This window comes from Camelus ferus, chromosome 17 (assembly GCF_009834535.1).
Source record: "Camelus ferus isolate YT-003-E chromosome 17, BCGSAC_Cfer_1.0, whole genome shotgun sequence".
In the NCBI taxonomy this organism is placed as follows: domain Eukaryota; kingdom Metazoa; phylum Chordata; class Mammalia; order Artiodactyla; family Camelidae; genus Camelus; species Camelus ferus.
Genome location: NC_045712.1, coordinates 2,881,071 through 4,034,503, shown reverse-complemented (window position 1 = coordinate 4,034,503; position 1,153,433 = coordinate 2,881,071). Strand labels below are relative to the sequence as shown.

Sequence of the window (1,153,433 nt, the reverse complement as noted above, 5' to 3'; positions counted from 1 at the left end):
CACAAGATAGATTATGAATAAAAAATAAATTTTCATGGTGGGATCAAGACAGGGAAGTAAAAATTTGAAAATAATCAGTGCAACACAGTAAAACAGAATGCCATATGCTGTATGTGAACATATCAATCCCTATAAATGATTGCTAATTTACTTCTAGCATTCTCTATTTGTTTGTATTAATTTATTCAAAACCAGTATATAAAAAATTCTGCAATTTAAATGCTGTTTTGGATGACCACCCACTTGCCGAGGATTCAATAAGTTTCAACAATTTTCATTTTTTGAAAGATGCTTATGAAGCAATTTTTAATTGTACTGTAGAAAGAGATAATTTGGCCCAGACAGCATTAGAAACATCACTTTCTGAGCAGGCAGAATATTCCAGGCCAGTTTTATATCTTATTTACTTTTGGCAAGAGTTTGCCAACAGAGGTGACCCAACTATTTATACAAGAGTCAGACTGGAGGTAAATGCCTATACGTTGGCAGGTACCTCTGTGTTAAATTATGTGAAGAAGTATGAGACCTTCTTTTTGTAATAAGTAGGAAGGTTATTTTTCTTTGTTAATTTAAGGGGAACACATCTGAATTTGAATACCATTTGTGTGTTCTGTTTAAATTCTTTAAACAAACTGGAAAGATTGGATCACTTTGAATACAGTTCCAAAAAGAAATGAGTTTATAAACTGGAGCTTGATGGTAGAATGGAAAGATGTTAAAAGTAGATTCATCTTGAAACCAGGTTTTTATCTCTTTGACACCAGATATTTTTAGGATCAAGTGAGAAGCAGCCTGGGTAGCCTAAGGCATATCATATCTATTCTGTGTGTTTCCTGGAAGGGCAGATTTAAAAAAACAACAACGACAACAACAACCAGAAAACAGGAGGTCATTTGTGACACTTCCCTCCCACACACACCACATCTAATCCATCAACTAATCTGGTGGTTTTCCTTTTCTTTGCAGAAATAGCATTATTTCTTACCTAGACTACCACAAAAGACACTTAGTGGCCCCCCTACTTCTCTTGTTTTTGCCTCAACCTACCACCAGGCTGAATCTAGATTAAAATGCAAATCTGGTCATCCTCTACTTAAACTTTTCCAGAGATTTCCAAGGGTCTTGGGATTAAAAACTGAAATCCTTAACATAACCACCTGACCCTGGATGCCCTGGTGCCCATCTCCCTCTCACTTTCCCTCGTACTAAACCCTTTCCGCCTCTCTGTAGTACAACCACAAGGACCTTTTTCAGTTCTTCTAATTAACCTTGCTTCCTTCTGCTGTGGAACTCATTCAGTTCTTGCTCCTAAAGTCCTATTCACCAGCCTCCTTCCCCTAATTCACTTGAACTCTTCACACGTCCATTCAATTATCATTTCCTCAGGGAAGTCTTCTATACTCTAACTAGGTCAATTTCTTCCTACCATGCATTTTCAGAGAAACTTGCACTTCTCTATTATTCTCTTTCCACAGCTATAATTTTACTTTTATATATATGACTTTGTCATGCATGTTCATCTGTATCACTGTAAATTCCATAGTGATCTAGACAATGTCTGTTTTTTCACATTGTCCTAAATCAGGACGAAATACAATAACGAGACCATAGTTGGTTCTCAGTCATTTCATTAAAAGCTAATAAATGTTATCTTTGTATACTCAATGACTCCTTAAAATTTTAAAACCTTTATCTTTGCTCCCTCTCATTGCCACACACTTTTGTACATAAAGTAGGCAGTCACATATTTTAAATCTTTGATGTACCAAAGAAACTTGGTAAAATTTTTATTTATGTCTAGAAAGTGTTAGTGGTATAATATACTGTGGTACTTAGAAATACCTTATGGTTCCAGGGTAGAGTCTGGCCTGTGTTTGTGGATTCCTTCCACAGGCGTGGGGCTACTGTTTTCTTATTTCTGGTATCTGCCCTCTGGTGGATGAGGCTGGGCTAAACGCTTATGTACATTTCCTGGCAGAAGGTGTTGGTGTCTGCCCACTGCTGGGTAAAGCTTGGCCAGCTAGACCCTGCCCCTTGGGTGCCAAGAGAGGACTGTATCGTTGGGACTCATAGGACATCTCCCACAGAAGGCCACTTCTCCAAAGGTCGAGAATCATAACTAGCCCATCTAAAAACATGAAGAGAAAGGCAGACAAAATGAGACAGCAGAGGAATATTCTCCAGGACAAGACACAAGATAAAATCACAGAAGAAGACATAAGTGATAAGGAAATAGGCAATTTATCCAAGAAGGAGTTTAAAATAATGATGGTGAAGATGTTCAGAGAACTCAAGAGAAGTATAGATGCACAGAGTGAAGTTTTTAGCAAAGAGCTGGAGAATATAAAGAATACCCAAACAGAATTGAAGAATAAAATTATTGAAATGAACAACACATTAGAAGGAACCAAGAATAGGCTAAACAAGGCAGAAGAACAGATTAGTGAGACAGAAGACAGAATAGTGGAAATCACCACTGCAGAACAGAAAAAAGAATGAAAACAAATGAGGATAATTTAAGAGAACTCTGGGATAATATGAAGTGCACTAATATTCACATTATAGGGTCCCAGAAAACAAAGACGGGGAGAAAGGACCTGAGAAAATTTTTGAAGAGATAGTAACTGAAAACTTCTGAAACACTCACCCAAGTCCAGGAAGCTCAAAGAGTCCCACACAGGATCAACCCAAAGAATACACCAAGGCACATACTAGTCAAATTCACAAAAATTAATGATAAAGAGAGAATATTAAAATCAGCAAGACAAAAGCAACAAATAACATACAAGGGAACTCCTGTAAGGTTAACAGCTCATTTTTCAGCAGAAACCCTTTAGGCCAGAAGGGACTGGCACGATATATTTAAAGTGCTGAAGGGAAAAACCTACAGCCAAGAATACTTTATCCAGCAAGGTTATCATTTAGACTTGATGGCGAAATCAAAAGTTGCACAGATAAACAAAAGCTAAAGTAATTCAGCACCTCCAAACCAGCTTTCCAAGAAATTTTAAAGGAACTTCTCTAGTCATCAAAGCAGAAGGAAAAAGAAAAAAAGAATAAAAAGAAATACCTTATGGTATTTTCATTTTCGTGCATTTCCTTTAAGTATTATTTTATTTATCTTTCTTATTGATTCCCTACTTCATTACAATTTAAATACTCATGAAACAATATTAATTAAAAGACTATTTTGTCAGAAAAGGATCAAAACTTAAATATTATCAATAATATCATATGTCTCAATTACACATGAAGTTCCAAGAAACAATCATGCTTTAAAAGATATGTCTGACCAATTCAGCCTAATATTAATGTTAGCAAGTGTTATATATAAATGAGTTTTTTTTTTTCAATATTGGCCTTATCCATCTGTAAATGTATGCTCTCTTAGAAGAAGAAAAGAATGACAAGTATCCTTAATAATATAGAGAATGTTTTTGAGTATGAGTTTGCCAGGCTCCTCAATTAATATATATTTTACTTAAGGTATATTTATTTGAGCATTATTAATCCACCTAGAGCAAAAACACAGTTACTTAGATTGGCTAAAAATAAACAGTACAAAGAAGGAGTTGAACAGATCTTAGACTTGCAGAAAGTAAGTCACATGGACAACTCTGTCAGTTCCTAATCCATTTTGTATAAGCCGGGTTCACTTGCATGGTTGTTCTGTTTGTTTTTTTATCATATGCATCTTATACTTTCCTCTTTTTATACCTTAAGCCTTCCTTCCTTCTTTTGTCTTATTTATATGGTCCATTTGACATTATCATGTCTAAATCAACTCTAACTGTGTACTCATTTTGATTATTTGATATTTGGGACATTTTATTTTTCACCCCTACTTACAGTATTCTTAAAATGGTGTTTTATTCATACATTGTGGCAAACAGAATACATTTTGGTGGTCCACCTTACTAGAATTTCACAAGACACTTAAAACATAGGTACAAAACTTCACAATAACCAAACATTCTAATTTGTGTTTGAAATCAGAGCCATAATTCTACTAGTTTTCACTAGTGAAATATTCATTTCTCCATGTTTAGAGGAAAAATACATTTTATCTTGAATGTAGAGCTCATGATGCTGAATTTAATAATTCCAGATAAGTCAGAGAGTTCATTACAGCAGGCCCATCTTGGGCTGAGTTGGGTTAACTTAATTGTGGCTATCTTTCCCCATGTTAACAGCAACACTGAAGATAATTTAATACAGTCTGGGGCACTTTACCCATTCAGTGAACTCCAGATAAATCCCAGATGAGCTACAGATAGGAAGCAATATACGATCAGGCAGGAGGTCTACACTTATTAGCAGCAAGTGTTAGACTGTCTCTAGGTAGCAGAACCCAGGCTGCATAAACAACCCCTTCTCTCATTCATTTCCAGGCTTTCTGAATGTGCCTGTAGTTCCAATGCATATGTAATAGCTGCTGTATCACCAGAAAGACCATTATTATTAATTTCTAAGGTTAACAATGTTTGATGTCTTTCCCTTTATAAGCATTTGTCTACCCAAGAGGCCAGTATTATTATTCTCATTTTATAAATAACTCAAATGGGTTCATTTTGACACGTGCCAGATGTTAGTTGTGAGATTTTTAACCTTGAAATCATAAACATCTAAGAGGCCACCAACCTGAGAATTCAGAGACTTGAGTTCTTTCTGCTTGAAACAATGAGGGAGAGCCAGCCCTTCAACTCCCAGGACTCATTTCCTCTTCTAAATGTGCTCTCAGTGGTCCCTAAGACTGACTCGCCGTTTCTAACCCTCCCGAGTTCCACAGGGCAAGTTTTGATTTTAAAAAATATCATACATGTCATTGTACAATATTTTTCTAGGTCTGTGGACTATTTTTGTTCCATCTAAGCCTTTGCTTAGATGTTTATCCTTCAGTTTGACCTCCTTTCAGAAAATAATCAGTGCCCTATATCTCTTCTAATTGCTCTGTTAGCTTTATCAATGTTACAGGTAAACCAACAATAAAGGAGTCGTAGCTTTCTCCTCATTTTTTTCCCCACCACTATTGAAGACAGTTGTCTCAAAGGTCAACTTAACGTCTAAATTAGTTTGGCAAATGTATCAAAGGCCATTTAAAAGAAGCACCAACATCTCTACCTGAAGAACAGAATTGGGTCACCAGGTACATTAGTGCATCACAGGCAGTTTTTCTTTTACAAGCTGGAAAAGGAGAAGAGAGCGGGAGGCACTAGAAATGCAAAATCTTCCATGATTAGTTTGTGTTCAGAAAGGAAAATGTGCATTGCTGAAGTGATTCGTTTGTGAGACATTAGCTTTAAAAGCTCTGTAAATCATGGCAAGTTTTGCAGATGCTCCTTAGTTCTGCTACCTCCAAATTGTCATGAAAGTTATGGATTTTACAACACCTGAACATTCGAGTGGAAACAATTCTCCATATTCACAACTGAGTGCCTCCCATGCAAGCCCTTGCTGTGGTAGGGCCCCAAGTATCCTCCCCACCCAGGAAATAAGAACAAGGAGTTCCTAAACCCCGTTATTGATTCTCTGCTGATTTCAAACCACTCAGCATTTCAGTGCTAATGAGTTTCATAAAACAAACAAATAAAAAATCTTATACACTTAATAAGGTAACCTAAAGTAGACTGCAGTTTTTGGAATTGCACAAAATTTTCAGGTGCTTGATTTCTTTTCTGCCAAGTAAATTTTATGGTTTATTGTTTATTATCAATAAGGAGAATTAAGCCTGCTGCAGAAAGCACCATTCTTATTTGTACTCACAGGGGAGAGAATGACCAGTTAAGAAACTTATTGGATTTTAACCTATTAAAAAGACAATTAAAAAGAAATGAGTGAGATAAAGCAAGAGCAGTGGAAGAAGAGCTGAAGCTTAGAAAGGAAATACCTAAATTTCTAAAAACAAAAAAGGGAAACAGAATCCAAAGGTATTCCCAAGTTAGTGGAAAATATTGCTAGAAAATTTAAAAAGGAATATATATATATATAATGTGTATATTTTATATAATATGTAATAATATATATGATATAGTTTTAATATATGTTAAATTACCAGTCACCAAATGATAATAACATTTAAACGAAGTAATAAATAGGAAAACAGAAGCAAAACTACTCATTTTGAAACAAAGACCAAAATAAGACTTGAAAGGAAAAGATTCATTGATTATAATGTTCCCACTGACTAGCTCAGGGCATAGCACATGGTAAGGGCTCAATTACCATTAATTAATGTATGATTGAATAAATGAATGAATGTTTGTGACCTAAGTGAAAGACATACTTTATTCAAAACCTTAGTCAGTTCTATGCCTTAAGACCAAAAAAGAAACACTTGCTTATATATTTTTTTGCAGTGTATACTGTTGCTCCTAAAGTGTTCTGCAATACAAAACACAAGGGTTGTTGATGTTTGCAGCAGGTCTGTATTTTATTCATTAACTAAGAAGGAGAGGAAGAAAGTGAGACAGAAAGTCATAAAAATCACAGTGAGATCATGAAGGTAGATGTTAGGAAATTGCCAGTTTGACTTTAAGGTCCTTAAAGTCAGTGCCCAGAAGGTTGTCAGGTGTTATGCCAGGCTTTGGCTGCTCATTTCTCCTGGAACACACTACAGTTTCTCTTCATAAGACCCCTGTTGGTTGGTGATCAGAGTTAGTCAAGTCAAAACAAGATCAAACCAAAATGAGTAAACAATTTAGCTTGTTGTGGCAAGAACATTCTCTTCCGTGAAAATCTGACTACACACTCCTGCCCTTCCTCTTGTAAGACACAAATCTACTCATGAAACTAAGTTTCTCAAAACAGTTCCTCAGCCCTTGAGGAAATCCCTATTGTCAGTTGAATCCTCTTCACACACAGGTGAGGTGGGATGGTGGCTGATTGGAAGCACCAACTGCATTACTTGGATTCAAGTTCCTGTGGGAATTTAACTGGAAGCTTGTAGAGCACTGAGTGCATGGCACATAGAAAGTATGCAATAAATGTTAGGACTTAGCAGTGTTGTACTAGCTCAGCCTTCATGCACAACATCTACTGATTACATGTACCACTTTAGATGTCGGCGGTACTTTTATATTCAAGAGTAATTTTACATGCATTTTTGCATTAGGGAAGCAAGGGTGCATTGTGGTTAGTAGCCTAGCCCCAAACAGTCCTGGTCTGAACCCTAGTTCACTTTATCTGCATGACCTTTATCCAAGGTCACTCTTTCCAGACCTCAGTTTTCTTATAAGAAAACTTAAAATCATTCTTATCTTATACAATAATTGTAACGTTAATGAAGAAAATATTTAGGATAATTCCTGTATATATTGTGGTGTACTCTGAATAAGCTGTTATTGTATTATAGCATGAAACCTTAAAATCTCCATAGTTGCCACTCCCAAAATGATACCTCTGCTTGGATACATCAACACCTTTATAACTCAAGGAATCTAAATTGAATTTCAGCTTTCCTCCATAAACTGAACTTCCTAATTTTGTATTTCCATTTTCTTTCCAAATACTCATATTTGGTAGGTCAGTATCTATAATTCTGTCATATAGTCTTATATTTTATATCTTATAAACTCTTCATCTATATAATATTGGCTTTTTATATGGATAAGCATATCAGAGAGTTTATGAGGCTTGCCTGTGGATATACAGCAGGTGAGAAACAGAATGTCACAGGTCTGAATGCAAAGCTTCTTTTTCTTCTGTGAGATTTCCTGTTAACTTTTCAAATTGCATAATTGCAGTAAGTCATCTACCAAAGACATCCTTTAACTGTGAGTGAATGTCTGAGATTTACACATGTTTTTCATCTCTTTTATACTGACAAAGTGTCCAGTCTAACAAAATCTATCCCATGGCCTTGTAATAAAATATGATTTAAGATAAGTGCCACATAACCATTCATTTTAGGGTATGAAGTAAACATACTGCTGGTACCTGCAGAGTAAATTGATGTTTTTCTTTATGCTGTGCTTTTGTCACTTTTCTCTGGTGAACCCAAAGGTTGCACTTTCATGCAATGATGCTAACCAAAATGTGTAAGTAAACAAGAAATTCAAAGCACACTCCTAAGTAGTACAACATAAAATCTCTTAAACTAGAATGCAATTACCTTCCCCCCAAATCTGAGCTTTTCCCACATGAGTTTCTCTTCTATTCAAAGAGTTGCGCTGATGTCTGAAATTTGTCAGACATCTGGCACGTAGACAAAAAGGAGTGACTTACACAAACACTACCTTCCATACACACACACACACACACACACACACACACACACACACACGAGCTTCATAATTTAAGGCTTGGGAAACTAACTGAAAATAATTAGCTATATATCGCTGATAGTGGCTTTTTATTTTTCTCTGCAAAATCAATGTTTATGCATTTGGGACAAAGCACATTTATTCAAGGACTGAATTTATATTTCAAATTGTATGTTGAACTTACGTTGTGTTTCTTAGATTTAATTAATTACCAGTTATTTGTTTGTTTGCTTCAGTAAAGCATAAAACTCCAAGGGTAGTAATCTTCTGAAAAAAAAACAAAAGAAAAGAGAAGAAAATACTGTCATACATAGCCCAGATCCTGGATATTATTGACAGAAAAAAATTCTAGTTTGAAAAGATAGAACATATGAGAGTGGAAACAATAAGGTGATTTACCAAATGATCTGATTTCTGCCCCTTCTCATTTCTTCTGAATCTGGTCTCTCAAAGATCAGGAATGACCTCATGAGCACAAAATCCACTTTCCTCTTCAAACATCATGTTCCCTTTCTCCTAGGCAGTATTCTTTCACTGTTCACAGACCTCTTTCTCTTAAAATCCTCTTTTTTATACATTAATTAATTCAGTAACATTCATCAAGGCATTCTATAAGTCAGGCACAATTTCAGGTATTAAGAACACAGCAGCAAACAAAACAGGCAAATACATACCCGGTCTCTATCACTATTTGCCCCTTCAAACTTCCTTAATTTACTTTCCCTTCCAACATTCTACTTTTGGTCTTCTCTTTTTGCTCAGAGCTATCCACCAATTTTACCACATCCATCCATTCTTTCATGGTGCAGTATTGCCCAATTGCTGATGGCACCCAAAATTGTATCTGTATGCCTGTCATCTCTCCATAATCTACACCCCTAAAATAATGCCACTTCTAGGATACACAAATGCCTCTGTAACTCAACAAATCTAAACCAAACTTCTTCCTCCTAAGCTAAGCTTCTTCCAATGTTTCCATTCCCATTATTCTTACAAATACTCGTATTTGAGAGGACTCTGTCTCTTGTCTGCCTTATCCAGTCATCTGTCATAATTTTGGCTCTGCATCTGCAACAGCTTCAGAATTCATTCTCATTCTCTAGCTCCAATTTCATCTTTATTAATGCAGTAATTTCCTGAGTGGCTTTCTTGTCTAAAATGTTATTTTTTCCAGTCCATTGCAACTGCGATCATTTTTGTAGGCTTTCTGAAGAGTTTGACTGTTTCTTGTAACCTATAAAATAAATGTCGGGTCTTCCAGTTAAGGCTTTCTGTGATGGACTCTTCTAGTTTTTCCTCAAAACCTCCAAGGTCCACAGTTTAGTGACATGTGACTCTTTTTCTATTGTTCACATGGGAGTCATGCGTTGTCACTCCTAATTTTAGTAACCCTACTGTTCCTCTGGCTGCAATGCCATTTTCCCTACTGCCTCTATTGAAATTAACCTTTTACTCGCTAGATGAAATGTTACTCTTCCACAAAGGTTTTCATCATTTTCCCCACTGACAAGATCTATCTTTCCCTAAACTCATAACACCAATGTAGTCTATTATATTGGGATTTTTAATACTGTTTATCTACTCAACTGAAGTAACATTATATACCCACATTTGAAATGTGATACATTTAGTGCATTTGGAAGAATAAATGAAGAAAAGGTTGCAAAACTGAGACAGAAGTACCAGAAATCAGAACTGTGTTACTAATTACAATAAGAATTCCTTACTTCAATCCTCATCAGTTTCCAATTCCACACCTCTCATGCAGCAAATAACCAAAAATAGTGGTAAGATTTTCCAGTATATCTGGGTCAAAATTAATTTGGGTTTCCAGTTGAACTTCCTGTGGTGAAAAAAACAAAACCCATGACCTGCTTACAGAGTTTCTAAATAAATATACTTTCAGCAGCATGGCAGTGATACCTAGGTGTTACTAAGGAGGAAAAGATCCTCTCAAGAGCCTTTCAAGAGCCATGTTCTTTTCTGTTATCCTTAAATATGGAAATAGCCTTACTATTTTGCCTTATAAAACGCTTGCCTGTTTATTATAAAAAATCTGAAAATGCCTAAATGTGAAAATGAAAATTATCTATAATCCCAATAAGCTACTAAAATTTGATATATTTTCCTAGGAGTTTTACCCTGCATATGCTTTTAATAATAGAGGTTTTCATTAATAAGGGAAGTCTAACAATGCATGCTGATCCTGCCTTTTCATTTAAAAAACATTGCGAGCATATTTTCATCTCAATATATATGAATCTATACCTTTATGATACCTTTACTGTGTATGAGTCTACATTTTAATTATTCAATTATGCACTCTGTTTCTATTTTCTTTATCTTTTTTTCAAATTCAACCATTGTAAACACTTCAATAAATATACTTTAACACTCATCCTAGAAGTGGAGTTGCTGCATGAACACTTTATTTTTTTAAGGACATAGAATAGGTCTTTTTTTCCAAATTATCTAATAACAATCTTGTTATCTACCAATAAACACATTTTAATGTGTTTACTGACTACTTCTGGGTTGTTGTTGTTTTTTTTTTCCTTTTCCTTTGATAATTGTTTATTCTTGTGCCTAGGTCACCTTCCAACTGGTTGATTCTCTTTTTCTACTTGATTTATAAAAGTTCTTTAGAGAGTCATTACTAATTCACTTTAATGCAAGTATGTTTATCATTTGAACCGTAATTTGATTATAGCAGAGGCATGGGTAAAAGTGTTGCTTTATTTTTAAAGCAGCTGTGTCTCTTAATCTTATTCTTAATGGTTTTGTCATTGATGCCCTCCTTAGAAAGACCTTCCTACTAATCAGTATTATGAAAGTATTCTCCTGTATTTCCTTCTATTATTTTACTATTTATTTAATGCATATACTATCCATTTTGGAATAAAGTGTGAGATATGGATTTAATTTTGTTTCTTTTCAAATTATTTGCCAGTTGTCACACATTATTGTACTTACCCAGTCTTTCTCTGTTTGGTTTAAAATGTCATTTTTTTTTTTAACATTTTTTGTTAACTTTCTACATGCTGAGCTATGTTGCTTATAGTGATATAGATACTGGAATATTTGGTTATAGTATATTCATAATATATTTGAATATCTGATAAGACAAATCTCTTCACCTCACCCTATTTTTAAAAAAATGTGTTTTCTATCCTTTTTTTTTTTTTTTCTCCAAATGAACTTTATAGTGATTTTGGTCTAGGATCAGCCTTTAGCTTTTCACATTGAGAACTGCTTGCTTCATACAGTAGAGTGGATCCATTTTGCATGATTCCATATCATCTAAGACTATGATACTGTTCAAATGCCTTTGTGTTATTTTCAATAAAAATTTACAGTATGAGATATTGGAATGCCTAAAATTCTTTGATCAGCAGAATATCTTCCTATTGTTAGTCAATTATTTTCAATGAGAAATTCTCATCTTAATTACTCCAACTCCATTAACCTAATTCTCTCCTTTTAAATAGTCCTACATGAGAAGGTAAATTATAATTGAAAAATTTCCTAGTGAGCAGAGAATCAGATGATGATGAAATAAATAAAGAAAATGTTTTACTGCATCAAGAGTTATCCTGATGCAGACATTACCCAACACAGATGGTCTTGGCAGTGGAACCAGAGTACTTGGGGTGTGTGGTACGATGTTCACTGGGCAGTAGACAGGGCTTGGATGAGCTTTAAAGATAGTGGCTGCAGTAACTTGCTCTTTTCAATCTACAATTGTTTGCCTAATGAGGCTCTTTTTGATGGACTTATTCACCAGGCAGCCTAGTCTTGCTATTCCAGGGAATTTTTTCTCTCTTTGTATGGCTTTGGTCACATAAAACCTAATTCTTTGCTATTCAAGCATGACTAGCAGCACCAACATTACTTAGGAGTTTGTTATGAACACAAGCTCCCAGGCCCTCCCCCAGACATATTGAATTCAAATCTACCTCCCATCAGGTGATTTGCATACCCATTAAACTTTGAGAAACACTGACTGGTCTGTAGTGAATGTATCTTATAATTTGACATTCAAAACAATAATCATAGGATCTACTGCCACTTCACAGGAGTGCTTCACTGTGGCTTCCACATCATGACAATGCTCAGTACTGTGTGATGTAGATTACTCTTGAATGATAAATAGCAGTACCTCTTACTAAAGAGTCAAAATGCAAACCAGCCATCTGCACCTAGCAATAGGTCATAACTCTAGTTATCCTTACAATTAATGGTTTAAAGATAATGTCCATGCTGAAAAAAATGATGAAAACATATTCGCACTTTTTCATGTTTGTAAATATAATTTTCCCCTATTTCTGCTAAAAATAGTGTAAGATGCATCTTTCATTTTGCATTTTATGTCAAGCTTCTGAAGTTGTCGTATTCCATCATACAGCTCTCCTGAGCTTGATGTGACTAATCCAACATGTGTCACAACACTGACTTCAGTTTTATTAAGTTCTTAAAAAAAAGAAATTAAAAAAAAAGAGTGGCTAAAGAAAGCAAGTCTTCTAGGAGGGAAAAATGGCATGATTCTTAAACGAGGTCTTGCTACAGTAACCTCTGTGTTACTTAGTGGATTGGGGATTCTGAAATTCTGCCAAAGAATTCTACGTTTCTCTAATTCACTTGGTTGGCTTTCAGAAATGCTAACAACTATTGACTAGACTTTCACAGTGTGTCAGTCTTTCCAAATGAAGAAAATGGAGGGAAACTGGGCTGAACATGTTCTTTGCCTAGGGAAAACTCTAGGATGTTTATTGACCATTTATGTCATTAATCACTTTTTTATTTCAAGTAAGTTCTTCTATGGTGTATGAAGTAAAAGCCATGATTGCTGAAAGTATTCAGGGAGCTAAAAAACAAGATATAATGCCTAGAGGTGGTCTGCAGGTGAAGCTATTTCTATGTTTGCAAAGTAATCCTATTGTTTCAAAATGTTCAGCGAAGATAGGCACCATGGATTCTTTGCAAAAGCACAGGTCCAGAAACCAGTGATTTTTTGCACACCCTACACTTTGAACTGCCAGAGTAAAGACAGCCACACAGAAATATACTTGTCCTTGTATTATTGCCAGAGTACCAGCCTTAAAGAGAAACCTTTAGGTACTTTCAAGGGCTTATCTGTGACATCACAATAAGGCTTTGGAATAGAAAGTAGACAGTGTCCCTATGGAAACAAGATTACTATTTAAGTTCCTTTGTATTAGGGAGCATATGTAACCCATCTTTGTTAAACTCCATTGTACCTAGTGTAGTAATTTATACATAATATATTTTTGAATAATACTTTGTTTCAGGAAGGAAAAAAAAAGAAAAAGTATGAAGGAATGAGGAAAAAAGGTGGTTAAAATGTTTCATTAAATAAATGTGAGTGTTCCTGTAAAGTGAGAGTGTCATTTCTGCGTCCCACACCCACTCCCTGTTAAAGACAACATAGACTCTCAGTTGTTCACAGTTAATGCACAGACTGTCTACAGAGACCAAACTGGCTTGCAGAATTATGGGAAAACTTACTGATATCATGAAGCTCATGGACCTCATTTTCAAGAACAAAAAATGCAATATTTCTAATCCGTTCAAAGGAGCAAAGTTACAAGAAGATTTACACTGAGATGAAGATCATGCTCTCACTACATGGTAGGATCTCTTAAGTTCTGCAGTATGACCTTCTGCTTCCTCCTCTTCCCATCAGTCAGGGTATAATTACTAAAGACAGAATGAGCCTAGCTATGAATGTAAACTTTGCCCTGAGTCCAGGGATGTTTGTTCTGAAGATCTTACCTGATAGCCTCATCTTCCTTTGATGTATTCTTGGCATTTTTTGTGTCTCGTAGCACATTGCTATTAAGACTGTGAAACTCCCCAGAGGAATTTGGGAACTCCCATCGTATTAAAACTTAGAAGAGTTATAATCTTCTCCTCCATACCTAGGATGAAGAGTTGAATAAATTTTAAAACAGCCCAAGTGAATACCACATTTTGAAAAACTAGAAAAGAAAGTATATAGCTCTATGTAATTAATGTAATCATGAAAGTAAACAGTTCAAATACTTTAAAACTAAAGGAACTTATCTTTAGCAAGTAAATTAATCAACAAGATACACTAACCCAAGGTTAATAAAGGGAAAAAAGAAAAGGCATATATTAAGTGCAAATTCTTGCCCTATGGATACCAAATGTATCTAATATTCTTTTTGCAGGAGTGATCTTAATCAACATATTGTGTACAGCTAAGTGGCTCAATGTTTTCTTAACAATGCACACATAACCAAAGTTGTTCCAACTCTGTTTCCCCTACTTCATCTCACCAGAAGTGGAACAATTTAAGTTATTTATGAAGAAATAACATCTACACTACTGGCAGTTGGGAAATCATATTTCAACTCTTAGTACCCATCCTATAGAATGACCACCACATCCTAATATATGTTCTCCACAGACTAACAGTCAGATACACACATGTGCTGTGACCTTCGTAACCTCCAGGTGTTTCGTCTACCTGTATGTGGTAGACAACACTAGTTCTTGTCAGTGTTTTCAGTTCTACTACACTGAAAGTACATTCCTCTGCTGCCTTCCAATGCCTAATTCTGGAAAAATGATTGACGATGGACAATATATACAAATGGCCAGTATATGTAAATACCAATAATCTGTCTAGGCAGGGTCTCCTTGCCTGCCACAGCAGGATGTTCAAAGCCTTATGCAAAGTGGAGATGCCACAAGCCTGGAATTCTAGTGCCACGTGGAGGAGAGCTGCCCTGGGAAGTCACTCAGATCTAAACCAGACATTGAAAGAGTCTTCAGTTGTGTAAAGACACCGAGATTTGGGGTTTTGTTACCCTAGTGCAACCTAGGATTTCCTGACTAAAATGTAGTAGTATTAAGCTATCCCCATAGTTCTAAAAATTAACTGGCCAGGGTTTTGAGAACAGCCTATATTGAGAGAACACAATTTTCCTCTTATATAAGGCAAACTCTTTCATCCTTGACCTCTTTTCTAGACTCTCAGCAATTGAGTTAACCTGCCCAATTTGGAAGATACTACATTCAGAAGGGGGAAAACATACCTGGGTGCTAACCTACAGCCTGTGAACTTGCTGGCAATATTAGGACATTTCAATTAGCAAACTTTTATGAGATTGTTTTCCTTTGTTCAAGTAAGATTTTTGAATTCAACATTCACTGTTACAGTTCTAACGTAATTTGCACTGCCCACTTGCACTCCGCAGTAAAAATGGGTCACTCCCTAGGAACTCTACAGTGGACTTGTACACAGCCTTTGATTTTAGCAATTGGCTCTTCTCTGTTCCTGTGAGAGTGTGACAGTTTCATTCAGGGATGATAGATTGAGTGGATTCATTTGTATTTCACACACAAATCCCCTAAATGTAAAGTTTTATCAGTTCATTTTTTGAATAGAGGATGGCTTGGAAAGAATGTGTTTACACGTTATTAAGGGTTTTGGTGCTTTAGATTCTCTCAGAGGACATTCTAAACCGGATATCAAGGTTTACTAGGTGAACTCTTTGGGGGTTTTTTGTTCTTGTTACTGTTTTAGAACAGAACTTAAAAGAAGTGGGATTTGAGTAGAGCCTATTAGCAATTTCCAGTGACAGCCATCTTTTTACTTTCTTTCTAAGGCCAAATATATATATATATACATTTTTAAAATAACTATATATATAATTTTAAATAAATACATATTTTAAAATATATGTAAACATGTATAGAAAATTGTTGGTATGGGTATACAGGGGTGAATACTGGAAATGGTGTTCTTTGCAGAAGAATATGATGCTCATTTGAACCAGGTAAAATTATCCATAGAGTCTTCCTCCCTCCAAACACTGAAAGGCCATTTATTCCAAAGAAAGATCAGTTGACAGAGACTTTTATCCCTCCAGGAGAAGCTAGCTTCACAGCCTAAAGGGAGAATTGTGCAAGATCTGGAAAGATGAGACCCATGGTGTCTTTGTGCCTCTCTGTTCCAGCTTCTAACACTGCTGACACCTTACAGCGAAGAATAGAAAATCTGACTTGATCAGGCTCTAGGTAAGGGGAATATTTTCATAGCTGTAAGATGAGAAAGATGGACAGAATTGAAAACACGGCTCTTTGATGTTTAGAAAATTACCTTACTCGGAGGTTGGCCTTTACAGTGTTTCCTGTACTTATTATCTAGCCTTGTAGTTGATCTCTGTCTGTATTTACTGGGTTCTAAGCTTTAAACACTGAGGTACGCAGAAAAATGGCTCCCCAGTGATATTGATGTCTTAACGCCAGAAGCTGAGTGATATGCTCTGCTACATGGCAAAAGGACTTTGCGGATGTCATGGAATTAAGGATCTTGACATGGGGAGACTATTTGAGATTATTAGCTTGGGCTCAATATAAAGATGTGGGTCCCTAAAATCACAGAACCTTTCTCAGCTGTGGTCAGAGGGAGATGTGACTGTGGAGAAATGGTCAGAGACATGCAACATTGCTAGCTTTGAATACAGAGGTTAGGAGCCACGAGACAAAGAAAGTGAAAAGGCAGATTCTCTTCTAGAGGTTCCAGAAAGAAAGTAGCCTTGTGACATTTTGATTTTAACCCAGTGAGATCTGTATCAGATATCTAATCTACAGAACTGTCGTATAATTAAACTGCACTATTTCAGCAATAACTAATTTATATGTTACATTAGCAATAAAAAATGAATACCTACACCAAAGTGCGGCAAGCTTTAAGAGTTGTGGCTGTTCTACCTGAAGGCCTGATCCTTTGGGTTTTCTTTTTTGATCACCTTTTATAGGAGATGAGATTCCAATTTGTCAGATTCCAAAGCCCACATTTGTGTATCTCTTCCTTGTTGTTTTTGTTTTGCTTCCCCTACTTGACCCTGATGCATCTAACGTGGTATATAAAATTGAGCATGAATTGGTTCCAAGAAATTATGCATCATTATTCAGAAACTATACATTTGTTCAGATAGTGAAGCAATGTAATGCTCCTGCTAAGAACAGGAGGGTTTTGTTTGTTTGTTTTTCATTGAAGCATAGTTGATTTACAATATTAGTTTCAGGTGTGCAATATAGTGATACAGTATTTTTATAAATTATACTCCATTTTATGTTATTATAAAACAATGGCTTTATTTCCCTATGCTATACAGTATATCTTTGTTGCTTATCTATTTTATACATAGTAGTTTGTATCTCTTCATCCCATACCGCTATATTGCCGCTCCTCCAATAGTTAGTCCAAATAGGAGTTTTTGAATGGGGCAGACCTGTCTGGAATCCTGGCTCTGCCAATTACTGTCTGTATGTCATTTAACTAGTCATTCAACTTCTTTAACTTCAGTTTTCTCATGTATAAAATGAGGACAATATTACTAATTGCTTCCTAAGGTTAGTCTGAGAATTAATTCATTCATAACTAAATTTCAGAATTCTTAGTATAGCACTCAATAATGGGTAACTGCTTTACTGGTGGTGGTTATTGCCGCATGATTCACATCATGAGTGGGCGTCTCCCACAGATGAGCAGATGAAGGAAAAATCTTTGATTAATCATAGCTTTAAGGCCTTGATGTGGAATCTCTTTCTTGAGAACTGCTTTCTTACATATTATCTAAGCTCTGTTTCATGAATGTCCAGATCATCCCCTACACATTTGCAAGTTATCTTATGTTAATCATCCTCCTTTCTCATCACATACCTCCAGATTCCAATTTCTTAAAAATATTCTGTGCTTCACCCTAGATAATATGATAAATGCTTTTCCAAGAACTGCTTTTTTTTTTTTTTTTTTTTTTTTGGCTGAATCTCACCTACACAGGCAAACCTAGAATCCTCCATCAACACAAAGCTTCTGATGTCTTCTGTTTTTTACAATTATCTAGACCACAGCCAATAACTATGACCCTCGCACCATTACAGCAGTTGTACTCATCTGCAAGCCTGTGGGGAAAATACCTTATTCCTCTTAGGGGAAGATAAACCCCAGACTCAGGACAAATCTACTTAGTTTGATGATGATGGGGTGGGAGTGTAATGAAGAAGTCAAACATCATTTCTGTGAGGAGTTAGAAACTCTGTAGACCTGACTTTGGTCTTGAAACCATATTAGCACACTCTTTGGACAGACAGCCTCAGGATGTGATCCATATATTATAAATCTGTTATTGCTGTGGAGTACAGTACTTAGCAGAACTCTTTGCAGCTAACAGGATATAAAGATATCAATGTGTTGGCAAATGCAGAGGACTGGGAACTCACTTTTCTCTTCCTTGGGCAGGTTCCAGAAACTCTCTCTCCTCATCCCTGATATTTAACAATATCCATCTAATACCAGTTCTGCAATTTGGGCTTGCAGAACAATTATACCTTTGCTGGTTAAGGCCAAGTTGCATTTTATAAAAATAAATTCACAATTTAATGGTGTGATTCACATTTACAGCAGAAAACTGAACTTTAATAAGCACAGAACAAGAAAGAAAAAAGAGAACAGGTAGGCTTCTGAGCAAATTCTGTTTATTTTTTTTTATGAAACAGAGCTGCTGAGAACTTTCCTTCCAATTTGCTTTTATGCATGGAACACGATTCTAAGTGAGAATAGAATGTTATTTGGAAGAATATAGTCTTTGGAAGAATGATCTTTGGAGAGTGAATTTACTTATTAATGCAATAAACCTGTGCTCTTGTAAAATTGAAAATATTTGACATGGTGACCCACATATCTTAAATTTGAATCCTAACAATACCACTTAGAAACATGTGATCTTGGAAACCTTAACTTTCATGAACCTTGGTAACTTCTTCTATGAGTAGTGAAACTACTATGTGCTTTACTCAATCACAGGAAGTGGTTGGGAAGATAAAATAATCTAGTGACCTTGACTTTTATGAAACTTAAAGCAATTATTTAACTTGGGGTTTTGTTATTACATGTAGGAAAATGGATATCATATTTCCAGAACTGAAATGGACACTTTAGTTCATCTAAACTTAACCCTTAAATCCACAGTTAGAGAAGTAGATCCAGTGATGATGTAAGTCAATCAGATTTGGAGACCAAGTCAGTAGCAGGATTACATAAGCACATTTACATTTGTAACAAAAAGACAATCTCTGCCACACATTAGAAGTGGAAGCAACACCTCTCAGAACATTAGAAGAAAACTACAGACCATATCTTTATTGAACATAGACTCAGGAATCCTGAACCGAATATTAGCACATCAAACTCAGCAAAACATACAAAGGATAATAACAACCAAGTGTAGTTCATTCCAGTAATATATTCCAGTAAAATGGCACAACATTTATAAATCAATCAGTGTAATTCATCATATCAGTAGACTGAATGGTTACCAGTGGGGAGGGAAAAGAAGGGAGGGGCAAGGTAGGGGTAGGGGATTAAGAGGTAAAAACTAGTATGTATAAAATAGGTGAGCAACAATATATTGTATATTGTTATACTATATATATATATATATATTGTATATATATTGTATAGCACAGGGAATATAACAAAGGCTTTACAATAACTTTAAATGGAGTATAATCTATAAAAAATATTGAATCACTATGTTGTAAACATGAAACTAATATAATATTATGTCAGCTATACTTTGATAAAAAGAATAGACTGAAAAACATATGATCACACTAATACATGCAGTAAAAGAATGTGACAAAATTCAAACCCATTCATGACAAAAACTCTCAAAAAGACTAAAAATAGAGGATGTGATCATTAATTTTATATATCTATTTTACCAGGCCATGGTGTCCAGCTATTTCATCAAAAATTATTCTGGATGTTCCTATGAGGGTATTTCTTGGGTAAGATTAATATTTAAAGCAGTAGACTTTAAACAAAGTAAATTACCCTTCATAATGTGGGTGGGCCTCATCTAATCAGCTGAAGGTCTTGCTCAAACAAAGAATGACCTCCCCTAGGCAAGAAGAAATTCTGCCAACAAAAGGTCTGCAGACTTGAACTGCAACATCAGCTCTTCCCTAGGTCTCTAGCCTGTGCTCTAGCTGGTAAAATTGTTTCCTGCGGACCACAGTTGACAATTCTGAAACTACTATATATTCATACTAAAACCAAAAAATTAAGTAAATAGATGGTGGATAATGGGAAACAATATTTTCATTGTTAGTGTGGATTCAAGGAATATGCAATACTCTTCAAAACTGTAAACATCGTCAATAACAGGGAAAATCTCCTCATAAACTGTCACAGATAAGAGAAGCCTAAAGACACATAATAATTCCGTGTAATGTGGTATCTTCAAAAGGATCATGAAACAGTAAAAGGACATTAGGTAAAAAGTAAGAAAATATAAATAAAGTACAAACTTCAGATATTAATAATATGTGAATAGTGTTTCATTAGTTATGATAAATATTCCATGCTACCATAAGGTACTAACATGGGACAACCTGGGTGTGAGATGTATGGGAATTCCCTGTACTGTTTTCACAGCTTTTCTGCAAATCTAATACTATTCTAAAATTAAATGCTTGTTTTAAAAAACAGATGTACTCTTCACACTTACTGTGTGTTATTAATCACGTGACTTCAAGCGTCTGAGAATCCTTTTCTTATTTGTAAAGTGAGATTATAATCTCAGGCCTGCCACTGAGGATTATATATGTAAATTCACAGTTCTAGGCACACAGTAGATGTTAACAAACATTAGGTTTTTTTCCTTCTCCTTTCAAATGTGTCTGTTTCATCTTTTTAAAGGAGTGGCTTTTCTTCCTTATTTTAAAGAAATCCATTTTCTCAACAAGAATATTTAATATTGTAGACAAATTTAAAAATAGCTGTTGGAGAATTTTAGGATATTACAATGACAGCAGTAATTGCAAGGATCAAATATAATCTGCTCCTATCTTATGAAAACTTTTCTAAAGTATAATATGGACTGTTCACTGAGTAATGCATGTTACAATTTATCAAATTAGGTCGTCAATAATAAGCCTATGATCAATTCTCTCATCTGGAGACTGGGGCAGTACCATTTAGGGACTTACTTGGAGTTGACTGAAGCTTAAAGAGGTAAGTAGGAATTACATAGGGACCCAACACTTAGAGAAAAATTCAATCAGAGAAAAACATAAAATGTGCAAAGATGCAATTTTAAGCATTGCCTGGAGAATTCCAGGATACACGACTACAGCACATTGTTTCAGCAAAGGGAGCAGTAACATGATACAGTTAAATAATAGAATACTTTAATTATCTAGAAATAATTTCAAACTGCCCAAGGTTATACTGCCAGAATTTCATAATAATGCAGAAATAATTCTGTTTAAAAAAATAAACATCAAATTTGCAAGAAGAGACTCCAAGTTTGAAAAAAAAAATGACCTGGTTTTAATGTTAATTTTTTCTAATGCCTACTATAATTAATCCTCTCCAAGTGAAGAATTATATATTTTACGTATGGCTGCCATAAATAATGAAGAATGGAAAAGGAGAAATACTTGTGAGGTGACAAAGAGTAATCTTTTAAAAATACACCCACATTCATAATCTCAGTTTCTTCTCAGCAACCACATTTTAAGTTATATTTGGCTCCATTCCCACGCTACAGATAAATACATGGACCCTGAGAAAAGCTAGGATTCTCTAAATCTCATTCCACAGTATTTACTGTGAAATTGCTAGTTGCCATGCTCGGTGTTAGGAGCCAGGTATGCATTGCTAAATAATCCTGGCGTGGTCCCCACAACTGTGGAGTTTATGGATTGGTGGGGTCAAGATGAAGACAACACAGAGAGTTAATGCCTTGTCTCAGAAGGAAAACTCAACTCTAGTGGTCTTTAGTTTTATCATTCTGTGGGCCACCCTAGCACATTGTTACCTGATGTAGTTTCCTGCAGAGGAATCTGCTTCCAAAGACTTGGACACGTCAGGATTTACCCTTCTGACGGGTGTCTGGCAAACTGATGACTTGGTCTCACAAAATGGTGTTTTATGCTTTTGCTCTTAATCTTATTTTTCCTTTCTTACTCTTTCTTCTCTGTACCATGGCATTGTGGTAGAGAGGCCAATGATTTAGTTTTACTATTTATGACGCATTAACTTGGCCAGTTTTTGAAAAAGCCAGACAATGGCAACTTGAAAAGAGTACTGCAATCATTCCCTTAAACCCTCAAATGAGAAAGAATAAGTGTGTTTATTTACAGAAATACATATTTTATAATAGTGTTTTGAAACTCACATTTTTTTTTTCATTTTAAAGCATATATTTAAATTGTAGCAATTCATTTGGTCTCTAAAATAAACATTTCAGGACAGCAGATTTTACACTTGATAAAAAGTAGACCTTTTTTTAACACCTGTCTGTATTCACAAAATAATGGACATTTATTGACAGACTACAGGTATTTTAAGCAATTGTTTAGCCTATCCATTATTCCAAATAAGTGGTTTGATTTATTTCATTTATATTTGGCTGGTCAGTTCCATCAGTATGGTTGAATAATCCCCGGTGTGCAAGCAAGAAATGGTGTCATTGACTTATTCAGGTTCTTGAGTGTATGGTAAACACCTGAAAATGGGCTTCATGGATCTTTCACAAACTAGAGTATTAAGTGTCCACATGGGAGAAGTGGTTTGAAAATCAAAGCACAGCCAAGCAAAAAATGTGTTTCGATTTTTAAGTGCAAAGTCCAAATTTGTTTTTAGTTTGCTTCTAAACCTCTTTCAGAGCTTTCCTCCTAAAACCCTCCTTCCCCTGTGGGATCATACAGAACAGTGTTTTGACATCTTAGTTATTTCCATAACAACAGATTACAGAAACAAGACAAGCAGTCAAACAAGTAAAATGGTTTGAATTTAGAAACTGTTCAGGATTACTATAAAGAGTGACATGGAATTATATCCTGCTTGTGGAGAGAAAAACTACAGATCTTTTGTGCTGTTGATAATCTGCTGAAAGAAAAATCACTACAACTTCTAAAGGTACTCTCACCAAGACTTTTTTCTTTTTAAATGTTACGTTGTTCCTTATATCTTGATACATTTTAAAATTCCTTTCCCACCTATCCCCTCTTCCTGCCATTCCATCTGCTTATGGTTCCTGCTACATTTGTCAGTTGGGATGTGTATGGTAAAATATCCTGTCAATATCTCTAAGAAGAAAAGGTGCCAATAATTCATCCTAGCAATCACCCCCCCCCCCCAAAACACACTAACTTGAGAAAAAAAAAACTGTTTTTATTATGCTAAAGCCCTATTAAAATAACTGGCTTTTGGCTTTTTTTTTAAATTGATATAACTGAAGCATTAGGGAAAATAAACATTTGATTGAACTTGTTGAGGAAACAGTCAGTTTATTCACAAGGACTGGCCCTGCTTGAGTGTGTAAGCAGCCTCAGCGATTTACCTCTATTGGGACGAGCCTGGATTCTAGTGTGTAGTAGACTAGAATGCAAACTCCAATCTGACACACACTGACTGTACTGACTAAAAGCAAGATACTTCACTTCTTTGAGCCTTACTTACCTCATTGATAAAGCAGAAACAATAATATCTACTTCCAAAGGTCACAGTGGTATCCTATTAAACCAGAAATTTGAAAAGCCGTGATTTGTAGCATTTGTCAACTTCCGTGGTGTAATACTTTCACCATGGCCAATTTCAGGCTACCACTGCAGTATCAGTGAATGAGGACTTGGGAAGAGGTGAGCAGAATCAGTCCTCAAGAGCCAGTATGAACCAGTTCCAACACATAAAGTTCTTAGAACTAATAAAATGAAATAGGAAATTTTAAACAGCTGGCACAGTAATAGGCACTCAATAAATAGTTCTTATTGTTAATATGAGCATTAGCCAAATGCAAAAGAATAAATCCTCTAGGCATTTCTGATTAAAAAATCAAAATGGAGGATTTTGACAATAACTGGAGATCTAAATCATACCTACATATGAAATAGTTCTGTCCTTGGGTAACTTTGTCTCCCTAAGTCCAAATTTATATTCCTTCCTCTTTTAGACACAGCAGAGAAGTTAGGTGGCTCTCAGATTTTCTCAGCTGATATTTCCAAAGTAATGGTCCTGGACTATCAAGATCTGTTGAGTTAAATAATTGCAAACAGTGGGGCCAGAGCCGTCAGAATATTGAAGCTATGAGTCAGTGGTTTCAGCGGTTGATAGCTCACTTGCGTATATCACAGTTAGAGTGGCAGGCAGTTCTTGCATACAGACTCAGCATGGTGTCAAAGTATATTGGCTAACTCAGTTTTATACACAAGTTATCATAAACCAGAACCTTATTATGGGAACAAATGAATAGCCAAACAACTGTATATTACTAGGGTGTTTTTTTCTCCCCTTTATAGTGTACTTGATAAATCATTTACTATTCTAGTGGAGATAAAGTAAAATTTACGTGTCCCACAAGCGTTGTTTTCTGTAGTAAATAATGCTGATTGAACTATGCATCAAAAAAAAAATCAAGGTTTATAACTCCTTGCAATACATGCAACTTTCTCTGAATGAAAAATGGAAGGTTGTAAATCATAGATAAGCACACTGTGCAATAAAATATGTGAGACCTCCCTTACATCAGATGGAATTCTGTCCTATTTATTTGCTTGATTGTAATTTGGCAACTGTAATCTTTATGGAGTAACTGGTAAGGCCTTTCATGGAGGACTCAGCTCCAAAAACAGATCAAGGATTTATTTTAGTCACCTCTAATTCTCTCCTCCTTGGGGTGGAGTACTCATAAATATGGACCGTCCATATTTTGAATTGCTTAGTGATTTAAGCTGAGAAAAGAAAAAGCCAGCTCATATGCCATTAAATTCCATGAAACCTATTAAATCAGATGAAGGAGGTTAACATTAGGAAATAAATTGATGGTAGCATCTTTTTTTTTTTTTTGGCTTTTAATTTCACTTGAGAAAAATATAAACGCAAGAGCTAATTTTGCTGAAAATTTTCTCCATGTTGCATAACCATGAGGAAGAAAACATTCATTGTAAAAAAGGAAAGCTCTTAAATCTTTTAGTCCGGCTTTTTGATTTTAATAAGTGTGACTGGAGTGTTTATAAGTAGACACTGTTTAGAAGATACTGGCCAGATACATTGTACACAAAAAGCCCAAACCTCTATTGAATAGACGCAGGGTTAAATGGTAGGTAAGACACAATCCCAGAACTCAAGGAGTTGTAAAATTGGGTGAATAAATAGGGAGTGTATCTAAATCAAGGAAGAAAATAAGCTTTGCAGGAGGGCTACAAATAGCCCTATATACCCTATATAATCAACAGATATAGGTATTATATTGTGTTTGCGGTATCTGATTAGACTTTTGAAAGAGTTGACCATTGCTGGGTCATGAAAATAAGACAGAATTTTAACAAGTGACAACAGAGTAAGAGAAGGCTGTTACAGTTGGAGGTAATAGGAAAAAGAAAATCCCTATAAGGAAAAATAGGGGATATGGAGGGAATTGCTTTTAAAGTTTTAATTGGCAATTTTAATAACCCCCCCCCCTTTGGCTCTCTCTTGTTTCACCATTTTTATCTGTGACTTAACTCTTGATAGAGGGGAACTTACCAAATCTGTACATGACACACAGCACAGAAGAACACCAAACACCTGATTAGTAGAAGCAGAATCTAAAAAGATATTTGCAGATTGCAGTAATGGTCTCAACATCTGAAACTGAAATCTAACAGGGCAAGTGCAGGATCCTGCATCTTGATTTAAAAATTCTGCTGCAGGAGTACTGAAAGAAAGAGTGTGGTTTAGTGAGACACGTGGCTGCCTCTGGTGGCTCAACTCCAGCATTCCTTTTACTGATTTCTGTGTCCCCTACCTTCTTTGCAGCTGCTTCCAAATGGGATGCCTGCTTTGTTTTCCTTTGAGAGATGCCTCTGTCCTATACTGCATGCTTTGGGGTTCTCACCTTATCCAGACTGGCTTCAGTCCTAGTCTTTCCTGTTGCTTCCTCAGTGACACTGTTCTGAAGATGAGTACTAAGCCCTCTGTGTTTTTGTAAATGTAACTTCTTTGCTTTATGAAGAGAGTTGTTGTGGAGTAAGAAATGGCCCAATGAGAGTGAACTACGAAGTGGATCAGACCCAAAGGTTGGTGGTGCAGGGTCTGGAATAACAGGTTAATGAATCAACAAATAATTAACCTAAAGAATAGGAAACCAGCCACACATGTTGTGAATGGTATAGCTGAAAGAAAAAACCTGCCTAACCGTTCCCTACTTGTCTTGGGCTTTCCGAAGTCTTTCATGATCCTAGCTCTCTCATAAGTGGATCAAGAGATTCAAACACGTAAAGAATGTAAGCAGGTTCATTGTTCACTTGAGTGAAACGCTGGAGTACAGTGTCTGTGGGAAGTAATGAGAGCCTCCTTGCCCAATTACCATTAATCTCCCCATGTGAAAAAGCTTTCTTCCTCCTTGCCTGGAGCCTGTACTTCTGATAGGGTTTCCAGCAGTGTCAAACAGCAAGGCATAACTCCATTACTCCTGGAACTATTCTTACATATTTATCCCTGCTGATATTTGTGATCTGGAAAAGGTAGTTTGAATACAGATGAGGCTATATGATATGAATATAGGTTTTCTTTGTTTTCTATTTTTTGACCAAATTAAATTCTGTCTGAACTGGCAAAACTCCATTATAAAGTGTTGTGCTCGACCACAGATTTGGTCTGGTTATAATGTAGGTCAGATCGTGTTGCTCATAAATACATATAAACTGCTGATTATCTCATGCCTTCTTAAATACCTGGGTCATAAGGATAATCTAGTGAGACAAGATATATAAAAATTTTGTAAAATATAAAATTCTTCATTGTTATTAGACTCAAAAGAACAAAAGTTTCCCTAGGTTTGAAGATTGAATGGCAAGTCTGTTATTTGTTTTAATAAGATACTCAATGTGAAAATTCCAGGTGAGGAGAAACATAAATTTTGTTATCTGTATCCATATGATTTCAGAGTTTGTCCATGTAAATAGAAGTTTATGGCTTGCCCACCATCTCACAAGTGATTATGTAAAGAACTGGGTTCTGACTCTTATTTCTACTAAATCATTGTCTTTTTGTCCTACGATAAAAATCTTACCTGATTGCTAGTACGAAACACTATTTTCCTTGTTTCATTTGGGTTCAGAGTCCATTGTGCCAGGTACCAAAACACTGTATTAATAATGTCAGCTAGAAAATGGCCATTATTTAAGATTGCAAAATTTCACAATTTATTTCAAATATTTGGTACTGATTTAACCTTGCAATTGACATTTACCCTTTTGTTTGTAGTTTATAGTATTTCATTTTCTTTCTGAGTATTCTTTAGAACTTTACAGATTTTTATAAACTCCCATATTCTAGAGTGCAGTTATCTTAAGGAAAAATATTACTGGGTGAAGTTGTCTGTATTATATTTAACGTTACCAATCTCACAGTCAGAATCATATGAATCTTGTTATTTTTAATATTATTCAGAGGAAAATATAGTTTATTTTTGCAAATGCACTTTTTAAAAATAAGAATAGCAAAATTCTGTTTTGGACTATAAGGCAAGTGGTTATTTTCTTAGTTTCTATTGGTTACTTGTACTGTGCTTTTGTATCACTTCCAAACTTTTATTCTTAAGATAAAAATGATTGCTTTTATTTTAAAATTTAGTAAACCAGCAGGAAGAATGAAAACTTTTTGTATTAAACTATGAAATCTATAATATTATCAAATAATCTAATTAGGTTGAAAATGATCATGCATAAACATATAATAATTTTATAATATAGTAGCACTTCACAATGCTTATGAAATATGTATGTTGGGATGATGAAAAATATGTTAATAGATATATGTTTATATATAACATGAAAATGAATATTAAAAATAAAATAGTAAAGTATTTCCATATGTAAAATTAATCATATATACAATATTCCCATATCAACAAATATGATAATATAATGATACACAAATGAATATTGAAATAATAATAGAAAACCATTTCCCAGTAGTAAATGGGAAACATTATACTGTGTATATTTTTGAGAAGTAGAGAAAAATCTAAAATCATATTTCAATAAAAATACATAAAGAAGAAAAGAAAACAATTGCCTTTGAATCCACAATTTTCCTATTCTTCTATTGATTTGTATGTTTCTCAATAATCTATAGGAGTCCTTGATACATTCTTAATGCTTTTGAATAATTCTCAAGTCTTTTGTGCAGGGAGTATCTCCAGCTCTGTAGTTTGTATTTTCATTCTCTTAATTGTATGCTTGATAAACAGTTTTCAATTTGAGGAAGTCCACTTTATCAGTCTTGTTTTGAGCATGCTTTTGGCACCCTGTTTAAGAAATATTTGCCTGCCCTATCCAATATGCTTGTCTAAAATGGTGTTGTCTGCTAGTCACATATGACTTGTAGCGCACTTGAAAAATGGCTTGTACAAATTGAGATGTGTGCTAGGTGTAAAACACACTAGATTTTAAAGATTTAGCACAAAACAAGAATGTAAAATTATCTCAAATAATTCATGTATTAATTAAATATTAAAATAATACTTGAGTAGCTTGAGTAAAATTAAATATATTATTAATATTTAATTTTTATTGTTTTTAATGGTGTGACCAGAAAAATTTAACTTACTTATGTGGCTCACATTTGTGTCTTGCATTGTTTCTGTTGAACAGTTATTCTAAAAGCTATTTCATTATAGATTTTATATTTAGGTCTGTTATACATTTAGAATTTATTTTTTTTATAGGGTGTAGATAGGGTTCAGGTTCATTTGTATTCAATGTACAATGTATATAGTTTATTATAAAATCCATATGTTTCCTGGTATGAATTAAGCAATCACATTTAGGTATGCTGCTGGGCTCTCTGTTCTAATTATCTTTTTTCTATCCATGCTTTAATAAACATAGTTTTGATTTTCTAGTGCATCTTAAAATCTGACATATTAAGCCCTTCTGCTTTGTTCATGTTATTCCAGATTGTCTTACCTTTAGCAAATCATTTACATTTTTATATAAATCTTAGAATTATGTTGTTAATTTCTACAAAAAATGGTGCTAGGATTTTGATTGAGATTATCTTGAAGCTATAGAGCAAGTCTATTATGGCATTTGGATAATAATGAATATTCTGATACATACAGTTTGTGTATTTTAATTTCATTCAATAATAATTTTTCCCAATACAGTTTCCTTAAACATTTTTTTTTTAGATTTGTTCTTTGATATTTGTTGTTTTCAGTTGTAGTGATGGTTGATAGTTAACATTTTCATTTTCCTTCTTTTTTCTGTTATATAGATTAACAATTTTTTAATTGTTTGAATTCACTTTGTAATCCAAAAAAATGGCAGAAGTCTAACATATTAATTTTGATAGTTTGTAGAGTGTTTAGATGTTCTACAAATATCATCATGTCATCTCTAAGAAATAATAGTTTTGCTTCTGTTCCATTCTGTTACACCATCTGGGAACAGCAGTACAATGCTGGATAGAAGTGGTGAAAGTGGGTCTCCTGGTCTTTGTTCCTGACCGCAGTACAAAATTGTTTACTATCTAATCTCACAGTATATGTGGTGTTAAATGTAGCATTATTATAGCTACTATTTATCAGAGAGAATAGTTGATGATTTTCTTTTACTCCTCCCTTCCTTACCTTTATGATGAGAACTTTGGTCTTTGGTCATTAATGGCTGTTAAATTTTATTAAATTTTTTGGTTTTTGTTCTCTATTCAGGTTATTAGAATGATATCTTCCTTTATTCTATTGATGTGGTGACTTATACTGGTGGATTTTTTTTTGTTAGAAGATTTTTCTTTAATTTTTTTCTTGTTTTTTTTTTTAACATTTTTTATTGAGTTATAGTCATTTTACAATGTTGTGTCAAATTCCAGTTTACAGCACAATTTTTCAGTTATACATGAACATACATATATTCATTGTCACTTTTTTTTTCACTGTGAGCTACCACAAGATCTTGTATATATTCCCCTGTGCTATACAGTATAGTCTTGTTTATCTATTCACATTTTGAAATCCCAGTCTGTCCCTTCCCACCCCCAGCCTCCAGAAGATTTTTTTTTAATTGAAGTATAGTCAGTTAACAATGTGTCAATTTCTGGCTTGCACCATAGTGTTCGGTCATACTTATACATGCATATATTTGCTTTCATGTTCTTTTTCATTATATCATTCAACATATTGAATATAGTTCCCTATGCTATACAGAAGAAACCTGTTGTTTATTTTATATATAGTAATTAATATTTGCGAATCTCGAACTTCCAATTTATTCCTTCCTACCTTCTTTCCCCCAGTAACCATAAGTTTGTTTACTTCGCCTGTGAGTCTGTTTGTATACTGTAGATAAGTTCATTAGTGTCTTCTTTTTTCTTTGTTTAGATTCCACATATAAGTGATATCATATGGTATTTTTTCTTTCTCTTTCTGGTAGATTTTTAAAATCAATTTTGCATCAGCCAGCCTATTTATCTTCAAAATAGATCTGAATGTACTTGTTATATAATAATGGATGTAATTTGATTATGTCTTATTTAAGATTTTTTCCATCTATGTTCATGTGAGATATTGGCTTGTAATTTTCCTTTCTTTTAAACTGCTTTTTAGATTTCTATATAAATATTATGTTGGTTTTATATCATAAGTTGGGGTGTCTTCCCTTTTCCTTACTGTTTAGAAAAACATAATTAAGATTGGTAATAATTCTCCTCTAATATTTGAAAGAAATAGACTTGAATCCTGGAATTTTCTTTATGGTATGACTGTAATTATGAATTTTTAAAAATTTATATTGGATTATGCAGTTTTTCTCTTTTTTTATGTGTCTGATGACTAAGTTTTGATTTTCAAGATTTTACTCTCTTCATTTGATTTGTCAAATATATTGGCATAAAGTTGTTCATAATATCCTCTTATTATTTATTTTAATATCTGTAGAATCTGTAGTGATACCATCTTTTCAGTCTTGATGTTGGTAATTTATCTTGCTAAAAATTCATCTTTTTTTTTTTTACCAACCAGTTTTTGGTTTTCTTGATTTTTCTTTATATGTACTTTCTATTTAATAGATTTCTGAGTTCATCCTTGCTTTGTGTTTTCTTCCATTCCTGATGTGTTTAATATCCTATATTTTCCTAGCTTTTAATTTTGGGTGCTTAAGTAATTTATTTTCAACATTTTTCCCCTAAAATTATTTTGACTGCTATTAGTAGCTAGTGACCGAATTTCTCAATTTTTGTCTTATTTATTCCATATTCATTTTGAAGGATAATTTTTAGAATTTTTATTGGCCCTTTCTATCTGTTTCTTTCATCATTATAAATATGCCATTATATTGTCCTCTGCCTTCCATAATCTCTTTTGAAAAATAATCTATTAGTCTTACTTTTGGGACTTTGAAGGTAATGTTTCTTTTTCCCTCTGTCAGGTTTTAACTTTTCCTTTATATCTACTTTAAGGTTATGTGCAATTTTCTAATGTTTATTCTGCTTTTCACTTAGTAAGCTTCTTACATCTGTGGTTCTGGCTGTTATATGCCATCAGATTTGAAAAATTCTAGACATTATCCCTTCAAATGTCTCTTCTGCTCTAGTCTCTCTCCTTTACAATGGCACTACCAATTAGTTATGTTAGAATTTTTTTTTTAATCTTCTTCCTGTTTCTTCTGTTTCTTTCCCTTTTTTTTCCCCTCTGTGCATCATAAATAGGATCCTTTCCACCGACATGCCTAAGTCCACTATTTTTCTCTTCTGTGCAGTATCTTATTAAGTTCAATTAATGAACTCTTACTTTCAGATATTAATTTTTTAACTTCTAGAATTATATATTGATTATTTTATAGATTACAGTTCTGTTTTTAAATTCCTCATACTTTAATTTTGCCCATCTTTTCTAGTCTTTTTTTTCCCCGTATTAATCATACTTAATTTTCAGTCCCTTGGCTCCTAATTCCAACATGGGGTTTCATTTGTGGGCATATGTTTGTGTTATTTCTTGACTATCACTCTCTTATTGGTTTATCTTTTCCATGGTAGATCCCATCGTTATGGACTAAGAGTTGTCATTTTTTTTCTTAATTGAAGTATAGTCAATTACAATGTGTCAGTTTCTGGTGTACAGCATAATGTTCCAGTCATACATATAGATACATATATTTTGTTTTCAATTTTTTTTTCATTATAGGTTACCACAAGACATTGAATATAGTTCCCTGTGTTATATAGAAGAAATTTGTTTTTTATCTGTTTCATATATAGTAGTTAGTATTTGTATATCTCAAACTCCTAATTTATGCCTTCCCACCTCCTTCCCCCCTTGGTAACCATAAGTTTGTTTACTGTGTCTGTGATGATTAAGACATCATTTGTCCAACTCAGAATCAGTAGAAGTAGCTCGTGATTCTCAAGTTATGTAAGAGTTTCTTCTCTCATTGAAAGTTTTGGTAGGCAGACTATTAAGATAAACTCCAAGATTTCCCACCCCTAGGATATTTGCTCTGCATAGTCTTAGGTCCCTGAATATGATGAATGTTACTACCAGAACTTGGTTTTATTATATGGCATGATTAACTTTGAGAAAGGGAAATTATCCAGGTGGACCTAATCTAGTCACAACAAACCTTCAAAAACACAGTTACTTCTGGCTTGTTGCAGAGGAGGAAATCATAGATAAGCATTCTACCTAGCTTGAAGAAAGCAAATATCCATGTTATGAAGTACCAGAGAGAGGGGCTCCCTGTATGTACTGAGAGCAGACCCTAGCCATGAGCTACAACAAAACTGGACCTCAATTCTACAGCCACAATAAAATAAAGTAAATTCTTCCAACAACCAATGAGGTTGGGAAAATGTTTGGAGCTTCAGATAAGAACTACATCCCCAGGTGACAACTTGACTTTAGACCTCAAAGTGCTTTGTCATGCTGACCACAGACTTGTGAACTACAGAATGATGAGCCAAAAATGGTGCTGTCTTAAACCACTAAATTTAAGATAGTAGTTTGTTACACAGTAATAGTAAACTAATAAGGAAGTTTAATATATTTAGAACTCTTTACTTATTCAGTTCCTCAATACCTTTAAATATATATATATATTTTTTCAATTTAATCTAATTTTTTCTAGTTATTACAGCAGTAAAATTGGCCTGCTACTTAATACACTTTATTCAGTACATTTTATTCTCACTGCTTATTTGTAAAGCATATAAATAAGAAATTGAAGACAATCACTTCTTCATACCCAACCCACCAAATATCCTACCTCTAAACTAAACTACAGAAAATGGAGAATTATAAAAATTGTTTAGCATATTTCTTAAATTTTTTTCATGCTTTTATAAATGTAGATTGGTAGATGGTGAAATGTTGGAGAAATTTACTGATAGAAAAGTGAAAAGAAAGAAAATCAGAATTTTGGGAAATGACCATATAGGTTTAAATCACAAATTATTATGATGGATACAAACCAAATGATGAAGTAATATTATAAGCTGGTCCTGCCAGGGTAAGTGTATGTGCTATATGGAAATTTCAAGTCATGAATAGAAATATTTGCTTATTCAGTAAGTAAAACTAGTATGTAAATATTTTTGAAATAAATGCTTAAGAGAAATAAAATGAGGTTTCCAAGATTCACTTGAGGTGATATAATGACTGTCTTATCACAAAGTTGAGGCTTCTTGATTATTACTGTTAACACTTCATTGTTGTAAGATAGACATCAAGTAGTAATAAAAGTTATTGCCACGTTATATTGCTGTGTCAAGAAAAAAATCTTGACTGCTTTCATGAAAATGACACAAAATCCTTAACAAATTGATTTTTTAAAGTTGTACTTCAACCAACAGTGTTCGTAACTATATTAAAAATAACCATGCTTATTATATATTATTCACTGTCCACATGAAGCTGGGCAGATTTTGCTTTGTTGTTGACATGCTTAAAATGACATACCTAACCTATGTATTCAAGAATTTAAATGGGAGAGAGGGAAATTATTAGCATTTGTTAGAGGGAATTATTTTGTGTGATCAATTCTTAAACTTAACCCCGAGAAACAGTCCATCAGTCAATAATATCTGTTCTGTTCTATGTGACAAGCAATTGTTAGTGCTGAGATTCAGAAAGTGAAAGACATTAACAGTGTCCTTGGTCTTGAGATGGTTTCAGTATGCTCAGTTGGTAATAAGCAATAAATTATTGCAACTAGCAATTACAGGGAAAGGAAATGTTGCAAAGGAGAAGTCCAACGTGTAATGAGAACCTAGCACAAAGTAACATAATTGAGATTGAGAGTTCAAGAAAGGGTTTCCTGAAGAAGTAAAATTCATGCAGGAATGTGAAGGATAAAATGGTACTATCAAGGCAAAAAGTGGCAGTACAATCATGCCAGACAGAGGAAGCAGAACACTGAAGTCTTGGTAGTCTTGATGTTGGGGGTGAGAGTGACACCCTTGACAGAACAGTGAGAAGACCAGCACTGAGTGTCATCAGGGGCAAGGTTTTGCAGGGTCTTGTAATCCTCTGAAGTACCATATGTGCAGTCCCCTAGTCCAATGCTACTCAAAGCGTGATCGACAGAACTGTACTGGTCTCTGAAAAGTTAGTAACCGATTCACATTAAAATAGGTACACTGATGGGGAGGAAGGGTTTAGAAACTTTTATAGCAACGTGACCCATTAATTTTATGGCCTTGAATGACAACGAATTGGAATTTGTATTTTGTATATCTTTCTTTTGATTTATATTATTTTTGGTAATTAATATTTTTATATTTATAAAATTATCAGTTCACAATGGAAGAAAAATATTTAAATGGTCCTTTATGACAGTTTGAGAGGCATTGCCCTAAACAAATACTAATAGTAATTGATATTGACACTTGAAATAAGCTGGTCAAATGAATTATATGTTGATAATGGTGAGTAAGAAGGAAAATTCTGATATATAAGGTGCTTTACAATTTATAAGACACTTTCCACTTTATAAAATACAAACAGATTTTTTGATCCTCATACAAACCTTGTAAGGTTGACAGGATTCATATTTGATCTAAGGCTACCCATCTAGTAAATGACAGACACTGCCATCTTGGTTTTGTTGATAACTAACATTAGGGATTAATGTAGCTGTGTAGTCTGCCCACAATCACATGGTTCTTATTCATTTTCATCCATCTAAGCTCGTGAAGAGCAGCTAACAAGCTGAAAAATTAAGTGACTGAAGGTAATACCCTTTCGTTCTCAAGTTGTTCAATGTCCAAGTACTAAAGATCTTAAATGTGCTGTGGGGCTTCACAACAGAAAAGAAACAGAGAAAGATAGGAGTAAATAATTAGCACCCTGGTAATTGAGAATTGGCAGTACAAATTTGTCTTCTACTCTCTCTGGAGCAAAAATCATGCAATATTTGATTTATAGACAAAAACCATGTCCTTAATCAGCAACCAGGAGATCTAGTTGTTTGCTTTTTTAATACAACACACCAGATATATTTTATGTCTCCAAGGATGTGAAATAGAGGACCTTTCATTCTTCATCTACACAGAAACCCCAATGTAAATCCTTCACACATTGCTAAACAACTACAGAAATATATTTTGTTTGGGGAATCCCTGCAACACTTGAACATCATCCCACAGTTCATACTATATTCTCCTGGCATCTTGTTAAAAAGAATGAAAGAAAACAAGCCAATTTACTAACAGAGAAAAATGATAAGCCATAAGTATGAAAAAACACATAGAATAGAACACTACTGAGATTTCATTCCAATTCACCAGTGCTTAGAATACAAACCAAGAATCCAAATGCAGTAATTTTTCCATTTAGAAGTGCTTTCGTTTGAAAAAACTACACAACACCTAGATTATAGTATATTTACTAAAAAGTTACCCTATGGAGTCTGATAGAGATGGATCTACCAGACTGTACAGCTTTGGTAAAATTGCTATTTTTCTCTAGTTCTTCATTTTAAGTTCATAAAATAAAACCATCAACCTCATACTATAAATAAGTTTATGCTTGTAAGGCAGTTATCATAATACCTAACACTATAAGAATTGCAGTGATATTAGCATTGTTTTGTGGTTGTCATTATCAATTACTTCAGTAATTTGTGAATACTAAGACACATATTATTTGACTTTTTTCATATCTCTGCAATCAGGATACCCCCTACAGTCAATGTCACATCACAGTTTAACTGGAACCTTTTTCTTAGTGCAACAAAAAATGATATAACATATTGTTATTAATATTATTGTTATTATTATCATTATCATCATTTGAAAGCCACATTAATCCTTTTAGGCCATGAAAGTGTTAACTAGAACCTTTAAGCAGTATATTACTAAATAGTCCCTTTGTGGTTTAAATTTTCCAAGCAATGTGTCTTTGAATTTATGGCTCACATTTCATGCCCTTTTGCTATAAATTGAGAAGACTACGGTCCATTTTCTTACTATGAATTAAGTAAAATTTGACAAGTATTTAATGAGTCTTATTCCTGGATGCTATGAGGAATACAAAATATAGGACAGAATTTCTGCCCTTCAGGAACACCTTAAAAGAGGCGCATATCTATGTATAAGCTAAAATAGTTCCATAATCACAATAGGGACTACATCAATTTAAAATATCCAGAGCGGAAAAGTAAAACTACATATGTGGGTAAGTGACTTGGAAAAACTTTAAAAAGAAACTGCATATGCTCATTAGTATCACATAATTTTAAAGTTGGTAGGGATACTAGAAGCCAACCGTTGCATGAAGGCAATGGGCAAGACATCTGGTCTAGTCATCACACTTTAAAATCAAAGACCCTGAGTCCAGGAGAACTCAGTGATATTCATAATGCCATCTGACTTAGAATTGACAGACCCATAGAGCAAACTCCAATTGTTTGACTCTGGATCCAGAATAAATTTATAACCTTCTGACCAGTTGAGCAGAGCACAAAGGACATTTGTGCTGTGACTGGGTATGCAAGATGCCATGGCAGAGGAGGTGGAAAGAAAGCTATTCTCTGCCTGTGTAGCCATGCCTAACTAAAACTAAAGGGAGCTCTGTTACAATAGGAAGAATAAAAAGAGCATGAACAATGGAGGATTATTAGGAATTAGCTGCAGGCCCTCTGAGGTTCAGACTCAAGGAGGAGAAGGGGAATGCCATTAGGTTAAAGCATGTAAAAATGGCTGAATATTGATGATTTCATATGTTGGATCCTAGTACATTATTACAGATAGAAAGAGTCAAGAAAACAAAATGAATTTATTAGCACCTGGCTCCTCATCTGACCTCACTGAGTTTTTGTATTTGTATGGGGCCTCTATAAACAGGGTAGCTAGAGGCAGAACCTAAAGGAGGTGTCTCCATCAGTGGCTGTGTGACTCACAGATTGTGTGACACTATGTGACAGCCCAGACTGTCAGCTCCTGTTGACAACATGGACTACAGAATAGGGAAGGGGAGTAGTCTTAAATCTGCATGGAACCAACATCAGGAAGGAGCTGTTGGCACAGACACAGATGTTCTCATGTTGGGCTGCATCATTAGTGGCAGTAGCAACAAGTAGCTTTGAACAGAAACAGAAGAATCAAAGCAAACGCTAATAGTTCCAAAAGTAGTGGGGACTCTGCAACATGTGGAGTGTCTTTGAAGATTATGAGGGAGCAGGAGGCATTGCATTGGAATTATTACTGTCATTGCCAGCATATCCTCATCTACATATTGGAATACTTTCAAATTCTGTCTCTCTCTCTCACTCTATTTTTCCCTCTCCCTCTCCTTTCTCTCTCTCTCTGACACACACACACACACACACACACACACACACACACACACACACACCCCTGCCTACCTACCTACACAAGATAGGAAAAAGATACACCCAGATGTTGCCATTGGTTATATTTTTGAATGGTGGGATTATAGGTTTCCATCCCCTTGCTTGCCAGTATTTTCTATATTTCATATAGTGAATATATGGTACTTTTAATCTTAAACTACACATATCAAAATTTTAAGAGTTGTGGCCACCATTACAGGATTTTTCAAATTCTAGTTTTAAAATTATAAAGGCTATATTGTAAACACTATCCTATTGTGTAAATTTCAGTTTAGATTTGAATGCCACTATATCCTGATAGCATTGAACACAGTTAAGGTATTATACCTGCCTAGTACATTTACAATTTTATTGCTGATATACATTCTGTTTGCTAATCTGCAGGAGGCATTATTACCACCATATTTTATAAATAATGCTGCTTTTGGTTCTTTGTAAAGATCTCAATTACATTTTATTTTAGTGTTCACAACAGGTAAATATGGAAAAGTACAAGAAATCCAGTTAGATGTGTTGTTATATTTGTAGAGTGCATGCAGCTATAGTGTACATGCTATATAACAACACCCTGGTCAGTAAATCATTAAAAGTTTATGCATTTATTCAACAAATATATATATACATATATATATATATATATATACATATATATATATGGGGGGTGTATATACACATATATATGTACACACACATATACATATATATGAGCACCTACTATGAGCAATAATTATCTTTATTGAAAAAGAAGATTTATATTTAAAGGGAATTCTAACAATCTAAAACAATGAGAAGCAGCATAGGATGCTATTTAAGAGCACAGAACTCAAGAGTAAGTCTACCTAGTTTTCAAACATTAGATACATCACTTACAGGTGATGTGTGAACGTGAACATAATACTTAACCTCTGTCTCAGGTTGCATATGTATATAATGAGGATAATATTATCAACATGGTCAGATTGTGATGAGTAACAAATGAGATAAAGTATGTGTCCTGCATATAGTAAAAGCTATGTCATTACAATTTTAAAAAGTCTTAAAATTTTACTGAATTTCTGTGTAGAACTACCTTACTATCAAAAGGAAATTATTGGTAGTGGGAGAAATGAATTTAGAGAGTCATGACATTTCAGAGCTGAAGGAGAACTTACTAATTATTTACCTAAACCCCACCAAAGTGCAAGTGAGGACCTAGGGGTATAGAACTACAAAGTAAAATAATTAGGAAGTTCCAAGCATGATAAAAATCCTAGTTTTATGACTTCCTGATCAACATTCTTCCAGCGAATGCCTACCGAAAGTCCATTTGTTCATTCTGCAAACGTTTATTAAACAGCACTTCCTTTATGCCAAGCACTATGCTAAATGCGTATGACAAATCAGCTAAGTTACTCACCATCTAAATGTCTGCAGTCTAATAGTAGAGAACATGAGAAAGCAACAGAGTATTACATGTGCTCTGATAAAAATTGGTGCCAGTGGCAGTATCATGGAGACATTGAACAATTGTGTATAGAAATTTCAAAAATGCTTAACAAAGATAAAAATCTTGCTTATAAATACAAAGATTCAGAAAGTAGGTCTATGTGTCTAAAGCATTAGGTATGAAGATGAAAGTTTTAATAAAAGCTAAATGTAAAAGACAGTGAGTGCCCAGATGGTAAAAGCCCTTGTATTCCATGATGTATAGTTTTAATTTTTTTCTGAAGTAAGAATAAGGGGATAACTTAAGTGGAAAAGAAATGAATATTCAAAGATACAACAGAAGTAATATCATATAAAGAAGGAACTGGAGTTCAGATTAAAAGGATTCACTGTATGGGAGGAAAATGAATGGAGGTGGAAATTAGAAACAACCTTCTTTGAATTATTTTATGTCAGGGATTTAAAAAGTATCGTAAAGGCATTGGGGCAGATTAAAAAAGAAAAGTTACTAACAACAACAAAAAAAGTATAGGTTATAATGATTCTATAGCTTTGCAATGGTAGTGCTACAAAACAAGAGGCAGGGTCTTCAGAGTGAAGGGTGAAAGGTTGTGATCAAAAAATACTGTTTTTAGATGCATTATCATTAAAGTCTGAAGGCAGAACAAAACAGAACAAAAAATCTTGGATATATAAGATTGCAGGAAATAAACTAGAAAGAACTCATAAAAATTACACAAGGGCAGAGTTCAAGTAATTTAAAAATAAATCAAAATAAAGAACACACAAATAAGCAACTTAAATATAAAATTAGCTACAGTGACTTGTATAATTATGAATATAAAATAGAGCTCATCTTAATGAAAAAGGAAAAATATATAATATTTAAATATTATAAGATAATTATATATATATATATATATATATATATATATATATATATATATATATATATAATAAACCATATATACCAAAAAACAAGTGGTTAACAACACTAGAGTGGAGAGTGAGAGGGAGGAGGGAATTCAATCTGACACTGATAGGGACATATAATTGTAACATTTAGTGAAATTAAAGTAGGCTTTATACTGTTAAAGGATAACATGACCACCACCATAGAGCTAAAACTTTTTAACCTGAATTTGTTGCTTATTACAATAAAGAAGAATATTGATAATCAGGCTCAGTCTCTCCAAGCAGAGCAGACTACTAATCATACATAAGATTTTTAGAAATCATAGAGTTGACAGATTAGTGGAATTACATGGGGTGATGGTTATACGGATATATGGTTACTTGGGTGAAGCTGTTTTTGATTGCTTGACACTCAGTGCAAGTATATTGGAATGAATTTGTTTCTGATTGGCTGACTTTTGGTAGGAACGAGCTGTCGCTGATATATAGGCTTATGATATATCACGAATCAGTTGATTGGCTTTGAAACTGATTGTGATGCTGCTGGGACCATGACCACCAAACAATCCATTTTTCCCTAATTATTTTTGTTCTCAATGTCTACCAAGTTATCAAAGGAAAAAATATTGAAAAAGTTATACATACGAAGAAAATATATAAAACAAAATAATGAAATAAGATAACAAATCAAATATTTTTGTTAATTTCATTAATAATGAGATGAGTGTTCTTATTGAAAGAAAACACCTCTGATCAGTAGGGAAGCTTTGGTTCTGGAAATGGAAGAAAAGGTCATGTTGCATTAATCATGTGACCATTGTATATAAATTCTGCACAAAATATTAAAATAAACTGCCTAAAGCTACCAATAAGCAAACAAAAGCAGGCAGAAACTATAGAGGACATAATTCTTGAGAGAAAGAATGCCCTATTTAAACAGCTTTTCCTTAAAAGCATTTCCTAGTGTTCTACCACAGAGTGAGATTAGAGTTCAAACAGAAATGGACTGAAGAGATAAAAGTCAGAGCTTGTTCCTACCAGAGTAGCTGGAAATTGGAGGAAACTCCTGGAAAGGAAGAAACCACAGCAGGAAAATTCCAAACTCTGCATGTAACTCCTTCAGATTCTTGAACAGTATTTTAAGATATGCATGCAGAGAGAGGATTCAAGAAGTCTAGAAGAAATCAGTGGGTAGGAGGAAGAAGAAATTTCAGCCGTTGCCAGCATCTAGAAAGACAGAGTTTCAAAATCATATTCTGTCAAGTAAGTATAGCTTGTTGAACACTGTGGGCTTTCCCTTACACGTTGTTAGGAACCATTTCTTACAAGTTAGCCCAGGATTCAGAACTATATACCTTATGAGTAAAAGTAAAACTGAAAAATACCCATTACAACTGAGCCTCTCTAGGATCAAAGTGATCTACCACCAATTTAACTGCCTACAAGTATAAAACTCTGTAGTCTTTAGAAGCAGACAAGATCCAGAGGCTCTACAGTGTATCATTCACATTGCCAGGTATATGTAGTAATTAAAAATTACCACACATACAAAGCATGAGAAAAATATGGCAAATCATCTGGGGAAAAAAAAAAGCAGTCAATAGAAATAGATCAACAGATGTTCCCGATGTAGAATTCAGTAGGTATTATAAATAGGATTTACAATTTACAAAAGAAGAAGACAGAATTAATAGAATAATGAGAAACAACATTAGAGAAATGATAGTATCAAAAAGCCAAATGAATAGTCTAGAATTTGAAAAAGAAATACTGGATGGACTTAACAGAAAATTGATCACATCAGAAGAAAAGATCAGTGAATCTCAAGAGAAGTCATTATAAATTAAACAGAAAATAAAGACTGAAAGAAGACAAAACTTCAGTGACATGTAGGGCAATGTCAAACAGTCTAACTTGTGTGGAAGTTGGGATCACAGGAGTATAGAAAAAAATGAGGCAGAAAAATATTTGAAGATATAATGGCTGAACATTTTCAAAACGTACTGAAAAATAAAAATTTACAGCTTCTTGAAGTTCAGCAAATTTCAAGTAGTAGAAATATAAATGAAAGCAGATCAAAAGTGAAAGTGACAAAAACCAAAGATAAAGAGAAAATGTTAAAAGGACCCAGCAAAAAAAGAAACATATTTTTTTGTTCCTATTGGAACATAGATAAGAATAATGTTTGACTTCATCAGAAACAAAGGAGTCCAGAAAATAGTACAATAACATCTTTAAAGTGTTGACAAAAATTTTTAAAAATCTGTCAACCTAAAATTCCATATGCAGCAAAAATAACCTTCAAGAAGAGGTGAAAGGAATATATTGTAAGATAAATGAAAGCTGGATGAATTTTCACAAGCATAAAAGAAATGTACAAAAAGAAATGCTAAATAAAATTTTTCAACCTGAATATCTAATATCAGATGGAAATTTACATCCACAGGAAAGAATGGCTAGCATCAGAAATAAACACTGTACAAATTTAAATGACTATTTCTTTTCTTATATTGAAAAAAGTAATAGTAATCTATTCTGGGGTTTTTTAACAAGTAGAAGTAATATGTATGACAGCAATAGTACAAAGGAAGAATGGAAAATAAATGAAATAATAATCCAATTATATATAAAGTAGCACAATTTTAATTCATGATAGTCTGTGGTAAGTTAAGCCATATGCCCCCACATAGAAAGAAGAGTTATAAAGTTATTTGAAAAAATAAAATATGATAAAAAAAAATACTCACTTTATCCAAAGAAGGCAAGAAATAAGGAGCAAAGAAAATGGGAGACAAAGAGAGAAACTTACTATTCTATATAATTGCATTTACTATAAATGGACAAAACATTATTATCGAAGGCAGTGATTGCCAGACTCAACAGAAATACCAGGAACCACTTCTAAGCTACTTACAAGATATGCAATTTAAATATATAGGCACAAAAACTTTGAAAGTGAAAGAATGAAAAAGTATATACCATGAAAACATTAGGGAAACTGTATGGTTTTATTTACAGCAGACAAAATCAACTTCAGGACAAGGAATATTATGAGATAAAGAGAATCTTTTCATAATGATAAAAGAGTCAATTTAGCAAGAAGGCATTATAATTCTGAAGTGTATGTAATTCAGAACAGAAATGTTAAGTGCATTAAGCAAAGGGACAGAACTAAGGAGAAACATAAGCAAATTCAAAATTACACCTGGCAAAAGATAAAAATGCTGGAAAGGGTGTGGAGAACAGGGAACCCTCCTAACCTGTTGGTTGGAATGTAGTTTGATGCAGCCATTATGGACAATAGTATGGAGGTTCATCAAAAAAGTAAAACTAGACTTACCCTATGATCCAGCAATCCTACTCCTGGCCATATATCTGGAGGGAATTCTAATTAGAAAAGATACATGCACCCCAATGTTCATAGCAGCACTATTTGCAATAGCAAAGACGTGGAAACAATCTCAGTATCCATCGACAGATCTTTCAAATGTTGACATATTTCATTATGCATTACCAGAAGCCACATTAATTTATATCACCACAAAGTTTATCAACTACATCTTTAAATATTGCAAAGCTGGTAGATACAAGTTTTTTAAAAATTCTAATTTTTGCTTAAAAGTGCTAGTTTTATCACTGGTAACACACATAGTCAGTGGTTTTCCTTGAAGTGATAGACATACTTAGTCAATATTTTAAAAATGTTTAACAAAAATCCAATTTGAATAATCATAGACTGTCAGTTCTTTTGTAAATTAAAAATGATGTTCCATGAAGAAAGCAATTAGTGTCCTTCACAATTAAAGTCGTTTTTGTCAAGAAGCCATTATATTTCAGAGTAGCAACAGTAGTAATTTATGTGTAGTTCCTATTTTGTCACAAATGATAATAAAATTAAGTGTAGTAAAGAGTCACAATTTAGTAAAACTAACCATTTTCCTGCTTCATCAAGGACATTCTTATGTGATACTGGCATACTTATTTTTCTTTCTTTCTTTCTTTCTTTCTTTCTTTCTTTCTTTCTTTCTTTCTTTCTTTCTTTCTTTCCTTTCTTCCTTCCTTCCTTCCTTCCTTCCTTCCTTCCTTCCTTCCTTCCTTCCTTCCTTCCTTCCTTCCTTCCTTTCTTTCTTTCTTTCTTTCTTTCTTTCTTTCTTTCTTTCTTTCTTTCTTTCTTTCTTTCTTTCTTTCTTTCTTTCTTTCTTCTTTTCTGTAACTGTATGGTAGTGAAGAAAACAATGACTGTCTGTACAGTTTGGTGCTACTGCTCTGATTATGCTAAAATAAACAGCAGGTTTATTTTCCCTAAACTGCCCACATTGCTTTTCTTCCAAAGGTGCAGTTATCAACATGGTAGAAAAGACAAAAAAATCTTAGTATTATTATAAAAATAGTTCAGATTTTTCAGACTTCCCTAAAGAGTGTCAGGGACCCCTGGTGTATACATATGCTGCTTCAATAACTGCTGATGGAAAGCAACTGGTTCCATTGCAAGTGGGATTACAAATGGTATCACCACTTTGGAAAATTATGTGGCAGTTTCATAAATAAGCTTTAAATATGTATATTCATTTTGAAAGACTTGTCTAACAATTTTCATAGAGCATCTTATTCATAATAATTGAACAGTAGAAATAAATGTACATCAAAAGTATCGTAGGGCATAAAAATTATGATATATCTATATAATGAAATACTGCTCAAAAATAATTAAAAGGAATGACTGATACAAGCAACAAAGTACATGAATCTTGAAAACACTATTTGAAGTGAAACTAAGCCAAAATACATATAGGTATGTGAAGTATGGGCACATTTATAGAAAGGTTGATTAAAAGAAAAATTAACCTATGATTATACGAATCAGAAGAGTGGCTCTCCTGGGAAGTGAGTTTACTGGAGAAGACATGAGGGGGATGTTTCTATGGCAATGAAAATATTCTCTCTCTTGAATAGTGTATTCATTACACATCAAAATCACCAGACTAAATATTTTAAAATGTGTCTCACTGTAAGTAAATGATACTTTAAATGAAAGCACTTAATTTAAAAATGATTCTTAGATATAGTCTAAAATAAGTAAGTATACACACATTTACATATACATAAATAAACAATATACTTTCAGCAAGATACAGGGGTGAAACAAAGTAGATTAAAAGACTAGAAGGAAAAAGATGGGCAAATATATACAATATAAATGCTATAAAAATAAGGCAGGGATTCCAATAACAATATGAAAGTGGGTTCAAGGTATGCTTTTAAGTAGATAAAGACACTCTTTGTTAGAAAACATACAATTCACAGTAAGCGTTAAACTGTGATGAGACTTAAAAATTGATAACCTACATTGTAAACTGACTATACTTCAATTAAAAAAAAAATTTATATACCATAAAAAGAATTGATAAACTCTTATCTAAATATATAAAATAAGTACTTAGACATATAAGGAGAAATAGAAACAGAGTCATAAAATTTTTAATATTACCCTTCAGCCTTTTATAGATGAAATAGCCCCGAAAGAATAAAATTAATATTTTTCATAATTTGGTTCATATATTCGTATGCTAAAAATACAAGACCCCGTGTACAGAAACTAGAAATAGTAGTAAACTTTTAAATGTTTAACCTAGAATTGAAATACTTAAAACATACACTAAAAAATAGAGAAATAGAAACACAAATTTAATTGAAAACTTTTTGCATAGTCTTTGATAGAGCAAGTCAACAAAAAACAAGTCTTAGTAATATATTAACAGGATATGTTTTATGTATAACTGTATTTCAAATCCTAAATCCTATGTAAGTACTGCTCCTTCTTTTCAAGAGCCAATGGAACATTTAAAATGATTGCTCATATATCAAGCCATAAAGAAAACACCAATAAATCCCTAAAAGTGGATATAAATCCAGCCACATTCACTTCAATTTACTACTATACAACTACAAACTAATAACAAAAGTTATATCTTAACTTGATTTATTTTAAGACATACACCTTCAAAGCAATTTTCAAAATAAAGAACATGCTCTTGCTCCCATATATTGTAGTTATTGCAGAACACAAAATATGAATTTTGAAGATATACCTAAGAAACAAAAGGACCAATTCAAGAAGGAAAACAGGCATTCATCATTGGAATTAAATTATATCTCCTATTTTTTCTTAGTTGATTCTTTGCCCACAAGTTCATTCTGCTATTAATGGAAAATTACTTTTCACAAATATATATGATGAGGAAACTTAGCTAAAATAATTAGACTGTCTGATTCTGATAAATCTTCTACCAACTTTTGCCTGAAATACTGTGAAGCCACAGAAAATAATTAATACTAAGGTCTTAAAATTCTAAAATGGGAAGTCAGTTTATTGCCAGGACCTAAAAATTTGGTTTAGATCCAAATTCTAGTTCCAAAAATCTGATGGGCCCAGGACAGGGGATAAAATTCTTGTCATTTATGACCTACCAATTCTATGATGGTCTGAGAACAATAAAATCTCTTTTAGCTTTCTTTACTACCTGTCCTCCCTAGATTAAAAAAAAAAATCTATAGCAACAGGCATAAAGGAGTTAGTTGTCTCTCTAATGCAAAGACAATGAGCTGGAGCATCTACAAGCAGGCAAGTGACTAAAGACCAATAATAAATAAATTGTACAAGAAGAGGGAGTGTGTGAAGGCATTTTGAATACTGGAAAGTAGAATCTTGTGAGTACAACCTGCAGGGAGAGTTAGAGAGATCTCCCCATATAAAAAATATGTCCAGGAGCCAGACTGGGATGAAGACAAACATCTCATTTCAGTCTAACAGAGAAGCATAAGAATCATTAAGAACACTGCACTAAGACAAGTCTTATATCAGCAAATGGCTGACTGGCTTGTCCTCGTATCCTTTTTGGATGAGTCAGCAGTAAAAAAAAAAAAAAAAAAAAAAAAAAAACCCGCCAGCGTGCTAACTATGAAAACAAAATACTGCAGTATAAAAGAAAAGATGCATTATCTGAAAACTCATAGAAAGGAAGACCCTGATAATGACTTATTAACAAGTGTTAGCTGAAACTGGCATCTTCCTTTGGATACAGGTAGAAAAAGACTTTAAGAGAGAGCAGGGACAAGATTTTCAGACAGTAGGTTAAGCTGAAATGTAAAATGCTAAGGGAGAGGTTTCAGAGAAAAGATCTATGCAGTAGTAGAGTCCTCAGTTTTAACTCTGTAGAAATAAATCAGTGATTTGAAGAATCACCTAAAAAAGAGCCACCAGAAGGCAGACATTTAGGACAAAGATTAAGAAATATGGTCATTAAAAAAAGAAAGATACAAACTATGTGGAATAGTTAATGACATTAAAAGTCTAAGAAATGTAAACAACAAGTTTATACTATATAACACAGGAAACTCTATTCAATATCTTGTAGTAACTTATGGTTAAAAAGAGTATGAAAACGAATAAATGTATGTTCCTATATGGCTGAATTACTGTGCTGTACACCAGAAATTAACACAACATTGTAAACGGATTATACTTCAATAAAAATGTATTTTTAAAAATCTGAGAAATATGTTTGTTCCCAATGTGGAAAAAAAGGACAAGAGCATTTGAAAAAGGGACATTAAAAAATGATATTAAAGAAAACTTCCATGTGCTGAGGAAAAGGCCCTAAATCACAGATTATGAGCAATCCACTTATAAAGAGAATCTCTCCTAAGTAAACAGCAGAAAAATTTTTAGATTATATTTGGTTATGTTTTTGAATTTTTCATTGTGAAAAAAAATTAAGCCTTAAATCACACAAGAATAATACAGTTAATACCCACACACTCTTCAGCTGTTGCCACCTCACTGCATTTGCTGTATGTTTCTCTCTCAAAACAAGGCCATTCATTTTCTTATATAACAACAAACGATCACATTCAGAAAATTTAACATTCACAATACCAATAATAAAGTTCTTGTTCAATTTCACTGATTGTCCTTTGTAGGATTTTCACCCATTTCTGAACTAATCTGGGATGATGCATGGCATTAGTTGTCGCAGTTCCTTAGCCTTTAATCTGGAATAGTTCCTCATTCTTTCTTTTTTCTTTTTTTTAGATTTCAGATGTTCACATTTGTAGAATATAGGTCAGTGTTCTGTAGAATGTTCCTCAGTTGGGTTTATCTCATGTGATACTGTGTAAGTGTTGCTGTGTCCTTCCCAGTGGATCACATGATGAAGTGGATGTTACCAGTTTGTCCCATTACTTGTCTTCTTTCATCTCTTAGTTAGAGTCTGCCAGATTCCTTCACTTTAAGCTTACCATTGTCCATGTGTAATTCATAAGTAACCTGGGCATAGATATTTGAGACTATGTAAATATCCTCTTTTTATTTAAATTTAATCCACAGATATTAGCCCCTTATTGATAAGTCTTGCCTGCAAAAATTATTCCTATGATGGCTGTAAAATAATGCTTTGCAATTTTATCATCACTTCTACATTTATTGGTTAGAAACATGTTACAACCGTCATGTAAATTTATTTATTTAATTATTTATCCATAGTTCCATGGATCATTTTCCTTTAAACATTTATAATCCATTACTCACATTGCCCCATGTTAGGCCAGTGGGAGCCCATTCAGGCTAACTCTCTGTTGTTTGACTATTTATCTACTTACAATTTCATAAACTTTATTCATGTTCTCATTTCAAATTTGTGAGTTTTTTGGGGAAGTATAGTTTATTTACAATATTATGTTAGTTTCTGGTGTACAGCAAAGTGATACTTTTTCAGATTTTTTTTTCTATCATAGGTTATTACAAGATACTGAATATAGTTTCCTGTGCTATACAGTAGGACCTTGTTGTGAAATTTTTTAATGAGGAGAAACATTTAATTTTGGGAAAATCTAATTTATCTTTTTTTTTCTTCTATGGTTTTGATTCTTGTGTCCTAAGACAGCTTTGCTTACACCCAACTTTCAAAGATTTTCTCCTATATTTTTTCTCTAAAAACTTTATAGTTTTGTACTTATATTTAAGTCTATATTACATCTCAAATTAATACTTGTGTTTAGTGTAGGGTAAGGGTCTAAGCATATTGGTTTCCCTAGGAAGATCCAGATTTTTCAGCACCATTTGTTGACTTTTTTCTCCCATTAGATAGTTTTCATGGCTTTGTCAAAAAAAATCAAACAGACATACAAGTATATATCTATTTCTTAGTTCTCTATTCTATTAGTTTAATCCATTTATTGATCTTTGTACCAGTAAAATAATTATTTGATTAGAAATATGTTACAAGTAATCTTGAAATTTTGTAGCCCAAATTTTCCAACTTTATTTATCTTTCTCAAGTTTGCTTTGGATATTGTAGACCATTAACACTTCCATATGGATTTTAAAATCAGATTTGCTGCAAGTTATGATTTGGGAGTACATAGAACATACAGATCAATTTGTGGTGACATTGATATATACAATATTTGGTCTTCTAAAACAAAATATCATGGTTACTACTTCTCTATTTCTTTCAGTCTTGTTAATTCCTTTCAGTAGATGGCTAAACTGAGCACTGTACATTTTCTGTCAAACTCATGCCCCTAAGGGAAGCATCTCAAGTGTAAGTTCATTTCCTTCCTCCCTAGCTGAGTTGCTGGCGGTGTGCTCTACACAGGCACATTTCAGAGGTCAGCCTGGGTTGTTTAGTAGAGTTAATACACAGACTAGGTGGCTCCCCTTTCTGAACATCTCCTTTGCAGGACCTTCTGACTTTTGAGGGGAAGTGGTCCCTCAAACTCTAATCCCCAGTGTATCTTGCCACAAAGACTGTGGGTTTTCTTTTGTAGTTTTAATTGCCTCTGTGACACTAACTATGCCGTATCCTAGGAAAGAAAACCACAGCCACCGGAAGCTCACTTTTGTGGTCTTTCCTTTATCCAAGTGTCAGTTCCCCTCTAGAATATCATTGCTTTTGTTCACTCCCCAGTGTCTTCACGTAGTTGTGTTTTGCCTAGAGTTCATAGTTAGTGTCTGCAGGATCATTAGTCCTACAGGAGCTTACTTGGCCCTGCCGCTTGAATTTCATTTTTGAATTATGACTCTATAAACACATAGCAGGGAAACGTAAGAGGTTATCTAACTACAAATGAAAACAAAGTCCAGTGTCCTCAGGCTTCTCTTCTACAAAACAGAAATGTCAGAAAAGAATGGATTTTTCTAAAGAATTTTCAGAATATAACACATAAACCTAAAAGTGCATATCCAGTCATGATGTCCTTCCTGGATGGCAGAAACATTAAGTGTTTGTGGATATACATGGACTCTGAAATATTTCTAGCACTGACAGGTTTAGACATAAAATCACTAGCATCTTCCTATCAAAATATGGGGCCAGGGTCACCAGCAGCAACAGCACTTGCAGTGTTGTTAGAATGCAGAATCTCAGGCCCCATCTGATGCCTAGTGGGTCAGAATTTTGATTTTTAAAATGTCTTCAAATGCTTCAGGCACACTTTAAATCTGATAAGTGCCACTCCTGGCATATGAGATTTTAAAGTCTAGGATGTGAGTGTCATTTTTAAAATATTAACCATTTACTTGCGCAATTTAGAAGTCAACTCGAAAGAATCTGAAATGAAAAAATTATGCACAAAGAAATTCCTTGATAAAATGTGTATCCTAAAAATTGAGAAAAATGAACCCAGCATTAGAATAAGTGATGCACAGTTACCAAAATTTTACTTATGAAGATTATGATGATAGGGTAAAACATTTGTTATGTCACACGGAACTGTAAAGAAGGGGACAGGAGAGTGTTCAATAGCATCTCAACCCCAGAAACAAATGGTAACCACAGAAAAATTTTGGATGAAAATACTGGCTGACACTGAGTAATGGTATTTCCCCCTCATTTCTTCATATAGTTTTGTACTTTCCAAATTCTCATGCATTTTGAAATAGGAGAGAATACATTTTGAGTTACTGAGGAAATATCAGTGGAAAATTGCCAAGGATAGATAGTGTGAATATATTTTATTAAGCCATTTACTTCATGCAGACTGTATCATTCTGCCTTAAATGCTATTTTCTTCCTTTTGAGCCCAAGGACAGTACATAAGCGACTCAGTTTTACAAGAAACAACCAGTGAGAGCTAGTGACTAAAGCATTCCATGCATTTCTTAATTGCTTTGTGGTAAAGAGTGAATTCCACAACCACTCTGCGTGGCATTTCTCATGTTTGGGTAATAATGAGGTTTGATATGTATAGTGCAGGCACTTTTTAAAAATTAATGAGTCAGGGACCCATGAAAACCTTAGAGCTCGAAAATGGGAAAGAACTGTGTTAACGTGTAGCAAAACCGTGACACAAGTCCCAGTGTTGTAGAAATTTCCCTGTTGAAAAGTATTTCTAAAATCTCTCCAAAACAAGGATGATTTGTGCTGGCACACAGGGAGCATCCAATGGCATGTTCCTTATACCTGGGAGTGTATAATCTCAGATAGCTATTAAGAATGATACTTACAAAGTTTGTGGTTTATGCCCAATTTTCTAATTCTATTTTCTGAATTAACTTATTGTTGCTCTTTTGTTATTATGGCCACAAACATAGTACAACTGTCTTCAACCCTCTTCTGCAGAATCATGGAGATCAATTACAGCCCACTCCATTGTCAATTACAATTATTGCTTGCTGTTCTTCAAGTACAAGAAATCTAATTGTTACCAATTTGCAGTTCCAATTACCTGGCCATATCCTTCCCTTAGGGTATCTCCTCTCACTGGGAGCTATGAAGTTAGCAGGAAGGAGGGATTTTACAGGATTTTTCTTAATATAAAAATCAAGACTATTACTGGATCGTACTATTACAGTATTCTCAGATGTTCAACAAATCATTAAATGTTTTCACAATATAACCAAAATCATACAACTTTGTATCCTGAGAAGTTTTCTGGTCTGTTTTATGGATTTTAACTGTATAGCCACGCCCATTTCTAAGGGAAATCAAGTTGCTTAGTGAGAAACAGCAATGGAATCAGGCAAACCTGGGTTACATTTGGCACTTCCACATACTAGCTGCATGGGTAAGAATAATTAAACTATCTGTGCCTTGATCTTTAATTCTTTCTGCTTTCATGAAGTACTGAATTCTTTCATGACCCAGAGAATTTCAATCAGCTGTTTTCTCCAGCAATGTTCACTCTCATCACACAGATCTCAGCTCGTGTTCTCTACTTAGGGAGACCTTCCCCAAGAATTCCCTCAAACATAGCTTCACTTCTCATCCCACTCCATCCCCATGATTCTCTCTTTCATCGCCCCCTTTATTTTCTTCAGTGATATCTGAAAATCTTTAATAAGAGTGATGAAACACATTGTTATCTCAAAGTATATTATGAATTTATCTGTTTTTTTTTCTGTCCCCACCACTCACTTTTCATATTAGTGTCATGAAAGCAGGAAGTTTTTATATCTTTACTTTGATATTCATTGCCCATTCCATTGAGTGTTAGGAAGTATATGTAGCTGCTCAATAAACACTGAAGAAATAAATGGAATGACAATTGTATCTATTTCATCATGTTGTTGTGTTTTATTAATTTTTTAAAATCTCTAAGTAATAGACCTGGTAAAAAGTTAAGTACTTGCAAAAATGTCAACATCTCACACACACACACATCCAACACTTTTGAGAATATTTATATATTTCTTCTGATTAGTAGAATATATGTGAAGTTTCTAGATTCAGAACATTAGAGGGCTAGCTTACTACTGCAATTCCTGAGATATCTCTTTGTCTACCAATTCTTGACTAAACAATCTAGAGTCTTAACAATGTTTATAGTCTTTTCACCACTTACTACAGAGTTAAGATGGAGAGAAGCACTGTATTGTCTTTTCTGGTTATATATTGGCATGTCTATCTCCAGAAGATGTAAGAAAACTTGGAGATCTCTATTGTGTGCTGTGCTTTGTGTGTGTATGTGTGTGTGTGTAAGCCACAGACACACTCTTCAATGTTAAACCTAATATTTAATATAAACAAATTTTGTTCTTGTTGAGTTAAAAATGAGAAGTCTGCACATTACACACCTTCTCCAATCCTGTCCCCTTCTCGAAAATATGTCCAGAGTAAGGTTATTTCATAAATCAATGATTCAAGCTAATCCTTCCATTTTGCAGAAGAACCCGAGGCTCTGTAAGGTTATGACTTGCCAGGGTCACATATAATTAATGATCAGGATTATACCTAGAAAACCTAAATCTCACACCAGGGTTTTTCCCATTATAACTATATATGAGCTTTGTATTTGTGTGTGTATATGATTTGTTCATTCATTCGTTCAGCAATTATATACTGAACATTTACTATGCATCAGGCACTCTGCCTGGCTTAGAGTAATAAACAGGCAACCATAATTCTTCCTCTCAAGGTGCTTTCAATCTTTGGGGGAGTAGTCATTAAAAATATAATTACATAAAGTAATTTAATTAAATTCATGAAAGGAAAGTAGCAGGAGATTCAAGGTCAGTGGCACTCTGGAGTTCATTTCTGAATCCAACTTCCCCTCACAACCATTAAATACCAAAAAAGTAACCTTGACCTCCTGTTAGGAACTCTAGGTAACCCCAGTGCAGGAGATGTGTAGAATTCTATTGTTTGTAGAGCCCCGGGAGCATTGAGTAGTTTAAAGCCCCCTCAAATTTGTTTTTCTTTTTGTTTTGTGGGTGAAAGCTCATACAGGTGTCTGCTGATTTGTTGACGACTACATATCCAGAAGGTGCCTGTGGCTACAAAGGGCAAAATGTCCTGCAGCTCCAGTGCTGCAAAGAGGCTGTGGGAAAATTTGTTAAGCTTTCTAAGTCCTTCGACATTTTCATGCTGTTCTAGAGCACATGGAAACTCATTCTACTGTCCTCCTTAGGTTCTGGGAACCTGGGAAACTTTGCGAGAGGTACAGGGCCCATTGTCCTAAACATGGATAGAATCATTTTTGGTCTGCTACTCCAGTAACACACTGAGAATGAAGGAAATTTAGAATGTTCATGCTTCCACAGTGTCTACTTGGGGATTCCTTTGCATACTCCAAGTCTATCTGATGTTTCTTTCACTTCTTGCCATCACTGCCCCTCAACGCTGCAGCAAGAGAGGGACACAAAATTGGGGTGCAGTGGACCTTCTCTGGGGACCCAGCACTAAACATCTAATTCTACACTCATTCCAGCCCCTGGAATATATGTAATCTATAGGAGGGTATGGAGAAAATGAGAGGTTCTTACTGATAATTTATTGTTTCAAAAATTTTCCTTATGCCTTTTCCTCCTTTTGGGTCTAGGCTAAGTCACTGATTCTACTGTTCATAGACTCTGTTTGATCATCCCTTCTCTGGGTCATCCCTTCTGTCAGGCAATGAATGTGAAGTACATTAGCTACCCTATTAGTGAAGAACAAAGAAGACTAAAATTTCTTAGGGTTATATACTGAAAATTCTTTTTTCAATATATAGTATTTAAAACCAAAAATGTCTTATTCTACCAAGAGTTTGTCCCACTATAAACAAGTACACATGGTAGAAACAAAGAAACAAAAATTTTTTTAAATAGGAATGGCTTAATATCATGAAATATAGCTGATATTCTTAAAATAACATCTAATAATTAAAAGATTGTGGTGATAATGGAGAGAAGTAAAATAGAAAAGGATAGAAAAATAGACCAGATGAATGGAATCAAGTGCCAAGAAAAATGTGCTGAACATATGGGAATTTGGGATAGCACATATCTGAAATTTTTTTAGATTGTGAAAAAACAAGTGATACTGGGACAATTGGCTACTCATATGGAAAAAAGAAAGACTGTGTCCCTCTTTTACTCAATATACAAATATAAATTCTGAACAGATTAAAGGTCTAAATGTTAAAAAGCTAATCCTTAAGACTTCCCATAAAGAATATAAAAAACATTTGCAACATTGCAAAAGAAAATGAAAACTTTGCCTACCTTAAAATTAAAGCTACCATAAACAGTAAGTATAAACTACATACTAGGGGACATATTTATAATGTAAATAGCCAAGAAGTAATTTATATCAAGAATACACAGTGAACAAAACAATTGAAAAAAAATGACACAATAGAAAAATAATCAAAGGATATTTTATAAAAATGTAAAGTCAAGTCACCCATCAACATATTAAAAGATACTTATTCTCATTAATGTTGAAGGAAGACAAATTAAAATTGTAAAGAGATACCAATGACAAATTTTCAGTGTCTGACCAGGCCAGTTGTTAGTGAGTACTCAGGAAAGAGGGAAGCTCTTAAGCTTTCTCACCATATCAACTAATAAAGCTAATTTTGAGAATAATTTATTAATGCCTAGCAAACTTGAAGACGTGGTAATACTACAACCCAGAAAGTATGTGTTCAGATCTTAACCCTAGAGCAAGTCTTGCATGAAAGCTGGAGGCAACGTGAACAAAGATTTTCATTTTAGCCTCCTTTGTAATAGCAGAACAATTTACACAACCTGGTAGTCTGTCAACAAAAAGAGGAGTGAATAAAATACCATTTAGTCATACTATTGAAAACTACGTGTAAATTAAAATCAGTGAGAAAGAATTACATGAATTAGAATGGAGAGATCTCAAAAATGTGATGATGGGAAAATAAAGTTATAAAATAAAATGTTCAGTATGATGCCATATTTGTAAATTTAAAAAACACACAGAACAATAGCATATATTGATCATGGTCATGTACACTAAAGAAAGTTAGCAAAACATATATGAGGCTGCTACACATCAAGCATCAAATTCTAAGATTTCTGCCAATCCTCTTTACCTATGAACAGGTCTGTTTTGATACAGTCCACAGGGAGAGACCTTGACAGAGGTGGGGTGCAGGATGGGAGAGATAGATGAGTGAGAAGCCATGAACTTGAAGTTTTAATGTATCTATATTGCTTTATTTCTATATAAGCACAAAGCAGTATGATGCAAATACAGAAGAATATTAATACGTCAAATCCGAGCACTGCATAAACTTGATATATTGCTGTTTTAACAAAAGTTTAAAAACAAAAGTTTATATGTCAGGCACTGATTTGGGGTACTTAGCATATATTAACTCAATTAATCATCAAATGAAATATTTCACCTATATGGGAAAAAACAATGATGATTGCTAATTTTCTAAGTCTGGAAGGACATACCTAACAGGATTTACAAAAACAGGAAGGAATTTGAGGATGGGAAGAAAAGATTATTTTTATTTTCTAGTCTTCTATACATTTTTAATTGTTACAATTAGCTTACATTCCTATGTAATTTTAAAAAAGCCCCAAAATAATCTAAATCCAACTACAATAAGTATCATTGAGTGCTTGAGCAATCAAATAGGGACAGGGAGCACACTTTATAAGAAAACCAAAAAGGAGGGCATGTTTAGACCATATTGTCCAAAAGAAAGTATGGAATTGCAAGGCTAGTGCAGGAAAGCAGATAGATGATCATATCCATCATAGGTGGATGTGAAGTATGGATGGGTCCACATTCCATAAAAAGTTGACTTGTCATTTGAGTTGTATACATGATCAGAAAGAAAGTAAAGTCTTTAAGCAGAATGTCTGTTTGACAAGAAATAGAGATTAGACATTTCTAGAGAGCAAGCAGAATAGAAGCAAGTTAATGGAGCAATCTTTTATATTTTGCCAAGCAACTCAAAACAGGTCCAGTGAGACTGCAGCGTGGCACTCCAGTCACACTGGAAACCTGGATTGTCTTGCCCTCTGGAATTCCTCCTAAATGATACGTTCATCAAGGAAAAGAGTTGACAAAATCTTTATTCCTATCCCTGATGTGATGATACTTGGACTCCCACTGAGCCAACATGAAGTGAAAACTCAGGGAAAGAAATCTGTTAGTGTCAAATAAGCGATAAAGCAGTTAGACTTACTGATAACGTGTGTGAGCATGTCTAACACATTCTATCTTAATGAGGCAATCTTAGTTAATGCATTAATTACTCCTTTTAGGTTTGTGTTGTAATGATAACAATATCCCCCATAGAAATGCTTTGTCTTGGTCCATGTAGGGTGTTTTGTTGGTAAAAGCAAAAACAATCAAAGCAATCTTCTCAGAACATCAAAGATACACACAATTTAAGTGATTTCAATTCAAGTGATATTTTCCAAGGTCGTTTCACAGATTTGGATTAGTCACTGAAGGTGAATTATGGACTTAATTGTCAGTGCTACTGTGTACACAGTTGTTAACCTGCCCAACATCCATTCTCATCTCCTCCTTGCTAACAAAGCCCACTTTTATTCAGGTATTTATCTCTTACCCACATAGTCTGTGTGCTTCAGGGCAGCTGATACCTGCTGTAGTCCTACTTTCCTTGCCACCCTCCTTGGAGTTTCATGTGTAGGCTTATTTGGTCTGATGGCCTAGTAATTATTTGTCTGTACACTTAGCCTTGAATCATTCTTTTATAACCAGAAGGGGAAAGAAGTCTGCAAATGACATTTCTTAAACTGTTGTATTAGGTGCATATCATCAGTGAGAACCACTGGATGAGAAATAAGGAACAAAAAGAGAAAAGCCTTTGTCTTTCTGCTTCTGGTTCTGGCGAAGAGAACCTGCAGATGACAGTGGGTTCTGGCAGAGTGAGTAGAGCAGAGGTCTATGGGTTGTTCTTGCCCAGTGACAGGTAATTCTATCAGGAACAGCACTGGGTTACATGGCTTTCTCCCGTTTTGCTTCTCTAGATATAGGGGCAAGTGGATTTGTGCAGTTACTGATCCCAGGATCACTTCCCTGACCCCATTTCTTACTCTGCCCTGGCAAGTTTCATTACCAGCATCCTGTATTCTTTTTTAGGCACCAATTGATTCTAAGAGCAGTTTCACCCTATTGCCCACAATAGGATGGCCCCAAGCATGGGCATATATTGTGTGATTTGTGCCAGTGAGAATATAGGGAACATTTGCTGGTAAAGTCTGGGGTAATTTTCTTCTATTTTCTGGAAAGATTTCTTTCCAGTAGCTTCTCTTTCTCCTTCACATACTTTCTTTTAACATAGTCATGTGTTCAAATCCTGTAGTCATTTCACTACCCTTCTGACATGTGAGTCCACACAGAGAGGAAAATAGTTTCCAAAGAACTCTTGAGAAAGGACATCTGAGCAAGTGGATTTTGTCATCCCCAATATGCACCCTACCTCTAGATCCCAATTATGGGAAGTCAGAAATGTCTTTATTTTTCAAGTCAGTATAGATGGGGTTTCTATTATTTTCTGCTAGTTGATACAGCCATACTCTGCTAGAATAGTTATGAAGAAAATCCTGGGTCTTGATGACTCAGCACATTGACATGTTGTATTGCTTTACAAGTCTTATAGCAAAGATATAAGAATGGTCTGTGTGCTCCCCTCAGGATATTTAGAGACTACACTAACTTTGGGGGCTTCTTCAGGAGTTCACCTGAATTCTAAAGATTTTTCTTATAGAATAAACCTTGAGAAACCCTACTTGACTATGTTTGAATGTTCAGGATAGCTGATACCAAGTAGTCTGTCTTTTACATAAAGAAGACTGCTGTAGAATTTCAGATTAAGTGGCTCTTTAAAAAGTCTCAGACACTTAATACTCAGAATACCTGAGAAATTTGGGACAGATGTTTCTTTTTGTTCTATTCTGGGAGACTTTTGAGAATTTAAAACCCAAGTTCTCTGCTTCTCACTCTGATACTTACCACATTAATGTCTAGACTTTCTTCCCAGGTACCCTTCAAAGTCCAAGTTACTATTCTAGTCTATTTCCCTCTCTCTGAAGCATCTCTTTGACTCTATCAGTCATTTAGTCTCTTGATTTCCCTTTCTATGTCTACTTCCATTCAGTCACCTCCATCCCAGCCATCAGCTTTGTGCTAGTAAACTCCATTTCACCCTCAAAGTAACCCTTTTTCTAAGTCATGTTTGGCTTAATAATCTTCTGCTAACATAGCTCAGGTCATATGTTCATCCCAAATGCCACTGACTTTGAGTCAAAGTCAAGTGAAAACCAATTTATAATCAAATGCCAACTTGCTTTTCCAGTCTTATCTCTCTCTTTTCCTGACCTCTCATCCGCTTATAATCCTTACACCCTATATTTAACAGAGGAATACTCATTTTAACTCAAACAGCACAGTTGCATTCATATCTCTGTGCTAAGTCTGATGCTATTCTGTTTTTCTGGAAATCTCACTTTACTACACCTAATGAAATCTTGCTCATGTATACATTCAAAATACATTTACTGAAAACTTTATATGTATTGAACACAGTTCAAGGCACTGGGCAGTAAAAATGGTACCTGTTCACATGTAACCCTGTGGGGAATACGTAAATATACATGATTAAATGAAATACAGTGTAATAAGTACTATAACAGAGTTGTGTTAGAATCTATATGGATGAGATGGCAATGCCAACTTGTCTTTCAAAATTAAATCTAAATACTACTACGTTCTTTGAAGCATGTAGTCTAAACCTCAGTCAGAATGAATCACTCATGTTTCTGTGGTCTGGTAGCATCTGCCCCACTGTGCTATAGCTTTCGTGGGTAAATACCATAAATACCACCTCTAAGCATCAGTTTATTCATCTGAGAATGAAGATTCAAATAGATATTATACCTGATAGAAAGAGATGTTGTGAGGCTGAATTAAAACACTTTATTAAGTTTTAGAGAGGATGTGGAGAACAGAGAACCCTCATACACTGTTGGTGGGAATGTAAATTGGTGCAGCCACGATGGAAAATAAGAAGGAGGTTCCTCAAAAAATTAAAAATAGAACTAGTATGTGATCCAGCTATTCCACTTCTGGGTATTTATCTGAATAAGACAACAACACTAATTTGAAAAGATATATGCACCCCTATCTACATTGTAGAATTTTTTAAAATAGCCAAGATATGAAAACAGTCTAAGTGTTCATCAGTGGATGAATGGATAAAGAAAATGTGAAGCATATACGTATGCAAAAGAATGCTACTCAGCCTTAAAAAAGAAGAGCATCTTGCCATTTGTGACAACATAGATTGACCTTGAGGGTATTATTCTAGGTGAAAGAAGGCAGACAGAAAAAGACAAACACTATGCAGTTTTACTTATGTGGGACCTAAAAAATATAACAAACAAACAAAACTCCTAGATACCGAAAACAGATTGGTGATTACCATGGGAAAAGGATGTTGAGGGATAGGTGAAATAAGTGATGGGACCAGTTATATGGTGATGACGGTAATTAGACCTGTTGTGGTGATCTTTGTAATGCATGCAAATATCAGACTATTATGCTGTACACTTGAAACTAATTGACTGTTACATGCCCATTTTACCTCACTAAACAATTCCACTAAAATGCTTTCAGTAGCATTCAGCATATTATTAAGAAAGGGTTCAACACACCTTAGATAGTATCATCTTTTAGTCTAAATCATAAATTTCTTAAGAGTAGGGAGTGTATTGTAACCATTTTGGATTCCCATCATTATCCTGGAGCCCGCATGGAGTAGTCTGAATAAAGGAATAAATGCAAGAACAAATGAATGACTCATTTTGTAATGTACACAGGGCAAGCCTTTTAACACTGGTCCAGCTACACTGTTCTGTGTCTGAATTATTGACATTTTATTTTAGCATGAGAGTTCTTTTCCCATTAATCAACTCTTAGAGTAGAAAATGACTCTTGACTTCAGGGACTGCTTACAGGGGAAAATGTTAACAGACCTTTCGCTAGCTGCAGTTTCCTTGTTGCCCATTGATGGATCAAGAGCTAATTCCCAAACTATTTTCAAGCCAACCTGGTAAGTACATAATATTTACTCAAGCGACACTAAGCCATTTGGCGTGGTTTCAACAGAAAGAAAAGAAAAAGGGCGCTTCGAGGAAGAATTTGTGGTATAAATAGGGTTTGCTCATAATTTTATGGGCAATGCTTCTGTTCATCTCCTGATACAGAGTCTAGGAAATAGTTCTTTAGAGCCAGCTCTTTTTAATATTTAGTTTATTGTTTCTGCTGTTCTCATTGCAGATCTGAATGACAGTGTAATCATAAAGAATTAAAGTATAATCCCTGCCAAGAAGGGGTATAGGTGATTATGCTCTACAGACAGAGCACATGAATTCTAGTTCATCCTGGGAAAAAGTGTTGAGGCTACAAGACAATGGTCACTTTGTTTTCAAGCAAATGGAAGGTTTATCAATGGCAAATGCTTGCTTATCTTTAATTTCTGAAACTATTTTCCTCAGTTTGTAAAGGATAAACCCTGAGAAATGAAATTCTCATACTCCGCTCATCATGGCTTTTGAAGATGATTCCATCTTTTAAAATCCACCCCTCGTATTGGTGGAAGATGTTCACATCCCTTAGGCACCTGAGTAAGACAGCATTCCTGTAGCATGTTGTAGGAACAGAGAGATGGTTTTAAAATATACCTTTTTAATTTCAAAGGGGCACTAAGGAATTTGTTTTGAAACATGGTAAATGCCTTACTTGTGTTTGTTTATGGGTCACACCATATTCATTCCCCTGGTGCAGGTACCCGGTTGAAGGACACTTGTCCAAAATATCCATTGCATTGAAACCCAAGGAAGTGGAGGCAGGGCCTGGAAGTGGGAGATGACATGATTTGGTCCCAACTCTAAGAAATGGAGATGGGAACAAAGAGCTTGAGAACCGGCTCTGTAAGGGGTGATGGGGAGGACTGTGTTATGTTTTTACTCCAGTCACCTATTAAAAGCTCATAAATGTTTATGACAAGCCAAGATAAATGATGTTTAACAGCTTAAGGCTCTCAAACTAGAACTAGCCTTATTACAGTAATCAGTGTTTTACTTGAGAGCTGCCTAGCCGTAGACACAATCCTTCCTTTTAAATTATATATTTTTTGTTGTTATTCTATTCATACATATTTCAGGATGTATCTCTAAAAGATAAGGACACTTTTGAAAGTTAGCCATAACAGTAATATCAAACCTAAATAAAAATGACACTATTTCATCAATAGCTAGTCAGGGTTCAAATTTTTCCCATTGTTTAATAGTTTTTTACAAAAATGTTTGAATCAGGATACAAATAATGTCCTACCTGCTTTGATTGGTTAATGTGTCTTTACTGTGTCCTTTAACCTAGAAATTACTTCTCCCACTCTTTGATTTCTTACAAAAGAGGCTGATTATTGCTCCTGAACTTTTGAAGCACACTTTCTACACATAGTAAGGATTAGTAAATGTTTATAGAATAAAGGATAAAGGACTCAGAAATAGCATTCTCCACTGCCCTGACTTGTGTTTGGAATATAATTCTTTCCAGAATGAGTGACTCTTTTTTTGGAGTATTGTTGCTGTATAATGTTATATAAGTTGCAGGGGTACAATATAATGATTCACAATTTTTAAGGATTATGCTCCATTTAGAGTTAATATAAAATATTGGCTATATTCCCCATGTTGTACAAAATATCCTTGTACCGTATTTCATACCTAATAATTTATACCTCTTGCTGCCCTATGCTTATGTTGCTCATCCTCCCTCCCCTCTTTCCCTTGGCAACCACTAGTTTGTTCTCTATATCTGAGTCTGCTTCTTTTTGTTATATTCACTAGTTTCTTGTTTGTTTTTTTGTTTAGATTCCACGTATAAGTGATATCATACAGTATTTTTCTTTCTCGGTCTGACTTATTTACCTTAGCATAATGCCCTCCAAGTCCATCCATGTTGCTGCTTATGGCAAAATTTCATTCTTTTTTATGGCTAAGTAGTATTCCATTGCATGCATATATATATATATACACATACACACACACACACACACACACACAGCTTCTTCTATATCTATTCATCTGTTAGTGGACACTTGGTTTGCTTTCATTATCTTCACAATTGTAAATAATGGTGCTATAAACATTGGGGTGCATGTATCTTTTCAACTTAGTGTTTTTGTTTTTGTTTCTCAGATATATACCCAGGAGTAGAGTTGCTAGGTCATATGGTAGTTCTAACTTTAGTTTTTTAAGGAACCTCCATAATGTTCTCTAGTAGATGCACCAATTTACATTCCCACCAATAGTGTAGGAGGGTTCACTTTTCTCCACATCCTTGCCAACATTGTTATTTGTGTTCTTTTTGATGACAGCCATTTTGACTGGTGTGAGGTGATACCTCATTGTGGTTTTGATTTGTATTTCCCTGATAATTAGTGATGTTGAGCATTTTTTCAAGTGCCTGTTGGCCATCAGCATTTTTCTCTTTAGAAAAATGTCTATTCACTTCTTCTGACCATTTTTTAATTGGGTTATTTGTTTTTTTGATGTTGAGTTTAATGAGCTGTTTGTATATGTTGGATATTAATCCCTTATTGGTCGTATCATTTGCAAATATTTTCTCCCATTCAGTAGATTGTCTTTTCATTTTGTCAGTGGTTTTCCTTTTCTTTGCAAAAAGCTTTTAAATTTAATTAGGTCCCATTTGCTTTTAAATTTAATTAGGTCCCACTTGTTTATTTTGCTTTTATTTCCTTTACTTTAGGATACAGATCCAAAAAAAATATTTCTGTGATTTATGTCAGAGAGTGTTCTGCCTGTTTTCCTCTAGGAATTTTATAGTATCTGGTCTTACATTTAAGTCTTTAATCTGTTTTGAGTTTATTTTTGTATATAGTGTTAGAGAATGTTCTAATTTCAAAATGAGTGCCTTTTAATTTGTTCCTTTCACTTTCCTGCAGCCTCTCATTGAGCTCTTTTTTAAAAAATTATTTTGTTATTTTTATATGATGGAAATGGAAGATGATACAAGGAAATGAAAAGATACCCTGTGTTCATAGACTGGAAGAATTAATATTGTTAAAATGTCCATACTGCTGAAAGCAGTCTACAGATTTCATGCAATCCCTGTCAAAATAGCCATGCTATTTTCTATTTTCATGTAAATAGAATAAATAATCCTAAAATTTATGTGGAACCATGAAAAAATCTGAATAACCAAAGTAATCTTGAGGAAGAAGAACAGAGACTGTATCATGCTCCCTGACTTCAGACTGTGCTCCAAAGCTACATTAACCAAAACAGTATAGTACTGTCAGAAAAAGGGACACAGAGATCAATGGAACAGAATAGTTTTTCAGCTCTTTTATGCATTTCTACATGCTCAGGAAGCAAAAGAGGCTCCTTCATGTGTACTCACCAACCTGATGAACATAAACCCCTTCTCTATGCTCCTTTCAAGTCACTCAACTTCTCATAATTCACTGAATAAACTACTGTGCCTTTTCTTTTCCTCCCCCAATGAGGATACTGTGAACAACTGGAAGTAAGGAACCATTCTTAACTGATCTCCCTACTCCTGTTTCCTAAAACACTTTCCATCACACAGGACACACTCAGTGAACATCTATTCTTATTGATTGAAATGATAACTAATGTCTATCCTTACGGGAGATCTACAGATTAAATAGAAAAGGCCATAGAAGTAACTGACAAATGCTAGCATGTTTTTCATGTATACATTCTAGTTTTCCCCCAAATAAGTATTGCTTGTTTGAACCACCATGTGATTCCAGTAAAGAATGGCTATGATTTCTTTTGGATCCATGTGCATCTTTGTGCATGCAGCAACTTTCTAGTGCTTTTTAATTAAATTCAGTTTTACCCTTTGCACAAAGGATAGTTCTATGGAATGTGGAGCAAAATATGTCCCCAGAGTGCATATCAGCACCAGTGTCTCAGAGGAGAGAGCTGAGCTACAACTTCAATTCTAAATTGCAGTTTGCGACAGAGCTGTGCAGGAGTAAAAATAAATTTGCAATCTGAGAAGAAAGACTGATTCCATTTCTGATCAATAGTGAAGAGCTCTGCCAAAGCATGGCTAAGGAGTCTAGTTACTGTTTTTAAAACATATCCCTTCTCTCCAGTCATTGCTCTTAGTGAGAGGCTGGTGCCAGAGACACAGTGGTGCAAAATAGGGCATATTGTAAAGTGACAGGGCAGTCTTCCATGGACCTCCCTTACTCCCGCTGCAAGCTCCCATTCCAACTAAAATCAGATCAATTTAAAAACTTCCAATAGTACTTTAACTTTCTCACCAGAGCCTCTGAGATAGGTACTTATACCCCAATTAATATTTAGATTTCTGAAAAACTAAGGCTTCAAGGCACAACTTTTATTTATTGTCAATATGCCTGAAAGGTTAAAAAATAGAATAACTTTCCAAATGACAACAATGAGGTAATGGTGCAGGCTCTAACAGGTGCAGAACTAAAAATTATTTAATGCCCGAGCTGCTCAGAGATGGCTGACATAAAACGAATTGGGATTCAGCCTAGGAAAGTAGATACTAATGAATCTGAACAAGAAGTATTAGGGAAAAACAAGCATCAGTGGTAAGAGGATAATTGAAACAGGGATGAGCTAAAAACCCTTTAAATACTAATGGAGTTATGAACAATTTGTTGATCTTTCTTTTGTTTTTCCTTCTAAATATCTACTCTGCCTCTTGTTCCTGATTTTCAGAATTAAATTTTAACTTTTAATGTGGAAATACTCATAGTCATATTGAATGTGAGTATTAACTTATCACCTACAAATTCCTCAAACTCCATTTATAATACAAAATGCAAAGTGAATAGAATTAGATTATTGTTGATCCAGTCTAGTTGATTGAGTAATTCACTAAGACATGGTAGTTCACTAAGGTTAGAATAGTGCCTCTCTGGCCTCATTCATTCACTTAAAAACATGATTTTTGTCCTACCAGCATTAGCATCTGTACTATGATTTACTCAATAATCTTTTTAAGTCAGTTTAAAATTGATTCACTGTTTTATTTACTATCTACTGTGGTAAAATTAGGCATAAAATCACATTGTAATATGATAGCAATACATTTTTTCTAACAGATATTTAAAATTACATATTTTGTTCAGTGTTTGCCCACAGATATTTAAAATTACATATTTTGTTCAGTATTTGTGTCATCTAAAATGATGCTGCATACCAAGCTTTGCTAAACACTGGGCTACAGTGTAGATTTAAAATGTGCATGGTTTTATTGTCAGTAGCCAATGACACCACAGTTGAGAACTGTTAAGATAAAATTGGTAGTATTTTTGACTAGGTCCTTCCCTTGGGGTCTATGAGAGTTTTGTATTTCTTGTTGGATGATTTTGTCCAGATTGAAAGTGTCCATTTTGAGTTATGATCGCCTGCCCAATGGGAACCCTATCTAGTGTTCTTTCCTATTAGTATCCAGTTCAGTGACACCTAAAGAGAGATAAATGCAGTGATAATACCAGTAACCAGCACTCATGTTATGTCCATGGAATTTCCTTCAGAATATGTAAGATACAGAAAGACAGAGAATGTTGACATTTTGGATTCATAGTCAAAAAACAAAAATTTTCTTCTGCTATTGTCTAGCAACTTTTTTCTTTTCTTTTTTTTTTTTTTTTGGTAGAAGTATTTTGTATTTGAAAAGATATTGGTCCTCAGAACACAATTTCTGATCCAAAGCTCATAAACCACTTAAAAAAATAGTATTGCATCTTTTTTTCCTAAAGAAGTAGTCCAGTTTCTTTTAAGTGGCAAAATTTGTTTCTCAGGGATATAATTGTCATTACTAATTTGTGAACCACATGTTGCTTGTTACTAACAAGTATTATCTATCTAATTCATGAAAGAGTCTATGGCTCGATTCCTGGAGATGTGCGGGGTTTTGTGTGAATGTGTGTGTGTCTCTGTGTGTGTGTGTGTGTGTGTTAGAGAAAGAGATCTAATAGAATCATCAGACAGCATCCACTGAAGTCACTGTGTGTATGGACCTACAGAGACATGTGCAGACAGGATATTAAATTGTATGGATTATGAACATCTTCGGTTGATGAAATGACATTGAAATACATTTTCCCTTTCATATTGGAAGAGGCTTAACATTAAGAAACTAATCTTTTTCTGAGATAAAGTTCATTAACACAATGATTATTCATTTGGCTTTTATAATGATATTGCTGCTTAATCATCAGAACATTGCTTCCTGTGCTCAGTGGGAACCAGCAGGAAACATTTGCAGAGCAAGTCTTGCTGCTAATGTGACGGGAGAGAGATTGGTATTCTCGCTGCTCTTCATTTAGAAAGTACATCACATTTCTGCTCAGAAGTCTAAAACCTCTTGTCCGACAGCATGAGCTTTAAACCCCACATTAAACATAGAATAAAGTTATATAACCCTGAAGACTAAATCTTTGCCTCAGGTTTGCTATTTCTCTTTGGATTATACATAAAGTCTCTCCAGGGAGGATTTTTCTACATTATAAACCAAGGTTTGAGGTGGTTTAATCTTGGTAGTGGCAATATTATGGTACCAAATTTGATATCTCATTTGGCTGTTTAGCTCAGTAAACAAAGACATGAACAAGATAGAACCAAACTATAAATCTTTAAAACGATATCCTCCCTGGTGCAAGTTCAACCCACAATGCATCACTAAATCTAAAGATGAGAATATCTTAAAAAAAAAAAAAAAAGAAGAAGAACAAGAAGAAATAATAAATAAGAAAAGAAATTAAAGACTGGGATATCTGCATGGAATCAAAATGCAAATATAATATGATGCCATAAAAAAAGAAAACAATTATATTTTTTTAATTCACCAAAGATTCTTTTGAATGTAGGCATTGATAAACAACCTGTAGGGAGCTAAATGATCAACAAGGTGTAGAATGCGTTGTTATCCACTAACACATACTACACAGTATAGCAACAGTATCCAGAGCTGTGAATTGCAAGCAGTAGAAACCAACTTTGGATGATTTAATAAGCAATGAATGTATTAAAAGGATAGTGGCAAGTTCACAGATTTGCAAATCAACTTCAAAAGTGAATCAACCTCAAAAGCTAGGCAGGAACAAGGAATGCTGGAAATAGTTAAGGCCAACACCAACATTACACCATGGAATCATTTAAATAAAGACAGCTTGCACTAGGTGCCCAGCTAGAACCACCCTAGAAATGTGAGATGTCTGTCATCAAGGCTGCTGCCAGCCACCAGATGGATTCTCTACTGCTTCTGCTTCTTCAACTCAAAAGCTGGAAAGTCCACCTCTCCAAGTAGGTTCATCTGCCTGGCTGGACTATATAATAAGTTCAGGTTCTTGCAGCAAAGAGAGCAAGTGACCTCTGACTTTGCCAAGACTCTCAAGATGGTGAATTTCCCCAAAAGGTAAAATAGTTCAAATCTTGGTTAGCCAAAATGTAACATTTCCATTATCCATGATCAAATAGGGTCTGATACAAATACACAGTCATAACAAGGAGTTGCTTAGAACACATACTTCCACAACTGAGGACCTATTACTAATTTAATTGGATTATTCAAAACCGGCTTACAGCTTCTCAATCAGTGTAATTTGCTAGTCAAGAACCTGGCCGTACATTCCTTACAGAAGCTGAATGATGTTCTTTAACCACATAAGTCCTTTGGCCTCCTTCAGTTGGCCCACAGCCTTTGAGATAAGCAGTCCAAATTGTAGAAAGAAAGAGAAGGAAAAAGAGGAGAGCAGGTGTAGGTAGCACAGGAGATTGTTAAAGGACCTTTCCAAAGCCTTAGGTGTGCCTTTGCCATGTTAATTCACGTTTTTTCAAAGAGAGGAACATTTTAGAAAGCACGCATTTAGAAAGGAGTAGGCATCTGTGAGTGTACTGATGATCCCCATTTGATCACATCCAAGGCATTTCTAAGTTTCAGGCACTGAACCTAAATGATTTTGGAATTCATAAAGAAACCTGACACCAGGGATGTGCACTTTCATTACAGTGTTCCATTTCATTATTTTGCAAAACTCTGGTGAATATATCTGACTCCCACAGAGAGCAGATCTGAAGAAACTCACACAGAGATAAGAGCGCATAGGCTGAAAATCAGAGAGAGGTCACTGGTAGAAAGCGAGAAGCTATGTTTTGACATTTGTCAAATGTTAACAAAAACAATCCACATTAATCTCACATCTATGGATAGTAAAAGGTAACAGCAGGAGCCAGTGGAGCATGGATAATCCAAAACATGAGCTAATGTAAAATTAATTTATATTTGATTAGTGGAGACATTATGTCATTTCTGCAGCATCTACTTGCTCTTATGTTTTCTTCTGCTCATGTTATAATTGGGTTCAGCTCCCTGAGTACATCCTAGTTGTGTGATACGGAATTATACATTTTCAGTAAATGATGATTAGAAATGTTTTCCTAAGTAGCAGAAATCTTATCCAGGTACAAAATATATCAGAGTATATACCGTATGAAATCATGAAAAATCTCTTGACTAAGACACTCTTTTGAGCAAGGACATATTGAAAATAAGCAGCCAGCAATGTTGGAAAAGTATGTGCATTAGAAGAATTGATATCATGGTGTTTGATGATAAAGAATCACCGAATTTTAAAGGAATTTTGATGAGAATTTTAGCTGGGAACCAAGATGTTATTTGGTAGGGACATAGCCCCCAAGCCAGTCTGAGGCAAACAGCTCATGCAGAAATTGCAGCTCTGACCCTGGGGCCTGACTGTGAAAGAAGCTGCTGTGCAGAGCATTTACTTCCACACCACATGTACAGTCGATGCTCAGTAACTTTGGAAGATGATGAGGTTCCATATTGATTTTTCAGTCATATCTAGACCCCCAGATAGTAAGAAATGGAGCAGTGCCATGGCCTGAGTTTAAAGGACAAATTAGAAGTGACAGCTGCAGGATTTACATGTTACATCTGTTTCCCCTTTTACATGGGTTCTCCCTTTGCAAATGTTATCCACAGTAAATTTTCTGCCCACGATTTCAGATTGGCCGTACTTCAGCATAACTTAGGCATGCACTTTGAAATAAGGAACACAGACCCACATTCTGTTTTTGATTCTCATGGGAAGACTTGAATGACCTTAGGTCAAGTCACTTAATCTTTCTTGGTCTCAATTACTTTATTTGCTTAATCAATTGTAGGTGGGAGAAAATGTCATCTGTAATTCACTTCAGTCACATGAATTGGAGCAGAAACACTCTATCATCTCATACAGTATGAATTCCTCATTACATTAGAGTGTGGTATTTTGAACTTGAACTTTAGTAAGAGTTTTAGATCAAATGAAGCCCTTCCACAAAGGAAGGGCTTCATTTTTTTTCTTCCAATTCTAATGAGATTATAATTGACATACAGCACTGAATAAATTTAAGATGTACAGCATAATGATTTGATTTACATACATTATGAAAGGATTATAACAATAAGTTTAGTGAACATCCATCATCTCGTATAGATACAAAATTAAAGAAATAGAAAAAAATGTTTTTCCTTTTGGTGAAAACTATTGAGATTCACTCTCCTAACAACCTTCGTATGTAACACACAGCAGTGTTAGCCAAACTCACCATGCTGCACACTACATCCTCAGTAGTCATCCTTCCAATAACTGGAAATTTGTAACCTTCATCTAATTCCCCCTTCGCACACCCCATAACTCAGGTAATCACAAATCTGATCTCTTTTTCTATGAGTTTATCTATTTGTGTGTTTGTTTTTGGTCTATAAGTGACCCACAACACTATGTTAGTTCTTATTTCCTAACAGTGATTTGGTATTTCTTTACATTTCAAAATGATCACCATGGTAAGTCTAGTTCTGATCTGTCGCCATAGAAAGATACTACGTAGTTACTGACTACATTGCCCACACTACACATTTCATACCCATGGGTCAGTTATTTTTCAGCCTCTTAATGTCCCTCACCCATGTCTTTCCTCCTGCCATCCTCCTCCCCTCTGGCAACCAATTGTTTTCTGTATCTATAACTCTGTTTCTGTTTTGTTACATTTATTTGTTTTGTTTTGTTTTTGAGTCAACATATAAGTGAAATCATACAACAGTTATCTTTCTCAATCTGACTTATTTTACTTAGTATAATATCCTCTAGGTCCATCCATATTGACACAAATGGCAAGATTTTATTCTTTTTATGGCTGAGTAATACTCCACTGTATATTTATATCACATCATCCTTATCCGTGTATCTATTGATAGGCACTTGGGTTTCTTCCATATCTTGGCTATTATAAATAATGATACAGTGAACATAGGGGTATATACATCTTTCTGAGTTAGTGTTGTTGTTTTCTTCAGATAAATACCCAGGAATGGAATCACTGCATTATATGGTAGTTCTTTTTTAATTTTTTGAGAAATCTCCACAGTGTTTTCCACAGTGATCGTACCAACTTACTTTTCCACCAATAGTGGAAAGGGCTTTATTTTTAAGAATCACCTAGAAGTATTAAATTAAAAAGGCTTCTAAGGCAGATCACAGAACCACCACCCCAAAATATTATATGAATAATATCATGTGTTTTATCATGAAAAGCTGATAACTACACTAGATAAGCTTCTGAGATCCAAACCAGAACTTGATATCCCAGTGTTGCTTTTCTTTCTAGAAAGGCAGATATTTATCTGCTCTGATTTCTGCATTTAAAATTATTTGTGGCTAATCCAAAAAACACACACAAGTTAAGAGCGGTGAGTTGAGTTTATTCAGTGTCTTACTGAGGATGATAGCCAGAGAGACAGCCTCTCAGATGGCACTGAGAAATGTTCTGAAGAGCTAAGAGAGAGGCCAGTATATATGTGATTTTGGCAAAGGGGTACATGCAATCAAGCACACATCTTAGTAGAAGGTTCCTGCTAGTCACAAGGAACAGATATCTCAGTTAATGATTTTAGTGCTTTTCAAAGTATTGGATGGAAGGATCCAAGTTCATAAAACATTTATCCTGAAATGTTTCTAACTATCTAAGTGATTGTTTTGCCAGTTTTCCCAGAGCACGGAGTGCCTCATCCTGATCTTCCCCTGAATTCCTTTCAGGGTGTATTATAGGTCAGCGACTGTAGTGGTTTGTACAGCTGGATGGTGGGCAACATTCTTTCTTTTACATATCTTTCCATTGCTATTATGAAGCATTAGAAACTAAAGCTCTTCCTTGTAAATTATGTATGTGGATTAATTCAGTGAAAACTATTGACATTATAGAAAGTTTAATAATAGTTACGGACAAGCTCGTGTATTTAATGGATGGACTACTCAATAAGTTATTATAGCCATTTGAACTGTGCATCTCTAAGGCCACCATCCTGTCCCTCACCCCTTTTGTATAATCATGGTGAAGGAGAAAAGCAATATGGCAAATCTTGTGTTCTGGGGAAGGAAGTGTTTTTGGTAATAACCCAACAGTTACAGTTGTTTCATTCTCACCTAATAGGTAAAAGTCTCCTGAAGAAGTTAAAACAGTTATTATGTATACTAAGAGTATTTAGGAAAACTCAACTTTCATTCTTTGAAGAAACCGGAAAATGGTAACATATACAAACAATGGGAGATTTGGGAAATGTACATAAATATCAGATGTATTAGACTATTGTTGCATAGAAAATTTATTCTCAGCAGCATTTTATATGAGAGGTTGAGATCTGAGGTGTCAGATGGCAAATATGCCATAGGCAAAACACTGTGATAAGAAGGCTGTTAGGTTCGTATAAAAGAATTAGACAGGTTTGGAGAAGCTTACAGTCTAGCAGAAAATAATAGAAATTCAAGTCAAGATTTCCTGAGATCTTTTTCATCTAACCCTGACATGATCCTGCCTCCTTTGTATGCCTGACAGGTGAGGCTCTCGCCTAGGTTTTTGTTGTTGTTTTACTTCCTCTAAATTATCAAGTCATTTGAAGTGGGAGGGTCAGTCTCTTCAGGCCTCTCCCACGGTCACCTGATTAAAGATGCCTTCCCTGACCACCCCAGGTAAATTAGCAAAACTCATTACTTGCCTAGCCCCGCTCTGTCTCCAGGGTTTTTATCATCATCACTCAAACTATGAATTTGCTTGTTGATTTTTTTTTCTTTTCTGTCTCCTCACTCTAAAATATAAATCCTACAAGTCTATGGACTTTTCTGTTTTGTTCAGTATCCTCAATGACTAGAATACTGACTGATATCCAGAACTGCATTATAAATAGTAGCTAAAGGAATAAATGTGTATGTGTGTGTGTGTTTGAAAATATATATATAGAGAGAGAGAGAGAGAATGGGACTGAAATAAAAACACACAATGTCAAAGTTGTGGGTTAAGTTTTATTCAGGAATCTTTCTGAGGACTGTAACCCAGGAACAGCCTCTCAGTAGCTCTGAAGAGGTTGGGGAGGAGACAGTATATACATGAATTTTTGGGGGGGGGGGGTGCTGGGAATTACACGTAGTCATGCATACATCTTAGTAAAAGATTACTGCTAATCACAGCAAATGGATATCACAAGCAGGTGATTTTAGTGTTTTCTAAATACAGGAAGATGCAAGAATCTTAGGTCATTAAAATCTTAACTAGGGGCCTTATGCAAAACACCTAACTCTCCATCCTGTTTTTCTCCATCCTGAATTGCCCTCAGGGCTCACTGTTGGTGGGCAACTGCCTTGGGTTGTGACTTAAACCTTTGTATAAGGGGATGATGAGATACACTCTGGCATTTTTGTTTATGTATGAATGAATGAATGTACTTGTATTTATTGGCATGGATGAAATGTACTAAAATATTCAAAGTAGTGCTCCAATATAGGATTCTAAGTTTGTTTTACTTTCTTTTCAGTTTAATTTCTTTTCTTTTGTAATTTTATAATGAGCACATTTTATTTTTACAAGCAAAAACTTTAAAAGTACTTCTAATAAAAAATTAAAGATCACTGCCCTGCCTTGAAATAGAATGACATAGATGAGCCTCAGAGAGAGATTCACACGTGTCCTATTTCTCTAACCGTTTTCAGAGAAAATAATTCCAACTTCACTACCAAAGTAACCTATTCCAGCATTCAGAACTTATAAAAAATTTTTGCTTTTAGCCCATGTGCATTTTCTCTGTTTATTTTCCACATAGTCTGTCTTTTTCATCTTTGGTAATAGAGATAACCTCATCACAAGAAAAGACTCTTAACATTTACTCAAAAAAAAAAAAAAGTTGAAAGAGTATGAGATATGTATTCATTAAAACCATGCAATAGCCCATGTGTATGCAAAGTATCATGCATATGCCAGGCAAAAAAAAAAAAAATTTTTTTTTTGAGTTCTGTGAACTAATGAGCAAGAGGTTGATAGGTTTTCTCAAAAGTCTAAAAACTGGTCCATATGTTTGTAGGCAAGACCTTTCATGAAAAGTATTTAACAAAACAGATGTGTGCATGTGTTTATAAAATAAAAAAGATAATGGCTGTATCTTTGCCTGTACCTTCAAGGAAGATAATGGTGATTATTCACAATACTGTTTTACTGCAAGCATAATAAAGATATTAGTTAATTATACAATTACCATATTTTTACCACTTATTTCTCCAAAGTAATGACAGCTTTGAGTTGAACTGTACATATATTCAAATCAAAACAAAATATTGCTCAAAGAAATGACATCATTTTTCCCTCTCTTAATAGAATAATTTTAATTGGAATATTCTTTATGGAATGCTAAACCACTCTGATAGGAGGGATGAAGATAGATACATAGATAGATCCATTGATCCCTGACTGATTATAATGTCTTGTGAAAGAAATGGCCTAATGGCCAAGATCTAGACATATACCTGTATGTATATATCCATATATATGTATATCCATGTGGTGTATATATCACTATACAAATACATTATATAGATCCTTATAAATAAAATCTATATTAGATTTCCAAGAAGAAAACAAATTTTAACTAATAAAAGCATTATACTATTATCTTCAGTATCTTAATCAAATGGAGAAAAGTATGTCAAGCTCAGTCATTTGAATAGATAGTGAATTAATGCTGGAAAGAAGATACAGGGAAATTATATGATTATATATAAATAGTTGATATGGCTAAATTCTAAAATAAAAGATTTCACACTGTGCTGTGCCTAGCAATCTAAGTAAATAACTGAAACTCTACAGCAGAGATTCAAATGCAAATTATCCATGATGCTTTTTGATTTTGTATTAAAAAGTGAGAACTGCATGAGTCCAACTTTTAAATTAGCAAAATTTTTTCTCATCAAACATTCAAATAAACTAGCCAAAATTATTCAACTATCTTGAAAATTATTTACATATGAAGAAATTATTCTAAAACTCTATTCCTACCGTGAGTGCTTATAATTTTTTTCCTTTATCTTTTCTTATCCTGATAGGCTTTACCAGTAGGAATTGGCTGGATGACAAATAAATATTTTCTGCTAAATGTTTAGAATTAAGATTTGCAAGAAATTTTCAGAAATATTGACTGGGCATGGTTTTCATTAACCAAAGCCACTTTTAACACAGTCCTCTTCACAAATATATTTTATACCTCTGTTACTAAGACTTACCCTATGAATGTAGATTTTTCATGTGTAATGACAAAATACATGTATGAATAGTGAATCATTATTTCAACTATTCATTGTGTTGTACTCAGAAATGGGTTTGTATCCTCATGTTAATTAGCTGTGTTACCCTTGGCAATTTGTTCTCTTTCTCTAAAGCTGGATTGATACCTTGTGATTGGGGATAGCCAATAAGATCTACTTTGTTGCTGTGAGAATTAAATAAAAGTAGGATATGTAAACCATCTAGCATCATCTTGCACATAGCAGTCATTCAAAACTTTTTAGTCCTTTTCTCTTCCAAGTCTTCTCCTCCAACCATGCTTGTGGTGTGGATCTTGGCTAAATTACTCAAGTTACTCAAATTTTTTTGAGTCTCAATTTGTTTATTGGTAAAATGAAGATCACTTTATATGCCTTTCCATGTGATATAAGGGTCAAATGAGAAAACATACATACATATACACTTGTATATGTGTACATGTGTGTATGTGTGTATATATAGATGTGAAAATACTTAAATAGTATAATAACCAATCATGCAACTATTCGGATTATTGAATGAGATGATTTTAAGGTCCTTTAAAATTTAGGTTCTCTAGTTCTATAAAATTGATATTATTATTGTAAAGCTTGCTATTCTTGGAAATTTATTTTTAAATAGATTAACTATTTTTCCTGTAATTTTACATTTATTTGGGGCCATTAGTTTGTGCTTTATAAGTGACTCCACCTTAATATGATATCTTTGGGGCATTTAGCTGTCTTGTCAACTATATTAAAACTTCATGACCATGTGGTTAATATTGATATATTGAGAGAGCTCTGTTTCATTGGTTCCTCCCATGCTCCTAGTGAATATGTATAATTCCAATTAGATGACCTGAAAATATACTTACCACACAGATACATTGGCTCAAGTCTATTTTAACTTCTAGAAATACAATGCACTTCTGTAAATACATGGCTGTGTATGTGTTCATATACACGTATGAACATATTGTATACATGAGTAGGTTCCTATGTGTTAATTATTTCCTTGATTTATTCATCCCACATTCATTGTGCTGGTGTGTTAAGATCCAGACTGTATAGGTTCAAAACCTAGTTCTGTTCCAGTTATACAACCTTGGGCAAATACTTAACCTCTCTGTTTCTCAGTTTTCTCATCTGCAAAGTTGGGACAATAGTATCTGTTTCAGTCCATCTTAGCTATAACATAGACTGGATTGGATGGCTTACAAACAACAAAAATGTATTGCTCACAGTTTTGGAGTCCAGGAAGTTCAAGATCAAGATATCAGCAGACTACATGTCTGGTGAGGGCCCACTCCTCATAGACAGCTGTCTTCTCACTGTAACCTCACATGGAAGAAGGGACAAGTTAGCAATCTGGGGTCTCTTTTATAAGGCATTAATCCCAAACATGAGGGCTCTACCCTCATGAGCTAATCACTGAGCCAAAGATCCCACCTCCTAACATCATCACCTTGGGGGTTAGGATTTCAACATTGGAATTTAAGGGGGATACAAACATTAAGTCTATAGCAGTACCTAACTCTCAGGGTTTCCATGAGGAATAAATACGTTGAGACAATAAGGGCCATGTGTGCCTGCCTAATGGATCCAGTGAGTATTAGCAATTGTAATTATCAGGCACCTAATTTTTGCTAGGGGCTCTCCTCATTTGATGAACAAAACAAATTCTCTGCTCTTAGGGAGCTTACAGTCTAGTGGCCAAGGTGGAAGGATACATAAACATTAAGCATGTAAACAAAGAAGATAATTTCAGATGGTAATAAGTACTAAGAAAAATAAATAAAACCGTCATACAACTATAATGAAGTCTAACTCCAGCTACCATGATCAGTGAAGGCTTCTCTGAGGAGATGACCCTTGAATTGAATTTTGGGTGATAAGAAAGAGCTAATCACAAAACACTCTGGTGGAGAAGCAATCCAGGGAAAGGGAAAGCTTACTCAAAAGTCCTAACACATGCACAAGTCTCGGAGTTAGAATCAGAATGGAGGTTATTGGGGCTGAATCACGTAATCGATGGATAAACTTATAGGAGAACCGGTCATGCTGAGACAGAGACTAGGGTTAGAAATTTAAAATATATTCTAAGTGGAATCATTTATGTAAATACATAATGCATGTGAATATTTGTAAAAAATTTCCTTGTAGTGGGAAAACTTGTATTAAGTAGTAGCCGACATGAATCCCTTGTACATCTACATGTGACAGTGACCTTGTTATAATGAGATTCCTGCACAGTGTCATTGTTATTATTATTTCTAGACTGTGCTATGCCTTTGAAGTGAGCCATCTGGGGAATGACATTGTTGCTTTGCATGTAAAGCTGAATCTCCTGTAGCAACTTCTCCCAGTGTCCTAAGACACGTAGTGTGAATGTGATTTAAACCATTTTTTTAAACCTATAGATCAACAGTTGTCATTTTCATCTCCTCAGGGTTCAGGCCATTTGCCAAGATGACAATAGCATTAAGCTTATTGCTATTATTAGTATTAATAGCTCTAATAATATCTGCCTGATGACTTCAGTGCTGAATTACCTTAGGGCTAGCAAGAAGTAATGGGCTAAAATGATCATAAAGCCCTTTTCAAATATCTCAGGTAATGCAAAATTGTTACAAATGGAAGAGTAGAAGTTGAACATTCCCTGTGAAACACCTGGTGTCATCCAGATAAGCAGAAGGCAACACTAGCTTTGAAAGAGGCCCGGGGGCTGAGACTCTCCCTGAAGTTTATTTTCAAAATCAGTGTTACCAGCTCCACTTTTGAAAATGAAATGGAAATCATTTCTCTGGGACTAAGAGAGGCAGAGTATGTAGCCATTCCAAACCTCGGTAATGCCTTATTAGGTTTTTCTGGCTGCTTTTACTACCTTCGGCAATTCTTCTCTCCTGCCAAATAGCATGGCCCAGGTGTCATCACCAAATGCTTTCAAACAGACCCATTACTAACAGCTCAGCAGCCAGCTAGCTACTAAAGGTAAAGCATGTTAGTGCCTGGTTTAAAACAGTAACAAAAACTCTTGGCCTGCTGGATATGGGAGTGATACAAATAAGTTGCTGGAGCCTGGGGCCAGAGAAATATGGAGACTTGGACTTAGCAAAACCAGTTCCTGGCTGTGGGAACACTCTATGGCTCTCTGTAAAATGGAACTAGAAAACCTACCTCATCCGTTCAGCTCAGGTGCAAACCAAAAGAGATAATGTGTGTAAACCTGTGTAAGGAAAAACTCCCTGTTTCTCTTTACTCTCACACTCACAACACTTCTGACACCAGATGTGTGGTTTTTCCCACACCACGTAATTCTGACACTAACTGTGTGGAGTTAGTGCAGATTCCACAGGTTAAGGGCTCAGTTGCAAGAAACTGTTACCCAGTTCAGATACCAGTCATAAATAGTGGGTTCCCAGGTTACCCATACTTTTGACCCATTTGGCTACAAGTCTGAGGTTCCCATGACCCCTCCTTGGGTTCAGTTATTTGTTAGAACTGGTCACAGAACCTAGGGAAATATGCACCATGTTTACTGCTTTATTATGTTGTTAAGGATATTCAAGTAGGGGGAAATGTCCTCCCCCCAACTCCTGAATTCTTGTGACTACGCTTATAATAGCATTGAGACAAGACAGCTTAAGAAGAGAAAAAGAAATTTTAATTTGTGCACAAAAAAATCTCATAGAAATAGGGCATAGGAAGTGGCCAAAGCAGGCAGCTTTTAAATTTTTATAGACAAAGAAAAATAAATTTGTGAGAATTTGACAGGATAAAGAAACTGAGGCTTTGGGTGTCTAATTAGTGAAGAATCTAAACAGAGTTTGGGCTTAGGGTAGTCAATTAAAGTACCAAGGTTCGTTTATACAGGCTTCTTGACCCCGGATTCCCTGTCTCTGGTAATAAGGATGTCCTTTTATCTCCAGATGCAGAGAGTGCACCTTTCACGTAAGAAATGTGTTTCCTGCTTTCTGGGAGGCAGAAAGGAGGGTAAGAGTGTTCATCTTGAATTGGCCATTTCTTCAGTAACTTCAATTCAAAATAATCAATAATGCCATTGAAGCACCTTTTGGGGCAGCCTCCCCTGGACCCCAACAGTATGATAAAGAATACAGATGAACAGCCAGGTGAAGAGATGCATATGGCAAGGTCTGGAAGGGTCCCAAGCACAGGAGCTTCTGTCCCCGTGGAGCTGGGTGCACCACCTTCCTGGTACAAGAATGTGTTCACCAAACTGGAAACTCTCCAAACCCCATACTTCAGGGGGTTTTATGGAAGCTTCATCGTGTAGGCATGCTCGATTATTGACTTTTTTTTTTTTTTTTTTAACTCTTCCCTGGAAGGGGCATTGCTGCTGCAAGTTCCATGACTTGGTTTTTCTAGTGATCAGCCCCTATCCAGGAGGCCACCCAAGAGTCACTCACCTATTAGAACAAAAGAGGATCCTCTCACCCAGGAAGTTACAAAGGTTTTAGGAATTTGTGTCAGGAACCAGGGTCAAAGAGCAAATATTAACAGGAACCTAGAACATATATGTATGTATATATTTTTTCCACAAAACCCATCTTAATTAGTAAATTGGCAAGTGTTTTTTAACATGAGTTGTTTATAAGGAATATAGCATTCGAGGGTATGGTTTCAGGAGTCCTTGGTTCCAGGGTCAGCTCTCCTGTGGATTGGCTTTCACAGTTTCTCTCAGCGTCAGTTTTCTTGCCAGTAAATGAAGGGGGAAAAAAATTGGTACATGGGCCATAGTGTTGTAGGAATTCAGTGGAATATTTAACACCTAGCACATATGTGTCTGGCCTATAGTATGCAATGGAAGAAATGTTATATCTCTTGCTGGTTTCGTTGTTTTAACCTGTAGTCTTAACAGAGAAGCGAAGCACAGCATCCTGCTGGCTGCCTTCAGCTGTTCACAAAAAGCATTATTAATTACATGCATCAACTTTTAGTGGAGGGGAGCTCAAATTTGAGTATGTGTTAACCATGCAAATATTCCCAGAAATCATGATTCATTTGTCTGGAGAAGCCTAAGAATCTTCACTTTGACACATACTACATGTGATTCTGGTGTTTAAGAAATAAAGTCTTAAGAGTGAATGCCAAACTTCACTTCCCAAATCCTTCCTAAGGCTTTCAAAGCAGACTCCTTACTATCAGAATGTATTTTAGAAAAAGGGCTTGGCAACTAGGTTTGAGTGTGAATGGCATCTTCACTATTAACTCCAGAAACTTCATCTAGAACTTGTTTCTAAAATCTGTACACATTTTTTAGCTTGTGGCTATCATGACTGAAGTAAAAAACCGACCAACTTAAAAAGCTCCTTGAATTTCTCTGAAGACAAGCTCTCTGATTCATTAGAAGGTAAAAAGTGATGGCTCTTTGACAAAAGGGGACTGGGAGAAAGGCCAAGAGGGACATATATTTGTGTGGAGTTTTGTTTAAAGGAAAAGAGAAAGAGACTAAAAATAATGAGTTTCAGCCTCATATGCTCTTCACCCATACAGCTTAGAGCTATGCTTTGTTTTCTGGTAACAAGAATGCCTGTGACAGGGAAGAACTGCATACAGTGATCTACTTGGCATGAACACAACAGGGTTTTACCACGGCTTAAAGCAGTCAAGGTTCCAAATTTACTTTGTATAGACCATAACTAGGGGTTGTGGACCCTCAATTTCTTTCAGTCTTTCTCATTCCTACACCATAATGGATTGAAGATGAATGCTGTATGAGAGTTTACACAGGACTAAAATCTGTGAGTGGCATCTAGTATTCAGATAAAGGTTTTTCCTTTTCTTTCTTTTTTTTTTTTCCCTCAGCTAACATTCATTTGTCACTTGATAATCTTTTTCTGTTCATTTATTTTTGGGTTTTTATCCTGACTTACGTGTTCACAAACCAAAACTGAGCATGGTCACTCACCAGGAGTCAGCATGCGACTGCACCCGTTGGTGAACACCCATTCTGAGGCTGTTCACTACTGCCAGTCCACTGCCCTATCTGCTATGAGGCATCCCCAAGTCCATGCCTCCTGAAATTAAGGGGGCGGGCTTAACATGGGGCTGGCTTCATTGTTGGACAGAACTGAGTTAGTTCTGAACCCTGAATCTGCCTCTTGTTAGCTAGATGACCAAGAGCAAGATAAAAATCTCTCCAAGTCTCAGGTTGCTGACCCATAAAATGTGATGATAGTACCTAATTCATAGCATTGTGGTAAGGATTAAATGAGATAATGACAAATACGTTTTTAATATTACTAGTCATGTTAGTGTCTATTATAAGTGCTTGTTAAATGTGCATCTTCCAGAGCCCTGTCCAGGCAAAAGGATCTGGATCTCTATGAGTGATTACTATGCATACTGTAGTTGGAGGTCTTGATTTCTGTGCACACCAGAGTTTGAGGTCATGATATCTACACATACTATAGTTTCAGGCCAACTCTGTTTTAATATTTTATTTCGCTGGTATATCCCTTCTGCTTAAAACAGTGCTTGCCACAAAATAGGCCCTCAACAGATAATGGATAAATAATAAACAAATGAATTAATGAATAAACATGAGTCTAGTATTTATTTTTCCTTCTCTTCTGTGATTGCCCGTTGCAAACCCTTTGACCACAAGAGTTGAGATATCCTTTGTATGTATATGTGATGCATATGACATATACCTTAAAACCAGCAGAGGTGAATTCTTCTGGGTTCTACTTATGCCCTCACTGCAGCCATATTTTTCTCATTTACAACCACCTACAGTCCTGGGTGATAGTACTCACATCATCCCATGTCATATACAAAGACACCAAGGTCTGGAAATGAATTCTCTTGTCTAGACTTACACACCATTGAAGTTCACAACCAGGATTCTAACCCAGGCAGCCTGTCTTCAGGATCTGTGACCTTAAATACCATGCAAACTATGGTGCAATATTGTCACCTCTCATGAGGGCAGACAGCAATTGAGGGTGGATTGCTGTTTGCTACCAGAATAAGAACAAACACATTCTAAGTACAAATTCTATCTACTATCAAGTCCTGTGTTCCTTGAGAATTTCATGAGAAAGTACTGTTTCTCTCTCCTTTCACTGATCTATTTAAGATTAACAAATATTTTTTGAGCCCAGCTAGACATGTACAAGACATACAGGGTTTCCATCTTCACAGAACGTACGCTCTGCTAGGCAGTAGGGTGGTATTGATCAGTATCTGTTTATTAGTAGCCTTTATATATATATATAAAAGACCATGATAATGATGGTACTATGTTAATATTTTTTACCTTCAGTTTGAAAAAGTGTAGCAAATTTTCAGAGAATTTCCAAGAATCATATAAATGGCAACCATAACCTTCACTCACAGAACTCATTCATGTTTTGCCAGTTATCCAGGTGATACCTTTTACAATAAGACTGCAATCCCAGATCTCAGATCACACCCATCTATCTGTCATATATGTCTCTACAGTCTCCTTCAATCTGAAACATGCCTCAGTTTCCACCTGACTGTTTTGACTGTGGTATTTGTGAAATTAAAGGCCAGTTATTTTGGAAAGTTTCTCTAGATATGGGTTGGTACAGTGATTCAGACCCAGGTTATGCATTTGGGTTGGAATATCACAGAAGTAATACCAAGTTTTTATTGACTCTTGAGTGACTCAGAGATACAGATTTGTGCCCTTCGTGGTAGGTAGTGTGAAGGCTGATCACTTGATGAAGCTGATGTCTACCAAGCTTCCCCACTGTGAAATTACCTCCTCATCTTAGAGAATAAATATTTTTGTGCATAGAAACTGTAAGATTCTGTGAAATCCCATTGCTCATACCACTTTTATTGACTGTTCTTCCCTGAATTAATTTTATTATGGTTGTTGTCTCATGGTGATTGTCTAATTCTTTCCTTCCTTCTACATTAATTAGTTGGCATTTACTTAAAGGAAGAATTTTCTCTTCATTCCCTTTATTTATTCATTTATCTAAGTATCCATTTATATAATGTGCAACCATTTATTTAATAGATTATAACGCATGGCTATCACTTCATTGTTGTGGTTGCTGTTTCTCAAACTGTCCCAGATCTAGCTAGTGGCAGCACTTTCAATCTGGCTTCTGTGTCCTTTTTGCACATTGGCATCATGTTTAGACATGTCCCCACTTCATAGCAGGACAAAATGCGGCAGATCATTTTGTCCTTTCCCTGCTGCAACCCTGGAATCAGCTATTTCTTCAAGGATCTTTGGTTCCTCTAGTGGATAAAGGTTTCTAGAATCCAAGATAATGGGTGCTAAGTAAGCTCATTACTACTAGAGCATTGTGGTCCCTGGGTCCTCCAAGTGGACACAAACATTTATATCTCTATTTATTTCTTCATCTGTATGTATTAAAAACAGGCGCTCACACCACAACTTCCCACTCCAACCCAACAAAAGAAGTTTCATTCTAATTTTTTCCATTTTCATAATTATGCCTCCTTCCTTCAGCAGTGAGAAAACCATCTCCCATTATCTTTCAAATTATCTGTGTATTTGCCCACATATTTGTATCCCTGGCATATAATCAATCTCCTGACCCTACTGGGCTGCCACACAGCTAGGACATCCTCTTCACGCGCTCTTAAGCCAGATGGTTGCTACCCCAACCTGCTAGTTGCCTCACCTGGGTCCAAACCTGGCTGCTTTCCAACAAGAGCAAAAAAAGAGGGCAGGACAGGAGCCTGAAACAATATTATTGTTTATAAAAACAAGTTAATACTATTATTCCCAGTTTTGTAGACAAACCAAAAACCTAAGAGGCAGACATTTATGACTGCTAATCTGGCCCACCACAGCCACCACCTAGTAGAGATTAGAAGTGAGTAATCCTTTCTTTGTTTTGTAGGCTCTGTAAGATTTATGTGGCATGACTAATGTGAAAACAATGCATATTATTGTTCCAAGAGCCCCCCAAATGCTTAAAACCACAAGTGCTGGAAGAGGGTAAACTGTAAATCAAATTCATCATCATCTGGTTAAATCATCTGACTTGAATCTAACTATATGAAAATCAATTTGTTGCTGTAGTTTTCAATAACACCTTTAAAGAACAGAGGGGAGAGAGAATAGGAGGGATTGCCTTTAGAGGTGTAATTGGGCAGCTATAATTAACTACACTCTACATAAAGGGATCCTTTATTATGTAATTATGTTTGCAGTTATTCCTCCTGCTCTAATTTTAAGTGAGAAAGTACAAATGTTGGAAAGCAAAGTGGTAACCATGAAAGTTAGGCTTGGAAAATGAATTTGGGATTTACAATGTTTGGGGAGTAGGTAGTTAGGTACAGAATATTAAACAAACAAACAAACAAGAACCTTAGACTCCCCTGGTCAACTAATTGGTACAAATTAAAATAAAACCTGTTTAAGTCTTGTGTCTCCTTACAAAACACCTTGTTTTCCCTCTTTCTAATTTTTTAAATGAAACAAGTAGCTCACATTTAAAGTGAACCAGACGGCTCCCAGGTGCAATTGTCTCCTGAGAGAAGAGAAATGAAATTCTTCAAGAAAATAAAAATGTTTCATCCCTCCCTTTCATCTTTTGAAAGGTTACTTTTAAAAGTTAACTCCTGAAGAGAAACAGATGTGTCCAGAAATTAAGTATTCAAAGCCAGGGGAAATTCTCTGTGCCTGGTATAGAAATGGAAGAAGTGGCTTTAGTTCCTTCGGCAGTCTCAAAGAATTATTTTTAAGAGGAGACGTGAGACAGGAGGGATGGGGCTTTTCTATGCGGTTTTGTTTTCTGTCACAGTGACCCTGACAGACTGTTAGGTGTGTTGGAACAAAACACCTGCTTCTTTGTGTAGATATCCCCATCATGACACACTCTGATGAATGTATAGAACAAATGTGGCTGCTTCTTCCCCCCGCCCCCCTTTTCCTCCCTCTTGAGCAAATGAGGTTTATTGAAAATACATCTTCATTTTATTCTGGAGATATTTCCTCATTTTTAGCCAATATCCCCTGGAAATGAGACCACAATTTTCACTGGAAAATTGGGTCATTTTTAGATGAGATACTCTGAAAGCTAATTTAAAAGTGCACACATCTGACAAAATAATCAGAAAAATACCTGAATCAAGAATCTGAATGATTTTGCAAGATGATTTTTCGTGTCTTAACAAAAACAGCCACGTTTAACCTACTCAATCATGCATGACCTGTCATAGAAAAAGGAAAGCAGTAATTCACCCAGTGACATATTTAAAGATCTTCTGTCACCTATACCTTTATGTATAAACGTTCCCAAAGGTCCCACGTTCTCTGCTTCCCGTGTTCTCCCTTCCATCCTGCACCTCTTATTCCACACTTGAGCTCACACTTATTCATTGACTTTCAACTGTACACTAGTTATTTCTGTATTATGCTGAAATTTCACATGAGTCCAAACATACCCAATGTGTGCTCCCCTCCGGAAAAATACATTTTCTCCTTTATTCACCAATAATGTAAACTTCCAGGTCAGGTTATGTTTTCTTTGCAAGTCTGGTCAGTTACTTAAAATTTCTTCCAAAACTTCCTTCTACTTTTCTAGATTATTCCCTCTGATACCGTACTAGTTATTACCCTAATGATCTGAAAGATACGTACTGTCTTATCTCCTCTATCTTATTTCTACTTACTACCTGTGTGATGTATGGCAGGTAATTCAAACTCTCGGTGCCACCAATTTTCTCACCTGTAAAAATGGACTTCACAGTAAATGTCTGTATCACTTAGGGATGCAAACAGCTATAAGAAAACCATTTGCTTAAACAAATATGGTGGTTATTGTTCCCACAGCTCATCTCTCAGTTTCTAAATTCCTCACATTTGCTGCCTGAGGTTTGTTTGTTTTCCATTAAAAGATGAATGTGGTTATTTTCCTCAACTGCCAAAGGAATACTAGTTTCTTACTGAAGTAAGACCATACTTCTTAACTTTCCTAGAGTAGAAACTAGTGTGTCTTTCCAAACATTCTGCACTTCAGCGTCAATAGTCAGCGCTTGCTAAGCATTCTCCACCCCATTACTTGTTCAGTGTTCCATGCAGTTCATGCCTGTCTTTCCTCTGTTAACATCGGTATGTGCCTAACATATCCTTCAACCTCCAGCTCAAAAGAGAACACCTCCCTAAGAACTTTTACCACCCCTGAGCAAAGCTGATCACTCACTTTTCTGCATTATCATGTGTCAATTGTATCTTTATTTAAATCTTCCTAATAGTAAAATTAAATGGATTCTAATCTGATATAAAAATAAAATGTATGGGATTAACATAACGCATACTGTCTCCTACTTTGTTCTAAGCTTCTTCAGGAAAGAAATCCTGTCTTAATTCACCTAGCTGCTATCCTTAAGATTTCACACATATGGGCACTTAGTAAGTATTTGTTGGGTCATCAGTGCTTTACATTCTACCAAGGTAATGGCATGCATCATTAAATACAGCGTTAGAATCATACTATCTTGTGTGAAATTCTGAAATGAAGATACTCTCTAGGTAATTAATTTCTGTAAACTTAGACAAACCTAAACTGACTGATAGAAAATAACTGACATGGGCTGTGTGTGTATGTGTTTACACAGGCACATGGAGGGTGTTACTGTTTTTCACCTGAATCTTTGCTCCTGTTATTAGTCAATAGAATGTTTTCATACAGATAAACTCTAGCAGAGGCCTTCGTTTAACCCACAGACAACCAGGTTGATTTACTTAAAAACTGCACAGTATTTTCATCGTCATCATTATTGTATTACTAACAACTAATATTTATTGAGTGTTTTAAACGTACCAGGCATGCACTAAGTGCTTTTCATGTATTATATTATAAAATATGAACCATAATTCAACAACCAAGAAGTAAATAACAGCTCTGTAAATCTGTACCACAGTCTCTCTAAAAGAAATGCCACAGGGAAAGTATATTCACAGGGGAAAGCATAACTTCTTTAAAATCTCATTTTCCCACAGTATCACTCTCAGTATCTCACACAATCTCCAGAGATGCTCTCCACTTTTCTCACACAGTGCCAGCTCTAAAATCCATCTCTTCAAGTCAGCCCAAGCAAGCTTCCTCATCAATCTTATCTCTACTTTCTACCTGTGTGAACTTGGGTAAGTTATTTAAACTCACTGTCACACAGTTTTCTTATCTGTATAATAAGGATGGCTACCAGTAGTATTTAGCAATAAACTTAGCGGCAAGAAAAGGTAATCCGTTGTTTATACAAGTCTGGTTATCTTTTTCTCATACAAGAAGTCTGACAGTAGGTGGTGGTTGGCCCTGGTTTGGGAACTCAACCGTGTCGAGGCCCACGCTCTGTAATTTTCTGGGCCATTTCTTATCTTCACAAGATGGTTGCATCTTCAGCTGTGTCCATATTTAAGGCAAAGGAAGGGAAGAAGAAGGAAGGAGCTGCCCTGGTGTCTAACATAAAAGTGTTCACCAAAGTCCCCAGCTGATGTTCCCTTACACCTCATAGTCCAGAACTGAGGCAGCAGAAGCTCGTATGGTCAATTTCCACTGGAACATTGCCCCCCAAACAGAATTGAAGCGCTCTTAATAAGAAAGAATGGGGACTGGGATATCAGGGATATGGCTAATATCCTCTCCCACTCTACCTTTAAGGGATGTCATGCAGATGCTCAGTAAACCTCAGCTCTTTTTAGTAATATCTTCTTTCTTCCTCCTTTCTCGTGTCCTCAATTTTCTGCCACAAGTTACCATCTACTGTTCCAATTGTAGATCTCACCCCTGATCTGTTTATTCTTTCGGTGTGCACAATAAGGCCTAGAATAGGCAGGATCTGGTACAGAGAATCCTGCAAGTCATCATTTACTAGGAAGAGCAAAGGAGTTTCTGAAAACTCTCGTTATTTTTTTTCTGTTCCTATCATCCATTCAAAGGAAAAAAAAAAGAAAAAAGTAGCCTAGGAACCATCCATTTAAAATGATCGTTTATTTAATACTTTTAGCTACCAGATCAGAGTTAAAATTTGTTCTTCCCCAGTGGCAAGGTGAGGTAAAGATGTGCATAATAAGACATATTAAGGTCATCAGCAGTGCTTCTAAAGTTTGAAAATAAAAGCTTTTTGAAGTCTGTAATTAATAGGCACTATGTTAATTAGGGCGCTTCAATCTTAGAGGTTCCCCTTCTTCACTTGAGTGACTCTTTGATGTAGAAGATCAGGGGAATTCTCCCTGACTACTTTTTATTGTAAATTCCAGTTCAACAAAACGGTTGTCTGTCACTACATGATCAGCTTATTATTCAAATCTCTCTCTCTGAATAAAATCAGATTACCTGGAGTCATCAACGAAAAATCTATAAATTTTTGCAGCTGTGCCTCCTTGATCATTCAGCACTTGATCCCTCACCTATGCAAATAATGCCATGCCAGGCCTTAGAATCCTCCTTGAACTTATAAGGAATTTAAGGACCTCCAGCTAAATTCACGAATGACTCACAGTCAGTTGTAATATGCTGGTAACTCAGCATGTTCATATTCAGATAACTGGGTTTTGCTCTCACTCCTGAGTCCAAACCTACAGTCTATCAGAGCTCCAAAAAATGAGTCATTTTGATGCTTTCTCTTATTCATGAGTTGCAGTTTGGCTAACTTGCCTAGAAAAAAAAAATTGTTTGGGTTTTGGCTTTTTTGTTTGTTTGTTTGTTTTATTTTCTGAGAACTGTGCCCAGTCGTGGTAATTTTCAGCTTAACCATAGGAATGACTTCTTCCATTCAACCCCCAAGCCTGTGACCTGTGGGTGAACATCTCAGAGGCCAAGTTCTACCTCGTAGACTTTCTGTCTGGCCTTGGCAGAGTAGGTGATTTAAACTCATCACATCACTGAAAGCAAATTTTAAAACTATAAATGTAGAATGACTCTTTGCAGGCATTGAACAACAAGAAATGCAATATTATAAATTCTTGTTTAAAAAAAAAAAGAACTAGTTTATCTGACTTGAACTCATATTTCCTTATCACACAATTACTGTCCCTACGTCATGGTGACTTGCTGAGAAACCTGTTTCGTCTCTTACTGGCTTCCTGGTGTGGCAGATGTGCCTGCCTCGACTACCTGTACTCTGTGTGCCCGTCATGATTTAGTAAAAAACTTCCTATAACCCGTACCTGGGTTTATCCCCAAGCCTAGGCTACCTTGAGCAGTAGCCTGGCTGGTGATAAGAATCCATAAGGGGTGCATATTAAATATAGAGCTTGCCTCTAACAATTCATATTCTGTAGGTCTCAGGTGCAGCCAGTACTTTTTTTTTTTCCTATTAAATGCTCCAGGTTATTCTTTTCTTCAGCCAAATTTGGAAGCAGTGCCCTAGGTGGTATGATTAATTACCATATCCTGACTTGTCCCACTTCTTCACCTCGTTTTCTGACTAGGTCTACTAGGCATCCTACTTATTTTCAAGGCTGAAAGTTTAAAAAAGAGGTCAGAGAAAACACTGAAGACAAATTTGTTGATGTTAAAAGTTAAGGGAAATTGTTCTATTAAAGGATTGATGTGGTTTTTCACCTTCGACGGAGAAAGAGCAATGATATGAAGAAGTAGGCCTCCCTGCTGTTTTCATTGTTAAAAAAGAGAAAAGTAATACAGAGTCACTTTGTTGGCTAAGCCTATTATCAAATATCTAATGTGTGCAGTCTTCTCAGATTTGGAGACTACAATATTACCACCATTATACCTACACCTACATAATGGTGTTAGGTGCTAGCAGAGGGCCCTGTAATGTCTGTGATGATGTTCTCAAGACTTTTCAAGTGTCTAATTTTTACCTCTCCATTTTCATGTAGACGTGAAGGTGGAAAAGGAAAAATGTAGGTAAAAATAAACCATGTTGGTAACATTTGTTAAGGACACACCTTATTTATTCACTTGACAAACATTTATTGACCATGTTATGTGCAAGGCACCGTATGAGGCTGTGGTTTCACACATAGTAAATAAGAAAAAGCATAACGGCCTCCTTACTAGGATCCCTAGTAAAAATTATGCTCTCATATAGAAGAGAGCTTTTTAAAAGTTTACTTAATTTTTTTATGTCAATGTGATGACTTATTCTAAGGAGAAGTTCAAGATATAATGGTAAGATATTTAATGGAAGGAAGGGGAGTGATTGAGGAGTCAAAGTTCCTAACTGATCGTTGCAACATATATTTTACCTCTAATTTTTACTTTTTTATCTCAAATAAATGATTCTACTTTGTCATGAAAGGGAACTTTTTAAAATGGGTTTGTAGTGACATATTATGATTTGATTCTCTCAGGGACAGGGCAGTTAATGCACAAGGACAACTTCCAAATCCAAAATACTTTGTGTCACCCAGATTCTGCTGTAACTGTAGCAGAGCCAGCTCTTCTCTGCCTTCTGTTTTGAAACAAGTGCCCCACTGCAGTTGGCTTCATTGTAGGTAAATAACAGAAATAGATATGAAAAGTTTAAAAAGAGAGGATGAATATATCTAAGTAGGCGTAGGTGTGACTTCTTTTCATTTTTATTGGCTCTCTTCTTAGATACATGACTCTAGAGAAATCAGAAATAGCATAGTTGATCAGACAGCACCATTTTTATGTGAATTCAGGGAGATAAGTTACTATTTCTTTACATCTCCAACTAGACGCAGTGCCTCTATAAAAGCATATGTCTGGGAATAATATTCAGGAAGAAGTAAGGTATTTTAGTTAGTATTTTCTCATGTGCAATGGCCACTGGTTTCATATTATCAGGCTGTCTTGGGCTAGGTCATATATCACAACCAAGATATATGATTGTTTTTGATAATAATTAAGATTTTTTTTTAACTACCACTTTCATCAAAAGAAAGTTCATTCCAAAGACAATTTAGAGGACAGTGAGTTGAAAATTCCTTTCTTATCCTCTAAGGGGATAGAGTGATTCCAAGTGCTTACATAACTGGGCTGTTATGTTAATGCATTAATTTAGTTAGTAAATTTAGTTATTCACCAATTAAAGGCTGCTATGTTTCAGATATTGTCAGGAAATGTGAATACCACTGAGAATAAAACAAACTTAGCTCTCTGTCTTGATAAAATACACATTTCAGTCAGTGAGATAGATAATACTATACTAAAAAAAAGTGCATATATTATAAGAATGTGGGTGCATATTATAGAGGAGAAAGACAATTCAACATAGACACCATTGGAGAGGCCACATAGAAAGGAAGGGAAGGGAAGGGAAGGAAAGTTCTCTCATAAGTGGTGATACTTAAGTAAATATTTGAATAGTGAATAGAAGTCAGCCCTGTAAAAAGCAGGAGGAAAGTGTCCCATTTGCCAACACCATGAGACAGAAGACAGTGCCAGTGAAGAGGTTTGAGGCTTACTGTGTATTTGGAGTTTAGCCGGGGGGAGATGGCAAAAAGTCAAGCTGGGAAATAGCCAGGAGTCAGATCATTCAGTGCCTCTTGATTATCTATATCTACTGAAAGTAAATTGTATAAAATCTTCCTAGCTATTGAGGATATGTAGAAGACAAAGTGAGAAAAGATTCTAGAGTGGTGGGTTTGTAAATAGCTAAGAAGCATGATACTAGGCGTTATCAGTTGGGCTTCAGAGAAGTAGCACCATGTAATGCTATGGGATGAAGGAGTTACTAAAAAGATTAGACCGTGGGCAATTGTGGAGACTGGTCAAGAGAGCTTTGCAGGGCTGTTATCTTTGTAGTTGGTGTTGAGCTCACAATGCGGGAGAGGAAGGACAAACAAGAATCTCTCACCCTAGTCTCACTGCCTCTACGTTTAATGATGTGAATAGTCCGTCAGGTGAGTGACCTTCAGCACGGAATAGCATGCATATCTGGCCCAGAACTCACAGAAACCAAAGGAGAAGAGACGGCAGGAGCCGGCTACTGCAGGTGTGGGTGCTGCCCTCCACCCACAGCGGGACTGGGTAAGTCAGGCCTCGTGTCCATGGGCTGCTCCAGCGGCCTGCGGCCTGCAGCCTGCACTGACCTGCACAGTGTAAACTAGCTGCTGCTCCACTTCCACTTCCTGGATTTCTCTCTTTTCAATCTGGAACCCACACAGGAAAGAAAATTTAGGGAATGTAGCTGTAGTTTAGTTAAACTGACACAGAGCAAAGCCATGGCACTAAGCGTAACAACAAGAACAAAAACGGATATGGATGTCACTTACAGTGATACAGCCAAATACTTCGGTAGTGGTGGTGGTTGTGTATGAGTTTGTGTGTTTGAAGGAGTTTGTTTTGATAAAAAGAGAACTATTCTCACATAGTCTTTGTTCTCTCGTGTTTTATTGGAAGGCGAATTCTCACATCCATGTGAACTTTTGTTCTGATACTCTATGTTGCTGTTTATAAGTTAAAAACTGACTTTTCTGAAGATTCCACTTTGAGCTACATACAGCTCTAGGAAATTGAAGTTAAAACTTTAAATGTAAGTTGTGGAAGTCTCTGTGTACAATCATAATTGCATGATATTCAAAAACACACAAAACTAGATCTCAAAAACTGGCATAGTTGGAGGAATCCATAGACCCAGTGGTTTTCAAATAGTATTTGTCGTCATAGATGAAAGGTCTTCTTTATAAGGAACATAAACATAAGGGGAAAGAAAAAGCCTAAGAGTAGCTCTGACTGATGGAAGGGCAGGAGATTGAATGGCACCTGTCCTTTCCCCTTCTGTAGCCCCTGAAAGGGCTCTAGCGAATAAACAGAATGAAATTATGGTATCTCTCAAGGCTGCCTCTGTTGCATTCTGTCTCTGTATGAAGCAAAATTCAGCACCTCTGCTGTCGCCTCAAGATATAGGTAACTACATACAGCACTTACACGGGAAGTGGACGTTTCATTGAAGATTCAGAGTGGAGAGAGGGAAGACTGTTAACCCTGCACACCAATGGCAACTGTGCATTAAAATGCTCTTTAAGGGGGAGGGGCAAGCGAGGGATGGGGAATTTTGACGTACAAACTACTATGTATAAAATACGTAAGCTGCAAGGATATGTTATACGAAACAGGGAATACAACCAATATTTTCTAATAACTTTAAAAGGAGAATAATCTATAAAAATATTGTATCACTATTTTGTACACCTGAAACTGGTATAATTAACTGTAATTTAATTTTTAAAAATTCACTTTAAACATTTTTCCTCCAGAGTTTCTCTGTCCCATTTTATCATTTCCAACATACCTCCTCTTAAAATTCCTTGTATTATCCTGGATAACAGCAACTATTATTAAGAACTTAGCTAAATAAAGACTTATAGTTTAAGCTATCCATCTAAATAATCATAGCAATTATTTACTGAGTTCTTAGTATCTTCCAGGCACTGCACTAATTGTTTTGCATGGCTTGTTTCTTTTTATTCTCAAAATACTTCCATTAAAATAGTTACTATTACTGTCTCCTTTTTTATAGACAGGGAAGCTGAGGCAAAGAAAGGTTAAGTACTTTGTGCAAGGTCCTTCAGGTAATAAGTGGTAGAGGCAAGATGCAAATCCCATGCTAACTCAGACTTCTTCCTAAGAAAGATAATTACCAAGAGATGTATTGTTATCAATCAGAGTTTTGGGAACTCTTATGCCCCACCCCAAATGCAAGAAGATGTTCAAAGTATACACCAGACAAAATCAGTCACCTCCTGGGGTTTAGGGAAGAAGGGAATCATAATATCTGTTGAAGAAATACAGTTATTTCCTGTGATGTTACAGCTGTTTGAAAATCACTAGCTTTTCTGATCTTCATTTTTAAAGTTAAAACTTTTCTTCAACGACCATTTATTAAACTGATTGACTGTATTTTCCAAAGATATTTGCAACATCTCCCATCCCACAAGCTGTCATTACAATGTGATTTTGATATTCCTTCCATAAAGGGATGGGGTTCATGTTTTATCGTCTTGAAACTAGGCGGGCTTGTGCGACTATGGTAAAAGTAATACTATGTGTCTTTCATGGCCAACTTCCACCTGGCCTTTGGGACACTCACTCTTGGAACTCAGCTGCCGTTCTGTGAAGAAACCCAAACTAGTCCACGTTAGAGAGGCCATATGTAGGTGTTCTGGTCAATAGTCGTGCTGACAGCCTCATCAACAGCCAGTAAGAGCAACCAGACATACGAGTTAAGATGCCTCTGGACAACTCCCGTCCTGAGTGTTCATTCAAGTCACCCAGCCTTTGAGACCACCCGGGTGAGACTTCGGGTGTGGAGAAATGCAGTACACGTTATGGCCTGTCCAAGCTCCTGACCCACGTGTGAGTGGGATGCCGTGAGTGTATTATGCTAAAAAGTGATGTTGGGGCGGCTTAACACACAACCATGGCAGCTGGAACCTACATGAGAAAAGAGGCTCAAGGAGGAAGTGAGGCTCTAACAAGTCCTAGAACACACACTCCGTGTGCTATCAGAAACATCCACTGAGTGTGACTGCAGCACAACAACAAAGCAGACGTCTTGATAGCACCCTGTCTGCTGCATTGCAGTACTTTCTCCAATTAGGCTTAAAAGCAATAAAAAATAAAAAGGGAGTTTTCACTATACCAGTTATTAAAATCCATGGTAACCAGGACTTTTAAAAAAACATATATGCTGCCAAAGTTCTTGAAAATAGTTTGCTCTCATGAATAAGTTAAATATTCTTCCAAATATTTAATTTATACTTTCAAAGTATTCCTTGACTTTTCGTTCCCACTCTGCATACCTCCTATATTGATTTCTTACTGAATATTCTGTATAGTCTGTCCCTCTTAGTCAAGAAGTTTTCTGCAGCTTTTCTTTCTGGCCTATGTAAGAAATAGGTATAGTGAATATACTTTTTCAAGCCTGGCATGCTTCTGGATAACACATTCTGCTATAACTCCCTATCCCCACTGAGAATCACTGCTTCATGGCACTGCTTCAGAAATCATTTTTTATATGTGTAAAAAGATAAATACTAGCTTACTCCCCATCCAAATTATGATGGTATTCTAATTAGTTGGGTCCAAATTAGCCATCTTTTATACTCTCCCAGATTCCCTGCCATCTTCTACTATTTCTGAACAAACATCAGTTGTGCAAATGTCTTGAGTAGTGTTGATCTAAACTGAAATGGGTCCAGCTTCCTTAATATCATCACCAACTGTCTTATTTATTAATTAATGATGCTGGGAATAATAAAGTCCTAGTGTTGTTAAACCAGGCAGAAAGCAGTGGGCGGGCAGCAGCAGCAGTCGCTCGGGCTTACCAGAGGCTCTCGCCACTAACAAGAAGGAGAAGGTGAACGTTCTCCACCAGGCACTGGAACACAGTCAGCAGGAACATAAAATAATTAAAAAATCATCACAACTGGGGGCAACGTCCCTGACTGAATTCTTTGGAGGGGAGATGCTCCTCAGGTTACTGAAATGGCCTTTCTTCATGTGAAGGCCAACATTTCCATCTACCAGTCATCTAATGAGGGAAATGCTGGCTGTGTTTGTTGAGAACACCGTTCAGAATTTGGGAATAAATGTAATTCACTGGACAAGCCACACAATAAGTAGGTTTTGCAGTCTGCTCTGTCAGCTTTATGATGCTGAAAGTAAAGGTAGAACAAAAAGAGTCAGGATTTGGGATAAAATTGAGTGAGTAATAAGAGAACAACAAAGCCATCCCTGTTGAAAAGAGCTTTTCCTCAAGAGTACTGAATGGCAGAGTTATTTTTTTTCCTCCTCTAGTCCAGGTGAACACAGTCTGAGGAGGCAGTCATTGCTTGAAATGATTGATGTTATTTCTTCGAGTTTGTCACCATTACCACAAGTATGATCTGGATTACTTTGTTTGCTCAGCTGCTCCTGGCCCTGTTCCTCTTGCCTCAAACCAAGCGAAATGAGAGGTGCATGGCTCATAGGATCCATCAACTGCCTGATGGAGCCCCACATTCAGGCTTCCCCCTCTTCTCCTCATCAATCTCCATTGTCCCGGCAAGAAGGTATCCGTCTACAACCGTGCGTGCCACCCTCCAGCTGTACAATGCAGCAGCGTTTTCTGAGGATGCTGACTTACTGTGATTAAAGATCTCTTTGTTCATTCAAGGAAAGGGCTGAAGGAAAGTTATGGAATGTAGGAGTGTAGCTGGCATTTTTTAGTGTCTGTTCTGTGAACAGCACAATGCCATTTCTTTACATAATCATTATTCTATCTAAATCTTGCAATAATTCTGTGATGTAGGTACCCTTTTTTTTCTATGTTACGGATAAAGAAATAGAGGCTCAGGAATGATAAATAATTTGTCAAAGGCTAATTAGGTTCTAGTAATTGAACTCTAAACTCCAAGAACACAGGCATCTTGCCAGTTTTTTTTCACCATTGTGTACCTAGGGTCTAACCTGGTACCTGGCACACAGTAGGCACTAATATTTGTTGAATGATTAATGGGTTAATAAATAAATGAACAAATGAAGTGGTAAAACATGCATTTGCACCCAGGGCTCTGATTCCAAAGCCCATGATAGAGCCGTGTGACTACGAAGTAAAGCAAAAGCAACAGTAACACAAACTACATAATTAACATAACATTGTGGAGTGGGATGGAAATAGATTTCATTTTGAGTTGACCTCACTGAATGAAGTTTCTGAGTTTTTCATCTTTTTGATGTGCAGAACAAGTACATGACTCATCAGTTATTGTTTTTATCTTTTGCTTTGTTGTTTTTCTATACGTGGTGCTGTTGCTTGATGTTAGACATCTGGGCAGAATAGTTGAGCTAATGTTGTAAGTAAAACACTTAAATTAAAACTTCAAATATCTCTTCAACTTATAATTAAATGTACCATATGGTCCTATTTTAGTGAAAGTTGAAGCCTAATTTAATGTTTTCCTTTTTCAGCAACAAATTTTATTGGCTTGTTCTCAATCATTTTTATGTCAAGAAAACAATTACAACCAAGGCAATATTTTGAAATTATTAGACAGAAACAGTCTCTTACCTGGGGTTAAAAATATTGGTTTTGCTCTGGATATATCATTATTTAAGTTCATCCACGAAGAAAAAAAAAGTTGCTTCGCTTAACAATTGTCATGTCACTGTGGGAAAAGTTCACACTTTTCTCCAGGTTTCATCATCCTACTTTCTATTTAATTTGAATACAATCTGAAACAAAATGCTGATTTTTGCACAATTTAACAGATATGGTTGAGCATTACTAGAGGTGTCTTAAAAAAAGTCCAGTAAGCAAGTTACAAGTCCAAGGCCAACTTTGATCAGTTGGAAAAGTTCATATGCTCTTGTCAGCTTTCCTAAATGAGGAGAACGGGTTGTGGAGAGTGTTAATATTTAAAGAGAAGAACATTTTAAAGAGGCAGTTCTAATTTTCTATCCACCTTGTTCTAGATCTGCAGATAGTTCAACAACTACAGTTGACTTAATTCTAAGCCATTTGACTAAAAAAAAAAAAATACAAATAAGTCATAGTTTGTAATCTGCAAATATATTTTATGTACAACTACTCCTCCAAACATTAGTCAGCAGCTAAGTAGGTGTATGTCAATATGCCTTACTGCCTAAACTCTACAGTTACTCATTTTTAAATGTTTGTTAGTCTCTCTCTGTTGGAAGAACTGTTATAGGTTTTCTATCAAAAAGGTAAATGACACAATCTCTGCCCTTCAGAAGCACGTAATCTAAGGCAAACACTTTCAAGGGTCTAAAAACCCCAGAAGAGAGAATGTAAATGAGGGGTAAAATGACTATATTGTCAGTTACAATAAGAAGACATTGTACACAGAGGAGGATTCATTTACAAGAGAAACTTAAACTTCTAATTAAAAGCTAGAATTTAGAGTGGTTAAATAATTTATCTTATACCCACAGTAGAACCCTAGGCATATGTGTGTGGGAAAAAAAAAAGAAGTGGGCCCAAATCCAGATGCTGACATAGGATAGTCACCAGAAGATAGTTGAAAAATGCAAGTTATATTCACCCAACAAATATTACAGGAGTGCTTGCTATGTACCAAGCACTCCTCTGAATTCTGGATATATCAAAGAGCCAGCAAAGTCCATGCTCTCATGGGACTTACATTCTGCTAGAATCCAATTTATGTAAAAAAATAAAAAGATTGCATATATACATATGAGTAAATCTATTCATATAACTGAGTAGTAAGTGCCCTGGAAGATACACACATAGCAAAGTGGTGGCCTCTGGACAGCAAAGTAGGAGTGAGGAGATGGTGATGGGGGGAACTTTGATGTTGTTTTTAGGTTGATGTGCTCTTTAAATATTCTAAAATAGGAGTGTATTCTTGTCTTCCTTGAGCTTGAAAATAAAACAGTAGAGAGAAAAGTAAAGCAAATAAATAAGTAGAGAGGAGGCATTTTGTAGATAAGGAAAAATTTAGACAAGAGTGGGTCAAGAGTAAACAATATATGGAACTTGCTACCACAGTGTGAGGGGTGGAATAGTCCCTCTGTAGTTAGGAAAGTCTGTCTCAGGGCTCATTCCTAAGTGATTTGAATGCTGCAGCATTGAGCAAGTGTAGTAGAAAGTGGTCTAGTTTATGAACCCGACCCAGGACATAGAGTGCTACGATGTACTCAGTGAGCAAAGTTCCAATTCACTGTTACTCTGTGTGTGGGAGAGCCTTATATAAATATCCAAAATATAACATGTTCCTAGTTGTCTTGTGTCAGAAGTCTTTGAACTGCTTCCTAAAATTCAAAGTTACTGTTTGGCCACCTTGCAAATCTGCCTTGACAAGAATCAAGGGTTTATATTTATTTCCTCTCTTAAACCCTAATAATAGATGCATTTTAAATTTCTGATAACTTTTGAGGGGATGCTTTAGAACTGTGAGATGAGCTTAACAGCATTTTTAATTGATTTTACAATAATAACCTGAATATAGTATATGGACAATTGGAAAACTGAAAAGAAAGCATTAGAAGGGCATTTAGGGATATTGGAAAATGCTCCACGCCCCCCCCCCCCCATGGCAGTTTAAATACTCATTGAATGTATTATCAAAACTGGTTGATACTTTATGCAAGGTTTGCCAAATTTTAAAACATTCTTTATTTCCTCTTTTGGTCTTTTCAGTTGTTCTGCCCTGTCCCCAGAATATAATGCAACTCTTTACTAGCAATGTGTTATTTGAATATGCAACTGTCCCCTGATATTTTGTATTCACAGTATCAGCTTCAGCAATTCAATTTCTCACCAGCCACACATAAATAGGTGAGATAAGAGAATTAGACAGTCTGTTACGTGCTTTGTTAGTATGTGAGGCACAGATTATATGTCCACAATCAAAACAGACTGGAAAGTCACAGTAGTAGACTGGAGTGAAAGCCTCAAATATTCCATTAAAATACGTCTTGTGGTTCATTCGGCCAATTTGCTTTCTCTTTCCAGATCAGATTTCAGATCATTTACAAAAACCCTTCACACAGCACACTTTCTTCTAGCCACCAAAAACATTTCTCAATTTAGACATTTTCTTATAACAATACTTTTCCTGCCCAAACCTCCACGGTAGTTTCTCAAACAGTTTGAATCTTTTTTGTTGTCGTCCTGGTAGAGGAAGAGTTTTATAGCACGTGAAAAATAAAAAGTTGATGAAATTATTAAAAGGCCTTTTAAAATTTGATGGTGCAAAGCCTCAAGAAAAAAAAATCTCCTTAATAGTAAAAATATGTAACATTTACAAATATGTGAACTACCAAGACCAGACTACTGGTGAGAAAGTGACTATAAATCCTATTGAATGTATTTCCTAAGATGTGACAGAATTTCGATAGGACATTTTATTTCACTTGTTTTAAAAAATCAGAATATTAAACGACAGAGTTTCAACTGCTAAAATGTCTCAGTGGCATGACGAGACTGCTCTTATGTAAAATAGAATTTTAAAGCACTTTATCTTTGCATTATATAGCTAATATGCCTACTAATGAACAAAGTTACACAGAAAATGAAACTCGTTACATTGTCTTGATTGACTGGGTTACTGAGAGCAGTAGTAAATATTTGTTGCAAATTATAAAACAGACTGTCTTTGTTAAAAATTTCTCATGGACTAGTAGTGAATTAAACTAAACATCTGCATGTTGAATCCAGCTGAGAGATCAGACAGTTTTCTCAAAACCTGGGACCCCTGCTAAAATGAGAATATTCACTTTGGGCATTCACTGATTTAAACTGCCAGAGAACCTTTCACAATTGCTATTTCAGTTAAACAATAAAAATAGATATAAATATACAAAATAGAGCAAGTGTGTCAGGAGACTTAACAAGTGACCTGGGTTGAGCTATTTTCTTTCTCCACAATGTCTTCTGATATAATGTAATCACCAGGAAATAATTTTGTTTGTCAAGGGAAATTTGTGTGTAATTACATTTAAGTATCAGATAGTTTCATTTTTAGAGACACACAAAGATTATTTAATAATATATTTCCATACTTAATATGGATTAGCATGTCAAAAGGGCAGGCTTGCCGTACATTGACTTCTCAGGCACATTTTTAGTATCATTTTTTCAGTTAAGCAAACAAGTATCATAAACACTTTCTGTGTGTAACAAACACACCATCATAAAACGAGAAGAAGGAAGAATAGCCATAAATATGAATAAGACCTAGCACTGGTCTCAGCATAAAGAATGTTTTAAAAATAGGATAGTTCTAAGAAGAACCAGGATGGTTGCAAGCTCAATTCTTCTCATGAAACAGAATTTCAAAATGTAAATTCAATTTCCTTTAAGCTGTATGTATGCTCAACAATTGGGAAGAACCCTGCTAGTTCTGTAGCTTGTTTGCTAACTTTCTTGAAATGAAGACATTGTAGAAGCACATCTGTGCTCTCTCTTTAGTCTCTGCAGTGCTTCCCATGATAAATGGAGTAAAAGTACTAATGCAGAGACAGCGATTATTGCAACACATATTTATTGAGCACCTACTGTGTTCCAGGAACATGATGTTCAGTTTCAGTTAAGTCGTTTGCAACCTGGAATATCTCTACCACTAATTAACTGTTTGAAATTAAAAATAAATCAGCACACACAGGATATCCTGTTGTTGCTAGTTTCATTCTCTTCAAATTAATGAATATTTGAATATAGCCAGATATCACTGAAATAATAAATTCTAGATCTTATGCTGTTGCAAATTACATCATTTGACAAACCAGTCTTTGGGGGAGATGTGAATTAGATGAAGCTGAGAAATGCATCTGTTTGCAGTAGGAGGCTCAAGATTATTTGAATATATTATTGATATTGTTTCTGATCAAATGGTTGTGATGATTACATCGAGCAGTTGGAATTGTTCCAGTGGTGTTATCTTGTAAACTTCACTGTGTCCAAATTTAGTTACTCTCCAGTATTTCCTTTAATATACTATAATGCATCTTTTCCTCTTTTTCAGCAGCTATGTTTTGTCCCAGTGTGAATATGATCTAAGGATCAATTTTATTAATCTAGCCGCATTCCCATTTTAACTACCTAATTAAATCATCGTGAAGTGTACTATTTTCCTCTGAGAATAAGATCCACTTCCTTAGCCTTTCTCCTCAACACACTAAATCTCTGGAATAGTCTTTTTCATGGTATACCCTACACTGTATATTTTCTGAATCTATTTTCTTTTCCTTAAGGAATTCCATAATGACCAACCCAATACTTCCCCTAGGTGAGATTAAATTGATAGCAATGTCCTGAATTTGATTTATTATCTATTTTGCAAGAAACACAACCAAGAATTCGCCTTTCTTTATTCCTGCCACCTCATGCTACATTGCATCCTTTGGAAATTTCCCCACAATTTGGTTTTAGAATACCTTTTTTCATGTGCTATACCTTTTTTCATGTGCTAACTTTCCAGGTAAATATCTTACTCTAAGTCTGTTTACACTGTTATAAATATGTTTGTTGCTTCTTGGTCCAGTAACCAAGTGATACAAATTTATGGCTCCCTTGAAGCCACCATTTCTCATTAAGGAAAAAGAATAACCTAAGCAAAATTAGAAGACAGTATAGAAACCAAGGCGTAGTTTCATTCCTGATAGAGTGACCAAGTTTGTTCTTTTTTAAGACTATTTAATTATTAAGCTTTCTTTTCATAAACCTAATCACTGACTTCATTTAAAAGTAAATAACAAGAACAACAATAAAAATCAGTCATTTCAGGACGAAAACAGAAACAAACCAGTAATAACAATATATGTAAATTTAGTAAAATTTTTTTGTACCACATATTTATCAACAGTAATTTGTATCTATTGGTCTAGAACAAGGTCATCTGATAGAATTATTTCAATGATGAAAATGTTCTTTGTCTGCACCGGTCATTATGGTGACTACGGCTCATATGTGGCTACCAAGCAATTGAAATGTGGCTTGTGTACATGTGGAACACAATTTTAATTAATTTAAATTTAAATGACCACATGTGGCTAGTGACTCACTATATTGGAGAGCATAGGTCTAGAACATGAATATAATGGATAATTCTGAAATCATTATTCAAATTATAGTTTTGAGGGAGATTTTTGTCTTTTAAATAAAATTCTTTTTTCTTTTTTCTGTTGGGGGGAGAGGTAATTTGCGTTTGTTTGTTTGTTTGTTTATTTAATGGAGGTACTGAGGATTGAACCCAGGACCTCGTGCATGCTGAGCATATGCTTTACCAGTGAGCTATATATTCCCCCACTACATAAAATTCTCTTAATCGTTCTTTAATATAGTAACAATAATCCCTTTACCTTAAACATTTATGTGTCTTAAAAAGGGCAAATGCTTAAACATTTATAATAACAGAATTTTACTCTTACCATTAAATTCTCACAACACTAAGGTAAGTATTCCTCTAAGATACAGATAAGGAGACTAAGGCTTAGAAAAGTATTTTTTTCTAAAATCATACAGCTTTAATATAGCAGGACTTCCTCGGAATCCATGTTTCTGATTCCAAGTTGTAAGATCTTAGCTCTAATGTGTAATTGTACTGCCTGCTATTTTCCAGACTTTGCTTTGTAGACAATCAACAGAACTGAAAAAAGAAATTTTAATTTCCCCCGACACTCAGGTGAGGTAACATGTAAATACTAGCTACAGCTGTTTTACAGCAAGCCAATCCAAAGGTCTAAATCTAAATAAACACACAGATTCAAAGTCTAAATACATACATGCAGCTAGCTGTGAAGTCTAAAAAAATAAGTATTTTTAAAAACTTCATTCCTTTAACAAAAACCTTCTTTGTAGAAAACACTTAAATCTGCTCACTTTTAAAAGATTTTGAAACATCTTTTAAGTGCATTCATGAGCTGGCAAGAAAGTAAGGAAAATCCCCCACCACTCAAACGCACAAGAGTGCAAATCAGCAGGCATGGAAGGAGGGCAGCTGTGCTAGTCACATATGCTAATCTGTAATGGTCCAGAGCTTTGCTGCTCAAAATGTGGTCTACAGAGCAGCAGCTTCCACGTCCTCTGACAGCATGACACAAATAAAAAAATCTCAGATCCTACTGAGACCCACAGAATCAGAATCTGCATTTTTCACAAGAACCCTTGGGAGTTTGATACGCTTTCCTGTTTGGAATGTACACTTTTGGAATGACTGCTTTTAGACTGCCTCAAAATGGTCACTGTACATATAGCCTAGAGTCCTTGGAAGGTGCAAAATAGGGTCAGGTATTCAAGCTGAAGACTAGAAACCCCAAAAGGCCAAATGCACAGTGAAAGGATGAGCCAGGAAATGCTCACCATTTAAAGAGAAATGTTAGGGGGAAAATGCTCATTTTAGCCCTAGGTAAGGTCTTGGAGAATGGGGAGCCTTTCCTGAAATTTTGCAACCCAAATAAAGTCCTGATGAGCCAGAATTAATATCATCCGATGTAGTCTAAAAAATCCCGAGCAGAGAAATCAGATGAAAGGGTTATAGGTTGTCGGTGCCTAGAAGACACTGGCATAATGGAGCGATACACTTTATTTTATTTTTATTGATGTATAATAGACTTACAATATTATGTTAGTTTCAGATGTACAGCATAGTGATTTGATATTTTTATATATTACAAAATGTTCACCATGGTAAGTCTAGTTACCAGCTATCACTGTAACAGTGTTACTGAAATCTTATTGACTGTGTTCCCTCTGCTGTGAATTACACACCCAGGAATTTGAATCATTTATTTGACTCCTGGAAGCTTGTAGGTTGTTAATCTTCCCCACCTATTTCCTTCATCCCTTCACCTTCCTACCCTCTGGCAACAGCCAGTTTGTTCTCTGTATCTGAGTCTGTTTCAGTTTTGTTTTATCTGTTCCTGTGTGTTTTGGTTTTTTTAGATTCCACATATAGGGAGAACAATGCAGTATTTGTTTTCTCTGTCTGAGTTATTTCACTTAGCATAATACCCTCCAGGTCCATCTACATTATCAGAAATTTTGGCAAAGTTTTATTCTTCTTATGACTGAGTAGCATTCCATTTTAAACATACCCCATTTTCTTTATCCACTCATCTGTCAATGGGCACATGATTGCTACCATATCTTGGCTAGCGTTAATAATGCTGCAATGAACATAGGGTACATATATCTTTTTGAATTAGCGTTTATATTTTCTTTGGAAAAATTACCCAGAAGTAGAATTGCTGGACAATATGGTAGTTCTGTTTTTAATTTTTTGAGGAAATTCCATACTCTTGTTCCACAGTGGTTGTACCAAATTATATTTCCACCAGCAGTGCCCGAGGGTACTCTTTCTCCACATCTTCACCAACACTTACTTGTTCTTTTTGATAATAGCAGACCTGACAGGTGTGAGGTAGTATCTCTGTGGTTTTGAGTTGCATTTGCCTGATGACTAGTGATGTTGAGCACTTTTTCATATGTTTGTTGGCCATCTGTGTGTCCTCCTTGGAAAAATATCTATTCAGGTCCTCTGTCCATTTTTCAATCATATTGTTTGTTTTTGATACTGAGTTGTATGAATTCTTTGTACATTTTGGTTATTAATCCCTTATATATCTAGTCTACAATACCTTCTCCCATTCAGTATGCTGCCTTTTTGTTACGTTAATAAGTTCCTTCACTTTATAAAGGCTTTTTTAGTTTGAGTAGTCCCAGTGTTTATTTTTGCTTTTGTTTCCTTTGCCTGAGGAGAAATACACAAAAAAATATTGCTACAGCCAATGTCAAAGAATGTACTGAACTATGATTTCTTTCTGTTTTGTTCTAGGAGTCTTATGGTTTTAGCTATTACATTTATCTTTAATTTGGTTTAAGTTTACTTATGCATATAGGATAAGAAAGTAGTTCAGTTTGATTATTTTGCATGTAGCTGTCCAGTTTTCCCAACACCACTTATTGAAGAGGCTATCTTCCCCCATTGTAAATACTTACGTCCTTTGTCGTAGATTATTGATCCTATAAACATGGGTTTATTTCTGAGCTTTCTATTCTGTTCCACTGATCTATGTGTCTGGTTTCTTTGCCAGCACCACCCTGTTTTGAAACTGTAGCATGGTGGTTTGAAATTAGGGCTCATATGCCTCTTGCTTTGTTCTTCTTTCTAGGGTTGTTTTGGCTATTCAGGGTTTGTGGTTCCATACAAATTTTAGAACTACTTTTTCTAGTTCTGTGAAAAATGTCATTGGTGTTTTGATAGGAATTGCGTTGAATCTTTAGATTGCCTTGAGAAGTATGACCATTTTAACACTATTAATTTTTCCAGTCCATGAGCACAGTATATCTTTCCATTTGTTTGTGTTGTCTTCAATTCTTTTCATCAATGTCTTACAGTTTTCATAGTACAGGTCTTTGACCTCTTTGGTTAGATTTATTCCTAGGTGTTTTATTCTTTTTTGATGCAATTGTAAATGGGATTTTTTTTTCTAATTTCTTTTTCTGATTGGTTGTTGTTAGTGTTTACAAACTCAACAGATTTCTGTATATTAATTTTGCATCCTGCCACTTTACTGAATTCATGTATTAGTTCTAATTGTTTATTGGTGGCATATTTAGAATTTTCTATACTATAGTGACAGTTTTACTTCTTTCTTTCCAAATTAGATTCCTTTTGTTTCTTTTTCTTGTGTGATTGCAATGGTTGGGAACTTCAATACTATGTTGAATAGAAGTCGTGATAGTGGATCCTTGTCTAGTTCCTGATCTCAGAGGAAATGCTTTCAGCTTTTCACCATTGAGTATGATGTTGGCTGTTGGTTTTGTCACATATGGCCTTCATTATGTTAAGGTATGTTCCCTCAATACTCACTTTGTTGAGAGTTTTTATCATAAATAAATGTTGAATTTTATCAAATACTTTTTCTGCATTTATTGAGATGATCATATGGATTTCATCCTTCATTTTATTAGTGTGGTGCATCACATTGATTGATTCATGGATATTGAACCATCATTCCATCCTTGAGATAAATCCCAGTTAATCATGATCCTTTTAATGTATTGTTGAATTTTGTTTGCAAATATTTGTTGAGGATGTTTGTGTCTGTGTTCATCAGGGATATTGACCTGTAATTTTCTTTTTTTGGGGTCTCATTGTCTGTTTTTGATATCAGAGTGATGCTAGCCTCTCAGGATGAGTTTGGAAGCATTCCTTCCTCTTCAGTTTTATGTAGTAAATTTTTCTCTTTCATTTCTGACTATATTTGGGTCCTGTCTCTTTTTTTTTTCCTTGATAAGTCTGACTAAAGATTTGTTAATTTTGTTTATATTTCCAATCAGCTCTTAATCTTATTGATCTTTTCTATTGTTTCTTTAGTCTTTATTTCATTATTTTTCCACTCTGATATTTATTATTTCCTTACTTCTGCTAACTTTGGGCTTGATTTGTTTCCTTTTTCTAGCTTCTTAGATGTAAGGTTAGATTGTTTATTTGAGAGTTTTCTTATTTCCTGAGGTAGATTGTATCACTATAAACTTCCCTCTTAGAACTGCTGTTGTTGCATCTCATAGATTTTGGAATGTTGTGTTTCCATTTTCATTTGTCTCCTGGTATTTTTTATTTCCTCTGTGATTTCTTCAGAGACCTATTGGTTGTTTAGGAGCATATTACTTAGCTTCCAAGTGTGTGTGTTTTGGGTTTTTTTTTTTCAGTTTCTGTTTTCTTGTAGTTGATGTCCCTATATGGACTGCATGAGCCCTTTTAATGTGGTTGAGCCACCTACTGTGGGCATACTAGTGGTTGGAACTGGCCCCCAGCCCGGTTGGCTGCTAGGTTCTGCCTGATTTGCTGGCTATACATCCACTGGTGGACATGGCCCAGTAGATCCCAGGGCTGGTGCCAACCTATTGGTGGGTGGATACACCTCAAGCACCAATAGGCTTAGAGAAAGCACTCCAGAATGGCACCTGCCAGAACCAGTGTCCTCATGGTAGAATGAGTTACCAAAAATGACTAATGTTTATATTCCCCAGGGGGAATCCCAATTTTCTCTTGCCTCTCCAAGATCATCATGTGGGTCTGACCCAGGATCCTTTCAAATTACTGCCTCTGCACTGGGACCAAGAACATGTGAGATTTTTCATGCATTCTTTAAGAGAGGAGTCTGTATTTCCTACAGCCCTTGGTCTCTCCTGTATGTAAGCCCCACTGGCCTTCAAAGCCAGACATTCTGGGTCTTATCTTCCCAGGGCAGGACGCTTGGGCTGGGGAGCCCAAAGTGGGGCTGGAACCCCTCACTCCTTGGGGAAAATCTCTGCAATTGCGATTATCCTCCCATTTGTGGGTCACTTACCTGGGAGTGAAGGTCTTGATTATACCGCTTCTCTGCCCCTCCTGCCAATTTTCTTAAGGTTTCTTCTTTATATCGTTAGTTGTAGAAAATCTCTCTTGCTAATCTTTAGATTATTCTCATAGATATTTGCTCTGTAATTAGTTGTAATTTTGGTGAGCCCATGTTAGGAGATGAGTTCAGGGTCTTCCTACTCTAACTTCTTGGCCACACCTCTGGAGCAATACACTTCAAATTCAGCTATAAAACACTTTCCAAACATAAAGTTCCCATTGAATATGTGCTCACAATGTTTTTTAAAATTAAAAATAAAATTCACTAGCAAGAATCAGCAAAGGAGTACAATGGAATTACACCTACTCACACTACAGGCATTGAATTATTAAATACATAATGTAAGAAACATATTTAAGATGTTTTAGAAAAAGAAAAATGTAATTAAAATCAAAACATTATTTAAAACAGCAACAACAACAGAATATACCCAGCCTACTAATATTTTTTTAATTCCCAGAAAATTTAAGGAGAAAATTATGAAAATTTTTCTTTAAAAAATTAAAAAGAACCATAAAAATTGACACATAATGTCTTCACTGATTTTAATACTCAATATTCCTAAATTAAACTACATATCAAGGCAATACCAGTTAAAATCACAATAATTTTTTTTTCATGAAACAGTTGGAAAATTTACATAAAAGGGTAAAGGGACAAAAATAGACAAGATAATTTTGAAGAAAAGATACACAGTACAGATACTTGCCAATCAAATTAAGACCTACTGTAAAGCTATAATAATTAACATATGTGGTGTTCTTGCAGGGAAAGACAAATTGACCAACTGAGAAAAAGAATCCAGAATTAGATCAATGAAAATTTAGAAACTTGACAAAATGACAAGGATGATGTTGCAGATTAAAGGGAAAAGATGGTCCTTAGGGGTAAAAAAGTGTGTGCAGGGGACACAAATTAGATTCCTACCTCAATTATACACAAAATCAGTTTCAGATAGCTTACATTTCTTAGATATAAAAGACCAACTATAAAATGCTCAGGACAAAAATGAAGAAAAGATTTATGACTTTGGACTAGGGAAATATTTATTGAGTGGTACAAAAAACAATAAATATTAAGGATGAATTTGAAAATTATTTACTTCACTAAAAGTAAGAAATTCTGTTCATCAGAAAACTACCACGAATTCAAAAACTGGGAGAAGATATTTACAACACATCTAAGCAGCAGAGGATGGTAATCAGGATGTACAAAAAACTACAGGTCAGTGACAAAAATACAACCAAGTAGAATAACAGGGAAATGCTACCATCAGAGATGGAAGACACGAAGGAAGAGATCCATGAATAAGGGGTGAACATATGAAAGAAAGCATACCTAAGCTCAGTTATAATCATGGAAATGCAAAGTAAGCCCATTGTGAGATTTCACTTTACACTCACTATTGGTAGGGATGGAGAACCCTGTCAGTAGAAAATGTGGAAAAAGATAGTTATCAATAGCAAGTATTTCTAGAGGCAGCATAAATTAGTACAACCACATTGTAGAAAAAACTGGCTTTAAATCATGATGTTGAATATTCACATTTCTCTCAGCAATTTCACTCATAGGTGTATGTACACCCAAGAGAAACTTAAGCTCCTGTGTAGTTTTTCATACCATCAGGTATTTCATTAGAGATTATTGTAGGAATTGTGGGAATTTATTGAGTCACTAGGTAAAAAAAAGCATCAAAGGTTTTGTCTTGAAATGATAATGTCTAAGAAAGCCAAAATTTTGTGATACGTTTAAGTAGGTTGGTGTGTTTGGGAAAAATAGTCTAGTCTACTGCACAGAGAAGGGACATAATTATTTACTCTTCACCATAGGACACTATGTCCTGCTACTAGATAAACATCAAGCTAAAGTTTCTGGAGCAGTCAGTCTACTGCAATTCAACTTTTAAATAAGAATAAAAAAGTACATGACATTATGCTAAAGTAAGTTATCCCAGAAAATACACATGCCAAGGAGAAGGAGTGGGTTAAGACACTAGGAGAAAAAAGGGAAATTAGAAGGTTTGTGATGCTGGCAGTGACCCCAGAGATCTTACAGCAGCCAATGAACAAGCCAGCCAAAGTTTAATTTTACTTACTGGGACAACAAAATGATTATCATAGGCACAGAGAGGAGGTAAGCGGGAGAACAGATGGAGAACAATGCCTGCTACACGTACGTCTTGAAATGAAGAGAGGTGAGGAAGTACAAGTACTGTGCATCATTCCTGACCCATCCAAAGCAGTAAGCCACGTGCCTGGGTTTTTTCCTGCTTCTCACCCTTACTTTATACAAGAAACCAAAAATACTCTTTTAGTTAAGAAGCTTGAAATTTCTAGTTTCACTAGACTGAGGAGTTCTAAGAAGAGAGGCTGACACACCCCGTTACTATGTTCAAAATATTGTGACCTAACTTCCAAATATAATGTAACTAATTTAAATGTAAAATTATTTGTAGCTAAAGTGTATACATATTAAAAATTTTAAAGATGCATGAGAAGAATGTAGAGTACTTTTAAGATAGTGGTTACTCTGAGGCTTTTGCAAGAGATGATAGAAATGTAACATTTAGGGTACATACACACATGCATACATATGAAGAAAGGGAGGAAGGAGGGAGGAAGGGGAAAGTGAAAGGAGAGAGTTAATGGAAGGGGAGGAAAAACATAAAGGATAAAGTATCTACTACAAGAAAATAAAACTTCAAGTGGAGGCTGAGGGATATTTTATAGTGACCTGACTCTTAGAACTCATAACAGCTTTCAATTATAGTTATGTTCCTTGGCTTCCTAGTAATCAAAACTGATGAACCTTCAGTGAGTTTTTGTAATCAATGTAATATAAAGATTAATGGAAGGCAATCTTACCTGGAGGACTGAATGGCTTAAATATGTATTCATCCTCTCTAAAGTCCCCCTAATTTCATTCCTTCCTCCCTAAATAATTCAACAATATTGGTTTATTTTTTAGTATAAAGAGTTTATTGCCTTTGTCAATAATGTGCCCCCGCTCTTAAAAACATGATAAAATGACCAAATTAAACAATGTTGAGAAGGCTTTTTTTTTTTTGAGAAAGCTTTTTAACTGTCATATGAATATATGAGAACTTTTCAATATTAGTAGGATCCAAAATAATGAAAATACTTTGCATGTTTCTAAAAAATACCATGAGCATTGCGATTTGAGGTTCATCCCTGTTAATTTATAATTAATATATCTTTCTCCATATCTTCAATTTTAAAGATAATCAAATAATTTAAATGTAGTAAATGAAAAGGCCTTGACCTTTACACATTGGCTTGTAATATTTACTTATCAGGATACTTCCTTCCTTTTTTAATTTTCCAGATGTTTCGTATGATTCAAGGTCTATCTCAAGCCCCACAACTCAGATTAAAATGATTTTTCTGTTGTCTGAACTCTTATTAATATGCACAGTATCTGTTAGCATTTGGTCTTATGCATATACAGCACATCCTTTCTACTGTTATCTTTATTATATAGTTCTGGTGGATTTTAGTTTTAGTGTTCATACCTCATCTTCCTCAATAGATATGATTTTAAAATGCACAGTCCTCTTAATTGGCTCTGAACTGAAACAAAAGATAGAAGTTCTTCCCTTAATTCTTACAGGTAAATGACATATGATTCCATTGACTTTCGCACAATAGAACTAAGGGGTTCTTACCATTATCCTAATAAATGTGCTATTAAATGTAATTAAGATTTGGTATTCTTAAGCTAAATTTGACATATTATTAGAGTTTATTGAAGTCTCTAATTAGGTATTCTGCTAAGAACTTTGGCTGCCCCATAGTGTGTGGCAACATTCTGAACAAGAAAAGTTGGAATTCCAGCAATTCTGAAATAAACTTTATTATCCTTATGCTATTAATGTTGTCTTGAGTTAGTTGATGTTTTCATTTTCTGCTATTCTTCACTTTTCATTATATATCAAGTTATAAATACATCATTATCAATTCAGTTATGATATTTTAGATTAATCCTATGACTCATATATTAGCATTAATAGGACTTTGCCAGATTACTCCCCAATAGCTATACTTTAAAACATATAATACATTACAATTAAAAATAGAATTTATTAAACACAGTTTCTGGAAGAGGGGTACATGTAATGTCATCCTTGTTCCAAAATTTTTATTGGATAGAGAACTTTGTTGTATATTCTGTGAAGTTGTGCTGTTTTATTATCTTGCAATATACTATAAAGTTGAACATAATAAAAATACTGGCCTGTATTTATCTTTATAGGCTTAATTTATATTCAAAATGTGTAAGCACACATTCTTCTCTCGTTGGGATATAAAAGAAGATTTCTATTTGTTGCTAGCAACAAATTTTCAACTTATTTTTTTCTTCTCCAGTTCTTTGCTACCCATGAACCTAGTTTTCACTGAAAAACTCCCAAGATCTTTTGCTCTGAGGTGGAAATGACCAAAGATTTTTTTTAGAGTCCTGCATTTTAAATGCCAAGAAGGAATGATACTACAGGACAAGGACTAAGCTCAAGGTGTTTTCTTCATAATATCTAAAACCATACCATGACATATTAGGCGCTCCATAAATTTGCACTGGTGATTCAGCTTGATCCCAAGTATAGGAACAATACCTGCCCATACATTGCTGTTATTTCTGAAGTAGGTCTGTATTTGAAGGACTTCGAATCAAATGTAATTGCTCAGAGTTACCCAGTGCACTTGTTGCACAGTAAAATTGTAAATTTTGATAGACTTGTTTGGTTAGGTCAAGTGTGGCAAATGATAAAGTGGTTTAATTTTCTCCACAGAAATGAGAAATGATTGTTTAGATCATCCTCATTTTCTTTGTGCAGATTATTGATATATATTCTAAATTTATATTACATGTATATTCCAAGGGATCTAAGGTGGAATCTTCTACAAAAAAAGGGGGGGAAAGCCTTATATTCAAAACGTAAGATCCTTTGTTTTATACATATCAAAGCCATAGATCTACTTAGGAGTTGTAGTAAAAGAAAAGTGATTCGTATGTTTATTCACTGACAAAATTGATATCAGAAACATTTTAAATATTGCAGGTTAGTCCCAATCTTCATTTTAAAGTGAAGTGAGTGAAGGTGCAGCACCCCATGGAAAAGGGTATCTTTACCCTGGTGTATTTCACCAGTTAATGTTAATTGGGTTCATTAAACCACTGCAGTGCGTCTCAAAATCTGCCATGCTTCTGCATCACCTGGGCAGCGTGCTAATAGAGCTTCCTGACCCAAATCCCAGAAATTCAAAGGCATTGGGTATAGCTCCAAAGTGATGCTGATGCTGCTGGTCAAAGGGCCACAACAAAGTAACATTTAAAGTTCACTGACCTGTAAGATGTCACAAATTACAGATGTTATGTAAGAAAACCTGCCTTGGCCATGAGGAATGTGGTGATTAGATGATTATTAATTAATAGGGATGGCTGTTATCAAAGATACTATTTTTGTGTAACCCAAAAGCAAGAGATGACCATTTATAGGTGCATGAAATAAGGACAGAAATACAATAGTCCAGTTCTCATTTTAGAATTTGATGTTACTAAAATTAACTTGTTTACCCACGTGTTATTAAGCATTTAATAACTGCAATAGCTATTTAGAGGTGGAATGTGTATATTTCCCAGGATGGTATAAACTAGAGAGAGAAGTGGAGAGTCAGATAAATTTGGATAGATTTCAGAAACAGTTCTGGTAAATGTGCTGCTTTTTAGAATTTGACAATGCAATTTCTCAAGGAAAAAGAAAAAAAGAAGAAAAAAATCTGAGTATTAAACTGTTGTCCCTGGCATCTATTTCACATTTTTTCCTGGAAAATGGCACCAATAGCAGTTCCCCCTATATTACATTAGGGCTTTGTTTTAGTATCTGTAGACAGAAGGAAAGAGTGCCACCTACTGAATAAGCTGAACGCTTACTTCAGCATAGTGGGCTAATCTTGGCTGCCCTGACTTAACCTTAACACCTTAAGAAAAAATTGGTGCAACTCTGTCCATAAGACATTAAGAGCAAAATGCTTCGAATTAATATGCATTTGGGTTTTGACCTCTAACCTAAAGAATTTCAAGTTGTTAATTTGTTTAAGTCACTGTGGAGTAGTTAGGTGTTATAATTACACAAGAATATTGGAATGTCCCACCTGTTGTTGAATCCAAGGCCAGATAAGAGATGAATTATGACCATATTCTCCTGAATCTGCAGAAGGAGGGTAGGAGAAAACACTCTAACCAAAATAAAGTCTGTTTATTTTTATTTCAAATTGTAAAATTACTTCATCTCCCTAGCCAGGTTAGAGTTTGTAGTATTCTGTTTAAATTTAAAGCTTATTGAATCTCTCAAATCCTCCAAACCTTTTCTTAGCTCCATTAATTACTGGGATTTAGTAAGAAAAAAAAAAAGAATTTTTAACCTAAAAATTTGATTCAGCTTTCAAGAGCACAGATTCTGGAAACATCCCATGAATTCAAATCCAAGAGCTGCTATTTACTAGCTATGTGGTCTCACACACTTACTTATACTTTAGTTTGCTAATCTGTAACATACAGATTGTAATCTCAGAATTATTAGTAGGAAAATCAGATAATAAAATAAATGCAGGTACCTTGCGTAGGCCCTCAGTAAATATAAGTTGCCACTAGCATTTATTGGAAAGCTCTTAAAAGTTATGTAACTCTGAGGAAATCCCTAAGGACATAGAGCTAAACAGCAGAATAACTGAAAGTCAAACCAGGTATAATTCAGTTTTGAAAATAGAATAAAAAGTTTAAAAGCTTTTTTCCACATTATATACAAAGCTACTAACACTAAATTCAGTAGTATTTTCAGAAAAGCTTTGCAGATATGTTGTCAATCAAATTGGAGATGCTATTAATCATTTAATATGTTTATGTATAGGGTCAGAAATTAATATGAGTTTAAAGAAACTTCACTATTTGTCCCGCCCCCAGACATTTCTTGGACAAGGAGCTCTTTCCTTTCGAACACTGAAGTCAAACTGAATGACCTAAATAGTACATATCTTGTGAGCAAATGTCCATGTTTGCTTAGTTTGTGGAAGTTGTGTTTGCTTGTTTTATTTTTAATTAAATCATGCTGTATAAGAATCTATTCTGTTAAACTGATCAGTGTTTAGCTGAAAATTTATTAGATAAATTACAGGACTTGCTTATTTTATAAACAATCATATTTAGAAATGGGGATAATTTTGAAACGGAAGTTTTGGGCTTCAACATGAGTAATTGCAGGCTGCCAACAATCCAGATGCTTTCTAAAAAGCACGATCAAGAGATAGCTATGACAGCAATCAAGGTATTTATTAGATTTCAGGCTGTCATGAATGATAACACAGCCTTACATGGATCACCTTGCCTTCTGATTGGATTGTTCTTTGTTGTTTGAAACCTACTTTAACATAGTTTAGCATAGACTCCGTGTGTTTCTGTATTTAGAAACAGTTACCCAAATGAGAAATACAGTCTTCAGGTGGTTAGCTAACATCTAGAGGGTTCTTTCCAATCAAAAGTCACACACTAGAGGTAGCTACAATAAACAGTATATTATGTCCAATTATCTTATAATCAACATTAAAAGTGTTAATAGTGGCCTTTAGTGGTTAAACTGGTAGAGACCAACAAAGGTGGAATGGCTGGAAATATTGCAGAGATTCTCCCATCCTCGCATGAACATGGTATGAGAACCTAAAGGGATCAGTGTTCTGAACAACATGCTAAGCTTGATGCATAAATGCTGCTCAGGACAGTTTTTGTTACCCTGCTCTGCCCAGATGATGAAATAACCTCTGCCATTGCGAGGCTGCAGTGACATGATGCCATACAAGGCATGGTTGGAGCACCTGAATGAGCAGAGAGCGAGGACTTCACTGACCTTACAGGAGAGGGGGGATGGCTGTATGTGTCTGTTTTCTATAAATATTTGAGCATGTTCACTCTAAGACTTCTTTTCTGGCTGGGGAAGGAGACTGAGGGGCGTGAGACCTTTTTTGCTCTCTCTCCTATCCTGGCAGTTGGAAAACGTGCATTCTTACCAATCAGAATCTAGTATGTATGAATTGCCACACTTGATTATGTCAATTAATAACAGCTTATTATACACTTCAGTGTGCAACTATCTCAGATTTAGGTTCTTGGAGGAATTTCAATAATCTGAATTTTTTCGTAATTAAATGCTGACTTATTAAACAAAACCATCAATCTGGTAGGCGGTTTAGTACTGAAAGCTATAAGTCAAATTTGACATTTTAATTTGGGGGAACGAGAGGTTTGGTTTTATCATGTGTTCTTTGAATTGGGTTGACTTAGTTCACTGACAGTAGAGTTTTAATCTATTCCTGATTTTTATTTCAGATTTTAAGAGTTTTACTTTCTAACAGATGAAATGCTTCAGCGTTAGCTTTGTTCCTCCATAGGAACATCATCTTGTCAGGGTGTTTTACTGATGATTCTTTCAGCCATTTTATAGAGTTATATGGTTGCTCTTTTCCTTTCGACAGAGAGAGAAAGAGAACGAAGGAGAAGAGGGGAAAGGGGACAGAGACAGAGAGGTTAGCTATAATAAATGTGTGTAGGTCAAGGTGATTATGGATTATAAAGACTCTTTTGGTGTAGAGACTCAGGAGAGAAATAAACTGGATACAAGAAAGTATAGTTCCTCTCCCCCACCCAACTCCCCATCCCTAGGTCTATATATAGACTTTGTTAGAAGCTACAGGTACTGGTTTTGTTCTTCTTTTTCATCTACATAGTGATGATAACATATATCTATCTTATAATTTGCAAAGTACTTTTTCTGCATGATCCTACTTGTTTTTCATAGTCATGTAATGAGGACAGTCTAAAGATTATTACTGTTTCTCGTTTCTATAAGGAAAACTAAGTTTCTGTGTGACTTGCCTACGTGATCAAACTGAGTCTTATGTTGAAATTTCCTGGCTCTACCCCAGGCATCTTGATCCATCATGTATGAACTGTTGTTGAAACATCTTCAGGATCTTTATGCTTCTGTTGCTGTTGACCCAGTCATAACTCTAGTTTTATGTATTCATGAAAGAATGAAATTATATGCCATATTTCAATTCAGGATTCTATTCTGAGTAGACGTGAAGATTTTCTGGTTTATTAACATTAATTTTGAGTAATTTTTTAATCTGTTGTGGAGTTAATTATTTTGAAATGGCCACAAAAAAATCCAGTAAGTTGAATCATCTGTATAGACAAACGTATTTTTTCTTCAACATATACCTTGTCCTGGTTTCTGTCATTTGATGACTGTATGGTTGTTAAGCTGCAGGAAAATGAATAATACTGAGAGAAAGTACACCACTCATTGGATGCCTTTACCTGTGATTAAACTTTGTTAAGTATAGTATGGTTTGTTTTGAATTAAGGTGTTCTGTATGTCTACTGGTGCACAGCTTTTTTGCTAAGATCTTGAGAAACAACATAATGAAATGTCTAATACACTATTAGTTGTGCTAATTCTATTCATAGCCCATAGAAATCTTCATTATAATTTATCAAAATGTTGTTTTTCTTCTTTTAAGAAATTGTTACATCTAGTATTTCATTCCCAGAGGTCCTTAACACTTTCCATATGATTATGGAGTCTCTTAAAAGATTGATTGCACAGAATAAGTGTCCCCAAATACCACTGTTTAATTGAAACTTTCTTGTTGTTGTTTCAAAATTATCCTAGAATCTGAGCAATTTTTCAGTGTATCTTTTTCCACATTTCCTGAGTGCCTTCCAATCAGAAACAGGAATGTTTCATTTAAAATTTTTAAAAGACAGTTAATATTCAGCCTTCTGGTAACTTGAGGGATTCTGTTATATATAGCAAGTTACTTCACCATTCGGAGTCCAGATTTTCTTATGTCCTCCCGTTAGTTGAATCTGAATCTCATTCATCTTTATAATTGGATTTTTTTTCTCTCTTTTTCCTTGGGCAAGCTCTTGTGGGATTTTTTTTTTTTAAAGGGAATATGCTTGCTAATCAAAGTCAAATGAGGGCAGCCTTCTGTGTCCCTACACAGGCATCTTGTCCCACATTGAGGTTTGCTGACAGAGACAAAGCCCAGCCTGACGGTTGTGGACTGCCTGGGTTTGAACTACTGCTTCACCATTTACCATCTGAGTGACTTTGGACCCGTTATTGTGAGGTCACTGTGCTTCTATGTTCGCATCTGCAACAAAGGTATAATAATAGTATTTACTTCATAGAAATGTTTCTAGAGCAACGTGGTTTTAGGAAATTAGTCACATAAAGCTCTTAGAATAAATATCTGGCACATAGAGTGTTTCATTAATGATAGCTATTATTACTGCCGTGGTCACTTTTCCACTGCTGAATTCTCTGTATCTCATGGCCTTTATTTTCTAAACCACTCATGGTATGGCCTATTTTGGCACCACTGGATGCTGCCATCTTCTCAAACAGAAAGCAATTGAGAACAATTCAGGATAAATTAGACCTCTAAAGATATGTCAACACTTTCACTGGAGACTCATTTCCAGAATGCCTGCTACCTCTAGGGCACTTCTGCCACAGAAGGAAGCATTCTTTGAGAAATCTGTTTGTTTTCACATTCCTTATTTTCTTTTAAACTGTCTGTTCAAATATTAAGAAGAATTTTGTTCAGACATAGATTTAATGGGTCAAGTCCATTACAAGGTGGGAAGGACTTCAACTGCTAGAACAGCATGAATCCTTCCACCAGGTTTTTGACAAGGCAGCGTGATATAATGATTGAGTTGAGGACAAAGCTTGGGAATCCTGCTTCCTGGGTTCAAACTTTGGCTTTGCCGCTTCCCACTGGGCCTCTTCAGTTTTCTCATCTGAAACATAGAGATAAGGATAGGGGTTACCTGTCTTCGGGATTATCATGAGAAGATGATACACAAATATCACTTAACACAGGGTCAGGAACACAGCAAGTTGTCAACATTTGGTGGCTATGGTTATGTCAAGGATGATTTATACCGTGCTGAATCTCAGTGAGGACTAACAGTCACACCATTGCACTTTAGGGATGAGAGAGGCTTTAGACAGGTTATGATCAAATTCATTTACAGATTAGAAAGAGAGAAGTTCTAAAACTGCGATAAGTGGCACAAGGATGACAGTAACTCCAGTTTGACCCCAAGTAAAGTTTTTTCACCCGTTCTATTCCACTGTTATCTGTGTGATGCGGCCTTATCTGATTATGTCAGGCTACCTTAGACTGCCATGCAAAGCCTAGGTTACAAAGGAACAGTAAATGTTAGGAAAACAACAACAACAATAACAACTTGAGGACAAAATGGGAGAGATAGCTGAAAGTCCAATGTAGTTGTTTTTCCAATTTTAAAAATCAGAGAAACTGCCCCCAATTTTTCTATACATCCTTTTCTATGTTGGTTTTTCAGAAATTCCAAGAATCAAACTATGGTTGTCATACATGACTAGTTAGTGGAAGGTTCAAAGATAGTTACTAGACTATAATGAAATGGAAATATAGATTGTCTAAACTGCCATTCATTTTTAAAAAGCACAGGATAAAAGAAATTTCTAGATCTGAGCTGTCCATAATGGTAGCCACTAGCCACATGCACTTATTTTTATTTAACTTTAATTCAATTAAATGTAAAAAAAAAATAATTTATCCTGTCACACTAGCCACATTCCAATTGCCCAACAGCCCCATGTGGGTAGTGGCTACCGCATTGGATAGTTCAGATGGACACATTTACCATCACAGAAAGGTCTATTGTATGGTGCTCTGAGAAATACTTACTTACACCTGAGAAATACTTACACTTATAGTCAGGAGGGTCAGTGTACCATGGTTGGAAGTACCATAGAGAACTGTTTTCACAAAGTGCAAAAATGGGCTTGCATGGATGATAAACAAAATAACAGCCCAAGCTCTTTAGACAGTTTAGTCAATTTCAAGCAAACACTATGCAATGATGAGTCTATAGTCTGCGATATGAGGAAGGCCTAGAAGTAAAAATACCTGCAGACTTTAATGGGAGAAAAATCAACAAACATTAACCTAATTCTGATGGAGGCTTACCTGATTTTCCAATTTATTTATAAGCATCTTTGAAGTGTTTTTTCAACGTTCAGAGTCACAACAGGGGCTTTTCCAATCAATATTTATGTTACATACATTACACTTGGAAAACAGGTAACACTTTCAAATGCTGATGTATTTGGAAGAAGATTCATGTGGGCTCAAGATTGCCTATCCATGTAAAATGTCCATGTTGATAATATTCCACAATTCACCATGATGAATTTTAAACTGAACATACATTTTTATCTGCTTCGATTTTATTTTGGCAGTAAAATATCTAATGATTATTCAATTTGGTCAAAGGCTAAAATATCATTAGGAGTTCTGCATAAGTATTTTGAAATTTAATCTTAACTCTGCCTATTGCCCTTTACCATAGATTGAACTAATTATTAACAGCAGTTCCTAGCCTTGAAGTCAGGAAGGAAGGATTGGCACTTTGCCCACACAATTCTGACCTTTCACAATAACAATAATCCTTATACTGGAATTGTGCTTTAGAGTTTGCAAAAATGCTTTCACATAAAGTAGTCCACTTACTTCTGAAACAGTTTCATGAAACAGACAGTGGAGTTTTTAGCTTTCTTAACTTAGAGATGTGGAAGCTAATGTGTACATAATTAAGTCATTTCTCCAAAAGACTCACATATATGGGTAGAACTCAGGTTTATTTCTGCTATGCTATGCTCTCTTTCCAAGCATCTTTTAATCTGCATCAGTTGTCCCAGACTTAGAAAGAGCATAAAGAGGAATGGAAAATAGAAGGAAGAAAAGAAATGGGCAAACATGAGAGTCAAAGAGATAAAAATGTATGCCCTTAAAAATAGCTGGCATAAGGAGTCATGATCATGAAATGTGACATGATACCCTGGGTGTGATTCCGAAACAGAGAAAGTGCAGTAGGTAAAAACTAAGGAAATGTGAATTAAGTATGAACTTCAGTTAATACTAATATGTTAATATTGTTTCACCAGTTGTAACAAATGATCCATAATAATGTAAGATGTTAATAACAGGGAAAATTGGGTACAAGTTACCATGGAATTCTCTCTACTACTTTTGTAATTTTTATGTCAATCTAAACTCCTCTAAAAGAAAAAGGTTATTTAAAAAAGTAATTGGTAGGAGGACATACCCAAGACCCCTCAAGGATTACTCTGTGTAAGCCGTGTTGTACTTGGCTCACATCACTGATGAAGGGAACTAGTGTTTACCCCAATTTTTGAAGTTTGTCAAACTATTACCTGTGGACCTCCAGCCTATCTCCTCTTTTCTGTAAGTAAAATTTAATTGTAACACTGTCATGCTCATAAATGTACATATTCTCCTTTGCTGATTTTGCACTACCACTAGCAGAGGTGCTTAGTTATGAGAGAAGCACAGGGAGCACAAAACCTAAAATATTTACTGTCCAGCTCTTTACAGAATGAGTTTGCCAAATGCTGGTATAGAGCATCAAATTCTGTTTTCATCAATATCTATTTATTAATGTGCCAGGCATTCTTCTATGTGGTAGTGATATAGTGGCAATCAAGGCAAAGACTCTGCCTTGTGTAGTACCTACATTCCAGAATAATGAGATCATAAATAAAAAAACAAACAAATAGCACCAACAACAAAGTATGCAAGATTACTTCCAATAGCTCTAAGTCCCACAAAGACAATAAAATGAACATAATAGCTATAGAGAGTGATGCTGGTGGTAAAGTAGCTAATTTAGATTGGGTACTCAAGCAAGTCCTCTGAGATGGATTCTGAATAAAAAGAAGGAACCATCTATGAAAAGATAAGGGAAGTAGCATTCCTAGTGAAGAACTAGAAATGCAGAAGTCATAAGGCAGAAACAAGCTTAAAGTTTAGAGCAAGGAAATTTTAAGACTTTTCTAGACCTCAGCTACTTTCAGAATGAAAGAGAATAAAATTAAAATAAATCCACATCCCACATTTCTTTTTTTTCTTTGAATTTTTGAGAAAGTTTTTCAATGAGAATAACGAAGGTTTTTGTATTCCATGGGGAATTTGCTAATGAAATAAGTGACTATTTTGTGAATATTCCCCATGGTGAAGGAGCAGCACTAAATCTTACTTATCATAAGATTATTTGTTTAGAATGTTACAAGTTTCTGTTAAGCCCTTATTTTTTCCCATTTTTTTCCATGCCAAAGAAAGGAAACTTCAGGAGTTTGACTACCATAATCTCAACTTAAAATATGGATCAGTTCTCTTTTTCTTTTTGACGTGGTGAGGAAGAAGCTAGAATGTTTCACAAAAGGATGATTCATAGGACAGTAGTTCTGAATGATGTTGCTAGCTAAATATCTAATTACCTAGTAATATTAAATATTTCCTAATACCTGGAAACATTAAACAATCTTGGTCAAATAAAGTTTCTTTACTATAGGACCTCTTAGCATCCTTAGTAAGATAACATGCATTGTGAATCTACAAGCTGAATCATTAATGGCATAGAAAACATCTGATAGTCAAGGATTCTGGAAAACACTCCTTGAAAAATGATGCTTTTGAGGTCATCATTTGCTTCTTTGGAGAACCCATTGAAACCTGATATTCTTTATACTTTGGTCTTATATATATATAGTCGTCTGTAAGAATATAATGGCCATATATAGTCATGTATAAGAATACAGTGGAATAATATATACGCCTTTATCCATTCATCCATTGATGTATGTTTAGGCTTTTTCCATATCTTAGCTATTGTAAATAATGCTGCAATGAACATGGAAGTGCAGACATCTCTTTGAGATCCTGTTTTCATTTCGTTTAGATCCAAAAGTGAGATTGCTGGATCATATGATTGTTCTATTTTTTTTTTAATTTTTTGAGGAACCTCCATAATGTTTTCTATAGTGACTACCAATTTACATACCCAAAAACAGTGCCAAAGGGTTCCATTTTCTCCACATCCTCAGCAATATTTGTTATCTTTTGTCTTTTTGATGACAGCCATTCTAACATGTGTGAGGTAATATCTCACTGTGGTTTTGACTTACATTTCTCTGATGATTAGTGATGATGAGCATCTTTTCATGTACCTGTTACTATTGGTCATTCATAGGTCTTTTTTTGGAAAACTTGTTTGTGTGTTTTTTACCAGGGGAGCCTTTTACAACACTGACTGTTGGACCCTACTCCCAGAGCTTCTGTTTCATTAGGTGTGAGAAGTGTCTGAAAATTTGTTGTATTTCTAACAAATTCCTACGCAATACTGCTGCTTATCTGGGAATCACATTTTAAGAACTACTGATCTAGATAACATTTCAATTTCTAGGGTTGTATTAAGATACACAATTTCAGGGACCTGGAATCATTAGCATTTGTGATGTATTGACAATTTTAGCATCTCCATTGGTGTGTTTCATTTTTCTCATGTAAAAAGTTAATTATCAGAATATGAGTTACTTGTTTTAAATCAACCATATAAAAGGTACAAAAAGATACCAAAAACAGGATACAAAAAAACTGAAATGGTCTGTAACAGAAAGGGGTTGGCGCTTTCACTTTAGGTATACAATTTTGCTCATGTTTTCCTTTTAGACAACCTCAGCTGTGACCCATTATGTCTTCAGTGTTACTAAGATGAAGGTAATATCAGGTCCTTCCCAGGCACTGCCATCTCTTGAATATACACTATACTGTCAAAGTGTAGAGTTTGGAAACACAAGTGACTGTCAGCCTCAGCCAACAGAAACTTTGTACATTCAGCCTCCAGTTTTCATTTGCTCTAGTCTCTCTTCTAAATACCTTTTGCTCCTATCCCAGTTGCTATATATGTATGTGATGTTCCTGATGTTAATTAACTCATGCTCATTTGAGAATACTATTTTAAAAATACAAAAAAGTATAAACTAAACAAAACAATACCACAAACCCCACAAACTAAAATCATCCATAATCCCAACATCCACAGTAACCACAAGTAACAATTTGGTATAATCTCTATTAATTGCATTTTTACCTGAAATATATGTTAAGTTGAAATGTTTTAATGTTTATTGACCATTTCTGTTTCTTCTAGAAATTGATTCATTATCCTTTACCTATTTTTCTATTAGGGTTTTATTTTATTAGTTTGTTTATTGAAGTATCATTGATTTACAGTATTAGTTTTAGGAGTACAACATTGCGATTCAAAATTTATATAGCTTATAATCCATTTAAAGTTATTATAGAATATTGGCTATATTCCCTGTGTTGTACAATATATCTTTGTATTATATTTACTTTATGCATTGTAACTTGTAACTCTTAATCCCCTTGTATTTTTTTAATTTATAATTTTTAATCAATCAATGATACTCAACTTTTAATGTTCATATTGTTTAAACTTTCTCCCCATTTCCTGAGAGTTTGCCAATAACTGGCCATGTTGACCTACAAAAATAGAGACACCATACGATTCACCCAATTTTTAGCTTTCAGTTTTGTTATGTTTTTGCTGTTTAGAAAACTTAACTTCTCATATGGTTAACAATTTTCCTTTGTAAGTTTTTCCCAGTGTTTTAATAATTAGCCCTAAACATCCAAAGTCATTTAAATGTTTGCTTTTATTTTCTTTGGTCTTTTATTATATCATTTTTATATCTAACCAAATATATCCATTCACTGAACGCTAACTTGGCATTTTTATCAAAGATGCATTTTCCTTCATATCACTTATTGAATATGCCATACATTTGCAGTCAGTTTTTCAGGCTTCTTTTAGGATATCATATTATAAATTTAAATCCTTATATAGTTTATTAAGGCTTTATTTATACAAACATTCATTTCTGGGTTATTTGTGCTGTCCTATTTCTGTTTTCCTAATTTGTGCCTAGTGTAATGCTATTTTAATTATGAAAGCTTTTTAATACTGTAATCTATCAGTTCTGATTTGCATACTATTGCTATATGTAAGCATTTCTGAAATGGGAATGATTCTTACAGGATAATACAGAAAATTATTTTTTCTTTTAGTGGTACATAAAACAATGTTGTTGATTACAATCGGTGATTTTTATATTCATTGTAATACAGAATATTTTAATATATGGTAGGACAAATTTTTCTCATTACCCCTTGTCAAATTGTATCTGTCTTCATTTATATTTTTGTTTTTCTTTGCAATAGATTCTCTGGAAGTTTGCATTATTGGAAAAAGGTCTTTTTAGCCTCTTAAAAGGCTTTTACTTTCCACTATATCAGAAATTGTTTCCCACTGCCTTATTCTGGTTCATGTTTGCTAGGTAAATTATTATCATTCTTTTTTTTTAATATTTTAGTGTAATTTCATCTTTATTATTTTTCGTGTGAGGTTCATACAGTTTTATCTTAGATTTCCAGCCAAGTCCAACTGTCTTTATTTTCTGAAAGAAGAGTTTTATATGTAAAACTTATGCTTTCTGGAATTTGCCTCTGTTTTCTATCTTTTTCTATAGGAAAGTATTTTTTCTCATCTTCTTCAGGGATTTGAAGTAATTCCTCTAGTTTTAAATTCTTTATATGTTCAACTGTTATTTTCATGATAACCGCCATTAATCAATCTTTCTCTGTTGTTTATTCCAGTTTGTTACTTTATTATCTGTTCACAAAAGATAAAAAATTTAACAAGCTTGTACCTCCCTGTCTTTTAAAAACTTACTTCAGTTTATTTGAGAAAAATTTGTTTTAGATCCAAATTATTGATATAGATTATTATTACATGAACCATCTCCTTTTAGCAACTATTTTTGACTTTATAAACACTTGAAATAATTTTAATGTTTTCAAAATTAATTAAATCTCTTAGATTGTAACGTTCCTTATCCTTGAGTTTTAAAACATTATTCTCAATTAACTGGAGTATGTACTAAAATCTATTTTAAATATATATATATATATAGAGAGAGAGAGAGAGAGAGAGAGGTATATAGATACATATAAATATATGATATATTTATGTGTATATAAAGTATATATTTTAAGCACTTTCATATATGAAAATATTCTCTTGTTACCTTAATATATGGAGGAACATTTGGTTTATATTTTAGGTCTCATATTTACAACATCAAAATTCTGAGGCCTCTAAGCAATAAATATTGCCTTTGTGTAATATTTATGCCTTTATTCAATACTACTGTAGTAAAGAAGTCTGAGACCAATTCAAGTTGTTCCTTTATGGGCAACCTGCTTCATTGCATGCTACGAAGAATATTTATCTTGATTATCCTAATCAGAATTTTCGTTTTAGTATAAGTCCTTTTAATTTCCCTTTCTTGGAATATTATGGAGCATTTTCACCAGATGAGTCAGAGTTTTCTCAGTTATGGAAATGTTCGTCTTTTTTTTTTTTTTGCCCTTTAATAAGTGATTCCATTTCAATTGTTCTGGTTTCTTCTTTGAGAAAACCCCAAATACTCATTTTAGATTCTCCTTCTCTAACTTCTGTATGCTTCACTTTTTCTTTAGCAGATTTTTTATTCCTTAGTCTTTCTCCTTCATTTGCAGGAATGAATCTCAATTGTGTGCTTTACATGAATTATTTTATTTGCTGCAATAGCAGTTCTTACCTTTACTGCCTCTAATGCAAATTTTAATTGTGCCTTTGCAGTTTAATTGGCCAAACTTTATTTTGATCAGCTCCTTAACTTCTCAGCCTTTGGTCTGTGTGTCTCATCTTGTTTTATTTTCAGCCCATCCCCCTTTTGTTTCATATCTGGTTCCACTTACTCTCCACAATTGCTGCTCATATATGCATAGACACAATCTTTTTCTTGCATATTGCGGTTTAATTCAAGCTAACGTATGTTAACACTTTCTTCTGGTTTCTTTGATAAATTGTACTTTTTATAAAATGTTCTTCAAATGAGACTTCATAACCATTTTCTATTTTCCCCTTCCCTGTATGGCAGTTAGATTTTAATAGGACACATGTTGTTGTGTTTTCTTTCTCATATGAATGGAGATCTTTCCTTTTTATAGTGTTTACCAGTTAGCAGGATGCCCTTGGCCCAGCTACTGTCCATTTTATTATAAATCTAATCATCTTCTTAGGTCTATATATGAAAAGTAAATTGATGTGCACAGTTCTTGGCCCAATTCCCAGGGTCTTTTCTGTTGAAATTAAGAGAGATGTCTTTTATCCCACACCCTGGAGTTCTTACACTCTAAATTAAAGCTGTACATGAAATTCGACTGCATGTATTTCTCCCACAGCTTTTCCACCCTCTGCCTCAAGCCATTCTGCTTTATTTCTGAGAGCCACTCTTCTTAGGATGCAACACACTCCTGTTTTAAAGCTCCCACTTCCTACTCCATTGTGTTCTTGCTATAGGAAAGGAGACACAGACATGACTGAGATTATCTATAAAAGCAACAACTATATAGAAAAGGGGAAAGTGGCTGTCTAAGATCCTACAAATTAGGTATACAGAGCAGACTATGTAAGAGACAGAGAAAGAAAAGGAGAAAAGAAAGAGAGAAAGACTTAAGGAAAGCAAAGTATCTTCCTATTGTTTTAGTAGTGTGAAGCTATTCTCTTTGACAAAGCTACCACTTTTTTCCTCAATCCAAATCCAATGGCTTTACAGATAGTGGAAATTCCTCCCATTTTCTAGCAATAGGCTCTCTGTCAGTCTCAATTTTTTTTGTGATGTTGTGAGTTTTTCTGTATCTTAATATGTATTTTAGAGGCAAGTTGGGAGAGACACCATTTTAAATGGATGCCTATGGTTTAGTTATAAACACAGAGAAGAAAATCGCCCAGGCCAGAAGACTATTGTTGATTTTTTTTCTATTCTGGGTTGATGAGAGCCATAACAGTGATATTTGTTTTCAACATCAGATACTGAACAAAAGGAATTATTCTAACTCTTTGATAGATTCCTAAAAATGAAGTTTTGCATTATGTTTATTTTATATGTTACACAGCCTAGCACTAACAGTGACCCAAACCTGAGATTTTTTATTCTTAATTATGATGGTAAAAACTCATATTACTGCTATTAGATTTTGAATTTTTTCCTAATCCCTTTATGATGGCAAAGCACTTAATTTCCTTTCAACTTTAAATTATCTCCCTCATATTTAACGATTCACCCAAGGTAGTGGTTCTAAAACTACATTGTACATAGTTTTCACAAGAAGCTCTCATAAAACATTCAGATTCCCAGGTATTACCCTTATGGATATAGACTGAATAGGAGCACAGAATCTTCGTTTGTAATGAACACACTCAAATGATAAGAATGAATGATCCACTCATACACTGAGGAATGTTGGTGAGCATCAGGGAAGTGATTAAGGTAGGATTTTTCTCTGCTTATTTCCTTTGATATATTACAGCCTCAGAAATACCTAACTATACATTTCCTACTTTGAAGATTCTACCCATAGACTAGATTTTTTATGTAAAAGAAATATGATTATCCCTTGAAGAATTTGTGAAAGCATATGCTCATCTAGCTCCTGGTGTGCTGTAGGATTCAACGCAGTTTTCTCTTACAGGAAAAAAAAAATCTTTCCATAGTATTTCTCAAATGAGTTTTACTTACGACCTATAAAGATACTAATTATCTATTAAGCAGAAAAAGCGTACTGTTGTAGATAACTTAGTGGACTTAACAGTCAGAATAACTAAATTAAGATCCATCTATGTGGCCTTTCACCCAGTCTAAGTCTCAGTTTCTTCATCTGTCAAACAAGGCACTAATCCCACCTGCTTTACTCACTTAACAGGATTTAGAAAGATCAAATAATACATGTATGTGGAAATAGAAAATATTTCGTGATCTGTAAACACTGAACACATGAAAAATACTATATTAAGTGAAAAGTACTGTATCACCACACCTACATAACATCAACAGAAATTTCAGCAATTCTCTATTTCATTGAAAACCAAATACTCAACATAGTTTTATTGAGGGTTATACTAAGAACAAAAATTAGGTATCTAGCATATAATATAGAATTGTCTCATTTGATTTTATACTTTTCAACTAAATAGATCAGTATTTAATGGTCCAAAAGTACATTATGAGTTTTTTTCCTAAAACTACTAAAATTGTGTGCTGTTCTTTCCTAGATAGAATAGACTTGTTAGTCTAATACAATGCTACAGGTAACAGTTACCCCTTGGTAAATTTTTCCATTACTAACTGTGTACCATAGTTTTCAATACTACTTTAATGACTTGTAGACTTTTACTCAGGTACTTCCTAATTAACTGTATTTGTAATAGCTAGAGTTTTTATTATCAAGTCATTCTTGATTCAGACTTTAGGCTGATGGTTGTTTCTTAATTGCTCAGATTTTTTTAAATTTAATTAGTTTTCGATGGCAGAACAGATGGTCTCTGAATCCACTGGTGCTATATCTATGTGATAATATATTTTGGTTCTGTCTAGTTCAGTGATTCTTCTTTTCTAAATTTTCTCATTAAGCAGCACTCTTAGTTTCTCATTTCCTTTTTTTTTTTTTTTTTGATTTAGGTCAAGGGAAATTGAAATAAACATGAATTTTTCACATTGTGACATTGGCCAAACTCATAATCAAATATGATAGTTTTAGATTTGAAATATTTAGATTCATATATTTAAGGTTATGCACACTCAGTAAAATCAATACAAGTGGAATCTTCCCCCAACCAATATATGATAATATTGAACAATTTCCTAACAAATGTTGGTAAGCATTTAATGGTTGCTGGACTCTAAGGATAAATGATAAATCACAGTAAGCATTGCTCTGCTTCTCTGCTCTGAAAGGGGCATACAGTCCATTGAGAGAGTGTGAAGGCTGTATGCTAAATTAGTTATCATATAATTAATTACATATGAGTACAAATTCTAACAAAGAATCCAAAAAAAAGAAATATAATCATATGAGTGTGTGTAATAAAGACGCCTAAACAATGATACAGGGTCAGAAAAGACTTCTTCAAGGAAGCAGTATGTAAGCTGAGTTCTCAATGATCGGTATCAATAAACTTGGTTATTTTATATGGTAAGAAAAAAATGCTCCCGACACAGAAGGCACAGCATATGTAAGGACTGTAAGACGGGAGCATATGGTGCATTTAAAGAAATGAAAGAAGGCCAGAGTGGCTAAAACAGAGAAAGTAAGGGGAAGAATTCTGTGAATATCATGTTTGGGAGATTAAAACAGGAAGTCATCTCAGGTTAGAGTAAAAATTTTATCCCAGATCCTAAGAGTATAGAGAGGTTATTATAGTGTTTTAATAGAAAGGTGATTTTACCATAATTGCTTATGAAAAGACCACTTGGCTAATTTCAACATGTAAATTGAGCTAAGTTGATATGTCTACCACTACATACATAAAAATGTTGGGTAAATATACCACAAACTTCCTAAAAAGATAATAAAGAAAAGGGTATCTCCAAAAGACAGAAAACTAGAATGATTTCTTCATAAAACCATCAGAGGGAGAGTAGCGTAGCAAAGAACTTCAAAGAACTATACCAACAACTAAACATGTACCAAAGAACAGAAGATTTTCTTAAGCCTATGTGAGTCAAGGAGCTGGAATCTGTATATGTGTATGAAGCAGGTATGTTGGAAGCCCTGTCCTCCATGTAAAAGGGCCTAGAAAAATTCTAATACCTGGCCAAAAACATTTTAAAAATTAATGTAAAACTTATCAAGGACTTCCACATATGCAGGACTTTCATCATAAAAGACATGCAATATAAACTTAAAAGGGACTTAAGATATTTTTAAAACAAGTAAATAACCTCTAATGAGGGACTAATGCAACAAACTGTATGAAAGAACTTAAAAGAATTATTTGGGGAAAAATAGCAAAATGAGAAGTTTTAAAATTAGAAATTGTAGAAGGACTAAAATCATGACAAAAAATAGTCTATCATAGAAAAATAATGGATGTATTTTCCTTTTGAAAATAAATAGAATGAAACTTTTAGAAAGGAAAAATACAGATACTAAATTGAAAACAAAAATATTGAGCAGCAATTATATACTGTAGAAGAAAGGTTTTAAACTACAAGATAGACCAGAAGATACACAGATCAAAGGGAGAATATGAAATTGAGAGTATGAAAAAGACGAGAAGAATACAGTAAGTACAGATCTTCAGATGGAAATTAAAGAGAGAATTAAGAAGAAAATACCTGGTGATAATTGCTGTGAATTTTCTAGAACACTCAAGAGAATGAATACTTAATTTAATGAAGGGCACCAAACCCATATTCACACCTATACATGTAACAACATTATATTAGTATGTCACTCTTCTCCTTGTATCAAATGTTAAAAGGAACACACATTCTTAAATATGTTATCACATGTGGACATCAGGGATCCTTTGGAAACAAGAGGTAATGCATAGCTTTACTTTATTTATCTAGAGGTTTTAGTAATTGTAATTCTCCAAACCAGGAATCTGCAAACTTTATTACTAACAAAGACAGCCTTCATCCAGAGATGCTGAACATATAAGAGCATCAAGTTTTGCTGTAGGACAAGCTGTTTTTCATCCTTTTACTATATATAAGTAACATTTGCATACAGAGCATTTATTTTTATCTTCCACATTTCTGTTAGGTCAAAAATATGCTTTGACTTTAACCACAATAAACTAGACAGAGTATATTAGATGCAAGCAATGGGGTAGGAAAACATATATCTAATTAGAAAATAATTGCAAATTATATAAAGAGTAACGAGAGACTCTAAATAGCAATTTTCTGATTAAGAAGTATGCCTTATATATGCCAAAAGGGAAATGACATAGAAAAATTAATCTGATAGGAAAAGAGAAACTATAAAAGAATTCACAATCTGGTTAATAAAACTGAAGTGTCATTTTGGGGGGAAGTATCAAGACATCCACATGATACTTGTGAACAGTTCTGTGGTGGAGGAATAATAACAATAATAATATCTGCCAAAATACAGATGTCTGTGCATACGCATACAGGTACACACACACACACACACACACGCACGCACACATCCAACTATTGTTTAGTATTAGAGGGATTCTAGAAATCTTTTTAAGACAATACACTTAGAACTTAAAAATAAAAATTGATGGTTAAATCATTATTTTAAAATATATTTCAAATATATATGTAAGAAAAGACTAAATATATTAATATATCCTGGTTTGTCTCCCTGCTGTAACTAGAGTGATTAGAGTTTGTTTTTTTAAAGAAACCGATTTCTAGGAAGAAGAAATAGACACACATTTTCCTATTCCTTTCATTATGTGCAGTTAATATCCCACTAATTATATGTAAAACAAATAAAAAGAGAATCTCAAGGGTGGAGAGAAAAGGGCAGGCTGGCTGCGGACCTTGGATCCCATGGGATAACATGATAGTTGGTTTTCTGGATTTTCTTTTTGTTCACATAGCCCAGACTGCTTTGGGCTGAAGTAGCCAGCACCTAGAATAAAAAATGCAGACAAGGAGACAAAATAAAATCTCTTCAAAAGCCTAAGGACCAGGAAATGGGCAGCCTAACAAAGCAGAAAACTTTTAGACAATAATCGCTCTATTTCAGCCAAACGCCACAGAAAAAGCTGTGGCGTCATGCACACCCACACCAGCAAAGTTGGAGTGGGTCCTACATGTTCACCAGACTGTAGCACGGCACCCCAACACCCCTCTACCACCACCACCAGGAGAAGGCTGAGTAAGGAACCTGGGGTTTCACCCCCTGTCAATAGATAAGGAGGTACACAGCTCCCTCACCACTGCAGTATCAGTGAAGTGCACACAGAGAGCCTAGACTTGCACCTCAACTCAGAAATAATGAGGCACACCTCTCAGTGGCTTGAGTGATATCAGAAGATGTCTATTGCACAGTCAAGTGTTAAAAGTCCATCTCACTGTGGTTTCAGTGGAGGCCATATGGGGAGCATTAACCTGGCATGCTACCCTCCTCCCCTGCAAGCCAGGGAGGTATCAGTGGATGCCTAGAGGGGAACTGGTACCCTCACCCCAATCCAGTAATAAAGGTGCTGCCCCTCCCTTGGGTGTCAACACAGACCAAGGGGGAACCTAGACTTCTTCTCTTGGCTAAAATTAGGAAGTGCCACTCCTTCTCCTGCCACTAGAGTGTTAGAGGAAACCAGCTAAAACAGAAGGTTTAAATAAGATCCTGTCTCATAACCTAACAAAAATGTATCAAAGTTTCAGCTGAAAATAACCCAACACATCAAGAACCAAAAAGTTCTTAAACTGAATGAAGAAAGACAATCAATAGATGCCAATATGTAGATGACAGTCATCAGAATTACCTGGCAAAAATTTAAAGAAGCCACAATAAGATGTAAAAATTTTATGTTTATAAAACTTTTTTAAAATTTTGAATGTTCCATTGAGCAATTAGAATCTCACTTAAAGTCTCAACAAAGAAATAGGAAGTCTCAGTAAAGAAATAGAAGATATAAAGAACCAAATGGAAATGTTTGAACTGTAAAATAAAATAATAGAAATAAAAACTCAGTAGATAGACTCAACAGCAGGATGGAAAGAACGACACAGAAAATAATGAGTGAACTGAAAGAGCAACTGGTATCAGTCCATCTAAAACCAGAAATGACATGGAGAGACAAACAAGTAACTAAATACATACTGCAAATTTGAAGAAGTGTAGAGAGCAATGGTGTTCCAAATCCCTTAAGTCAGGCACTTGATCTCTTTTGTTCACTACTTAACCTTCAGATCCTAGAACAATGCCTGGAACTGTAGGTCCTTGGTAAAAAAAAAAAATGCTGAAAGTATGAACGGACAACCAGTCATTTTTCATGTTTTTTCACATCCCATAGTACATCATCAAAATATTTCAAGATAATTCTTTCCTATTTACATAAGTGTGAAGCTATGATTTGTTGTTATTTATGTCAAATGCTCCCCAAATTATGGCGACTTCAGAAATTACTTTTCCCAACTTAATTCAGGGAAAAGTATGTCTCCCCCAAGCTCTTTCATTGGTCTGCTGAAAAAACCCTCCAGGATCTGCTCTTTGTTAATATGAATTCTCAGTAAAACTGTTAAGTAAAGGCAGCCTATAGAGTAGACTTGAGCTCCATGAAAAATACAAAATTCAACCACCAATAATTACCAGCCTCACGTAAGCTTTGTAGCATCTGCTTTAAGTCTCATCTAATTGTATCTAATCCCACATCAGTAGGCTTCCGAAGCCCTTGCCTAATGAAAGATTTTATCATAAATCCATCAAAATGGACTGTGAGAGAGTTATATTTTTTTTCTTCCCTTCATCCCTCAAGGCATTTTAATCCTTTCCCTTTTTAAGGAAATGACATTGTGCTTTGTCCTTCTTTGATATTTGTCAAAATGATGACCATTAACCAAACTAGACAATAGCAGGAGCTAAGAACAAAACTAAGAGCTGGTAAATGCACCAAGTGATGCATTGATTTATTATAGTCTTAACTCTGCTGCACCGAACTACTGCTTTTCTCTACCAGATTTTCCAAAAGTTATAAAACCTTCAAAATAATAATGTCAATGGGAGAAATGATTTTGTTTAAGTGTGACCTACTGGGAAAAATCCAGTAATGTTATTATTTTAAGATTTTTTTAAATGTAATAACAGTAATTATATTTTATATTTTAATAAATATATAATGAATTCTAACATAGGGTAAATGAGCAGACTGTGGTTTAAAATGGAGGAAATCTAATTTAGAAAGATCTAATAATTTAGGAAACTGGTTATAACCCAATTTCTTGATAGCAATCTTTAATCTTACATTTTTTTTTTTTTTTTTTTTTAGTTATTGCTTAAAGATTTGCTGCTATTGTGGGATATTGAGACTATAACAGTAATTCAGAAAACTACCCAAGTGGTATAGGGAATTCTTCATTATTCCACAGTGAATTTTAAAGGTATGGAAACAGAACAAGAAAAATAATCAACACAAAGTACCGTATTACTTTGTTGTACCAATGAAGTAGAGTATCAAGAACTAAGCTTTCAAAGGTACAATAATAATATGTCTAAATATCCAAAATTTTAAAATTTTATTATGTAACAGATGGATTCCATTATTTTTTAAAATTGCAGATAAATTTGTTTTGTTTCTCCCAGTGGAGAGTTTTGAGTATTTAATTAAAGGCCTCATTGCCCCATCATTAAATTCAAAGAAGCATATCTAATGTGAACACTTAAATGTAATGTCACTCATTAGTCTTTAATGAAGAGAAACTTATTCTTTCTCTAAAGAACAGCTGTAAAAATAGTATCTGTCACCTACAAAATTATAGATTCCCAGCATTATTAATGTGCATTTAATGACTTTGAAATATGTCTTTGCAATAGTTATTATGCATGTTTCTTTCTTTTTGGCTTCACCTGTAAAAGAGGTTAATTGAAGACAGAAAGCCTGGAATTCTCACTCACCCAGGACACCATGCGAAAGCAGAAGCTGAATTTTCCCAGACACTTACACTAGATTTGGTATACAGCTGTTCGCCTTTCTGTACCACACATTCTCTCGTTGGCCCTGTACCTTGAAAGCAATTTTCATAATGCCTTAGTCATAAAATCTGTCATTAGACAGTTAAAATTCATCTGGAGCTCTTCTTCCTAGAATCTAGTCAACAAGAAAATTGATTTTAATGTCTATGCCATTACCTGACTCTGCAAGATGGAACACAAAATAAAGTAAGGTGGATTGCAGTTGATTCACTAATGTTAAGTCAGTAGCATCATCATCATTACCACTATCATCACCACCATCATCACAATCACCACTAACTCTGCCATTCCTGAAAAGTGTATTTAGATCTGTCATATATTGAATTCCTACATTCTCCGTAATTGACCACTGGGCCATGTTAGCATTCTAAATCTCTTTATTTTTCTTTTAAAAGGCAAAGTGCTAATTGGTTCTGCTGATATTCGGCAAAACATCTACACCAATAGTTTATTAAAAGGCAATCAATTAATCCACACCTATTCAAATATCCTTATGTCTGGGTATGGTAAACGAAGCATCTCTATTTTTTATTGTACTTTTAGAATTTATTTAGGACATTTAATGTCATGTACGTACAGCTTTGTTATGTCTTCCAGTATATTACCACCTTGTTAAAACACAATTCATTATAAGGCAAAATTCAATATTAAGTGCCTCCTTAAAGTTCATCCAACATGGTTTAATTACAGAAGCAACTAAAATATTTCATTCTAGACACATTTGCATAGGTACTGATTTCATGGCACAACTCCAAGAATGACAAAATAGCATTATTCTATTTATTTATTCATCCAACAAGTATTTATTTATTCTATCTTGTGCCAGGTATAGTGCTATGTTCTTACAGGTACAGTAGTATAGTCTCACATTTGTGTATATAAACATGTAGATTTCACAAGTACAATTATGTTTTTTTCCTGTAGTGGGAAAATGTAGAACAACATTTCATAACATTATATGCTTAGTACTTCATCCATTTTTCTTACAACAGGAATCTGAACTACAATAACATAAGCAAGTGTGTTACTTCTGGAACTACTACCAACATTCAGCAAAGGGTTAGATCTTGAGTCTTTTATGACTTCTATAATCCAACTACTCCATCATATTGCACAAGACTATACATAGGGAGTATCCAAAAACACTATCATTCATTTGGTTGAGTAAAAGGAGTAAGACAAAGTCCCTTTGTTTTTAAAGTAATTTGGGTGTTTTATTTCTTAAAGCCATTTGATACATATAATTTTCACTTAAATATGTAAAACCTCTTTATAGCTACTCTAATTTATTAAATATTTTTGAAATGTATCCTCTGTGCAAGGCTGATCATCCGGAAGGCTTCCCCACCTCCTTAGCCCAGACCTATCCATGTCAAACAGCCTAATACCTGGAAGATACGCACTCATCTTTCAAGGTTAGGCTAAAAATTTACTTTCCCTACACAACTTCTCCTAAGACTCTCCCTTTGCACAATTGACTGCCCATTATTTTTTAATACTTTTTATTGAGGTATAGTTCATTTACAATATTATATGAGTTTCAGGTATACAACATAGTGATTTAATATTTTTATAGATTATAATCCATTTATAGTTGTTATAAAACACTGGCTGTAGTTCCTGTGCTACACAATATACCCTTATAGCTCATTTATTTTATATATGGAAATTATATATACTTAATCCCCTACCCCTGTCTTGCCCCTCCCCACAGATAACCACTAGTTTGTTCTCTGTATCTGTGAACCTGTTTCTTTTTGTTATATTCACTAGTCTGTTTTATTTTTTAGATTTCACATATAAGTGATAACATATAGTATTTGTCTTTGACTTATTTCACTAAACGTGAGACCCTCCAAGTCCATCTCTGTTGCTACAAATTGAATGCCCACTGTTTGGTTTCCCTGCCATATCTTCTTTTCATTTTATATGAAAATAATTTTATTATTTAATTACATTTATTTGTTTACAAGTATAACCTATATAAAAGCCAGGCAGCCTCATTGTGTTGAATCAAATATAGGTGCATTCAAAATATAATCCTACACATAAAAGATAATTAAAAATAAGTCACTTTTATACTCAATCTTCAGGGGAGAGTGTCAAAAGGAAAGTTATATTTCTAAAATATATATAATTTTTTTTTTAGAAATCTGTGGCTCTGATCTGATCTTTTGCACTATTCAGTGTATTACATACAGACTGACATTGTCAAAGATTGTTTTGGTCAAAGTCAAATAAGTAAGACATGCTAGGTTGCTAGAGATGATGAGAACATAGTTGAAATGACTGATCATATGATTGCCAAATAGGAAGGTGGTTGATAAAAAACATACAGTGAGTTTGTATCATTTGGAAACCAGAATCTATTAGTCCAGGTTGTTTGCCAATGGTATAAATCTAATGCAGACTGATATGGCCGCATCACTGTTAAGTATAGGGATATTCTTCAGGCATAGCTGAATCCAGATACTCTAACAGATTTATCAAGAATTCTGTGCTGACTTTATGCTCAGCAAGGCTTTTTCACTAAGGTTATCTCTACAGCCTGAGGTCCACATTCAGCCAGCTGAGCAATCCCATAGAAAGAAACCTCTTTCCCAAAAGTTCCAGAAAGAGTTACAGGGTTAAAATCTTATTCCCAAGCTTGGGATACAAAATTAGGACAATGTCTAGCTAAAAATCAGGTTTTATGAGTACACTAGGCAGTAGGGAATTGATCAGCCATGTCCGAACAGCAGGGCAGAGAGTAAAGGTGGAAACCAAGGAGCTGTCACCAATAATGGGAGAGATGGAGGCTGATCAGGCAAAACAACAAATATGCCCTACACTCATGTAAAACAAAGTATGCTTTAGCTGGATATTCTTGTTCTACAAAGGTTTTCATGCTGAAATACAAAATAAAGCCCATAAGATAAAAGGACACATCATCAATCATTTACAGAAACTTTTTAAATTTCAAATTTTCAGAAATCCACTTTCCCTTCAGTTACATTTTCATATCAACCATGTGAATTGTATCTTCTGAAATCTCAGTTGCCCTGCTCTATTGACTGAAAAAGAACAAATAACTCACATGAAATAGACATTCTCTCTCCCCATCTTTCTGTACTATATATCTCTATATGCAGATAGGCCATAAATATGAAGCATTTCAATTCTTCTCAGTGTGCGCATTAAGGACAGTGAGTATATATGGTACTACTTCCAAGAGCTCAGTGAATTTATTGAACTTTTCACTTGGCACAATTCATTATCCATTTCTTACATCCTCAGTGCTCTTCCAAGAATGGATGTGTGTGCACATAGAGACTTTGCATGTGTCAACATTTCCCTCTGACACCTCTTATGTGTGGAAATTGCTTTACATCTATATTTTTTTTCCTCCTCTCTTGCTCTCCTCTTTCATTTATCTCCAAACTCTCCCTCTACTGGGGCTCTGCTCTACAATCTCAAAGACATTCTTAAGTCGTCACCAGAATTTATAAATGGACTCCAGTTCAGCCCTGCTTCTTCATAAACTCACAATTTTCTTTCTAATTATTCCCCCTACCTTCGAAATTCTTTAAAGTACCTGCTCTCAGGGTCTCTGTTACCCCTAAACCCATTCATTTAGAAAATCTACTTTATAGTATGACTTTTGAGCCCATCCATTCTACTGAGGCTGCAATCCTAAAAACACTAATTACAAATAGCCCAAGTATAATGCCTTCATCTTTGTCATAATGTAATATCATAGCAATAATTACAACAATATTCATGAAACACAGGTGCTAGCCAGTGTGCTAATTTTTGTACGAATTATTTCAGTATCTCGCTTAATTCTTACAGCATCTCTGAGAGATAAGCCCTGTTTTTAATCTCCACAGAAAAGTGGCATATCCAGGCTCAATCTCAGGTCTTTTTATCTACTGTATTTAGTGCCTGTTTCTTCTCAGTCCATTCTCTCAATATCAATCCAAACAGCTTTCTATTTTTACGCTCTGAAAGAAATCTCAGAAAATTATCTGTGAGAACAAATCACCAAGAACAATGCTTATTATCTGTCCTAAACAGTCTGCTTTTTAAATAATTACAACAGCAATGTAAAGTTATATCTATTAAGGGAAACATAATCTCTGTTACATGCCTTCTTCTCTTGGGCTCATGACACTTGGAATGCAGGGACCACTTCTTACATACTTTGGTATATCCAGCCACAAGCATAATGTCTTGCACATAGCAGACTCTCAATAAAGAATTTGTAAAAGAATAACATGAATAAGGACTTCATGTAGGATATCACAGAGCAGGGTTGATTCTTAATACATGGAGTTTAGATATCTCTAAAGACTTTCCAGTCTTAGCACTAATTCTAGTTTTTCCACTCGCCTTCTATATTAGCTATATGGTAATTTATCCATCAGATAATTGATATGGTGATGTTGGTTCTATATACGTGACACCTTTTAAATAAGATAACACAAACCTTGTGGGATCCTTCCACCAGCGTTCTGCTGAGACTGAAGTGGCATTTTGGGAGATCCTATAAAGAAAATGATACAGGATTAAATGAAAAGGGAAAATATTCTCCCTAGCAACTGCTGTACTTTAAAAATGACATTTAGTTTGCAATCTCTTGGGAAACCAACATCAGTAAGAACTGGAGTATGCTACAAGACTTAAAGTAATTTTGTTCATGTCAGAGATGTGACTTATTACTCAAGATCTACCTGCTGTATCATTCTCTCTCTCACTGATTTACTGTACAAGTTTATCAGTTACACTTAGGAGCTTGATCTTGCTTTCTACTAAAAACACAAAGCAAGTTTTAACACTCAGGAAAGAACCATGCAATTTGAGTTGCCACACTTCCCATTAATCCAAACTTACCTTGATCTTGTTTAGATTCGTAAGTCAAATGGAAGTCAAGAACAGAAAAGGAAGAAAGTATCAGAAACAGTTTCACATTGAACTTCTAAGATACTTCGTACTTTTTGTGGAGGGTTGAAATCCTTGGAACACAGTCATATTCCTTTCTACCCAAACCAAGGTGTTACTGAGCTAAACATACTTGACAATCACTGGTTTCGTTTTCATTGCTGTGTCCCATTATATGCTCCAGGTACCTGCTATATTAAAATTCATATTTACTTCTGCTTAGAAAGAAAAAAAAAAACAGTAAGAAAAGGAACTTTGAGTTGTATTACAAAACTGTGGCTGAACCTCACCAACATATTATTATTCATGATTAACTCATTTGTATGCAGTTTAATTGAAGTGTATGTCTTCACCCTAAACTTGCAAAGTCCATTTTGGCACCATCCTCATTATTAAGGTAAAAACAAGAGAAATCAGTTCATGCATACACTGTTGGAATAAACAAACACTTGTCTCTAAATTATTCCTAAACAGTTTCTACTTCTGGTTCTCACATTCCCCTTCTATATTAGTAATATGACCCACTTACTAAACATTGACAGAAGGGTAGCCAGTGCAATGATACTTGTGATTCTGATAGGTTGTCTAGCCTCTGTAATGTTGTGAAAGAAGCAAGGAATTTATATTCTCTTTATTAAGCAGTTGCATAGGCACTGTACTTTGTAAACTTCAGCCATAGCAGTTCTTGAAAAAATAATAGTATTCTCTATCTACTACCTTAAATTTTTGTTTGCCATAATTTGCTGTGATGCCCTGGTGTTCTCAGCTGTACACGATATGGGTCACAGGTGTGCTCAATTGGCGCAAATTTTATGGTTGTGTTACTCAGAGCACTAGGCATGCATGTCTCTCAATCCATCAGCAAAACATGAGCATGCTGCCCTATGGTAGGTGAGCAAATGCAGAGATTCCTCTGTCTCCCAGGGAACTGATATTTTGTTGGGAATTTGAGCAATACACATAGAAGAAAGAAACTCAGTAACAGCATTAGGCAATAGATTAAATGCTGAGAAGTGATTGGAGCACTAAGCACTACTGGACATCATAAAAGAAAGAACCAGCTCTGAATATATAGTGATCAGAAACAGAGTCCAAAGTGCAGTTGGAAGTCCAGGTCAGACTGTGATTAACTGAAAGGAATAGAATTTCATAGGTTCTTGAAACAGTGTGAACAACGGAAAGATAGAAATGGCAATTGTAACAGCTCGCTTTTATTGAGCACCGACTCTCTGCCTGGCACAATACTAAATGTTTCGTGTGCACGCTCACTCAGGGAGAAATTAGAGATGCATCTGAAGAAACTTTAAGCGGTCGATAAGGTGGCCCAGGTTTATTTCTGGTTCCGACACTATGTGATCTACCATGCTGAGATCTTTCCCCCTGGAGGCGTCCATTTTTTTATTAGGCAAATGAACAGCATGCACTGGGCAGTGCTGAAGTTTCCTCCTGCTCCAAATTCTATGTGAAAAGCTCAACATAGGAAAAATAATTAATATCAAAATGGAAATGAATTGAAAATTATTGTTAGACTTTGGGGTTTTAGCTCAGAGATGCTAGGATCACTTACCTTGTTGCATACTATGTTCAAGGCATTTTGCCAAGCCACCTTGTTTTTTATACACTTGAATTTTGTAAAATCTAAGGTCCTGACCAACAGTTGCATATGATTTTACATAAAGGTGACTCATTCATACGCCTATAGGAAATAGTTAGGTAATGTAAGTGACTTAATAACAATGCACAATAACTGTGGTAATTATGGCAATGCTCTGCCTAAACAGGGACGTCACTACTCGTCCCTGCAACTGTTAGTTTTGTGGGAATGATGTTATGCTTTGTAATTAAGAAAAGATTCAACAGAAGGATGAAAATAATCATGACCACCTATTCCTATTTCTATGTTCTCTTTCAGGAATTTGTCTTCCATTATCATATGACTCGGTGCTGGAGCTGTATCTCCTCTTTCCTATTTCAGGTAAGAAAACCTGACACTCAAGGAAGTTAAATAACTCACCTAATTTTTACTAACATTAAGAAAGGAAGAAAGAGATGACAAATTTCAAACTCAGGATAATCTAGCTGTAAAGCCCTTTCCTCCCCAACCTTCCCCCAGTATCCAGTGCTGCCTGGTGAGACAAGAAAGCAGTGAACAGACTGGATGGAATATAGTAAAGTTGGCTATATCTCTCTTCTTGGATTAAATTCTTGAATTGAATCTGGCAATTTAGGTTCATGTCAAAGAAATTGAAATAATATTAAAAATATATGACATTAAAGTGGTGAGGTGGAAATGGGAATAAATAAACCACAGTTTAGGGGTCCCTCAGGTGGGACAGCTGTCATTCATGGGCACTTCACGATTCAACCTATAATCAGCATCTACCTCATATGTTTTGAACTGCTTTTTCCACTTAGATGTGTTTATCTGCTCTTTCTTTGGTGCTGTTCAGGGTGGTTCATGCATTTCTCTATGAAACATCTGGTTAGATAGGAATGGTGTCTCAGTCTCAAGGTTATATTTTGCTAGTATTTAGTACCGACTTCTCAGCATTATCATAACTGCATATTTCTTAATCTTTGTTCTCTTTATCTGGCTTCCTTGCCTACTGAACATGTCAGTCCCTGGTTACTGCAAACCCTCCCACCAAGCCCAGGCTCCTGCTCCATCTCACTCATGGCCACTTATACAACTTCTACTCAATTGTTGGACAGTCCAAAGGGAATTCCCCCTGTAGAGGGGTCCCAAGTGTCTGTAGCATTTATCCATGACTTTGACAAGGAAAACATTTTTATTTTCAACACAAATTGGGAGCAGTCTCCAAAGGGTGTATGAAGTTAATAAATCATTAAAATACCGAACTCTTTTTTTTTTACTCATCTTCAATATAGTTAAGAGTTTTACAGCATCTAAACCACCTGTTAAACATCTTCGGCAGTCTGCTGCTGGGAGCCGATTTTCAGGACTGTAACAACTTTATAACTTGAACAACTTTAATCAAGATTCTTACCTTGGCAGATGCCATCTTTTTGCTTCAATTTTACATTAGGCTTTTCTGACAGTCTGCGTGTTGAAGTTTTTGCCCTTTATTTGATCCCCAATGATTTCTTGTTTCCTGAGTTCCTCTAGATTAATATGTAACAGCTGTTTGTATATCATGTCGAAGGAACTCTTATATAATTAAGACTTTACCCTTCTACATCATTCATTTTCAAAACCTGGACCATGTTAACATAATCTGCAGATTGAAGGAAGTTTCTTCACTGACATTTCTTATGTATGCTCTAAAATGAAGATCTACTTAATGGACAGTGATACCCCATGGCCTGTAAATATTAATATGAATGCCATTAGTTAGAATGGAATCTGTTCATTTGTGAATGTTTTAAAAGAATATGAATTTATTTTTACATTAGAGGATGTATTCTTAGCATTTGGAATCATTTTTGCTTAACTGGTATCAGCTATTCTCACATAAATAAATGAATAAATGAAACTCAAGTTATAACCCTCTCCTCCTAACCCCCAAGACACAAGAGAAGCTGACTTCTGGTGCCTTGTCACTGGTTACTACACTCATACACTCACAGCCAATTGGTGAGAAGAACCATTTCAGCCGACACAAGGCTTTGATGTAGAAGCAGCATGGAAAGAAGGCACAAAGGTTGCTTGTTCCCAAAAATATCTCATTATATATAATTAAGATATGCAAAAAGGGGTACTCAAATTCTGTAGTTTATTGCCAACCAGATAATTCAACCATTTACAAATAAATCTCAGTGGATAATTCATTGGTTTAATACAATCTGGGCTCCTAATGGAATAGCAGCTTCAAATTGATATGGTCCCCTCACTGAAAACTTCTGAGATGAAAGTAAAATGTAAGCAAATGATAAATGCTATGATCTCTTGTGACATCTTTATAAAATATTGTATGGAAAGAGTATCTAGTTAGTTATTTGATGAAAAATAAGTTTAATCATTTTATGAAACTTGATGGGTAATCAAAAAACATACAGAGAAATTATAAAACACTGAAAACTATCTATTTTGGTTCAGAATTCAATGTGGTAATAGCACAAGGAAATTAGTCTAGATCTTGTGGGCTACCCCTCAAACACAATAGTAGATATCATCAAAGATACTACCCCAACATCATTCATTCATTTATTCAATAATAAAATTAGTGAAACTTGGCAGGAGTTAACTGTTGTGAAGATATTAAAATATTGTGGGATATAGCCCTTAACAGTTCCGTCGTCAGGGAATTAACAAGTCCCTTTGTGGGGCCCCTCTCAGATTCTTCATTCAGTATTGTGCCTCTTGCTACAAATGCATAAGATGCAAACTTGTGGATAGCCACCAACAGCAACTATTGCTAGCTATTTGTCATAGCTAGTGAACTGACACTGATCACAAGGAACTCTAAGGAAACAGAATAAACACCCTTGGCTTTTTAAATTTAAAATATCAACACATTATTGAGTATGTACATGGGCCAAATGCTATACTACACACCTCTTTTCCATTTACTTCTTATGTTAGCCCAGAAACTGCTTATTAGCATCATTACTCCTGTTCCACAAGTGTGGCAGCTTGGCCTCAGAGGGCTTCCATAGCCTGCCCATGCAGCAGCTAGCAGGTAGTAGAGAAAGATTTTGAAGCTGAGCAGTTGTCTCTAGAGCTCAAGCTCTTAATACTATTTCATTCAAACTCTGGCTATTAATATAAGTAAACAGATTTGAGTCAGACTGCTTAAGTAAATTAACGGCTGACTGCTCTGCCCAAAGTGCAGAAATATATTCAATAAATTCCATGTATCCTTTCATTTTTTTAAAAGATTTCATCAGGGGAAAATAGCTTCCAAGGCTAACCTTAGGAGATATGCAAAACGAGATTCTTCATTTAAAATAAATATGTTTTTCTATTTTAGTATGAAGACCTCAGACTATTACTGGGTAGCTTTTGCAGAATATTTAGTGCTCACCAATTATTCCATTTGCTTCTCTCCATTTCCCAGCCTCCCTTGCAGTTATTCTGGAGCCATGTATCTACTTTGGCCACTGGATACTGACAGGAAATGACATGTTTTATATCTGGGCTGGCATAGTTCACCCATTCCTGTCTTTCCCTGCAGAGTTCTTAGAAGCCCTGTGTTTCAGACAGCATGGCTACGAGGTACAGAATGGCAGCCCAACATGCACTGGGAGAAGATTTTATGTGAAATTTATTGATTTCAGTGACTGAGACTTGGAGGTTAGCATAGCCTAAGCTAATCTGACTAGCACTAAAGTTTCATTGTCCATGGGTTAAAAAATGCAGTTATCTATTCATCCATGCATGTCTTTTCTGTCACCTCAGAGACACCCTGTCTTGGAAGACAGCCTTTATGTGTTAGCCATTAGCAGAGTGCCCAGGACCAGCCATTGTCCATGTCAGCTTTACAGCATCTGGGTTTTCAGTACATAGAAATTGGAAATGATGATGCATATCTGATGAGGGAATGGGCTCATTGTTACCTACAGTCTTCAGTATATGAGTGGGCAGAAGGTTCTACTCACCCATAATGAAAGGGGTGTGTAAAATTTCTGTGATGGTCACCATTGTCCCTGTGTGTTGAGGTAAGTCATAAAAAGCTGCACCTCCCTTTGGCAAAAGTCCAGGAAAACCAGGGACATTTGCTCAGATTCTTGGCAAGGATGATTTTATGTCAAAATTTTGTCATTAAAAAAAAATGTCAAATGAAAGTTAAAGCAAGGTAACATTACCATCATTTCCTCTCATTTTTAGGGAAATCTGTCTCCTTTTAAATATACTGTGTTTTAGACCTTATCACTTTCAATAATCTGGAATGAAGCTACTATTTAAATAAAATCCTATAGAATCTGATTTCCTGAAATGTCTTGCATCAGAATCAAATATTTAGACATTTAATGAGGAAAGTTTAAAATATATCTTCTGGGTTTGATGTTATAACCTGGGAATTTATTAGAAGAATTTGAGAAAGCCCTCTTCCATATTTTTAAAGATCCAAAATTATGTCTCACAGTTAGAAAAAAAAAAAAAAACCCACACATTTAAAGATCTCAACTCAGATGATTTGTGAACATTTCAGATTTTCTCACTACAAATAAATGATCCCTCATGCAAATAGTATGCAAACTTAAAGGAAGTATTAAATGCCAGCGGTATCAGCCAATCTGAAATCCTCTATTCTGAGAATTTATCATTATGCCTTTCAAATTATCTCCAAATCCCACCTGCCTTCAGATCCTCAGAAACTGGCTTTCTGTTTTGCTATGATTGCTCAATAGAAAATAAACAGATGGGGCTGAAAAAAATCCAGAAATACAAATGGGGTAGAAACTGCTTTGGGCTTTTAAATAGCATCAAAGTAAGATTTGTCTTTTTTTTTTTTTTTTTTGGCGGAGGGTGGAGGGTGGGTGGTTTCTGTTTGACAAACAAATCTCCTGGAACACAAACCTCGATATGGTTTCAGTGTCAACCCTATCAAATGTGTATTTTGCTTCTCTTTAAATCCAAAGCTGATTTTAAGTTCTTATTGTTGTTGTTTTTAAATCCTGATGAGTGAATGATCAATGATTGGTATTTGAAAAGTATATTAAACTGAGGGTGAGAGGAAGGAGGAAATCCATACAAGACTTTAGGATGTATGGATTCCTTTATTTCAGCACTGAAGAACTTTGGGAGAACTAATCTCATTAATTAAATTGCTTTCAAATAAAGGCCAGGTCCATTGACACTTGACAAAGATAAATTACTGCCCAGGATAGACTTCGTTTTCCTGCATGTTTGTCCTTTATGTGTTGACATCCACATATAGAGGACTCCAAATTAAACCTAGTTTATGTATTCAATACCCCATTTCCTACCTGCTTTTTTGTTTGTACAACTTTATCAGATAATTTCAAGTATAGGACTTTGAAGGGAAAACTGAAGGGCAGAGAGAGAAAAATGCTCCAGCCCTGTAGGGGTACAGTGCACATTCGTATGCGTTGAATCCTGAGCGAGGCACCCAGTCAATGGCATAAATCAGAACTTACTTTCAAGCTGAGCTCTGCTCCCCAAGCCCCAAACCTGGTGGTTCTGCATCAGTATGAACCAAGAAGCCTTGAGATTAGTCCCACTCCTGGTGGGATTTAGTTGGATCATCCAGTGGAAGTCCCTTTCTCTGACTCATACAAAGGCACCATATGGTTCTTGCAGGGCCCTGGTAGCTCTAAATGAAAGAAGTGAAAGCTGCTTTTGTGATTCTCTCTACTTCCAAGATTAACAATCATGGTACTATTCCAGCTAGTTCAGAAACATAAGCAGGGAGGCCTGAACAAGTGAAGTTAAATTAGGTGGTTTTGAAATTCCAGGTCCAATCTGACAGTTTATCAAAATTAGAGGAATGGAGACTGACATGCTGACAGCTATGGCAAACTTTAGCGTGGCCCCAAAAAGCAATAAAAAGTTGGAGTTAAGGCCACAAAATCCTGGTTCAGCCAGTCTGTGCTCAAAGCCTTGTGCTTTCTACCTGTTAACTGTATGTATGTACATGCTCCTTATGATCCTGTTTCTTTAAAGGTAACATTAGCAAAAGGGTACCTACCTGTAGCAAGCTGTTCTGTGAAGATTTATGAGGTCTTAGCACATTTATGTCACCCATTCATGAAAGGAGGTTGTTTTGCCACCATCCGCACCATTGCCATCATCACAGGCCTGTATCTTAAGTCTCATACGTGCATGTTAAAAATGCGTATGTTCAGGCTCATTTTTTATTAATCAGAATAAATGAACTTAGGGTATGGAAATCTACATTTGTGACACACTAATCACAGGATTCTGATGGAACCTTCCTTATGGTAACTCCAGAGAGATAGAAGTAGTTCTGCCTCAGGGACACATCATCTGAATCCACTCCTTATTTTAAAAAATGAAGAAACATACCCATGTTGGTTTAGTGGCTTTCCATAGGTCACACAGTTAGTTGTCCTACTCACCATTCTAAGTATCTTGCAGCATTTGTTGGGCTTCATTATTTAAAAGATCATAGCAGCTTTTTTCCACCCATCATAGAAAGATGAATCAGAGGCTAGGCTTAAGTGTGTTTGAGAGAGATGAAAAGTCTGGTGAATTTTCTTGTTAGACTACAATCATGTTGAACTTGGCATGAGCCTCCTCACTTTTAAGCTTCACCTTAATGTTCTATCAAATCTAGACTATAAGCTGGAGACCTGTTATAGGCAGAACAGTGCCTTCCTCAGGGACCTGCTCCTAAATGGTACTTGCGTACAGTAGGCCACAATTGTAGGTAACTTTAGAAATACACAAGTGAAATGTGTCACTTGCCTTCAACTCTTGTTGTCTTAGTAAATAATGTCAGGGTCTCCCAAATCCAAAGAAAAAAGATTACTTCCCCATTGATTGACTAATAGGCCAGAAGGCACTATGTTGTGAATTTTCTTTTTAGGACACATTCTAGTGAGCTGTGTTGTATGAAACTAGTATTGAACTATTACACATATGATCCTAAAGGTTTGAGATTTGTTGGTCAGACTTAAGCACACACTAGAATGAGACCAAATCAACCATCATTCTATCAGTTCTAAGAATTGGAGGAAATAAAGTTTAAAAACTGAAAGCAGACTTAGAAATCATCTGACAAATTTCTTAATTTTATAGGAGAGAAAACAAAAGCCCTGCTAACTCAAATATTATATATGGAGTCCCATGGCAATATAGTGGCAGACCTGGGACAGTGATAATAATAATACCAACATTAATTCAAACACTATTCTAGGTACTTTATAGTCCGTTAACTCACTAAACTTCAACATTCCACTGACGAGGAAAATGAAGCTTAGAATGGTTAAGTAACCTGTATAAGATTGCATACCTAGTATATAGAGAAGCTAAGACCTGAACTGTTACATCAGACTGGAAACCATGCTGCTTAGACCCAGTTCTGATGTTTCCTGCACCATGCTCCTCTCAGTCCTCAAATTTGCCTACTGGTTTACTGCCCCTTCTTCAACCAAACTCTTGAAATTGAATTGATTTTCTATCCCAAATCTGGGTTCATCAAGGCTTCAAGAAACACTTTATTTCCAAGCTGTTAGATGTCAGTAAATGAAAAAAGTTTTTAATGGGTTTATAAAGCTAATGGAAGAGAGTTCTGCACTCTGAAATGTCACTGCTGTCATTTAGATGATTAGCTAATTTAAGAGCAACTGGAAGTTTGGAACCAAGTTGGAGCATTACTTCTATAAGGCATAGAACAGGGAAATAAAATGAGGATGTCTCCTAAATGGCTGTTTTTATAGCAAAGATTTTTGATCAGAATGATAATGTAAGTGGAGCTAGGTAGGTAGATAGATGGACGTATAGATGGATAGATAGATGGATAGAGGTAGGTTGATAGAGAGGTAGATAGATCTAGATACATAGAGAGGGTGCAAGCACTAGCTAAAAGGAAGGAAAACCAGAAATTGCTGGTTGGTTGGGAAACACACACATACGCTTGCAATGGACACTACAAGGGAAACTCATTACTTCCTTGTACACCGAAAGGACAGCTGCAGCACAATCTGCTGCTCCTACAGAAGCAGTAGCAATTAAGAGGAGCATAAAATGCAGAGAGATCTGATGCAAAGCGCCTGTAGAAAAAAAACAACCATCCTGTGACTGGCACATCTGTGTAAGAAAAATTACAATAAAAATAGATGCTACAGAAAGCTTTTGGGAGCCCAGCCTAGCAAATATAGTGAGGTTCAAGTGTGATTCTTCTACTGGTTAGAATTATTGTTGTCGTTGCCGTTGTTGTTCATTGTTCTTGCTATCGTTATTTCACCCATTTTAAATGTTAACAATATTTGGGGCCTCAGGACAAATAAAAGATTTACACAAACTTCATTAACATAATCTAATGCATTATATACACAATGACTGAACAGCAAACTGGGTATATAAAGACCACACATTCATGTCAAATAGTCATTTGACAGCCTGTGAAGATGACCAGTGAAGAAGGAATTCTCTTTAAAAATGAATGAAATTACAAGTTGAGAGAATGAGATGCATAAAGTCCTGGAGGCAGGAAAGTGAAGGTCGCAAGTAAGGAGATGAAAGCAATTTGGCTGTAGAATGTACAAAGGAAAGGAGTTTCAAAGAGATAAGACTGTAGATAAGATAAGGTTGGGGCAATGTTGCAGGGGCTTCAGGGCAGGAGAGGCAGTATTCTATTCTTTATGAGATAGGACACTTACTGTTTTGGAGCAGTGTATTGGTAGGCACGAAACATCAAATTAGGCAACAACTGCTGATCTAATATTTACAAATAAAAAAAAAATGAAGCTTTAAGGCTAAAATCTGTCCTGAAGCAGAAGGAATTTTCTCTGTCAGAAGTGGTAATAAGGCCAAATAGCATAATGAAAAGTTAGGGGAAGATTTCCAGTGTCCTGTTCCTTAAAAATCAGTTAACTGTCACTTACTAGAAAGTTAATCATCACCATCTACCTTTTTTCCCTTTCTCTTCCTAACTCTCTTCGTCAGCTACTATGTTGGCAGTTAGGGTTCCTTTACTATTCCATCTCTCACCTCAATATCACTTTTTATATCTCTTCAACTCCCAGGAATGCATAATGGCAGAGGGGAGCAGGAGACAGTGATGGTGTGCACTGCATTCCAGGATGAGAAGCTGATAGCAAGAAGGGAGAAAAATAGAAATGACCACAAAAGAGTGAATCTCACTCTTCTGAGAAAAGAAAAACCAAGCACTTCTTCAAATGAAAAAGGAATAAAATTACTTCTAAATTGTCATATGGTCGGGTAACACCAGACATACCCTCTTCAAGACACATACTCGTATTTGGTAAACAGTTACAGGATACTTCCTATTTGACGTAAAAGCATTGGAATTTCTTATTAAAAAGAGTATTTTAGCAGCAGCCGTGTGGCGTGGAACAATAAAGAATCTACTGCCCGATTTTTAAATGAAACAGAATAAGATGTTATAAAAACTTCTCACATGTGAATCACTATGTTACACGCCTGAAACAAATATTGTAAATCAACTATACTTTAATAAAAACAAACAAGCAATAATCAAAAATTCCCCATGCAAAGTTAAGTATAGAGAAATAAAGGGGACCTCAGAAAAAGATTCTGTGCCACAAAAGGGTCTATTTTTCATTTATAATTTAGAGGAAAATGTATTTTTAAAAGCATTTTATAGAGGAAAAGAAAATACTGAAAAATCTGCTTTATGTTTTAAATAAAATTTAAAGTATGTTAAAAAGCAAGAAGCTATAGGAGACATTAAGTCACAAGTTAGAGGTGTACATTATTGAATGGAATAAGAAAAATTGCAGGAAACTATAGGTTCAATAGCGAGGTTGTTGGCAGTAAGAAGTTGAACTGGCATTGCAGAAAATTTAATCACTGGAAGAAGATGATGAGATGCTTTACCAGAACAGACGAAAAGGACAAAAGAACGAAAATGACAATAGAAAAATTTTAGATAGCCAGGACTGAAAATGGGGATTTAACTTTCAGATGAGTGTTTCTAACCTATACAAATGGGACAGAAATAAGATTCAAAGAGGTACACAAAGAATGTTCTCCTTAGTTTCTTCTTGAGCTTTCTGATTAAAAAACATCACAAAATATTGGACTTTAATTAAACTAGATTGGTACTGACTCAGTAATTGAGAGTTAGATTAAGGGAACAGAGAGAAATCTGAAAAGTGCCCCCCCAAAAATAAAAATTGATGAAGTGATAAAGGTGATGTTTCAGCTCATCAGAGAGAAGGTGGGTTATTTGTACAATGGACCATTTATGAACAGTTCAAGTTAAAGATTTATAAAATACCATCTATGAAAATATATAACAGGTGGGTTTAAAAACTAAACTTTTAAATATGAAATTACATAAGTGATAAGTGAATACTTCTATCATGTCACAGGTTGCAGACAAATCTAAACACAAAAGTAATAAAAGAAATTATAAACAAAAGAATTAGTTAGATTTGACTATCCTACAGGCAATTTCCCTTTCACTTGGACATTCAAATTTTTAGAAAAAATTGTCTGTATTCTCAGACTTTATTGCCTCAATATACTTTCGTCAAGACACCAAAACCTGCTTCCACCCTGATCTATTCAGCATATCAGCTTTTGCTAAGGTCACCAGTAACAAATAACCTGTTGGTAACCAGTGGGAAATAGCACATTCCTCTTTGCATTTAGTCTTTTCTAGGGTTTGACACTCTTTATTACTTATTCTCCCTTGAAACTTTCATTGATGATGACCTTGTGTTTATCTTGCTTTCCTTCCACTCAGAGCCTCAAGTAGCATGTAGGAAACTTTCTTGGAAAAGGGAAGATAGTGATATCATCATGCTAAGGTGCCCAGGGCCTTAGCTACTCTCACCACTTTTGCCAGATACTTCTGTTTATGACACAATCTGCTTAAGTCTGTGTGACCACCCTCTTCCTTTTTGCTCATTCTCATTTCCCATTGTAGATTTCTAACTACACTGCTGCTTCTGCAGTGTTACAGTTTAATAATCATAGTATTTTAAATGCTGGAGTTTTTCTGATTTTTAGAGTTAAGTGATACACAAAGCATTGAGGATTTAAATTGTAATTATAGAACATAATTTAAATCACATAAGCCTTGAAAATGTGAAAAAGAAGACAATAATAAAACTAACAAAAATTAAAAGGTAGGTAAAAGGAGTAAATGCACCAATTTACTCCTGTTTCGTAATGTGAAGTCAGTAGACACAGTGTTAAATGTTATTATATCTAGAAAGTTATAAAGTTATAACTTTATTATATAAAGTTTTAATGATGGTCATTAGGAGAATAAAAACTGAAACTATAAATGCAAACAACAGTTGCTTCTAGGAAATAAAACTGGAATGGAGGGGAGGAATAAGATTTTTGCTTTTTATTTGGTGCTATTCTGTACTGTTTAATTTTTTTTAAACTTCTGTAATAAAACAAAGTGCATATATCCAGTTTTTAAATTTATTAAGAAATGAAAAGAAAAGAAAGGAGGTTGGATCGGTTGACCTTTAAGGCCTCTTCTATCCTGAGAGTCTGTGATTCTGTGATCACAGATGCAGTTTAGGAAGATTAATCTTGCAGCAGTGTGCAAGATGGATTGAAATGGAGAGAGGTGGAAGTGGAGAAGCCAATTACTAGGGTATTATAGTACAGAAGGTAGAAACATAATGAGGATCTGAACTGAGGTAGAGGCAGCAGGAATAGAAAGAAGGTTAAAAATGTGAAAACCTTTGTGGAGATAGCATGTAGGTAATTTGGAAATTGATTGGATGGGGATACAGGGTTGAGGGAAGAAGATATTAAATTGACTATAAGATTTCAAGTTTGAGTAATTATAAGACTTAGTGGTATCATTAGCTGAAATAAGAGGATCAGAAGTAGAGAGAACATTCCGATGACTAGGCCAAACTGAGTCAGGGAAGACTGTAATTATGAGAAGCAGCTTAATCATTAGTGGACGGGAATTTAGGAGAGCATAATGATAGTTAAAAGAAATTCAGGCAGCCCCTAAATCTGTTGAAGAGCTTGGCTCCTACTCTCCAGCTAGGGAGCCCTGGGGATCAGTTCTAAGGTCACAGATGCTTATTTGTAGCTTGATATTTTCTGATATTTTCCAAAAAAACATTTTTTAAACCTACTCTCTACTAAAGGAAACTCAAAGTATTGAATATTGAGACAGCTCTTCAGTACTGTTCTGTACAATTGACCTTGCTGTGCATAACTTTAAAAGTTAATGATGATAATCGTATCTCACTTAGAAAGTCTGTCAAACACTGCATGTGTTATAAAAGTAATTGCTCCCATAGTATATCTGGTAGTATCAGAAATACACTCCTTAGGCAAATAGAGGATTATCAAAATATACATGTACATTTGTAACAGTTATCCTTTCTCACTTTTTAAAGTAACCAGAATTGGAAGAACTGAATTTCCTAATTTCATGGAAGTAGATTGGACAATTTATTTCCTGGGTTTCATGAATTCACAGTCATCCACTTTTTTGAATGCTTTATTTACACCTGCCTCTTTCTAGTGAATGGATTTAAGATAGCTTACACCCCCCAAAATATTGAAATATATCATCAAAAATTGCAGTTAAGTCAAAGTAAGGAAATGGAGTGAGATAATTCCAGATGATAGAAATGAAAACTGAGATTTCAGTAGGTTAACAAAACAGAAGTTTATTTCTCTCTTAAGTAAAGGTCATTTATAGCAGAAGTGGGCATTTACTCAAGATAGTTATTCAAGGATCTAGGCTGACAAAACTTTACCATCTTTAACATATACCTTGCAAGTTTTCCCAGAGCATTAACTTCCTTCAGCAGATACTGGAGAAGAGAGATGAGATTGTACAAGAAGGTTTTAAGGACTAAAACTGGAAGTGACACATAGCACCTCTGCTGGCATTCCTGAGGCATAAACTCAGCCATATGGCCACAACTTACTGCAACAGATACTGGGAAATAAAGTCTAACACTATACTCCAGAGGAAAAGGCAATGGAAGTGGTTTGGTAACTATCTATCTCATCTGTGCCACCATCCACCCTGCTCATCATCAATACCTGGTTAGTCTTCATTGCACACGTAGAACCCATCCATCTCCTTCCCAAGCCACCCCCCCCCCCAGGATCTGCAAGGAGCTCAGTTTCTGAGGTCTCTGCATGAAGCACACCCCCCCGTGAGGACGCAGTGTGGCTCTTTATGGATCGCCACCTGTGATTAAAAGGGCAAAGGATCATCTCAAATTTCTGGAAACTTCCTATTCTCTTTTCTTTCTCTGTGAAAAACAGCTAATTATTGTTCAACCCATATTCCTGCTTCTAATACCATGTTTTGCACAGCCAGTGGCAACCAATACTTATCAATGACACTGTTTTTCAACCCCTTTTCCTATAGCCAAAGGCTTTGTGTATATATTATCTACAAGTTGTCACAGGAAAACAGATGCTTTGCCATTGAACAATTTGCATTTCTATCTTTCTAGATTCTGATATCAGTTTTTTCTTGCTGCCTACTAATTAACTACTGAGCAAAGAACAACCTTGAAAGGGATGCTTTGAAGATAGCAGAGCCTCTGTCAACCTGGGAACCTGAATGTCTGTGTGAAGCAGGACCCACTCTGCTCTGCTCTAATTTTTGTTACAGAAACACACAATATCTTACCTCCAGAAAGCTGAAAGCAAAAGGGGAAAAAGGGAAAAATTAAAAGAAATGCCTAATCTCTATTACCAATTCCTATAATAATGAACATGCTAGTAGTCACTATAACTGATAAACTCTGAAGCCTTGGTGGCTTCATGCATTAGAAGTTTATTTACTGCCCTTGTAAGCTACAAATGTTGCAGGGTAATGAGAGAGTGGGTTTGAAAGATACTCTGCTCTCTTCAATATCCACCTTTCAAAATGACCTTAGATATTGTAAATCAGTAGGCAGTTTGGGGAAGGGAAAAATCAGCAGTGGGTGGCCAGGCCTGAACATCACAAACATCCTTTGACCTACATTGTTTTCTTTAGAATTAGTTATCTACCTGCAGTGGAGGCTGGAAAATATGATAGGGCCTCTGCCACAGATGCTAAATGTGTTCTCTGTTAAAGCGTTCATAATGGGTCTGAGCTTCCCAACCTCCAGGGGAAAAATAAAGCACGTTACTTGGATAAGGCACACAGTTCCTTAGGGGAGAAGAGGACTTTCCTAGAGATAAATTCCACAAAAGAACTTTCTTCCTTACATGGAAGCTTGCATAAGGACTATGAAATGATCTTGTAGACAATTCTTTTGACAAGAGTCTTAAAATCAGCTTAAGAGTGCTTTTCATTTATTTCACATGACATTAAGTAATAATTTGAGAATAGCTTTTTCCTTATTAGTGGGAGCCAATATTCCCATTTTAAGAAAGACGTACAGTATTTTATGGTGGCTCTGTAGGCATTGGAGAACAGCCTTGTCTCTTAACTGTTCTTCTTTAATCTCTCCTGTAAAGAGAATGAAATGCTCTAATGCTTTTTACTTGGGAGTGAAAAACAAATTAATTTCCTTGAGCCTTATTTGGTCAGATTTATCATGGCCATCATCCTGAAAGCAACAATTTCTAATCGTACCATTGACAACTCTGTTAGCATAGAAACACTCTTTCCTCACCCTGACTCAAACCACTGGCCAGGAAGCCACAATAACACAATTGTTTAGAAGGTGTAGCTGAAGGGGCAAAGTAGATAGAGGGAGCATCATAGTATTTTTAAAAAGTCATACTTAGGAATCACACAGCCATAGACTCAAAACTGAGCTCGGTCCCAAGTGGGTTGTTGAAACTCACTTCACTGTTGTAAGCGCCAGGTTTCTCATCTGGTAACTAAGGATATCAGTAACAGCACTCTCCTCATAGGCTGTAAGGACCAAACGGGTTCATGTATGTAAACCACTCAGAACAAAGCCTGGTAAAGAGAAGAGAACTCAATAAAGACTAGTATCATTTTCATTACTACTTATTTATTACAATGTAAAACACACTGGAGCTTAGAAGAGGGAATGGAATACTGTACCTACCAAAGAAATATTAACTGCCTTTGGGGCTGTTCCTTCCCTCAGCTGTCCAAATATAACTACACGTATCCATTTCCATAATATATCTTTACACATGAATAGTATATTTCCAAACCATACCAAATGGTTTTTGAATTTAGAGTAGGAAAAACTAATAGGAGATTGAATTTTATCTAAAGTATCAATTTGAAAGAATGAATTGAGGTGTTCAAATTCTTGCAAATAGAAACAAAGATTGCAGTTCTTGAGTGTGGTTCATAGAAGAAGATGGAGGAAGATTGTTCTATTACATAAACTAATATTATCAGTTAGTTACAATAAAAGCGCTCCCCAGAATTACTTGATGCATACCTAACTTTGGGGAATTTCACTGCTTTTGAAGCTAACCCATTAGTACAAAAAAACCAGCATTTTTGTCCTAGCATACAATTTTATTTGCCTATGGCTTTCTGCAAAGCTCACGTAATCATAGTCTATTTTTTTGTCCTATCAGAGTCTGTTGGATTAATCCCACTGTTCTTGTAGTTCTTGAAAAGCCATAAATAAGAGTACAAATATGACAGACATTACCATATGCACCACCCAATTATTAAGCCATATGTTGTGTTCTAGTAGTACATTACATATTTCATTTATGTCTTTAGATGTTTATCTGTTGTTCCATTGTACGGTCTCAATTATATTAGAATATTTATTGTTGATTTATTTTGCTATTTTAATACTGGGAGACTTTCTAACCCACTTTTGGATATGCACTTCTCAGAAACACAGTGAAGAAAATATTATAATTAAAACTTTTTGCTTTCTAATTTTTTTAGTTTCTACATAAAAGTACCCAAATTAGTTTGCTTTCTTAGTTTTTTCAATGTTTTTAAACATACATCCAATATGGGATTTTATTTCTTTTACTTGAAACAATATGTATATGTTTATCCAAAATATCTAAACTTTATTTTTAAATATTTGTTTAAAATTTTTATTTCAAGTAATTTCTCTATTATAAAAGTGTCTGAGTAATTTGAATGTTAATTCTCAAATATATGAAATAAAACAATAAGCTCTTTTTCTTCACGATGTTGAAGAAGAACAAAAATGAAATAATTCTTTTCTCACCAGATGAGAAGATCATTAAGGAAGAATTATAAAAATGTGCTTTTTGTGGGCCTACTGTGATTCACTAATACATGATAATGTCGTCAAAATATTAATAAAATTATGATTAGGATAGTAATCCGAAATCAAATAGATTTAGGATGAAAATAGTGTATGACTACTAAAGAGCTAAGTGACTAGGTAATTTACCTGACATCTCTGAGCTTCAGTTCCCTCATTTGTAAAACAGGGAAAAATCACACTGTCTACATCAGATGTTCTGATTGCCCATCTAATATCTATGTGCTCCCCCATAATTTCTGCCCCCGGAGGCTAGTCAGGGCCACATGACAGCCAGTGAGCTCTCCTTGGTCACTTCTGGGCACATAAAAGTGGATAGCAATATTCCAGATCTCTCTTATCCAGATTTGCAGACTCAGGGAGTGTCTATCAAAACACAAAATGAAGGTAGCATGAATTTCTGAGTCACAGCATGCCAGAGAGCTTCTCTGAAGTTTCAGCTGATTCCACATCAGATTTTTTTGTGTTAAGCCACTGAGATTTGCAGGTTTATTTGTTGATTCGGCTTAGAAATAAACTACACTGCAGGTTGGCTTGAGGACTAAATAACATGATGGTATAAACTAATGTCACAGCTTCTATCTCATAGTGTGAATTCAGTAACTGATGTCAGATAGTGGAAGTAGTCATTGTTCAGCTGGCCTCACAATGACTTTTTGAAATAAACAAAAGTCAAGAGTATTATCATTACACTTTGTAAGAAGTGAAACTGAGGCTTGTAAGGGCCTTGCCTACAAGCATGTGATAGAGCTGGAGCTCTAAGCCAGTGACCTTGTTTGCTGAACATTGCTCTCCTCACTTCCATTCAGCGACAACCATCAGAGTTTTCTGCATTATTATCCCAATGCATAAAATATTAACTCCCAACATGTCTTACTTTAACTGTCTTCCAACAAATAACACATACTCATGTTGATTATCTCAACCAACCAAAAAAAAAATCTGAGCAAATAATATACATAGAAAATAGCTGTTTTGTGGTATGCCAGAGAGGCATCTAATTAACAAGCTGGTTGATATTCTTAAACCATATGAGGTATTGTTTCAGCCATGTTGGCCATCCGAAGACTTACTCAAAAAATAGTTCATGTTGAGTTCCAAAAATTGTCCTGGGGAATAGACAATCTGACTGCTGTTTTATCCCCCAACTGGCCATTACCTGATAGCTCAGAATTTCTTTTTTCTTGGAGTGATTCCCCATAACTAGCATGTCTGGGTCAGAACAATTACAATGGTTAATTGCAAACAAAGAATCTTTTAGGCATCTGAATGAATTTTGAGAAGTAAGTGGATGGGGTTCAAATACGCTGAAACTGCAGCTTGCATTGTTCCAGGCCGTTATTTTTGGTCCACTGAATAACAGCTGCTGCATATGGTAGCTGTTGAGTTTTCTGCTAAAGATCCACTTACTGGCACAAATAGTAAATGTTTGCATGTGCTATTTTGATACATCTCCTGTGAGGCTCCATTTCTACATTTAAATATGGATCACATATGGTGAACTGAAATAACTTTTGTATGTAAAGCATATGTCCAAGGAGTAAACCAAAGAGACATATTGTATGGCATTGTCATGTTCCATATGCCTCCTATATGAGCTGAAATCTAATGAAAAGTAATATAACCCAAACCACACAAGAAAAAGTTCAGTTTCATAGTTGTAACACTAGTGATTGGCAACATGGAGAATAGACATGTATAATGTATAATAAATGCTATTGCTCAAAATTTAATTAATATAAAACTGTGTAAAATTGCAGTATGACAAAAGTAATAAGAATGAAATATATCATTAAAATACTGTTGTAAATCTTGATATATCTGAATTCATAGCAGTGAGAAAATTCAGAAATACAATATCCCTCCTGAATGCACACCTTAATTTTTATGAAAAAATAAAATAGGTAATATATGGACATCAACTCAATAGATGCTATATTCACTATTCAGGGAACTTACAACCTGGTAGGATAATGCGACTTACAGACAAGTAACTATAATAAGGAAGAATGGGAATTGTCTCCTAGGAGAGAGTCTAATAAAGTATTATGAGAATTTACTGACCAGAAATCAGGAGCAATGGGGCTTAGCTAAGCTCTGCCAGTAAATTTCTTCCCTCTTTGAGCAGAAGTTTTCCCATTCGTAAAGTAAGTAGATCGTATGGACTGAATTGTGTTCCCCCCTCAAATCTCATAGTTTGAAGGCCTAACCCATGATGTGATGATATTTGGAAGTAGGGCCTTTGGAAGGTAATTAAGTTTAGATGAGGTCATGAGAGTGGGACCTCTGTAATGAGTCCTTAAAAGAAGGGGAAGAGAGAACAGAGCATACTGCCTTCCCTCCCCCAGGAGCCCTGTGAAGACACAGTGAGAAGGTAGTTATACATAGCTAGAAAAGAGCTCTCACCAAGGAACCAAACTGGCCTGCATCTTGTTTATGGACTTCCTAGTCTCCAGAACTGTGAGGAATAAATCCCTTTTGTTTAAGCCTGAGGTGTTCTGTGGAACTCTGTCATAGCAGGTAGGAGGTAAACTCAAGGAAGCTAAACGGTTTTCAGTCTGTGTGCCGTACCTCTCTGGCTGGTATCTAACAGTTTTTTCCCATGACTCTGAAACACTGTAAGATTCTAAAAATAAATACAAATTAAGGTATGGTCCATTCCAGTTTTTGTTCGCAGAGATTTTATATTTTTAAATATTTTTCAAATACTTTAAAGTTGAAACCATGTATGGTTTATGTGACAACACTGAGTAAGATGAAATATTTAATTAAACAGAACCCCCTTTTCCCCAAGCATTAGGGGATTTACCTGTAATTCAGTTATACAAAGCCTACTGTTGTCTCACAGCAATCCTATGAACTAAGAATATCTTAATAATGTTCTCTCTAGTATTCAAAATAATGAGGCAATGACTAGCTAAAGTTGTATCTTCTTTGCCGTTAAAATTTTCAAGCTGAAGTAGATATTTCAAATAGGTTGGTACATTTAAAGTAAGGATTCTCTAATGCAGTACATATTTGAAAGCAGTGTTGTTTAAACAGAGCGTTCTATACAAAATAGAAGTTTACATGTGAATTTCTATTCCATTATGTGATGGTCAACAATTCACCTTAAAATAAATACAATTGACCTCATAATAAATGCCAAACATTTATTTACATTCTCATTATAACCTGCCAAGTCACCCTAAGTAAATTTCAATAAAATCCCTCAAAATACAAATTACAGAGCATCTATTTTTGACAGCTGAATACCATTCTGTGTACAATGGATATACCACAATTCTTTTTCACAAATCCTGTACATGGCCATTTGAATTTCTTCCAGCTTTTTACCATAAAATGAAAAGCTATAATCAACAATCTTTGCTAGTTTGTGTGAGCTTATATTTCTCTTGGGCAGATTCCTAGATGGAGATTGATTGGCTTGTTCAAATCAACATGTGATGATGCTGAAATTTGTAAAGACAACCTTGGTCAGAAAATATGTGATTTTATTTTTTAGTCACTGAACTCAATGTAATTCATGAGTTCTCATTTCAATGAATTATTGAAAATAATTATACTTGTTAATTCAAAGTGTATCCATCATCTTTTATTTAAAACTCAGTCACTTTCAGGTACGTACTCGGTTAAATATAAGATTCCCTCTGTTCCTCTCATCTCCTCTACTCCGCCATGATACTGAGTCTTATGTGTGTAGGGGCTATTGCATCATCCTGGCTTTTGCTCCATGTGCTGCCTTTGATCATTGTTGCTTCTGTTGAGCTGTGAGTCCACACCTAGTCTCAGGGTGCCATCCTCTGTCTTTCCTGCTTCCTGTCAGCAAAGCCCATGCCTGCTATACCTCTAGTCTACGCTTGAGTCTTCTTTTCGTCCAGTGGCTTTCTCAACATTTCTACACTGATCCTTGTGCTTTCTCCACACCAAACTGAGACATTTATTCTCCATTCATGTTAAGAAATCCCTCACAGTCACTGCTATTCTACTGCAACTCAAATGCCCTGATGCTTCAGTGTCTGCTGGCTGCAGGCATCTAGAAGAGGTTGTCTGTCTTCCATGATAGAAGCACTTCTGCTCTGGAATGTCCCTGCCCCACTGCCCCCCACTGCAAACTCATGAAAGAGTTAGAAAAAGAATCCTCTTCTTAGGCACCAATTCATGTCTACATTCTTATCTCATCCTGCTCTGAATCCCACTTCTTCTAAAAATCTTACTTATGTTGGGCAGGAAGAAGTGATCACACCATATATTTCCCTTGTTCAGTAGCATATAGTTTATATTCTTTTTTGACTTTTACATCCTTCCTTTGACATTTTTTTTAACTTGATATGTTTAAAGCTTATATCTTGGAATCTGAAAAACATCTTTCTACTCTTTCTTCAAAGCCCAACACTTGCAAATCAAGTGGCCTTTAAAATATCTAAGCATCATTCTAATTAAATGTTATCAGGTTGGGAATCTATATTGAAATGATCTGTATTCACATCATTTTAACAAAATTAAAATAAATAATGATTTAGAAAATAAAAGCATTTAAATCAATGGTTAGCTGGTTACTTTGGAAGGTGAGTATTGCAGTGATAAATTATGTCTCTATTTCATATTTATTTAAGAGCAGTTTTATTAGTCAAATGTTAGATATCATAGATGAATAATTTCAGAGTCTATTTATGAAAAGGGGTCATCAGTGGAAAAAACCATTGTGAGAGCCTGTATGACATTTCTACTCTTGGACTTAGTAGATAGGTTTTTCCCATCACTGGAAGAAGAAATAAAAGGAGGCCTTTACACTGATGTAATAAAATTGAGGGAAGCTAAAGAGTTATACATTTCTCTGGGTTTGAGGAAATTTACATAAAAAGCCTGTCAATGTGTAAAATAATCATATTGTCCTCTCCAGAAATTTCCTCTTTATAGGAAATCAGTTTATTCCTCGGTTATTGAATAGTTTCTGAGTCCTCATTGTCAGAACATTTATCTAAGCCCAAGCCTTGCAGCTGCCTTGCAAGAAGGAAGTGGCCATTGCACGGTATTCACTAATGAATTGACCATTTATAAAATGAACTGCCACTCAGACATTCTTCTCAGCTTGTTACTGTGTATCTTGGCTATCATCAATGTCTTTGTAGGTCAGACTCCTAACATGCAGTAAACAATTACAAATTTTGTACATGATGATGCAAGATAATGAGAAGTCATTGAAGATAATTATGGAGAACTAATCAATTCCAGGCAAATCCTTTGATGGTATGTCAGAGATAGACCAGTTAAAATGAAGAGGAAATCAATGGGAACACAGAGACAAGAGGCAATTCAAATAAGAATGCTTTGTGACCCAAAGGATTAAGAGGAGTTCTTGAGGAAATTTCTGAAAATCTTGAGAAAACTCCAAATTATTCTTTAAAAACAACCCTCATTATGATTTTCCTGGACTAGTTAACTGACAAGTAAAGAATAACATACTATGTGATCAATATTGATATATAATATATGAGAAAAAGAGATATATGAGAAAGGTATATGAGAAAAAAAGAGAAATCAACATTTGATGTTTTTTATCCTCCCTAAAAAAATTAACACATAATTGAATTTAGAGCCTATATGTTATTAAATGAGATAAATTCACTTTTTCATAAATTTTAGTTTCACTTTTCAAGATAAAGTTTCAATCATGCTTTATTTTTTTATCCCTAAAAAACGAGTGAAGTATTGATCTGCCTTTTAAATAGATTTCTTTCAATGTATTTTCTCTAGTACCAGTTATGATAGCTTTATACGGTGCCAACGTGGCTAAGCTCTAATGACTTTTCCTAGAATTCATTTCTCTTTCTGTCTCCAGGATATCACTTGGCACAAGAGACATTATACGTAAGATTTCGAAGGAGAACGTGAAGTAGTACCTATATAAATTTTTATATATTAAGTTCGTTGTTGAGCCCCAGGTTTGATGGCTGATCACACACGTTATCATCGATCTGTTTGCTCAACTTGGTATACAGCAGCACACAGACCCACAGCTCCTCCAGCTGGGCCTCCTCTTACAACTTCTAACCCTTGGCCAGTTGTGTCTACAGTTCATCAAGAGGGAAGCCAGCTTCTCTTGCAAGTCCCCCTAGCATCAAGGTGATGATACTGACAGACGCAGATTCCAGTTGCCCTTAAGGGTTCCAGCAGTTAGTCTCAACATTTTCTCATTCTCATCCACTTGTGGCTTTACTTCCCGCCTGCCTGGCTGGTGTTCCACTGACATATAGAGTACACGCCGAGGCCTGGACACATTTTCTCACAACTCTTACCTGGCTGGAGGCAATTTATCTTTATCTAGGCATCATACCTATCCTTTGTCCCCCATCCTCTTCATCCCTTCAGTCTGGCATTCAGTTCACTACCTGCCTTCCCCAAAAAAAGCAGGATAATAGGGACTAAAGTGCCAAGGCACCCAAATTGTCACTGGTTACTCTGCTCTAGAATGACTGAATATTTGTGCACAAATGGCTAGATGAAAAATGGATAAATTTTTTCTTGCTTTCCCTTATCTCAAACAACACAAATAATTGAAAACAGAATAATGAAAAGCAAGGTAAAGAATGAAGTTAGATCCCGGATAGAACCAAGATGTGGTTTTCAGTTGTTAAATTGTGGGGGAACCATGAACATAGAGTTATGCTCATATAATTTAGATGTCATGTCATGTAATTTTACTGAGGGAAAGTAGTTTATCTGTCATTCCTGTGAAGTGGAACTGTCATCTATAGATGATAAATAATTGTGAACTTGCTTGAGAAAAATAGGGGATGAAAACTATTTAGTGACTATAGATTTATTATTTATTGAAGTATACTTGATTTACTATGTTTCAGGTGTACAACACAGTGATTCATATATCTATAGATAGATAGATAGATAGATAGATAGATATAATTTTTCAGATTATTTTCCAGTATACATTACTACAAGATACTGAATGTATTTCCCTGTGTATACAATAGGTCCTTGTTGTTTATTTAATGTACAGTAGTGTGTATCTGTTTTTCCCAAATTCCTAATTTATCCTTCTGCCCCTTTTCCCTTTGGCAACCATAAGTTTGTTTTCTATGTCTGTGAGTCTATTTCTGTCTTGTAAATAAGTTCATTTGTGTCATATTTTTAGATTCCACATATAAGTGATATCATATGATATTTGTCATATGTTATATATGTTCCTTGTATAACTTACTTCACTTAGTATGTTACTCTCTAGGTCCATCCATGTTACTGCACATGGCATTATTTCATTCCTATTTATGGCTGAATAATATTTCATTATATACATATATCACTTATTTATTTGTCGATGGACATTCAGCTTGCTTCCGTGTCTTGGCAATTGTAAATAGTGCTGCTGTGAACATTGGAATGCATGTATCTTTTCATTTTTTTCCGAATATATGCCCAGGAATGGGATTGTTTGATCTTATTGTAACTTTATGTTTAGTTTTTTAAAGAAATCTCCATCCTGTTCTCCATAGTGGCTGCACCAAATGCACTCCCACCAACAGTGTAGGAGGGTTCCCTTTTCTCCACACCTCTTATTATTTGTGAACTTTTTGATGATGGCCATTCTGACCAGTGTGAGATGATACTTCATTGTAGTTTGATTTGCATTTCTCTGATAATTAGTGATAATGAGCATCTTTTCATGTACCTGTTGGCCATTTGTATATCTTCTTTGGAGAAATGTCTGTTTAGGTCTTCTGTCCATTTTTTGATTGGGTTGTTTGTTTTTTTGGTATCGAACTGTGTGAGCTGTTTGAATATTTTTGAAATCAATCCCTTGTTGGTCATATTGTTTGCAAATATTTTCTCCCATTCTGTAGATTGTCTTTTCATTTTGTTTACGGTTTCCCTTGATGTACGATAGCTTTTAATTAGGTCCCATTTGTTTATGTTTGCTTTTGTTTCCATTATTAGAGGAGACAGATCCAAAAAAATATTGCCATGATTTATGTCAAAGAGTGTTATGCCTATGGTTTCCTCTAGTTTTATAGTATCTGGCCTTACATTTAGGTCTTTCATTGATTTTGAATTTATTTTTGTATATAGTGTTAGAGAATGTCCTAATTTTATTCTTTCATATGTAGCTGTCCAGTTTTCCGAGCACCACTTATTGAAGATAAGTAGTCTTTTCTCCATTGTATATTATTAACTCATTTTTCATAGATTAATTGATGTAAGTATGTGGGTTTATATCTGGGTTTTCTATTCCGTTCCAATGATCTATGTCTGTTTATTGTGCTGGTGCCATACTATTTTGATTACTGTAGCTTTGTAGTATAGTCTGAAGTCAGGGAGTGTGACTCTCGCACCTCCACTATTCTTTCTCAAGGTTGTTATAGCTATTCGGGGTCTTTTGTGTTTCTATACAATTTAAACATTTTATTTGTTCCAGTTTTGTGAAAAATGCCATTTGTAATTTGATGGGATTTGCACTGAAACTGTAGATTGCCTTGGTTAGTATGGCCATTTTAACAGTATTGATTCTTCCAATCCAAGAACACAGTATATCTTTCCATCTGTTTGTGTTGTCTTCAATTTCTTTTATCAGCATCTTATGGTTTTTGGAATATAGGTCTTTCGCCTCCTTAGGTAGATTTATTCCTGTGTATTTTATTCTTTTTGATGCAATGGTAAATGGAATTGTTTTCTTAACTTACCTCTCTGATATTGTGTTGTTAGTATCTAGAAGTGCAACAGACTTCTGTGTATTAATTTGTATCCTGAAACTTTACTGAATTTACTGATAAGCTCTAGTAGTTTTCTATGGGCATCTTTAGGATTTTCTATGTAGAGTATTACATCATCTTTAAGCAGTGACAGTTCTACTGCTTGCTTTCCAATTTGGATCTCTTTTGTTTTTCTTTTCTGATCAGTATGACTAGGACTTCCAAAACTATGTTCAATAAATTGGACATTCTTGTTTCTGATCTTAGAGGGAATGCATTCAGTTTTCTCACTATTGAGGATGATATTAGCTGTGGGTTTGTCATATATGGCCTTTATTATGTTGACATATGTTTCCTCTATGCCTACTTTCTGGAGAGTTTCTAATCATAAACGGATGTTGAATTTTATCAAAAGCTTTCTCTGCATCTGTTGAGATGATCATATGGTTTTTATTCTTCAGTTTCTTAATTTGGTGTAGCACATTGATTGATTCTGGCTAAAGGTTTATCAACTTTGTTATCTTTTCAATGAAACAGCTTTTAGTTTCATTGATCTTTTCTACTTTTTGTGTCTTTTATTTATTTCTGCTCTGATCTTTATGATTTCTTTTCTTGTACTAACTTTGGATTTTATTTGTTCTTCTTTCCCTCGTTGCTTTAGGTGTAAGGTTAGGTTGTTTGTTTGAAAATTTTGTTTCCTGAGGTAAGCTTGTATTGCTGTAAACTTCCCTCTTAGAACTGCTTTTGCTGTATCCCATAGGTTTTGGATAGTCATGTTTTTGTTTCCATTTGTCTCTGGGTATTTTTTTTTTTTAATTTCCACTTTGATTTCTTCAGTAATCCATGGGTTGTTTAGTAGCATATTGTTTAGCCTCCATGTGTTAGAGGTTTTGTTTTTGTTTTGTTTTGTTTGCAGTTAATTTTTTTCTTATAGTTGATTTCTAATCTCATAGTGTTTTGGTCAGAACAGATGCTTGATACAATTTGTTTTCTTAAATTTACCAAGGCTTGTCTTGTGCTCTAATATGTGATTTTCCTGGAGAATGTTTCATGTACACTTGAAAAGAATGTGCATTCTGCCACTTTGGTGAGGAATGCTCTCTAACTATCAATTAAGTCCATTTGGCCTAATGTATTGTTAGAGTCCATGTTTCCGTATTGATTTTTCTTTCTAGATGATCTGTCCATTGATGTAACTGGGGTGTTAAAGTCATTTACTATTATTGTGTTATTATCAAGTTCTCCTTTTATGTCTGCTAATATTTACCTATATATTGAGGTGCTTCTAGGTTGGTTGCATATATATTTGCCATTGTTATATCTTCTTCGATTGATCACTTGATCATTATGTAGTGTCCTTCTCTGTCTCTTGTAACAGTCTTTATTTTAAAGTCTGTTTTGTCTGATATAAGTACTGCTACCCGGCTTCCTTTTGATTTCCATTTACATGGAATACTTCTTTCCATTCCCTCATTTTTAGCATGTATGTGTTTCTAGATCTTAAATGAGTCTCTTGTAGGTGGCATATATACAGGTCCTGCTTTTGTATCCATTCAGCCAGTCTATGTCTTTTGGTTGGAGCACTTAGTCCATTTATTTTTAAGGTAATTATCAATATGTGTGTTCTTATTGCCATTTTGTTCATTGTTTTGGATTTGTTTTTGTAGGTCTTTTTTGCTTTTCTTCTTTTTTTCTTTCTCTTGTGACTTGATGACTATCTTTAGTGTTATGTTTGGATTCCTTTTTCTTTTTTTGTGTGTCTATCTATTATAGATTTTTGGTTTAAGGTTGCCATGAGGTTTTTGTATAGCAGTCTACACATATATACGTGATTGTTTTAAGGTGCTAATCTCAATTTCAAGTGCATTTTTAAATACCTTTCATTTGTACTCTCCTCCCCTCAAGATTATTGTTTTTGGTATCATACTTTATATCTAATTGTTTCAGGTATTCCTTAACTACTTATTATGGATACAGATGATTTTACTACTTTGGCCCTTTAACCTCCCTACTAGTTTATGTGCAGATGATTTCCTGCCTTTACTGTATGTTTGCCTTTACTGGTGAGCTAGTTCATTTTGTAATTTTCTTGTTTCTAGTTGTGGCTTTTTTTTTTTTTTTTTTTTTTTGCCTAAATAAGTTCCTTTAACATTTGTTGTAGAGCTGGTTTGGTGGTTCTGAATTCTTTTAGCTTTGGCTTGTCTGTAAAGACAAGCACTTTTCCTCCATCAAATTTGAATGAGTCTTGTTGGTTAGAGCATTCTTCATTGTAGATTTTTCTCTTTCATCTCTTTGAATGTATCATGCTGCCTTCTGTTCTCCAGAGTTTCTGCTGAAAAATAAGACGCTAGCCTTATGGAGCTCCCTTGTATCTTATTTGTTGCTTTACATTTGCTCCTTTTAGTATTTTCTATTTAATTTTTGTCATTTTTATTACAGTGTGTCTTGGTTTGTTCCTCTTTGGGTTAATCCTATGCGGGACTCCCTGCACTTCCTGGACTTGGGTGACTATTTCCTTTCCCAGGTTAGGGAGGTTTTTAGCTATTATCTCTTCAATTATTTTCTCGAGCCCTTTCTCTCTCTCTCTTCTCTTTTTCAGCCTCCTATAATGTAAATATTAGTGTGCTTGATGTTGTCCCAGGCGTTTCAGTCTCTTAAACTGTCCTCATTTCTTTTAATTCTTTTTTTTCTTTTTTCTCTCTTTTTTCTTTTTCTTTTCTTTTTTCTTTTTTTTTTTTTTTTTTTTTGTTGTTGTTGTTCAGCAGAAGTGATTTCCACTACTCTGCCTTCCAGCTCACTGATCCATGCTTCTGAATCATTTAATCTACTATTGATTCTCTCTAATGTATTTTTCATTTCAATTATTGTATTCTTCATCTATGGTTGTTCTTTATATTTTTTTTTTCTTTCTCTTTTTTTTAGAAACTACTAACTTCTCTCTCTGTAGGCATCCATTCTCCTCCTGAGTTCTTTGATCATCTTTATGATCGCTACTCTGAACTCTTTCTCAGGTAGATTGCCTGCCTCCACTTCACTTAGTTCTTCTGGGGTTTTGTCTTGTTCCTTCATCTGGATCATATTCCTCTGCTGGCTCATTTTGCCTAAGTTGCTATTTACATTTGAATGTATGTGATAGATTAGTTACATTTCTCAACTTTGGAGAAGTGACCCTTTGCAGGAGGTGTCTTATGCATCTGATCAGTGTACTCCCTTTTCATCACCCAGGCTACACTGTGTGGGTCCTCCTGTTGTGGTGGGCTGACTATCTGGGCAGTCTGGTAGGCTTGGTTGGTCCCTAGTCTGCTTGGCTGCCAGATCCTGCTTTGTGTGAATGCTGTTGGCTGCTGTTTAGCAGTGCCTGGTTATGAGGTAGCTGGTTACAGAATCCAAGGGAGCCCCAGGGCTAGTGCTGGTTCACTGGTAGGAGGAGTTAGGGTCTTGAAGGCTCTGGGGGTGTTGGCCACCCACTGACAGGTGAAGTGAGAGGCTGGGCTTAGTGCAAACTAGTGGCAGGCCCAGCTGATTCTTGAATTCTGGCTACAGAGCCCAGGGTTCCCAGAGGTTGTTTCAGATCATTGGTGGTGGAGCTGGTTTCTGACACAGTTGGTTATGGTGTCTAGAATGTCCCAAATGTTGCACTGGCCTGATAGTGATTAAGGCCAGGACCCAGCTAGTCCCAGGACATGGTTTGGCCTGTGTTGCAGGATCATAATTTTTTTGCTTCTGGTTTCTTCCTGTTGGTGGGTGAGGCTAGTCTAGAGGCTTGTGCAGACTTCCTGGCAGGAGGGGCCTGTATCTATCCACTGGTAAGTAGAGCTGGGTCTTGGCCCTCTGGTGGGCCGGGCCATGTCTAAGGGCATGTCAAGAGACAACTGTAGGCTCTTTAGTCTTTAGGCAACCTGTCTGCTAATGGGCGGGGCTGTGTCCCTCTCCAGTTAGTTGTTTGGCCTGAGGCATCCCAGCACTGGAGCCTACAGGTTCTTGGATGGTTTCAGGTCTTGGTAGTAATAAACCAAGATGTCAACTGCCAATACCATGTTGTTAAAAAAAAAAAAAAGTAATGTCAAGCATCTAGAGTCAGGAAAGAACTTGACTCTTAAAGTTTACTGACACTAAGGAGAATGTTAAGGCCATCTTGGTTCTATGTTACTAATATTGAATGGAATATAATTACAGTAAAAATTACTTATTGTTTTCTGAAATTCAGATTTAACTGGAAATACTCTATTTTTATCTACTATATCTAGCAATCCTATACAGCTAGCCTGTTGTCCTAGGCCCTTAAGGATTATATAGGAAAAAAAAGTCTACACTATGTCTAAATCAGCACTTAGACAGCTTTGTTGTGTTATCTTGAACTTTTTGTCAGGCAACTGAGAGATCTGAAGTCAGTTATTAGAAAATTATCATGTTCCTTTGAATATGTCCTTGATTTTTCACACTTCTTGTGTCCTTATGTTGATGTCTGTGCATTTAAAGAGCAGTCACCTCTTTTGGACTGTGGTAGGGAAAAATCTTCACCTACAGTTGAGTGTAATGATCTGACTATTTGAGCTGTAGTGTTTTCAAGGGTGCAGCAGTGTAGACTCTGGGCAGCTCCATCAGCTGAGGTCAGCATTTAGGGAAGGATGTGGAGATACTTAGTGGCCAGCACTACAGATGTGCATGGCAGCAGCAAAGATTGTTGGGGTCATCTGTGACAAAGGCTGCTCCTGCTCTCCTCTTCACCCACAAGGGAAGACCATGGCTAAGGGGAAGCCTTTTGGTGCTGGAGGCCAGGGCATGAGTATCAAAATGGCATTTTTAATTAAAAAATTCAATTTAAGCTTTAAGGCTTGGAGGAGGGTCTAGGTCAAGTGGTAGAGTAGCATGTTTAGCATGCATGAGGTCCTGGGTTCAATCCCCAGTACCTCCTCTAAGAATAAATAAATAAACCTAATTACCACCCCCCCCAAAAAAAAAGCTTTAAGGCTTTAAGTTTCCCTCTGAACATTGTGTCCCTTAGGTTCGGATAGGTTTCATGTTTATTTTCATTTTTTGTAAATATTCTTCAGTTCTGTTTTTTCCTCTTTGAACTGAGAGTTGGTCAAAAGAGAGTATTTTCCCAAGTGAAAAAAATGTTTTGGACTAATTTTGTTATTTATTCATTCTTTCCTTGCACCAGATCAGGAAATAATGTCACTATTAATTTTACCTTTACACATTTATTAAAGCTTACTTTATAGACCAATACTTGGCTAATTTTCATGAATGTTTCAAGTGATGTTAAAAAGAAGGTATGTTTTCCCTTTTTAGCAAACTGAAGTTTATCTCTATATGCTTAGTCGGATCCACCTTATTAGTTATGTTTCTTAGGTCACCAACACTAAGAGTTTATCTACTTGATTTGTCATGAGCTGAGGAAGTTAGTCATCTACTACTTGTATGTTTCTATTTCTCTTTGTATTTCTAGTGGTGTTGTCTAAGACAATTTGAGCTCATGAATCTTGTAGCCAATTTACTTTCATAATGTACATGCACAGATGCATCCACATGTTTATATTACATGCAACATTTATGGTAGTATATAGAGTTTATAAATTAAATTACATTGTCCTCCAATTATAATGTGTATAAAATGAGGTAGAGAAACTGAACAGAGCAAAGCTATGTCATTCCCACTGCTCTACTGATTCTCTGATGCTCAACAAAGCTAATCTACCCTACTATCTTAGAAAAATCCTAGTAGGACCTTTAACAAATTTCTGTTGAGCTTGGAGTGATTTCCATAAGACCTGATTTTTTTTACTTTTCAGGACAACTGGCTCATACATGAATAATTTAAGTACTAAACCCTGCCAAATTTTAATATTTTCTTAGCATATGAAAGTAGGCTAACACTCCTCACCTGATTTCTATAGAGAAGGAAACAGAGAAACCAAGTCTTTCCTGACATTGAAAAATGAAGCAGTCACTGGACTGTGAACTTGAACTGTTCTGAAGAAATCAGTTTATCTTCACTGTATTTTGCCTTGTCTGTCTTTGAATAAAAATTATGTACGCACAATTTTTTCACTTCTCATTCTTCTCTGCTTGCTACTCTTTCCTAAATTCATACACTGAATCTTTAAATTATTTCTCCTTCTTCAAAGCCTCTAGCCACTCAATCTGTGTTACTTCCCTTTTTCAAGATTTTTTTCTTTTCTTTTTCTAATCGATCATATTCCATCAAGTTTTTCTTTTTGTCTTCACAGTTTAGCTTCAATATCAAGTCTTTTCAGGAGAAATATCAAAATGTTCTATATTCTCCCCAGAACAGTGTCTCCTTCTTGTATGATTTTTCTTCACATGTAGACATTCTGTCATAAATGTTAAGCTGCTTGAAGGAAAGGGACACGCTTTTCTGTGTGGTAATTACAACACTTCTTTATCTCAATGGAACTAAAAAGGGGAGGAAATGTGTTGTTTTTATAATTACAATTATACGGATCAGCTATTACTACTATAATCAGACTTTTCAAACTCGAAGAGAGATATCATCGAGTCAGTCCATTTACTTAAAAGTTGACAAAACTGATCTTCAAAGGGGAGGTGATTTTCTCAATAGCTAAATTCACTGTGTTATTGTTTAAGATTGAGAAAAGAAAATATTTCTACTTACCATTTACATTACCCTCACAAAAGGATAACTTCCTGGCTTTGTCTTCATTTCTTTAGTCATTTGAGCTACAGATTCGGAAAAGAACCAGTTATATTCCCTGTAAATGGAAATTGGCTTGGGTGGCCTGAGAAGGGCATTGCATTTGTATAAATAATGTGTTCTAATGGTGCACATGAGGCTAAGAAAATGCTCTTGATTTCAAATTATGCTGCCTGGAGAGCACAGGTGGGATTTTGTGGATTAGCTGTTTAAATATTTATGAAGCTATTTTGACATATTTTATTTATTGTGAAATGTTTGTACTATAATTATTTCAAGAATTAAGCTTTCACATGCTATCAGTGGCTATAACTAAAATCTTGTTATTTTCAATCACATCCTTCTAATGCTAGGTTATACACAAGTGGAATAGAGTGAGAAAAGTTCTTTAGTAGGTATTTGTTGCCATAAAGCTATCCATCTATCAGTCAATCAATTCATATTTTAAAAGCATCTTCTAGGGATATATGCATTGGCTATTTCACTATAGACTTTTAGTAAATGCATTTATCACTTAGAAAGATATAGAGGCTGGTGACCCAAAATATCATTTATCCTATTATCATTCCCATCATACAGATGAGAAAAATTTCATGAAATTCTGTAAGCCTAAGGTTAATTTGAATCATAAGTCATTCCCATAAGTACAGCAAACAACTTTGGATACATGTCAAAGTAGAATTGAGTATCAGTTTGAGAGAAATTATTGGGAGATGGAAGAATAAATTACACAGTTGAATAATTAAAATACAGAGAAATGAGACATCAGTAAAGCATTGACCTTTGGACCATATTCGGTCCTCAATTACATGTTAGCATATCCCACATTTTTAAAAAATTCTATTAATTCCCAACATTATATAATCCATTATGTGAACTAATCATAATGTGAAGTCTTTCACATAAAATTCTGGAATTCTGGCTTCTCTTGTAAAAACGAAACACAAATAAGCAAACGAAAAACCAAGAAGCTCTAGAGGCCCTTCCTTCTCATTTTCACATGGCTACATCGGCTGGATCAGCTGCTCACCTTTTAAGAGTATTGGCTCTCCAGTGTACCATAATCCCCACTGCTCCATGAATCTCTTTTACAGCCAATCCCTCAGATGTTTAACTTCCTTACTGATGGTGACCAACGTGCTCAATGTGCATTGTTTCCTCATCATTCACTTGTTATGTCAACATTACTTACTGACACTGGGTGGGAATAAGATGACCAGGTGATTTTTGTTATCAGACGTACAAAATGGATATCTTATCATTTTCTCCATCCAGAGGCTGAGAGTTGCATTTTGTGAAGAAAAACAGGAAAAGCTCAGAAAAGGCTTCCAGTTACCATTCTCTTCCCTTTTCCTCCAAGTATATTCTATGTTTTCTTTTCTTTTAACTTTATGCACTCTATTTGATTAGAGGTTTTCTTGCCTTTTTTCCCCCAAGCCGAAAGTGGGTGCCCATGCTGTCACTTTCAAAGCAAATAAGTTAAAAATAAAAAAATAAACTAAAGAATAATAGCTTCTACTACACTTGTTTTTCATAAGTAAAATAATCTTCTAAAACCTCTCTTTGATAATTTTTTTTCTTTTCTTCTACTCACCAAAGAAAAACGTTATTCTGGACACTGAAAATAAGTATGAACAAACCTTAAACCCAGTAAGATGACACATTTGATGCCCTAACTGTGCATGTAAATGAGAGGCCACAGGCAGATACAATCCTTTCTCCATGCAGACCACTGGACAGAAGAGTTTGGGCATTTGAAATTTCAAGCTTCATGATCTCAGGAAGTTCCTACTGTGTATCTTAGTCATATATACCTGTTGCAGCTCACTTCTTTTCCTCAATCTATTTAGAAAATTCTCTCTGGGCATTGGCCCTCAAAATGTCTCATTTGGGGCCTCTGGTATGGTGGCTTGTGACTGTTCTTTGAGTTGAATTATAAAGCAAAAGATAATACAAGCACAAGCCTTTTATCAAGGATTTCTGTGGTTTTACTTATAAGCTTTCAGGCCTGATTTTCCCTTTCTAACTTTTTTTTTTTCCTTGGCATTTACCTTTTACACTATAAAAGGTAGCAAACATTCCTTTAAAAGATGCAATTGCAGGTGAAATCTTTTAGGAGGGAAAAGTACACGAGGAAAGGGTGACATGGCTTATTTTGAAAGTGTGAATCACATACTGGAACCGTTATGCCACCAAACAAACCATGGAAATACACCTTTGGAGGTGAAAATATGATTTTCAGGAATGTGATAATAGTTTCTGCAGAAATCATTGGATATTTGCTATTCCTTTTTACTTCTCACTACAAACATTAGAAAATTGAAAATAAGACCTTGTAGTAGAAAATAAAATTGATATCAATCTTTGTTGTTTTTTTTTTTTTTTTGTAAAAATTAATCCTCCAAATCCTCCTGGAAAAGAGCATTCTACTCCTGTGACCATTTCTTAGTTAAGTACCATACATTGGATGATCTTGCAGTAGGAAGAAAGTTGGTGGAATTCTCTGTTTGTGTGTTGTGCCTAGAGCAATGGTTCTCAGACTTGGATGGTTATTGAAATCACATGGTAGCTTAAGAAATACTGAGGCCTGGGTCCCAACCACAGACTTACCCAAGCGATTGATAGTATGGGCATTGGGCTTTTTTAAAACTCCCAAGTCTTTCCAATTTTAACCAAAATTATGATTAACTGATCAGAGGAAATCATTTCAATTGTAAAAAAAAAAAAGAAAAGAGGGAGAAAGGATGAAGAAGTAACAGAAGGGAAGAAATCAGAGTTCCTCTTTCCTTTCCACAGTTTATGCATACATATAGGAAGGAGGGAAGAAGTAACTTGGTCCTCCAGAGAAGGGATACATGGTAAAAAAAAAAAAAAGAGCTTAAAACTTGCACCAATTAATTCTTGATATAGAGCAAAAATGGCAGTTTCATATTGTTCAGTGTACTCAGTAGTTGGCCAGTAAGTACAGATCAGTGGTAAATGTATAGCAATGTAAAGGAAACTAGATATCAGCTTTACTAATATGCATAAATGCAGAAGTATATTATTGTGTATCTTAAAGTTTTATATGCTTTACAGTATACTGTATGCTTATACATATGGTGGCTTATTTAACTATCCCAGTAACTCTGTAGGAGAGTGGAAAGTCATTTTCATTTTGCAGATGAAGATACCAAAGTCAGGGAAGTTGAGTGACTTGTCAGAAGTCACTCATGTTTGAATTTGGACCCAGGGAAACAGTCCAGCACTCTTCGTGAAACAGAATCATGTTTTATGGCAAGAAAATATGAAGACATTTTCTCTGCCCTTTGGCCTTCTCTCTTCTCAAACTGTGTGGAGTATATCTGTGTTATGCATCAACCAAACCTTCCCCAGTCAGCAAAAATACCTGCTCAACCATAGAGAGCAACATTTTCCTACCATCAATAAGACAACTCCTTAAAGATAACATTCTTCCTTGATCTCATAAGGGGTCACAATAATGCTTAGACTTGGATTATGTAAACTGTCAGTAATATATCATTTAATGAGGCAGGCTTCCATCTCAAAAAACTTATGTAACTGTGCTTTGACTTCTAATGGGTGGAACAGTTGTCAGAGCTTTCCAAAATGCTCTTCCTCAGTTATAATCCTCAAATTTAGCTTGAATAAAATTTTCCACTTTTTTCTTAGATCAACTGATTAATTTTTGTTGACATGCTGACTATTTAAACCACCTGTTTCTTATTTTGGAAGGCTGTTGGCCTGTTGGGTAAAATTTGCCCCTGGACTTAGGGACAGTGTGTGTTCTAGTAGCAAATTTCTTGAACGCTTTCAGTGAATGTGTTGAAGATGTGAGGGCTGAATGTGTAGAAAAGATGGCCCTGTCCTCCACAAAACCAGATTAGTACTTATTCACATGATCTTCTGAGTATGGAAGAAAAAGAACAAAATACCATGAGAGTCATAATACGATTTCCTTTGTTCCAGACTCTGCACTTGGTACTCCACAGACAATTAATATCTAATTTAATCCCCTAAATAAGTGCATTTCCATTTAACAGAAGGAGAAACTGAGACTCAGATTTGTCCAGCTTTAGAGTTGTCATGCTCTTTCTATAATTCTAAAGGTAGAATGAAAAATGAACTTTGTTGAGCGTAAGGAGTCCTGAGTTCTAAACTTGGCTCTGTTACCAGCTGGTTCTATGAGACTTGAGAAATACCTTCCAATTTTTAGAAGGCTAAAACTCTAAGATCTTGTCTAAATCTAAAATTGTGCTAAATATATGGGCTATGGTTCAAAATACATTTTCCCTCCAGATCTGTAAGGTCTACACCTGTGTAGAATTCACAGATGCAAAATCCCTAGGAACAGGGTGCCAGAGGGCTGACTGTAAGGGACTTGAGCATCTGTGGATTTCGATATCTGCAGGGGGTCCTGGAGCCAAAGGCCCATGGATACCAAGGGGCAACTGTATAACTATACCGTGCTTAGAATTTTACTTTTGCTTATTCAGTGCAGTAAGCATTTGCTGCCTGCCATTTCTCATCCATTCCCACTTTGCCTAGTACCAATTTCCCTGATTGTCCTTCAATGAATCATTCCTTTTCCCAGTCTCAGTGCAAGATTTTCAAACAGAATTACCTCCATCTCTCTGGCCTTCTGAGTGCACATATGACTTCAGCCTGGCTAATCGTACACTCTTTAGCACAATTATTTCAGAGACCGGAGGTAATCCAATTCTGGTCACAGAGATCAGGCATAAGACTTACTTTTTCCAAATCAGTCAAAGAGAAGCTTGTTTTCATTCTTACTCAACTTGGAAGCAGAATGATGCAGGTCTGGAGTCACTGATTGTCATCTGGCCACTTGATGGAGACTGAGAATTAAACTAACAGAGCACAGAGCCAGTGGATGGAGGTAAAGTATGATTTAATAGTATTTGAATCCCCAAATCAAACTTTTTTCTAAAATTTTTAATGATGTGAACAATAAATTTCTCTTTTTTTGTTTAAGTTAATTTGAGTTTATTTTCTGTCACTTGGAAATAAAAAAATCCTAATGAATACTTATACCCCTAGGGCATCCTTTATTGGCAAACACAGACACACTTTGGTGATTTAAAATATGAAATATTATATGATAGAAAAGAAATACTTGAGTGATTATAATAGGTGTAGACAAGGAATCTGTCTGACAGAGGATTCAATTTAATCTGAGTCCCAACAAAGCAGATGAGTCACTAGGTACCTACTGGTTATAAATGAAAAATGTCTTGTTCGAATAGTATTAAACAAAAGAGGTAGTTAATGTTACACGTAATTGCAAGAAATAAAAGTTCACCAGGATCAAGCTGGCCAACAATATTACAAAGACCTAATTTATTTCTGTATATTTGCTTCACCCTTTGCAGTGGCTATTTCATGTTAATGCTGTCACAGAATGGCCCCCAGCAGCTACAAATTTCTCTGTTCTCTTCTTGCAAGTCAAGAGAACATTATTACAAAACAGAAATAGACTCACAGACATAAAACACAAACTTATGATTACCAGAGGCGGAAGAGAGTGGGAGGGAATAAGTTGGGAGTTTGAGATTTGCAGATACTACCTGCTATGTATAAAATAGATAAAGAACAGGTTTATACTGTATAGCACAGGGAACTATATTCAATATCTTGTAGAAACCTATAATGAAAAAGAATATGAAAATGAAAGTATGTATGTATATGTGTGACTGAACTATTACGCTGTACACCAGAAATCAACACATTGTAAATTCACTATACTTCGATAATAATAATAATAATAATAATAATAATCCATTACAAAAAGATAAAAAAAAAAGAGAGAGAGAGAACATTATTTCCTATGGCTCTCATAAAAGTGCAAGGAAGCTTCTTTACCAGAAACCCTCATTAAATGTCTGCTCATAGCTAATTGGCCTGCCTTGGTCCCCATACCCTGAAGTTTACCTGTGGCTCTGAGAAGTGGATGTACTAATCTGCTTAAATTGAGGGTGGGTTCAGCTTCAACTAAAGCACAAAGGCTAAATCCACCCCTAACTTAAGTGGATTAGCACAGCCAATTCCTAAGGCCATAGGCATGGAGTCCAAGCTTTTTCCAGGAATGATTTCTATGATACCAAGAATTTCAATTTAAATACAAATGGATGCAGTTCAATGTTCCTACTAACACAAGACATGGGATTGGTTTTCATAAAGCTTGTAAAATGGTATAAGGCTGCATTATATTTGGCATTTTCAATTCTCCCTGTAATTAATGTCTTCATTCAGCAAATATTTAGTAGTCTTACTCTGTGCCAAAGAGCCAAGCTACTCACTAGGTTATAGCAGCAGGTCCGTGAACCAAACTCTCCATTGAATGTCCTACACAATTATCTCACTTAATTTTGACCAAAGCTCTTTCACAGTAAGTATTTGTATTACTCAGCATTCTCATTGCACAACTAGATTCTGGATAAATCAAGCAGAAAGGAATTAATTAAAAATAAATTAGGGAGCTAACAGAATTGATAAGACCTAAAGAATCTGGGTTAGAGAAGAAAGCACGATCTCTCCAGTGGTATAGGCTGTAAGAATCCCAAGGGTCTCCTAGAAGCCATGACTATTTAGTCCACTGTTAGTGCTCCTTAAAAAAAATGCTTTACAAATTCCCAAATACTTGCATCACTTACTCAAGTGAAAAAGCTCCTGGTTAACCAAGTCAAAGTCATGTGGTTAGGAAGAAATAAGAATCTGGCATCTTCATATTCTATAGTGGAATAAACATGATTTTCTATAAAAAATTCATACAATCAAGTATTCCTCCAAAGTGAGTAGGGGTACTATGCGTAAACAGATTGACATACATGCCAAAGCCTGATAAATGTCCATGCCACAATTATCATCTCCATGTTATAGATAAAGAAACAGAAGTTCAGACAAAATGAGTAATAAATTTCTTTATTCACAAACTGTCTAAGAGTTAACAAATCAGCCATTGAATCATGTTGCAAGACTTATGTTGTGCCTGTATTCCTGAGATAAATTTTATTTATTTGGTATTCTTACTTTGATTTAGTTTTTAACTTCTATAATTTGAAATCATAATGTAAGGATTTTGTTGGATTCATAAAGAAAATGTCATTGATGAGTTATCTTTAATTTCAGCTTTCTATGTAACTTTACTTTATAAGGTTCTTCTAAAGCCTTATAAGTATATTTAAAGCTCCAAAATATGTCCTAGAGAGTCTAAATTACAGGTTAAGATATTGAAAGGAATCCTGAATAAGCTTTAATAAGATTTTTTAAAAAGCTCTAAGTATATGTGATAGTTTATGTTCTATTTCCTTCATTTGCATAATTTCTTAATCTAATTAGTCATTAAGCAAGTACTAACCTAGGCTCATAAGACCAACTTTTGACACTACAAATGCTGGATGACCCAGGGGAAACAATTTCCTTTCTCAGGACCTCCACTTACTCATCCTTATATGAAAAGGATTGGATTGTACTAAAATATTTTTCACAGTAATCTAGGTCTCCTACAAATTGTGGAGGCTTGAGGCCAATAAAGAAATTAATTGGGGATAAGGACAGAATGAGATTATGGGTTAGCCCTCAGGAGTGCATTTGATAAAGGGCCCTGAAACCCTACCAGGTAATACAAAATTATCTGAAAATACAAATGGAGAAAAAAATTTTAGTAGATTAATTGTGAGGAAAAGCTCATTTGAAAAGTCTGCTTTGATGAGTCACAAGGGATAGGGGTGAAACTTCAAAGGGGCATGGTCATAGAAGAGGAACCTCCAAGGTGTCTTTTAAAGAAAATATGTCTGGTTAACTAGGGAGTCTTATATTTCTGATTGGGGGCTGCTAGTTTGTTTCCAAAGGTGAATTGTTTGGAAAAATGAAATAAAGACTGAAAACTGCAAGCTTGCCATGGTCTTCCAACTCTTATCTGTTTCCTACACATATCTCAGACTATCTTTTAAATAAATACTGAAAAAATATTTACTGCGTATTTGTTTGAAGGGTTGTCAAACTATTAGACTGTCCAGGAAACATCCAGGCTTGATACAATTCTGGGTGAGAAAGAGTGCCTTTTAGATTACTGAACATCATGCTTCTGCGTTTTCCTTAAGATAGAAGACAGAGGTGGGCAAATCTTTATGCTTTTCAAATGTCTACCAAGTTGTTTAGCATCAGATCCGAAGATACATGCACATTTGTGAGTTATCTGGTAAAGTGTAACATCATCCCCAAACCAAGAGGATGCTGAGAAATAAGCTGATTCTGAAGCACAGAGAAGGGAGGGATGTGAGAGATGGCACTGATGATCAAAGGTACTCAACTGTGACCCTCAGAATGAAATTTGACAACTCGATGCAGTTATATATAACCAGGGAAATGAGAGAGATGAAGGTATGATCACTATTTCTGAGTCACCAGAGTCACTGGTAGACATAGAAGTGAAATGTTAACATTCATCTTTACTAAAAGAGCAACAGATTTAGGGTGTATCTGGTCTAATCAGAGGCAGTTATTGTAAATATCATTTATTGTAGTATATGTATTCTGAAAAGAATCACATACAAACTAATGTGGTTGTTCATTACAATGAAAAGAACTATCAGGATTCATTTTTAATCCATATAGATCTCCAGAGACATAGTCTGAGGACCCAAACGAAAACAGAATCTAGAACTAATTTTGGAATCAGTAGAGAGCTGCGATTTCAGGCATCTTTACTTAGTGCCATTTTTATAAATAATAGAGAAAGCAAGTTTGTCATTTGGTGGTTATATTTGCCTGTTTTGTTTTAAAATTTGAAAAAAGATTACAATCTATTTTAGATAATATGTGTATCTTCATTGGTCCACAACAGAACTTTATTTTGAGTTGTTTTTGGAAAATTATCTCTCAATTATTAAAATATTTGAATCCTTCCCTCCAGAAGAGAATCATGTTCTAGGGAACATTCTAGACTATTAGCAAAACAAGACTATTTTTATTTGTCTTAGACCTAGATTTACCTTTTGTGGAATGCAGATGGCTACCTATCCATTCACTGCAGTCATATGGAAAATTGAGATAATAAATCTTCAAGTCATCTATATGTTTACTCAGAAAAAAGGATTAAATTATCTTTACAATCAGAGAGTAGATTTTGCATTTGTTGATTCTTTTTGCAGTGCTTTGTTCTCTGTAAACAATAAATAAATCCTTGCTGAAGATAATGATCATGAAGAGGTTGATGATGGTAATAAGATGATTAGCAAAATAAAAATGATCATTTTCTAAACTCTCAGGATCTATAAAAATAAAAGATGTGATTTGTCATCCATAATCATAGATTACTGTATTAGTAATGTTAATATTGCTCATATGCATATGCAACAGTGTGACTTTCACCACCTCATTTTGCCAGTATTTCAAGATAAACAGGACGTCCTAAGTTTCTTTAGAACAAAAGATAAATGGAGAGTCATCAGCAATTTAGCAACCTTAGTATTATTAAAGTTGTTAAAACAATCAAATACAGATTTAAAAGCAGCTAAATCTGCTATATTTGCAAGCCCAAAATGTTGCCTTTAAAAACTGCATATATAATGAAGGTTTTATTTCCAAAGGTCAAAAGAGAAACAGATTTTGCCCCAAAACGTCATTATCAACGTTGGGGAGTAAAATAACTAGAATATGTTGCATACGTAAGTCACAGTTATTTGAATGTATAATCTGTACTTTAGCATCATTAGCATATTCACATTGTGTGATGTTTGCCAAGGAATTATCAACTGGGCTCTCCAAAAATTACCCAAGCGTGCTCCACAGAAAAAAATACAAGAGGTAGAGAGGAAACCAAAAGGTCAAAATAAAGTATTTCTATCAAATTAAGCCAGAATGTCTCAAAGCACTAGATTTGTAACCAGATAATCTGAGATAAATACTTGAAAATGAATACAGATGGAAGGACTGTGAATGTTGCCAAGGGCAGGAGATTTCCAACTGTAATGCTCTCACATTACTGTTATTGACACTTACAAAGTTTAAGTGCTGAAGAGACAGCTCCATACATATTCCATTCACATATATGACTCCTCCATCCCACAAAGAACGTCTATTGCTTAAAAGGGTACCATAGACACACATGCCCTAATAAACAAGCATAGATATAGACAAGTAAATGGAAGCCAGTGAACTTCTCAAGAGTTCCAGCAGCTACAGGAATCTGAGCCACTGGGACACTTCTCTTAGGAATAATTATAAGACTAATCAATGGAGATCTCACCATTTTGTAATGGATGTCATTAAGACAAAAGATTGTTGAATCTGGGGTCTCAGGGAAGAACAGTAATGTGTGCAAAATCTGTGAATAATTGTAAATGAAAGCCCACTATCTATACAGACAGTGACAGTGAAGCCTGCTGACCACTGGATGGATGACCAATAATTGGAATTAACACTAAATAGATCAAAAGTATTGTTAATTAATTGTCTAATAACTCCACAGAACACATTAGAGCCTCTCATCTCGTTAATAGTGTTGCTGTTGAGCCCAGAAAGTAGTGCTTTTTGTTGTCAGGATTCTGAAGACTGGGAGATTGTTACACTTATTTTTGTATTATTAACAGACTCTAGTGAAAACCAACACTAGTAAGAAATAAATAAGCCATTGATTTGATCATAGAAATCAACAGTCACAATTACAGCCAAACGTAAGATATAAATATTATCCATAGATACTCATAGAGATTCATTCAGACCTCTCAGATGTCAAGAGAAACTCAGAACATTATCATTTTCTAACATTCTTGGCACAGTTAAAAATTAGGAAATGTCAAACAGGGTGACCAAAATTATGAGATGTTTCAAATGTTTACATTTAACAAATGAATTACGGATGAAAGTCTTTTTTTGATTCTGTCACTCTTTCTGGGATATTATATCATATAATATCTGATTTGAAAATGACATCAAAAATCTAAATTTGAGCTGCTGCCTGATTGTGATTGCCAGGCTTCCATTGTGCTGTGAGATCTGATTTTCAAATATGAGTATAAGGGGAAGAATAATAGACAAATACTTTATGCAAATATCATTATATGGGAATGAATAATAGACAAATAGAAAATACTGTTTGAAAGTCAAAAAAAAAAAAAAGCCAAAGGTGGAAGAGGAATAAATATTTTAAGTATTGAAAACATAATATTTGAGAGTGACTTCTAATTTTGAATGATTCTCTAAGAGTATCTTATATTGCAGTCATTGGCATAAATGTCCTGCAACTAGAGGGCAAGGGCAGCATGTTCAGCACATGAAACAACTCAGTGCTGGAGTCACAAAGGCAAAACTGACATCACCCCATACCACTGCCGTGGCAGCACCTGGTATGTAACAACATGCTCAAACAAATACTTTTATATAAATGAATGAATGAGTAAATAAATGCTAGCCTGATTGCAATGTTAGGTGACAAGGTGATTTTGGTTACTGGGTTTTGTAGCCCATCACACCTTTCTTATTTTCCTGATGAAGTCACACAATCTCCAATCCAGGCTGTCTTTAGTGCTTCATCTTTTAGTAGACTTTGTTTCTGCTGAGAAGGCAAATTCCTGGTTTGTTGGCCTGTAGTAAGAGGAGATTTCAATAGTAGTCTGAGACTGTGGCTTTCATGAAATAGGTAATCAATCTTGTATCAAATGCATGAACTCTTGCAAAGGGTGTGTATTGCATGAACCTTCTGCGTGATTCCAGTGCTCTGTAAATACTATTCAAATTTCAAGATACAGTGAGCCAAGACTACATCTTTGTAGTCTCTCACTGCCTTCGTGATGACATGGCTATTATTCAGGGGTAGGTCTAATGGTCTCTGAAGATTTATTTCCCTGATACTTGACATGTTCAAGATGACTTGCAGCAGATACATAAAACCCCAGGGAATTTGTTCAAGATGGGAGTCAGTTTTCCTTTGGTGCCGCTATGCCACAATGGTCTATGGGAAGAATATATTAGAACAGCAGCCCTGACATCCAACATCCTCACATTTAATGTTGCAGCAGATTTGAATAGCTCATGTTAAACAGTATCTGTTTGTTTGATTGGATTATAGCTGTTTATTCTCTTTCTCCTACACAAAGTAGATACTAACAATTCTCGTTCTTTATACCTTAGGACCAAGCCAATTAGAAACCTAATTTTCGAGCTTTTATGTTTCAATATATTCATAATAATAAAACAACTAGAAAAGTTAAAGCCTTTTCTATCATAATCACTCCATGGAAAGCCCTTATATTTTGAGAGAAATGTAGTCAAACAATAGTCTCTGTCACAATAGTGTCCTCAATACAGAAATGTGCCCATACACCTTCATTTAATCACTTTATGATCTACAATAAACTCAAGGAGAGAAACATATTGCAAAATTCAGTACATACCAAGAAGTAGTCTTTCAGAAACCCTTCCAAGACTAATTTCACTGGGCTGAGAGATTTCTCTTTGAACAGCGGTAAATAAAATTAGCCACATAGGCCACAGTAAAATATGCTTGTTTAGCACAAAACTGTGAGAAACGGGGTGGTGCTGAATTCACCTTGACTACAGGGAATGATTTGGGAAAGAATAGAAATGATAAGTAAAGAAGCTTTATTTGAAAACATTTAAGAGACAATTATAGACAACGAAGAGTGAAAAAAATAAATGATAAAGCAGTAAGCCCTGGAAAGCTTATGAATAACAAATAAGGCTTATTCAGGTAATAATAGGTTGCAGCAAAGTCGCTGGAGTACAGTATTCTGTCAATATTAAGGAGAAGGACAAATACATTCACGCTTAGCTATTTGAAGAATAAATCCACGTGCAGTATTTTTATCACTCCTCCAAAAGAATAAAAGGGTGCACTTAGTAAGCAAGTTAAGGTTTTATGGTCCTAATCAGGGTCAAATTTTTAACAGTAAGTCAAATGCTAATGTATACAAAAGGGCCCTGCGCAGCAACAACGTTAGTTAAAAATGTGAAATTCTCCTGAGCTGGTACAATTTCCCAACAAACACATTATGCTTAAATTATATTCAGGGCTTAAATTACCAAGACTAAACAGCAAATACTTCTAGCTAATGCTGTTTCATGATATCTTGGGTTGTAAACTTCTCAAAATAAATGTTTCTAACATGCTCGTTTTGTGCTCTTTTTTGTTTTGCTTTTTCTCTCTTTTTTTTTTTTTTTTTGCAATAGAGAACATACCTTTTCTCACGACCTAAAAAAGGAACAACACTATTCTTCAATAATAACTTTGAAAGTAGCTGAAGAAATGTGCTGCTCTTGCCTTGTAGAACTAACATAACTTCAATATAGAGGTTTTTAGGGCATTCAATTAAAAACTCAAGATTATGCTTTTTCAGAGCTCAGTGGGATAGCATATCACCAGATGCTATGTCTTGTTACTTCCCTAATGTTTTAATTATAATAACATCTTTTATCTGAAGTGTTCAGTTGTATTTGTGTGCACTTTGGTTCTCTTCCCGTAAGTTTTGTGAGATAGATGATGAGTAAGAGTGAGTGATATGATGCAGAGGTGGTGAGTCCAGAGATTCAAACACCTTTCTAAACGAGCCTAATTTGCTTGTTGTTTTTTTTTAATCTAACTAATGTTATTGAAAAAAAACTTGAAAATCATTCAGGGATTGTTTGCACTGCTATATTAAACTGTTTCCTAATTTATATACCTGCTACTATATATTGACATTCACAATCCTAACCATGAAATAAAATATATGGAAGTTAGTTCCTTCTGGCTCACTGTGTGAAAACCACAGGGTAATTCCTGAAATAGACTAAGCTCATGATAAATGTTATTAGCTTAGAGGGGCTTGAGAGAACACTAACTACTGTGGTATTCAAGCTGTAACCTCATGAACCTCTGCAGAAAGGAGAAGTCAAGACACCCAGCAGTTGCGATTTCAAGACCCTCTCTTTAAAGATATCAAACAATGAAGTCCATCCATATGACACAGTAAATTTAAAAGTTTAAATAACTTTATAACTTTGTTTTTGAAATTGCATGGCTGTAGAAAACTCATTTAATTTATTGCCTGTGATTTCTCAGCAATCATAAAGCATATTCAGAAGTTCTTGCAAAATGAGAAAAGTCTAATCTACGCAATATTCTCTTAAGTGATGAAACTGATGAAATTTTTACGGGTATTTAACAAAGTATGTTTTGTAGGTAGTCAATCAAGTGTCTATTAATTTATATTTTGAAGTTTCTTTCTTTTTTTTTTTTTTAAACTAGACATGTTTTTCAATTCTCAAGATCTTCTGAAGGTGCTAAAAGCTTTTAGCCCTAGGCCTGTACTGCTTAAAAGATGAAATGGCTCTTCTCTCATCTCTGCTTTAACTAGAGCAGATCAGATTTGATCTTGCACATTGCACATTCAGGAAAAGCAAGACCTGAAGTTGGCAAACAACTGATATGGAACTTTTTAGCCTACCAAATCTGGACATTTCATTTATTCATATTCAGTGCAGTAAATTACCTTTGCAACAGAATATGTAAATTTTCTTTGGGATTTCAGCGCTGGCTAGCTAAATTACTTAGGCTATTTAAAAGAAGTCCAGTTCAAACGTACTTTGCTGCACTATGTTCTTTCTCATGAAGTTTCAGCTCCTCAAGTTTCGTGACACCTACAGTCTGAGAAGGTATAAGTGCTCTAAGGTGAGCATGAGGCACATTTTTATCCTTATTGGAATATGAATTCAAAGACTGTATTTTATAGATAATAAGTGCTGTAAAGTATATTTTAAAAAATTGTAACAAGTCATAAAACATAGCCAATGCCAGATGTAGCAGCAATTTAAAATGAACCTGCTGATAATCTTGTAAGATCCAAATAATTTCCCAGTGAACTCTTCCTCATTTCTCATCTTGAGTTAAGACCATTGTTTAATACAGCTTCTAAACTCAGCATGAAAATCTGAAATATGGCTTTGGAATAGCTCAGTAGCTGATTGTGTTTAAGTAATATGCTTGTAATTTAAATTTTCCCTAAAGAAAGTTATTCTTTTCTAGAGTTAGATAAGATCATCCAAACACTCTACAATTATTCATGCCCGATGTCCAACACCCAAGTTACCAGGCATATTAGGAAAGAAAACCAAATGACCAAACTCCCAAAGGAGAAAGATAACAGACCATAAAAACAGATCCATTATTACTGAGACATTGCCAGACAAGGACTTTGTAATAACTAAAATTAGGAAGAGAGGAATTCTGTATCCACTAAGGATGGAGTATGTTATATCAATTTAATTTCCCTTCAGATAGTAACCATAATTTCCCTTCAGTTAGTATGAAAGAAGGGAAACACAATAGGTGAGCTCCACATTTACCTGAACTTTCCTGGAGGGCACCTCCCAGTATACTATGACAAACAGGAAAGAAATAAAGCATAAAGAAGCGGGACTGAGAAGACAGGGATTGGAGTTCAGGACTGGCACAGTGACTTGAAACTGAGATGAAAATCTCCAAAAGGACTCAAACACAAATGAATAATTCACAAATATGAGTTCAGATTCATCTATGACTTTGGCTAAGTCCTAAACTTCATATGTGCAGGGCGAAAAATCATAAAGCAGCATCTGGATGGCTAAATAGCTAACCAGAGATTTCAGCACATGCCCAGTGCTAGGGAGACAGAGTTTTGAGCTAAAATCTTGTCAACTTAAAGGTGTTTGATAAACACATTGAGCTTTCCATTGAAACACCAAGAGGTCTATTACTTAAGAGGAGGGAACACATACAAGGACAAGTAACATTCTCGTAGAACCAATGGGAAACTGAAGTAAATCTGTCTTAACAAGTCTGAAATTGAACCTTCGTATGACTAAAATGAGTGGCCAATAAATTAACTTCCAGAATAAAACTAAACACTCATTAAAGGAATATAACAAAATTAAAAATGTCCAAAATCCACAATGTACAACACAGAATAAAAATGTGTAGACTCACACAGAAGTAAAAAACTATGATTCATAATCAAGACAAAAAGGAGTCAATAGAGACATAAGCAGATGTTAGAATTAGTAGATAAGTCCTTCAAACAGATTTTCAAATAGGTTAAATAATACACAGAGATAGATAGACAAAATTAGGGTAAACAGAAAATTTCAAGACAAAATGCAAAGTTTATATATATATAAAATTTATATATATATATGTATATATAAATTCTAGATATGAAAAATGCAACATCAAAAATGAAAATTTATTGGATGCACTTTACCAAACATTGGACATAGAGAAAGAATCAGTAAAGACAAGCCAATAGAAATATTTTTAAAATTTAATATCAGATGGGAAAAAAGAATTTAAATAGAACACTTTTTCCACAAATGGAAAAAGATAAAATGCTAAAAAAAAAAAAAGTTCTTCAAAACATCGACCTTAAACCTTTCACAAAAATTAACTTAAAATGAATCATTGAACTATATATAAATGCAACCCAATTAAAAATCCTAGAAGATAACATAAGAGAAAAATTATATGACCTTGACTTTGTTGACTCTTTGGATACAAGACCAAAAGCATAGTTCATTAAAGAAAAGTGTGTGAGTTGGAATTCACTAAATTTTAAAATGTTTTCTCTGCAAAAGATACTGTTAAGGAATGAAAAGACAAAGAGCAGGCTGGGACAAAACTTTGCAAAACACGTATATGATAAAGGACTAGTATCCAATATATATGAAGAACTCTTAAAACTCAGTAATAAGAAAATAACCCAATGGGCCAAATAACAAACACTTCACCAAATAATATATACAAATGGCAAATAGTATATAAAATGATGCTCCACATCATATATCATCAGGGAAATGCAGGGAAATACTACTATATGTGTATTATAATGGACAGAATCCACAACACCAAATGTTGGTGAGGATGTGGAGCAATAGGAACCCTTAATTCATTGGTTGTGGAAATCGAAAATGGTACCACCACTTTGGAGACAAGTTTATGGCTTCTTACAAAAGTATACCAACCCTTATCAGATGATCCAGAAATTGTGCTCTTCAATATTTACTCAAAGGAGTTGAAAATTTATATTCACACAAAACCTGTACACAGATGTTTATAGCAGCTATATTCACAATTGCCAAAACTTGGAAGCAACCAAGATGTCCTTCAATAGGTGAACTGATAAACAAACTGTGTGTATATAGACAATGAATTTTTCTTCATCACTAAAAAACAAATGAGGTGTCAAGCCATGAAAAGATATGGCATAACCTTGAATGCATATGAGTAAGTGAAAGAAGCTAATCTGGAAAGGTTACATGGTATATGATCTAACTGTACAACATCTGGAAAAGGCAAGACTATGGTGAGAGTAAAAAGTGGTGTCCAGGAGTTAGCAGTCTGGGGGAGGGATAAATAGGTGAAGGACAGAGAACTTTTAGGCTAGTGAAAATACTCTGTATGATACTATAATGATGAATACATTTTATTATATATTTACCCAAGTCAATTTAATGCACAACATCAAGAGTGAATCCTAAGATAAGCTTGACTTGATTATGATGTGTCAGTGCAGTTGTAACAAATGTACCAGTCTGGTAGGGGTTGTTGATAATGGGGGAGGCTATGCATGTGTGGAGGGCAGGGGTAAATGGGAAATCTCTATGCATGCTTCTCAATTTTCCTGTTAACATAAACTACTCTAAAATATATTTTAAATACATTTTTAAATATACACATCGGTCTTTTTTTAAAAACTTCAAATTAAAAAAAATTAACAGATAAAGGTCTAAGAAGGAAGAAAGCATCAAGATGATGTTACCCCATCTATATAATGAGCAAAACCTCGATAAACTACAAAAGCCTAACTTTTTCTGAGCCTTTTAGAGACCTAAGTTGCATTCAACTAGGTGAACTGAATTTCTGAAGTGATGCCTTCCTCCAAGAAGAGATTGGACGCGATGAACTGTTTCACCTTTGCAACAGCAAGGGAGGAAGAGGTGGCTACTATTAAGGTGTGTTAGAAGAAAACAGCTAAAATTTTAGTAAGTTCTTTTTTTAAAAAAAAAATATTTTTATTGAAATACTTCAATAAACAATTTACAATGTTGTGTCAGTTTCTGGTGTATAGAACAATACTTCAGTCATACAGAAACATACATATTTTCCTTTTCATATTCTGTTTAACCATAAATTACTATAAGATACTGAATACAGTTCCCTGTGCTGTACAGTATAAACTTGTTGTTTATCTATTTTACATATAGTGGTATCTGCAAATCTCAAACTTCCAGTTTATCCCTTCCCACCCTCTTACCCCTGGTAACTATAAGTTTAATTTCTATGTGTGTGAGTCTGTTTCTGTTTTTGTAAATAAGTTTGTCTTTTCTTTTTTATATTCCACATATAAGTGATATCATCTAGTGTTTTTCTTTCTCTTTCTGGCTTCACTTAGAATAACAATCTCTAGATCCATCCATGTTGCTGCAAATAGCAGTATTTTATTATTTTTTTATGGCTGAAATGTATTCTGTTGTATAAATAAACCACAACTTCTTTATCCAGTCATTTGTTGATGGACATTTAGGTTGTTTCCATGTCTTGGCTATTGCAAATAGGGCTGCTATGAACATTGGGGTTCATGTATCTTTTTGAACTAAGGTTCCCTCTGGATATATGCCCATGAGTGGGATTGCTTGATCATATGATAAGTCTATTTTCAGTCTTTTGAGGAATTTCCATACTGTTTTCCATAATGGCTGCTCAAAACTACATTCCCAACAACAGTGTAGGAGGGTTCCCTTTTCTCCACAGCCTCTCTAGCATTTATTGTTTGTGGACTTTAATTAAACTTATAAGCTTTTGCACAGCAAAGGAAACCATAAGCCAAAAAAAAAAAAAAAAAAGACAACCTATGGAATGGGAGAAAATATCTGCAAAAGTTGAGACTGACAAGGGCTTAATTTCCAGAATATATTAACAGCTCATACAACTTAATAAAAAAAAACCAAACAACTCAATCCAAAATGGGCAGAAGACCTAAACAAGCAATTCTCCAGTGAAGACATACAAATGGCCAATAGACATATGAGAAAATGCTCAATATCACTAATAATCAGAGAAATGCAAATCAAAACTACAATGAGGTATCACCTCACACCAGTCAGAATGGCTACCATTAAAATTTTAGTAAATTCTTAAATGACAGATGTAGTTAGCCTGAGAGGTCAGATTAATTTTGATCCCCAATCATAATGGGAGTCTGCTATCTGCAAAGCCTTTCCTTAGACCTCACCTGAGTGCCCATGAGTAAGACTGTGGGCAAAATAGAAGACTGGACAGAAAACTTTTCATGGCACATAGGAAGGAAACCTGACCCAATTTTCCAGACCCTTTCCTCCACCATGTGAGAAAGTGTTACGCTGCTGTAGTAGTGTCTTAAAATTCTCCAGCTCCCAGGACTCTGGCAAAGATGTACTGTTTCTGGTGGAAGGGATAGAAGCAAAAGCCAACTACACATGGTTGGATGTAGGAAACATTTTGACACAAAGAATCTTCTATGGATGGAAAGTAAAAGTTTGAAACCACTGGAGGATGGTAGGAGACTTTTCTCTGCCCAGAAAACCACAGATAAAAGGCTGAGTTTGGCCACCCTAGCAATATTGAGGCGGAACACTGAGAAAGCCCCAAACTTACTCAGCCCGGGGTGCACGTAATCTGCCTAATAAATCACTATTTAATGCTGATGATACTTCATGCCCTTTAATCCACTGACAAAAGTTTGCTAGAGATTTTAGAGATTTTCCAAAAAAATTAAAGTGCTAATATAGTCTGAGTTTCACAAATCTTCCTGAAACGGCTGTTTTTTGTGAGTTTGAAACTTTTTCTGTTTATGCAAGACATTTTGAACAAGTTTTAATAAGGCATTGGAACATCTCTTCTCTTTTCTGAAATACATGTCTTTTTAATAATTGGAAAGAAACTATTACTTTTTTTTTTTCAAGTATGGAGCTAGATAATGAAGTTAAACAAGTGTATTCTTCCTTGAAGATTTCTAGGTGGATGACGTCTGTGGGTGGTTGTTGTTGTTGTTGTTGTTGTTATTGTTGTTGTTGTTGTTGTTGTTGTTTTCCATTCTTTAAGTGGAGAAGCTTTAGGGGCTTCCATTCCAAAGTCCTGCCTCACAATTAAAATGATTGTGAATACATTTGTGGGTTACACTGAAAAAATCTACAAAGTACATTTTTCTTTTAATAAGAAATATGCATCAGTCTTCTTTAGAAGCATTTAGAAATGTTGACCATGAGATGCTTAAGTAAATTGTGGGATTTTTTTTTTTTTACAAAAGCACAAGATATATAGATATATAGAGAGATACACACACACACACATGCACGTATATATTTCACATGAGAGATAACATTAGGTGACTTACATCGTTACCAGATTCTATTTTGTCTAAATAATTTTCCTAAGATATTCTCTAATTTTGAATATATTGGAAAGAGGACAGAAGCACAGTAAAATGGAGAATGCTAGGTTAGAAGTCACCTGTTCTAGCTTCCTTTCCTGAGTCTGGCACTAACCAGCTGCGTGACCTTGCTTCTCCCAGCTTTTCCTCTGTGCAGTGGAGGGTTGGGTTATACTATCTCTCTGGTTTCTTTGACATCTGAAATTCCTTATAAGTGCCAGTGTTCTTTTATTTCTGACTATTCAGCTGCCCTGCGTTTATGCTGTCTTTATGGGAAGTGTCCAGCTCTGTAAGCAGAGGCTCTCACATTTACATTTGCACAATAATTTCCTGGAGATACTTATTTTAAAATGATTCTTATCTCCACTCCCCTAACTAAAATTGAATAAATATGAGGCAGGTCCCAGGTATATGAATTTTTAGCCATCAGGACAGGTGATTCTGATTCAGTGGTCACAGATACAAGAGCCTCAGAGCTGAGAGCACTTGTTTTTAGTGAGTTTCAACTACTTCCTAGCCAAGAGCAGTCTAGAGCTGGAATTATGTCAGTCAACATGGAAAGAATTGGGTTGATTTGGGACATAAAGTCCACTGAATCAAACTTTTAATTTCATCAAAATATTGAATGAAATAATGGGGAAGAGAGAAGAGTTAAGGATAAAGATCATGTTTGTTATCTTGTGCAACTGAATGAACAGTAAAGCCTTTTCCTCTGAGGGCAATGAAAGAGTATGAACAAGTGGGGAGTGGGTTAGGAGAATAGTCAGGAAAATTGGTAAGATTTGGACATTCTTGTCTGTCAAACATCCACATGAATTTGTTCAGAAGACAAATGGACATACAGGTCCAGTTCTTAGGGGAAACATTTAGGTTAAATACAGCGATTTGATGTGTATGAATAAGGGTGGCAATTGAAGTCCTGAGAAAGGGTAAAATGTTCAAGGAAAAATGAATATAAGAGTTCTTTGTAAAAGACTTAAAGAACACGTATATACTTAAGGTAGCAGATATCTGCATGTAATATGCATGAAAATCATTTGGGTGCTTTTTCAGCTTCCAAGGGACTTACAAAAAGAGATTAATATTTTATTAAACTGGCATGGATTCAGGAGTGTGATTTTTAACAAGCATCCTCATGTGATTCTGATACAGAGACCCTTAACAACATTTGGAAAGACATTAAATTAGAGGCTCAGAAATAGATATTTTACATTGCACAGGGAAGAAACTAAGTAGATATGTTTGGATGTAAATGTATATTTACTGTATAGAATTGTCATTTGATCCAAAGTAAGTACTTACATGTTGTATACTAAATTGAGGTAGTGATTAACTGTTTGTGAACTATAGTAACTTTTTCCAACCACTAGACTAAGAAATAAGAAATGGTTCTGTGTGTGCTGTTTGTGTGCGTATCATTGCTTCTCATCACTTTATTGGGTGCTTAGCACATAATAAGTGTTTAATAAATATTAATTGAACTGAGTTATAAGAATAAAGTTCTTGGCAGATGTTGTTTTTTTCTTTTCTTTTTAATAAATATCTATAATTGCAAAGTAATTGAGCATTACTGAATTGGAAAGCCTAGTGCTGTAAACATGTCACTTTTCCTCAATCTTTCACTTATTAGATGTGTGAACATCGTGAAGTTCCTAATCAGTAAAAGGGTAATAATAGAAACTGCTGGTAAATCTACTTGTGGTAAGGGCACACTAGGTAATTCAGACCACCTCGTCCCCTGAAAACAAACTAAATAAAGTATTTTTTAAAAATCTGCTTGCAGGAATCAGAGGTCTAACAAGGCAGTGACAGTCTTCAAGAAGGAGGAAAGCCATTGAGGTAAGCATGGACTTGGGGGTTGTTGCTTCATGAAGGCCATTACTGATCTGAAACAGGGTCTAAAAAGCAGGGGAAATTACCAGCATTTTTAACACCCTAATGGGATAAGGGAATCTATTCTCCTTAAAAAAAAAGATATCTTGGTAAATATTTAATTCTGTAGGTTAGGATCATGTAGGATGATCTTCTAGGAAAAGTGATGACCTTGAATCCCTATAATAAGATTAAGTAAAATTGATATTGCCATTGACTCTAGCCACGTGCAAGAATCAAGCATAAATACTGTCTGGAGAAGATCCTATCATCCTAGGCCTCAAGTAATTTTTGTAACTTTTCATATACAATGTCTCATACTGAATCACAAATAAGCAGGCACATGAGGAGTAAAGACCATATGAATGCAAAGCAAGAAAGTGGACCACAGAAGCAAATTGATTTGTGAGAATTCTAGATAATGTAGCTATTAGAACTAGACTTATAATTACTAAGATTATTACGTTCAGGAAAGGCAAGATTGAGAACTTTGTTGAGTAACAAGCAGAATTGAAAACACAATCATTGGAGTTACAAAACTCATTAAATGAGCATGAAAGCAGATTAGATGTATTTGGAGAGAAAAACAATAAACTAAAATATAGATCAAAAGAAACTATCCAGAATAAATATAAAGAGCCACAAACACACGCAAAGGAAAAAGAAAAATACAGAGCGGAGAGTAGTAAGGGTAAGAAATAGAATGAGGGTTTAACATGTGGGTAATTGGAATTCAAAAAGAGACTATAGAAAGGAACAGGCAGAAGCAATATTTGAAGGTAAGATGCCTGCATTTTACAAAACTTAACAAGACATTAAGTCACAGATTCAAGAAGCTCTACCAACGACAGGGAAAAAGAGTCAGAAATTCTCCCCATCTTTGAATGAAAGCCACTTTGCAAAGTGACCTGTTGCCTGTTGCTGCTTCTATCAGGAAGTAAAGTATGTTGTTTCACTTACTTGAATTTAGACTAGTAAGTCCATTTGTTTTGGTTTGTAAGAATATGGAGAAAGGTTTGATGTAGGATTTCTGAGCATAGACCTCAAGAAAAGCTTTGAAGCTTTTGCTGCCACAGTCTTTCTACCTGTAGACTGCCATGTGAAGAAGCTGGGGTAACAGACCATGGGAAGAGAAAGGCTCAAGGAACAGCCAACGCCAACTGCTATGCATATGACTATCCATTCCCAACTGAGCAGTCAGGTGACTGAAACTGCAAAAGTCACTCCGGGGGAAAAACCACCAGGCTAAATCCATCCCAAAGTGCTGACCCACAGAATCACGAGCAAATAAATTGCTGTTTTAAGGAACTTTGGAGGTTTTTTTTTTTTTTTTTTTTAAATCAGCAACACATAAATGATACAGAAATTGATACCAAAAGTAAGGTAGTGCTATAATGAAAACATAAAACATGTGCCAGTCACTTCTGAATTTGGTATTGAGTGCAGGCTGGAAAATTGGGGAGGAAATTCATAGTATAACCTGGAAAAGAACTGAGCAAACACCTTCAGGAGATCAGAAAAAGAATGACCTACACTGTTCATTGGCAGGTGAAACTACAACCTAGTGTGACTTGGAAAAACGTATTTATTGATTTTTGTGGCAGTCTGTCTTAGAATGTTGCAAGTGTCAGTTTGCAAGCAGAATGTGGAAGAAGTATAGAGGGCCCAGAACATTCTCAGTTGGAAAATCAAACTGTTTCTCATCCCCTATCCTTCCAGCTAGCAAAATATTCTCAAGGTACAAATTAACCTCAAAGTAAAGGTTGAATAAGTGTGACTTTAAGATCTTTCAGTAAGATCTCAGAAAGATTTAATTAGGTAATTATTAGGTCGTTCAGCTAAGCAACAGAATATTTGGACCTTTGCCTTATGGCTGCCTGAAATGACCAAAGTAGAGAGAGGTCTGTCTTGAAAATAGAGTGCAAACTAACACAACATTGTAAATCTACTATAACTCCAATTTTAAAAAATTTTAAAAAAAGAGAGTTGGGACCAATGTAATCATAAGGAAAACAAGAAGGTTTAAAGGAAACTCACAAAATTTTAAAAGAGTTGTATTGAAAAAGAAAAAAAAACCTACTAGTTTAGTTTGAACTGAAAATTTGGACTGAGACTGTTTAGGCTATTCAGTATAAAATATAGCCTCTGAGCCTGTAACTTCCTATGGGAAGAATGATAGAGAAATATATTTAACTGCAAAATGGCCATTTCATTGATTTGTTTCATTTATTCAGAAGGTGGAGCCAAGGCCCTCAGACAATAATGGACTAAAGAAACACTCACAGCTAGCAGAAATGGCCTGGGCCATAATCAAGGAGCAGTCTCTGCTCCTGGATGAGGAGAAACAAGCAATATGTGGATAGTTATAATTCAGTATTTTTACTGGCAAATGATTGCCATGTGTTGCCAGACTCCAGGAACAGGAGTTTCCATTACATTTTTCCTGTCCCTGTCTGATCATTGTACGCAGGCTATGTCCAGGGCATATAGCTTGTCTTTTTAAAAGTTCAGAAGTCTCTTTTTAGTTCAGAAGAGATGCCAGAAAAATGGAGCTATATCCTTAGAGCCCCATCAATATCTGTACTGGATGCAGATGACAAGACCCCAAATTGTGAGCCTGATGATGTAATTGGATGTGTCTTGGGAGTCTTGAGGTGCATATGAGCACATTTTACATGGGAGAGGATTGTGAATACTTGGTGACCAGATGGCATATTGTTGTATATTACCAAAATTAGCTGTAAATTCCTCCCTTTTAAGATATATGCACAACCCTTTGCGATATGACTTTCTCATTTTTCTCATCAAGAGATGACACTTACTGCTTTGACCAACAAAATGCAGCAGAAGTCATGTTTTGGGAATCCCAAGTAAGACCTTAGGAAACCTTGCAGCTTCACTGCACAGGAGTGAGTGAAAAAGTCAAGTCTAGCCTCCTTGAGAATGAAACCACATGAAGAATATCCATCCAGTGTTTGTAACACCAGACATAAGAAAAAAGCATCTCACAATAGCCACTGTCTCCACAATCAGTTCCAAAGCCATGGATCAGAGGATAAACAGGAGGATAAACAAGTCATAAGAACAGAGACATCCCATGCTCTCTAGAAAAGAAAAAAAATAAAAATAATAGCCAACCAACAAACAAAAATAATATTGAGTTTATTCAAAGGAATGCATGGAAGTTCAATTCAAAGGATGCTCTCAAAAACAATGAAGACTTCGGTAGAAATCAATTAAGAGACTAGTAGCTTCATAAGGGATATTTGAAGAAAAGAGAGAGGCCACAAATAAACACTATAAGAAATGACAGAGGAGAAATTACAACCAACAGTACAGAATACAAAAATAAATAAATAGAAGAATACTGTAAACAATTATATGTCAACAAATTGGGCAACCTAGGAGAAATGGTCCAGTTTCTAGAAACATACAGTCCATCGAAACTGAATCAAGAAGAAATAGATAACTTGAACAGACCGATCATGAAGCAAAATAGAATCAGTAATAAAAAACTCCATGCAAACAAAAGTCCAGGACTGGAAGGCTTCACTGGGGAGTTCTACCAAACATACAAAGAAAAACTTATAGCGATTCTTCTCAAACTCTTCCAAAAGATTGAAGAGAGAGGAACACGCCCAAACACATTCTATGTTGTATACCATGCATTTGATACTATTTGGCCATAAAAAGGAGTGAGGTGATGGTACACAATATAACCCTCATCAAAGATACTGGCCTGTAATTTTCTTTTCTGGTGGCGTCTTTGTCAGGAATATAACAAGAGAGAAACAGAGGAACAAAGAAAGTACAAAATCAGCTAGAAAACAATTCACAAATAACATTAGTAAGTCTTTACCTATTAATAATTATGATAATTGTAAATAAATTCTGTAACCAAAAGGTATAGGTGGCTGAATGAATGAAAAAAACAAGAGCAACTATATGCTGCCTACAAAAGAGTCACTTCAGATTAAGGATATACAGAGTCTCAAAGTGAAGGGACGCAAAAAGATATTCCATGAACATAGAAACCAAAAGAGAACAGGGGTAGTCATAGTTATATCAAACAGCATAGACTTTAGGTCAAACACTGTAACAAGAGAAAACATTGGTCAGTATATAATGAAAAAGAGGTCAATTCATCAGGAGAATATAACAACTGTAAATATATATGAACCCAACATCAGAGCACCTACATGTTAGGTAAATACTAACAGATCTGAATGGAGAAATTAAAAAATAGACATAATAATATATAATAATAGTGGGCAAAGAAACTTAATAGATATTTTTCCGAAGAAGGTGTACAAATGGCCAATAGGTGCATGAAAAGGTGTTCAAGATCACAAATCATCAGGGAAATGCAAATCAAAACCACAATGAGATATCACCTCATACCTCTTAGAATGGCTATTATCAGAAAGACAAGAGATATAAAGTGCTGGTGAGGATGTGGAGAAAAGGGAATCCTTGTCACTGCTGAGGGGAATGTAAATTGTAATGTAAAATGTAAAAGGGATAAATTCTAGACATCAAATATACAGCATTGTGACTAAAGTACAAAATACTATATTGTCTATTTGAAATCTGCTAGAGAAGTAAATCTTAATAACAATAACAAAAGTAATTATGTAAGATGAAGATTTGTTAATTAGCCTTATTGTGGTAAACACTTCACAATATGTCCATCTATCAAATCATCACATTATATACTTTAAACTTATGCAACGTTGTGTCAGTTTTATCCCAGTAAAGCTTGAAAAAAGAAATGTAAGGAAAAAAGTAATAAATCTTCTTACTTATACAAAAATATAAATGTATATGTATTTCTAAATTTAAAAAGCAAACAAATATTTGCAACAGATCAAATTTTATTATCTTAAATATACTGAAAATTTTGACAAGTATCTAGGATAAAGATAAATTTTCAAACAAGTAAATGAACAAAGAACATAAACTGGCATTTCATGAAGTACATTTAATGAATAAATATATAAATAATGGAACCTCACTAGTAACAGAGAAAAGAAAAAAATGAGAAACACTTTATGTTCACAGATTAGAATCTAAGTAAAATTATATTACTGAGTTAGCAAATATGCAAGAAACTGGGAAAATATAGTACTGATGAGAGAGTAAATTGATACAAATTTTGACACAAAGCAATAAACATCAAACTTAAAATGTGAACAACTTGGCTATGTTGCATTTAGTTTATTTAAGATGTTGGCTTAGTGGTGTGATATATGGCTGATGACTCTGTGTGTGTGTGTGTGTGTGTGTGTGTGTGTGTGTGTGTTGGTTTTACCTACCCTCTTGCTGTGTTTGATTAACATTTGTATTTTTCTAATCAGGAATACATATTCCAGAGGTGCGTAGTTAGCATCTGAAAGCCTCTTATCAGAAATCCACCAGAGATTCAATTAACTTTATTGAAGATCAATGATAAAAGCTTTGTTAATTGGCATAATTGAAGGTAGCAGTGATTAGTCCCTGGTGAAATGAGTGGTACTCAAGAAAGGAGTTTTACTAGAAATATTGCAGTGAGTTTCGCTTTTGCAGAACATAAGAACCTAGTGAGCCCAGTAGCCTATATTCTTAGGAGTGGTGCCCCGTGCTTAAGTTGTACCCATTTCTGTGTTCATCATTTTTCCAGAGGATTTTGTTGCCTAACTCCAATTAAAATGTTAACTGAATCCTGCCCTTGCAATATTGCTGCAATTGCCTCTAGTGAATCTTTCATTCAAAGGGCCATTGAGAACCTGTAGGATGGAGACTTGGGACTTTGTTGTGCTTTAAATGATGCATTTTACGTCTGCTTGCTATGTTCTTACATATGCAGAGTTTAGCCTTGAATCTTCCTTTTATTATAATTATTATAATACCTAGAGCTCCTATCTTTAATTCTTGGAATAATGGATATCTACCCAAAATAATCTAATAATTAAGAATGAGCAGAGCCACAGTACTTATTCTAGGAACTTATTCTAAGGAAATAATTAAGGATGGGTGTACAATTTTATTTAAATGTGTTTATCAAAGAGTTGTTTATCACGGGAGAACATATACAGTTTAAATGTTCAACGATTGGTTGAGAATTGATTAATTTGTAGAATATGCTAAAATGGAGTATTAAGCAGCTATTAAAAATTAGGGCATTGAAAAGTATTTAGTGACAGGAAAAAACTTCAGGGCACATTATAAGTGAAGAAAATGAGGTTAAAACAGTATGTACAACATTAAACATATTTTAGAAAATCTTTAATTATGCTATGTGAGTATAGTATTGATTGTTTAGGAAAATGAAAAATGTATTATTTGATGAACTCTAATTTTTTGGTAACTCTTTCATCTCCAAGTACCAGAGTTTACTAAAGAGTAGTCCATGAACCACGTGGATCAGAATCATTTGATTTGTTTGTAAAATGCACATATCCAAGCTCCACCTCAAACTTATCAAACCCCAAAATTCTTGGGGGCATGTTAGCTCTCCATTGCTATGTAACAAATTACATCAAAATATAGAGCTTAAATGAGCAAACATTAATTAACCAATGTTGTTATTGGTCTTGAATCTAGGTACCTCTTCATGGGGATGCTTTTGGCTGAAGGTCTCCCATGAAGTCAGTCAAGTTGTTGGCCAGTGATTTTGTCATTTCAGGATTTTCCTGGGAGTACAGAATCTGTTTCCAAGCTCATTCACATAGCTGTTGGTAAGCCTGAGTAGATCTACCTCTAATGAATCTGGTAGGCCTTGGTTATTTGCCATGGGGGCCTTTCCGTTGATTGGCTGAGTCCCTTCATGTCCGGCAAGGAGACAGAGGGAGAGAGAGCATCCAAGATAGAAGCCGCAGTCTTTGTGTAACCTAATTCTGAAAGTGACATCCATCATTTCAGTGAATCAATAACAGTGAATCAATAAGTCTAGCCAACAGTGGAAAGGAAAGGAATTAAATAAGGGCATGAATACTAGAAAGCATGGATTGTTGGGGACCATCTTATAAAACTTCCTAACATGGACTGAAACCTCAAATCTGAATTTTTAACAATATTGTTAAAGGATTTGTATATGACTCATTTATTTCGCAAGTCCCTTTAATAGAACAAAATATTGATAATGAGGATCTGACTTGTTCATTTCAGCCCATGGATTGGTTTCCTCTGTGTCTACCCTTGCGCATAGATAACTGTCAGTCTTATTTCTTACCTATGATCATGTTGCCCGGGGCCAAGACCAGAACCCAGTTTTCTCAGTTCCTATAAAGATACACCTTTCACTTCACTAAGCTTCCTCTTCATTTGCCATTAACTTTACCTTAGCTCTTAAAGTTATCCTACTTTGTGGATAATTACATGAACTGTAATGTTGAATAATAACAACAGAAACACCAAAATCCACTTTGGAAATAAACAAAAAACGACTGTTCCGTGTAATATACAGAAAATTCCTGTGTGATTGTAACATATAATTTATTTAAGGAAGCTGGCAGAAGATAGTCTCTGATAGTACAAAATATAATTTTTTCTCACAATAATGTGTTTCTAAAATGAACGAATGTGAATTGAATATCTGTAAATTGAATCACATACCATAGGACTAACATGGCTAGACATTTAAAGGAGATATTTGGTATAGTCATTGTTATTATTAATAGATTCCATATTTGCAAATTTGTCTACTTGCTAAAATTTATTTGTAACCCCAAAATCAATACTTGTGGCACTTTTGCAGTCATCTGTGGAAACACACAGAACAGTGAAAAATTTGAGTTGCCCTCTTTCCCAGTTGAAGTCTAAAAGGGTTGTGCTCTGCCTTCCTGTTTTATTTCTTATATTGTAAACTCTCCTTTTTCAGTCTATTTGGTGCCACACTTGGGCTTTTTATTGGTGATCTTGCTGTTTAGAATGGCCCAAAGCGTAGTGCTGAAGTGCTATGTAGGGCACTAAGGGCAAGAAGTCTCTGTGCTGTGCCTTCCAGAGGGAATGCATGTGTTAGGTGAGCTTTGTTCAGGAATGAATTATAGTGCTGTTGGCTGTGAGTTCAATGTTAGTGGATCAACAATATATATTAAATGTGATGCCTTTAAGCAGAAACACACATAAAACAAGGTTTTTGTATTGATTGGTTAATGAAAATGTTGTCACCAGAGGCTCACAGGAACCTAACTCTTTATTTCTCCTAGGAGCAATAGTTTTAGCATTCACTAATTCAGTGTTCCCCTATACGTTACAGAACATAACTACTGTGAACAATAAAAATCAACTGTAAATACTTTTGCAAAGGAAAGACCTCTGGAACTTTTATTTTTGCATTTTGTATAAAGAGTGGAATAAAATCTGGAAAAGTGCAGAGGGGAGCCCAGTGGATTGATTCCTAATTCCAGTTCATTGTGTTTAATTTAAGGGGAGTTTCACAGCTCTGCTTTTAAAGGAGTCTTGGCTGAGATGTCAGGTTTCTAGTTTACTCTGACTCTGTCAGTCTGAATCACAACCTTCATGGCAATTAACTATTCTATTGTGTGCTAATTACCATTATCCCACTGTGCTGCCTTTATTATTCTGATGTCCTTAGTTTGAAGCTCAAGCATCCATCAGTCACCTGAAACAGTTGCACATGAGGAAACTTAGGGAGGCTGGCCTGAAAGTCCTTACCTGCGCTCTGTTTTATTATGTTCTTTTTTCAGCATGGAACACAAAGCTCTTCATGACAAAATTCTAAAAAAAAAAAAAGCACTGCTTTATCCATTTGATTAAAGTGAATTTGAAGTTAGTCTTAAAAACGGAGATAGTATACAAGTGGTGTTTCATACCTAAACATCTCTCCAGACACCAAATACATAAAAATAAACAATTAATTAAAAAACTAAGGTATGTTTTATCTGATGGAGGCATCCCTGCCATTGGCTGTCCTTATCAAGTCATATAGAACAAAGAAGGTGCTGTTTTTGAGTTTGTCTCAACAGCCCTGGGTTCAAGGTTTAAGAAGAATATCAAATCAAATCAGATGTGGTCAGAAGAGACATGTATCTTTACCTGTGATGCTCTTCCTCTTATATTAAAGCCACATCCACCAAATCCCCATGATGTGTGGGGAAGAAGTAATAAGAGAAGTCAGAGAAATGCCCTTTCTGGAGTTTTCAGAACTGTTCCATGCTGAGTCTAACCTGATGATATATTCTGCACATGTCTTCAAGAAGTCAAAAGCACTTTCAGCTTGATTTCCCTTAAGAGTTATCAGACTCTGTTCAGATTGGTTTAATGAGTGTAAGAGGTGACCTTGTGTCCACATAGATACTCCTATATTAAAAGACCTGGAAGTAAAACTTCACATATGTGTGTAAATAATTATTCTGAGGGGTGGAATGGGAGGTTACTGCAGGTCTCTGCTTAGATGCTACCCAGGCTGAATGGATAGGAGAAATTTTCCACTGCCTTATAATGATCATTATTTGCAAATTACATGAGCACCAATAATTCATTCATGCACTGATACAGAGTAGGGACTCAGTGCAGTGGTATTAAACTTGCTGCTGGCAGAGTTAATTGATTCATTTGGAACATTTCCCCCCAGAGAATCCCAGTGACAACTTCCCTGAGCAAGAAACTGACACCCAGCCAGTCCCGGATATGCGGGGACACACGTGTGAGGATGTTGTCGTCAAAATAAACCATTCTTGTCTCCTGGCAGGGGCTTGCTCTCCCAGGAACACTCCCCAATCCTGGAGCTTTAGTGAGAGGCTTCCTTTCTTGGCAGAGGAGGCAGTGAGCTTCATGATTTTTCTGTGGGATGGAAAAAAGGGACTGGATTATCTGTTGTATTTTAAACTAGTAGCTGTTCTTCTGGGGGAAAAGTTGGAGAGGTGCTGACCAAGCTTAGTGTTTGATTGGTGTGGCTCTGTTGGTGAAAAAAATGCCTCTCATAACTTAACTGACATCCCCTCAACACGACCCAGATCTGTCTCTCCTGATACATAATGTCTGTTTTCCCAACTACATGGTGAACTATGTAGCAGATTCTAAGCTTTGGTCATTTTCAGTTTTGTAGCACCTACAAGAATACAAGGCCTGGTATATATAATAGACACAGAAGTAAGGTCAAAGGGAAGAATGAAAACAAAATACCTTGATTTGAAATTCAGAAACACTGTTAAGGGACTTTGTCTGCAATCTTCATAGAACTTTGAAAATTGCTTCAATTTGTAGTCTCTTTGGGAAACTGTGACAACTTACTTTATTTTCTCTTTGAAATTTTGTTTTGCTTCTAAAATTTCACTTTTCCCCTCAACATGTTAAGAGTATGCATGTGTACATAGGAATATTTTCTGAAGAATTTGTAGCCAGGCATTTTTTGTCATATATATTTACTGAAAAAAATTATTTTTAATTGAGTAGGGGTAGAAAAATAATCTTAAAAAAATTACAAGTCATGTTTCTGGCAGAAACACAAAAGCCTTTAAAGTGAGTAAAAACAATTCATCTTGACTAGTTATTTGCCATGGAAAATATCTGCATTGTCCATATGTCCATTTTGCAAAAGTTCCTCTATTAAACACACCACAGAACGTGGGGGAGGGAGTTCAAAATATCTTTCCAAGTTTAAGCAATCAAGAAATCTGGGGAAAATGGCAATAACAAAATCTCCTTTCCTTATCATTAATTGCAGCAACAAGGCAAGCCATGGAATTTCAAGTGGTGAAAATTCTGACCACAACAATACCCTGTAAGTCTGAATTTGCTCACTTCCTGAATAGGAATTAAAACAAAACATAAAACACTGTGTGAACTAACGAGGCAGCTGCATATATTTGTAGGAAATGCGTGTTTGCTTACTACAGTAGTTTAAAAATAGTTTTCCAGTTAACGTCTTTTCCACATAATGGAGATGTCAGGGTAGGTTTACATGATTGTGTAAATGGTCAGAAGTTGTTTATGTATCCCTGAACTGCTGAGCGGTGCTCGATGCTCAGGAAGACCAGGGTTCAGCAAAGCCCCTAAGGGCTTTCTCCCTGGGAGAGGAACCCAGCCCCTCTTGGGATTGCTGGAAATGCATTCCAGATGAGTTCGAGGCTGGCTCTCCTCTGCCTGTCAGACTCACTTTGCACAGGGCTGATGAGGAGCTGGGGCACTGCTGCCAATCTCTACGGTTACCCTGAAGTTTGGAGTTTGGGTGAAAAGAGCCATTTCTGCGAGAAATGCATACTGTAGAATGACCATGGCAACGTCATTGTCCAAAGCACATGTTTTTGAATAACAGAGCTTTCAATGTGCCCACTCACAGGGCAAATCGATTCTTGTACATTTCATCGTAACTGTTTCCTCTCACACAAGCCCTCTTGTATGGGTGAGACTCCAAGTCGGTAACGCTACCTGTCTGACCAGTGTCCTCCTCCTAAGTACGTGAGGTAAAACCTTCCAAAAGCCCCCTCTTCCGGCTTCTCAAGTTAAGTGTCATTACCCCCCCCCCCCCCATTATCCTCCTGGACTCAGCAAATCTCAGCCCCCAAAGCAGAAGGGTTTGTTTCTCTGGCCAGGGCGTCTTAATGATGCCCCGAATTCCGTGACTTCTGGAGGCTATAGGTTGGGGTATCCGAGCAGGTCGCGCCTCCTTGCGCCCAGATACTTGGGTTCCAAAGGAAGGCGGCACGGTTTCGATATATTCCCCATCGCTAAGCAGCACATCCTCTACATCCCTTCACGGGAACCGGCTGATGGTCTTCGGGTGCTTGGGATTCAGGCGAGGCGCCCCTTCCCAGCTCTGCTCGCGGGGTCTAGGGGCCTTCCCCCGCGGGCGGGGCCGGGCAGGTGTAGCGCCCGGGCGCGCGCCTCCTCCGGCGCGCACTGAGCATGCCCAGCCTGGCTGCGCGCCGGCGCCCGCCCTCCCCGCGCGTCTCCCGCTCCTTGAGGCTGAGGAGCCGGCAGCCAGAACTCCGCCGCGCCGGGTTTTTGGAGCCGCCGCGAACGCGAGGAGGGAGGGGAGAGCGGCACCAGACAGAACACCGGGTTCAACACCAGGATTGGTCGCAAGTAAGAAGCTTTCGCCGCTATACTGGGACCCTCGGACTGTGCTGGCGCCGCACCCGAAGCTGTAGCGGGCGCCTCGCTCAGGTGCTCAGGTAAGTGAGGCGCGAGCTGCCGGGGTCCGCTCCAGCCAGGGTGCGTGCTGCCCCCGGCACCCTGGCTCTGGGGTTTGGGGAAAAAGGACGTGGTCCTCGGGGGCTGCCGGGTGAAGGGCTAGTCGGGGCGCCCTCTCCTGCAGGGCCGGACAGGGGCTGCGAGCCGAACCGCCCTGAGCCGGTAACCCTGAGGAGTCCAGTCAGCCCGCAGCGCGCGCGCTGAACTCTGGAGGAGGCAGGGCGCCGACGACGCCTCCGTCACCTCACGGCAACCCTTCTTATTCTTAGTCAGAAAATAAGTTTGTCGCGCTGCGAGGCAGCCGCAAAACGAGGAGCTCAGAGCCCGTAATGCTCCGGGAACCCTTAAAATCAGCTCCTCCAACTGCTTCAGGCTCTTGCCCGCTCTCCGTGCGCACTACCCCTGACGCACGGCTCTTGGCAAGAGTTTCCTTCTGGTGTTGGTACCCGGGGCTCCGAGTGTCCAGCAGCGGCACGTAGGAGAGGAAGGCGAACTTGGACTGGGATCTGAAGGGACTTGGGACTGAAAGAGCAGGACGTTGCAGCCGTGGTGGAAGAAGCCTTGTTAGAACAGACAATGATGTCGGGGGTTGCTCACTGTGTGCCCAGCTCAGTGCTAAGCCCTGGGGGTACAGCAGCAAACCACATCGACCAGGTCTGCGCTCTTGTGGCACATACCTGGCTCTGCCCAGGGAGCCTGTAGGGGTGGCGTTCATTTTCCAGCAACTTCAGGGAGATTTGCTGTTTCTTTTGAAAGGCAAAGGCAACCGCCTCGACTCCTCCCTGGACACAGACATCAGCGAGATGTGCGCCAGGCACCGGCAGACACCGACCCGCTCGCCCTCTTTCTGGAACGGGGGGTGCTCAAAACCTGCGTGTATTGCTTTTCATTGTGCTTCGCGTATATACTTTATTGTTTATGAAACGTGTGGAGGTGAGGGTAGGAGGACGGGGGCTCCAGAATCTCTCAGAACCAGTCAGGGCGTCTGATGCATGAGAACATTTTGCAGCACAGCGAAGCTCCTGTAAGGAGGCGGCTTAGCGCTACGGCAAGCTAAGGAGGCTGGTTGTTGGTCTAGGTCTCCAGATTTGGAGTGAAGAGGCTTGCGGAGGTAGTTATGGGGCGAATCAGTGTGACGGATCACCTTGCGTGGGTGGTCCGCGTGGAGGAGGGTGGTGAATCTTGGGGTGTGTTGGAGGTTTGTTTGCAAGAAGTAGCTCCTGGGAGGAATGCGTTCTGAAACTTCTTCTAGTTTTCCTACTGGAATCAACATAGGGGCGGGGACATCTTTGTCAGAATAACAGTGTCTTTTAATTGCTTGGGAAGCTCCTGCAGTTTAACGTGAAGGGAACTGGGTATTTCAACGAACAATTCAGTATAACCGGTTTGTTTGGAAACTTGTAATAATAATTTGGAATGTGATTTTCTTTTTGTGTTTTGAGGTTTATGATTTATGTCCTTTAGAGAGAGGAGCAGTAGCATAAAGACTTAGATTTCCTTGCAGGCAGGTCCACGCAGGAGCATCGCCAGTCCGCCTGATGAGCAAGTTTGTTTTCTCTGTCTCTGCCCAAGTGGATGAAAAAAGAACTTTGTGCCACTTAGGCAGACACCTTGAAATTATTTTCATGACATTGATGAGAAAACTTACGTTTCACCCATCACTTCATTCTTGCTATCTTCATCTTGATTTCACTCAAGGCTTGTGTGAATCAACACAATAGATGCTGAGAGTATAAGATCGCTGAAGATCAGAGGCAGGTTCCATGGGAATACGATTTTTGCCACCTTATCCATCGCTACTGATTTTATTTGATTGTGTGTTTAAACTGGCTTCAGCTGCCCTGGATTGATGAGGAGGGATCATGATGATAAGCCTCATTATTTTTCAGTCTGGACCGTGCGAGTTTGCTGGAAAGCATGAAAAACTGACCTATTTAAATTATGCGCTAAGACTATAAGAGAAGGGACTTGTTGTTTAAGGGCAGAGGTCAGACCCCGTGGAAATTTCAACAGAGGCAAGTGTCCTTACTTGCAACCTTTATACAAACTCTTTTCAGTTCCTTTAACCTGAGGGACTTTGTCTCCTCCAGTCAGTTTGGTACCTCTTTCTGTAGTCATTTCATACTAGTAGGTCATTAAGAGTGAAGAGAGAGCAAGCCTTTCAAATAATATTGAATTCTTTTTTACCATCTACTTATTTTACTTAGTTCTGTCTCCTTTTTGTTCAGAATAGGTCTTCTAATTCTAAGCGCTAATTCTTTTGACTAGAATTTTTCTTCTGAAAGGTACATAGGACAGCTGTTACTTCAATTTAGGTCTTAAAGGTAACCTGGATAATTAAGCTTCTCAGCAGAAAACTCCCCTTTATAGTTATGATTTTTTTCCAAGTTTTTCTGACCATGGATTCAATGTGGATTCTTTTCTGTTTTGTTTGAAGATATAGACATAATACACATTAATTTCAATCTCCCTTTTTTATCTGAAGAATTTAATCTCCTGTGAAAACAGGCTTTGATGTGATTTTAATTAAATTAATCTATTTCATAGGGTAAGCTGGAAGATGTCTGTATACACAGATGTGGAAAGTTTTGTTGTTTCCTTTTTTCATTACACAGTGTTTTAACTCTGGTAAAGGAGACCAGATTTGTTAACGTAAACTTAATCGGTCTTTATATTTTTTGATTATGTATTATCAGGAGAAAATATGACCACAGATCACTAAAAGTTATTTATAAATTATAGACATATCCTCTTATGTTGATATATTACTTATATAACATACCCAGAAAGAAACTGAAAGATAAATAAAGCAGGACTTATGAAACAAGTCCTAATATTATTTTTCTGTATTCCAGTGGATTGCTTTGCAGAGCCTCTGGGCTGTACACCTGCTTTGGAGATCACTGATGGTTTGAGATTTTGTTTTTACCTTTCTCTCCTTATCTCTGGCTCTGTCATTCATCATCTCTGATACTGTAACCAGTTGCAAAACTGCTAGAAATCTGTGTCTCCTGTAACAGAGTTAAGAGCACTTGTTTCTGTGTCATGGGCTCATATGTGGATGAAATGAGGCATAAGAGATGAATGTGATTTAGGGGTCATCCTAGACCTCCAATACTGGATAGACAGATTTAAAAAAATGAAGTTTTCATTCAAAGGCTAAAGTTCCAGTGAGGAAACTAAGGAGTAAATAAGTGAGAAAAGGAACGACGCTTTCTGTGTTGCAGTATTGGCTGGAGGGTGGAAAGCCCATTTTACCTTGGAGCAGATTAACTTGGTCCTAAATGTGTACCTACCACTTACTCCATTCATAATGCTGGACAAGATGGTTCCATAACTTATGTGAGCTTCAGTTTCCTTAGCTATAAAATTGGGATAACATTTATTTCAAAGCATCATGGTAGGTATTAAACATGAAAGTATGGGTATGTTTGGCTAAATTAGATTGGGTAGGTTAAGAGCTAAAACAAATGAATCCAAACAAAATATACTGCCTCGGGCAAAACAAATGCATTTCTTGTTTGTGGAAAGTTCCAAAATGGGTGATCCTGGCAGCTCTCCTCCAAGGTGTGATTAAAAGACCCAGCCTTCATGCATCCTGTTCTCCTGCCATCTTCAGCAGGTTCACCGTGCTCATCTGCATCGAGCCATAGGATGGAGAAAGCCTTGCAGGATGTTAGCTGCCCAGACCTGGAAGTCATCCTTACTACTTTTGCTTTCATTCCGTTGGCCAGAACTCAGTTGTGTGTGTGTATATCTCACTACAAGGGAGGCTGGGAAATGTAGTTTAGCAGTGTTTTCAGGGAACAGAAGAAATGGTTGGGGAACAGCCATCATTGTCTGGCATTCTATTACTATTTCTGATATTTCCCCCAGGCTCAATAAATGTTACTTCCCTTTTCTTCCCCCAACCCCTGGTTTTCCTGGCAGAAAAACTGGATCAAATATAAGGGAAAAAAATGATAGAAGCAGCTAATACATATGTAGTGCTTACTGTTTCTGAGGTACTTATCTAAACACTTTGGTCTCCTAGATAGGTAGTATTGTCTCTATTGTATAGATGAGGAAAGCTAGGTGTAGAGAAATTAAATCATTTGCCAAACACAGCCAGAAAGTGTCAGGGCTGGGAACTGAACCCAGTTTTCTGGCTCTAGAATTGACTTTCTTAACAGCTTCAGTAAACTCATTTTTTGCTCTTGCTGCAATACTTTTACTACTATAGCCACTGGACCACCTTTTCTTTTTGTCTGCATTAGAAAGTTGAAGAAGAATTTTAAAAATCCTGAAGAAGATGAAAGATCACATCTAATCTAAAATATATTGGAGTAGAATTAGATATGGTACTGGTTTATCTTGAGTGCCTACCAGGATCAAGACCAGATGGTTAAAGGCAGACAGACACCCAGCCCCACCCCCCGGAAATGATAATGTTTTTTTCACTTCTGATAAACACATTGCCAGGGTTCGTTCTTTGAATTTAAACCACTATTTAAGCTTTCATTTGGGGAATCCTGGGCTACCACTTTTATGCTGCAGTATTTGAAGATAAATTCCTGTTCATTTCTTAGCCTAAGCAGATATCTTTTCTGGTAAGTTCACAACTAAAATGTTCTCTCCTAACCTTCCTTCTGATCAAAGGCAATGCTGTTCATCAACACCTCCAACTCCCAGCCCCCAAGAAAGCTCCCCCTGTTCGCTCAGCTTTGTAAAACTGTTTTAGTGTTTCCTGCGTGACTAAAGGGACCTCTGTCTGTAATCCTAGTATCCTTCACCAAAATGGTCCATCTGGCTGTTCTCATCCGGTTGTCCCGTTTACCTCAGTCTCTGCCTCGTATCACCTTTCCTGTGTATTTGTCTTCTACAGAAATGCCTGTTGCAGTTCCCAGTGGCCAAAGTGGAAATAAATGGTCAACAGTGACAGCGTACCAGACAATTCATGTTTCCACATCAGAGAGTCATTTTTCCTTCTTGTTCTGTATGTATCTGTGGCATCTTCACAATTAATTAATGAGAAGACACACATTTTCTTACCATTGCAAGGAGGCAGACACACTGTATACTTATCATTCAACTCTTTCTCAAAAGTCCCTGTTCATTTTGTTTTATTTTTCTTGCTAAATTTCTCTCCCTTCCAGTTTCCCTCACATCCATGCCATTGTGTGTGTGTGTGTGTGTGTGGTGCTTTCAAGCCCCTTCTTATGATTTAATGGGGTTAGAATGATGGAGAGGTTTAAACTTGCTTACTATCGTGTTTACACAGTCCCAAAGAACTGAGTCCTGCAGGGCCTTGTGAAAAGCTAATTCTAGCTGCTGTAACAGATAAACTAAATTTTCAGTGACTTAAAAAATGTTTATACTTCTCACTCATGTTCAGGGCTCACAGCATAGTAGTGGCTTTCCATGGAGTCATTCAAGAACTCCGTTCCCTTACCCTTTAGTGGCTTTATCCTCTCCTAAGTACCCCCCAGAGTCCTCTTAGTTCAGACAAGGTGTATGGTGTGTGAGTAAAGAAATGTCCTGACAGGTTTCAGAGGAGGTTGTTTCGGCCCAGCCTGGGAGCGGTCATAATGGCCCCTGCCCACATTCTGCTGGGCAGCGCTCAGTCACATGGCCGTTCCTCTCTGAAGGGGAGCTCAGAAGTGCAGTCACACTGAGTGCCCAGGAGGAAAGTAAAACATGTTTTGGTGAACAACTAGCCAGTCTCTGCCACACACATACAATGAATGAGTGTGGGATACCAGCTAGTTCTCCATTTCACTCTCTCTAGGTGTGCAGAAAGGAGTGTGTGTGTGTGTATAAATTTTAATGTTGGTCTCTATCCCTATCCCATTCTTTTTGTTGGTTTGTTTTAATATTTCATTTTTTAGAGCAGTTTTAAGTTGAAAATAACGTTGAGAGGGAGAAACAGCAATATCCCATTTACCCGCCTCCCCAAACACATTCATAGCCTCCCTTATTATCAACATCGTTCACCAGAATGGTCCTTTTTTTTTTTTTTAACCAAGGATGAACCTTCGTTGACACATCTTAATCACCCAAAGTCCATAGTTTACCTTAGGGTTCATTCTTGGTGCTAAACATTATGTAGGTTTAATCAAATGTATAATGACATAGATCCATCTTTATAGTACCATACACAGTATTTTCACTGCCCAAAAAATCCTCTGTGCTCTGTCTATACTTTTTTCCCTTCCTTCTTCAATCCCTGGAAAACACTGATCTTTTAATTGTCTCCATAGATTTGCCTTTTTCCAAACTGCTGTGTGACTGGAATCATACAGTATGTAACCTTTTTGGATAGACCTCTTTCACTTAGTAGCATTCACTTAATTTAGGTTCCTTCATATCTTTTCATGGTTTGAAAGCTCATTTCTTGTTAACGCTGAATAATAGTTTATTGTCTGGTACTATCCCGTTCTCATTGGTCTGGGTGAACTCCATTTCCTACTTAAGGCCTGGAACATGCTCTTCTACTTAAGGAAGAGCATTGGCTTTCCCTGGCCACAGTAACTGCTTCCGGAATGGGCATGGGGCCCAAAGGGAACCACCGCAAAAGAAGGAGATGTTTTGCGGCTTCTCAGTGGCTCCAGCTGGGCTCCGTGCATGTCCTAAACCAGTTTCTATGAACAAGGAGATCAGAACCAGGGGTGTGTCAGTCTGCCACTGCTCAGCTGTCTTGCCACCAGAGAAGAAAGCCTAGATCTACTGGGGGTCACATCACCTGCTGCTTGAGAATGAAACCCTGAGGCTGGACAGAGAGAAACATGGTCTTAAGGTTACTTGAGCCCGTTCATCCAGCTATGATTAAACGGAGTTTATCTCTTGATTTTTCAGTGCTTTGAATTAATAAATTACCCTTTGACTTAAGCTGGTTTGGTTTAAATTTCTATACTTGCAGTGAACAATGATTTTTTTAGATCAGGGAGACCAAGGGTAACAACTTTAGTATATGGATGGTATGGAAATGTGTTTTTGTTTTTGTGTTTTTTGTATTTTCCTGAACTCATCCGATGCATTACTTTGGTTATGTTCCTAGCAACACATCCACTCCCTTGTAATAAATCAGACTTCCAGTCAAAAATCACTTGGCAAAGTCCTACCCAGGCACATATATTCGTCACTAGATCATAAAGCCAAGCTCTCATTTCTTCAAAGTCTGTCTCTCTCTGTAGAGCTGTGAAGGATGGTGGAAGTAAAACCGCATCCTCATGCTTAATTCCCTCTGCCGAGACTTACTCTGGTCCCTCCTAGTGATCTTTTTTCTGATCATACTTCCCGGTTGTTTTCCCCTCCTCAGACCTGCAGTCCTGACTGTTCCAGTCTAGTCAGCCAGCCTGGAACCTGTCGTGTGATTTTTTTCTTTGCTTTTGTTGACATCCCCTCTCTGCCTGGTCCACCCTAGCTGTCTTTCCCCACTATGTTTATTATAGTTTTCACAACGCTCACGTCAAGTGTCACTCTGTTAAGGCTTCTTGAGTGCAACTGAGGCACAAAGAATGACTCCCTTCCCTGTGTGTACTCCTGTTGTGTTTTTCCTGTGCCATTTCCCATGTACAATACCTGTCATGAAAGTAACCAACCCTCCCAGGCATCCTAAGACTGATGGGTCCCCAGGATGCTGGGCATTCAGTGTTAAAACCAGGAAAGTCCTGGGCAAAGTGGGACAAGGTCATTACCCTACCTACTACATTGTAATAGTTATTTCACATGTCACTCAGTACCATGTGAGTTTCTTGAAACATAAGAACTTCAAATTTGGAGACATACAGATTTGTTACTGATCCTAAATCCATTTTGTACTAGCTCTGTTACTATGTATGATAACAGATTACCACTTTTCTAGATTTCTGTTTCATCAGCTGTATGATGGAATAATATGCATTTTGTAGAGTTGTTTTGATAAGTAAAAGACTTGGTAAATTAGATCATTCAGTTTATTGATGGGCACATGCATATATTTGGGGAGTACCTAAAGGTGCAGCAGTTTGTGAAGATTACATGGAATACTGCATGCAAACTACTTAGTACCTCCTAGTACTGAATACTAGTACCAAGTACTTAGAAAATCCCAGTAAGCTTCTAGTAAAGTTTTTAATTGACCAATCTGACTCATATTGGAGTATCTTTTGCCTAAAACATGATAGGCACCAAGAAATATAATTAAACTCAGAAAATACATGTTCATGGAGCATTAATGATATTACAGGGATTTGGGGTAAGTGGAACAAACAAGTCAGAGTGATTAGGAAATATTTGAGAAAGATCTTTTGGTGTTTGATACTTGAAAAAGCAAGAGTTGGCTGCAAGATTTGTGTTTTTTAGACAGGGTTTTACTGTTCCTTCTTATCTAAAGCCAGAAACAACCATTTTCATGGTTTGAGGAGAGAAAATATTTTCCATATTTGGTCAGGGTCAGTATCAGCTCATTACCCTTAAAATACATACTTTTTACTACTAATTAAAAACAGGTGGTGCATTTCTGGGCTGGGAATTTGGTTCATGAGAAAGTGAGCGTTAGGATGGCAGCACCACTGATTTCCTAATGAATTTGAGGTTCCAACTAATGCATCCATAATCTCCCTTGTTCTTACCACAGTAGAATAGCCTCCACACCTTTGGGCTAAACTGTTGTGTATAAAAATACTTTGTACCCTGCACAGTTTTACTAATGTAACCTCAACAATTCATGTTACTTATGCCTTTTAGGTTTGTCATGGAAATTTCCATTGAGGACAGGTGTTAACCAGTGTTCTACTGCTGAGTTGGGTCCCATTTGGAGGAGAAGAAAATCAACCCCCCCCCAAAAAAAGACATGACTCAAATCCCCAAATATGTCTTATAGGGCTTGATTTTAGGCACAATGCCGTCATTTTAAGTTGTACAAATTTGTATTGTCATCTGTATTATGATTGCTCTTCAGCTACCAGATATAAATATGAATATTTTTGTCTTTCGTGACTCATTTGATTAGCTATTAGCTAGGTATTAATTCTAGACATCTTGCAGATTAGTGAATTAACTGGAGTCCAAACACTACTTTTACTGTACGTACTATATTTAATTAGGTAAATGACATCCTTAAAGAGATAGTATTTACTTAAGTCACACATCTAATTCCTAGTAAAAATTATACCAAAAAACATAGTTATCTAGAATTCTTGGAATTAACTAATGGTAAATAGAGGTTTGTCTCTAATCTAACAATAGTGAGTTTCTTTTTTAATGGAAATCCGTGTAAATTATATTACTTTCCCCTTTAAACACATGGCTAGATGTGATTTACTTCTTGATGACACAGGTCACCATGATGAGTCTAGTCTAGTAGTTGGACTAGAGCGTTGGCCTTTGCATCAGACCCACCTGGGCTTATTCTGTCACTTGTCCCCGGTGTGATCTTGAACATGTTCTTAGCCCCTAAAAGGCAGTTTTTAAAATCTGTGAAGTGAAGTTGATTATGCCTACTTTATAGAGATGCTGTGAACATTGAATGATAGGCGTTTAATACTTGAGTACAGTGTGCATAGCACATTCTAAGCACTAAGCAGATTAGCCCTATGCTATCTGTGATCTTGGCCGTTTACACAGAGCATAGTGTGTAGAGATGCTTTCTATGTTTGTGGAGATGATGGATGTCACACCAGCCTGTGCAGAAGGGTCCCATCAAGTGCTGGTGGAACGTCGGTTCCCACGCTGAGTGACCTCTGTCTGTTTTCTGCTGGTCATGTGTGATCCCGGGCTTTGGGAACTAGCCATTTCTCTTTGCAATTTCTTCACCATTTGTGAACTAGAAAAATCAAGCATACATGCCCTTCAAACTATATTTAGTAATTTGAATAGTTCCGAGTGAGGCTCTGAAGGGCCTCCATTTCTCCCCACCTTTTCTGTGAGAGAACAGTGTGTGGATGTTTCATATCCGTTTTCATTGTTCTCAACTTCACCTTCCCCGGCTGCCTAACTGAGGTACTGAGAGGTACAGCAGAAACAGAACACAACCTGCTTTGATCGCATTGTCACATGTATTTGTGACACACTTTGCAGCCACAGCCTGTTTGTGAAGATTCCTGTCTTACTGTTGGGGGAGGTTGGCTGCCTTGCCTGCAGTGCAGTAAACTTCATTCAAAAGTCTGTCCTCTGAGTACATGATCTTTACTGTATAAGAAAGTTCCTTTTGTTTTCTTCAACACATTTCAAGGTCTCATTCACCATTTGCTAGAACCTAATTAAAAACTCTTAGTGCTTTTCCTCTGTTTTCTTTCTTAAACCGAACGGTCAGAATTCGAGACATTGCCACAATTCTAGATACTGTTGAGGTGGGGTACGGTGTGGATATGCGCTCTGTAACATGGGGTTATTGTGAATTCATAGTCCCATGAACTCTACTCAATTCTTTTATTGGTAGCAATTTACCAGTATATTGTAGTTTATATTATGCGCTGTAACTGAAATTAGTAATTTTCTTTTAAATGTTGCTGTTATTCAAAGCAGCGGTCTTCTGTTCTTCTGAATTAATGAGCTTTTACAAATTTTAGTAATTTTCTTATAATGTAGCTCCTTAAATCAATATAGTAAGGTTAATTCTTAAGAAAAGGAACATAATGTAATATACTCCCCATAATAATGAAGTCCATGTTCTAAGCTGGGCTTCAGCCTCCCCAGATGGAAACACTCTTTTACATGATGTAAAAGAAAAGCTGTAGGCAGACTTGGTGATTGAAAGTGATTTGATGATTCAAATTCTGGCTCTACCAAGTGTGAATTTGGAAGATAAGACCAAATTATTTAGCCTCTCTCAGTTTCATTTTTCATTTAAGGGGGGAATTCTCGTAGGGTTGTGAAGCCTAAAATGAGTTAATCATGTATATGCATAGCCTGGTGCCAGGCACATAATTAGACCATCCCTAAAAACTGAGTTTATTATTATGATCTTATTCTCCTGATGTATTTATTCAGTATGATACCTGTGTTGTTGGGGAAATATATGAAAGTTATAAGTTGCAAACTTGAAATATCATTCTTTTAAAATACTCCCTAGAGTGTTTTACGTTTGCTCCTGTGTCCGTGGATGGACAATGTGATCTCCCTTGGCTGCATGGAAACAGGGGAAGGCAACATTTCCACAGCGTGTTGTTTTATGGTTCACTATTACAGAGAGCCGGTATGTCAGAGCTGAGATGCAATTAGCACTGAGATTTCATTTTGGAGAAATGGTTTTGGCTGTGGTCAAGAGTCTTATTAAAAAGAATGAATTACTGAATAGGCTCTCATCTGTATTCTTTCTACTTCAGCTATAGCCCATCTCGCCATGCTGCAAACAGAAATGCTGACATATGACAGAGTAAAAATATAAAATGAGTTGCTTTCAGTCGAATGTGTTTGAAATTCTTAAAAAGATTTACACAATTAAAAAAATTTTGCAATACTCATGGTATTGGGGAGTGAATTTCTGTTTACTCTGGAGAATATCTGTCTCTTGGTGGGTACTCTGAATTTCAAAACTTAGTAAGCATAACAGTCATGACTGGTGTATTATTTTAATATGCATGCAATGAAGGAATTTTACATATTTGTAGAGAAATAAGCTAATGTTATTTTACTTTCCATGTGTTTGAAAAATTTTTATAGAATGAAACATTTTTAGTAAGTTTGTTTTGAATGTCCCTCTACTTTTTCCTTATTTAGGTTTATTGTGCAGCTTTATGGAATTCAAACAATACTTATATATTGTTTTATTTATAGCTCATCATTTAACCTCATTACTTAGGGTTTTAATTACTTTTATATTTTCTTTCTGTATTTCTAACACATACAGTGAGAACTCATTTATTGTTTTTCTTTGTGTTTTACGTTTTCCTCTGGTATCTACTAAGCTAACTCACATCAGAATCTTAATTCATTGACAGACTTCCATCCATTAATTTATATCCTATAGAATTTAAGTTTTGGCTTTCTATGGAAATCAGCTTTACTGTAGGCTTCTAATCATTCATGCGCTGGTATTCTCTGTCATTAGATTATTCCTCGAATGAACCATGTACTACAGTTTCTAAGTGATTCTTTGGAGCACCAGACCAAGTAGTCATGAATGTCCTGAAATATACATTTTCAGTGGAAAGGGTGGTAGAAATCCTGCTGTTTCTGGCTTCTTGGCCTTTTTGATGTTAGACAGAGCTACAGAAACACAATTGCATTTCTAGGTTTCACCACTCCCAATTACCTGAATTACCTGGACTGAGTAACTGAAGGGGTGGAAGGACAATATAATGAGTTGCCCTTCAATAGGGATAATAAGAGTTTGCTACTGAGCATTGATGTTATATATCGTATTTCTCACTGACCGAGAGCATTGGTTCTAGTGGGGCCTGTGTACACAGTCTAGCGGTACGGTCTGTCACTCATACAGGGTATCACTCATACATGACATTTGCCCAAGACCTTCATGTCATTGGAGTCCATAGATGGGCATTTCTTGGGAGTCTGTGCAAAATGCAGAACTTTGGCCCCATGCCAGACCTATTGTATCAGAATCTTTATTTTCTCAGGTGATTTATATTCTTATTAAAGACTGATAGGCATATTCTTAACTAACTGAACTACGTGGTTCCCAGCTGCTATGCCTCATTGTAAAATATATACTCAACATGCTAATTATATATTAAGCACCCAATAGTACAGGGTTTAAAGATAGGTACAATAGGGTAATAACGTCCAAAGCATGATCAGAATCTAGTAGGGTAGATAAGATATGTAGATATATAACTCTCATCCATTATAACTCACACCAGAAATTCAGGTAGAATATGGTCAACATTGGTGGAATAGACAGTGGTTTAGAAAATCACTGTAAGGAAGCTTTTTCATTTCTTGAGAACATATTCTCATCATGTTCTTCTTGAAGCCCTTAGTGGTAGAGCATCTCAAGCCGTTTTTGCTTATGCCAAGGTCAGGAATCTCGAGTACCATATCGACCACCTTACCCATCAATGTAATTGATGAGGCTTTAGTGAGTTCTTACATAGCCAATTTTAAGGGTAGGCTTTTGGTATCCTTATTATATATATATGAAAACACATGTATAATATGCTTTCAAGGAGCTCTTTGCATGGTGTGAAAAGAATACTCCATTTACAATGTGGAGAGGGATATTACGGTGGGAGTTACAAGGAGATTATGAGGAAGAATTTATACTTGAAATAAAGTGGAACGACAGACAGACTTTGCAGGTTGGGTTTAGAAAGAACACTGAAGAAAACGGATATAGTGTATGCAGTGGCATGGGGTCATGAGAGAAATGGCGTGTTCAGAGAATGGCAAATTCCTGAGTATGAGTTGACCTTAGGGATGTGGGACTGCGACAGCAAGGTCTTTTCATTAAACAGTTTCATAGACTGAAATGTGAAGGATGCCCCAAGAGTTGGGTAGAGAATAACACTGGTGATGTGGCCCCATGAATCAGGCCATTTCATAAATGCCATGCTGAGTAAATGGGAACACAGAAAAGTTTGCAGTGGAATTTCTTGCTCCCTACAAGTTTGTGGTATTATCAGTTTTTGAGTATGGCTTTGGTTTTCTTGTCATTTAGAAAAACATGAATGAAATATCCTCGAATTCACTTCATTCATCCATTTCACCTATAGATATTGACTACTACCAAGTGCTAGGGCCAAGTTAGGTTGTGTGGGTAGAAAAATAGTCAGAGACGCACCCTGCTTCATGGAGCTTAGAGTCTGGTGGGGGAGACTGAAAAAAGTGTTAAATAATTAATACTTAAAATAAAATGACTATAAACTGAATTAGGTGCTCTGAACGAGAGAAGGAGGGTGCTAAACTGAAGAAGAATGTAGGAAGCATGTCCCTTTGATGGCATTGTAAAGCAAGACTTCTTGGTGAATATGAATTTTGAGGCCCAAAACTTGAGAAGGTGCTAGCCATACAAATAACCAGGAAGAAGATTCCAGGCAAAGGAAAGAACATGTAAAGGGACAGTAGGCAAGGAAGAGCTTGAGTCACAACTTGACTTAATAAGTAAATGATTGAGTGGTCATCGGTCAGGAAAGCCTGAGCCACGGCTGGGAAGGAAAGCGCCAGGAGTGAAAGCTGTGAAGAGAATGATGCAGGAAAATGGTAACACTGGGGAAATGAGGTTAGTTTAGCCGGATTCAAGTGTGAGATTATCTGACTTCACACTTCACCAGTTTTTAAATGTGCTTAACTTCCATAGTATTTAAATCATACATGAGGCACTCAGGTAATAGGTATTTTTTTTGTATGGATATGGCTGTCATGAACATGGATTACTATCTAAGCTTAGCTTATGCGTGCTTGTCCAGAGATCATAAATCTTAAGAGTTTCATATTCTTGGTTTAGAAGGCTCTCTGTCCTTCGAGAAGCTATCTTGGTGTCTCAAGTTGCTCGAAACTCTAGGCTGAGTGACTTGGGGGAATTTTAATTGTATGTCTGTTTTCTTCTCTCCTCCTTTTCCTGCCTCTCCCCTTCACTCCCCTCCATTCTTTCCCTTTCTTTCTTTTTTGATCAAGTCCTTATCAAAGGCTTAGAAGTCAGTACAACACTGAATATGGTGAATATGTCATTTCAACTGTAAAAAGTTATGTGCCTAGGGATGTGTGTCCTCTAATTCTGTAGAATTATAAAATAGGTCACTGTAGAACTTGGGCTGTATATGAAGCCCCTCACTGAAGAATTTAAGCAAATGTCAAACTTAACTTGGTAGAGTTTCCATTTCATAAAATGAAGAATTCAGGTGTACAGCTTCTGTCTACATTGTTGACATGAAGAGTTAAGGTAATTATCCATATTATTTAAAGGAAAAACATTCTGGTATTCTGATGAAGAAGGAGGGTCTGGGACCTTGATTGATTTGGACTGGCTATTAATGTTGTTTAATTTCCCTGGATAATGTCTGAACTTTCAATTTCACTTTGCCTTTATAACATTTTGTATTTTTAAATTATTTTTCCGTAAATGTTATATGTCTGTGAGTGTGCATTTTAATAGTATGAAAGGGTATCTGGTCAAAACTAAACTTCCTTTCTATCACCTTCTATTAGCTCTTTCTCCTGGAGGCAATGTTTTATTATTTCTTTATCATTCCAGAAATATTTATTATATATGGGCATACATGTATATACTTACTAAATAAAAAAGGTATCTAAATATTTACTATAAAAACAGTGGCATAATATATCCTTTTTTCTTTCAAAGGTAAATCTTAGATATCAGTCTATGCATAGCTGCTTGCCAGTGACTACTCAGTATTATTCCCTTGTACCAAGACCATAATACTAGACTCTCATTCCCCATCATTTATGTTCTTTACAGGCTTTTGCTAAGATAAACATTATTTTTGTAAACATATGAGTGTATCCGTAGAGTAAATGCTTGAAAGAGGCATTGGGATTCTTAGTCAAAAATCAGTGTATTTTGCATTTTTAATTTTTATTGTTATTTTCAGTTTACCCTCCAAAGAATTGAATTGATCACAATTTACATTCTCCAAATAAGGTCTTCATACCTTTTGAATTGAATTTAATAGCCCCGTGGTGATTAGCAGAAGTTCATTCTATAATCTGTCAATGTTAGCAATTATCACAAAGCCTTACAAGTGATTGTGTACCCAGGCAGAAGAGCTATATTAGGCATCCTTGTGCAAGGTCATGGTTGGCTGTTGTTCCCATCGTTTTCCAGCTCTAAGAGCTCATTAAGGGCTCTCAGTTACAAGGTTGCATGTTATATTATGAGGTATTAAGTACTACAGGTAAGACCATTCCGTGACTGGACAGTCAAAACTGGTCTTTGATTTTGTGCAGCAGATAGAAGGTACCAAGAATATATCTTCTTAGCTTAGGGTAGCCTCCGGATTTGGTTACTAAAGCGATAACCCAGCTGATCTTTTGAGGACTTGCAGTCAGGTATAGTAAGTTAACAGCGAATAATAGTTCTCATTTATTGAGCATTAATAATATGCCTGGAATCTTTGCATTCGTGATTTCTAATCTTTACAACAACCCTCCAAGGTGGGCGTTATTATCTGCACTTTACAGTTGTAGAAAAATAAATTCAGAGAGGCTGAGTGCCTCTCAAGGTCTAATAATTGGCAGAGCAAGAATTTCAATAAAAAGCCTAATAACTAATAATTGGCAGAGCAGCTATTTCAGTTCTAAAGTCTCTGTTCTCTCCTCCTCATGGAGCCCGTATTTGTGACATAGCTCTGCCTGCTTCTAGAACCTTTTTCCCTTTTATTTTGCATCATTGCAATAGACCGTTAGAATCACTTTGTTGTGCTAATCTTCATGCATTAGAAAGATCTTTCTTGATCAATATCCAGGCAATTTGAGACGGTGCCTTTTCTAAAGGATCCCTTTTTTTGGTTGGTCCAGATTTTGTACCATTGCTGCTCAGCATCCCTCTAATATCTCTGATGGACGGCTCTGCTAGTCCTGCACCCAGCAGTGCCATGTCCACTCACACCACCCACAACCTAATGTTTCTGAACTGACATCTCGCAAGATTTATTGAGATACCGTAGTTTTCTAGCACTATGCTGACTCTAATTAGTCTCTGACGTAAGATGATTTATTGTTGGAAACTTCCTTAGAAATTTACTTTGTGTTTTGGGGCTAGGAGATGATGAGTGTTAGAGTTTCAGATTTACAGCTCTTGTCGTGCACCACTTAATGTATCAAAAACCTTGTTTGGGATCATAGCGGAGGTCATCCTGACTCTAAGTAGAACTGAAATGTGTAGCAATTAAGAACACGGAAGAAGGTGCATGGACCAAATTAATGCTTCTTGATGAGGCCCTAGTTGAATCTTTAAAGATATAAACAGATTAAAAGAATTTAAACATGTGGGCTGGTCAAAGCTGAGAATCCTGGAAAACTTTTGACAATTCTAGAAAGGCGGAGAAGCCTGAAGACAAAACCCTAGGCTGTTGGATCAGGAGGAGCAAGTCAGAGGACCCTCCCTGCCGAATAGCTTGCACAAAGAAAGCAGATCACAAGAGAATTACTTACAAGGGGTTGACAGTGTATTTTGGCTAAGAGTGTGCCAGAAGAAGTCAGGTAAAGTTCCCAAGCCATTGATAGATTTTGGAGAGGTGAAGCAGTAGAGGAGAGGGGAGGAAGTTATCCATCTAAAAAGTGTGAACAGGGTAGCAGTGAGAAAGAAGACACTAGTATCAGGACCTGCTCTCACTTGTTTTCTCACCCTGGTTAACTGTGCCTTTTAGGTCAACTGGGTATGTTGTTAGAATGGAGCAGTTTTAGGTAATGATGGCTTTCTTGGTAAATAGATGCTTTTCTTTTTTTTAGGTTATGCATTTCTCAAAGGCATTGTCTGCATAATTTTCTACTAAGACCTCTGGGTCCCTCAGTTTTTGTTTTGTTTTGTTTTCTGTGTCTATGTGTGTCTTAATTTTTAAAAATTTCATCATATTTAGGATTTCTCTTCTGATGGATATGTTCGGCATTGATTGTGACTCTGTGTTGTTATCAGAAGCCCTTCCCATGGCATACAAGCATCCCCTGACTGTGGCATTGAATGTCTGAATATTAAACAATTCACTGCCTCAATGGAGTGTCCACCAGTGAACACTTTTTAGGAACTCAGTGATCTCCATCTACTTAGAGCCCACAGACTCTAATTTGATAGGATGGAAAATGAATAATAATATCTGTTGTGTGTTATGATGTTTTCTTATCCATATCTCCCATCAGAGTGTGAAATAATTGGCTGTGTTTCTTCCTTGTGTGTTTTCTCAGTGCATGGGGCATTTCAGTGTGTCTCACAGTTCCTAGTATTGAAGTGCTCACTCAGTAAATAAAGGTAGGAGTGAATTCAACTTTTGGTTCCTTTATCTGGCACCTTTTCTTGTATACTTCTATTTTCAAAAAGAAGTAGAGATCTGGGTTTCTAGTAGATTTATGCCTTATAATTAAGAAATATTGATTTAATACTTTTTTTTGTCCTGTGGACTTTATTTAATCATTAACTAATAAGATTTACTGAGCACCTTGTAGTTCTATAGCTCTAGACTTGATGGTGTTAGCTCTTTAGCACATAATTGTTTTGAATGGAATAATAATTTAGGTTAATTTGATATACCAAAATAAGTGCTCTGTGTTAAAAAAATTCAACTCAGTAAATTTTAAAGATCTTATTGGCTTTATTCAATGATCCATAAATTCCATCTAGGAAACAGAAAGGAGCTTGAACTGTACAAAAGGAAAGACTTTTGTAGTGAGGAAGGAGTGGGAACAGGGAAGTTATACCAGCAAAAAGTGGCTTAGTTGTGGCAAGGTCACCTTTCTTTAGGGATGGCGGGGGTTGTACCACGCAGATTACCTCACTGATGCAGACCAGTTAATTCCAGATGAGCTGGTTGAAGATTCCATTGCTGAGAGAGACTGAAACTGTAACTAAGTTTGCTCTTAAGTCTCTGATGCTGACATGGGGTGTAACACAAGTGACTCCACTCGGGGCCTGTTGTCTTTTTTGTGTATGTGTGTGTATTTGGAGGTTGAGAGGAGGAGGGGAGAATGAAACTTCGAAGATGGTTGAAAACCCATCAAGGAGTACCTTTCTTCCTTTTAGTTGTGCTTTGTCTTCCAATGGTTGCAAGCAATGAAGATTTATTTAGGTTCTGTTAAGTAATAGAGGTTTGTCAGAAGGTGAAATACAAAATAAAGAAGAGAGAAATACCTTCCTCATGGAAAGTTCTGATGGAAATTCTGGGAAAGCTACGCAACCGTGGTGCACCTATACCTCATCAAGACAGGGAAGTCCAGGACTAGAAGGTTATGTGGGATATTTTTTGTTGTTTACCTAATTAGGAGTGTTAGCAATTAAAGGAGCCTCACCTCACTGTTAATAGGATTTATGTACTCTTTTTGTCTTTCTCATCTTTGTGGTTTGTGGGTATTTTTCCCCCCTCATTTCCAATTAATTGCTTGATGTTTTTTCATGAGAAGACTGCATTGGTTAAGTCACCATCTCCCCAGTTTGGGGGCAGTTCCCTTGCTAGAGGCCTCTTGGTAGACAGCTGACTGCCCTGTCATTAGCTGCCTGTGATCAGCGGTCCTTTACCAGGTGTCCACTGCAGCCCCAGCACATGTGTCTGATGGGGTGGCTTCATGGTCTGAGATAACAAGTACATTAGAGAACTCTGACAAGTACTTTTCTGTGAACCATCTTTCAGAACCTAGTGGATGCCTTTCCTTTCCTTTCTTTTTTTTTTTTTTTTTTAAATTTAGGAAAGAACTCAACATTTGATCAAATTAGGTGGAGTGAGGGAGAGAGGAGTAACATGATCCTAGGAGAGGGGAGATTTGGGCTAATTTAACACTGTGATGTTTATAACCCTTTGAGAGCAAGCACCGTGATTGAAGCTAGTCTGATTCCTCTATTCACTTTTTTCATTGATTGCTAGAAATCAAGAACATTCCTAAAATATCAACTAAATTGCGTAAGAGATAATTTGAGTCTCTTCACTTTTTATACTCCTGCCAAGGGTTCTCCACAACTCCACCAATCATGGAAGGATCAGAATCCACCTTGGAAATATATGCCAACTTCAGTTTAGCTGCTCTGTGCCAGGAACTCTTGCCCCTATAAGATGCTAGAGGTTTGGGATAACGAAGTCCCATTCATCATTGTTGTAGAACTCTGCCAGTGTTTAAAAGGCGCTACAGGAGGCTATAAGTCATGCACTGAATTAAAAGATTGCAGGCTTCACTGGGGTAGCCAAAAGCAAGCTCAAAGCTGAGTGGCATCAGACCAGCAGTAGAAAATAACTTGACACAGATTTTTTTTTTCTTCCTCTGAATGACACTCTTTCAGGCAGAGCAGGAAAAAGTTGAAGTCTGTGTTGTTAAAAGGTGTTTATTTCCACACCCCCATTTCTCGTTCAGATTGAAGGCTTTTGCCAAGTATGTTTCACTGAAACCCTTAAGAGAAAGTGACATGTTACTACATGGGAAGACAAAGATATAGTCTGTTCGGTAACGATTATGCAGTCAGGGCTGTATCTGCTTGCAGATAATTTGTGGCTTATTTTTAATCCTCTGGCAGTTTCTTTCCTCACTGATCCATTTACCTGCTGTTTACAGCTTTGAGCTAGTCACTGTTGAGTACTTGGTAAATTCTACTTTTTATAAACTGGCTAAAAAGAAAACACATATTTCCAAAATGGACATACTGATACTAGATAATATTTATCAAATACTTATTATGTGGCAGACTCAGTATTTAAAATGGAATATGCATAGAAACTTCACGATGAACTGTTGTTATTACTTTTTAACTAGTGAATAGAGTGAGACTTGGAAAATTAGTTAACCTGTCAACGTCTCAAAGATAGTGAATGGCAGAGCCCGAGCTTGGACCCTGGGGAAATCAATATTAATCCTGTGCTGACTCAGTCCCACTCTGAGGACTGTGATCTACATTACTTCATGTGTCTCCCGAACAAGCAGATAGTGTAAGGTGACCAGTTTGGTTAATGAGGGCCTCCCAAACCATGAAGAATTCAGGATGTTTAGCATTTAGTGGTGGAAATTCAGTGCAAGAGATTGCAGTAGATGTCTTCATATACATGGAAGGTTTTCAAGTGGAAGATGTTCTGTTTTGCATTTGCACATTGGGAAGATCCAAAACATACTAAAGGAAACCATAGACAGGCAACTGAGTGGAATGGTCCAAAAATGAATAGGCTGTCTCAGCATGGAGTGAATCCTCCATCACCAAAAACGATCAAAAATGGGCTATTTTGGTTTTAAAGGAATTTTAGATCAGTGGGTTGATTATGATGTACCATAGAGAATCATTACCCAAAATACTTTGTGGAGGATCAAGAACAAACAGTAATTTTCTGTGGATACATATTGGGGAAGCGTCTCTTATTGTCGATTTATAATATCTATTAGAACACTAAAGGTCCCAACAATTCTTCAGAAAAACAAAATAAAACAAAATTCCTCAAACTGTTTATTTAACCCTGAATTCCCCCAAAATTTAAATTTATTTTATTTTATTATTATTTTAAAATACCACAGAATTCTTCTTTTTGTGTGGCACCCATCAAGAGCCCTTAGAACATTGTTTGGAAATGCTCATGTAAACCCACAAAGAATAGCATTATATGCAGAGACCTTCCATGGGCCTTGCATGTAGCTGTTAGTAATCAGAAACAAAAGAACTCTTGGCTTCCTTGGTGGACCTGTGAGAAAGCAATAGTTTTGCATGGTGCAGGGGTGGGTAAGGAAAGTTGTTTTAGATAAGGCATTTTGCATTCTCTTCTATTCTCAGAAATAATCAAACATTGATGGCATTCAACTTCCTTTAGCACTCACGGAAAGGAGCAGAACATGTTTCTGGACGTTGATTTTAATTTCTTATAATGGGCCTTATTTTCCCTGGGTATATTTCTACTTACTTAAAAACAGATGCTCTCTGAAAAATTCATGAAACCTGAAAATATGCTGGAGACTTTGGAGAGAAGCTCTTCACCCTACTTATTAAAGTTAGATTTTTTTTTTTTCTGTAACAAATGGTCTTTTGCATCATCTGTTTGGCAGTTAACCTCATGACCTTGAGCACACTTCTGGTTTTATGTAACTCAGTCTCTTCATTTACCTACTTGATTATATTGTAGAGAAAAACACATCCCATGTATCAATGTTTAGATGGGCAGATAGATCCTTTCAAACAAATTTATACTGGTGATCTCATGAATGAATCTTGCAGTTTGGGCAGCTAGACATGTTCTCTAAAATGAAGATTTCTCAAAACTGGTATTATATGTGAATTTTACGTGTTATCATTTGTGTGCCGCCAAAATTTACACTGTGAATTAGAATCCATTTAAAGGAAGAATTTTAACAAAATGGATGTAAAGAACTACTGTGGAAAAGTGATAGAGTGCTTCATAATTTGATTTATTATCTGACGTCATAAGGCTCTCTATATGTCATTCTGGTTTGAATTGTCATTTTTAATTTTGTTGTGTAGGCATTTACGCGGATTTATCCTCAACCTTCTATTTTAATTTAAAAAACCTAGTCTTAGACTCTTTCTTCTGAAGTTAAAAACTTAACCCTGGAGAAAAGATGCTGCAGTGGCTTAGTCTTTTTTTTTTTTTTTTGGAGCTCGGGACCAGTGAGAGCTGGATCTAACTGTATAAACAAAAGCAACAGTCCTGGAATGGGGTTATAATTCCAACCTCCGATTTATCCAGTTCAGTATGAGTAAGAGGACCCAACAGGAGTGAGCAGCAAGCCTGTGAGAAACCTACAAGTGTGGAACCAATGGTATTTAGTTCAGGTGATAAAACAGAATTCTTAAACACACACTAAATTAAAAAGCCAGGAGATGCAGTTCTAATTACATGCCTTAACTAGAAGTACAATATTTGTAGAGCAGCTTATCCAATTATATGTAAATTTGCTCCTTTGGCACAATTTGCCTATATTAGTATTAGTTCAGTGTAAAATGTTTGTTTGTTATTGAAATTGACTCTACTATAATTTCTGGGTTTTGTTAAATAGTTCCTGTTTTATAGGATCACCCACGGTCCCTCTTAGCCACGGTTCTCAATGTGTGTGGTTTTGATTGTAAACTTCTTGAATAAATAATAACTCATAGGTCTAGAGTCTTTTATCTGAAACCCCTGGGGCCAAAGGTGTTTTAGAATTTCACATTTTGGAAAGGTAATGTGCTGCCTGTGCTCTGTGTCATGTGACATTCCAGGAGCATCATGGGCAGCTCCTATGCGTATCGACATTTTCCACAGCAAGGGTCAGAATAGTCACTTGAATGGGATAAACGTCACAAGGAGTTCCATTTCAGCCCAAGTCAGGTTTTGCTGATAATGGGTTTGGATTTCAGAGCTTTTGGAATATTAGAATTGCAGATAAGGGATTGTGCACCTGTAATATTAAGCATAATACCTAACCGTTATTGACCTTACTGTGCTTTACTTGTATTATCTCCTTTAAGCATTGCAACTTTTTGAAGAAGATGGTATTGTTCATTTTGTTTTAAAAATGAGGAACAGCTTCAGAGAAGTTAAGTCATTTGCCTAAGTATGGATATGCCTTGTAAGTGGCAGAATCATATGTAAACTGAGTTGGGTTAGGTGGGAAGGCTGGCGCTTACAACCATTACAGTATGCCTCCTGTCCCAACCACTGCATGTCTGGTGTCTCTGACCTGCAGACCATAGACTCTGGCTAACATCAGCCCAAAGAGGATTTATAAGAAAGGCATCGGGTGGCCAGAGTACCAGGCCCAGGGAATAGGATAACTGGGGGAGAAGATAGGTCTTATTTATAACAACTATTTGGCAGTCTCTCCAGGAAGTTGCCACTAGAATAAATGTGCTTCAACACTGTAACCCTTTGGCCACTCTGTTTAAGACTCAGATCCTACAGAGAGAGAATATCAGAGCACACGCTGCCCTTAGCTAGGGTAGAGCAGGGTGTGCGTATCCAGTTCCTGAAGGAATATTGATGGCCGTTGGCAAAACAAGGTATGAGTAATGTGGGACAGCAAACTGCCCTGAATGTCCATTCTATGGGAGATTAATTGCAGATGAAATTAACATTTGGATGAAAAATGTACCTTTTTAATTGTAGTGCTTTTTGACTTTGACACCTTAGAATCTGAAAACTTGGATTCCTATCCCAGTTTGGACAGTTTTTAGGTTTTGCATCTCAGCCTGTTTCTTCTTTGTCATCTGAGAGAAACAGTACTTTTCTCCTTTTATGCAGCAGGCTTCGTGATAGCTGAGATGGCCCAAAGAGCCTTGGAAGTTCCTATACTGCGTGGTCATCTCCCACACTGAGTCTGGGCTGGCCCAGTGCAGTCAGTAGATGCAGTGATGGTGATGCTGTGTGACTTCCGTGACAAAGTCACTCTAGGGGAAGCCACTGCTGTGTTATAAGTCTGACTAGAATGCTGTGAGGAATCCCAAGCTAGCCGCATGGAGGAAGAGTGACTCCTGGCCAGCCAGCAGCTGTTCCCAATGGACATGCCAGACGTGCGAATTATCTTGGACACCCCTACCCAGTCAAGCCATCAGATGATTTCAGTCTTAAGTGCCATCTGACTGCAGTTGCTTGAGGGACCCCAGGGAACAGCTGCCCAGCTGAGCCCATTCACGGAAACACAAGAAATTGTAGTCCATGGTAATAAATCGTGGAGTTTCCAGGTGGTGTGTTATGCAGCAGTAGATATCCAAAAGAGGGGTGTTGTGAAGAGGGAAGATAACGTGTTAAATTCCTCAAATGAAGGTGAGCAGCTGTTTTATTATAATTGTTTTGACAATCTCAAACCCAAGGCCTTTCTCTCTAATATCCTCAGAGGTTTCATTATAATTTGCCGTTGTGATGAGGATGGTGATCGTTCTGTCCTCCCTGGGCAAGGATAGAGTCCGAATTTGTGCTTGGCTGGCAGCCAAGATGGTCCTCCTTCTTCCTTACTGCCAGAGTTTTAAAAATTCTGCCTCTTTTTCACTCATATTTATTTTTTCCTAATGAATGGAATTTTCTACAATAAGAGACCTTTATTGTTGTGACAGTCACCATGCTAAGAACTTCTGATGGATCCTCATTATGGATGAAAGCACCCATTTCTCTGTTTTTAGACTCTTTGTCTGGAGACTCTAAGGGAAACAAGACGTGGTGGACATTGAAAAAGTGGCAGTAAGAACTGAAGGACATTTGGCTGAGCAGCTTCCCAACAATTGGGAAAGGCTGCCAGAGTGACTGTCAGAGAGAAATTGGTTCTTTGATAGCATTACAAGCAAGCTGATAAGGAAACAAAGAAAGGAGAAAAAAGCAGGAGGGATGCAGAGAGGAAGAAATGAGGGTTGGATGCTGAAACACCAGAGCAATGGGTAGTAGGCTGAGTGGGAGGGGCTGGGAAGAGAGAGAGAAATAAAGGTTGGTTGAGGCATCATCACCTAATGGTTCACTCCCTCCTGCGTGGAATTAGTTCTAGCTTTGCTTAGCTTATTTCTCTCTAGAGAAGAAAAATGGTAATATGGATTGTCTTCTTTATATTAAAGTTGTCTGGAATCAAAGGACATTTTCTGTGAAGTCACTTTTCCCATGTAATTCTTCAGTTTTCTTAAGTGTCATTGTCTCATCCAATTTAGAGTCTCCATGCATTCTGTGATTGTTGCTAGCAGAGGGGACTAGCAGAGGATAATGGTATTTTGCAAAGAGTGTTGAAGAGCAGATTACACATTCCCGTGTTGATCTGTTCTCGAAAGAGAGTAACTCAGTTTCTCCATAGCGCTTTAAAAAGTCTCTGATTTCTGTATTTTTCCTAGCAGTACCTGGATTTTACTTGGAGGAAAAACTTTATATAGTTATGTTATCCATAATATTTACTGATTTTCTGTAGAGTTAAAATTGACACATGAAAGCCCTTGAGGATGATAAAACTTACATTGTAATTTGGCAAAGCAGATATATGTGTACTGCAGCTTGAATTGTTGTTAGAGAATTTTAGGAAATTACTTGTGTGTCTGAGTTCATGAATTATTCAATTTAGGGTTACTTTCCTCTTCAGATTTGTCACCAGCTAGGTCCTTTAACAGTCTTTTGATTTATTAAAAATCACTTTCCAGAATTAGATTTAAAGCCTATTGTTTTCTCATGATTTTACTATGAAAATTGAGTATGTGTCTTATAAAGCCTGTATTTCTTTTCTGTGACTTTGCCTATTCCTCTGCTATGAAAGGTAATCCTTTTAGAATTAATGGAATTAAAAACATTTGACCTCATCTGAAGATCTAGCCCACAGAAGTAAAAATACATTTCATGATCTTTCTTCACTTCCTGGGAAGACGGTTGAGTTGGGGGATGCCCATCCTGACTTCTGTTCAGAGGCAGAGTGTTCTGTGTGCAGGGGTGTTTGGTTTCCTGGATGTCATGTCCCTCTCCATCCTTGCTACCATTTTAGGGAAATGGTGCTTCTGCTGGGGCTGTGCCCCAGACTCACCTATGAAACCTTTGATTAATGGAGAGTGCCTGGCCCCACACCAGGTTTATCAAAATCTCAAGTTAAAATCAAATATTAAATCAAAAGCTCCAGGTCCCTCACAGGTGATTTGAATCCACATCGAGTCTAGGTCTGAGAACCACCACTTTACAGACAGGGTAGCAGGTTGGATGGGTGATGAGATCTAGTCTGAGGCATAGAGAAGCTCTAAGACAGCATGGAGGCATCCTGATTTCAGAAACACTTGGGTGTTGTGAATGATAGTGTAATCACTGCTGAAAAAAATCTGTGCTATTTGTAAGACATTTTTATGTCCCTTGTTGTCCTGATGGTGCCTCTAGTGTGGTGATTCTCAGCTAGGGGCATTTTTGTCCCCAGGGGATATTTGTCAATGTCTAGAGACCTTTTGGCTGTCACAATGAGGGGGATATTCCTGACATCTAATGAGTAGAGGCCAGGGATGCTGCCAAACACTGTACAGTACGTGAGAGAGTGCCTGTATTAGTTAAGGTTATACAGAGAAACAGAGCCAATAGGAGCTATCTGTATGGATACATACATATATATCCGTATCTCTGTCTCTGTCTAAAGAGATTTACTATAAGGAAATGGCTGGCGTGATCATTGAGGCTGCGAAGTCCCAAGATCTACAATTGGCAGGGTGGGGACCCAGGATAGCAGATGGTGTAAGTTCCAGTCAGGAGGTGTTCCCTTCTCAGCCTTTCTGTTCGATTCAGGTCTTCAGTTAGTTGGATAAAGGCACTCACATCTGCTTTACCCAGTCTTTCAATTCGATGTTAATCTCACCCAAAACACAGACATAATCAGAATAATACTTGACCAAATATCTGGAGACCCTGTGGCCCAGTCAGGTAGACACACAAAATTAACTGTCCCATCTCCCCACAACAAAGCATCATCTGGCCCCAAGCATCAGTAGTGACAAGGTTGAGGAACTATGACCAAGTGAAGTACAGTGAAATCCTTCATTCTGAAAAAAAATGCTCTGGGAGCCAGCACTAAAAATGGGTGTGACAGGCCAGTCTGGAGAGCACTGGGGATGGTCTGTATGGGCCTTGGGGAAGCCAGCTGAGATCAGGAGGAGAGAGAAGGACCATAGGATACAAGCCTGGGACAGGATGGGTCTCGGTTCTCATGAACATCAGGAGCTTGAAAAGAGGCATGTGTATTGAACTATTATTTTTCCTGGTGGTATTATAAAATGCAAGTGCAGTATATCTTATAGTCTGAAAAAATAGGGAATATTTAATATCAGAATTAAGATAGTAAATCTCCTCTGTTCTGTAAGACATAGTGGTAGTTCCTGAGCCTTGAAAACTAGAAACATTGAACCAGAGAGAATTTAATGGTAAATTCGGGGACTGTTCTCACCAGGAGCAAGTATTAGAGGAAGAGTGAGTAATTACATGTTTTTGCCTCTCCAGGGATAGGAAGGGGGCAGGAGTGTGGGCAGAGCCTTTTGTTTGAGAAAGTGGAGTGGTCAGTGTAGATATGGGAGCCATGGGATTTAAAATACAGGGTTTATTGTCTTCATAAGTGTCTCTCTCATCGCCTGGTCTCTGTCCATGCTTGTTATTCAGAATAAATGGGATTATCATAGGTATCGAAAATGGTTCTTGTCCTCTTGGAACTTACATCTAATTGGAGAGAAGAGGCCATGCTGAGAAGCCGCAGTAACCCACTGAAGTTCATATTCCATCCCCCTCTGGTAAATACTTCCTGTTTTTCTATAGGGGATACCCTTTTCTCATGTTTGTCTCTTTGGTCTGAGTGGTGTTGACTTCAGCCTGGCTCTAGGGTTGGGTTTGTGATGTAGGCATAGGGTCTCAGAGGCATTTGGCCTTGAGTCTCATTCAGGTATGGCCCAGTGCCCCCAGGGGATCCATTCAGGTGCACCCATGCTACTTCCAAGACTCTTTTCTTCCTTTACTTTCTGTATTTGAAGATGTGAGGATATGATCCCAAGTTCTTGGCCATCATCTTGCTATCCTGAAGGGAGGTGCTGACTAAAAAGGTATTCAACTTAAAGAACAGAGCTGAGAGACTTGATGTCGTTTGTGCCCCAGGATGAAGCTGTATCTGAAGCCGACATAGACCCAGAATTCAGTTATGCGAACCATTAAATTTCCATTTTGATGACATCAGTTTGTGATGTATTTTCTTTCACTGACAACTGAAAAAAATTACTAAAAGTCACCATGAGCTATTAGGAGAAACTGTCAGTAAGAGAGGGCCCCTGTATCCAAGTAATAACTTAGATTGGAGTAGTCTTCCATATTCCATTGCTTGGACTTTGTGAACATATTCATAATATTCTTCCATTTTTGTATCTTTGTGTTTTGGTGAGTTTAATAAAATGCATAAGCTCTCCCTGTTAATGCTTTATTTAAGGCATTTCTTATATTTTAGAGAGTTACATTTGAGAAGCGATGTGACAGAAATCTGTGAGAGTATAATTCTTAGAAAATTAAACAGTAGCATTGCTTCCTTGGTTAAAAAAAGGAAGGAAGGAAGAAAGGAAGAAAGAAAGAAAGAAAGGAAAGAAAGAAGGAAAGAAAGAAAAGGAAAGAAAGAAAGAAAGAAAGAAAGAAAGAAAGAAAGAAAGAAAGAAAGAAAGAAAGAAAGAAAGAAATCCTAGAATGTTCCAGATGTGTAAAAGGGGACAATACACTTTTATGGTGTTTGTAATTATAGACAGGATTGTCAATGGCACTGACTGTTTTGCTTTTTTATTAGTGTACTGTAAAAATTAGTTAATTGTCAAGTCTGTTATTATTCAACAACATGAAATGAGTAAAGACAGAAAAATATAGATGCTCAGTTTGAAAGACTAGGTTTGTGTCATCCTGCTTCATATGATTGCTGAAATGCTAAAAAACGTTCTTAAATAGGACATCTGTGATATAACAAATTAAAATCTGGGAGAGAAAAAATATTTTCACAGTGTCTAAAGCCATTGAATCAAAATAATCTTGTAGATCATACTTGAGTTCAGATATAACCCAGATAAATTCTCTAGCCATGGCACCCATCTGTCAAAAAATAAAACTCTGGCTCTCACTTAAAATGGCTTTTTTAGACTAAGGTCATCTAGCTGTATCTAAAATGGACATGAAATGTCAATTTCATATGTTATAGTGGCACATTTCAGATTGCTCTACTTAAGGTTATGTCAGCCTTACCCATAAAAAGCAAGTGATTTAGGTCTTATTCTAAATGAACTAAGCAGAGGTATCTGCAAGGGGACTGCCTCGCCACTACAGACAAAGGGAGTGTGTGGAGGGTGGCAGGAACCACTTCTCCAGTGGCTTAACTCTGGAACCGTGCGGTCTTTCAAATCCAGGTATATTCTCTGTATTTTTCCACATTTTCACTCTCTATATGTGATAATTGTGGAGCATGGGGGTGGAGGGGGGAGGATTTTGGAAAGATGCTTGACTCAAAATGAGTTCTGTTGCCTGCAAACAATTTACTTGCTTCAGTTCTACTTGGGTGTTATTTTGTTTAGCTATCACGTTGGGAGGTTTATGAACTGCCTTGGAAAGAAGGTTGTGTTTGGGGAGCTAGGCTCATCCTGGCTTTGCTCACACGTGACAGAAAAGTGCAACAGATGATATAAGCAGGAAAAAATAATTTTTTTTGAAAGAGACTGCATCCAGCAGAAAGGTTGGAGAGTCAGTCTTAGAGGATGGTGCAATCCAAGGAGGCCAGGCTGGTGTCCCCACCGCTGCAGCCTGCCAGGGTAGCAGTGTCATCAGCACCCACAGCCACTGCTCAGCCCTGATGCTGCACTGGACACTGGCCGTTCCTGCTGGTTCTGCTGCCGCTGCTCCCTTGAGACTGAACGCTGCTGCCTCTGTTGCTGCAGTGTTCATGCTGCTCCTTGTTCTCTGCTTTGCTGGACCCCATTCACAGTCCAGGGAGCAGTGAACCTCATTGGCTAAGCACATGTCAGGCATTTGGTTCCAAGTGGCAAGGAGGCTGGGAAAGCTAGTAGCCTGCTCTTTTGAGTTCTGTCATGGGAATCCAGTTGCCTCCCAAAAGCCTTCTTATGGTGGGGACTTCCCCAAAGAGGAAGAGGCTTCGGATGCTTGGCATCCAAAAAAGAGCTAATTGTCATGCATATGGTTTTTTTTGGGGAGAGGAGCAGAGATGTGTATTCTGGGAAGCAGCGGGGAGAGAGAGAGATTTGGGTACTGCGTCATTTTTCTTCTAACAGATGAAGATGTGGCCTTCTGGTACTGGGTTTTGTTAATGAAACAGGAAAGCTGGTATTTGCAAACATTCCTTTAAATGGAAGAGTGTAGATCCAAGGTTCCCAAACTTGCTTAGTTCCTGGTGCTCTTAGTATCTCAGTTGTCTTTTCGTAGCACGTCTGGCCAACAGAAATACTCAAAAGTTTCCTTTATTAAGTAGTTAGCTTGAAACAAATCAACAAATATTTATGTCCTAATATAGTTTGAAAAAATTATGCTGTTTGAAAAGAATACAAATTGAAAGAAAAATATTTTTCTTCCAGTCTTAACCATAATTACCTGTGAACATGCCACCATGTTGGGCACTGAACGACTTCTCGAGCATTGGAATTAGATTGGAATCCGCCGCCCTCTTCCATGTCTACGTTGATTTTCATGCAGCATATTGTGTCTCAGCAATGATAGGAACCCAGCTTTGCAAAGATATGATGTCCTCCAAAGGCTGTGCAATCTAATGCTGAAACTGGAAACCACCCCCAACTACCTTGAAAATTTAACACAAGGAGGGAACCGTGAATGTAAATTGTCAGTGAAGTTCTAATGGGATGGTGACAGAAATTTGAGTTTAAGGGCATACTTGCATGACAGCTTGGTGGAGAAGAGTTAAAGTGGCGGTGTTACAGAACCAAGGGCCAGGCAATAGCTCTGCCCAGGTGCACCCTTTACCTTGATGTATCCTCTCTGCTTCTGTTTGGTGTTTCCTTTTCTAAATTCAGTGAGCACCTATCACAGGTGTACAGTCTTTTCTCTTCAGTAAAACTCTATAAAACTCATCTGAAAAAACGCATTTTTAAAAACGTTTTATTGACTCAGTAGAAAACATATCTTTCTTCTTATATGATTAGTGGAAAAATGAGTACCTCTGTTGCCCAGATCAGTATTCGATATATGTGAAAGCGTGGCTTCTCTTTTTTGGTATTGTGTGTATTCGCACAAAGCTGGAGCGTGGCTTCAACTTTGTGTTTTGGATTTGGAAATATACTGACTCCTTTTCTTTTTTTTTTCCTCTGTGCTGCTTATTCATCTGATCTCTACTTGGATACACCCAAGTCTTGTGTGTGTGTGTGTGTGTGTGTGTGTGTGTGTGTGTGTATTGACTGTTTCAGTCAGTGATATCCTCTGATCTTGTTAAGAATTGCAGCTTCATTCCTTTAAAGTTTCCAATTTTGATAATCCACGAGCCTGACCAAAATTCAGTATATAATCTGCAAGGGTAAAGGGTTATATGGAGCCTCAAATTGGATATTATCTACCCCCGTTTTCATCTGGACTACTAGTTGCTGAGAGAGTTAGGGGCAAGTTCCTAAACTGCAAAGAACCTTAGCATGTTAAATGCTTTTCCTTCATTACAACAGGCAGCTTTCTATGAAGTTGTCACGTGGGGTGTTGTGATAGGCAGAATAATGGCTCCCACCAAAGATGTCCATGTCCAAATCCTGGGAAGTGGGAGGCAGGAGAGGCTGAGTCAGAGAAAGAGATGTGATCGTGGAGGCAGAGGTTGGAGTGATGCTATTGCTGGCTTTGAAGATGGAAGCGGGCCATGAACCAGGGAATGAGAGCCCCCTCTAGAAGCCAGAAAAGGCAAGAAAACAGATGGTCCTCTAGACCCCCCAAAAGACATGTAGCCTGCCAACCCTTGATGTTAGACCATTTTGGATCTCTCACCTCCAGAACTGTGAAGTCATCAGTCATGATTGTTCTGGATCACTACGTTTGTGGTAACTGGTTGCATCAGCAATGAGAAACAAATACAGACATGAAGTTGACAAAACCATAGAAAGCTCACTGGGCCTTTTGAAATTAATCTTGAACTCTTACTCTAGAACATGGCTCTCAGAGTCTCAAACTGATAACTGCACAATCATCTTCACTGTTTTCAGGTTTACCGCCAGCAGAATTATACTGTCTTTGTGTTTAGGCAGATGGACTCTCGCTATCAAATACTTATTACGTGGGGTTCTGGTGATGGCCTCCAAAAAGTGTAAAGTCTTTGGCAGATGCATGCATTTTATGAATCCAGCTTCAATAAAAGTAATGACTGAAATGCTCTACCTCACCGACCGTCAGTGGCTTAGTCGGGAACTGAGAATGAATCTGCAGACCTCACGCTGCTGGCCATTAGACCTCGCCACCGTCAGTAGTATTTCTTCATCCCGATACATTTCAGATTCCTTTTATGACTCCTCAGTTGTATCTGTCATCAGAATGTTAATTGTTCACACATAAGCTTGTAGGACACTGATTTGCTTTTTCATGGGGCTGTCTTGACTGGTCATACAGCCAGAAATGGAAGCAGAGGGCGTAGAGCGTGGGTGCATTTGTGTCTACGTATGAGTATCATGAATAATAGTTTTCCATGAAAACATTTTATAATCTCTCCAAAATATAGCAGCCTTTTCTGCTCCTGTTTTAGAACTAGGGCCTTTGCAATCCTGCCTTTGAATATTCTTTCATTTCCCCCTGCAGTTTTCTTAATCTTTCCCTCCCTTAGCAGTTTAGAAATAGCTCAATGTAGCTGACTTTGCAATGAGGGAGGAGATTGGGGAGGGAACATGATAGGGGAGGAGAGTGGAGAAAGGGAAACAGAGGCACTTGACAAAAATCAAGGTTTGAGTTCAGGGATATAATGCAGGAACTTAAGAGAGAACGGGGCAGTGAGTTTTCATATGGCTTTCAGGTTTTGTGAATAAGCCTCTCTTTTTTTGCAGTTGTCAGGCAGTGAAACTACTTTACTTCTGCTTTCCTTTGAAAGAACAAAACGAGTGCTCTGTGGCCTTAACCTCTTTCTCTCATAACTAGATTCAAATGTATGTCCTGCTTTGTGCCTTCGTTACATAAGCAATCAAGGTCACTCAGAGCACGTGCGCGCTCCCTGAGGCTGGTCCACTGCACTGCGGCAGAGCCACAGACGTTCTGACCAGCTCATGACTGTGGTACGTCTTCACTGCTTCGTTTTATAGACTGGAGGGTTTTTTTGTTTGTTTCTGTTTGTAAGGTTTCCCCTTTTCTTTGTGACTTGGAATGGGCCATGTCCAACTTAATTATTAATAAAGTTGTTCTGATACAGGAAAAATGAATGTGGGGCGAGAGGATGGCTATGTCCCAGGTCCCAAGTCCTTGGCTTCGATCAAGAAAGAATTTACGAGCAAGCCACAGTTGAGTAAAGGTAGACTTTTTAGAGAGATACATACTCCATAGGCAGAGTGCAGGCCGATTTAGAAGATAAGAGAAATGCCACAAGGTGAGGGGGGTGTTAGTTTTTATGGGCTTGGTAACCTCATATGCTAACAAGTGGAAGGATTATGCCAACCACTTTAGGGGAGGGACTGAGATTCCCAGGAATTGGGCCACCACCCACTTTTTGACCTTTTATGGCTAGCCTCAGAACTGTCTTGGTGCCTGTGGGAGTGCCATTTAGCCTGTTAATATATTACAAGGGGCATATGACGAAGCTCAAGGTCTACCTGGAGTCAAATCCCCTGCCATCTTGAGCCTCAGGGCCTGCTAGGAGTTGAATTTTCCACCACCTTGGTGTTAATTGCTGTGTTGTTTCTTGAATGGCTGTGCCCTGCCCCCTTCCTTCCTGTCTCAGTTCTATTTGGATTTATGTTTTTTTCTTCTTTTACTTGTGGATTGGTTCACAGTTACCTTCACAAGTGTTGTGGTTGCTAGTGAGAGTAAACCAATGATTGTTGATTCTGATTTTGCATAAACTATGTGCCATCTCTGTATTGGGTCCAATAACATTCTTTTGTTGTTGTTGTTTGTTTAGTCTTCATAAAAACATTTTGGAGGAGGTAAAAATATTCCCACTTTAGAGGGAAAGAATCTGCAGCTCAGAGACTCATTAGCAGAATGTAGGTTTGAGCCCACATCATCAGAATCTAAATTTTTACTCTTTCTAGTATATGAACTGCCAATTTCATTCGTAACTAGCACTTGTTAAATGCATACTCCATGCTAGGCATTGTACCCACTCTTTTATTTACACCACTTATCTAATCCACAAACCTATGAGCTATTATTATCTGTGGCTGCTGCAAGGGAAAAGTGAGTTTATGTTTGAGCGATGACCCAAGGTTCTGTTGTTAGTTAAGTGCAGGATCAGAAACCAAGCAGATGTGCTGTGTCCTCCCGAGCCTGAGCTCTTGCATTGTGATGGGCCGTCAAAGGTGAAGGTGCCAATTAAAGGCACTTGTGACTGATTTTAATGGACAGTACATGTTGATTTATACTGTAATATTTTGGTTACTTTTTAGGCCTTCTGAAGTATACATACTTAAATTGAAGCAGCAAACGGTGCAAGTTGGACACAGGGTTTCTGAACCCACCTTTTTTGAGTTACAGCCGTGGTTGGGACTAAGAAGATAAATTAGAATTAGACATGAACAAAGCTTTCTCTTTCTCCATTTCTTTGACCACAGCCCACCTACAAGGCCTTGGGATTTTTCTGGACACAGGAGGGTCTAGTCTCCTGTCTTAAAATGATCCTCCTGCTACTAGCTCTGTAAAACACGAGTTCCTTTTACCTGAAAACTTTCTTGTAGAGAGTTCCATGACAATTCACTTACACTGATGGCATCTCAATTTGTATGCGTCTCAGTCTGCGTCTATTTACGGGTTTTCATGCAGGTTCTAGGAGGGCCAGACACGCATTTGCCTCAGAATGGTTCCCACTATAGAAAGTCCATCAGCCTCGGCTGGGCACACAGGCAGGGAGGGAAAGGGTAGTTCTGAGGGATGTGTGTGGCACTCACCTATCTGTAATGGTTGAATCAACTCTGCCTCCAGGAGACTTGGATTGCTAAGGATCTGAGCTGTATTGTATTCATCCTCCTGGCCCCAGGTCCTCCTGTGATGCTTGTTGTTAAACCTGGAATGGAGGACCTGCGGACAAGGCGGACAAGGCGGTGACAAGGCGGTGACTGGCTAGCGTGGTATCCTCTTGCTGAGAGAGAAGAATTTGCCCAAGGTTTCCCTGGAGAAATTTCTGAACACTGGAGTCACCCTGTTCATACCAGGTTCATTTTACTTATATAAATAAGAATATATATGCCAGGAAGATAAGCTACCAACATAAGGCTTTTGCGCCATGGTATGCATCTTCTTCCCACTCTCAGAAAAGCACTGTGAATTAAAACAGTGTGTGTGGGAGGCAGGGAATAACTCAGCAGGTAGAGAGAGTGCTTAGCATGTATGAGGTCCCAGGTTCAATCCCCATCACTGCCATCAAATAAACAAACAAACAAACAAACAAATCTAATTACCTCCCCCCTTCAAAATAAATAAAACAGTGTGGGAGGAGGGTCTCTCATGAAAGCAGATGTGCAGGTGTAAGTTCCTCTGGTGCTCTGGGCTTTTTTGTCATAATTTTCTCCAAAAAGAGGGTAGTTTTCAACCTCAAATGTCCTTTGCTCACTTGGAAATATTGTAGCAGAAGGGTGAAGAGAGGTTGTGACCCCAAACTAAAATCCGTGTTCTCTTGTCACTTCATCGCATTAGTTCTGGTGGCATTTTGTTTCCCCCCAGAAATAAACCACTGTTAAGTGATTCTTTATAAAGCAGTCCACACATTTATCACCACGGCCATCCAAACCCATTTAGGGGATTCTAAGGTACAATAGGTCGTGTTGCTGGCCTAGCAATTCTGGCCTTGTCACATTACATCTCTTTCCACTCCCTTTGCTACCATTAATCCTTCAGAACAGAGACTGAAAGCTTTGCCACTTACAGGCTAGGAAATTATCACAAAAACCCCATTAGTGTGGCTATGTGAGGTTGAGCTTTTAATTTTTCCACGTTAACAGGGAGTAGGAAGACTGTCAGGAAAGGGCAGATCAATTGGGGAAAGTCAGGAATAATGATAAAATATCCTCAAAACTCTAGCTTTTTTGATTCATTTGCCTCACGCTCAGTTTAATTGCTATGTAATTTACTGAAAGCAACAATTGGCTTTTTGCATAAATTGATCATGCCAGCCATTAAACGTCAAGTGCAATTTCAGTCACATTTGTTGAGCATTTTCTAAGAGCTTGGCATTCTTTCTTGCTCTGCACTTTACATGTGGTTTCATGTCATGCTCCAGACAAAGTTATATGGTAAGTAGTATCATTCCCACTTTCAATACAAGGATATTTGAGGATTAGAAAGCTTAAGTAATTTGACTAAGGTCCTACAGCCGAGTGTGGTAGTCTGGGATACAGATCCGGAATGTTCTAATTACTACACTGGAATAATTCTAATGTTTTAGAAATGAAGTCTTGGCGTTAGTTTTTTTTTTTTTTAATAACACTTTTGAAAGTTGATAACCATTTTAAGAAAGTAGTTGTTATATAAACTTAGAGGTCACTTGGAAAGTAGGTAAACTTGCTGCATCATTTGTTTATGATGTTTACTGTATTTCAAACATAATAGTAATTTTTGTTTGCATTTGAGCGGTGTCTTGGAATCCGAGACTTCACTATATACTAATTTTAATTATTGATTTTATTCACTGTAATTTGGGGGAATAATTTAATAGTATTAGTTCACATGCAAAATTTAGAATAGCTACTGCTAGAATTTTAGATTAGAGTGAAAATTTACTTCTTCCTAAAAGTAAGCTTAGTCATATCTGTGCTTTGAGCATCTTGTAGTGAGTGCAAGCAGCTTTCAAACCTATTTTATTATGACCCTAAATAAACACTACCCCTTTGAGTACACACATTCAAATACATATAATGAGACTAAGATTTCAGAAATTACTAGTTACCTTTATTATAGCAAGTACTCACTGATATTTTGTATTTTATCCCATTTCAAACCATATGTTGGTCCTGACCCACAATATTAATTTCATAACTTCCTCGTGGTCATATCCTGCAGTTTGCTCAAGCATAGTGTGGTGGATGAAAAAATGAAATTTCTTTTTTTTCTTTTTTTAAGTCAAACAACCCTGGTTTGGTCCCTACCTGGTGTATATTAGTTACATGTCACCTCACCAATAAAAAATGATGGTAACGAGTACTTTGCCAGGAGGTCGTGAGTCCGAGTACTTAGTAGATATTCAGTAAATGTCCATTTCTTTTGTCTAAAGAGTTCACACTTCAGTTATTATTTATTATTCCATAGTATGGTAGAAAATGCCTCATCATTTGGGCATTCCATCACTCTATTGGATTCTTAGACTATTCGTGATTTTAATGATGTCTGTTTTTCATATCTTGGGCTAAAAAAAAAAACAATTAAAAGAAACAAATACCAGCAAAAAAAAAAAAAATAAAAAAAATCTTGTGGTAATTTTAGCAGACCTGCATTAAGTATTCCAGGAACCAGAACAGAATCTAGGGGCTTGTTAACTTTTATGTATCACAAATGTAAATGACTACTTGTATTTGTTAATTTTTTTTTTTATGAACCCCTTTTGTAACATCTTCTAAGGCATTTTTTCCCAGCCTCTACTCTTCAACCTTCCTGGCCCATTTTTTGTAGAGGTGCTGGCAGAGTCTTTCTCAGCCAAAGCTTTTATTAGGTTATTTCCCACCTTAACTGCCTTCGCTGGGTCCTTATTATCATTCAGATTAGTCACAGGCTCCTCAGCCTGAAGTGAAGCCTCCGTGATACAGTTCTAGCCCACCTTGGGAGCTTTATTTCCTTTCTGTTTCATTTCATAGTATGAAATGTCTATTTTGTACCAACTTCTCTCATCCGATGAGATGATCTGTCTTTCCCCAAACAGATCTCACAATTTCCCAGCCTCTGTGCCTTTATTTTCCATCTAGAAGATTGTTATTTGAGACTATCTCTATTCATGTAAAGCTCTGCTCCTGTTTTCAAGCTTTCATATCCGAGCTGTCAGTTTTATTGTGATTCTTCTAATTGATCCCCTTTTCACTCCCATGTTGCTTCCATTTGACGGTGGTTTTTCTGAAGCTCCTTCGCTTCCCTTCCCTTCCCCTCCCTTCCCTTTTTTAATCTCAACTTTATCTGTTGATGTGTCCATTTTGTTGCTCATAATATCGTCTCCACACTATGCAAATACATTTGGAAATAATATAAATGGGCAAATTCCTAGAAAAATATAATCAACCAATTAAAAAATATTTTCTTTCTTGCTTAAATGAGATAATTGATATATAAAATAGTATGCAAATTTAAGATGCTAGTGTATTGATTATTTACACTTATATATTGCAATATAATTATCACTGTAGTGTTAACTAACACCTTCATCATGTCACATAATTTCCGTTTCATTTGTGGTAAGAACATTTAAATCTCTTAACAGCTCTCAAGTATATAATACAGTGCTGTTAACCATAATCACAATGCTGTGCTTTAGATCCCTGGAACTTATTTATCTTCAGACTGGAAGTTTGTACTCTTTGGCTAACATATCTTCGTTTCCCCACCTTCCACTCCCCACAACCACCCCTGGTAATCACCATTCTGGTCTCTGTTTCTGTAGTTTGGCTTTTTTAGATTCCACATTACAAGTAAAATCATATAGTATTTGTCTTTCCCTGACTTACTTCACTTAGCATAATGTTAGGGTCCTCTTTCTTCCTATCTCAAGGCATGTCAGTCTGTCTCAAGTTGACGTATTTCGTGGCTCCCATACAGTGGATTGGTGGTGGGATTTTACCCCTGAAAATAATCCAGAAAAATAATAGTAATATTAATTGCAATTTTACAGTTTGGGCTTTAAACACATACTGTTTCTTGGGCCAAGACAGTAGGGTAAAATTATCCTGTTTGCATAAATCTCATGAGACTGGCGAAATGCACTTATAATAATTTTCAAAGGATGATAAAATTAAATATGTCAGTGAATGTTAATGTCTTCTCTTTCATGTAACTAGATGCCTTGGAACAGTTTCAGTATGTGGCACGTATATTGTATTCTGCTGTGTTACTAACGTGGATCAGAGAGAAGCAAAAGTCAAGGACAAATGTAATTTTCTGTGAGATGTTTATTTAATACTTTTTAACATTTAACTGATTACCTTTGGATGCCAATTAAACATTATACCCTTTTCATCCAGTGATTTTTTTTAATGTGTGTCTGTTGACTAAATCTATTCTCATTGCAGTCTCAGATACTAATCTACTGTAGATTTTCTTTAATTGTATTGAGTTGGGTATATTTTATTGATCCTGCTGTAATCTGAGAGATTTGATTTTGTATTCTTAGAGCAAACCAGGCAGATTTCACGTTATGTTAAGCTTTTGGGTCAACTATTGTATTATTTCATTGTTTCAGAAATGTTCCCTCTGCCTTATGGTGGTCTTTTAGTTTGGTCAAGTGCAAAGAGTACTGATATTGTAAAAACCCCAGGACAGTAAGCAGAGGTTTTATTTTGTTCTGAAGGTGCAGAACTTCCATCTGGTTGTTTTTAGGCAGAGGGCAGAACACCTGCGAAATGGCGTGAATGAAATGGCCACCTTTAGTCTGTGGAGGGATACACTGGGAAGTGTGTCACTTGACTGTTAATTATCAGTTTGAGTTTCATGCATACTTCAGAGACTGCACTAGCTCACAGTTAACTGCTGTACCCTAAAAGCACCTTCAGGTTTATATGCTGAAGATGGTGACCTTCGTAGTTAGAAAATAGCATTGTCCTAGATCACGAGAAACAGTGCTTGCAACTCTGTAATTCTATTTAATGTCATTGAAACAGCCTGATACATAGGTACTCATCTAGGTTATGTGCATTTTTTTTTAAACCTATGCTTATAAAGGCAATTAAGCTTACAGTTTTTAAGAACACTAATGCTTACATTTATATATGTTGATATTGTAAGTTTTCCCTGTAATATAAAACTATTTTAGTGCTTTGTAAAATGGCAAGAACCAGCTGCCTTTTAGGTGACATAGTTGACTTGGGCGTTTTCCCTTTGTCATACTGATAACAGAAGCAGGAGCCGAACCATACTGGTCCAGTCGCGAAACCTGATGTCCACAGGGTTGTCGGGAAGACCTTTCGATCTCAGCACAAATTGAATAGGGAACAGTGGAGATTGCTTTTGTTCTTTTTTTTTTTTTTTTTTTAATGTTGTAAAGTAGGTGGACATGCAGGATTAGAATTAAGAAATTAATGATTAGGTTGATTCACATACATTTTTAAGCCAGTGCCTACAAAGTGCTTAGCTCCATACTCAGATCATGGCAAGCAGTCCTTAAACTGACACTACCCTTTAAGAAGCTTTTAGCACAGAGGTTAACAGTCGGCCATGTGGAGCAAAACTCTCATGGTTGAAGCTAAGTAACTGCAGGCAAAACTGCTTACATTATCTGTGCCTCATCGCTACGGTTGTGACAGAAGTGTTTATCTCATGGAGTGACTCTGGGAAATGAAAGTGTTAAGTGCATTGAAAGTATTGATAACGGTGGTTTTAATAAGGAGGACAGCAATAATAAAAATGACAGCTAAAGGTTAGTTGTTTGTAATGTATTCTGAAACTAATTCTCAATATAACTGTACTTCTTAACATCCTTGGAAAATCAGTATCTCTTCATTTCCTTGCCTTTTTTGGAAACGTGACAGTGCAAGTAGCTGTACCTTGTGTTGAGCATATGTTTTTCTATTTTTTTTCTTCTTGCTGGAGAAATCTATTTCCAAAGGATAGCCTGGTTATTTGTCTACAGATCCTCCCCTGGGGATTATGTGGCAGCTACTTCAAAGCTATCTCAGCTTGCACTTCATCATTTGAAACATCAAGTAACTTGCTTGTTCATTTTATGCATGTTTTCTTATTGAGGGAATTAGTTAATGTAAAATGAGCGCCAGAAGCTGATTTGTCTTGCTTTTCCTGCTGAAGAAGTTCCCCAGCATGTTTATCTTGGATGGGTTGGGCATTTTCCTACTGTTTTTAAGGATGACTGAACTTGGGAACATTCTGTTTAACCACAAAACTCATGTTTCCTCTGTTTAATTTCTTAAAGCTTGCCCTCCCTTCAGTGCAGTTACCATTTTTCTTCCACATTAAGTGGACAGGAATTGTGTTGCCTCCCCTTTGAGAAAGGATCTTTATTTATTAAGCAACTGTGTTTTGATTTCATTTTTTTTTTTTAAATTGAAGTATAGGCAGTTACAATGTGTCAATTTCTGGTGTACAGCATAATGTCTCAGTCATGCATGTACATACATATATTTGTTTTCATATTCTTTTTCATTAAAGGTTATTATAAGATATTGAATATAATTCTCTGTGTTATACAGAAGAAATTTGTTTTTTACCTATTTTTATATATAGTGTTTATCATTTGCAAATCTTAAACTTCCAAATTTGTCCTTTCCCATCCCCTTTCCCCTGATAACCATACGTTGTTTACTATGTCTACAAGTCTGATTTTGTTCTGTAGATGAGTTCATTAGTGTCTACTTTTTTTCTTTTTTTAGATTCCACTTATAAGTGATATCATATGGTATTTTTCTTTCTCATTCTGGCTTACTTCCCTTAGAATGACATTCTCCATGTCCATCCATGTTGCTGCAACTGGCATTATTTTATTCTTTTTTATGGCTGAGTAGTATTCTGTTGTATAAATACACCACAACTTTCTTTATCCAGTCATCTATCAATGGACATTTAGGTTGTTTCCGTGCCTTGGCTATTGTCAGTAGTGCTGCTATGAACATTGGGGTGTATCTTTTAATTAGAGTTCCCTCCTGATAAATGCCCAGGAGTGGGATTGCTGAATCATATAGTTTTTTGATTTCTCGTTGGCCCCCTGGGCTCTGTTCCTGGTGAGTTGAGGAGACAGTGATGAGTAAGATGGAGTACATCCTTATTCCCATGGAGCTTTCACCCTCACAGGGGAAGGCAGACAATAATCAGCAAACAAATGAATAGTTTTGAATGTGTGAAAGTATGATGAGGAAAATGAAGCAGAAAAATGGAAGAAAGAGGCCAGAAGAGGGAGTATCCTTTAGATGTGATGACCAGAGGAGGCCTCTGTGAAGATGTGACGTGTGGGCAGAGACGTGAATGATGAGAGAGGACTATCTGGGCAGAAATATTCCCGGCACAAGGAGCAGCAGGTGTCAGGCAAGAAGGAGCTCAGTCTTGGTGCGAATGGGAAGAAATGGCTGAATTCATTTTTGTAGCCGTCTAGAGGCCAGGTGCTATTCACAGTGATTGGGACACACACCAGTGAACAAAACTAATAGTTTTTTTTTTTCTCTTATGGCACTTACGTTATCATGCTGGGGGGGTTGGAGGGTGTTGGGGAAAGGCAGACAATAAACAGGCATAATAAACAATTTAATTATGTGGAATATTTGATCATCAGTGATATGAAAAAATTAATGTGGGAGGGTTAGAGATGAGGGTAGGTGGGTTACATATTAAAATTGTGAAGTCAAGGTAAGTCTCATACATGGTGACATTTCAGCAAAATACTGAAGATGCTGGGGAAGTCAGTGAGTGTCTAGGGGAACAAGTTGCCAGGCATAGGTAAGTGCCTGTGCAGGGGTGGTAGGTAGCATTTGGCTTGGCTTATTGAGAAAGCTTCAATGAAGCCTTTGAGACCAGAACAGAGTGAATGACAGAGAGAGCTGGGAGACAGGTTTGGAGAAGTAATAAGAGGTGATATCATGCAGGTTCTTGTAAACCAATGGCAGGAGTTCATTTTGGCTCTGAATGAAATGAGTTGCCATCTTGGAGGGGTAAATTAAGGCACATGGCTGGGGTGGGGACTGTAAGCAGGGAGACCTGTTAGAATAATGGAGGAAACCGGGAGACACACCTTAGTGGTTCATACAAGAGGGTGGTCAAGATGGTGAGACTTTGTCAAGTTCCGAATATAGTTTGAAGGCTTTTGGAAGTGGAGTTTGTGAGAAGGAAGGATCCAGGATGACTCTTTGGTCTTGAAAAGCAGAAGAGCGAAATGCGAAAGACTCCAGCTGCTCAGATCTGGATGAGGTGAGGCTTGGAGGTAAAATGTGGGGGATGTTGGTTACACACTGTGGTTACTCTTTCTGTGTCCTCGGGCACTCTGTGTGCCCTCTCCTGCCTCAGGCTGGAAGTGTGACTGGCTTTGGCCAGTGGGTCATTAGAGGTGAGATGAAACAGGGGATTGAAATATGCTCCCAGGGTTGGGCTCAGTCTCTTGCCATTGCTCATCATTATGATAGCTGTTGTCCTCTGACCTGGCCCTCAAGTGAGTGCCAGTGAGGCAGAGCTACCCCAGCTAAGGGCAGCTGGACCAGGCTGCCCACTGAGCCACCTTGGGTCATCAGACTCTCACTGACCTACAGATCCACGAGATCAATGTCTGCTTTAATAAGAGACTGAGTTTTGGGGCAATCTGCTTCGCAGAAATTTTATGGCAGTCACTCACTAGTAGAGCATCTGAACAGTGAAGTTAAATAGGGATTTGGAGGTAACAGTCTGGAATTCAGAAGAAGTCTGGGCTGGAGAAGGAAGTTGAGGAGTTAGTGGTATATTAATGGTATTTAAAGCCTCAGGATGGAATGAGATCACCATGGGCGTGAATGCAGTAAAGAAGGTGACCAAGGATTGCATTATTGCACTGTCACAAGATTCTAGAAGAAGAGGGGCAACCAGCAGCAAAAACTGAAGAGAAGCAATTAGTGAGGTAGAAGGAAAACAGATTGCCTAAAAAGTAAGTGGACAAAAACAATATGGAGGAAAAGGAAGTGATCAGCTGTGTCAAAGAATTGATTATTGGCTTTGGTGACCTGAGAGGATCGTTGCATTTATTTTTATATTGAAGTATAGTTGATTTACAATGTCAACATCAATTTCAGATATACAAAATAGTGATAAAATATTTTTAATAAATTACCACTTATTAAATTAATTTTCCACTTAAAATTATTATAAAATACTGATTATGTTCCCTGTGCTATACATTCTATCTTTATAGCTTATGTATTTTGGGGGGGGATCTTTGTTGACCTTGCTAAATGCAGTTTCACAGGCATGGTGAAGATGCAAATGAGTGAGTTTAGTTATGAATATAGGAAGAGAGGAATTTGATATAGCAGGCAGAATAAGTTTTTGAGGAAGAGTGTGGAAAAGAGAGAAGAATGAGATTAAATGTAGCCGTTTCACAAAGGGAATGGTAACCGTGTTGGCTTTTATTCTGAGTGAGGAGGGAGGTAGTTGAAGGGCTTAAATAGTGATCTGTGTGTCTTCTAGGTATTGCTCTAGTGGCTGTGTAGAGAGGGTTTGGATGAAAATAGAACAGTTAGGAGGCTATTTCAGTTTCCAGGGTGAGAGTATCTTGGCTTCAGCTAGAGTTGTAGCACTGGAGATATGGAAAGTCATGCATACATCTTCCCAGGAGGTAATGCTATTAGAAAGACAGTTGTGTGGGATTGCTACCTTAAAGATTTTTAAGAAGTTTTTGTGATCCAATGAAAATCACAAATGCACATGAGAATTCTTTTTTATAATTTATTTCCAGTTGCACTTTATCGTATATGAATGATGCCTATTTGAAGCAATATGATGTTATGTTGGTTAATTTATAACAGTTTACATTCTGCCATTTTTAAAACTAATGATTTCTATTGTCAGTGGAAAAATGGATAGGAATATTTTTTCCTCTCCTTCAAATTCCCTTCCACTGTGAACTGTTCCAGTGACACTGGCCTTTTTTGCTCAAATGACATTAGAGACAGTTTCTGGTAATAATGTCCTTGGCTGAGTTTGTGTGCAAAATAACTTTTTTTGAATGGAAAAATTTCCATGATTTTTATTTGGCACAAGGATTAAGCAACAACAAAACACACTTTTCCTTCCTTAGATCTTAGATTTGTATGCACTAGAGAATTGCTCAGACAGAAATGGCGAATCAAGTATTTTGCCAAGTGTGCTTTCACTAGAGACTCCAATGATTGTCTGTGATCTGTTTTGCTCTTATACCATGTCCAGAGGTTCCCATGGGAACAACCCCCAATTCGTGGGAAGAGTCAAATTTAACAAACAATACAGAAAAGCCATTTAATCATCCTCTGTGTGAGCCATGAAACAGCCAGACATGCAGAGAAAATGAAATCACTAGGATCTCTCTCTGTCTACATAGGACTGCCCAGAGAAAAAGTCCTGCTCGTAGTAAATAGATTTGATAGATAGCAAAGCAGCCAATGTCCTAAATCTGACAATAGCAAACTCCTCTCCCATCAGCTGTCTCTTTCTTGATTCAGATAACTGTCCAAAACGTGTTAAGTGTTTTGGTGTTTTAGACTTTGGCATTCTGCCAGTCATTTCCAAACTATTTTTCTTCCCCTGAAAGATTTTTTTTTTCCAGAAAAAAACCTTGGGATTGTAATACACTGAGCCTTGTACGTAATCTTCTCATTATGTTCAGAAGGCTAATTTTAAATCTGAAATCACCATCTCTCTCTCTCCCTCTCTTTCTCTCTCTCTCTGTTTGAATGCTTACCTGACTGCATTAATTAATTCCTGCACAGCAGTGGAGATTTGCCTCAGATACCTGACGCATTAACTTCTGATTGCGGAGGTTGTTGTCTTTTATGGAAAAGTGGGGCACCTGGTGCCACCGGACATGGGAATACAGATTATCTGCACCTGGGAGGGAACTTCTGTGGTAGCAGAGACATTGGGGTCCCCCTGGATCAGCTACTCAAAAGACTGGTGATAAGAACAGAGGACACCCCCACAATCTTTGTTTTATAGGACCCAACTCTTCTCTTTTTCCTGACTTGATGGAGAACTATTTTTAAATGAATTTGTTACTGCTAGGTTGCCAGTGGGCACTAAGTCTTAAAGACGGTGATCTGGAAGGGCCTGGGGCAGCGCGTGGTCCAAGGCTCCCCTTGATCCAGACCTGGGCCACCTCCCAGGTTCATCTTCTCACCCTGCCTTGTTCTCTACCATGAAACCACGTTGGCCTTTTATTTATTTCCTTAAACACGTCTAGCTCTTGTCTACCCCAGCGTCCTCGCACATGTGATTAATTTTTTTCTGAGATGTCCTTTGGCAATCTCTAATCATCCTTAAGTTCTCAGATTTCTTCGAGAAGCACCTTCTGGACCCTGTAGTCTACACTGGGTTTCCCCTGATTGTTTTCTCATTGCACTTTTACTTCTTCATCAAAACATTTACCATATTTCCAGGTTACATTTTGTGAGGTCCTACAATGGGAGAGTTTTACCTAGGTTTGCTTTTTCTCTCCTCCAGCGATAGAAATTCCAGAATTACTCCCCTTAGAATCAGATGTGTGAGTTTCCATCCAAGAGCAGGCCCGTAGCAGGGCTGCCTTAGAAGGTGTACAATCAGGCCTGAAAGCAAAAACACTTGAAATCTTTGAAGAAAAGCAGTTGGCATTTTGGAGAGATGGTCAATGCCAGAGCCATTCCTGCCAGTGCTTCCATGACCCCCTGGGAACTTGGGAGGTGGGTGTTTGTGGACATGTAAAAATCTGAATCATGAGGATCTTGGAAGCCCATGAACCAGGCATCTTTGTTGAGTTTAGCACTGAGGAAGTGAAATTGTCGCTCACAGGCCATGTGGGACCCGTGTGAGGAGCCCATGGCAGCAGTGGCTCAGCCTTCTCCACAGCCTCCTAAGGCAGCAGTAGGGCAGCAGTAAGCAGTGATGATGATCGGATCTCTGCTCCCTGGTGTGGGTGTCCTAGGAGGACTTCCTGCCCGTCATGCATGCGGAGGAATACCTGTGCAACTGCGTATGCACCCTGGTCTGGAGAAGCCTTTGTTTCCATTGGTTTGTAACCTTCATTGTAGACTCTTAATGAATGTTTTATAGGTTAGGAGATGGAAGCTGAGAGAAGTCAAGGAACTTATCATAGGATCATAGCATTAAGAAGTGTAGGCTTGGGATAAGACTATGTGAATCTTCTGGCCCCAGTTTTGGTAGCTCTGTGGTTGAATGAAATCGTGAGGAAGGCTGGACACACGTCCCTGACCAGTATTAAGAGGTCACATTTCGTTCCCTCCTGGGGGAGTATGCCATGGGTAGCCATGGCTATTTTCAAATAAGTAAATCTGTGTCTATGAGCTGCTTATTTTCTGTTTGTCAATCATTTTGGGATCATTAAAATTTCTCATCTGTATGTCTGCACCTCTTCCTTCTAGTTTTCCTAATAACCCCCCTCCTTTCCTTTTTACCTGTCTCCTTGAGGCATTTTTCTTTCATTAGTTTCCCAAAGAGATTTTTAAAGAAAGAGAAGTTTCACTTTCTGATCTGAAATTACTCTTACACTTGTGACATGCAGTAAGTGAAGTAAACACATGTTGATGTGATAAAATAGATTACGTGAGGCCTGGTGGGTAATAAAAGTGAGGACTGGTAGGACTGATGGATGATGGCTGCTTAGAGGAAGAGGTTTTTACAGTATGAGATATGAAACTGTCCAGAGAAGGTTCCCATCCCAGGGAGACATGAGATGAGTGTGGGAGAACGAGGCACGTGCATTTATTGGGACTGGGAGAAGAGAGTTGGTAAGCCTTGACCCAGAACCAGCTGAGGAGAGGGTGGGTTGTAGAAGTTGTTCCTGGACTCAGTGGGACTTTCAGTTGCCAAAGGACTGGTGCATGAAGATCATGAGAGGAGTTTGCAAAACTGTAGACTCTTATGGGGTGTATCAAGGGGCAAGGAATATTCATATGTTCTGCATGTATACATTGGAGATTACCTCTACAAAGTAAAAAATTTTAAATGAACAATCTCTGGTGTAATTTCTGGTTTCCAGTCTGACTTTTTTGCTTACTACCTGGGTGACTTCAGATAAGTTTTTAGGGTCTAAGCCTATTTCCTCATGTATAAAAGATGGTTTTTGTGATGATAAAGTGAAATATCCAGAAAGATGTCCTAGGACAATGTTGCCTTATAGGAAGTGTCCAATAAATTTTAACTTTATGTACTAAAATGTATTTATTCCATATCGTGGCAACTGAACTAGCTCTAATTTTAAACAAATGTTTTCAGTTTATCTTGAATTCTTGATTCTGACATAAACTTTTCCCTTTGGATTTTCTCGAAAGTTAATTGTCTTTCATAAGTAGGTGCAGAATAAATTATTGTTTTCATTCAAGAAGCATGGCTGAATAAGCACACATTTGCATAAAATCACTCCTAGGAATCTATCAAAACGAATGAAAAGAACCCCAAATTAGGGAGGATGATTTCATTTATACTGAAATTAGAGCGGAGCCTCAACCTCATACCCTAAATTACAAAGACTAATGTTTGCATTCAATTTAGTGGAAGTTGCCAGTATTTAATTCACATGTTCTTTAATCTTGGACATGCTGCACTACATGGGAAATCAAAATGTTTGAAAAGGGCTTTTTAATAACCCTGGTAAATAGGACAGAGAGGCAAAGTTACATATCAAATTTTGCGTTCCCGAAAATGCAGCTTATCACCCAAAGACCGATGAAGGGCGATGTTGTTTTCCAAAAGTATTAATGTAAAAAGTTTAGATGTGTTTCCAAAAATCTACCATCCTTCATTATTTGTGCATTAATATTTCAGTACATACATACCCAGTGTTTCTTAAAATGCATTTCATAAATAATAGAGAAATGAAAGCCTTTATTTAACAGTTTCTTACCATACAAATGTGATTGTGGGCTCAACAACTGCTGAAAGAATTATGAAGGGCAAGGTGAACCTTGGCACCAAAGACAGCCACCATGCTTGGGTGGAGATGGTGGGGCTGATGAATCTCGTCTTTCCTGTTCCATGTTTGAAAAGAGCCTAAACTCACAGTGCAGGGAGTCGTCAGTGATACAGAGAAGTGAAAATGTCTCTGACAGCAGGGACCACAAAGAGCAGTAGGTAACCGAAATAAGAGCATCAGACTAGTTCTGGAGCATATGCATGGTTGAGTCTGCAGACGAGGCTGGAGCACATGCAGTGTGTGCTCCCAGTCTTGCTGGTTGGGAATTTGAGCCCATTGTTTCTAGATCTTCAGTTTTTCCAGAGAAGCAGGGTACCTTTTGTTTGTTCGTTTGTTTTGGAGGGGTTGCATCCCCATGGTTAAAAATATGGGAAACAGCCCAGCATTCCTTCTGTGGCTGTCAGTGTAGGCAGCACTGAGTGGGCTAGACAGGACATAACTGGGAGCCAGATTTGGCCCTAGAACTTTCAGTTCACAACCTCCCGGGCTTGATGTATGATGTGGGAATCCTGAGGGGCAAAGAGTAGGGTGGGGGTGAAGTCTCAGGTCACAGTCAGTGCCCTTGGTATCAAGCCTCTGACTTGTGCCCGGAGCACGGACTGACTCTCAGCACAAGGCAAGATCTGATCAGGGAGATGGCTGTGTAAGACTGAGGTTCCAGAATTGATGCTTTGAACCAAGATCTTTCCTCTCAGAGTTCTGTTGCTCATTATGAACACACTGCTTCAGTAATTTTTAACATGTCCCCAAAGCTTGCCATATCTATGCCCCTAACTCTTCTTTATGAACTTTCTTACTAAAAATTAGATATCAGAACAAAATACAAGAGTGTTACGCATCCTTTGTCTCCTCTTGTCCTGACCTATCTTGGGTTCTTCAAGGTTCTCATCTGGTGATATACGCCAGTTTTACGTGAGCATCTGTGAAGAATTGCAGGGGCCTCTGAGCAGGGAGAAAGGATGCAGGAGGCATTAGAAGGTTGGTTTTGACACCATCCTCATGAAAAGTATTCTACCCTGTGGCTTTCACACTAAATGGATTAACTCTCTGCCAGGCATTTGCGCCTCCCCTCTTCATTGTCTTTATTTGAGGACTGTTGAAGTATTCTGTTGTGTGAGGTGAACCATTTTTTGGTAGGCGATTTGCAGAAAATGAGATCTGTAAGCAGCCATTAAAAATGCCCTATTTTATTTTTAAAGCAGTGTTCAAATGGATTATGTTTGTCCCACTATGGTCTTTTTTTATCTGAACAGTAATAAGGTCAATTTAACAAAGCCTGGCTTTTTTTTTTTTTTTTAACATTTAGTTTAATCTTATGACAAACCTTGCCCACATTTGTCTTTAACCTTGGGCCCCCTGCCTTGGTTGGTTATGTGATTTGCAAATTAAAATTCCTTTTCCTTGTTATTGAACTCCAGGGCTCCCTCAGACTCTTCTTTTTCTTTGCTTTCCCTTCCCCTCTATGTCCCTAATTTCTTATGCTTGGATTAATAAAATTGGTTGAAAAATAATAGTCCAGTCTAATGCATAGTTACCTAATTTGCTTGTGGAAAAGCTAAAATAGGATGGAAAAGACATGCTACTAAATTGTAATTTAAAATCCTTTATCATTGAATGTCAGTCTCACAGAGTTCCTTCTGTGACTCTATAAATATGCATTCTGTTGACTGTTAGAGGTGGAAGGCACCTGGGCTGTCATTTGTTCTAAAACCATTGTTTTGCTGAAAAGCCCGTGTGAACCAACTAGGAGAGTCATCTTGGCCAAGGTCATACAAATCAGGAGATAGCACTGCATAGCGGTTTAGAGCTCAGGATCTGAAGGCAGACAAAACTGAGTTTGTGTCCTGGCTGGCTGACTGTGTATTGATTGTCTTGCTATGACTTCAGGCAAGCCACATAACTTTTCTGAACCATAGTTTCAGTGATTTTAAAATGTAGATAATAATGATACTTCAAAATATTGTGACAAAGAATAAGTTACCCAGCCAACTGCGTCACACAATACCTGGCATACGCCGAGTTCTCAATAATGTGGTGCTGTTACTTCTGCCACTGTCATAATCAATATTCTGATCACCAGCCCAGGTTTATTTTATCACACAGCTCTAGCAGTGCTTCCACATGACCTCAAGGCTTTCTTGAGGTCTGCCAAGGCTTCCTCAGCAGGGGCTGGGAATGTGGAGCATTCGTCGAGGGTGCCTTACGTGGTTCAGCAGTGATGTGGGTGTGCGTCATGAAGTTTGCTCCCCATCTCCCTTGGTTTCCATTCTTCACATTTGGTTCTTAAATTCAGTAGGTTTGTATTGAGCACCTTCTTTCTTTGTACATACTTCTGGGCTAGATCCTGAGCATACATTTGTGAATAAGAGGGGCCAACTGCTATTTTCATGGAGCTTATATATTTTGGGGTGGAGGAAAAATGCTCAACAATTAATCAGATTCTTGTTTATTTATGCCTGTGGGTAAGTGATAAAAATGAGAACTCGTTGCTATGATGGAGCAAAAGAGGAGGGTCCATGAATGAGTTCTGTAGGATGAAAAAGTCTTAGCTAGGCACATAGGACAGGAAGCTTTGTGTTTTGAAACTTTCTTCAAAGATACATGCAGAGGTGCAAGAAGGGAAAAACATTGCAATTCTCGGAATAGATGAACGTCGTTGTGGCTGAAGCAAGTGGATGCTGGAGGGTGAGGCTAGAGGAATGGGGCCTAGATCATGAATTTTTAGGCCATGTTAAGTTTTCTGGGCTTCATTATAAGATAGTGGGAGGTTATTGGAAGATTATAAGTCGAAAAGGTCATGGCCAGATCTTTTATAAAGATCATTTTAGCACTCTATGAAGGATGGGTGGAAGGAGGAAGATCCGAAGCAGAGAGAGCTCTTTAGGATGGAGGGTGGCTTGTGATGGGGTGGAGAGAGTGGAGATGAGGAGAGATCTGACAGCTACACCAGAGGTACAGTTAAGGAGCATGGTGTGTGATTGGTGTGTTAACAGAGGCAGAAAGAGGTAGAAAGGATGACTCCACTTCTGTCTTGGGCTCCAGGTATTGTCAATGATTAAGTAAGGTTGATCTATGATCAGAATTTTCCCAGATGCAACTGAAGCACAAGGGAGTTCTAGGTTCTCACAAAAGAATGTTGACATTATGGACCACACAATAGAGAGTGTGTAGAAAAAACACACTTCTCCTGCGTGTCTCTCCTTTACTCTCACACTACCACCACACTCAAAACTATTCTGGCACTATATGTGTGGGTTTGTTTTTTTCCCCCTACACCAAGCAATTCTCTCTAACACCAGCCAGATGTCGTACAATTCCCCCTACAATGGGGAATGGGGCTGAAAGTTTCAAGCTTCTAATCATGGCTTGGTTTTTCTGGTGACTGACCCCTATTCAGGAACTATTCAGTAGCCCACCGAGAATTACATCATTAGAAAAAAAATTACTTCTGTGACCTAGGAGATTCCAGAGGACTTAGGAGTTCTGGTCAGGAACCAGAGTCAGACAAAAGATGCTCCTAGGGCTCTTATTACTTAGGAAATTAAAAGGGTTATGGGAAGTCTGTGCCAGGAACCATGGATGATGACCAAATACATGTTTCTTATTATAGATCACAGTAGTACAGAGAGGGAAGACAAAAGAGAACTTCTAAGTCATGATTAGGAATGTGTTGTGAATTGGTTTGATATGATTTCAGATCTACTTGTTTATGGACAAAAATAATTTGTTTTTAGAAGTGACATTGTTTTGGTATAAGAATGCAGTACATTGTGTCGGGATGTCATCATCTCATCTGTTGTAAGTGATAATAAACACCTAATAGCTCAGCTGCTGAGGGGCCCAACTGGGGGCTGATCAATAAAAACAGATGGAGAAGCAACTACGGTGAGGGGGCACTTATAGTAGAAATACCCAGAGTTTGTGAGGATAATCCCTTAATTTCGGTCTGGGCAAGGCGACTCTTTGCTGATCTACATAGCTCTTCAAACATCCTTGGGACATTAGCTCTTGTTTTAGTGAAGACAACTCTTTTACCAGCAGTGGCAAAAGCTGTGCATTGGCCCAAGAAGACTATCTACCTACCAGCACAGGTGCCACTGTTCCCTAGCAACGTGCTCTAGTGCCAAGGGGCTTCTGTTTTTGCACTGGTGGCTGGAAGTCAGCTCTCTGTTGGTCAAGCATCTCTCCCGAGTACCAGCTGGTATAAAGGTACACCTCAAACTAAATTTTGGCTTTATCCCTTTCATTTCCCTTTGCCTGGAGCAATAGTCTGGTTAATCTATCACTGGATTGGAGTGTTATTTCTTTGTTAGGAGACATTATCCTGTATGCTGTTGACTTGTGCAGCTAATTCCCACAGTGAACCTGTGTCATATAAAATACTAGCAAAGACAATCTCAGTCTCTGAATACAGTTTGCTGCCGCTCCCCCCCAACAAAACAGACAGAAGACATTCCTACTGCAAATATATTATTAAGACAGTCAAATACCAGAAGGCAATATAGTTATGAATTGCAAGGTTTGTGTATGTTAATCAGTATTGAGGAATTCTTGTTTCTTGTTTTGATGAGCACAGTGTTCTTCAATGACAGTAATTGGATAACCTACACAGGTCAACTAAATTCATCATTTTTTAATAGAAAACTGAAAGAGTCTGTCTCAGTTCTTTGGTGTAAATTGATTGGTTAGAGTATTTGTATCCAAGATTAAGCTAAAACCACAGCCATTTGTACACACGTTAATGATCTTGCATTTTTTAAAATAAATATTTTATTGAAGTATAGTAACTTATGATCTTGCATCTGTTAAAAATATCTCAAGTAGTTTACTTCCATTTAGTTTTGTTCCTTCTCAATGACAACCTAGGCTTCAGGTTAACTATAGTGTTGATGTGAATGAGGACAAGATAAAATAGCACATAATTTAGAGTAATTTTCTTATATGCATTTTATTCCTTTCAGCATATTATGATTTCAGCTTGATTTGCAATTAATTGGCTTACTCATTTTTGTTCATTGCCATGAGGGTCCTATCTGATCGAGAATAAAGTATTTTGTGTTAAAAATTATGTTCACTGTATTAAAAAATATTCCTTTTTATTTTTTAAACTTAAAAAATCATTTATTTTTGAAAAATATTTTTTATTAATGTTCACACATTGTACATGCATGTTTGGGTTAAAAAAATTAAAAGAATCCTTTCAATGTGAAAAAAAATTGAAGCAAGACCAGGATGCATAGCTTAATTAGATTTTGTTTATTTTTATTTTGTTTTTGGACTTATTTTCCAGCTTCCTGCCACATAATGTAGTAGGGGAGAGACTATACTCCACAACTGGAAAATCCACAAGGGTCGCCATCCATATACGGGAAATTTTGTGGGATGTCTGACAGTACCATTTGCACAGAGGGAGATGTGGGGGAGACAGTGTGACCTGTTTGCTGACTCAGGGGTATCTGTCACACTTGGGGAGTGGAAGACGTTGCTCTTCCTCACTGCTGGTCAGATGGCCTGTCAAAGCCCATAACCACAATGTTTTGGAGAAAGTTTAGAGCTGTATATAAGTGAGGGCTATAAGGGTATACCAATTGAAGTTCTCAGTCAGACACAGGGGCTACTGCGTTTATCAAACACAAACAATACTAGAACAAGGAAAAATTGAAAATTAAAGCAAAAAAAGGGAAGAGATTTACTAGGGGGAAAACACCAAGTATACATAGAAATGGTAAATATCAGAAAGGATTCTCCTGGAAACCAATTTAATTAACTGGAAGGCTGGCAAAATGAACATAACTACACGTGAAAAGGCAGTTTATAAAGAAGAAAATGAGACCCATGGGAGAGATCCTGGGGCTCAATTCAGAGCTAATGCTAGGCATTTTAGAAACAGAACAGATGCGAGGAAGGAGGAGCATGAGCAGATTACCATTCCCCGTAAGCCGCACGAATTCCTGCAGCCTTCACATTCGTTCGTTGAAGGAACTCACCACAGACTGGTGAAGATGAATGAAAATAAAAACTTTTAGGCATATCATGGTAAAAACTTTAAATGCCAAGGGTAAAGAGAATAGTCATACAAACTTTGACACAGAAAAAAGTAGGTTACTTACAAAGAAATTAGAATTTGACTGTTAATCTCATTTCTCGTCTACAGCACAACATGCTTGTGGGCTGTTGCAATGTTCTTCTCAGAACTCTGATCAAAACGGGTGCAACCCTTGTATTTAACCAGACACCCTTTGATCTTATATGAAGGGAAAGAGTATATTTTGATACATGAAAGGACTCTTAGTTTCTACAAATGTATAGTTTCTTAAAAAAGAAAGAAAGAGGAAGAAAGGAAGGAAGGAAGGAAGAAAGGAAGGAAAAATGAAAAAAGAATAAGAGGGGAAGGAAAATGTAATGAAGTACTATAGTCAAACTGAAAATGAGTCAGAACATATCCTGAAGCAGGAGGACATGGTATATGGCTCACAGACGCTGCTTCGAGACTTGCCCTGAGCTGACTGTGTTATAATCTCTTGAGGAGACTTTCAACGCTGATTCTTAGAGTCCAAAGTGAGGGATGGAATGTGTAACTCTGAGATAGGTCCCGGCAGTCTGTATTTTTCATAAGTTCCCTGAGTGATCTGACACCAAACCAGATCTGGCAACCTGTGAATAATGAGTCTGACAAAATATATAGCTGAATTATTGTTGATAATGTAGTCATGAATGTTAATGCAGTGGGTCAGGATGTAATGTAAAGAATCTTCAACTAGAACAAGTATACCGTAAATAATTTTTGTACTAGAACTAAAATTCTAGCTTATTTCAAAAGAAGCTAGCTGACGTGTGTATATTGTGGTGAAAGGTTGTGCAGGGTGAGAGGGTCACTGAAGACATAGATGTCATTTCCTAGCCTTGTTCTTAATGGGGAGTGCTTAGAGATTGTTTAATTATTGAGATTGATGGAGAAATATGTTGTATGTGTATATAGGCAAACCCTGTTTTGTTGTGCTTTGCTTTACTGAGTTTCACAGATACTGAATTTTTTTACGAGTTGAAAGTTTGAGGCAGCTCTGAGTTAAGTGCGTCTATGGACATCATTTTTCCAGTAGCATTTGCTCACTTCCTGTATCTGTGTCATATTTTCGTAATTTTCACAATATTTCAAAATTTTTTGTTATTCTATGTTACGATGATGTGTGATCAGTGATCTTTGGTGTTACTATTGTTTTGGGGCACCACAAACCATATCCATGTAAGATGGTGAACTTAATCGATAAATATTGCACATGTTCTGACTGTTCTACTAACTGGCTGTTCATTCATCTCTCTCCCTCCCCTTGGGCCTCCTTATTTCCTGAGACACAACAATATTGATATTAGGCCAGTTTATAGCCCTGTGGTGGCCCCTAAGTGTTGAAGTGAAAGGAAGAGTCACGTAGCTCTCATTTTAAATCAAAAGCTAGAAATGAATAAGCTTAGGGAGGAAGGCATGTCAAAATCCAATACAGGCCAAAAGCTTGGCTGCCAAACAGGTAGCCAAGTTGTGAATGCAAGGGAGAGGGACTTGTAGAAAATTAAAAATGCAAAGACATGAGTGATAAGGGAACAAAACAGCCTTATTACTGATACAGAGAAAGTTTTAGTAGGCTGGAGAGAAGATCAAACCAGCCACGATGTTCCCTTAGGCCAAAGACTAATTTAGAGTGAGGCCCTAACTTCAATCTATGAAGGCTGAGAGAGGTGAGGAGGCTGCAGAAGAAAGTTTGAAGCTAGCGGAGCTTCATTCATGAGATTTAAGGAAAGAAGCTGTCTTCGTAGCAGAGAAGTGTAAGTGAAGCATCAAGTGCTGATATAGAAGCTGCAGCAAGGTACCCAGAAGATCTAACTAAGATGATGAATGAAGGTGTTACATTTAAACAACAGATTTTCAGTGTAGACTAAACAGCTTGTATCAGAAGTTGCCATCTAGGACTTTCATAGCTAGAGAAGAGAAGTCAATGCCTGCCTTCAAAGCTTCAAAGAACAGGCTGACTCTCTTGTTAAGGGCTAAGGCAGCTGGTGACTTGAAGTTGAAGCCAGTGCACATTTACCATTCCAAAATCCTAGGACTCTTAAGAAATAGGCTAAATATACTCTGCCTGTGTTCTAAAATGGAACAACAAAGCGTGGATGGCAGCTGATCTGTTGACAATATGGTTTACTGAATAATTTAAGCATACTGTTGAGACCTACTGCACAGAAGAAAAAGATTCCTTTGAAAGTGTTGCTGCTAATTGACAATGCACCTCACCAAGAGCTCTGACAGAGATATACAATGAGGTTAGTGTGTTTTCATGCCTGCTAACACAACATCCATTCTGCAGCCCATGGACTAAGGAGTAATTCTGACTTTCAAGTCTTAGCCATTAAGAAATACATTTTGTAAGGCTGTAGCTGCCACAGATAGTGATCCCTCTGATGGACGTGGGCAAAGTACATTGAAAACCTTTTTAAAAGGATGCATCACTGTAAATGCCATTGAGATAAGTTGTGATTCATGGTAAGAGATAAAAATATCAACATTAATAAGAGTCTGGAAGAAGCTGATTTCAACCCTCAGGGGTGACTCTGAGGGACTTCAAAACTTCAGTGGAAGAAATAACTGCAGTTATGGTGGAAATAGCAAGAGAACTAGAATTAGAAGTGGAGCCTGAATTGTTCCGTTCTTATTATAAAATTTTAAAGGATGAAGAGTTGCTTTGTAGGGCTGAGCAAAGAAAGTTGTTTCTTGAGATGGAATCTACTCCTGATGCAGATGCTGTGAAGATGTTGAAAATGACAACAAAGGATTTAGAATATTACATCAACTTAGTTGTTACAGCAGTGGCAGGGTTTGAGAGGATTCAGTCCAATTTTGAAAGGAGATCACTATGGGTAAAATGCTATCAAGCATCATTGTATGCTACAGAGAAATCTTGCATAAAAGGAAAAGTCAATCAGCATGGCAAACTTCGTTATTGTCTTATTTTAAGAAATTGTTACAGCCACCCCAGTCTTCAACAACCACCACCCTAATCAATCAGCAGCCATCACCATTCAGACAAAACCAACTACCGCCAAAAAGATTAAGACTCATTGAAGGCTTAGAAATTGTTAACCCTTTTTAGCAAAAAGATATGTTTTAAATAAGGTTGTGCAGTTTTTTTTCTAGGCATAATGCTATTGCACACTTAATAGTCCATGGTATAATGTAAACATAGCATTTATGCACTGGGAAACCAAAGGTGCTTTATTGTGATATTTGCTTTATTGCATGATCTGGAACCAAACCTGCAATATCTCTGAGGTATACCTGTATATTTTGACATAACTAAAAGTGCAAAAGAGATAAGATGAGGATTCTCCATAATGTCTAGATATTGGAAAATAACAAAGAGAAAGAGAAAATTTCAATAATAAAGTAAAAACTGGGGTGGGGGGGCGGAAATAAAACAGCAAGGAAATATAAACAAACAAAAACCTAAATGAAATGATAGAATATATTCAAGTTATGACTAAAGTGGGTAAGTTAAATCTAAATGACAAGGCAGATATTCTTACATTAGGTTAAAAGTATAACCCAGTTACATGCTGTTTAAAAGAAGACATTTAAATAAAATGGCACAAAATAATCAGAGGGTTATTCACAATTATATCAGCAGAACTTGCCCTAGTTGAGCATGTGACTCAGAAATGGTTATTGACTCATGGAATGAATGGATGTGCAAAAATATAACAGGACCTTTCATCACTACCAGCACCAAAACACAAAAACAAAACAAAACAAAAAACCAAATCAGAGTTAGTTACCAATATCAAAGTACACTTCAAAGTAATAAAGTATTAGATGGCATAAAGGACTATTTTTTTGTTAAAAATTCAACCATTAAACAAGATATAGTAGCATTAAGCATTTACATACTGAAAAACATGCATTAAAATATGATGACTTAGAATATTAAAAATACAAGGAATAATTCATACAACTGCTACCAGACTAGGAAATTTTAACACCTCTTCTAGAATTGGACTGTCAAAGAAATTGTAAATAAATGGTATGTTTTCTACAATTTTAAGTTCATATGCCTTCTTTGATAATAAAAACTTCTACTTTCTCCTTTAATGTCATTCCCATTTTAAAATAAATCAAATTGGTGAGTAAAAATAAACTGAAGCTTTAGAACAAAACACTTCTTATTTACACATCCCTCCTCATCCACTTTGATAAGACTTTTAGATTACTGTAATATGTGTTGTTTATCTTTCCTCATTTGAGAATCACTGATTTGAATATTATAAATTAAGATTTGTTTCAAAGATATGGTTTGAAAATAATACCCCACAAATTTAGCTTCTGCATTATTTAAAAAGTGTGGAATGTTTATGAAAATTGATTATATATTAAATCTAGATGAAGTGTCACATATCAAAACTTAAAAATCTTATAGGTTGCATTCTCTAATTAGAGAGCAATAAAGCTATAAATTAACAAGTAGCAAAATTTGAACTACTTGGAAATTAAAAGAAAAAAGACAATTTCAGAATGCATCTTGAACTGAAGAGAAACTCCTAACTAAAATTTGGACTATGTTAAATAACTCTCACTAAAAATACTTAATATTTCGATATGGTCAGATATTTACTAAGAGTTTTTTTTCAAACATTATTGCTTCCTTTTTTAAATATAAAGGATTGAAATTAAGTAAGCTAAATATTTAACTCAAGAGGCTGGAAAACAAAAATTACAAACTAAAAGAAATTGGTAAAAATTAATTAGCAATTGAAAAAGCAGAAATGAGTGGTGTTTATATAAAAATATATAGAATTAAAAATAGTCCATGTTTTGAAAAGACTGGTAAAGTCAAAGTTTTGTGATTTGTGATTCAGAAAAAATGAGAAGTCCACATATATGTAATATTAAATTATAAAGGGTATGAGACCATAGATATGTAATACATTTTCAAAATCATCAGCAATTTTATTGATATATACATGCAAGCAAAATGATGATTTGGGGAGAAAAAAAAAAACAGTACCAGTATTTTTTTCAAGACAAGAAAAATTCCCAGTTAAATAAATTTCCCAGGGGAAAAAGATGAAAAATATTGTCTTAGATTTACCATCATTTTTGCAAAATGGACAGACTCAAATGTATTTATAGTTAAAAGCTGGAAATAGTTCAAGAAACAGATCATTACTAAGTGATTTAAACTATTTCAGAATTTTAAAACTTAAAATAAGAAGAATCACTTTCTATTTCATTTAAAGTTCATGTTTTGAGAGGTTAACATAAAATAATTTCAGATTTGGGAAGGGCTTCACAAAGTAACAAAAAAACTTGTAGACCAGTTTCCTTATGATTGCTGAAGTAAATATTTGTGAATATTTCACATTCTTAATTACATTAAAAGAATTACATTATGTTACCCTAAATGCTACATTACATTAAAAGAATGCTACAAACTTATCAAGTACATTTATCATAAAAACAGTTAAATATTGAGAGGCACATTAATGTAATTCTTTTTGTTTGTTTGTTTTAAGTGTAGTTTCTTTTACCTTTAATTTTACTAACTCCATTTCCAAAGTTACTTAGATCAGCACCTTCCCCACACCAGCTTCTGTGAGATTGTTTCTTGGTTTTTTTTACATTTTTTTATTGAGTTATAGTCATTTTACAATGTTGTGTGAAATTCCAGTGTAGAGCACAATTTTTCAGTTATACATGAACATACATATATTCATTGTCACTTTTTTTTTCACTGTGAGCTACCACAAGATCTTGTATATATTTCCCTGTGCTATGCAGTATAATCTTATTTATCTATTCTACATTTTGAAATCCTAGTCTGCCCCTTCCCACTCCTCACCCCCTTGGCTACTACCACAAGTTTGTATTCTATGTCTATGAGTCTGTTTCTGTTTTGTATGTATTTATTTATTTATTTATTTATTTATTTATTATTTATTTATTTATTTATTTAAGATTCCACATATGAGTGATCTCATATGGTATTTTTCTTTCTCTTTCTGGCTTACTTCACTTGGAATGACATTCTCCAAGAACATCCATGTTGCTGCAAATGGCGTTGTGTTGTCAGTTTTTATGACTGAATAGTATTCCATTGTATAAATATACCACATCTTCTTTATCCAGTCATCTGTCGATGGACATTTAGGCTGTTTCTGTGTCTTGGCTATTGTAAATACTGCTGCTATGAACACTGGGGTGCAAGTGTCTTTTTGAAGTAGGGTTCCTTCTGGATATGTGCCCAGGAGTGGGATTCCTGAGTCATATGGTAAGTCTATTCCTGGTCTTTTGAGGAATCTCCATACTGCCATCTTTACACAATGCCATGAAACTAGAAATCAACTACAGAGAAACAATGGAGAAAAAAAGGAAAGCATGGAGATTAAACAACATGCTATTAAAAAAAACAATGGGTCAATGATGAAATCAAAGTTGAAATTAAAAAATACCTTGAGACAAATGAAAATAAAAACACAACCACACAAAATTTATGGGACGCAGCAAAGGCAGTGCTAAGAGGGAAGTTTATGGCAATACAGGCCTTCCTCAAAAAAGAAGAACAATCTCAAATAAACAATCTAACCCACCAGCTAAAAGAATTAGAAAAAGAAGAGCAAAAAAACCCAAAAGTCAGCAGAAAGAAGGAAATAATAAAGATCAGGGAGGAAATAAATAAACTAGAGATTCAAAAAAAAAAAAGATAGAAAAAATCAAGCAAACCACAAGCTGGTTTTTTTGAAAGAGTAAATAAAATTGACAAACCTCTGGCCAGACTCACAAAGAAGAAAAAAGAGAGAGCACAAATAAGCAAAATAAGAAAGGAAAATGGAGAAATTACAACAAATAACATAGAAATACAGAATATCATACGAGAATGTTATGAGAAACAATGTGGAACCAAAATGGATAACCTAGAGGACATGGACAAGTTTCTGGAAACATACAGTTCACCAAGACTGAATCAAGAAATATAATTCTTTATAATACATTAAGAAGATAAATAATTCCATAATATTATGTTGACAGATGTTGAAAGCCTTTTGATAAAATTAAATAGATGTTCCCCAATCAAGCTCTTAGCAAAGAAAATTTCTTAGCATGATTGAAATGGAGGATATCTATGAAAAATAATAGTAAATATGAAAATTCATTGTGAGCACTGAAAGCATTCCTGTTCAAAGTGGAAAACAGGACAGAAATTCTCCTTATAAATGCTCTTAGTTGATGATGCTCTGAAGGTTGTAGAGGATAAAGTAGGATAAATATTGGGAAGGGACAAATTATTCCTATTTTCAAATTACATTTGAGTTTTCAATAGAAGCTTTACAATTATTTAGAAACTTTCAGAACTAATTTGCTTAGTAATATAGCAAGCTTTAAGATAAACAAAACCAGTAGCTTTATTCATAAGAATCAGAAATATAAAGGAAATTAAAATACCCATGACATTTTCACAGAGCAAGAACAAATAATCCTAAAATTTATACGGAACCACAAAAGGCCCAGAATTGCCAAAACAATCCTGAGGAAAAAAGAACAAAGCTGAATGCTTAACCCTTCCAGACTTCAGACTGTACTAGGAAGCTACAGTAATCAAAACAGCATGGTACTGGCACAAAAACAGACACATAGGTCATGGGACAGAATAGAAACCTCAGAAATAAACCTGCACAGCTATGGTCAGTTAATATGTGATAAAGGAGGTAAGAATGTACACTGGAGAAAAGACAGTGATGATGTGAATACTGGATAGCTACATGTAAATCAATAAAGTTAGAACACTTCCTCACACTGTTTAAAAAAATCAACTCAAAATGGTTTAAAGACCTAAATATAAGACATGACATCATAAAACTTCTAGAAGAGAACAGAAGCAAAACATTTTCTGACATGAATCGTAACAATATTTTCTTAAATCTGTCTCCTGATGCAAAATAAATAAAAGTAAAAATAAACAAATGGGATCTAATCGAACATAAAGCTTTTGTACAGTGAAGGAAACTATCATCAAAACAAAAAGACAAAAGAAAGGCTATGGAATGGGAAAAATTTTTGCAAATGATGTGACCGACAAGGGGTTAGTATCCAAAATATTCAAACAGCTTATACAAGTCAGTGTTGAAGAAACAAAACAACCCAATCAAAAAATGAGAAGATCTAAATACACATTTTTCCAAAGAAGACATACAAATAGCCAACAGGCACTTGAAAAGAAGCTCAACATCACTAATTATTAGAGAAATGCAAATCAATTCACAATGTGGTATCACATCACACTAGTTAGAATGCTTATCATCACAATGTCTACAAATAACACATGTTGGCAGGAGATGCAGCAAAAGGAACCCTTGTACACTGCTAGGATTGTAAATTGGTGCAACCACTATGGAAAATAGTATGGAGAGTCCTTAAAAACCTATAACACCTAAACATAAAGCTGCTGTATGATCCAACAATCTCACTCCTGGACACGTATCCAGAAAAGAGGAAGACTCTAATTCAAAAGTACCCCAATGTATATAGAAGCACTCTTTATAATACCCAGGACATGGAAACAACCCAAGTGCCCATCAACAGATGATTGGTTTCAGAAGATGTGGCATATATATATATAGTGGAATAGTAGCCATACAAAAGATTGAAATACTGCCATTTGCAGCAATATGGATGGACTTACAGAATATCGTACTTAGTGGAGGAAGTCAGACAAAGAAAAATATTGTATGGTATCACTTAATGTACGGTCTAAAAAATAATACAAATACATCTATATAAACAGAAACAGACTCACAGACATAGAAAACAAACATGGTTACCAAAGGGGATGGAGGTGGAGGGGTAGGGATAAATTATGAATATGAGATCAACAGATACAAAATACTATGCATAAATTAGATAAACAACAAGGATTTACTGTATAGCAGAGAGAACTATATTTAATACCTTATAATAAACTATAATGAAAAATAATCCAAAAGAACCCATAACCAAATCACTTTGCTTTATACCTAAAACTAACACAGTATTGTAAATCAATTATACTTTAGTTAAAAAAAAACAAACCAGAAATAGACTCACAGACATAGGAAAAAACTTACAGTTACCAAAGAGGAGGTGGGGGAGGGATGGACACATTAGGAGTATGGGATTAACAGATACAAACTACTATACATCAAGTAAATAAGCAACAAGGATTTACTGTAGAGCACAAGGAATTGTATTTAGCAACTCACGATAACCCAGACTAGAATATAGTCTGAAAAAAACCTAAATCACTTTGCTGTACACTTGCAACTAACATAGCATAAATCAACTGTATGTCAATAAACAAAAACAGAAGAAAAAGAAAAGAAAAAAGGAATGTAATGGAAGTGTATTTGCAGGAGAAACAAATAGGAAAAAGAAAAATAGAATTAAACTTAAGAATTGCTCAAGAGATACATGAAGAAATTTATTACCATTTACTACTTATTATAGAACAAATATTTGACTGAAAAATAAAGCACACCTTCCTCCTAATTGGGAAGACTATCAGCTGTGCACAAATTAGTATACAAATTTATTGGAGTTCTGATGAAAATCTTGAGGTTTATGTATTTTTTTATGTATTTTTGTACTTAGATTTAGGGCAGAAGTTAGTGGATCTAAATTTGATCTAAAGGAAAGTAGCTAGAAAAATCTAAGATTTAGAAGTAGGACATTGTATAAGAGGGGAGAGGGAATTTTATTAAATATTAACATGAATTGAAAAGCCAAATTAAAAAAAATACTGTACAATAAAATACTGTGCAGATGTCGGTAGATCAATGGAAATAGAACAAATTATAGATAGAAATGTGTTATTAAATATGTCATGTAAAATAAACAGTAGTATGAGTTGATAACTCAATAAATACTATAATTAAAAACACTTGATTCGATAGATTTATACTAGCTTGAAATTGAAATATAAAATAATCACATACTACAATATGAAAATATGGAATATTTTAAACTCTGAATGGAGGAATTCCTTAGCATGATTCAAATCCAGGAACTATAAAAGCAGAGAAAGTTAGGTTAGGTTTTCTTAAAAACTTAAATTCAATAAGATAGAAGTTCTCTCTAAACACAAAGGTATATATAAATAAGAGTATTTTTGATTTCCAAAGGAAAAAAAGTCAGTTACCGAAATGTCTACCAGGAAATGAATAGTTAAATAAAAATAATACATTCTTATAAAAGAATGTTTAAATGACTGAATAATGATAAGATGGGTCTGTATATATTACCTTAGAAAGTATTCACTACAGTTTCAGAAGGAAAAAAATAGTTGCTAAGTAGGGTGTAATCTGTGATCTCATTTTTGTAATCCTATGTCTTCGTGTTTGTGTCTGTCTTTTGTGTAAAAAAAAAAAAGTGCAGAAATGAAAACCAAACTTTTAAGAACGCAGAGGCTGAAATGACTGGAGATTTTTTACTTTGTTTTATATAGTTAAAATTCTAAATTATTTGAATGTTTAAAGTGAGCAGACACTGCTTTAATAATTGGAAAAAATAGAGCTATTTTCACTTAGGGTAAGAAATTTGGTGGGAAGTTATAGTCTGTATATTACCTGTATATTGAATAGAATCCTAGGCCAAACTGTAATTCTTGGTGGATGTTGTGATTGATGTATTCCAGAGCTCATGCAATCGTGCTCACTCTTTGTGTGTGTTCATAATTATGAGGGAAACATAATCCCCAGTAAAAACAAAAACTGTAAAGGACAAGAATGATCATTTGTGTAATGTCTTTACTTGAGTTACTGCATTTTTTGCATTGAGTTCTTGATACGTTTGGTGTTAATATTGTCTGTGATACTGTAGTCTAGACAAGTGGTCTTCAAAGAGTGGTCCTTGGACCAGGAGCACCTGGGAACTTGCTGAACATGCAAATTCTCAAACTTCACCCCGACCCACTGATTCACAAACCACTGCATTCTGCCCCTAGAGTCTGCGTTTTAACATTCAGTCCAGGGGATTTTGTTGGGTACCGAAGTTTGAGAACCACTCCTCTCGTACATTCAGAAGTCAAGTTTTATTATAAGTTGATCTTTCACCTTAGAGAGTATTGGAGAATTTATTGACAATGATTACAAAGTTGACTCCTTCCAGCAGTCACGGATAGCAAGTGGATTGCAGGGAACTGACAATGGATGGAGATCGAGAGGCAAGTTAGGAGGTTATTAAATAGACCACGTACAAGGTAATAAATCCTGAACTGGAGCAGAGAAAATAGAAGTGGAGAAGAAGAGGCAAATGAGAGAGACTGCAAAGTGGAACCAGGACTTGGCTGCTGACTGCATGTCGGGGCCAAAAGAAAAGAAAGGCAAAGGTGATCGGAACTTTAGGCTTATGTGATCGGTATCCGTGGCACTATAGATCAGACAGTCTGCCGGTGATCTGCCGGTTGGTAGATTGTGTTTGTACTGAGACCAGTCATCACAGGAATGATTGGTTTGTTTGGATGTCTAAATGGGGGCTTTCAGTTCATCAGAAGGATGATTAAAATACTCAGTAATTAGCATTAGAACAAAAGAGAACACAAATACAGTTGAATACTTTTGCCTAACTCATCAAATATGATTTTGATGGGCTAAGAACTCCTAATGAGAATACAGTGATCAACTGAGCAAACAGACCATTTGGCTTGAACGGAAATGTCAACATAGGCATAAGCTACTAACGTGCTGATTAGGGATGGTACTAGCTGGGCAATGTACTTTAGCAAGACTCGGAGTAGTGGGAAGCCAGGGCCTCAGGGAGTCTGATCAATGATTTTTCATCCTGTAACCTAATTTCCCTGTATTAGAGTTTATCTTCAGAAATAAACACAGCTTCCTCAGAGTTTCCACAGTACTTCATTTAGATTTCTGTCCTAGTGATGCTGTATTTATCGCAAGCGAGAGCTTTCTGTGGGCTTTAGAGCTATTAATAGTTATCAAGGGACAGACTGAATGTTCTTGGGACATGGAGCAGTATGAACCAAAATTTGAAGCTGGATATACCATGACAGGTAAGAGGTAGGGATGGAATAAAAAAAAAAAAAAAAAAACTTTGGAAGTTCAAAGCCCAACTCAGCTACTTAGTTTCTGAGAGAATTTGGCCTGACTCGAATTCTCTGGTTCCTCATCTGTTCAAGAGAAATAATAATAATGGTTTATATTATAGGAATTAACTGAAAAAAAAATGAGATTATGCATGTGCAATATTTAACACAAAATCCAGAGAATTTGTCACAAAAAGGTAGCTATTGTTGCTGGTGTTGTTGTTTTCTTTAGTTGCCTACTACGCTTTGAGAGTCAACTACACGTGTGTAGACCTTGAAGTGAGGGGTTTCTGCATCTCTCTAAGATGTTTCTCCAGCACTGTCAGCTACCGGCTAAGCAAACGTCATCAAGCATAAACTTGTTTGGTGAGCAGTTGCGTAAATGACTGATAAAGTCTGTATTGATTAGTTTTTGCTTTTAGGGTAGAAGGGTGCAGTGACTTGATTCCTCCAGAATATACCATTGCTCTCTGTTCTGTAGAAGCTGAAGCTACAGTTGATCATTTTGATTGAACAACTGATGGCAAAACTGTAATAATCCTTGATGGAGGTGGATGCGGAAACTAGACCATTTTTCCCTATAAATATGTATATATGAATGTGTCATTTTCTTGAACTTAATAAAAATAAAGTCTCCACTGGACAGGTCATAAAGGTACTTACCAGGTTAACTGTCCTATTTTTGGAAGCCTCAGTGTTCATCAATCTCCTAAACTTTAACTGATGGCTTCCATTTTCCTCTGTGACCTTGAATTTTTTGTGAAATTCCTTGTCTAGGCTATCCTAACTTGACATTTTCTAAATTTGGAAATCACTAATCCTCCAAGACCCACCTTACAGTCTCCTCCTTACCAAAGTAATTTCCCTTGGCTTCAACTAGGAATGAGGTCTGGATAGCCTGTAGCACACTGGAGCGCTATTATGACCTGCACTTCAAATGGCCTGCTTCTGTATGTTTGTATACAATTTTTTTTTATATTACTAGATTGTAAACTCCTTCAGAGAAAGTTGAGAAAATCCGTGGAAGAATATGGGGAAGGGTCTGACGCAGAGGCCCCCTAAATGCCATTGTGAAGATTTAGCTTAAGTAGTAATGCCTGATGCCATATGACTTAAGCACTAACCAAGGTGCAATGAATCAGAAATGTTCCCCTGCCTCCAAAGGATAGTGATCTTTAAGAAGTGGCTTAGCAAGAGCTCTGGCTTCACAGGCGTGTGCTCCAGGCTTCATGGAAACACTGACCCAATCGGATCATCCAGAGGGAATGAGCAGAAAGTGGATGACTGAAGCTGAAAGGCACAGAGAGAGGGCAGTAAACAGATACCACTGGGCAAGCAGAGAGCACGGTATAATGCCAGTGTAGAGAGAGTACTTACTAGAAGCAGGAGGGTGTGGGCGCTCTTACCAACCTGCTTATCTTCATAGTAAACCTCTGTAACTGAAGTGACTTGAAAATGTGGCTTATTCCTTGTATCTGGGGGAAAAAAAAGCCTCTCTAATGTAGCATCATTTTGTAATCTGTGATGGAAATGACTCTGTGGTTTAGATATGCCTCCCCGCAGGTTCATGCTTCCTGAAATCGTGCAGAACACGCACTAACCCTCGGGCCAGTGACAGGTCTTGTAGGATGGACAGATGTCTAAGCAGCAGTAGCGGGATGTTGTCTTTTGCCGAAAACAAGTGTCAGAGAGAAGTACACTTTATACCACTTTCCCAGTGAGGATGATAGAGCGTAACTAAAGGACATAAGATTTGCTTATTGGAGTTTTACTAAGTAGAATATATATTGCCCTTAGTGGTACTATGATTGTTTTCGATGGCATATTTAAGATTAGCTTTTGCTTTAATTGTCGTGTATCCGTTAGAACATATATCAGGAAGTTATAATTAGCATGGCACATCCTTGGTTTCCTAGATTCACTTGGTTAGGACAAGTATAAAATAGGTATTTAAATTTAAGACATGAGTTAAAAAATACTAAGAAAAGAGTTTTGGTGGCATGCACGTATCGTCAAAATAATGGAGGATGTTTGCTAATGACTGTAATTAGTATGACTTCTTCAAAATAAGTGTTAGCAGGTTAGTATAGTATCATATGAACTAACATACATACTAACCAACAGGCAACCTGGACCAAGATTATCACCTTTATTTTTTCTTTCTAAATTCTGTGGGTTTGTTTTGAGATATTTTATATAGTTTAAGAGATATATTGCTTTAAAAGTCAGCTAAAATGTAAAATAAACTAGCCTCTGTACTCATGCTAGTAATGCAAGAACTGAAGATCATTGCAAGGTTGATATCATGAAATTGGATCCTTCTCTGAATTTTAAGAATTTGAGAAATAACTCTTGTGTCAAATCAGAAGTCAACAGAAAATCAACAAAGAATTACTTTGTAGCAAGTACCCAAGGAAGCATGCAGACACATGTAGGAATACTCAAAAATATGACTCAAAAAAACACTTCTAGGAATCAAGGGGAAAACATTTTTTTTCATAAACATCATTGGATTTCCATTTCCATGTTACACGTCAAGTACTTAAAGAAATGAAGATGAAAGCAGAGTTGTGGTGGTAATTCTATGGTGTGTATCCATTAAGTGATCATGAAAAAATAAAGTTGAAAGCAAGAGTGGCCCAAAGTGATCATTTTCTCAAAAGAACTCTTCAGTGTACAAGGGAGAGTATATGATTTTATCAGCATATAACTTTATTATAGGAAGGAATTCAATATTATCGTGATTTTCACAGACTTTATTGGGCTAGGAAGGTTGATTATTAAATGTTGATAATAATCTTTTTTTCAACCTGGTTTATCTACATCTAGTATCTTTTCTCTCTTCAATACATCAAGAACACTACTGACATATCTGTCTCTCTAAAGACCCTCTTGGATCGTTTTGTGACTCTGCTCACACAGCTTCAGTGGCTCCTCTATGAGTTTCTTCTCACATCTGAATTCTTCAGCACGCTTCTGCTGTCTTTTCCAAATCTGCTTGTCAAGGGTTGCCCTGTATTCTTGGATTTGTTAACTTTTATCTTAACATGCTGTCTCATTCACGGTTCTGCAAAAAACCAGAGCCAATAGAGTTTTGTGTGTGTGTGTTAAGGAATATAAAATATATACTGTGTTAAACATTTAATATAGTAAGTAATTGGCTCACACAGTTGTGGAGGCTGGCAAGTCGGATATAGGGCAAGCTGGCAGACTGGAAACTCAGGCAGAGTCGATGTCAAAGTCTTGAAGTTGAAATCTGCAGAGCAGGCTATCAGGGTAGAGACTCAGACGGGAAGTGATGTTATAGTGTTGAACCTGAAATCTGTAGGGCAGGGTGGCCGACCGGAAACATAGGCAGAATCTTGCTGTTACAGTCTTGAAGCAGAATTCCTTCTTCAGGAAACCTCAGTTTTTGCTTGTAAGACCTTCAAATGATTAAATGTGAGTCCCACCCACATTATAGAGGGTAATGTCTTAAATTCAACTGGTTTTTGATGTTAATCATGCCTACAAAATACTTTCACAGCAATATCAAGACTAATGAGCAAACAACTGGGCAATATAATGTGGTCACATTGATGCATAAAATGTAATCATCACACATGCCTTGCTTCTTTTTTTTTCTATCAAACTAACTTAAAATGATTTTTTTTTTTTGCATTCTCTGCCTTACATATCCTTATTCAACATTCCTAAACTTGAGTATCCTTTAAGCCCCAGCTTATTTTCTCCCTCCATTGCAAAGTTCACTTCAGCTGGGGCCTGTGAAATTCTGTGCCAGGATGTACCACTTTTACAGCATGCCTTTCATGCTGCTTGGTATGCAATGTATTTGTGTAACACTTTTATACTGTGTGAGAGCTTTGAGCTTCTCAAGGGCCAGGGTGGTAACACACTGTCTTTGCATTGAGTTAGTGCATGAATACACTGCTCTGCACAAAGGGGCTTATAAGTTTTTTTTGTTTGTTTGCTTTCTGAAGTGCGGAGTGCTATTCTAAGCCATTCTTAACCTTAAAGAATTACAGATACATCTAGCATACAGTGGGAGTGTGACATCGCATCGTGTTTCACAAAGCGTGGGAGGCATTCCACAGAATACTGAATAATACTACACAAAGTAGTATTTATATTAATAGATGTGTGCTCATTTTAGCATCTTTAGAAAAAATGTAATTAACCTGAAACTAATAAATGTTCAGGTATTAAGGTGTAGGATAAGATTAAGAGAGAGCCCTATGTTAGGCTTGAGTCAATTATTGAATAAGTGATAGAGGGTCAGAATATAAATAATAGCAACTTTTTGAAGTAGTATGTGAAAGAATTAGGTTTGTGAATCATTCGTGTAATGTCATCCTAGACTAAAAATGAGGAAATCAGGAATTATTCAGTTCTCTTACTCATGGTCTGTGTGATCTTTACACTTTTGCCTCTCATCTGTACCCCCCCTTTTTTTTGTACAGGTACTCTGTTCATTTATCTTCTAGCTCTGAAAGTGTGATTTGTTACTTAGATGCTTTTAAATACACACGGACCACAACATAGGTGGTGCACGCATGAAGGAAATCTCTGGTAGACTAACCCAAACAGACTCTGAATATAATGAATGAAATAAGGGCAAAAATTATTTTGCTACCGGCAGGCACCGGACATCCTTCAGCTTAGAATAGAGACAAGTAGATTTATGATCTCATCTTACTTCTTCTGTGACATTCCTGCTAAATGAATGTCCCCAATCCTCGTGCCATCCTGCTCACATTTCCAACGCGCTCATAGTACTCCAAGGAATCATGATCATTGGCAATTATAAATGTCCTGTTATCAATTAATTTGCAGTTCACCAGTAACCATCTGATTATCTCCGAGAAAGCTGCACTGGCATGGTAATTACATTGAGAGTAATTATCATGTAATTGCCCATAATTATTTATACCTTATTAAGTGCTCACATGATTGAAATATTTCTGGTCAAATAGAAATTATCCATGGGACTAAATTTTTTTTTTTTGAAAATAAGACAGGATGCTACCTGGCCTTCTCTTTTGTGGATAAAGTTGAACTGTCAGGGTGACATTCCCATAATACACCAAATAGGTTGAGGAGAAACTGGTAAGGAGAGGAGAAACTTAGCTTTCATTAATACGATTCCTTGTACATCCAATGAAGTTGAGATAATAAACTTCAACTTGCAGCATGGATGAATGCTTTCCTTCTTGTAGCTATCACAAAAAATATTACCCTATTAAGAGTACAGACTATGAATGTCACTGAGGACAGTGTGTTTTCTCTGTCCAACACCACCATTGGCGATTTCACAATGAATTTTTATTTTTCTCACGCTATTCTTTCTTCAAAACTTTTAATATTCACCTACTCACATTCAGTGTGTATTTTAATTTTCAAAGTCTTTGTGTAGAGTGAGGTGAGTGTACTTTTCTAAGCCATTCTTAACCTTAAAGAATTACAGATACATTTTAGCATACAGTGGGAGCATACATGTATGTATAATTCTTAAAACATCTCCAAAATTTGTTTATTCAGTCATCCATTAAAGATCAACTACATATACCAGCACTGTCCTTTAAAAATACTATGTTAGCTGCACATCCAATTTAAAATTTTTTCTAGTAGTCACATAAAACACAATGAGAAGCAGGTAAAATGAATTCTGGTGGTATATGTTGTTTTCAACAATCATTAATTCAGAGATACTCAATGTAAAAAAGACTATTATCTTATGTTTTCTGTACTCTTTGAAATCTGGTGTGCATTTTACTTACAGCACATTTTCATTCGGATTAGCCACATTTTCGGAATGATGGAGTGTGATTTCCATGCAGGTCATTAAAGACACTGCAGTGTTTGTCTTTCTCTTTCTTGGAGCACTTGCTCTGGGGGAAGCCAGTGGCCACATGGAACCTTCACTGTACTCAGGCAGCCCAATGGAAATGTCCACGTGACAAAGACATCCCGCCAAAAGCCAGCATCAACTTGCTGGTCATGTGAGTGAGTCATCTTGGGAGCAGATCCTCTAGTCTAAGTCAAGACTTGAGGTACATCTCTGAATGACTTGTTGACTGCAGCCTACAAAGCCACTCAGCCAAGCTGCGTCCAAATTGCCTGTGAAATAATAAGTGTTCATTGTTGTTCTAAAACAAACAAAAAAATCAGCCACATTTCAATTGCTTGATAACCACATGTAGCTTGTGGCTACTGAATTAGATAGTGTAGGTATATTGATTATATTGATCATACTTACATGGTAGAAATATGGCTCATAAGGTATAGTTTGTTTTCTGATGTATAGATATTATAACAGTTTGTATTTCATAATCTGGTGAAATATATGTCCAGACTTATAGAATAGAATAGAAATATTCTATTCTATAAAAATAGAATTTTAATATTAATATTATTTTAATATTAAAATGTTTGCTAGAAGATAGGAATGGAACGAACATTTATGACTGTCTACTGGGTTATATACAATGATAAGTACATTTACAAGTATTACTTAATTTAATCCTCATAGAGCCCAACAAGATAAGTTGTGTATCCTATCCTCATTTTCCATATTAGAAAAGGGTTACTCTTGACCTTCCTTATCCATTGAATTAAGTTACCTGATTCATTTCCTTGAATTGGGCTCTCCTGATAGCTAGCACTGGCAGACTTATCTCAAATACAGAATAAATTGTCTTTCAGTGGCATTTTAACTGAACGTTTGTTGACTATCATGCACACTCATAGAAAGCCTACCTTTGGGGATAACTCAGTGACTGACAGCGATGCCTTGGCAACCATCTGATTGTAGCTAGAGAAGAAATTTACCTTGGATTGAAGAATCCCTGTCACCATGATTGACAGAGTCTGTAAGACAGTCAAGGTCAAACCAGAGTGAACTGAACCCGTGGCCATGAGCACTGACAGAGAAGTCATGTGTCACATATTGCCTAGCCATCTGGTTATTGCTCGTGATTAGTCTGGATTCACTGTGTTTAACATCTTACTGAGGGCAACTATATGGGAAACGTATTTGTTTTTAGTTTATCAGTGAAATGTGCTTTATCTGCTAATACAAAGTGATTCTGCTTAAAGTTGAAAAACTTGAAAAACCATTGAGTATTATGACTTCTGCGTGACCTTCAAAAAAGCTTTATTTAGGGGATTGTCATAACTGTGTTTCACATTTTTTCACTTTAAAGTGACTGATGCATTATTAAAAAGATACATTAGGTGTTGAAAATGGCACTCATTAATTGGTGTATAGTTCTTTAAACAGGAGTAAGAAAACAAAGTTGGCCATCCCCAGGGGTTTTTTAGAAGCCCCCAAATGTTTCAAGGTCATTAGCCAATCTGTTGTTACCCAAATATATGTGTTGTGAAAGGTGAGGGAGTGTCAGTGATAAGCCATTCATAAAGGGACAGTGACTTGTGTGAAATTCTGAAAACTTACATTCAGCAGAATGTGTCAAGTACCAAGAGTCATTTGAGTGAAACTCCACTAGCAAATATTGTCTATTTTTGAGAGAGAAAATGAAAACATAGAGAGGTGAAGTCAGCTGTACTTTGTTATATTATACCTAGAATGGGGCTCCCAGTCTCATGACTAATAATCCAGTGTTATTTCCACCTATAAATCCAGTGCCTTTGTAAATGATTCTATTTTAAGTACAGTGGCTGGTTGGCTTGTCAGTTAATGTTAAAAAAAAAAAAAGCCAAAGTTGCTTATAATCGCTGTTGGATTAGTAATTTTCATTCTATTTTCAGCTGCCATATTTTCCTTCTAACTGGACTATTTAAAAAAATGTGTACTGTTGATCACAGGTTGAGTGAACCTGTGGTGAAACTAATCAAGCACACATTCCCAAAGGAAATAGAAATAGCACCAGTTTGGGTGGTGTGATGGTTACATTCCCAGGTACTATATGAACCAAGTTTAGTCGGTGATGTGTGTCATTGCTGGGTCCCCTGCAAGAATAAGTATTGAATGCCTCTAGGCATTTACAGTAGCCATAGCAAATCCATTCCAACAATGATGGATTCTTGAGAAAACAATATAATAAAACCAATAGGTTCTAACAAAATGTAATTTTGTCATCAATTACCTGATGTTCCACCATGTTAATATTTAGACTCTGGCGTGTTTTGTGCAGTACTGCTGTGGCTGGAATGCTCAGCAGGTACACCAGGTGGTGCCTATTTCAGGATGCAGTCGGTGATAGCCATTTGTAAGTGGAAAATCAGTTATCAACAATACTTTCCTTTTTCTTTACTCAAATTTATCTATTTACCTGTCATTCCTACCTACGTACCCACCTACCTTTCTCTTGTTGTTAGTTAGTCAAAGTCAAGACTATAAATAAATTCACAATAGTAACTGACCAGAGATGATATAAAGTTGTTAATTGTCTGTAATAAAGTCTGTAGATAACAACATTAGTTGTATCTTGTTTATCCCTTTCTTACTAAATAGGAGATCCCAAGGTATTTTATTTTCTATTTTCATTAACAAGCAGCCAATATGTTATATCTACCATCTATTATCATGAACTATTATGTTCTGTACCTGTACTAGTATTTAAAATCATGAGATGGCCAGCTGAAAAAGCTACTGAATCTGCAGCTTATTGTGTGTGATTTGAATTATCTGAGTTCATGATTAAAATTATGGGTCAATCAGCCAAAAAGCTATTGAATATGTAACTCATTATAACACTAATAAAATCAAACATATCTTCCTAAAATCCAGTTATTGGTAATTTGCGAGCTATCTTCTAAGCAAAATTTCCCCATAAGTTTGTCTTTTCTTTATTTAGAATGGTGGCACTTTTGAGATAAAAGCAGTAGCCCAGCATGTGTGTTTTTTCCCCCTGAATGGTATTGTTCAACTTAAAATGACTGTTCCTAACAGCAGGTGCGCTCTCCTTTGTTTTGAGTTACATTGAACATGCTTTTGGTATTCACAAATACTGAAAAATCAACTATAAAAATGCTAGATAAAAAAGGAGCTATATACATATGGTAAGAAAATAAAATTTTAGCTAGAATTCACATCTTCTTTAAAGGAGATTCTCTTTGCTAAGTTCAGTAACTCACAACACATATTCCATCTTTTAGGGAATCCTTAGATATACTTTCAAAGTACAGTTGACCCCTGAGCAATGTGAGGATTGAGGGAACTGACCTCCCATGTAGTCGAAAATCCAGGTACTTCTATCTCTGCCTTAAAAACAAAGGAATTGATAAATGACTCAACCAAGAGCAGGAAGCTGAAACAGTTTGCATAGACCCAGGACTAAACCCTATTCTTTTGATTCCACATTGTGCTCTGTAATAGAACCCAAACTTTTCCCCACACTTAGTTAAAGATCTATAAAATGAAAATACAGCTATTATATTTATTGAAAAAATCGACTTATAAGTGGACCCACGCGGTTCAAACCTGTGTTGTCTAAGCGTCAACTTGAACTGGAAATAGGAAGCAGTTACAACATCTGACTAAGTTCTTCGTTATACGTAAAATAAAATCACTTGTCAATTTTATATCTTTATAGCAATCATGATTTTAACTTTTTTAAAAAAAATTGATTATACTTCACAAGTTTTAGAGGTCTTCCACTGAGATATCCAATGGATTCAACGGACAGAGTCAGGTAAATTTTGTCATGAGAGAAATATACTTACTTTATGGGAAAATTAAGCCTACGCATGTCTTTTCCTGGCTCCCAGAGGTGAATCCAAAGGAACAATAGAATTTTGCTGACTTTATTTTTCTCACCTTAATGTTCTTCTCTACTAATTTTATGTTCCTTGTCTGTTTTGTTTTTTTGGTTTATTTTTGGCCTGATAAGTTATTTCTCATTAGTGTCAAGAATGATTGGCAGTTTGGTGTTATGGTCTCACTATTTGGTGAGCTGTGTATGTGGATTAATAGTTTATAGACCTCTGTTCTCTATTGAGTAAGAAGTGATAAAGAATCTGGTTTGGTAGTCTTTATCTGTTTCTCTATTTGTCAACTTTGAGCTCAAGTCAATTAAGAATTTTGTGCCCATTTGAAAGGAGAACAGTTCTTTCATATCTGAACTGTATATAATTGGACATAATGGCTTTGCAATCAAAGCCTTGTGCGGGATGTCGTATTTGAGAATGATGCTTTTTTAATCAGCCCAAGCTACTGAAATTCTATAAACTTTGACTACAAGTACAGCAGAGATGGAAGACACTACTCTCTCATTAGAAGAAATGAATATAATTGGATAAAAACATATTTTTGGATAGAAGAAACAGTGAGTATTCTTTTCAGAAAATAGGCTAGTGAAATGTGACATAAATTTTGTCCATGTGGAATAAAATTTTTTATTGAAAGATATTTCCCTTCTAGAAGGGAATGGAGGAGGATTTTCAGACACACTAGAAATGGTAGCAGGGGTGAGGGTGAGCCACAGTGTCCTGCCTCCTGGACACCTGCTGGTGGGTTCAGAATGGGGACACAGTCTCCTTGGGAAGCATGGAAAGAGAATGCCTCAGACATAGTTGCCCTTTTCAAGGTTTCCAGGACATGAATCTCTGCTCTTCTAAAAAAAAACAGAGATCCTTAGAATCTTCTTGAAGACTACAGATTATGGCACTTGTCACTTTGCTGAAAGAAGGAGGAAGGTCTGTAATCACAGGATTGTTTGCCTCTGCCTGGGCTTGGAGTTCTTCTGTGTATTGGCCTTGCTCTCTTGCCTGAGATTTATGCCTAAGACCCAGCCTCCTCCCTGGAATCAGGCCCATGACTGTTGTGTGCCCTTAGCCTTCTGTGACCGCTCTATCCAAGAGGCAACTCTGATATGAACAGGGCCTGGGCTGTGCTCAGAGGCTGATTGACTTGGCATTCTGCGGGGCACCTTGCTCACTTTTCTTTATTCCCCTTGGATAAATCCACAGAGACAAGTGACTCCTAAGCTCTCTGAATTCAGATTTTTGAGGAAACCATGTCCTTTGAGGTATCTTGCTCAGCAGGGTCTCTACTCTTCCTTTGTCCTTTGCATGGTGGCTTTTTCGCTCAGTGTGGAAGGTCACCAACCTTGTATGCGCTTCTGGATTCTCTACTAGTTGGTAGCTGCTCGAGTTCTCATTTTCTTCAGTTGGGTCTAAATTAGCATCCTAGAGCCTTCTTATGGTCTGAAACTTAGGAGGTCCGTGCTCCTGAGATCCCCGGGCTTGCCATCCTCTCTATGTAAATATGTAAAACCTGGGAAGGTACCATATTCTCTGGGCACATGCTATGGGTATGGGGCTGTGAGCCATTAGCAGCCAAACTATCTGAGTCAGGGGGCACTTCAGTGGCACAGTTATGAGCCTGGCTCTTAGGCTTTAACTGAAAGAAAAAATGGTGTTTAAGGCATGGTTTTCCTAGATTTTAAATTACCAGTGATCTTGGTGGCACAAGGCATTCCTTTGTTACTACAGCCCATGACAGACTCAGATTTCCAGTTAGTATTTGGAAACTTCTGAGTGCAATGATGCTCAGACTGTATCTTCATTTTTTTTTTTCTGAGGCGTCATAGACTCTGCAGCCCTCATTGGACTCTCTCCTTGGAACCACTGGCCCTTGAAGGCATCTCTGATGCCATCTTCCATATCTCTACTCAAAGAGGCACAGGTATGCTGGAGTCTCCTGGGGCATAACTGTCATTCTTCACTTTGGGTTCATGGTCTGCTGTTGCTCAGCTTATAGGTAGCTCTGGGTCACCCTGTTGGCCCCTAGTTTAGTCTTACTGTGCTAGATTTTCTCTGTTACGAAGTGTGAGCGTTTGAAAATGCATTTGCTGCCGTCCCTAACCTAGTGAGTCTGTGTGAGACCATCCCAAATATTCAGGCAGGACCACCTCATACCTCTAGACTTGTTCACTCCCAGGAGAGGATGGTCCAGGTTAGGCAGTATATTTTTTCTGTTTACCCATTTTCCCTAGCTCAGCTGTTGAGTGAATCTGCCCAGAAACGTGGGTGACTGAGTAGGGAAAGGTGAAAGGGTCAGAATTGAGTCTCTCTCGTCTGATACCATAGTTCTGTGAATCCAAGGACCTTGAGAAGTAGGTCCCGCTTTTGCCACCCGTGGAAGCAAAAGATATGGGCTCGTAGCACCTGTGAAATGCATGGATCAGTGAAGGAAGGCTCCTGAGAAGTATTCACATTGATGTTTCCAACTTTACTAAGTTTCGGGTCTCCAAGATGGTATAGGGCTTCTTAGAAGGGGCAAATGTAGAATGATCCAGGAAAGATCCAGATCTCATGGATCAAAACCTCAGTGATTTGCCCTTTCTTTCTGCCTGAGTACATGGTCTAGGCATTTCCAGGATGCTTCTGGTGAGATTCTCCCTTGGGCCACTCCAGATTCCCTGAGAGACTCCTCGAGTCTTTTCTTGTCTCCACCTCAGCCTCAGCCCTGTGAGTGAGTCTTCACTGGATAGCTTTCTGAGCCCCTTGGTAGGTTATCTTTTGGGCCCAGACTCCTCCTAAGGTTATTCTGTTGCTAGAATTTTCTGGATTTTCTAAACAGAGTTCTTGATGCTTCAGGCCAATTTTCTTGAGATCCTTCTTTCTCTGTCCCTTCATCACTGAGAGCACTGAGTCCTTGTCTGTGAAGTTCCTGTAATTTGCCTTTAGTACTGGTACCAGTCTCTTGGATGCTGTGGACTGACCCCTCTCTTCTTCTATGAGCCTTTTTTTTTGAAGGTGATACACAAATGGCCTCCACATTCCCCTATTGGAAACAAATTCTTCAGGAAGGATAGAGACATTTCTCTGTTGTGTGCAGCATACTGCTTCCTAAGCAGCTGAGTATTGAACAGGAATACTGTAGCCTAGAATTCTGGCCCACATCTCAGAGCCATGGGACAGTCACAAATGGGTCTCCAGGGTTGGAGAGGAGACAAACATGATGAACCTATAGACCACCCTCTCCTCCACCATTAACCTGGCAGATCCCATCTCCCACCCTGAGCCTGTTAAACCCCTGCAGCCTTGTTATTTCCCCACTTCAGTCTTTCGGCTTACTGTAAATGTTGGTTTGCATGTTGGGGTCAGGATTTGGAAGACTAAATATACATACCCACACAGACCACACACACACACATACACACAATATATGTATATATGTGTATATATATATATTTACCAAATATGAACACACACACACACACACACACACACACACACACATATATAGAATATGTGTGAGTGTGTATATACACCTTAGTAAAATTTTCTATATATTCCATGTATACAGAGATATTAGCTGGGTTGATCTTTACCCTTTGGCGTCTGTGGCTTTAACTTCAGTACTTCACTAGTCTTGAAAATCTGGAGTTTTCCTAGAATTCTTTTTCCTAATTCCTGGCATTTTACTCCCTTAGAATTTCCTCTATTCTCATCTCAAGCTTCCTGGCATTTTTATTTTCTTTCATTAAGCCAGACATCGACCTCAACTCCTACTCCCCTTTCAAGTTTACCCCAAATGTTACATTTTCACACACACAACAAATTATTGAGCAGTATAATCTGTGCATTAAAGATACTGTAGGAGAGATCAGGCTGGGGAAAGATGTGGGTCCCCCCGGAGCAAATCGTGGGGAAACCTCCCTCAGTCATTGTTTGCCATTCTTGTCCCTCTTGGGAGTGCTTTGCCCTGAGATCTCTCAGATCTCTCCAAAAACACTATTGGCTTCCCAATATTTAAAAAATAAATAATGAGGGAGAATATTTGGTGATGGTGGCAGTGTGTGTTTGCCATGTGATCCAGGCATATTACAGATTTGAAATATGTACGGCTTCACTATTATGGTTACAGACTGCTCAAGTCAGGCACCATTTATTATACTGGCCTCGGTTTCCTCGCTTCCATCCCATTCTGTTGCAGTGGCCACGGGAGGACACCTAACCTTTTCCACTCATATCATTAGACTTTTCAAGAACTTATGACTTTCTCTGCCCATTTTCTCCTGCAACAAAAGCTTCTCCACACTTGCTGTCTCCCAAAATACTTACATTTCAAGCTGTACCCCCTAATCTATTCTGCCTTCACTGCAGGATTTCTTTCTATACGGAGAATTCCCTTCACATACGATAGCATCTCTGACACTGTCAGATACAGTGATCTGGCCTTGACTGGCCCTAACACCTCAGGACTCCCCTAGATAAAAACACTCAAATTTGCCTTCTAAGCCTAAAGGAATATAAACTCTAGAAAGATAATACGAAGGTGATATGAGGGACTATAAAAATGGCCCATCAACTTTATTCTTCAAAAATATCAATGTCATAAAAGAAAAAGAAAGGCTAGGGAACGTTTTCAGATACAAAGATGTAAAAGATATGTGATGACTAAATAGACTTTAGCCTGCATCTTAGAGTGTAAGAAATACAGCGTTATAAGGCATATTAATAGGTAAATTAACAAAATGGAGATACAACCAGCAGATGCGATTAAAGTTCTGTAGACATACTCAGTTTAGTGAAGTTAATAAGGGTATTACAGATACAATAGGAAATCGCCCCGGTTAAAGAAAATCTGAAACATTTAGGTATAATGTCCACAGTACCTGTCTCAAATGTTCTAGAAAAAAATAGTATGAATATGTATAAAGAAAGTAAATAGGATAAATGTTACAGTTAGGTGTTATGAGTTGAATTGTGTCCCCAAGAAAAGATATGTTAAAAAGTCTTGACCCCTCGTACCTTAAACTGTGACTTTATTTGAAAACGGGTTTGTTGCATGTGTAGTTAGTTGAGATGAGGTCATTCTAGAGTATCATGGGCCCCTAGTTTAACAGGACTGGTATCCTCATTAGAAGAGGGCCAAGTGAAGACACAGACCCGCAGAGAGAAGACCGTGTGAACACAGTGGCAGAGATTGGAGTTTCGCAGCTGCAAACCAAGGAACACCAAACATTGCGAGCAACCCCTCAGTAACTAGAAAAAGACAAGAAAGACTTCCCCTACAGATTTCAGAAGGAGCAGGGCCCTGCTGATGCCTTGATCTCACACTTCTAGCATCCGAACCTGGGAGACATTTCATTTCTGTTGTTTTAAGCCATCCAGCTTATGGCGCTTTCTTACAGCAGTCCTAAGAAACTAATATAGTAGGTGAATCTGGGTAAGGAGTTTAGAGGTATTCTTTGCTATTCTTGCAATTTTTAGTATGTTTAAAATTACTGCAAGTTAAAAACATTTTAAAAATAGAGATACACATACATATACCCACACTCAGAAATGGACAGTCTTTTACCCCCTTTAATTCTATTACCCTAGTCTGAGCCTCCCTCCCTCTCTCTTGACAACTGTAATGCGTTTTCGTAGTTCTCCTGTTTTGATGTTTACCCTTGCCAATCACTATAGTCTAATTTCAGCAAAGTGTGATCTGTTTAAATTGTGCGTCAAATCATGGCTCTTCTCTGCTCAAAGTTTTGCAGTGATCTTCCATTTCGCCCTGAGTCTAAGCTGAAGTCCTTACAATGACCCACAGATGTTTTACAAGATGTAGCCCCGTAGTTTTTTCTTCTATTACTCTCTCACTCAGCTCTGCTCCAACCACAGGGACCTTGAGCATGCTAGGCACGGACCCCTGTTTTAACGTTGTTCTCTCTGAATCCTCTAACTTACTCTTTTACCCCTTTAATTCTTTCAAGTCTCTGCTCAAATTGCATCCCATTGAAAGCATGTGGACACCCCTGTTGAATAGTGCATCTTCTCCTTCCCCAGGGATCCTCCCTGGTGGTCCCAATCCCCCTTACCATGCTATGTTGCCTTCTGTCATACTATTTACATTGCTTATTTGCTCTTAGGGATTATCGTCTCTGCCTCTACTATAATATAATACAAGTTCCTCAAGAACAAAGGTCTTTTTTGGCTGCATTTTGCTGTATCTCAGATGCCTAGCATGTAGTGGGTGCTTGGTAAATATTTGTTGAAAGAATGGCATTTTAAATGCAATTGACTTAAATCATGCTATATGCATTGATAGGAAAAATTTAAAGTCAATATAAATTTAGTAATCTCTTCCTTCCCTAGTTACCTTTGAAATAATCTGTCAGTTTGTTTAAAAATACATAGCTATACTGATGACTGTTTGCAATCATGGATTATTGGCAAGTAGCCCTAATTATTTAGAGCAGAATTTTAAAAAGTGCAATAAATATAGAATTCTTACTCCATTCTGCAGAAAGAAGTGTGGATCTTGCATCATTCCTGCAATCCTACATTATCATAAAAATAAAATGTCTTTTGAGAGGACATTTAGCCTTCCTTAGCCTACTGACATCTGTTCTCCTGTCTCTCACTGGCTAGTAATTTCTCTGGCATCCCAGGGTCTGAGGATATTATTAGGGAACTGTTGGCTGCAGGTAAAAGTAAGCCCTAACCCACCATGCTTACAAATGAGGATATTTATTACCTGAAAGGAAGCTTTGGGATAGGCAGACTCCAAGGTTGATTAAATTGGTGATTCAATGACATCATCAAGGGACTAAGTTCTTTATTTTCAGTCAGATTTCTTTAATATACAGTTTTTCTCCTATTAAGGTCGCAAAGAACCAAACAAAAAATAAGTTGACTCAAATTTAGCCAATGTATGCAGACATACCACCTTGGAAAAGAACAAGAGGGATTATTTTTTTAATGTGTGTTTCTCTTGATCAGCAAAGAAACTTTTCCTAGAGTCTTCATAGACTTCTCCATATATCTTATAGATTTAGGATATCTTATTGATTCTCCACATATGCATTTATTCAAACCAGTTACTGGTAAGTGGAATGAGATAATTAAGAATCCGTTTACCCCAGGAGATGGCAAACTTTTTCTGTGAAGGGCCGGATAGTGAATATGTTAGGCTTTGCTGGCAATATAGTCCTTGTTGGAATGACTCAATTCTGCCAATGTAGCAGAGAAACAACCAGAGATGTATGTAAAGTAATGGCATGAAATCTGTTCCAGTAAAACTTTATTTATACAACAGATGGCCCACTTTGCTTCCTTTGATTAGACAAATCTAGGCTCATCTCTTTTTCACATCAAATTTGAGAAAAAAGATGTGAACTCTTAAACAAAGCTCTTCTTCTTCCTCTAAGTACAAAAAGGATAATGTCCATTGGATAAGCAGTTAACAGTATGCCCTTTACAAGTGCCTTCGTGTTAAGTTTGAGATTTTCTTGCTATTAAAGTAGAGATATGTAGAAAGTCTTTTAAGAAGAAGTTAAGAAACCTGTGGTTCAGTTCTGAGGACTGGGATGTGGTGGCTTCCTACTCCACGTAGTGAAATTAGAAATGTATATCCAAGGGGGCAGTTATCCAGTTTTACTTCTTTCAGTTTTTCTTTCCAGAATATAGATGTACCTTTATTATCAACCCTAAATTTCTCATTAAATGAAAAGTCAGAAAAGGGGAGGATTCTGTTCTAGTAAGTCTTAATTTCATTGGTGACTTTGTTTAAGAGGTGAGAAGACATGTATGAGTACAGATTGCTAAGATGAGACAATTTAAAGATTACCACTGAATGCAAGTCCTAGAGAGCATGAGGGAAGGGCGTATGTTACAAAATGTTGACCAAATTCTCTTTATATTTTATTGAGCATCACCTTTTTTATTCATGATGCTACTATAATAACAGTAGGTGCATTGTAATAAAATACGATTTCTCAGGAAATTGACTTTCTTATAAAAATTAAAGTTTTATTGTCATGTATTAGTATTTGGAAATAATTGTTATTCTTATCCAATATATAATGTTAATGCCTACAAGAAAAAATATGGGAGGAAAATTAGCATGCGTTTTTAAGTATTAGTTGCTTACACAGGACAGGAATTAACTGACACCTTTTTTTAGATGTTTAACAGTTCTGGGTCCATAATACAGGTGAGCCCTCCACTGACAGGTGCTATTCTGGGGATCACATCATTTTCTGATTTGTAGAGAGTTGCCTTCAAAAACAAGGGTGGGTAGTTTCCCTAATATTTCAAGATAATGCTTGAAGTGGCAATCACCTAGTTTGAGTTGAAACCATCCAAAGCTTCTTGTGAACCAATTTATTTGTGAAGGAAAAAAAATTACATTCTTGGAGACATGTTCTTTGATTGTCAGGGAATAAAAAAGTCAACTTTCTCAGTGAATTGTTCTTAAGAATTACGGTATTATCTGCTGTATTGCTAAGCTTTTAGTTAGTACTTGTATATGTTCATCTGATCTCCTTTTGAGTATAGATTTTCCCCAATTTCTAGAGATGACCTCAGAATAAGTAGACCCTGTAATCAGTAGTATCTGTGTCTGACCCAACTTTAGAAGACACTAGTTTAGAAAGAGTTATATCATGTGTAAGTTATATCCTGTAACAGGAATTTGCTGGAATTAACACCACTTCGCTATTTTTTAGGCACCTAGCTTTTATGTCTTACTTGGAAAGAGCTGTTCTGAGGTAGGTGTCTGAAGGTCTGAGAATGGAGAGAGTAATGGTGCCAGAGTATCTTTGGAAATGGCCAGCTTGATATTCTTGCTTTCTTGTGAACCCTACCATGAATCCTGATTTCCATCATGGACTTCAGATTATTTCATTGGTAACAATTCTGGAAACTATGTATTCTTTTATTCATTGGCTGCTTGGTAGACTCAAAGGAACCTTCATTCATTTGTTCATTCCTTTCATCACTGTATCATTTCTTTATCACGTCATTCATTTGTTCAACGTGGGAAGTTTTTGTTGATCAAGCACTTGATCTCTAATTTCGCTTCCACTATTTTTGTTGGTTTCATTCATTCATCATTCAACAAATATCTGTGCCTACCACGTGCTGGGCCTTAAGGAATACAGACAAAGTGATACGCTTCTTGTGATGCTCCTGGCTTAGTTGACTGTGGTGTCTTCTTTGTGAGTCACTCTTGTCTTCTCAGTGCTCTCAGCAGTGATCCACCCTTGACCCGTAAAAGATGTCTGTCCTGGGACCTCTTCCATTAGTAAATTGAAGCACAGGCTTCAAGAAACTTTTAAGGAATTGTCACAATTTGGCATCACTTCTTTAGTTCTTCTCACTTCAAACTGGCTCCTGGCCCTCTCCTGCTCTTTGTATATTCCCATGGATGCTGTTTGCCTGGGTTCATCCTGTGGGCGATGTATAGTAGAGCGTCACAGTCCATTTTAAAATTCTCAAAACACTATCATTCTGTTGTCCTTTTTTCTTGGTTTGCTAGCTTGAATTAATTGATTTTTTAAAAAATGAAAACAAGGTCAAGAAAGAACACACCTGAATTCTTCTACGTGTAACATTTGTTGAGTGCATTTCACATGCCAAGATGGTGATGCTATCTTTCCAGGTAGTCCTCAGCATAATACTTCAGGGTAGTTAATTTCTTTGTTTTATAGATGAGAAGTCTGAGTTTTTCTCACTGTCTGTCTTCTATTCCTGTATCTCATCAATGGTCAGATCTGGGTTTGACCTCGAGGTTTTCTGGCATAAATTTTCTGTTCTTTTAATGCTATCCTACGTAAAGATGATCAGTCTTGTGAAAAAAGATGAAGGCTGATAGGAGCATCTTAAAATAGAAGGTTTTCAATAATCCGTGAATGTTTTTGAGGGAAGAGCGTGGCAGATATTTTGGTTTCCCACGTGGGGTTCTTGATTAGTGACAAATTCGTACTGAACCGTAGATCTGTACTATGGTCGTACAAGGAGGAAGATATATTTGTCTTCCTAACAATGCTCTTTTGAGCTGTGGAAAATTTTAGGTTTTTCCTATTAACTTGGTTGCTTTCAATTTTATCACTGTTTGAAATACACATTTTCTCACATCACAGCAAAAGGAAATAATGTGTTTGGATGATTTATTTTTAATGTTTGAACAGACTAACACAGAAGTCAAACTACTGTCTGTTTTCACGTTGGTAGGATGCTGTTTTTTAGTCAGTTCGTGCAGAATATGAAAGCATTTGTACCACGGGGATTTTTACGAACTCCACAATAATTTAAAGAATGGTTGTGAAGTCATACAGGGATACATCATGTCAGAATCACAAAATGCCTGTGCTAATTAAGCCCCTCCCCAATTTTTATTTCCAAATATTCAGATTTATAAGTGACTTTGGACCTCTGAATTGGCATGGAATGAGTCAAGAAGAGGAGGAGTACAGTCGGAGAAATAAAATACGCCTCCTCCTCCCTCCACCCCCCACAATCACCAGGGACTTTCATAGAATGTACTTGAGACTTAATTTGCTTCATTCTGAGTTTCATTTTCAAAGCTATTTCTTTTCCAGGCTTCGCATTACACTTTATTTGAAAACCAGGTCTTATCATTTTAGTCATTATTGTCACAGATTCCGAGTTCTTAAATTATGCTGATCACAAAAGATTCTAGTTTTATGTCCTCATCTCATTCAATGGCTGTTCCAATATCCCAGCCTCGGGCCACGTTGGTGTCATTCAGCGCAGATGACAGCTTTTGTTCTGAGCAAGCACACAAAGACATGGCTGGGGAAGCTGAATCACCATTTCAACTCACACAAGAAAGGAGTGTCTCTCTGGGTCATGCAGCCTGTGGCCAAGAGATGTGAGAAGACCTACAGCAAATATATAAGCCGTATAATTAGCTCATAGTCTCTAGTTGACATTATTAATTCAGACCTCCTAAAGGCTAGAGTGTTGATGGCTTGCAGTTGGGTGAAATGCATATTGACCCATGCTTTCTTCAAGAAGCAGCTTAAGCTAACCTCCTAAATGCAGGCTTCTATGATCCTACCCTCTACTTCTTTGTTTCCCACTGTTTTGTGTCCATACCATTGTGTGTGCTTTTTCAAAGTGTGTGTGTGTGTGTGAGAGAGAGAGAGAGAGAGAGAGAGAAAGGGAAAGAGACAAAGACAGAAAGAGAGACTCTTCCATAGATTGTGAGATTTTTCACTGCGAGTCTCCACCTTATTCGCCTACTGTACCCCTGTCCCTACCTTGTTTCTCCTATAAATATTTTTATGAATTGATGGCTTTGAAATTACTGGGTTTTTTAGTAGTATCATGGGAAGAGCCATCTGGATTCTGGTTCCAACTCCCTGACTTAGTCATCATTATTTGATACTTTTATTCAACATGCATGAATTGAGTGCCTACTATGTGCCAGATCCTTCCATGTGCTGAGAATATAGGAATGAACAAAACATTCATGATATCCCTGATATCTTGGAGTTTGCACATTATGGAGAAAACAGATGATAAATAACATAGCTTGGAAATAATCAAGACAAGCATCAAATGAATAGTACACAGAGAATTAAAATAGGAAATCTATAAATTATTATTTTAGATTAGGTAGTTAATTAGCTGAGATATGAAGGACTCAACCATGAAGGTCAGGGAAAAGGCATTCATGACAGAGGGAACTGTTTATGCAGGGACTCCAAGGCAGCAGTGTATTCGTCATATTCCAAGAATGTGAAGGAGACCCTTGTGACTGGTGTGCTGGGTTGAGCGTGAGATACCAGAGAGACAAGAAAGATGAATGTGTGGATTTTATTTTTAGTTTATTGGGATAGCATCAGAGATTTCAAACTGCATAGTCTTGTTATTTGTTTTAAAAGTATTACTCATGTGGTGTGTGGGGAATGGGTTTGAGAGGGGACAAGAAGTCGTAGGAATTCTAGATGGGACGTTATGGCACCAGCCTGAGCAAGAGGTGTTTCACTGGTCTCGGTGCTGGTAACAGAGCGGGGGACGGGTGGACACATGTGGGGATATGTTTGAAGTAAAGTATTTGCTGATGGTTTGTGGAGGTTCAGTGAGAAAGGAATCAAAGTCTTTGTAAACATGGATAAGTTGCTTAAATGTTTCTAATGGCAAGCCCTCTCATAGCATCAGAATTATAGACATATCAGTGGTTCCCACCTGGGGGTGATTTTGCCACCATTCCCTTCTCCCCAGACTCTAGAGACATCTGGAAATATCCGGAAACAATTTTAATGATCACAACTGTGTACGGAGTTGATGCTACTGGCATCTAGTGCGTGAGCCAGGGATGAGCTCTGCACCCTACAGTGCACAGGACAGCTGCCTCAGCACACCCTTATCTGGCCCCACATGGCAGTGGTGCCAAGGCTGAGAAACCCTGAGAGGCATTCACCCACCTCACAGGGTGGTTGTGAAGATTTCCTGGAATAGTATGTTGTAAAGCAGGATGGAAGTTTTAAATTCTATGCAAAGTTTTACCGATGCCACAATTTCACAGTCTCTGTTGGGGTTAAGACAATACATTCCCACAGTTGAGTCGTCAAAAGGATCTCTTCTCTCTCTGTCCTGAATTAGGGTGGTGCATTTTCTATGTGGTACTTTGGGCAGTTGCCCCGTCACCCTTCCAGAGAGCAGCAGAGAAGAATTGAAAGCAATTTGCTTCAAGGTTTCTTTGGAGTCTACTCTAGCCACAGTTGTAAATTGTGTTGCAGTAAGACTGAGTATAAAATTCACTGGAAGTGAGTGGCAAAGTAAACTTTTATTTTTAAGAGAAAGTGGTGGGTGGGAGAACCTGAGAATTTAGGGGTACTGCGCTACCTGTCCCCCTGAGAACCGGCAAGGGCATTAGTTAAAGAAGCTGGAGAGAGAGCCGAGACGTGAAGAAAGTAGCCAGTCCTCCATTGCCTTCTGTCCCCAGCAGCGAGCACCACTCTGTACCAGGCTCTTGTTAGTAACCTCCCTCAGGACAGGCCACCTCCCTCCAGGAAGCTGTGCCTCAAAGTAAGGGAAACAAGCAAGCCATTCCTGTAGTTAGCTTCAAGTACACTCCCTACAATGAAGGAGAGGTTAAAAAAAACTGCCTCAATGAGTTCTTAATTGGGTACAAGATAATGTTGGTAGAAGTTTAAAATATTTAACCCGCAGTAAATATTCAAGGCAGTCATTTGAAGTAATCAATGGCTCGGTGAATGCATACATTAGCGGGCAGAGAATCACTTAATCAACAGTTCAAATAAACAAGAGAAAAATTAAAAATGCGGAACTGAAGATACAGAGAACTAAAAACGTTGCTAATTACATCCAGGTACTTTCTTTCTCCAGTCGTTGACTATTTAAACTTTTGTCAAAGTATTGCTAAAAATAACCAGTTGCCAAGAGGTTCATTTCTTTTCAGAAGACCTGCTTACGTCGAATGACAGCCGGGTCCAGTAGACAGCTTAGAAGTACCCAAGAATGAAGGTGTTAGGAGTGACCTCAGAACGTAACGCCTGAGAATCTTTCAGCTGGCACATGCTGCTGGCAAGAAAAGGATCGTTTTTAAAAAAATTTTTGTCGTTATCACTTAAAAGTTCCAGATTTTTCTTTCTGCATCTAGACATTGAGAGAATCTGTCACATAGGTGGTGAGCCACATTCATGATAATAGGCTGATACTGACATAATGCATGATTTTCTTCCTTTAAAAAATTCTTCGTTATCTTCCTGTTTCAATCCTCTCAACTTATTGTATAAAGTTGAGTGTATATTTTATACACTGCTGTGTATAAAATAAAATGTTAAAGTGATTTAAAATACTATTTAATATTATAGGGGAGGCTGTTTTCATAATCTCCACCTAGTAGAACAAAGCCCTCAAGCTGGATAGTCACTTGTTAGAATGAAACTTTATCCTACAGGCATTTTTCTTTTGCTTTTTAAAGGAAATATGAATTTTTCCCCTCATAGGGAAGCTTCTGTTTCTTCCTCTACCTTCAGTAACCATTAAGTGGTTCTTCATTTGGAGGGATACATAATGATCCCAAGACATGTTCTGTTTGGAGAAAAACTGTGTATTTCTAAGATTCCCTGACTTCAAGGCTTCTAGTTCTTATTTAAAGTAGCAGAGTAATCAGCTTAATGTGTTGTTGCTTAGACTTTCCTTGGAAAAAATCATGAAAATGGGAGTTAGAAGTATTTGTTGTCATGTCAACATTGTTATTAAGTACTTCTGTGGCCTTGGGCAAGTCATTTACCTTGGGTTTTAGCTTAAATGCGGGGATGTTCGAGTAGAAAGGGTCAATTTGTTAAGTGGATTTGAAACCTGAGGGGAGTGTTAGAACCTACTGAGTTTAGGATTGTCTAAAGTCTGAGGAGATGCATTATTTTACAGCATTCTCCTGGTGTTTGTGCATCACTGAAAGTTCATTCCCATCACTTTGCAGATAATAAAAATGGAAGGTTCAGAAAAAACAAGTAATTCACTCAAGGGCGTATAACTAGCTAATGGTGGCTCTTGAACTTTAAATGTAATCTGCCAACCTGCAAAACTGCTTATTCCCCCATTTCTTAGTCGCTTATTTACTCTGGAATTAAATTTCAAACTACATTATAAAGCTAAAGTGGTCAAAACAGTGTGGTATTGGCATAAAAGCAGACACATAAATCAGTGGAACAGGATAGGAAGCCCAGAGATGAACCCATGCATATATAGTCAATTACTTTACAAAAGAAGAGCTAACTGTATACAATGGGGAAGGGACAATCTCTTCAGTAAACAGTGTAGAGAAATTGGACAGCCACGTACAAATGAATGAAACTGGACCCCTATCTACATCATACACAAAAATCAACTCAAAATAGATTAAAGAGTTGATCATAAGACCTGAAACCATTAAACTCCTAGAAGAAAACATAGGCAGTAAGTCTTGTCATTGGTCTTGGCAATGGTTTTTTGGATTTGACACCAAAAGCCAAGGCAATAAAACAAATTAACATCCCACTAAAAAGCTTCAGCACAGCAAAGGAAACCACAAACAAAATGAAAAAGCAACCAGAGAATGGGAGAAAGTATTTGCAAATTATGTATCTGATAAGAGAAAGAAAGGAATCCTGCCCTTTGAGACAACATGCATGGACTTTGAAGGCATGATGCTAAGTGAAATAAGCCAGAGAGAGAAAAACAGATACTACATTGTATCATTTATATATGTAATCTAAAATTTAAATAAAAGTCAAACTTGTAGAAGCAGAGAGTAGAAAGTGATTGCCAAGGGCTGGGGGAGGGGGTGGTGGAAAAAATATAGAAAGGTTAGTAAAAGGGTACAGACTTTCAGCTATAAGATGAATAAGGTCTGAGGAGCTAATATAAAACATGGTGACTATAGTTACAAAATATATATACATAGGTGTATTCTTATATGTATACATTGACTTTGACATAATCACCTAGGACTTAGAGCGGTTACTTACTAATTACTCAACAATGGGCAAGGCACTTATGTCAGCTTAGTTCATTTTCCCGTAACTCAGAAACCATTATAAGTAGTCAGAGTCCCTTAAAATGATTCATATAAAAATAAAGCATGCATTATTATATTTTATTAGCATTTCTATGAGGCCATAATACTTAGCATTTTAACCAATAAAATAATTTTAATATCTTTATTTTATCTGAGGAACATCAGTGTACCAATGGTTAATGCATTCCTATCTGGGACTCAGGAAAGTGTTCATTTACTGTGTCCTTGTATTTAACATTTTCTGATGTAAAAAATGACAGGATTTGGACTGAATGATTACAACTATTCAGTTCTCACCTTATAGGGAGAATGTGTGTCACTACCTACCATTTTATTGAAGCACATTGTGTTCAAGATACCATGCTAGGTGTTATAGTTAGACACCTGAAAAATGGGGTGTTATCTTTATGGTGATATGATGGCCTTGTATGTGAATAACATCCATAGTCTGCCCAAGAAAATTTTCCTCCTTATCATGTTTCTGAGATAAATAGATGCATAAAAAGAAAGGAAAATAAAGCTAAATAGAGTACCTTATCTTAACCTGGGCCTTGGGCCAATGTAGAACAGAAGTCTAATATAATGAATGATGTGGAAGAATTCATTTTCCTTAAGATGATTAGTCTATACTTGGCCTACTTTGACCTGCTCAGCTTCATTCCTGAACAGGTACATCCGGCATCTACCATTTACATAGTTAGAGAGATCAGGCACTGAGTCAGCTTATTATCCCAGACAGTCATGCTGCAAGTGACCGAAGAGAAAAGGTCAGAGCACATTTAGGTGTCCTGACCTCCAAGCCCCTTGAAAACTACCCAGAGGAGATGTGGCCCAGTCAATGCCCTACAATTGTCCAACTCAGTTCAATTATGCTCCCCTTTCTAGCCACTAAATAGAACACTGGGTATAATCCCTTTACATAGATGAAAAAACTAGCTATTAATTTAAATTACAATCCAAGAGTTGCTTGACCAGTTAGGGCAAAATCAGTGTATGGACCTGGATGTATAATTAATATAGAAAGCAAAATTTCTCCAAGTTTCTTTTTTTCCTCTTGCAGTTTCTTCTTAAACATATGTTTATGAGTGATATGTGTGTATTTTAAACCTGTATATTCAGAAGTTTATCCTGTAGCTGATGGATAATTATAATTTTTAAATTATTAAATTTTATAGAAAATTATAGTTTATAAGTTGTATTTGAGATTTCATATTCATTCATTGTGATAGCCCATGGGGAACATTTGGGAATACTTAGAAATGCAGAGAAGTGGTTAACTTTCAGGATCTTTGATGTACATACTTTAATAAATAGGTTCGGTAAAATTCGTATTTCTTGACGTATTTATTACTCAGCAAAAAATTGCTTGCATCTTTTTAATTATTCACAAACTTCCAATGCCTTTAAATCTTAACAACGTATTAATTCCTTTGATGCTGTTATACACATTTAATAAAATTGTATGCAACTACACCAAAAAATAATATAAGGCTTTCTTCTGAGCCTAAAAATAGGTAATTAAACCATTTTTTTGGTTTGTTTTTTGTGGGATTTAAAAAAATTTTTTATAACAATTATAGAATTTGTGCACAGATTTTTCTTAGAGTTTTGCACTTTTGTGGTTTTCTGCTTGCTGGTTTATTGGTTAAGAAAGTAAAACTTCTGGGTGACTTTTAAAACTGTACGCATGCTTCGAAATTAATAAACACAGTCTTTAAGTAATGTTAAACTAAGAAGGAACAATTATTTTTAAACCTTTTCCTCCATTTAAATTTAGGACACAGGAAAAAAATGCTTGTGTGGTAATTTTTGTTTCAGGATCCTCAAAGGAGGTAAGGCACCACTTTGGGTAAATTCAACCTTGTCAGAGAAATATCAACTCTGTCAATTTTTGAAGAAACATTTCAAGTTTGAAATATTAGTTTGCTGAGTAGATAGATGAGAAATCTGAGTTTGGACATTTCTGGTCTGAGTAATGTATGAATGTCTCCTAGTTGTCAGTACACAGTTCTGTGAAATCTATTTGCTTTGAAACTCACTAAAGATATTATTTCATTTTTATTTAAGTATTTATTTATTTGTAGTAGATACATGTAGGTTGGAATATACTTAGGTTTTGCTTAAAATAGTCACTGTTTTCTTTTTTTCAAATTATGAATTATTTTTTCTTTTTGGTAAGGAAAGTTCACATAAAAATGACTTACTTTTACCATGATTTTAGTATTGTTTTTCCTTATGGTCTGTTGAATTTAAAACACTTTTTTAACCTAATCACTGTTCTTTTTACTATGTGAATGATTTTCTCTCCTATCCAGTATATTATTTAATAAGAAGGTGTAATAATTCCTAAATACTATTATTGAAAAACCTTTTTTTCCTGATTATGAAAGAATACTCTGAAATTCAGAAAAGTGTGATCCCCGATTTAAGTGGGAGTCCCCAACCTAATTTTACATTTCTTTGATCATTTTATGACCCACATAGTTTCTCTCCAACTGAAACTTCTGCCAGTGACTTGAGACTTGAAATGTAGGGATTTCTGTATTCCTGAAATCAGTTTGAGCTTCAAATACAACACGGTCAAGTTCTCATTCAATTATAAGCTCCCAAAGGGCCGGGGTTATATCTCTCTTGTTCTCAAGAGGCTAACTCAGTGTCAGGCACATTTGGTAACAAATGAGAAGTGTGCTTATGTGGTTTTAAAACATAGTCCTAGGTTCTTTCACTCTGGAGTCCAAATAATAATACTAGAAACCCAGGATGAAACCAAAATCGTATTTGTCTCAGCGAAGTGGCATGTACATGGATCTCACAAAGCTGGCTGTTTCTTCCTTCTCAAAAGCATAAGATTATTAAGTAAACTTCTGTACTGAGTGGATCAGATGGTGTATCCTATGCAAATAACCAGAGGAACACTTAATCAGCAATTCTGTGAGATGAAAGACTCATTTTGAGGAAATGCAGAACAATGGAATTCATTTCATTACTTTGCATTTAAAATAGGGAAGTGATGAATACTTAGAAGAGTGTTCCAGCTATTTCAGTCCTGTTTCTTAGTGGGCAGTTATTTTCACTGACAGGTGAGAACATTTCACCTGTATTTGTCTGATAGATGTAAGCTCTTGCATGTGCTTTTTCCTCCCATTGGGTCCTCTCCCCTTCGCCTTCTTCCCAAGTAACTTGTTGAAACTGGACATTTTGGAGGTAAACGGAGCAAGAGGAGAATTAATAATCTCCCTGCTTATTCTTTCTAAACCATAGGGAAAGATCAAAGTTAGGGTCAGCGCAAATCCTGTCAACGTATAAAAGAGCCCACTCATCATGTCTAACTTTCTTTGACAGTATCTACAAAGGCGCCCATATCGGAGGATGATTTTGTTGTCAATAGGCAATCAGGCAGGTCAATGTTCATTTCATTTGTGAAGAAAACCGCATCAGCAAATTTCATTATAAAACCTAAAAATCGATATACGTTCTTGCCAGTATTCTCAGAATATTGAATGTGAGTACTCCTCTACCCTGAAATAACATTTTTTAAGGATTGGATTTTTACTAAAAGAAGGAAGGAGCCATACTTAATTTTTCTGGACAGGATTTGTATTTGCTATTGAGACAGTGATGTTAAGAATGACTTTCGGAGTCTGTTTTGTTTTACATATGTTTATTGGTCAGTTATATTACCTACCGAAATGACTAGAGTGAAAAAATATTCAGATGTGTCACCAAGTAAATATAAGAACAGTGATGAAATTCAAAGCTAGTAGTGGTTTAGGGTTCTCTCTTTATGGACACTGTGATAAGAGCTGTCATTTGATTTTTGCATTTAATCTTTATAACTGCCCTAGTACAGGAGTATAATAGTGTATGTAGGTTAAATGCTATAAGCAACAATCTCCACAGAATAAATGCTTTTATTTGACCTGACAGTTTAATACAAGTGTGTTCTTCCAGTTGTGGTCCACCCTTTCACAGAACTTCTGAATCCTCTGGTGGATTCTCTGTTCCATCTGACACAAGAAGGGAGAGAAGAGATGAGGAGAGCAAGGATGGTTTTACATGGAAAAGGCATCTGTTCTTTTATCCACATTCCATTGGTGAGAACTCAGTCATGTGGCTACACCTCATTGCACGGGATCTGGGAAATGTAATCCTGCCCTATGTGCACTGGGGAGAGGAAATAAGTTTGCTGGACAAGTAGCCAGACTCTCCCTAAAGGGGCTGTTATTCTCCTTTTATAGATAAGAAACTAAGGGAGATGCATGGTTGGAATTGCAACTTTTGCTCTCTGCAGGGTCCTCCACTTGACCTTGCTGTATTTCCACGGATTATGCTAAAATCCTAAAACAGAAGTAATGAGTACATCTTCTGGGGGAAATACTAAGAGCCAGCAAGTAATTCCTGTGCTCACTTTTCCTCCTCTCAAGGCAACAGGTAGTGCTCCCACTGGTTTCCTGTTAAGGCTGATGACAGGCCCACGTTGGATGTGTAGTATGAGTAACAAATAAAATTTTGTGTAAGCCACTGAGTTTTCATTTAATTTAATTTTGTAGTATTATTGTTAGTGAAACATAACCTAGCCTTTCCTAACCGATACCTACTTCAACCCAGAATCTCTACTTGTGGTGTCTTATAGGACTATACATAGAGGTCCATGAAGGTATCTGTGTCCCTGTGTCTGTCTCTCTATCCAGTGATATTCATTGGAGTCTTGTTTTAATAAGTTGCGGCTGAAAGAATTATGCTGTAATTGCACAATAGAATACATAGAACTGATAAAAAGGATACTGTATTTACCTACATGAAAGGATGTCTATGTTCTACAATTATGTGGAAAATCTAGGTTGAAAAATGTATAAAGTTATATACATGATATTGCACAATGTCAATGAAAACTAGTCACCTTTTTTGGTAGGGAAGTAGACTTTCCAGGCAGAGGACTGGAGGAATTAATGGCATCTGGTATTATCCCTGATGTAATCACAGCCACTATACTCTTGCCTAAATCACCAAATTAGCTTTGTTTTAAATTGAAGTGTGTGCTTGATTTACAATATTGTGTTAGTTTCAGGTGTATAGCAACATATTTCAGTTATATATGTATGCATATATATGTATATTTTCAGATTCTTTTCCATTATAGGTTGTTATCAGATACTGAATATAGGTCCCTGTGCTATACAGTAAATCCTTGTTTATATTTTTTATATTATAGTAGTGTATATTTGTTAACCCCATACTCCTAATTTATCCCTCCTCTCCCTTGCCTCTTCAGTAACCATAAGTTCATTTTCTATGTCTGTGAGTCTGTTTCTTTTTTGTGAATAAATCCATTTGTATTATGTTTTAGATTCCACATATAAGTGATATCATGTTATATTTGCTTTTCTCTGAGTTACTTCACTAGCATGATAATCTCTAGGTCCATCCATATTGCTGCAAATGGCAATATGTCATCATTTTTAATAAGTGGGTAATATTTCATTATATATATGTGTATGTACTACATATTTTTTTTAGCTGTTCATCTGTTTCTCTAATGATTAGAGATGTTGAACATCTTTTCACGTACCTGTTGGCTATCTGTAAGTATTATCTGGAGAAATATCTATTTAGATCTTCTGCCCATTTTTTGATTGCTTTTTTTTTTTGATGTTGAGTTGTATGAGCTGTTTGTATACACTGGAAATTAACCCCTTGTTGAGTGCATCATTTGAAAGTATTTTTTCCCAGTCTATAAGTTGTCTTTTCACTTTTTTATTAATGGTTTCTTTTGCTGTGCAAAATCTTTTAAGTTTGATTAGGTCCCATTTGTTTATTTTTGCTGTTATTTCATTTGCTTTGGGAGATTGATCTAAGAAAATATTGCTACAATTTACGGCAGGATATTTTGCCTATATTGTCTTCGAGGAGTTTTATGGTGTCATATCTTATGTTTAGGTCTTTAAACCATTTTGAGTTTATTTTTGTATATGGTATGAGGAATTCTTCTAATTCCATTGATTTACATGCAGCTGTCCAGTTTTCCCAACACCACTTGCTGAAGAGACTGTCTTCCCATTGTATGTTTTTGCGTCCTTTGTCATAGATTAATTAACTGAAGATGTGTGGGTCTATTTCTCTGCTCTCTTTTCTGTTCCATTGATCTATATGTCTGTTTTTGTGCCAATACCACAATGTTTTGACTACTGTAGTTTTGTATCATTGTTTGAAGTCTGGGACGGTTATGCCTCCAGCTTTGTTCTTTTTCCCTGAGATTGCTTTGGCAATTCCGAGTCTTTTGTCAAATCAGCTTTCTTAATGGTCTTACAACCTCACTTTTGACTTTCTCTAATCCATTTTCTATACGACAGCCAGCATGATCTTTGTAGTAGATCTTTATAAAGTATTTTTTTTTCTCCTATTGAAAACTTAAATTTGCCCCCACTGTTACCCCATCTTATTCTGCGTTCCTGAAAGACAGGTCCTAAAACAAAGTGTTTCAGTTTTACGGGGAGGTGCTATCTTGTAGTGGTGAGAGTGAGAAAGAAGGAAAGTGAGGGCAAGAAGAAGGGGCGGCAGAAAGATGCTGTGTTACCAGGGTGGCCACTACTTTAGAATCTGCTTAGAATCAAGGACAGTTTCTTGGCAGGTGCGGTGGTTGGACCATGTGGGACACTTCTGATGTGTGAGCAGAAGAAAACCACAGCTTACAGAAAGACACATCAGAGTGAGGAAATGTGAGAGAATTCACCTCCAGCTCCCTCAGGTCTCTCATTGGTAAACTCCCCCGTGCTTCTGGGTCACGTCATCTGCAGATGATACAGAACTGCCTAGGAAGCCAGATTCTACGTGTGCTGTAGTGATTCATCTGAATATGGAGTTAACAGGGGGTAGCAGAGGTTTTGGGCATGTGGCAGTCAGCCCTCAGGAGGCAAAATCTAGTGGCTCATATGAAGTTGGACAGCAGCCACACAGGCTGAGGGGCAACAAAATGGCAGAGGGTCCAATGATGGGGGAGCCAGGACCAACTTTGATGAGGTTCTTATAATGTGATTAGATGCAGTTGATTATAGTTTGGACCCCAGGTCTTGGCACTCTGAAGTCCTTACTGTCCTATGAGCATGTTAAGTCTCATTTCCTTTCCCCAGCCCTTAAACCCCATAAATTTGACCAAGTGTTACTAATTTATTCAGGGCCTCAACTTTGTTTCTCCCTTCTGTGTAAGACTCCTCATCTCTCTTCTAGTTGCCCCTTCTTTGTTCTCACTGCTCTAAGCATCTTTTAATCATCTGTTTGAATTTCCCACTTCCTTGACTACATCAAAAACTCATTGGAAACAAAGCCTTTTTATTATTAACTGGTTTTTACCCAAAAGGAAACACATAGTAGAAAAGCAAGTAGGAATGAATTGATGAATGATAATGACAGTAATATTTATTTAACATTTATCATATTTTATGTAATACAAGTTTCCCTGATAGTTGAGTTTTCAGAGGATTCTTGGGTAGGGTAGTAACTATTGCTTTAGTTTCTTTGTTTTTTGTTTTTCTTTTTCCATTGGTTCTGAGACTATTGTGCACTCCTACGAATGTGTAATTTTCTTCCAGTTTACACTCCGTGTAGATTTTGTCTTTTATTTAATGTCATACACATAGAAACTACGTGTATATTTTCCTAGATAAATTACAATTGACTCTTGTTTTAAATTCCTATAGTAAATGTATTCCAAAACCTGTTTGATAACACAATTAAGTCTGTAACAACTACTGCTCATGAGGAGTTTAAAAGAACAATTTGGCTAATTCTTCATATTGAATTTAAAATGTATTTTTTCTTGGTTGTTAGTTAGAAAATATTGAGACATATTTGAGATGTTTTAATTTATAAGAAAATTGTATTTTCTTATATGTATTTCTTACATGGAGTTTGTCTTCATTTGTGGTTCTTGACTCACAACTGCCAAAACTCTTGAAATTTCCTGAGTATTGAGCATGGCCTAGGCAAGTGTTTCTTGTTAGGCTAATGAGGTTACTTTTGGACCTCACCTAAGGCTGGGTGCTGGTTTCCAGGACAACCAATCATATGACTTTCAGTCCCATCCCCTGACCTCCGGGGAGGGGAGGGGTGCTGGAGGTCGACTCATTCGCCATTGGCCAGTGGTTTAATCAATCATGACTATGTAATAAAGCCTCCATAAAAAACCAGGCCAGGGTTTCGGAAGCTTCTGGAGTGGTGACCTCTCAGAGGTGTTGGGAGAATGGTGTTCCCGTAGGACATGGAGGCTCCGTTCCCTTTCCCCGTACTTTGCACTGTGCGTCTCTAGCATCTGGTGGTCCCTGAGCCGTTAAGCCAGTAAGTATAATGTTTCTGAGTTCTGTGAGCAGCTCTAACAAATTAATCAACTCAGAGGAGAGAGTTGTGGGAAACTCGCATTTACACTTCTAACTTTGTTAGAAGTACAGGTAATAACCTAGATTAAAGTTGGCATCCTGAGTTGGAGGGGTTTGTTCGAGGAGATCTTGGAACCTCCATTTTGCAGCTTGTTGGTCAGAAATACAGGTAGCCGCCTGGGCTTGTGATTGGCATCTGAAGTGGAGAGGGAGGCAGTCTTGTAGGACTGACCTCTTAACCTGTGGAACTTGGTGCTGTCTTTGGGTAGATAGTGTCAGACATGATATGAATCGTAGAACACCCAGCTGATAAGCGAAGAATTTCTTGTTTGTTGAGGGCCCCCCATTGGAATTGGTACCAGACTCATTTGCATTCAGTAACATTCTTGTACATGTGTCAGTCATAAAGTTCACGTATGTGCTCGTTCAGTCAATGCAGTACCTTCTTTAGGAGGACTTAAGAATAGACTAAAGCTAGCTTTTGGACAATGTCTATTTAATGATAAATTTTTAAAAATTTCCCCACATTAATAATTTTAATTGCCATTTTCACATCACAGATTGAACTCCTCAGAGGCATTTCTGGTGCTTTAAAAATGTTCCTTCCTCACCTCATATTGAAGCTCTTCTTGAATGCACTTAAAGTTCCCTCCCCCAGTTTTTCATTAATGTTAATTTAGTTTAAAACAGTGGTTCCCAGTCTTTGAACATTAGAATTGACTAGGGACTTAAAAAAATAGCACTGATAGAGCCCCACACCCAGCGGTTCTGATTTAATTGATCTAAGTTGGGAGCCAAGTCACCCCATGTGATTCCTATATGTAGCCTGGGTTGAGGAATTTTGATTGAGAAGAAAATTTCTTAAGGTGTGATCCATAGTTAATTGGGGTTTTTGGTGAATCTTTGACATCTTCAAAGCTCTTATAATATTAATACAGATTTGGTTCCTGATAGGAAAAATTTCAATTTCATACTTCCTAGGTATCTTGCTAGTCTGGGCATCAATTTCATTAATGATGTGATCTGTCTAGTGTTGGTTAGCAAGTCGGGAACCTGGCCTCCTGACTGAAATTACTGTCTAGAAGTCTCTGAAAGTCAGGGGACACTAAGTGATGGAGTTGAGAGCTTTCCTTGTCTCTAGTCTAACTCGTTCTTGTTATGGATGAGGAAATTGAGGTCCCGAGGGATGAGATGTGTTGCCCAATTTGACAAGCTAGTCAGGTGGGGAGCAGGACTATGAACTTGAGGCTCCTAGCTCATAGGCAGGTGTTCATTCTGTTGTACTTCTTGCCTCCCAGACGCCTTGTTGAAATAGCACAGGACTTCAGACTTATTCTTCCTGAGCCAGGTCCTAAAAATCCCACAACTGGTTATTTTAAGCCTGGGTGCTAAGCTCCAATTACCATTCAGTAATTACTTTACAGTAAGCAGATGCGTGTTATTTTCTAGAAAAGAAAAAAGCTGGAATGTGATCTACACCTGTACCTTCAGGAGTGTGTCTCCACTGAGAAGTAGCAATCAGCGTTAATGTATGAACTCAAGTTGCCGAGGTCTCAAATTTAGCTGATGCTGGTGTGCAGTGCAGTGTAAGGGTTTCTGCTGCCAACAGATCAAATGTTCTCCAGGCTCCCGTCAGCTTTTCCAATTGCCGGGCACCAAATTCTGCTTTCTCCCTGCAAAGCAGGTTTTGTTTCTGTGCAGTTAAGTGGTACACTGGTGAAATGAGATAGTGTCTTTCTCAGAGGAAATAATTTCCCTGGGAGCATAAAGTAACAAAATAGCAAAGTGAATTAGTTGAGGATGTGTTTTTGTTGTGAATTTCTTATGTTGTACACATCTAAGATTACAGAAGGTGGAATGAGGTTAGCACAAACTGTATCAATGGGCTTAAAGTTTTTTTTTTTTTTTTTTTTCGGTAGAATGGGCTCATTGGCATGCTGCTGCCCTTATGTGTTCAGAAATGAGGATAGAAAATGCTAGAAGGCTTATTTCATACTAGGATTCATTACATCATGTTAGCTGCTGGAATATTATGTTTGTTTCACTCTAATTTCATAGTTACAAATTTTGCACGCTTTCGACCTGGGCTTAATTTAAGTGGTCCCCATGATTGGGAGGTAAGACAGATGTTTTTAAATGTGTATTTGCTCAAGGTTTGCTCCTAGAGATAAGGTGGGTCATGTGGTTAAAATGCATTAGCCTGGTAAGTGTGGAAATTGGGTTCAATGCAGCTTAAGGGGATATGAGAACAAACACTTCTGTTGAAATCTGCATATTTCTGCATCCTCCAATAACCCAGTGCTTCAGAAGAACTGGTGATTTTTCCCTCAGTCTGAACAGTTGATGAGTGCATTGTAGTGATGAATCTTAAAGGTGTCTTTAGTTCACCATGATCAGACAATTGATCAGATTTACATTTGTTTAATACTGAACTTTTATAAATGTCACTTTTTACCTTGGAGGGTATAATGCCAACCTCTCCCCCATCTTTGCTTTCTCCTATCAAAAATTAGTAATGGTAGTAAAACAGTGTCTCAGATAGGAGAGGGAGGTGACGCATGACTGAATTTTGACATTATGAGTTGACATTACAGTGTGAATCTTCCTAACGTGAAATTTGACAACATAAAAATTTTCACAGTCAAAAAGAGCATAGAGTCCATGAAAAGCATCACATGAAATCAGTCGCAATGATCATGTGAAGATTTTGAAAGCCTTCGGTGGGAGAGTTTTTCCACCTGTGGAGGGAGGGGCTTAGGCTGCATTCCAATATGTGCATAATAAATAAATCTCAGTATGCACACGCTGCAGTGCTGTTAAATGTAATCTGGGGATCCTGTTTAATAGTAATTTAAAATACTGATGTTCAGTTGAAAAGAGGAAGCTCTGCAAAAGAATACTTTTTAGTATTTTAATTCTTAAAAATAGTTTTATAAATATTCTAAATGTATAGTATTACAAAAGATAATATCAGTCCATATTCATGTATCCTTAACCTCCTTTGAAAAAACTTAATACTGTTCTATTTATTTAGATCCATTTTTGTTATAGATACAATGAAACCCTTAAATTACAGATAAAATGAAGCCCCTCTCACCCCAGTCTCCTAATTCCCACCTCTTCAGCGGTTTTAAATGTCCTGAAGTAAGCATATTTGCTTCCCACCCAGGTATTTACACTTTTATATACATTCATTTATCATACATACATACAATTGTTTTGTGTTAAAATTTAGTTGAATAACATGATATATATCCTTAGGTTTATTGCTTTCTTTGTCCCTACATTTAATCTGATCAACATTGATAGTAGTTCATTTATTTTAAATGCAATGTAACAGTCTGTTGTCTGACAGGATCATGATCTGTTCTCATGACTGGGCATTTAAGTTTCAAAAATTTCATTCTTAACAAACTGTGGCAACACATTTCGTGGTACAGGCATTCTCCTGATGTAAATGTTTCTCTAGAGACATCCCCATAGGTGTTGAATCGTTGGATTGTAGGGTATGTGTGTCTGTGTTACTAGATACTGTTGAATTGTTTCCTGGAGTTGTACGAAATTACATTCACGCCAGTTGTTCCCTTATTTTGCTTATGGTTGATGTTACACCCTGGCTGGTGCAGTTTGTGTGTCCTTCTCACCCCATTGCTACGACTTTTTGAAGTGTTTTGCAGCCCCAGCCTTAGCTACTTTCCTTGAATAGACCCTGCCCTTTCGTAGCAGGTTTGAGAAGCTACAACCCACTACCCTTTCGCTCATGGGTGGATTTGCTTGCTGCTAGTCTGGCCTTTACTCTGCGATTTAGCTCAAATAACGAGACTTTTCTTTTATAGGAAGTATGCTTGGATCCACATTCTGAAAAGTAGAACATTCTGCTCTGTCTCAAAAGTCCATTCCTTTAGGATCTGACATTAAAAGTAGGATTTAGACTTTATCTAACTTCTTAAAGTTTCTTTTCCGAGGATGGAAGTTCATCCCTGAAATTCAGTCTGCTTCTTTGGGACTTTGATTGATGCTACTGTGCCTTTTTGTGACAGTGATTCTTCTTCCCCATGCTTCAGCAGCCCCGTCGTATCTTTTCAACTTCCTTTCTGTCTGGATTATAAGAAGGCTGCTCTTTGTGACCAAACTTGCAGACAGTATATGTTCTGCTTGGTCTTCTTCTCTTGTCACCCTCCTGGCCTGGAGGGCTGTTCTAGTTGCAAACGAGTTGTTTTTCACTATGGACTCTGCCGTTGATAGCATTTAAGACAAAGATTGATTGCTGTCATCTCTGGAAGTGATTTCATGCTGTTTAGTCTTTTGTAAAATCTGTCAATATTTGACACCTATTTTTCCTCCTTGAGTAAGCTTTGAAGGTCATAATCACTTCGAGAACTACCAGATATTTCAATATCTTCTTTACTAATGTGAACATCATCTCCAGAGATGTGACTAGTACAACAGGCAGTAAATGACTGTTTTTTGCCTCAAATATGTGAAGTACATCAAAAAACCAAAGCCCTAAGAATAGCATTTTAAAGGGAAAGGAACCCTCAAAAAACCAGATTTTTTTTTTCTCTTGATTTCACAAGTCAAATACATGTCGTTGATTTTAGAAATTTTGGGAAATACAGCAGTGCATAAAGGAAACAAAAAAGGTTATCATGGAACCGTATTGACTTTTTGTACAACGCAAACATTACCATCATGTGCAGTCCAAAAGATACACATCATGTACATGTTCAGTGAGTAAATACTTGAGTGCTTATGAGATGTTGGGTATAGAAAGAGAGTGTAAATAAATTAAATATGGATCTTCCATTCCTGGAGCTTAAACTCTACAGAGGGAGACAGGTAAAAGAAAAATAAGTAAATAGGTGAAAACAAATGGAGAAAAAAGGTGTGAAAGTAAGAAAGAGGCATGGGGCTAGTAATGTTGTGACTGAATGGGAAGAGAGGGCTACAAGGGCTGAGCTACAAGGAGTGGAAACTAATTAGTGTGATGGGGAAAGCCAAGGGTTTTTAGAAGAAAACATTTCAGCTGAGTTTCACAGGATGTGAAAAGCAGGCATGTGAAGATCAAGGAGGACTTGGCTGCAGGGAGCCAGAGCTGCAGGTGCAGGGTGTATAGAGACATGAAAGAGGCTGGTATGCCCTTAAAGGTAGGAAGAGACACCATCAATTTAACCACAGCTTTATGTGGAGGAGTCAAGGGGAGATAAAGACGCAAGAATGTAAATGGACAATGCAATTTAATGATATAACCAGTTTCAGATAAATGGAAAGTTTAAAAAAGTGCATTTTGGAATCTAATAGTATAGTATGTTGCTTTTTTTTTTTTTAAATTGGAAACAGGTGTATGCTATTTTGTAACTTTCTTTTAAAACATAAGTCTAATATTAGTTGTATTTTTTCCATACATCCCCAGGCCTGGATATGTAGAAATTAACTAATTTGTGAATTGGTTTTAATATTTGGTGGCATGTAGCTGTAAAAATTCCCTATCTCCAATTATCTTCTATGTTATTCTGAAACAGAGGTTAATTATATAAACCAAAGAGATCCTTTCCCCTGAGGGAAAGGTTAAAAGCTTACATACAACGAAGGAGGATTGGTCTTAATCTACCATTCTTCTCCCCTCAATTTTCCCATCAGGATGAGATCCTTCCATTTCTCATGATGCTCGGGGTGGCTTATCAGATGGTCCTATAGCAATTCCAATTTTGCTTATCATTTTGAATCAACATGTGTCATCATGTTTTCTATGTTTAGGGATAGTAGGAAGCTGTGTGCTGTGATATGTGGGATGTGAGGAACATCAGTTAAGGAGAATGCTAGAGTTGAAGGTGTTAAATGTTTAAAGAAATGTTGAGACTTTGGGCTCAGTTGTCCCCTAGGTTTACCCAGGGCTTGGAGATACTAATTCTTAGCACATTTCCAGGAGGCAGATTTTATCTTCCGTAAATGCCTCAATGCATACAAATGGTGAGCTGGCACAGTGCTGATTTTTGTATGTCGAGCTTGAAAACAATAACTCTGAAGGAAGAAAGTTGGTGATTTATATTTCAACCAGTTCCTTACTTGGGACAGTCGTCTGTCTTGACTATAGTTTAATACCTTTTGTAAGGCTCCAAAAATAAATATATGTGCCTAAGGTAGTTTTAAATTTTTGTAAGCCAATGATACAAAAAAAAAAAAAAAACCTCTAGAAGTGTACATGAACCAGAGAGTCTCTCAATGAACTAAACTTTATTTCCTTTATTTAAATTTTCTTTCTTCTTGCATGCCTTTATCAATTGTTACTGAAAAATGTTATGTGGCTTGGCTTTGCCCAAGTGTACTATTTGGATTACGTTGGATTTTTTAAGCAGTTGAATTATTTTTCTGCTTATTATTTTGAGGCCCCCCATTATCTATCGAAGTGTATATTAAACTACCTCTTGTAGAGTTTGAAGTTATTTTCCCCATATTTTAAAGTATACTCTCTTGGAATATTCTTTAATTTTGGCCCATATCAACAGTAAAAGATAATTTAAAAAATGGCTTTGTTTTGGTTTTAATTATGGGAAGGTAATTTATAATAACCTTATTTACTTATAATCATCATTCACGTTTCAGACTCTGACTTAAGCATTATTTATTATGGTTGTTTTGGGCTGGTCTTAAACTTTCATATAATCCCCAGTTAAAGATGGTGTTGTTCAGAAAAAAAGTTAATGGAATTTACTTTGTCAAATTCATACAGTGCTTCTTTTTATTTTCCTCTGATAACTTTCTTCTTACATCTGAGTTGTTTCAGAGTCTCATTCCGCTTCCTTTCCATCTACCAGGCCAATATCATTTTCACTGTTTTCAGGACACATGTTTAAATGTGTTGGTCAGTATTTCACTATTTGGTTTTGGATAAAAATAACTACTCATTTCTTCTTTTGTGCTCTTAGTCATAATATTTCCTTCATCTAGTACACTATTGATTTAGCTCAGGCTGCCTTAACAAAATACCATATACTGGGTTGCTTAAATACACATTTATTTCTCAGTTATGGAGGCTGGGAAGTCAAACATTAAGGTACCAACAGATTGAATTTCTGGTAGGAACCCTCTTCCTGCCTTCCAGATGGCCACCTTTTTTTTTCTTTGTTTCTCTCTCTCTCCGTCCCCTTATAAGGACACTAATCCCATCATAAAAGCCCTACTTAGAGAAGACTTCATCTAAACCTAACCACCTTCCAAAGGCCCTAGCTCCAGATACCATAACATTGGGGGTTAGGGCTTCAGCATATGAATTTTGGGGGATTCAAACATTCAGTTTGTAACAACTGTACTTCTCTCTTGTTTTCCTTTACCTCCCACCCAAATCCTACTCTAATTAAAGAAGTTTTCAAATCATACCTTCTTGGGTTTGATTTTCCTATTTGGAATTGCTGTGAAAACGTATCACTCTCTGCTATCTGTTAAGTGTTGGTGAGGATATTCTTACTTTCCCACTACAATAACAGCTACTAGAGGATGTGTCATTTCTGTAACCCACAAGGCATTTACCTTCTGTATCATATGTATTCAGGAATATTGAATACAAGTAATTAGAAAGTTTCTAGTCAAGCCATTGATCAAATATTTATATCTGCTAATGACAAGTGTTGATGGAGTGGAAAAATTGGAACCCTCCTACACTGCTGGTGGGAATGTAGTTTGGTGCAGCCATTATGGAAAAAAGTATGGAGATTCCTCAAAAAGCTAAAAATAGACTTACCCTATGATCCAGCAATCCCACTTCTGGGTGTATATCTGGAAGGAACTCTAATTTGAAAAGATGCATGCACCCCAGTGTTCATAGCAGCACTATATACAATATGCAGGACATGGAAGCAACCTAAATATCCATCAACAGAGGACTGAATAAAGAAGTTGTGGGAGGAGGGGGAGAAGATGGCGGAGTAGAAGGACGCTTGCAGGTCACCCTCTCCCACAAATACACCAAGACCCACATCTACAGACCCACTCAGCCAACCAGAGCACCTGCGGAACTCCGACAGAACATCGCCCTCTTCAAAAGATAAAGACGCCAAAAATCTGGTAGGAGAAAAGGAAAAAAGAAAGAACAAAAGGCAAAGCAGCGCGGGACGGGTCCCGCGGGGAGGGAGCGGCAAAGGAGGATTGGCGCGTGCTCGCTGGGTCTCCCCTCTCCAACTGAGAGGCCAGCGGGACAGAGGGGGAGCCTCCAAGGCTTGGATCTGTACAGAGCAGCCCTTGACTAACAGAACTAAGTTAAACGGGCACAGAGCGTCCCCCCGACACCCAGCCTGAGATGCGGCCGGCAGCGGCGGGCAGGGCCAGGCTGCCCAAGCCGGGCGGAGGACGGAAGTGGCTGCACGGAGGCAGCCCCGGGGGAACGCAAGGGGCTGCGCGCGGTGGCTGTGGGTGCACAGGGCAGAACAACCTGGGCCCTCCATAAAACAGCAAGGTTGATGTGCTCCCGGGGGAAGGGTGCACACCCCCATCTCTGAAAACCCGCGGAAAGTTTTCGGGGGAAGAGAGGCGGGGCTCAGGCACAGCCGCCGTATCCCCCGGCGCTGAGCACCCAGGCGGGGGCGGGGGCGAAACCTGCATCCGCACCGAAGGGCTTAGCAGCCTCAAAGGCCAGACTGAGACTGGCCTGCAGCCCGGGGCAGATAGGATCCTTCCATCCTGGTCCCTCAGAGAACTTGCTCCAGAAAGACAAACAAGGAGCTGGGTTTTGGCTCGGAGCAGGGACAGGTCTTCCCTGAGGCCACCTGCGGAGCGCTGACCAGGGCGGAGCGCGCAGCGGCACAGAGCAGCAGAGCTACCGGCAGCGCAGGTAGAGCGAGAGCGGCCCCCCCGCCTTTGGGGCAGGAACACAGCCCCTGACCGAGGTGCTGGGAGGGGGCACGACCCGCCCTCCTACCCGGCCAGTCTGCAACATCTGACTGCGGCATCCAGAGGGGCAGCAACCCGCCCGCCCACAGCAGAGAGCTGCACCTGACCCAGTGTTAGGAGGAGGCGCGATCTGCTTGCCCACAGGTGCTGGGAGCAGCACAGAAGAGGGCGCCAACAGAGGGCCTCTGAAAACAGCAAGCTGAGCTTCCAAAACAGGACGAAGACAGAAAGACTTCACATTAAAAGCACACAGACTCCAGGAGAACACGGACAAACCCCCCGCCCCTTTTTTTGTTAATCTGTTTTTACCTGTTCTATTTTCTATTACTCTCTTAATTTTTACTTCTTAATTCATTTCTATTTCTCTTGGGTTTTGATGTCCTGTTATTGATTAGACACAGGTTTCAAATACATCTATTCATCTCCCCCCCCCCTTTTTTTGTAAAGGTTTTAAAAGGACGTCTCAACCCGATTAATACTCTGCTTCAATTCGCTCTTCTATTATTCATTATACAGTGTTTTCAAACCCTCTTTCTCCCTTCTTTTAAAATTCTTTCTCTCTCTCTTATTTTTTTTTCTTTTTTCCCTAAGTTCTATTCCTAAATAGGCATCAGATAGATAAAATCCTTAAGGACCAAAATAAACAACTGATACTCCATAAACCACAGTGCCAGAGAGGTATGAGCAAGATGAAGCAGAAACACCTTTCCCAATTAAAAGAACAAGAGAAATCCCCTGAAAGAAAGATCAATGAAATAGGCATCGATAGCCTACTAGATCAAGATTTCAAAAAAGGAGTGATCGAATTGCTGAAGGAATTAAAAGAGATAGTGTTTAGAGATATAAAATATGTCAAAAATGAAATTGAAGCTATAAAGAAGAGCCAAGTAGAATGGGTAAACTCATTGACAGAGATGAGGAATGATCTAATAGCTGTGCAAAGCCGACTAGATAATGCAGAGGAACGAATTAGTGATCTAGAAGACAGGGCAATAGAAAGCACCCATTCAGAAGAACTGCAAGAGAAGCAAATAAAAAATAATGAAAATAGCATAAGGGACCTATGGGATAACATAAAGTGTCCCAATCTTCGCATAATAGGGGTCCCAGAAGGAGAAGAAAGATCAAAGGGGATTGAAAAGGTTTCTGAAGAAATCATGACTGAAAACTTCCCAAACTTAAAGAAGGAATCAGATATCCAAGTACAGGAAGCTCAGAGGGTCCCAAACAGGAAGAACCCAAATAGACCCACACCAAGACATATCATAATCAAGATGGCCAGAGTCAAGGATAAAGAAAGGATTCTAAAGGCAGCAAAAGAAAAGCAAAGAGTAAGTTACAAGGGAACCCCCATAAGGCTCTCAGCTGATTTCTCTACACAAACACTACAGGCCAGAAGGGAGTGGCAAGATATATTCAAAGCTCTGAATGAAAAAAAGATGCAGCCTAGGATCCTTTATCCAGCAAGGCTATCCTTGAGGATAGAAGGAGAAATCAAGAGTTTCACAGACAAAAAAAAAAAGCTGCAGGAGTTTAGCAACACTAAACCCATGCTAAAAGAAATATTGAAAGGGCTATTCTAAATAGAAAAGCAGCAGGATGCTACAGAAATGAGAAACTCACAACTGGGAAGGTGATAACTCATGAATTACAAATAAAGTAAACATGAAATTATAAAAGAAGACATACAAATCACTGAGAGTGGGAGAGGGAGGCAGGGAAATATAGAATATCTTTATCTTTCTTTTTTAAATTTTTTTAACAGTAGGATGGGTTTGAGATCATGTTACTATCAGTTTAATAAAAACAGTTATAGTAATTGGTTAATAGATTTACAAAAAAGGGTAACCACAAGCCAAAAATTTACAAAGGAGTCACAAAAATTAAATAAAATCCATGAAAATACAAAGGAAAATTACCAAACCACAAAAGGAAGAAGAAAGGAACAAAGAGGATATACCAATTCAACTGCAAAGATAAGTTCAAAATGGCAATAAACACACATCTATCATTAATTACTGTAAATGTTAATGGACTAAATGCTCCAGTCAAAAGACATAGAGTGGCAGACTGGATAATAAAGCAAGAACCTTCAATATGCTGCATACAAGAGACCCACTTTAGGGAGAAGGACACATACAGATTAAGAGTGAAAGGATGGAAAAGGATATTCCATGCAAATGGAAAAGCCATAAAAGCAGGTGTTGCAGTACTGATTTCAGACAAAATAGACTTTAAAACAAAGGCCATAAAGAAAGATAAACAAGGACGTTTTATAATGATTAAAGGAGTGATACATGATGAGGATATTACACTCGTTAATATATATGCACCCAATATAGGATCACCTAAGTACATACAAGAATTACTAACAGAGATAAAGGGGGATATTGATGGGAATACAATCATAGTTGGAGATTTTAACACTGCATTAACATCACTAGACAGATCTTCCAGACAGAAAATAAACAAGGCAACAGAGAAATTAAATACTACAATAGAAAAACTAGATTTGGTGGATATTTTCAGAGCATTACACCCCCCAAAAATAGGATATATATTCTTTTCAAGTGCACATGGAACATTTTCCAGGATCGATCATGTACTTGGGCACAAAAGAAACCTCAACAATTTTAAGAAGATAGAAATTATCTCAAGCATCTTTACTGACCACAATGCCATGAAACTGGAAATCAACAACAGAGAAACAAAGGAGAAAAAAAGGAAAGCATGGAGATTAAACAATATGTTATTGAAAAAACAATGGATCAATGAGGAAATCAAAGCTGAAATTAAAAAATACCTTGAGACAAATGATAATGAAAGCACAACCACTCAAAACCTGTGGGACACAGCAAAGGCAGTGCTAAGAGGGAAGTTTATAGCGATACAGGCCTTCCTCAAAAAAGAAGAACAATCTCAAATAAACAATTTAACCCACCACCTGAATGAATTAGAAAAAGAAGAACAAAAAGCCCCAAAAAGCAGCAGAAGGAAGGAAATAATAAAGATCAGAGAGGAATTAAATACAATAGAGATTAACAAGACCATAGAAAAAATCAACCAAACCAAAAGCTGGTTTTTTGAAAAAGTAAATAAAATCGACAAACCTCTGGCCAAACTCACAAAGAAGAAAAAAGAGAGAGCACAAATTAGCAAAATAAGACAGGAAAATGGAGAAATTACAACAAACAAAATAGAAATACAGAATATCATACGAGAATATTATGAAAAACTATATGGAACCAAACTGGATAACCTAGAGGAGATGGACAAGTTTCTGGAAACATACTGCCCACCAAAACTGAATCAAGAAGTATCTGAACACTTGAACAATCCAATCACTAGAAAGGAAATAGAAATAGCAATTAAAAACCTCCCTACAAATAAAAGTCCAGGACCGGACGGCTTCACCGGGGAATTCTACCAAACATACAAAGAACTCATACCAGTCCTTCTCAAACTCTTCCAGACGATTGAAAAGGAGGAATACTCCCAAACTTATTCTCTGAAGCCACCATCACCCTGATACCAAAACCAGGCAAAGACACTACAAAAAAAAGAGAATTATAGGCCAATATCACTGATGAACATAGACACCAAAATCCTCACCAAAATTTTAGCAAATAGAATCCAACAACACATAAAAAAGATTATACATCATGACCAAGTAGGGTTCATCCCAGGGACACAAGGCTGGTTCAACATACGCAAATCAATCAATGTAATACATCACATCAACAAGAGAAAGGACGAAAACCACATGATCATCTCAATCGATGCAGAAAAAGCATTTGATAAAATTCAACACCCATTTATGATAAAAACTCTCGCCAAAGTGGGTATAGAGGGAACATATCTCAACATAATCAAAGCTATATATGACAAACCTACAGCCATCATAGTACTCAACGGTGAAAAACTCAAAAGCTTCCCACTAAAATCTGGGACAAGACAAGGATGCCCACTATCACCACTCCTATTCAACATAGTCCTGGAAGTCTTAGCCACAGCAGTCAGGCAAGAGAAAGAAATAAAAGGGATCCAAATTGGAAAAGAAGAGGTAAAAGTGTCATTATATGCTGATGACATGTTACTATATGTAGAAAACCCTAAAAGGTCCACACAAAAGCTACTAGAGCTGATTGAAGAATTCAGCAAGGTAGCAGGTTACAAAATTAACGTTCAAAAATCAGTTGCATTTCTTTACACTAACAATAAATCAACAGAAGAAGAAAGTAAAGAAACAATCCCCTTTAAAATAGCACCCAAAGTAATAAAATATCTGGGAATAAATCTAACCAAGGAGGTTAAAGAATTATACACAGAAAACTATAAACCATTGATGAAGGAAATTAAAGAAGACTTTAAAAAATGGAAAGATATTCCATGCTCTTGGATTGGAAGAATCAATATTGTTAAAATGGTCACACTGCCCAAGGCAATCTACAGATTTAATGCAATCCCTATCCAATTACCCAGGACATATTTCACAGAACTAGAACAAATCATAATAAAATTTATATGGAACCATCAAAGACCTAGAATTGCCAAAGCATTACTGAAGAGAAAGAAAGAGGCTGGAGGAATAACTCTCCCAGACTTCAGACAATACTATAGAGCTACAGTCATCAAGACAGCATGGTATTGGTACCAAAACAGACATATAGACCAATGGAACAGAATAGAGAGCCCAGAAATGAACCCACAAACTTTTGGTCAACTCATCTTCGACAAAGGAGGCAAGAATATACATTGGAATAAAGACAGTCTCTTCAGCAAATGGTGTTGGGAAAACTGGACAGCAGCGTGTAAAACAATGAAGCTAGAACACTCCCTTACACCATATACAAAAATCAACTCAAAATGGATTAAAGACTTAAACATAAGACAAGACACAATAAACCTCCTAGAGGAAAACATAGGCAAAACATTATCTGACATACATCTCAAAAATTTTCTCCTAGAAGAAATAAAAGCAAGAATAAACAAATGGGACCTAATGAAACTTACAAGCTCCTGCACAGCAAAGGAAACCAGAAGTAAAACAAGAAGAAAACCTACGGAATGGGAGAAAATTTTTGCAAGTGAAACCGACAAAGGCTTGATCTCCAGAATATATAAGCAGCTCATACGACTCAATAAGAAAAAAATAAACAACCCAATCCAAAAATGGGCAGAAGACCTAAACAAGCAATTCTCCAAGGAAGACATACAAATGATGAAAAAGCACATGAAAAAATGCTCAATATCACTAATTATCAGAGAAATGCAAATCAAAACTACAATGAGGTATCACCTCACACCAGTCAGAATGGCCGTCATTCAAAAATCCACAAATGACAAATGCTGGAGAGGCTGTGGAGAAAGGGGAACCCTCCTACACTGCTGGTGGGAATGCAGTTTGGTGCAGCCACTATGGAAAACAGTGTGGAGATTCCTCAAAAGACTAGGAATAGACTTACCATATGACCCAGGAATCCCACTCCTGGGCTTGTATCCAGAAGGAAATCTACTTCAGGATGACACCTGCACCCCAATGTTCATAGCAGCACTATTTACAATAGCCAAGACATGGAAACAGCCTAAATGTCCAACAACAGGTGACTGGATAAAGAAGAGGTGGTATATTTATACAATGGAATACTACTCAGCCATAAAAACCGACAACATAATGCCATTTGCAGCAACATGGATGCTCCTGGAGAATGTCATTCTAAGTGAAGTAAGCCAGAAAGAGAAAGAAAAATACCATATGAGATCACTCATATGTGGAATCTAAAAAACAAAAACAAAAACAAACAAACAAAAACAAAGCGTAAATACAGGACAGAAATAGACACACAGACAGAGAATACAGAGTTGTGGTTACCAGGGGGGTGGAGGGTGGGAAGGGATAGCCTGGGATTTCAAAATTGTAGAATAGATAAACAAGATTACACTGTATAGCACAGGGAAATATACACAAAATGTTATGATAACTCACAGAGAAAAAAAATGTGACAATGAGTGTGTATATGTCTATGAATGACTGAAAAAATTGTGCTGAACACTGGAATTTGAGACATTGTAAAATGATTATAAATCAATAAAAAATGTTAAAAAAAAGAAGTTGTGGTTTATTTATACAATGGAATACTACTCAGCCATAAAAAAGAATAAAATAATGCCATTTGTAGCAACATGGATGGACCTGGAGGTCATCATTCTAAATGAAGTAAGCCAGAAAGAAAAAGAAAAATACCATATGGTATCATTCATATATGGAGTCTTAAAAAAAAAGTCACTAATGAATTCATCTATAAAACAGAAACATACTCACAGACATAGTAAACAATCTTATGGTTACTGAGGGGAAAGGGAGTGGGAAAGGATGAATTTGAGATTTGTGAATATTAACCGGTCTATATAAAATAGATAAGCAACAAGTTATAGTGTATTGCACAGGGAACTATATTTGCTGTCTTGTAACCTTTGATGAAAAAGAATATGAAAATGAATATATGTATGTATATGTATGACTGAAACATTATGCTGTACACCAGAAATAATTGACACATTGTAAACTGACTATACTTTAACAACAAAAAATGCTTGCTCAATCCAAAAAACCCCCACCACATTATGTATTTACAAATATATAAATAAAACTTCACATCTCCCAGAATATTGAACAGAAACCTGTCTGAGCCAGAGTCAGGCTTTCTGCAGAACCTTCTATATCAGCCATTGCTGGTCTTAAAAAAATATGCTTTCTGTAAAGAATGTTGAAGCTGAGGTGCATGGAATTCTTAAGACAGAGTTTTACTCTTATCATTTTCTTCTGTGCCAAACAAAAACTGGAGTTACCAGTGTTGTGTGGGTCCACAATGTTTATTCCTTTCCTTATTCCCTGAAAGCTACTTAAGGACTTCTAATCCAGTGTAAGGGGATCTGCTAGAAGCCCACTGTGATGACTGAGGTAGAGCATGGGGAGTCAAACAGCCTGAGCTCTAATACAGACTGTCTTTTTACCATATATGCCTATTCTTTCATTCTCTGCATGCAAATTTGGCTCCCATCCTCACTGCAAAACTGGGCTGTGTTTTGCCTCAGAGTTCCATGCTTTCTAAGCCCGAAGATTTCTTTAATATTAGGAATTAGTAGGTCCTGAGAACTCTGACCAATAGGGGATGAACAACCAGTAAATAGATAACTGCCCTGGTCTGTGTTTTGAGTGGAAAACATTGAAGTTCATTTCACACTGTACCACGGTAGGACTGACTCCTGCTGGGCCATGATGGTAACCAATTTAATAACACACCCTTGGATTAGTTTTCCATCCATCCTTTTTCCACACCAAGCCATCCATCTGCCCCCCTACAAGTGGTCCTTCGGTTTCCGGGATCTCTCCTAAAACTAAACCACTTGTCTGTAACCTTGTCTCATGTCGGTTTCCAGGGCTCTCAAGCTAGGACATTGTCTGACCCTTAGAACTTACAAGTTCCTGGATGAGTTACTTAGTGTCTATAACTCAGTTACTTCATATACATAAAATAATCATTGCTTCCTGTGTAGGAAAGACTTAATACAGCAGCTCTGAGACGACTATCCTAAGAGGCATGCTTTTGAGATTGGCCCTTGGCTGACATCTGAGATCATGGCTGGTACTAACACAGTTTTTTTAATTGATTAGCAGTTGCTTACTATGCCTAACTATCTGGGCAAATAATGTGGAGTATCCTGAACACCCGCTTTCTTCGAGTAGCATAGACTTCTGGTAATTCTATCAGAGGGTGACCTATGTGGCCAGCCCTCTTACAAACAAAACAGATGCTCAGTGCCCACACCCAGCCCCTAATCAGCTTCCCTGGATAGAAATACCGCACACGTGCTGATGCGTTTTCATTGCTGGGAAAGTGTGCACACTGTGTGAACCCCTCATGGGAGGGAGGGACCCCAGGGAAGCTGCATGTGGAGGACCCCAGACTCGGCCTGTGTCTTGTTTCTTTATTATCCAGCTGTGTATCCGTACTATCCCATTGTAATGCTTGTGATCTTAGCCAGAGGTGCAACTCAGATGCTGAGTCCTGTGAGTCTTCCTAGCAGGTCTTCAATTTTAGCAGTCGTCTTCGGGACCCCACCACACCTGCTGTGCTTATTTTGAAAACTAAATGAGATAATACGCAAGATTTTAGTATAATGCTTCTAACATCATCAGTGTCCAGTAAATCTTAAGATCAATACCAGGTAGCAGTTTGGGAATCCCAAGTTAATCAGACTGAGGGAGTGTACACATCACGGCAGAGTCTCAAGAGATAAAGGGATAGATGGGAATGAGAGGGACTGGAGTTGAAATTTAACTTGGAAATGCTCCATGCGTTTGCTTTAAAACACCAGTCCTCTTCCCCCATCTTTGCACAGCCAGTAGGAAATGTAAACTACCAGCTACTGACTTTTCCTCTTCTTGCCAACACAGACCTCCTGTCCAAACACTCCATTTAATGCCATTGACTTGAACTTTTTCTTTACCTTTCTGAGCTGACACCTTTTCCCATTTGCAGTGACCTTCCTGTCCCATCCGCATGCCCACTTCTGACCATGTGTCCTGAACTGGCTCAAGCCCTCTCTCTGGGAAATTACCAGAGTGCTCAAATCCTAGGGGCCTCTCCTTTCAGGAAACAAGGTGCTGTAGCTTAAAATCATGAATATGAGTATGGAGACTGGGACTGTGCACTAAAGGCTTTGTCTCTAATTTTAAGGCTTTGAGCAAGTTACTTCAATTCCCCAGTCTCTGTTTGGTCATGTATGATACTGAGATAATAGTTATGTTTTTTGTTTGTGTGCTTGTGTGTTTATTTGCTGGTCTAGGGTGGGATGGAGGCACACAATAAATTATGCTGGTAAAAACACGGTGTAGACACTAAAGCCCTGCACCCATGTTTGCTTTTTGAGCTCCTACTTCGAGCTCCTTGAAGATGTGGGCTGACGTTCCCTATGGTAGTTAGCAAAGCGATAGGCTGCTCAATGGGGCTCAGTCAAGAAATCTTGGTAAGTTTATTGATGAGGACCTGGGAGTTTGGAAACAACAGGTCATAGGGATATTGAGAAGAGAAGAAAGCACTGGGTTGAGAGTAATCACTTTACATACAGAGCAGGAGCTAATGAAGTGGCCATTTTCAGGATTATTATAGTGGAGTCAAGTCTTTACTGCTGGTTGAAGTTTCCTTCATTGTTAGGTGCATTAGAAATAAGTGCCCTATTGCCCTGCAATACTGTTGTTAATTATGTCAGACATTGGTTATATTTGAGATAAAACAACCCTTAGATTTCCATTTCACCTTTATCATTGGCAAACATTTATCGTGAATGGGAATATTAAGTTCTTGAGATTTTTTTTTTCTCATTGAGATATGAAAAGAGCATTAGAGTAGTGACCTATCAAAATGCACTATTATAAAGAAAGGGCAATATAGGGTATTATTCTATAATAACTTTTTAGCCATTGCTTTATTTAACAAACATTTACATACTACTTACTTTGTGTCAGACAATATTTTAAAAACCTTATACATACGATTTTAATCCTTCTAACATTCTGGCTATGATCATTATTTTACGGACAAAGAAGCTCAGGCATACAATAAGTGAATTGTTTAAGATCACACAGATAGATAAATGTCGGACTTTACGAAACCAGTCAGTCTGGCTCTGTGGCATGTATTCTTAATCCTTGTTCTCCACTGCCTCCCATTATTCTCTGTGTACTTAACTATCTGTAGATATGGGCTTCCATGGCAATGTTGCTACTGTATTAATTGTTTAGGGGCCAGTGTGGTGTCATAACTCAGGAAACAAAACAGAATCAGAAACCTATTCTGAGGATTTGCAAACTTAGTTCTCACTTATCTTTGCATTCCTTAAATTTCTACTTTTCATTGTAGTTAGATTCAACAAGGTAAGTAAGTCAGTGGATGATAAAGTGTTGATAGACCAGGAATGCCTGGTAAATCTGTCTAAACTCTTTAGGTTAATGTCATGAGAGCAACTAACATGAACCTCAGTAGCACGTCCTTTGGTGCAGTTGTCGGTCAGCTTAATTGTCTCAACATAGCTGGCCTGATACTCAGTCTTTTGTTCACTTTGCATATAATCCAGTATTAAAAGCATATGATACAGAAGGATAAAAGACTATGCCTCACTTTACTTATTCAACTAAATTATTATGCCTTGACCTTTTGACCAAATCAAATTGATCTCTCTCCCCGCACTACCGCCCATTTTAATACTGCAGCACAGATTTAATGGATTGGGAGCCTGTGAGTAAGTAATAAGAACACGGAGAAGAGTGGCCAACATGATTAAGATTTTATTTGTGGTGTGATTCCATTATAATTAACATTATGTAACCGGAGAAATACGGTGTTTTCACCTCTTCCTGGCAGATGTTTTTAAGTCAGTGGCAGAAAAGAGATTAAATAGTAAATGAAGACCTATTTATTGAAATTGTTTTTGTATCTTGTATTGTTGGATTCGTTTGTTTGTTTCACAAACCGCAGTTAATTTAGGAAGATAAGCAACATGTTTAACAAGCACTCTAAATAAATTTGTTTGCAGTGCTTAGAAGTACCATAGTTGAACTTTAGAGAGAAAATACTATGAAAAGATCTGTAAAGTGGAAGGTGTTTAAATTGTGAAAATGGAGTATTTTTTTCTTCCAAAAATATTCAACAGAATTTAAAGTTAACGAAATTGGAATAACATGGTTTTGTATTTAGAGAAAAGCATTTCTGGTTTGTTACAAGTAATTTTTTTTCCAAAAAAAAAAAAAAAAAAGGCCAATTAATTATATAATCACTTTATAAACTTGGATCAGAGACTTCTGGCCAAAGGATTGGCAATCTGTGGCCAAATTAGTCAAATCTGGTTCTCCACTTCTTTCTGTCTCCCACAAACTAAGAATGTTTTTTATATTTTTAGATGGATGAAAAAAATCAAAAGAATAGTAATTCATGACATGTGAAAAGTACATGACATTCGAATTTCAGTGTCTGTGAATACAGTTTTATTGGCACACAATCACATTCATCTGTGCTTAGATTGTCTATGACTAACTTCATGTTATAACAGCAGAGTTGGGTAGTTCTGAGACAGATACGGCCTGTAAGGCTGAAAATAGACCTTGACGAAAAACTTTGCAGACCCCTGCCCTAGCCAATAAAGAAAATAAAGCATCAGTAGTAGTAAGAGTGTGATTTCTAATATGACTGCAGCTTAGATATAATACCTCCATTTTACAGATCAAGACACTGAGGCTCTGATTATTAAATCATTTACTTGGTTAGAACTGGGTTTTGAGGGCAGCATTTAACTATAACAACTTGTATATGAATGACCAGAACTTAAAACCTATTTAAAAATAACATTGTAAGTATATTTTAAGCCTTTTGAAAATGGGTTGTGTCTTCTGTTATGATCCAATTAATAGTTTTTAAACAGGATGTGGTTGATTTGAAAGCAATCATTCCAGGGTTCAGAACTTTTGACAAGCCGTATTCACTTATAGCTGTCTGTGAAAGGCAGGTTGGTACTCTGGTTTGATAATAGATAGCAGAGTTGCTTTTCTGTGTCCATGTGGATCTTGCTGTCTATAAAAATGATTACAGGTTGGTGCAACTTTTATTCTGAGAACTCTAATACACTAGTCTTGGGGAATTGGCTCGTAGGGCCTTTCTGTGGAAATCCTTGCTGCTCACTCATTTATTGTAGACAAAAATAAATTGGCCAAAGTGTTGGCTGTCCATGGTAAGAGCTTATGGAGCTAGGTTTATGGAAGGAGGCAAGAAATTACTGATTTAAAAAAAAAAAATCTTCTCTCCATCCCTTGTTGAACTCAAGGGTCATGGTAAATGGTTGTTGCATTAGGAGGTGATGATGTTGAATTTTGTGTGTTATTAAAAGATGGTTTAAGAGGAGATCCATTTAATAGAGTTCTTAGGCTAACTTGGAGCCCAGTAGTAGAGCGGACCATTGTTTCTTCAAGAGATTTTTTGAAATTCATTGTTGAAGGACTAATTAAATGAAACATGGTAAAACTAAATTTTTGTTCACAGAAATGCTTAGCCTTCTTGAAGGGATTCTTAAAAATACCCATTCCAGTAGACTTCCTTCGATATACCCCATAGAGGACAATCCAAATAATGCCTTGAGGGCAGAGCCTGTCATAGAATATCTTGAATATCAAGAACAATAACTTCCTAATAGTAAATATCATTATGAACATTTACTGAACACTACATGCCTAGAATTGTGCTGATTTTTTTTACAATTAATACCTCATTCAGTTGTCTAAAAACCTGCTTGTCTTAATAATTTATACCAATATTAAGGGTTTACAGAGCCATATGATACAGAGTGGCTGAAATGAACACTCAGGTATCCCTAATGCCAAAGCGTGATCTTTCTCCCTCTGCTGGTTGCCGGGTGTGCTCCACATGTGTGAGTGAATGCATGAGTACATGGAAGAGTCAGTTAATCAGAAATACATCGTCATGGGATTTGAAGCTGTTTTTAATCTAAAGATTTTTTTTACTCTTAATTCTAGTACTATGATTGTGATTAAGATTAAGCTTTTGCAGAGATCCACACCCCATTTACTTGCTTTGAAAAAGAATTTTTATAGAACAATCCAAGTTATGAGTTATGATTGAACAAATTAGGTCAGCTGCCCCTCCCCCTGCACAGCCGTGTGATTGGCAGCAGAGTTGTGGTATTTCTGCTCCAATTTACATGGATTACAAAGGATCAGTTGTTCCATATGCCATTTGTTAAGATAAAAGTAAATGTTAATACCCTTTCAAGTGCCATGGTGTGCACGACTTGAAGAGTTCTCCTATGTACCTTAAACAATTTTCACAGCAGTGCTGACGGCTAGAAAGACAGGCATTTTATAATTGAGAAAAAGAACTCAGAGGATTTAAGTAATTTCTCCAGGTAACCCAGCTGGACACTCAAGCCTTCTGACTTCAACACCATGTTGGGTAGAGCCTTGTTTTAAGGGGGAAGATCTGGATCCACATAATGGGAATGAGCCAGTTTTTCCATCTTAGTGAAGATGAGACTGTGCAGATGTATGGGCTCTTCCCTTTTAGTGACTGACTTAGTTCGATCAAAACGCCAAGTGCACACAAAGGAACGTTCTGCAGTGTCCAATGGAAATACAATGTGAGCCAAAAATAAAAGTACAGCTTATCTTGAAGTCACAGTAAAAAGGAGAGTGAAACTGGTGAAGTTCTATTAAATATATTGTGTTCAAAATATTATATCAGCATGTACCAGTGTCACAACAATTACGAATAAGATATTTTGCACTCATTTCATGCACTACCTCTTTTCTTATGAGCTTCATTACGAGAACTCAGTAGTGCTGTCTGGCTAGCAGCTACCATGTTGGACAGCAAAGCTCTAAACCCAGCTTTGCTGCTTAGGTGTGGAAAAACTGAGAGAAAAGGGAAGAAGTTTTCCTAATTCAGTCTTCTTACATCCCCATATTTTGTCATTCACATGATCTCCTTTATGTTAAAATGTAAATGTCTTTTCATATTTTTAACCTAACTGGCTAGTCATCTCACTGTTTGATATTCAATCATCTGATAAAGAGTTTCTATTCTCAAGAGTTCTCCGAGGAAGCCGCATATCTATGCAAGGAAATACATAAACATGACTCCAGTGATTGGAACAAAATTAGAAGATTCCTGAGGAAAAATTGCTGCTATAATTTAACAAATGCACCTCAGCAATAACTAAGGCCCGTGAGAAGCAAATTGGTTATTTTGGGTTAATGTCAAATGAATATGCTTTTACTTCGCATTTTTCTCTGTCATTCAGCTAAAATGAATGGTTGATAATGGTTAGAATGTAATTTAACTACAGAAAGAAATGAAAAATCCAGAAAATATTTTGCCTACTCTTTAACTCATTCAAGTAATTATGTCCTAATAAAATTATGGTAATTTTGATCCAGATGACAAGTTTTTTTTTGGTGTTTTTCCCTAGTCTTTTAGACCTTTATTAATCCAATATAAAACATTGCTATGAAATTCACATATATTTGTACACATATGTTGCTTTTTCCTGTCATTTCCCCAATTGGCAAGGCTTACCAGAGAGCATTTAAATATCATGTTCTATATACAGATAGGTATTGTATACACTTGTGCTTTTTTACATTAATGAATATGAGACTTTCCTCTGCTTGTCTGAAATTTTGTTGTATTTCAAAAAAAATGACTAAATGGTATCATGATCATCATCTAATAATCATTACATGAGCAACTACTCAGTTTGATCAGAGCTTACCATTAATACTAGTACACTGTGAGTTCTGTTCTGTACATGCATCATTTCATTTAATCTCCACCACAACCCTATGACGTAGATACTACAACCAGTAGCAGCTGCTCCGATGACTGTATTCCTAGACTTCATGTTTCTAGAGGAGGCATTTCTGATTTTTTTAAAAAAGCCTTTTTACTTTTTATAGATATTGGTAAATAACCCTTCACAGAAATTGTACCGATGGATCCACCCACTAAAAATGTATGTAAATCTCTGTTACACCATGCTCTGTCAACACAGGGTAGAACTTTTGATCTTTACGATTTGGTAGGTGGAAAACATGACCTGTGAAATACTTTTGTTTTCGTTTGTGTTTTCTCTTGTAACTGAGATCAAGCCCTTTCCATAGCTGCCATCACCCTCCATGTCTGAAAACACCCTTCCAGGGAATTAACAATTTTAAATGAAACAACTTTGTGGGTGGAAAGTCATAATAAAAATTGAATTGAGGGAGAGATGCAGGGGCTTTTTGACCTTGCTAGATAGACTCTACTTTTATGCAATACCCCATTCGCCTTTCTGAGGTGGTTTGAGCCCTTTAGCTATAAATCTGTTTGCACACTAAGGAATTGGTTAATGTAGTTAGGAGCATTCAAACCATTGAAGAATGGCTGATAACTCTAGTCACTATCATATTTTTAAACTAAATGGGGGTCAGACTGAACTGTTTTGAGCTATGACATTTATTAAACATATGCCCACAGACACCCCAAAGGGAGGCTAACAATCGATGTGCTTTTGTTTTTACATACCAGATTCTTAAACTGATCCAGGACTGAAATCCACTGTAGACTCTTCACTCAATAAAATCATAAGAATATTGAGTATTTCATTGTCAGTAGATGGCATTCTCTAGCAGAAACATACTTTATACCTTCACCTCGTGGCCTCCACGTAACATTTTAAGTGGTGGATTAAAAAGCTTTTGCCTCTTTTTTTTTTTTTTTTTCAATCTTCTGATATATTCTACATTCTCCCTCATGGCTATAGGTAGTATCATGTAGACAGCTTTTCTGAACGGGGCCCGTGCAATTCAATGTGTAGTGCTTGACTTTGAATAATATTGCTTAAAGATTGTCCGCAGTGATTGAGGACGGGAATGGACGGTGTGGGAAGTGAATTCCATTGAGCATCTTCAGACCGTTTTCTGGGAGCTTATTTCATTGTTGTCTGTGATACACCATTTAACAAAGCAGCAGTATGATGGAGTCCTCCTAGCCATCACAGTGATTAACTCTTACAGAGACTTGACTGTCGTCTAGCTCACCCCTCTAATTTTGCAGCTGAAGAAGCTCGTTAGAGAAATGACTTTGCTAAGAAATTTAATGAAAAAGTCAGTCAGAACCTTGGTTTGAGCCCAGTGAGTTCTCTTTTCTCAAAATGATCCACGCCCTGTTCGAACAAGAAGATGAATGCACAGCAAAAGGTAAAACAAAAGACAGTTACCTGGAACATCATCTACCTTGTATAATTAGTGTTGGCAGTATTTCCTCACTTACCATTCATATGATTTATTGCTCCGTTAAGTATCATATAGGGCCTTCCTTGTTTTCAAATGATAATTTGCCAGGTAGCTTTTGGATTCTGAAATGACAGCCTACTTTTGGGCAAGAAAACCAGTAACGGATAAATATTAAGAAGTCTTCATTGCATCAAGCTAAGAGTTACAAACTTGATCAGCCTGTGGACTCTCTCTCCTTACCACATTTGTATACAAAACCACTTACACATGTGCCTCTGTTCCAGACACTGGACCAAGAAATCTTTGACAGGGGTTTATGTTAACATACCTGATAGGAAAATTCATTAAATGCCCTTTTATGTAGCTGACAAGGTTGGGTATAACACCTAGAGTTAGAAAGAAAGAAAACTATTTCCTTTAGCGTGAGGCAGCTGTGTTGATTGCCTTTGTCGTAAATGTATTTCAGTCCTCATCAGTTACTCCAGAAGAAGTGTTACCATTTTATCAGGTGACCTTCACAAAAAGCATACTGCTCTTATCTTTTTTTTTCTCTTCTATTCTCTTGGTCACTGAGTAGCACCTGTCTCTCTCCCAGAGAAGCATGTGATTGCATTTTCAGTATTACTTCAGTCAGAAGATTCAAGTTTATGCTAATTTGGAGAACAGTTACTTGTCTTTCTTGTTGCTTGAAGCCTTGACCAAATCTGTTCACTTGCTTTGAACAGTATTGCTCTGATTTTATTTTTGCTTGGGCAGAGGCCATGGATATTTGGAAAAATTGAGTTCTTATTTATCTAGGCTTATCTATGACATTGGTAAGATCTTCTATCTTAGAGCTCGCTCAGAACAAACAAAAAACACAGTGGCCAAGAAGGTCCATAAGTCTGTACACTTCTGAAACAAACATGATCTATTTTTCCCTCTTCTACATGCGTTTTGAATAGAGTTGGAACGGATGATTATTGAGAACTGCATGAAATTTAATGATGCTAACATTATCAATTTGTACGTTTATCCAGGTGTGAAGAGATGTGTGTAACAGGATAACATGAAAGCTATTTAGGTTAAGCAGTTTATTAATGTAAAAGCTAACTTTGGTGCAGTCACAAACACAGAACCCCAAATAAACATCTAGGAAGGAGATGTCTCAGCCTGTGTTTCAGCATGCTGCAGTAAATATTTAAAAGAAATCTGTCCAGATTTGAAGAAATTAAATCTATTCTGTATTGTTTTATTTTTCTAACTTTAAAAAATTAATTCTTGTCATTGTTTTTATGAGTTTTTGAGCCTTTTTATACATGCTTAAAATAATAGATTTTCCCAATACAAATTTCGTAGTCCTTTAACGTAACATTGTGGGGAGTGTTGTTATCCTACATGATAAAGTAAGTGCATGATGTATTAATGTTGCTACACTGGCTGGAGAACTAGATTTCAATAAAATGCTCTCCCTAGACTTTAAATTTTGACATTTGAGAAGTCCCAGGAGCATCTAGTACGGTGCATCTTCTTGGACCAGTTCATTTTTTTTTTTTAACTGTTGCATACAACCGCTCAACATGCAGGTTTTCAGTGACCCCCGTGGCAGAGGTGTTGCTCCAAGTGCTGGAATACAAACACTGAGCACCATCCTGTTTCAAGGCACATGTGGTTTAGTTAAAGCAGGTGTGTCAGTGAGCAGGTCTAAAATTTAGTGCAGAAAAATGTTGTGTCAGGAGATGCAGAGAAGAGCCTTCTGCGGTCAGTGGGGAGAGGCTCCAAAGTTGAGGTTCGTGGAGTTGAGTTTGAGGGATATTAAGTGAGTGCTCTTGTAGGTAGGAGGTAGTGTGAATTGCCCACAGTATTGTGAAAATGCTGTGTGGAATCACCATCAACGGCATGAAGTTACAAGATGGTCTCAGTGGCAGAAGTTGTAAGGTTTACATCATCTGGATCCTTGCCAAGGCTTTGTCATTTAGCAGGAAGTACACAGGAGTTGGAGATAGGATGTCTCACTCTGCTGCTTATTAGCAGTACAACCACACGCCACATACTGAACCTTGCTTACCTACTTTCTTATCTCTCAACCATAGATGATACCAGTAGGTACTCAATAAATGTTTGACTTCGTGTTCAAAGGAGATTATAAATCTGGAAGCATGTGGCAAATGGGAAAGGTTTATAAAATGTAACTTCTTTTGTTCTATACATATTTATTCCACACCTGTTATAGTCCATTCACTAAATTATGGTGAGGAGTAATTAACTTGGTATTGTTTAGTCTTAAAAAGCATTTACCATTTTATAAAGGTCATTACTGTACCCCATACCTTTTGTTTTGGCGCTTCGGAATAATCTAATAATTTTAAATACTTTCCTCAGCAATACAACCTGCTCACGTTCCATTTGTACCAACATGCCTTGGTCTGAATGGAATTTACAAAAGATAGACCCCAAACCATCATTTTCATTCATTTATTCATTTTAATCTCCTTGACTACTACATTGGGTGTCAGGCTCTATGCTGGGCACCAGGAATATGCAACATAGATGCCACCCTCATTTAGTTGAGAGTAAGTGAGGGCTGCGGTCATAAATCACATAATCACAGACGGTCTGTGATACTTGCTTTAAAGAAGCGAATGTTGTCCTGTGAATAGTGTATTATGAGGACCTGACTTAGGGTGTGACAGGAGTTTTCTTTTAGAAAATGAAGTTTGAATGGGAATCCACAGAATGAGTAAGTGGAAATGGGTTAAAGGAAAGAACATACGAGAACATACTATGTATAAACGCCCTGCAGGGGGAAAGAACATGGCATATTTCCAGAACTGAAAGCACTTGAATATATCTGGAGTGCAGAGAGCAGAGTGGAGGATGGTGGGAAGTGAGTTACTGGGAATATTGGGCAAAGACTAGATGACAAAGGGTCTTTAGACCAGTTAAAGCATTTGGTTTTATTTTCATGACAAGTGGGAAGACACTGAAGTATCTTAAGAGGGTTTGAGCGGTAGGAGTGATTGTATCAGCAATAGATAGGGAAGGCACAGGTGAAGTCCAGAGTGAATGCAGGGAGAGTGTGCTCACTGCCATTGCAGGTGAGAGAGATCAGGGTAAGTCGGGGGAGCTGGTGACAGAAGTGGAAAGATGTGCGTGAAGTAAATGGTCTAGATTACTGGTGGATCGTCTATTTATGAGAGATGAGAAAGAGTCTCTTTGGCTTGTGAAACTACAAATTGTGGTGGTGCCCTTCACTGTGAACCCTGGAAGTGGACCATTCAGTGGCGAGAGAGAATTTGTATAAGGAGTCATGTGTTTGTATTCAGATACATCGAGTTTGACATCCCTTTAGAGTAGCCAAATAGAGATGTTGGGTAACCAGCTGGCTGCATGGATCTGGAGCTCAAAAAAGAAAGAAGACAAAATATAGAACTCACAGAAATGTAAATAAATATGTGTGTCAAGTCCAAACTGTCATCAGCATCACCTGGGGTTTAAATTTAGAAAGATGTTGTGTATATTTTTGGAGGGTAAGAAAAGAAAGTATTTGTAAAACTTGTGTAGCCCTGCAACTATTTAAAATTTTTATAATTGTTGCACAGTTTGTCTTAATTTTGTGCGTTAGATTTCAAGTTTTAAAAAGTGTATTCTGATCTAAAGTTTTGGCAGTGATTTTAAAGAAATGAGAAGGGAATTGTGTTCATGTGGTTTATAAGGAATGAATATTAATTGTTCTTGATAATCTTACAAATGTATCCCTTAATTTCAAATGAGATAGAGTTTTGACTTGCATATGAAAATCAAATACTTAGTTTTGCTTTTTTGAACACACTTCAGTATTGATATCCCTTTCTCATTTCAGATATTTAGATATACATCAGCCTATTGGCCTTTTTATGGATTCACTGCAACAGTCTTCTTGCTCATCAGGGTAACTTCTTACACAGCTTAAGGAATATCTTGATAAAATCAGATTCTCTGTAATTCACTGAGGAAGACTTCTTTTAACATGACATACCATTGAGATTTTTCTAAAACCATTGATACCACAGACTTAAGAAAGTCTAGGTTTATGCTTTATTCTAAAATCCATTTTTTAATTTGCAGGTGATGTGCAGTTGAACTTGGGATGAATAACCTATTTTAAGGTATGTACCATTCTAGTATAAAAATATAGCTGTGCACCAGAAACTGACACATTATAAATTGACTATACTTCAATAAAAAAGTGAAAAAATAAAACAAAATAAACATGTATATGTGTAATATACATAATATATTTTATCTTTGAAGAATTGTGCACAAGTTTTGATCTTGATATTAACTGGGACTGCTTTTCCTTATAATATATTAATTTTTAATTATAGATTAAGTTAGTAACTCTGTCTTATGTAAATAAAATATACAGAAAACAGTAACAATGGATTTTATATTAAACCATAAGATAGTAGGTGATTTTCAATGTAATATGCAGTCCTCAAAGTTCATTTGCAAATAACATTTTATTGTTAAATCTCATTTACAAATGCATTTTAAAATTGTACACTTTTCAAAGGAGGAAAGTTAACTATCTGAAATTTATTATCTGAATAGCTAAATATAATATGCAATGGATTTATAAATTTTCCTGCAGGTGTTTATTCAGCTGTAAATCTTTGTTTTTTATGAAATTTATATTTTTGCTGTATTAAATTCTAATATTACCAAGATCTGCATTTTTTAACACAACTCTGTAAACGTTATTTTATATGTTGTCCTGTTTAGTGATCAGTTGGCTCTGAATGTAATAGAAAAATACTCAATAATCATCTTCTTGATTATTTAACCCAATACCTCTCTATTTTGTATAAAGTTCTCTGTCTTTATTCCTTCTGGTTTAGTGCATACCTCATATACTGGAGAATTATCAGTTTGCTTGTGGTAGCAATTTGTACTTTGGTAATTCTGTGATAATAATGTGATTTGGATTTGGTTACCCAGTTGCAAGTAATCCTGTGGCATTACAGAGTTTAATTTATGGGGAAGATCTTTAGACTTAAGGATTACTGACCATTTAGGAATGATTAATTAATCAGTATAAAATTGAGTCTTAACTGTATTAATGCCTGCCTAAGCTACACACAGATACGTGCACAGACACATGTAGCACTCAATCTCATGGCAAAAATGACCAAATTACAGCAAAGGGAAAGGTGCCCCATGACATCGGGCCATCACAGAAAGCAGTGAGCCAGGGGTTTCAGCGTCAAGTGTTTTGAGACCTTTCTTGCTCTCACAAGCTATGGGATCTTGAGCAATTCAGTTACCCTAAGATTCACTTTCCTCCTTCATATGGTTAGTGGACCAAATCACATGATTTCTTAGGTTCTTTCTTTCCGAAAATACTTTGATTTCTTCAAAAACTAAAGTTTAGAGGTGAATAGTGCCATATTGGTAAAACTGCTATGAATTAAAGAGGTGACAGGGTAAGGTAACTTCATTCAGTGGGATAAGACAGTAGAAAATTTCGATTGATTCTGAAATAGTCAGCAGTATTCTTGTTTATGTACCGAATTCTGGAGTTTGGGTGAATCTAGGAAGGCAGGCTTCCCTCTGTGCCCTTTCTTCCTACCTGAAAAGGAGATTAAGGATTGTCGCATTCTTAAAAATCTCTCATTTTGAAAGAATGCCTTATAACCTTGTTAGCTCAAGGTTATCTTTTATCTGGTTTCTCTTTTCCTGGTTAGGTTGAAAGCTGAAGAGCATTAAAATATCTATTTTCTTAGTGGTTTCCTTTTCTCAATTTGAATAATTCACTTGATTCTCACAAGCTACTTAGATGAGAGTGTTATCTAGGAATGGTAATTTTAGTTTCTTTTGTTGGAAATTAGAGAAATAAATGCATTATATTTTTAGTCTAGAGAGTAAGCCCTCATAGCCTTTATCTGGTTATTTAAGATAATCTAACTATTGTTCAGGCACCTTTTCTGTTGTGAGGTTTTGCTTCAGGTTTGTTTTTCTTTTTTCTTTTCATTTTAAAAAAAATTCTAAGATGAGTGAAGAAGGAGGAAGATCCATTTGAGTATTGGGCTTATTCCGCATGGAGTGTCTCTTCTTGCTACCATCCCTGTATTATTTTATGTTTCTTATTTCAAACATTCCAATAGCAGTGGTCAAATGATCACTGTTTTATATCAGAGGGGATTTTTATGAACCAAGCCAAAGAATCCACTAGATCTCTCAGACCATTTTTCAAACTCTTAAGATTCTATGATTTTAACCTTTTAGATTAAATTTTAAAAAATACCAGTTTTGTAGGTGAAAAATGATAAGATGGTATCCATTTTATATGAATCAACCTACATATTAGCTATTTATTGTTTGGAAAAAATATAACTCATCAGATTATTAAGACAGTAACTTCATTTAAAACTTAGCTATTATCATGAGTGCCAGATATTAAAAACTATATTTTAAGCATTTGTGAATCAAATGGGAATAAAATATTCATTGCACATCTTTTTTGCAGGGATTTTTTTTCTGCGTTTTATGAGACAAATCACAGGCATTACATTTTGAAATCAGTTTCATTGTTTTCTTGGCAATTGCCACATAGTTGTTGAATATTTGCAGTAAGTTTTAATGACTAATGAAGTGCATACTTGATTATATGCCATTAGTAGAAATATCTTTTTATGACAAGGGGTGGTTTTCAGCATGGCCTTGACAAAGGCAATGTATAAATGTGCTATTTCCCTTTTAAAGAATGCAAATCAGTATAAGCAAATTTTAAGGGAAATATTTAAAAATAAACAATTAAAATAATGGATATTCTTTGTGTTACTTATTGAAATTATATGAGCATATAAATGGAGCATGTAGACATCCTTATTTTCAGAGGCCCATATAATACTAATTAGAAAAGTTATAAAAATTGTAAGTATTCAAGTGAATTAATTCCACTTTTATTACTTACCTCTTATTGCTAAGTATACTGACTATTGGGTAGATGGCTATCATGCTGACACTGATAATCTTCCTTTGATTCCTTTTCAGTTTTTCTAACCATCATTTCATGTTCCTGATACTCTAGCTACTTGTCGCTTTGCCGTTGCACCTGGTACTTGATCCTACCTCCCTGCCTTCTTTTATTCAGTTTCATTTGTCAGGCATACCCCCTTTCTTCCATTCCTTACCTGTCAAAGTTCTCCTTATCTTTCAACGTCTAGTTTAACTTTTGCCTCTTCCTCAAGTCCATCCAGATGCCCCCTAGTCAGAACTCCCTGCTCAAGGTCATTGCTGTCATCTTGTCCTTCCACTGCAGCTCATCTAAAACTGTGACCAACATGTCCTCTCTGTATCCATTCCTTTCTGTATCCATCCCCAGATTTCATTGTGTACCTCTCTTCCCTGTGTTTCCTGCTTTGGCACAAATCATGCTTTTCTTAGCAACCTATGAATATTTGAGTGAATTGTTTTCTGAAAGTAAAACTGTATACCAGACAAGGTAGTAGGGGTTCAGGCTTGATTTTTACCCTTGTGCTGCATTTGGAGTGGGTGGGCCAATTATTTTGTTTCTTCCTTTTAGAAGAATCTCACTTATCTTCTTGTTTCCTGCCTTATTAGATAAATCATCTCACAGCATCAATTATTTAACTTCAGACACAGTTTCAAGGTGTTGAAAAATGCTGGGAGAAAAAGAATAACGGCATCTGCGTGCATGATCTTAAGTACTGGGCAAGAGACTGTGAAAAATGTATATTGGCACTGGGGAAACCATGGTATTTAAAAAAATTAAATGAGTAATAATTTTATCAAAGATCAGAAGGAAGTCTGATAGAAATCACAAGGCAATAGATGCTTTCTTTGACCATTCTTGTTCTGCTTCTTAATATTTATTTAATATTAAAACCAGCAAAAATATCATAATGGCCACTGTAGTTTCATAGAGTTTATGGTATGCATTCATTACTTCATCTTATTTGATCCTCATGTCATACCATGAGATGGGTGGGACGGAAATTATGTATCATTCAGGCATGGCCAAGGTTGTTAGGAAACAAGCAATGTTTTTGTCAAAGCTGATTCCAAAAATCTTACTATTCTTTTATTAAATGTTTGTCTCATATTTAATGTCTATGATCTCTTTGCATAATTCAAAAATAAAGTAGCAGCTGTAATGCAAAATGCAGTGTCATCATTTACAGCTGTATGCTTACAGCTGTATCTTTTACAACAAATAATGTAGCTATTCTGATCAAAATTCATGGGCTGGTGTCCCAAGTCTCACAGTTTCACAGTTCCCTCTTCCTTTGGACAGGGATTAGAATAGGAGTAGGCTTATAGCCTAAAAAGGACCATCAGAGTATGGACATTGGGGATGAGGCACTCTCTCAATAGGAAGATGGCTAATGTCTACCTGATTAAATTCAGCCAAGGCACCCCAACAAGAGGGTGAATAGGAGGCTGAGAAAGAGTCCAGAAAGAGTTGAATCCTGCTTTTCTCTTCTCAGATCCTGTTGGCTACAGCTCTTTCTCCAGTCCCCTGAACTATATCCTTGGCTGTTTGAGAGTTACAGAAGACAGTAAATTAACCTTTTATTTGAGCTAGTTTGAATTGGGTCTTTGTTATTCAACTCAGAGTCATGACTAATACAGATTAAATTATTGATAGAACTGAACACTTCTTTCTACTCCACTTTCAGTTCCTCTTTTCTTTCTCTTCTTTCCTTTCTTTTTACTTTTCTCTTATCTCTTCCCCTGTCTTCTTTCCTCTCATCCACTATTCATTCTTGCATACATCCATCTGATAGTCGTCAACTGCTGAGTGTGTATTAAGCATTATGCTAGGTCCTGAGGTCAAAAGATAAGCAACATATAGTCATTGTTCTCTTTAGAATTAAATCTCTTTTTGCTTTTAAAACATTGGTGTTCTGAACAGGGAAGCAGAACTCAGGCTAAAAATGGGGGAAATTATAAATACGAAATCTTTAAAGCAAATACTTTATATCATAGATTGGTAGAAAGAGTCAAGATACGAAGGGTTAATTGGGACGGGGTCATGGAAAAGATGAGCTTAGAGGAGTGATTCTTATTGATAACAATTCGTCAGCAAGTTACAGGCAGATTACAAATTCAAAATATATAACCATGCATTATTTAAATTTGCAGAGGTAAGGCAATTTTACTTGAAATAGCAGATTGAATGTTCTTGTCCTCCACTATGGATACTTGGATACTAGGTATCAGTGAAGAGGGATCTGGATGTGTTACTCTTTCTTGTGTAGTCAGCCTTGTGAGAAACTCATTATACAGAGCATCACACCATCACTTGCTGCTCTGTTGAGATCATCATAATCTCATGGGGGGCCAGTAGCAGAGGAGTTGATGAATTTTTCCTGTAAATACTAATTACACCCAGCAGTTCGGTCCAAGTGTATGCACATGGACATTCCCAAATATAGTAGTAATTTAGAGACAAAAAATGGGAAATGTGAACCCTCTGATCTGTACCATTTCGTCTTAAAATTTTTTTCAGCTAAATTACTTGCTTTGGCGAGTTAAGACTGTGCAAGCTAGTCATGGTGTACGTCTGCCTCATCACTTCAGTCTTCTAAGCGTCTGTATTTCTTTACTTCCACGCCTCAGCAGATGCGATGCTCTCTCTTTGGGTGTGTCATACTCCTCAATTCCCTGTCCTCTTAAACTTGGTGAACTTCTAAGACCTACCTCCAGGGAGGCCACCTGATTGAAGACCTATGTCTTTGAGGCTTTCTCTGACTATCCAAGGCAGAGGTGGTCTTACTTTGTAAGTGTGTACATCTCTTTCTTATGTCAGCAAGCACTTTTTTGGGGTTATTATTGTTACTGCATTTTTCTCTGTAAAATGAGACAACGGCTCTGTTAGAGCAGGAACTTTTATATTCATCTTTATATGACCAACTTCCAGGCCCACGTATGAGGTATATTGAGGGTTTAATGCTTATTGACTAAATGAATGAATGAACACTATGGGTTGGATGAGACACAGTGTAATTCAGTTTTGAGAAGTAAAAGATAATGCCTTTCCCAAAAACAAGGTCAAAATAAAGATGCCAAGATTTGTACATGCATTAATCTTACAACTTTTGGAATTTATGTGGAGAAACTACATTGTTCAAATTCTCAATTGATAAAGTAACTACATTACAGACATTCTTTATGATCTCCATTCAAAAAGACTGTGCAATCAAAAAGACTAATACATGCTGGTTGCCCACAGGAACATATTTGGAGCAAAGCTGAAAGCATTTTAATTCGTAATACTTCATGTTCAGCGCATGAAAAGGTTTGGTCAACCCACTAAATATTTTAATTTAAAAACGTTCTGAAGTCAAATAAATAAAGATAAATACACTTTCCATAATACACATAATATGTATCCATATTAAGTAAACTAAAAGTTGTAAAGGTTAAAATCTATTATCATTTCGAAGACAGGTGTTCACGTATTGTTAGGATAGAATCCATTCCCTCTGCTCCTTTGATAACCAGTATTGCATAGAACATATCTGGGGAGTTGCTAATTTAACTGAAGATAAACCCATAATAGGGAGGATCCAAGGCTGGGGGAATCCCTAATTTATTTGTGATCTTAAGGTGCCATTTTGAGAATCTGATGTTAAGGAAAAATGGATGAACGGGTGCAGTTTTCAACGCAGCTTAACAAACACTTTCTTAGTAGCTACTTTGTGCCAGGTACTGGCTGGCAGTGTGAAGATGAATTACACAGGTTGGGGAATCTAACAACTGACAGGTTCCCAGGTGATGGTTCTCATATTTTCAGAAAAAGGCAATGACAGTGTGTACACTGACTCTGAACGTGATTCTCCTGCTATGATTAATTACCCGAAAACTCATATTGTGTTGAAACTCTTGTGACTGTTCTTCAGAAGTACAGACTTTGAAGCACGCAAAAGCAAAAAAAAAATCGCTGTGAACACTGAGTAATTAACCATGTACATGTTTTTAAAACTCTTACCATTTTGATTTGAAACAATAAACATGAGTGCACATACTTCTTTTTTTCCTTCAGAGAAATGACTGGTGAAAAATTTTAAATTTAGCTAAAAATTTCCTTTTATTAATTGAGTCTCATGGGTCTTATGCCATGAAAAATGACAGACTTTTCAGCTACCTTTAACTAGGTTTCCTTTCATTAATCTCAAACTGTCTAGCTATGCTGAAGTTTTCATTTTTAAATTAATCAATACATATGTCTCAGTAGTAAATAGAGTTGCTTTTTGAGAATTATCCTTTTCCTCCCAGCCTTCCACCACCTTCCCCAGCAACATGCATACAGATAGGTACACATGTGTGTGTGTGCCCTGCTCTCTGTCTCTCACAGTCTCATATGCTCTAGATGAACACCCTTCTGGATGCTAATTTTTCAGAATGTCATTGATCCTAATTATTTTCCTCAGGTACAGATACAATTCTTAAACCACTTACTCTCTAAGATGCTGTTTAACACCAGTATTAATAAATTTTCTTTCAATTTTCCCTATAATTCAACCTGTACTCCCTGCACATCATGGACTTACTTCTCCTGCAACCCTCTTCCCTCCCCAAATTTTTGACATTCTGTGGCTGAGATACACTAATGTGCACATAACCACGCAATCATTTACTTACTCATTTTACGAATTGTCATCAAGGCAGTGTGCTGCCTGTTGGGGGAATCATAATAAAAAATGTATAATGCTTCTTATTCTGAAAGGAAACTTTTAATGGGGAGATATTTTACCATTGTATTTAAATTTTTTCTTCTGCATAATACAACTGCTATTTTTGACACATGCTTTAAGTTGCTTTCATAGACAGTTTAATTGATTCTGGTCCTTAGCTATGATGGAAATGATGGAAGACACATTTTTTAACCAAAGAGTGGTTTGAAGGTGCAGCATCATTGGGATACATAGGATTTGTTAATTTGTCACATGTCTTTGTAACAGTGTAATGGGGAGAACTATTTTAGTAAGAAGTAAACTGCTATTATAATGGCTCGCAAATAATTTTTTTTCATCTATAGGAGAAACAGGATAATACTTGCAAACAAATGACTCTATTGCCAGGTAGAATAGAAGATGAGTTGCTGAAAGAAATATAGATGAAGTCTGATGGGGAATTCAGAGAAGGCAAAAATTACTTCTCTCTGGGGTTCCAGTGAAAGTGTTACGGAAGGGGTTGGTGTTGAAATCTGCCGACTGTGGTTGGGATAGGAACATATAGAGATGTTGGTGACGATCCCTGTAGGGTGAATAGGTAATGAAAATAGAAACATGGAGCTAGGAAAAACTTCGGACCATGGATGTGAACAGTGAGTGGAGAAAGCCAGTGACATACAAGCATAGAATGAGGGAAGAAATGTGCCCATCGTGTGTGAGGCACGTGGATATTTTTCTGTATGTATCTAGGCAAGTGTCTCTTCTTTCTTGGAATGTGCATTTGCATGGATGGCTCGCCACCTGGCCGTCACACGGTCAGTTCTGTTGATAAGTTCCTGGTGATGCAGAGACGGTAATAATCCTCGAGTTACACAGTCCTCACCAGGCCTGATAGAATGTTGACTGTTCCAAGGAAACATCCAAGTACCTATTAAATCGTCAAATGTCATTGCCTGCTTAGGAAATCAGATGAAAACCAATTTCTACATTAGAGCGAATCTACTTCCACTGCACTTTGTTGGGGTTGTAGGACGAGATTACTCGGCTTTTCTTAGAAGGTTAAGCTGTCATCTGGTTAAATACAGACTTAAAATAATGCTGCCAAAGCAGCTGCCTCATGTGATTGATGATGAATATGATGGGTGGTGATAGTTTTGAAATCAGTTTTGCAGCAGAAATTGCTATTTCTCTCGCTGGCTGATGTCATAGTCTGGACTGGGGATTTCTTCTCATATAAGGTATCTTCTTGATTAAAAGCAAGATTGCTAAGGACTCTATTCTGTATGATTAAATGGCTCTAAAACTGAGCCATGGCGCAAATGATTATGAGTTGTTCTATATGTACTCGTTGAGTGACAACAGTTTTCCTGGGCTTTACAGTGACCTCCGTGGTGAATAATGTTTGGGGGAACAAATAGCAACCCATGTCCAGTCAGAGAAGTGGCAGAAAGTGTGGTACTTTGAAGATATGGTAATAACAGTGCCTTACTAAAGTCCTCGAAGACTGTTCACACACATTAATATTCAGTGTTCTCTTGCGGTTCCTCAGGACTTACACACTTGTCCCTTTTCTTGGATTGCTGTTCTCACCAGGTAGCTGCGAGGCTGGCCCCCTTTCTTGTTTGGATTTCTGCTCAGATGTTTTCTCAACACAGAGGCCTAGAAGAGTGTTTGTACCTCCTCTGCTTTTTCTCATTCCTGCATAGCACTTCTTACCCACTGAGGTGTTGTATGTCTGTTTGCTCTCTGTATCCTAGGATGTGTGCTACATCAGAGACTGAGCTGCTCAGCGCTATAAACTGAGCACCTGGAAAATTTTCTGGCTCATAATAGGCACACAATTAGTAATTGTTGAAGTATCAGCTAAATGAATTTTTAGCTTAGGCACAAAGGGGGCCAAATAATGTGCTAAATAAAGATAATTTAGAAAGCTAGTTAATATTTGGCTCCAAATCCAAGAAGTTTGGTTTATTAACCCAAATGGCTTTAGTTTGTCTAGCACAAATAATACAGGAAACAAAGAGCCCTGAAAAAGAAATGGAATAGTGAGGGCTTACTTGCAAGTCAACCATTGTAGGAAACCTCATCACATTGTAGGAAAAAAGCTATCAGTTTTATTGATACAGAAATCACTGGTAAGCACCACTCCATACCATTCCATTGTGTCAGGCTGAGCAGACGCTGGGTTGCAAAAGCCATTTTCAGAAAGGAAAAGAAAACAAAACATAAACCCCCCAAAATATTTTTCAAAGGCCAATAGCATTTGTATCCATTGGGTAAACATGATCAATCAAAGCTTTACAAGCTTTATATGGGCTGCTTCCTTAACAAATGTGTTTTTTTGCCTTGGTCATTCATCATATCTGTAAGTTTGGATGATAAGCTTGAGCACCCTCTCAGGTTAACACTGAAAACAGCCACTTGGTGGATTTGTAAAGGGAAAAGCTTGTTAAAGTGGCAGAACGACATGTATTCTCCTGACACCATAAAATAGCATAGTGTAGCCTGTTTATATTTCTGCTGGCTTGATGTGGTGAAATTCAGCTGAACTTCAGGAGGAGGGTTTGTTGTAACGAGGAGATTAGGGTGTATATGGAACAAGTGAAGATGCAGATGTTGAAAGTATTCCCTTGAGCCCTCCTAACGCACAGGGAATTTTATAATGGGACTCAAAAGTATTAGCTGCTGAAAACAGAATCATCTGCTGTTTTAAATAAGCTACCTTAAAAAAAATTGCGGAGGACCTTAAGTAACCAAGATACTGGTAACTGCTGTCATTAGCAGTCTTTAAAGGGATTGATGAACTATTTTGTGCAGGAGGTAAAGAAGTGCTATGAAAAAGGTTAAGTTGAGTCACTGTAAGCAAGTTTGTGGTATCACATCCAGAGAGCACTCCACTTGTGGGGTCCAGCATAGTCACAGGGATCCAAGTCACAATGAGACCTTCGACATGAGATGGTATTCTAGTTCTATGGCATCTCATGATTACAAATGTTGTTTGTTTCTTAGATAAGTTAGTACTAAAGTAAGAGAGCAGATAGATAGATGAAGAAGACAGACTAATTTATTTATGTATTTTTAACTTATGTTTTTAAATTAATTTTTTATTGGGTTACAGTCAGTTTACAATGTTGTGTCAATTTCTGGTGTACAGCACAAGTTTTCAGTCATACATGAATGTACATATATTCATTTTTATATTTTTCACCATTAGCTACTACAAGATCTTGAATATATTTCCCTGTGCTATATAGCATAAACTTATTTATCTATTCTGTATATACCTTTCAGTATCTATAAATCTCAAACTCCCAGTCTGTCCCTTCCCACCCCTCTCTCCCCTTGGCAACCACAAGTCTGTATTCTATGTCTGTGAGTCTGTTTCTGTTTTATATATAAGTTCATTTGTCTTCTTTTTTTTTTTTTTAAGATTCCACATACAAGTGATAATCATATGATATTTTCATTTCTCTTTCTGGCTTACTTCACTTAGAATGACATTCTCCAGGGACATCCATGTTGATGCAAATGACATTATGTTGTCATTTTTTATGGCTGAATACTATTCCATTGTATAAATATACCACATCTTCTTTATCCACAGACTAATTTATTTTTTGTTTAAAACTAGTAGGACTGAGGCAAAAGGATCTAGCTCATAGAGTCAAGTTCAGACATTTGTTGAGGTTTACAAGGAGAACAAGTATGGAGAGCCTTTGAAAGAGCATAGATTGGGCAAGGAGTTGAATAGAGGGGCAAAAAGGGGGTCAAGGAAACACATAAAAGTGAGATCCAGTGAGTTGGAAAGAAATCAAGAAAACAGAACTCTTAGACCTGGGAAATCAGAGAATGGGAAAAAGAGTCCCACCGAAGTGTGGTTTTACTTTCCACTCCCAGTACCCTAGTGCCCCTTGCCAAGGACATTTTCTTTGGAAAAACCTGTGAACCTGCTTACATCTCATTCCCTACATAATGAATGTTGTTATTGGGCCCTACTTTTAGATATTTTATTACAGAGTCTTGCAGAGGGATTTTGAAAAATTTTCGATGTCTATTTTAGCTGGAATGTGTGACAGAAATGGAATTTAAAATAAACTGTCTCTTAATATCACCTAATCCCTTTCCTGGGACTTGCACATCACCCCAAAATGTTTTCAGCATGGGTTTTGAGTCTCATAGAGAGAAAGTGGCTCACTTGACAAAATAAAATACCTTATAACTAGCCCTTGTAATTTAACTTTTCTGCATAGAACTACATTCATTTCTATGAAACCAATTAAGAATATAAGCCTTTAATTTCTTGAGAGAATCTTAGATATAAAAGGACTTTAGAGGATGTACTACTTTTTAATTAGTAGACCAGGGATGAAGAGGGTGAATCAGTGTTTTCCTTTAAATGGCATCGCTAATGCATAGTGAAACAGGGTTTGAACTGAGGTTTTAGGATCAAGGCCTCAGTGCCCTTTGTCACAGGGAGAGCCGATTGGAGCGTTGAAGAGCTTAGGCTCTGAAAGTTAAAATTTCAGCTCTCATCTGTATTATCTGTGTGACTTTAATCAAGTTATTTGTCCTGTAAACTTTTCCTTCTTCATCTATAACATAGGTTTAATAAATAGCATTTATCTTACGAATTAGGTTAGGGTTAATAATAGCATTTATCTTATGAATTTGCTTTGAATGGGATAATAAATATAATATTTAGCACAATGCCTGTGAAGTCTTCAAAAGTATTCAATATGTGACAGCCCATCCATATTAGGTTTTTATTGCTGTGTAACAAAATTACCACAGATATGAAAGCTTAAATCACCCATATTTATTGTATCATAATTTCCATGGGCCGGAAAGTTGGACATGTTTTAGCGGGGTTATCTGCTAGGGGTTTCATAAGACTAAGATGGAAGTATCAGCTGGCCGGGTCCTCATCTGGAGGCTGAATTAGGGAAATAACTGTTTCCAAGTTCCCTCAGATTTTGGCAGCATGTGTTCTATTGAAATTGTGGGACCCAGGTATTGGCCCCTTGCCTTGGTAGCTATCTGTCTGTCAAGACTGTGGTCAGCACCCAGAGGCTGCCCTCTGGTCCTTGTCAGGTGGTGCTCTCCAAAAGCACTGTCCAACACAACAGCTTACTTCTACATAGTCAGGAGGATGATCTCTGTCACTTCAAATCTCTCCCTTCATGAAGGGAGCCTGTCCTTTTTAAGTTCTTACCTCAGTAGGTCAAGACTACCCAAGACAACTCAAATGCCCAAAACTTTTGAATAACTCAGAGCCAACTGATGTGAGTCCTTAATCCAATCAGCTTAGTCCTATAAGGCAATCTAGTCACAGGACTGAAATCCATCATCTTCACACCCTCATTAATAGGGAGGGGATTACACAGGGCATGTCCACCGAGGGGCAGGAACACAGGGACCACCACGAAGCTCTGCCTTCCTCAGAGAACTGTTCTTACTGTTCATTTTCATTAACTTATTCTTATCATTATTGTATACTTCTGAGTTTGCAATGGTTGAGAGCTCTGTAATTAAGGGTGATTCTATGATAATAGTGGAAAATAAAGGTAACAAAACTATTTCAGAACCTTTGCTTGTGAAAGAATTTACATTGTGTCCCTCTATTTTCATATTCATTTGGTTTTGGACTGCATAGCCATATCTAAGATGTACTAAATGTTATCCCCCAAAGAATATTACTATTATAGTATAATTCTTATCGGGTCCCAAATAAAGGCAAAGTAGGTGTAGATGGTGATCATGGAACCCAGAACATAATATTCAATCATTAGTGCACTGATTTGTTCTAGTTCTGGTTAAAAGAGAAAGAAGAGAGATTATTTTGAAAGAATAATCAGTAAAAGCACTTGTAAACATTACACACAAATTAGAGGAAGAAAAATTCTGCTTATAACACTAATTTTGTCTTGTCACTTATTTACACAGTGTCATTATTTAAATATTTTCAGAATTCCAGATAAGCATGTCTTACTACTTACCATAGAAACAAAGCTAATGAAAAACGGATCCTCCTGACCAGTTATTACAATGTATTTTCTGTCCTATAAGCTCTGTCATTAATTTCCTGGTATACCTTGAATATGCCACAAGCAATTTGAAATGACATCAGTTAACATATGGGAAGTTGAGCATAGCTATGTAGGATATTAAATATTTGCTCCAGAAATGCTAATAAAAATACAGTGACATTCTATTCTCAAAGTATTTTTTTAAACAATAACAGTAAATTTAAGGGGTACCAAATAAATGAAGGAATATCTGTTCATATTTATTTTGCTCAATTCTTCTGATTTTTCTGTTCCCATTTCATTCTGACCACTCTCAATTACGTTTAGAGGTCCAAGCTTGGAAATAGGGCTCTCAGGGCTATATCCCTAATGGTCCCTTAGGAAATAAGTCTTTGAATAATCAAAGTCATTTTGAGGACTTTAGTAATAAAATGAATGGAAAGAATGAATTTGCCCTTCCTTCCCCTTCCTCACAGAAACTGCCGTTTCTGTATTTGGGGATTTTTGGATAGCCAGGGAATGAATTAGTGTTATTTCATTTAGCCTTAGTTATAAAATACTACACAGTCTCTTCTATTAAGGTGATACGTTGTCTAAAAGATACAATAGTATCTTTTAAAACTGAGTTAGCATTACTTACTTTTCTTGATTTTTAATATATTACAGAGATAGGTTTCCTTTTTTTTTTTTTGTATATCATACATCATGGATTCCAATGAAAAATAAAGTTGGTGTAGTTTCTTTAAAGCAGTGCCATGGAGCATGGATATTAAAAGAAGGCTATTTGCTCATTTTAGCTAGTTGCCTAGTTGATGTATTCAATTTTATCCAATCAGTTTTATAAAATAAAAAACAACTGTTAGGAAAGTGAGTACATCAAGCTCAGTTTCATTGATCTAGTTTTATTGTGGCCTAACCTCATTCAGGTCAACTCAGTGTGTATGGCACTGTAACCCGTGATGACTTCTACATGTATTCTATGTTCATATTTATAATGTGTAGAGAATTGCTTGGCATGTGGTAGGTGCTAGATACATAATGAATGAAGGGATTGTAGATATTAAAGCGAGTGGTCTCTAATGAAATGATTGAATTTGTTTTTCCCTCCAACATAGTTGAGTGATTATAAATTAATATATTAAGTCATGTTGGAAATAAAATATACTTATTTCCAAATGAATCTTCAGTAAAACATTTAAGTCTTTTAAGTTACTTTTATTACTTTTTTTTGTATCTCTTTTGGATTATTGCTTTTTTAATTTATAACATTTTGCGATTTCCTAAACATCTTTGCAAATATTCCCTGTATTTATATATATATACATATATATAAATGTATGTATATATATATCAGTAAAAATGAAAACTTTTTCCTTTACTTCTCTTGAGTTTCCATACATATGAATAAGAAAAATGAAAAAAAAATTGGAAGACATTATTGGAAGTGAAACAATATTGCTTGTAATAATGGTCAAATTATAGACTATCACCCTTTGATTTTACTGTTTAGCTGTTCTAAAATGTATTCTTTTTGTTGTTGTTGTTAAACTGTAGATTTAACATGGCTGATGATTAAAAGCCCATCCACTAGGAAACTTTACTCACACACTTGAGTAAGGTGATAAAAATGCTGAGTCCCTTTAAGTACGTATTGGCTTGATAATTGTACTTGATGACTCAGTGGTCTTCCAGAGCATTATAAAATACTTGGGTCTTTGTGAAGTCATCAATACTGCTGATGTGTAAAGACTTAAAAAAAAAAAAAAAGATTGTCTTAAATTATTTATTGCTTCTTTGCATGCCAGGATTGTTTTTGTTTTCTGACTTAAGTCTTTAACCTTTTACACTGATTAAGTTTATTTTATTTATTTATTTTGTTGAGAGTATTATATTCACAAAAGCATAGCAGATAATATATGCAAAGTACAAAGTAAAAACATATGTAGTAGTTATGTGATTGCTTGCAGTATGTAAAGGGCTATTAAAAATAATTGAACATCCAAAGAACATTCCTTGAGTCTGGAATTACTAGTTTGGTTTTCTTTTAATGGAAGTTGATTCAGGTGACTAGGTAATTCTAAATCTCCTGTGTGCGCTGTAATTGTTCTAAGCATATTGAAGAATTTGGTTCCTTTGTCAGTGTTTTTAAAAGTATTTAAACTGCTTCCATTCCTGCTGCCTTAGTTTTCTGCCCATTAGAATGAGCAGTAACTTTATTTCAGGTACAAGTAGTCTTATTTCATGTAAAAATTTTTGTTTTTGATAGGGGTTGATGATACGGTATTTATGAGAAATGAGATCAGAAATTCAAAAGTGATATGTTTTAGTAACAAAGCAAAACAAATTTTCTGCCGCATGATTTATACTCTTAATTCTAGAATTTTTTATCTATCCTTTGATAAATTCCCTGCTAAGAGCTCAGCTCACGAATTTCTATTTAATTGAATTATTTCTTTGAAACAGAATACAACTTCCTACTATTTATCTCTTCAGAGGAATCAGTATGATCATAATGCGCCAAGATTTCTTATTAATTTAACATTTTCAATTATATCTGCATAGCTGATAGACATCCTGTTACTTTCTGATCCTCTGATTCAAGAAGTTTCATAGAATATTACAAAAAGATAGTCTTTTTTTTTGTCACAATAAGCATGTAGAAACTTACTTCCTAATAATTAAAAAGTAGACCAAGATAGTTGTTGGATGAAATACTGCTTAAGAAAACAGTGGGAGAGTGTTTTTCTACCTTACAAATCATCTCCTCCTGCTAGATACACTTTATTTACTCATGTTTGTCAACCCATCCCCCATTCTGTAACTTCCTGGATCACAAATCCTTTATTTAATAATTCTATGCACACAGTCTGTTCCTCACATCATTTGTGGAAACGCTAATCTTTGGCTTCACAGATTCTTTGAATTAGCATCTCATGTCTTAGCCTGATTTCCTGACCTTTAAAATTTTTTATTTTTTATTTTTATTGATTTGCTCATTTTGCTCATTGAAATGTGTGATTTATGAGGGCAGAGACCTTGTCTGTTTCACCCACGATTATTTCCCAGATCTTGAGGGTATTGCTGGGCATAACAGTGATTTACAAAACATACATATGCACATATATCACGTGATAGTTGTTATTACTATGTATCCTGTTTATGGTTATAGTATCACAAGGAAATGGAGACTTAAGAGAGGTTAAATAATTCACTCCAAGATACGTTTCTATAGCAAACTGATTATTTAGTGATTATTTAATCTGTCTCAATTCCTGACTTTCTGACTTAAGACCCTGCTGTTACCTACTTTTCTGTGCACATTCCTTTTATCCCTCATATCTTAATGGGATCTGACCATGTGTTTACTTTTGGACATAAGCCTAGTCAGTCTGTGAACACAGTTGAGGACCTCACTAACCAGATAAGGAGGAAGGGAGAGGTCAGTGAAAATAGTCTCTAATGTTGATGATAATACATAACATTTAGACAATGCCTTACATTTTATAAAGAGCTTTGCATATGAATTCTCATTTAGTAATCATCATATTACAGGTTCAAGGAACAAGGCTCAGAGCTGAAAATGTTAAGCACTGTGGCAAAGTGCGCCCCTGGTGGGTGAGTGCCAGACGTGGGACTCACATCTAGGTGCTTTGTTTTCTCTCCCCTCTGTGGCACTGTGGTACCTGCAGATAGTTCTCTTCTTCCCACACTGTTTTCTGTTTGTCTAGTGTTTTTGGAAACTTTGCTGTACTATTTTCAAGCTTTTTTTTTTTTTTTTTTTTTTTGGTGATTAAGCTTGCCCATAGTTTCTACAGATCATTGGAATTTTGTATTGTTTTATAAAATAGACTCTGAAGGAAGATACTTGGCCATAGTTAAAGTTTTTTGTGCAATTTAAAGAGTGGTGGGTCTCAGTTTCTTACCCCAAGATGGAGGTAGCCTTTCTTCGACTCTCTACCACACAGCGCAGCTATAGGATTAAATCTGAGTTTCTCAACCTCAGCTACTGACGTTTGGGGCCAGGCAGTTCTTTGTTGTGGAAAGATGCCCTGTGTTTCGTGAGGTTTGGCAGAAGCCTGCACCCAGTAGCACCTTCCTAGCTGTGACAACCAAGAATGTCTTCAGACAATGCCAATTTTTTTACCTCCCAGGGGAAGCCAGATTGTCTCTGGTTGAGAGTCTGTGGATTAAGTGAAGATCATGAATATGAAAATGTTTTGTAAATTTTGAAACACACTTTAAATTCGAGGTATTACTAGGATGAGCTTTAAGAACAATAAAATTTCCCTGAGGGAGAATGAGCCCTGCTGGCAGAGGAGAAAACAGTGTGTACACAGGAGTTGGCCACCTTCTGTTACTGCCTTGTGAAGGCTCCCTCATCCAAATGCCTGCTATCCATTTCTTGGTTTTGCATTATTCTAAGCAAATATTTAATATATTGTTGCCTGTTAATAGGACTTCCCATTGCAGATTTAAGTTTCTATTACTTTATGAAACATTCCACAGCATATTCACTACCATAAGATGAATAATTAAAACTAAATTGCACTTGTCAAAATAAATGAGCACACCACGTGTGGAGACAGAAAAATCTCTAATTTTTTCCCACATGGTTTATTGCATATTATTCTTATTTGTGGTACGGGGTGCTATGGGGTGACTCAACATTATTATTCAGAGTGAGAGTTTTTATGCTATATTAGTTTTGTTGAATTAAGATCATTGAAGGTGCCAATTAAATTTAAAAGCCTACATGTTAGTTTGTCAACTACTCAGAGTAAAAATCTCAAAGTCCTCTGAGGTGGCATGAACATGTTATTGTTCATGCTGTCATTACAAAGTCTGCTGATAGTCATATGTGAGATATTATTAAAATGCAAATTTATACATTATTTACATTATGGGCTTTGGTGGCAGGGTTTTGAGAAAGCTGCCCAGGAGAAAAAATGTGAGCATCTTCTCCATCAAGAATTTTCTCCTGTTTTATTTTTACTATAACTTGATACATTTACCATCTGTGAGATGGAAGCTGGAGTCTCAACACCAGCTCTTCCAGGCTGCAGAGATTCAGTTCAAACATTAGATGGAACAGAGCAAAGAGTGTCAGACAAGCTTGCCTTATTGCTCTTTGCTTTCAGTGGAGAACTGCTCAGATGCAGAAGTTAGTTGTTTAATTTTCAGAGAGAAGTGTGTCTCAGTCTTGAGAATGGCTGAGCCTCTTCCATTTGTAGTCCTTTTTGTTATTGTCAGAACTGATCAGATAAATCCACCTGAGTGTCTGTGTGTGGGGTGCATGTTGAAAGTGATTTTATTTTTGCCCAATAAGTCCCAAACACGGTGTCGTCTTCATTTTATTTTCCCTCTCCCATCTCAGAGTGCCTTTTGCAACTGGCCTCACAAATCACATTGTCTCTACTTATTACCCAGGCCTTTCTCCAGCTGGTAAAATGCATTTTTTCCGCCCTCAGCAAGATTCAGAGTTTTCCCTTTCCTCATTCCCTGTATGTTTCCCTTCACTTTAAATGTGAAAATTGCAAATACATTTCTAACCCTCTCTGTACTGACATTTCCATTTATTGAAAACTTACGCTATATAAAGTAATGTGGAAGAGATACCTAAAATGCTTCATCTGTTTTCCACTGTGTATCCCCAGCTGGACCGATTTTTCCAGGTAATTTTCCTTTTCTTTCCAATTTCATCTGCATCATATAATTCAGGAAAATAAAACCTTTTTTTTTTTTTCTTTTTGCAGATTCATTTTGTGCAGCAGACTTTCTGATTAACAAAACACTGCCAAAGCCCAATTAGGCTTTTTTTTTTCTTACAATGCTATGGAAGGGTTTTATGTGATGGGGGGGGGGGAATCCTTAAGCTGGCATAAGACAAGTAACCTGTTTAGGCACTGAGTGAGGAATAGATTTTATTAGCTTGGACTTAAAGTCTCTCTGTGCCAAGTTCTTCTGTTTAAAATGACAGTTGCATCATCTGTCCTTCTCCTGCCCAGAGGATTTTTGAGATTTCCAAGTGGGAGGTATACAGAGATGTGAAATACTTGCGCAGTTTCATGTTCATTTTATTTTGCAAACGAATTTTTTCAGAACTTTTTCTGAGAATTATCCCATGAGACCTATTAGAACTTTAAATGACATTTCTTCTTCATACTGTCTTAGGTAGTATTGGACTTGGTTCCAAGAGAAAGAAAACCCAGAAGAACAGAGACTTAAATGAGATAAAAGTTGACTTTTGTTCTCTTTCAAGTAAAAGTCAAGTAGGCAATGCAAAGCTGTCACAGTGCTGCAGGCTGTTAAGGGTCCTGGCTTTGTCAGACACCAGCCTCGTCTCAGTAATGGCAGATGGAGCTTTGGTGTCATGGGCACATTCCAAGCAGCATAATTGAGAAAGGGAACGATGTTTTTCTCTTAAGGAAAGTGTCTAGTAGTTGCTATACAACTGCTCTGGTTAATTCCATGGATCAGCACTTAGTAATATGGTCAGGTGTGGTTTCAAAGAAGAGTAGAAGGTATCATTCTTACTCATGTGGCCCTGTGCCCAACTAAAATTTCTGTCTTATGATAGAAAAGAAGACTTGTTGTATTTTCCCCACAAACATTAATTTGAATATATCCTATACTTGAGAATATAATATTGCTGAGTAGATTGTGAACTACATGTGGACAGGGACAAGTATAATAAAATATTTGGAGTTATCAGTCTTACTGGCAGCACCAAAGCTGTGAATAGTCATTGAAAATGTACATGTAGAAAGCATTTTTTAAAATGTGAAATATGACTCAAATGAGACTGATTTTTTTAGTTTAAAATAATTGTACATAATCTTTAGTCTTTCCATAATCACTGAACATCTTAAATGCTAAATACTGTAGTCAGATTTAGTATAGTTTTTCTCATACTAACTGTAACACAACCATTTATCAAGGCATGTTTTGGATTCTTCTTTGGAAATGACTTTCAGACTTAAATTTTAAAATATGTAAGAGAATAATTCTCTTTACTACTAATTTTTCTCTTTAAAGCTTCTTTGGTCATATTTTGCTCTGATAGCTTTCTGATTCTTCCTTTAAAAAAGAAAAAAAAAACAGTCTACCATTGTAAGATGGAGATTGGGTCCCCTGAAGGATTTTTGAATAAGGGCTGTTAACTGTGATAGAGGTTCCCATACTTCTAAGAAAAAGAGCCTAAATGTTCTGGGATCAAATTAATTGAAGTTTTTATTTTGTGAGCACTGTTGTTGAAGAACATACAATGCCTCTGTGCAAATTGATTCATTGATAAAGAACAGCATTGCTATTTTGAGTGTTCTAGAAATGTCACAGCATCAGAGACTTCTCAGAGGATTGCTGGAGAGTTCTCGGAAGGGAAGGTCATTTGTAGTAGCAACAGCTGCCACCACATTCAAGTACAATGCTTTGGCTTGAGGTTTTTAGATACCAAAAGAGCGTGGGCTCTCTGGTACTAAAACCAAAGATGAAATTGCCAGTTATTTTTATGTCTCCTCACATAAAATAAGCAAGCAGTGGAGTGACACACTTTTTATTATAGAATTTTAAAGCGAACTCAATTAAGAATTAAACAAATTTACTGGCATGGATCTGTCTTGTCTCAAAGAAACAAAGATGGTGCCAGGGGAATTTCCCTTTCAAGGATCTAAAGAGCTTCTGACTGAGTGAACTTTGCCTGTGTCTAAAAGATATCAGTTCATCTCCTTTCCTGGCTCCTGTGCCAAACATGGTTGTGTGGCGTTGAAATTTAGCATAACAGCCGCTGAAAGAACCATTTCCTGAGTTGATACAGCCGTTTAAGAATAAGTAGATTGCCTTTGAATTGACCTGCATGTGTCTGTGAAAGAAGCATTAAGTGTCTCCTCTTCTCATAGGAAAAGGACTGTTTCAAAGAGCCATTTTCTTTCCTAACAAAGAAATTCATACTGAAGACAAATCAGCAATTTCACAGCTGGTTTGTGAAATCCTGAAATGATGTATACAAATAAAAGCAGGAGAGTTTCATTTGGAATGAAAGGAATATTTGAATTGCATCCCAGTTTCTAATAGGATATTGTTTCATGGTTCTAAACCATTATAAGCATGCCATGGTGTTACACATGACAATCCTATCTCATCTGTGACTCGTGGACTTTGTGAGAAAGTCCCAGTTGGAAAGCATAGAATTTTGGGATTGGAAGGAGCTGTGTTTTCTAATCCTTCTCCTTTTCTACTGTCATGTTCTTAATTGAACATGCAGATCCCCCTCTAAAACATCCCTCAACACCTGTATGAAAATGCCCGTTGTTTCCAGAGGCAACCTATTATTTTTTTGAAAGTACTAGATTTTCTTATGTACATTGAAAAAAATAACACTTTATTGATTTTGATTTTGCCACCTGGAGTCACCAAGGCTTTCTATCTTATACACAGCAGTCCTTACGTGTTTATAGACTGTAATCATGTCCTCTGGAACTTTTGGCCTCTCAGGCTAGGAATGTGGCAATGGCAGTGACAAGAACTGGTCATTTTCTGGTTATGTAGCAGGAGTAGTTTGAAGGAACAGTCCACAGGGATTGATCTAGGGATAGATGTGGGCTGTGAGAGAAGGGGCCAACAGTGTTTTTTGACCTGAACACATTTTACTATGTGCTCTGTACACTAGGTTTGATAATAACACAGAATAAAATTCTCATTCAAATAGTTGCTCCGTAATATACGTATAGGGCTGCTTTGTAAGTCTAAGAGCTTGTTTGCTGGCCTTGTAGGACTGAATAGAGCCATAAAAGTCCTGCTTTGACCTGAGACAGCAGTCCTATATACTCATTATGGGTCAAGGTTAGAAATTTAACACTCAGCTTTATTTTAAGTCTAAAACTATACTTCTGAATACCCAGTATTTACATGAGTATAATTCCACAGGACTCAGAATGAGACAGTCTTTGATAAACTACCAGTGATACATTTTTCAGTCCAGAAATATTACACCCCACTTACTGCCACTAGATTTTCAGCTACTTTGAGAGCAGATGTTGATTCTTTTATATGGTACCTGTTAAATAACAGCAACTCAGGACACAAGGTCTGAACTATTATTAAACTACAGTTAGAGTCTGCAAGTGTATTTGTTGTATAAATTGAATTCTAGTTAATGTGTGATACATCGATATCTGTATCTGGGAGGAAAATAAAGAACTAGCTTTGAAAAACCCTGAGTCTTATATAACATTTTGCAACTCCCTTACATGCTCTGTCAGCCATGAGCAGGCGAATAACGTTATACCAGAAGTTAAAATCTGTAGGACAGGGGGAGACAGGAGGCTTAGGTGTATTTCAACTCTTAACTAATCTCTGGGGTAAGAAGCCTTGGTTCTCCTGTTTATACGTGCAGAGAGGAAACTAGGTGGCTAATTATTTTTGTAGTAAACAAGTTACCTATCCATAGCATAGTTGAGAAATCTTAGTGCCACTGTGACAAATGATTAAATAGGCATCTGTCTAAATGTTTGATGTGTTAGTTGCCCAGCCTATAACAGAGCTGGGCTGCCTTGGAAAAATAAACCCAGGACTGAATTTCAAATATGAATGTGTCCCCCAAACTCGCAACATTTTCAAAGGTGTGCCCTTCAGACGAGAGCAGAGATAAACTGCACATTAAAAGAATTAGCACTCAGAGGCCTTTGTTTCATCAGTGGTTAGTTTGGTGGTGATTGCACAAATGCACTACATTAAATTTAATCAGGGATGTTTCTGGCTTGTGGGTGGTGGCAGGCCTACTGATTAATTCATTTATATTCTGGAAATAAGATATGTTCTACTGGATGCATTTCCTACAGTCTGGCAATTCTACAGTGTGCATTTCAGCATCTTTAAATGGCTACTTTGTTCACAGTCTCTGAGCCAAGTCTTGCTGGTTACTGTGGACTGATTAGCTCACCAGGCTAAGAATGACAAACAGGAAATGGTGCCATTTTAGTTTGTCTCTGGAAAGAACACCAGAGGAACAGTTTAGATGGCTTGTAAACAATTCAGGATTTTGATGTCATCTACTTGAACTGCCTTAAGAACGCAGTTAGGAGTACAAGGGCAAATCATGATAAAATGAGATTCTTTGAAGAATTATACCTTCCTCAGTGGTGTGCTGAAACTGGTTAGGTAAACTGTGTCTATGAGGTAATGGATTATGTTAGCACTGTAATTTAGGGGATAGAAAAGAGACTGGAGAGATGATAGCATCAAGTCCCTATTTCAAAAATAATGGAAAGCAGACTCTAGGAAATTGACTATTTTTAGATGTAAAGATATTTTGTAGTAGAGCGTTGAACTCAGGGCTCCTAGTTTGTTTACTGATCCACTTTTCACAGCAAGTTTAAAATGCATGTGTGTGTGTATATGTGGTGGTGGTAGGAGGCTAGTTTATAGACATTTGGGGACAGAGAAGTAAAGGATTATATGGGATCACCCTGTGTAAAAAAATGTAATTTGGCTTTAAGTGTGGGGATGGTACCTAAGTATTTGTTAGGACCTATTGGACCGCACTTATCCATTATCAAAGGTGTTTCACAGATGTCTCTAAGAGGACTGCTGGTGATGTCAATTCATGTGTACTGTATCCATACTCATTGACACAATGACGAGAACATGCTTTGTTGTGGTCATTTTCTAGTATTAACCATGTGATTTCCTTGAGTAAGACTCAAGTGCTCTGTGACAAAAAGTGGACCTTAGAACTACCCAGGATAAATACATTCCTTTGGTGGGTCCTGGGAGGGGCAAACCATGGCTCAGTAATTCTTTTATACTTATTCCTCATCGTCCAGCTGCCTCCTGAAATGCAAACCAGCCGTCATTACGTATGTGGGAAATTAGTAGCTCATAGGTTTGTGGGCTAAAGTATCTGCCCTGTCTTAAAAAATTATTTCTGACATTGAGAAACTCTGTTTTTCATTATAGAAAGCTGAATATTAATTAAGGTCACTTCTTATGAACTTAGGGGCCTGTCTTGTTTTGGTGATAATATTGTAGCAAAAAGAACGTAGATGGTAGGAAAGAACCATGCCGTTTCTACAAACTTTTATTTATGTCTGTATATGATTAACCTGTTTATACTGAACTTGCAGTCACCAGAAAAATGAACAGGAAGTGTGTCTTTCTTCCTTTTCCCCTAGGATTAAAAAAAATAATCTTATTTATCTAGATACTTTTGTTGTTGCAAAGAGAGAGTGGAGTTTGATGGAAAGACCATGAATTTGTACCTGATAGGCTGGATCTCCTGATAACTAAGAATATGTTCTTGAATGAGCCTCATATTTTGTGAATGTGCTCATAATTTTGAAGAAAATAATTACTTGGACTCTGTGGCCATAATCCTGAGTTCAGTTTCTGTCTCTGTGGTTACTCACTGTGTTAACTTTATCTTCTGATGTAAACTCTTTTGATCTCCCTTTCTGGATTTGTCAAATGGGGGTAGTAATAGCATCTGCATCAAAGGATTATTATGAGGATGAAATGAGTTGATATTTATAACGTGCCATGTAATTACTCACCATTATTATTTTAATAGAAAAATCGTTGGTTAGATTATCTTGTTAAGGAAAAGAATAGTATGATTCCAGGTAGATAGCCAATTTAGACTTTTTCTTCCTAGAATATCCTGCTTATCTCAGTGCCTCTGAGCACAGGCGTGAGGTGATCTGCAGGAGAATCACCTGTTGGGGTCCTACCCCCCACTCCAAATGATTTATTGGAGCCTAAGCATTAGGAGTCAGCTGTGCCTAACTTGAGAACCTCTCTTTCTATGACCATCTCAGCTTATGTTTGTAATTCAGAATTACTGTTATGTAATTACTTCCTATATCAGAAACCTAAATAATGGTTAAATACTAATGTATTATTCAATGAATACTAAAAAACGTCATTAAAAACCATATTTTTGAAGAATATTTGAAAATATGGGAACATGTTCAAAAGACGTTAAGTAGAAAAAAACAGGTTAACAGGTTGCAAAGCAGTGTTTCAATTATGATTCTAAATTTGTAATCAAAGAATTTTATAATCATGAAAATGTTATTAAAATATTACAATCCTATGATAAATTTTGATGAATACTTTCCTGATTGGCCTTAACATTTTCCAAAATGAAAATTACCTTACAGATTTCTTTTTTTCTGGTTATAAAAGTAATAAAACTCAGAGTAGACATTTCAAGCAAAACAGGAAAAAAAGATAAAGATTGTTAAAATCATCCACAATCTCACCTCCTCAAAATGATAATGTCAGCATTAAGGTTTTAAAGAACTTTTCTCCAGATATTTATGAATTTCTATATGCACGTTTTACCTAAATGGAGTTATGATCTACTTTTTTCCCCACTGAACAGTGTGTTGTGCACATTTCTGTTTCTAAAACACACCGAACTTCATTTTCATCCTAATGATCCAGTCCACTGAATAGATAGATGTATGACAATCTATTACTGATAGACGTGTGTATGTGTGTGTGTGTGTGTGTGTGTGTGTGTATGTATGTGTATATATATATATATGTTTTTTGTTTCTCTATCACAGTTTGTGCACTAAAACCTATATTCTGCTAAACATTCTTGTGCATACCAATTTACAGTACCAATAAAGGTGTAAGAAAATAGTTATACTCTCGTTTTTAAAAAATCTCTATCATTTAAATCTACTCTTTGAATATTAATGAGGTTGATTATCTTTTCACAGGTGGATTTGAGCCCCTAATCTAGGTAATTGTATTAAAATTATTGACAATGCACCTACTATGATCACTCTTTCATTAGAAGGAGTATTTTAAGACTATTGTAAACACTTGAGAATTTTTTTTTTCCATTTTAACCACAATCCCACCCTGGGGATTCTGGCCTCTTTCCGGTAAGGATGAGGTGGTGATTGGACTCTGTCATCGATCTTGTATTATCGCATGGTCCAATCAGAGGAAACCATTGGGATTACAGTCCCGTTATAGTTACAGAGGCAGGAGCTGAAGTGCATTTTAGGGGACTAATGGAGCTCTATTAGGGTGTTCTGTTACGCCTTTTTAGAAGAACTGTGTGTTCCTAATACCTGATAACACTGCCTCCTAAAGCAGGAATGAAAATTAATTTTTTAAAATATCAATATAGGATGTAAAGTCTTCTCTTAGAGTCTCTAAATTGGGCGGAAAAATAAAAGTAAATTTAACCTCAAAATTTCCTTAGTGGTCCAATTTTTTTGACCTATTCAATGCTGTAAATCGAAGTCCTATGCTGACCAGATTTGGAGATGCCATCCAAAAGTTGAAATTTTACTAAAGATCTTAAAAAAAAAAAAACAGTAATAGCAGTAAACCATGAAACTGTTAAATTGTCTACAAAAAATTTTAATGACCATTTAAGAAGTAATTTTTGTTGTACTCTTCATTTTCATTTTATAATTAATTTTAAGTGTAGTCTTATGAAGATACTCAATATATGTATACACACATATAATTTATATATATGTATATATGTGTGTGTGTACATATATACATATATATATAAATATAAACACATATATATTTATGTATACATTTTGCCCGGGAGATGGTAAAAGGCCCAATTCAGCTTCCTTTAGAATGAAGACAGCAGTAAGACATATCAATTGGATGTGTCCTTTGAGTTGATTTCCTTTCACTGCTAATGTCTCACATGGAGACATTTAACTTCACCTCTTGGTCTCATTTGTGGTGATTGCCGTGACTGATGAGCATGTTGGGTTTGAGATGATGGTACATAAATGGAAACAGCGTTCCTTGGTTGGAAGTCAGTTGCCTGAATCTTCAAGTTCAAGTTCATTTATCCTAGAAATTTAATTAACTGGGCATGCCAGGTAAAGGAAACCTTTGACCTACCAGTGTGAAGGTCAGCTTCCCGCTTCACTTTTTTCCTTTTTAATACTAAAGTATGTTGAATCGAAACCAAAATCCTGGGCTTACAGGTATAACGCATATGATTTTAAATTGTGGCTCTGTCATTTATTATCCAGGTCAGTTTTCCCCATCTGAAATAGGATAATAATATCTCTCTTGATGTTCTTTGTTTCATGCTTGGTATCCAAGAAATAAAAGCTTCTTTCTCCTTTCCTGCATCTAATGGGGGTTTAGCATCGCGTTCCTGTTCCATGTAAACTTAGAAATAAGTGCTTCCTAGAGACTTGTGTGAGAGGGAACATTCCACTTTGGATCTTAGGAAGGTAGATTGCTTTTCCATTCCTTCTACAACTTGCTGAGGCCTGTGCCATACTCAAATCTCCATCCAGAAATCAAGGGTCATCCTGGAAACTATTTGTTCTTCAAATCTGTAATTGTTTCAGGATCTAGGTTTGCTTACTTGCCTTAGAAAGCCTAGAGAAGTACTATTGCTTTTTCTAAATTTTTTTTTTGAGTGTGGCCACTTACCTCCCTCTCTCATCAATAAATGATACCAATCAATGCTTCCCTTCATTTCTTTTCAATTAAAGCTGTGTCCAGTGATATTCTCATCATATTAGAAGGGCAAATGTATGGGCCTTGAGAAAAAAAGTTGAAATTATATCTGGAGGGAGGGAAGGAGGAAAATAGGTGTAGGAGAAGAAACCATGTGACCTTGGAAGAAGGAATCTGTCTCTGAAAGTAAAAGTTAAACGTCATCCTTCCTGGCGAAAATGATAAATGAATTAGAACTGTCAATAGTCCATGTCCCTGTGATGAGGCTGGTTAATTCCTTTGGTTAGAACATAATGTTAAGAATCCAAGAATGGGAATTCTATCTTATCAGAGTTGAGTGATTCATTGTAAAGATAATGTGTCACAAGGTGTAAGAGTGAGGGGCTGGAGGGTTTGGAGAGTGTAGATGAATTAGTACTGTTATCGGAGATTATGTTCCTGTTTGGCACAGAAAAGAACTCAAGAGTGAGCCATAGTAAAGTGAGTAGATTTATTCAGGGAGACACACACTGCACAGAGAGAGTGTGGTCCGCCTCAGAGGGGAGAGTAGCCCCAAAGCATGGTGTCGTCTCAGAAAGTGAGAGCAGCCCTAGGAGACAGATACACACTCTGTAAGCAGAGTGGTGATTGTCTCAGAAGGCAAGAGAGGTGGCCCTGAGGTGTAGGAGTGGTTAGTTTTCATGGGCTGGGAAATTTCACATGCTGACAAGTGGGAGGATTATTCTGACTCTTATAGGGAATGTCCAGGGATTTCCAGGAATTAGGCTTCAGCCCACTTTTTGGCCTTTTACAGTCAGTCTGGAAACTGTCATAGGTGTGGGTGTATCATTTAGTATGCCAATATGTTATAATAAGCCTATAATGAGGCTCAAGGTCTACTGGAAGTCAAATTTTCTGCCATCTTGGGCAGAGTTGGTTCTAAACAGTTTATGTCCTGTCCTCATTGCTGTGTCCTTCTTTTCATGGTTGTGCTCTGCCCTCTTCCCTCCAGTCTTAGTATAAATCCAAATCCTTAATTGAAAAAACAACTCAAAGTACATGCATTTCTTATGTACTTCCTTGGGGGGGATAATAATTATTTCTGCAGGGAGACTAAGTTGAGATTTTAAGAGTTACCTAAAAAATTTTTCATCAATATCATTCATGTTGCCTGCTAACTGGGGACACTAAATGTTTACTGTTGTAAATGGTCAACTGAGTACATACCCACTGAGCTGTGCCATTGTTAGCGAGAGTATTCTCTTCGTATAGAATTTGGATGAACTGTGTTTAAATCGTATTTTATGAATTATATGGAGAAAACCCAATATTACATGAAGAGTATATCATTTATGTGCAAACTGGGTTATCATCATTTGACATTATTTTAAAGTATCTGCCAAATTCTTTCATCTGTACTACAGAGCCATATTATTTACTGGAACTTAGCCACATGAAAGTTTTCCAGAATAATGTCCTAAATCTTTCATTCTCTATTAGTTCTATCCTTTTTTCTCAGAGATTACTACTACTTCTGAACTCTTTTAGCAATTATTATTTATATGCGGTGAATTTCACAATTAAGTATTATTTCATATGTTTATTTTTCTGATGACAAAACAGTTTGATTTGAAACATTTGAAATATCAGGTGAGCATAAAATCAACAACAATCCTAACAACTGAAATTAATTGTTCTAAAAATATCCTGTTACATATGCATGTAGTTATAATTCTGTCTTCAACGTACAAAGTAATTTGAGTACATACCATAAGTTTGCACAACCTTTTTAACATCATCTGCATTACTGTTTTGAGTTTCTTATTGCCTGATTGATTATATTTTAATAAATTTTAAATAATGGGTCAATTAAATGATAAATACTTAAAGTAGAACTCTTCTATTTCTTTGTGATACCTATAACATGATGCGTTGCAAGTAAGCGTTCTCAATAAATTGCTTTTGTGTGAACTAAATGTCAGTCAATTTCTAAAGTTATTTACTCTTTTAAAATCATTTTTGGCCCATAATTATGGTGATATAGTATACATCTATGCAATTGCTTTGAAGAATCCCTGTGCCTCATGATAGCCCAAGGTGTAAATTTATAGCTTTATTAAAAAAAAAAGAACAAAACAGGTTATTATATAAATAAATAGCCATAAAAGTGAAAAGAAATTTGATTTAAAAAAAAAACAGACTAAAAAAGCAAGAGAGAAAGAAGGAGCTATGTGTTTTTGTATTCATTATTTAACCAGGGGAATTTTAGGGGCTGTGATGGTTCATAAAATCGGAATACTCCAAATCAGTTGAGAATATGATAGACTACGTTACTTGATTTTCTTTCCTTGTTAGAGAAAGGAGATATAAACATATTTTTGGCAGACTATCAGCCAGGTTAATAATGAGCAAAATGCCTGTTTTTTTTGTTTTGTTTTTTTTTTGGTTTTTGTTTTTTAAATGAATTGCTTTTAAAGTTACTGCACATGTAAGTTGTTGTAGTTCGAACAACATTCCTTGGAGCTGGCTGAAAGTTCCCACTATGGAATTTATAGAAAAATATAGAAAGGAATGTAGTTTTCAACAGACTCTGTTTGCCATAAAATATTCTTATTTCTTAATGTTTGTATTTTTCTTTCTCAGGCCTTCGCCTCTTGCCATTGTTCACAACTGGGTATTGTTTTATTCATTTCGGAAACTTTGTGTTGCATATTCCTAGGTAGGGCACATATGTCCATAATTATTCATTTTCCCCTCCACTCTCCATTGTTGGCAGAATTCGTATCCCAGGTAGCATTATATACTGCTTGCTTCTTTCCTCTTCCTGGTTTGTCCTTTTCTCGCTTGGGGAATATTGATTCCCCTCCATTGTAGGTGGGATACACCTACATGGCTCATTTGTGCTTACTTCCTTCTTGTTTGGAGACTCAGCAAATTCTGCACAATGCTATTTATTGAATTTATCTGTCAATTTCTCCTTCCTTGCATGGCTGACTAATTCAATGGAATCAACACAGTACTAGAGTGCACAGGATAATGACTTAAATATTCTTAAAGAAAATTGTAAATCAAAAGGAGACTTTAGATTGGAAGACCCGTCACTTCTGAAGGTGACAACTTTTAAAGTTTGTACAGGACTTTCTAGGTGAATATGGTAGCAGACAATGGTTTTCTGATGGGCTGTCTCAGTTTTTCATGAAATGTTTAAGAAGATACAGAGAAAGTCACAAATTGGCAGCAAGATTATAATTAAGAATGAAAAGAGCCTATAACTCAGGTAGAAACTCCTCCAAATATAAACAAAGATAATCTGTAACGAAATAAAAACTGAAATGGCCTCACTTTCTCTGTATCACTAAATGCTAAAAATAAGTAGAGCAGATTTCACTAATTATTAGTTTTGGAGTTGGCTTAGGAAATGCATTCTTAGTCTACATGTCCTGTAGAACACCAACATGTCATCTGGCCATGGATTAATAACCCAATAATAAACCAGTCTTGTTACATATGGAAAAAATTTGCTGGAAAAATAAGTGACCCTTCCTGAACGAGGTACTACCTATAAGCGGAGCTAAAATACCGCTGGCCTCGCTCCCCACGAAGGTCAGCCACCCATCCTTCCACGTTAGTGTGCAAACTAGGAACCTCAGAAGGCAACGCGTTTGAGGTCAGTGTCATGGAGGGAGGCAGCCATGCCTTGCGGTGAAGAGTGAAATACTATGCTTACTGTATACATGTGGGACTTCCTATGCCTTTAAAAGAAGAACGCTTAAAACATAGTAGTTAAAAAGAAGGGACTTTATGTAGGTGGATTCTGAGATCACTGTCTAGCACTGGAGAAGTTTCTTAACTTCTTTGTACCCTAGGGTTCTCACATGGAAAATGGGGATAAACACTTCATAATGCTGTCGTGAGGTTAATAAGTAAGACCTAACTCTGGCCTTTGGTGTATATTAGTAAGCACTGGGTAGGTGGTTGCCACTGTTAATATTTATCCTTAGTTTAGGCTCAGGTGGAAATGAATCCCTGCTAGCTTTGCAGACTGAGCTGATAGATCATGCCCATCAGGTTAAAATTCAAATTTAGACCTCACAGTTGACATTGCCAACCTTGTTTTTACCTTCTATGGGACCAAAATGCCTGGCCCAAGTAGGTCTCTCCCTGTTCAAATATAAGCAAATACAAAGAAACAAAACAATGAACTGAAACTAACAGTCACATCCAAGTGAAATTACTGATTCAGGCAAGGATCAGCAATTTTTAATAAATTGGTTTATGAGGAGACAGATAATTTTATAATGTCAAGATAGAACTATACATATAACATTCTAGTCCATGGGGAAAAAAATACAATGAAGGAATTAGGCGGTTTTTATTGCAACCCAGTATTAAGTCAGATAAATGCCTCCTGATGTGCTGCAAAATGTCACAGACAACCTCCATGATGTATTCAAGTCAAAGTTTTATTAATATCAGATCATCATGAGACACGGGGAATAGAAGAACAAGCTATACATCATCACCCAGATGCAACCAGACAAATACCAGACGTGAGACATTTTGGGGACAGCAGGCCTGGTCTCTTCAACAAGATAATGTCTGGACAAGTGAATGTACTATATTAAAAGGGGCCAAGAAATATAACAAGATGTGGGGTTTGGTCCTGAATTAGGTAATTATTTTGTCAAACAAGATTAAAAGGTTGTTTTTGTAAATAGTGCATGCTTTTGTAAACCAGGATATGCATTGTGAAAAATAGGTAGTGCTTAAAAAAAAATCCCTAGACACAATTGTGAGATAGATAGATAGATAGATACAACTTATGACATGAAGATGTTCCCTTCCTTGTTTCATGTTTTCTTGATTACTGGGTATAATAGTGGACCAGTCAATAGGCATTTATAAGCATGGTAATGAATCTAGTGCTGTCGACTAAAGGGATGTTACTGCGATGCTTTGAAAGGTAATTATAAGAGCAAGAGAAAGTGAGTCATCTTCCCCTTCTCCCTCCTTTCCTTTTTTTTTTTTTTTTAACATTTTTTATTGATTTATAATAATTTTACAATGTTGTGTCAAATTCCAGTGTTCAGCACAGCCTCCTTTCTTATCTTTACTCTCTGGACCCAAGCTGCAAAAATTTAATTTACCATTGAGGATACAATTGGAGAGTAACATTCCTTGCCCTGGGTCCCACAGCTGCTGGCACTTGGAATTGAAATGCAGGTGGTCTGATTTCAGAAACCATGCTTTTAGCCAGTATACTACAGGGTCTTCAGGTCTTGAGTTCCTACAAATAGAAGGTCACAACCCTAGAGAACATGGTGAAATAAAATAAAAATAAAATAGGAGACCCTGGACTCCACCGTTTTTCACGGAAAACCCTAAACTCTGTTGCCTACTTTCTTTGTCAGTTGGTATGAACTTCTGTATGAAGTTTGGCACTTAGAGCCCCAGCTTCTGCAAAATTGTACTAAAAGCCTCAACCCCAGTTAATTTAAGTCCTTGCCAGAAGTTGGAAACATTATGAGAGTGACACACGTGGTTTTTGTTCCGATCACCTGGGGAAGGCACATCACACTGGCATCAAGCTCCAGCAGAGTCTGGGAGTGACAGAAGCAGCCTTTTAGAGGTGGCACCTACTCGCTCTGTTAGTGAAAAGCTGAGATTCAGGTGGCATTTGCCACACTCTTGACAGTTCATGATGTGCTGGTGGGATGAAACAGAAAGACTGCACACTGAAAGTTGGCTGTGACCTAACAAGCAAAGTTAGAAAAGTCATTTCTAGTCACATAGGAGACTTCATAGCCTTGTAAAAATAATCTTGAACAATTACCAGTTTTTGTGATTAGTGGATGCATCTCCACCCTATTCTGATGCTTTCTAGTCCATTAACATGCCTAGCAGTGTTGAGCTCAGGATCTGAAGTCAGGCAGGTAGTATTTTTAAAAAAGAATTTTAAATTGAAGTATAGTTGGTTTATAATGTGTTAATTTCTGGTGTACAGCATAGTGATTCATACACACACACACACACACACACACACACACACACACACACATTCCTTTCGTATTATTTTCATTATAGGCTATTACAAAGTACCAAATATAGTTCCTTGTAGTATATGGTAGGACCTTGCTGTTTATCTATTTTATATCTAGTAGTTAGTATCTGCAAACCTGGAACTCCCGGTTTATCCCCCAGCCCTCTTTTTTCCCTTTGGTAAACTACAAGTTTGTTTTCTACGTCTATGAGTCTGTTTCTGTTTTGTAAATAAGTCTATCTTAACCAATTATTTAACTTCTGTGAGTCTCAATGTGCTCATCAGTTAAGTAGGGGTGATGACAGTACGTAGCATACAGTCTAGATGTGAGGGTAAATAAAACACCCAGCCCTGTGGCTGTCCACTCTGTGCTTACTCAGCTGCCATGCTTGTATTCCCCACGGCCCTTTCAGGCCTGAACACTCCTCAGGAGCTCAGCACTGGAATGCACTGGAAATGTTCTGTAATCTCTTCTCTCCTGTCTGCTGTTACACTGTGGTCTTACATCTCTCCAGGCTGCTCGCTAACTATCCCTAAAAGAATATAGCAATTCTGGGGCCCCTCAAGCCTTCTGTCATAGCTGATGGTATCATCATATACCAACTGATAGTGTTTTACTTTTCCTAATTCTTGACTAGCTGAAATAGTTGTGTCTCACATATTTGCTTGGAAAAAGTTTTGGCTAATGGCTTTGTGCATTGTTAGCTCATCTGCATTTTCCTCTTCCCTTTTTTGTGTGTTTATTTTAGTGTTAACTAAAAAAAGTGTGTGAGTTGCTTCCTTCATCAAGCCCATTCCTTCTCTGTTTCGCTAATGTCGTCTTGCTCTGTGGGGATAAAGCTAGGTTAACTTTGAGTGATGTATTACTCGTTTGATATTCTTGACTTGCTTATTTTGGCTGTCAACTCTACTGACTCTGAAACAAAGGTTTTTCATGTGTTTTAAATAATTAATAAGCCATTAGCTTTTAACTTCACACATTTTCTCCAACATTTTTCTTTTTTCTTTTTCTTCAATATCTTTCTTCACACATTTTCAGCCATTCATTTTTCACTTTATTTTTACATATACTCCTGTTCTGTTTTTATAATAACCCTTGAAATTCTCCTCATTCCCTATACGGTACACTTTATTAGTATGTTGAAAATGACAATGGTTATACTTACTATCCGACAGATCATGAATATAAGCCTTTATTTTACAATTTATTTTCTGGTGAATGTGTGTGTCACATAGTTTTCAGGTGCTTGGCCTGAATTGTATGTGGCCAGTTAAATGCAGTAAACATTTACAGAATTACTGAAAATGTGTCAGTGGTGACAAACATGTAATGACGTTTGTGTATTGCTGATTGGTTGTAGTTCCATTTGTCTCTAAGCTATGTCCTTTAAAATAAGAATATATCAAATGACTCATTACACGGTATGTATTTTTTCATGTTCTCTGACAGCAAGTGCACAACATTACACTCACTGTCAGCCAGTCTGTGCTGCAATGTGCTTTCCTGAGTCATGTTCTGTATGCGTGTTGTTCAGTAATCTATGGCCTCTTTCTGATGCCTTTTTCACCCCTCCTTCTGTTTTGGTGAATCATTTGGATAGAAGTGGCTGACCAAATTTATGAACAAATATGTGTATTTAACATAAGGAAACAAAGTAAGACTATCCATATCAGCTATTAAACTGCTGGTTTTAGAGTATCTTAAGTTCTTTTCAAGAAGGCATTATATCCAAGAAAATTGAGGACCTACTTTTACAGAAAAACTTGTGCACAAATGTTCATAGCAGCCTTATTCATAATGGCCAAAAATTACAAACAAGCTTAATGTCCATGAACCAATAAATAGATAAACAAAATATGACATATTCATACATGGAATATTATTCATCTGTTAAAAGGAACAAAATAATTATACATGTTGCAATATGGATGAACCTTGAGGATATGCTAAGTGAAGGAAGTCAGACACAAAAGGCCATCATCTCTCGTACATCTTTTTTAAATATGAAATGTTGAGAACAGGCAAATCTATAGAAAGGAAGTAGATCAGTGTTTGCTAGGGGCTGGGAGCAGAGGGGAGTGGAGAGTGCACACTAAATGGATATGGGGTTTCTATTAGAAGTGGTGAAAATGTTCTGGAATTACGTAATGGTGATAGTTGCACAAGCTTGTCAGTATATTAAAAAATAATTGTACACTGCAAAATAATTGATATTAACATGACATAAAATTCACTACTTATCTTACTAAAAAGTTAAGAAGATGTTACAGTGAACTGAGGGAATAAAAATAAGAAGCTACTAGAATTAGTGAAAGGACTTTGTCATTTGGAAGAGCATCATAATTCTAGAGTTGAGGATTATTGGCAAAGATGGATGAGCATTTGCAAAATAATAACACTTAATGCAGGAATGTATTTGGATAAGAAATGCTCATCGCCATCCTTTATAATGCTAAGTTAGTGGGTGCTCTGGTTTCCATGAATGGAGTTCCTCTTTCCCCTCCCCACCAAATAAAAGCAGATAATTAGTGATTGAATGGTGAAGTGGAATATAGAGTAATGTGTTCACCAATCTGTGAGAGAACAGGCTCACAATTTAGTAAATACCATGTCATGAAGCGTGGGTTATGAAAGAGAGGGTAACTAGTACTGCACAGCTGAACTGGATGTAAGGAGAGGTTTCATCAGAGATTCTATTTCAGCTAGTTTTGGAGAGACACATGGAGGTTCCCCATGGTGCAGATAAAGAGCAATAAGAGCTTTCATCTCACCTTGACTCCTTTTTCTATGCAGAAGCGGTTAGTCATTTCTTCATTGAGCCTAGCCATTCCTTCCCTAAATATAATTGCAACAGCTTACAGTCCTTATTTTTCGGTTGAGTTTGTAAGGTTTAGTTTTCCTACATCTTCTACATTTCTGCTCAAGGGAGGCCATTAGAACTTTTTTTTTTTTTTTTTTTTTTTTTTTTGGTTTCTACAAAAGCTAAGAAAGCATATTTCTCTTTATGAATTTTTCATACGCTCATTTGATGCTTATGTGCTCTCTGCCCCTTTGCCTGGCCTGAAATCTGCTTCTTATCTGGTTCATCTCTTGCTGTTTGCCAATGCAAATGTGAAACTAAAAACAGCTAAAATAGTAAGGGTGTGTTGGCAAAGTGAAAAAGGAAAGAGAGGCAAATAGAATAAGTACCCAAAGAGGGGAAAAGAGCAGGGGTGATAGATAGTTATATGAGGTTTAGACAGAAATAAAGAAAGTGAAGAAACAGAAAGAAATTAGAATGATGCCTATAGGCTGGAAATTAGAAAGGAAGCAACTTCAGGAATGATGAAAAAGTTAAGAACAGAGCATAAACTATTTTTTTTAGATAGAGTTGCAAAGATGCAGAACCAATTAAGTTATTTGCAAATATGTTTTTCTTTAGGCCCATGTATAATATTTATTTGAAGACTTAGCTTGCTTTGGTTTTGAAGGTAGTTTTTTTTTATACTTTTTGGATGTCTTGCAATAATTAGCTCATTCATCTTTAATGCCTTTCTGAAAGATGTTTTTTTCTTAAAGTCTGTTAATGTTTTTTGTGAATCTTATTGATACCAAAGTTCTCATGATTGCTTAAAATGAAGCAATTATATGAGGTGTGGTATCAAAAAATTTATAATGTAGCATCCCAGTAGGGGTTTGTTATATAATCATATTATTGAAAGACAGTGGAATATGCCTCTCCCAAATACACCACTTTTGCATAAGAATTACTTGAAGCTGTAGACAATTGAGAAGAACCAGAGACAAGGAAGGATCCCTGCCCTACCCCTTTTTGCCTAAAAGCCAGAGATAAATTTCCAAAAGTTTACCACCATTCAAAGCCTAAAAGTGCTTTCCTTTGTCCTGTCATTTAGCTATAAGTTTATTCGTCTTTATTGAAGATGCTACTATATCAGCCAGAGTTCTAAGCCACCTCTCTGAGTTACTCAGTGTTCCTTGGGTATCCCCCATTAATACATGAGGTGTACATATTAATAAACCTCTGTTTGCTTTTCTCTTTTTCACCTGTCTTCTACTACAGAGAGCTCAGCCAAAAACTCAGAAGGGTAGAGGGAAAATTATTTTTCCTCTCCCACGCAATTGTAATTTTGTATTGTAGAATAATTTATTTACATAGTTAATGAGTTATTAAAATGAGCCAGTATCATCTTTGAGGTTGTTCATTTTTAACAGTAATAAAGCATTTGACAGTAGTGGAAGAGTTAATCCACATATATAGTGGACTGAGAGTCATGAAAGTAATCTTGAAGAAACATTTAATAACAGGCAAAATATTCCTCAGGTAGGATCTTAAGTATATATTATAATAAGTTATTAATATTAAAATTGCTCAAATTATACCACACAGAGAAGTCTTAAATATGTTACTGCTTCCTTGGTTGTTATCTTACGTGAGGAAAGTAATGGGATAGTTTTAATTTTATTTTCTTATATATACTATGTTTGCCTGTGTGTCTCCCGTGATAAGTTATAAATAATAAGAGTGACAAATAATACATATATAAAATGAAAAGGGCTCAGTCTACACAAAAATGATATTTTAATTTTCTTGCAACATATATTATGAAATTAGAAAGTGATGTTAATTATTAGCAAACAAGTAGAATATGGAATTTTAGTTGTTACATTAACATCTTGAAAAAGTACTGCAAGATGAGTAACAAATATGTACTTAAAGGCTCATAATTAAGAAGTTCTTAATATATAAAGAAAATTAAATGGGAATTAATTGGATGAATGATCTGGTTTAAAAAAGAATTTCTCTAGTTCAGTTACCATAGATAAATCTATTTAATGACATTGCATTTGCTTATTATTCTGTCACTCAATAATTTCATTAATGACACATATTAAAATTATTATGGAAATATATAAGATTGCTTTTGGGCATTGGGGTACCTAACAGTTTCCTTTCTTACTCATTCTTTCCCTATACCATACTTCTTATTTCTTATTTTCTAACTATACTGCTATAGTTAGAGGGATTACCAAGTGAGGACTTCCTTATACTAAAATGTATCATTGCTTCTTCTTACCCTTACTGCACAGTGTGTGTTCACTTGAGAAAACTAGAAAAATCTACATAAACAGACCAAGGCCTACAGCCATTGATACATCCAAGGGATTATAACCAGTGTCATTGCAGTGATCTTCATCTAGGTATATTTTTCCTGTGCTTATATAGTCACATAAATAAATGATTCTATGTTTTTCAAATGTTTTATTGCCTTCATTTTACATGTAGATTTATAATATGAACATCTTCCATGTCAGGAAATATTCTCTATTATTTTGAGGGCCAATTATTATTCCATTTATGGATGAACACAGTTTATTTAACTAATCTGCTATCTCTTGAGAATAAATTCCTGAAGCATAATTGTTGAATAAAAAACACGTATATTTTTATGCTTTCAATGCATTAATAAATTTCCATTAGGAAAATTTGTACTAATTTACATATCTGCACTGAATTAAAGAACAAGTTTAGCTACATCCTTACTGATTTGGGGAGGCATTTTTCTTTTTATTTATCATTATTATAAGCAAAAAAAAATGTCATATATTCATGAATTCTGTTAATTTAAAATTTTAACTATATTCAATTTAATATATCTCTGTTTGAGATTCCCACCCCTCTCTCTCTATCCATATGTCTATTTATCCATCCAGTCATCCACACATACATACATATATATATACTTGATATTTAAAAACATTGTGAACCTGTATTTTGATGTTTTGGTTGATCTATACATCAGTTTTCTTATTGATTAGAAAAATGAATACTTGTCTTTCTCCAAATTTATAGTAACTTAAAAATATACTGAAACCTGAATGGAAAATAGCACAATCCTAACCATAAAGGGTTTAGTTAGCTTAAAAATACATGGTTATTAAATAGGGCCTTGTCAAGATAATAGAAAAAGAATAGGACATGAAAAGGAAATCAGAACTACAGTGAGGTATCAACTCACACCAGTCAGAATGGCCATCATTAAAATTTCTACAAATAATAAATGCTGGAAAGGGTGTGGAGGAAAAGGAACCTTCTCACACTGTTGGTGGGAATGTAATTTGGTGCAGCCAGTATGGAGGACAGTATGGAGGTTCCTTAGAAAACTGAAAATAGACTTACCACATGACCCAGCAATCCCACTCCTTGGCATATATCTGAAGAAAAATATAATTCGAAAAGACACTTAAACCATAGTGTTCACAACAGCACTATTTACAATATCCAAGACATGGAAACAACCTAAATCTCCATCAAGAGATAAACGGATAAAGATGTGTGTGTGTGTGTGTGTACAGCAACATGGATGGACCTGGAGATCATCATTCTAAGTGAAGTAAGCCAGAAAGAGAAAGAAAAATACCATATGATATCACTTATATGTGGAATCTTAAAGAAAAATGACACAAATGAACTTATTTACAAAACAGAAACAGATTCAGAGACACAGAGAACAAACATGGTTACCAGGAGTAAAAGGGGTGGGAAGGGATAAATTGGGAGTTCAAGATTTGGGAATACTAACTAATATATATAAAATAGATAAACAACACATTTATACTGTATAGCACAGGGAACTATTTACAATATCTTGTGTTAATCTATAATGAAAAAGAATATGAAAATGAATGTACATATATTTATGACTGAAACATGCTGTATACCAGAAATTGACACATTGTAAACTGACTATACTTCAATAAAAAAGAATGCCAATTTAAAAAAAGAAATTAAAAAAAAACAGGAAACAGATAAAAATTGCAATTTCTGAATAGTACAAGTATTAAGTGGTATTTAGATTAGGGTCTTAGTCAAAATATCTGATTAGCATGGGAATGAGATGCATTGCACCCACCTGGCTTGGTTATACATTCATTTTTTTTTACAGTAGGGCAATTTTTTCATAAAGCATAGTAGAAGCTGTAAGTATTTTGGGATTATCCAAGGACATAACTGAACATATGTTTACTTTACTTGGACAACATACTTTGAAAGGACATAAACTAACTAGAAAATGCTTTAAGTATGGAGGAAAGCTTAATCACAATGTCATGAGAAATGTTTGAAGAAATTAAAGGTTTAATTTAGATTAGTTAAGATTGAGGGGTGGCATCTTTGTGTACAAACACTAGAAAAGCTATCAGTACAGATTTAATTTTTTAATTATATCCTAAGATAGAACAAAGAATTGGAGGTTAAATGATGAAGAACGTCGTTCCTTTTTTATAACAGTGTTCACAGTTGAATCAGACATTCCTGTGAGGACGTTTATGGCATATTCTTTTACTGCACCTCTTTGTTCAGAGGTTAAACATGGACCTGGCAAGGTTATTGTAGAGACAATTTTATCATTTGATGATAGGTGAACTAGATGACCTTTAAGGCTGTTTCTGGCTTGGAGATTAATTGGGAGTCCATAAACTTGAACAAGTAAGGGGCTGTATGTCCTTCCATCCATCATAGCTCTAGGATGCAGTCTGAAAAAATGTGCTGTTTTACAATGGCACATTAGTAAACCTAAAGTTTAATTTGGATGTATGATTATATTTTGGTTGTTTGACTTAGTGAACTTAGTAAAATATATATTCATCTCCTGATGTTTGAATTATATTACAAGACTATAAAGCTAATAAAAATGTGCTAATTAAAGTTTAAATACAGAAGTTGAGAATTAAGATCTCATTTTGATTGTATTAATTTTATACTGAAATATGAAGAACAGAGGATTTCAATCACTGCTGGCAATTTTGACAGAAACACTGACATCTCATAATGCAGTGAGAAAATTGACAGCAGAATTAGCAAATCAATTAGAGTAGATGTTGGTAGAAATAAAGTGGTACGATTTGAAAAGAAAACAAGGAAGGGAGGAAATCACCATAGAGACAGGTTAAAGAAACAGGGAAAGATCGCAATGCCTTGATCATCAGATTGTTTGGAATGGAAGAGATTAAGGCACACGAAGTATGAGACAGTAAATATATCACAAATGCATTGTTATCAAATAACTAAAAAGGCAGTAAGAGAAGTAGGAATTTGAAAACCGGAATGAAAGAAAACTCATGTTTTTTTTTTTTTTTTTGTTCTTGTTGGAAGAGAGCTGGTAAATGTTAGATGAGTGTATAAATGAAAGAAAATAGTTTGTTAAGTTAAATAACTTTTGTTCAATAATGTAGGGAAGGTGGAAGAATTAGAACTTTCAAGGAATGGAGCGAAATGAGGGCAGCATATACAGATATCATAGGCGGGCAGAGAGGTTGAAGGTACGCAGAACCATCTTAGGGCCAGAGAGATCTTGTATGTCATTTACTCCAACTCCCTATTCAATTAATGGACCTTACTTAGTCTCATATTCCTGAGAAGTGCTTACATAATACAGATTGAAAAGATGGAATTCATTATTTTATAAAATAACACATTCTTGTTTTAAAAATCTCTTATTCATAAATGTATATAATAAAATATTTATATATTTATATATAATACATTATAACGTCTTTATATAAAGATGCAAAAAGGAAAAAAATCAATTAACTTGGGCCCAGTCTTATCCAAGTTCAGACTCCTTTTAGGTAAAACTTCTGCAAATTGATGGAGAATAGGACAGTGATATCCTTTTTTTTTTTTTTAATGTGTTGAAATTCGACTTCTCATCTTAAATGTAAGTAGGTGAGAGAGGTAAACATAGAAAAAGAGAGCAAAGGCTGGCAGTCGAGATGACAGCACAAATTCTACCAGAAGCGCTCTCTCCTGGCATGTGGAAACTGGTGCAGGAGGAGGCAGGTGAAGAGGTTGGAAGTGATGAGGAAGTAGCCCAGCCGTGGGCTAGGCTCTCAGCAGGGGCAGGTGCTCCCTGGCGTAAACAGATTCAGTAAAGGTTCTCTGTCTTCTCTGAAAGTTGCAGACAATTTATTCACTAAGATCCTTTTGGAAGGGGTGGAAGCATAACTGATCTGAAGATGGCCAATCGGAGACAGGAACAGTAGAGGACAAACTGGTAAATGACTGGGCAACAGTCACAGACCAAGGAGGGGACTTACGGGAAATGGGAGACCGGGTCTTCTAAATGTGAGTTGCTTCAACCTCATGCTTTTGCATAGAATGATCAGAATGGTTTAGACCTCTGTGTTCCATTGCATAGACTAAGCAAGTTACCTTACTGTTCTGTGCTTGGTTCTCCCATCTTTGAAATGGGGATAATAATATATCACAAAGTTGGTTTAAGATTAATTGGATATTATATGTAAAGCACATAGCATGGCACCTGGCACACTTCTGGTGTTCATTAAATGTCCTTGTTAATACTGAGAAGCAAGGCATGAAGGCATTTGCTTTTAGTCAACATTTATGGGATGCACATTGTAGTGGAGGGTAGTGGAACCACATGTGATGGTCCTTCTGGTAGTTCTCAAATCCACATGGAATTTCTGACTTCAGGTAGCTCTCTGCCAACCTTTGAGTCTTGCCTCTCACCCCATGGAAATAAAAGGGAATATAAGATAATGAAGACCAGGCTGTGAATCAATTTCAGGAGCCTTTCGCACCTATCATTAAGTTTTGGGCCTCTTTCTAATTTCTGTCTACTTTCTGCCTTTATAAGAATAGTCATTGGTGTATAGAAGTTGCTACGATAGTGGCTGGATAACTTCTTAAGAGTATTTGTTTATAAAGTCGTTCTATTTGGATGTTTGATGATTGGAAAATTGTGACTCCCTTATCTGGAAACTTTAAAGTGCAGTTTTCAGGAGTTTTAGAACTGTGTTACTGTTTTTTACATTACAAGTGCCTTGAGGTTTGACCTCTGAGCCAGGCACTTTCTGAGATCTTGTAACTTTCTCATCTAACACGGAGTAACAGGACTGGATTTACCTTTCTGCCTAATATAACAACACCAAAAATGAAAAACAAAAGAAACAACAGTTTTTAGACAGTGAGAAACAACAGGCAGCACAGAACAATGATCCCAGAAACAAAGGCAGCAAACAAGGTGAGTATAGGATTATCCTGGCTTGTGATGTAGAGGAAGCCAGGTGGACCCTGAAGAAATCCATAGTGATTTAAGGAAACTCTTCATTCCAGGCTGGTACATTATGACTTAAATATCATCACACTGCGTTGTGTTTTATGGTATTGATTTGAGGGCCATTTTTATCTTTTCATTTATACGTGTAACTCATTCATTGAATTCTTAATAAGTTCCATGGTGGTAGTTACAGGCAAAAATCATAAGTGATGATTTTGATATAGAAAGTCCAGAATAGAGAGATAGAGAGACTATCTATGAAACAGAAGTCAGTGGACACATAAATAGTACATCCAAGAGAAGGAAACATTCCAGGATGACTGAAATCCCAGTTGTTGAATCAGAACTGGGAAGAGATGACTGAAGAGGAAGAGATGAGCCAGGCTACACTGAATCCTGAGAGCCATGTTAAAGGTGTGTGTGTTGATGGGAAGGCAACAAGACTTAAATGGGGTGTGAGATCATGGTACAGGTACAGGCAGTGTCTTGGAATGGGAGCTAGGGAGATAGACATTAAAATATGTCTGACTTCAAATAGATCAAATTGGAGGAAATAACTCATTCTCCTTTAACACAAACTACAAATCTGAGCTTTGGTGAGTTTATTGTAACTGAAATGACCAGATTCTCCAAAGAATAAATCTAGACACTAATAGAAAAATTTTACAATTCGTGACTTGTTTTTATGAAAGTCTTGCATTGTTAAATTCAGTCACTTCTGATACTGAGCTGCATTTATTGAAAAGTAGAGATCTATATATGTTAAGGGTGTTTGGTGCAGTTAGATCCTGACTGATGCTACAGCTGTATGTTTGGATAACTGCATCCCTGGTCATTGAGGTGTCTGGACCCCACCCTTGCAAACATGATGATTTTCATTCTTTACTGTTCCTCTGCTTGGATTTGTGTACATGTTCTACTCTTACTGTTTACCCAAGTACATTAGAACTTGCTTGGTGACAAAGACTATATTTGAATAGCATGTTAATTTCCCCAGCCCATATGGGAGACCTCTCACTATTCAATAATTCATTTCCAAAATTTTAGCATCATTTTAAAATGATGAAATAACTTTTGACATGCCTTTAAACTAGCAGGATCACCCTAGTTATTACTGGTGCCTATCCACATCTCCTTTAAATATTTGAAGAACAAAATGGGTGTTAAAAGGCTCAATATGAAATTTTAATTATGATTGTTGAATGGATTCTAATTTTTTTGTTTGTTTGTTTATCCCATAGCTCACCATAGTATATCAGCTGTTATAAAATTATTAAGAGTTTAATTCACTGAAGTCTTTATGATAAAGTATTTGAATGTCTCTAAAATTCCTCAGGGGTTTAATTGATTTTATTTGTATTAGTTTGTTCTGAACTTTAATGTTTTACTTACTTTTTAAAAAGATAGTAAAATATTAATTTGTCACATCATTAACTCTTAAAATGTCTCATAAATACTTATTCCCTATTTCACTTATGAAAAGTGGTATGTGTATTGTCAACTGTATACCACTTGTCTGCTCCACATATCTTGGCAGCAGATTCTTTTCCTTCTGGATTTTCCCCTAATTGTTATGTGTGTATAAGTTTGTCTCTCTTAAAACAGAATAAACTTATTAATAGGATAGACTTTAGCTAGATTTCCTTCTGTCACTCAGGATTGTTTTGAGCACAATGCTAACCTCATAGTGGGTACCCTAGAGATTTTTGTTAACTTGATTAAGTTGAATATGATCAGTTGTATATGCCTTTTCAAATATCACCTGTGTACAGTAAAATGCTCATATGTGAAGTAGACAATGTGTTGACTTTTTATTACCTATTTACCACCACTCAGGTAAAGATTTAGAATGTCTTTATCATTCCGGAATGTTCTCTTATGCCCCTTTCTAGTGGTCTCCACTCTACCTCCAGATAAACACTCTTCTGACATCTTATACATTGGAATGTTTTCACTTGTTCTAGAATTTCTTATAAATGGAAACAAATAGTATGTACTCTTGTTTATCTGCCTTGTTTGGCTTAACATGAATTCATACATGTCGTTACATATATGGCTGGCTTGATCTTTTAAAATTCCCCGGAGTATTGTATTATATGGATATACCACCATACATTTTTCCTTTCTCTCACCGATGCACATTTCGAATGTTTTCAATTTGGGGCTGATATAAATAAAACTGTTGTGAATATCTGTACAATTCTTGTTGTGGACACACACACTCATTTCCCGTAGAGTGGACTTGCCAGTGGATAGGATATATTGCCCATATTTCTTAGAAACTGACAAGATGTATTCCAAATTGATTGTACCATTTTATACAGTCACCAACAATGCATGACATTCTGTTTGCTCTCATATCCTCACTTACATGTGGTAGTGTCAAGTCTTTTTATTATTAACTATTCTAGTGATTGTGTAGTGGTAATGCACTGTGATTTCAATGTGGATTTTCTTGATGACTATTGATTATGTAGTACCAAATGTTAAGGGGCATATGCTTAAATTGTCCACTTTATAAAAGTATTTAAAAATTTTTCCAGTGCAAGAAAAGTACTACCTCTCTCTCCGTGCCTTTGTTAACCTTTTAAAAATAGGATTATTAGTATTAATATCTTACTTTATTACTCTGAAGAGTAAATGTAATAAATTTAGCACAGTTCTAGACACAGTATAGTCAACAAATTTTAGTCATCATTATAAGGCTAACTAATATGGTGTCATTTTATTATTGTTACCGTTATTGTTAGGGGGCAGAATGGAGTAGTATTTATTGCTTAGATTCAAATCCTGGCTTTACCACTTACAAGCTGTGTGCCTTTGACAAGTTACTTAGTTTTCTGTGTCATAGTTTCCTCATCTGGGAATAATACCACTCATATTTTATAGGGTTATGGTGATAGTAAACAAGTCAGTAGATCTTTTTGGCACCTAGTAAGAATTGTACATCTGCTAACTTACGATTATTAGCAATAATCATTATTCCTCTGTATATTTGTTGTGAGTATATCTCTTTGAATAACCAGGAGTAGTACTTGATTCAAATATCTTCACTTTAATGTCTTTATGAAAAAATAATTTTAATCCAATAATCTGGTTTAACTAACTGTTCACTGACAGTATAGACAGTACTCTTAGTCTTGAGTTTGTGCCAGTTATCCATTGCTGATCCATCCCTGTGTTACACCCCCCAAACTTAGTAGCTTAGACCAACAACTATTTATGTAGCTTACTATTTTGGCAATCAGCAATTTGGTCTGAATTCAGCTGGTGTTTCCTCTGGACTTTGATGCACTACTGGTCAGCTGGCTCTGTTTCTAGGGGTCAACTTGCTTCAGTTAATGGTGGCAACTAACACATATTTCTCATCACCCATCCAGTTATGCTGGCTTGTTCACACGGTCTAGATGGGACCTCAACTACAAGATGCATGGTGCCTTGTATCTAGTGCTATGTTGTTTCCACTTGTTTTATTGCCCAGAGCAAGTAGCCAGTCCAGCCCAGATTCAAGGGTGAGGGAACTAGGCCTTCCATCTTGTGAGGGATGATGTAAGAAGCTGCAAAGTTACATCAAAAATAGAAGAAAGAGGAATTGTGTCTTTTTTAGTCTGCCACGGCTTTCAAAGTTTTCCTTACTGAGAACATTATTCAAATGCTTGTAAAGAAATAGGCTGTCTAGAATTCTTTCTATGGAAGTTATTAAAGAGCATTAAAGTTTGGCTGATACCACTTTGATTTTCTATCATAAATATTTGACGACTAAAAGGAGGAGACCAAGCTCAAATGGTTCTGCCTAGGAAGAATATGTCTCAGGGAGCATAGGTGTAAATGTTGCCAATTTACCAGGGCAGAGTTTAGCCAAAGAGAAACAGCAACACTAGCTTGGAGATTTTATAGGACAACGGGAAGAAGAAAAGTAAAACGGTCCACAGATATTGTAGCTGACAGGTAGTGTGTGCTGAAGGGTATTTGTTTAGTTTATGTTATCACCTCCTGCCCTAAAACACCTATAATTCCAATGAACTGGGAAGTTAGACTTAAAGGAAAAACTGTCCTTCTAGATTCTCTTCAATGTTTGCTTTACTATCATTAAGAGTTCTATTGAGTTTATTTTAAATAATGTCTCTTTTTGTTTTCCTAAACAGAGTGGAGTTGAAGAAATTTGGGTAGAGGAATGGTGAAAAATAAAAGTATTTTCTCATGCCTTTGATTGCAGGCATTAATTTCATTTTGAAAACATTTTCAGGGGGTTTCAGAGAACTTTTATGTAATTCTCACCACCTAAGGTTCTTGTTGACAAAATGTGGATTTAAATCACAATATAAATTCAGCTTAAGTGTGCTTTAAATGTCAGCTGTAAAATCCTTCAATAGATTCATTAGTGAGATTTTTTTCCCAGATTTGATGTGAGATTATCAGATAACTTACTTGCGACTATTAGAATACACTGGATGCTTTGTAATTTACATGTAAAAAAAAAATGTAGGATAGACCTTGTTTCTATTTTTATTTTTAAATTTCCATCAGAAGAAAATCAAACCATCTGTATAAATCATATTGTAGAATGATGTCAAGTGGTGTTAAATATTTTGATGCTTTAACAATTGCTTTAAAAATTACAGGTTATTTTGAGGATTCTGTTAAGAGTTTACATTGCCGTTTTTAAAAGGAATACAACTTAAAAAAAAAAAAGATGCTATTCACATGCCACCTTCTAAGTGCTGCCCAACCTGACCCACATATAAAACTTGAAAACTTCCTTACACCTCTGTCTGACTTAACCCTACCTATTTAATCCCCTTATATTGTACATTGCTATTGTTTGTTACTTTTATTTCCAGGTTATCTGCACATGAATTTAAGCTTCATGAGATCAGGGATTTTTGAATGTTACGTTGAGGGATGTGTACTTAGCAACTAGAACAATGCTTAGTATAAAGGGAGCACTAAATAGATTTTGAATGAATGAACAATTAAAGTGGATATATGAATGCTTTTAACCGATCCTTAAAAGACAACATAATTAGTAATAAATCATCTTTAAATATATTTTCCATTTTGTATTTAAAAAGAGTTTTAAATGTCTAATTTTAACTTTTACTGACAGGGCTGTCTTCCTCTTGTCAGTCAGATTAAAATCTAGTCTTAACCTTTTTGTTGGTATTTAACAGGCTTATTTTCAAACCTGGATTTTGTCCCTGTAGTTATAATTACTCAGAATTAGTATATTAATTTTTTTAACATGCAGTACCTCATCTATTGCTCAACTCAACTAATTATTTAATTAACCTTGCATTCTGAGAAAGTAGTTCCCTAATTACATTCTGCATGTATATCAAAATGCCCTTGAAACAAATGGGAATTTTAAAATTTGTTCTCTTCTTTCAACTGTCCCCTTTCCTTCTTTCTCCTGTGTCTCTCTGTATGTCTGTGTTTCCCTTTCTCTTGTAAAACTTAATGGAGAATGAATCTCAGATCCTTTTACATTCAAATTCTAAAAGCTAGTAATCCAGTAATCATGGTTAGTATTTATCCAAAGGACTTGAAGACTTATATCCACGCAGAAACCTGCACACAGATGTTTATAGCAGCTTTACTCATAATTGGCAAAACTTGGAAGCAGCTGAGATGTTTTCCAGTAGGTAAATGGGTAAATAAATTGTGATACATCCCGGCAATGGAATATTATTCAGTGCTGAAAGGAAATGAGCTATCAAGCAGTGAAAAAACATGGTGAGAACTTAAATACATAGTACCAAGTGAAAGATTTCTATCTCAAAAGGCTACATACTCTTATTTTTCCAAGTATATGACATTCTGAAAAAGACAAGACTGTGAAAAGATCAGTCCCTGGAACTGCAGGGCAGATTTCTCAAAATAGCAGAATTTGGGGGGAGCTTTGTAAGTTTCATCTTAAACAATACTTTTTCCCCCTTAAAACCAGGGGCCTTGAAAATTACAGTATTCTCATTTATAACCATTTGCTATTTCCATTTACACTAGAGAAAGGATCAGGGGACATTTAGTCAGTGAATCTTCTTTTTTCAATAAAATATTTTATCACAGAAACCTGAAAATAGCATGAAGTCTTGCCCATTTGGTGGCTTTCAAGTAGAAGCTTGGTTCACCTGCAGGAAGTAACAACTTAATGGATAATCATTTTCAAAATATTGTTGGTATTATTCCTCAAATCCAGATTTGGACTAAGCCATCCTTGATATGTCCTTGACTGTTGATTGATTCATTGTAAATTGAAGTATAAAAATCCACCAAATGTTCTGATATTCAGTGATAACTGTATAGGAGTAATGTTGAAATATCAAATGCATACAGATATATTTTTGGTACTCATTACTGTAGGATAAAAAACTTTGTAAGCAGACACTAATTACTAGGAAGATGAAAATCCACGTCAATTGAGATTGTTATGGCTTGCAGTATATCTGTTTATGAATAATCTGTTTAAGCCATTTATTAAGTTATAAGTACATTTTTATAAATCTGGTTGACATTTAGATATTTTATAAAACACAATAAATGCCAGAGAACATTGAATTAAGAAAGCTTATAATATGCTTTACTACTAGTTTAAAAAAATTTGTGGCTGGAAATGGTTCTGCTCTATATCAAGAATAAATCTGATCCCAGACCAGAGAATTAAGTTTTCCTTTTCCTTTTCCATGCCAGAGGCCTTGACCTTTTTGTTGATAGCTGGTTTTTAACAGTTTCACCTTATGTTTTATTCCTTTTGATTTGTAAGAAATTTGATTATCAGCCTTGAGCAGAAGTCATAATCACAGCAAAAGGAGGCAAAGTCATTTAGGGAATAATATAGAGCAATATAGAGTCGTTTGAACATACTGTGAAGCCTGAGTTTGGCTGAGTCAGATGCATATACTAATAGAGCATTCATGTCTGACTTCAGACTAGAATCCACTTTTGGTTTCTATAAGCCCTTCTGTTGGATGTGTCCCTTAAGCCATGATACTTGTGATTCAGGCTGGTTTGGCCCACTGTAGATGCCAAAGAGATAGTCATTTTTCCCATAAGAAGGAGCATGTAATGAAATGTTGGGCTGTCTCATCAGTAAGCTCACTTATCCAACTGGAGTTTTATTTGTACCTAACAGTGCCAAGCAGACAGTATTTGCTCAATTAATATTTAAGAATAAACGTATGAATGGAATTTTGAACAATGAAGTGCCCTTTTGTTGACACATGTTACATACAGTGGCAGCCCTCAGCTATCAGGAGACACTCTAGAAGAAGATGCTTTGCTTTGCGGTAGAAATAGCTCATATTTACTGTGTAAGACATTGTCCTAAATGCTTTACATATATAAAAATTATTTAGTCTTCAACACTGTAAAGTATAGATACTGTTACCATCTCTACTTTCAGATAATGTGCTGAAGCTTAGAGAAGTAGTGTCATTTTTCTATCATTCCAGAGCTCTTGAGTGGTAAATCCATTACATATATCCGTGGTCTTATTTAAAAAAAAAAAACAGCTTTATTGGGATATAATTTACATGCCATATGTTTTACCTGTTTAAAGTGTGTAACTGAGTTTTTAGTATATTAACACAGTGAATAATACTTACATTAGTTGGTCACCACAATCAGTTTTATGATTTTTTAATTGTTCCCCTCCCCGCCAAAAACCTTGTACTCATTAGCAACTACTGCTCTTTTCCCTAATTTACTATCCCTCCAGTCCTTGGCAACCACTAATATACTTTCTGTGTCTATAGATCTGCTGATTCTAGACATTTCACATAAATAGAGCCAAACAGTATGTGGTCTTCCATGATTATCTCCTTTCATGTAGTGTATTTTTAAGGTTATCTGTATTGTAGCAAATATCAATACTTAATTTTTTAATTGAAAAAAGTCTATTGTGTGTATATACATTTTATTTGGCCATTTATTAATTGATGGATGTTAATCCATGCTATTTAAACCGTAGCTCTCTACTAGCTCTCTCCTGTTACTTAGGGTTGACTCATGACCACAGGAGGTTTTTTGTACCTGACAGTTTGGACAGCTCTGCTGACTCTTTCAGCACTACCGCAAAGGACAGCTCCAAGCTTAAAGTTTGGGAGTCCCAAGGGCACCTCTGATTTAGCAAATATATGTATACATATACATACACACATACACATACATATACACATACATGACTGGGACATTATGTGTACACCAGAAATTGACACATTGTAACTGACTATACTTAAACTTAAAAAAATAGCCTTTCTGTGATCCTCAGAGAAGTGAATAAGGCAAGTGAGTTTAGGTGAGAGCACATGAAATGTCCCCTCTATCTGCCTTCTCAGCTCCCTTCAACTGAATCCTTAGCTCAAGAGTCATACCACCCAAGTTGTAGTAAAAGTGTTTCCAGCAAGTTTCAGAGCAGATTGGATACTTGGAATACTCTGTATGAAGTATATTTTGTTTAAAATAGAGTATCGTGTTTGGACTTAGCCTCTTCAAAAAGAAATTAGATTATGGTACTTGTTAGCTGAGTGTTGTTCATATTTCCTGTAAATCTAGATTACATATTAGTACATGAGATGCACAATGATACTCAGTCTGTACATCTTTTGATGAGATCTTCAAGATACTAGTATCAAAGAATCATTTGGTGACTATCTGTTCATTTATGTGTAATGGGAAGTTGAGAGCTACTATGTAAAATAGAGAATTTCTCTTACAAAATATTTCTTTAATAGTTCTATATGCCTATTAATTTCATCATTCACATCAAATTAAATTTTTTATTTTATGGCTTATATAATAATTATGTCACTTCCTTATGATGCTCAATTTTCCCTGTTACTGAAGGAATTACTATATTTAAACAAAGAAATTAATTGTATATTATAAGTATCTCATTGGAAAATACTAATTGGATTACCGATCTTCATCGTTTATGTGCAGCAAAACATGTTTAGAGCCAGTTTCTATTAGTACTTTTTTGATTTTTTCACAATATCCTCAACATTGATTATGATTAAAGATGGACTGAAGGGAGGAAAGGGGTGTTATCTCACTTATGAGCAAGACACTTCACATCTTCTCGCTTGAATTCACAACATAATTTAGATGAAACACTGTTTGCCTTGGTAATTAGGAAAATAATGAAGCCAAAAAGTCGGCTTCATCATATCATGTGATCTGACCCAACAGATATGTGTCAGATAATGCCCCATATTCCCAGTGTGTTTATTTAACAGAGGTGAGTAAACGGAGTGGGCTTTCTGTGTTGTAACCTATGGTATATGACTTGAGACCATTGTGTTTCTCTGTGATAATCTGTTGAGATTGTATCTTTCAAAAACATCAAATATGCTATATTTAAAAAAAGTTGATTGACCAATGGGTAAACTTATGCAGTTACTTATGTATCCCTATACAACCAGTAGAGGCAGGACTGATGTCCTAAAGAGATTAGGAGACTAATAAGTATGGCATGACAAAGTTATTTTTAGCTCCCTGTGTGTGGCTAGAATTCACTTATAGGACCATTTCCCCAGTGCTGCTATGGCCTTTACATTCATTTTATACTCAGAGCTGTCAACTGTTTCCAAATTTTGACACTTGAAAAGTAGCTGTATTAATGGGACAGAATGGTCACAAATATCCCACAATTATCAGTGTTAGAAATTTCTATTTCTACTCTGGCCTGGGTAGCTAATAGCCTAGCATGGCTGTACATAGTAGGGAATAAACTCTGTTCAAAAAAAGGAGACACATATGTAACAACTGAAATCTATTGCTCCTATCTGGGAATTAATTGAAAATTATTTTGCAATACATTTACTTCAGGGAAGTCTTTCGGAAGTCTTTTGCTTTTCTTTTTTGATTGGTAGTGACTTTTTCATGTATCTATTTGCTTAATAATTTACATCAACTTAATGTTGAATTACTAAGTGATGAACTTTACAGTTACTGGGTTCAGCTTCTCTGTTCTTCTCTGCAGATGTCCTGACTTCCAGATCTTAGATTCCTCTTGCATAGTCCTTCCTGTCTATGTAGGCCAATTCACAAATTATACTGATACTTTCATAAAAATATTTCTGTGAATCTTCTTTTTTAAATTGAAATATCACTCATATGCCATAAACCTGACCCTTTTTTTTTTAAAGAATACAATTCAGTTTGTTTATAATACTGACAAAGTTTTACAGCCATCGCCACTATTCAATGCCAGAGTATTTTCAAACCATGAGAAACTCAAGGTCATTAGTAGCCACTCCACATTTGCCTCTCCCTTAGCCCTGGAAATCATTAATCTATATTCCACTTATATAGATTTGTCTATACTGGACAATTTACATAAATAGAGTAAAATATGTAGACTTTGGGGTCTTGTTTTACATTTAATACAATGCTTCAAGGTTTGTCTATATTGTAGCAAGTATCTGTACTTCATTCCTTTTTATGAATGAATAATACTGCATTGTATGGTGTACAGCAGTTTATTCATTCATCATCTGATGGACATTGAAATTGTTTCCAATTTTTTTACTACTATGAATAATGCTGTTATGGACTTTTATGTACAATTTTTTATGTGCACATGTGGTTTTATTTATCTTGGATATTTTATTAGATCTAATAGTTGTTTTTAATGGATTCCACAGGATTTTCTGTGTAGAAGATTATGCCATCTGCAAATGGAGATAATTTTACTTCTTCCTTTCCAGTTCAGATGCATTTTTTTTTTTTTGGCCTAATTTCCCTGGCTAGAACCTCTAATACAGTGTTGAGTGGAGGTAGCAAGAGCAGACCTCCTTGTCTTGTTTATGACCTTATAAGGAGGGCTTTCGTTCCTTCACCAACAAGTATGATGTTTCCCTTGGGTTTTTTGTAGGTGACTTTTATCAGGTTGAGTAAATTGCTTTCTTTTTCTTGTTCCTGAAGTATTTTTTATCCTGAAATGGTGTTGCATTTTGTCAAATGCTTTTTGTGCATCTATAAAAGAATTATGTGATTTTTGTCCTTTAATACATTGATATGATATATTACATTGATTTATTTTCATATATTGAACCAACCATGTATTCCTTGTATAAACCAGTTAGTCATAGGTTCTTTTTATATCTTGCTAGATTTGATTTGTTAGTATTTTGTTGAAGTGTGTGTGTGTTGATCTTCATAAGGGTACTAATCTGTAGCTTTCTGTCTTGAGGTATCCTTAAGCAGCTTTGATATTAGGGTAATACTGGCCTGACAAAATGAGTTGGGAAGTATCCCCTCTTATTTATTTATTTATTTTTTAAAGAGAATTCCATTCAGCATTTGGTAGAATTCACCACTGTAGCCTTCTGTTCATGGACTTCTCTGTAAGAATTTTTTTTTTATTACTAATTCAGTTGTTTTTGTTGTTATATTCGATTTTCTACTTCTTGATGCAGTTTTAGTAGTTTTATGTCTTGCTGGGAATTTATTCATGTCCTTTGGTTATATAATATGATAGTGTACTGTGATTCATAGCATTCCCTTATAATCACTTAAAATATATTTGTAGGTTTAGTTGTAATCTCCCCTCTTATATTCTTAATTTTAGGGTTCTGAATCTTCTCCATTTTTTATTGATCATAATGAATCTTGGTTTTTTTCTTGATCACTTTAGTTAAGATTTTGACAATGTTATTATCAAAGAACCTACTTTTGGTTTCATGGATTTTCTCTGTTGTCTTTCTCTACTCTTACTTATTTTCTCTCCAGTCCTCATTATTTCTTCCCTTCTACTAGCTTTTAGGTTTACTTTACTCTTCTACTTCCAGTGTCTTAGGGTAGAAGGTTAGATTATTGATTTGAATGTGTCTTCTTTTTTTAAATATAGACATTTACAGCTATAAATTGTTCTCCCAGCACTGCTTTAGCTGCATCTTATAGGTATGGACATAGTGTGTCATCATTTTCATTCATTGCAAAGTGATTTCCCTTGTACTTTTTTCTTTAACCTCCTGGTTATTTAGGGAGAGTTATTTAATTTCCACATACTTGGAAATATTCTAAATTTGCTTTTGTTCTTAATTTCCAATTTCATCCCATTGTGGTCAGAGAACTTTTTTTTATGATTTCAGTTTTTATTTAATTTTTTTGAAACTTGTTGTATGACTTCTTATAGTGTATATATATAGTCTATGGTGTAATAAATAGCTTATAGACCTCTTATATTCTAACTTACAAAAGTGTTTCCTTTTACGCTTGAGATGAGCATGTGTTCTGTTGGTTTGGAGTGGAGTGTTCTGTAAATTTTATTGGTCTACTTTAAGTATAGTGTTGCTAAAATTGTACATTTCCTTATTGAGCTTCTAATTTTCTTTCTACTCTTGCAAGATGGATATTAAGGTTTGCAACTGTTATTGTTTAATTGTCTATCCTTTCAATTCTCTGTTTCCCTGTATGTATTTGGGGTCTCTATTTTAAATGCATATATCTTTTATAATTTTTATACTTTCCTGGTAGAATGGCCATGTTTCATTATAAAATGTGCCTCTTTATTGTTAGTAACATTTTTGGCTTGAAAGTGTTAAATCTGACATTAGTAATGCCAAAACTTTTTTGGATACCATTTGCTTGGTGTATCATCTTCCATACTTTCACTTTCAACCTCTTTTGCCTTTGAATCCACATTGTTTCCCTTGTAGATAGCATATAGTTGGATCATTTTTTTTTTAATTCATTCTGCAACTCTCTACCTTTAAATTGAACCATTTAATCTCTTTACATGTAATGTTATTATTGACAAGGTAGAATTTATATCTGCCTGTTTATTATTTTTTTCTATATGTAAACCTATTTTGTTTGTGAGTCGACTTATTTCTCCATTTCCATTGTCCTCCGTGCAGTCCAGACCTTCACCTGGCAGAAACTCAGTAGACTTCCCTACCTGGTTTAGGTAATTGTTGCCATTACTGATTGGAGTCCTAGTGATGCTAGATTTTCCAATTTCTTTTGATATCTGGAAACTGTAGATGTTTAGAAAAATTTCCTCAATTTTTAGATTTTGGAAACTAATTTAGATTTTTAAAAGCATTATTTTTGACCAAACAAGCTATATCTATTGGGCAAATAAAGTCAGAGAGAAACCATTTGCCACCTTTTTTTTTTTATATATATATATTTGGTAGGTCTCATGACCATTTCAAGTTTGAGATGCTTGGTTTTATATGTTGTCATCATGCCCTTAAGTAAATCCTGCCTCCCCATAAAGTAGTATGAAATAAGAATAGTAAAAGCATAGTTGTGTTAAACATGTCGTGTGCTGGGTACATCCATGTCATAAATCTTTTATCCTGTCTTATTTACCTTGTCAGGTGGAATATGTGAAAACTTGATCAGGCACCAATTCAATACTCCAAGAGTTTCTAAATGTTAGCATTGTAGGAACCAAATGCATGGATGGGAAATATATGTTCCCTTGATTGAGACATTGAGATAGGAGGGTGTTGAAGCAACAAATGATTAAGCTAATCTTCTAGGTACTTTTCAAGTTTCTGACTCTTAGAGATTTCAGTTTTCTCTTACATAAAATGAAAAGGTTAGCTTTGATGGTTGTAAAATTCCCAAGTGTAAAATTTTACAGGTGAACATTATTTGATCGTGAATGACACGGCAGAGCTATGGAACTTATATGAGGAAACTTACACATAAGAAGTCTTTGCCATCAGTGTGGCATGTACAAGGGTGAACAATGAACAATGCAGAATGTCTGTCATTCACTATTCCTGAAAGTAATGTCCTCTGTGACTTAGGAAGCTACTGGAGAGACATTTATAGTATAAGGGTCTGTGTTCCCACTTTTTCATCCCAGCACATTCCGCTTCATCATAGATGGCCCTTATTTTTAGTTGTCTGCCATCTGCTGTAGCTAATGTTTGACCATACACACACACACACACACACACACACACACACACACACACACTCACACACTCACACACTCACACACTCTACTACTTGCTCCCTTTAAAAATGGCTTCTTTTGTACCCCAGTGCAAATTAAGCATCTGTGCATCTTTAGATGTATCTTGATATTTTAACTGAAATTCGTATGATTATCTGTGGATATGAAAGCCTTTTGCCCTATTAAAATCCAGGACTTGCTCTTTCTCTGCTCCTGCTTATTTTCTATTATCCTGTAGAAATAAAAGGATTGCAATTGAAATACCATACAGTGTTCTTACCGCAAGTGCTCGAGTGTACAAATCTGGTTAACTCTCAAATGATAGCTATTCAACCTGTCTCTCAAAGCAGCAGATATGTTTTGAAATTTTCACATTTGATTTATAAACAGAAAGCCTTTGACTTTATCCTCCTGTTTGTCATACTCTATTCCTTCTTCAAGAATGAAAAATAACAGCTAGGGGATGTAGCTGAGAATGAAAATATCAGAAACAGAGAGGCAGACTGATTAAAACACACACCTACCATTCCCCCTTGAAATGACATTAATGTCTTATTGGATCTGACAAAATTCAATGAATTTCTAATTGAAGGCTGTTTCTCCATTCCTGATTCAACCTGTCCCGCCTAGCAGCAGCAGCACGAATGAGTCATAGTCTCTTCAGAAAGCAAAGCACTGCGGATGGAGTCGGTGATGGATTTTTTTTTCCCCCATGACTTGAAATACTCTTGCTTCTGTCTTTCTGTCAACCCTAGAATAGCATTTTGATTTGTAATTTTATATTGATTTTAATTTGCTTCATTATTTTCTTGCAACCATCGAAGAAATATATCAAACAGAAACATTTGACAAGAAGCAGAAAGGGGCCTTTCACTGACACTGCTAGCACTGTTGTTGTTTTCTTCTATTGATGCTTTTAATGACTCTTTGCCAATCTGCTTTTTATCGTCTGTGGCAAAAGTAGCGCATGGAGTGTTACTTGAAGCAGTCTTGACGGAGAGTGTAGCTGTGCACCTGTGAGAACAAATGACTGTTGCTCTTCTTGGTCACTCAGCAGGAATAGCTTTTCAATAGGTTTTCTGCACTGCTGTAGCATGGCACGGGGACTTCGGAGTGTGCATTTAATCTGCTGTCTATACAGCTAGTTTGTTACGGCGAAGAAAGTCTTGTACACGTTTATAACACTTTGGAAAACTGTATGATTAGACAATTATTTGGAAAAGTACTCATATGAAAAGTAGTTAAATAGAAAGATATTTTCCAAGCAATTACATTTCTTTCTTAAAAATCCTTCATTGAAAAATAATAGAATGTCTCAGGTAATCCTTGGATATTTTCCTGAGATACAGAATTCAGAGGATTCAGAGTCAGGGATGTGTATCTGGTGTAGTGTAAGCATCTGATAAATTTTCATTGATTGGATGTATGAAAACAGTTTAAAACTGGGAGGATTTTCATGACGTAAGAAAACACTATTTTTTAAAGGCAAAGGGAAAATTAAAGAATGAATTTTGTGCAGTATTCTGGTTCTCAGTCTCTTTTTGGTACCTGGGTAGGGTTGTACTTCTCCCCCAAAATGGGACCCAGTGAATTGCTATGGCCAATGGAATATGGATGACAGTGACATGAAGTGTAATTATATGGAAGCTTTAAAACCGGTGCCTAGTTTGTTTCCCTTCTCACTGTTGAGGAGGTTTTAGAAATGTTTGTTAATCTTCTTTTTCATCCCCCTGAATAATAGGATAAACAAACATTTCTGACAAACATTAGACAGAAAGCTTGAATCAAAAATAAATTGCTTTAAGGCCTTGACTTTGATGATACTGGCCTATAACCTACCTATTCTGGCTTATATGAACCTCTTAGTCATCAGCTAATTTGTTACAAAGACCTCCAGGAAATTCTGAATCCCTGTGAACCAGAGAGAAATCCCTCCCAGGAAACCCTGAAATCTGTGTAGTATAATACTCAGGGTTCTCCATGTAAGAAGTGGTGTGACCCAAATGGTTCAGTCCTTTTAAATAACCAAAGTCGTGTTTCTTGGAATATTTGTGCTTTGTAATACAACTCATAATGGGAATACAAACAACATAGTTTTTGGAAAATAAATTTTTTCTCAAGTGTTACAGAAACCTGTATTTTCAGATGGAGTTGACCTAAACCAGGTATTTTTAGGATGATACGGTTTGTTGATTTTGTGTGCCTGTTTTTGTGTATGTGTGCATGAGGGAGATTGTTTTCGTGAGTGTGTTGTGCTCATCGGTTTAATAAAATTAACATTAAAAACTGGAGTCACATACTATAAAGAACTTAACAAAAATAAAAGCACTATAAGTCAAAAGCTCATGAGGTGGGACCAGAATTGTACTTGCAGGCAAATACATAGCTTTAAAATGTCCTCATATGGCATATTATTAAAAAAAAATGAAGTTGGTGTTCAATTTGAAAAGTTAAAACAAGATACTAAAGCTATAAGAGTAAGGAAAATGATGAAAACATCATTAATAATGCAAAATCAGAAAATAAGTTAGATAAATCTGAGAGCTGTGACTTAAAACTCAAGACATACATACATTGCTCAAAAGTCTCATGCAAAAAAAAATAAGAAAAAACACATACACTAGATTTGTCTTTATAAGGGTGTTATATCAAAACAGACGAGATTAAAAATGTTAGAGAAATGGATGATTTTTTGAGCAATCCAAATTATTATTTTTTTTTACTTGGGTAATTTAGATATAATAACTCAGAAGACCATGAAAACGTGTCAATTTTCCCCATGGGCATAACACTGGGATGCTATCTTAATGATAAACCCCTTCAAATTAGTGACAAATGTGTAGTTTTATGTTACGAAATTGTTTCAGAGGACAGAAATAGAGAACAAACTAACAAATGTCCTGTAATCTGGAAGTACGTGGTGCACTGTCTGATGAACTGAATTAAATGTCAGTGCTTTTGGTGATGGTGGTGGTAATTCAGTTGAGGCATGCACAGTGCTATTGTCTGAGAGTTGGTGTCCTCTCAACATTTATATGTTGAAACATAACCCATAAGGTGATGGTGTTAGGAGATGGGGCCTTTGGGTGTTGATTAGGACATGAGATTGGAGTCCCCATGAATGAAATTAATGCCTTTATAAAAGGGACCCTACCGAGAACCCTCACCCCTTAAAGCATGTGAGGATATGGTGAGAATTTTCCTAAAATATAAGACTAGAGAATATGTTGGGATACCCTGAACTGGCTTATTTTTAGCCAATTAGGAGTTTTCATAGGTAATAGAAAAATTTATGGATCAAGACTGAGGAGGCTTGGATTCAAGTTACGGAATTACTAGTGATGATCACTGGTAAGCCATTGAGTTTGTGTGACTCTTCGAGTTCCCATCTGCAAACTGTGGATTATGTTAATAATTTAACTTTGAAGATGTGGGCTATCTTTTTAATATGAAAGAGTTTTCTTTTTCACAATATTATCTCATGATGTTACTGGTGAGACCAATAAATTAATAGAGGGAATTATCAGTAAAATATTTGGGTGAATTGTCAATAAGTAGATACTAAACACTCATGTTTAAAGTCTTTCACTATAGATGATCTCTCTGTATTACTTCATCTGTTTGACAGTAAAATTTCATTTTTGAGGGATACCCCTTTACTTATCTATCTTACTTAAAAAAGTCTAGAAGATCAAATTGTACTAAATGATTGGAGGAAAAACTCTAAGAGTCTAAGTTGCTGATAGTTATAGTAAGCACATTAAAACTACAGCATATAATAAATATTCTGATAGCCCTTTCCTAAGGGAATATGACAAAACAGAGGAATAAGCTGGACTCTGTTGTGAGGGCACTTTTATCCATTTTGCTCGCACATACAGCATAGAACATCTCATATCCTATCACATCTTTCCCAGTTATGTGCACACAGAAGTTGCTCTTTGAAAGGTTTAATTTATCCATGCTTAACTTTTAAACACTCATTGATGCAAACTTTTAAAATAAGTAGTTCAAAAAGGGGAAATAGACTTGGAAATCATGTTGTGGTTGAGCCAATGTGTATCTTCCTCTGGTTTCTCTTTTTAGGCTTCTTTCCTCCTCCACTGCGCCTTTCTTTCATCCCACAAACAGGCACACTATCACTTTCCTAATTGCATCTGCCCTAAGGCACCACGTTTACACACTCAGACCTCTAAGTCACTCATCTCTAAAGTGGGTGTTCTAATATCTGGCATGGTTGTATGGCCCACGTAGCGAGTACTTCTCAAGCACACTGTATGATTTCTGTGTAAATGTGAGATGTCGTGTGCCCCACTGAATCTAAACCTGAAAGATTAGCGTGAAAAAAGACAAGTGTGCATTTCTGAACTCAGTTAACAGTGGGACTTGTTTTTGAAGCGGTTAGTATTTCTTTTAGCTTTACTGCATTCATTTATATAATTTGTATGTTTAGTGCTGTTTATTTGTTTGAAGAAGATACCAACCAGAAGATTCATCAAAATCACAAACGAAATGCCCAGAAAAATCAGTAGTTGCTTAAACTCCAGATCTTTATCATCACCCAGAGTGAGTGCTCGGCACAGCTGGGTTGTCATCCCTGGGTTGAGCCTCCCCCACTCACACTCACATCCTGAGTACCATCCTCATACCCTCTGGTTGATGGTACAGTGGATCACTGAGGCATTTCTTTACTTGTGTGCTTTGGTCTCCAGTTGAGTTCTAATGGGCAGTCATAATTTCTAGTGACTTTGGCGGCTCTCTTCTGGTTAATCTATCAGTTTTTCTCACATGTGCAGCTACTGTGATAGAAATTAGAGCTGTTACACTCCCTGCTTTGATACAGTTTGTAAAACTGCAAGGTGGGAGCCAGGAAACCTGACTCAGCATGTTAGTAATTCCTTTAAGAGGACTGATGTGCTAGCACTTAAGAGTCTGTGGCCCAGGGAGCTGGCATCCCTTTTTTTCTGAGAAGATTAATACTGTTTCAAAAGTGCTGTCTTACTGTTGCATCAACAGTAGGAATGTCTTTGGTATGTCCTCTAGGACTCAATTCAGAACACTTCTTTTTTTTGACTTGATTTTCCCTGTTGTTCTGTGTTTCTCTGGATTTGCCACGATTCATTTGAATGTTAATTTTAGGGTGATTGATAGGTTAAAAGTGGCAGCTTGAATATACTGATATGTTATGTGAATAGAACCTTCACTACATTTAATATAGGAAAGGATGTATAATGTGCTGGAAATAGACATTATTAGAACTATTCTTATCTGAAAGGTAGCTTATACCAGAAGAGCTTGACCCTGCCTCCATCAGGAATTGTCAGAATACCTGGGGTATAACAAAGTGTCTTATAACACATAAGCATTCCTTTCCCTTAAATAAGATGATTCTATATTATTCTCCATTGAAGCTCTTCTAAGATCAATCCCGATTTTTGTATTCCTCTCCTCCTAGTGTGACAGCCAAATATGCTCTATTTTAACAATGCTTAGGGGTGTATGGTCCATCTCAATATGGACCATATGGTTTACTTTCTGTTTTGTGTCTTTAAGTTGTCTGTTGATGTTATAGAGAAACTTAGTAAGTAGATCTCTATTGTAATAAAATAATTTTCCAAGTCGCAGTTAGTGTCTGCATGTCAGTACTGTTTAAAATTTTGCAATTCAACTATACATATTCAAAGCAAAGAAGGATGATGCAAAAGAAAGAGGAAAGAAAATTAATATTTCTCAATAATTATGAAGTGTATACTAGGCTTCGAGAATTCTCTTGTATTTTACATATATTATGTAACATTCATGAGTAGCATGTAAAAGCAATACTACTATATTGACTTGAGACATCTAGAACATTCAGATATTCAAGAATGAGAGCCAGTAAGTTGAGTGAGGCTTGCCTAGAAACCACATTTTTTTTCTGGTCTGAAAGCCTGTATTCTTGGCTTCTTAAAAGAGAGTTCAACTTTTTCAGTGGTTTGAAAGTTATATTTTTATGTATAATAAATACATATATATATTTTCAATAAAAATAGATTTCCATTTTATATTTATAATAGAAACGATTATATAATTTTTACAATTTTCAAGTAAGATTTCAATTACATTTGGTTTGTCCATGTAATAGATCTATTTACTAGGCATTAATATCTTTATTTTACTTATTTTAAAAGTTGGTCTTCTATAATCCGTCAGAGTTAGAGACTGAAAGGAGAGCGTTCCTTAGCAAAGAGAAGTTAGCGGAAACGAAAATCCAGCAGGTTGTCAGGAATGCAGTTCTGTTTCGAGAGCTGGACTGAGGCTCTGTTCCTCCATCTGTGTGCCGGTGTCTCTAGATCTTTGTTCCTCGTGTATAGAATGAGAAGGTGGAATTTCATTATCTCTTGTGATCTTTCAAGCTCTAGAATGTTTTGGTCTTTGTCAGATTTGTGAGATGTATTACTGAGGTATAGAAAAAGAAGCTTTGGTCAAAGCCATGTGATGAAAAACTGATCAACACCAATTACAGGAAACAGCATCAGTCATACGCGATCAGGAATCCCGAACTAAATCAGCTCATGTGCCCACATTTATGATTTTTATTTCAACCTGGGTTTTAATATTTGGTTTCAATTGCCTTTCCCTTTTAATATCTACATTCCATATTAACATGGAGTTAATGTATTTTTGCTGCGTATCCCAGGGGGATAAATATTCTTGTAGTTGACCTTCATAATGTCATTTTATTGGTATAGTTCACATTAATGGCACATTAATTTTACCCAAGACATCAGTCAGTATTCCATTTTAATTTACCATGTTAGTAACAGCTACTGTTCCAAGTTGCTTGTGTCACTTTTGGGATGCTATAAACCATCCTGAAGCAAATATCAGTGTGAACTCAAAACCATACATACTGCTCACTTCTGAAATTATTAGTGTCATTGCAGACTAAAAAGGAACACTGGAGTCTGTGTTGGGTTGATCATTCCTTTAGAGATGACTATCAAGTCTTTTTCTTTGAACAAATAGCATAAGTGCTCCCTAAGTTTACTTGCTCCCAAGGGAACAAGAGTTACAATGACGAATAATTACAATAGCAACAGTGAAACTCTCTTTAGAACATTCTAGATGTGGTTTCATTCTGAAATATTTGTATTCTGACAAAAACAGCTAATGTTAGAGTCTCAGGGGAGATGTCTAAGAGAAATGGCAGATAAATCCTGGTGGGGCCATGTTGAGCTGCTCCGTTCTCAGGATGGAGAAATACCAGATCATCTGGGCTCTGTCAAACACAGGCTGGCTGAGCAAGCTCCATCTTACTGTTCCGAGGGGACCGATTTTAATTCGCAAGGCACATTAATTCTTATCTCCCTCGTAAACACATATTTGTTTGAAGCATTGTCTCAGTTGTGAAATGTGGTTTGGACCAATTCTAGATAGCACAGTCATAAAAAGCTTCATCTCAGGAGTCACATAGATATGGGTTCAAAGTTCGCCCCCAGCGTTTATTAGCCTCATGCCCCCATGAGGGTTATTTAAAACTCTTAGTTTCCTTAGCTTTAAATGGAAATAATAACAATTTGTCCCCACAGCACTGCCATTGAAAGTTCAATAAAATAATATTACCAGAGTGACCAACTTAGTGAACATCTTAAAATGTGGAGTTATACAATTGTTTAGATGAGAACAATCTGCTATATTAAAATAAGATTTCGAAAATTTCACTCTTTGACATGCAATTATTATAATGTTTAACAACCTGTGTTTTCAGTACCGTTATTTTCTTAGCATTTTTTATTCCCACCAACTTTCAAGTTACTTCCTTTTGTTCTTAGCCTTGCCGCAGCTAGAATGCCTCTGAAGTTTTGGTTCTGTATACCCTAATATGTTAATTTTCTGCTTGTGGAACTGACGAATTAATATACTGACATGCTTAAGGAGGACATTTGTGGTCACATAAACTTTAGAATCATTATGTCCAGTTCTGCTCTGTCACTTGGCTATTTGTGTTAGAAGAGAGACAAGTGTCTTAGGATGAATAGTAACATGATTTGACCTTCATTGTAATTTAACTTAACAAAGACGCAGTGAGCTGCTTTGAAACAGAGTATTATTTGTTTATGCAAAATCCATGTTCATGATCTGCTGATAAGGACCAGGTATTTTGGGAGGCCACATAGAGAGAAGAAAGGATATTACCAACATTTGTACTTAATGTTTTATATGCTTTGGAAAATAATATAAATGCCCCAAGTGATAGTGTTCGTATCTGTAAAAATTCTACCTGTGCCACAAGGGGTCACATAAGATTATGTGAAACAAATGAACATTAGATTATTTTGTGACAGGTTACAGCTGTCAGGTAGTTTTAAATGAGCAGAAGGGAATCAAAATTTAACTAGAAACCAGGGACTCAAATACTTTCCCACCTGGATTCATAGCAGCATGATTGAAAATAACCAGAAGATAGAAGCAACCCATGTGCACAATAGATAAATGGGTAAACAAAATGTAACATATACATGTAATAAAATGTTATTAAGCTTGGAAAAGGAGTGGAATTCTGATACGTGCTATAGCATGGATAGACCTTGAAAACATGCTAGTGAAATACGTCACACACAGAAGGGTGAATATTGGTAGAAAATTCGACTTATCTGAGATACCTAAAATAGTCCAATTCATAGCAATAGAAAGAAGAATGGAGGTTACCAGGAGTGAGGGGGTAATTATTTAATGAGCATAACGTTTCTCTTAGGGATGATGAAAAAGTTCTGGAGGTGGATGGTGGTGATGGGTGCACAACATCATGAATGTACTTATTGCTGCTGAGTTATACATTGAAAAATAATTAACATGGTAAATTTTACTTTAAATATAATTTATCACCATAAAAACTATATTTAAAAATTTTTTAAACCAAAATTTAGATCCTAAGAGACTGAAAATCTAAATGCCCAAAGCATGCTGCCAGGAATGTCTTTTTTCTTATATTGAGTAACTAGCTGACTTTATGTAGTATTATAAGTGGATCAGAGCCATAAAATGGAGGAAAATGTGAAGTCTGAGATTAGTGGATTTCAGATTAATGGAATACTGCAGGATTACCAAAATCCACTCGCCTATGCGCCCAAGCTCATCTCTGGCTGCTGTCATATGGGCCCCAAATTGCCATCTCAGTGGCACAGAGCTTCAGGTTGATAAGCAAAGGTATTTTTCGTGCACGAGCTGTCTTGCCTCGGAGGGACTGATCTGGAGTGACTGTCAGTAGCAGCAAGCACCTACCTGGAGAATCAATCTCTTCCATTTTAATTTCATAGACATGCACCGCTGGAACTATGATGGTTATAGGATGAAGTCACCTGTAGGAATGCTGGCTGGGGTGACACAATCAAGCCCCATTAGTCTGTCTCTGGAATACAGACTGTAAATGGTAAGGGGAGAGAAAGACAGACAGGAGAGGATTGTGCCATGTGTAGAGAAAACGATGGAATCTGGGAGAATATCTTTGCACGCCTTGGTCTCCTGCAGGTGCATGGGACCTGGTAAACAAAAGTGCAGATTGTTCTCATGAAGTGCAATTCTGCTGCAAGTTCTATTAATTCTATGCGTATAGACTTAGATGTCTCTTTTTCTTCCATTTCTCAGAGCTCCTGGGTAGAAATGATCACCCTCTCTTTCTGCTGTCAGGGTGTGCCTCAAACCAAATGAACACGTTTTGAAGCTAAACAATCCATCCATCCATTCAATTAAGTTTCTATGATGCCTTCTTTTATTATTTTTTTTCTGGCACATTGTGGTCAAAGCAACCTGGCATTGCAACTCTGATTTGAGTAAGCAAGCACACAGATATATGAGTACATATACTCATATATCTGTGTGTATTCCCATTAGTGCACTGACTAACATTAAAATAATTTGTGAACGATACAAGGATATTAATTCAACATTAATACAAACAGCTTTGGGAAATACTGAAGTTTAGTACTGGGCTTTATAATTACTGGTTAGGTGTTTTTAGAAATCTAGGTAGTGTGTTGGTGATTCAGGGAGTGCTAGCCTTGGAAAATAGAAAATGACTCTCCAGCCAAGATTACTTCCTCGAGATGAGCTTCACTTTGGCTCTATTGACATTTCGGACTGGATGATTCTTTATTCTGGAGACCTGTCTTGTTCAGTGTAGGGTATTTAGCTACATCCCTGGACTCTACCCAATAGATGCCAGTAACATGGCCTCCACAAGTCATGACAACCAAAAAAAAGTCTCTAACCACTGTCCAGGGTCCTCTGGTAGGGGGAGGCGCAAAACCGCCCCCAGTTGAAAAGCACTATATAGAGTATAGAGTGTGGAATTCTATACTTGGCCTGGCTCAGAAAGTTTAAGTTTTGTACAACAGAATGTGCAGCAGGAGGAGAGGAATGATGAAGAAAATACTTAGACAATGTGTCTGTAATTTTTTTCCCAGGGGATTACTTAAGACAGACAGACAGACAGACAGACAGACAGACAGACAGACACACACACACACACACACACACACACTATACACTACACTAAATGTATGTACTCTATATGACATTAACTTTATCAGACCTATCCCATTTTTTTGCCCAGGCATAAGATGGTAACTTAGGACTTTCTCTTTTTGGGTCAGGAGTGTGCTTTCTTCCTGATGCTGTCTTTCTGTTTCAGTTTTAATAGTACAATTGACAGTCAAGAGATTCAGTTCAGGCAAGAGTTGAATCCAGGGGTTCAAGCTCTACTCTCATTAGGTATGTGCTGTCAGAACAGAGACAGGTGGCTACTGAGAACCTTCAGCCTACCCCCAGAAGTACCCACCCTCCCTGAGTCCATAGGTTAAACTCAGGAGAAAAATGTTTGGATCTCCTTGCATCTTACGTGTTCTCTGAACCTAGGCACTTTTCCAGGGGGATGGACCAGCCTGGGTCACCTGATCCCTATCCACTCTTCCCCCTCAGTTCCCAAACCCTGAAAACAGAATCACAAAGAATGACTCCCTCTGCAAAGCTGAGATCCTTTATTTACTCTTTTGAAGAGAAAATTAAGCTGAAATTGCTTTAAGAAATTCTCCCTGTCACATTTTGTTTTATTCAATCATGTATTTTCTTCTTCTTTCTTTTTATCTTCTTTCTTTTTGTTCCTTCTCTGTGTTTCCAGTGCATCCTTTTATAGCAGTTCTCAAAGTCTGGTTCAGGGAACTCTGCTCTGGGGAATAACCAAGATTTCCAGGTTTTCAGATCAAAGCTATTTTTCTAGTAATACTAAGATGGTATTTGCCTCTGTCACTCTCAGTCTCTCACAGGTGTATGGTGGAGTTTTCCAGAGGCTGCATGACATGTGATATCACATAAATAAGACTAAATGCAGAGACAAATAGGAGAACCCAGTTAATTATCTGCTATTGAGTCAGACATTAAGACAATTTGAAAATGTAAAAGATGCCACTCTTCTCACTTTTTTTTTTTCAGATAATACAGGTATTCAATAAAACATGCTGTTTATGTTAATCTGTTACGTATTTATACTTTGGAAGTTTCAGTTTTAATTTCTAATATGGTCAGTATTGATATACATAACCCATAGAAATAAAAGCTTTTGGGGTTCTCAGTAAATGTAAGAGTATACGTTTTTAGGGCCTCAGCTGAACACTTGGAGTGTTCATCTTGTTTTTTCTACTCTGGCTTTTCAATCTTTAGTATCTCCTGCCCTGGGAGAACCACAGAATGTGTTCATCTCAAGCCCCCCCAGTGTCCGTTCTCTGCAGGCCTTGTGGAATCTCGCCCTTTGCACGTGCATTTTAGTGTTCAGCCTTTGACTCAGGTAGACCTGTATACAGACATCAACAGGTCCTTCTCTGTGTAGCTCCTTCCTTTTCATTATCTAACCCGGTAAGTTCTACACTCCAGATAGCCCCAGACTCCAATTTGTGCTTTCCCCAGCGAGACCACCTTTGTCAGTGTGGGCATCACTTCCCTTCGCCGTGGTTTGGAATGTGCCCAGAGAAACGAAGTCTGGATGTATGAAGAGCTGGCATCATGTACTGATTTTCTCTCAAAGATCACAGCCTTGTGCTGTCTGTTGTCCAATGCTTTAAATCAGTTTCCTCATTATTTTGTTCAGTTTTATTGCAGTTTATAAGACCAAAATAAGTAGGATGCCAATTACTCTGAAATGGCCAAAATTGGAAGTCTTCAGTTGTTCATATGTTTGGGTGTTTCTTTGCAACAGGGGACTCAGCAGTGGTTAGATGCCTGCTGGACGACAGCCAGGTACAGTTACTTGTCCTTTTAGTGTCATTGGGGGATTGTTTCTAGGACCTGCCCCACGTACCAAAATCTGCAGATGCTCAAATCTCATAGTCAGCCCTCTGTATCCATGGATTCTGCATCCACAGATATGTAGGGCCAACAGTATGTTGATTGAAAAAAATCTGCATATTAAGTGGACCTGCACAGTTCAAACTTGTATTATTCAAAGATCAAATGTCTATCCATTTGAGGGTGGGGAAATAGGAGGACTTCTATTTATGTCATTTTACTTCCTTTAAAATAATGTTTATATCGCATTATGTAAATAATAACATTGTAGTACAATTGTATACTTTATAGCTGAAGATAGATTACAAATATTATTTTTGTGTGTTTTTCCTAATAGAAGCATACTATCAAAAAATGTGGAATTTTTCCTACAGTATTTGCACTAATTTCCTTTAGAAAATTATAACATGGTACGAAGTGAAAAGAACAAATACTTATTTTAGGGGATTAAGCAAACTATCAATTAAATATACTTTAGCATAAGCCAACTATGAGGATTGAGCCATGACTTGTATAACCTCTTCTGTCTGAGAACTTGTTCAGTCAGATGACTTAGTCCCTTATAAGGAGTGAAGGAGGGAGTGAAGTTTCACTGGAAGCAAGACTATTTCTGAATTAGCACTATGTGCCAGGTTCTGGACAATAAAGTTGTTAGGACCTTCCTTTTATAAATGCAGAAATTGAAGCTAAGAGAGAATCCTTTGCCTCTGGCCATTGCAGGAGTAAATGAGGTAGGTAGCATTTCTCTAATTCAAAAGTCTGTTCTCTTACGAGCTCACCAAACTTTCTTGCACCTAGACTAGACCTAAAACATTTTCCTATGTACAAAGATGTAGGACATTAAGAATTTTCACAAGGTTTCAAATGTAGCAGTGCCTATCCTGGAGTTCAGTGAAGTCGTAACTGACTGACAGTGAATGAGGGAAATTTCAAGTTGGTATGAATTATACAAATCTCTGAGTAAATGTGTGTATGTCCATGTGCGTAAAATGCTAAGTTTCTTTTCAAGAACGCTGAAGAAATTGCCCGCTGACTATGAAAGTATTTGCATTCTTCACATTCTTGTGCATGGATTTCCAAATTGATGGCTGTTTGCTTCACATGGAGACAGGAAATCAATCCTGGAAATTATTGTGTGTGTAGCTCAATTCAGTAAGTTGTAAAATATTATTTATTTCATCCCTTTCTGCTGTTTAGTTGCTATTTCATTCTTGATGGTAATAGCAAAATATTTGACAATACTGTAGACACACACTGATCTTTAAGATTCTCTTTAGAGTTCATAGCCCTGTGTTTAGAGGTCACTTGCCTTTTGCATCAGCAAGTCTCTCCCTCTTTAGAGAGGAAAACCAAGTCATGCTGTGTATGTTACCTTTGGTTTGGGGTGTGTTTCCTTTCAAAGATATGTCATTGTGTGATTTGTACTTCTGTCTCTAAAAAAACTGATAACATAGATCTCTTCCTGGACCATGAAGAGCAATAGATATGGAAAAGGATGTACATTCTCCAGAGTAGTGGTGGGAACTAGTAGTCCTCGTCCAGGGAGCCAGAATAAGTAGATGTTCCCCATGAAAAGCAGGGACCATATTTGAAACCCTCCTTCTTCTAGGCGCATAGATCTAATTACTCATATAGAATATCCCTGTTCTCAGGTACCAGTATACCCCAAATTCTGGACATGGACATACCAGGATCATATTTCTTACCAGAGCTGTATACCATCTCTATTGTTGTCTATTTAACATTTTCTATAAATCTAATGGATTTTTTTAAATGAATTGTGGATATGAAGAATGTGTGTACTAATAATATACACAGGTGAAGACTTACCATTAATGGAAAAGAAACATGAAATAAATATCTAAATACTTACAGAGACATAAAATAAGTGCGCATAGATTTACATTAAAATGTTCAGAAAATAAATATAATGCTGTGTACCCCCAGAAGTCCTATGACCACATTTTTGAAAACTGAGATTTTCTATGACTTATTTTTCAAGACTGGAATTGCAGTCCAGAGCACTTACCATGGTTTCCATTACATACAAGTCATTTATGGCCATGAAAAAACTTTCTGCCTTGAGGGACCGGTTGTGAGCCCCTCAGGCCTCCAGACTATGTTTCCTTCCCTCAACTCTCCATTATGTTGCTCACTGCATATAGTTGTGTGTGGCGTGTTTGATAAACGCTTGGGGAATTGAGCTCTCACACAGCAATCACGCAGCACACAGAAGTCCAGTGCAGCTCTGAGAATAGGGCAGTGCTCAGCAAGCTCACAGAAAGGAAGAAGTGAATCTGGGAAAAGTTATTTAAACTCATAGAGATTAGGTTACTTCTCTGGTAAAGTGGGGTAATACACTCTACCTCACCGAGGTTTTTCTTTTGATTAAAAATAACCACTTGATAGCTTTACTGTGTATCAGGAAGGATTCTAAGCACTTTCTAAACATTAATTCATAGAATCATCATAGCATCCCCCTGAGGCAAATGGGATTTAATATGTGAAGAAAGTAAGGCACAGAGAAGTTAAGTAATTTGCTGAAGGTCACTCAGCTAGAAAGTGGAGATCTGAGTTCTGAAAGCCAGATTCTGTACTCTCAATCACTGTTCCATGCTGTGTTTTGTCTTGAAGTTTAAGAAATTATCCATGTGAAAGTATTTGGACTCTAACATCCATAGATACTTTAAAAAATTTTTGTTCCATTTCATTTGTCTTCCATTTCTTGGGCAGGAATGAAGGTATTTTCTTCCCCCCCGCAGTGGTAAAACTCAGATAAGGAACATGCACTTACAGGAAATATCAAATTCTAACTGTCCAGTATATTTTTATATCATGTCACATAATGTGACACATTAGGCTGTGGTGGAATGTCAAGCATTGGCATTAAATATGACTTGGAAATGGAGAGTGACAGGTTGTCATTATAACTGTGCCAATTTTTTGTAATAATGGTGAACCCTTGAAAATTTGATTTTCTGATTTTGTAGATTGCCAACACATGGACATTTTCTGTATGGTTTCCCAACAGGAAAGACAGAATTGAATTTAGCCAAACCTCATAATTGCTCTTAATGGAAATTTAAGGGGGCTAAAAAGCCTTCATTTCGATATGGGCTTCAATATTTTGAAGATAATTATTTTCCATCTCTCTTCCTAGCATGAAGAGGCAGATGAGTTAGTTTTTCATGGCACTGAATTGTAGATGTGGGTACCTAGTGATGCAAGTCATTCAAATTATGAGTTAAGTGATGACAGTAAGTGCCTGTATTTAGAACAGGAAACAGGATCCCTGCACTGTGGGAGGTCTAGCAATATCCCTGTCATCTTCCTACTCGATGCCACAGCAAACCACCCCACCTCCCAGCTATGTCAAAACTGTCTCTAGACTTTAATGAAAAACTGTCTGTGGTTGATAATCACTGATGTAGAGTAATAGAATTTTCGACTCCTTGATATTGTAAACTCCTAAAATCAATGACACTTTTGCGCATGTTTTAAGACCCCAGATTTCGGGGAGATAGTATCACAATTGCAAGTTCACAGTTACAATAAAATAATTATTATGCATTCTTTACTAGTATTATCTCACAAATAAAATCAAGTCACACCTCTGGCAAAACCTTGAGAAATTATTCATTCTCACCCCATTTTAAAGTTTATGTAAGTAATCTCTCCAAATAATAATATCTGACAAATGTAGGGTGTTTCATAATTACAGAGTACTTTCAAACTCAGTATTTTTAAAATTTTTTCTCCAGTAACTCTGAGGAGGGTTTTTATTTACTCATCTGATTGATTAGTCAGTAGAGATTTGAGACGGGTAACTTTTGTCGGTTTTTCATGAGTTAGGGAGATGAGAAGATACCACTGTTCTGAGTAATTTGGGGTCAGTAGAGTTTTCTTGCTCATTAAAACCGTCAAGGAAAGCTCTGTCTTGTGTATAACTTGTTCTCCTGGAGAGCAGTGCTGAGGACTCACGCCTTTTCTTTCTCCGGCTCTTCTAATTCTCTGTCCACATGCCACCCATCCCTATTGCGGTGTCTCTCGTTTTTTGTCCTGCGGCCTCATTGAGACTGCGGCATCTGTCTCCAGCCCCTCAGGTGAGCTGCCCTAATCATGTTACAGCAGGACAACTTGCGAAGCTCAGACTCTTGGGTTTCTAACCTTACAACTGATAAGCTCCACAAGCCATTCCCACTGCTCGTCTCCATCCCCTCTGTCTTCAGTAGATTCCTAGATCTCCAGGCCTGTAAGCTTCTTCCAGCCCTGTTTATCTTGCAGTCCAGACCCCGGAAATTAGTCTTCTAGAAAGAGGCACTTCAAGCCAGGCTCTTCGAGGTGTGCGTGACCTTGATAGGAAACCTCCCTCACTGTGCAATAGCAATGTCTCGGGGGGAGCCACTGTTCGTTAGCTTAAATTGTCAGCTTGATGTTTCAGTAAAGTAAATACATATTTTCCCGACAGTAGGGACTTTTTCCTCACTCCGTGGAAACTGCGCGAAGCCTTGTTATTGAGAGATGATCATATTTTAGAAGTGCCACTAACTGTGCCCAATGTGAGTCCCAAGGATGTGATTATCTCTTAATAACTCTAAAGCCTGCCATGCATCATGCCATATTGTTGTTTACCTTGAGTGTGTCGGGGGGAACCCATTAGTGATCTCTGTGGTTGATACCGTTTGTCGTGATAATGACAAAAGAATCAAATGACCATTTGTTTGCTTGTAGCTAGACAGCATGATTAGAAGTGCATCCCACTGGAAAATGCATTTAAATGTAATCTCTTGCTTAGTATTCGTTTAATAACCCGGATGTTAACACTAAATTATGTCAAGCCAAGCTAATGGGAAATCTGCAACTAAACGTAGATAATTTAATGTCTACATGACATTTACCTCCGACAGGAACCTCAGGTTGGGTTTTAACTACCGGTGAAGAAAGCAAACACTTATGAGAAAGGAAGTAAACACCCATGAGCAATACCTGCTGATTCAGTGATGGAAAATGTCATCAATAGCTTAAGTAAAATAGGATAGGTCTAAAAAAAAATACACTTTAAATATAGTAGCCTTTAAGAATACAGTTACTGAAAGGTGTCTTTTTCACCTCATGCTGTGTTTTCTTGTTCAAATAATGCCATCATAATAGGCATCATTGATAGAATACCTGCTTTACCCAACGGTTTTCATACTATTCTATTTCATACCTTCTATCATTTTATTTGTGTAAGAACCTTGCAAGGTGATTAATATCGTTCTTGTTTTAGACAAGAGGAAATTGAGACGTTAAATGATTTTCTTGAGTTCATGGAGCAGTAAGGGTGGAAAAGCATAGAATCTAATCCGACTTCAGAGTCCACGTGTTTGCTACCCATGGGTCATTGAAAGGCAGACCGCGTGGAAGATTCAGTACAATCACAGGAGACTTGGGGCGGACGGTGATCACATATACGTTTACTCGTAGGTGCGTATGTGTCTGACCCAGTGAAGGGCAAAGAGACCACAGTGAAGAGAGCCCTGTTTTCTCCCCCTCATCTCGCATCCCTGTGTCTGTGAGAACGGAAGGAAGTAGAGACATCTCATCTGGTTTTCTGAGCATTTTCACGAGAATTATTGTCATGCCCTTATCTGTCACTTGGGAAGGATTGCTGTGTCCTGAATCAATAAACAGCACAACTTTTAATTCTGAGGTGCTTGGGGAGGGTCTAGATCAGGACTTCTTGTTCTCTAGAGTAAAATCGTCCTTTGTGACCCAGGCCTTAGCAGCTGCTGTCTCTTTATAGCTGTTTTTTGCCGAGAAGCTCCTGGATTTCTGGCTCTCGTGTGTGGTGGTATAGCCGGCACATTTATGTTGACACCAGCTGATTTGTTCACAACTCTGGGACCCAGTCTTTCTTAGCAGAGGGAGATTCATCCATTTATTCATTTGTTCATGTATTAATTTCCTGTCTATTCTTACATGTGCTTTTTTGAAGTTTATAATGAAAGCCATTATTAAAATTTAAACATAAAATTGTTACAATAGGTAAATGATATGGATGATAACATTGGACAATTTAATGAATTCTCAATAATTTTAAAAATAGTTAAATATTTTGTGCATAAGAAGATCTGGACACCTTCTTTACGTAGATTATCTCATTCTGCCCTTATGAAAACAGTGTAAGGTGGGAATATAATCATACTCATTTTATGCATAAGGAAGCTGAACTTAAAGAAGGTGGATGAAACGAAAGCCTTTCTTGTGTGCTTGTCCAGGGAGAGGCTGTTACTCAGTGGACTAGCATAGATGCATAGCTTCTTTCTTTGTGTAAAGCAGAACTAAAATAGTATAGAATAATTCCTGTGTTTTTACCCCATTTCAGAGAATAGACTTGGGTGTCTATCTACCTAATTCATCTCTGTGCCTGCTGGCACACCTGATGGGAAGTTTTAACTTAATCACTGCTGCCCCTGGTAAGAATATGGCTAGTCAACTTTTCTTCCAATGAGGAATACATTTAAAAATCTCTAATTATTAAATGAAAATCTTCTCACTATCTACTTAGGCATTATTAGAAATTTTCTTTTAAGGCCATTTATGAAAATAAACTGTAGAAGTGGAACTTAATTTATCATAAGTCAGTTTTTAAGTTGGATTCATTCATTGATTCAGTTGGCACACATGTAAGGAGCACATGTTTTAGACTGGGTTGTTCTAGGCTCTGCAGCTTCAGTTTGAACAATAAGACAAGTTAAGACAAGTACATGTTTTCCCACAATAAAAGAAGTGTGTTGGTGTGTGGTGTGGGTGATAGATTGTGACTGGTGTCGTGCTGATGTAACAGGAGCACAAAACCTGATCTAGAAATATTGTGGTTCTGTTAAAAGGGTTATTTCAAAAATAATAATCTATTACTCTACTTCATTTATTTTAATGATTTTGTTTATTTTTCTGGGGAAGGTGGTAGAATAGTAGTTTTATTTTGATACCAAAACTCAGGAAGTGAGGGACCTTGCTATGTGTTTTTCCCTAGCAAATATTTTTGAGTAAATGAATAAAAGCAAATCGAAAAAATCTCGGTCTATAATAGGAAAGGACAGATGACCCTGACTCATAGTCAGGAGGCAGGAAAATTTGTATATGGAGATTTCCTTGCAAATAGATGAATAGTTAGCTGGGAGCGGGGTAGGGGGTTGGGGGGTGGAGCAATTATTGTTAGTTTCTATTGTTCACCTGTATTTTCCCTCACTTTCTTTATGGAGTTGGGCCTTCATATTATTCATAGAAAGCTTGACTTCAGTGGGCTCATTTCTTAACCTGCAACCATTTAATTGTGGTACGGAAGCCTGTTTTAGCTGACTGAAATAGAAGGATTTTTGAAGTCATGTACTGGGCAAAGCGATGGTCCTCTCAGAGCAGAGAACTAAGTAAAACCTGACCTCATGAGGACTTAGCTTGCAAAATCTGGAGATGTGGCTACTTCTCACCCTTTGTTCCTTATTTTCAGCCCCTCATTTCTCATGGGGATGAGAAATAAGGGTGCGTGTTATCTCAAGTCTGGTTTTCTCAGAATGTCTGATTCATCTGCTGATTCTCTCAACAGACTGACTTCTTCACTGATAATTTCATGTTTGCACTCCTAGACTTCTTGTTGTTGCAATTCAAAAATCTCTGAATCTTACAGGCTTAATGGGGGTTAAATGCCCATGGATGGCTCAAAGCTGCAGCCAATTAGGGTGACTCACATAGTGCACAGGACTTTCTTTTTCAGGAACTGTGGGTGGGGCAGTTTCTTTAAGGAGAAAGTCTCAGACATTCTCCTTACTTTTCCATCCTTTCCATCCTGTTTTCCCATCTCTTTGGCATTGTTCTTTGCTCCATGGCACCTAACAAACCTGATAAATGTATTCATAATGTTAAACTATCCAACAGGTGCATTCTTCTGGCCAAAGTTCCCCCTGGCACCAATTCCAAAAATAAAAGGGGTGAGTTTAGTGCTAAATGTTTTAGACAGTGGGGAAATTGTTGTAAGTATGTGTTGTTTCTTGTTGCTGATTTTGCTTTTTGTCTGTATATCATCCCTAATAAGACTGTTCATAATGGATGAGAATCTCACCAGTGCTACTACAAAGTTACTCATTACCATCTGCCAAGTAGTAGACTGAATACCTACATTGCATTATGTTATTTACTTTTCAGTTGTTTTTTGAGGCTGGATAACATTATTGTCCCCTCTGTATAGGTGAAATTGAGGCTTGTATCAATTGATGAATTGATCACTTTCACATGGCTAGTAAATAATTGAACCAATGTCCGATCCCAGATAGCTGTTCCGAGCCCGTGCTTTTAAACAAGAGAAACATAATTATTATTTAATGAATAACATTAGAGCCTAAGTTCTTATTTCAAGTCTGTATCATTCTAGTGGATAAATGTAATCTTACTTTCATTCCATGAAAAAGAGTATGTATACATATATATATATAATATGTAATATATATATATATATTATACATGCATGCCAAGATTCAAGTAGTAATTGAAAAGAAAGACTGAAACCTTCACCAAAAGTATTTTTTACTGTTTAGAGTATTCTTATTTTAACTGTTGTTTTTGATATGTCAGCTGGAATTGCAATTGGTGCCAATAACTATAAATAGAGCTTTATCTTCTTATCAGTGGGTATCCTTAGTGTAAGAAAAATGGTTGGGCTTTGATGTACATACACATACACACAGCTGGTGACAATTCATATTAAAATAAAACAAATAGTGATGTATTTATGATTCATTGTCACGTCGATTATAGGATTTTTACTGTTTCATAGAGAGCACTTCCTTATATCGTTTTGGCACATTTATCACAATTATTTGTGGCACTTCATTTTGGGGGGAATATGTAGGAAAGGACAAAAAAAGAAAAATTATATTTCTGAACATATTAACCATATAAAAAAAGCCAACACATGCTTGGTTCTTGCTTTCCAGACATTATTGAAACTACCCTGAAAGTAGAGGTAGTAAGGTACTTATAAAATAATGAGTTATTATGCTACCTAGCAGGGGATATCAAACTGATGAAGAGATAGTGTTTTTATGGTTAATCAAGAAAATATAATATTTCTTTACCAATCACATATGCTATATTTAAATGTAAATTAGACTAGACTTGCATCATTAAATATATTTCTGAGTGATATATATATATATATACACACACACACACATACACACACATATAAAATGTAAAATGTTTTCAATTAAAAAAATTACAAAACAGTAACTTGCCTCAGAAGATAACCACAGGAGAAACTCGGTGAGAGGATCCCCACATATACATAAACATGAAGATAAGAATGTATACATTTATTCTTAGTAATATCGTGTGTGTATTTTCCTTAGAGGGAAAACCATTGCCTAAGGAAAAGTACTCTCCTAGGTAGAAAGTTATTTTCCAATTAAAGTTTAGCTTGGTAGCTTTAAGGGAAGCTATCATGCCATGTTGGAAGAGTTTTTCTTTTGTTTTTGTTATTGTTACCATCGTTTTGCATATTCATAAAACTAACAAAATCCGCAGGATGCCTCCTAGTTCATTGCTCACCTTTACATTATTTAAAAATCCCTTTGTTACATATTTTCTTAGGAAGTTATCACTTTTTTTGAATCTGAATACCACAGGATATCACTGGCTTCTGGGGCCGTTATACTAACAAAGAAAGAATGAAGTGGTGAATTGACTTGTCACAGGTCACAGAGCTGGTTGAATTTGGTTTGTTCATTTATTTTGTTTCTTAGTTTTTTATATTCCACATATAAAGCATGAGTGAAGCCATATAGTATTTGTCGTCTTCCATCTTACTGATTTCACTTAGCATAATATGCTCAAGATCCATCCATGTTGTTGCAAATAGCAAGATCTTATCTTTTTTATGGCCGAGTAGTATTTCATTATATATGTATACCACCTCTCTTTATCCAGTCATATGTTGATGAGCCCTTAGGTTATTACTATATCTTGCCTATTTAAAATAATGCTGCAATGGACATAGGGGTGCGTGCATCTTTTTAAATTGGTTACCAGAGGGCAAGGAGGGCATGGGGAAGGCAAAATGGGTTAAGGGGATTAACTGTATGGTGATAGATGGAAACTAAATTTTTGGTGGTGAGTACATGGTGGGGTACACAAAAGTAGAAATATAATGTTGTACACATGAAATTTATATAATATTATAAATGACTGTAACCTCAAAAATACATTTTTTAAAAAAGCATACATTAAAAAAAAAAAGAAAGATTCACATAGCCAGCCAGTGAGATACAGAGCAGAGGAAAGAACCTGACCTTCGGCTCCTAATCTAGGCAACTCTATGAAGCTGGAAATCCATACCTACTTTATTTAATTTTCATTTCCTCCTAATTTAGGTTTAGAGTGGGAATAGTTAAGCATCAGCTACATATAAGCTTATTTATAGTTTAAAAATGTACTTATTTGTATTTTTTTAATTCTAGGAATCATTGAGAAAGAGTAACTCCTCAGCATGTGGCTGCAAGAACTGCGGTAAAAGGTAAGCTTCTCACACGGGAAGGTATTTTTCTTACATGCATTTTCACCTTTGATTAGCATCCTTAGTTGCTATGGAAACATTGAGATCCTTTCCTTACAGAGTGATACCATGAGATCACTTTTGATGTTTTTTCTGAAGGTCGAAATTAATGAAGACTAGTAAAGTCATATAGAGTAAGGCTTGAAAATAGGAAGTTGAGACCTTTCTGTGTTCTTTCTGGAGAAGATATTTGAGGTGGGTTTTTTGGTGGTTCAGATTAATTGGATAATTCAAAAACTTCAGAATTTGGCATCATCAGAAGAGTACTGGGAATAAAATGAAGACTTGCATTCTCACCCATGGTTTTACAGAGGACGTTTTATCAAGTCAAATCTACACAAATACTAAGTTAACTAGATCCAACACATACTGACGCATTAAAATTGGAAGTCTTTTAGGGATAAACGCGAGTGTTGTAACTGTACAGTGTATGCAGTTTTTTTGTTTTTATAAAAGATACAGATCTAAAGAAGCATCATTGTTACTGTTTTAGCTTCCTAAGGCTGCTGTAACAAAGTACCATCAACTAAGGGACTTAAAACAGTGGAAATTTATTCTCTCATAGTTCAGTAAGTTAGAAGTCTGAAATCAGACTATAGGCTGGGCTGTGCTTCCTCTAAGGGCTGTAAAGGAGAAATCCTACTTTGCTTCTTGTAGCTTCCAGTAATTGCCCACAGTTTTTGGTGTTCTTGGCTTGCAGTTCATGGCTCAAATCTCTGTCTTCAAGTGTGCTTCTCCCCTGTGTATCTGTGTCCAGACTTCCCTCATCTTGTAAGGACAGTAGTCCTTAAACCAGGCCCCCAATACCCCAATCCAGTATGACTTCATCTTAACTTGATCACATCTGCAAAGGCCCCTTTTCCAAATAAGGTCACAGTCACTGTTCTGGGGATTTGGATTTCAACATAGCTTTTTCGAGGACATGATTCACCCATGATAGTACCTATTCCTTAAAAGAGACATGAGTGATGTTAAAGTTAATTCTGGTTAACTAGACATTCCAGTGGAAAAGTATTTGCAGGGAAGTGTGGGGATGGAAGAAAATCTCATTCCATTGATACATACAATATAAAATGCTGGCTTACTTTAAAAAATATGGCAATTTTCTCTTGATGGCCAAATTGTCTCCCAAGCAATATAAAAATGAAATAGTCATTCAGTGCAGGGATCGATGACATTGGGTAAATATTAGTGCATGATTTTGACTCTTAGGGATTTTTTTTAACACCCTCTGTTAAAAAATATATTTAGGAAAAAGTGATTTCACTTGATTCCTCAGATGAGTTTTATAAGCCAAGGTTGAGTAAGATATTCTTTACTAATTAGTTATTGCTCTGTAAACAAACAAACAAAAATCAGTGGCTGTAAACAGTAACCATTTATTATTTCTCATGAGTCTGTCAGGTCAGCTGCTTGGGTCTTCTGATGTGGAACAGATTCCTCCAATGTTCGTGGGTTGGTTCATGTGTCCGGGGTCAGCTGGTAGGTTAGTTATGGGGAGTCTCTGCTCCCCATGGCTGCTAATCCACCAGCAGGAGTCAGCCTCCTCACGGTGCTGGGATTTTTCCAGGAAATTCCGAGTGTTCTCAAATGTGCTGTGAACTCCTGTTCTATTTTTACCTCCTCCAGCTTGTCTAGCTATAATCCATCCCACACAGGGCAGTAGGAGTGATCTTCTTAAATCACTTCCTAAACCTAACCCAACTACCGAAACCATCCATAAATCTGTCACTGTTCCCTACTTTCCTTGGAGCAATTCCAGCTGTTTAAGATGGCTTCAAGAAGGTTCTACATTGTTTGGCTCTTGCTTGTCTCTCTACCTGAATTTCTTCCCCCAATCCGACACTTTCCAAAGTAGGTTCAACCAGCCTGAGTTTCTTTAAATTATTTAAATGAACGATCTTTCCTCTTGCTTTTTTTGTTTTGCTCATTTTATCCCTTCTTCCAAGAATATTGTGCTCTCCTTCCCCTACCCTCATTTCTTTTCTTTGTTTGACCAAATCATTTTGTCACTAAATAAAAACTCACTTCTTCCAGGAAGGCTTCTATGTTGCCTGCTGCCTGAGTTAGACTTCCCTGTGCTGCTAACGTCGGTGTGCACAACGTGATCATCACATTGTACTGTACCTGTTTGCCAGATTGTCTTACTCTCCCACTGTGGACTCTCTGAAGCCAGTGATTATATCTTCTTATACATCATGGTATTTCTAAAACCTAGCAGTACATATACAAAGAATGTCCTCAGTAATTATCCATGGAGAGAAGGAAGGATTTAATGACATCCTTGATTTAATGACATCTTTTCTATTCCAATTCCTCTGTCTTTAGAAGTTTAAAGTGTTGGACATTTCCAGAATTAAGATTGAAAGGAAGGAAATCACATCCTCATATTTTCCTGATTCTCCTTTGGCCCTATCTTAATGAGGGCCCGGGCCCCCTCCAGTGCCCCGGCCTTTTGTTATCTGTAAAAGTAGTGGCTTATGGATCAGAAAAACCCCAAAACAGAGTTGTTTTTGTTCATGCATTTGCTCATTCTTTTAATTTCAAAAAGAAAAACAAAGTATAATTTGTTGCTAAGACTTGAAAAGTAGATTCCACATGCAGCGATGATTTCCAGACTCTCTTAGGGGAAAACAGAGTGTCTTTCTATTGTGGGCCTTTGTTCCCAGGTGGCAAGAGGGCTCACCTGAGCCTCCAGTGCCTCCCTCTACCTTCAGTTCCTCATGCAACATCATTCGCTGCCTTTATGGCCCTGGCAGGTGCTTGTGCTCAGCGCCTGAAGTGATGGAATGAGGAAGCTTAGCTCATCTTCTAAGTTCCTGCCCCTCATGAACCAAAGATCGTAGGTTCAGTGGCTGAATGAGCCATTTCATTGTTCCTGTCATATATCTATCAACTAAGTGAAAGTAATTTTGACTTTGTGTTCAGGGCTCTGTGCTTAGTTTCCTGCCCTAATACTTGAACAGATAAACTATCCTCTCTGAGACTCTGTTTTCCCAACTATAAAATGGAGACTATAATACTACTTATGGGCTTATATCATGTAAAGTTGCTTTATTAATACCACAAAATTCCATCGAACCTATACACGTAGAGAAAATGGAAGAAGATAGTTATATTCTTTTTTTCTGGATTGGTACAAATTATTTCCATCTTTTGTTAGGGAATATTAATTAAAATAGACTAAGAAAATTACAATCTGGATGAACCTTGAAAATGTTATGCTAAGTAAAAGAAGCCAAACACAGCAGGCTATATATTATATGATTCCATTTCTATGAAATGTCCAGAATAGGAAAAATGATAGAGAAAAAGTATGTTAGGGATTTCCAGGAACTAAAGGGGGAGAGACTAATATGAACTGGCTGCTAGGGCTCAGGATTTCCCTTTTGGGGTGATGAGTAAGTTCTGGAATTAGATAGTGGTTGATGGTTGCACAACCTTGTGAATATTGTAAAACCCCCTGAATTGTACAGGGATGGTGAATTTGATGGTATGTGAATTATACCTCCATGATGTAACAGAATAGGAAATGCATATTTTAAGAAAACACAATTTCTCCTTCAGATTTGGTGATTAGGGGGTGTAACAAAATAAGCAGGCTCCTTGGGCTGTCATTCAAATCAGTACACACTGTCTTCCTAAAAACCCTGCTGTGTCTTCCAAAGCCAAAGACCAAGTCAGATTTCTAATTGTAAGAATTCATGGTTTAATACAATGGTTAGGGGTGATGGGGTCAGATAGAGATGGGTTCATATACTAAATAAAACTGTTAAAACTTCTCTAAGCCACAAATTCCTCAAACTATAAAGTCAGGGTACTAATCCCCATTTTGTTGGGTTATTAAGAGTTAGGAAGAACAAATGTCAAGTACTTACCAAGATACCAGTACAAAACAGGTCCTCTATAATTTTTATATATAGATATAGATATAGATATATATATATGTGTGTGTGTGTGTGTGTGTACATATATAAATTGAAGTATAGGTGACTTACAATTTGTTATATAGTTGATATATTTTTAATTAGTGTTAGTAGGTTGTAAATATTAGGCTATAACAGATTTTTGGTGACTCAGCTGTTCCAGAGTTGGCTTTTTAATTTTTTTTTTCTTCCTCTCCACCAGATAGAAAAGAATGGCTAGGATTGCTGCTAGCACTTAATGAATTTAATCAGCCCCGTGGGGACTTTCGATATAGCAGGGAAATATTTAACAGAGAAACAAGATTTTTATTCTCGCCATATTTCTCTTGGTAGTCGACAGAGCTTTCTGGCGCAGAGGTAACATTGCCTGTGCTGAGAGGGGAGCATTAACATACCATGAGGGTGATGTTAGAACTAAGAGAACACATCCCGGTGGCCTTATATGAAAATGTTACTGTGAATATGCTTCTGAATGCAAGTCAAGCTGCTGCCAGTAAGAAAATAAACTGCTGCCTGAAAATGTATGATTCAATTGTCCATCCTTTTTATTATTTATGACTTTTTTCCTTTAGAACATTGTAGAGATCCTTTTTTAATCCTTTGGCGTTGTCTTTGGAAATTGAAATTAAAATGATAGTGTGGGTATGTAGAAGATCACCGAGGCATGAAGTGAAGTCTATTATAAAGTGTAACATTAAGCAGAATTATTTCATCTTCATTATGAAAAAGTGACTGGATGAATTTCTCCATTTGAGCAGGTGGCTGCTTTATGCTTTTCCTTGTGGGCAGTGGCAAAGGCTGTACAGTGGTGAATGGCCAGCAGAGCCAGGCACCTTGCATCATTTGTTCTCTCAGCAACAAGTGTTTATTGGGAGCTAACTATATGCCAGTGTCTTCATTAGGACCTGGTGTTCTGGTGGCAACTAAAATATATATGCACCTTCACGTTTGGAGTTTGATATCTAATAGGGGTCACAGACAATAAACAAGTGAGAAGATTTTTGTGTCCGGTGCTCTGAGCAAAGGAGGAGAGCACAGCAACCAGGTAGCTCGGGTGCCGGTTCTGCATCACGACCACCTTGTTGTGTGCCTCTGGGGCAGCTGCTCATCACCAAAGGGCATCCGGTCTCTTCCCTGAAAGAACTGACCTTTGGTCATGATGGAATAATTCTCTTTTTATTCTCAGTCATGCTTTTTGATAAAATACTTGTTTTATATCATATTGAGATCACCATCTCTGCCTTAGTGAAGTTAATATTTGCCACGGAGTCCCTTTTTACTTTGTTTTCAGTCCTTCCATGTCATTTAAGTGTGTCGCCTTTTAGTTGTATGTAGCTATGTTTCTCCATCTAATTTTTTTTTCTCTTTTATCAAAGGAGTTGAAATATTTGCACTTATTTTGAGTCTTGAAATATTTTTACATTCTTCCTACCATCTTATTTTGTGTCTGCATGTTTTACGTGAGGGTTTTTAAAATTTCTACATATTTCTTCTTTCCTATATTCTGATGGATTTTTCTTACTTCCTTTTATTTCAGATGGCTTACTCTACTTCTGTTTTTTGGAGGCTTCCTTAAGTGTAAACGTAGCAATGCCAAATTTAACAATGTTCTGAAATAAAACCTAAAATTATTTAACTCTAATTGTATGACTCAGAGTTACAAGCTATTGTTGTATACATAGTGTTTTAGATTAACTTTATTTTGTTTTCAACTAGTGATTCTTGTTGTTATATTTAATATAGTCAAGGCATAACATATATGTTTCCCTATATATTTACCAATTTATTTTGTTTATATACTTACCAATTTATCTTGTTCATCATTACATTCGACATCCTATTTCTTTTTTATTCAAGTTTCTTTTACTTAACATACCCATAAAATATCTCTTATAGCTGAGTCTCTCTTATCTTTGTTTATCATGAAATGCCATTATTTTACCATTATTTTTGAGTAATATTAAACAAGATTTAGAATTCTTAGATGCTAAATTTTCCCCTCAGTACTTTGAAGGTATCGTTCTATTGTTTGCTTCTCTTTATTATTATGGATTTTGACGTCTCCTGTCAGTCAAATAGATCTTCTTCTTTATGTCATCTTTTTCTCTTCTGTTTCCTTTTAAGTTTATCTTTATCTTTGGAGTTCTGAAGTTGCATTAGAATTTGTCCAGTTATGCATTTATTTTTTAGGTCTTCTCACGTGATGCCTTACTTTCAATCTAAAGACACCTTCCTTTTTTTCAGTTGTGGAAAATTCTCATTCATCGTTTGTTTAAATATTGACATTCCTAACACTTTTCTTTTCCACTGTCCTCTTCTGCATGTCTAATTACACATATTTTGGGCCATTTATTTTTTTCTACTCTAATGCCTGTTTCTCTTTTCAAATATTCTATTTCTTTACATCTCCATTTTGCATTTTGCAAAAATTCTTCAGTTTCCTTCTCTGAGTTTTAAATTCTTTCTTCGTCAGTATCTACTCTATTAATATTTTGTATTAGTCAAGATAGTAAGCTTATGCTGCATTAGCAAACAATTCACAAATCTTACTGGTTAAAACAATAAAGTTTTTTTTAATAAATAAAGAGAACCCACGGAATCATGAACTGAGTCTGGAAAGCTTCTTCCTAGATGGACACGTGTCACTTTTTGCTCATATTTCATTGGCAAAAGAAGTCACATGTTCATGAGTGACTCCAAAGAGGGCAAGGAAATAAAATACTAACATTTGCTTGGAAATAAAGGAGAATATTTGTGAAAGGCACTTAACTGCAATACCAAGTGTCTTTTTTTTTTTTTTAAGTTTTTGGTTAGCTTTTTTCTGAAAGTTCTATTTGGTTTATCTTTCTGTGTTTCTTTTATAGTGTTCTGCTATTTTATTATGGGTTCAGTTCCTTTTTATCATTTTCCACACTCTGATTTTCTATTCATGTTCCTAATCTTTAATTATTTCTAGTGCTTACATTGCATATTGCTTTTACCATGCTAGCTGATTCATTTCCATATTAGTTTCCACCCCCCTCTCATATAGTATGTCATTTTATATTATGAACTTACATTAGATTTTTTTTTTCCTCTGTAGGAATGTTGTAGACCTTGTGTTGTAAAAATGTGCCCCAAAAGTGGTTTTGCTTTTGCTTTACCAAGGTCCTGGGATTTAAAGTTTCTCAGATCAGTATTAATTTCCTACACCTTCTGAGTAGTATGCATTTACATATACTGAAGCTTGGCAAAGGACTGAGATTTCGATTTCTTAGAGGGGACATGTTGAGCCCAGGACAGAGAGCAAATCTCCATACTTAGTCTTGAGGTGGCTAGAGATCACATAAATGGCTCCCAGCAGTGACTTCATCACCAAAGAGCATCCCATCTTGTACCTGCCTCTCTGGCAGATGCTTCAAGTTTAGTAGTGGGTCCTTTTCACCTATGATCCATTCACTTTGCAATCTGGTATTTTGTTCTGGTTTTCATGTCAGATAATTCTGCACGTGAGTCCTGTTAGATCAGGACTTCCGTTCCCTAAAGTTCTTTAGTTTTCCTGAGCATAGACCCCCTTGGTCTATAAATCCAGGTATTTTGGGGGCTTATCTCTCCTGTGCAGAATCTAGTGATGGAGGAGGACTTTGATGTCGAGCTTGGTCCCTTGTTCTCCAGGGAAAATAACCACGCTTTTTAATCCCTCCTGTCTGTGGATCGCTGTGGCTGGGGTGTGAGTTTTTCCTTGATAAGCCCATATGGTTGCCTCTCCTCCCTGTCTCACTGCTGTCCTTTTACCTTTTGTTGTGGAGGCTCTGTTATCTAGTTTTCAGGTCCCTTTCTAAGGGAATTATTCCATATGTAGTTGTTGATTCTTTGTTTCGGTGGAAGGAAGTGAGTTCAGGATCTTCCTCTGCCACCGTCTTGAACCCTCTGAACAGTGAAGTACTTTGCCTGTAATAAGTTTATGGCCAGAGCTGAAAACTGCCCTCCCCCTCCCCTGCCCAATAGCTGGAAATGGTTTAAACAATAGGGAATGGAAATCCTAAGTCTGATATGGAATGTTCTTTAATACAGGATTAGCAGTCAAGAGGCACTGATTGAAACAAGTTAAAAAAAAAAAACAAACAAACGCACAGGCAACTACTGCTGGGAGTTCTAGGCGGCAAGGAGGAAGTGGCTCCGTTGGTATTAAGTGCTCGTCTACAGTAACCAGAGATAAACTCTGTCTTTGCTATAATTTGACTTAGATCAGAACTGAACTCTCAAAGCAACTTGCTCACTACAAAAGAAATCTGGGTTTTCTGTCAAGTGTACAGCTCTTTCGTTTAGGAATATCCAACTGCCACAGCCCTGGCTAAAAGGAATTTCTGGTGTCTCCTTGTACCACAAAGTGATTGGAGCAGGAGATTTTTCCCTTTGATGGATTTCAGATTAGGACACAGAGACTAGATGAGACCTGAACAAGGCAGTCAGTAGGTAATGTTAATCCAGGGCTAGGATGACTGTTTTCATTGACTGCATGTAACACAGAAAGAAGGAGCGGAAAAGAGAAAAGAAAAGAACACGGCAGAGAGAGAGAGAGAGAGATAAGTGGAGAGCTGAGTTGACCACATGGTCCCAGAGACACAGAAAGGATAACATCTTTGCCCTTGACCTGTCAGGTTTGATTTTAGTCTAGCTGCACTTCTTAGCTGCAGGTTCTCTGAGATTCCTTGTGTTCTTCCAGTAAACTAACTTTTTGCTTGGGCCATTTTAAAAGATTCTCCTATTTCCTACAAACGTATTTCTTAGCTTAGACATTGACCAACTGTGCCCCATGACAGCAAGTTTATATTGTCTATTTTTAAAACCCCAAATTCCTTGAAATTAACATTGTAGTTTTAGCTCATTGACTGAATCACTGGCTGGTATTAGGCAGACCATCTCTCATTTTTTTTTAATTTATCTCTGTATTCCTACCCTTACACAAGGATAAAATTCTATTGTGATGCCTTAACTCACAGGTCAGAAGTTGGGACAAATACTACTTGAGAAACGGGCATACTGTACATAATTCAAAGATGTTCCTAAGCAGAAGCTAGCTTGGGGGCGTTCGGAGCAGTGCTGGCACCTTTAAATAGCTAGTTCAGCTTCAGAGGCTGCCCAACTACTGACACAGGGTTTATCTGCTGGGAGGCTGTGACTCACTTATTGCCCAATTCCCCTACGTAATCTGACACAATGTATCCCCCAGATGCTTCCTGCTGCTAATGCTTCTATTTCTATCTTAGAGCCTTTTAATTTGTATTTTCCCCAAATGGTTTATGTCTGCTTTGTCAAGTGGGATTCTCACCTCACTTGGAACTCCGGGCTCTTTGATAAAGAAGAGCAGGTTGGCAAGAGGAGCTGGCATGCCATGGAACCTGTGTAAGCAATCAACAGCTTCTTTGCAGCCAAGTGTGATTTTTCTGCAGCGCCAGCCGAAAGCAGCTCAGCACAGCTGTCTGCTGCTAATGTCAGATTCTCATATGCAAAGTTCTTATCGATACTTCACCACTGTGCAGAAGGTAGGAGTTTGGGTGCAGGTGGCAGCTCTGGTATCACATTGCGGTTGCATTTCTTGAACCCTATGTGCATAACCCCTTAATGGGCATTTGAGGTTCAAGAACATTCAATTCCTGTTCACCTGCAGAAGTATGAACCGTTATTGTGAATCTTGATCCTGGAATCAAGAGGGATCTGAGTTCGAATCCCAATTCTGCCCCAGATTTATTATGAGATACTGGGAAACTTGTTTAACCATTCCAGACTCCAGATGATGTATTTAAAAATGAAGAAAATGTTAGAACCTACCTTTGGGTTAGATTTTTAAGTTCTCATCATCATCAGGTGAGGACCGCTTTATGTTTTAAAGTGTGTCTCCCGTGTTCTCTCACTTCGGTTGAGCACAACTAAATGTCATTCAATTCTTGAGAGGAAGTAAGATCAGCCTCCTTCTTTACTTGAGGGAGGAAAACAAACTTGTGGAAAATAAATTCTCACCACTGATATGAGGAAGACTCCCCATCTTTGTGGACCAAGCCCGGCTCTGACCATCAAACCTGTTGTGAGTGTATGACTCCGGACGAGTCATTAAACAGGCTGAGCCTAGGTTTTCTCAACTGTACCGTGAGAGATCTGGCCTGGGTGTTACCTGGAGATCTTTTTTTTCTTGCTGTGTTCTAGGAGTTTCCTCTTTACAGTTTGAACATTAAATGACCTCCCATTCATGGTAGAGTGATGCAATACAGTTGTGCAACTATGCAGTAAACAGAACTTGACCTTCTACAGTTGGTATGTTTCAGGTAAACTCAATGTTAGGGACTTTTAAAAATACAGAATTATTAAGACTCAGAACCATTACTTTGCACAGAAACAAAGGTATATGTTAAACCATTTTTATTTCCTGCTTTGGGGGGTCTGTATTAATCAGGATTAGTTAGGCTCTGCTATAATAATCAAGGAATGTCAATTGCTTGATATACTGTTTCATATGTCTCCCACAAAGACCGGTCCCTGTTGCCTGCTTTGCTCCCCATTTTTCTTTCTTACATTGGCTTTGCTTAAATGTCTGTTGGATAGTGAGGCATATAGGTAGTTCCTGATTAAATTTAGTTTATAAGCATCAATTAAATGTTGACTGGGAGCTATTCACTTCTAGTTATTTCATGAACAAAAAAATAAAGAGACGTTAAGAGGGATTTAGGTCCTCAGCAAATAATAGTTTTAAATGTGCCTTAAAGAAAGGACCCACCCCTAGACTCCTACTCTATTTTTTTTTCCTTTATGGAGGAATACTTATTATGTCTTTATCGTAGACTTGTACACAGCTCTCTCCAGCAACTGCGTGTGTCTTTTGTTCAAAATTATTAGCACTAGGACAAATTTGTCCTTGTATACTTTTGATGCTCCTTTTTATTTTACTGCCATCAGCCACTTGGTGGAGATTTTTATTTTCCTGCTGTTATTCTCCCGGCGGAGTACAGAGGAGGTTAAGAGGATTATTCAGCAGCTGTGTCCAACCACCTGCTCTCCAAATCCTTGGTTTTCAAGCTCTTAAGAACACTGCTGGGATACCTTAGGTTCTGTCATTACCAACACATTTAATCCCGCATGTCCCTAAGACTTGGCATCCACCTACTTTGAAGGCAGCTGTAATTACGGCTCTCCTTTAAAAGCTCCACTCTTCCAGCAAGGATCCAGTTAGCTTTCATCTTATCTCTAATCTCTTATTTCAAAGGTGGATTAAAAGGTAAAATAACCACAGCCACGTCTATAGGGCACGTTCAGCCGTTGACCTTGGAAACAAGTGCCTATCTCACTAAAAAGCAGATCTCAGTGGGAACAGTAGATTGCTCTAACTCTTCCATACCCTGCCGCCAACAGACTCACTGGAGATACATTAACATCCTCCTGTTGTATGATATTTCATCCTTTTCAGATAAAGTTGGCTGTGGTTTCCTTTCAGTTTCCCCAGTTTAAGCTTCTCAAATTTCTCTGGCTTGTTTCTGGTTGTTTGTTTCGATGTACTCAGTTCAGTATATTGGTCCATCAGCACTCTGTCGGAGATCTTATTCCACTTTGTTTCTGAACATCTCCACTCGACTAATAGTATCTCAGTCCATGTGTTTGCAAAATCTGAGCCGTGCTAATGGTTTTCATGTAGTCTGTCAGTCCCCTGAAGCTTGGACTTACAGTAAATTTTCCGTGCAATCTTCAGACAGATATATCTTTATTTTTTCCTTAAAGTTTGTGTGACTAGGACAGAACTGACAGCAGCACAGCAGTTCATTAGCTTGTGGGTAATATCTGTTAGTGTATCTCTGACTTCGATGCTCACATCCTGGGACTGGTTTGGAAATGACTTTTAAGGAGGATATTCTAACGGGAATTGCACTATGTTTTGGGTGATCTATGAGGTTTCCATGCCTTCATTATATATATTATTAGTAGGGTGATTCTGCACTAAATGTACCAAATTCAAGACTTTGTTTTGCAATTTTGACGAAGCTACCGTATGTCTTATTTTAAACATGACAAGCTAAAAATGCACCCTAATTTCTTTTTTTCCATATGGTGAAGTAGTAATGCAGGTTACTTTGGAAGGTCTCTTGAAAAATTATCTTGTAGCAGTCAACAAACATTTTATGTTAATAATACCTCTGGAGACCCTGGTAATAGGAAACCTAATTCCATTCAATCCAGAGGTTTAAAAAGACATGGTGGTTCTTTGCACAGTTACTTGTAAAATATCACAAACCAAGTGGGGTTAAGACACAATGTTTTCAGTAATGTAGTTTAAAAAAATAATTCCTCTAGGAATGATTGAATAATTAAATGTTAGAATATTTGGGAATGAAGTAGGGTCTTTTCCAAAAGACTTGTCAGTTCTAAAGTTATGTATCTTGGAGAAGAGAAGCCATTTGTTGTAAGGTATTGAATTTCAACTTCTTATTTTATATATTGGGAAACTTAGGCCCAACAATACTTAATGATTTCTCTAACATTACAGAATTGGTTAATATCAAAGTGGAAAAAAGACAGGAGACTTCATATGCAATTTGGTCCTTCTTTCCGTTACTTTATATGGAGAGATACATCATAGAGTGGTGAGGTCATTGTGGATAATGTAGTTTGAGTACCTTTTCTAACCGATTAGAAAGTTGATGCTTGAGACTTCCAGTTTTGAAAACATGGTAACATGGTAGACTTGGCCACCAGTAGACCAATACTCACCTACAAACACACAGAAAAAATGAATAAAATCATATGCATGCACCCTAGGTACAAGGGACCTTTTACTTACTCATCTTGAAGCATCTACCCTGAGAGGCAGGAGCCAGGTGCAATACTCTTTGGGGACACATGCTGGGAGCCATTTATGTGATCTCAAGCCACATTGTTAATACCAACACTGGTGGGTGCCATTTTGGAATTCTCCATCTAACCTGTTAGTGCCAGTGGGTGTGCATTGCTGAGAGCCCCGTCCACTGCTGCACCTCAGCTGGGCCTTACATCTGGTCAAGCTATAGCCCTCCTCACTGGTGCCCCTTGGCAGCCCCTGATGGGCCCCTCAGCCACTCTGGGGGCAGTCCTGCAGTCAGTGCTCCATGACAGCTCGTGCTGCATCTGCAGCTGGTTTGAGGGACCGACCCACCTGCCAGGGCCCCATCAGGGCCCCATGGCGGCTGTGGTCCCATTGCAAAAGGAGGGCACACACAGCCCACTTAGGAGACACCCTTGAGCACCAGGCTCCAGTGGCAAGTGGAATTGCACTTCTTAAGCTAACCGGACATCTCCTACATAAGGCCATACCTTCAAGATAGGGTGAGGTAGGTGATAATTGCCTAATACTAGAAACAAATGCAGAAAACTGGGCAAAATGAGGAGATGGAAGAATATGTTGCAGTCAAAAGAGTAAGACCAAACTTCAGAAAACAAACTAAATGAAACAGTGATAAGCAATCTACTTGATAAAGAATTCAAAGTGAATGGTCATAAAGATGCTCTCTGAATTGGGGCGAAGAATGAACACAGTGAAAACTTCAACAGAGACAGTTAAAACAGAAGGTAAACACAAACTGAAGGTAAACTAGAGAGTTCCCACAGCTGACTGGATGAAGTTAAAGGACAAACAGCAAGCTGGAAGACAAAACAGTGGAACTCAGAGCAATTAAGTGAAAAAAGAATTTTAAAAAGTTAATATACATTAAAGGACCTTTGAGACAACATCAGGAGGAATAACATTCATGTTAAAGGGGTCCTGAGAGGAAGAGAGAGAGAAAGGTCCAGGAAAATTATTGGAAGAAACAGTGGTTGAAAAGTTACCTACCCTGGGGAAGGAAACAGACATTCAGGTTCTGTAAGCCCAGGGAGTTCCAAATAAGATGAACCCAAGGAGATACACACTAAGACACATTATAATTGAAATGGTAAAGGTTAAGAATATAGAAAGGATCCTAAAAATAAGAGAAAAATCATCTTGTTACATAGCAGATTTTCCAGCAGAAATTGTTATAGGTCAGAGAGAAGTGACCTGACATATTCCAAGTGCTGAAAGGAAAAAAAAATTCCAACCAAGAATTATCATCCAACAAGGTTATTATTAAATTGAAGGACAAATTAAGATTAAGAGCTTTCCAGATAAGCAAAAGCTAAAGGAGTTTATCGCCACTAAACTGGACCTACAAGAAATATTAAATGAATTTCTTTAAGCTGAAAAGAAATGGCACTCATTAATAAGAAAGCATCCAAAAGTAAAAAATCTCACAGGTAAATATATAATAATGGTAGTGAAATAGGTTCACATATAAAGCAAGCATGAAGGTTAAAAGACAAAAGAAGTTAAAATAAATAAAATTATAATAAAAGATGTAAAATATGTCATCAAAAGTATAAACCATGGGTGAGGGTAAAACAGCTTTGAAATGTGTTGACATTTAAGTTGCTGTCAAGTTAAAACAGGGTACTACTTCCATAGGATGTCGTATGTGAACCTCCTGGTAACCACCCTTAATACCCTTATAGGAAATATACGAAGGAAAAATGAGAAAAGTGTCTAAACATAACACTAAAGAAAACTAGCAAGACACAAGGCAAGAGGGAGAACAAAGAAGAAAGGAAGGAATAGTGAGGAACTACAAAAACAGCCAGAAAATTGTTAACCAAATGACAATAAATTTATACCTATTAATTATTACTTTAAATGTAAGTGAAGTAAAGTCACCAATCAAAAGTCACAGAGTGGCTGAATGGCTAACAAAACAAAATAGAACAAAACCAACTGAAGAAATAAAAAAAACCATGACTGATTTATATGACTCACTACACTTCAGTGTAGTGAGATAACTTGGTTAAGGATTGCTCTGGTTTGTAGCAGTGCTGGAATTAGACATTAAATTCTGTTGGTTCTAACAACTTCAGGATAGTCATATTTATTATGTTGATTCCATGATCTTCTATACACTTTAGTAAAAACCACTGCATCCATAGCCCTAATTCACTATCACTGTCTGGTTTTCAGCTCTAGCAGGTACGGGAAACATAAACACACACACAGAAAGACAGATTTATCTGTTTATCAGCCAAGCTTTTTCGAAGCAAAGCCCAGGATGCAGAGAGGTTGTTGATTGATACTAAAATTTTGACAGCTGGGAGTATATTTTCAGCAACAAGATGAGTAACTTGGACTAAAGGGGACCGAGGAGAATAGAGCTCAGATTTATTAAGGACCTTTCCACTGAGCGGGCTGTGTCCTTTCTCAATGCAAAAATAAATCGTCTATAATTCCAATTATATGATCCTGCAACATGTAGTTTATCTCTGATTAACTACTATAAATAGCTCTCATCATCTTCATCCTGCATGGATTTGGCATCATGCTTAAACATCTGTAAATTGAAAATACTGTGATAGTCAATATATTTCTGAAGGAACCCTCAACAGAATATATCATATTTCACTAACAGGTTTTTAAAATAACTCCGGCTACTGTCTTCTATGCAGTAAAATGCATGATTTCTCCACTTTGCATGTGATTTATAAACCTACCCTATAGCATAATCAGTGGTTTGAGTACATCTGTTTACACCCCCCCCACCCCCACCCCATGAAACATTCCTATTTAGTGTGGATGAGAGAAAATCTGAGGTGGCAAATCTTTTCTTTTGGTTTCTAATAGTTTCTGCTAGCTTTATCTTCGAATACTTGACAGAAAAAGGGATACAGTATTGCTGTCTATTAGAGATGGATCCACTTAGCAGGTTGAGTATTAACATGTTTTGGTCCTTATGTGACCCTTGGGCAAGTGTACCACTTTGAGCCTCAGTTTCTGCATTTATGACTTGAAGAGAGTAACATCTACCTCACAGAGTAAGATGGATAAAATGCCAGCCTATTTGAAAACACTTAACCAGTACCTAGTATGTTAAGCACTTAGCAAATACTCTGTTTCTCTTTTTCCCTGAAGCATTTAATATCTCTAGGATCAAGCATGGGATAATTCTCTTTATTTACCTCTTGCACCTAGAATGCTCTTGGGTAACCGAAATAAGCTTTATTGTGACCATAATTGAACAATTAATAGTTTAAACTTACTGTGGGAGAAGTAAAGAAAGCATACTTCCCGGAACCAGTTAAAAATGATTTTCGATGATCTACTATTTCATATTCTCCACACCATTGCCTCCCCTATTAGCCTGTATAAATGGGAGTTAATGGTAAATAATAGCAACTCAGATCAGAACTAAAGTGCATAGTCATTTTTCATCATGGAGCTATAATGGTGGTATTAGCATCAATTTCTTGGTTATAAATAATGAATTACTGTGTTGGAGGTTTTTCTGAATTTCCTAAAAATATTTTTTTTAAATCCCTGTATAGTTATTTATTCAAGGAGACTAAATCCCTTTTAAAACCAAAGTATATGATGAACAAAAAAATAGGCCTGATGGAGACGTAGGGTGTGTGTAAAAGCATGCATTTTTCTCTGGCAATTCCATGAGCTTCTTAAGAGAGGTACTTCTCCCTGCCTTCTAGTTGCAGTTAGGGGTTACTGGTGGGTTCATGAATATGTCATATTTTTTATTATTCTGGGCCTCTTCACCCCATCCAAGTAAAATCATCTTCTCTGACTAAGTTATGATAAATATTTATTTGCAGGTTTTAATCAGCCAATGACAGCCCTCTGACATAATGAAGTAGTGACTTTATATGATTTGACGCCACACAGATAGATCAGTCATGTCTGTGCTATTTTATTAGCTGGATGTGAATTTACAGATGGATTTGACTCAGTTTTTATAGCTGGGCTTCTTGTCTGGTTGGAGTGAATACAGTGATGTAATTTTTATGGTGTATAATGTACATTGCAATGCATTAAAATGTATGATACCCCCATGCTTACCTAGGAGCCCCTCTCTGGGATTGCAGGAATGTCTGTTACTAAGAGCTTAGGTGCTACAGGTCTTGAAGGAAGTTACGTAAACATCAGAGGAGTTTAATCATCATCATCAATAGTAAATCATCATTGTCCAACTTAAGACTGAGGCAAACCCAAACTAGCAGGTGCTTAACATAAGTCAGGTGTGTTTTATTGCTTATTCAGTCATTCATTCACTTGTTAAACAGCTATTTTGGAGTTCCTCTCATATTCTTAGTACTATGCGATACAGTGTTAAACCCTTGCCTTGCCTAGAGGGATTTTATAGAGCAGAGTGAAAACCAGGTGAACAGAGATTTCACTACATATTGTGACTAGACCTGTCCTGTGGCATGCAGAGAATATGGAAAACTTCACAGGAGAGGTGACACTGGAACAGGATGGTGAAAAGTGAGAGACTGCAAGAAACAGGGCACTTCAAACAGAAGGTCAATTTGAGGAAGAATTAATGATTAATTTGTATTGCATTTTGAATCACTCAAAAATATTTTACTCTTTAGTTTAACAATGTTTCCACAGTCTGTAGAGTTTTCTTTTCCCTCACTACCAAAACAATTCTATTTCTTCTTTCATTGATCTGAAAAGACCAAAAAAAAAAAAAAAAACCAAAAAACAAAAAACATTTTCCCAGTGTTTCTGTCTTCTGTGGTTGCCCAATGAAATGTGAACACAGTCTTGCATAGTACTGAAAACTGGCTTAAAAATTTTCCCAAACGCTTGATATTTTCCTCTCCTGAAAGACTGGTGTGGGGTTCACTGTTTCTTCTGGCATCATCATAATCATTCACAGTGCTGATGGAGGTGAATGTTCACCAGGGCTCGGTGGTGACTAGTGCACAAAGTATTACTGCTTTTATTAAGCAACTCATAATGTTGATTAAGAATTGACACAACCATGGCCATGGTAAAATGTGTGTGAGACAATATGTGATGAAATGTTAACGTCTTAGAAAAAGATCCTTTTTAAAAAATTTAATAGCATTTTTTGCATGTCTCTTTCATTGGTGTATGCCTGTGTTAGCACCACCCACCTAGGCTTGCAACTCATCAAGAACAAAGGCATATATATGCTCAGTGTCTGTGGAACTCAACTAGGAATGCGTCTGTTCTCTAGGAAATGACTGACAATGTCTAGAAATACGTTTAGTTGGCACGACTGGGAGTAAGTGCTGTTGGTATCTGATGGATTGAAACCAGGAATAGTGCTCAGCATCCTGCTTAGTACAAGACAGCTTCCTCAGCAAAGAGTTATCTGGCCTAAAGTATCAGTAGTGTCAACGTAGAGAAACCCTGCTCTACACCATTATCCTACGGTCGTTCTGTGACTTTGACGTTAGCTTACATGTCTATGCCTTATGATAAAAGGGAAATTAATTAACCAGTGTGTTAATGCAACTATCTTGGGGTAAGAGCTGAATAATTAGGCTAGAAATTAGATGTTCAGCTGTAAAACACAGCTATTTTCTTCTATAAAATAAAAGTATTTTCACCTAGAATAGCTGAAGAAACACTTCCTCGATTCACATTGGGTGACTGTACATGAGTGGTTTCATTCAGTGAATGTGCATTTTTTCCACAGGCAATGGGGGAATCTATCAGGGACCACGACATGCCTGTCAGTAGGTTTGTAATTTCAGGGGCTCGAGAGAGTTGTTAAGTAATCACAGAAGTGTGTGTTAAATTAACATTTAAATAAGTGTTTTATGACAAACAGATACATAGGGTTATCTGAGAACTATAAGAGGACCTGAGTTAGAAAGGCCTAGGTTAAGTTCCCATTTAAGCGGGAAAAAAGGAGGAGTGAGAATTGAGCAGGCCAAGGAAGAACTGCGGGCAGAGGGAACAGAGCAGGCAAAGGGATGGGGGGAGGAGAGAGCTTGGTGCATTCAGAGAGCTGTCAGCAGTCAGGTATGACCAAGTGTGACAATTAAGGACCATGACTTGAGAAATAGGCAAGACCTGGGTCTACTGGGGTACTGTAAGCCACGTAAGGAATGCGTAGCTGTGTTCTAAAAATAAGGTTAGACTCTTAAGATTTTTCAAGCAAGAGAGTGACCATGATAAGTAAGAATCCCAAATGAAGCCTAATTAACACATTTAGAGAACATCGCCTCATAAGTTTCACAGGAGCACATCTGGTGACACTTCAATGATGGAAGTGCTGTGGTATCTCTGGACCAGTCAGCGCCTGGCTGATTCTCTTATCTGTAAGATGTCCAAGTATCCCTCATTCTAAGCATCTCCTTTAGTGAGCCTGGTAGGTAATCATCTCGTGGTTAAGGCATCACTTCTGTGATCCTGAAAGAAGGAAGCCAGCATTTTTCAAATGTTTCCTGTTTAACAGGAGAGGGAGCTAACATTGGTTGGTGACTTACCAAGTGCCAGTACGAGGCTAAGCATGTGACAGGTCTCCTTCCTCCAAGGCAAGTGCTGTTTTCTGCATAAAGATCTGGAAAGCAGGTCTCAGAAATGTTAAAGGACCCTACCAGTTTGAGGCCCCATGGCCAAGTAACTGGTAAAGATGTGCTAAGAGCTAATCTCTTTGATTCCCAAACCTGTACTTTTCTCTGTGCAACATACAGAAGGCAGATAATTTATGTGTCTTGTTTTTGAGCTTGACAATAACCGTGTGAGATAGATGTGATTTTTGCCCTTAGTTTGTAAATGGGAAAACTCTGTCTGGAGTGTCTTCATTAACAGTTCCCAGGAGATGTGGTTTAGATCCAGATCTGTCTGACTCCAAAACTCTGTTCTCTTTTCACTGTACCTTGATGTTGTCTCCAAAAATTGTCGAAGTCTAACATCTTCGCTCTTACTATAGACTTCCGTGGAGATGGAGAAAACTGGTCAGCTTTCTCTTCAGGGTGGCTTCTTATGCAATTTAAAGTCCTCTTCAAGGTGGTATTGACAGTAAGCTTCATAAAGCTTGGAATATAGTAATTCTGCCAAAGACTAAAGCAATAAATAGTAAAGTAACGCATAATCTATAGCCTTAATGTAGGTGATTTCCTACAAATAGATAATCATGTGTATTGCATTTTTCCAGTTATATGATCTCTTCTTAATGATCACTGAATAATGGAATATTTATAACAGACTGCGCAACTTTATTTTCCGGTCGCGTAAGAACCAGAGCTTTGCTTGGATGTGGTGCTATCATATTTCAGTGTTACTTCTTAACCTTGTGTTGTGTGGGCAACATGGGAGAGTTCAACTAAATTAAGTTTGGAAATGGGATACTCCTGGGTCTGAACTCCAGCGCTGAAACTGGCTGGCAGTGTATCTTTAACATTTTGATCTCCAGAGCCATCTTCTATGACACGGAAAGTTCTCTCAGAGGGGTTGTCAGGATGTTTATAAGGTGCCTAGTACAGGGTTGGAGAGGAAGCCAGTCAGTTGGGAAGTGTCATGATACTATTGTCATAGTTGCTGCACTTGCTTTTTTTTTTTTTTTTTTTCCTATTTCGTTGCTGTTCTTTCTCTTTCCAAGGACCACTAAGTGTTGGCCCATCAGAGGAGCAAGAGCTGTTACTGCAATCTTTGAAAGTGATGACAGTAGAATTTCCATTTTCATAATGTTAGCCTGACTTAGATCTTTCAAAAGAACCTTCTGGCATTCTTCAACAACGTAGCCATTCTAGATCTCTGAGTCTGGTTGGATCCCTGGAGGCGAGTTAAATCATTATAATACAGGCCTTGCTTAAGAAGCAAATAATGTCAGTGGAGAGTGTGTTATATTTTGTTTTGGGAGTTGCAAGTAAGAAGAAAAATTATGCAAAATCTCATTTTAGGAATCTTGGTTTCCTGGTAATTGAAAGCACCTATTAATGATTGCAACAGAATTAAGGGGAAAAATTTTATCATTACTGTTTTTAAGGGAGACAGTTCCATGGTGAATCTAGGCCATTGCCATGACAATACCAAACCCTGCAATTTCTTTTTTTTCCGTGTGTGTGTGTGTGTGTGTGTGTGTGTTCTGTTCTGCTTCAAATTTACTATTTTCATAGTCCACAAAATATTCTTAATAATGTTGCAGTTTAACTTTCGTACTGGAGACATTTCTTAAGCCATTTATTTATCTTGTGGGGATAAAGGAGTTAGAATACAATATTTTGTATATTATGTGTATTTCACCTGGTGACTTAAGCACATTCCTAAACTGGGGAGATCCCATATTTGTTATTTAGTTTAATATTATTTTATGATTTGAAAAAAGACCACAGAGGGATTTGAAATAGTTGTAATAGGGGCAGGTAGTCATATACCCAGCACTTCTTGTCTCCTCGTCAATGCAGAGTGACCTTATTTCGTTCAGTGTTTCATCTGTACTCCCTCAGTTGTTTTTAAAGATCCCTCTTCCTGTGGATCCTCGTATGGATGAAAAGCGTCCCCATTATCTATGGGATAGAGACTCTCTCAGGCCCAGTCAAATTCATCTTAATGATGTGTGATTACATTCAACAGAAACTGGTCCTTTCGAAATCTACGCTGCTGGTTAATCCGAAAGGAATGGGGAAGGAGGGATGGAAGGAGAGAGAAAGTAAACAAAAGAGATGGCAGAGTGCAGGCATTTCCTCCTTACTTACCACAAGTGAGCCTTTTTGCCAAAGTGAGACTGAGATGAGGTGCCGTTCGGTTCTTCCACTTCCCAGGTTACCATCTGGCTGTGCCCAGGGTGATTCTGGATGGTAACGACAAACAGTTGTGAGGCAATGTGCCCTGTAAATGCCAGTCAAAAGTTAACTACGCAGAGTGCTCTGTGAAGAAGCAGTGACCCATTTCCATGGTAGGGTGAAATAAAACAAAACACTCAAAAATCTGTCTGTGTTGGGCCTGTTTGAGAAAAGGTAAAGTGTGTCCATCCCAAACAGGGCAACTGCATAGTGAGTCAGAGTAATTTTGATTACATGGTATCGTCCACTAAAGCTTTGAGCCTCAACCCTCAACTCCACTCTGCTGCTTCTGCACTGGAGTCTCTCTCTCTGTTTGGAAAGCCTCTTCCTTTCTTGACTGTATCCTTTCCTGAGAAGTGACTGTATATCTTCACATTCTATAATTAAATGAGTGCCCTGGAAACTAAATTCATCAAGTAAATTTGTCAGTTTGAATCCAAATAAAGTCTTTTTATGAGTGATCCATAAGAGATGAAACTTCAGGACCTAAAGTCTGGGGTTCTGACTTAAAAATCCATACCTTTTTTCATTTGGAACCCATTTTTTTGGTGTTACCATTTCTCTCTATGTTAAGAAAAAAAAAAGGAATTTTATGTTAATAACAGGAAAGGGGACAAAATCTACTTGACATAGTCTGTGCTTCTTCTTAAAACGTGGATTCAAAGCCATATCTTCCTAAGGTTTATTGTCAGCCTTACCTTACTATGTTTGCATAATTTCTGTAATATAACCTAAAGAATGTCATATTTAGTAAGTTGCATCCAAATTGAATTGAAAATCCATTTTAAATTGAAAATATTCATGCCAAGCTATAGTTTGTGGAAACTCAAAATAATAAGGATAAATGAGCTGTGTTTATTGTTCATTCAAAATTTAATATTTGTGATCTCTTGGATTTATCTACATTTAACTTTTATTTTCTAATAATGTTTATTGAGCCTCTGCGTGCGCATGTGTGTGTGTGTACAGGGATGTCCTGATAGAAGACCATAAATGGTTTGTGACAAAAGAGTAGGTTGTAGAATAAAAACAAAACCAAAAGCAAAATCGTAGAAAAATACACAGATCTACAGAAGAAAAATTAGTAGGTCTCTAGATGTCACACTTTATTATTCTTGGGGAAAGCCTCTTGCATGGCACATGTAAAATATGTAGGTTCCTTTTCCAGATTTTTCATGAAGATAAAGGCAAATTACTAAAGCTGTATTTGACAGCTTGAATTATCCTCTTCTTCATGTTTTTAGATTATTTTCAGGGGAATAAAAACATAAACTATCCTTCAAAATGTAACAACCTTAATTATGCTTAAGATAGTTGGTAAGTGGGGGTAAAATATCTTTCCACTAGTGACTGAACCTCACTTGGTTTTAGCTGAGTCTTTCCCTTTTTTTTTTTTTTTTAAAACCATAGGGATAGAACCCATAGAAACTTTTTTTAGCTACAACTCCTAAGATGACTCAAAGTTTGAGCCTTTTATCTCCTACTTAGTATCATTAAATTCACCTCTGGATCCATATGTACTAATAAGTAAGTACAAACTTACCTCTGGATTTATTGAAGCAAGAACTTACCCATCGATTCACTGTGGCTTTAAACACTTCATTGTTTTAAAAATTAGTATAGCCACATATACTGTCTCCCTGTCTCCTGTTTTGAGACTTCTTTCATCTATGTTTTCAGAGTCTGAATTTATATCTAGATGTGCGTGAACATGGACCCCAGTCAGTTGCACTCAAAGCCAGTTCTTCTTTGAACCACCCTTTCTCAACTTGCTTTATCTCCAAGTTCTTCTCTCATTTATTTTGATGCCCCACAAATTTATAGGAGCCAATGGACAATTCATCATTATTTCCAATGTATTTTTAAACCTGTGCTCTAGCAAGCCTGTTCCCAAACATCTATGAATTCTATGTATTACGGATGATTGTTCGAGATACAAAATGAGTGGACTAGGCTCTTCACATTTCCTTAAATAATAAGAGAAAGAATTAATTGAACTGCAGTGCAAGACTAATCTCTGTATTAGGAAGTCACTATTGCAATATTGAAGTGTAAGGTTGTGACTACAAAATAAGGAGAGAGATTTTCTTCTCTGGTTAAATCCCTGTCACACCTCAAGCATCATAAAGAAGATAAAGGGAAAATGCTCATGTAAAATTGGATAGTGGATTCCGCTTTTGTCCAGTGGTGCTGAGCTAAGCCTAAGGTCACAGGAGGGACGCATGTCAGGGAAAGCAGTGATTTGCTGATTTTTAAAACATAGGTGTTTTCCCCGTTTGTTCTGAGTTTCACAACGCAGGTGAGACTTATTTGGCTCACCTCTCTTAGTCTTCTGATCATAATGCTAATCTTGTTCTTGCATTAATTAAAAAGAAAAATCGGAGCCATGATTATTTAGCAACCTGCATTATTCCCTCTGAAGTCTCAAACGATAGGTTCTGGCATGAGGAGCCAGACGCTCTCCAAGGGAGCCTCAGTTGCATAGGTTGACTAACACGAGGCTGCAGCAATTAGAAGAGTTACTAGAAATCACAAATGCTCTTAATTTTAGACACAGTACAATGACCCCCGTTCTACATAATGGTTTTATCCTCAGGACTTGAGCCCACGCAAGGCAATGTCCAGGCTGTATTAGACACCTGATGCCTCCTTCCTCTTGCTTGGAAATGAGAAAAGTCTTTACATTTTCAGAAAAGCACACATTCATTCTCTGTCTGGCATCTAACAGCAGACACTACAGTACTTGTCCCAAAATTTAAAAGAAAAAAAAAAAAAAGAAAAGAAAAGAAAGTAATTGCATTGATTTGGAATTAACTTCCTTTCTTTTAGCTACCCTAAGAGAGTGGTGGTTTAATCATTTCTCCTAAATGCAATGTTGTTTCCTTCATGAGAACGTCTGGATCTGTTTATACTAGGACCACTCTTTTGATACAAAGTACAGGTGTCCATGTTGGTGGTCTCTTTTCACATTTAATTTCCTATGGAGACTGTGAAATCAGTGAGACTGACTGCAGCCACCTCGCAGGGTCTGCAGCCTTACTAGCAACGTGCCCAGCCCTGGTTAACTGGGTAACGGCACCACCTTTAGTTCTAGGACGTGGGAATGAGTTTTTTTTGTTTTTTTGTTTTGTTTTGTTTTTCCTTTTCCCCTGTCTTTGCATTCTCAGCTGCTAGCTTTAATACATACAACTGGATTTACAGCCTGAAGCCAGTAGAGGTTAGTTACCCACATCTAAAGACCTCAGATTATAAAATAATTTCTGATATTTAATATCTTTAAAAACACTTAATATAAGACCAGTGGTATTTTGTGGTATGCTTAAATCCATTATTTTTTTTAAAACTCACTGACAATATTATGTTGGAGAGAACTATTTCATAACTCTGATGCTTTGGTTTACCTGAAATCATAAACTGGTCATGAAAACGACTTCCAAAAAAACTGGGTTAGAGTGTACCAGAGTCAAGTTTAATGACATCCAAAGAATGAAATGAGCACAGGGAGATGAGGGCGAGGTGACAGAGTGATGAAATGCCCCCTACTGCTTCTGTTCCTGTTTGATCTGACAACGTTGGAAGGATAACTGCTTAATGAGACTATTAGATTCAAAACCATTTGCGTATTTTTCATCAGAGAAAGTGGTTCTGTAGTTCACAGGATAATTCTCTTGTTCTGAGTATGGTGGCGATCTCAAAGACAGCTATCCTCTGACTTTTTTAAAAATAAGTGAATGGATTGTCTGATGTATTGCTTACCAATGTGTTCATTGTTTTTATCATAGATTCAGAATGTGTTAGAATTCTAGAGGTTTATCCCAGTGTTTCTCAACTGGGAGCTGGACGTTGACCAGTTTTTGAAATTACATGCTGAGTCCCACACCCGCCTCTTTCTGGGAAAGATCAGGCAGGCATTTATGAAGACCCCACCTCCCCAGTTGGAGTGATAAGCTTCACTTTCCTCCTGAAAAGGATTATTTAAAAACACCGAAGCAAGGAAGGTAATGAGTTTCTTGGAGATGTCATGATTTCATATTTGTATCGAATGAGAATTCAAATCTAAATTCCCTATTTGTGTTTGGGTATAATTTAGAACTGGAAATGTAAAAATGTGTGGAGTGGTTTCTGATCTCTTCCTGTATCCTGGATGCCACAGTTGTGCACAAACAGACTGACATCTGAGGATGTCCCTTCTAAAACTTGCCCCGCTTTCCTAACTCAGTAAATAATCCCACCATGCATTTTACCAAGTGAGTCAGAAATCTGAGCCTTCCTTGTTGACTCAGATTTTCCATAGTCTCCCTCTGCACTTGGGGTAAAGATCCCACCCTTTTCATGGCTCACACATGCCTCCCTGCCTATCAAGCATCTGCTTTGTAGCATTTACTCAAGGCATTTACTACCTTTTAAAAGTCTCCTCACATGTCACCTTTCAGTAAAACTTAGCCTTAACATGTTGTTTAACACTACAGCTCCGGACTCCAATCCTTTGAATTCTCTTTACCCTTCTCCACTTCTTCTTTTTCATTCCCTCTAACACTTATCACTGCATCTAGATGTGTCCTAGAATATGTGTGTGTCGAGAGGGCACTGATTTTGTCCGATCACTGATATAACCCAAATGTCTAAAATAGTGCCTTACACATCATAGCCCCTTGATAAATATTTGTTGAATGACTGAATATTTAGTGAATGAATGCTTTTGTGTTTCTTTTGTCATGATTTATTTTTTGCTCTCCCACTAGACTAAAAGATACAAAGATAGGGAACATGGTATGTCGCTTGCTTTTTGCACTAAAGATTGTATCCCCAGTGTGTTGCACACAATAGTCATCTATTATTTATACACACACACACACACACACACACACACACACACATACATATATATATATATTTGAATGAATGGATTAATTAATCAAGAAAAGGACTTGGAAGAATTTTAATATTTACATGTCTGTTAAGATTTTCCCTGTAGTCCTCATAGAAGCAAAAAGCTAATGTGATGCTGATTTGCAGTAAATAATTTCCTTTGGCAGGTGATGATTGGGAAACATGCTAAATAATCAAGTGCATGTAGTTGTAATATTTATAATTCAGCAGTAGGCCAAGTCCTCTAAGTATAGCAGGTCTGTTTTCAGTGGAGGAATTAAAACCAGATTAAATCCAGCATCTGATTACTTTGTGCTGTTTGGTTTAGAGAAGACCAATTTCATCTCATTTAAATAAACAGTCATCATGCATTTTTTTGTGGGTTTTTTTTTTGTATAAATGATGATACAGGGTCTGGTAATAATGGTTTATGTCCCTGCTTAGGAGCAGGAAAGGTGCGTAAATGTGATTATTCTCACAGTAATCTTTGGTTAAACCCTCAGTGGGGTAACGACGAGCACTTGCAGTAGCCTCGCTTATTTATTTATTTTTATTGAGGACCTTCGCCTCGGTTGGGTAAAACTTACAATACTGAAGCAGTAATATGAAGGAGGCATGAATGATTTCTAGTGCTTGCTGAACACACAGAAATAGGATCATTGTGTGATGAGCATTGAAAGTAATGGTCTTTACGTGATTGATCTACTACAAGACTGATGAGCATTGTGGCTGGAACTATGTGGCACGTTTTACTGCCCTTTAGATTCTATATCGTATTGCGAATCTGTACATTTCTTCCTTGTTCAACAAAGAACGTGACACATGTGATGCTGAAAGGTCCACAGAGGAAGCGCACCCATCCTTCCAAAACTTACCTAAGTGAGAAGCACAGTTTGAATTTGACATCAGGTTCCAATCCTCAGCGTCTTCTGAAAAACATTTAGAAAGGAAAGAAGTGTTTCCAAAGACAACTCCGTTGTCTTTCAGGACTGGTTGGCTGGCATTCAGAGCCTGCCCAGAATGTTTTTATCCATTCAGTTCTTGAAAAGGAGGAAACAGGCAGGAGATGAAAGAACAATTGGATGGGAGTCAGGAGATCTGGGGTCTAGTGTCGGGTGGGCTCTAATAAACTGACCTTGGAAAAAGTCATTTTATTTATTAGCCTCCCTAACCCTCAATTTTTTAAGGTAGGGAGGAACGCTGAAGTTAGAGGACTTAATCGCAAAGGTTCACACAGTGATTACAGCTACAGGAAGCAATGTAACTGTTTAGTGAACACCAGAAAAGCTGTGACTTGGGCTCTGCTTGGCCAAGGAGAATCTTACTCCCAGAGAGCAATGGCTGATGAAATAAAGACGTAGGGATGAATAAAATTTCTCTGCCTAAATCTATTTCCTCATCTCTGAAATAGAGCACTCCTCTTCCACACTTCCCAGGAATGCTGTGATTTTTCAAATGGATTGAAGTATGTAGAGGGTTTTGTAAACACTGAAAACCAAGGTAAGAGTTAGACAGGTAGGGATCTCCTGATTGAATGCTAAATGTTTCCACACAGATACACGGCTTAGTTTTTGCCTGACAGCTTGAAAAGAGTTTCGGTTTTTTGTTTACCCCACCCCCACCCCAAGAACACAATTTTTAGCATTTAGTCAGGTTCTCAACTGCTATAAGCACGTATTAAAATTTGAAGTCTCTTAATGGCTTCTAAGTAGAACTCTGATCTTTGGCAGAAGTGACAGAACTAATAATTGGCATCTAAAACAAATATTAAGTTGTGATTTTAAAGCTTTTATAATTATATTTGGACAGATAGATTGCATATGAATATTGTATGCAGAAGCATTTTAAAGGATTTCAGTTCTGGAAAAAGCTTTTTAAAGGTCACCCTAATTAAGGCAATGTTTTTGAACCACTAAAGTAGATACTATTATTGGAAATTCATTGCAGTAGCATGGAATGGCATTTCACTTACAGTTTAAACTTTTTACATTTAATTTGGAAAGCAAAAATGATCTTTTTTGGGGTTCCTGATCTCTGACTGAAATGGCATTTTAATCAATAATAATGATTTCTTTGCTATGATTAGGAGGACTTTTGTTCTCCAGGATGTGTGGCAGGAATAATTAAGCAGCCTTATTTTAGAACCCCTGAGGGAAAGGGTTCTGTTGTGAGGTAAGTGCCTAGTTCAGCAGAGGAAAACAGGCCCCTCGGGTAGAAGGTGATACTCAGGGACATTGACTTAACAACCTCCTGTCCATAGGTCATGGAATAAATTGGCCTGTGAGGGAGATTGGGGCTTACCCATCCCTGACTCCCAGACAGTGCTTCAGATAGGAAAGTAGGCTGTGTGGGGACGATAGTTCAGCTCCCTTCAGATCCTTCTAGAGTGAAGTTAACTTCCATGCTTCTTAATGCAGTTTAACTCTAGTATCTAGACAGAAGAGTTGTTCTTTTCCCTTTTGGTATCATATCAGCTGTTGATGTTAAGAATTTAAGGGAGGAGGGTCTAGCTCGAGTGGTAGAGCGCATGCTTAGCCTGCTTGAGGTCCTGGGTTCAATCCCCAGTGCCTCCTCTAAAAATAAACAAATCTAATTGCTTCCCCCGCCAAGATAAATTAAAATGATACAACAGTAAATAAGTAAGTGGAATATATGAAAAAGAGTTTAACTAAAAAAATGTTACTAGTGAATGACCTTAGCTACCTGGTTTTCTTCACAGAGTAGGCACTTGGGAGTCGGTTGCACTGTCCCATAACTAGACAACTCCAGAGCTGGTGCTCACTTGTCTCATATCTCTGCATAAAGTAGAACATCATACGTTCCTGATGGACCATTCTACAGTGCCAAGGCTTTTTTGAGAAAAATAAGGCTGTGTTTCTAATGAGAAATAATTACTAGAAGCAATAAAATATTTATACATTAGTCATTAAACACGATTGACCACGAGGAAATTAAAAAGTCTTGAATGCCAAAACTCTCATAAATATAGAAAATATAAATGAATGTTTAAATTTTTATTTGATGATGAAATAAAAGATCATATTCTTCATGCTCTGTGATACTAATCAAGTTTCGCTGGTTGAAATGTTGATAAAATAAGTGAGAAAAAGATGAATGACTTCTGTGAAATGCTAACCTATAGTTAGCATTATATAGACATAGTACAGCATTTTATGCCACAGTCTATTACTTACTTGAGCAAATTCACAACAGTGATTATTGTACATTGAGTGATACACTTTAAAAGATGAAAAGCCATCTGACAATGTACATATAATGTGTTATCTTAAAAAGTCATGGTACAAATCTGCTCCCATCACAAGAGTAAATGAGCATGCATATTGTTTGAAATTAATCAACAAGTTGATGACAGTAGACAGTTTCTAATATTTCTAAATATCTGTCAAATCTTTGCCACAAAATAGCAATTTCTACCTATAAATATTTTCTGGGGCATTATTTTTCTTACAGATAGTGTCTGTTAGATAAGCGATTTATAACCAAACTTCATCGTTGCCAAAATATTGTGCTGTTTTTATTTTTCTTAGTATGTCAGAAGTCATTCTACTTTTACCCCTCTCGTGTCTTTTCTTTTGCCTTTTTTTTCTTGTTTTCTTTTAACTTATTCTTTTTTTTTCTCCAATACTGAGATGGGTCATTTTGAAGATACAAAGTATATCATAGTGAGCTTACCCTTATTTGGGTGTTTTAGTACTCAGGAATATGAGTGCCTCAGCTTCTCCAGTGGAAAGGGCCACACAGGTACATCAGTTAAGTCACAGATCCTATTCTGCTTTTTCTAGAGATCGAGGCGGCCCATGATTGCTTCAACACAAAGCTCCCGCCCATTGCTCAAAGGCACTGTGGCTGGAACAGAATTCAACTCATCTTCCCAGGGGCCTGCCCTGTTCTGAACATCTCCCAACAAAAACGATTCTTCTTTTCTCTCTTCTTTATCGGTCTTCAATCACTGTTTCTATGTCATGAAGTGTCACCAGGTTTATGTGCCTGTCCGCATTTCATAAAGTGAGAGGACACATGATAAAAATCTCAGAATAGCATCATAAATCATCCATGCCTCTGAATTGCTTGGAAATGTTAAATGCCTTGGTTTTGGTCCAGATGTTCAATGTGCCCCTTTTATACCAGCCTGACATACATCAATAGAAGAAAAAAAGAGAAAGAAAGGAAGAAAGAGCAGCTGGTTCTACAGAACTTCTGCCGTTCACTTTCAGCTTAATCTTTGGTGTATTTTCCTTTTTTTTTACTTTTATTTTACTGTTTATTGAAGTGTAGAATGTTGCCCTGCCTTTCAGGAAAGCTATTTTCTACAACTCATGAAAGATAAGAAAATGTGAGGTAACCATATACTGTTCTGTTACTAGGTGACAGTTGGTTGTTCGTAGTTGAACAAAGTCATGTAGTCCCAGGACTGTGTTGAGGGGCTCCACTGTCAATGCGAAGACATCAGTAATCCATGCATCAGATGGAAAATGATGTTCTGCATGGCACTATTTTTCTGACTGTTCCTATTGAACTATTTAATTGAAACAGAATAATTCTTATTGTATATTCTCTAACCCAAATCAGAACATTTGCCTGTTTTATGTTTCTGGTAATTGCCCAATAAATAATAGTGGTGACTGGTGATCATGATGTTGATTGGTGATACATTTTATGATGAAAGCCAGGAATTATGGGAGCACACAAAAGGCAGGTTACCTTTCTCTCTGGGACAGGGACAGCTATGAGTGAGTCAGGGAAGGCTTCAAAGAGGTGGTGATGTTTGAGGTGGGCTTTGAAGTACAAGTACCTGTGTGTCACCTGGTGATCTCTGAAATAAAGATAAGTGTTTTCGATGGATTAAGCACAGTTCACTGCTGTCCCTGTATTTTGGGTCTTTTTTGAGAACTCTTATCTATTAATTCTTTTTTTAACATTTTTTATTGATTTATAATTGTTTTGCAGTGTGTTGTCAAATTATTAATTCTTACCTCTCAGTTTTCATGTTTTCTTTGTTTCTGTATAATTTCGTGAAAAGAGGCATTTGTATTTTTTTAAAAAATTGTATGGCTAGCATTTAATGTGCTGCAATATGTCAATGTTTGGTGCCTGCTTTCCCCTTTCACCTTGTGTGCTGACCATGCATTGACTCATTAGTAATCAACGTACGGCTCAGAGACAGTGTTAGGACACCAGCTGTATTAACACGAAAAGAAAATGACCGAGAGTTCTTCAAATGTCAGTTTCCAGGTACACTATCCAGTCTTTTTTTTTTTCTTTGAACATGAAGGTGTTATTAGTGTTTCTGATAGCTCCACTCTCAGAGAATGCAAATGGATTGCATAGCGCACTGTCTTTAATAGAAATGCCATCTTGAACTATGCTTCATTATACAGAGTATTAATAGAATGATTGGTCATATCTGCAAGGCACAGTCTTTCTCTCCAGTCTCCTTCACCCACACACAGGTTGTTAAGTCACCCAGGGGTGTGTTGTCCCTGTGCACTGGTAAAGCTTTCCTCTCTAGAGATGTGATACCTTTGTGGGAAAGGTCAGGCAGGTTCATTGTCTCTGTGCACAAACATACTAATTTTAGATTTGAGTTCACTTTTTTTTTTAAGAGCTCCATTATAGCTAAGAAGACAGTAAAACTGAAGCTGCCCAGAAGATGTATAATATATGTCTGCATAAAATATTTTTAATATGCAAACAAAATGCCAACACAAAGATTTCTTTTCTCCAAAGGAAAGTGTTAGTAGAAAGATGAGCTCCCCCCATGCTGCTGGGGTCCTTTCATAGTTTTTCAGGTTGTTTTAGTGTGAAATGGAGTAGCCGCATGGTCTTTCTTTATTTGGCATATATATATGTGTGTGTGTGTGTGTGTATATATATATATATACACACATATATATAGTGTTAAACCTAGATGACACAATGTGATTTGGGGCTTGAAATCTATAATTACCCACTACATTAATTTAGGTAGGATAAAGAGATGTAACAATTGGACCCCAAATGCATTGACTCAATCAAATAGAATTTTAGTTGCCAAATTCATAAGAATTCAGGGGGGTTCCAGGTCCAGGAGTGGGGAAGGTTGGTGGTCGTCTCAACCACAGAGGTGTTCAGGGATGGAGGCAGGTGGGGGTTTTGCCTCTTCAATATATGCCTTGACGGTGATTCTCAGCCTCAACTTTCAAGTCAGCAGGATGACTTCCATTCATTCACCTTGTTTGGACTTCAGGCACATGGCCTTTGTCAGCTCTGCATGAGAAGGGGAGATACTGTGTTAGGGTCATATCCTGGAGAAGGGGATACATTGATTTCAGTGGACAAGCGGCAGTCTTGGCTACACTCACTCCTTTATTCTTTCGTTCGGTGTATTTTGAGAGCAGCTTGTTTGCTAGGCCTTGGGCTCAGGTACTGTGATTATCATTTCATCTTCCCATTGGCCTTCTCACAGTGCCTCAGAGAAACAGCCAACTTAATTTCTGTGTTGCAGGGGAGAAATGAGGCTAAAGGTTCCGATAGAGCCATCTGGGAACTTGATAAATTGGGCTCAGCTTTTTGGTTTTTTCTTTTTGAGAGGGGAAGGATTACAAATAATTGGGGGTAATGGCGTTATTTTTTTTCTTTTTCTGCCCTTTGTATCAGCCTTGGTAAGAGGAGAATTTGCATTATCCTTATTAGGGTTCTGTAAGAGTGCATCCCTTTGTTATTGGTATTAGAAGAATGGAAAGGTTATACCACAGTTGATAAACTTTTCCAGTGTGAAGTGTTTTATTCTATCACCATCACCCTCCATATATTAACAATTTTTCTTTTCCTTGACCTGTAGGTTAAGTGAGAGCAGATGCGTCGTTTGTGCTGCTTGTATCTCCCATTCCAGGCCAAGTATATTTTCTTACACAGTAGGGGTGTGATATCTGATTATTCCGATAGGATAGTGGAACCACAGCCAAATGGCATAAGGGATTCAGACAGCTTTTCTAATCTTCAGATCCTACAGACCGTTTTTTAAAATTTTACTTTCCTCCCTTATCTTCCTTCCTTCCCTCCCTCCCTCTGTTTTTTTTGTTTTGTTTTTTTTTTCTCTCCAAATGGTTATCAGTATGAATAAAATTCTTCAAGAAGCACACAGCTCTCTGCCTTTGGTAGATGAAAACATAATAAGGTTACAAGTTCTGGATGCTGTTTCCGCCCTTGCTGCTAACTTCCTACATTACCTTGGATAGTTAATTTTATTAATGTGTTTGACCTCAGTATCCTAATCTAAAAACATTGGGCATTGCAGCCAGAGTATCAACAGGCCTCTTTTGGTTCTGTTGCCTAATTGCTATACTGGAGTAAATTGTTGGTTAAGGACATGAGATGGATGTTTATAAAATCAAACATTGGGGAGAAGGCATTCATTTAATTTAAAATCTTACCATTGAAACTTCACTGCTGGGATTTGAATCTATTGTCGCCACCTGATTTAGCTGCAGGACCTTGGGAGCAATGTGTAACTTCTATGAGGTACAGTTTCCTCATTAGCTTAAAAAATTGTGAGTTGTAAGAGTTTCAGCTGCATATGGTTTGGTGAGAATTTAATTAGATATTATCTGTTTCATAGCACAGGCTCTCGAAGAAAATGTCCATCATTTAAAATAAAAGCGCCTTTCCCTTTCCTCAGTCCATTGTGTTTTTACAGAAGTTCGGGAAAATAGTGTGAAATTTTCCCATGGCAGCTCTTCGTTTTTTAACATGAAATTTGGATATTGCCAGTGTATCTCAGGCTTGGTGATGACATTAGGGGCTGCATTGGTGTTTCTCACATTCAGCGATCTTTTTTTCCTCTTTCGATTCTTTAAGGCATTTGGATAAAATATTAAAGAGCCCTAAGATCAGATGTTGAAGATTGGAGGCAGGAAATAGATGAAGAAAATGAAATGAGTCTATTTTACATTTATATAGCTCTGTGGAACAGGTGAGATTTGGTATTAATTTGAATAGTAACGATGCTTACCACGCTTGCAGCTCCCTGTATTTTCAGAACAGTTTGCACACTTTAATTAGTTTATCTGAGCTTCACTTCTCTGGGCGAGGTAAATATTCTCACTTAATACCTGTGGACATCTTAACGACATGGCCAATTTACCTCAGTTGTTTACTGCATTGACTGTTACCACATTAAGCATATCCAGATTTCACTTGCTTTGTATTTAAAAATTTTTTTTAAATCTTTTTATCCCATTTGACATTAGATTGAATAACTTATTCTCTAGAGTTCAGTAGCCCCATCTGCAGAATGGGAAATCTGGAAGAGAGAAGGCAAACTAGACAGACGTTTCTTTCTGTCTTCAAAGACTGCTAGCGATTTTGTGATTCTGGATCACTGATTTCTTAATTGACCTGCCCGCCACTCCTACCCTGTTTTGTACACGTTCCTGCTCTTCTGAATTCAAGGCTGTTGTGTTCTCGTGTCCTGAGTATGAGTTACTTCAGGATTTTTAGATCTTTGCCTTCTTTTTCCTTTCTAGGGAGAGAGGGACCCAAGTAATTGGTTTATCAGGGTGTGCTTCTTGGTTAGACTTGGGAATCTGAACATCTGGTTGACCGTCTTCATTTAGGGCTCTGGCTTAGATCCCACTCACTAGTTGGGAGAACTCAGGAAGGTAATTTAAATACTTTGAGATATACTTTTCTCTTGTGTAATATGAGACTAATCTGAACTACATGGTTTGTGTGGGAATTACATGACATAAAGGTGCTTCAGAGAGTATCTGGCACATAACACGTAATGGTCTCTTCCTTCAAAGTCTGTAGGTTAGCTTGGAAATTGAAAGACACTGAGATTTGTTTTATACAAGTTAACATGATCACTTGGAAATGATTGGCAGATCATTCCCATTCTTGAAGAAAGGCTTAACTATAGTAACATTTTGACTATGTAACTTAAGAAGTTATCCACTCATAAAATATGGCATATTTTGAAAAATGCATTTAGTTCATAAGAAATACTTAGAAAACATCATATAGTATGATTTTTTTTTTTGCCAATACTTTGAAATTTTCCTAGCAAGGGAGTAAGTTCTAAAACCAAATTGTCTCTTTCAAGCTGTATAACATTTAAAAGGTATAATTTCAAACTGTCATGAAAGTGTATTCTTTTCAAATCTTGGGGCAAAGCAAGGCCAGTTTCACGCACATGCAGAAAATAATTTTAATTTGCTTATGAAGATGGTATATGTATGTGACTCTGTGATTTCAGCTAGAAGTATGGTAAACCTGGAGTACTCTAGAGCTTTACTTATAAAGCCCAGTATATGCTTTACTGATACTGGCTTAACCTTCTTTTTGCACACTTTTTGTGTTATGTTGATTCATTAATCTGAGTTTAGATTTCTCACCCCAGGTATTGTTCAGTGTAAACCATGATCAGTAAAACAGGAACCCTATCTAAGAAATCCTCCCTAGTCTCTAAAAGGCTTATCTTGCACCTCTGGTCTGCTCATTTAAGTGATTGCTATATGATTTTGAATTACTGCTGAATGACAACCAAAAATAAGGAATGTTTTGCTTTGCCTCCAGATTAGGCATTTTACATAATATGTATTAAATAACACCAATGTTGTGAGTTGTACTCAAGTATAAAGTCCAAGAAGGATAGTATAATGTGACAGACCTGAGAAATTCTAGGTTAAAAGGAGATAAATAGCTTCATTGACCATTGAAATACTCCACAGATAAACCTGACATTAATTTTGAAATTGCAAGAAGGGAATATATGGTGTAGCATTTCCCAGACTTGGGTGATCCCAGATCCTAACTCACAGGATAATGATGATCTTATCCAGTTTCCTATCCAGCATGTGGATCCTTTTTATAATATCCCTGCTGTGTATTTGTCCTACTCTTGTTGGAATATCTGCAGTAATGAATGACCACTTACGGTGATGATGATGATGATGATGATGATGATGATGATGATGATGATGATGATGATGATGATGATGATGACAATTAGCTACCTAGTGCTTTCCATGCAGTTTCATAGAGTAACTGCTTTAATCCTCTCATAACCCTTCAAAACACATACTATTTATTTTCCCCATGTTACATTCTGAGCCCTGCAGGAATTAGGTAAATGATCCCAAGTAACGCAACAGGGATGGAGCTGGATTTGAATTTTAATCCTGCAAAATCTTGTCAAGAGCCCATAAATTTTTTTTCTCCCCCCACCACGACGTATGTGTGCTTTCAATATCTGAATATACACATGCACACAGACTTATTATGTCCATTTGATACCCTGGGTTGACTGTAATAGCTTAATGATTAAAACTGCATTCAGATCCTTAATTGGCTTCCTTATCAATTGAATGAGAATAAGACTAGAGCCTGCTTTGTTGGTGTGTTGGGTAGATCCAGTAAGAGAGTGCATTGACTTTATAGCATGAAGCCTGGCATATGATAAGGGCTCAGTAAACATCAGTCCCCATCATTATTGTTAGTGTCATTATTGAACAAGGTGGGCCTGAACATAGGCCTCAGGCTTGTGTACCGACTGATGGTATTTACATTGAGGAATTCTGAGCAATTGGAGGGTAAGCACTATGAGCCCCGAGTCCTCTTGCTCTAGTCCAGCAGTGATGTACTTGGCATCCAGGTTCTTGTCTTGCCTCTTCCAAAGCCGCATAATTACTCAGAGCACCTAACTCTATCTGTTAGATTAAATTGAGAGGAGAAAGCAAGAGGCATTTTCTAACTGTTTAGATTTCGTGTCAGAATACCAGGGAGAGACACATTTATGATGTTTATTTTAATGGCTTTTAAAAACACAGTAGATTAGGAAATGATAAGTCAGAAAACAAACCCTAAATCAGGGCAAAAGGCACCTGCCCAGATGAATCATGATTGAGTGGCAGTCCCTTTGTGAAGTCTCTTGCTTCGCTGTGAGACTCAGCTAGGACGCTCACATCTGCCTTGTCGTCAGCCCCCCGGCTCACGCAGCAACCTCAGACGGATTTCTCTCTGGCCCTCATGGCGGGAATGACTCAGCGTATTTGCAAATGTGTGTGCCTCTGTCATCTCTACATTATTGGTTTCTAAATAGAAGGACTAAATTTTATTTTTTACCTATTTTTGAGAGTTTTTTTGTTAATGTTTTTATTAGCACATTGCCTTCAATGAAAATCTAAAAAAATTTAAAAAGAAAATTAATTCCTCCTAACCTCTTCTGCATTGCTGTAGGTTTGAAATCAGTCTGACTTGGAAGTCATGGTTGCTCCCACCACCTCCACTCAGATCCTCATTTCGTCTCTGGCTTGGCCAGTTACTGTAGCTTCCAAACTGGTGTCTCTTCTTCTGATATTGCTCAGAATAAACTGATTATCTTGCTGTTATCAGTGTGACCTACTGAAAGTCTAAGCATATCACTGTTTCCCTGAGTGAAACTATAGATCATACTGTTGTTAACAGGATAAATCCCAAATTCTTCACAATGATGTAGAAGAGATTCTATGAATTGTCCCTGTCTTCCTCTCCAGCCTTATCATCCTACTTTTAAAAAAAAATACTAATACCCAATCACTTACAACTCTCCAGTTAACCATACTTGTTCATAACTTTGTGTTTTGTTTATATTATTCTCCTTGCCCAGGACAACCTGTTAGCATCTTGAGGGCAGAATCTTCGTTCTTTTCACTCTCACTTCCTGAGTAATGTTCCTGGCATGTGCTGTGCGCTTGTGTGAGTTTCCTAGGGCTATTGTGACCGAAGCACCACACCATGAATGCTTAAACAACAGGAGTCTGTTCTCTCACAGTTGGGAGACCAGAATTCCAAAAGCAAGGTGTTGGCAGAACCGTGTCCTTTCTGAAGCCCCTGGGACACGACCCTTCCCTGCCTCTTCCTAGTTCTGGTAGCCCCAGCCATTCAGTGGGTGGTGGGAGCAGAGCTCCAATCTCTGCCTCCGTCTTCAGTAGACCAGATTCCCCCTGTGTCTGCCTGCCTGTCTGTCCTAACTCTCTTCTTCTTACAAGGGTGCTGCCCATAGTGGATGATGGCTCATCCTAATGACCTCTTCTTAACTTGATTATGTCTGCAAAGACCTTATTTCTAAATAGGTCACATTCGCAGGCACCAGGGATTTAGAAGTGGACATCTCTTTTGGGGGGAGACACAATGCAACCAACAGCAATGCTCCATCAGTATTTTACACGTGGAATAAACACATGTGGGCTGAGCTACCGCTTCTGAGAAACCTCCTAACATTCAAAAGAGAGATATCACCCCACCTCCATGTCACAGTGATTACATGTTACTATAGGTGTCACATATTTATTCAGTGTCCTGTCACAACACACTTGTTCATATATTTGTGCCATTATATGACCATGAATTCCTCACGGAAGGGCCCTGATGTACTATTCATCTTCCTACCTCATTGCCCAGCATGGTCCCTGGAAGGGAAGAACAAATGTGTATTTAATTAAATCTCTGCTTTCTTCTTGACTGGATTGTTTTTCTTATTTTCCCCCAAATCACACTGCTGTCTGCTCAGCCTTTGTGCAGTGGCAGCAGAGTGGCCAGGTGGTAAGTTTGTAACATCGAAATGTACAATTCCTAGTTTTTTCTGTGAGACTATTTTACTGTGAGCACTTCAGACAGTAAAGAATGCTTTCACCATCTGGGGCCAGTTCATCTAACCAGCAAGATCCCAGAGTACTATATAATAGTTTGGTTTCTTGGAATTACTTTATTATTTGTGAAGTATGTTTACTTTACATTTAAAATATTTGTTGGAAAATATGTTTGCATTTTTAGCAATAATTTTTAGAAATGCTTCTGTAAGGGGGAACAGTAAATATTTTGAATGCTTGAAGCTAAAACATTTCTAAGGGGATGTATGAAAATTGCAACGATATTTCTGTTTGTAGCTGTTAGCTAAAGAAATTAATGGCGAAGGGCATATTTTCCTCTTTAGAAACAAAAAGGAAGCTTTTCTTATTATTTAAGGGGGTTATGACTAAAAGGCATGGATAGGGTAAAGATAAATTGATAATTCAAAAATTACTTTGGACATAGGAGGTAATTACCATAAGAAGTTGAGATCAGACATAGCTGCAACTGAGCGTTTCACTTAAAGACGACCTATTTACTGATGGCTGGTGAAGGAGGATACAACTTACGTAATAAACCCATAAGTATCTCCCTTTTGCTTTTGAAGTATAGCAAATCAATTTCTGGTGTACAGCACAATCCTTCAGTCATATAGGAACAAACATATATTCATTTTCATATTCTTTTTCACCACAGGTTATTGTAAGATACTGAATACAGTTCCCTGTGCTATACAGTATAAATTTGTTGTTATCTATCTTATGTATATTATAAGTCAGTATCTGCAAATCTAGAACTCCCACCTTTTGATTTTTCCCTGTCTTCTGGCTTTGCATCTTTATGTCAGGAAAGCTAGCTACAGGGGAGGAAATAGCATTTAGAGTTTTGAACTTGCTAACCTCACATTCTAAAGTGACTTCCAATGTTTGTTACTACGTTCTTTATAGTAAAAAAATAAATGTTCACTTCGCATGTCATCTTGAATTATTCAGTCATAAAACCTATCCTTATATTAAATAAATATGAAGTTAAATGAACTAAATGTTTTTAGAATATGATTATTATCTTTAAAAATTACTTAGTTGTGACTCAGTCCATTATTTTGTTCTCTGTCTCTTAAAAAGTCTGTTGATAAACCAAGGGCTGTGGTTCTACTAGTCAGTGAAAGTAATGTCTTTACAGACTGCTTGCAAATCACTTTTAATATGCGTTAATCTGGAGTTATTTCTACTATTCTCAAGGCAAATCTTTATTAACAGTAAAGAGAAGGACATTTAAAAATAAAATTGGCATAGACCATTGATCCTACTGTGAATTTATTTTTTATCAAAGAAAATATAATTTCTGTGTTTTATTTTGACAACAATGTCAAAATAAATAAATAAATAAACTACCCTCTTGCATTTTAGTTGTTTTAGCACTAAAGGACTTTGACTACATTATTATATGATTAATAGGTAGAAGAAATATTTAAAGGACATATTTTAAAAATTATACAACTTAATTATAAGCAATATTAATTATCAGAAACCTAAAGGTAGCTAACTGGATGAATTTCACTTTCATTTCTATTTCCAATTTCTTATCCCAAAAGCCAATTTTCAGAGGTTTTCTTGAGTTGTTCTGCTGTTTTTTCCTGCAAGATTTGTGGTACTAGTTTTAAGGGATACAGTTCCATTATTCTTCATTATTTCTTATGTTCCACCCATTATACCTGCAGTATGTGTCTCATCAGAAGATGGAAAACAAAGAGCTGGTCTTCCCAAGACCAAAGTGTGAACCAAATTTATTTTAAAATTGCACCATGTCATGCAAACTCTGGGGTTCTAGAAGAGTGCCATCATTTCTGAAAACATGGTTGAACGATAATTAGGGTCTATCCTTTTTGATTTCTGTGTAACAACTTAATTAAGTGTGGTATTAGGACTTTGGCAAAGGCTTTTATTCCAAATTTAGTCAGTAGAGCAAATTTTAAAATACAAGACATTAAACAATGCATGCTTTTGGAAACCAGTTAATTTGTCTTTTCTCTCTGCAAAAGGTACTTAAAATGATGAGTTAAATGCTGGAAATATTTTTGATGAGTTATAGATATGTTTATTTAAACATTTCTAGGGATTAATCACATAATATACTACATACATATAGTTAATCTGTCTTTCATAATTGAATTTTCTAGATATAAAAATGAATAAAAAATTGAATAAAAAGAACTGTTTTCTCATGCAACCAGTGCAGTGACATTCTCAGTGGATGAAAAGCTTGGAGCCCAAAGATGAACCTATCCTGGCCTCTCCTCCCATCTCTTGCCACATTCAGCAATTCATTACCAAAAGCGAATTCTTGGCTTGCTCTCAGAATAAAATCCAAATTCCGTGCTATGGCCTGCATAGTCTTCACATGATTGGAAACCTGCCTAAACAGTCTGATTTAGTTTTTAGTTTTTATTGACGTGTTGTTGATTTCCAGTGTTAGTCTAAACAATCGGATTTTAACTCCTGCTTATTTCTGTCTGTTGAGTTTCAGTCAGTAAACACTTCCCCCTTGATAGACGGTCACGGGGCTGGAGCCTTCTCACTCTTTTGTTCACAGAGGAAATGTTTACCTCCTCTGAGAGACTTTGCCCCAGCTCTGCCCTAACTGTCCCTGTTCTAAAACCTAGAGCCTTAGTCTCATTTTCAGCTATGACTTACTGATACCAGAATTCATCTGTCGTTTGTTCATTCTTCCTCTCCTTCTTTCGCTATCTTTATCTTCCCTTTTTTTCCTCCCTCTTTCTTTTCTTTTTCATTTTTTAAATAGTCTACATCCCTTGATAAGATGTGCATTCTATAAGACAATGGGCCTTATCCGTTTCCTTGGTTGACATATTCCCTTTGCCCAGGAAGGGATAAATAGAAACTTTAAAGTGGAGAAATCTTTGGTTCACCATCTTAATCACATGATCAAAGTTAATGTGATCAGTAATCAAGTGATTCAGCATCATGTCCTTTAATATGTTACACTGAGGAGAATACAAAAAAAAAAAAAGTCACAGAAGAGTCTAATTGTGAAGAAACATCAGACAAATCCAAATTATACAAAATAATTATCCATGCTATTCAAAATTTCAAGGACATGGAAAACAAAGAAATACTGAGGAATTAACTGTTCCATTTTAACTGAGACTAAAGAGATACATCAAGTGTATGGAGTATACGATCTAAGATTAGCTTTCGGTCTAAAAAATATTGGTACAATTAGGGAAATTTGGGTACGGTCTTTATGCTAGGTAATAGTACTATATAATTGTTAATTTCCAGATTTTGATAGTTTTATTGTGATTATGCAAGAGAATGTCCTTCCTTTTAAGAAATGTATAATAAATTATTTGGAGTTAAGTAATTGTTATGTCTGCAACTTGCTGTCAGTGGATCCAAGAAAAAAATGTGTGAATGTATTTGTAGTGTGACAGAGAGAAAGAGAATAGAAATGATAGATAAAATGTAGTAAAATTCTAAATTTTGACCAATCTTGAGGAATTTGAACACACAGTAATTCTTTATACTAATATTAAAACCATCTTTAAGTCTGAAATTATCAAACTTAAAAGAAAAATGCATCTAGCCAAAGTTTCTATCTCATTAGAGAACAAAATAATCATTAGAAAGCAATTTCAAATACTGATATGCCCTAATTAAAAACCTTAAGTATACTTAAGGAAACACATGTTCTACTTGTTTATAAACTTAACTGATGTGAAAACCTAAGATTTTTATTTATTTTACTGAATTTATTGTAGGTCAGCTAAAGACCTTATGGGTCATACTCTGAGAGAAACATGTGAATTAAATATTCTCCATGCAGTTAGTGATTTAGGAGTAACCTAAATGGATTCATAAATTTTATTTCCACCTAACTTTTTTGATGCAGATTAATATTTGTAGAATGAGAATAGTTTTACAAAAACATAATTCTAGACATAGAACTGAGACTTTATCAAGCCTCATTAATTTCTAAATTTATGTTTTATATATTCCTTGCACTGGGGAATTTTGCTCAGAGAGTTGCTAAACCTAAGCTTTCATTTGAATGCCTTTTAAATAACATAAACTCTGAAAAGGCATTTCCTTCTTCCAGAAGATACAGTGTTCTTTAAGTGCATTTTTTAGGTTATAAAATAAAAGTTGCAAAGCAGAATTCATAATGGTTATTATCTGGCTTAAAATTCTAATATCAGGTGTTCCTTGCAGGGTCTGAATGGCTGGACTATAATACAAGGGCCAGGTTTAGTTTGTAATGGCCTCAGTATTAACCTTCCCTGCCATACTACCTGTGGGCATCATGCTAACATGATAAAATGGCTAGTATCCCAAAAGTACCTTTGTTGATGGGGCTGGATACATTCCATATCTTCAAATATAATAACCAGCATGCAATCCAAAATTACTGAAGCAGAAAAGTGAAACAGAGTAGTACATAATAAGAGTGTGTTAGAGTCATTTAGTGTGTGCTTATTTTAAAAATGCTCGTTTGACTCCTTGTTTCCTGATTAAATCCATGCTAGTCCCTTTTATGACCATTTTTACAATTGTATTATCTCAGCCCTACATGGCCAAGAGTCATTATCAAATTCAACAGATGAAGCTTTGACAAACCCTAAGAAAAATGGCAAACACCATGTGTTATATGATGAACACAGAAAAATAACTAGCCAAAGTCACAGAGCAAGAGGGAAGCAAAACCAAGTACAAACTCAGCTTTCTAACTTCAGTTCCTGTTCCACACCTCAAAACTCTACCAGCATGGCTCCTCCAAAAACATATATGTCAGAGAAAATTGATCCTTACTTTGTTGGATATTATCATGCGTGAATGAAGGATGGAGCATAAAGGATGTTTACATGTGATGCCTTCACAGATACAGATAACTGGCTGCAGAACATTATATGTGTTGATCAGCTACATGATCCCAGTAAGGATTTTGAGCTTGGAACTGCTTCTCTCATAAACTGATAGTTGAGTATCAAATATAACTTCTGATCGTAAAAACTTCGGTAATTAGCTTTTTTATTGAGCTTGTGACCCATGAGGGCTCATTGTAAGAACTGGGATGACTCACCACTTCAGGAAAAGTGAAGTAAAACCCCTTATGTAGGTGTTCTCAGTCTGCTGGTCCAGTGGGTCAAGTATGGACAACAGCATTAAGTAGTTGGATTGAATTTTTATTCATCTTGATTCAATCAAGATGTTAGAGCCATTGTGGCAATTCTTATGGAGTTCAGAATAGAACTGAATCTCCTCCAAATTGCACCCTGCTAGTTATGCCCAGCCAAGAAAAATGTTGCTCCATGACCCCATGTCAGGATGCTAAATTGAATTCTACCAGACTGTTTCTCAGCCTTCCCACATCCATTTGGTTACACTGTCAAGGGCCAAGTTAGTATCAAGGAAGTGAAAATAGTTGTCACTTTGTTCCCATGTGAGGATGCCTCTTCACAAAGTCCTTAATCAGCTCCATCCTGGTAGAGATGTGATGATTTGATAGAGACTTAGCTCCTTCTCTTTCTCCCTTTATCACTTCCAGTACCTCGTTTGGAAACTATGTACCTTCATGTTCTTCAAGTCCTAGTCATTAAGTATCTTGTGTTGCTTTACAACTTACCATGCCTGTTATCATCAGATTATAAATACATGCACAGTCTTCATGAGCTTGACTCTCTGTAGCCTTTCTTTCTGGAAATCTTGACTTACCCATTTGTTAGTTTACCAGGGCTGCTGTAACAAAGTACTACAAACTGGGTGGCTTAAAACAGGGAAATTTATAGACTCACGCTTCTCAAGTCTAGAAAGACTAGATCAAGGTGTTGGCAGGGTTGGCTGCTTCTGAGAGCTATGAGGGAACCTCTTCCATACCATTATTCTGCCTTCTGGTGGTTGGCTTGTCGTCATCGGAATTCTTGACTTGCAGATTCCTGCCTTCATTTTCACATTGACTTTTTTCACGCGTGTCTGTCTCCAAACTTCCCCTTTTATAAGGACACCAGTCATATTGGATTAAGGCCCACCCTAGTGACATTGTCTTAACTAATTATATCTGCAACAACTCTGTTTCCAAATAAGGTCACATTCTGAGATGCTAGGAGTTAGGACTTCAATAGATGAATTGGTTGGTAGAGGGGCACACTTCAACCTATAACATATGTTATCTTTCCACAAACTCTTGAGGGTCTCTTTCCTCCTGTCATTAGTGTATAGAAAATACTAAACAGACAGTCCTCTTGGAACAGTTTTTTCATAGAATTATATGGATTATATTCCTTTTTATTTTACTGTACTTACATAGGTAGAGGAAAATAGTTTATTTACTCTGTTAGCAAATACGTACTTAATAAAATAATCAAAACACTTACTTATATGGGTCTGATTACTGAGACTATATAAAGTACAATAATATTGAACATTTCAAATCACATTACCTTCTTTTTCTATGATCTTTGTGTAAACATAAACTATAAATAATTAAGTGTTACCATTATCATCGTTGAAGCTTGCAGATGATAAATTATATACCTGAAGAGATCAAATGAAATATAGAAAAGAATCGCCATTAATCCACTAGCTCACTGAAAGGAAATAGTTATTAGTGCGAATAAAGATCACCTTTAGATTGGGTATAGGAGTCAAACTGTTACCATCTCCTTCCCATCGCTGCTCTGAATGAGTCTAGATAAGTCACATACCAATTGTCAGTTTTAATCCTCAAAACAACCCTAAAATAAAGCTATTTCTCTTACTTACAAATAAGTAAAGCAAGAATCAAGAGACACGTTTTGGCCAGGGTTACCTATGGATGTCTTAAATACCAGTCTATCCTAGTCCAACCTCCTTTAGTAGAAGCTAAAGTTTTAGGTATGAAAGTTTTCAACAAGAGTGTCATTTAATCTACAAAGGAAATTTTTTTTTGATCCTGCCTCAGGTTTATTTGTCTAAACAGCACAGGTAGACATGAGCCCCATGCAGACAGCAGCCCAGGGGTCACACTAGTCCTTATATCCTCACATCAGTAGATGAAAGCTTCTACTCTGGAGCCTTTCTGGGGGCCTGGGTGCCTTCGGGAGCCTGAACCTGAGCCTGAGCTGCAGCTGCGGCCTTGGTCTGAGCCTTGTCCTTAGCCTCTGGCCGACAGAGCCTGAGACCCTTGGCGATGCGGGCATGAGCATGTTTCCCGAGCTTGGGGTGAGCAATGTAGGCAAGTCGACTGAGCTTGCAGCTGTTGCCCTTTGGAATCTTGGGCTTGATCTCCTTGGGCTTTATGAGAGCCTTGATAGCCTCAGCACTTGCACTCATGGCCTTGGCGTTGTTGGCCTGCATCTTCTTCAGGCCCTTCTTGTTGTGCTTCTTGGCAAAGCGCATGTTCCTCAGGAACTTGGGGTCTACCCCCTTAAGATATTCGTATCGTTGTAATTGGGGTTTTTTGATGCCATTTCTGTGCCATTTTCGGGACTGGTTGTGTGTGGTGTGGTTCTTCGACTTGGCCATGCCTGCACCGGAGCTGGGAGATCCCAAATCGCCTGGGACCGCAAGAGAAAGAAGTAAAGGAAATTATTTTTAAATGTTGAGAATGAAACATCACCAAAAGGCGTAGCATCATCAAACCAGAATAAAAGAAGTAGTACAGAATGGGAAATAGGTCTTAGGGTTTCCATGTTAGCATGAGCCATTCCTGATCGTGGGGGCGGGGATGGCCTGGCTGAATGGAAACATAGTGTTTCATTAGATGTATTGTTTCAGAAACCATTGTGGCTTGGGCCTATGTGGAAGATCTCTTTTTGACCTACCACTAACTCAAAACCTGCTTCATTAACAATGAGTGAAGGTTGAGCCTTATGCCAATAAGCATATGAAAAAAGTATTCAACACCTTAAGCTATAGGAGAAATGAAAATTGAGACTATATGATATACCACTCTATACCCACTAAATGGCTAAAATGAAGGAGACTGACAGCAATATGTATTGGTGCTGGTGGGTAACAGCTAGCACTTTCATACATTATAGGTGTGGATGTGAAATGATGCAGTTCTTTTGGACTGTTTGAACAGTCTGACAGTTCCATAAAAAGTTAAAAAGTTAAAATGAATATACCCTGTGACCTAACAATTATGTTTATATGCAAGGAAATTAATCCAAGAGGACTGAAAGCATGTCTACAAAGAGCCTTGTCTTAGAATGTTCATAGGAACTGTATTTATAATCTCAAATAAAACTGGGAACAGCCTAGGTGTCCATCAACAGAAGAAGATACAAGCAAATGGTGGCATGTTCGTGCAGTGGAAAACTATTCAGCAATGAAAAGCAGTAACATGAATGAATCTCAAAACATAATGAATGAAAGATGCCAGACACAAAGAAATGTGTCCTGATTGTTTCCATTTGTATAGAACACCAGAATAGGCAATATAATCTCTCAGGAAAGGAGTCACTTCCTTTGAGGGCAGGATGTTGACTGAGAAAAAAGAACTTCTGGAGTGACTGAAAATATCCTGTATCTTGGTAGGATGATGGATTGAACTTTAAACTCCAGATATGTACAGTTGAGTGTGTGTAAATTATTCCTTAATAAAAATATCCTTTTTAATTATTAAGCCTTAGAGATTATGGGCAGCCCAGGCATTGAAGAAACTGCTTTGTGTGAATGATGGTGCATGGCCATGTATTCATGAGGGAGTAAGCACAGAAAATACAGTCACACATAGGACATGCAGGGTGACTGTGTCTCTAGACGCTCTGTTTTCAGGTATGAGGGATGATGAGAAAGAGGATAGATTTGAACCTGACATGTTTTCTCAGAAATCCTGTTAAAGGCTGCTTTTTAGGAACGGCTGGTGAAATCTTCCCCTGTTTTGGGCCAAAATGCCCCTCGAATTGAATTTACTGCCTGCTCCCCCAACCTCCTGCATCTCTTACTTCTCCCGGGGCATCCTCACTAGCCAGATGCTCATTGAAAATGATATTTTTGTCTCTTTGAATTGGCTGTGCTCAGAGAGGTAGAACTCCCATGATGCCACAACAAACCCAGCTTGTGCAAAGACAGTACTAATTTTAAAAACTCAAGTGTTATGTCTGGGACTTTTTTTTTTTTTAACCTCTCCTAGAACTCTTCTCTGCTGTCACACATAAATCAGAGGATTATGAAAGAACTAGTCAAAGTGGCTGTTTCCTTCTAAGGCTGTAATTTGGCTCCATGAATTATTAATTATTAAACCGGTACAGCATCAGCTCCTCAGAACCCAGTATAAATGTGAAAGGCCCACCTTATCAGTTATAATCTAAGGAGCTGCAGTAATGTGACTCCTGCCATTTAGTGCTCTGTGGTATGTTAAAGGGAGTTGGAATATTCAACCCATGCAACTTTCTAAAATAAAATACAAAGCAAAGCAGAGAGTTTTTTCTTCTTTGCAAGTAGCTTTGAAAGTCAGTATAAGGAAGCAGATGTGGATTGCTTCAAGGGTTTTGATTATCGTGAAGGATGGCGTTGTTTCATAGATGCTGAAGCAAGTAACAGGACATGTAAAAGACTGTGGTTGAAGAAAACCATCTGAAAGTAGAGCTTTGGAACGTCTTGCATCTCTGCTGCTGCTAAGGAGGAAATAAATAATGCACCAAGGATTGAAGTTGTGCTAAAGATAAGTTCAGTATTTGTTGAAAGCAGACATCTGACCTAGTAAGTACATTATTTTTCATATACGAATTATAACTCTTCAAAGAAGCAAGGAACTAAGAATGTATGATCCTTTTTGTTTTTTTTCTGGGATACTTAGCTTTAATACTTGATGAAGCCTCCCAGACTTCTTTGGTTCTCTCTTTAATATGTAATGTCGTTTCATTTTAAAACCTTATGTGGAAAATATATGAGCTTAAAGGCTGCTCTTTTTTGAGAACATAAGATTAGTCTCATTTTATGTGCAGTTTTTTTTAAGCAATTTCTGAATATTTCAGAAGCACGCTCTCTACGTATACACACAATGAGTCTATCTAATTCAGACAACAGCAGTCTTAACTTATAAATGCCACACTGCTCAACATTACAATTTATAGAAGGAAATTACACCAAAGCTCTGGTCTAGCCAATGATTTTGAATGGGTGTTTTTTATCAATATAAATTTTAGTAAGGTAGAAATGTATGTTGTGGTTAGCTATGCTAAAATAAATGTGTTATGTATGTTTCACTAGCTTAGCCCTTCCTGGAGATTATTTTAGAAATAATTATTTTGCTAAATCTCTGCAAACTTTCATATTATTAATAGGAATTTCAGTAGCTTTATTACTTTGAGTACACTGCAGTGACGCTAGTCCTATTTGACTTAAATTAAAACAGATTACAGTATTCAGAAAGAATTTTATGAGGTTAAATTTGGTGCAGGAAAACAGAGAGAAAATTCATTCTACAAAAATGGCTAAATGTGAAAATGACCTAGGAGATAAAAGCCCCTTGATTGCACTATTTTTTCTGTACGGCCAGTTATAACATAATGACAAGTTAACATTTTGCTTGAACCTATCTGATGTGAAAATGTTAAGAATAGAGATAATTTTCCTGGTTAGGCCAGAGAGGCCAGGTTGTGACATGCAGTACTTCAAAGATAAATAATAGTGTATCAAAAATTAGGAAATCTCCTGTAATTTTAAGTATGCTTGAATAATAACATACATTTCCAAAGGGTTTTTCTGAATGAAAGAGATTATGCCACGTAATTGTAGGACACATTAAAACAAACAAAAAAGACGTTTCCCCTTTAGGGTGAAATAATTCATTTTCTGTTTTAAATAAATTGTTTTGTGTATGCAAAACTAGGAGCAAACATGCATCCAAAAGACAATTAGATGGATTTATTTCATTGATAATATGGTGCTACGGATATGGTACCTATTTTAGACCCATTTCCACTCCTAGCCAACAGCTATCGTTTGAAAAAATTAATATTTTCTTGGTTTTATTTTCTCTGTGAGAGGTGAATCCAGTAAGCTGGCATTAAGGGCGGAAAATGTACAGATGTAGGTTTACTGCAGGTAGGTTTAGTAAGATTGGATTGTGAGACTGGGCTTTGGTTCAGTATTAAAAGTCTCTTTATAACCAAAGCATTTCTGAGATCCAGTTCCTGGTCCATCACTGTTGGCAGCATATTACCAAAACTCAAGAGTTCCCTGAAACTCTTGGAAATGACCATAGATCACAGATGATGGGCTCATTTTCCGTTCTGTTTTGCCAACCCAGTATGACTCCTTCCATTCTGTTGCATGAAGATCTGGATTGTATATTTGGACTTTGAGTGAATCTGTAGAATGTAAGAATCAGGCATTTTCAGAAGTTGGTTTGTTAGATGAATGTTAAATTTTAAACCAATGAAAGATGGTAAGTTAGAAATCTGTAACAATTTAGGAACAGAACAACATTTTGGAAAAAAGCAATATGCAGGGCTTGACTTAGATGTTCTATTAAGAAAGAGCCATTGAAGGTAGGGAATAAAAAGGTATCCCTTTGGTTGGAGACCCTTCTGTTCTTGCTCAGTATGTATGTTTTTCTAGGATTCCTTTCTACTCTGAATTGCTCTTGCCCTGGGTTAGTCTCTAGGGTTAGTCCCTAGATTTCTCGTCATTGGCCATAGTAAGCCAGGATCAGCATTTTAAGTTTGCTCTCTTGCTGCGCCCTGTCTGGTGTCTTCTTTAAGTCTTTTTTTTTTTTTTTAAACTCATGTAAGGTTTAAGGCATTGTCACTTCTGTGACCATAGTTTCAAGACTGTGCTCATGTAGTGGATTTTTTTTTTTTCATGATGAATATCTTAGGATCCATCCGTGATTTCAGATTGGAGTGGAATAGAGTTGTTTTTGAAAATAAGCTATGCTGCTTCATTACATAAACTCCCTGAGCCTGTTTTCCCTGCTTGGAAATGAACATGTTAATACTGCCTGTCTCATTAGATTGTTGAGAGAATCAAATGAGAGAATACACAATGATACTTAGTTTTTGCCTTGCATATAGTAACTGTTCAATAAATTTATGACTGCATTCACCTATTACATCAGGACGCTTTTCCAAAAAATCCTTTCAGTTATTTCTAGTTTTGGGTAATAATGGATTTGGCCTGGTATACAGATTCTCAGTACACTAACTATGAATCTTATTTAAACATGTATTTATTTTTAATGAAGAGTAGAAACCAAATGGTTTCTGTCATTACCAGCTCACCGCATAATCAGGCTGTGGTTGGAATCTACTTGTAAAGAGTAACCTCCCCATTTTTCTTCAAATAAAATCAATAGATGTGAGTGATTGTATTAGTTATGAAATATATCAAGGAGAAATGTAACTGTGTACATCATGTAATATAATCTAATGTGGGCAGACAAACTGAGAATAATGATGGGTTTGGGTTTTCCCAGGAAGGATTTATGTAACTAACTTTTCTATAGGTTGAAAGTTAGTCCTTTTAGGATTTCCAGGTTTTCTGCCTTCAGTAAAGTAGCACCTTTTCTCCTTCAAGACCTTTCTTCTTTATACAACTTTCCTGATAAATACCACCATGTTATTTTATTTGAAACATTTCTACTGTAACAAAATCAGAAACTTGTTCCTGTATTATTTTGAAAATTTCCCCATTGTTCATACTATCTTTTTTTTTTTCTTAAACCATATTACAAGGTTTTGGAATCACATGTTTACCATGGAACCTTCCCTTGTCACTTGGTGTGTGATTGTGTTTCTGTAGATAAGTAGGGAAGTAAGTAACAGAGCTCAGCTTCTAAATGCTAGTTCCATGAATCAAATGGAGAATTATAAAATGTAGATGTAGTAACAATTTAATGTTTCCAGATTATTAATAAAAATTAATATTTTCTACATGACTATATCAGAATGATGGTGCAAGAATCATGCCTATTATCATTTTAAAAATGAAATATTTGGTTACTAAATTTTGTGCCTCTAAGCAAAGAAACGAACTTTGTGATGGCTTTTATTCCCAGTGTTCCAATGAATACTCAGAATTAGTTTGGATTATACTGTTCATAACAGGAGAGACACTATGCTCCAACGTTCAGTTTCTAACTGAATATCTATGCCACCCCCCTCTTTCCCTCCCTTGGTTTAAAATGATCCTCTTTGAGGAGAATTCTTATGGGATTCTTACAGGGTAAGGGTTAGTGTGTGGAGAAACTAGCATAGAACTTAGTACATGATAAGTAGTCATTTTAATTTTTGCTTCTCTTTCTAACTGTAAAGTATATGCCAAATATTGAGAGAAAATCGACCTCGCTATTCCCACTCTCATCAGCCTGTATGTAGGTTTATTCTCCAGATTTGCCAAAATCACAATCAAGAATTGTTTCTTAGTAGGTTTTGGGGAGTCAGTTACACAATTCGGATCTCATAACTTGAGATTAGAAATGGAGAACCTCAGAGATCATGTGGCTCATTACTTGAATATGGGATAGCTCCCAAAAGGCCTCCCACGGTCATAGAGCTTGTTAGTAGTGGGACCAGATGGAGAAATCAGGTCTCCTGACTCCTTGTGTGCTGTCCTGTTTAGTGCACCATGTTTCGTCTGAGTCAGGTCGATAAACTGCTCCCTGCTGACACTGGGAAACCGGTCAGGTATCTGTGGGCAATGTAGCACAGTGGCTGTTTTGGACTGTCACCCCAGAAGTTAAGATAACAAAAGCCAGCTTCCACCTGGATCTGCTTGCATGTGTAAATTATTTCACAACTTAGAACTTCTTTTTTTTTTTTTTTCTGTAAAATAATAGGTTTCTGATCTTGTTTTTTGCTGCTCTTCTCAAGTGGGATGAGGGATGGAGACAATTTGAGTAATTCAAGGGGAGGAAAGCAAATGAGAAAAAGAATTATTTTGTTCTTATTCAGAATGAACTGTACGCCTAGTTTGATGTTTCCTTCAGGGATTCCAAATTGCTTCTCGAGCTAGTAATAGTTTACTCTTCAGATAGGCTGTGGACTTTGTAGAGGTTAAAACTTTCACCACACAAGGGTAGCTGTTGGTTCACCACAGTGCCTTGAAAGGCAAACTTGAACCAGAAACTCAAGGATTGAATATTTTAATCCTGCAGAAGCAATTTTGTTCACTGGCAAAACGGTACCTGGATTTTGAGTATTTCTCAGGGGAGTTTGGCTGGGAATGTAAAATGTGTTAGGGCTCCTCTTGGGGCAGAGAACAGCTGCTGGAAGGTAATCTGATAAAAGAGAAATGGATGAAGACGGGGTACGTGACACCTGCCCTGCTGGAACTGTGCTTGAGCCGCTCCAGCAGTTTTGGTTTGACAGACTGATCAAGACAACAGGCTTGTGGGAATGGCCTGGCTAGGACAGCTGTGGCCTTCCTTCAGGGTTCTGCTCCCTACTCCACCTTGCAGCCAAATAAAATGGGACTTCATCCTGTCCTAAAAATACAGTGTCAGGGCTGAGCTTACTGACCATTTCTGTTGGATAGTTTCTCCCATCTGAGTTTAGGAGTAAGTGTGAGGATTTGAGACAAATGAAAATTGCCCAAATAGCCTGGAGAAAGGAGGTGTGGATTCAAACTTTCAAGTTTCATTTTCAGGCTTCGTCCAGCATCTCTTTGATTTTAAGTAAGCCTCTCTAACTATCTTATATCCACTAGTTTCTTTTAAAATAGAGCAGTAACGATTCCGACCTTCTTTAAGGTTCAAGTTATTTTTTTTTCTTTTTTTTTTTTTAAGACTTAAATGGATTAGAGATATTTGAAAGTCCTTTAAGTGGTCCATGTCCTTTGCTGGGTAATGATAATTGCAGTAGTTCCTTAAGTATCTTGTCTTGAATAGAGATGTGCATTAATTTGTTCAGGTTGCCATAACCAAGTGTCACCAACTAGGTGGCTTAAATAACCGTAATAGTTGTTTCATGGACCTGGAGGCTAGAAGTCCAAGATCAAGGTTTCTGCAGGGTTGGCTCCCTCTGAGAGCTGTGGGGGAGAATCTGCCCCAGACCCTTCTCCCAGCTGCTGGGGGTTTGTTGTCAATCTTTACTGTTCTGTCGTGTGTGGGAGCATCACCCTGAGTTTTGCTTTAATCTTCACATGGAATTCTCTGTCTCTGTCTCTGTCTCTTTCTCTGTGTCTATGTGTGTATCCAAATTGGATTAGGTGCCCATCCTACTCTAGTACGAACTCAACTAATTGCATCTGCAATGCCCCTCTTTCCATTTAGGTCATATCTTGAGGCACTAGGAGTTAGGAGTTCAAGATAAGAATTTTGGGAGATGGGAGGAGGGGAGAAGAAATTCAACTCATAACAAGGAATAGGGGGAATTTTAGAAATTACTTTATTTACTTAGTGTCCTTTTTATTGATGGGAAACTTTAGAGTTACCATAATGTCATTCTGTATCCTTCCATTCCTCCACTCCTATTCTTTTTATTAACTGCAAACAACAACCCACATCCTAATATACTAAACTTATAATCATGAAGTTACAATGAGAGATAATATACCATGAGATAAGTACTATAGCCAGTAATTGTGAATGAGTCTTAGTAAGACAAGACTCTAGACCAATCTGACCACCAGCAATTATTTTAGTCAGTTTCTGAGTCACTAAATATTGTACCCAATCTGATGAGAGTTTATATATTTTTAATTTTCAGAGAATTTAATTTACATTATCTCACTTAAACCAAAATAGCTACAATATGTACCCATATCAAAGATTTTTGAAATTCAGGTTGAAAAGTGATGAAATGCTAGAGGTTCCTTGGCTGCTGATTGGGTTAAACACAGCCTGGATTAACTTTTATGGAAGATTTCAAGTCCAAATGCTGAATTCTTTCTACCTATCATCATGTTGCTCTTTAGAAAATTGGTATAGGTGGGTTTGTGACTCAGATCACTCTCATACTGAAACACTGGAATTATATAGTGGACTCTGTAACACCAAGTGCACATTGTTCATATAATACTTTCTCAATTTCCTTGAATCAAATCTTTCTCATTCCTATAATCAATCAACTGTAATCATTATGTTTGAAGCTCTGTGGTTGACATAGGTGAGGAAAAGAATTGTTTTATTTCTCTAAATCATTTTTCTTCTGCAGAAGCCTGGTGTATTTGTTTTTATTGCTGTTCTAACAAATTATCACAAATTTAGCAACTTAAAATAATCCCCATTTATTAGCTCGCAGTTTTCAGGTCTCAGAAGTATGAGCACAGCATGGATCTCTGCTGAGGGTCTAACAAGGTTGAAAGCAAGGGATCAACAAGTTTTTTGTTTTTGTTTTTTTCTTCTTGTTTTCCTGGTGCTGAGGGTAAAATCTTTTTCTGGGATCATTCAAGATACTGGCAGGATTCAGCTCCATGTGACTGTAGAGTTCCAGGCCCCGTTTTCTTGCTGGCTTTTGTTGTGAAGTCATTCTGAGTTTCTAGAATCCACCTACGTACCTGGCTCATTGCTGTTTTCAAAGCCAGAGATGGTGGGTCAGGTTCTTCTCAAATGTCTCTCTGTCCTCCCCTTCATCCTCATTTCTCAGTCCTCACCTTCTTATTCAGGTACCTCCAATGGATTTTTCTGTTGCCGCCTTCTGCTTTTGAGAACAGATATGATGGCATTGGCTCCACTGATTATCCAGAATAACTCCCCTATTTTAAAGAAAGCTGATAAATAACCTTAATTCCATCAGCAAAGTACCTTCAAAGCAGCACCTAGATTCATGTTTGATGGAATAACCAAGAAATAGGAATCTCGGAGGGATGTATTTAGAATTCTGCACATCATAGCCTGGTAACTGTTTTTGTATTAAGCATTTTTATATTGGACAGAAATATACACACAAAATCATGTATCTTAGAGTATAAAAATACCTTCACATTTATTATAATGTCATGTTATTTTCTTATCTGTAAGAGATGGAGATAATCATCCCCATCTCACAGATATGGAAACAAAAGCCATGAGCTAGAGAGTTTTGCTCAGATGCAGGAGACCTGTAATTTCAAGTATATTAGAGTTCCTCTCTGTGTAAATAACATTTGCTAGTCCTTAGCTTAATAAAGATAAACAGGCCTTTATTTTATCCCTTCTTCTGTTTTAACTATTCGTATCATTGATATTATTACTTCCTTATTCCTTCCTGATTTATGAATCCTCCCAAATTAGAAACCAACTTCAGGATAGGGGAGGATATTGTTAAGGAGAGTGAAATCCCCAGGATAAAATATCTGGCTCTTTATTAGAATAATACATGTATTTCCAAGCTTTGTTTATTGGGAGTTTGAGGGTGCTTAGAAATATTAACAGTCCAGTAGCAGTGAGCACACCTAGAGCCTGTGTCTTGGTATTTAAATACCATTGTTTAATGATATTTAATACCACTGTCTAAGGGCTCCTTGCAGAAGTGGCTTATTCCAAGACTGGGGCAGAGAAAGTGCAAGATGAGCTTGGAGCATCTTTGTTGCTGCAAGTAAGGGAGTGCTTGAAAGAGATGGGGTTATGTCAAAGGACACAGGTGTCAACATGAAAGGGCTCCCAATGACTAAAGCTAGAAAATTAGAGCACCCCAATAAATAACTATAAAACTGAGTTTTAACCCATAGAATAAAATAAATAATTATGAGCCCATACTGAGATAGATAGATAGATTAGGTAGATAGATTGATGGCAGAGAAGACACAGCTCATCTTTATGCAAGAGTTCCAGTCAGTAAATATGCAAGGAATAAGGAAGATGGAAAATGGTAGAAAACCACAGAGTAATTGTTGAGGAAAGAACCACTGATGGATGCTAAAACTAGTAAATGAAAGTTTGGGGGAAAACAAGCTTTTCTTACTTAAGAACATCTCTGCATAAGTTGTTATTAATTAAAGAGGGGAACATTGTGACTTTACAGTGGCAGTACCTGGCAGACACTACCTTAACCAGTTGTTCATGATTAAGAACCATGATCATGATTGACATCAGTAATAATGAGACATACAGTTTATATGGACCTCTGGCATGATGCATTTAGAAGGGTCCACTCATTACTTCTGTTTTGTTCTTGAGAAAAATACACAACCATCATGTCATCATGAGGAAAGACCAGACAAACCCAAACGGAGGGACACTCTACAAAATTGTTTACGAATATTCTACATTATATCATATTATAGAAAAATAAAAAGGCATTAGTGAAAACACTGGTACAATCTGTATTGTTTCTTGTTTCGATCATGGGGCTGTGGTTATGTGGATTAACATTGGAGCAGATGGATGAAGATTATATGGCAATTCTCTGTACCAGTTTGGCCATTTTTTTAAGTCTAAAATAGTTTTTTTAAGTCTGATTCTCCCGTATACTATTTGTAGATTTGTAATATTGGATTAATTCTTGTAACCTCATTGAGCTTCATTTTACTTATATGGAAAATAGGTCTAACAAGTCAGAGGTTGTAACAAACAAAGTGTTTGAAATGTAATTTAGACAACATGATAATTAAAAGCAGTGGCTTTTAAGTTATGCCAATGTGGTATCAGTCCATCAGTCCTGATTCTGGTAAGACCATGCAAAAATACCTGAGTTCATTAGGCTTCAGTTTCCCTATTGTTAGTATTCATAGGCTTATTGTGGGTTTTAAATATGATACAATAGGTAAGCACTTTGACATAGTACATACTCAAAAACTTGCTATTATTGCTACATATTTATGTTTAAAATTGAATTAGATAGGTTTTACTTATTATATGTTGACATCAATGAAACTTTTAAAAGTGTATTAAAATACATATAACATAAAATCTGCCATGTTAACCACTTTTAAGTGTGCAGTTCAGTAGCATCAGTTATGTTCCCAGTGTTGTACAGCCATCACTGGGATCTGTTTTCACACTTTTTTTCCTCATCTCTTGGGGGAACCTCTGTAATCACTGAGCAACCACTTTCCATTCCTTCTGATATCCCAGCTCCTGGTAACCTCTGATCTGTTTGGTTTTGTTTTTGTTTTTGGTGTCTCTATGAATTAGCCTAGTCTAGATATTTTATAAGTGGAATCATATAATATTTGTTCTTTTGCTTTTTGTTTCTGTTCAGTGCAGCTTTTTACTTGAACCTCAGCTCAAATTCTGTTGCTTTAAACAATATTTTGTATCCTTGCATGAGTTGGTCAGGTAAATATTTTGTTTATGGTGTTAAAAAAAAAAAGCAAATGAATAGAAATCTGTCAATCTTATTTAATAACTTTAATAACCAAAGATTCTGCCAAGAAATCATGTGTGAAAATGTTCACCACAATGTTATTAATTATATTGGAATGACTACCTGAATGTCCAATAGCAGGAGGATGATTAAATTAAACCTCATAGGAATTCTAAGAAAATGCTGCCTGATGATTTCTGGGTAGAATAACTAGTAAATTTTATTTTCTGTATCTTACGTATATTTTATTTTAAAAATGTACGATTTTTCTGACAGAAATTTATAAATATAAGTTTACATTTAGTCAACTGATCAATAAATTTATATGTGTTATTTATACAGCCAATACCTGAGATCAAATGTTCAAACTACTACCCAGATTATTATTAGTCCATAAGTTACTTGTGAATGGACAAATATATCTGTACATGATTATGCCAGGAGGTGGACCAAGAATGAGAAGAAAATTGAATCCGATGCTCTGGATTCCAACATCTAACATTAGATTTTTTTTTTTCTGCATAAAACAGATACAAACATTAAGCATCTAAAATACTTAGTTAATTTATTTAGTTTATGTTTTTTATTTGATGCTGGCAATAATAAATAGCTTTGACTTATAACATAACAGGTAGGTTTGTATCTGGAGAGAGGGTCCATAATAAAAAGAAGTTATTTTTACTTGTCACTTTTAGCTCAAAACAAAGATGAAAAAACATTGAGATGAATCCGTTGTCGAGTAACTTATGAGAAACCCAGATATATCTAAAGAATCATGCTGAGATTTGACATACTTTTAGGGTTTTCTTTATTTTTTGTTTACAAATTCGTTTTATACACCACTTGATCTACGGATCAACCAAGACCTGATAACTTCCATAACATAATTGCCATCAATTTATCTCACCATGTGGAAGAATGCCTTAAAATATAGAGAAGTCATAACATAAAACAAACATAAAGAACACTGGAATGAAGTTTGGGTGTTATGTCTGTGGTTTGGTTATCTTAACTTCATGTGTTGCTTGACTCACTTCTTCACTTATCGCCCGGGAATGATAACCCTCCTCTGGGTCATGAAAAGGTGAAAATAGTGCAATATGTGGAAATTGATCATCAAAATGAGTCAAAATGTCAAGTTTGAGGTCTGATGGATAACAAATGCTGAAAAGTTGTCCCGCTCCTTACAGGGGGATGTCTTGCTTTAAGAAAAGCCAGTATTTTAAAAAGTGGTAAATAAAAGGATTAATAAATCTCCACAGAATAATCCATTTGTGATACGTCTGAATTGTTAACTGAAACAGTGACCATGCCACTTTAATACGTGTGTGTATTATGTACATGATATATGAACATATCCATGTACTTCTACATACATGATGAACAGTTGTGACGTATTTGTTTACAATTACTTCATTTCTGAGCAGCATGGTAGTTCAAGAGGATTAGACTGGTTATTCTATTAAAATACTGCCTTAGGGAGAAAATATCTGAAATTAAGGAGCAGTTATTTTTGCTTGGCTTTCATTCTGACCGTAAGCTACTGTCTCATACAAACTTTCTATCAGCAAATGAGCATTTTTTTGTACAATCTAAGAGGGATGTGGTACTGGGGCAATCCTGTATTGATATGCCTCAGAATTACATATCCCTTGAGACCAATTACCAAGGTTCACAAGGTTGTTTTTATTTTGCTTTCTCTTGATGCCTTTTTAATGAGGCCTCCCAGTAAACAGCAAGCATGATGCTCTCTTGTTGGGAACCTGTCTGCCGCCTGCAACCATTTATTACTAATACATCTGGGAAATGATTTATAAATTAAATATTAGGAAAATGTACTTTAGGAAAAATAGTAGTAAGAGGTATAATTTATAGTTCTCATTTAGGGAGTCAGGCCAGCAATTTGCTAATGGAATGACGCCGAGAGCCACTCTCGGAAACTTAGTCGTGGTTTATGTAATAAATAGAGTGGATGAAGGGCGCCTTCAGTGTGTTTATTTGGGCAAGTGGTTCATTTTAATAAATTGATAAGGCAGAAGATCCCAAGTCTTCCTTCAGAAAGACCCTGTGGAAAAGTGAGAGATAATAACAATACTGACGTATCCATATGTGTTATAAGTACTCTTTTGTAGGACAAATGTGTTCATTATTAGGAAGTGAATACAGCTTCATCACAGAATAGGATGTGATAATAGTATATGTCATGGTTTGACATAGAAAGTATATTAGACTCCATTATAGAACCGTTTTCTCATTGTACAGATGGGGAAACTGAGGACATGCCTGTTGATAACTTACTCAAGTTCTCATAACTTTCAAAATATTAAGTTTGGAGTTTATTTGCAAGGCTTACTTTGCGATTTGTCTTTGGACACATTTGGTAGGTTTTGTATGATAGTATCTCCTTTTCAGCTAATGAGTCAGATGAGGTCTGCATTTTACGAGAGTATCTTTCACATCTGTATCATTTAAGGAAGATGAACCACAGTTGTGTTTACACACCCAGCATTTAAGGGGAACAAAATTAGAGCTTTAGGATTGTCTTGTAAAATGTTATGAATTCCAGAGAATTAAAGCATACTCATCTTGTAGGTTTTTTTAATAAAACATTTGCACCTTTTCAAAAAGTTCTGAAAATTTCCAGGTATCTTTTTAATATTATTATAAAATAGGTGCATGGGATAGTTTCATATATATAGGAAATCAGCTCATAACTACAGAAGCCATAACTTTGTAGTCAACATTTATTTTCAGATCCCATTGCAGTTTCTTTCATTTCTCTAAGAATGGTTAGGCTGTATTTCAATATGAATTTCAAAGATACAATCAAGCATGTAGAATGATACCTAGTCTCTGTTTCAAAGAAATATGCGCTTATATTATCTGTAGGTATGATACACAGTTGACCTTCTAACAGTGTGGAGTTTCGGGGCACCAACACCCACCCAACTGCAGTTGAAAATCTGCATATAACTTTTGACTCCCCCAAAACTTAACTGCTGATAGCCTGCTGTTGACTGGAAGCCTTATTAATAACATAAACACTTGACTTTTAATGCCTATTTTGTATGTTATATGTAGATCTACACCTAGTTTATGCATTTATGACATGCCTAACTTTTTCTTAATCTTTTCAGTATTTCTGGGCTTCACGGTTTGTCTGCAACTTTTTTCTGAATGTTGCAAATCTCCAAAATTTTTTTCAGTGTATTTATTGAAAATAAAATAGGCATGTAACTGGACCCGTGCAGTTCAAACTTGTGTTGTTCAAGGGTCAACTGTATGTTGGTAATATTATGTATATATGCTTGCAATTTGCACTTTAATATATATTCTATATTTTTTAATATTTACAAAAGTATTTTCATCTTATTTTTAAATGTATATATATGTGCATTTGTATAGAGACATTGTCTTTTTGCTATCTTGACCTCTGAACTTACTGTTTCTGCAGAAAACAGTTCCCTGGTATGATTCATTGGTATCTAGCTATCACTGCATCATGAAGGGAATCCACTGGATCATTGACACAGATTTCAGTGTTTGGGAAAGTTAGCTATACCATAGTTGAGTCATTTTGTACCTGTATTTACAGTCATTAATCTAGCTCATGTTGGCTTACAAGGAGAAACTTCAGAAATCAGTGAAGTACATTGAACCATTTCTCTTTATCTGATTTAAATCAAGTTATTTACCTTAAATTGACATATAATTAACATATAATATTTTATTAGTTTCAGGTGTACAGTATAATGATTTGATATTTGTATACCCTGAGAAATGATTGCAGTCAAGTTCTTTTGATAAAGTGGTATCTTGGCAAGTGAAGGCAGACAAAAGACCCTCAAAGGAACTTTGTGGGGCAGACACTGAAAACGTGTGTTGACAGCAAGTCTCTAATTCATCCTTCTAACAACATTTACAGTTAGAAGAGAACAGAGTATTCTCTGAGTCATAGTTTTTAGATAAAGATTGTTACAGAGGCATAATAATTCCAAAAGATTTCCATCTTCTAACAATCTCTTGAAATTAATGAATAAAGACAATGGCCTTTTATTCATCCAACTTTACCACACCAGGCAGTGGAAATAGAAAATGATTTAAAATTAATCCTTTCTTTTGACAGTTGTAAAATGGTAATCTTCCATTTTTATCCTCTCAGAGGATATTTGAAGATAACTTTTTTATTCTCCTATTTTCATATTCTGTCTCATAACCTCATATATCATGTAGCCAATTTCATTGCTGGTGGCCAAAATAAAACTGCTCTGGAAAGTCAGGACCCAGTCTCTAGGGTTCTGAAGAATGTATTAACACTGAAAATTGATTCCAGGTATATATTCAATGTTATTGCTTTAGAATACATGTCCTTTAGTGACATACCAAAAATGAAAGACTACAGGAGCTTATTTACGTGAATAAGCTTAGGGGTGAATTAGCTCCCTCTGCTTTAAAAGCTAGTAGTACATCAGCCTGACTGGTATCTTGGACAAGCAAAACTAAGTTATTTTTTCTAATATGTGGTATTATTAAAGTGCCAGAACTATTCCTCAAGACTGTACAGTTTTGTTTTGCTTTTCTTTTGTAATCTTGTTTGTTCAGAGTAAGCACCAGCCCACCAAGTACAATGTCTGTATTTCGACTGGACTTTACATTTAAAATGATGGCATTAATATAGTCAGTCTCTTCCCTTTCATTGGTTATTCAGTCAACTTGAAAACTGGTAAAAAATGTTTATATATATATAAATAAATGTTTATATATTTATATATATATATATATATATAAGAAAACTGGCATGCATGACACATACTTGCTTCTTCAGGACTGAGCTGCTTATTTAATACAACCCACAGAAGTGTCTGAAATCTAATTAATAAAATTCTAATGAAATGCATTTGTTGAGGAGAAGGTAAACTGTTGATATAAAGATTTAGAAGCTTCAGCCTTCGGTGATTGCCTGGTTTAGTATATGGAGTAGCTGTTCAAAAGGAAAGTTTATTTTTCATACTGGAAGTTTTGCAGGGTTCTGTTCTGTCATTCACTGGACTAATTCTTTTCTTTCTCCTTTTTTTCTTTCTTCTCCTTCACTGTCTCCATCTTCCCTCTCTTTCCTCTAGGATAGAGAAATAAGTCACTGGGAAAAAATTTTGAATTCCTTTACCCTGTGTATGTCATGTAAATTTCATTGTTTTGTGCCTCTTTTCCTTTGATTCTGTGGTGGTTGCGTCTTGAAGCATATTCTCTCCTTTTCAGTTTATATATAATTTACACGCTGTAAAAAACTTCAGTCTTCAGTATGTAGCTCAGTGTACGTGCTCATGTAACCATCACCCAGATCAAGATAGAGACTATTTTCATTAACTGGGAAAAGTTTTCTTTCACCTCTTCCCAGTCAATACCTCTCTACCCTCAGGCAATTGGTCTTCTGACTTCTGTCACTGTAGACTAGTTTTTCCTGTTCTTAAGTTTCATATACATGGAATCAGAAAAGGATGCCCTTTTCTGTATCCGGCTTGTTTAGCTCCACGTAATATCTTTGAGACTCATACATGTTGTTTCATGTACTACATGTGCCCTCCTTTCATTGCTGTCTGTTATCCCCTTGTATGAAAGTATCCCAGCTCTTGATCCACTCTCCTGGTGACGGACACGTCTGATGCACATTTACATGTATATTTGTCCTCAATTCTCTCGTTAGTTGGATACACCCATATTGGGTAGTGATTTACTCTTCCAATCCTCCTGCTATGAAAGTTATTCTTAGAAAAATACCGTTTGTATGTTCTTGAAATCTCAGACATTATCTAGCAAGCACAGGCTTTAAGGCAAATGATTCAGTTATCCTATTTATAGCTTCATGACATAGTTGTATCACCAGCCAGAATTTCTTCTTCTCGGGACCATCCATCTTCCTTTCTTATACTTCTTTTTATATTCGACCCTGCCTACTTCTCCAGTGGGAACCGCTTGATTGAATTTTGCCTGGTTTCTGAGAATCTTGCATATTTTGGCATCTACGGGGTACTCAGCAATGTTTGATGAATTAATATTTGTACTTCAAGTTTTTGGGTTCTTCTTAGAGATATGTTTTCATTAACTGTTTAGGAAATCTCAAGTTGTAGTTTTAGCGTTACAATGAAAATGCAAATGTAATCGTACCTTTTTAACAAAGCATCAAGGGGAAGGGGCTAGGATACTACTCAGCCATAAAAAAATAAAATAAAATAATGCCATTTGGAGCAACATCGATGGACCTGGAGGTTGTCATTCTAAGTAAGCCAGAAAGAGAAAGAAAAATGCCATATAATATCACTTATATGTGGAATCTAAAAAAAAAAGGAGACAAACAAACTTGTTTATAAAACCAAAAGAGACTCACAGACATAGAAAACAAACTTATGGTTACCAGAGGGCAAAGCGGGTAGGAAGGGATAAATTGGGAGTTTGAGATTTGCAGATACTGACTAATATATATATAAAATAAATGAATAACAATTTTGTACTGTATACCACAGGGAACTATATTCAAGTAGCTTGTACATATTGAACTGTATTCAATAATGAAAAAGAATACATGTATGTTCATGTATGACTGAAGCATTGTTCTGTACACTAGAAATTGACACAGCATTGTAAACTGACTATACTTCAATAACTACATACATACAGATTAAAAAAAGAATCCCCTTTTCAAGTATCAGAACTGTTTAAAATTATTTTATATCAGAAAAAAATCTCTAAAGTATACTACACACTTTTATATCTTCCCAGCTGAGTATATGATCATCTTTATGAATCAATTGCAAACTGATTATTGCATGGTGCTGTCTTAATACTCCACTGCTTTCTGCTCAGGCTTCTACCATATATCCTTATCTTAACCCAACTCTCTGCTCCATACTATGCCTCCATACTACTCCTGATTTTCTGCTTCTAGTCTTCTTTGCAGCATGAAGCAAGTAACCATTTTTGAATCAGCATAAAAATGTAAGTCTCTAAGCTATGAAAGAATCAAGTCCATGGGCTCTTCTGAGACTCTAAGATTTAAGAGACCATTCTTAGTGAACCGAGGTGGGAGGATAGTGTTTTCTCTGGCATTCAAAGAACTTTGACTTCAGAGTAATTGACCTGTTCAAGTATGGAGGACATCTTGCATTTTTTCATGTATTCAAGTTTAGAGAGAGCATCAGCGTTTAGTAAATACTCACTCAGTGCAGTTCATCCGAGACCCTCCACAGACAGTGCTTTCCCGACATCTGTGTTCCTCCTCCGTAGACCTCTCCTCATCTCCACACCCCGATGTTTTCATTACATGCACTGGATCATTCCGTTCTTAGTCTTCTCTTTCCATATTAATTTATGCATTTACCCTTATTTTGAATTTTCATATTATTATTCGTGTATTATATTTTTAATATTACACATTTTATTCATTTTTACTCTAGATTGGCATAATACTCATTTCTCTCTTTATGTATATAAATAAAGATGTAAAATATATCTATAATTATATATTTGTTTTTAGTGTCCAGAAATGGCACTCCATTGCTGCAACGCCTGAGCCACAGGCCTTTTGTGTTATAATGAGAACACTGAACTATCTCATCACTATAAAGCAATATTTGACTCTGTTTAACTGAATTATTAAAGAATTATGATACCTTGGTAATAGATTTTTTTCACTGCATTTATGCATCATAAGTATACACTTGTAATTTAAGACAAGGCAGAATTGCATAGTAGTTAAGATAGAAAGCTTTAGAATTAAGGTGAGTTTGAAGCCTCGATATCCTGCTTGCTGTTGAGTGACTTGAAGCAATTTACTAAAATTCACCGGCTCTTACTTTATTCATTTGTAATAACGATGATATTGGAACCTACATCATAAAGTTGTGATGATTAAGTTAGACTATACCTTCAGAGTAGATAAGAAACTAAATGTTAGCTCTTACTTCATTTGTTCCACATAGGCAAGTCATTTTATTCAAAATATGTACAAGATTCCGTATGATCCTATATACATTCACATAGTAAAATTGTAGTATGTGAATTAACCGATTGACTATTTTCTGTAACTGAAGTTGCCGAAAGGCTAAGTATTTTCCTTCACTCTGGCTCTTGTATCTCTACTTTAGCTGAGCCAAAGTGAATGATAACAACTGTAGAGAAATTGCTTCTTGACTACAAATAATGAGCCACTCCAGTTTAAATTACTTCAACAGTGGTCTTGATTGAATCATTTCAACTGCTTCCTTTCAGCATCCAGAACATTACTCTAAGAATAACAAAAGAAAACTCACATTTCACCCTTTGAAACACCAAGCCTTCTTATATTAGGAGAATGCTTTAGGTGTGAAAAAACAAGATAAACATCAAACTTGTTGAACATACAGGTGTGTCATCTTAAGTCTTTATCTTTTAAAAATAAAATTTTAAATATGTTTCTATAAAGATTTATGTATAAAGCCCTGAATCTATAAATATTAAATTAAATTGCTGTTTCTAAGTACCTACTATTGGCAGCCACAGTTGTGGATTTTTTTTTTAGTCAAAAATTTCACATTTTTAGTGCTGACAGCTCAGTGTTCTGCCTAATCCCTACGTTGGCATCCAGGATCTGTATTGGTGCTGCTAATTGGGTGGAAAGGATGACAGAGACCTCAGTCTCCCTCTCACTGTGAGCGCTAGGGACAGTACCTCCAGCATATGAAGGGTGGATGGCATGGAGATATGGCTGGAAGATGGTAAGACCTTCCTGATTGTGGGATTTCAGATTTTTCTACCAATATAAGATGGTTGATGGGTGCCAAAGGTCCATGCCTTTCAGTTACCAGAGATGGTACTTACATTATTTACATAGACATTTCATCCCAACCATGAGAATGTAACTTCTTTGGGGAGCACATTTTAGGTGTTAATTGGTTTCTCCTTTATCAGTTAGCATAGGACCTTGCACTTATGTCTCACATAAATATTTCTCAGTGAATGAAACAAGCTTGTAAGATTTTAAAAGGGCAGTGAAATACAAAGGCTACTATAAAGGGATATGGTACACAAATGGCCTATGTGCATTTAAAAATACATATAATGATTTTCACTAAAATATTATTGGGTGAGAATTCAAATGGTTAAAACATTTCTATGGAATTGTGTCATTTTTATAGTGATTATACATTATTTATATGATTAGGAGTATTCTCATAGTGGACTTAAAAAGAAAACCTAAACAAACCAGTAACTTATAAAAGAAATCAGTGACGTTTTTCAAAAACTACTTTCCAAGAAATTGTCATGCCTACACCTTCAAAAAACAGATTTTCTAAATTTAGTTTTTGCTGGAGTATGAAGAAAGAAGGAAATCTTAAAAAAATTATTTTTATAAAGCCATCATTACCTTAATAAGACCTGCCCAAAATAGCACAACAAAGAACACTTGGAATGGGTTAGATTTAGGAATATAGGTTCAAGGATCTTATCTAAAACCAACAATCATCTATTTGTACCTTAAAAGAAAAACACATAACAAGAGGAAAAAGATACGTGTTGAGTGAATTTGGTTGGAAAACTCTTCAGGTATCCCAGCATTAGGAAGCAGGTCTCATCCAAACCTTTATTTCTAATATAATAAGTATAATGCAAGTGTAGGTTTAATCACTTTCTGTATTGGTAACTGACTTAAGAGCAGCCCTGTTTGTATCCTGTAGGTGAGCTATTCTGACTTCTCTGTTGACTTAAAAGAGGGCCACCTACTCATACACCATGGTGTTAAGTGTGTTCTTCTGTAGTTTTGTAGCCTCTGTCCGTATGCTTCTCAGCATGAATGACCCGTCCAGGAGCAACCGCATTTTGTAAAAGTATTGATTGTGTTGGCTTGTAAAGGCCCCATAATGTTTTGCCCACATCAAACTCTTGCTCTCTGAATGAAAGAACCATAATTGCCCAACCTCCTGGAAATCTATATGAATTTTATAGAGCTGCAGTTCATGGATCAGCTTTGTAATAGCACAGAGTTTCATTGGGCTTAACTAGGTGTAGGAAATTGTTAGGCACTTTTATAAACTCATAACATGTGCAAGGACAAGAATATGATGGGTCATTTTATAAGAAAGAAGAAATGGATTAAACACGTCACATTAGTTTTAGTCCCATAGTAAGAATAAGAAGGGAGGTAAATTTTGCTGGCTGTACTTTTCTGTCTAACCAGTGTTTTGCTTTGATGGTCCCCTAGACTAAATTTCTTTGCTTTTTTCTTTTTCATCCTTGTACTAATAACATGGCTATGAATTTCATAAGCTTCTCAAATCTCTGATTCTTCATTCATATGTGGTTACTGTTGGCCTAGCTTATTTTCACCTCCTCTTTGAATGCTTTCTTTAATTCACGTTGGCCTTGTCTCATTAGAGGTCTGGATTTCACCACATTCTCCTTCACTACCAACTCTGGAAGCTTAAGAACCCACTTTATAACCTATGTTCATATTACTATGATGCTCTTAACTACTGGGTGGATTCCAAACAGAAGGTGAACTGGAGTTGAGAATTATTTAGTCACTCAACGGCTATGAGATAAGCATTAGGTTACATGCAGTGTCCTGTCCTTACAGAGTGAACATTCTAGTGGAGAGAGAAATTAAAAATATACCAAGCAGATAATGATTTTATATAATAAAAGAGGACTTTGTAGGTTAGACTCTGATTCCCTCATGAGGTCATTCCTAACATGGACCACCTGAATCCTCCAAAGAGAATAGGATCATTAAGATTCGAGTTTCTGGATTATGTCGCCTTCTATTCTGGCTCCGCCATGTACTGATGTTGTGGCCTTGGGGAAATTGACTTCATTTAGCTTCATGTAGCCTTGAGAGTTTGCATCTTTAAAATGGAGGTAGTAGGAACATCTGCTTTGTATGGCATGGGTGAAATATCTGTTGCCCATAAATGCCCTTGAATGATAGTTGAGCCATCTTTGCATTAACAGATGAGAGTATTAATGTATCAAAGTTAGGGGCTGCCGGCAGCAGGGCTGGTGTGCACCCTCTGTGGGCTTTACATTTGTGGACTCTAGTGCGTCCTCATTTGAGTTTCTACTTGCTACTGTTGATTCTCAAAAGCCTGTGTAAACTTGTGCTGTAAATGAATCAAGGGGTTTCTGGTGTCCTGACTTATTCCTGCTTCAGAGTTGCTGCTTTTATCCAAAGTCACACAGTTTATCAGTACCCTTCTCAGCGGAGGGCTGGCAGACAGGTTATAAAGGCTCCAGCTACCTATGAGGTGTCCTGTTGCCCACTCCGTTGGGGTATCTATATGCCCTGGACCAGACAGAGGTGCATTTGGTTTCCATAAAGCGTATTCTCTATTTCTCCTCTTCTCCTCTCTTTTTAGTGTTAAAGCAAATGTAAGTTAGCAAATGTGTAAGGATAAGTCCCCTGGGAGGAGTGGTGCGGTGGGTGGTCCTCTCAGGGCTATTTCAGTCCTGTGGTTGTTTGGTTCTTAGTCAGAGAGACAGTTGGTGGCACATTCAGGAGTAGAATCCAGTTCCTTCAATTGAATACACTATCTACTGCCTCGTGAACCAACCCAAGGACATTAACAACAACATTTTGAGTTGGTTTCAAAAACAGAAACCTCAATCCATGGTCTGAGTCAAGCTTTGGATTCAGAAGTACTGAGTTTGCCCTGAACTGTTTCACTCTCCCCCTGGGGTTTTGAGCAAGGCTGTGAACTGCTGCTCTTCTCTCATCCCTCATATTAATTACTTGCCAAGAGACCCCTCGGGGAGTGATTGTAAAAAAAAAACGAACTAATAAAAAGAGATTAGAACAACCTCTTGAAAATAATATATTGAGAGTATTTACAAATGCTAACTAAGATACGCAGTTCACAACATCAAACTGCTTACAGCCCGAGTGCTAAAATTGCTGCTAAACCATTAGGTACAATAGAATTTCCCCCAGTAGCAAACGTTTACTTCCTGTCCTGTTACACGCTATTTAACATGGCCCAGTATCAGCATAAAGCTATAATTTGGCAATTGCATTTATGTGTCTAATAACTATTGATGAAGCTGAAATAAAGAATCGGGGAAATGATGCCACTTTTGTAATGCACATAAGGGGTTTCAGCAAGAGGAAGTCATTCAGCATTTCTGCTATGTAGAGGGCAGGATGTACTATATTAAGAAGAAATAACACATAAAATGATTTCTGGAACGTTGAATTGAGGAACGTAATCAATATCTCTTTTAATCAGTGTTGGCTTGCATTGTGAAGGAAAGGAGTAATTTAAAGTGCATGATGTTTGTATCACAGAGTTTAGAGAATTTCAGGAGGCAGGAAGAAGCCTTAGATGTATAGGGTAAAAAAAAGTGTGACTCTTACTGCAGGACAAGGTCACCGAGGCCCAGAGAGATAAAAGACTTTTTTTCAAGATTTTGTGGTAAAAATAGATTTAAGCTTGTTCTAGGATTCAGGACTAGGATTAATAGGTAGACATTAAATAGCCAATATGGTTCAAATTTTAAAAGGAGTTTCTGCAAATTGAATTGCCCAATAATGGAACAAATAAGCTGCTTTGAATAATAGTTAATATTGCATTATTACAGTAATCAGTCATTTAACAAATAACCTCCTGACATGAATTATGTACCCAAAATTCCCATTGGCTGAAAAGCTTGAAAGATTATCATCTACATTTTACTCTACTACAGCTCTCTGTATCTTAAAATTTTTAACTTTGTGAAGGTATTATAATTTTTGGGGATAAATAGAGTTTAAAAGGAATTTGGAATGTCCTACAAGGAAATAAAGAAAGTGATGGGGGTAATGGTGTTTCCAGAGATCCTCATGTGTTCAGGATATATCCAGCACTTACTTGTTTCCAGTTAGGAGACAGAATAAACTGAACTTCTTAAGTCCCTTCCAGCTCAATGATTCAAAAAATGCTGGCATTTTAGGGAAATGTAATATGGATGCCATAATATAACATAGTAGATAGAAAAGTCTGCAACTAAAAGATAAAGCACTTTTATGTCAAATAACATGGTGTGACTAAATCTGAAATGTACTTTTGAAGCAATTTTTAAAACTTCTACTAACAAGCATAATAAATTGTCATACAGAAGATGATGAGGAGCAAAGGATATGTTAAGGAAACTTATGGATAAGCAAACGCCTTCTTGTATTAAATGACTTTGCCGGATCTTTAAAGGAGTAATCATGTGTATCCAAAAGAGAGTGATTTCTGGGATCTACTTATTCCACTTTCCCTCACACATATACACAGACATAAGCCCACACATCAGCTCAAATATTTTCTTTATGGTTTCAAAACATTGACTGTTTCTAATGATTGCACTTGGTGACTTTAATTTTTAGTTAAAGGTTGAATAGTTCTGAGGTATTGATTCTGCTGAAAGTCATGGTCACTGGACAACATGATGTCTGGAAGATAATCTGGCATGTGGAGTCTGAGGGAATTAGCTGGGATTTGTTGCTGATGCACCAAATGGTATAAGTAGACATGTTGACCTCCTGTATCTGGTGCTGTCAGCACCCTGTCTGTTTGCCTGAGATCCTTAATTATGTTCCTGAGGACTTCCAACCGCTATTGCCTACAGCCCTTTTCCTAAGGTCTCTTTTCCTGGAACTCTGGGAAATGGCACTGCCCCTATGTATCAACCGAGCTTTAAATGCTGAGAACTAACATCCCCTGGAAGTAGCCCCTCCACTAGTGACTCTCGAATGATGTTGGGTAAGTACCCTAGCTCCCTTGCCCCTCAGGCAGGATAACCCTGCAATATTTGCACAATATTAGCTGTGGTGAAAGCAGAGAGAAACTTCCACAGACGTGAGTGGGGAGGGGTATTGCAAAAATATTATTTATTGGATGTTTTTACTCCTCTGTAAAATGTTCTCACTTTCTTTCTTGCGTTACCTGCGCTTCCTAAATAAACTTGTTTTATTGTAATACTTGTGTCAGAGTCAGATTCTGGAAGAACCCAAACTAAGACACATCCCACACCCAGCTGGCAAGAGCAAGCCATCCTGAAAGGGTTTTTAGAACCAGCCCTTACTTCATGGTAGTTTTACACATTCCAGTCCCATCACCCTAATAATCGACATCCTGTAACAATCAATGCCTTGCTGTCAGGAGGCAGTAGGGAGTGAGCTTTAGGGTGTCTTTAAGAGGGTTTTGTATGTTGATGTTAATTTCCTTTTTCTATTGTGCTGTAATGGGCAGCACCAGACAATTGGTACTTGAAGCCCCTTTTCACATTCTGATTGAGCATTCTGCTGAATGACACGTGTCCTCCCTGAAGTTTAGTGTTTGTACATGGAAGATTGGGCAGAGACTGAATTCATTTACAATATAGCTACTGTGTATGGAACGCTTAACTTGGTTAGGCAAAATGCTAAGCATTTTACAGTCATGATCTGACATACTGGTCATGGCCATTTTTTGAGATAGAGCTGTTATTCTCATTTTACCAATGAGAAACCTTAGTCACAGAGAGATTATGTAATTTGCTTAGCCAGAAGCCGAAAGCACAGCTGGACTTGGAGATGTTCTTTATAAAACTTGCCATGTGAACGCTGTGTACGTGTTTGATTTTGTGCTTCTAGCCACTGTCTAATGCGGCCTCTGTAACTAACGGCTATGGGCAACGTAACGTTTCTGTACTCCGACAGTGGGTTACAAAGGCAGTCACCAGGTGGCTCTCACCAGAGAGAAAGTTCCACAAATGTGGGGAGGGGTATTGCACATGAGGAACACTGTCCAGGGGAACAAAAAATGGAGGAATGCAGACCAGATTTTTAGGCCCATTTGTGTATCCATTGAGCTTCTCTGCCCTTGATCCTGAGCGCCCACCCCCGACTCCAAGTGCTCCCTGCTCTGGGCCTCACCAGGGTAGAAACAGTGACAACAGGGCCTTGGGTTTCTGTTCTGTAATTCTGTGCCTTTTTATAAAGTGGGCGATCTGAATTTGATGGGAGCCAAGGTTCCTTCTTTCACCTCCAAACAAATGTTGTCTTCTTCATTGTCCCTAAAAAACAAAAACATCTTCTCAATGACAGATTCTTAATGTCATAATAATGAACACTATTTGGGTTCCTGAGAGACAGGATCAGGAAGGTAATCAAAGATTTGGATCAAGCCCTTACAAGCTAAAGCTATTGTTCTGCAAGTTGGTTTCCACTGCCTGTTGTTTATTCCCTATAAATGGTTGGTATTTCTGATTTGAAATGAGATGCAGGAATTATTTGAGCATTTCATGAGCTTCTGTACATTCTCATAACAATTCAGGATTTTTGGACGGATGGCTTCATCTTATTGTCACGGTGTGGAGATTATTTGATGTAGAGAAAGATCTGTTAACATCCTATCTTTTTTTTTTCCCTAGTGTCTGACAGTGACATGGTTTCAAAGGGATGCTTGATCATTTGTAGAGGTAGAGGAACCATCAGGTCATGAGATAGAAGATTTCATGCAAATTAGTGAGTGCTGTGTTGTCCAGGAGCTAAGTATCTTTTATCCCTGTCCCCAACCTGTCCTGCATCTCTGGTGCCAAATCTGAATTCCTATGCCAAAGTGGGAAAGCAGCATTGCCCACCTTTTCACAGGAGCTTTGGATTTTAGCATGTAAGGTGATGCCATTATTTCTAGTGGAATGAACTTTGAATGAACTCTAACAGTAATAAGCTGATAACCAATAAAATAAATAATTGATTCATGGCAGAACAGTCTGACTCCTAAAGTGATGTTCTCGAGAAGCTTGTGTGTAACCGCCCTCTAGAAAGCCTCACAAGTTTTTGCCTTTCTTTACTTTTTTTTTTTGCTTTTTCCAAATGGACGATTTTTGACAAACAGACTCCTAAGGGCAGTCAAGTGTCAAATACAAAGTTATGGCTGGTGCAGCTGCCTTGGGGATCACACGCTCCATTTATTCATTATAGAAAGCTCAGATGCACAACCATGTGGTGCCACTTTGTGTACCTGTCAGTTTAGCTCACTTAATGAACATTGATCATGCTCATTCAAACACTCGCTCTGATTTCTGAGAGGTGCTGTAGAAACTTTCCTTTCCTCCAAACTGCCTCCGTGGAATACTGTTTGCCAAAAACAAACAAACAAATGTGGCTAAAATGTACCTTTGATTTTTCTGCAAAAGAGAAATGTTAATTAAAAATTTGTTCTGGTTTTGCTGATATAAATCCAGTATTCGACTACTTAAAACTGAAGTTCTAGTGACTTTGATAGTCATTAGATTGCTCCATGGATATTTCAGGGGTTTTTTGCTGCTTTATCTGTACCAAAAGTCTTTTTTTTTTTCTTCTTTTAAAAATATTCTTTCTATTATAAAACTTCCTACTGGGTAGTTTGACTGTTCATAAATTGTGTTGAGTACACTGGTCAGTTGGTGCCAGATTTATTGTCCTTCCTACATTAGAGTGAGAAAAACACTTAATATTTTTCTTACCATTTGATTTTGGCATCCTGTCAAAAATCTCATAGAAGGAATAATTTAGGTTCTTATCATTGGAATACACCATATTTATGAGTGATATTTTTGTTGGCTATTCAGTTATTATGGGGTGCAAATTTAAAAAATCTGTTCAGTTAGTTTGCCTGATCAAGGGGTGCATTATGTTTAGAAATGATTTACTCATAGTGGTTGTGTCAGGAGACAATCCTAATCAGGTTTTGGAAAGGGCTGTGCACATTTGCTTTATTCTACGTGTGTTTTTATTTCAACGTTTGTATTTCTTCTGGTTGAGCTTTTTTTACATCACCCTGGGGTACAAGTTAGCTGAACAAGACAGATGTGCTCAAATTATGATACAGACTCATCTAAACAACTTGTGAGTTTTCCAAGTTGCTGATGAAAATTAGAATTGAATCATGATGCCAAGATCTTCGCATATCCAACTTTCAAACTTTGATAATCTTGTGGAGTAAAATGGGCATTCCATCCAGGATGTGATGCACCTTTAGGAAAAAAAGAAAACACTCACATGGGGGCAAGGGTGGGTGTTTGATCTAAGATTCTGTCATCCAAAAACATTAAACATGTGTATAATAATAAGTGTATTAAGGGGTATTAGTTGCACCTGGGTCATACGTGAAAATTAGAAATGGTAGAAGTGTCTGTATATAGGGGAAGAGTTCTAAAAGTTACGGTCCCCACCAACAGTGGTAAAGATAAACCTATTAAAATTATAAGGCAGGTCAGTATGTGCTGATAAGAAGGGATATGCAAATCTATGAGAAAAGAAATGTGTAGAATAATATGCGCATGATGATACTCTTTGTTTAACAAATAGAAAGAAAAGTATGTCCATTTCTTTATATGTATGTAGATGCAGAAAATATGTGTTGAAAGTGAATTCTCTTTCTCTGTGGAGGAAAATGGGATGTGGAACATTGAAAATGGGATTCTGATACAAACATCTCTACTTTATTTTACAAAAATCATGCGTGAAACTGAATTTTGTGTAATTGTTTCAAATTGATTTTTTTTTTAATGAAGAAAATCCATGAAACAGTGAAATGAGTCATGATTACCCAGTTAATCCAGTCAACAACTGTTTATGGTACTCATTCTGTGTACAAGTCCCTATAGTTAATGGGAATATAGTGGAGAACAAAGAGGCACATTGGCCTTGAGCTCAGGGATATAAAAATTTACTTTAAAAATACATACACGGAATGGGAGAAAATTTTTGCAAATGAAACTGACAAAGGCTTGATCTCCAGAATGTAGAATAGATAAACAAGATTATACTATATAGCACAGGGAAATAGATACAAAATCTAATGGTAGCTCACAGAGAAAAAAAATGTGATAGTGAATATATATATGTTCATGTATAACTGAAAAATTGTGCTCTACACTGGAATTTGACAGAACATTGTGAAATGATTATAACTCAATAAAAAATGTTAAAAAAAACTTTTAAAGAAATAAAAAAATGCATATAAATATATACACATACACATTTATTATTATGGAGGGAAAGTACAGGGACTTAGAAATGGTTATAATTATGTGGTCAGTGAAGGTTTCCTGAGGAGGGCATTTTTGCACCAACATCTGAAGCCTGAATCAGGCTTAGCTAAGCGAGGAGGCTATTTATGAAGTCAAAACAGTGAAAACACTAAAGAAAGAGTTAGGTGAGTAAACATGTAGAGTATAGAATAGAGTATCTCTTAAGAAATAGGCAAGATTATCCAGTCTACCTGGTTGGCTATACTTAATCTGTAATGCTTTGCAAATGGCAAACCATCCAGAAAAATCAGGCAGTAACTCTCACTGCACAAGCAATGAGCCAGGTATTATTGAAGCCAGTGCATCTTCGTGTGCTCATTTCTGATGCACTTCTGAGACCTCATCCAGTTGAGCTTCTGCTCATTTTTGGGGGCATTATTTGAGTAACTGAGCATCTGTCATTCCCCAGGCCATTCCCAAATGTCATCTGAACTCTTTCCTTTCCTCTCTCCATCCATAGGCTCTTGCATTCTGTATCCAATAAAATATATATGGAGCACCTTGTGTATCCCAGTCGTTGGGAGAAGGAAATATGGCTCTCACCCTATAAGCTTATATTCTATTGGGAAGAAAAAAGACACATACTTAATAAGTCACAGATAGAGATTTATGCTGTGGATGAAATTATTGGGGTAGAGAAGGTCTACTTGGTATATTCAGGGGAAGTCTTCATGAAGTGGTGGCACAAAGCTGAGACTTAGTGTTAGATAAAGTCAGTTATGGAGAGAATGAAGGGAGAGGGATGTGTAAAAGTCTTGAGCTCGGGAAGAATTTGACATTTTCAAGGGCCAGAAACAAGGTGCAATTGAACTGGGATGCCAGCCCCAGGTGTGTGCGTTTCCTGGGAGGAAGCACTACCTGGAACTACTAAAAGCACAACTTTTATTGAGACAGTGGAAGATGGCAGTCTGTTTTGTAATTACCCAGCCTGGCTCTCTTTATCTTGCAATCGTTGAATCTTAGCTGTGGCAGGAATTCTAACAGTGATCTAATCAAATCATCTCCTTGTTGAATATACTTTGTAGTGAAGGTCTGAACAACTGAAGTTCTCCATCACTACACAAGGTTTTTTCCCCTCCTTGAAGCCAATTTAGTGATTGACTCAAAGACTTACCATCCTTTTCCTCCACAAAGGTGATGCTAAATTCATTTGAAGCACCATTCCTGTTTACTTCTATGTAATTTCTGCCTTCTGTCTCCTAACAGAAAGCCCTCTTTATACTCAAGGAATCTTACCAGTTGGGAACATTAGAACAGTCATTGTTTTGTGTGGAGCTCTGTTAAATCCTGAGACAAAGGAGAAGGACCCTCTCCTAAACCATCTCTAGGAAGAGCCTTTTTCAACAGTTAATGTCTCCTGGAATCTGTTTCAGGGATTGTCCAAGAGGGGTCATATGGAGAGTTAAGCCAGTTATCTAAATGATTCAAATCAAAGAGCTCAATACTAAAGTGAATCCCCTGCCTTAATCCCATGGTTGTGTATACTGCTAAAAACCACTAGTTCCTTTAATTAATTACTAATTCAGTGAAATAAGTTATGAAAAACTACATCCATATATATCTGCATGCAATCTCTAATAGAGACAATGGCAGCCTGTCTTTTTAGGGGTTAGACACAAAACCACTAAAACACAGGAAATAATTTGAATGACTGTTTTCTCATTTCTCCCAAGGAGTACTCCTGCTGTTCTGATACTATTCTAGATCTATAGGAGAAAAGTTAATTCATGACATTCAATAATTGTTTCTCTTTCAAGACCACTAAAGAAAGACTAGTAGGTTACTTAAAAGACTGGTACATAAATATATGCTTATGTACAATCTACAGAATTCTGGAGAACACATTTTTTATCTATTTATTCTTGTTTTGCTCCCAGAAAACTTGGATCACTGCTATGATTTCCAGCCCACTGTAATTAATTCCTGGTTGTCAACGTAAACTGTGCCTTTATTGGCAAAGTAAAGCGTTAAGGCAGTCGAAGAGATAATGCAGGTCAAAAAACCATTTATATCTCTATTACAGGCAAAGGCTAGACCCTTCCTAAATGCCTATTGAGTGAAGTTGAATTAAATTAGTTAGAATTGAATTGAATTGCCTTGAGAGAGCGGGAGCAGGAGCCAATTATTACTTCATCCTTTGGCCAGTGTTTTCAGCTGAATATTTCAACAGTCATTTAGTCAACCAACATTTTGTTGAATGTATACATATTATGAGGCAGGCAGAAGCTCAGTTCAGACCGATTCACTGATTTAAAATAAATATGATCTTTAGTTTGTAATTTCTCACAGTGAACAGAGGAAGAAAATGTGTGAAGCACCATCAATGGTATAAGCAGAGGGCTCCAGGTAAATGTGAAGGAAAGGGTGGTGGGTGGCATTGGAGATAAAAAACTCAGAGGAGGTAACACGCGACCAAAGTCCTGGAGTGTGACCTTTCTAATCTGATGAGGCAGCGAGCAGCGTTTCTGTGTAGGGGACAACGTGTCATTTTAGCATTTACTCTTAAGTGTTTCCTAAGCTTTTTATTACCTTATTGAATTTTTCTAGAAATCACTTTCTGTTGGCCTCTGATGCTGTGAATTTGGACACAAGGCATTGCAAAGGAATCCTTTGTTATCTCAGAGCTTCATGGGACTTATTTATAACTGCAAAATATAGTGTCTTCAACTCTTGTGGCTGAGATATATATGGACATCACACACACACACTCACACACAAACACTGAAATTTTCAGTCTCTGCTACATAGTTTAGTGTCTCATATATATTTTAAGCAGCTTCATATATTTTCCCTTTTGGTTAATAGATATGGCCATAAATCATCATTTTGTAAATAAAACACGTTCATTAAACTGAGAGTGCTCCTTAGAACTATACTTTCCTTCTCTTTGGAATTGGCTAAATGATTTTTAAGACTGGTTTTTGTGTGTGTGTGTGAAGGATAAAATGGGGACTTAGAGTTTATAGATCTTGATGTTAAGTTCCGTTTTCATCAGGTGGTAGAAGAAAGGGTTGCTAAGATTAATTTTCACCTACTTTAAACCTTAAAGAGAGGAAGTTTATCTATGTGACCCTTCAAATGGAGTTAGGTAGAATGTTTGCTTTGTGACATACTGTGTTAAATGTTTCTTCATCTTTAACTTTTTCTCTGATCTCTACCTATTTTCATATGAACGGAACCTGTTAATTACCAAAGTGCTCAGACATATTTAAGAGTTGTGCATTCCCCAGTCTCAATTCTAGTGAGGAAAAGGGAGACTCTAATAATTAAATCTGTTTAATTGATAATTTCATAGTCTTCTTCCTCTTGGAACTCACTTGAGCATAAGAAAAACTAGATGCAAATAAATAACTGCTGTACTTTTTAGAAGAATAGTCTCTGTAAAAAAACGTACTTCATTCATGTTTCTTAAAATAAAATGCAGTAAAATAATGTCTGTTAAAAGACTCAATTACTTGAATTCTTTTTTTACAATATGATGAATGAGTTTTTCATTGCCATAAATGCACATTTTATGTAAGCTCTTTGTATTGTAAAATTTAACATCTATCATTGGTAACCATCAAAACCCAAATTTCTGAATCCATATATTGTGTTCCAGAGGCCCATTCACTTAAAAGCAGTTGAAGAAAAGAAAGAAAATCCTAACAAGAAGTTCTAAAAATTTTAACAAACAATGTCCTTTATTCACACTTTCCTTTTGAAATTATTTGTCAAAATAAGAACTAAAAGACAGAAAGTGAGGTTGTCAGGTCAGTAAATAATGCACATCTCAGAAAACACTCAGCTCAGAGTGGGGTGGTCCATCCCTGGCTGGCTGAGCAGTTGCAGTCATGACAGGTAGTGGCGGACAAATGAGTGTAATAATGGCAGCCGAAGCAGTGTCTGCAGCTCTGGCTCTCACTGGGGGGGCAGTGTTTTAAGTGGGGTATGTAGACTGGCAATTTACTGATTTGGTATACCTCTGCATCAGGGTCTCTCAAATTGTGCTTCACAGAGAAGCATCTACTGAACCTTCAATCCCACTTTTTAGAGAGAAAGGGGCCATTTACTAGATGGAACACTGAAACAGCAAGTGTAAACCAGCATATCTGAAAACTTCATGGAAATGCAGCTGTCCCAGCCCTGCCCTAGACCTACTGAATCAGAAACTGGGGATGGAACCCATCAGTCTATTTGAACAGACTCTCCAGGTCATTCTGATGTACACTGAAGCTTGAGAATCATTGTTCTCTTCAGTCTGGTAAACCAGCACCTTTCTTATTCACTGTCTTCATTACTTAGTATTATAATAACGAGATTAAAAAAAAAATCTGAGTGCGCCTCCCATTTGAATTTCCTCCTGTGAGGGCTGATAAAATGTTAAGGATCATTGGAAGAACTATAGAGGAAATATGTGCTGCCTTAACTTGTAGTCATCTGACATTTCTTCATTAAAACACTGCAATAAAAAATAAGAATTAAAAAAAAAAAAGTTTTGGAGTGTATGTATGACATTCCAAAATGGAGGAAGATGACAAGTTTGAATTGCAGTGAAAAGCGAAAAGGAGTGGGTGGGATTATGGAGAAGAGAAAAACAGTAAAACAAGGACATGTGATGTGCAGAAGCGTCGTTTCTCATAGAGCCTGGTTCTGATCCTCCATTTCCAGCGCCTGAGGCACTCAACTCGAAGACAAGCACTGAGACCCTCAAGTTCACCTGCTGTTGAGAACAACAGTCTATTTTAAAAGCAGTTCCTTTTGAAGAAAATTCTTTAGAAGTAACTTTTTTTAGTTTTAGCCTTTAGTAGTGTCAAAACTAGCGTTTGCAAAAGCCTCTAGCAATAAATAAATGAGATTAACAAACCAAAGCTAAGAGAAGTGCACAGAAATTTTCCAAACGTGAACAGCAGTTTTCTTTTCTTACCATAAATATTGTATTAGCAGAGACATATTTGGCATCCAGTCATCTTTGTCCACTGTCCACCTCACTTTTGAGTTTCCTCTTGGCAAAGGTACTTGCTGAAGAATTGAGTCCCGCAGACCTCAGATCCATTAACTGATGGTGAAATTCTTGAAAATGACTCATACATCTTTAAATTCCACTGTGTGAGACCTTATGTCCTCGTGTGCTATTGTTTCATTAGATCCACTTTTGGTGACTTGTGAGCAGACAATTGGTGAATCATCCAGAGTTCTCAAGAACTGTAGCTCCTGAGTTCACTTTTAACATGTCCAAATTAATCAGAGCAGTTATGCTTAAGGAACCAACTGATGTATGTATATGAGTGCATTTGAGAATAGAGTGTGTGTCTTTGAATAATTGGATGTCTATGTATTACAAGGCCAAACATTCTGAAATCTTTTAATTCATTTTTCCATCCAGCAGAAATAAAAGGAGGTTAAGAGACTAGGTCAGGACTCTACTTGATTAACAATTGATACAGGATTGGAACTGGTGCTTTGCGATACAATGTGCCTATTGTATTCCAGGCACCATTCACTTGAGTGGTCTTCAATTCATTTATAAAGTATTACTGTTGAAGTCAAAATCAGTTATTGTGTTTTATATTCAGTGATTTACTAAGTGAGTGAGCCATTTGAATAAATTTGAGGGAAGCCCCCAAGAAGCCCGTTATTGAGATGAGTTGAATATGATATGCATTCATAAGCACATATAATATATGTGATTCAAAAGTACCATGTTCAAGGGAGAAAAGGTGTCTTATTTAGGCATCCCAAGCCTGTGTGATCTGATTGAATTACTTTGCTTAAAATAGGGCTCAAGAGAAATACAACTGTATTTCCCTGTATTATCTGTCCCTAAAAGACACTCTTATTCAAGGGGAAATGTTCTAACAAACTGAAGATAAAATATTACCTTTGGAGTCCTTTTCTTCCACGTGCCCTATTCCTGAGAGTAGCAGATAATAAATAAGGTATTAGGCTAGATTTTCAGTTTAAATTTAATTTTGAGTCCTGCAGTGGAGTCAGCTGTGACATTCAGACATAGTTTTGCAGGTGCAGAGAGAGTGATTTAGCTCTGCAGTGTGACTAATTGCTAGTAATTGCCTATAGGAAGGGAGGTGGGAAGGCTTATCTCCAAATCCTCCCCATCATATTTTGTGCAGGGGCCTTGTGCAACACAGGACAGCAGCAGGGAGCAGTATAGTCATTGAGAAACTGCCTGCAAGTGAGCAATATACCAAATAGGTGGGTCTCAGTTTAAAGAGAAGCTTCATGTAAAGTGTATTTTTGATATAAATAGAAGACTATGAAAATATGCTCTTTTAAATAATGTTTTATTTTTATTTCTGATTAACCTTTATTTGTAATTGGCTCTTAGCAGAACAGTGATTTCCCACCTCATCTCTAACTTATTTCCTCTTTCCAAAAGCTGATGTGCTATGAACTAGAACTTAACATGCCTTTTAAAGAAATATTAGGGAATTTGCCTATGTAGGAAAAGAAAAATCTATTGATAGTGAAATTACATATTGAAGTAAGTTCTGTAAGATAAAAATTTAGTGTATCTTTAAGTCAGATCTTTCTGCAACCTTGTGAAAGTGTACAGTTCCTCTGTCATTTTTCATGATTATTATCATTATTTTTGCCTCTGTCTCTAACTTTTGTTAAATCTAACTCAAGATCCAGAATGAAATTCATCACCTAGTTGCCTTTTTACAATCATCTGGAACTGCAAAACCCTAACCAAAAAAATACACAGTACCTTATGGACCATTAAGATTTAAGCAGATATAACCCAAGAGATAAAATGGATTGTTTCTAAGTATAGGATGAAGAAAATCCGTGCCTTAGCTAATATTGAGGATTATCTGGCTATCTACAAATCATCTTGCTGAATTTCAAGACATTGTTTTGAACAGAAGCAGAATTGCAAGACTTTTTTGGTTTGTTTTCTCTAATTTTTTTTATCTCACATCTCTTAAATAATGAATTACCATAAACTTGTCATTTACTTGAAACCGCCTCCCCCTCCCCGTCCTCCAACACATAGGGATACTTTATCTTAGAAGTTTTATGGATTAGTCCAAAAAGGAAATGCATCTATAATTTAGGGCCTTAGTAATATCTAGCTTGGTTAGTTTCATTCTATTACATGGACTTTAAACTACTTGGGTAGTTTAAATAGTGTCATCTAAATAGTAATTTATCCACTACTCCTGTTCCTGTGATAGGTAAGATTCAGAAGCTTACTTCTAGGTGTATTAGGAGAAACAGCCTATGGGAAAACACACACACACACACACGCATGCATGCACGCACGCACGCATACACACAGATACAGAGAGGAAGAGAGAGGGAGGAAAATTTGTTTTGACAAATAGACTGATGTGATTTTAAGGGCTGAAAAATCCCACATTCTGCTGTCTGCAAACTGGAGTCCCAGGAAAGCCAGTGGTGTAATTCAGTCAGAAGGCCTGAGGACCAGGGGAGCAGATGGTTTCAATCACAGTCCAGGCTGGAAGAGATGAGATGAGGTGAAGTGACCCTACTCAAGCAGGCAGGCATGCAGGAACCAAGAGTGGTGAATCCCTCCTTTTTCCACCTTTTTGTTTTATCAGGGCCTCCAGGAGGGCCTTGAGTGAGCTCACCCACACTAGTGAGGGCCCTCTTCTTTACTCAGTCTCCCGATTCGAATGCTAGCCTCTTCCAAAAACACCCTCACAGACACACTCACAAATAATGCTTTACCGCTCTCTGGTCCTGCCTTCTTCCAGTCAAATTGATACCTAGCATAAACCATCCCAGTGTGACTGATATGATTGTTAAGTTACCATTTTTGAAATGGTTAAGGAGAGTGCACTTGTTTCTTTTTTCCGGGTTTAATTCCCAGCTAGGTATCTGCCCTTTGAAGAAACATATCCTCGAGGGGAGGAAACACTTCTGACTCTTTTTAATAAAATACTTAAGAGAAGTAATTTATACAGTAGTAAGAGCTTCCTTACGGAAAAGTAATTTACTTAGGAGAATTCTGTAAGAGGGGGATAGTTTTGAAGGAAGACATTGCAGGAAATAGTTGCTTTTGAACAAATTGCCTCTTAAGTATAATTGATGCTGGTTCCATTCTGGTTCCTAGGGACCTACGCAGCACTGAGTTGAAAGTGATGCAGGACATGAATGGTGTAGACTTGTTTGTCAGGCAGGGCCTCTGGCTTCTTGCAGGACAATTGAGTTGCCTTCTCATCTTTCTCCCACACTTACTCACCCACCCTTTTCTCTTTCAGTGGTTTTCTCTCCCATTAAACCACGAGGGTGACTCGCCCCCTAGCATCTTAGCATGAGTTCTTAAGGGCATGCAGCCTCTTTTAAAGTCTGTATTGTGTTTCTACAGCAAAGAAGACACATCATTGAAAAATCGAAATAGTTCAGTAAGAGAGACTATTTCTATCCTTTTGAGATCATTCCGAAGTAATTTCAGACATAGATCACTGAGCTCAGTCTTAAATATGTATTTAAGTGTTCACCTGATCCACTCAAGGAGGCTGGTCTCTGGCCTGCGGGAGGACCTGTGTTCTGCTTAGGGACCAGCATCTCAGACCCGTTCATCTGTTGGAGGGACAAGAATCCGTGGCTGCTCACCCTGGGGTGTGGTTCCATGTGGTGGTTTTTTCTCTCCTTTAGTTAAGCAGTCAATTTCAATTTCACTAACCAGTTTAATTTCTGTATAAGTTGATTCATTTGTAGTTTATCTTATTTCCTTCTGGGCTTTAGGCACTGAAGGGCCAAATTGATTTACATAGCTTATCCGATAAACATGTGTGATTAAGTTTGAATATCATTTCCTCAGGAAACTCTTTTTAGTCTCTTCCAGGATAGCTCTAATCACCTTATTTTATACTCCAGTAGAACCATTTATCTCTCCTTCATGCCCTTGTAATTTTATACGTATTTGTATGCTTGCTTTTGGGGGGGGAGGGGGGTCAAGTATTTTTCCAATGACTACTTTATATCAGGTACCATTACCTCAGTGAGTATACTCTCTGAGTAAAGTGGATAAAAACCACTGTATTGTACAGCATATATTCTAGTACGAAAGATGCAGACTTAAGCAATGTGCATTATAATATTTGATAATAAGAAAGGCTACGAAGATAAAATAAAGAGGAGTAAACCGGGGGCCTGGCCTGGGAGGAGGGGCTGTGGCAAGATTAGCTAGGCTGGTTAGGAAAGGCCTCTGTGAGCAGATGAGGTCGGTGGAGCCAAGAACTGAGTGGCAAGCAGCTGCCCGCCCTGGGAAGGTCAGTGGGAAGAGTTCTTCAGCAGGAGGGGGTTCCCCTGAGCGGGGGCGCTCAGTGACTCTGCTGGAGGAAGAGGAAGAAGGCCCTGACACTGGGTTTGGGGAATGAGGGAAAGTGGTGGAAACGAAACTGTGAAGAATGACAGGGGACAGACCCCATCAGCCTTGTTGGCCAACATCCCTTCACCTTTTGGTTTGTGCGTTCAGTAGAAAATCATGGTAGGATTTTACATCGCATCTCATTAGTCAGACCATGCCTGCCGTGTGAGCATGATCAGCGGTGACTGCTTCAGCCTCGACGCCTAGCACTTAGTAAATGTTGGATGGACAAATGCCTGCTCAGACCAGTGAACAAATGGCTCTACAACACTGCTGCTCTTTTTAAGTGAGCCTATTTGAAAACAACTTTTTGCTAGTTCGTTTTGCTTTGCTTTTCTAATATCAGAGTTCTGTATATCGCTAGTTGGTGTTGCATTTGGATCCTTCTATAAAAGCAAGTTTAAAATGTATTACATCCAGATAATTAGAATTTTCTCTGCCTCATGCCTTGAATGCTACACCCTTTTTCCTCCTCTGCCTAGGTTAAAAAATTCTGATTGGCCTGAGATCGTGAATGTGATTGTCCACTTAAGCTTACTTGTATTTCCATCTGATAACTAATCCCAAAGGATAATGTTAAGCCAGATTCTGTAGCTCAAATATCAGAGGATCAGACATGAACTCTCCTAAAACAATGGGATAGGATAGACAGAATGATCACAACCTGGTTAATCCTCCTTCAGCAGGACTCTGGAGCCCAGTATATGCTTGCGGGCTTGGTGACAGCCTCCTTGCCGGGCAGAGGAGACCTGAGCATCCTTGCAAATCCTCTTTAACAAGGGGGTCCCATCAAATCCAGGTGCTCCTACTTGAAAGTATAAAAATGACAGCCATTTGTGGTACTTGATCAGTCTGGAAAAAAAGAAGCAAAATCAAGGACATTATGAGAGTATCATTTAACAAATCTTTCCCATGATTGTCTACACATAAGAAACTGAGATTTTAAAAAAGTGAAAATTGGAACTTATTTGTAACTTCTAAGAGATGTTTAATTTGTAGCATTGGAGTATCTTGGAAAACTGTGTGATTTATAGATACTAAATTTAGATTTTAAAAAGTAAGAGTTATGACCAATTTCTATAACAGGTCCATATAGATGCTAATATGCTCAAATGAAATGATACAGTGGTGGAACACAGCAAAAGTTGTATCTAGGTAACCCTCCTTTAAAAATAATATTTAAATCTATAGTTTTTTTTTGCCAGAAGATATCAGTGTGATGCCTGAATTTTTTTGTTTTTGTTTTTGTCTTTTACATAGCTAAGCAAGAGGTCTGTTCTTAGGTTTTATAATTCTCCTTTTCTTAATTATTTCCTAAAAGTAATCATAGAATTTTCAAATACAAGCTCAAAGAAAGACTTGGAAATTGTGGCTAGATTCTTCATAAAAATACTGATACTAATACTAATGTAATTTTTGTTTGCTTTTTTTTTTTTTTTTTTGCATAATTCTAACACTTAACCTCTGTTCCTTGATCCTGTTCATCCTAAAGCCAGCACCCTTTTCCTGCTATGTGTTTTCCAGGCAGCATATTTGACTGGAGCTTCCCTCTCCACCACTTCCTCCTTTATTCATACTCAGGGATGTCCCAAATATCAGTTCCAGGCTTTGCACAAAAATTGGGGTTGCCCATGTTGTTTGGATGTCTCTCCGTCCTCTGCTTGTACAATTCTTGACTATAGCTGGCTCGTTCTGCTTTCTCTGGCACCCAGCAGAGACCCTACTATGTAGGACTCACTCAACTAGCTGTTTAGTGACCAGATAAGATAGATAAATGAATGAAAATTTTACTCCTCTTTTTATTTTCGCTGAGTTCTTAAATCCATAATTCCCTAATCTGCCAGCTGTGCTTGGAGATCCAAATCTCAAAATGCCCTGTGACCTAGAAGACACCATAGGAACGGGTGGCATTAGCTCGAGAAGGGGGAGACATTTTTTTAGTACAAGGTCTTTTGTCCTGTGCATTTTCACATTTTAGAGAGAGAACAGACCCTTTTTTCTGCCGTGCACACTCCTGTTTTTACTAGCGTACAAACCTTGACTGCCGTACACATGCTACAAGGAGCCATGCCGCACTGGTGAGAAGATAAACCAATGCAATGTCAATGTGACCTGAATGCAGGATCTGTTTTTCTCTCCTGTAGCCTCCAGGGCTTTAGAGGATTTTTTTTTTTTTTTTTTGTCTTTTTTTGTCGCCGCTGTCCCATTCAACTGGCATCTTTCTTAAAGGGCTGGTTTTATTCATACCAATTATTTTCTCATTCTCTCCCTGATTCCTTTCACTCAAATTCAGTAAACTCTCATCTTCCAGTACAGTATCCTGTAGCCCATTCATACCTTCCCCCTTGGCCCTTGAATTAAATTCAGAATCTGATTTGGGGCTTGTCTCTCTGAGTGTAAAACACCACCTGCTATAAATAAACACACCGAGTTTACTTCGGGATGGTACTTAGATGAGTCACATCAGCTTGTTTTGCTTCATGCTATCAGCATCTTGTGGCTTGAGTGCTCATCATATTTTTCGTTCTGAAAATGACAGAGCTACACACATCTTGAGCTGTGAGGGCAGGTTGAGGGAGCTTTCCTTGTTGTAATTTTCAGAGAGCCAAGTTTAGTGTAGTCTAATGAAAGAAATACCATCTTTCTTTCCTTTCATTCTAATTTCCTTAATTTCTAAGGTCATAGGTTAGACTGTTGTATCATAGACAAGGAAGGACTTACCGGGGGAGGACCACCAACAGTAACAAAAGCATTTCTGTCCTGGTTCTAGATGGACTCCTGAGCCTCAGAGAAGGCAATGGCTTGCCCTCAGTCACCAAGCAAACAGGAGACAGAATTGGGGTTTGAATCCAGGCTCTTAGATGCTGAGTCAGATGCATCCACCCTTTGTGAGTCTCCATCACTTGACTTAAGCTGGGGTAAGCGCTCCGTTTACCCCTAGTTTAGGCCTGGGTGGACAGCTCTCTATGAGGAAATCTGCAGAAGAGCAGTTCTTAGCAATGTTGCTAACATTCATAAATCCTCTGGGGGGCGTCAACATTTGTAAATTGTTCACAATGATCTAGCAACTAGATTCAGAATGAAAGGGTTTCTTTCTGTTCTTGGAAATGTGGGGACTCCTCTAGAAATTCCAGGTCGGGAAAAGTCCTGTTTCAGTATCAGTCACACTCATGTGTATTTGAGTTCTTACTATGTGCTCATTTCAACGTAGGCTTTATCTCTAGAAGTTCATTCAAGCATCATCACAACCCATTAAATGTAGCTAATACTAACACCATTTTGCAAATGAGGAGTCCCTGAGAGGTTAAGACACTTGTCCAAGGTCACACAGCCAGTGAGTAAAAGACTGGCTTCAGAGCCTCAGCCGTAAAATGTTATAACTGCTGCAATGCTGAGGTTCAGGGGAGTTAAGTATTGAGCCCAAGGCCAGGTATCTCCTAAGGGTGGGCTTGAGATTTAGACCAGTTCTGCCTGATTCCTGAACCCAGTCCTTTAACACCACTGCATACATGGGGAGGAACAGTTATCTTCTCTCAGCGTTTATTGCTGTATTGTTCTTTATTTGGAGAATTTGTCTTTCCCTTTCTAAATTGTACGTCTCTGGAAGGCAGAGACTTTGTCGTAGCAGAGTTGGCATTTATAGCCCTTACTTCTCCAATTATTGTCAATGCAGTGTCACCGAGCCTTTGTCAAGCAACCTGGAGAAAGATCCTCAGTGAAAGAGGCCACCTGAAATCTTGGTATGTTTCTTGCTTATGGAAAATAACAGGTTATCATGTTGTCTTTGACTTGCCTAAGTTCATAAGAAAACTCTAGTAGTCATAGTAATAATAAAAATGATAATAATAAAGAAAATAGTAACATAATTACTTAGTGCTTAAAATGTAACAAGGATTATTCTAAGATTTTTGTGTTCTCTTTCTATGCATATATACAGAAGCAGAACATAGATATCACATGTATATTATATACATTTGTACATACTTGTCATTTACTTTGATAAAAGAGAAAGTTTAGACAAGGAATTTCAATAACTTTCCCAAAATGACTTACCTCAGTAGGACATGGATCCAGGATTCAAATTCAGGTTGGCTGGCTCAGATTACCCAGAACTCTAGTGTATTTTTTATTACATGGGCCCTTATGCATAATTATTGTATGAGGAAGTCACTGCTACTGTTTCATTTATAAGGAGATGCATAAGATACTAAAAACAATGGCAGATTCAGTTAAATGACTACATGTGCTAATCATGGCTGGCTTCCGTATCCGAAATGTTACTTTACTTGGAAGGGCTGGTGACACTAAAAGAACATGTGGCAGCTTTATTAAAACACATATGAGAAGCTGGCTCCCCATAGTCAAGCCAGTGAAGGCATACCACTGTCCCTGTGTGTGTACTGTGCGTCTGCTAGTCAGTAAACAGGAGGAAATAACTACTGCTGTAAGAGCCATGTATCTTTCTAAACAGGGCAATAATATTTGCAAAACAGTGATGATGAGAACCTTGCTATTTGTTATGTATGTAGGAATACTTGTGTGTGTGTGTATTTACCTGCGTTAAGTCTAAATGCATATGTGTATGTGGTTATCCAAAAATATGTAAGGAATTTAGATATTTATGCCTCTCAAAATTTTGTTTTAGGCTGTTTTACGTTTCAGATCATTACAGTGATGGTTTTTTGTTTAGAAGTAAGAGCGTGGTGTGTTGTTCTCTTACCAACGTCTTGAAAACCCTTGAAGCTTAAATTTGCAAAAACGTTGTCCCTTCGGTATATTTTTCTGTGCTGCCCCCGCCACTGTCTGAGTTTCAGACTCTGTAATTTATCTCCTGGGCTAGTGTAATCACCTCCTAATTGTTCTCCCTGCCTTTAATCTCTTGCTCCTAAAATTTACTTCCTATACCAAGGCCTTTTTGTAACACACTCTTGTTGTCGATGGTTCTTCATTGGTTCATAATGAAGCCCAAATTTTGTACTTTTGCTTATGTAGTAAACTAACAATTCATAATTTATCTTTCAGTTCAAGAAAATATTGGTGGGGTTTCATACTCTTGATGCAGTTGTCTTTCCAGAGCTAACAGCCTTCTGTAATAATGACTTTTACTTCCATTTGTCCCCCAGTCATTACATTACATGTCTCTACTTAACATTTATTTGCATATTAGTTGTTCTTAGGTGTAAGTTACCTAACACCCCTTCCTCCCCCACCCAAAGAGCCTCAGTGTATTGCTCTGAATATACTAGAAGCTAAGTACATGCCTGGTGGGTTGAAACGTTATTCACCAATCATAAATTTTGTCATATTCTAATTATCTAGTGTCTTTAAAAGTTAGTGTTACAATAAAGATTTAATAATTATTTTTCTATCAGTCATTTAGTCGATATCAGTGTAGCAGAAGTAGTAACTCCTCAAATGGCCTAAAAAAAAAATCAGTGTTCATGATTAACTTCTCATATTTTAATGTATTTTATGTATATGAGACATTATTTTATGTGCTTATTTGTTGTCTGTCTCTACTATTATAATGTAATATCCACAACCCCTTTTTTCTTTGTTTGTCTGTATCTCAAGGCCTACTAGAATATAAGAGAGATACTTCACTGTCATATATAGAGTAATATATTTATTTTGAAATATATAGTCATACATATATGATTATCGTATATTTATAATCTGTACACTCAAAAAATATATTTGAATTAATTTATATGTTGGGTTTTGTCATATGTCCTTCAAATGCATTATCAATCCTTCAAAATCCAAATTAAGAGTCAATACTATTATTATCTTAATTTTAACAATGAAGAGAGATAGGTTTGGTATAGGTAAGTGGCTTACTGAAGGATACTTAGCTCATGAAAGATAGAATCAAGACTTAGATCCAGGACTGTTTGAAACAAAAGCAAATGCCCTTAACCCCAGCAATATACTTCCTCCAAAATAATTGACTGAGAGAAAAATTTTCCTGAAAATGCAGGAAGAATTATGGCTCGTGGGAGCATGGGCACTGACAGTAAGATCATCAGATGGTCCTGTGGTCCTCTGGAGGGGGTGAGTATAGCCAAGCTCAGAGCAGGGAGCAGAGCCTACTGGTGAGATAGAAGCTCGGGGCTATGTAAGAGGAGTTACTCAGAAGTACAGGGCAGATAACACAGTGATCAGTAGATGGTGTCATTAATCAGAATCTGAATAACCAGAGAACCATGAACCAGAACGTTGAGTTAAAGTGGGTAAGTATATTCATCTCTCAGGAAAGGGAAAGATGAGTAAACAGGTAGAAGGGGAAATACCTGAGGTCACTGGGGCACCGTTCTCTCCCACTGGAAGGGGTAGGGAGATGTGTATAATGACAGGACTTCTTCAGTCACAGGTTATAGAAACACAACTGAATTGGAAGGCTATCTTCTTTATCTCTGGCATCTAAATTAAACACCAAAAGATCTCTGAACTTCTGACCGGGGCATGGAGAACTGATGACTCTGGGTCATGAATCAGAGTTCCTACACTGACCACCTCTCCTCTCACAGAGACACACAGAGATGGAAGTGACACTTCTCTGCATGGATATTGGACAAACAACACACACATTTCTCTGCTTCCCATAGTTGTGGCAGCTGTATCACAGTTATCCACTCAGCAGATACCACCGAGCAGCAGCTCTGACAGGATATAGAATGTATTACTTCCTCCATTAAGTCTGCTCTGGCGGTCCAGCAGCCCAGATGTGCTCATCTATTAACCGACAGTGATCAAATCTAATTTGTGCTTGGTGTGCAGATTACACGTATATGAGAAGGTATATGAGAGCATCATGTGACTGAGGAAGTACCATGGGAGTGTAGGGTACCATTTTATCATCAATACCAACCCGTGCAAAGCTGCCTTCCTGTCTCCCGAAGATTTTACTTTAAATTCCCAATCTAGACCATGTTATTATTTTGTTTTTTCCCCAAATATCACTCTAATTATCACTTCCAAACAAAAGATCACAGTTTTGAGAGAACACATGTTACCTATATAATTCTCTGATCAAAGGTGATGTTGGGAGTGAAGGAAAAACCTGAAACCTTTACACATTTCCCCAAGCTAGGGTGATGTTTGAGACATGTCAGATTTCAAAGAGGGAAAAATAATAGAGAAAGGCGTTGTTATTTTCAAAATCATTTTTTGAAAAATGGTTTTATTGACGATGGCTAGGTAGATCCGTCTGTAGGGAGCAGTGATCAGGGAGTGAGCCTGCAGTAATGGATTCAGAGATCCCATTAGCAAGCCCAGAGACCAAGCAGATGGAGAAAAACTGTACACTGAGATCTGAGATAAATGACGGACTGTAAGACCATGATATGTAGTCAAAAGAGGAAAAAAACAAAGAAAATACCTGACTCCTTAGAGAATGAATTGGGAGGGGGAAGGATTTGTTTCTAGGCACTTCCTCTATAATTCATTTAAAATAATACATATTTTCTTCATATATCAAGATAGCAGTCAGGTGTGTGTATGAGGGGTAGAGAGAAAAGATGTGTTTGCTTTTTTAAAAGTTGTGGAGGCAGTGTTGATTATTGATATGCACAGTAGAATGGTAGTTTGCTGACCAATTTAACACAGTGATTTGGCAGTGGCATTCCTTGGAGGTGTGAAGGTCTTGTCAGTCACACCCTGCCTCCTGTCTCAGCTCTCACCAGTTGAAAAGGGAACTAAACTGACAAGTACCATTCAAGGTTTGATTAATGGAGGCTGAATAACTCCCAGTGTACAGGTTCTCTGCTAAAATGGAACCAGTGAATTTGGCCTGGACCAAGGTCCTCTCTTTCCCACCTTTGAATTAAGGTAATCGTCCCAGGAAGGGTCTACCTTGACTTCACCCAAACCTGTTGCAGGCTCTGATGTTGAAGCAAGAGAGAAAAGACCCAGCTGCATCCAGTGTATGTGGATGGGTTGTCCTCTCTGCTTAGCATATGGTGGGTGGCCCAGCACACCGGTTGTTCAAGAGAGAGCACAGGATAGAGATTACAGAGACCTTCCTTTCCTGGCAGGGGCAAGTGAGGAAAGGTGGAGAGATGCCATGCTATGAACTCTGCCCCCCAACCCAAGGTGGGAAGGCTGTGCGATCCCTCTTACATGGCCTGAGAGAAGAACGATGGATAAAAGGGAAGGCATTTGGTTTTTCCCTTCATAACGACTCAGTTTTATTTATGAGAATAGAGAAGACAGATTCTTAAGTAAGGAAGTAAGAATGACCTTGAAACCAGGTATATTATTATTCAGAAAAGGATATAGTCTGAATTTAATTTTTATTAATGTAGATAATAGCTTGCATGGGCCTTATGGCGACATTACTAGCACTCTAAAATTTAATTAGATTTTTAGAGCTTCTGTTAACGTCTTTGGTAGGATTATACAATCTGGGGCATCACCAGCAAGCTTCATATGTTTTATTTTCATGATGATTTGAAATAAGCAGAAATGAGGTATTCTGAATATAAAAACAGTTTTGACAGTTAGGGTCTGTATTTAAAATTAACCCCAGAGGGTTGAAGTCAGTAGGCTTCCTTTAATCAAACTATTTATGTGTATTTCTGTATCTCTCTTAAATATATTTATTATATACTAATTTTCTACTTTTATCAATGTTGATTTGGTCATAATTATAACCACAATTATTAGCTGACTGTAACCATATAAATGTATATATTCTCACAATGATTGTAAAATAACCCATTTTGATGCAGCGTGTTTTCTTTTGTGCACATGTTTTCCTGAGTTTTTTTGTTATGATGAAATATTCTATTTTTTTGTTCTTTTATTACTGAATCATGATTATATATGTAACATGCCTTCCCAGCTCCAGTAAGTCCTTTAAATTAGTAGACAAATCTGTTCACTTTTTAGAGTCACTGCAGCAGTGTGCTACATAATTTTGTAAATTTTAACCAATTGATCTCCTTCCCTTACGGGTCCAAAACAGGAATTCTGGACAAGAGTTAAATCTCAGTTTCATATAAGTCATGCTTATGAAGGGAGAGAAATACTGTTGATTCTCATCTGAGTTGTCTTAGTTATCATTAGTCAAATTCTTAATTTTAGGTCCTACAAATCAGGCACATCTTCAGGTGACATTCACAGAGACTGGGAAAGAAAAACCCATCCCACAGCGACAATGAGGAGGCAGGACTGTGTAGAAAGCAAAGTGAGAACAGGAGCCAGAAGCTTAGGTCTGGACTCTGCTATTGATTAGCTGTTTGAGCTGGAAAAGTCACTTTTCTTGCCCTGGCACGAGTGTCCTTCTCTGTAAAATGAGGTGGATGTGCAGATGTTCCCAGCCATCCTACTGATCTCCAGCCCTGTACAAAGTTAGTTCTTGTGGGAGTGCCAAGCGCTCCTTTGTGCATGTGTCATGTGACTTCACCCAGGCTCTGGGCTGCCACCTTCTGCTCTATAGCCCTGTCCTTATATAACTTCTGTGGCTTTAATTCTGTTGGCGAAGGGACTTAGTCTGGCATGATTTCAGCCTAGTAATTACAAAGTGCCAATTGATCCTCATCTAATTACAGTATCATTTCCCTCTAGCCCAGAGCATTTTGTTGTTGTTGTTTAGGTGAAGGGGGTATGGACAGAGGTTCCTAAAACTTAAATGCATCTGTATTTCAAGCTGATGTTTTTCACTCAGTTGGTATTTAGCTTACATGATTGTCAAGCTTCTACCCCTTAGAATCAATCATGTTTATTCATGAACTTGAAGCAGTTAGGAGGGGAAAGGGACTGGCATGAAGGAGTATATAAGAAACAGTCTCTACTCAAACAGCTTATTTCTTCATCCCCTGAAGTCTCAGCATATAAAAGAGGCATGACCCCCTGTAAGCCTATTCCCCTGTTCTCTAAGAGCACTAAAACATCACCCTTTGTTGTTGTTCTTATACTGGCTTTGATCATTGCATATATTCATGGTTGTACTTTACAATGAATTTTTAATTTTTTTCCTGATTAGGTCTTTGCCATTATTCATAATGTTCATTTGAGGGAAATAAAATGATACACACTAAAGCGAGTGTTAACAGACTGTACGATTTGATATGTTTTGAAAAGAAATGGTAATGATAAATGACAGTGACCTAATTTGTGGAACAGTCTTCTTGCATAAAATAATCTGCTAGTTTGTAATTATGTGATTAACTCAACAAGAAAAAAAAAAGGCAATTGAGTCAGAACCATCAAGTTACAGAATCAAAAAATGTCTGGAACTTTTCAAATTAGTTTGTTGCCTACAGTGAACTTTCATGTCAATCCTAAATATAAATACTACTTAAAAAATTTTTAGGAGAAAGATGTTCACTTATTTGCCACTAAAAAATCAAAGGAATAATCAAGAAAATAGCAAAAAATTCTGAAAAATTAATGATAGCTGCTTGTTGTTAGTTTTAGTGTGTATGAAGCACTTTCAAATATATGAAAGCTCATTTTAAAAGAACTAAAGTAGGGAGGCAGAATATAATCAAGTGCATTTTAAAAGTGAGGTACAAATAAGGCTCAGTAGAATGAAATACCTTGTTCATGATCACATAGCTTTCCAGAGGCAGAAAACTAGGATGACATTTGTGTACTTTATGTTCTTTTCACTGTACTATTAAGAAAACAAAAATGAAAAATCTAAGGGATGTTGGTCCTGAAAGGTTTTTAGTACATTTATTTGACCATGAACTGGAGAGAGAAATAAATTCAGATTTTATTCATAATGCATGAGAGAACTAGATAAATATGTTTGACTTGAAGGTTAGTATTATAAAATAGCCAAAACTACAATAAACAAGGTGAATTATAGTTTGGTTAGTTATGCAGCATCATTAGGCTGATTTGACCTGAAACAATCAAATTATATGAAAATATATTTATAAACCCCAATTGAAACCAGAAAGTTACTTGGAAATGAAAACCATACTTTAATAGGGTAAATATAGAAAATGTGGAAAATATTTAAGTGATTTATATACATGTGTTTCTATATCCTGTAACACTCCAAGAAGCTGGATATAGTCAGTCCTGTATCATAAGTAAGGAATCTGAGGCTCAGAGAAGTCAATTTCTCTGTTGTCATATGGCAAGAAATCCGCAGAGCTAGAATCAAGTCTAGGTCTTTCTAATTCCAAAACCTATGTATATGTTTTCTACTCCATTAATGATCTTATGTCTCTAACATAACTTTCATACTAATTTGATGCTTAGGAAATATTTTATGGCTGGATTTGTGGACATTTAAAAAAACTTTTTGGAGCACCTTTATCCTAGACTGAGATTCAGAGATAACTGTTACACTCAGGAGTGTAAGTGGTGGGCCAGTCCTTAAGAGATGTCGTTAAGCCGTCTGGAAATAGAGAACGGAGGAGAGTCTTGAGTGTATTTGATGATAAATTACTGAAAGTAGTGGCTCACTCACTCAGTGTCAAGCACACTTCGTCTCAGAAACAAAAATAAAGCCAGTAAATATGGTGTGGAAGCAACTAATCAGAGCTGGATTGCTCAGAAGAGAATGTGCCTGAGGCTCACGTAAAGTCAGGGATGGACGTGTGAGTTCTTCCAGGAAAGGGTGCAGCCGAATACAGCAAGGGCAGTGGCAGAAGAATATGTGGGAAGCAGTAGGCAACAGTAATATCAGTGAGGAAGGATCATCAACCATTACTCTTCATTTGGGCTTATCGATTGTTCTCCAGGCTAGGACAACAGGTGTAATGGACTGTTACAGACGCTCTGGGTGAATGTCGGCCCCCCGAGATGGTCATCATCCAGAGAGGACAGAGAAGAGAGGCAGAACAGGGAGAAGGGGCCCTCCATTCCTTCCTTGTTCTCTTTTTTTTAAGGAGAGACATCCTTGCTTCCACACTTGACTTTCCAAAACCAGAAATCTCTTCGGGAATCTGTATTTTAACTGCTCTGGTAGTAGGTGAGGAGAGGAGGACATTTTTACTTACAAGGTTTTACTATTTTGTCAGCGAGAGAGGGAGGACATCTCCAAAATGTACGGAAAATTAAATTCAGTGATTGAATACATTGTGTGCTAAGCCAGGTGTGTCTCTGTTTCTTGCGTCTTCCAAGTGTCATTGTTGAAGGGTGTCCTTTTGGGCAGGAATTGCATTACTGTGTGTCCCCGGAGGGAGAAGTAGAGTCCGGTTTGGGGAGAGGGCCGTTGGTGCACAGGTCAGCAGAGTTAACTGCGGAGTTCACTGTTGATACTTAATCAGTGACAAAACCTAGCCACTAGAAACTTTGAACCTTCTAAACTTGCCCCTCTTCCTTCTCTCCCATAATCCCCCTGCCAAATCTTCATCCACTTAGATCTAGTAAGTTCAGGGTGTATTTGTTCCCGGCAAGCACCTACTGTGTGCTGGGCATTGTACTAGACACAATGTGGATTACTTTTATTTAATGTGCATTATAGACTGATCTTGTAGGCATTTGTTTCCCTGTTTTACAATAGAGACTAGGTAACTTGCCGACTTTGCACAGCCGATAGCAGTTAGAACTGAAAAACAGGCTGAAGTCCATTGAGCACGTTGATCTTTCCTGACGTCCAAACTCCCTGAACCTGAAATAGGTTGTCTTATGAGGGAGTGAGTTCCCCATCCACAGTGGAGGGGGACGAGTAACATATCAACAAGTTTACCCTTTTCTATATTACTATAAATATCATCTAAATATTTATCAAGGTGAAATTCACATAATTTGGAATTAACCATTTTTGAATGAACAATTTCCTGGCATTCAGTCTGTTCACAGTGTTCTAAAAGACACCTCTATCTCATTCTAAAATATTTTCATCACCTTAAAATAAAACTCAGTATAAAACTGCCCATTCTTTCCTCTTACCGTACCTACCCCAGCCCCTGTCAGTTATTAGTCTGATTTTTGTCTCTGTTGATTTACCTGTTCTAGATATTTCATATAAATGGAACCATACAGTATGTGACCTTTTGTGTCTGTCTGCTTTCACTTAACACCCTGTTTTGGCAATTCATCCATGTTGTAGCATTTATCAGTACTTCATTTTTTTTTAATGACCGAATAATTCATTGGTATAATTCATTATACCATAATTTATTCATCCCTTCATCAATTGATAGATGGGTGGGTTATTTCTATGTTTTGCCTGCTATGAATCGTGCAGCTATGACTGTTCATGTGCATGTATTTGTTTGAGTAACTGCTCTCGATTTCTTGGGAGCTGTGTATTTTGGAGCTTTCGCTTTGTGCTGGGTCACTGAACTTAGTGTTTTACACATCGGCATTCTTTGAATTCTCAGAAACTTGTGAGGTGAATACTGCTGTTAAACCTGCTTTACAGTTGAGGAAACTGTCACAGAGAGGTGAACATACCTGCACTGGGTCACACCCTGCTTGCGCCGGGACTCAAAGACTAAGCACCCAAGTTCCAGAGTCTGTACACAGTACTTTTTCTCTCTTGGATCTTATCAGCTTCAAACTTAACACCTACAACCGCTTCAGCTGTACCTTCTCTGATCCCACCCTTTCCTGTCTCCCCTGGTCAGACTCTGGTTTGTTAAGTTTCCTCTTAAAATGCAGAATCCAATATTGGTGATAATATTCCAGGAGTGGTTTCTTTTTCCTGTTGTTATCATCACTACCATTATTGATATTTTGGTTATATTTGAAAGGTTACTAGGCATTAGTTTTTTAAAAATAATATTTATTAGTTGTGCTTACTAATAATAAAATTATAAATAACAAAGTGAAAAACAAGCTCCTGCTTTGCAGCCCAGAATATCTGTTGCCATTAAGAAAAGCCAATAAAATCACAAAGCATATGCATGAAGAAAAATCCAAACAGTAAATAAATACATAAAATTTTTATTATGACTTTTTTCTGGGAAAAGACATTATGTATATTTCCAAATACACATTCCAGGTATGTTCTGACATTGGTAGTGTTCACAGTCTCATTCATTTCCCCAAGGCTCTGTTTTAGCTAATTTAAGGTATCTACAAAACCAGAAGCTACTACTGATTTTGTGGTGGACTAAAACTCCCAGACACTTTTCATATGACCTGTTGTCAAGTCAGAACTCCATTCTGCCATGCTGGCATTTGCAGTTGATTTTCTTGACATAAATCTAGAACTTTCCTTATTTCTGTGTAATTCATCAAGCACGTTCGGCCCAATGCCATTCTCTCAAGGTAAGTTTACATCCAAAGCTTGGTATCCCGTTTGTTAGTGATCACTCTCTAGGCAATGCGAAGAACTCTACCACTTGACCAACCTGGGAATTTTTCATTTATATTAATCAGTGTATTTATCATTATCAGCTGGGAGATATTGAACACCTTAAGCTACACATAGAAACGTATCTGCTTTGCATTTATTTCTGAAAGATTCCTGCTCAGACATCTCCTACCAGTTACGGAGTTATTCAGAGTAACAGGGTTCTACTAGTAGAACCAGGGTTTCATTTGCAGAGATGCAGTGTAGAAGGGTGGAAAGACGTTTATCAAATTTAATGATAGCATTTGAAACCAGAGGTTCTATGCAATTCTCAGTTTGAGTATTGAATTGCACAATCTCTTGCTCAGTATAATTTACTGTCTGAGAGATGTGCCTACATGAATAGCATTTGACCACATTTTAATCTCACTAAGCTGCTATAAGTTAAACCAAATGGTAAAGTTATAATATATGACTCCATTTTGATACCAATATAAGTTAATATTAACCAATAAAATGAAATGTGTTTTTAAAGCCTGAAATGTGTTTTGCCTAACCCTGAAGGACATGTCTTTCTTGTGTATAACGGACCTATAATGTAAGTCAAGCTAAACTTTCTCTTTTATCATTTTCAATAAACTCTTTGTATTAGAATAGAAATATCTAATTATCAGGTTATATACTTGAGTTTTGATGTCTTCACTAAGTCTAAAGATATTAATTAGGCACTATCTATGTATTCCCTCTTAGAGGATGTTGGTAGTGATCATTTTGGGGGTGGGCGTACTCATTAAAACTGGGCAATTTACTAATGAGCTTTTCAAGAATGGATTTTTTTCCTACCAAGCCAGTGCCCATAACTGTCTGTGATTACTTTATACAGGTATAAAGGTGAGCAAAATAAATGATCTTATTTTTATTACGATTATTTTGTGTGGGCAGATACTCTTTTAGGCTTCGTGTTTAAATGGATTTTGTGATAGGGAGAAAATGCAAATGAGGTAACGGCAGTTCTCATAAATTTCTGGCCTCACGACTGTAGTGCTGGGTATTGGTCTTGCTATCAAAACTCCCTAAGCACATTTTCTTTGTGTTAGTGACTTATGTGATATTGGTTCTTTCACCTGTTAGACTGGGTAATTCTTCCTTTTTACCCAGTGTGCCTTGTGTACTGCCCTTTGTGTGTATGTGTGTGTGTGTGTGTGTGTGTGTGTGTGTGTGTACACAGCATTCTTTCTTAGCCGAAGCTAAGGTAAGTAGCAGCATCAGATTTCCCCTTTACATTTGCAGTCTGATCAACAGACACCCTGTGGTTATGAAAATTACACACACACAGTACCTATGTTAGTCGTGCTCTCTCAGTCACTGCCTAAATGGTGACCTGCCCCCTTGTTGATACCAAAAGTGCTGTGAACACTTTCCCAGGAACAGTCACACATGAGGATTGTTCCCTTGTGGATGCAAATGCACAATGGTACTTCTGTAACCGTTCTTTCTTCGCTAATTTTACAAGTCGTATCTATCTCTTAAAGGAAGCGTTCATTTAGGATTATCCCGCTATAGACACATACCATGAGCTTCTGAAGACAGTTAAAAGAACCAGAAAAGTGGAAAAATGCACAGGGGTTTTGGAAATCCCTCAAAGATGCCGCCCGTCTGCATTGCAGTTGCCACCCTGTCACCATCCCATCTGCAGTGCAGCTCCAAAGCAAAACATATTCTCAACAACTTATTGGTAGTATTTCAGATTGCACAATAAAACCTGCATGGATGCAGGGATCCTCTCAGGATTTGGCCAGATGGGCTTTTCATCTTGGTCTTGCCCTTTCAGGTTAATTTGTGATGTTTATGGCAGGGGGGCAGGCAGATGAAAAAGGAGTGGCCTTCCAGAGATGGTGCTAAAAACAGCTCCGAGCTCTGAAAATGAAGGTCTTTTATTAGACCATCTTGGCCGTTACAGAAGGCTAACTGGGTACCTGTCCTTTCTGGCTGCATAACCTCAACCATTGGATCCACGGGGCAGCAAATTACTGTAAGGAGATGATCTGATTTTTATGCGTTGACTTCAGTGTCTGAGCCAAATATAGCAAATACATAGTTTAATTATTACCACTCCCCTTTTGTTTCCAAGAAGAGCAATGTTCATTTATTAAATAAGTAAACATTTACAATGCAATTTTGTGATTCCTGAGGACAGATAGGAGCAAAGATTACTGCAAGGCAGATTTGCATTCAAAATAAGGGTTTTAGTCCTACCTAACCAATATGAGTAGATCTTGGGAGAGTCTAGGATAGCTCCTGGGGTTACTGCTTCTCTGAAACCCTGTTAAACCTGGAAATGAGTTTATCATATTTCTCAACAGAGCCCTCGAGAAAGCCACTGTTGGTGGATCAGAGCTGTCACATGAGATGTAACTGGTCTAGCCATCCAGCTCTGTGTGAGCCATGGCCACATTTTTTCTCTAAAACATCTCACAATAGAAGTACCCTAGACTTCTTCTCCAGTGTAGAGTTTATCACCACTGTCACTTGGTATGATCTTTTCTGGTATTCCCACCTCGACACTGACTCTGTCTTGTTTTACATTTTTATTGAAGTAGAGTCAGTTTACAATGTTGGATCAATTTCTGGTGTACAGCACAATGCTTCAGTCATATAGGATCATACATATATTCATTTTCATATTCTTTTTCACTGTAAGTTGCTATAAGATATTGAATATAGTTCCCTGTGCTATATAGTATAAACTTCTTGTTTATCTATTTTATATATAATAGTATCAGAAAATCTCAAACCCAATTTATCCCTTCCCACTCTGTCCCCCCCACCCCTCACCCTGGAACCATAAGTTTGTTTTCTATGCCTGTGAGTCTGTTTCTGTTTTGTAAATAAGTTCATTTGTCTTTTTTCTTTTAGATTCCACATGTAAGTGATATCATATATTATTTTTCTTTCTCTTTCTGGCTTACTTCACTTAGAATGACATTCTCCAGGCCCATCCAATTTGCTGCAATTGGCATATTTTATTCTTTTGTATGGCTGAGTAGTATTCTATTGTATAAATATACCACAACTTCTTTATCCTGTCATCTATCGATGGACATTCAGGTTGTTTCCATGTCTTGACTGTTGTAAATAGTGCTAATATGAACATTGGGGTCATGGTTCCTCAAGTTTAAAATCACCTTCTAAGTGACACTATTCCAGAAATCATCCCCTGAACCATTTAGATATTTTCCATTTTGAAACTCTCCTGTCAGGTCACAAGAGATCAATATTATATATTCTGGAACTCCTGGACATTATTATCATGGTCCCATGCGTGTTTGGTGCCACTATGAATAGAGTGAAATCTGGAATTTAGCTACAAATGCAACCCCTTGTGGCTCAAATATTAAGAGGGAAGATCTCTGCTGCCCGTGACTGCTGACTCGTCTTCATTCTCTTGATGTTTCTTGGAGTTGGTGAAACTGATGATTTTGCCCAACTTAAGTGACAAATGATTCATGGTTAGCTCTGGCCTCTAAAGATTGGAGTTAACTCACTTCTAAGGGTTACCGATGAGGATATTCCCCCTTCAAAGGGACTTACGGTAAACCTTGTCCTTTAGCTCACACTACTACATATGCTTAGCATCTCTACCCAAGACTCTCGCAGGGGTTGGAACACTGGTTCTGCAGTCATCAGTCACTGAATGTTATGGTGTACCCACTGTATGTCCGACACTATGCTAGTTGCTAGAAATAAAGCAGTGGGTCAGAGGAAGAGAGTGCTTCATACGGCTTCCTGTTGTAGAGTCAGTAGGCATTAAACTGAGAATCCTGCTTCCTTATGGCCCTGATCAGAGAACATCCTTGTCTAACTTAACCCATGCCTTCTGCGTAATGAGTGGGATTCATCTATATAGTCTTATGATGGTCTATCTTAAAAGGAGAGTAGCCCACCTTAATCATATTCTGAGGATTCTCAAAGCCTGTATTCAAAGATCGTTATCCTTTGCCTCTTGGGGTATCCAGGTAAAAAGGCTAGTGTATTTACTCCAGGGCACTCTGGACTTAATAGGAACGAAAGTTAGGTAAATACAAAGAATTAGTTTCATTTTTCTTTTCCACGTACTCCACTGAGGCTATTCTTTTTAATGACTTATTTCCCCTCACCTTTATAGTCATATGTAATTTGTTTTTTTTTCTATTCCCTCGGCTTTATTGAGTTATAATTGACATAAAGCATTGTGTAAGTCTAAGGTGTAAAACATAGTGGCTTTATATATGTGTATAGTGCAGAATGATTACCAGGATAAGTTTAATTCACACATCCATTGCTTCATATAGTTTCTTTTATTTATTTATTTATTTTTTGTAGTGAGAACTTTTAAAATCTACTTTTTGGCAACTTTCAGATATACAATGCAGTATTGTTAACTACAGTCATCATGCTTTACATTACATCCCCAGAACTTCCTCCTAACTGGAAGTCTGTACCCTTTGACTACTTTCACCTGTTTCCCCACCTCCACCCCTATGCCCTGCCCCTGTCAACAACCAATCTGTTCTCTGTTTCTACGAGTTTGGGTATTTTTAAAATTCCACATATTTCTACAGTGTTTGTCTTTTCCTGTCTGACTTACTTCACTTAGCATAATGCTCTCAAGATCCATCCATTTTGTTGCAAATGACAAGGTTTCCTTCATCTTTATGGCTGAATAATATTCCACTGTGTGCATATACCACATTTAAAGATTAATTGTGTAACATGTCGAGTATTTATGTTGTTACTGATTATTCTACTAAGATGTTGTCTACATCATCTCAGTTTATTCTCACATGGATGCTATGGGATTGGAGCTTTATTTTCCAGGTTTTATGGAATCAGAGCATGAACTTTAGACATGTTCAATGATCTTTCTGTGGCCAAAGACCTACTAAGTGGTAGATCCAGGGCTCCTACGCAAGCTGTCTGATCTAGAACCTGGACTCTTAGCCACTGTACTGTGCTGCATCGCTAACAAATATTTGGTCTACCCTGTAGTTGATTCATGAGAAAACTGAAACCCAGGTTGTTGGGTGACTTGCCAAATGGGCATACTGTTTAGATACAGACTTAAGACTAAATCTTATGTCTTCACTTAAAAAGGATAATAATAACAACTGCCAAAAGCAGCAGCAGCAGTGAAATATATATCACAGAGCTAATTACACCTTCCAGGCGCTCTGCTCATGCTTTATTTTAGGTTCATGTGTGTAATCACCACAGCGATGTTGAGCAAAGTACTAGCATTATCCCCATTTTACTTCTCAGGAAACTTAGGCATTTTGAGACTAACTCAGTTGCTTGAGGTCACACCACTGCACGGTTAAGGAGCTGGAATCCTAACCCAGCCAGTCTGGTGCCATAGTCTTTGTTCTAACCCCGTGGTTCTCAGTGAGGAGAGGGTTTCCCTTTCCCCTCCGGAGATATTTGTAATGCCCGGAGATATCTTTGGAGAGGGTATTCCTGGAATCTAGCGGGTAGAGGCCAGGGATGTTGCTAAACATCCCACAGGGCACAGGACAGCCTGCTCACAACAGAGAATGATTTGCTGTAAAATGCCAATAGTGTGATACTCACTGCTCTTGGTACTAGAGTACGCTTTCCCTATGCTACCCACCTGACCTGCCACAAGGCATACAGTATAATGCAACCTCCCAAAGTAGGAAAAGAGACAGTAGCCTCCAGTGTGTGTGGTTAGTCGAGTGTGTCTTTTATCGTGACGGAAATCCTGGGTTGGGATATTATAGTTTATTGGGTATCTCATAAGAATACAAGCTAGCATTGTGCCCGGCAAGAACCTACGGGGACCATCCACTACTACAATGGAAGCACAAATCGGTGTGCCTAGATTTTGGATTAAAGAATGATGGCGCAGTGGGAGAAGATGATGAATGTGGCACTCTGATGACTAGTGATGATTTTGGCTTCAGTCAAGAAAAGTAGCCCCATTGTTATTCAGCATGTTAATTTTGGAGAGGGAAAAAAGCCGATGTTTTGGACATCTCCTTTTCGTTGACTCAAACCTAATGTGCAGATTTAGTATGCTTTTTATCAGTCGTGCAGCTCAGTTACAGTTTAGGGTAGCAAGTTTGGACACAATGAAAAAGAGGAATAAAAATATTTTTATACCTACATTGTACGTTTCTCACAAGAGTTTCCAAGTGTAATTACCCATGAATTTCATCCAAAAATCTTCAACTGTGCAAATCTTATATTTGGTTACTGGCTAATCAGGATTGGGCACAAGTCCAGTGTGTAAGTTACTTAAATAGGCAGGGACATACATTCCAAGCAAAAGGAGTGATGATTCCTACCAAGATTTTACATTTTTTATTATCATCCAGGTAATCAAACATAGGACTCCCTGTCCACCTGGCATTCCTCCTTTACTGTGTTTTCCTTTAGCAGCCTGTTTGGGTCTGTTTACTCTGGCTGGCTTTTGTGGAAACCACAAAAGAAATGAGATGCAGTCTCTGCCTTCATGAAACCGGTAAGTCAGGTGGAATTAACGTACCTGATACAAATAAAAATCCACAAACCCTTAGGTTGGTGGTACTGGGGACAGAAATCTCTGAGTCTGGCATACGTGTGTGAACTAGAGCTGCATCTTGATAAGTGAGGTGGATGTGGGTAGGCAGATAGGGATAAAGGATTGGATGGTAGGTGGATTGAATAGTATGACAGAACACAGAGGTCTTATCTGGTGGTGCCAGAAATAGACTTTATAGACTGAGATTTTTCTTTTTCGCGTAAAAAACCCGGGTTCTAGAGTCAGGCAGAACTGCATTTGACTCCTGGTTCTACCGCATACGGCTATGTTACTTTGGGAATATTATTTCACTTCTCAGCTTTCTCATTTGTAAAATGAGATAATAGAACTATTCTGGTTATCAAATAGGAGCATTCATGTAATCACTTAGCACACTTACATACCAGCTATATGACTCCTCTTATCTCCTCGCACTTCCGGGTCTCTGCAGTGTCCTTGTAAATTTACTTGCATGTATCTGCATAGTTATCGATACATAGCCAGACCCCAGACTTCCTCCCTGTCTGTAGCACTGGTGTCCAACAGATTTGTAATGCCAGACACTCATATATATCCAATGTGAAACATTTTAGTAACTACATTAGAAAAAAGAAAAATATTAAGCAAGGGAAGTTAATATTAATCACCTATTTTATTTAACCCGTATATCTCAAATAGGAGCATTTCAATATGGAAACAGTGTAAAAATTATTAATGAGATCGTCATTTTTCTCCAAACTTAGTCTTTGAAATCTAGGATGCATTTTATGGTTATAGCACATCTCAGGTTGTACCAACCACATCACGGTTTCTGAGACTCAGCTATGTTTGGGAGCCATTCCCTTGCTCTGTGCTCTTAAGGTATGATATTGCTAGCCTCACATGTCTCTGTACCTTTAGTTGTCATCAGAGATGATGACAAATAAAGCATCCTGTCAGAATACAAATGTGGAAAGGCAGAGGACGAAGATATAACTGGAGAAGTCAAAGGCTATGTCTATTAAACAGGCTGACAATGTTTTAAAAAAAAATGCATTTCAAGGTAACTGATCAGACTTTAAAGTGAGAATATGCGTGTCAAATCAAAACACATCATAGAAAATAAAACCAAAATTCAGCTCCTGTGTGCTTCAGCTGGAATAAAAACTGGTGTGAGCATCTACCGATTCATCTTATTAATGTCAGAGGAAGGCAAACCATTCTTAGTTAGGCTGCAGGATAAACTTTAAGAAGATGGGACAACTTTTTGTTATATAAAATCATACTGTTTGATTTATTTGAAAGACATTTTAAAAATAGGAATAAACTGCTTCTTGTTTAACTCTGCTTCTTGATGTTTGGTACTACTGTAGGACATGCCATGTGCCTGACTAGAGGGACACACACTCCCCAGAGCTGATTTTTATGAGCTAGAACCAGAAGAACACCTGTGGTAGGCTTCATTTTCCAAGCTCACTCTCCTGTCCAGTCTTCGATAAAACTCTGCTCCTCTAACTGGAGATAGCTGTTTTATACTTCTCAGACCATTTACACCAAGTATGCTTTCTACGTGGAGTTAACTGTTTCTAACCTACACTGAACCACTGTGACAACTTCATTAGTGCTTTGCCCTGACCATCCTAGGTCATCTACTAACACCTTAGATATGTTAGTTTAATCTTGTCCTTTAGATTGTAAATTGAACATTGTAATTCACTGTCCCCTATATTGCTGTTTTTCAAAGAAATGCCCTATTATAATATTAGAACTCAAATTAAATTTAGAAACCAACCCCCTGCTTGTATATCAATGTAAATTTCCAAATGGTAAGCTGGATTTAGGGGGTGGACAGCCCATGTAACTGGAAAAGGCAGGCATACTCTTTCTTGACATTTAATAAATAGTGGGTGCTATTGCATAATCGTAAATGAAATGGATACCATCATTTTTTTTCTTGCTTACTCAAAAGGTTAACTATCCAAGAAATAATACATTCAAGTTATAACCTTCTACAGATGACCACATAAACTACTTCGCTGCTTCTGAAAGGGGGGTTCTTAATTATTCCTGAAATAGCTTCTATAATTAAGTAACTTGTCTAATGTGAGAGAGGAAATGAAAGATCTCCAGTGAAGGTCAAAACTGAGGGATGCATTGTGCTGTATATTTTGCTTAGTTTTATTAACTTCCAACATTTTTTTGCTACATAAAGGCGTTTTGTAATTGGAACGTTTATCTGAGATACACATACACATATATAAATAATTAATTTGCACAATATATGTGTCCATTCTTCTTCCTCCAAAAGGCAGTTGCCTGCCACTAGCATTCCTTTAAGAATAGCCTTCAACTTTAAATGAAGTCAACTGAGAAATAACGCTAAAAAAAAATTAAAGGAAACTACATCTCCTATTAAACACAAAAATCAGGCAATTGAGTAAGCACTGAATTTTGTGGATTTATGGAAATGAGCAAGTTTAGAATCAAGCCTGGCTGCTAATAGTAACGATTTGATACCTGTGTTTTTATTGTGGTTTCTGCCTTATTTTGTCTTGTGGCTGGGTTGGTTAAAGTGAGAGACTTGAGTACTATTTGATGAGAAGTCTTCTTGTCCCAGATCTTAGGGTTTCTCTTCTTTCATCATCGAGTGTGTTTTTGCCCAAAGACTATGTAAGCTACATAGCACATGGCCTTCTCATAGCTCATCATCTGGTAAGGAAAATGTAGCATGAATGCTAGGGAGGTCTTACACAATATGACATGCATCATAGAGAAGGGAGGTTGTAATTATTCACAGAAAACCTGTGTGGGCTACTTTAATATTCTGGAGGTATATTTCCGAATGAAAACCCTAAGGTTTTCAACACACAAGATCACTGGGAAAATATAGCATTGTCATAAAGTTCTATACTTTGGTAATTTCAAAGTTTACTTTGTGAGATATTCAGGAAGTCAGAAATTTTACTTCTTTGTGCACCTCAAGCAGTTGATTATGTGTGAATTATGCTAAATAGAACTCACCCCTGGAGAAAGCTATGTAATATACATGCCCTACTCTTTTTTTGTCAGGATTGCCAACATGGTAAGCAAGAGAATTCATAGTTAGTTCTTCCTTTGATCAATTATTTCTAAATGTTATTGTGGGAAATGTTGCATTTGGAGCTAGTCTTTTGGGTTTGTATTGAGACTAAAACTTTCATAACTCCTGTTAGCTGAACCATTTCTTCTCTCATCAGACAGTGACTTAAGGGAATGCTCAGGAATAAAGGGAAGGCATAAGGGGTATCGTGCGTGGGTGGAGGTGGCTGGGGGATGTGTGGGAGGGCAGGGCGGAGGGACACAGTGACTAGAGAGAGAACTACGAACAGTCACGTGGTGTGTATCAAACTTTGAAGTGCATTGCCATCCCCTGGGGACTGTGGAAAATGACACTCTCTAGCAACTCTACACAACTCCCAAAGAGGCTCTGAGCTACTGGGGCTCACGTTGGAACTGGAAACTGCATTTTATCAAGGATCCTAGGACTGTGGATCAATTTGAGAACTCTGTCCTAGGATCCTGTGTTCCATTTCTGGGTCCCTTCTCAAGACAGCAGAGAATCCCCAGACTGATGGCTGTTTTGTGGCAACATTCAGTCTCCTCCTCCAACATGTAAACCACCTAGAAATGACTTCCCTATTGAGGCCTTAATAACCGTGAAACCCTGTAATTTAGATTGTGGAGCAGATTAGGATAAGAAGAAATGTTTTTTCTTACTTGTCTTCCTTAAACAAATGTATACTACATAATGGGTCAGGAGTTCCTGTTCGGGATGATGAAAAAGTTCCAGAAATGGATGGTGGTGATGTTTGCACAACAATGTGACTTAATGCCTCTGAATTTTGTACTTAGAAATGGTTAACAGGTACATTTTATGTTGTGTGTATTTTACTGTTAAACCTACGTGTTACGATAAAAAGTGGCTGGTGGTTTTTACTCAACACCTGCTACTCGTGAGATTATTTTAGTGATCTGTGGGAATGATTCTCAGTGAGGACTGCAGTGATCAGGCATCCAGAAAGATAAGCTGTTCATTGATTTAAAACAGTAACTCCTTTGCAGTTTATTTCCTTTCATTTTAGTTTTAGCAAAGATCTGAAAATGTAAATGATGTTTGCTTTGGTTTCTTAAAAAACAGAAATTAATAGGAGAGCCATGCAGGTGTTAAACTTGAAACTTTTGTTATTTCTTGAAACTTGAAAACTCTCAGGGTCTGGGGTGGGTCAGATAGCATCTGCATTCTTTTCTGACATCAAGTTCTGTAGGTTTATAGTTTACTTATGTAATTTATTTAACATTTGATGTGAAATATTTCACCTAAAGTGGAGTTTGCAATTCACAGTTGGTAAGTTTTGGAAGGAGGGTGTCACTGTTACTGTATGAAAGCAACTTGGTGCATGTGTTCAGATTGAGTTACGAGAAATGTCAGAAGCATCAACTGAGCAAGTACTTTGTAATCGGCTGTCTGTCCGATAAACCAAGGAACTCAGTCTATTCCACGCACTTCAGTGCACTAAACCAACACGGCATGAAGCCACCAGACCATAGGATGGCATCGCTAATCTCACTGCGGTAGTTACTGCAGGTGGATCCTGATCATTCAGAATGGGCATTTATATTAGGATGCATCACTCTATTGAAATATTAAGGCCATTAGAGAGAATTATAAGAGAATTTCACCTCGAGTAGTTGATACAGAGGATAAATTGCTTGTGAAACAAATAAATCCTAAAAATCATGAACACCTAAGACTGTTTTCTTGGAGCAAAAGTATGCACATGTGAAATAAAACCTAATGATTCCATGCTGTCTTAACTTGTATTTTTACCTTTTACTGGGATCTACAGGTCTTACATAGAGTGAAGAACCCTTCAAGGCATTAAGTAACGAAACTGAAAATTCAAAATAAATGAAGAAATTTTTGTGGGAGGGAGGGGATGGCAGTACTTTTTAGACTAAAAATTTTGAATGTCTGGAATGATTCCTTCTTTCAACTAGTAACCATGTGTTTGCTGCTATAGCAGAAAGATTCCTGTTGTTATGGTATCTCTGAGCATTGCCTTTGACATTGCCTGTCGCAACAGTGACTGGTCATTTTAAAAGGCATTGTACATGGATTTTGACGATTGTTTCTGTATGAATGTTGGATTGTTTTGAAATGTGTTCTGTCTCAAAATTAAATAATTTACTTAATGCAAGGCTGTACCAAAAATGAACATGTTTTGTGAACAAAATGGCACTTATGTGTCAATTGTTTTAATAGCAGGAAGAGTTAACTATTTCATTCCAGCTGTTAACGTTCATCACGGATTTCTTTGTTCTTTTAACAAAGCCCTAAATCTTCATTTCTCACTTTAAAAAAAAAAAAATTCTTGTTCCATTTCCAGCTGCCAAAGCTCTCAGTCACTGATCTAATTTTAGTATTCACATATGGAGTAGATGCCAGTCTTGCCTCATTTAAAAAGTCTTACAGTATTACTAATACATATTTTCCATCAGATGGTAGGCTCAAGTTAAGCTATTTTTGACCAAAAAGAAAAAAAAAAAAATCCTGGTCAGACCCTGGCTACCAAAAATACCAAGGGTATGAATATTGATAAGATGTCTAAACTTGCACAGTTTTACTAATACATTTACTTTCTGAATCCTAAATTTAGTCTCCAGCTGGCATCTCCATTGGCCCTTTCTGTAACTTGGCCTTTAGGTGCAAAGCCTGGGAAACTGTGAATGCTAATTATATTTGCCGTGGGACACTTACAACTTTAGATCCCAACCATCTCCAACATACTTTTTAGCTAGGTCATAGTAAAATTGAGTTCTGTGCATGAGGTGCATTTTAACATAATATCCAGAGAGTGGTTTCCATTGTCGGATAGGCTTATGTCCCTATGCCAGCCTTTCTACTTATGTTTGTGTGGGCTCTTTATAAGTTACTCCGTGTCTCTGAGCCACTGTTTCCTCAAATGTGCTAGTAATATAAAATAATATATGTAAAGTTCCAGGTAGAATGTCTGATAAATGGAGGTATTACAGTACATAATAAATGTTATCATCATTATCAGTAACTACATAATACATGAATAAACCTTTTAAATAGAACAGAAGAGTAGCACAGAATCGTCTTGTTTGACCAAATATGACAGAGAAACGTGAACTTGGCCTTGGAGATTCCTGGTCCCTCTTGCTAATGAAAACTCTGCCTTTAATCTGCCATCCAATCAGCACCCAGTGACACGTTATACTTTCAAAAGAGTTGGAATTTTACAGATGAGGGATCTGACATTCAAAATGACCTTGGTCACTCTGCAAATGCAGAGTCCTGCCCAGACCCTGGCTCTCCTGAGTCTTCCTCCAGAGATATACTTCCCCCACTTCGCTGCTTCTTGTTAACTCGGTCCCTTCCTTCATAAGAAACGAGCACAAAGACTGTTCTGTAAATAAGACTGATGTTGGCATTTTGTCTTCCTTATAAAATGAAATTAATCAAAAAGCAACATTAAGAGTAAAGTAATAAGAAATCGAATCCAGGATTCTCCTATCTGGATCGTCTCTGAAGACCATACCAGAAATTCTTGGATGGTTTTCAGGGAGCTCCCTACGCCCCATGAAACTGTGTGTTTCATGTTGCATGTTATGAGTGTATTTCTAGAGCAGAGGGCATATTTGAGTTTCGGTCTGTGACAACTTTTCTATACAAAGAAAAAAGAAAAGGAAATCGCCACGCATGTGAGATGAGCAGATTCTTAGAGCGGGCCACTGGGGTGTTACCTCAGAGACAGGATGTGTTTAGGAAATGCAGACGTGTATGGTGGGCTCTTGGGACTACATTCTGCAGAGAGGACTAGCTCGTTTAGAAATGTGTTAGGCTGCAGAATATTTGCCTTAAACAGTACACTGTTCCCACTTAGTTGGAAGACTGTCTGTTAGGTGGGTTCAGGGCTAGCTCAGAGGCTCGCTGATGTCAGCAGTGACCTAGGCAGGTTCTTTCTCTCCTCTTTGCCCTTGTAAGTGTCTTGGCCTTTCGTTCTCATGCGTCTCAGTTTATGGTCTGAAGATGACTGTTCTTACTCCAGCAATATTATCAGTATTAAAAGCATGAAAAAAATGAGAAGGGAAAGCACCATTAGGCTTTTGCTCACTTTTTTTTTTATTAAAAAATTTTGTTTTATTCCTACTATTTTTTATTAAAAAAGGAATATTTTACTGAAAGCGTCCTTCCCATGTAAGACTTTCCTTAAAGCTCATTAGTTAAAACCAGCTCAATGGCTGTTCCTAGCTTCAGGGAGTCCAGGTACATGAATATCTGGCAAGGAGAAGTAAGATTTCTGTGACTGAGCCAGCCCAGTCATAGTGCGCTGAGTTCATGGCTGCCCTGCAGAGAAACAGAGTTCTATTGTCACAGGAAAGGATGGGCTGCCGGTTAGCTGACTAGCCACCCCCGTCTCTCCGTACTGTGACAGTTTTCTATGAATCCCAATAAGTTAACTTAGTTTTACTCTTTCTGTTACATTGAAAAATGCCTTGTCATCCAGTGTGTTCTGTAATAACCGTTTACTTGTTTCTTTGCCTCTTAAATACGGTGATTATTTCTAATTTTCTACTTTTAAAGTAGGAACTACTCTCACCAAGAAAACAGTGAGCGATTTAATTCACTAAGTGACTAAGTCAGGGAAACCCTGCGAGGGATCACTTGGTTTTCTGAATGGGTTCTCATTCCGTCTCACGTTAATTCTGACAATGGTCATAAACAAATGCAATGCCTTATTTCTTACTTAATCTATTCCCCATTTTATGGACTGTGCTTCTTTTAGGGTCTAAAATTTTTAGGATAATTTTGAACAGGAAAGACACACCAGATAATTTCCAACAGTCTTTTGCTTTTTCTCATATAGATCTGTCATAGAATTAGAGAAATATTCTAACACTGGGCCTGGCTGGAGCCTCTTTTGGGGAGTTATCAGAATACACAGTCTGCTGTTTGGAGGTAATTCCCATTTTCAGCCAGTTTTTCACTAGGTTTATAGTTGCTGGAAGTATAGTCTGAGTGAATGCAAAAATAGACCTTCCCTTTTCTTGATCTGTTGTTGCACATCTGTTGGCTTATGGGCCCAGGAGAAAAGTCCAGTATTGAAATTCCTGACCCATGTGAGACTCTTCCTCCTTATGTCTTAGTGGGAAAATTAAATAAGTTTTCACTGTGTGAGTTTCCTTATCTAAAGTCTGCTTGTCCACCTAGTTGAAGGAAGTACAAGGTGTATGTGTTTATATCTGAGATGAAGTTTTTGACTGAGAATCATTGAGAGAAATGTTTTTATACATCCGTTCACTAGGATAAATGTGTAATGTCGAGGAAAGTAATCAATAAAGCATCAATAGTAAAAATAGAAAGGAGTTTTATTTGAGCCAAAATGAGGACTATCCCAGAAGCCAGCTCCACAGATTTCTCTGCGAAACTGCTCCGGAGAAGCAGAGTTTTCATCACAAGTTTTATATCTTGTCAGAACCAAGAACATTAAATACATCAGGGAGACATTTCTTCACGGTTAAAAGAAAACAGACCAGCAAGCAAAGTATGGCCTTGGCACTTGGAGGTTCTCGTCAAGGGGCTGCCAGCATTGATGTCCCCGGAAGAGGGGCACGTAACCTTTATTTTTCACGTGGTCATTCTTTACTTCTGGTCAATATGCCCTTTTCTTTAATAATCAAGGCAGATGTACAATGTATGTTTGATTGGCCACAAACAGGCTGTTTTAGTTAGTATACAATTCCAGTTAACTCATGTATAAGACAGAATGACTGCCCCCCACCTCAATGTATGAACACTTCTTTTATCATTAGCCTTGGAGTGGGATTGCTTTTCAAAGTACAGTGGAATTTCTTTTATGTTGTATATTGCTTATTTTTAGCAAACATGGTTATTGGGTAGTAATTTTTCATGTTCCAGCAACGTAGTTTCTCTGCAGATGAAACTATACAGTTTATTTCTTTCTGATGCTTATTTCTTCTTCAAACTCTTGCTCCTTCTAGAGTGGGTTGTTAATGCGCCTCTGAACCTCACGTCGTCTACTCTCATTTCTGATCTTGTCTTAATCTTATGACTTCTCCCCAATACATTTGTTCTGCTTCCATGAAAGGCCAGCGGGCTTTGCAGCCCCATGACTTATTTCTTCCTGTTACGTTCTTCTGGACTCCACTCTCACAGCTTTATGCATAAGACACAATGTTCCTTCTTGCCCACCTGTGCCTGGATTAACAACGGACCAGTTCCGGCTCTCTTTTTAGGAATGGAGGACATTTGCAGTCATGCCTATTTGTAGAGCCTCCCAAGGGGAACTGAGAAAAGTTTAATAATAAGCCCATCAGCAAATCAATGGAGTGGTGTTTAGGAAGCACTTGATTTGTGTAAGGTTTGGGGTAGGATGCTTTGTGAAAAACGCAAGGAGGATAAAAATACAGTCTTTGCCCTCAGGGTGCTGACACTTTCGCTGGGGAAGGGACAGCATGTGTATATGGAAGTCATCTTACCCAGTAGGATTCTCTATACAGTATTGGTTGAATTCGTTTTCATTAAAAGAATGTGGCACCAGTGTGACTTCCAAGAGCTATAGGAATTCATACGAGATACCAACAATTGTGAACCAAAGACTAAAAAGCCACAGAACATTTGACTTTGAAGAGGTTATCCAGTTCCCTCGCCTTACAGAGAAGTCAGTGGAAGTTTCCCGCAACGTCCCAGACAGCGATTGTGCTTTCCGAAGAGCTAACTTTTGTTATTGACAGAACGAGAATTTGTTCCTAGAGACTGACAGATTTATTCAGGAAGGAATGAAAAAAAGTCCTCATTGAAAAAACTGGGGGAGGAGAGGTGGAGACTGTGCATATGTTAATTGACCGGATATATTTAGAGAAAGACACATCAATCTGTCTGTCATGAGGACAAAGGGAAGGTAGTAGAGGGCTAGTGTTCTGCTGCCCACTTCCCACTTTATGTTGCCTAACACAATGGCATGTTCTAGAGCTAGAGTAATATTTTTTCTTGCAAGTGAGTGACATCTGTGTTCTCTCTTTTTAATGAGGAAAAATTAGCATTTCCTTTCTGAAATAGTTAATTCTAGGAATAATGCTTGCTTAATCTTGTGATTGTCCTCCATAAAAGTGAAACCTATAAATCATCAGACTTTGTTGAACTGGAAGCCATCTGTCCCTCAAAAGATGTATTAGTTCACAATATTCGAAAATGAGGCGATCAGGGCATGTTCCAGCAAGGCCAACTAAGACATCTCTCATGAATGCATTCTAAGCATTAGTAGGGCATGGTGTCAAAGTTGTTTGCCAATGAACTTTTCATTAACCTTGCCTGCATCTTGTATAAGAGTCTTGGATTTTCCCTTCTAAGAACACTTATAAACGCCTCATTCTAGGCCAAGCCAGATGCAATCAATACATATTTGAAAGTCTAGTTTAAAACCCTAGTTGTGACACAAAATGTGTTTTTGAGTAATTTTGACACGTTACACATGTGACATTTCTTTAGTTATTTAAAATGTGTTACATGCTGTCTAATTCATTCATTCAAAAATGTTTATTGAGCACATGTTAAGGCACCTGGGATGTATTAGTGAACAAAGCCAGTGTTCTTGACTTCCAAGTAATGTACAAAATAACCCAGGTCTCTTGCCAAACCTGAAAACAAGGAAGCTATCAAACTCAAATGGAATAATAACAAAGGACGAAGAGCCAACTTGCAGGGCTCCCCACCTACCTAAAATGCAATGGTGTGAGCAATAATAAATAATGACTGCAATTGATTGAAAACTATGAAATATGTGACTAAATCTGTTAGTTCATAAATAGTATGATAGATAGTTACATAGATAGATAATATTCACAATACTGTGGTAAGATTGATTCTGCTTATAATTCCCATTTACAGATGTGGAGGCTTAAAAAAGCTAGGTGATTGGCCGAAAACTGACCATTATTAAGTGGTAAAGTTGGAAATTCAAGTCCAGAGAGCTCACATTGACAGAATTATTGACAACTGTATTTTATATCCTTGTGCCTAGTTAGTCATCTGGCTTGATATCCTTCTTATGGTGGGGGAAAAGCATGGCTTCCTTCATTGTTACATTTTCTGTTTCTGGAGAGCTCATTCTGAACAACTTCAGTGAAGAATTTTAGGCCTTGGGAGGTCAAGCTAGAAAGTTTCTAAATAAAAAAGTAGTAACCACTCCACTGTCATTCCCGTCCTCCCCACTTGAAGAGCACATCTGTACATCCGTGTTTGTGTGTGTGTGTGCTTCCTACTTTCTCAAGGTCATTCCTAAAACTTGTCCTTTAAAGATAAATGATGAAGAATGTGGCTCATGTTGAATCTAAAGGTAACAATCTTCTGAGTACCTTGGACTCACAAGTATCTGTGTTAAAATTGATTTGGGACAATTCTATTTGATTTCAAATGTATTTTGATCAAAGTAGACACTATTATCACTACTTGTGGAAAAACAAGGATGAATAAATAACAGAATTTGTATAAGAAAAATTATCACCAAGGGAGGACTTTGACAATAAGATGTGCTTTATAATTTCTCATTTCTGCCTCTATGATTTATTATAGGACATAATGTTATGTAGTGTCATAAAGGTGTACTCCAGGACATCTGTGTAAGTCTGTAGCTTGGCTACATAATCAGCATATCTAATTACCAACAAATGGAATCATGAAGTCCCATCCACAGTCAAAATTGAGATCAAGTGAAGAGATATAGTAATACTATTTTTGATAATTAGTATTGTTTGAAGAACAAGTCATCTTTGATACACGTGTTTGATAATGAAAAGGTGTCTTTGGAAATACACTCCTAAAATCATGTGGAACAGATCTCACCAGTCATCTCCTCTGACCTTTTTGCAGGGTGGACCCTAAGAAGTTAAGTGACTTGAATAAAGTCACCTACCTAGCTAGTAACTAGCAAAGTCAGGATCCAATGATGCTAGAACTAGCTATCCTCTTAACCTAGTGCATTTCCCAAATTCTGCATCTCCACCGATGGCACCACCTTCCACTCTGGTCACACTGAACAAGGCATCACTGCTGAACATTCCCTATACCCCTCTGCCCATATGCAGTCAGTCCCAGGTCTGTCTGTTACACTTTCTGGCAGATTCTTGACTGCAGCTGTTGGGTTCATCGCTTATACAGTGGTTCCTCAGTGTCTGTGGTTGGTTGGTTCTAGGACCTGCTGCAGGTTTCAAAATCCATGAATGCTCAAGTCCAGTTGTCTGCCCTCATTATCTGCAGAATCTGCATCTGTGGATTCAACCAGCAGTATCTTAAACATAGTACATTATCCATGGTTTTTGAAATCGAGGACGTTGCACCTACAGATACAGAGGGTCTTCTGTGTATTGCTACCTTGTTAAAATTTCCAGTATTTCTCTCCTAATTTACTATGGTACATACTCACTGATCTCCTTGCCTCTAGTCTGGCTTCCTCAGTTCCATTTTCAAAAAACTTTTCTGAAGTGCAAACTTGATTATGAAACCACTGCATTATTCTTGATTATAGGTTGACATTACATAACAGGATTGGCCAGGAGACCAGAGGCTCAAAGCAGTGCATTCTTTTTCATTCTGGACATCAGTGTAAGAGAAATGAAAAGTTCCACCTGCATAGAGTTCTAGGAAATGTATAGACAAAAAATACAAACAAAATGCCTTTCCTTTCCTCCCTTCCACACCCCACTGTGACTCCCCACACTTCAGGGGATTAAGTAGGTCAGCTTTACTTGTTTCCATCTGCAGGATTCAGGGCTTCATTAGCAGGGGGAAGAGGCGGTGGGTGTCTCAGTCTGTAAGTACCTTGTTGACTGGCCTCCCTGGACAACTGCTTCCACTCACGTGGTCTCCCCCTACTTACCAGGCTGAGGTGGCGCACACCACAGGGCGTGGCGCACACCATGGAATGTAGCACACACCACGGGACGTAGCACACACGACAGGACATGGCGCACATGTCCCCGTGTTGTCTGGACTCTACTTGCCTTGCCTCTGGCCACTTCCCTCCCTCTTTCCTATCCCACACCCTTTGCCCTGGCCATAATAAACATTTTAGTTACCCCAAAGCTATGCTCTCCAATAATGTAGCTGCTTGCCGCCTGTCACTGTTTAAATTTAAATTAATTAAAATCAATTGAAATTAAAATTTCAGTTCCTAAATCACACTGTCCTTATTTCAGATGCTCAGTGGTCTCTCTTGGCTGGTGGCTACCCTACTAGACAGCACAGGTCTTAGAATATTTGCATCATCATAGACAGTTCAGTTGGGCAGCAGTGCTATAAAGATAAGTGCCCTGGGGTCCTTTCTCACAAGCCAGAAAGTTACTGGGTAACTGAGCTCTCATTTTACCAAGTCCCTCTTATTTAACTCACTCCTCCTTCCTGTTCTGGTTTCATATGCTGAGGATCCTTTCTCTGGGGATTTATCCTGGGATGTCTTACTTTCTCCCTTCCCAACTCACCAGCCTTAATTAGGTCTATGCTCTTCTTTATACACAGGGCTTCCCTTAGCCTAGAATCTCATCCCGTATATTGTCATTGTGTGTGTCTCTATCACCGCCAGACTCTCAACCCACATTTCTTGCTTAGTCTTATGTTCAGGCATGTGGGTTAGTGCCCGGTTTGCAAGAACTCAATAAACTTTTTGTTTTCTAATAGACTTTATTCTTTTAGAGCAGTTTTAGGTTCACAACAGGATTGAGCAGAAAATACAGAGTTCACACATAGCCATCTTTTGACTCATGATGGATTAATTTAAATGTTTATTTGAAATAGACACACCGCCTAGAAAAAACGTATTTATAGTGTTCCATGAATCGAAGTGTTCCTTTTTTTCATTTGACTTCCATCATAAGACTGGAAATTAACTTCCTCAGAGATTGGCCTTAAGAAATTTACTCTGAAGGATGTGTTAATGTTAAACCTATTTAACCCTAAACCATGCAATAATGGTGCCGATGACAGTGGCAGTAATGACCACCACCACCATCACCACCATCATCATCATAGCAGGAACTCTAAGGAAAAATAACCATCAACCTCACATTCCATTATGGAGAAGGAAGCTGCACTGAATACAAGTCTGCTTTATGTCAACCCACGTGAGAAACCCATTATCTAATATAATTAGAACACATCAACTGTTTTCATTTTTCTGTGTTGCCTTCCAACCCTTGACTACGTGAATACGTAATTTGACAGTTGCTTCCTTACCTCAGATAGTTTCTATTTTTAGTTTTAACATTAATATTTCATCATAGATATCCAACATGGACTGTGTAATTATTTTTAATGGCTGCACAGTATTCTATCCGGTAACAGCAATCTAATTTACTTAGAAATTCCCCTATTACTTTTTGGACAGTTAGATTGTTTTCAGTGTTTTCTATTTTAAATAGCAATGCATTTAATATTTTCCTGCAAGCAGATTTTCTTATTTAGAAACAGATATTTTAACATAGGCTAAATTGCTTAAGTATAAAAATCTTTAGCATTTATGGTAGTTGAAACATTTTGCTAAATATTTTCCCATGAGGTTGGGGGTATTGTCAGCATTTTAAATTCTTTTTTTAATTTAACAGGTACAAAATGGACAATGTATTTTTTTTAATGAGTATATGGTGGGAAATACAGTTTTTATTATTAAAACACTATAGTGTTCTTTCAGATTACCATTATTGTGTTGACAAAGAAGTGAGTTCAAAGAAGAAAAAGATACCATTTATTTTATTCAGTTGCTTAAACTAAATCACTAACCTCTTGTACACCGAAGTTAATATGAAGTGAAGACCCCTTTATAGGCTTGAGTTGTTAGGTTTTCCTACTCATGGGAGTAAAGGTATGACCTTAGTGTCACATCACTCAACGTGGAATAGGATCTCATGACCCCAAGAACACGAGTAAAGCATGCATTCATAGTTTAGCTTTGATGGAAGTAGTATACTTACTTTTTTTCTCTCTGCATTTTACATTCCCTTTCATTTCAAAACATGACAAGTGAAAGTCCACAGATGTGCACCGCCTCCCGTATACATGCCCTTCAACCAGTCTCCCAATGCATTTCTTTTTTTATTGATATCTGTTTTTGTTTACTTACTTAAAAGCCATGATTAAAGCTATTTGTGGTTCAGGATGTACTTCTCTGCCTCATAATAAAAATAATAATGCAAAATTATTAATAATAATAATAATACCTAAAGTTATTTCTTTAGTATTTATTTTGTGCTGAGTACCGCTCTGAGAGTTTTGCAGGTATTAATTCATTTACTCCTCAGAACAGGGTTATGATGTAGGTATTATTTTTATCTCCATTTCAAAGATTGGAAAACTGAGTCACAGAGAGTTTAAATAAGTTGTCCAAAATTGCACTACTATTTAAATCTAGACAGTCCATTTATCTGGGTTTCCTGCTCTTAACTTGTATGCTATAAAGAAGAATTGTCTTTTTTTTTTTAATAATTCAAGTAGTTACCTGTAAAATTCTGAAATATTGTCTGTAACACACATTTAAAGGTGTTCTTGAAAACTAATTTGAAATTCTGCCATTTGCACCAACATGAATGCACTTGGAAGGCATTATGCTAAGTGAAGTAAGTCAGAGAAAGACATGTACGGTATGATACCACTTTATGTGGAATCTGAAAAATAAAGCAAACTAGTGAATATAACAAAAAAGAAACAGACTCCCAGATACAGACAACATACTCATGGGGAGAAGGAAGGGGAGAGGGGTAATATGGACTTAGAGGATTAAGGGATATAAACTATTATGTGTAAAATAAATAAGCTACAAGGATATATTGTACGATACAGGGAATAAGCTGATATTTTATAATAACTAGAAATGGAATATAACCTTTAAAAATTGTAAATCACCATATTGTACACTTATGTAATATTGCACATCAACTATACCTCTATGAAAAATAATTTGTAATTGAATTTTTAGAGTACTTTCCTAATCCTTTCAAAATCACTATTTGGAAAGCCCAGGTATTAAATGACTTGAGAATCAGTTTGGATTTACTCCAAATAAGTCACAAAAAATTAATCTCCCTTATATTCATGACTGGTACACTGAAGGACAGCTTTAGGACAGGACAGCTGTCATTCAGCAAGATATGGGGCAGCAATTTGAATGGCATCCTTGTGGAAAATGTGGATAATGATGAGTAGTTTAGCTGATGCTATGGGCACGTGCTTTCTCAAATGCTTGATAATCCTTCTGAAAGGGTAGGGAGGGTATGTTAAGGATATTGGCGTGGAGTCAGCCTGTCTGGGTTCAGATTTTGACCTTTCCACTGCAAACTTAGTCTTTGAGTAAATCTCTCAGTTTCTCCAAGCCTCAGATCCTTCATCTTCACCATAGGGGATGCTGTTATGTGGCATCTACCACCTACAATTACTGTGTTAAAATGTTTGCATAGTCTATCCATAAGATGGTAGATGATTCAGCAGTAAAAAGTTACAGGCTACTAACACCTCCTGCAACATGAATGAACCTCAGAAACATGCTAAGAGAAAGGACTCAAATGTATGAGTCCACTTAAATGGGATGTGCAAAAAAGGCCAATATAGGGAGACGAAAGTGTACTCTTGGTTGCCTGGGACTGGAGATGGGCATGCGGATTGGCTGCACCCTAGCACAAAGATCTCTCTGGGGTGATGGAAATGTTCTAAAATTAACATTGTGGTGATTAGGCAATTCTGTAATATCCTAAAAACCATTGACTTGTACACTTAAGACAGGTACGTTTGGTGTGTAAATTATACTTCAGTAAACTGTTTTAAAAAACTAAAAATAATATTCAGGCTTGTCAATGACAGTTAATGTCTTTTTTGTTTTTAAATTACTTTTAATAGTCTTTATTTTCCATCTTCCCTAAAGTGAAAGATTCTGGGGGTGTGACATAGGGCCCTGCACTTGGCTGGGCTTCATCAATGTTTTATCAACTGTTTTAGATGAAGACACGCTTTCACATTTGTGAATGACATAGCTAGGAGGGATAACTAATAGAAGCCAGAACCAAAATTTGGAATTGTTTTGACAGCCTGAAAAGCTGGGCTGGTACAATAAGATGAAATTTAACAAAAATAAATGTGAAGTCTGGCACAAGCTGGCTTCCTCCAGGAGGCAAAGAGGTATAAGCAGCTGGCTTCTAAAGTAGTTATTATTACTCTTTTTTTAAAAAATGTGTTTGCCTGTTAGAAAGAGAATCCAAGAAAATCTAGGAAGAGATTTAGGTCAAAATGGAGGCTTCAGATATAAATGTTTTTGGTAGATGCTGGAAGGGTGCCTATCTGGATAGTCCATGCTTTGTGTTCATGTGATGTTGACGGAAATGATAATAATGATTATATTTATAATGATATTATATATGATGATTAAATCCAGTGCTTTCAGTGTCATAAGCTTTTTGGGCAAAGTGCTCTATACACATTATCCCATTTAATACTTAAAAGAACCCTACAAATAGAGAATATTTTTATCCCATTTTACACATGCAGACCTGAGTCCTGGTGAGCCTTCGTTAAGCAGCGAGTGACAGACCCAGTTAGGAAGCAGTCAGAACTCAGGGCCCATACTTTCAACACTTACACCCTATGATCTGCCTTTAAAATGCCTTAGGATATAGTTCTTGAACTCTATCAAATGAAAATGCAAAAGCAAAAAGATACGTAGCTTATCCTTTTGGGGAGGAATCACCAATGATTCAACCAATAGTAAGATGAGTTTATTTTGGCTTTAATCCTCTGAGAAGGACTAATTTCCATCCCTGTGTTTTAAACTGTGCTCCATCGAATGAGCTGTGTGAAAACGCTGAGGTATCACTGGCCATGGCCATTCGAGCAAGAAGGCAGTAAACTCAGTAGGAACAGCTGTTTAATAAAGGGGTATTAGGAGGACAGAAAACAAACAGGAGATTTTGCTGAAACATATAATCTATTTTTAAATTGCTTTGAAATAATTGCTTGGGCATTGATAGGGAAGAGGATTATCAACAGTCAGATGTCTTAGAGAAAATACTCTGACCTGAAGTGTGCTTTTGGATATTGTTTCCCTTTTATGTTCAATAATCTGAAGAGGGGGAGAAGGAAGTCACCATGTGTTTATGGAAAATATAAAAGATGATGCATTGACTCAAAACCCTTTTATTATAAAGATGAAGGAAATTGCATTGGCACAAAGTCAGAAAGGTATATAATTGATGTTTTCTAATTTCAGAGGGTGATACACACAGGAGATAAGTTAGTCTGAGACGCATGTAGATCTGAGGATCAAGGAGTTAGAAGTCCACCTCCCTGCTCCTTCAGGGCACATGCTTTTGCGATAAAAGTGGCTCTCAAGTTAGTTTTTAAAAATTAGGAAGGAAAAATTTTAGTTCCCTGATACATAGTTATCTTTTCTTCCTTATCTCTTCATTCTATTTGATCATTTGTTTTTACTGTATCATATCCTGATCACAGCTTTATCAAGTGGCTTATTTTTTTTTCTCCATACCAATAAAGGAAGCTTATGTTAGCTGTATCTTCTCTCCTTCAAGTTTCCCCCAAGTCGCAGCAGGAATTCAGTCCTTGATTATTCTTTCCATCTCCCTGTTACTTTGGCAACGGTCTATAACTGGAAAGCTCCAACCATTTCAGCATATTTGTTTTGTCTCTTCCTTTAAATATCCAAAAAGAACATAGATTTTGTTTTCCTTCTTGAAAAGATTAAAACTAATAGTCAAATACTTTTACCTCCTGTTGGCATTTCCTTTGCTTCTTACCTTTTCGACCCAGGAAACAAGTTGATGTTAACCCTTCTCATTTAACTTAACAAACTAGTGCTTTCAAAATTTAACTTTGTCTGGTTTCTAAAAGCGACTACCTCTAGGTAAAACCCACTGCGTGCTTCCACACCAGATTAGCTTGTGTCACATACTTTGCAGATATCCATCAGTGCAAGACAACTAGCATCTCATCCAGAGCAGTCTGTCTCATAATGGTTCTAGATGATTTGAGTTTGGATCAGGTTTCCTTTGTATCTAATGGTTGGTAATTGAATGGGGAAATGGAATGTCTACAAATCTGCCATCGGTTGCATAACATTTGATGATGGTAGCTGTCAGTGTGTAGGTTTTGGCCTTTGAATTCTTAACCTGTAGAAGAACATATTTGAAGTGACTGCTATCAAGACACTCACCTGAGTATGTAACAAAATTCCTTTCCCTTTGACATTCACATTTCAGCTTCCATTACTCCAGGTCTGTTGACCTGCTAACGTGATATAACAGTAAATCCTGTTCTATCACCAGGTAGAATTATTTGGGGTACGAATAACTGGTGGCTTGTCAGTTGTATCTGCATTAAGAAGAACTATAAATAGCCTCTGATACTAGACTGGGGTGTAATGCCCTGGGCTCCCCTGGATTGCAGTGACTCTCACAAACTGTGTATTCCTTATGGGGCCCCTGGAAGCCATTGTTGAAAGAGATGCTGGCTCCTGGGGGACCTGAGGCTTTTAAAGCAGGAGGACTCCAGCACTCGACCAACGTGACACTCGTCTCCTCACACCTAAAGCTATCACCTGGGGTACAGATGGCTCCAAGAAGGCCCTGGGTGAACTGTCGTGAGGACATTTACAGAAAGGAACTGTTGCTGCCCTGCTGGCAGCCTGTGCTCCTGGACCATGTGATGTCACATGTGGCTTGTGAGAGTCTTAGGAGTCTCAGCGTGTACTCGAATCGAAGAGGAACCTCTGGCAGGTATTAAACATCAGATTAGAACATTATAATCGAATTAGGGAAATGTTTAGATTTCTGAATGATTTGATAGGATGATTAAAAAGTGTTTGTTCATCTCACTAATCAGCATCACTAATACAATGAGCATAGACTCTAACTCAATTCTTGTGGACAAATAGAATATATATTTAGGTCTGCAATTTTATACCAAAAATCAGTGTTAGATACATTTTTTTTAAAAAAATTATAAAGCACCAGAAACTCAACTGAAAAATGAAAACGTGTACCTGATGAGTATTTGTTTTGTCCGAGCGGCAGTTTGGCTGGCTGTGTTGTTGATGTTGCCATAACTTTTTATTTTCCAAATAGCACTTTGATTTGGTCCATCTCTAAAGGAATGGATTAGGTTTGATTTTTGATCCCCGGTGATCAAAGATGGCAGGTTAACCATCTTACCAGAGGGGGTAAAAATTGACCATTTGAAGGGTAGCTGAATGTAAAGTCACAGCCCTTGTTTTTTTCCAAACTATCATTCGTGAAATTCCAAGATTATATAAAACATTTTTAGATTATTCCGGTTTTTTTTTCTTTTTGAAATTAACGTATGGGATCCTTTCTTCATATAAATCAGGTAAAAATTTGTAACCTAGTTGAAATGACAACAACCAAATGTCTATCATCTTCCCACTTTCTTCTTTTTAGAGTTCCATTTGGTGTTTTTTCATTGGTGAAATTTCTATTTCTAAAAATAGTTTTAGTTTATATAAGCATTTTGTTTCTGATCCTTACTCCTTTCTCCACTTATTTGTAAGTATGCTTGTCTCTACTCCAGCACACTGACTTTTACAAATACCACCACTTCTTGGTGAGGGTAGCCATGGGGTGTTGTTTAAACTTGACCTAAAAACATAACAAGAAGGAAAGCTACATCTTTGTAAAGCAACTAACCTCCTTCTTCTCTTCCTTCCTACCATCCAGCCAGCCTACTGTCTAACCATCCATGCAGCCATCTATCCATCCACTCAACAACAATAATTTGCTGCCAGGGGATGTAGAGGTGAAGATACACAGTGCTTGTCTTTAAGGAGCTCACAGTCAAATGCCTTGCCAGGGTACTATCAGCATTTTCAGATACTCTTTACCATAGATGACTTCCTTCAGACTAAAACAAAGTGTGGGTGTATCTGTGTTTATTTATAATGCAGATGCATGTAAGCGCTTAAAAACTTTTATGCATTTGATGAAAATTTTCCCTTTTTTATATTATAGATTCTATGACTTAAGAAAGTTTAAAAGCCTTTGGCTGGATGTTGCATTGATACTGGTCTCTTTCCTCCTATGTCTTTTTAATTTTAGGAATATATGAGAAACTGTCTTTTATACTCTCTTTTCAGCTTCTAATCTACTATGGGATTTGCCACATACAGAGAGTTGGGAAGAAACAATATACGCATTTGGCAGCAAATTAATTTTTTCAAAAACAAATGACATGTACCAGTAGATTATATTTGTTCATGAAAATAAATTTGTAAAATTAAATTATGACTCAGTAAATTTTAAAACTGCACATCAGAGCAGGTTTAGCAAACCTGTGGGTTGGCACAGATAAAAACACACTTTGAGTTGCTCCCTTTTTCCCTCTTTTATGTACCTTACCAATTAACACCCCAAAGCAATTAAAGTATCTATAATTATCCCTAATACAGATTTACTTTTGGGGGCATTAGCCAAACTGCACATTTTACGATCGTTTACCCTTCAAGCACAACTATTGGTAATTATCTAAGATGTTTAGATGCAAAGGCTTGGCAATTAACAATCTACGTTCATGTTTGATACGAAAATGTGCAAAACAAGTCTGAACTTTGAACGCCTGTACAGTAGATTTGACGGTGATGCATAGACTTCTTTATGCATTAGTGCACTACCATTCCCTTCAGTTGAAATGGATGCTTGCAAGTGAGAAAAGCAACTAACATCATGTTATTTAAATTGAATGTAGGCTCCATTTTTAATAATAGATAGTCTGGAATCATAGATAAAAAGGAATGATTAATAATACAGTAGAATCCAAATCATTCATCTTTGCATAGCTCTGCAGAGACATGCTTATTTCCATCAAATATTTTCCTGGCATCCAGCCTTGCTTTGTTTTTGCATTTTTTTTTCCCAGTGAGTTTTTATGTTGAAATATTTTCCACATTAGCATGGATTGACTCATTTTCTTTTTGGTGAAATATTGAAATAGCTCAATTTAACGGATCATCTGGGAGCTTTTGCCAATCTTAGGAGGATTAGAAACTTGTTGAAAATTATTTTTGCCCTCTCAACAAAAGACATTAGATGTTTAAGTGTTCTAGAATTATCAGATTGAATCTCGTAGAAGTCACCATAGTGATTAAGGCTGTTCTCAAGCCCCAGTAAGATTTGAGTAACCAATGAAACAGTGAAGTTGCATCATACATCCAGTTCTCCTCACTTTAATGAAATTGAGGGGGAGGGGTTGCTGAAGGAGGGAACACACTCCCACACCCACCATTTATCTTCCCATCCCTTTATGCTAAACCCGGTCTTCCCTGCGGATGAAATTTCCCATTTCCTACAGCTGAAATGAAGGGAACCATAGAAGTTATTTCTTAGTTTCTGAAATACCATGTTCTGAGGAACTGAAGGAGTTTGAAGAGTAAACTTCACGTGTCCAGTGTAGGAAGCATTATGTACTAATTTTAGAACCTCCACACTCTAAAATAATACTGTTTATATCAGTCACTCTCTTAAGAGTGCCTTTTCTACATGTTGCTCAGTTTTGAAGCTATTTATATAGGTATCATGTTTGTGCCTAGAATAAGCCACATTTTCAGCTGTTTTGGAAAATGATGGGCTTTTCCCCCCCTCCCTCTCCCTTCTGTTTCCCTCTCTCCTAGCCTTCTACATTTGTTTTCTTCATTTTCTCTAAGGATCATTAGGGAATACTCTCTGAGGACCAAGGAACATGCTAAACAATATTGGTTCCTCCCACCTTACCTGTTTGACTTTTATCGTAAAAAGAACGCGCGTCTGTGTGAGAAGTATACAGCCTGTTCTGCGGTGTCACCTGTGTCTGTAAACAGCGATAGGCAAGTGGTAAGTCGGGGGACATGGAAGACATACTGAGCCTGTGCTGTTTTCCTAGGCAAGGGTTGCTGACATAGCAGGATTAGGACTATTATCTTTGCCCGGAGAGAAACAGCCCTCAGTTAACAGCTGCTTAGACAAGAGCGTTCTCCACTCTACAGAAAAGAAAAAGAGGGGGAAAAAAAGCCTTAATCATCTACAGCAGGGACTTTTTCCCTAGAAAGACACATTTCCATCTGGGGGACTTTCTGCTTGTGGTGGGCTCCACTTCCTCCTGGGTGCCGCTTGGCAGCAGCACAACTGGCCATAAGCCTTGGGGTCTCCGGGCAGGAAACCCGCTGGTGCCCCCTCTCACGGTTTTGTGTATGTTTAGCTCTCACCTGAGCAGTCTGATCATACTCAGCAACCTGCCTCAGTTATCTAAGGTGATTTCTGAGGTAGGGGTGCCTTTAATTGTCTTTGTTAACATGCTGGTTATGAAGTTGCATGGGTTTTCAGTGGTCTACCTCAAAGGTGTTTTCCCCGTAAACCGTATTTTTAGTGCATAATTTTACAGAGTTAGGTGTTTCAAAAACACATATATTCCGGTATGACAGAAATGCCTGCTTTATCCTCTGTGCTCTGATACAGAACTCCTTTATACAGTTTTGTTTTTGGGTACCAGCAACTTTATCTATAGAAACACAGAGAAAATAGCTTCAACCCTGGAATATATGTTGCAGTTACAAGTCATTATATCTCCTTTGTATGTCTTAGTAGATGAACATGGTATTTAGGAAGACAGATCTCACACTAAAACATGGATATGAATTAAGGACAAAATAAACCCTCCCGTCACTGACATGGATACCAAGACATTACCTTCTGTAGTACATACAGACTTGCTATTGAAGAAAAAACAAGGGGAAAATTCAGTGCTTTCGGGTGGGTAGGATCTTACACACGAAGCAAGAAATAAACTTCTCCAGCGCCGAAATCAATTTAGAGAACGACTAGAAGAAGCCTTCTAAGGGTTCTTTGCCTGTCCATGCTACGCTGCCCACGGCAGATACTCAGAAAGGGTCTGCAGAGAACAACTTACTGTGATATCACCAAATCCACCCTGCAGGCATCCATTTACCATTGCCAATAAAATACAGTTAGCGCTAAAAATTGAAGAACTAAATTAGAAGAGTAACAAATTCAAAACTCTTTCTGTGAGCATGTCCTCCTTACCAGGTGCCTTGTTTACCAATGAGTCAACAAATGAAATGAAAAGGAAAAAAAAAATACACACACACACACACACACACACACACTTGTGGTTAAATATTAACTGTTGTTGAATCTAGATGATAGGTATATCAGTAACTACTGTCCTTTTCAAAACATTTTGTGAATGTGGAGACACTTTTACAATAAAATATCAGGAGAAAACATGCTGTTGCCTATATATAATAAAAGACATAGTATTATCTTATATTGTTAGAGACTCTCATAGGCTATAACAATTTTTAAACTTTACTAAAAATAAACTATCTCATCCAAACTGTCTTTTCCTGTGAGTCTAAAATCCCTCTAGGTATAGGTTTAATATTTATGGCCTCTGGTAGCCCGTATGATGCAGATGCCTTAAAAGACATCTGCATTCCCGAAATCCAAATCCTTTTGGTAAGCCTGGAAATTCACTCTGTTTTGAAGAGTGAGGGGATGAATCTTCCATCACAAAGCAGACCACCTACTGTGGCTTTATTGCACTCTAGTGCTTTACACGGGGATCATTTCTGTGGTCATTTGTGAATCACTCACAAGTTTGTATTTTGTCTCGCAAATCTGTACTGTAAACTTTTAGACAAGGAGTGTTTTAAGTATTTTTGATACGTTATTACCTACTTGTGAATCAGAAACTTTGGTACTTTTGGCTCTATCATGTTGTTTTGTTTTTATTTTTATTTTTGGTAAATCTCTAGGAACTCTTGTAAGTTTATACAAACAGAAGTGGATTGAAAGCTCCCTGAGGCAGGAAATGTTGCCTCCTGGTTTCCTAGCACAGTGCCTTGTATACCATAGGTACTTCAGAAATACTATTTGACTTTACACACACACACACATACACACACACACACACATACACACACACACACACACACACACACACACACACACGTATAGTCAGTTTACAATGTTGTGTCAGTTTCTAGTGTATAGCATAATGCTTCGGTCATACATGAACATACATATATTCTTTTCCATATTCTTTTTCATTATAGACCATTACAAGGTATTGAATATAGTTCTCTTTGCTACACAGTAGGACCCTGTTGTTTATCTATTTTGTATATAGTATTTAGTCTCTGCAAATCCCAAACTCCCAATTTATCTCTCCCTACTCCCTTTGCCTTCTGATAACCAGAAGTTTGTTTTCTATGTCTATGAGTCTGTCTCTGTTTTGTAGATAAGTTCATTTGTGTCCTTTTCTTTTTTTAGATTCCACATATAAGTGATATTTGGTATTTTTTCTTTCCCTTTCTGGCTTACTTATTATGATGATCTCTAGGTCATCCATGTTGCTGCAAGTAACATTATTTTATTCTTTCTTATGGCTGAGTAGTAGTCCATAGCATATATATTCCACAACTTCTTTATCCAGTCATCTGTCCATGGACATTTAGGTTGTTTCCATTTCTTGGCTATTGGAAATAGTTCTGCTATGAACATAGGAGTGCATGTATCTTTCAGCATTAAGGTTCCCTCTGATATGCCCAGAAGTGGGATTTCTGGATCATATGGTAAGTCTATTTTTAGTCTTTTGTGGAGTCTCCATACTGTTTCCCACAATAGCTACACCAAACTACATTCCTACCAGCAGTATGGGAGGGTTCCCTTTTCCCCACACCCTCTCCAGCATTTATCATTTGTGGGCTTTTGAATAATGACCATTCTGACTGGTGTGAGATGATACGTCACACCAGTAGTTTTGATTTGCATTTCTCTGATAATTAGCGACATTGAACATTTGTTCATGTGCCTATTGGCCATTTGTATGTTTTCATTGGAGATTTGCTTGTTTAAGTCTTCTGCCCATTTTTATACTGAGACTTTGATGCAAGGACTGGCTCATAGGCTTTGCCGATATTTTTACACACTTTAAATTAAACCACCTCTGTTACAGCATTGGTGAGCCCTTCCTTGTAAACACATCCCAAGTTTCAGAGAGGATAGGTTGGTATAGTGAGTCGGTAGCTGGACTTTGTCCCATCTTCTGAAGCAGTCTGAAAACACTGGAAGTGAAATGTCTTGCCCAGCTGAGAACAGGGAACCTTGTTCAGTGCTCCAAGCTGGCAGAATGAGAGAGCAGTTTCTGCTTCCAGGTAGATTGTTTTCATAATCTCAGAGGTAGGCACAGCCATTCTTCTCCATTATGCTTTTCTGTATTTTACAGCTACATAGGTGGCCATGTTGTCCTTAATAGATATTTTTCCCTCTTTGGTGAAATAATGAAAAGGAAAAGTCTTAGTCATGTAGCTTTATTATTAAATTTTCTACTTAGTTTTCTATTTAATTCCTTTTTATGACACTCTGGCTCCTTCCATTTAAGAAGCTGCAATAAATGAAGGAGAGGAACGAGGCAGATAAGCTTGGATTAGCAGTCTTCCTTGATAATGCTTAGAGAGAACCTCATGCCAGTACCCTAATTAACAAATCTGAAATGTGGTGGCAGTTTATAGTTCAAACAGTATTGTCTGTAGTCATTTCAATCTATCAGGTTTTGTAGGAAGATTGTACAAAGACTTGATGGTTATATTGTTACACAAATTTAATTCTATGAACATAAAAAAATTGATTACCCTGGGGGCATTAAGAACTGTTTTTACTGATTGAATATTTTACTTGCATAAATGGTAGTTCTTATAAACAGCTGCACATTTTACTGTTAGCATCTTAAAGTTCTTAAAGTATAACCATACATGTTTCATTTTAATTGTGGATTCCCCCCCCCACACACACACACATATCAAGAAGATCATATACAGGATGTTTTGCTTAATACTGGTAGCAAGATGGTAAAATTGCTGTCCATACTTCAAGAGAACTTCTATCTTGCTCTCTTTTCTTTTATTCCCTTTCTGAAAAAAAGAATATTTGCTTAAAAATAATTGATTCAGTGGGGCTACTCTAATAGCCTTGCAGAATCTAAGCTAGACTATTCCTAGACATGGGGAGAGTTTGTCAGAAAATGCCATTCTTGAGGATGTAAGGTGATGAGGTAACATTTTAGCTGTCCCAAAACCTCAAAGCTGGAGGATACCTGGGGATGTTCTAGTCTCTAGCTTCCCTCATTTTACAAATCAGGAGACCCAGACCACACAGAGATCTAGCTGATGTCTTCTCATCAGTTGGAAATCCCATTTTCATGATCCTCATCCAATGATTTCTGCCTCTTTAGTTCTATTGTTGGCTTGAGTATTTAATGTTGCGTAGTGATTTTGGAAGGGATTACCAGTGGCCAAATAATATCCATTCTTCCTTTGTTCCTTAGTAACAGTGTTATTTGGTGCATCAATGTGCCCAGATAAAATATTATAATTTTTATTACACATAACTAAGTTTTGTCCAGTGAGATACAAGCAGAAATATTTGGGAGGACTTCTGAGAGGTCTTTTCAAGGGGAGATGCTTCAGCTGGAAATCAAGACTTCTTGTCCTCCATTCCACTTCCTTCTTTCTGCTGCCTGGAAAGCAGACTTGATGGCTGGAGCTCTTGTAGCTACCTTGGACTGCATGGTTATCTTGATTATTGTAATAAGCTAGAATAGTGGAGGAAAACCACATAGAAGCGTAGGTCCTTAACTGACAACTATGGAACTGCTATAGCAGCCTGGAATGCTTGTTAATATTATTTTCCCTTTGAGTGAGAAACAGATTTCTCTTTGACCTGAACTGTTATGATTTTGATTTTCCTCCCACTTGCAGTTGAACTGATTTGGCTACAGTGATGTTTCAAATGAATAATAGAGAGGTGTGATTCCCACAGATGAGGGCGGTGTTGTAATAAATACCGACCTAATCCCAGTAACTCCCAAAGAAACTCATAATATTAGAAGAGTTGCTTGATTTATCTATATTTCACTTTTACTTGAAAAACAGAGACAATGATAATAGCCCTTATTGCTTCTTCATATTCTGATAATATAAAAGTTCTTGAAATAATATGAAATACTCTTAATATGCAGTATGATTTTCACTAATAATATTCTCTTGATCTAAAGCAGGGTTTCTTAACTGAAAGTCTGTGAATTCCTTGGTATTTTATGAAAAATTGTAATTGTGGATGTAATTTTTTCCTAGCGAGAAGATCCTTTAAATCCTCAGCAGAATCTAGATATCAGAGACAATGTCCAAAATGGGAAGATGATATTTATCTACAGAAGGGACTTTTCTGTTGTAGAGCAATTAAAATAGAAGATTATTTAAAATCCTACCTTAAACATCATAATCACCATTTAATAGCCATCTCAGAATGGCCAAAATTGACAGATCCTTCAAGTTCTCATTTCTCACACTACTTCCTCCCAAAAGCGTTTTTTTTAAGTGTCAAGTAGGAAAGAATCTTTCTGTTTTTGGATTCCCATAGGACTTTAATAAACACTCTCTTAAAATGCTTATCTGTGTATTGTCTACTTCTCTGCTGGACTTCAAACTCCTGGAAAGCAAGTATTAAGTCTAGACCTGTATTAAATCTCCAGCCACTTAATCATATGACTTATTCAGTAAATGCTTGTTGGATGAATAAATTCCTGAAAACATTTGTTTATTTTAGTGGTGTATACAGTACCTTTTTGGTCTAGAAAATAGCAAACTTGAACCTCAAAAGGAATTTAATAGGAAGGACTTCACATTGGATCCAGGGTTCAGCCACTGGAACAGGGCACAGAGAGGGAGCAGATGGTGATTCACATTGTGTGGCTGAAATGCAAATCTTGTCACTTGTCTGCTGTCCCTAAACATCGAGATGACAATGGGAGTCAGATTCGTGCTTAAGCTTGCTCAGAAAAGTTAGGTTTAAGAAAATACAAGCAGTTTTCTACCTCGGAGATATCAGTTGTTACCATACGACTAAGAAAATTCTACTTTCTGTGTAGTAGTTACAGAACAAAGGAAAGCTAATCATATGTTTCCCTTAGATACAAATTCAACTTTTCATGTTATCTGAAATTATGTTGGCACTGTAGGATTCTAGCAGTACGGAAGCCATTTGTTCTTGCTGACATCTGATGGGCTTTTAGGCAATTTTGGTTTAATTATACTTGGTTGCTTCTGATTAATTCATTTAATTTTTCCCAGGGTGTTGGGCATTCTTAAACATTCCAGGAAAAACCTGTTTGGAGACTTGAAGAGGCTTAAGAAAATACTCTTCTTTCCTTACGATGTTGAGGATCATTTGAGAAACATACTTAGCAATCAGACTGAAAGAAATAGATACATAAACTTTATTGCTGGTATAGTTATAACCATGGCATAGATTTGTCGGCAAGTTGAGTGCTAATAATTTACCCCTGAATTTAGCAGATTTACTCACCCAGTTACTTGCACACCTGGACAACTTTATTTTCCTGGATCCCTTCCTAAAGGGCCAAGTTCTGTACTGCATGGCCAGAGTACAGAACAGAAAACACCCTTTATGAAGGGACGAGTTTCCGAAGTAAGAATAGAAGAGGAAACTGAGAACCTTATGTTTTGTCCCTTCCAAACTCCTGGGGTAAGTCCAGGAGTGTTACTCTACCATTGTCCCTCCAGATAGGAACTTGTGTCAGGGTAATTAATGTTCCCTCTGCTTACATATGTATTTCATTGTGTTCCTCTAACACTGTTTCATGTCATCATTGTCTTCCCACCAATATTGATACTGATAAAAATTATTTATATCATGGGATACTAAAATGTGGCCAGTTTTCTGAATATTCCCATTTTATTTATATTTATTATTTTTATTCTTATATATTAGTTATCACAAATATATGTGAATACTTACTACATGGATTTTGGTAGGTGCTTAGTAAATACTGATCGCATATGTTGCAGTATAGTTTTAGCTTTATGCCTCATCTGTCCCTGACAGGTATTACAGCTCATTCTCTAACCCCCAGGGAAACTTTTCTTGCATAATTCCAGGAGGCGCATTCATATGATGTCCTGTGTGATAGTATAGCTGTCATTTTAATACTCATTACTAAATCGTCAAATTATATAAGAATCTAGTGAAAACCATATTGTTGCCTAGCTCTGTAACTGCAGCATCTGTTCAAAAAAATCATTCATTCATTCTTTAAACATCTATTGAGCTTTACCACTGAGCTAGATGCTAGGTTAACAAAACTGAACAGGACATGCTATCTTTTTTGAGGCGGTCATATTCTAGTAGACAAAACTGATGTATAAACAGATCGTTACAAAGCAGTATGCTTGAGGACAATGTGAACACAAAGAAACAACAGTGCCATTCTGGGGATGGGAGTGATGGGTGGGGAGGAGGAAGAATGCATTCAGAAATGCTTCATCTTAAAATAGTCCTTATTGGATTGATGGATGGATAGGATAGAGGGATAAAGGGTTGAATAGTTATGTAACAGGATAGTTATTGCCATTATCATCATTTTATAGAAAGTCAGGCACAGAGAAGCTAAGTAACTTGCCCAAGCTCACACAGTAAGTGGAGAATTGAGGATACTAGGCTGTCTGACTCCAGCGTGTTCACTCATAAAGTCTGAAAGTTAGAACTACTTCTCAAAGATTAGAAATGTTTCCTGGTGAAAGGGTTTGAGGTGCAGAAACATTACAGATAAGGAGAGAATACATTTGTGAGGAGGGAAGAAAATAGCAAGAAGTGTTCAAGGAAGGAACAAGAAAGAGTCCTGGTTGATGAATGGAATAGAAAACACTGATAAATCAGGGAGGTAAGGAGGTCTTTAGAGAGGGGACGTGGTATGAATGGGTAGTGCTTAGGTTTTGCCAGAGAATTGATAGGGTTCGTTGAAGGATTTAAATAGGAAGATAATGTTTAGATTTCTATTTTGGAAAGGGCACTCTGACATCAGTGTGGAGAATGGATTTCAACCAGGGCTTTTCATTTTTTATTCATTTCCAGGTGAAAAATGCTGTAGCAACATAGAAGGTTTAGAGATCAATAAATGGCACAATTTAAGATGTCTGAAAGGAACTCTTTGGCTCCTTAATATAGAGTGCATTCCGCAGAAGTTGAAAGTGCCCCTACTCTGTTAAGTGTAGTATTTTTAGCATTTATAGCTGTGAAGAGGGATGTCTCATTATTCAACTTAAGACGTCACTGAACAAAAGTGATATCCGGGTTTATCCTGACCATTTCCCTTTTCCTCTCAAAAAAAAACTGGTTAATTTGATATTTTTTCTTCCCACCTTAATTTTTTTCTGGAACTGATAATGAAAGTTCATGAATAGCTTGATGAGTGAGAGGGCAGAGTGAGTGGGCTGGGGTCCTTTAATGAAAGAAATTGGCAAATGATCGAGGTTTAAGAATCCAGGTATTTTGTAACCATCGTTATAAAAGTGATTCAGTCAAGATTCATCAGTGTATGTGAAAATGACCAGGTGAAAAGCTGTTAGAAAAAATGACATACAGTTTCAGAGTATTCTCCATCACTACTTAGTAGTTATAAAAGTAAAATTATACCTTTATGTTTAAAAAAAGATTCAGTGATCAAACTTAATACCACCAATAACAAGACAGACTGACAATATCTTCCTCCTAATGCAATGCGCCAAGAATCCAGTGTCACCTATACGAAGACTATATAGTAAATGGTAGTTTTATATCACTGTTAATTTTCCTGGCTTCTTTAATCCTCTTGCGGTGGTGTAGGTGAGAGTCATTGTTCTCCCAAAAAAGCAGTATTTGGTGAATCATTACATTTTACATGTTAAATATTTAGCACTTTTATTTGTCAGTGTTTCCTTAGTTATACTGAAAAAAAAATGGTCAATTCTTAAAGTTACTTAAGGATAAAGTGTTATGATGTCTGCTACTTACTTTCAAATGATTCAGCAAAAAAAAAAAAAAGAATATAACAGAGAAGGAAGAAGGGAAGGTGAGAGAAGAGGTAGTAAAAACAGAAAGCAGTCATCAAAATGTTTACATGAGTTCTGGGTCAAAAACATGAGGATTCAATGTACCATTCTCTCAACTTTCTTGTCATTTTGAAATTTTTCAATAAAAAAAAAGAAGGAAATCTAGATGATCAAATTGAAAATAGTGCTCTGTAATTTTATCCAAAGTTATTACATTTTATATGTTATTTTAGATCCACTCTACCCAACAATTTTAAGATTGAATACATTTGCTTTATTTTATATCAGGTTGTTTTAAAATTTCAAACTTTAGAACCACTGGTTTACTGTAGGCAAACCCACGTAGGACTGTTTTTGGTTATGAACATAATTGGAAAAGAAAAAAATCGTCAACAAAGGAAAATACATGTTCTGCATAACAAAGTTAAAAAAAAAATCTGCCGTCTATTAGCTGTCATCCCTTAGACAACTTACTCAAATCTCTGGTTCTCAGTGACTTCATGTAGGAAACAGGAATAGTAAAGACACATAACTCACAAGGTTGTGGTGAAGATTAAATTAGATAATCCATGTAAAGGGCATAGCAATTTCTGACACATAATTAACACTCAAAATAATGATAGTCCATGGCAAAAAAAAAAAAAAATGTGTCTCTGGACAAAAGTCATCTTTCAATCTTCACTGCTCAGAATAAGTCTGTAATACCCCCCACCCCCACCCTGTAAAAAATACAATTACAAACTGTTTTGAAATTTCCAAGTCTCAGATAAATATATCACTTAGCATATGAGCACATGCATAGTTGAAATTTACATATGATCATGTGGATACATCATGTAGATTTTGTAAACTTTAGATTCCTAGAATTAAAGGTTTGATTTCCCTACTGTTGTCATTTGCTTGCGTTGTTTCTGTATCATAAAGATACAGAAGGTAGAAGGATAGGAATCCAGACAGAGGTTTCCCTGAAAAGAGCTTTTAAAATTTCTAAAGAGAATCTTGAGTTCTGTCTTAATCTTTGATTTACGTGTGTTCTAAAGTTAAGTCTATTCCTGTGTATCTGGGAATCAATCCATTTTGGGGGAAAAAAAAAAACCTTTTAATTCATTTTCTTGAAGCAAGTGGAAAGGAAAGCAGGCATCTTATTCCTCTTTTTTTGCTCCATAAAATATAAGAATAGGATAAGCCCCTTATAATCATCCACTTCACTTTTTTCCTAAAGTGACACTGGCAATCTTAACAAACACAGAACTTTTTGGATTTAGCTCTGCTTCTGCCAGTCTTCATCCTTTGGGTACCTTCTTTCTCATCTTGTTCCATCTGTGGCAGATTTAAGGGGAGACAGTTTCCCTTTAAGAAACAAAGGTGAGCTGTAACTTCCCTCACGTAAAAGCCTGAACAAGGCTTTTTGCAGTTGATGGAAAGGATGCCAAAGAATAAAATGAAAGGCGCCTGCCATCTACCTAGTGCCTGCCCTCCCTGGAGCTGACAGAAGAGCTCAGCACCAGAGCCGAAGAGTCCACAGGGCACTACATTAGTGATAAAGCTGATGATAAATAATAATGACCTTAGTGGATGATGAGAAATGCACTAAACTTTTTCTGAGCCCGATGGGATGATGTAGGGTGTACAATATAAATGCATGGAATTTGTAAAGAAAGCAGATGCTGAGAGATTCAATTTCTCTCCCCCATAATTTCAGTGGACAATGAGTTGGGTAGGTGCTTATTAAATGGTTGAAGTCAGGAAACCAAAGAGGTCTAACAACTGAGTTAGAGGCAAGTCCATGAATTGAAGCATATTTTATTTAATCCCAACTCTCTATTAATAGTGTATCTATTTTGAGAGTAAGATCACATTCCTGAAATGGAAACATAGGAAAGGATACCCATCTGTTTAGGGAGAATCACAGAGACAGAAAGGAAAAAAATAAATATTTATGAAATTACATGGACCTCCACTTGCCATAGAGTTGTGTTCCCTGGTTTCTGTGGTGGTGGGGGTGGGAAGGAGAGGGTAACGGAGCTGGATGGAGATTCATCTTTCTCAGTTCCATGTGGTTTGGTGAGAGGCAGAGAAGGGAGGAGAGGGTGTTTTGGGTACCTGTTCTGACTTATCTTTTATACTGAGTCATTATACCACTAGACATTTGTTCTAAGGCCCACGTTTGTTTGCACTAATAGACTTGGTATTACAGTATTTTCTCGGCTTTTGGACTAGCTTGTTGTACTGATTGTTATCATTTTTGTGAAAGCATACTGGAAATTCTGAAGTAACTTCCAAGGCGAAACAGTCCATTTGCGACTGCAGCTATATTTAGAGCACTACCATTTAAACTCAGTCCGTTTTTAATCTCAACTCTGAATTCTTAGGGATTCTAACTATGAGGACTCCATCAAGATTCCTTTGGGTCATGGTTTCGCAGATGTGGTACTGTTGACAGATTTGGACAATTTCAGGAAGGGGGACTGCCCTGTGCATGGCAGGAACTTTAGCAGAGGCCAGTTGCATACCCCCTCCCCAGGTTGTGACAATCAAAAACTAGTCTTTCAAAACTTGCTGTTTCGGTTGGAAGAAAAATCCAAATCTTCTGAGGAAAAGAACTGTTGTTTCTCAGATGATAAGAAACTCAGTATGTGTTCTCTGGCCAGTATAATAAGCATAAATACCCCTAAAAATAAATGAGAAATACCACTTACAAAGCCACTTGTCTACAATTTGTCCCTCTCCCCCTCCCCTTCCCTCTCTCTGCACACATACACACACACAGGTGTGCATACCCTAAACAAATAGATATTTTTTGCTAATGGTGACTCCAAATTTCTGAGCCATTATTGGTAGTTAAATATTGAGGCACACTGCATTTTTATCCAGCTTATAGGTCATTTTGATGTCACTGTGACATACTTTTCAAAACAGGCTTCTTTCTCTTCAGACTACTTTAATTTTGTGATCCAGGTCCCAGTGGGTCATTGTAAAAGCAATCTGCCTACTTCCTAGAAAACAAATACGGCCACACACTTTCTTGTGTGGATCCATGTTTCCTGATGAATTTCTTACCGGCTCCATCACTTTTGCTTAGAGAAGAAAGTCCAGTCAAGTTGCTGAGATTGTCTTTCCAGTGGGTGCCCTGCGAAGTGATTTCTGATCCATCTATTCCTTTGAAATTTTGTTCTCAGCTGGAGAAATGTCACAGTTGTCTTAGCTTTTAGCTCTGTTTTTCAGTGAGAGAGGCAAGGAATAGGAAATATGAATACTTTCTCGAAGAAGCAATGAATAGTTGTATGCACATCAAGTCACTTACTGCTGAAGATTCCAAAGCATTAAAAATATTGATTAAGCCTCAAGCTGTTGGGAAATTATTGCTATAACTTTCATTTTGCCCCTTGATTTGCTGAAGCTCAGAACTATATTAAACTTACCGAATCTTGTGTTGTGGCCCAAAAGAGACCTCAGGAGCCCCATTCTCCACATTCTTATTAGCCTTGACAGGAGTATTGTTAAAAATGTTGATTATTCACAGTTCCCAAGAGATACAGTTTCTTGCAATTTCCATGCAAATTCTAAAACTATCTCTGTGTATATTTTGGCTTCTAGAATACATCTTGAGGTAATATATCAGGTTCTACTGTTTTTATGAAGATAGTCTCTCTTGTTTGCAGTTACTAATCATTTTGGTCTTTCTCGCCATCTCTTTGCTGTATTTATTTTGACATTACTGTTGGCTTTGACCTTAGAAGAAAAAAAAATAGACATTGCCCACATTTAGGCTTTCATTATAAACCACTTCATGTTTTAAATGGTCTGACTCAGGGGAGAAGTGTATGAAAAATTGATGGAAGTTAGAAATTTTTAGTTAGTAATTATCACCTACCGTTAGAAATAAGTGCAAATCACATGATGTCAAAGTGAATCTATCACATACCATAATCAAAGATGAATGAAAGTAATTGCCAGGCAAACAGGGAATGAAGAGAACTTAAAACCAATTAAACTATTTATTTCGACAGTACCACTGAATAAACACGTTTGTATTTTAATTTGCTTTTCTTTTCATTTGCTTCAGCAATATGTTTGCTAATATAACTGAGACACACAATTACTATTTAATTAACCTATTTTTGTCGGCACCTCACATGAGCCGCCTAAAGTAGATGTGCTGAAGTCTCAGTAATAATGAGCCAGATAAAAATAACAAACATAAAATTTGTGCCAGTCATTTTACAAGTTACGCCAAATTGCAACAATACCAAACACAATATAGAAAGAAGTTAGTTTTAAAGAAATCAGATTGAAAATATATACAAAAGCAAACATGTTGAAGCAACACAAAATTACTCAAAAGTTTCGTGAATTAAAAAGAAAATTTTTAATTATACACTTTCATCATCCGCCACTTTGTATATTGTTACTATTAACAATTGATAATAAGTCTACCTGAGGCCTCGTATTTGGTTGGGAATAATTGAGTTGGCAATGGCTACAGAAAGATCTGGCAGGCATGCATCGTTTACAAAATCCTGTATCCTTTGGGTGAGCTGTTTTTGTAGTATGTTCAGTAAAGCACCGTTAAAGTGTGGATCCTTGTTTCTTTGATTCCCTGAGACCAGTATCAAAACCCAAGCTGTTCAGGTTGTCTTGACCTTGATGATACACATTTTTCCACAAAAGATGGCATGACTGTCAACATGAAGAGAAGCCCCATCTTTCTCTACCTTTGGATGGTAGGAGTGTAAGAAAGTAAGACAGACTAATCCCCTTTAAATAGAAGACTCTTTCCCCACAAATCAAGCACCTGGTCATTGGTGCCATGAAGACAAAACACTTTGACTGGACTTTTGACTCTTCATCCAGTTATTTTACTCTCAGGTGGACACAGTTTGTGTAGAAAGAGCCCAAACCATCTTCTACCGAACTTCTTTTTTCCCTTTTACACATTTGTAATTCATTCACACTTACTGATCAGGACGCCTCGAGTTGTCTAAAACAGCTGCATGTTAGCCAGTTTATCATGGGACCTTCAAAGGTAACAGAGACTCCCAAATTTAGAACAGTTTTGAAAAAGCCTGTCTTGATTTCATTTCCATTGCTCTGGTCGCTGCTATGAAGTGTAAGCACTATTCTAATGGAGATCTACATTCTAGGTGTTAGGACAATAGTTGAATTTCTTATCGATGAGAGTTCTCAGAGATCTGGACCAAGGCCTGATTGTACAGATAAGAAACAGAAAGTTCAGAGAGATGTAGGCATATTGTAGATCATCTGATTTTCTTAGCAAGGTGAGGATTAGAACTCAGATTTTCTCTCCCTAATTTCCACCCCGTCTATCACAGAAGCTTACTAACTCTAAGCTGCTTGGTGTGTTGGAACTTTAAATGATCACACAGTGCCTTACGCACAGCCTTGTATGAGTGACAGGAGACATGAGTCTCCTTTCTCTGAAATGGAATGTTTTACATCCCTAACCCACAGTTGCTTAGCTAAGGTCAAATTTACATAAGCAAATGTCTTCAGGGGCTGGCAGGTAGCATATATGAGCAAAAGCAGGAGTTGGCACCATTTTGGTAAAGTACAGAACACATGTTCTGTTTAAAAATGTTCACATTCAAATTCTAAAATCTCTTTCTTGCCAAACCGAGCATGTCCACAGGCTACTAGTTTGCACATCCTGACTGCATCACCATGCAGATAGACTGAAGAAGTGTGGTACTTCATTTATGTAAGCAGAATCAACATTACCCGATCCTTTTTGAGTACTTGGTGTCCTGAGTTTTATGCCAAACCCTCTGCTTGAATGCCCTGGACTTCCAGAGCTCAGTAATAAGCATATATTTGGACACTTAAAATGCCCTGAGAGAGACGAGCTTTCATCAAACCTGTCTCCCCACCGTCTAGATCTGCGAAGAATATACACATAACATATCCCACTAAATCCATAGGGGAAATGCTGCAGCCTGTAAGCTTCCTGGGAGCTGCAAAAAAAAACCCTAACAGACACATCAAATCACAGGGCAAACCCACCATATGTAGCGAACAACCAGTGTAATTATATTGCAGAGTTGAGGAATTACATAAATTGCCCATTGGGAAGGAAGCCTTAATCTCTTGCCCCTCCCTTGAAATCTATAAACAGCTGTGCGCGTCTCTGTGTATCTGTGAAAGGTGGAACACATTTGATCGGGGAACCAACTTGATTTCCTAATCAGGTTCTATGTGAGCAGAGCCAGTTAGAGATGTGTGTGATTCTCCCAGTGTGCATCTTTGATTCATGCGCTAATTATGTCGATCCTTTGGGGAACACAGCCACGGAGCTGGGTCCTCCTTGATTAATGCTGGCGGAGAGCCACGCAGCGCGCAGCGGAGAGCAGTTCAGCATCTCTAGTCCCAGCTGAGGATATGGTCCCATTATCTCCCAGCTGCCTAAGCAGTCCATAAGGGCCTGTTCTGCGTGGATGATCAGTGTAGTGGAAACAGGCACTGGCTGAGAGCTGGAATCTCTGTTTGATTTGCTGTAACATGTAAAGCGAAACTGGGACATTTTACTTTCCAGTCTGTAAGTACCAGGTTTTTCTCCCTCTTCTTTCTCCCTACAGCTCCATGTGAATGTGACTTTGCAAGCTGCAGTTGATTTTCTGTTCCACCGCTCTTTGTTGAGTCAAGCTGGTGAGACAGAGTGTTATCTGTTTAGAGCTTGCTGTTGCTGTCAGGTCTCTTTTATAATTGATTCATACAAGGAAATAAGAGACCTTTAGAATGCTTTTATAGAAGTTAAAAATTACTGGCTTTGTTTTATTTTTGGAAGCATGGGTGCATTTTCTGTGGTGCTCAGGAGGGTTTAAGCTTATATTTATCTTCTTCTCTATCTCTGGCCACTGCAAGAAAAATGTAAGTAGAAGTAATGTACCTATGTAAAGAGATCATCTTGCATGTGTTTCTATATAAAAGAAGCACGGTCAGTATTTCCAGAATTTATGTAAGGTAGTTTATTTTGCGGCTCTCTGCTGTCACTAAGAAATACAGAAACAGGAAAGTTTCTCTCGTTTTTCAGTTGCATGCTGTTTAGAAACTTTGCTGGGGGTGGGGTTAACTATTAGGAATATTTGTAAATATAAACTGTATGTTTCCTTTTTCATTCTAAGGGACAGTGTTTAAAAATAAGAGCCTATGTTTAGCCCACTTTTGCTTTTGAATGCACTACTTTTTAATGAAGAAATGTGAATTTAAAGAAGCAAAAAAATATCAGTTCAGATCCAGATTCATTTATCTTTCATATGTCTCCAAATGCAATCTGTCAAATTAATCCTCGTTATCCATGCAAGATGAATTGATCATAAAAATGATATTAGAAATTAATGTTGTTAATAATGTTTGCATGGTCCCTTTCCAGTGATCAATGGCTTAATGAAATTAAAGATTGTTATCACTATGGAAAGGGACATGTGGATTTTTGTCTGGATTTCCCTTACCTAAGTATACATCATACTTTGCTTCCTGGATTGAAAGTAGACAACCCAGCTGCTGTCAGAACAGCATTTGGATATAAGAGGCTTTAACCACTCGAACCGATGGCCAGAGCTGATGTGGACCATAGTCAACTTCAGATCACTCCCACCTGCAAAGGGGAGTCACAGTGCCTTCCTTGAGCTTGAGTCTGTGGAGCCAGAGGACCCCATGATTTCCGGAGTGGAGATACAATTTCTCTGAATAGGCAGTAAGTCTCAAAACAGAGACAAACCACAGGCTGTGAAGGATGAAAGTGCCTTACTGGTGAGGACAAAGTACGTTCTCATTAGATTTGGTTGAGGGAAATGAGGCGAAGGGGAGAAGACTCAAAATAGCTGGCTGTGTACGTGAGCACAGGCCCTTTCAGAGCTTGAGGTTTGGAGGGAAGAAAAGGTAGCAAACCAATAAAGGATGCTTAGCAACTGGCGAGGCGAAGCCAGAGGAGAATGGCCGCGGTCCCTCTGGGTAGCGAGCTGTCCCAGGGCTGTCTCTGAGGAGAAGTCTGTTCTCCGGAAAAGAAGTAAGTGTGTTGAAGGGTCGGAAATACTGAAGTCTGAAGTAAAGGCAAGTGTTCTGAATGGTCATATTTCCCCAAAACAAAAGAATGGGGAATGTCTTCTTCCCAAACTGAGCTGACTTCTGTGAGTGATGGTTACAGAGGAAGCCTAGGCTGTATTTTAAATAATTGTGTGTGTCTCTGTAACTAGTCCAAGTATATGATCTTGCAAAGGTATGATCTTATTTAAAATGATGAAAGAACAAAAATAGAGGTAGTTTAGGTCCAGTGATTTTTGTACGACTATTTGTTTTATGTCTGCCTAATTTAGTACATGTTGTTTTCTTTTGAATTTTAATTTTTTTGTATGAGATTCCTGGATTCATATATACATATATATATATATGTCTAGCAAGAACTTTTGCCCTTTATAGAGAAGTACTTTTCTGAAGTAGTTAAGTTTGACTTATTTTCCATTCAAACATTTACAAATTTCAACTTCTATGATGTTAAACTTTTTTTGGGGGGTGGTTGCAGCTGGTCACCTCAAAGCATCAAGAGGTATTTGCAAGACTTATAGTGTGCTCCTATTACTTTAGAAATGTTTTGATTAAAAAAAAAAAGAAATGTTTTGATTATTTACTCAAAATTGGGACACCATCTCCCCAGTTGTGCGTAATCCGTAGAAAAGGGGAATTGGATGCTTCAGAGGTTAAGTTTAGGGTCCGCTCATTTGACAGATAGGGAGGCCAGATGGGTGTTACATATACCTTGTAAGAGGGGCTTTTAAAGCCATGGTGATTTGATTGGCCTTCAACATAGATTTCAAATGCTATAGAAGATAATAAAAGTCTTGCACTTTGTACGTGAAAATAGCGTATCTATGTGTTTGCAAGCATGCATGCAAATCCACTAGCCTCGAGACAACTTCTGGGCAGCTCCAAGTTCAGCACTGCTGCAGAAATCTAGAAGGTGCTGGGGTTGGACAGAGCAGAGTCCTATGAGAAGGGGCACATCCACAGAGAGGAAAGCCCCTGGCCACTGTGTTTTGGGCCTTGGCACACTGTTTGTCTGTCCCAGAGCCGCTGGGCTGAGACGTAGACAACTTCACACCATCCCCCACAGTATTTGTTAGCAGGTCCTCTCTGCACACAAATTACACCCTAGCCCTGCTTGATGGGTTGCACCCCCAAATGTGAGGTGAGGTGTGAAGTTCTATAAACTGTTTCCACAAGACATTCAAAAGTGAATATGGTCGAATAGAAAATACATGAATTTGATAACTCCCAAAATTTTGGCTGATTTTTAAATATTAGTAAGCTTTGACTCAGCATTATCAAAGTGTCCACTCCTTCAGTTATCACCCGAACTAGCGGAAACTTAAACTTACCTCTTTTAAGTTGCTGTGCAATCTCTAACAAGCCACTGTACCTCTCTGTGCCTCAGTACCCCCTGTAAAACAGTGTGCTCTCTCAGATACTCTCTACCTTTGGAAAGTCTGTTCTCATGACACCTCGTTCTGGCCTCTCACTCACTCCAGATAGCCCCTCGGATTGCCTTGGGACTGGGTGAAATGTGACATGATTGTCATCCAAAGCACATTGGATTCTTTCTTCCTTCCTCCTTTTATTCCTTTCCGTTTCCCTTCCTTCCTTCTTTCCTCCCTGCCTCCCCTTCATTCTTCCTTCTCTTTTCTATCTCCACCTCTTTCTTCTCTACCCTGTCCCCAGTTACCTTTTCCCCTGCCTCCCTGCTGCCCTGTTTCATTAGTGAGTCGTTCTAAAGTCAACAGAAGCAAGGTTGGGATTGTCTGTTCTCTTGCGGAACCTTTTTGTCTGTCACTTTTCCTTATGAGAGGTCATTGAGGGATAAGTGATAAACTTGATATCCTGCTGTGTTGTGTATCATGTTTACTTAGTCCTGAGCCTGTCTGTGCAGCAGGGACACTGAACATTTTGGTGCTGTGTGTGTATATGTATGTGTGTAAATTGCCCACATTAATTTTCAAAATAAGAGAAAAATTAATTTTATATTCTAAACTGAAGGTGGCTAAGCAGGATTCATTCGAATGTATTCAGCTGACAAAACTTAATTTAAAAATAAAACAAAAAAATTCACAAATGAGAATCCACTTTAGTGTCACAGGATATTAAAGAGCTTGATTTTTAAGAAAGGGAAAAAAGTTTGCCAAGGGGTTTTATTTTTCTGTGAGAAATGATACTCTTGTAAAACGGTATGGAAAATAAAAAGCCATAAATGACTTCATTAAGAAATACATACCTACATACATACATATGCAAAATCAGGCAAGCAACTATGTAGAATCCAAGTTAAAAAAGAAAAGCTTTATGGAAAATTGTCTTCATTATACAGGTATTGAAATCTCAGAACTGTTCATTACTAGATGAGACTCTCAGTTAAAAATGGCAAATGATGAGTTTACTAAACCCACCACTAATGATCATGGGGCTTCTTGAAGCCAAATTATGAGTAAATTTCATTTGAGCATCTTCTACCAGAAGAAGGTAAATTAATTTCAGAATTGATATTTGTAATGCAAGGATGATAGTACTTTTTGTTTCTTTCACTATTAAAAACAACAACAACAACACCACATTGACTGGATAGCTGGGATGGCCCAAGTAATTGCAGGCTAATAGTCTACTTAACAGTTGACAATGTTCTCATGTATTTTTAACATCCAACATGTGTACTCTGAGATGGATGGTAAGTGGCTATTTGATGACGTTAATAGCTTGGATGGGCTTTACTGCTCATTCCAGAGCAGGGTAGTGTTATGACAGCTTTTACATGTAAGTTGGAGTATTAATTTTGCTTTCAAATTTTACCATTAGAAAAATCTCTGTCTATGGGACTTATTATTCTGGAGTTGGAATATTAATGTTATTTCTTATTAAACTTGTAGACTGTATTTGATGTGATCCGTGCAGAGTATAAAATTAATTTTCCAAATCTCATAAAATTGAGTAGATACCCTGGCTTTTTAGGCGGCAGGCCCTGTAGTAAGTAGAACCAGTAATGTGGAATGATTCCTCTGTTTTACAGTCGTGCATCCTTCCATGACAAAAATGATTTTGTATTTATGTTCTATTTCTCCTCAAAAAAAAATATGATGGTGACAGATATGTCTGATAATTTGTGGTTCTCAAATACTTGATTATAAAGTTACCAGCCAGCTTCAGAGGTACTACTTTTGGTTTTAAACCAGTGGATCCGATGACTTGAGGTTGTTCAATTTAATATCACTCAGTTAATAGCTCCAGTGGCTTATTAGACTGTTTTACTGTGCAGTTAAACAGGTAAAGTTGTAAATTGGTCTAAGACATGGCTATAAGTTTTGTTCCTAGTTTCACATCTTCCTCGTCCACATAACAATGTAGGAATGAGATTCAGAGCCCTTCTGCACATTAGAGGAAATTTCTCTGTTGTTTCAAGGAAGGACCAGGATGATTTAATACTGAGCGGCACACATAAGCAGGAGCTGCCAGGGAATAAAGTATTTCTATGGTTAGATATAAAATGCCGAGCTACAGATTCTAAGGATATGACAGAATTTAGAGAAGCTGACTGTGCCAGGCATTTGGCAAAGGGGACTCAAGGAGGCAGATTTAAGGCTTGCCAGAAGGAAATTCTAAATTATGGGATAGAAATTTGAGTGCCCTGAAAAAAAACATATATAAATAAGGAAGTAGAGGAATGAGTGTATTGTGGTTGAAAGAGGTGTGGCTTCATGCTACAAAAGAGAAACTGTATGAGCAAATGAAAACTAGCAAGTGTCGGGGCACTGGGACTAAGTCCAAATTAATTGGCAGAGATACTGCTAAGTTACTGTGCAAATGATTGAGAAATTTACATCAATGAGGAGATACAGAGAAAAAGGAATGCCTTTGGCTCTTAACTAAACTGGCCAAACAAGCTTTACAAATATAATTATTTTAAATGAAATGTGTGTGGTGGCATCAGCAGTGGACTGTCTTCTTTGAATGAGGACCTCTGGAATAGTATGTAAGGATATCATGTTTAGTGTGGTAAATGTTGGTAGACAAGGACTCATGAAAACTGTGTAACTGTTTTACTAGTTGCTAGTGAATAGTCTCGATCTTTCAGTTTTTGTTTCTCATCACCCCCCCGCCCCGCACACACCCACGCACGATTAATCAGAATTATCCCAAATGGTCCCAGGAGATGCGACCAGGAGGTCTCAGGAGTTTGATTTTATCACATCACTCCAACTGCTCGGAAGTAAATTTCAAGTTCTCATGGTGCAATGTGAGGTACCACAGTACGGAATGACTTCTTGAAACCCTTTCATTTCACATTTCTTCTACCGAGCATCGTAGCCAGAGTAAGATGTTTAGGTCTCGAGAACATTCAAATAAGTGCCCTTATCTACCGGACAGGAGCTTCACATCACTAATTATACACAGTCATGTGCAAGAACTTTGCCTCTGAGCTGCTTAGAATTCATCGCATTGGTGCGCCTTTCAGGTTGCTGGAGCTGCTCATATACAGGCGTAATGCTTGACTCCGGGGGGGGAAACAAGCATCATCTCCCAGAAGAGAACAAATCATGTGTTCAAACGCAGTCTCTGGCATCTTTATGATGTGTGTGTTAAGTGTGAATCTGGTAATTTAAGGTGTGTGACTCTCCCTCCCACCCAGCTGTCTGGCTATGTGCTTAGAGAAAAGAAAAACAGATTTAGACTGACACAGTCCTTCCCCAGAGTCCCCCCTACCTCTCCCTGCGGGAATCCGCTCGGGTATTCAGTTGATTGCTGTTGTTAACCTCTCTTGTAGTATTATATTTCTTGTTGAAAGTACCTTTTGTGGCATGCGAGTACATCTAAGAGATGTGAAAGCTTTAAAAATGACTTTACTTTTAAACATTCTTACCTAAATTATTAGGGGAAAAACAGTTTCTCAGGCTACCTGGTGTGTGTGTGTCTGTGTGTGTGTGGGTCTGTGTGTCTGTGTGTCTGTTTATACATTGAAGCTAAAATCTTTGCAGATCTTTAATGTTCATCAAAGGCCATGACTGAATGATACATTGGTTACAGTGGTATTTTTTCTGAATTATTTTCATAACAGGCAAGTAATATTCAAGATAGTCATACATATAACATGATAGACTAAAATATTTCCCCTGGGAAACATTCTTAAGTTTGTATTTGATGATATTCAATCTCAAAATTATCTGAAAATTAGTTTGGAACCAGTTTGAAACTGTAGATAAGGCTCTGACAATTCCTGTAAAATATCCCTTTTTGTAAACTTGGGGTTTCACCTGGGGATTTTTCCCAGGATGTGAAGTAAATACCTCTGGTGGAATATTTGGTAACTTTAGGTAGTATAGGAAAAAAAAAGTGTAACTTGTAAATAAAATACATTATTTTACAGATAAAATTGCTTCGGACAAAGCTACATTGATCAACTTTTTCTTAAAAAAATTTTTTTTTCATTAGCAGTTTTAGAAGTGATTCTGGAATGTCACAGAACTGGCAGCGATAACATTCAAGTGACCCTCTTATAGGTTACTTCCCGTGTTTTCAAGGATGGCCCGCACAGCAAATGGGGAAACAGTGTGTGACATCATGGAATGTTAAATCTGGCAATGCGCTAGATTATCTGGTCCGACTCTTCTACCAGGGCTGGGGGGCTATCCAGAATAGTAAGTAGTATTACTAAGAATGGAGCATAGGGTTTCCAGAACCACAGAGTACCCTTTCTCTGGCAAGAGAGTCACTCTTAAATGGCTCTTCAGGCTCTGGGCTCATGCTGCAATACTCAAACTCTTCTGAGAGCCAGAAAGCCCAAAGCAAAGACCTGTAGAAACCAGACTGAGATCATGAATGAAGAGCTAGACCAGTTGTCAGAAAATAGAGATTCTGTAATATTGGTTCAGCATGGTAGTTAAGTGTCTCCCTTTGTGCCATGTAGGATTGTGGGCCCATGTCACAAATTGTTAAATATCTCTTTTTTTTTCCCTCATGTTTGAAAGCTGGAGACATCTGTCAAATCCATACTTAATTGACATCCTCTGTTACAAGTTATTTGCGGGGCATCCCACAGCTGAGGGCTTCACGATGTGAGTTGGCATGTCCTATACCTAAACGATGGAAAGTGAATTAACAATGTCTCCTGCACACTTTGAGAAAGAAAGTTTAGGGGAGACTAGAACAAACCATGTTAGGATTCCTACGAAGCTGGTTGAGACCCTAATATGTCTCACAAAAATTTTCAGTTTGTAGGAGTCAGAATTAAGAACTCATCATTTTACAGATACAAGTGTGAAGTTAATCTCACAGAATTCAATAAATAAATATATTTGCTCTACCTGTAATTAAGTTTAATAGACTACAATTATAGCTACTGGTTTTACTAGTATGTAATTTTGCTCTTTAAAGTTGGCACTAAAGTTGCCAAACGTGATTTGTACTGGTATTGAAAGGGATAAGTTGATGGTTATTTCCTTTTTTTTTTTTTAAAAGAATTTAACTTTCCATAGACGCTCACAGAGTATGAATCTCATTAGGCAAGTAGAGGAATCTTCAGATGCTTTCCCCACATCTGCATTACATGAGGTTAGATACAATGCAAGTCTAATTTCCCCTTGTTTTTGACCTCAAGGACACAGCCTGTACGCTATTTAGTTTTACAGCAGACGTTTTACACATTGTATCTGATAAAGGAACACAATGCTTTGATGTTTAGACATTTTTCTTGCATCCCGTGCAGCTGACAGAATCAGCAGGTGGGCCCATCTTCAGGACTGCTGGCCTATATTCATTCCCTCATTTTAAAATTATTTATTAAATGTCTACAGTTTACCTCATGCTGTTCCAGGGTGTAGGGATATGGTGATGAATAAAACAAACAGAAAATTGCTGCCCTTCTCAAAGTATGCCCATTCCGGTTGGGCATATGTTTGTAAAGAAGGGAGGACAGGTTCTCTAGCCGACCCTGGGGCCTTGGTGGCTTTTTTATCTTTGATTTCCCACTGCCTCCTTTTGCTCTGTTGGCTCATCCTTCAGGTAAGAGTACTTCTCTGGTATTTAAGTTGATCCTATACAGGTCATAGAAAGTAGAGGGATAAAACAATTTTCCACGTGTTTTTGTAAACTCAAAATTACATTGGCCTAAAATGGCTGAATAATGGAGGCGGACTTCTAGTTTATTTGATGGAGAGCAGGTTTTTATAATTAGGCCACCAAGTCACTAAGGCAGCCTTCCCCCTCTGTTCATTTAATGTGAGCACAGCTGGACTTCTATTTACCCAACAAGTCACTCACTTCTTAGGTGTTTTCCTTTCCACTTGCCCTAATTGATGAGTTGATCAAATTGACTAATTTGAAACCTATTTATAACCATATTTTACACCCTAGTAATGGGTACAGCCCTGGCTCCCTAGGATATGGTTTTAAGTAGAGTTGAATAGATATGTAGGAAAACACTTTAAGCTTTCAGGAACAAGATGTTTTATAACTGCAAGGTGCTGTTAGTATTAAAGTATTAAAGATAATAATTTAGAAGTAAATATTATAGCAACTAAGTGCATAGGGGCTCTTAGTGCACTATTTCACTTTGATGTGTAAAAAGAAAATTGGTACTAAAAGATACAGTGTCTGTCTGCCTTATAAATTCTCTCCCCAACGCTATTGACTTTTCTCTCCCTTCTAACTTCCCTTTGGTAACATGGGAGCTTACCTAAGTTTTGAAGTAGCTCGTTAGAGGGATTTACAGAGTAGATGACAGTTTTGGTTTCGTTTTTTTTTTTTTTTTTTTTTTCCCCTTCCTGATGTCTGAGGGCTGAGCACTCCGGAGTGATTAATTGTCTGGGCATCTGATGTCATTTTTTTTCAGAGGCACAAAAGTTGGAGTGCCTCTCATCACAAGAAGTTGACTCTGAGCTTTGGTAGAGTGGTCTTGACCCTGCCTGATACTAGGAAGTGATGAGAGGGGTGATTGTTAATGCTCAGAGACCACAGGCTCCATGGATTTCCAGCTCTGCTTTCTTAATTAAACACGGAGCACTCCAGGATTTATTTCCCCATTTCCAAGCAGGCAGATCCTCTGCTGTCATCGAGTTGGGTATGCATGTGGTCTGCCTATGCAGTTACTCATTCACTCTGATCGATTGATCAGTCGATCTGTCTATCTATCTATCTGTGCATCTATTTATCTTTCTTTCTTTCTATCTGAAACACCTCACTGGCCAGTTCAAAGTGTATTACATGACAAACCCGCACAATACAAGCCCCTTCCCTTTCATCAACTAGAAACACCGCCTTCTTAGGCAAAGTCACATTTGCATAAGCATCAGCCTCAAATTACCTCAACATCAAATTGCTGTAGTATTTTAAAGTTAAAGATCTATACTCAGTATTAACAAGGCTGTTTCGTATTCCGCAGAGACGCAAACAAATGATGTAGTCTTAAATATCAATTGATCTGGAATATCTCTTAACCCAACATCAATATTAAGGCTTTAGCATAGCTGTCACAAGAGAAATCTGATGTTCTGAACTTTTAATTAATTTAGCAACATTGTATATATTGTGTTGTATTACATTTCTTTTCTCAGGTCAATATTACTTGATAGCTGTAACTAATAAGAAATGAATTATTTCAATAGCCCGAGAGTCCAAACATTGGATAATGCCAGTAGTGGAAAAATGGTGTGGACTGTGCTTCTCAAACAATGTATGAAAATGCAGATTCGGATTCAGTAGGGCTGGAGTGAGGCTTAAAATTCTGAATTTATAATTAGCTCCTGGATGATGTCAGTGTTGGGGGGTCTACATTGCATTTGAATAATAAGAGTAAAGGTCAGTTTGAACTTCTTTTGCCCGCATTGAATTTTATAACTAAGGAATTCTTTCTTGAGCTTCTTTTTCTCACTGTATTATTTGAAATCAGAAAATAAAATGTATTAGAGCAACAAGTCTGTTGGCCGGTCAAGTTAAAGGCTTTTGCCTCATTTTGTATTATACCGATTTATGCTCCAAATCTTTGACTTCTGTCCTCAATTGATCTGGTACTTCTTTCCTTGACACCTGAGTCTTGTGATTAGTTATTTAAAGACATATAAAGTGAAATACTTGGGATGTTTTTGCTAGGATAGATACTCTCTCCCGAATCATAGGAACTGAGATGTATACTGGAGATAGGACCGATGTGCTCCATATGGAATATTCTGAAATATTATCAGTGATGCTATTGTTTGTTTGTTTCCCTTTGTTCTTGGGATTTCTGAAGGTAAGACGTGGGCTTTTCTAATATAGACCTTGTCTAGTTTCCTGTACATTGTCTATTTCCCCCTGGTAACATTACATATTACGTGGCTTCTGGTGGTGACAACTGTCGGGAAAGCAAGAAGCCTTTCTTTTTTTAAACTTTTCTCCATTTGTGACACGATGACAGCTGTCATGGGAATGGGGGAAGATAGAGCCATTTTTCAGAGTCCATCAAATGAAGGGACATTCATTGCTGCAACTTAATGAAAGTTGCTTCATCGTGACATGTGTCAGAGTCTTTGTGATGCAAGTGTGGAAGGATCTTTTCTGAAAGATTTATGCCTCAGGACTGGATTTGAGCTGAAGGGACACGACCTTGGCTTTGAACTTACAAAAGGTTACCCCTGTAATAAAATCCAGAGTCACATGAAGAGGTTTTCAGATCAAGAAGGCAACAGAGAGTAAACAACAGCACAGAGATGGTCTCCAAGAGGTGCCGGTGTCATGGCCAGTGTGGGTCTCCCTAGCTTTCTTCTGCCTAGAATCCTCAGAGAATAGTTGGATATTTAGGTGGCCATCTGAATGCTTAGATAACTGCCTTTTTCAATTTTCATCAGTCAAGTCTCATTTTATAAGTTGAAACAAACCTGTTTATCCATTTTAAAAGGTTTGTTGTCAAACCTCCTGTGAATGTGTGGCATTGTTGAAAAGATGGTGACAATCAAGAGAAAAATTCTCAACCAGATATTTATTAAAGAGCTTTATTGAGTTATTCATTCATAATCCTTAGAGTTAACACATTTAAGAAGTACAGTTCAATGTTTTTAGGAGATTCACAGAGTTGTACAACCATCACCACAATCAGTTTTAAAATAGAGTTGACCCTTGAACAATATGAGGGTGAGGGGTCCTGATCCTCTATGAATCAGAAATCTGCATATAACTTACAGTTGGTTCTCTGTATCCAAGGATCCACATCCACAGATTCACCCAACAGCGGATCATGGAGTGTTGCAGTATTACTATTAAAAAATCCGAACGTAAGTGGGCCTGTGCAGTTGACGCCTGTGTTATTTTGCTCTAGGACCAACGGTATTATGTATTCACCATCCCAAAAAGAAACCTCATACCTCGTAGCAGTCACTCCACATGTCTCCAAAACCTCCTAGCCCTGGGAAAACACTAACCTACTTTCTGTCCCTAAGGATTATTCACCTATCCTGGATATTTCACATGAAAGGAATTATACAGTATGTGATTTTTTCTTTTGGTGATTGATTTCTTTCACTTTGCCTCACGAGTTAAAAAGTTCTAGCCATGTTGTATGTAGCATGTATGAACCCTTCATTCTTTTTTCATTACACAGTAATATTCTGTTGTATGGATATATCTCATTATATTTATCCATTCTTCAGTTAATGGGTATTTGGGTTACTGTTTAAACTTTTTTGGCTATTATAATTAATACCTATATGAACATGTGCCTACAATTTCTGTATGGAAATATACCTAGGAGTGTCACTGGGGGCCCAAGTTAAAGATTTTTAACTAATATGTTTAAACTTCATCAACCCTGAAAAATAGTGAATTTTTAAGGTAGTGTGCTAAAAGCTTAAAGTAAAAAAATGCTTTTCAATGAATAGTGTTACTCAGCTAAACATAAACCACCTCTTAATTTATTTTACTCTTTAGAAAAAAAAGTGTCTCCTTAACTTTATTCTTTCTTCTCCAAACTCAGCAGCGGCACACCATCCAATGATTAAGGATTTGAATACAAGACAAGTTAAATTTTCTATAAAAAGTGAAGCAAAGAATATATCTTTTCCACTTATTAAGAGCAAAATTCATGCAACTTTGATATAGAATATTTACAAGTAAGTTTAGTTAGCATATCAGGAAAACAAATCTAATTGAATCCCAGCCTTTTGGAGGCTTAAAATATTTGCCTGGCAATAAGGAAAAGTGTGGGTATGCTTTGTCAGCTGGTCTGTAAAGTTCAAAAGCTGTAGATGCAAAAAGGTACTTGTACTTTCTCATCTCTAGAAACACCAATCAAGACCATAAAACAAAGAACATGCCCATATTGGAAACAGACCTTCACTGTGTATCATTGACTATGACAGGCTGGATCAGAACAGCTCCTAGAAAGGAGGCTGAGTGAATGCACTGGGGATAGTGATGTTATTCATGCCGTGTGCACCTTGGAAGGCTGTTTGGATTGCGTTTGATTACCACTCCTGTGTATTTGATGTTTTGCAAGTAATCTGCTGGGACTGCCTTTTCTTTTTCCAGTTGAAAATAGGTTAGAGGAAGGATATAAACATGTTTGTGGTCTGAAAAGAAAAGAATAAAGATAAGGATCTGCCACAAAAATTTACTTACCTAGACCTGAATGATGAAAGATAGTGTAAAAAAAGCTACTGACTGAATATTGTTTAGAAAATTGAACAGTGTCAGTAAATGTTTAGTCTAAGATATTTTAAAATGTATGTGTCTGTAAAAATAAAAAAGGATGTAATCTTCATTCAGTGTGCTTCAAAGCAAAGCATGCAAGTATTTTACTTAAAATACAAGTTATGAACATGTCCTTATGGTTCATTATTTACTTTATTGTTGTTGAACACCACACGCAAATATACATTGGTTTATATTTTGCAAAATCTTGTCACTAACGTTTTATTTGCTTTTTATTTTGAAGCAGCCAAGGTTTGCAATTTAATAAATATTATTACTAATAAACAGGTAATCTGGAACAGAATCAGGATTGAGTGTCCACTTTCTAAAAGGATTGAAATATATATTTAGAAGTGAATATGACAGATAAATTGAGTAATAGAGAAAATGGTTGAGCAATATTATTCAGTTCTGTTTTTTAGCATTGATGGATTACAGTGCCACATGGAAATAGAAATTAATATTATACCCCTACTCCTAGTGCTGTTCCAAATGATGGTCTTAAGACAAGTTTCTTATAACATGTCTTGCAAGTCCATTAAATACATCAGTTAAGAATTAGGGCCAGCACAAGACAAAACTGTGTAGTAAATATTGTTTATTTTCATGAGTTTTTCCTTTATTCTCCCACCTACACCTTTAACAAATTTTACCCATGCCTGGAACTATGATTCTTTCCATCGCTCAGCCCCATGCCCTTACCCCCTCCCCACACTCTCTTTTCTTCTCCACTTTTTCAGTTCTCTGTCAAAACTTACTCTTAGAAAGTCTGAGAATACTCTGTTCTGGTAGTTCTTCGAATTCTTAGAGTTTGGAGGAGTAAAAGAAGCTGGTATTTCTGTAATATGTCAGATAGTTTCTCTCGGGTCTTTTGGCAAGTTTAAAGGACAAATTCTTTATATTGCTAAAATTTTCATATTTGGAAAAGTCGTATAAAAGTCAGAGCCATTCCTAGCATCTGTACTCTTAAACATCAAAGTTGTCAAGTAGAAACTGACTTAGGGAGGGAGTGCAGTTCTATAAAAAGGAACTGATTTTAAAACGTTGTGCTATATGTATAGGTAACTAGGAGAAAAGGAATTCAAGCGTAAGTGTGTTGCACTCTTTAATAAACTTGATTTACCACGACGTAAGTGGAAATCAGAGTAACATTTCATTGCAAAGCAAGATGTGTTCACTTTCTTAAAAGAGTAACTACAACAGTGTTCATATTCTTTCTCTATTATATTCGTCAGCCTACCTGGTTTGCTATAGAAAAATCACATCCTCCTGAAGCTTGTTTTCATTACTATTTAAATACATGCATATACCATTAAGGGAAGGAGAGAGGACTGTAGGAAAAGAGATCATATTGTTCTGGAAAAAAAGGTGGGACTTACGGTCTTACAGGTGTACTGAAGGTACTAACAGGGCAGAATTTGTGAAACCGGTGCTGTAATTGAACTAAAGACTGATTGGTACGGGTGTTGACTGGCTTGTGTAATCACTGTAACACACCTCTAGGTTTTGAGACCCTTTTCCTCTGTTGACTCTCCTTGTGACCTGGGCCATGTGACACTAACTGTTCTTGGACTTGGCTTACTTTCTTGGAAAACAGAGAGTTCAGGATGGCTTAGTCTTCATGATTGCTCATGTTCTGACGTTCCTTTAGAATGAGGCTGCTTCTGACTGCAGTGTGGGTGGACTAGGGATTGGTGCCGTTTCTAAGATGCTGTTGGAAAGAGATGGTAGCTGTGCATTGTTGATGTGAACTCTGGATTCCTTCTGGTCATTGCAAGTCCCTTGGCACTGCTCTGCCGCTGAGGGCCGTGACCGAAGAGCTTTGGCCTTATTTCGACTTTTTATCTAAATGTCCTCTGAAGTTTTTGTTGGTTACGCTGGCCTCCTTTTTGCTCCCTGTCCTGTCACCTCAGAAATGTTGGCTAAAAGCTGCCACTTTACTCCCTGGGACAGATACTAAATGAGGAAAATCTTTCTTTCTTATTATTTTTCTTTTTTCTTTTTTGTCGCTGTGGTTTCCTTTAAGAAACATTTAGAATTGGTAGGGGTACAATTAGGTCGCTAAGTGGTTGTGTGTATAAATAAAGATTCAGGTTATCTTTAATGAAAATCAGTGTTGGGAACATGAGGATTCGTATCTTTGCATGTACCGTTAACTCTCCAGCCTTGCCTCATCTGAAAAATACCTTGTCTGCATAATAAGAAGAGTTGGATCTGGGTATTTCTTAGGTCCCTTCCCACTCTCTTCTTGAGGGTTGCTTTAAATAAAAATACCATCCCAATATTGAAAAGGTAAGTTTGTCAGTGTGGCTTTCTAAGGGGTCTCTGATGCCTTTCTATCTTGAAATTCAACAAAAAAGAGCAGCTTTATTGGTATTCTCGATGGCATATCTTCCCTTATAGTTGGATACTTTGTCTTCTCTTTTAAAATCTGTCCTCAGTCCTTTTCTGAAGCTCTCTCTTTCTGTTGGAAGAATTCCTGTGTTCCTTCTCTTTCCACATATATGTGTCTTGCTCTTATCTCCCCTCACTTCTAGGTTTCAGGTTTGAATAAACTTATTTGATCACAGGAGTTTTCTGTGTGTTTTGTTTTTGTTTTTTGAAAGGATCTGTATACTTTTAAGTTTTCAATTTTCTTTCTCACCCATTGCTGAGAATCTGGTCAGACTTTTGTGTGAAGCCAGGGACATCGCCTTGTGTTTCCAGATAGTTGCTTGCTGCTTGTTGCAGGACTTCGTAATTCATCGCATTTCGGTTCCTATGCTGATTGGACTGCCCTTTTTGACAACAGAGAGTCTAATCTGCTATGCAGTGTTATTATTAAGAGGAGTCCTCCTCTGTTTTAGAATTTAGAGTCGAAACCTCTGAGATTTGATTATTTTGTATTTTGATGTCCTTTCTTCTCTTAAGTTTTCAAACATTTGAATGAAAGGTGAAAACCTTTGTACCGCCATGTATGGTCAAGAGACATTCTTAAAATAGGTTGAACTAAAAACAGGCTTTTTTATGAACATACTTTCAGAATTTATGATACCAATCTAATAAAGGTCTTATCTGGCACTCCTCGACAGCCTGGTGGCCTAGAAAAAAAACTTCCACTTTCCTGAAGCTGTGTTTGAAGGCTCTTCTTCAGAAAGCAAACCCCCTGTTTTGCTATTAGTGCCGAGCAAGAACAATGAATAGATTTTCTCTGTCACAAGGGAAAGCAGCGGTGGAAACATCTTGAGTGCCAGCAGCTAAAACCTGAAACCTCATTTCCTTTAGAGGACTGTCCAGAGCACTCTCAGATAGGCAGGGATTTAAGGGTGAAGCAGTTCAGACCTACATCGACCACCACAAACCTCAAAGGTGACATTTATATATCAGGGAATCTTTTAAGAGCCATCTAGATATGTGGGTAAATTTCAGATCTGTAAAGTTCCACTGGTTGGAGGGTTTACTCAAATGCATTCCCGCATGCCTGCTTTTAAGCCTAATCCTGTTGCTTTTAGGCTGACGCGGATTCACAGAGCCAAAAATCATTACTGTACTTTCCTAATGACTGTAGTGATATTTGAGTTCATAAGCTGAGACCAATTTTTATTTAATTCACTGTTTTTAAAGAGCTTGATCTGAAAATCGATATCCTATGCTGAACATATTAAATTAGCATTCTCAAATACATGTCATAAAAGCAGTTGACCCTACTGAGGCAGGGTCATATCAAAGCAGTACCCTGAGTTTGATCCCAGACATGTTTTAAATGAACATATTTTTAAGCTATCAAAGCCCAGCAGTTTTTCTAGGCTGGTGAAAATGGCTTCTTTCTTTCTCTGTCTCAGAAATGAAACATTTGATATCATGCAAATAGATGTTGTAGAATATAGTGTTGAAGAGCCCGGGTTCTGGGATCCTATTACATACTTCGGAGCTTAGGTGCAGTGTTTGGCCAGTGTGACTTTGAGAAATTTACTTAGCTTTTTTGTACCTCCGTTGTCTTATGTGTAAAAAATAAGTAAAAACAATAACATTTACCATGTAGGCTTATTGTGCATGTTAAGTAGAATGAAGTTAAATCCTATCAACCACTGGGATGTGTCCTGCATGGAAGATGCTGTGGATTGCTAGAATTGTGGGGGGGGGGGGGGAGAACTGTATTTTACGTATGTAGGTTCTGTGTGAGAAGTTCAGACATCTGTGCACTGTGCGTTTCCATGTACTGTGTTGGTACTGATATCAAGTATACAATAGACAACTGGAATACTGTCTCAATACTTATTACCCAAGTTACAAAATGTCAATCTATTCACAAAAATATAGGTTGGTAGAATAACTTGTCTCTCATTTACATTAAAGTTTAAATTCGACAGACTGATTTTACAGTCTGGTTTAGATTTGAAGCTAACTGCTGTTCTTGTTAAATCTCATAACAGCTGCTTTATATATATATACACTTATGTTATAGTTAAATTCTGAAATAGGCTCACTTGTAAAAACAGGACTGAATAATTTAACAAAGAAATTAAACATAATCCCTAGTGGAAGTTTTTTTTTTTTCTTTTTTGTGTATTCACAACTAGTTTTTGCCCATCTGCATATGTATTTTACATATTTCTAATTTGGATTTACATATATACAATAGTCTGTAATTTATTATTTAATATATTAAAGTCCGTCCTGTTTTCATGTTACCTTTATGAAATATTTTGAACTACCATTAAATACTTAGAAAATAAAATTTATATGCTTTAAGTATTGAACAGTTCTCCATTACTATACGTTTCCTTATAGTTTTGAGCTTTTGGAACTTATAGTGCACAACCTGTGACTATTCTAAGTAAAGAAGAATATTTATCTATTTGAAGAATAGATGAAAGGTTATGACATTTTGTTGATTTCCAGTAATTATTTCCTTAAGGATTATCCATAAGCAAAGTAACAGTGAAATTGACTAACTTAGGATAGGAATTTGTTCTTAACATTAGCATAAACCAGTAAGATAGAAAACAGTACTATAGGGATAAGATTCAATTCTATACTTACTTTTTTTTGTTTATATGTATTTTTATTGAAGTATAGTCAGTTTACAATGTGTCAGTTTTCTGGTGTACAGCACAATGCTTCAGTCATACATGAACATACATATATTTGATTTTATATTCTTTTTCACCATAAGTTACTACAAGATATTGAATATAGTTCCCTGTGCTATATAGCATGAACTCGTTTATCTAAAGATTGATTTCTAATGCTGATATTTAATCATAAGAATTCTAATTTTCTGAATGTATTGTGTAGTTTCTCAGTTGAATGCTTTTAGCTGTTCACATAAACCTCAGCTTGCCTCATATCTGAAGCATCATACTTTGTCTTTAGAACCCCTGTCACTTGGCACTAACTTCTTTTCAGATATGTATCTTGGAAAAAAAGGAGATTTTTTTTCCTAGTTCAACAACTTCATTATTTTTCCCTTAATCTCCACCTAAGATAATAATCTTGAAAACAAAAGTATTTGGAAATGCCCTAGGTATAAATCCCCAAAGAAATTCAATAAAAGAAGTCCATGTTATTTACACTTAAAAAACAAACTTTCACTTTTTGCCCTTCACCACATAAGCCTGGTGCAAAAATCAATAATATGAAATTAATGTTACATGTAAAACGGATTCCCAAGCTTTGCCCCCTGGTGCTGAACATCTACGTACTTCAAAGATGGGGTAGAACCTTTGAGATAAAATAGTGTGATTTTTTCCTCTGATACCTGATGTGAATGAATGGGAACTGTTTGCATCAAGAAATGCTATTTTGTGTATGATAAATTGCCACCAATCACTCACACTTGCGGTGAGTGCTGGAGAGGAACTTCAAGTTATTCTAATTTTTTTCCTAGTAGATCCAGTAACCCTATTGAGAAAATGTCTTTGAACAAATACAGATCATCTATTAAAATTAAAGTGGCGGAGGAAGGTATATGTCATAATCTGCATCATCAGTGTGTGTATCAGTGAATATGTTTTGAGCTAACTAGGAAGTGATTAGAAAAATTGAGAGCTATAAGAGCCATGCAAAGAAGCCAACGTAAATTACCAGCCATTCAGTTTTTTTGCCTCCTTGTGGAAGTCGTTTTTTTTTTTTTTTTTTTTTTTTTTATAACTAGTAATGAGCTTGAGAGTAAATGCAGTTACATGTTAAAATGCACCACATCTTAGTTTGATTACCTGGAGTTGCATCATGTTGTTTGGCACTACTCATTTGGGTTACAAAGCATTTTGTTTGGAACCATGTGCCTCTTGGGCACCAAGTCTTAATTCCTCCTGTAAGAAAACAGAAAGCAGGTTAGTGGAGGCATGTGGTTGTAGAGCAGAGAGGAGAAATGAGAGTGAGGGGTAAAACTATTTGTTCGGCTTCTACTCCAAGTACTGGCTGTCACAAGACACTACTGACTGCTGTGGATCATTTCACTGGCCTTCTAAAATGGCAAACGTTTCAGTATAATATGTCTACTATCTATTTAAATTCTAAATATGAATATTTTTCAGGCAAAATATGATACTGGAGTTAATAAAGTTGCCAGTTCCATGAACATTATAGTTGAATAAGTAATGGCAGGTCAAAAAAATATTCACGGCCAATTACAAGGAAAAGTAACTTTTTAAAAAATAATCGTGCTTCATGTATTTCCTTTATTCTTGATGCAAGCTTTCTATCAGGAATTTATACTCTGTGCTTATGTAACTTGCTGTTTATTCACCCCTTGACAGGGAGGATATAGATGAAAGAATAAAGTGGGAAGAAGGGAAATAGTTGATGTTGTCAATTAATGATTGTACCCATAATTATTTGAGAGTACAGGAACTACTGAAACCACAAATTAAGATTATAAAGCTATCTGTTTTGCAAATGAGGATGCTGAGATTTATGAGATTTTTTTTTTGAGCCATTACACAGCTGGAGTTTGAACGTATGTCTTTATATTGTCATCTAGTCTCCTAGCTTCCTACAGCTCTCTCCTGGGACTCCGGACAAGTTTCAAGGAGTTTGGCAAATTATTTGTTGGCATACTTATTTTCCTGATGTGCAGTAAGGGTCTGTGTATTAAACCATCCAGTCATTTATGTATTCATCACTTTTCTATGCCAGCAAAACTGCTCAATGTAATACTGTTAGCGTTGTTTTGCAAACAAGTCAAGAGAAAAATACTTTTTTTTTTCCGCCATGAGGGAATTGGACAGAATAATCAGGGTTGACACACACTCCCCAGAGCACTTAACATCACTTTCCTCTTCCTGAAACAAGTACAATAGAAGGCAAACTTTGGAATTTTAAGACTAGTCATTGTTCGTGACACGAGTTATCCTACATTTGTCACCTATAATTTTCTCAGGGTACCTGATATCACCTCTCCCAGACATTTGGTTTAAAATTAATTGGCAGTCAACCGCAGAGGGTAGAGTCACTTCAATCTGCTGAAGCAAGCACATGAGCAACAACCAGAGTGCATGTCAGATTATTCTCCGATCGCCAAGGGCGAAAATCAGTGCCACGGTGTGGGAGGCCTCCTTCAACCCGTAATTAGCTTGCAGCGGGTGGAGACGTCATCTCAATTGGCCATCCGCGGTCCCATTAGGCTGGGTCGCTGACCTTGGCAGCTCTAATGTTTATCTCTGTAGAATTGAGTCATGACACTAAAAGGCAGTGCACAGGTGTTCCCGTGTATTTTAAAACAGCAGTGTGGAAGTCTGCAGGTATGTCATTAAAACTAACCATCAGTGTCTGCAGTGACCGGAGCAGGACACCCTCCCTGTAGGCATCAGCCGACTTTCGGGTCACTCGCACCATGGCCCCTTGCCATCTAATAACTCTGTATCGACATCATTTTTAAATTTTTAATGTAAATATACCAGAGGGTTAAATGATGCAGGGGAGTAGTTCTTCTTGATAAGATCAGCAGGGATGCTCGAAGAAGACTGGGTGTGAAGTAGAAGCAGCCCATAGGCCTCTCAGCCACCAGCCTTATCTCCTGGATAAGCAAAGAAGCCTGCAACTACATTTGAGAATTTGTAATGGTCAGATAAGCAGAATAGGACTTTGCAAACTCAGGTTAAAAAGTTTGGTTGTCAAATATAATTTCAGGCCAAAGGAAGAGAAACAGCAAAGAGAATAGTAAAGGGAGGGAGAGAGTATCTTCTATAATGAACCAGAGAATCTTCTGCAAAGAAAGAACATAAACAAGAAATAATCTCTTAAGCACAAGACTTAAGCTTCTGCATTTTCTTTTTATTCCTCGCAGCGTGCCTAGCAACAGCTGATAGAGGACAAATTTCACTGTATGTCAGATTAAGAGCTCCAGAAGGTTTATTTCTGCAGGAGATTAAGGTACAGATATTTCCAGATTAGTTTCAGGGTGGCAAGATCAAGTCGCAGCATGAGATCTCTGCTGCCGTAGAGATGCTCCGTGGCTCTTTTTCTTCTTCTATCAATGAAGTGGCAAAATTGCCTGTTGAGTCAAACGCAAGAAGTCAAAATGTTGTCTTGTTAGGTGTCCTGGGGAGTGAGTGGCACATTCCTGGGCTGGATAGCAGGTCAGGATTCAGGAAGGATTCGGTGTTCTCTGTGGAAGTGGACAATCAGGAAACACCCGACCACGCCTGTGCTGTACCGATGATGGCCTTGAAAAGAGACATTTCCACCCATTCTGCTGTAGTCACAGTGAATGAGTGTTAAGAGAGCTGGAATAGAAATCATCGATGTTAACACAGGCTAATTTTATGAAAGGTCACAGCCAGATTGTACACATGGACGTGCCATTAGATGTGCCAGAATAAATCCTTACAATTGAGCTCAGTCACAGTTGTTCTGGAGAACTTGTTTTTTTGGTTAGTTACAGAAAATATATGGCTCACTGACTTACCACTAGTTTGAAAATTAAGGGAGGATATATTTTGACCTGGAAGGGGTAGAACTCCAGTCCTGTTACAGCTGTAATAAAGAGCTAAGTGCCTAACCTGCTGTTTGAAGAAGTCATTGGGTAAAGATAGATCTGTTCACTTAAAGCGCTCAGATTCAGAAGCAACCTTTTAAAATAAAACCCAGCAGAGAACCATTTAATAAACAAATAAAAAGACACATTAGAAAGGCAGTCCGTGTGTAATCAAGTGTTTATCTCTAAGTATTGGGTTTCATTTAGCAAGAGCCCTGGGTCATCTGGGATTAGGGTCCCGAGAGGGGATAACAGTGAGTAAGGGCTTAGTTCTGAACTTCACTAGGTAGAGAAATTGGGGGCCAGTTGACTTCATTGACTTCAGAGTTTCATTGATTTGGCTACAGAAGGGATAATAGGGAACTCGAAGGAGACAATTCCATTGCTTAAATTGCTACTACCTCTGTGCGCATTTAGGCATGTGGTGAGTTCATGGGGCAGACAGTAAGAGGTGGAGGTGAGGAAGGGACGAGTCTCTCTTTGCTAAGCATTCAGTCTTGTGTATTTTGGGTATGTCTACCCTGTTTTCCTCTAAGGACACACAACAGAACCTTTATAGCTAATGTACTAAATTATAAATTCAAAATATTTTCTTGATCGAGTGGTTATACTTTTTTTTTTTTTACAAAGTCAGGTTCTTAAATTATCAATTTGATATTACAATCCTAGTAAATCAGATTAAATCTTACTCTGAGACGGTTTGCCAATATTCATGATTGTCCCATGGCCCACTTTTTTAGAATTACTCGTAGATTAGGCTTAAATATCTTTGGTAAATGATAGGACCACACTCCTCAATGTCTTAGTCCTCCTTGGAGAAGTTGAGAAGAAAGATTATTCTTACACAATCATAAGTGGGCTATGACTATCCAAGCTTATTTTTATACAAGATTGATCCCACTAAAAACAAATGAACAGAATATTATCAGTCATCAAGAAATCAACAAAAGATTTTAATCATCTTTAGAAATACACTTTGCTAGGTGTTTTGGTGGGATACAAAAAATATGAGACTATAGACCATTCCTTGTTCTCACAGAGCTCACAGTATAATTGGTGAAAGAAAATAAATACAGTGTGAATAAGGTGACAATGTAAGAGACAAAGAAATGTTCAGTTAAATACAGATGATGTCATGAAGCAGCAGTTGACTGAATGAATGGTAGAAATAACAAATGCGTTTAAGAGATAAGAAGAATGGGAAAGGGCCATGTACTATCTTGGCCTCCAAGGTAAGTGGAAGAAATGATTTTGAGCAGAATCCTAAAGCAAAGCACACAAGGTGTTACAAAATGCACAAATGTGAAAGCAGGGAAATTTAAAAGTATCAGGTGTAGACTGGGATTTCAAAAATGTAGAATAGATAAACAAGATTACACTGTATAGCACAGGGAAATATACACAAAATGTTATGATAACTCACAGAGAAAAAAATGTGACAATGAGTGTGTATATGTCCATGAATGACTGAAAAATTGTGCTGAACACTGGAATTTGACACAACATTGTAAAATGATTATAAATCAATAAAAAATGTTAAAAAAATAAAAAATAAAAGTATCAGGTGTAATGATAACAGAAGTTATGTTTTTATTGAATACTTATTGGCTCCTATGTAATATTGATTAATCTTCATCAAAACATATAAGAAATTTAAGACATGTAAATGGAAGGACTTAGTCACTGATGGGATGTAGGTGATAAGGGTATAGGGAATGAGGAAGACAAACGTTGGTGAAATCACCAATAACCCCACACCTTCAAACCTGGGTGAATGGAAGAAGAATGTATCAATTGGCTGAAATATGTATTTCTTTAAAGAGCTGGCTCATGGGGAAGAAAGCAGAAGTTATTTATGAGATGATTCAAGGCGAAGTAGTCATTAAGCAGTTAGAAATTTGGGACCTGAAATTTTGGGGAGACAGATTTGGAGAAACAGTTAAGTCCTATGCCTCAGGGCAGGGGTTGGTCACTGAACTCACCAGAGTAGATGTGAGAGCCAAGGACTGTGGACTCTCCGTGGAAATGTTTTACATCTAGAGGGCAGTGAAATGAAGTGGGATTTCGTTATTCTCATGTGAAGATAACTTACTAACAACCAGGTTTTTCATGATACTGCTCAAAGGTCCAGAATCCACAAGAAACAGTCCATTTTTTCATCAGGACATGCAGAATAGGGAAATCCAGAAAAGGGCACCAAATAAAAAAGTGGTTGTGAAAAGAGGATGCTAGGTATAGAGCAAGCACGGTCTCTGAGTTGCCTTTTTTTTTTTTTTTTAAACATTGCCTTTTTTATTCCAGTGGTTGATGGAACATGTTTTAAGGTTTGGTGTTGATTCCTTAAGAAGCAGAGAAAGGTATCACTTAATATCTGTGTTAATCAAGAAATGGTATGTTTTTTTGACATCTGATGCAATATCTTGAGTAGAAAAAGACTTTAACTGGAAAATCTGACATGCGTGTGGATGACAGAAAGAAAGTGTTCAAACATATGTATGTACATATAATGTATGTGTGCTTGAGTGTGTGTAGGTTTACACACGCACCACACACACACCCAAGCTTCTCTTTTATTATTACTCCAAGATGATACTGTATAAGGACAGTTTGTAATGACCAAAAATATACAAACTGATATTTTTCACTTATGTTGGGACAGAAGTGGAAAAAATTTCTTATATTACCAATATTACTTTGAAACAATTATAGAAACATTACAAAAAAGAAAAAGAACTAACTGTTTTCTTCATTAGTTATCTTGGGAGACAGAGCATGGAACTTGAGTTTCTGAGGAATCTGACGGTTTTGAATAATGCAGGAAAGGAAAGAAACATCTTCCCTAGTGGAAATGTGCAGATATATGTTGACCATCAACTCTTTCATAAATCTTTATTTCATCTCAGTTTCTATTAGAGGATTTTGTACAAGTATTGTAAATAACCACGTTTAGCTGGAATCACTGGCTTACAACAGCTTGCTTATTTATTCATTTATGTATGTATGTGTTTATTTTTATTGAAATATAGTTGATTTACAGTGTTTTGTTAATTTCTGGTGTACAGTGTAGTGATTCATATATATATGAATATATATATTCATTTTCATATTCTTTTTCATTATAGGCCATTACAGGGTATTGGATATAGTTCTCTGTGGTATACAGTAGGACCCTGTTGTTGATCTATTTCATATATAGTGGTTAGTATCCGTAAATCCCAGTTTATGTCTCCCTTTCCCTTCTGGTAACTGTAAGTTTGTTTCCTCTGTCTATGAGTCTGTCTCTGTTTTGTAAGTAAGTTCATTTGTGTCCTTATTTTTAGTTTCCACATATAAGTGATATCATGGGATATTTTTCTTTCTCTTTCTGGCTTATTTAATATGATGATCTCTAAGGTCGATCCATGTTGCTGCAAATGGCATTATTTTATTCTTTTTATGGCTGAGTAGTATTCCATTGGATATATATTCCAAAACTTCTTTATCCAGTCATCTGTCAGTGGGCATTTAGGTTGCTTCCATATCTTGGCTATTGTAAATAGTGCTGCTATGAACATTGGGGTGCATGTATTTTTTCAAATTAGAGTTCCCTCCAGATATATGCCCAGGAGTGGGATTACTGGATCATAGGGTAAGTCTATTTTCAGTTTTTTAAGGAATCTCCATACTGTTTTCCATTATGGCTGCACCAAACTATATTCCCACTAACAGTGTAGAAGGGTTCCCTTTTCCCCTCTGCATAAAATTCCTAGAAGAGAACATACACAGAACATTCTCTGATATAAATCATAGCAATGTTCTCCTAAGGCATTCTACCCAGGCAATAGAAATAAGAGCAAAAATAAACAAATGGGACCTATTTAAACTTAGAAGCTTTTGCACAGCAAATGAACTATAAGCAAAACAAAAAGACAACCTACAGAATGGGAGAAAATATTTGCAAATAATGTCAATGACAAAGTCTTGTTTCCAGAATATATAAACAGCTCATACAACTCAGTAACAAAAAAAAAAAAAAAAAAAAAAAACCCAATCCAAAAGTGGGAAGAAGACTTAAGCAAGCAATTCTTCAGTGAAGACATACAAATGGCCAATAGGACATGAAAAAATGCTCAGTATCACTAATTATCAGAGAATTGCAAATCAAAACTATAATGAGGTATCACCTCACATTGGTCAGAATGGCCATCATTTAAGAAGTCTGCAACAACTTTTTAAATTTATTATCTTTAGTTATTAATGGAACTCCGCTTTTACAACTGAAATATTGTCTTTATTTTATTTAGAGAAGCATTAAAGCATCAGAGAGGAAATGAAAATGGGCTAAAATGGATATTTAGACTTTCTTGCTGCCTGATTCAGTACTTAAAGTGACATACTCTTCCCTTCTGAGAAGACAAATCTGTCTTCACTGTCTACTCAAAGAGAATGATTTTCTCAATATATAAAGCAAGGAAGGAAAAGATACAAAAGGTGAATTGAATCTTTAGATAAGTAAGGCCAAAGGAAAGGGCACCAAGCCCTACTTAAGTGTATGCATGCTTCTAAGCCCCAGCGGATTAAAACCCACTGGAGCTTTTACAAACATAAAACAAAAAACAAACACATTCAAGAGGTAGAATCAGGATAGTATTTTAGGAATGCTGACTTTCAGGGAGAATTCCAGAATGCTGATGGAACAATTCCAGTTGTTCTGACTTTTAGTTTAAGAATAAATTCTGCAAAATAAAAAAAAAATTTTTTTTGCTATTGATGAGACACATCTGTCTGCCCTTATAAATTAGTGAACATAGATTCAGTTCCTATTATCTATAAAGCAGGATTCTGAGCATGTTGTGAGGAATGCAGAATCTTACCAAATGATGAACTCTGCCTAGCCTCGTTGAGCTTACATCCTGATAAAGGAGTGAACATGCAATTATATTACAAGTTGGGATTTAATAAACAGCACAGTAATATTACAGAAAAGATGTTTTATTATTCACAGCAGAAATGATAACTTTGACCTCGGGGAATCAGGAAAAGTTACCTGTTTGGAAAGTGACAGTTGAAGAGATTTTATTTTGAAAGGTGGAAGAAAGAATGGAGGACACAGTCGAAGCAAAGCTATGTAGCCAGTATAATATACAGCAAGTTCCTGCAGTGAAAAAACCCTATTTGACTGAGACACAGTTGTATGCCAGGGAGACTGGGAAATGTGGATGGAAAAGTCGGCTGGAATTTGACTGGAATGGACTTAATAAAGAAAGGAAAGCACTGTCGTCTAATAGAGGAACAAGGAGAAGGAGTCTGGAGACTGGAGTTTCAATCTTGCCTTTGCTGCTGCACTCACCCTGTGTTCCTGAGATTCATTTGACCACCCAAGGATGTATGGTTCAGCCTGGAAAATGATGGCACCCAGGGTGTCATCTCACAGTGGTTCTTCACAGAGCGTTCTTTTTCTAGGTTTGGGGTAGATGACCAAGTTATTGATTGAACACCAGATGAAACAATTGGCTTGTGTTGAGGAACTATATTTTAAAAGCATTTATGTTTTTAAATGGAAGAATCATGCCACCCTGGTGGAATGCTCACAGTATGATAGGTAAATGAGAACTAAAATCTCCCATGAGAATTTGTGAACTGGATTGTATGTTCCAACTAACACTCATTCTGGGGCATATGCTGTTTACAATATTATATCTCTGTGTGTATTTTTTGTTAGTGTGTTTTTCTTCTTTTTCACAGAACATTGAGTCAAATTCATTTAAGTTATATATGATCAGTTTGGCCATTTATCCTAAGAAGAGCAAGAATATGGAAACCAAAATTCTTTATTTTGAAACTCTAGTCAAAGGACTGCCTTGAAATAACTATCAAAACCTGTATATGTTAAGTGTTCTTGCCACAAGGTAAAAAACAAAACAAAACAAAACAAAACAAAACAAAAAAATATACCAATATTGGCTTCTAAAATGAGCCTAAAAGCATTTAACAGTTTCTCCAGGGAAATTAGGCATCAAATGTGATGGTTTTCAGCAGACAGGAGGAAAGGGAGCAGAGCCAAAAACCAGTAGCAATATCTGTCAAATGTCTTTGGGAGATGCAAGCTGAAGGTTGAGGAGAAAAACACGCAAGAAACAGAATTTCAGACTAATTCGGCTGAATTATAGAAATAGAAGAAACTTTTATTCCTACAAGTATCTGTCACCAGAAGTTACTGTTAACTGAATTCTCTTTCCATGTTAGTCTTTTCTCTTAAATTCACGACCAAACACGTCAATTCTAGCAACTTACAAAATTATGTTGAATGTGTCCTAAACCAACCCAATATTTGAGCTAGTTTAATTTTATGGATTAACAATTGAAGAAACAAAAATACTTGTTACTAGTAGGAATTAAAACTATGTATTTTCTTTAACTACTGAATTGGAATTAGAAAAAAAACAAATCATCTAACTATTTCAATTACTGTGCCTAACTTGGTATTTCATGTAGATAAAGTCTAGATCACAAGCCTCTTTCAACGTTGTTCATCCTTAGCCTTCTGTGACCAAAACACATGTTTATAATGAAGGACCTCAGGTTCTTTTGGATACCTGTATGATTTCTTCAGATTACCAAATAAATAGCTTAGTTGTCATTAGTAAAATTTCCAGTATGTCAGTGTTTTGATAAATTATCTGTAAGGTATTTTAAGGTATTTGTTTCAGACTTCTTTATGGTCAATGTGTCTATGTTTGTAAGGTTTAATATGTTAATTTAAGAATGTGTGTAAAATAGTTTCTGATTAGAATTCAAAGCAGAAAGTGCAAACATATTTCGCTTAGTTCACATTTCAATTTAGAGAATACTGCTGGTCAGCTCAGTGTTGAGGAAAAATGTGATGCTCTCCAGGTTTGTGGATCATTTCATCGGGCATTTAGACAACAGTTTTCTATCACACATCAGCAGTGGGTCCAGCTTACTATGGTAAACCCTAATTATCACCAGAGGAGACTTTTATAGGGGAGCTTAAGAAAGAACAAACTGTTACTGTAAATTGGGGAATCAGCAAACATTCTTTTTTTGTTTGTTTGTTATTATTATTGCTTTTCATTTTTTTAATTGAAGTACAGTCAGTTACAGTGTGTCAATTTCTGGTGTACAGCACAATGTCCCAGTCATGCACATACAGACACAGACATATATTTGTTTTCATATTCTCTTTCATTGAAGATTATTAGAAGATAATGGACATAGTTCCCTGTGCTATACAGAAAAGAAATCTTTTTTTAAATCTATTTTTATATATAGTGGCTAACATCTATAAATCTCAAACTCCCAAATGTATTCCTCCCCTCCCCCTTTCCCTGGTAACCATGAGACTGTTTGCTGTGTCTGTGAGTCTGTTTCTGTTTTGTAGATGAGTCCACAGTGTCTTTTTTTTTGTTTTTTTCTTTTTCCTTCTTACTTTCCACATGAGTGATAACCTATGGTATTTTTCTTTCTCTTTCTGGCTTACTTCACTTAGAATGATAATCTCCAGGTCCATCCATGTTGCTCCAGATGGCGTTATTTTATTATTTTTTATGGCTGAGTTGAATTTCATTGTATAAATATACCACAGCTTCTTTATCCAGTCCTCCGTCGATGGACATTCAGGTTGCTTCCATGTCTTGGCTATTGTATATAGTGCTGCTGTGAACATTGGGGTGCATGTGTCTTTTTGAATTAGAGTTTCCTCCAGAAATAGACCCAGAATATCCAGAAGTGGGGTTGCTGGACCAGTTTTTTGAGAAGTCTTCATACTGTTTTCTATAATGGCTGCATCAAACTACATTCCCACTAGCAGTGTAGGAGGGTTCCCTTTTTTTCCACACCCTCTCCAGCATTTATTATTCATGGACTTTTGAATGATGGCCATTCTGACTGGTGTGATACCTCATTGTAGTTTTTATTTGCATTTCTCTGATAATTATGATATTAAGCATTTTTTAATGTTCCTATTGGCCTTTTGTATGTCTTCATTGGAGAATTGCTTATTTAGGTCTTCTGCCCATTTTTGGATTGGGTTTTTTTTATTATTATTATTAAGTGATACGAGCTGTTTATATATTCTGGAAATTAAGCCTTTGTCATTCACATCATTTGCAAATATTTTCGCCCATTCTGTAGGTTTTCATTTTGCTTATGGTTTCCTTTGCTGTGCAAAAGCTTTTAAGTTAAATTAGGTCTCATTTGTTTTTGTTTTTTGTTTTTTGGTTTTTTTTTGCTCTTATTTCTATTACCTGGGTAGACTTGCCCTAGGAGGACATTGCTAAGATTCAGGTCAGAGAATGTTTTGCCTGTGTTTTCTTCTAGGAGATTTATCATGCCTTGTTTTATATTTAAATCTTTAAGCCATTTTGAGTTTATTTTCGTGTATGGAGTGAGGGAGTGTTTTAACTTCATTGATTTACGTGCCACCAAACAGTCTGTGTAAATGACTAGGTAGCAAGTTTTTTGTTTGTTTGTTTGTTTTTGGGTTTTTTGTATTTTCCAGGTCATAAATCTCTATCATAAGCACCCAGCCCTGCCATTGTATCACAAAAGCAGCGCTAGACAATACATCAGTGAGCAGGCCTGGCAGTGTTCCAATAAAAATGTATTTACAAAAACAGGTGTTCAGCTGGAATCGGCCTTTAGAGTGCCAATCTTTGCGGTAGATGACAGACATATCCCATAGTGAGTTCTGAGAAACTTTTGTGGCGTGAGTTGTCTGTAGATAAAAAGGAACTTCTGGTCAAGTAACTCTGGGAAGCACCACCTGGAACACCTCTTTCTTCTTTTCTACAAATTCCATGTCATCTTACTGAAGGCTAGGGGATGTCCTGCAATAAAGTGATCTGTCTACTTTGGTTAACTCAGTTCTCTTAAACAGATGTAACTTTGGGATTATTTTTATCATGTTGTCTCTTAAACATATTTAAGAATCCATGATTTAGAAGCAAGCTTCCAAAATCATACTTTAATGATCTGTATAAATTATCATATGCATATCTTTATTGACATCTTTTAAAATTCCCCAGCCAACTCACAAACTCTTGTCCATGAAGGTACCCAGGGTAAAGTCCCAACCTTCTTAACTAGTTCTGAGGAATTTTCTGATTATTCTTTTTTAAGATTCTAATTAGATCGCTTCCTGCTGGCAATTTGAGCTGTTGGACCTACTCTGCTTTTTCCTAAGTAATTAAATGCATTAGAGTTTAAGTTGATTCAACATATATTTACCGTGTGCTTACTTTTTCAGTACACGGGTGAATGAAATACTTTGTCTCTCCCTTCTGGGCATTAATAATAACAAAAGAGGATAAAGAGAAAAGTAATAATACTGTGTGATAACTGCTCTAATAAGAGAAATTCTGAAAGCTGTCAAAGCATGTCTGAGCAGTACCAAATCATAGTTAAGAATTCAGAGAATACTTCCAGAGGAAGTTCATCTACGTACAAATCATCTCTAGGTACAGAGATAAGGAGGCAAGGTTGCCAGACCTATCCAGCTGACACTCAGTCTGGCCTTAGTACAGCTGTGTGCTGCAGAGATGGGTGGGAGCTGGAATTATGCAGGTCTTTGCTGGTTCCGTAAAGTAGTTGGGGAGATCAGCTTCAGCATGTTTGCACTCTGGAAATACAGCTGCGGCTGAGATACAGAGAATGGACTGGAGGTCGCTGGGCAGCTCAGATGTGGGGCTCTCCTTAAGCTGTTCTCATTTTCCCAAGGAACCTGTCACGAGTAACCCAGTACTCCGGCCCTTCCTTCAGACAGGTAACGTGCTGCCTAGCCGCCTATGCTATGTTAAGAAACCAAGAGCCAGGCAATAGTTTCCTCCCTGAAACCATCTGCTTGCTATTAAAAAATTAAGCTCTCTTCATTTGGGGTTATTGACAGAATTCTGAAGAGCGAATAATAAGTATTTTTAGAAAATTCAAAGGAGACTTTTTTACCTATTTGTCTTTAGACAAAAGTTGGCACCAAGAGGCCAGCCCGATTGTTGTGCCTGAAGGGGACAGTTGACTGTGAAACCAAACTGTAGTAACAGCAATTAGCCCAGAAAAACCTTCTCTTAGGTCTGTTTTAAGACAAAAGAGCTGGTGGGCATATCAATATACACAGGTGTAATTGCAGACCCTGCCTGTGCTTGTTCACCAGCACCGTTTATTTACAAATACATGAGATGTTTCTGAAAGTTTTCCTCAATTAGGATGTAGCGTAACGTGTTCACTGAATAACAATGTATGAAATATGTCCACTTTTTCCAGTCCAGCACAGTGAAGCACTTACAAAGATGAGAAAGGTTTTTTTTTTTTTTTTCCTAATTGTTTTCTTGTATAGAACAAATTATTCTGTGTTGACGACTGGACTCTGGGATATTACTTACATAAATACATTCACATTGTGAGTGGGTGGTTATAGACATACACATATGCATATGTAATGTACGTGGTTTATATACTGTTTTCATATTTTATTCTGGCTATTTAACATTGCTCAGAAATGCAGGTTCTAATGCCCAACCTGAGGAGCATGCGGAGTTTTTAATTAGTGACTGTTGCGGAGGATCAGGTGTTAAAAAGCAATGGGGCAAAGCCATGGGTTAAGGTTTGGGGATGTGGATTAAGGTGGGTTTATCTGGAGTCCCTGTTAATATCATTAAAACAGAAGTAGTCTGTTTCTTCTCCAGTTACTTTCGTCGTTCCTCTGAGCATGCTCATCCTGTCTCCCAGACTCATTCCTCAGTTGTGTGAATTCAGTAGAAAGTAGCATCTCTTGGGAGGAATTGATGGCAAAGCTTTGAAGTGACAAAAGTCTGTCATTTACAATCTAATGGATTTCCACTACCATTGCCACCACCCCACCTGAGGGCCTACTGTAAGCTAAGAATTTTTAAAGTACACTTAAAAATATTTACTTCCGATTGGGAAAAACCTGCCTTCCTTGCACTCAGCTAGATACACAGAAGACAATTTCCTTGTATTTATGTAGATTATTCTTTCTCATCTATCAAGGCTACTGGTTCCCAAGTAGTTTGGGATTTTCCCGTAGCAGAGGTTCCGTAAGGTAACCTGAGATACAGCCTGAGCCTGAAATGTGCTAGGAAGAGTCAGAAAGAACTTCCGTAGGTTTACAGTTACATAAACGTGGGCCCCAGGAGGACGTATTTCATCACGTTTCTTCCTACGCTTGAAAATACTTCTCTGAAACTTGCAGCTGAGATGTAGTAAATGAAGAGCTGAGAGGCAGTAAAATAAAAACTTGAACTGTGCGGAGGCACGAACTTTAAAAGAAGCCATGGAATTGAATTTTTCTAAAGTAACCACAGCTATTTAGATCTTTCTTTTGCTGATTGCCACATTTCTCACCGAGCCTCAAAGTTGAAGTTATCACTTATTAGAATTCTGTTCTCAACAATGCTTTTGTAGATAATTCAATGATTTCTTAGTTTCCACAAGTAGCTAGAATTACTACCTTTTCTTTTACCAGTGGCAGGCCCCAGACTGCTAATTTAAGGAGGAATTTTGATGTTGTGAAAAACTATAATTATATACTATTATAGGTTTTCCCATTTCCATTTTTCTCTCCGTCTTTACATAGATATCACATCTGATTGTAAAGAGCTTACAGTGATAATAAATGAGACATTTAGGGAAAACCTGCGTGCTGTATTTTTAGCATACAAGAAGTACAGAATTCCGGTGTATTTTTTTTTGCTCATTAAGAAAGTAGGGTAAAGTTGGTTATTTTCGTATCTTCACTCTTCAGCAGTCTAATTTTAATTAAATTGAAACAAGTTAACAACATTGTCAATATGGATTGCAGCCTGGGCATCCAGACATTTTCTTTTTTCCTGCATAATTTTTTCCCTGACTGGTGTGTCTTCTGTGAGCACATTTCTGTGATCATTGAACTTCCTCTGCAAATGATGTGGCAGAACATAAATAAAACATCTACACTGGTATTAGGTATGCAAATATCTTTCTAGGAGAGTGGCCCCATTGTTGTAAAAACAAAAAAAGTGATATTAAAAAAAAAATCTTACTCTCAGGCTAGGAAATGACTGATGCAGCATGAGCTTTATTTTGAAATAATTGTTGGTGTATAGGAAAGTTACATAAAGGGGTACAGAGTTCCCCTTCACTCTGGTTCTCCTAGGGTTAACATCTTATTGTGCTGTAATATCATGATCAAAAGCAGAGAACTGACACTGGTACCATTCAGTTAACTCAACAATAGATCTTCTTTAAAGTTCACCAGTTTTTCTACTAATGTTCTCGTTCTATTCCAGGATCTAATCCAGAATCTCACCTTGTTTGAAATATTCCTTTCTCCAGACTGTCCTTTAATTCATGACAATGTTTTAGTCATCTTTCCATGCCTTTGGTGATCTTAGCACTTTCAAGGACTGCTGGTCAGTTATGTTGTAGAGTCTTACTCACCTGTCTGATGTTTTCTCAGGATCACCTGAGCTTAAGCACTGTTGGCAAGAAGACCACACACGAATACTACGTCCCCCTCAGTGTGCCATATCAGAGCGTGCTTGAGGCACGATCACTGGTGATGTCAGCCTCTATCCCTTGGTTAAGAGGGAGTTGGCCAAGTTTCCTCCCTGTAAAATTACACTTTCCCTCCGGCATTATCCTTAGACAAAGACACATCTATTTCTTCTTCATTTACTAAATATCGTATACTCACTGTACTCTTTTATGCCTCAGTTTCCCGGCATAAAAATTATAAGACTGGAACCTAACCTCATCCCCAACAGTAATGTAAGCATTAATACACTGTCCTTTGGAGACTCTCAGATAAAAGCCACTTTATAACTGGAAATGATCACTGTGTCGCATTTTAAATAAGAACATAAATAGAATGGTTAAAAGTAGATTGGCAGCATGTGCTCATTTCACACCCAGAACTTCAGGGACATCTGTTATATATGTGACAGGCCAGGCCTGAAATCTGGTTCCCTGAGAACCAACTCGTGTTTGCTCAGTGTGGCCTCAGTCAGCCTGGCTACACAAAGAGCATGTTTACTACTTTCTACCTATTTTGGCTGTTTAACTAGATGGATAACTACTCATTGATAAGGGTAACAAAAAAAATGGTTTTTAAACTGTCACATTGGCCACTTCTGCTGTTCTTGCAAGGAGGAAAACTGTCCCTTGGCATGCTAATGATTCAGGGTTCACGTGCAGTAATTCAGTTTCATTATTTTGCATCTGACAATGAAGCACCCTCACCCATACAGGGAAAGGCAGGCTTCACGTGGAGGTTTACCAGCTGTCTACTCTGTTTTTCTTTTGGAATGTCAGTGCTGTTGTCCTGACAGTATGCTGACAGGAAATTGACTGCTGACAGGTCTAGAAGGAAGCCGTGGGAGAGATACCAAAGGAATAGGTGACTCACTTGCCTCTCCAAGCTTCATTTTCTTCTCTGACAAATGGGAGTAACTATATACCTACCTCCTCAGTTTATTGTGAGGATGAGATAACGTATATAAAATCTTTGGATAGTAACTGATAGGGTAAATACTCAAAAAAAAAAAAAATAACAACAACAAAAAAGCTCATCACTTTATCTCTCTATCATCTTCATGCCTCACATACAGCTCTGGGTCCAAAAATCAAGAAAATGGGGTGACCACTCACTTAAATAGTTTTGTATAATATGCAGCGAAGTTCTGGAAAACTACTCGATACCAAATAAGAATTCAGATGAGTTTGTCAGATGATCTGGAAACGTCCTGTCATCGGCGTGCAGTCCAAGCCTGGAGGACAGTGACACCGAGCTGTGCGTAGGAGCTCAGCTTATTCTCCCAGAAATTGAGTTCCACGGGCAAATAACCTAGAACATGCACTAGAAGGTAAGCCCCATGGTGACAGGACTTGGTCAACTTTACCATGACATCCAGTGCCTAGCACAGTGCCTGACATACTGTGGTTATTCAACAAGTATTATTTAGACGAATGTTCCAATATATTCATTTCTATAAATGATAGCACAGGATCTAGAAGGTACAGTTTGTTCACCATTGCAGGAGGTGGCAGGCTATGAATACAAACCCTGTGTTAGCATTTCACTAAAGAGAAGGATAGTTTCATGTCCCCACTTTTCCTCCTACCATAAGAGAGGCTTCCAAGTTTCCCCCAGGGAAGACAAAGTCCATGCTGTGGTCGTGTTATAGTGCTAAGCGTTGGACATGCATTATTAGCTCACCTTCTTCTCTGTACACTTCTGAAGTAAGTGGCAGAGTCTCCACTTTATAGATGAAAAATGGGAGCATCTGAAATAACTTTTTCAAAGCAATTCAGGCATTGGACATGGAAAAGCAAGATTTGAAGTTAGGTCTGCTTCCAAAGATCACATTCACTCTTACTCCTACTGGCGTGCTTTCCTGGTTGTCCCCTGTTCCAGCGCCTCAGAGTACCAGGTCACTCACCCCCCCAGCAGGATAAAATAGGCTCCATGAGGGCAGACAGTGTCTGTCTGACTCGTTGCTGTGTCACGTGGCGTGTCAGTTAGTAGAAAGTTAGTTAATAAGTTGTGAATAAAGGGTGGAGGAGAAAAGACTTTAGCCTGTTCATCTTGAGAGCCTATCAGAATCGGTGCATTTATGTTTGTAATCTTATTTTTTCCTTTGGATTAAGGAGATCCAGACTCTCTTTTAGGCTCCCAGCTATCTGATTTGGCTGTCCAAGCAGTCGGCAAGCTGTGCATAATGATGAATATACTGGTAAGCTTTACTTCCCACCAAGTGCATCCAAGTAAAAGCTCTGAAAGTTGTACGGTTCTTGCCACTTTAAATCTGACACCTAATATATTAGGTATTAGAGTGTTTTGTGCTTACCTTTAGCTCTTCTTTGGTTTAGGTGATTAAAAAATGCCTGTTGCTGTCTGTATGTGCAACATGCTTCATTAACAGTGATTTATTGGGGAGTTTAGCAGAATTGGCACTCTGCAGCACACCGGTGGGCAGAAGGAAAACAAACGTGAGATGATTGCTAAGAAACCCTTCCTTCCTACCCTATTGGTAGGAGCCTTAAGAAAGTTGGCGAAGTTTACTTCCCAGTACCCAGAGAGCACGACCAAGACTGGAGTCTCTGGGAAGTGTCATTTTCCCCAAGCCACGTCCATGTATTCTTCTCTGATGCTCAGGAAAGACTATGATGGGTCATGGGTCTTTCCCCTTTGGCACAGTGAGCTCCCTGCATCCACGTCTCCTAAAACCAGATGCTTCCACTGCTTGTCCATCTTCTTTTCCTGATAAGTGTACCTACTCAAAGCCAGGCTCACCTTTTTTTAGCAGAATCCAACTCCAAAGATTTGTTCTTACATCCCTTCCAACAACTCTTGAATCATCACTGTCACTTTGTCAAAGAGAAAAGTGAGGCTAACAGAGGTTAAATGACTTGCCCAAGGTCAACAGTTAAATGGTAGAGTTGGGATTTGAACCTGGCTTGTGTAATTTTAAAGCCAAGGTTTTCAACTACCGTAGGGAAGGCAAAGACATTTTTATTTTACTTGCAAACCATATTGATTTTGTCATGTCTACTTGAAAGGCTATGTGGAGAAGACTCTGGGACTGCCTGTGGTCTAAGCAGGGAAGAGTGCCATGCTCAGTTAGCATTGCTTCCCTGGGCCTGGGAAAGGGGAGGTGCTGTGTCTTTTCGTGTCTTCTGCTATGATCTACTTTTGTTCCTGTTTCTGTTGTACTGAGTGGACTAACATGCAAGTGACATTCTAACAGCGGGGTGGAGTAACTGAGAAGCAACCTAAATAAGAGGAAAACACCAGTATATTTTATACGTCCTGCAGTTGCCAGTTATTCTAATAAGCTTATGTTATAACTGTTTGGGAAATTTTCAGTAGAGTGGTTAAACATCTGGCCTCTAAAGTCAGACTTTCAGGGTTGATTTTGGGGGTGATGGAAATATTCTGCATCCTGATGGTGGTAGTAGTGGTATGACTGCATAAGTTTTTGAAATCTCATTAAACTTTACACTGAAAAGAATGCGTCTTAGTGTGTGTAAGATACGCTTCAATAAACTTGTGGGGAAAACAGAGTTTATGTCTGTCCCTGTTAGTTACCAGCTCCAACTGAAGACAATGTTCTTAACCCTTAAAAGGGAAATAATATTGTAGTCTACTTTAAAAGGTTGTTTTAAAGATTATATGAGCTAATAAACTAATAAGAGACTGCTACATAGTAAGTGCTTTGTAAGTGATATCTATTATTTATTATTCCTCAGTTATTTGTATTACATTCTATCATTACATCGCCTCTAGCATTGTTTCATAGTTTAATCACATATTCTTTTATGTTTTTCAATTTCATATGTTGTACTGGAAATTTTCACAAACATACAAGCTTCATATATATGGATAATTGCATTATGTACGTGACATATATATAATTATATCTTTGAATGCAAGACATGTTTGTTTTCAGCTGAACTGTAAAAGTATTTAGTATCTACATGTCCTAAAAATTTATTAAAACTGATGGGCCACAAGTTGTGTTTGAACCTAATGAAAGCATTAGATAATGGTAAATGTTTGGGATAAATGGTAAATTTACTTAGAAACCTAAGCAAATAAAGAGGAAATTATTAACTCTTCAAAAACCCAACTATTATAGAAAGGAAATATAAGCATTATACTCTGGGGCTCAGTTGAAAATTATTAACCAAAAGTTAAGTGGTAGTAAATTTGGACAACAGTGGAATGAGGTATGTATGTGTCTGTTTGTGTATGTGTGCCTGTCATGGGGAGAGAGTATCTAAGGAAACTGAAATATCATTGTCTATGAAAGAAATTGCAATACATAATGATCCCCAAATCAAGAAATGGTGGGATAAGCACTTTTTATCAAGACTGAGACACATATCAGAGAGACAACTTATTTTTCCCTGGGAAGCAGTTCTCTCAGGGGAGTAGAACTATTTCAGCTATGTTTATGTATTACTGTAATAAAAGTAAAAATTAAGTACAACTTCAGAAAGTAGTACAGTCAGTGATTACTTAGTGGAGACTGTGAATAGTGACTATGTATTTGTGTCTTGTGATTAAATTTGCAGTAACAGCACCATACATAGAACTTAAACACAGTGTATCTTAAACAACTCTGACAGGTGGGAAGATAATAGAATCTGAGAAATTGTGAGATGTCTACTTGGTGATAACAAAGCATGGTGACTACCATTCATTTGACAAATTAAATCTTTCTCTGATACAGTGGTGCATCGGGGCTTCAAGAACTCTTAGAAAAACCTGATCCAAACCCTTGTTTTACTGGTGAAAAAAACTTGCCCAGCAAGTAAACAACAGCACTGAGCTAAGATCCCCATTATTCTGAATCTCAATTCAACGATCTTTTGAAGTACCACGCTGTGATTATTGGAATTACTTGTTTTGTTTTGTGTGAGATGCTCTCTGAGTGTCAAAGTGTAAAGGTCTAACATCACAGTAGAATAAGCTTTTATAAGGAGAAGGTGTGTTGAGAAAGTGATAGTGAGTATATATTTTAAGAAAGTTTAATAAGAGATTTTTCAGAATTAGTGTATAGAATTCTTTAGGCTCTTGGAATTTATTTTAAAAAGGTACCTTCATTGACTGAATTGAGAAGATATTGCCCAGCTGGCTTTTATTCCAGAGGGTTTCTGCCTAATGTAATCATTCTATTTCTGCTTAGAATTGCCACGAGTGGCAGATACTATTTTGCCTAGAAAGCCTTTAAAAATGAGGGAAATGTTCCACCTTAGCTGACCCTCTGTAATTCCTCAGAGTTCTCTGTAATGTGATCTTGTGATCGAAATAGAGTCCGAAACAGCCATTGAGTAGGTGAGTACCGCTATCGAAGGGATTCCATCTCATGCATGCCTACCTCTTGGTTAATAGATGCAGCTTTCAAACTGTATCATCCAGGGCCTTTTATCTTCTCTTCTTTGCTTTGTCCCCTTCCTACTTTTAGATGCTTGTGACAAGCAATCCAAAGAGAAACCAGGCGACTCACATTTTCTCACCACTTCTATTAGACCACCTATTCCTGTCTCCACAGAAGCAGGGAAGACTTCAGGGACACAGACATGGAAGTGTGTTTCTTCTGGTAGATAGAGTAAAAAGCTGATACAGGGAGAAATCTGTTAAGCTAATTTGATAGGATATGAATTTTCATTATCCAAGAAGAACCGTAGGCCAGCTACCATAAGGGTAGAGAGTACAGACTATTTGTCCCACTCACTTGACATGTAAGCTAACTCATACAGCCAGTAATCTTTTCTACCAAGCTGAGTTGTCATGCCCTTGTGGGCAGAGACCTTGACCTCTTGGTATCTGCATATTACCATTTGAATAATGGACACTCAAGAAATCTCTGTTGACTGATGGAACATTAAGATTTGAGTATATGCCATTTTCCCTTGAAATGATTGACATGTTGGTTTCTGCAGAAGCTGAATTTCTCTCCTGTTTTCAGTTCTCTTCACCACTTCCTTGCCGTTGTGATTGACCGTACCTCTCATTAGTTAAATGTAGAGTCAGAAAATGCTCAGCCATACAACTGGGAACTGTGGGTGCTCCTTTTAAAAATTCCGGCCTTAAGAACGGCCACATTCTAAATAATAATTAGTAAGAAAATAAATGGTTCCTGCTGTCCTTACAGTAAGAGGGAAAGAAACTTACTCACAGTTGTGCTATCACAAGAATGCGCCTGAGTTCACGCCAGTGAGATGTAGCCTTCTGACAAGGTCTCAGCTCTGAAGCCCATGCTGTCCTTTGTGTTATGGATATTACACAGATTCTGCACTTCTGCTCACTGGCACCTGGCTTCTTTGCTGCAGAAGAACAACATGAAAAGCAGAGTCAGAAGAGTCATCATCAGAATTTTATGTCACCCTGTAAAAGACACACTGCTTTATTTACATTTCTGTCACTGTGGTAGAAAAGAACACAGTGCTTGCAGTATGAAGACACAGATTTGAATACTGCCTCTGTGGACTTCTGGACATTTGTCCTTGAACAAGTTCTATGGCCTCTCATAGTCTAGTTTCCAAGACTATAATTTTATAGAGGATTAGTGATGCCTGACCTCCAGGGTTGTTATGAGGATTAAATAAGGAGGGAATGTAAAAGCACGTAGTACGTCCATGAACGGTGTTAGCTGAATGTATTCTTTCATTTACACGCTGTTTATTGACTGCCTACTCTGTGTCCCGTACTTACTATTCCATGTGCCTCTTCAATACCAACGAATAAAACAAATATTCCTATGTTTATAAGGTTTAATATCTAGGAAGGGACTTAAATCTGAGTCTAAATAATATTCACTTTCAAAACATATACCCGTTGGCCTTTACAACACACTTACGAGAAAGATAGGGTATATGATGTGATTCCCAAACTACAGACAAGGAGATTTGTTTACAAAGCTTCCACGGCTTCCCGAAAGTTGATCGCTAGTGGGAAAACCAGGAAGAAGTAACTGAAATTCCAAGTTTAGTGTTTTCTCCACTCTTGTCTTGCTGCCATGAAGTTTTGAAAGAACGTGTTGTATATGTTGGAAATATACTTCGTAGTTAGAGATCTAGTTCCCCGGTTGACCAGAGGAGAAAAGCAAAGGTTGGGGGAAGAAGAGATTCTGTGCTTCTGGGGATTGCATGTAAAGCAGATCCCCATACAGGCAAACCAAGTTGGTTCAGGACCTCCCCCTGTTTAAAGTTGTCCCCACCTTCCAGATTCAAGTCCAAACTCTTTAATATACATTCAAGGCTGTTTGGGAATCACACCCCTGACTTTGCCAGTGCTGTGCTGTCTTCGACAAGAGTAGCTACTAAGTGTCACAGATCTGTCTTCAGTGCCTTCCATACATTCTCACTCATCCTGACAGTAAGCCTGGAAGGTGGGTGTTCTGTCTTTATTTTACAGATGAACCACATGGCTGGAGAATGGTGGGGCCAAGATTAGAGCACAGGCGTGAGTCGGCCCACTTTGTTTTTTTTCATTATAGTGCGTTGCAGTAACTTGTACTATCTCTGAGTTCTCAGTGTCATGCCTGTTTCGTGTCCTTGTCACTTGGGTTAGAATTTCCTTTCTCCCTCTCATTTATCCTTTAAGACAGTCCAAACTGTTAGCCCCTTTGGGGAGCATTCCTGAAGCCCCCACCCTATCCTTTGCCCTGGCTCATTTAGACTATGTTGCTTTGCATCCTTAGCACCTTGTGCTTAATAGACTTAGAAAGTGAATTGCACTGAATTATAATGACCAGTTTAATCTCCTTTCTTGGCAAATAAACAGTGCGCTCCTTGAGTATAGGGCTCTTACCACCATCCGCTCTGCACATCCAACCCCTAGCACTGTCCCTGCTGCGCTGTAAGCACGCCTCCTTACTTGTTGAGCTGAGTTAGAGCTATTCGGATACCAGAAGAATTTTAATTGAGCCAGGTGCTAAAACTCATCATGACGTGATCAGACCCTGCATGTAGAAACTGGGACATCGCAGGAAGAACTGAATCATGATTTGTCTTGAACACTTTATACTGAGTTCTTTGGCATGACTGTTGGTGTAAGAATTGTTTGAAGGTTTGGAAGCTAGAGGAGTTTTGCTCTGCGGAGCATCCTGTCCAGATATACTGTAGAATTCTCAATTATTCATCTCCTTCTGGCTCAGCCAGAGAAAGCAATTCAGCCTTGTTTCATTGTGTGGCCTCCTCCCCAGGATTTACGAGTCTAATTCTTGGTCAAGGTCCCACAGTTCGTGCCGGGCGCACTACCTTGTGCTGCTGTGGCCACCTTAGGATAAAGCAGGGAGAGCTCCGAGCTGCAGGGAGATCTATCACGGCCGTAACTCTCGCCTCGTCCTGCAGCTGGCTTTCTGGTTCTGGCAGGAAAAACGCAATTAGGAACCTTTGTATCCGACACCACAATCCCACCTGAGATTCATGAATCTTCAGCTCCCTTCACAAAACCTGGTGCTCTCAGTTACCGCTGCCCACCAGACAAATGACTGTCAACGACCCCATTGTTCCTGATTAGCAAAGGTGAACCTTACCTACCCGAATGTAAATAAATGCCCATCGGGTTCTCGAAATCCTTCATCCTTAAAAACCTATAGCTCTAAGTGGGACACACACATTCGTAAACAGCATCGTATCATGAATTAAATCTTTATTGTGTAATTGGATACATTTCCTAAGCTAATTTTAATTGCTTCTAGAAACTGCTTAACATCATAGATCAATCCCCAGGTCTGAGATGACATTTCCCTTACAAAATTAATTATTAATACCCTGATCATTTGCTTAAGACATTAATAGTTTTCATTGATCAGCACATCCTGTTTATCTAAAATGGCCTAATCGCATGCATGTCAGAAGAGTATCTGAACATATCCAGTTAGAGACACTGCCTGCTTTTCAGCCACGTCAGCAGATCAGAAGTTGAGTCCCTTTTGTCTTCACAACATATCAAGTCTAGCTTTATCAGAAACTGAGCTATTTAAGGGCACAAAAGAAGGGTGCCGTTCTCTCGTGATGGTTCTTCACTTTCTGTTAGCTTCCTGGTAAACAGAAAGGCTTCTGAGTGACCACGTGGTATAAATGAGTGCTGAGAGCCCTTGATTAAGGAGCTCATGTTGGTCCCTGTTTTTGTGTAAGCCTGTGTTTGCTCACTGTTTTCCTTTCAAGTGGCAGTGAGATGAGAAGCCCTGGGTTATCATCTGCTTAAAAAAAGAAAATCATGGCTACAAGTACATAGCATTTGTATGGTGCTCTGTAGTATTCAAAGCGGTTTCATTTACGTACCCAGAAAGTTTCCCTTGAAACAACCTGGAGAGGGAGGCAGGGTGGGGTGCATCTCCAGGATCATGTAATTTGTTACAGCTCCAGCTGTACAAGAGTGTGTCTTCCGGTTCCCTAGACTTCTTGCTTGTTTGATTAACTGATGCATAAGAAGAAGCATCCTGCTCATCTTTCAAACCCCAGTGGGAGTTCATCTCCTTTATGAAGTCCAGAAAGTTTCCTCCTTCCTTCAAGATGGTACATTTTGTGGCACTTTACAAAATTTGCATTCTTTCTTATTGAAGCATGCACTTTTGTTGCACATTTATGAAATTGCAGGTAATTGCCCCCACTGGAGTAGGTGATGCTGAAGGCTAGAGCTGGGATCTGCATTTTGGCAGGTCCAGTGCATCACTAGTGTCTGGCAAGCAAAAGGTGCACCCTAGTTGCATAAATTCAGGGCCGGCTCACAGGATGGCTGCTGGAAGGGCTGCGTGGTTGAGAGCAAGTACAGTGTGAGTTGTTTTACTGAGAAAATGTTGCAAACTTTTGGAACCTGAAGGCAATTTAGCTTTGTTTGGTTCCCTCAGTGTTTAAAAAATATATATTTTGAACCAATTTCCAATGTTTAAACCTTGGGAGATTTTCCAGAATACGATAACATTTTTAACTCTTTTTGAGAAAGTTGTAGGTTCTCCTGCAACCCTGGGTCCGTGCCCCACGGGTTGGCCATCAGCACCTGCCCCCTCAGACCGGGTGTATGTACCCATTCTCCCTAGTGTGCCCGTGAATACCTGCTTCACCCATTCACTTACCTGCATTGTACTTTGTACACAGAGCAAGCAGCCTCTCTTTCCTGTACTGTTCTCCAGTGCTAAGATTCCTGGCTAATGGAGGAATTACGGTTCTTCATCATGCTCTGGATTTGTCCACAAGAACCTAGTAGACAGCTACTCATAATTGGTAGGACTTCTCCTGGTAGGCAGTGAGGCCGCACATTTCTCTTCCATTTTAGGAGTGAAACGTGGAGGACAGGGAAAAAATGTTTGAGTTGATGGGGTAGTTATTTTCCCCTCACATGACTCCATTCTAAGACTTGGGGATTTCTCCTTAAGGTCCACCACCACTAGCCCTATCTCATTCAGTGGCATTTCTTCTGTATTCACTATTTGGGGCATATTATTAACTGGAAAATAAATAAGAACAGGGCCTGGAGACTAAGGAACTGGAAAAGAACTTGTAAAAAATAGTTCAGTCCCCTGCCTTCGGGTTGGTTCACACCTAATCAGAAGCTGTTCTTACCTTCACTCAGTAGCCACAGGCACATACCCACTCCAGTCTCTGCCCAGGGATTATTTGGAGGAAGGAAAAGAGGCTTACTTGCTTTATCTTCACAATTTAACACATTGTGTCTTCTTCAGTAGCAGCTTTCCAGAAGTCATTTTTATTTATATTCAAGTAAAGATGAATTTGCAGAGACTACAAGGAGAAGTATTCCTAAATCTCATTGTAATGTCTCTTCTTTCCCACAGATTAAAGGTTGAACACAACTTAAAAGAAGCAGCTAGACTACTCAATTGTTATTGGACTCGAAACTCCTTTGACCTGGGAAACTGAAGATGAGGTTGCCATGGGAACTGCTGGTCCTGCAATCATTCATGTTGTGCCTTGCAGGTAGAGTGCCATTTTAAAACTTTCTGATTTAAAAATACCAGTGTATTTCACACTAATTCAAAAGTGGGCCTTCACTTTAGATGGCAATGATAGAATGTAAGAGTGCACGCTACTGTGACTAGCATTTGTTGACACTGTCGAACACACTCTCCTGATGGTCTTTTGCTGGCTCTTTTCATGGTGTGGTATCTGCCGCTAGACACTGATATTTAACCTGTCTGTCTAGTCCTTTTAGAGTCATTTGAGCCATTATTTGGTTTGAAAGTTGTTATTTTTGCTCATTCTAGTGCTCAATTGCACAGCGATATTGGGCAGTAAAACTGATAATAGAGTCTAGAGTATTGCCTACTTTGATGTCAGTGGATGGAAGTTTATCTGGTGGCTCTTCAGTGTCTTTGTTGATATCACCCCATCTTTTGATTCCGATTTTCTTTTTCATTTCAATGCACCTGTAGTTTAGCAGGAGCCAGAAAGCACAGACAACAAATTTTCTATCATACATTCATGGTCAACTGCTAGACAAGGGCTTTTAAAAGTTCAAACATGCTATTTATTACTTTCTTGGTTTTCTGGAAGATATGACCCTGCCAGCTGACACACATAACTCAGTGTTGATGCAGCTGAAGTCCAACATGCACTGAGGGCTGGTTTCTAGGTTGGGATGGTGGACAACTTTCCACGTCTTCTTGAAATGAGTCTAGTTGACCTGCTCTGTTATTCAGTGTGTCAAGTCCAAGAGGGACACCTGGAATGTATTTTCATTTTTACAACACAAAACAAAAATGAGTTTGGATCATCATTTCCTTGATTCACGGACTCGTTCAAATAATATTACTGAATACCTTATAAAGAGCCAGCTCGGTGTTAGTATCTGGGAATACACTCCTAAGCAAGACAGAAATACTTACTGCTCTCTTAGAACTGTTAGCTGAGTTCCACAGCTGTATTGACCGACAGCTTGACATGGTAGATTATTTGCAGTTGTTGTATAATTAAAGGTAGAAATGGTCATACTCATATGTGTGGGTCCCTTACACCGTGCCAGGTACTATGCTAAGTACTTGGTGTGCTTTACCTTATTTCATTCTTTCTTGACCACGAGGAAGAGGATTTGCTGTTTATTTTCCCTTTTATGACTATTGTTATTAATATCATTACTGAAGCATCAAGAAGTTGAGAAACTCAGCCAAAGTCACCAAGCCAGGAAGTGGTAAGGCTAATAAGATTCAAACTCAAGCCGACCCACTCCAGACTCCACAGTTTTGACCTGCACGCCATTCAGTTTTTTAGCTATCTTGTTGATTTTTCCAGTACGTAGGGCAAATTTACTCTTTAAATTTTGGTTTTCATTCTTCCTCTGTTTTTTCTAAATGTAAACTCCCATTCATTTGTACACTTTAAAGTGCCCTGCCTTCAAATCTGAAACGTTCTGCCTTAGTAAGATTCCCAGCATGGTCACCATGGACATGTTGGCGTCCAGCCATCTCTTTTAGAGATGTTACTTCTCTTCCTCGTCTGGTCAGAAGCTTAATTCCCCCCCCCCACCCCCACCAAATGCCTCAGGCTCTGTGCCTCAGTTCCTTTTCTCAGTCTTTTCATGCACCTTGTCCTTCCTGAAAGTCCTTGACTGGGACATTCTGGCTCTAACTCCTCATGATGCTGGGATAAACATGTTCTTTAAAGCATCAGACTAAACCAATTTTTCAGTATTTGGCTGCAGCAAAGTGCTGATGTAACCCACTATGCTGCGTAGATATCAAGAAATTAAAGGGTCGAAAATCAAGGAAGCCATTAATCTCTTCCATTGTGTTTTGAAAAACTCAGAATTCTCACCTAAGATGTGTACCTGTATCTTTTTTATTCACTTAGTTTTTTGTGAGAAATCAGTATTGATTTTTTTGTGAGTGTTTCCTTGTGAACTGTTTTACATGGCATTAATAGTCCCTTCCCATATGCCTCCTTCAGTGTAGGTAGAGTCGAGCTTTAATTAATGTTTTTGTTTTCTTGCTATTTGTCTTGATTCCATTAATTTACATAGCACTCGATACTCTGAATTTTGAACAGATTTATTTAACTGCTCATTCTTTACCTTTTCTATACTTCCTTAGTCATATATTTCTTGGTGAGCTTCTTGGCAAAGAAAATATTTATGTTTGTTATGTTTATCATAATTAGCGAATCTCAAATATGCCTTTTCCTGATCTTTTCCCCTAAATAAGGTAGAAGATCCAAATGTCTAAGCAGGCTCCTCCTGCAAGGGGTACGTCGTGAAAGTTCTGCTGATTGTTTAAGAGATTGATGAGCAATTTATGGTGCGTTGGAAACGTTCTCTCTTACCAATGCTAGACTCAGTCTCTGACAATAATTAAAAAAAAAAACAGAAACAAAAACGCTACTGGTGCCAGTAGTCTGAAAATTCAGTCTTTACAAAATCGGTTTTTATTATCCTTCCTCTTAATCAATTTCAACAGCAAACACAAAACCCAACTACCTAGAAGAGCAAAGAAGCTAACAAAGGAATAAAACATTTTCAAAGCAATAGTGACTCCTGCATACAATAAGGATTGCTGGTGACTGGAGAAAACATGTCCCAATAAAGCACTAACCAGTGCCCAGCTCTGGCCCTACATGCCAGGTTCCCAGTTTTTTGACTTTTTTTGTGTATAAATCTTCTAATTCTTTAACATGACCAACCAACTCAAATTAATCTTGAAAATAAAAATAAAAGGGCTGTATAAAACAAACCCAAATGGTCTTCAGGCTACATACCTAGTCCACCAGGTTGCAAAGTCCATTTCAGGCATTTAGTTTCTTTGTCATCAGACACAGCACCAAGTAAGTAGACCTCAGGGTCTTTGTAGTAACTCTTCCTTTTTCCAGTAATGCTTTTGCCCCAGATGTCCCATCACTCACCCTCTCGCCTTCTATGAATCTGGTGCTCAAATGCCACCTGATCGGTGAGGCTTCCCTTGACCACAGTAAATAAATTAAAATAGTAAGAACTCTTTTCATCAACATTTTATACCCCTCTTCTTATTTTTCTTCAGAGTTCTTACTGATACATGAATAACTATGTATTTGTCTTTATGCTAAATGTCTTTTCCCACTGGATTGAAGCTTTATTAAGGCAGATAGTTCTGTCTTTCTTACGGATATTTCTGTTCCATGCTGTACACCCAGCATCTTCAAAATGCCCAGTACATAGTGCCGTTCACTACATGAATAAACACACATCAGATGAACAGATGTTGCATACTGGCCAGACATGCGCGCGCGCGCGAGAGAACTGTGGACACAAGGCATGCTCTTGCCACCTTCATTTTAAGGTGGTCAACTAGCCACCTCTGAGGCTAATTCATACAAATGTGTTTTTTAAAATTAGATTGAAATATATAAAGTATTAAAATTGGTCTGTATGCCTTGAACTCTATATCAGATTGTTTTTGGTGCCACCCTTCCCGCCTCGCCCAGTTCCGCTTTTAATCACAGCTGGCTGGACTCTCCCTACTCTGTATTATTTTGCCCCAAGTCTTTCTCTAAGGTCACAAGCAAGGGGAACTATGAGAAATCAACTCCCTCCTTGAGTGCAGTCCTCACACATTGGGCCTGAGAATCTGTAGACAAATGCCTCGTTTGGAAGGATGATGTCCAGGCACATTCTCCACAGTTCTTTCCAGGTCCTCCCAAGACTGAATCCTGGTTGCCCACAGGCAACCTTCTCCCTTATCCTTCTCACGGCTACTTCTGGTATGGTCTTCCAAATAAACTGACTGTTTCAAAGTCCTCTCAGGCTCTGCTTTTGGGGGAATCCAAACCAAAAGCATGAGCACACCCATGGATAGCAGAGAGGCAGCCCAGTATTGGTCACATCAGTGATTAGGAGGAGACCAGACAGGAAGCATAGTTTTGACAGAGATGACTCTGATGTAGGTCCATGTGTGCATATGCGTGTAAGTACTTGTGTGAGCACCTGGACACATGCCTCTGTAGTGGTGCGCCTGTAAGTATTGTCCAGGTCCTGCAACCAGGTAGTTTTACTGTTAACCAAATCTCTTACTCTTTTCACTACTTACTAGTTTTATTATTAGCCAGCTACTGGGCAAGTCATGTTTGCCTCTGGGATTCAGTTTATCCTTCTGTACGAGGAAGGCATTCAACAGATGGTCCCTAAAGCCCTTTTTAATCCTATGAATGTATGGTTCTGTCTGTACACACGATTTGAAAGGCAGATATATATGCTGAGAGGGTTAGAGCTAAGCCTGAAACTTTATTCAACTACTATGAAATTTCACGTGGGTCCTTTGCCTTACTCTGTGTTATGGATTCTGTCCACATCAGCGGATTTGAGGGAAAGAATAAAATGGCTGCTCCATGGGAGCAAGAGGCTTAGAGATACTGAAAGACCCTCTGTGAATGGGCGAAAAAAAATGTATGATGTATCCTCAGTCGATCTTGGTTTCAGAAAGGCTAAATTTACTCCCATCTCTGTGGGGCCATTTACCAACTTCAACACTTACCTCTTTTTGAGAAGGTGCATCCTCTCCAAATGCAAGCGTTTTGTCGATTTGTTCACAAAATCTCTGCCACTGTTACAGCTGCATTTGAGGTACGCAGTGGAGGAAAAGTTCAAGAGAGGCATATTCAGGGGTTAGTGAGTGTCGACGAAATTGGAGCAAGGAGGTGTGCTCGGTGGAATAGTTAATCACAGGGATGTAGCTTGAGTCTATGAAATAATACAAGTAAGAAATGCAAACCAAGGGCCACTGCCTGCAATCAGAGCACGTGGAGACACCGCCCAGTGGTCCCTAGAAGGCATTTCAGGCTCAGGAAGTGCCTTGCTAGAGACTGAAGTAGACTGTGGACGGTTTTGGCTTGTTCTAGGGTCAGAGAGCACACACGCACAGTAGGAACCCCCAGTATTTGTTGATGTTGATAATAGAACTCGGTTAAGCCCAGTCTTACCGAGCTGCCTCTTAATCAGATGTTCCGCAAAGCTCAGGACCAGCATCCAACACCCTCCCCTCCTCCTCGTGCCCAGACAGCCCCACCAGAATGCCGAGCACACAGAAGGTAGTTTCAAAGCTTGGCCTCACAGGGTAGCCAGGTACAGCATTTCAGTTCTCAAGACTCATCTTTTCCCCCAAAATAAACAGGAGAACAAGCGACTTTCAAATAATTTCACAATTCTAGTCAGATATTAAACCTCTTACTGCCTCTGCTTTTTGCAGAAGTAACAGGCATTCAATTCAGATCAAAGGAGAGTTGAGTAAATGTTAGTTTTCATGCAGTTACCGCAAAGCGCATGCTGTACTGGCTTCTTATTTTATTGTTTCACCTTCTAAGAAACTGACTGGCCACTGCGTTTACAGTCATGCTGACTGAAGCCAAAGAATGGATTTCCTAATTTCTCTGTGCTGTCTCATAACCGTGGCCATGAAATGAAGCCAAAGCAGTAGAAAGATTAGCGAGAAGAAAGTGAAAAACTAGATTAAAAAGCAGTGACTCCAGTGAAGAAAATTCAGCAGAAGAATGCGGAGAAGGATGCCCAGAAAATAGTAAGCAGCAAATGCAAAACTCCTTTTGAGCATCAATTTAAGTGTTTAAATATATTTCACGGTGGGAAAATATTAATCCGTAATGAAGATGTTGAGGTAAATAGAGAAACTGGCAGCAATTTTGTATCCCCACAGGCATGGACAGAGAGTGGCAGTCAGACACACCAGAAGTTATTAGAAATACTCAATTTAAGACCTCTCCTGATGCAGAGTCATTAACGGCTTCATTAGATATGCTCAGCCAGGCAGGATGTCTTAACTATAAATAAAACTCCGTTACTGATAGAGTCTAGGGCATGTTATGTCTTTAAAAAAGAAAAAAGGAAAAAAAAGATTGAAGTCTGTTGAATGAAACAAATTAGAAAGAGAGGAGAACAAAGAGACAAGGGAAAATCCAGACGTACATTCATTATCAGCTGGTGTGATCATTCTGTGTTGAAACGTGGGGTTGACGGTATCCCAGCAGAGCTGGAAGGTGGGTGAAGGATACCGCGTGGCATTGCGCACCCCGCCAGGAACGCGGCCTGGCGACGCAGCAGAGCTGGGAGTTAGGAGCGTGGCCTTTGAAATGAAATTGATTCGTCTGCCACATCAGCTGTGTGATCAAGCGATTTTTACCTCCCTAAGTCTTGAAGTTTTTTTTCTCTTCCTCGTGTGAAACGGACAGAGTGGGCAGATTGATGTCATTGGGGTGCTGATGAAGACTGAGATCGTGTATGTGTTCTGTGGGGCTGGCACGGTGTCTGACACTCAGCAAGCACTCCCTGTGTGGTTCAGTGCATATTTGAGGACCGGCCAGTGCCAGGCGTTGTGCTGCTCTCGCAGGATGTAGTTTTACTCCATGTGGAAGATCGTCCCTGCCCTCTTGGCATCGAGGCTGCTGCTGGTGCCCTCGCCAGTATCAGCCTGTGAGCGCACCCATGTGGGGCCCTTCTTCAGTGGTTGAAGGTTGTATAGCCGAGTTTAGAGCACATTTGTTGCCCTTCCACCACCTTTTTGCAAGGTGACCTCATCTATAATAACAGTGGTAAGCCCCTATGAAAGACAAATTCCTAAACTGATTGAACTTATTTATATGTGTAGACTTCTTAGGACGATATTTGACTTAGTAACATGAACTCAGTGTTAGTTGCTGTTTTTTTTCAATATTTATATTTTTTATTGACGTATCAGTTTACAATGTTGTGTCAGTTTCTGGTGTACAGCATAATGCTTCAGTCATACATGAACATTCATATATTTGCTTTCATATTCTTTTTCATGGTTAAGTTACTACAAGATGTTGAATATAGTTCCCTGTGCTATATTGTATGAGCTTGTTTGTTTTATATATGTTAGTATCTGCATATCTCGAACTCCCAGTGTATCCCTTCCCACCCCACCCCACCCACATAACCATAAGTTTGTTTTCTGTGTCTGTGAGTAGTTGCTGTTAATATCATCATCGTCATCATCACCAGCAGCACCGAACCAGTAGGCATCCATACACATGTTTAGCAGCCACAACTTTTAGGGTCTGCCTCCTGGCACCAAGGCCCCCAGACAGGTGCCAGTGGAGCCATCTATCTGGGAGCCTGGCACTGGGAAAGAGCTGGAGAGGTGTCCATGATGGGACACCTAGAAATTTATCAAGTTGCAAAGAGATCAGGGTTCTGAAAAGAGAAGAATTTGGTGGTTCAAAATGATAGAAGATTTTTTTTTAATGCCTTTTACCAAACACTGAAACAGCCAAGATAAAGAAAGGAGCACACAGATGCCCCTGATGTGTGTGGTGCAGGGGCTGGAGCAGACTCCCTTGTGGGCCGTATCCTTCCATTCCTCTCCTCCCAGACTCCCGTTGGTGAGGTTAATAAGGCATTTCACCTCTAGGAAGAATGGAGTTTGATGAGGATGTAGTCCCACACCACCCTAATAATGCCCTTAATTTGTTTAGCCCCTGTTAGTCTATATATTTGCTGAACAGTCTGTTTAACAAGCCGGTTAGGGGCTAGAGATAACTTCAGTAATATTATTAAGAGTAAACATTCTTTTGAACTTTTCTGTGCCAGATGGAGTATCATATCCTTGAGTACAGTACCCCGTTTAACCACACAACAACCCATCCCCTAGGTGAGCGGTCCCGTGACCTGCCAAAGGAGTCAGAGCTCATACTGGTCCAAGGCAGTATTTGAATTCGGCTCTACCCAGCTGGAAAGCTGGGGCTTCTAACTGTTACACTATGATATCCATTGACCCATAGTCCTTGTTCTCCTGGGCCTTTACCGTCTTGTAAAATACTACGAACCAGCGGTTCTCAAAATGTCGTCCAGAGATGAGCTGCATCAGTAACACCTGGTAACTCATCTGACATGCAGGTTCCCGGGCCTCAGCCCCAGACCTGGAGGATCCTAACTCTGGAGGTGAGTTCTCCACTCTGCGTTTTAACACGCCCTGCAGGGGACTCTGATGCTTACAAAAGCTTGAGAGTCATAGTCCACACTCTTGAGAAGCAGGCACCATCATTATCCCCACTGTACGTACAAGAATCTGAGTGGTCGGCGGCCTGCTCAAGGTTACAGGCCTGGCATCAAGGGCAAGGCTTGCTGATTCTAATCCAGCCGTTTCCTTTCCCCTCTGGTGTATATGCTACTTTTTTACCCAAGTCATTCTAGCTTTCAGTGCAGCTTATTGAATACCCGACGATATAAAGGAAGGTTTTTTACGTTGAAGAGGTGTCCTGAATATTGAAATGGTTCAATTTTTCTGCTGAGCCTTCTTTCCCTGCCTGTGAACCACACGCACTAACAGGTGTGATATTGGCCTTGGCTTGCTCTTTCTGTTTTGTGATGTCATGAAAGCAAAAAAGAGGTTATTCTTTAATTTCAAAGGGAACTAAGACTAGATTGCAGCATCTTTGGAAAGTAGAAAATAAAGGAAAAAAGCGTCTCCTGAGCCTGCGACTCGAGTACAATTACCGATCGTTTTGGTAAACAATAATGTACATGTTATTAGGTGTGAGTTCTGTGCTCAGAGAGATAAAAGAAAAATGGTTTTCATATTTTGCAGAACCCCTCGTGGATTGCTGGGCTGTTTTGTCTTCTCCGAGTAATCAAGAATCCTTTCCCTTAAGGAAAGTAACAGATTATTTAGTTTTGGAAAGAAATGATCCTAAGGCAGAGGGCTCACCTCTTCAGATGTGAATTCCGACTTGTCTCCAAGGGTTCTCATTTCTAAAGCAATGTTTGGAAAATGACCACAGAAGACGCTCTCTCTGAAGATGTTAAAACTGCGCTCAAATTAGCCGCACGTGGCTGGCTCTTGAGCACTTGAAATGTGTCTGGTCCAAACTGAGTTACCAAAATCTGTAGTCGTTTCCGAGGGCTGTTGTACCAGACGACCACTAACTTGAGAGGGTTACAGTCACAGATATTTATTCTCCGACAGTCCATAGGCTAGGAATCTGAAATCAAGATGGTGGCAGGGTCAGTGCTCCCCCTGAAGACTCTGGGGAAGAGCCCTTCCATGCTTCTTTGTAGTATCTGGTTCCAGCAGCCATCCTTGGGGGTCCTTGGCTCGAAGCCCCATCATCCCTTCCACCCCTGCTTCCATCTTCACATCACTCTCCTTTCTGTGCCTGTAGTCCTGCCCTTGGATGTGGGAAGCTTTATACAAAGAAGGAATATAAAATACCGCACCCGCTATTTTTACATCAGTGATGTTGAAATGAGTATATTGAGTTGGATAAAACATACTCACTTTGCCAGTTAACATGGGTACTGGAAAATTTTAAATTACATTTGTGCCTCCTGTTGTATTGCTATTGAATAGCAGTCATAGACAATAAAGGACCTAACCTAATAATTCCTAACCTACAGCTGTAGCTGAGAATAATTCCCTTTTGTGATCTTTGTGGGAATAGGAACCCAGGGTGGTAGCCCTGAAGGGAAGGTGATTCAGGGACAAGTGTAGATGGGAGAGATACAAAATATAAATGCACTAAGCTGTTGATTCAAAGAATGGGGTGAGTGTTTGCATTATCACAGGCCCTCTAAGATGCCTTTATAGAAGCAGGGACTGCAAAGTCTTACGTCAGCAAAAACACTGAAACAGTGAAGACCAGAGGATATTTTTTTTTTTAAGTATTTCCAGAGAACCTGCAGATTGCGTTGACCAAAACAGAAGTAATTTGTACGCAAATATGCATAGTGTTATAATTCATAGTAGCCAGAAAACTGGAACAACCCAGATTTCTGTCAATTGGATGAACAGATAAACAAAATGCCATATGCCTATGTGGTGAAATATTATTCAGTCATAAAAAGGAGTGGAGTACTGGTATTACAACATGGATAAACCTTGAAAGTATTACGCAAAGTGAATGAAGCTAAACACAAAACACCTCATATTGTATGAGTCTATTTATATGAAGTGTCCAGAAAAGGTAAACCCCTAGACACCAAAAGGTTGAGTGAACCAGAGCAGGTCACAAGAAGGTGTAGGGAGTGGTTGCTATTGGATATGTGGTTTCTTTTAAGGTGATAAAATATTCTTGAATTATCTAGTGATGATGCTTGAACAATCTTTCGGGTATACTAGGAACCACTTCTTAGTCTCTTCAAGCTATAACAAAATACCACAGACTGGGTGGCTTACCAGCAACAGAAACTTACTGTTCACAGTTCTGGAGGCTGGGAGTCCGAAGTCGAGGTGTCAGCTTGATCAGGTTCTGATCAAAGACTTCTTCCAAATTGCGGATTGTCCGCTTCTCTCTGTGTCTTCACGTGATGGAAGGGATAGTGGATTTCTCTGGGGTCTGTTCTATGAAGACACTAATCCCACTCGTGAGGGCTCTGTCCTCCGAAGGACTCTACCTCCTGATATCATCACATCACATCACGTCGGGCATCAGCTTTCAACATATGAATATGGAAGGCACAGACCTTTAGACCAGAGCACCACCTAATTGTACATTTTAAGAGTGAGTTACATGCTATCTGAATTACAGCTCAGTAAAAAATAAATCAGTTTTTTGAGAAACCAAATTAATAGAAGTATCCCTGCCTTCTCAGAGCGCCTGCCTTAGTGTCAGGAAGTCAAAGTTACTTGGGGCCACCTGCCCCCAGACATGATTAACAGGGTGTTAGACCCACAGGGACGAGTTAACTGGGTTGGCCAAGGTAACTAGGGGCATAATCATAATCTGAATCCAAGTTTCTCAAACCCTAGTCCCCGTCTCTCTTCCACTTACAAAAGGGCAACTACTTGTACTAAAAGAAAAAGAATGAGGGACAAATTGCTGTGGGAGAATGAACTCTGACTAACTCGCCTGAGGTGTCACACTGGATCCCCCTGAAAGTGAAAGAAGGACTTTTGGAAGGGGAGGAGAGCATGTGAGCTGCGAGGGTGATCTTGAGGAGTCAGGATGCGCACTGACTTCACCCATTTTCAGTTTTGCCCCTTAAGAGCACCCCTAGGGACATCTTTTCACTTCCTTCCTGTCCGCACCAGACCCCTGGTGGCTGAAATTAACAATCCATGTTGAGTCTGTTATTAACCATGCCCGCTGTCCCCATCATCGGATGCTTCTGTCCCAGGCCAGTCTTGAAATAGTTTTTATACAAAAAAGAAAGTTTCCTGGATGAAGAGGATCTGAAGAAAGCGTGATTATTTTGCTTGAACTACTTAACTAAAAGGGAACAAAAATCAATATAAACTCCCTCATTTCAGCCATAGTGCTTCCACTTACATGACATCCACACCAGAAAGGAATTAACACAGCTAAAAACGCAGTCTGCTTGTTGATGTGGAAACGAATGTCAAAACAAACAGCTCAGGCTCAACTTGAGATACAGAAGAAAGCATTATTTTCTAAGGAACTTTGAAGGCTAGGCCAGTGGTTAACATAGCAGTCCACTGTAGCAAATATGTTATTTCCGCGGTCAGAGATTCACAGACTGTCAGAGTTGTGCTCTCATCCTTTGGACAGGTTTGAAAACCAAAGAGCAAAAAGATGAATTCATTTGCCCGAGTCTACATGGCTAATTGCTTTCAGAGGAAGGATTAAATTGGGAAGGTTTGAGTTACTTTTCTCAAAATAATGATGACTTGATAATTGTTTTCTTGTTATATTATAACATGTCTAAACTCTTATGTGTATGGACATGGAATTTTATTATTAAGGGTGCTGAGGACAAAAGATTTGACTTGCCTTGGTCAGCTCTTCTCCCATTTGAGATAATGATTTTTGGTTAGATTGGCTAATGATGTCCTAGAGTCTTTTGATACAGTAGCAAGTGAATTTGGAGGAAAAATATTTTCTTTAAGTTAAACCTTTTGATTTCCTTGAAAATATTTATATTCTTTATTAGTTTATTCCTGTATTTGATTATTCGCTAAGAATCTGCTACATTCCATGTACCGATAGGTGCTGGGCATCCCAAGTTATGTGTAGTTTAGTGCATCGATTTAAGGAGCTTACAATCTTGATTTAAAATTTTTAACTTAACTCTAGATTTAAGTGAGAAATTCAGTGAGTATTCTTCTCAATGAACCATAAGGTTACAACAGCAGAAGCTCATGCCTTGGCACAACCTATGGCGGAAAAGACCACGACCCTGGGGCTGAGATAAATCTGCGTTCGAAACCTTTGTCTAGGTGTAGGTTACTCTGTGTATGAACTTGGGAAATTGCTTAATTCTCTGAGAAGTTTGATGTAAAATATTTAGCACAGTGACCAGCCTATAATCAAGGTGCAATAACAATGTCTGTTGGCATTTATTTATTAGTAATAAAAGGGCATAACCTTCTTCCCTCTTCACCACTGAGCCCCGTGCAAGCAGTCTACTTCCATCTACTTTATATACGTCAGTGGATCCTGAATTACAAAATATAAATAAAGGAGAAAGAACATAGTGGGAGTGGGAGAGCAGGAGAGAATACCAAAATCAGGCATGTCTTCTGGCCTGTCTGGATAAAAACCGAGTAGGAAAGGTTAGAGGTGAGGGTGTTTAGTCTTGTCGTGAAGTTGACTAAGAAGAAGGCATATCGGAACCTCTTTTATAGGTACGGAAGGAAAAGAAGACGGGGTTGATGGCTCTTTCTCTTACATAACCGCATTATTCTAAGGATAAATCTGTGTCTTGTTCTCTCCATAGCCACAGAGATACAAACATATAGAGGCATTTTATTACTGTGCCTTAACCCAGTCTCTTGGACCATCTGCTAATATTTGAATTAAAGAATTTTAAGAATAGAGAATACTATATCACTCATCTCATTTTTGCTTAGTAACTATTAATTATTATTATTTTACCTGATTTTTCACATTTCTTACCATTGAAACATGACCTAGAGTCCTGGGCAGCTTTCTCCTTACTGCTGTTTTGATGACGATGCTGGTGATTCTAATGATGACAGCAGTAATTACTGTCCACCTGCCTCTGGTCTCAGTGCTTTAAATACATTATAAAAATTGTGTTGGGCTCTGAGCAGCCCTAAGATGGCTGATATCATCACGCCTGCATTGCAGAGGGGGCAACTAAATCATATTAAGTCAATGACCTTCCTTGAGGAAGGTCTTCACCAGTACCACTATCTTCCTGACTCTCACCTGGTCAGCATGGGCCTCAGATCTTACCAGGTGCCTTCCTGAGCAACACCTGTGTGTGCAGAGGGCATCTCCTGTGCAGAAAATCAACCCTTCTGTCCCACCCCCAGTGCCTGTGCAGTTTCGCCTGTCAGCAGTTTTCTCCCCATTAACCAGTTAGCTACATCACTGTGGGGAAAACCAGATTCAACTGTGTTCACGCTACCTTCCCAAATTGCTTTCCTTTCTGTGCAGCCACAGTATAGTGAGCCTGCATTCTCTCCTAGGAGATTATTTTTCCCTCAACTCCCAACATTTCATGTCCTTTTGAATTGTCACTTTTTTTTTTTCCTCCACCCCCTGGGGAGATAGTCATTATCTCTCCCTCTGACCTCCTCCTGGTATGTTCTTTCTCCCTCCCTCCCTCCCTCCCACCTTCTTTGCTTTCTCAGACTAATTCTATCTTAGCTTCGAATACAGATGTACAGCTAATGAAATTGTCTTTAAACACTTCTTCAAACTCCAACTGTTCACCTCCCTCTGTGTTGCAATGAGTAAAGTTTTAATTTATTTGTTTAAAACTCACTAGGCTAATGTATTCATATATTCAGATCCAGCATGTGCTTTGTATGTGCTATCTTCTGTGCTCTCTTTAAAGGAGAGGGTGAAATTCTCTGACAAAGTCTTGTCCATGGAAGAAAATAGTGCCCCTTCCATGGAAATTAAGATAATTCAAAGAATAAAGCAAAAGCAAAATACATTCACATCTCTGAGCCAAAGAGTCAATAAAAATGCAGCAGTATTTGTCTGGGTCACGAGTTTTTGTCAGAACTTGATGTGATATTCTCTATAGAATTTCACTGAGAAGTTATGAACTTCTGATAGGACTGGCAAATAGGAGTTGCACACGAGTGATCTTTGCAAAATAAAAAATTGTCAATTGAAAATGAATTCTCCCCTTGCCTCTTTTTTTCTTTTCAGCAGAGTTCTTGGACACCTTCTTTGGGAACGCTTTTCTCCCCAGTGGTGTGATATTTGCACAAAAACTTGGTTTTAATATAATATTTATCTGACTGGAAATACAGTCGAGTTTGAAGCTGATGCTCTAGATTTCTTGTGTTTCCCGTAGGATTTCACATACTTGCTCTGTTCAGTTGCATTCAAGATGAGGGAAGGGAAAAGGAGATTAGCAATCAGTTGTACTTCTTAATTGTTTATGATTTCATATTATCTAAATTAATCCCCAAATTCAGTAAATAAGGAAATGAATCAATGTTTTGTTCAGTGATATGGAATCACTTTTTTAAAAATGTAACTATGTATAGTAATAAACTTTAGATAATTACCACTTGTGACAATCATTTCAAGATATATCCATATAGTTAATCATAATGTTGGATACCTTAACTAATACAATGTTATATATCAATTACATTGCAATAGACTGAGGGATTACTAACATAATTTTTTTTTTGGCACATACACAGAAGAAATCACTCTTGAATTTTGTTCTTTATCTTTTTTTTTTTTTTTTGATGTTTTATAATAGAAACCTGAGGAATCTGGAACCATATTTTCCACTTTGTGGTTTTATAACTTTTAGAAAATCACTCTACCATTGGGACCTGAAATTTTGCAGTAAATAAATAATGGAATGGAGCCACAATGAGTTTTCTAGGCGAGTGTTGCCCAGAATTCAGTGCTCATCTGTTTCCGTTCAAGCTATATGCTCCTTCTACACAGAAGTATTATTATTTACTTCAGTTTTTTTTAGCCAACATCCTTTTTATTTATTTGTTTGTGTTTATTGATGTGTAGTTGATTTACAATGTGTTAGTTCCAGGTGTACAGCAAGGTGATTCAGTTATATCTATATATTCTTTTTCAAATTATTTTCCATTATAAGTTATAAGAAATTTACTTCAATTTTTTACTAACTCTGTTTTTTTACCAAAAGAACTTCATCCAGAAGTATTATTTGTTATAAGTAAAAAAATTAATCATAATAACCATAAAGATAAATATCGTAGAAACAGACGTATGAAAGCCAGGCTTGTCCTCAGATGTCTCTGATTCTAAGCCCTGACTCTTCTCCACAAAAATAAGACAGTCGTGTGTTAGACAGGTTTTTAAGACATGCTGGCATCAACTCAGACTTTTGTCTTTAGTTTAATCAGAAGAACTCAAGAGAGAATTAATTGAAGAAGGAATGAATTTATTCTTGAGTGAATCGGTGTTATTTGGTGCCCTGTCTCTGTACAATCAGAAAATTGTCTCTCACACTGGTGTTATGCATCCCACATTTGGGGGAAATGCTAATATAGAAAGTTGACATTTTCTAGCCCCTCCACCCCCGCCGCATAATGGATGTTGTAATGCCCCCAAAGTGACATTTCAGATGCACTTCGGCAATATTGATTCAGGTAAATCATGTTTTTATGTGAGATCATGTTCTCTTCATGCTTTATTTTTCATCTGTGGAAATAATTGTATTTTTGACCCCATGTAGTGTGCAAAAGTTAGTATAAATCACTTGTGGGCTAAGACATGTAATAGTACTGTTATGTTACCTTTAACATTCTGTTTAATGATGTTCAAAGGCTTTGTGCCTAGGGAGAACATAGCCCATCTTCTTACTTGCCGCACCCTCTCAGAGTGTCAGACAATGGGTAACCTAAAGGGGCCAGACTAGCCTCTGAAAGGAGCCCGGGAACAGGCACAGCCTGGCATGTGATGTTATTGTGACTGGAGGCTCTTTAAGTGCTTCCTGTTTTAACAGAGTGCTGGGTAGTTGTGGCATTGGCTGTGTGAGATTTAACACGGAAACCATCCTTAAAGTCTTAGGGCACCTGGTTGGCTCTGACAAACAGGACTTGTGAGTTTCCTTGGTTTCAGTGCCTTATTTTTAACATTCTTTGAAGCGCCTTTCAGTGCACTGATGTGTGGAAGTGCAATCTTGTTTCTGTTTTTAGCCATCCACTACTATTATTATAATAAGCTCAATGTTTTAAACCTGCGTCTTCTAGTCTAATATCTCCTTAGGCAGGACTGTCGAAGCCATTCATTCCCTGCCCCACCGCAAAGATGATATCTGGATTATGGAGGCATTAGAGGAAGGCTTGGGTCAGTCTCACCATGTTTTCCTTTTATTAGGTAGTAATGAATATTTATTGTCTCATGCAAGTTTTCTTTTTGTTGTTGATTTCGTTTTTGTGAGGAATTTGGGAACATCTTACCTGGAGGTGTTCTGACTCAGGGTCCCTCCTGAAGTGGCAGTCAGATGTCACCTGGGGCCGCAGCTTCTGAAGGCTTGACAGGGGCTGGAAAGTTGGCCCTCAAGACGGCTCAGTCACAGACGTGTTGGGCAGGTTCATGCTGGCAGTTGGAGGGAGGCCTCTGTTCCTGACCACACAGGTCCCCGGGCTGCTCTGTATCCTCACAACATAGCCCTCACCTTCCTCCAAGAGCCAGTGGCCCAGAGAGAAAGCAGAAGGAAGCCACAGTGCCTTGGTGCTGGTCATTGCAGGAGAAGGTCATTGCTACTGTGGACTGTGTGTTAAAGTGAGTAACTGTATTCTGCTCGCCACTAGAGAGGAGGGCATTCGGGCTCCATCTTTTGGAAGGAGGAGCATCAAAGAATTTGTGGACATAGTTTAAAACCACCACCATCCACTTCTCCTCATCTCCTGTGCTTCCCTAGTGGTCTACACTGTCACCGTTTCTTACTGAGCTGACTCCAAACTGTTCTAACCCATTGTCTCCTCATGCTCATCCTTCCACGCTTCTCCATGTCTTTCCCATTCTCCAAGTAGCAGCTGAAACGTAAATCTATCTTTTCACGTTTCTTAACTTTGAGTGGCTTCTTATTGCACATGGAATAAAATGTAGGAGCCTCTTCAAAGCCGGTCGTGTCCCACCTGCTATGTCCCAGCCTCCTTCACTAAACCTGGTCTGGGCTCACTGGGCATTCTGACCTTTCCACGACCAAAACATGTCCCACTCTTCATGTCCTGACTCAGGACCCTCACTCCTGATATTCACTCTGTCTTGAATGGGCATTCCTCTTGTTTTCCTCTAACTGGCTTTATTCTTTGACTTTCCACTTAACTACTTCTCCATTAGAGAAACTTTCCCAGATAAAACTAAAGTAGCAACTTTCTACTGTCATCTCTTTTCTTTAAAGAAAAAAAAAGCTTTGAAATATAATTTCATATATATATTGAAATATAATCGATATGTAATAACCTTCCCATTTAAAAAATGTACAGTTTGTATACATCTGGGAAACCATCACCACAAGTAACATAATAAATACATCACCCTACAGGTTTCCTCATGGCCCTTCAAAAAGAGCGTCTGTCATTGTTTCCTGAATTAAAATGCTGCTTAATCGTTAAAATGCTTGTTGCAGTTTATAATTGCTAATTGCTCTTATTTCAGTCTATACTAACTTGTGTGTCTCCCCAGTTAAACTGTAAGTTTCACATAAAGAGAAAATGTGCCTGTAGAGTTCAGTGCTTTGTCTCCATGATCACATTCCCTGGAACGTTTTAGATGTTTGATGTATTTTTGAATAAATGAACAATTACACCTATTATCAGCTGACGAGGCCCCTTAAAGGGATAGATACAGGTCAAGTGCTCTGGTGCTAAGTCAGGGAGTTGGAAGTGTGATGGAGATTAGGATTCACTTAGCAGTGTAGGGGTTGGTGCTTTGTGGCTGCACTTTGATTATGAGTAGATTTGTGAATTTTAATAAAAATAGATAAAAGTCTTCTGAATCTGAAAAAGAGAATAAAGGACATATGTCTTAGGAAAAAACAAAAGATCCCCATTGGGCTGTCATGTAGGGTGGGTGAAGAAAAGTGAGCTTTGAATGCCAAGTACAGTAGTCTGGTGTTTATTTCAATAGGGAAAGAGAAACAATCATCGAAGGTTTTTAGCCTGGCCCCAACTTTTAGTCATCTTGGCTTTATCTCGGAATATTTAATAGGGCACCAGTAGATAAGAATACGCATGTTACTGTCTTTAAAACCTTTGCTTTACCTGTCTTTGCATGATTTCCATCATTCCTAATAAAGAAGAAAAGCTAGATAAATACAAATATCATTCAAAATATGCATTTGAACTTCTTTTAAATTAAAGAGAAGACTGGCTTGAACCATTTTCTGTAATGGTCCATTTTATGGGTTGGTAGCAAATTCAGCATTTATTTTTAATGTTTTCATAGCCTTAGAAGCGTTTACAGAGATGTTAGAAAATATATTTGTACACAACAAAACAGATACTCTGTCCAAGTTCATTTTGGCATTTACTATATTGCACTGAGTGATTGTAATTAGGTTACTCTATATTGAGGAGAGAAGCGGTGTTAGAATGGGGGGTTTGAATTTGGTATCTTTAAGCGTATTTCTTTCCTCTATGAGTCCTAATATAAACATCTATGGCATTCATTCAACACTTTCTGATCTCACATGTTGGATATGCCTGCACAATTGTAATATACACAGTAAGAAAAATAACAGGTATATGGACTATATGCTTTCTAAATGTATGGAAACATCCATTTGATATACCAAGCACAACAGAATCCACAACTCTCTTTGATTTAATTTTCTGTTTTGGTGTTACGCGACTAATAGTACGGAGAGTTATGGGTAATAAATAAATGGCATGTCAGTGGAATGCCATGTGCATTCAAATAGTTCCTGACTGTGAGACTTTCAATGATGTCTACCTTGTGTTTATTCAGCACCTACAATATGACAAGACCTCAACTGAATGTATCTCCTTCCATTGATATTGACAATTATCCTGGTGGTAGATACATTGAGATCATCCCTGTTTAAAAGATGAGAAAACTGTGGCTTAGGTAGAACCTGCCCATGGTAACACCACTTGCCTATAGGAAATCACTTATAAGTTGTAGAATTGAATTGAATTTTGAATTTGTGGTCCCTGAGATGATCAAGCAATGGTTATTGATTTTTAAGTCCAGGTGAGGACACTATTTAATTTCATCTTAGAATCTGGATTAGGTATTTTTGGTAGAATAGGTCATATTTTAGTTGGGATAGATTAAGGTCCCATAAAGAATGTTCTACCTTGGCTAAGACCTAGGTGTGTTGAAAGTACTTTAGCAAGTAGAACATGTGGGTTGATGAATTTCTTTCATCTGCTTCTAAACTGAATGATTAAAGCCAGTTTTGCCTTGCAGCTAATGGTATCTGATAAAAATTTAACCATTTGATTCTAGGAAGAGAAGTAGGGACTGTGTCATCATTATCATCACTGTCGGAGGTTGTCACATATATTGACTACCTCTGATGTCCCAGTTCTAAATGGTTATACTTGTATTTAAATAAAATCATATATTTCAAAAAATATTGCATCCTGGCAAGAATCACAGTATTTTTTTATATAAATAGGTATTTTCAGGCAGTTTCACTATCTTTTTTTTTATTTCGAGAATGCAGTGCCTTGAAGACCTTGACTTACTTGGGAACAGCATGTGAATTGGGCTGCCTGAAAATCTATTCAAATAAATGTTCGTAAGTGAGTGATGATTTGGGGAGCATGATGCATCACTTTGCTTATCTAGTTAATGACTCTTAGTCTGATGTTTTACTGGAGAGCTACACTTTGTTGGAGTAATGTTGAATTGGGTTCCTGAGAAGCTATTTTCTGTTGAACATTTGAAATATTACTGATCAAGATCCCTTAGGCCAGTTCTGTGCACGAGGTATATATTTACCCATTGATTCTATGAAAACACGCAAATTCTTTGCTTTTCCTAAGTAGATAGTCTGGGAGAGGATGATTTCCCTGGAGTAACTGGTTGATCAGGATATAATAGAACGGAGCTTGAAGAGTTCTTTATTATCAGCTCAGAAGAGGAGCTTGTGTGTGCGTGTGTGTCTGTCTTTCTGTGTCATTGTGTATGTATATTATGTATTTAAAGTAGATTTTTCTTACTCGTTTTCAAAGATAAATACGATGAATTTTGCATATTTCTTGTCTCTGATCTCAGTCTATTAGAGGAAACGAGATCTCACCATATTTGGAAAAATTATAAACTCTTTAAAGAAGTAATATTTATCACAGTGGACACAGTTTCATTTCACATTGAGTATGTGACCAGCCTTTAACCAGGTAAAATGCAGAACCCAAGATGTGATCTGAATTATACTTTGGAAGAAATGGTGCATCCCTTGACAGTGATACTATATTTTCTTTGCTTGCCTTATGGTTTCATTGACGTATTTTTAATTCCCTCAAAGCAGTGGCCAATAGTACATAATTTACTAAGTTTTTCTGATGCATTTTTTTCCATTAATTTCAAATGCCAGTAAATTTTATAATGAAATGATTCGGTTTTGGCATTTTAAAGATGGTATCATTCATAGTTGCTATGGCAGGTCCCATCTGAGCCTGCATCTGTCCCATAGATTTCAGGACGTATTCCCCAGTGTCACACATTATGGACTAGGGAGCAGGGTTGGGAGAAACCCACATAGATGAAGAGTTAGCAAAGAGAATCGCCAAAGCTGCCCTGATCCTCTACATCCCACCAACCTGATTGCCTTGAACCTCCAATGTGGATCTCTGTTCTTGTCAAGGGTCTCTTCTCTCCAATGATCTAGCTCATTGGTAAAGGAGAAACAGGATTCTTGGCCCAGGCAGGCTCTTTGTAGAAGTCCTGGAATACTGGGTCCCAGCATCGAGAGACCTTCAGGCATGTGGGATCTTATAGTTTTCCTTGCGTGGAGCATGAGCTTGGGTGCAGCTGCTTCTACTGGGAGAGAGTCAGCAGCCCCCATCTAGTTGCGTGTTGTCCATGAACACAAAGTGAGCTTCTGTGTTTATTTTCAGACAGTCCTGCTCTTTTAAACTACAACAGTAGATTTACAACAACAAGTCTCTACTGTACAGCACAGGGAGCTGTACTCAACATCTTGTAGTAACCTATAATGAAAATGAATATGAAAAGGAATACATGTATGTATGTGTATGACTGAAACATCATGCTGTACACCAGAAATTGACACAACATTGTGAACTGACTATACTGCAATAAAAATAAATTATTAAAAAAAGCAGAATATTTACATGATCCTTAAGCAGGCAGGTATAATGTTTTGTCAAAGCTGGTCACCTCTTACAGAGTCTCATTATTTAGCGGAAGGTTCACTGTAATAACCATGAGAATCATTTATCATCATCTGTCCTAGGTGGGTGGCATTGCACTAGTCCTGGATATAACAAATGAAGCCGTCATGGTTTTTCCCTTCTAGGAGTTTATAAGATGATATCATTCTCAAAGTCTAAACTTTTTGAATAAAAAAATAGCACTAAAGTATGTGCCTTCATGTGAAGGTTTAATTAAAGGCAATAAATGAACACCTACATAGGTACGTTAAAGTTACTGATAATATTTAAGAGTCCTGCAGTTTGACTGTAGCTAGGATTAAATGTTTAAAATAGACCTTATAAGCATCCTGATCTATATATTTCTTTGGAGAAAGGCAGGTGAGAAGCATATTGAATTGTGCATAATCCCTACATTGATTTACATGCAAACTAATTTACTAAACAAATTACAGTTTATACATTGAGCATATTTATTTCATTTTAAGAGACTAATAAAATGGGCATTTCTTATCCTCCAAATTCTTCCTATGTTTTCACTTAGTTAAACAAATGATAATGTTGGCAATAATCATTTTAATCTTAAGAATAGGAACAGTAGTCGTTTGTGTTTACTGTGGCGGCAAACCAGAACCGAGCCAGGGATATATTTACACACACGTGTGTGTGTATGTTTATTTAATCTGCACACCAACCCTGAGGGCAGATTCTTTTACCACGCCTATTTTTTTAGATAAGAAAACTTACAATAGAGAAGTTCATTAATTTGCCTTCCATTACTGTGCTAGTGGAAGCAGGATTTGAGTCTAGGTGGTTTGACACTGTAAAGCCCCACGCTTGCTGTCACCAGGCGATACTGCCCCTGTCCAAAAGTTGTAAGACCAGCTTGTAGATAGGGTGTCAATTCATAAACATTTTGTGCTCAGGTTTTTGTGTTTTGTTTGGTTTTTTTTTGACGATTGGATGTTAAATCTACAGTGAATTGACTACATATCTGATTACCATTCATATCTCTTTTCGGTACTGCATACAGGACACAGTTAAATATTAAGTGAAAACATTCCTTAAAAAATACTTTTTTTAAACAGGAAAGCATTCCTGATTGGACCTTCTTTGAGTTTGTCTGACTCCACACGTAGCAAATACGAACTCAGAAACTTACTATTTGGGGAGGTCAATGAACTGAATGTCTCGAGCTTTGTAGTGGGACAGGGCTGAAAGACCAGGTCACCCCCCAGCTCAGTTTGCAGATGATTTGGCAGCTACACGTGGCACCCACTGTCATTTCCAAAGCATTTCCAAGGCAAGCTACCTTCTTTTGCAGCTACTACTACTCTAGCAATCCTCTTTCTTATCAGCTCCCTTATCAAGATTTCAGAGACCGGCATGAAAATTATGGCACTCCTTTGTTATAAACTTATTACGGACCACAACATTGAGTTGCAAAGGAAGGGACAGTGCCTCTTCTGAATTTGTGATGTCCCTTCTAGGTTCAGCATTAACGCTTCAAATGAAGTTTTAGGATCCTTCAAAGGTCTTTGGCAGGGAGCACCTTACACTTGAATGAAAGAGCCTTAACAGAAGTTCATAAAAATGCCAAGGTATTTCTGTCCTGACTTAGGGCCCATGAATCATCAGTTTGATACGGGCATAGAGCTGTAGCGACATGTACATCTGGTGACTGACTGCACCCCAGCTGTTCCCTGGAAAGGTGCAAAAAAAAAAAAAAAAAGAAAGAAAAGAAGCAGCAGCCCAGAGACATGAAAGATGGCATCTGAGACACTCTGCTGGGTACCTATGGAAGCACCAACGCAGAGGAGCACAGACTTAATCTGAACCACTCCCCGATGGAAAGATGCTCGTACATCAGGAGGCCACGGAGGAGAAAATCGGACTTTATCAAGCCTGAGGTGTCGGAGAACGAAACAATCGTGTTCACCAGTCCCTTAAAACAGCCAGTGTCCGCCCCCATCTAATCCTGTGACTTGAAAGTGCAAGAAAAGTACTAATGAAATTAAACACACCAGGACACCTACATGTAGGAGGAAGAAAGTCTTACAACTTGTCAGTTTTTCTCGTCCCCTCCCCCTCCCTAATGAACTTTTTTACATCCATCCGTTCTGACCAGACAGCTGCTGAAATTCTGATTCACACTTTGGTTGCCTCAAGAATTGATTTTTGTAATTCTCTTTTACGGCCTTCCCTTACCAAGCTGTTCTGAGGTTCAGACATACTCTGAATTCAGCAGGTGCTTCAAGCCTGGCAGCATCTCACTGCCTGGCTTCCGGCTCCCTTTCGTGACTCCCAGTATCCAGCGTGATTGCTCCTCTGATTTTAATTTCTACTTGCTGTGTCACTGAGCAACCTTGTTAGTCCTATCACTGAGCCCAGTTGGCAATGTTAGGAAGTCTGAGTAGTTCCACACTCCTTAAACCACAGAGGTATTAGCAAGTACGACTGCACTTTCCGAATCACCTTACCCTTATTATACAGGAAGTCTCTCGCTTATCTTGAGGGAGAAAATGCTTTAGAGAGAAAGGAAAAATAATCGTGGCAAACTCTGTTTGCCTTTCCACATTCTAATGACCAATGACTGGAATTTTCAGGAACCGAATTTAATTTGATGCTTCCAGTTAAAATTGAATTTAGGGTGTGTGTGTATGTACACCCACATTCACACATACATATTTTTTAAACACGGTATTTGAACTGCAGTGAAGCCATCACTCCTTCCTTGATTTTGGGTGTGTATCATTTTTATTCTCTCATCCAAAAATATCAAGAAATCTATGTAGCTTTAAGGGAAATTCAGTGAATAAACACTAAAGGCACATAAATATAAATAGCTCCCCGCAGCTAAGTCCCTACAAATCAGTTCAATTAGTTGATGTATTTATTTGTCTGTGTAGAGGTTTGACATTTGTACAAATGTTGTCCCAACATATATACATAAATGGGAGATAAAGACTTCACTTCCTGGGTTTTGTAGCTGAATACATTTCCTCAGGATGTTACTAATGGTAACAACTTTTCCTATTTAAAGGGCATTTTTTTTCAGATGGGACAAGAAGATTGTTTTTTCTTTCCTTGGCTTTAAAAGTAATTTTTAATATAAGGAAAACACCCTTGAATATATACAACAGAATACACTATGAATAATAACAGCTAGTGTTTATTGAATATTTGCTCTGTATCCAGCATGGTGTTTAGTTTTTTACGTGCAGTATCCCATTTCAGTTTTCAAAATGGGTTAGTCGGTAGAAGAGATGTTCTATATAAGAAGGAGTCAGTGGTAGCAATCTGGTTTTAGAGTAGACTAAAGTAGACTTGTCTTGAAGCTGAATATCCATTTTAAGCACATTGTTTTTACTTGGTGTATATCTTTGGACCAATATAAATTTCTTTAAAAATACCTTCAGTCCTACTGTACTTAAGACTCAGAAAATACCCATTGTCTGTTTCAGAGATTAGAAGGTATCCTTATGTTGGGGGCTATGGTTGGAGTTTGGCTAAAGCCCCTCTACACCACCCGTTGGCACTGATACTAATCCTGGGTACCATTTTATCCCAGTTTTACAGTTGATGAAACTGATGCGTATAGAGCTGAAATTGTTTCTCAAGATCGTACAACTTCTTGGTAAATGGTAGAGAACTAACTCACTAACTCAAAACTAGTCTTTCTGAACCCAGACTCTGTGAGCTGCTAACCATCACATAGCATCTCCATCTCCAGTCCTCTGGCGAACTATTTTCCATCAGTCGCAAATTTATGGGCTGTTTATTCTGATGCCATTCGGCCCATCCTTTAGGTTAGTTGAAAGTGAATGATCTCCATCAGTCCACAGATGATGGTGAATAACTAGCCCAGCGTGCAGTGTTGTTGCACAGGCTCAGAAGACACCCCGGGAGTCCCATCTAACTCCTCTCACCTTGGCCTGCAGCTCCTTCTCTTTTATGGCCGTCTGTTGTAGCACGATTTGTAGTGTTCACCATACTTTCCTTGGTTAGAAGTTTATAATGCCAGAGACTCCTTGACTAGTTAGTCAAAGAAAAATCCTTCCTTAGAGGAAATTACATCAGCATTGTTCATTATTGCATTAGAGAGTGTGCTTTTGCCAGTTCTCTGGCAGAGCTCAGATTCCTGCGGGAGTGAAATGGAGAGAGGAGCGCTGGTTATGAGTTGGATGAGGTTCTCCATCGCCTAAGGCCCACGTTAGTTGTTAGCAAGAGTCTAAAATATCTTTTTTATTGAGGTTTGTTTCTCAAGTGATAAAAAATTTGAAACTTTGATTTCTGGATTCTATCCATCCCTATTTTAGGTGTGGGGTTCTTATTAATGGAGAGCATAATATAACCCACCGGTTACAAAAATTATATGTTGATGATATAACAGAAGCAACATGAAGACTAATGTACTAGTTTCCTGCTTTGTGAAGCACAAATTTGCTGCTGAATAGGCTGCCCTACATTTCAGCTTAGGGAAAAGGAACGCTTGAGGAGATGGGCTTTCCGGGAGCGCAGCGCAAATAGGAATATGTCCTGTCATATTAAGGCAACGTAGTGAAGTGTTTGAAAGTTTAAATAGCTGGGTGGTTTAGGTGGCTGAATGAATATGAATATGAGGGGAAATTTTTTCTTCACTTACTACTACTATAATTCGTTCTTTAAAATGCATTCTGGAATTCTCGTGTCCCTTCCCATGTGTTTGTGCTTCTCAATTTCTGCCAAATTATAATTGTCAGGGAGGCTTTTTTTTTTTTTTTATAATTTAGGCTGGAGCAAACTTGTTGTTCCTCTGTATGATTAGGGAATACGATTTTGGGTTAATTAAATGTAACTGATCTTTCTCTCTATGCCAAACATAGGAGACTAATAAAAGTGGAAATACAGTGTATTTCTTATGTTGAAAATACACAACGTACAAGTCTATTTTGGGTTCAGAACATACTTTAGGATCTCCTAGGGTAGAAAAATCATTAGAAATTGTCCGTCTCTTGTAATGGTTTGCAAGTGCCGGCAGTACAGAGATTTTTGTGGGTTGAGAGGAGCAGATAATCAAATCTCTACAGAAACAAAATCCCACGGAAAATAATTCTGGCTGCTCTGCTGACTTAAGTGTCTGAATAAAATGGTTTAGGTAAATACAAAAAAATGAATGTGTAAGTACTAGAGATGGCAGTTTCTAAATATCAGATTCGGAAACTTTTGATTAATGACTTAAATTTCATGTCGTATAGCTTAAAGATTTTTTTTCTTTGTTTCCTGTGCTTAAAAACGAAATGAGGTGCATATGAGAGCTCCAGTCGAATAGAAACAGCCCATTATGGGCTGTCCTGTTCCTCCTTTAACAAAGCTCTGTCTGCTGTCACAGGGCAGCTCAGAATGATAGAAGGGAGGTTTGGATGTTGCCCCAGCACCACCACTTAGTAGTCATGTGTAGCAGTCAGGATATACAACATAGTCTCACTTGTGCTACAATTAAAACAAAAACAAAAAACACACACACTCTGAGATTTTGGTGACTCAGCACTGCAAACATGCATATGTCACTCATGCACCATCTTCCAAGGTGATGCACCAGGAGGCCTCTGCTAGTGATTCATTCAGGGACCTGGGCTGGTGGAGGCTTCCACTTAATACCTGCTTCAAGCACCATCACTCGTAGGGAGACGTGGGCAGCCACTGAGGCCAATTACATTTCTCTCTGGAAGTGACACGTAACTTCTTCCACATTTCATCTGCCAGAGCAAACCATGTGGTCAAAGGAAAGAAAGCAGACCCTACCATGTGCCTAACAAGACATTATTGATGACCACCATGCTGTGGGATTTTGTGTAAATCACTTAGTGTATCTGAGCTTTATTTGTCTTGTCTGTTTAAAAAAAAAAATGTGGAGGATTTCCCTGACTTGACCCCTTTTTCCATGACCCTCCTCTGACCTTGTATATCCTGCAAACCAGAATAAAGTCTATTTTCCCATCCACTTGGCCAATATTTTTTGAGTTACTCTGTGTCAGGCACTGGCTAAGCTTTGGAGAACCTAAGGAAGGCAAAAACCGGCAAAAACCCTGATCTCGTGAACCTTATATTCCAACAGGACTGACAATAAATGAATAGACAGATAACTGTGTAGTATTTCGGATGGTCAAAAGTTCTAAGGGAAAAAATTAAGCAGCGAGGTTTTTCAAGGAAAACTTCTCTAGTAAGAATACACGTGCAGACACTAGAAATAAAGAAGGGATCAGAATATATGGTTACCAGAAGGGGACAAGCCTTCTGAAAAGGGGAGGAGTGAGTAGAGAGCCCTCCAGCGTGTTGCTGCCAGGCACACCTGAGGACCAGACAGATTCACGAGTGTCTCCAGTGCAGGAAGAGGGAACATGGAAGGAAGTGGGCGATCTGCTCAGAGACCGGGCAGGCTGTTCAATCGCCAAGGGCCCTGTAGGCGTGGTAAGGAATTTGAGTTTTATTCTGAGTGAGGAGGAAGGGTTACAGGGCTTTCAGCAAAAGGGTGTCATGATAGGAATTTCTTCGGCTTCTCGGTGGAGAATAACCTGCAGGGAGCAATCGTGGAAGCAAGGACACAGCAGCTGCTGTAGCCAGCCTTGTCAGGTCGTGTTGGCTTGGACCAGAGCGCTGATGGTAGGGGGTGGAGAAACGGGTGGATTCTGGCTGCAGTTTGAACATGAACTCATCAAATCTGGAAATAGATTGGGTGGGAGATGTAAGCTGAACTGTGGTCATTTTTACCGTATAGATGCTGCCGATGGCTTTGCTGCAAAACTCACTGTTAACCTGTCATGGGCTAATGCCGTTCCATGAGTTGGGGTTACAAGGATTGAATATTCATGGGGTTTAATTCTAATTCAAGGAAGGCAAACAGTACGTATTCTGGAAAAAATTGTTAATGAGAAAATAGACAGTAGTCAGTCCTAGAAAGAAAATTTCAAGACGGAGACGTGAGTGCCGTCCGTGGCTCCCTTGGACAGGTAATCAGGCAGGCCTTGGAGAGCTGACGTCTCAGCAAAGAGATACCAGACAGGAAGAGATTGGAGGTGTGGAAGGGGAGCGCTGAAGCCAACACCCAGTCATGCGAGGGTCCTTAGGCTTAGCCACTGGTGGGAAGATGATGGTCTGTATTTTCAACGTAATGCGAAGGGGGAAAGTGGTTCAGCATTGATAGCAGAGTCCGCAAAGGCCAGGTCACACGGGGCTTTTAGGACAGGGTCAGAAATTGAGATGATTGGGATTCCATGGCAATAAGGCATCATTGTAATCTTTCAAACCGGGGATATGACCTGATTTAATAAAAGTTCACCCTGACAGCTGCAGAGTGGACTTTAAAGGCACTTGAGTGTTGAAACCATTTTGGAGGCTATGGTTTTATGGCCAGTTCCACCTTCTTTTCCTATCTTTGCACAACCAATGGCTGTTATGTACTCCTCTAAGCTGCCAGCAATTACCAATTTCAGTGGATGAAATAATCCCTAGAAGACGACTTCGCGGATAGCTGTGGGTTGCCCTTGTAAGATCTACATCTTTAAGAAGTATGTGCTCCATTTAAATGACAGTTTTCCCTAATGTTTAACACTCACTTACGGTTTAAATGGAGGAAAGCAGGATCCCACATCCTTTCCTTTGCCTCATCCCTGTTAGCAGATGATGAGAAGTGATGGTGTCAGAGACTCTTGGGAGCTCCGGACCTGTGAGAGTTGTAGATACGGCGTCCTCTTCGTCCCCCGGGCTCCTGGCTGGGACTCTTTGTGCTTCACTTCTCTCAACCCTCCCGCAAGCTCCCACCGAAAGCTTTTCTAAATAACTCTAAACTTCTCTTCTGTTGCCCTGCTGCCTCTTTTGTTGAGTAGATTATCTGGACTTTGTTGAGTAAGTTATATATTCTAGTAAGATGACTTCTCCTTTTGGTATCCAGTTCAACCTGTCTCTTTGTGCTGAAAACTGTCCTGTGCATGAGGAAGAGTATCGATTGTTGCAGACATGTTGGAGAACAGCTTGAACCTTTCCGTGAAGTTGATTACATGTATACCTACAGTCCAGCCATGATAGTTCTAGATAAATGCTCTAGAGCAACTTGTGTGTACAGGAACACATGTACCCAATGTTTCACCACAGCGCTGTGTCTAATAGCGAAGAGACAGAAGCAACCCAACTGTCCATCAGAAGGGGAATGAATAAATAATTTCTGTATTCACACAGTGGATTACTGCGTAATAAAGTAACTAAATTAGACCTACACGTATCAATGGGGATACCTGCAAAAATATAATATTGAATGAAATTAGAAAATTTCAAAATACCATAGAAATGCAGTGGTGTTTATATACATTTAGAAATACAAAATTATATAAATACAATTTTATGTCAATACATGGTTAATAAAAGTATAAAAACATGCATGGCAATGATACATATAAATTTCAACAAAAGCAGATAGAAGAGAAGGCCTTAGCTGAACCTGTCATTTTAAAATTCTATGTTAAAAAAGAGATAGATGTATCTTCTACTAATCTATAAATGTTATCATCTCTTAAATTGGACTTTTGAGTACATGAGTGTCATAATAATTTATGAACATTTCTGTGGGATAGAAGAATTTAATAATTGAAAATATAGAATAATAAAAAAAACTTAAGTCTTTTTATAGTTACTTTTCCCATGAGCCATATCTTGATCATTTCTTTGTTTTTTTTTTTTTCTGTGCTTCATACCATCCAAGCACGTAATAGAATCTTTTTTTTCTAGTGAGTGACAATCATTTTTAGATGCAATGCTCCACTTTTAATGTTCAAGTCGACTCTTCAATACAATCACAGGGGTTTTTTTTGTAAGATCTAATAAAGGGACTGAAGCAAATTGACTGCAGTGAAATGGGAGGTGTTGTTTCAGCTACTTAATGACCACATAAGATGATGAGGCAGTTCTGACGTCAACATCAGGTGGACATTCATGCTCTGAGTGAGCTGGAGAAATTCAGGCAGAGAAAAGCAATCCAACCAGTTGCCCTAGCCCACCACAGACACCATTTGATCTGAGCCTGATGAATACTTGACTCTTGAAAATGCCCATTTGTTTGAGTAGAGTGGATGGAAAAAGGAATTAGTGGCTGGAACTCTCTGATTCCCCTCTTGCTCCGCTCCCTTGGGTCTCCCTTGACATCCTGCAGATGCTGACAGTCCAGAAACACTCTGATCTTCCTGTCCAGTTTCATCATCTTCTGAGCTAAAATAATCAACAAGAGAGGTTTAAGAAACCCTCTGATACTTTAGCCAAGTCATATCAAGCCATTCTGTGGAAACACTGATTTTTCTACTAGGCTTCCTAGGAAATAAATATGTATGTTTCATGGGCTGACACATTTAATACAGAATTCAAAACAGTGAAACAGCTATTTGTATCTAAAAAACTGAAGTAGTTCTCAAGAGCAATAAGTCCAATGGAGTAACTCTCCAACTTATCTCTGAATAAGGTAATTAAAAACTAAGGTTTAAGAATGAGTTTCTTCTCATTGTACTTTCTAAAGAAAAAGAATGTATCCTTGGGATGTGAAAAATTAAATGTTAAATGTATTTCTTAAATTTATTTCTGTGTTATTTACATATATATCTATATTCTTAAGTATAGAAAGAATTTCTATACTTAAGAAATACATTTCTGAAATGTATTTCTATGTTATATGCATATATTCCTATATTTATAATATATTTTTATTAAAATCTTATATTTCTTTTTTAAAACTATTTTTTTCAATTTTTAAATTCTCTACCTTGGTGTCAGTAAAGTGGTATTTTCAGCTTTGCATAGCCTTACGTATGACAACATTTTGTTTCATTAAACTAACATCGTCACTGAATTCATACTTGCAAAACTTTATTTTCTTAACCTTAATTTTGAACGTGTTTTCCCAAGTAAAAATATCTGCTTATTGTTGTCCTTTGGAGGTTAGAGACAATGTCTTGTTGATTTCTCTATCCCCAGACCTAGCCCAGGACCTGGCCCACGTTAGATACTTACGTGTCCGTTCACTGTTTAAAGAAGCATCTGAATGACACTTAAATGTAGAATATCAAGTTTGATAAAGTACACTTGCCATGTTGTCTGTCACCCCCATCCTAATTTGTTTTTCTCCGTAATCCTTGCAGTAGTACATCTTTGCCTTCACTTGTTTGCCTTTTTGTCTGTCTCCTTCCATAGAACGGTCACTCCAAGAAAACAGGGATTTCACTGTCCCCACTGCTTTACCCACTTAGAATACTGTGTTTTACGTAATATCTGTGTTCTAATTTCTGTTTGAATCAAGCAACAGATAATAGTTTGCAGAAGCTAAAGCAGATTGCTAAAAGAGAAGAAATAGGTATCTTCCTTTAATGTTCTTCTTAATATAGAATTAAGCTTTTTGAGTATTTCCTCTAAGAAAATTCTGGATTCACGTCGTCTCCTTATCGACAGTGCTGTTTCCGATGTAGAGGTGATTATTTTGCTTCCACTGGACCTTTAGGAAATCGAATGCCTTTTGCATAGTGACCCAGAGTCTAGGAGAGTTTTCTCACTTCTACTCTTGTGATTGTAGTCTTCTCTTACCAAAGAAAAACACCCGCAACGTTAAAGAGCTTCTCTGATACGTTAGTCCCTATTTGCATAATGAGATAATTCTATTTTTTGGGTTGCCATCCTGAAGACACTTTTTTTACATCTTTAGAAACCTATGCCTATTTTTAAATTCCTGTTGCTATACATGATAAAGTCTGTGGCCTTCAGAGATGATTCGGTGAAGCAGTTCTATCATCTGTTTTTGGCAGCTCCACTTTTTATGTATGTATTTGTTCGCTCTCCTCACCTTTCCTGCAGCTGTTTCCACTGAGTCACCTTTCAGCACTTGTGGAGACTCACGACAGCTTGTCATCTAGTAAAACCTTATACCTGGTGCATTTTGTGATTGTGGGGGTACACTGTTCTATGAGTGTCCCAAACCTTTATGTGACTGCAAATCCCAGGTGGAGAAGGAAAAATGAAAATGTGTTTTATTAGTTTGCTTTTCTGAGAAGTTTAATGATATCTCATCAGACTGATATCAGAGCATTTAAAAATTATAAACAAGCAGCCACGTGGGAGAACAGCTATTATGAACATTTGTAGAGTGTTTTATCTGAGAATGTGGTGGTATTTTCCATTGCCTAAAAGAAACTGACATCATGCTGCACTAATAACTTGAGGAAAATACGTTTTCAAGGAGTTGATACAAGAAGTTATTTGACCTGAAAATGGATGCTTAAATTTGTGTTGATTGGGTAAACATCACTGAGTAAATTTTTCAATGTTTTTTTTCTCCAAATAGAGTTGTTTTTGTCTAAATCATAATACATCTAATATGTTTTATGTATGTTGTCTGATTTACAGCACATGGTAATCCTTTGAAATATTGTTATTAGCCTCATTTTACAGATCTTGTCAGCAACGCTTAGTAAAGTGTAGAAGGGTTGTATTGACTGAATGTGACAGCTTCTGTGTTTAACTTCTTTTGTGGGGCAAGGCTTATCAGACAATCATACCTCCTGCCATGTGTGCAGCTTTCCACCTCATGCAGAAGAAAACATTTAGAAGCAAAAGTCCTCATAGTACCTGAACTAAAGAGTGGGACCTATTAAAAATTCCTCTGTGATGGAGAGACCCTTCCAAGAATGGTGATAGCCCTGAGACGGGGGTAAGGACAGGTAAAAGAGAGAGTGACAGCACCTCCCCACCTTTACTTCCAGAAGCTAATGGGAGAGCCGGGGAGCCTCTGTATCCTGGTTGTTGGCCTTTGCAGGAAATTAGTGCTACTCTGAGAGACAAGGGTGGACCTGACCTGCCCAGCTCCAATCGTGAGAAGGTCCCAAACCACAGTAGGAGACCCAAATTTGGAGAGAACCAAGTTACATTCCATTGTTCTGTGTGCCCCTCTGAGATCATAGTTTGTACTTAAGAGATTTTCAGCATCTGTTGATTTGAATGTGATGAAATGAATGTGAACCTAGATTCAAACATAGTTATGTGTATGGCCTTGGGGAAGTCACTGTGCTTCTCTGAGTTTGCGTTTCCCCATCTCCAGGATGGGCGAGAGTAACCTAGTTGAGACAGCTGTTCATGCATCCACTTTGTGAACTCCAGATAGAGTGACTTGGACTTCACACCACCTCTGTGGCTTCTCCCCTGGGCCACCTGTATTTCATTGTTTGCACCCAAGTAATGGGTGGACACAGAAAGAGAAAGATCCTGGAAAGTTTAAACACATTAATCTTTTTAAGTGGCAGGAAGGAACTCAAGAAAGAAGGAAGCTAGAGATGAGAGGAAAAGGTGTCTGGAGACGGGGGCAGAGAATGGAGCAGGAGGACGACAGAGTCTTCAGAGACGGTCTTGGATATTTAGGAATTACAGGTTGGAGGAAACTGGCTAAGGCATTCTGGCTCTCAGTAGTATCGCAGATGGCTATAAACATTTTAATTACGTTTTTTAATGTCAGGTGTGTTTTGCTCTTAAGTGCAACAGACCTATGGTGAGTTGAACTACTAGGTGGCCTGGTTTTATTCAGGCTGCACCGGGGATGGAATATTGTAAAGCTGCCTCCCCAAAGATTCTATTACACGTGCCCAGATGATAACATTTTAATGGCTAGAAACACCATAATAGTTTCCATTGGAAATCTGCTATTCAACTTAATGTAACATATTATATAGAGAGAATTGGAGCATACACAGGTGCTTTTGCAGCAGTTTTGAAATCGAGATACGACATATATTAATACTAGTTTCACAAAGTAGCAAACATTATTATTGCTAAGGGAATTCAGTGAGGAAGGTATTGCTTTCAGCCAGGTCGAGTGATAGAGATAAAAGATACTTTCTAGCTTATTTGAATTAGGGATTTCTTGTGATAAGCTCCATTTCTTATTTCTTCCTCTGAAGGAATCATGTACTTTATGATATCTTTATTACAGACGGAAATAGAGTAGGATCCCAACATATAGGCATTTAATTTAGTCCAATTCAACTGTGCAAACTGAAACTGAAAGGAAAGGATGGGAGAAATATCAGCTGAAATAACGTGAACAGTTTCTCCCACTATTTCACCCTAAGAGTGCTAACCCGAGTGACCTTGAGATGGGAGATGTGAATCAGCTGGTCACTCAGTGGATCTCGTGTCTTTTCATGCATGACTGAAGGAAGCATCTTAGGGTGCTGCTCATGAACATTATGTGTAAATATACAATATTATTAAGCCATACTTTCCATATTATACTGGAAGCCTGTGGCTACAGATCAATAGTGCAATGGCATAAGGTTTTAGTTTCTTTCCCTGTTAACTTGCTCTGTCATTCTGAGAATGACAGCTTAGATTCCCTTAAGATGGCTGCCATAGTTCTAAGCTCAGATGGAGACTCTAGGTCCTGTGGAAAAAGTTTGTTTCTTCTCATACGTATTTTTCATGATGGTACCTCTGCCTAGACACTCCCCGAGCCTGTTTCTCCTCACTTTTTGGCCAACAGTTGTATCATATACCCAAACCAGTCCCTGGCAAGGAAAATGATTTGCTTGGATCAGCCGTATTCAGCCACTGGCTTGGGGATGGACCCATATTCTCCGATGCTTAGGACCAACTGCAGGAAAATACTGGATTCTGTGAGGAGAGAGAAAAGCGGGTAGACAGTAGTCAGACAGGCAAATAGCTTCTACAACGTATTTATTCACTAATAGATTGTACAGTGCTATTCTGGTATACCAAAGACCAGGTATGTTGTACTTCACAGGCAATATGAAGGCTTTTTGTGGGGGTAATTTTGACACAGACTTTTGCCTTAAGATTGGTTTTAGAATATAATCCACACTTAGGTGAGACTCAACTGTAACATCAAAATTTGTCTTAGTTGACACTTTCCCTACTGTGTGTATCAAACGCACTCTTCTTAAGGGTGAACAGAAAACCTGGTTTGCTGTTACAAAATTTTGATCAACAGCTTACATGTTTGCCTTTTTGAGAAGAAAACCAGTTAGAGTAACTCTGCATGGAATAAATCTCACCAAATCTATCCAGACATCGAGCTATTTGGCCGAAAAATACTGCACCTTTTATGTGCCTGCCACTGTTTTAGCCATTTGGATAAAGCAAAGAATGAGACAGATAACATTCCTGTTCTTACAGAGCTTACATTCTGTTGTGGAAAGAAAATGTCAAGTATGTCAACTAGGAAAAAAAAAAAAAAAGAAAGTGAGAGTGAAAAATACTCTGATAACAAGCAAATGGCTGGCACTTTTAAGGGGTCAGGGAAGTCCTCTCTGAGGTCGCACTTAAGCTGAAATCTAAATGGTAAGAAAATAAAAACAAAGAGCCAGCCTGTGAAGGTCCAGGGAGGTGCTGGTGAAGCATTAGGAGTAGCTGTTGCCAAGACCCTCAGGTGAGAATGAGCTTGAAATGCAGGGAGCAAAGGGGGAGAGGGAGATGAGATCAGAGAGGTCCCCAGAGGCCAGGTCATGTGGGATTGTGTAATCAAATATAGAAAGATTGGTATTTTTTCCAAGCACATTGGGAAGCCATTGGAAAGTTCCACGCTGAGAAGTGAGAAAATAACACACTGGATGGTGTTGGGACAATATGGTAGCGAAGCAGTTAAAGTACAGTTAGGAGATTAAGAGGTACAAACTATTGTATATAAAATAAGGTACAAGAATATATTGTACAATGCGGAGAATATAGCCAATACTTTATAACTATAAATGGAGCATAACCTTTAAAAATTGTGAATCACTATATTGTACCCCTGTAAATTATGTAATGTCTGTCAACTACACCTAAATTTAAAAAAAAAAGAAAATGCAGTAAGGTTGTTGCCCAGGTAACAGATGTTGATGGCTAAGACCAAGGTAGTAGTGGAAAATATACAAAAATAGGTAAAGATGCAAGATGTTTAAGAGATAGAATGTGGGAAGTTAGAGGGAAACAAGAGAAAGGACAGCTGTCTAGATGTCTGGCTTAAGCTACAGAGTAGACGGAGGAATTGTTTTCTGCAAAGATGGGCAGGAAGTTGGTTTGTTGGGGGAAGGTGACAGGCAGAATCCAGAGTTCTGTTTTGGCCCTATTAAGTCAGAGATGCCTCTTGAACACCGTAGTAGAGATGTCAAGTAAGAATTGGATACATCAGCCTGGAGTTCCAGGAAGAGGCTAGGTCTGGAGATAAAGATTTGGGAGTCATCTGCATGTAAAAAAGCAGAGAAGTGCCCACACAATTATTTCAATTAATTCCACAGCACATTGTAAAGTATAATTTGGATAAACTGAAAAATGATGGGTACTTATTTATTGAAACTTTTGTCTTGAAAATTTGTTGACAGCACCATTTCTGAGAAATTAATTGATCACGACAAGCAATGATGGCTCGTTTCATCAAAGTTTCCCTAAAAGACAAAGTTTTATATTATCAGCTTTGGCTTGCTTTGAAAATGTGTTTCTTGTGCGTCACTGTTTTAGGTTAGCAGTGCAATTCTCTGCTTTTTGCTTCATAAATCAAACAAGGACACAATTGTTAAATAGTCTATATCATATTAATTAAGCTCTGAAACGAAGCAAGCATTATAGCCATTTATAACAGGGTATTGCATAAGTTGCTAATCAATGAGAAAAGCAACTAATTAACAAGCCACTAGTCAGCATTTTGAGCAGAAGTTGGTGACTTTTAGCTTAATTAAACCTTGCAGGCGTCAGTGATGATGTGAAAGAATCTTTAATCTGTTTGTGTCTAAATTTCCCCTGATCATTTTCACATCTGTACATGTTTAAAGCCCCTGTTTTGAGGTAGTTAAAGGGATTTCAGTGTCTTAAAACACTTCACATTTTTAAAAGCCCTTTTTCTTAACTAAATCGTTGAGATTTCTCTTGGATTAAGGCAATAGAATGAAGTTCCTGAACTATTTCACCCCCAAAATAATATACTTAGAGTGTTGACTAAATTTCTTGTACAAAGAATAATTTTTAAAAACCTGCTGAACAAATATGTGATTTTTAGTAACTGTATGGGGTTGTATAATCATCACCAAAATATATTTTGAATAAATGAAATTTTCAACTTTAGATAAATTTATCCATGATGATGTATCGAGTTTAGTTTTGGGGGGAAGCTGGGATATATCTAGCCTTTAGGAAGGACCTATAAAAGAGTTGGTATGCCTTTTCTTCTAGTCCTGAAATATTTCCATGAGTTGGCTAAAACTCAAAAACAGGGTTGTAGAGAGGATGAATCAAGGTTTGGGATTAATTATTCCTTAAATAAACATTTAAGTACTACCAACTCTTTTGTAATTACAGTATTTGGTAAAAATTTAAAATCCTAGTTTTTTACAGTGCCCTTATTTCTTTTTAGGTGTTGTTCTCTCATAGTCAATCCAGGGACTACAAATGTTCTTTCATAATAATAATGTTCTTAATTTTTCGCACTTACAATCTCTTGGCTGAGATGTCATTTTCAGAGAGTTGCTTAGGCGGTGGGACAAACATTTATACTTGAAATTTAGATAAGTGTGCATATCAAAAGTGTGTCCCATTGAACACATTTACAGGGATTTTTTTTTGAAATTTTTGAGAGATAGGCAGTGGTTTGCCAAATAGAAATACCAAGTAATAATCATAATACCAGCCATCGCTTTCTGTGTTTTAAACTGTAATTTTTTTCTTTATCTAATTTTTACAACAACTGTGGAATAGGCATTTATATTGGCTCCATTCCACAAACTGGGACACTAAGGCAAAGAGAAATTTAATAGTTTTCTCACATGCCCCCCGAAGTGAGTGGCACCACTGGGATCATGAATGCAGGCAGTCCCACTCTGGAGTCCTCACTTGCATTTAGTATTTCCTACTGGAAATTTCCCTTGTCTATATGGCTCGTATGGCTTTAGTCACTTAACATCAGTTAGACCTAACAGTTTCATGTGGTACTCCCCATCTAATAATAAAACTCCAAATTTACCCTGAAATATTTCTTTAAAAGTTGTGAAATATTTTCAGACACATTGGCAACCTAGTGCTGTATGAAGAATGGTAAATTTGGAATCTGGAGACTTGGGTTCAAAATGATGATTCTTCCACATAATTGCAGGAACTTCGGAAATGATTTGGCTTCATTGAACCTGTTATCAGTGAAATAGAGAAGGTATTTCTTGCCCACCTGGTGCCTCTCTTTTATGTCTTCACGACAGCAAGATGGTAGCCCTCACCACATTGTATGGGAGCTTCCGTTCCTGTAACTCTCTCTCCATAACAATAGGGACCACATCTTTGTATCTTCAGTACCATTGAGGATAGTCTCTCTCACCTCGGAAGTACGTATTAAGTATGTGCAGAAATAAAGTGTGAAGGAAGAGATGACATTATATTTCCCCCAAAGAGATGTCGTCAAGATCCAGTGTGATAATATAAGTGACATTCTATTCCTGGGCTCTTGCTGCCAGCTGTAGTCAACTGAAAATACCAAGATGAGGCTTCCCCTAGTAGCAATACGTATTGATTCATCGGCTCAGATGCACCATAGGAACCACACTGGGAATAAATATTTTTCAAACAAATAGCTTGAAGAATAGATAAAGAACATCCCACTATTCACCTTGTGGGGAAGACATGAACAGCATCTGTGTATATCTTGATTTTCTATTTCTGTTATTTCCTAAAGCCTTTCGGAATTGTTTATCAGAGACAGAGTGTGGTCATTGGGTCACAGTTGTCAAATGATTGACATCAGAAAAACTGTTTGGTTTAGTAATAAAAGAAGGGCAAGTCCTATTGAATCTAGTTCTAGAGATCACACAGCACATTTCACAGCTATTTTTATATCCTTACAGAGAAGACTTTTTATTTGCTGATGAAGAATATGAGGCAACAAGCACTTTTTTCCTTGAAATGTTTTTTGTATTGATCAGACATGTTAATAACGTAACATAGACTACCAGGGCTTTGACCGCCTGCAGCTTCTCTGTCCACGAGACAGTGCAGACCATTTGTTATGCCTTCATTTTCGCAGCAGTACTCAGAGCTTCTGGCTTTAACTCTTTCAATTTTGGAATCTGTTGTTCTTTGATAGAAACTGTACTCGTTTCTGTACCTGGTGGTTTTTTTTTTTCCAGCGTAAATAAGAATATCACTCCAAATGTGTAGTCAAGTAGTGACATACTATCCTTCCTAGTCCCTGGTGAGCTTTGAAAATTGTAGGTAAGCCAGTCATTCATTTGATTATATTAAGATTGAGTAACTGAAATCAGGGCAACGCCATCCTATATAAAATCGTATTTTACTTTTCACTTAATACAACTTTAGCTGAGCTGGTCTGGGGATGCAGAGAGTGGTTTTGAATTTTGGATATTTATTAATTTGCTAAGAGTACATGGAAAGTCTAAGTTATAGGACATGTGGAATAAAATAATAACCACTATACCTTTATTCTACTGATAAAAGATTCAGAAAATGTTGCTACACATTGGATTTAATCTCTTATAGTTGCTTGGATTTAAGTGAAAAATCTGTTGATGCAAGAATGTCCTTGTGGATGGGAGTCATAGGATTTTAGGAAATCTGAGACCCTCACTTACAGAGAAAATAGACACATCGCTGGCCTCTATAGTAACCCCACATCACTACCCCTCCTATGAAACAAGACACTCAAACTCCAGACCACTTCTGTTAAAAATTAAGTCTGGTTCAGTGTGATTTTGTCTTTTTGGACCCCTTTCCTGGATGTTTAACAAAAGGAGACTCTATGTTTCAAGAGAAACAAGCCTACATATAAATAAGAAAGACTTGAAATCTGGCTCTAGAAACTATATATTTGAACTTGGGTCAATATAGCACTTCACCGAGTCATAATTTCAATCTTTATACAATTAAATATTCTTTTTTTAAATCTGCCATATAAGGTTGTTTGGAAGATTATATGAGAAAACTCTTGCAAAAATCCCAGCATGTTGTTGGACAAGTAGAACATTCTTAATAAATGTCAGCAGTGCCCCTTCTCCTCCCTTCCTCCTGCTCATCATCTTCAACGTATATGAAATATAACACGAGGAACGGAAACTGGACTCCGGAGAACATTTCAGATGGGAATATTCTGTTCCTGGAGAATTTTGGTTACAATTCCCAGATGTGTTTTGCCCTATTTCAGTAATGATCTAATGAAAACACCTGGGTGATTCTTAACTTGTGTTTTATAAAAACATAAAAAATCCTAAGTGGATAATGACTTAATGAACCTCATGGAATGAGAACCAAACCCAATTTATATGCATTTAACTTGTATATTTCTAAGGAACCTTTTTCACAGTTTCCTTCCACACAAAATTCTGTGCAAATCATAAGCAGGCATGGCCAAGAAGAGGAACCCTGTTCACATTCCTCAGAAGGTCAGGGTCTTCTCTGGCACCATTTCTGTGTCCTGCCTGCGACTTGGTCCAGACCATTCTGTGCTGTCCTGTTGCTTCTGGACTATCCAGGCTCTTGTGCTCTGTAAAGATCGCCGCCTCCCTACGTGTTTAAGTGCATGAATTTCACATTAAGGGGTCCTTTGTCAGAGAGGGTACTGAGGTACTTTGTTTCATTTCTGTTCTAATTGTTAGAAAATATCCTTTCCCAAAGTCTGCTCTTGCTCTGCATGTCTGACTTTTGCTTTGCTGTTTCAAGGTTCTGCTGTTGGCTGTGTGTTCTATATTCACTGCATAGTTCCACATACTATGCAAGAGGAGAGGTTTTACATGTCTTACCTTTTGGTAGAAAAGAGTAACTTCCAGATGAGATTCTGAGCTCAAAATGTTGGCCTCATTGGACAGAAGATAAGATCTTCACTTTTCCCAGGTGGTACTAGACACTTAGCTACAATGAATGTGATGTTACTGTTTTTACCATACCACCCAAGTTACAAGACTAGCAGTGGATAGAGTAGTTGCTCAATAAAGATTTATTGAGATGAATTCTCATAGCTAAGAGTCTTTATGCAGATGTCAAAATCTGTCATGGATATTATAGAGGGGTTCTGATTTTGAAAATTCGTCTTTTGAACGGCCTTCAGTTAGTATAATTCATTATATTGGTAAAGTCATCTGTTCTAATTCTGAAGTATAGATGTAATATATATATAGGACAAGTACATTTTGCAGTAGAGGTGATTGCTGGAAAACCTGGAACATGTGAGCAATTATGGAGAAATAATAGTCATTAATATAATTATTATTGTTTATTGAATGTTTTAATGTGTGTCAGACACTGAGAAATCCTTTATATACATTATCTTAAGATAACCTGTTCCAAAGCAAGCATAGAAGAGGAAGTGTTACTATACCCATTTATAGATGAACTAACAGAAGCTCAGAGAGGTCAGTATCTTACCCAGGATCACACAGCTAGAATGAAAATCTAGGATTTTAGCCCAGTCCACGTTGATTCCAAAACCAATGTTCTTAAGGATTGGATCTCTTTGTGTGAAAATAAGTCAGAAGAGATTGATGGGGATGTGTATCTTTTATTTTCCTTGCCCAATATAAATTCTATATTTATACATAATATAGTAATTTTTCTACAGCTATTAATGAGTTACCTGCAAAGGAATGAGTAATATTGAAGATCCATGCTGTGTTTTAGAGGGTAAATTTTCTTTCACCTTAAAAAATCGTGCAAAGCATTGTAGAAAGCTACTTCTCTGTTGATCCTAATATAACAAAACCCATTCATCTTCACCCCATTTAGGGATGATATTCGGGTGAGCCTGTGAATACTGAATGGTAGCTTCTTGAAAGATCCATTTTTTGAGATTAATCCTCTGTGATTTCTATTTTTATTCATGTGTTTTCTTTCCTGATTTTCTATTCCCTTGTTTTGCCCATTCATGGTCCATATATTTTTGTCATTTTAACTCCTTGTCTTGAAGCTCTGCAGTCATTTCTGAGTTTTATGGATCACTACCCAGATGTTCTGGTGGTGTCACTATTAATCCTTCTCCACCACGTGGCCATTTTACCAAGGCTTTGGGATGATATTTAGCTGTTACTGTGGACCTTCTTCCTGGAATCTAGACCAAAGAGGGCGGGGGAGGTCAGGGGATACGTAAACATAAATCAGGTGTGTGCAAACAAGCATGATGAATGCTAGTTCCCAAAGCGCTCTGCCTTTTGTCAAACTTATATATCAGGAGAGAGGACTGTGTGGCGTGAGTGATGAATCATGACATTGCTCCCTGGTGAACGTGCAAGCAGAGAAACTACCGCAGTAGCAGGGTAGCCCGGATACATCACAGGGCTCGGGGACACAGAGTGGAAAACCGTGGTATCTGTATTAGCCTGCATGAAACAGCACACAGAAGACAGCAGCATCCCGGCCTGGGAAAACCTCATCAGTCAAAGGGAGGTGAGCTTGGGTAAGCAGACTAAGACATAGCACATCCAGGGGTCTTAAGCAGCACCCGGAGACAGAAAAAAAGCAAAACCAAACAAACAACTCAATTCTGTATTCATTAACCTTTCGTTGAAATTGAGCATTTCCTTCAATTATGAATGCAGGTAATAATCGTGGAATTACGATCAGTTACTGTGGCTTCACCACCAGTAGAAATCACTCATTTATTTATATCATATTAACAGTTACTGCAAATATCTCAAAGTATTGTTTATGATACTCACTCCTTTGAAATTTCAGTAGCTATTACACTCACCCTAGAAATACATGTAGTGTCACAAAAGCTTAAGATATTTTTATAATCATTTCAGTATAAATGGTTTCCTTTGTAATTCTCTCTATGTTTTTTGATGTCCAAAAAATATTAGTTTGTTGCATAGCTTTCACCACAGTATCAAAAAGGTCCATGGCACATACATACTGTTTTTACAATTAGATGAGGTCTGGTTTCTTAAAGATATAATTCTTTTTTGTTGTTGTTGAGTTGTAGTCATTTTACAGTGTTGTGTCAAATTCCAGTGTAGAGAGATATAATTCCTTTAAATGTTTGAGGAAGCAAAAGTTGTACCTTGTACATGTTGCCACATGTCAGCATTTACCATGAATAGAAATTAACTTGGGGAGTAATACCTTTCCTCTGACTTATCAAACCTTGGTATCTGGATAACAACCCAGGAACATGGCATGAATTTCAGACTAGTCCTTAATAATCCACCCCATATTAACTTTTATTATACAGGTGCAGTTGGGTTGTGATTAACAGTTCTGGCTCTAGAATGGAAATTCCTGGATCTCAATTTTAGCTGTGCTATTTTATTAGATGTGAGGTGTTGGGTATATATTATTTTACCTTTCTAAGCCTCAATTTCCTCATCTATAAAACTTGGAATAATAACAGTATCTAACTTACAAGGCTGTGGTGAGGGATAAATGAAATAATGCACTTAGAGCACTTGAAACAGTTATAAAAACATAGTAAGTGCTTAACACAAAATTGCTAGTGTTTTCAAAACTGCAGTTATGTTTGTAATAAGAATTGCTGCCCACCACCATCTTCATCCTCAAAAAAAGTTAGTAGGTCCCTAAAAACCCATGCATCTCCCCAGGATGCCACAAGAGTAGGCTTTGTGGTTTGGAGCATCCTGGTACCTACCTCCTATGATGGTTTATATTATCACCTAATCAGCCTATATGCTGTTTTAAAAATTAGCTTCAAAAACAAATATATGAATGTACAGGTATGGCTGAAGCATTATGCTGTAGACCAGAAACCGGCACATTGTAAACTGACTATACTTCAATTAAAAAAAAGACAGCTTCAACAAATATTCAGTCAATATACAGGAATAGTTACACAGTATGCATTAGGTAAAAAGAATGACAGTATAACAGATACTAATGACAGTTTAAGGAAAACATCATTACCATTATCTCTGAAATTTCCAGACTGCTTCTCTATGATCCCAGTCTCTTTGCTCCCCACAGTTGTAACCACTAACCTGGAATTTTGTTTATTAGTCCGTTGCTTGCCTGTACAATTTTATCACATGTACCTCCAAATAAATATAAACCTTATGTGAGTGGAGTCATACTGAAATCTGTGACTTGCTTTTTTCACTCAGTTGAAGTTCCTGAGATTCATCCATATTGTTGTAAATAGCTATAATTCATTTTATTTTATTTTCACTTTTCTATCATTATCCTCTGAATGGATGTACTGCCATTTGCTATCCATTTATTACTGATAGCCTTTTTTATTGCTATTAGCAGTAAGTTCTGCTGTGGATCTTGTCATACATGTCTCCTGGTGTCCCTGACTCTAAGAATCATTGAATCGTGAGCATCTTTATTTTCACCAGATAATTTGAAATTGTTTTCCAAAGGATGTTCTAACTTAATACCTACCAGCAGTGCCTAGTTGTTATCAGTCTCTGTACCTTCTTACCAACACTCAATATTGTCAGACTTTTGCATGTTTAACAATCTGCTGAGTTTGAGATGGTATTTCAGTATGATTTTAATTTGCAGTTTTAATTTTTATCTCTTTATTGACCATTCATGTCTCTTCTGTGAATTGTCAATTCAAGTCATTGATACTTTTCTCCTTCTTGTTCTTAATAGTCTTCGTAATTTGAAGAATTTCTGGACACTGCTTTTTGCCAGATACAAATTTCTATATAAAAGTTGTCCTCTTCTGGTTTGCAATTTGTGGCCTCCTAACGCTTATTTGGAGTTTTCTGAGGAGCAGAAGTACTTCATTTTAGTATTGTCAAGGCTGTTAAGCTTTTTCCTTATGATAGTGCCTTCTGTCTTATAGAAAAAATACCACTGTCCACTTTTCCTAATAGGAAAACAGATCAAACAGAACCTTTTGCATCATTATAAGAGAGATAATAACCCAAAGGAGGAGAAAATAGTTATCTTGGAATAGATTCTTCTTACATTTTCTAATCTCTGGCTACACTGTGCATAAAAGCCTGAAAATTACTTGTGATTATCCAGATTATTTAGACAGAATCTTTCATTAGTAAAACTTTAAAGTTCCTGTTGTGTTCACCTCCAGTTTAACTTAACAGAGTCCAGGTTACCTTTTTATTTACTAATGTACTAGATACTAAAGATATAAAAATTGTTCCAAGCTAAAGCAGTGTTTCTGTGCTTCTACATCTGGATAGCACTCCTCACATTTACCATCTCCCTGGGATATGATTCACAGGTGATGCACAGAATTGCATCTGTGTTTCCTTTACAATCTTAATATTTGGTATCTCTATACTGAGTTTACAAATGGTCCTTACTCCCCACTCTGCTTCTCTGCTTAATTTGGTTTTTGGGTTTTGCCTCATCTTCCTGCTAGTCTGAACATACTGTTGAGATAGAGTCCAGCTGTTCTGCTTTGGGTAAGTTTGAGGAGTTTGCTGGGATCCAGGACTTTGAGTACTAAACCCAAGCTCCAGGCAGCTGGGACAAGTTGGTCGCCCTACTTTGAGGACCAGAACTGTGCATATTGCATCTTTTCTTGTTGCACGACTCTTCTTACAGTGTTTCCATGTAGTCGGTATGTAAAAAGTATGTTTTGCATTAAATGGGGAGGCAATCAGTTCTGATTTGGATTCTACTAAGTCTTTCTTACAAGTTATGATTATTTTCTAGCATATCATTTCATTAAGCTCTCATCTTTTTCTTAATATATTTAACCATTTTTCTTTAATATGGTGACCTTATGGTGGCTGTAGGCATCCTTTACAAGCAGAGTCTGCCTCTATATGTGTATATATGTTCATTTGCCATCATGTATTTATGCATTAGCCATTATACATCCTTTAGCCATCGTGTATTTTTTTCATTTTCACAAGTACATGACAGTTTACTAATTAAAAGTAATTTGTTATCAATCATAATATAAACAGTTTAATTAACATCTGGCAGACTTTAATTGATGATATGCATTTAATTTTTGTTCTGTCATCTTTAGAATCATAAAAGTTGTAGTTGTCAAGTATTCTGCCACGGTTGAATTTTCCTGGGGGGGTGACATTTTTGTGTATAAATTGTAGAGGAAATTGCTTTATGAAGTAATTTGAGAGGTGGCTGAAATGGCTTCTGTAGCTGGCAGCATCTCTCCCTTTGGCCTAGTGCGTACCTTAAACCCCACCAGTCTCCACCCGTTCAGTTGGTTTACTCTTGCTCCCTCTAGCTCTCCCCGCTAACATGCCGATGCCTTGAGGGAGCTCAGCATATTAAGACAGTTGGATTAGTACCCCTTTCAGCAGACAATAGTTTGTCAGCTGCCTTCCAAAGTTACAGCTTAGATGAGAGGAAACTTGCACAAGAAAGGAATTTGGAGGCAGCAGGTAAGGAGAACTCATCACGAACACAGAGTAGCAGGCACAGAAGGATGCGGCTGCATGTTTCGGAGTTGGAGTAGGACACCTAGAGGGAAGTGGCTCCGGAGACAGACTTTGCTATTCCACAGTGCTCCGATCTTGGGACAAAAAAATAAAATCTTTACAAGATTTCATTCATGAGAATATTTTCCACTCCAGATAGAATGCAATGGATATCTGATACAGTTTTGTGCCAGTCTAAGTGACTATTGAGAGAAGATTTCCAAACTTCTCTGATTGCCATCAGTAGGCTATGATGAAGTGGAATTTTTTCTTCCCCTAGTTGCCTTTATCAGTATCAGTGAAATGAGAGCAAGGCTCTCTATTCTCCCAAAGTGGAACGAAATCAGATCTGAATCTTGAACAATCAGTTGAACATCCTTCAACCTGTAGTTCTGTGTCTGATTTGGAAGGAGTGGTAACTGTCTTATTAAAAGCCACCTAATCTTGCTTCCTTGTGATAATTCAGAACTGGACATACCAAAAAGTTTTATAAAAAAAAAAAAACACAAAAGTATTTTTCAAAGTTGTGATCATATAAAACTAGACAAAACTAAAATGTTTTCTTTAAACTCACAATACAATTATTCTCTGAGAAATTCTTCTGCAATTACATGGCAAATAGATTAGGGTGACTGTTAGAATACAAATCCAACTACTGCTACTGCAGACCTTCAGAATAATTTAATTTGGTCAGCTGTCATTTTCTACAGTGAAATTTTATCTTAAGAAAGCGTATCCAAAATGGACATCTTGTATCGATGGACTTGTGTGTCTTCCCCATAGTGAAGCCTTAGCTCCTAATGTAACCGTATTTGGAGATAGAATCTTTAGAGTGGTGATGGTTAAATGAGATCATAAGGGTGGAGCTCTGATCCTGTAAGACCTGTGTCCTTATAATAAGAGGAAGAGATACAGAGGAATGGCCATGAGAGCACACGGAGAGGAGATGGCCACCTACAAGCAAAGGAGAAAGTCCTTACCAGAAACCAAGCCTGTCCACACCGTGATCTTGAACTTCCGGCCTCCTGAACAGCAAGAAAATAAATTTATGTTGTGTGAGCCATACAGTCTGCGGCCTTTTGTTACAGCAGCCCCGGCAGATTAATAGAGCTTCTAATTTTAAAATAAACATTTTAAAAATACCTTCATTTTCCCAGGGTAGATGATCACAGCTTGACTTCTGAATTAGATTCTCTATCTTCTAATGAAGACGTTTGATCTTAGTCCTTTCCATCCCTGGTCCATAGACCGACCTCTTGGTCTTCACTGTGGGTGCTTAAGCCTTTCGGGCTGTTGAAGAGACTGTAAGTTCAATCAGAAGCAGAAGGCCAGGTTGTAACATCGCCCCCCTTGGTCAGCTGACACGGTGCATAGTCCCTTCTGTCGGCGTCTAAGACTCCTGAGATGTGCTTCTAGGTTTTGGCCATCCCCCAATTTTTTTGGCTCTGTAATAATTGAACTGCTCCTGTTCAAATGATGCCTGGTCCTGTGGTTTGTTTTTTGGTTTTCCTATAGGGGGAACTTGTGGATTGTCACAGAGGCCCATGAAACTCTGGGATGAAATTATGCTACAAACTCCTGTTTATCCATGGTCACCCCGTTGCTCTCCCCAAAACTCAATTTGAGACTTTTCCCTGTTTCTCTTTAAGATAACTTTTATCCTCTGCTAAATCAGCTTTTTTCTTCTTTATTGGGGGTGGGCAAACTAGAGCTTTGAGCCAAATCAGGCCTAACGCGTGTCTTTGTCAGTGAAGTTTTATTGGAACAAAACCACACTCACTGGTCTGTATGTTATCTGTGACTGCCATCATGCTGCAGTGCCAGAATTGAGGTGTTGCAAAAAGAGCAGAAGAGACCACAGGAGCCTAAAATATGTGCTACCTCTTTGTGTATGTATTACTAAAACATTCACTATCTATATTAAAAAAAAAAAATTAAGGACAAAATTTGCAAACCCTTGTCTGTACATTGACGCCTTTGCTTGATAGCTCCAATATACTCCTATCCCTTATTAGTATGCAAATCATAAATAATGCTGACAAACTGTAACTTAATATTGTTAATTTTTTTTCTCAAACTACAGAAAAATTTGAGAGAAGTTAATATATCTATCTAGGAATGTGTTTATGGGTGTGTGAATGTAAATATTTATATATATGCTCTGTGTTTAACACAATCTTAGAAACACTAGGATTTACTGAGTTACTTCCCTTTTGAAACAATATGTAAAACTTCAAATCAAATAAATATTCTCAGTACAGCAGTCTTATTTGTACAAAGATGTACGTGGTTAAGGACCCATTCTCTGCACTTGATCAAGCTTTAAGTTCACTAAATTATGGATTATGTTACTTCTCTCTTAACCTTTATTTATTATCAGTTGACCAAATTACCAGAGATTTTCTTCCTTTTCCTATCAGGTCTCATCCATGTTGGCTGATGTGAGAGTAGTAGCTTTATCAGGCAAAGTTTCTCATCTCTTCTCCAGAAACTAATTAAGTCTGGATGGTGTTTTCTAAGAGTAATGACTCTCAGGCATCGTTTTATGTTTTATTTCTAAATGTGTTATTACTGACTGCTAGGAAGCCTGGGTTACTAGGTCAGGAACTTAGCTCCGGGGAAAGAAAAACTGGCACGCAGTCACTCTTAGCTTAAAATCCATACAGTGTGATGGGTTATTGCAATGAATACTTAGTTTTGAAAGAGCTCATTTATTATGTAACAGCAAAATGCAGTTAGCAGAATGCTTCTGTCAGTGAACCTTACAAAATGTTTTCATAACCCCCAGAGATTAGCTGGAGGTTCGTATACACTGTAAGAAGGAAGCAAACTTGACACTAAAAGCTGTACATACTCCCATGAAAACAAAATACTCCTTAGAGTTACCCTGGACTGTAGAAAACCCACTGGTCATCCAAAGCCTGATGTGGGTCATTCATCTCCACCATCTCACTCTCTACTGGCTCCTGTGTCTTCATCGTGGTTTTGACAATGTCCCAGGTACTCTGTGAAGAGATTCGTTTTAAAACAATTTAATTGGTATAATTTTTTTTTAATCTGAGGAATCTGAAATCAGGTTAACTATGATTCAGAGCAAGTGTACAAGGATTCAGTGTTCTTGTTGTATTTAAAAATCATTTTTTCCCTATTCTGCTGACTTGGCCTTACCTTCTCCCCTAATCCCTAATCCCACAGAAGACAGACTGTGTTTTATTAATTAACTCTCCTTGTGTTTATGAGGTTCATTTCCAACACAGGACAATCGTATCTTATTCAGAGCTTCATTTTTTTAAATAAAATACAGAGACAAGATTATTCTTCAGAACCTTTTATGGAAGGGTCACGTTGGAGATTGTTATAGTACTTCTGGTAAATCCAGCACTTGGGAATTTCCCCTTAACACTGGAGCAAATTGCTGTTGAGCGTTAGATGGAGTACTTTTTTCATCCTCAGTGGCCAGGTTGTGTGTAAAATATGCTCCTTTGTACACCAGAATCCTGCTCAACATGACCTTGAGGAGCAGGCAGGGATCATGGAGATCAAGGCTTCCTCAAAGAACTTCAAGTTTCTGCCTGTCTTTTCCTGCTCAGTGCAGGGCACAGACTCATTGAGAACATTCAGAGCAGACTCACCACTTGGGCTCTCAGGGTGTGATTTCATTCATGTAAAATAAATTCACCTGAGATGCCAAACCATTGTACCAGGTGGTACATCTCAGCTGTCCTTAGCACTTACTGTGGACCAATCACATTGTACATACTTTGCAGCAGTAATTCACATGACATTGACCAAGGCTTATATTATCATCCTTTTTGTATTATGAGTGATGAAGCTGAGGGACAGAGAAGCTGAGTTGGTGGCCAAAAGTCAATCTGCCAGTGAGTGCCAGCATCGGCATTTGAACCTACCACAGAGGCTCTTAGCCACCTACATGGTGCTGTCTTAAGTACTCAATTATTATACATTGATGTTAATGGGAGAAATGCAAGTAATGATGAGTCTATTTATTTTAATACTGTACAGTAGCTCCCTTTTGCTTCAGGTTGCTTTTTAAAATTACTCTTCTGCATATTTATTGTTTCCCCAGTCCAAATAGTGATTTAAGGTAGTCAAATCATCAGCCATTTGTACTCAGGAATCTGGTCATGTGAACCTTAGCTGTAGCCCATCTACCATAGTGACACGGTTTTCTGTGTCAGCCGTCCCCCGACTCCACCGCAAAGGTGTACAGAGCAGTCAGTGCCCCAGCCCACTCGTTAGTCATTAAACTCATCAAAAGAGTTTGCCTTCGTCACACAAAAAGTTGTCTTTCTCACACTTCACTAGTTACATTCAGCGCTGTCTCCAGACTCTGTTCCTGCACATATTTAACACACAGAGATTTCAACAAATGTGGTGACTTGTTGGTTGTGTCCAGCTTTAAGGGTGGAAATTTCAGCTTAGTGAACTTGGTTCCATGAACATGTTGAATTTCTCATGTTTGCAGAGATATCCAAAATTGATTTCAGGCCTCAATCCCTTGTGAAAACTCAGTAGATCTTTTTCAATTAGGTGGGGATTTTTCTGAAGACATCTTTTATCTCCTTTAGTAGTGATGATAGTGTAATTATCAAAACAGCTAAATCCCAAGTATTGTGCAAACAGTGACAGCCATCTGCAGCCAGTAAAAGTTTTTTGAAAGCAGAAGCACGGTTTTATAACCCTTCTGGCCTGAGGTTAATACAGAAAGTCACCTGGTCTTTAGCTCTTGACCCAAAATCCATTTCCCTATAAGGAAAGAGAAGAAAGAGAGATGAAAGCATCCTCTCTGTCACTTGTCAGGAAATGGAAAGAATAAAAGCAATACTCAGAGTCAAGTAATACAGTGAAAACACGAACTTTCTACCCTCAATGCCGTTACCTCCTGACATTGTTGATATTGTAGATAAAGAAATGCTTACCTCCTCTCTGCAAATGGCATCTATCCCTTACAAGCATTGCTTTTCATGAGCTAAGGGAACACAGGGGTTGGAAAATGATTTAAATTGTTTCCGAGTTCTTTGGAGGATCTCGTGTAAATTCGTTAGTAACTCTGGACCCATCTTACTATGCATTTAAGTAATGAAAAATGTATTAGTTTCGCTACAAAAGTGTATTAGCTTCCACTCCGTAGTTAAATGAAAAATGTATTAGTCTCTATGTATAAATTTATTAACATTCACTCTGTGGCATTTTCTCTTAGACGTTACTCCACTTGAACTAGTCTGTAATGCAAACACGGCTTTTAAAGTCTCAGTGCTGGAGAATTACACTTAAAAAAAAAATTCTCTTAAGCAGCAAGAAATATTTATGTCCACAGTGGCATTTGTCTATTATAGAAGTAAGCATCCCTTCCTGAGAATATGCTGTTTCAGAAAATATTGCTGGTTTTGTGAAGGCTGCTAGAGAAGGATATTACTATTTTTAAAAATCTATAAATGATCACATATATTGATCATTTGGAAGTTGTAAAATGTTCTAGAGTTGGGAGATGAAGGTAGTTTTTTTAGTGGAAAAACATAGCGTGAGCTAGTTAGTGAAGGGATTTACTTTCTGCAATAACGTAATATGTATCAGCGAGACTTACTGCTCTGTACCATCCAGAGGAATATTTTTTTTAATTTTCTTCATACAGTGTGACTGCACTAAGTTTAAACTGTAACCTTGCCAACGCCACCACTCTGGATAACTGTTCAAATTCCTCCCCTCTCCATGTCCTGAACACTAGCCTGTTCTGTTTGATGGGTCAACCTGCCAGTCTCCAAAGAAAGAACAAAGTAAAGTGAGAAAAAAAGGAAATGTAATTTGAAGTCAGAGTATTTTCTCTTAATTTTTCTCATTTTCACCCTTTTTTCTTTATTAACATTTTAGTCATGCCTCACCTGCCATTAAACTGTTGTTTGAAAATAAAGAATTTAAGAGCAGAAAATGGTGTTCTGTCTCTGTTGATCCCCATACACGTGGATGTGCCCATACGTAATCTCTGCGCCACGTGTCCGCTGGGTCCTTCACTGGATCCCAATTCTCCGCCCCTCTGTTCTCCAGTTGTTTTTGGAAGCTCCCACATGGGTGCCTTGAAAGTACCCCCTGAAGGACTTGGGAGCTGGAGGTCCCCCAGCACTGCCTTACTCTTCCCCTCCTCCCTCTTCTGTTGGCCGCATTCAGAGGTTGCAATACTGTTTCATCTTGTTGGGACCTGCACCAGCCATCCGCAGAGAGAGGAAGAGACAGCTAATCCCAGATGCTCTGAGTGCTTCCCATCAGTGGGATGTGCTCCATCCCCTCTCCTCTCTGTCCTCTCTATTCCTGATGAAGAACATTTAGTATGTCTATTTAAATTAGACAGAGAAGATAGAATGTTGGTAGGGGGATTGCATAATCATTTTCCCAAAATCTTACAGCCTACAACCTGATAGGGACCTACAACCTGATAGAGATCTGCTCGCCTCCAAGAGACAAGGAAAAAGAAACTGATTATCTTTACTCCTTAAATGATCTGAGTTAACCTGGAAATGAAGTGACTTGTACAATAAATAAAAGTCTTTCTTAACGCATTTTGTTATTGGGCAATTTCCAAAGTCCCCAACCTAAACTCATACCTTTTCGTTATTTTATAGCTGCCCCCTACTCCTCATATCAAAAATGAAATCCAAACAAGCTTATAAAATCCCAACAGAATCACTGGCACAACGTTTTTAAAAGCATCAAATGTGTTGAAGAACATTTTCTTTTTCATTCAAATGCATTTGCTGCTGAGGGACAAAACAGTATTAACTATCTCAAGGGCAGTTGCTTTAGAATTAACAATACTCCCACACACACCTATCAGTTTTTAATTATTTGTAAATGCAGTGCATAATTTCCATTTTTTTTTTTTTACATACACAGGGTTTTAAAAAGTGTTAATAAGCTGATGTCCTCCTTTGGCCTTACTTCTAAGACAAGCAGAATAAGCACACATTTTGGTTTTACTGAATTTGGAAATCATACCTAGAATCAAAAAAGCCTTTGTACTTTTCAACTGTATGACTTTGAAAAAATTACAAACCTTATAAACTCTACCTCTATAGTTGAGATAGATAAATGATAGGTCTTTAATGAGTTATGCATGACTGTCATGCACTGTGCAACACAAGTGGTAGGAACTTAGCAAATGGTAGCATTTGTTTTCCTCTTGCTGGACTCTAACATCTAGCTCATTGGATAAATTCCTCTGTTCACGTCTGCCTTAGTGCCCGTTCTTATTTGGTTTCAGATTCACGACTCCACGTAGATGCTGTATCTGAAATAAAAACACAGAAAGGGAGAGTTGTGTGTTTCAGTTTTATTTGGGGACTTACTGAGAACGGTAGCCTGGGTAACAGCGTCTAAGATAGCTCACAGGAACTTCTCTGAAGGAGTAGCTGGGAGGTCAGTATATACTTGATTTTGGCGAAGTGGGTGCATGCAACCAGGCTCACATCTCAGTAGAAGGTTGCTGCTAGTCACAAGGATCAGGTATCTTTGTTAATGGTTTTAGTGCTTTTCTAAATATGGGAAGATGCCAGAATACAGGTTCATTAAAATATCTCCCACAAGTTTCTATCTGAAGGCATGTTCTGCCAATTTTCTCAGAGCACAGAGCGCCTCATTCCTGATCTCCACCCTGAACTCCTTTCATGGGGTGTTAAAGGTCAGTAGCTGTGGTGGCTAATGACTGGATTCTTGTAGAGCCTGATGGCTAACAATATTCGTCAGCTGACAAGGCTTATAATCTCTCACTGTGTGATTGTGATTAATCATAAGAAATGTATATGTATGGTTTTCATCCTCATTTCTGGCACAGAGCTTCAAAAACCATCGGCATTTCTAAGTGATAAGAGTGATGAGTGTCTTCGTATCTATAACACACCCCTTTCAACCACACCTGTGGTCCTACCTCCCTCCCAACTTGTGGGTCTGTTTATCCTCTTCCACGTTTTCTTTTTCCTATAACATTTATAAAACTTTTTACCTGCCATCTATTCTATGTATATTTGCTTATTGTATTTCCCTCCTGCTCGAATATAAGCTCTTCAAAGGCAGACATCCTTGTTTTATCCACTGATGTTTCCCCAGCCCCGGGAACAGCGCCTCACGCAGAGTAGGCACTCAGTAAATTCTTATTGAATGAATGGGTGAAACTATCTGAACTAAATTCACCGGGAAAAGTTTCATACATTAGTGTTTTGTTGGAGCAGGGAGAGGTTTGTTACTACTGCTATTTCTAGGCAAGGCTGAATTACAGAAGGGAAAAGAAAATCTTACCAATTGTCTGCCTTTGTGCAGATAAAGCCAAATGATTGAATGGTTGAATTGACTGCTTGTTTGTAGATTAAAAAAAAAATACTTAAGGAAAAACTAAGCTATTTGACTTCTACCCCGTCTCCCCATCCTAGAGCTAGAATTATCAAAAAGGCACGTAATACACACTTGGATTTTTAAAAGAACTTAGTTAATTGAATTCAATGAACCAAAAATACTCACAGTGAAAATCATCAACATTTACATGTAAAACAAAATCTGCTTTTGTCTGACTTACAGGGGATGGCGCTGAGGGCTAGAGGATTACAAACAAATGAGAATGATCTGATACTGCCTTTCTTTCCAAGCAAGCTTTCCGAACACTGAAGTGACAGTGTTGGGAAAATTCAGTACATGATGGTAAAGTGTGACAAGTCCAAGAGTTTCAATCAAGCAGTGGAAGCAAATCCTAGCATATCAAACATGAGGACCCTTGTGGAAACTGAAAAAAAGCTGAATCCTATCACAGAGCTGGACTTTTTAGGAAATGGCATTCTCTATCTTCAGAGATTTGGAAGGCCATTTATGGACTGATTAACATGGAAAGAAGAGGGTTTTTTTTTTTTCAACAAAATGTGATAGGCAGTTTTTGTCCAGAAATATGCCTGACCAGGATTATAAACTCAGGAAATGGTAGGTTTATGGGGGGAATAGGATGTGAAAGAGGAAAAAAGAATGTCGTAAAGAACCAATGGTTACCTGATAGAGTTCTTAGAGAAAGGACGATAGGGTGATGATAAATGTACTTGGGAATAATTCCAAAGCTGAACAATGACCTATAAATAGAATCAAGAGCAGCTCTTTAATGTCCAGGGGCAGCTATATGTGAGTGAGTGTGTGTGTGTGTGTGTGTGTATAAAACATATAGGCACAGGTATACTTGAAACAAACATGCACACAATTTTTATGTATTTGAAGAAGACTAGAAAGAGTCTTTTTAAAAAAAATTTGGGGGGGGAGCTAATTAGGTTTATTTACTTATTTATTTATTTGTTTGCTTTTAGATGAGGTACTGAGGATTGAACCCAGGACTCTCATGCATGCTAAGCATGTGCTCTTCCTCTTGAGCTATACCTTCCCCACAACTAGGAAGATTCTTGATCAAAAATACTAACATCACTGTTCAGTTCTTGATATCAAATTTTTTCATCCCTGGAGGATGATTCCTTTATTGCTGAATGACTTTGGAAGCAGAGGGTCCCTTCTGTTAACAGAGCTCTTCCTAGGATTGCATGTCGTCATCAAGACCTGTCTTTAAACGTGTCACATTTGCCAGGCCACCTTCCTCTCTGACTGCAGACAACATTAGGGTGCTGGGCAGCCGGTAAGAAGGGAAGAGAACAGTGTGATTAATGAGAAGAAACATTGGAGAGTGGTCATGCAGACTTCTCTTGATTTCTCAATTCTGCCTTATTGCAGAGCTAAGAAGATTTTGCCAGATTGTTCATTACAACTTAGTGTATTCATTAAATAAGTTGTATGCACAACTCCAAGTTTGTGTCTCAAAACAAATGCAACAAACGCATCACATTTTAATGATGGATGAAATTAAATGTTGTCATATGCTTAGTCGTTCTCGAATCATTCTGTTAATTATGATGGTGGTTCCACTGTGGCATGTGAGTGTTACAACCCCTATTGAATTTATCTATAAATAGATTTGAAATGATCTGTGTATATTCTGTTGATATTTCCCAGAAACAATATATTATTCACATATTTCACATGAAATATGAAGACATGAAAGGTGGAAACACTTAGACTGTCCAGAAATCAGCCTTTGCATTAAAATATTTATTCCTCATGATTGCAGGCAATATCTGATGAAAGCAAACTTGACATAGGTCAAATAAAGAAGTGTAAATAAATTCTCTCATGGAAAATACTAAATGCATCAGCTTTAATCCCACCCACTCCCAAAGTTTTCAGTGTCACTGTTAACACTGCTCCACATTTTCTTTTCAATTGATATTTTTACACTTTATCCTCAGGATGCCCCTCATCCACATTTCTTGTTACTCTAAATAGCCCCCTAGGTTGTGGCAAAGTTTGTAACACAGTGAATTACAATGCAGTTTGGTATCCTGGAGGTGAATTTTTAAAAATATGTTCTTTGCTGATTTGCCAGAGTTTATTTGATGCCAGCAAGGAAAATTGCTTAGAAGCTCGGATTATATTATAGCCCATATCGACAGATGGAACTTTAAAAGCCAGTCAGATTGCAAGCCATATTTGTATTATGTTGAATAATATATTTAATTACATCGGTGATTTTTCACACCTTAACTTCAGTGGATCCCAAAATATGTCATGAAAACATGGGGAAAGAAGATAGTCTCATTCCTCGTATAAGCCACATCAATTCTGTAAAGCGTTTCGGCTTTCTTCTGCACCAGTGCCTTCCATCCTGACCATATCTTAAATAGGTGTGTGTACTTAGGAAGAGTTAAGTGTGTGCATTTTCTGTGTATATTTCTATTGTGGCCAAATCTCATGTGTTTAGCCTTCCTGTCTCTCACTAATCCTCTCCCCAACTTCCTTCCTCCTGTTCAGTGAGCACACATATATTTATTTCTGCAGTTAGAAGATAAAAACTTTGTATTTTTCTGTCCTTCCTCCCTGCTATTCCTTCCTCACTCACCTCTATTTTTTTTAGAACTCTGTCTGTACTTCAAGACCCAGGAGGCGTATAGTCTAATTGCTTGGATCCCAATTCAAAATCCACCAATAAATGGGCTGTGTGATTTGGGGCAAGTGACCTAACCGTTCTAAACCTGTGTTCTCTTCTGGAAAAGGGGGATTTTGATGGTACATACCTCCTAGGGGAGATGTGATTGTATTGAAATAATCCCTTTAAAGCACTGTGCACAATACCTGCCACAAAGGAAGTGCTTAAACAAAGCAAGCTGAGCTGTGTCATCTCCATGGAGCCCTTGTCATCCCCATGTATTAATCTCTTCCCCTCAAGTGACCCCTGAGTGCTTTGCTATTAGAAAGCTCTTATCGAACTGTGTTCTCCAGTCCAGTGACTTGCCGGGTGCCTGTCTTCTGCACTCTGAGCCCTGAGCATTTGCAGAGCTCCTCCAAGGCAGATGCTCGGTTAGATGCTGAGAATGTGGTAGTGAAAATACAGACCAGGTCTCCCTGCCTCCTCCCACCTGGAGAGGACAGATAAGAAAGAAGTTAATGTAAATGGCATCCTTTGAGAGAGCAGTAAGATCCAGGAAGGAAATAAAAGAGAAGATGTGACAGTCACTGTTTGGGTGTGTATGTTTGGAGCTGCATTAGGAAGAGTAGAGTGAGACCACACCATTGCTTTTTGTTGTTGTTGTTTGAGTCTCTTTCAAACACCCCTCGACTGACATGTCTGAGGTCATAGGCATCCTGGAAAAAGCCGCTGCAGCTCTCCATTCTAATTTGGGGAACTTCTCTGTGAGCAGCTTCCTTCTTCTCATTCAGATTCATTTGCTCTTATCAGATTTAAACTCCTTTTCTCCTTGTTCTTGATCACCCCATTGCGTCTTCCATTCTACTCAGATGAAGGCCACAGTCAGCCTGGCATTGGCTTCAGGTTCATCCCTAGACACTGTCATTCACTTAGGTCTGTCTTTATGATTCCATTTTCTGTACCTGGAGAGCAGGCACACACAGGCCGGACGTCTGGACTCCTGGGCCCTGCTCCCCTCATGGTGTTCCTCCTTGCCAGGAAGGGAAGAGAAGATAAGGAATCCCCTAAGGGTAAGGTTTAATTATCTCCCAGTAGGAAAGAGCTTGGGCAGGGAGACGCTCAACAACAATACCAGCTGATTTTTATTTTAGAGATTGAAGAAGGGTTCAGCAATACTTGTCCTTAGCACACAGTAGAAGAAAAGTCTCCTTCGGACAAATTGTTCCACAACTGCTCCCCCAGAGACTGGGGGTTCTGACGTGTTTACCATCTTAAGAGCTCTTTGCGAGCCTCTCTTGATTCTCAGAGCCAAGGGTGGATGCTGATGGCAAAGGAGAATTATACCAGTCTCTCCGTGCTCAGTCTGTCCATCTGTCTCTTGTCTATTCATCCATCCATCCACCTATCTGCTACTCAATTCAGATACATGCTTTACTCGTCCACTGTTCTGCAAAATACCAGTGTCTAAACCTGAGAGGACGAGACTAGTGTGAAATCGGTTTCCCTGGATAAATCCATGCATTTAACTCACCGTGGCCTCTGCTGGCCCGTCTGTAGGAGTCACAGAAACGAGGACATTTGAGCTCTTTCATCTGAGTCCGTGCAAATGGACCTAGTCTTAGAGTGGCCAACCCAGAGAAACCAGGCCTGATATTTCTGTTTGGGCCGTATGTCAGTGCCGCATGAAGAGGCAGACACAGTGACAATCCTGGTGAGGAGAAAAGCAGCTAATCTCTCATCTTGTATTTTTGCAAACATCTAGCATCCCCCTGCTTGTTCCCAAGACACAGGTTTCATGAATTAATGCCTCCTTTCCCAGTTAAGTATTCAAAACTCATTTGCCTAAACTAAGTGGCAAAGAAAATCATTTTTAAAGACGGGTGGTGGATGGGGTTTGCTCTATTGTATTGAAAGCATTTGATTAAATAAATTTGAGAGCCGCTGCTAAATTAGCAAAAACTGGCACACTTCACCCATTTTTCTTTCTTATTTTTCAGACGTGAAAATTGCTCAGACTTCAAGTCTAGTCTGAAAGCATTAAGTGTTTCAGAAATCAACGTGTCTTATCAATCTATTGTGCTCTGGGGGAAAAGAAAAAGCTAACATGTGACATTATTTCCTTATGTTCTAGAAACCTGATAGTACCTTATTGAACATCAGGAGTATAAGCAGATTTCATTCTAAAGAGACTCTTGTGACAAGATATGTGAAGAACATTATGTTATTAACTTAGACGTCTGCACTTACAATATAGCTTTTCCAAGACAATTTTTGTTGGGCTACAGGTGGTTATTTAAGACAATCAATTTACAGAGAACAATTTATTCTTTTTTCATGCTGTTAAAGCAAATTGGTATGTAATTAGATTTATATACTGAATAATCTCATTTGCATATCCAATTAATTCTTCCTGTTTTAATTTGCCAGGGTTGAATTCACAGTAGTAGTAAAAATAACACTTAAATTATCAAGGACTCAAATTTTCCTTTGCTGTGATTTGTTCAAGATGTTCTATTTAAAAATTGGTCCCCAGCATCCTTTTCAGTGTCTACTGGGAATATGTGAAAGACTTTACTTAGAAATGTCCTTAGCAAAAAAACCACAAAGTAGAGGTGCACCCCTTGTTCATGATGAACAGGGAAATGGATGGTAGAAAGCCACTCCCTGCTTTATTACACAGTATTATTCAAAACAAGGAAAATTCAAGCCCCAAATTTGCAACCTCTGACCTCTTTTCATATTTCAGAGTATGTTGAAATGCAGAAACACATACATAAAAAAATGACATCTCTTCCAAAATGATCTATACTTATTGTTCAGTCATACCACTTCAACTCGTGTGGTTTATCACTGCAAACGAAAACTATGACGTTGGGATTCAGACAAACCAAGGCTTAATATTTGTTTTGTGCTTTTGCTGACTCTGATATTGGGCAGTTGGCTTTATCCAAGAGTCAGTGCCCTTGTCTGTAGAAGTAAGGAGGCTGAATATATATAAGGTAACTTCTAGAATTACTGTGGTTTCATATGGCCTGTGACAGTGTCTGCTAGGATGGCGCTGGCAACAGAAGATGCTTTGTAAACAACTGTATCCGGTCTGTACCAAAGATACACGAACACTATTAAAAGGAAGGTTCAATTTCTAGGACTCGATACTATTTTTATTAAGTTCCAGGAACATTTACTAATGATCATTTTTATTAATCCAGCGAGGCGTTGGATTCAAATATTGGCTGAGCGTTTTGTGTAACTTACTTAGTCTCTCCATGCTTCAGTTTCTTCATTTGTCAGTAGGAATAAGAAAGAGTACCTGCCTCCTTGAATTGTGGTCAGAATTAAAGGGGTTGGTACAGGTTCAACCCTTGGACAATCTTCTAGTAAGCACTCCATAAAATTTAACCACTGCTGCCACTGTTACCATCTTGAAAGGATATGTGCACATATCAGAGTTTCTTTGTCATTGTGTGTTACTGAGTGTATTAGTTTACCGGGTTTACCATAACCAAGCACCACACACTAGGGGGCTTAAACGACAGAAATGTGTTGTCTTGCAGTTTTGGAGGCTGAAAGTTCAAGGTCATGGTGTTGGCAGGTTTGGTTTCTCCTGAAGCCTTTCTCTCCTTGGCTTGTAAAGAGCCACCTTTTCGCTGTATATTTGACAATCTTTCCTCCGGGTGTATCCAAAATTCCTCTCCTTTTAAGGGACATCAGTCAGGTGGATGAGGGCTTACTCTAAGGGCCTCATTTTAATTTCATCACCTCATTAAAGGCCCTGTCTCCAAGTCAGTCACAGTCTGAGGTTATGTGTTACAGCTTCAATCCTATGAATTTGGGAGGAGCATAAGTCAGCCCATAACACCACGATGGAACTTTACCTCCGTGTGGTAGTTTTCTTGATGTTCTGCCTTCAGAATGCATGCAGGATGTAAGCGTACCTATTTGCATAATGTATTTAAAAAGCATGCATAATCTCTGCCTTATCTCAAAGTCTCTGTCCCATTTGTTTGGCTACAGTTTTTCTTTCAAAGCCACATGTTTACTTTCTCCTCTCTGATAATTAGCCTGTGTGTTAGATTTGTGCAGTAGAAAGATGGTAACATTTGTTATCCTGTTCACACTTCAGATTTGCTACATTTTATACAAATATGCTTATTATACAAATGTACATGTAGAAATTACATAAACTCAGGCAAGTCGCATCACCTCTGTGAGACTTCCTTTCACTTTTTTATAAAAAGGGACGCATATCCTCACAAAAAGATGCAAACTAAGCCAGGATCGGGAAAGGAACTTGGTAAGTTCTAAATTGCTATACAGGTACCAGCTGTCTGCGTACAGAAAAAGCTGTACTAATTTCATCTTCTGTTTTACAGTCCTTGTTAGTTGACAGTTATTAATATTGAATGGTTTTAATGGTCACTTTAGGAAGACACTTCATTGTTGAAGCAATATGTTTATAATTAGAGACATGTTTCTTTCTAGATTTTAAGAAAACTCTAATTTGTAGTTGACCTTTATGCCAATTGCTGCATTCTGCTGTAAATCCATTTTAAAATACAAACTCTTTTCAGTTAACATTGAGCATATATAACAACTGCAAAGCAAATGCTCCAAAGATTTTGTTTTTATCCCTGTAAAATACCACTTTGCCTTTGGAACCACCATCTACACGTAATTTTAGTTTCATTTAGTTTATTTGAATGCTTGTATCCTTAGGTGTACTTACAAACAGCCTATAGGTACTTGTGGAACTTTACTAGCTGCTTCTTCCTTTCTATTTGGAAGATGAGCAATCTTTTATAGGTTAAAATAAAAAGGCTCAGTATTTGATAGGCTGGAGGGATCTTAAGAACAACTCATTCATTTGTAATCCTTTTACTAGACCCTTTCCAGTCTTTTCCTTTGTCAAGTCTTCTGATCTAGCAAGAGATGGATGCAAGTTCAAGCAGCCCACTAACTGCTGCATCCTTTCACCACCCTCGTCTCCTTTGTATCCCATCTCTTGCAGCTTCCTCTATTGCAGAAAGGATATAGGGAGGGGAGAAGGAAGTCTTCTGTTAGGACTCTCTGTCATTCCTTTGTTCTCCCTGTGATGCCTTTGTATCTTTAATCCATGGGTCTCTTTAATGCCTTTACTCCCTCCTTCTCTCTAAAATACAGTTTATTCTCCAAGGCCACCGGCTTAGGTTGTCAGTCGTTCAGTTCTATCAGATTTGTATGCAACTACCCTTACACTCTTCCAAGAACGACCTCCTCTTCGTATATACCCTGGGCGTTACGCTGAAAGAAAAATGTTTCTGTTCCTCTGATTGAGCAGTGCTGTCAGAACCACCAAAGAGGGATGAGAGCTGAAGAGAGAGAGAAAAACTTCATCCCGTCCCACGTTGACTCACAAAACATATATTTAGTAAGTGACTGTACTGGTTACTGGGAAGGTGTTCTCAAAAGGCACACGTTTCCCTCATGGATCTGCTCATCTAAACACACACACCCTTGAAGGACAGTCAGTGTTGGACAGAAACTGAGCACTGACCACAGTGCAGCCACAATGAGGCGCAGCAGACCGCCCTCCTCCAGCCCAGGCTGGGGCTACGTGGGGTGTGAGATGGAGCAAAGAGAAAGAAGACTTTCCAGGGGATGTTCTATTATTTCTAGACACAAGGGACTTAGCAAAGAGACCTGAGCAGAGACACAAATATTAGAGGGACTTGCCCAATGATGTGAAGGAAGAAAGTAGTAACGCAGGTCTCAGCAGAACCCACGCCTTAGTACTTAGTAACTGCTTCTAGTGCAGACTGGATTTCTCGTGTGTAACTGTCTTCTCCATCAAAGAAGGATGCCTCCCAAACGACATACCTATTACCACACTCCTGCTACTGTTTAAAATATTTATTCTGGGTCTTCTCTTTTGAAGTTTCCTTGAAGGCTTGTATTTTGTTCCTCTGAATATTTAAAACTGCTGGTAAATCCTTGTCCTTTGAAGTTGGATTGCATTTTTGGCAACAGCTACCTTTCTATTTTCAGAACCTTATTCAGAGCCAAGTCACAGTTAACGTCAGTGGTCATGCTGGGTAATTCCGTTTTGGGTCAAAAAATGAATTGTGACCATAAATTAATGAAGCTAATGTTCTTCTGGGGCTCATAAATCAGTTCTCTATACAGTTTCAAAGAGGAGTTTTGAAACTCACATGAGAATATACGTGAAAGCTTTTTTTAAAATAGTGTGATTCACTCCACAAAAGGCCTTTTTTGTGTGTTTTTATTCATTATTAAATTATATTTTGACACACTCCTTTAGAACTCAATACATATATTTAAAATTACCTTTTTATCTACTAAATCAGCTTCTTTAAAAATTGCTCCTTTGGTGGCACTTACCAGTTAACCTGTAGATTGAGCTCTTTTCCATATGTATATCTTGAATTCATAGGAAATATCTTAAATAGCTAACGAGAGTGGTCCAATGAGGAAACTGAGGCTCAAAAAGGAGAAATAAGTGACTTAGATGAAACGCATAGTAACTGATGGACCAGAGAGTATAACTCACATTTCCTGACCTCCAGTCCACTAAAGTTTGCTCTGTCCATTCACGTAGGTCGAATGATGCAGCCTGAAGTATTCTTCATTCTCCTGTCTTCTCTCTGACAGCTCTGCCTTCAACCTCCGTTAGTCTACACCAAACTGTTGTGTCTTTCTCCTTGCATGGCTTCCATCAGTTGTAGAGTTTGAATCACAAGAGGACAGTCTTTTCCCTGTTCATTTCCTTTATTTCCCTTCAGTTGCTAGTTTAAAATGACGCACGTGCGTGTGACAGGCACTAGATAAGTGAACTTTTCAGTGCTTGCAGCTTTCTCTTCCTTAAAGGCCAAGTGATCAGTTTGTGCCAAATCCAGGATGTGGTTTTCCCGAGTTACAAGTGGCTAGATGGGGCCAGTTGCAAAACAGTAAATTTGAGATCATAGGTATTTGTAGAGAAGTGGAAGGTTTTTCTTTTTTTCCTTTCTTTTTTTTTTTTTTGCTATAGTTTTATTATTGCTTATTTTTTGTTTTGTTTTCTTTTATTGACCTTGGTATTTAAAACTAACCTGATAATCAGACTTAACATTGGTTGATTTCCCCAAGGTCTTGCTTTCCTTCCTGAAAGCAGTTAATTGCTGAGTTTCTGTTTGGTGTACGAGCTTTATCTACTCCCTCTGCCCCAAAGCTGAGCTACAAGAATTTGAGAGGGATCTGGAAAGACTATGGTTAAAAAAAAAAAATTCTTCATCATCCTGACCATCAGTTTTGTTGCCATTGGCAACAACTCTGTTATTTGTTGAGATATTGCCTAAAATAACCCCCTTAAAGTTGAAAGCTTTTAAAAGTATACACATTCTGTGGCCTTAGAAGGAATCTTAATAATTTGAATTATTGTTCACTTTCAAAGTTATATTGTTTGTGTTTATTTTTTTAAACTTTTTCGAGGGGTCAGGTAATTATGTTTATTTGTTTCTTTCTTAATGGGGGTCCTGGGGTAGAACGCAGGATCTCATGCACACTGAACAGGCACTCTACCACTGAGCTATATCCTCCCCCTCTTGTTTGTGTTTACAATGTTAAAATAGCCTAAAATTTGGGGTGTAAGTGTATGCTTTATGGTACATATATACCTTCTCAATTAAAAGTGCCGTGAAGCATTTGCAGCATTTACATTGTTCTAAGGGAACAGGTATTGGAAGGAGGTGGCCATTTTAACAAGTATTTGCTGTTGTCATGTCATGCAAAGCTTTTCTGTAAGCATATTTTTTGAATAAAAGTATTTTTATTTTTAATTGAAGTATAGTCATATTGTGTCAATTTCTGGTGTAGAGCATAATGTTTCAGTCATACATATACATGCATAAATGTATTTTAAATCCCAGAGTTGAATGTGTCAGTGCAAAACAGAAAGCATTTGTGGATACAGAAAGAGGGGTGCATGAGTGCTTTGCTCATGACTCTTGCTACCGGTTTGTTTTTGTTTTTAGTGCTGGAGGGCAGCTAATTGGCAGGTGTAACTAATGGTCTAGCTGGTTTCATACTGTATTTACAATCAGTTATCACAGGTTACAACGTCTGTGGTGCAGAGACTGGGCACACTACTTCTGTTTAGAATTACGGAAGCTTAATATTTCATTTCAAAAGTAGTTTGAATATACCTCTTCAGCCTAATCTTGGAATAATTGCCATCAGCTTTTATAAAGGGTGTACAAATAGGTTGTTAGGGATCTTTCTGTGTGTGTCTAATTTTGTACTTGGATAAAGTTTGACAATTTGAATTAAAAGAAAAGTATATGCTTTAAATTCACTAAATCATTCATCTTTTTTTCTCCATGCATTTTTATGACTCATATCTCCCTTTTCCAGAAGACTTAATGAGGCCAGTCCAAGGGTATTAATTCTGAGAATGAGCAAAAATGATGTTTTTCTTTCTCAGAGCTTAGTTACGACACGCATTGAGCCCTTCCTTGCGATATGGATTTGAAGAATGAGTCTTTGTTTAGGGAAGAAAAGGAATGTTTGGGAAGAGTGTGGCAGTTTTATTATAGGCTGCTTCATCTGTAACCTCCTCCTGCAGTCCTTTCTCACCCCAGTAAGTGCAGGTGGGAGGCCAGGGTTTAGGTTTGTGAAAGTAAATAGAAATGTGGCAGTCCTTTCTGGAAGGTCTGGGTCATAACTTCTTTGCTTCTCCTTACTATCTCTTCCCTGGGGCTGGCTGTGATGCCCCAGTTAATGCCAGGGAGGAATATGACCAACTGACATCTTACATGCAGCTTACATTCTAGAAAGTACAAAATTTTGTGAATCAAGTTAGCCTCTCACCCTAAACCCCAGACAGCTTTTAAAAAAAAAAAAAAAAAAAACTCCCTAAATAATTATTTTTGATGAAATTCATAGTCTACTCCAGGCACAAAGTTACACATGGTCACTTTCTCTCTTAAAAAAAAAAAGCCATGACCTATAAAATGATATAAATCCTGATATTTCAAGGAATTTAGAAAGTCTTTCTGCTTTATTTCTCCTCACTGCAGCATGATACAGAATCTTAATGAGAAGCTTACTTTGCCTTTTGAATCATTAACTCTGAGAGAGTTCAGGGATGTTAAACTTGGGAGATTCATAGCTGTGACTACAAAGAGGAATCTTGTCTGTTAAAGGATGTGTGTGCACTATTGCATCACCCAGTGTGTGCACCAGGCTGTCTATTTTTAACATTTTTTAATAACAAATTGTCTCTTTGGTTCTGTATGCCCTTCACCTTTCTCAGAGCGAGATTGATAGTGAAAGTTTCTCTACTGTTCTCATAAAAGTTAAATCAAGGGTCTTGATTTCGGTTTAATGCACTGCAGCATTATCTTGTATTCACGTAGTCGTCTCTCCTCTGTCTCTGTGTCCTGCTCCCCGTGTATTCTGACAGGCAGGGCACTTCACCTTGAAAAGTACAACACTGCATTGAGATACCTGACTTCTCTGTACTAGAGATAGGACAAGGAGTCAAAAGAGCTGAAAGAAAGGGTGGCACACAAGCAGAGTGATTTGAAATGATGGAACTTGAATATTTGGACATGTGGTAGCCTCAGACCTCTTTGCCAGAGGATGCGAATGAAATAAGTATATAAATCATCGTGGTGTTACTAAATTTCCTTGGACTCTTGCTTTCGGGCTAATACCATCTGGGTTGTTAACTTTCAAATATTTGAGGGGCCATCCCCTGGAAGAGGAAGCTGACTTGTTTTGCAGTACCCCAGAACTTAGACAAATGGTGAAAACTCAAGTCATAGTCTACCTCAGGCTGAGAATTTGCTCTCTCCTACTCTGAGGTATCTGAAGGTTAAAACGGACTTTCTCGAATGGAGGCAAGGAGAGTGTTTTTTGTCATGGAGATGTCAGGATTATGGCAAGAATCTGAATTATCTGGCAATGCTGGAGTGAGACCAAGCAGCCTATGGAATTTTAAAAGCAATTAAAATAGAATAATTGTAATTTAGCTTATAAGGAAGGGCAGATATAGTCTTATTTCGTCAGGTGTTTGTAGATGAGGGTACCCATCCTATCTCAAGACTGAGAAATCGATTCAAAGTCCAAGAAATTGAAGAGCGATTCAAATGGATAGAAAAGTGAACTGAGGGTAATACTACCTCTGCCCCTGCAAAAAGCAGTGTGATCTAAATTGTCCAGAAGCATCATCAGATTCCCTGTGTGGTCCCGTCTTCAGAGCATGTTTCACAGCTGTAATCAGGGGCTTGCTATTAGGACTGATGAATGTCCAGTTTTTCCCAGGGGCTGTAAATTCCATGAAGACAGCAACCATGTCTGTTTGTTCTCCATTGGAATCCCAAACTCTAGTACAGTGCCTAGAATAGAATATGGACTAAATTAACATGTGTTGGATGAATTAGTGAATGGATACCTTCTGACAATTTTAATGGGACAATATATTGAACAAGTCTCAAAGTCTGACAAATATTTTGGATTTGTATGCAATAATAGCTTAGTTCAACAAAATCTTTTTTTCAGTGTGTATAGATGAGCAGTTACTGGAACTCAATGGGGAGATACAGACTCAAATATGTTTAAAAATTCAAGTATTCTACTCACACCTTCCCAGCTGTCTTCCTTCACCTGGGGCAGAAGGACTGCCAGTTTCATGCATGTGATTGCCTCACAGTTCAGGAGAATGACTCATGGAGAGTTCTGGGCAGACACTTGCAAATTCAAACGAGCAAGCTCTCTGAAAAATCTAATTTACATACCGCAAAATGATTTAAGATTATAACGGTGGTCTGATGTGATCTGGAATGGTTCACCTACTCCTACTTGGCAATGAAAATAAATTATATAATGGGACAGCCAACTGTTACAGCTTGGAAAATGGTTAAAGGCTGCAAACAAATATATAGGTTGATACCATGAGGTACTTGACCGGACAAGCGTGTTTCTCCAATTCTGGGGGCAAAAAGTGTGTAAACATTCCTGCATGTCAGAAAACTTAGTGAAAATGACCTCTAGCTTCGAGGTACTTATTGGAAACCTATTTTAAATTGAATACACAAGCCACGATAATACAGGCTGTTTGATAAGAAAACATTAGAGAAATCTATAGCATGAGGCTTTTTATTATAGGTTTATGGCATCAATCTCTGCAGTGGGTAATGGAACTTGTAAATATACTCTTATGTAGGAGTCCCCTTGCGGGCTTTTTATTCATGCTGAAGTAAGCACAGCAAACTTATTTGCTGTCAGGGTACATTGAATTTAAGGTTAGTATTTATTTTGGTTCTAAGGAGGTTTTGCTTTTGTGAATTGAAAGTCGGATCAGCTGCATGAAAACAGTATGGGATTACAGGGAGCACAGGAAGTAAATGAGTTTTTTTCCTAAATATGCATTCCGTAAAGCTGCATTTTTAGTTAGCAGGGGGCAGTCTACGTGCAGTTTCTCAGATGGGTGAGTCATACATTGGATGTGTATGTTCATGGCTCTGTGATTTGGATTGAGAGAGATTCAAAATGGCGTGTTCTCCAGTGCAGAGTTCTCGAGCCAAAAAGAAAAAAGGTGTTTTTAGAAAGAAAATTTCTTAGCCTCTTTTTGACCAGAGACTTGATTTATTTCAGGGGGAAGGCAAATAAATATAAGTAAAACCCTAAAAGGTCATCGAGCTACACTATAATTTCTCTTAAATTGACAAATAGCATGAACAAGCTATTCCAACTTGCCTGGACACTTGAATAGAGCTTATCAGGTATAAGTGAACCCATAAGAATGGTTTGCCATAGAAATGATTGTAGTAGTAATGACAGTAAGTAATGACAATGCAGTAATTATATACTAGGGGCCAGATATGATGCTAAATGATCTACCTCTATCTCATCTAATACTGTGATTAAAGCAGGTGATTATGAAGGTAGGCACTACTGATATTCCCATTTTACAGACGAGGAGAAGCAAAGCTCGGGGAAGTAAAACAATGCACTGGCATTCACACAAATAAAGTCTGTTCCCTCTCTCTGTGTTGTGTTGCTATTTTGTTCCCTCACTTCACATTTGACAAGTGCCATCCTTCCCATTTCCTTCAGTCCCCAGAACCAGAAGCATGTGTACCATCCTTTTCTTCTTATAGATATTTTCAGTAAAATAGCTGTTCTTTTAATCTGAGAAGTGAGTGGTGTTATACTGTTGTATCTGAAAGAACTGGCACTAAGAAAGGTGGAGTGAGTTGCCCAGGGTGGGTAACTGGTTCTTAATTCCAAGCCCTTTTTAAATAATAAAACCCATACTTTCTCCAACAGAGCATGTTCTGGTTTCTAAGATTTGAACCCAGAAGAGGGTCGTCTGCAAATCCTGACTCAATGATTTTAAATAGTTGCTTGGTTTTTTTTTTTTTTTTTTAATTTTTGTGGACACATACACACACAGAGCCAATAATTCTGGTCTCATGAATTGTATTTGGTTTGAAGTACACTGATAATAGAGAGAATGTCTTTATTAGAAAAACACATACATTGTGCCATTAGACACAAAGTTGGTACTTTCTACCACACAATAAAATTCCATAAGAACCTTCTCAGAAATAGGAACAGAGAGTAACTTTATAGTATCTTTGTAATGTGTTGCAGGCATCACCCTAGTCTGCAATGAGGTTTCTGTTCTCTTATGTCTCATAATGATTAGTGAATTGTTACATCTTTTACATTGATGTTCAAGGTGTTCCTTAGTTGTTAGTATTTACCTTTCTACTTACTTGTCTTGGCTTCCTAAGGATAAGATGATCAATCTGAGACCAAGAGCCCATCTTATTCTTTCCTTTTTATCCTTTAAGACTTTTCATAATATCTGGTATATATTTGACATGCATAAATATTTATTTGATTGTTTTACTTTGATATGGTGATGTTTTGAAGTCATCCTCAATGCATGTAATCTTTTTGAGACACTATATTAAACATGGCAACATGTGAATTTCTCAAAATGTTGCTTTTGTTCAGATATATTGAACTGGGAACCTATTCAAGGATTGGTTGAACAACCTCATTTTCTCAGCTATACTTTGTACATAAAATCTTATTTGTGTTTATCTTTTATTGGCTTTTAAAATAGCATGACAATTTGATGCAAAGTCACTAGGCTTTGGCAAATCTCTATCTCCTCATGGCCAGAGAAATTTACATTTCTTCCCAAGCTACTATAACTGTGAACAATCTGAGGCATGACCTCAGTTCAGCTGAAAGTATCCAACATCCTGAAAACTGTAAAGCTACAGCACTTACTGATTTTCCAAGTGCTGAGAGATGGCTTATAAATGATAACAAAACTACAGTGGTATACTCAAAACATTTTTTAAAAGAAGTAAAGCTGTAGGTCTACAAGGGCTTATTTAAGAAAGATGTACTAATGTTGGGGGTGTTGAATTCAGCCACACTGTTACATCAAACAAGTATTTCATGTGTGACGAGATAAAGCAGCAACTATATAAAATAATCAGCATGTGTTCAACTTAGATAGCCAGGACTTTTCTACTCTGAATACATTTGCTTCCTGCAAACTAGCACACTGCTTTTAAGAATCCAAGGCAACATTGTCTGTTAGACAAGTTCTGTATTTGGTCTGCTTCGAGCCTGTCTTAAACTTGTCATCAGCTGATGTACACCTGGGAATTAAAATTATAATATCTAGCAAGTTAGGAAGGTGAATTTAAAACCCCAAAGTCATTGGAAATTCCAAGGTCAAATTGAAGTGGCATTGGATTGTCTTCTTTGGGGGATGGTCCCTGCTTCTGTCTACACCAGTGATAATAATCTAGACTTGATTGCTGCCTTTTAGCATCTTCAAAAGGGGAAAACACAGGAACACAGTTTGCTCAAGTCCTGAATGACAGATACAGGACTGAAGCCCAGCACATCAAAGCGAGACTAGGAGTCTGGGGCAATTTAATTCTACTCTTTGCTTTTGAAAGACACGCTGAAGCCCAGAGCGGTAAGTGGACTTATCTAAGTTCACCACAAAGAGGCTCCCCACCAGTGTTCTTATGTTAATAATAACTACAGTAAAGAGTATTCCTTGACCAAGCACTCTTTCAAATGTTTTGATTTTTATAACTGAGGCCACTTAGGTACAGGGCCAGTACAATAAGTTTCCACTCTCGCTTTCTGACTCCCAAACTATTTCTCTCTCTAACTGAGCCAATATGCTCATTCTTAGACCGACTAAGACAACAAAGGAAATACACTAAGCAGGGTTTAACTTATCCTCACATCCCTAGTTCTTGTTCTGAATACATCCTTGTGGCAGAGAGGTATCCCAAAGCCAGGCAACCCCAAATGAAGAGAGCCTCTGGCATGAATACTCCACTCTTCAGCCCCTGAATATTCAAATCAGCTGTGTGATTTATGCATCTAGGACTGAAATAACACATTTCAGAGTTTCTGTGCAAGATTTTGCAATATTTCTATTATTAGTCAAGGTCAGCTTTTTCCTCAAAATGTGCTCTGTGGATCTCTTGCCTCTCAAGATGTTCCATGACCGAAAAAAAAAAAAAAAAGCCTGTGATCAAATAACTTTTGGAGTGAACTATATCGTTTTGATGATGCTCATTAGTATACGAAGGTTTTAAGAAGGCCTGTAATAAAGAAACATGTTTTTTGTTTAACTGTAATATTTCCCAAATTTAGCCACAGAAACCTCCTCTCCCCCGACTTTTTGATTTAAAAAATTCCTGTTTTAACATTCCTGCAGAACAGACATAGGGAAGGATGTGTGAGGGGAGCTTTAATTCATTCAGCAAATACTTATCAAGCACAAATATACTGGATCTCATGGACAATGCAGGGTTATAAAATCAAAGCCCCAGACACGACTTGGTGGAGTGCTAGATTGGGAAGGAGGTAAGCGTCTAAGTCCCAGTTCCAGTCCAGTCTGGCAGGTAGTAGGATACACCAAAGTTGGCCCGTGGAGGTAGAAATTAAGACCTTTTTGAGCACCTGGTTGTTGAAGGGTAGTGCTGACCACTGGGTTGGGCTGTCCTTGAAATCTGAGGCTTGTGCATGAGAGACCTGTAGCTCTGACTTACGTACGATTCAGCAGAGGAGTGTGACAGGTCAGCTGCGGCTCATGGAGTCTTGCAGGGACTCAGGCTTGTCTTCCACATGGGACTTTCAGGATGTCGCTGGACATCAGCATCTGGCCACTTGATTAGAAAAGAGAAAGAGAGAGGAACGTTGTGCAGAAGGCTTTTCTGATCTAGGCCTGGGAGGCCCCTCGGGCCAACACTGCCATTCCTTCAGGTGGCCATGCCTAACTGCAGGACGGGCTGGTCTAGCTCTGAGTCCAGGAAGATTTGTTAAGCAAGTAAGTAGCTCTACTGAAAAACATGGTATCTGGCACCAGAGAAGAGGAAATGACATTCCAGGCAGAGAGAATAAACTGTCCAATGGAATAAATGGAAGGCAGTCAGATAGGACTGGAGCAGAGGCCACCTGTGGATTACTCAAGGCCAGAATGGCAGATATAAGACTGAAGTTAAACCGTGTGAAGTAAGAGAAATAAACAGAGGCAAGGCCAGGCAGGATTTTGGTTCTCTGCTGAGGAGCTTAGATTGTATTTTTTTCAGTGATGGTGAGTTATTAAACGATCTAAAAAGTGTTACATGAGAAGTCAAAAAAACAAGTTAAAACGTTAGGGCTTTAGAATTAGGGATAAATGATGAACTAACAGGTAATAAAGGACATGGAGGAGGGATGGATTCAAGAAATATCACTAGGTGATACATAGGACTTGGGGACCCACTGAATGTGAAAAGTCAGGAAGAAGAAGGAGGGGTCTAGAATATCTCCTGGTTGATACTCAGCTACATTAGTTAAATATTGGGAAAGATAATAAGTAGGAGGGAAAGATAATAATTGGGGAGGAATCTGCAAGAGTCTGAAGTACAGGAAGGAGGTCTCCAGAGGCTACAATTTGAGGCTTATCAGCATGTAGGTTTCCTTAAAGCGTGTAGAGTGAGCACAGTCACAAAGAGAACGAAAATAATAGAGGCATGCAGAGGTTACAGGACAAGCCTGCAAGACATAATTTCAAGGACTGGAAAAAGAAGAGTTTGTCCACCAAGACAGTAAAATGATTACAAAAAGAAATTAGAGAAGAAAGAATTATAGAAAGGAAGGTGGGAAACAAAACCCAAACGTCCATCAGCTGATGAATGCATGAGTACAACGTGGTAAATCTACAGAGCATCATTCAGCAACGGAACGGAGTCATGGACTGATCTCTGGTGCAACGTGGATGAAGCTTGGAAACATGGCGCTAAGGAAATGTATCCTGTCACACAGGCCACATATTGTATGATTTCATCCGTATGAAATGTCCTTAATAGGCAAATCTGTAGAGATAGAAAGTAGGTTAGTTGTTCTCTAGGACGGGAGGCAGGGTGGAGAGGATGGGTTGTGGAAGAGACAGAGGAGTGACTGGCTAATGGGCTTTGGGGGGAATGATAAAAATATTCTAAAATCGATTGTGGGGATAGTTGTACAATTCTGTGAATAGGCAAAAACATTGAATTTTCTGTTTAAAACAGGTGAACTCTATGGTATGTGAATTATATCTCAATAAAACCTTCATTCAAGAAAAAAGAAAGAAAGAGACCCTGCAAAATGTTGGGTACAATAAATATCATTTGTGTTCTAAGCTAACTTCCAGACATAGAATTCTGTGATTTCTAAACTAATCATTTTTTCACTTGTTTGTTTTTATCCAGAAATATACTTAAATTTCTGTGTGGAAAAGACTTTTATTTGTAACTGGGTGCATTCTTAAGGCACTGAGATCACCACCCATGCCTTTTCCTTCTTGAGTCTAGGTCTTCTGTAAATTAGCATAAAGACTTACGATAAGTAGGTTGGGGAAGTTTTACTTGTAATAAAAGACTTTTAATATCAAGATTAATGTCAAAGTTGGGAAACACACATAGCCTCCAGTTACCCAGGGTTAAATAGTTAGAACCACACCCTCAGCAATGTCTGGGACCCAAAGTGAACCCAGCCAAACTTACCAGAGAAAAACATTTGTCATTTTACATTGAAATTCTCCTCCTGGATACTCTCCAGGTTTTCCTGGAACGGTACAAATATCACAGTTATACATTTTTTAGTAACCAGCTTGCTTTGCAAAGGTCAGGTCCATGTTATCCAAAAAGTGTTGCTTCATATGCAATAAGACAAACAGATTTGTTGTTTTCAAGTAATAGAACGTGGTAAGTGAAACCAACTTTCTCGGGAAGAAAGATGTCTCTTTTCCTCAGCATTTGATTTGTAAGTGGGTTTGGCTTCATTAATATTTAACTGTCTTTTTAATCTGTATGTCAGTTTTTATTGCAACCTGCTTCTGGGGAGGTTTTCCTTTGAAATACCAATAACACCCATTCTTCACTCTAACATCAAAACAGGAGCTCTCTCTGGGGACAACTAGTTGTATTTCTTCTCTCGGGATATAATTATTTTGTGTTTATGCACAATTTCTCAAGAGGCTGGTGATGTAGGACACCCTTCTTGCAGGCCTTTATCTTTACAAAGAATTGGATTTGTTAGTGTTGCAAATATTAATTCAGACAGTCTTGCATCATTCTTGTGAATTGCCTGTTCTTAGCCCAGCTTTGTGGAAGTTCTACTTTTTTATTAGCATGGTGCTCAGGTCTTTGAAGCCACGTTCGTTGATTTTTTTTCAAGATGTTTTCATGAGCTTTAATAGTTTAGGGAACCGAGTATCTTTTCCGTTGATGTGTTTTAAAGGCTTCAATTCATTTTCAGACTCATAATAGACTAAATCAGGATAGGGAATAGAGTTATACACAACCTTCTTTGAATTTTCAACATGATCATATAGAGCAATAAAGCTACAAATAGAAATTCAGAGTCAGTGTCTCTGGAGGTTGACATTGAGAAATGGAGCTTGGCGTCTGCAACAAGCTCGAACCTCTTTCATGCAACTTTGTAATTTTTGTTTCCTGGTCACTTGGGAGAACCTGGGTAAAAAAATGGGAAGTCTCAGTTTTTATTTCTGGTGGGAGAAATCCTGATGGTAAAAGCCTCAGCCTGATTTGGTGACCACTCCTGGGCTCCTTAGGAGGAAAGGGGAGGGTAGAGATGGTGGTGGAGACTTCAGCTGCCCTCCGAATCCATCCCAGTGGGCACATTGGAATAATTTCCCACTTTCTTCTCTAGCTGGAAACTTGGCATATAAGACAAAAAGTGGGGTATGGAGACTTGTTTCTGTGCACATCCTAACACTGAAATGTCCTGTGCTCATATAGATGGCCGGGGGCATCAGTACAATGGATGCTTTCATCCGCCTTCTAAGGGAGGTCAGTCATGGCACTGCATTGATTCTTCAAAGATTTTATCTTCCTCGTAAAGGATATTATTCATTTAGATTGGTGAACTTTGCAGTTAGGATATAGCTTGTAATTATAAGCAGACAGAGATAACTGGCCCTCATAAAGTTCAGACCACTCTAACCGGCGCTGGGAGTTCACCATAGCTAACAACGGAGCAGATTCACAGGGCTTTGTCTCGTGACTTTTCCTAGAAGAGTAATGAAGAATCTTGTTATTCAGGCCAATTCATACTCTCCCGTTTCAGATTTCTCAATTCCGTTTACTAGCTATTTTTGGTATTAGAATAGCTGGTTTCATGTCCTTGGGGTTTTAATTTACGTTCAGAGTCTTATTTTTGTAGAATAGCTTAAGTCTTCAGAGCCATTGTTGATGATTCTACAAATAGGTCGTTATAAGTAAGACCTGATTTTTGAACTGGTATTAATAAAATGTACATTAAAAACACCTATGTTTCAGGGAGCAACCATTTTTCTTTCTAGATCATAGTGCAGTAAGTGGCCCTTTTATGATCCTTATTGATTTTTTTCCCAAAGTAAGTCAACTGCTGATTTATTTTAACTGTTACCATTTCTTCTCTAAAAATATTCCTTGAGGCAATCTTTTCATCAGGAGTAAAATTTTTAAAATATGTAACATTCCACTGCTTAAGGCAGAATAGACCCTTAATTTAGCTTTATAACATTTAAATTCATTAACAAATTTAGTAACAATTAGGAGAAGTCTACTATGAACCAGCCATCCACTGTTGCAGGCCTTGGGGTTACACAGGTGATTAAGACCTGGTTCTTGCCCTAGAAAAGCTTTCTTTCGTTCTAGCTGCCTAGAGGACACACAAGTAGGTAATATACAATGCAGTTTGGTACCTGCAGGAATAGATATGCTAAGTACAACGGAATACAGGCTTACTACTTTCCTGTAGTACTTTTATATTTCTATTATGGTAAATATCATACTGTCTTTCAAAGATTTGTTTGTTTTTCTCTCCTGTCAATACATGATGGTGGGAAATGGTAGACTATTCTAATTGAAAATGCACACTCCCTGGTCAGACTATCTGGGTTTAAATACCTGGCTTTAATAACTAGGTAACCTTGGGAAGTCATTTAACCTCTACAGGCTTTATCCCAGAGACAGTAAAACAGGCATAACATAGAGCCTCATCAGGTAGTCGTGTACATGATTTTTATATTTGCTGCTGTATCACACCCAAGTCTAAGGCACCGTGATTCCTTACCTGACCCACTAGTCCACTGCTGCTAAGACAGATTGCAACATATGGCAATGAATTCTTATCATCCAGATGTGCTCAGTCCTTTGCAATGTGACTTTGCTGGTCATCTCATTAAAAGGTAGACTGTATTTTCCTATCTTATTAATCTGGGCTGGACTTGTGACCTACATTGGCCAGTAGAATGCTACAGAAGTGGCACCTCTGAGGTTGGCTCTCGGTGGCTTTGCAGCTTCTCCTTTGCCCTCTTGAAATGTTCTTTTGTGACCACCATGAAAAGATGGCCATTCTAGCCTGAGAGGGCACGTGGAGGTGACCCAGCCAACTTCCAGCCCCAGCTGCCAGGCATTTGAGTGGAGGCATCACAGATCTTCCAGCCCAGCTGATGCTCCAGCTGAATGTCGCCATGAAAGTGAGCTCAGATGGAAGCCTTGTGAGGAATCAGAAGTCATGATTGTTTTAACCACTCAGTTTTGGAGGATTTTGTCACATAGAAGTGGATAATTGAAGTACTGACCCCATTTATTGTGTACACCTCATAATAGAGAAAATGTGAAGGAAAAGCTGGGCTGGTCTAACAAGATAACTCACAGGTCTAGGAATGTGAAGGAGAGGCTGGGCTGGGCTAACAAGATAACTCACAAGTCTAAGTATTGGAATACTGATCTGAGTTCTGCTGGACTAATTTGTAAATCTAAGTTAATTAGTGTTGGTTTGCTGTTTATGTGTTTTTGCTAGCCAGCTGGATTTTCAAAGACACATATCTGGCTTTGGAATGTTGGTTTGCTGCCTCCCCACCTCCACTTTTGTGATGATAATGCTGCTAAAGCTGTTCCATGCCTATTGGCCTAATACCCCAAGCTTGTACTTTACCCTATAAAACCTCATGCGCACATCTTGGAGGTGCTCAGAGCTTCGGAGCAGAAGCCCCTCTGAGCCCGCTGGCGTAATACATCTGAGTACTCCAACCCTCCGAGTGGTGCTTGTTTCTTGACTGGCCTGTCGTTTTCGTAACAAAAGTAGACTTTTAAACAAAAACCAGTGTTGCAAATCCAAATGCCTCATCACATGTTTAAAAAGGGTCCCGCCTGGACCCCTCTTGACCTTACAACTCATCTTCTCCATATTTCATTCTTCCAGCCACATTCCCAGCATGTGCCAAGCCTTTTCAGATCTCCTGAACTTTGTTCTTTCTCTTTTCTCTTCCTTGAATTCTTCTTCCCAGACTTCCAAATGCCTAACTCCTCCTCACAAATCAGTTCTCACTTAAACATCACTTTCTCAGAAAGGCCTTCTCCGACTTCCTAAAATAGTCCCATCCCCACCACCAGCCCCAAATCTTGTACTCCCATTTTCTCTCCATCCTAGAGGTCAGCCCTCCCTCTCATGACCTCATTTATTTATGTTTACCTTATGGCTGCTTTTTCCCACCTTTGCAAGAAGGAAAGCTCCATGAGATCAGGAAAGACTGTGGACTCTGAGGTGTCCAGTTCCCTGTGACCTTGCATAAGGGATGGCCCTCCAGCCCAGGCTGTCTTATCCCTTATGGATGACCAGGCTTCGTCCACTCACATCCCCCACCTTCAGCTCTGGATCCAGCTAGAACGATGGTGTCCAGCTACAACCATGTCTGGTTCATAGAACCTGCTTAGTAAAGACACACTGAGTGAATAGGTCAAGTTGCCGTTCGGAGGAATTATTCAGTTACAGATTTGAAAGCACCTAGCAGAGGACCTAGGTCACGAGAATGGTGCTAATAAGTAAAATGCTAACCCTACTGCTCTTCCGACTTGCTAACGTGTTGTGTCTTGAATGCTTTCTTTGAACCAGGCACACTCTGCTAAGCATGTTAAATCCATCATCTGATTCTCTTATGATCCTCTTTTTACCAATAAAAAAAAAAAAAACTGAGTCTTAGAGAGGTTGAACAACTGGCTAATTAGCTAGATGCTACTCAGATAAAATACCAAGATTTAAACTCATAAGGTTTTAACTCAAGAGTTCCATTCTTCTATGACACACTGCAGTATGGTTTTCTGAATAAAGTATTGTTTATTATTATCCCATCTTTATTCTTCCCTCCAAAGTGATGATAGTATATTAACTTAAGTTTGGAACCTAAGAAACAGACAGCTGGAAAAAAAATGTAACTCCTACAGTTTTGGAAGGCGGGGGCTGGATGGGGGATGGCTTATGGAGAAGTCTTATTTGAGATGGACTCTGACGAATGGATGAGCAAGAACTGGCCAGGCAGAAAATGGGAATTCTAAGGGAAGGAAACTGAAGGTATAAACTGGATTTGATAAGGTGTTTTTAAAGCTTACAGTGTCTAAAAGAAAACACTTTAGGGAGGAAACCTTCCTGATGATCTGTTTTCAACCTCTTTGGAAACTTGAGAAATATATTAAAAAGATACATTAAAAAAAAAAAAAGAGTAGAGAGAAAGTGATTAGAGAGATGATCTGACTGAGAAGACCCTAACTAGACAATATTCCTAAATAGTAGATGGTGTTTGTCTTTAATTGGAAGGTATTTGTGTGGACCGGGGCAGGGATTGAAATAGACTTTTCAGTCATCTGCACATAAACTTTTCAGTCTGCGACATTCTGGATTTTTAGACTAAGTGTCTATTGGAGGCTTGCCCTGCACATCAAACAACATAAATCCAGTAACAGGTGATAACTGTTTAGAGATTAACATGCCAGATTCAGTTGAGAGGTTTAAATACCTTCTTGGCTGAACAGAAATTGTGTGAGAAAAGCAAGTCATAATATCCTTCACATTTAGTATCAATTTGGTGATATTAATTATATCTAATTATGTATAATTATATATATATAAACTTGCATATTTATATAAACATATGTAATATATATTGTATATAAACTTAGGACTGATTTAATCTTAACAAGAGTTTTAGGATGTGTAGGAAGTAAAACAGTCTTTATGAAGATGGGTTGATCATCATCAAACAGCGTGGCTCATTGTGAGGTTTTTGTCTCAAGCATTTTAAACAGTTGACTTCAAATTCTCAGCAGATGGTGGTGGCAGCAGGCAGGCACTCTAGTCAATGAGAAATCAAAGTGAACTTTTAAAATAGCTGATTCGTAAACTTGGAACAAAAAGGAGTGAGTGTTAGGGGGAAAAAATAACAGATTTTCTACAATGCATCTTATTATGTGCAAATCAAAAAATTGAGAAACTGTAGAATTTGCAATAAGCACAACAATGTGTGTTTTACATTATGGAAATGTAAAGCAGTTAGTGAGTCTTTTAGCAGAGAACTTGAATATTAGCTGTCACTAAATCTCTTTAGTATGTAACAGCCTAGGAAATGCAGATCAATGTGTTTTTCTCCAACAAAGCTTACCAGAGGTTTTCTAAAAGATTGTTATTTTTATTAACGATTTAAAGCGGGAAAAAAATAAGGGTACATTTTCTCTTAACAGCCTGTTCCACAGTATGGTGATGATTATCTTACTATACTTACTATTACTCTTACTATAACAACTATTATTTTAATACAATTTGGGGAAAAGGAAGTATTACTGTTTATTAATCATTTAAAGTACACTTTATCAATTTTTGAGCACTTCAAAGTCTAGAATTCTATGAATTTTTGAAGAAATTATTCAACCCTGGATTTAAATTCATATATATATGTGTGGGTATATATATATGTGTGTGTGTGTGTATATAAATATAAATAAAATTTATCTTTGGTCATGTTTATACTTACCTTGACCTTAAGCATATTGATTATAACATCTCTTTGCAGTGGAAATCTTACAGATTGTTCAACTTTATCTTACTAGATAGCTGCTTAATTAAAACCAAACCGAGATGATTTATGTCACCTTTTTTTTTTTCCCCATTTAGTTGTCTTTTTTATTGGTCTCTTTGATCTCTGCTCTTTGGTGGGAGAAATGGTGGTTGTAGTGGAATTGGAGGGGTCACATTTGAAGTAAGTGACCAGAACCACAAGAAATATCCTAGCACAGAGAGGCCACATTTGCAGATAGCTTTTCTGGGTTCTTCTCCTATGTTGTGTCTTCTCTTGTCCAAGATTCTCCAGGCTATTATTGCATGGTTGGTTTATCAGCATGAAATGGAATAGCTCAATACACAACTCAGCCCCTCCAAATGTCAGACACATGAGATGGCTAAGAAGCTTCCTCAAATGCCAATACTAGGAAGAGAACTACATGTCTAGTAATGCAGGTCCACTTCAGGTGTTTAGAATTATATGGCTTTTCTCATGCCTTCAAAAGTCAGCAGATGTGACAACTCCCTGACCAGCTGGTTGCCTTTCCTTAGCTGGGTGATTAAGGGGCTGAAAGTGCAGCTGTCATTGTAGCTGCAAAGGTACAATTTTACATTAACTTGAAAAAGGGCCTATGTGTTTTACTGAAATGCCCTCTATATCTGCTGTAAATTTCAGTTCCTTGAATGCCCTGAAAATTAAATAAACACACAAACAGGGCTTGCTAATATCTTCAAAGAGGCGCTCAGTTCCCCCATCTTAATCAGCCATTTTCCATCCCATTCCTCCTTCCTGCCTATCTGTCAAATGTTCCTTAATTAAGAATTATTCTTAATTACAAAGTTTATGTGTCATTTTATTTTAGAGGTAATTAATTAAATTTAACACTAATCGTTGAGGATATTGCCTTTTCTGCACACACATTGTTACTTAATTATTGGAATACCTTGAATCCTGACTGAGAGTAGAGCGTATTGATTTGTTTTGTGTCTGGTATGTGACAGCTCATACTGAATAGGACAGACTTAGCCTATTGACCTAAGAAGTAGGAAGAATTTTTTCTCCTTTGATAAAGGACAGTGAACAAATGCACTCTGGTTGTTCCGTGCATTATGTGCAATCTCTGAGGGGCAAGGAAGTGTGATGATTATGGGTGAAATTCGATCCTAAAAAGAATAGCCAGTGAAGCTGTTCTGTTAGGGTCCTTGGATACTTGTTAGAATGGATTTGCTAGTTTCTGTAGGTGAAGTCACCCTGAGCAGGTCACCGGTTAGAGGAAGGATAGTTCAGTGAGCAGATTAGGAAAGAGAGGCCTTAGATTTTGGTTCCTTCTCCCCATCCTTTCCCCTCCCACACTCTCTGATTTTATCTCCAGTATCATTTCCTCAGAGGAACCTGCCACAACTAAATTACGTACCTTTCCTTGACACCTCTCATCCTTATAATTTCAATTTATTTTGCTGATTATTTGATTGTCCACCTCACCCAATATATGAAGTCTCTTCAAGGGCAGGGATGATGTCTAATTTTGCTTATCATTTATTTGTCATTTGTTTAACAGTAATTGATACAGAGTAGACACTAAATAATTTTTAGTGAATGAATGAATAAGCTAGTACTTTTTTATTTTGAGATACTGTAAGATACTTGACCTTTTCTAAAGTATTACACGCTCATTATGTTTGGTGCTGCTGTATTATTAGGTTCTGGAGCAAGGGGTAGCTGAGTAAAAGCTAATCCTTGCCTTCAAAGATGTATAATATGGTAGAGGAAAAACTCATACAGTTAAACACCATATAAGCCAGATTGTAACACATACTATAAGGGAGATAGAAACACATCCCTTTGAGAACACAGAAAAAGCAAATCAGCCAAGATGGACCAGGTTTTAAAAATGCAGAGATTGTTTAAAATAGAACTTGAAGGTAGTTTTGGATAAATGGAGAACCAGGGAAAGGGCATGTTGGGAAGAGGTCAGAAGATGAGCAAAGGTCAGATGCAGAAATGAATATGATGTTATCACACTGTCAAAGGTTAGAAAACATGATAGTCCTCATTTTTGGAAAGGGTCCAGTAAGATCATTCTCTGTACTGCTGGCAAGATTCAAAGGGGCAGACATTCTCCCTGGAAAGCAATTTGGCAGTACAGTCAAAAGCCTCAATAGTTCCTCTTCTAGGAATCTGTTTGATGGTCAGAGATATGAGCAATTCTTTATGCTCAGAATTCTTTATCACAGCGCAATTAAGAAATATAATTAACAGCAAAACAAACAATTGTAGGTTCATGATTAAATGAATTACAGAGTTTCTATAGTGAAGAGCTATGCATCTATTAAAAAATCATGTTTTAAAGACTATTTCATGACACAGAAAGGTGATGGGAATGCAATATGTATATAATGCAGTGAAAATCTGAAAGTAAGGCTGGACACCAGTTTTATGAATGAAAATATGCCCAGAGATAAAAGGAAGTAGCAACAATATGTTAACTTGCTACCATTAATTGCCTTTGGGAGGCAGATTTACAAAGGCTTTCCATTTCCTTCTGCATATTTTTTTCCAGAGTATGTACAGTGGATACACTGCTTTTATAACAAAGAAAACAAGAGATATTTGAAATTGCATATACTATAAAGGACATAGAATATGATATCTTATGGCTAAATTATAAAATATACAAAGAGTAGTTTTAGACAATGAAGCTAATGTTTTAAAGTTTATTGAGACCCTAATAGGGGTAGAACCTTGTATGATGTATTCAAGGTAATAGGGAAGAGTGCATGATAGGGCCTTCCACTTAGATTTTATAATCTGGTTTAGGGAAGCAAGACATAAATGTATAATTTAATAACAACATCAGGTAACAGTTCTAGCCATGCCGTGGGTCAGGATGCTATAAACTGCCAAAAGTGGGATATATAAGTTATAGCCTACAAGTTCAGATCAGAGATGAGGCTACTGAGTACTTACATAGAATTCCTGAGTGCTTTTTCTTACACCCCAGCCATGTCCCTTTGGGGTACCTGTGGTCCCACCAGCTGTGCAAAGCCATGTGGGCTTTCAGTCACCTGCTGTGGTAGCAGAGTCAGGGGGTGATGGGTACACATGTGTGAGCTGACCAAGAAGGTGGGGAGGACGAGGGTAGAGAGCACCCCGACATATGACCAGGGGTCCAGAGACAAGCAGATGTTCTCACTGGCCTTCCTTCCTCAAGGTGTGTCTTTCCAAAGGGTCCCATCCTAAATACCTCAATATGTGGGTTGTACCTTCTCCCATATCTGATGAACATTAATTGCACACACACAAACACACACATCTATATGTGTGAACATATGTGTGTATTCTGTATATATGTGTCTGTGCACTGTGTGTATAAGATTTTGTATTTCCATGAATCACTCAGATTCTGTAGCAGGTGATTATATAACCTCATTTAAATGGATTTGTCATTTCCATTCCTTGTTGCCACCAGTTTGCTTCATCCTAAATTACTGAATGGTCAAAAATATGCATGATGCTGTAATTGAAAAATGCCTTATATTTTGGATAAGAACACAGCAATTTTTTTTTTTTATGGATACCTAAGAGAACAAATAAATTCTCCATTGGAAGTATCACAGCAAACTTAAAATATTAGGCAAATGGGGTATTTCTTAGGTGTTTAATATTTTTGTGTTTGCTCTTTCAGTATGAATTTTCATCCACTCACGTATTTATAAATCCTCCAGTAGGTGTAAAGCTACTGATAAGGGTTGTGGAAATATAAAGTGCAAGTTGAAGGACGTGAGTCCCCCCTGTCTACAAATACTGAGATTCTAAACTAAATAAAATATGCTCCGCAACCATGAAACATCTATGGTCTCTTGGAGGAATCAGGCCCTGTAAAGGTGCTGATTTTGCTCTCAAGGAAATTCCAACTGTTGACCTTGACCTGTGGGCTGAAGAAATCAAGGACATCTCAGTGGAAAAGGTGACCTACCATCTAGGCTCCAGGTTGCCGTGTCTTAACTTTTTTGGTGAGGAGGTCAGAGGTCTCCTTTATCATCTGAGGAAAGTGGTCGTTTCCCACCTCCAAAACCCACAACTACATTGTAATTCCGTTTAACAAACTGACAGATTCTCTCCAAGACGATCTATGTTCACTGAGCTTGCCAACCTCTACTTTAATGAGTAGTTAGAATCTGGACACGCACGGGGCTGGAAGCAGGCAAAGGGAATGGTAGGTGAGTTAAAAACACCCAGGAGAACAGCGTGAAGCGCGTATAGAAAATGGAGAGTAGCTCTGTTCGAATACCTGGCATTGGGTAATAGAGATCTAGATCGAAAGGGAGGAGTCAAATCTCTTAACTACTGAAAATTGTGCCAGATTATATCGTGGGGCCATTTCCAAGGACCTGCCTTTTGGTAACCTTTACTTAATTCAAGAAAAGTACCCCATCTTCCTATTTTCATTTTAAGGCTTTAGCAACAACAGATGTTATTCTTATCCTTCATAAGGTGGTTTCCCTCCTGCTGCCAGCATGCAGGTATGTTTGGCATTCTGTGAAACCAAAGGAGAGATTGGACAGACTGTGCAATCACTGACCCCATCTTTCAGAACGACTGAGATCTGTCTTGTCACTCTCCTGTGTGGGGACATTTTTTTCTCCTTTGATTCTCTATAAGTCAAAACAATCCACCATTATTGTTACAGCATGTCCATCTCGCAGAATGTCACAAACTCTTTACAACAAGAAATGGAATACAAAGATGATGCTTTGCAGACTTGGGGGTAGTTATTTTCAGACAGAAAGGGAAAATGACAAGAAGAGATTGAGTGGAGTAAATGTAAAGATAAGGCTGCTGACTTGAGAAAACAGGCAGAACAAGATTGATAGACCCTGAGCAAATACATCTCTTTCATGTGTACACACACACACACACACACACACACACACACACACACACACACACACGAGGATAGTCCTAGTCAGCGACTTTTATTAGGACTTTTGTTTGTGATGTGGTTTTCCTGATGCTAATTTTAATCATAGGAAAGTAGTTATATGCTCAGTCTTAAACATAACTCAGTTAGTCCCTCTGAACATATGTCCACACGTTGAGGATTAAATGAGTTAATGTGTGTAAACACTGAAACCAGCACCCAGCACGTGTGAACACACTGAAGTGTTTTTCCTTTGTTATTGGTGTTGATGTTGAAGGTGGTGAACAATGGTATAATATTAACTTGTTTATTCCTTAGAAGAACCCAGCAAAGTAAAGATTCTTTTTTAACCCTTTGGATATTTGAGCCAAAGTAAACTGAGAGAGGCATGTAAGTGGCAGCTCTAAGTGTTGCCTTCTGATCCTTGACTGGAATGTTCCAATAGCCTTTCAGATATTTTGCCATGTACTCTCAAGACCACACACCTTAGAATCTCTTGCATTATTTGTTTAAACACAGATCCCTGGCCTCTACCTTATGCCTAGTAAAACACAGCCTCTGGGCATAGGTCCCTGAGGCTGCCTTTTTAAGAAACTCCACAACCAAACTCTATCCAAACTCTGAAATAACTCACATGTGTGTATCTTTTATAGGAACTACCTTAAAAGTGGGCTCGCATTTGATGAGGACTAGTGGAGAACACTAGCTCTAAAATGTCTTTCTGCAATTCACACTATTAAATATTCATTCTTTTGGTTTCCAGTGTACCTATAGGAGTTTCTATTTAAAATTTAAATACTTGGGGAAGCCATTAACATCCATTAGCACTCTGTGTGATTTAGGAATTTGAAAGTCAATCATTTAGCAAGGCTTCAAGGGGAGAGGAAGATGAATGAATCCCACTGAGGGCAAAGGAGAGAGAAGGCAGGGAGCAGAATGGATCAGCCTAACTGAAGCATTGCGGCTAAGAATCCTGGATGGCTCCAGGAATATGAAAACAATGGATCTGGTAGCCAGAGGCAAAAAGGAGAAATTGCAGAGAGTTGCATAAACGGGTTTAAAAGACATTAGTGGTAGCTGTGGACCCCAGTTAACAGGTTTTCTTCTTTCCCTCCCTGCATGACCTGTTAGAGTCTGATGTCTGACCCATGTATTTAAAGTCTAATGCTGACATCTCAGCATAAATCATGGGACTAAGCTTGGACCCGGAACCAGTCAGACAAAATTACACCAAACAATGATAATCAGCTAATTTTGTTTTGGGAATAAAAGTTTCCCCTTCAATTTTGAATACTACTTCCCCTAAATTATTTTTAAAATGACTTCTGAAGTTTCAACTTTGTTTTCTTTTTAATGGTCATAAATATATTTTACAAGAATTCATTTCCATGTACGTTTCTTGTTATCTGTAGGAACATAGCCTTGTACAGATTAAAGTGGTAAAAGAAGGATCAGAAATACTCAGACAAGATGAATTGGGAGGCGCAGAGGAGAGAATACATTTAGGAGTGTAATTAGCCAGGCTATTGCCTTGTTCAGGGATCAGTATGATAATTTGTACTTGTCAGAACTTGTGGAAATTAAAGATTAGCCATACAGTTTTGTGAATTGGAGACCACATTCATTTAGCAATTAGCTCTTTCTTTATATAGCAGTTAGCTCTGGTCATTGAAATCTACATAAACATCAGTGATAATAATCTACCATTTCTTCCTTGTGTGTACATTATCTACCGTCTGGTCTTTAACCTAAAAATATCCACACCATGAATCTTTTTTGTCAGGTCAAGTAATCATGATAAAAATGCGCAGTAACTTACTGCAGAACTGAAGACAGACATCGCAAGGGAGGTAACTTGAGCATCACAGTTTGAGAAGTAATGAGAGGGTGAATATTTTAGGTGACCCAGTCCCTTTTCCATTCTTTTTAATTATGGCAAAAAAAAAAAAAAGTTAAAAGTAGTCCTAAAATGTAAGAATGCTTATAAACTCCCAAAGAAACCAATCGAAATAGTATAATTCTTCCCTCATTGAATGTTTTCATCTGGCTTTATTACAAATCAGGAGGTAGCACTATTTGATACAATTTAGTAGCATTTGGTCTTTTACTAAGACAAGACTTACAAACATGGAAAGGTCCCTCCAAAAATATCACTGTTTTGAAAATTTTACAATTTTAAGGTTTAGAACCCGAGAAGTAAACTTCATAGATCATCATAGTGACTTAAAGGAAAAAATCTAACTGCTTCTTGTGGGCTTGTTTATTTTGTGAAAGGATGAAGTTTATCTGTGTTTCCTTGCTGGATTGAAACCTTGTTTTTCCCTTTGTTTGAGCCCTTTGTTATTTAAATCATATTGTAAAAGAATTTGTGTCTTTGAGTAGATGGTAGTGGTTTTGGTTTACATCAGTGGACACTTCACAATCGTGTTTCTGTTCCAATTTCCAACCTCAGTTAGCATTTTTACACCCTGTGATTTGGGGCAGGAGAAAACCCAAACCGTAGACGAACCTGATTTTCGCTGGGAGAAGGTGCACCAGCCAGTTCCTGATTACCCAAGGTGTATATTCATCCCAAAGTACATGGAATTAAAATAATTACAAATGGGAATACATATGAAGAAACTTACATCCCATACGGTAAACTAGCTCCCCCGCTGTTGGTAGGAGGGCAGAGACACCTGTTCTGGAGAGGTATGTGATCCCTGTTATTGAACAAGGCCCTTAACTCCAGAACACATTTATTGAAACAGCGGATGGATGCTGTAGGGGAAGCTAGCAAGACACATGATGCAGACAGCCTGAGAATGAAACCCCTCTTTGGCAGGGTTTAACCCTTACATCAGTTCATATTTACTGCCTTTTAACTTCTTTTTGGCCCACGTTGACTGTGCTCACAATTGAGTTCTTGAATGCTATGGGGAAAAAAACAATAGTACATACATTGGTGCCACTAAAATTTCATGGGGTCCAAGTCCAAGTGGAGATGCCTGGGAGGTCATTAAATATATGATCTGAGTTTTAAGAACGAGAGCCAAGCTAGAGATTTAGGTTTGGGAGTCCTTAGCCTAGAGGTATTAACTGAAGCCAAGGAAGGCGTGACCTTATCTGGGAGGAGGATAGGCCTTTAATAGGGAATCATGATTTTTCGTTAGCCCACCAGAGTGTGCCAATAGGGAGTTTCAGTCATTTAAGTATCAGGGGGTCTAACAGAAAAATCTGGATTTCTGACTTCTCTTGGTGATATGGAGCCTTGCATTCCTGCATGGTGGCATTAGCTGAGCTGAGAAGTTGCCTTTTAAGGAGGAGTGATACATGCTCCTTGGTTCCCCAGAGTTTCCACTGCTTGCTGCTGATGAGTTTCACTGTTTACATGCAAGCATGTCACCGTAGACATTTGAATTTGCAATTTCTGATAAACAATAGAAAACACATACCTCTGCCTTTGATTTTATTCTCTTATTACTTGGATGGACAGCATTTTAAAATTGAATGAGAGTTAAGTGTGGCTTTTTGGTAGGGTTATTTGCGTTAAGTCATTAGAGACATACAACCATCAAATGTTAGAGTTAAGAGGAAATCTTAGCAGTTAGTCAGCCATTCATTCTGCAGATGGAGAATAGAAGACCCAGAGAGGCAGAAGGAGGGGGTTGCTCAGAGCTGGCAGTAAGTTCTCTACATGGCAAGAACAGATTTCAGGTTGTATGGTTCCTAAACTTTGGAATCTTTAGTTATTAACATATACTGACACGTTTACTCTTAATTGAACAGAAAAGTTTGATATTTGCATCTGGATGGGAATAAAGAGACACCAAAAATGAAGTTAAAACCTGTAACAAATTTGATATTAAAATACGGATATATGTTATTTTGAAGGGATTGTAGATTTACTTATTGCAGTTCTGCTTTGAACAGTGTACCTTCTTAAAAATAGTCTGCTTATTTTGACCTATTGAGAGAGAAATACCTATTTCCTCACTATTTTCCTTTGGACCACATTGGGTTTTTTTCTCAACACAGTTTGCAATGCGGCCAAATTAAAACGCCCACAGGCACCACCTTCCACCCAAGGATCAAAGGAATCATTTGATGTGGAAGGTATGAGCCGTGCCAGACTCAGCACCAGCCAATTACTGATTACCCAAGCTGTATTTTTATCATCCCGAATACAGGGAATTAAAATAATTGCAAATGTGTGTATACAACAAAGAGAAATTTATCATATGCACGCAGCTCCCTGTTGTTGGTGGGGGGACAGGGATATTTGCCCTGGAGGAGTATGTGAGTCCTGCTATTGAGCAAGATGCTTAACTTGGGCTTGTGTTTATTAAAATAGCAGATGAGTGTAGGCATCTTGATAATGAGGAACCATCTAGCAAGGAACCTTCTAGAGGTGTGAATAGTCCCACCCAGTTACCAGCTGCAAGATTTTCAGAAAACACACGTTTACCTAGTGAAGTGTTGGCCAGACCTCATTCCCTCTGTGGGTCTTTGTAATCCCCACTGGGTATGCCTGGGACCATCATTTGAGCCCAGGCTAGTGAATAAAGCATTTCTGTGGCCTAGCCACTAGTCACAATTAAGCTTTGAGAACATTGTCGAAGTTGGTGTTCTGGGTACAATTAAACCAAGGAGCAGAGCCAAGATGAAGAGACAGAATCCTTACTGAGTTCCAGTATAGCACCTATAGGGGAGGAAACAGTTTTTTCTCTACCCTTGTTGGTTTTTTTAATGGTTAGTAATCAAATTAGCATAAAACAGAATAACAGGAGAAAAACAAATTTAATTTCATATGTAGGGGTCCCCTGAGAGTTTAGTACTGGAAGGCAAATTGGGCAGTTGAGGCTTATATGCCATCCTGAACTAAGGGTAGGAATAGGGGCTGGGGCTTTAAAGGGGAGGACGGTAATTCACAGAACAGTAAGTGGAGTAGATGTTTGATAATTAGATGTTTGTCCCACCATACAGGTAGGTCATTGAGATAAAAAGTTGTCTCTGGTACTAGCTCTCTTTCTGGGCCAGGCTCTCTATCTAAATTCCTTCAAGTAGCCAAGGGAAAGGTAAATGTTTTCCTTGAATCTGCTGAGTCTTGATTACTTTAAGCTCAAAATAGTTCACATGCCAAATCGGCAAATTTTGGAGAGGCTTGTCTGAACCCCTTCACACCTAAGGACTGTGTACTAATTTATCCACAATTGAGACTGGACGTTTAACACAGCAGAGAGGTCTGTAACTTGCAGATATAAGCAAGTAACAATAGTGTGTAAAGCTTCATTTCTTTATTTGCTTTAAAGCAACTTATTTCTGACTGCAAAGCTCTATCCAGTCTTTGCCAGGTTGGTGAGAAAATTGCATTTTCATTCTTACTGGAGCCAGTCCAGCCCCTCAGGTTGTACACAGGAAATGAGAAAGGATATCTAAACGCTGGTCTGCTACAATTGCTACTAACAGTCTCTTTGTCAAAGCCCAAATGGGCTTGAAATGCAGCAGCCCTCAACTCCTCTGCCTCTGGAGAAAGTATCTCAACTAAAGTTATAACATCAGTACCTCGGATAGCACCTCCCTAGACACATCAAGGAGTAACCTGACGGTATGCGGAGCACTGCCTTGGCCCAGATGCCTCACTCCCACAGAACCACATCCCCTCCCCAGTCCAAAGGGATCTCTCCATTCTTCTTATTTATGACTCTTGCCCCAGCCCATTTGTCTGCATCTTGCTAGAGACCATCTGGTTTTCACAAGCCCTTTACTACTCCTTTTAGGAAAGAGAGAGAGAGGGAGGGAGAAAGGGCGGTGGGTGGGGGAGGAGGGGTCACCTCCCCCTTCTTCAGGACACATTTGGTAATGTCTGCTGCTGCTGAGCATCCTACAGTGCACAGAGTGGTACCATACAGCAAAGAATTATCCAACTCTAAATATCAGTAGTGCTGAGGCTGAGAAACCCAGCTCTATGCCTTATTTAATGGGATCAGGTTAGATATTTGGGACCATTTCTGAGAGGAAAACATGAGGCACAGGGAGGAGCAGTACTAGAGAGGACTAAATCTCTGGGAAGATCATGATTCAGAAGGTCAGGAGGGAGTGAGCTCTCTGAAATCCGCTCTGGGATTAGCGGTGGAGAGGCTGATGTAAGAAGCCTGCATTTTTAATGCAGTGCCCTGGCCTCCGTTCCCGCTGACTCCTCTCTTGTATACATCACTATGAAAATTCACTGGTTTCTATAGTGACACTAAGCAGTCCATAGCTCCTTCCCTTTTTCCAGCACATACAGAAGAGTTCTTATCAGTTCACTATGTCATGTGTATTCTTTATGAAAAGTCAGGCGTGCCCTGTGAGAGGTGTGTGTGTGTGTGTTGCCATTATTCCCAAGAACTAAGATTATATGTCTTACTACTTTCTATTTCTATTGCTCACGGGAAAGCTGAACACCTAAACTTTGAAAAGTAGTCATAACAGCATATGAGGTTCCTCCTAGCTAATAATTTCCCTTCTTTTCTTTCCAATCTCCAGTTTCTTTGGTGAGCTATTAGAGCAATAGGCTTCCCAAAATAAAGTTCCTAGTCGGTCAGCAGGTAGTGTGTGTCCTCCAGCTCGTGAATATGTTGCTGCAACTACCATTTCAGTTAAATTACATTCTCTGGGACAGGTAATGAGAAGTACATTTGCTCTACTTTTGGTTCCGTGTGTCCTCCTCCAGTGAGTATGTTCACCTAGAGATGAAGTGATCTGGGGGAAGGTCCCAGGAGTGTTCAGTTCATTATTTCTCGGAGAAGCCATTTAACAGAGTGGACTGAGCGTGACCTTTGGGGTAGTCCAGACAAGCACCCCTGTACTAGCTATACAGTCTTGGGTAGGCTTTCAAATCTCTAAGCTTTATTTTCCAGCCCACAAGTGGGGTGATACCGCCAACATCACAACTTAGGCAAATAATCAGTATTCAGTCCATGAGGGATGCTGTTGTTTTTAACCATCCTTAACCATATCCTCTTCATTTGCTGGGGGAAAGGTGTTATCCATCATTAAGTAATACATGCCCTTACCCTCGGGCAGGGTTCAGCAAACCATGGCCAGTGGGATACATAACTGACAGCTACCTGTATTTGTACAGAACTCATGCTAAGGGTAGCTTCACACTTTTGTAAATGGTTGAAAAAAACAAATGAAGAATAATGTTAATATTTCATAATACATGAAAATTAAATGAAATCCAAATTTCAATGTCCTTCAATAAAATTTTATTAGAATACAGCTATACTCATTTCTTTCCATATTGCCTGACTGCCTTCACACTATAGCTACAAAGTTGCAACAAGGCCCTTGCTCTCTAAACTTAAAATTATTTACTGTCTGGTCCTTTACAGAAGATGTTTGTTAAACTCTGTCTTAGGGAATCCCATATAGGGGAGACCACATGAGAAGCAGCTCCATCACAAATAATCACTTTTACCCTTGTTATCTTTGATGCGGGACTTGCATTGGAAATCAGTGTTTATTTTTTACGTATGTCAGGTCTTCATGTGCATGGCTTGTCTCGCTCCATTGGCAGGTATCCTGACCCGTAGTGTTATCTCGGTTTCAGCTCTTGGGAAGAATGTGTGACCATGTCTTTGAGGCATTCCCCAAGAACTTCTCAGAGTTGATTTCTTCTCTGCCTCATTGACCGTGTTTTAAATCCCAACACCCATCGCATGTCCTCAAAGTTTGTTGAAAAACCTACCCGATGCTTTTCACAGTGGGCTAGTAGCAAAGGGGGAATAAGGTGATTGTACTTGTAGTGTACATGGTTGTGGTGGTCGTTATGATGGAGGAAGTGGTGGTGGTGGTGCTGGTAGTGGAGATGCTGGTGGTGGAGGAGGGAGACGGGGAGAAGAAAGGGAGAAGGAGACAAAGGAGGTGGAAGAGGAAAAGAAGAAAAACGATGATTCAGTTTTCCTCCAAGTCTGGAATGATAGCACAGGGACTCTTAGGTCAACAACTGGCTTGAGGATCGCATGATCTCCTTTCCAGGCAGGGTGGAATCAAGGTAGGACTTCTCTCCACTGGGGTATAGAGAATGAGGAACTCACTGGAAAGTAATAGAAGTTATTAATTGCAGGGTCTAATTCTTCTAAGATAACATTTCATCATGTTGTTTACCTGAAGCCATTGCCTCAGGGGAATACATTAATTAGCATAGCTATTAACAGCAGTAGCGCACATGCCTAAATTAAAGCATGTGTATTTTGACTCACAAATTGTTCCACTAACAAAAGAGGGTTAGGTGTACTTTCTTGGTGCTGTGAAAATGTGTAAGTTAAAATAAACAATTATTAGAGCTTTTTTAACCCCCTTGTTGTTTCTAAGTGAGCTGAGCTAACACTGGTGCTGCTTGCCATCACAGACATATTTATGACATTTCTTAGCACACCAGTGTGTGCCAACACATTAGACAAGTGGATACCTGCCCGCAGGAGAGGGTGATATTGGTTCTTACTGTTTTGCAGAGTATCCAGGTGTGACTGCCTGTATTCTGCACCTCTGTTATTGCTAAACTGCAGAATGCGATCCAGTTGGTTTTCATGCAGTGCGTGGCATAAATTACACCTCAGATTCTTAAAGTTAAGTGGCACACTTGGACCCAAGAGAAGTATTAAGTTTCTTGCTAGACAACTGGCAGTTCTATCTGCTTATTCACAAATATTTGAAGATGCAATCCCTTGACTAAGAATTTCTGCAAATAGCAGAAGTTGTCAAGAAACAGCTTTGCTTCTAAGAGAGTTAAATGTTCGCCTTTCTAAAAGAGATGAAAACCTGCAATGCCCAGTGCTTTCTTTCCACTACCTCTGCCCTCCTTGAAGACAGTTTCAATAATTTCCCTTTTCCTGCCCTGCAAGCCTTCTTTCTTCTTGCTGTAGCTCAGTGAATAGCGGAGCCTGGAGGATTGGGGTAGGGGTCGGGGGCGGGGGCATGGGGAGGAGACGTCAGTTCCATCAGCTGTTTTGAGCACTTGGATATCTTCTCTTTTTTCCTTTTGCCTCTTTCTTAATACGACAGAATTTTTAAGATTAAATTTATCTCTGAGGTCTGCTGCTGTTTCTTTGAACAAACATCCTGCAACCATATATCCTGAGAAGATTTCTTTCTTAATACACTTTGGGAAATATTTTTTGTCACACACACACTGACACAAACACGATTTTATTTGATCCTGTGATGACTTTGTCAAAAAAGGGAAATATCCTTATGGAAAAGCTCTGAATTGAAATGTGTAAAAACTATTAGTAAAATGCATTCCATTTTTAACTTTTTTGCATTTCTTTACCATAGGTTGGAGTACTGTTTAAAAAAAAAATTACGGTAGTCTCCAAAGACAAACATGGTATTTCTTTGAATGTATGTTCCTGATGTTAATTTTTTTATTGACAATCTTTCCATCGTCTTCTTATGAAAATAACAAAACATGCATTAAATTTGAAATAATGTCACTGCAAACACCAATATACCCACCAAGTGAATTCTCACTTTAACTTTTTACTATCTCCCTGCATCTCTCCATCCTGCTTTTCATTCATCAGTTCTTTTTTCCAATGCATTTCAAAATAAATTACATACATCCCATGCACTTCCTCCTAAAGTCTTAGCTAAATTTATATGCAAGGAAACATCCAGATCTTCAGTAACCACTTCTTGAGATTTGACAAATTCATACACCTGTGTAAAACAAAACCCTGTCAAGGCACAGAACCTTGTCCCAGAAAACCCATTCCAGTCCCTTCCAAGTCTGAGTTGAGTTTTAAATAAAACATCAAAAGATTGATAAGATTTTCTTTAAAACTCTTTGGAACTGGGAGAAAATGTTAGTGAAATTCACAGATTAATCCAAGGTAGATTTGCCTGCAGCCTGAGTTAATGAACGCCCTTGCCTTGGTTTTCTCTTTGGCGTATTTTAGTGACATTAGGCAGAGCCTGCTTAACTGTGATGGGAACTAGTATCTTTGTTCTCATGGTCATCAAATGAGTATATTCTAGTCACGTCACATTTTTGCAGTTGCCTGACTCTTGTCTAGGAGTCTTTTAATGGTAACTGATCCTTGAATCTAACTGGTGGGTCACCTGCTGTTTATAGTATGTGTCTGCAACTGCAGTTACTCTGTGAAAGAGATCACTGATCCTATGCTTTGAATTTCTCTATGAAGAATCAAAAATCCCAGATGTGCAAGTGACTTTCCCAAGATCACATATCTCAGCAGTATCACAGCTAAACTTTGAGGGCGTCCCTGTCTGGTTCTTTTAAATGGATAAGTTTTCCTTGAAAAATTTTTGCCAGACCCATATTAGATACAGGCAAGATACAAAAGGTGATGAAGACATGATTCCTACCCTCTAAATGCACATATATGGTTGTGAAAAAAAAAAAAAAACACCACAAGAGAGCATTTCCGTTTCCAATGTGTTTTAAATAATAGCATGTGGTGGGTGCTACCGAAGCAAGTAGGAGTGTCTGTTAATCCGCCTGGTCTCTTAGGCAAGGATTTTGGAGAAGTCAGCTGAAGTCGAGAAAAATGAATAAATGTTGGCCAGGAGAAAATAATGTTCAGAGAAACTGCTCCAAGAAATCAGAGATGCGTTTTGGCACAGTATGTGCTGTTGCAGTGTTGGGGAGCATCTGTAAATCAGAGAGTGTGCCGAGGAATGGGCATCATCCTCTCCAGACCCTAGGAAGCACCTCACAGGGGATTCTCTGAGACGCTGGGTCCCTCTGCACCCTAAGCCTGTTTCTACTCTCTCCTCCTCTGAGTTGCTGAGCTCCAAAGTATCAAAAGGATACTTCCTCCAGCGACGCCCTGTTGCCTCTAATAATAAATAGATTCTTCTCATCCTCGTGGTTCTGGGTGCCTTTTGTCAAGGACCTTCACAATATAGCCCTGATTTCACTTTCTAGTAGGACTTATCCCTTTATTGACATCTTCTGCTCAAACTGTACCCCACTCTGGAACTCCTCAGTGCTCACACTTCCTTCCATCACACCTTTGCCCAAGCCTCTCCCTGTCCCTGGCATTCTCTGTCCTCAACATCTATATGACACAACTGCACCTCTGTCAGGTCTTCCTCCCTTTCCCCCATCCAGTAGCCATCTTTTCTAAAAATTCTTGTAGTTCTTTGCTCTGACCGTAACCCCTTTTAAAGTCAAACACAGATCTTTGTCCTGCTGCAGCTGACAAGGTCTGCCACAATGCTGGGCATGGAGTAGGACATGAGTAAGTATTTGCTGAATAAGATGAAGAAATCTACCTTGTGTGCACATGCATTTTTAGATCTAGAAAATCTCTAAGTGGGGTTTGGGTTCTGACATTTTTGTATTCCCAGAAGTCATAAAGGGCATAAAGTCAAAAACTGAACAAACATCCGAATGAACCTACTGTGCTAGTCTTCTATAAGAGCTGCAGTGTTGCAATTGCTCTACTGAATATAAATCCAGGGAAGGTGCCGTTTTAGGAGTGGACCTCACGAAAAAATTTCAATTTTTTTAATCAATATATTTCAACTTCTCTCATAATGGCTTAGAAGTGGACCTTTAGCTTTTAAATTAAAAAGGAGAATCCTATAAATGATATAAAGGAAACAAATAAGGGAATGCTTTGACATGATAAATGTTTAGTTTTGGGAAGATTACCTATATCGCTAATATATACCGTATATCTATTGATGGCCTACTATGTGCACTAGGCAACAGGAATCCTGTCCTGGTGCAGCCCTTTATCTGGTACCAGAATATGTTATAGCAGACCCCAGAGAAAGACCAGTCATCGTCTGTTTTAACCCTTTAAATTGCGTATGAGAAACTCATCATACAGTGGATCAAGACGTCCTGTCTATGGAAAGGTAGCCTGCACTACTAAGTACTGTCTGAGAGCTCTGGGCTGTGTAGGGGCATCTGGTGTACCTGCCTACTGTCTGTTTCCTCTGCTTTTGGGATAGCATTTAAATTTTCCTTTGGCTAATTGGGCATCTTCTATTTTTAGTCCTCTGGGGTTCCCCTGAGCACCCCCCATTGCCCCACACACTTAAAAGAGACCCAGTTTTGACTCTTGAAAGTCTTCCTGCGTCTTCAAACTCTTACTGAGTCTGTTTGGAAGGGAAAGTGCCTACTCAAGATAATGCTTGCGGTGGTACAATGTAAGCCCAGGTTGCCTGTGACCGTCTTTATCACCACAAAGGGACGCCCGCCCACGAATACAGGCAACAATAGACTGGATAGAGCTTCGACCTCACAGTCATGTCTGACAACAGATCATTTTTTCTTCAGCCAATTTGAGCCCAGTTCTCCATCACTTGTTGTGTTAGTTGGGATTCTCCAGAGGAACAGACAGTAGGATGCTTGTCTACACAGAGAGAGAAATATTTACAGGCACCCCCTGCTTTTTGAAAGTTCACTCCACACCACTTTGCTTTTTTCAAAGTCGCACATTAGTACCTGTTTTCACTACCTGAAAGAAATCCAAGGAGGATTTTCACTTTTATGGAAAAAAGCTGACAAGCGAAAACAGTATTCCATGTTTGTTTGGCAGTGAGCCTATGGAGGCAGTTTGTTCCCCGAGTAGCCGGAGTAGCACCATGCTCCTTCTCCAGCAGCTACACTTGGCATCTCAGCACCAAGCCACCGTAGCTTTGAACTGTGTGAGCATCTGGGCTTTACCCTGATTTATTCTGTGCATCCATTAGCAAGGTAGGTCTTAAGGTAACTGCTTCTTCACTTGACATAATTTCAGCTCACAAAAGGCTTCACAGGAAGGCTCTCCTTCTGGATAGTGGAGGGACCCATATTTTAAGAAATAGGCTTGTGCAATTATGGGGACAAGCAAGTCTGCAATCTGCAGGGCAGGAGACCCAGGGAAGAGTTGATGTTGCCTTCTTGAGTCTGAAGGCAGTCTGGAGGGAGAATTCTCAGTTCTTTTTCCTCTTAAAGCTTTCAGATGATAGGATGAGACCCACCCGCATCATGAAGAATAACCAGGTTTACTCTGAGATTACTGATTTAAGTTAGAAAATCTGTGCTTTACTATTCTGTTTGTAAAGTGGGAATATATTTCATGGCTTTGGGAGAACTGAATAAGCTGGTGTCTAAGCCTAGTGCATAGGAAACACCTAGATGTTCAATTTTCTTTCCCCTTTCCCATCCCCTTTCCACATCTGGGGGCTCTGGGTAATCCTGTTGCTCTACCTAAATCTGGAATTGTGCAAAGTGCTTTACGTGGAGGGTTTCCGTTTTAGAGATTAACTGGTTTCTGATTGATCAGGCAGCATTCCAAGAGGCTAGATGTAGAGGTGACCACAGACGCAGTGCTTAACCCTCTGCCCATTTTACAGGTAGGAAGCTGCTCTCTGTGGTGACGACTTTTTCAAAAAATGAGGTTTGACTGCCTTGTGCTTTGCCAATCAGATGTCCACATAAATTTCCAAGTCAGTACAGCCAGAACGTATGTTTTGAATCAAATTGACAGAGCTGAAGTTATGGAATCATGGTCTCATATCTATGGATCATGGCATTTGGGCATTCTCTGAAGATACAAAAAAGTAAAATATGTAAAGATAGTCATTTATGCATAATTTTAGAAGCCTAGAATTGCTTGTATACTTGTCCAAGGTATTTAACTTAGACCAGGAAGGATGGCTTAATGCTTGGGAGAATCTGATGACAATCTTTTCAAATCTCAGTGAATCTAATTGCTGAGTCCTAAAATAGGCCCTCTGACTTACAACTTTAGGTTCCCAAGGCCTCAGACTTTGGGGGAAGGCTTTGGAGTGGCAATTTCCATCACTGTATTTGTCGGGATTCACCTTTGGTGTGTTTTTGCAACGGTTTCACACCTGGTGCTCTGTCTCCTCTGTACTTGACTGTTCTTCACTCAGCTCCTCTCTGAATGTTGCACCTGGATTGTCAAATACCACTTCAGACTAGATCTGTGCTCCCAAAAGTCACATGCAACTTCAAAAAAGAATTCTCCCGACATTTTCAAGTGCAGCTCACTCGAACTCCTAAAAGTCAGGCGTAAATTGAGAATGGATTTACACCTAAGCCTTTTTGGTTGACTTTGGTGTTTATTTGAAACTGACATTTGGGGAATAACTCAGCTGCCCTTAGAATTGGTGTCCTGTTCACTCCAAAGTTGGGGCCAGGGAATGCAACTGTCCAAATGGCTAGTCCAGTATGTTTCCGGTGAATTTCAGGCACTGCTATTCGCTGGGTTTGGGCCAGTTTGGAATGGAAGTCAGCAATACAATAATATCACTAGTGTGGCTTCTTGGGTCTTTGCTCGGCTCTGAATGAATCGCATTTGTTGCCTAAAGAGGCTAACGATTGTATGGCTTGGCCTTGTGGGCCTAATTCTTCAACAGAAATATGTTGATTATTGGCATTTTCGATGTTTTGGGGGTAATACAGCTGAATCGCTGCACAAACCTAGAGCATCCACACAGGCTGCCGCCACTGGGTGAGTGGAGGAAGCAGCCGATGCCTCCTCTCATAACACTACAGCAGACAGATGGAATGGCAAGCTGTCTATGCCTCTGAGTGTCTCTGAATGTGAACCTGTCCTTCTGCCCACCCCAGCCACCCTTGCTTCATCACGTGTGCCGCTGAGCCGCAGGGGGTTGACAGCAAGAGGTAGATGTGGTCCTTAAGCCAGTGCCACTCTTGAGCTGGACAGTTAGTGCCCAGGTGAAATCTATCAGTTACAAACCCCTGATGAGATGATGATTTTCAAAGACAGAATTAGAGATTAAAAAACTATTTTAAAAAACCCAAATTTTCCCATCTTAGAGATAACAAAAGTGAGATCCAGAAGTGTTAAGCCCCTTCCCTGAGGTTGCATAGGCAGTTAGTGGCATGGATGGGGCAAGAATTCCAGGTCCTTTTGAGTCACAGAGTTCTTGTTGTCATAGAGAGGGCCAATGAATGCATGATTTCTATCGCAAGCAAATGTGAAATCCGACAATGTAAACAAGCTGATTCTTGGAGGCTCTTGGACCTCTTCCTGGATTTATTCTACTTCCTCTTTTCCCATTCCCAGAAGGAGGCACTCTTGATAAACTTCTGCCTTGTAGAAATACTTGTTTAAAAGTTTATTTGAAAGTAGCCTGTCATCTAATTCACTGAGATGGAGCTAAAATAAATTCCCTTGGCTGAAAGAAAGAGAGAAAGAGAGAAAGAAGGAAGGAAGAAAGAAAGGAAGAAAGAAAGAGAAAGAAGGAAAGAAATGTAGTGAGAAAGAATTTTATCATCTGTATGGATCAATTCTAAGAGTTCGCTTCAGTTTAGTTACTAGTTTTCTCTACAGTATAAGATATTCAATTAAATTCTCCCTCAAATTGGCCATAAATTTCGATGAAGATGAAAGAAGTTCCATTTAGTGAACAATTTCTGTCGAAGAATGCAGTAATGGGACATGATAAGGATGGTTTTCACCTGTGCACCGGCATGAACCTATTTGGCCTGGCTTTTGTTCTGTTTTCTGGTTACTTCAGTTCTGGCCCCTGTTTGGTACAGCATGTCCAAAGGGGCTGGAATGTGGGATCAGATGCAGTTGTTTACAGACACAAAGGATTATTTTATAGCAGGGTTTTCACCACTAGGGTGGTGGGCCTTTGATTTAGTTTTATAGTGTACGGCACCCACATCATCCTCTGTTAAATAGAACCAGTAGGAAATAAGAGATGTTTGCTATTCATTATCTGTTCTTACTAGAACGTAATAAAACTCATCAGGGCCTTTCCTTGGGGGCTTCCTTTTAGCTACATACACACACTAAGCACCTGTGGAGCAGACATAGGTAGGGATAACCCACTCTGAAAAATTCTTCTGGCATTTTTAAGGAGCGACTGATCATTGGCACTGATCTGGATCCTGGAAATGAGAGATGAATCAGTAGGAATGGTGCCTCAGTATCACTTACGGTCTCATGCACGAAATAGGGCAGAAACGAGGGAGGAATAAGTAAGGAAACATGATATAGAGTCGTGAGCTGTGCTAATGAAGATGCAGTGATGTTCACCCCTTGCCTGGAATATCATGGATGCAAGGCTGTTTGAGATGCAATTCAAAGGTTCTGGAAATCCACTTTTTATGTGACTTTGGTTGAAAGCTACTTTTGTGAATCGTTTGCCCCTGGATTCGTGGAGGGAGTTGGGCGATGAGAGAGCATCCACTGCATCCTGACAGATGTTTCCTAGGGCTGCACAGCAGTGATAGCGTCCTTGGTCCCACCTGACTTTTTACAGATGAGAAGAGTGGAGCTTAGCAGTGTTAACAACTTACACAATAAATGGTACACGCTCTGCGATTTCAGTCCTAATCTTGTGACTCCTCTTTCACACTTGTTTTCTTTGTTGAAATACAACATCATTTTTCAAAATTTCTTGATTACTTAGGATCCTAAGGGAGCACGTAACAGAATCTGGTTCTAGATAATTTAAGCAGAGAAGGAATTTACTGAAAAGTTAGCAGGAGTTCTCAGAAATGATGGAGATCTCAGAGAGCCAGATGCAGAGAAGAATTTGAGCCAGAGTAGAGTGAAAAGTGTAGGTAACAATCCAGTCAGAAGTTTTCTCAGGTAAGACATGGCCACTGGAATGAGTGGGCTATAGACTTTGTTACGGCTTTTCTATCTTTGTTCTTACTCAGAATCCAGAATTTTAGAGAGAACAATATCTGACAGACTTGGTTTGAAAGACATGCCAGTACCCATCCCTTTTTCGCACAGGAGGGCTGGACATCGATTTGTATACCTCTGTGACAGTGTCCATAAATTACCCTAATTCGAGAGATAAAGAAACCGAGGCAGAGAGAATGTTTAATAAATTGTTTAAGACCATTATACACACACACACACACACACACACACACACACACACACACACGTATATAATAATCCTTTATAACACTTTTCCATACTCTTCAAGGCACTATTTTCTTCACTAAACTAAAAGCTCCTTGAGGGCAGCAGTAGTCTTTTAACATTGAACAAATGATTGAATAAAATAAATTTTAAAAGATACAGTACTATATATATATAGCAGTGTTTGTGCCTCTCCTAATAACTTTCATGAAATGAAAAGATCATGTAGCATTTCATAATTTTCTGTAGTTTCATATCCATTAGCTCACTTGGTTTTTATAAGAAATGCCTTTAGTTAAAGGGTATTAGTACTCTCTTATTTTTTACCTCAAAATAAAATCACTAAGATGTAAATTGCCTATATTGACACAATTATAACAACTAGATCTTAACTATAAATGGCATACTATGCAACAAAGAAAGCTTTGGTAAATACTATTTCCTAGAAATCTTAAAATTGTACAAGCCACATAATCTTGGCACAGAACCACAAAATGAAAAATTGCAATTAAACCGCAAAAGTTGTTTAAGGTATTGAGTTTACACAGTGAGTTAAATGAGAAAGCAAAATTGCAATCACAGTTACTTATAAACCACTGATAATGACAACACACTATATCTAAATGCAAAAGCCATTCTAAGAGGGTAAAAATATGGGTTTACATGTATTTATTAGACCAAAAAAAAAAAAAAAAAAGAAAAAAGACTCAGATGCTTTACTTCAAGTTAAAAAAAAAAAAAGATAATGGCATACATGTAAAGAAAGCAGGAAGAAGAAATTTGAATTTGCAAAATCTCCATACAATTATTGGGGAATTGGAGAGGAGATGGGAAAGAATGAACTAGCCATTTTCTTCAAACTGTGGTTATCTATAACACACCCCCTCTTATGTAGACTACTTCTTAAAGATCCCCTTTAAAGTAAATGGCAGTAGGAAAATTTATAAAATAATAAGATAATGCTGTAAAAGTAAAATCAATTAAAAAAAAACCCAAAAACCCAACCAAAGTGATCTCTTAACATTTTTAAAAAGAAAGGAAAATAGAAGACTAAGAGAAGTGGATTGAATTGGTTCGGCAGTGCAGTGGTAAGACTGTTGTCCTTTGCCGGAAGAACTTCATATTGCACAGGCTAGGAGAGTGGTTCCCTTTAGTAAGCATCAGAATTACCTGCAAGACTTGTTAAAACACAGATTGATGTCCCCCTTCCCACAGCTTCTGTTCAGTACATATGGGATGGGTACTAAAAACGTGTGTTTCTAGGTACGCAGGTACGTTTTTAGAAGCTGCTGCTAGTCTGAAAACCACGCTCAGAACTACTGTGCTAGAGTATTGGGGGCCCTCTGTTTGGAGCTCTCCTATCAGCAATCCGTGGGAAGAGGGCTCCATCTCTCCCTGCTCAAGTGATGTCTGGGATTTAGTCTTTATTCTAGAGATGAGCATTATATACACCTAGAAAAAGAATGAATAGCTAGCATGATGTTTGGACCTTACATTGTGTATGTATATGTGTGTGTGTGTGTGTCCACATTGCTGAAATATGGATTTATATACAGACCATCATACTGACTTTAAACATGCATTCATGGGTTCCTATTGTTATAAGGCAGGAACATTTAGAGAAAATGAAATAAAGGATGTTGAATAAAAGACTTTAATGTGTACTATATTTCATTAAACTTGGCCATAGATAATGATTGCTGAAATTTAAGTCTTAAGGAAAATGTTAAGGAACACAGTCTTCTTAACCATCTCAAGTGTCCTAAAGGCTGTATGAGTGATGAGAGGACCATAGGTCACTGGAGCACCATATCAGGCATGTATTAAATCTGAGTTGTAAAGAAAGTGTTCCAACTTCAGAAATATATAGGTTGCATAAAGCATTAACTGTAAAGTTTCCATCTACTTTGGTGGAGGTGAGACGTCTATTAATCTAGTAAAACAGCCAAATGACTGTAGAAGTCCATTTTTAAAGCAAGCTTTATATAACAGGGAAGCCCAGTGACATAATATATAATGCATGGATATCACTTTTGTGCCGGTACATTCTCCGCTTAATGCCCACCCACCATTATGATCAGTGAAATCTGCTTGATATCTGTCCACTCAGACAGTACTCCATTGTCAGTTTTGAGAAAGTAGCAGTGTGATTTCGTAAGGAAAAATGACATCTGTAGATGCTTCATTAAGTATAAGGTACTGGGAAATATAGATCAGCACGGTGGAGGTGGCTGTGTTGATTTTTAGTGGTGCTGCTGTTTGACTCGGAAGTCAGCATTTGCAATTCACTTCTCACAGAAGATGAGCAGGTCTTCTGTGACATCCCATCAGACCCTGGGCCTCACCTGCTCCACGTAGCATCTGAGAGGTGGGATGCAGGATCTCACTGCACGTGGAAACGCAGCAGTGTATTCAGGTGATCCACCTGTGGTCATTTAATTTCATCTGCCATAGTAAATGGTACTTGTAGAGTCCTTAAGTGAGCAGGTCGATGGGTGTTCACATGCAATACTTTCGACTTCTCTGCATGTTTGAAATTTTTGACCAAATGTTGGGAGAAGAAATAAAAGATCATATAGTTTTCAGAGCCAAACTGTCTAGATTCAAATCCATGTTCTACTAGTGTGACCTTGGACAAGTCCCTTAACCTCTCTGTACCTCAGTTGTCTCAACTGTACAACGTAAATTATTGTAGTGTAATAAAATTTAAGTGAGTTAGCATTTCCAAAGTGCCTGGAAAAATAATTGAAATGGAGAAGGGCTAGATTGTGTAATATGTGTGCATGTGTTTAATTATAAAATAAAATAAGACTTCCCCTACCATTTGGTAAATGTTGTGGGGGTTTTTTTGTTTTGTTTTCTTTTTACTTAAAATCATGCAAAATTAAATTCAAAAAAATCTTTCAGGATAATTTAACTCAAAACTCTTTTTTTTTTAAAACAGAAATCTTTTTATTAAAGGTCTGAGTTACCAGAATCCAGATCTGAATTTAATTCAAAACTCTTAATTCCAAAGGGATAATACACATAAGTCCATGTGTAAGAATTCTTACCTAGTTAATACTGGAGCCAGGTCCATAAATCACTTTTGCCAGTTGTTGCCAGCACACCAGAATTTCTCCTTTGGCAATGGCAGGGAAGAACATTTTTTGATTTTTGTTATTATATCTTTTTTGTTTAACTTAATATAGTCTGATGCTTTTAAGTAAGTTAAAATATATTTGAATTTTATAAATCTACTGGATTTCATGTGATCAAATGATAATGAATTACTATAGCTATATTTAAGCTAACAAGTATGGAAATAATTCAATAAAATATAATACTTAAAAATTTTACATGGTGTATAATCATATTGAGATATAGTAGGAAAAAAAGATAGCTTGTTTTATAGAACACCAGCCCATTCTCCTCTTGGTTTTTCTGGGTACTGAGAAACAAAATGAGAATTTAACTAATTGGCTTCAGGATAGAAAGCTAATCAGATACATTATCCTTAAGATTGGCCCACGTTATTTATTTCAAAGTTGCAGTAGGTTAATTTCATAGTTACCATTTGCATAAAAGTGAAAGTTAGTGACATGAAGCTGAAATATACAGTAATTCTGGTCTTCACTACATGCTTTAAAACTACAATAATGATGACAAAATATCGTCATTTGTTCATAACATGGCACTTTCAAGAAGGAAAGGAGTGTCCAATAAAAGGTAATCATTTATATCCAGGTACTACTTAAAATGTAACCCATATTATTTACAAGGAATAGTTACAATTATTGGAAGGGGTGACAAAGAAGGATTCCTTAGGAGACTCTGCATTCATAGAGGGTACTGACTCTCCAGAGTTTTGAGGATTAGGGTCTCTTCTGCAGTATATATATAGAACCTCACCATTCCTCATGTAGAATGTTCTAACAGGAGTTTAAGTGTAAATCCAGTTATGTATGGATGGCTTCATGCTTGATATTACATAGCAGAAATGTGTGTATTTTTTATTGAAATATAGTTGATTTACAATGTTGTATTAGTTTCTAGTATACAGCAAAGTGATTTAGAAATACATACATACATATACATATATACACACATACATATATATAGACACATATATACATAACATTCTTTTTCAGATTATTTTCCATTATATATTACAAGATATGGAATATAGTTCTCTGTGCTATACAATAGGACCTTGTTGTTTATCTATTTTATATACAGTAGCACATATCTGTTAATCCCAAATTCCTAATTTACCTCTCCTCCTTCTTCCGCTTTGGTAATGATAAGTTTGTTTTCTATGTTTGTGAGTCTGTTTCTATTTGATTGGGGCATTTAGTCCATTGACATTCAAGGTAAGTATTGATAGGTATGTATTGTTGCCATTTTAAACCTTGTTTTACAGATGATTTTGTGTTTCTTCTTTGTTCCTTTCTTTCTTTCTTTCTTTTTTTTATTTTGTGGTTTGATGATTTTCTTTTGTATTATGCTTGAGTGCTCTTCTTTTGGGTTTTTGTAAATCTCTTGCATGTTTTTGACTGTAGTCACCCTGGTTTTCAAGTATGTTAATCCATTACTATTATCTACTTGCTTGAGACTACTTGCTTTAGACTAGTATATAAGCACAAACACATTCTTAAAACAATCTACATTTTCTTGCTCCACTCCCCCATATTTTGTGATTGTGATGTCTTCTTTTACATCTTGATTTTTATCCTTTTGCTGTTCATTGTAGTTATAATCGCTTTCACAAAATATTCTGATTTATTTTCATCTGTGTCCTGGGCTATTTAAGTGATCTTCAATCCTTTGACATATTTGTTTTTCCTATTATGTTTTTTTTTTCTCTTCTGTAGATTCTTGATTGTTTTCTATTTAGAGAAGACCTTTTAATATTTATTTTAGAATAGGTTTAGTATTGCTGTATTCTTTTCATTTTGCCTGTCTGAGATTTTTTTTTTTATCTCTCCTTCTATTCTAAATGATCATCTTTCTGGACAGAGTATCTTAGGTAGTATCCTTTTTCCTTTAAGGACTTTGAATGTATCTTGCCACTCCCTTCTGGCCTGCAACATTTCTGTAGACAAATCAACTGATAGCCTTATGGGCGTCCCTTGTAACTAACACTGTTTCTCTCTTGCTGCCTTTAGAATCCTCTCTTTAACTTTTCCCATTTTAATTACAAGATGTCTTGGTGTAGATCTGTTTGGGTTTGTCTTGTTTGGGACCTTCTGTATTTCCTATATCTGGATATCTATTTCCTTCTTTAGGTTTGGCAAGTTTTCAAACATAATTTTTTCAAATACATGTTTGATCCCCCTTTCTCTTTATTCTCCTTCTGGGATCCCATTTCTTCATAGATTGGCTCATAGGTCTCATATATTGCTGTCATTTTTTAAACTTATTTTTCTGTCTGCTCTTCTGTTTGGATGATTTTCATTATTCTATCTTCCAGGTCCCTTATCTGTCCTTCTGCATGATTTAGTTTGCTCTGAGCACGCCAAGAGTGAGCCTGCTATGGCAGAGCCACGACCCACCCCCCACCCCCCCTTCAGTACACATTGACAATACATTTCCTGTGGTGAACTTGGACTGTTCTGTGCTCACCTTCAGTTGCATCCCAGACCACACTCCAGGCGCTTTAGGCTGTCTCCACGCAGCCAAACTCAGTCTCCTCCCCAGGGCTGAGTTTCAGAACCTAGCCACCGCACACAACAGCAGACATGCGTCTTGGGCTAGGAGGTGCAGTGAGTTGGCAGGGAAACTGTACCGGTCTCTCGCTGTTCTGCCTGCTGCAAGCCAGCTGTTACACTCTCCTCTGGGCCTCTGAAGCTCCCTCTCTGTCCTGGCTGGTCTCCCAGCCATTGAAGGGAGTTCTGAGGGTGAAGGAACCTTTCCTCTTTCACAGCTCCCTCCCAAGGGTGTGGGTCCCATCCCAATTCCTTTTCCCCTCTTTCTTGTTCTACCCACTTACATGGTAATCTTTCATGCAACTTTGACTGTATAATATATTCTGCCAGCATTCAATAGGTATTCTGTGAGAGTTGTTTTAGCAGGTAGATGTATTTTTGATGTATTTGTGGGAGGAGCTGAGCTCCACGTTCTTCTATTCTGCCATCTTAATCTCCTTCTCTGTACATATTTTTTAATGGCTGTTCCTACCAGCATCTTCAGAATAAAAGGTAGTGTTACCTCTTTTAGATATTCCATGGGACCCATCCCCTCACCCAGCGAATTTTGCTTTGCTTGACACAGAGGCTGTATTTTACACCAGATCAACACAAATATAGCCATAACATTTGATGACCATCCAGAAAAAAAAAATGCATATTGTGTTTACAACAGACAAGCCTAGTTTTATTGATAAAGATAACCATCCTTTTAGAATACTGAATGTATCCACAGGGTTTTATTTTTTTAATCTTGAAAGGGACCTGAATTTACAATTAGTGTAATCGAGTTCCTAACTTTGGCTGCACGTTGGTTGTTAAAAATCCATAATTCCCAGATTATGATTTGATTGGTTAAGGGCAGCCTGTGCACCAGGGATTTTTGAAGTATTTCAGTGAATCACTATCATGAGGGATTTAGATTTCTAATTCATATGCAATACATGAGAGTGATTTTAGTTGGGGGACTTAAATTACTCTTTGTGCAGACCTCAGAAAACTCTAAATACAGTATTTTAATGGCATCCATCTTGGATATGTGTAAAGAAGTTTCTAGATTGCTTCTCTCACAAGTAGTAATTGGAAAGGAAAAAGAAAAACCAGGCAGGAATAATTTTAATTGTGCATTGTTGTGGCAATTTTATTCTGCCTTTTGTTGTATTTTAATAGTGACAGCTGCACTCTGAATTTCTTGTTTCCGTAACTAGTGCAATTTCCTTTTCCTGAAAGCTCTGTGTAGTTGTAACCTCGTCTTTTGTTTTCCTGCTTTGACTAAGGAAATTAATTTTTTTTGTTACTAGACAGATAAAGGACAAATGTTAAAAGGTGTCAATTGCATTCATTTTTTTTTAAATATGGAGAGAGAGTCCAATCTTCTGGTCTGTCTTCAACTATTTTTAGATACGATTTTATTTTTCTGGCCACCCGTGGGTTTGTCACAAATTAATTAAATGCTCCATTTCTTTTATCTAATTGAGGCCATTTCTACCTCTGATGAATAATTTCATAAAGTTTGTTACAAAGGAAAATGCTTTGTGAATGACTGTTTATAAAAAGTAAACACACGAAACAGCTCTCTTTTACCCTTTGCTTGTGGCAAAGGCCTTTCAAACAATGTACTAGGAGGTAGTTCCTCTCTATGAAGGACAATCTCTTCCTATTTTTTTTTTTTTTTTTTTTTTTTTACTTATGTTGTGAAAATGTACTTGACCCTAAGTTTCAAAGCAGAGAAGTCAGCTTTACCTACCAGGTACAGTGTACATTTAATCAGTGAAATGGCAGGGATTGGATTCAAGTGAAGGTCAGTCAATCTAAAGTGATCTGATATTTTCTAAATGAACTGTTTGCAGCACTGGCCTTCAAAGTCATTGTCAGTGTTTGATGAATTCCTCAGTCAAAGTAGTATGACACGTAATACAGGGTCATAAATCCAGATGCCCATGTAGGCCAGGTAAGGAAATAAACACACGAGACTCAACAGGTAGATGATAATAGGTGGTCACCGAGGCCGTGGTCCAGACTTTGGAGGATGCATGGCTCATCCAAAGCAGTCAGCCTTCATCGAGTTCCAGCCAGCTTTCTGTCTCCTTGGAATGCTGGCCCCGTGTTAGAAGAGCTCCCGGTTTCTTAGGAGGAGCTGTAAGTCTGGATTTTTATTTTAAATGTTAGGAACTAATATAAAAGGGATTAAAACACCACAGCAGCATCACAAGAGATATCTTTGGCCCAGATGGAGCAGGGGGCTTTAGGCTTCATATATTCAAGAGTCCCCCAACTTTTCTGTAAGAGGAAGAAGGAAGAATATATAGAGCTGGAGGACTTTAGGATGATGACAAGGTCCCTGCAGGTGCAGGAAGGGGGTCCCATCAGCACCACTGTCTAGATTAGAATTGCTAACCACAGAAAGGGTTTGCATGACAGAAAAAAAAACTACTTATTCACTATCACCTCTTTATATGCTAGGGAACTGGTCCAAACACCCAAGTGCTGAATGTTAGAACTGGGACCATAATAAATTTATCACAATAAAGTTGTAAAACTGGTAAGAACCTTTGAAAGAGTATAAATTACAGCTCATTCTATAATAAGGGTCCACAGAGCACCAAGGATAATAAAGAACTTGCCCAATGCCTAAATCCTATCACTAGTGAGTGACAGAGCCTGTCTGCATTGGGTATAAACATTTTCAAGCATGTAAGTACTCAACCAGTTTTTTTTTTCCACTTCTCCCTTCATTATATTAAGAACTTTAGAATATGTTATTCATGGCATAGTTCATTGGAGGGCTTCATGGTTGATCTGCTCTGATTGTTAATGACAGATGACTCCTCACTCAGCATTAACTGAATTACACAACCATTAAAATGCAGTTTACAGACACTCGGAAGAAGGATGGAAGGTACTTATCAGTACAAATGCTTGACAGAAAATTGTGCGTACATTGTGATTACAACTATTATTATAGTTGAATTACAAAGAAAGTGGAAGGAAATATACCACAAGTAGTTGTTTTAGGGGGAATTACGTGTCACTTAAAAAATTCTATTTTTTTGGATTGTTGTTATATGTCTATATACTTCTAATACAAAATAAATGAATAGGAACCAGAATAAATGATTATTTGAACATCTACTGAGAGTCCAGCAATGTGCTAGTTTGCCGTAAGAAGAAAAAATTCTATTAGTTAATCTTATACTGCTGTATACCAGGCAGGGTGTTTGGACTCTGTTTGCTAAATTTCACAACAATTGTTTAAAAAGATTAAGTGTTATTGATGCTATAATTGGCCATCTGTATCCCACGTGGGTTCTGCCTCTGCCAATATGGCCTGTGGACTGTAAGAGTCTGCACGGCTTTTGGTATTTACCCCTGAGGGAGGGGGGCTGGGGTTAGGGAATGGGAGTCCTGGAACCAATCCCCTACAGATACCGAGGGATAGTTATTCTATTAAAAAGAAACATAATCGTAAAGAAATAATATTATAGTACTACTATATATTAGTATACATAATTGTATATGACTGTATAAGGTTGTATTATAATAATACTATTATAAAGAAAGGGAGGTAAGTAGAGGAACTGAAATTTAAATCCAAACACTTGTGATTCTAAAACTGTGCTATGGACAAATCTGTGTGTAGCCCTAGGAAATGGCAGGGCACTACGTAGTGAACGGCCAAGTGGGGAAGGGTTGCAGTTAAGAGGCGTCTCAGCCCTGGTTGGACTGCTGCGAAATTGGATGAGAGCTTGAGAGGAAGGTCACGTCTTTTAACCTGCAGCCTGGGGTGAGGCCAGGTTGCCAAAGGCATGCGACCTGCAGTCCAAAGACAGAGCCAAATCCCACAAGTCTTCAGCCCCAAAGACAAACCTCTTGTAGGGATCTGTCTTCACTGCGAGAGCAGGCCAGCATAATTAGCGAGAGGGCAGTGAGAGCTCACTCGGCCTTATGTTCAGTCCCAGTTGAGTGAGAGTTGGATGGAGGAAGAGGTTAAACAGTATTAATGCATGGAATGAAAATGGGCAGTATTCAGATTATTGGGGAAAACCACGACCTTTTATAAAATATGCTTCTTAAATGAAAATATTAGAATTATTATTAATATTATTATTAGTATTATTAAGGTTGAGGAGACCTTTACTTATAGAAATCTCTAAATTCACAAATGCATGAGGGGCTTTATTTCAGGTGGCATTATTTTCCACCAAGAAATAAAGTTTAATCTCAACATTGTATTTATTCCATGGATGATAAGGTGCTCGAAAAGCCGCGTGGCAATGCTGAGCGAGTGTTGAATCTACTCACTGACCTCTCAGGGGTCCCAGTTAAAAATGGTGCCTCAGCAAAAACATAGGATGTGAGGCGGAACTTTGGAATCACTTATAAAAGCCAAAATCTCCAATGTTCATCCTTCAACATAAAGATTCTGCTGTAATTAAAAGTGATCCTAAACTTTATAGAGAAATCTTCATAGATTTTATTAAGATTTCTGCTACATATAGACAGAGACTATATATTCACATCTACAAAGTTATTAGAATATGAACCAAGGTCAAAATATCCCCCTGGTCATCATCGTACTGTATATACATGTTATTTCCTCCATTCCTCTCTCAGCCACCACCAACTCCTTGCATCCACGTCCCTGTGACAGAATTAACTTTTTGTTTGTATGTGGAAGAAAGCAGATAAAATTGCAGAAATAACATTGCGAATCTACCTGTTAATTTTCTATTCTTTGACGATGGTAAGTTGTTTAGCCATGAAGAAAATTGCTGCAGTTCTGAGCAATTTTCATCAGTTCAATTTGTGACTCGTCAATTAGATGAAATTAGTACCATGCAATAAGACAACCTAAACAAAATAATTGTAAGGCCGCCTTACAGAGGAGATGTGGCTCTTAAATTACACAATTGAGGCCTTAGAATAAAAGAAACAGTTACAATAAGAATCAAATTCAGCTAAACATTTCTTAGGCTTCTTCCAAGCATCAGATTTCATGGAGGTCTGGCTTGGAAGAGCTATGGTTTTGCTTGTACAGAATTCAATTTGGGATAATCAATGTTGTAGAAACCCTGTTTGTTGCTAATTGTGGTTATCAGTCTGGTCCATATTCTGGGTTTTTAGGAATACTTCATACATGCCATGTATAAAACTTAAGCCTTCTGAATACAATTTCAAATGAGGAAGGTCAATCAAAGTTCTCTTTTACCCAAGGGCATATATACTATGAATTTATTTTTAAATTAGTTCAAAGGTAACCTTGAAATGAAGGAAACTAGACTACATATTTTTCTTGTCTGCAAGTGCATTTAACTTGAATTTAGCATAATATCAAAAGTGAGATTGGTGTTGGGGTGTTAGGGGAGGGAGAGAGAGAGAAGAGGGAGGGAAGGAGAAAGACAAAGAAACAGAGATACAGGGCTATTTTTGTTGAATTATGGTATATATCTTTCTCAGGATTTAAAAGAATAACTTGGAAGCTTTTCTTCATTTTATTAGATTGAGAACTGCTAAATCACACAAGATGCCTTAAATGTTCGGGGAATTTGTGCATCTGTCTGTGTCTGATTCTTTGACAGTTCTCGAACAATTTTCTCTCTTCTCAGCTAAGTGACCTAGCAGATTTTCTATTTCCTCCAGAGTTAGTTTTGAACATTAGTATTTTCTTCCTGATCATCCATTTGCATGAAATTGAGACAAATAATCTCAAATTTTGGATTCTTTTAATTTTCTCTGCTTTTTGTTTGTGACTATTCATTTCTTATTTTGTGTATCTGGAGTTTTATTCCTTTCTTATGTAATATCTTTTAACCATTTAAGTCTTTTATAGTTTTTTAAAACATAGATGCATTAAGCCATTATTCTGTTTTCTGATTGATTTTTCTTTTATTTTATTCCGTTCATTTTAGTTGTCATTCTTTTGCTTTGCTTTTCAATTACATACGTATTTCACTGTATTAAAGAACACGAGTTCCTCTGAGCACTGCTTTTGTTTCATCATACAGGTTTTCTGTGATGTTTTAATATGTCGTTCTAAAAATATTCTCCAGTTTTCATTTTAATTTTCTCCTTGATCACTGTTTTTGAAATTTCTAAGTGTTTTTTTTTAATTTACTTTTTTTCCTTTCGTTTGTGATTAGTCTCTTATTTCATCTGGAAATTTATTTATCATGTGTGATGACTATGGTCAATTGCGACTATTACATGGGGATATAAAAAGAAGTTCAATTCTCTGTCTGTTGGGCCTGGTGTTTTATATGCATCTAGACCTAGCCAGCTAGCTAGCTCCGCAGAAAGTGCTCGGAGTTACCTTATTTAGGAATCCTATGTACTTTATTTTTTCCCCATTTGAACTGTCACAGAGTGAAAGAGACCAATCAGTGGTCCCTAGTTCGAATTTGTTTTAGTATATTTTTCCTTATATCTCTTATAGGATTTCCTTTGTTAATGTTGCTACTGTTGTTTTTATACGTATCAATAACAATTACATCTTCTTTGTGGATTGGAACTTTATCCTTGTAAAGATTTCTTCTTTGATTCATTTGCTTTTCTTTTTGCCTTGTCTAATACTAATATGGTGACTCCTGATTTCTTTATATTTGCAATTGTTGAGTATACATTTGTCTATGCCTTAACTTTTAAGCCATGACACTTTTATTTAGTAAGTAGTAAAAATTTGCTTTGTGATACAAACTGGGAACATCTTTCTTTCAATACTTCCTTCACATTTCACTAATATAAAATAATTGTTTGGCTTAATTGTCATATTTTGATATGGTACCCATGTTTATTGTTTTAAAATATCTCCACATGTAGTTTATGATTTTTTGGTAGGCATTAGGAACTTTACTTTTGGGTGTATTAATTATCTTTATGATGATAGTGCTGTATAATGTAATCATTCATGTCTTCAGCTACTGCTTTTTGACTCCCTACTATGAATATTGATAGAATTATTATATTTTTGCCTCTTGATTCCTTCCCACTGTCCCCCTCTAGTGTCTGGTTTTAATGTTGCACAGTTTTAGATAGTGTTCTTTATAACTTCCAATGCTCACATCTTATCACCTTTAAATGATATAAATATAATGATTCTGGGCATAAAAGATGAGGAAGTCTTTGCACTTCCACTACCTCTCACTTCTTCCCCCTTTCTCTTGCCCAATTTTGGTAGTTGTAGAATTTACATTGTCAGGTTTGTGACATTTCATCCTGTTGTGTGTAACTTCTCATTTATTTTAGTATTTAGCCCTGCAAGGATAAGAATTCAATATTCACCTCTAGCCCTTGTGCAATATTTTCTCCATTTATCTGTTATTTGGCTGCTTTTGTAGTTTCTATAAGAAACGCTGATGAGAAGGAGATTCCCTACATTTTGCACATTTTTAAATATTTTTGTGTTGTCATGTTACCACATGACAGTTTGACTGGGTATAAAATTCTGTGATCACATTTTTTTCTCTCTAAAGTGTTTGTAAATTTCCCCAGCATCTCACATTAAATGTTGCTTTAGAAAAATCTGAGGCCGACTTCTAAATGAGTTGCTTCAATTCTTAAAAGTCTTTGTTGTTGTTATTTAGTGACTATACTTTGTTATGTCTCTGTGTTCATTGTTCTTTCCAAGGCATGTCATACTTTTCTACCTTTATATTTATTTACTTTACTTATGAATTTAAAAAATTCATATCTTTGAATCATTTGGTGTGTTTCAGTGATTCCATAAGGATAATTCTCTTCCATAAATGTATCAACTAAGCATCTATTGAAACAGCTATACTTCAAAAACCAAAAATCTAATTGTTTTCATGGTTTTCCTTTTCAATTCTTGACTCATTTCTATTTCATTTTCTCATTGTTTTCCATTCTATTTTTAGTCTATTATTATAGTCTTAATGCCTTTTCTCCTTTGTAGAGCTTCTAATTCGATTTTTGTGTCCATGATGATTTTACCTTATTCTTCTGTGCTTGATTTTATATTTGTCTTCTTCTGATGTCACACCATATGTCCCTGAGCTTTTGAATCTCTGTATCTAGTTTATGTTTGTAAGATTATTGTTTTATTAAGATATTTAAAATATGATGATATATTCAATCACATTTCATCTGTTGCATGGCAGCATATATTTGGTTCATGTTCTTTTTTCTGCCATTTATTTTTGATCTACATTTCTCCTTTTTTGTTTTAATTTGTTCAATATGTTCTGCGCTCTTTTCTTTTTCTTTTTTTTTTTTTACATTACACATCTTCAAATAGAGTGAGACTTATACGGCCCACTCAGTAATGTAAAAAGCCAGTATTGTATGCCAGACTAGCTAGGGGTTCTCCTTTGACTCAAGGTTTTATTTTTAAGTCTCTTTTTTTTAGGTTTTAATTCTCTCTAGCCAACAGAGATCAACAGCAATAGTGCTGCTCACAATACAGAGTCATTTCTGCTGCTAAAACATAACTTGTCATATCTTGGTTTTTAATGTGATTTCATATTCATTCTCACCTTCCCTCTTTCTTGAGATTTTCTACAAAAACAATTCCACAGAATCCTTAGTTTCAGTCCATGAAACCATTCTTTTTATTCTTGGTTGGACAGCTTGCTTTGGAGAGCTGTACTCTGTGTTTGGGGCATCAGGTTCCAACAGGGCCTTTATGGACTTCTAGGTGACTTCAGCCACATTTGGCAGCTTTCTGCTGCCATGAACAATGCAGATTTTGAACTGAGTGGGTCCACTTACACTCAGATATTTTTCAATAGTAAATACTATAGCGCTGTACATTCTGCAGTTGGTAGAATCTGTGGATGTGGAGGACTTTCTGGCACAGAGGGCCGCTATCAATTGTACATGGATTAAGCCCTGCATTGTTCAAGGTCAGCTGTATAGTATTCCATAGATTTCCATAGCTATCTCCTGGCTTTATCTGTGATAGAGTTTGCACTTCCTTTTTATATTCTACTCATTGTTTTCTGGTGATTTCCCACAAGAAAGAATGAAGTACTGCCTTTATGTACCCAACTTGATTTTGGATATTTCTGAAGGAAGTGGTTACTGAAAAGCAACATAGTAAAGGAAAAGGAATTGTGAAGATACATGCATAAAGGGGTAGATTATGTATGCAAAGGAAATTTAAAAACATAAGCCTATTTTATATTATATATTCTCATAATTTGGTGATTTCTCCACAATATCATAATTTGAGGCAGTATAGAGTCTGATTGAGGGTGGATTTTTATTGTCAGATAACTTTTGTTTAAATCCTACCTTGTTACTTTAGCAAATTATTTTTCTTAAGTCTGTAGGTAAAAAGAAAATACCAACAGAATTTCTCTCACAGGGTTATTTTAAGGATTCAGTGACATACTTCATGTAGTAAGCACCTGCATCATCCCTGTGTTAGCTAGGACTACATTAACAAAGTGAGTGGTTTAAATAACAGACATTTATTTTCTCACAATTCTGGGTTCTGGGAATTTCAAGATCAAGGTGTTGGCTGATTCAGTTTCTGGTGATGGCCCTCTTCCTAGCTTGCAGACAGCTGCCTTCATGCTTTGTCCTCTTATGGCAGAAGGAGTACACGGACTCCTTGGTATCTCCTTTTACAGTGGCATGAGTCCTGTCAGATCAGGGCTCTACTCTTGTGACCTCATTTAACCTTGATTACCTCCTTACTCCTAATGCAGCCACACTGGGAGTTAGGGATTCAACCTATGAATTGTGGGGGTCACACGTTGGTCCAGGTCAGTGCTCATTATATTTTTAATACACCAATTAAATTTTTTAACAGTTTTTTATTGAGTAATAGTCATTTTACAATGTTGTGTCAAATTCTAGTGTAGAGCACAATTTTTCAGTTATATATGAACATACATATATTCATTGTCACATTTTTTTTTCGCTGTGAGCTACCACAAGATCTTGTATATATTTCCCTGTGCTATACAGTAATAATCTTGTTTATCTATTCTACATTTTGAAATCCCAGCCTGTCCCTTCCCTTCCCCAACCCCTTTGGCAACCACAAGTTTGTATTCTATGTCTATGTGTCTGTTTCTGTTTTGTATTTATGCTTTGTTTGTTTGTTTCTTTTAGATTCCACATATGAGCGATCTCATATGGTATTTTTCTTCCTCTTTCTGGCTTACTTCACATAGAATGACATTCTCCAGGAACATCCATGTTGCTGCAAATAGCATTATGTTTTCATTTTTATGGCTGAATAGTATTCCATTGTATAAATATACCACATCTTCTTTATCCAGTCATCTGTTGATGGACATTTAGGCTGTTTCCATGTCTTGGCTATTGTAAATAATGCTGCTATGAACACTGGGGTGCAGGTGCCATCCTGAAGTAGGGTTCCTTCTGGATATATGCCCAGGAGCTGGATTCCTGGGTCATATGGTAAATCTATTCCTAGTCTTTTGAGGAATCTCCATACTGTTTTCCACAGTGGCTGCACCAAACTGCATTCCCACCAGCAGAATACACGAATTAAATTTAATATACCTAATATATACTTTTCAAAATTTAACTCAAAGATTTAGCTTCTCATAATGTCTCCATTTTTTAAAATTTGAGATAAAACTCATCATTTTAATGATTTTACAGTATAAAATTTATGATTTTTAGTGTATTCACAATGTATGCAACTTTGACCATACTTCTCTTGGGTATTATGTAGAAAGAGATTATTTAGCAGGCCGTACTGCTATACTGGAAAGAATGGGTTGAAGGTTTAGGTTTCTCTGAGTTTTGAAAAGCCCTAACTGATAATAATGGCTTCTTCCTAAACTGCTTATACATGCAATATGTTGATGCTGAATACCCACTGTCCTGCTGGGAATCTGGAAATTTGGTGGGTGCTACATAAAGGCGGCCTACATGACCAGTAAAACCTCTGTGGGAGCTGAATCTCTGGAGAATTTCCCTGATAGACAGCATTTCACAAGTGTGTTCAAAATTCATTCCATTTGTATGACTCTACTAGGAAAGGAATTTGGAAGTTTGCCCCAGGCTTCCCCTGGTCTTCACTTCATGTGCCTTTTCCCTTTGCTAATTTTGCTCCTCATCCTTTTACTTTGGGACATAATGAATCATACCTGTGAGTGCTACTATATGCTGAGTCCTGAAACTGGGGTGGCTCTGGAGACCTCTGCCGCAGGTATATACCTCAGAGTGGAATTCCTGGGTCACTTGACTTTTGAGCAACTGCTAACTACTTTCCATAGCAGCTATACCATGTTACATCCCCACCAGCAATATCTGAGGATTCCAATTTCTCTAGATTTTTGTCAACACTTTTTCTTTTTCTTTTTTTTTTTTTTTAATATGTATACTCCTCCTGGGTGGGAAGTGTACCTCCTGTATTTCTCTGGTGTCTACTGGTGTTGAACAACTTTTTGTGTGCTTATCTGTCATTTGTGTATCTTTTTTTGGTAAGTGTCTATTCAAACCCTTTGCTTATTTTTAAAAATGTTCCAGTGTTATCAGTGTTGAGTCATTAAGAGTTGTTATACATATTCTGGATACCAGCCTCTTATCAGATACATGATTTGCAAATATTTTCATCTGTTCTGTGGCTTATGATATTTTAAGTGCTTCATAAAGCTTGACTATAATTATTATGTTTTAATCATCGTATTTTCAAATCAGCACTCGTCTTTTTTCAGTTTACTAAAATAGCCTCGTTTATATTTTCTCCATATGCATATGCTTTCACAGTTATTTTTTCTGACCCTGCAACTTTTGCTGTATTGATAGCACACCGAATTCCCTGTCTATGTTGGCCAAGTATCTCACACATTCAGTACTTACCTACGAAAGGTTTGTAAATACTTTGGTTACATGCTGGAATTTTTGCCGAGAGTAGAAGACTTTCACCTGTCAACTGCCAACTCCTGAATTCCCTTTGAGGAAATGTTAACAAAGCCTACTTCACGATGCCCTTTGGGTCAAGATCCCAGACGTTCGGTAATGGTCCCTTCTCATTTGAGGGCAGTTGTTACCTGGGCAAAATTGTTCTATTTCACTTAATCTTTCTTATGAGATTGGTTTCTGACACTGTAACCAATAGTTTTCTGTTGATTTCGTGAGGGCACAGAAGAGTTAACACTTAACTCTTGAAGTATATTGTCTTACTACTTTATTACTGAAAGAGAATAAATTCTCCCTAATTATTAAATTTTCCCTTATTACTTAAAATATTTTACTTTCACTTTTGCAACTTCTCAAGTCCCTGAAATATCCTGGAGAGTAAGCTATAGTTAGTCTTTTGCTTTTATGTTTCTAACATGAGCTAAGCATTTTTTATTTTGTGTTTTTAAAGTAAAAGGAGACCCCCACACATAGACACACATACTTGTGAAATGATAGACCCAGACTGGATCGGGAATTTTTAACCTGAAATCCATGTATTGTCTTCAGAGAAGTCTGTCTGGTAACTTCTAAAATTTTATGTAAAAGTTTGTGTATATATCAGTCCTTTCCACCTTCTTATCAGTGTGTTCTCTGACTCAAAAAATGAGAAGAACTACTTACTGGACTAGATAATGTCTTAGGCCTGTCCATATTAGATTTGGGGGTTTTTTTAATTAAATTACTAAGCATCAACTTGTCAACAGATGATTAATGAAGGAAGGGAGGAACATTATCTGTCTATGTTCATTATTATATCTTCAGCATGTGGTACAGAGTAGGTACTCAGAAAACATTCATTGTATGAATGAGTGGGTGGATGGATGAATGAATGAATGAATGAATGAGAAGGCATTCTTCTGTAGAGTGACCTAACACTGGAAACAGGCTTCATGAAGACAAGACTCCATTTTAAAACGGAATGATAAGTTAAAATTTTAAGAGCAAATTCAAAAACTGATCTTCTTGATATAATAAGCCTCAGCTAGTTTTCTCAAAAGATCTTCCAGAAGCACCAAGTTCTGTTGTAAATAGTACTTGACAGAGCAATCAGGATATTTAGTTTTCCATTCCTAGTTTTGTTACATACTGACTTATATTCATTGGCAAGTTGTTTCCTTCATGCAGTAACTCATTCATTACAGATGGTTTAGACACCATAAGTGTGGCAGAAAGAATGACAAAGGCTCAGGTTTCTGTCTTCAAAGAGCTTACAAGCAATGGACAAGTAAATTAAGTATCATCATAGTCTGGGCAGGTAAATATCACAGGGTACAGGATGTTTTGGAAGCAATAGAAAAGACCATTTCACTGGAAGGGGTGTTTCATTGCCTGCAAGAAATAGAAATAGCTCCTATTTTTGTTCCACATCATACTTCAATTTGTTGTTGTTGTTGTTGTTGTTGTCATTGATAGAAACGCCATGACATCAAAAGATAGAAACCAATGAAAGGAACTTGACGATTCCTTTATTCCTTCTTACACGGAGGCACTGCCCACATTCTTTCCAGTTTTGTCTGAAGGTGACAGTCTTTGATTTAGACGATTATTCTGAGCCTGAATATTAGCATCACTTATTCAGAAACCTGGGAGAAGATTAAAGATGGATTGTGTTCAACTTACACTTGAGTGTTTATCAACCCATCCAGGCTACTAATTCTGGAGGGTGGGGGGAAGAGGAGAATTTGTAGACATTTTACATCTCCTTCCTTGTGTAAACTTATTAGGTACCAGGCACTGTTCTTAGCATTTTAAAAGTATTAAGATGCTTAACACACACAGATAACCCTGTAACATATGTGCAACTATCGCCTTCATTTCACCAATGAGGAAGCAGAGGCACAGAATCTAAGCAACTTGCTGCTCTAGGTTACCCAGAGGTAGAATTGAGATTTGAATCCAGGCACTATTATTGGAAGCCCAATTATTTTAATTCCTATATTATAAATAACATACAGATCTTAGCACATTCTATGTAAGAAAATCGGTCAAGAGTTTCTTGCTTTCATTTGCATTCTTCGAGAGAGAAAAAGCAAAAGACATGATGATGGTGCCAGGGCATCCTAAGCTCCCTCGAGTGGATTTTTTGATGCCTCACTTTATTTGTCTGTAAAATGATGATCTAGCAATAAAACCTGCTTTCACTTACACAGTGTGGGTTGGAGAACTCTGCCAGAAATAGGACAGATGGAGACACTGGTAGGAAGACTAGCTGCTCCCATTCCTCATCTCCTGTGACTGCTCCCTCCGCTCCCAGGGCTCCGGGTACACTGGGGGTGTATGTGGGAGGGGAGGGGGCAGGGCGGTGGGAGAGAAACTGGGAAATTTCTTGTTTAAATACACTAAGCACCTTCCCACTGCCCCGGGGCTTTTGTGGTCACTGTTACCTTTGCCTGCGATGTTTACCTCCCAGATATGCTCCTGGTTATTCCGTCCCTTCCTTCAAGCTTTGCATCAGGACCCATCTATTTAAAATTGAAGTGCCCTCTCTGGACTCTGTTCCCTTTCTTTTCACTTCCCAGCACTAGTCACCTTTCACCGCACTATACAAATTGCTTAAAGTCTGCCTCCCCAAGCTAGAGTGTGAGCTCTCTCAAGGCAGTGTGTTGACTGACTTCTCTGTCCATCCTCAGCATGTTGACTATGGTCTCGTACATACTGGGGATTCAATACGTACTTGGTGGAGGAATGAAAGATGGTAAGCCGGTATCCTCTGTCATTTACTGCCTGCGTAGTCGCTGTATTGCTCAAGCAAACAGTTACTTTTGTTATAAAGGTAGAGGAGCTCCTGGCCATTCACCTCCTCTCTGACTACAGATGTATGGGAATGGATGTGAGCAACATTTGGGAGCCAGATGAAGAGGACAGGTGGATAACTTATTCAAAGTGCCCAACAACTTAATGGACCTGCTTTTTACCTTGTCTAAGGAAAGCCAAGAAAGTCTCTCCCCCCCCCTGCCTTTTTGATAAGCCTGTGAATTCAAGTCAATGGTATTTTTTACTGCCATTTATCCCTTTACAGAAAGAGCTTTTGCATTGTGTTTGCCCAGTTACCTTCTGACAGAATGACATAGAAAAGGCAGAATGCCCAATCATTAGATGCAAATTTTATGCTTGTCGTTTTGAAAGGTTATGAATCCACTCTTTCATGAAGTTTTCTATAGAGGCTACTTTTGGACAAAATATCCTTTCTGTACATCAATATGCTGGTAATTCCCCAAAAGAACAACTTTGTAATTTGAAAGAATTAGTAACAAGTACAGTGTCTGATGAATACATTTATCTTTTCTGCTCTCTATTGAAAGGAACTAGACTTTAACTTATTTCCTCCTGAGCCAAAGTTTCAAGACATAAATGTTGACAAAATAGATTATCTCCTTTCCTAAGGGATGCCTCCATCATTTTTCTCCACTAAATTTTAAGTCAGGGTGGACTAATTCCACTTTTACCCAAACGATAAACTGGAGGGAGGCTCTGGCAGTGTGAAAAACATTCTGTTGAGAATCAGAAAAATCAACATTCTGGCTCAAGCTCCATCACTGCGTATCTGTGTGACTTCTGGTAAACCACTTAACCTCTGAAAACCTTTGTTTCCTCACCTCAAAAGCTGGGTTGGATTAAAAATCTGAAGCCACTCACATTTGATGATACCTTTCTTACTCAGCATAGCAGAATCCCCGTAGTTATTTACTGAGGGTAACGCAGGGAGAGCAGTTGCTGCTGGATGTCACGGTGCTGCTGAGTACTGGGCTCTGATTTTAGGAAAAACCAGATTCAAATCCGTTTTGCAGCCTACTATAAGGGTGAACCCTCTCTTTCTCCATCACAAAGAGGGGCAGAGCACAGGACCAGTCAGTAGGGGTGCTGAAGGGTCAGTGAGACCAATGTTTTTACTGAGCACAGAGCCTGCCTTTACTACGCACTCAGTGGTGGGAAGTTGTCTTTATTCTGTGTCTCGCTCACTGGGAGACACAGGTGTTATCTTTGGAGAAAGGGCAGGTAGACATTGACTTGCGGCTTCCTAAGCCTCTTTCTCCCAAAGCTGAACACATCGCTGCCTAAATGGAGGGATTGTGGTTGTTTTTATGCTTTTCTAGCAGGACTTCTGGGTTCAGTCAGTGAGGAAGTCAAATCATTAGTCTCGTTTGACTTTACTCACCAATTTTCACTGAAAATTCCAGCGTCCCACCAGGGAGACCCATGCCTGGAGCCCACTGCCTGCCGTGAACTTCCTCTTCATTTTTTCTCCTCCCTAACTCATCAGGGACATCACGACAGCCTTGTTTCCTAAGCAACAAATATGCAAAATAAAGTACCTCCACACCAGAAAGAGAAGCATACTCCGTTCACATTTAGTGGAGCTTTCCTGTTTGAAATATGTTGTTTGAGTTTTGCTTGAGCAATTCTCTAACTACCCCCCCTTTCACGCTTCTCAGTATGTGTATAGATAGATAGACAGACAGACAGACAGACAGATAGATAAATAGATGCATTCACTATGTGCCAAATTAAAAACCTGAAACATTTAAGGAAAGACAGACATGGGGTTAGTTCAGCTGCCAAAGAGACAGGTGCAAAGGTTCATGAATATTCTTTGAAAAGCCACGGTGCGTGTAACATGAACGTACTGCCTGCAGGCGTTCCGTGTTCAGGCAGTTTAATGTCGGGGAAGGGCGGTGGGGAAGGTAGGGTGTCGTTGAGGAGATAATAACACCAGCAGTTCACCCCAGAAGAGCTTCAAGCAGATGGTCTCCAAGAAAGTGTGAAATTATGACTGACTGCAGAAGAGGCAACCACAACCCTCTGGCTGTACATTTTTTAGCTGCGAAGACTTTGGCTCTGGGAGGCTTAGACAGAGAGCTGGGGAAAGCGGCTTGTGTCTCCCAGTCACACAGAGGCTTGGACGCAGCCGGGGCAGTATTCCTAAGCATGGTAAGGACAGCATCTGGAGCCAAGGCAGATCTGGTATGCTCGTTGACAGCTCCCATTAGCCAGGACTTACTCCCATCAGCGTCTAGGATGGGAGACGCACTGGTCACCCAGGGCATCAAAGGGAGGCGTTTCCAGCATCTGACTTGAGAGCTACACAACTCTCGCTTTCCTTGGTTACCAGTTGTAGCAGACACCTGGTGCTTGAAACAGCCTACTCTGGATGCTGACATTCCCTCAATTTTTTCTTTCTTCAGTGATGACTCATATTTGTAGGTCATGTGCATCTGAATAACCTGGGCTGCATGATTTGCATGCAAATGCCTGTGCTGACCTCCAAATCTATCTAATCAGAGTTTGGGGAGAAAGGAATGTAGTTCCATATTCATTTTTAACTAGCCTCGTCTCTTTGCACACAAAGAATACATAGAAACACATTGAGTATTGCCACTGCTTTAGATTAATGATCTTGTCAAAAGGCCACCATTACAGTGTATGAAGTCCACCTGGAAGATAAGAGTTTGGAGACTGGATTAACATTCAGTTACATAAATATATATATATATATTTCCAATAATGAATAGTATCCTGTGATGGGGAAGGGCATGGGGAAGACATTTGGATGGGGCTTACCATACGTATCCAGGAATCAGAAGAGGCACAGTTCAAAGGGGGAGACCTCTAGGGAGCAGCTGGTCAGAGGAGCGACCAGGTAGAGTTAGAGGCACAAAGTGAGCAGTAGGTCCCGGAGAGACAAAGTCTTTGCCTGCCATGTTGCTAGTGGCCTCTTTGTGTGCATTTTTATATTCAAGTGCATGTGGAGAATTGTGAAAAGGAAACAGGAAGAGAAGGAAGACCAACGACATGAATTAAACCACTGAATAAATTGAAGTGTACCTTCCATGAATACAATCTCAATTAGGAATCATTTAGCTGCTGATAAAACTCAATTCAAATTGTTTAAATAACGGCAAGCATTAGCTCCCATACCTGGAAATCTTAGGGATAAACTCTGCTTGGGACAGAACTGGTTCCAAAGTGCAAATGATGTCATGGAATCTCAGTCAGCCTCCATCCTTTGGTTTTGTTTTAGCTTCATGCTTGTGTTTCAGCTTCATTCATTTTTTGGGCTCTCTGGGTGGGGAGAAGCCCTAGGCTTCTTCTCAACAAGCAATTCTGGGCCATAAAAGGGCTTTTTTTGCCCTAGCAGCTTCATGAAGACCCTGGAACAGAGTTATTAGCCAAACTTGCATCTTATGCATGGGAAACATAATTTAGTAAGAGAAATGAATATCAACTGTCTGGCCTTGAGTTGCCTGCTGCTCCTGACTTGGAGAGATGATCTTTGTCTACCAAAACCACTTAGGTTGAGAAAGTGGTTCTCCGAAGAAAGGGCGGAATGCTCTTCCCTTAGAGAGGAGCAATGGATTCTGAGCAGGCAAAAACCATAGGTGTTCACTGGATGGTTATGTCACTAGGGAAGCAGTTGTGAGTGAATGAGTGACCCAGATATAACATTTATGCTTCTTTAGCCAAAACCAACCAATAATATGCATGTGTGTTTTTATACTCTTATTCGTTCTCATGAGTAAATAGTAATATATTTGAATATAAATTAAAGAGTTAGATAGAGTGGCCCACTGTTTTTAGGACAGCAAACTGTTCAGTGTGATAGTCTTAATAGTGGACCCACGTGAAAATACATTTACCAAAGTCCAAAGAATTATACAGCACAAAGAGAGGACCCTATTGTACACTGTGGTCTTCAGTTAGTAATAATGTATCAGTTGGCTCATCAGCTGTAACAAATGTGCCACACTAATGCACGATGTTAACAATAGGAGAAACTGTGAGTCAGGGGAGAAAGCAAATATAAGAACTTTATGTGCTTTCTGCTCAGTTTTTCTGTGATACTGAAATTTTCCTAAAAATCAAGTCTTTATTAAAAAGATAAAGTTAGCTATACTTGTCTCATTATTGTTTGTTGGTCTTTCTAGAATAAACACTCCACACGGGCAGGATGGTGCCTGCTTTCGGCACTATGTGTCCTCTACATCCGATGTTGGAATTGACATTCAGTGTAGGCTCACAGACTCCAATCAGAAACTGTTTGGGTTAAAAATGTTTGCCAGTGAAGAATTCTTCTGATTTTAGAAAAGAAATACAAAACATGCCCAGTATTATATAACATCGCAGCTGAGTCTGGGTCAGCACTCCATAATCAAACACATTTATAATTCTGTGGCCAAAAGATAGAGTTATTCCCATGAAGCTGTATATAGCCTCACCATCAATGCAGGTCAGTTTTTGCCTCCACTTGGGTTACAGAATGTTTGCATTTGTTGAAAATTTGTCATTTTTTCTTTTCATACCCGGGACCTGACGTCAAAATCACCTAATTCTTTTTAAAGGAGTGATGAATCCATTGTTCCGGAAATGGGTCAGGGTTTGAGGAAGGGGTCAGAGTCTGATGTGGACACTGTTCCCCTGGCTTTGTCTCCTACAGAACATCCCGCCAGCCATGCAGAATTTTTCCCCAAGTGGAGATCACTTGCATCTCTGGCATCATGTCAGATTCGGTCTTCTTTACGCGTACGAGATGGATGGTGGCGGCAGCGTTGCTTTGCCGACCAGAGAAAGGATAGGAGAAGAGCTCGCTTCTCAGTGGGACTTTCATATGCTGCGTTTGAACATACACTGTCTGTCTGTAGACTTCTCAGTTGGTTGCTGTTTTAATGCTCATAAAGGGGGTTAAAATAAGGAGGTAGAAGCAAGGAAAATGAAAGAAATGTCTTCTTACTTAAGTACGAATGTCTGTCTCCTCTAATATTGGTTTTGTCTCTGCTCTGTTCGACTGAACAGCCAAACAGAGGCAAACAGAGGAATCATTATTCGATACAAATGCTGTATGTTGGCTAGCTTCACACATAGACACTCATGTGGGGCCTTTGAACATCCCTTGCTACTTATTTTATAAAGACTGACAACACTAAATCGTATTTGTGATGATAGCTGGACAGCTGTCCCCTCATCATTTCTACAATCAGTGATTCAATTTTAAAGGAATTCTCACTCTCGGGAAAATCATGGTCACAGTGTTTCATTTGTTTCTGGATTTCCTTAGGTTACTGCCCATACATTTTTGTGAGTAATTTGGATCCATGGAGATGCTGCTGACCTTACCGGGGTTTTTTGGGTTTTTTTTTTTACCCAAAACGAATTTCCATGATCATTACAGGGGCTGGAGGAGAAGTCTCGCAGCCAGCCAGACACAGTGGGCCCCATGTGTGCCCTTCTTGGAACGTTCTGGTGGCAGAATGAATAATGGTTCTCTCCACTGGGCTTCCACCTTGATGTGAGTGGGAAAAAGGGAGCTGGAGCACAGCCAGCAAACCAGCTTAGTGGGACTGTCCCTTCCTTGTCCCCAGTGGCATGGCTTTGCTCTGCAGTCCAATAAGGCAACGTGTTCCCACTGATCACACACACACACACACACACACACACACACACACACACACACACACGAGCAGTTACCCTCTGCATCAGTCAGGGGCTCTGCAGGATCCGGAGTGAAAGACACAACATCACAAAGCCCCTGTGGTTTGCATCAGGATGCTTCTGTGCATGCATTGTGCTACAGGCTCCCTGCCCTCCAGATGTGACCCAGATAAAACTCACATCTAACCCACGGGCTCATGTTCTGAACCCTTGTGTTCTCCACTAGGTCTCCTGGAGTTTACTTCCCAAATTGAGATTGTTGCCATTTAAGCACTTCTACCCAAGACCAAGTGCTTAATCAAACAGCCTATTTGCTGTCGTAGGAAGATTGGCTGTATATCACAGTCCTAGATTCTTGCTGTTAGGGCCTTGCTTCCTACCTGCCATGAGGATTAAGGGCCTGAACAACCCTCAGGTGCAGCACTGGGAGCGCCACGGCAATTGCAAGTGGAACTGAGAGTGGTATTTTCAGTTTTCAAAGATGAAATCATTGTGTTGCATTTTGGTCCTTTCCCAGCAGACTTGTGTCACTGAGTTTGCAACAGATGAAAAATATTTCCAGCAGAAGAGAAGCACACTGACCTCGGGGCTATGCTGGCGAAATGTGGCCTTTGACCCCGTCCCACATGGAAGCAACAGAGTGATCGAGCACACAGAACAGAACTCTGCAGGGTTGTTTTTCTTCATTGGTGTCCTTAATTGGTCTAGGGCTTAAAGTCATCTGTGCTCAATTCATAACTGAAGGTACTAGTTTTCAAGCTGCAGAATACATGATAATGAACAGAGGTGCTGGTAATAAAAATCCAGACAGTCTGGCAGGGGCTCAAGAATCTGCTTTTTATCAAGCACCCCCGGGGAAGGTGATATGGTTGCCTGAGGCTACTGGACCACGTTTTGTGGAACAATTATTTTAGAGATCATTTGACATTTTTATTAAGTTATCTTCTGTGAAATATTTACCCTGAATTCATCCTTGCTGTCTGAATTGGTTCAGCCTCTTAATTCCTTTCCTCCCCATCTGAGATGCCTTTTAGGGTTGTTCACAGATGCCCTATTAAAAAAGATCTATATTTAGCATCAGTGTATCTTTGCAGGCTCTGACTAACCTCTCACTTGCTCCTTTTGCTGAACTTTCACTTTTAATTCAGAGTTTGCTCTACTCTTGCTCCCAGGGACCTGATACCCAGGCTTCTGTCCTGGTTCTTTGAGTCTACCATCACCTCAAATTCAATCTTATTTTTCTCTGCTCAGTCTCAGAAAACTTCAGGTCAGCCCCATCCATCCCAATGCCTTAGCCCAGTTTGGCTTCTCATAGTCTACTGAGCATAGTCATTCTGCTTGCCTAGGAGAGAAGTTTGGGGACATTCAGAAATGAGCCAAATTAACTCAAGGAATAGACACACATAGTGAAATCATTGATGTGCCAAAGCTGTAGATACAATAAGTGACACTTGTCTGTGGAGGGCTATTTTATTGCTGTTTTTCTTAGAGGATTATTTTATTTTGAGGTGAAAAATAGTTTTGTTTCCATTATAGATATAGTACATTTTTCAGTCTATGGCTGGGAAAACACATTTAGGATTAAGTAATCTCTTCCAATCTAAAATTCTCTTAATTCTCTGCATCTCTTTCAGTATTCCAAACCTTTCACAGTTGCCCTGGCACATCTGATTTCTGGGATGCTTGCCGAAGCATACAGGAAGAAGTTGGCTGGCAGATGTTGGTTTTGTCTCCCCCCAAATTAGGTTCTAAAAAAGAAATGAATGAAATGGGAAAAAGAGTTTGAGAATCACTGGTTGAAAGCAGAGTTTTTCAATAACTTTCAGTATTTGATGACCAAAAGGGGACAAAGGTTAAAAGTAGCCTGATCTTGAACCTAAGTAAGTTTCTGGTCATGAAACCTCTAGTCTTTTCTCCACTCTTTACTGAAGCATGAAAACAGGGTTTCTATAACATAGATCTTTCTTTTATGAATACCAGTTATTCAGAAAGTGGTCCAGGAAAATTTTCATGGGATCATGGGTGATGTGGCAGAAGTAACCTAGTGACCCATTGGCAGGTAGTTGCCAAGGAGGGGAGAACCCAGCAAATCAGGTTGTACCAGTATCAGCGTATGCCCTGACTCCCCCATGCTGGGACTGAGGTCAGTGGCCTGGAATCTACAAGGCTGTATCTGAGCTCTTGGCCCCCCAGTTGCTCCCCGCTCCTTCTTAACCATGGTTTTTGAAAATTCCCAGCAGGATAAAGATCATTGCCTACTGCTCCCCTGAGAGTTCTACAATACCAAGGTGAGCCCATACCCCCCCTTCTCCAAGACAGGAGAGCACCGGGTTGACTTGTTATCCTTTTGGGAATCCCAAAGTAAAAACATCAATTCCAACACCCAGTCATTTAAATAAGATGAGATTCATTGCTTATAAATAAAGAGTAGTGTGTAACCAGCAGAAGTGTCCTGTGTATCAAGTGAGGATGAGCCAGCACTACAGGTCAGAGGACTAGCAGGTCTCCCTGAGGAGGCCCCTTCTTTGTCAATTTGGTGAAGCCCTGGGGTTCTCCCAATAGACTTCTTGAGTTCCACTGTGAGTGTTCTAAGGAGGGGTTATTTTATACAGCTTTAGTCCCCGACCTTAACAAATGCATCCATCTTTGTTGGGTGTACCAGTTGTATAGATTTCTGTTCCTGGCTGCTTGCCTCTCAACTAAGAGTCCAAACATATGCTGAAATTCCTTCTCTAAATGTTTTCAGGCAGATATTTGTTGATTAGACTTTGCTTAAGAGAAAAAAGTCTAGGAGTGAGTCTAAAGCCAGTAATGGTTGATGTTCTGTTCTGAGGAAATGGAGAGCTAGGATCAGAAGGCTCCATGTGGGTAGCTCCCAAATTTTAGTATGCAAATGAGTCCCCCAAGAGAACTAGGTTAAAAGACAGAGTCATGGACCCCAGATTTTTCTGGTGTTGTCTGTCTGGACTGGGGTTTAAAAAAATAACCACGGCATGATTACAGTGCAGGTGGTCCACTGTTGAACTTTGAGGCCTTGCATATTGGCTTATTAATCCTTTCCTCTGTTGTTTTCTGAGATGCTCCTTTACACACTAAGCTGAAAATCATGGTCACTCCACTGGTTCCGTAGAACCACTTACTGTAATAATGGAAAGGGTAAACTTAATCTTCCAGGCTTTGAACATGGCAGATGCAAAGTCTTTTGGGTGTACCTTCAAGCCACTTGAAAGTCACTTTGAGGATACTACGTGAAGATAGAATGAACTGAGCGGGGCCTTGCTCCATGTTTCATCTAAGAATGTCACTCTCAGGGCTATTTAACCCAGGCACCTCAAAGTTCGGGAGGAAATAAAGCAACTCTTTAACTCACTTTTCCATCAAAATACTGGTAACCCTGGTCTAAAGGTATTAAAGTTAGAATATCTATTTTCTACACCTGATTAGCTAAACTTTCTAAAATCTCTCCCTCCATCTTTGTGAAACCAAATAGTTCATGCTTGACAGGCTGTGGATTTCCTTAGATGAGGACTGAAATACTGTTCCCTTTGTGCTAATGTTAATTTCTAGGCACTGAGCTTGGTTAACCAAGAGAAAATAAAAACTTCAGATGAAATGTGTTATTTATAGCGAATGCAAAGCATCATTATTATAAATTCTTGTTACAAAATACACAGAAAATATATCCTTTTTGTTATTTAAATATGGCATGGATACATTGAGAAATAGTACAGATGTTAATCCACAGCCTCTCAGCTGCATCCCCGATAATCATTATTATGTTTTATTCTTATTTGGAATTACTAGTAATAGACTGTGTATTTCTGTATGAAATTCAAATCAGGGGGCACCAGTGAATTGAGATGATTGATATTATATATATATACAGACATAATTTTGGAATTGGGACAACAATAGAAATATTTCTCTCTTAGAGAAAAATCTCCCAAACTCATGGCTGCATTAGGGCTCTCGATGAGTAATGTTTGCTGCCTAACTATATGCTAAAAATCCACATAATTCTTCAAGATTGAATTGAGCTAACCTTTGGCCAGTATCTAAATTTGTTTTGAAAATATCTCTGTAATTGTTGAAACTCTGAAATGTAAATGCCTAGATTTTGAAATATCTGGCTTTAATTCATGAGTGCCAGAAAGTACATGCTTGTGTACTCTTATTCCATGGTTTTATTCTGTGTTCTTTGATAAATCATATTTTCTTGGCTTAAATCTCTCATTAGCATGAGATTTTATACATGAACTTAGGTGAGAGATGGTGGTAGTAATGTAATTCATGACGTCTTTGAACACAGAAACCATGTGTGTATGCGTGTGCATTTATGGGAAAATATTCATAGCTTCTTTCCCATCCTTAGCTGGTGTAGAGCCACTTACCAAGTTCAGTGCTGTTATTTTATAGATGAGAAAACTGAGGCATAGAAAGACTAGGTGATTCCCCATAGGTCTTGGAGGTCATAGTTGACACAAGGCATTGCATCTTGGTTCCTAGTTGTTCTGAATCTATATCCTGGTGTTTGTCGAACAAGGTCATTGGCTGTCCCCATTTCTCTAAAATAAAATATAATTCTGTTTTGGTTTTCTTGTGTCCTTAATTTTTCTTCTATCTCAGCCTCAACATGCGGATTTTTCAAAGTCTAGATTAAAAGACTTAAAAGAAATTACCTTACCATGTTTCACCTAGCTCCCCAAATCGCTTTTCTTCTTTTTCCTCAGTCCTGATCAACCTGAATGAATTCAGTCTCGTCCTATTACCTATCAACAAAAGTCTGGTTATGAAGGTTTTCCAGGATGGCAGTTATAATTCACACCCTTCAAAATAATCACATATAAGACGGAAATGGATTGTCAGCTAGTGAGTGATATTCAGTATCACTTTACATCATAGCCACTGGCCCTTCCATTTCCGAATTAATTAGGCAATGCCTAAATCAGCTGACTGAATATATTAAATACATGAAAAAAAAAACTCAACCAGAACAAATCCTTATCGACCATCTTTTATGTATAAGCTACTGTACTTAATACCATACAGCATGCAAAAATGGGTAAGATGTCAGTCATGCTCTCAAGAACGGTGCAAATGCATTTGATAGAGAAATGTGTGTCCACAGGGAGATGTAATATATGAATCATGTGGTTAAATGAAGAAGGTGAGGGTCTCAAAAAGCCTTCTAGGGGAAAAAAAACTAGATTTTAAAGAATAATATCACCTCCATGGTATGGGTCGGGAGACACATTTTGAACAATATTTATTATGTGTTTACTGTAGAAGCATACATACTCGACCCTGCTGTTTCAAATGTAGGGTGTGGATTATTCCATTCTTTGAACTTTGTTGATGCTCCATGACCAAGTGTGTTTAATGCACCTAGTTTCTGTTACTGAGAGAAAGAATTAGAAACTCATACCTCATTACATACTCAAATCTCCTTGAACTTGCTGTAGACCAGTTTGACTGTTACTGGATTGGTGTGCTGAATCTGTGTGATACTTACACAAGTAGCCCCATGAATGGGTCCCTAACAGGTTGGAAAACAAGCAAACAAACTGTGTATTTACCACAGATAATTTGAGAATCATGATTCTAGGTTGTTCTTTATTTACCTACATACCTAATTTAAGAACGTTTTATGCATATTTTAGCAGTCAGAGCTGTTCCTCACTATTAATGTATTTATGAAGGCATCTTTGATTGCTTCCAACTGTATTATCCCATTACAGAGCAGAGACATTTTAGCTTGGTGACCTTAGACAGGTGTCCAGGATGATGGCAGCACAAAAGGCATGTAGGAGGCATAAATGTGAATAAAGCAAAAGGCTGAGTTAAAGACAGATGGAACAATAAGACGTAGAGGGAAGAAAAGGCAATGCCAAGCAGTTCTGTATCTGGAAGTTTTTAGTGAAAGTAAGTCATCAATATGAAATAGGAGAGTTCACATCTCCACTTCATAATTCACAAGATGAGTCTGCCATGGGAAGTTTAATCCAGAGACTGAAACTGAATCTGTTGTGTATTACTATTTTTTGTTAGTTTACCTCTTTTATTTTCATTTTGTTGTTGTTTCCTGTTGTTGTTTCTATTTAGAAGGTGTTCATTTTGGGACATTTTCTCTCCTCTCATTTCAGATGACTACACACTGCATGGCCCAGTTTTTATTCAAGAACCAAGTAATGTAATGTTCCCTTTGGACTCTGAAGAGAAAAAAGTGAAGCTCAATTGTGAAGTTAAAGGGAATCCTAAACCTAATATCAGGTTTGTTGATTTAAAAGCATGTGTTTCCAGGCATAAACTTTCTGTTATTAAAATCAGCAAATGCTTACAGAGTGCTGATTACCTAAAGAGCTTTTACAAGCATCCCAAGTATGCTAGAGAGACAATCTTTTTTTTAAACATTTTTTATTGATTTATAATCATTTTACAATGTTGTGTCAAATTCCAGTGTTCAGCACAATTTTTCAGTCATACATGGACATATACACACTCATTGTCACATTTTTTTTTAGAATTAAATACCAGGAATTAAATATCCTAATTGACCATCTCACTAAAAGCCTTAACATTACTTAGCTACATACTTTTTTAAAAAACACCTTTATAAAAATGCATCAGTAAACTAGCAGGAAAGTAAGAAATATTCAGTAAGTGGATTTGGAACTAGAGAATAAAACTGAACATTAAAAAGTTTCCATCTTGATGAACTATGTGAACTGGGGCTTTGGATTTTGCAGCTTCACAGGAGGCTAGGGTCACAAGACAAAACCTAGACTCAACCAATAGGAAAGTGGAACATGAGAACACCTCCCAGAATAGACCTGGGACCCAAGGACTACATTCTTATAATAATATAATAAGAAACAGCCTTGCCTCCTGAAGGACTGAAGAGCAAAAGCAATTGCCTATTTCAAACCTTGGTGCTAAGTGGTTTTAGTAACAGATGAGACACAACGGAAAGGACAATTACTCAAGTACAAGATAACAGCTGAACAAATCATCCCAAGGCAGCAGAAAGGGATAAAAAGGAGCAAATATGAGAGAGAGAGAAGGAGAAAACGTTCACACATGTCTAATCAGCATTCCATAAGGAAAGAAAAAAAAAAAAAAGATGAGGCAGAGGCAATATTTAAAGAGAAGGCTAAGAATTTTCCAAAGCTAATTAAACATTCAGTGCTACAGATTTAGGAAGCCCAGTGAACTTCAAGCAGTGCAAATAAAAATAAAGCCTCATCTAGGATTATCATGGTCAGAATACCAACTCAAAGACATGATCATAAAAATAGGCCAAAGTTGCAATACAGTTAACCTGCAGAGAGATGACAATAAAACCAGCAGCTGACTTCTCAGGAGCATCCTAAAATGCAAGATAGAAGACAGAATCTTCAAAATGCTGAGAGAAACTGTCAGATTATTGTATAGCAGAAATAGTTTTTAAAAAGGAGAAGAAAACAGGTGTGCTTTCAAGCAGACAGAAACTAAAGTTACTGTCCAGCAGACCCTGACTAATGAAAGTCCTAAAAGATAGATTTTAAGCAGAATAAAAATGATTCCACATAGACTACCTAAGATACAAGGACAAATGGTAAGTAAAGCAGGTGAAAAAGGTTAGTATTTCCACATAAAGTCAATTGCACTAAACAATAAAAATAATGGAAACAATACTCTCTTGTGAAGATTAAAAAGAGAAAATAGAAGTCATGACAGTATTAGAAATAAATTAAAATGATAAATACTGCACAGTGGATTATCCATATGGTTAAAAAAATGAAATAAAGTTGGATCCCTACCTCACAGCATACACAAAGATCAATTCCAAGTGAATACAAGACCAACATGGGAAACTTACAACTCTTTTAAAAGGAAATGGGCATACATATTTATGACCTTGGATGGAAGAAAAATTTCTCAATACTGACAAAAATGCACAAATAACAAAAGAAAATATTGAACTTCATTACTATTAGTGTATTCTATTGAATAGAAATTCCCAAGGGGGGCAAATTTATAAGCTTCCAACTGGGAGAAGATATTTTCAATATATATCATTCACAAAGGATTAGTATCTAAATTATTTAAAGAATTCCCACTAATCAATAAGTAAGAAACAAGTAACCCAATAAAAACATTACTGAAAGACTTGATCTGATATTTCTTGGAAAAGAACATCAAATATCCATCAAAAATATAAAAAGATTATTATCATTGCCATTAGTGAGCAAAAATATACAAATTAAAACTAAAATGCCACACTCTTTCAAACCTACCATATTGACAGAAATCTAGAAGAGTAAATTTAACATAATATAAATGATATAAATATATGTATAACCTAGGATGTGGATAACCCCATGTAGCAGTGAAAATGAATGCATTTCGTTTTCAACATGCTAGATCACAGCTGAGTAAACAGAGCAAATCATAGACGAATATAAAGAGTGTAATTCCATATTTAACTTCAAAGGCAGGTAAGATGGAGTAGTTTTTTAAGGATACTAACATACATGATAAAATCAGAAAGAAAATCAAAGGAATGGAAAAACCAAAATTAAATATTTTAATTGATCATTGAGAGGGGAATAATTAGAATCGAAATGGAAATAGGGGATTTCAAAAGTAATAATATTCCTTTTCTTAGACACAGATTTTGATTGTCTCATGATTCTTTATGACTGACATTTATCTTCTATTATTCTGCCTGTTTTCAAATTTAATGATAAAAATTATAAACTAATAACCAATATATAATAGTATGTAAAAGCCAAAAGAGTATATGGCATGTGCCATAGTTTAGAAGGAGGTAAACTTGGAGATTGGAGCCATCAAGGAGTCAAGAGAAGAAAATGGAATTTGAACTGTGATAGGTAGTTTTCAAACTGGCAGAGGACAAGGGGGACATTCTGTACAAGCTAAAGGATGGTGGTATTAACATAGTGGACATTATTTTAGAATTTAATTTGTGTGCCCTTTTGTTCATCCATTCATTCACTCATTCATCAAACATAGCATTATTCATCAAACCACCCCAGTGTTTTTCAAACTCAAGGGTCCATGGAGTTGGCTTTAAGAATTACCAGGAGTGAGTTATTGCAGTTTCCACCCAAGATTCCATCATAGTGTCTCTGCTTTGACCTAAGGTATATATTAGGATTCTGAAAAACTGTCCTCTAAGAAAGGTGTTTAAACCACCGTATTAAGCAGCTGAGAAGTTCCAGAGGCATTGAAAGACCAGTATGCTACATGTTCACGTTGTGTGCTTCTGGGGGAACATCGTAGAGATGGAAGTAGTTGCAGTGCTATGCTCCGAGTGTGAGTGAAGGATGCCCAAGTTCTAGGACATCCTGGGGGAAAGAAAGTCTGCTTCAGAATAGAGAGGGAAGATACCAGTGACAGTTTCACAGAAAAGAAGGTATTTCACTAAATTTGATCTTTTGCCATGTGGATTAAAAAGTATATTCCAGAAATTAAAACAAACAAACAAACCTCTCTAATGGACCATATCATTAGGGTGAACATCCAATTTATCATCCAAACCAGGATACTTTTGAAAGCAAAAGGCCACGGTTAATAATTATCCCAGGACAGCAGGTGTGGACCCAGCACTGTCCTGGGAAAATCAGACTATGTCGTTATTCTCCTTTTCATATGTTGAATTCAAGGCTACATCAAACATTTTAAAATACTTTGTATAGTATGGGAAAAAAAAGAAATGCAAGAAGCAAAGGTTCCTACATACATAAATGATGAGTTAAATGGCCCTCATTTTCAGTACATTGCCAAGTGTAAGTTCAAGTGTTACCATAAACGAAAACAAATTTTGCAGCAGAATTTGGCAAGTTGCTGCTTTGTTTTTCCCCCAAATGGTGCCCATTAATTAACCTTGCTTTTTGTAACATTGTGCTTCTAGATACAGGGCCTTGCTTTGTTGTTTAAAACAAGCCATGGAACAGAAACCTGTTCTGTTTTTAAAAATGGCCAGGAAAAGCTGAGAAAACTTTTAATCAAACGCACTGGCAGTTGGTTGCAGTGTGCTTTGTTTTCCTTGATACCTTTGGCCATTTCTCTGTCACATAATAGCTGATTGGGACCTGGGAGCTAAAAATTCCCTTTTGTTGAGGGAAAAAGCCAGAGAAAGAATGGAGGGCTCAGGTATTTTCAGGCATCTTTCTACCTGAACTTTTTCAGTCTTCAGGCTGACTTTGAGAGGGAGGACCAAGTAGGAGAAATTCAAGGTGAGTTCTCCATGGGAGTCTTCACCATGAGGTTTTCCCTTAGACACCCCAACTGACCTCTCTCCTTTGTCTGTTCCCTCAACTGAGCCTTCTCTTTTCATGGCTTCCTGCCCCTCAATTTTGAAAGGATTGACCCAGACCCAGAAAAACTTCACAAGTTTTGACTTGTGCCAACATCCCTTGCATTAAATTTCCCTCGGGACATGTGACATTACTTATGGCTCTCAACCTCTGTTTCCTGACAGCAGGAGTGGTCATATACTTGGTGGGAGTACTTTGGCTGTCAAGTTTGTATTGAGCTTGGTTTGCAGGTGACAAATTCAGAGTCAGAAAGGTCCTGCCCCTTCTTTGGTGCCCAGTTGACACAGTGAACAGAGAAAGAGGGTTTTGCTACAACAAATCCCATAGATAGCTGCCCAGGCAGGTACGAAAAATGGCACCTTCCAGAGCTTTTCACAGTGTCAGTGTGTGCTTGTGCACAGCCCCACTCTTTGGAGTGATTCAGAAATCAGCTTATGAGACCCCTCCATTTGTCTTGCCCTTGGGAAAACCTCTGTGTGCCAAATGAGCATCGCCTCCGTATTAACAGTTCTTCAAAGTCTCCTCAGACGTTGAAAATAAATTCTGAATTTTTCAAGAGCGTTTCAGTAGGGAGTAAAATCAGGAATTCAGTTCAGTCCACATTCAGCTGGAACAAACAGTGACTTCACGGCAATAAAACTTGGTAGAGTGCTTTGTGATGGAGCCTCAACTACATTTCACAGCAAGCGCTTTATTTTCTAAATAATCCGCTTTCCTTTGCTATTTGTAAGTAAAAGCAGATAATAAAGTAGATTAACGGACTCTCCACAGAGCATCTGGGTTGCAATGAGGAGTGTGGACAAACCCACAGAGGTGGTCTCATTATCCCCACAACTGCTTTTTGAAAAAGGCTTACATGGTCCCATTCTTCAATTCCATACTCTGTTTGCAGCTCACATCATATTGCAATTTTCTCTTTGAGTTCTGAGATTTGTCATATTAAATTGCTCGACTATCATTTGAACTGAGAGTTATGACAGAGATGTGATAAGCTGACAAAAAAAAAAAGTCCAGGGCAGGCAGTCGGCTCCAGAGATTCAGGAGCATATAGCATGTAACCTGGCTGTTCCCTTTTTATTGCTTCTAACTTTCTTGTCTGTGTCAGGACACAGAATTACTGTCAAGCTTAAAAACAGTGTCAGTTTCTAATACGCATCTTCTTATGAACAAACATATAAAGAGCTATCTCCCATTTTGTGATCTGGCCCACTTTTCCCACCCCTCGTGTTTCTATATTTTTACATTTTCAAAGATATAGATGTGAACGCAAATACACTGCTGGTCTGTGGTGGGCCATGATGCTTCCTAAACTGTGTGTGCTCAAAGCTAAAATATCCAGCAAAGAAGTAAAATATTTAGAGAAATACAACCACAAGTGTTTACTGAGCACACTGTGTGCCAGGTTCCAGGGTACTAAAGGGAGAATACAAAAGTAATGTAGGCAGGTTATCTACAGGGAAGGCAGAATTCCCACCTAAAGGGGGAAGGAGAATTCTGTAGGAGTTTGGGGGAAGCTTTGATTTATTTTGACTAGGGATGTCCTGGAAGACTTCATTAGAAGAGATACAGTTTGAGATTGACTTTGAAGTGTGAGACAGTCTTCACAAAAAGAAGTGCTCATTTTTAAACATGTTTTCACTGATACCCAATATCCAAAGTCTTGAAACTCACTGGCTTTCATTCATTTCATTTAAATCCTTTTTCGTAATGCACACCAGACATAGTGTCCCAGGATGTTGTAAGAGGATACACAATGAGTACGTAGGCACACACACACACACAGATTTAAATAAGTGGTTTTCACTGTTTGAAGGAGATAAAAATGAATATTTCTCATTCTTTATCCCTGTTGTTGCTTCTGATCAATTTCCTTTGTTCTCTAGTGTTTCCTTGGCTCTACATCTCCCGTTGTGAATGCTACTGTGAGAGTATTCATAATTCAGAAGCTACAGCTATGCTGTTTTCATTACCTGATATTCTGTGTGGGATTGGGGGGCGGGGGCACGGAAGAGAAAAAAATAAGACAGCTAATCCTTGAATTGTATTAGTTCCGAAGTCCGTAAGTATTCAGACAACTTACTGAAAGGCAATTTGGTTAAAATAAGCTCTCTCTGGAATGTTATTGGCTGACTGAAAAAAAAAAAAAAAGTAGACCTTGTTACTAATGCTTTGGTGTTTAAATGTGTGGTTCTCACTAAAACTAATTTACTGGGCCAGGCTCTGCACTCAGATACACAGATGATCCAAGGAAACCAGCCAAAAAACAACAAAACTCTCTTTGTGTCTGTGACCAAATGGCCTGCTCTGTCGTTCACTGGGATGGCTGGTTGATGTTTGAGGGCCGATGGCTAGGAGATCTTCCGAGTGACTCACGGCTAAGGCCAGTTTGGCTCCTGAGACCGCACTAGATCAGTAGAATTCCCCAGCTTTGTGGTCAGCACTTTCAGTCATGTTAAGGACCAAATCAAAGCAACTGTGCTGCAGTTGCATCAGATACTCAGCCATCTACCAGAAAGTGGTGTATTCTGTCATCTCTACAGACCCATTTAAAGAATGACTGCAAACCAGAGATAAGATTTTTACTGAGGAGCACTGTTTGGAGAAAGCTTTGTAAGATATTATGGGAAATTTCAAAAAAAAAAAAAGAAAGAAAAGAAAGACATAATGTCTGTAGCATCCTGAGTAGTCATAAAAACAAGTGTTAAATTTTTAACATTGTTTCCTTTAAAAGGATGTGCTCTTTCCATAAACATCTGTATTGTCACCATTGCTCGGTAGAGCATTTCTAATTATATATTTTTTTTACCACAGTTGAAAAAGTCAGAGATGATATTTCATGCCATTCATAGTTTTTATATATATTTTAGACGATTCAGAAAATATTGATTAATATTACAAGGCTTTATCCACTGACATTTTTATACTATAGGTGGAAGTTAAACGGAACAGATGTTGACACTGGTATGGATTTCCGCTACAGTGTTGTTGAAGGCAGCTTGTTGATCAATAACCCCAATAAAACCCAAGATGCTGGAACGTACCAGTGCATAGCAACAAACTCGTTTGGAACAATTGTTAGCAGAGAAGCAAAGCTTCAGTTTGCTTGTAAGTAGCAATTATATCATACTGCAAATGTGACTTTGAGTTTTTGTGCCATTTTACCGGTAAGCCTTCAAAACAGTTTATCTTCCAAAACCAAACAGATTTTAATTTGTTATGCGATCTTCTTTACCCTTGTTTCATATCTGGGAAATACCTTGTTTGTAGGATAAATTATAAATCTGGATGGGAAGATGTATTCCGCTTTTATAAGGACTGAGATAGATTGAGTATATGATAGTTTGGTTCTATGATGCTTTGTACACATAAATTCACAAACACTCAAATTTACACACGTATGAGTCTATATGTAAAACAAATTACACACACATTACAAAGAGAGTATGTAAAAACAAATGAATTGCCAGTAGCTCAATAGTCAACATGAGAAGTGCTTTAACCATAAAGCTCAGAGCTGGAAGAAAAAACACTTGGCAGTGTATTAATCTTATAATTCTCTATTTTTTTTCTTATTGCATAGAATAGGAAAAGTTTAAAAACTAATGAAAAAGCAGAAAATAGAGACAATCAAAGCTTTACCTTTTATATTTCTGGTTTAACGCATTTAAAAAACAAACTGCCATCTCTTAAGAGCACCATCTAATAAAAGTTTATGAGCGTATGAAAGATAGTGGAATCTGGAATTAGGAAGTTGAAAATGAAATCCGCAGGCAAGAGCAGTGAGTACACATTTGAGTAGAGATGCCTTTGAGGATTGATGAGCAGCTACATTTTTAAGGGTTCATATATTTGATTGAAATATATGATTATACATTTCCTTGTGTAAAATCCCAACTCAGATAGCAGTGCGTTAATGTCAAAGGTTTCCTAATTACAAAGTCTGTTGGCAGTAACCTTGCAGAGTATTCTCATTAACAAAATCCTCTCTGGGAACTCAACATCAAATATACCTAATATCCAGTGCTTAATCTATTATTGCCATTTGCTGGCATGTTTTGGGCTGAGAAATGAGTTTTCTCATATTAGGTGTATATGGGATTTCAAGATTATTTTGCTGGTGAATGTCTTATGAGCTAGTCCTCCAGATAATCTGAAGTGTACGGAGTAATCAGAGAATATGTCTGATTGAATGCTACAGAACCCAAGTGTCTGTTTCTCTTGGTTTAACACAAATCTATTATTTACTTATAACACAAATATCACAAATATATACTTATTTTTAACAAATAAATTTTGTTGGATTCATTTGAGAAAATAATCATAGACTCTTAGTGTAGGGAAAATCTCTGTATTCAGTTAAACTCTTGCACTTCTTTGAATTTTGGATTTCCTAGGATAGGAAATTTTGAAAACAACAACGGTGACAACAACAGAAAAGAGATTAACGTAGCATTACCAACCCTTTGTTTGTCTAATGTATGACATTTGATAAACAAATTACCGACTCTTAAGGTCGTCCTTTTGTAAAAGTCCAAGTGTTTCTACTACCAAAAATATCTGAGAGACAGACTCTCATATACAAGGACAGTCGTTTAAATGGAATAGTTTAGCCTAAGTAAAGCTGTGCCACTCCTTTTGTAGTTGAGTTGGCCTGAATTTGGAATCCCCCCCTACCCCCTGCCTCCCTGCTCATCCCACTTCTTATGTGCCTATCATCCTTGCCACCCTCAGAGTCCTTGGCTGATAATCACTCAGCTTGCAAAATTCTAAACATCAAGAGAGCTCATCCATTCATCACAAAGCTTCCTGATCCGTAATTGCTCTAGTTGCTCAAAAATACAAAAGCAAGCCCCATATCTCTTCCTTATATTGGAGCTGAATGTCTAAATGTCTGTCACTTTCATTCCTAGCACTTGCCGTATGATTGTGGTTAGGCTGCAAATATGTGAAACTCTGTTCATGTCCCTTGTCCCAGAATTCTTTTTTCCTCCAGGTACTTGATCCCCAACCATCTGTACAACACTCACTTATGTTCAATCGGCTATTAAACTGTAACCCTATAGAAACATACCCAATTCCATGCAGGCACCTTGACCTTTGAAGAAGACAGTGGGAACACTAATATCCCATGATGTGAACTTCTTCTCCAGTGAATGGGACTGACAATGTTACTCACATTTTTTTTTAAAATTAGAGCCCCAGTCTCATATTTTAACTTTACGTCATGTAAAATCGAAAGAATTGATTTTTCATGAATGGCTATTAATCCCGAGCTACCCCATCATGTTATTTTATAACCTAAATTCAGAATATTATATTTACCCCTCTTAAATTCACCTTTTGAGTAGTGACCCTTTGTTCCCTCACAGTTTAAATCGTTTTAAATCTTTTTAAAAAATCTGACATGTTGATTATCCTTCCACCTCAGTGTCAACAGAAAATGTGATAAGCTTGTGTCTATTCAGATAATTGATACAAAATGTTGACCAGGACAGGGCAGCCTGCCAGTAGAGACCATCCACTACAATGAAATTAAATTTTAAATCAATGTTCTTTACATACTCTGTTCCACTAGCTACAGATTTACCCAAACACTATAATCAAACCCCAGTTTCTCCTTACTTGTTCTGAAAGTAGTGAGAATCTTTGCCAAATGTCTTGGTAAAATCAAGACATACTGTTTCTAAAAACATCTGCTCTTACCTGGTGTCTGTGTGTCTTCTCTAGATCTGCTTTAACCATTTACCATAAATACAGCCCCAGTAATCTTTTAAACATGTACATGAGATCATTCCACTTTCCTGCTCTGTGCCTTGTACTGCATGCAGAATAAATCTCAAATTCATTACCACGGTCTCATTTTAATTTCTCCAGAATGACAAACTATCTTTCGCACCAAAACCTTGATACTTTCACTCCCTCTGCCTGTTGGGTTTTCTCCCGATCCTTCACATGCTCCCTTCTTATGATCCTTAGCCCTTAAAACAGGTGTGACCTCCTAAGGGAAGGTTTCCATGCCACCATGTCTGATGTAAGAAGCAATTCCTATCATGTCTTCTCCTCTCCTCTGCCTGTCTTCTTGGAGTCCTCTACTCTTCTATGTAAAGCATCCTCTTTTTCAATCCTCAGGACTTAAGGAGACCTGGAATGGTTTTCGGAATGATTTTATATGCTTATTTTTTCTCATTGTTTGACTCCTATGATAGAATCTAAGTGCTAAGAGTGCTAAGACCATCTTGTCCATCCTTACACTCCAGACGTAAAGACTTAAAGTCTACAGCACCTTGTATGTATGAATAAAGGAATTCCTTTATTAATTGCTTGTTCAGTGACACAACAAAGAGAAAATACATGTATAAGGTTATTTTGAGGGTGATGTATTTTTATAAATTGGGACCCTTTCTAGTCTAGTCATTTTCCGGAGTCCAGCCTCTTGATCATGAGTACATAATAGCTTGACTTTTTTTTTTTCCCTATCTTTTTAAATTAAAAAAAAAATTTAAAGGCATTGCCTTTATTCAAAAATCATGTTTAATTAAAATACTTTTCTTCAGTGGTATAAGGTGAATCATGACAGTGACATCTTTTGAATGTTACTGGGTAATTGCTTTCACTCCAAGCATTTTCATAATCATTGAGGGGAAAAAAATGTTGCCTTTTGACCACTTTACTGTAGTTTAATATGCAAATGAGATGATGTCTTTCTTTTTAATCATACGATTTTATGGCTGAAATGGACCTGAAAGGTTTCCTGACCTGTGTCTTTAAAAAAAAAATGAATTGAAGATTGAAGTAACTGAATTACTCATTATCTACATAGTTATTAAGTGAGGAACAGCAGCCTCAGCTCTTCGTCCAGGGCGCCCTGGCTTGCGTCTGCTTTAGACCCACTTTGATTTATAAGAAAAGCATCCCTTCACCTCTGTCTAACATATCTGAACTTCAGATTTCATTTATATACCTTCTGTAATTTTATCCATAGGACAATCTTACAAGGTAGACATTATTTGTGGATTCTTTAAAAAATATTTTCATACTGGTTTTATAGACAGAATCTGGTCATCTCTTGTGTTTAGCACTTTAAAGATGAATTAATGCACATAAGCAAAAATTCTAGCTAATGGAAATGATGCCTCTAACCTCCCTACTTTTTTAAATTCAGTATCTTTAGTGCCAAAAACCTTCCTTGATTAACAGGCACAGCATAATTTCAGTCACGCGTGATGAGTTGTGGACATTTTCACGAGCATAGATTATCGTAATGTAATTTGGAGCACATTTTGTTTTCGGCCTCCCTGCAATTTTAAGCTGTGGGCGATCACTTCTCTTGCTGTCACAGAGCCTATTTCTAACAGTAGACTACTGATACCCTTTCTGTCGCTTACTCCTTCGGTTTCACCTTGGGCTAGCAGACATGACTGATTGATTTCCCAGGGTCTACCCAGCGCCTGGCATTTAGTAAACTTGCAATAATAGTTGTTGAATAAATGAATAAGTAATACGAATTGGATGTTAAAGTCATGAGGCCGTATTTGGGGCATGAGTTGAACCACTGCATCCAAGGACTTTCTGTTGGTCCTTGGGGAGTTCTTTGGAGGTGGATGTGAGTAAATCCACCTTGTGGCTGTATAGAAGACAGTAGACATCCTAATTCCACCTTAGGGTATGTTTTGGGACAGGAGGCCTTAACCTGACTAATAAAAAGGAAGTCCATGCGTTGAACACATCAAACATGCCATCAGAGTTTGTTTGTATCCTGCACACCTGGCCTGAGAGTTTGTACAGCTTCAGTGATGTGTTTAGGATCAGCTTTCCTTTACTCTCCCCTTCATCCAATGGGTAGAGCAAATTGACACGCCTGCTTTCCCCATAACAGCTAAAACTGCACCCTCCTCATGGAATTCATGTGCAAACTGTAGATTTGGGTGCTTAATAAATTGTTTCTTCCAAGATGCAAACTTGGATTTTTTTAATGTGTTTAGAGCCTTTGACGATGTGGCACATCCATCACGGATTTCTTTTTTGCTTTTAATTTTTTAGCTTCCTTGATGCTGTCATAATGCTGATTTACTGTTAATATTGAAAACCATAATGTGGTATACCACAATTATGCATACATTTGCTATTCTAATTTTAATATAATTGGTTTCAGGTTCCATGATGAGAATAATTAATAACAATATTTCTGCTCTAAAAGTTAACATGCAGATTTCCAATTTACTGCGAGTAGGTTGTAAAACATTCTGAATATTGATATTTTATGGTAAATAACTATGGGTTGGCAAACTTTATATCCCCAAACAGTAAATGACATCTTATTATAAGTTTTTTTTTTTTTTTAACTCCCACAGCATTCCTCCCCCACATGTGAAAAAGATGTACTTTAAATGTAGATTATTATGAAGAGCTTCCAAGAGAATAATCCCGTAACTCCAAATGTTAGCCTGCAGACTGATTGCTTTGTAAACATTGTTTGGGGCCTTCTTCCTGGAAGAAGTTCAGCTGTTTTGTAACAGTTCAGATCTTCAAAACTAAAGACTTAATGCTACTTGTCCTCCCCTGTTGTGGATGACTATAATTCATACATAAGTACCTCCACATTGCTTATGGTCAAATTAAATCATTTCACAAAATCAGTTGCCTGCCTGCTGTAGGGAAACTGGCATTGTCTTGGCCTTGGGTGAGGTGGTGTTCTTTTGAAGGAAGCGGTGGGTATGCTGATCTCTGTTGGTATCTCGCCTGAGCCGGGAAAAGAAACTAGATTGGTACACTATTCAAACCCTGCATATCTACCACCTGAGCTTGTGTTCAGGGGATGGGAAAAGAAGAGGGAAAGGGGGGCAAAAAGAAGAGGAAGGATGAGGATGATCAATGAAGGGGAGACTCAGGTGCAGAAACCACTCCATGTTGGCCTTCTTTATGTAGACAAAGCAACGCAATAAATTGATCCTTTCTGAGGTTAATATCAATTTACTTTATCAGTTATGGGACAGCCAACAATTTTTAATGGTGAAAGTATCACATTGATGAACAGCAGCTGATTAGATAACGTCACTGAAAAAGGTCTTTCTGTTGGGGACTGTAGGAGTTCTCCCTAACTTGGACACCCTCTGACAGTTGTGGTGCTGATGGTAGTAAAGATAAAAGAAATATATTCAGTCTAGAATGTTGAGCCCCATATTTGAACTGGGGCTTTTGGCAACCTGGTTTTTGAGCCTTGATCATTGCTTTTATTCACAGTAAATTTCAAATGTTCATTGCTTTTGATATTCACTAATTAATTTATCTTTCATAGCCAAAGAATGAATTGTGCAATCAGAACACTAACGCGGGGTTTGATAGATGGCCAAACCCAGGACTGTCTTGACTGATTTTTTATTAGGAAGGCTGCTTAAATAGGCAGACTTCTGTTTTTGAGTAATAAAATATTGATGGATGACTGTTTGGATAAATAAAAATTGAGAATATTTAAATCTATTAAAACTCAATCAACAAAGGAATATTTGGATACCAAAGCTGCTAACATTTATCAATGGAGGGCACTGATCCTCCAGAAGAGAATATTTTTTCTCATTTGAATAGTTAGAAAAATTCAAATCAAAACTTGCTGAGTTTCTGAAATAATGTTTTTGGTAGGTACTGTCTGCCACTTACCATAGTACTAGAAAGACATTGCTGGTGACCATTGGTGTCTACTGAAAATTTCATAATATAAACGACAGAACTAGTCAGTACTTGGACATGCTACTGGTTCTTAGTGATGTAGGCAACTGGGAGTTGTGGTGCAAAGAAAAATTGAAATTCACAAGTATACAACATTATTCTTACTTGTATTTTTTCTGTCTCTTCCACAAAACCTATTAATGTGCAGATGCTAATTAACTGTAGCTGTTGCTTTATTAGATGTATCTCCTGCAGTCATTCCACAGTCCAATTCGGGGTCTACATGGCTGTCAAAGAGTAGTTTGTGACTGAATCAATGAAGTAAGGAGATTTGGTGTTTTTTTTTTTTTAATTCAGAAGGATTCTAAGAGTACAGTACACATGTAAATTGGCAACCAGGACCGGATATTGGGGTCCAGACTAACTTGATCAGGCAGGGCTTTAAAAATATCACTGAAGTTAAAAGCAACTAATACTTTGTATTTTTTTAAATTAATAAGTCCCTAAAATGTCGTCCCTTTTTGTTTCACTGTTGTGAATAACTTAGACAATAAATATTAAAATAATTTTGATTGGTTTTCAAGTTTAATTTTTAGACAATGAGGATCAACTCTTCCCATCGCTGTGCTGTAAGTTTGACTCAAGGTTTGGTCCATAATCAGTTAGGTGTTTGCAGTTGGTTGCGAGGAGGGAGCAGTTTCTAAATGGGAGAAAATGCCAGCCTAGAGAGGACTCTGATCCTGTCACTAGCCATTCTTTTTTGGGAGTTTTTATGTGAGAGGTTATGGTTCAAAGTCAAAACCTAACTGATCACCTGTAGTGGGTTGCATAGTAACTTACCAAAAGATGTATTCACCTAGAACCTATCAGTGTGACTTTATTTGGGAAAAGGATCTTTTCAGATGTAATTAAATTAAGGATCTTGAGATGAGATCCTCCAGGGTTAAGCAGTTGGACCCTAAATTCCACGGCAAGGTTCTTCTAAGAGACCGAGGAGGAGAAGACACAAAGAGACGAAGGCACTGTGACCACAGAGGCAGCGATAGGAAGGACGCGGCCAAGGAACACCAGGGTTACCCACAGCCATCAGAAGCTGGAGGAGCCGAGGGAGGACGCTCCCCGAGAGCCTTTGCGGTGAGCACAGCCCTGAAGACACCTTGATTGCAGATGAAAGCCACCACATTTGTGCTCATTTGTTTACGGCCGCCCTGGGGAACTAATGGACCAACATATGCACAGTTCCTTTCCTTGTCTTCCCTGACCACTCTCATCAAGAAGAATGGAAACATCTAGGAATGAAACCAAAATCAGGTGCTTTTGTAACTTAACTGTATTAGGAAGCAAAGTATGGAGGGGGGCGGCCTTGATTGAACGTGGGACGATCTGGGCAAGTTCTGTGTTACGACTTGTATTTTCCTCCGAAGAGCATAAAAGGATTTTTAATCTTTCTGTAGTAAGATTTGATGAAATAGTGAAAAAAAAGTAGCTACAGAATTGCAAAGAGTAACCTTTCTCTCCCCCAGCACTTTTGTGCCTGTCTCTTGGAATACCCTTTTAAAGGCTTTCTCTGAAGGAGGCAGGACTGGCCCTTTCTCCATAGGGTAATGATTTCAAGTGATTCAGAGTTGGTTTTTGGCCCCGTGACCCTCTCTCTGGACTTCTTTTTCTAGGACATTTTCCCTGAATTTGACCTTTTTGTCTGGCACTCTAAAGTTCCAGAAACTAGCTATTACCGCATTTACAGTATCTGACCGACCTGTGTCTGTCGCAGTTCGACCGTGCTCTCCCATGCATTGTTATGATTCGTGTTATGACATTTCTGGCTGAAGAAGGCCCCTGTGCTGTCGAGGGCCAGATTCCCTTGTCTTTGCATTCAGCACCTTTCACTGAGTAGGGTCTAATTGGAACAAGCCATTGGACTCCTCGCTGACTTGTATGTTATGTGCCACAGTAGCTGGTTTTTACTTCGCAGCTGTAATACATGATCCCTGGAGACAATAAAGCATGCTTTAGGCTCCAGAGGTTAAATCTGAGATTCAGGGGAATCATAAAAAGGTGTTGGTGTGCGTGTGTGTGTGTGTGTGTGTATGTTTTCTCCAAGGACTCAATTATTCTGTTGAATATTTTACCAGAGATTAAATTCTATACTAGCTACTAAACCCTCAGTGGATGGCACTGTGTGTCAGTAATTTACTCCCGATATATGTATTTAGGGTACACACTAATTGTAATGAGAGTGTTAATTTGCTGCCAAATATTTGCATTGTTGTATATCATTAGCATTTCAAATTTGTTCATTTTTTTCAAGGCACTTACTTCTTCCCCACCCCAAATTCGATGCAGTCTTGTGCTGTGAGTGATCTATTACCTTGACCTCATAAAATTTAGATTAATTATACCTTATGCACTATCCTTTAGGTAACCCAGAATTATTCACAGGGGCAAGGGAGGGTGAGGGAGTCAAAAAATGGATTTTCTTATTTTTAAACTCAGTGATTACTTTCTCCTACTTTTTTCAAATGTTATCACCAAGAGGGCAGGTATTTATGAATAGAAGCTGACTAACTTTGTGAAAATAAAGAAACTTGTAGAATAAACGAAACTGAATGAATATATGAATCAACCAATGTAAGAATATAAGAGATACAGAAATGCCTTGGCCTCTAGCAACCTATGAGGTACTATTTCATCTACAATATTCTGTTTCCTTAAACTGAGAAGAACTTGTTTTTACTGTTTCTCTAAAACAAAAAATCATTACAGTGTTGCCTCTGACTTTCAATACCATCTTTTTTAGTAACAGCTTTATTAAGATATGTCACATACTATATAATTCAACAATTTAAGATGTGCAATTCAGTTTTTAGGTTATCCACGAAGTTGTGCAACCATCAGACTCTCTAGTTTCAGAACCATTTCATCACCTGTACTCATTACTGGTCGCTCCTCCGTCCACCCAGTCCTGGACAACCACCAGCCCACTTTGTGTCTCTGAATTTGCCCATTAGGGACATTTCATATAAGTGGAATCATGCAATATGTGGCCTTTTGCGACTTATTTCACTTAGCATAATGTTAGCAAGGTTCACCTTTGTTGCAGCACGTATCAGAATTTCATTTCTTTTTATGGCCAAATAACAGGCCATTGTATGGAAATAATACCATCTTGTTTGTTCATTCATCAGTTGTTGGACATTTGGGTTGTTTCCACTTTTTGGCTGATAATGCTGCTATAAACATTCATTTAGAGGTTTTTGTTGTTGTTGTTGTTGTTGTTGTTTTTAAGAGTGGACATAATGTTTTTATTTCTTTAGGGTGTGTTCCCAGGAATGGAATTGCTAGATCAAATGGTCACTCTATGTTAACGTTTTGAGAAAAAGCCAAGCTGTTTTCTAAATTGGCTGTGTCATTTTATCATCAACTAACAGTGTATGGGTTCCAATTTCTTCACATCCTGACCAACACTTATTTTAGTTGCCATAGAGAGTGTGAAGTGATATCTTACTGTGGTTTAGATTTGTATCTTCCTGATGGCTAATGTCGTTGAACAACTTCTTATGTTTACTGACTGTTGGTATCATCTTTGAACATATGTATATGCAGATCTTTTGCCTATTTTTAATTGGGTTCTTTGGCTTTTCATTGTCCTGTTGTAACACTTCTTTATATATTCTGGATACAAATTCCTTATCAGATATCTGATTTGCAAATATTTTCTCCCATTCTACAGAATGTCTTTTTCCTTTCTTGATGATGGCATTTAAAGTATAAAAGTTTTCTTTTTGATGAAGTCAGTTTATCTATTTTTCCTTTTGTTGCATGTGCTTTCAGTGTCATGTGTAAGAAACCATTGCTTAATCCAAGTTTTACATTCTTAGCTCTGAAATTTAGGCCTGTGATCCACTTTGAGTTAATTTTTGTATAGGTTGAAGTTAGGATCCAACTTCACCCTTTTTAAATTTTTTCAAATATATTCTTTGGCACGTGGATATCCATTTGTCCCAGCACTGTTAATGAAAAGATGGTTCTTTTCCCCACTGAATGGTCATGAACTGTGTCAAAAGTCAGTTGACTCTAAATAGGAGTTTATTTCTATTCCATTGATATGTGTGTCTGTTCCTGTGCAGTACCAGACTGTGTTGTTCACTGGAGCTTTATAGCACATTCTGAAATCAAGAAATATCCATTAATAGCATCATAAGATCAAAGAAATATGATGCATATATCACCGTAACTGTAGACTCCATCCTACTTTCCATTACCTTTGGGCGTGTAATGTAAAATTCAATATCAATAAATTCTGGGCTGTCTAATCCTAAATAACATCACATTTGGAGCCTTGACAACCTAATTCACTGGTTCCTCAAATTTGAGGGAGGACTCATTTTTTATTCCTTCTTCCTCAGAGTCTCAGTTCTGTTTTCCTCAAACAACCGCTCAGACAAGAATGCTCACAATTTCTTAAGAGCAATCATGAGTTTACAAGCCAGGCACACTTGAAATCCCTAGAGAAATAATCTTTTTTAAGGCGTTGAAGTCCTAGGAGAACTATTAAATAAGCAACCAGATCGTTCAACATTGGTCAGCACATCTCCATTTCTGACTCCTCCAGGAATTGTGGAGAGGTAATTGCTATAGATTTGCATACCTTACAGGGTCCTTAGTGAGTTTTCTCAGAGCAAAGGATACTCCACCCAGGATTTATTGAAAAATGTCAGTTTCCTCATCTCCACCAGAGCCCTTTATAACAAGTCACTTCTCTTACAGGTGCTTAGACCTTTCAGTCCCCTCCTGACCTTTGTACCTGATATTCTCTAATCTACCACCAAAAGGCTGTGTGACCTTGAGAAAGTTTCCACACCCCTCTGAACCCCAGTGTCCTTATCTATAGAAGGGGCATAATGATAGTATTTTAGAGCTTGAGAATTAAATATCCTGGGGAAATATAATTTGTATGTTTTTGAACATGCCTTTCCCGGTTCATACGTAGGACGTACATTACCACATGAGCGCTACGCTTTCTTACCTCCTTCATCTACGGGTTCTCCAGTAATTTGTCTGCAAGTGCTCTGGTTCTAGGTCACAGCCTTTGGTTTTTATCTGACCTTCTCAATAGGTGGTATACACCCACAAAATCAGACTGTAAAAAAAGGACATGTTTTTACATTTTACTCAGCATTAAACACGTAGATGTTCCAAGGTTTTAACAACAGTTAGAAACTGTGCTAAGATATTAAGCTTCATCATACTTCTCACCAACCATTTACCCTACCTCTAATTCAACCTCAGGAATCGCAACCTGGGATTTCTACTAAGTAATTATCTGCACTGTCAAGAAATTGTTCATTCTCCTGCATAGTTGAAAAATTAAGTACCTTTGGAAAGGACCACCACATCATCCAAGTAAATGTGTTGTGAAAAACTGAGTTATCAGTATTCAGTGTGGAGATTCCCTGTGTGTGTGTTTCTTTCTTCCCGTAACTATTTAATGAATACAAACTAGGTAGTAAGTGCTGTGTTAGATGAGGAGGAAGACATCAATGAACCAGACAAGTAGGAAAGTTACATTTAGCGGGGAAGACAGACATTGAACAAGTAACCTCAAGTGTGGTGAGTATTAGAAAGGGTGACGGTCTTGATTTTTAAGGAACAAAGGACAGAATAAGCAACAACGGGAAGGGAGTGGACAGATGGCCTGAAAGTAGTGTTTGTTTATGGCGTAGTTGGCTAGACGGGTGTTCAAGGAGAGGTAAAAGTGGAGGGCTGCGGAGAAAAGAGCAGGCATTTCAGCAGAAGACAAAACAGAGACTTCCCACCCTTCCATTCCCCGAAGGCATCTCTTATCACCCCTTCTTCCAAATCAGAGTTTAAGTCCAGAGTCACAATAAGGATCATTTTTGGGTTTTGGTGTAAAACTCTAATATCAGCTACCTCTGCCATGCTGGCTAAGGTGGCCTTCCTCAGTACTGTCTTTTCAATACCCCATTGGTTTCCTTTATGTAACCCCTAATAAGAGCCTATAATTGTATCTATCAGTCTGTCTATTGCTTGCCAAACTCAGTAGAATCTTCCTAGCCTTGCTCTGTTCAGTGCATTTTTGGATAAGCAGGCCAGTAAGTCATTCTACCTGGAAGCATGGATCCCAAAGAGAAGCCAGTCAGAATGGCAGTCTTGAAAAGTTTAACCCTTTAGAGCTCATTGTGCAGAATAAATTTAGAGACACAGATAAATGTGCTTTCCTCTGGGAAGAGAAGTTGCTCTGGGGCAGGAGGGGAGAGGCACTCTCCCCACAACTTTGTTTCCCTTGTTCTCGGGTGATTGGTGTGCATGTAACTTTTTGACCAGCAGGATGTGGTGGCTCTGGAGTGACAGTTCTCCCTCCACTCATATTAAGCAGCTGTCATGTGACTGGTTTTTCAAATAGACCCATTGTTGGCCTCAGCTAGTCAGCCTCGTTAGTGTACCCCGAAAAAGGAAATTTATGGAAGTGCGATTTATTGCCTTGCATGAGTAAGTTGGCTCGTTAAAATATTCATGCAGTATTCTCATTGACAGGTACTAGAGATAATATTTAGTCCATGAAATACTTCAGGGCAGAAGATGCAAGGCCCATTGGAATAATGCTCCTACTTGAGAGTGCCAAACTGGGCATCCCAGATACCGGGGTCTGATTCCCTTTCTTTCTCTGATTTGTTCTATGACCAACATCTTAATGACGATAAGAAGCAAAGTCTTGAATGTGAGTTTACTGGTGGCAGCTCTGCGGTTTCCCTATCGTGATAGCCCAGCACGTGGTACCCCGCTCTGCAGGCAGCAGGCTCTCAAGGAAAGCTCTTAAAATAAATAGCTTGCACTCTTAGTATTTTTTTTTCTTTAATTGGTTAGAGGGAGGAAGAACTTAAATATGATCACATAGCAGTAGATGTGTGATGTCATTTATTATTTGCCAACCAAACGATGAAGCTAGAAAACATTTGTGTATAAATGTTACATGAGTTGAGGTTTCTAGATTACTGAAATGTAGGTAATTTGGACAACTAGTGGCACTTAGAGATGAACGCATGTGTTACATCTGTGGAACCTTCATATTTATTACTTTGAGTGTCATTGCCATTTCCTGCTGGAAATTAAGCACCACAAATGTATCCTTCATCTGACCAGGTGGCCTTGATGCCTCTCAAGTGAACGGTAAATCCGGGAACATAAATTATAATCACATCATAAACATCTTCCTCTTAACCTTGGCGATGATGTAAAATATGCATCTTAAGCTTGTTTTGAAGCTTTGAGCAGGAAATCTTGTCTTAGATAATTAATATTTCAAAAAAATCAATGTTGCTACAGTTAGCAAGTAGGTGATCTGGCTAATTGGTTCAATATTAAATTTGTTAACTGCAAAGTGTCTTTTCGCTGAAATTGTATTTATGTAAAAAAGAAAACCAGGGTGCTATTTACTGGTTTTATAGCAGTAAATATCATTGTTCAGCCAGCTGTAGAGAGCTAAGGAGATAAATACGGAGGCGTGTAAGAGCTTGTCCCCCAGTTGCCTCCAGAACAATCCTGATGACTTTTCCAAACCGTTTTGCCATGGCTCTGAGGACTGTAAAGCCAAGGAAATTGTCACCCTGTCCACAGAATATGTTTTGATGCTTTCTGTCAGCTGCTTCTCTGTCTCCTTGATAATCTTAAGCCAGCACAGTTCTGCCTTGGAAAAGTAACTAATAACTAAGGTGTCTGTACTGTTTGACTGTTTGGCAAGAGCTTTCACATCTGCTCTTCCCTTTGGTCGTTACAAAAGCCCCACGAGGTGTGATTATCATCATCATCACCCCCATTTCACAGCCGTGGAAGGAGCAGCTCAAGATGCGAAGCAGCTCCCTCAAGTCTTGATGCTAGCAAGTGTCGGACCTAGGAATCCAAACCCACACTTCTGATTTCACGTCCCGGTGTCCCTTCGCCACACCACGTTGTTATTTTCAGTTAAAATGAGCTCCTTTCTTAAGCCAAATATATGGCTCTTTACTCGTGAGGTGTCTGACATCTGCCATTGCTTTGTGAAGAAGATATTTGAAGATAGTCCTTTAAATTCGGGTTCCCCAAACTAGTCTCTGATGACATTGTGTACTGTGTGGTTTTTTAAAAGGCCGAGTTTAGACAATTGAAAGAACATTTTTTTTCTCCTGACAGTATACCCTTCCTCTAAGTTTTAATGTTGAGAAATTCTTTCTTTTATGAATTGATGATGGGAGAAGATGGTGGTGGTAATGGTGGTAGGTTTTAGCACCAATACTTGGAAACATCTATGTCGGCTTCAAACACCTCCTCTTTTTTTTTAAAAAATAATTATGTTGCTCCATTAAATCCAGAAGTCTACATGCTGGTGTTTTTAAAGACAACATGAGCTGATAGGATGGGTGGCAGATACAATGCTTCTTACTGGCATTATCGGCCCTTAGAAAACATAAGCAGAATCAACCAGAAGTCTCAGTAAGACAAGCAGACTTTCTCCAGGAGTCAGTGTCAGCCCCTGTGGTGTTCCCTAGAGGCCAGCTCTTGAGCCTCACCATGTATGTCTTGTTTTTCAAGGCTAAGTTAATTGTATCCTGTTACTGAAGAAGAAAGGAGTGACTTCTCTTCCATCTCTGTCTGTTGAGTTTTGGAGGCAGATGTGGGAGATTTGCAACCACTTAGGACAAGGCTGTGTTGCCTTTTGCACCCAGTACCTCCCCATCCTTTAACCAGGACAGTCATCTTCCTTCCTCCCTAGAGAGGACGTGTGTTGTAGAATCCCTCATCAGTCTGGCTCCATCAGACACAAGGAATCTTAAGAGCTGCCGATTTTTGCAGACCATGACCGCCTCTTCTCCAGGTCTTTCTGCACAGGAACTGCATGGCGTCACCACACAGTGGCAGATGCGCACATGGAAATGATCCAGAGATAATCAGTAGACTGGATGCAGTGAAGGAATGTAAAGCTCAAGGATCATGTGATAAAGAACTGCTATTTGAACAGCTGATGCAGTGGGAGTAGCAAGAGTTTAAAAGCAACACTCAGTGGATGGTAAATGTTCAGGGGGATCTGTTACCATCTGAGGCACAGCTGAGGGACTCTGCTACCACACATTGACAGATTCCTCCCAGAAATACAGGCAGTGCGTATGCAGCTAGTATAGACCATGTGTTTTACTGTGTTTGCCTTATTTTTGGGTTGCTTTTCTATTAAAAATTCACAATGGGAAGCAAATATGCTCGAAAATACTGCTTCTCCTGCACCAATTGTGTCTAGAAGTATGAGTATTCAGAAATAGAGCATGACAGAGTCACACACCTTCCAGAGATTTGTTTTCAAAGTCAGCATTAAAAGAAAAGTCTACACAGTAGCTAAAATTACCCTCAAAACTCCCTTAAGTTGTGTGTAGAGGTGCCCATGTTGGAAACAGGCATGCCATTACTTTCTTTTTTTTCACCAGAATGAGAATATACAAGCATCTCTTTGGTTCAGCATCTGATGAAGAAGTCAGATGAATTTAAAGCCATGTTGTATGAGAAATAGGTAGTTTTAAGTATAGAAAACATGGCAAGGTATTCCCTTTGTGTCAAGCTGGTGAAAATGGAAACTAAGTAATAAGATAGATTCGGGTGCCCCGTCTTCAGCGCAATATGGGAAGTTAACCAAACGAGGGACATGGTGGGCAGAATTGTCCACACTAATTACGTGGCTGTCTCTTCTGTCTCACACATGCCACCCCACTGTGAGGCCCCTGGCAAGGCATTTTTTCCTTCTAAGCATCAGCTTTGTTCTTTGTTTAATGGGAATGATATTCCTATCAGTGGCTGTTTTAAAGATTCACTGAAACAAAGTATATCGGAATATTTTCTTCCAATTATAAAAGTAAGACATGCCTTCTTGGGAAATGACACTAGAAAAAGATGTAAAGGAGGAATGTCTGAAAGCAGTAACAATGACTAAGAGGGATCTTGTGCTTCAAGGGGAGGGAAAGGCATAAAATGTTAATAAAGTGTTAATTCCAGGAAAGTGTATGGTGAGTGAAGAGAGAGCAGTGTGCACAGTCTGCTGTGGAAGCATGGAGGAGCAACCTGTAACCTAGTCTGTGGGTTCCCAGTAGGCTCCCCAAGAGGGACGATGACTGAGACTAGTCTTGACAGATGGTTGACAGTCAGAGAGGCCCAGAGTTGGCAGATGTTTCATGCAACAAGAGCTGCAAAGGCAAGGAAGCCTGACTCTTCTCTGATACGCTGGGGGCATGGAAACACTCTTGTATCAGGGTTGTCAAATATGAATTGGGGAGTGAAAGGCCATGAGAGAGGGAAGAGAGAGAGAGGTCAGGGTCAGGTTATGGAAGGCCTTGTTTGAGATGCTAATGAGCTTGAATTAGTCTTTTGGTGAGTGAGGATTTTGAAGGCTTGTAAGCAGCAGAATGATAGGATCAGGTTTTCATTTCAGAACCTGGTTACTCTGGCTTCATTTCGGAGTGTACATTTAAAGGACTGGAGTGTCAGAGCCTAGAAAAACACTTGTGATGGCTTTTTCATATTCCAGGCAGGAAATGTTGAGAGTGTGTTTTAAGACAAAGGCAGTAGAATTAGATGAGACGTATCATACGGAATATTTATGAGGTAAAATCATCAGGGTTTGGTGGACGGTTTGAGTGAGTGTGGGGAGGGGTAGGGAGGAGACAGAGAGGCTTGTCAGTTTCTGTCCTGCATGGTGGGGGGGTCACGGAGTTTGGAAGCAGATTAGGGTTGGAGATAAAGAGTTGGAAACTTTAAGACATACCAAGTCTCATGATTTATCATCCAAACTTGGATATTTACAAATGTGGAAAAGACCATTATTTAATAATTTTGCAGGACAATAAATGTAAACCACAACCCTCTAGGGAAGACTAGGGTGTAAAGTCACCCTGTCCTTAGGACATTCAAGTATATATGTCTGTGCTAATCAGGCTGTTGAATATATGCAGATAATGTATCAGGAGGATTGAAGATTTATGGTAAGTAGACAGATACATAAAGGTTAGAATTAAAATCATGACAGTGTATCTGATTGCCCAGAAAAGCAGCAGCCAAGGGCACATGGGGAGCATTAGTGTTGAAAGGGAAGGCGAAGTTGAAAGAACCCACCAAAGAGGCTAAGAGGGAGGAAGGAGAGAGGTTAGGAATTAGCAGAAGGCAGAGAGCAGACATCTTCAGAGAGTGGTTGAAGATGTCCAGTGCAGCAAGAGAAATGAGAGATCAGATAGGGAAAGAACTAACAAGTGCCCGTTGCATTTGGCGGTCTAGAGTTGGCTTCCGCCAGTGATTTTAGGTGGAGCTGGGGATGGTCTCCAGATGCAGTGGGGTGAGGAGTGAATGGGAAATAAGAAGTAGATGAAGTAAGACACACCAAGAGGAGGAAAGAGAACACGAGGGACACAGCTAAAAGGAGTATGGAGTCAAAGGAAGCTTTGCTTTGTGTATTTTTTTCAAGTTGACAGACATTTGCATATTTTAATAGGCAAAACAGCAAAGTTAAAGATAATAGTGTTTGTTTCCAGTAGCAGTACTGACTCATTTAAGCTTTCTTCAAGTTTAAAGTCTGTACTGTTTTTTTTTTCCAATGAGACTATTAACTCATTTAAGTTTTATTTTGCATTTTGCTCTTAGAAGTAGGTAGGAAAGTGAACAATCATGCTTATTGGGTATTTCCGATGCTATGTTGCTGCAGAATTATTTGAGAACACCTGGAAACTGGAGGAAGACCTCAGAAAGGTGATGCGTGTGTGATTCGGGGTGAAGATGAGACTGGGAAGTCTGGTTGTGCGCATGGTCAATTTCTGCAGTACGTTTACACCACTGATTTCCTGGTCTGTGGATAGAAAGTGTGTCCTGACTTCTGAACAACCTGTAGACACAGAGGTTCAGGGGTTACCAGAACTCTGGTGCTGGGTCATAACGAAGTCTTCGCCTCAGCTCAGTCGGCTTTTGACCAAGACGTATTTTAATCCAGGAAAGTTGTATCAGCACCACCTCCCAGTCTCTGTTTTTAAACTGCCAGGCTGCTTATTTTCTGATCAGCCTACGATTCCCACAATGATCCTTCCTTCTCCCCTCGCCTCACTCTCATGTTACTGTATCTCCTTTCTCTCCTCCACCTTCAAAGTAACCAACCACTTAGTTTCTCCTTGTGCTCAGCATGTGAAGGAGAGACTCCTTTTCTCTACAAATTGACCAAAAATTACGGCTACCCTTCACTTTACTAGCTCTTGTGAACATTTATGATATTTTGTATACTTTGAGTTTTAGAGAGCCTTCAGGAAACCCTGAGCTTTGTTCTCGTGGACTAGACATAGAAAGGGAGAAAGTAAGGCAGCAAAATAGAAACAAAAACAAAAACCAAAACCATGTAGCTCCTTCCGACTAGCAAGTATCTCTTTATTTTCACTTGGAAAGACTCCAAGAGGGATGACTGTTAGAGGAGCTAGAGGAGTTTAGGAACCAAGATATAACCAGAGACTGTGAGGCAACATCATTTGGCTTTAAGATGTTTATCGATTACTATTTTCTCATTTTCATTAACCATCTAGAACATGAAATAGATGCTTTGGGGGACAGTTTACAAAACAGCCTGTTGTTCTTGCAAGATTCTCAGGATTCTTATGTCAATTCCTATTCAACCATAGACGCAAGAGTCCTTATTCTCTGGAAGCAGAGATGGCTATTTCAGCTTTGCAAAAGACTGGTTATGCTTGTAAAGCTCACCCAGCAGCCAGCTGGTGCTCTTTATTCGTCATGTGCTCGGTGGGACAGTAATGACTTTCCAGCAGGCGTAAGTGATGGTTTGCTTTTGCATCTTAAAAGCATTCATCTTGTGTGATACGATCATATGCTTTGTACAGTGACTGTAACAATTAAATGTTCACAGGGACTCCTTTAGGGCACTGCTTTAGCTTGTTTTGGAATTCAAATACTGCTTAGTGTTTTCATTTCCAGCCAGTTCATTCCTACAGATCTGTTTTCAAGCCTCATTTCTTCTGCTCTAGTTTGGCTTCCACCATCACCCTCTTCCGCATGCAAAACTCTTCTGCATGAAGGATTCCTACAGAAGCATGCTGTCTCTGACCCCCTCCCCCCCAGAAAGCTGTTGCCTATAATTTAATCTCTCTAACATTTAAATAATTTCCACCATGGCACTTATTTTCATACCATGTGATCATCTCCTTTTTTCCTTATTTCCTGCATTATTGTCTGTCTCCTTCACTATAAGCTCCGTGAGAGCAAAACACCTTTTCTATTACATTCACTGTTGTGATACCAACACCAGGCATTGGGCCTGATCCATACAGGCATTTAGCAGATGTTTGTTGATTGAAGTATGGCTCTTTGGGTAGAACTAACCACTTTGTCCTCTGTTCCTTGCATTTTTTACATACTTAGAGCATATTTATTGCACACATTTGTGGGCCATACCCTCTCCTGGCAGTAGACTTGGTAGATGGAACTCTTTGAGGCAAGGGACTTTGTCTCCCTCATCTTTGATTCCCCAGTACACAGGCTTTGTTCTAGAGAGTCGGTGCTCAGTAAATAAATTCTGAATTACCTGTAGGCATCCATTGCATTAAATTTTATTGAATACATTTTTGCTGAGCCCTTAGGGTTTAAAGACCTAGGTTATGCATATTTGCTAAGTGGAAATAGACATAACCTCTTCATTGGATCTTTCAGGCAAGTCATGTCGAGATTTTAAAAATATAATATATTGGAAATTCTTCAATTCTATTCCAACAGGTAAATGGTAATTTGATGAGTTTAAAGATCCCTTATGATTTCAGTAAACTAAAAATGTTTAAACAGAAATTTAAATTTAAACAGAAATTGTCTCATTCATGATTAGTACTTCTGATATGAAGGAAAAAAATAAGACTGCTCAGCATTTTATTTTATCTCAGTGCTTTTCCCCCTAATTTTAGTGAAGAGCAACTGAAGGCAGCAAGTCATGGTTACCGCTACAAACATCTTCGACTGGTATTTCTAATACTGTGTTTGGAGGCTTTACCAGGGAGTATAGCTGCTTATTGGTCTTTGACTGAGTGGAGATGTGCTTTCGCTAATGAGCCCGGGAACATTGATCCCCCATCTGAGATCAGGCCGGGTGCACCCAACCCTCTCTGGCAGCAGCAAAGGGCAGGAAGACCAATTGATGCCCCAGTTCAGGTTACTGAGCTTCCTCTCAGCTTCCCCAGTCACTATAAACTGAGTCACCTCACAATAACCAGGAGAGGGGGCGCTGCTATTCCGCAGCACAGGCTTTCTGACACACAGCACATCCCTGGGACAAATGGGAGTCATGAACTCTTGGTTTATTTGGGAGGTGTCTCATCCAAGACGTCCTCAAGCAGGCAGCTCTAGTATATGTCCTTTTACACAACACAGATTCTTTCCAGGATGACTGAGATATTTCTAAACATGCCTAACCACATAACTGCATCTTTTTCTCTATAAAAGTTCTTAAAATATGATTCAGTGACTTAACCTAACTATTCCTATGGCTGTATTTTAGTGCAGTATTGTATTTTTCCTGATAGACAGTGCGTATCTTCTAGTTTTAAGAAAAACAAAACTATCCCAGAAATACCTCATGTTATCTACATTCCACATGTGTATAGGAGAAGGCCATGACACAATTGTTTTAAAGATTTTAAGTTTGATGAATTGAACAGAATTCCTCTAAGCCAAACAAATTAAATCATGTTCTCAAAATGTGAGCCACCACTCTGATCTTTGAGAAGCAAATCTGTCATTGATAGATGAATGGATAAAGATGTAGTATATATACAATGGAATGTTACTCATCCATTAAAAAAATGAAATCTTGCCACTTGCAACAACATGGATGGAACTGGAGGGTATTATGCTAAGTGAGATAAGTCAGAGAAAGAAAAATACCATACAATCTCACTTATATGTGGAAGCTGAAAAACAAAACAAACAAACAAACAAAACCAAAACAGACTTGTAGGTACAGAAAACAAACACGTGGTTGCCAGAGGGGAGAGGGGTAGGTGGGGTGGAGGAAATAGGTGAAGGGAATTTTAAGTGGTACCAACCTCCAGTTATAAAATAAATAGACCATAAGCATGTAATATCCAGCATAAGGAATATGGTCAGTAATACTGTAACAACTTTGTATGGGGACAGATAATTACTAGACTTACTTTGGTGATCATTTCATAATGTCAAATGTCAAATCACTAATATTGTAGGATACCTGACATTAACCCAATATATTTCAATTAAAAAAAAGCCAGTTTGACCCAGAAAAATCTCCTAAGCTCAGACCTAAGAGCACTCAAATTCCACTGCTGTTTTTCCCTGTTTACAGAGTATAGAGCCCCGTAAAATCCTTATTCCTCTCACTCATATACATTATCAAAATTTTAATTTACTCTAACCATGACTACATTTAATAAGAGCTGTTTCAGACAGGAAATGGAACTATTATAGTGATAAACTCCTTTCCCCTAAGTTATTAAAGGAATCTGTTTTTATCACGCTGATTCTTTTCAACTTATTATAATGCACAGAATAACCAATACGGTTGGGTTCAGTATAACGTGGGAGAGAGGGGAAGAAGTCACAATAATAGCTGACTTTTAATGAGAATTCTTTAGAGCTTTGACCAAGCAGATCCAAAATAATTTATCTACGACAGTAGCAAAAGCAAATTACTCACAACATTATACTGTTAAGGTACTGTCACAATATTCCCAAGGCTGTAATGCTGCGTCTTACAGATGTGCTAGAATCCACTTTATAACTTTTGCTATTAGCTGCTAAGAAACAAATTATAATTGCAGCTCAGATTTTTTACTATGTTAGCCTCTTAATGCCCCATAGTGGCATTTATTTACTTCAGATGATTAAATGATCAACAAAGTAATTGTTTTAAGTATAACTGACAATGAAAGCATTTTCAGAAAGCAAGCCATGTTTGTATGACTTTTATTTTGTGGGGGGCAGGGAGTTAATTTTTTTATTGAGGTATAATCAGTTTACAATGGTGTGTCAATTACTGGTGTACAGAGTAATGGTTTTATTGACATCAACATGTTAAAATGACTTGAGACTTTGACAAACACTTAATGGCTTTCTTTTCTGGCAATTGGTTATTAATTAGAAATCAATTTTACTATTTTTGAATAATTAAAGTACTTTGGGTAAGTCAGTTAATTTCCTTAAAACCTCAAAGTGCCCTTCAGAAGAGTGAGTAAAATAATACATATTTTACAATGATGAATGAACAGGATTATGTGTTTTTTTTCCAGTTTTGTTGGGAAATAATTAACATACATCATTGTAAAATTTAAGGTATACAGCATGATGGTGTGATTTATGTAATATTGTGAAGTGATTACCAAAATAGGTTTAGTTGATACGCATCATCTCATGTAGATGTAAAAAAAGAGAAGGAAAAATTCTCCCTGTGATAAGAACTCTTACGATTGCCTTGCTTAACGACTTTCCTGTGTATCATACAGCTGTTACCTAGTCATTATGCTGTGTTTTGTATTCCCTAGGACTTATTTATCTTACAACTGAAAGTTCATACCTATTGACCACTTGCCTTCAGTTCCTCCTCTCCCTCCACCTCCATCCCTCACCTCTGGTAACCAGAAATCTGATCTTTTTTCCTATGAGGTGTTTTGGGGATTGTTTTGTTTTGTTTTTCAATATTCCCCATATAAGTAAGATTATATAGTAATTTTATTTTTCTGTCTGATTTATTTCCCTTAGCCTAATGCCTTCAAAGTTTATCCATGTTGTCCCAAATGGTAGAATTTTTTTCATTTTTTCATTGCTGGATAATATTCCATTGTGTGTGTGTGTGTGTGTGTGTGTGTGTGTGTGTGTGTCTGTGTCTGTGTATATATTACAACTTTTTTATTCATTCATCCATTGATAGACATTTAGGTTGTTTCCATGTCTTGGCTATTGCAAATAATGCTGCAGTGAACAGGAGAGGGCAGATAACTCTTTGAGTTAGGATTTTCATTTCCTTTGGATATCTTCTAGAATTTTTAGATCATACAATTGTTCTATTCATCTGAGGAACCTCCGTACTGTTTTCCGTAGTGGCTGCACCAGTTTGCAATCCCACCAACAGTGCACAAGGGTTGCCTTGTTACCTTTTTTCCACATCTCTGCCAACATTTGTTGTCTCTTATCTTTTTGGTGATGGTCATTCTAACAGGCATGAGGTAATATCTCATTGTGGTTTTCAGTCGCATTTCCGTAATGACTAGTCGTGCTGATACCTTTCCACTGTACCTGTTGGCCATTTGTATATCTTCTTTAGAAATATGTCTGTTCAGGTCATTTGCTCATTTTTAGATTGGGTTATCTGTTTGTTTTGCTATTGAGTTGTATGAGCTCTTTATATATATTAGGTATTAACCTCTTATCAGATATATGGTTTTCAAATGTTTTCTTCTATTCCATAGGTTGTCCTTTCAATTTGCTGATGGTTCCTCTTCTTGTGTAGAAGCTTATATTCCACTTGTTTATTTTTTAATTTGTTGCTTGTGCGTTAGGTGTGATTTCCAAAAAAGTCATAACCAAAACTCACGTCAAGGAGCTTTTTTCCCTAAGTTCTCTTTTGGGAGTTTCATAGTTTCAGGTCCTACATTTAAGTCTTTAATCCATTTCGTGTTAATCTTTTTGATTAATGTAAGATAGGATCAAATTTCATTCTTTTAGTTGTGAACATCCACTCTTCACAGCACCATTTATTGAAGAGGCTGTCTTTTCCCTATTGAGTGTTTTTGGCTCCTTTGTCAAGTATTAGTTGACTATATTCTTGAGTTTATTTCTTGGCTTTCAGTTCTGTTCCATTGGTGTATTTGTCTGTTTTTATGCCAGTGTTGTACTATTTTAGTTACTATTGCTTTATAGTAGAGCTTGAAATCAGAGTTTGATGCCTCCTGCTTTGTTCTTTCTCAGGAATTCTTTGACTATTCACTGTCTTTTGTGCTTCCATATAAACTTTAGGAGTGTTGTTGTTGTTTTTTCATATTTCTGAAAAAAATCTATTGGAATCTTTATAGAGATTGCATTGAATCAATAGATGGCTTTTGGAACTGACATTTTGACAACAGTTAATTCTTCCAGTCTATGAACATGGAACTTTTACCACTTTTTGTGTGTCTTTGATTTCTTTCATCAATGTCTTGCAGTTTTCAGAGTATAGATCTTTTACTTTCTTGGTTAAATTTATTCCTAAGTATTTTATTATTTCTAATGCTATTATAAATGGGATTTATCTCTTTATTTCCTTTTTTTAAAAAAATTCATCCTTACTGATTATTTATGTTAATTTTGTATCCTGTAACTTTACTGAATTCATTGATTGGTGCTAACAGTTTTTTAGTTGAGTCTTTAGAACTTTCTATGTACAAAATCACGTCTTCTGCAAACAGAGAAAATGTTACTTCTTCCTTTTCAATTCTGATGCCTCTTGTTTCTTTTTCATGCCTGATTGCTCTAGCTAGGGCTTCCAGCACTGTGCTAAATAGAAGTGGTGAGAACTAGGCAGCCTTGGCTTGTTCCTGATCTTAGAGGAAGGGCTTTCAGCCTCTCATTGTTGAGTATGCAGTGTGCTGTGGACTTGTCATATACGGCCTTTATTATGTTGAGGTATGTTCCTTCTTTGCCTCCGTTGTTAAGTGTTTTTTTTTATCATGAATGCTGAATTTTTTAAATGAGTTTTTCAGTTTTTCAAATCTGTCACGATGATTATATGATTCTTTTCTTCGTTCTGTTAATGTGATGCATCATGTTGATTGATTTGTGTATGTTGAAACATCCTTGCATCCTGGGGATAAATTCCATTGGATCATGGTGAATGACCCTTCTGATGTGCTGCTGAATTCAGTTTTCTACTATTTTGTTAAAATTTTTTGTATCTGTATTTATCAAGGATATTGGCCTGTAGTTTGAATTTGGGAGTTTCCTCCTCTTTGATTTTTTGGGAAGAGTTTGAGAAGAATTGGTGTTAATGCTTTGTTTAAATGTTTGGTAAAATTCACCAGTGAAGCCATCTGGTCCTGGGCTTTTCTTTTTTGGCAGATTACTGATTCAATCTCCTTACTAGTAATTGGTCTATTAACACTTTTTATTTCTTCCTGATTCAGTCTTGGTAAGGCATAGGTTTCTAAATTTTTCCCCCTATTTCTTCTAGGTTGTCTAGTTTTTTTGGCATATAGTTATTCCCAGTAACTTCTTATCATCGTTTGTATCTCTGCTGTATCAGTTGTAACGTATTTTTTTTGTACACAATATTGTTGATTTGGGAATTCTCTTTTTTCCTTGGTTAGTCTAGCTAAAGTTTTGTCAAGTTTTATGTGTCTTTTCAAAAACCCAACTCTTAGTTAATCTTTTCTCTTTTTTTTGTTCTCTATTTCATTTATTTCTGCTCTAAACTTTATTATTCCCTTCCTTTTACTAACTTCAGGCTAAGTTTGTTCTCTTTTTTTCCCTATTTCATTACGGCATGGAGTTAGATTGTTTATTTGGCATCTTTTTGCTCCTTAATGCAGGCATTTATTGCTGTGAACTTCCCTTTTATTTATTTTTTTTTTGAACTTCCCTTTTAATACTACTTGTGCTGCATCCTGTAAGTTCTATTATTTTGTATTTTCATTTTTGTTTGTCTCAAGAAGCTTTTTTATTTCTCCTTTAATTTCTTCTTTGATCTATTGGTTGTTCAGCAGAGTGTTGTTTAGTTCCCCTCTGTTCATGAATTTTCCAGTTTTCCTCAAGTTATTGAGTTCTAGTTTCATGCCATTATAGTTAGAGAATACATTTCATTCCTTGTAGTTAGATACTTGGTATGATTTCAGTGTTCTTGAATTTTCTAAGACCTGTTTTGTGACCTAACGTATGGTCCATCCTGGAAAGTGTTCCGTGTACACTTGAGAAGAATATGTATTCTGCTGTTGTTGCATAGAGTGTTTTTATATCTGTCTTTCAGGTCCACAGTTATATATTTGAAGTAGCTAGAAGTCACATGATAAGTTATGGTAGCTGTTTGTGTTGTTGTTAACTCCTAAAATTAGGAGAGAGAGTTCTTAAAATTTTTATAAAAGCCTTCATAAAGATTAACGACTAATAAGTTAAATTAGCAATGTATTACTTCAAACTGATGTAATGTTGACTCTCAGTAGGCCATACCAAAATTAGTGACATGAGAAACTCATTAATTTATTCATTTATTTGAAGTGTTAACTGAATATTATTATTTTAAGATTAAATACTCACTGATACCACTGTTATAGAAATGAGGGAGGTCTTAATCCCACCAACTATTATGGACAACGTGTGACTGAAGAGAAAATGTTGGTGTATATATCCGATTCATACCCTGAGTATTATATATGAGCATATTATATTTGAGAAGATCACTAATTCTTAAATCTTAAATCGCCCTAAAAATCTACCTTGTAAGGGCCAAGTGTTGATACAGAATAATTCTAAGTATTTTAAATTAAGACTGTAGTAAACATCATGTTCCTACTACTAATGTTTTTTCTTGTATTAGACATTTAGGGCCTGGCTACATGGCCCTTTTCAGTGTAAGAGACCATTTATGCCCGTTAGCTTCTGTGAAATTGATTTCACACACCCACTCCATTCCTCCAGTAAACACATTTATAATCTTCAAAGGGCTCTAGACTCCAACCCTCAGTGTGTTCAATATGAGTATGTTCTCTTTTATATGTTTTTTATTTGGTGTTCTGCCTAAGAGTAAAGAATTTTATTTTAGGTAGTTTCTCCAGAAACTAATCAGGATTTCAAGCATCTCTTAAGGATGCAGAATTTCTACCAGCCGTGGCTGCCCTGGCATGGCTGCTTTTACCCCTATAGGGAAGTGTGTTGTAGTCCTTACTATACCTTATATATCCGCTTGCTCTTAAAATTTCAATCACGCGTAAGTAAAGAAGTACCACTTTTATAAGAACACATTTTCATTTCCTGAGAATGTAAGTTGCAATTCTCTTTATCACGAAGAATTAAATAATCTTCTTTAGACTGACTACATTATACATTTTAGTGTGTGAATTCTTTGCTGGGTTTAATTATCTCTCACAATGCTAAGCCTAGGTTAAGTCAAAAGAATTTTTGATTTACACTTAAATACCAACTAAGCACATGGCACTGTATTAAGAGCTCTGGAAAGAAGGGGGCGTGCACAGCGAATGTGATCCTGCCCAAACTGCCTAATGAGCAGGAAAAAGAGAACTGGAAAGAAATATACATGGAGTACTTAGCTTCAAATGAAAAGAAACCAATATGCCATAAGGTCAGTCCAAATAAAATATCTGCCAGAAAAGGAATAAAGGTGCTTTTAATCTTAATTCTGGCATGTTCAAACTTGCTGAATTCAGTAAATACTATTTGTATTCTTTCTCTTTCTATAACCTTCCTTTGAAACCTCCCTTTGAAGACAGGGGGAAAATACTCTGCCATCTTTGAAGTTTATCATCATTAAATCAGATATAAAACGTGTTACACACCTTTTTTTTTTTTTAATGGGAAAAGGAGTACAGAATAGAGAAACAACAAGGTCCTACTGCACAGTATAGGGAACTATATTCAATGGCTTGTAGTAACTGTAGTGAAAAAGAATATGAAAAAGAATTTATATATATATATATATATATATATATATATAAACTGAATCACTATGCTGTATACCAAAGACTAATATGACATTGTAAATCAACTGTACATCAAGAAAAAAATGTTAAAAAGTGGAAAAAGAGGAAGCCATAATACCATAATACCATTCTGCAAATCAGATCCAAGCTGTATGCTAAAGGTGTACGTGTGAAGAGAGCAAGACCCCTGGGCACACTGATTAACCCTTTGTGCCTGCACTGATTAACCCTTTGTGCCTGCTTACCACGGAGCAGCTTTTTACTAAATGGTTTCCTGGTAGCAACAAAGAGTTGACACTACATATCCATAGCTGATTCCCACCCTCTTACTACATTTTTTACGGGAGGAATTAGACAGTTCATAAAGGGTTCCGCCTCCCTTACTAACAAAGAATTAGCTTAACTCTGGCTGTTTCACTAAGAAGTTGTGATACACCACTGGGCAGGCCAGAGACCAGGTGTCATGATTCATTTGGGGGACTGAAAGCCAGTAACACTTTATTTTGAAAAGCTTTTTAATGCTCATTCCCTGTGGCTTTCAGGATAAGCTGCCACTTTTCTTTATCTCTTTGCTCTTTAATGCATAATAAAGAAAATAAAAGGAAGGCATGTGTCCTAGAGCCCTGTGTGAGGGAAAGCAACTTGATGTGTACGAAGTGCTTTCAAGGGAGATCAGGGCTAGAGGGTGACCTGGAATCAGTCCTGTGTTTCTGTTGAGCGTCCTGACCTGGCCCACACATTTACTTAGCTGCGGCAGGGATCCCGCCAAACACTGATCTAGTTTCCTAATTGTAAAGGCGAGAAGGTTGCGGCCTTGGAGGCAGCGCATCTTGAAGGAGGTCATGGCTGTTAACAGACGTCCCAGTGCTGTTTTAGGTCTTCCCCTTCAGCCTTCCCGCGTCATACCTGCGTTAGCACGTTCGTGCCCCCTGTTTACCTCCCGAAGTACAGCACTGAGATTTCCCTGGGAATCTAAGGACCAGAAAGAATGAGAGGGAGAAGCAGGAACCAAAGGGAGTAGTTAGAAGGTAACTGTGATTTTTTTTTCCCTGCAGGATTTAGGCTTTTAAACTTTTTTAAAACTTTTCTCTTGATGCCTTGAAAATACCAGTATTTTAGTGCTGAAATGTTTCCAATGCTTATCAAAATTCAAACCAGTCTCCTGCATCCCATGTGGTGAGACAGCACTTGAACTCAAGACTAGAAAAGAGTTGTCACTTTCAAAAAACCAAAAAAAAAAAAACCCCAAAACTGCATTCCTGGCATTGTGAATATCGTTCCATCACTGCAGGCTAATTACTACTGTTCCCAGTCCACCAGGCTGGCGTTTCATGAATGCTCACGATGAGCCAGTTCTCTGGTTGGTGAGCCCTGCAGTTTTCTTGCTTGTTTTTCATTTTACAAGGTTTGTTATCAAGGTGCCACCCATGATTCCTCTGGAAAGGTCAACATACTCTTTGATTAACCATAACCCTTTCTGGGTTTTGGGGTGTGTACTTGTCAGAGAATAGACAATACTGTACCGTGATTTCAAATTTTAGATTATACAGATTAGTTGTAGTCATCTCATCGCCTGCTGAAATGCTTACTTGTCAACGTTTAGGAAATTGGGATAATGACATTCAACACTATTTATTGTTCTCTCAGGAGTTTGAAACTCAGACTCAGGTACAGTCCAGGTGGGTGACATGAGTGTGTGGGGGAAAGGGGTGGATATCAACCCAGAAGAGAGTGGTGAAAACTGTGCCAGACCAGAGTACACGTGTGCGCTCTTTCGTACAGCCTTCAATGTTTTGAAAACATTTCAGTCGTTCAGTTAGGCAGGCCCAGCACACTTTGGGCTGATTCTCCCATCCTTGTATAGTTGATTGAACGTGAATACATTTGATCTTCAAAACACTATAGGGCAAATACAGTTAGACCCGTTTTTCAGATAAGGAAACAGTTTCAGAGAAGTTAAGGCCTTTGTCTCAAGTCATACAGCCAATAAGTGGTAGAAATAATACTCAAACTCAGCACAAACCAGACTCCGATGCCCCCCAAAATAGAAATTGGGTCCAAAGGGAAAAAAGAGAATATGACTCACGCAGTCTATTAGTGCTAAAAAGACATGAAGCTATTAACAAAGTGTTTCACATTTGCAGGCCCAACTTTGCCCTTAACAAAATGACTTTACACTAGTGGTGAAATATTTTGATTTTCTTTCCGGTGTGGTTAGGGTGTGCCCACTGTGGGATCTCCCACTCTTGATTCACAGATATTTATCAGAGGTACGCTGGTGTGTCCGCCCAGGCAGACAAGATAGTTTCTGACTTGAGCAATCTGTTTAACAAGGAAAGCAACTCAAACCTTACTGCCTTCTCTGATCTTTATGCGTAGATGAGAGTGTCACCTTGGGTGGGGAATTTACCTGCCTGTGCTTTATTCTCCTTATGTGCAAAATGAGAGGGTTCAACACCTACATCTCTTCTAAGAGCCCTTCTAGATGTGATGTGCCATTAATATGTGCAACCTGGTTAAATTATCTTAAGGCTGAATCTTACTGATCCATGTCACCCTTGGGATGACACCATGAGAAATACGACCTGAACCCAGAGGAAACCCAGAAGTATTTTCACTGAACGAATAGTGGTCAGTCAGGCAGAAAGAAGGAGCCTAGAAGCAATGTCACAACCTAGAAGGAACAGGGTTTTGGTGGCAGACATCGGGGCATTACAATCCCAGCTCTGCTTGAGACTTCATAGCCATCTCACTTTGAGCCACTTATCCTAACCTCTCTGAGCGTCATCTCCTCTTGTACAAAAGGGTGACATGACTCACGTCACCAGGTGGTCTTACAAATTAAATGCCATGGCTCAGAGGGCACTCAGAAGGACTACAGAACTGACCAGAGTTCTGGCATGACTCTAGGGGAGATTTTTACAAAGAGTCCCCTTTTTCAAGTATTCAGATGATTAAACTTGAGTAGCTCCTGCTTGAATCAGCCCTCACGTCTTGGCTTACTTGACCCTGGACCCCCAATCCCCTAGATTCTTACTTGTTCCTCCAAGGAGTCATAGGGATGCACACGCCCAGCTCTTCGGAAGCTGTTGGTTGAGACCTGCTGTGTCCTCATGATTGTACAGTGACGGATTGGGCGAAAAAGTTCTCGGCTTTCATGGACTTTGTATCTTAGAAGGAAGCCAAATGGAAAACAAGAGAACACACAAATAATCAAGATCTGTGAATAGCGATGGTGTGCTCTGGTGAAGATGCACCTGGTTTTGTGATAGACGGGAACTAGGAGGAATCCTGGGGGAGAAGCATCAGGAAGACCTCCCCAGTGGCAGGATTGTTCTGTGCAACCTTTGCTACCCCAAGTGATGGCTCTGCTGAGGTGGGTGTTGGAGTTTAGTCTAAAAGACAAGTGATTCATACCCTTCGCCACCACCTCCTGTTTGCCTGAAATAACGAACAGTCTTGGGAACCATCAAAACTTGTCTCGTGTCTCTTTCAAGAGTCCTCATCATGTGCAGGAAAGAAAAATAGGTCCCAGGGAGGTCTGAGTGGCTTGGCCTCAAGAAAAGTACCCTTTTGCATGTGGCTTCCCGTATTTAAAAATCATTAACTCCATTTCTGGGATTTGTAGAGTGAATACCATCCCAGATCAGCAAGGGCAGATTTCCAGGAGAACAGAATCTGGTGTCAGTCCTGAGGCTAAGAATAAAATACTAACTTCAAAGGCAGTGAGTGACCTGAGTAATTCATTCAAATGATTCTGTTTTTTATTTGAACTTTTTTTTGGCACTCATGCATACCAAAACTGTATCAGAAACTGGTATGACAGTAGATGCATGCTGTAATATGAATGTGCAATTTGACTTGTTAAGGGGAATAAGAAAAACCTGGCAGCATTTCAAGAAAATTAAAAATTTGATTTTTTTTATGTTAATAAGAATTATTAGAAGGGTAATTTCAAATGGCATATGACCAGGATTATTATACCTCTTGAGGAGTAAACTGAGGAGACATATAACAGTCATTATAGACAAGAATTATTGATGTAAAAGCCATGGTGTTTGTTGAATAAACGTCTGCACCCTTCTCAAGATCACGTAGAAAAGGCAGAGTCCTGCGATGATTGAGTTGTAGGTTCTGAAATTCCCAGAGTTCAAATTCAGTCTCTGTCACATATCAGCTATTTAACCACAGGCAAGTTATTTAACTTCTCTGAATTTGTTTTCCTGGTCTGTAAAATGGGGTGAGGTAGCACATATTTGATAAGATTATTCATTAGCTAATACACAGATTGTACTTATCACAGCCCTGCCACACTGTAAAAAATAATAGCAATAATAATAATAATATCACATCATAACAGAAATAGCTACTATATTTTGAGCACTTACTATGTGCCATGTGTTATTTTAACCAATTGCCATATATTAACTCTCTTAATCCTCACACCAGTTTATGAGGAATCTTATTATCCCCATGTAATATATAAGAGTGAAGCACAGAGATGTTAAGTATTTTACCCAGCATCACACAGCTGGTAAATGGTAGAACCATGATTTGAACCCTGCTAGCGTGGCTCCAGAACCCATGCTTTAGACATAGTACTATAACTTTTTCTATTAACCTTAGCTGCTAATAATAATAATAATAATAATTCCAAGTATTAACTCAAATTAAAAACCATCATCTTAGTAACGCTGATTCATTGTTACAGTTAGTTTTTATTGTTGCTATAAAAGGAACTTCAATTTTTTTCCATTTAAAATTTAAATTAGAGCCAATAAAGAAATCCCTGACTCTGCAGTCTGTTAAATACTGATTAGTATATGTAGAGTATACGTAAAAATTTTGTCTTCCCCTTTTATTTAAAAGTTTTTCTCCAGTGATGGCATAAGGAAGGTTCTTCCGGAACACGGGGTCATTCATTTATTCAACAACTCTTACCAGGTTCTTCCTAGACTTCGTATTGTACTAAATGACTCTCAGATTGTTCTAGACCTGAAGTTTGGGCTCTCACAGCTCCTCCTGGGAGTCCCTTTCTTTCCACTGTGTCTGTGAAACTGGCACATCTCTCTGCTCAGACTTCAGGATGAGGAAACATCTAGGCTTTCAATAAAGTACAGGTGACAGTTCCCTCAGTTGCTGAAGCAGCGCTCATGACAGAAATCAAGCAGGATCCATCCCGTTCTCCTCTGTATCTGTCCTCCAGAGCCTTGCCCCCCACCCTCCTTCTTAGCATCTAGGTGACCAGTGATGGTGGGCTCTCTTTACCCCTTCTATTTTAATTCTGAACAGTCTTGGCATCTGTAATGGCTCCCACCTTGTGGGAAAATTGAGGTGAGAATCTTCCTTCCTCAGGACACGAGCCAGCATCTCTAATGAATTTCCCATCACATCGCCGGCAAGGAAAATAACTGGTGAGAGAGTAGCTCAGATTTCTCTCTTCTTAGGGCATGAGGTGCAGTGGGCCAAATTGCAAGGGTTTGTGCAGGCATTTGGGAATGGAGAAGTACTGGGCTTGAGACTGCTCCAGGGAAGTGGATTTTTGAAATGCTAATTGTCCTCTGTGTCCTGTGGTTTCTTTCGTTGCAGGCACCTTCTCATTTCCCTCTATGATATAATATGAGATTATTTAACTAATGAATATAAATTGATGAAGTTCCCATTACCTCATAATATAAGGATAAAATGGGATGTGAGATATAAACAACTGATTTCTCAAAGGATACACGCACCTACTTACCACATTCTTACCGAGTTAAGATGTTCAAAATACACATATATCAACGAAGGACGTATGACAGGATGATTTTTAAACATCATTTGGCTAATTATTCTCCTCAGTCTTTGGAGTATACACTATATCTTTTAAAAGTCTTTTGCAGTTAAATTGTAATTCTATACAGAACTTCTATTCCAAAGGTCAAATGAGAAAACATTCCTCCTCAAAGGACTCTAAGAAATAAGTCATTACAATGCCGACCCTTAAATGGAGAAAACCATTAAGCTCAGTATCTGAAGGGCTTTTGTTAGAAGCACCCGTCCCTCCAGGCAGCAGGGGAGCCTGGCCCACATTCCCAGGGCCAGCAGGAGAACAGAACCCCTCTGTACTTGCTTAAGAAATGACAAGACATATTTCCTTTTTCTTAAAGATGAAACTCTTAGGGACAGAGGTCTCTACAAAGTTCAGCAGCATCAGGTTTCTGAGAGATGTGACAAGAAAGGGGAAAACATGTTCTGATTCTGTCTGCCACAACTTTATTTCTTTTTATGCCTTTAAGATGCTCCTCATTGTATAATCAGGTAGAGATTATATTTTGTTGACGCAGGATCCCTAGGAATCTGCCTGATCATTGGAAGGAAGTCTCTGGAACCAGACTGTGTAGGATCAAATGTTGACTCCCTTTACTAGCTGTATGCCTCTGGGCAGGACCCTTACTCTGAATCTTGTTTCTTCAGCTGTGGAATGATAGTAATAATGATGGTAATAATAACAACAGCTAGGCCAGGGGGGCAGTTACAAGGATTAAGGTATGACCCGTGCGAAGGGTGGAATAGTGTTTGGTTATTATTATTGCACCATCATTGTACCATCATCACTATTAAATCGCCATACCTGAGAGTCTCAGTCCTGGCCTGGCTGCCCATGTGGATGCCACTGAGAAGTTTCCTTCTGATACAAAACAGAAGGATCCCAAAGAACAGTGCAGAGAGGTAGAGGCAAAGAGAAATGGAACTAGAAGGGGCTTGGAAAGGTACATAGCTGGTTGCAAGATGAGGAGGGAGTTTTTCATTTTGAACCCGACCTGTGACTCTGGCTACATCAGACTGGGGACATGGGTATGGCTTCCAGCCGTTTGGTAGAGTTTACAGGTAAGTTGGCACAGATAACAAGCATGAGTGTGTTCATAGCTGCAGCTGCCGCTTAGTGCTCAGCACTCACCAGGCGCCAAGTTATGCCGTTTACCAGCGTGATCTCACTTTATATTTGGCAAGGAGGGGGGATTCATTATCTCTTTTAAAGAACGAGAAAGCCAAGGTTAAGACCAAAGAAGTCATTTATCTGGAGTGACAGAGTAAGTGGCACAATTAGAATTTGAACCTAAGTTTATTTGATTCTTATCTTCTAAATGCTACTGCCTTGCTGGGCTGGGTCCCCTGTCGGTATTCCCGGCCATCCGAAGGGATTAGCTGTGGCTAAGTGAACTAAAAAGAGAGAAGCATCGAGCCCTAATAGATCCTGAGAGATCGGCTGGGGCAGCTCGCTGCCCTCTGTCAGGTGAATGACCAGACATGTGGGACAGATGCTGGCTGTTTTTTTCCAAAAGATCTTCAGGGAGAGTCATTTCGCGACGTCCCCAGAAGGCAGAGGAGCAGAGCCGGTCAAGCACAGCGGAGGAAGGGCCTACGTGAGCAGATGTGCTCCATGTGATGCGGGCCCCCGGCTGACAAGCTTACTGGGAGATGTTCTGCTTGAGAACTTTCTGTTTAACATGCCGAGCAAACCAGCTTCCAAGTCTTAAGTCCGGGAAAATCACTTTGCTTTCTGTGAGTATTGTATGAATTTATCCAGGGCCTTCGGTGGTGGCAGAGTGAGTTTGAGATTCAGCAGAGACCTGTCTACCTTCCAGGACCTTCCAGGAAAGCAGTTAAGAGGATAACCAGCGATGTCTTGCCAGCCATTAACTTCTACATTTTCTTGACTTCCTTCTATTCCAAAAGGAAAAAAAAAAAAGTCTTATCTTTGATGCAAACTCTATGCATGAAATGAATGCTTGATGAGCATCAACATCCTCCACCACCAATTTGTAAAAGTTCCAGGTATTATTACCTTTGTTTAATTATAAAATTCAGATGAGGTTGGATTTAGTTGCTTATTTAGCATCCGTCTTCCCTGCTAGACCGTAAGCTCCACGTCACCAGAGTGACCACAGTCGGTGTCCTAAACATACTACGTGTTGAACAACAAAGGGAGAAAAGGAAGACCAAGGGTTGAGCCCAAACAGACTCCCTGTTCCAACAAGGATGAGTCATCTGACTTCTCTGAGATTAGTGTTACAAGTTTTGTGACCCAGCTGGCAGGAGTTATACAAATGGTGGTGAGGGTGTTGTTATTTATTATGACAATTTTCACTGTTTAGTTCAGAAACAACTTTCTACAAGATGAGGGGACTGATCTTGTGCAGACCTCGTGAATCTTCCCCCGAGTTCACATAGAAGAGTGCCAACTTGGTGTGTTCACTTCCTGAAGCCGTCGTAACAAACACATCATCACAGATTCAGTGGCTTGAAAGGACAGAAATGTGTTCTCTCGCAGTTCTGGAGCCAAGATGTCCAAAACATGGAGAGAATCTCAGGCAGCTCTGGGGAGGACCTGTTCTTGCGTCTTTCAGCTCCCGTGGCTGCCCTGTGGTTTCTGTGCTTGTGGCCGCATCGAGCCTCAGTCCTCACATCTCCTCTGGGTGCCTCTCCCATCTCCCTCAACCTCTCTCCTATTCAAGACACTCATCATTTGATTTAGGTCCTGCCCAGGTAAGCCAGGATAATCCTCTCATATGGGAATCAATAATTTTATTGGTGAAGGCCTTTTTTCCAAATAGTCACATTCACAGATTCTGGGGCTTTGGACGTGAACGTATCCTGTATCTGGAGCCATCGCTCAGCCCAGTGTGTCTGGTCTCCGTAAATGTAGGTGGTCCCTCTGCTCTCCCAGGATGGATCCTAATTGGACATTTTGTTCTTTCTCTTTATTGAAGTGTAATCCATTTACAATGTTAGTTTCATGTGTACAGCAGAGCAATTGAGTTATACATATACGTGTGTGTGTGTGTGTGTGTATATAAATACCCATATATATTTCAGATTCTTTTCCGTTACAGCTCACTAAAAGAAATTGAATATAGTTTCCTGTGCTGTACCGTAGGTCCTTGTTGTGTACCTATTTTATTTATAGTAATGTATATCTCCTAATCATTTCCTCCCCCACTAATTGGACATTTTTTGCAATTAGAAGTATCAGACCACTTGACTCTAAGAGTAAAACTTTCTATTCCACCACAACTTTGGTGATAACGGCTCTATATAATCTATATTTCAGAGATGGATCATGTAAAGATCCAGAAACCTCCTGGCTTAAAAGAAGTAACATTAATTTGCTTGAATATTAATATTGCTTTTAGTTTTGAATGAGATGGTTTTAAAGTATCTAAAACTAATTGATACATGCATCTTTTAGTTTGCAGCTGAATATGTACTAATTCTGGCTGTGAACTTCCTAAGCAAAAATGCTAGTGAGCCGACTGAAGTGACAAATGCACTCGGATTTTGATTAGCATCATTCAGCTACATGTGGAAGTCCTTCACCAGGAATCAGCTACAGAAACCGGTCCGCTACGAGACACCTGTCACAGCCAATTCCATTCACTTAGCACTCACTTCTAATATTAAATAGTGTTTTGCTTTTAACTCAGGATCTTCCACACCCAGAGAGAGAGAGCCTTAGTTTAGGTTCTTAGTTTTCAAATGGCTGTAATAACAGTAAATCCCACAAAATTAATGCAGAGGTATATATAGGGTTGTATGTATATACTGTGCATTTTTAGAACATAGATTCTGAAATGCCAATTTTCATGGAAGCCTTGCCCTGGTGAATCAAGATTTGCAAAGCAGAGAGTAGCTTTCATAAAGGATAGGGACATCTCTGTCACACCACTGATGACCTGAGACATGTAACCTCCTCGGGGAAAGTATTACTGTTTTCATTACAGTTGCCAAGGAGCAGCAAGTGCAGCTGCTGAATTACTTCCACCTTACGGGCAGTGAAATGACGAAAACTACCCTTGTCTAAAATACTGTAAACAGGAGGCCAGAATTCAAACGAAAACAACTTCACAATTAGTTTAGTCCTACATGGAAATAGGTTTCCTGGTTGGAAACAGAGTTCGTGCATTTCACTCTCAATTCCTGTCACACTTCTGCTTGTTTCCTCGTCAGTTTTTAAGAAGGTTGGTTAATCATCGCATCTGTTCAGCAAGCCCATTCATTTCTCTTATTAACCTTGGGAGTCTTGTCAGATGAGGTCCACGAGCAAGTGGGAAGTCTCAGCTAGTACTCTTCGTGTCGTGGCAGTTTCTCCCTCTTTAGCTTGTTCCTGGGACAGTTTGGTTTCTTTCCATCTTTAAAAAAAAAGGGATTTGGGGCTTTACTCCGGGATTTGGGGCCCTTGATTATTGGTGATGACCTTCATGAAGCATGACATGCTGCAGGTGTAACCAAAGATAGTTTCAGTTATTGAGAACCTAAATGATTTTTTTAAATTTATTTTTTATCGAAGTTTACAATGTTGTGTCAACTTCTGGTGTACAGCACAGTGTTTCAGTCATACATATACATACATATATTCCTTCATATTCTTTTTCACTCTAGGTTACTACAAGATACTGAATGTAATTCCCTGTGCCATACAGTAGAGACTTGCTTATGAGTTGGCAATTCTTGGTTCTTTTCCTTCCCCAGGAAAGCCACCGTTCAAACATCATATACATTATTCTTCGGCAATTTCTACTGTAATTAGTGTCATTGTTCCATAGACAATTGCATTGTATTGCAGAGAACCTAAATGATTTTCTTTTCAGTTCTTGATCACTGCTATTACAGGGACTTTTTAAGAGTATTATTTCTTATGCACAAATCCCAGGAATGACTTATTTGTCTCAAATGTCAAATTGCCAGACCTTTGTAATAACCTTGTTTGCGGCTACCAGTACAGCATTGCCTCATTCCCTGCTGTGCAGGAAAAATTACAAGGAAAAAAGGTAACCCTTTCTTGCCTTGATCACAGTTACTAAGTAGACTGTAAAGAGAGAACACCAAAGTCATGAGCTCCAGGTTCTGGGAAGTCGAAAGGACTCATGTCACATTCAGATGACCTACTCCTGGGCATGAGTCTTGAAGAATCAATGACTCATTTTCACAGCAGAGAAAAATGACCAACTACTGCCTCCCACCTTTCTGGGAGGTTATGACTTGTGGGAAACACCAAATCCCAGGGTGCAGTGCCACACATCCCGTTGCTGTGAATGTAAGGCACAAAGTTCACAGCATAGGAAAATTCAGCATGTTTCAAATCCACCATGTCTTTCAGGGACATTTTCCCATCCATTCACGTCTTTTAAATAGTTTGGAACAAATAATGAAAAACATGTGCCATGTTTTACAGATTCTGGTCCTAGAAGTTGATTATATCATCAAAGAAATATTTCACCCTCTGCAAATAAAGTCCGGTACTCGGTCCACGTGTGAAAAAAACAGTAGCGTGAGGCTCCGCGGTAGCAGCTCTCAATGTGTGTTTAGGGGGACACCGATTCTAGGAGAGATCGGCAGTGAATAGTTCCTAGCTTTGTCTTCTGCCGGACTTCTGAGAGTCATTGATGCTGTCATGTGCGTTGTGTATTCCCAGGAAGGAGATACAGGGAAATAGTGAATCCCAAACTCCTTTGATGGTAAATCCCCTTTCTGTTCATCGAAAAATGATTGTTCTCAGAAACAATTTTGCAGCATTAGCACTGTACATCATGGAATGGAAGGGCAGTGAAAATGTCAACGTGGGTTCAAATCCCAGCTCTGTGACAAACAGGGTACTTGAGGCAAATCACTTGACAGCTCTCGGCTTTAGCTTCCTTTGGGAGTGGAAGTAGATGATCTCTTTGAGTCCTTTGAAAACTTGGAATGCTGTGATTCTCTGCTCAAGGTTAAGTAGGTTCCTGTAATCCACATTTCATTCTGCAAGTTTGATTTTGTTCTTCTGGTTTCGGAAAGGCTTTTCAAATCCACTGAAATATTTAAATGATTAACCTGAAAAGGGTTGATATTTTGAGAGTATCATAGTCACAGTCAAATAATCCAAATTAGGCAGGTTAGATATAAAAAATTTGAGCCAGCAGGTTGACACTCTGATCTCCCAATAAAGAACTAGAATGGATTTGGGCATGCCACAAGGTTTTGGGGACAGTGAGGGAAGTGTGAAGGACTCAGACCTTTTCCTGCTGGCATTAGTTCAATCATCATCCCCCTCTCTGTCCGGAGTCTGGTGCAAAGTGGCATCACATATGTCCTCTGTTTTCCCTTCCTCGTCTGTCATCCGCTTTCTTTTTCTCCAAAGAGCATGAAGAGGAACTTTTATAACTGGGGTTTGGTAGGATCTCAGTGCCTTTCTTTCCCACAACTCAGCACCCACGGAGGAGGGGACCCTCTATACTATATTCTGTTAAATAGGTACAAAACATCTCATTTTACTCCTAACAATCTTAGAGGAATAGAAGGATATCTTTTTTTTTTTCTTTGAAGGATATCTTTTGGTTCAAGTTTGTTCTGTATCCAAAAAGGTGTACGTGATCAATGCAAAAATTAATCAGATTTGTGTAAAATTCGATTGGAGGCAAAGGAATCCTTTTATTACACCTGAGTTTTACGTGTTCATTACTGCAGGAAATTTAGACACGCTCTCAGACTTTTCAAAATTACTTTTCTTATCCTTTCATTAATCACGGAAACAGCTGGAGGGAAGACCAGGATGTTTTGTTCTCACTATAGAATTGTTGTTTAGTGCTTTCTTGACACTTAAAACGCAGGAAGTTAAGTTTGTGTCTGTTTTCTTCTTCTAGATTAAATCCAAGTGCATCTCAGTTTCATTATGTGCTTGGTTTCAGACCAAAAATAGGGACTTGAACAACCGACGTCATAACGTGAACAATCTGAACTCGGTAGTTTTTACCTTCCTTCATCACTGTAGTTCTTACTAAAATGGAATTATTGAGAGACGTCTCTTTGAATATTATATCTGAAAGTTTTCAAGAAACCAAAATGTGGAAAGTTCAAGAACTCATCAGTATGGCTGACATGAACTTGAGATATTCTTAAAGCCAATCAAGTAGAATCTTTTGGCATCCCTTAATCTAAAAATACCACTTGATTAAATTCACTTTTCAATATCCTTTTTAATTCCATAGTATGGTTTTTAACGTGCCCTTATTTCTCTGAGAAAAAAAAAATGGAAATGAAAAGCTGGAATCTAAAAATAAAATCCATGCTTAATACACAAGCTAAATATACCCCCAAGTTTTCTCATTGCTACATTAATTCAATGAAATCTAATTTAAGCTAGTGCCAGTGTTCTGAATAAAGATGAACCAGTATTACCAGTTCTCATTGTGTTCCAGCTTCTTTCTTTAAGACTTATCAGAAGAAATGTTAATTGCTTAAGTCCTTACATAAGATCGTGTGTTCTTTAAAGTTCTCTGGAAGAGATTAAACAGAGGATGGTAGTAACTTTGCATTTATTTTTAGCTCCATCCTATTCTGTAGGTAGACCCCTCCCCCCACGTGTTCATCCTGACTTCAGACCATTCTTTAAGAGGTAACTTTCCAACATCCTGGTAACTATCATGTTGTTTACCACGTCACCCCCACTGCATATTCAAATTCCTACTCTTATCTCTTATTGCTCATGATTTCCCAAACTGGTGAACGCAGGTTTGTAGGATGTTAATAAAGATGCCTCCAAAGGGTGCAGGGCTCAAATTAGTTTAGGAAATAATGAATTAAGTCAAGTCAAGCAAATCCCTTTACTGTGGACTTTTTCTGCATTATGAATGGGAAGCCTCTAAGAGAACAATACAGATTTTTAACTTTTGCAACTAACCATAAAACAATTTTAAAGCATCTCTATTTAATTAGATTACTCAGTGGAAAACAACATACAGTTCCAGGGTGTTCACAAGTGTCTGCCCTATGACCCTTGCCTACCTTTTTTGCATCATGTTTCTTATTTTTGTGCAGACCCCTAGCTGGTGCGGTGACCACAGTGCATATTTTTAATGCGTCTTGATCTTTGTGCAGGCTGTCCCGTACCCTGGTATTTTCTTTCTCTTTCTTTCTCCTCTTGAAAGCTTAATTTTTTTTCAAGGTCAAGACTGAATGTTATGTACTATGTTGTTATTTTTTCCTGCAAAATAATAATTTGCTTTCTCCTTTGTTATCCCTTAGCATTTTGTTCACACGTCTGCTTAAGTTCTTGCCATTGTCTGTCTTGAATCAGGTAATTGTCCACATTTCCCTACTGAGATGAGGGACTCTTCAGGGGCAGTGGCTTTATTTTAATTTATCTTTACATCTATCATTTCTTAGATATACTCCGCCAGGCATGTAATAGGTAATCATTCTGGTTGAACAGAATTGAGTTGAATAGCCAAGTCATTCTTTTCTGACACCTGCAGTGTTTCCATTTCCAGTCAGAATAGGAGCCTAGGACCTTCCAGGGGTCCACAAGGCCCCACATGGTCGCCCACCCCGCAGCCTGCATACACCCCTGACTCCACCTCTAAACTACTTTCTCCCTCATTCATTCCACTCCAGCTGAATTGGCTTCCTGATGTCCCTCAGACATGCTCACTATCCTCTCTTGGAGAGTCTTTTCTTCTACCTGGAGTGATTTCCCCCAAATACTCACATCCTTCAGGTCTTTGCTGTAATGTCATCATTTACTTGCTCAGCCTCACCCTGGGCCCATTATTGTCAATTACATCTTTTCTCCATCCTCCCAGTTCTCCCAACCCCTCTTACCCTGTTCTGGTTTTTGTCTTCTTTCTCCCCCTACTTCACTACCTTCCAACGTACTCTGTAATTTAACATCTCTCGTGCTTATTATCATCATGCCTCACCTGGTTAGTTGTAAATTCCATGAGGGCAGGGATATTTGTCTGGTGTCTTCATTGCTGTGTCCCTAGAGCAGGGACTGGTGTCTGTGAGGCACTGCATACACATAGGTTACAAGAATAGAGCAAATGAACGTGGTTTCCATCCCATTTTCTAGGATAGCAAATTTGTGCTGTTTGTCACAGTATGTTCATATAGAATTTAGTGAGACCAGGGGAGTTTTTGTTAGCTTTCATTATTGAAAAATTGTTCTCTGCACTTCAGCTCACTCAAGCTGTGAAGGCAGTAAAACACTGCACCAATTAAAATATTCCAATTAACACTAATCAGGAAGAGCAATATTAATACCACAGCTGAACCGGATTGCTGAATCTTTGTAGCCTCGCATGTCACTCTGGGCACAGTATGTCAATTTCTTAAGCTAGTTGTTGTACCCTCTAATGAATTTTGGTAAAATGATGAAGACTTTCTTGAGGGAAGGAAAATAGGGGATTAAATGAGTGGGTCTTTATTTTAAAATACCAGGATCCTACTCTTTAGTCCAGCATAACACTGCTTTCATTATCATCACAGGTAAGAAGAATGTTTCATGGCATGTCCACTCCATCAGAACACCGTGATAGTTTTTTGGAGCCTAAGAAATGTGAGATGTCGTTCTTGTCCTCAAGGAGCCTGCAGTCTCCACTGAAAGTGTTTTGGGTTCTAGTCTTGGATCATATACTTATATTTTCCAGCTTTATTGAGATACAATTGACATATAACATCTTGTAAGTTTAAAGTGTACAACATGTTGATATGATACACTTGCATATTGCAAAATGATTGCCACCATATGGTTGGCTGACACCCCCGTCACATCAGTAACATCATATAATTACATTCATTTCTTGTGGTGAGAACAGTTAAGATTTCTCTTACAAAATTTCAAGAATATTATATAGTACTGTTAGCTATTGTCACCATACCAGTACGTTAGACCCTCAGAACTTAGTCACCTGATAACTGGAAGTTTGTACTCCTTGACCCACATTTCCCCATTTCCCCCACCTCCCAGCCCCTGGTAAACACCATTCTTACTCCCTGTTTCTATGAATTTGGGTTTTTTTAGATTCCACGTGTAAGTGAAATTATGTAGTATTTGTCTTTCTCTGCCTGACCTATTTCACTTAGCATAATGCTCCAAGTTCTAGGCATGTTGTCATAAATGTCAGGATTTCCTTTTTTCTCATGACTGAATAACATTCTATGTAAATAGACGTATATATCTCATGTCTATCCATTCAGCTGTTGACAGTCAGTAAATGAACACAGGGATCTCAGAGATACCTGCACTCCCATGTCCATTGCGGAATTTGTCACAATAGCCAAGATATAGAAGCAGCTGTATCATTTATTTGAGGTTTAACTTTGAGCAGCTCTCTTAACTTTTCTGAATTTCAAATGTCTTCTCCTGTTCAATGCAGTTAATACTTTTGCCATCCTTGTCTACTTTACAGAGACGTTTTCATGATCAGATGAGTTAGTATGAGTAAAAATGTTGGGTTTTTTTTTAAGGTGTTACAAATAAGCACGGTACAAATTCACAGGGACAGAAAGTAGAATGGCAGTTGCCAGAGGCTAGTATGGGAGGAGGAAGTAGGCAGTTTTGTTTAATGAGTGTAGAGTTTCAGTTTTACAAGACAAAAAGAGTTCTGAAGATGGATGCTGGTGGTGGTTGCACAACCTTATGAATGTGCTTAATACCGCTGTACTATATGTTTAAAAATACTTAAGAAGGGGAATTTTATGTATATTTTACTGAGATTAAAAAAAAATTTGAAGGAAAAAATATGCACATCCTAAGCCCACGTTGAAGGACTGTGTTCATTTGGATATGTGAGTTCAGGTGCCTTTGATCATTAGGCGGCCCCAAACTCGAGACAGCTCAACAAAAATAAAGTGGTTTTATTTTGTTTCAGATACTACAAGACTATGAGGAAATGTATCATCATTGGTCTAGTTGCTGCTACTTTTATTATTACTATGACATCTAATAGTTTTAATGTTATTATAATCATTGCTAAATTATTGCTATTATTATTACCATCATTGTCGTCGTCTTCATAATTATATTTTACCTGAAACATGGCCTAAGAGAGTAAAATTTCCGGCATCACCCATTGCTAATATAAGATACTAAGTATTGAACTGTTACATTTATCAAGTGCGCACAAAGTATCTGGCCCAGAACTTGATGTCAAGGATGCATGGATGATCTGTGAAATGTATCGGTTACCCCCAAGTCAGTCCTCCCAGCGCCCTCGTGGTCCTGGGTGGACATGTGCCGAACAGCACAGTATTTGAGTCACCTACACACACTTTCTCTGCTGAGGTTGCACAAGGTGATTTTATGCCTTCTTGTTTCAGCTCTCCTACTATAAAGAGTGTCCTTTTTGCAAATCCATTTAGTGCCATGGGTTTTTTTTTTTTTCCTTTTCATTTTTGTGCTCTTTGTTGGTAATTTTGCTATTTAAAGTAGCCCAAAGTGTAGTACTTTAGAGCTGTCTCGTGTTCCTAAGCACAAGAAGACTGTGCTGTGCCTTTCAAAGAAAATATGTGTGTTAGATAAGTTTCATTCAGGCACCCGTTATAGTGCTCTTGGCTATGAGTTAATGTTAATGAACTGACATTATATATTCATAAGGTGTATTTAAGAATAAACACACATAAAACAAAGTTATGTATTGATCATGTTGATGGAAATGTTGTGACCAGAGACTCGCAGAACCCTAGCCCCATAGTCCCCCTGGGTATTCACTCATTTAGGGTTTGCAGCAATTTCCTAGAACACAGCTAGTACCAGTGATGAAAACTGATTGGAGACCCCTGCTAGTATGGTGCCGTGGTTGAATGCAGGGACTCAAATGAAAACAACAAAGCGTTAATGCTGTTAGAAAAAAATACCAGAGAAAATCCTTATGATTTGGGGATAAGGAACAGTTTATTAAGTATGAAACTAAGAATGTTAGCCATAAAGAAAAAATGGATGCATTCAGAGAACTTTCATTTATCCAAAAATACTGAAGAGTGGAGAACAGAGTCATCTTCAGGAGAAGATAATTGTAAACCTATAACTGATAACCAGAGGGTCCCAAATATACAAAGAACTCGGGGGAATCGGTAAGCATAAGAGAAAAATCTACTAGATGACTGGATAAATAACATGAACTGGCATTTTGAGAATGATGAAATGTGAATGGCCCATAAACATGAAAAAAAAAAAAAAGACTTTATTAGTAACTGAAGAAATGTGTATTAGAAGTAATGGATTGCCATTTCACGCACTATGCTGACCCAAAGTAAAATACTCAGTGTTTCTGAGGAAGAGTGGGACTTCTCATGCAGGCTGACAAGATGAGCACTTGTCCCAACCACTTTAGAGAACGCATTGTATAAATCTCTCATGAACTAGTAAAGCTAAGCTTCTCTTCTCCTAGGTGTATATTCTCTAGACCAGAGACACTCTGGAAAATATTCCGGGGAAACTTGCCTTCATAGCAGTTTAGTTTGTAATCGCAAATAAGCAGAAAAAAAGAACTAACTGTAGACAGTGGAAAGGATATATATATACTGTGGTCAATTCCTACAAAGAAGTATTAAACCACAATGAAAATGGGTGCACCACAGCTCCCTCATCAAGGTGGCCTCTCAAAGGAATGATGGTAAACAAATAGCCAGTCTCAGAGGAACACGGAGTACAGTTCCATTTTCAAGACTAAGCATGGATTGTTTAGGAATATATGTATGTATATGAGAAAACTGTAAGAAGAAAGGCAGAATGATGAAATAATCAGCAGTGGGGGTTGCAATAGCAGAGGAGTATGCAGAGGTCTTCAAAGTCACTGGCCGTGTTCCACCCGTAAATATGGGCGTGAGAGTCACATGTGTTCGTTTTTTGTTCTATAAACTCTCCATATTCATTATGCATTTACTTCTTATGGGCTTAATATGCCACACAAGAAAAAATTCAAAATGAAGGAAAGCATCAGGATGTCTGGAACCAGACAGCCTGGGTTAGAATGCAGGCTGGCATTATTATTTACTACCCATGTGAACCTGGGACAAACTATTTCACTGTCTCTGCCTCCATTTCCTCATAGAATACATAAGAGGGAATACAGTCATACCAATTTCACGGGATTGTTGAGAGGATTAAATGAGTTAATACCTGAAAAGTGCTTAAAATAGTGCCTGGTACATAGGAAGCACTCCATAGGTCTTAATGGTAAACGTTCTCGTTATTACTGCAACCCAGAGCCACCTCTGAATGAGTACCAAACTTCCAGCTGAGCAAGAAGGATGTGAGCATTGCATCATCACTTAAGTCCCAGGATGCCTCAGCGGCTCCCTGTAAAACCTTCACTACCTCCCCCAACTGCACGCACGCACTTTAGAGACATTTTTAAATGTCGCTATCACTTGCTGTGCTGTAGTATCTCCAATCTATGCTGCATCTACATGTAGCATAACTATAGATTCATCTACAAACTTTAAAGAAGTCTGTGAAAAGCCAAGTGCCACAATGAGGCTGAAGGGTGTAAAGTTGCTGTGCAGTTTCTTGCTACAGAATAACAATGGGGATTGCACTGGCATCTTCTGAAAACTCTAGCGTTAAAGTTTTCAGGCAGAGGCACACCCAGAGACATGGAAAATGACCTCAGGGGTGACATTGTTAAGATGGAAAGATGGTGGGTCAGTGCTCGAAAGATGAGGCCAAAGCTAGATATGAACTTATCTCCTGTGAAAGCCAGAACACCGGTAGTCTCAATGGCTGACTGAGTCTAGGTTTGACGGGTTTGACTAACCAACCTGAACACACTTGATGCTACGGTTCTCCGAAGAATCCAGTCACTCCTCGGAGTAGAGTAAGGCAGTGTCTTACACCGTCTGCAGGAGGGAAAGCGGGGAGAATGAGCAGGACTGAGAAAGAGATGGAGAGGAAACAGCTTATGGATGCTGATCTAGATTAAAACCAAGATCCAAGATCTGTACACCTGGTTCCATCATCTGTGCAAATGAATTGCTGAATGGATGAATTGTGCCAGCAAAAAGTACTTCCTGGTTGAGGGGGTGGTATAGCTCAGTGGTAGAGCGCATGCTTAGCACTACAACTCTGTAGCATTGACTACTCCCTTTGTACCTTGCAATAGAGTTATTTCTGTGCCTGTCTAACCTAACTTGTAAACTTCTTTGAGGTCAGGAACCATGTTTGTTTACCATAATATTCTCTACAGCATCCACTGCACGTGGTACCTTAAATTGTATTGATAGAAGAAGGAAAGAAGTGAAGGTAAGGGAGGGTGTTCAGACTGAAGAAAGGATGGTCTATGGACTGAATGTTTGTGTCCCTCTCCTGCCAAATTTGTATGTTGTAATTCTAACCCTCCTTCCAAAGTGTTGATATAAGAAATTGTTTCTTGGGCTTTTGGCTAAGATCAAGTGCAAAGTGATGGTATGAGGAGGTGGAGCCTTTGGGAGGTAATTGGGTCATTTGGGTGGTGCCCTCATGCATGGATCAGTGCCCTTGTAAGAAGAGACACAGGGGGAGCTTCCTCTCTCCCCTGTGAGGACACAGTGAGAAGATGGCCATCTGCAAACCAGGAAGCAGTTCCTCACCAGACACCAGATCTGCCAGGACCTTGATCTTGGAATCCTTGGTCTTCAGGACTGTGAGAAATAAATGCCTGTTGTTGAAGGCACCCCATCTACGGCATATCTGCTATCACAGCCCCAACAGACTAAGACAGACAGTGAGATCTTCCCACCTCTGAAATTTCTCTGGCTCTATAGGATTTCTGAAGCAGAAAATAGTAACTGTGTCTAAAGCAGAGCATAAATTATCACACTACTGGTTTGGTAATTGTCTTTCCGTAGGACATCAGTGGAGAGTCAGTCTGCCTGCTCAGTCGTTGCTCCTGTTTCTTCAGTTATCTAGAGTTTGTTTTTGCCAAGCACTCTTAAGCTTTTTGATGGAAGATGAAAATACTTATTTATTAGTTTCCTCAGGTGCTACCTGAACTGAGATGACTTCAACTTCAGTTATAAATAAGAAAGTACAGAATTCAGTCAGCACTGCTGCGTTGCTTGGCACTGCTCTGTGCCCTTCTCTGCCGTCTCAGTGGGGGCCGAGAGCTGAGTTGGCAGAGGAAGAGTGATTTATTCCTCCACGTTTGGAGGTAGAATGGGAGGTAACAAGATTCCACTTGTATATTATCTTCCTCTTTTACAGGTTCCGTGCCAACGTTCCCTAGTCTGTTTCCCTAACTTGTTTTTGGTAGCACTTAGCACCATCAAAGACACTACGTGTGGTTTATTTATTCTGTTAATGGTCCTTTCACCCACTTTAATCTCTTTGAGAAGAGAGATTTTTTTGTTTGTTTGTTTTATTTTTTTTTAATAATGTAACCTCAGTGCCTAAAACAGCGACTGGCATATAATAATAGGTGGTCATCGGAGGCATATTACAGATATTGAATGAATCTGTATTGGTTCTTACGGTCTATTTAAAAGCAAGGGGCTTGAGTGATGACATTTCCAAAAATTGGCAGGTTTACCGCACTGCAGTCTTATCCCCAAAACAGTGAAACAGCCCCCACAGCAGAGTCTAAATAGATGAGGAATAAACACATATCTTGCATGTATATTTGATGATTGTTTTATTTTCAAAGCTGTAATTTAAAAAGATAAAAATATATGGTTGGAGTTTCCGAAGCAACTTAAATTCAACATAAATAACAGCTGCTCTTCATCTGGGAATTTCATCTCTACACAGAACATTTTTATGCCCTTAATTTTTTTTTTAAACCAGTATTCAGCTTATTCAGCATCCAGTATCCCAAGAAATGTTTTTCTATTCAGAGAATGGGTCAGGAAAAGAGAAGAGAAATAGTCCTCTCTAAGCCAGTGATTAAACAAACCTGATACTTCCAACAGCTTTGATTTCCCCAAAATAGCTGTATGCCAAACATGTCCAATTTCTTAGGAGCAATGGATTTAAGCATGACTGGCATTTTTCCTTATGAGTCACCATCCCTGTTTTATTAGTTCAGAAATCCGAGACTGAGTACGTAGTGAGGATCTTCTATTTGCTTTTAAAGCAAAACTTTTCTGCAGAGCATGGATTGTCAGGAAATAACTGATAAATTTCGCTTTTCCCTTTAACTTGTATAATCAGAGTAATTTCCTCCCAAGCTTCTTGGGGAAAATGCCCACTTTTTTGGATAGAAATAAGAGACAGTTTAACTATAGGAGCATCTGCCTAGTTTTACTTATGAGCAGGAAGTGAGAAACAGCCCTCTTCCTTCGGCGACTGCTTCCACTGCAGTAAAGTGTTAGGCAGATTCCGCAGGGATCTCATTGCTCAGGCTTGTACCCCTGAAAGATTCACAAAAGAAAAGAAGCAGAGTGAGAAAGTTTGAGATGAAGCGGTTTCCCTTCCCTTTAAAGCAGTGTTTTTCATGACCAATTGTATGGCTGGTGGATTGATGGTCTTTGGTTTTTATCATGATCTGTGACCTGTATGTCTCCACTTGGTCATTCATTCCCAAGGTTTTTCCTATAGTTTAGTGACTTCATGATGGTCTCTTGATAGGGGACCTTTCAGCATTTCTTCAGAGAATATTTACACTAATGTTACTTGAATGTATCTGATTTGCCCTCTGGGGTGGCCCGTTTAGGAAGAAGACTGGTACAGTGAATTACAACTTGCTAATTTGAATTTTCAGAGGGAGGGAGAAAAGCCTATGAAGTGAAAGTTCAAACATGAAGAATCATTGTTTCTTTCTGTCAAAACTGTGATGATCCGAAGTCTATCAAGTTATAGAATTCTCACACTCGGTGAGGAACAGATAATTGTATGATTTAGCGCTGACGAGCTGATAACAGCCCTGGTCACAAATAGCAACAGGCCCATGCAATTTGCATGATGTCGTTTCATGTTTCCATCAGCTCAAGTGCTCCCTGGGGCAGGTGTCAGTGGGTGAGAGGCTGTTTCTTTTGCCAAGCAGTGAATTTGTTTCATGTGCTGATTGCATTCCAGTCTTAGTGCATCTCGAAACTTTCTTTTTAAGGCTCAGTGCCCTTGATTAGAGACCTTTTCTTAAAGTTAACCTTTTAGAGTGTCCCTGGCCATTGAACACACAAAGGTCCTTGGTCACCAAGATGGAAGACAGTGCGCCATGTGGACGAATACAGGAAAGTACACCCTGCTCCAGCAAGTCTCTCCAGCCACCGTCTCAGTGTATTGAACAGGAGGGAGAATATTGCTCAGCAAGTACTGATGGGACACCTAATATGCATCAGATGTGTTTTGGGTAGTGTGCTAGAGAGCCGGAGAGAGACTGAGATGATGCCTGCCTCCACTGAGCTTTCATTGGGGGAGGGGGTGTGGAAGAGGGACAGTAAACCAAATAGCACATACATGAACAAAGTGATGGCAGGTGCTGGTGATAATCACTGTGGGAGACTTGGTATAGAGGTGATGTGATGGAGAGTAACAGAAGCCAGGTGGCAGGGCTAGTCCAGATAAAACCCTCAGGGAGGTCTCCTCAGAGAAGGTGACCTTTGAGTCCAGTCCTGGGGAACGAGCATGCTGAGGGCGAAAGAGCATCTGAAAGGCAGCAGCAAGTTCAAAGGTCCTGAAACAGGGCGAGCATTCAGGTGTTTGAAGAGCAGAAAGCAAAACATGGTTGTCACAGTGTAAGCACACAGCAGGGATGAAACTAGGGGTCTGGGCAGGGGCCAGATTCCAAAGGGCCATGGAAGAGCACAGTGAAGAGTCTGTGTTTTATTCTAAAATTTACGAGGCCAGATGTTTTGTTTTGTTTTTTTCTGAAGCCTTTGTTTCTGTTAGTGTAGCGTAACTAGGAAACCAAAGATAGAGGATGCAGCTGCCTAACCGTTAACACTCCTGAGTCAGGATGATATGCGAAAAGAGATGAGCTCCCGTAGAGAAAAATGCTGGTAATGGCAGCTTGCGTTTTAGGGCCCCTGTCTCCTGAGGGGAATGACAGGATTTATGATGCTGTATCGCACTAATCATGGCAGCCTCCTGAGTCCAACAGGGGCAGATTTTTATGGAACACACAGGGAAGTGCAGACATTTTAAATTGGGTTGTTCTCCGGCTTCTTAAATGGCATGAAGTTCTAGATAAAACAGATAGTGTCAAAGAAATGAGGAAAGAGAAAAAAACTAAAAGAAGAAATAAAAATAGCTATCAGGAAAGTCATACACTGACAGAGAAAAGGGCAGCAGAGCAACCTTTATTTTCTTGTAGAGTCAGGAAAATAATAGCAGAGGGGTGAAAAAGTGTGAGTCTCAAGTAGTCAGTCTGATAATCGAGAGGTGTCATTTCATTCCTGTTACTTAATTCAGTATAGAAGAGAGACTAAATATAGGGACTTCTGGGTCCAAGAAGACCTGGGGTCTAATCCACATTCTTTCTTATACTAGGACTGTGATCTGGGATGTTGATTTTTTTTCTTTCTATAAAATGGGATTAGTAATAATTCTTACCTCACAGAGTTGTTGTCTGCATTTAATGAATGAATTCATGGAAAGCGAGAAACTGTGTTCTTTATGTAAGCTAGTTGAAACGGGTCTTATATTTTCCTCAAAGAGTTAATATTTGCCAAAGTGATTACATTCCTAAAGCAAACCCACAGAAGCCTCCTTAACGTGTAACATTGATTATGCTATTTTAAGTTTTTGCCTAGGTATTATTACTGGGGAAAAATGATATAGTAATATGGTACAGAAGAGAAAGAGGAGGGTAACCTCTTTTGCTAAATGCAGACTTGCTGATCCCAGACACATTTGTCTTTGGCAGTCTCTGCACCCCTTTTCTCATCCCCCCTTTTTTTTCCCTTTTCAACTTTTCTGCCAAAAATAAAATTAAAAAGAAGAGCAAGGGAGAAACTGGTATTATTTATAGATAGTTTTGTTGGTATGTAACTATTTCAGTAAGAAACACCTGTGAAGAAACAGCAGCTTTAAGAGTATTTTTAAGTCACTAATCCTTTCTTGAGCTTTCTCAGTCCTACTGTACCATCCCCATCACTTCATAGATTACCTTTCATTTTTTTTTTTAGTTAATCAAAATATACATTCAAAGAATCTATACTGCTCTTATTTGTTTAAGAGGAAGCAATCTTACTGAATTCACTCTTCACTGTAAGTGACTAAGAACAGGGTAATGCATTTGCAGCCATTTATGGTTTGAAAATGGCATTTCTACAATTCCAAACTAATCCCTAAATTATAGACTTTCATTGGATATGACTGATGGGGGTGAGAAAAAAAAATTCAGATGTTTGGAGGGAAAGCATTTTGAGGGTCAGATCAGCACCTGGGAGAGATCTCAAGCGTTCTTCCTTTTTTACTTTGAAACACCTGCCCTAAGGATTTTCATCGTGGTGTCTATAGCAGTAGCATTAGGCTGTGAAGGAGCACAGTCCTGAGCCATTTCTATGAGTCAGTCATTTGTAAGTTGAGTGTACATCAACTTTGGAGTATTGCTAAGGCCCTTTGTTATCTATACAAAGATATCCAGGAAAGAGATTCACTTTTCTTTTCAATGTCACACCACTAGCTAGAATCAGATTTGGGTCCCTTACTTTAAACTGCCAACAAATTGGGGTATTTAATGTCAGATCTTTAGCATATCCATAGGTCTTTGTTTCGTTTTACTTAGTCGTTGGAGAGAGAAAGTGGTTTTGCTCCACCAATACCCAAAGTGAAAAAGGAACTCAAAAAGTATTTGCTGAAGGTGGGCTAAACAAATCGAAAAATTAACAATGTAAGGAAAAACAAGATACTGACAAACATCTATCAATATTTTATATGTGTATATACTTTTTTTCAAGTTCCATTTATATCCATTCTATTTTCGTCTGGTATGCAGTGTAAACTTCTAAAACTTTAAGCTTGGGTAAATTTATATAATCAGTAAATAATATGATGTTTCCTCTTTTATTTCTGTTTTAAAATAATATACTTTGTATCCTTTATAAAAGATACACAAACATCAGTTTTTACTGTTTTATGAAAAGGGTGTTTCCCACCTTGACATTAAAAAGGAACAAAAGCTCTCTCAAAACATATCATCATAGGAAGTTCTTAAGGAAAATTATCTGAATTCAGTATATATGTGTGCATCTTAATTGTTAAGTCACACAGAGAGTACAGGCCATGCATTGGAGAGGAAAAGGTATCTGGCTCACTTCAGCACCCATCTAGACGTGAAAACACAATGAAGACCAGCAAAAGAAGATACGTGTTTTAAGTCTTATCAACATATTTTGCCACAATGGGATAGATCTGACTAACTCTAGTGTTAGTTTATCTGGTGGAAATTTGGAATCACTAGCTTTCCCCCAGTGAGCCACTTTCTGTAGCCTTTCCTTTGATGCTCAGAAATGATCATGATAGTGCTAACATTTATAGACTTCTGACTTTGGGCCAGTCATTGTGTTAAGTGCTTTACATTCATGGTCTTAATCTTCAAAGAGCCCCGTGAGTTAGGAATTACTGTCCTGATATTGGAGATGAAGAGACTGGGGTTCACAAGAGATTAAGAAACTCTACCCAAGTCATACAGCTGGAGAGTGAGAGTGCCGAGTTTGCCAGCACCTTCTGACATCAGCCAGTGTGTTAAACCATTCATGCAATTCTCCCTCTAGCTGTATCTTCTCTCACAGGAAAACCCAGTCACCCCTGCCATTCTCACTAATGGCTTCTTCCTTCTTCCCGTGGAAAGAATGTCAAAAATGTGGCTTTGCAACTCATAAGGTTTTGTAAAGTTAGACTTAATTTCAGTAGGAGTCTCTAGAATCCAAGAAACCATGCAAATGTACATGCACATATGCACCCAAAGAGCAAACGGCCGAGTCAAGACAATTTCAAATATGCTGCATGATAATTGGTTTTTAAAGTTATGACCCCTGCAAATACCTCTTTTTGAAAAAAAAATGAATGGTGCAGTCATCGTTACGGAAATTACATTTATAACAAATATATCACTTGACCATTTTTCCAAGCTGATATTGATTTTTTTTTTCTATTGATTGCTTCTTTCTAAATTGGAGGAAGCCATAACAAAGGCAACTGGTACTGACAATTTCTTATTCTGAGGACACCCTGTGAGAATGAATAGAATACAGGTCTACCCAAGTCGGGGAAATAAGTGAATTAGTATTTCTTTCTTACTTCTAGTAAATAGTACATGCATTTAAAAAATATGTGCATAACTTACGTGGTTAGGGTGTCACTTTTCCTCTTTCCTTTTCTCCTGCCCCTCTGTGGATTCTTGACAAACTGTGATGTGTGTTATTATCCCATTAACCTTTCCTGGCCATTTTAAAACTAAACTTACGCTCTTCTCTGGATGGTCCCACTCAGAGTGTGAATGGTTTCAGCTCTTCCTGTTTGTGTGTGTTGTGGATAGTTCCTTCATGATGCCCTAAAAAAGTTACTCCTTACTTACTGTTGTTACATCTCAAAAATTATCTTTTCCCCTCTGTTGTGTTTTCCCTAAACCACATCCAGCTATTTTTCTTGTAAGCTACCTCTTGCCTCTTCTAAACATTTAATAACTTTCCAGACAGAAAATATATGGAGGTGTTCTCCCCCCCTCACTCTCTGATTTACTTGGTGGTCTGAATTCCCAATGTTTTCATATATTAAGGCATTTTTATTATTTATCACATATTGCAGCTTTAAGACGTTTATACACTTTCACTCCTCAAGGGATTTGGCTGCTAAATCACTTCCTCTGTGCCCTCAATGAGCTACCCATTCCAAGTACTATAGCATATTTTTTTAAATCGCACATAAAAATAAAGTGCTAATATTACATTCTACGGTAGAATAGAGGACACTCTTTACACTGGAAAATATGATATGAAAAAACATCTGCCACAAAATTGTGCAATTTTTTAAGTACATGATTTCTGAGGGAAAAATGTATGTACAATACTGATGAATGAAAACACCAGAAAAGATGCCTGCTCATTTTTTAAAAGTCTGAATCACATGGCAATGAACCATATACAAAGCTGGAAGGGCTAGCTGGTTTGAGAACTCACAGGACATGTATATTAACTCCCTGTCATCCATGTACATCATTTGTTCTGCCATGTCTGTAGGACCTGGCTGCACAGAGCTAAAGGAAATACAACCCACCTCTCATTGTTCAGCTACCTTCCTAGCAAGGCAGAAATCCTGCTTTTTAATAGAGTTGTTTATGATTGTTTTCTCCTTGATCAACTTCATCGTTTGCACCTTATGTCTAAAAATCCCCCCATCAGGTGCTCACCCACACAGAAAAGCAAAGAAATAGGAAATTTGGAATCAAATGTACCAACTCATCACATTGTACATTGAAATGTGGATTTTCTTAGAGCTTAAAATTCATTCAAATAAACTGTTTTGTTCTTTTTTTTTTTTTTTTTTTTGTCTCTAGGATGTTGAGTAACTAGTTTGAAGCCAGTATTTTTTTCCACATGGCTTCACTAAATCAGCGGGGAAGTGTTAGATTCTGGTGCTTGAGAGCAGTGGCTTTGGAGAGAGACAGAAGAGTTTGTATTCTTCTGACCACTTCCTTTGTGAGTGGAGAAGGTGCTGAACTTCTCTGAGCATCAGTTGTATCTCCTGCAAATTGGGAGTTAAGACTATAAGGGGGTTAAGTGGTATCTGAATGAAAAGCTCTTAGCACATGACATGACCTCAATGCATTTTGCAAATAGATACTCCTACGGCTATTGGTGTTACAGTCATAGGGACAAAGCATGATCTGTAATGTATCCCAGCTGTCTCATAATGCCTGTTGCTACTGGTCATTACCCAATACAAATCTTTGGAGGTAAAAATGACCCTAATAAAACAATATATATGGCAGTACTTTCTGGGAAAGGCCTGGCCACGAGTGTACAAGTCTCAAAAAAAAAAAAAAAAAAATTCATTCATACACATAGCTTTTTAATTTGGAATTATCATGCTTCTTGCAAGTTAAGACCTGGATGGATAGTCATATCTCAAAAGACCAGTAGAGGACCTGCCATCTTTTCTTAAACACGTCTGTAAATATTGTGGCCTTTGAGTAGCCTCTTCAGCTCTGTGTAGAGTGTGTTGCTCTTCGAAACCCTTTCTTAAATGGAATGATTGAGATATGATTTGCCACTGGATTACAGCCTTCCTCAGTGGGCAAAACAAACATATATTAAGCACCAAACTTGTAGTGTGAAAGGCTTTGTGCTTTTCAACTATTATCTCATTTAATCTTTCCCCATAATTCTTACTTTAAAACAAAGTACATTTGTTCTCAGTGTTCTTTATGAGAAAATGAAGCCTAGCCCCAGGTCAACAACACAACTAATACATGGCAGAGATGATTTTCAGACTCAGCTTTGCCCAAATGCAATCTTTCTGTTTACTGTGTAGGTCGGGTCTGCCACTTGGAATCTATTTCAATTAACTGCTAAGGATCCTGTCTAAATATTTTCTCAACTACCAGATGAACTGTGATTTTTTTTTCTAACTGACCAAATCCTATATAACTGCCTGGATTCAAAAACTAAAAAGAAAGAAACAGGAATCCAGCTTTTTTAAGCTCAATAAGGACAATAAGAAAAAGAAAATCATTGTGTATATTCTCATTTTCGTTCCCATTTCTTAATGCTCTCTCTCTAGTCAGAACCATGGTGAATTTTGCTGAGATAAGACTTGATCTCCATTATCTATCATCTCTTCATTTTCATGCAACTCTGGAGATTGGATGAGATGTCCGTATAAAACAGATGGCTTATTCTAAGAACTTATATGCAGAAATGACAATTTCAAATGATTCAGTGCCACTTTTGGGGATAATGGTTTACAAGTATTAATGCCATAATGAAGTTTTCCAGCTCTCTGGTTTCATTGACTTTGAAGGCTTCTATAAGCCATTTCCTTAAAGAGAAGAAAAAAATCGTGTCCTAGACTCACCTGGTGCTCATTGAATAAAAGGAAGTTTATTACATCAGAGTTGTAATTAAACTGTAGTCATGTTTTGTACTGAGTACATGCATGTCACACCTTGGCTTCAACAGTCTTCTGGTTCCTGTGATCAGGTGTTATCTGTCAGTACTGCCCACTAAACTCTTGAGTCCCTGCTGTGTTCTCACAATATTTGTATCCAGAGCTGGAAATGAAAATTGTTATAAATAATTGATAAAAACAGTAACATATGTGCTTAACAGTTGCCTAATTCCAGAAAAAAAGCTGGTAATCGAGACATGGATGTGTATAAATTTCTGTAACGTTGGATCCTTCCCTAAAACCAAGTCTGAGTGTGGAAATCTTCCACTTGGTAACTGCAGGAAGGCTGCCAGCTCCATCACTAGCTCTATCACTCACTGATGTTGTAGCCTTTAACACAGTTTATAGTGCCTCTCTTTTCTAGTCTGTGACATGGGGAAATTAATGGTACTTAACTCATATAATCATTGTTAGGATCGCTTGAGATAATCATCATAAAAATTATTACCAATATGGCCAGCATGGACAAAATAGTCAGTAAACATTACTGAACTTTGATGTGCACAGGCTACAGGGCTTACAACCCTCCAGAACATACTTGGCTTAGAATAATCCTCACATCCAATAAGAGGTTATTACATCAAGTGTTGTAGACAACAAAAAAGTGAAATGGCACTTAAACAGTCCCTGGTGAGAGGATTTACACTTGGAAGGATGAAAGAAAAATGACTTTTTTGAATGATAATATGTCTGCCACTTAATTAGATATATTTCTTGCATTCACTCATTTTTGTTGGTAACTGTATTTCCTGATTCTAACTGTGATCTTTGGGTTCGTAAGGTCTTATCTTTCTAACCAGATTTGACCTCCTTGAGAAAGAAGAACTTTCTTCCAAATAGAAACTTAGACAGTACCTTATAAATATTTAAAAAGACACAAGAACTTTAAGATAATTATGGATATGTGTGTATATATGTCTGTTTATACATTGTATACAGTGTGTGTGTGTGTGTGTGTGTGTGTGTGTGTTTGTAGAGAGAGTCTTATTCTAGGTATATATAGAGATACCATACAACTGCATACAATGGAATGGTTTGTGAACAGAACTATCAGAAAACATGAACTTACATCCTGATAATGATATTTAATTACAGAGAGAAGTTGGGGAGGTCACTTAACATCAGTAAACCTCAGTTTCTCCATCTAGACCTGTGCTGTACAACAAAACTTTCTGCAGGGGTGTAAACATTCTGTCTGCTGGCCCGTGTGGGAACCAAGAGCTACATTTGGCTCATGAGCACTTAAAATACAGCTGATGTGACAGAGGAACTGATTTATACATTTTATTTGATTTTAACTATTTTTCATCTAAATAGGCACATGTGGCAGGTGGCTACCTTACAGTATAGACATAGAGTCAAGAAGGATAGTCCAATAGCCCAGGAAAAGAGGCTGAAGTTGAATTTCCCTGGTTTGGGAACTAGAGAGGCTGTTTTTTTGACAGAACACCATTCTATTTTGAAATAGTGTTACTCTCCCATAATGTCTTAGGACTTTACATTTTAAACCCCTTTTCCTTTATTTCTCCCAACAGATCTTGAGAATTTTAAAACAAGAACGAGGAGCACTGTGTCTGTCCGCCAAGGTCAGGGGATGGTCCTGCTGTGCGGCCCGCCAGCCCATTCTGGAGGTAACTATGGATTGCAGTGCTGACGTGTGCACACTTCACTGCCTGCTGTTTTTCTTGCTGACTCTTCTCCTTCTTGGCACCAGCTAGGGGGATAGTGTCATTTGTAGAGAGTCCCAAAGTCCCTCCGTGTCAAGGAATCATCGTTGTCCGTGCCTCCCATAATTAGGCTAGGAAAATATCAGGTTGTGCAAATGTCCCATCCCACTGCGGTCTCCCTTGGCGCAGGGGTAAGGATGCCCGAGTCCATCAGAATCAGAATCCCGTTGCTTGGTAAAGCCACGTAGGTAAAACCACCAGTACTTCTTCCATCTTGATTCTTTTAAAAGATGGCCTTGCTTCATTTCATCTCACTGTTGGTCTGTGAAGGGATCAGACCCAGAAACCAAGTCCCTTGACCACAGAACCCAAGATGACTTTGTGAGAACGCATAGTGACCGCATCCCTTAGGAGTGCGTTTGAGTGCAAGGACCTGAAAACCCAGCTCACTCGGGCTTCAGCAGACTCGGGTTTGTGTGGATCTCACACACAAGACTTCCAAAGGTTTGTAGCGTAAAGCGGGCCCCACTTCTTGGGACGTCATCCAGAACTCAAGCTCTTTCTCTGTTCCTTCTCTGAAGTCCTGAACAGAGGGCATGCCTCAGGCTCCGAGTGCGCAGTGCAGAGAGGCAGGAATGGGGCGAGACCAGCACAAATGTCAGAAGTCATGTCAAGGTGCCTTTGTAGAATGCAAGGTTGGCTTTGCTCGAGGACTTTTACCTACTTTTCATTAATCACCCCAGTGGCAAAAGGGACTGAAAACCCAAGTATTTTATACAGATACATGATGGCCCTAAAAAATTTGTGATTTTGTTAATAAGGCAGAATGTGGAGAGAAGCTGTGCGGGCAACTTGCAGTGTCTGCGGGAAGGATTAATGACGACAGAAAGGCAAATCTGATGGTGTGCACAGAGCTCAGTAGGGCGGAGGTTTAGTCGTTAGTGACATTTACTAGGGTTCCACTACACTTTGTGATAAGATTTGATAAACTCCGTTTGTGCTCATTCTGGCTAAAGTTTAATTTGATATTTGCCATCCTAGTTATTACCTTCATTTTCTATTTGCCTTTACATGCGATTAAAAGAGGAAATATTTTAAACTGAGAATTGGAAACACCATTTTCTTTTTGTCCTATCTCCAAACGTTTTAACTTTTCCTTCTCACCCAGTGCCCCAGCTAACATTTTCAGCAGGAAAAAACAGTTAGCAAAATAGCTAAAAGGCTTGCGTTTCAATGATGATGAATTTAAAAGCAGGAAGGAGAAGTCAGGAGCCCTCCAAGTCTGGATGGAAGATGTGTAATTGTTAGGGCTTTTGGGTTTTGACAGCTGCCAAAGAATCCAGATGAGATTTCAAGAGTTTGTGTTCTGAGCAATGGATTTATTCTTTAGGACTTCATTTTTACCTCCAAGTTAGCATCAGAAGCATTAAGTTTGGAGTCCAGGATAAGAGTCCCAGCTCTGTTTCAAATCATTATTCGCTGTTGGGCAAATGGGTTCAAATTTCGTATGTCACAGTTTACTTCTCTATAAAGTGAAGAGATTAAAGGAAATCTCTCCAGCCCCTTTTAGATCTATCATTACATAATAATAACTTAATAAAGACCACATGTATTTATCAAGTAGGTTTGCATTATTGAAGTCCTGTCCCTTATAGGAGGAAATCAATTAACTGGACATATACTTCAGTTAAAGTGAAGTTCACTCAGTTGAACCCTTCTCTTCTTAGCGTGAACTCTGATCAAAATAAGAATGGCAGATTTTGCTAATTTCTTCTGCAGTCTGCCTTCACAGCGTTAAGCTTTCATAACATGGCAGCAACTCTGAAAATTAATCTTGGAGCATATTGAGGAAAAAAAACAAACCACTCCTCCCAGGTATAACGATATCTCTGGGAAAGGCAAAACAGATAAAGTGCTGCTGGGCTGCTGCACCGTCATGTACCTGAGACCCTTCCCCTTCCCACTGAGAAATACGTTAAAAATTTCTGTAGACAACCACTGAAACATGCTCGTCTCTGCTGGCAGCAGTCAGCAGCTCTGAAATCCAGCTCCTTGAGTTATGCTGACATTCCTGACAGTCTTGACGGGGAAAGACAGGGAAATAAATATTCTCATTATGGGCTCTATTAGAAACCATGTGCTCAGTAATCCTGTGCACAAGGCAGGCAAGGCAAGAAATTTACAAGGAAACAACAAGGTGGGTCTTGAAGGTTGTCAGAGCGCTGTCTCAGACATCCGGCCTTTTAGGGCAGTGGAGTCAATGACTATCCCATGAAACTCCCCCGATGACTCCAGACCTTCCAGTGCAAACTGTCCTCTCATTGCTGTGATTCTCTCACTGCTTCTCCGGGCTGTGATGCCCTTAAAGCTGGCAGAATCACCAAGAGACGCTGGACATACCGAGCAGTTTTAAACCCAGCATATGGTAGCCCAGTTTCTATTGTAACAGATCATGCAGAGGGAAGAAAATGAGTCAGCCTTTTATGGTGTCAGCGGGATACTGAGTAATGGCATGAAATCCATTGTAAGGGATGCTGCACATCTGAATTCAAAAGCTGTGCAGTGTCAGACCTTCTTAGGGTAATGCAGAAACGAGCAGCAATTAATCTATTTTAAAAAGCATTTCAGTCAGTAGGTATTTCCAGGGCTCTACCAATCACTTTGTGTCGCATCTTTGTCACCTCTTGGTTCATAGATGCAAACGCAGATGTGGTGTCATTGCATAGATTGTACTCTTAAATCTTGACACCAACACCAAACAGTAGAAATCACCATGGATGATGGGGCTCTGGTTGCCTCTGATGCTTCTTCCCATTAGAAACAGAGTTTGTGGAGATCCAGATCCTTCACCCTGCTGTCCATCCTCTCCAGGGTCATTTGGCAGCCGGACTTCCTGGTCTTTAACCAAGCACTCATTAAATAGGACTAGAAGTGAGGTACTCTGAGATTCTTCCTCTGAGCGTGCTGAAATTGCCAGCTTACTCACCTGTGAAATCCTCATGAACTGTTCATCCAGGGAGGTTTTTGTTTCCACCTTCCTTTTCTATGTCACCAAGATCCTTGCTACTCAAAATGCGATCCATGGACCAAAAGTATCTACCTCTCCTTGAAGTTTGTTAAAAAGGCAGAATCTTGGGCCCCACACAGGGCCTACTGTATCAGAATTCAAAGTTTAACAAGATCTCCCGCTGTCACATGCACATTAAAGTTTGAAAAGCCCTGAACTCTATCTGTGGTTCCCACTGCACACACCTCACTCCCCTGGCCAGAGGTGTGCAGGGAATAAGAAGCATCCCCAGGGCAACATGTTGAAGTCGCAGGTGCCTAGCCCTTTCCCGCTGATGTTCTGACTACATTAAATCTGGGGCAGCGTCCCCAAAACTGTTGTTCCCGTTGACTCTGAGGCAGCACCAGATTTAAGATCCACCCGCTTTGATCACCTTCTACAAAACCAGCCCAGGTTCACCCTGCTGAGGTGGAGTACTTTGATTTCCACATAAAACCCAAGCAGAAGGGCTGAACTGTTTCTTCTATAGAATTCATGTTTAAAAGACTTTTAAAAAATACAATCACCTCAGGCTTTACCTTGGATTTCCCATTTTTTTTGTTGTTGTTGTTAAGAGACATGAACAACTAAGGAAAGCCTGGCTTTTTTCTCAGGTATCCATGTGAAGAAGTAGCATTTTACATTTCAGTGGCTCTTACTGCATTATTGTCAGTGAAACTGTGCCTTCCTAGAGTATAAAGAAAAAAACCAGCTGATTCTAACTCTGAAGATTATTTTCATCGTTTTGGGGTTTTGAGAAACTAGCTATAATCGTCATCGTTGGATGCTTTTACACAGAACCCATCCCCAGTAAAGTGAGACCCTGTTGACAGGGCACGAGACTTGGGGACCTTACAGCTCAGCACTTACAGAGTTCCTTCCGGTGTTTATAATGCTTTAGTTTACATTACGTTATCTTTTGATCCTCCCAATAATCGTATAAGAAGTGAGGACATGTGTTTCATAGATAAGGAAATCGAAGCAAAGAGATTAAGTGAGGTCACACGCTAATCAATGGCAGGTTCAGGAGTTACCTTGGCCTCCAGTGTGCTCCTTTTTATTTTTTATTTTTTTTACAGTCAGGAGACAACTGTACAAACAGTTATTGGACTCTGTGTGCGTCAGTTCTTTGGGGGCCTATCCCAGATCAGTTAAATCGGAATTTTTTGAAAGGGGTTCCTCCGACCATCATTCATGGTTTTAAAAGTACTCCAGGAGGTTGTGAGATGCAGCCAGGGTGGAAAGCTTGTGTCTCTGCCCTACAAAATCAAGCAGGTCTTGTCCCAGCAAAACCTCTCTATTTGCAAACATCTCCAGGGTCCTAGAAATTTGATTTGATCTGGACACATCATGAATATTATGGCCTTACAGAATTCAGTCACGCCTTCCCACAGCATGGTGATTTCAGCTGGATATTTTGTCTTTGCTGCAGGATAGAGGTAAAAGCATGGAACTAGGGCACCCATGTTCTGATCCTGACTCTGCTAGCAACTTACTTGAGCCAATTATGTAACTTCTCTGAGCCCTGTTCTTTTTCTGTCTCCCTCCACGTACTCAGCTTCCAGCATCAGGATGTCACCTTCAGGATCCAGCTCACCCAGTTTCTTAATTAGTCCGCACCATGCTGACAGGTCACTGGGCCTAGGACTAATCTTGCTGTGCTAAAATGAGCATACTTTATGCTCAGAATAATCTTCAAGACATCTGCATTCTAATCAAGATTATATAACTGAATAAGGCAGGGAGAGCCTAATTCCCCACTCCATGCCTCATTCCTGCTCCTGCCCCTAGACTGGCCCTCATGTTTACCAGTTTTACACAACGTTAGAGTTTCAGGTCCCTCTGTATTTGCTCCACACACCGTCCGATTCCACTGTGATCCACACATTTAGCTCTTGCCTTTATGTTTCACCCAAAGGTACATCCAGATTCCATTTTAACCCAACCCCAAATCTGAAACCGTAACACATTATCCTTTGGATTTTGAGTATGGGTGACCTCTAGGAAGTCGTTACTGGGCCCCACCCACCATATTAACCATATTAGACCTCGTTAGTACAGACATCATACTGGCTAGGTTCTAATTTTGTCACCCTGTGAATTGAACAACTGGTCACCTTCCTCAAAAAGCAGTCCCTCCCCTTCCAGCTTATTCCCTGTTTTCTCTCCTCGAGATTTCAGGCTCCCTCTCCTTCCCCATATCTTGGGTTCCAGCATATCTCTCAAATCTTTCGTCTTTGTCCTTTAAAACTCTCCAATGTGTTGTAAGGATAAAAAGACATGATAGTGTGACAGCAGTTGGCACAATTCAAACTTCCAAACATTTCGGATTTTATTAATGAGGCTTGGTTTGCTTTTTTTTTGTTTTTTTCTTCTGCTTAAGCTTGAAATTAAAGTTAATCAGAAAAATCACTTATCTTTGAAGACATACGATTCTTGATTTACGTTCAGCAATTTTAAGTAGGCAGATATTTTTCAGCTATCTCTTCCAAGAGACTCGTCTGGAATCTGCATCTATTATTTACATACACTCATCATACTCTGGCATTGTGGCTTTATTAAAATGCTGATTTAGGCCTTCTTCTAACATGTGAAACTTTTTCTTAAAGACTCAAATGGCAGTTGAGGTAAACTCTCCCAACCTAGGCCAAAACCTGTGTGACACTTCGTGTTTGCATCTTCGGTTACTGTACAGTGTTGGTCTGGGCTCCGCTCTGTTTCCTTAGAAGAAGCAAAGCATTAAGCTGACCTCACAGGAGCTAAGATTTTTTAAAATATTACTGAGATTTTTTTTTAATAGACAGGAGAACAAACTCTTCAACTTATTTTAATGGCAATTTTTAAAAAGCAACTTTTGAAATTTTTAGATGGTTCTAAGATGAGCAGTCACTTCACTGTCATGAAAAGCTGTATTAGAGCGTCCCATTCTCAGTGCTGTAATGGTCTCCTTTCTGGCTGTAGTGGGGACATGGTTGGACGTGCATATGGGGAAGAAGGAAGGGCCAGAAATCCACTTTGGTCCCTCGTTCTGTGTGTAGAGGGAGGCGAGGTGCCCCTAAATAGACCCAGTTTAAAAAAAAATGTAAATAACAAATGATAAATTATGTTCTTAGGATTCTGAGTCCTTACTGTTTGCTCCCCATCGAGGTAGCTGCCCTTTGATGTCCATTTCATGTCACCTGCAAACAGACTTAACCTGAGGGATGCCTTGTCTCCTGCAAATGAATTTTAGGACCACAAGCGTCCAGTGAGTTAAGACTGACCTTGTGGGAGATCAGTGATTCAGAAGACGTTTTGTCACGAAGGCAAAAAGTAGCTTCTTGTCATCTGGACGTGGAACCCCAGGAAATTACGTTTAAAATGTTGGTTGGGCTGCACTGAAATAACACTTCTGTTCCAATCTTCGGAGTATCACAGATCTGCCAGACTCGGGGAAACTGCCTTTTATGATGTTATTTCTATGGAACATGCACTTTGAGTTCCATTTCTAAGCCAAAAGCTTTATATTTTCACTTAAATAGACATCTATTGAAATTCAGGGAAGACAGGCCAATATTTGGTTAGTGATAGGTTAACACCGTAATACTGTTGTTGTTTTTAATCTAGTATTAGACATTGTTAAGGCAGTCTTGTCTGGTGCTCCTTGACTCTCCATGTTCCTTTGAAAGATACAAACCTGGACTCTTTCTTCTAAAATGTAATGAGCCAGTTCCTCCCTTTTTTCTCTCACTTTCCAGTCGGAGGAGGTCACAGCACGTGAGTGATTTAATCAGAATAGAGTAGTGTGAAACGGTTTGGAAAGTGATGCTTTTCTGCATTTATTAAACCTCCTCTTTTTCACCCATTGAGGGGGGAACAAAAAGCCATGTTGATCAGGGACTACTTGTTATAAAACTGTCCGAGGTAAATGGCCTGGTGAAATGTTTCGTATTTGGGAAGAGGGTCACTAGGATTATTTGTTCTTACTACACCCAATGCAGGCTCCGTTTCTCTCAGTCATGAGAGATGTAGCTCAAAGAAAGGATCGACAAAGGAAACTAAAGGCAGAAATGAGGCCCCGTGTGTCTAGAAGAATGGCCAGCTTCCCCACCACTGGATGTGATGAGCAGAATTGAGCTGAATATTTCCCACGTTGGTTCTCTCCAAAATTGGTTAAGCATATTCTGTAATGCTACTGACATACTTTTTGCCTTTGAATTTTCTTGTCAGCTCTTTAAAACAACTTGAGTGTTTCATGACTATCTTTCAAAAGAATGCCTCGATGTCAACAATTATATACACTTATGAGCAGAAAAAAATGAGTCTGTCTAAGCAGCATGCATTCCTTGGTCGGAGAATAATTCTAGACCTTTTATAGCCAAGCCCCCAGTCTCTTAAATTCATCTGTGTAGAGAATTGCTGGTCTGTTTTCAAAGATTTGTTCCCCGGGGGTGGTAGCTATGTGCTTTCTACCATAATTCTCTTTTTAGTTCTAGTAAGAGAAATGTTTAAGCCACTTTTGCATCTACAGCAAGTTCCAGGACATAGCACGTAGACTCAGCTCCTTAGCAAATAGCGGCTAATTAAATTTCTTTGTGTTCAGTAGCCTAAAGAGGATCATTTAGTTTTTAAAAAGTAGCAGAAGTAAATTTCAAGAATTTTTTTCTATCTCTTCTTTTCCTCCTTTACTTTTATACAAATATTTCCATGTTCTTTATTTGGCAGAAACCAAGGATTTTAGTTAATTAATGATGGCCCTAATTACCCAGCTTTTCTCCTGGTAGTTAATCTGTGCTTAATTTAATGACAGGAGTATTTGTGGATAGATTTAAATTCAAGTTGGGAATGGCTCTATTTTCTTTTTAAACATTAAAAAAAAAAAAGGATCAAAGTGATTATCTTCAGATTTGAGCCTTAGAACTGGAGGACCATCGATCCCTCAGAGGGAGGGTCAAACACATTAGCACCAAAAGGGGATGGCATTTGGAAAGTGAGACTTGATCTATAAAAGCTGAATGATCTCCAGACTGCGATCATTCAGCAAAGCCCCCCTGCATGCAGAGTTGCCTCTTAGAGTTGTCCTGTCCCAGAAAACAGCGAAGGATGATTCTGTGTGGAAATCCAGGTGCTAGTTGGGATGTGAAGAGTGCAAAACACATCACATATCCAGTGGAGTGCTACCAGGGATGAACCAGCTGGAGCAGAACAAATGATCAACACTGATCTTGCAACAGCTTGAACCTGGCTGAGCATCCCATAAATAATCCAGTGGACAATCACTGCAGGATATATGGGAGGCATTCTTGTTTTAATGCCCCCTGGAAATCTGAATCTCGTCTTTTCAGCTGAAAAAGAAATGAGCAGCTCTTTGGATGCATTTTCAGCCACGAGTCGGTCTTTTGTCAGGTCAGTGCATCAGGATGTTACATTGAATTAAGCAGGATAGTGGTGCAGCACATCGAAGGAGGATATGCTGCCTGAGCACTGGAAACCTGGAAATAGACTCTGGTTGGGAGAGCAGAAATCGGAAGTCTCCAAAGTGGAATATTCACCACTGTCAGGGATCCTGATCCTTGTGAGTGTGACAGCACCAGTGAAAAGTTGGCCATTTTTCTGATACATTTCTTTTGAACTCATTCGGTTTTGGTTTTAGACATTTAGGAAGAAAGTAACTGGAGTAGGTCAAATCAGAGACCAGACAACACTGTGCATATGGGCAAGTGATGTTCACTTTGACAGACAAAGAAATTTTTGTCTAAAAGTAGGTTTATGAATTCTGATTTCAAAGGAAGCAATTTAAAGTGGCTGTATAGTCATCAAGGAGAAACAATATGGATGAAAAACTTTTTTAACCAATCATGCTTATCCAAGTAACTATATTCACCAACAATTTTGGCATTGAGGTGTATAGAATACATAAAGATTTTCAATTGAAGTAGCAATGGTTTTGCAGAGAGACCAACTCTGCCTACATTGTGAACTAAAAGAAATGCCAGCTTTTTAATGCAGAGGCTGATTGGGAGCATGTTCATGATGTTTTGTGTAGGTATGGGCGTTCACATAGCAGTGGGCAGCCATCGTGTATCGAGCCAGGAAAGCTCTTCCCGTCCCTGACTGTAACACACCCTATTTTTCTCACATCAGCCAGTTCGCAAGTTAGCACATTATCACAATCCTCACTGTCAAAATTAACCTCTGGAAAGGAGTTGTGTTACAACAACACTCCACAGGAATTCATAAATCCATATAGCAGGTACAGCTGGAAAGAGGGTTATAGTTGATAACGTAGCATTTCAAAAACATCCAAAGAATCTCTACGTTGCAAAGTAATTCGAAATTTGTACACTTTCTTATTCTATCAAAGCAGCCCATACATTAGGGAATTCCTGGGAAGTGCCAAAATACTTCAGTTTGATAGGTTTTCGAAATACAGTTCCTTATCATTTCATGCAAACTCAGATTTGGCTTTTGAAAAGATAAATGGGATTTTTAAAATAAATAGTAGCTGCTTTAGGTGTTATGTATTTCCTCCATTTGTGGTTCCCACTTACTGATAAATGAGGCAACGGTGAGATGCCTCTGAAATCAACACCCAAATATGACAAAAACATCCCCACACCTTCTCTGGAACTTCTTCTGTTTTTTGAGTTTGTTCCCTGTATCTGCAAGCCAGCATTCCTTATCAATGTGCAATTCCAGTTTATGTCGATGACATTGTTGTGATGAACGAGATGTATGATTTAGGTCCTAATGGAGTATGTACATTGGGATATCAAGGTTGAAGAGAATAGACGGTCTTTGAAAAGTGAAGGTGTTGAACTCTGGCAGCATCTGTCAGATGCCAGGCGTTTTAGTAGACATGGCAGAGACGGGAATGAGCAAAAACGGAAAGGTTCCTCTACCAGGGGACTACAGGTCTGGGGAGGGGAGTAAGAGGCTTATCATGTAATCACACTGGGATGTGTGCTCTGGGTTGTGAGGTGAGGGAGGAACATAGTTCAGTGATCTCATCATGAAAAATCGAAGGATGTGGTTTAGTCTAGGAGAATGCGTCTCTGAAAAAGTAGCTCTGGAGCTTAGAATTTGAAGGATGAAAGGATGAAAGGAGGAAGGAAGGAACAGTATTATAGACAGAACAGCAGTGTGTAAGTCTGCAGTGGGGAGGTTGTCTGGCCACAAGAGAAGGTCATTGTGGTGAGACCTCCAGAGCAGCAGGAAGAAGAGGATGCGTCTGAGTCCAGGATGCAGGCAGAGACTAGGGTATGAGGTGGTGTGAAAAATTGGGGTGGCTTTCCAAAAAGAAGTTAGAAATTGCTGAAGATCTTTTGAAATAGTGTCGTGAGGTAAAGGATGAGTTAGGGTGGAAGGAGTGTTCAAATGGGTTCTGGACAACAAAAGCTGACATTATTACCCAGCTTTCTATGAAAAATGGTGAAAGAAGCAATATTCTAATCAGACTAGAAGCAGAGGGTAACCATCAAAATTTGTGCTTGAAGAATCACCTGTAAGTGTAGCACAGACAGGCCAAATTGAGACGTGACCACCGGACACTGTCTTTGTCCATTCGCGCTGCTGTAACAAAACACCACAGACTCGGTGGCTTGTAAACGTTTATTCTCACAGTTCTGGAGGCCAGGACGTCTGAGATCAGGGTGCCGACTTGGTCCGGGGAGGGCTTTCTTCTTGGTTGGTTACAGGCACTTTGTGCTGTGTCCTCACATGGTGAAGGCACAGGGAAGCTCAGTAGCACCTCTGTTATAGGAACATTGATCCCATTCGTGAGAGCTCCACCCTCATGATCCGTCCCCTCCCCTGAGCCCCACCCACTACTACCATCACCTTTATGGTTTTGGATTTCAAGATATGAATTCTAGGGGGACCCAAGCTTTCAGACTAGAGCAGAGACTCATAACTAAAGAACTAAACTGACAACAAAGAAGATAAAAAGGATACCTTTAAAGCCTTCCAGCAATGGCCACTTTGTATCACTCTGTTAAATAGATATCAAATCTGGACGTCTAATTGGAAAGTCTGATGTCTGTTCCCTTATTACAGAGGGAACATTTTTCTAAGGAATCCAGAGGAAATGCCCTACCATACATACTTAACAACACACACACGCACACACATACGCACACATCCACCACTAACCATCTTTTCCCCTGCTTTACATTACTAGGAAATCAACAATCCCAGCAAATGCATTTAAGAGGCCAACGTGGCATATTGGGTGTGGACACAGGAAAGGGGTGATGCCGGTTCACCCTGAAAGTAGAAACTGAAGCAACAGGAAGTTCCATCTCAGTGCCTCAGAACCTTACTACGTCAGCGATAGTCAGATACCAGTGTTGAGAAGGGAAAACTGGCTCTCAGATTGCCTTAAATGTAAGTTCTGAGACAGGGATTCTGGAAGCCCCCCCTCTGGTCAGTTTGAAGGCATAGAGGGATACACACGCTTTTGGTTAGTGAACCACAGACCAGGGTAGACTCACAACCAATGTTAAAACACTAAAGTTAAATAAAAAAAACTACTCCACCCTGCCGACCTAAGAAAATATTCGGTGGTAAAAAGAAGGGAGGGGTGGGAGTGGGGAAGTGTTAGCTACTGCCTGAGGATGCAAAACAAAACAGACACCAGACACTGCATGTGAAAGAGATGCCTTAAGAAGAAAAGACAATGAAATTAAAAGATGCATCTCCGTTGTGCTTTCAGTCAAGTACAAGAAAACAAGGATTCTATGAAACAAAGATGATCATGTGAAAAGAGAGCTGACTGATTCAAACTGGGGTTTAATTAGAAATGAAAGAATTAAAATCTGCAATGCAGACTCAGTGAAAACCCAAGTGAACTTTGTGGAAAATTGAATTAGTGATACACATGACTAACTAAAGTATTTATTTTAAATATGCAAAAGGAAAATATAAAGATCAGGAAGCTTTGTAAATATGGAAGTTAGGGAGTAAAGAGCCAACCTCTACATAATCATTGTAATTGATAAAGATATGTGATCACTGTATACATACTGTTTTATTTCATATCTTACCATTTCATACTGTACTTTCTCCTCTTTGAGAGGGAGCCAAAAGTTATTGTGATATTCTTTATTTTAATGATTAAAGGAAATAAGAGATCTAGGTAGATAAAAGAACAAAATGTGTACCTTCCAAGTTGCTGTAGACAGTTCAGTCAAAGAAATTGTAATCTATTAAACCAAAGACCAAAAGAAAAAAGTAGGAAAAAAGCATAAATAAAAAATACACAAAATATGGCAGATATGAGTATATGGCTTGTGACAGAAAACATAGAAGTATCATTTCCGTACTTAACATGAGAGCATACAGTTGAATTAAAAATGCGTATGATCTAACCAAAATCTGATGGCATTTTTTCCAAATAAAATATCTATTCTCCTAATAAAGTGGACTCTATAAGAAAAGAGGGTATAATTATGAGTTTAGGACCAAGTATTATTTACATGCAAAAAACACTAAATGGGGAAAAGATACTTTTTATTATTAAATACACAAGCCCCAATAAAAACATTCCAATTATATTATTTTAAGCATCATAAAATATATGGTCAAACTTTATAATGCTAAACATTTGGAAATAGGAGAAATTACTGAAGCCCATTTGTTAAATAACTTGAAATTACTAAATTTATGAAAAGCGTACTCTGAAGCAAGTCAGTAACCTTAAATTCATTATTAAATAAGAAATTCTGGAAATCAAAATCAATAAACTAAGTATTTGCCTCATGAAGTTAAAAAAGAACACAAAACAAACCTAAGGGAAATAGAAGGAAAGAAGATAAAGGTTGAAATTAGTGAATTAGGAAATAGAAACAGTACACAGGAGAAAGCACTGAGGAGTTTTGAGAGAAAAAAGAAAAAATAAATACAAATGCATTTCTCTCCAAATGTAATCAAGAACAAACAAGAGAAATACAAATATAGTCGGCCCTCTGTACCCACAGATTCCACATCCTCAGATTCAACCAACCAAGGATCGAAAACAGTCAGAGAAAAAAAAATTCCAGAAAATTCCTGAAAGCAAAAGTTGAATTTGTTGCTTGCTGTCAACTATTTACACAGCATTTGCCTTGTATTAGGTATTACAAGTAATCTGGAGCTGATTCAAAGCATACGGGAGGATGTGCATAGATTATATGCAAATACTACAACATTTTATATAAAAGACTTGAGTATCCATGGATTTTGATATCTGAGGGGGGAGTACTGGAACCAGTCCCTCACACATCACTAGGACTTTACACAAAATAGGAAATTAAAAAGAGCATACAATTTTGCATACAAGATTTAAAATCATAAGAGAACACTAGGTACAACTCTATGATCATTTGAACATCTGGATGAAATGAACAATCTACTAAAAGCAGATAAATAACAAAATTGAAGCTAGAAAATATGAATAGACTAATTATCATGGAAAGAGTTGAAGGCTGTCAAGAATTACTGTCTTCAGGTGTTCTATGTGATATATTTTATAAAGAAATTCTTTCAAACTTTTCAGGTAATTCCCTTGCCACATGATTTGTTTCAGAGCAAAGACAAGATGAAGAGCCCCTAGTTTATTTTATGAAATGGGTCTGACCCTGGCATCAGAACCTTACAAAGACAGCCAAGGTGGAAGTAGTCTCACTTATGAATGTTAATAACACTGATATAGTGGATAATATATTTCAGGCACTATTTTAAAGGCTTTACATGCATTGATTTAATTCTTACAAGAACCTGATAATAAAAGTGCTATATGTATCCCCATATTTTTACAGATGACAAAATCTCTAAAACTGTTTAAGTAAATATGACATTCCTCAACAACTCATGGACAACCATTTATGGATATGTATATAAAATGAGCAAAAAGTTTTAAAAGTACATAGATAACTCAAAAAGAGTTATGCTTAAATCCTTTCCATATTCTAGATTAAAAATACAAAAAAACAGAGTTATAAAATAAAACCATGATGAAATGTAGAACCATACTCCTGTGTCCTGCTAAATGACACCCAGAGAGGGTAAGAGACAAGAATGAAACAATGTTGATAATTTTTGAAGCTGGATGATACCTGAGGGTTCATATACCATTATCTCTACTTTTATAATTGGGATATGTTGGAAATTTTCCATAACAGGAAATTTCAAAATACAAATATATGGTCAGATTTCATGATCTCCAAGATTGCTTCCAGCTCAGATTTTAGATGATTCTCCGTTGCTAATTACCTCTTTCTCCATGGAAGCATTTTTGTACCAGCCTCTGTGGTAAGAAGACGTTTGCATTGCATGGAGGAGTTTCTTCATTTGTGGACACATGGGTCTCCTGCAAACCATATAGCATTTTATTACTTATTTTCAATTTGAAAATCACTCTGGTTATTCAAGTTAAAATAGCTGTCCTTGCTCCCCTGTCTTGAGAGATGGTTATCACTAAAAATGCCTGGATTGGCAGTAATCTGCTTTGCTTCTGCCTGGAGCTGTTCTGAATCTCCAGCGGCAGACCTTCACCGTGTTACTGGGGCAAGTGTGCAGTGATGTGCATTAAATCTGCACTGAGCAATGTTCAGATGGCTTGACTTTCTTCAGGGAATGAAAAAAATAGACATATAAACACCCTCATTCCCCAGTGGCTCTGCAGCCTAGTTAAGAGAATTGCTGGCGGGGGAGAGCATTATGCTAAGAGGACTAGCTCATGTTAGGTTAGAAAACTTTAAATTCAAGTTGACATAGCTTCTCTTTTTATTTCCATCCCCATCCTAGCTGGGGACATGCAGTGTTTGTCACTAAAAATCAACCAACGAAATACAGGGTGGGGATGGGAAAGTCAGTCGTCCAAAGCCTGAAAGCTGATGTGACCTGAAATATATCGTGTGTTATTTTGTAGCAGATACCACACCAAATTTGCTTTCCACTGGTAGACCTTCTCCTTTTATTTTCAGCAAAATCCCACGTACCCAGCAGCAATCTTTTAACAGCAAAAATGCAATTAACACAAGTTATCTCGTGATGTACCAACATTCCAGACAGTTCATAAACAATTAAGGGTCAAGTCTGAATTAAATCCACAGGTTCAGGGCTAAGTACATTAGAGTACAGCAGAGAATGCTGTTCTGCCAGTTTCTGACCACAAGTGACTTCATTCAGCAAACCTCGTATTAGGTACTCCCCTCTAAAGCACCCCATGGGACTTTTCCTGTTTTAATGTCAAGGGAAATCCATAAAGCTTAATGTATAGAAACTTCCGTGTGAATACTGTAGGGTAGGAAACCTTTTCCTTTCTTCCCTCCAGGTCGTTACGCTAGTCTAATAATTAAACTGGCATACAACAGATTAACAGGAGAAAGACATAGCTAATTTTGTATGTACAGGAGTCTATAAAAATATGAGACTCAAAGAAGTGACCAAAGCAGGGAGCTTTTATACTTTTTAGACAACGAAACAATAAGCTTGCGGAGAATTGACAAGCCTGAGCAGTTTCTCAGGGTAGTAAATTAGTGAAGACCTAACTAGGTTGGTTTATGCATCTTCCTCGGCCCTAAACTCCCTGTCTCTGGTGATAAGGGTTGTCTCCACCTTGTGGTACAGGGAAGGTACCCTTCACATGGGGGGTGTATTTCCTGCTTTCACAGAGGATGGTCAGTGTGTCTCACTTGCCCTGATTGTTTCTTGAGGAAGTTTAATTCAAAATAATCGATATACCAGCCTGGCCCACGTTGAGGTGATGTATTTTGCTCTCCTTGGCTATACTGAAATTTTCAGATTGAGGATGGATGGGGTCATTCAAAGACAGAGTTGGCCAAGACTAAACATAACGCTCCCTCTTCCTAGCTTTCACAACTCTCATCTTTGCTGTGTACGACTATCTTTAACATGAGTTACAAGCACGTGAAAGTGCCCTTCTGGACACCCTTTGACGTACAATCTACCACAGTCCTGTCCCCACAGAAGCTGGGAAACCCTCCAGGATTAGCTAATTGAAGAGTCAGTGGGCTTTTATAGATAGTGAGAATGAGAAATATGAGAAGTTTTAAGGGTTTCTGTTGACTGGTAGGAGGTATTTGCTATTCAGACCCTATGCCTTGTAAGAAAAAAAATTAAGAAGAATTTGGGGTGTTGACCCTGAGATGTGTAATTCATGCATGGCTCTCGTGAGCTGCTACCTCTTAATCACTCAGGAGCCCCATCTCTTGAAGCAGACTAATGATGCCCTGCTGACTGTCGCTCCACCAGCGGCTCTGCCTTCAGCACATCTGTCAGCACCACTCCCCAAGGGGACTCTATGAAAGCTGGAAAGTCTGACATCCGTACATTAACTACCCTGTGACTTTCTCCATTAATAATGGACTGTCCCGCTGTAAGCTGTGAGTTTCCTCCCAGTACCGGCTGCTTTCCCTTTTATGTGCCACTATGCCTGTCATCAGAGAGACGGCCGGAGAAAAGACATCTGGCATCTGTAACTCATAGGGGGTTCATAAAAACTAAAGCAGGTAGATTGTTCTCGCAAATGAAGTTCCTGGAAATACTGAAAGATGAATGGCGTTCTAATGGCCTCCTTCCTGTAGCTTGGTGACAGCCTGTAACCAGTTTTAAAAAAAAACCTACACCCACACTGACACACACATTCTCAATTTTATTTAAGAGATATGTTTCTAATTGTGAGGTTGAATCCTTGGAGATAGAGCCAATTATTTTGAAAACACTATTTCTATATCTGCTAGAGAATTGTCCTAAGACATGACAGCTAAATATGTTGTCAAGACTTATTTTCCCAATTAATTGTTAAAAAAGGATTCTCTGAAGTCAGTCAGATTAGCCTTCAAGATTTTGGCTGAACTGTTTCTTAATTTACCTTAGATGTGGATAAAACCTAAGGGCTAGAAAGAGAAAATTGGAAACTCACTGGGCTAGTAAGTCAAGTTTCTCCTTTTCTCCAAAAACAAAAACAAAAAAAAGAAAGGAAGGAACAAAAAGAAAAAGAAAGAACAAAGAGGTGATCAGAACAGAAATATGTTAGACTCCTGGAGGTGAATGATTTTTATTTCTCTAAAGCTTATGAAGATTGAGAAGTTCAACCCTTCCCTTGACAAGTTACTTGTCAAGTTGCTGTAGGAATAAGTTACCCCAGCCAGAGCGCAGAACAGGGCTCCAAAACGTTCAGAGACCATACCGGAACTGAATTAGAGTGAGCCAGATGTATAGTAAGGAATGGTGAAGACTGGTAAACATGAAAGCATCCCTGTTATTAAAAAAAAAAAGAGGCAGTTGATAGTAGCTACGATGCAGCCAAGGGAGTGTTCATAGGCTCAACTAGTCAACATGACATGGGTCACACTTGGCAACTGGCTCACTGAAGGAGAGGACACAGTATGTGCCAACAGAGCAGTGCCAGACCCTTCTCTTCCATGGGAGTCCCGGGGAACAGAGATCTTCAGGGACTTCTTGAAAAAATTATTTTCTGTTTTTCCAAGTGATTATTTTTAGAGCAAAGAATTGAGACTCACCGTAGGTAGCTAAGTGTGGAGCCTCCTGATTTAGAAGGTCCATGTCTTAAAAAAAGGAGTTAAGATCTCTTGTAACATTTCGGGTGGCGATGGTTCCAAAGTCTTCAAGAGGAGCAAGCCCCGTGATGAGAGTCACCGCATTCAGGGAAGCCCAGCGCCAGATATGCACAGATTCTTCACTTGTTTTCCTCCCAGCCAGATGCAGGGCGCCAGTCTTGGGTCATTTTTTACCGTAAAAACGTTACCTGGTCACACGGCTGCCATTACACCTTTATCAGGTTTCTGGGGTAACTAACAAAGCCGGAAAGTTAACCCGAGATAAATTTGTCCGTGGAGAAGAAGAAAGGGTTTTAACACTTTACCCACTGCTGGCTTATGGGTGCGTGAGTGTAGATCTTTTTCTTTTCCTTTCCTTTTTCTTCTTCTTTCCTTTTTCTTCTCGTCCTCTCCTCCCCCCACCTCCTCATTCTCCTTGTTTTTCTTTTTCTTTTAAAAAAGCCAGAAGCCCAGAGTTTTTGAATGTTACATATCCCAAATTTCAGGTGAGAAGACTAGGATAAGAGCGTTGGACCACAGAACACAAGAGGCATGTCCTGGGATTCCAGCAGTTAGCTGTGGGATCTCCATCTGTAAAGTGGAAACCTTGCCTCAGCTCAAGTGAAAAGTTTTTTCTAATGATTCTGTTACTATTTTCTAATTGATCAAGAGGTGATATTTTCTGTTCGTGTGTTCAGTGCCAGGGAGCCTGTTTCTCTTCCCTCAACTTTTGTACTCTGCTTTATCGTGTGAAACTAGAGAGTGAGCTGAAAACAGTCAGAGGTCTTTCAAAGCTGTAAGTGATTGATGCCAATCTCATTGTTGGGCAGGATTTCCCGACCAAGATATTAAGAGGAGTAAAGCTAATTCTCATAGAATCCTGACCAGCTTGCCTGCTTTTGTTTGCATTATCCAGAGATGTTGGGTCCAAAAAAGTTACATCTGGGTGGATTTTGACTTTTAGTGCAGATTTTCAGAGCATTGGTATGTTAATATACAGTGCAGAGAGATGACCAATATAGTCAGAGGTGGTACCTTCCTAGATGAGGCAGCTTTGTACAGTGACACTGTTCTAACCTGTAGTCACCCCGATATCTTCATTTCACCAATTGTATCATCTTCACCAAGGAAATGTAGTGTGGTCTAGAATTTATTTACGGAGGAAATAAATTAGGATTCTTTTTTCATTTTTGTATTCTTGCTACAATTTCATCTGCAGTCTTACAGAGACCCAGTCAAGGATTCCATTCTGTAGCTAGAAATAAAGAAAAAAAATTTATCAATTCCCACCCTGGCTCCAATATCAAATCTACATTTGGCCAGTAGCCTAGGGATTTGGTTATTTGCTTAATCCTTTTTGAAGAAATCTTTTTATTTTCTTATGGGTCAGAGGCTCTTTGTTATATAGGAAAAGTACATCCACGAGGAACAGAAGGGACTAGGTTGCACGTGGTGGTGCCTCACAGTTTTTAGAAATGCTCTCATTCACGAGAACACAGGTATTTGTAGGGATTTCGTTTTCCTCCACTGGCCACAGAGTTAAACATTTCACCAGGAAAATGTTCCGTGGGAGATCATGTCTTAGGAACGGGATCTAATCTTTTATATCACAGTAAGAAGCCGATCAAAGGTGTGGAAGGTTGGCTATTAAAGGATTAACTAGGTCACATTGAAATATATGATGTGAAAACAGAGGAACTTTTTTTTTTTTATTCAGTTGAAACATACAAAAAAAAAAATACAAAAACTAGCCCCCCCCCACATTTTTTTCTAGAACACTTCAGTTAAGGGAAGTTACTGAGTTTTCATTTAGCCTTTAATATATTCTTACTAAGCTTTGTTGAAACTATATTAAGCATTTTGTTCTTTAACATTAAGTGCAATGGAAAGCTATTTGGTTTTAGGTAATAAAACTTATAGTTTGAAAATACAACTCTTTTGTAGAGTGCAGGTAATGGCTTGCAGCAGGGCAGGAGTGTGTGAAGAGAGACCAAGAAAGTGGTGGTTGGAATCATCCAACTAAAGGATGCTCGTGTCTTTATCCTATGTAGGGGGCTGTAGCGATGGATACTTTTTGCTCCTTCCCCAAATCCAAACACGAAGTCTCCTAAGGTCACCCTCACCCACTTGTGCACTCCATTCTGTCGCTTCTCGCTCACTCAAGGACATTGCTTCAGCCACTGTTTTCCTCCAGTTTCCTGCACTAGATACATTCCCCTTCCCTACAGCATCACCCGCATCTGCATTCAAAAAACATAGCAGTATCTCCTGTCGTAGACAAATTAGAAGTGCCTCTGACTCCACTGCCCAGTTTCTGTGCTCTCCTTTGCAGCAAAACTGCACCAGAGTGTTGTCTCTGCATCTTCTGTTTCGCTGACTCTTGCACCCAGTCCAACAGGACTTGTCCCCAGAGTTGCACAAAAATAGTCCCGTCAGTGATCTCCACGGAGCTCATGCCAGTGCTAAATTCTCAGCTGTCATCTTATCCAGCCAGTCAGCAGCACTCAGTGTAGCTGATCACTCTAAACATCTTGTAATCCTTTCTTTCCTAGGTTTTTGGGCTACAACTCTCTTGGCACCCCCTTTATTTCACTGGCTTACCATTTTGGTCTCTTGTCCTTGGTTTCATCTCATTTTCCTATCTTCCCATCTTCTTAAAGTAAATTGTAAGTGCCCTCAGGCCCAGGACCCAGACCTGTATGTGTACGTACCCCTAGTCATGTTGTCCAGTTCATGGCTTCAGATGCCATCTGTGTACTCATATTTCCCAAACGTCGGTCTGCAGTGCCCCTCCCTCCTAAATCCTCGACTCACGTATCCATTGCCTGGTCATCATCATGGTCAGATGCCTCATGGTCATCATCATGGTCAGATGCCTCATGGTCATCATCATGCTCAGATGCCTCATGGTCATCTCAAAGATAATATGACCAAACCTGAGCTTTGATCTTCCTAAATCTGATCCTCCTCTGTTTTCCCCAGTCGTGAGAAAGACCAACTCCATTCATCTAGTGGCTCAAGACTGAAATTTATGATACAGTCCTTAATTTCTTTCTTTTCCTGTACCTCCATCCAATCTGTTAACAATTTTGGTCCACTGTAACTTCGAAATATGCCCTGCCTCTAACCACTTCTGCCCACCTCCACCACTGCCGCCCTCCTCCAGACTCCCGTCACGTCCACCTTGGATTTTCATACCTGCCCCCTAGGTGGTCTCCCTTCCTCTATCCCTGCCACATTCCAGCAGTTTCTTACCACGAGAGAGAGAATGATACTTTTGAGATATAAGTCATCTGATGTTTCTTTCCTACTTAAAACTCTCCAAAGGCTTTTACATCTCAGGAAAAAATCTAGAACTCTTATCTTGGCTGGCCACCTCCATAAATGGGTCCCCGGCTACCTCTCAGTCATCATCCCCCCTCTCATTGGACGCCAGCCATCCACTGTTTCTCCAAGATAGTAAATGTGCCCCACCCTTGTGATGGACTTTTGTGGCTGCTGTTCCCTTGCCTTAAATTCTCATTCCCCAGACACCTGCGTGGCTTGACGCATTCTCTCATTTCAGAGACCTGCTCATTTTCACTCCTTCCCTGATATTTCTAAAATAGTACCATCTTTTTCATTGTTTTTTGTGGTTTTTTTCTAATAGTGTGTAGGACCACATGACATAATATTCATTTCTGAGAATTATATTTATTAACGGATTTGAAGAATTTCATGGTCCTATTTTAAACCATTTTATGTTAAGTCCAGCATCGATATATTATACCATGCATTCTAAAGTAGAATAAATAAGGCATCTAAACACCCTAGGCTTGCAGTGGACTGCTTCAGAACTTGCCTCCTAGCCCTTTAGAAATGTGTGTTCATCCTGCTCCTCAGGGAGGGGTACATCATTGGAAACATTTGAAACGCACTGTTTTGCATGGATGGACAGTCATCGATATTATATAATAGAGGGAAAGCTAAAACTTTCTCTTCTCCGTATTCGCCTGTCACTGATCTGCCATCACACCTATAAGGTTTCATTCACATCGGTCTCCGCTAGTGGCACCGACCACAGGTAGAAGTCACCCTGCAGAGCCTCTGCTGGAAGTCCGTGCAGAGAATTTTAGATAAAATTACATGATCTCATGAGCAAGGGTCTGTTTATGGGGCAGGAAAGCAGAAAAGGACGTATTTGAAAGCAGCTTCCCTTAACTAGCTTTCTGAATAAACAGATTCTATTCATTCCCTCTGTAAGACGCAGTGACTGCTCCCTGTGGTAGCTGAAGGTCCGTGGCTGGAAGGCTACTGTCAGTCAACCTGTGTCCCTCGGTTCCTACCTGTTGAGTTGTGTGCTTGCCAAGAATCAGTTGTTTTCAGCCCCACACCTGTTTATGCCAGTTGTACTTATAATCATCTACTTTAAATATTATGTAAACTAGTGAAATACAGTAAAAAGGGGAGGGTTGCCATTTCCACAGAAACTACATGCAGTCCTTTGGGGGTGACTCACAAAGGCAAGTCTGTAAAAACTAAAGATGCCACGGACAGGGCAGTCATCAAAGTTTGGACAGATCGTTAAACTCTAGTCAGATTCTTTACTCATACATCTTTTAAGTCTTTTTTTAAGGAAATCAAGACTGGAAATGAGAGCAGATTATACATGATGAGTGTACCGTATACCAAAAAATGTTAACTACCACATCCTCAGTTGGTAGTCAAAAAAAAAAAAAAAAAGATTAAAAAATAAGAAGAAAGCAGATAAAAAAAGATAAAAAATAAAAAGACAAAGGGACATATGGGACCTATGTCAAAAGATTGACAAATAATAAATATAATTTTTTGAATAATCAACAATTTTATTCATGAATAATAAATATATATGAACTCTGTAAATAGATAAATAACATGTAAATATAATGGCATAAAATGCTTAAGATGTAAATATGGATTTTTTTTTTTTATAATTTCCCACTTCTACCAAGGCTTTTAATTAACCAACCAAGTCTAGGTTCCAACAGTGTAAGATAAGAGGGTTTTTACATTGTTTGAAAACAGCTTTCGAAAGTAAGGATTACAGTCGCATTACAGAAATGTCGGCAAGAGCACGGGCGATGAAATGCTCAAAACGCTCCTGTGAGAAAAGTGAATTATTATTCCCATTTTACGCATGAGGCTTAAGGAGGGTGAATGACTTAGAGCTGACCTGTGAAGAACTAGGATCTCCCTTACTCAAGGCTCATGCTCTTCCTTCTTAGACCTATTGCCTCTTCAAACCTCTTCTCCCACACTTTTTACTAAGATCTTTCATAATGAGACTTTTTTTTCCCAAAATAAATGATAGTTAAAGACTGCTGACCTAATCATGTACTTTAATTCATGGCTTATGAATCACTATGACATTGTGATACTAGAAATCCCATTTTTCACATCCAGTGACCAACTCTTGTACCTGAAGAGGGTGTGGGGCAGTCCTTTTGGTCAATTTGATTAATACTGCACATCAGATCTCTTGGAAATTATGCAGTGCCAAGATCTGGGAAAGTCTTGTAGTCAGTATATGTACCCAACATTTTAAAACCCGGTATCTCCCTAACATATTTGTCCACATGGTTTTATCATGCAATTCCTCTTTAAATTCATTTGAACCAGTATTCCATGCACACTTAATTTTTTTGAAGCGTAGTTGATTTACAATGTTTTGTTAATTTCTGGTGTACAGCAAAGTGATTCAGTTATACGTATATATATTGTTTTTCATTATAGGTGTTTTACAGGACATTGAATATAGTTCCCTGTGCTCTACAATAGTACTTTGTTGTTTATCTATTTTATATGTAGTGGTTTGTATCCATGAATCCCAAACTTCTAATTTATGCCCTCGCTTTCCCCTTTGGTACCTGTAACTTGTTTTCTAGCTCCACACACACATTTTTAAGTGTCGCTTTATAGAATGAGTGCTCCTGCTTTTTCTTATGTCCAGTCCTGTTCTTACAGACTCTCGGCTTGTTGATCAGAGTTCTCTGGTCCAAATCTTTTTATTGCACCCTGATTTTTCTCTGCTCATTATCACAGTCAGGAAAGAAAAGGCAAATGTTTCAAGAGATAAACTTGGCAGTTTCTTGTGATATCTGAATTGTGACCTTGGCACCCATCCCTTTAGAGGTCGGGAAGGGCTACATGTAATTACCCCTAATCAGAGAGCCAGCTCAAGGCTTGAGATCACCCCTTGTGCAGCAGGCCTCGGTTAAGAAGCTTGATTATGGAGAGCAAAGTAAAGCTCCACCACAAGCTGGACAAGTGCTTGAGGGTCGGGCATCATCGGAGTCAGCTAGTCCCTGTGCACCCAGCAATTTGTAATCTGAAAGGTGGCAGGCATGCTAAAATTGTGTGTATCTTATTGTCCGTTGTAGCTGAAGTTGACGCATCAGGAGGTGGTTGCTCTGTGTTTGTGAAGTCACTTGAAAATAGCTCTGCGCCGACCTTATCCCTGGCCCTCCTACAACCACATGCCCTCCTTTGCAAGACAACCAGGCTGTTTGTGGTTGACTGTCACTGGTATGTGTCCTGTGCCAACTCATAGTGTGCTAGGCTCTAACCACCTAGCACATATCAGGTGAACCTTGAATGCTCGTGCTCAAAGCTTTTATCGAGAAGGACCTTCCTTCATTTGACCCTTCGCCTCTCTGCTGAATCTTCACCACTGTCCATCAGAGGAGATCCACAGAGGGTTCCTGGTCTGCCTACTGCCCCGTCCTCATCCTCTCAAAGGTGGATTTAACTGCCTGGCAGCTCAGGGAGTTGAAGTGACTTGCCCAAGATCACTTGGCTAACAGTCTGTAGATGTGACATTCTATCTAAAATCTTGGCATAACTTTTAGATAGCAGGTTTTTTCCAGTTAAAGTGGGACTGCGTTTCTTCAGTTAGAAGAAGGGTGAAATCAGAGATACTGAGGATGTGGTAGTGCAGAAGCAGCAGTACTGGGCAAGGGGAATAATTTTGTTTTAAATAGAATTAAGAAGGAAGAGTCTGAGAAATTTCCAGAAGTCACCATACAGTTGGCCACTGGACGCTTGTTAAGATTATATAGCACGCTTCAACACTAAGTCTATTATCTAATTCTTCTGTTAATCAGGATCCTTTTGGTTGCAGCTGAGAAAAATCCAGTTCACGTGGGCTTAAACAAAAAATGAGACTCTATTGGCATAAAATTCCTGTTAGACGCAGCTAGATTTTAGTTCTCAGATGATAATGTTAGGAACCTGACTCTCCATCTCTTGGCTTGACTTTTCTCACACTGGCTCTCACCGCATGGAATCCCCAGCAGAAAGAGGATGCCTCATTCCCAGTAATTTCAGCAAAATTTAGCAGAAGCTTCAGAAATGACTTCCATGTGCCAACTTGAGTCATAGGCCCATCCCTAAACCAATTATGATGACTGATGACTGGAGGGTACAGGATGGTGTGGATAGAAAAATCTGCTTGGGCGGACCTAGAACATGTGCCCATTCCTGGAGGCAGCATGAGGATCAGCCTCACTCATACAATCACACCTACTGCGAGTGGGAGGGGAAATGTTTCCTGATGAAACATTGGGCTGAGGATACCTGGTGGGGGCAAGTGAAGTGATGAAAACAAATGATGCCCAGTTGTTACCATATTCTAAGGTAAGGTTAGGGTTCAGGATCCCATCCTCCAAGAGTTGTCTCAGGATGGGAGGAATACAGACTGTGAACTGCAAGATCGCCTATCCTAGAAACACAATCAGGATTTAGGAACTCTGTTTCCCCTAGAGCTGTATCCGTGCTACCTGCACCACCAGGAGGATGCTGGCACATAGTGAGCACACATTAAATATTTGTTGAATTACATACATGATGGATGCAGAGTTTCAATTTGGGGATGATGAAAAAGTTCTGAAGATGGATAGGGGTGATAGTTGTACAACAATCTGACCGTACTTAACGCCACTGAACTGTACCCCCTGAAAATGGTGAAAATTGTAACTTTTGCGTATTTTTTGCCACAATAATTATTTTAAAGGGAAATAGACTTAAACATTAAGAAAGGCAAGATTTTTATGGCTTCTTCCATTTAAGCTTGCCCTAGTCAGTCACTGGACCTCAGGAATTACCAGTTACCAATGGGAGCAGTAGCCATTATCCAATGCTGGGCCACCGAAGTCAGGCACAGATATTAGCTGCCCTCTGCTTCACGTAAGAAGACAGAGAAATACAGAACAGTTAGGATTGATGGAAGTCGGGGGCATTTGTTTTACGAATGCATGGAAGGTGTAGAAGAGGTTCAGCCAGATTTGGAAAACTCAACTGTCTCCAAGCACCAGGCAGGTAAGAAAGTCAATGAATAAGATCACGTAGGTCTGGTGGAGACTGAGTGCTGCATTCAAACAGGCCAGAGACTGCTCATCTCAGGCCAGTTATTGCTCGGTATTGCCTGGTCTTACAGTTTTTCATGAGAAACTAGAATTGTGGAATCTGATGTGAAATCTTTCCATTTTTTAATGTTAGCAACCAATTTAAAAAATTTTATACTGTAAGCATGGAAAATAAAGCACAACTATTATACAGATCTGGTCCATGGTCCAGTAGCTGAAAATAGATGTTATAAATGTTACTATCTTTCTGTTTATTTTTAGTTTCCTCCAAAGGATAGACTATTGTTTGCTTTCTCACAATTGACAGTAATGATGCAATGTATTTTGTACATTTTACAGTTTAGGGTGGCATGTATGGTTAGGACAGATACCATGATCCCAATTTTACTCTTGAAACTACTGAGGCTTTAACTGGAAGGACCTAAACTGGTACCCATTACCTTGGATGGTTGCCTTCAAAGCTCCCCCTCTGATTCTCTTATTTATCATTTGTCTAGATAAATTCTTTCTCCTTTACATCAGAGAAAATTGAGTTTCTCAATTCCCCACAATTCCTTTTGTTAGACGAGAGAACTAAAAATCATTACCTATGCGAAACTATTCAAATAGGTTTGTATATTTAGCTTTAATAAATGCTGTAACTAGGGAATTTAAATCATATAATATTTTCCTTCTTGCCAGAGATGGATAGATTTTTTTTCCTGAGGGAAACTTTAACTTAAGAATGTATTTAAAACCTCTTGGCAAGTTAGCATAATCATTAATGTTTACAGTTGCTATAGCAACTAGAAATGCTGGCAATTGAGTAGGAAAGGAGCCTGAGAGAGGAAGATAAGCTGTGTCAGTTATTGAACATCTGTCAAACATTTAGCCAATTTAAAGTGGCAGGCAAAAAGCTAGGAATTGAAAGTGGGCAAAATGTATTTTTACTAACATTCACTTAAGGACATCAGCTTCGTATTGTTTTGCCACTATTACGGAGGAGTAATTAACTTTTATTTTCATCCACATAAAGGAGGTATTTTCTATGGGTAAGATACGGTTGTATGTGTAATTTTTTGTGCTATAATAATATTAATCTGTCTCTACTGTGTTGCTTTACCGTTTCTTGAGCTTTTTTGCATAAATTATTTAATCCATTCTTCGCGACAATACTGAATTTGTTAAAGTAATATCCATTTTACAGAATTTTACTTTTTATAGGAACAGAGAGGTTGAAAAGAAAGCAACAGCTATACCTTAGAACATATGCCTCTTCATTAAGGGCTCTCCCCTCCCCATCCTGACCACCGCTCATTTAGGCAGAGGCAGGACCCTAAATCTGTGTTCCACGTGTCTCCAGTACCCGCGCTTGTCCTCATGGCAGCATCCCAAACTTATCAGGACTCCTTTTTCTTCTGAGTCCCAGTGCGTCCTCCAGACCCTAACACAGCGTTCCGGGGTGGCCAACACCGATGAGGCAGAGCCCTGTGGTCCAGTTGAAATCTATTTGCTCTCCCTGTGTGATAATGATTTCTCACCTGGGCTTGGTGTTTTTTCTGGTTTACAAATCGTTTTCACATAGATGGTTTTATTTGGTCATCGAGCCTCTCATGTAAGGGTTATCCCTTCTTTACATGTGAGAAAATTGAGGCTTAGGGAGATTAAGTGATTTGGTTAAGATCACAAAGTTAGATGGGGGCTACCTCCTCCCCTACTGCCTTTTCAATACACTGTATGAGAAGAGAACAGTAGGCATAAAAACTCATGTCCTGGATACCATGTCCTGCCCTAATCACTTATTAACTACAAAGCAAAGCGAAACAAGTGAAAAACGAGACAGTTTTCCAGTGCCTCTCTAATACCTCTCCCTGCTTCTGAAAAAGGAAGGGCTGGTCAGGTTATCTCTAGAGTATCTCCAGCTAAAATCTCTAATACATGAGCTCTGAATTTAACTTTATTGCTAAGCTTCCCAAATAGAGTATTGGTTTTATTACCCACCACACCTCTGTTTGTCATTATTGCCCCAGCTTCTCTCAGATCTCAGTTCCTAGAAAGTGCGAGAACATACTAACTGTGAGTTATGATTTTGCTATTTCCACTTATTAGCAGAAGAACACTAGCATGGTACAAATGGTCAGAAGATTCCATTTTCTGAGCTATCTTTGTTTAAGGCTGAGTTTTAATAAGTCATTTATCTCTCCACGCCTCACTCTCCTTTCCTGGAAAGCACATACGACCTCCTAGAGATGAGTCAAGTGAATATCATAAGTGAAAATAATTTCAGAAAAATAGAGTACTGTATACTGAGATAAGATGTGAGTGTAGCTTTATTAATCATAAATCCTGATCTGACCTATGAATATAAGTGGATGATTTAGAATTGATCTTTAGAATGCATCTGTCTTTAGAATGAATTTGAATGAATGTATAATTCATCAAAACAGTTCTAGTCACCATCTCTGCCTTATCCATAATGATGGCAAACCTTAAACACTTACTGAGTGCTTGTATGTGCTGGACATTGTGCTAATTATAATGCAGCCCTTGGCTTATCACGTTGCCTTCAATCCTCTCAAATACCTATGAAGTGTAACTACTGTTATCCCCACTTTTCAGATGGCAAAACTGAGTCATCAGTAAGTAACTTTCCATGGTCTCATAGAAGTAGCAAAGTAGGGTTTCAGGATCAGACATGTCTCACTCCAAATACTGGGGTAGATACTTGACCAGTTACAGAAAATACTCTAAAACACCTTAAGTGAGAATATTTATGTAAAAAAAGCACAGACTTGCTTGGACATCAGGTAAAGAGCTGTGGTCACCAGATGTTATTTCACTCCTGAAAATTTTTCTCAACTGCTGCCTTTTTTCTTGCAAGTCTTTGTTTTGTTGCCTTAAAAGAGACACAAGCATCATTGATAAGCATCCACAGTTCCAGTTCCTAAGAGCCACTAATTTAAAGAAAACTTTTAATTGGTAGTGTGTGGATGGTAGATTGGTAAACAAGTATTTTTCAAAGGACAGTCTGAGGGCACTCATGAAGGATGGTCAGAAGAAGGCTTTACTAAATGGGGGGAGGGAAGTATAGGTCTCTAAGAAGGAAAAGAACTAACAAGAGTTATTATTAGCCAAGGCACTTCAGATTGCAGGGGACAGAAACTCAGTATGCACTGGGAAATTGTTTTTAATGAACATATTTATTGATTTTAAAGAAAAAGCAGATCACATGAATCGCACGAATGTTTCCTCAGGAACTCAAACACCACGTGCACTCGCTTGCTCTGCCTGTCAGCACTCAGTCTCCTTGTTCTTTGATACCAGCTTGTTAGCAGCACACTAGACATGGGCGTGGGGCACTCTGCTCACAGCCTCTGAGTCCTGAAACTTAAGGGGAAAAAGCCCCTTTTGCTCCACTTGACTTTTATAAAATTCTGATTGGCTGGCTTGTGTCATATGACTCTTACTGGACCAATCACTGTACCTTGGGAGATGAAGTACTATAATTGGTCTGCTTCATAGCTCACCCCCATTCCTGTAACCAGCCTTTGAGAAAGGGAGCCAATGGGAGAATTATTGCTAAGAAGAAGGAAAGTGCTTTTCACGGCAAACCAGATAATGCAGTTTTGTTCTTGGACGATTAATCTTTCGTCTGGTCCTGTCCTGCCACACCTCAGGGCAAAACTTGATCACTGCAGCCAGTGCAAACGCTTTTTGTTTTTAAAAGTCCAAATAAAAACAGAAAATACTTCTCTTTGGGGAAGGACAGATTCATTTTTAATAGACCACCAAGCCAAACTTTTTTGTATTAGTTTTACTTCAGTATTGGCAAGATAAAGGGAAGAGATAAGAAAAAAGCATCTCAGATTACAACGAAGAGTAGTATTTTCTTGGCAAATTTGATTTAAAGTTAATTTATGCCCAGAATTTAAATGTCACTTGTTTGAATTTTAGATTACATCTTTAATTGAGAATGGTGTAGAACTATTTAATAATCTGGTGAAAAGGCTGTGTATTGGTGGCTTGCGTGGGAGTTGATGATACTGCTTGAAAGCTTGTTCAGTTAGCCGTATAACTGCTTGAATCCTTTTAAAATATAAATAATTATAGTTTAATTGACATTTTTTACCATTTACTCAGAATTTTTCATCGTTCTTATGAATGCGCTTCAGTTCCCGCATTGAATGTTTTTTTCCTCTTTCTCCCCAGAAATGGCTTAGCTTAAAGTAATAAGACAGATTTTGATTATGCTATGACAAAAAGGCAGCAAAGTCTAGTAATGATGATTTGTGCAGCCTTTTCTTAGAAAATGTCTTGGAATGCTTATGATACGCTTGACATGTACATCCTGATATTTCAGGATTTAGCTGGTCAGCTAGTGACCTGAAAATCTGAGCATCTCCTGAGTGCCAGCTATGGGGTTAGACACTGTGGAACACGGAAGCAGAGAGGATGGTCATGACCCACAATGCCTAGTGCAGCTCGCTCAGCAGAGGGGCTGGGCCATGAGTCAGGATAACCCCTGTACCACCGCCTTACTGGCTCAGTTAAGCTGAAGGTTTCAGTTGCAGTGATTTGTAACGTAGGAAAAGAAGCCTCTACCATGGTCTTAAGAGATGTCTGTTTTAATCCCAAGTCTAATTCCACTGGTTCTCTCTGATCTTGGAGTAGCAGATCCCTTGACTTTCCTGTGTCTTACTTTCCTTTATTCTGCTTATTGCCACAAAGTTGTCAGAGGTACCATATAAGGTAATGCATACCAAAGTGTTTTGGAAATTTAAACAAATTAAGCAAGTTGTGGTTCTGCTAATGATTCGGCTTACCTCATTTGATGGTACTTCATTTTCCTGAACTTCACAGATACTTCATTTTTTACAAGTTGATGGTTGGTGGCAACCCCATGTTGAGTGGGTCTGTTGGGTGCGATTTTTCCGACAGCATTTGCTCACTTCTGTCTCTGCCGTATTTTAGTAATTCTCACAATATTTCAAATACTTTTTCGTTGTATTTGTGGTGGTGATCTGTGACCAGTGATCTTTGGTGTTACCATCACAAAAAGAATGACTCACTGAAGGCTCAGATGATGATAAGCATTTTTTAGCAAAAAGTACTTTTTAGTTTTCAGGTGTGTACGTTTTTTAGACATAATGCTGTTGCACACTTACTAGACTACAGTATAGCCTCAACATAACCTTCATCTGTTCTAGGAAACCAAAACATTCGTGTAATTACTGGCTTTATTGCCGTGATCTGCTCCTGAACTCACATATCTCTGAGGTCTGCTTGTACTTAAAAGATGTAGGCTTATTTAAAGGCAGATGGGAATATCTGGCTCACTGGATCCAGTCTTACCTTCTTGTGCATGGAAATATCTTGGTCCAAGGATTCCTGCCAGCCTGGAGTATCTGAAATCTGGCCAGGTCACACAGGTCTCATCTGGTGATTCAGGGAGTTTCTTCAACATATGTCATTTTTCCTGTTTAGTTGTGTGGCCTAACTTCACCCTTGCAGGCTTACCTCACTGCTTTTACTGAATTTCTCTCTCTCGAGTATTTGAAAGACTATGAATCAATCATCTTTTTCCCTCTGCCATTTTACAAATTCAGTAAAACTGCCACAAAAAGCCAGAGAATAAAAAGCGGGGAGGCTTTTTTATGGAAAGGGTTTATGCAGTCTGATTGAAGACATATGGATTCTGATATTACAGATTTTTTGCCCTCCTCTGGTTTCAGTGATTTTGATTTGCCGTCAACGGTCTGATGAAAGTCTTACAGCCTCTTATTTACAGTTAACTTCTTTCTCACTAGCACTTTTGGCCTGGAGTTCCGTAATGAAATTGTGGCTCCCCGCGAAACTTCCGACATTTGGAATTTCAGTTCAGTTCAGCTAATGTTGATGGAGTTGATTACAGAATGTGAGGGACCAAAGTGAAGCCGTATGTATTCTTGTCCACAAGTAGTACTCGAGCCTGTCGACAGAGAAGAGACAAGCAATTAAACCATTCTCATATTGGAAAAGCAACATTTTAAATCTATGAAATAATGTGAAGGTGCTATGAGGCAGAAAAGAAACATGTGCTTATCTGATTGTTGAGGAGAGGGCATTTATATTTTCCAGGCAGGAAAATGGATCTTTTCCCACAAGATAGTAGTTGAGAGAAGCGGAAGTTGGGAGTCGTGTGAAGAGAGTGCGTCAGCCCAGTGAGGAGACTTCCAGGGGAGCGGTGACTATTTTTCCATGTTACCTTGGGCAAACCTACTTAGCAGTATGAACCTTTCCTGAAATATAGTTTTGTTGAGACGTTCCAGAGCTTTCTACTTGAAGCCAAACAGAGTGGGCAGAGCCTTCCCCGGGTGCCTTATCTTTGTCCAGAAAGGTGATCCCCCAGGAAATAAGGATGTATCGTATGACTAAGTCCATCATTGCTGCCCCTTCTCAGCCTCCCTGGAGTTTTGCAGAGTTTAGCTTGAGGAATCCTCCCCCAAAATGCAGATCTACATGAAGGGAAGAGTGGAACGCTTAGAACAGACAAATTGAAGTCCTGCTTTGGGAAGACTTGAATACTAGCTTGATGCATTTTACTTCATCCAAGAGGCACTGGGGCTCCCAGAGGACTTGTGTGGAAAGGAGGAGCCTGATTCAGAGCGGTCCTATAAGAAGATTAATCTGGCAGCGTGAGGGTTGGTGTGGAGTGACTGTGAGCCTTAAGTTCTTGACGATGTTCTTAAGCCAATGCCAGGTAATGGTGAGACAGGCGTGGAAGCAGAAACAGGGCTTGTATGCTGATTGGATTAACCCTTCCCCCTGCATTAGGAAATTTACTACTTGTAGAGAGATCTGAGATCTAGGAGAGGGCGTTGCATGACATGGGCATAAATATTAAGCCTGAATATTTCTTCTCTTCTCCCACTCCCCAAGGGAAAGTGGTGTTCTTTCTAGAACTGGGCACTGAACTCTTTAATTTTTATGCAGTTTTAACACTGTCTTTCATACTTGGCTGTTGAAGGGTATCTATGCTTCAAGGGATTACTACTTCTCAAATGAATTTTGGCTGTTGTTGGAGCTCTTCATAAAATATGATGATACTTTGACTTCTTGACATGCCAGATATTTAACAAATCACTGAAAGAAATATCCTGTAATCCTCAATGAATGGTATTTTCATCTGGATCGTAGCCCACTCGAGCTGTGCCCTGGTCTTGCTAATTGGCTGAATCATTCCTTCTCACAATCATACAAAGCCCTGATGTTGATTCTGTGTGGTTCCAGCACCACCTCCACCTTCAAAATCCTCAGACTGGCTTGTGTTTGTAGTCTCCAATACCACTCTCATGTTGACAAAACACATGCAACTAAGGGTCAGTTCCGTCTCTTGATTTGTCTTCCCTTCTGCATACGAAAGCAAAGGTCACAGGCTAGGGTGCCTACTGAGTAATACGAGGCTGGTGCACAGTAGGGATTGGTGGAGACTATAGGTAAACTGGAGGCTGCTTGCCCACTTCCAAATGGGAAGCTGCTGGCAGCTCTGCCGATTGTTTCCCTGGTGGGATGAGAGAGTAACGTAATCGAATCCTTTAAAGGAATGTTTCTCCAAGTATGGTCTCCTGACCTGCAGTGTCAGCATTATCTGGGAGCTTATTAGAAGTGCAAATTCTCGGTCCCCACACCAAACTCCTGAATCAGAAACTCTGGTAGGAGGAGGGGATTACCCAGCATTTTGCGTGATAACAAGCCCTTCTGGTGTTTCTGAAGCTCACTCAAGCCAGGGAACCACTTAGAGTAGTGGACGCTGGTCTGCGCCACCCTGATTCCTCTAGAGGACTGATATTTGAGAACCATGAGTTTCCAGAAAGCCCCAATATCTAGATGTCTACTTGATTTTCAGTGCTCTTAAAGCAGGGGGTGACATAAAAGACACACACGCTTGTGCAGGCTAAACCCATTTCATGTTTGCGTCCATTCCATCACTTTGCAGCCTCTACTCAAGAATCTGAATACGGTAACAAAAAGGATGCTTTTCTGTTTAAAAAATATAGGCTTCTTCCCTTGGAGTGTGAAAGTTTGCTGATTCCAGACCTAGGCAGTGATTCTCAAACTTTTTACTGATCCATTTCCGAGAGCAAAGGAGAGTCAACATCTACCACTGGGAATCGGGGAGCACGTCCTAAGGCAGTCAGTCAGCTGCAAAGTACAAGATTTTGTTCAAGCTTTTTGTTTTCCTTTAAGTTTCTATGATTTTTATATCTCTTCCATCATATACTCATTTTTAACTTCTTGTCAAAACAATGGGTTAAATTGCCTTCAAGTCAAATTCTTTAACTTCCACCTACAAATGTTTAAAGAAAATTTATACCTCAGAAAAACTGTCCAATTTCCCAGTAAAACAGTGGCAAGAAAACAAGAAGTAACCCATAAAGGCGGGGTTGGGGGGAACTTGTAAGCTGTACACAAGAGCAGTATTCAAAGGCTGTATCCCCGATTAGAAAATCCTCTTTCCCATCCTACTTCCCGCCCTTCCACTGCCACGTCTGAGTGAGTAAAGAGCATGCACTAAAAATCATGGAAAACAGCGAGCAGTCAGGAGGCTTATTTTTAGAAATGCTTGCCGCCAGTTTGGATGAGCTTTACCACTAGGCCTTATCTAATCCTTCCCTCGCATGGTCACCATTTCATTTCCCCCAAATCACTTTTGCAAAGATGGTAACGAGGTTTGACTTTATGTGCCAACACGAATTGATTGGAGGTAATGGCCTGAAGCCCAGTGCTGAGGGCTGTGACTCTGTGCCTGACACAGTCAGTTATCCCTGTCTGCCATGGGAGAAGGGGTGACGACTGCTGGTCCAAGTGATAGATACACGCCATCCCTGCCCTGCTTAGCACTATTGAATCACTGGCAAACAGTGTCTGAACCCCAGGAAGTCCTATTTGATGATGGGCACCTGGCCAAACCAAGGTTCTCTGGACCACAGGGCATCTATAATGGGGGTCCTTTCAGCCACAGCCATGACTTCAGCAATTAAGTTGTCCAAGGCTGTGGCCATCACTAGAGGTGTTAACTGTCCATCAGTCCAGCTTCTAATTCACAGAGGTATAATATTTGTCCTGTTCTAGCCCTTCAATTTCAGCTCCTCGCAGACACCTCTCCTCTGCTCCTGTTTCTCTAAGTGCTTTTCACTGGATGACAGTTGAAAGAGACTTGATATTGATCATTTAGTGTCTTAGTGTTAGAGGTGTCATCCAGAGGCTGCAGCTGTCAGGGTTCAGAAGTCTGTCAGTCACCCCGTCTTGGGCTGTCTCACAGATCTTTCATGCACTAACACACTCTTCTCCTAGACCCTCCCACAACTATTTATGGTGCATAATTTTGGCCAACAAGTCAACCAATGACTGCATTCACATAACCCATTTCATTTGTAGAATCATTTAAAATACATGTTCACATCTGCTTGCTTAGAACCATATCTCAGTTTAAATTCAACCTCACAACACTGTGCAAAAAAGCAGGATAGGCATGGATAACACTATCTAAAGATAAGGAGGCTCTCATGCTGTTGAAACAATCTGTCAAAGCCCAAACTGGTTGCAATGCAAGGACTGGAATCCAGGTCTCTTGATTTAATTCTGTTATATATATTTTTTCTTCTGTACAACATAGCTTAACTCAGATAAGTGTGTCTGCATTTTGTGGGTGTGTCTAAAAGCACTAGTTCTTGGCCTTGTCAGTGAACTACCTGTGTGAATCTTAGCAAGTCACTGGGTCTCTTCGGATCTCACTTTCCTCACTTGTCAAAATAGGATGTTGGGTTTGATGGCACATTTATAGACCCATGGGATTTTAATGCTGCAAGAGACTTAGAGATCATCTAATTCTACTCTTTCAATTTACAGGTGAGGAAAACTGATCTCTTCTAGCTCTAAATTAAATTCTGAGGGGAACATATGGCTTTCTAACAGAACCAGCTCTTCTGAATATTGAGACCACCCCATAATCCCATTTCTGCCCACTTACCAAATGTGTGACACTGATCCAGGCATGGTGGGGGTTGGACGAAGGTCCCTTCCAGATTTAAAACTTCGAGGATTAGGAAAGATTATCTTTGAAAACTGACATCTTTGCTACCTACCCCTTGGGCTATGCCTCAGAATGTCATGAAGCATAATATGACTCCAAAAAGAAATCAGCATTAAAAACCAGCCAAGAGCATCCACTCTGAGAAGCCAGATCAGAGGGTGAAGTTGCTCAACGAGTACCTGAATTTGAAAAGTGCTTGACCAATGCCTTCTATTAAAAATAATAACTAGACAGCCTTTGCTGTTGGCCCAATAGTATGGACAAAGGAGCCAATTAAGAGAAGGATGTTTCATAGTTTTCTATAGATGTGGATGCAAGTCAGAAAACCATCACTAGGTCCTTCTGCTGTAATGGGTATCACATTCTAACGAGTCTCAGTACTTTTCAGTTGAGCATCAGAAAGCTCACCATCTATTGAATATTGCATTCCAAGTATCTGTTTACTGAGTTGATACAAATTGCCAACGGGACAGGAACTGTCTGTCACTTCCAGAGCAATTAGTGTGTGAAAACTTATCAAACGAAATCTGTCAAGTTTGAATAAGTATAAATATTGCATGGAAGTCCCTTAAGGAAATCAAACTGAGTGGGATACGTTTTTTGCAGCACATGAGAATTTATTTCATTTCATTTACTTGGCTTTTTTTCTTTGGAGTGTGGGTAGCATTTCATATAACCCAATGAATTAATGTTTTGCTCTGATAAAAATAGACTTTGGTTCTTGGGGGAAACTGCATCATCTGGTGAGGAATTGACAGTGCCAGCTCTTCACTTTCAAACTTCAAGAGCTCTTACTGCTTCCGGGAGGAAGTACTGCAGTGGGAGTGTTGCTAGAGGACTGAGATATAGTCTGCCGCACCACTTTTTCATTCTCTGGTCTTACCTTTTCTGGGCATCAGAATTGTCCTATTTTTGTTTGGTTATTGCTTTTTTTTAATGGCATTTATGCTATGGTTAACATCATGAAAAGCCTATAGGTATATAGCCTAGAACTGAGAAGATATACCAAACAATAGCTATCATTCTGTTGAGATAATGGAATCACTGGGGAGTTTTAAGATTTTTAAACATTAATTATACACACATATATATACTTTTTTACCTTTTTAAGCCCTTCATCCATTTCTCCCACTCCCTCTCCTCCCACCTCTGGCAACTACTGATCTTTTCTTTATATCTATAAGCTTGGTTGGTTGGTTGGTTTTTTAGACTCTGCATGTAAGTGAGATCATATGATATTTGCCTTTCTTTGTCTGGCTTATTTCACTTAACATGATGCCCTGAGGTCCATCCATGTTGTCCCAATGGCAAGATTTAATTCTTTTTTTTATGGCTAAATAATATTGTGTGTGTATGTGTATATATTTATATTTATATTTATATTTATATTTATATATGATTTATTTATCCATTCACCCACCTGATGAACACTTAGTTTGTTTCCTGATCATGGCTATTGTAAATAATTCTGCAATGAACATGAGGGTACAGTTATCTTTTTGTGTTAGTGTTTTAGTTTTTTTCAGGTAAATACCCAGAAATGGAATGGCTGGATCATACAGAAGTTCTATTTTTAATTTACTGAAGAACCTCCACAATGTTTTCCATAGTGGCTGCACTGATTAACATTTCTACCAGCCGTGCACAAGGGTCCCCTTTTCTCCACATCCTCACCAATGCTGGTTGTTTGTTGTCTTCTTAATAATAGCCATTCTAACAGATGTGAAATAATATCGCATTGTGGTTTTGATTTGCACCTTCCTGATGATTAATGATGCTGAGCATCTTTTCCTGTGCCTGTTGACCATGTGTATGTCTTGTTTGGAAAAATGTCTGTTCAGATCTTCTGCCTAATTTTTAATCATATATATATATATATATATATATATATATATATATATATATATTTTGTTTTGCTAATGAGTTGTATGAATTCTTTGTGTATTTTGGAAACTAACACCTTATCAGATATATGATTGGCAAGTATTTTCTCCACTCAGTAGCTTGCCTTTTTATTTTAATGATGGTTTCATTCACTGTGCAGAAGTTTTTTTAGTTTGATGTAGTCCCACTTGCTTATTTTTGGTTTTGCTTTTGGTCTCAGATTCAAAAACTCATCTCCAAGACCCATGTCAGAGAGCCTACTGCCTATTTTTCCTTCTAGGAGTTTTATGCTTTCAGGTCTTACATTCAAACCATTGGTCCATTTTGAGTTAACTTTTGTATATGGTGCAAGATAGTGGTCTAGTTTCATTCCTCTGCCTGTGGCTGTCCAGTTTACCCAACATCATTTACTGAATTATTATCCTTCCCTTATTGTATGTTGCTGGCTCCTTCTTGGCAAGTTAACTAACCATATACGTGTAGGTTCACATCTGGGCTGTCTATCCTGTCTATTAATATGTCTGTGTCTATGCGAGTACCATACTCTTTTAAGTACTGCAGCTTTGTAGTATAGTTTGAAATTAGTGCGTATGATGCCTTCAGCTTTCTTCCTTTTTGATATCTTTAAAATGAAGAAACAAGACAAGTCATCTGTTGGGTAATTTTCAGCTTTAACTACACAGATTTCCTGCTTTGATGTCTGCGTTACTCTTACATTATGTTCCTCCTGCTCTTTCCTCATTGCCATAGACAAGTAAAAATTTAGTATTGTAGGTAGTGCTGTTTGCTGTGAAGAAAAATAATATTTTTAGAGAATTTTCCCCCTTCAAGAGGCTCAGCTTTTAGCTCAGTGTGATCTTACTGATGGACAAGCCAAGACTCTTTAGCTGACCTTCATGCTTCAGAGCTCAGGGCTATTTTACAAAAGTCACATGTTGAACTGATGTTACCATCCTTAGCACGATCCATCTGAGACTCTTCTTTGCAACTGTGGTTTGTTTCTTTATCTGCAGCAATGGAAATCATTATAGTATCATATTACTATTACAATTCGGGAAACTTATTACAACTTTAATTCAGCATTTTGTTGTTTGCTGTTGTTTGCTGTTACTTAATGAATTTCCCCCAAACTGAAGGAACACAGTTAATAGTCTTTATATTATACTTACTGTTTCTTGAATTGAAAGGGTTGCATTAGTTCAGGGTTTCCCAACCTAGGTTTTGTGACCTATTAGTAGATGTTTTAGAAAAACAGTGTGTGTGTAACAGGGATGGGAGGCGGTTCTACATCAAATAAGTTTGCATGATTTAAATACTCTCTAAGGTATTTGATGAACATTGACATGTTAAAAAAAAATATCTTGCAAGTCCTGGAAGAAGAAACTTTAAAATCTGTTAAAGTGTATTTAATCCAGTGCTTCTCCAAGTCATTTGGTCATGTAACCTTTTTAAATTTGGCATAGATTGCAGGTAGAGGGCTTCTATTAACAGGAAATTAATACTCCAAGGACCACAATTTAGGAATATGCAGAATATGTTGAAGGCTGTTTGCATCTCCTACTAAAGCACTAAGTCACAAAAGCAGTGAAACCGAAAAACTTACTTTTAAATAGATCAAATGCATGTTCATTGAGTTTTATTTGTATTTTTACTTTAAAAATGATTAAGTTTGAATGATTCACATGTGCTTATGACTCGGAATGCTCTCACATAACTTCGTCCTCACCAAATACTTGTATCACATTTATTATTATCTGCATTTGATGGATTAAGAAGTTGAAAGTGAGAATGTTGAAATGGGCTTTTTTGTGGAATACAGGTGGTCTTCTGGTCTTTTTTTCTTTTAACTCCAACTAGAAAAATAACAAAGTGGATGTCTTTTTCTCTGACATCGATGGTCCATACAACTTTCTATTTACTAAAGTAGCCTTCTACAAAATTGAGAAAGCCTTGGAACACAAGCCACTAGCAACAGTTTTGAGAAATGTCTTCAGGAAGGAAAAAGTATGTGTATGTATATACACAGTTCTATATATTAGATTAGAGCTCTCCTTGGAGAGATGTGGGTTGATTAATATTTTACTGGTAAATTACTTTCTAACTTTCACCATGTGACTTTGGATGTGTTAATTTATTCTTAAAACTCTCTTACAGCTAACTACGGGATAGGCAGTGCTCTCCTCATTGTTCATATGAGACCACGGAGACACTCAGAGATTACTTGGCTTCCCTGAAACTCACATACCAAGTTGAGAGAGGAATGCATTGTGCTAGGCTGTTTGTTATATCCTGTTTTTATGGGAAAACGGCCGTATCAGGTTGTACTTCTTCATGACCTGTTATAGGGGTCTTTCCTCCACCGGATTTTAGTTTCTTGAGGGAGTAAACAGCTTGCTGGGAAGCACTCATTTACGCTGAGTATCCTCTTGACATCAGCATGGGGTTACTTATAATTACATGCACATGCGTAAATAAAATAATTAGCTATTCTCATATAAACATAATTATATCCCTCTAAAATAATGCATGTGGAAATGTTATAATCTAGTGACAAAGGGAAAGCAGTCTGCATGACCCTTCCTTTGTGTATAAACAGTAGATTATTAAGGCAGAATGTTTCCTGTCGCACACTCAGTTATTGAGGTCAATTACAACTGAGGACTCAGTGATGTATTGAACAACAAAATGCCTTTTTCAGTGATTAGTATTCTCTGTACAAAGCTGAAGTGACCTTTCTGCCATTTTCCAAGGACACTCCATGTGTTTAGAATTTAGCCCAGGATCATATTAAAGAGCAGCGTGCAAGAACACAGCCACCTAGCTCTGAAACCACAGGCTCCCTTTGAATGTGGTTGCTTCCCCTCCCCTACCAGAATAACTTTTGAAGATAAAACAGGGCATGTTGGCTAATCAGTGCCAGTGGCTAGTATATCACTTCTCCAGCTTTGTACAAATCTGGAGATCACACTTTAAAGAGAGAAATCGTGGAGTGCCTGGAGCAAAAGAAGTTTGATTTCCTTGGAGCACAATCGTTCACTCCGGCAAATCATTTAAACTTGTTCTCATCTGGGCTTCTTTTCTGGAACTGAAACCGCTTGGGCTAACGTGCTCATTCACAAAACATCCACCTAATTCTTAAGAAAAATTCGAACTTTCAAAGGAACATATGCAGGTATGACTGCCTGTTACACTTACCCCACTGGCATTCTGGGATGAGTGAGTATTTGCCAAAAGGTTGCTTTTTGGTCACTGCTTTATATTCACTCCCTTACGGATGCAATAATTTTTTCAGCTAATTTTTCTTAAATACAGATTTATGTTTATGGGACCAGCCAACCCATCAGTCATTATATGTTTAGGGAGTATTTGCTACACTATTAAACCACCATCTTGCTAAAATAATGGGAAAAGGCTTCAACCTCACAAGTGAGAAGAGAGTAAGAACTTGCATCAATAGTAAGAGGCATTGGGAGAAGACTGGATTGAGACCCAGGAATTATTCCGTCTCTAACTAGGGCTGAGTTTAGATTAGCTACTGTGTTCCTCTGTGCCAAAGTTTCTTGGTTAATGGAAACTTTATAAAATGTATTAGAAACCACAAAGTACCATGCAACTGTGTGGCACTCTGATGCACTGTTTTGATTATTATCTGTAAAATGAAAGAAATGATCTAAATAGTTTCCAGAGGGGCTTCCAGCCTTAGTATATCAAGACTGTAGACTCACTGGGTCCGTAACTTGAGTGTCAGCTCTGTAAGTATTGCATGGTGTTTGGCACGTGCTTAGCAAACTACAAATGCTTATTCCCTTGACTTAAAGAGATCGGGCATCTCTTAATCAGCTATCAGCGTACCTTCTAGTTCTGCAGAAAATCTTATTGACTGATGGAAGACTGATAAAATGCTTCAGGGGAATGTGATTACTTCCTATTGATATTTATTCGCCTAAAAAAAGATCACTGGATAGCCATATGAATTTTTAACTTGACCATTTCAGGAATACCATAGAGTTCCAGTGCCAAAAGACACATTTGTCATGATGATTCCTTTTGCTTTCAGAGCTGAGCTATGCCTGGATTTTCAACGAATACCCTTCCTATCAGGATAATCGCCGCTTCGTATCTCAAGAGACTGGGAATCTGTATATCGCCAAAGTAGAAAAATCAGACGTTGGAAATTATACCTGTGTGGTTACAAATACGGTGACAAACCAGAAGGTCCTGGGGCCACCCACACCGCTGATGCTGAGAAACGATGGTGAGTTTTCTAAGGGGTTTTCCTAATTCTGCTTTTTGCGATCACAGGTTGTTTGGAAAGTTTTAATGTTATTAGCACACCCAGCCTGACCATCTAATTTCAAGAAGTTTAATGCTTTCTACATTTGGTACCTATATTTTCTACCTTTGTGTGAGAAATAAATCCATGAATCCATTTTGGAAGACTAATTAGAAATCTAATTGCTAATCTCAACAGGAATGGAATGTGGATTTAGGTGACTGTACGTAACAAAGGAATCTATTTCTTATTTCTTTTCACTTAAATTGTGTACACAAGCACAATGACGTAGAAGGCTGAACAATCAGCTCATTAATCAATTCTGTGTAATTTAATATTCAGTGTCCAGAAAGAAGTTTTAAATTATCCAAGTAACTTCTGGATGTATGATACTGAAGACATAGTTCCAAGCACAGTGAAATGCAGAAATATCAAGGTTTATTTGGGATAGAAGTGTTCATTTCCCATACTTTTAAGAGATTATTTCAAGAAAATATGGGAATTTCACCTTAATTACTTAGATGGATGACATGACAATGTGTGGTAATTCATCATGTGCCTTTAAGGACATTCTCACTGATTTGTATGCCAAATTCTAATAGCACTATGCCTTTTCCCACCATGAGTATTTGTAGACCTACTGTGAGTCTTCATATGTATTCTGTTTCCTCTTCCTGAAATGTTCTTGATCCTTGATCCTTCCCTTGATCCCTTGACTGACTCATCTCAGTCCTTCCAGCTTCTTCAAATATATCACTTTCTCCAGGAAGTCATCTCTGTCTGCCCCCCTCCCCCCAACTATGCTGGATCAGTTGCCTTCTCAAACCAGCTCTGCGGAGGCCTGAGCATCCTTACAGCGTAGACCAAACTGTGGGATGTTTGAGTAAATAATGTAGATTTCAATCATTCACTCATTTATTCATATATTTAACGTATATTTATTTAACGTATCTTTGTTATGTGACAGTCACTACTCCAGGTGCCAGTGAACAAAAATAGTAAGGCCCCTATCTCACTGCACGTACATTCACCAAAGGACACAGGCAAAAACAAAGAAACAGAAACAAAACCCCAAATCCAATTATTTTAGATAGTAGTGAATAAACCAGCATGATGAAACAGAGCCTCTATGGGGTAGACTGACTGTCTACTTTAGACAGCGGTGTCATGGAAAGCCTTTCTGAGGAAGTGACATGAGCTGACACAGGAATGATAAGATATGTGTCCTGTGAAGATCAAGGGGCGGAGCATTCCAGGCTGAGTTAATGTCATATGCAAAGGCCCTGAGGCCTACAAAAAAAGTCACTTGGCATATTTAGGGAGCAAAGAGAATGTGAGCCTTATTGGAGCCTAATGACCAGGGAAGAGGGTGGTTTAAGTTGAGGTCGGAGACTGGATTTTATTTCAAGTGCAGTGAGGAGCCATGAGGGGATCTGATGTAAGAGAATTATGTATGTTTTCGAACTGATTGCTTAGCTACTGTGTGGAGAATTGATTTTTTAAAAAGTGAGAGGTTCAGAAGTAGAAGTCCAACCAAAAAAATGACGCAAATAATCATTTACAAAACAGAAACAGACTCACAGACATAGAAAACAAACTTATGGTTTCCAAAGGAAAAGAGTGGTGAGCAGGTATGCAGGGATAAATTAGGAGTTTGGGATTAGCAGATACAAACTACTATATATAAAATAGATAAACAACAAAACCCTACTGTAGAGCACAGGGAATTATATTCAGTAGCTTGTAGTAACCTATAATGAAAAAGAGTATGAAAAAGAATATAGATATATGTATGTATAAGAATCACTATGCTGTACACCTGAAACTCACACAACAGTGTAAATCAACTACACGTCAATCAAGAAAAAGACTGTTACAGTAATTCAGTTGGTAAATAAGGGCAGCTTGAGCTCTTGGATGCAGTGGAGAGGACAGAAGAGGATGGACTCAGGATAGAGTTTGCAGGTATAGCTGCCAGAACTTGCTGATGCATTGAATGTGGGAGGTGATGGAAGAGACATTCAAGGATGACACATCATTTCTGGCACAGCAGCAGGATGTGTAAGATATGCCGTTTACTGAGATGATTTTACCTAACAGGTTTATAAGGGGGAAATTCAGAATATTATTTTAGTCATTATTTACAAAGCCAAAAGCATGAATTCTCCCTTGGCAACAGAAACACTTGTTTGTTTTGTGCGTCCTGGTCCATCTATCTATCGTAATATTCATCAGGTGTATTGACATTTACCTGTCAGCTGGCCTTTCCCCACCCCTCGGATGCTGACATACAGATCACAGTTTTCAAATGGCTTTGTGCAAAGACCCAGCACAGTGCTTGCCACTTGGCAAACGTTAAATGAATATGTTGCATTAAGCTGTGTTTTATTAAATAAAACTGAAAAATCTTATCAGTTTGAAGAGAAAGGTAGGCAAGGGATTAATTTTATCAAAAGCTTCCAGGGCTATCTCTCCAGACCTCAGGGTGAAGAAGCTTTTTCAAGAGACGTGTTTCAGTGGCATTTTGTACAGAATTACTTAAAAATACTGCCTCCCTGGCCTCTGCCCATAATACACTTATGTCAAAATGTCTGTTCAGGGGTGTTATCCGTATATCAAGGAGCAAATATAATCAAATATTCACTTGGATGCACTAAGACATAGCCCAGGAGAAACATCACACAGAGTCGCTGCTTCAGAAAGAAGGAACAGAAATTCAGGAACACGAGAATTCCAGAGTCATCCTGTGCACCTCAAGTTGGCAACAACTCCGCCTTCTGCTTGGCTTTTAGATTTATCTCAACTTGTCTAGTGTATCTTTATAGAGATGACAAATGTTTTTTATTAGAATATTTTATCACAAAATTAGCAGACTGAGGATCTCATTCTTCAGCCATTAATGCCCATTCATTCCTAATTTCCATGAGCATTGCGTGGAAATTCATAATCTGTCTTTCCCATTTAGGCTGGAGTACATAAAATGGGTCCTCGAACTGTATTCCTAAACACACAATAGATTATGTAATTAGCTCTCGTCTGGAGGTAAGAGGAAAGGGGAAATATAAATTAAGAAGAGGTTGCAAAATAAAGATGATATTCTTGTTAAAGTCTGTACCGTAAGAGTAAAATCAATGGAATTATCATCCCGCATGATCTGATATTTAGCGACTGTGTATTAGACCAATAAGTGCAAGGTGTGTATAGAGTTTGTACAATCATTTTGATCATTGAATCTCACTCAGAATTTCATATCCTCCTTCTGGCTCCAAAGTGTGAATAGTCAGGACGGTGGTGCTCGTTGCGTGAACTGAACCAATTGCCACAACTGATCACTTCCCTCACTAAGTGCAGATGTAGCTTACAGAACTCACGTCCTCAGTGGTCAGATTACTTCTTGGACATTGCAGCTAAGCCATTGTGGACTATGATTATTTCCAGCCCCAAAGGTTACAAGGAGTCACCAAATGTAAATAGTGGACGTTGGCTCAGGTCCTGAGTGTGATGTGTCCCTTGTTGGTCCTGCTGGTCCTCTTTAGCTCTTTCCCCCGACACACTGTGGTTCTGCGAGAGCCTGGTACTTGCTGTTCCCTTTTCCCCAACTCTTCACAAGGCTCACTTCTTCCTGCATCTCAAGTCATGACTGAAACATAGGGCAGGGTGGTGCGGAGGCAAGCCAACTTCCCTGGGTGGAATCCAGCCCCACCGCTTATGAGCTGTGTGACTTGGACATCATGTAACCTCGTGGTGCTGTGTTCTCAGCAGCCAAGTGAGGATAACAGTGCCTACCTCAGAGGCTTACTCTGTGTGTTAAATTGTACGTAAAATACCTTCAATAGGGACAAAACAGAAGTGCAACATCAGTACCTTCCCCACCTAAGATACACTCAACAAGTTATGTTTTAAAAAACCAGATCACCGAGTGGATGGATAATATTCTCCTTGATTTGTAAAATGTATCTGGGCAATGACAGAGAAAGCTAGAACGCTGCTCTCCAAAATGCTGGCAGTGTTCAACTTTAACGTGGTTAACTTTTATTGATAAAATGTCTAGTTCTTAATTTTTTAACCTTTCTGCTTCTCTGTTTTTTCAAGTTTTAGAAAACTGTTTGGTAAAAGGGATAGCCACAGATGATTGGAACTAGAAGGCACTTAGAGATCACCCAATTTTATATCTTATTCTTTAAGAAAAGAAGGGAACTGAGGACCAGAGAAGTTAGGATGGCGAGGGGGTCAAATACTTGGTCCCCACTTACCATGCTATTTATCTGAGTTTCAGAAAAGCTTTTTGGACCTCTAGATTCACATCTTTACATTGTGATATTTGAGAATTTTATATTGAGAATTCTCCTAAATAAATGTCTTTTATTTGTAGTGCTCGCCTCTGGGAAGTACTATAAAACTGAGAGACAAAAGTGAGAGAATTTCCTATCAGAGTTTATATTTATTTACCTGGGTGTTTTAACATTTGCCTTGAAACAATGGTGTAACTCATTATGGGGAAAGTGCACCTGTTGCTGAGTACCATGAAAGAGAACGATGTAATTGAGAAAAATCTATCATAATTATTTCCACCATGGGCACTGAAGTAGTCCATGGATCGGTGCTACCCCAATTGCTGGTTATTAATGATGATGGACTTGCTTCATTATGTGCTTCCCACACAGATCACAAAGAATTATACCTAAATTTCCATAAACAAAGGAAACGGACCACCTGCACAGCACAACTACGGGAGAAATCGTAGACTTAGGTGATAATCATGATGGCAGGTTTTTTTCTGTCTTTAGCCATTACCCCCGATTTGCTTTAAAATGGCTAAAGCAGAAGAGAATTCGCAGAAAATAGGACCGTCTTGGGAAAATGAGATCATGGTGTGAGGCTGTTTGTGTACTTTGTATTCACAGGTACATAATCGAGCATGAAAATTTATTGTATGGCCTTTGCCTTTTTTCTGTGTTTTCCTTGAGCCTGCCTGGGGATTCGTTTGGCAGTTCTTTATTTTGCTTATTAGAACCAAGACAAATGTTGAACCCTTGACAGCCAGTGTCTATCTGATGGGTCCTTGCTTTGGACATCGGTTGTTAAATATTTTTGGATATTATCCCTAATTAGAACTCTAAATAGAGGAGCTACTAGGGAAACAGGAAACAAAGGATTTGTTCCATCTTAGAATTTCAAATTCTCTCTCTCTCTTTCCCTCCTCCATCCCCATATTTGTATACATTAAAAAGCATATATATATGTCAGATATGTTTGTATAAATATACATAGTTTTATATATACTAGATATATTGTCTTAGGAAGTTAAAATGTAAACTTCACTTTTTTGAATGCTTATTATACTTCAGTATAAATTTAAATTATTAAAAATGTACATTCTCAAATATAACCAAAATAACTGACCATATTTTTCTAAGTCCTGACCCATTTCCCCAAGTTTAATTTTGTTTACCCATGAAAGCATTGAACAAGGTCAGCATCAAAGCACTTAATCTTCTCACCTTAAGTCAAGTTTTAAGCTCCTGGACAAGAGACCAACTGATAACCTTAGCCTGAGGTGGGACCAGATAGACGTGATCAACATAGGACTGAGAGTGTGTTACTGGTCAGCGCCAACCAGCTTCATCCTATTTGCTGTGGCGTCACCTGGGATGCAGTAAAAGGAGGGCAGAACTAAAAGTCAAGAAGGAAAAACATCATAAGATTCTGAGAAGTAGTCCCAGATCTACCGCTAAGTCACGTGAGACAAATCATGCTGTTTCCTTGGTCCTCAGTTTTCTTAGCTATAAAAATATGTGATTTACAATAAGTTATATTGGAGGGTCCTTCTAGTTGTCATCTAGGATTCCGGTCACAACTCTGTACCTTACTCCACTCCAACCTCAAAGTTTGCACACGGCACATACTATCAAACACAACACAACACACAGATGCATTGGATCGGGTGTCTTCCTAGCACTACCATCCAATCCTAGTGCAAAACTAGGTGCATTCAGTCTTTCAGGCCATAATGGGCCATTCTGTGATCCTTCGCCTCTGTGGCCATTAGATATCCTAGTGGTTCAGAATACTACATTCCTCTCAACATTCCAAACACTAAAAAATGTAAAAGGGGAAAGTAGAATATTCTAGAATATTCTGGATTATCAATGCAGTATAATGTATTCTCCATTATGATACTGCCACCTGTTCATAGTAAACTTTCCCAGTATTTCCCCAAACTGGGTTAGATTCTTCAAGTGTTAACATTAACCACCATGTGTCTTCATGAACAGATCAGTTTCAATTAGAGGCCACTTAATTAACCTCGCCATCAGATTAAAAACCCAGTCATTAAAGGGATCTCTTTTTTATTGTAAACTTGATCTACTACCTTTTTTTGATGACTTAGCCTTTAGATTACCTAGGGTGAAGCTTCTGCCTGGCAACAGGCAGAGATAATGCCCTTGACTTGAGCATAATTTTATGTTTCTTAAGATCCAGAGTTTATACCAAAACACATTGCTTTATTTTTCTCTCACCTCTAATTACAACTTTTGTGTGGTTTTGTCCCAGCAATCATGTTTAATTCCCTAACAACATCACATCTGAGGATCTGTGGGTGTACAACATGTTTTATGAAGAGAACATCTAAATGACTGAAGGATGTGAGATGTTTTGCTAAACTGCCATAGCTAATCTGATTTAATAGTGTCTTAATGGTCCGGATATTTTGAAGACTTGACAAGCTTAGGAACTTGGCAGTCAGCTTTAGACCTCTAGCATAGTCAGATCCATTTCAGGTCCAGGGGGGCCAAAGGTCTTGGATGGTCATTTAGGTAATCAGTAAGGAAGCATCTGTTAAGTATCCATTGTGTGTAGTACACTATAAAATAAAAAGATGTGATCTCAGCCCTGAGGGGCCTTCGGTCGTAGAGAACTCCAAATTAGTGAAGGGTCTAAAGTTTCATTCTTCTTGGAATTATTGAATTGAGTTTAAGAAAACACATTTACAGACGGAGGGCTTTGAAATAAAAGAGGGCAGAAGAGGTGTCCAGCCTAGAATAGAGATGTCTTGGGCATTCATTTGATTATACATTTAACCAACCCATGTTCATTGAGTGACTCTTGTTATATTTGTCACTAGGGATGCAAAAGTCTTTCTGTGTCCTCACAAGTGGTAGTCTAGCTGAGGAGCTGAATTGTAATCTGAGGCAGGAGTGAATCCAAACTGGGGAGGATGGAGAATGAAAGCAGATTTATTTAAGCCTCAGTTGTGCTGAGAGCTACCAAGGAGCAGTGAAGGTCCTTGAGATTGTGAGTGGAATCACAGCTTGTGTGTAAGGAAGCCTAGCCCGGGCTTGGGAATCAGCCCCAACTTCCATAAAGAGTTGGCCAATCTAACAGAGAGGGTAAGAATTCTAGGCAGTGGATACAGTGTCCGTTTAAACCAGGAGTTGGCAAACTCCTTCCTGAAAGCTCAAGCTTGCTGGTAACCTGCTTTTCTAAATAAAGTTTAACATTTTTCTCCATAAAAATGTGGGATATTCTTGGTTAATTCCCAGAGTCTGTGTAATTTTTGTTGCTATTGTAAATGGTGTTTTATTTTAATCTCATTCTCTATTTGACTTGTATGTGATTCAGCATTTGGCAAGCTTGCTGAAATCTTGTCAGTTCTATAGTTTGTTCATTCTCTCGACTCTCTCAAACTATGCTATCGTCCCCATTTTCTCCAAGCCAGAGGTTAGCCTACTAGGGAGCCAACAACAGCTCGCCACCATTTTTGTAAATAAAGTTTTATTGGAACATAGCCATGCTCCATTGTTTACATATTGTCTGTGGGTGCTTTTCAGCTACAGTGGCAGAGTTGAATCAGAGACTGTATGGTCCCAAAACCTAAGTAAAATCCTTGCTGTCTGTCTCTTTGCAGAAAATAACTTTGCCAGTCTCTGACAACATGATAATATCTTTAAATATCAGGCGACTGTCCCTCAAGGTTTGTTCTTTGTGGCTCCAAAGACTTGAACTGGGACCAACATGTACAAATTAAAGGGAGAGATTGTTTAGTTCAATACAATATACAGAACTTTTTAGTTAGATGAACATAAACGTACTTGCTCCAAAAAAGACAAAAGTTGGTTTTCTTTTTCTGAAAGATGATGATCTTGTAATGAATTACCCAACCTGGAAACTATTAGCCGATTACCTCAGAACTTCACGGAAGCACAGATAAATGGTTACTCTACCTTTATGGGAGAGGGCTTTCTGGAATAGCTCAGGTTATCTCTGCACTTTAACTACTGAGAAGGAAGGAAAAAGATGTAGGTTTGGGGTTTCTTTTCACCTTCTACAGGTTTCTGCAGTCACATTAAAACCCAAGTGGAGGACGTGATGTACAACCTTCAGTTTCCTTCCTCCTCCTTCCCAGCCCCAGGGAGGTCCTTGTTTGGACGGTCGTTGCCTCAAACTCTATGGGAATTCACTGATTAGAGGGTGGGTAGTGGTGGAGGAGATCCAATGGACAACCCCTCAGACCCCACATCTCCTTCAACTCAGGGCAAAATGAACCTTTTTTTAAGAGGGTAAAATGGTGAACTCAGCCAAAGAAATGTATGTTGACTAATTGGATATTTCCAAATATTTTTAGATAAGTGGAATCTACATCATATGAATTATTCCTCAAGAAAAGTCAATGTGGGAACTTGTTCATAAGACAATTTTTGCAATTTTTTTCTTCAGTCAAAAATCCCACTCTGTGGAAGTTGGTTACAGTCCCTTCTGTGGTTTAATTTAGCAAGTGCAGATTCCAGCTAAGGCAGGTGTTGGCAAAACCTTATGGCACAAAACTCTGCAGGCTGGCCTCCTGCCAAGACAGCGCTCTGCAAATGATAGTTAAACAAGCATGGTGTGTAGCGGATTTCTCTTTTATATTCTGTAATTTGGCAATGATTTTGTTGCCTTCTAGTTCTTACAGATATCAGCATCAGCCTTAGTAATTTTTCAGGTTTTGAAAGGGGAACCGTCATTACCACAGTCATCTACAGAATCCAGGCTCTTGATTGGCGCTGTCCCTGGTGGGACCCATTACTGGTAGCCTTCCAGTGACTCTGATGTCTGTTAATGTGAGATACAACTTCTAGCTTTGGCTTCACACCTCGCAGTTACTTCGGGGAAGTTCTCAAAGTGCATCATTCCCTGGACCAGCAGTGTTAGCATCACCTGGGAGCTTGTTAGAAATGCAAATTCTCAGGCTCCATCTCAACTTACTAAACCAGAAACTCAAGCCCTCCAGGTGACTTAAAGTTTGCCAACACTGGTTTAAAAATATATATATATATATATATATATATATAAATTTCTAACATGTCTTCCTTGGGAAATAAACGCTTCTGGCTATTCCATAAACAATTAATTGTCGCCTGCACACGTCACATTGCTACATGATGCACTGAAGAGGGGAAACTACAAATGTCACGAAGATAGCGATCAGGTCTGGGTACTGCATGCCATGCCATTGCTTGGTAAAGTGCGCGGCTGTGGTCGGTGTTAAGCGAATAGGTATTGAATGCATTGGGGTGTAAACATGACTAAGCCCCTGACTCCCGGAGGCTTTGACATTTGAAATTTCAAGTGATGGGACTTGCACCATTGTTGTGGTGGCGCTGTCACTCCAAAGAGGAGGAAACCTCGACAGTGTATTTTAATGAATTAAGACTTTTTTCACCTTATATTTAAAATGCAAGATGTAGGTGTTTCTATTTAGAACTGAAAGCAAGAGTTTTCCTTATGGGCAAAGTCTATATTGCACAGGAGAAAGGGAATATTGCTGAGACTATGTTTCCTGGTTGATCCTGACTATTATGAGATGCACTCTTTACTTCTGCTTTACCTTGGTTGTGTAGACACACCTAGGCTTTTGTATCTCCCCACCTTTCTAAATAGTTTGAAGATGGAGAAAGGATTCTGGAACAACTCCATCAATGGCCTCACTCTTTTTGCCTAATTATTTCTGTAAATCACCAGAGCAGCTGTAGACCAATTAAGTTCAAAAGTGTGCAGGTGGTCAGAGGAATGACTTGAAAAAATGCACTCCTGTTTTACGGGGCCTTTCGTTTCTTAAAAAATAAAAAAGGCAACAGCTTTTAAAATTTAATGTAGAAAAATAAAGGCTAAAATCGTTTAAAAATCAAAGAGATTGTCAAATAAAAATGTAGCCTGTGCCAGATGTAACCAAATTACATAGAACAGTTCACAGGCATTCCAAAAAATATTCACAATGTGGTTGAAGAAAATGGCTTCCTTTGTTTTTTTTAATGACTTAAATCCTAGGACAACCTTTTTATACAATAAAAATCCTTTAAACATCAGTGAAAACCATGCCATCCCATTTCTCATCCATATCTTTGTGTCCTGTAAATACTGCCATAAATACAGGTCTATCTGCATTATAACTGATAACTGTTACTCAGTTCTTATGACCATAAATGTAGATCACTGTGTCCACCCAGAAGTCACTTCATATGACCATGTAAATAACCCATACAGCTCATTTCAGGAAAAATTTGATCTTAAGTGAGTGGACTCAGACAAAAAGCCAAGATGATACTTAAAGCAGAACTTTCATGCCTGGGAAGATGTGCAAGTTTGACTTCATGGTTGTCATGTGTCACAGTATAAAGGGCCACATTTCTGTATCTTTTCCTTCCTTTCACAAATTCCTACCTATGGAAATTTTTTCTGTGTGCCTAGTACCGAGCTAGGATTTGTGAGGAACAGAAGAAAGCAGAAGTACTTCCATTTCTCAAGGAAGAGAAGGTACAACAGAGGAGAAGGCAAGGTTATAAACAGCTATAAAGATGATAGAAAACAGCGATGCCACGTGATTGCCCAGAGGTTTATTTGTAAAATGTTTTACAGCAGTTTTTTATTGAGCACCTATTAAGTTCAGAGACAGAGATAAAAGGTAGCATGAAAAAGACAGATGTATTGCTTGACGTCATGGGTTTTTACCATCTAGATGGAAGACAGAAATACATGATCTACCCAGGAGAATTATAAATTGTGGTAATTAGCATAAAGGAAAGAACATATTAATACCAAATAACAGCAGGAACCCATTTTAGACAAGATGATCAGAAAACACTTCTCAGAGGGGACATCATTTGCGCCAAGACCTGAAGCCAGAGAAGAGTCATCCATGTAGAGGTCATAGGGAATGAAAGAGAATGGAAACACATCCACACGAGTGCTGGCGTGCGAATGTTCACAGAAACATGATTCATGATATCCCAAAGAGGAAGCAGCCTACGTGCCCATCAGCTGGCACTGGGGGTTGGTTGTGTGCCCCCCAAAAATATGTTGAAGTCTAACTACCCCCACTCCAGACCTTAGAATATGGCCTTATTTGGAAAGAACGTGTTCAGATCAGGTCGTATTGGAGTGGGTTGGATCTTTTATCCAATATGACCGATGTCCTTATAAGACGGTGGAAGACATGGGGAGAGAAAGTCATGTGATGACATGGATAGAGATTGGAGTGACACAGCCTCAAGTCAAGGAACACCAAGACAGATGGCCACTACTGGAAGCTAAGAGGAGGCAAGGAACGATTCTGTCCAAAGTCTCAGAGCACAGCCCTGTCGACACCTTTGTTTATGACTTCTAGCCTTCAGAATTGTGAGAGAATAAATTCATTTTGCTTTAAGCCAGTTAGTTTATGTCTCTTTCTAACAGCATTCCTGGGACACTCCTAGAGCCAGTGAATGAATGGATGACTAAAATGGTGTCCTCCATCCAGTGGAATACTATTCAGCAACGAACAAGGCACTACTGGTACAGACCACGGCATGGAGGAACCATGATCGCACTATGCCAAGTGAAAGAAGCCGGATGCAAAAGATCACACAGTGTATGATTTCATTTATATGGAATGTCCAGAAAGGGCAAATCTCTAGAGATAGAAAGCAGATTAGTGGTTGCCTGGGGCGGGGACTGGTAATTAACTGTAAGTGGGCATGAGGGGTCTTATTTGGGTGATGGAAATGTTCTAAAATAGTTTTGGTGATGGTTAGTAACTCAATAAATTTACTAAAAATCATTACATGTTTTTTTAAAAGAAGTCATGGGAAACAGTGAGAACTGAGGCAAAAGAGGTTTGATAGTTTCTGGTCATTAAAAGGCTAGAGAGGAGGGGAACAGAGGTAAGGAGTTCAGGATGCTGGAGGACGGGACTTTGAGTCAGGGCCTTACTAGGACAGAAACCCAGTGTATATGGAAGGTTTCTAGGACGAGGAGGTGGGAGGGAGCCTGATCACGGCTGCGACCCCCCTTTCCCCTTGTATTTTAACCTTATCATCTCATCTCCCTTCTACACACGATAGACTGTGATGGAGACTGTCTTGATTTCCTTTCTCTCACGGCAGTTGTTTTTCTAATTAACACCACTCTGGGAGTGCACAGCCACACACAGCACTGAAAGGTGTTAACTTGTTCCTGCGCTTGGAGTTATACTACTGATATTTATGGGATGGTGAGTCAATGGTACGAGCGGTTTGTTAGCAAGTTCAGCAGCTGTGTCTGAATGCCGGCATTAGCAAGCACTGCCTCTTTATGGTCCAGCTTTGTGGCAAATGCTCAGGGGGAGGAAAACCCAAATTGGGTGCAAGAGAATGCAGAGATTGGCCAAAAAGGGAGGAATGGTTTTGAATGTGAAGGTGTCAAATATGGATTTTGTGTATCTGAATTTAGTTTTGGGGGGTTATTCATTGCAGTGGTGAGAGGCCAGAGTAAAAGATGAGGAGGGGGAGTCAGGGACTAGAGTTGCAACCTTGAACACAAGTCTGTTGTGAGACTAAAGACAAACTGTTTAACCTCTTTGAGACTGCAGACTTGCTTGTAAAAGGAAGGGATGGACTAGAACTGTGGTTAATTTTGGGGCGGTTAAAGTCCTTTTGAGAATAGGTTGCTAGGCATGGGTCCTCTGCAGAAAAGTGTGCATCCATGAATGACAAGATTAGGATTGCTGAACCAGATTATCTCAAAGATGCCTCCAAAATCCAACACCCTATTAGTCTCTGAAAGGAAAAAGCAAACAACAATGTTCAACTTTGTACTTTCTTTTTGGGAAGGGGGTTGCATTTTTTTTTTAACTGAAGTATAGTCAGCTTACAATGTTGTGTCAATTTCTGGTGTACAGGATACTATTTCAGTCATGCATATACATACATATATTCATTCTCATATTCTTTTTCATTATAGGTTACTACCAGGTATTGAATATAGTTCTCTATATACAGGAGAAACTTGTTGTTTATTTTATATAGTAGTTGGTATCTGCAAATCTCAAACTCCCAATTTATCCCTTCTTATCCCTCCCCTCACTGGAAACCACAAGTTTCCTTTCTGCATCTGCGAGTCTGTATCTGTTTTGTAAATATGTTCATTCGTGTCTTTTTTTTAAGATGCCACATGTAAGTGATATCATATGGTATTTTTCTTTCTCTTTCTGGCTTACTTCACTTAGAACGATGATCTGCAGGTACATCCATTGTTGCTGCAAATGGCATTATTTTGTTTTTTATGGCTGAGTAGTATTCCATTGTATAAATATACTACCACTTCTTTATCCAGTCATCTGTCGATGGAATTTAGGTTGTTTCCATGTCTTGGCTTTTGTATATAGTGCCACTATGAATATTGGGGTGCATGTATCTTTTCGAATTAGAGTTCCCTCCAGATATATGCTCAAGAGTGGGATTGCTGGATCATAGTGTACAACTTTGCACTTTTGACAACATACATCCCAGCCAACTTAGCTTGACTATTACATCATCTGACTCTTGGGGTTGATTTTTCTCTTAACACATGGAGGAAATCCTCTTGTTGCTTCCCAAGCTATGAAACTGCAGGTAAAAAGGGTCATCTCTGCCAAATGAGTGGAAGTGTTTCTCTTGGTCATTGTACCTGTCCCCATCTGTCCCTTGCTTTTTAACCTTTTCCTTTGAATCCTTCAGTCTCTTTTTCCTCTAACTGTAGGAGGCCTGAAGAAGAGACAAAATGGAGGATCCTATCACTTTTTTTAGTAAGCTAGATAATTTCAAACTTTTTATTGGCCCAGCTGGGTCAGAGGGCATGGAAAATGACTAGAAATTGAATAGAAATGAATATTAAAACACTGTACTGACCTAGCTGTAGTGGTAGACAGCGTCAAGAATGTATTGATAAGAAATAATTCGTAAGTATTTAGTTATAAAGCATGGACTTAATTTCTGAGGCTGTGTTACCTTGGCTATAACTGTACAGTGATCTTCCAGGATATGGGAAATAGGGAGAATGTGCCCTTCAAGGTAAGCTTGCCATTACTGCCATTGGCAAGGTGGGTATACCTTAAAGGTTGTTTTCTATAGTTGTTCCCCATTATTCTTTTGCCACTGTTTCAGAATATAATAAAAATAAAAGAATTTTGTGTTACCTTGTGTAGGCTAATTTATGACTAGTTCAGATTGGCCTTCAAAAATGAAAGGTAGAGTGATTTGTGGCCACAAATTGATTACTCAGAAAGTTTCTTTACATAGACACAATAAAGCATGCATATATTTTTTAATGTATGTTAAATTTTATTGCAGTATGTTTCCAAAGAAATTGTCAATTTGGTATTGCTGGTGGCTGGGATTTTATCCCCCTTCCTTTTTTTCTTCCACAACTACTTTTTAAAGAAGTGTTCTTGAGAAGCAAAGTTGTGCACATGGAGAATGTAATCGCAGGCAGATGGTGTGGTGCTGTGAGACAAATTTTCCTCTCGCAGTAACTGGGAGAGAAGCCACAATTCACGGCTGTTAGAGAAAGGATCTGCTTTCCGTGAAGGAATTAATTGCACACATAATGATGTAGAGGAGCATCCTAGTTAACAGAAAAACACTTGCGTCTATGTTTTTAAAAGAATCTCCAAGACTTAGCTCCTTTGTTTCTCCACAGGGGTGATGGGCGAGTATGAGCCAAAAATAGAAGTGCAGTTCCCGGAAACGGTCCCTACCGCGAAAGGAACAACGGTGAAGCTGGAATGCTTCGCGTTAGGAAAGTAAGTCCTGGTTTCTCTTCTTCCTTGTCCTCCCTCCAGCTGGGGCAGGTAGAGAATTTTCTTCGCACTGTTCTCAGCGATGGTTGCCGAAGTCACTGAAGAGTGAGCCAAGCCTCTCCCTTCGTGACGCTGCGTGAGCATCACCTCTCACCTTGGAGAGGGGACGTGTGGTGGCGAAGGTGGGGAGGCCGATAGGGCTGCCACGATGGACGTGACCACAAAGGAATGGAGAATGGGCGCTTCTGTAAAAGTATTTTGTTCTCGTGCTGTGACCTGTCCTGTGCACGTTGTCTAACCCAGAGTGACAGGAAAGTAATGACCTTCATTGAGGTGCAGGGAAGCTGACTTTTTGGGGAAATGTGGACTCCAGTTTACAGAGCAGGCATCAAACTTTTCTTGTATTTTTTTTTTAATTGCCACGCTCTTCTGCTTTGGATTTTGGTTTCCTTCTGCTTTGGCTGTAGCTCTGTAAGACCTGATAGTCTCAAGTAATCTTTTTTAGCTTTATTTTACAGAGTCATCTGAGAATTATTTGCAAATTTATTATTCAGTCTGTGGAATATTCTTAGTTAAACCTATTTGGGAACCAGTTAAATTTCCCCTAGTGTGTCTTTCAGAGGGCATAAGGAAAATGAAAAGCAGGTCGGTTAAGATTTTGCCAGTAACCCTGCAGAAAACGTTTGGCATCAGTGACAAAAACTGTCATCTGAAATAAGAATTTTTAGGTCATCTGTGCTTTTTAATGATGCATATAAATCTCTGTGCCCAAACCCATCTATGCGGCTAACCCACTGCTACCTCCTCACTCATCCCTTTTCCGTGCCCAGGTGTTGGCCAAGGCAACAGCACCAACTTTTGCTCAGCTCATGTCAGCATGTAATCTCTATTCATCTGATTTTTGTGTTTTACAGCAACATGGAAGAAAGTTGGGGTTTTTTTGTTTTGTTTTGTTTTTTAGCAGCTAAAGGAAGGATCCTTTTGGTTTTCATGTTTTCGACTCACGGCAGTACAAGCTACAATAGTGTCTTTACTTTGGTGCAGGAAAATACAGTGATCATTTTCTACGTCCTGAAAACTTTCCCCATTAAATAAATTATGGCAGAGCTGTAGGACTGAACACTGTACTGACGTTAAATGTCAGGTTGTAAAACTGACATGTAAGACATAAAATGCCCACGTTTTATTCCTAAGAGGATAAAAACAGATTGCCAAACAGTAGAAGATGGTCCCATTTTTTATTTTACATATATATATAAATATATCTTATATATATAGTATAAATACGTATATAGCAGGAAACTTAATTTAAAGGAAAGATGAAAGTAGGTTAACTAGATAGTCTAGGCATATGTTGGATGAACTCTGTAAGGTGGCACCTTGAAAAATCTTCTGTAGAGAAAGACAGCAAAATTTATGTTGTTCCCACTTCAAAGAGGGTATGAATTAAAGTCTATTCACGCTGCTTGAATGGCATTAGAATGAAAACAAAAGACCCAGGTTGGGCTCCTCCAGTCTACACAGAAATGTTTGGGGGACGCACTTCCAGCTGCTGAAACACATCATCACTGGCCCACTTAAGAGCAGAAAGACTATGTCTAAGTACAGTTATTTGTAAAGGCAGTGCGCATTAAGTGTCTGTCGCATCAAACGTGGAGACACCCGTAATGTCCTTCTGATAGAGCCCTTTCTGCGTTTTGAGTTAGCATCTGCCTAATGAACGTAAATTCTCCTGAAACAAGTATAGTAGCGTTGATGGCTTTAATTTTTTAAATACCATCTCAGGTTTTCCAGAGAAGATTAGCAAGTCTTTAGTCTAATTACTTCTCTGTGTGTGTTTTTGTGAAAAATAAATAAGTAAATAATTGTATCCCCTGCTAGGAAACTGCAGCCTTAAAAGCGGTGGTTAGCTCACTACACCATTGATTTGCAGATTCGGGGATGCCCTCCTTGCAATTTAAGATGTGTTCTAAAGTTACAGCTGTAGGATGATGGATGCCTTGAGAGTATATAAAGACCCCACAAATTGCTTCTTTCTGTATCTCACTGTTCTAAGTACAGTTTCCCCAAACCACCCTCTTTTTAGGAGGGGGAGGTAAGTAGGTTTATTTATTTATTCATTTAGTGGCAGTACTGGGGTTTGAACCCAGGACCTTCTGCATGCTAAGCACACACTCTACCACTGAGCTATACCCTCCCCTACAAAGGCACCCTCTTAATAGACTGCTATATATGTTGGTAAGCTTCCATAAAGAGTGTTCCAAGAGGCAGACAGTGGAAGCTGCCAGTGCCTTGACACTGACCACATCCCTTGTGCCTTATTTCAGTAGTCACAGGAGCCCAGGAACCCACCAGGGTCAAGGGGAAGAGAGGGCCTGGACCTCATCTTGGTGGAGGCATCTTTAATTCCCCGCATCTGAGCATGGGCATTTTTCATATTGATGATTTTGAAAAAGCAGATACACTAGAAAAAATTTAGCAAGCATATAAAAGTCTGTTTTTATTTCGGTATTCATATTGCATGGAAGATTACATAGATTACCTTATATAAGTTTAAGAAAGGTTATTGATTTTTAAGAAAAACATTAAGTATATAATACTACTAGAGATGTAGATATGGCTAAAATCATAATGGTGTTAAAGTGCATAAACGAAGCTCAGGAAATAGTGTGTAGTGCAAGCGTGTAATATTTAGACCCGAGAAGGAAGCGTTTGTTAGGAGCATAGGTTCAAATAAAAGATGCCACATTCTCTAACTTGAGTCACTCCTTTTTTTCCTCGCTATCAGTCCAGTACCAACTATCATCTGGAGAAGAGCTGATGGAAAGCTGATAGCAAGGAAAGCCAGAAGACACAAGTCAGATGGAATCCTTGAAATCCCCAATTTTCAGCAGGAGGATGCTGGTTTATACGAATGTGTGGCTGAAAATTCAAGAGGGAAAAACGTTGCCAGGGGACAGTTGACTTTTTATGGTAAGTGTGTGATTCCAGTTTATCATTTGTTGACCTTTTTGTTATAAAGATCATAAGCTGGGAGGTTTGCATTCAGGCTTTTCCAGAAGGATTGCACAAAATGGGATTGTGTGAAACCCTTTGTTTGCTGCTTAATTATCATTCCCTGTGTGATTTGGGGCGTGGAGAGTGAAGATGGGGGGCAAGGATGTTGACAGAGCAGAGAGGAAGAAGTTAGGCGGATGTGTTTGGAGGACGGATATTAGTGTGAACACACTTGCAAAGGAACCATTTTCGCTCCTGCCATCAAGCTGTAAATCTGACGCAGGAAATGTTGTGTTATTCATGCTCTTGATTTATTTTTTTTTTCAGCTCTCTGTTTTTCTTCATTTGAATTTTGATTTGGAGCTTGTGTTAATCCTTTGTAATTGCTCCTATTTGGTAGCGGTTTAATGTGGTACCATGAACATTTCAAAATGCACACTATCCAAATTTAGTTTCTATCAGAGTGGAGTGCGACAAATCTCTCTCACCCCGAAGACTTTTTATGTGCAGCTGCTTCTATTCCAATCAAATCGTCGGCATTGATCCAAACATAATATAAATGTAAAACCTCTAGAACGTGGTCTTCAGTTGAGCCTATCTTGGAAACCCTGTTAAGGTATTGATTTGAAATCCAGAAAGGGATTTCATCGGGTAGGCATTTTGAAAGCAAATTGAGTTCTCCCAAACTGGAACATGGCTGAATCTCATCTGTCTGGAGTATTGAAAATAAGTATTATAGACTGATAATTGCTCAATAATGGCTTAAGTAAACAACAGTGTATATTCAAATGATGAGAGTAGTTCTTCAGGGGCAAGATGTGGCCAGAGCGCTAAACGTTCTTACTTCTTGCAATAGCGGATACCACGAAAGTCTGTTTTGCCAATTCTTCTTCCAGAGCATTTTGGTTTTAAGATATGGGGAAAGAATTTTGTTCACTAGTCATAGACGGTTTTCTAGAAGCATGATGAGAAACTGGGTGAAGATTTTGGATATCAGCTAGCCTTCAGTGACCTCAGCCATCTGGCCCTCCTCATACTGGACTCATACCTCTGATACAGCCCAAGGAGGAGAACACACATGCTTCTACAAAGTGTTTTATGCGATGACCTGCGCATCAGTTGGTTGAATAAATATGCACTCTTCTTTTAATCACACATCTTCCTTCCACAATAATAAAGAGCTAACTCTACCCATGCCAAATGACAGACTTAATATTTGACCTTTGCTCTTTCTTAAACTGTGGTGGTTGATATCTTACTCGAGTAATCGAAAAGCAAAAAAACAAACAAACAAACAAACAAACAAAACACAGTTAATTGGCTGGAAAAAATATAAGACTGAAGGTTACAGATTTGTTCAGTGAGATAACAATTTTTAAGTGCTGAGGCTACATTTTTCTCACCAGTGTAATAATTATTTCTCGTATGTCAAGAAGGGGCAACCTGAAAATATTCTAATAAATGGCCAATGTTTTCTTTTGTATTAGTTGAATCGAATTTTTGACTCAGCGGTGGCTGTTCCTGAATGTTATTTGAGTAGCTCAACAAATTCATTGAAGTCACATTCACTTCTATGATTTTCTTTTAAGTGAAATATCTGTTTTCAGTAAGTTAAAAGAGTATGAAATATTCTATCACCTGGAGTTGGCTCTCTAGTAGGTCTGAGATTTCCTGCACTGGCAGAAGAATACTCCGGAGTTCCTGTTTTGGAAAATAACCCTTGTCATTGGCGCCCAGCTTTGTACAGTGAAAGGTTTTTTCAGGGATCCTGCCTTGAAGATGAAAATCAAGTCCTAACAGTGTTTCCCTTTTAAATGAGGTTATCTGCATCCATGCGTGGAGAAAAAAGCAGAATGAAATTTGACTGCTTTTGCTGAAGATAACACAGCTTTTTCCTCAGCTGTCAAGCACCCTCGGTGTTCGAAGCTTGTCAGATGAGTTGACTTCCATGGTACTGGGCTGTTGCCTGTATGTTTATTCTTTTGTTTTTCCTCAACTAGTGTATCAGTGACACGGAAATTATCGAAATGTTTTCATTGTCACCGGAGAGCTTAATTATACAAAAGAGCTTGGCTGTCATCTTTTTTTTTTCTTTCTTTCTTTTTTCTTTTCTTTTTTTTTTTTTTTTTTTTTGGTCTCTTTTGGGTTTTCAGAATGTTCCTAATATCCAGCTGCCTGGATCTCCAATTTAAATGAGTTATTATAATTAAAATCACTGTGTATTTCACAAACGGGAAGAAAGTAGCCCTAGTCACTTACCCGTGAACATCCTGTCTTTGTTGATGAGATAATTTCTTACAACATTAAGATGTGCTGTGCTTGGGGATTATAAACCTTGTGTTTCCGCTTAGAAACCTGCTTCTCTGTTTTTGGTTCCAAGTTGGTGCATCCCATTCATCACCTCTTGACTTCAACCACCGCAGACAGGTGTGCTGACTTCTGTTCTGGGTTGCCATAAGGGCGGTTATTCTGTTCTTGCACTGGAACCATTTAATCTTCCTCCACAGCCCCGTTGGGGGTGGCGCTTCCACTCACTTCCTGGGCGGAGCCCCTGCTTCTGGTTTTCGCTGTGGCTGTGTCTTTGGGTTGGCATGTGCTACTCAAGTTTGGGATGTAGGAAGAACAGAAACTAGTTCAGACAGAGAACATTTTTTCCCCTAGCCCATCTTCCCAGTTTCTTTTTGCCAAGACTTATACTTGACCAGAGTGTATCTAATTTTAATCTGCCCTTTGAGACATTTTTCAGCATAAAAAAAAATTCCTAAAATTAGATCTGTTATATTTTCATGGGTGAAAAACTACAGATCTTTGTCGCTTAAAGGTAGACATTTTCCAAATGATTTTAATATATTATTAGTTTGTTAAAAAAAAAAACTTTCTGTATTGCCTACCATAGGGCAGGCAATGTTAGGCACTTAGAGCTGTAAGACAAACCCCTGTCTTCAAGGAAGTTGTCTTTGACTAGCAGTTGACAAGCAATATACTATGAAGCAAATAAATGAACTGGAAAATTTCATGTGATGAGAGTGTGAAGAGAATGATTAGGAGGCTATGATAGAAAATAACTAAGAATAGAAGAAAGGCGTGGGAAGATAAGGTAGTCAGGGAGGACTTGTCTGAGATTTGACTTCTGAGCTGGAACATAAAGGATGAAAAAGAGCCAGGCTTTCAAGAGGTAGTTCATTCCAGGCAAAAGGTAAGGAAGTGCAAAGGCCCTGAGACAGGAAGCTACTTAACATGTGTGAGATGCATCAAGGAAACCAGTGGAGGTTAACTCATGGTGAGAAGGAGCAAAAGGTTTTGAAACATGGGTGGTTGACAGATTACGCATTATTTGTAAGCTGGGTGGAGTTTGGGTTTTATTCCGATTGTAATGAGAAACCATTGGAGAATTTTAAGCAGGAGAATGAGCCAATCGGATTCATGCTTTTAGAAAACAACTGGCCTTGCTTTGTGGTGACTAGATGACAGGGAGCCAAGAGTAAAAGCAGGACAGTGGGTCAGGAAGCCAACCAGGTGAGAGAGGCTGGTGGCTAGCACTCAAGGAAGGAAAATCAATGGAGATTTGAGATTTAGTTTGGAGTTAGAGCCAGTAAGACACTCTTGTCATTCCTACAGATAGACATTTTATGGATAAGGGAACTGATTCCCAAAGACATAACGTTACTGATTGATGTTTACTCCATAAGAAGTGGAGACAGATTTCAAATGCTACGCCTGTTCCTTCATGTTAGAAGTCCCCAAACTTCAGCGTGCATTAGAATAATCTGAAATTTTTATCAGAGTACAGGAGACTGAGTCCTACCTCCAGAAGTTCTGATTCTGTAGGGCTGGGGTGGGATTTGAGAACTTGCATTTCTTTTAGGTTCCTTGGTCAGGAGGTTGCAGCTTGTCTGGAATCCACATTGTGAGAGTCATTGCTCTGTGCTAGGCTGTTTCCCAGGGGTGGAGTGACGCCAATGCAGTTACATGCAAGCAAAGGTGTTCCTGCTTCTCTTAAAAGCTAACAGCTTGCTGTCACGTCAAGCATTGTAGCCAGCCTCCACAGACAAAGTAGAAGAAGAGTGGGAGAGGAAACCGTCTTTGAAGAAAGAAAGGGGAGCATAAAATGGATTTAATTCACTTGATAATTACTCATCTTTCCACCTCGTTGCGTCTGGATAGTCACTTCCTTTTTGCACAAATAGACCAGTTGAATTATAGTCATCATAGGAACAAAGCATGAACTCGTGGAACCTGATATTTAATGCCTTTTTTACAATTTCTTCTCTATGTAACAGGTGTTAAGTAAAATCATCTTCACCATGAGAAAATAGGGAATATAATTTTTGAGCAATAAACAGGTGATATTTCATAGAATCCTATAATGTTTGAGTTCGAAGGATCTATTGGGGCCAACCCTTTGATTGTTATAACTTTAAAAGTAAGGCCCAAAGGCATAAAATAACTTACCCAAGATGATACGGTGAGCAGGAATTCATCTATGACTAGACTTGCTCTTTCTGTTAAAGGATACATGTTCCTTTTCCTGCCAGTAAGACATTTTAATAAAATAGGTAAAGGGAAAAAAAAATCCATCAGTCATCCAGTTTCTTTTTCTGCTTGTTTTCCACAACCAAAGTCATAAATGAAAACATCCAGATGAACACCTGACGTTTTCTCTTCCTGTTTCCTAGGACAAGCACCTGATCACTGAGTCCAAAAGAGAAATTTCTTTATTTTTCTGTCCAACTTACCATCTATGGCTGTATGTCTGGACCTTGTGGGCGATGGTTCTTTGGCTCTAAAGGCAAAACTGTAGGCTGATGACACTGCACGCGGTGTCTGAGTATCTCTAAGGTCATCAGTGAGTGAATACAGAGCCTCCTGCAGCCCCTCATATTAATCTCCCCACAGATACTCTGTGTGCATGTCATCACTAGATAATATTCAGCCCCACAAAGTGGCTTAAAGGACAGAGCGACCAGAAAAAAGAACCCAGTAGATAAATTAATTTTGCAGCGGAGCAGTCATCTACTTAATTGTCCTGGACATAACTGATACTGAGACCCTCAATTTCTCTGAATGTCTCTTAAGATAAAGTCAGAAATGTTTGCTTCCTTCACTTCAGCTGGTGGTTGCAATTAAGTGGGTTGCTGCAGTTTTTCATGGGGTGCACAGTGAAAGCATATTGTAAATAATGGCCGGTGGGCAGTGATACAGGAGTGGGGTTACAGGGTCCTTACCCCATGAGAAACTTCAGACCAGGGAAGAAATAGTCACAGCAAGGACAGTGTATGGAAGTGAAATTCAGTCTCCTTACTCTGTGTGGCCGCAAAAGGCAGAAGTCGTTGTTACAATCTTTATCTATCAAGATATATTGTTTAAATCTACTTGTAGCAAGTTTTGCATGGGTGGATTCGTTTATCTGAATGTTTCTGTGCTTGTCTAAAGCAGCAGTTCTCATATTTTTGGTTTCAGGCCTCCTTTTCACTCTGAAAGATTATAGAAGACTCCAAATTGCTTATGTGGGTTGTATCTATCAATATATAGCATATTAGCAATTAATACTGAGAATTTAATTTAGTACTTTATTTATTTTAAAATAACAATAATATAACCAGTGTATGTTAATATAATTAATATTATGTTTAAAGAAAACTGACTGTATTTCTCTAAACAAATAAGAGGGACATTGTTTAGGTTTTGGCAAATCTCTTTCCTATCTGTCTTAACAGAAAAAAAGCTAGATTCTTGTATGTGCTTTTGTATTTAATCTATCATGACTGTTGTTTTGGTCGAAGTATATGAAGAAAAGCTGGTCTCACATAGATGTGTAGGTGGAAAGAAAGGCTCTCATGGGCTTCCTGAAAGAGACTTGGGGAACCCCAGTGACCCTTAGACACACTTTGAGAACCATCGAGCCAAAAGAATACTCCCATTGCCGTTGCTGGCGGGGACGTATTTTGAGAGCCTGTAGACAGCAGACATTGAAGCCAAGCAAGAATACGTGCCAGTCCTAACTGAGCCACTTTCTGAATGTGGACTTTTATGTCTCTGGACCTCATCAGTAAAATGGGGCAGTGACACTTAACTTTCAGGTTATTATGAGTCTGAGAAATAACATGTATAAAGTAATGCAGATTGAGATAGTCTATAAATACTCCGTGTTCATGATTGGAAGTATTTTGCTCAGAAGATGGATAGGGGATGGAGAAAGGGATGAATTCAACTCAGTAAGAGCACAACCAGAGAAACACTAGGCAGTGATTGAGTTGAGGATTAAAAATAAATATAAAGCCATTCATCTGTTAGGCTAGACAGGAGCTTGGTGCCTTTGGGTGGAAGTGGGCTTAGTGAACTAGCCTTAAGCCCTTTTTTATGAACATATTCCTGATTTCAAGTTCTTTTTTATTCCATGATTCATTTCTGAAGTTCTGAAATGACAACAGCACACCTGAAGAAAAGAGAAAATGTGTGCTTTTATAGAAATTGGTTAGCAATAAAAGAGTTAAAGCGACTCGTACAAAAACAATACAAGTGATGGCATGGAACAGCTATTTGTGCCCAACGAGCTGTGATGTGTTCACGAGGATTGCAGTTGACAGATCAGGGAAGGCTTCATGGAGGAGGTGTTTCTGGAGAGTGAAAACTGGATAGGGGATGAAAGGGAGGAGTACATTCCAAAAAGACAAGATGTTATGAACAAAGATATGAGGTAGGATCTAGCTTATTGGATTTGAGGACAAAGAAAACCCTTATTTGACAGGAGCAGTGTGTTCACTGGGCATACTTGGAGAGGAAGTGAGAGAACTAGGTGGACCCAGATGGGAGAGTACTTCAAGTATTAACCTATAAATATGAACTGTTGGTAATGTTGCTTATTTTGTACAACATTTACAGGGTGCGAAGTGTATTCACACAGCCTATCCATTATCTCACACCTGGATTACTTCCTACAATTATATCTGTTTTATTTTATTAATAAATGCATATTAATAGAAATATTCCTGCTTTGGATTGCCCTTAAGTGTGCCTTCACATAGTTGGTTTTTACATTCTGTGTGGCTTCTCATTGTTACCTGTGAGACGACTGGCCTGATGGCACTCTGCCATTGCCAGAAGTGAAATTGCTGTGTAACTTATGTACAGATGCAGAGACCATAAATGGGAAAGTCTGAGTGAAGCACTAATTAACAGAGAACCCAAGAGATCCAAGGATTCAGGTGGGTCAGGAGGTAATCTAAAGGCTTAGTGCATTGAAGTCAGAAGGGGCTTTAGACTCTGTCAGGTCCAGCCTCCCCTCGATTCAAATGTGAAAACTTAAGCCCTCCATCTCCAAGCTCCAAATCCAAAGCTTTTTTTAAAAAATGATGAGATTTTTTACCTCAAAATTTTATTTTTCAAAGTGCAGGTGTTGTTAAATTGTCATATTCCTTTTTTTTTTTAACATGAAATTCTCAATATTTAAAACAAAGCAAGGCTGCTTTTGTTGAAGGAGGTCCCTCCCAAGACCCCTCAGAGCTTCACAGAGCTGACTTTGAAAACCCTCATTAGGATGATGACGGCTGTTTTGTAGGGAGTGGATGCGAGCCTGAAGTCAGAGGACTGGTGATTATGAGGGGGGATCAAATTTGGACACTGCCACACGACACAATATGAGTATTTCTTGTAAAGTTGCTCCTTCCTTTCAGTGGCTTCTGCGAATGGGAAGTCAGGGGTTTAAGAGAAGACTGGAACAATAAATGAGAAGACTCTTCAGTAAGGTTGGAAAATAAATCGCTCAAGTTCTGGGAATGTTGGATTCAGATATTGAGAATATCTCAGTGATTCTGTCAACAGTACAAGAATTCCAGGCTGGAGATAAAGATTTAGAAAGCAACTATACATATGTGTGTGTGTGTGTGTGTGTATGATAAACTGAAGCCAAGTAATTATCTTCAGGTTCATAAAGCTCATGACCAAATATTTCTTTTCTTTTCTTTTTTTTTTCAATTTGAAGTATAGTCAGTTTACAGTATTATGTTAGTTTCTGGTGTACAGCATAGTGATAGAGTTTTATACATATATATTTATATATACATTCCTTCTCAATGTAGGTTATTACAAGATCTTGAATATAGTTCCCTGTACTATACAATATAACCTTGTCGTTTATCTGTTTTATATATAGAGTAGTTAGCATCTGCAAATCCTGAACTTCCAATTTATCGCTCCCCATCCCTTCCCCCCTGGTAACCATGAGTTTGTTTCCTCATACTAAGTGAAGTAAGCCAGAAAGAGAAAGAAAAATACCATATGATACCAATATATTTCTTAAGCAATGTTAGCCAAACCTCTGCATTCCCTGGAGAGATTCATCTTCTCCAAGATTGTGAAACCAGCCAGAAATCATTTTGAATGGCCACAGGTCATCACTGGTAATAGCAATTTAATTTTTTTTTTTTTTTGCCCATTATAGCCTTTATTTTAGATTTTTAAATTTCTAAGGTCAAAGGCTCATGATGGCATTTCTTTCTATTAGCGATGAGGCAGTCAGAAAGTCACATGCCTCTGAGAATTGTTTGACCACTAAGTTCAAATTATAACTGTCTGCAGTCTAAATTGTTACTAGGTAAGATGCTTGCATGGTTCCAGAGGCTAGAAGATAGATTGATTTAGGTCATGTCTGGCAGTTATTGAGCAAAAGATTGAAATGAAGAGCTTGTTCATCTATTCAAGAGACTAACAGTGTCACAGGGTCAAGTAAAACACAACCATTTCACCTTATATTTGAATTTGTATCTTGAGAACAAGACTTAAGGTGTTTTAGAGGAGAGATTCTTTTGTTCAAACCTTGAAAGAGCATGAATGGCTGAAACAGATGGTTCCCTGTTGATGTGAAGCTGTGATTAATTCTATGTAGTATTTGGGATCTAGACATATATTACCCAAAAAGGCGTTTAGACATAATCTGCTTTGTGGAATAATAGGGTTGAATCAACATGTATAAGCCTTCCTTGGTGCTATTTTTTAGACATGGAATTATAAAATGGAGTTGAACCTAGATATTAAGTGATAAATACCATGGATCCACATGCATTATCAAGGGGAAAAAAAAAGAAAATAGAAAGAAAGAAAGAAAGGAAAGAAAGGAAGGAAGGAAGGAAGGAAGGAAGGAAGAAAGAAAGAAAGAAAGAGAAGGAAGGAAGGAAAGGAACGAAGGAAGGAAGGAAGGAAGGAAGGAAGAAAGAAGAAAGAAAGAAAGAAAGAAAGAAAGAAAGAAAAAGAAAGAAAGAAAGAAAACAGTGTTTTGTATCCTGCACTAAAATGGGCCATTTTTCATCCAAGGACATTGAACTGGGTGACCCGAAGAGATACGGCAGGAGAAACCTGTGTGGGCATTTGCCCTGTAGACCTGCAACTGGCATGTTAGAAGAAAGATTATCTCATTCTTTGCCATTTATATAATATAATATTCTGTTCCTGATTTCCCTGGGCCCAGATACTGACTTCAAGAGGAACATGTCTGTATCATTTCAGACTTGGCATCTATGAATTAATTTTACTTAAAAAAAAAAAAAGAAAAGTACTTGACAGTGTCTCACCGAGACTGACTTTGTTGATTTCACCTTGGCCAGCACAAGTAGCTACCACAGAGCATTCTCGTCGAGCACCTTAACCTCCCTAACCCTGTCAGAAGAGACAGAATGAGCCCTCAGAAGCGTTTAATTAGTTAGAACTTTGCAAGGTCTTTTCAAAACCCCCTCAAGCCCTCCCTTCCCATCCGCACCTCCTTTCTGAGATTGCAAGGTTATGCCGCCAGCTTTCTGTGTTTTTGAAAGAAAGCAATGAATAAGCCCAAGAGTTACAGGAAATCTGTGACATTGAAATCTCCGTCTCTGCATGTGGTTTTGATGTTTCCTTTTTGAACTTCGACTTGACATTGCTTCATAAGTTACATTTGCCCTTCCATTCTTTCCTTCCTCCCTCTCTTTGAAAAGTTTGGCTGAGTTGTTAATATTCCGCACAGATTTCTGTAGCTTTTCTTGTTTGCTTTGTTTTCGTAAACTCTGTGGGGGGTAAATATTCAGCAGGTTGAATGTGAAATCAGGCACACCACTGCCGTTAGCCCTATCAGGGTTACACATCCAACTCTCCAAGCAGAGAACTAAAAAAGGTATTTACCTTTTGAGGTCCTTTTGCGTTAGCAGCGGGATGGTAAAGAACAATGGCCAACTTGCAGCTCTCGAGGATGAAGGTTATAACCCTTCGTTCAAGTTGATGCTTGTTGATGTTAGAACTTTTCTGGAAAGTTGACCCTTTCAGCTTCCCCTCATGTGCAGCAATGAATCATCCTCATCACTAGAGGGGTTTGTAAAACTGTGTTTTACTCTTTGAAAAACATGAAATTGCTTATCGGTGGCAAAAAGGAGAAAGCATCATTTATTCAGGGACCTAGAGACCTCTGCGGGTTAAGCGACTTGTTGAATGTTTTTCCAGTTTTGCTTCTTATTGGAAAGGTAAGATAGACAGCTTGCCCTCAACACTAGTAATTTCCTTTTGAATTAAATTATGGATGATTGGTGGCCTCACTGAATGAAAATACTGAGGTCAAGTCAGCTAAGAGGCGTGTTAAGGTTATTGAATACTATCTTCTCATTAAATACTGATATCAGTTCTGACTGTTAGGTTTACACTGATAGGCACTACCCTATAGTAATGCCCTAGAGAAGATATCATTCCAGAATGACAGCTATGTTCTCCTGTGTGAACTTTGAGCTGAAAGTTTTCTGCCTACATACATTTGCCATTACAGTTACCAATAGCATGAGTCATGCTTTAGGCAAGGCTTGTATTTAGGAGGACTTATTATAGAAAGTGGCTCAACGTTGTCTTTATCTCCCATGAGAACAAGGAAAGAAAATGTGACTTCAATTGAAGTGTGAGAAATGTGACATCATTTTGGTGGGGGCTGGTGTAGAGGACACCAGGCAATGTGGGAATTAAGTGTTGTCTTGAGTTCCTGTGTTAGACTGTGGGAGGGACTTGATTTCTTAAGAAGGTCTTGGAGAAACGCAGGACTCAATCAGAAATTTGGGATTCTAGGACTGTACCTTTGTGGACGACATTCTGTCAATATGAAATAGTCAATAATAGAAAATTATGATAATCTTGAAGGAGGAAGGAGTCACAAAAATTATCTATATGATGTGTAGGAGAGATACCACAAAATACAGTGCCTTAAATAAGTTTATTTCTCTCACACTTCTCTACAAAAAGACCCAGGTGGGTCTGGGGCTGCTTTGCTCCACAGGGTCATTCAAGGTCCAAGGCTGGCAGGTCAGGGTTCGCATCTTACAGAGCTTCATCTCTGAGCCCAAAGCTGTTTCAGTGGCCACTTTTTCCAATCAATGGGAAGGGGCAATGCGAGGCTAGGGCAAATGTTTTAAGTAAATAACCTGGAAGTTGCTCTCATCTCTTTCATACTCACCACGTATCATTAGTATGAACTTAGTCACATGGTTACCTCCAGCTACAAAGGAATCTGAGAAATGCAGGGTGTAGCTCAGGAAACATGAGCCCAGCCAGAAGTTCTAGGGTGGTCGGGGAGACTTCTCCTGCTAAAAGGAAAAAGGGGGAACAGATACTTGGGGGAGGAGGGCAGTTAATTTTACCTGTACGTCTAATGGTAGTTTTATTCATTCTGCCTTTAGTGATGAGAAAGCCAGCCTCATGGACTACAAGAACAGGACATTCAGAGTTGGACAGAGAGTAGGGTGTTTTATAAAAGCACCCCGTGAACTCCTATCCAGCCTTGTATAACCTCTATAAATGGGATTTTATTATAAGCCTATTTTTGTCCCTTGATTGCATATGATAAATGTGGACTGAACAGGCACTGAATGTATGTCTTGTCTTTGCTTTGTGAACTGCTATAGCTCAACCTAATTGGATTCAAAAAATAAATGATATCCATGTGGCCATTGAAGAAAATGTCTTCTGGGAATGCAAAGCCAACGGAAGGCCCAAACCTACATACAAGTGGCTAAAAAATGGCAAACCCCTGCTAACGCAGGTAAGCAAATGACTGATAATTGTGTCTTTAATATTGGCTGTGATGGTTAAGATGGCTTTGTTGCTATAGAAACAGAAATATGGCCAGTTGTTTCCAAAATAATATGCAACCAAATGCCATTAATAGTGGAAAATGTGGAAGTGAATGCACGTGATAGGTAGAAACGGTACGTAAATCCAATTATTCAGCTTTATTTAGCCTTGATAAGCATCTATACTGGATCTTTGGTCTTCTCAGATTGAGATCTCTGGCTGTACAGCTGGAAAGTCATGCTGACGGTCTGGAACATGTAATTGTGCTGAGATGCAAGTCTGTGTGTACACTAGACAGGAGTGCGTGAGTGAGGCAGACCTCTCAGCACCCAAATCCCCTCCTTCAGTGGGCTTTGTTACTATTGTCTTCTGTCTGGGGAGACTGGTGGACAACATGGTTGAAAATGTTCACCAGCAGAACACCCAGTCTGCCTTAAACGTGTGGTAACGCCGAATGCAAGCATAAGATTAACATCTCTGATGCAACAGAAATAGAACAGAAACTAAAAGCAATGACTGAGGCTGGAGATACCACCCTGCAGGCCTGGGAGCAGGCAGTAGTAGGTGAGAGCTTGGGTATAATCAATCCTCTCTGGAGACAGGGTACAATATCCGTGTAGCTAAGGCTTAAGTGAAGATTACAGCCAAGCTGCTGCCTGATAGGACAGGGCGGTGTAAGAGAGGAGGACAGTCCTGGGCCACGCCCCACACTCGCCCTGGCCGGGAGCTGCAGTCATCCCCATGTCCTTGCCGATCAGGGCCTGAGAGAAGTCATGAGTGTATCTGTTTCTAGACCAGTGGCCAGGGGAGGAGGTGGAGGCAACCACAAAACTAAAGAACAGGGAGGAGAAGACAAACAAAAATAACTCTGTTTCAAAATAAGCCTGCAGCGGGGAGGATATAGCTCAAGTGGTAGAGTGTAAGCCTAGCATACAAAAGGTCCTGGGTTCAATCCGCAGTACCTCCTCTAGAAATAAATGAATGAACTGAATTATCTTCCCCCCAAAATAAATTAATTTAAAAAAACAGAGTCCAAAATAAACCTGCAAACCAATATTCCAAACCATATGCAAAAAAAATTTTTTTTTGTTTGGAAAGATAATCAACCCATAGAGCCATCTAAGAAATAGGAATAAGTCTATTTAGGATGCTTAAAGAGATAAAGTGAAGAAATCATGCCCATGAAAAGAAACAAGATATTTTGAAAAGATAGCAGATTTTTTTCTTTGACAAACACAATAGAAATAGAAATAGAGATTTAGAACCATTGAAATGAAAATTCTACTTAGACTGTTCATTTTGTAAGGGGAAATGAGAGGTTATAGCAACAGCCACAAAGGACTTGGAAGGCGTGCTTCTCAAACAATTTTAACAAGTTCTCCCCTGTCCTGCCACTTCAAACACAGTCTCATCTGATATTCATCAGGGACCTTACGAGATAAATGCTATTGTTATGCCCATTTTACAGACAGGGAAACTGACCTGCCTGTAAAATGGGCATAATTGAGCAATTTGCCTAAGATCAAATCATTAGTTAGTCTCAGAGCTGAGATCCAAATATTAAATGTCTACTAGATTCAGAACTACTGAAGTTTGCCTTTCAGAATTGGTTATATGGGAATTTTCTTAAGGAAAATGTATGTGGGGTAGGAGATGTGGCATAAAGGGGGAAAAAAAGCTTAAGTGCTCTTGGAAAGCATTTCAGAAATCGCTCTGTCTTTGGATTTTCTCAAAACAGACTCTGACGAAGAGATTTGCCTGCAGGAAGTATGTTGCGGGTGCCGTTGTGAGCCTCACCTCTGAAGGAGTTGGGGATCTAGGGGATGGAGATGTTAAACAGTCTTGCAGTTGCAGTAGAGACCTTCAGGAGGCGCTTGGGAGCAGGGTGGTCCTTAAAAGGCTGGTCCTTTAAATTTGCCCAAGTTGCAGCAAGGCAGCCGGGCCTTTGCAACCTCACAATGACCAGTCATTGGATTTCAGCAAAGGACAGTGCCTGGAGGCAGGCTCAGCTGTGGTCCATCATCACACTTAGCAGCTGGAAGAATAAGGACCTTGGTTCTGAAAGGAGTATCTGGATGGTACCCCCTGAATCTGCTAGGACAGGCGGGGCATTGACAAGATACAGGACCGCCCATCCAAATGGAGCGAGTCTTGACAAAGAAATAGGAGTGGAGTGGGGGTGGGGGACGACCTTAGAACGAGGAGCAGTTTTGGCCAGTTTAGTTTTCCGTATTGTATTTTCCTACCGAATTCAAATATTCGCTGACATTTGATTTGTCCCTCAGTCCCCAAGTTGAGAGTCAGATTTTCCTGCTCAGATCTCCTCTCCGGTCAGTCCCCGGGGAAGAGCGCCTGCTCTGGGCACTGGCCGGGATGCGGGTGTGCAGAGCCGCAGCAAAGGGCTGTGTGGTGAGCCCAGCCCACACCCTGCCACGGGAGGGCCCCTGCCCGTCCCAAGATTCTCTTAATTCTAAAAGCCAAACGCAAACGGATCACTAGACTGTAGGTACCCAGGTTAACTGGCGTTTTCCTCCCTTTATTTAATGTGAGGCAACCTGGATGCGAGGTTCGTTCAAAGCCTAATACAATGTCTGCCCAGCTAAATCACAACCCTGAGGCAAACAGAAAACCAGTACATCTTTATGCATTTTACTCTTTAAAATGGCAGGTAGAAAAGAGGTTCCTGGAACATGGCTCCCGGAATAGAGGAAATCTTTTGGGGTACTTATAAAAACTGACATAACCTCTGGCTGATGAATGAGGATGGTCTGTTGTTCTAGACACTAGCTTTGCTTTCTTCAGACTGGCTGCCAGCAGATGGTCCGAAGCTTAGCTCATGCCACCAATAGCACTCGAGTAAGGGAAGAACATTATTAATACCTACGCCTTTTCTTAGTAAACTTCAGCTGATGTCATATATGTGTCTCTGCTTCATCCAAGAAGATGACAGTCCTATTAACCTTCAAAGTGATTGCCTGCTCATAATCTGAGTGTTTCAACTACTCTAAACTATAAATTGAGTTGTATTTCCCACCCCTTACCCCCTTGGAGTAGCACCAAGCCTTGGAGTAAAAAAAAAAATGTATTTTAAATTTCATCTGTTTAGAGCGGATATTAATCTGAACGGTTTCACTCTTAAATCAATAAGAACTCGAGAGATTCCTACAATTTAAATCCCATTTACCAACTGATGTACCGGTTGTTCCATTTAGCATCTGACCTGCAACAAATTTAGCTGACAGATTAATAGATCATGTTATGTAAATTGCTTATGTGATGGCTATCTTCTTCCCCTTAAGCCCCTTTGATATAACAGGTAGCAAGATTGCCTGAAGGTCTCAGTTGCAGAAGGTCATTGTTTTGTGTTCCTCTTTCACAGGATAGAATTCAAATCGAGCAAGGAATGCTCAACATAACAGTAGTGAACCTCTCAGATGCTGGCATGTACCAGTGTGTGGCAGAGAATAAACACGGAGTTATCTTTTCCAGCGCGGAGCTGAGCGTTATAGGTGAGTCTTCGTACTGGAAAGAAAAAAGAGTAAAACCTTTAACTTACTGAACTAACATGTGCTTTGCCAAGCATAAATGTTCCATCCAAGAAAAGGAGTGAAGGGATCTTTAGACCGAGGATATTGCTCAGGAAACAAGTAATGTGTTCCACCAGCAGTGAGAAGAGACCACTTTCTGAATCAGCTGCTTCTGATGCTGAGGATGGGTTAATGCAGTTCCCTCGGCGCTCATTTTTATTCCTCTATCGGTCGTTCTGCTAAATCGAGCCCAGTTTCTGAAATGCTTTGGTGTCTGTGGCTGCCACCCTGATTGGCTGCAACTTCAGCTTGGAGGGAGAAGGAGCTGCCTCGGTGTGGAAAGGTTTATTTGAACAGCTGGCAGATTACGTCTTGTTCTTTCACATCTGAATTTTCCAGACTGTGCACTAGCGGTCTGCCCCTCCGGCTCTATCTTTCACCTGGGGCCCCTTTCCTCCTGCTCTTCAGCTAGGCTGACCTTCCTGTGCTAGACAGTCACCGTCCTCCCCTCCTGCACAGGCCACCAGCACGCACCTGTTCCTCTGCCTGAGATGCTCCGCCATCACCTCTTCCTTTCATTAACTCCTCTCCATCCTCCCACTCCAGCTCCGTGGATGCTTCCTCAGGAAACCACACCAGGCCCTAGGCCCCGGTCAACTCCTCCTGTTACATTTTATTTTTTATTGAAGTATAGTCAGTTTACAGTGTTGTGTCAGTTCCTGGCATACAGCATAATGTTTCAATCACAAATGCACATCCATATATTCCTTTTCACATTCTTTTTCATTATAAATTACTGTAAGATACTGAATATAGCTTCCTATGCTACACTCACAGACATAGGAAACAAACTTATGGTTACCAGGGTGGGAAGGGATAAATTGGGAGGTCAAGATGTGCAGGTACTAACTTTTTTTTAACATTTTTTATTGATTTATAATCATTTTACAATGTTGTGTCAAATTCCAGTTGTAGAGCACAATTTTTGAGTTTTACATGAACATGTATATATTCATTGTCACATTTTTTTCTCTGCGAGCTCCCACAAGATCTTGTCTATATTTCCCTGTGTTATACAGTATAATCATGTTTATCTAGTCTACATTTTGAAATCCCAGTCTATTCCTTCCCACCCCCTGGATTCTAACTTCTATTACATTTTTGTCTGGCCTTTTAACTCACCTTTATAACAGATGCTCCAAGTGCATGTTGCGTTTGTTACTGTGACTTTTCTGCCTTTTTCTCTCCCCGCACTTTAACTTCCCCATGGTGTCAAGGACCATATTTGGCTTAACTCATCATTTAACCCTCAGGACTTAATGCAATATTGAAGCACATAGAACACACTCGGTAAATAATGAATGAATGAAAGAATGAATGACTACAGTAGGTGATGAAGGAGTTGAGGGACTGTTTTAAAAAATGAAGTAATGAGTTTAGTAAATAATTGAAAGCATAAGTTAAGTGGATTAACAAACCAATGGGCATTAAAAAAAAAAAAAAAAAAAGTCCAGGCCATCAACTTGCATTTGTCTCATAGAAAAATCTTGACTCTGACTCAGAATTTATCTCAAGTATCTGAGCAGTAGTTCTTAGAGAGAGCATAGTAGAAAGATTATAAAGAAGACAAAAGCAGCCCACACAAGGAGCTGATTCCAGAAATCCTGGTAATTTGCCCAGTTTCAGAGTCCTGACTTCCCTTCTGCAAAGCACTCTTTTGCTGCCCAGCATGGAACTCTTCCATGTTTAAGGAGGTGCTCCTCAACTGAATGTACTTCCACCCCGTGCAAAGTCAAAAAGGAAGGAAAACCTTACACCGTTGTTCTTCTCACCAAGTTCTTTACATGAACCAGCATCCCATCAAAGACAAGACTTTGTGAGAGTTCATGGGGCTGCAGTCTTTTTCACAGCAGCCTGGGAGAATTCTGTGCCCCTGGAATAATCATCTGCTTGGCTTGATCTACTCTAAGGATGACCTTTTTGGAAGCCTCAACACACGTACCTCCCACCCTATAAATGTTGAGAACAGTAATTCCAACTTCCTCCAGGACAAATGCCATGGTCCCACCCTGGCCAGGTAGTTAATGGGTAGTTGGAACTGACTCTTGGAGCACAGTTCACCACTCTATAGATTGCTTAAGGTTTTCTGCAGAGAGAAGTGTCTACTCTATTAAATGTTGTGTCAGCTAGTTAGAAGAACAGCTAAAATGGAGGCTGTGTGGCCTCAGGAATGAATCACATGGTCCTAAAACCCTCTAGGTGAATACTCACCAATTTATAAGTCTGGGGACCTCATTATCATTTTAAAAGATTTTGTAGTTCCCTTTGTTAAAAGAAGAAAACTTGATAGTAACAGATGACTGAAAATCATGGGATGCAACCACGGGATAAAGACAGAGGATGACTGAAGTCCCAAAAGCAGAGCCTGAAGTGAGAAAGGCTATTAAATGATTTTTATCTAGAGCACTACCCACAGCTGAACATAACAGAGTCTGTATGAGAAGTGTATATGTGTACCCGTCCGAATGTGTGTGTGTGTGTGTGTATACATGTTGTTTGTGTTCCAGGATCCTCTCCAGGTCCTCCCCCTCCCCACTACCCAGAGTTCAAGGCCTGAGAGGTGGGAATCACTTCTCCAACTCTTACATTCAGAGGTTTATTTAAAATCATTTCCAAATGGATCTAATTCCAAATGAATTCTGAGTCCTTTCTTGAGTCCCTTGAGATCAGCACGCTAGAGCAGGGAAAATAAGATGAAAACGTTTGAGAAGCTACTTAACCCCCTGATCTCTGTTGAATAGAACAATAAGGCATGTCAGTAAGTGATACAGGCCAAATAAGTGGTAAAAATAGTAAGTCTTCTCAGAAATTCAGGAAAGGGAGCTCGTCTAATGGACTGGACTAATCAGCTGAGCCCTGAAAAATGCTTTATATTTGTACAGACAGAGAGAAAGGACCAGGAAGCTTGCAGATCAGAGTGAACGGGCCTGAAGGAAGATTCAGAGTTTTAAAACATCTGGATAGTTTCTCGCTTACAGAGAATCCTGAGTGTTTTTTCAAAATTTTTGATTCACACACATAAATCATTTAGGCAAAGTTTAGACTTGAAAAAAAAAAGATGGAAAAATAAGGGCTAATTTTAGAGGATCTTCATCAACAAGCTTAGATGTTTCCTCTTTAATATCCCATTTTTCTGCCTCCCCCCCCAAAATCACGCTAGCACATTCCAAGTGAATTGAAGGGCGGTAAAGTTTGAATGGGTTGATCCCTAGAGTCCATTGTAAGTGAATGAAAGGGACACTTGACTATGTGAGAATACATGTAAATTAATATTGGTTACCTTAGGTAAGCTCTAATATGACTGTATTCCACTAGTCATGTTGTTTCTTGCAGAATGGCAATAGTTTGACTCTAGTGGATCAAATAACTGATTGGTTATTACCTAGGTTGGAATCCTAGGGAGGCTGAATTCAACATAGAAACAAAGATGAAAACAAGTCCTTCAGGATGAGGAAGAAAAAAAATTGTGCTGGTTCCAGCTCTCAGTCAAATGATCAGCTTCCTCCAATGCTTAAGAGGAGAATCCTTTCCATGCTGGGTACCAGCCCGAAAGTCATGAATAAGAGATGGTCAGGAAGCATCTGTTTAATAGGCTTTCCCTTGGTCTTGTTTTATGTGTTCTGTCTAGGTATTTAATGTATATGTAACGTATCTATATTTAATGGACTGAAACTGCTGAATAATTAACCTGGGTGCTGGGTGATTTACTCACTGGATAGGAGAATGCCATAGAGAGCCTTTTACCTTGAGGTCAGTGTATTAGAGTAGGTCTGGTTAGGAGTATTTCGAATAGAAATGTCCTTGTTTGTGATTGGCCTCTTACAATTGATAGTTTATTATTCCTCAAGGCAGCTGTTCCCAGACTTTTTCTCCTGTATTAAGCTACGTCATGGATGAGGTTTACTTGTGTGGCATACGCCTCTGGTGCTGCGTGATTCCCTGTGATACCATCATCCTGCCCCTCTCCCCACTCACGAAGGTGTGTTGGAATTGTAGTGAGTAGAGTCTTATAATCACGGGGAAACTCGAATCTTCCATTAAAAAAAATAATGAAGAAAACTAAGTTAGGCATTTTATTGATTAAAGGATAACTTTTCTAATGAACTATTTCTATTCATGTTTAATGTTTGTGTCCACTTACATAGGTGATCCTGTTGGTGATGGGGGCTGCTGACTGAATTGCCAAACTTGGCCTTTTCTGTGATGCTCCGTACAGAATACTTATGTCATTCTGTACATATCGTAGAGGATGACTGAACTCCCAAAAGCAGAGGCAGGGGTTCGGGTACCTGTGAGTCCCTGGGGGAGTGTCCTTTGGGACAAACCTGAAAGCAAAAGCAGCTGAACAGGGACGTGGTCTCAGGTGAAGTCTAGCCTGTGTCACATCTGCATCCTGGAGGCAGGATGTCTGGAGCATAAACTGCATCTCAAAGTTACTACCACCTGAGGCAAGGAGGCTGGCCTTGTAAAAATCTCTGTATTATTCATTGGGTTGCCCCTTAGGAGGTGGTGGCGGTGGCAGGCGGATGGGGCAGAACCTCCCAGTTTCCCAGAGACGGGGGCAGCTGGAGGTGGTAAGCAGCCAGTGCTCACAGCAGCTGGGGTCAGAAAAAGAATCTGTGTAGGGTACCAACAGCACTCCCTACGGAGGATGAGTGGTTGTGATGGACCATGATGCTTGGTTACTTCGCCCAGTTCACCTGGGTCATAACAGGCCATGACTCAGAGTATCTTTGATTTTTTTTTTCTTATACAGGGAGTATCATTTCATTTATTTATTTGAGTATCTTTGACTTTGAAATGGGATGAATGATCCCTATGAGCAAGTGGATGTCTTCCCAGTGGTCTCGAATACGGCCCGACTTTGCCAGGACTACATAAGGGAGAGAAGTAGCTTTGTCCTGAGGAATTTCTGTCCGGTGGTTCAGTACCATGGGGATCCTCCTGGCCTGTGTGGTGGAGGACGTCAGACTCTGGCAGGACACTCTGATGCCATTAAGGAACTGATGGGCCAATTAAAGTGAGGTGCAGGCTTGAGCAATTATCTGGTTGATTTGGCATTTGTCCAAATGATGGGCTTGCAAATTAGAAAAACATTAAGGCTAAACTAAAAGTTGTTTCACGGGGACTTTCGCAAGTGCTCATCTGCGTCTGAGTCTGATTTCTCAGCTGCCTCGTTGAGCCAGATTACAAAATAATCAAATGTGCTGAGTGTGATCAGCATCCAAGGAGAGGGCGAGAGCCTCTCCTGCCCAGCTGTAGTCATCTAGGCAGGAGCTTGACTTAACTCATCGTGAAGAGGGAAAGCTATGCACTTGGATCTCAAACTCAAATTTCATATTTTTCACAAGTCACTAAACATTCATTTATCAGTAGAATGTGCTTTTCCTCACTATCAAAAAACTAAAAGAGATCACATGTGAAAACTTGTTGCAAACCTAAAAGTGTTTGTAGCAATATAATAGTCTTTTGTTTTGGGGGCTTTTTTTGGTTTTTTTTTTTTTGTTTTTTTGCTATTTTTAACTAGTATACATACCAAAAGCCTGTAATGTAGACAGCCACAAAATCACCAGTAAATCCATTTCCTTGGTTCTCAAATTTTGCTGCCAATTACAGTCACCTAGGGAGCTTTTCAATAACCTGATACCATACGATCCTCCATAGCAACTAACGCATCACTAGGCCTAGGACCCTGGGACCCTTCAGTCCTTAAAGCCACCCAGGTGTGATTCTAATGAACAGTACAGGTTGGGAACTACTGTTCCAACTGATCAGATCAGAAGGCAGTTAAGTTTTCCTGTGGTAAGTTTGGGAGTTTGAGATTATAAAAATAGATTTAAAAAAGACACAAGTTTCTTCTGTATAGCACAGGGAAGTGTATTCAATATCTTGTGGTGACCTTTAATGAAAAAGAATATGAATACGAATATATGTGTGTATATGCATGACTGGGACATTGTGCTGTACATCAGAAACTGACACATTATAGCTGACTGTACTTAAATTTGAAAAAGAATGGAGAAGCATGTTATTCTCCAAAAAAAAAAAAAAAAATCCTGTGGTATTGATTCTCAAACGTTGCCATGCGTCAGAATCACTTGGAGGACTTGTTAAATAAAACACAGATTGCTGAGCTCTACTTCCAGAATTTCTGACGTAGAAGTTCTGGGCTGGGACCTGAGGATTTGCATTTCTGATGAGCTCCCAGGTGATGCTGACACTGCTGGTCCCACACCCAACTTTGAAAACCACTAGGCTAAAATAGGAAAGCTACCCTAAACAGAGTTTTTCTTTGTCTGTTTTTTTAAGTTGAATATAGTCTATCAAGCAAAGCTTCTGATTTGGGTCAGGATTCTGAATCCGAAGTTCTTCTGCCAAAAAGAAATATCGGACTTTCTATAAAACAGATAAACAAGGAGCCACTGGATAGCACAGGGAACTGTATCAGTTTCTTATAATAACATATAATGGAAAAGAATCTGAAAGGAAAATTTATATGTATGTATATGTATAAATGAATCACTTTGCTGTACAACTGAAACTAATGTAAATCAACTACACTCAACTAAAAAATTTAAAAAACAAAAAGAGAAGAGAAATATCGGGCATCAGAGATTCCAACCATGTCTGAAAGGCCCCTTTTGCCAAGATAGTGTGTTAGGATTCAGCCAACAGAGTGACTTAGGCTGCCATGGGAGAATTGAACTAAGATGTACTTGGCGTGGCTCCGGTGGCTTAAAGCCAATAGAAGGGGCTTGTTAAAAATCTGAAAGATAAATATTATAATGATTCCTTATGTCATTTGCCCTAAAGAAATGCCTTCAGCAAGTCAGAGTTTAAAATGTAACTCAAGAATGCAGTCCAAGACATCACTGAGTATTAATACCATGTACTGTCGGCCTTCTGTATCTGTAAGTTCCATGGCGTTGGATTCAACCCACCATGGATTCAGAACCCGTGGATACTGAGGGCTGACCATACTATCCCACCACTAAAATCTCTGAGTCTTCTGTAAAACTGCTCTGAAGGCAGCATCCTTCCGAGGGCCAAAGACCTTTACATAAAGGAACTTCCAATAAATTCTTAAAATTAGAATCAGGAAGAAAGTTTGTCTTCTAAAAAATTATATAGTTCTCTTTTGGTTTTTGTTTTTGTTTTTGTTTTTGTTTTGTTCTTTATCAGTCAGAAAGAAATAGAGTTTTTTCCTTCTGCCCACCAGGCTAACCTGACTACTTTGGCTTCCAGAAGCTCACTTTATTGTACTAAGTGTAGTAAGATTGTTTTCTATCCTCCCTTTGACTTCAGCCATATTTTAAATGTATTTATTACTTTATGTCTTTTACCATTATCCACTGCAAGTCTCTTTGAATTAGTGAATATATAAATAAATGAAATAAAGTAATAATTTTTTTTCTCTCCACCACTTTCTGGCAAAAAATCGATTCTGTTTTGGTAGCCTGACCCAGGGAGTGTTAGAATTGGTGTTCAAAAAAGACTTAGCAGCGAATTTCAAACTTTAATGCATATACGCATTACTTGGGAATCTTGCTAAATTCAGATTCTAGTTTCAAGTCTGGGGTGGGGTCTAAGATTCTGCCTTTATAATAAGCTCCCAGGTGATCACCAATGCATGTGCTCTGGGGAGCACAGTTTTAGTGGCAAAAACTATAAAAATTTAAATTCTCAGGTCCCCTCTCATGGTGGATGGAGTTGAGGAGTGTGTATAGTTAATAAGGTCCCCCAAGTGAGTCTTATGACCAGTTAAATTTAGATGCCATTGATCAAGAATCTGCTTTATAAAACCTTTTGTTCCCCAGTTTTAAGTCGTCCCAGCAGAATAGCTTCCTGTCTTGTAAAAGCAACTAAGAGTTGGAGGGAGGAGTAACGACTTTTTGGTTCATCCAGTCTACTTCCAATTAATCCTTGTTTCCAATTATGAACCCAGTGTTGACAGAAGCTTCGTTAATCATGTGGGACAATTTCTACCAGAAATAGAGCGTTTGTACCAACAACGTTCCAGCTGTATTTTTTCCCCCCAAACACGAGCTGACACTGGCTCTTCTAGGCTCCTGAAGAAATTCGTTTGTACTTAGTGTGAGTCAGGTTGCTCTTAATAAAACCTTTTGAATGTGTTTGAAAATAAGCATAGCACAAAGGCAAAAACAAGTCCTTCAGTTAAGTGCCTTATTGGAGGAACAGGACAAGCATGAGACCAGTCACTGCTGGACCACTTCTGCATCTCTCGTCCACCCTGTGGTATGTTGCTCTTGAACCTGCATGTCTAGGGCAGGGCCCTTAAAACTGCTGTGATACTGTAACTCACAAAGCATCAGGAAGCAGATTCTTTGAACAGAATGAACCAGTCAAAGGAACTGGAAGGGCGTTGATGACACTGGGTTGGCTGTCTGGGAGTCCCCAGCGAGGAGAGAGGAGACAGTCCTGTTGCTTCAGAGAGAGGCCCAAATCTGGGCACAGCTGAACTCCCAGAGCCCACTTGCCCTGTCACCTGTTACCTTCCCCTAAGTATGTGTTTTTGGGAAGTGGGGAAAGAATATTACATGCGGGAGCTAGTGCATATTGGCAGGAGCTGGGTCAGTGTATCCTTCTCAGTTCAGCTTTCAGTGACTTCCTGTTGGTAGCCTGAAGTCAGCCCTGATGGGAATATTTGCACCACAGAAATTGGCAAATACGAAAAACCAAGTTCTTCGGCGTTCTCTTCTGCTTACAGAGCCAGTCGTTAAACATCTGCCATCACCCCAGTTCGCATGGTCAGCAGTGCAGGCAGTCAGCACTGTGAATCTACCAGTTATGGAGGGCTGACTGTATGCACTGTGCTCCACTAGCATTGAGGGAGCACCTGCCAATTTCAGTATCTTCGGGGGTCCTGGAGCCAATCTCCCCATGGACACCGGATGCCAAGGGCCGACTGTATGAACAGCCAGATTGTTTCTTGGGTGGTTCTGCTTTATTTGGCTGAGGTCCAAGTCTAGAGAGGATGGAGTGTCTTGTACACAGACCAGAAAGTTCAAGAAGCCATTTATACCCCCACCTGGAGAAAAGAAAGGGCTGTGGTATCCAGGCAAAGCATCATGAGAAGGAAACTTCCTGTTCTGAACTAAACTCCCGAGTTCTCTCCCAAAACAGGTGTCAATTCAACAAATATTGACTGAACATCTACTTTGTGCCGAGCACTGTGCTAGGTCCAAGGGATGTTCAAATCCATAATGCATCGTCGCTGCCTTCAGGAAACTGATGATCTAATAAATCGCTAGGAACCAGTGCTACCATTTCTTAACCAGTAGAATTCCAGAAGTCTCACAGTCTCTCTTAATTCAACAAGTATTTCTATCTCATAAGAAAGTTATTCATAATCAGATACGGCATTGCAATACTGTATGTACACTGTTTAACCGAGGACACAAATTTGTGTGAGTGTTTAGAACCTTATGCCAAGTATGATGAAATATCACTAACTTGGCCTGATACAGGAAGGTCAGAGTGATTACAGATATTTAAAAATGCACACTGTCTTATCTTTATACAGATGGGATAGCTCAAGGGAGGTTAACAAGGGCTTAGCAGCTGAAAGCTTTTAAAACATAAGAATGATTTTCAGCCAACACGTTAATTATTGTGCAAGAAGCCATGTTTCAAAATGGCTTTTAAAGTCTTTTTCTTTGGATAAGAAAGATTTCACCCATATCTACACAATTAATGTTTGGCTTTTCAAACCTTTATAAAGAAAAAAGGGCTGAGTCTGATCCTACTTGTTGGCAGAGAAAGTGTCAAGACATCTTGAAACGGCTCCTGTGCTTACAAGTGTTTGTCAGTTATCACAGTGCCCGAAATGCCAACATTAAAGATGTATTTCCCAGCCACACGAGGATGGATGAGATACTACTACGCAGAAATAGGACAGAACTCATTGCTGGTACTCAAAACTACCTGGGTGAATCTCAAGAGTATTTGATGACTGAAAAAAGAAATCTTATGTGAAATAAGACCATAATGTATGAGTATGTATGTGTGTATGTACATATGTTTGTGTGTGTGTATACAGTGTATATATACACATACATTATGTATATAATATATATATGACATTCTCAAAATGACCAAACTGAAGAGATGGAGAACAGATTAGTGGTTTCTAGGCATAGGAAGGACAGGCAGGAGGGGCCAGGTGTGGCTGTAGAGGGGTAGCATGGGGGAGATCTTTATGGTGATGGAAGTGTTCTGTATCTTGATTTCAGTGGTAGTTACAAAAGTTGAAGCAGTTGGTGAAATAACATAGAACGCTCCACACTGTGGCGAAGATCAGTTTCCCTGTGTGGATACTGCACTTTGCTCACATAAGATGTAACCGTGGTGGGGAGCTGAGGAAAGAGACACAGGGCCTCTCTGTATCATCTCTGCAACTTTCCGTGAATCTATAATTATTTCAAAATAAAAAGGGTTTTTTTATTGTTGTTTTTTTTTCAAACAGAAATATATTTTCTTGTCTCCAAGAGGGTTTTCAGCTTAAAATTCTCTAAAAATGGTGGCAGTAGTGGAGTTAGCGGGAATAGCAGAGAGGAGGAGCAGGTATAAGGTTCTTGCTCTGGGAAGATACTGATGTACAATATGTGTATTTCATTTAATCTTCAAAACTACCTTGTGACTGTCAGTACGATTAGTTCTGTTCTGTAATAACTTACCCAGGAGAGCAGGAGCCCATCAGGAAGGGCCATCGTGTTAGGAGGAACCTTGGGGAAACAGAGTGTTCAGTGAATTAGATCAAAACCAGCAGAGCAGAGTATCAGAATGGTTCTGATACTAGAATAGAAAAATCTCACTTTATAATTTGTTGAGAGTCTCTTTGTGAATACCATCCCTACTCCGAGAGGCTGATTTTTAATCAGCCATTCTGAAGCGGTGGACCTAGAAAGAAGAGTATTTTCCCTGCCGCCAGCCTTCTAGGTACCTGCCCAGCAAGCCAGGAGAAGTTTGGGGTTTCAAAATCTGATCCCAGCGACATCTCCTCAGTGGTGGAAATCCTTGAATGAATGCATTTGCTCTAGGTTTATTTTTATGGAGTGATGAGGTAATAGTTAAAGATAATAGATAAAGGTTAAAAATAATATGAATTTTGGAACTTCTGAAAGGGCCAGCCTTAATCCATCACCTGGCTTTGTTCCCAGGGGTGTTTCTACAGACTCTGATAGAACAGGCACATGTAATTGCCCTCTCCTCTTCAATGACAGAGTAAAATATCACACCCATACATCTCCCAAGTGGGACTGCACTGCACATCTCGTTAAGGACTTAGCATTCTCTTGAAAAATGATACTACGGCACAACTTCAGTTTTCAAGGGTTCTGTCGGCCACTTAAAAATCCCCTTGACACGTGACCAAGAGTCATTTAATTAAGTCAAAGCAAACAGCTGAGAATTGCATAGACGGCTTCTCCCAGCCAGGTACTTGTCCTAGATAATGTAATGTTAATGTATTAAAAATCATTGATAAATAATAAAAAGTTGCATTTCCCACAGGAAGGCAGTCCTGTAGTGTGACTTAAACCAAGACTGGGAGAGCAGTGCCCTCTAGTAGTCCATGTAAGAAACATTGTCCTCTAAGTGCATGAGATTTAGCAAATGAGGATCTGCCAGGATTGGTGCTACTCTCAGACTCAAATGAGTTATTTGACAGTTGGTTTTATCTTTTCTGAGCTATTAGGAACTCACTGAAGTTTCACCTTCAATGTGCACTAATTTTTTTGCAGTACCTGCAAAGATTGGATTCTAGCAGTGCCCTTTTAGGACCTTACCAACAACTTTTAAAGCCTGATTCTCTAGAAATGTCAAATTGAACAGCCTCCTTTTGTTTTTCCTTCAGACCTCTCCTTGGGTTTGGGAATCAGAATAAATATAGGACACAGACACCAAAAAAAGCATCATCCCACAAGCATTAGGGTATCACAGGTGTGAAAGATGGTTACAAAATGGCAGAATGTTAAGAAACCCATTAATGGGTCTAGTATGCAAAAACAAATGAAAGTCTGACAGTTTTCCCCTAGAAAGCACTGCAGTTTATGGTGGCAACTGATAGATTCCCAGAGTTAGCTAACACTAGAAGTAAATTAAGCAAATTGAGTAAACAAAGAGAAAAAATTTAAATTTATGATTCCATTTTTATTAGTGAAAAACATGCCTAGAGATAAGGCAGTGTTATCTCTATGATATCCAAAAGATAACATGCACAACCTACAGTACAAATGCTTTGGAAACTGGAATGTGCATTTTCTGCCTTCTGTGTGGCTCCTATCTTCCTATTTCAAATCCCATAAAAGCAATATACAGTTTTTTGAGAAATACACCCATGTGTTGTGCACAGTTTGATTTATGTAAACTCATTTCAAATGCAATTGCAGAATTCCTCCTGAACAGATGAAAAATGTCTGCCTAAAGTGATAAAAATATGTGTGTAAAAAGATGAAGTTTTAAGAAGGGATTTTTTTATATGTTAGAGATTTGTAACTATTTCACAAAATACCTTTAAAAAAAAACTTCTGGGGACTTGATTTTTTTTTTTTTTTACATTAACCTGTCAGTTCAGGTGTTAACCCAAGATGGGAATGAGTGTATTCTGCTACAAGAATCTTCTTGTATTGCAGATTAGCATGTGTGGGAGTGATAAATGGAGAAGTGATGTCAATGTAACAGATGCTGGCTTTGTCCATGTGTTTTACTAGTTCCAGCAACCAAACACAAAGCCCACTAACACAGGTCAACACAGCTACCCAAGGCAGAAGGCATACCGACCATGACTCCCAATCAGCCCCGTACTTTTCTTCTTGGCTCACTTTGGCCGCGTACTCTAACGTGGCGGTGTTCAGAGTGTGGTTCTCGTCAGTCTTTCTGTAGCTTGCGCTTGCTTTATAGGTTACCAATCTCAACTCTTTCTTCTTGCCTCTTCCAGCTTCCTTAATTCATTGAGCTGTCTTCATACACGCACTCACACACACACACACTGAAGTCCTGTATTGTGTGTAGTATTTGTCTATTAGGAATTTAAGCTGTCATTCTAATTATGCCAGCATATTTACTAGAATGATTATTGTTTTTGTCAGTATTCCTGTTACATAATATTGAGTAGGTCTGTCCTGACCTTATCTTTTTCCAGAACCCTATAATTTTTATTATGTGATTTTGCAGATCATACAAGGAATACATTTATCTCATTATAGCAAAAACATTTGTACTTGAACTCTACTTATTATCTGCAGTTATCATTATGGAATTACTCTCTGAGTTATAGAACCACCCCTCATGAATAAGGTACACAGATTGAGGTATCAATTGCCCAGAGTAAAACCAGCCTCAGGTGTATATTGCATCATCCCATTAAAAAGTAACCTTCTCATCTTTCTTTCTTTCTAGACCATGGAAATATTTCCACAACAAAAGCACTTAATACAGATTTAACTTGCTTCCTTTGAAGCCTGTTGTTTTTTTTTTAATCAATTTAAAAATTACCACCATTCTCTGTACTCACATACATGCATACTCACTCCCTGTCCTCCTTTAAGTAATTTATGGTTATTATTTAAATTTCACATTCAACATGATAGGAAACCTTAAATTCCATCAAGTCAAACTGCAGTGAGTCTGAGATTTAAAATATGGGAAAATTAAGATTCTAGGAGATGAAGCCCTTCTCACAACAGATCCTAAAATATGTTAATTCAATTTATGCAGAAGAAAATGGAGATTTTTTCCAGAAGGCATCTTTTATATTTCTGTTAGGACACAGATGTATATCTTTTGTTTTAGGAAAGAAATAATTATTTAATGTTATTTCCACACAACTACACATTTGGTGTCAACATGAATGAATTTTCTGGAACACTGGTAGTGAGCACGGATTAGAGTTTTCTGAGAGCAAGTCACAGTGTCTCCCACAAGAGGCAAGCATTGCACTAGGCAGTAGTAGTGGGAAGCTGCACAAAGTCACTGTTTTTTAAGGAGAAGCTCACATAGGGCAATAATACAGACATTTCAGCACGTCCTCTGACATAGACATGCACACAGTGCTGAGTCAGCGCAGAGACGGTAGCTATCAAAGAATGGATGCTTTAACCTACAAAATCAGAAAAATGCCTTATGAGCTTTTTTTGGTTTTGTCTTTCCCTTTTGCTTCCCTGAAATTTTTAAATATTTGTTCATTTGAACGTGGAATGCTTTTTTAAAGAATCCCTCAGTAGGGTGATGAAATGTTCTGTGTCTTGATCTTCATGTTGGAGTATACCAGATTCATCAACTGTCCTGCTTACAACTGGTACATCTTACTGTATACCAGTGATGCTTCAACTCTTCATCAACCCATCGCAGTTTCTAGGGCTACTGCCTTTACTTTGGAAAAAAATTTAATTTCCTCCCTTTGATGCTCAAGACAGCAGTAAGCGCATTACAGAAAGAAAAAACCTACAGAGAATGATCTAGTGGGGTTTTTCTTCCATAATAATCAACTCTTTTCTTTATTCTCTTCCAGCTGTGGGTCCGGATTTTTCAAGAACCCTCTTAAAAAGGGTAACTCTTGTCAAAGTGGGAGGTGAAGTTGTCATTGAGTGTAAGCCAAAAGCTTCTCCGAAACCTGTCTACACCTGGAAGAAAGGAAGGGACATATTAAGAGAAAATGAAAGGTATTATCTTGAACTATTTTTAATATTTGATTAGCCTATAATAATTTATTGGTCTGTGATTAATAGTTCTAGAGGAAGGAATTTACGATCTGCTCTTCATGGACTGAATGTTAATCAGAGAACTGAAGCTTTGGAAGAGGGTGGTAAATAAGGTGGTCTTTATACTCTCTCTTGATGTTAAGATTCTAGAAAGTCCTCCCTGCCTGAATTGATCACATGATCTCTGTTGAAGACTTTCATAGCTGCCCAAAGATGAGCAGCTGGAGTATCTTCTTTTATTTTAGCCAAAGATTTATTTGTAGATTTGCCCACTTTTCTCCATCCTACCTCCTTTTTGCATAAACATTCAATTCTTCTTTGTTATGACAACCCCTCCAATATTTGGCAGTGGCTGGTATATCTCGTTCGTCTCTCCTTTTCTAAAGCTAAATATCTCTAATTCCAAAACTCGTTCTCAAATAACATAGCTTTTATTTTTTCAATCATGTCTTTTTGAAGCAAAGTTTCAAGAAGAAACTTGTTTTGAAAAGTTTTTTTTTTTTTCTTTCTGAGGTCTAAACTCTTCACCTGTGTATTTCCTGTTATACGTGAATTATATTTAGAATGCATGTTGTTTATACAGTGTGGGGTTTCAGGTCATATTGTGACAAATGGTGAGTATCTCTGAAGACCTCTTCTTGGCTGTCACCTCTGTAAAATATCCCCACCCCTTCCTGTAATCTACTCAGTCTGTTGGAAAATGGTAATTATGCGTGAGTCTATGTCAGCCATAAGATGACATTTACCAGCTGTATACGTAATGATTTTAATTGATGCTAAAGGTCAAGTACTCAAGGTTGCAATGGGGAAGCCTGTTAAAACGTGTATGTATCTGCTTTACACCTGTACACCTTTGGATTTACACATGCAAAGTAGATCACCTCACTGATGTTGCTGTCCTTAAATGATTTTGCAAACAAACCTGATATAGTTTATAGATGGTGTAGTCACACATTAAATTCATAATATACATCTCTTTCTGACTTCCGTTTATCAAGAAAGCAGTATAGTTTACTCATTATTGGCATAGCTTGGAACTAAACCTAGAACTTGAGAGCCTCGTTTCTTATTTTGCCGTCTTAAACATCAGGTTCCTTTCCTGTTTGACCTCAGTATTTCCCCCAATATGGTATGTAAGATTACTTTTAGCAGTTAGGCATTTACTTTGATGTCTACTAAAACTTAATTGAAATATAACTAGTATGTACCGCATGTATTGCTTAGATTAGGCTACATTTAAAAAGTTTTAATATAACAATGATACAAAGAAAAAGTATTTTAAAAATTGTATGGATAATAGGCAGACCTGTCAAAAACCATGAATGAATGAAGTTTGAGTAACATGGGAAATCAGTCCAGAAGAGGCTAAACTTTGTCCCTGTCACAAGTAACCTGCAGGGTCTTAAAACAAGAGGCAATTTCTCATCCTGACTGTGTGCCCATCAGGGGTCTGCTGGGAGGCAGCTTGGCTTTGCTGCCCTGTAAAGCCACGACTGGTAGAACAGCCCTCTCTGGAACATTAGAACTGCAGAAGGAAAAGAGGGTGGCTATATATGTATGATGTCCTTAAAGCATCTGCCCGGAAGTGAAACACTTCATTTTCACATGTTTAATTGGCCAAGTCACATGGCTCTGCCCAAGTTCAACAACCCAGCAGGGAAATATAATCTTACAATATGCCTAGAAGAAAAGGAACAACCTACCGTTTTGAACAATGTTGGTAACTGCTTATCACTGCTATAACTTAACCGTGGTACATGTTGGTTAAATTACCTTTGGGAAAATGGTATATTGATATCAAGAATTCTATTTACTAAGTGGGTTTTAGAGACTCTTTCCACTACTTATCACCAAGCTATCTCACTCCAGTTTTTATCTTCTGATTTGATTGATAGGGCTCAAATATTGCTTCCACATTTCTATGGCACTTAAAGATACCTTTAAACCAAAGAGACTTCCCATCATTACTCAAGTCTTGGTATTTATCCCCTCACCTCCAGTGTCACCAGGCATGGCCCCAAACTCTCAGTGTTAGCACTTTTTCTCCACATTCGTGCTGTATTCTCACAGTTCTGCTTCTCCCTTCTCCTTCGCTTACAGTGTGTTAACAGATAGATTGATTTTCATTATGTAAATTAATCCAAAAGCTGGCCAAAAATAATTTAAAGGTGAATGGTGGAGACTTCCGCGTGTGGCAGATCCAAGGGCGACACCTGCCACTCTATTCGATTATCACCAAATGGAGATGCAGGTCGAAGTGCCTCCCACCTTCTCATTTTTCAAGAGAAACTAGAAATGTGGACTTTTATTTGGACTATCTTAAATTTTAAAATTTTATTTATTTCCCCAATAATCAAAGAATTCTGCCATTTTCTCTTTTTTTCCTGATGATGGAGAAACATAATAAAGTGGATAATTGAACAAGAACAATTATATGTAGAATTAATGAGTGAAAAAGTTTAGAATTCTTATTTTAAGAAAAGACTGACATTGTTAGACCTGTAACACAAAATGCAAAAATCTTTGACTGTGTCCAGTGTTGAGTAGTAGTTTCTGATACACCGGCTGGTTAGCCCTAATTCTCTTTTGAGATGTGGAATCTTAAGCATCAAAAGGCAAATCTTCAACATTCCAATAAAAGATTATTAATCTCAAGTACAAAATACTGATAGAAACACAGTTTCAATGGGACAAATCTTTATGATCAGGTATCACTTTTTACAAATACTCTCCGTAGACTCTCTGTTTTGACAGACTTTGCCTAATGCTACCTTTTAAGTGATATTTAATTTCAAATGTAACTGACCAACTGCCTACAAATGAGTTTACAAAAAATATATATATATAAGAAACAACACTTTAAAATATTTAAATGTTTACCTTATTTAATCATACGGCGATATTGTAGTTATCTTGGTAGGTTAGGAATCAAAAATACTGGTTTAATGTTAACAAACGAAAAAAATTTTTAAATATGTTTGTATGTGCTTATTTTGGTTTCTCCAGGCTTTAGAAATTGAAATCACATTTACACTGGCCTTATCTATATTAAACCAGCCGACTAAATGAAAGATTTAATCTTCACTCTTTATAGCTTTGTTATTGTGTACGCAGCATGTCCATATACATAAATCATTTCTCGTTTTCTCATATATTTATCCAGCAATCAGAGTGTAGGCAACGTCAGACATTTAAAATAGGGATGACTTGTCACAAAGGTCCACGTACTTTAGTTCTCAGGGGAGGCCTCTAGTCACCGCCAAAGCAGGAGAATCATTTGGATTAATTGAGCAATTAAGCCTATTAACTGAATAAAGTTGATAATTTTGTTTACTTTTGGTTTCTAAACAGAAGGCACTTGAGGCAGATGAGGCTGAAGTTGATCTGTTTCAAACAAAAACATCAAAGTACAGAAATAGTAGAATCATTAATAAAAACCTAGGCTCCCAGTATGGTAAGGAGTCACAAAACCAACTTAGATGGACCCTTCTGGTGGTAAGCGGCAGACACCCAACTAGAAGCTGGCTTCAGTACGACAGGGAGCTCATGGCTCCACGTTTGAGAAGGGCAGGGATGGACTGTGACTTGAGGTGGGACAGGGCCCCCAGAGTGCCATCACGACAGGCTCGCTCTCTTCATCCCTCGCCAGGGCCTTCCTCTGCGGTGGCTCCATTTTCTGATAGGCTCTCTCCTCTCTCGGTGGTAGGGTGGCTGCCAGAAGCCCCTCTGCTTCCCCTCTTTTCTAACTTCTCACAACAATTCCAGAATAGATGCTCATGGAATTGAATAAATCTGCCATGGTCAGTGCTCTTCCCTGCACTGGTCACGTGCAAGGGGGATGTGCTACGCCGATTAGGACATGGTCATGTGCTTACCCCAAGAGGCACATGGAGAAGCCCCGCATCAAACGTCATGGCCTGAGAAAGCACAGGGATTTCCCCAAAGAAATGAGGGTCCCTGCAACCAGAAGAAGAGTAAAAGGATTCTGGGCCGGGAGCAGTGTCCAGTTCCTACTACCATCATGGTGCCCAGCTTCCACTGCAGGGCAGGGACTCCCCACAATGCCTGGACCCTCATCCTCCCCTGGTTACGTCTAAGACAGGGACCTGATTGTTAGATTATTTCTCATAACGTATATACTTATAATTTCCACCCATTGTTTTTGGCTTTGCTTTCTGAAGTTTTACTAAAAAATCTCATTCTTCACCACCACCCGTCTTCCCTCTATATACTGGCGAGTTACTCTCAAGTCTTCCTTCAGTACTTCTCCAAGCCCAAATGTCCCTGACAGTCTTCATATGACATGACGTGGACTCCTGTCACTGTCCCCATCATTTCTTTCAGTGTCTTTCTGAAAGCCAGAATTTAATTTGCCATTCAGAATTAAAACAGTATTAATAAGGGAATAAATAACTTCATCTCTCTAGCAAAGGATGATAATTATTATGATATGTCCCTAGAGAGGAACGGTTGTCTTTAATTTTCTTCTGTTGGTAAGGCAGGAGAGTGTGCATCACAGAAAGACCACTCCCTCCCAATGGTTATTTTTAAAAATTAACGTAATACTTAAAGGGGTAAACCTAGTTGTTTGGAAAATTCACTTAGACAAAACACTTTACTTCTCATTAAAGCAGAAGTGAGTGAAATGTTACCCGAGCTAAAATTGTGTAAATAAAGTGTTCTTATTCTTACTCATGCTTGAGAATATCTCACCTTCCTTTTAGACATTAGGCTAGTGCATTATGTTAAGTAATGGACAATAACTGAGTACAGATTTCCAAAAAGAATTCCATGCATGTCACAGGCATGGTTTCAGAACAAACTGGCCAACTCCAATTTCGATCGATGAACAGAACATTCATTGGGCGCTTGCCACATTGCTCAGCCCTCTGCTTGGCGCTGGGGATAGACAGACAGGAGAGACATAAACCCAGCTCTCAAAATGCTTATAGATCCGTGCAAGGGGCCCAGCAGCAAAATAACAATGTAAGGTTTTCAATAATCCTAGGGCACATGTTATAAAGGTGATAGACTTAGAAGGAACATTGAAAAATGTCGGCCAACAGTGCATTGTGGGAGCCTTGAATTTTATGTGTGTGGAGTTTACACTTTATCTGGAAGACCCCAGAGAGAACTGAAGGATTTTACGCAAGGGAATGCGCATTCATATGCGTGCTGCAGGGTTGCTCTGCCTGCACCGTGGAGGAGGGAAAAGATTAGGGAGGCGGAGAGACCAGTTGCAGGCAGGAGCCCAGGACGGAAATCAAAAGGCCTTCAATGATGTCAGTCTCCTGCGAGTAAAGGAGGGGAGACATAGATGGGCTTTTAAAGAGTCGAATTTAAAAGACTTAATGATGTGTTAAGTTGAAAGACTTTTAAAAGAAGGATAAAAAAAAGAAAATGACTCCCAGGATTCCACCTTGAGCAGGTAGATGGCAGTGCCATTTGCCACAATACTGAGTACAGAAAAAGCAAATCTGAGAGGGGACAATAAAGAGATTAATATTAGCATGGTAAATTTGAGGTGCTTGCAAGTGGAGATGCCATAGTCAAATGAGATTTCCCATTCAAGCGTCTCCCTCTCACTGCAGGCTTTTCCCACTAGCTTATTTCAAATTGTAAACTCCCCCATCCTCCCTCCTGCCTTGTATTTTCCATACTTCTTATCACCACCAATAATACTAACATATTCCCCTTGCAGTTTCATTATCTGTCTTCTCTACGCTCCACCTCATCAGAATGTAAATTCCATGAGAACAGAGGGTGTGTGTGTGTGTGTGTGTGTGTGTGTGTGTGTGTGTGGCTTAAGCAATACAAATTTAATATCTCACAGCCCTGGAGGTTGCAAATCTGAAATAGCTCCCCTTGGGCTAAAGTCACGTGTTCCTTCTGGAGGTTCTAGGGGAGAATCAGTGTCCAGTGCTCTAGAGGTCACCCGCGTCCCTCGGCTCACAGTCCCTTCCTCCGTCTACTTTGAAGGACTCTCGTGGTTTCTTAGAGCCCTGTGTGCTTATCCCATCCTGTGACAGAAGCGTGTAGGACAGTGGTTGGTGTAGAATGAGGGCTCGGTGAGTGAATGTCCCATAGGAAATTGGCATACGAGTCTGAGTTACTCAAAGGCAGAGACCTGGATCTCACCAGCCGATTAGAAGCTGTGGAGTGAATGTGTGCACCCAGGGGGAGCTATAGGAATGAGAATACCTTTGAACCAGAGGATGGAGCCCTGGGGAACAGCCACATGCAGAGAGACCCCCCCCTGGGAGGACTGAGACAGGGGATCAGAGACGTGGGGAAACAACCAGCAGAATGAGATTCACAGAAACCAAGGGAGCAGAAAGCTTCAGGAAGCAGCAAGTGCTTGGTGCTTCTAAGAAGGTCCAACAAAATAACAGCTCAAAGATGACCGCTGGAAATAGGAACCTGGACGTCACCTTGGGCTAGATCACTTTTAGGTCACTGTGGGCATGTTTTAAAGACACAGTAAAGTGGTATGATCATCCGTATTCTGAGGCATTTCTTCTCCGACTGAAATACACATGTAGGTTTGCCTGACCACTGCCCCCTACCCACGGTATCATCAGGTCAGGTCGAACATTCTGTGAGCATATTCAACCCAAATAGGAATAAAATTCATGTATCTTGTCCAGAGACGTTGAAATCTTCCTCCAAGGTGACATGAGATCATTGCCCTAATTTGCCTCTCTTTCCAAAGGCCTTTGGAAGAGCTGAAATTCGTGTAATAGACGTAGGGAAATCCCAGCGCAGGGCGGCAAAACTTCATGTTGTGTCTAAGGTGTGAATCCCGGCAGTCTGGGAGGCAGAGCAAACGTGATGGCAGGTATTTGCCCAGAAGGCCGATCGAATCCTTGCGTGGAAAGGAAAGTTTATTGCCTCAGGCATTCTGTTTCTCTTCCGGAGGCAGAGTGTCTATATCTGTGCTCTTAATGAGAAACCTGCCCTCAGGATATCTCTTACAGTTGCTGCAGAGCCATACAGCTCTGTTATTAGGAATTCTGCCCTAGGGAACAATTATGTTATTGCAATAATTAGACGCAGTTCATCTCCATAATAATGGAAATCCTGCCTTGGAGGCAAAACAACATCAAAGCAACTCGAGCATCATTGCTCTAGATAGAATCCGTTGCCCCGCTTATTGGTAGTACTAAATCATTTTAATTTTGCATGTGCAGTCCTGGAAACACACAGAGCTTATCCTGCTCTCCAAATTCAGACCTGGAACTTCCCCATTACTTTGGTTTGTCTCTCCTAGAGCCATGCATAAAATAGTTATGGCTTTCAGCTCCCGTGAAGAGCAGTTGCAGAAGAGTTTAGAGCCATTTGTTTGTAAGTGTTTGTAATGATGCACAGACCCCGTCCGGTGCAGACCCCATGAACTTAACCCTCAGCCACCAGCCTTTTCTCCCTCAGTCTGGTGTGTCGTGTGTGCTGTCGTGTGGTCAGAGGTTATAAAGTGATGTCCAGATTCAGGCAGGGACCCACACCAGCTGTTCTACTCATGCGGTCATGGTACTGGCTATACCTCAGGATATGCTGAGAAGAGAACTGAATTTTTATAGGGCAGTATTTAAAATAAGGGCCCCAAGCTAAACAGAACACCTGATAAAATCCTTCCAGGGGTCTCGAGACCCACATCGATCCTCAGTCAGCCCTCTGCCCCTGTCCTGGTTCTGCCCTTGCTACCTCTTGTATGGACTTCGCAGCTGTTAAACTAACCTCTTAACTGGCTTATTTGGAACCAGCCCTCGCTCAAACCTGCCACAAGACGAAACCTCCCACATCATATCTCTGATAAATTCAAAGCAATAAACATTTGTCACACGCTTCCTCCGTACGAGACACGTTTGATGTGATGAACATAACCTAATTTAAATCAGGGTTCTGCAGGCGGCATTTAAAAAGGGACAGAAAAGTCTCCTTCCTTTTATTTTCATCTTATTACCGATACAAATTTTATTTTTTAACAATGTATAAAATACCATTTTATAGTCATAGTGAGCTCAAGAGCTCACACGTCCCTGGGGAGCAGACAGAGTTAGGGAATGGTTTTGGCAGGAGTCTCCATGCTTCTTTTAAATTGTTTCTCATTCTTGCTCAGTTGAGTTCGTTGTGTGTACTCACAAAGCATCTGTGGGGACTTACTGCCTAGCCATCTGGGAAATCACTTGACCTTCCTAGGGCAGTGTCTCTCCATCCTTCAGGCAGATCCAGAGGTAGTTCCCAAATTCAGGTCTGCAGACCGGTGCGAGCAGACTGCAGCAGGACCAATGGACGTACATTTGTAAGTGCAAGATCTCACTCTCCATCTCAGAACGAATTCTGAGGTGAGACCCAGGAATCTGGATTTAAGTTTCCCGGGTGATTCCAATTCACAGCCAGATGTGACACTATGTGAGTGGCTTCCCATTAACCTCAGGACAGACAGCCCCTCGCATGACCAGCAAGACCCCAAACTGGTCAGGCTCCCAGTTGCCGTCCTACCCCCTGCTCTCTCTTATCTCCCTCATCCTTACTTCATGAGTTGTGTGGACCTCCTGTCAGTTCTTCAAATGACCTTATTCCTCCTGCCATAAAGCTCTTCTACAACCTATTCTTTTTGCTCAAAACACTCTTGTCCGGGGTTTGACAAACTGCAGCCCACGGGCCACACCCAGCCCACCATCTGTGCTGGCACAGCCTGCGAGCTTGAGAAGGGTTTTATGTTTTCAAACGGTAGGAAATAAATAAAAAGAAAAATCGCCTTTTGCATTTGATGCATGAAAGTTCAATGAAAATCAAATTTCAGGGTCCACAAATGGAGTTTAATTGGACACAGCGCCACACTCATTCCTCAGTGGTTTGTCTGGGCTGCTTTTGCGCTACAGTGGGGCAGGGTTGAGGAGTTCCAGCAGAAACCACCTGGCCTGCAAAGCCTCCAATATTTACTGTCTGACCCTTGCCAGAAAAACGTTTGCTGCCTCCCTCCAACTCGTGGCACGTTTCTGGAAACAAGGGGTATTAAAATAACTAACAGGAATGCAACCTTCTCTTTCCTTGGCTTTCTTATTTTGGTTTTATTGTGGTTTGCTGCATCTTTTACCTTTTCTTTGTGACTTACCTCTTGGTTAAACTGTCCGTTTTACTGAGCCCATCTGGTGCAAAATAAAGAGGAGGTAAATTTGGTTGGAGGCCTAAATGCTGTTCCTTTGCATCTCTAGAGCGGTGGCTCCCACATTTTGCTGGAGCGAACTTTTTTTCATGCCCCCAGAGCCTTGAACTCCCTGGAGAAATCAGGAGAGGGAGCTCCACAGTGAAGACACAGAAGGTGGGGATCCAGGGGAAAGTGCATGTCTAGTCTTCTTCCCACATTTCTGGAAAACCAGGAAAAGAATGGAGTGATGGGAAGTCATCACCCCAGGCTGGCCATCTGTGGTTTACACTGAGTGGTTTGCAGAAGGGTTCTCATTTGAATTTTATGACTTACAAATTCTTTTAAAAATGATACATGGCCGAGTTCAGTTGAAGGAGAGAGAAGATAGAAATCTCAAGACACATGAAACAATTTGAGAAACCACAGCTAAAGTACCAATTAACATAATATCTTCCCAACAGAAACAGGCGGCAGTGCTCAGGGAACCCACAGAGAAGAGACTCTGGGGGTCAGGCAGGGTCGGCCAGAATTGGCTTCTAACAGGAAGTGAACGTTAGCAGTTGTGAAGGAAAATGGTCCACGTAGGGAGGCAGATGGGAAAGGGGGACGACTCCATGTTGGAGCTTGTGGATGTGCAAGATTAGGGGACAGATATGAGCAAGTCTCATCCAAGAAACGAGGGCAGAAGAGGCAGCCAGCCAAGGGGAAGACTTGGTGTCGGCCGCGTTAAATGGAAGAGATGGCACAATCTTCAGTAGGGAGATGCTTCAGGTTTCTCAACCAGAGATGATTAACATTATGAAATAACATTGGCAGATATAAAATAATAGTGACGGAAGCACTGAGAGGCAGGTTGGCTATGAAGAAGCTCAGGAAATCTCACTATTAAGTTGAAATGAGACTTTGCTCTCCCTTTATGTCACCGGCGCATTCGTGAGTGCACCTTGTGCTTTGGGGATCCTTGAGGATTCCGGACACTGATTGCTTTGGCTTTTTTTGTGTATTTCCTGGTTGTCTGATGGCCATCACTTCCCTCTCATGCATTAATAACAATAATACCTGGCTTTTTTTTTTCCAGCCTTTACTCTGCCCTCTGCTAAACATTTTGTATGTGTTCTCTTTTAGTCCTCAGAAAAACATTATGAGATCAGTCCTATTTTTAACCCCATGTTTTTGTTAAGGAAATATAGGTCCAAAGAGGGTATCTACCTTACCTCGGTTTACAGAGCTTTGTGGTTTTAGAGCTGGGATTCAAACCCATGTCTCACCTATTCCAGAAGACATGTCTCCACCAGCTTTGCTCGAAGGACAAAACATTAGCCACTTCTCTCTACTGCAAAGAGAACACGGAATCTGGTTGTAAGTCAATCAATTATTAATAAAAATAAACCTCTGCTTTCACTACTTCCCTTTTAAAACTGGACTATTGCTGATGCCTTTACAATGAATAGGGTGGCTGGCCAGAAGCAGCTTTTACTGTGACACAATTCGTATTTTCAGTAATAAATTGACAGCCTGCAGGTCCAGAGCTTTGTAATTTCCTGGGGGAGAGGGGGCATAATGGTCTGCTCTCAGGGCTGGGTTACAACCAGCTTAAGCCCCTCAGAGAAGAGGTAAATTAAGTCCTTGAACTACCTCCGCTGTGCCTTTGTTCAGAGAGAATAGCTCTGTGTCATCAAATAGATTTAAGTGATCATGGAAATATTCAAACCGAAGTGGCATGTAATTAAAAGCAATTAGAACTGAAGTGATATGACTGGATACTCAAACCCGAAAGGCGGCATTTGTGCCTCCTCGGCAGAGAGAAGGCAGGAAGGCAGGCAATTCGGGTTCCTCCTCACTTTGTCATCTCAAGCAATCAAATCTGCTAGACCGCTTAGAGGTGTAGGCGCTATGTAAATACTGAAGGGCGAGTGTCTTGTGCTGTGTTTGACCCTATATTTCTGCAGTGCAGTATTGCCCTCATATTTCAGTCACAGATATGCCGAGTTAATTAGGTCTCTACTAGTAAATATCCATCATGGTGTTTCTAAATCCCTTTTGCCAAATGATCTAATTAGAGCAACACTTGGCTCTCTATATAATTACAACATATGGCACCTAGAGGGTACATATAGTAGAATTATAGGTTGCCTGATGAGAAATCCAGGTGGTGGATAAAAGACTCTATTAAACAAAGTTGCTGTGTGTGTGTGTGTGTGTGTGTTTTAATGCATACAATTCCTCCTCCTCTCCCCAGAATAAGAAATATTTTGTAATTCAACTGTCCTTCCTTCATGAAACATAATTATGTCATAGAACAGGAGTTTTAAGCTTTTTAATGAAACAAATCATCGATAATATTAGAATAAATTAGTTAACCCTCCATGACTCTAAAAATGATCAAGTGTAGTAAGTTGTCAATGCTGAAAGCCACTCTGTATCAGATGATCCATTTTATGGAATGCATTCCTCCCTCCAAGCAAGATTATTTCCTTAAATGCGGCAAAATATATAACAAAAGTAGCACTGAATCCTTTGACCAATAAGAAAAAAAGGGTTTCTTAATGCTTACTTATAGTCTCTGGAAGTAGACTAACCAGTTTGGGTAGATGATGAGTTCAGCGTCAGAGTGCTGAATTTGAAAGGCTTATCATGAGAAGGTTCCCGAACCTCGCTCGGATGGGCTTGACAGAGCCAGTGGTGCGCGTCTCTTTCCAGGACTGTGTTCAGTGAGGTCACAGTGGCAGCTTGACATTGACCATAGTGGGAATATTTGCACCATGGAAATTGGCACATGTCAGGGCATTTTTTTCCATAGACAGCCAGTTGCTAAACACTTACCAGAACATCATTACTTGTGGGACATAGCACAGCTCAGAGCGGAGGTGCCAGTTTGGAGTTCGTGGGAGAGACTAAGACGAGACACCTAGCTTTCCAGCTCATCTTCTTTGAAGTGATGAGGGTGAATACACTTCATTGAGAGAAAATGGAGGAAGAAAAGCATTCTGGTTAGATGCTTTTGAATTGTGTCGAGTGCAAGAGAGGGACAGAGAAGCCCCAAGATTTCATCAGAAAACTAAGAGGGGAACCAGGAAACTGGGATGTTGTAAAATTCCAAGTAAAAAAGTATCATAAATGGTAATATTTGACCTTGTCAGGTGTCACTGAGAGGTCATAGAGAATGAGGACCTCAGGCTATATATGGAGCAGTGATAATGAAGGCAAACTAACCTTGAAATAAACACTTTGAACAAAAGCAAAAGCTCTCCTGGCTGGATAAGCAGCTGGATGCAGTAACTGCTTTTTGCAGATGTCAAGTGGTGAAAAGAGGAAGATTGGCTATGCACTGGAGGAGGCTGGGATCCCTGAGGCAAGGATCTTAATAGGATAGGAGGACACTGGGGCATCTTGATAGCCTGAGGGGAGTCACATCATGGTAAAGAAGGAGTTAAAGATATAAGGGAGGGGAGATGCTCTCAAGGAGACAGGAGGGTATTGGACCTGAAATCAATTATTATGGGAAAGAAGGATGAACCTGTCTTCTCTGACTGTGGGAAGGAAGAGAGGGTGGGTGAGGGCACAGAGAAATAAATGTGAAAGAGGGAGGTGAGGAATTTCATAGAATATGGCCTTGACCATGATCTCAATAAAATGGCAATGGGGGGTTGGGGGGTGATTGCGTGCTTGAGAGAAAGAGACATCTGGACTGTCTTCTACGCATCTTGTGATAGAAATCAGATAAGATTTGGATTGTGCTTTTTATATTTTCAGTTGCTTCCGCACACATTGACTTTCCCATATATTGATTTGCTCTAAAGGGTTTTATTCCAAAAGAGGTGGTTTGTTCCAAAGGATGCATAAAGTTGTTACAGAAAAAAATGAAGCTGACTGCTCTTAATGCCAAGAAAAACAGTTTTCAGGTGAATTCAATATGTTCTGACTCAGAACAAAACAGTACACTTTAAAATTACCATGACCCTTTCTCATTTTCTCAAGGACTCTCACTCTTTGAGTCACCCCTGCTCTTTCCTTCGTCCTCAGACTCTTCCTTCTCGTTCCCTTTCTTTCGGATCATCCTGCTCAGCATATCCACACCTTCCTCATCCTGCTTAGCCTCCTTTGCGCTCCTGTGCTTCGGCCCTGACCCTAGGCTATCCCATCTCCTCCCATGGCTTTACACACCATCCAGACTGACAACTCCCAAATGCACACAGTTCAGTCCAGGATTGAGCAATTTGGGCTTACCATGCCCCAAACAGAATTCATTCCAGCCACCTACCTCCATCCCTAAAACCTGTTCTTCTGCTTACACCATCTCCATCTGGTTGCTCCAGCCAGAAACCTAGAAATCATCTTCGATTTCCCTCTTTCAGCATCCCACGTATCCAGTGCTTTAGTAAATTTTATAAATTCTGCTTCCAAAGAATGTATAGAATCTACCTCCTTTCCGTCTGCATTGCCAGGGCCCCCGCCCAGCCACCATCATCTCTTGTTGGGTTGTTCCAGCAGCCTCTGTCTTAGTCCATCCGAACTGCTCTAACAAAGACATGGTCAGGCTGGGTGGCTTAAACAGCAAGCCCTTATGTCTCACAGTTCTGGAGGCCGGGAAGTCCAAGATCAAGGTGTCTGCAGTTTCGGTGCCTGGTGAGGACCCACTTCCTGGGTCATAGACAGCCGTCTTCTCACTCTAACCTGACATGGCAGAGAGAGAGGAGGAGTCCTCTGGGTGCTAGTCCCGTTCATGAGGGCTTCACTTTATGACCTAATCATCTTCCAAAGCCCCACCTGCTAAAGCTGTCACATTGAGGGTTAGGATTACAGCATATGAATTTTGAGAAGACGCATTCAGTCCATAACACCCCTCAACCATTGCCTGGATAGCATCCCAACCCCCTTCCAACCTGTTTTCTGTACCGGCCACAATAGTCTTTTCAAAATACAGCTCAGATCTTATCACTAACCCTTAAGACAGAAACTAAGCTGCTGACCAGGACCTTAAAGGCACTGCCCAGTTTGGTTCCTTATTGTTTATTTTGGGGTTTTTTTTTTCAATGTCTTCTCTCTTACCAGTCGAATTGACAAAATGTCTAAGACATTTTGGGTGTCTTGTTCCCTTAGATCACCAGTGCCTGCTTTCCACTTCAATTCCTTCTTGCATTTTTCTGAAATTGAGATGACATATTTATGTCTGTTTTATCTGACTATAATCTGTCTTCCCAGACCAGTGTGTAAGCTGGGTGAGGACAGGGCGTGGCTTCATTCACCACGGTTCGTCCAGCACGGCAGAGGAATACCACTGAGGAGTTCGATCAATAGTGGTTGAATAAATGAAGAAGAAAGTCAGTAAGCTCACCGTGTACCTCATTTCACAAAGGATTTGAGGCTGCTTTAAAAAATACAAGCAATAGAAAAGATGAAAGTTAGTAATTTAGGGAGTGGGAATAATGGGAAATTATCAGTAGAAAAACAAATGTCAGAAATGGAAATTCATTCTGCATAATTCACAGATCTGGATGTGATTGTCTTACGACTTCAGCAAAGAGAGACGCATAATTAGTTAAGTATTTATAAGATTGTTGCAGAGTTCCTTCGCCTGATAGTAAATCTTAGAAAAATCTTCCCCGTGAGACACAATTACTATAGTAGATACAAGATTTCGTAAATGCACCTTATAATTTTTATACATTTGGCAAGCTATGTAGTGATAAAAGGCATGTTAGTAAATTCATTTCTGTGAAATGGAGCCAAGAATGAATGAATGAATGAATGAATGAATGTTTAAATTATTCTTCTTTTTCAGTGGAGATGCTTGACCCAAGGGTAAAGTTTTAAGTATCTCCAGCAGTATTTTTCAATGTTAGTTCTTGGGAGGAGGTGGGGCTTGACACATTTTGTATAAAGCAATATTCTGTGATCAAGTAAGTTATAAAGTCTATATTTCAGACCTTTTCAGAGCCTTTACTATGCTATTTGCAATGTGAATCTCCAGGAATTTTATTTCCCAAATTTACTTGGAAATGAATCTTATTCTGCAGAATACCTCAAAGGTCTGGGGTTTCAAGGGGGGAGGGGAAACTTTGGAAAGCTTTCCTCTAAATGATGTATCAGTCATTTACTTCAGAAATGCTGTCATAATTCTAACAATCAGAATTTTAATAAGGATTGGTTAGAAGAAATTTCAAGATTGTAATTACCAGCAAGAATACAAGATGTGACCATTCTGTGTTACCAGTTTAGACCAGATTTGTTGTAAAATAGACCGAGAGAATCACTAAGAAAAATGGCAGAACGTTCCTTAGAGGACGGTGTGGAGATAGATGCAGGGGGCCTGAGGTCCTAGCATTAATCTAGGGCTGTTCCCGGCCACAGTGTCACAGATGGAGGAAGCTTGGTCAAAGCTACAAATAGTCTCAAGTTTTTCCTGACATGTTTTTCCATGAGGATAGGAAATATTTACATGTAAATATGTGTTACTCTGATACACAGAATGCTCTTAGGCGGAGCGGGGAAGAGTGCGCCGGCCCTGGGGAGGGCATCTGGGTGGTGCGCTCTTCTGTATACAGTTGACCCTTCAAACGCAGGTTTCAACTACCCAGGTCCACTTGTAACTGGATTTTTTTCTCCATAGTAAATAGTGCAGTAGGACACAATCTATAGTGGGTTGAATCTGTGGACACAGAACCCAGATACACTGTGGAGATTGGGAACTGCAGATACGGCGGACTGACTATAAGTTATGTGCAGATTTTTGACTGCAGAGAGTCAGCCCCCCAACCCTCACATCGTTTAATGATCAACTGTAATTCTAAGAACTGACCATATCTCACCTATCATGGGAGGAATGTTTGGAACTATTCATTATCCAAAAAATGTGCTATGTTAGCCAATTAGCCTGACTTAAGATGCCTAGAAGAGTCTGCTCTGCAGTTCGCGTCACGGTCAAAGCAGGTGTTGGAACTGACAGTCTTTCCTGGGTGGGGAAGAATGTGTGAGTCGTCTGCTGATGGTAGTTTCCCAGCCCTTTGCAGCGGGAAGTCACCTCCACAGTAGCACCTTTTCTGTTCCCTTGGGGAGTCTCTCTCCTCTGAATTCCCTTTCTTTCTTCTCTCCCGCAGACCCCCGGTGTCTCTGAAAGCCCTCTGTGTGCCTCCACCTCCCAACCCCTCCCTCCCTCTCTTCCTTGACTTTTGTCTCAGATTATCAGTCATTTCATTTCTTTTTTTTTTTTTTTTTTTTTGCTTACATGTTGAAGATGTAAAAGATTTCTGATCCGTTTAGAAGGAGGGAAAAAGGAAAGAAGAAAGAAGGGAAGAAAAGAGGGCGGGAGGGAGCTGGTTGGGAAGGAAGGAAGGGAGGGAGGGAAAGCAAACCTTAAGACAATCAAACTGTTATGCTAAACCGATAAGAGCACCTTTTGGCCTAGTACCTATGATTTTTTTAATGCAAATAGTGAATATCTTTTTCTGTGCTTTAAGTTGCATGATAAAAAGACCCCTTTAGCTGGCCTCACTTGGCACATGCCCCTTTCCCAGAAGGTGGATATGTGACAAGCCTGAAAAAGAAAATTACACACACACACACACACAAAAAGAACTTATTATAAAAACATGACTCCACAAATTCATTTGAATTCATTTGGGAGTTTTCAAAAGTGAGTAGAAAATTTGAATGCTGAGACTATTCTCCACAACTTAGACATGCAAGTTGTAATAAGTACATTATGTGTAGGGTGCAGAGATCTCCCTGTCTTCTTTGAGGGATGTATATAGCCTTTCGTGGAACTAATGTCATCTCTGATGATGAGAATTTGAGGGTTAGATGAAGTTTGAGAGACCAATCGGACAGTGGTTTTGAATCTCTTTCCACTCTCCGCTTACCTGAGGGCTGCAACAGGTTCCTATTGCTTGAAATGGTTCATCCCACACAGATTATAGGAGAAGGAAGGGAGGGCAAAACAGTGGAGGGAGGGAGCCCAGGAGCATAGGATGTGTAAGAATCTCAGGCAGGGCTGGATTTGAAAAATCCCTCCAGAATGTGCTGCCATGCCTGGCTTGCATCCTACAGGAATCACTTGTGCTACATTTTTGAGGAAAGGGGGGTTAGTGGCACATGACAGGTCTCACAACTAACTGTTGGCATGAACATGCTCATGTAACAGTGTGTCCAAGCTAAAGAAAACCCTTCCCATTCTTGATTTGGCGATAAAGCTTTAGAGCAAGAGTAGGATTTAGAATCCCAGAAAGATGCCATCAGAAGGTCCCAAAGTCATCTAGCCAAGATTCACTGAATCCATCTCCCAGAAAGGTCTTCTTCAGCAAATGCATGATATGATCCAGCATTATGGTTACATTTTTAATTGGATTCTAACCATTAAAATTTGGACTACATCATGTAAATCAGATGTCTGATTTATTTTTTTAAAAACTGGATGATCTACAACAGCCAGTCTGCATTTCTGTAGGGAGATAAGCTGGCCAGAGATGAGAAACAGTTATCCCTTTTGCAAGGGCATGAAATCTCCAGTTAGTCATATGCCCCTTGTATCCCACAGTGAGATGTAATGTCAGCTGGCCATTTATCACTGCTCTTGGGTTATTGTTTCTCTTACAGTAGAGTTAAAGTAAAAGTAACATATTTCAGTGTACACCATAATGTTTCAGTCATACATACATACATATATTTTGTATTCATATTGTTTTTATTATAGGTTACTGCAGGATATTAAATATAGTTGCCTGTGCTATACGGTAGAAACTGACTATACTTAAAAAAAAAAACAAGAAAAGATTATATACAATTGTAAATTGAGATAAAAGAACTTCTGTTGGACAGAATAAAAGCAAAATTAAAGATAACTTCCCCGCCCCCAAAAGTAACATATTTCTGGTATCTATTTCTCTATCAAAAATGAATATAAGAAATCGTGGCTAAAAGGGGCACACATTTCCAAAATACATGTAGAAAAAGTGTATGTTTTCTTAGGCTCATAATTCATATTCTTGTTTTCAAATATAAGCAGAGTGCATCATGAAAACTGATTCTCACACACTCAGTTCATGTAGGTTATACCCCTGACCCTAGTAGACAGTGTCACCTGTAAATCTAGATTGAGTTCTGTCCTTGATGTGACCAGCGATAATTTGGAAGAAGAAGATTGTTTGGAGTCCCTCACACTAGCTGTAGAAACCTGGATCAGAACCTATTTCCTAGCACAGTGTTGTTTTTCTTTTCCCATGAACGGTTAAATAGTAGAATCTCTGTATTTTGTCTTCACCAGAGAATTCTACTAATGGGCTTTTGGGTTTTTTGGGGGTTTTTTGCCTTCTCTTTTTGTCTCTGTTTTCTCTGTCAAACTGACATGCATGACAGGTTGTCAATTATCCCTCCTTCTAGATTATATTAAAATGTGAATGTAAAAGCTACAGTCAGATCTCTCCCCGTCATAAAGACCAGACATCTAACAACACCCCAAGTGAGGGTTTTCTCTGCTGGTTTTTCTGAGCAGCTGATTGCCAGCCTAAGTTAGTGCCTGATGGATAAAATAGAGGATTCAACTTGCCTTTTAAACTAGGAAATTATTCTATTCTAACATTATTGTTCATATTAAACTCTTGCACCATTAAAGCTGTCTCTTTAAATGAATGGGCACTGGGTGCATTGTTTATTCAGTTTAATTGTCGGAAGGAAAAAAAAAAAACCCTCCTACGAGGGAAATGGTTGTTTGAAAGGGTTTTTACCAGGCACAAGCCTTGTGAATGAGTGTCCAATTAAATAGTGGCTGACTAGGACTGGCATAATAGTAACATCTGTTATCTTAATTAAACAAGTTACTATAGAAAGGAGCTTTCACGGCTCACTTTGTTAGAACAGGTTCTGACCCACAGATTCTGGAAAGGGTTGTTCTCTTTGGGGGATTTAGTTGTCGGTGGTGGTCCCAGTTGGTCCCATTATATTACAGACCTGACAGGCTCTGTGATCTGCAAACCTTCACATTTGTTCAAGCCCTTGGAGCCGGGGGATAAGGAAGGAACTGAAGTTCATAATTCAGGCACCAATGAAATAGGGAAAACCCTAGGCAGGAGTGCTTCATATGCACTCTGCCCTGCTTGGGTGTGGTGACTCGGAGGGAGGTGGTGGGGGGAGGGTAACGGGAAGGGAAAGCGAGCCTGTGTGTCCTGACTCTTCATCACTGCCAGGCTGCACGGACCACCCCTGCCTGCGGGCACCAGCCCACAATCCTGTCTTTGTAACTTTGAAATCCAAACAGCTCTGAAAATAGGTTTTTTTTTTTTTTCTCCTTTCTTTTTTTCCGTACTAATGTAATTGTCTACTTTTGGCAGTTTTGTAGCAAACTCATTTGGTGGCAAAATCAAACTAAGGCTACAGACTTTGTCCTTTTTTATCTTATGTTTCATTGTGGAAATAATCATGTATTGATTGGCTGGTTAGGTACTGCGTCAGACTGAGGGGTGGGTGGTAATCTATAATAAAACTATGTCCCGTAGTATTTTTTCTTAATATTAGAAATCCTCAATTCTAAAAAACAACTTTCCCTAAGGATTTTTCATGAGAGGTTATGTATTAGACCATTTTAAAGAAGAGAAAACCAACGGCGGCTCGGCGATACGAAGTATCTTGCTCAGGAAGACACAGCTATCAAGCCCCTGCAGCACGTCCTGTTCCCTTCAAATACAGGCATAGCTTAGTTTATCGAATTTAGTAGACACTGCGGCTTTCTTGCAAACAGAAAGTCTGTGGCAACCTTACATCGAGCAAGGCGGCTGATGTCATTTTTCCATCAGCATTTGCCCACTTCGTGTCTCTATGTCCCATTTTGGAAATTCTCACAATATTTCAAGCTTTGTGATGATGGTCAGTGATCTTTGCTGTTACTGTTATGACTTGCTGAAGGCTAGGTGAGGGTTAGCATTTTTTCACAATAAAGTCTTTTTATAGTTTGAGGTATGTACATGGTTTTTGTGGACATAATGCTATTGCACACTTAGTGGATTACAGTATAGTGTAAATGTAACCTTTATAGGCCCTAGGAGACCAAAACATTCACGTGCCTTGCCTTATTGCTCTGTTTGCTTCATTGCGGTCATCTGGAACCAAACCCACAGTGTCTCCGAGGTGTGCCTGAACCTCTCTTCTCGCCACACCCTGCCAGCCTCTGCTTATCACTCTGACAGTATCTGCCTCTTGCCAGCTCTTTGACTGAGCTATGATCACACTGGCTTTGTAGATAATCAAAGATATCAAGCTCTCCTCTGCCTCAGGGCCTTTGCACTTGCTTTCCCCTGGGACTGAAACCATCCTTGCCAGTCTTCAGTGACCAGACCAGCTCCCTCTTGTCCTACATCTCAGCTGAAATGCTCCTTCGGCCAACAGACCTTTAGCACATCCTAAAATGACTTTGTTTTTGTCATGCAAACTAAAAACAGTGTGATGGTCAATGAGGTAGATTTCTCCCGGGTTCATAGATGAGATGATATCAGAAAGATTGTGGGTATTACGAAATCTATTGTATTTGCACAGTAGTCTTATCCCTCTTTTTCTGATAAAAGCATCCCAGTCATCCTTGTCCTTGCGGGAAGTGCCTTTTCACATTCATGCAATCTCCTTAAGTTTGTCATGTTCGAGTGCTCGGCCCTCTCTAAGCAGTGGATGGAGGTGTGGGCCGGCACAGCTGAGCCAACCAGATTCTCCAGGTCTTCAGGAATTGGAACTTTCCTGTGGGCAGACGAGGTCAGGGCAGAGTCATTTAGTGGCGGCTCCCTGGGGATACTGTCCCTACATCCCCAGAGCTACTGTTGGTTGCTGTCCTTTCCAAGCTGTTTGTTCAAATCCTTCTCCACTTTGTGGCTACAAGTGGCTACTCCATATCCTTTCAGTAAGTTACATGTTAACCAAAATCAGTTTCAGTTTCTTACAACCCTGTTTCCCTAGCTGATAGAAGCAAACAGCTGGATCATCTGTAACAAGATATTTTGTCTTTAAATCTGCCTTAGAAAACTAGGAAGCGGCCCTTTCATGGTATTTGGGTATTTATATTAGTTCTATAAAATGATTACATTGTACCCTATTTGAACTGGACAACTTACTATCTCGGATATCTAAAAGCTCTGGGGAGCAGTGTGAAACATTTTGTTTCACAAAGGCATTTGCATTCAGCTTCAGTTACCCACCTGATGAAATACCTAATCTAGAACTAATGGCTTTGCTGAACATGTGGAATTGCACGATTCCCTGGAATTAGAACAACGTGTGCCCTCCAGAGAGCTCTTCTCTCTAGAAGGAGAGCCCGCACTACAGTGGGATGCCGCCCACCCCCACGGGCACGTGCTCAGCGTTCTGGTTCCCACACTGGAGTTGGTGAAGTTCTTCGGACAAAACCTTTGGGTTATCTTTGTGCAGACTCAGATTGGCATCTGTTTGCTTCCTAAATGAGTCATTGTACTTCTCTGCTTCACTGATTCTCACTGAGGAGACGTGGACAATGTGGGTGAACAAGGCACATGAGCTCAGGAAGCCCCTAACACCTCGGTAGCTTGTGATTTAAGCATCGTGTGCTCGGCAGTTAGACCAGCCCCTTGTCTGTCATGATGAGCAGCTTCCCATCCCAGTGACATCCAGATGGGGTCCTTTGCCCACGTCTGTGCAGAACATGTGGGCCCAGAGACGCTGAAATAGACCCTCATTCAGCAAAAATAGACCATCGGCAAGCGCCCATTGCCCTGATGGTACTGTGATGGCGTTGGGGCCATCAAAGGCAAATGGGACCCTTCACCTAGGCTGTCATCTGAGCTCCCCTGTGTGTGTGGAGGAAGAACAGATACCCCAGCATTCGTGGGTGACTTGATTCAACTCTACCTGGAGACCTTCCTGAATCCCAAGTTGCTCTAATCTCTGTTCTCGTGGCTCATGTACTTTTCTTTTAGAGTGCTGGAAGTTGCAATGATTGGTTTAGAGTCTGTCTGCTACACTCGACCATGAGCTCTGTGGGGACAGGCTTGCCTGTCTTGGTGATCATGGTGTCTTAAGCTATTAACACAATATTTGGCACATAATATATACTACATGAATATATTTATTTATAAGCATTCCTTCATATCTGTATATCAGAACAACAAACATGGCTCGTCTCTCTACGACAGTTCCATTTATTTCTTTTCAGTGCAAATCTTTTCTTGCAAGCATCAGAATCATAACGTGTGTGAATGGATGCCTCTAGTGACCTCACCTCCAAACCCTATTTTAAAAAGGAGATGTGTTTTGGAATGCCAGAATTTTAACCCCCAAACTAGCCACATGTGTCACGGATCTTTGTGCTGGGGGCTCTATAAATGATGGGGTGAACTAAAGGAAACTTGGGAGCTCGAACATCAGCTACAGCAAGACCCAGGGAATTCCCTACAGCCGGGTGCCCAGCGGGCTCTGGAGGTCACCCAACCCAGAAAGGCCAGGCTGCGGCCCCCGGCCTGGAGCCCCAGATCCTGGAGAGAAGTCCTGCTGCCCCTATAGTCAGGAGCTTCTTAAAGCAGAGGCAGGAGTCCTCACAAAGACCAAAGAAAGACAAAGAGCATAAGACCTTCTTTTCCCCAGAACAGCCGTTTCTACAAGCCTTGCTCAGATGGTTTTGCGTGATGTGGACGGAGCCTGTCCGGGCTCACAGCTTCCCCGTGTATTTTGAACTTAGGCCCAGACACTCTCAGAACTTGAGGCTACAGCGGTGATGTGATTTGACTTGAAAAGGACTGGATTTGGGGAGCAGAATAAGTGGCCCAGTTTTGCCATGTCTGTGGCCTTGAGCAAGTCACTTAATTTCTTGTCTCTGAAATAGACTTACTAAGAAATACCTGCGGTGTTCTGGTGAGACTTCAGGAGGTGGGCGAGTGCTCTGTAAATGGTAAAGCACTGAAGAGGTTTTATTCTATAGATTTAAAACTGATACACATTTTTACAAAAATGACGTTCTCTCGTCCCTGTTTTACAACTTGACTTTTTGATTTGAAATATATAGTCGGTATCATTCCATAATGTGCACATAGAACATATTTTCATTTCTTATTTTTAATGGCTCGATCGTTATGGCATTAAATGATTTTGTCAATGCACTAAAAAAATATTTTTTAATTTTGAACAACTCAGTGTCTTCTTGAGAGATGCTGTGTAACTCGCTGCAGGGCACATCAACCCCTTCAAATCTCTAGGCTCCTAATGAGAATTATAATAATAACTTTGGAAATTTCCAAGCAGCCATATTTCAGGGCATCTCTACCAACGTGATTACAGTAACAGCTAGCATTTATCAGTACCTAATATGTGCTAGGTGTCTGTCTTACATTAATCTCTCCAGAACATTCCAGCTCATAATTATTACGCTCTTTTACACTTGAAGGAACTGAAGTTTGTCAGCATTAACTTACCCATAGCCTTTCAGATGAGTAAGCAGCAAAACCAGAGGTCATCTGTAGATTTATGTGACTACAGCACAGTGTAAACACCGTCATGTCAGTATCCCACGTGCTCTCAGACTTAACACAAATCTGATCTCGCCCTCTCGCCCTTCCCTTACATGTGTCCCCACAGTGTCCTCCGTTTCTCTGAAGGGTACCGTCATGTACCAGGCTGCCCTAACCAGAAGTCCTCCCCTACACCGTGCTGACACCACTCTTGTTAAGGTCCGTGACCCGCGGATTGTCAAATCTAATGACCAGTCTTCCTTCCCAACTTGGCTTCTCAGCAGCTTTTGATGCAGGTGGCGAATCACTCCTCCCATAATGAAGCTCCTGCGTTGCTTGGTGTCCAGAACCCTGGTTTTCTTTCTACGCTCCAGCCGCTCCTTTTCAGTTAAGTCTGTTATAGTCTCATCTCTACGGTTTCCAAGCTGACCCAGTGTGTAGGCCTCTTCTCTATCTGCCTCCTCCTCATAGGTGTGTTGTCTCCATCCAGTCATTGTCTTCTAAGCTGTCTACATGCTCGGGAAGTCCACGCTTTATCTCCAGCCCAGACTTCTTCTACAGACGTCAGAGGAGTATATTCAGTAGCCTCTCCAACACCTACCTAGGTCTTTGCTGTACATCACTGCCCTAAAAAGTTCTGACCCTGATACGTAAACTGTCTTTCCCTTCAGTGAAGGGGGTGGGGGGAAGCTGTCAAGCTTCGTTGGTCCTGTTGACTTAGATGGACATATGTTCTCCAAACCATCTGGAGGAATTCATTGATTAATGGAGCCATTAATTCATCAGTTCATTCATTTAAATTTTACTTAGCAACAACACCATGTGCCATGCACTATGGTCTAGACTCTAGATAAAAATTTTAGAGTCATGGGTCGAAGCAATAAGTAATTCCAAATTGAACTGATAACTTTGGAATCAGCCTTTAGTTTCCATAATGCACAGTGAATGGAGGTTTTCTGAATCACTCATCCCAAATTCCCATTTCTAAAATATGCATTAATTCTTTCCAAAATAGAGGTGTATTTGGATGTCATACAAGATAATTGCAGACTGTAAACCTGACCTGAGGGAGATTGAGTTTGCCTTCAGAAACCTTCTCTTGATTGCTTGCACATCACCCATCCTCCTCTGGCCCCTCTGCTTGATGTCATGGTGTCAGCTTGCCTTCTCGAGCGAAAGCCGAAACTTCACCAAAACTGAACAAGGTCTTTTACCTTCTCCCTTTGGGTTACATGAAGAAGCTATTTATGAAAGTTGTCCCCCTGTGCCCACTGGGAACTTGCAGAAGATCAATTACTAGAGACTGGACAGTATGTCTGGTCTTTCTCCCCTTTTCCACGTATTAAATTGTCACTGTGTCAGATGTCTTGTCATCAAATATGGTGCTACAAGGAAATTGCAATTATATTTATCAGTTTCTCTCTCTGACCTTTGGATTTCATTCAGTCTACAGAGCATCCCTCTGGGTGGTTCAGGGAACATGTGTCATCCAAATCAATAGGGCAGCAGCGCCCGGCTCCTTCCTCCTCTTTTCACTGAGGGGGAGGGCTGTTCATGTATTGGAGTCCGAACTTTTCATGTCTAAGACGGAAAGCAACGACTTGCAGCTTCAGTGCATTTAATCTTGCGATGTGATAATGTTACAGTCACGCAGCCTATGTCTAGTAAGTAATTCCAACAATACTGTATGGAGTTTTCTAGTGCTTTCATCCTCTGTGTCGGGTACTAATTTTGAAGCTTCCGACTCTGGACAATTTTGTTTAGATTTTCAAATCTTGGCTTTTGTTCTCTCATCTTTTTCTCTCACCATGAGTAGCCCTATGGTCAGAATTAAGTAGGTTATAAAACTAATGTTTAACTGTAGTCCTGCTCCCTCCTCCCATCACCTGGAATATTTTGAGGGGACCCGTGGGAGATAGCAGCAGGCAGATTCTCTAGCAATGCGACCTCAGTTTAATATTGGCCAAAGCAGAACTAATCAAGAAGGTGAATCTGCCATGAAAAGTCTAATAAAACATTGCACAGCTAAATGGACCATCAAAGGAGACAGCCAGGTGCTCACCAGAATCTAAGAACTGAACATTAAAAACCACACATCATGAACAAAATTAGATGCAAAATCGGATTTAAAGCTAAAATATTCCCCATAACTCAAGTCTCAGATGCATATATATCTTATTTGTTAGCATGACTCAGCCATTGTTGATCATCTGTCATAGTGAATGGTGTTTGCACATGTCAATCAGGGGGTGTATATTAGACCTCTTCTCATTGCAATAACAAAATAAACACTTTTTCAGGTTTTCTATCTACCATGGTGACTCCTTTCCTCCTCATGGCCAAAAAAAACCCAAAAAACAAAAAACCAAAAAACAAAAAAAACAAGTTGCAGCAGCCCCAGACCTTAAGTTTTAAAATACTTAATTCCAAAAAGAAGGAGTGAGAATCATTTTCCAGAAAGTCCCAGAAAAAATCTCATTGCAGATCGTTGACTTATTTGGGTCATGTAATCATCCCTAACTAATCACTGTGACCAGAAGAAATTATATTTTGTTACCAGGATAAGCCAGGGTTCCATGTTTCACTCCAATGTTTTGTAGTGAATCCTATTAAAGTCATATGGCTGAGACTGAAAGAGGGGTGGCTTTTCAAACAGTCATTATATGTAATCCCTATCAAATTACCCAGGACATTTTTCACAGAACTAGAACAAATCATATTAAAATTTCTATGGAATCTCAAATGGTCATTATAGATATAGGGCTAGTGGTTCCTGGGCACAGCTGTCTATACAAGAAGGAATGATCAAAATACAAGATTGTACGGAGAAATTAGAGCCCTTGTGCACTGCTAGTAGGAACATAAATTGTTGCAGCCACTATGGGAAAGAGTATGAAGATTTCACAAAAAATTGAAAGTAGAATTACCATATGATCCAGCAGTCTCACTTGGAGATATGTCCTCAAAAGAATTAAAAGCAGGGACTTATAGGTTAATTAAAGAAAAAAAGAGAGAGAGAGAAGATACAAATTTCTAATATGAGAAGTAAAAGAAGGGATATCACTACAGATCCCAAGGATCTGAAAAGAGTCATCAAATAGTATGATGGACTCTACGCCCACAGATTTGATAAACTAAATGAAATGAGCCCATTCCTTGAAAACACAGTTTGCCAAAACTTACACAAGAAGAAAGTCTGAATAGGCCTGTATCTACTGAAGAAATTGAATCAATAATTAATAACCTTCCAAAACAGAAAGCATATTGTCCAGATACATTCACTGCTGAATTCTACCAAATATTTCAGGAAGAAATTATACCAATTCTCCGTGACCTCTTTCAGAAGATACAAGCAGAAGGAATACTTTGTAACTTATCCTATGATGCCAGTGTTACCCTAATACTGAAGCCACACAAAGACATTACAAGAAAAGAAAGAACATGTAATCCCTCACATCAGCAGACTAGAGAGGAAAAATCACAGAATCATGTCAACAGATGCAAAAAAAATTATTTGATAAAATCTAATACTCATTCATCATTAAAAAAAAAAAAACTCTCAGTAAGGTAAGAATAGAGAGGAACTTCCTCAACTTGATAAAGAATATCTACCAAAATCTTATAACTAATGTCATAGTTAATGGTAAGAAACCAGAAGCTTTCTCACTAGGATCAGGAATAAGACAAGGGTCTCCCCTCTCACAGCTACTTTTCAGTAATGACCTGGAATATGGAAAACAGTATGGAGGCTTCTCAAAAGACTAAAAATAGAACTACTATATGGCGCAGCCATTCCACTCCTAGTATATAGCTGAAAAAAACAAAAACATGAATTTGAAAAAATACATGCACCTGAACATTTATAGCTGCATTATGTACAGTAGCCAAGATATGGAAGCAACCTAAATGCCCATCAACAGATGAATGGATAAAAAAGTTGTGATATTTATGTACAGTGGAATACTACTCAGCCATAAAAAGAATACAGTTTTGCCATTTGCAGCAATGTAAACGGACTTGGAGGGTCTTATGCTAAGTGAAATAAGCCAGACAGAGAAAGATAAATACTGTATGATATCACTTACATGTGGATTCTAAACAGTACAACAAACTAGTGAATATAACAACAGCTAAAAAGATTCACAGATGTAGAGAATAAACTAGTGGTTACCAGTGAGGGAGTGGGAGGTGGGGAAGGGCAATTGAGAGGTAGGGGATTAAGAGGTACAAACTATTATGTATAAAGTAAGCTATAAGGATATATTGTACGATATGGGGAATACAGTCACTATTTTATACTAACTATAAATGGAGAAGAACCTTTAGAAATTGTGGATCACTATAATTTATATAACATTGTACATCAACTGTACTTCAATTAAAAAAGAAAAGATTTACACTTTAATTAAAGAGAATGAGAAGACTAGCCAATGACTAGGGGAAAATATTTGCAAAGACACATCTGCTAAAGGACTATTACCCAAAATATACAAAGAACGCTTAAAACTCAACAATTAAAAAAACTAATTTTAAAAAGGGGCTAAAGACCTTAATATGCAACTCTCCAAAGAAGGTATACAAACAGCAAATAATCATATGAAAAGACTTGCCACATCTTACATATGTCATCAGAGAAATGCAAATTAAAACAATGAGATAGTACTTTACTACAATGGTCAAAGTCCAAAACACTGACAGTACCAAATGCTGGTGAGGATTTGAAACAGTAGTAATTCTCTTTCATTGCTGGTGAGAATGCAAAATAGTACAACCACTTTGGAAGTTAGTGTTTCTTACAAAACAAACATACTCTTATATAGTAAAGCAGTTGCATTCCTTGGAATTTACTCAATGGAACCAACAATTTTTGTTCACACAAGAACATGCAAACAAATTTTTATAGCAGCTTTGTTCATAATTGCCAAAACTTGGAAGCAACCAAGATGTCATTCAGTAGGTGAACAGATACATAGAGTGGTCTATCCAGACAATGGGCTGGTATTCATCATTAGAAAGGAATGAGCTATCAAGCCATGAAAAAACATAGAAGAACATTAAATGCATATTGGTAACTGAGAGAAGTCAATCTGAAAAAAACTCCAAACTGTATGATTTCAACTATATGACATTCTGGAAAAGGCAACACTGTGGAGACAATACAAGGATCAGTGGTTGCTCGGGTTTTGAACTGTGAAAATTCACCAGCATAACTCAGACTGTTGCATTCTTATAGCAGCCTTCCCTGCTACCTCTGCAATGTGTTCTTTTTAAACTTTAGCAAAAACAATCTGCATTTTAAAAATTATCTCTGTCATCACTCCCCTCAGTACAACTGTGATTAATAAAAAGTAGGCAGAAACTGAGTCTACCCTAGGAAGCATTATGATATAATATAGGAAGCAAGAAATCCCTGAAGAAGCAGTGAAAGCAAGGGATGCAGGAATGCAAGGGAGACAGAAAGAAATTGAAGCTGGGACAATCAGAGAAGTCTTCATAAAAGGCAGCACCTAAAAGAGACGTACCTGATGAGGAAGCAGTCCATTTGTGGAGAGGGTAAAGAGAGGTATTCCTTGCATTCCATGAGTAAACTGGGGAAACTAAAACTAGACCTAGGAAATTTAGATTTTATAAACGTGTAGATTCCTACATAACTCCAGAGCAATTGGCATAAAGGCAAAAAACCATTGCATCGACTAATTATTTTGCCCAAACATCTTGTTTGACAAAAATTGTGCCCCTAGGAAACAGAAGGGTCCGCAGTCATCTGAGTATCCACATACCTACGGACAGAGTCATTAACTGAAATCAGAGGTCTCAGTGTCTCTGCCAGAGCCTTCCCCTGGATCATTCTGAGTAAAATGCATAAGCACTTAAGGTTAGCTATAAACCATTCCTTCGTGCACGGAAATAAATATCATTACAGGAAACTACAGCAATATCTTGACATCAGAAAAAGAAGATAATCCTTTGAAGTCCTTTTAGGTCAAGGAAATCAGCTTCTAGGGAGAAATATTTTAAAAACAAGAAGTCAGGTAGTATTTTCAGAGCAAGTTTCTAGAAGGCAATATATTTTCAGTTGTGTCCATAATATCTATAAAGTTTCTGTGTAAAGCTCTTTAAAATTATAAATACTTTGGAAGGGAGGGTATAGCTCAGTGGTAGAGCACATGCTTAGCATGCACGAGGTCATGGGTTTGATCCTCAGTACTTCCATTAAGTAAAAAATAATAATAATAAATAAATAAGCCTTTATTACCACTCCCCAAAAACAAAATAAAATTATAAGTACTGCATCATATTTCAGTGTGCTGGAACCAGATCATCCTCAAGTCTACACAAGGTGTTTTTAAATTCTTCAGATTGATTGTAACTTTGAGAGCCCTTTTCCCACTGATACCACCTATTGTGTGAAAATCATCCAGAAGCTATCCCTTGGTTTTGGAACTGGTCAACCTAATTATGATTTTAATAGAAATCATTTCCTTACCACAAAATTAAATATTTAGTCCATTCTTCATTTAATTGGGAGGACTCATTCTTTACTTTCAGACTCATATTGATTTGTGAGTGACTGGTTTATCCAAAAGAAATCTTCAACTCATCAGAAATAATTTGGAATCTGTAAAAAAAATCCTTTGATTTCTTCCAGAAGTAAATCCCCCCAGAGGCTTTTAACATCTATTAATTCTTTGTCTCACTAGCTTTGAGAGTTTACTGTCAGTTCAGACGAAATATATAAGAAAATGTTAAAAAGCCAGCTTAAATAACTTTCCAGTTTTATTTAACGTTGGTACAACTTCAAGGAAAATATTTCAAGTCAGCATTTCAAATTCCACTGCCAAGGCTCAGGTAATACTTCCTGGACTCAATCGTATAGGCATGAAACACTGCAGCACTATCTTCAAAGTCCTTTGAAAATCTGTCTCATGATGTCTTTAGAAGAAATATTCCAAAATGAAATGAAGAACTTCAATTTTCAGATGAATTTTCTTTACATCTGTCACCTTAGGTCTGGGTTCTGAATGTTAAAATATTTCTCTTTTTGAACCTGTGGAGACTGTAAGAGGCTTCATCCCTAGTGAAAATTGGTTTGAGGTAATTCCCAGAAAAAAACTTTTGTTGCGATGTGCAGCTGTCACTTTGGTTCACAGTAGAACCAGAAGAATGTAATATGTAATGATAAGTAAAGCCCCTGAAAAGATACAGCTTCTCTCTCCTCTTGTCCACAGATATTTTAGTGTCTTTAGGTCCTTAATAGATGATGGCCATATGTTCACTTTTTGTTAATATGCAGTCTCTCTCTAAGGCTAAAAAAAAACAAAAAACAACTTGGGGCAGTTTACAATGTAAGTTATAGCCATTAAGACTATTTAAATAGAACATTTGGACTGTGTAGAAGATGGGAGAAGCATACATTAGTTATGATTTGTCTAAATAAATATTAATGTTTTGAGCTTCCTAATAGCCTAAGCCAAAAGGAAAATCAGTGAGCTACTCAAGTTCATTACCTGAAAAATATTATTGAAAAGTGACAACTTTCTCCTGATAGTAAATCATAAGTTAAATTTATTACTTGAATCCAGTAGCAGACTGATTGCTCTAATGTCCCCAATGTTTTACGCTTGCCTATGTTCATGCCCTTTGACAATGCCTTCCCACTTTGACTGCGGGCTTGGACATGTGACTTGCTTGGCCAGTGGCATGTTAGTAAAACCGATGCAAACAAATGCTTTAAAAGTGCTTGCACATTGGAGATTTTCCCTGACTGCTTGTCACTACTCTGCAAACAAGATACGAGCAGCCTGATGGATGAGGAAGAGACACATGGCCTAGTCACTCCTGTCACCCCTAGCCAACAATTAGCTGACCCACAGATTCATGAGCTATAAAAATGCTTGTTCTTTTAAGCAGCTGAACTTGGGTGCTATTTGTTATGCAGTGATAGCCAACTGATACAGATCTTCCTACAAGAGATATTTGATAGTACAATGAATGATGTCTTACATAGCAGTTTTTCAGCAACTGTAGGAATATAAAATGACAACCCTTGAAAGCATACCTTATGTAAAAATAAAAATACTTTTTATTTGCCTCAGTGCCTACTACATATTACCAAATTCCTGCTGAAGGTAACATGCCCACCTCCGAACCAAACCAACTTGTCATTAGAAAACAGCCATCCTTTCAGTCATGCACAGCAACCTGCTTAATGGCTGGGGAAACAGAGGCCTTTATTACTCTCTCAAACACTTTAAGTGAGGCCTAGAGAGAATGAAATTACCAGATTGCAGTTTAACAATGGTGTCATGCTTTGAGGGTGAAAACAAAGCCATCTGCACAGAAGAACCTTTGAGAAACGTTTTAAAAAGGGAAGTTGGTCCAGAAAGCATGTCCTAACTTTTTCAATCCATTAGATCCTTGAAATTTTTGCATTCCTGCTTTCAATTACACTTCCTATAAAAATCCATTGCCTTCTTCTTCTTCATCAAAGTCTCCTTAAGCTTGGGGGAAATACACTGGCAAAAAATATGCCAAAGAAAAAATTACGTTTGAAAATTTAAGTCGTATGAAAGACGTTATTTGAACCCTGAGAATTATTGAATCTCTGTACCTTGAAAATCATTTTGGCCATCCCTCTCTCATTCTTGAATTCCCTCTAAGAAAAGCTTTACTTCTTTAGCTCTTTTCTGCTAAAAATACTTCCAGTAATAGCAATTCATGGCCTTTCGTAAAGAATTGTACCCCTTAGGGAAATTTTATTTATTAAAATGTTTACCCACAAATAGAATTTTTTATAATTACATTTTAAGCCAGCTCCCTCGTATGGTACTTTCTTTTCTAAAACAGTCTTCCAAATGTCTGTCGACAGCAGCCCTCCTGTCCCCAGGTTCACCCATGTCTTTTGTTCACCAAGGCTAAATGTGTCAGCCTGCTTTGGTTGCAATTAACAAAAATAACTCTAGCGAACTCAAGCAAACAAGAATTTTATGGAGAGGATACAAAGGACTTAGAAAATCCATGGAAGAAGCGGTTTGAAACTAAATGGGCCCAAGGGAGCTCTCCGGGCTTGGGGAACAGGAAATGCAGGAGCTGTTTCTTCACACGAATAGTTTGATCAGGCTGCCACTGCTGAGTTTAATAAACCCCAGCCACTTTCAGGCTCTTTGTCCTGCTGTTCTAGGGGAAGGTGGTTGTGTGTGACCATTGGAGCATCGGTCCCAGACCACAGGGGAGGAGAAAGCCCCTGACTACAGCCCCAGCAGGTCAAATCCGGTGGGGAAAGATATCCTGAAAAGAAGATGTGGGTGCTGTTATAAGGGGAGAATGGATATTGGGTAGTCAAGAAACAGCGAGAACAGCCAATGTTGAGCCCCATGCTTTTATTTTCAGGTGAAGAGGCTTAGAGTCCCACCCCTCTTCTTCCTATGCACCACCTAAAGTCCTGGCCTGCCCTCTTCTTAGACCATGATCAGTTTTTCAAAGAATGTTGCATTGTGGCGCCTCAGCTCCAGCTGCAGACTGATCAGCAGAGCAGAGTGAGGCTATCACCTCCTGTATTCCGGATGTCATGCATCTGTTAATGCAGCCCACAGTTACATTCACATTTTTGGCAACCTCATCATTCCTGAATCAGACTGAGTTTAAGTCACTTGAAATACAGTTTTTAATTTTCTCACTGTTCCTCTAATCTCTGCAATGTCTTCCTGCGTCGTGATCACATCTCCCTTCCAGCTAGGATACACTCCCGCTTTCTGGTTTTGCCTTGGTAACTCTTACCATTGCTTCAGATCTCAGCGGTATCATCACTTACTTAGCCTCAATTCCGCTTACTATAAACTCTTAAGATACCGTGTATTTCTCCTTTATAGCAGCTATGATGATGTAATTTTACATTTATGCATATGATTATTTAGCTTCAAATTGGTTTCGAAATAAAATCTAAATTCCTTACTATGTGGCTCGCTAAGCCCTAGCAACCAGGCTCATCTCTTACCACCTCCCCTCCCATCCCACGGGCCTTCTTTCTCTTCCTGGAACACACAGATCTATCATATTAATGTCTTTAGTTTATTCTTAGCACATATTACTCAACTAAACGATCCCATTCATATATTTGCTTTATTGTTTCTTATCTCTCTCCTTTCACTAAAATGTCAGCTCCTAGAGAGCAGCGACATTATTTGTCTTATTTACTGCTACTCAATACCCAGAAGAGGGCAGGGCTCACAGTGGATGCTCAAGAAATATTTGTTGAATTAGAGAATGTAAGAACAGCCATCCATAGAGTAAATGGTCTTCCCCAAAAGAACCATGGGGGCAGAGACCTCATCAACTTGGCACCATTGCTTTTCGAGTGCATTCCCTGACACACGTAGGTTTTTGTTACATATCTGTTTCATGAATGAAATAATAATCGTATTTGCATTATTAATAGTTTTGAACTTTCATAGAGACATTTATATCATTATTTAGTGTCATTTATTATATTCAGGCCTGGGATTCCAAATGATGGAGGTCATCTAGGAGTTTAATTCGGAGTCATGCACAATGTGATTTCTGCCTTCTGATTGGATGCTGACTGATATACAATATACGAGCCATCCCTCTCAACTTTGTATCATCTGGAAAAGCAGTTAGCTTGTTACCCCTGTCCTCATCCAAGTGACCAGCAATCTCATTGGAGACATTTGGCCCCCACCAAGATGGCATCTGCATAAGAAAATTAGACTGTGGTCTGACAATTTTCTAGGGCCATCAGTAAGTTGTGAACATCCAGTGTGAATAAATCACACTTCAGATTATGTTCGTTTCCCACCAAATTGGCTTAGTAATTGTGTTGACTCTTCATTCATTTGTCTTCTAAGAATTAGAAGATCTGATTTGAAATGCCAAGTCTGGTAGTAAGTAGTTCAGTGTTTCTCGTTCTTTAAGAAGCTTTCACATATCTAGGAATCTTATTAAAATATAAATTCTGATATAGAGTGTCTGGGATGGAAGTTGAGATTCTTCATTACCTATAATCGCCCAGATAAAACAGTGCTGCTGATCCACGGACCAAACTTTACATAAAGAACTAGATAACCCTGGATAATCAGCAGCAGCAAGAAGCTTATGCAAGTGAAGCCCTTTGTAGTTTTCAAAGCAGTATTTTGAAAATTTTTAATCCCTACAGTGACCCAGTATTTCATTTATAGATGCGGAAATAAATGAAGCTTTAGAAAACTTATACTTTATCTCTAATGTGACATCTAAGTCATAACACAACTGGAAATTTACCCAAGTTTCTCACTTCAGGAACCGTGGTTACTCCACCTTACATGCTGCTTCACATCACCTGCCTGGGTCTTGCTCATTCCCTTATTCACAATGACTTTATTTATGCCTCTCTACACATCAGGCACAGGGAGTGAGACGAAGGTCTCACTGTGTTTTCTGGTCTGTAAATTGAATGATTGGTCCCTCCCAACTCCAAAGTTCATTGATTCTATTAAAATATACCATATTTACAAAACGTAATTCTAGAATTAAGGCATTATCTTAGACATCATCTTCTCCCTGCATGGTCAGAATTAACACACTTGTAGTCAGCAGGTCTTCACCACCATACAAAACCTCATCCTACATTCTTTGTCTCTGAATCTTTGTTCACACCCTTTCTCACTTCCATCCAGTCAGTACCTAATTCTCCTCCTAAATGTTCCTCTTGTACAGGTTTTGGTCATCCTGGCCACAGCTGCCCTAGTTCAGAGCCTTTTATCTCTTGTCTCATGCAGCAGTGTCCAATAGAACTTTCTGTGATGATGGAAGTTTTCTGTATCTGGACTGTCCAGTATGGCAGCCACTCACCCCATGTGGCTACTGAGCACTCACAAGGTGACCATTGCAACTGAGGAGATGAAATTTAAATTTAATATAATTTTGATGAATTTAAATTTAGCCACATCAGCTTAGTGGCTATCTCCTGGACAGCGTACACCTGGACTCTTGCAGGAACTTTCTACCTGGTTTCACTGGCTTCCATCCTGTACTCAGACTCATTTTTCCTCACTCTGTCATCAGTGTGGTCTTTTTAAAATGCAAATCTGATAGTATCTCTCTCACATCTCAAGACCTTATCTCTACGATCAAGTGTTTGCTTCAAGCATGACATATTGGGTTCTTTGTGACCTTGCTGAATCCTCCAGCTCCCTTTCTGCCTCAGAGTGAATGCCTGACAACGAGGTGCTGTGTTATCCCCTACTGTCCTTTCCACCTGTGTATCTAATTCCTATATATCCTTTAAAAACCACTTTATCTCCATGAAAGACCTTTCTTGATTCATCCCCACTCAGGACCTCTGCCAAATATTCTCTCCACATCCTACAATTACATATATCCCTTCAAGAAAGAAACCACGTTGTCTAACCTATTATTTATTGATGGTGATGAGATTTTCATTTTTAGCCAGAATATGAGTTTCTTGAAGACAGGGACTATTTCTCATTCATCTTTATTGCCCAAGAACTTACTATGATTGGTTAGCACTCATAGGCATTGAATGAATGTAAGACAGAAAGGAGAGAGGAAAAAAGGGAAGAATGCATTAAACCAGGTAAGATAAAGAATTTTTTAAAAATCTTGGCTCTTCATTGTTTGGAAATTTCAGTTTTCCAGTTAACTTTATTTTCTTCCCATCGACAGCTGGTGTAAATCCAAATTGGACATGGTTTTTGGATGGCTTGCCTATAAACAACTGATATTTTGAATTTAGTTTAAACTGTGCAAAATAAAAGACTTTATGTCTTCTCTTCATAGGCAGATTGTTCCAATCAGCCAAATCGTTTTTCCTTTAGCTGAAATGTGTGAATCTTTTACTCTATTGACTGGCGACACAATTATGGACTTTTAAAGCCAGAAAATACAAAGTCCAGGCCCATAATCTTTAAGAAAAGGAAATTGTGCACATTCCCATAATAAGTCAATAAATGAGTGGTGAGTTCAGTCAAGCTCTGTGTGTATGTGGACACATTCTAAAAGTCTAAGTCTAGGAGGAAAGGCATTTTGTTTTCTAAGTACCTGCTGCAGAGGAGGTTATTTAAAAAACCACGACAACAATTTTGATGAGATTTAGCGTAAAATAAAAGTTACAAAGTTATGCCTTCTTTTAGAAGCAAGGTGGGTCATCTGTCTTTAAACCATGACCATTTTCAGTTGGAAGTGAGGGAAGTGTGTCTTATCTCAGAAGCCTGTGCCTTTGGGCGTCTGTTCAGATGGTATCGGCTGGAACAAATAAGCTGAGATTGCCTTCGCTGTTTTTCCGCACTGATCTCAAGAACGGCTCCAAAAATGGTTTGTCAGCAGCTGAGCTGAGTACGGAATGTGTGGGCATGTACATATTTCTATTCACAAGAAAATCACTTTTGAAGCTTCTTGGAAGTTGATTACAATATGCTCTTCCCCCCTCTCCTTCCTCCAAAGTCAGATGTGTATCTGAGTCTACCATTTCATACTTTCGAATGTGTTCCCAAACAGCTGGAGAAATGCCTCAGCCCTAAGGAAAAATGTGGAGGGCCCAGCCTAATTGCAGAGGGTGTAAAATCCTGCCAGAGAACCCAGGCCCTATGTAGACAAAGCGAAGTGAAAAATTTAGCAGTTATCCAAGGAATTTGCCTGGTTGGGTGGATGAAAAGTTGACGGTTCAGACTTCTTTGTCTCAAATAATTTTTGCCTGAAGTTTCTGGAAACAGAAATAGGACTCATGACAAACTTTGAATCATTCTGTTACAAAGGCAAGAAAAAAAAAGAAAAAAAGAAAAAAAAAAAAAACATGTCCTGATCAGGCACTAAAAGGGCAGCCAGAAGATTCCCCTGGTGTCTCTTACAGTCAAGGTCGTTTGAGTTCACTCTCTTTCCACAAGTGACTTCTCACAAGCTCCACCGCCGCCACCACGGAACAGAGGTGTTTGTAGCCTCTCTGAGTCATCCCCGCACTAGGCTTTGAGCACAGAGAGGAAAAGGACTAGGTTTCATGAGCTTAGAGTCTGGTGAGGAGGCAGACAAGGAAGTGGACAGTTACAATCAGCATCAGCTCCTACACTGACCCCTTCTTCTGGTGTTTCACCACTGGAGGCGTCATCTGCAGCCAGACAGATACTCTCCATCCACTCTCTCACTAGTAAGACTGTATTTGTCACAACTCCTTGGATGCACGTAACAGAAACCCAATTCAAACTGGCATACGATGGATTTTTAAACAACTTTATGGAGGGGTAATTTACATACCATAAAATTCACTCATCCTATGTGTACAATTCAGTCATTTTCTAGTAAATTCGCTGTTTCGCAGCTATCACCCTACTCCAGTTTTAGAACATTTTCATCACCCTTCAAAGGGAATTTACTGGTTCATCTATTGGAAAATTCCAGAGTTTTGTCTCTGTGCTAGAGGAGTATTATCAAGACTCCATTCCTCTGGCTTTCTTTTTCAGGCAAGCTATTCCACGGTACGAGTGACAGGTGACCCTCGGCAGATCATCTACCATTTTAGTAACTCCAGCAGATCACACCTACCTCTTTTCTCGTCGTTTTAGCACATGTCTTAGGATAACACTCATTTACCCTGATGGTCCTAGAGTAGGTCACATGCCCACCCCTGAGCCAATCACCTTCACCACGAGCATGTGATACTCTCAGTGGCCACTCCCAAACTGTGTGGTCTGAGAATGGGGAGACCTGGCTTCCCAGATGAAAGTAGGGACTATTGTCATTACCAGACAAAGAGGCACAGGTTCTAGACAGGCAATGCAGTAGCTGATCAGAGCATGGCTGCTTCGTTCCTGTTGCATCCCCTGGGTGGTTATCGCAGTGCCTTTTATGTGTGTGGCAAGAGCCCGGGAGATATCCACGGCCTGATTATATTTCAGCTAAAACATAGAGCAGACCAAGCATGAAGGACTTTGTGTTTCCTTATTTTATTGCTTGAGGAAGCTACAAAGATTAAGACAATGACTAATATACTTAAAAGCTGAGAGTTTGGGGATTATTCTGAGAGGCTACTTGACAGAATGGCTGGGTAGAAGCTCAAAAACGGGTTGCAGCCAGACTCTTCTCCTGTTTAGGGCCTTTCTTTTATAAGAAAGGCCATACTTACATATATATGAAACTTTGGCCTTATACTTAATGTGTATATGTATATATGTATGTGTGTGTGTATATATATATATGTATATGTGTATATATGTATATATATATATGTTTTGCCTTTCTTTTTTTGTTTGGGGTGGGTAATTAGGTTTGCTTACTTATTTATTTTTAGAGGACGTACTGGGGATTGAACCCAGGACCTCGTGGATGCTAAGCATGTGTTTTACCACCCAACCTATACTCTCCCCCTAAAGTTTAGCCTTTCTGAATGCCCTTTTCTCAGAAAAGTGACCCTAGTGAATGACGTGGAATTATTTCAGTGACATAAGTTAGCAAGGAATCCAGCACCTTGTACTTTATATTGAGTGAACACTTTCCCCCAAACTATACAAATCTTTACCCATAACATAAAAACAATGTGGAATTCCAGAATGTTTGGAATAAACAATTTAGTACAGTGAGTACCTTGGAGCATATTGTCTGGAGAAAGAAACAAAGTTCAAAATTGCAAAGATACAACTTACATCTTAAAAGTAAACTTTATACTTAATTCCATAAAAGGAAAATGGTTCATAGCAAATTTTAGCATCCAGAGGAATTTTTTTTTCCAATGACTTTTAAAGTTTTCTTTCTTGACAGAATCTTCAAGAATGGCAATCCTGTTTCTTTCTTAACTGCAATATGACTATTAAAAGGCTGTAAAAACTTGCAAATTAGGTTATAAATAGCAGTGATGAAAGCATTAACTCTCTTAGCCACATTTCGTAAAGTGTACTTTCCAGCATGCTGGATATAGATATTAAAAAATAAGCCTGAGTGTGTATATAAAAAGTCCAGTTTCCTACTTTCTGAGCACAGTGGTGTAACTGTAGCTCTAATCTATGGCATACTTTGTAGGATTGCTGATTAATTATACAGACCTCCTGATGTTTTATATTCTTTTCAACTTTGTTTCCCTCTGCTATTTGACCACTACAAAGTGAATATCCTTAAATCACTTATTATTCAGGTTACCTAGTTTTAAAAAATGAAGTTACTATTAACATTAGTTTTCTCATATAACACCATTAATAATCAGGCTGTTCCCTTACTTTTGTATCTAAGTCATACATGTACACACACACACACACACACACACACACACACACACTCACTTTCACTCACTGACTTAACTCACTCCCAAGCACACAATCAAGAAAAAGCTAGTAAGTTCTTTATCAGAATCTTTTCATCCCTCCAAGGCAAACATGTCTAACAATTCTGCATCATGTGGCCTGAGATATCGGACACACAGACAAAGCAACACAGCATGCTCTGTTGGGGACTAACGTTAGCCATTTTTTTGTTTTGAATGATTAGAGATATCCAATTTGAATAGTTCCCTACTGTGAAGTCTTTGAAAATAGTTGTGACACATTTGGTTTGTTGCTTGAGGTTATCGTTATTTTCAAGATTACTGTATTCCTTTCATCATTCTTTTGAGTTTAACATTGACACAAAAGCCTCATTTACCAGATATTCCAAGAAAGGTGATGTGTTGATTACTAGAGGAGGATTCGCCAGAAAACTCTTTTGTACCCATGCAGAACAAATGTGTTCAGATATTTTTCTGCCCTTTGCTTTAAGTGAGATTCACCATGATCTGTTCTTTTCAGCGTCTCCCCCAGATATCCTGATCAAACTCTGCTCATCACTGGGATATCTAAATTACTATCTTCTGTCCCTCCCCAAGACACCTTTCATTATAAGAACTTTCTGCTCCTTTCTTAAGCTCTTCACTTTTTCTGTCATCAGCTTCGCCTTGGAATTAGGAAAAAGTCCTTGCAGATTTGGGCTATTAAATAGAAGTGAACCCATATATCAATTCCTTAAGTCTTCTGTCATCATGAGAATTATTTATTGGAACCCATTACCTGTGTGACTTTACAGTTCTTTTTAGGTGCTTTGTCTGGAAAGAGTAAAGACTCTTCCTTGGAAAGAAATAACTTTATTTTCCAGCTGGGAAGAAAAAAAACTAGTTCAACAGCCAGGTCCCTGCCTGCATTTTTCCATATGACACTTGGTTGAGTATTTGTTGAGAGAAGATCACGGCAAGAACTTAGGTTGATCGTGGAAATTTCTCCAATGCAAAAACAAAACAAAACAAAACAAAAACCTGAAGGTACAGAGAATATACAGATAATTCTCCTGGAAAAGAGAATACCCAACTACTAACATCAGCCCGTAGAGTCTTTTTACTAGGCTTTATAGAAAACAGGAATATAGCACACACACTTTCATGACTATAAGTTTTAATGACATTGCTGTTTACTGCAAGACAATGATCTGTTTTTAGTTTTCTGACATGGAGAGGCTTTAGGAGGCTTATAAGCTTTCAAAAACAGCGTACATAGTTGCACTGGGGGTAAGGGATGTTATAATTTGCTTCCAATTCTTAAAGAGATCTCTGACTTCCAACCACCCATCAAAAAAACACTCAAGGTTTTTATCCCAAGAGGTGCCACCAGTGTCCCGACATTTCTCAAGACTAAATGAATTTTAATGCAATTATCAACGTGTTTACTGTGTTCCTCTTTGTACAAAAAGAACTATATGAAATAATAAGGGGACAGGAAGAGCTGTAAGACTTGAGCCCTAATTTCTGGAAATTCTTTGTACAGACAGGTTGATGGGATACTGAGACAGTCTGTGACAAATGGATGCTAGTAGATTGGACAACCTCCAGATGTCATGAATGTGCAGGTTGATGGCTCACTTGGTCATAATGTTATAAAAGGAACGTGATCATGGGGACATGGTTGAAATAGATGTATGTTTCACAAAGCATAAGACTTACACCTCTCCAAGGACTCCGGTCATCTTGGACAGTACACAGTACAAAGACATTACATGACTCTGAACCGCGTAGTTCTCGTTCACTCCCGAGTACATTCAGGAGAAAGTCTGTTTGGTCCTCCTTTGTCTGAACACTTTTGAAACCCTGGTTAATACCCCTTTGGCCAAAAAGAGAGCAGGCTGTCAGCTCGGTATGCTAGCCGACAACCACACCCAGCTAGAATGTAATATCTTCTGAATGTTTTTATCATATTTATTTTTGTGGCTGGCATCTATTTCTGTCAAGTGATACTGGTTTCTATGTATAGTAGCGATAAAAGTTTCCTTTATTCAGTTACTTTAATTTTAAACTTTGAGCCATTTAAAGAAAACATTGTGACTATTAATTATGACAATGATGCAAAAAATAATCATAATAGTAAAAATGGTCATTGCAGCTAACATTTATTAGGTGCTTACCATGCACCACCACTGTTATAAATGTTTCATGGGTGTTTTTAACATGGAAATTTCTCACAAACCCTGTGAAATGGAGGTGCTATTATTATTTTAGAGATGGCAAGCTGGAGTCCAGAAAGATTAAGAAACTTTCCCAAGTCACGTGTCTCACAAGTATAGGGGCAAGGACTCGAGCCATTCACGTAATACATGAATATGGCAGAAGTCGGGAGCTGGCCAGGGAGTCCGGGAAACGCTGGACTGTATGACCATTATGGTGATATAGTTAAGGAATTTATGTTCTTCTGCAAAAGGCAAAAATGGTAGGGGCTGCTGGTGTGCAGGGCAGGGAGGGACTGTGTGAGTGCTAGCTGGACGCTGACAGTGGTGTTCTATTGTGAGATGGACGTGATCTGAGAGACTCCACTTTGATTTCCTCTCTTAGCCATGTTATAAAGTCGTGGAATGAGGAGTGAAAGCAAAAAACCATGGCCCTGCATTTCCCAAAGAGTTGAAAGTTGAGTACATCATAAAGTGAAACCTTTTTTTTCCCTAGCATAGCCAGTATAGCTCTCCGTGTTGTAGAAACTTCCCTACCTCAGTAAGTTACATATTCTATATAGTGACCCTCCCTTGCTAATTAATAATTAACGTTGTCTTCCAGGCATTTTAGTTACTTAGGGGTAAAGGAGCCTTCTGGGATTACAACTTTGTTATGTTTTCATACGTTCTTTTCTTTTGCTTCTGCTTTCCGACAGTAGTGTGAACACAATTTTATCAATATTAGAAAAAGTAAATTAAAAAGCCAAAAAAATATATATTTAATTATAACCAAAGATCTAATGGCAAATTTAAAGGAAACCTTTTGTATGTGGTTACAATGTTTTTTGCTTCTTGTTTTTTCTTCCTTTAAGCCCCCCAACGCTGCAGGATGGCGTGGTAGAAAGAGTGCAGGCTTTGTAGTGAGATCTGAGTTTGAAACACCACTCCATCCCTTCTTAACTACATTAATCGTGGACATTTTAATTTACTTCTCTGGATTTCATTTTCCTGAACAGAAAAATTGGAATAATGATGCTTCTCAGGATTGTTGTGCAGATTAAATGTGAGGAGACACACAAGCATCCAGCCGCACCTAATAGTACGTTGTAGGTGCTTCATAAACTTTCCCGCACCTCACTGTGCCTGACACACAACTTAGTATATTCACAGCCCTTCCTCTGGGTCTCTTGGTCCATTTTTGTCCACGTTTTCTTCTTTACTTCCAATTATTTCTAAAGACAGCTGCACCTGATTATTAAAGGATTCTTTTACCAGCTATTCTAATAACCTAAGAGGTTGTTATAGAAAACCTTCCTGGGTGCCTTGGAGTTACTAATAAGTTTTTTCTCATTATAAAAGTAACATTACTTATTATGACGCTTTGATAAAAATACATAGAGGTATATAAAATAGAATATTACATTGCCTTCCTGTCCTGACCCCATGCATCCTCCCAATGCCTTTTAGATTTATGTTGAAATTATCTCAGGTCATATGTTCCTGAAAGGAAGGAATTCTAAGTCTTATATTAATGGAGACACAGAGAGATCCTGCCTAAATTAAAGGTAGCAATTTAAGAAACAGATTTTAGATAAAAACATGTCCTTTTTAAAATTCCTTTCTTCCCAAAATGTGGTATTTTCTGTGTAGTTTTCTTACCATGTGAATACATGAAATTATAAAGTTTCACCTGCCCCCAAAATGTGTTTCCCACATCCATCTATGCACCACGTCACAAAGAATAATTAAAATGAACTTCACGGTATTAAGTACTCATCTTGCCCTGGGCAGTTAGTTCCCTCCAGGTTAGTTTATGAGGCTTTAAAAACTGTGGTTCAGAGAAAGTTAGACCTGGATCAAACCAGGTTAAACACACATGAGTTTATTTTCTCCAGTGCTGCACCCAAGGGCAGTGGGCTCTGAACTGCTGGTTGTCATGCAGGCAATCGGAAATACACAGGTTGTTCGGTGGTTTATTAAACTTGAATCCTATGACAGAAAGCAGATGGATCTCTAAGGGACTTCATCAGCCGGGTGTCTGTTCAATACAATGTCTATTGCTGCCATGGACAGTCCTTGGAAGATCAATGACAGGTTGGCCTGAAATTGCCCTTGGACAGTTTCTCTTCCCACTGACCTTCATTTACATTCATCATCCAAAATGTCCTTTTTTTCTTAAGATGAGGAGCAAAGGCATCTTCTGGGGCTCTCGGTTGACTCTTTATAAACTGCACCATACTACAACACCATCTTTCTATAAACCAGGATAATTCAGTCTCCAATCAGGCTGAGAATTTCCATGTGTCTTTTGAAATTAAATATATAAACACAAGCAAATTCCAGTTAAAAGTTGTATTAGTCAGTTCTCCAGCCAGACAGGACCAATAGGATTTTGAAAGATTTATCTTAAGAATTGGCTCCCACAATTATGGAGGCCAAGAAGTCCCACCATCTGCCATTTGCAAGCTGGAGAACCAGGAAAGCTGGTGGGGGTCGTTCAGAGTGAGTCCCAGCGCCAGAGAACTAGGGGAGCCAAAGTTGTAAATTCCACTCCAAGTCGGAAGGTCCGAGAACCAGGAGCACTGAGATCAAAGTCATGGGATGTTGGGTGTCCCAGTTCAGAGAACAATTCTCCCTTCTTCCACCTTGTGGTTCTATTAGAACCTCCAAAGGCTGGATGCTGCCCACCTATAAGGTCATCGGTGAGGCCAGTCTTTACTCTGTTCGCGGACTCAAATGCTAGTCTCTTCCAGAAATACCCTCCCAGACACACTCAGAGATAATGTTTTACCAACTACCTGAGCATCCCTACACCTGGTCAAGATGACACCTAAAATTAACCATCACAAAAATTAAAATGTCTTTTGAATTTTCTTAAAATAGGCAGCCAAAATCAAACCAAAACAAGTCTTTATTTTTTTTTCTTCAGAGCACAGCTTGGGTGTTTTGGGCTCATGTGTACAGCGTACCAATGCAGTTAATCTGCCAGTCTTTCCTTACTGCTCAACTGTCACAAAGCCAAGGATAATTCTAAGTCTTTATGTCTTCAACTTGGTTGGTCACAGGCTAATTCTGCACTTACAGGGTTAAATATACCAATCTCTGTCTCATCATTGCCATTTTCAAAGTCTTGACTATGCCATGGGCGCCATATTCTAAAGCTACATTGTATTGCTCTTGTCTCAAGGACAAGTAAAGACACAGCCTTTCTATGGCAGTCCAGCTTCTCTGCAGAACTACTTAGAACACCATAGGTCACTGTGTGGGTAGCAATCTCCTATATCTAATTTTGGCCATAATTTTAATATCAAAATGAGTATTAATGAATTGGCCAGAATTATAACAACAAAAACAAAAGGATAGAATGGAAGATATAGTTTAATTCAACAAATCAACTGGGTTAATGAAAGAAGAAAGTGAAATTGCATGTGGGCCTTAGTTTTTGTTTTCCTGTTGGACTTGCGTGCTTTTCCTTGTTATCCATTACCACATCAAACTGCCCTTCAGACCCCACGTTGATTGTTCATTTACCACCGAAAGAGTAATAACTTCTCTGTTAGCTCCTCTTGTGGAAGAGGGCCAGGCCGATAGAGTAGGGAAGGGGATGGACTGGCGAGCATGTGCACCCATGGACGCCAGCGGGTTCCTCTGCACCACCTTCTCCCCATCCTCTAACGGCTGCAGAGTAGGTCCTGAAGCTGTTTGCTCAACCCAGACCAACAACTCTGGTGGGTTTCCTCATCTGACACCTGCTGTCGGTTGAAGAGCGTCCTCTTAAATGTCATGTCTACCTGAAGTTAAAATGAAGTCATGTGGGATTGGGATGGACCCTATTCCAATGATCAGTGTCCTTTTAAGAAGAGGGAAACTTGGGTGCAGGTACACGCACAGTGACAGTGGAGGCAGAGATTGGAGTGATGCTTCTAGAAGCCAAGGAACCCCAGGGACTGCTTGCTCGCACGAGAAGCTAAGAAACAGGCAAGGAAGGGTCCTCCTTCAGAGCCTCCAGAAGGAACCAACTCGGCCAGCCCCTTGAAGACAGACTTCCAGTCTCCAGAACTGTGGGACAACAAACTCCTGTGGTTTAAAGCCACCCGGTCTATGAGACTTTTCTGTGGCAGTCCTAGAAAGTGCATACAAAACCCAATTTCTCCTCCTACCCCATTGCTCTGTTCCCTTGGGATGTCTGGGGTGGGGAGAATCCAAGAGGGAGGGAGGTGTGGCCTGAAGTCTAAAGGCTGCCCCTACGCCCTGTCCCATTTACTCAGCGTACAGCAGAGGTTTAGAGGTTTAAAGGAATTTCAAAAGCCCGCAGGAGTGAGGTGGGGTGTTAATGAGCAGCTGAAGCCCAGGGTGGGTGGGAGCTAGAAAGCCTGTCAGCTTCTTACAAGAGTTTCCTCCTTCTCTCCAGCCCACTGTGTTGCAGAACGACCCTATCATCTCATCAGCCTCAGTTAGCCAGGAATGGGTTTTTACATGAAATTTCCCAATTATTTCGGTTTTTAAAAAAATTCTGTGCAGGATGAAGCAAACATGCCTGTGGCTAGGCAGTTCCTCCTGAGTCTAGGGCGTCACCTCTGGTCCCTGAGGGCAGGAGTCCTATGAGGGCTCCACCGTCCTGCCGGTTGGCTTGAACTGAGACGTAGCAGTACTTATTTTTATGTTTGAAGTTTTATAATGTATTTCAGTCCTCCAGGAGTGTTCACCTCCATTGTAAGTGTGTAGATCTATTATTTTACACTGAGGCTTTCAACTCAACTTCCAAACATGTTTTCTGGAGCACATCATGAATAAAAGAAAGGAGAAGCTTGTTATGACCCTTTGAGGGTTTTTTTTTTTAATTACGTATAATTTTAAGCAAGTTTATTATCCCTGATCTAATAATATTAAAGATAATATTAGATTTAACTTAACAGTTCGATACTTCCATTGTTTGTTGAAAGGAGATTATTAATCCGCAATTCCTCCCTTTGCAGACAGGGAGACGTGATTTTCTAAGCTGTATTTTAAAAAGATTTACTTCTAAGGGAAATGTTTCCTTATGACTCAGAGGCAGACTACGACTTGCTGCCTCTGACACCAGCATTTGGGCTCCCACACAGAACTGCTCAGAAAATCCTAGGTCGCCATTTTGGGATAACCCTGCTCTGTAGGGTGATAGAATACTGTGGAGTTGGCAGCTATTGTCATCTGTTACTGAAGCCCCCAGAAAGAAAAGATCAGCATTTTTAAAGGTCCAATGTCCCCAGACTGGTTTTGATTTATAGGACTGACAAGGTCAGCTCTTCAATGGCTGTAATGCAGAACCTCATACTAAGAAAGAGAGATTCAATTTCTCTCATAATTCCATATATGTTCCTGTCCCCTATGGATCTGAAGTCTCCAGATGACAGGGGAGGGGAACAACTGCTTCTCTACGCGGTAGGTAATTTACTGTGTTGTGAATTAAATGGCCTCTTTTCATGTCAGGAAAATTAAGTCCAGTGTCACACCTTTATTTTTACTACTTGCTGTTTTATCATCTTTGACTTTTCTCTGATGCTATCAGTGATTTAAAAAGAGCCTACAGGTAGGTCAAGGCTAACCTGTTCTGAGGCAGAAAGAGATTTACATTTTCCATTTTATCTAACTCCATCCCTATTCATGAGTATTAGGAGGCGCTCGAAGTTCAGTATCAAGCTAATAGCTATGGGTCAATCATTAGTCTGAAATGGGGAAACTAAAATGAAGTGGAAACTTTGAAACCTCATTAAGAAATAAACATGAAAATAAAACTATCCTTGGACTGGATTCAGGCACTATATTCAGGGGAAAAAATGGATGTAGAAGTAATTGGTTGCAAAACACTTTTTCTAAATCAGCATAAGATCCAAATTGAAGGGAAACAAGTATCTAGGGTTAAGTTGCAATTCACAAGTTCCTTGAGTTTGTTCTAATTAGCCTCCAAGGCCAAATGCGAGCTCTTTAGCTAATTCGTCACTCAGAAAAAAGATCCCGTGAAACAGAATCAAAGCAACAGGTCATTGTATACTTGGCCTTTATTTTCTGAAATAAATGGTAGACGGTACAGCTCAGTATGAAGAAAGATCAGGTCAGTTTTTCATACTCTACACTATGGTTGCTCCTCCGCAGTAGAGTTTGGAGGTGGAGTCACAGAATCATCTCCAGAATCCATTCCCTCCTCTCCACTCTCATGGCCACCATGTCCTGAACAAGTTCAGGACTTTATTTAAGAGATTGGACTCATCCAGTTGTGGCTTAGAACCCAATTTCTAATATGTTAAGTTATTCACTCATACAGGTGGGGCATCCAAGGGAAGCTGCAGGCTTCAGGCATGGTTGGAAAAGGGCTCAAAGAGGCATGAGGTCTCTCCCACCCCTGCCCCAGCTTCTTTAGCTTCTATAAGACATGATTTCTGTGCAGGCAGGATGACTGACAACAGTTCTAGATTCCCATCTCCAAATTTAATGATTCCCCAGAAAGAGGTCATTTCCTCAAATAGCTCCTGCATTTGGTGGTGGCCTATTTCTAAACCAATCAATGCAGACAAGAGAACTGGGTCTCCTGACTGGCTGGGCCTTAGTCCTCACCCATCTTTATACTATAGATAGTATAAGAAAGAGCTTCCCCACTGGAAAAAGTAATGACCCTTCTCCTATACACTTTTAGAAATGTGTGCATTATGGTATATAAGAGAGTGGAATCATTTCTAGTTATGTAAGTTATCTGAGGTCCTCCTGCTTTTCAAGGGTCTGGTGTAGGAAGTATACAGTAGATACCTACGAGTGAATGAGTCCAGTTTTCCATCCCTTTCCCTGACCGCTCGTGGTCACCCGTGTGCTTCAGTAAGTATAACAATGTGTTGTCAAACTTCAGAGGGGCTGAGCTATTCGAGAGCAGTCATAGCCTCAACAGAGTCCCTTATTAATGTTTGCAATGATGGATTGAGGAGGACAGAGAGCCTTAGTTAATGGAACATTTGGCTAGGTGGGGCATTTTATGTGCCATGCACTGTTCTGAGCACTGCACATCTTTATAACAACCCTGTGAGATACAGTTACTTTTATTATTCCGTCATCTCAGATAAAGACATTTAGGTACAGAGATATTAACTCACGCGAAGTCACCTAGCTCATTTGAGTCTAGACAATTTAGTCCCAGAGTATGTGTTCTTATTCACTACACTGTATCGCTCGGGTAAGGAAGTGGTTGAATTTCCCAAAAGAGCAGTTCTCCCAACTTCGTATTACACCCGCATTTGGATTATACCTAGGAAGAGTAAGCAGTCACATAAGTGCGATGTGATTTAATGACAGCTACTAAAAATTACAGATTCTTCTGCGAATTTCCTTCCACACTGACTTCCTCCACGGTCTGGAATTCTAGTGCTGGAGGCTTAGCTCTTCGACTCAATTCTTTGTGAAAAACAATGGGAAGATTAAAACACTGAACCAGTGTCAGGCACTGGAATCTTAAAGATGGACAGTACAATTGTTTGTAAAATTACTTCCTCATGTCGTAAGGCCCGTGGGAAATTGGACAGGGAAGTGTTGAGGGTAAGGGGCTTGGAGAGCCTTGGTGTCTGTGAAGAGCAAGCTGGGTCCCCCAGCAACAGTATGTTGGGTGCCTACTGTGCAGTGGAAATACCGAAATTAGGGATGCCGGGCTGGAAATGACACTGGGGGAGACATTTGTACAGCACGTAACCGTTCATGGAATCTTTCATGTATTGTATGTATCTTAGAAGATAATCATTGTAATATCCTGTGAAATTAAAAAAAATAAAGACTGATGTAGGCCAGTAGCTCTCAAGGGGGAGTGATTTTGCCCCCAGAGAACATGTGGGAGATAGTTTTGATTGTGAGGACTTGAGAGGAGAGGCAGAGCCACTGGAGTGCACTGGGTGGGGGACAGAGATGCTGCTAATATCCCTGAGGACAAAGAATTATCTGGTCCAAAGTGCCATTAGTGTGAAGGTTGAGAAACCTTTTCTTAGAGCATATGTAATTCAGCCAGGTCATAAGCTTAGCAAGTGTCCTGGTCGGGCTAGGGCCCAGGTCATCTGATGACAAATCCTTCTCTTGTTTCTTTATTCATATCCTTTGGTATTATTCAGCATACAGTGTGATACATGCTTTTTAGGTTTGGGGGAATTTTATTTTATTTTTATTTTTATTTTTATTTTTATTTTTATTTTTATTTTTATGGAGGTACGTGTATTTTTCTGAGGTCCTGAGGATTAAACCCAGGACCTCGCACGTGCTAAGCACGCACTCTACCACTGAGCTATACCACCCCCACCCCAACCCCGGGTTTGGGGAATGTTAAGTGGTATAAATTATGAATAGACCTCTGTGCTTTGGAAGAGTCAGCTCACCATCAGAGCGTTTAATACACAGTACACCTGTGACACCCCACGGGAGGTGATTCCAGATCCAAAACCCAAATGCCACCTTCCTTATTGAGTTCTCATATGCCAGCATTTTACAATTTCCAGTGAATTCTTTTATAAATGGGAATATGATTAACTCTTTTAAAGCTATTTGTGTGATTAGTGGGTTGATTAGGATTTAATCACCACTCTATTTCTGTAAAAGCATCTGCTGTGTGGCTAATGGAGTATCATGTGGTGTTTACTGAGCAGCTGTTTTGTGCTGTCTGTGGTGGAAACGAACAAGGGGTCTCTCTGTGTCTTAGACATTGATTTGGGATGACCCAGTTCACTTGTCTATAGACTTCACATTGTCAGACCTGATAGGTGGAAGGCAAGAAGGAGGCTGATTTAATTACCATATTAAAAGAAATGTTAAGAGAATGTTGTCCAATTTTCCCCACATATACAAATGACTAAAGAAGGCAGTTTTAAACATAAAAGAGAACAATTACCTAATAAATACCAGGAAATGTGCTAGGAATCTCACTGACCCTATCTTACCTAATTTTTTATTGTTGACCTACCAGATTGCTATTGTGAGCCCCCTTTTATTGATGAGGACACTAAAACTGAAAAAGTCAAGCAAGTTGCCTCTGGTCACACAGCTAGAGCCTGCAGAAGTGGAATGTGAACACCCATCCTTGTAATTCCATCAATCTTTGTAGAGTTCTCGTACCTCACACCATCTGATCAGCCTGGGTCATAGACCCCAGAGTGGGTTGTCAGGGAAGCTGTCACTTCTCCGTACCTAAGAGCCTTCATGAAAAGTATACACAGCATTTGCAATCCCTTACATTTAACTCTTCCCATGATTTTAAAATGTTTAGCCAGAAGTTCTATTACATAAAGTTATGCCCATCCTAGACACCTTGTTTCATATATTTGTAAAGGACTCTGTGAAGGTTAATTAGCACCGTGGTTCAGCCTCTCTGAATTCCTATAACCTATTATTGATTTTCCTCTTAGGGTATTTATTCACTTATTCACTCCATCACTTACCAGATGCTTACAGGGCATCTCCTCCATGCCATCCTAGGCACTAGATCCAGGAGATGGAGTCCCCAAACAAACACGGTCCCTGCCCTCAGGGAAGATAATTATTCCCTGTGATAAGACAGTTAACAAGTAAACAAAACTTCTGGATTGTGTTGAATGGGAGGAAATAACGTGGCTATGGGAAAAGGGAAATCTACTTTAGAAATGGTGAGTCAGAGAAAGTCGAGAAGAATAAGCTACCTCCACGCTGAGGTCCTGAGCGGGTAGGAAGATGGCAGCACTGCCCTGATATCAAGGCAGACAGAACAGCCAACAGAAAGTCCCTGAGGTGGGAAAGGGTTTCAAATACTCTGGGAACTTGCAGAGGATCAGTGTGACTAGAGTTCATTGAAGGATAGAAAGATTAAGATGCAATAAAGTAGGCAAGAGAAAGGCAAAGGCCAGATCTGTTAGGCCTTGTAGGTTCTAGAAAGGAAATTATTCTGCATGCAATAAGGAGCCAAAGAAGGAACTTTCAATCTGGGGAGTGATGTAAACAGATCTTTTAAAAGGTCACATGGTCACTGACTGAAGAATGAACTTGAGGGGCAAGAGTAGAAATAGGCAGATCATTCACAAGGCTGTTTTGATAGGTTGGGTGAGGAAAAGGGAACAAAAGAGAGAAAGAAGTGCTTGCATTTAAATGATACAGTAAAGATGCAACAGACATTGACCTTGAATGAGCCATCTGTGTACATTTTTTTAATTTCCACAACTAGCCTCTAAGCTGGGCTGTATGTCTTATTCATCCTTGCATCTTTCCTTTCTGTTGTAGTCATGTTGAAAGCAGGGTCCTCTCGAATCCTTTCTGTCCAGTTTTGTGTTTGTCTGTAGAAGTGTTTCCTTCCCACCTGGTACTAGATACTTGTCCCTCATTGGGACCCTAGGGTGTGCTGTCCACATTTGCTGTTCTGCCAAAATCATACCATGGTGGGGAATATTTTAATTTTTTTAAGTTTAGTTCTTGCATCTCATTAAAAGTGTACTGTCTGACGTAGTTCAGAAATAAGTATACTTAATAATAACTCATTTACTTTAGGTCTCTCATCTAGAAGGAAACACTTCTGATGAAAATGCATAACGTGGCCAATCAAGGGATTTTTTTTCTCATTCTTCAGCAGTGTTAAGACCAACAGTGATCATATGATGTCACTTACATGTGGAATCTAAAAAATAATGATACAAATTTTATTTACAAACCAAAAATAGACATAGGAAACAAACTATGGTTATCAAAGAGGAAAGGGCAGGGGAGAGATACATTAGAAGTTTGGGATTAACAGATACACATTGCTATACTTAAAACAGGTAAACAACAAGGACTTGCTGTATAGCACAGGGAACTATATTCAATTTCTTGTAATAACATATAATGGAAAAGAATCTGAAAAAAATAGATGTATGTATATAGAATCACTTTGCTGTACACCTGAAATTAGCATTGTAAATCAACTACACATCAATAAAAAACAAAATTTAGAAAGACAGAAAGAAAGACAGAAAGAAAGAAGAAAGAAAGAAAGAAAGAAAGAAAGAAAGAAAGAAAGAAAGAAAGAAAGAAAGGAGGGAAGGAAGGAAGGAAGAAAGAAAGGAAGGAAGGAAGGAAGAAAGAAAGGAAGGAAGGAAGGAAGAAAGGAAGAAAAGTAAGGAAGGAAAGGAAGGAAAGAAAGGAAAGGAAGGAAGGAAGAAAGGAAGGAAGGAAGAAAGAAAGGAAGAAAGGAAGGAAGGAAGGAAGGTCGGTCCTGGAAAATAAAACTAACTGTGATCTACAGTGATATAGCCATGATTGATAGTGTGGAAATGACAGAATGATGGAAATAATTTCCAACTGGTCATAGAAGATAAACTTACCATTTGGGGTTTATTTGTTTTGATTTCAGAATTACCATTTCTGAAGATGGAAGCCTCAGAATCGTGAATGTGACTAAATCAGATGCTGGGAGTTATACCTGCATAGCCACTAACCACTTTGGGACAGCCAGCAGCACTGGAAACCTGGTAGTAAAAGGTAAGGACTAACCCAGAGAACACGCAGAGTAATATATGTGCCTGCATTTCTAATAATGTAATCTTTTGAAGTGGCGTCCTTCCTATTAATATGTACGGATATCACTGTGTTGCTAAATTAATTCATCATAGCCAACATGATATGATTAATAATTCTTAGAGAACGGTTGGTAATGAATATGATTGAAAGCCTATCTTATTCCAGAATCATCCAATACAATTTTGAGAATTACAGCCATTGTATCTATTATAGTATTGTAACTAATGCTATCTTCAATCCTTTAATTAAATTTCTTTCAAGTCTCTATAGATTTGAAATTCATGGCTAGGAACCCTGTGCTAACAAATTAAAAACCCACGACTCAAATACTATTTTTAGCAAACATTGTTTAAACAATGACATTGGCGATTTTCAGAAGAGCTCCCTCGGTTCTCCGGAGCTCTAGCTGCGGATTATTATCCCAATAAAGGGCTCTGACCGCCTCTGTGCTATGCTTCAGTCACCCAGCCAACCCTGTCAGTTTTAAAGAAATAACCATTTTCCACATACCTTAGCCCGGGTGCTTTACTGTACATGACGGGAAGTCCTTTACGCTCCTGCCACAGCACATGATGTAACAACAGCAGGTTGATGGGACGGGCTGGTCGTACCAAGTGGGAATTGTGAAGGATGAGACTTTCATTTACATTTCGTTTGCATTTCTCTCACTTTGTATCTTGCCGAGTCATAGAGTCATAGAATTTTTGAGCTGAGGGGGTCTTGGTGGTGATCTAACTGAGGAAGACAAAACTCAGGTTGGTGAGTTTCTCAAGGTCACCAATAGCAGAAGAGGACTGTGAACCCAGGAATCCTGCATTTCCCTCTGGTTCTTTCTCCTGTGCCTGGAGCACTTCCTCTTTTCTCCCGTTCCTCTGCGATAGATGCAGATGTGTTACAGGGTATTATTTCCCTTTTGCGCATTTGTAGCTCCCTCTGTGAAGTGGGGTAGCCTTAAGCCACTAAAAATAGCCGAAGAGAACAATTGCCTCAATTTTAAATTAAAGAAGGAGAAACTAAAAATTACCTAATTATCAATTTCAGGGTCATTAGAAGTTGGAAAAGGACTGCCATTTAGGGAAACCTTTTTGTCGTAAACACACTCATCGATGCAGACAGAAAACCACAAGTCCAACGTAAATCTGTACTGAGATGGACTCCAGCTATTTCAACCGATTAATTATTCACTCAGAGCAATAGCGTGGGTGTATGACTGTGTGTTCACTCTAGGGCCAAGGAAACAGAGGTTAGACAATACTTGTAAAACAAAATTTCAGCTAGAGGTCTTTGCCAACGTGTAGCTTTCTCAGCTACAAAAGGAAACTTACTGATGAACTAAGACCAGGAGGAACCCCAGGGTTTCAGAGCTGATTAATGCCTGAGCCGAGACCTAATTCTAGATTATCTGCCGGTCAGGGAGCTGTAAGGGAGTACTCGGCAGCCCTCTTCGGTAGTGATTGAGGCTGGGCTCACAGTCCGAGAGATCTGGCTTTGAATCTCATTTCTCCCACTTACCGGCTCTGTGGCCTCAGACAAGAGAGTTAACCTCTGTGGGGCTAATAGCAGTACCCAGCTCGTAGGGTTGTTCTGACAGCGGAGATCATCTGTGTTAAGAGCTTAACACGGTGTCTGGTACTTAGGAAATAGTAGTTTGTTTTTTTTTTTTTTGCTATTCTTGTTCATATTTTAACAAAATGGCTATACATGCATTCTAAATCTTATTGAACTGGAAATTCATAAAACTTCCACCCCTAACCTGTTAGATGATCAGCAAGGAGAAGTGAGCCTGCCACTAGGAAATGACTGAGAATACGGAAGAGTCTGAACACCCAAACAGAGGCGCATGTTGTGTGCTGCCTTGTACTGCTGACACGGGGGTATTTGCACGTGTAGGAGCAAGTTATGCCCTGCATTTGATTAGCATCCTTCTCATAAGCCTTGACTTCCTCAGCTCTCAAGATCATTGGCAGAAAGAAGAAGTCTTCTTTTTCCCATGAGAGTTCATACCCCAGCAGTACCAGCAGCCCTGGGATAAAACCATTCCCAACCATGCATGCAGTTCCCTGACGCTCGTCCTGTGCTGAATTGCGGTGCAAAGCTTACAGAGACACAAGTGGTGAAATGCGCCTCCTTATTTGGGTGGATGTAAATGTTGCTGGGATTGTAACTTCTACCCATTTTAAAAAACTGAATACGTCATTTCTTGTCTTCTAGTAAAATGTGAACAGTGATCCCCCAAGTATGATATGAGATCATTTTAGGCAATTCATAGTTAAACTGTTTGTTTTTTTCTTTTAATTTTAGTAACCGTATGTTTCTTAAAATCAGGAATTAATTAGTATTAGGAAAATACTAGTTTTCCATTGGTGGCCATGATAAAAAAAAAATCTCCTTTTAAAATGTATTTAAGTAAACAAGTCAGTCAATATAAAGAAAAATATTAAGTATGCATCGTTATAAAAGGATATGCATAAAATCGTGAAGGTGGTGTATGAAAATTGGGGCACGTGATTTAATGGCAGTTTTCGAGAGTTTTAGTGAACTGATGGAGAGAACTCAGAGGACATGGTACAGTACCCCGCTGCCTACACTGTTCATGTTTTGCTGAGGCAAAAGAACACTTCAAGACCTGGGATTTTGTAATAGATGGGGGAAGGGAGGGGCGGGGCAGGAAGAGCCCAGGTGACCTATGAAAAGAGGGAGGCAGAGGTTTATAGGCACGAGGTGTGAGGTCAAAGCAGGATGTTCCCTGCCTGATTACCGGACAGAATTCAAGTGTTTCCAAGCAGAGTTCTTTCTGGGCTTGGCCGCTGGTATTCAACTGGAATCAGTTTCTCCACAGAGGTCCTCTGATTCTTCTATTATTTTCCCAGGTGAAGTGGGGAAAAAAAAATATGAGCTTTATCTGGTTAACACATTCACAGGAGTTAATTCTGTTACTTGGGTAAGTCTGCAGGTATTTGAGAGAACATTTATTTCCCATTGCTTGGTTCTGACTCCCATTAGCATTAATGTGCAGAGGGGCCCCCAGACCGCCAGGTCTCTGAGAAGGATATTAACATAAATGGAGAAATACAGTTTTGAAATCTGCCCCATAAAGTATGGTAAAGACAGAGAAAACCACTCTGAACTCCCCATGAACTGTGCCAGGTTCTGAATGGCACATCAAAATGCTTGAGCCCTGCACCTTTAATGTAAATGTAACAGTTTAGCCCGAAGTAGGGTAGAGCGCTGTATTTTAATTCAATTTTGAGATCTACAAAGAGACTAATTTATCAGAGAAGGTGTGCTCTCACCTTAAAATGTGCTTGTGCTCGTTTTGATCTCCTCAGATGTCTGGGATTAAAACACTCTGAAGGTCAGTCATCAGAACACGTCTTCGCTAACCTTTTTACAATAATTCTATCATTAACAATGCTTTTAAAATCCAGTTCTCTTCTTGCCCACCTCCATGCCCACCCCCATCCCCAATGTTTTGGAGAGATGCTGAAGATACTGTGAAACACAGGGGCAGTAAGTAATGGGGGAGAAGGAGGTACGGGAGGTTTAAAATAAATCTCTAGCAGGCAACTGCAAAATGGATAAATATTCAGATGATGCACGAGCCGGCTTCCAAGCTGCAGAATTCTGACAGGTGCCTAGGGGGCTCCTGATTATCATCCCATCATCTGAATTTCTAAATTTGACTGACTTTATTTTTTTCAGCTAGTTAGACTATATTTGGGATTTGGTTTGCTTTTTCATTTTAAGCAAGCACAGTTCTCAAGTCAGACCCCCGGATCCTAACAAAGTATAATATTTGACCTTTCATTGAAGATGTGCTTCAGTGATTGTAGGCGTCGTTAAGCACTATATGGAAGGCAGGCTCCACTATGTGCAATATCGTCCTTACTAATTCATCTTTATCTCTATAGCAGAGTTAAAGGCATGTCGTTTTGCATGACATGGGATCTTTGCTATAGAGTTTCATATGAGAGATATTTTTAAGTAGCAGTCCTAGAGAAGAAGAACTTCTCTTTGTCTTGATGTAGTTTGGCAAGAAAACTGTGGTAACAGCAACCCCAGCCCCGATGGATCACCTCCAGGGCTCAAAATGAAGTGCAGGGATTTGAGCTATGGAGCTATTACCATAATTCTCAAGCTGAACTACATCCAAAATGACCTGGAGTAATTTTGTGTCTGGCGGGTCCAGACTACACTTGGAGAAACATCTAAGAACTTTGTACCCGCCACCTAGCAAGTGCAAGTTCAGTGGAATGCTTCACAGAAGTGCGGATTCCCAGTGCCTCCCCCCTAACCTAAATATCTATGTCTTTAGGGATGAGGCCTGAAAACACCCCATTTTTAATGAACACCCTACTTGATCCTCATACACACCAAAGTCTGAAAAGACTGCATTTTGGGGGGTTGGCAGACTATGGCCCATGGGCCAAATCCAGCTAGCCACCTACTTTTATATAGCCCAGCAGCTGAGAATGGTTTTCATATGTTTAGCTGCTTGGAAAAAAAAAAAAATCAAGAGTATAACAACACTTTCAGATGCGTGAAAATTTTCTGAAATTCTTATTTCAGTGTGCATAAATAAGTTTGTAGAGAAATATGGCCACGTCATTTGCTTACATACGGATGATGGTTGTTCTTGCACAAGAGCCGAGCTGTGTGGTCATGAGAGACCGTATAATGTATAAGTACCTAGGTGATAGCCTCACTTTGCCTCCTGATCAGCAAAGCCTAAAACATTTACTGTTCAGCCCTTTAGAGAAAAAAAAAAAACAACTTACTAATCCTTTCTTCTGATAACTTTTTTCCTTCCCCAGACAGATCTTCAAAATTTGTTCCAAGATATATAGCCTAGTCATGCTACAGCACAACTGGAAACATTCACATCTCCTTGAGTCTTATTCCTAGCTGGAAGTGGTAGGGAAATTCCTTTCCCAGGCGCTTAGCCTCACCCCAGTATCAGAAGGGTAGACCTCAGTACTTAGATATAAGTTGAAAATCCAGAGGAGGGGCAATTGGATCTGTGATTGAGAAAGTGGAGGGAAAAAACTTGGCAGACGCTGGAACAGTGTCTTCACCTTGACTCTCCAGGAACTGGGGAGGCCTCACGCTGCTAGAACCAGACTGTTATGCTGGGGAGAGTCCTAAAGCCAGTCAACTGAGCACAGAAACCTATCAGCTGAGGTTTTTCAAGATATGAACCTCTTCCTGAACTTCCTACTGTCACCAGCCTAAATCAGTTGAATTATTCAAGAGGTAGAATACACATCTCTCCGGGTATTTGCTGTTCTTTCACTAATAATTTGGTCCTTCAGGCTGTAGGTTGTACTAATAATTTTTTTTTATTATTTGAAGCTGCTCTCTATACAAATTTTACCCTGATTCCATCTAGATTTTAAAAGATTTCTTAAGTAATAAATTTAATCTATTTTTTAAATTTTAATGGATATATAATTTCTTTTAAGTTTTTTTATCCAGTGCACAGAATTACTTTTATATTAAGAAAAACATAAATTTGTACTTGAGCTATTTGTGATAGAAAAAGGGTTCTCAGTAGTATTTATCTAAGACCATGTTTACTCCTAGTAAGAGATTATGTTGTGTTCTGATTCTCTAATCCTGCAAAGGGAAGATGTTCCTTCGGCTTCCAGAACGTTGAATCTATTGTTTCATTACCGGAATTAGTGCTCATTGTTCATTTCATCAAGAGTTTACTTGTGTTTAGGAGACAAGATGCTATCCTATACATATATGTATAGCAGACAGAAAGGAACATTTCTTACCAGCAGCGAAGGGTTTCTACAACATTACTACAGTGCACTATATAAAACTGTTTTTCTGTTTTGACTGTAGGAAGTTGAGAAGTATCAACCCTTCCATGCGTAGCATGACCGACACAGCCATGTAGAGTCTTTTCAGTTGGAACCTTTTTTGAAAATGAGGTTGAAGCAGCCCTATCTTCTATGTAAAATTATTCAAACCTTTATCCATATTTGACTAGGGATCAATCAGAAATCAGTAACCAGCAGTGACGTTTGGCTGCTAACCTACAACAAAAGCTTTTAACGTGGGGCCCTGATAATAGAATACATTTCAGCCTAATTAGATGTCTTCCACTGGAACCAATTATTTCTAGGCGATAATGAAGGGTCTTTCTAATAGGATTAACACAAATTCTGACCCAAGGCATCTACAGTAGGAAGCAAAAATTTACTGTTGGGAGTGCTAAATGCTAATTATATCAGATCCCCTGGTAGAAGGGCGGTAGCCAGAACATTTCAATACTAGATCCTGTAAGATCTGAGAAGACCTGCCTCCTGGGGTTTGCACCAGCCAGCTGAAATAGGAGAAGCCTAAAGAAAGAGCAGATCATTGGGCCTCCTGTTCCACCTGTGCTCACAGAGCCCGACATAACCCGGAACTCTCTTTCTACCAAGATACGAAGCCAAGATTTCAATGGAGCAGAGCATAGTTATTTCCCCTGAGATTCTTGTGAGCCCCAGCGAGGGCCACATAGATTTAGTAAATAGTGTTCCTTCGCGGTATCAGTCATGGATATGATGTTCCTTTGTCGAATCTCTGTAAAAGAGCTTCTCTCCTTTTATAATGCTGAGATTTAGATTTATTAAGATTGTGTTATTTATTAAAATAGATTAAATTTATTACTTAATAAGTCCCTGGCAGTCCACCCTGGCTCCCTCCTGCCTGTCATTTCTCCATCCTTAGTCTAGAGGGAAGACATAATGCCTTAACTCCTGTGTTTCTCGATGCCAGCTCTGAAGGCAGGTTTCACTTGCTTACCTTTAGTATGAAAGATTTAGTGTGGACCAACAAAATTTGGAAAAAAGAAATATGAGCCTCACTAGTAATCAGGGTCATGCAAATTAGAGTACCAGTGTCATATGATGTTTTACGTATAAGAGTGGCAAAAGGTAGACATCTAAGAAAACACTGAATTGGTGAGAATGTGAGGAAAATGGAACTCACACGCGAAGAATAGGAATGCGAACAGGTATAGACAGTGTGGAGAGCAAGTGATACTGAAAAAGTACATTCGCCTTGGCTCAGCAATTCCACTTCAGGGTATTAACTCTAGAGGAAATCACACATGTTGTGAGGTAGACTTGCAAAGATGTTCATTGTATTGTTGTTTGTAACGACAGAAAAAATACACAAGCAAATCAAAGTGTAATACACATGATAGTATTTCGTATAATGCATATAATATGATTTAATATAAAATTAGTCATAAAAAATAATATGTAGTGTAATGTTTAAGCATAAAAATACCTGCTCAACATCAGCGCTAACTCGTGATCACGTTTGGGAGGGAGTGGATCTGGGGTAAGGTTACGTGAAAAAGCTTTAGCTGTATTGATCATATTTTGTTTGGGTAAATTTTTAATGTATATTCAGAGGGGAAAATGGCTAAGGTCTATGGGAAGAATAGTAAAGACTGTCAATTCTAGAAATGGGAATATGAGTATTGGTAAACACTTTTTGTAGTTTTGCAATGCGTAATGTCTCAGATTAAAAAGAAGACCTCAGATCAGAATTCCTCTGAGTGGTGAGATGCTGTATCACAGTCACCCAGACAATGGATCAGATTTTCCACTTTTCTCCCAGATATTGTAGGAGAGAGAAAACCTCATTACTAGTGATACTTAACCCGTTTAATCCAAGTATTTTCTTTTCAGAGAAAACCTACTGTAGGGTGAAATAATCGGTTTATTTCCTAATGAGAACTTACCAATCAAAACAAACAACACAAACAAACAAAAAAGGCACACAGAATATGACTCTTTAGCTACATTAAATGTGAAGCACACATAATTAATTTCTTTTCCGGCAATTCAAAGAGACTTGTGTTGTACTGATTCAGTTTAATTGAAATTATTACCACAAGCAGATAATAGGAAGTATATTGAAGATATCCATCTGGCTGGCACTGAAAACCTCACATGCTTCATTCTTCATGGCTGTCATAGGCCGTACTAATTACCTCATTTCAGCTGCTTTACAATCGGTATGATTTAGCTATTAATGTGATAAAATCCTTACTTGAGAGGAGGTTGATATTAAAAAACATAGATCTCTGACCTACCTCTGCTGCCACTTCTGAACACATCGCCGGTTTTATTAAAGTTATATATTTTTCAAATACATAAATAAAAACCCATCTCTTTCTCGAGCACATCTCTTTCAAGTTCCAGCCTTCCCTCTCGCTATAAAGCTGGTCCCCCACCGTAGGGAAGAAAGGGTTTCTGTTGAGCTTTTCAGCCACAAAAATTTCAGGATCAATGTGGTTTGTTTTCAACTACAGTGTGCTTTCTTTTTCTTTTTTTTTTAATCACTTCCAAAGCTGAAATGGATTTTAAACGGCTAATTGTGTAATAAATAAGGAAGAAAGTAAAAGTAACTTTTATTTTCTGTTCCTAAATATCCTTCCGTGGTTTGAGAATGATGCTTTATCATGCAGACTGGTTTTGTAAGGACTTGCTCTCACAGGCAGAGGGGGTGTGTGTGTATGTGTGTGTGTGTGTGTGTGTGTGTGTGTGTGTTTAAATTACCCACTTCTTGTATTTTAGAGGCAGACCCATGGGGGAAGCCAACACTTGGTCCCAACTTGGAAAAGGAAAATTTGGTCTCTTACAGGCCCTAAAGCAGAAAAGAGACGTGTCAGAATAATGCCTGAGCGACCATCACCTGCCTTCCTTCCTTGGCATTTGTTTTCTGTGCTGGAGGCAGGAGGGCTATTGCCCTCCCGTGCGGGTAACCTCACCAAACCATGATTGAATTTCTCCGGCTGTCATAGGCAATCAAATCTGAGAAAACCACTCAAAAGACTGTGTAGGCCTTTAGGTTAAAGACAGAATCTGACCAAGATGAAAGCAAGTTAATTAACATTTCCATCATCTCTCTCTGATTTACTCTAGCAAGATCCATTTCTAAAAGGTTAAAATGGTTGTCTCTTTTCTGCAGCCATTTGAAGAGCTGAAAGTCAGTTACTGATTATGGGAAAAGAAATGTAAGCAGAACATTTAGAGCAACAGGCTCCTTACATGGCCTTCTAGTCCTTCCATAATCAGTGTGCAAAAGTGCAAGACATGTTATTAAGGGGAGATTAGCAACATCTGCTTTGAAAATTTCCCAAACTGGCAAGCACGTCACCTGTTAGCATATTAACTTTTTTCCCCCTTTCTCTCTCTTCAGCAGTGAAACTGTTTATAAATGTAAGTAGAGCTTGGGTTCTACCTGGAAGGGTGGGATCCAAAGGGTCCAATCAGAAGTGCCTTCTCTTCCATATCCACTGCTATAAGCCTAGCCCACATCTCTGATACCACATCTGTTTGTCTTCACTGGCTTTGCCTACAGCATAAGTAAAAGATCCAGTCACTGTGCTGTTTGCACCAACACTTCTTGGTGGATAAGACAAAAGAAACTAAATTATAAAGATCAGTATAGGTGTTGAGGGGACAGTCTGATGCAGTCCGAGCTCGAGGGAATAGTCAAAAGATAAAAAAGAAATAGCCATCTCTTTCCCTCTAGGACACTGAGGGCCTCGGACCACAAGCAACAGAACTGCCTAGGATTTTTCTTTTCTTTCTTTCTTCTTCTTCTTCTTCTTTTTTTTTTTTTTTAATAAATCCACATTCCTGGACCCTCCTCCTGACCAGCTGAACAGAAACCACCAGGGGTGCAACCCAGGAATTTTCATTTTTAATTAAGTTTCCCAGGGAACACCTGTATACAGCAAAGGTCAAAAATCTAGGAGCTCACAGTCTAAGGGCAGATACCAATAGGCAAAGAAATAGAGCTGTGTTCAAACTATGGAAGGAAGAAAGAAAAAAAAAAAAAAAAAGAAAAGAATGGGATGAGTGACTACCTAAGGGGGTGAAGGTGGTCATTGAACTGGGAATTAAGACATGAATAGGAATTCACCAGGTTAAAAAAAAAAAATGTAAAGGTAATCCCAGGTGGAACGAGTTTATCTAACATACAAGAGGCATGAAAATCCCCACATGTTCAGGAACAAAACACATTTGAAAGGAGAGATGAGGACACTGTCAGAGAGGAGCCCCCGAAACACTCTTGGTCATATTTCAGAAACTGTGGACAATAGAGAGGCAAGTATTTTGATTTCCCTTTTAATGTAGAGAAAACAAGTTCCATCAACTGTACCTAAATGATCTTGGCACCAACTTTAGGGGACATTTTATATCTTCTAAGAAAATTTAGGAAGAAAAGTGATTATCACCAACATAGGATTTTTTTATATTATTTTTTGCATATGTGATAATCCATGTTATTTATAGAAATATTAGGGAAAAAAGATAATCTCAGCATTCAAAGGGATTCAATAAATATTTTTAATGTTTTCTTCCAGAATTACATGTAGGCACGCATATATATGTATGTGTATATTTAAATCTATGTCTGTCTGTCTTCAAACCTGTAAATAAACATCCTTGTTACTAAAAGATTATAGGATACATACTGTTTTATAACTTCTTTTGTCATGAATATTTTTCTGCCAGTATAGATTTTTGAAGAAGTGATAAATAGCCTTATTTTCTTATAAATGTGTTTCTTTCTTTTGCTAAAATAGCATCAGAAAGACCTCTTTCGAAAAGCTCTCTTGTGAAACCTATGTTGGCAAGGCGGAGAATAGGGGCTGGAGGATCCTTTGGAGGACTGAGTAAAATGTCTCAGCCCAGAAGTGTTGATGAGGGCTCTCATGTCAACCTGGAGGGGAAATTCTGAGTCATCCCTCTGCCCTCTTTCCTCAACATTTCTACTGAAATTCTTCATCAGTGACATATGATGTAACTAACAATATGCTGAGTACGTTTTCTGATCACATGAACCACTAGGGAATAAAGGAGATGACAGAATCAGTATTCAAAATGAACTTGAAAAGATAATCCTGGGAACCGAATGTAACAAGATGAAATGTTAATAGTGGCAAATATAAAGATTTACATTTGGCCCCAAAAATCAGGTTGAGAGAGTCAAATTTTAGGGTCTGGCTCTGTGTGAAAGGTCTCAGTGGACTGTGAGATTACTGGTGAGTTAATAATATTCTATGCTTAAAAAAATTTTATCTCTAACTTAATAGAGGAATCTAAACAAGAGGGGGAAAATCCTAAAAGTCTCTGTTTGCCCTGATGGAAACACAACTGAAGGAGGATTGTATCCCTTTTCTCCAGACTGGCAGTAAAATTTAAAGTCAGTCTGAAGCATAGCCGAAGAAACTGAGGTTGGTTAAGTCAAAGAAGAGGACTTGGGGGGGATCGAAGGGGAGGGGTAGTGTTTTCAAACATTTAAAGAGCTATGAAACTTTATGAGTATCACAGGGCAGCGCCAGAGGAGATGAGTGATAAATGTTGGAGCGGAGGGTGTTACTTGTGCTCAGTAAAAAGAAAAAATTTCAAATAATTAGACCGTGCAAAAGAGGAAACTAAGGGTTTTTCTGTTATCAGTAATGTTCAGTTCACGACTGGACATCTACTCTGGGGAGACACTGCAGAAAGAATTCGTGCAGCAGGTGGGCATTTTCTAGTCTTTTTAGCATTTTCATGGCCTCCTTAGATGACTTTGTAAACATTGATCCATATGAACCTCCCAATTCTGAAATGTTATCATTCTACAATTTTATGGGTTTAAAAACTTACTTCTGCCCTTCGTGTTTTCTCACCCCGGAGCTCAGAGCTCGCCATTAGGTTGAATTCTGTCATGTTGATCTTATTTTCTTGCTGCACAGTCTTCCTGGTTTTTTTCTCCCAGCGTGAATTTATCCATAATCAGCAATGCTGTGTAGGTAGAAAAGGTTATTCGGCTAATTATGAATAGCGTATTCTTAAAATAGAGTCCAATTCAAGAATCAGTTTTCTCTTTAATTATACATTGGAATTTGAGGGCATTCAGTAGATGATACCTTTGTTCACTGCCTGGGTTTTAGACCCCTTGAGAGGTAAGCCAGGGCCGCCAGGCAGGTGGTAATCAAATGTCAGCTTTGTCCCCGATACAGCTGGTAGAGCAGACGGTGACTAGGTCCATAGGAACAGGGGGCTTCCTAAGACTGGACTCCAGATCAGATGGCCTTGAACCCCTCCCTGTATGACCTCAGGTCTTTCTCATGATGAAGTTCACAGCATGGACTCTCAGACCCCCGTATGCGCGTCCTTCACTCCTCCAGGAGAAGGAGTGGTGCAGAGCCGGGAAGTCTTCGTTGCTTGTTCCCAGACTCACCATTGGGTGAGAAGGGGTGAGTCAGGGGAGGGGAGGGAAGAGGAATGTTGGGGACATCAGGGGTGTTGAAGCATCAGTTATGGACCAGACGCTGCAAACTGGCAGCTCCCATGGCTCGTTTTACTTGAACCCACAGGCTGATTTTGTTTTGGTTGTGAGAGTGTTTAAAACTTTTGAATCAGAATGCTTCTAGACAAGCGTGTGTATTTTCTAAGTTGACCCCAACCCCTCATTATCTCTGATTGTCTCATATCTCTGAATCACACCCTGATGATACTTCCAGGACCTCTGTAAGCATTTGACAGACACTGTTAAGTGGGTCTCACTACTCAGGGGAAAAGACCAGCCTTTTGATTATTTCCAATTATTAAATTATTAAGTAGATATAAATTGACCATGATGGGGATGTGAGAAAAAGAAGATTGGAAAAAGGGAATGTTTCAAATCTTTCTGTTTAAATTCTCTACATTATTCTGCTCCACATCTGCATTTCCCTCCCATATCTGTACCGGGAGGTTATCGGTGGGAAGGGAAACTCAGTTATCTGACTGGACATGGTCTTCTCAGGAGCAGCCAGTGGTTAATTGGGACGAGAAAACACAAGTCATTATCTTTGAGAAGTCTGAAGCAGATTGAGGCAGGCTGTCACCTCTCAGCAGGAAACAAATTAGCCCTGTCTTTAAAAAGACTCTGCTTTCTCGAGCTGCTGACTGAGGATTCTTGTCAAATGCCAGAGAAATGGGGAGAGTGATTAGTGGCATTAAAAGAGTGGCCATGAAATACCTGCAAACTCATCTTCTCATTTTCGTGAATATTTCTAATTGATCTGACTGGTGGGTTTGAATGACACAACTTGTGCTAAGCTTCAGCCGCAGAAAATCAAGGGGCCGTCTTCCAGCCACAGTCATCAGTGTGCCAGTGTGTTTGGGAAAGCTCTGTGTAGAAAGGAAAAGCCACCAATTATAGGCAAAATAGCTCTTTCCCTTGGCTTGGCTTCGTGGAATCCCTGCCAGCCTGGGGGTGGATTAGAGTTCAGCTTCAGCACAAGAAAGAGAGGGAGAAAGAAGGAAACAGTAGACACAGGGACAAGTTGTAAAGGTTGTGAATAGTCAAAAAACTTAAGAAAGTATGACCTACTTTTTCTAAATGTGAATATGAGAATGATTGCCATCCAGGAGGGGAGAACAGTGACTGAGGTCCTGCCCGCCTGGGTTCTGGTCCCAACTCTGTTACCAGCCAATTGTGTGACTCCACTTGGATCATATCACCTCAGACTCCAGTTTTCTCACCTATAAAATGAAGAGCCTTGAACAGAGAGAGTTAAGTCCTCCTCCAAATCTAAAGTTTTATGATCTGATGAAGAAGTACTTAACTTGGAATACAGGATGAAAACCTTCTAATTTTCAATTTCTTTTTCACTCAACAGTAACAACGACAAAAAAAAATCTATCCAGAGGTACTCTAACTCAGGTCCCCAAAGAAAATGAGATGAAATCTTTCATCTGCCGGAGATTTGTATTGTATAAACATTTAGTTTACCTTCATGCAGGTTATGATCCCTGAAAGAAAGAGAAAAGTGACAATTTAAATGGTGTGGACAGTTTTACCCACCATTCCATCCACAAGCTGTCCTGAGATTGGAATCTGAAAGGACCCTGGGCTCGGTGTTCCTCAATCTTTGTGTACTTCTTAAAGTGGAAGTGGGATCATCTCACCACGCTGAGTGGGATCCCAGTGTTTGACAACATGTTGATTTCATCCAATATGGCACCACACACAAGCCAGCCACTTCAACAGGCTCACGGCCAAAGAGAGGGCTGGCAAGAAAACTGGCTCATTTGGATGGTGTATTGATTCCAAGGTGGTGCCTTCCTGTGGGGTTTTTAAGGGCAATTTTCAGTACATAGAACTTTTATTTTATATACTGACTTAAAAACTGAACCTTGTGTAGGTGTATCAGAAAGCAATGAAAACTTGTTCATGAATGTTCATAGCAACATTTTTCATAGTAACCAACAGTGGGAACCACATGTCCGCCATCTGATGAATGGGTAAACCGAATGTGGTCTCTCCGTACGATGGACTGTTATTAATCCACAGAGAGAGATGAAATACTGATGCATAGACGAATCTTAAAAACATGATACCAAATGAAAGAAGCTGAACACAAAAGGCTTTATGTTGTACGATTCCATTCATATGAAGTGTCTAGAACAGGCACCTTCCCAGAAACAGAAAGTAGATTAGCTTTTACCAGGAGATGGCGGAAGGGGAAAGTTGAGGTTGACTCTTCACAGGCCCAGGTGTTTTGTTTTCTTTTGTTTTGAGGTCACGGAACATTATGGAATTAGTGACGGTTGCACAAATAGTAAATATACAAAAACCGCTGAATTGTATACTTTAAAACGGTGATTTTTATGTTCTGTGAATGATACCTCAATTTTAAAAGGAAACAGTAAGTTATAATCTATTCTGCACACTGGGAAAAAAAAAAGAAAGAAAAATGGGGAGTAATAAAATAAATTCACCAGCTCTGATATCCAGGAATCATATAATTCCTGCAGCTTGACACTTTCTTAGGGATCACCAGCTTTATGATCTCAGTTACTCAGGTGCTTCTCTCTATCCTGCTTCTACTGTGGGCACAGCCCTCCGCTCTCCTCCTGAGGGCCGGTTGGAGACCACTCTCATCCAGTCTTCCATCCGCTGGAGCTCTACAGACGCTCGGCCTGTCCCTCTCTATTCCTGTGACACCGTGCTGGATAGTAACTGCACAGTACTGGGTAGGAAAGTTCTCTGGTATATCCAATAGCACCCATCTGTTCCCATCTCTACTTACATATTATAGGGGGGTCAGTTTCAGGCTTTGCAGACAGATGAATCAGGCTCAAATCTCAGCATTATCACTCCCAAGCTGTTCACAGTGAACTTGTGAAATGGGTATAACAGAACCTGTTACCGAGGATTGTTGGGAAGACTAAATTAGATAATGTATTGGCATTAATGAGGACACATCAGAATTCAAATGTTTGCTTCCTCCTCTCTCGGACTGCTGTTCACAGCACCCCCATGGACAGCCCCAGCACCTGGCCAATCAGCCGTGCTCCACAAACACCTTGCCTCTGCCTCTGCATCCTTGGCTTCACAAAGAAAGCATCCCTGCCACGTCATCTCCACCGTTTCCTTTCACTCAGCACTAGCGTTTCCTGCTGAGCTCTCTCTTTTGTTTGGTTGCAGCTCCATCCATTCCATTCTCCCACGGTAGGAAAACACTGGGAGTTATCCTTGTTAGTCCCTCGCTACCTACCACTCCCATATTTCTCTGTGAACGTCTCTCTCATTTTACTGATCACATTTTTGTAACAGTCGATTTATGACTCCCACTTGATTATTGTTCATTTTTGAATCTCTCATGTTAAGCATACAGTTTGGTAAATTTTGAGAAACCAGTAAGAAATAAGGCATGATTCATTTTTCTGGTGAAGAAGTGACTCCCAGCTAATTGACAGCCAATAATGACGGGCCCTTATTTCCCCTTGGGTGTTTATAACTCTTGTTTGAATTCTGTGTATTATTGTATTAAAATAATAAATATCTGTAGCCCCCTGGTCAACTTAAGAACTAGAACATTACCAGACACTTAGGCCTACTTATGTGTTCCTGTCCGAATCCATCCATCTGCCCTCTCTCCCACCCAGCATCCTTCTTTAGTACTTGGACTAACTTAATATCTGTCAGATCCGTGCCTGTTGGATACTGTACACAAACTGCACTTACAGGCTTGCTCAGCATTTTAGCTTGGGCTGCTTTCTGTGTCATCTGCCATTTACTATTTTATTCAAATAAAGGAAGAGATGACCCAGTGTCCACAGGAAAATAATACTGGCCACTTCACATGACACAGAACATATGCCACCTTGACTGAGTGAGGCAAACAGAAATGGGTTCTGTTTTCCCATTTTACAAGGACACTGAGGCTCAGAAAGGTAACAAGGCATGTTTCAGACACCCAGCTAGTAAACGTCAATCCCAAGTTAGACTCCAGTCTTAAAACTAAATGTTCAGTGGTGTTTCCATGACAGTCTGCTGTCTCTGAGACTTTGAGCCATTGAATCATTCAATGAAAATAAAAATGGTGCCTACCTCATAAAGATGACGGCAGAATTAAATGAGGATTCTGCCACGTGCTCAGTATAGTACCCGTCCACGTGGCAGACATATAGTAGGCATTACGTATCATCATTATTGTCATTATGGTATAGATTGGCAACTTAAAGTTTGAAGCCTCTAGAAAAATCTTCTGTGGAATCCCCTAAGCTAGCCTGGAGCAATAGCTAGCATTACTGGCTGTGTCACTGGGTTGAACTGATTACCTGGAGGCCATATGGTGAGACACCAGGAGTAGAACTTGTGGTTGGGCTCTGGATAATATAAATCCCACCAGGTGTGCTGACCAAGGCAAGCCTCAGTGCTATGGTACATGCATATGGTACCAGTGGACTTAAGTTACCTTAGCTTTAGCCTATTTGCTTTCTTAGCTTAGGGGACCTGGACCAAACTTCATAATCTCTCTGAGCTTCAATTTTCTCACCTAAAGAATGAGGCATATCTGTTTCATTTATTTATATATTTATGTGTTTTTTATTGTTTTTATTTTCATTCTGCCAATGAGCTTTGATGATGCAAATACCTACCAGAAGTAGGGTCTACTTGTGTGTGTGTGTGTGTGTGTGTGTGTGTGTGTGTGTGCGCGCGCATGCATGTTCAAGTATGCTGGCATGTTTGTCTTTGTCTTTCATAGTGTTATCTTCATATAGTTATTATCATATTATGAGCTGTTTGGGTAACTTTTCTCTGAGTTATAAAACCCTCCTCCTGTGCACCCCACTTCCTAATTACACTTTGTGGCTGACTCCTTGTCTCCCTTCAGATCTCAAATCTTCAGGAATCTCCTCTAGCCTTCACTTCAGAAGTTTCCTCCTAGGATTCTCTGTCATGGTACCCTATTCATTTCTTTCCTAACACATTTTCAAAATCAGAACATATTTTTTGTTTCTGTTTACTTATACTCCCATCATGCATCACCCTAACTAGAAAGTAAGCTTCATGAGGGCCAGAACTCCTGGCCTGTTCCCACAGTCTTCAGCACCTGCCTTGCAAATATAAGATGCTCTGTAACTATCTCTTGAATGAATGAATGAATGAATGAATGAGCAAATGATCAGACCACATAACCAGGTCTCCTTTTACAGCATGTTAGGATCATCCTGTTGTCACAGTCGACTCACGAACTGACCCAACTGGAAGGACCCTCTGAGATTCTTAGAAGATGAGGTCATTTCTTCCAGCCCTTTTGTAGAGGAAACCAGAAAGGGGAAATTGCATATCCAAGCAAAGGCCCAGTAGCCTTTGCTTCCTTGTACTCTCTTGTGTTGCCTCCCGTAGAAGCTAGCAAATTCTTATTATTAAAGTCACAGCTAAACAAATTAATAAGTGACAGACCAGGGAAATATAGGGGTTGTCACGGGGCCCAGTGAAGGGCATCTGGGCTGTGCCGTCAGACAGCCTAGTTTCATGTACCAGCTCCAGCCCCTCTGAGCGGGTCTGTGACATAGAACAAATTCATCTTGACAAGTGTGAGTCTCCTTCTCTAGAAAATGGGAAATCCCATTGTTGGAAGGATTTGAGTTCGCTCTGGAACACCTGGACCAGCCCCTGGCATTGAGTAGGTCCCTCTAAGTGACAGCCGATGGCATCGTGCTTGTGTTCCTCTCACTGCCTGCTCCTGTCGCCTCCACTACAGCTGTCCAAGAGCAATGTCTCAAAGAGCTTAACTTTGTGTCTTACTAAGGCTCCCTAAAAATGTGCCAGAAATCCAGCAGTGTTTTTGTAACAGCACTGAGGTCTGAGAGATTAGTCACCCTCCTCTCAGTAAAAGTAAATCATTACTCTGTATCTGCTTCTTCTATTTATGTTGTTTACCGTTGTGCATGTATTATAAAACCCACAGATCAATGCTCTCAGCAGGCAAAACGCTTCAAACCTGCAGAATGTCTTGTTTTGCACTAGGTCTTCGACAAACCAGTGTCTGCCTGCTTGAATTCTGTTTTCCGAGGGACGGTGGCGTGGGTGGCTGGGGTCTGTGATTGATCCCTGAGTGACGTCTACTTTATCACGAAGCAGCTATGATTTCCCATGTATCTGATTAACCTTCTCTGTAAGATTGTCATCATTTCTGTAATGCCAGAGGATTACTCTGTGCTTGGAAAGATGGATATCAGCTCCTTTTAATCAATAGCCTACACAAGGCGTCACCTGGCTCTGCCTGTGGTTATGTATAATGTCGGACTGAAAGGGTGCTGTCATTTGTCACATAACCTGGTTTAATTTAAAGCACCTAGGAAGTAAAGTTGGCTTTATTTTAAAACAGTATGTAGAACAGGGCATTAGGTTAGGAAAATGCATGCTTGTTTTCTGGATGATACCTTGTTGGAAAGTGAGGTCACCGAGGAGGTGACCAAGGAGGATAATGCCCCCTTATCCATCTGTGTGACAGTGGACAGGCTTGGTAACACGTATGTTGGCGTGGGAGCAAAACAGGAATAGGGGATCCAGTCGATTCCGTGCCGGCGTACCACGATGGCAGAGACGATGCATTACCACTAGGCTATTATGTAGTTTTTCATCCAAAGTAGAATGAACGGCGTGTGGTTGATAGACTGAAACAACAGCGATAAACCAGAACTGACCCTCGTAATGTTCAGTAGTGGGACGATCAGGGTGGATGATGTTTCTGCGGTGTACTCCTCCTCTGGGTTCTCCGAGGAACATCCTTTGAGATCTAGACTAACCATCACTTAATATTCAGTGTGGAGAGAATGTGTATTTCCATATTTGAGACGGTGTCCCCTCCTAGAAGAGGAGGGCTGTTAATTCTTGGGCAGGATGATCTTATGTCAAGTTTGGACAGTTTTCCATCTGTGCTGAAATCTTTTTCTGTTGTCAATGTAGGGAAAATGCAAATGTGTCATTCCGAAGTCTTTGTTCGGAGATGTAGTGTGTCAAGCCGAAAACTGCCATTCGCCTGAATGAACGAACGTTAGGTGACAGAACGAGAAATCCGTCAGGAAACGTTCTGCCTGGCGCAGATCCTCCAGAGAAAACAGACACATCAGAGTTGAATTTTTTGAGACTCAGTAACAGCAGGTCAAAGAGGCAGGGCTGACAGTAAGAAAACTTTAGGAATCTCATGTAAAGGTTGAGAGTACCCTCAACTCACTACTGTAACGGGGAGGGTTTGAGGACGTGGTGCTGGTCAAAGCGCCGTAGGCTTTGAAATCTCCCTTCAGATTCTGATCTTAACCATTTCCTCTGGAAGCTTCTGATTCTGCCTTCCTAAAATAGGAATAATACCCACCAAGATGAGTTATTAGGAACCTTAAGTGAGGTAGCATTGTGCAGGGCACTGAGCACACAGCCTGACACTTAAAAGACAATTTGCAAAACAATGAGTCTTTTCCCTTCTAGAGGCAACTAAGTATATCCCGCAGTTAAGAACACCCCAGACCCTGATGAAAATTTCCCCTCCACTACTTACTTACTGTGTGACTTGCTGAGCCTCAGTTTCCTCATCTCTGAAATAGGCATGATAATGTCCACCTGATAAAATTTTGTTTTCTTAGTTTTAATTTTTTTCTCCAGGGTCCTATAGAGAGCATTAATATGAAAACGATACATGCTCCTGGTTTCCTAGAGGTAACCACCCGCAGTGTGGGGGCCTTTGTTTGTTGGTTTTTTGGTTTTGCATTCTTTTCATATCTTTAATGTGCTTATTTTGCTATGTCTTGATTTTCCCATTTTAGGGATTATTTTTTGACTCGCTACAGAAAGGAGTTTTTAGCTCTTTTTCACACACCCCAGACCCACATGGTACCCTTCTTATTACCTAAATACATCGTAATTCTGGCTAGATTGTTAATCTACATTACATAATTGTGACTATGCAAAGCAATTCCCAAGTGAGCAATGGAACATACTGTGATTCATTTCCTTTTATTTCCTTTTCATATCTTTTTTATTTCTCTACTGTCTTTTTGTTTACTTACTTACCTTCTATATACATATCACTAATTTGAACCAAAGCTTTTGGCCAGTTTTCAAAATTTTTTTAAAAATATGATTAGACATTTACTCTAAAATATCCTTCTAGGATGCTATTTCATCATCTTCATGGGACTTTCCACCCTCTCTTTCCTATTTTGGATCCCCTATTTAATTTCCTAAATCTTGTGTCTTCCTTCCTTTTTTGAAGCACATACTGCAGGGGTTTCCTGGGAAATCCTTGCTTTTCAACACGTTGCTTTCTTTAACTCTCACACATGATGATAGTTTGGCTGGGAGTAGAATTCTAGGCTAGAAATAATTTTTCTTCTGAATTTTGAAGGTATTGACTTGTTGCCTTCCAGATTCCAACATTGCCGTTGAGAAGTCCAAAACAATTCTATTTTTTTTTTTCCGCGTGTGACCTGTTTTTGTTTTTGTTTTTCCTCTGTCTCCCTCTGGACACTTACAGGCTGTTCTCTTCATTTTCTTGTTTCTGTTTGTTACTAAGTGGGCCTATTTAACTTGCAAACAGGTGTCCTTTTCCTTCTGGGAAATTGGGGGTACTCTTTTATTGAGGATTATTTCTCTCCTATCTTTTTCCTGTGATTTTTCTCTCATCCTTAATATGTTTCATTTTTGCATTTTTCCTCTGTCCTTCAGAAATTTTCCTCAGATTCCTCTTCCAACTAATTTTCATCTCTGCCATGGCCAGGCAAACAGAGGCAGGTAGCCAGGCTGCACAGACATCGGACGTGCTGCAGCAGCATTCCCAGGGAGAAATCCACAGAGACACGAGCACTGGTGGGAATGCAAGTCCCCCACTGTCCACGGCATTCTGGGGCAACCTGCAGAAACCGAGCAAGCTGTCACCTGACAAGAGGGCGTGCTGCGTCTTGGGCTCTAGGGCTTCAAAGTGCACGATTATGCAGGCAGATCTTTCTTCTTTCTTAGCATGATCTGCAGGCCAGAGGGCAAGCCTTGTGGTTCCTAGTGTACAAGCGAATGCAGGAATACCACCTCAGTGTTCATGATTGGAGACCACTGACATGACGGGGGACTGGGGCCAAGAGCTAGAGTTGACTCGGATGAACTGTCCTAAATGCTGGGCCATGGCTAGTTTTCACAGAGCTGTGCACAAAGCCTCCTCCTTTCTTGGATACTGGCCCACAGGACAAGTTAGCCAAGTTATCTTTTAACTCCCAATTGTCATGGCTTAACTTTCCAGCAACTCTCTTTTAGTCTCTGAATGTTCCTTATTTGCACTGTTGGGGCTTCTTTGTCTACGCATGCATTCCATATCTCCTATTTCTCTGGAAATATTAACGATAGATTTTCTTTTCTTGCCTTGGACTTGATCTTTTATGTTAGAAGCTGTCCTCAGATGTCTAGTGATTCTCAGTTGGCACGAAAGAGTGAAGCATGAAAAAGCCAGGAACCTGTGAGTGAAGTCTATTGACTAAGAGTTCAATACGACTGAGCCATTTTGAGGGGAATACCTCCCTATGTCAGTATTTTTAAGTTGATCACAGTCCCTAAAGACAGGCATCTCACTGCTAGTGTCCTGGGAGCCATATGGAGGAAGAGCGTTGGGAATCTCAACATTCATGATGTACATATTCACAGAATCCCTGCTACCCTCCTTTGAACCTGGTATCTCCAGGCCCAGAAGCCTTTCTCTGCTTAGAAGGTAAAATCCCAGCATACTTCCAGGGTAAGGAAGGCTCGTCACCTGGGCGCCTGGAATAAGGGAAGATATCTGGGGACTTAACTGATTCTAAACAAAATTCATCCGGGGCTCCATTCCCTGCACTTCCGGCAGCAAGTGATGCCACCACTTCCTGAATCTTGGGGGCATAAACTAAAGACTAAAAGTCAAGCTGCTCCTGGTGTTTATTTCCCCGCTGCCAGCTTAGGATTCAGGCTTCTTGTCTGCTAACATCCAGTTGCTTCCCAGCACCCCCAAGTTTAATGATTAAGACCATTCTTAATCATGAATCATCCCAACCATTCTCTCCATCCTTATAGTTTATGCCTTTTTAAAAAAAATCCCTGAGCTACTAATGGAAGAGACTTTAGAGAGGTCCTGGAATCCTAATAGAGTTATTATGAGGAGGAAATGAGATAATTTATGGAAAGAAGCTAGCACGGTATCTGACACATAATCATACTGATTATTTTTTGTTGCTTTTTTTTAAAATTATTACTCTCTTCTTATAAAACCATCCCAGCATGTAAATTACTTTTGGCCTGCTCTATATTGTCAAATAACGTGGAAAGGGAAAGTCTTATGAAGTTAAACCTATGTAATTTATCTGATTTATTCAGGTCCCACTTGCCACCATTACTAGGTTATCTACATAATCAAGATCATTCAGACTGAGCTTGTGAAAGAAATGGGGATTGAGTGTGTGTGCCCCTCAACCTCTCACATGATGAGGTTGCTCAATCTGTGTTTAGCATCATGTAAGTACCTTTCTGGATTAGAATCCAGATCTCTTAATTGTTAGTCAGTTCTACTGACTCTGATTAGAGAGTGGATTGCCCTCAGAAGTTTGGCACCCCGGCTCCCACGTGGATCCGTTGTACAGAGTCAGGCATGTGCCTCAGGGTGACCCTGTGAGAGAAGCAGTCTTAACAGCGTCTGTGGGAATCTCTGCTGCTGCTTTCAAAAGCCACTCTTAGTCTTTGTGTGGTTTCTGGCCTCTGGAGAATTATCAAATAGAAGACAAGAGGGGACAACAAACGTTTAAAAAGATTCCGTATTTAAAAGCCAAAGATGCCGCTCACCTAAGCTTTGTTCAGACCTTTCGTGTCCCTCAGTACAGTATATTTTTGGCCATGCCCCATAAATTACTCAAATAATCCATTAAGATAGCTGTAGAAATCAGCATAGCAAACTATCAGTGAGCGAGTTTAGTTATTCACCGGTTATTAATCTTCTCAGCTCAGGGTCATATTGTCCTGTCTTCAGCATTTTTCACAGTGTCTGATGATGTCCGGAGAGTTAATGGAGGTCCTGGAATGTGGATGCAACAAGCAAGATGATCTTGACTTGATGTCATTCTGGGGACCGTCTTCAAACCTGGTGTGTTGCCCTGGCAAGTGAACAAGACGGCACCTGTGCTGTTTATCTGGGTGTCTGTACATTGTCCTGGCGAAGAAACGTCTGTGTACAATGATAATTTCCTTATGATACTTTCACTCGCCGCGAAATTGTTTTGAGCATCTGTTACCATTTTTAGAAGCTGTCAGTTTTGTTTCCTCTTTTGCTTCCATGTAAAGTTGAGGCAGATTTTGTCATGACTTAGAAACCCACAATATTGCTTCGGAGATTTATACGAACGTTTTCCTTTCACTAAATTTTTCTCTCTCCCTCCCCGAACTTTGCACATTTTAGGAGAAACTGTTTTTCTTTAAAAGTTCCTGCAGTTACAATCCAGGCACAACAGATAGATTCAGTGATGAAGATGGTGATGATGGTGGTGATGATGATGATAACTTGTATCAAACACTGAATATGTGTCAGTCATGTTACATGTGGCCATAGGACAATTAAAGTTAGGAAAAAATTAACTGACTTAACAAGTCAAGTGACCTAGCCATACTCAGTCAACCAGTAAGTGGTAGAGCTAAAATTTGCATCCAGATATTTCTGACTCCACAGATCAGTTTCTTAACTACTTCTAGTCTGTAAGAGCAGCTTTCTGTTTAGAATCTGCACCCTCTTGTCTTGTCACGAGTCTAGATTAGACAGTGGTTTGTAGTTTGGGTATACATGGTACAGCTATCAACCTTTGTACCTTAAAGAGGTTATACCTTCACATTTCTGTCTTTCACAAAAGTGTTGATTGAGGTCTGGTAAGGCGTTGTGGGCCATTGTAAAGATCTGGGCATTTACTCAAAAAGAACTATGGAGGCATCTTTGTTTCTGCGGGTTTCTTAGGAATAGCTAACATTTATTACGTGGTAAGTTTGACTTCTAAACCTTTGTCTTAAATTGCTCATTTAATCCTAGAAGTATGAGGACTATGGTGTCATTCCCATTAAATCTGGGAAAAACCGAGGCTATGAGAAATGAAATAATTGCCCTAGGGTCCACACAGTCAGTGAGTGACTGAAATTGAATTAAAACTCAGAAGTCTGTCTCCGTTGTCCACATGCTTAATCCCATCATTCAGGGGTCCAATTTTCCAATATATAATGCTTTGAAATGATTTATTTTTAACTTGGAAATGTTTTACATCCATGTGTTTTTGCCTCCTCTTGAACTGAGCCTTCATTGATGGGGCTGGTTTCCAGAAATAACCTAGACACTGCTACCTTTCGGAGCATGAGACAGTAAAGTGTAATGATTCCTTTTGGGCTTTTCTGGAGCTGATTCTTGCCATTCTTCTCTTGAATCCTTTTCTCTCCTCATCCCCTGGGCTCCACTGGAGTCCTGTTTTCCCTTCCTCCTTCCCATGAGTTGACTCCTGCAAGTATCCCTGGTTCCAACACATCATGTCACATTCTATCAGAATAAAAAGAGAATTAGACAAAGCTCATTTACGCCTAAGCATTGGCAGCCACCCAAACACCTCTTTCACAATGAATTAAAGTGAGCAGTCAGCCGCCGTCATATTGGAATGGAAAACAGTAGCATAGAGGGCTTTCCAGTCAACTGCACCTGGGACTGAATACCTATTTTCTCCTTCTAACTAGGTCTGCGGCCTTGGGAAATATATTTAGCCTCTTTAAGGAAGGCTCAGGGTCCATAGCATATTACATGGTGAGAACGATATACCTCTCGTAGAGTGGTGAAGTCTAACTGGTGGTGATCCATTCACTCTACAGATATTTATCACACCTATCTTGTCATTAACTAGGCTATCTGTCAGGGACCTGTGCTGAGCCAGAAAGATGTGCTCCTTGCCCTCATAATGCTTAAATTTTAGTGAGGTCACAAATGCAGGTATTTAGCACAGATCCTGGCACGTGGTTAATGGACTGTTTGTAATTATGTAAATATATCCTGTAACATAGTAAACAGCGATGGTGATGATAATGACAAGGGTCAGTGATGGCGAGGCGGGCAACACAGTATCATCGTCATTCCACCAAGAACCTGAAACGGCAACTCCAAGAACTAGGCATCCTCGTGAACAGCTTGTTCTCTGTTTTCTCCTCATGTGAGTTATCTACCAGACAACCACAAAACAAAACGGAAAATGTTTAATAAACACATTGCTTACCACCTTGATGGCTGTACTACACACAGCCTTCACTTCTGGGTAAAGTCATACAGGTAAACATTTTAACAGTTTCTTTTAAATCACCCATGTGAAATCTTTCACTGACAGATTTCTAAAAATCATAAATGAATGCATCCTCTTCGCAGTCATCTTCATCTTTAGGAAACAGCGATGTTATCTTTTTGATCACCCAACACTGTAGATGCGGCATTTTCTCCATTCACATTTTACCTCCTTTTCTAACTGGTAATTGAACGATTCTTTTTGAATTTGCCACCTTCCTCATCAGTTTCACAGTTTTTCCTCCTCCCGGGTAATTTTCCAGTGCCATCCTTTCCTTTTGGAACGTGCGTTTATGCAGTTCTTGGACTTGAGAGGCCAGGATATTGTTGGTGCGTGAAGTGTCTTTGGCGTCTTTGGATTTAGCTGCTCGCTCGAAGCATCTGGCAATCGAACATAAACTCCTGTACTTGAGCATTCATGCTTGAACCAGAAATTACTTTGTCATCTTCACTGGCTTTTATTAAGCAGCCGACAGCTGTCTTGGAACTATGACTTACAACCGTGAGCACTTTCCCTTAGACTGTCATCCCCTTCTTATCCTCAAAATAGGTCTCTTCTTTTTTTTCCCAAGCAAATCTTCAACATCAGCAGTAACGGTAGTGATGGTATCCCACACTTGGGTAGCGTTTTATAGTTTATGAAGCATGTTGAAATCCATTAACCCATTTTGAATTTCATAGTCATCATGGGATGCCAAATGCCATCACTTTCAAATAATAGAGGAGAGAACTACAGCTCAGAGATGTCAAATGACTTCTTGGTGGTTACACACCTAATTGGTGCTATGTGGCCAAACCTGGAAACTAGGTTTTTAAGACACTAAATAGAGTGTTTTATACATTTCATTATGCTGGCATTCTTAGCAAAACCTATGTCTACATCAAAGCATCACTAAAAGAAGTTATTTTACTCAATAAGAAACAGCCCCCAGCTGCCATTTCTGTGATGCGCTCTGGGACTGGGCATATTTCCAGTGACCTGAGCATCCAGCTTGCTTCTGGTCCTCCAGCATTGCTGGGGAGCTTCCAGTCTGGGAAGAAATGACAAAGGGTTCTCATGGCTGCCATGTTGCACAAGTGAACATTCTTTGCTATGGGAGTGGTGTTTCCGGGAGTTGAGCAAAATAGCAGGTCCTGGTACAGTGTCCGAATGCAAGACAGTCTCTCTGAGCTCGTCTGCTTCTCTACCCAGTACAGAAATAACTCCCAGCGGAGTCTCAGTTAAGGTTCAGAACAGTTGTGGAAATGGGTGAGAAACTGTTTGTAAATTGTAGAATGACCTACAAATGTAGGGCCATGAGCTTTCTCTATCTTGCTTGCTTGGATGAATGAATGAATTGATTTTTCTTACTTGTCCCTCTGCAAGTCTTGGTCTGTTTGATGCTGCAGCAGTCTGCAAAATTCCGTTCTCTCTTATGTACTGCAGCCCAGAAAGATACCCTAGGGACTTGACAGGAGTCATACAAGTGACGTGCACGTTATTTGTTGTAAACTAGGTGGGGATCTTGCCTCACTATCTTTCTTACCATGAAGGAGCTGTTCCATTCTAATGGTTAATCTAGGAAATGAGTTCATTTCCTATGAAGTTTAAAAAGATTTGAGGAATGGACACTTGAATATGTGTGCAGGAACACACACACACACACACACACACACACACACACACACACACACACGGGGGTTTTTGTATGTTTATTTTAATTCAAGTAATTAACATGTTTTTGGAATGAGGAAGTAGTTAATTTTTTTTTCCAAGACCAACCAAAAAGCAGTTTCTCGTTTGCCCTTAATAAATAAATCCCTTTCTAAAGTATCTGACCAATTTTTAATGTTGACCATGACTCAGTATTTTTAGACAATATTAACACTGCAATTCCTCACATAATCATCATGGCAAAGCCCAGCCATCAGGGGAGAGGACAGTCAGTGAAGATGTGGGATATGTAGGACTTTGGGTCAAAGTGGATAATCGATCATCCTCAGGTGGAAGTAGCAAGGTGCATCTGTCAGGGAGGAAGAAATTTTCCTTTACCCTTCTAGGTTTTTTTGAGAATTAAATTGGCATAAGACGAATTAACAGGAGAAAAATCAAACAGAAGTTTAACAACATGTATACATGGAGAGACCCAGAAAAACTTAACTCTCCCAAATGGAGGAAACCCCCACGTTAAATACTGTCTTCAGCTAAAGACAAAAGAGGGGGACAGGGGTAGGGGTTTGGGACTTCAAAGGAGAAGAAGACAATTGAATGGAGATGGAAAAGCAAAAATCAGGTACACAGATGTTTGCTGGGTGGGGCAGCGACAATGGGACACAGAGGACTCTGAGCTGCAGGCCCCTCGGAGTCTCCCCCAGGGCACCTGGCCCATATTCTATGCAGATATCTCTGGGATAGCTCCAGAAATGGGCACTCTGTCCAGATTCTACAGGCAGCAAGGGGGATGGTACAAAGAAAGACTTTCTGAGTCTTCTGTTTCTTAAAACAAATCAGACTAAATTAATCTTCATGCCAAAGAGACACATTTCGGGGTAGCGAATTTTGCTCCCCTAGGCAACTTATCTGTATGTAAATGGTTATATTTATAAAGATGCAGCTTGCCCAATAAAAGTTTTCTATTTTGATGTCCTGAAAACTATGGATGGAACATTTGTAACTCTGCAAAAGACTGCTTTTTCACTTTCCAGAAATTCTTTGGCGGCTGTGTGCCTTCCTCTTGGTGGGGTGTCCTTTATTCAGCATCTAATTTCTCTGGGGTTTATGAAGCAGGGGATTCTGCCGTTCTCTGCTTCTGTCCCCCTCGCTCTGTTTCTCTGTATTTTCTTCTTTTCTCCATCTCTCTGCTGTCCCACTCTCCCTCACTTCCACTGTCCATTACAGACATTAGGTGTGTTTTAAATTATTTGATGTACCTTTAGATTTTTGTGTCCCTGTACCTAATTTAAAAGTCAGGAAAAGTTGTAAACATCTCTCTGAAAATTAACTAAATTAAGTTGCTTTCTACTTCTCTGACCCTCTATTGATTTTTTTTTTCTCTCTGGGTCAGCAACTCTCAGTAGAAAGGAAAGTGTCCCTGTCTCTGGTGTGGAAGATTGGACCCAATGTGCAGCGACCCTCAAATCTACCCCATAAGGTAGTTCTTCCTGACACGAGTGTGTTTCCCAGCTATTTCCCTCTTTCTCCTCCGAGTGAAGAGCAGGAACAGCGTCTTCATTGAAGACCCTCCTCATGTTCATTCTCCTGCCTTTAAATTTCATCGAATGTACATACAGATCACACTCAGGAGCAACAGAAGAGGACTCAGTTAGCTAAACTCAGGGTGCCTTACCTGCCAGGCACACAAAAGGAGCATCTCGGCACCTGCAGGGGCCTGGGAGCTATTAACCGTCGTCCATCCTGAGGGATTGCAGGCAGAAGTGCACTTAGAATTACAGACAAGCCTCCAAACAAGCTAGTCGAGAGTAGCCTAGAGGTTTGGGTCGGGGGCTTGTTTGATTTTGTTTTGCCAAATTTTGATTTTGTTTCTACCTCAACCCTTCCTGCACCAAATAATGGGAGGGACCTAATTATTCCCACAAAGATAGGAAAACCCTCTTTTTTAAATGTCATATGCTCCTCGGTGACCTTTTCTCAAATCTGTAAGCAAACAAAGAAATAGCGCTTCAGACTTTGAGCATTATTGCCTCTTTTCCAAGATGCAGGGTCCTTAAACAGAGGAATTGGAAAATTGCTGAGAGCAGCAGGATGAACAGAAAAGGGACACTTTCTCCTTCTGCTGTGGCTTCAGCACCACCTACTGACCAGACCCTGGTCCTTCCCCACGTAACAAACTGCAGGAAGTTGGTGATTTGCATGTGATGAGTGACACTGGAAGGCACTGTCAGTGGACTTCCTTGCCCTTGCCTCAAGGTGTACATTCTGTTTCTATTGTAGTTTAGGTAAATATTCTCTCACCTCGTGTCAGTAGATACAGCCAGACGCCCATCAGGTGCAGTAATATATTCCTTTAATCAGCAAAAGACCTCATTTCACTATTCCTATGCATGCCATAGGATGGGATTTATTTTATTTCCCTGGCATTCAAGGGATTTCTTTGGAATTTTTTTGCCCAGTGACTCATCAGGGCGAGTTACTCATATGTAGTTGATGTAAAAAAAAAAACAAAAACTAAAAAACAAAACAAAACAACAACAACAAAAACAGGCCTGTAATTCCTCCATCTCCAAAAGAAAAATTCTAATTATTATATGATACAAATGTTTCTCCATGGTTCAAAGAGATCTGTGGGTCCCATTTATCATTCTTTTTTATCTTCAATCACGGTCTGAAAAGTGGCATAGTGTAATTTTCATTATATCTTGACTTGAAGAAACGCTTCATTTAATTTGTCAGTGAGAATAGTCCTTTCCAATAGTCTATGAGGATCATTTGTTTTAAATCTGAAAGAAAGAAAACGTGAGAGGGTAAATGTCACGCACCCAGCTCTCCCTCTGTTATGGCTCCTAATTAGCTTGAGAAGTATTTTTATTCATAGTGGAAGCTCATGCACCTGCAGAAAATTTTTGTCCATTTGGAAAGACATCCCAGCAACTAAAACATGTCACAAATCCAAAACCAGAAGGGTGGTTTGCCCTAGTGGCAGGTTAAAAAAAAAAAAAAAAAAAAGAGCAAACAAGTTGACCAGGAATGATTTTAAGACAAATTTTGACTTGACTATTTAATACCAAACAAGGCAAAACAGAAATTCATCATGAATGGTTGTAACCGTCTTGGAGGCCTAAAAGGCAGCCAAGAGCCTTGGGAAGTCATGAGAACAGGCTGCATAATGAAACAGGGGCTTTATGCTACACACTTTGACCAGGCAAATGTAGTAACTTTGATTATCATTTGGCTGCTTGTCTCCGACGTACTTACACTTGGTCACCCTCAATTGGCGTGTGCATCGCAGTTTCCATGGGTGACAGTCAAGCTTATTAAACAGTTCTGCTTTGTGTTTTTTCCTAGTCCTTGAAAATAGATAGGTAAGCATTCTGCTCAGGGGGTGATTTGTAAATTACCTTACAGAAGCCTCCCGTTTCTGCTCAGTCTGGGGTCAGAATTTGTTTTGTGTTTTTTCTTCCCATGTCATTTGTCAAGCTGCACAGGTTGTTCAAAGAACCAGGTCACAATACCGTGTGGCAGTGCTTCTTGGCATGAATCGATTAAAAACCTTGACGTGTGAAAGTCTATGCTATTGCTGTGTTTTTCCACCACCTACAAAGGAAAGATTTCTTTGTCTTCAGCCAAGATAAAAGCACTGCTTTTTTTTTTTCCAACTGGTTCCCTTCACTTTTTCACACAACAAAATCATATTTTAATTGTGTTAACAAATAGAGAGGTAAGATAAACAAAGAAAAATAGTGTCCACTTATTTTAATTTTTTTAAATTCTCAATTCATAGCCATAGCTGCTCAGTACGAAACATATCTAAGTGAAAAGTAAACGTCTGAAAAAAAATCAAATGTTTAAAAGATTTCCAAAAATGTAATAATTATAACCCAAATGGACTGTTGGAAACAAATACCAAATACATCTAGATGATTATGCTTTGAATGTATTTTATTTCATGAGGATATTTTGGCAGTTAAAGCTGCCTACGCCTCAAGCCAGGGTCTGGATCTCGGCTTCCTACCGGGAAGCTGGGGTGGATACAAGGGAGGAGAGAATTCTCAGATTCAAGTAGTTGAAAGGGAAATTATTGATGGCCAGGGTGGGCAGCAAGTCCACCTAAGGAAACAAGAGCCAGGTCTGTACAATATAAGGTGCAATGCCCTGTATTTTGCTACCATATGGGATGCGAATCCTAAACCCTTCACATAACCTGTTTAGGGTTTTATAACTATATAACATGGAGGAATGTTCATGAGGAAGAAAAAAATTTCCTTATAAGATGAACTTCCAAACCAAAATTACAAAGACAGTGAGGAATTCTGGCCCCCTAAGAGACAGTCAGCAAATACAGCAGAGAAGAATTCACACCCTCACAAGTAGCAATAATGGAACCATCTGAAAAGGACTTTTAGCTAAGTGGTGTAGATTTCTCAGGGATGACCTCACCCACCCCATCCTTCCCCACGTCCCTATCTGACTCCCTGCAGAATGGAGTTTTGAAAAGTAAATCAGGGGAAAAAGAACCAACTGGAACCTATGTTGTTGCTTGTTTTGATAGCTGCTTTCCAAACAACCTAGCAGAGAAGAATTAGAATATTAATCAATTTTCCTCTATTTAAAAATAAATGATTATCTAAAAGGTTAATTAATTTTGAGTAATGCCTTGTTCCTGACAATAGATATTTTATGGATGTACTGATTCAAATTTTCACCCTGGTGTGAAATGCAGAACTCAGGGTGTTTCAATTTTAGTAAAGTAATGCATTCTGTATTTATTCTTCTAAGAAGTAGCATAAAACTTTAATTTTAAAAAATTTGTTTATTTTTTTCATTTTTAATTTAATCTTATTTTCGGGGGAGGGGAGGTAACTTATTTAATTAATTCATTTATTTATCTATTTGTTTATTTTTAGAAGAGATACTGGGGATTGAACCTAGGACCTCGCTAAACACAGATTCTACTACTTGAGCTATACCCTGCCCCTTCATAAAACTTTAATTTTTAAATTGCATAGGCTCTAGAATTAGAGTTAGCCATCTTCTTAATTTTATTTTTCTGTGGGGTAGTCACTTAAAATTTTTATATTTTAAACACTACGGCAGTCTAAGTCCTGTTGTTCCTTCCATTTCTTTTCTTTCTCTTCCTATCATCCTTTTGCTTCCCAGCACAAGAGGAGTCGACATAGGCTGAGGATATAGGGGAGTGAGGCAGGCTGGAGAGGTATATGGAGGCATGAATCTACGGGCCAGAATCTCAGGATGTGGGGTAGTTGAGGGTAGGTGCAGAGGTGGTGGGCAGAGGAGACAGTGGACAAAGCTGGGGGGTTGATTATAGCAAACAGAAACGTAAGTTGATTAAGCAAATAGAAACAGTTGTAGATGGAGATGTATGTGTATTGTACGTGTGTGTGTATGCGCGCGCACGTGCACGCGCACTCACCTCTTTGGCTGAGAGGGCCTAGAATGGCTGAGTGCAGAGCTGTCCACATCTTGGTTTCTCAAAACCATCCTCCACTAAAAAGTACCAGCCCTCCTGAGAGAAAGCACCAATCCTGGGGCCGAAAGTAAGGAAACACTCAACAAATGACAACAAAATGTCACCAGGGCACAGGAGCCAGCTTAAAAGAACTGCTCCTGGCCAAAATGGGGGCAATTTGAGCATTAAAATAAGTGACACTGGTAATGTACTGCAATTCATTGAATAAAATAGGAAGCCAAGAGTGAATGAATGAATGAATGAATGAATGGGAGAGGAAAGCTCTCCTTTACAGTAGAATGTCATTTAGTGTATGTAGAAGGAATGACAGAAACAGAGACTGGCCATTTGGCCACATCAGAGAGGTTGCTTCAGGCAAGAGTCTTCAGTGGAACCTAAGGCTGGTGGGTGGAGGTTTAATGAGCATCAAGATACTGCTGTAATTTTGGAATCCCTGCCCAGATAACTCATCACCCAACTCCTGATTCGATGCCCTTAGAAGGGAAACAGCAGATAAACCCAGGCTGAGAGTCACCCTACAGGATGTAAGCTCTATCCTCTTTAAAACTGTCAAGGATTTTAAAAGATAAGGAAAGACTAAAGAAATGTTCTCACTTGAAGGCATCTAAAGACGCATGACAATTAAATTCAACATTTATTCCTGGATGAGGTCCTGGATCAACGGATAAAAAGACATTACTAAGAAAGTCAGCAAATTTTAAATGGGATCTGAGTTGCCTAGTGTTGATGTGGCAGAGTTGCTTTCCTCATTTGGAGGGTCTTGTGCTGATTATTAGGAAAGTATCCTTGCTGGAGGAAATACACACTGGATTGTTTAAGGGTGATGAGACATGCCTGTAGTGGCTCTCAAAAGGTTCAGAAAGAGACTAATGATAGTAGATGAATATAAATTATCGATAATACCACATATATCTGTTACACATCTCTGTTACGTGTAAGAGAGAAAAGAATATGAAATAAGCAAGTGCAATAAAATATTAACAATGGACGGCTCTGTGTGAAGGTGATAGAGTTTTTTGCATTTTTCTGGCAACTTTTCTGTGAGATTGAAATTATTTCAAATAAGTTACTTTTTAAATAAATTCCTTTTTATTTACTTATTTATTTATTTTGATCCCTAATTATCTTTACTTTTTTAATTTTTTTTAATTGAAGTGTCAGTTTACAATGTTAGTTTCAGGTGTACAGCAAAGTGATTCAGTTATACATACACATAACATAGATATTTTTTCTTTTCAGATTCCTTTCCATTATATATTACAAGAAATTGAATACAGTTCCCTATGTGTGTCTGTTAATCCCCAACCCCTAATTTATAATAAATTACTTTTTAAAATGAATTCCTTTTTAGAAGCAAGCAAAAATAAATTCTAAATGTGGTCTTAGAGGCAGAAGTCAGCAGTGAGCAGACAAGGGGGTCAGAGTCTGCACAGTGAGTGAGCGCTTAGGCGGCTGCTTGTTTGTGTTCTGTAGTCAACTTAAGTCAGGATAGATAATAAGAAATACAGCACAACAGCTTCCCAGTCTACAGCATGCCAAGGTTCAGGTCCTTGCTTGGGTCAGTAACCAGCACGGCCATTCATAGATCATCAGCAACTTAATCTTTAGCCATCTCTGGTGAGCAGGGACAGAGCTCGGCACCAGGGATTTGTAAAAGTGTAAGATGTGATCCCTGACCCCCAGGAACCTGATTACAGGGGAGAAACTGAATCTATGTAAATGGTATTCCACAGCAGTGCTCACGCTGAACATCGAAGAAATAGAACAGTTAATGCTGACAAGCTTTACACGAGGAAGGAATCACCCGAGTGGAGTGGCCAGGAAAGCATTGGGAAGGTGGCTTGCATTCATCTGCTCTTCAGAAAGATGGCAGGCTTCATCTAGCCTGCTGGCTTCCGGTGCAGCCTGACATGCTGTCTCTGATGGAGACCACCTCCACTTGCATACTTCTAGAAATGGCGATGCTTGTTTTCCTGAGGCAGCCCATGTCCCTGTTGATAAGGTCAAATCATTAGAAAGTAATCCTTTATATGGAGCTAAAGTATGCGTCCTCGTAGGTACGCTTTACTTTCTATGTTGAAGCAACACAAAATAAGCTTAATTCATCTTCTGCCTATAAACCCTTCCCATATTTGCAGACCAGTCTCATGTCTCCTCTAATTTTTCAGTGTCAAACATTTTCATTAATTTTAGCTCTTATAGATTTATTGGATCCTTCACTAAACCTCGGTGTGCTCATCTGCCAGTGAATCCAAAGGATGTTCCTAGTAAGCTGTGGTCTTACTACTGCAAAATATGGTGGGGTGTATACCTCTGTAAGGTGGCATACCATATGGCGTTAATGCACCTAAGCTTGCATTAGCTTCTTTTGGCAGCTGCACGATCGTGTCGGGACTGAAATGCTGAAGTCTTTCCCATGTGAACTTCCAGCCCGGTTTTCCCCGAGCCTGAACCTAAGTAGCTGATTTTCATAAGTGTAGCTTTTTGCCTTTACCCCTATTAAATTCCATTGTAAATTAAAGGATTGGTCCAGCTTGAAATCACTGGGAATTTCAATTCTCATCTCATGTTTAGAGGCTTCCTTTTAGATCTGTGTCTTATGCAGAATTGATGTTTGAAAAAATAGTTCATCCAGCACTGGTTTTATTTTTATCAGAAAAATAGGACCAACTAGAAAGTGCTTAAATTCACCCATAAAGATTCTACCTCTAGGTTGATTGTGATCATTAACCAGCTATCTTTGTGGTGTCATTTAAGGACTGTTAAGAATTGTTCTCTACCCAGTCCCCTTCTGTGTCATTTGAGGTGAGCTGACTGTCAGCTCTTTGACTAGCTGCTTCTGTTTTTAAAGAATCCCATTTTTAAAAATCTCCCTCTCAAATTTAGAAAAGAAGACACAACCTGACTAAAAGGCATGATCAAAACCACTGCAGTCACGAAATTCACTAACAAAAGGAGATGTATACCACCCCTGAATGAAGATGACTAAAACACACATTAAATACTTTTCCAATCGGCGCCAAGTGAGTGTCTTGGTCCTGTGTGGGAAAGGTAAAGAAATTATAAACCGAGATGGAGGGGTCGGTATAGTAAAAGGTAGGCAGCATCAAAATGGAATTCCTATCCTATAAACCCTCAGGCGCTTGTTTTTACAGATAATAAAAGCCCTAAATCAGAAAGCTTTCCTACGAACAGCGCATGTCAGGATGTAGTAGAACTTGGATAATAAGAGTTACGACTTACGCACCTGTTGACCTAATCATTAACAGAGTGGTTAATAATTAAATCTCTCTCGTGGTTGCTATCATCTTTAGGAAAAAAACACTTGGTTTACTTTCTGTCCTCTCTATATTATAGAAAAACTGTAAAGCATAAAGGGATTTTTTTCATTCTAGGAGGGTTAAGCACTTGGAAAATACATATATATATATATACACATATATTCTTAAGCAGCAATCCTCTGGAGTTCTGAATTTATCATTCTCCACAGGATGAACGAACCATAAGCTGGAAAGTTTAGGGGTGTTGTTGGTTCTGTTTATTGTTGCTATTTAATTACATCCAAATCCAGACATCAATTCACATCTTGAGTCCTAATTGCCTTTGAGAGTTCTATGCACAGAACAATAGCTGGAGTGACTCTTCAGAACAGAAGTCGTAAATACAAGTTCTTCCTGATCTTGATGAATTAAAACCAAAGGAAGGGAGACAGTTTTGTTTTGAAAAGCCATCTGTTTATTTGTGTACAGTGTTTGTATTCAAATGTAAGGAAATTAATCAAGTAAAAAGCATCGGAATTCACAACACAGAAGACAGGAGTACAGAACAAGCCTACAATTTGAGAAAACCGAGGAGCTAATGAGTTTTTGAACCTCTTTAGTTTAATCTAGTCTGGTCCCAAGGAGACCTCTCTGGTGTGTGTACAGCGCTCGGCTTCCTTTGCGTTGATCCTTGCTGCCTCAGGTCTCAAAATGTGAATCGGTGACAGGTGCTAAGTGAATGAATTAGCAGCGGTCAGCACGGCAACTGTAGCAGCATAATCCTTGATTTAGGGAACTTCTCTGGTCCTTGGTTAACAGGCAACTGAGTTCACCAATAATCACATCTGTCCCAGATCCTTCCATGTGCACAAAGGGATGGACATTTCTTTTGGAAACAAATGACAATTAAGACATGAGCCAGAATCGCAGATGGCTCTAGGCTTTGGGGTACGTGCCAGCTCCTTGCTACTCACCCAGAAGTTGTCAGGAGACAGGGAGCAAGACATGTTCAAGGACTTGAGTATGGACATTTGACTCTGCACTCACCAGTTTGATGTGTAAGCTTATAGCCAGAGCCAGCTTTGTAGGCATAAAATCATCACTCCCTCTTACCTGTCGAAGGCAGTAACCTCAGTACTCTTGCAGTGAAGTCCTCCGAAACTGTCTTCACGCCATGGCCTTCTTTGAGTTTCTCCTGCATTTGCAGATCCCCAGCTGACCACACAGAAGCCGGAGTGCGAAGTGCTGTGTTACACCCTTAGGCTTGCTCTCTGGATGGCTTGTGAAGGGAGATCATCTTTCCAGCTACATGAAGGGAGGCAGCTTCGCACAATAGGTGGTACCTTAACTACTCTCAGGCACCACTTTCCCTCATCTGTTAAATAGCAAGGATAATACTACCTGTTTGTTAAGAATAAATGAAATAATCAGTGTCAAGCAGGTAACGTGGTGTCCAGAATGTAAGGGGCTCAGTTAGTTTTTACCAATGTTATTATTCCCCCCAGTTTTTTATATCTCTCTTAGTACGAGGACACTGTTATTCATATCACACAAAACTCATGCTCAGTGGATAAATCAACAGATAAATGAAGGTACCTTAAAATGAATATCTAAAATGCAAAATCAGTGGACAACTATTTAAAGTAGAATAATGTGATGTCTTGCCAAATAAAAAACATAGACCTATATCATTTTGACCAGGAATTATATGTTCCAATCTTCATTTTATAGATAAAAATTTAAATTAAAAAATGATAAATGACATGTTAAGTCAAAGTGATAAGCTATTCTGAGATTTTTTTAACATTTTTATCTTGAGTAATAGTCATTTCACAATGTTGTGTCAATATTTTCAGATTTTTTGCTTAGCATTATTTTAAGGTGATTTGCTCTCAGCTCTTTCCCTCATTTAAAAAAAAAAAAAACAAGCTCAATGTGTATCTTTTCCTGTGGGTCAGTCAGTCAATAGAGCAGATTTTGATTATGTGACTTGCAAAAGCCTCAGGTTTTGAAATAAACAGTTTTCTCTCCCATTACCTCTTAGCTAGAAGTACCTGCTTTTCAATTCTCACTTCACAGTGATTAAAAGCATACCCGTCCACTTATGATCTTTCTCAAGGTTCAGAAAACAGCAGAAATGTGTCCCACCACTAGGTTATAATCTATTTATGGACACAAACCTTCCTTTTCTAAGGACCTGAGATATTTGCTTTCCGTATTTGGATGAAAGGGTAGAAACCTGCTTTAAATGCTGTCTTTAAAGAGGAAATTTTAGTGTGGATTGTTGAAAAGTAAGACCAGTCAGAAGTCTCCTATGAGATACTATGACATGATTCCCAGCTGAGAGTTAATCTAGGAGCTACATGCAGTAAATGTTTACATGCTGCACAACCTGTGAAACACAACCCTGTGAACGTGGGAGAGGATGCGCCATTGGTTTTTTTTATTGTTTCTGTTTCCTTTTGATTTGTCATCTTTATTGTGGTTTGTCTGGTTGGTTTTATTTGGTTTAGTACACAGAAATTTCTGGAATCTGCCTGGATTCATAATTTCGTTCTTCAGGCACTTACATGACCTTTCTATTTAAGTCAAATTGCTTTTCACCATTTTACTCTCTGACACCGTTTATGAAATCATATTGCAGTGAAAATAAGAGGCTACCTATAAGTGAATGTAGTTTTGGAGCTGATAAACTCTCTTGGCCAAGCAAGTCTCCCGTTCCATTCCCAATTAGAACTGCCGTGTAAAGAGTGAATTTCAAAACAAATTAGTAGTCCTCACTTTAAAGGAGTAATATGCAGCCATCGTTTTGTCGGTGATGTTCATTACTGCATAGTTTATACTTATAGTATAATAAAATGTACCGAAATGTTGACTAGTTTCAAAATGGTTGATGCTGTTAACTTAATAGAATATTATGCAGATTATAAAAATATGTGGATAAAGATATAAACCTATTTTACATTAAGCAGAGGGAAAAGGCAGGCAAATCATATGTGTAGCATGTTTACAAACAACTGAAAAACTATGAATCCAAAAGACAGGAGGAAATTAACCTAAAATGAAAATAGGGATTTTTTTTTATCTGGACAGTCAGAGACTAAATAGGACTTTGTTTTGTTTTATTTTGGTTTCTTTGGTTCCTTCTTTTAACTTTTCTGAATTTTCTAAATTCCCCATACTCAACATGTATCACTTTTATAATAGAAAAAAGGAAAGCCCAACAAACTGCCAATTAACGTGGATTTCTTGTTTGTACTCAGCTGAAAGATTGCTTTCTAGTGAAACTGGGGAGATCTAAAAACCTTTTTAAAGAGGCAATTTCCGAGCCGACTGCCAGAAGGAAGCCCTTCCTTCCAGAGGTGTCTTAAGAGATCTAACCTCAGTGCACCCCAGCCGAGTTCTGTTGCTCTGTGCAGGTTCACATAATGAGCGTTTTCATCTTTTCATATTAAAGATGACCTCCCGGCCCGAATCTGAGCTTCCCAGATGACTGAGGTTTGCCAGTCACAGCCTAAGAAAAAAATAAAGCACAACTGCTTAGTCTTTCCTCCTGCATGTGGAGTCTGCATTTTCTGTCCACACAAGTTCACCCGCTCTGTTGTTGTTTTGTTCTGTTTCCACTCTCCAGATCCAACAAGGGTGATGGTACCCCCTGCCAGCATGGACGTCACCGTTGGGGAAAGTATTGTTCTGCCGTGCCAGGTAACCCACGACCACTCGCTAGACATCGTGTTCACTTGGTCATTCAATGGGCACCTGATCAACTTTGACAAAGATGGGGACCACTTCGAAAGAGTCGGAGGGGTAAGTATTGATATCAGACTGTCTACAGGAAGCACTGTGACCACACTTCTCAAAAGGACTCAACTCGTTTAGACTAACTTGGAATAAAGTTATTCTTTGGTGATTTTGTTCAAATACCTTATTTCAAAAACCTCTTGGTTACCGTCTGCTCCTTTTTGCATGATATATGCGGCCCCACTGGTTGAGCAACCAATATGCCAGGCCTTTTATTAATGCTCATAGTCCTTAGCCTACAGATGAGTTATTCCTCACTGTGTATGAAGGTGAAAACTGAGGCTCGTGGGAGTTACATGTCTTGCCTTAGCCTCATAGCTACTAAATTACAGAACTTTATGCTGGATTGGCTGCATATCAGCCAGGGCAGAGGCACAGGTGGACACCCCGCAGTAGAATCAAGCACTGACTACTTTCTGGGGACTGCTGTCCTTGGAATCCCTCTCATTGGCCTTTCGAATGGGACGTGTTTGTCTCTTCTGTGATAGTACTGCTAACACCAGTCAGCCATCGCTAAGAAGTAAGTGCAAAAGTCAGGACTGCACCACACACTGTGAGAGCTCAGTGCAGTGGGAGCCCCCACAACCGTTCCCATCTGCAGAGTCTGCACTGGACACGAGGAGAGAGAAGGAAGCCGTTCCAAAGTCAGGTTCATTTTGCAGTTTCTACTTCCTGGGTCAGGATAGTGGAAACCATGCTTGGTAGAGCCAACCTATGGTGGTTGGGAGAAATGTTACTATTTCCTTGTCCTCTAATCACCTCCAAGTGTTCAGCTGGGAACAGAACAGACCACAGTCAGGGAAGATAAGTCGATGCTGTTTTGTTCTCTTTGGTGGGAACGTAAATGTAGGTCTCAGTGAACAGTTTGGTCTGGACAACTTTGCAGGGAAAGAGAAAGTTACTGTGGTCTCCTTCTGTGGGACTCTTACCTCAGTCCTGACTTTATTTTTTATTTTGTTTCAGTTTTACTTTAAAAACACAAGTCTGGTCAAAATTTGCAAATAAGGAGAGCACGCTGTAAACCACACCATCAGAAAATTCTGTTAATGGATTGCTGTGCCCTCAAATCTCCAGGCTACAGCTAGTGCCTTTGACCTTCAAGCCCTTGGTGATAAAACGAATTATTGCAATAGTGTCGGCACTTCCTTAAAACCAATATGACGTTCCCCCTTCCCTGCACACAGCCCCTTGCGAGGCATATTTTTTGTTTAAGCCTACAATCAAGGTCCGAACACATGAAATGTCTTAGATAAAGAAGTGTTAATAATAATGATGATGATACCTTATGTTTGCAAAGTACCTAATCATTTATCACATATTTTCAAATATAAGCTCTTAAATCTTCACAGAATCTGTGTGAAATGTGGTAACCATTATCCTATCTTACTGAGCATTTATAGGAGTTGATTAGTAGATGGTGGAATCTGGATGAGAACCCCAGTGTTATAAATAAAAAAGATTTCTGATTAAAAAAAATCACAGCTCTTCTTCAATTAGATTTAATATCTTGGACGTAGTGGTTTCACAGAGAAAATGGATCATGGTCACCCATAACACCAGTTTAGATTTATCCTGTGCTTCACAGTTTTCAGGATTTCACGTACGCATCCAATCTCATTTGATTCTCACAAGCTAGCACAGTAGGCAATGCATCCTTCTTTCACAGGTCAATAAACTAGGGCCCAGAGAGGTTAAGAGACTTACAGGAAGTGGCACAGCAGGGATCAGCCCCTGACAACTAAGTCCCGAAACTTCAGCTCTCTCTTCTCTTTCTTCTGATTCTGTTTACAACTATGGGCAGTTCCATATCTTCCATCGCCCTGGGTGAATATGTAATATGTTGTACCACAACCAAGGAAGGAAACCAAGTACACATCAATTTACAATGAGAAGCAGATCCTTCCAGGTGATATTATACTTACAAGTAAGGAGCGGAGCTTGACCCTGTGGGCTCACGTCCTGGCTCTGCCATTGACTAGCTAAGCGACTTTAGGCAAGTTGGAGAACCTCTTTGTGCTTGTGTTTCCTTATCTGTCGAGTAAGGATAACCCATAGGACGCGTGGGTCCTTAGTGAGTTAGTACAACTGAAGCACTAGGAAGTTCTGTAATAACGTGCCTGCTCTGCATTACACACCATCAAGTGTTATCAGATATTATTGTCATTTGGCAGAATAGCAACAGGGCCAAAATAACCTCTGTTATTTTGTCATCGTCAACGTTAAGAAATGAACATTGCTTCCTGAATCTGACCTCTAGGGTGTTCTCTTGCTCAAACAGCTATTCTCCAAGCTTCTGATTAACAGAGCTATGAAACCAAACTCCAAGGCGTAGTAGTGTTCTTCAGTTAAAACCACCTTCGTGATAGCCTGTAGAGGCATCTCCGCCTATTTTTTAAAAGTACTGGGCTGGCAAACAGTGTAGAAGTATTTCTAGGGCCCAGAGACATCCATACCAGGATATAATTAGTCCTGTTCATCTGCTAATCAAACATACATTTGGCATTGGAAAAGAAATGAGCACCTTTCCACACTAGGTGATGCAAGATTTCCTCAGAGAGTCTGGTCCTTCTGATTCTTTAATTCAAATCTGGGAGCAATCAAAATGCTGGCTCTCAGACGGGACTGTGCAGTAACATACAGATGCCTCCAAATGTGGGCTTGCTTGTGTCCCCTTTCCAAATACTGAGTGCCAAAGTATCGGAGTGCCAGCACAGGCTGCAGGCGACTGAGGGCATGTTTGAAGAAGCCCACAGGACTAGATAAGCGGCCACTTTACATAAGTTTTAAGTGCTTCCAACATGGGTGGCAAAATGTTCCAGAGATGCCAGACACCTGAGGTCTTGTCCGACATGTGTTCTGAAGATGCTCCTCTTCTGATCTCTCGGGCGGGCACGCGTATTTTTCAATAGGCCGTGGCTTGCATCACTGATGTTTTCATCAGCCAGTGTAAAATAAACCCATTAGTCACAGTGTCCTTCATGTGATAATGATATTTAGAGCTCATTAAAAAGTAATTGTAGCCACTTTCCCCCACTTTATCAGCAGGATTCAGCTGGTGATTTGATGATCCGAAACATTCAGTTGAAACATGCTGGCAAATACGTCTGCATGGTCCAGACAAGTGTAGACAAGCTGTCTGCTGCTGCTGACCTGATTGTAAGAGGTATGGGAGTTTTGGTGTCTGTTTTTAAAACACCTTTGTGATATCTACTCCTGCACAGAGTTCTAAAAACCTCAATGGTTTAGAATTATGGGGGGAATGTCAGTAGAAGCTGAACATTGTAAGCAGTGGGTAAGAGTCAACAGGAGTTTCATGTGCATTTGGTTCTTATAGGGGATCAGAAGGTGCAGAGCAAATCCACTTACTCTGTACTGAAAAAAGCTCCTGTGTGTGCCCCCAGTGCCCTGAACTATGGTGTCAGAGTTGATATGACCTTCTGGGGTAACTTTAGTTGAAGAAAAGCAAATGGCTTAAAGAGGGATCAAACTGTGCTTTTTAATGTTTCATCTGGGCTAAATCAAATAAGTGTTTTAGCTCACTGATGTAAGAGGGACTTAAATGAGATCATTACCAGTTCCCCGCCAGTTAGTTATTAACTAACTAACCCCGAGAGTTAATAGTTCTGTTCAGTTCCTAAAATACGACTTTACAGGAAAATACCTTCTAACTGCCTCGGATGTAGTAAAGAAGCAGAGGGTTGATGTAAACACTGATATGAGTGAGGTTCTGTTGCGTACAACCGATATGGCCTAACTTCATCCTAGCAGCTGCAAGCGGCTTGGCTGAGCCTGGCCAAACTATTGTGTAAAGGAACAATAAGTAGACTTTGTTTGTTTTTTGGTTTTTGGTTTTTTCTAATTGCAGTATAGTCAGTTACAGTTTATCAATCTCTGGTGTACAGCATCGTGTTTCAGTCATGCCTATACATTCACTTTCATATTCTTTTTCATTAAAGGTTATTACAAGATATTGAATATAGTTCCCTGTGCTATACAGAAATTTTTTTATCTATTTTTATATATAGTAGTTAATATTTGCAAATCTCGATAAGTAGACTTTTAAGAAATAGTTTTCAATTAAAATTCAGATCTTTGTGAACCAGTGTATATACCAGAATCAAACTGGTGCATGCTCAGACGTTTTCTAAAGTGAAATGCCAAGCCAAATCAGAACATCAAAGTAATCTCTTGGCCAGCATCTCCTTTATACGAACCCTAACTGTGTGCATTCAGGGATCTTTGGCCAGCAGAACTCTGTGAGCAAGGAAACAAAAATCCCGGTGATATCAGATTTGGAGGCAGGGTGAATCTGAGTGCACAGAGAACAAGATATTATTGGAAATACCCAAAAGTGTTGCTATCTCCTCTGGGTATAATGTGATGTGGGGGAGTTGTGTGGGAGTCAGCAACTAAAACTGTCAGGAGAGGTTAAGGAAAAATAGCTTTCCATCATGTCTACTTTGGTTCCCCTTTAAAATGCCTTAAAAACCTTTCTCTAGTTGTACAGAGAAGAGAAAAATCTTCCAACCTGGATAGAGTTAGCCATAGAGTAACTTACAGGAAACGTGTTTATTTCCATTATAAAATACACCAGAGCTGGTCTTCTCTCCCCTTGGGAACAAAAGAATTCTGTTGCTCAAAATGTATCCTCTATTTAATTAGGATAATGTTCAGATCAGCAGTTTAAACAGAAATAAATTAGACTAATAAATATTTAAATCAGTAATACTTGAAGTTCTTAAATGATATTGTATACTTCATTTCACAGAAAATAACATTAAATACCAAGAGGAATTTGCAAACGCAGTCTAAAAGAAAATCTAGCCTAATCAGTTAATAAGGCCAATAAATTAATATGCCATTTTAAACCATAATTTCTCATTTTATCTCCTCTGGCTTCTGCCTTTGCAGCTTTTCTGCATATTTCAGAGGGGAGGTAGATACTCATTTCACTGCCCTGTAAGAGATTTTTGTATTTGAAACTCGTGAAGCTTTGAGTCTTGGCTCTAGCTTCCTTGATTCTCTGCTATCTACTTTGTGTAATTTACAGCCCTCGAATGGCAGGTAGAAAAGCCACCTTCCCGGAGAAGGAAGCAGGGACGCTGGTGTAACACCATCGTTCCTTCTGCGGTTGCCCGTGACAAACACTTCTATGAGCCCCAGACCACGTTAACATTTTGCTCAGAGGATAAACATTTGCTCATTTTGTCATTTTGAAAGAGAGCCCCAACTTCCCCAAAAGCAAGCTGGTAAACGTTCTGTAAGGTCATAGCTCCGTGCGGTGGGGCGGGTAGCAGGAACAGAAACGGCAAACAATGCTGTGGAGGTTCCGTCTTACCTCCAGTGGCCACATTCATGCCAACCCTTTATCTTCTTCCTCCTCAGTTGCCAACAGCGGGCTCTGATCTTCCTATCAATTTAATTCATTAAGTTTGGAGAGGAGAACTTTCCTCCTTGTGGTACTTTGATTTTTAAAGACCATCGAATGAGCATCTCTTTAAAAAAAAAAAAAAAAAGGATGAGAATGCTAGGATAAGAAAGCTGGTAGGAAAAAAAAAAAAAAAGAAGGTTATATTGTCTTCTGAACTTTACCTGGTTAATAAGAGTCTGGAAAGCCGAAGGTTACCTCAGCTCTATCTGGGTGGCATTAGACTGACATGCTGAAATGTCACCATGGAAAATTAATCAGTTCCAGCATACAGATTTCCAGACCTTTCATTCAGGAGTAGGAGGGAGAAGATAAATTTAGTCTCACCTGTGGGTCTATAAAAAATGATTTTTAAAAAAGGAAAGAGAAATTTAGGGCATCACATCGAGGGTGCAGAAGTGAGTCCCAGAACAAAATGTTACTTCTGGAAATTGCTGGTAACTTCTCACCACTCTGTGAAAGGTCCCTTTCTTCCCTGCCCGGTGTGCCGTGGCCTGATGGTATTTTGGCAGAACATCTGGTTGCTATCCTGGGCCTCAGCAAATCCCTCCTAGGACAATCTTCTTCCTGTCTGATGTCTTCCTCACCCTCACCTTCTCTGCCGAGGAGGGCCGCTCTGCTCTGTTAGAAATTCATTTAACTGCCTCTTCACGTTGGAATCTGGGGCAGCTTTGGGTCTTTGCTTTGTGTTTGCCTGCCAGCCACTTTCCATCCCCCTGTTTCTTTCTGATTTCCAAGCCTTCATTTAAAACTGATTTCCTCCTGTTTTCAATGGTTTAAGTACAATGGCGGAAACAATACACATCAAGAGGATGAGTAGAAAAATACAGGTATGATTTACAGAAACTGCGAGTGTGGGTCGTAGGACTCCAGCCTGACTTGGCAATTGCTTTGAAGAAACCATCGCCTTGGGACTCTTGACCACAAGTCGCTTTCACAGCCGTTCGCTTGCACACGAGTGTGTGCTGGCATTGAATGAGGGGCGGGGGGTGGAGTCAGTAGTTACAGTGCAGCTGGAATGTGCTGTGCAGCACGGTGACTCCAAAGTTCTAAAGTCATTTTTGCTCAGATCACCAGGGGTAGAAATGACCGTGCCCAGAAGACTCCAGTCTTCATTTGTCACCACTGTATCCCCAGATAACAGGGTCTAACCCATGATAAAAACTTGTAAATATATGATGGGTAGATGAATGAATTTCGTCCCTGGTGGTACCCCAATATTCTCTCTTGGCATCTAGAACAAATACACTATTGTAGTTCTTTGTGTACCTGTGAGCTTTCCCTGTTATACTGTGAGCCCCTGGAAGGAAGGAGCTGGGCCATGTCTCACTCATCTCTATAGTTTCAGAGCCTAGAACAAAGCGGGGCACCTAATAGGTATTCAGAAAGGAACTGACAAGGAATGAATCTCTGGGTGGGTGAATGCACGGGTGGAGAGGTTAGCGCCTCCCATTCAACAGCGTGGTCACTTGCTTGGACATTTGAACACACTGGTCCACCTCTGAAGGTCTTGCTCTTTCTCAGGTCCTCCAGGTCCCCCCGAGGCCGTGACCATAGATGAAATTACAGACACCACAGCTCAGCTCTCCTGGAGACCCGGACCCGACAACCACAGCCCCATCACTATGTATGTCATTCAAGCCAGGACTCCATTCTCTGTGGGCTGGCAAGCAGTCAATACAGGTACCTTGTTGGATGCCTGGCGCTGGTATCTCACAGGGGTTTCTGAAGCTCAGCATAACACACAAAACACTGCAGCCAAAACCAAGGGGCAACCGGGTTCTTGTTCAGACACAGCCTCAAATGAGACTTTATGGCCGTGTTTCCTAGACCTCAACCAACTAACTGGACTACCAGTTTTTAATATTTTTCTTTCTGTTGATTCACATGTGTTTGTTTTTTAATTTGTTCCAAGCAACGATGTCTGAAATGATAGTAGGTCTGTTGTGTTGGCTATGTTTTTCCTTAACACCCATTTTTAAATACATTAGTTATAAAAATAAAGTGCATCACCTGTCTGTGCATTACCTAAATTCACCCGTGCATCACCAGCGCAGGGCTTCAGGAAGCGGCAGGTTCCATTACTGTATGATCACGGCACTCGTAAAGTTTATCCACTGCTCTCAAGAAACCAGTATCTAAGGACTGCGTGGAGCCTCCTGACTTGCTACACATTTTTTTAGATGGATACTTTGGGACGTGAAGAGGCATGAGATTTTGTTACATTAAAAAATACTCAGGTTGGCCATACCATCCCTGCTCCTGTCAGTACCTCCAAATTGACTCGTTTTGTTATTTTATTTAGGCTTCATCTGAGGAAAAAAAATGGGCAAATTAAGTGGTTATTGCAAGCAAGTCACGCACTCCTCTAGGCTTGTCTAACTTCAGGAATGGGCTTCTGTGTTTCCAGCTGAATCACTTTCTTCTCAGTCACAGGAGTGTTTTAGGAAGGAGAGAGAGGAAAGATCTGGATGTTAAGGAGTTATGGGTTTCAGTCCTGACCCTGTTTATCAGCAGATTTCTGTACATCTTCATCTTTCTCTTTTGTCAAAGGGACATAGTAAGAATTGTTTATGACCCAATGCAGAAATGATTGTGAAACTTAAAAAAAAAATGCTGCATAAATAGAATGCAGCAAAGGAGGAAGAGGGAGATGATGATGATAATGACAGTGATCGTGATAGTTTTTACAAAAGAAAACAGCCAGGATGTGTTGGCCCTTGTTACATGCCATCTGCTCTCCTGAGTGCTTTCCTTGAATTTTCTCAACCGCACTGTGAATAGATGATGTCATTAGCCTCAGCGAGCTTGGAGGAAAGTCCAGAGCTTCCTGGCTTGTGGCCTCAAGCAATGAGCTGTGCCCTCAGGTGAAGGAGCCCTTCCCCACAGGCTGCTGGGTGAACATTGTCAAATCCTGCCTCTCTGACTCTCTGATTCCATTTTCTGTGTCCTTCATCCCTTTTATGTTTACACCTTCTCTCCTTAGATACAGTAATGCAGTTCACTGATAGAAGTAGTGTGGACTTATTATTTACTCCATTGTGATAGTAAGTTATAGAGCGTGGACCGTGCAGTCAAAGTGCAAATGCAGTATGACCTTGGGTGAGTCCCTTGACCTTTCTAAGGCACATTTTAGACCTCAAGAGAGTTAGAGAAATTCCACAAAAACCTGATGCTTTCATTGAAGCTCTTCATCAGGAGAAATAAATTGTAATAAAATCCTACTCATAATGTAATCACCTCTACATACATCTGAAGAAAGAAAACTCTAGTCTTTTGTCCTGCCTTTTTCTCTTCTGTTATTCCACCTTTCTAATAAATAAAATAAAATCATGGAGTAAAAATTTTTTTAATAAAATAAAAATGAAGGGATATGGGATTATATGAAATCATGTGTGTGAATGTTTTGAAAGTTGTGAAGCCCGGTAGAATTTAAAGAGTCTTTTTTAAAATACTACTTCTTTCTTTTAGAAAGTTTTTTTTTTTTTTTTAATGGAGGTCCCGGGGATTGAACCCAGGACTTTGTACATGCTAAGCATGCGCTCTACCGCTGAGCTGTGCCTTCCCCACTAAAGAATCTTTCATTCAATAAAAAAAGAAATGAAGAGAATAATTTTACCTTACTCATAGGATAGTTGTAAGAATTAAACAGTGTGCCCAGCACGAGACAGTAAATGTTGAAAAACATGTGAGGTGACAACAATTATGATTACAGACAAGCAGTTTTGGGCCTTGAAGGCAGTCTTGTGTGATGTCATCTGCTGGGGTCTGATTTGAGTTTACTAGTTCAGCATAGAGCATTGTGGGATTACCTCCCTGTGGCCCCTGTTTGTTCAGCTACCCTCAGACCAGCAGCAGTGCCCTAAACACAGTAATGATGCTGTTGAGAGACAGAAGTTCCTGTCCTCCCAACGTGGGACCCTGTGAAACATCCCCGCCTTTGGATGTCTTTCAGTCCCGGAACTTATTGATGGGAAGACGTTCACAGCGACCGTGGTGGGTTTGAACCCTTGGGTCGAATATGAATTCCGCACAGTTGCAGCCAATGTGATTGGGATCGGGGAGCCCAGCCGGCCCTCGGAGAAGCGGCGGACGGAAGAGGCCCGTGAGTAGCCCCCCGGATAGTCTGTTCCAGCAGCTCCTGTTCCTCAGGGGAAGGCTCTGAGTTCTCCTTGCTTTTCAGCTGTATCAGCACACCCTCCCCCTCGCATGACCATAATGATCAGAAATCAGGCCAGTAGGTGCTCAGCTTAACCAGCAGTGAGTTTCTTTTGTTGTTGTTGTTGTTGTTTATTTTTTTATTGAAGGATAGTTGATGTTCAATATTATGTAAGTTACAGGTGTTCAATATAGTGATTCACAAGTTTTCAAGGTTCTGCTCCATTTATAGTTATTTTTAAATATTGGCTCTATTCCCTGTGTTGTGCAAGATACCCTTGTAGCTTGTTTTATACGGAATAGTTCGCACCTCTTAATCCCCTGCCCCCGTATTGCCCCTCCCATCTCCCCTCTCCCCACTGGGAACCACTAGTTTGTTCTCTTTGTGTGTGAGTCCCAGCAGTGAGTTTCAATCCAGAGTTAAGTCCTCACTCTTCAATGGGTCCCCTGGTTCAGAAAGAGACACTCTGCTTAGTTCCCTCAAATGCCAGCTCTTTCCTTATTGGTTCCTTTGTCACCAAGACTTTCCTACCAGGATTATTATTTTTGTTAATGCACATCCCACACTTGAAATGAAATCAGCTCACAGCAACCATTAGTGGCCAGGACTAAGTTCCTCAGAAATGTTCAGTGAGATTTTCTGAGGGTATAAGCCCTTCCCAAAGCTGAGACTGGAAACGTCCTAATTCATGACAGCCCCGTTGGCAGTTCAGTGTAAGTTTCTGTGTGCACAGCTTGAGTGAGCACTGGGAGAAAAGATCATAAATTCATCCACAGGGCGGGAACTTGGGCTTCTCGCACGTCGCATGGGAGCTCTAGGCATGCATCTGTGTGGAGTTCCCAGCTGCGATGAGGCCAACTGGTAGTTGAAGGAAGAGCCAAGTCCCTAAGCAAATGGGAACTATGACCCTATTCTTGGACAGAAATCTATCCAGGTCTCTCTCATTGGCTTTCTCCAAGGGGACATACCCAGTGACCAAATCTGCACCCCAGCCAGACATTTTTAGATTCTGTCTGGAATCTTTCATTTCCATGGAGATCATATAGCTCATCCTCATGCTTTCTTCCCCCTCCAAAATCGTCATATAATTGATTCCTCTCTGCAATCCCGGAGAGGAAGCTAGCGCCATTTCCCCTCTTTTACAGAGAAAACTGGGGATCAAAGAGTTTAAGCACAGTGAGCCAGGGGTCAACCTCTGTCCACCACTTCCTTCAACACCCAGCTCAAAACTCGCCTTCCTCCAAGAAGCCATTAGCCCAGCCCTGCTCTGAGCAGCCTGCTGCTTGCGAACGCCACCGCACGTCTCCATTGTCTGTACCAGCTGTTGTTGACTGTCCACGTGGCTCTGTCATCGTTCTGCATGTTTCCCTTGCAGTAGACTGTAAGCTCTGTGGGGGCAGAGTGTGTGTTGTCTCTCCTTTGTGTACCGCCACCTGGCTAATAAACGCCTACCCAAGCATTAGAACCAGGACCTCATTCCTTTCCGCATCCCACTGAACCTCGGCTTCCAGGGGTGGAGCTGAACATGTCCATCATGTCAGATAACACGTGTACCTTGTTGAATGGGAAACAGGTAACTCATAGCAACTTCCTTGGTCCTTCTCATTCCTTGAGCTGATGCTTCGGATCCCTGGACCATACCATTTCTGATCTCAGAAGACAAAGGTGTATGCATTAGAATATTTGTTTAAAGTGAGACACTTCAGCTAGACCACTTTCCTGGCACTCATTCGCTTTTGCCATCTGACATGACTTTTTTTTTTTTTTCTGTCTCCCTAAACAGTCCCCGAAGTCACCCCAGCTAACGTCAGTGGTGGTGGAGGCAGCAAATCTGAACTGGTTATAACCTGGGAGGTAAATGAACCACGGAACAAAAAGGAACATTAGTCTAGGCTGTTTTACTATTGTCCTCAATGTTAAACATGTCTGGGAAGTTTCCTCCTCTGGTTTTTAACAGCTGAAATCCATTTGAATGCAATGACTCCCTCTCATGGCATTAATGATTAGCGGGAAAAGATGGTGCTTGTCCATCAGTTGTTAAGTTTTAATTCAGTTCATCACAGGAAAAACAATCATGAAAGGGAAGACCACACAAGAAAAAATATATACATATAGAATATATACATTAAAAGAAGGCTGGTTCAGAGAAAAGCGGTTTTTCTTTTCTTCCTGAATTGCTGCAAAGCCAATTGATCTAAAACATCTGCCCACAATAGATTCCATGTACCAGCACGATTTCCTGGGATCGGCTTTGCTGCTGGAGCCTTCTTGTATTAGTTTTTTTTTTTAAGCAACCTGGAGGTGTGTTAGCCACCAATGTATTAAAAATTGATTTTGAGAGAAGAAGTCAGAGTTTTAGAAAGGGTCCTTAATGTTTTCAAAGGATCCTAGACAACAACCCTACACTTTCAGATCTTTGATTTAACTGAAACCCCAGCAGTGAGAGAAATCACTCAGCCCTGCCAGCTCAGCCGTTGCGCTCTGAGAGGGAAGATGTTGCCAGAGCCAGGATGGCCCTGACTTCTTTCTTGAGATCTGTGTCAACAAGTGTGTTTGGCACAGGACAGAGATCAGTATTAGACGGTACATGCTGGCAGTGCTGGGTTTCAGATCAACGGTCCCTGTATCTTCCACAGTCATTTTCAACAGGTTCAGAGCTGGGTCTCCCCCATCAGGAAGCCAGGCTCTCCACTGCAGGTATTCCTTGATTTTTTAACCTCAGCTCCAATACCCCCTGAATATCTAAGGTGGACTGATGGCAAGTCCCAAATGGAAGACTCAACCACCATAAGATAGGTGGGGAAGGATGTGGACAAGGCGGGGGTTGGGGGGGAATAAAACAGTGTTAGCATTTGAATCAGACCGCTGTGATTTCTGAAGGCCCCCTCCCTTCCTTCCCAGACGGTCCCTGAGGAATTACAGAACGGCAGAGGCTTTGGTTACGTGGTGGCCTTCCGGCCTTACGGGAAGATGATCTGGATGCTGACCGTGCTGGCCTCAGCCGACGCTTCCAGATACGTGTTCAGAAACGAGAGTGTGCGGCCCTTCTCTCCCTTTGAGGTTAAAGTGGGCGTCTTCAACAATAAAGGAGAAGGCCCTTTCAGCCCCACCACGGTGGTATACTCTGCCGAAGAAGGTAGGATGTTTCTTCAATTCTGAGATGTTGATTTCAGAACGTACAGTCAGTTTAGCACTCTCCTCAGAAACTGAAGGCGTTTCCTGATTTGAGAAAAGTGTCATGTGAGAAATATGATTCATTCTCTACCACCAATCTCTTAGAAAGATAGCAACTCCACTGTCTATAAAAACAAATGATTATCCATGATTAATTCCAGTGCTCAGGACCAGAATCGCAGGTACCATGTGAGATCTTCATGTATACATATTTTTTTTAATTGAAATATCATCAGTTTACAATGTTGTGTCAATTTCTGGTGCACAGCATAATGCTTTAGTCATACACGTACATCCATAGATTCCTTTTCAGATTCTTTTTCATTCTAGGTTACAAGATATTGAAACTCTATATATATTACGTTCAACAGAATTATATTTTGTTTTATGCCTTTAAGTGAATACCAAAATAGAATTTGCATTTCCTCTCACCACCTATGTTTTCATGAGTCCTATAGTGGACTCATAAATTCCTCTTTTATTAACGAGACAGGTAAGTCACAAAGCAACGTGATTGTGCACATTGTCATGCCGTTTAGGGGTTCTCACTCATTTCTCCTGCCTTTGTGCTCACCCGGCTCTCAGAATATCATGATCACTAAGTGTTAGCAGAGATTAGGTTCATGTCTCTCCTGCCGGGAAGCATTCAAGAGCAAGCCACTGTGAAGCGAAAGCAAGTTTATTTAGAGAGATACGTATTCCATAGACAGAGTGCAGTACGTCTCAGAAGGGAGGGCAGCCCCAGAGCATGGGGTCATCCAGGAAGGTGAGAACGGCCCTAGGAGATACACATTGCATAGTAAAGTGGAAGTAGATTGATTCAGGGAGGTACACACTCCATCGACAGAGTGGGGCTGTCTCAGAAGGCAAGAGAGGGGGCCCCAGGGTGTGGGGTTGCTAGTTTTTATGGGTGGGGTAATTTCACATGCTGACAAGTGGGAGGAGGATTCCAGCAATTTTGGGGAAGGTGCAGGGAGTTCCAGGTATTGGGCCCTTGCTCACTTTGGGGCCTTTTAGCGTCGGCCTGGGAACTGTCATGGTGCCTGTAGGTGTGTCATTTAGCAGCTAATCTATTACAACGAGTGTGTAATGAGGCTCAAGGTCTACTGGAAGTCAAATCTTCCACCATCTTGGGCCGAGTTGGTTCTAACCAGTGTGTGTCCTCTCCTCGATTGCTTTTTCATTCTTTTGACGGTTGTGCCCTGCCCCCTTCCCTCCTGTTTCATTAAGACTATTCTATGATCATGGAGTCTTTATGTCTTCTCATGCTAGTATCTAGAATCCTATTCCGATGCAGCAGATAGAGTAGTCACTCCTTCCATGCTCACCCGCAGAACCCACCAAACCACCAGCCAGCATCTTTGCCAGAAGTCTTTCTGCAACAGACATTGAAGTCTTCTGGGCCTCCCCCATGGAGAAGAACAGAGGACGGATACAGGGCTACGAGGTAAGCAAGAGACTGGTGCCTTGGTTCTGGGAAAGAGTCCCCATGTCTCAGGGAGAACTCTCCAGACACACTCTGATGGGAAGAAAACCTTGACTCCCCTTTAGAGGCACTTGTTTTAGAAAACAGTGATTACCAGTGGAGCATTAATGGAAGCACCGAGCATTTCACTGTGAGATCCCCCCTCTCCGTGGTACACTCCAGAGACACCTGTCAAAACGCCGGTCTAAGCATGTATAAGGTGGTTGACAAAATGAGCTCTGACTTCTGACACACCCAGGATCACCTGGGCTCAAAACAAGGTGAGGAAAAAGAGAGAAACACGCGACCATGGTTACACCAAGTTGCCACCTCACTGTGAAGCTAAGAACACAAAGGGGGCCTTTTTTACTGTGGAGACTTTCTCAGCGTATACAAAGCTCTTGGTCTGAAAGTTCGGCTTAGGACTTGCTATAGAGAAAATTAACTGTGTCTTAAGAACCTTGCTTTAAAAAAAGTCACCGGATGACATTGGAAATATCCCCAGTAGATATGCTGTCCAAGGTCTTCCTTTTGATTTTCTCAGGTTAAATACTGGAGACATGATGACAAGGAAGAAAATGCCAGAAAAATACGAACCATAGGAAATCAGACATCGACCAAAATCACCAACTTAAAAGGCAGCGCTCTGTATCATTTAGCCGTCAAGGCGTATAATTCTGCTGGGACGGGCCCCTCCAGTGCGACGGTCAACGTGACGACCAGAAAGCCACGTAAGAACATTCTTGTTCGGAAATATTTTAGGGATTCATCAAACATATTCCAAGTTCGTTCCCCATCCCCACCTCCCAGTGATCATTTGCATACTAATTGGTATCATTTTGGAGATGCAGATTTACCTCAGCACTTCAGCTGAACCTTTCGGAATACCATGCAAAATTCATTGCTCCGGAGGACAGAAAGATAAATGTTTTCTCCTCCCTGGGAAGGGCCACTTCTTTGCGCTATAAATGTTAGGCGACCAGCTGAATCTTTTTCCATTTGCAGTGCTGTATCTCGGCAGATTTTAGTGACCTTGAAGACACATATTAGTGCAATAGCCCGTTAAATTGCCTCCACTCTCGAATTCTAGTAAGGAGATATTCCTCAGAATCCATTGAGACTTAATAATCTGTGACTCCGTATATCTTAATTTTTTTATAGCACCAAGTCAACCCCCCGGAAACATCATATGGAATTCATCGGACTCCAAAATTATCCTGAATTGGGATCAAGTGAAGGCCCTGGATAATGAGTCGGAAGTAAAAGGATACAAAGTGGGTACTTTCTTTTTGGCAAAGGCACCTAATCCTGCTGTCAGTGGGGACAGACTGTCCCCGTGAGCCTTAGGAACGATGTTCTTGCTTTCCCTGACGATGCTCTCGCAGCCTCTATGGCAGCCTCTGCCCCGCCATGGCCGGGTCTGAGTTTTATATATAGTCCACGAGCTCTGGACAGAATTTAGAAAATCGCCTAAACTTTGGGCTCAGGCAGAGTCATTCGGAAATATTTAAATACCCTGTGGTTGGGTCTCCAGAAACTCATGATGAACCACATTTTTAACATTTCTACTGTCAGCTTTGTTTTGTTCTTTTCTTGATTGTATTTTTTTTTAATCAGTAGTAGTGATTTCACAATATTACTAATGATTAATCTTTTTGTCCATGTTCTTATTGTTAGGGAGATATATTATATATATGGATTTTTTAAAGAAATTCATTTGCCTGATCCTGTAAACTTTAGCCATACTTTAGAGAGCTAGTAAAGAAAACAGCCTTCATGCCACAGTGAAAAGGCATTATAAACATCTTGTTTTGTTTTACTTTTAAACTACACTTGAAGCAGTGCCGGGCAGGCCAAACAAAACTAGTCGGCAGGGTGAATTCACAAGCAGCAGTCTGCCTGTTTTGTGCCGTTTTGGCCCAGAGATGGTGAGAGTGTCGTACTGACGGTGCTGTCAGGCACTCTTCACAGAACCCGGGACTGTGGGACAGTAAAGCCGGAGCTGGCATCGCGAGTTGACATAGTTGGTGGGAGAGCCTTGGGTGATGTGTGTGACATAGCTGGTGGGAGAGCCTTGGGTGATGTGATTAGAAAGCCTCCTTGCCTGGGACTAGCTTTCCTTCATCCGCATGACACAGTGGCTTGTATTCTGCCAGCAGAGAAGCATTCCCTCAGAACCAATCTTCAGACCTTTCACTGGGTCACTTTTTAACAGCAAACTTTTCTGGAAAGGTCTTCAAGCAACCACATTCTGGTCCTCTAATCGCTATGTGACTTTTGGTAAATCACTGAACCTCTCTGGGGCTGCATTTCTCTTTTACTAAAGGAGAAATCTTCTGGTATCTTCATCTTCCTCAGAGCCTTTGCGCCTCTATTCCATCTCCCTGGGACCTGCCACGAGTTAAGTCCGCATCCTTTATCAGCCACTCATCTTTCAGGTCTGAGATTAGAAGCCTCTTCTGGTGGCCAGAGCTCTCTCTATTTGTCAGCTTTCTCAGAGTACTTCCCATCCTCCTGGGTAACTGATCTGCTAATGACTTATTGTGAACCCCTGGGCTGTGGGTCTCCAGAGCACGGTACCTGAATTGGCACCACAGTTTTCTCCAGCCAAGGATGCATTCGCTATGGTGATATTAGAAGGAAGCCTTCATTTCCTGAACTCCTAAATCATGAGCCTCTTACGGTGAGATAGTGTGAAAGAGCTCATCTGATCAGTCTCAGCCAGGACAAGAGACACAGGGGGTCGGGTAGGCTGGAAGATGAAAGAGGAAAGAGTAGACTCAGACGAAGCAAAGACAGAAGAAGGAGTGAAGACAGCCCTTGCAACTTCGGGGTCTGACCCAGGCTAACACTGCCAGGACTTTGATCATCACATGAAAGAGATGCAGATACGATCTGGGCCGAATTAATTTAACCAAACCAAGGGAGAGAGTGGGGAAAAAAAAAACCCAGAAGAGAGAGAGTCTTTCTCCCCACTTCTAGTTCTATTAGAACAGAGAAAACACACACACACACACACACACACACACACACACACACACACAATAAAAGTTTAGAAAGTTTTAGGAGTTCCTGAGTAGGGGCATGAGTTCCATGAGTGAACTTTTTACTAGGTTTTAAATTCATGTTGAAGCTGGTGTTGAAATAAAACTGAAAGGCCGGGAGCTCCCTGGAGTATTTCAGGCAACCAAGCAAAATGGTAGCTGGAGACCCCGGAGCTCAGCCAGCCGGAGCCCTTCACTTCACAGATGCGAAAACTGAAGGCCGCCGAGTAAAGTGACTTGGAGTGCCCTCAGCTTTCACGAGGCAGGGATCTATAAGCAAGCTGAAGTTTGCTTCCGTGAACCAAGTCTGAGAGATTAGAGGCATTTTTAGAAGAAAAATTGGGAAATGAGTTTTGTCTAGTTGCTATGTCTTCATCGTACTGCTCCTCTCAGAAACTCTCGTGTGACCTTGTCTGGGTAGCACCTTTCCAAGAAGGCCCTTCTATATATATTTTTTAATTCAACAGATGCTTTTGCAGACTGGAGAGTCAGTGGAGCAGCACTGAAGTGGGCAGGTGTGGTGGAATAAAGAAAACAAGAGCAACAAGGGGGCATTCACTGCCCAGGGAAGAACTGGGGCTTTACGTAGGATTGGGGAAACTTTCTTTCTGTAGAACTAGAATGAAACATTGGAACAAAGGACACCTGGAGAACATAGAAACTTCCGGATGTGAGCCACAGATCAGATAATAGAAGCTATTTTTGGGGGGCTGGGTAAAAAAATCCAAAATGTATGTATTTAATATATTCATCACAAGAGCCCGAACAGAGGCTTAATTTTTAAAACAGAAACAAAACAAAAATGATACCACAGCTCAGATACAGAGTCCTATCCAGAAATCAAAGAAAGGACAGATCACATAAGGGGAAAAAAAATCATAACACAAGGAGACCCATGGATTTAGGCTTTTTCCCCGAAAATACGATGTATCGTGTTGATTCATTGTATCTTATAGATATCTAAAGTGTATCTATGAAAAATACGGTGGCACTTCCAAATTGGGAATTCCATGCCTCAGGAAGCATCCTGATGGGTGGGTACCAAATGTGTGAGATGCTGCAGGATCCACCTGGGCTGACAGTAGAGGAGAGGAGTAACAGGGTTAGACCAGATGGTAGGAAAGGGCCCTTTCTGAGTTCTTCTTGATTTCCAGTTCAATCCCTTCCCTTCTCTTTAGGGCTGGGACTGGAGGAGCCAGACTCCCTATACATCCCCGTTTAGATCCCAAGGAATCTGACTGTAACTGGTTATAGATACTGAAATGCTACACATACAATGTAAATGTTCAGGGATATATAGTTTTGTAAAAATTACACGTGTGTCTGTTTTTTGCTTTTTCACCTAAATTGTCTAGATTTCTGCTTGGGGTTTCTGCTTGGGTAAGCAGTCTTAAAAAGAAGTTGACTTGAGAAAGTTTTAAGTCCTAGAATATTCTTTCAGCACAAAGCATCAAGCTATTTTAGGACCCTTGTGCTAAAAAGAGAATATGTGGTTTCAGTGTCACAAACTAAACTGTCTCCAGAGCCAGGCAGGTTACATAAATGGGTTGACTCAGTCCTTTCAACAAATACTGTCAATACATGTGCCCAGCGCTGTTCTAATTAATTTTAACTTGATAATGACCCATGAAGTAGGTGCAGTTATTAGCCTGAGTTTTATAGATAAAGAGCTCATGGCACGGAGTTTAGTGACTTGCCTACTTCACATAGCTAGTATTTTCTTTCACAGATCTATTGAGATACCACTGACATATAACATTGTGCAAGTTTAAGGTATACATGTGTTGATTTGATGCATTTATAGATGGCAAAATGATCACTCCATAGCAGTTGCTAACACCTGTATCCCATCACATAATTACCATTTCTTATTTGTGGAGAGAACATTTTCGATCTTCTCTCTTGGCAACATTCAAGTATAGGACAGAGTGTTATTAACACAGTTAGTGTATTGAAGACCTAGGATCTGAATACAGGCAGTGTGGATCCAGAGTCCCACCTTTTAGCCACTCAGCTCTTCTGCCTGCCAGCAATATCAAGTGGTAATGAAGTACTACCAAGAGAAATAACTCAGAGTGAGGGGGAACAGACAGTGCCATGGACTAGGTAGAAGAGGTTATTTTAAGTAAAGCCCCGGTAAAGCCTCTATTAAGAGGTGACATTTCAGGTGGGCCATGAAAAAAGGAGGGCGTGAGATAGGCACCTCTCTGGGAAAGAATGTTCCAAGAATAGAGCGCAGGATGTGCAAAGGTCCTGAGGTAGGCACATGCCAGTGTGACACAATAGGAAGTGTTGGAGACTGTGATCAGCTGCAGAGTTTGTGATTATCCAGAATAAGCAGTAGCTTCTCAGCTTCACCCAGTTGTTGCCAGACAGGCATGTAGACCAGTGTGATCATATGTTCCAGTTTTTAGTAGAGCCCAAAATTTTATCATGTGCAGTTTCTTGGCTTTTAAATGTTGACATCAAATTTTTTTAAAAAGTAAGTACCCAATAGTTAAAATATATAGGCCAAATGTGACCCATGGGCCACCAGCTTTCTATTGTCTAACCCCCTTGTTTTGCTTTTATGAAGACAGAGACCAGAGAGGGAAAGCAATTAGCCCACAGTCACACAGATGGTGGCCAAGCTAGACTTAGTTAAGAAAATAGGTTATGAACCTAGACTGTCTGTATTTGAATGCTGGGTCCCCACTTACTGACCATGAGACCCTGAGCACATTGCTTAACACCTTCAGGTCTCAGATTCCTCATCTTTAAAATCAGAATAATGGCAGTGACTACCTGGAGAGGTAATCTGCATTAGCACGTAGAATATACAGTGTTCGAACACGTAGTAAGCAGTCAGTAATGTTTGCTTCTATTACCATTATTCCCACAAATTTACTCTTTCTCCTTGTCTTCCACCCTAGATTATCTGAAATACAAGCATATCCTTCAAGTCAGTCAGCTGAACCCAGTGTTTGATGCAAATAAAGGTTTTACAGGCCTGGATTTAGAGGCCACAGCACTCCCCAGCATTACAAGGCTGATAAGCAGTGCTGATAAAAAGGGCTTTTTTTTTTCCCCCAGAAGTGTTCCTTTTGGATTTTTATTTGAAACTAGTTGAACTCTCTGCGTTCTGGCAAGGCCCAGAGGTAAATCAAAGAAGCAATTTCTTCCTCAAAGCCAGATGTGTCCTTGCATCCCATCAGCCAGCTCAGTTCCTGAAGGGCCGGGATGAGATGCTTTGGCAGACCTGAAGGTGCCGCAGGATTTACTGGCGCCTGGTCATTACTGAGCGGGTGCTGAGGCTGATACCACGGACGCTCCCGAGAAGGCAGGGGGATGCTTAGGAATCTTTCCACCTTAAGGAAATTGTGTTTTCCACCTTGTATTTGAGAGATATAAAGAAAGGTGATGAAATGCCAGGGAATAAATGGGATCTAAACCAGTTTAAGGGGATTTTATGAATTTCACTTGTGTTTGGTTTTTCTTGCAGTAGTAGAGTGACCCTATGTCTCTAACCTCAGCAAATCAGAATTTAAAGTGGGTCTCAGGGAAAGATGAGCCAGTCTTCTGGTTCTCAAAGTGTGGTCCCTGAGCCAGAGGCAAGGATATTACCTGGGAACTTGTTAGAAATGCAGACTTTTCAAGTCCTACCTCAAACCTATGAATTCAGAAACCCTGGGGTGGGGCCCAGCGATCTGAGTTTTAATCAGCCCCCCCCAGGCCATCCTGATGCATGCTTAAGTTTGAGAGCCTTGATCTAATTCATGAGTCCCAGCCCACATTAGCATCCCCTGAAGATCTTTTCTTTAAAAAGCACCAAAGCCGGGACCCTACAGAGTCCCAGGAGGGCTGGCGCTGGGCTAGGGCACCATGTTCCAGCTCCTCGCTGTAGCCATGTGGAGCCGGGTATTTCTCTATTGTGGGGACCGTCCTCTGTGTGACAGGATGTTTCACAGTGACTCGGGCCACTCCACCCACTCCCAACACCAGTAGCACCAGAAATGTCTGCAGGCATTGCCAAGTGCCCCCTGAGGGCAGAACTGCTTCTCCCCACTCCCACCCCTGTTGAGAACCGATGGGCTAGAGCATCAGTATTCTTACAAGCTCCCCAAGTGCTTCTAACATTCCGTCAGGAGCCAGAATGACTGATCTCACCCAGCTGGATCTTTTTTATTGTCGAGAGAAACGAACGAGTTCTGGTCAGTTAAGGGCGCGTTGAGGAACGTTCATCTGGCCACCCGCCAGCTCTGGGCCTCAGTTTCCTCATCTGTGGAAAGGAATAATAATGCCTGTCTTGTCAGATTGTTGTGACGATTACGCATGGTTCTGTCAATAAAGTGCCCAGATCATAGTAAACGTCAGGAAGTGTTTGTGGAGTAGGTCTCATCACAGTTGTTATATCCAGACAAATAGATGCACTTACCTGGCCAGACCTTGACAGTGGTCCTGATCGGAGAGGGCGATGAGCTGAGTGGGCGGTGCCGGGCGATGAGTGTGTTTTCAGCCAAGCTGGTTGGCCATCTCATCAAATGAACTATCACCCCAGACTCAGACCCAGCGGAGGCCCAGAGGAGTGGCCCTGCTGAAGCTACAAACACTTCTAGAGTGACGGCAAATGCACAGAACCTCCCCTCTCTTCTCTGTTGCTCAAAAACAGCTCCCAGTGTGAGGAGGAAAGGGGGCTGCTGCCCTTGCCCTTCACAGACCCTCCCCCTGTGCTGAAGCGCCCTCTCTCCCAAGGATTCAGGATGGTGATAACTTATCCCGTCTGCCTTGCGCTTCTAACCTTTGCCAAGTGTGTTTTTATCTCTTGTTCACTTTAAGCCTCCATAGATACTATTTCTTCCGCCAGACCCTTCATTATATCCCATTCTGTGCAACCTTGAAAACATCCCAGAAAGGTGGGTATTATCGTCCCCATTTTATAGAAGAGGGAAATAAGGCTCAGAGAGGTAAAGTAAGTGGACCACGGTCACACAGCAGCCAAGTCTCTTCTGATGCCAAAGACCCTTGTGTGTAACTGAGCTCTCTACATCCACCTTTTCCAGGTGTGTTAACTGAGCTTCCCCAGGTCATGTGAGGCCGCTCAGCACGTTTAGACTGAGAGGCTGCCGGAGCCTTTAAACTCTTTCTTCATGATGAAATAAATGGTACCTGCAGACATGTCTCTCACTATAAATGAGTCTTCCAGACGCACATGGGCAGCCTGACATCCTCGCGTCCCTGCCTTTCACTGGTGCCCGGAGGTGAAAGCAAATGGATGCTCCAGCTCTGGGGCCTCTGTGAGGACAGCAGGTGACACCTGTGCGTTCTGTATTGGCAGGTCTTGTACAGGTGGAACAGACAGAGCAGCACATCTGTCATTGAAACAAATCAAACATCGGTGGAGCTTTCTTTGCCTTTTGATGAAGATTACATCATAGAAATTAAGCCATTCAGTGATGGAGGAGATGGCAGCAGCAGCGAACAAATTCGAATTCCAAAGATATCAAGTAAGAATGTCTTTTTCTCCCTCCCTTCTCCATGTCTGCCTCACCTCCTAAGCCTGCCAGTGAGTCAGGGATTGGACAACATTAAGCCCGCAAATAAAAATGGACAAAACCACTTCCTTCCTCAGACCCTGATGTTTGCCCATCACAGGTAGTTTCATGCAAAAGACAGTTTGATTCGCTTGGACTGATTTAATCAATTGTCAATCACTCAAACACCAGATTAGAGAAGCCCCAGATCCATCACCCAGGTTTTTCCATGTGGTTTTCCGATGTGGTTTGCATCTATAATAACCCCCAAATTATAGCTTCAGACGTTAAAAGCATGACTCAGGCGGAACAAGCAAATAGTTCTTTCAAATGCTGTAGAAGCCTGTTCTTGTGACGCCATGTAATTTAATGTCTTTGGCTGAAAATATTTTGGACTCGACACTATTTTGAATGTGTCCATGTAACATACACATAAATGCACATGTCTACATATAGTTAAGATCATCTTTGTTAACAAAGACTGTTGAATCGTGCGTGAGGGTCTTCTTTTTTGAGGTAGAAACATTCAACCCTGTTTTTCAAATACTATGTTTATAAACATCTCAGCAGCATACTATTTTTGTTGTTGCTGTATGACTTCATGTATTTGAAATTTTTAAAAAACCAGAATAGGCACATCCAGAGAGACAAGGTAGTGGCTGATAGTGATGGCCGGTGGTATAAACTGGCTTCAGGAGTCCAAGGTTTCCTTCCGGGGTGATGAAAAATTCTGGAACTAGATAGTGGTGCTGGTTACACAACGTGGGAGTGTACTTAATGCCACTGAACTGTACACTTTAAAATGGTTAAAATGGTCACTTTTATATTATGTGTATTTTACCACAATAATAATTTTGAAAAGATTGGAGTTAGATTTCTAAGTGTAGATTTTCATTGGCCTTTGTTTTGAACAATCTGGAGATAAGGGGTTCGCTGAAGGACAGAGATAGAAATTTTCAAGCTGTCAGTAGGGGTACAGTATTTTAAATTGTGGTCAAAATCCTCACCACAGAGCTTCAGCCCCTGCTAAGAGTCCATCACATGACACTTCAGATGAGTCAAAGGTCTAGTATGTCTTGCTGATACCAAGTCATAGCAGAGCATCCCCCTAAGCACTTTTAATTGCATCTATAAAATGTGGATGCCTCAAGTGAGAACAGAAAATGTTCCTGGGTCATTTCACCCTTCTTCTGAATAAGCACATGTTAATGTTAATGAATAGAAACGACTTCAGGTGGGAAACCAAGGCTGCACCAAGACCTGCTCTGATTTCCGGAGCGGTTTGCCAGTGTCCAGGTGATGTTTGTATTTAATGCACCTTTTTTTTGCATACACACACTATAGGCATTTTTGTCTTTTAAAACACTGGGGAGAATTGGTTCCTACACCTCATTGGAGGAATCTGTCCCCGTCTGTTGAAAGGAATCAGATTTATAGTGAGATGTGGAAGTAATCTCCAGGCCACGAAAAACACAAGATTGGAGTTTGTTTTGGGGGTTAATTTATCTCACTTTTAAAAAATCTGACTTCATACTTGCTTATCATTTGCAAGGATTGTTTTTTTTTTTTTAGACTGACTGGTGATTCTTGGTTTAATTCATTAGAAAAACATATTTTAAGCAATTGTATTGGTCTAATTATTAGCCAATAGGGATGTTACTGAGAGCAAAACCATCTCTTTCTCGAGAGATTTGCTACTTTGTTGGTGAGAGATCTTACAATCGGGAAGAAACTTCAAACGACAGTTGGTAACCTCTTACAGTGAAAAATACAAGACGTATAAGAAGTTTGAAAAAGATTGAGATTGTTTTGTTGGAAAAAAAAAAAGAGGTATATTTAGGCAGACATGGGTTCGAATCCCAGTTCGGCTGTTTACTAACAGGGTAATCTTAGACTTATCTCCCTTCTCTGGGCCCCAGCTTCCTTATCTGTTAAGCGGTGCGACAGAAGCCCTGGGGCCTCGCGCCCCTTTGCGGTGGGCTGCGTGGGTGCTGAGTGAACGCCTTCTCTCTTTCCAGATGCCTATGCACGAGGGGCGGGGCCGTCCACTTCCAACGCCTGCACGCTGTCGGCCATCAGTACCATCATGATTTCTCTCACAGCCAGGTCCAGTTTATGACAAATGTTATGTAAAGGACTCGCTCTTTATAATATAAGCAACATTTAGCTAGTTGTTTTGAAGACACCCAGTACTAAGTAATATTGTTGTTCAAGTACATCTTATTACTGGAAAAAAAAAAATGTTTTTTGCTTCTTTAGGAATGGCATTATACAGTACTTCCTCAAAGCAAACCTAGCTTTGTCTGAAGTTTCTTTGGAAACTCTGCAGTGCACTGAAGACATCTGTAATATGATGTTACCAAAGCAGTTTACATATGTCCCTATATGCATATTTTTTATTATATATTTAGTGTTTTATAGAATTTTTTAAAGTTAACATGAAATGTAGATATTAATTTTTTTTTCCTCTGCTGTAAAATGCTCTGGGCAACACGATCATATGATTATTATTTGGAAATATTTCCTTTAAAGACACAGTCTGAAACTCATGTTGGTAAATAAATTGCAAATTACTTGTACAGTTCTACAAGGGTCTCGTGGCAGGACAGCTGAAGACTTGGTCTGTAACTCAAGGCTGCCGTCTGTGAATGAGTCTTTGGAATGGCTGGTGCACGGAATCACGTCGTTTTGACACGTACCATATGTTTTCCCGCCCTGTTGTGAATTTTGTTGTTCAGTACAACTTGAGATGGTTTTAGGAATGGCTGCAATCTCAACACCTAAACTAACTGCCCCAGAGGTACCTTGTGCAATACTCCCACCCCTGAATTTAGCATTGTACGGTAAGACTTTCTTTTCCCTCAGCTAAGTTAGCTAGTATCGTCTTTGTAGTAGCATTATCTTAGCCATTACATTTGAAGTTACGTATCCTGTAGTAACATAGACCACGAGTTACTATAGTCAGCCAAGTCTTTCAAAGGATAAAAGATCATTTTACTATCTTTAAATGTATCTGTTTTGAATGTACATTTTACAAAAAAAGAGAATTCTCTGTTGATGGATTCGTTAACTTCTTTACAAAATTTCTTATATATGTGTATCTCTTTAATAATAGAGCCCTGCTTTTGAAGCAAAATTATGTGTGGAGTCTGACAGATTTCTCCTATTTCAGCAAATTGTTGCCAGAAAGAATTTTTTTCATGACTCTGTAAAAGATCTTTAGTACAATTGTATGGTATCTTGACAACTCTCTCATTTTACAATAGGTAGCCTCGTTGCTTTATAAGTTTTCTCTTCTACGTCTTAAAATCACGCATTGGAAAGTGACAATATCCGTGTTCTTATGAAAAGAACCCTTTGGTATAATGGGGGAGGTTTTGTAAGCTGACACTAGTGGCACCGTGCATATCAAAGGCCATGAAATTTTCTAGAAAAATTTTCACGAGTAAACACGCTGCCACCTTTTCTTCTTTCTCAAAGAGCTCCAATTTGCCTGGAATTTGTCATTTTTGCTTACAAATACCGTAAGTTAACTTTTCAACCTTCTAGCTCTATTTATCCAATCAAGTCATGATCAGGATTCCACTTGTGTAAAAACTAGGGTGGTAACTGGGAAAAAAAAATATACTGTCAGTATTTCAAGCTGTGTTCCTTTCTCATTTTGATATGATTACTTCTATGTTAAAAGAAAACAAGATTTAAAATCACATGCAAAAAAAAAAATCAACAAAATAATAAAATGAATGAAAAAAAGATGATACCCCAGTTAGTTCCCAACCCCAGTGTAAATGATATTTACCAGTGATCTAGCATATGTAATCTTTTTTTAAAGGTATTGTTAATAAATATTCTGTCATTTGTAAAGATACTTGTCTTTTGGGAGCATTCTTCCTGCCTGCCTTCAGGGAATTTGTCAGCTCACCCTTGTGCTAGTTGTAATTTAAGATCACAGAGGGACTCAAAACTCTCTCGCTGTGATCCAAAGCTAGATGACCCAGAGGTATTCCTTTGGAACTGACAACCCCGAAGATACCACTGCAAACCCTCTTTGGAAGTAGAGAGGGACAAAAATCCACAAATAAAGATCCTGAAGATCAGACTTGAATATTTCCTCTAGATTAGTTAAATGTTTTCTGGATTTAATCTAAAGATACCTGTTGTTTTAAGGTATCCCCAACCCTGTAGCTAAAAGGATAAAATCCAAACCTGATTGGATTTAATCTAATAACAACTTAACTTTCTACCCAGCCACATGGAGCCCTCACTGGCCCCTAAACACTGCTTGCTTTTGGTCTCACCTCTGTGCCTTTTGGGCATGTGGCTGCCTCTTCTTGAAATACCCCTCACTCTTCTTTATCGCCCGAATCCCGACTGACCTAGGGTAGCTCCAGCCCCAGCTTGTCTGTGGAAACCTCCCACACTCCAGCCCTTGGTGACATCCTGCCTCCAAATTAGCTGCAGGCCCTGTTGATGCCCCTCATCTAGTAATCAATCAGGTACTACTTTTGGAACTCTCTTGTACTGTTATCTTGCATTTTAACTTAACTCCTGTATTGTTACTCAAATTTCCTTGTATGTATGCCTTGTCTTCCCAACTAGATTGTAAGCTCCTTGAGGGCAGGGACTTTGGTCTTATCTTCCATGTACTCTCCATAGTGCCTAGCACAGTGCCTTGCAATAAATAATCATTGATTAATTGATCGAAGGGGTCTTTGCAGTAGCATTTTGCATCAGTTGCCTGCCTGTGTGCCCCAGGGAACCAACCAGGGAAGACCATGTCACTATTTTTGCAAGATGGTGGAAAGTATTCAGGAGGCCTTGCTTCTGACTTTATGCGTTGAAAAAGTCCTTTACTCTCCCAGCTTCATCATCTGATAAATGAGGCCCTGGACAGCTGAGTCTGACTGAGCTCAAGGTAATTTTTACAAGTGCCCGTTGGCACCTTCACCCAAACGTGTCTGATCTATTAGTTTCCATGGTTGTTGCAGGTTAGGCTCTCTGGCTGCAAGCAACTGAAACAACTCTGGCTAACCTGAGCAAATGTGAAGGAATGACACAGGTTAGGGGACCCTGATCACACCAAGCCTGCACTCCGAGGGGAGGGATCGTTTAATAAAGGAAAAATTGAGATGATGTTTCCAGAAGATGGGATAATAAATACTGTGAAGGTCCAGGCAACACCCTTTCTGTGCTTAACACCCAGGGGAGATGCCCCCGTCCCTAATCCCAGTTACCCGGCTCAGAGGGATTTTTGCACAGTGACTGAAGGAGAATCACTAGGAAAAGGCCTATTTGCTTTGCTTATTTAACCATTTCAAGCATTTACTCTTACCTTCCTTTTGTGTGTGTAGCCCACCTGTGATTTAACTGTATAAAAGGAGATTCTATTTTGCCAGATACCGGATTCTCTCAGCATCCCTGAGTTTTTACAGAGTCCACAAACCCTGCGTACAAAACAGCATCTTTCCACGGGGGCAGAAGACATGGACGAGACATTTCATCTTCAGGTGAGCTTGGAATTCCTCCAGCCTGCGAGGCAGGAGCTGCTATAAGCTTTTATCTTAAGTTAGAATGATTGAGTTATTCCTACCTCACATGTGTGGTTATTTACATCTGGGAAGCAACGTTCAGTCCTGACTCACCTTTTCCCAGTCTCTCCCACCACCCTCCCTTACTGCAAATATGTTCCAAGAAGGTTGAATTAGAAAAAGTACATAAATAGTACATAATTAGCTACTAAAATGTCATGCAATTTAAAAAGCAATTTAATGAGATGTGATCAACCACCAGGTGATTTTTTTTTTGCACACTCTTTTGGATTATCAATGCTACTGTTCACCTCCATTAACACAGATAATCAAGAATTGGCTGTATTTTCCTTCATGACAATTAAAAGAATTCTCTGGCCAACTAGAGGGAATTGAGGAGCAAGGCTTTTAAAATCAAGACTTGAGAGTCACTCTCTGGACAACCCTAAAGTTATTCTATGACAAAATGACAGACACTGGGGCCTTATACAGGAAGCCTGGTAACGGTGGCTAAGAATATGGATTCTGGAATCTGATCACCTAGAAGACATTCAGACAATTGCCACTTATCAGGATCAAGTTTGGAAAGTTCCAAATGCATAGCTCTCCAAACACTAGCAAATTGTTTCATAAATCAGCCACTGCTGTTTTTCTCCAGTGACTGCAGACAGTCACAAAATATTGGACATAGAATGTGGGTGGTCCCATAACCAAAATGAGTTATGAACTCAACTGACACATCCATTATCACCTTTGCCTTAAATGCTTTCCTTTCTTAATATACATATTAACATTTGATAATTTAATAATACAATTAATAAACTAAAAACATTTAATATTATTAATAAAAGACGTTAGGCAGTAACGGCCCTCAGTCCAATGCCCGGTATTCCACAAAGCCTCCCTCAGTTTCCCCATCTGGAATTGATCTCATTTCTCTGACTCCAGGGAACGTCACGAGGACTCACTCGTGTCTATCAATCCATTACCTGGTATTTAAATCACTGGTGTTTATGTCTTTCCCCTGCCTCCCCAAAGACAGAAAGTATCTCAGGGTTACAGTTTGGCCGTGATCCTTAACTGCACTTCCCAAGAACCAGACCCGTATTCCCCGGTCTCTGACCCTAACAAAGCTGGAGGAGAATCTCTGGCACCCTTTGGAGTGACTTCCCCAGTCCTTGTCCCTCCTGCCAGTGGGGGATTACTGTCCGCCAGTCACACTGTCTGTTCTGAAAGGAGGCCCCTTTCCCCTTGTGCTAAATGGGCCATGCAGATTAAATATTCCAATTCCACAACTCAAGTGTAAACTACAACGCTCAACAGCACTCACAATTTAAACAAAATTAGCCTCTGTCCTTTATCCCCAACAGTATGGTTCATGGTAGATTAGTCGCACTCCAATAATATAGACACACTGAAAAGCAACAGTTAAAAAAAAAAAAAAAAAAAGGTCAACCATAAGATAGATCTGAATGTCTGGAAACTGCAAGGTGGAAGTCATTTAAGAGGGATAGTCTCATTCTCTGTAAAGTGGGCCTTCACTACCCAGTCCTACCACTTGTTAGGAATAACACAGACCACAGCAGGAAGTGTGGATGTCTTAGGGTTTTAACTCAGAGTAAGTTGAATTTGTTTTTATAGTTTCCAAAGCGCTCTTCACACTAAGAAGCAAGAGGTGCAGATTTCATCCCTTTTTCACTTACGCAATGGAGGAAAAGAACTGACATCACACACCTAAGGTGACACAGACAATTAGAAATTTTCAGGACTAGAGTTTAGGACTCTTAACTCAGTGCTTTTCAACACCTGGAAATAAAGATTTCCTCGGAGAAAAGACAAGAGAGGGTAAGAAACTGGTCTCTTAAGTTAAACCAGAGGGCAGTCAGGACACCAAGTAGCCTAGAGGACAGTGGCGAGGTGGGAGGGGGAGCCTGAGGCTGAAACTGGGAGGGGGAGGAGTTCTGAATGATGACCAGGTGCAGTTGTTCAGAGGAGTGAGTCCCTGCAGTGGCTGTGCGTCTGCCATCCGTGAGGGACTATTGGCTGTCCCTTGGGTACCCGGCCCTGTTCTAGGCACAGGAGAGTGCCTGGCTGTCCAGTCCCAATGAGAGACCCCACAGGGGCCATGGAATGAAGGAGGAGACACTCTGAGGCAGGTGTGAAATTACCCGGTTTGGAGTCACACTGGCTGGAGAAGCCAAGGGACCAGTCACGGTCGTTTGTCACAATACAGAGAAATGCAATGCTATTATAGGCTGACAACGATTATGCTTTTAGTATGTGCCAGTCTCTGTGCAAATCAACCCGGTGGTTTAGTGACCACCTCTTCTTCAGATTTGATACATGGAGGACCAAGGCGGAGAGGGTCTCAGGTTTGTTCCGGGTCACACACCTGACGGGAAGGCCAGGAATTCAGATGCTGGTGACTTGTGACTCCAGGCCTCACTCCAGACTGTTAGCTATTTGTGCAGAGAGGGTAGGTGAATAGGAAGGCAGATAGATAGATACTGGTTTCTAGCAAGAAGGGAAGAAGATATCAAACTTCTTCGGAAGTTGTACAGGGGTTGTTGAAAGCAACCAGGGGCGTGGGCAGGGCTCCAGGTGTGGGATTCCTGCAGGGAGCCCCCTCCCCCCGCCCCAGCTCAGGTGTGGTGAGTGTCTGCACCACGGTGGTCCATCTCAGCTGCTTGGATTTCAACTACAAATGGTGTCTTTGCTTGTTTGTTGTGCTTGGCTTCAGGTGTTTCAGAGCTGTTTTTCAAACTCAGGCTATCCTGCAGGATCAGGGTGGCCAGGTAAGATACTGGAAGCCCAGTCAAACTTGGATTTCATAATTAATACCTTTTTAGTATCCTTATGTCCCATGCAACATGTATCCGAAATTCAAATTAAGCTAGACCTCCTCTATTTTTATCTGCTGGGTCTGGCAACCTTATTCAGGGGAGAAGATGCCCGCTCGCTGAGGAGAGTCCTTTCTCGTGCGAAATTCCAGTGTCTCGCTGCTGTGTTATCAGTGCTCTGAGGATTGAGGGCTCTGAAGGTGTAAGCATGAGGTTTGCTATTTTGAGTTATGTTTGGTTTGCAGAACTCGCCTTCCCCCTTTTTGAGGGTGGGTGAGGTTCCATAACAAAACCCACTTAAGTGGCTAGGAGGTGAAGGCGGGGGGCATTCCAGAGAAGGGTTATAAAAATGGGCTGGTTGTCTAGAACATGAACGTAGCACAACTGGTTGGAAAACAAATTATCAGTCTTTATCTGAGACTACATAACTGGGAGTTCGAATTTGCCTATTTTGTTCCTCTTTTATTCATTGCCAACAAATAGGATGTTGAGGGCTTACCGTGCATTACACACGGTGCTGGGCATGGGAAAACCAAGGTAAACAGGATGACGGCCTCCCCGCCTCACGGTTCATCAGAAGTGACAAACACACACTCATTTTAAAGATGGGGTTAGAAGTGTGAAGTGAGAAAAGGAGGAAGAGAATTCTGGACCTAAGTTTCTTGCAAAACCAACTTATAACAAGGTTAAGTTCAGCGCAAGAGCACAGTTTTTTCATCACTGCCGCCTGCACTCATAGAATAATCTTAATTGATTAAACATAATTATCTTCTCAAACGGTTGCTTCGCTTGTCTGGAAAAAGAAAGAAAGGAAAAAAACAAAAACAAAAAACAAAAAAACCCCAGCACACTTCAGTGTTACTTGTTTGGGATCCATTAGCTACGAACAGATAAATATTGGCCCCCCAGTCCAAATCTGGATCCTTGACTATTTTTTTGTAAATAAAGATTTATTGGAACCCAGCATCTCTGTCTATAATCAGAACTGGGTGGTCTCAGCAGAGGCCAAAGAGCTCTCACAGCTGAAAAGATTTACCACCTGGCCCTTTAAGGAGACGCTGGCAACCTTTGAACTATGACACCACGCTTTAGTGTTGATTCGTTTCCCACAATTTCCCCCCCACGTTTCTCCGTTCTTCCATTTTATCGCCTGGCAGGGACAACTGCTTTGCATTTTAATAAATGAAACAAAACTAATAACACACCTTTATGGTGAAAAGAGTCCACTGGAGCTTTAAAATAACGCGCACGGGCCACGGGGGGTGTTTCCTCTGCGCCCGAGACCCATTTCCCAAGAGCCAGGAGGGCGGTGCCTGCGCCGGTTCCGGTTCCGGGGCGTTCAGGGCAGAGGCTCGCGGAGCCCGGGAAGGTTGGCCGCGGAGGTGAGGGTAGGCGTTTCTGGAGCGGGAGCTGCACCAACTGTGAGTTTTTATGACTTTTATTAAACACTAGTGCTGCTTTAATTTCTGCCCTCGCGGCTTCATAAGTGAGCCTACCAATTAGGGCTCAGTTGTTTCGCTCTAAGAGGAATGTAGTTTCCTATTCTGGCTTACAGTTAAGGAACTCTTTTTCATTGTCTGCGTTCAACCAGTTCTGACTCAGTTAAGGACACAAAGATAAACAGAACCCCGTTCTGGACTTCGGCGTGTTTCCCCTCTAAATGGGACAGAGAATGTTTAAATAATATAATAATAGGTGATAAAACAGGATGCAGCAGAAGGTACCTGGGGGAAGATAGACGGAGACTTCCTCGTGCCAAAGAGCCGAGCTTAGGGGATCAAGCATTGACAAGAGGGAGGAAAAAAGATGGAAAAGGCTTTTCCAGCAGAGGAAGCTTGAGTGGAGGGAGCCGTGGAGGGAGTTGGGAACATGGTGCCCAGGATGGAAGGGGTGCTTCTGGGGGACGTGGCTGGGGAGCTACTGGAACGTTGTCAGAGGGGACGTTGTTTTAAAAGGAGCTCTAACTTGAAGGGGATGGAGTTATTTAAAGGTTTCGGACGGGGGCAATATCAGCAGATATGCATTCTACAGAGATGCCTCAAAGAAAGGTAATACCTCAGAGCCGGACGTTGAGAGGCTACCTCAGCAGTCCTAAGCCGAAAGAGGGCGAAGACAGTACTGGGGACAAAGAGTGAGGCGGTTGAGGGGGAAAATGAAAACTGTCGTCCTGAACTGTATTTGCATTCACATCTATTACCTAAGACAGAGGGATACTGGTGGGCGGAAAATAAGATTGTCTTTAATTCTAAAAAAGAGAATGGTTTTCCAAAATTTGTAGGACATGCAAACAAGGGTAGCTATATGGTCGTCGTCACGGAGATGGTCTGGCTCCACTGAGTCCTATTCTAATTAGTTTTTTCACCCTGACTCGTGCCAACCGATTGTTTTTGGTTCTCTGTTCTCGCTTCCTTATACCTACTTTTTCTTCAACAAATTAGCACCTAAGGTTTATTAATTCCACTAACAGATGGGCCTGACACATACTAGCCTCCCCACGAAAACGCTGGGATTGTTCATCAAGATGTTCTCTGCCCACACGGAGTTAGTTCCTCCCCAGGCTGCACAAATAGCTCGGGGCCTCCAGGCATCTCAATGAGGCTCAGGTGGCTGAGCTGCCAGCAAGCTACACTACACCCTCGGGGCTCCCCAGCTCCCCCCCTCCGCTGCCCTGGGAGCATCCCACCTGCCAAAGGAGGAGATGGGGTTGAAATCCTTCCTGGAAAGGCTGTCTTGCAGAACCATAGTCTGTTCTGAGCCTGTGACTGTGCGGGCTCTTAGGAGGAAGGTGGCTCTCACCCCTGTCCCAGTGGGAGCTGGGAAGAAGTGGGGGCCAGCGTCTAATCAACCCGCCGACAAGGGTATTAATGTTCATATACTCAGATTTGCTGTGATCTGGTGGTGGAAACAGGACTTGCCACTCAAAGCCTCAGGCCTTTTACATAGCGATTTATACCTCATAATGTAGCCGTATCTTCAAAAACAGACCCCAGCAGCCCCAGCCCAGTGGTCAGGCATATGTGCATGTCCTGGTTATTTCCAATCGTGTTCTCATTAGACGCCGTCTTCCTCTCTGTGGTCTTATTTTAGACCTTCATGAGCTCCACCAAATATAATTTAGTTTCACCTATATGTGGAGAGCTGCCTCAGGGCTGAAAGAGGGTTTCAGAGGGTCCAATAAGCATGGATGCCTTCTAAGAATCAGGCACTGTCCTAGACACTGCAGGTAAGAAAGGCACTTCACATGAGCCCCAACCTCCTGGAGTTCACAGGCCAGTGGGGGACAGCCAAACAAGGGGTGGTGCATTCTCCAGGGGCTCCCAGAGAGGGGGTGAGGCCCAGAATGAGACCGCTGAGGCAGGGTCTGCTTCTCTGGGCTTCCTGAAGGAAAACATGTGGGATGTGGCTTCCCAAAGATTGAGAGGTGAAAAAGGAAGGTCACACCACTAGGAAGACACACGGGCTACTTTGGGTCACTCCTGACACATGTACTCTGTTAGTCAGGAGGAGGACCAGGCGACGGCTGCCTGTGTAGGTCGAGGGAGGCATCCCTGCAGCCAGCACCACACTGAACAGAGATGAACTGGCCACGCTGAGGGCAACTCACTTCTGGTCCTGTGTCCTGGGCAGAGGCAGTTTCCAAAGTCCTAGGTTTCCGGGCCTCCGTTTGAAAGAGATCAGACACGGAGCAATAAGCCAAAAAGGGGGTAGTATTTGTTATTTTGTTGTTTTTAGGACTTTTTCATCACTTAGTCCTTAAAACAATTGGTTTTCTGTGGTACTCATTGGAATCCCCCAGGGCAGGTGTTCTCAAAGTGTGATGGGGAAACCAGCATCAGCGTCACCTGTTAGACTGCAGATTTGCAGACCCCGCCCAGACCTCCTCCGTGGGAAACGGATCTGCATTAAGGACCCCTCCAGGTGACTCTGATGCACTCTCAAGTGTGCGAATGCCTAACCTTGGAGTATCTGCTAAAAAGACGGGCTCTTGAACAGCATTCACACAGAGTGTGGGTCAGCTGCTCATCAACGTTTTGCTAATATTTTCAGCCCCTCCCTGGGCCACGCCCTCCCGGTCCCACCCCTGAGCCCGCTTCAGCTTATTTTCTCACCCACCGCCCCACGACTGGGGTCACTTGAGCCTGTATTCATCCGCCTACCATGTCACTTCCTATCTAACACCCGCTCAGTGATTGCGTCTGGGAAATGGGGGCAGTAATATGATGTGGGCTTCTGAGGATTAGAGATAGCATGTGCGAAGGATCCGGTGCAGCTCCTGACACTCGGAATCTTAGCTCAGGCTGCTATAACAAAGTGCCATGGTCTGGGTGGTTTATAGACAGCAGAAATTTATTTCTCACAGTCTGGAGGCTGGAAGTCCCAGACCAGAGGGCCATTGTGCGTGCTTGGGTTTTGGTGAGAGCTCTCTTCCTGGTTTGCGGTTGGGGAAAAACTCTTTGAGGTCCCTTTTTAAGAGCACTGATCCCATTCATGAGGGCTCCACCCACATCACATAATCCCCTCCCAAAGGTCCTACCATCTAACACCATCACATTACAGGATAGAGTTTCAATATATGAGTGGGGGCGGGTGTGGGGGGCACATTCATTCCGTAACATTTGGAAATAGGCAGTAACTCAGAGCTGTCAAACCTACTGTCTTGGGCCCAAATCCCTGCTAGTTGTGGATGGTTATTGGGAAAACAACCCCTGGAATTATTTGGTAGTCAGCGTGTGCCTTTCTTGGATGAAACTGACGAAAGCAGCTGTGGAAAGTGTGTAAAGCGTGCGCCGCGGTGGAGGGGGTTCTGAGCACTGTGACCTCCTTTGCCTGTCCTGAGCTTCCTGCTTCCTGGAATATCAGGGCTGCCTTCGAGAACATAATCTTCAAAATCCTGTCCTCTTGTTTGGTATGGAGTGATATCTTAGCTTTTTATGTTTTTAAGTGAGTTTGCCTCAAATGATGCTACCTGGATCATGCCCATGGACCTTGAGATTCTCTCTCTTTCTCACACACAAACATACACAACTTGAAAGGAAAAGTATTGTAGAACTCAGAAAAAAAAACCAAAAAAAAAAAAAACCACCATGGTTCCTGCTTGCTGTAGGAAAGACATTCTTGAATCCAAGTTCATGACTGACTCCAGGGTGGTACAAAATGCTTTCTTCCTGAGAGTTTAGCTGATTGTTAGTTACCACTAGCAGCTTAAACAAACTGGCACTCCCAGAAGTAAACACAGTTGACATTAGCCTTAATAACTGTCTCTAGCACAAAAAAGGTTGAGGTAAGTAATGCAGGTCACAAAGGCTGGCAGGTGACCAGGTGCTACCCTGTACTGGGAAAAGACAGGGCAGAATGGTCGGGTTAATCAGTCACCCTATGAAGGCCTGGAGATTTTGAGGAGGCCCCCACGCCTTTAGAGGATTTGTCTGGATGCGTTGCCTTGCAGCTAAATTGAGTGTTCAGTAAACTCCAAATTCCTGTCCATCTGAAAACAGCCATTCCCACTCTTCTCATCCCTGAGGCACAGGAGCGTGAGTTTCTTCTCAGAATCCTCCAGGGATGATCAAAACACGGAGTCTTCCAGGGTCTCAAATCCAGGCTCTTCCACGTAACTTACAACTTCAATGTCCGTTTCACCAGAACCACTTTTCTGCAAAACAAAGCATCCTTCCTTAGATGTCTTTTAGGGAACTTTCGGATTCTTTGAATTTCTTTACCATTGGTTTTAAATCAATTTTGCTTATAAAAAATAGTAAACGTCCACTGAAGAAAACATGGGAAAGGAAGAAGAAGACCCAGAAATACACCTGCGCACACAGCCCACTGTTTCTCTCCAGCCCTTTTTCCTAGGGAGAAGGTTATCTTTACAGTTTTATGAAGCCGAATGGATTAAGAGCCTTATAAACTGATTTCTTTCTGGGTAACCTCACATAGTATTTTAAATCATAGGCATTCGGCTCTCTGTATCCACGGGCTTCTTCTCCCTTTTGTCTATGGGACCAGAGCGTCTGCGGATTTTGGAATCCACAGGGTCTTCTAGAGCCATTCTCCCTGCAGGGAGCAAGGGATGCCTGCGACTGTCTGTTCTTTGCCTGCATCCAGCATATTCCATCCATAGTTTATTATAACCTTCCCTTAAATTTGAGTTTATGTCCAATTTGGGCTATTGTAAATAATGCTGATATTAATTACAAAATCCATGACAGAAAAATACCTCCTGTAAGAGATCATATTCCTCGCCCTCCGTTACTCATTCAGCACACTTTCGTACCTACTGGACACTTAGGCGCTGAATACTCCGTGAGGGACACGACAGCAGTGGTCTCTGCCTATGTGCTTTACACAGCTCGTGGTCTGCCTGATTTTGGAAGGAACCTTCTCTGGTTACATTGTAGAAGCAAAGAATGCTTGGAAATCAGTCTCTAACAAATTGAAAGCTCAGAATAAGTTTTTTAAGTAAGCCTTTTTTACTGCTAAACCAGCTCATCCCCGTCCTCTACCCCCCCCCCCCCCCCCGCAGTACCTGTCTCTTGAATGTTACAAAACAACGTCTGACTCGAACCTGGACAAGCAAAAACTTGTTTAACAGCAGCTCTGGGATGGCAGCTCTCCAGATCCCAGGACTCTGGGTACCAGCATCAAGCTCAGAGGTGCAAGCGGTGATTTAAAGTACAGGGTTCCCTTTCCCACCAGCCAAAGGCATCCCGGGGTCAGCCAAACGTCTCTGCCGACAGGACTAAGGGGCCCCCTCGTCGCCCTTGCGCAGAAGCCCCGTAAGCGGGTTGGGCAGGTTCTGCCTTCGGGCCTGGAGCTTGGGCACTGCCGCCTGGGGCCCAGCTGCGGTCGGCTCTGCGCTGAGTCACGTGCTCTCCCAGGTGGAGAACGCAGGCGGTGAAATTGACAGCAAGAGCTGATACTTCTTTTTCACAGTTCTACCCACTCGCCCCTGCCCTGCCCTGGCCTTCCATCCCCCACCCCCCTCCCTCTCTCTCTCTCTCTCCCCCTCTCCCCCCCCTCCCTCTCTCCTCTCTCTCCTCTCCCCTCTCTCTCCTCTCTCTCCTCTCTCTCCCTCTCTCTCCCTCTCTCTCCCTCTCTCTCCCTCTCTCTCTCTCTCCCTCTCTCTCCCTCTCTCTCCCCTCTCTCTCCCTCTCCCCCCCCCACTCATCTGTTTTTACCCACCACACTACAGTGTGAGAAGAGAGTGGCTTGTCCGGAGAAGCTCGGCAGCAGTGGGCTCTGACATTAATCCTTTGCTTATTCTGAGACCGGGCTGTCTACCCCAAGTTGTTATTTTGCAGACGGGACTTGATTTTAATGGACAACACACACCGTAAGCTTATACAGTAAGCTGTTAAGCCAGTTTCTTTTGTCAACCTCAGAAGAGTCAAGGAAACCTTTGGGGGCTGTGTAGGGAAATGAGATGCCAGCATTAAAATGTTCCGTGAAGAGGCCAGGGCAAGTGACTTCAGTCTGCTGCTTAAACCACATGTGGTTTCTCAGGGAGGAGTGGGCCAGAGCCAGGAGGGAGGGACAGCACGAATTCAGATGAACTGAAGTAAGTTTCATGGTGGGGCCCACTCTCCTTCCAGAAAAGCTGTGGGACAACAGAGTATGCCCTGTTCCCCTGATAAAGGAGGCCAGAAGGCTGCAAGTAAGGGCAAGATGATTTTTTTTTTTTTTTTTTGGCCAGCCTCAGTTCTCTGCTTCACTAGGTTAGTAACTATCATTGCCTAAATCATTCCAAACACCCAAACTGCAGACTCTAAAGAAAGGTCACCGCTTATTGAAATGATCTGTTTTGGTGAGTGTTTGATCAAACTTCCCTACAATGAGTCACCAGTTGAGCTGTCCAATCATGAGTCACTTTATCAGAGAGAAAACTAAATTTGTTAAGAAAATTACCTGATAAGGGTGTGTAAACCACAGCCTATAGGCTGAATTTGGATTGTTGCCTGTTTCTATAAATAAAGTTGTATTGGCCGGAGCCACGGTGGGTCATTTGCGTGTCACCTCTGGCCATTGTCACACTGCAATGCCAGCCTGATAAACCCTTTGTCCCTTTAGTAATATTATAGGTGAGTCCCCAAACTCACCTATAATACAGTACAATCCCAGTCAGAATTGTAGCAGCTTTTCTGGTAGAAACTGGCTTTAAAAGTTATATGGAAATTAAAAAAAAAAAAAAACTAGAATAACCAAAACAACTTTGGAAAAAAAAAATTAGGTTTGGAAGCCTTTGACCTCTAGGTTTACAATAAAGCCAGTCGTCAACACAGTGTTGTATTGGCATAAACTTAGACAAGTGGATCAATGAAACCAAATGGTCCAGAAACACACATGTATACATGCACAACTCATTTGTAACAAAGATGGCCAGACAGCCCACTGGGGAAAGGATGATTTCTTCCACCCCACGATGCTGGAGTGAGTGCACAGCCATATGTAACTAAGGGTTCAGTTATGCCTTGGTGCTCTGGGTGGTTGATAGGGCCTAAGAAGGCGTATTTGGGGGGGGGGGGTCATTTGCCTTTTCTATGGTTCTTTATACTAAGGAACTAGGAAAAAATGCTCTGAAAAACTATTGATTGTGGGCAGAATCATGGATTCTTAAAACATCAGAGCTAAACAGGACACTGGACCATCTCATCTGTGCCCCTTACTATACAGAAAAGGAAGTCAGGGCTTATGGGGTTGAAGGAGTTGCCCAAGGTCAGGGAAGGGATAGCTGATAGAAAATAAAAATTCACGTCACAGCTGAGTAGGACCTGTGCGATCTTCAAGGACTGTAGTGAACGTACATTAACGAAACAGCCAAAGAGCAGAATGACTAAAGCAAAGGCATCTGGCCTCTCGGGAAAAGAACCTGCCTGGTAATACAGAAAATGAGTAACGCAGTGACAGATCCCTGAGGACCCAACCCTGAGCAGATACCACATACCTAAGAACCTTCAATATTACCTCATAGTTGATGGTTACAAAGAAATCTTTAATATTGCTCTTTGGCGCCGGAACGGGTGGAAACAACTTGGTCCATAAGTGGCATCTGTAAACAGAGTAAAGGCAGGAAACAGGTGAGCAAGAACATCCTTTCTTGTCCTTAAATAGCTGCTCTAAAAATTGACTTATTAATCCCAGCATCTGCTGTTTTGTAAATGGAAGATCTTTATTGACTAAGACTTCCAAACGTCTACATTGAAATGATCGTTGAAGACCTCGGGGGTCCTGCAAGGCTCTGATGTGACTTCTGATCCAGCCAAGAAAGACGTAACAGTACTTGCTTCACGTTGGTGCATGTTACAGGTCTGACTGCTGAAAACAAGTGACGGAGGTCAAGTGTGTGGTCCTCCACTGTGACCTCCGAGGCTGGTGTGCAGCCCCTCCCACAACGTGCTGGCTCTCAGGGTTCACTTCCTGTTTCCTCTCCTTTGAACTGCCACCCCCCAGCCTACAGATGCCATCTGATACAACATTTATAATAGTGAAGCTGTTTAAAATTAAAGTCATTTTCTAAATTATGAAAGAGAGAAGACAGACCATGTTCTGAAGCCCCCTAAGTGGCTCTTGGCCTCACCAGATGCCAAAATAGATGAGAAGTTCTTATGGGGCCACTTGCAGGTTCTAGGATTGGTCTCCAAATCTGCCTGACACGTCTAGAATCTGCTTCTGACCTGGAAACACTCAGCCACTCAGGGTGACTGAAGGGCCAGGGTGGGACTTGGGACCTCATAATTGGGGATCAGAACATGGGAGGTGCTGTAGTGAGTTCAGTGTCCAGGGGGCTGCCTTCCTTTATCTGGGAAATAAAAAGGATGCCTTGGTGACACAAGAAAGGTGACCAAGGCAGTCAAGGCATCAAAAATAACCATGAATACAAAAACCACAGAAATTAATAGACTGCCGGCAAATTCAAGAAGCGTGCAGCTAATGGCAGAAGGCTATGCTGGGCTCTGTCCAGTTTCTGTAAATCACCTACTGGTGTTTCCCAGTTTTTGACTCGATCCACACTCGTCTTGGAAAGGCTTTGCAGGAAGACATGAAATGCTATAAATTCCACCAGATGACAAGAACCTTCCGTCTAGCGGGTGCATGGCAAGAATGCAAACATTCAATATTCAGACCCCAAAGGAATCACCCAAATAGAAAGAATACCTACATTCTGCAGATGAGGGAGAGCATTAACAAGAGGAAGCAGATGACTGCCATAAGCACAACAGGGAACCATTCTGTCCAGGGCTGCTTCTCATCATTTCCTGATGGAAAAAAAAAAAAAAAAAGAAGAAAAGAAAAAAGAAAGAAAGCAGAGCTAGAATCAGTAGTAGATAAGAGAAATGACCACATTAGGGCGTCAGAAAGCTTGGGTTGGCCTTGTAGCGCTGGGTGATGCTGGGCAAGTAGCTTAACTTTCCCGAGTCTCAGGTTTGCCACCTGTAAAGTCACAGGAGAGGGGGTAATACCCATCTCACAAAGTTGATATGAGGGTGAAATGAAGTAATGGCAGTGAGGCCACTTTTTAATTTTTTATTGAAGTATGGTCAGTTACAATGTGTCAGTTTCTGGTGTACAACATAATGTCCTTGTCATTTTTTTCCCCATTTGTCTTCATATTCTTTTTCATTAGATGTTATCACAAGATATTGAATGTAGTTCTCTGTGCTATACAGAAGAAATTTATTTTTAATGTATTTTTATATATAGTGGCTAAGATTTGCAAATCTCAAACTCCCAAATTCACCCCTTCCTACCTCCTTTCCCCCAGTAACCATGAGGTTGTTCACTATGTCTGTGAGTCTGTTTGTTTTGTAGATGACTTCCTTATGTCCTCTTTTTTCTTTCTTTTTTTTTTTTTTTTAGATTCCACATATGAGTGATATCATATGGTATTTTTCTTTCTCTTTCTGGCTTACTTCACTTAGAATGACGATCTCCAGATCCACCCATGTTGCTGCAAATGGCATTGTTTTATTCCTTTTTATGGCTGAGGAGTATTCCATTATATAAATACACCACAGCTGCTTTATCCAGTCATCTGTCAGTGGACATTTAGGTTGCTTCCATGTCTGAGCTGTTGTATATAATGCTCCTAGGAACATTAGGGGACGTGTATCTTTTTAAATTAGAGTTCCCTCTGGATATATGCCCAGGAGTGGTGTTGCTGGATCATATGGTAAGTCTATTTTTAGTTTTTTTAAGGATTCTGCATACTGTTTCCATAACAGCTTTACCAAACTACATTCCCACCAGCAATGTAGGAGGGTTCCCTTTTCTTCACACCCTCTCCAGCATTGATTGTGGACTTGTGAATGTTGGCCATTCTGATTGGTGTGAGGTGATACCTCATTGTAGTTTTGATTTGCATTTCTCTGATAATTAGCAATATTGAGCATTTTTTCATGTGCTTATTGGCCATTTGTATGTCTTCATTAGAGAACTGCTTGTTTAGGTCTTCTGCCCATTTTTAGATTGTGCTGTTTGTTTTTATGTTGTTAAGTTGTATGAGCTGTTTATATATTCTGGAAATTAAGCCTTTGTCAATCACATCATTTGCAAATATTTTGTCCCATTCTGTAGGTTGTCGTTTTGTTTTACTTATGGTTTCCTTTGCTGTTCAAAAGCTTACAAGTTTAATTAGATCCCATTTGTTTATTTTTGCTTTGTTTCTGTTTCCTAGGTAGAATGTCCTAGGAGAATGTTGCTAAGATTTATGTCAGAGACTGTTTTGCCTATGTTTATTCTAGGAGGTTTATCGTGTCTTGTCTTATATTTAAATTTTTAAGCCATTTGAGTTTATTTCTGTATATGGTGGAAGGGAGTGTTCAACTTCATTGATTTACATTCTGCTGTCCAGTTTTCCCAACACGACTTGCTGAAGAGACTGTCTTTTCTCCGTTGTATATTCCTGAGTGAGGTCAGTTTTAATCTTAAAGCATTATTTAATCAATCAGCAGATATTTATGGAGCACATTCTAGATGATACACCACCTGGATCTTGGAGCTTATCAGCTTCTGGTGAATAAAAAGGTTTTTAGATGGAAAAGCTACAAAAACGTAAGCCTACTTAGTAACGTAATTGCACTACAATCAAAATACTTTACAAACTTAGAAAGTAAAGTATGGAGTAATTCTTGTAGTTAACCACAAAGGTATCAGACTTTGTTGCGGGTCCTTTACAATCTTAAGTATCCTCAAAACACCTCTTACCAATAACCCCATTTCACAGATAGGAAAGTCACAGCTAACTGTACCGTGAGTCAGTACAGAAATCATAAATGTACAACATGCCACCCAACTCGCTACGTAAATTGGCTTCTAATCGACACTCATGGACGGATCTTCTGTAGGCTTAGATGATAGCTTTGGAGGGTGTGTGGTTTTTTTTTTTTTTAATTTAAGATACTGGAAATGCATTCAGGAAAAACCCAGGGTCATTTACCGAATGGTGTTTAAAGAAGTAATACGCTTGCTAAACTGCCTGATTCACTTTTAGAGAAGAATACAAATCTCAAGTTACCTTCCCGAATCCAGGTGTCCTTTTTGTGCTTATTCATTCCTTTATTCACCCACGTAACCAATACTTATTGGGCTTCCATTATGTGTGGGGACTATACACGTTGCTGGGGGACGGGGTTAAACCAACCCATGTGAGCCCTCCCTTCCTGCTGCTGAGGGAGGAAGCCACTAATAAGTAAAGGCACGAGTGATTTAGTGACAGCGGCTCTAAATGCAGAGGTGAGGTGTCCACACTGCTTGGGGAGAAGCAGGTCCCAATCCCCAGTTTGCCATTAATGGTTTCTTTTACAAAATGAGAGGTGGAATTTTCAAGTCCTTGTAAATATCTTAAGACTTCCTCAGACCCCAAAATACTTAAAACTCAAATCTTTCAAGGTATCAAGAGAGAGCGATGTCTTGAGGATTTCATGCTAGTGATTCCAATGTTGCCTTGATCTCTTGCTTTTTCCTTTTTCCTTTTTTTTTTTTAACCCCCTGAGAACTCTTACTTGGGATTTATCTTTTACCTCCCCAAAAGCTTTAATCTCTCCTCCTTCATCTCTTCCCTTCTGCTTTCAAATATTCGTAGAGTCCTTTATCTTGAATAAGCCATTACTTTGCTCTGCCATCTCTCACAACTATCATCAAATACCTTCTTACTTTATTTCTCAGCCTAATTTCTTGAATAAGGGATTCAGGCTGCTTCATGTCTTCTTCCCAGAAATCACTTAAAATCACTGGTGGCTTCCTTCTAGTTGAATCCAGGGGACTGTCAGTTCCTTTTTCCAACTTTACTTTTCCTGATCTCCCTCCTAAATTTCAGACTTGGTGGTTGCACCCACCTGAAGAGACCAAGCCTTTGGCTCTTTTACCCAAATGTTCTTTTTCTTCGATATCATTTCCTTCTTTCCTTTTTAATTTCAACTGACTCCAGCTCAGCCTTAACCCTTTGTTATTTTCTACTCCAGTCTGTTCTCAGCTTTGAAAAGTTTGAGCACAGCTCTGTGTTTTAATTCCATGGAAACCTGTCTCGTGTCTTTATTCCTGGGCAGCCCTGACATGCAGCTCCACGTCTAGACCTGAGGCTGCCCTGTGTGAAACCCACTGGGATGTGTCACAGCTGACAACACTCAGAACCAAACTCACACCCATTTTCACATCAGAACTCCTTCTCACTAACGTCCCCATCTTGGTCTCCACTCTTCCCAGTTCCCAAACTGGAATCCTTGAAAGTCACTGCAATTCTTCCCATTCCCTGTAGCCCCTGCCTCCTCTCCTCATCTGCTCGGTTTCCACCATGACGGCACCGCCAGCCACAAAAGTAAGAGAGACAAGCTTTTGTCTCACAAGCCCATACTTGCCTAGTCTGGAAACCTGAGTTCTATTCCCAGCTTATTGTGAAGGTGGCCATTCTGGGCCTCAGTTTCCTCATCTGTGAAAATAAGGGAGTTGAAATACGACCTTTAAGAACCCTCTCAATCCAGCACATTTTCTAGTACCGCTGACCCAATCAGGGCATTGCCATTTCATGTGTACTTACCTCTAACAAAACTGATCTTAGTATATTTTCATGGGTGAAAGTTTGAAAGTTGTAGTAAAAAACAAAAAATAAAAATAAAAGTCATCAGTAGCTGGCAGAAACAAATAGCGTATTTTCTATACATTTTCTATACATCTCTTAATACATTCACTTTCTAGGTCCCAGATGAGATGCAAAGTGCTCAACATGTGTACTGCTCACAGCAGCACTCCCAGGTGGGCACTGCCATCCCCACCTCACGGATGGAGGGACTGTGGCGGGGAGGGCAGAGCGGGTCAGCTCAGGACACGTGGCTCTGGGATTGGGGGGCTGGGAGGGAAGCCCAGGACTTGCTGAGCAGTCGTGCTCCTAACCAGGGTGGGGGGATCCCGTCCCGCCACCCACCACCCCCAAGCCAAGGACATGCTGCATGCTTCACAGAACACATTCTAAATGTTTCTCTCTCATCAAACACTCCTGAGTGTCCTCTTCCCAGCTAGATACCACTTTCCTGCAGGGAAGCCCCGCTGTGTTTTTGTGTCCTCACCGTTGCACGTGGCTAGGTTTGCAGGCTGTGTCCCCAGCAAAAGTTGCCTGCCTTGCAAGCTACCACTCCCCCTAACGTTGCCTATTCAGGACTGAATCCCTCTATTTAGAACCTGTGACCATGGCATCTATTTACAAATGAGCAGTAGCCAAAATGATGAAAAACAGATCCTCAGAGATAGAAACCTTTTATCTTCCCAAATGCCACACACACACACTGGTTCCAGGGTTAGTATTCAGTTCCCCAGAGTATCTGAGTATCCTGTTAAACCTAGTTTTTACCACACTTGCTCATAGCTAACATAAAGAGCAACTGGAATGAACTAATCCTGGTCAAATACCGTCTTGCTTTATTTCCCAGTCTGACATCCTGAACAGGGGATTCTGCCTGCTTCGTTGCCCCATCTCTGAAACTCACCATCCACACTCTGACCCGTTATGCAAGGACCCTAATAGGTACATTGGGAAACTGGAGACTCATAGACACGGCATATGAATTTAGCAAAGGCTATGTCAGCAGAAAAAAGTTTTCATGTTTACAACAAGGTTAAACAGGTGAAGTTTGGGTCCTGCAGAAAAAAATCAGCAGTGTTGTGAATATTATCAGGGTCATACACTTGGTCCCGTTAGTGTCTCAAATTGTGCAACCCACCCCCCCACCCACCCAGGCGGCTGTGTCCTGATAATAGTGCCGTTGACTTCTGAGCATGGTTTCAAAAATCTTTTCAGTTAAACCACTCGCTGGTTGTTCACTTATGCGCTCACGTGGACAAGTGAGTGTTCTCACTGAATTAGCAAAATGTATAGAGGCAACTGATTTCATTTTATTCAATCAAAAAGAAGTTATTCGTGTACGCACGGTACTAGGTGGGAAGCGAAGTCGAGGTCACTGCCTAGGGGGAGGTGGCCCGTGACTCATTTCTATGGCTTGGCTTCTGCAGTGCCCCACCTTGCTGTACAACCACTCCCCTGCCGCTCCCTGAGGACAAAACGAACCCCCAGAGAACGGAGCTGAGGTCAGCTCTACTGGCAAAGGGAGCATAAGCTAGCAGGTAAATTTAGTGCAGGAAAAAGCTTTCACATATTTGCTTCCAAATGGAAATTGCTTGGGGATTATCTACCGTTCAGTTATTACTAATGCAAAAAAGAAGATGAGAGTCAGTTATGTAAATAAATGAATTGAAGACAGCATGTAAATCAACCATACTTCAATTTAAAAAAAGTAAAAATAAAGACAGCATCTGCTCTGATTTTATTGAAGGTAGAACAGCGAACATTTCACGCTGACGGTATGTGTCCTTTGATCAAAATGGTGAAATTTCACACTGTGAAATTTGGGAGGCCCCTGAGTTGAAATTCTGGGGTCTCTGACTTTGGAAATTTTCTTAAAAACAAGTATTTCCAGGTAACTTGAATCTTTTCTCCGATTCAAAAATGACTTTTCTGTCATGAAAATGGAAGCCACAGATGTTCCTTTTCAAGAAAGTGATGGGCACTGCTGTTCAGCTACGCAGAGATGAGTTTTAGAAAAAGGAAGTCACAGTGCCTGCCCTTCAGACTCTGCACCTCACTTCTGGATGCTTTTCCGCTATTGACAACTTGCAGCATTTGGGAGCTCAACTGTCTGCTTTTTGGTGCCCTTGGCTTCCTTAGTTTCTGACATCTCAGCCATTTGACCTTGACAATCAGCCAGGGAATGAAAAGTGTGCTCCTGCTCTGTGACCTGGGAGTGCATGGTGGGAAGGGCTGGGAGTGGGGCGAATGGGATGGTGGTTAAAGAGACCCAGGCCCTGGCCCCAGCTTAGTCCCAGCTCTGCCCCGGCGGCCTTGAGAGCTTCGTCACACTGCTTCTCCCCTGGTGCTGTAACCCATCTCGTCCTAAAACCATGTGGCCTATGTAGGGCACAGTAGTAACTCTTAGAAGATCAGCTTGATTGGGAGGCCCGTTCCACCCTTAACTGTTCAGCCAGGGATGGCTTGTGTTGCTTCCAGAATGATTTTAAATCTGATTTCAGATTCAACAATAGGTTCCGAGGGAAAAGTGCTAATGAGTCAGTTGGGTGGACTCTTCCAGTGAAGCAGCCCTGCTCTGTGCTCATAAAAGCAGCAGGTGCTGGGAGGACTTCCCACGGTGCCACCAGGGCTGGGTCCCGGAGAGCGTGTCAGTGCGTTAGTCTGTGAAACTCCCTGCCTCGTGATTCTCGTTGGAGGGGGAGACTGTGGCGTCATCTGTGAAGGGACACACGAAACCAGGTCACAGGCTCACCGTGCAAACCAGAGTCAGAAGCAAGCCTTCTGGGTGGGTGAGCTTTCCGAAGCAGCTGTCAGGTGGATTGTGGGCGTCTCCTGATTTAGGGAGACCAAAGGACAGGGGGCAGGCAGCAAATGGAGCCTCAGAGGACAAAATGTAGATAGTCCAGGGCCCAGAGCAGAATGTGCAAAACTTGTACTGTGTTCACCCGGGACGGGGCTGGGCTCAATGAACCAAAACATGGAAAAGGCATGGAGACCCAGGGGTGCGTGCGTGCCCGTGCGAGCTCAGGGCCCCAGGTGGACCGCTGCTGCGTTCTCAGTCTGTGCTCGTCCCCAGTGGGACTAGACTTGATGAGGCTGAATGGAGAACTTTTCTTTGCCAGTTTCTCCTCCTCTGCAGACTTTCCCACACAGCACCAAGAGCCGTGTGCCTGCTGGGGCCCAGGGTGACCCAGGACTTTCTTCCTGTCAGGGGCCGCTGTTCTGTCCACCTGCTAAGGCGTGTGAAAGCTGGCTGCAGAGGCTGCAGTCTTCACGTAGACATTAGGAGCGAGGGGTAATGCGCCGTCACCCTGGTTGAGAGCTGACCTTAAGCAAGGAGCCCTCTCCACCTTCCATCACCTGCTTTGTGAAATGGGGGTGCGAGCTGCCTAAGCTGATACCTGGAAAGTGCCCAGCACGGTGCTGGTGCCTATTAGGTGTGCAGTGAATACTGGTTATTATCATGGTGATGATGATTAAAAACAGGGAGTCGGATGTAAAAAGGCATCAAGATAATTTCCCTAAAAAGTCAAAGCAAAACTAAAATTCCAGTCCTTTCAGAATCCTCAAAAGGCCGAGTCAGCTCAGGCCTGGAGGGAAGGAAAACACCAAATAGTCAGGAGCCTCGTGGGTAGGAAAGGGCAGAAGGCACAGATGGACCCAGCCCTCCAGGAGAGCTGCGTTAAAATGAGCGCTGGGGGCAATGGGAAGGGGTGTTTAGGTAGAGCAGCCTGAAGAGATCAAAGAAAAGGTCCCCAGGGCTTGGTCTGCAGGGAGGCTGACCAGGTCCTGAGCTGGCTGTCGTGACCCTTTCACTGTCCCCAGCTCCCACTGCCATCTTCCGGCCTGTCTCCCTGGCTGCAGCCGTGACCCGTGGGGTGATGCGGCATCACGGAAAGAGCAGGGCGTGGATCCAGGCCTGTGCCTGGGTTCCAGGTCCGGTCTGTCACTTTGTAGCTCTCTCCCTTACGATGGTTGCTTAACCCCCCTGCATCCATTTTCTCCCCTATAAGTTAGGAAAATGCTATGTTTGTAAAGATAGACAAGATAGTGCAGGGGAACGTGCCAAGCTCAGTGCCCGCCACAACAGCAGGGCCCCCTTCCTCCCCCCTGTGGCCAGCCCATCACGGGACAGAAGTCATGCAGGGAAGGGTGGGGTGGGTACCACACCTCCAGCGGCCATGCCTGAAAGCACAGTGGGAACTCCCTGCTCCTGACACTGAGGGGCAGAATCTGAAGGCTCCCCTCTCGCCCTCTTTTAGGCCACTGGGGTGAGGTGGTCCTGCCCTCCTGCTGGGAACAAGTGAGCGATGGGCTGCCGGGCATGGGGCTACCAGCCTGGAAACCACAGGAGCCCCAGGGAAAAGGAAGCAGGTGACCAAACCAACCACCACATTGACCAACCCCAAATCCCCCCCCATTTGCAAAGAAAACCCTGAATTACCACAAGGTTTATCACCCTCGGGTCAGGCAAGTGGGTTTTTCATGTTAGTGAGTCAACTTGTCAGTCCTCAACCCAGTTTTTGTCACTTGACCCAGAAGCCTGCCACGTCTTAGCTCACACAAGCTTTTGAACTGGCGAAAGTCATTTGGAAGACCTAGGGAAAGTGAATCTGAGCCCTCTCCAAGGCCTCCCCTTCGTCTCGCTCCTTCCTGGCTTTCTCCCTGTTTCACCACAGTGTGAGAATTTACAAACACAGACTGGCAGAAAAGAAAAAAAAAAAAAAAAAAAAGCACAGGCGGGGAGTCAGAGCTGGGGTGAGGTGAGAGCCAGCAGAGCGCAAAGCACAGCAGGCGGGGCGGAGGGCCTTGAAGGTGGTGTCGCCACGCTCTCCAGCTTTTGCTGCCTGATGCTCCAGGGCCAGTGTACCCGGGCTCCTCGTTCATTCACAGCCCATGAAGGTCAAGTCTGAGGGAAAAATCACTGGAGTTTCCCCGGGGGAAACTTACTTCCACCCCAGTCCTGATTGTTAGCCCTCCCAGCGCATTCTAGGCTGCGTGATGTGATGCTAAGGGTCCCCCCTGCCCTCCATGTGTGCGCGCACAGACACGCACACACAGACACATGGACACACACACAGACACACACACACAGACACACACAGACACACACACACACACACACACACACACACACACACGGTGAGAAAGACAGAGCCAGGGTTTCCTGTGAGTGACAGGTCTTGTAGAAGATGCCCTGAAAGGCAGCTGGCACCCGTATTGACCTTGGCCTCACAGACAGGCCATCTGAGAATTGCGGTGAACCTTCCCCTGCTCCCCTGGGTGTCAGGGCTACAAAGGACAGGCCTAATGCAATCCTTTTTGAAAATACGTTTTAATTGATACCTGATTCCATCATCAAATAGATCCTGACCTTCAGATACAGCCTCCAGTGAGGTTAGGGCAAAACCTAGTTGTTTGTTTAGGGGGCAACGCCTGTGATGTGTGGGAGACCCACCCCTGATCAGCGGGACTCAGAGCCACTGAGCCTGAGCGGCGACACGCCTGAGAGACTCACATACCACCCTTTTCCAGGGGAAGGATACGGCTATAGGAAGCTTTAGTTTCGTTATTGGTTGTTTTATGCATGAGGTTTGAACTGCAGGGGAGGAGGGTGGGGATGATGGACTTTAGAAACAAACAGCCTCGTGAAGACCAGGAACCGCTCAGGAGATGCAAGGGTCTGGTAAACAGGAGATAGCAGAGATAACAAAGGAACAGAAGATTCCGGAAGTTAAGAAAGTTTAAAAAGGCAAAGCTGTGAAAATCGGGAAGTTAGCTCTGAAGATAAGGCAGAGAAGCCAGTTGAGGAAAGGCAGTTGATAAAATGATAAAAGGACTGATAAAATGAAAATGCTACTTGCATTTGAGGGAAAAAGAAAAAAGAAAGAAGCATTCTATGCTCTGGAAATCCCAGCACAGAGTTTCAGGGCAGGCAAAGAGCCCACAGTTGCTGGCTGTACCCCAAACTGCCATCCCTTGTGCCTCTCGACTGTCCCGGGACCCTGCCAACCGAAGCTGGACTGCAGTTCTGTCTCCTCCAGCCTCTCTGTTCATTGATCAAAACTTAACTCTTATGGTGTCTTTCTTTATTCAATAACCTTGGGCTATAATGGGTTAAATAGTAAATCGAATGTGTTCCAATTCGCTCATTGACTCCTATGTCACCTGTCTGGGAAAATTATCCATTAATGGCCACTTGTTGGCTGTTTGATGACCCCTGAATCATTTAATATCTCTGGGCCTCCATTTCCTTCCAATAAAGGAGGCGGGCTTAATATGTAAGGAAGAGGTGATATGTGAGTTGAGCCTTGGTGGGAAGATGGGAGGGGAGGGCTCCAGGGTGCCATTTGTAAGAGAAGGCAGGAGAGGAGGAAGGTTGTCTGGAGGAAATGAGTGTAGCGGGAGCACGGCCTGGTGGGCTGCGAGCCGAGCATAATTATTGCTGCGTCCTCAAGGGGTATAGCAGAGCCAGGCGGAGTGTCCCAGAGGAGCCTGGACTCCCCGCTGTGTTTATCAGTCATCCTGGTGGAAGTGGAGAGGTGGCTGCACTGATTAAATTCACTAATGACCCTAAACGCAGCAGGGGAGTGGATCCAGAAACAGTGGATGGATTTATAAGATGAGCAGTAGTATTAATCAGCTCATCTTCACGACAAGGGTGGCAGTCAGTGAATGACCTGGGGTTTGCCATGGGTTATGGCGGAGAGGCACACCTGAGGGAGAATGAGAACCAGCCCAGCTCCAAACTAGGAGGCTGTTATTCAGAAAATAATACAGGCCGCGAGCTCTGAAGTGGAGACTGAGTAATACATTTAAAAGGAGCCTAAAATAAACTCTCATTGCGGGTCACAATTTCCCTCCCAGCGCTTTTGTGGGAGGCTCCTGGAGGGTCAAAGAACGTGACAGGCAGAGTGGGGAGTGACTTCCAAGGGAGGAAACTGAGACTTGGAGAGATTAGAGGTGACCGACAAGGTCAGGGGACAGCCTGGCACACTCATCACCACTCTGTCCCTTGCTCTGGTGACAAGAGAGCACCATGCCTTCTGATGACCTAGATGGAACCTGAGACGCCTTCTCAACACAGCTGTCTACATGGACTCTGCTTCCTTGGCCCATGAAATATAACCTTGTACCATCTCCAACAGCTGGGCGTTGGCAGAGCCACGGCGAGAGCCGAGATCCCCTGACTGGTCTCTTGCTTCTTCCTCTCCCTGTAAATTCTCAGCTCTCTACAGTCAGCGCTGACAAGAATTCAAAACTCAAACCCTAAAACACCAGACCTGGCTCCTTAGCCAAGGTTGCCGCCTTGCTCTTGATATTAGTTTGAGGTCCTTGGACAGCATCAAAAAAAAAAAAAAAACAACAAAAAAAAAACCTCTGAAACTACGTGTGCAGCATTGTTGAGAAGCCACTTAGAAATATCAATAATTTGGGGCCAGTGAGTGTGGTGCCTTTGGGGGACAACCAAGCACTAAAAAAAAAAAATCCACCAAATGCAAGTAATGAAAATTAAGCTTCTATCATAGGCATTTGATAAAAGTAATAACCTTGTTAAAAATTCCCTGGGACAGATTGATGTTTCTTCTGCTGCTTTCCCTCTCGGTGAGCAGAGGGAATTTCTTTGTGGGGTGAAGCGGTGTTGAGCGAGGTCCTGTGTGCGCTGGGTCTGCGTCAGGTTGGAGCACCAGCCTGGGGATGCGGGGAGGAGGAAGCCTGGCCTTGACCTTTGGTCCCTTCTCAGTTCTGGTATCTTTGCCCGTCCCTCTCCCAGGAAGGCTCGTGCTGCTCCTCTGAGTCCCGGTGGGGTGACGTCGGGGCCACACACACCACAAGGCTATGCTGCTCTGTCGAACAACTCTAGGCGCGCCTTTCCTCTTGGGAAACTCAGCAACTCAGCATGACTGGTCCCCTCGCCGACTCAGAACAGCTCCCTTTCTCAGACCTTTCCTCGTCCTTCCCAGCCTTCCATTGAAATCTCCCTGCTCTATGGCTCTGACTCACATGGACACGGGCCCACGGGTCACTGCCCAGGAATCTCCTGCAGACCCACCCACGAGCCTGAGTGACTGAATTAAATCATGGAAGATGTTAGCGTGTGCCTGAGCACCCCTCCTTGGGCACACGCCTCAGACGATCACTGACTACCTTGTAGGACGCGTGAGCGTGACATTCAGGCGCTGGAACCACAGCGTTAGCAGCCAGCAGCTGCTAAACAAGTCCCTCGTTTGTCCGGAACTTTGCAGCTTGCGCGTCTGGGCTGGCGTTTGTCCGGAACTTTGCAGCTTGCGCGTCTGGGCTGGCGTTTGTCCGGAACTTTGCAGCTTGCGCGTCCCGGCACACCATGCTGCCGGGCTGCGGGCTGGGGCGCTGCGGTCTGTCGGCCTGGGTTGGAATTCCATCTCTGCCACTTACTGGCCACGCAGTTAAGCAAATTGTCTACACTTTGCAAACCTATTTTCTCATGTGCGGAAGAGCTTTGTGGACGGGATTTGTGAAGGCAGTACGTGTGAAGCACTTAGCACAGTGCTTGGAGGACTCAGTAATACAAGTTACTGGGTGTTGTTTATATTTCATAATAACCTGTGAGGCGGGAGAGGAGGATGTTGCTTCCTTCATCCTGGGAACCCAAGGATGGAAGGAGAGAAGTGATTGTTCAAGGGTACGTAGCGAGTATGTGCCAAGCTGGCATTAAACCTGAGCTTTCCATATGGAAGGCTCCAGAGTTCTTTCCATTAATGTGCGTCCTTTTAGCTCTTACACGACATGTCACCACGCATGTCTGCATCCACAGGGTGCATGGTTGTGGCACATACGTGAGATACACGAGTTGTTTTCTGACCGTCCCCTTCCCTCATAAAATGCCTCTGGGTGGCCAGATACCCAGACAATAGCAGACACAGGGTATGATTTTCTGACCTCATGGTGCAAGGCCACATCTCCAGGTTACAGAATTACCATTTGACGTAGAGTGAGAATGGAAGTTTGCCCCTTTGTTCAGAGCCGCCACCATCATCATCACCCTCCCCTGATCCCACAGACAGATATGATGATCCTATTTGCCAAATAAACTAGTCAGTTTAATCCCAAACAAAACCAGCTGCAGAACCAACACAGGAGCCAGAGTGACGCCTAGTCTTTCGGATCCTCTAGTCTCTTAGGCTGAGGGCCCAGGGGCTGGATCCAGGTTTTGTGGGCCCTGAAGCTTAGTCAGTGTTGGAATTTTCTTTACGAAAAGAAACAAAAGTATGAATTTGTAATTAGGTGTGGAAAAATTACAGAAATGGAAACCAGATCAGTAATTGACGCTGGTCAGGAATGGAGGAGAGAGAGGGAGATGAATATGTTTATAAAAGGGGCCCTTGTGACAGACACAGGAAGGTACACGTGGGATGAAAGTGCACAGAGATAAATGCACACACAAATGATTTCAGACTGGAGGAGTCTAAGATCAGTAGGTTGTGCCAATGCCAGTCTTCTGGTTGTGATATCGTACTGTTACAGTTTTGTAAGATGTTACTCTTGGGAGAAACTGGATGAAGGCTACCTGGGCTCTCTCTACGTTATTTCTTATAACTGCATGTGAATATACAATTATCTCTAAAAAGTTGAATGTAGAAAAATTAAACTAAGTAGAAACAGATAACCTGAAAAAAAAAAAAAAAAAGGGTACCAGGCTTTGGAAGAGCTGGTGCTAGTGAGAACCTTGAACATCGAGGCTTCACTGGCCTTCATGGTAAATCCACCTCTGGTCACAAAGGCAGCAGACTGACCCCAGGTGAGGCACGTTAGAGAGGTGAAAGCATTTCAAGGCTCCCAAGTGAATGCGTACACTTTCCAGGAGGATCTGTCCTAACCGCAAGTAAGGCTGTTTGCTTTAAAAGAAACACAGGATACTCACCCACGTAAATGGGTTGACTCCACTCACTCCAGAGCCCCGTCTCTCTGCACACAGAGCTCATGGCTGCTCTCACCTGAATGGAATACTTGGAAATATCATCAATTATGGCGATGAATGTGTCGGTTGTCACTTTTTCTTTCTACATGGGGGAGAAAATAGCATTATAAGAATCTCTGGACACACAATTTAAATTATGCCAGTGATCAGGATGGGAGGTCATGTATAAGTAATGCGACTCTGTTCAGCGACCCACTGAAAATCAAGGGGACACATACTGAGTAGTTTATTCTTGGCTGCTTCAGGGTGGGTGCACTGGCAGTCACCCTTCGGGGGAAAGCTACGTGGTAACCAAACAGAACAGGCAATTCTGAGATCTAGAGGACCCATCCAGGTCCAGCTGGTATTTCCAGAGTGAAAGACCAGAGCAGCCAACAGTAGAACACACAACCCTCCTCATCTTGTCCCTGGATCTTCTGTAATCACCTGAGTAACAGCATCCCATGGTTTCTGTTACATTCAACAGGCACCGGCAAACTCCAGTTTATGGCCAGCCTGGTCTGCTGCCTGTTTTTGTAGGGACTGCAAGCTAAGAATGGCTTCTGTATTTTTCAGTGATTGAGAAAAATAAAAAGAATAATATTTCATGACACATGAAAGTTACATGAAATTGTAATTTCAGTGTCCCCTAGTACACTTCTACTGGAAGACAGTTAAATGCCCGTTTGCTTATATCTACTGCAGAGCTGAGTAATTGTGACAAAAACAGTATTTAGGCAGAGCCTAAAATGTCTTCTCTCTGACCCTTTACAAAAAATGTTTGCTGATCCCAGATACAGTGTCTCGGCCCAAGCCGCAAGGTGAGGAGTGCAGGGTGAAGGATGCATAAAGAAACAGAAAGGGCAAGGACCTTGACTGTAGAAAGAAGGGGGCTTGAATCCTAGTTAGACCTCAACTAACTGCAGTCCAAGTTCCTTGAGCCTCCGTTTTCTCATATGTAAAATACAGATAATACCATCTAACTGATGGACTATTGAGTAAAATGGAATTATCTTTGTAAAGCCCAGGCTTAAGGATATCTTGGGGTGAATCATATGAAAACTGCTAATACTCGACCCAGTTGTGATCTGCAAAAGCAGCAGTTGTGGGTAGCTCAACCTAATACTGCGTACTTGGTAAATGCTAGTTTGCCGTAGGCAGCACAGAGTGACATTGTATCGTGTTGGCTTGAGGCTGTTCCCCCTCAAACAAGCCCTTCTGTATTCTCTCTGCTGGTCAGTGTCACCACCATCTGACTAATTCCCGCCGCCCCAAACCAGAGATGTGTCCTTAACGCCTACATCTTAGACTCTCCTGGATGAGTTTCTCCCTTCCTCATCCCTGCTCCACAACCACTGCCCATTTTAGGTCTCGTTATTTTTTTTTTGCTTGGACCATTGCAGTAGCCATTAACTGGTATTTCTATGTCCACGAGTCCCCTCCCCACCCATACCCAGCTCTCAAGCTGCTACCAAAATGACTGTGCAATTTTGCGGGTGCGTTCACTTTCCTCTGTTGAGTAAAACAGTTCAGTGGCTTTTTGGTTTTTTGTTTTTTTTTTAATGAAGGTGCTGGGGATTAAACCCAGGACCTCATGCATGCTAGGCATGCGCTCTGCCACTGAGATATAATCCACCCCCACTCCATGGCCATGGTTTTAAAAAGAGAAACTGTTTCTTTTTTTAAAACAAAATCTTAGAGTTATTCTGGGAGAAGCCCCAGGGTAGGATCTAGAGTTACGATTGCAAGATTGGCCTTATGTCCCGGCTGACTAAATAAATCATTGCCACTGGGCTGAAGGAACCATGCTCTCTCAAGCCTTTAAGTTACCCTTCTGCCACTCCAAGTGAGGTTGGAGGACCCATGTGAGTCAGGAGCTGTTTGCTTCTCATTCTCAAGGAGGTTAATACAGAAATGGAGCCAACAGTTGGGGAGCCTTCATAGCAATGTGGCATGGCCACGGCATCCAAGCCCAGGATCATTCGGCTTGTCTTTGGCTCTATTCGATTTTTCTAGCAAATCATTTTTATTGTATTTTGCAGAAGTACCAATTTATGGTGGCTTAGAAATTTGAAAAAGAAAGCCGGCCTTTCACCTCATGTACTAGGGAAATACTGGCTAAAAGAGTCCTCTTTTTCTCCCACCAGGCAAGTCTCTATTCTTCCTTCAGGATTCTACTCAGTCCCTCTGGCCAGAGGCCCTGGCAGCTTGCTGGCCCCTGCCCCCCTGTACCCATGTTGGCCTCTAGGACGGTAAGGCTGCTCTGAGGCCGGGAGAGTGCATCCCACAGACGAGGCCTCTTGGTAGCAGACGCAGCGCCTGTCTCTGTGTCTCCCCCAAGGAAGCCGACTCGTAATGTTTGTTAAACCAAATTCAGTCACGTTGAATTTGCTTTGCTCACTGTCCGTAAGGCAAGAGCTTGAATCCTGACGTCCATTTTTTTTTTTCTTGCTTTATGACTTTGGGCAACTTACTTAATCTCTCTGCCACACTTCCCTGTAAAATGGGAATGATCGTTGCACAGTAGAGTTACTGTAAGGATGGCATAAACTAGGACAGTAAAGCATAGCTGATGCTCAATAAATACTGACTTTCATTCAATTCCTTTTCCTTTGAACTTCTTGTCCATTAGAGCTACTGAGGGGAGTTTTTTTAAGTTGCGGTAAAATACACATAACACAGAATTTGCTCTCTTAACCATTTTTAAGTGTACAGTTTAGTAGTGGTAAGTGCATTCACATTGTGCAGCCAATCTCCAGCACTCTTTTCATCTTGCAAAACTGAAACTCTACTCATTAAACAAAAACTCCCCATTGCCCCCTTGCCCCAGCCCCCAAAGCAACCATTGTACTTTCTGTCCTAACGGATTTGACTGCTCCAGGTACTTCATACAGATGGGATCATACAAAATTTGTCTTTTTGTGACTGGCTTCTTTCACTTTGTGTAATGTCCTCAAGGTCCATCCTTGATGTAGTACTAGTCAGAATTCCCTTCCTTTTTAAGGCAACAATATTGCATTGTACAAATAGACCACGTTTTGTTTATCTGTTCATCTGTTGAGGGACACTTGGGTTGTTTCCTTCTTTTGGCTGTTGTGGATAATGCTGCTATGAACGTGGTTGTACAATGATCTTTGAGACCCTGCTTTCAATTCTTTTGGATCTGTACCCAGAAGTAGAACAGTTGGGTCAGATGGTAATTCTATTTTTAATTTTTGAGAAATCCCCATGCTGTTTTCCACAGCAGCTGTACCATTTCACCAAGAGTAGTGCTAATGAGCTTTTATGTGGTCCTTTGCATTATTTTCAACCAAAAGTATGTCCTTGTAAGACAAAAGGCCAGTAAGGTTTGATTTATTTCCATCAGACCTGGGTAGATGTAAGTTTCCTTTGACCTTGTTGGTTCCAAGCTGTAACTAGGGCAGTCACTGGCGATAATTTTTTAAGTGTTTCTGGAAGCAATCTATCGTCAAATGTCAGAATGAGGTGAAGAATTACCTGAGAGAAACCCTTCCTTGTGTTGTAAATTTTCACTTCATAAACAAAGCAATGGATTGGAAAAGGAGAAACTGGTTTCTTCCATTGGATAGTGAGACAGGTTCTTTCGATCTCTGCGGTGACATTCACTGGAGGATTTACTCGATCTAGGTTAGAGAATGAGAGGTCAGTGATCAGGGCTGATAAACCCAATCCACTCACATTCCTTAGAAATTCAAGGCAATTCTAATACACATCTTCTCAAGTGTTTACATCAGGATTTGATCAACGAATCTGCAAGCCACAGAACTCCAGTGACTCACATCTGACCCCCCTGTCTTGCAGTGCTGAAGGAGAGGGCTTTCCTGTAAACGTCAAGGAGTCCTACTTCAAATGGCATTGAATGGCTGAATGCCTTTTCCTTCAGTTTATTGCAAGACACACCTCACTGTCCATTTTTACTTCTCAGGTTGGACCAATCTGGGGGTACACCTGATCCAGGAGGGAAACTGCCCTGAAGCCCCCACTAAGCGCTGCCTCTGTGCTGCAGGTGTGTGACTGAGCTGATCACTTCCCCTTTCCGCACCTCAGTTTTCACTTCATTTTGTTTTGTGTATCTTGTTCTGGTTTGTTGGGAAGATTTTGTTGTCTTTTCTTAAAACTCCATAGTTCTGTCCCCTGAGATCTCACTTGATTGTTTTATGGCCATTTGATGTGGATGGAAATTATTTCTAAGTGAGTATCCTTGTCTTAAGTTCTGTGACTTAGATCTCACCATTACTGACTCATGGGCACAAGCTAAGAATGGGACCCACTGGCTCCAGAGTCTACCATTCTCCAAGCCCCAGATTTTTCACTAAGAGAGTGTTTATTTCTTTTAGTAATCCGAGGAGTAGGTTTCAATAAAATGAATATCATACAAGAGAATAAAAACCTGTGGTCTGTACCAGGTCATGTCCATTTTCACATTAATGTCATTGTTTCCCAGGTCCTCGGCATTTATTACCGCCTATTTTTGTGAAAGTGACGTTTGTAAGTCATCTCAGAAAGGCACTATTGCAGACACCTGTATAACCTCTTTAGCAAATGATTCTTTAAACAAACTTACACTCCATTTGATACATAATAGATGATAAAAAATAGAAATAGATACAGATGTTACATGCCAAACCATGTCCTTTACATAATATTCTGTGTATTTATTGGATACTTATGCCCAGCAAGGTTCTAAACACTTTGTAATTATTAACATGCTTAATTGTCACAAAGACCTTGTAGGGTATATTAATTTCTTCCCATATTTCAGAGAACAAGACTGAGGCACAGAGAAATGATCAGATTGTCTAAAGTCACTTAGCTAGTCCGTGGAGGAGCCAGGGTCCAAGTTCAGGCAGCCTGGCTCCACAACCCACGCTAGTAACCACACCACCATCGAAATCTTGCAGGTTAACAACCAGGGATGGTGTGTGAAAGGCTCCTGGTGGGTTTCATCACTACATGTATCTAGGATGAAGGAGGAGACCTTCAGTTTTGAGAACTGAGTAAATGAGACCTTAAATAATGCTTAGATCTGAGAATCACACGCTGAGAGACACATCCTAACTCAAGAACATACAGAGGAGACAGTCCGGGGCAGTGGAGGACCATCAGAGGAATGCATGGGAAGCCGGGGCTGGTAGCCTGGGGAAGACAGACCTTAGATTGGGAAACCGGGCTGCCTTTGGATAGTTGAGAGTCTTGTTGGAGGAGGAATGAGAATTGTCCAGGGGTGGTACCCAGCCATCACAGGACCCATGGGCAGAAATTTCACAGAGGCGGTCAGAGATAAAATAGGCTCATTTCAGCAGTGAGTTCACTCTCCCTGGTGCGGTGATCCTCAGCTGGGGGAGATTTTATCCCTACAAGGGCCATTTGGAAATCTGGAGACTGTTGTCACAGCTCGGGGGTGAGGAAGGCAGGTGCTACTGGCATCTCGTAGGTAGAGGCCAGAGCTGCTGCTGAAAACCCCTTTGGGCACAGCCCCACCACACAGAGGCAGCCAGCCCCGTCTATCAGTAGTGCTGAGCTCGAGAAACCTCCACCCCGTGGTTTTTAAGCCGGGGCCAGATGATCACTTAGCATCAGACAAGGGGTCAAACTAGGTGATCTTTATAACCCCTTCCAGTGCTGAAATTCTGTGATTTGGTTACTGTGGCTTTGAGTCAAGCCTGTCTTACCAATGGCGTGCAGAGCGAAGAGCTGGTCGAGAGGCTTGATGACGGCTTCCTTGCTTGAGCCGTTCACATAGACTGCAAGCAAGCTGCGCCCTTTGCTATTGATAAAAGTCCTGGGAAACCAGCAGGCTGTATTTCTCTGCAGGGTGTCTTTGCTGTATTCTTGGCATTCTTCGGTCCAAGAGCCATACCTACATTGGAAGACTTGTAAGTTTTTATGGCTGGAGGAAACAACCCATTCACCAAAGTAAAAGCAGGTACTAACCTATAGTAGAGGAAATACTGCGTATCCTCAGGGGCGTCCTTGCCAACAAGCCAGGTGCAGTGAAGAGAAACTTGGTATGGCCTTAAGTGTGTGTAAGTATTAGCCTCTGTGCTTGTGATGCAAGTTAAATTCACAGCTGAGGTTCCAGGAGACCCTACATGGTCAGAAGTAAAAGGAACAAAACATTGCCACGGTAGCTTCTGAATCTTGCACTTCTTTTGAAACTAGTGATGGGGGGCATCTTGTTCATCAAAAAGCAATTGTCATCACACATTTATAGAAACCTGCGACTTGCCCAAGATCCAGTTACTAGGGGACAAAGCTAAAATGGCTTAGTCCTATTTCCGACGCCAAAAGCTTTGCAGGTGCTCTGCAGGGAGGGTTTTTGTGTGACAGAGATGGATGAAAGTTCACAGCCAGTGCAGTGAGTTGTCATGTGGACCTGGGATCCAGCAAGCTTGGTGTCTCATGTCAGTAACTAGCTGTGACACCTTGTTCCCTAGGGCTCTGGGCCCCAGTTTTCCTAGCTCCTACGTGGTCTAGACACCACATTCTAACGAATGAATTCAGAGATCTTTCTGACACTGCTCTCAGTCACAATTCGGGAAGCGTGGCCTTTTCCGGCAGTGCCATGACAGGAGGAGGGTTTGACAGTCAGCCCCAGGCCAGACTGGCCAAGGCAGCTGTTACCAGGTGCACTCACATGTCCCAGGACCTGGCGGCCTGCTCTCTTTCTTCTTCTTGTGTGTGTAAGTGTGTGTGTGTGTGTGTGTGTGTGTATTTCTCCAGGGTTTTCATCACAAGCATCACTAGATCTAAGTATCAGAAACCCATCCTTCCACAAGAGGACAGAATAAGAGACAGTGGGTGGTGCCTTCCTTCCCCCTGGCTCTGAGATTGCTCATCTTGTGTCTTCTGTGAACTGTCAGTGTAGTGTTCTTCAGTATGGTTTGAGAAGTCATAGAATTAAAACCAACTCCACACCCATAACAGGGACTACGACATCTGAGGCAGGACCTGCTTGTTAACTGCTGGATTCAGTAAAGTCCGAGACATTGCCCTGCCCACAAGGGACTTGCAGTCAAGGATGGGAGGGTAAACATCTATTTACTCGTGAAAGGGAGATAATGTAATGGGGTATTGCCAAATGAGTAGCCCATGGATGAGTGCCAAGGAGGAACAGCATCTTTCAGTGCATAGAATGGGCTTCCCAGAGCAGGTCTGACTCCATCTGGGCTTTGAAGTATAGCATGGATTCAGAAAAGCAGGCGGAGGAGGTGGGCCCAGGAAGGCAAAGGCTGCAAGGCAGGACTGTGCTGGGGTGTTTAGGTTGTGGCTAGAAATCTACCTGTAAAGAGCAGAGGACTGATGTTGGTGGGGGTGGGGGGGGTGGAAGGATGTCCTCGAACCCCAGTCTGAGGGCGCTGATTGGCCCAGATTTTGTTTCTGACCCTGTGGCTTTTGAACCAGAGGAGGGGAAGTATGCGATGTTTGACACTAGAAATGATAACGCCTTGCTAAGGACATTGATGAGGTAAAAGAATACTGAGCAGGAACTGGTGACTAAAGAAGAAGAACGAAGTGTCATTTTTTGGACTTTCCCATGTTTACAAAATCTGAAATATAAAACTGGGCTTTCAGAGGGCTGTCTTACCTGGTGGGGCTTTGAGTTCCGCAGAAACCCAGCTGCTTGGTGGGAGGGAGTGGTCGTTCCACGGGATGGTCTGCACGCTGGCTGAGAAGCCTTTGTGAAGGATGGTTGTGCGTTTGCTCTCAGTGTTCCTGGTTTCATACTAAAAGTAAAACCCACAGGTTATGATATGTCACGGGGAAATGGCCTCAGGAGAACTATTCTACTCCAAAGTGCATTTTCTTCCACCTTTTAAATGGCACATGAACAAAACACAATGAAATCATTTTGCTAGAAAAAAACTCAAGCCACTATTTCCAGGATATGTACTTACCCCTAAACTCATCAAGTTGTACACTTACAGCCTTTTATGTGCCAGTCATACCAAAATAAAGTGCTTTTAAAAAACGAATAAATAATTACCCAATTCTAGTATCTGTACATGTTTTAAAATATATAATAAAAATATAATAATTCTTCAAGGATACACAGACACATGCCTCTTACTAAAACGAACAAAATATTGCAATTAAGGCTCCAGTTCCCTTTGACCCCATCTCTATTCCAGTCTCTTCCCCAGAGTTAACAAAAGTTAACTTTTTTGTTTGGTGTTTTTTATTTTGTTTTTCTTTGTGTTTTGTTAGGCAGAAAATTCTCTAGAATTTCATACTGACTGAAAAATATTTAGTACTAACTGCTTCTCCTTTTAATTTTATTGCACATCTGCTAACACCTAATGCTGTAACAAACAGATCCCTGCAGTGTACTTGGGGCTCAGAGAGGTTAAGTGACTGGTCCAAGATTGCAAAGGCAGGAAGAGACTGAGCTGGGATTCAAACTTGGCCTCTTCCATTAGGCACCCTGCCCCCTCCTGTTTTCAGCTATTCTCTTTTGTTCTTTTGTCTGTTTCGGAGGAACTATAAAACCAATATCTAATCCATTGTACCTCAGAAATTACTAAACTTTATTTTTAAATGGGAGAATTGTCCCAAAGTTATAACGCTGTGTGTCACCATTTAATGCCGGCATGGTGCTGGTTCTCAGCCACTTCAGCAGAGACACTGCTCTGCTGGGAATATGACAAAAAGCCCTTTAGTGGTTTCCGTTTTTTTTTTTTTAACTTAAAATTTCCTTTGATAAGGAAAATGCCATCAAAATTAAAATTTACGCTAAGGATTGCCATCGGAATAAACACTTACGTCTTCTTCTTGTGGAGCGTTTATTTTCACGTGATATCCTAGCTTGACATTTCTTTCCTCTTGATCAGGATTTGGTTCCCAACGTAAAAGAACCTGAGCTAAATCCGTGGTTTTAATGGTGAAATTGACAGGTGGGAGAAGTAAGACTGTTGATCGAAAGTAAAAAGAAGCCACACAACGTTTAATTATACATAGACAGCACTTAAAATTTTTAAAATATTTTATTGTGTGCTATAGTATTTTTTAGGCTATTAGAATGTATAATACTGAAATAATGTTGGAAAACATTTCTCTAGAACTGCTTTTAACTCATTATCTTTTTACTTTGCCCGGGTATTTACCAGTAAGAGCTACAGGGGTTTTATTGAAATATGAATATTTTGCTATATCATTATTCAGTATAACCATCACTTTTAAACTAAGGGTCGTTATCCATTTATGGGCCATGATAATGTATTAATTTGTGACTAGCAATTTTTTTCAATGACATGGAAGAAAATGGAACAGAAAATACGAGGTGTATCAAATACAAGAAGCAGTGCTATTTCACAAAACTCTTGTTTCCATTATATCAATGTACTTACATATTTGTATGTGTACATTGGTACATGATGTAAAATGGATTTGTTTCTTATCATGATTCAAGGTCAAAAAACTTGTGAGCAAAATTACTCAAATAGGCATTTATAGAAAGAAGAGTTTTTTCCTCTTAATGAACCACTCTCTAACATCACCTTCAAAACGAAAGCTTTCATTTAAATTACAAAATCAATGCCTATTCTTTTTAGAAATCTTGGAAAGCACAAAAAAAAAAAAAAAAGAAAGAAAAGAAAAAAAATTCACCCACAGTTCTACCACTCAGAATGGCATTAACTTGTGATATATTTGTTATCTTTTTTCTTGGGCATATGTTTATACAACTTTTAATTTTTTTTTCTAAAATGAGGACAATACTATACAATTATGAAGCCTCCTTTGATTAATTTGTTCCACGATCGGGATGTTTCCACTGACCTTTAATATTTAATAGCCTCCCACGACTCCGCCCCACACTCGTCACATACAGACTTCCAGGGCTCTGTCTGTACTGCGCTGTCCACCATGGTAGCCACCGGCCCCTTGTGGCTATTTACATTTGAACTAATGTGAGTAAAATCGAATGTGCATTGTCTTGGCTTCATGAGCCCCATGTCAAGAGCTCAGTACTCCCTTATCCTTGGACAGTACAGATAAAGAGCATCGTCATTATCACAGAAAGTTCTCTTAGGCATCATTGATTGGGGAACCATGTGCCAGTTCTTTTTTTCCTTAAATTCTATCATCCCATCAAGCCCATTGATCAACAAGTTTCTGAACCAAACAAAGTAAAAGCTTGTTATTCTTTGGTTGTGATGATTTGGAAGACATTCCAAATGCTGCCACCAGCTCCAGCCTTATCCTTAGGACCTGTATATGCACACTTGGAATAGGATTTCCCACTGCAGCATAAAATTTGCATTTCAGCCAACTTTGCTTTCTTTAAATATGCTATGTTTAAGCTTGTAATCTGATAAGAATCAACAGTCTTTCCCTCTTAAAAAAAATCATATATAATTTCTTAATTGAGGTATTAGCCAGGAGAAAATAATGCTATCCTTTTTGTAATGTACTTACTTAAAGAAATATTACTGAATTTAATAGATGGTGCTTACATTTTTTATCAGGAAGTAAGTCTGCTTGCAGTGTCACTGTGGCCCCCAAAAGAATCAATAATGCAGGTGCCATGATGATCACATCCTACAGAAAACAGAAAGATGGAAATGCACGTGGCCACTGGTTGTCATTTTTAAGAAAAACCGACAGCTACTTTATAAAGTAAAATGTAGTCGTTTGGCCATTTAACAAAGACTGTGAACCTTTCAGTGACGTGCTATAAATACAAATATGAATAAACCTTGGACTTTGTCTTGCCAGTGCAGATCCAGAATCCGAGGGGCAGGATGAAATGTAAATCAATCACTGTCATTGCAGTCTAAAAGCTGCTCCAATAAAGATGTGTATTGGGTCCAACAGGAGCAAAAAGGCTTCTGAACTGAGTCCTAAAGGACGAACTAGAGTTCTTGGCACACACACAAGGGAGGTAGGCATTCTTGGTGGCATACACAGACGTGCAAAGCCAGAAGAGAGGAGAGAAAGCAGGAGAGGGTTGGTCTTCAGTGGGAGACCAGAGCAGATCTTTGAGCAGTAAGAGTTCGAGACACAGTTAATCAGACTGAAAATAAATCCCAGTATCATTTCCACTAATGAGTATTTAAGTATGAGCCAACCTGACAAGAAACTTAAATCTGAAACAATTTTAAAGTGGCAAAGGGAAACTTTGTATCACAAACCTAGAATAAGTTTGTGGTACTTGGAGCTTTGGAGAGGCTGAATTTTTTGATGAACCCCAAAAGGAACCAGCCATAAAAGGAACTGAAAACATAGTTACAGGCCTAGGAGAAACTGCAAACAATATTTCTATCTACTTGAAATAAGCAGGCAGTGAAAACGAATGCAGAGTAGCAATGTCATAATAACTCAAGTGCGGCAGTCTGGAAAAGTGGCCGGGTCACTTCAGCATCTTTTTTTAACATGTCAGAGAAGAGAGCTGAGGATCTCTTGTTGGGAATTGTAGATTAGAGATCTTGAGTGTTCCATCTGAAAATTTCAAGTCACTTCTCATGTGAACTTGAAAGAGAACAAACAATACAAACGGCTTCTACCTGCTGTGTGCTGCCGTTGCTCTTACAGAGCAGGTCTTCCCGTTACCTCTCAGGCACTCCCCTCCTCCGCCCGCCATGATTTGGTGTGTAGTTATCATCCAATTTACAGTGGTGGAAAGGAGTCTAAAAGGTGAAATCATTTGCCAAGGTTCATGTGGCTGGTAAATAAAGGAACTTAGCTCCAATCACAGATCTTCCAATTTTGTTTTGTTTTGTTTTGTTTTGTTTTGTTTTGTTTGGAGGGGGAGATAATGAGGTTTTTATTTGTGTACTTATTTTAATGGAGGCTCTGGGGACTGAACCCAGGACCTTGTGCATGCTAAGCACGTGCTCTACCACTGAGCTATACCCTCCCCCCCAGATCTTCCAATTTTAAAACCTGTGTTTTATACTAATTTAAATGATTTGATTTTCAGTTTAAAAATGTATTTAAGTGGTTTTGTATTTTCCAAATGAAAATTCTGGTAGAACCACAGAGGATAGACATTGGCTAAATGGATACGTTCAAGAAGTACCAAAAACACGCTTCCTTCACTTACACTACTTAACTTACTAGAACTTAACTTACAATGATCACTGCTTAACTTACTACTGAAATTAGTAAAATGTCACAACGTAGAAGACAGAAACAGCATATAAATCATTTAATTCCTTTTTCAAATAAACTTAATTATCACTAATCAGAATTATGCCACTTTTGATAAAAATAATTGTTTCTTTCTCTCTGATGCCTTCACACGATATAGAAAAAGAATTTTTAAAACGATGATGACAATAAAAGCGGACATTCAGTTTTTTGTTAAAGTTCCAGTACATGAGAATGTTAAGGAATTCAAGCCTGAGACGCAGAGATTAAAAAAATCCTTAACAAACAACAACAAAGGACCTTTCTCTTCAGGTTAAGAAGGTGATGGCTTTGAAATGTCAGCATTTCCAGAAATAATATCTCCTATGTTCTAACTTTACAGTAATTGTCATTAATGGGAAATCTAGGTCAGAAAAAAATTCAAAATTGATACTCCTGAGTGACTTTTACTGAGTGGCAAAGTAACTAGTGTGTTAATAATCATACTTTTAAGAATAAAAAATGTCTATTTATCCTTTGCCATTAAATTGTGGAAGTAATAAACTATAAAATGTCTCAGTGGGGAGATAATTGAATATTCATGTAACCAAGGACTCTTCCCTGGAATTTGTTATGTATTCTGACTTTATAGCTGCGGAAAATAGAATGATTTTTCAAATTTGATCATGCAACATTTTTTGATGATTTTTTTTTTTTTGCTATAAAGCAGCCACACTTTTTTTCACCTTTTATTGTGATATTTTCTGTTCAAAGGGATGATAATTTTGAAAGAAAAACAGCTGTCCTGTAGACAACACAACATGCTCAAGTGCGAGTCTAAATATTACCAAGAAAGACATTTTTTTGTGAGCCAGATAAGTTCCCTTCAAGGCTGGGTATTGCTGGAGCTTTGGCAATTGACCCCATATTTTCTATAATTCTGTTTGCTCTGCTGGTTCCCAGAAAGCACCTCCAGCCTTTGCACATGTCCCCTTAAAACTTCTGGTCCCAGACCTGGCAGTCTCCCCTACTGGAAAAACAGCTTGAATCTCTTTGGGCCATCTGTTTAATCCAAAGATAGACTATTACATAGATGTCAACCAGGTAATATTTCATTGTATCGTAGGCTATGTAACTACCTTAAAAAAATATATATCGAAATGGCATGTTCAACTCATTCTTCTCATGGCTACCAATTCAAATCCAGCAGAAAACCATTAAATGGTTAAAATAAGACTCAAATTGAGCAAATGAAGCCAATAAGAATTGTCTACCTACAATTGTCAAAAATGTACGCTCAGCTCTGAGACCCTGGGCGCTCGACCAGTTCTTGTGACATTTCACAGAGTCGATCTAAAATTCCTCGAGTGCTCTCTGAGAATCTGGCTGCTGGGAGGTGTTACATTCTTTGAAACTTGGGAGAAGACAGGAGCCCAGTCTCTTGCACTAAAGATGTTTCTAGAAAGTTAGGTGAAGTTCTGTCAATCAATGATGAATTTCCCCAGGGTTCCGGGGAATTGGTCAAATTCTGCTGAAGTTCAGCCTTTATAAATATTTTCCCCACTTTTTTTCTTTTCAACTTATTTTGCTGTCTGGGGCATTTGTTTTATAACCAAAGTTGTATTTGCCTTTTTTAAAGAGACTTTTTGAGTCATCTGTGGTGACAACTAATTCCAGACTTAACCTCAGTGCACAGAAATGAAAAAGCTACTGAGAGGATTCATGCTCTGTTAAACCCTTAAAAAGTAAAGAGTTTACTTTTTGCTTCCTCTTTTTTTTTCCCTATACAGTGTAATCAGCAGTAAAACCTCTACCTCTTGGGGGATGAAGAATAAATAAATAAACCAAGGTGTAAAATGCAAATGACATGTTTAGCTAGGTACATTATCCCCAAGTGAAAAACTCTGCACACTCCCCAAAATATAAATGAGTAAGAAGGACCATATATAAGACATGTGATTTTTTTTCTACTTCTGATTAGTTTTCTGAAATAGTCCTAAAATATAACTCCGGAATTCAAACGGTTACTGCAGATATAAATACTCTTAACCAAGGTCAAAATAGTGCTGCCACCCTGAGTATTTGGAAAATGCTGGAGGGAGTTTGCTGCAAATCTCCCAGTGGTTAAGTGTCTTCCACCAAATTGCACGTAGTGCAATATGTCATCCCACGTCCACGCTCCCCTGTTCCTGGGCATACCTGTCTCCTGTGATCCTCTTGCTTCCAACGGCTGTATTCAATAGGGAGTCAGGACCACGTCCATCATGTCCTGGCCTGTGGCTATGGCACCTAGCACAGTGTCAGGCACTGGGCAGCTGCCACATATGCCTGACCCTGTACAGAATAAAGGCAAGTTAATACACAACCCTTAACAAGTCAAGCCAGGTAGGGTAAAACCTAGCAGAAGGACATGTTAGATCAGAGCACAGCAGGCTGGAAACATGTAACAAGCCTGGTCTGTCGGAGGGGAGGTATGATACTTTTGGTACCTTGCCTAAAAATTTCCCCAAGCAGCATTTCAATAATGAAAGCAAATGAGGTGATTTGATTTCCAAAACTTTATGTTTGAAATGCAAACTTTTAACAATAGCTATATACATTAACATATTTTTCAATAACTGTGAAAGAGGGCATACTCTTTCACAAGAAATAGAAATTGTATCAGGTAGTGGAATTTTCAGCATGATAATTCATTAAATTGAGTATATCAAATACATTAATCAGTATGGCTATAAAAGCAGTCAGTTGTTTGTGTTAATTAATTTTAGGCTCATGGAATAGAGAGTCTGATTTTTCTTTTTTTTTTTTTCCTTCCCTCTTTCTTTCTCTTTTTTTTTTTCCATTCCATCCATTTCTTCTGTATATGTAAAAATATGTTTACATTGCTCTGCTTGAATAATTGGATTAGGGAACACAAAAGTGACATGATTCAGATTTTTGTACATTTTACATAAAACTAAACAATTCTGAAAATACCAGAACCCCCAGAAGAAACAAAAAGCAGAATGCCTTCAGTTAGATGCCATGCAGTCATCTTGTTTTTGTTGTTGTTATTTCTTAATTTGTAATTTTCCTAGTTAACTCTGGAACTTCTTCATCAAGGTATTTTGTTACATCCTATTCCCTATTTTCTAAATTCACAGAAATCCTCAGCAATCTTGGCAGGATATATGTTCTCATTTAATTGCTAGAATTTCTGCAGCAGTGGGAGGAAAGGAGTCTCTTATATCAGCATCAACCAAAACTGCAGGTCTTCTTTTAATGTGGCCCCCCGGTGACACGGATGTGCACACCTCAGTTACGGAGCCAGCACACAAGAGTAGAATGCTGTCCCCAAAATCCATATGACCTGCTTGATCCGTCTTTACTGCACCATTATTAGTTCTGCCCCCACTAATGATAGAGTTATAAGGGGTTTTGTTTCCCCTTTTTCTTTATTTTAAAGTTTGCCATATATTTAGAAATCATTCTCTCTCACTTTTCCTCTCCTGCCCCTCCGACCCCATGTAATGAAATTGTTAGAGGTGGAACACAGAGTATCGTTATAGAGAAAGAGGCATTTGCTCACTTTGCGATGAAATCAGCCTGGGATCCCCACTTACTGAGAAGTGCAAGGGCCACGCCATCAGCAGCAGCCGCAGGGCATGAAAATGAACCTTATCTCTCTGGGTGCACTTGTTGACTTAGAGGCGGGTCTTCTTCACTGTTTCATCATTGCAGCTGTAATGGTTAAAAACTTAGAGCCGGTTTCCTTTGCGATGGGAAGGCAACAGGGCTTGTCTAAGCAAATATCAAGGAGCATTTGTAAACGGGCAATTATGAATTGGCCTTCAGCAAAACTCCCAAGGAGCAAACTGCTGTCGAGTGAAAGGATCTCTCATGTCCTGATAGCCACTATCTGATGAACTGTCTCAACTGCATTTTCACTCTCTGGAAATGTTTTGCTCTTTTCAGGAGTTGAAAATAACATTTGCTCCTGGGTGGCAAGGTAATCGAGTTTTCTGCCGGCATTTTAAAGCACTACATTTCTGTTTTTTTGTGTGTGCCTTAGCCGTTCTCTGCTTTCTTAGCAGGTCCTGCGCCCTCCAATAAATGTGTGCTGGGGGAGGGGGCAGGGGAGGGAGAGTTTCAGGATGTGACCAGTAGCTGGTGTCGGTAGCCTGGACCCATGCTGTGCTAATTACAACAGTAGCTGTGTTGTTCTGCACTCCCCGAGGACCTTCTCTCTTCTGTCATCTCTGGGTTCCCAGTGTAGCACCTCAGCTGTCCTCTCCTTGGTATGCTTTAATTTAAGTAAACCTAGTTGGGTTTTCCTGTCCTCTGTTCCATTTTGGCCTGGGGAATTTCCAGGTGACTGACTCACAAAGCTGACTTTAAAAAAAAAGATGTTGCCCATGGTGTGAATAGATAAGAGCGGAGCCTAAAGTATCTGAGCTGGGAGCTAGTCTTTGCCTTTGAAAGGGTTCCTGCAGGCTTAGTCCCAGGAGGGTGAGTGATGGTAGCCCTGGAGAAAGCCAGTGCAGAAGTGGAAACAGAGGGGCCCAGGTCCCCAGAGAGCAGGTGCAGAGAGAGGCGATGGCCAGATGAGATCGGGGTTCAGTTTGCAAGATGACACATGATGGGCACCCTGGAGACTTCCTGGAAGGCTCAGTGTTAAGTTGTGCACAAGAATGGCTAGTGGGCTTCCCAAGGTAATCATGTTAGCAGTTGCCAAAATGAAATTGGATCAGTTGTTATCAGATGACCTGAAAAAAAATGTGATTTTCCTTGGAGAAAGAGAAGGTTGAAGAGGGAACACAGAGAGAGTTGTCTATTTGCTAAGAAGCACCCAGAAATGTGTAGATATAACATTGGCCATCTGGTCTACTCTTTAAAGTCCTACATCTAAATTTAGATGTAGCATGTCTGTCACTATAGAAACCTTAAAAATAGTTATTAATCACTGTGAGCCAATAACTTTCTGGCCTGAATGTCTGTTATTAACATTATCTTTATTATTAATTTATTTTTATATTATATTCATTTATTTCATAAATATTTGTTAAGTGTACCTATGCACTATGCCAGGCACTGTTGTAGATATAAAGCAAATTAGACCTGGCTATGACCCTGGCTACCATCATCCTAGGTATATGATACTTTATCAACTATGCCAATACTAAAAACAAAAGCAAATGTGCTCACAGTTTTGTCTCCACGCCCTATTTCCAAATAAGCCCAAAGGCAAATTATAGAAGCAGGGCTTGGTATAGTTTATTTTTTGTGGCAACAGCTTTCTTCTTTAGAATAAACTGTAAATGTCCAAAGGCAGTATAATGGAGCACACTGGAAGAATTCACAAAAATGTTTTTTTTGAAAAGTGCTATCAAATTTGCCTGTATCTCTTAAGAAACAAAACACAATCTGGGTTTAGCCAAAGAGCAGAGGTGAAAATATGAATAATAATGACCTGGAAATCGAGATTCAGTGCTCTACCTTGAAATCCGGTTAAAGGAGCTTATTGAATGTCTTTACTTCTAGGAATCCATTCCATGGAAATCACATGAAATGTAGGCCCAAATTTATGTGAGACAGGGCGAGTGAGTGCAGTTCGTTGTACTTCCACTTGTAATAGTGAAAGTAACATAGAAATGGCTGAGAGAGGCGTATAAATTATAAAGGTTGAAATATGGGGATCACTACAGGGAACGTTTATCAAAAACTTATAAACGGTGTTACAGAGAAATGTTAAGTAAAAGCGAGGAATATAAATAGTCACATATAAATACATGATTTTTTTTTTCATAATTGTGTTTTTTATCAAAAGACCACACTGATAGGGGTGGTTATCTCTCAGTGGTAGGTGTAATTAGTTAGCTGTTGCTACACAACCGCTAACCGCAGACACCGTGGTGGGAAACAGTGATAAGCATTTATTTCTTGCCCAAGCATCGGAGTTTTGACTGGGGTCTGGCTAAATTTGGCTGGGCTCTGGATCACAGAGAAGGTTCAGGTTTGTTCCAAGCATTTGTTGTTCACACGAAACCAGCGGTGACTACACAGGACATGTTTCTTCTCACGTGATCGCACAAGTGTGAGAAAGCGAGACCTACTGCGCAGGCGCATTTCAAGTATCCGCTTTCGTCACGTTCACTGACATCCCGAGAGTCTGAGCAAACTGCATGGCGGCCAAGGCCGCGGTCAAAGGGACCACGGCCGCAGCACACGCGCCCCACCTTGATCGGGCCATGTCAAGGCTGTGCCTGTGCACAAGCCCTGGAGAGGGGTGAAGAGCTGACCAGTAGCTTATTCTACCACAGCGGGATTATTTGCTTTAAATTTATTCTTATGCTTCTTTATATACAAATGTTTTATTCTATACAAGTGCAGGAGTAAAAAGATATTTTAAAATATTAGAGACATAGAGATCAATGGAACAAAATTGAGAGTCGAGAAATAAGCTCTCACATTTATGGTCATTTGATGTTTTGATAAGGATGCCAAGACAGTTCAATGGGGGAGAAAATCAGTCTTTTCAATAAATGGTGTCCTTGCACATGTGAAAGAATGATATTCAACCCTTTCCTCATACCATGTACAAAAATTAACTCCAGAGGGACCAAAGACCTAACTGTGAGCTGAACCTAGAAAATTCTTAGAAAGAAACACCTACATAAATCTTTGTGACTTTGGATGAGTCAGTGATTCCTTAACTATGACACAGAAAATAGGCAATGAAAGAAAAAAAAAAAGATAAATCGGACTTCAGCAAAATTAAAAGCCTTTGTGCTACAAAGGACAGCAGCACGAAAGTGAAGAGACGACCCACCAAATGAAAGAAAAAAACTGCAAATCAAATATCTGATAAGGAACTTGTATCCAGAAAAAATAGAAAGGATTCTTACAATTCAACAATGAGGAGAAAAACAATCCAATTTAAAAATGCGTGAAGGATTTGAACAGAAATGTCTCCAGAGTAGGGACCAATAGCCAATATGCACATAAAAAACAGCCCGACATCATTAGCTGTCAGAAAAATGCGAATCCAAACCACCATGAAATACTTCACACCCACCAGGATGCCTAAAATAACAAAGATAGACAAGAGCAGTGTTGGTGAGAATGCTGAAACACTGGAAGCCTCATGGACTGTTGGCGGCAATGTAAAATGGTGCAGCCACTTTGGCAAACAGTCTGGTCCTTAAAAATGTTAAACGTACAGTTGCTATATGACCCAGCAGTTCCACTGCTAGGCAAATACCCAAGAGAATTGAAAACATACATTTATACAGTAATTTATATGTGACTGTTCATAGATGCAGTATTCATGATAGCCAGAAAATGAAACAACACAAGTGTCCATCATCTGATGTCTGTATAAAGAATATGTGGTGTATCCATGCAATGGAATAAATAATATTCCAGCACTCCAGTAAGCCATACAAAGGCATTAAGTACTTCTGCATGGTGTAACAGGGATGAACCGTGAGAACACGAAGCTGAGTGAAAGAAGCCAGGTCACGAGAGACCACATAGAGTGTAATTCCACTGACAGTAAGTGTTGGAATAAGCGTATCTATTGAGATAGAAAGTGGATGAGTGGCTGCCTAGGGCTGGATGGGGGGGAATTGGTGCAGAATGGGAAATGACTGCTAATGGGTTCCAAGTTTCTTTTGAGGTAATGAAAACGTTCTAAAATTGATTGGAGTGATGATTGCCAACTCTGTGACTGTACTGAAAACCATAGGTGAATTTTAAGACATGTGATTTGTTACTCAATAAAACTCTTATTTAAAAAATAGAAAAATGCACTAACAGAATTTAAATAGACTCCCAGGTAGGTATTAGAACAATTCCAGTACAAATCAGTCTGTGGGTTTACCATGTATGGCTAAAATTAAAAGCATGTGTTTCTTCAGTGAAGAATCTCAGTAACAAGATTTTTCAGTTCTTTACTCAGTGGCTAGTTTTACTTTACAATTTTACTTTTCCCAGTTTTTCTGAGATATCGTTGACATAGTGTATACATTTAAGGTGAACAGCATAATGATTTGATACGAATATATGTTGCAAAATGATTTTGCAGGGACCATTTCTTTGTTCTCAAAGCCAGCTTCAGGAAATCAACTAGAAGGAAAAAAAAATAACTAAAAATTACACTTACTTTATTAATGTAAATTAGCGTTCCATTTCAGTCAAGAAGGAACCTTCTATGTACTTCGGACTGTCAGTTGCTCTATACACATTGTCATATGAAAACTCTATAAGCCTATTTTACATCTGAATAAACTGAGGCTCAGAGAACTTATTTAGCATGGCTTCCGTGTGGTTATCTCCAAAGCCACATGGTCCAGGATGTCAAAACTTTAAAACTGCCATAATTATTTAAAAAGAAACAGTATAACAAGTACTTCACTGGAACTAAATATTTTACTCGGTGTTGATGGGGCAGAGGGAGGAGATTTCTCTCGAGAAGCTTTTAATTATTTCAGACTAAGTCTGACCTCCTTTGGGAAGACCTCTCTGACTCTAGTCCGTGTACCTCCAATGTACACTCAAGTGTTGCATTTACGTGTCAATTTTATTTTTTTACTTTGCTGAATACTATGTTTAGATGTCTGTCTCCCCTGCTAGATGTGAGGATAGGTCTTAATTGTACCTAGCTTGTTTTTTTTTTTTTTGTTTTTTTTTTTTTGCCTCCTTTGGAGGATGCAGTGTTAAGGAAGAAAAGGGGGTCTGTGTGATTACAAGGGAAAATTCCATAGGAATTCCTATATTTAAAGGTAAGAAAGGCAGTGGAGAGCATCACAGGGAAGCTGGTTTCTACTCCTCCTGGTTCTGAGGCTGCTGCTGTGACAGAATTTTGAAGGTGATTATTCTCGTCTTTACCCTTGGGCTTCTGTTCTTATAACTATTCCTGGAGTCCCATGTTTTAAAATTAATGACCCAGTATGAAATTTCAGAACAGCTAAAATTGATTTGTCTATTTACCTACCTCTTTTAAATGTAAAATAAAATTGCATTTGTGTGTAAAATCCCTCAGCACCAATGAAAATGGCCATTCTCTATTTGCTGAGAAATATCTTTATTTGTCCTCTGGGAGATCTTAAACTTTAGTTGGCTTCTATTAAACTTTTATGAGAACAAAACGAGTGAATGACTTTTTCTTCAAACAGGTACTTTTTGTTGTTTCAAAGAAAGAACACATTCTTGAAACAGAACTTGTTCTTTTAAACAAATTACTCAGTGTGGCTTACAAAGAGAAAAAAAAAAAAAGAGTGGGGCTAGTAAAGCATCACCACCACCACTCCAGAATTGCAGAATATTAGAATTTGGACATAATTATGTTTTTATCTGATTTTGTCTAAATATTGCCTCAGATATCTCCCCCAAGGGGCCTAATATGCTATAATTAGAAATTCATATCTTTATGTGAAGCATTGTTCTCCCTCCTCTGTTCTATTTTAAAATGCACACGCTCCTGGGAGCAGTGACATACTGTGGAGGGCTTATGCCAAAGAAAGGGCCCTGCAGTGAGGTGCTGGCAGCTGGAACGCAGGACTATGACCTGAAGGGGATCCCTCTGCCATTTAATTGTTCTACCTCTGTTCAGCCATGTATTTTTACCTGAAATCAAATCACCTGCTGAAAACCCAGGAAAGGAAAGAAAAATGGAGTAAAGTATTCAGCATTAAGGTCCATGCAGTGAATATCCCAGGTTGACCAGTCAGTTGTTTTGTAACATAGTAATCCTTGGTGTTCCTGGGCCTTCCCATCCCCTAGTCACTAAAGCACACACTTGGGGGTTGCAGTAGGCGGAGTTATGGTGCCCCCAAGGTGTCCACATCCTGATTCCCAGAGCCCATGAACATGTCACCTTACACTGCAGCTTTGAGTTAGGTGAGGATCGTTCAATGGAAAGATTATCCTGGATTATCAAGGGGGGTCCAATGTCATTACAAAGGTCTTGTAAGAAGGTGGAAGGAGGCTGAGAGAGGAAAGAAGATATTATACTGGTGGCTTTAAAGACGGAGGGGAAGAACCTTAGAAATTGGAAAAAAACAAACAAAAAAGATGGATTTTTCACAAGAGCCTCTGGAAGGAATTGAGCTCTGTGGACCCATTTCAGACTTCTCACCTCCAGGACCATGAGATAATACATTTACACACCAGGCCCTTCCAACCCATTCTCCATAGTGCATCGCATGAAAACACAAATGGGTTTATAAAAAGCCTTGTGTAGAAAACCTTTCGTTTCCTTGTATTACCATTAAAAAGAAATCCAAAAGTCTGAGACTAATTAACCTCTCTATGCCTCAGTTCCCTCTTTGGGAGAATACCTCACTGGGTGTTTGTGGGGATCAATAAGTTAATACAATGTCTGGCACTGTTCTAAGTAAGCACAGTATGAATTGTTAGGTAACCTTATTACTGTGAGTAATCGCACATTTCATTGGCTCATAGTAAGAACTAAACAAACATTTGATGGATGGATGAAAGAGAGAGAGAGAGAGAAAGAAAGAAAAGAAAAAAGAAGAAAGTCTTCCATTCACAACTGCTATAGATACACCATTACTACTCTACCTAGTTTGCAGAAATGAATTCATTTCAAAGGAGCACAACTGAGACTGACACGAGTGAAGATACAACCAGACAATCTGGAACCAAAGTTTGGCCACTGAGATACATAAACTGGAATCCAAGATCTGCTTCACTGTGAAGAAAGATGGAAGCTGTCCCCTCTTGGGGGATTCTGTAACCAGCACTGAAGTTCCATTCCAACCAGCGTGAGTGGGTTTTCAAATGAGCATCAATCACTGTTAAGACCTAAAGGTGGTATATCCAATAAATACTGGTACATGTTTCTAAACTGTTCTTATCTCATTTTCTTGATATTTCTTTTTAATAATATGTTGCCTTCTAACTGCCGAATACTACTCATGGCTGTGGGGTTTCCAGTGTATGATAGGAAACCTGCCCGACCCTACCAGTACTCTCTGTGTACAACAGTTACTTTGGGGTATATGCCACACACAGAATAATTCGTGAGGGGTTTCTGTGCAGTGAATGTCAGTTCCTTGGCAGGTTAAAGTTTTCTGTCCCTTAGGATGGGTCTATATGAAGAGGTAACAGCAGACACCCTGTCGTACAGCTTTGGGTATCTTCACTGTACTGGGTCGAGGGGCATTTTATCTACAGAGCTCTCCTCTCTTTAGTTTAAGAGCCTCAAAGTTCTACTTTCTTCCTTTATGTAAATGCTTTAATAATTGAATCCATTTGAATAAGCATTCCTTGAGAGCCTTTTAAAATATATTTAAAAAAATTTTTTTGTTCCATTTTTTTTCCTTTTTGCTAATATATAAAGATAATATTTTGGTCCAGTTATTAAGATATAATTTATATACATGAAAACTTGACCTTCTTAGTATACTGTTTATCTTTTATATTGTATAACTTTATCAAGATGTAGAACCATTCCATCATCCCCCAGAATTCTCTCATGCACCTTTATAATAAGCCCCTCCATCCACCTCCAGTTCTCACCTGTTTTCTGTCTTCAGAGTTCTGCCTCCTCTAGGAGATCATATAAATAGAATTATTCTTTTTGTAGACTCCTGAGTCTGGCTTTTTTAAATTGGAGTATAGTTGATTTACAGTATTTTTAGTTTCTGATGTACAGCATATTTATTCAGTTATACATATATATTTTTTCATTTTTTTAACATTATAGGTTATTACAAGCTATTGAATATAGTTCCCTGTGCTAAACAGTAGGACCTTGTTTGCCTATTTTATACATAGTTGTTAGTATCTGCAAATCTCACACTCCCAATTTATCCCTCCCCTTTAGTAACCATGTTTGTTTTCTGTGTCTGTGAGTCTGTTCCTGTTTTATAAATAAGTTCATCTGGATTCTTTTGGATTCCACATTTAGCTGATATCCTATGATATTTGTCTTTCTCTACCTGACTTCACTTCACTTGGTATGATAATCTCCTGGTCCATCCATGTTGCTGCAAATGGCATTATTTCATTCTTTTTTTATGGTTGAGTAGTATTCCATTGTGTATGTATGTATATATACACACAATGTGTATATATGTATATATACACACAATGTGTATATGTGTGTATACACACACACACACATATACACACACTGCAACTTCTTTATCCAGTCATCTGTCGATGGACATTTAGGTTGCTTCTGTGTCTTGGCTAAATAGTGCTGCTATGAATATTGGGGTGGATGTATTTTTTTGAATTAAATTTTCCTCTGGATACATGCTAAGGAATGGGATTGCTGGAACATAGGGTAAGTCTATTTTCAGTTTTTTAAGGACTCTGCATACTGTTTTCCATAATGGCTGCAACAAACTACATTCCCCCCAACAGTGTAGAAGGGTTTCCTTTTCTCCACACCCTTTTCAGCGCTTATTGTTTGTGGGCTTTTTAATGATGGCCATTCTGACTGGTGTGAGGTGATATCTCATAGTAGTTTTGATTTGCATTTCTCTGATAATTAGCGATATTAAGCAGCTTTTCATGTGCATACTGGCAATCTGTGTATCTTCATTGGAGAAATGTCTGTTTAAATATTCTGTCCATTTCTTGATTGGGTTGTTTTTGTTTTTGTTTTCTGTTAGTAAGTTTTATGACCTGTTTGTATATTCTGGATATTAAGCCCTTGTCAGTTGCATCGTTTGTAAATATTGTCTCCCATTCTGTAGGTTATTCTTTCGTTTTGTTTGTGATTTCCTTTGTTATGCAAAAGCTTGTAAGTTTAATTAAGTCCCATTTGTTTATTTTTGGTTTTATTTCTATTGCCTTGATAGACTGACATAAGAGAACATTGCTACGATTGATGTCAGAGAATGTTTTGCCTATGTTTTCTTTTAGGAAATTTATGATGTCCTGTCTTTTGTTTAGATCTTTAAACCATTTTGAGTTTATTTTTGCATATAGTGTGAGAAGTCTGGCTTTCTTGAGTTTTAGACACATTGTGTGTATCAGCAGTTAACTCTTTAATGTTGCTGAGTAATATTTCTTTGTATGGAAACACCACACTTAACTTATCCATTCATTTGTTAGAGAAAAGTTGGCTTATTTCCAAGTCTGAATGATTATCAGCAAAGCTATGATAATGATTCACGTACATTTTTTTTTAGTATGAACAGAAGTTTGCATTTCTCTCAGGTAAAGATCTAGGAGTAGGATTGCTGGGTTGTATGGTAAGTTTCTCTGCATCTATCAGAAACTGTCAAACTGTTTTCCAAAATGGCTGTAGCAGTTTGCATTCTCACCAGCAGTGTATGAGAGTTTCAGTTGATTTGCATCCTCACCAGCACTTGATGTTGTCAGGTTTTCTGATTAAGATGTTCTATAGGTATGTAATGGTTTCTCACAGTGATTTTAATTTGCATTTCCCTAATGACTGATGATGTTGAATTAGTTTCCATATACTTGGTTGCCAACCCTATAACTTATTTTGTTACATCTATTCCTACATTATGCTATATATCTACTTTATATATATATATGTATGTATATATATATATACTTTAGCTCCTATTAAAATCAGAATTTATGACTTTCTGCAGCTACTGTATAAAAATGCAAATAATTTTAATTTATTAACCTTGAATCCTAAGACCTTGCTAAATTCACTTAATAGTTCTGATGGCTTTGCCAATTTCTATGATTTCTTTTTTATGCCTATGATTTCTATTATGTATGCTATTGTATCATTTGAAAACAGTTTTGCTTCCTTCTTAATTATTACATCTTTTATTTCTTTTCTTTTCCTTATTTCCTCTATTCCTTTTATTTCTTTATTTCTTTTCCTTGCCTTATTTTTTAAGTTTTTTTCCTGTCCTTTTTTTTTTTTTTTTTCCTCTTCAGTGGAGGTAGTGGGGATTGAACCCAGGACCTCGTACATGTACTCTTATCACTGAGCTATGTCCACCCTTCTTTCCTTTGCCTTATATTAATGGCTTGAACTATGGTAGAATGTCCAAAAGAAGTAATAAGGCTGGGCATCCTATATTAGGGGAAAAGTGGCACACAGCACTAGGTATGATATTAGCTGTACAGTTTCTATAGATGCCCTTGTCGGAATGTGGATGTCTTCATTATTTTCAGAGTTTTTATCATGAATGTGTGTTAAATTTAAGTGTTTTTCCTGCAACGATTGGGATGACCATACAGTTTTTCTTCTTTAGCCTGTAAATACAGTGAATAATACTGATTGGTTTTCAAATGTTAAATCCACCTTACATTCCTGGAATAAACCCAACTTGATCTAACTTGCTAGATTCAATTTGCTAATTTTTTTTTTAAGATATTTGTTTCCGTGTTCTTGTGGCTATTGATCTGTAAATTCTTTTTCGACAAGACCTACTTCAGGTTTGTTATCAGTGCTATGCTGGCCTCAAATGAGAGAAAAGAGTGTTCCCTCCTCTGTTTTTGGAACAAAAATTGTGGAAGGTTGGAGTTATTTCTTCCTTAAGTGGTTGATAAATTTGACCATTGAAACCATCTGAACTTGGAATTATCTTTGTGGGAAGTTTGTTGAACAAAGTTCAAGTTATTTAATAGTAAAAGTTTATTCATATTTTAAATTTTCATCCTGTTTCAGTTTTGATAAGTTGTATTTTTCAAATAATTGTCCATTTCATCTACAATATCACATCGGTTGGCATAAAATTGTCCACAGTGTCTCCTACTATCCTGGTAATGCCCCTGTGTCTTTAGTGATAGGCTCTTTACATTATATTCTATCTGTATTTTTCTCTTGGTCAGCCTAGCTAGGAGGTGTGTGTGTATGTGTGTGTGTCTGTGTGTGTCTGTGTGTGTATTTTCATTGCTCTGTTAAGGCATTGGATTGAATCAGTGCTTTGTCTCTGAATGGCAGCTTGGAAGGCTAGTCCTATGCTTTTCAAAATGGGACCCTTACACCTCTGAAGATAGGCTGACCCATGGATGGAAGCCACAGAAATACCACAGTACATTAATTTTTCTAGAAAAAGTTTAGGGAAATTAAAATTAAACATTAAAAATTTTAAAAATTAAAACAGACATATGGTACAGATTCTATTTTTTTAAGACATTGGAAAATTTCTTGGAAGTTCCCCTTTTAAGAATTTAGGGCTGTCCTTCCTACTCCTTTGCCACTTTCTTCACTCTGCTCTTGAAAAAACGAAAACACTGAGTGAAAAACAAGTTCTTCACTTTGCCGCTGCAAAAGCCTCAGGACCATGGAGGCCAATGGTTACAAAAACCAGGCGGCAAAAAAAAAGAATTTTATATATATATATATATATATATATATGTGTGTGTGTGTATGTGTATGTATATATATGTATGTGTATGTATGTATGTGTATACACATACATACATACACACACACACACACACACACCCAGTAATTTCAACACACCCAACAATTTCAATTTTAATTCAGAATGAGAGTCTCTAGAACTCTCTGCGTAGGTCTTGTCTTTGTGTCTCTGATTCTCAGTATTCTAAAAATTGTGCTCTGTCAAACGGAGATTAGTGTATAGAGTATTAACGAGTCAAGCGCGAACCAGGGAGCAGGCGAGACTATAACAAGGTAACACTTACTGAGCACTTCCTCTTTACTAGGGAATAATATGACCTTTAAGTCTGGCAACCCCCGAGATAGTCTCATTTTACAAAGGAAGACTGTGTCACTTGTTCAAGGTTACACAGGTATGCAATGCAGATGCGCGTCTAACCACCTCGGGGCAGACAGAGGTGCGGTGAGATGTAATTAAAATAGATGTACAGACTCTGGTCCCTCGGGTCCCCGCAGGAGAAACTCCCGGCTGCCCAAAGGTGCCGGGAAACCGCGCTCCAGCAGGTGAGCGCCCGCAGGGAGGCGGGAAGGGCGGAGCGAGCCGGCCCGGCCCCGCCCACGCCCTGCTGCGACTTCCCATTCCCCGCCGACCGACGCGCGTTGGTGACGTCACGGAGCCCGCCGCCCGGAAGTGTGCCCCTCGGCGACCGCACGGCGGATCGGTGAGAGGGCGCGCCGGGGGTGTGCGGGTGCGCGCGGCTAGGAGGGGAAGCGGCGGTGACGCGGGCGTCTGGCTCGCCAGGACCGTGTCTCGGGGAAGTCGGGTGCTGGGGCGGGAGAGGCCTCTTCCGCACTAGGGGACAGAGCCTAACGGGGAGGTCGCGGGGCCCCGACCCTGCCACGTCTCGGCCGACTGCGGCCTGACTGACTGGGCTTCCCCTGGGCGCTTTCCCATCTTCGAGGCCGGGCCCCTGAGGGTCTCCCTTTTCGGCCCAGCACCTGTCGTGGGGAGCGGCACACGCTATTTCAGGGCCTGGGTCCCCGCTGGGTTTTTCTGAGTTGAAGCGGAGGTGGAAGGAAACGCAGTCTCTCCTCTCCAGTGGTCTGGATAAAGGGAACCCGCCCCCTGGTGGGAAACGCCGCTCTGTGAAATCTGCTTTCCAAGTAAAGGAATTGTTCTTCTCTAGTGGTTTCCCCTGGGGGTGGGAGTTACTTGACATTTGTTGCTGCTTCACGGAGGTCCCCCTTATGTGGCAAACGGGATATGATGATGGAGAACGGAAGGCAGGGTGTGGGTGAATGGGATTCAGGAGACGGCATGATGGGGAGAGGGGCGGGTGGTGAATGAGGAAGAATCGGCTGCAAAGACAGGTTCTGGAAAAATATTTTATTATGCCTAGGAAATAACCCTGGGTCGTAAGTCTCAGGTGCATGTGGGGAAGTTAGTTGATATACACATGTGACTCTGACGTGTTCTCGAGGGGACCAGGTGTTCCTGCGAGTCTTTTGAGTTACATTTTCTGGAACCACTGTTCTTTGTAGCCCTTGACCCCTCACACTTTAACTGGAGCCCGACTGTCAGGAGAGCATCCTAACCGTCAAATGCCATATGCCAGTGTAGCCGTAAGTGCTTCAGGAGGACAAAACCAGATAACTACAGCCATAGATCGAGTTGTAACTCACCCTCACATTGTCAGTTTTTCATTTGAACAGGAGACAAATATCTGTCAGTTGATGAATAAAACTGCAGCATATCCCTCTGTTGTCCTTCACTTTTCAGTTTCATTAGGGGTATGCATGCGTTTCCTGTAGATGTGGGGCTGGTGACTTTCTCCCCAGATGCTGAGGTGCCTGGATCCCTGGCGCAGGCCATTACTGAGCTGCAGTTGGAGTAGACTGTGCCTTCTGAAGCAGCATCTGTTTACCATGAAGTTGCAGTCTCCAGAATTTCAGTCACTTTTCACAGAAGGATTGAAGAGTCTGACAGGTGAGAGATGAGGATGCCTTATCTTGCTTTGGAAGCCTGTAGAGATGGAGAGGCAGAGGGTTACTGTTTTTGAGTCGCCATTCACAGGTTTTTGTTGTTGAGCTAATGAAAAATGACGGCAGTAAATGGCATGACCCGCTTGTGTGTTATCCCAGGTACTTTACCGCATCACAGATTCGGGCCTCCTAACTTAATGAGTACGTACATTTTCTCTTGTTTCATGGATGATGAAACAGAGGCTTAGGAATGTGAAATACTTCGCCAACATTTTTAGCACTGGAGAGCTGGGTTTATGAACTTGTCCAGTCTGATCTGAGAACCCAGCTTGTAACCACTAAGCTGTATTTCCTCCCCAGTGTAAGTGCCTTGTTGGGGTTCTGAAGACAGAAGGGAATGGGAGTCGCCTCCATTTGTGCACGGGCAAAGCTTACCTGGAAGGAACGCAGGGGTGGCTTTAGCCAAGTGCCGGATGGCAGGAGCTTCATCGTGCTTGCCGCAGCTTGCGCCAGGTGCTGGTCCTCAGTATCAGCTCCTGCCGTTGCAGTGTGTGCAGCTGTGTTTCGCAGCCTGTGGGACTTGAGTCGCGCTTTCAGAACTATATCCAGGTGTGTGTATGTGGAAACGTGCTCAGAACAGTTGGTTTGCAACCCTGGCTTTCTATTAGATTCACCTGGGGGGCTTTTAAAATGTACAGATGCTGGGCTCTCTAGGGAGAGATGGGCATTTATAAATTTTCATAAAAAGTCTACTTCATTAATTCTGATGCCTGGAAGATGGAGGAACCATTGCTTTAAAATGTTTTTCCTTGTCTTATTCGTGAAGCTACTTTTCTGTTCTTGAAATTAGATGATTTTTTAGGTGCATGTCAGAGGTAAATGGTCCAGAGCTTGGAGATTCTTAAAGGATCTTCACGTGGTCTTAAAGTACAAGACCTAAAGCTGTGATTTTTAATTAGAGTGAAAAATGCCAGAAACTCACAGACCAGTAGAGATAAGAGTCACATATGCCATGTAAACTTTTACTGGTAACCATGTTGAAAAGGTAAAGAGAAATGAGTGAAATTAATTTTAATAGCTGTTTTTAGTACATCATCTCATTTAATTCAGTATATCTAAGCTACCTTCCTTTTAATGTCAAATTTGTGTAAGTTACTGTGTGAGATTTTTCTCATTCTTGCTGGTCTTTGATATCCTTTGTTTAGCACATAGAGTATCTTAATTCAGACCCGCCACTTTTCAAGTGCTCAGTAACCACGTGTTTGAACAGCCCAGCTCTGCACGTTTAACACTTGTCCTGGTTTTTCAGTCCTCATAGCTGGTTTGCCATGTGTAAAATTAGTTTCCTGTAAACAAGACTTCGGGAGGTTAGGATGGTGTACTATGCTCACACTGGGTTTTATAATATGGCAGTTTATTTCATATAATTTAGTGTTCCTTTTGCCTGAGGACAAACCTCTAATGCTGGTGGCACATGCAATTATTTATTCATTCTACACATGCGACTGAAGTTCCAAACATGATTTTTGCGTAAGTTACATGGTGAGCGGACAAGCTGGGGCTGCTTTGGCCACTTGGCTGTGGTCCCTGCTCGCTGCTGGAGCTGGTGCTCAGTGGTTCACTGTCACCTGCTTAGGTGTGATGTCAGAAAGTCGTTTGAACATTTGGGACCATAGGAACAGCTGCTCATTTTTGAATTTTGGCAGTTCCTGGAAACGCTGAAGAACAGATGGTTTGTTTTCTGGTAATAAGAGTAGTGTCACGTGACGGTCTTCCTGCTAACACTTGCCGCTCCCTGTCCAACCCCACAGCCTCCAACGCTCCAAAGTCAGAATTGTAAAGGGAAGAAGTTAATGAAAATTTCAGAAATAACTGAAAATTAAGATAAAATTTAAAAGCTAGGAGACAGTTAAAAAAGTTTCCTGAGACAACGTCATGGCCTTTTGGATTGCCAATCAGAATAATGAATAATAGCTTACTATCAGGTGGGGTAGTTGAGGCAAATTAACACCATTTGGAACGATGAGCTTCTGCATTGCTTGAGTCTGCAGCTTAAATTTACAATTAAATTTAGTTGCATTAGGTGTTATTTTCACTTGAGTATGTATGTAGTTTACAAAAATTGTTGAAATGTGTCCATGTTTGAAGATGTCTGTAATTGAGGAAGAAAGGGGTCTTATTTAAGCTTGATAATCCCTACTGTCTTAGGTCAGTATAAAGTCATGCCTGTGCTATAGTTTTCCTGACTGCTCTCCCACACAGGCACAGACACACGCCTTCACGTGCCTTTCTCAATTATATCAAAATGTTGGGATCATAAGGTTTTTTGGATGTAGTTATCCATGTCCATAGGGCTAATCAACATGATGAATAGATTGCCTTGAGTTCTGGGTCTTTTTTTTTTTTTTTTTACTGTAATGTAATTAATTTATTGGCTGACTTTGAATGACAATTTTATTTTCATGGAGCCAACATGAGAATTTTAAAATAATGGTTAATCTTTGTGTTCAGCCTTGACCTTCATCCTGTTAAAGTAGGTCCCAGTGAAAGTGAAACATGCCCACTTTTTGCCTTCGAAAATAGTTTCTTATATACTGTTTGAATTTGAAGGACGGAAACCTTTTCTAAGAAGTACACTTTCCAATGAAGCCACTTTGGGTTTTTAAGCTAGGATATCTCAGTTGTCCACTGTGAGCCAAGTTGGTATAGAGATGAGTCAGATAGGTTTTTGACCCTGCGAAGTGGGGAGGCAAAGACATAAACAGGTCACTTTCACATAGTGAATGCCCACAGAGATAGGCTGCCCTGGTAGCTTAGATGGGATTCCCTCTACTCCACCATCAGGAAAGGCTTTCTGAGCTGAATCACAAGAGATGAACAAGGGTGAGTTAGGCCATGTTTTCCCCACTGTGTGACCTGTTAGTGGATCATAAAGTCAACATAGTGGTCATGACCAGCATTAAAAGACAGAGGAAAAGAGATAAAGAATAGAACAGGTTAGATTGTATGACGTGTGTAGTAAAGGAAAGTATTTCATGGAACTCTTGTTTACCTCTAAGTCTCATGAAAACTTTGGAGTAACAGATGATTTTTGTATATTATTTTAAGGGACCATGGGCCCCATAATAAGGAATCAGTGGGGCTTGATTGGGAATGTAGAGTTAAAGGAATATGAACACTTCCTCTTGGAGAGGGCTTATGGAAGTGGGTATCCTTGCGGGAGAGTCTTTAGTTCAGGCAGGAAGGTGAAGGGAACGTTTGTGATCTTCTTAGCAGATCATTTAGGGAGTCTGCAGAGGTTTGTAGCTGGAAGGCTTAGGCAGACTAGGGAGAGGAGGAGAATGACAAGGAGCATGGAGATTGGATAGGGCGGAGGGTGACATTCTGGGTTGTGATCAGGGATGCTGGAACTGTGGTGTGTTTAGCCAAATGCTCAGGTCAGTGCCCTCCTGCCAGAGACCACCAGGAACACAGCTTGCAATGAGGCGAACGCTGACCACGCAGGACCCTGTGGCCTCTCAGTAAAAGGGTTTTAGAAAAGACTTCTTGTAGGATTGGGGCTTGTACCACGTGGTTTGAGGGCAAGTTTAAGAAGTGGGATTTTGCTGTGTGTTACGTGGTGTCAGGAAGCAGGGATTCATCTCTGACTGCGCATCTTAATAATTCCTACCTGAAAGATGGGAACACAGTAGGAGGCTAAAACTGCCTAGTCATCAGGGAATAGTCGCCCATATTAACTGTTACAGTGCTGGTGTCTCATCTGTGTTCAGACACGGTAATAAGTTGTCTTGGTCCGTCATGGTCACAGCTTGACTTTATATGATGTGGATGTTCTCTGGAGTCGGTTACCTTCACAGGAGAACACCAGGCCTGACTGTGAGTGCGAATGCAGGTCGTCAGAGCACAAGGCTTAGCTGCTTGTATGGGGCCGCTTCCTGGACATCAGTCTCACTAGGTTCCCTGCGGTGTCCCTTAGTCGTGGATAGTTGTGGTGGACTCTGCCTTGTCTGCCAAACCAGGAGTTAGCTCTGGGTCTCCTGCTCAAGGGCCTCACAGGAGTTCCAGCCCTTTGGCTTTTCTAGAGCAGGGCTATGAGTTGGTTTTTAAAATGTTTTAGTGGGTTTTTTTTTAATTTATTGAAGTATAGTCAGTTTACAGTGTGTCAATTTCTGGTGTACAGTACAGTGCTTTAGTCATATAGGAACATACGTTTATTTGTTTTCATATTCCTTTTCACATAAGTTATTACAAGATACTGAATTTAGTTCCCTGTGCTGTACAGTATAAACCTGTTGTTTATCTATTTTATGTATATTAGTATCTGCAAATCTCAAATTCCCAATTTATCCCTTCCCACCCCCTTACCCCTGGCAACCATAAGTTTATTTTCTATGTCTGTGAATCTGTTTCTGTTTTGTAAATAAGTTTAATTAGGCCTCGTTTGTTAATTTTTGCTTTTATTTCTATTGCCTGGGTAGACTGCCCTAGGAGAACATTGCTAAGATTTATGTCAGAGTGTTTTGCCTATGTTTTCTTCTAGGAGATTTATCGTGACTTGACAAACTCAAAATGGTTTAAAGACTTAAGTGTGTTTTTATGTATGGTATGAAGGAGTGTTCTAACTTCATTGATTTACATGCTGCTGTCCAGTTTTCCCACACCCCTTGCTGAAAAGACTGTCTTTTCTCCATTGTATATTCTTGCCTCCTTTGTCAAAGATTAATTGACCGTTGGTATGTGGGTTTATTTCTGGGCTCTCTGTTCTGTTCCATTGATCCATATGTCTGTTTTTATGCCAATACCACGCTGTTTTATTACTGTAGCTCTGTAATATTGTCTGAAGTCTGGGAGGGTTATTCCTCCAGCTTCGTTCTTTTTCTTCAATATTGCTTTGGCAATTCTGGGTCTTTTGTGTTTCCATATAAATCTTAGGATCATTTGTTTCAGTTCTTTAAAAAAAAAATGTCCTGGGTAGTTTGATAGAGATCACAGTAAATCTGTAGATTGCCTTGGGCAGTATGGCCGTTTTAATAATATTGATTCTTCCAATCCAAGAGCATGAGATATCTTTCCATTTCTTTAAGTCTTTAATTTTCTTTATCAGTGTTTCATAGTTCTCCATGTATAAGTCTTTCACCTCCTTGGTCAGATTTATTCCTAAGTATTTTATTGTTTTGGTTGCAATTTTAAAAGGGATTGTTTCTTTACTTTCTTTTCCTATTGATTAATTGTTAGTTTAAAGAAATGCAACTGATTTTTGTACATTAATCTTGTATCCTGCTACCTTGCCGAATTTTTTTATTAGCTCTAGTTGTATTTTTGTGGTGCTTTTAGGGTTTTCTATATATAGTATCATGTTATCTGCATATAGTGACAATTTTACCTCTTCTTTTCCAATTTGGATCCCTTTTATTTCTTTTTCTTGCTTGATTGCTGTGGCTAGGACTTCCAAGACTGTGTTGAATAGAAGTGATGAGAGTGGGCAACCTTGTCTTGTTCCAGATTTTAGTGGGAAGGTTTTCAGTTTTTCACCATTGAGTATTATGCTAGCGGTAGGTTTTTCATAAATAGCTTTTATTATGTTGATGTATGTTCCCTCTATACCCACTTTGGTGAGAGTTTTTATTGTAAATAGGTGTTGAATTTTATCAAATGCTTTTTCTACATCTATTGAGATGATCATGTGGTTTTTGTCCTTTCTTTTGTGGATGTGGTGTATCACATTGATTTGCATGTGTTGAACTATCCTTGTGTCCCTGGGATAAATCGAACTTAATCATGGTGTATGATCTTTTTTATGTACTGTTGGATGCTGTTTGCTAATAATTTGTTGAAGATTTTTGCATCTATGTTCATCAGTGATACTGGCCCTTAATTTTCTTTTTTGGTAATGTCTTCTTTGCCTGGTTTTGGTATCAGGGTGATGGTGGCTTCATAGAATGAGTTTGGGAGTATTCCCTCCTTTTCAGTCTTTTGGAAGAATTTGAGAAGGACCAGTATGAGTTCTTTGTTTGGTAGAATTCCCCAGTGAAGCCATCTAGTCGTGGACTTTTGTTTTCAGGGAGGTTTTCTACTGTAAATTCTATTTCATTTCTAGTGATTACTCTGTTCAAGCGGTCAATTTCTTCTTGATTCAGTCTTAGTGGACTGTATGTTTCCAGAAATTTGTCCATTTCTTCTAGGTTTTCCAGTTTGTTTCCATATAGTTCATAGTTTTCTCTTATGATATTTTGTATTTCTGTGGTATTGATTATAATTTCTCCATTTTCCTTTCTTATTTTGTTTGTGTTCTCTCTCTTTTCTTCTTGGTGAGCCTGGCCAGAGGTTTGTCAATTTTATTTACTGTTTCAAAAAACCAGCTCTTGGTTTGATTGATTTTTTCCTGTTTTTCTTAATCTCTATGTTATTTATTTCCTCCTTGATCTTTATTATTTCCTTCCTTCTGCTGACTTTTGGTTTTCTTTGCTCTTCTTTTTCTAATTCTTTTAGATGGTAGGTTAGATTGTTTATTTGAGATTGTTCTTATTTTTTGAGGAAGGCCTGTATCGCCATGAGCTTCCCTCTTAGGGCGGCTTTTGCTGCATCCCATAGAGTTTGTGTGTTTGTATTTTCATTGTCATTTGTCTCAGTGTTTTAAAATTTCTTCTTTGATTTCATCATTGACCCACTGGTTTTTTAGTAGCATGTTGTTTAATCTCCATGCTGTCATTTTTTTCTCCTTTGGTTTTCTGTGGTTGATTTCTAGTTTCATGGCATTGTGGTCAGAAAAGATGCTTGAAATAATTTCTATCCTGTTAAATTTGTTGAGGCTTCTTTTGTGTCTGAGTATGTAGTCTGTCCTAGAGAATATTCCATGCACACTTGAGAAGAATGTATATTCGGTTTTTTGGGAATGTAATGTCTTAAAAATATCAACCAAGTCCAACTGTTCTATTGTGTCATTTAGTATCTCCATTGCCTTCCTGATTTTCTGTCTGGAAGACCTGTCCAGTGATGTTAGTGGGGTGTTAAAATCTCCTACTATTAATGTATTCCCATCAATTTCTCCCTTTATGTCTGTTAGTATTTGTTTTATATATTTAGGTGTTCCTATATTGGGTTCATACATGTTAACGAGTGTAGTATCGTCATCATGTGTTGCTCCTTTGATCATTATATAGTGTCCTCCTTTATCTCTCTTTATGGCCTTTGTTTTAAAGTCTATTTTGTCTGACATGGGTATTGCTACTCCGACTTTCTTGTCATTTTCATTTGCATGAAATATCTTTTTCCATCCTCTCACTTTCAATCTATGTGGGTTCTTCACTCTAAAGTCGGTCTCTTGTAGGCTTTTGATTTATTATCCAATCTGCTACTCTGTGTTTTGATCAGAGCGTTTAGTCCATTGGCATTTACAGTAATTATTGATAGTTGTGTGTTTATTGCCATTTTGAATTTTGTTTTCCAGTTTTGGTATTTCTTCTTTGGTCCTTTCTTTTCCTTTTTGTTTTTCTTGTGGTTTGATAGTTTTCTTTTGTATTAGCTTGGTTTCTTTTTATTTTTTTGTGACTCTTGTTTATCTTGCCACTCCCTTCTGGCTAGCAGTGCTTCTGTAGAGAAATCAGCTGGAAGCCTTATGGGGGTTCCCTTATAACTAACTCTTTTTGACTTGCTGCCTTTAGCATCATTTATTTACCTTTAACTTTGGCCATCTTAATTATAATATGTCTTGGTGTAGGTCTGTTTGGGTTCTTGTTTGGGACCCTCTGTGCCTCCTGTACTTGGATATCTGTTTCCTTCTTTAGGTCTAACCTCCCATTTCTAAAGTATACACATAATCCTGGAGAAAGAAAACATAATTATTTGCTTTACTTTTTGGTAATAATTCAGAGTTATGTTGATGACATTGAAGCATTGTGGAATTCTATATCGTCTTCTGAATGAACCTCGGAACAGTTCTGCAAGTTCCCTGCTTCTCACAGATGTTAGGGGCGCTCTGTTGCAGACAGGTCACTGCACTGCTGTGGCCACGTTCCCCTAATGGCGAGGGGCTCAGTGCGGTAACCTCTGTTGTCTCTTGTTAATAGACGGAAAAACCTGTACTGCTGTGATTCCTAAAAGAAACACACTGAAATAAAAAATGTTCTTTTTCATCTAAGAATTATTTGTCAAAGAAAAGCATGAATTGAGAATAGCAGGAGGAGCAGTGAGGGATTTATTAAGTGGAGTAAAACCTCAGGATGTGGATTTCGCTACCACCGCTACCCCCACTCAGATGAAGGAGCTGTTCCAGGCGGCCGGCGTTCGCATGATCAACAACAAAGGAGAAAAACATGGGACGATCACCGCCAGGGTGAGTCACACGTGCGACAGCAACTGCCTTGCCTTTTTGGGTAATTTTTAAAATTTAGATAAATTTCTGGTTTTTGAAAAGCAAATAGCAAAAAGCCTAATAAAAAAAAGTCAGTCTTCTCTACTCCTCTGTTAAATCCTGGGTCCTCCTTTGTTGCAGCCCCTTCCACCCAGTGTTACTTACCTTTCCCTCCACATTTCTGAAAAAGACCTTTCTGTGCTTCAGTGTTTTGTTCTTTAAGTGACGTACAGTCAGTTACAACGTGTCAGTTGCTGGTGTACAGCACAATGTCCCAGCCATGCATATACAAACCGATATTCATTTTCATATTCTTTTCCATTAAAGTTTTTTGGTTTTTAATTTGCCAGTCTTCAGATGTGATTTATCGGCGTCCTACAGGGAGGATGGTTTAGGCTTCTCCCCCACCCCCCACCAAGCACATGTGCTGAGCCTTCCCTCGTCTTCTCCACATGTTCACGCCACACTTGTCGGTTCAGTGAGTCCATCCTGTCGTGTGTGCTGATGGCATCCCGTGCGTCCCCGGCTTTGGCTTTTTCCTGCGGTTAGTAGCGTGTCCCTTTTACACAGCTCTCTGCGCGCCGCTCAGTCACCTCAGGCCCTGGGTCACAGGTCTGCCGCCCCACCCCCCACCCCGGCCTTCACTACGTCATGTGTCACTTCCTGTTTTGGAGCCATGTCTCCTGTGCAGGCTCTTCTCCCGTCCCCACGATCTGGGCCGGCTCCCTGCTCTCATCCTAGGAACTTCCTTGGCCGCTGCCTTCTCAGACCTCCCAGGTCCTGATCCCACATGGTATTCTGTCTGTGTTTGTGTCATCATTTTAAGTCTGAAGCCTGGGAGAGCTTTTCATGTGGGAAAATAATTTTACCTTCTCACTGATCTGATGGTTTCGTTGGCTCTGGAACTCAAGGCTGGGAAGAACTCTCAGGCAGAAATGTAAAGGCTGTGTTCTCCTGCCTTCCAGAGAGACCACCGAGAAGTCTGAGCTCATTCAGGTTCCATCTCTGTTTGGGACCTGATTTCTTTCCCCCCTTCGGGAGGCCTCTCTCGTCTTCACCTCTGGTGATTTTAATTTCAAGGTGATGTGCCCTGGCTTGGACGAGTGTTCTTGTTCATTGTGTGGGGCAGTGGTGGGCCCGCTCGTATTCCTCTCATGACTCCATCCCTTGTTCAGTGTCTTCTCCTTTGGAAACGCCTGTGATGTGGGATGTTGGACCACGGGAACAGATCTCCTAGGTTTTCTTTTGTCTACTACTTTATATTCTCTTTTATTTCTCTGAGAGTGCCTTGACTTGGTCATCCAACTTTTCTATTGTAGTCGCAACTTTTGCTGTCTATGAAATTTTCAAGAGATCTTTCTTAGAATATTTCTTTTGAAAGCTTCCTGTTCTTGTTTTGGATGCAGTGTCTTCCCTTATTTCCTGTAGGGTAGCAATTAGTTGTTTGACAGTGTCTTCGTTTCCTCTGAGCTTTTTCTGTCTTTGCTGTTGGCCTTCCTTAAATGTGGGTGTTTTTGGCTCTTTATGTTTGAGTGGTTTTCTGGTGTCTGCAAAATGACTTGAGAGCTTTCCTGTCATTTGCTGGGAAGTGTCCCCCTGTTAGTTGTGGGACCACCAGTGTCAGTATCAGTAGGGCTTTGATCAGGGGGAGTCAGAGGAATCCTCCAGTGTTACCCAGGTTAGAATAAGCCTTGTTATTGGCATTTTGAAAACCAAGTAGGGAAAAGGGTGTGAGGTTGTGTTGGTTTTTGTGTTTCTTCCTCTGTGAATCCTTTGCTCAATGGTATATATTCTGTAAAGTGACATTCTGCTCTTTGCAAACTGGAGCTATTAAAAAATATCTCAAACAGTAGCCTGATTTGAAATGAAAGAACCAGAATACACTCTTTTAAGGGCTCTTCCCTTTGCCACGTCATTTGTCAGAGTTCCCATTTCTGTTTGTCAGACTCATCTTTTTAAAATTAAGATGGACTTATAGTTTAAAAAAATCGTTCGGATCTACCTTGGAACGTTGTGAATGTCTCGCTTTGTCACGGTGCAAGAGCACTAGTTGCTGATGAAAAGAACGAAGATATACCTGTCAGGACACGTGTATTTTTTTCAGTCCTTCTGGTGATACTAAAAACTAATTTTGAAAAAACTTACGTTTAATTACAGCTTCATGAGGAGAATTTTGAAATTACCACGTTACGGATAGATGTTACCACCGATGGAAGACATGCCGAGGTCGAGTTCACAACCGACTGGCAGAAGGATGCTGAACGCAGAGATCTCACCATAAATTCTATGTTTTTAGGTAATGTATGCAGATAAGATAATGCTGTAATTCAGTCAGTCCGAATGCCTTCTTGTCAAGTGCAGCCTGCATTTGGGAAATGTTCACCCGGAGAGCTTGCACTGGTTTCTTCTAAGAGACAGTTAGCTTACTGGCTCAGAGGTGACTCTGGAGCCGAGACCCCGGGTCCGTCCGACTCCGCCGCTCTAGCCGGAGTCGGGGCGCTGGTGCTGCCTGCCGCTGTCGGGCTGATGTGGGGAGTAAAGGAGTCATCGTGAACCCGGGAGCAGTGCCTGGCGCGTGTGCACCCGCCCCCGTCCGTGTTAACTTACTACTCGCGTCTGAAGCCCTTGGCGCTCCGGGTGGGACGCGTGCGCACGTTCCCACGCGCCGGCGCTCCTGGCCGGTGACGCTGCCGTGGCTGCTGCCGGCGGCCCCGCGCGCCTGGACTCGGCTTCGGGTTCTTGCGGGGCGCCGCACCGGAGGAGTCGCCGACCCTCAGTCAGAGCTGGCGTGTGAGGGGGACCTGTGACCCTGGCCGCTGAGCTGCCGTTCGCGAGCGCGGTGAGACTCTAACGGGGGTGGCTGTGCGTCAGGTTAGGGTCTGGCTGCACAACTGAAGCTTTTTTTTTCGGACTTAAAATTTTCGATAAGCTCTTCAGGTTTAAGGCTTTGGATTAGGAAAGGGAGATGAAGCGCCCACTCTGCTTTGTGGCGCAGTAATAGAGGATGAGGCGACAGGATTCGCTTCTTGGGCCGGAGAAGAGGCGAGCAGGCCGAGCTGGGGGCGCTTGCCAGGAAAGCCAAGTCACGTTCCTGGAGCGCGCGGGGTTCCAGGCACCTCAGCGGTTGCTTGATACACTTTATCTCATTTAATTCTCAGAAAACCTTCATAAAGTGGTATTAAACTCATCTGACAGATGAACAAACTGACTCAGAAGTGTTAAGTGATTGAGCTCCAGTCACAGAGAGCCTTGATCCGAGCCTGTTTCCAGAGCCTAGGTGGTTTATGACCAGAGGAAGCCCAGTTGGTGGCATGTTTTCTCTGCATTATGGGGTCAAACTCCGGGTGTTAATTTCTTCTTACATCATTTTTACTTGGAGTCAAGTGCTCCAGCTAATGCAGGGTACAAAAACTCACATCTAGCTTCTCATAAGCAGACTCAAAGAGAGAAACTAGTATTCGTTTTTAAGATGCTATTTTATAAAAATAAAAGCTGTTCTTATTGGTACTAGTTTTTTTTTTTTTTAACATTTGCTGAACCCTTACAATATGCCAGGCACTGTTCCAAGCACTTCACAGAAACGTAACCTTCCCAACAACCCTCTGAAACAGGTTCTGGTGTTTAACCCACAATATTTTGCTCCAAGTCCTGCAGCTGGTAAGCTGCAAAATTAGGATTCCAGCTTAGGCAGCCTAGTTCCAGAAGTTATGTCTTTAACCACTACATAATGCTTGGCAACTCAACTGTATTTCTGATTTTGATTCTTCATCTTTTAAAAGATAATACTCTGGCAAAACAAAGTACACGCCGATATAACTCACTAGCCCTGAGCTTTACCCCGTTTTCTTGTCTAGACTTTCTTCCAGCCTTCATGGATAGAGCCTTCGTCTTTCTGGGGGTGATGGTTTCTTTGCTTCTCAAACCCCGATTGTCCCTGTTGTCCTATCCTGTGTTTTTTTCCTCCAAATATTAATGTTTCCTTGAAAAAGAGCTTATTACTTACACATTCCCCAGGGGATTAGAGTCTCTTCATTAGGAGAAATAACAGTAAGAGACAGACCACATCTATGTTCTACTTTGTAATCATGTTTCTGTCTGTTCATCTCCCTATATGTTTTAATTTTGTTACTTCCTTTTGAATCTGGAGACTTATAAATTGGCTCTACGTGCCAAAGTGCCATATAAACAAAAATAGCTTGGCATGTGTTAGGCCTGAGCTTACCAGTATGGCTGGGTTTGGGATAATCAGAGCGCATTCAAGTTCAAGAGAATTAAAATGACAAGTGGTGGTTGCTCATAAGTAGTGGCAGTGCCTCCTTTCTGTGAGGCCGCAGGGAGTGAGGTCTCGCTCAGGATCGCAGCGCTCCCATATGGATGGTTGAATGGTATCTGTGTCTTTGTTCTTTGTCCTTCTTGGTCCTTAGGTTGACCATGTGTCCCAGCTCTCCTGGAACTGAGATTTCTGAGACATGGGATTTTCAGTTTTAAAGGCAAGGAAAGTCCTGGGAGACGGGGATGAATCGGTCACTGTACTGATACCTGAGGTTTTATGTTAAAATCGTTAGTCTTTTTCCTTTTGTTCAGCATATGAGAGAGCATGTTGTGGTAGATAGAAATTTGTTTATATTTTGAATGGATATTCGGTTCACATGGTCCAAGTTTCACAAAGTTTAAAGGGCTGCATGGTGAAGTCTCCTGATCAGATGCATCACACCCCTGCTAACACTAGATTCGAATTTGTGTCTTTGCCAGTGTGATACATGTCTGAAAAATGGTACCTCATAAATTTGCATTTTGTATGACTGAGGTTGAAAATCATGTTTAAAGAGATTTTAAAAAAATACTTCCTGTATATATTTTTAGCTCACTTTTCTCTTCGTATGGTCTTTGTATTAAAGAGGCTTTTATAAGTATTATCAAAATTAGCCATTAGTCTCCATGATACCGACTTAACTGTGTTTTCCCAGCACGTCACCTGTCCTGTGTTTCCCATTGTGGTGATTTTTTGCTGTGCAGGCATATCTGATCTTTTATGTAGTTGAATTTATTAATAATTTCTTCAAAGGCTCTCATGTTGTGTTTTATTGTTTTGGTAATTGTATTTTAAAAGTTTTCCCTATTTCCGGATTATAAAAACTTTTCCTATGGTTTTTTATTATTTTTACTACTTGCTTAATTTTTCCAGAGAATTTTCACTGTTTATTTTTTCCAGTTTGTTTTGGCTGTACTTGTTTATTTTCTGTTATTAACTTGAAAATCAGCTTGTTGGATGTCCTGTTGTCTCCGCCCACTACGTACTGACACGTCTTGTTTAGTTTATTGAGTGTATTATCTTCTGTCTGCTGTTATAAATGCAGCCTTTTATTCCACTGTGTCCCCAGTTCGATAGTGGATACAGATGAATGCTCTTCATGCCTGTATTTCAACTTTATAACTCTTCACTTTGGTTAATTTTGATGTTTTGATTTTATTGTAATGTTTGAGATAGTTCGTAGCTGATTTTGTTATGTTTTCCAATTTTTTTCCCCTAGTTTCTCTTTTAATTTTTTAAATTGAGGTATAACTGAACTACAACGTCATTGGTTTCAGGTAGACCATGTAATGATTTGCTATTTGGATATACTGGGAAGTGACCAGCACAGTAAGGCTAGTTACCATCTGGCACCATACCTACTTACAGACTTGTTTCCCCCTTGTGATGAGAACTTTTAAGATCTACTGTCTTTATCATTTTTCAGATACATGATGTAGCACTTCTAATTATAGTCACCATGCTGTACATTAATTACCTCTTCATGGCTTATTTACTTCATATAGTAGGAGTTTGTGCCTTTTGACTCTGTTCACCCATTGCATCCATCCCCTGGCCTTGGCCTCTGGCGACCAGCAGTCTGTTTTGTCTGTGAGCTTGCTTTTGTTTTTGTGGGGTTTTGTTAGATTCCACATACAAATGAGATCATATGGTATTTATCTTTCTCTGTCTGGCTTATTTCACTTAGCATAACGCCCTCAAGATCCATCCACATTGTCACAAATGGCAAGATTTCATTCTTTTTTATGGCTGAATGATGATCAATTGTGTGTATACCTTTGTTTTCCAATTCTTATTTGCTAGTAAGTGATTTTTTTCCCCTCTTATTTAATTAATAGGTTTTGATGGTACTTTATTCGACTACTTTAATGGTTATGAAGATTTGAAAAATAAGAAAGTTAGATTTGTTGGACAAGCTAAACAGAGGATACAAGAAGATTATCTCCGAATTTTAAGATATTTTAGGTAAGGATTTTTATAAATTACATTAATGATCCACTTCTGAGTATTATCACCAGCGCACAGTTCTGATCGTGTGACGTGTACACAGCGGTGACATGCGAACTGCCTGTCTCCGAGAGACAGGCAGCTATGACTTACTCCGAGGGAGATGATACTTCGTGTTTTCATCCCCCAAAACATATGTACATTTTTTGCTCCTTTATGTGATGGTCTTTTATATAATTCACTTTTTTTAAAGTGTTCATTTGTCTTTTGGATTAAGTATCTTCTGTACCGATCACTCATTACACAGGTGTTGAGTGCTTACCACAAGCCAACCACTGTGCCAGGTTCTTTGAGCGCAGAGTAATGACTGAAAGTTTGCCTCCATATGGCTTAAGTTTCAGGTGGTCATAGGAAATCTGTTAGATGAACTTGGTAGGTATGAAATGCATTTGGATGGTTCTCTGGAGCAATGATTTTTAAATTCAGAACTCTAACCTTTTTGGAACCAGTTGTAACCAGTTTGTGTCTAATAATACTAACTTTTCACCAGTTGGGATCACTCTCACAATGTTCTGTGATAGATTCTACATATTTTGTCAATAAACGCTATTCCTTCAGACTTGAGTATTTTTAAGTCTCTCTTTACAAATAACAACACAGACAGAGGCTCAGACATAGTCATGTAGCCATTTAATTTGTCACTAATGAACTGCATTTTAAAGATACGAGTGTTGAAAGTGGGTGTACTTTAATGCTTGCAAGAAATACACTCCCGTGTCTGCAGCAAGATTTGTTTTTATTAAAAAGTATTGATGTGTACAGACAGGCAACTTTTGCGGGATTAAGACTACTCCGTGATGGCATTTCAGCCTTGTTTTTTAGTCTTTACAAGAATGCTGTTTTATCCGTCCACTCTCAGTACCAATTCAGAGACTGCATTTGATGGCCATTCTGAGCGTCTCAGTTGGTGATGTGGAAGTGAAGGGAGCAGGGGGTTCTGGTTATTGCTAACTTCAAGAAGGTTACTTATACTTCATTAGATCTCAGGTCTTGTTATCTGAGAGAAAAGAAAAGGTGAACTGACCAGATCATTGTTAAGGTCCCCCCCTAGACCTCACGGCGTCTCTCTTTCTGATGAAATACAAGTGTGCGACAGAACCAGTAAAATGAAAAGCAGGTTTTTCTGACGAAATGCCAGCACGGAGGTGGTGCACTGTGAGAATCTTGTTTTGTAGGTTTTATGGGAAAATTGTAGACAAACCTGGTGACCATGATTCTGAGACTTTGGAAGCAATTGCAGAAAATGCGAAAGGCTTGTCTGGAATATCAGGAGAGAGGATTTGGGTGGAACTGAAAAAAATCCTCACTGGTAACCATGTGAATCATTTGATGCACCTCATCTATGATCTTGACGTGGCGCCTTACATAGGTGAGACCAACTTAGTGTATTTTTGGCAGTGACACATCTGATTGAAAACTTGGTAAGGAAAGAAATGTTTAGTTAAACAACTCTAAAAGGAAAAATGGAATATTTTAAAATATGGTACACTCTGAGGTCAGTGGTAGGACAGTGCTTTCCCAGGTAGGGGAAGGCCCAGAGATAGCACATCGTGGTGGTACCAAGTGGCCTCTGGAGCCAGCCCCTCCCGGGTTGGAAGGAGGCTTTGGTTCTTACCAGCTTTGTGACTTGGGTTATGTCCTTACCTGTCAGTTTCTGAATCTAAAAAAGGGGTATGAAAATAATTGCATCTGTCCAGTGGAAGGGCTGAGAGGGTCAGTGAGTTAGTACATGTAAAAGCACTTAGAAGATTGACTCACGCATGGAAATAGTTCAGTACATGTTATAATGGGTATTCAGAAGGGACACTGGGACTGGGGGGGGGGGTGCAGGGGAGGACAGCGGTGGGGTACCAGTGGTTCACCTGGCAGATGCCACATCAGACTTGACCAGGAAGGAGTCCTAGGGACAGGGCATTGCTGTTTATGAAAACAATGTTTGGCCTAGGACCGGAGTGTTTTTTATTAAATTTCTCCACTCAGAAAATGGGTAAAAATGCTTTTGTCCCTACAGGCTTACCTGCTAATGCAAGTTTAGAAGAATTTAACAAAGTGAGTAAGAATGTTGAAGGTTTTTCACCAAAGCCAATGACTCTCTTGACCTCATTATTCAAAGTACAGGATGATGTCACAAAATTGGATCTGAGGTTGAAGATTTCAAAAGAAGAGAAGAATCTTGGTTTATTTATAGTTAAAAACAGGAAAGATTTAATTAAAGCAACAGATAGTTCGGAGCCACTGAAACCCTATCAAGACTTCATTATAGATGTAAGTACATTCTAGGCTTGGTCAGAATATAAGTCATCTTCAGTAACTGTAGAACGAATATATTAGTACTGAGACCCACAGTGTAATGTGTGGGTGTCACTTGCTTTAAATGAAAAAATTTCACAGTGAGCATTTATTTAAATTTCAGGGTAAGACCATTAGCAAGTGTGGTAATGTTTGATGAAACTGTGTTTGACTTTGGCCTTTAGTCTAGAGAGTCTGATGCAACTGCTCGCGTCTGTGAACTGCTCAAGTACCAGGGAGAGCACTGTCTTCTGAAGGAGATGCAGCAGTGGTCCATCCCTCCCTTTCCTGTAAGTGGCCATGACATCAGAAAAGTGGGCATTTCTTCTGGCAAAGAAATTGGGGTCCTCTTACAACAGTTGCGAGAACAGTGGAAGAAAAGTGGTTACCAAATGGAAAAAGATGAACTTCTAAGTTACATAAAGAAGACCTAAAAACTGGTGAGAGCTGGCTACTAAAAAGCAAGACAATGTTTGGTAAGACTAGGTTTTCTTCCCCCCGCTTCCTTTTAAAGACTTGAATATATAGCAGAATAGAAGCCAGTTTAGCATATTTTGTAAAATATAATTATATTTCAGGCACTAAACTGAAGTCTACCTCCTCTTAATCTGACTTATATCACTGAACCTTGTATTTCTTTTGGAATAGTTCCTACTGAGAAGAGTAGAGTTGGATTCGCCTATCTTAATCTGCCAAGGCCTTTTTAAAAAAGTGGTTTTTGTCTGTTTTTGCATAGGGCAGAACTAAGAGTGATCCTAAAAAGCGGTAACTGTCTTGAAGAAAAAAATGTTTTATTATTTGCAATGGAAGTAACCGAGTTAATTTTATACAATAATTGTCTAAGTGTCAGGTTTTATGTAAACTGAAGAATAAACTTGTGCTTGAAAGTAGTTGACAAATTTGCATCAAATACCCGATGTAAACTGTGAGGACCAGCTGTGCCCCAGGTGGCTGTCACTCCTGCACCCAGCACCGGCTCTGGCAAGCTGTGTTCCAGTTGGCAGTCAGTACTTTCCTGTCAGAGCGATTTCCTTACCTGCCCACTAAGCCTGGGAATGGTGAGCTTGCGGGTTACTCTTGAGCCTGTTACTTCACTAAACATTTCCTTCGGAATGGAGGATAAACGTGGTGTCAGACAGTACGTGTCAGGTGCCATGGATACATGGTGCTCCTGTCCCTTCAAAGTAAAGTAAAAAGTTGCTTCCAGTGGGTGAAGCGGTGCACGGCACAGGGCGCCATTTCAGGTGCTGTATGCTGACATCTGTTAACTGATCTTCCTCTCTGTGTTGCCAGTCATAGCATCTGTATGCTCTGCGGGCAAAGAGCAGTTCTACACCTTGATAAACCAGTTTTGGAAAGCATATTTCTGGTAAAGCCCAGCTAAGAGGAAGTGTGGCAGACTCTCAGTATAACGGGCTGTGGTGCAAGAGAGGGAGCCTCTGAAGCGCCCGCACACAGGTCAGTGACGAGCTGTGGCAGAGAGTAACGCACTGACGTGGGTGCGTGCTGCCCGGACACGCTGGGGCCCAGCGCGGCAGAACGCCTGCTGGTCCGCAGGCGAAGTGTACAGGTTTTGCTATTTCAGAGGCCCGGTGTTGGCATGTATAAACCATTTTAACATAGTATTTATATGCATCTTTTTAATATACCAGCAGTTTTGTTTGCAAGTGTCGGTAAACAATGTAGAACATCCAGAGAGTCCACCTTTCGGGCGGAAGAGCAGGGCTCCCTCACCGTGGCGCCCCTCGGGATGTGTGCGTTCAGTGTAAGACCACGGGAGTAAATGGTCAAGTCATAAAACCGAGGGTACCAGCAGTAGTAGAGGGTCGGGGGGGGAGCGGCACTTCCGGGCACACAGAATCCGGCAGCTGCTAAGGAGCCCGCAGCGCTCTTGAGCTGCTTTTCGTTTCTCTTCCCACAAACATGTAAAATGATAGGCAACTGCGGTTTTCACTCTAGGCAGTCAAACCATAGCAAGTTTGAAAAAAACCAAAATATTGGTAAATTAACACATTAACAGTTTGTTTTTGGCTGCAGACATGTTACCTGATTAGCTGAACTTTTCCCAATGAATTAATGTAAAGCAGTGAAGGTGTACACACAGAGGAAAGGATCCAATAAACCCTTCAGTGTGTAAGCCAAGAGGTAGGTGGCAAATCTGTCTAGAACTTGACCTTCAAAATTATTTCTTACACCCAAGTTACCTGCTTATGAGTAGCTATGTTATAATACTTAAACAAAGAACATGTTTAATTTAGTTTTGCTCTTAAAGTTTACTTACAGATTTTCTTAAATTTACATTGAACAAACAGCCTACAAAATACATTATGTCTATGAAGGGGACGGGTTTTTTAGCATTTGTACTCTACAGTGGTTTAGGTTCAAATTAAACTTTGGAACAGAATAACCAAACACTAAGCAAATACACAAAATACTATTTTTCACTAGCAAACAAACATGTTAGGAAATGGAAACTTTATTTGGGGGCTCAAACTGCACGTCTTAACTCTTTTTTTAATATTTTCAAAATTTACAAATCAGTATCTGAGAGAAACTAAGGGAAATCAGAAGGAACAAAGCCCTTTTAAAATAATGTACAGCGCCTTGCCTCTGTCGGGAGGGAACAGGTGCTTGTGCGGGGCACCCTCACCGCGGGGCGCCGCCCCGTCCCACGTATTAGGCTCAAATGATGAAGCGCACGTTATGGGTAGTTACAGGCATTTCAGATATGGGTTTGTGTAGGAAACATGCTCCTGAGTTTCAGAGATGTCCTCCTGTCCTAGTGACGTGCTGCCAGACACCACAGTCCTCAGGATAGTGGCACCAAGCTACTAAAGCAGCTAGTCCTGAAAACCGAGCGTTCGCGACTGCTTTTCATCCTTTTCAATAGTATGTTTAAGTTTAAATCTTCAAATACTGTCTGACTAACAAACTCAACCTCCCCTGTAACGCTGCTTTTTACTTAGGTGTGCATCAAAAGCAGTAGCAGACCTGACGTTAGAATACCGATTTGTTAAATAGCTGTAGCCTTACTGCGTTTGTTTACAAGCAGAGTATTACTTTGTCTGGGCTTATGTCATCTTCGGTGTCTGGAATCGTGGGCAACAGAGCAGATCGAGTCAAACCCCAGAATTTTTGAGGTGACATGTCTTTTTTGGTGGCTGTAAATTTCCATCCGATATGGCTCGCACAGACCCTGCACTGGGCAATAGTCCAGGCGTACCTACAAAATTAAGGAAAGGTATCAGCTACGGAAACTCATGTCCTTATCTCAGCCCCTCATCATATAAACCTGTGAGAAAGGCAGATTTTAGAGCCAAAACCTGAGGCTGGAGGAGAAGAAACACTCTGAGCTTTCATACAGTCCCGAGACAAACCTCATGAAAAGATTTTCTAATTTGTATGGGTCATCACGGTGATGCGTCAGTCTCTGTCTACAAAAGGTACTTGGTTGTGCTCCTAAGCCATGCTCAAATATTTTCTCCAATGCCAAGAAAGAAAAAAGAATCTTTTTAACAAGAATTTCTATATACAAATTGCTGGCTGTCAAGACAACATTCTAACTTGTACCTGCTTTTCCTTTGCTGTTCGATATGGCAGTCAAGTTAGAAACAGCAACCGGCCATAGAAATACACTTGTGTGTGAGTTAGAATTGGGGATGGGGCGTGATAAGTGTATTTCTCATATAAAATTCAAATTGATTTTGTCAAATAATTAATTTAACCAGGAATATAAGCAATGGCATTAGAGAAAACACCGAAAACCCCAAGCCGTGTAACTGCGACCACTTACCTTTATCCTAAGTATAGCTCACATTTAGTATTTATATTGTTACTTCTGGTTTTAGTTCTTAAGTAGGGTATCAGATAAGCCTGGACCGTGGTTCTAAGGTCCAGAGGAGCAAGTATAATCACTAATCCCTACTCAGCTTGCCTCTTTCAAAATGAAAAGGCCGACCCAGAATGTGGACCAATAATGGGGTTCTTGAAGGTAAGAATCTAGTAAGGCCTCGGGTGGAGCTGCTGGCCCACAGTCGTACTGTGCAGGCCGCGGACTGAAAAGCAAAACACTGAAACTAGCAGAAAAGCAGGCAGGATTTGATGGTTTCTCTGTTTAGTGTCTGTCGCTGTTTGGGTAACATTCTCTAGCTTCACACAGCTATGTGGCTCAGACCCTCAAAATACGGCCCGGAGACACGGCGGCCCCGGGAGGGACACGTCCGCCTGTAACTTACGCGCAGTGAGCCCCGGACTGCGGCTCCTCCGCGTCCGAGGACGCAGCCGTGTCTCACCACCGACACATACCTGCTGATCAGCCGTCAGCTGTCGTTCTCGGGAGTCATAATTTTCAGAATGAGCTGACGGGGAAATGCAGCGAGTGCGGGCTGAGTGGACACTTAGGGTGAGGAGAGCAGGCGCTCCCTCCTTCCTCCCTGACGCTGCCGTCAGCGAGTCCCTGCGGAAACAGCCGCTCCTAGCCACTTGTAGACTGAAGGACATTTAAATGCACTTCAGTGTCTACTGCTGAGTGAAATTCTAGCACCTCTGCCTCGGACTTGGAGGTCTTCTGCCCAGTTAAGGCAAAACCAAAACAGTAAAGCGAGCAGCACGTTACCCAGGAAACCAGCTGTGATCCGTCGAAGGCCGGCCGATCAGATTCAAGTTGCAGGCCTTGTACACGGTCAGCGTCTCGTGCACGTATCCGTGAGGGTTCACGTAGGCTGCCATGGGCCCACACAGGGACAAACTGAAACCGAGACAGCACAGAGCATAAGTCAGGGTGGGAAGGGAAAGTAAAAAACCAGGTATTTAGGAAGTTCAACAAACGAGGTTGGAAGAGCTGCAGTTTTTAATGTTTTAGGCAGTCGTTGGCAGTCAACGCAGTCTTTAAGGAAACGAGTACTAGTTTTTCAAACCTTCCTCAAGATACACGGAGTCTGAGTGGAATGGCAGGGACCAGCACCGTGTGCCGACTACTGCTGCGAACAGCAGTTCCCTTGCCTTCCTGCTTTATAATGACTCATGAAACACTTTGACACCGTTTTATCACACAGCATCAGAAGCACGTCCTGTATTATCTTTGGTCCTATGTGGCAATGCTGATATTTGATTGAACTATAATGTCTGAGGCACTCATGCTGGGTCCCTAAGCAGTAAGATGCTCAGGAATGGACAGACCATCACCAAGGAGGTGTGCCCAGCTGTTGCAGTTTACAGGGCTTGTTACGGGGCTGAGTCACCCCGGACCCAGCCGCTGTTGGTCTGGGCGCCCACTCAGGAGGACCGTCTCACCCAGCACTGAGCCCAGGCCCCAGGCCTCACTTGCCGACTGTCATGTAATGGAGGAAAACGTGTGGAGAATGGAAACACGGCCTCGACTGTCAAATTCTGTTGAGGCAGTTAGTTAGTTAGGAAGATGTAGTTATTTAGACGTATACTAAAAATGTAATAAAGTACTCACCTGAATATTTCATTTTTGGTTGTTATTTCTGTTTCTTGACATTGTTTACAGCAAAGAGATGTACACTAAAAAATTGGGGAGAAAATTAGTGGGGAAAATTCTCCAAGGTGGTGTTGATCCCTCTGAAGATCTTATTTTCCATACAACTATTGAAAAACACAGTTTTTAAAGATGGAGCAAGAAAAACACAATCTGAGATCTGACACAGTCAACTACAAAACTAATGAACTTCTAGGATAAAGAAATAGAGACAAAAAAATATAACCACATATGTTCCATGTAGAAGTCAAGTGGTCACAAAGTAAAAATGAAGACCACACAGAGCTATGTATTCATATTTGGGGAATGCAAAACCAAGGGAGTTCCTCTATGATCCCAAATGAAATGTTTACATTATCCTTTAAACTATGTTTAATGCAAACCATGATGGACAAACAGCTAGTTCTCTAAATGCACGACTCTGACTGGACCCTGTAGTCTGCTGGTCCCAACAGTGCCCCCGAGCCCTCGAGACTGAATGAACACGTGTGCACTTTACTCACTTTGTTCATAATGTCTAGTTCACAGCGAAGTCGTTGGATAGCACTACCAATTTTAAGGAGCTGAATTCTTAATACATCATCAATAGGAAGACAAGCAGCTACTCTGTAAGAAAAATCTTAAAGACACGGTGGGGTTTTCAAGCTTTAAACTTACAAAAGCAGGTAAATGTGATAAGTCTTTTTATATAAACTGTCTCTACAGGCGTCCCAAAGAGCACATTTTACAAAATTTTAAACAATACTAAAACACATCAGCTATCAAGTATACACTCCTAGGAAGTTCTAAAATGTAACTTCTTTTTCCATACCTGTTTTTATAACTGTATTCTTTCAAATTAAATGTGAAATCAAATACATGTTAGAAGTCACTTGTCTGCTAAGGGGCTGGAAAAACAGCTAAACTGGACCTCATTAGCAGCTGTGGGTACTGCATGTAATGAGGTAAAGAGGTCCTGGAACTGGGGCCACTTTTAAAGGCACCTTAAAGAACAGGGAAAGGAGGGTTTTTACACTCCAATAGTGTTTCTGGATGCAAGCCATGTACTGCAATTTGAACTTGTTATGAAAACCCTGACTAAAATAGGAGTGCTTAAGGATTTATGACATTTGTTGCAATGATTTAAAAAATACTAATTTTTACTTTGTAATTGCTCAAACCAAAAGCAAAGTGTAATGCTTTTCAGAATACTAATTTAAAAAAGTAAACATTTTTGGATTCGTTAAACAGAGAACGAAATAGTTTCAGTGAGCATCCCAGGAAGGAAACTGACTTTCATACCTATTGGATTTGAAGGAAGCGAATCCTCCTTCAGATTTTCATCCCATTCACGCAGCTGTTTCTTGATTCTATCCATTAAAGTTTCCTTGTTTGAAAGAAAAGTAGCCATAATAAAGTTCACAGACGTTTTGCACTTTATCATCAGCTTTTCCACTTTATAAACGCAATGAACCTAATAAACCAGTAGCAACTTAAGTCATTATTCTGTAGTGATAATTCCAATTTAAATGTGTCTGTGTTCTTACGCAGAAATGACCAAAGCCCCAACTCGGCCCGGCGCCGAGCTGGTTTTCCACTGCCCCCTCCCCCCCGCCCTGGTCTCGCCGTCTCGGGGCGCGTGCGCCGTCCGCAGCCGCTGAGCCCCGGCCGCCCCTCTCGGCCTTCCTGGGCAGCCCTTCCTGACGCAGTGCTGTAAGCTGCACTAGCACCTGCCACCCACCAGCCTTCCCTGGCATCTGTTAACTATGGAAGCGTGCTTACCATCTTCACAGGTGCACACTCAAAATTGGCACACCAGGGATCAGGAAACAGAAGTTAGTATACTCTTGTAGAGACAATAAATGGTTATAGAAATCTAAATGTAACTGTCGCTTGACTCAACACAATTTCAAATGCTTTCTATTGAACCCTAAAACACCCCACTGTCTTACAACTTCAGGACCAGCCACTATGCACTGATGTAAAACTGAGAGCCTGTCAGTTGGAAGGCAAGTCCACATAGCAGCGTCTCCGATGCCTGCCTGGTCCCCGTAAACATAATGAGCGTCATTAATGCCACAAATAAGATCCCACTTGGCACTGAAGCTTGTTTTGTTCCACTGAGCCTTACTGTGACATGGCTTCCGCCAGACACAAAGTTGGAGGTGAGTTACTTACAGCGTCATATAAGGAATACAGCCAGCGAGGCCATGAAGTCAAATTGGCACAATGAAACTTTCTCTGAAAACAAAGGGGGAAAGGTCACCTAAAAATACCACAGTTAAGCACAGGCAAATCCCACGGAATAATAAACACCTGATTCAAGTGAGAGCTAACGGCGGGAGGAGCTGACACATAAGAAGCGAAGGTGGGACTCCTGGCCCAGGGTCCTTCCCTCCCCCCCCTCCCCCTCCCCCCCTTTCCCAGCAGGTGTCTGAGCAACCAATCAGGAGAGGTGTCTGTTTCTTTCTCAAAGTGTGTGTGTGTGTGTCGGGGGGGGGCTTCATTTCTTTAAGATGCATAAAAAATCAGTTTCTCACCTTCTGGTATTTCTGCCACCATTTATATGAACACTGGTCTTCCCATGAGACAGGTTTTGAAGGAAACATCTGGCACTTATTGAGGGATTCTAACTGAACTGCAGACATGGTTGAAGGCAACACACATTCAGGAAGAATCTGCACTTTAGCTTGCTGGATTCTAAAGACAACCAAGCATGCTGTTCACTTTTAAGATAAACTAACTCCAACTATTAACTTTCTAAACATTATGAGTAATTTTACATACTAAGATTTTCAAAGTTTTCTTTTTTACACATAGTCATCAAATGCTGATGTTAAGACACAAGAAAGTTTCAGAAAATACTTCATGAATCATACCACGGTTAAAACCAAAGATAATTCAAGATTTTTGATCTCACTGTGGAACAGACAGGGAGATGTTTACCTTTCAGATACAGTCTATAAATGAAACAAAATTACAAAAAACCTACATAAAACCAACCCCTACTACAGATCATGATAGTTCTAAATTAATTTCTCAGATTCTTACTGTGCCCCACTCCTGCCCCATCTCTGTCTGCTGCCCGACTCCTACACTACCCTTCTCATAAATCACCCAGTCTGAGGAGCAGCAGAGAGAAGACAAAATCTAGGGCCCATTTACACGGCTGACGTTAGCTCAGGCTGGACAATTACATGCAGCCGTATTTCCATGTGCATTCCTCTCCTCATTCTAAAACATTTATCATAAATATGCAAAGAACCAAAATAGCCATCATTATCTTTTTTTTACTTAAAAATTATTTAACTTCTCATGATAGTAAGGTCACCACTCCAGAATGCTACTTGAGAATATCACAGTTGCAAACATCTTGTGATTTAAAGTCAAGATGAAGGCGGTGCCTCTGAGCCACTGTCTCCTGAGGCATCCTATCTCCTAGGACAGCTTTCCAGGGCAGGAGGCATCCACACATCCGAATGCCTAAACAAAACACCGTCAGACTGCCAGAGTCAAATATATTAAAAGTCTCTGCTTCATAATTGTTTAGGAAATCTAAAGTGGTCTTTCACTGTGACCACTGGCTCAACACAAAAAGTTACGATATTTTGATATTTATTTATTAAGTGAAAATAGCTAAGCATGTCTGAAAATATGTAATTTAATTTCACGATATTAGACTCCATTAACTTCATTTCCTTCCTGCAAGTTCAAGTTTATGTCTACGTGACTTTGGAAAATGGTAAAATAAATGTGACTATGCTCAAACTATGTTCAAACGTTATTATTAGAGCATATTAAAAAAAAATTCACTGAATCAAGAATTAATTGTGTTTTACCCACTGAGCACATAAACTTTTATTATGATACACACATTAATGCTACCAAAAAACCAGCTCAGTGGGCATGTGAACAGTGAGTCTGCACACAGGCTGGCTGAGCTGCCTCGCTGGGGTGAGCGCTGCCGCGTTCCATCAGCGAGACCCGCCCAGGGCCTGCTGCACACACGGCCGCCGCTCCTCCCAGCAGCTGAGTTTCTTCCCAACCTGTTTATGGCAGTTGTTTTAGGATTATAGTTAAGTAATTTCTATAAATATTATAGCAACCAATAGAATATGAGTACAAAATTAAAACTGCTTCAATGAATTGCAGGTTGAGCCCCCCAAAATGCTTTCAAATTAGGTTTAGACAATTCCAATGGTAGGAAAACAATTGCACAGATCTGGGAGGAGTTTACACTCAAACTGCCTTGTATCTTCAAAAACTCTCTTTAAAGAAAACCTCCATGTGTAACTTGCAGACAGAGGCCGCACATGAAAGCAGTTTATGCAAGACAGCTGCTGCCCTCTCTCATCTGAACCCAAGCGGGAGACGGCAGCCGTCGAGGAGAACGAGGGAGGGCACGTTTACACATCACTTACACATTTTCAGTTAAAATGTTTAAGGTATATTCTGTGTAACTTTTTATGATTTCCAGTTTTAATTAACCTTTTCAACTAACAATTGTCTCAATCATGACACATAAGAGGACTTCTTTTGTAATTCCAAGTAGAGTACTCCCCTCCCTCTCTACATGCTAAGAAATACTCAGGAGTTTCTGAAGGGTCCTACATTGATGCAGCCATGCACTTCTATTTTTTTAAAGTAAATTTTCCAAAAAAATGCCAGGTGTTCCGAAGATACAAAAAAATTAAATCTCTTAATTTGGACAACATTAGAAGGTAGCGGTGTACTTGTTATATATGAAGCGTCATTTATGTAAAAGACGAATGACAGCTACCTGCTACGACGCTACTAAAGAAAAGGAGGCTGCCCTGAATTGCAGGTGTGCTTGGAGGAATCGTGGTACAGCGGGAAGAGCACTGGTTTGGAAGCTGGGGACCTAGAACCAACTGGCTGTGCCTACTGGCTGAATAACTTCAGGCCAATTATCAACCTCTCTGGCACCTCGTTGCCTTGTTTAAAAAAAGAGGAGCTGCTAGCAGATTACCTCCACAGTTTCCTCCACTTCACCAATTCCAGTGAAGGTGGTTACGGGACCAGAAGGGCCGTGGAACCAGAGAATTCTCACTCCATGGAGATCTTTGACATTAAGACAGACCCCTTTTGTGAGAGGCCACGGCGGGGGGGGGGGGGGGGGGGTCGAAGGAATACCAGGGAGACCTGCGCTTTCCCAGCCTCACAACTAGAGTCAGGTGTTAATTCCTTGCCTTGTTTTCAGCGTTAATGGTCTACTGCCACCTAGTGTTCAAACTAGTTTCCACAATCGGAAGTCACTGATGTCGGCAGTCTCCGAAATAGAACTTTTCCCCAGGTCAGTTTGCCATTATGGTTTCTGGAATATAGTATTCACAAGTGTTCAAAATTTTATAAACAGAGTAGTGTTAGTGAGATCCAAAGCAAGAGAACAGCTTGCTAACTGTCTCCGCGCAGAGCCCTCGGGGGGAGAGTCTTTCATTCAGGCATGTAACAGTTACGGTCCTAAATGTAGCGCGCGGAGCGGTCTCAGCCACTGTCCTGCAGCGGCTCGCCTCTTGAGGGAGACAGACACGCAGTCCTGTAAGGACGGGACACTGTTCCATGATGGGGGGGGGGGGACTACCCGCGGAAAGGACCGCGAACCTCTGCGGCCCCTGCGCCCCTTCCCTCCTCCTTCCTTGCTCCATCTGGCCCCAGAGGGTGACTGACCCACTGATTTTTTCACAGTAATGTTTAGTAACACCCACTATGTGAACAAAACAGAGAAAAAGTGATTACCCTCATGTCGCTCTTACTTTTAAATCTTTAAAAAAAAACCCAAACCTCTGAATGTCCAAGTGTCCAAAGACATTACCTGTGCAACACAGAGATCTGACAAGATTTTCAACACTGGCTGCAGATTAAAGACCAACTCACTAGGGCTGGGGGACCCAAGAATCTGTATCTTTCTGAGTCTTCACTGACGACTCTTACATGCCGGGGCTGAGAACCACTCCCGTAAAAGGTAACGTGCACGGGGGCAGGTACAGCTCAGTGGCAGAGCACGTGCTTAGCACGCACAAGCTCCTGGGTTCAACTCCTAGAACCTCCATTAAAAATAAATAAACCTAATGACCTCCCCCAACTAAAAATTTTTAAAAAAGTAAAGAAAAACTTAAAAAAGAAAGGTAAAATGCAGTGTTCAGGACAAATGCTCTGCAGGGTTTTTTGATTTTTATTTTAAGAGATACAGGTGAACTGGATGTTTTCAAAATGAAGTATCCCTTAAATCTGTGAAAAAGCCCTAATCACGAGAGCTATGCCAGAATGGTCACTGCTAAAACAGAGCACTCAAAGACTTCTAAGCTGTGTAAGGCCCAGGGACAAGAGGCACCTACTGGTAACGTATTAAGCACACAATACACTGACAGGCGACCGAACATTCTCCCTGCAGATGTGCACTCAGTGTGGACGGTGTCCACGACTGACAGCGCATGGAGGCCGCTCACCCTTTTTCAACCTGAGGAGAAGTCTTCAATCCAAAAGAAGCCCTGCCCCAAATAACACTGCCCACTGGGTTTACATTACTGTTCTCAAACCTGGGGGGAGATAGAATCGGCTGGAAATCCTAAGAGGAGATGCCATGGCCTCACCCCAGACCCCACTGCCCTCTAGGAAAGGGAAGCAAGGGTGGAGCTCGAGCATGTAGTTTTAGAAAGTTCCCCGGGGATTCTGACGCACAGCAAAGTTGGAAACCATTAGGCTACACCTTCAAAGGGAAGGACAGCTAGATAAAAGGTACAAAGTGTGAAGGGTCAGTAGAACAGAAAAAATACAAGAAAACCACTCCACTTTACGACATTTAAGAGGCTCCAAGGAAGAAGTGTCTCTTACCCATCTGACTGTGTTCTGAGCTCGAGGACTTTGAATCTCTGCCTTCCGATCGCTTTCACTTTCACAATCTCAATTCCAAAATCCTGCTCTTCCCGATAGGCGTATATCTCCGCTGTTGTTCCAAACTGTGCTTCCCTTTCCTGTGCGTTACTTCCAGGGGACATTTGAAAAGGAAATAGTTTTGAACATTTAATTTTCAAATATGAAAGGTGACAAAAGCAATACACGTGGGAAAACAACTTATCAAAAACGGCCCTCACTGCAAAGCTATTCTATTTTTATTTATTTTAAAAAGCACTCAGGGAATTGAGATATATAATGAGGCGTCAGGAAGTGTAATTAGGGCCCATTAGGAAAATAAGAGATTTCTAGTCACTGAAAATGATCCAGGACTGACAGGGGTTTAAACTGTCATTTCCCAAACCAGACATGCTCTGTATCCGAAGCCCATCACTTCTGCCCCTTATCGGCAGCACTGCACTGGGGCAGGGACTTCCTGTATCGAGTTCCTGCCTCCACTGCTGAATTCCTCTAGCTGTCTGAGGACACGTGAAATTCAGCTTCCATTTACCACTGGTCTGTACAGGACAACTCAGGGTTTCGGGACTGAGAAATTAACAAGTCACTCCTTTGTAAAAGTAATCCTTTACATTGTAAAATAAGAGTCTGGAAATGTTTTTCCTTAAATAATGATACAAAACCTTTCAAATACCAGAAAGTTAACTGCATGTGAAAGTAAATGTTTGATTTAGACGGTAACGATCACAACAAAACACTCCAACTTGCACTTTCAGACTTTTCCTCCCTCCCCTTCCTTGTCCAGCCTCCTGTGCACGCGAAACGGTAGTCCGTTTTGGCCCTAACGACCTCAGCCGTGACTGCACGACAGAGGCTGTGAAGAAGCCAGCTCGGGCTAGGTGTTACCTGTAAGCCAGAACCGCGAAGGTTCTGTCCCTCTGAATCAGATTCCGCACCATGCTGACTTCCTGAGGGCGCGAGAGCTGCAGGGGCAGGGTCTGCCCCGGGATCAGGATCATCGTCACCTGCGGCAGCACCGGGATCACCGGGCAGCTGTCCTCGTCGTGCAGCGTCCTGCCGTGAAACTCCTCCATGTCCGCACCCAGGTACTGGAGGGGAGCACACAGCGCGGCGTCAGCGGCGCGGCGGACTCGGGCCAGAAACAGGCGCGGAAGACGCAGGAGCCGAGCAGCAGCGAGAACCCCGAGGGGCCAGCACTTAGTGAGCTCGGGGTGATCGGGACCCCACACTGACGTCAATTTGTGACTCTTACATATAGAGTTTCTAAATTTTTTGTGAAGAATCTATCGCATACAAACTCAAGAGCATTTTTTAAGTTCCAAATACTCTGGCTAAGCTAAACACCTCTGTACAAAGGGCACAGACACAAGTGTAAAACGTCAGTGTGTTAAGTAACTCCCGGGACCTAGTGGGACAGAGTGAGAGCTACTGTGATGGCTCCACTGCCAGTGAAGATGAAGGAGGGCAACCAGTAACTGCACAGAATTATAACTAGTCATAGACACAGTATCAAACTGCTTTAAAATTACAGCTAAGACCCTCGATCCACTGGCAAGGAGCCCACGTCCTCGTCCACAACTTCTCATGTGGGGTGACATCCAGTAACAGTAAAACCAACCATTTGTTTCTAGGGACTTTTATCCACAGGTAAGTGTATGTCTCTATCACACCAGATCTGCTACAACAGTACGTACTGTATGTGATGTTGGGAGACTGGTATCAAAATTTATGATGTTTGGTTTCTTGGCTTCTTTGACATCCTGGTCTTCAACTTCCATTTCAATTTCTTCATCTTCTTCCTCATCCTCTGCTATAAAAGTAAAATATTATAAGGAAAAAAAAAAAACACAGAGGCATGAACATGTCAAAGCTTTCCAATATTTTCCTACATGAGGATTCTGGGCCCTTGAAAGAGGGGTTCTTTTAAACACCACACACACTTGGGGCTGTTGACAGTACTGTGCAGGGGCAGCCAGGGGGTTGGGGTCTAGGCAGGGCTCTGCCACTGCTTTGTTAAATCAACCTTTCCTTTTGGAATAGTTTAAGACTCACTGAAAAGGTACAAAGATAGTACGGAGTGTCCCTGTATAGTTCACATGCCTCTCCCCTCCAGTTAACGTCCCATATGGGTCAGGGACATTTGTCATGACTGAGAAATCAGCGTTGGCACATCACTATTAACTAAACACATTTTGTTTGGATTTCCTTAGTTTTTATCCTAATATCCATTTTCTTTTCCTGCACCACATCCAGGACATCACATTACAGTTGGCTGTTACATCCCTTTGCCTCCTCTGGGCTGGGCTGGTTCCTCAGACTTGCTGTTTTAGATGGCCTGGACAGTTTCGAGGGCTCCTGGTCAGGCATTTTGTAGAACGTCCCTCAACTAGGATGTGAGCTTTGGGGAGGAACACCAGGGAGGTGAGGGGCCGTTTTCGTCATGTCACATCAGGGTGCGCACTGTCAACGAGACTTACAGCTGCTGCTAGTGACCTTGAGCACCTGGCTGAGGCATGCTGGTCAGACCTCTCCACTGCAAACCTGGCGTCTCCCTCCTTTGCGCACGGTACTCTTTGGAAGCAAGTCATGAGGCACAACCCACACCTAAGGGGCAGGGTTTGCGTCCCGCCTCTCTAAAGGGGGACTATCTGAACAAATTATCTGAGATTCTTCTCATGGGAGATTTCTCTCTTCTCCTCTGCTGGTAACTCATTTTGACACCTTAGAAAACTCATCCCCCTGATTAAACCTTAGTTTCCTCATCTGAAAGATGGCCGGCATGAACAAGACAATCTCTTGGGTTCTTTCAAACATTTAACTTTAAAAGAGTTTCTAGAGAAGACAGGAAGGAAGGACGTAGGGAGCGAGGGAGGGAAGGGAATAAACCAAGCAAGCCCCCAAGTAAAGTTCTAAACAGATAAAGCATTTCTATAAAATAGTCATTTTCCTTTGTGCATGTCATTATTTAAATTAAACCACCTCCAGCTAGGTCCCTAACAAGAAAACACACATCTTTTTCAATACAGCAACTGCCTTGGACTCTACTAATTCTTACGAGTTACTTAGATATCTGGATTTGTCAAAGAGAACAATGTAACTATTTCACCTAAAATTCAAATGCTCAGTGATTTAATACTTCATACAAAATTTTCCTAAGCACAAAGAAATTTCTACAAGAGACTAAGAAATAACTAAGAAAAATCAAAACTGGTAACAAAAATATTCTGAATTGACTTCCTTGTATTCACCATTCTGACTTTCACTAGGCACTCTGACACTTTATTGCTCTGTTACACAAAGTTTAAAAGATCAACTCTCAGCTCAAAGGCTAGAATTCATAATTTTAAAGTTCACATTTTAACTGCTCTGACTTCTAGTCTCTGAATGATTTCCATATAAAAAGTGACCTCTTATAGATACGGCTGAAACCTATTTCCCCCTACTTAAATGGTTATTAATGTTTTGTTTGGCTGGGACAGATTCTTCGAATCTTAAATACTAAGCTACTGCCTTGGCACTTAAGGGGGATGACTCTTCAAATACTGCATGGATGTACAGACAATCCAATGTTTCTAAACATAAAATCCATGTATGATTTGCAAAAGGATTATTATTATATAGACAACCTCCCTGAGCCCTCTCCTGATTTTTTTTTTGACACAACACACACTGACTGTTCAGAGCTACCAGGGTGAAGTCTGATGACTCATCTCATGCAGGAGCACCATGTGGATGCCAACAGAGCATCAGCATCCTCCCTGACACACTGGGTTTGGCACGGACGGGGCCAGGCTGATGTCTCTGAAAAAAACAGTTCAGCTCTTCAGTTGACTCCAATTCAGCTAGGTTGGCTTCAGCATCTTTGACTCTGATTCTGACTAATTTTTATGGAAAAGGCCCTTCCTACATGATGGGCATGCATTCAGTCTCCTCCTTCTCCAATCCACGCCACTCCACCACTCCAGCGGGCAAGTTAATCCTCCAAGCATAGCTTCCCTTAAGTCTGAAACTCACAACTGTTTCCTGGCAACCCACAGGGAAAAAACTCCCAATCCCACTGGAGAGAGACGCACACTTTCCAACACCTCAACCCAACCTACTCTCCAGGCCTCATCTTCTGCAAGCCCATCCTCAGTTATATGCTTTTGGAGGTCTCCAACTGCACCACCCAGGGCTCCTCACCAAACCCTCTCGGCCCTGCATAATCCCTCCCTCTGATGGACCGTGGCAGCATTCACTTATCTGGCCTAAATCAGCTGCCTTCTGCTAGTTATATTTTCAGAATCAAGCATTAGACTGTGTATCACACCTCTTTCCATCTCCACCTAACACACTTCCTCGCACACAGTGAAGGGACTCAGCTAACACTCTCAGTTTGGCTGACACGCCTCTTGAAAAGCATCTCTTTGCTAGAGCATTCCATGACAAGACTGTACAATTATCCCATTTTTTTTCCTGCCCAGTATTCCAACATAAGGCCATGATCTAAATTTTCATGAAGCATAAAGCAAACAGAAAACGGAGTTGAACACGACAGTCCTAAGTATCTCTAATTAAGCACATTCTATCTCTAATTAAGCATATTCTATCATGTGCTCGAACTATATGCCTGAGAACAGACCAAACACTGTTTCATAGTGAAGTGGTTAAGAGACACCAACTATGCGGACAAACAGACTCAGACAGCAGTCCTGGCTCTGCAACTGTGTGACCTTGGGCAAGTCACTGAATTCATCTGCCAATTCGTTTCTCACCCCCCAAGTCGGGAACAGAAAAGTGATGTGGGGAGGATGAAACGGACAAACGCACGCGAAGTGCTGACTGCGGGGCCGCTGACACGGTAACGGCTTAATACATGTCAGCGGTCACTTATCAAAGGGAAGACGTCCAGGAGGAGTCTCGGCGGCTAGGCTGACCCAGGCTTCCTCTCTCCCCACAGCCGGCTTCAGACCATTTCCTCGGGGCTACGTTCTGGACACACGGAGGACGGCGAGCACGGGGTCCCTGGCTTTGGCGGCAAACCCCGCCTCCCGAGCCCTCGTCCCCAGCCCCGGGCCACCCAGCCGCGGAGAAAAGCTCCGTGACTCGGTCGCCGGCCGGCGGGCCGACGCGCGACCGCTGCCCAGCGCGGTCCCAACGGCTCCGCAACCCCGCCCGCCTCCCTGCCCGCGGCTCGGGCGTCGCCCCCTCCGGCCGCCGGGGGCCGGCCCCAGGCGGTTACCAGGTAGGAGCGGCAGGTGATTGCCCATGTTGTGCGCAGCGTCCTGCGGGTCTCCCTCGCCGGCCATGTCTGTTTACCCGCAAAGGAGCCTGGGACAGGGCGGCGCCGGGGCCGCGGAGGGAGGGTCCGCGCCGCCGCGCAGCCGCCGAGTCCGGCCCACAGCGCCCCCTGGCGGCGCCCGCGGGGCAGACAGCGCGCCGGCCGGGCCTGGAAACCGCCGCGAGGACCCGGCGCTGTGTCCGCTGACACTGTGGCTCCGTGCGCGCCGCGCCTGTTCCAGTCCCTGGCACGACGTTTTACACTTGGGAAAACTGAGGCTCTGATTAGTCTCCAACTCGCTCTTAACGAAGGGGGTGGGGAGCAAATAAAAACATGTCAATACAGCATTAACTACAATTCTTAAAGGAAAAATTATATATATGAAGACTGGGGAAAAGCAGTTATTCCGAGGGCGGTTGGGTTATAGCTGATTCTCTTTCCAACAATCGTCAGTAGTTTCCAGTTAAAAATTAACACGTATTAATCAGGAGCAATACTCGAAATGGTGATTACACAGAAGAGAAAAAGACCTATGATTGGCTAGTCACAATATAAAATTTAAAAATATAAAATTTATATAGAATATAAAATGCTTACTTCAACTAGGAAAAATGAGGCATTATATGCACCCATCTCGAAGCGAAGACTATAGAATGCAAAAAGAAACATAATTCTGTTACAATGGTGGGGTTGTGACTGGTTAAGATTTTTCATTTTGGAGGACGGGCAAAAGTTTTCTTGGTGCCTTTTCAACATCATTTTTTCAGCAAAGAAGGAAACTGAAAAAATCCTTACATAAAATAAAATATCTAGACATAGGGTGGGGGAGTGGAAGGGTGAGAGGAGGCTGCAGCATTGTTCTGGAGAAAACATTAACCAATCTGGTATTTTAAAAAATATGTGTTCTGAGAATTCTCTCACTGAAAAGTTAAAAGCCAAAACCCTCCTTGGGAGAGAGGCTGATAAATCCATTGTGTATCATTCTGCCTTCTGTCCCGGCATCTCTCTGTGGCCTTGGTCGTCATTTATGGCTGCAATGAACCCATTTGCCAAACAAGAATGGGCCAAACTGTGTTCCAGATTTGTTCTAGTTAATAATGCCTGCAGTGTTAATGCTACCATCACTTCTTATGATTATACGTAAGCTGCAGGTTACAGGTTGATAACAATCACATGTGGTACATTATTGTGCTGGGTCAGCGGAGTTCAGGTGATCACCCGAGACAGCTGGAGGATGATGCTACGTCAGAATGAGAGGAAGGGAAACACCGGATAGAACTATAGAAAGATGAGGGACATGGGCTGGTATGTGTGTTTAGGTGTGTGTGAGTGTGGGGGGGTGGGGGGAGGGGCCATACCGAGTATACATATATATACATTATCACTTTCACTATGGTTTATAAATTGCAAAGAACTGTGCTTACCTACAGCAGAAGTTTCTTTACATAGCAAACATCTGGCCCCTAAAGCAGGACTCTGACTTTGCCGGGTCCTCCCCAGAGGTGGCACCAGAACCATGCTCTGCACCCTGGGTCAACCAAGAACCAGCTGTGAGCCTGGCGGGGTCAGCAGATGTGGCTGGAAAAGCGCTGCTCCTCTTTCTTCTTTTGTGCTCGGCCCCAGGGTCAGCGACGCGACCATCTGCGGTATCTTTTCCTCCCCGTGCGCCTCCTTGTCCTCGCCTCCTTTCATGTTCACCATCTGCTCCTTCCTTCATTTCATCCCTCCAGCGTCTAACCAGTCAGCCATAGCTACTTCTTTCAATGGGGGTAACAACAAATGATCACTGAACAAAAGCATCTCAGCAAGCAGGTTTCTTGGATTAAGCCCTGGTTATTAAAACCAAAAAGGAAAACATGATCATTCACCATTTATTTTTAATTGGGTAACTTTATCCTGAAACAACGCATTGTACTGAGTGGCTCCCGCTTCCTCTTGCTTGTGCGCAATGAGTCCATTGAGAAGGACCTCTGCAAACCAGCGGGAAAGGAAACTCAGAGCGTCAGAGATCTTTGTCGAGAGTGGGCTTTAACAGTAAGTATTTAAGGCTGATACTAGATGAGAGAAAATGCAAATCTAAAAAGCCCGACCGCACTTTCCATTCCCAGCTTCTGTGCCACCTTGGCCGCACGGGCTACACATCCTGGGACGAGAACTTTTTTGGCTCCCTTTGGCTTTTGTATTATCTGTATATATATTCTGAATGAGTTAAAGAATGCTGCTCCCTTAGTCTAGGCAGTCAGATCTCTCTTGCCTGGATTACTGCAAGAGCTTCTGTAATGGTTTTTTGGCTTCCACTCTTGGCTCCCCATCCCAGCTCATTCTCAACAAAGCAGCCAGAGGGATCCCCTTAAAGCTCAAGTCTGACCACGTGACTCCCCTGCTCAGAACCCTGCGCTCAGCCCCCCAACTCGCTGTAACCCACTTTCTCACAGTGGCCCCCACGTCCTGCTCTGATCTCCCTTCTCTACCCTCCAGCCTCCCTCTCCTCTGGTCTTTTCACACAACCAAGTGGGGGCCACTCCTACCCTCAGGGCCTTTGCACTGGCCATTCCTGTTGCCCAGAATGCTCTTCCTCCACATAGAAACATGACTTACTGCAAGATATCTTCCAGTTCTTGGATCAAATGTCCCTCCTTTGGAAGTCTTTCTTTCCCAGACTACCCAATGTCAAATTACAACCCCACCCTCGGTCTCATCACCCTCCACCCTCCTTCTCTGTCCATTTTCTTTCAAAGCATTGATCAACTTCTAAAATATTATGAGGAATTACCTTTTAAAATTATCCTCCCCACTCCAAGAATGTAAACTCAGTGGGGGAGGTCAGAGATCTGTGCCTCTTTTGTTTACTCCTGTGTTCCAAGGGCCTGGCACTTAATAAGTGCTCAAAAAATGTCTATAGAATGAATGAATGAATGAATGAATGAATGAATGAATGAATTGCAGTTATGAAAGACATGATTGATTGACCTAACACCGATTCCTCTCTTCTCTCTTGCTAAGACCCCTCAGTTTGTTTGGGGCGATGGTGTGCTCAGCCCTTGGGGTCACGTTTGCTCCAAAGCCGTCACTGCCCACTCCCCTTCCCCGCAATCCTTCGCAGCTAGTGGCCACGTGACGCAGTTCTGGCTGATGTAACAAAGGGGTCGTCTTCTGGGCAGCCATGGAGAGCAGTGAGAAGGGAAAGTTCTTCCTTCATGATTAAAGGAAAAAATTTCATTCCTACTCACTCCTGCAGGGATGAAGGTTAAGCTCCACATTGTTGTGCCCAATAAAATCAGCCAAGCTAGTCCCAACAGCCAAAATCGTTTTTAAAGGAAATAATGGATTTCATTAAAAGCAAAGCTAGATTTATTTACAGATATATTCTATTATCATTTTTAAATGAAGGGATTAATTCCTTAATTTTGGAACTGTGTACATCTTCCAATTCTTTACCTTTTCTGCAAAAGCACATGGGAGTGACAGATTTACCTTGTCCCCAGAAGCCTCTCCCACTCTTTCAGGGTGGCAGTTCTCAATTACCACTCTTAAGACAGAGGTCAAAACCTGGTGACCCCCAAGCTAGAATTATAAGGACGTGTTTGGGCTTTGTGGTATTTTGAGTTTTTTAATGAACTGATAATATTTAGAAATTGAAGTGCACACATACAAATATCGGTTTCCTTTTAAAAATGGGAAGATTCGGCAATTGGTCAGACTCATGCCTAGGAACGATTATCTTGAACCAACTGGCAGACACCCTTGCAGGTGGGGCAGCACCGGTTGGCCAGAGGCTGCAACCAGCCAGTGTGTCACCTGCCCAGATCCGTCTGGCGCTGTGTTCACAACCTCTTGTAAGAGCACGTGTAGGGAGAGTGACACCTCGTTCCGATCTGCCCGGGACAGTCCTGCCCCATTCCACTCCCCAAAGTGTGCCAGTTTGGGCAATTACTTTATGCGGCCCACAGAAGTGCCTGGAGCACTGTATCTGTGCAGTCTTCCACAACCAGTGCCAAGAACGTAGGAAAAAAGTCTTTGAAATTAAAATCCTGGTAATTCTCATGTTTCTAGTTTCCAGAAATCACAGACAGATTTCTAAACTCATCCAAGTGCAGAAATCTTTTTAATTTGGGGTGTGTGTGTGTGTGTGCTGAATACCAGGAAAAGCAACACTGTGTCCAGCCAGGCATCTTGTCCTTACTTCTCACCTCCACGTGCTGCGTCTGTAGCAGCTCTTCTCCCAGAACGTGCAGCTCGGCATCTATGATCCCGTAACTCCTGGAGCTACAAGGGGAGGAAAGATGGATCCTGCCTGCGCTGTGCAGACCTAGAGGGGAGAGAGCAGGCATACGACCAGACGTGGTGAGAATATTTCATAGCCCCTTCAAAATGTGGACCGTTCCATGAACCACTTCACTTTCGTATTTCAGTAATATGGTGGATAATTTGGGATTTGAAAACATACCTTTTGGACATCTTCCACTGCTACAGCGATAGTTTCAGGCACCCCAGAGTCTATTCAAGTCCCGAGCATGTTGGATTCTTCGCCGAGGTGATTACTGGTGATGATACTGACTGCCGCAATTTACCGAGACCTGCTGCCACCCCCTCCGCCTCTGACTTGACAGGCAAAGTAGGGAAGACCTTGCAGGACAGGAAAACGCTGGGCAATTTATGCTTTTCATGACTCACCCAGGAACTCTTCCTGATACCACATGCTGTTTCCACCGCAGATAAGGAAGCAGAGGGGTCCAGGGAATTGCAGGGAGATGAACACAGAGCACAGAGTGCGGAGTCCTAGGTTCCGGTCATTGACTTGCTTCCGGCTGTGGTCACAGCTGGGTCATCGCCATGTCCTCCCCTTGGCCTTTTATTCCCGGCCTTCTGTGTAAGGGTGTACCATGGCCAGAAAATGTGAAGTTTTGAAATTAGAGCAAAATCTCAGTGTCTTAACACATATGGTTTTTTCCCTCCTTGTTTTGCTCAAATCAGGTCTGTTCTGGGTTTGGGGATTCTCTGAGGTGGATCCCCGGTCTAGGCTGCTTCCCTCCTGTGCACCTCTTCATTGCTACAAACGTCCATGATCACTGATTGCCATGGGGGAAGAAAAAGCCAGAAGAATTGAGCACTGTCTCTTAAATGCTTCAGCTTACCAGTGACACATGTCCCCTCCACACACACTGCACTGGCTAAAGTGAATCCTAAGGCCAAGCCTGACTTAAAATACTTTGTCTTTTGATTAGTAACATCTGCCACCGGGAGGAACCAAGTCAGAGGTTTCCCGTGTGTGTGTGTGCGTGTGCACGCGTACATAAATGTACATATAAATACAAACATATATATACACACACACACATATATATACATATATTCAGATATATACGCACATATATGTTTCAGAATACTTCGCCCAAATGAAATTTACATGGATGTATAAATAAATAAAACAAATGTAAGTGGAACTGCTGAGGCTGACGCTTTCGACTCCCATCACCCTCCCACACTTAGCCGGGACCGTGGCTGGACACTCCCTCTGATGCCATCTAATGACCAGGAACAGAATAACGTCATAAGCTTCTAGCTTAAAAGTGAGAGGCCAGCACCATGACCAAACTCCGATGCAACCAGAGTAAGATGTCTCATAACAGCCGTGCTGTATGAGAAAGTTAAGCAGTTCATGAGGGAAATGAGAAGAGAGACAGGGAAACTGACCAAATTAGGATCTGAATAAATATACTTTTGACAGCAGGCAGAGGGCTTGGGTCCCCAGATTCCAGTAAAAATATTCTTAGCCGCCATTGACATTAGTGAACCATCTGTGTTAAGATGTAGCAGAAAAATTAAGACCCTTCGTGTTAACCAGAAAAGATACGTCATAGGAAGTTAGTCATGGATGCATGAGTAATGCGGCTTTCAATTAAAGAAAAACAGAACGATGGAGAAAAGTGTCTACCAATGAGTTCAGTAGAGAAACTAACTGGAAAGCCACGTAGGCGGAAAAAGGCTACGACGGTTTGCAGGCCGGGGCCAGAGCCGAGAACAGAGCCCAAAGCGTTCAGAGACAAAGCTCATGCTGAGATGCCAGACTCCAAATTACTTGGCAATTCTTCAACTCAGATCAATCTGAGTTCACGGCATGTCTGCTACGTGCGAAGTGGTATCACCAGAACCGGGGAGACTGACATTGCAAGGGAACAGACAGGAGTGCCTGTCCTCAGGGAGCTTACGTTCCCCGGGGAGAATGGGGACAATGAGCTGGCGGAGCAAAAAGATGATGGACTGACATGTAACCCTGCGCTTGGCGGGTTGTCGTCTGAAGGTGGAGGTGGGGGAGAAGGCGGGATATAAATCACCTGACAAAGTGTCCAGGGCAGTGGGCCATATGACACCTTTTTTTTTTTTCCTCAAGAGAAACTGTGATATTTGAACTGTGATGACTGCTGGAAGGAGTGGACACACTTCTATGAGGAGGGCAGGGACATTCTAAGAGGAGAAGGATGGAGGAGATGGGTGGCCTCACCACTCTTTCCGACACTGCTGGACTCAGCACGGACGCAGAGCTAGTTATTGGTGGTCGCAGGAGCAGCACATAGAAGCTTCTCTTTTCATTGTTCAGCTTTCAGCGGTGGCATCAGACCGCCGCATGTGGACAGGAGCAGTTGGTAGGCCTCACAGTGTACACATCCTAGACAGGCAAGCACTGACGGGTCTGATCACTCACCAGTGTTCCTTCGTGAGAATGACTTATGGACTTACATTAACCATCCAAGAGCTTAATCAAAAACTAGGGACCCAAGAAGAGGGACCTCCTGATCTAAAAGGAGTTACCTTTGGTCTTTACATCTAGACATGTATCCCATGGAAATAATTCACAGAGCAGAGAAAAATTTATGCAAAGTGCTGTTGATGTTAGCATTACTTAAAACATGCAAGGTGGAAACAAACTTAACGTCCAATCTTTTCCGAGTCATCTGATATCTTCCTAATGAATTGTTTTTCGCTAAAGTGAGTCAGCACCAGTTTCTGTTTGCTACTGGAAATCTTGACTGATATATATGGAAATAAACGCACAGATGAAATAATACCCAATCAAAATAATTAAATATCCTGATTTTGTGGTTACCTCCTGATACTGGGAGTCCCCCCCGCAACTTGAACTGGATTCTAAACCCTTTCTATTTTCCCAAGAGGTCACGATCACAATAATTTATCAGTAAACATAATTGTAAGTAAGTACTTCCATTATTTAAAAAAATTAAGAGGAGGTATGTATTTTTTTTCCAAAGAGTCACAACAGCAGTTGACATCAGACACACACAGATGTGGCACGTGCTACCTAGAGGCCCCTGCCGTGGGACAGGAGCACATAAAGCCCGCCTTGACTGGCTGGAGTCAGACGCCGGGCTTGAGGGTCACTGCCGCCCAAACGGACACATACAAAACCCCTCCGCGCGGACCAGACGAGGCGCAGTCGCGCTCCTGAGATCACCGTCGCTGCGCTGTGAGTCTCCTGTGCGCCTGCGCTTCCTGGCAGAGCACTTCCTCTAAACTGGGGGGCTGAGTTCTGCTTTTGTCACTCACATGCTAAGCCGAGCTGCCTGCTTTGCACACATCCTTTCACTGAGCTGACGGCCACCGTGAGAGGTGGGGGCTATCACGCCTATTTCTTAAGATCTCCAGTCACTGTCTCCCTATGAACTGGGAGGTTCAGGCTGAAAGATTTTCTAGGTCCCAGTCACCTTTCATTTTCTGTGACTCTGTGAATTCAGATCTTAGCTCACAGAGTGCTCCTTAACCTTTGTCCGATCCACTTGGCTCCCATCTTTCCACTGCCTGGATACACTTCCGATTTCTCCTCCTGCTAGAGATTTGCAGCCCTGTTCCTGCTTCTCTCAGCCCTGTCGGACACGCCTCAGCTTCGCCCAAGACAGAAAACATGAGAAGCCAATCCACGGGGGGGCTGGGAGAAGAGGAACGGATGCTGGTTTCAGTAGAGCAGAGTTTCCTACGGTGAGGCCCTGAGTCCACTGCAGGCTACAAGAGTCCTCCCAGATGGGTTATAAATGTATCCCAGGATGTACGTCTTTTCTTTGGAGACAGAAGACCCAAACCTATAGATGTTCATTTTGATGCACAACTAAGGACTATTTACTAATAAAGTTAAAAAACATGGGTAACTGAAACTTGGTTTTCATCGACTGAAATTAGGGTGTTATTAGGGTTTCCTAAAGACTTTAATTTTATATTCTATTAAGAACTGTGGCCACGACCCAGTGCCTTGGAAACACTGCAAAGCTTCTACTGAGAACATACAAGCGTGAGATGAAGGGATTCCCACGGCTTTCGGGGAGGTGCTGCCTTACACGGACCGCACCTGGGCCGTCTCAGCGGGCCTCGGTCTTAGATTGTTGCTCGTACTGTTGCATGAATTAACGCAGCTGAAAAATGATGCTGGGATTTGCTTTTGTTGATCGTGATGTTGGCCGAATGAGGCATTTTCAGCGACTTTACCGTCACCTTGTTCACTCCAGGTTCAGCCATCTCGGGGTTCTTCTGCTCCAGGAAGCCAGACCGCAGGGGATGGGCGGAGGCAATAACGAGCCGAGACCCAGGAAGCCAGGGAGCCGGCCTGCTGTCTCTTGTGCTTCGTCACAAGGTTGTTTCCCGCTGGCAGGAGCCCCTCTGTGCTGGCCGGGATGCTCGGGCAGCCGCCATACTCCAGTCAAGTGAACTGACTGCGTTGCTTTAAATTTATGTCAGACCTGTCCCTGGAAAGGCAGGGCACCCCGGGATGAGCCAGGCCCCCGCCGCAAGCGCTCCCTGTGCCAGGCTTGGGCTTAGAAGAACAGCGCTGTGAAGCTCTTATTTTTCTGAAACACTCAAGCATAAATCTTGCTGATGACGGTTTGGCCCAGTGCCTTGGGCAGTGATGTAATCCATGCATACAGAAAGCCATAGCCCTCTCCCTGCAAAAGTGTTTCCTAACTCACTCAGCTCAAGGGTCCCTTCATCCAAACATCTCTCCTGGTTTGACCAAGCAACTGTGGCATTTGCCATTTTATGTTGAAATTTTATTTATTTACTTTTTTTGGTTACATTGTCTGTAGAGCGCCTGCTGAGGACAGAGACCATGCCTCACTCCCTTTCGTATGCTCCATGCAGAGCCCAGTGCTGGGATGGGGCCGATAAATAATTGTTGGACTAATTTCAACTTGGAAAAGGATGCGACAGACAGAAGAGTCCAGCCTCTGCCTCCCCAGTCCTTGTATGGTGCTGCTCGAGTGATGACTTACAGAGAGAATCCAGTATAGACCCCCAGACCCCAAGTTAGGACAGGAGAAAGGGGGAGATGTTGAAGATAAGGATTGCAATAACCTACCTCAGCTGAATGCTTTCCACCTGCCAAGCCCTGGGAGAGAGACTTTCCATCCAGTACTCCAGTCAGCCCGCCCTACTGCTCCGCACGTAGGCATTTGCAAACCCACTAGAAAGGAACCAGACAGTGGAAGTTTGGTTACCAAGCTTGCACAGCGTGGAACTAGCAGAGCTGGGACTTCAGATTCAGACCAGTCTGTCTCCAAAAAGAACGTAATCACTGGAGTGGAAGACAAGGAGAGACACTGATGGCAGGCGGGGCGCGCAGTGCGGCGGGAGCTCGGCAGGCAGTCGTGGGGCACGCAGTCCTTGGAAATGGCAGGGACGGAAGAACGCGGTGGGGGGGACCAGGGCATGTGCTCGGTGCAATACTGGTCCCCCAAAGATGTCCACAACCCAGTCCCTGGAACCTGGGACTGTGTCACCTCATGCGGAACAAGAGACTTCGCAGGCGTGTTACATTAAGGATCCTGAGATGGAAGATTATCCTCGACCATCTGGGTGACTCAGTACCATCACTAGGGTCCTGTGAGAAGAAGGCAGGAGGGTCAGCGTCAGAGGAGGAGTGTGGTGACAGGAGCAGCGGTGCAGAGAGCCTCAGCGGCCTCCAGAAGCGGGAAAAGGCGAGGAAACGCGTCTCCCTGCAGAGAACACAGCTTTTCCAGCACCTGGATGTTTGCTCACTTAGACTGGTTTTGGACTTCTGACCTTCAGAGTGGTGAGACAATAAACTTCTGTCCTGTAAGGCGCTGAGTTTGTGGCAGTTCATGACAGCGGGGAAAGGAAGCTAGTGCAGGGCAGGATGTCGCAGACACAGAGGCCTGAGGTGGGGAAGAGGCTTCTGAGGTCAGGGCGGTTGGGTGCGGATGGAGCCGGATGTGCAGCTGCGGCCGTGTTTTCCAGGTGAGCCCGGGGCTCCTGGGGTGCTTGTGAAATGCAGACCCCTGGGCCCCACCTTAGAACTTCCCCATGGGACTTCCCGTGCAGTGGCCCCCACGACCTTGTGTGGGTGCTGTGACAGCCAAGGGACATCAAGCTACAGCCTGCCTGGAGAGAGAACTCACCGAGGGCACCTGGACTGAGAAGACACTGGCACTGGCCTCCGGGGAGAGGAGGGAAAGCCAGAGCAGAACGGGGATGAAGAGGTTGCTCACCGCCCCCCACCAGCTGTGCTCATGGATGTTACTTTCCCCTTCGTGACATCGTTATCAAGCGGTCATCACGTTCCAGCGGACTGTTAGTTGTTGAGGACCCACAGTGGTGAATGGAACAGGCCTGCTCCTCCTCCCCCAGAAGCTATATTCCGGTGGGAAAAACAGGGCAGACATGGATCAGACAGGCGAGCACATGTCATGAATGACAAATGCTAGACTGGAGAAGTCTGGGGAGCTGTGCTCTTGCAACTGGAGAAGCCGGCCTGTCTGGGGATCAGGAAATGCTGCCTGAAGGATTGTGAGTAAGAGTCAAGGACAGGACGGGAAGGAGGTGTATGTGGGGGAGGGTGTAGCATAGCGGGAACAGCATATGCAAGAGTCCTGAGGCAGCGGGGAACCAGGGAGCAGGAGGTCAGAGCGGGAAGGCGTAAGTGGCTGAGGTGAGGTTGTATGGAGGACCATGCTCAGAATGATCACCTTCCCCAGAGCAAGGCGTCTTGTCACCAGGTTTGCATTCGGCAGTGAGCATATGGTGGCCAGGCGGAGGATGGGTGAACCCAGGGGCAGGGAGACACGGATTAGGTGGCAGTGGGAGTAAATGACACAGAGCCTGAGAGCCAGCAGCTGCCCAGAGACGCAGAGCTCCCCCCTCTAATTCCACAAGACTGCCACGCAGGTTCATCTTTTAAAGGAAGTCAGACTTTTAACTCAACCTACACTTCAGCCTGAGAATAAATGAATGAACAAGGTCTTACATTTTCTCCAAACCTCGGGCAGATCCGCGTGTCCAGGCAGCGTCCACCATGAGGAACGGGAAGTCCTTGTGTCCGCAGGTGCTTCAGCTGCATCCGAACAATCCCACCCAGACAAGGAAGAAACCAGAGAGTTTTCCTCCTGGTTACGGCTCTGAGGGCAGCTGGAGCCCAGGTTTTGATCCTAGAGAAGGCAGAGGAGGACCGTTCTCACCCAAAGACAGTTACCATCCTGAGAACAAAAGACAGAAATCAAAGCAACAGTCAGTCAATGTCATTTCAAACCCATCAACAGAATCTGGGTTTTCACCACGTGACAAGGATTCCTGAGAGAAGAGACAGACTTTACAAAAGGTAAAAAAGGAAAGATATTGAGGCCGTCTGCCAGATTTTTTATGAGCGAATATACCAGAAAACATTGATTACTCTAAAAGTTCCCCGAAGTCAGGAGACCTGCTATTAATTTTCACATCTCCTTTACCATAATCCTCTATAGCTTTACAGTAAGTCCTCTTTATTTTTGGATTTGAGTATAAAGAGAAAAGTGAATTCGATTGATCTGAATTGCTCTCTGCTCTGTGCGGGCACCTCCTGGCTCTGTGACCTGGGGCAGATGACTCCAACTCTCTGGCCTTTATTTTCTCTTTACAGTGGGAAGAGGAGGGTGCTCGTCCTAATGCTGGGCTGTGAGATGAGGTGCGATTCTCTGGCGAAGCCTCACAAGCGGGCACGTGGTAAGCAGGCGCTTAGCCTAGTGACTTTCACTGCTCCAGGTTAGCTGTTTTTAACCGCGACACATCTCAAGCCCAGATCCAACCCCTTGCTGGGTGTACCTTCCCCCCTCTTTGCTTGGCCTTCGTGTGCTCTCGCTGGGCATTATGCTCTCCTCCCTCAGCTCTAACCCCACACTCCTCTATTTGGCTTTGTGACGATGGGGCCAGACATTGCGAGGCTGGTGGTGGTGAGGGGGACGTGCACCTTCCCGCCTGCTGCTTGTTCCCAATGCCAAGCACTTCACGGCGACAGTGTCGGTTTGTTCCCCCAGCAGTAATCAAACCCAGCTTGTAGCTCTCCCAGCACCTGCAAGAGGAGCCTTACTGCGCCCCTCTTGGGAGACCCAGCACCTCCTCCTCAGACAACCAAATTCCTGCTCGGCAGGCTGAGCCGAAGCCCCTTCCCTGGGCTTCTGAGTTTAAAAACGTCAGCGTTGCCCTTACCTCCTCCAGTCCTAGGGGCGTTTGGGGGGAGCTGTCTCCCGCACTTGCTACTTCTGTGAGGCCTCACTGGTTTCTTTTGGCCTATTCGGTGACAGAGAGAACAGTTTTCTATCTAGCTACTAATTCTTGGTCTTACATTCTCTCCTTCCAAGTAAATTAGGGTGGTTGGAAGGTCTCTCCTTGACTAGACCTTAACAGAAACTCTGTGTGGTGTCTTCTTACTTGGAATATAAGTCAATTTACCAAAGACCTTGTACAAATTAAAAAAAACAAAAAAACAAAAACAAAAAAAGAAAAAAACAAAGACAATCCAGAAGAAAAATGAGCAAAATGTTTGAACATGTACGTCAGAAAAGAGGACATCTGAATGCCCCAAAACATGAGACTGTGTTCAGCTTTCTTTGTAGTCGAGGAAAATGCAAATTCAAACTCCGAGATACTGACTAGACCGATTACTGTTAAGTGTACTGAAAATACCAAATCTTGGTGTGGATGTGGAACAGTGGGAATTCTCTAACACAACAGGTATGAACAGAAATTGGTTCGAGCCATTTTGGAAAACTCTTTGGAAGTACTTACCTAACGCTCACACGTGTGACCCAGCAATTACAACCTAGGGCCATCCCCCTGTAGACATGCATATACGAGAATGTTCATAGAAATATTTTCTGCAATAATTCCAATCTGGAAGCACCACAGATACCCTCCAGTGATGGAATCGATAAAGAAACTAAAGTGTATTTATCTAGGGTGATGCTACACAGTAACAGAAATGATGAACTATCGCTACACAGAGCATGAATAATTCCAGCAAAACTGCTGTTGAGTGAAAGAAGCCAGATGTAAAGTGATGAATGTATTGTGATCCCATCAATATAAAGTTCAAAAACCGAAAAGCCAGCCCAGTGCTGGACATCAGGAGATTGTCGTCCTTGGGGCTGATGTGAGGGGTGCTGACTGGAAGGAGGGCAGAGGGGTTTCTGTGTGGACAACGTTCTATTTCTTGACCTGGGTGATGGTTTCAAGAATACTCTGTTCATTGTGTGTTAATCCAATGAGCTGTGCATTTTGATTTATGATGTTTGCTATACGTCAATAAAAAGATTTAAATTATTTAAAGCTGGAACTTTCTCATCTTCACTGGGTATTTGTTTTGAAAAATTACCAGCTTCTCCCATGTTACACTTTATCTTTCTTTAGAGCACTGTCTCTATCCTGGACTTCTCCTGAATCCCCTGAAGATCTAGAAGACAAAATAAAGTTGCTTTAACCATTAGTCATGGTGCCAGACACTGCCTACTACAAGAACAACTCTTTAAGGCAGAGTTTTACTTGGTTGTGAATCTCCAGGACTGAGTACATTTGTCTGACTTAAGCAAGGGCTCAGGAAACGTCTGTTGAATGGATGCTGGGAGACTTTTGCCTAGAGTATCTGATTACTATTCGTACCTCTAATATAGTTGCTTGCATAGAGAAGACATATTTATTGAGTATATAGAAATGAATTTTGAAAGACACTTTATAGTTTAAACTACATGGTGCCTCATTGAAAAATTAACTTCAAATTCTTTTGAACTATTCAATGAATTGTCACCAATTTCCCATGTAATGTACATCACCACCCAAATATATTTTCTGCTTTGGTTTTTCTTCCTGCCAAAGTTTTCAGATACCCAAGAAACTGCTATATGATTTCTTATTTTCTAGAAGTTGTGAGTTCATATTACAGAGTAGCATGCTATGATAGAAACAATAGTGGCCAGTTCTGCTCAACCACAGACCAGCAGGTAAATTCTGGCCAATCCTCTGAACTTGCTTGATCTTAGGCTATTCATCTTTAAAATGAAGAGGCTGAAATTGTTAAGGATAGCAGACATGCACCCTGCCAGTGATTAATCCTTCCTCCCGCCCAAGGCAGACATTGCTAATCAATCACATTACACTCATCCAACGAGCCTGAGTAACCAAAGACTCCTCAGTGTGGCACACCAGAGCCGTGCCAATCGGTTGTACTTGGCAACTACACAAAACCTAGTTATCAACTCTCAACTGAGTGACACTAAGACCCTTTCACTTCCAAAGTTATATGGGTCCATGATCTACAAAAAGTAATATTCCTTGCAATGACTCCAAGGCACTGCCTAATTTTAAAGTGCATTAAGAACTATCAGAGAAAGATTACATTTTATTACTCACACTTTCAAAGTTAAGAGTATTTTATGGCGTTATCAATCTTTGGAAATGAATAGTCCACGAAGGGTGCTCACGGAGCACGACTCTTCTTATGTGTGCGTTTCATCTCTAGGACGCGATCTGAAACTAGCAAGGGGACATCTATCAAGCATCCCAGCAGTATGCAGACACCCCGATCTGAGATTCCCCCCGTCCCTCAGGCGGTAACAGTAAAATGAATTTTCCTAAAACAGTAGCACTTGACAGCTAAGCATTTTGAATGGAAGAGACTGAATGCAGAGAAATCAGGAATAAAGACCTGAGCAACTGCCCTAGCAGAAGCCCGAGGTTTGAAGTATTTGAACAATACCTTGAAATTAGGTTCGGTATCAAATTCAAGTTTATCTACTGGCTCTGGATGGACATCGTATCTAATGTTAAATATATTAAGCTGAGCATCTGGGTAATGACTAATAGTTTGTCAAAATGCTGTTACTTGGATGAAAGGAGAGTGAGAAGTCTGTGGTTTTCCCCAAACACTGAGGTGATCAGGGTATCAATCACTGGTGAATAATTAGGGCTTTCCATTCCAATCTTCTTGAAGAAACTGTCCTTGGCCTAGAAGTGGAGTATCACCACTTATTTATTCACCAAAGAGTTGGGATTACAAGTCTATTTTTTTTCCTCTAACAGAGCACATGAATTCTGACCTCAGGAGGCACAATCTTCAGACTGACAGTTAGGCAAAGGGTAGTACATGGGCTGAGACTGGAAATATGTTTCACAATGCTTTGCAGGTCTTCACTCGCAAGACAGCATCGTCTACGTTCCGGTGAGCAGTCGGGAGGAGCAGCGCCTGGGACTTGACGAACGGGGCTGGAAGGCTGCGTCTGCCACGAGGATGCAGCCCTTCACCGCCGGGGCCCGTCTCCATTTGTGTGGTTGGAGCGATAAGCCACTTGCCCCTGCGGTTTCCTCCTGCTCTAATATTCCAGATGGTGCTCATTAATGTTTGCTAAGGGCTCAAACAAACTAGTGACAACATCCAAGATTTCCAGATAATTTAGTCCAAAGTGGACCGTAGACCACCTTAGAGTAGAGATTCTGTGTATTATTTTGAGATGTGTGTGTCCGTCTCTAGCCAGCATGAACTGATTGCTTGGGTGAGTGTCGGTTCTTACATCCCGGCTGCCTCCGCCACCAGCTGCCTCCTGAAACCGGGGTCAGTTCCCTGGTTTGGGCAGCAAGACCTCGAGACGTGATGTGACCAGTCGATTTGTGAGGGAGGCTCAGGCCATGCAGATTCTGGGATACTGTGCTAGAAGTTTCCTTTCCAACCCTGCTTTCTTTTCAATAAGAACCTCTGCTGTAGCAGAAAGCAAACTCCAGGTTTCGTTTTGGGACAAGCTCCTGCTTTTCTGAGTCTCAGTTCAGTTAACTGCGGCATGAAGGAGGTGGCCTGGGAGTCTGTGAAGGGCCCTTCGGCTCTATAATTTCCCCTGTATCCTGATGCTACTTCGGCTTCCACGTTTCTCAAACCCAGACTCAACACCTTTGTGCTTCAGAGCAACACGAGACAGACTTGCCTCGGGGGGCCTCTTACTGTTTACACTGGGTGACCTCACTGCAAGGGATGTAGCCTCTGTGGCGTTTCTTCTCAGTTACCAAGTGTGTTTTTGATTTTAGACCATTCAGTGGTTTTCCTGGGGGTGCTGAAAAATTAATTCTGCCTGAATATATGTGTGTATATATATGTGCACATATATATACACACACATATTTCAAAGGAGTTGTTGCGAGATCAAGGTCAAAAAAGTCTAAATTTGAGGCCCTTGATGAGTTTGAGGCCCAGGCCAAATGACCCTCATAAACCCCCCTTCCCTCCCCACCAGGAGGCCCTGGTTTGCCCACTTAATGGGTTTGGAAAGTGCCAGATTCCTGAATAATGCTTGCATTCTTAGGGCATATTTGTTAATTTCCTATTGCTGCCATAGTACATTGTCACGAATGTGGCAGCTCAAACAATTTACACTTACTATTTTTCAGCTCCGCAAGTCAGAAGTCCAATTCGCGTCTGACTGGGCTGAAGTAAGGGGGTTGGCAGGGCTGCATTTCTTTCTGGAAACACTAGAGAAAACTCTGACCTTGCCTTATCCGGCTTCTGAAGGCGGCACATGCTCCCTGGCTCACAGCCCCCCTCCTCCATCCTCAAAGCTCCCATGACCTTTCTGAAGCTTCTGCCACCATCACATAGCTCTCTCTGATCACAGTCAGGACAGGTTCTCTGATGTTAAGGACTTGTGATTAGATTGAGCCCACCAGGCTAACTCCCCCATCTCAAGGTCCTTAACCTAATCACAGCTGCGACAACCCCATTTCCATGGAAGGTAGCATATTCCCAGCTTCGAGGATCAAACACAGACATCTTTGGGGGAGCTGTTATTCTGCCTCCCCCAGCATGCTCAACAGAGACCTTCAGGGAAGTCTAGCTTTTGCTCCCAAAGATGAGACATGGGGGAAAACCAAAGTCTGGAAGTGATACAAGATGACACATACAGCCGCCAGGGCCTTGGACATCACCTTGGTAAACCTCTTGCTCTGCTGATGAGGAAACTGGGGCCCAGACAGGGGCGTGACTTGCTCAAGTCACAGGGTGATGGACAGAGGAGGAAAGGCATGTGGACTCCAGCTGTCCTGGCACATCCCCCAGACCTCTTACCGCCTGTCCCCGTGGCCCTTCCGACTGGACTCTCGCTGCAAGGAAGCATTTTGTTCTTATAAAACCATGGATGGGAGACTTTGTTCTACTTGGAAGAAGAGCTTTGAATGAGAACAAGAATTTGTTAAAAGGTTTGTAATGAAATGTCAAGATGGTTTGCCATTTTACAAAAATACCATTTTTAATCCCAAGTGACAACGTTACTCTGTTGCTAAAGGGAGATGGTATTTAAAATAAAGGTCACATAAAATCAGGGGGCGAATGTAACATATGTATCAGAAATTTAAGGATAAATTCAAAGAATCTTTGGACCTTGAAAAACTGACCCTTCTCTCTTCTAGTCTTGCTCAGCCTGTTTTAAGTTCCAGAATCTACACATTCATCCACCAGGACATCCACCATTCCGCCCACCCCCTGCCCATCCCTCCATCATCGCCGCTGGAGGTACCCACTGTGTACCAACCATGCACCAGGGGCACTGGGGATGGGGATACACTGGGGAAGAAAACAGAGTCCTCACCTTCATAGGGCTGACAGGACTAAATTGAGGTGTCCCGAAGTGTGTTCTGCACCTCCTCTGAGCACCAGCTTCCTGGCGCCTACACATCCATAGAAGTAGAAGGAGCTAGACCTGGGACTCTGTATTTTAGCTAGCTTCCCAGGTGATTTTAATTCACATTATAGTTTTGGCTCCTATTGTTGTAAGTAAAAATAATCCAGCTGGTAGAGCCCCACTTCCACTCTCTCTCCATAGTTCACTGGAGGGGGAAGGGGAGAAGGAAGAGCCAACCAGAACACATCCTCTTCCCTAAATACAACTAAGACTTTACCACAGTGGTTAATGCCTCTGAACCATCTTGGGAGGGTCTCAAACTTTCAGTAAAGCGAATGATCCCCCTGGACGAATCTTTGGGAACCCACAAGATTGCTCTCTAAACTCAACAAACTCAACTGAACACGAAATCTGCAGAGTCCAAATCAAATCCTACCTTTCCACACTTCTCCCTGCTGTTCGAGTAGGTTTTGCGTGATAAGGCTGTGTGTGTAAGGAAACACTTGGCATTTGTCAGAGGGCAAAGTCCAAATGTGGCTCTATGATTGAAAATGAGTGTCTGATGTGACATGACTAAGTTCACATCCAAGAAGGCAGAGCCCTAGCACTTTGCTTCCTATGCACTGACGTCCACAAGCTTTAGCAAGTTATGAAGCTTCCAGTGGTCTGGCTAAATCAGGTATCCAAATGTCACTTTATAACCCAGTGGTTCTGGCAAACATCAAAATGTGAATTTCAAGCTGTTCTTTCAGTTGATTGTTGATTCTGAAAGGTTCCAGTTTATTGCCAAAGACTCCAGTCTTATAAGGCTTTTCAAAACCAGTGACACACTACTGAATAATGGACACACACGTGCTAGCAGATTTACTGTCTGTAGCGCGGCCCCAGACGCTGCAGTTCTTGGAACTACCAGAGATGCAGCCAAACCAGTTCCACTGAGTTTCCTGAAAAATGTTAGTACACTTCACTCAAAGAGATTTTTCTAATTTAACTGTTCATATAATTGTTTTTTTTCTTTTTTAACATTTCAGAGTTTAAGTATTTTTAATTCAACTAAATTTACTCGACAAATTTATTGAGTGTCTACTATAAGCAGTGGGGATATAAGGCTAAAAAACACAAAAGCAATCCCTAATCTTGTGAAATTTACTACATTTTAAAAGCAACCCCTTGAGGAAAATGGCAAATAAGTAGGAAATTGTGAAAAATAATCTGAAGGAAGTACAGAAGGGTGAGGGTTGAGGGGGACCCACTTTGGTTTGGGTGGAAAATAAGTTTTCACAAGCGTCATCCCAGACCTTGACAAATTCCCAAGCTTTGTTTATGGGTAAGATTCTGGTAAAGGGTTTGTATCTATTTCATTTTTAATTGCCCTTCATTTCATGACAAATCTTTTACAACAAGCACCTAGTTAATTTATATCCTGAATTCTAGTTAATATTCAAGGTATTAGGATTCATATTTTATTTGATGATCGAAGGTAATGAGAAATCATGATACTGGTATTTTTAAAATTTGATCATTTTTCAAAGTGAGTTAAGCCAGGTACGCAAATATTCATTCGCCACCAGATGGCGGGTTTGGTCTTTGAAATTTACTGAGAGCCCATGGGGGAATTGGACCTTTTGAAAACTGCTCGTGCCACACACACACACACACACACACACACACACACACACACACACACACACACACACACACACACACACACACACACACTTCTCTTTCTATTTCTTTCTACTTAATGAATAAAGAAACAAAAGCCCATAAGAAAGGCATTAAAAAATGCTCAACTAAGGTTTTTAAAATTGAAAACTTTCCTCAACCTTGCCTGTGAAAATTAACGTTGGTTGGGCTGGCACCCCTTCTTGGGAGGTCTGACTCTGCATATAGACGCTAATGATTTGAATTCATCAGTTCCTAAAACATATTTACCACTAGAATAACCTTATTTCCTCTCACCAAGACAAAAAAAAAAAAAAAAGAAAGAAAAGAAAAAGAAAAAGAAAAAGAAAAAAATGAGAAAATATTCTCTTGGTTATTTTTAAAGCCCCACATTTTTTTTTCTTGTGCATACACTTTTTTAGGTGTCAGGCCATGGTGACAGATCTCCACACTTTTCTCCTACTTCTTCACTGGTTCACCAACCCCCCTCCTTGTCCCGCCCCACCTGCAGCTCCATACACTTTCCTTTTAAATCCTCCTCATTGTCATCTCCTGGCTTAAAGGAAAGGAAACCCCGCTCTTCACTCATAGGCTAGCTCTCTCTGCCCTTTGACTAGCTCTCTTTGCCATGGTGAATATACTTTTCTTGTATATTTTCATTCCTATAAATTTCAAGAACTCCTTGGCTTGGCTTTATAATTTACCATTTAGATTTTCACATTATTCTTGTGAAAACCCCTTTCCCCTGGTCCTCCCTTTTGTATGAACAAGTCCTCACTCCCCCATCCACTTACCCCAGCAACCATCGCCTCATCTACCCTGTTAATTTCCTAAAACTCTTACTTTGCCTTCAAAAGATTTTTGTTTCTGTAGAACTATAATGATGTCTTCTGCTCACTCCTGCTCTGGAGACACCTCAGATACATTTCAATTCCATTCTGCTCCAATATTAGGGCCAATAACAGGAATCTCACATTTTGCTAACTGATTCTCCTCACGTGTGGAACCTTATTGAAGATGTGAGTGGGTCAGAGTCAACCTGTTTTAGTCATGTTTCTTTGTGTTGGGTGAAAACAGCTCATAGGTTTCCTCTGTCTTGTAGGTGAGACCTGACTAGCATATAATCAGGAATCGGGGCCTCTCGTCCTGACTTCTCCATGTGAACAGAGTGACCTTGGGTGTGACCTCACTGGGCCTCGGAGGCCCTCTGTAGAATGAGGGCCTTGGGAACATGCTCTCGGAGACCTCTTCTCATTCTAACATTTTCTATTTCTGTGTATCAGTGGCTTCAGACTTCACCCAGCCTCCTCCAACATGATATTCATTGGCGTATAACTGACATGAGCAAGGCTCCTCCTGGGGAGGTGTAAAAGGGAGAACAGGGAGAAAAGGGGAGGGGGTAGGGCCCTCCGCTGCCCTCTCCTTCCAATCCTGTCTCCTCTGCACAAATATCCCAGAGATAACAAAAACTGGACTAAAACCTCCCTGACTTAAGATGACATAACTGGATTTTGTAAGCCACCTGAAATCCCATTGGGAGCAAGGAGTATCTATGACAAATACATAATGAGATTAAATCTTACAGAAATTTAACCTATAGGCATCCTTATAGGCATTCCTCCTTGACAAAGATTTAAGGAGAGACAGCTGCTCCCAAGAGCATAGTCTCAGCCCTTGACTTTCCCACACCAGCTCCTCGCCCAGCGGTTCTCAGACTTCGGCGGGGTGTCAGTAACATCCCCGGTGCTCACTAAAATAGTGATTGCTGAGCTCTGCCCACCTGAGAGCTTCTGATTCTGCAGGTCTGAGGTGAGGCTCATGAACGCACATTTCCGTCAAGTTCCCCAACGTGGCTGATGCTGCTGGTCCAGGGAGCACACAGAGAGCCACTGGCTCCAGCAATGCGGAGAGAGCCTGACTGCACACATCTCCCCGTCCAGGTGGCTTGTTCCCTGCTGATGACGCTGGGGCAGAATTATTCTCCCAAACATCCACAGCCTCAGAGCCTGTGACTGGGTTACCGTACACGGTAAAAGGGACTTTGCAGATATCATTACGTTAAGGTTCTTGAGATGGGAGATTAGCCAAGATTATCTGGCTGGACCTAATCTAACCACCAGCATCTTTCTAAGAGGGAGGCAAGAGGGTCAAAGTGAGGAAAAGGAGAGATGGCAACATAAGCAGAGGTTAGACTGATGGGCTTTGAAGACGGAAGAAAGAGGCTATAGGCCAAGAAACGCAGGCGGTCTCTAGAAGCTGGAAAAGGCAAAGAAACAGATTCTCCCATCTGGCTGTTTATCTCTATCCTCGAATACACCCTCTGTACGAAAGCGGTGACCTCAAATGTTCTCCTGAGTTCTGTGAGCCACTCTAGCAAGTCCTCAAACCCAAGGGTTGCAGGAACCCCGATTTATAGCTGGTTGGTCACAAGCACAGCTGATGACCTGGGACTCGTGATTGGCATCTGAAGTGGGGCAGTCTCATAGGTCTGGGCCCTGAGTCGGGGGGCTCTGCCCTAACTCCTGGTCGACAGCGTCAGAACCAAAGTGAAGTGTTGGACACCCAGCTGGTGTTAGATAACTGGCTGGTGTGGGAAAAGGCTGGTGCATCAGGTCACAGAACTGCTCTGTGTGACTAGGAGAGCAGGAGCCGAAGGGTGTTTTCTGTACACACATCACCTCTCCTGTCTATCTCATTTTAATACATTTGGGAAGTGTCACCCCTTTTGTAGAAGTGGGGGAGCCCCCGGGCCTGGCATGAGAATGAACTTGGGGTCTATCACCCCTTTGGCCACACCAGGCAGTGCAGGGTATCTGTTTTCAAAAAGATATGCTGCCCTTCTGCTTCATGTGTGGATCTGTGAGTCTACCTGCCTCTAACGCCATCCAGCAGTGTCCGGTTCACAGAATGCACAGAATCAGAGGCACTTAATATCTACTTTCTAGGTCATTCACTATCACATCCCCACCCACGGTGCCCTTAGAGGAAATGCATTTGTTTGCATTTAGCGCCTCTTAAAGCATGCCTGTTGTAAGGACCAATGAGTGCAAACTTTCTAGTAAATCCTTGATTCTTCATAGTTCGTGAAACGTGCTTAATTATACTCTATAAGAACAGAAAGCTTGAGGATTTCCCCCACTCCATTTTCAGGGTAAGGTCGTGGGCAAATCTTAACAATTTAAGCTGGAGTCTCTTCCAGACAAATCACAATTATCCAAATTCCAAGGTTTAATATTGAAAAACAATAAAATCAAATATCTGCAGTCAAACATACACTCCTACCAAGCGGCAAACGTATCTCCCCAATTAGACTCCATGGCCTGCATGTCTTTTTCCTTCCTGTACCAGCCTTTACCATGGGTCTTAGAATTCTGCACTTCCCAATATGGTAGCCACCAGCCAAGTGTGGGTATTTAAATATGTTATTTAAAATTAAATTAAATATTCAACTCCTTAGTGGCACCAGCTGCATTTAAAGTACTCAACAGCCACATGTGGCTGGCGGTTGTCGCACCAGTCAGTGCAGATATAGATCGCTTCCGCCACCACAGAAAGCTCGGTTGGACAGAGATACTTTAGATGTTTCTCTTTGCTACTGGGTGCAAATTATTTTTGAACAATGAGAAGGATTCCTATTTCTTTTCTTTTCTTTTTTTATAATTTGACTCCAAGAATTTTAAAGCTACAAGAAACACTGGAGTTTACCTACTTCCTTCCTGGTGATGTTAACAATTGTTTACAGTTTCACAGCATCTGGGAACGTCATTGGCCAGTAAATGTTTGCTGAGTGACTGAGTGAAGGATTTAGGGTTTATGGTGTGCTCGTGACAGAGGTATCACTTGATCTTTGCCAAAACTTTGTGGTGGGTTGGACTGATGATTCCATTTTAAAGAGGAAGACACTGGGGATTGAACACTTTGGCCAATATTTAGAGATGAACTCAAAAACATGTTTCTTAATCTAAATTTAGGGAGGAAGACGAGACGTAGAACACGTAAGTTTTCAAGAGCTCACGGCAGTTGGTATCAGAACCAGGACTACAATTCAGGTCTCCTGAAAATGACTCAGGCGTTTTTCTACTTTACCAGGACATCACGGGTAACTTTAGAATGTGTTTCTTAATCCTCTACACTGGAATTCTTTGTAGCTAGTTCCCAGCTTTCTTGACGATGAATCTGTATCTCTGGTAACAATCTTCTAAAAACTGCCTTCAAACTATGGATACATTATATTAACAATAACAACATTTAGTACTAGATCTTATATATGCCAAGCTCTAGTTTAAAAGACTTTACATTAATCATTTCATTAAATCCTTTATAAACAGCCTTATGAGGTAGATTCTATTATCATCCTGTTTCAAGGTGGGGAAACTGAGAGAGACATGGCGGTTTGGGTAATGTATTCACAATTAACAATGTAAACCCCTGTGGTCTGACTCCAAAGCCTAAAGAAGGAAATCTCATGAGACTGGATGAAGCAAAATATCCCTGCAGGGCAGTTGGAATCACTGAGAAACATACAAAAGTATCCAACTAGAGAAAAAAATGCCCCAAAGAGAAAGAGATTGAAATAAAGATCCTCCAAGTACAGAGTCCTGATGCCAAATCCCGGCAGCACCAGGCACGTGAGACTGCGCCCTTTTTACCTGCTCGCCAGCCCCTGGTCCCGGGCATGGAGGGGAAAACGAGCTGGTGAGGACCAGGAGATCAAGAAGTAGTCCACAGGGCACCCTCTATCACCTCCGGCTTCAGCAAAACACTAAAAGGTTCAAAGCAGTACTGAGCTGGAGCTGAGAATCCTTGCCATCAGATAAGAGTTTAGAGTTTTGACCCTTGCACTGAAATGAAGATTTTAATTCCTTGATTTGAGATTGTTTTGAGAATGAAAAGTGATGGGGAGATTTTATAATTATCTGAGCATGACCCCTGAAAGTGCTGAGGTCTGACCAAGATTTCACGCAGGTGATGAGTTCGAACATGTCATGGGAGACGATAAAGTTGTCTTCTGCCTGCATGTGACTGAGCCCAGCTACATAAGAGAAGGGTTACAGGAGTTACAAAGCGAAGTCTGCTATCTTCCAGGCTTTAGGACTTTCTAATTTTATCCATAGCTCTACTCAGCTCCGTTTGCCAGCTCTCAGACTACAGGTTGGGCTATTTTAAAAGCCTGATGGGAAAATCTTTAGCAATCTACGCTGCTCAACTTCCTCCAGGAACAGTAGTGAAGAAATGGATCCCTCCCAATGAAAATGCGGGCAGAGAGCACATGAGGGTCTGGTGCCGGTGGCCAGACCCCTGCCAGAACCTGCTTTGTCAGGTGACGACATCCAGCCCTCAAAATGAACCAAACACACAATGAACAGCAGAAGGGCTCTCCTCCCTTAGGTACTCTGAGACCCAGCCCCTGAGGCAGAAACTTCACACACCAAGTCACTCGGTGAGGACACATCCGTCGTAAGCTGAGTACAGGAAGTCACATCAGGTATTAAACGAGGTAAGAGTTGTGGGGCAACAGGCACTCTCATTCACTGCCGGTCGAACACCAGATGGCACAGACACTCTGGAAGACAGACTGGCCATTTCTTACAAAATCAGATAAGACACTATGATCCAGCAATCTCACTCCCTGCTGTTTAGCTAAAGCAGCTGAGAATTTACATCCACATGGACACCTGCACCAGCTGTTTATAACAGCATTATTCATAATTGCCCAAACTGGGAAGGGGCCAAGATATCCTTCAGCAGGTGAATAAATAAATTCTGCTGTATTCAGACCATGGAATATTATTCAGCGCCGAAAATAAACAGTCCCAAGCCATGAAAAGACATGCAGGAAACTTATATATACATATTACACAGTGAAAGAAGCCAACAGACTGTATGATTCCGACCATATGACATTCTGGAAAAGGAAAAACTGTGAAGGAAAAAAGATCAGTGGTTTCCAGGGATTGCTGAGGGTGGTGAGATGGGAGAGGGGAGGATGAATAGGCAGGGCAGACATGGTTTTAGGATCGTGAAAACTCTGTGTGATATTATAATGATAGATATGTGTCATGACAGATTTGTCTAAGCCCACAGAATGTACGGCACCAAAAATGAACCCTAATGTAAAGCAGGGATTAATGAAGAGTCAGTGCAGGTGTACTGACTGGAACAAACATGCCCTTCTGTTTCTGGATGTTGATAGTTGAGGAGGCTGTGTGGGGTTGAGGGTGTATGGAAAGTCTCTGTGCTTTCCACTCCATTTTGCTGTGAACCTAAAACTGCTCTAAAAAAATAAAGTCTACTAAAACTGAATTAAAAATTAGAAAAAGATAGAGAAAAGTGGAGTGGGAGGTGTCCAGGATCTTAACTGCTCTCTCCTCTTTATCTCTGACCGTCTCTCTCTGGCTTTCTCTCTTCTTCTGCGTCATTTGGTCATTGGAAAAAAGGAAGCTGGTAAGAGCTATGACATGCTGAGTGTCTGCCTCTGTCCCAAGGACTCCCAGAGCCTCTCTCCAGTGCTGCCCCTGCAGAGTCATGGGAGAGGACGGGACTAATTCCAAAGTGGAAAACAGAGACGAAGACTGGCAGCCTGAAAACAGGCCAACAATTTATTTTATTTTTTTAAATGTGAACCACTCACTAGATTTGAAGGTTGATGAGTTTCACATAAAAACTCACTTTTGGCTTTCCCCTGAAAAAAAATCAGAACTAGAAACAAAGGGCTCAGACTCCCCCAGGGCAGCAGTTGGTTACAGCTGAGCTGTTGCATGTGCGTTACCTCCCAGCCCTGGAGGCCATGAGGTCTGGGGCCCCATTGTAAAGGGTTGCCAACTATTTCAACAATTACCTAGGAGTAGAGATGCATTTTTTAAACTATAAAATTCATTTAGGATATGAAAACATAAACTATGCTATTACAGATCTGTTGTTTCCTATAGAAAAACTCTGCAATCTTCTAAAAACTGGAAATGTATAAATGTGTCAATGTCAGGTGAGCTTCTGCCAAACAGGCGGGCAGTGAATGTGCTGGAGGGAGTGGAGGGCTGTGCTGAGCATCAGGGAATTTTATATCTAGCTTGATCTTGAGTCATTTGGGTGACTTCGGAAGAGTCTCTTTAATTTCCTGGGCTACAGTTTTATTATTGTAACAACGGGGACTGGTGTCACCAGTGTTCTCCAAAGAGTACTTCTTGGCACACGAATCTCTGGCACCTCCATAAAACAGGGTTCCATTTCTAGATAGTTCGGGAATGCTGCATCTTTTCTCTGGCCGTGGATGACAACTCCTGAATATTGCCGTAATAAAGAGTGTTGCTACAGGAATAAAACTTGGTTAACTTTGTTTAAGCTAATGCATTTTGCAAGTGGAGTTGGCAAAGACTAGCATTTATTAACACTGCCCAGAACTTGCACCCCGTGGCACACATGTTGGTAAATCACAAATACACTGAGATCTTCCCAGCCTGGGTGTCCAACGGTCCCGTGACGGGTTTTAAATACAGGTTTAGAATTTGAGGGATTTGTATTTGCTTCTAATTCATTCATTTGCATTTTATCCTTTTTTTTTTTTTTTTTTCTGGAGAGAGCATTCTTTTTTTTCTCCCTTGCTAAGATAACTGAAACAAATTAGCAATGGAAAGTATACTCTTTGCATTATCCGTATTTGATTTTCCAAGGTCTTCCTTTTCTAGATATAATGGGTGTTCATCCCTTCCAAAGTGACCATTATGCTGCTAAAATATTGAAGTCTGGCAAAAGCAGAGCTGTTGTGGAAACATTAAGAAAACATAATTACAATGGCACCACCTAATCTGCATATTGTTGAACTGCATCTTGATGGGAGAAGAAAACAATTTTCAGAGAATATTTTCTATGTCATAATTTCTCTCCTCTTTGTTTCTCCCATCCACATGGGGCTGATCAGAATGCTCTACTACACAAATTTGAAATAAATCAGGATTTAAAAAAAATCTAGTTCCCATGAATGAGGCAAGCTTAATCTTTTATGGTACCTCAGGGGTGAGTTTGGGAGCTCCTGAAAAATATAGCTCCTTCCGGAGCACTAAATTCCTTGAAAGAGCTTGTGGAAATGCCATTTCCCTCCAGATGCAGGCATGGGGCAGAGTATGCCAGATATTAAGCAAACCATTCAGTGTTGTACGAATGAATTTAGGTTTATATCCTTACTACAGTCTGAATGGGAACGTTCAAATTCTTCATAGAGAGTTCCACTTTTTTTTTTTCTCCTACAAAGGCAGAGATTGCTGCAGGTTTTCTTTTCAGTGTTAAATCTCACCTCTTCTTGTTACCTAGAGCCCTGGATGGTGAGGGATTTGGGACTGACAGTGCCTGACTTCCAACAGTGCATCAGTTCACCTTTGGTGGACCAGAGGATTACTCTTTGCTTAGAAAGAAACTGGGTCTGGCATCTTAAAAGGATTTTGATACTAATAAACCACAAATCAAGAGTCCAGACCATTAAGAGAAATATGATGGGAATGCATATACAGCCTTCTACTGAAGTTCAAAGAAGCAGACTGCATGAATGCACAAAGGATATCTGACTAGAGACCTCGAGTGAGCCATATGCTCATCATGAGCCAGCAGGTTCTTAGGTTTTATAATAAACATACTGTATTTAACACATGTGGAAACTTTCTGTCCCACTACCCTCCAAATCTGTCAGTCCAGAAAAAAACTGCTGGTTTTGATCCCCAAATGCCATATTTCATAGGAACAGTGAAGAATCACTGAGTGTGAAAAAGAGGTTCTTGGGAAGGTGGGGAAGGAGGGTCTGGAAACCCTGACAATTCAGGCTGTGAACTTCCTAAGGCAGAAGTTTGGTCTTGATCATCTTTGCAGCTGGTCACTTGAAAGAATGGATGGTCCCAAGAAAAAAAGGCTTAACAGAGACGTGATAGCTGCGGTGAGGGAGAAGCAGCTGACTTTCTCTAGGGCTGGTCGGTGCAGATGACTGATGTGTGATGTGTCCCCTTCACCCTATTGTCTGCCAAAGACCTGTGATATTTTCTCAAGACAGAAGGGCCTGAGATGGATTTTCATGCATTAATGTAGATTCACATAATGGGTTTTGTGATTTTTCTCCCTTTCCTGCTGCTTTAAGTAAATGCTTTAGAGTATCTCCCTTATTTTCTACATTATCTCTCTCCTTCTGTCCCCAACAACACCAAACAAGCAAAATTTGGATTATCAAATCACAGGTTGAGTTAATCTGATACTATTAACCCAGGGAAGCCCAAGAATGAGATGGCGCCCCAATCAGACTCTCCATTCATGTCTCTTTTGCTGCATGGAATGTTGTGGTGATGGGTGAAAGCTAATGCAAATATCAAAAAATTTCAGCTTAAAAATATTTGTAAAAGTTTTCCCTTCCCAGCCGGGCCTAAATATGAATGCAGCATGATTCCTGTTCCTTGGGAATGTGACGAGTCAACAAGCTCTCTCACGATCCTTCTAAATAGACTTCTAGCTCATTTTTAAGGAACCTTAGGTCCTGAAGGATAAGCAAGTGGCAGTGGGCGGGCTGGTGTGTATATGCACATAGGAGTCAACAGCTATAACATATAAACCATACAAGAGAAAGCTAATAGTTTTAGAACTTTCAAATAAACAGAATCATCCAATAACGGCAGGGCAGTGATCTCTTGATCTTTGAAATCTTCAAGCAAGGAGCCTGGAAGGCTAGCCACAGCAGCAAGGAGTTTTATAATGGAAGAGACATTGGACCACTGGACTGTTTCTGAGTTTCCTCTTATTCCACATCACTAAAAAGCAATAAACAAACAACAAACAAACAACAAACACACTGGAAGTGTAGACATCCTTCTAGCTGCCACCCATCCAGTAAATCGATTTTCCAGTCCAGTAATCCAGTACCAATGGCTGGCTCCATTTCTCTGCCTCAACCTGAGAGGACCACCCATGATAACATGACCCAGAAAGGATAAGCCCTAGGTTTGCTGTATCACGGGGACCAACCACCTTCTACCCACTAGGGAGCAGAGTTTCTGGGAACAGACAGCAAAAATGTTGGGGGACAGGATAAAATTCAGCAAACATCTTCTGAGCTTCTACTTTGAACTAAGGACTATGCTAGACACGTCGGGAGATGCAGAGATGAACATACGGTCCCTCCCCTGAAGGACATGACAGTCTACTTGGGGGAGACACAACCACAGGAAGCTGAATCTCTGATTCTTCATTCTCTCCTCATCTCTTTATGAAGCTAACTGCTAAGGTCATAGAGGCAGCCCCATGGGACACCCTTTCCCCTCTTCACCTCTTCCTCCTACAGCTTGACTGGTTCAGATTTATATCTCTGGGCTGATTATCTCCTAAGTGGCCTTCAAACCTCCAAGCGTTCCACTTCCAACACTTTAACATGCCACCACCACTAGTGTGGTCGTGCTACTCTCCATCTGATAAACCTCCTCTGACTCCTGACATCCTCCGAAGAACCCTAAGTGTGGCACTCAAGCCATGCAATTTTCTGCTCCACATTATTTCCCATCACTACCCATGGCTGTCCTCTGTGACACACATGCACACATGGCCAGCTCTAGGCCTGTTTTGATCATACCCTCTAGTTGGAATGTCTTTCTCCCAATCCTCCCAATCTCTAAATATTTAAATCTCACCATCCTTTGGGATCAGTGCAAACTCCACCTTTTCCATGGAGGCCCATCTCAATGATTTCACCTGGAAGTAACCCCTCCTTTGTTTTAAATGACCAGTAGCACTCGGCTTAGGCTGGACCAATCATCGTTCCCAAGGCAGAGGTAGCACTGAGGATCACCGAATTTGATTTAATTTTCCTCTTTCTGGGAAGTTGACTCCTTCATACTGTACTCAGCCAAAGAACTGCTGATTTCTTCCAACTACTGGAAAAACAGGCTCTGTTGGATCCATTGATCAAGATATGTTGGTCATCAACATGGCGCATACCTTTCATTGGGATCTCAAGGACCTTGCAGACTCTGGGCATTTTTGGCCTCTCGTGGGCTTTAGAATCCTGCCTCTGTTACCCAGGTGACTCCATGGTATGCGTCTTATCTCCCCAACTCGAATAGGACTCTTTAGTCTTGGAACAAGGCCTGTCATTTCAGAACACATCCAATGCACTCTGGGCCCCTAATAGGTGACTCTTGAACAAGGGAACGAGTACACTCTCAATTGTGATGATGCCACAGTTAGGTATTGCCCTTCAACTTTTTTTTTTTTTTTTTAAATTCTAGGAGTATTGTCCAATCTGTCTCACCCACTATCCTTAACAAAATCCACCTTGGACACTTGCAGAGTGGTTAGTCTAAGGCAAGGGGTCTCAGCTATGGCCACAGAACAGAGTGAGGCCAACCTCCCGCTCTCTCCCCAACACCCCATCCCTGTGGGGTGCAACCAGGTGTTTTTGTTTCTCGAGAATAACGTTTTAATAAAAGGGAATGAGACTCATTTTCCTGATGGACGAACAAGCAGCCAACTCTCTAAGTGCCAAGACACCCAGAGGAGTCGGTGGGGTCAGCCCCTGCGTTTCAGGGGCGCTCTCTTCTCTGCCCCAGGACGCACGATGCGCCACGTAAAACTGCTTCATGTTAACGATCAACAACAGGGCACAGCTGATGGCTGTTTCCTTGCTCACCAGCCCGCAGATCAGCTGTTTGTCACTCGGATGCTCAAAGTGGGCTGTGCCGCAAATGAGATGATATTGCCCAACCCGTACTTCAGTTAAGAGTAAGAGACTGTCAACTCATTGAAACTGTGAAAATAAATCTGCCCGATACATATTTTTTTGATCCGTTCCAGCAGGACATGATAAAAACATCTGTGGGTAAGTTTTATTGCTGATGGATAGCAGAGGGTGACAGCCCAGGGGGCAGGTTTCAGAGCACATAGCGCCTAGGTTATGTCTCCTCTCCACTGCCCGACATCCCTTTTTTTCCCTCCATTTTTTCTCCCTCAGATCCATCCAGTTGAATCATGAAGTGTCAAACTTGGAAGAGGCCTGATATTTCATTTTCTAGGATTATGACCTGAAACACATGAGCTTTGAAGGATGTTGAACCCACTAGAACTTTCTTGTGTCTATGTACTTTTTGGGTCCATAGCTTCTGCAAGGCTTTCAGAGAGGCCTGTGACCTCCCAAATCGCAGTGTTTATTTTTGACATTTTACATACAGTGAAAGTAGACTCCCAGCTAAAGGGTCTACTGTTATTCTCTGTAAGTTACAGATACAGGACCAGAGCTGGTTCTCAAGCCACTGAAGTCAGTGACCCAGTGCAGTGTCACCTTGCAGAGTGGACAGTGGTTACTCCGTGCAGGATTTCTCCCATTTCCTAGTCTCCTTTTGTAATAAGACCACAGGGGTGGGCACAAAGCTTAAGCTGAGCCAAACATAGTTCTTAGGGAAGAGACTGGACCATAAGATAATCAAATTCAGTTTGGTTTTCTTCTTCTTTGGCACATGGGAAAACTTTGGTATCTTCCAGCCTGCTTTGCTATTAGGTGGGGTCATGTTACCTGGTGAGATGTGGATGAAAATGGTATTGCAGTTTCCAATGATGGCCCTTAAAGAATCCTTTACAAGCTTCTGGCTTTCTTCCCATGTCTTGGGACCTTGGAGGCCAGGTATTTAGATCAAGCCTTTTAAGAAAAAAGGAGTCTACATCCCTGAGTTATTTGATAGAGGAGAGCCCTGCTGATACACATTGTTATTTGTGTGATTAGAAATAACGTTTAATCTGCTGCCCTGAAGAGATGTGGGGGATGTTGCCACAGTACAGCGGCTCCCTTCCTCCCTGCCCTCACCTCTACCACTTCCTCTCCTCTCTCCACTCGCACCACATTTTCCTTCTATTCCTGGGAAATAGGCAACATACGCCTGCCTCAGGACCTTTGCACTTCTGGCCCCTTTGCATACCCAGATCTTCCCAGTGCATTTACTCCCTGTTCTTTCTGTTCTTTGCTCCACAGTGAACTGATCAGAGAGCCCTTCCTCTCTCCTTTATATAAAGTCACAGTACTCCCCTCTCCCTGTCTGTGCTTTCTTATTCTCACAAGAGCCCTGGTAACCACCTGCCATGTTATGTACTTACTAGTTTATTTCTGTCTTGGGGAGAGCAGAGACTTTGTTTTGTCAACTGCCGTTTCTACATATTTTGGGACATCACAGATGTTAAGTACATGTCCATTGTATATGTTAATCTACAAATGAATACGACTGATACAGGGATTAACTTACAGCACCTAATGGCTGTAAAGTGCATAGTGTGAGGCTGAGCACTTCGCAGGACATCAAACCATGTCTCTTATCTCAAAGCATTTGTATGCTGAGCTTTGACCTTTGTTCACGATCCTTCAATGAACAGAGAACAGTATGAATGACTGACGCGTTACGCAGTACACAAGAAATTGACACAACATTGTAAACTGACTGTACTTCAACTGAGAAAAGATAAATAACTCCGAAAAAAAAAAAAAAAAGAACAAAGGCTGATCTGGGAAAATTTGCGAGCAAGGCCCCTTCTCATTTCATGAACAGCTGTCTCTGAAGTCTGCAGGTTCAGCCCTGAGCTCCGGACAGCTGGGCGCTCGGGAGGAGAATCGAGGAGTTTGCCACTCTCCTGTCCCTCGCGACATCCAGCCTCCACCTTCCTTATCAGGACCTCTCCAGCGGCTGCTTTGGACATCAAGTAATGAAAATCTCTGGCAGAGACACTCCTGGAAGTGGATTATTAAATCCTAACACGACGGCTGAAAAGAGATAAAAAGCCCCCAAATCTACCTTTTAGAGAAAACAGGCAGCAGAAGCTATAAAGTGTAAGTGAGGGAAAAAACAGAACTGTGAGCGAGCACCACGGCGAGAATGACTTCCACGGACGCCGAGGCTGACTGCGTCCAGGGGTGATGGTGGAGGGGGTCATCACCTCAGAGCCCATGAACCTCAGAAGGACTTATTCCTCCCCGCTCCATCCCTTCCAACACTGTCATTCCAGGGGTCCCAGTTTTAAGGCATTCTGCCATTTCATTAGAGCAGCACACAGAGGCGGGGGTCTGAGCGGCAACTGCATCAGAGAGTCTATTATACGTTCGCTCACACAGAGAGCCTATTGCACATTCTCTGATGACCACACAGGGATACTGTTTACACAGAGCGGCTTTATTCCAGCAGAGATCCCACTGAAGAGCTGTAGGAGCCAGTTACTGGCTGGCAACAGCCACCGTAGAGGGAAAACCACAGTCACCTACCTCCAATCTGCCTTTCCTTCTCCCCTTCAGTCCTCCCTTCCTCGGCCCTCTGGGGGAGCGACTGGGACACTCCTTTTGTATGTATTTCTGTTCTTACTTTCCACCTGCCTCCTCTCTCTCTAGCTCTCATTCTTCTCCCCTCATTTCACCTTTTCCTTTCTCTCTGCCTCTCACATCACCTAGCGTTCACACAGCACCTAACACACCTTGGACGCTGCCACTGCCACTGTGACTATAACAAAGGTGCTGGGGACATGCCTCTGGTCCTCACGGAGCTCCGGGTCAATGGCTGCGTGTCTTCCAGGGAAAAGAAGAGGAAGCAGGAGGGGAAAAGGTGACATTCAGAGGAGGTGGGGGGTCAGGAAGCTTTATGAAAAGGCACGTGAAGGATGGATTTGGACTTGAAGAGATGGGGTGGGAAGAGTCTTGGAGCTGGAAAGACAAACGCCCACAGCAGCCTGAAGGGAGAGCACCCGCTAGGGAACAGAGAGGAGCGCAATTTCTCCTCCTGCTGGCTGCACTTCCAGGTCGCCCACAGGATGCCAAACACGGAGCTAAGCCCACGACACAGACTGTCTCGCCGAATCCTCATTTAAGCCTGTGATGAACGACCCCTTTTACAGGTAGAGAAGAGAGACTGAGTCACCTGATCCGAAGTCCCCCAGACAGTTACGGGTAGAATTAGAAATTAAACCCAGACCCGCAGCCCTGGGCTTTAGCACGCTCCGCGGGGAGGAGGAGGAACCCTGTCTACAGCACAGAAGCGAAGGCCAGATGGTGGCGGCTCCCAACGGCCAGAAGGAACGGCTGGGGGCGGGGGCGGGGGCGGGCCTCACAAGGGCTGAGCGAAGCATTCGTAAGCTCTTTCATTGAACCTGTGTCTCGCCCCATTGTAAACGGGCAAACAGCGCAGATTAATCCCCCTCACCGCCATTCACCTTCTCTACCCCTCTCACAATCCTACGTCCCACCCAACACAAAGGTTTTTTTTAAATGATCACGGCTATTTTATCTCTGTCTGTTTCACCCCTCCTTCCAAGGGCATTTAGGACTGTTTGATAGATACTGTTTCCAGGGCATTTTAATGCAGCTGGTTGAAGCTGGATTCTAGAAATCCATATTTAGTCAACGTGGGTTGTGGCAGAGTTTGTGGCAGTGGTTTGTTTTCTTCCTAGTGTGTTACTTAGAGATGAAGGAACTTTCCAGCTCAGAAACTGTGAGCTGATTATCATTCACAAGCGGTAAACACATTTCCAACTTGTGATTTTAAACTTTTTCTGAAGTGTCCCCAGGAATTTCATTTTCGTTAACAATTTGCTTATTACTTATTCACTAAACAAATATATCCTGAAGTAGACAATATAATCTCTCATGAGTGCAAGTGTCATTACCTTTCCTTGAGGTTAATCGACAGAGGTCAGATATAAACGTGCCAAAGAGCTTTTACCCCTCTTGCACAGCCATTATCTGCATGATTGCAGGCTGCCCTGTAGAATATTCTGCTAGAGCTTCAATTATGGACTTGACTTTAGGGCTCCTCAGTGTGGCCCCCAAAGCAGAATGTTAAGTAAACGAGCAGTCTGCCTGTTGGGAATTGGGACCTGCTATCAACAGTTTCACACATTCTACAGATTTCTTTCCTTGGGAAGAAGAAAAAAGGCACTAGTCTGCTCTTATCAAGACAAGCGGGCAAGAATATACACTGGGGAAAAGACAGTCTTGTCAATAAACGGTACTAGGAAAACTGGACCATTGTCTTACACCATACACAAAAATTAACTCAAAATGGATGAAAACCTTGAATGTAAGACCAGAAACCATAAAGGTTCTGGAAGAAAACATAGGCAGAAAGCTCCCTGACAATATATATTTTTTGGATATGACTCCAAAGTCCATGACAACAAAAGCAAAAATAAACCAATGGGACCACATCAAACTAAAAAGCTTCTGCACAGCAAAGGAAGCCATCAACAACATTAAAGGGCAATCTACTGCATGGGAGAAGATATTTGCTAATTGTACGTCCAACAAGGGGTTAATACACAAACTATATAAAGAACTCATAAGTCAATAACGACAACAAAACCCCAAACAATCTGATTTTAAAATGGGCAGAGGATCTGAAGAGACATTTTTCCAAAGAAGACATACAGATGGTCAACAGGTACATGAAAAGATCCTCCACATCACTGACCATCAGGGAAATGCAAATCAAAACCACAATGAGACACCACCTCACTCCTGCTGGAATGGCTAGGATCAAAAAGACAGGTGTTATAACAAGTGTTGACAAGGATGTAGAGAAAAGGAACATTTGTGCACTATCAGTTTGAATGTAAACTGGTGCAGCCACTATAGGAAACAATATGGAGGTTCCTCAAAAAACTAAAAATAGAATTATCATACAATCCAGCCATTCCACTTCTGGGCATTCATCTGAAGAAAATGAAAACATTAATTCAAAAAGATACGTGCACCCCTATGATCACTGTAGCACTGTTTACAACAGTCAGGATATGAAAGCCACCTACATGGCCATTAACGGGTGAATAAGCAAAGGCGATGTGGTAAAAAGACACACGACGAACTGTTACGCAGCCATAAAAAAGAATGAAACCCTGCCATCTGTGACAACATGAATGGATCTTGAGGGTATCATACTGAGTGAAATAAATCAGAGACAGACAGATACCCTATGATTTCACCTATATGTAGAATATAAAAAACAAACCAATAAACAAACAAAACTCATAGTTACAGAGAACAGATTGGTAGTTGCCAGAGGGAAGGGGGGGGTTGGGGGATGGGCAAAAAGGGTGAAAGGAATCAAGTTTCTAGTTATAAAGTAAGTAAGTCATGGGGATGTGATGTACAGAAAGCATGGTGACTGACTACAGTCAATAATACTGTATTCTAAATTTGAAAGTAAATCTGAAAAGTTCTCATCATAAGGAAACAAACATGTAACTCTGTACAGGGACAGATGGCAACTAGACTTACTGTGAACATTTCATGATGTACACAAATGTCCAATCATTATGTTGTACACCTGAAACTAATATAACCTTGTATGTCAATGTTACTTCAAAATAAAGAAAAGATAAGCAGGCAAATGTTTCCATTTAAGCTGAAAACAGTTTAAAATAGGATGAGACCTCCTTACGATGAGCTTAAGAAGGAGGGAAGGAAGTGAAAAAACAAGTAAATAAATCCAGGATGATTCTAAAGCACTAAATACAAGAGATAACTTATGCTGTCTGGTCCTTTTTTTTACATAAATTTTCCGGCAGAATGCAAAATCCCCTGGAAACGTCACGAGATTGGGAGTAAACCACCTGACGAGCATACATCCAGCAGATCGGTACAAGAAAGGCTCGGTTTTAAGATTCGTGGTACACACTTTCCGTCACCGTGGACTGTCCCCACAGACAGGCTACCTTGGACCGTAAAGCATGTACACACTCTCCTTCCACATTAATTCATGTATTGGTTCATACTGTTCGTCCCCCGAACAAGAACACTGTGATGGTTAGTTTTATGTGTCAGCTTGACTGGGTCCGAGGATGCCCTGATAGCGAATGGAACATAACTTCTGCGTGTCTGTGAGGGTGCTTGCAGATGAGATTAGCATTTGAATCGGTGGACGGAGTAAACCATATGGCTCTCCCCAGGGTGGGAGGGCATCACCCAATCTGCTGAGGGCCTGAATAGAACAAAAGGCAGAAGAAGTTTGAATTAGCCCTGCCTGACCGCTTGAGCTGTAACATTCATCTTCCCCTGACATTCGTGCTCTCAGTTCTCAGGTCTTCAGACCTGGACTGGAATATATACCGGGTGGGGAGGGGGGTCTCCATCTCTCAGGCCTTCGAAACACAGCACCAGTCTTCTATTACTCCAGATCGCAGACAGCAGGTGTGGAACTTCCCAGCTTCCATAATCACATGAACTGCTATCTAGCTTTTTTTTTTTAAATTGATGTATAGTCAGTTTACAATGTTATCTCAATTTCTGGTGTACAGAGTAATGTTTCAGTCACACATATACGTACGTGTATTTGTTTTCATATTCTTTTTCATTATAGGTTACTACAAGATACTGAATATAGTTCCCTGTGCTACACAGTAGAAACTTGTTTATCTATTTTACATATAGTAATTAGTATCTGCAAATCTCAAACTCTCAGTTTATCCCTTCCCAACCCTTTTCCTCCCTGGTAACCAAAAGTTTGTTTTCTGTGTCTGAGGGTCTATTTCTGTTTCATAAATAAGTTCATTTGTGTCATTTTAAAAACTGCCAACTTCTAACGGCAGCAGTGACTCTGTGCTTGTCTGTCTAGCTCTGTGAATAAGTGGAATGTTGGGGAGATGACCCCTCCTGGCGCTGCCTGATTCCCCTCCCCATTTCCCCCGGCCACAGCCACTCACGGAAGCAGGACCAGTAAGGGAGCTTCAATTAAAAACAAGAAAAACACACAACAATATCAACAACAACAACTACACATACATGCACACTGATGGTTCTGTTTCTCTCGAGAACCCAAATACAAACACTGATGGGGAACCATAGATAAGATCAGAGAGTGCCAACTGGAGTGCCTACAGGAGTCTTGGGGGAAACCAGTGAGTATGAGAAGGCTCCCTCCCATCTGTGAGACATGCAGCCCTCTCTGTCTTCTCTCCTCCAGGGACACGGACACACGAACTATTTCACCCTAACTCTATTGTA

At 38.8% G+C, this 1,153,433-nt stretch overlaps 5 protein-coding genes and 1 long non-coding RNA gene across 15 annotated transcripts; 2 read left to right on the top strand and 4 right to left on the bottom strand.

Annotated features, from left to right (window-relative positions):
• The first annotated feature begins 208,656 nt into the window (after positions 1 to 208,656).
• CNTN4 (contactin 4) lies at positions 208,657 to 1,022,404 on the top strand. Of its 3 annotated transcripts, none has more exons than XM_032458061.1 (25): positions 208,657 to 208,855; positions 338,316 to 338,356; positions 419,210 to 419,265; positions 609,609 to 609,750; positions 744,710 to 744,836; positions 751,818 to 751,993; positions 811,624 to 811,719; positions 853,715 to 853,912; positions 868,883 to 868,985; positions 871,771 to 871,955; positions 883,880 to 884,016; positions 887,428 to 887,557; positions 902,166 to 902,316; positions 955,739 to 955,866; positions 995,587 to 995,762; positions 998,802 to 998,919; positions 1,002,709 to 1,002,867; positions 1,005,140 to 1,005,289; positions 1,007,127 to 1,007,197; positions 1,008,245 to 1,008,479; positions 1,009,852 to 1,009,964; positions 1,010,527 to 1,010,713; positions 1,011,144 to 1,011,256; positions 1,018,341 to 1,018,509; positions 1,020,555 to 1,022,404. In XM_032458061.1, exons 4-25 carry the CDS (start codon positions 609,696 to 609,698, stop codon positions 1,020,653 to 1,020,655), a joined length of 3,078 nt encoding a protein of 1,025 aa, XP_032313952.1. In that variant the 5' UTR covers positions 208,657 to 208,855; positions 338,316 to 338,356; positions 419,210 to 419,265; positions 609,609 to 609,695; the 3' UTR covers positions 1,020,656 to 1,022,404. The 3 variants fall into 3 exon arrangements, with proteins under 3 accessions (XP_032313952.1, XP_032313950.1, XP_032313951.1); XM_032458059.1 differs by having other exon boundaries at positions 208,658 to 208,855; positions 998,799 to 998,919; XM_032458060.1 differs by lacking the exons at positions 208,657 to 208,855; positions 338,316 to 338,356; positions 419,210 to 419,265 and adding an exon at positions 564,180 to 564,198 and having other exon boundaries at positions 998,799 to 998,919.
• Positions 465,254 to 483,181, bottom strand: LOC102509160 (60S ribosomal protein L29-like). The gene is made up of 3 exons (XM_032458062.1): positions 483,141 to 483,181; positions 473,870 to 473,873; positions 465,254 to 465,870 (listed from the first exon to the last, which is right to left on the bottom strand). The coding sequence occupies exon 3, from the start codon at positions 465,836 to 465,838 to the stop codon at positions 465,377 to 465,379; it is 462 nt and encodes a 153-aa protein (XP_032313953.1). The 5' UTR covers positions 465,839 to 465,870; positions 473,870 to 473,873; positions 483,141 to 483,181; the 3' UTR covers positions 465,254 to 465,376.
• LOC116657067 lies at positions 688,790 to 695,781 on the bottom strand. Its single transcript, XR_004311999.1, has 3 exons — positions 695,466 to 695,781; positions 692,131 to 692,133; positions 688,790 to 688,800 (listed from the first exon to the last, which is right to left on the bottom strand). It is a non-coding gene; the product is annotated as an uncharacterized LOC116657067 (long non-coding RNA).
• An 8,949-nt stretch (positions 1,022,405 to 1,031,353) lies between the features above and the next one.
• On the bottom strand, positions 1,031,354 to 1,065,243 carry IL5RA (interleukin 5 receptor subunit alpha; the record flags this gene model as incomplete). The annotated part of the gene is made up of 11 exons (XM_032459422.1): positions 1,031,354 to 1,032,554; positions 1,035,863 to 1,035,947; positions 1,037,058 to 1,037,154; positions 1,050,871 to 1,051,009; positions 1,054,405 to 1,054,550; positions 1,056,600 to 1,056,787; positions 1,056,862 to 1,057,015; positions 1,058,516 to 1,058,654; positions 1,059,691 to 1,059,836; positions 1,061,382 to 1,061,466; positions 1,065,196 to 1,065,243. Coding segments are annotated over 11 exons (1,314 nt in total), but the record flags the coding sequence as incomplete, so codon positions are not given.
• A 13,639-nt stretch (positions 1,065,244 to 1,078,882) lies between these two features.
• TRNT1 (tRNA nucleotidyl transferase 1) lies at positions 1,078,883 to 1,098,125 on the top strand. 5 transcript variants are annotated; one of them, XM_032458057.1, is made up of 9 exons: positions 1,078,998 to 1,079,016; positions 1,079,291 to 1,079,458; positions 1,080,134 to 1,080,281; positions 1,088,416 to 1,088,609; positions 1,090,785 to 1,090,923; positions 1,094,778 to 1,094,904; positions 1,096,122 to 1,096,315; positions 1,096,958 to 1,097,211; positions 1,097,421 to 1,098,125. In XM_032458057.1, the coding sequence occupies exons 3-9, from the start codon at positions 1,080,134 to 1,080,136 to the stop codon at positions 1,097,667 to 1,097,669; spliced, it is 1,305 nt and encodes a 434-aa protein (XP_032313948.1). In that variant the 5' UTR covers positions 1,078,998 to 1,079,016; positions 1,079,291 to 1,079,458; the 3' UTR covers positions 1,097,670 to 1,098,125. The 5 variants fall into 5 exon arrangements, with proteins under 5 accessions (XP_032313947.1, XP_032313946.1, XP_032313948.1 ...); XM_032458054.1 differs by having other exon boundaries at positions 1,080,075 to 1,080,281; XM_032458056.1 differs by lacking the exon at positions 1,079,291 to 1,079,458 and having other exon boundaries at positions 1,078,883 to 1,079,016.
• Positions 1,098,126 to 1,099,492: 1,367 nt separating this feature from the next.
• On the bottom strand, positions 1,099,493 to 1,116,665 carry CRBN (cereblon). 4 transcript variants are annotated; one of them, XM_032458050.1, is made up of 11 exons: positions 1,116,290 to 1,116,665; positions 1,111,300 to 1,111,415; positions 1,110,491 to 1,110,693; positions 1,109,567 to 1,109,716; positions 1,105,255 to 1,105,414; positions 1,104,893 to 1,104,955; positions 1,104,017 to 1,104,101; positions 1,103,239 to 1,103,354; positions 1,102,697 to 1,102,761; positions 1,101,851 to 1,101,982; positions 1,099,493 to 1,100,458 (listed from the first exon to the last, which is right to left on the bottom strand). In XM_032458050.1, exons 1-11 carry the CDS (start codon positions 1,116,381 to 1,116,383, stop codon positions 1,100,278 to 1,100,280), a joined length of 1,365 nt encoding a protein of 454 aa, XP_032313941.1. In that variant the 5' UTR covers positions 1,116,384 to 1,116,665; the 3' UTR covers positions 1,099,493 to 1,100,277. The 4 variants fall into 4 exon arrangements, with proteins under 4 accessions (XP_032313941.1, XP_032313942.1, XP_032313943.1 ...); XM_032458051.1 differs by having other exon boundaries at positions 1,111,300 to 1,111,412; XM_032458052.1 differs by lacking the exon at positions 1,116,290 to 1,116,665 and adding an exon at positions 1,114,827 to 1,114,984 and having other exon boundaries at positions 1,099,494 to 1,100,458.
• Positions 1,116,666 to 1,153,433: the final 36,768 nt, after the last annotated feature.

Coding starts and splice junctions, on each gene's coding strand:
- CRBN (XM_032458050.1), bottom strand. CDS start 1,116,383: ATGGTTCTGGTGCCACCTCTGGGGAGGACCCGGCAAAGTCAGAGTCCT. Junction 1,111,416..1,116,289: donor TAAAGAAACTTCTGCTGTAG/GTAAGCACAGTT, acceptor TTACTTTTATAG/CAGAGGATGAGGAAGAAGAT. Junction 1,104,102..1,104,892: donor TGTATTCCTTATATGACGCT/GTAAGTAACTCA, acceptor CTTTCAAACAAG/GAAACTTTAATGGATAGAAT.
- CNTN4 (XM_032458059.1), top strand. CDS start 609,696: ATGAGGTTGCCATGGGAACTGCTGGTCCTGCAATCATTCATGTTGTGC. Junction 744,837..751,817: donor AATCCTAAACCTAATATCAG/GTTTGTTGATTT, acceptor TTTATACTATAG/GTGGAAGTTAAACGGAACAG. Junction 811,720..853,714: donor CCCGCCAGCCCATTCTGGAG/GTAACTATGGAT, acceptor TTTTGCTTTCAG/AGCTGAGCTATGCCTGGATT.
- LOC102509160 (XM_032458062.1), bottom strand. CDS start 465,838: ATGGCCAAGTCGAAGAACCACACCACACACAACCAGTCCCGAAAATGG.
- TRNT1 (XM_032458056.1), top strand. CDS start 1,080,134: ATGCTGAGGTGCCTGGATCCCTGGCGCAGGCCATTACTGAGCTGCAGT. Junction 1,088,610..1,090,784: donor ATGGGACGATCACCGCCAGG/GTGAGTCACACG, acceptor GTTTAATTACAG/CTTCATGAGGAGAATTTTGA. Junction 1,097,212..1,097,420: donor ATCAAGACTTCATTATAGAT/GTAAGTACATTC, acceptor TTTGGCCTTTAG/TCTAGAGAGTCTGATGCAAC.